General features: G+C 43.3%; 1 protein-coding gene across 1 annotated transcript; it reads left to right on the top strand.

Moving 5' to 3' along the window:
- The first annotated feature begins 262,416 nt into the window (after positions 1-262,416).
- Positions 262,417-788,031, top strand: CDH8 (cadherin 8). The gene is made up of 12 exons (XM_069738885.1): positions 262,417-262,840; positions 297,374-297,819; positions 478,539-478,833; positions 568,262-568,381; positions 592,243-592,410; positions 609,090-609,277; positions 642,980-643,233; positions 651,582-651,718; positions 734,148-734,269; positions 742,936-743,053; positions 782,069-782,320; positions 785,978-788,031. Exons 2-12 carry the CDS (start codon positions 297,535-297,537, stop codon positions 786,469-786,471), a joined length of 2,433 nt encoding a protein of 810 aa, XP_069594986.1. The 5' UTR covers positions 262,417-262,840; positions 297,374-297,534; the 3' UTR covers positions 786,472-788,031.
- The last annotated feature ends 365,402 nt before the right edge of the window (positions 788,032-1,153,433 follow it).

Raw genomic sequence — 1,153,433 nt, 5'->3', positions numbered from 1 at the left:
AGCATCAGTAGACCTCTCTATTCATGAAGGATAAGAGCACAATATGTTATATCAAATATCAGCTTACAAGTTAATATTCCAGGCTTACACAAACAAAAGTCTGTTTTCTTGACCAATCAGAAATCAACACTTAAATCCAAAAGCCATCATACAGATAAAAAGATAATTCTTCTTGGTTTGATAAACATAGTCATCTCGGTAATTAAAATATAATCTAGTTTTGTCACACAAGTGGTCTGTAAAAAATTGGAGACATGTCTGATTTTGACATGTGTGTAATACCAGTGTATTAGGCTCTCAAGCTGCAAAACAATTGGCAAAAATTATTTTAGCCCCTTGGTAACTGAGCCAATTTTGACCTTAATAACCACACCAAATTTTACAATTCTGACCAGTGTCAATTTATTTGGTTATAACTCTGGAACGTTTTAACAAATCCCACTGATTCTGAGTTCTTTTGTGATATATTGTACTTTATCATAGTGGAACATTTTTGCGTTTATTTTTATTTTATTCATGAAAAAAATGAAATTTGGCAAAAATGTAGAACATTTTGCAATTTTCAAACTTTTAATTTTTGTGACCTTAAATCAGAGAGTAATGTCACACAAAATCGTTAATAAATAACATTTCCCATATGTCTACTTTGCATTAACACAATTTTGGAAACATAATTTTTTTGTTAGGAAGTTAGAAGGGTTAAAGGTTGACCAGCGATTTCTCATTTTCCCAAGAAAATTTACAAAACCATTTTTTTAGGGACCACATTACATTTAAAGTGAATTTCAGAGGCCTATGTGACCGAAAATACCCAAAAGTTACACCATTCTAAAATTTGCACCCCTCAAGGAGTTCAAAACCACATTAAATAAGTTTATTAAACCTTCAGTTGCTTCCCGAGAACTGAAGCAATATGGAAGTATAAAATTAACATTTAACTTTTTTCACAAAAAATATACTTTAGATCCTATTTTTTCTTATTTTCACAAGGGAAACAAAAGAAAATTGACCACACAGTTTGTTGTTATGTCTCCTGAGTAAATTGATACCCCATATGTAGCGCTCGCTACTCCAGTTTGCATCAGTTGCTCGGTTATGCACCAAATATCACAGGTGCTCGAGTGACATGCTCGAGTCCCTGCTCCGCATGTTTTGCGGCTGTTAGGGACCCCCGAAAAACCATGCCAGGATCCGCAATACTCCATGCATACCCGAGCATCAGATGCAAACTCAAGTAGCGAGCACTTGCGCTCAGTACTAGCCGTCTTATCATCATTATTTTTTTACCTTTGAAAAAAAACAAATCTATTTCAAATGCTCACAGAACCCTAACCCCAACCCTAACCATAACACAACCCTAACCACAACCCTAATCCTAACACAACCCTAATCCTAACACAACCCTAATCCTAACACAACCCTAACCCCAACCCTAATCCTAACACTACCCTAACCCTAACCATAACACAACCCTAACTACAACCCTAATTCTAACACAACTCTAATCCTAACACAACCCTAACCACAATCCTAATCCTAACACAACCCTAACACGAACCCTAACCCAGACACAACCCTAACTGCAAAGAACAGAACATATATATATTTATTATAATGTTATCTAAGAGAGTGACAAAGAAGGGGGATTTTATTTACTACTTTTTTATTTTGATCATTGTGATAGGGTCTATTACAGTGATCAAAATGATCCAACAGGAAAAATTCCCTATTGTTGATGGGTACTAGCCGGCAGATCTCAGCAGGCGCCCTACGCATGCGCCCACCATTTTTTTCCATGAAGATGGCACAGAGGTTTGGGGGAAGGTGCAGGTACCCGGGGGGGCTCAGGGGACCTCATTTCTCTCTTATCTCTTCTCTAATATGCTAGATCATATCAGAAGAGAGAGAAGTGAACTGTAAATTGAACATTTTTTTGTGATCACCATTACTTACCAAATAACGGAAATCATGTGACAGGGGACAGTAAAAACCGGCCATGATCATGTTCTCCAGGGTCTTGGGGCACTTTACTCTTATTTCTCAGCAGCGCTGAGGAATAAGTACCCTTAACTGCCTCCATTAAAAGGAGTATCGGCGGTCATTAAGGGGTTAAATAAGACAGTAATAATTGTAATAATAGAGATGACAATAATAGTAATAATTAGAATAAAGTAATTACTTCCATAGAAAAAAGTTCAGTTGACATTATTCACTTTGAAGACTTGCGATCCCAATTGACTTTCGAATATTCTCTTTAAAGACTTCTCTAATAACAGTAATATAAGATGAAACAAGAAAAAAAGAAGAAATGAACAATTGCAGAACTAATAAAACATTTTGACTCTCCCATTCTCGTGTTCCCTCTATAATGGAAATGAATTACAGTGTAGATGGTGTGCTCTTTATAGCAAAGCATTCTAATACCTTATTCATTACTCACAATTCTCTGTGATAACATGACAAAGGTACAATTCTAGTAGACAAATTACATTCAAGAGTATTGCATGTATAAAGATGGAAAGCATGAAGACTGAAATAATTATTACACTTAATTCCCCTGCTGTTAATAGGGCTATTAACTCTGTTCAAACCATTAAGAGTTGACTTGTTATAATAATTATAACATGTTTGAGGCAAAGTCTTAAAACATACTTTTCATTTGCAGAAACTTTTCAAAATAAGTTGTTGTTCGTGCACATGAGAAATAACACAAGTCTATTTATCTTTCTGAGGTATAATGTCTCCAATACACAGTGCAAAGGTATGTCCAACAGATGCAGGCAGACAGAGAAAATGACAGGAGCCGCAGGTGCTGACAGGACAGTCTGACGGAGAGATGAGCATTTGCGAATGCAGCAGGCTCGGCTGCCGTTAAGGAGAGCAATGGCGGATGCAGCAGGCTCAGCTGCCATTGAGGAGAGCACTGGCGGGTGCAGCAGGCTCAGCTGCCATTGTGAGCACTGGTGGGTGCAGCTGGCTTGGCTGAAGTTGAGGTAAGCACTGGCACGTGCAGCTGGCTCGTCTGCCACAGATGTGAGCACTGGTGGGTGCAGCTGGCTAAAATACAAGTACTGGGACCTGAGAACTGACAAGCATGTTAGGAACAAACTCACTACATTGTACAGGCACCTCCTTGTTGAAGGAGGAGCTTTAAATAGTAAGGCTAGGGTCACATTGCATTAGCAGCAGTCCGTTCAGCACATACGCTAACGGGCTGCTGCTAGTGCAAATGCCTGCGCTACATCACGCTAGCGCAGAAGGAGCTTCTGCTAGCTCCATCTGCGCTAGCAGTGACGGACCCGGAAATGCTGCAGCCCGCGTCTCGGGTCCGTCACTCAATGAAGGCACATCACTAGCGCATGCCCATTCTGGGCGTGCGCTAGGCGATGCGTCCGACATTGCACTCAATTGTGGCGTTAACGGAGTACGTTACACCGCGTTATGCCGCAGTGTAACGTACTCCGTTTAACGTTGCCACTGAACGCAATGTGAACCAAGCCTAAGTGACCTCCAGCTATTGGCTCAGGTCAGGTGAGTTTGCTGGCCAATCAGGCACAGTGATATTGTTGTTTTTACACCAGGTATTGGTACTTTTGGCAGTGTGGACAGATTATTATTATTATTGTTTATTTATATAACACCATTGATTCCATGGTGCTGTACATGAGACGGGGTTACATCAAAATATAAATATTATTTACAGTAAACAAAACTAACAATGACAGGCTGATACAGAGGGTAGATGACCCTGCCCTTGCGGGCTTACATTCTACAGGATTGTGGGGAAGGAGACAGTAGGTGAAGTAGCTCCAATGGTGTTGAGGTGGTTGTGTGGTCATTACAGGTTGTAAGCTTCTTTGAAGAGGTGGGTTTTCAGGTTCAGTTTGAAGGATTCAAATGTGGTGGATAACCGAACATGTTGGGGCACAGAATTCCAGATGATGGGGGATATTTTGGAGAAGTCTTGGATGCGATTGGGTGAGGAGCGAATAAGCGTGGAGGAGAGAAGGAGGTCTTTGGAGGACCGGAGATTACGTGAGGGAAGATATTCAGAGATTAGTTTGCAAATATATGGAGGAGAAAGGTTATGGATGGCTTTGTGGATCAGTGTTAGTAGTTTAAACTGGATACGCTGGGAAATTGGGAGCCAGTGAAGGGATTTGCAAAGAGGAGTAGCAGGAGTGTACTGAAAGAGATTAATTAGTTGGGCAGCAGAGTTAAGGATGGACTGGGGGGTGCAAGAGTGTTAGAGGGTAGGCCACAAAGGAGGATGTTGCAGTAGTCAAGGCGGGAGATGATTAGGACATGCACAAGCATTTTGGTCGAGTGAGGGTTGAGGAAAGGACGGATTCTGGAAATATTTTTGAGCTGGAAGTGACAGGAGGTGGCGAGATCTTGGATGTGCGGTTTAAAGGACAGGGCAGAGTCAAGGGTTACTCTGAGGCTGCAGATTACCAGGACGGGGAAAGTGTGAATTAATTTATTGTGATAGATACATCAGGTAGGGAAGGTGTGCGAGATGGAGGAAAGATAATTAGTTCGGTTTTGTCCACTTTGAGTTTGAGGAAACGAGAGGAGAAGAAGGAGGATATGGCTGATAGACACTCTGGGATTCTGGAGAGCAGAGAGGTGAAATCTTGGCCACAGAGGTAGATCTGAGTGTCATTGGCATATACAGTTAGGTCCATATATATTTGGACAGAGACAACATTTTTCTAATTTTGGTTATAGACATTACCACAATGAATTTTAAACAAAACAATTCAGATGCAGTTGAAGTTCAGACTTTCAGCTTTCATTTGAGGGTATCCACATTAAAATTGGATGAAGGGTTTAGGAGTTTCAGCTCCTTAACACGTGCCACCCTGTTTTTAAAGGGACCAAAAGTAATTGGACAATTGACTCCAAGGCTATTTCATGGAAAGGTGTGGCCAATCCCTTTCTTATGTCATTCTCAATTAAGCAGATAAAAGGTCTGGAGTTGATTTGAGGTGTGGTACTTGCATTTGGAAGGTTTTGCTGTGAAGTAAACATGCAGTCAGAGGAGCTCTCCATGCAGGTGAAACAAGTCATCCTTAAGCTGCGAAAACAGAAAAAACCCATCCGAGAAATTGCTACAATATTAGGAGTGGCAAAATCTACAGTTTGGTACATCCTGAGAAAGAAAGAAAGCACTGGTGAACTCATCAATGCAAAAAGACCTGGGCGCCACGGAAGATAACAGTGGTGGATGATCGCAGAATAATCTCCATGGTGAAGAGAAACCCCTTCACAACAGCCAACCAAGTGACCAACACTCTCCAGGAGGTCGGCGTATCAATATCTAAATCTACCATAAAGAGAAGACTGCATGAAAGTAAATACAGAGGGTTCACTGCATGGTGCTAGCCACTCATAAGCATCAAGAATAAAAAGGCTAGACTGGACATTGCTAAAAAACATCTAAAAAAGCCAGCACAGTTCTGGAAGAACATTCTTTGGACAGATGAAACCAAGATCAACCTCTACCAGAATGATGGAAAGAGAAAAGTATGGTGAAGGCGTGGTACAGCTCATGATCCAAAGCATGCCCCATCATCTGTAAAACACGGCGGAGGCAGTGTGATGGCTTGGACATCCATGGCTGCCAGTGGCACTGGGTCACTAGTGTTTATTGATGATGTGACACAGGACAGAAGCAGCCGAATGAATTCTGAGGTATTCAGAGACATACTGTGTGCTCAGATCCAGCTAAGTTCAGCAAAACTGATTGTCCATTTGTAGTATGAAACGACGACCAATGACCCAAAACTGAAAGCCAAAGCAACCCAGGAGTTTATTAAAGCAAAGAAGTGGAATATTCTTGAATGTCCAAGTCAGTCACCTGATCTCAACCCAATTGAGCATGCATTTCACTTGTTAAAGACTAAACTTCAGACAGAAAGGCCCACAAACAAACAGCAACTGAAAACCACCGCAGCGAAGGCCTGGCAGAACATCAAAAAGGAGGAAACACAGCGTCTGGTGATGTCCATGAGTTCAAGACTTCAGGCAGTTATTGCCAACAAAGGGTTTTCAACCAAGTACTAAAAATGAACATTTTATTTAAAATTATTGAATATGTCCAATTACTTTTGGCCCCTTTAAAAACAGGTTGGCACATGTTAAGGAGCTGAAACTTATAAACCCTTCATCTAATTTTAATGTGGATCCCCTCAAATGAAAGCTGAAAGTCTGAACTTCAACTGCATCTGAATTGTTTTGCTTAAAATTTATTGTGGTAAGGACTATAACCAAAATTAGAAAAATGATGTCTCTGTCCAAATATATATGGACCTAACTGTACATGGTACTGGAAGCCATAGGACTTTATGCGTTTTCCCATGCTAAGGGTATAGATTGAGAAGAGAAGAGGTCCTAGGACAGTGCCTTGAGGGACACCAACAGAGAGGGGGTGAGATGAAGAGGTAGTAAGGGAGTAGGAAACGCTAAATGTGTGGTTGGTGAGATATGAATAGATCCAGGATAAGGTGAGGTCTTTGACACCAAAGGAAGAGAGGATCTGTAGGAGGAGGCAGTGGTCAACTGTGTCGAAGGCAGAGGACAGGTCTAGAAGGAGGAGTATAGAGAATTGTCTGTTAGCTTTGGCTGTAAGTTGTTCGTAAGTTTGGTCTGGGCAGTCTCAGTGGAATGGTGGGGACGGAAGCCAGATTGTAGGTTGTCGAAGAGAGAGCTAGATGCAAGGTGAGAGGAAAGCATGGGAGTGCTGCTCAAGTAGTTTGGAAGCAAATGGAAGCAACGATATGGGGTGGTAGCTAGACATAGAGCTTGGGTCAAGGGATGGCTTTTTGAGGATAGGTGTGATTGTGTCATGTTTGAAAGCAGAGGGGAAGGTACAAGAAGTTAGCGATAGATTGAAGAGATGGGTTAGGGATCAGATTAGTGTAGTGATGAGGTTGGGAAGGAGGTGGGATGGGATGGGGTCAAGTGCACAAATGGTAAGGTGTGATTTGGAGAGAAGATGAGCAAGCTGTCCTTCAGTGATTTTGGAGAGGGAAGTTATGGGGTTAGGGCATTGGACTGGCATACAAAGGGGTTGTGGTGGTCGGACAACAAAGACTTGCCTTGTTTGGCCTATCTTATTTTTCAAGTGCATGGCAAAGTCCTCAGCAGAGATTAAGGAAGTCAGAGGGGGCAGTGGTGGGCGGAGGAGGGAGTTAAAAAATGACAAAAGACAGATGCCAAGTTCTTCTGAAGAATGAAATTTCCATCTGCAAAAAGCTGATCGGAAGAGGGAAACAAGCTCTAAAATTTCCAGGTAGATGGCTGCGCTGACTTTTGATGTTGATAAAACACAATAGACCTACACCAGCAGATGACATGGCTCCTCAAACCATCACTGATTGTGAAAACTTCATACGAGACCTCAAGCATCTTCGATTGTGTGTCTCTCCACTCTTCCTCCAGACTCTGGGACCTTGATTTCCCAATGAAATGTAAAATTTACTTTCATCTGAAAACAACACCTTGGACCACTGAGCTCCAGTCCAATTTTTTTTTTCCTTGGCCCAGATGCTTCTGGCATTGTCTAATGGTCATGAGTGGCTTGACGCAAGTAATGCGACACTTCTATCCCATGTCCTGAATACGTCTGTGTGTGGTGGCTTTTGAAGCAATGACTCCAGCAGCAGTCCGCTCCTTGTGAATCTCCCCCAAATTTTTCGATGGCCTTTTCATAACAATCCTTTCAAGGCTGCGGTTATCCCGATTGCTTGTGCACCTTTTTCTACCTCAATTTTTCCTTCCACTTAACTTTCCATTAATATGCTTGGATACAGCTTATTTAGCAATGACCTTTTGTGGCTTGCCCTCCTTGTGGAGTGTGTTAAGGACTGCCTTCTGCACATCTGTCAAGTCAGCAGTCTCCCCCATGATTGTGGAGCTAACGGAAACAGACTAAGGGACCCTTTTAAATGCTTATGAAGCCTTTGCATATGTTTTTTACTAATTATTTTAATTTACTGACATAATGATTTTTCAGTTTTCTGATTTTGTGAGAAGCACCTGTATATATATATATATATATATATATATATATATATACTTACAGACAAGTCAGTTTTTTTATCGTATTAAATTTATATTAAAATGGCAATATCTCTCCTAGCCACATGGTGTGCTGTTGGGTAAGATCATCTCTATGAGTAATAGAATATGCTAAATGAATCTTCAGAGAGGAAGAAGACTTGAACTCTAGTGTTACCTACTGGAAGTAGCGATCCTAAAAGTCAAAATTGTCCCTTGCCACAGGACTTAGGATAAAAACAAAATCAGAAGCTCTATTTGCAGATACTGTATGTGTTTCACAGTATTTGCCCTTGTTAGAAAGCACAAATTGTTCTCAGTTAGGTATACATGGATCGATGCACTAAGGGGAAGTTTAGAAAGAGAATTAATGCAGTTTCTAAGTTGTAAGCTAAGCTACAAATAACACATTGCGTTATGTTTTTTTCAATATTCTAGATTGCTAAAAATAAATGATAACCCCAAGTGTTCCAGTACTCATCTAGCACATGATTAGAATTATGTTAGGAGCTACGATAAAAGATAAAAATATCTAATTTTATCATATGAGTAGCATGATATGATAAACTCTAACAAGGCTGTTGATAGAATTACTAATTAACATTAACATTGAGTAGTGGGAAAAAAAAAATATTCACGTTACCAAACCTCTACGGAAGTAAGGAACCCAGCGAATCTGATTTAAAATTTTAGTTCAGTAACATCTTTTTCGGGATTTAATGCTCGGTGAAGGTGTCTGAGAGTGAAAAAAGATACATATGTTATCCTCTTAAAGGTTTAGCACCTAGTTACATGCTTGTTAGGGTCGACTAATGAAAGAGTTTGGAGATCTACTTTATTTTTTCTTCAAAATGTTGCTGTATGTTGCACGAAGGATAAGCTCGTAACAGGCTATTAGAAAAAAATCCAGAAGTAAATGTAGAAAAATGATGGGATTTTACCTTCAGGGGAAAAAAATATTATGTACGGTTGTGGCCAAAAGTTTTGAGACTGAAGCAAATTTTTATTTTTACAATGTTTATTGCTTCAGTGTTTTTAGATCTTTTAGTCAGATAGTGTTAGGACTGGCGGAACGAACCAAGAAAGATGTAATAGATGCGTTCGCAGTCCGGGGTCCACCGTGCAGGTGAAAACCTGCTGCTAGTAAATGGCAGCGTAATATGGCGGTGGAAGTGAACCCGGTAAAGCCACAGGTCCGCAATACCGCACTAAAGAGTGCAAGCAAGGAGTCAGCGAACACAACCCCAAGACACAGGATTGAAGTCCGATTAGACCACTTTCTGACACAACACCGCAACTGGGTGTGTTAGGCAACTATAATAATTAGAGCACCGAAGTGCGAACTGTGCCGTGCTGGCAGACACCACTAAGGACCCAGACGTGGGTCAGGAAGCGCACTACTGGAGCGTGGCGCCGCACTGGCGGTCACAGCAATAGACGCTGATACGTGTGTGACACGTTGAGTGGTTAGTTGGGCGCTAGATAGCAGCCATACTCCATACGCGAACAGTCATACAATAGGGTAGGGGTATTTAATGAACGACTTGCACTCACAACAAACACACGTATACAATTGCACACTAGCGCATGGCCGTGCGGTCATGCGAAGCTTATATAGCTGTAGTACTTTCAGGACCTTCAAATAAAGGACCAATGGGCAGCTGCCACAGAAGTTTGCCCTTTCAGGACCTGCCAGGAGGACCAATGGGAACCACTGCAGCATCTGAGCATGTGACCCTTGATCTCCAACGGGAGATCTCACCCTGGGCATGCTCAGAAGGGAAAAAGGAGGACTTAGTCCCAAAAGTGTCCGCTCACTGCTGCCCAGCACTGGCTTTAATGGCAAAAGCTGGAGAAGCAACAGCAAGCCTAAGCACAGAGTGAGACTGAGCCAGACGCAAAGACCGACGTCTCTGCTGAGCAGGGAGAGGAATGGGAGACCGCAGCAGAAGCGGCCCGAGATTCCCCCTGTGCAGAAGCAGGAACTCGACCCCTAACATTATCCCCCCTCCTAGGGCCCCCCCCCTTGGGCCTCGCCACGCTCGAAGGCAGCAATGAGCTGCGGAGCCCGAATGTGCTCAGCAGGCTCCCAGGATCTATCCTCAGGACCGTAACCCCTCCAGTCCACCAAATAAAATTTTTTGCCACGAACCACCTTGTACCCCAAGAGAGCGTTCACCTCGTAATCGTCCGTAGATGAACCCGACGTCCCAGTAGATGACTCAGAAAACCGGGACATGTACACGGGCTTAAGGAGGGACACATGAAAGGTGTCGGTGATACCTAGGCGTGGAGAAAGGGCTAGACGGTAAACCACAGGATTAACCTGTTCGAGGACCTTAAAAGGACCTAAGTAGCGAGGTGCGAACTTAGTAGACTCAACTCGCAGCCTGATGTTACGGGCGGAGAGCCACACTAAGTCGCCAGGAGCAAAGGTTGGAGCGGTGCGCTGATGTGCGTCGGCGGAGGACCTCATTCTCTCCTTGGAAGCCCGAATGGCATCCTGAGTGCGATCCCAAATGTCCCGTGCCTCCACAGCCCAGTCTGCCACCCTGGAATCGGCGGAAGACACGGGCATGTGCACAGGTACCCGCGGATGCTGACCATAGTTAAGGAGGAATGGGGTCTGTCCAGTGGAGTCAGCTACAACATTGTTAAGAGCAAACTCCGCCCACGGTAGCAAAGATGCCCAGTCATCTTGCCTAGCAGAGACAAAATGTCGCAGATATGTGACCAAGGTCTGGTTGGCTCTCTCCACCAACCCATTAGTCTCGGGATGATATGCCGAAGAGAGATTTAACTCAATACTGAGAAGATGACAAAGCTCTCTCCAGAACCGAGACGCAAACTGGGGACCCCGGTCACTGACAATTTTGTCTGGCATACCTTGAAGGCGGAAGATGTGTTTAATAAACAACGCTGCCAAGGCCCGTGCAGAAGGTAGCCGAGGAAGCGGCACCAAATGCACCATTTTAGAAAAATGGTCGGTGATTACCCAAATGATGGTACAGCCACGAGACTTGGGCAAACCCACCACAAAGTCCATCCCGACCATCTCCCAGGGCCTGTCTGCCACCGGCAGAGGATATAACAATCCGGCTAGCCGTTGACGAGGAGACTTATTTTTGGCACAGGAGACACATGCCCGGACATAGTCTCCGACATCACGAACCATATGCGGCCACCAGTACATTCTCGCCAGCAACTCAGATGTCCTCTTTGCCCAAAGTGTCCACCCACTCTGGACAAATGAGCCCAAGAGAGAACCTCCGGTCGCAAATTGATGGGAACAAAAGTCTTGCCCGGAGGCACAGACTCTAGCGAAACCGGAGCTACGGTCCTCAGACTCTCTGAAGGGACAATAAGCCGAGGCTCCTCTTCCTCCTCCTCAGTTGACACAAGGGAGCGAGAGAGAGCGTCAGCACGAATGTTCTTCTCCCCGGCGAGATAATGGAGAGTGAAGTGGAACCGGGAGAAAAACAAGGACCATCTAGCCTGACGAGAATTCAGCCGCTGGGCTGTACGCAAATAGACCAAATTTTTGTGGTCCGTGAAGACTTGGAAGGGAAACCGAGCACCTTCTAAAAGATGTCTCCACTCCGAAAAGGCAAACTTCATTGCTAGCAACTCCCTGTCCCCGATGGAGTAATTTCTCTCCGCTGGTGTGAAGGTCTTTGAGAAGAAGAAGCATGGATGCTTCCGACCTTGAGCATCTTTTTGATAGAGGACTGCTCCAGCACCAACGGATGAGGCATCCACCTCCATAAGAAATGGCTTATCCACATCGGGACGATGTAAGATGGGAGCGCTAGCAAAATGGGACTTTATAGAAGTGAAGGCCTTGGAGACCTCTTCCGACCACAATTTGGGATTCGCTCCCTTCTTGGTGAGGGATACCAAGGGAACTACCAAAGTTGAGAAGTGGGGGATGAACTGGCGATAGTAATTTATGAACCCCATAAAGCGCTGCACCGCTTTAAGAGAATGGTGTTCCTGCCAGTTCGTCACAGCCTGTAGTTTGGCAGGATCCATAGCTAATCCCTGGGCCGAGATGATATAGCCCAGGAACGGTAAAGACTCCTGCTCAAACACACACTTCTCCAACTTAGCATAAAGGGAATTCGCCCGTAGGAGTTCGAAGACTCTGCCAACATCTCTCCGGTGGGAGTCAATATCTGGAGAGAAGATGAGGATATCATCCAGATAGACTACAACCGAGGTGGAAAGCATATCCTGGAAGATATCATTGACAAAGTCCTGAAAAACGGCTGGGGCATTACAGAGCCCGAAGGGCATCACCAGATACTCATAGTGCCCATCCCTGGTATTAAAAGCCGTTTTCCATTCGTCCCCCTCACGGATGCGAATCAGGTTGTAGGCACCCCGCAGATCTAGTTTGGTGAAAACCTTAGCTCCCCTTAGCCTGTCAAAGAGCTCAGATATCAGGGGCAATGGGTACTTATTTTTAATGGTGATAGCATTAAGACCCCTGTAATCGATGCAAGGACGTAATTCCCTGTTCTTCTTCTGTACGAAGAAGAATCCCGCCCCTGCAGGAGACACTGACTTCCTAATGAACCCTCTTGCCAAATTCTCGTGAATATATTGAGACATAGCCTCCGTCTCTGGGAGAGAGAGGGGATATACCCTTCCCCGAGGAGGTTCAGCTCCAGGCAAGAGGTCAATAGGACAGTCATAGGGGCGATGAGGCGGTAGAGTCTCAGCAGCCTTTTTAGAGAATACGTCAGCATAGCACCAATAGCACTTGGGAAGAGAAGAAAGGTCTGCGGGTACCTCGGTAGTAGAAACCTGTACACACTCACTCACACACCTGCCCATACAAGACTTACTCCAACCCAATATTCTCCCTGAGGACCACTCAATATGTGGGGAGTGGAAACGGAGCCAGGGTATTCCCAGCAAAATCTCATCCATTCCCTCGGGAAGAACAAGAAGGGAAATAATCTCCTGGTGGGAAGGGGACATGGACAGCGAGAATGGAACTCTCTGGTGTGTGATTTGCTGTGGAAGTGTCGCCCCATTCACAACTCTAACTGTTACAGGTTTGGCGAGCATGACTAGTGGTATAGCGTGGCGCAGAGCAAAAGCAGAGGACATGAAGCTTCCCTCTGCTCCTGAATCCACACAAAGCTCGACTGATAGAGTGGAGGAGCCTAACAGGATTGTCCCTTTAAAGGACAGTTTGGAGGAAAATGCAGCTGTGTCTAGTGAACCTCCCCCAATGGTTACTAGACGCGATCGTTTCCCGACCGCCGTGGACATTTATTGGCGTAATGTCCTAGTTGATGACAGTTTTTACAAACCATGAGTACTCGAGCGGCCTGAGACTTAGGTCCCGCTCGAGAAACCTCCATGGCCTCATGGGAGTCGGATGCCAAGACAGGAGATTCAAGAGGTTTGGCGAAGGTGGGAGCCAGCCGAAACCTCTGCCTACACTGGGTCCGCTCTAACCTCCGCTCGTGAAAACGGAGGTCGATGCGGGTAGATACAGAAATAAGCTCCTCCAGTGTGGCGGGTATCTCCCTGGTGGCCAAGGCGTCCTTCACGTGGTCTGCCAGTCCCCTCCAGAACACCGGAATAAGAACTTTGTCTGGCCACTCTAACTCTGAAGCTAGAGTCCGGAACTGGATGGCAAACTGGCTGACCACGGACGAGCCCTGAGTAATAGTCAACAACTGGAGCGCGGTATCGTGGGTAACACGAGGTCCTAAAAAGACCTGCTTCAGAGCGTCCAGGCAGAGAGGAGCACTCGATCGTATACCACACGATCATCTCGCTCCCACAGTGGCGTTGCCCACTCCAACGCCCTGCCCGACAAGAGAGATAGAATAAATCCCACTTTCGCCCGTTCCGTAGGGAAACGTGACGCCAGGAGCTCAAGGTGTATGGAGCACTGGCTCACGAATCTGCGACATAGTTTACTGTCGCCAGCAAACTTGTCAGGAAGCGGGAGACGGGATAAAGTCGGAGCAGGGGTGGCAGCGGACAAACTGGCTGCGGCTACACTTGCAGCCTGAACAGCGACAGCAGTGACATCCACAGCTGAGGTTGAACGCTCAAGAGCTGCCAACCTTCCCTCCAGCTGCTGGATGTACCGCTGTAAACGCTGATCGTCCGCCATTTACTAGCCAGACCCTGGCGCTAGTGTTCTGTTAGGACTGGCGGAACGCACTAAGAAAGATGTAATAGATGCGTTCGCAGTCCGGGGTCCACCGTGCAGGTGAAAACCTGCTGCTAGTAAATGGCAGCGTAATATGGCGGTGGAAGTGAACCCGGTAAAGCCACAGGTCCGCAATACCGCACTAAAGAGTGCAAGCAAGGAGTCATCGAACACAACCCCAAGACACAGGATTGAAGTCCGATTAGACCACTTGCTGACACAACACCGCAACTGGGTGTGTTAGGCAACTATAATAATTAGAGCACCGAAGTGCGAACTGTGCCGTGCTGGCAGACACCACTAAGGACCCAGACGTGGGTCAGGAAGTGCACTACTGGCGTGTGGTGCCGCACTGGCGGTCACAGCAATAGACGCTGATACGTGTGTGACACGTTGAGTGGTTAGTCGGGCGCTAGATAGCAGCCATACTCCATACGCGAACAGTCAAACAATAGGGTAGGGGTATTTAATGAACGACTTGCACTCACAACAAACACACGTATACAATTGTACACTAGCGCATGGCCGTGCGGTCATGCGAAGCTTATATAGCTGTAGTACTTTCAGGACCTTCAAATAAAGGACCAATGGGCAGCTGCCACAGAAGTTTGCCCTTTCAGGACCTGCCAGGAGGACCAATGGGAACCACTGCAGCATCTGAGCATGTGACCCTTGATCTCCAACGGGAGATCTCACCTTGGGCATGCTCAGAAGGGAAAAAGGAGGACTTAGTCCCAAAAGCGTCCGCTCACTGCTGCCCAGCACTGGCTTTAATGGCAAAAGCTGGAGAAGCAACAGCAAGCCTAAGCACAGAGTGAGAGTGAGACTGAGCCAGACGCAAGGACCGACGTCTCTGTTGAGCAGGTTTACCTGCGGCAGGAGAGGAATGGGAGACCGCAGCAGAAGTGGCCCGAGATTCCCCCTGTGCAGAAGCGGGAACTCGACCCCTAACAGATGGTTCTATGGTTACTGAAGTCCAAATATCATCAGCTTTTCGAAAGTTTTTAAAGTTTTAATGACAAATAAGTCATGTTTATGCAAAGACTCAAAATTTACAGTGTTGACCTTTATTCTTCAAGACTTCTGCCCTTCACTCTGGCCGCTGAATATCAGCTTCTGAGCCAATTGACTGATGGCAATCCATACTAACCTAGTCAGTGATTGGGCAGTATCATAATGCATGTGTTTTTTTGTCCACCTCCCTTTTGAGCATTTACCACAGTATCTCAATGGGGTTGAGGTCTGGGGACGCTCCTGGCGGTGGCCCAAAATTTCAATATTTTGTTCAGCGATCCACTTAGTTATCACTTTTGCCTTGCGAGATTGCTTCTATTATGCTGGAAAAAGTGATCCATCTCCATAGATGAACTGCCCCCACAAATGAGTAGTCAACTCATGGTTGAGCTCACCTTTTCTTCTCCAGACAATCATTTATCCAGATGTACCCAACAGTCTGAAGGGGCTTCATCAGAGAAAATAATTTTGCAGGGAGTCCATAGATTGGACCACAGAGGTATTGACAAAGTTATTTTTTCTGATGAAGCTCCCTTCAGACTATTTTGGATATCTTGAAGAAGCATGGGTCCCGTGTCATGCCAATCATGTGTGGGGACTTTCCATAAAGGTAGTGGGCTCACTCACAATTTTGCCTAAGAACACTGCTATAAATAAAATATGGTATCTAAACATTCACAAAGAGCATCATCTCCCAATGATTAAGGTTCAATATGGCGATGAACAATGCATTTCCATCATGATGGAAAATTTTGCACAATATTTCTGATACATGATGATTTGAAGCTAGAAAAAGCAGACCTATGGTCACAAGCCAAAGAATTCTTAACCCCTTCACAACCTATGATGTACAGGTACGCCATAGGTCGCCTCCCCCTGTTTGATGCGGGCTCCGGCGCTGAGCCCGCATATTTTCTGGCATATGAGCTGATTTCATCAGCTGACATGTGCCCTTAACAGCCATGGGTGGAATCGCAAAAAATAATCCCTAACATGGCCATATTGATGGAAAAATAAAAAAGTTATGGCTCTGGGAAGAAAGGAGGCAAAATAAAAAAACTGCAAAAACGAAAAATCTCATGGTGGTACCGGGGATAAAATTATCTGCAAATTAGCACATTCAGGCCAAACCAGAGACTCATCTGTACATAGCACTGATTTGTGGTTACAATCGTAGATACTGCTTATGGGAGATACTGGCTCTCATTGAAGAGAATGGAGTCGAGCAAATCAATTTGTAACAGATGAAGTTTGTTATGAATTTTCATAGAACTTTGGATTTGCCAAAAATTGGGTTTCAATTTCCAAAAATTCAGCAAAATTTAATCTGCAATTTTTCAAAGAGTTTTTTTTAGGGGCCAGGAAAGATTTTAATTAAAAAAAAAGGTTATTCTCACTTTTTATTACCAATTCTTATGGCACTTTTTATTACCAATCCTCCTATCTTAACTCCTAAGTTCATCTCTTCATTCTTCTGTGTTTACATCGTTCTACTCCGGTGCTCACGCCAATATGGGTCTGCCATTGGCTTCTGATGATTATTTTTTAAGGGGATGATGCCCTTCACTTCATGATGTTACGGTATGGACCAAACCAATCTGGAATGAATTGACTATGCCCAAATCAAACTTCTGAAGATTTGTTCATCTTTAGAATAGACTCAACATAGTATGAAGTTGGCTGAAACAGATGTCTTATAGACAGCTAAGGGTCTAAACCATGGAGCTACTTGTGATTTTTTTAGGGTCGAATTTCACATCATGACGGTAATGATGTTGAGGTGTTTCTCCGAGGAAGGCTACGATTACAGAGAACTAAAAAGAGATATTTATGGCTGGGATGTTCAAACATAAGCCATATAATTATGAGTTTCATAAAATGTAGAAGGAATAAACCTACTCTATACTTTCAGCTTAACCTGAGTTCATACTAACGACACGGTTCCTGCTTTCCAGAAGTTATCGGGTCAACACGATAAACTATTTTTAAGTCATCATTATTTAATCCAATGCATCATTAAACCTTATCTGTGTACATTACTGTTCACTTACCATGGTATGGAATGGGTCAAGTTCATTTTGCCTTTGTCTTATTTTCTTAACGCGACGTACAAGGAGAAATCCCACCGCAGAACATTCTGTGATCTTAGGTCACAGGCAGTAAAAAATTACATTCAGTACGGCAAGAAAAAAAGCAAAAAAAAAAAAAAACAACGACATCAAACCCGTAATATAAACTGTTTTATAATAAAAGCTCTCAACTTGTCAAACAGTAGAACCTCTTAACTTTACGTGCCGAGGTCATCAAATACTTCCACAAACTCTAATAGGATAGTCATTAGAGAATTTTATCCCTTTGATGTACACTTCATTTAGAAAGTGTTCTATAAAAAAAATTGTCCTAATATATGTGTTAAACATAAAATAAATGTTACTTTCAATACAAGAACTTGAATTGACACATCAATAACTATTGGAACATTATTATTATCAGGAGAACTTGCAGTAGAATATGTGTCTGCCTCTAGCTCCTTCCTAGCTTATCACCTACCCACTAGATAGGTGATATGCGTCTGATTGTTGGGGGTCCCATTACTGAGAATCCACTGATGTCAAGAACAAGTCCTGTTTCCCTTGTATAGCGCTCACTAGTGTCTATGTGACAGGAACACTGTTTGTTCAGTTGAACTTGTCGCCCCATATTCCAAACAAACTGAGAAGTTGACTCAAATATATTTGATGTTGACAGCCTATCAATATTACATCGGTGGGAGTCCTTCTTCCAGCACAATCTCCAATCCTCTTGAAAGGCACATAGTAGGAGTGAGAACTTTGATTTGCCCTCCCTGGGTCGGGTATCAAGTCCAGTCCTCCATGGCAGCTGCAGGTTACATCAGTGCCAAATGTCGTCAGTCTGGCATCCAGTACTAGGTCTGTCTTACTTAGTGTCCACAAAAGGGGCTGATTAGACCAGGAACATGAGTAGACACATGATGCCACGAGGCAATGTAACCTCTCCAATGTTCGTTTTTAGTATTTAGTAGCAGATATATAGAATATCACAGTATTATTCCATTGAAGTGAGGTGTGTGATCCCCTAAGTTGATTGCGTGCCAGGTTTATGGAAGGTTGTAAATATTCTAGAGACTTTCTTTTTCACATAAGTGTCACAGCCCTTTCAGTCCTGATATTAATGGGCTATCCTAATGATAGACCAACAATATTCTGCTCCTGGAAAACCCCTTTACGCATCGTTAAACTTGTGTTCCTTAGACCCACCAGTGGAAATTATTCTGAGGGGATATTTTCCATCTATAAAGAACATGTGCACATCTACTTTTATTCTCATCTGTGTGAAAATATCAAGGTCTACATACACTATAAAATATCGATCTAGCATGACTGTCCAATTATCTTGATATATAACTGCGACAACTAGGGTTGGCTTCAAGTGAATATGTGCGATTGAGATATAGAGTCAGGGTAAGTGTTTAAGAACGGGTTTTTATTAGAACTAGAGTCCAAATCGACTTGCAGGGCTCGTCCTATCAACCACATCAGTATTCTGTGGCCACTGGACAGCAACCCTGAGAACCAACTCTTAGCTCTGTGGCTGTTATTTTGATTAGCCGGCTTGGCTCAACATCATTTTTATGGCATGATGCCTAAGTGATGTTGTGCAAGGCCGGTTAATCAAAAGAACAGCTGAGTATGTTGGCAAATTCCTACCTGGTTCTTCTCCAGCAGCCAGAGATCAGGCCCTATGAATTGATTCCACCAACTTCAGGTTCTATATGTTGTGTCCTGGGCAGTTCCGTTATACCTTAGCTGGATACAGTAAATGTATAGTGTACCTCAAAAGGTTTATTCAAGACTTTTTTTTACTATGGGCCTAAAAACTAACAGGCAGGTAAGTGTTACCTACCTGCCGTTTGTACCCCGCTCCAATCATAGACTACTCCTGCCAGCAATTCTGTGTCTTCGACTGAGGTAACTCCTACAGAGCAGCTACTTCTTTTCCACTTTGCTCTGTTGGCGGAGCGTCATTGCCAACGTCATGCGGATTGACAGATGGCTCTCCGCTGCCTAAATGCTGGGAGCTGACAGTCAATCAGCATTAAGTCAACAGTCATGCCCAGTTGACAAAGCAGCCCAAAAGAAGAAGAGCTGCTTTGTTGGCATGGAGCGGGTGAATCTTTGGCAGGAGACCTCTCTGTGCCAGCATCGGTATAATAAGAAGGTATTTTCTAGGGTTTAAATCCATATTTAACACCTTCATGGCCGGAGCTTTTTTCGGTTTTGTGTTTTCGTTTTTCGCTCCCCTCCTTCCCAGAGACATAGCTTTTTAATTTTTCCGTCAATATGGCCATTTGAAAGCTTATTTTTTGTGGAACGAGTTGTCCTTTTGAACGACACAATTAGTTTTACCATGTCATGTACTAGAAAATGGGAAAAAATTCCAAGTGCGGTGAAATTGTAAAAAAAAAGTGCAGTCCCACACTTGTTTTTTTTGTATGGCTTTTTTTGCTAGGTTCACTAAATGCTAAAACTAACCTACCATTATGATTCTCCAGGTTATTATGAGTTCATAGACACCAAACATGTATAGGTTCTTTTTTATCTAATATTAACAAGAATCCCAATATCATAGCGATAGTCTGAGCCACAGCACACAAAAATTTGGTGCCCCCAGACAAATCAGAAAACCTACATAGGATACATTTATGAACTGGAGAAAAAAGGAGCATAGGATATAGATTTTTTTTCATAAACAAGTGTCTTTATTAGTACAAAACGATGCTAAAAACAGTAATACAATCCAATGGTAGGTGTACCCAATCAAGGAAAAAACAAAATCCAGCTCACCATACCGACATTCCCAAGAGCTCGGAGCACGGAACAGCTGTGTCAGGGCGTGGACGAACAGGAAAGAGAAGGAGATCCAGCTCAACGAAATAGTGAAAAATCCATAATTTATTTCACTTAAAATATAGTGAAAGGACAAAACATCAGCATACAAAAAAATTAAAACCAAGGTCAACGCGTTTCCGGTGACTAAGCACCCTTAATCAGATTTGATTAAAGGTGCTTAGTGACCGGAAACGCGTTGACCTTGGTTTTAATTTTTTTGTATGCTGATGTTTTGTCCTTTCATTATATTTTAGTGAAATAAATTATGGATTTTTCACTATTTCGTTGAGCTGGATCTCCTTCTCTTTCCTGTACCCAATCAAGCACAGGAAAGGGGACCACCCCCCGTTACCCCCATACATATGCTTAAATCATGGCAAGGAGGGAACAAAGAAAAAAACCCCACATCAAATGAGATGGTGAGTAAACCCACATGTCCCTGAGCCAGTGCAGTGCAGTAACCAAATGGCAGGCTATATTAATAATGATGAGTGCTATAGAATGGCATAATGGGTCTAGAAAGTAGGCTTACAAATGGAGGGCACAGGATGGGATCCCACCGGAAAAGAAGAACGCCCCGACGCGCGTTTTGCGGCTAGAAAGCGCTGCTTTCTCAAGGGGATGAATATCCGGCGGTGCAGGACCTTGTAATAACCCCCCCGACCCCGGTCACATGTGAATATGCGGCCAATCCGAGCGGCGCCAGCGGCGCATGCGCACTGTGGCGGGCAGGTCAGGAATGGGGGCCAGGCGTCAAACCGAGTGCGCAGGTGCCAGGTAAAGACCCGGGGATCGTGCACAAGGCACTAAGACGCCCGTCCACATACCGGAGCCGCCCGTGCACAGCGCGATGCGCACAGCCGCATGGGTGAGCAAGTAAGAGGAGCAATGTGGCCGCCCATAACCGAAGGGAGATGTGCAAATGTAGTATAAACAGTCAAAGGGGGTGTCATTATGTGGTGGTGTCAGTGTGACAATGCCAAATTATCTGCATATAGATACCTCTACCTCAAAATAAGTCCCCAATGCAACGGTCCACCAGGGTATCGTGCACAAGCAAGGGGGAGGCGCATATGTGTTGGCAACATGTAAGAAGTATGCAACAGCGCCGCCACACAGCGCAACTATGCCATACTGTGCACAAGAACACCTCACCCCCCAGCGGGTCCCCAATAAAGTGATCCACCGGGATATGATACACAGGTGGGGGTGAGGGGGAGGGAAAGGAAAGAACAGCAGTACACAGTGTGCAAGTAACATAAATGACACCCGCACGACCACAAATGAACAAAATAAGCATATATAATATGGCAAATAAAACAATATGCACATACAGCCATTATATATATATATATATATAAATATATATATGTACACATAGTCCATATCATATCCAATATGAGACGGGTAGCTTGCTCAAAAGGCTGTCACAGATCCATATTTACGGACAGCAAGATGTAGGAAAGATGTCTATTCCATGTGAGGCCGGGATCAAGGGAGGGCTCTTAAATGGAGAGTGTTACTATAGACAAAGAAAATGGAAAATTAAAATCATGAACAGAGAGCATATATAAAAAGACATAAAAACATAAAGTCCGGAGGGACTATGATGGGACACAACGGAAACTAGTCTCAAAGTGCGCCAAAGGTAAGGGGCGAAGCTCAGAGATTCGTTTAGACCCCTAGGGGTCAGGGTATCAAGTAGAACAATCCACTTGGATTCGATTTGTGCTAGGCATTTTTTATGGTCACCACCTCTTATACCGAGGTGAAGTACATCAATCCCCCTGATGGTGAGCAATTTATCATTGCAGTTATGATACTGCCTAAAGTGGCGTGGGATTGTTTTTAGATCGACTATTGTGGGGGCGCCGTCTTGGCCGCGCCAATGTCCCGCACGTGCTCGCGAACACGAACCCTAAGTTCACGGGTCGTGATCCCAACATATATCCTTGGGCACGGACAGGTCGCGTAATAGATAACATTGGTGGTGTTACAGGTTATGCGCTGTCTGATTTGAAATGTTTTCAGACCATCACTCGAGGTGAAGTTAGAGCAACGGAGGACATTGGCGCAGGCAAGACAGCGCCCACACGAAAAACACCCCGGACGAGGACCCCCAGTACCCAAGAAGTTTGTAGGAGCCGGGACATAGTGGCTCCTAACCAACATATCATTAAGACTCCTGCACTTTTTAGGAGTCATCAGGGGAGAGTTACCCAGGACAGCACGCAGGGAGGGTTCAGTATGAAGCACAGGCCAATGTTTGGCGAAAATGGAGCGCATGTTCTCCCACTCGTGATTGTAGGTGGAAATTAATCTAATTGGTCCACCTTTGTCCCCATTTCGACATCGAGAGGTACCGTGCAAAAGATCACTCCGTGGGGTAGTCCTTGCACGGTCGTAGCCGGCTTTAATAGACCTGTGGCTGTAGCCACGGGCCTTAAATCTCTGTCTGACATCCCCCGCCTGTTGTTCAAATTTGGTCTCATTATTACAAGGTCCTGCACCGCCGGATATTCATCCCCTTGAGAAAGCAGCGCTTTCTAGCCGCAAAACGCGCGTCGGGGCGTTCTTCTTTTCCAGTGGGATCCCCTCCTGTGCCCTCCATTGGTAAGCCTACTTTCTAGACCCATTATGCCATTCTATAGCACACATCATTATTAATATAGCCTGCCATTTGGTTACTGCACTGCACTGGCTCAGGGACATGTGGGTTTACTCACCATCTGATTTGATGTGGGTTTTTTTTCTTTGTTCCCTCCTTGCCATGATTTAAGCATATGTATGGGGGTAACAGGGGGTGGTCCCCTTTCCTGTGCTTGATTGGGTACACCTACCATTGGATTGTATTACTGTTTTTAGCATCGTTTTGTACTAATAAAGACACTTGTTTATTAAAAAAAAATCTATATCCTATGCTCCTTTTTTTCTCCAGTTCATAAATCTTTTTTATCTAAGTGGTAAAAAAATTCAAAACTTTGCTAAAAAAAAAAGTGCCATTTTCTGATACCTGTAGCATCTTCATTTTTCGTGATCGCAGGTTGGGTGAGGGCTTATTCTTTGTGCTCCAAGCTGACGTTTCTAATTATACCATTTTGGTGTAGATACGATCTTTTGATCTTTTTTTAATGCTTTTTCGTTGCGACCAAAAAAATGTAATTCTGGCGTTTTGACTTTTTTTCTCACTAAGTAGTTTAGCGATCAGGTTATTCCTTTCTTTACTGATAGATCGATCAATTCTGAACGCGGTGATACCAAATATGTGTATGTTTGATTTTATTTTTATTGTTTTATTTTGAATGAGGCGAAAGGGGGGTGATTTGAACTTTTAGATTTTTTACATTTTTTTTATATTTTTAAATAATTTTTTTTTTTACTTTTGCCATGCTTCATTTGTCTCCATAGGAGACTAGAAGCTGGCACAACTCAATGGGCTCTGTTACATGGAGGCAACGGTCAGATTGCCTCTATGTAGTAGAATTGCTGAGTTGCTGTGAGCGCCAAACACTGGGTGGTGCTCACAACAATCAGACACTGACAACCATAGAGGTCATCAGGAGACCTCTGGCTGTCATTCTGACAAATCAATGACCCCCGATCACGTGACGGGGTCACCAGTGTGCGTATTTCTGGCACAATTGCCAGAAGCGCAATTTAAATACCGCTGTCAGAGTTTGACAGCGGCATTTAATTAGTTAATATCCACGGGTGGATTGCGATTCCACCAGCAGCTATTGCGGGCACATGTTAGCTGTTCAAAACAGCTGACATGTCCAGGAAAAAATGTAGGCTCACCTCCGGAGCCCACATAAAGGGAGAGATACCGACATCGGTGTACTATTACGCCCGATGTCGGAAAGTGGTTTAAAAAGTCTTGTTATAAACCCTTCAATCACTGCTCTGGCATCCATAGATATTTTTTTTTTAAATTGTTGAATGCAAAATATTTTAATAAAGCTTTAGAATGAGTTGAACAAAAAAACATGATGTTCCAGATGCTCTCCGATTAGTGATGAGCGAGTGTGCTCGTTACTTGAGTTTTCCGAGCATGCTCGGGTGTTCTCCGAGTATTTCGGTGTGCTCGTAGACTATGTTTGTGTCACCGCAGCTGCATGATTTGCAGCTGCTAGTCAGCCTGAATACATGTGGGGATTCCCTAACAAACAGGCAATCCCTGCATAGGTTCAAGTTGGCTAACAGCCGCAGTGACACAAACATAATTTACGAGCACGCCCAAAATACTCGGAGAACACATGAGCATACTCGGAAATCTCGAGTAACGAGCACACTCGCTTAGCACTATCTCCAATCCATATTGCTATATGAGTGCTTAGTTTGCTTTTATGGCCTCCGATGTCCTTATTTTACTTCTACGGTAGAATAAAAATGTTTAATAAGTCTTATAACATTACAGAGTCTCTTTTTCTCATGAAACAAAGAAGCGCGGAACAGAATCACTGATCATCTGTATTAAAGCAGCTTGTGAAATCATAAGAAAAGTTGCCAAATGAAACATTAAGGCTGTCAGTGAGGGCATGGTGGCTGTATCGACAACAAAGAATTTTCCAAGTAATGAAGAGGGTTACATGATTAAGTTCCCTGAAGCATGTAGTACCTGCTGTGCACACTTACCACAGATTGCTGTCCTTCTGAGTGGCAGAAGAGATTCTCTCTTTTTTTTTTCAGAGACTGGATCAATGGGATTAGAGGATTTTCACAGAAAGCTTGCCTGGGGCTCCTTGTCAAGCCTGCAGTTTTAGGGTTACAGTTCACTTTACTCCTGTTTGTCGTGATTTTTTCATTTTTGTCCTCCTCTACCATCCGCTAATGTAACAATATGCACTTTGTTACATATTTATAGGGCTGCTGAGAAAAACATCAGGATTCTACTTATTTCAATGGGGTTGAAATGGAGGACAAAAATGAGCAAATGTTATTATTTCCCGGCCAGTCAATTGGAATCTATTTTATTGCCAAAGATCAAAGTAGCTTTAAGTACCTGAAGCCAGAAAAAAAAATATTTTTTCCCCATTGATCTTTATTACATACTGGTATTAGTAATTTAAGTAAAAAAAAGTCAAATGTTCTAATTAGTGATGATCGAGTATGCTCGTTACTCTAGGTTTCCGAGCATGCTCAAGTGTTCTCCGAGTATCTTGGGCGTGCTCATATATTATGCTTGAGTCCCCGCAGTTGCACGATTTGCGGCTGTTAGCCAACCTGAACACATGCAGGGATTGCCTGTTTGTTAGGGAATCTGTTGTGAATTCTGTGGCAGAGCTCCCTCCTGTGGTCACAAGTGGTACTTCGGCTGATTCTCTCTGGGAGCTTCCGTTTGTGGAGGAAAGTGGTACTGCGGCTTCTGAGTTTCCTCCCTCAGGTGATCTGGTGAGGTCTGTTGTGAATTCTGTGGCAGAGCTCCCTCCTGTGGTCACAAGTGGTACTTCGGCTGATTCTCTCTGGGAGCTTCCGTTTGTGGAGGAAACTGGTACTGCTGCTTCTGAGTTTCCTCCCTCAGGTGATCTGGTGAGGTCGTTAGGTGCTTCTCTACTTAACCCCGCCTAATGCTTTGATTCATGCTTCCTGTCTATGTTCCAGTGTTGGACTTGTGTTTCTCTGGATCATTCCTGTGGCCTGCTGCTCTGCATAGCTAAGTGCTTCTTTGCTATTTGTTGCTATTTTTCTGTCCAGCTTGTCTATTTGTTTTGCTGGAAGCTCTGGGACGCAAAGGGTGTACCTCCGTGCCGTTAGTTCGGTACGGAGGGTCTTTTTGCCCCTTTGCGTGGTTTTCTTTAGGGTTTTGTGTAGACCGCAAAGTTATCTTTCCTATCCTCGTTCTGTCTAGAATATCGGGCCTCACTTTGCTGAATCTATTTCATCCCTACGTTTGTCTTTTCATCTTACTCACAGTGATTATATGTGGGGGGCTGCTGTTATGTTTGCTAATGACAGGTGTTATGAAGGCAATCCAGAAACACAGTGTGCTTAGTGATCAGAGCGCACACAGTGATCTGACAAATACCCAAAAATACAAGAACGAGCTCTGAGACGTGGAAACTCTGTAGACTGCACACCTGATCCTATCCTAAACACAACTAAAAGCGGCTGTGGATTGCGCCTAACAACTACCTAGGCAACTCGGCACAGCCTAAGAAACTAGCTAGCCTGAAGATAGAAAAATAGGCCTGACTTGCCCCAGAGAAATTCCCCAAAGGAAAAGGCAGCCCCCCACATATAATGACTGTGAGTAAGATGAAAAGACAAAACGTAGGGATGAAATAGATTCAGCAAAGTGGGGCCCGATATTCTAGGACAGAGCGAGGACAGTAAAGCGAACTTTGCAGTCTACAAAAAACCCTAAAGCAAAACCACGCAAAGGGGGCAAAAAAAAACCACCGTGCCGAACTAACGGCACGGCGGTACACCCTTTGCGTCTCAGAGCTTCCAGCAAAACAAAAGACAAGCTGGACAGAAAAAAAAAACAACAAAAAAAACAAAAAGCACTTAGCTATACAGAGCATCAGGTCACAGGAACAATCAGGAGAAGCTCAGATCCAACACTGAAACATTGACAAGGAGCAAGGATAGCAGCATCAGGCGGAGTTAAGTAATGAAGCAGTTAACGAGCTCACCAGAACACCTGAGGGAGGAAGCTCAGAAGCTGCAGTACCACTTGTGACCACAGGAGTGAATTCAGCCACAGAATTCACAACAGTACCCCCCCCTTGAGGAGGGGTCACCGAACCCTCACCAGAGCCCCCAGGCCGACCAGGATGAGCCGCATGAAAGGCACGAACAAGATCGGAAGCATGAACATCAGAGGCAAAAACCCAGGAATTATCTTCCTGAGCATAACCCTTCCATTTAACCAGATACTGGAGTTTCCGTCTAGAAACACGAGAATCCAAAATCTTCTCCACAATATACTCCAATTCCCCCTCCACCAAAACCGGGGCAGGAGGCTCAACAGATGGAACCATATGTGCCACGTATCTCCGCAACAACGACCTATGGAATACATTATGTATGGAAAAGGAGTCTGGGAGGGTCAAACGAAAAGACACAGGATTGAGAACCTCAGAAATCCTATACGGACCAATAAAACGAGGTTTAAATTTAGGAGAGGAAACCTTCATAGGAATATGACGAGAAGATAACCAAACCAGATCCCCAACACGAAGTCAGGGACCCACACGGCGTCTGCGATTAGCGAAAAGTTGAGCTTTCTCCTGGGACAAGATCAAATTGTCCACTACCTGAGTCCAGATCTGCTGCAACCTATCCACCACAGAATCCACACCAGGACAGTCCGAAGACTCAACCTGTCCTGAAGAGAAACAAGGATGGAACCCAGAATTGCAAAAAAATGGAGAAACCACGGTAGCCGAGCTGGCCCGATTATTAAGGGCGAACTCAGCCAACGGCAAAAAGGACACCCAATCATCCTGGTCTGCAGAAACAAAACATCTCAGATATGTTTCCAAGGTCTGATTGGTTCGTTCGGTCTGGCCATTAGTCTGAGGATGGAAAGCCGAGGAAAAGGATAGGTCAATGCCCATCCTACCACAAAAGGCTCGCCAAAACCTTGAAACAAACTGGGAACCTCTGTCAGAAACAATATTCTCAGGAATGCCATGCAACCGAACCACATGCTGAAAGAACAAAGGTACCAAATCAGAGGAGGAAGGCAATTTAGCCAAGGGCACCAGATGGACCATTTTAGAAAAGCGATCACAGACCACCCAAATGACTGACATCTTTTGAGAAACGGGAAGGTCAGAAATGAAATCCATCGAAATATGTGTCCAAGGCCTCTTTGGGACCGGCAAGGGCAAAAGCAACCCACTGGCACGAGAACAGCAGGGCTTAGCCCTAGCACAAATCCCACAGGACTGCACAAAAGTACGTACATCCCATGACAGAGATGGCCACCAGAAGGATCTAGCCACTAACTCTCTGGTACCAAAGATTCCAGGATGACCAGCCAACACCGAACAATGAAGTTCAGAGATAAGTTTATTAGTCCACCTATCAGGGACGAACAGTTTCTCTGCTGGACAACGATCAGGTTTATTCGCCTGAAATTTTTGCAGCACCCGCCGCAAATCAAGGAAGATGGCAGACACAATGACTCCTTCCTTGAGGATACCCGCTGGCTCAGATAAACCCGGAGAGTCGGGCACAAAACTCCTAGACAGAGCATCCGCCTTCACATTTTTAGAGCCCGGAAGGTACGAAATCACAAAGTCGAAGCGGGCAAAAAATAACGACCAACGGGCCTGTCTAGGATTCAAGCGCTTGGCAGACTCGAGATAAGTCAAGTTCTTATGATCAGTCAATACCACCACGCGATGCTTAGCTCCTTCAAGCCAATGACGCCACTCCTCGAATGCCCAAATCATAATTACGCTCAGCGGGCGAAAACTTCCTGGAAAAGAAAGCACATGGTTTCATCACTGAGCAATCAGAACCTCTCTGTGACAAAACCGCCCCTGCTCCAATCTCAGAAGCATCAACCTCGACCTGGAACGGAAGAGAAACATCTGGCTGACACAACACAGGGGCAGAACAAAAACGACGCTTCAACTCCTGAAAAGCTTCCACAGCAGCAGAAGACCAATTAACCAAATCAGCACCCTTCTTGGTCAAATCGGTCAATGGTTTGGCAATGCTAGAAAAATTACAGATGAAGCGGCGATAAAAATTAGCAAAGCCCAGGAACTTTTGCAGACTTTTCAGAGATGTCGGCTGAATCCAATCCTGGATGGCTTGGACCTTAACTGGATCCATCTCGATAGTAGAAGGGGTAAAGATGAACCCCAAAAATGAAACTTTCTGCACACCGAAGAGACACTTTGATCCCTTCACAAACAAAGAGTTAGCACGCAGGACCTGAAAAACCATTCTGACCTGCTTCACATGAGACTCCCAATCATCTGAGAAGATCAAAATGTCATCCAAGTAAACAATCAGGAATTTATCCAGATACTCACGGAAGATGTCATGCATAAAAGACTGAAACACAGATGGAGCATTGGCAAGTCCGAACGGCATCACTAGATACTCAAAATGACCCTCGGGCGTATTGAATGCAGTTTTCCATTCATCTCCTTGCCTGATTCTCACCAGATTATACGCACCACGAAGATCTATCTTAGTGAACCAACTAGCCCCCTTAATCCGAGCAAACAAGTCAGATAACAATGGCACGGGATACTGAAATTTAACAGTGATCTTATTAAGAAGGCGGTAATCAATACACGGTCTCAGCGAACCATCCTTCTTGGCTACAAAGAAGAACCCTGCTCCCAGTGGTGATGACGATGGGCGAATATGTCCCTTCTCCAGGGATTCCTTCACATAACTGCGCATAGCGGCGTGTTCGGGCACGGACAAATTAAATAATCGACCTTTAGGGAATTTACTACCAGGAATCAAATTGATAGCACAATCACAATCCCTATGCGGAGGTAGAGCATCGGACTTGGGCTCTTCAAATACATCCTGATAATCAGACAAGAACTCTGGGACCTCAGAAGGGGTGGATGACGAAATCGACAAAAATGGAACATCACCATGTACCCCCTGACAACCCCAGCTTGATACCGACATGGAATTCCAATCCAATACTGGATTATGGGTTTGTAGCCATGGCAACCCCAACACGACCACATCATGCAGATTATGCAACACCAGAAAGCGAATAACTTCCTGATGTGCAGGAGCCATGCACATGGTCAGCTGGGCCCAGTATTGAGGTTTATTCTTGGCCAAAGGTGTAGCATCAATTCCTCTCAATGGAATAGGACACCGCAAAGGCTCCAAGAAAAACCCACAACGTTTAGCATAATCCAAATCCATCAGATTCAGGGCAGCGCCCGAATCCACAAACGCCATGACAGAAAACGACGACAAAGAGCATATCAAGGTAATGGACAGAAGGAATTTGGACTGTACAGTACCAATGACGGCAGACCTAGCGGACCGCTTAGTGCGCTTAGGACAATCAGAAATAGCATGAGTGGAATCACCACAGTAGAAACACAGACCATTCAGACGTCTGTATTCCTGCCGTTCAACTCTAGTCATAGTCCTATCGCACTGCATAGGCTCAGGTTTAACCTCAGGCAGTACCGCCAAATGGTGCACAGATTTACGCTCGCGCAAGCGTCGACCGATCTGAATGGCCAAAGACAAAGACTCATTCAAACCAGCAGGCATAGGAAATCCCACCATGACATCCTTAAGAGCCTCAGAGAGACCCTTTCTGAACAAAGCTGCCAGCGCAGATTCATTCCACTGAGTGAGTACTGACCATTTCCTAAATTTCTGACAATATACTTCTATATCATCCTGACCCTGGCACAAAGCCAGCAAATTTTTCTCAGCCTGATCCACTGAATTAGGCTCATCGTACAGCAATCCGAGCGCCAGGAAAAACGCATCGACACTACTCAATGCAGGGTCTCCTGGCGCAAGAGAAAATGCCCAGTCTTGAGGGTCGCCGCGCAAAAAAGAAATAATAATCAAAACCTGTTGAATAGGATTACCAGAAGAATGAGGTTTCAAGGCCAGAAATAGCTTACAATTATTTTTGAAACTTAGAAACTTAGTTCTATCTCCAAAAAACAAATCAGGAATAGGAATTCTTGGTTCTAACATAGATTTCTGATCAATAGTATCTTGAATTTTTTGTACATTTATAACGAGATTATCCATTGAAGAGCACAGACCCTGAATATCCATGTCCACACCTGTGTCCAGAATCACCCAAATGTCTAGGGGAAAAAAAAAAAGTGAACACAGAGCAGAAAAAAAAAAAAAATGATGTCAGAACTTTTTCTTTCCCTCTATTGAGAATCATTAGTTAGGCTCCTTGTACTGTTATGTTTGCTAATGACAGGTGTTATGAAGGCAATCCAGAAACACAGTGTGCTTAGCGATCAGAGCGCACACAGTGATCTGACAAATACCCAAAAATACAAGAACGAGCTCTGAGACGTGGAAACTCTGTAGACTGCACACCTGATCCTATCCTAAACACAACTAAAAGCGGCTGTGGATTGCGCCTAACAACTACCTAGGCAACTCGGCACAGCCTAAGAAACTAGCTAGCCTGAAGATAGAAAAATAGGCCTGACTTGCCCCAGAGAAATTCCCCAAAGGAAAAGGCAGCCCCCCACATATAATGACTGTGAGTAAGATGAAAAGACAAAACGTAGGGATGAAATAGATTCAGCAAAGTGGGGCCCGATATTCTAGGACAGAGCGAGGACAGTAAAGCGAACTTTGCAGTCTACAAAAAACCCTAAAGCAAAACCACGCAAAGGGGGCAAAAAAAACCACCGTGCCGAACTAACGGCACGGCGGTACACCCTTTGCGTCTCAGAGCTTCCAGCAAAACAAAAGACAAGCTGGACAGAAAAAAAAAACAACAAAAAAAACAAAAAGCACTTAGCTATACAGAGCATCAGGTCACAGGAACAATCAGGAGAAGCTCAGATCCAACACTGAAACATTGACAAGGAGCAAGGATAGCAGCATCAGGCGGAGTTAAGTAATGAAGCAGTTAACGAGCTCACCAGAACACCTGAGGGAGGAAGCTCAGAAGCTGCAGTACCACTTGTGACCACAGGAGTGAATTCAGCCACAGAATTCACAACAGGCTGCCTTTTCCTTTGGGGTATTTCTCTGAGGCAAAGTAGGCTTATTTTTTCTATCTTCAGGCTAGTTAGTTTCTCAGGCTGTGCCGAGTTGCATAGGTAGCGTTAGGCGCAATCCACGGCTGCCTCTAGTTGTGTTTGGAGAGGATCAGGGATTGCGGTCTGCAGAGTTCCCACGTCTCAGAGCTCGTTCTATGATTTTGGGTTATTGTCAGATCACTGTATGTGCTCTGACCTCCATGTCCATTGTGATACTGAATTGCCTCTCATAACAGTACAGGAAGCCAAAAGTACTAATGATTCTCAATAGAGTGAAAAAAGAAGTTCTGAGACCATTTTTTTTTCTTGGCTTTGTGTTTTGTCTTTTTTTTCCCCTAGACATTTGGGTGGTTCAGTACACAGGTGTAGCGATGGACATTAGAAGTCTGTCTTCATTTGTGGATCAGCTCTCGGCAAGAGTACAAAAGATTCAAGACACTATTGATCAGAAATCTATGTTAGAACCAAGAATTCCTATTCCTGATTTGTTTTTTTTCGAGATAGAATTAAGTTTCTGAGTTTCAAAATTAATTGTAAGTTATTTCTGGCCTTGAAACCTCGTTCCTCTGGTGATCCAGTTCAACAGGTTTTGATTATTATTTCTTTTTTGCGCGGCGACCCTCAGGACTGGGCATTTTCTCTTGCGCCAGAAGATCCTGCATTGAGTAATATCAATGCGTTTTTCCTGGCGCTCGGATTGCTGTACGATGAGCCTAATTCAGTGGATCAGGCAGAAAAGAATTTGCTGGCTCTTTGTCAGGGTCAGGATGAGATAGAGGTATATTGCCAGAAATTTAGAAAATGGTCAGTGCTCACTCAATGGAATGAATCTGCGCTGGCAGCTATGTTCAGAAAGGGTCTCTCTGAAGCCCTTAAGGATGTCATGGTGGGATTTCCTATGCCTGCTGGTTTGAATGAGTCTATGTCTTTTGCTATTCAGATCGGTCGACGCTTGCGTGAGCGTAAATCTGTGCACCATTTGGCGGTATTACCTGAGCTTAAACCTGAGCCTATGCAGTGCGATAGGACTTTGACCAGAGTTGAACGGCAAGAACACAGACGTCTGAATGGGCTGTGTTTCTACTGTGGTGATTCCACTCATGCTATCTCTGATTGTCCTAAGCGCACAAAGCGGTTCGCTAGGTCTGCCACCATTGGTACGGTACAGTCAAAATTTCTTCTGTCCGTTACCATGATCTGCTCTTTGTCATCATATTCTGTCATGGCGTTTGTGGATTCAGGCGCTGCTCTGAATTTGATGGACTTGGAATATGCTAAGCGTTGTGGGTTTTTCTTGGAGCCCTTGCAGTGTCCTATTCCATTGAGAGGTATTGATGCTACGCCTTTGGCCAAGAATAAGCCTCAATACTGGACCCAGCTGACCATTTGCATGGCTCCTGCACATCAGGAGGATATTCGCTTTCTGGTGTTGCATAATCTGCATGATGTGGTCGTGTTGGGGTTGCCATGGCTACAAGCCCATAATCCAGTATTGGATTGGAAATCCATGTCGGTGTCCAGCTGGGGTTGTCAGGGGGTACATGGTGATGTTCCATTTTTGTCAATTTCGTCATCCACCCCTTCTGAGGTTCCAGAGTTCTTGTCTGATTACCGGGATGTATTTGATGAGCCCAAGTCCGATGCCCTACCTCTGCATAGGGATTGTGATTGTGCTATCAATTTGATTCCTGGTGGTAAATTCCCAAAAGGTCGACTGTTTAATTTATCCGTGCCTGAGCACACCGCTATGCGCAGTTATGTGAAGGAATCCCTGGAGAAGGGGCATATTCGCCCATCATCGTCGCCATTAGGAGCAGGGTTCTTTTTTGTAGCCAAAAAGGATGGTTCGCTGAGACCTTGTATAGATTATCGCCTTCTTAATAAGATCACTGTTAAATTTCAGTACCCCTTGCCTTTGTTATCTGATTTGTTTGCTCGGATTAAGGGGGCTAGTTGGTTCACCAAGATTGATCTTCGTGGTGCGTATAATCTGGTGCGAATCAGGCGAGGCGATGAATGGAAAACTGCATTTAATACGCCCGAGGGTCATTTTGAGTATCTAGTGATGCCGTTCGGACTTGCCAATGCTCCATCAGTGTTTCAGTCCTTTATGCATGACATCTTCCGAGAGTACCTGGATAAATTCCTGATTGTGTACTTGGATGACATTTTGATCTTCTCGAATGATTGGGAGTCTCATGTGAAACAGGTCAGAACGATTTTTCAGGTCCTGCGTGCTAATTCTTTGTTTGTGAAGGGATCAAAGTGTCTCTTTGGTGTGCAGAAGGTTTCATTTTTGGGGTTCATCTTTTCCCCTTCTACTATCGAGATGGATCCTGTTAAGGTCCAAGCCATCCATGATTGGACTCAGCCGACATCTCTGAAAAGTCTGCAAAAGTTCCTGGGCTTTGCTAATTTTTATCGTCGCTTCATCTGCAATTTTTCTAGTATTGCCAAACCATTGACCGATTTGACCAAGAAGGGTGCTGATTTGGTCAATTGGTCTTCTGCTGCTGTGGAAGCTTTTCAAAAGTTGAAGCGTCGTTTTTCTTCTGCCCCTGTGTTGTATCAACCTGATGTTTCTCTTCCGTTCCAGGTCGAGGTTGATGCTTCTGAGATTGGAGCAGGGGCTGTTTTGTCGCAGAGAGGTTCTGATTGTTCAGTGATGAAACCATGCGCTTTTTTTTTCCAGGAAGTTTTCGCCTGCTGAGCGGAATTATGATGTGGGCAACCGAGAGTTGCTGGCCATGAAGTGGGCATTCGAGGAGTGGCGTCAATGGCTTGAAGGAGCTAAGCATCGCGTGGTGGTATTGACTGATCATAAGAACCTGACTTATCTCGAGTCTGCTAAGCGTTTGAATCCTAGACAGGCTCGTTGGTCGCTGTTTTTCACCCGTTTTGACTTTGTGATTTCGTACCTTCCGGGCTCTAAAAATGTGAAGGCGGATGCTCTGTCTAGGAGTTTTGTGCCCGACTCTCCGGGTTTATCTGAGCCGGCGGGTATCCTCAAGGAAGGAGTAATTGTGTCTGCCATCTCCCCTGATTTGCGGCGGGTGCTGCAAAAATTTCAGGCTAATAAACCTGATCGTTGTCCAGCGGAGAAACTGTTTGTCCCGGATAGGTGGACAAATAAAGTGATCTCTGAGGTTCATTGTTCGGTGTTGGCTGGTCATCCTGGAATCTTTGGTACCAGAGAGTTAGTGGCTAGATCCTTTTGGTGGCCGTCTCTGTCGCGGGATGTGCGTTCTTTTGTGCAGTCCTGTGGGATTTGTGCTCGGGCTAAGCCCTGCTGTTCTCGTGCCAGTGGGTTGCTTTTGCCCTTGCCGGTCCCGAAGAGACCTTGGACACATATCTCTATGGATTTTATTTCAGATCTTCCCGTCTCTCAAAAGATGTCAGTCATTTGGTTGGTCTGTGATCGCTTTTCTAAGATGGTCCATCTGGTACCCTTGTCCAAGTTGCCTTCCTCCTCTGATTTGGTGCCATTGTTCTTCCAGCATGTGGTTCGTTTGCATGGCATTCCAGAGAATATCGTTTCTGACAGAGGTTCCCAGTTTGTTTCGAGGTTTTGGCGAGCCTTTTGTGGTAGGATGGGCATTGACTTGTCTTTTTTCTCGGCTTTTCATCCTCAGACTAATGGCCAGACCGAACGAACCAATCAGACCTTGGAAACCTATCTGAGATGCTTTGTTTCTGCCGATCAGGATGATTGGGTGTCCTTTTTGCCTTTGGCTGAGTTCACCCTTAATAATCGGGCCAGCTCGGCTACCTTGGTTTCGCCATTTTTCTGCAATTCTGGGTTCCATCCTCGTTTCTCTTCAGGACAGGTTGAGTCTTCGGACTGTCCTGGTGTGGATACTGTGGTGGACAGGTTGCAGCAGATTTGGACTCATGTAGTGGACAATTTGACCTTGTCCCAGGAGAAGGCTCAACGTTTCGCTAATCACAGACGCCGTGTGGGTCCCCGACTTCGTGTTGGGGATCTGGTTTGGTTATCTTCTCGTCATATTCCTATGAAGGTTTCCTCTCCGAAGTTTAAACCTCGTTTCATTGGTCCTTATAGGATTTCTGAGGTTATTAATCCTGTGTCTTTTCGTCTGACCCTCCCAGATTCTTTTTTCATACATAACGTCTTCCATAGGTCATTGTTGCGGAGATACGTGGCACCTATGGTTCCATCTGTTGACCCTCCTGCCCCGGTTTTGGTGGAGGGGGAATTGGAGTATATTGTGGAGAAGATTTTGGATTCTCGTGTTTCAAGACGGAAACTCCAGTATCTGGTTAAATGGAAGGGTTATGCTCAGGAGGATAATTCCTGGGTTTTTGCCTCTGATGTCCATGCTCCCGATCTTGTTCGTTCCTTTCATGTGGCTCATCCTGGTCGGCCTGGGGGCTCTGGTGAGGGTTCGGTGACCCCTCCTCAAGGGGGGGGTACTGTTGTGAATTCTGTGGCAGAGCTCCCTCCTGTGGTCACATGTGGCACTTCGGCCGATTCTCTCTGGGAGCTTCCGTTTGTGGAGGAAACTGGTACTGCTGATTCTGAGTTTCCTCCCTCAGGTGATCTGGTGAGGTCGTTAGGTGCTTCTCTACTTAACCCCACCTAATGCTTTGATCCATGCTTCCTGTCAATGTTCCAGTGTTGGACTTGTTTTTCCCTGGATCATTCCTGTGGCCTGCTGCTCTGCATAGCTAAGTTCTTCTTTGCTATTTGCTTTCTTATTTTTTCTGTCCAGCTTGTCTAATTGTTTTGCTGGAAGCTCTGGGACGCAAAGGGTGTACCTCCGTGCCGTTAGTTCGGTACGGAGGGTCTTTTTTCCCCCTTTGCATGATTTTCTTTAGGGTTTTGTGTAGACTGCAAAGTTATCTTTCCTATCCTCGCTCTGTTAAGAAAGTCGGGCCTCACTTTGCTGAATCTATTTCATCCCTACGTTTGTCTTTTCATCTTAACTCGCAGTCATTATATGTGGGGGGCTGCCTTTTCCTTTGGGGTATTTCTCTGAGGCAAGGTAGGCTTATTTTCTATCTTCAGGCTAGTTAGTTTCTCAGGCTGTGCCGAGTTGCATAGGCAGAGTTAGGCGCAATCCACGGTTGCCTCTAGTGTTGTTTGGAGAGGATTAGGGATTGCGGTCTGCAGAGTTCCCACGTCTCAGAGCTCGTTCTATTATTTTGGGTTATTGTCAGATCACTGTATGTGCTCTGACCGCTATGTCCATTGTGATACTGTATTGCCTATCACAACAGGAATCCCCACATGTGATCAGGCTGTCTAGCAGCCGCAAATCATACAGCTGCGGGGACTCAAACATAATCTAAGAGTACGCCCAAGATACTCGGAGAACACCCAAGCATGCTCGAAAAACTCGAGTAACAAACACACTCGCTCATCACTAGTTCTAATCCTGCTAGATGCTACACATTCGCTATTCACATTCTAACGACATTCTTTGAACTGATCATTTACATCAATATTTATACCCAAAATCATTAAAGGGGATGTCTTCTTTAACCTTTTTTTAGCCTACAGAATCAGTTATGTTTAAATTATCAAACTGAGCATTTCCTACCCTCTCTGGATCTACTGGTGCCTCTTCACGGCTTCTCTGGTCTTTGACGATCAGCTGCAACTCTGATGTTGCATCGATGGCTAAGTAGCCTATCAATGAGCTCAATGTCTACAGCGGTAGAGACGTTCTTCTAACATGATATCACCAGTGCAACCAATCAACAAACACTAGTATTATATATCAATGGGAGCCAAATAATAATGATAGCTACAGAAGAAGATGCTGCTCAGGCAGAAAGTGGGTTCAGAGGGTGAGTGCTGAGGAAATAGGATGAGTTGATGGATTGGGATCCTGCATAAATAATAAGAAATGGGAGATTACTGGAGTCGCTGGAGATGCACTAGAAAATGAAAATTGTCAGCTCACCCTATATAGCCAGCATGCACTTAAAGGTTCAGTTCTGTCTTGAATCATAAAAAGTAGAGGAGCCAGTGGTAAAATCCATGCCTATGACTAAGGGGCAGACATCCAGCTGTATTTCCTGTGCGAGGATCACATCGAAATCTGGCACCTCTCCTGACCTGAGCATGTTGTATTTCTATCTAGCGGTCAGGCTTAGGTCAGGAGAGATGCCGGGCCAGTCCGAGGATTGCGATGTGATCCTCGCACAAGAAAAGCGGCTGCCTGACTGCCCCCTTAGGGCTACATTGGCCTGATATGCAAAATAGATTTATTCCCTTCTTTTATGGTGATTGTCTTATGGCCAATTGATTTTTTGTTTAGGTTTTAATAAATGTCAATGGAGATACAGAGCGCAACATTGTAATTCAATGCAATGTATCTTGAAGAACTAAAAAGGGCAACTGGTGTGTAGAGAGGCTGACAGAAAAAAATGGAGCAAGACACAAACTCCCAGCAGACCATTGTGGGCTTGAGTTAAGGTACCGTCACATTAAGCAACTTACCAAGGAGAACGACAGCGATCCGTGACGTTACAGCGTCCTGGATAGCGATCTCGTTGTGTTTGACACGCAGCAGCGATCAGGATCCCGCTGTGACATCGCTGGTCGTTGCTGAAAGTCCAGAACTTTATTTGGTCATCAGGTCGGCGTGATTCGTCATGTTTGACAGCAAAAGCAACGATGCCAGCAATGTTTTTTCATGGAGCGAACAACCAGGGAGAACGATAAGTACGTCACTGGATCGCTCCTGCATCGTTCTGCTTTTGCCGGTGTTTGACATCTCTACAGCGACCTAAACAGCGACGTGGCAGCGATCGGCTCGTTGTCTATATCGCTGCAGCATTGCTAAATGTGACGGTACCTTAATACTGTCACCCCCCTGTGGTTAGTTCTGAACATTCCCTGAAGAGCAGTATTCCCAGAGACTGATCAAGGTTCTCCGAAATGACCAACTTTTTTGGACTCATCCACTTTACTTTTGAAGACCACCACCTCTGCCGAACTCTCTTAATAAAATAATTACATTAGCAATAGTGTGCCCATTTGACTAAATTGTCTTAAGAAAGAGCGATGGAACTGAAGTCAGCAGCACTGCTCTAACTAGTGCGGAAAAACATGGCAAGTAATAATTGGGGTGAGTTTGATACTTTTCTATGGAGTACACACTTTTACCCCCTAGATGGATTTATTATATTTGTAAGCTATGCATCTGCACAGGATACCAGTAGATATAATGGGGCATTGCTATCTTGAACTCTGCTTAGTATTATCACTTAGACTTTAGATAATACATTTTTTGGCCCATAATTACTGGTGGATTGTTAAAGAGATAAATGAGGGTGCTGTCCGAAAAGGTTTTGGGAGCACAAGGGTCCATGGACTGTTCTTGTTCAGTGTCTACCACGGTGCATATGTCTTTAACAGGGTTGTCCCATTCACAATATTATAAATGGATGATAATTGGGAGTTCCATTGCTAAAATTTCAACCAATCATGAGTTTCCGAGTGAATGGATTGTAGTGAGCATGTGCGAATGAATGGTCATATGAATGGTCACACATGCTCACTACTGCTTTATTCCCATAGGGGGAATTTGCTTGGCATAGGAACACAATAAACCCAAATCTATTACTTATCCATCTTCTGCTTTCAATTTACCTCAATACAAACAAACAAAATACTGTATAATATAGATCCTTTAGTGTGAACGTAGTTTTACTCAAATTAAAGACAAGAGTGAATGTAGGATAAAATAAAAATAAAAAAACATAGTGATAAAATAAACTCTTATTAACACTTATTTGCTACATTTATTCCCTGATATTTTATATCATATCTGACTAGCGGTAATAACCGGGAAGCTGGAGATTTGCTGGAATCATGCATCACGTTACAGCCGTCATTGAAACATCAAGACTGAACTTTTATAGGATATCTGGTTAAACCATAGGTACCTTAAGGGACCTGAGTCAGGAAATCAAAGGAAACTAAGTTTGCTTTCTTAGTGATGAACTGGTCAGTATCTGATAGTGCGGACATTCGTCAAAAGCAAATTTACTGAAATTCTGAGAGCAGAATTTGTCTTGGAAAATGTCTCCATTGCTTTTAGTGATATCAGGTCCCATTGGTAATATCTGCAGCCATTGGACAATCAGTGAACGGTTGAGATTAATGGCAGCGGATGCAACAGGTTTTTAATCCATGCTTCGTGAGAAAATCATTCTATGAAGTGGGCAAGCGGAAAACGTTGGCGGGAGAATGGCACAAAATGACAGTAAAAATGAAAGTCCTACTTGGTGAGTAAAGCAGGAGTATCTTCACGGCAATAGCTAGCTTTTTACCAGCTCCATGTTGGTGAAGGAGCTTTATATGTCTGGCACGTATTTAGGGGCACAGTGGAAGACAATAATAGGGAAGCACTTAGCTGTTGGTGATGTGAAAAGCATGGTGGCTTGCTAGGTAGGGTGATCTGAGTGATTCTACGATGAATAAGGTTCTTTACATACAGTACTCGTTCCACACAAACCAGCTGTCACATCTCCACCAGGATCTGCTCCTGCGATGTCTGCCTTTGTTTCTAGGAACCTCTGTATTCATTCTGGTGGAGGTGCTGGTGATAGAAGAGGACATTGGAACCAAACACTCTGGACAGTGCAGGCTCTTTCCAGCCATTAACATCCAGTCTGGCAGTATGGGTGTGCGTGCTGTACAGCTGAAGTTATAAGCTCTCTCCTACAGTCAATTCTAGACCACCACACCCTGTTTAAACTTTCAACTTACTGCTGCCAGATATAGCCTTGTGCTCCTCTGGTATAGTCCTCTCTGTTCAGCTCCAGTATAGAGCATTTTACAGTAGAACAGTGACCCATCAGAGGGAGGTCAACTTGCAGCAGTTGATGGGCACACATGAATTGGCCAATTTATGTTCTAAGAACCTTGAAGAAGAACCTTGGCCAATTTATCCTCTAAGAACCTTGAACCTAAGAAGTATGCAGTCTACAAATGAAGGAACGCAAAACATAGGAAACTTTTCAATTCTAGATCTCAAACAGCCTAAAGTGAAATTCTCAAGAATTATCTGCAAGTTTTCCTTAGCCTTCCGCAGACCCTAAATACTATCCACAGACCAAAACTGTTATTACAAAGAGATACATTCCCATCCTTGTGTTTTCTGCTTTACTTTGCTATTTGTGTGTCAGCCTCCGCTAAAGCTTTGACATTCCATTCTTGAACATGGAAGATCTGGAGAACATAGGCTTCCTTCAAAGAAGACATTGCTATGAGCAATTTTGTATTTTGGGAGGATAAATAGAGAAAGCAAATGCTTAGGAAATGGGAGAGTTTATTAGAAATGTTGCTTCTACACGGACCCATAAAAGCGCTTTCAAATGGACATTATCTGTAACTCGGCTTTCTCTACTTTTCTAAAGTTTCCGACTTGTTTTATAATCACTGACAGCCGTCACTTTTGTCTCTTTGGAATTTCTGTCATGAGCTGAAACGGAATGTTAAATTCTCCTGTAATATTCTAAGCTAACTTACTTATGTAAAATAGATTAATGACAAGAACTAAGCCATCAAGGCAGGTGAATATTAAAAATGTGTACGGAGGAATTTTAATACCTAATTACATTGATATTGTAATCAGTAAAAGCAGCTGCTTTTTGAGAATTTTAGCAGCCGAAGATTAAGGAAGAATTGAAAAGGTATTCAGAAATTCTTATAATAAAGCCAAACTTTACATACTTCAAAGCCATTGTAACATAGGTCTGGGATGATTCATGTGCCATTCACCCTCAAGTATCAGATGCAGAATAGAATTTTAAGCAGAAAAGAGATCTAATTAGATGCCATTATTTGCTTTTTTGTTGCTTTAATTACTTTGACAGTATTAATGTTTATCTCCGCAGCAGAGATGCTCTGTTACAATTATAGTTCAATACTAAAAGGCTAATAATTCATGCTGAGGAATTCCAGTGCGACTATAACTATACGTGTGTCTATATTTGCGTATGTGTATGGTGTAACTGTTACTATACATATATATTTAACAAGGAACTGTCAGTAGGATCAACTCTCGTAAGCCGTCTATATAGGCATGCCGGTCATAGAAAGTTGAATAAAGTGATACCTTGATATCTTTGAGTTGGTCTCATTCCAGAAAAAAAACATAATTTTTATTAATATGTAAATGAGCAGTTAAGATTAGAGATTGGTAAAGTTCGGAGTCTGTACCGGACACTTAGTGTCTGTGCACGGTCCCCGAACAAAAGCTACTCCCGGAAGTCGGCGTTACTATTCGCGTTCGGCAGCCTGAACAAAGTTTGTTAAAAGGCTGTATTGTACTGTGCTTTTTTTATTTGGAAAAAATAAATAGGTAAAAGAGGGTTGGGTTTTTTTTAATTTCAAATAAAGGACTTTACTCTGTTTTTATGTTTTTTAAACCTACGAGGTTAGTAATGGGGGTATCTGACAGACATCTCTCCATTACTAACCCTTAGGCTTGATGTCAGCTGATTTACAAAGCTGACACCAATACTAGAACCCCACTTGCCACTGCTCAGGCAAAGTGAAAAAAATTGGCGCATTTATAGATGCACCTTTTCTGGGGCGGCTGCGGGCTGCTATTTTTAGGCTGGGAAGGGTCAATATCCATGGTCCCTTCCAAGTCTGAGAATACCAAACTCCAGCAGTCTGCTTTAGCTTGGCTGGTTGTCAAAAATGGGAGGGACTATTATGCAAACAATTAATGGTTTGGGAACCATTCTGTTTTTGATAACCAGCCAAGATAAAGCTAACAGCTGAGGACTGCAGCCCATAGCTGTCACTTTTCCTGCGCTGGTTATCAAGAATGGAAAGGCCCTCACTCCATTTTTTCTGTTGTTTACTAATTTATTGCACAGACGCCGGCTGGTGAATACTCTCATCTATGCTATCAGTCAGACCAGGCATATGATGACGAGAAAAGTTCTCTCATTAACTGACATCTGTGACTAGCACTAACCTTTTACCCCTGGTCAAAGCTGCTGGTTTACATGCTGTCATCTGTCTAACAGTGTGGGAACTGCAGCACCTTGATCAGCGGTAATGGACTTATCATCGATCAGTCAATCCAATAGGTAATCCAGCTCAGGCAGTCTGTTAAAAACTTTCAATTTTTTTTAGAAAAAATCTTTGAAATAAGTAATCCATTCAGCATAAAAGTTACAAGCCTCCAATGTGGGAAGAGTTCTATGGGCAGACGCATTTGCGAGGATTAAGAATCTTTAGGTTCGAAATGTGTCTGCCCATAGAACTCTTCCCACATTGGGGGCTTGTGAGTTCTATGCTGAATGGATTACATATTGTAAAGATTTTTTCTAATAAAATGTGAAAGTTTTTCAACAGACTGCCTGAGCTGGTTTACCTATTGGATTGACTGATCGGTGATACGTTTGTTACCACTGATCAAGGTGCTGAAGTTCCCACGCTGTTACACAGATGATAGCGTGTAAGCCAGCAGCTTTGACCAGGCGTAAAAAGGTTAGTGCCGGTCACAAACGTCAGTTAATAAGAGTACTTTTCTCACCATCATATACCTGGTCTGGCTGATAGTATAGATGAGAGTATTCACCAGCCGGCATCTGCTTAATAAATAAATAAACAAAAGAAAAAAATGGAGTGAGGACTCATCCAGTCTTGATATCCAGTGCAGATAAAGTGACAGCTATAAGCTGCAGTCCTCAGCTGTCAGCATTAGCTGGATTACCTAGTGGATTGGTTGCTTTTCCTGCTGCTCTGCAGTTCCTGTGCTCAGAGTCCTGGCTACTTGGATGACTTGACAAAGACCATGTTTGGTCGAAATGTTGTATGACTTGATGGCAGAATAAAGACTTTTTTACTTTTTTCACCTGGATTGGATGCTGCCCTTTCTTTCTTCATACATGTAACATGAGTCTTGTCTGCCTCTCTTTGTTTTCTCACTCTGCTCTTTCTTTCTTTTCCGCCTCTCCTCTCCATAATTTGTAATAAGAGGTGTAACCTGATACCTCACCACATTGGTAGTGCTTTGCTTTGACCAAGACAGCTTTGAGCTATTTTTTTTACAGAGTAAATGATAAATTCAGGAGGTCGGAAGTGGAGTAGTGGCACATTAGTGGAGAAAGAAGCAAAAATATCTGATAAGATATATCACAAAGTATCTGACATTCACATGTACTATTGATTTATGCAAAGATCGCTGAAACGGTGACCATTTAACGCTGGGAAGCTGGAGAATTTGTTTCGCACAATCACGAGAACTGTCAGATAGTAGATAACGTATAAATGGAGGAAGTTTCGTCCTTAATTATAGCAGACTGGCTTTTGAATTGAAAATTTTGAAACAAAATTATGCGCTCTACTAGATTTAATCTATTAAATTAAGGAGAGATGATCGGGGAAGAAAATGGTAAATGAGATCATGCACTTTTTTGAACAAACGAACTGAGTATTTTTTTTGTGATATTATATAAGAAATGTTAATCAGATAACTAAATAGGCGTCATGATGAGTGGTCTTTGTATCCGAAGAAGGGATTTATTCCCAAAATGTCTTATCATTAGATCTAATCAAAACTTATTTGAACTGTACTTGGTAGTGCTATTGTTGGGTTATTTTTATATTCTTTTAGAACTCAAAGTCTAAAAATATAGTGATCACAGGAAATCTCATCGATAGGCTACGATCAGTGATTGACCCTGATGGCTAATGTTTAATTTTCCTGCAGGAAAAAAGAAGAATTGCACATTTCCAACCATATTCAGGCCATACTTGTAACAAACAGATTAATTGGGTCCTCCAGCTGAAGAGTGGCTTCATTTAGACGGAGGCAGAATTTGATAAAATATTCCTTTAACTAATAAATCCCCAATACATAGTTAATGCTTCTCCCCATTAGTTGTAGTTATTCCTGTGGATACCATAAAAAGTAAATAGCTTCACAAAGGACCAGAGAAAACTGCGGTATGTATTTGCCAGAATGACAATCTCCCCGGTATCTTCAGCAAAAAAATTCAGGCAACGTGAGAGAGGTCAGCTCAAGATAGTAAAGGATAAGATTAATTTTCATAACAGCTCATCACCCATCAGAAACAGTCCAGCAAAGCTCAGTGAAGCAGTAAGGGCTGCAATGTGCAATACATAGTAATGTGCTGGTGGCTTCTGCTCTGCATCACAATTGGCAGAGACAGGACTTTGTTGTTATATGGTGGCTCTACGAGACATAAAATCATAGTGCTGCCATAGAAAAAGAGAAAAAAAAAGGAAAGTAAAATGTGAATATCTTCGATTGTATCATCTTTATCTCTACTTTTAGTGATATGTAGTATCTTACAAAGATTTCATGTAATTTTTAATTTTTTTTTCGATAGTACCGTAAGAGTTGATCTTGGGTGTCATTGCAACAGAATACGGGTACTGCTTGTTTCATAACTTGAAAAAAATGCCCCACCAAAATGCTAGTTATGGTACCCCATCATACTTTCAGATCCAGAACCCTCCCTTTCCTTCAGCTCTCCAGACAGCAGAGGTACGGAAAGGCAGAAAGAACTTTATACAATTGTTTCGACTTTGTTTATAAAGCTGGGTTTGCACCTATTGACTTGCGACATTAAACGACTGCCGAGAAATTTGGGCACCAAACATCTTCCTTTTGGTAACTTTATTAGTACAGAAAAATCAAAACATTTCGGCTGCGCAGGGCTTTTATCAAGTCATAAAAAAGAGAGATATTCATATCTCTCCTTTTAACTACATGATAAAGGCCTTGCGTGGCCAAAACATTGTGAGTTTTCTGTTCTAATAACGTGTTGGGGTTGGCGGATTGCGCTAAATAAATTTAATGGTAAAGTGCAATCGCAACTCGGGTTCCACTGTGCAGAGATGTTAAACTGCAGCTAATGTGAACAATGATGGAACACACAGCGAGCAATTGCCTGCACACGCTGAGTTAAATGCCACTCAGTGAGAACAGCACATGAACTGCACTCAACAAAACACAAGCTCTGCAACAGAGCTGTGACTGTCATGTCGGACGCTATTCACACTAGGGCGTCCAACAGACAGCGGTAATTCCGCATTCGTCCACTATGCGCTCAGTGGCGCTGGCTAGATTTTGTCTAGGTTGTCCAGGGTTAATCTAGCTGGTACTCGGATTGGAGGCTGGGTCACGCCCTCTGCCTTTAAATAGTTCTGCTGAACTTTGGGCGTCGCCGATTATAGCTTGTGTCTTGTGCCTGGTGATCTCGGTCTGGAGTGGTGGTCTAGGAGAAAGAATATGGTATTTGGTGGTGTATTATCCTTTGTCATATTTCTCCTTCCTATATTTGTATATGTTTTGCCCTGTGCACATTTTCGTGTATTCCTGTGTGACTGCGGCGTGGTGCGTTTTTCAGTTTTCCCTGTCTGTGCTTTCTATGGGGATTGGTGTGTGGTCTCTTCACTGGGTGACGGGAGGTGGTTTCAGCATAGGGCTGAAACAGGAGACAGGGTCAGGCCTGGCGGCCCAGACATGCACACCTTTATTGTAACTTCTGGGAGAGGGTCAGACAGGGTTTTCCTAGCCTGAGGGATATCACAGAGGCGGGTAACCAGCCTTAGTCTACCGAGTACTCCCGTGACAGTGACACTGGCACACAGAAAAAGAACAGATGCTCTGCAACTGAACTGTGTCACTCGCACTCAGAAACAGAACAGATATGGCAATAGACACAACCCCTGTTAACCTCACAGGGGAACATAGCCCGCTATTGGGGTAAAAGGCAAACAATGGTCACACAATCAGCAAACGCACTCAACCAACTCCTCTCTGGATGTGCCGGAATTCTATTGACTTAAAGCTGACTCTGAGCACATACTGGTAAAGACCACACTGATGCAATGTCCCATACACACAAGTAACAATAATGGTACTAGCACGCCCGCGTGCGCCTCTGAGAACCTTTTATATGTTCAGCTCATGTCCAGTCGGACAGGACCTTGCTCGCGGACCAATCCGGAGCTGTCTCATCAACAGAGAAGCTAATGACTGACCACCAATGGGACACCGCCACATCACGAGCATGCTCAGTAAGGTGATTTCTGGACTTAGCCTCCAGAGCGTCCGTTTATCGTTGCCTATCGCTGGTTACTATAAACTTGGCTGAAGAACCAGCAGTAACCAGTTGAACAGCACGAGCCTGTGCAAGACGCTGGGACCGAAATCTACGCTTAGCAGCACCCGCAATAGCCGAAGCTGAATGGGAGACTGCTGATGCAGACAAGGCTTGAGATCAACCCTGTGCAGCAGGAGAATCCCGGTGCCTAACATGAAGTTACCAAAAGGAGGACATCTGGTGACCAGGTTCCCGGATTTCTCTCTAAAGGGTTGGACCAAGTATGCAGAAACCACAGAGTGGTACAGGGAACTCATCTATTGCATGAATTAAATGACTGACAAATGACAATCAGTAAATATTTACTGATTGTGGGTCATTTAGTAGCTTGTCTACACAGGCAGATCACACTTGATGATGCACACTGAACGATTTGTAATACATCCCTTAGCACAAATATGTTAAAATTGTTCTTTGCAGTGCGAGTCCTGCTTACAGTTCTTCTGGAGAAAGATGATCTTGTGTGCAGCTCATAAGATCATCTCTTTGGATGGACAAGTGTTTTGCTCTTTCATTGGATGATTGGCAGCCTGTTTGGACTACATGATTTTTGTGAAACAAGCGTCCTTAGGAAAGTTTACAAACCTGTTACCTACACACTGGACAGTAAGAATTTAGTCTGGATGTAAGATTTAGGAAATCCAAAGAGATTGGAACTCCATTGTTGGTAGTGGTGTAACTGAAAAAATGAATAGCATAAAATCAAAGAAGTCCTGGCATTCAAGTCGATTTTTTTGATCTCTATTCCTTTATTGTCAAAAGTGGATGCGTTTCAGCAAATTCAGCCTTTAACCCCACTGCGGCATGCACCGTGCATGTACTGTGCATGTTGTGTCTCTCCCTTTGGTGTGGTCTTTGGCGCTGAGCCCACATCTTTCCCGACACACATCAGCTGATTTGAACAATTGATATGTGCCCCTAACAGCCGCGGGTGGAATCACAATCCATCCGTGGCTGTTAACCTGTTAAATGCTGCTGTCAATCTCTGACAGCGGCATTTAATATGATCGTGCTGGAAGTGTGTAAGTAATCCTACCCATTGGTGCCCATGTTATATGACTGCGGGTCACCGATGGGTTGGCACAGAGTCTGCAGCAGACCCCTGTGGTTCTCATTGCCGGATAGCTACGAGTGCCGCCCAATGGCCTGAAGCCCTGCCCTATGTAGTATAAGGCTGCCGTCACACTAGCAGTATTTGGTCAGTATTTTACATCAGTATTTGTAGCCAAAAACAGGAGTGGGTGAAAAATACAGAAGTGGTGCAGATGTTTCTATTATACTTTTCCTCTAATTGTTCCACTCCTGGTTTTGGCTTCCAAATACTGATGTAAAATACTGACCACATACTGCTAGTGTGACGGCAGCCTAAGCGATCGGATTATCACAGCTTCTAGTCTCCCATGGAGAATATTGAAGCAAGTGTAAAGTAAAAAAAAACTTTTTAAAAATCTGAAAAAAATATAAAAGTGTAAAAGTTCAAAACACCTCCCATTCACCCCATTCAAAATAAAACAATTGAAAAAAATACACATATTTGGTATTGCCGCATTCAGAATACCCGATCTATCAAGCTATGAAAAGATTTAATCCAATCAGTAAACGGCATAGCGAAAAAAAAGTCAAAATGCCAGAATTATGTTTTTCTGGTCACCGCAACATTGCATTAAAATGAAAGAACGGGCGATCAAAAGATCATATCTACATCAAAATAGTATCAATAAAATCGTCAGCTCGGCACGCAAAAAATAAGCTCTCAGAAGCACCAGATTCCTAAAAATGGAGACTCTACAGGTCTTGGAATTTTCAGCAATTTTTTTTTAACAAACCTTGGATTTTTTTTTTCACCACTTAGATAATTTAGAACCTACACGTTTGGTATCTACAAACTTGTAATGACCTGGAGAATCAAAACAAGGTCAGTTTTCGCATTTGGTGATATGGCTAAAAAAAAACAATTGTGGGATTGCACTTTTTTTGCAATTTCAACGCACTTGGAAATTTTTTCTCTTTTTCCAGTACAAGATATGGTAAAACCAATGGTGTCGTTCAAAAGTTCAACTCGTCCTGCCAAAAAAAGTCCTCACGTGGCCAAATTGATGGAAAAATAAAAAAGTTATGGCTCTGGGAAGCAGGGGAGTAAGAAACAGGAATGCAAAAATGAAAATGGGCTGCTGCGTGAAGGAGTTAGAAGCATTTGGACTGAAAGGCGTGCAGTTTTGACATTAAAAAAATCATGATAAAAGTCTAAATGAGTGCCAGGACGTCCTCGACTTTCTGCATGTAGGATCTGACTTTAGTTATCGGATAACATAGAGATTTGTACACACAGCACAGTTCATGCTGCTCCCATAACATTATACTTATATGGTTACTGCGAGTAATTTTATATGTCAGCATTTTTTCTATGTGGGAAATATTCCATGTTGGCATTTTTCTTGAACCCATATATAACAGCTTTTATTCTGTGAGCAATTTTCAGGTGGGATTTCTTTTTGTAAGGTTTTCGTAGAACCAATATTTGTCTATTTCATCAGTGCACTATTTCCCTTACAGATAGTCTTGCTATGTGGGATAAAGGATGTTCCGCTGTAACACTTTAGGGTTTGTTACGCAGTTTGCGGAGATGGATAAAGCCAGTTTGGCTCTGGGCTACAAACAATGCTATGCAGATATATCCACTTGAGTCACATGACTGTATTTTATGCCATCAGACTGTAATCAAAATGTGGTCTAATTTTCGCAGATGAGAAGATGCAAAAAAAAATATTCCGCCATCTTCTCCATTCTGTCTGTCTGTGAAAATTGAACTGCAATCATCATCCGAATACAGTCCAATGTTTTCCACTGACTCATTGACTTTCATGGCTGAGCATGAACCGGTAATTGGATCCAACTTGGCCATATTGTGATTATTTAATCGAATCGGTCCAAGGAAAAAATCAGTCATATGCATGGCCCCATAGAATAACACTCAAGTCAATAGGTAATCCAGCTCAGGCAGCTGCTTAAAAACTTTCAAATTTTATTAGAAAAATTCCTTACAATAAGTAATCAATTCAGGATAAAAGTCACAAGCCGCCATCGTGGGAAGAGTTCTATGGCCAGATGAGTTTCAAACCTAGTGGTTCTTAACCCTTGCATGAATAGAATAACATTGGTCTGATTGTGATCCGATGTCATGTGCACAAGCCCTACTAATCATCATTAAGGATTCCATTTTTTCATGATACAAATTTAGTACAATATCACAACACGCTAGCAAAAACTTGACAATCGCGAACCCACATTACAACTACTGGGTTACCATATGTTAGGGCTAGTGGAACGCACCGAGTAAATATAAAAGTTTTATTGTAATTGATGCGTTCGCAGCCCGGGGTCCACCGTGCAGGAGAACCTGCTGCTAGCAAACGGCGGAACTATATGGCGGTATGAGCTAACTCTGTTACTTCACAGAGTAGCCGTGAAATCAACGCACTGCACCCTGTTTGTCTTCACAGAGGCATAGGCTAACTACCCAAGTTAGAGCAGTCAGTGGTCATGCATGCACACAAAACTCCTCGCCGGAGGTGCCAGCATTCTAGGGGCTTATTTCAGCCATATCCCTGAATACATTCACACATAATCTCCTCGCCGGAGGTGCCAGCATTCTAGGGGCTTATTTCAGCCGGGTCCCTGAACACAAACTCACATAACCACACTGGCGCAAAGCACATAACATAGGAAGATACCAGCGCATGGCCATGTGGCCATGCGAGCCTTAAATAATTGCAGCAAGTACAGGACCTTCCTAGAAGGACCAATGAGAGCCTGAGCACCTACAGGACCTTCCTGAAGAACCAATGGCTTTAGCTGCAGTATCTGAACATGTGACCCTCGATCTCCACTGAGAGATCTTACTTTGGGCATGCTCAGAACGAGAAAAGCAGGACTTAGTCCCAGAAGCATCTGCTCGCCGCTGCCCAGCACTGACTTCAATGGCAGAAGCAGGAAAAGCAGCAGTAACTCTTTGTACAGAGTCAGACTGAGCGAGATGCTGGGACCGACGTCTCCACTGAGCAGGCTCCACTGCGGCAGGAGAAGAATGGGAGACCGCAGCAGAGATGGCCCGAGATTTCCCCTGTGCAGAGGCGGGAACTTGACCCCTAACATCATATCGGGACACATATATCATAAACGGAGTATCACAAAATCGTCTTTTTTGTTTTTAAAAAAAAATTTTCTATATATATTTTCACATTCCATGTTCTTAATTTTGTAATGTTGCTGTTTTTATTATTCTGATTGACTTTTATTTGATGATTCCTGAACTGTAAATTGCCCATTTTCTTTTGTCCCGGTGGAGCCTAACAATAAAAATGTAGTGTGCTGAGTGAATAAATACATAAAACAAGCAAGTCATTAAACCTTATGGCTGTTTTTATTTTATTTTCCCACATGCCAATTCTGTAGCTGGTCACTGCATTCTTCCGGAATATGTCAAGATACATAAAATATTATATCAAATCAGAGGAAAAAACATTACAAAGAACTCCCAAAGCATGTAAGAATAAGCCGATAATAACAATATCTTATTCTACATGTGCCAAGAGGCAAAGGAATATGGAGTTCAATCCCCTTTAATAAGCTGAGTAGTAAGAAAATGATGTTAAAACCTTTAAAATATTTATAATGTTATGTATAATTCGAGCTATATTGTTTGGTTTTAGCTACAAAAACAAAAATATCCCCTTTTCCATGAAATAAAAGTTAGTATTTATTTAACTTACATTAAAATGTCTTAAAAATAATCTCAAGCTATGATAAAACCATGATAATCCATAAAAAAGGGTGCATCTTGTGATTGTGATGCTAGTCGCTTCTCACGGCCAAGCCGTGAGTCACAGAGGTCAAGGAGTCCAAAATCGGAGGGTACATCATAAGCAGAACGAAGAGACAAAAGCGTAGTCAGGTAACATTCCAAGGTCAGAGTACCGGAAGGATAACCGATCAGAGGTGAAGGGGTTAAACAGGCGGATTGGTCAGAACAAAGTCCAAGGTCAGGCAACAGATCAAGCATACAGAACTCAAGGCACAGGAGCACAAACCTCACAGGTTGAATGTACGTCTGGCAGAGTTTTGGAGACCCAGCTCAGGTAAGAAGCATGGCAATTAACTGGAATAATGAACACATGGAGACAGCCGACGCCTCACAGTCTCAGATTGGATAGCTGAGCTGTCAATCAACATATTGACAGCTCAGCATGCCCCTGTACCAGATTGGAAGGCCGAGCTGTCAGTAAATGCATCCCAGACACACTGAGGGGTGGAACCATGACAGTGATGAGTAGAGATGGGCGGATTGATTTACAATACTCATGTCCATCATCCAGGTCTCTGGCCCTTGGATGGTGGACTCATCTTACCTTCATATATCCCCAGCACAGATTTTGATTACCCCGGATACCACACCAACATCTGTGTGATGCCACAATGATGATGTCACACTAGCCCAAGTAAGAAACAGCCACACTGGGATCTCAGAAGCTATGACAATTGTGAATCTTTCATCCAGTGGCCAGAGTCTATTATTAAGTCTATTGGCTGATGGACTGGAATCTTGAGAAATGATCTGCCCATCTCTAGTACTGAAAAATAAAGACCAGGCCATGTAGGCAGACCATAAGGCATAGCTAGAAGCAGTAGATATTTGCCACAATGCTTAATATGTCCCTACTACATCTTGAAACAAAGGGCACTGTCCCAACTTAGTTGCGGAGATTAGCACTCTAGATATAGCATGTATGGTTCCTGTGGTCTTTGCCATTTCACCCTTGGTAGACCTAAGATATATCTGGGGTCTAAACAAGATACACAGAAATGTAACCACATGGTTGGTATACCCATGAGCTACTCTAACAATGAAATGGTCACGTGACAAACCAGGCAGGTTGGTTTTAATCTTTAATTAGTAATAACAAGAGAATCCTAGGCAATGATGTTCCGTAGAGTTTCGTTCATGAACTTTGCAGACGGATAAGACAGGTCACTAGTTGAACTAAGAATAATGAACACATACTATACCATAGCATTTTCAGTGCCAAATAGGTTTTGTGATAGGCAAAGAATGATGGAGCCTGGATGCAGAGATTAGGTCTACTCTTATTGGTCTCTTATGGGTCTGGTAAGATTCAATGGTGTTCTACCAGATTAAACCATGGAGGGAAAGACTTTTGGTGCCTCTTTCTGTAGCCTACTCCTCTCTCCCTCTTCACAGGCTGTATTGGCTGGCATTGTCACATCACCTTTGGGCAACAATTTGGGAGCAGGCCACAGTCAACATTCCTGCATCTCGTGATAAAGGGGCTCTTTTGGCTTCCATAGTATTGTGGACCCAGGGTCCATTACCAATGTCATGCCACTAAAGAGAATAGTAAATCTTGCACAACATTTCAAAGCATTATCCATCGTGCAAACCATAGATACTTTTCACAGCTGCATAGTTGAAATTTTCCATTTGAACCTGTCACCACGTTCACCTTCCTTACCGGGGATTCTCAATTTCACTCACTCAATATGTTCAAGCTCCTTAGAAGTAAGTGTATAAATGAGAGAAGGTAATTGAAAGCTGTTTGATTAATAGAATTGCCTTTGTGAACAGATAGAAAATCACTATCACAAATTTCAAAGTTGCTTAACACAGATCGACAGCTAGAGAAAGGCTTTGAACATAGTGAAACATAGATCTAATTTATGGGATCTCAATAAATCAGATACCATCATTTATAGACCTTGTCTTAGTCTAGTCAAGATGAAGGAAGAATCAGACGTCAATCCATGTAATGAGCAAAAGGATATATGTAGCTAAAGAATGTGGAATAAATTATTTTAACAATTTATTTTATTATTTTTCTTTCATTTATTCAAGTACATTTTTATTTTTTAATTTATAAAAAATATTAAATATTTATATATGTAAAGAATTTTAAGTCAATTAACCTAACACTTGCCATCCACTTTTAGCAAATATTAATTTCTGGTTGGGAATAAATTAATTTCATGAAAGTTACATAGAAATATTAGGAGAGATTAGAATAGGTGGCCGCAATGTGCACTAAATAAATCCGTACAGTAGGTCATTAAGTTCTTACAAACTTGGCTATGTGTATTGCTTTATAGTGTCAATTTCTTTAATGGGTCTGTGATATCACATAACACCTTAGCTGCCAACTCATTGTTATGTTCAAAAGTCTCTCAAAAATAGTGGAGACCTCTAAACTTCTCGGAAGAGTTGGCAAATCTCCTAGAAGCCTTCTGGAACCACCTGTGAAGCAATGCTCATGCAACCTTTTGCAATACAATGATATCCTTCATGGTACCATGTCCCCTTTGTGCTTTGATTGGTGAGCTGTGCAGGACAATAATAAAGTAGCCTTGTTTTTCTACTGGAATTGTGGCTCTGCCCAGTCTGGAAATTTGGAAGTTGTCTCCTGGCTAGCCAACTAGCTATGGCAAGTCAACCTGTAATAAGCCCTGAGTGGGATTGCTATATATTTAAACTCCTGAGAGACATTTTCCAATTTTTTTACTCTGGTTAAATATTATCTATTTGCTCCTACTCGGCCTGTACTTACTTGGTGTAGACCTTTGCAACTTTTCTGACAATCCTGCTGCCCAACGATTCTGTCTCTCAGTGTCAGGGGGCAGACATAGGAAAACAGGAGATGAGGAATCTGGGCCCCTGAACTGCCCCTCAGGCTAGGGGAAGCCCTGTCTTTCCTTATCTTGGTGGTACCATTGAAGGTAGGGAGGCCCAAGTCACCGACCTATCCCTGTCTCCTGTTAAACCCTGAACTAAACCCCCAACCCCCACCCCAGGAGGTGAACAGTGTAAACAGCACCACAAAGCAAATAAACAGGAATAAACAATATGAGAGTGAGGGGAACACGATACCAAAAGGTGAATGTACAAACTACAAAGTAACAAAACTCAGAACTTAGCTTGTGCACGCCGCTGCAGACTCCATAATACAGATAGTACAGCAACTGAGCTCCAAACACCAGACTTGGCTCACACCAGGGAGCTGCTACTGCGAGGTTGGTCTCCTGAAAGGAACTGTATAACCAACAGTCAGCTGATGCACCAGGTGACCTTATAAAGGATGGTGGGAGTGGTCACAAACATCAGCTGACCCAGCAGCAATGCAATAACACCAGCGGCCACCGGGGGGGCAAAACTGCATTAACCCCCAATGACCAGAAAGGAAAAAAAGGTTTAAATCAGAGGGAAACCAGATCTGGCACAGATCCAAACATAGATCGTGACAGTACCCCCCTTTCAATAAGTGGCCTGTGGATACTCAACATCAGACCTCACCAGACCTACCTACGGTGAGGACGCCTCGATCCACCAGAGTTCACCTCTTCAGGCACCTGACTCTCAGGTTTATGGCAAACGCGACCTGATGAAAATGCCACCAACGAAGGCGCCACAAACCTCCAGAGGGGCGACCTGGGGAATGAGTTGTGCACATGCATAACTGGGGGTAATTCCAACTGAAAAATCCCCGGGCTGAGAATGGCCGACACCCGATATGGCCCAATTACCCTGGAACTCCAGGTCCAAGTTGCACACTTCTACCTGATGTTTTTGGTGGAAACCCATACGTACTCATTCACACACAGGTCCGGACCTGAACGTTTATTTCGATGCAAACGTTTGCCACAGGATGGAGAATTCTTTGAGGAATTGACAACAGAGGCGTCCCCCTGTGTCACTACACTCACACCCCCACAATGCTCTGAGGGAACCACCACCCTCATCTGACCCCTCCTCCTAAGAGGTCTCTGACCCACCGGGTAAACCTGTAGTGAGGGTAAAGTCTTGCCTCTTGTCCCTGACAGCACCTCTGCTGCCCCCACTGAAGGGGAAGGGGTAAGTTTTAGAAGAGCGGCAGAGATCGTAGCTCCCGGGCAGTAGTCCTTACACGACTGACCCCAGCTGACTACTTCCCTGGACCACCAGTCTATGACCGGGTTATGTCTTTTCAACCAAGGGAGTCCTAAAACCATGGGAGTTGTTATGCCCTCCAAGACGTAGCATGATAAATACTCTTCATGAAAAGCCCCTATATGCAGAAGTATATTGTCTATGACCTGAGTAATGCTCCCCTGGCTGAGCGGAACAGAGTCAATGGCCTGGACGCTAAAGGGTTTCGCTAGCGTCCTACTCATCAGGCCATGGGTCTGGACAAAATGAGCATCCACCAAATTGACTCCTGCTCCACTGTCCTCAAGCACCGGAATATTCTCAGTTACCCCACCAATAACCACCTCAGCAGGTAAGGTACACTGAGATGAAAAAATGGAGGAAATATACACATTCTGGTCGCCTCCCTCCACACGACCAGGAGGACGTGGCTCTTTAGATGGTGCAGGTACTTTGGCATGTGCTGGGCAGACTTTGATAAAATGACCGGTCTGCCCACAGTAGAAACATGCCCCTACTCCACGACGAACCACAGGCAACCCAGTTTTGGAACCAACTCCTCCCACCAGCACGGGTTTGTCCCCCAATGACCAGAAAGGAAAAAAGGTTTAAATCAGAGGGAAACCAGATCTGCCACAGATCCAAACTTGGATCGTGACACTCAGTTTGACCTCATGGTAATGACCTCGACAACTGTTCCTTCCACAGCTTGATCCACAGGCCAGCAGCCTACTCCATAATGTGGAGCCCTTTTATAATCTGCCAAGCTACCACAAACAGTGCCTTCATATCAATTACTATGACACCGAGCTACAGTATCTATAGCCACATTCAGTGGCAACATAAGGCATGGGCAAGGATGGATCTATCAGAAAATGATATGGCTCTGGAACTTAAAATTTGGTCAGTTAGAGCTGAACTACGCCATCTTTCAGGATAGGATTAAATAAAAAGCTGTCAGTGAGATATATGGTACATTAAAGGGGTTGTTCGCTTTGGAGGCCATTTTGTTTTAACTCAACTGCTTGTAAATGGAGCTGAAAATCACTGTTGCCTTGGGTTCTTTTAAAAAATTGACCATTTGTATTCTATAACATCTTGGTAACATTCTCAATTGTTGACTATGGAATGAGTTAACTGAGTTATCAGAATTTGTAGCTCATTTTGTTTTGTTTTTTGGAGCTCCTATCGACTGACCTATGACCAAAGACTACATCAAAAGTTTAATGTGCAGGGAAAGTAAAAGCCAAATGTTTCATGATTACTAGCCCCAAATGCAAGCATTTAAGTTGAATAATGAAAAAAAATTGTCCCCAAAAGATGGACAACCTTTTTAAGCCTTTTCCTTTTAGCTATGCCCCTATAAATTCCATTCTAATATATAAGTACATAAGTAAGGTTAAAATAATGCTTAAAGAAAAACTACATTAAATTCAGCATATCTGATTTTTGGTATCAAGCTGAGTGTCATAATCCGTGATACAAGACTTCGAATAAGCATTGAATTTTCTTATATTAAAATATCTCTCCGTATGTGGCAATTATCATGTATCCGAGGAATATGTATATTTTAACTGTCTGGACCACACTTCCATTTCTAAGGTTGCACTGTCTTCTTGAAATTATCTCTGTTGCATTGTTAGGCTGCTTTCACTGAGTTTCTTTCACACTCCTAATTGGAAAGGAGGAATAGATATGGAAGCCTAGTTAAGTGATGTGTCGAGTTGGATAACTGAACAGCTAAGTGATTGATCACTTGGAGGAGCCCAGACCATGTTTTCTTTTGGTATTCTGCATAACAATGAAATAGGAATTTTTTGAAAAAAAAATGAATACAATGTAATCGTAATAAGATTGTCAAAAGAGCACTGGTTAAACATATGAATGGGATAACTAATAATTTCCAATTTTAAGGGAGTAAAACAAATAGTTTTAATGTCAAGTTAATTATTACAGTTTTTGGGTACATAAAACGTGATAAAACTTTCATCTTCAATTTTATGTTTTTTTATTTAATGTACATGCCCATGACATCAACTGTTCCTGATTGAAGACCCTTTTACACAATCCGACAATCAGCGGAACAAACGTTCATAAGATGTCTCTTGTTCCTGAGTTCATTGACCGATGCAGCAAATGAGAAAATTGCTTGTAAATTGCCCAATTTGATTGTTAACGTGATCCCTAAAATCATCGTTAGGAGAAACACAGCTCCAAGTTTAAGCAAGGGATAAGCTGTCAATAATATGCAAACTATATAGGGACCAAAATAACTGAATAAGTGGAAATTCTGTTTCTATACATAGTGATGTAACAAGAGTCCAAAGGGCCCAGGTGAAAAATTTAGATCCGCGCCCCCACCAGCAAGTTGGTCAGATATTTAGGCCCTTGAAGTAGATCCTATGAGGACAAGCGTATTTGACCCTATGTAATAATGTTTCCTGTCCTGACTCCTCCTTTCAATAATCTCCCCTATCCTGTCCCCATCCTGTAATAATGTCCCCCAACCTTCCAGGAAAAATGTCATTTATCTTGGGCCCGTTATTTAATAAAGCCCCACATTCTGGTCCCTTTCCTTTAATAATGTCCTCCAACTGGGGAGACGTCCAGTAATTATGTAACATCATGTACCCTTCCAATAATAATGTCCCTTGTACTGGGCCCTTCCAATAATAATGCCCCCCATCCTGGGACTCATCCATTAACAATTTGTATTTACTAGCCTTCTGACCGAGCACTCCGCCTCTTAGCCACAGGTGTTTTAATCGCAGCAGCTCCATTACCCCTCCACAGAGAGAGAGAAATGTAGTCTAAGAAGAGGTTTCACAGGTACCCATTCAGATGAAGACATTTGTTCTCAGCAGGGAAAGCGTAGGACCTGGTATACGAGAGATGCCGTAAAGTGGCTACCAGGTACCCATAAATTGGCCAATTTATGCGCTAAATGCTCTCATTTTTTTCATATTTCTAGTGCAGTAATGCAGTCTAGCTTTCATATTTTATGCTTGCATGTTTTGGCGCTACAGGGTGCTGCCTTGTTTGTTTGACTCATCCATTAACAATGTCCCAAGCCTGGACTACTTGCTGGTAAAATGCCCCCCATTCTAATAACCCTTTCTATAATAATGTCCTCCATCTGGGGAGACGTCCAGTAATTATGTCACATCATGTACCATTTCAAAAATAATGTCCCTCATACTGGGCCCTTCCAATAATAACGCCCCTGATCTTGGGACTCATCCAATACCAATGTCTCCTAAGCCTGGACCACTTCCCAGGAAAATCCCCCATCCTGGGCCCCTCCCTGGTATAATGTTCCCCTCCTGGGCCCCTTCCTTTCTTCTCTAGCACAACCCAAATGATTATTATTACCTTTCTACAATGTTAGGCCTCCTCTTCTATAGCCGGGGCAGAAGTCGGCAGCTGTCGTCAGTGTATCGGCACAAACAGTGCATGACGTCATTGCCATTCGCTTCCCAGAATCTGCTGCTGGCTCCTGATTGGCCAGCAGCATTTATTGCAGTGCAGGGTGCCAGCAAATCTCTGTGCCATTGTACATTTCAGCTGAATGTCCATGTGAGGACACACATCCTGGTGAAATTGAGACTGGCAACAGCGGATACCTCATCTTCTGTGACCGCGATCGTTATGCCCCTTTTTTGCATTGTCCTGTGCTCATTTTAGGTAAAAATCTGTGCCCTCATGGAGGCTATCAATGGATCAGTCATTACCTTTTTAGGTAACTTTATGGTAATAGAAGGGAATCTTTAATTTAATATCCTCAGCTACACTATAAATCAAAATGAAAAACTATTATACGAGCCGGAGGACCCAACATCTCCAAACAGTACAAGGAAAGCACAATGATGTAAATGTAAATGTGTAAAACTTTATTTCTTTTGTGGTGATACAAAAAATATTCGAATGCTTGCCAAAAAGTTCCTACAAAGTGTGCAGTGGCTTCTTAAGTTTCCATAAACTTCACACATTGCTCGTTCTTCCGATAGCTATTTCCCCGGACTCCCCATACATTTAAAGGGGGACCTGTTACTGTTAGGACTGACGGAACGCACCAAGAAAGATGTAATAGATGCGTTCGCAGTCCGGGGTCCACCGTGCAGGTGAAAACCTGCTGCTAGTAAATGGCAGCGTAATATGGCGGTGGAATTGAACCCGGTAAAGCCACAGGTCCGCAATACCGCACTAAAGAGTGCAAGCAAGGAGTCAGCGAACACAACCCCAAGACCCAGGATTGAAGTCCGATTAGACCACTTGCAGACACAACACCGCAACTGGGTGTGTTAGGCAACTATAGTAATTAGAGCACCGAAGTGCGAACTGTGCCGTGCTGGCAGACACCACTAAGAACCCAGACGTTGGTCAGGAAGCGCACTACTGGCGCGTGGCGCCGCACTGGCGGTCACAGCAATAGACGCTGATACGTGTGTGACACATTGAGTGGTTAGTCGGGCGCTAGATAGCAGCCATACTCCATACGCGAACAGTCATACAATAGGGTAGGGGTATTTAATGAACGACTTGCACTCACAACAAACACACGTATACAATTGTACACTAGCGCATGGCCGTGCGGTCATGCGCAGTTTATATAGTTGCAGCACAGGAAGTAGCTACAGAAGTTCTGCCCTTTCAGGACCTGCCAAGAGGACCAATGGGATGTGCTGCAGTGCCTGAGCATGTGGCCCTCGATCTCCAACGGGAGATCTTGCCCTGGACATGCTCAGTATGTGCAAATAAGGACTTAGTCCCAGAGAAGCCCGCTCGCTGCTGCCCAGCACTGGCTTTAATGGCAAAGGCTGGAGAAGCAACAGCAAGCCTAAGCACCGAGTGAGACTGAGCCAGACGCAAGGACCGTCGTCTCTGCTGAGCAGGTTTACCTGCGGCAGGAGAGGAATGGGAGACCGCAGCAGAAGCGGCCCGAGATTCCCCCTGTGCAGAAGCGGGAACTAGACCCCTAACATTACCCCCCTCCTAGGGCCCCCCCTCCTTGGGCCTCGCTACGTTCGAAGGCAGCAATGAGCTGCGGAGCCCGAATGTGCTCAGCAGGCTCCCAGGATCTATCCTCAGGACCGTAACCCCTCCAGTCCACCAAATAAAATTTTTTGCCACGAACCACCTTGTACCCCAAGATAGCGTTCACCTCGTAGTCGTCCGTAGACGAACCCGACGTCCCAGTAGATGACTCAGAAAACTGGGACATGTACACGGGCTTAAGGAGGGACACATGAAAGGTGTCGGTGATACCTAGGCGTGGAGGAAGGGCTAGACGGTAAACCACAGGATTAACCTGTTCGAGGACCTTAAAAGGACCTAAGTAGCGAGGTGCAAACTTAGTAGACTCAACTCGCAGCCTGATGTTACGGGCGGAGAGCCACACTAAGTCGCCAGGAGCAAAGGTTGGAGCGGGGAGCTGATGTGCGTCGGCGGAGGACCTCATTCTCTCCTTGGAAGCCCGAATAGCATCCTGAGTGCAATCCCAAATGTCCCGTGCCTCCACAGCCCAGTCTGCCACCCTGGAATCGGCACGAATTCCCATGCCCGTGTCTGAAAAGACACGGGCATGGGCACAGGTACCCGCGGATGCTGACCATAGTTAAGGAGGAATGGGGTCTGTTCAGTGGAGTCAGCTACAGCATTGTTAAGAGCAAACTCCGCCCACGGTAGCAAAGATGCCCAGTCATCTTGCCTAGCAGAGACAAAATGTCGCAGATATGTGACCAAGGTCTGGTTGGCTCTCTCCACCAACCCATTCATCTCGTGATGATATGCCGAAGAGAGATTTAACTCAATACTGAGAAGACGACAAAGCTCTCTCCAGAACCGAGACGCAAACTGGGGACCCCGGTCACTGACAATTTTGTCTGGCATACCGTGAAGGCGGAACATGTGTTTAATAAACAACACTGCCAAGGCCCGTGCAGAAGGTAGCCGAGGAAGCGGCACCAAATGCACCATTTTAGAAAAATGGTCGGTGATTACCCAAATGATGGTACAGCCACGAGACTTAGGCAAACCCACCACAAAGTCCATCCCGACCATCTCCCAGGGTCTGTCTGCCACCGGCAGAGGATATAACAATCCAGCTGACCGTTGACGAGGAGACTTATTTTTGGCACAGGAGACACATGCCCGGACATAGTCTCCAACATCACGAACCATATGCGGCCACCAGTACATTCTCGCCAGCCACTCAGATGTCCTCTTTGCCCCAAAGTGTCCACCCACTCTGGACGAATGAGCCCAAGAGAGAACCTCCGGTCGCAAATTGATGGGAACAAAAGTCTTGCCCGGAGGCACAGACTCTAGCAAATCCAGAGCTACGGTTCTCAGACTCTCTGAAGGGACAATAAGCCGAGGCTCCTCTTCCTCCTCCTCAGTTGACACAAGGGAGCGAGAGAGAGCGTCAGCACGAATGTTCTTCTCCCCGGCGAGATAATGGAGAGTGAAGTGGAACCGGGAGAAAAACAAGGACCATCTAGCCTGACGAGAATTCAGCCGCTGGGCTGTACGCAATTAGACCAAATTTTTGTGGTCCGTGAAGACTTGGAAGGGAAACCGAGCACCTTCCAAAAGATGTCTCCACTCCGAAAAGGCCAACTTCATTGCTAGCAACTCCCTGTCCCCGATGGAGTAATTTCTCTCCGCTGGTGTGAAGGTCTTTGAGAAGAAGAAGCATGGATGCTTCCGACCTTGAGCATCCTTTTGATAGAGGACTGCTCCAGCACCAACGGATGAGGCATCCACCTCCATAAGGAATGGCTTATCCACATCGGGACGATGTAAGATGGGAGCGCTAGCAAAATGGGACTTTATAGAAGTGAAGGCCTTGGAGACCTCTTCCGACCACAATTTGGGATTCGCTCCCTTCTTGGTGAGGGATACCAAGGGAGCTACCAAAGTTGAGAAGTGGGGGATGAACTGGCGATAGTAATTTATGAATCCCATAAAGCGCTGCACCGCTTTAAGAGAATGGGGTTCCTGCCAGTCCATCACAGCCTGTAGTTTGGCAGGATCCATAGCCAATCCCTGGGCCGAGATGATATAGCCCAGGAAAGGTAAGGACTCCTGCTCAAACACACACTTCTCCAACTTAGCATAATGGGAATTCGCCCGTAGGAGTTCGAAGACTCTGCCAACATCTCTCCGGTGGGAGTCAATATCTGGAGAGAGGATGAGGATGTCATCCAGATAGACTACAACCGAGGTGGAAAGCATATCCCGGAAGATATCGTTGACAAAGTCCTGAAAAACAGCTGGGGCATTACAGAGCCCAAAGGGCATCACCAGATACTCATAGTGCCCATCCCTGGTATTAAAAGCCGTTTTCCATTCGTCCCCCTCACGGATGCGAATCAGGTTGTAGGCACCCCGCAGATCTAGTTTGGTGAAAACCTTCGCTCCCCTTAGCCTGTCAAAGAGCTCAGATATCAGGGGCAACGGGTACTTATTTTTAATGGTGATAGCATTAAGACCCCTGTAATCGATGCAAGGATGTAATTCCCCGTTCTTCTTCTGTACGAAGAAGAATCCCGCCCCTGCAGGAGACACTGACTTCCTAATGAACCCTCTTGCCAAATTCTCCTGAATATATTGAGACATAGCCTCCGTCTCTGGGAGAGAGAGGGGATATACCCTTCCACGAGGAGGTTCAGCTCCAGGCAAGAGGTCAATAGGACAGTCGTAGAGGCGATGAGGCGGTAGAGTCTCAGCAGCCTTTTTAGAGAATACGTCAGCATAGCACCAATTGCACTTGGGAAGAGAAGAAAGGTCTGCGGGTACCTCGGTAGTAGAAACCTGTACACACTCACTCACACACCTGCCCATACAAGACTTACTCCAACCCAATATTCTCCCTGAGGACCACTCAATATGTGGGGAGTGGAAACGGAGCCAGGGTATTCCCAGCAAAATCTCATCCATTCCCTCGGGAAGAACAAGAAGGGAAATAATCTCCTGGTGGGAAGGGGACATGGACAGCGAGAATGGAACTGTCTGGTGTGTGATTTGCAGTGGAAGTGTCGCCCCATTCACAACTCTAACTGTAACAGGTTTGTCGAGCATGACTAGTGGTATAGCGTGGCGCAGAGCAAAAGCAGAGGACATGAAGTTTCCCTCTGCTCCTGAATCCACACAAAGCTCGACTGATAGAGTGGAGCAGCCTAACAGGATTGTCCCTTTAAAGGACAGTTTGGAGGAAAATGCAGCTTTGTCTAGTGAACCTCCCCAATGGTTACTAGACGCGATCGTTTCCCGACCGCCGTGGACATTTATTGGCGTAATGTCCTAGTTGATGACAGTTTTTACAAACCATGAGTACTCGAGCAGCCTGAGACTTAGGTCCCGCTCGAGAAACCTCCATGGCCTCATGGGAGTCGGACGCCAAGACAGGAGATTCTAGAGGTTTGGCGAAGGTGGGAGCCAGCCGAAACCTCTACCTACACTGGGACCGCTCTAACCTCCGCTCGTGAAAACGGAGGTCGATGCGGGTAGATACAGAAATAAGCTCCTCCAGTGTGGCGGGTATCTCCCTGGTGGCCAAGGCGTCTTTCACGTGGTCTGCCAGTCCCCTCCAGAACACCGGAATAAGAACTTTGTCTGGCCACTCTAACTCTGAAGCTAGAGTCCGGAACTGGATGGCAAACTAGCTGACCACGGACGAGCCCTGAGTAATAGTCAACAACTGGAGCGCGGTATCGTGGGTAACACGAGGTCCTAAAAAGACCTGCTTCAGAGCGTCCAGGAAGAGAGGAGCACTCTGTACCACACGATCATCTCACTCCCAAAGTGGCGTTGCCCACTCCAACGCCCTGCCCGACAAGAGAGATAGAATAAATCCCACTCTCGCCCGTTCCGTAGGGAAACGTGACGCCAGGAGCTCAAGGTGTATGGAGCACTGGCTCACGAATCTGCGACATAGTTTACTGTCGCCAGCAAACTTGTCAGGAAGCGGGAGACGGGATAAAGTCGGAGCAGGGGTGGCAGCGGACAAACTGGCTGCGGCTACACTTGCAGCTTGAACAGCGACAGCAGTGACATCCACAGCTGAGGTTGAACGCTCAAGAGCCGCCAACCTTCCCTCCAGCTGCTGGATGTACCGCTGTAAACGCTGATCATCCGCCATTTACTAGCCAGACCCTGGCGCTAGTGTTCTGTTAGGACTGACGGAACGCACCAAGAAAGATGTAATAGATGCGTTCGCAGTCCGGGGTCCACCGTGCAGGTGAAAACCTGCTGCTAGTAAATGGCAGCGTAATATGGCGGTGGAAGTGAACCCGGTAAAGCCACAGGTCCGCAATACCGCACTAAAGAGTGCAAGCAAGGAGTCAGCGAACACAACCCCAAGACCCAGGATTGAAGTCCGATTAGAACACTTGCTGACACAACACCGCAACTGGGTGTGTTAGGCAACTATAGTAATTAGAGCACCGAAGTGCGAACTGTGCCGTGCTGGCAGACACCACTAAGAACCCAGACGTGGCACAGGAAGCGCACTACTGGCACGTGGCGCCGCACTGGCGGTCACAGCAATACACGCTGATACGTGTGTGACACGTTGAGTGGTTAGTCGGGCGCTAGATAGCAGCCATACTCCATACGCGAACAGTCATACAATAGGGTAGGGGTATTTAATGAACGACTTGCACTCACAACAAACACACGTATACAATTGTACACTAGCGCATGGCCGTGCGGTCATGCGCAGTTTATATAGTTGCAGCACAGGAAGTAGCTACAGAAGTTCTGCCCTTTCAGGACCTGCCAAGAGGACCAATGGGATGTGCTGCAGTGCCTGAGCATGTGACCCTCGATCTCCAACGGGAGATCTTGCCCTGGGCATGCTCAGTATGTGCAAATAAGGACTTAGTCCCAGAGAAGCCCGCTCGCTGCTGCCCAGCACTGGCTTTAATGGCAAAGGCTGGAGAAGCAACAGCAAGCCTAAGCACCGAGTGAGACTGAGCCAGACGCAAGGACCGTCGTCTCTGCTGAGCAGGTTTACCTGCGGCAGGAGAGGAATGGGAGACCGCAGCAGAAGCGGCCTGAGATTTCCCCTGTGCAGAAGCGGGAACTCGACCCCTAACATTTACCAAGTCAAAAGTGCCTAATTTTCGTTTTTATTCTATTTCTTCTGATCTGAGAATTTGGCATTTTAGTTTTTTTAATCCACCATATGGTTCCAGAGAAATGGTTCTTTTTCTTTACCACTAGTTTTGATGATGTTTTCAAGGGGGTGTGGCTTATATACTAATTATGCAAAGCTGCCTAAAGACATGCCCTCATATAATCTTCCACGCCCACTTTTGCGGATCCTAAAAATTAGCACTAAACAAAAAGGCCCATAGCAAAGAGACTTACAAACAAAATTGTAAAGTTTTCATTTTGTGATTCAAGTTCAGTTTTAAAAATGCACAAAAAATATGAATAATATATCAAAATGTAATAACATACACAAAAAAACAGAGGTAGTGAATTCCTTTTGAGAGAGTTAATTTGGTGTATGAGTTTGTTAAATGGTGCAAGCCTTTTTCATTTTGCCTTCTTTCCTCAGGAGACGGCCATATTGACCCCAAGAAACACATTCATATTGTGATTTTAGCTTTCAACCTAATCAGCAACTTGAAGAATCCAATAGGCAGATCTCAAAATGTAGCAATAGATTAGCACAAGTTGCACCCCTGCTGTGCCTCATACTAGGATTCAGCATAGTGGAGCGCACCACGACGCTCTCCGCAATGCCATATATCTCTGAGAGTTAAAATAATAAGATGCAATAAATTGTTGTTGCCCCTTTACTGCCTTGCACATAAGATAATTGCTTTACGAGTAAGCTGAATTAGTAAATGGCACTCATAGGCATTTTTCTCCTAAAACATTCTGTGTGTTTAATGCTCATTAAGAGAATATTTGGGACTTCTGGCAAATAAAGCCAAACTGTTCAAGCTACTGAAATAGATTTTTATCAAAGCTTTTGACATTTGATGTTGCAAAATGCAAATCTTTTTTGTGATGATTATAAGTTGTGTTCTTGTAGGAGTTAAATTACTGAGTCCATATTGTATTATTTTATTGCATTTAAATTTATTGCATTTATTAATTTTATCAATACAAATATCCCAAAAAATTATGGAAGGAGAAGGAGAATTAGGAAACAAGATGAAGAAGAAGAAGAGGGAGAAGAAAGAGAATTATGAAAGAAGATGAAGACATAGAATTATGAAAAAGAAGAAGAATTATAAGAAAAATAATTCCGAAAGAAAATGAACAAGAACAATGAGAATTAGGAAAGAAGATGAAGAATTGTCAAAGAAGAAGATGATTAAAATTAAGAAGAACTGTGAAAGAAGATGATGATGAAGAAGAAGAAGAGAAAGGAGAATTATGAAATAAGAAGAATAATAATTATGAAAGAAGAAGATGAAGAGGATGAAAGAGAATTAAGAAAGAAGGAGAAGAGTAAGTATGAAAGAATGAGAATTATGAAAGAAGATGAAAAATAATTATGAAAGAAAATGAAGAACAAGGAGAATTAGGAAAAAATATGAAGAAGAATTGCGAAAGAAGATGATGAAAATAAAGATGGAGAGTTATGAAAGAAAATGAAGAAGAAGAACAAGGAGAATTATGAAAGAAGGCTTATTTTGGCAATTTTTTCTTGTTTTTCTTAATTCATTGTTGCAATCAATTTATAATTTTTAGGTGAAGATAATATAAGTGGCTTGTTTTTGTTTTTTTTGCAAGACGAGTTGCATTTGCCAGTGGCACCATCATGATGTATTTTTAACTTAACTAAACTAACTTTCATAAACTTGCTATCGGGAAAAATTGAGAAAAAGATTGCAGAAATTCTGACATTATTTTTAATGTTTTTGATTTCTACTCATTCGCGTGCTGCACTAAAAAAGTGTTACTCATAGTTTGTGGCTCAGTGTGATTACTGTACTATCATATGTACATAGTATTATATATACTTTATTGCATTTACACAATAAATAAGCATATAAGGTGTGCAGGAACTGGTGTAAGAGGTGAAGAAAACCCTGTTAGAAATAGCCGGCGGCATTGGTAGTACATGTGCCGTGTCAGGGTCGGAACTCGGCCCTGGCCACCACAATGTTCATCTAGTGCAGTGTTTCCCAAACTCAAGTCCTCACGGACCCCACGGGTAGTATTTTCAGGATTTTCTTAGTATTGCGCAAGTAGTGGGAGTATCATCAAGGCATCGGGAATTGTCTCACCTGTGTAACACTATGGAAATCCTGAATACATGACCCGAGGGGTCCGTGAGGACTGGAGTTTGAGAAATACTGATCTAGTGTGTGTTTGGGAAATGTAGAGTCCTTGGCCACAAGTGATTGTCTAAGTATTGGTCGTTAAGTGGACAATCTCAGTAAGGGTGATGTTCCTGGATATATGCTGGCACAAGGACGTGACGCTAGTGGGAGAAATATTGGCGGCTCGAGACTGACTCCCAAGGAAACAAATTTATACACCTGTAGCAGGCCAATTTTTGTTTTTATTTCAAACCAATGAAATTTCACACAAACCAAGTTCCACTGTATATATGACAATTAAACATTTTTTGAGCAAAGAAATATTTACACCTGCTGCAGGCAAATTTAGTTATTTATTTCAAGCTAATGAAATTGCACACAAAACACAATCTACAGTATGTATAACAATAGTCAATTTTTGAACAACCAAATTTGTACACCTGTAGCAGAAAAATGTTGTTTTTTATTTCAAACCAATGAAGCTTCACACAAGCCAAGATCTATAGTATATACTAGCTGAAGAGCCCGGCGTTGCCTGGGCATAGTAAATATCTGTGGTTAGTTAGAGCACCTCAATTCTCTTATTTTCCCATCACGCCTCTCATTTTCCCAATCACATCTTTAATTTTCCCCCTCACATCTCTCATTTTCTCCCTCACACCTCTCATTTTCTCCCTCACTCCTCTCATTCCCGCCTAACACTTGTCATTTCGACCTCACATCTGTCATTTTCCGATCACTACACTATTTTCCCTCACTCCTCTCATTTTGCACTCACACCTTTTCATTTTCACCTCACACCTCTCATTTTCACCTCAGTATATACATGTTTGTCATCTCCCTTATATATAGTATACACCTGTATGTCATCTCCTGTATATAGTATATACCTGTATGTCATCTCCCCTGTATATAGTATATACCTGCTGTGTGTCATCTCCCCTGTATATAGTATATACCTGTATGTCATCTCCTCCTATATATAGTATATACCTGTATGTCATCTCCTCCTATATATAGTATATACCTGTATGTCATCTCCTCCTATATATAGTATATACCTGTATGTCATCTCCTTCTATATATAGTATATACCTGTATGTCATCTCCTCCTGTATATAGAATATACCTGTGTGTCATCTCCCCTTTATATAGTATATATCTGTGTGTCATCTCCTCCTGTATATAGTATATACCTGTATGTCATCTCCTCCTGTATATAGTATATACCTATAGGTAATCTGCTCCTGTATATAGTATATACCTGTGTGTCATCTCCTCCTGTATATAGTATATACCTGTATGTCATCTCCTCCTGTATATAGTTTGTACCTGTATGCCGTCTCCTCCTCTATATAGTATATACCTGTGTGTCATCTCTCCTGTATATAGTATATATCTGTGTGTCATCTCCCCTGTATACAGTATATACCTGTGTGATCTCCTGTATTAGACCGCGTTAACACGTTATTTGCTCAGTATTTTTACCTCAGTATTTGTAAGATAAATTGGCAGCCTGATAAATCCCCAGCCAACAGGAAGCCCTCCCCCTGGCAGTATATATTAGCTCACACATACACATAATAGACAGGTCATGTGACTGACAGCTGCTGTATTTCCTATATGGTACATTTGTTGCTCTTGTAGTTTGTCTGCTTATTAATCAGATTTTTATTTTTGAAGGCTAATACCAGACTTGTGTGTGTTTTAGGGCGAGTTTCGTCTGTCAAGTTGTGTGTGTTGAGTTGTGTGTGGCGACATGCATGTAGCGACTTTTGTGAGATGAGTTTTGTGTGGCAACATGCGTGTAGCAACTTTTTGTGTGTCGAGTTGCATGTGACAGGTTAGTGTAGCAAGTTGTGTGCAGCAAGTTTTTCGCATGGCGAGTTTTGCGCGTGGTGAGTTTTATGTCTGGTGCCTTTTGACTATGTGCAAGTTTTGTGTGAGGCAACTTTTGCATGTGTTGCAAATTTTGTGCATGTGGCAATTTTTCTGCGTGTGCAAGTTTTGCGTGTGGCGAGTTTTCCATGAGGTGAGTTTTGCACTTGTGGCGAGTTTTGCGTGAGCCTAGTTTTTGCATGTGGCGAGTTTTGCGCGTGGTGAGTTTTGAGCGGCGACTTTTGTGTTTCGACTTTTATGTGGCGAGGTTGGTGTATGTGTGGTGAAATGTGTGCTGAGGGTGGTATATGTGTTCAAGCACGTGGTAGTGTGTGGCGCATTTTGTGTGTGTGTTCATATCCCCATGTGTGGTGAGTGTCTCATGTTGGGGCCCCACCTTAGCAACTGATCGGTATATACTCTTTGGCGCCATCGCTCTCATTCTTTAAGTCCCCCTTGTTCACATCTGGCAGCTGTCAATTTGCCTCCAACACTTTTCCCCATTATGTAGATAGGGGAAAAATAGTTTGGTGAATTGGAAAGCGCGGGGTTAAAATTTAACCTCACAACATAGCCTATGACGCTCTCAGGGTCCAGACGTGTGACTGTGCAAAATTTTGTGGCTGTAGCTGCGACGCCTCCAACACTTTTCATTTCACTTTTTCCCCATTATGTAGATAGGGGCAAAATTGTTTGGTGAATTGGAACGCGCGGGGTTAAAATTTCACCTCACAAAGTAGCCTATGACGCTCTTAGGGTCCAGACGTGTGACTGTGCAAAATTTTGCTGCTGTAGCTGCGACGCTTCCAACACTTTTCCTTTCACTTTTTTCTCCATTATGTAGATAGGGGCAAAATTGTTTGGTGAATTGGAACGTGCGGTGTTGTGAATTCTGTGGCTGAGTTCACTTCTGTGGTCACAAGTGGTATTGCAGTCTCTGGGCTTCCTCCCTCAGGTGTTTTGGTGAGCTCGTTGGCTGCCTTGCTATTTAGCTCCACCTGAGTCTGTCTTCCTTGCTCCTTGTCAATGTTCCAGTGTTGGATCTGAGCTACTGCATCTTTCCTTGGGCCTGCTGCTCTGCTAGATAAGTGCTTCTAGTTTGTTTTCTGTTTTTTCTGTCCAGCTTGTTATTATCTTTTGCTGGAAGCTCTGAGAAGCAAAGGGGTGCACCGCCGTGCTGTTAGTTCGGCACGGTGGGTCTTTTTGCCCCTTTGCGTGGTTTTCGTTTTAGGGTTTTTTGTAGACTGCATAGTTCTCTTTGCTATCCTCGCTCTGTCTAGAATATCGGGCCTCACTTTGCTGAATCTATTTCATTCCTACGTTTGTCTTTTCATCTTGCTAACAGTCATTATATGTGGGGGCTGCCTATTCCTTTGGGGTATTTCTCTGAGGTAAGTCAGGCTTGTATTTCTATCTTCAGGCTAGTCAGCTCCTCAGGCAGTGCCGAGTTGCATAGGTAGTTGATAGGCGCAATCCACTGCTGCTTCCAGTTGTGTGAGGATAGATCAGGTACTGCAGTCTACAGAGATTCCACGTCTCAGAGCTCGTCCTATTGTTTTGGGTTATTGCCAGATCTCTGTATGTGTGCTGATTACTGCACGCTGTGTTGCCTGATTGCCAGCCATAACAGTACAAGGAGCCATTCAATGATTTCCAATAGAGGGAAAAAAGAAATCCTGACATCATTTTTTTTTCTTAGCTCTGTCTTCAGTCTTTTTTTTCCCCTAGACATTAGAGTGCTTCAGGACACAGCTGTGGACATGGATATTCAGGCTCTGTGCTCCTCAATGGATAATCTCGTTGTAAATGTACAAAAGATTCAAGATACTATTGATCAGAAATCGATGCTAGAACCAAGAATTCCGATTCCTGATTTGTTTTTTGGTGACAGAACTAAGTTCCTGAGCTTCAGAAATAATTGTAAGCTATTTTTGGCCTTGAAACCTCATTCTTCTGGTAATCCTATTCAACAGGTTTTGATTATTATTTCTTTTTTGCGCGGCGACCCACATGACTGGGCGTTTTCTCTTGCACCAGGAGATTCTGCATTGAGTAATGTTGATGCATTTTTCCAGGCGCTGGGATTGCTTTACGATGAGCCTAATTCAGTGGATCAAGCTGAGAAAAATCTGCTGGCTTTATGCCAGGGTCAGGATGATGTAGAAGTATATTGTCAGAAATTTAGAAAATGGTCAGTACTCACTCCGTGGAATGAATCTGCACTAGCGGCTTTGTTCAGAAAGGGTCTCTCTGAAGCTCTTAAGGATGTAATGGTGGGATTTCCTATGCCTGCTGGTTTGAATGAGTCTATGTCCTTGGCCATTCAGATCGGTCGTCGCTTGCGCGAGCGTAAATCTGTGCACCATCTGGCGGTATTGTCTGAGAGTAAGCCTGAGCCTATGCAGTGCGACAGGACTATGACTAAAGTAGAACGGCACGAACACAGACGTCTGAACAGACTGTGTTTCTATTGTGGTGATTCTACTCATGCTATTTCTAATTGTCCTAAACGCACTAGGCGGTTCGATAGCTCTGCCGTTATTGGTACTGTACAGTCCAAATTCCTTTTGTCCATTACCTTAATGTGCTCTTTGTCATCATATTCTGTCATGGCGTTTGTGGATTCAGGCGCTGCCCTGAATCTGATGGATTTGGATTATGCTAAACGTTGTGGATTTTTCTTGGAGCCTTTGCGGTGTCCTATTCCGTTGAGAGGAATTGATGCTACACCTCTGGCCAAGAATAAGCCTCAGTACTGGGCCCAGCTGACCATGTGCATGGCTCCTGCACATCAGGAAGTTATTCGCTTTTTGGTACTGCATAATTTGCATGATGTGGTCGTGTTGGGGTTGCCATGGCTACAAACCCATAATCCAGTATTGGATTGGAACTCTATGTCGGTAACCAGCTGGGGTTGTCAGGGAGTACATGGTGATGTTCCATTTTTGTCTATTTCGTCATCCATTCCTTCTGACATCCCAGAGTTCTTGTCGGACTTTCAGGATGTATTTGAAGAGTCCAAGTCTGATGCCCTTCCTCCGCATAGGAATTGTGATTGTGCTATCGATTTGATTCCTGGTAGTAAATTCCCTAAGGGTCGTTTATTTAATTTGTCCGTACCTGAACACACCGCTATGCGCAGTTATGTGAAGGAGTCCCTGGAGAAGGGACATATTCGCCCATCGTCGTCACCATTGGGAGCAGGGTTCTTTTTTGTAGCCAAGAAGGATGGTTCGCTAAGACCGTGTATTGATTACCGCCTTCTTAATAAGATCACTGTTAAGTTTCAGTATCCCTTGCCATTGATTTCTGACTTGTTTGCTCGGATTAAGGGGGCTAGTTGGTTTACTAAGATTGATCTTCGTGGTGCGTATAATCTGGTGAGAATCAGGCAGGGAGATGAATGGAAAACGGCATTTAATACGCCCGAGGGTCATTTTGAGTATCTGGTGATGCCGTTCGGACTTGCCAATGCTCCATCTGTTTTTCAGTCTTTTATGCATGACATTTTCCGTGAGTATCTGGATAAATTCTTGATTGTTTACTTGGATGACATTTTGATCTTCTCAGATGATTGGGAGTCTCATGTGAAGCAAGTCAGAATGGTTTTCCAGGTACTGCGTGCTAATTCCTTGTTCGTGAAGGGATCAAAGTGTCTCTTCGGTGTGCAGAAAGTTTCATTTTTGGGGTTCATCTTTTCCCCTTCTACTATCGAGATGGATCCGGTTAAGGTTCAGGCCATCCAGGATTGGACTCAGCCGACATCTCTAAAAAGTTTGCAGAAATTCCTGGGCTTTGCTAATTTTTATCGTCGCTTCATCTGTAATTTTTCTAGCATTGCCAGACCATTGACCGATTTGACCAAGAAGGGTGCTGACTTGGTTAATTGGTCTTCTGCTGCCGTGGAAGCTTTTCAGGAGTTGAAGCGTCGTTTTTGCTGTGCCCCTGTGTTGTGTCAACCTGATGTTTCTCTTCCGTTCCAGGTCGAGGTTGATGCTTCTGAGATTGGTGCAGGGGCGGTTTTGTCACAGAGAGGTTCTGGTTGCTCAGTGTTCAAACCATGTGCTTTCTTTTCCAGGAAATTTTCTGCTGCTGAGCGTAATTATGATGTGGGCAACCGAGAGTTGCTGGCCATGAAGTGGGCATTCGAGGAGTGGCGTCATTGGCTTGAGGGTGCTAAGCATCGCGTGGTGGTTTTGACTGATCATAAGAACCTTACTTATCTTGAGTCTGCCAAGCGCTTGAATCCTAGACAGGCCCGTTGGTCGTTATTTTTTGCTCGTTTTGATTTTGTGATTTCATACCTTCCGGGCTCTAAAAATGTGAAGGCGGATGCTCTGTCTAGGAGTTTTGTGCCCGACTCTCCGGGGTTATCTGAGCCGGCGAGTATCCTCAAGGAAGGAGTCATTGTGTCTGCCATCTCCCCTGATTTGCGGAGAGTGTTGCAGAAATTTCAGGCTAATAAACCTGATCGTTGTCCGGCCGAGAAACTGTTCGTCCCTGATAGGTGGACTAGTAAAGTTATCTCTGAACTTCATTGTTCGGTGCTGGCCGGTCATCCAGGAATCTTTGGTACCAGGGAGTTGGTTGCTAGATCCTTCTGGTGGCCATCTCTGTCACGGGATGTGCGTGCTTTTGTGCAGTCCTGTGGAATTTGTGCTAGGGCTAAGCCCTGCTGTTCACGTGCCAGTGGGTTGCTTTTGCCCTTGCCGGTCCCGAAGAGGCCTTGGACACATATTTCGATGGATTTCATTTCTGACCTTCCCGTTTCTCAAAAGATGTCTGTCATTTGGGTGGTCTGTGATCGCTTTTCTAAAATGGTCCATCTGGTGCCCTTGGTTAAATTGCCTTCCTCCTCTGATTTGGTGCCTTTGTTCTTCCAGCATGTGGTTCGTTTACATGGCATTCCTGAGAATATTGTTTCTGACAGAGGTTCCCAGTTTGTCTCGAGGTTCTGGCGAGCCTTTTGTGGTAGGATGGGCATTGACCTATCTTTTTCCTCGGCCTTCCATCCTCAGACTAATGGCCAGACCGAACGAACCAATCAGACCTTGGAAACATATCTGAGATGTTTTGTTTCCGCTGACCAGGATGATTGGGTGTCATTTTTGCCGTTGGCTGAGTTCGCCCTTAATAATCGGGCCAGCTCGGCTACCTTGGTCTCTCCATTTTTCTGCAATTCTGGGTTCCATCCTCGTTTCTCTTCAGGACAGGTTGAGTCTTCGGACTGTCCTGGTGTGGATTATGTGGTGGACAGGTTGCAGCAGATCTGGACTCAGGTAGTGGACAATTTGACCTTGTCCCAGGAGAAGGCTCAGCTTTTCGCTAATCGCAGACGCCGTGTGGGACCCCGACTTCGTGTTGGGGATCTGGTTTGGTTATCTTCTCGTCATATACCTATGAAGGTTTCCTCTCCTAAATTTAAACCTCGTTTTATTGGTCCGTATAGGATTTCTGAGATTCTCAATCCGGTGTCTTTTCGTCTGACCCTCCCAGACTCCTTTTCCATACATAATGTATTCCATAGGTCGTTGTTGAGGAGATACGTGGCACCTATGGTTCCATCTGTGGAGCCTCCTGCCCCTGTTTTGGTGGAGGGGGAATTGGAGTATATTGTGGAGAAGATTTTGGATTCTCGTGTCTCTAGACGGAAACTCCAGTATCTGGTCAAATGGAAGGGTTATGCTCAGGAAGATAATTCCTGGGTTTTTGCCTCTGATGTCCATGCCCCAGATCTTGTTCGTGCCTTTCATGTGGCTCATCCTGGTCGGCCTGGGGGTTCTGGTGAGGGTTCGGTGACCCCTCCTCAAGGGGGGGGTACTGTTGTGAATTCTGTGGCTGAGTTCACTTCTGTGGTCACAAGTGGTATTGCAGTCTCTGGGCTTCCTCCCTCAGGTGTTTTGGTGAGCTCGTTGGCTGCCTTGCTATTTAGCTCCACCTGAGTCTGTCTTCCTTGCTCCTTGTCAATGTTCCAGTGTTGGATCTGAGCTACTGCATCTTTCCTTGGGCCTGCTGCTCTGCTAGATAAGTGCTTCTAGTTTGTTTTCTGTTTTTTCTGTCCAGCTTGTTATTATCTTTTGCTGGAAGCTCTGAGAAGCAAAGGGGTGCACCGCCGTGCTATTAGTTCGGCACGGTGGGTCTTTTTGCCCCTTTGTGTGGTTTTCGTTTTAGGGTTTTTTGTAGACTGCATAGTTCTCTTTGCTATCCTCGCTCTGTCTAGAATATCGGGCCTCACTTTGCTGAATCTATTTCATTCCTACGTTTGTCTTTTCATCTTGCTAACAGTCATTATATGTGGGGGCTGCCTATTCCTTTGGGGTATTTCTCTGAGGTAAGTCAGGCTTGTATTTCTATCTTCAGGCTAGTCAGCTCCTCAGGCAGTGCCGAGTTGCATAGGTAGTTGATAGGCGCAATCCACTGCTGCTTCCAGTTGTGTGAGGATAGATCAGGTACTGCAGTCTACAGAGATTCCACGTCTCAGAGCTCGTCCTATTGTTTTGGGTTATTGCCAGATCTCTGTATGTGCGCTGATTACTGCACGCTGTGTTGCCTGATTGCCAGCCATAACAGCGCGGGGTTAAAATTTCGCCTCACAATATAGCCTATGACGCTCTCGGGGTCCAGACGTGTGACTGTGCAAAATTTTGTGGCTGTAGCTGCGACGGTGCAGATGCCAATCCCGGGCATACACACATACACACACACACACACACACACACATTCAGCTTTATATAGTAGATGTAAATAGTCAATTTTTGAACAACCAAATACAAGTACACCTGTAGCAGACAAATTTTTCTTTTCTATTTCAAACCAACAAAATTTCACACAAAGCAGGTTATAATAAAGCATGACAGTATGACAATAGTACATTTTTGGAAAATAAAAATTTTTTGAAAAATGTTCCAGACCAAGCAGTTTAAAAAAAAAGTTAAACCACCATAATTTTACACAAAGCACGTTAAGCTGCTGTTAGGGCTAGCGGAACGCACCAAATAATAAGACAGATAGAGTATGGTGCGTTCGCAGCCCGGGGTCCACCGTGCAGAGATGGAACCTGCTGCCAAGTAATGACGGACTATATGGCGGTACTCATAAGTATACACACGTGGGTTAAACTTCACCCAGCGTGAAGGAAGCGATCCTGTTGCGTCACAGGACCGCGGTACCGCACATAGAGCGCGAGCAAGTAGTCAGCGAACTCAACCCCAACTAGGATTGAAGTCAGATTAGACCCTTGCTGGCACAACACCGCAACTGGGTGTGTAAGGAAACTCAATAACAATATTAAGGCACAAGAGTGCATGCGGTGCCGCACTGACGAACGCCACTAACCACCCAGGCTTGGGTAAGGAAAGCACAGAGGAAGTGCACGGCGCCGTACTGGTGGTCACAGCAACTGGACGCTGTAATGTGTGATTCGTGCTGTAGGATAAGTCGGGCGCTAGATAGCAACCATACACCTTCCGCGAACAGACATTCAATAGGGTAGGGGTATCCAAGGACGACTTGTACTCACAACATACACACATTAACAATTGTACACTAGCGCATGGCCGTGCGGTCATGCGCAGTTTATATAGTTGCAGCACAGGAAGTGGCCACAGAAACTTTGCCCTTCCAAGACCTGCCAAGAGGACCAATGGAATGTGCTGCAGAGCCTGAGCACATGACCCTCGATCTCCAACGGGAGATCTTGCCCTGGGCATGCTCAGTGTGTGCAGACAAGGACTTAGTCCCAGAGAAGTCCGATCGCTGCTGACCAGCACTGGCTTTAATGGCAGAAGCTGAAGAAGCAGCAGTAACTCTCTGTACAGAGTGAGACTGAGCAAGACGCTGGGACCGACGTCCCTGCTGAGCAGACTCCACTGCGGCTGGATAAGAATGGGAGACCGCAGCGGAGATGGCTCGAGATTCCCCCTGTGCAGAAGCGGGAACTCGAGACCTAACATTACCCCCCCTCCTAGGGCCCCCCCTCCTTGGGCCTCGCTACGCTCGAAGGCAGCAATGAGCTGTGGGGCCCGAATGTTTTCAGCAGGCTCCCATGACCTGTCCTCTGGGCCATAACCCTTCCAATCCACCAGATAGAACTTTTTGCCGCGTACCACCTTGCACCCCAAAATAGCGTTCACCTCGTAATCGTCCGTAGACGAACCCGATGTCCCGGCAGATGACTCGGAAAACCGGGACATGTATACGGGTTTCAAGAGGGACACATGAAAGGTGTTGGTGATACCCAAGCGTGGAGGAAGGGGCAGATGGTAGACCACAGGATTAACCCGTTCGAGAACCTTGAAGGGACCCAAGTAGCGAGGAGCAAACTTAGTGGACTCAACTCGCAGCTTAATGTTACGGGCGGAGAGCCACAACAAGTCGCCAGGAGCAAAGGTCGGAGCGGGGCGCCGATGAACATCGGCGGAGGACCTCATTCTCTCCTTGGAGGCCCGAATGGCATCCTGCGTGCGGTCCCAAATGTCCCGTGCCTCCACAGCCCAGTCTGCCACCCTGGAGTCAGCAGAAGACACAGGCATGGGCACAGGAACATGCGGATGCTGGCCGTAATTTAGGAGGAATGGAGTCTGACCGGTGGAGTCGGCTACGGCATTGTTAAGTGCAAACTCTGCCCACGGTAGCAAGGATGCCCAGTCATCCTGCCTGGCAGAAACAAAATGTCGTAAATATGTGACCAAGGTCTGGTTGGCCCTCTCTACCAACCCATTCGTCTCGGGATGATATGCCGAAGAGAGATTCAACTCAATACTGAGCAGACGACAAAGCTCTCTCCAGAATCGAGACGCAAACTGGGGACCCCGGTCACTAACAATTTTGTCTGGCATACCGTGTAGGCGAAAGATATGCTTGACGAACAAGACAGCCAACGCCCGTGCAGAAGGTAGCCGTGGAAGAGGCACCAAGTGCACCATTTTGGAAAAATGGTCGCTGATCACCCAGATAATGGTGCAGTTACGAGACTTGGGTAAGCCCACCACAAAGTCCATCCCGACCATCTCCCAGGGCCTGTCCGCCACCGGCAGAGGGTAAAGCAAACCAGCTGGCCGTTGACGAGGAGTCTTGTTCTTGGCGCAAGAGACACACGCCCGAACATACTCTGCGACATCACGAGCCATATGCGGCCACCAGTATGTCCTCGCCAGTAACTCAGATGTCCTTTTGGTATCAAAATGTCCACCCACCCTGGACGAGTGTGCCCAAGAGAGAACCTCCGGTCGCAAACTGGATGGAACAAAAGTTTTGCCCGGGGGCACAGACTCTAGCGAAACCGGGGCCACAGTTCTCAAGCACTCGGTGGGGACAATAAGCCGAGGCTCCTCCTCCTCCTCTGCAGATGACACAACGGAGCGAGAGAGAGCGTCGGCCCGAATGTTCTTCTTCCCAGAAAGAAAATGGAGGGTGAAATGAAACCGGGAGAAGAATAAGGACCATCTGGCCTGGCGAGAATTCAACCGCTGGGCTGTCTGCAGGTACACCAAATTTTTATGGTCTGTGAAGACTTGGAAGGGAAAACGTGCTCCCTCCAAGAGATGTCTCCACTCCGAGAAAGCCAACTTCATGGCTAGCAACTCCCTGTCCCCGATGGAATAATTCCTCTCTGCTGGTGAGAAGGTCTTGGAGAAAAAGAAGCAAGGATGCTTCCGACCTTGAGCATCCTTTTGGAAGAGGACTGCTCCAGCACCAACAGAAGAGGCATCCACCTCCATGATAAATGGCTTATCAACATCGGGGCGATGTAGGATGGGAGCGCTAGCGAAGTGTGACTTAATAGAGTTAAAGGCCTTGGAGACCTCCTCAGACCACAATTTGGGATTCGCCCCCTTCTTGGTGAGGGCAACCAAGGGAGCTACCAAAGTTGAGAAGTGCGGAATGAACTGGCGATAATAATTAATGAACCCCATAAAGCGCTGCACCGCTTTAAGAGAATGGGGTTCCTGCCAGTCCATCACAGCCTGTAGTTTGGCAGGATCCATAGCCAATCCCTGGGCAGAGATGATGTAGCCTAGGAAAGGTAAGGACTCCTGCTCAAACATACACTTCTCCAACTTGGCATAGAGGGAGTTTGCCCGTAGGAGGTCGAAGACTTTGCAAACATCTCTCCGGTGGGAGTCAATATCTGGAGAGTAGATGAGAATATCATCCAGATAGACTACGACCGAGGTGGAAAGCATATCCCGGAAGATATCGTTCACAAAGTCTTGGAAAACGGCTGGGGCATTACAGAGGCCGAAGGGCATCACCAGATATTCATAGTGCCCATCCCTGGTGTTAAAAGCCGTCTTCCACTCGTCCCCCTCACGGATGCGAATCAGGTTGTAAGCACCCCGCAGATCTAGTTTAGTAAATACCCTTGCTCCCCGAAGCCTATCGAAGAGCTCAGATATCAAGGGCAAAGGATACTTATTTTTAACGGTGATGGCGTTAAGACCCCTGTAGTCTATGCATGGACGTAGTTCCCCATTCTTCTTCAGCACGAAGAAGAACCCTGCCCCAGCAGGTGACACTGACTTCCTAATGAATCCTCTTGCCAGATTTTCCTGGATGTACTGTGACATGGCCTCCATCTCCGGGAGAGATAGCGGATAGACTCGACCCCGGGGAGGCTCAGCACCAGGCAAGAGATCAATAGGACAGTCATAGGGGCGATGGGGCGGAAGGATCTCCGCCGCCTTTTTGGAGAACACGTCTGCATAAGACCAATACTGCTTGGGGAGAGAGGAAAGATCTGCGGGTACCTCTGTATTAGCAACCTGAACGCACTCCCTCTGACACCTACCCCCACAAGATTCGCCCCATCCCAGGATTCTGCAGAGGACCACTCGATATGAGGAGAGTGGTACCGTAGCCAAGGTATTCCCAACAGGACCTCATCAATTCCCTCAGGAATGACGAGCAGAGATATAATCTCCTGATGAGATGGCGACATGGACAGAGTAAAAGGGATGGTCTGGTGTGTTATCTGTGAGGGCAGTGTCGACCCATTCACCACTCGTACTGTTACTGGTTGAGCTAGCATAACCAGGGGTATTGCGTGACGTTGGGCGAAGGCAGAAGACATAAAATTGCCCTCCGCCCCAGAATCCACGCAGAGCTCTACCGAGTGGGAGAATGAGCCTATAGTAATTGTCCCCTTAAAGGACAATTTAGAGGCAAACGTCGCCGTGTCTAGTGTACCTTCACCTACTACCACTAGACGCTGATGTTTCCTCGACCGCTGAGAACATCTGGTGGCTAGATGTCCTGACTGCTGGCAAACATGACAGACCTTGAGTGCACAAGCGGTCCGGGACTTAGATCCCGCTTGTGACACTTCCCTGGCCTCATGTGACTCAGGAACCAGGACCGGAGATTCCAGAGGTTTGGCGAAGGTAGGAGCCAGCCGAAACCTCTGCCTACACTGGGCTCGCTCTAACCTCCGCTCGTTAAAATGGAGGTCAATTCGAGTGGAGACAGTTATTAACTCCTCCAGTGTGGCAGGAATCTCCCTAGTGGCCAGAGCGTCCTTAACGTGGTCAGCCAGGCCCCTCCAAAATATGGGGATAAGAGCTTTATCCGACCAATCCAGCTCAGAAGCTAAAGTGCGGAATTGGACGGCAAAATGACTGACCAAGGACTCACCCTGAGTTAATGCCAGCAGTTGGAGCGCAGTATCATGGGTGACTTGAGGTCCTAAAAAGACCTGTTTCAGAGTGCTCAGAAACAGCGAAGCACTCTGCACCACAAGATCACCACGCTCCCACAGCGGCGTAGCCCATTCCAACGCCCTGTCTGACAAGAGAGACACTATAAATCCCACCTTAGCCCGCTCTGTGGGAAAACGTGCAGCCAGGAGCTCGAGGTGAATAGAGCACTGACTCACAAATCCCCTACAAAATTTGCTATCACCAGAAAATTTTTCTGGCAGCGGGAGGCGAGAAAATGTCGGAGCAGGGGTGGCAATGGACAGGGTTGCTGCAGCCACGCTAGCAGCCTGTACAGCAACTGCGGTAACATCCACAGCTGAGGTTGCGCTCTCAAGAGCCGCCAACCTACCCTCCAGCTGCTGGATATACCGCAAGGATTGCTGTTTGTCCGTCATTACTAGCCAGACCCTGGCGCTAGTGTAATGTTAGGGCTAGCGGAACGCACCAAATAATAAGACAGATAGAGTATGGTGCGTTCGCAGCCCGGGGTCCACCGTGCAGAGATGGAACCTGCTGCCAAGTAATGACGGACTATATGGCGGTACTCATAAGTATACACACGTGGGTTAAACTTCACCCAGCGTGAAGGAAGCGATCCTGTTGCGTCACAGGACCGCGGTACCGCACATAGAGCGCGAGCAAGTAGTCAGCGAACTCAACCCCAACTAGGATTGAAGTCCGATTAGACCCTTGCTGGCACAACACCGCAACTGGGTGTGTAAGGAAACTCAATAACAATATTAAGGCACAAGAGTGCATGTGGTGCCGCACTGACGAACGCCACTAACCACCCAGGCTTGGGTAAGGAAAGCACAGAGGAAGTGCACGGCGCCGTACTGGCGGTCACAGCAACTGGACGCTGTAATGTGTGATTCGTGCTGTAGGATAAGTCGGGCGCTAGATAGCAACCATACACCTTTCGCGAACAGACATTCAATAGGGTAGGGGTATCCAAGGACGACTTGCACTCACAACATACACACATTAACAATTGTACACTAGCGCATGGCCGTGCGGTCATGCGCAGTTTATATAGTTGCAGCACAGGAAGTGGCCACAGAAACTTTGCCCTTTCAAGACCTGCCAAGAGGACCAATGGAATGTGCTGCAGGGCCTGAGCACATGACCCTCGATCTCCAACGGGAGATCTTGCCCTGGGCATGCTCAGTGTGTGCAGACAAGGACTTAGTCCCAGAGAAGTCCGCTCGCTGCTGACCAGCACTGGCTTAAATGGCAGAAGCTGAAGAAGCAGCAGTAACTCTCTGTACAGAGTGAGACTGAAGAAAATAGACTTTTCTGAAATTAATTTACATAGTATTATTTTTTTTGTTTGCTTTTTCCAGCTCAAACATTACTATTGATATTCAAGTATTATGTATATTTGTGGAAAGTTCCATCACAGCATTGTACTTACAACTATTTGTTATAATGTGACAACTGGTCTATTTGCGATTCTTTCACTCCATGGGAAGTGACAATGTGAATATATATTGCAGATGGTGGTAACAAAGAACGTGCAGTACATTAGCTATATTAAACATTTGTCACATAGCACACTATTTCCACATATGCACATTTTTTCCTCTCTCCCTTTCTCTTTTTTTCCTTCTAAGCTATTGCTGTGACTATGACTATTTTGCATATACTTTATAATGAAGAGGTTTGCTTGGTTACTACATTGTTTTAATAGATCTTAAAGGGAATTTGTTGTTGTTAAAAATGGCTTATTCTTTAAAGGGAATCTGTCAGCGGCTTTTTGCTACCTCATCTGAGAGCAGCACAATGTAGAGATAGAGATTGTGGTTACTGGATGCAACAAAGGTGACACAATCAGAGTTTTTAGATATAACATGTAGAACAGCTCAGAAAACTAACCCCGCCCAAACCACAGCTTTTGTGTACATTGTCTATTGACAGTGAGCTGCTTATCAGAGGAGGGGGCGTGGTCGGACCAGGACTCACTTGTACTGTGGTCCAGATAGTGAAAACCTTCTGGTGATAAAATCCTCATTGTATGGAAACAACAGCACACAGCTGCTTCTAACTTATGCTGTCTAATTTTTTAATGTTTGCCATCTGTTTTGATTTTCACCAAGTAACCAATAAGCAATCCTTTTGTTAACTTTTATTAGTATTTTTTCATGTCAGCTTTTTTATCAGCATTTTTTTTATTTATAATCTTTCTCGATCTGTCTTAAAAATCCGTTGGCCAGACATAAAATAGACTGCAAATGTATTTATGATATCTATTCGGTCAATCATTCTTAAATCTTTCAAGGTTACAAAAAATATTCGATAAAATAAATGATAAAAAATAAGTCATAAAAATCAAAATTGCAAACAAATTAAAATGTATGTAGCATAGACTTTTGGGGAAGATTTGGGAAAGTTGCAAATCATAGTCCCATATTTATTTTAAGATATCTTAATGGATTATAATAAATACTCTAATTTTAAATTTTTATATCATCTATCTAATATATAAAGCTGAATGTGTGTGTGTGTGTGTATGTCCGGGATTTGCATCTGCACCGTCGCAGCTACAGCCACAAAATTTTGCACAGTCACACGTCTGGACCCCGAGAGTGTCATAAGCTATGTTGTGAGGCGAAATTTTAACCCCGCGCATTCTAATTCACTAAACAATTTTGCCCCTATCTACATAATGGGGAAAAAGTGAAAGGAAAAGTGTTGGAGGCAAATTGACAGCTGCCAGATGTGAACAAGGGGGACTTAAAGAATGAGAGCGATGGCGCCAAAGAGTATATACCGATCAGTTGCTAAGGTGGGGCCCCAACATGAGACACTCACCACAAATGGGGATATGAACACACACACAAAAGGCGCACAAACTACCACGTGCTTGAACACATATCACCCTCAGCACACATTTCACCACACATACACCAACCTCGCCACATAAAAGTCGAAACACAAAAGTTGCTCAAAACTCACCACGCGCAAAACTCGCCACATGCAAAACTAGGCTCACGCAAAACTCGCCACGCGTGCAAAACTCACCTCATGGAAAACTCGCCACATGCAAAACTTGCACACGCGGAAAAATTGCCACATGCACAAAAGTTGCAACACATGCAAAAGTTGCCTCACACAAAACTTGCACATACTTAAAATGCACCACACATAAAACTCACCACGCGCAAAACTCGCCATGCGCAAAACTTGCTGCACACAACTTGCTACACTAACCTGTCACATGCAACTCGACACACAAAAAGTTGCTACACGCATGTCGCCACACAAAACTCATCTCACAAAAGTCGCTACATGCATGTCGCCACACGCAACTCAACACACACAACTTGACACATGAAACTCGCCCTAAAACACACACAAGTCTGGTATTATCCTTCAACACTAAAAATCTGATTAATAAGCAGACAAACTACAAGAGCAACAAATGTACCATATAGGAAATACGGCAGCTGTCAGTCACATGACCTGTCTATTATGTGAATGTGTGAGCTAATACAGTGGGGCAAAAAAGTATTTAGTCAGTCAGCAATAGTGCAAGTTCCACCACTTAAAAAGATGAGAGGCGTCTGTAATTTACATCATAGGTAGACCTCAACTATGGGAGACAAACTGAGAAAAAAAAATCCAGAAAATCACATTGTCTGTTTTTTTAACATTTTATTTGCATATTATGGTGGAAAATAAGTATTTGGTCAGAAACAAAATTTCATCTCAATACTTTGTAATATATCCTTTGTTGGCAATGACAGAGGTCAAACGTTTTCTGTAAGTCTTCACAAGGTTGCCACACACTGTTGTTGGTATGTTGGCCCATTCCTCCATGCAGATCTCCTCTAGAGCAGTGATGTTTTTGGCTTTTCGCTTTGCAACACGGACTTTCAACTCCCTCCAAAGGTTTTCTATAGGGTTGCGATCTGGAGACTGGCTAGGCCACTCCAGGACCTTGAAATGCTTCTTACGAAGCCACTCCTTCGTTGCCCTGGCGGTGTGCTTTGGATCATTGTCATGTTGAAAGACCCAGCCACGTTTCATCTTCAATGCCCTTGCTGATGGAAGGAGGTTTGCACTCAAAATCTCACGATACATGGCCCCATTCATTCTTTCATGTACCCGGATCAGTCATCCTGGCCCCTTTGCAGAGAAACAGCCCCAAAGCATGATGTTTCCACCACCATGCTTTACAGTAGGTATGGTGTTTGATGGATGCAACTCAGTATTCTTTTTCCTCCAAACACGACAAGTTGTGTTTCTACCAAACAGTTCCAGTTTGGTTTCATCAGACCATAGGACATTCTCCCAAAACTCCTCTGGATCATCCAAATGCTCTCTAGCAAACTTCAGACGGGCCCGGACATGTACTGGCTTAAGCAGTGGGACACGTCTGGCACTGCAGGATCTGAGTCCATGGTGGCGTAGTGTGTTACTTATGGTAGGCCTTGTTACATTGGTCCCAGCTCTCTGCAGTTCATTCACTAGGTCCCCCCGCGTGGTTCTGGGATTTTTGCTCACCGTTCTTGTGATCATTCTGACCCCACGGGGAGGGATTTTGCGTGGAGCCCCAGATCGAGGGAGATTATCAGTGGTCTTGTATGTCTTCCATTTTCTAATTATTGCTCCCACTGTTGATTTCTTCACTCCAAGCTGGTTGGCTATTGCAGATTCAGTCTTCCCAGCCTGGTGCAGGGCTACAATTTTGTTTCTGGTGTCCTTTGACAGCTCTTTGGTCTTCACCATAGTGGAGTTTGGAGTCAGACTGTTTGAGGGTGTGCACAGGTGTCTTTTTATACTGATAACAAGTTTAAACAGGTGCCATTACTACAGGTAATGAGTGGAGGAAAGAGGAGACTCTTAAAGAAGAAGTTACAGGTCTGTGAGAGCCAGAAATCTTGATTGTTTGTTTCTGACCAAATACTTATTTTCCACCATAATATGCAAAAAAAAATGATAAAAAAACAGACAATGTGATTTTCTGGATTTTTTTTTCTCAGTTTGTCTCCCATAGTTGAGGTCTACCTATGATGTAAATTACAGACGCCTCTCATCTTTTTAAGTGGTGGAACTTGCACTATTGCTGACTGACTAAATACTTTTTTGCCCCACTGTATATACTGCCAGGGGGAGGGCTTCCTGTTGGCTGGGGATTTATCAGGCTGCCAATTTAGCTTACAAATACTGAGGTAAAAATACTGACCAAATAATGTGTGAATGCGGTCTAATACAGCAGGAGATGACGCACAGATATATACTATATACAGGAGGAGATTACACACAGGTATATACTATATACAGGAGGAGATGACACAGGTATATACTATATACAGGAGCAGATGACACACGTATATACTATATACGGGAGCAGATGACACACGTATATACTATATACGGGAGCAGATGACACACATATATACTATACACAGGAGGAGATGACTGACAGGTATATACTATATACAGGAGGAGATGACACACACATATGCTATATACAGGAGGAGATGACATACAGGTATATACTTTATACAGGAGGAGATGACACACACATATATACTATATACAGGGGAGATGACACAGGTATATACTATATACAGGAGGAGATGACATACAGGTATATACTATTTACAGGAGGACATGACACACAGGTATATACTATATACAGGAGGAGATGACAACCTGGTATATACTATATACAGGGGAGATGACATACAGGTACATACTATATACAGGGGCGATGACACACAGGTATATACTATATACAGTGGAGATGATACACAGGTATATACTATATACAGGAGGAGATGACATACAGGTATATACTATATACTGGAAGAGATGACACAGGTATATACTATATACAGGAGCAGATGATACACAGGTATATACTATATACAGGAGGAGATGACTTACAGGTACATACTATATACAGGAGGAGATGACACGTATATACTATATACAGGAGGAGATGACATACAGGTGTATACTATACACAGGGGAGATGACATACAGGTATATACTATATACAGGAGGAGATTACATACAGCAGGTATATACTATATACAGGGGAGATGACATACAGGTATATACTATATACAGGAGATGACATACATGTATGTACTATATATAGGAGGAGATGACATACAGGTATATAGTATATACACAAGAGATGACATACAGGTATATAATATAGGAGATGACACATGGGTATATACGATATACAGGAGGAGATGACATACAGCAGGTATATACTATTTACAGGGGAGATGACATACAGGTATATACAATATACAAGAGAAGACATACAGGTGTATACTATATATAAGGGAGATGACAAACATGTATATACTGAGGTGAAAATGAGGGGTGTAAGGTGAAAATGAAAAGGTGTGAGTGAAAAATGAGAGGAGTGAGGGAAAATAGTGGAGTGATCGGAAAATGACAGATGTGAGGTCGAAATGACAAGTGTTAGGAGTATGAGAGGAGTGACGGGGAAAATAGGAGGAGTGAGGGGGAAAATGAGAGGAGTGAGGGAGAAAATGAGAGGCATGATGGGAAAATAAGAAACGTGAGGTGCTATTACTAACCACAGATATTTACTATGCCCAGGCAACGCCGGGCTCTTCAGCTAGTATATTATATTCTAAAGATATATCTATTATAATACTATTCAGAAATGCTCTACATTTACTTGATTATACCACAAAAAGACTTTTTGGTAAAACTCTGATTTTTAGGGTTGGCGGATTGCGCTAAATAATAAATAATAAAGAGCAATTGCTGCCCGGGGTCCACCGTGCAGAGTTGGAAAACTACTGCTAGTGCATAATGGCGGAATACACGACTAGTGATTACCCATACACACTGGGTTGAACGCGACTCCATGTGAACAGCATGTGAACTGAACTCGCACACAGAAGCGAAACAGATGCTCTGCAACTGAGCTGTGTCACACTCACACAGAAACTAAAGAGATGCTCTGCAACTGAGCTGTGTCACTCACACAGAGAAACAGAAGAGATGCTCTGCAACTGAGCTGTGTCACTTGCACACAGAAATGGAAGAGATGCTCAGCAACTGAGCTGTGTCACTCGCACACAGAAATGGAACAGATGCTATGAGCCTAATACTCTGACTAGGGTTGTGCTTGCTCTGGAACTCTGCTGTGCTATCTGCACACATGTAGAAACCAGATGCTACGTCAATGGCTAGTTGCCTCCACTGATGCTAGCTGCCTGCCTAAGTGTACAGTCCCAAGCTAGACAGACACTCAACACTTGCAGACAGAGTGGTAGAGACTCCACTCACATATATACTTATATAAAATAATACTAGTTCACCGGTGTTCACCTCTGCGAACCTTCTATACATTAGGCTCATGTCCAGTCAGACAGGACCTTGCCCGTGGACCAATGCGGCACTGCCACATCACCAGAGCAGCTGACGTCCGACCACCAATGATAATATGCCATCTAACGGACATGCTCAGTATGGTGATCTCCAAACCTAGACTCCAGAGTGCTGGACTGCACCTGAATACTACTAGTTACTAAGGGCATGGATTGAGAGCCAGTAGTAACCAAGCATACACCACGTGAGTGAGCAAGATGCTGGGACCAACATCTATGCTCAGCAGCACCCGCAGTGGCTCAACCTGAATGGGGGAATGCCGAGGCAGACAAGACTTGGGATCTACCCTGTGTAGAGGGAGAATCCTGACACCTAACACTGATCATTTATCTTTCACGTAGTCCATTAATATCAAATATGTGGTGATCCGACCCGCTAAATTCACCATTTTTGTATACTAAAGGGACTGTAGTTATTCAATGAGTGTCTATCTACATATATCTTTATGGATTCTTTTCATTTGGGCAGGTGCAGATGACCATTTTCTCCTCTTCCAAGAAAATCAGTCCGATTTAGCTAATCACACTTTGACCAGACTGTGATCAGAGTGGGATCCGATTTTTTTCCATGGACCCATAGACATGAATGGTTGGGTTCCAACCAATTCTCGAGGCAAATCCTGCATGCTACATGAAAAAATTAGACATATGAGGAGTCCCATAGAATAACATGATTATGAATGTGATCCATCAAAACCACGGATATCAACCGAGATATATGATCATCTGAAGGGGCTCTTTGCCAGAATATGGTACCTTCTTCATAATGTTCTGTAAGGGGTAACTCATGGATTAGATCCCCACAATCACATACCATATTGATGTGTTTTTCTAAAAAAAAAACACATTCCCTTTATGTACGTTCATTTTTCAAATAAAACTATTGAGCACCATACTGGGCAAACCGATAGACAATGAATGGTGGCATGCCCCCTTCATTCTAATGAGATATGTCAAAGCCCGAACTTCCTGATCAGTGTGGATCTCAGCGAACGTTTAGGTAGATGATAACTTTCCGAGTTGCTACAACTGCTTTAAACATTTTCGAATGAAACATCATAAAAAAAGAAGAGAATAAAATGTAATGATCTGGCTTAAATTCGATGTAATAATGAGATAACGGTGAAGCATTTTTTTCAGTCCTTAAAAAAATAATAAAAAAAGATAATTTGGGCTCTTAGTTGTTTTACGATATCAGCATGTTGTTGATGTACATTTTTTTCACACTTTTCTAGAGGTGTGATTCGTAAAACCTAATGAGAATACATTCATTAAATTAATCCAGGTAATTAACAAATGAAGTGCCTGCTCCTCGGATGTCTATCTTGTGACACAATCTTGGCGTCTATTCTGAGATGTGAAACCAGGGACTGTGTCCAAAATCTTCGGTGGAGGAGAAGCAGATTCATCTTCATTAGTATTTCATTTTCTGAATATCTTAGCAAAGCGGTAACAGCTATAGTAGTCTTTTAGTTTTCGTTTTGTCTGTTTTTTCCTCTCTTCTACTGCTTTACCAACACATTTACCAAAATATTAAAAAACAATATTTGTCAATTAGAGATGAGAGGACCAGGCAATTTTTTTTAAAGGAGTAGTTATTTTCCCCAAATTTAATGTCCTTTAATATGCTCTAGAGCCCAAACCCGAAATTATAAGAAACCCTCCGCATACCTCTCCAGTCATGCCACCACTCATCCGGTCCAAAAATCCGGCCAAAAGTCTGTAACAGTATGGGAGGACCGACGATTCCAACATGAGCAATGGGGGATCAGAAGAGGTGGTGTAGACCAGACTGGTGGAGTTGAGTAAAGGAGGGTCCAGAAAGGTGAGTGGTGATGAAAGTGTAAGGATTTTTTTTTAACCTTTTGATGGCCTATTACAGTTGAGTGACTGTCACTTTGCTGAATCCAGGTGGAAGCGAATTACAAAAAATGTAAATTTTTGAAAATTCAAGCAGAATTCACTCTCAATCTAATTTATTTGTTCATTTCTAGTTTGAATACATTGCCCTGTAAACTTTTCAATAATTTCTTAAAAACCACTTCACTGTATTCAGCTGACTTTAGTTTAATGAGTGTTGGGGGAATTTAGATACACTGCCTTAAAGTTTTTTTCTATGTAATCAGAGAGCCGCTGCCAATCAGTGCTGGAGGGCGGAGTTACACAACTTAACTGGACTGTCTGGCATGTGACACCTAGTCCTGCAGTGATAATTTTCTGCTGAAAAAACACTGATTGTATTTAAACTACAGCACATGGAATAAAAGTGACATATAAAAAAACTAAAAACAAAGATGGAAACTTAATGATTGAATACCCTGCACTAAATAAATAAACAGCAATAGTGCATGAAAGTAATATAGTGTTAGGGCTAGCGGAACGCACCAAATAATAAGATAGAATAGGGTGCGCTCACAGCCCGGGGTCCATTGTGCAGAGATGGAACCTGCTGCCAAGTAATGACGGACTACATGGCGGTACAATGTGAATACAGACACGGGTTAACTTCACCCTGTGTGAAGGAAGCGAACCCTGTTGTGTCACAGGGCCGCAGTACCGCACGTAAAAAAAATAATAATCAAATAGCATGAGAGTGCGAACTGTGCCGTACTGGCGGACGCCACTAACCACTCTGATTTGGGTTAAAGAAGCGCTCTAATGGCGCGTGGCACCATACTGGCGGTCACAGCAGTAGGCGCTGTTTCATGTGTTAACGCTGTGAGTTCAGCCGGGCGCTAGATTGCAGCCATACACCTTACACGAACAGTCATACACAAGGGATGGGTTTTTTAAGGAATGACTTGCACTCATCAACACACACACGATTACAATTGTACACTAGCGCATGGCTGTGTGGTCATGTGAAGCTTATATAGCTGTAGCATGTATAGGACCTTCCAATAAAGGACCAATGGGAAGCTGCCACAGAAGTTTAGCACCTTCAGGACCTTCCTGGAGGACCAATGGGAACCGCTGCAGCATCTGAGCATGTGACCCTCGATCTCCAACGGGAGATCTCACCCTGGGCATGCTCAGCAGGGAAAAAGCAGGACTTAGTCCCAAAAGCGTCTGCTCGCCGCTGCCCAGCACTGGCTTCAATGGCAGAACCAGGAAAAGCAGCAGTAACCCTATGCACAGAGTGAGACTGAGCAAGACGCTGGGAACGACGTCTCCGCTGAGCAGACTCCACTGCGGCTGGAGAAGAATGGGAGACTGCTGTAGAGATGGTTCGAGATTCCCCCTGTGCAGAGGCGGGAACTCGACACCTAACATATAGGGAACTTAGTTAATATAGGGTACACAGATACCATGTTTTTTGATAAAAAAAATTGTGACAGCCATCCCAGCTTGTCACGGTGACCCTAATTGAAACAGTCCTAACTCTGACATTAAAAACCTTACCGTTTGTCAAGTGACGTGCATGTAGATAAGGACTGAGATGGACTGTGCAGAACTAGTGGACACACAGGAATGCGAGACCACATCAACATAATGCCCAGCTCACAGGAAAGGAAGGCCCCACCTTTATATGCAGATGATGCAAACAGTCAGAAAAAAACCCAAAGGTATGAATTTGGTATACAAACTGGTGTGCATGCAGCGTCTAAGCGCACATTCACACTTTGCCACATTTTCTTCCAAGAAGAAGACGCCGATGGCCGAGGGACAGGACCAGGGGATGCAGGAGGGTCCAGGGACACTGGAGGTACCGGGGAGGGCTTGGGGAACCCCATTTCCATTTCCTCTGATGTGCATATCAGAAAAGAGAGAAATTAAATGGGAATTCGGACTTTCTTTTTTAGCACTTGCCGTTATTCCATGAAAAAAGGCGATCGCAACACTAGTGTCGGTGAAATCCAACCCGAATCATGTTTTCTAGGGTCTCAGCTACCCCTGTAGCCAAGACCCAGGAGAATTTCCTACGCTGGAAGGGGGCGCTAGAACTTTATTTCTCAGCGCTGTTAAAAATCGGCAACAACAATAAAACAAACAAACAGGGGCCAACAAGCATCAAAGTGGCATCTTGTAGCAAAGTATCAGTAAAAGGCTCACCAGACATTGATGACAAGCATTCACCAGTGTTTCAGCTAGAACAACCCCTTTCAACTTTTTTCAGTTGTTATTTTTTTAAGACTTCTTAGATCTTCTTAAAGAGAAACGATTTTGATGAGCTGACAGGCAATGATAGAATGTGTAGCCTTTATCGAACTTTCGCCCGCCTATGGGCGCTCGTAATATCTCAAGTGGTAATTGAGTCATTATTCTGACATCTTGTTGTTTTTTTTTGTCTCATTGTACATAGCCCACGTGTAGTGTTTTGTTTTCTTTAATCACAGAATTAATGTAATTTAACAACTGCCAGTCAACAGCAAAAATGACCTTTTTAGCATTCCCTAAAGAGTCTGTGAGTTGTTTTAAAGGTTGGGTTAAAGAACTTGTATATGTAACTGTCAGATGGGATAATTAGTAAGAGCAATTAGCTTAGAGCATTGCACACACAGTTCACGTATGTAATACTTTGTCTTTGACTTTGATCTGAAGCTAAGTGAAAATTTTAGTAGCGTAAGGTGATAACAAGCAACTATAGGACTAATTACGGCAATGCAAACATAAGCATATTTTTCTCTCAGCTTTTCATCGCCGTGTGTGTGTATAGGGCAGACCTGTCACTCATGGGCAGCAGTTAGGCTCACTGGGTAAGGTGGTTTCTCGAAGTCCAAGGCCCAAGTGGGCACACCGGTGTCAATGCAGCAGTCAGGTGAGGCACACGATAGACAAGTAACAGAGGTCCTGGAAACTGCAACTAGGTAGCAGAGGTACTAGAAGATGCAAATAGGAAGCAGAGGTACTGGAAGCTGCAGGCAGACCAGAGATGGCCAGGAGACAGCAGGCAGAAAGCAGTTGTCCTGGAAGTCACAAGCAGAGAGGAGACTTCCTGGAAGCCACTGATGCTCTGATAAATTTCTTTTATATATATTTTTAACTTATTTTTAAATTTGGGAGGGCTTTGTGAAAAATATTGGAGATATAATTCCATGCCAACCATTTGTATTTTATTTGGCCTGGGATCATAAAACCCCTTCCCTTGTCCAGCACTTACAGGACACTGGGCTCAGCAGGAATCCCAGCATATATAATGATGCTGAAAAGCTGCAGAAACCTTCTAGAAAATTCCAGAAACATAATCGCATAAGGAGTTATGGTGATGCTAGACATCCTAGACATACATTGTGTATATTTAAAAAAAAAATGACAAAACGATATTGAGGCAAGGATGTTCAAATAATTATGAAATTTTGTCACAGTGTGGATGTAGAGTAACAGACATGCATAACGGACAAATAACGAGACCAACTGCCAACAATATGAACACCCAAGAAAACAAACAAGCAGCCATATAGTCCCATAAAATATATAAACTTTATTGAATCACACTAAAACCTATATGAACAGGTACAAAAGATGCGAACAGGGGAATCAATATGTGCTACTGTGGCCCAATGAAACGGACTAGATCACCCAAATACCGAAATCCTGCCACAACAACGTATGAGGCCACATATAATGTATGACTATTCCTATACAAAAGATATTGGGCAAGTGCCCCAGCCATGATAACAGTGATGGTGTAAAGCATCCAGCATTAATGCATACTTAATGGACGCAGGATAGATGGGTGACCAGGTCCGACCCCGACGCGTGTTTCGGAGCGCGTTGCTCCTTCATCGCAAGACCGCTACGTCATCATCTCGCGAGACTGCGCGTGAGCGCATCGATCTGGGGGCCAATAGAGGGTGAGTATACAACTATTTTTTATTTTATCCCATAAAAAAAAGAAGCAAAGCACGGCAACACTCACCGGTCCTGTGATGCAAAGCTTGTCTTTATTGAAGCTTGTTAGACATAAATCTTCACGGCATGGGGGAGTACAGGGGAGTGAGAGGTGAACAGACGAGGACTACGGCCGTTTTACGCCCGACTGGCGCTTCTACGGGTCCATGACCATGTTGCATTGTGCAGTGGGGGAAAGGTAATGGAGACAAAGACAGATGTATGAGCTGATGGCAACAATTTATACAGTATGTTGCTATCACAGATCATCAATGGCACCTAAATGGTTAAAAGGTAGTTAAAGTAAGAGCCGGCTATAGCATACAGCCACCACCTGCCATAAGAGGCTCTTTATTAACCCTTACTCAACATAGGACATACATTTAGTTCTATGCTGTGAAGGGGTTAAAACAGAAAAAAATATTTAATCCTTTGTAAATCTATTCTTGCTTCATAGGGAGACTTTTTCATGTCATCACATGCCTTAAAGGGATTGTCTACTACTTTAAAACACATTCCAAATGGGCCCAAGATGGTAGGGAACTTTTTTTCATACAAATCAGACTCATTCTGCTCCTACATACTCCACTTTGTGTCCCTCACTGGTCTCTAAAAGCTTTTCCTACAGGAGGGGACATCATTTAATCACTGACTCTAATAGGTTGTAGCCTTCATATTCTTTCTGAGTGGGAGAACACAGTCTTTCATCTTGAATGTGAAGACTCTATCAGATCAGTGGCAGTGGTCACATGATAGCTTGATTAACCAGCAGTCGAATAGCATTCACTTGATCCACCTCCGGGAGGAGAAGTCATGATATCAGCAAATAACACAATGTGACATTATTCTAAAGAGAATCACCATGTTTCTTCAGACCATTCTGATTTATATAGGGACACTTGTAGGTTTTAGATGTGATGCTGAGTCACTTCTTATGGACAAACTGAAAGTCAAGGTAGGGGTCCGAAGTCAAAAGCCAGGAGTGTACTTAATAAAAAGAGGGAAGAGACAAAAGCATAGTCAAGTAACGGTGCGAGGTCAAAATACCGGGAGGAAAGGAATCAGAGTAAAGGGAGCAGGCAAAATGGATGGTCAGAACGAGATCCAAAGTCAGGCAGCAAAAGATCTACAAGCAGAACACAAAGCACAGATAGACAAACCACACAAAGCTGCATGGTCATCTGACAGATATCTTGGACTGACAGCCCAGCTAAGTGGCTGGGCAATCACCTGGGACATGGAACACCTGAAGGCAGCCCAGATCCTCTCAGTCTCAGATTGGTCATCCGAGCTATCGGTTAAAGTACTGACAGCTTCAGTATGCCCCTGCACCAGATGGAACGGCGAAGCTATCAGCAGACACATTGAGGGTTGGAATCATGAAGGCAAAGTCAAGATTGTATATATAAACCAATTTAAGTCTGTTTGGTAATCCTTTTTAGACTTTTTTAACGATACATAAAATTAATCTTGTAGAGGAAAAGTCTTGGTATACCTAACTGTGATGTCCCAACGAGATAAACTCAGTCCAAGAACATAAAAGGTGAAAGTAAAGTAAATACGTTTATGTTGATAGCATGAATATAAGGAGATGCATAAATGACACTGATATATAATTTTCCATTGCCAATATTTTTATTGAGCAAAAAAACTCCCTTTTCCCCCTGGGCTCACTAAGCCACCTGCTCCAAAGAAGTGGAATCTAATGGTATAATGAAATTCTGAGAGTATTGCAGAGCCGAGACATTTGCTTTATTTGATTTTCGGGGTATTCTGACTTTCAATCTATTATAAAAGCCACATATTTACTAAAGCGCCTATTTAGCTGACTTCCTTTATGAATGCCTACATAAGAATAGCTACATGGCAAGCCGTTCATCATGTAATAAGTAACATTGAATGTATTATAAAGAGAAAAATATTAATGTAGATGAAGGCAGTAATGCACTTGACCTTTAGAATGAGTTAAACTAATAAATGCAAAGGGCGAAAATGTGTAGGGTTCATATCCATGCAGGTAATATAAAAGTACAAATATGTACATCTACATTTTGTCTTCAGGGTACATGGTGAATCCACTAGATAAAAAGAACAAGATCCATGATACGTAAATGAACAATACTCCACTAATGCATTCCTGTTTTATAATAATTCCAGAAGCAATTTAGAACATAGATGATAGATAGATAATAGATAGATAGATAAATAGATAGATGATAGATAGATAGGTAGATAGAAAGATAGATAGGTAATAGATGGATAGATAAACTGAGCTGTGCAGATTCCCTTTACATCTAGCAATTCTATAGAGAGTGCTGTAATTCCAGGCTTACCAACATATTAGCAGTCCGAGCTCGCACACGAATCAGATCCCCCGAAACAGCCCACCCAAGCCCAAACAGACCAAAACTCCAATCACAGCAGCTTGACAAAAGCTGGATCATTGACTGGGGGAATGATATCATGACTTCACAGAAGCTGACCATGTATCGGAGTCTACAGAGACACTACAGACTGGCCCCATATCTGGAGAAACTCCTGGACCCCAGAGACCACCAGATCCTGAGACGGTATAGACTCAGTGTCCACAATCTGCCCATCAAGGTCGATCGGCACAGACAGAACTACAAATCCAGGGAGGACAAACTGTGCCCACACTGTGACCTGCGGGCCCCTGATGATGAGACCCCCTTCCTCCTACACTGCACCAAATACTCAGCAGTGAGGGAGTATCTCCAAACTCTTTGCAGATTTAAGCTCCACTAAGGTTGAAGAGAAAACATTCTGTTTTTTTTATTTACAATATGACTATGGAGTCAGTAATAGACGCCTCTAATAGTAAATTTTTTAATGCTGGTCACAGCTGCTGGCTCACGCTGCCATCTGACAGCATGGGTACCGCAACTCTCTGACTGGCGGGAAAGACCTTACTGCTGATGAGAGGCAGTATTTGCCACACTGTCATGCAGATGACAACATGGCAAACAATGGATGTTCGGGTCCCCCATCCATCTGAATGGGGTCCGAGCTCATGTGCTGTTCTGGTACCTGAACCAAACTTTTTTTTTTTTTATAATTTTTGGCCAAAGCCACCGGTCCCGAACATCCATGGGTTCGCCCATCACTAATTCTGACTTGTACACGGGTTTCAGCTCCTCACCCTGACGTATATTGCACACTGCAGCAGTAATACGGACAGGTGGGCATAATCTTCCTTGCCCTCAAAACAACCCAGCAAAATTGCGTTTGGTTGACACCAATTTCCTGGATTCCTGCAAATAAAGTCAAGAAGGATGCAAAAAACCCAGGACCAAGTTGAGAGTGCATTAAACTTTTTGAGACCCATTTTCTTCCAATAGATAAAGGTCCCAGTGAGAAGACACAAACCCACCAGACCTTTATGGCATCATGCTGTATATCCTGCCCTTTTCTAAATGAGATGAGTTCATCAACTCTCCATGTCATGATGCTAAATAGAAATGACAGACTGTAATAAAAAAAATTCATTGCTTTACAGGGAAGAAGCATGAGCGAAGCGCGCGTCAGGGTGGGGGAGAGACAGCGTGCCACTCAGTATCTACATGTTCAGCAGGACAACAGGTAATATGTATGAGGCATAGCCTGATTCAACTGTGCAAAAGATGTTATGATTATGGTCTACTGCATGGGATCTGTGTTGTAGCATAGGGAATTTATTTTCCCTGGTGGAATCTATCCATATATGCACCACACTTTACTTAACTTTACTTTTACATCTGACCAGTCAAACCCATGATTGCAGGCACTAAGGATTTTGTGACAAAGATCTACCTATAGATCGAAACACGTCACTAGACCTTCAGCGCCTTAAGTGTACATCCACAGAGTTTGAGGACTTTTGCCGAACAATATGTTATTAATGGTCTAATAAAGATTTTGATTTTAAGGAGCTGGAACGCCATTTTCTCCTCTTTTGACTAAGCATTTTTGCAGCCTTTTTCTGTGTGATTTAATTTAACTCTTTCGAAAGGAATTCCCATCTTGGGGTGATTGCAAATTGGCACCCCCATGCACCAACATGGGTACATGTGTATTCATCAGATATGGAGATGCAATTAAATGTATAATATAGCAAACTAAATCCCCAATTCTACCATTTCCGGCATTATATGGTCATATGGTTTCCAAAAAGGAGACTTGCTCTACGTGAGGTCATATTTTTTTCGGCAAAACATACATCTACCAACATTTTGGCTATAACTGCTGTCGCTGTCCTTCCCACTTTGTGTGACATGATTTTGAGGCATCATTTTTATAATATTTATGTATTGTGAAATTTTTAGCTTTGGTTGAAGAAAGCATTTTTATTTTATTACTATTGTACAAACACTTTAGAGTGTTGCCGATTCCTTGTGTTAGGACAATGAGTTTGGGTAATATACTTATCGTTTACAATGGAAATTAGTGCCAACGTTATAGAAAGAGTTAACGCTACCTGCACGGGGTTGAATGCTTCTTTGCAAAATGCAGAAGTGAGAATATTTTCACCACCGCAATATTTATCAAAAGAAAACTGGGGCATATGTGCGAAAAAGAGCTTGCTAAGAAAGAATGTCATATTACATACATTGCGTCCCACTGACATATGTGGAGCAGTCACTAGACTGCAGAACTGTTCCAATTTTACCATTAAATATGATTGCATGCTGGCTCAGTTTATAAAATGCACAAATGTGGATTGTATCGTACTGTCATGGCGTATTATATCAATAATACAAATGCTGCAAATGTTCGCTTTGCACCATGCTACTTGTGTATTGAGTGGCTTAACCACCATCCAAAGTGCGATATGTTGGCCCAAAATAACCATGGCACTTGCTATGCATGTATGTATTGTGATACATTGTGACCACAATGTATAATACCATATTTCCAATAATCCAACTTCAAAGTGTAACATCTGTGTCGGTATCTAATTCGGCCGCTAGGCTAATTTATTCATCGGTCTTGTGGTCGTGGCCAGTTCAGTTTGAGTTTCTTCCCACTGTTTGCACTGGATGGGTCTGTTCACTACATAAACCGCTGAGAGTTAGTTCCCTCTGCCAGTCGATGTTTGTGCAACCTGGTTTTACCTATGTTTTGTGCATATGTAGTTTAATCTTGATGTATGCTGTTCCTTGACCTTCGGTTTCTTGATGTTTCTCCTGATTTTCTACCTCCCGTACCTCCTGGTTCTGACACAACTACCTGACTATACTTCTTGCCAACTTGCGCCACTAAACAGCAGCTGACTATGTGTTCCTTGCCCATGGACCCCTGAGCAAGTCAAGATTTCTGTACAGGGGTTAATGGGTGAAAGCCAGGGTAACCACTGGGTACTGGGAAACCGAGTACCTAGCACCAAGCCTGTTCGTTTTAGCCTTTTAAGAGCTTTCAGGTGACCATGAACAGTGACCTCGTGACACAAGACACAATGGAAGCAGTGGTGCATAACCTAGTAGTAGCGGTGGATCAACAAGTATTGGCCACTACAACTACTTCACTGTGGCTGTACCTTTAGATTTTCAGATGTTTTAGTACCCATCAGATACTACTGGTTCTCCTCTCACAGCAAAATCATCCTTACTTTTAATATCTTTTTAAAATCCTGATTTGAGCTTGTATGTGTTGCCTCATATTTTTAAGAATTTATCATTAATAACTGCTTTGCCCAATGGCTCATTGTTAGGGACTGGTGGAACGCACCAAGAATCAGATGTTATGGTATTAGGTGCGTTCGCAGTCCGAGGTCCACCGTGCAGGTGAAAACCCTGCTGCTAGTAGAGACAGACGATATGGCGGTACAATAAGTATACACACATGGGTTAACTTCACCCTGTGTGAAGGAAGTGAACCCTGTTGCGTCACAGGGCCGCGGTACCGCACATAGAGCGCAAGCAAGAAGTCGCAGAACACAATCCCAAGACACAGGATTTGGGTTCAAAGACCTCATGCACTCGACACCACAACTGGGGTGTCAGAGAGACAGAAACAATAATATAAAAAGGCACGAGTGTGCATGTGGTGCCGCACAAACGGACGCAGCTAACCACCCAGGCTTGGGTAAGGAAAGCGCACGGCGCCGTACAGGCGTTCACAGCAGCTAGACGCTGTTATGTGTATTTTGTGCTGATGGCTAGTCGGGCGCTAGATAGCTACCATCATCCGCAAACAGTCAACAACACTAGGGAGGGATACTTAGGAGCTTTCATCCTTCGACATACATCCATCTACACACACACATATATATTCAAGACAATACTAGCGCATGGCCGTGCGGTCATGCGCAGCTTATATAGTTGCAGCACAGGAAGCTGCTACCGAAGTTTTGCCCTTCCAGGACCTTCCTGGAGGACCAATGGGACATGCTGCAGTACCTGAGCATGTGACCCTCGATCTCCAACGGGAGATCTTGCCCTGGGCATGCTCAGTGTGTGCAAATAAGGACTTAGTCCCAGAGAAGCCCGCTCGCCGCAGATCAGTGCAGGGTACAACAGGAGAGCCAGAAAAGGCAGCAGTAACCCTTTGCACAGAATCAGTCCCAGCGAGACGCTGGGAGCGACGCCTCCGCTGAGCAGAGCCCACTGCGGCCGAAGCAGAATGGGAGACCGCAGCAGACACGGATCGAGATTCCCCCTGTGCAGCAGAGGAAACTCGACTCCTAACACTCATGGGGACATTCAAGCACAGGTGTTCACAATCACGATTAGACTTAGACTGTTGTTGGAAAAGGTTGGGGCGTCATGAAGTCACAACTCTTAATTTAATGCATTATCGATCTACTGCGTCTCTGCTGTGGACCTATAATTTACTAGCATTAGACTTGCAATGCTCACCCACTATATATATAGATGCAGGACAGGGTGAAAAGTCTCATCTTCTTTCTTCAGGAGTCCATCGTTATCTAGTCTTCCTGCTTGGCGGGAGGAGATGTAATTCTGAAGATTAACAGTTTATACCAGTGGCATGATCATGCTGCTGGCTCAGTCTGTATGTTCTCCAATGCTGCTTTGCTTTTGGAGCATTGGCGGACCACAGGGGTACTAGATCCATCCAGCTACAGAACAGTGCTTGCAGGCCATAAATCAAAGAGTTTATAAATGCTGCGCTCTTTGCCAAGGCAGCCAGTCACTGCTGAGAGACTGCAGTGGTGGCCTCAAACGTAGGCAATGAGCAGTAAACTATGCTCCAGAAAATCTCTATGTTTAGAGATGAGCAGTTCCGGCATAATATGAATTGTCGTGTTTTCAAGGAGTTTCCCAGAAAATTCTATTTGAATAGAAGTTATTCAGTATGAATCTTTTGTCACTTTTGATGCTCTGAGGTCTCTCCGGACCCCTAACCATAATAAATGCAATACGTAAAAAAAAGATCCTTATATTAACCTTACCTCTCCGATCCCTCTACTCATCAATGTCACCAGTTTAGTCCTTGATGCATCTTATGGTGCTCCATTGCTGGCGTTGAAATTCCCAGTCCTCTTTTCAAGGCTCACTAGGAGAGGTGGATCCTACAAGAACCAGGGACGGAGCCCGGAAGTTAATGCAGCAAGCTAGAAGGCACGTAGGCAGTGAGGACTTGGCACACTTGGGAATCTCAGGAGCAAATGAAGGGTATCCCAGCAGGGATGTAAGCATGTAAACACTGTATGGACAGAAGGTGGAGCACAGCAAACATTGAGGTCTAGAAACTCAATCCCAAGAAACAGATTTGTATGTCAATTGGCCTTAAATATGTCTAGGGAGATTATGTCATTGATTTACATTGATCATACTGAACTTGTACTTCCAGCTCTCAAGAGGTCTGAAAGTGTGAGCATGTGAAAGTTGACATCATAGTGATGTCACAACATGTGCTGTCAACTTGCTTGCACACGTGCAGAAACTAGATGTCCTGGCTCAATGGGAAATGCCCAAGGATTTCAGTGTTCTCGACAGGAATCGGAAGATGCACTGGATGAGTGATAATGGGGAGCGGAGGGGCCAAAGAAGTGAGTGGTAAGGCGAGTATCAGAATATGTTTAACCTTTTGATGGTCCTTTACAGTTCAGAAAAATGGCAGCCAGTGGTTGCCATTTTGGTGAAACCACGTGGAAGCAAAGTCCACAAGTAGCCACATTTTGCCGAATGCAGATTTTTGTAAAACTCGAGGAGAATTCATTTCCACTTGAATTTATTTGCTCATCTCTACATCTGTTCTTAAGAGTGAAGAAGATATTTAATAAGAAGTAGATTGCAAAGTTGTTTGCTATTACAACCCCTGGCAAAAATTATGGAATCACCGGCCTTGGAGGATGTTCATTCAGTTATTTAATTTTAAAAAAGACCACAGTACCAACCCAAAGAAAATAAAAGATGGGCACAAGGAATGTAAAATTTAACAAATTTTATTATAATAAACCAACAATTTGACATGTATCATAATTACCTAGGTACCTCAAACCACAACTAGAAGCCACTAGGAGTGGGGCACAAATCACCGCAACTGCTATATTTATAAATAACAGGAGATAGAACCATACAGTGTAACACATCACATACACATGGAACCTCCCTATACCATACTTAATTAAAGCCACTGGCACACGCCTAAGTGGCAAAGAAGCCGAGGGTAACTATCCATGTGCTTGATAGGCTGCCTGCATAATGTCAAAGTATCCCTATAGCAAGTATATGAAGGTATATTACCTGTATAGTGCCCACGTCCTAGTATGCGACCCACCCCGACGCGCGTTTCGTCAGTTCTTCTTCCCGGAAGCAGGTATAGCAGTTGCGGTGATTTGTGCCCCACTCCTAGTGGCTTCTAGTTGTGGTTTGAGGTACCTAGGTAACTATGATACATGTCAATTTGTTGGTTATTTATTAATAAAATTTGTTAAATTTTACATTCCTTGTGCCAATCTTTTATTTTCTTTGGGTTGGTACTGTGGTCTTTTGTACTAGTACGGAATGTGACCAAGCTTTGCGCTTAGGTCATTTGGATTTAAATGTATGCAGTTATTTAATTTTGTAGAAAAAAAGCAGATCACAGACATGGCACAAAACTAAAGTAATTTCAAATGACAACTTTCTGGCTTTAAGAAACACTAAAAGAAATCAAGAACAAAAAATGTAGTAGTCAATAATGGTTACTTTTTTTAACCAAGCATAGGGAAAAAATTATGGAACCAATCAATTCTGAGGAAAAAATTATGGAATCACCCTGTAAATTTTCATACTCAAAAATAACACCTGCATTAAATTAGATCTGCTCGTTAGTCTGCATCTATAAAGGAGTGATCACACCTTGGAGAGCTGTTGCACAAAAAGGACTGAAATGAATCATGGCTCCAACATGAGATGTCAATTGAAACAAATGAGAGGATTATCAAACTCTTAAAAGAGGGTAAATCATCACGCAATGTTGCAAAAGATGTTGGTTGTTCACAGTCAGCTGTGTCTAAAATCTGGACCAAATACAAACAACATGGGAAGGCTGTTAAAGGCAAACATACTGGTAGACCAAGGAAAACATCAAAGCGTCAAGACCGGAAACTTAAAGCAATATGTCTCCAAAACAGGAAATGCACAACAAAACAAATGAGGAACGAATGGGAGGAAACTCGAGTCAGCGTCTGTGACTGAACTGTAAGAAACTGCCTAAAGGAAATGGGATTTACATACAGAAAGGCTAAACGAAATCCATCATTAACACCTAAACAGAAAAAAACAAGGTTACAATGGGCTAAGGAAAAGCAATTGCGGACTGTGGATGACTGGATGAAAGTCATATTCAGTGATGAATCACTCATCTGCATTGGGCAAGGTGATGATGCTGGAACTTTTGTTTGGTGCCATTCCAATGAGATTTATAAAGATGACTGCCTGAAGAGAACATGCAAATTTACACAGTCATTGATGATATGGGGCTGCATGTCAGGTAAAGGCACCGGGGAGATGGCTGTCATTACATCTTCAATAAATGCACAAGTTTATGTTGTTATTTTGGACACTTTTCTTATCCCATCAATTGAAAGAATGTTTGGGGATGATGAAATCATTTTTCAAGATGATAATTCATCCTGGCATAGAGCAAAAACTGTGAAAACATTAATTGAAAAAAGACACATAAGGTCAATGTCATGGCCTGCAAATAGTCCAGATCTCAATCCAATTGAAAATCTTTGATGTAAGTTGAAGAAAATGGTCCATGACGAGAATCCAACCTGCAAAGCTGATCTGACCACAGCAATCAGAGAAAGTTGGAGCCAGATTGATGGAGAGTCCTGTGTGACACTCATTAAGTCCAGACCTCAGAGACTGCAAGCTGTTAGAAAAGCCAGAGGTGGTGCAACAACATACTAGTGATGTTTTGGAGGGTTTTGTTTGTTTTTTTGCTTTTCATGATTCCATAATTTTTTCCTCAGAATTGAGTGATTCCATCATTTTTTTTCCTATGCTTGGTTAAAAAAGTAACCATTACAGACTACCACATTTTTTACTCTTGATTTATTTTTAAACAACTGAATGAACATCCTCCAAGGTCGGTGATTTCATATTTTTTGCCAGGGGTTGTATTAGCTTGTTGCAATTTGGCCAATTTAAGGAGATGAGAAAATTCCTTTAAGTAAAGACTTGGTCCTTTAGGCTCCTGAACCATTTTTCTAAAATATCTCAAGCAAGGTCTTCTCAGGACAATGATGTGATTTAACATCTCCTTCGGCCAAGTTATCTGATGTGTCTTTGCTCCTACCCAATAAAGCCTGGCAACTCTTCTTGAATTTAGCCTCCAATTCCAATGACACGGTAGCCCGCTGGCTCACAGCACTTGCCTATTGACTATAAAATATGCTTATTTAGAAAGAGAGCGCTTACTCCACAGTTCCTTGCGTACAACCGGGCAGAAAATAAGCAATCATCCTAATTAACGTGTCATTTATTCATATTCTTCTTCTTGTCTGCCGCTAAAAAGGCTGAAGTTTTATGCAATACTAATGTCAAATGATTGTTTCCCATAGCTGGAGATCGACTGTGAAAACAGGAGCTAATGGTTCCAGTGGATAATTTCCACAGTTTCTTTTTATATAGCTCTATAAAATATCTTCACAGCGGAAAAGGAAAAAAAAAAAAAAAAGAAAACTGATAGAAAATAGGATCTTCTCGGTGCATCAATCTTGCTTTACCATTTCCCTTATCCCCTCTCGAGTCTCCAATCAACCCACTTGAATTCATCATATTTTGGGCAGATTATGCATTTTGGCTCTAAGTATAAAATGACCCAAATAAAGTGATTTTTTTTCCCTCTTTTTTTGCTTCTTTTTTTGTATATTCTCAAGCTTCGATCTTAGAAAAGTAGCTCCCCGGCTGTTTAAAATTCAAGTACTATGCAACTAAGAATCTCAAAATAGAGGTAATGAACCATAGATTATTGCCGTTAGATATTTAATACTCAATCAGTATGTACTCTCTCATGCATATCCCATAGGCACTGCATTTATTCTGACAGTGCAGTACTGGTTCAATTACTTTGCTCATTTACTATAAAAGATTAATGAAAAGAGGTATATTTTAGTTCACGGAGATTAATTGCCTCCCGTACTTTCCCTACATGAGAAATATTCAACACATAATCCTGATAGCTTTTTTTTTGTTGTTTCTTTTCCCCTTCGTCAACAAGTACGTGGAGAATTAATAGGCTTTCTTGTACTAGAATTCCCCAAAGGATGGCTGATCCAAATATCCGGGGATTTGTCCAGTGAAAGTTGCCTCTCTGATGGAAAGAAATTAATTCACCTTGCTTCCTAATTCGTTGGTTGACACTCGAAATTATGCAGCGTAGGGTAAAAAAAGAAAGAAAGAAGAAAAATGGCCAACGAATGTTCTTAGAGGTTGTGAATGCCCAGTGTACTCTTATAATACAGTGAACAGTCATGGTTAGTGTTGAGCGATACCTTCCGATATCGGAAAGTATCGGTATCGGTTTGGATCGGCCGATATTCAAAAAATATCGGATATCGCCGATACCGATACCCGATCCCAATGCAAGTCAATGGGACCAAAATATCGGAATTAAAATAAACCCTTTCTTTCCTTGTAGGTTCATTCTACCTGAAGGAAAACAACTAAGAATAATGTAGGATGTATGGGGGAGGTGGCGGAGACATTAAAGGCAATGAGGATTAGTCCAATCAAATAGAATAGCATGTTTTTTTTTTTTTTTTAAAGAAGTTCGGATTGAAAAAGATATTGAGTATGTAAATTTTTTTTATTTTGTCAGATATTGATGTTTCACTATTCCACGCCCTTCCCCTTCTTTTTTTTCTTTTTTTTTTTTTTCTTTTCCCACACTTTCATCTTCATCATCATCAGCATCCTTGACATCAACTTCTTCACCTTATTCATCTTCTTCTTCATCTTCTACCTATTTTTTTTTTTATTACATTCTTCATATTCATTTTCTTCAACTATTATTATTCTTCCTATTCTACATATTCTTTTTATTCCACTGTTATTATTCTTCCTATTCTACTTCTTCATCATATTCTCATTTGTGACAGGCATTCCCGTAGTTGTTATCTATAAAAGTTGGAAGATTACACCTTCCGTTCTGCCAGTCACAAAAGTTACATTTGTCCGCGTTCAGTTTGGCCTGCAGCATCAGGCTTTATCCAGGGGCACCACGAGGAGGAACGGACTCACCCCCATACACTGCTTAGTCTTCTTCTGCATATAATTTAGATAATATCTTTTGCTCTGATATTAAGTCTTATGCTTAATGTTCTTCTGCTCTTTGTTCTGCAGCCTCTTGTTCTTCTGCTTCTCGGTCTTCCATGTTGTCGTCTCCAGGGTCTTCGTCTCCAGTGTCGTCATCTCCGCCGTCGTCGTCTCAGCCGTCGTCGTCTCCGCCGTCGTCGTCGTCGTCGTCATCGGGGTGGTCTTCCGGGTCGTCGTCATCGGGGTGGTCTTCCGGGTTGTCGACGTTAGGGTCTTCAACTTGGAAATGTAGCAGAAGGTACAAGAAGGCTGAGAAAATGCCAAGAACCAGCTGATGGAACTGGAACTCGGATGGCTACCCGAAGGTTCAAGAGCCTATGGAACTACCGAGGACCAGCTGACGTTACTGGAACCCGGTTACTAAGCAGGAGGTACCCGTGCTAAAAAGCACTACCAAGGACCGCCTGACGTTGGCGGAACTCGGATACCCAGAAGGAGGCACCTAAGCCAAAGGCTCTGCCCGGAACCAGATGACGTTACTGGAACCAGGATGGGGAGCAGAAGGTACAAGAGCAAAAGACACTGCCGAGAACCAGCTGACGGTACTGGAACCCGGATGGGTAGCCGAATGTCCAAGAGCCAATGGAACTACCAAGGACCAGCTGACGTTACTGGAACCCGGTTACTAAGCAGGAGGTACCCGTGCCTGAAAGCACTACCAAGGACCACCTGACATTGGTGGAACTTGGATACCCAGAAGGAGGCACCTAAGCCAAAGGCTCTGCCCGGAACCAGCTGACGGTACTGGAACCAGGATGGGGAGCAGAAGGTACAAGAGCAAAAGACACTGCCGAGAACCAGCTGACGGTGCTGGAACCAGGTGGTGGACCCGAAGGCCCACAGGAGAGGAGAGAACAGCTAGGCCGCGAGGCAGCCGCAGTTACCGAACCCCAACAGTCCTACAGGGGGAGCTGGGCCTACTGGCACTACAGAACCAGCCTTGACTACCAGTTCACGCAGCCCACATAGGAAGCTCCTAAACTGGAGGCACCCTGGAGTTGGCTAACTCGACCGCCCCACGACGGGGCAAGCATAGGCGTCTCAGTGAAGTTGACACAACCCGGAAACAGCTGACGGTGCTGAAACCAGGCTTGGCACGAGGGAGTACCTGTGACAAGAACACTGCCGAGAACCAGCTGGCGGTGCTGGAACCCGGATGCGTTGCCCCAGTGTGCAAGAGCCAATGGCACGACCGAGGACCAGCTGACGGTGCTGGAACCCGGTTACTAAGCTGTAGGTGCCCGCGCTTAAAAGCACTACCAAGGACCGCCTGGCGTTGGCGGAACTCGGATACCCAGGAGGAGGCACCTAAGCCAAAGGCTCGGCCCGGAACCAGCTGACGGTGCTGGAACCAGGTGGTGGACCCGAAGGCCCACAGGAGAGGAGAGAACAGCTAGGCCGCGAGGCAGCCGCAGTTACCGAACCCCAACAGTCCTACAGGGGGAGCTGGGCCTACTGGCACTACAGAACCAGCCTTGACTACCAGTTCACGCAGCCCACATAGGAAGCTCCTAAACTGGAGGCACCCTGGAGTTGGCTAACTCGACCGCCCCACGACGGGGCAAGCATAGGCGTCTCAGTGAAGTTGACACAACCCGGAAACAGCTGACGGTGCTGAAACCAGGCTTGGCACGAGGGAGTACCTGTGACAAGAACACTGCCGAGAACCAGCTGGCGGTGCTGGAACCCGGATGCGTTGCCCCAGTGTGCAAGAGCCAATGGCACGACCGAGGACCAGCTGACGGTGCTGGAACCCGGTTACTAAGCTGTAGGTGCCCGCGCTTAAAAGCACTACCAAGGACCGCCTGGCGTTGGCGGAACTCGGATACCCAGGAGGAGGCACCTAAGCCAAAGGCTCGGCCCGGAACCAGCTGACGGTGCTGGAACCAGGTGGTGGACCCGAAGGCCCACAGGAGAGGAGAGAACAGCTAGGCCGCGAGGCAGCCGCAGTTACCGAACCCCAACAGTCCTACAGGGGGAGCTGGGCCTACTGGCACTACAGAACCAGCCTTGACTACCAGTTCACGCAGCCCACATAGGAAGCTCCTAAACTGGAGGCACCCTGGAGTTGGCTAACTCGACCGCCCCACGACGGGGCAAGCATAGGCGTCTCAGTGAAGTTGACACAACCCGGAAACAGCTGACGGTGCTGAAACCAGGCTTGGCACGAGGGAGTACCTGTGACAAGAACACTGCCGAGAACCAGCTGGCGGTGCTGGAACCCGGATGCGTTGCCCCAGTGTGCAAGAGCCAATGGCACGACCGAGGACCAGCTGACGGTGCTGGAACCCGGTTACTAAGCTGTAGGTGCCCGCGCTTAAAAGCACTACCAAGGACCGCCTGGCGTTGGCGGAACTCGGATACCCAGGAGGAGGCACCTAAGCCAAAGGCTCGGCCCGGAACCAGCTGACGGTGCTGGAACCAGGTGGTGGACCCGAAGGCCCACAGGAGAGGAGAGAACAGCTAGGCCGCGAGGCAGCCGCAGTTACCGAACCCCAACAGTCCTACAGGGGGAGCTGGGCCTACTGGCACTACAGAACCAGCCTTGACTACCAGTTCACGCAGCCCACATAGGAAGCTCCTAAACTGGAGGCACCCTGGAGTTGGCTAACTCGACCGCCCCACGACGGGGCAAGCATAGGCGTCTCAGTGAAGTTGACACAACCCGGAAACAGCTGACGGTGCTGAAACCAGGCTTGGCACGAGGGAGTACCTGTGACAAGAACACTGCCGAGAACCAGCTGGCGGTGCTGGAACCCGGATGCGTTGCCCCAGTGTGCAAGAGCCAATGGCACGACCGAGGACCAGCTGACGGTGCTGGAACCCGGTTACTAAGCTGTAGGTGCCCGCGCTTAAAAGCACTACCAAGGACCGCCTGGCGTTGGCGGAACTCGGATACCCAGGAGGAGGCACCTAAGCCAAAGGCTCGGCCCGGAACCAGCTGACGGTGCTGGAACCAGGTGGTGGACCCGAAGGCCCACAGGAGAGGAGAGAACAGCTAGGCCGCGAGGCAGCCGCAGTTACCGAACCCCAACAGTCCTACAGGGGGAGCTGGGCCTACTGGCACTACAGAACCAGCCTTGACTACCAGTTCACGCAGCCCACATAGGAAGCTCCTAAACTGGAGGCACCCTGGAGTTGGCTAACTCGACCGCCCCACGACGGGGCAAGCATAGGCGTCTCAGTGAAGTTGACACAACCCGGAAACAGCTGACGGTGCTGAAACCAGGCTTGGCACGAGGGAGTACCTGTGACAAGAACACTGCCGAGAACCAGCTGGCGGTGCTGGAACCCGGATGCGTTGCCCCAGTGTGCAAGAGCCAATGGCACGACCGAGGACCAGCTGACGGTGCTGGAACCCGGTTACTAAGCTGTAGGTGCCCGCGCTTAAAAGCACTACCAAGGACCGCCTGGCGTTGGCGGAACTCGGATACCCAGGAGGAGGCACCTAAGCCAAAGGCTCGGCCCGGAACCAGCTGACGGTGCTGGAACCAGGTGGTGGACCCGAAGGCCCACAGGAGAGGAGAGAACAGCTAGGCCGCGAGGCAGCCGCAGTTACCGAACCCCAACAGTCCTACAGGGGGAGCTGGGCCTACTGGCACTACAGAACCAGCCTTGACTACCAGTTCACGCAGCCCACATAGGAAGCTCCTAAACTGGAGGCACCCTGGAGTTGGCTAACTCGACCGCCCCACGACGGGGCAAGCATAGGCGTCTCAGTGAAGTTGACACAACCCGGAAACAGCTGACGGTGCTGAAACCAGGCTTGGCACGAGGGAGTACCTGTGACAAGAACACTGCCGAGAACCAGCTGGCGGTGCTGGAACCCGGATGCGTTGCCCCAGTGTGCAAGAGCCAATGGCACGACCGAGGACCAGCTGACGGTGCTGGAACCCGGTTACTAAGCTGTAGGTGCCCGCGCTTAAAAGCACTACCAAGGACCGCCTGGCGTTGGCGGAACTCGGATACCCAGGAGGAGGCACCTAAGCCAAAGGCTCGGCCCGGAACCAGCTGACGGTGCTGGAACCAGGTGGTGGACCCGAAGGCCCACAGGAGAGGAGAGAACAGCTAGGCCGCGAGGCAGCCGCAGTTACCGAACCCCAACAGTCCTACAGGGGGAGCTGGGCCTACTGGCACTACAGAACCAGCCTTGACTACCAGTTCACGCAGCCCACATAGGAAGCTCCTAAACTGGAGGCACCCTGGAGTTGGCTAACTCGACCGCCCCACGACGGGGCAAGCATAGGCGTCTCAGTGAAGTTGACACAACCCGGAAACAGCTGACGGTGCTGAAACCAGGCTTGGCACGAGGGAGTACCTGTGACAAGAACACTGCCGAGAACCAGCTGGCGGTGCTGGAACCCGGATGCGTTGCCCCAGTGTGCAAGAGCCAATGGCACGACCGAGGACCAGCTGACGGTGCTGGAACCCGGTTACTAAGCTGTAGGTGCCCGCGCTTAAAAGCACTACCAAGGACCGCCTGGCGTTGGCGGAACTCGGATACCCAGGAGGAGGCACCTAAGCCAAAGGCTCGGCCCGGAACCAGCTGACGGTGCTGGAACCAGGTGGTGGACCCGAAGGCCCACAGGAGAGGAGAGAACAGCTAGGCCGCGAGGCAGCCGCAGTTACCGAACCCCAACAGTCCTACAGGGGGAGCTGGGCCTACTGGCACTACAGAACCAGCCTTGACTACCAGTTCACGCAGCCCACATAGGAAGCTCCTAAACTGGAGGCACCCTGGAGTTGGCTAACTCGACCGCCCCACGACGGGGCAAGCATAGGCGTCTCAGTGAAGTTGACACAACCCGGAAACAGCTGACGGTGCTGAAACCAGGCTTGGCACGAGGGAGTACCTGTGACAAGAACACTGCCGAGAACCAGCTGGCGGTGCTGGAACCCGGATGCGTTGCCCCAGTGTGCAAGAGCCAATGGCACGACCGAGGACCAGCTGACGGTGCTGGAACCCGGTTACTAAGCTGTAGGTGCCCGCGCTTAAAAGCACTACCAAGGACCGCCTGGCGTTGGCGGAACTCGGATACCCAGGAGGAGGCACCTAAGCCAAAGGCTCGGCCCGGAACCAGCTGACGGTGCTGGAACCAGGTGGTGGACCCGAAGGCCCACAGGAGAGGAGAGAACAGCTAGGCCGCGAGGCAGCCGCAGTTACCGAACCCCAACAGTCCTACAGGGGGAGCTGGGCCTACTGGCACTACAGAACCAGCCTTGACTACCAGTTCACGCAGCCCACATAGGAAGCTCCTAAACTGGAGGCACCCTGGAGTTGGCTAACTCGACCGCCCCACGACGGGGCAAGCATAGGCGTCTCAGTGAAGTTGACACAACCCGGAAACAGCTGACGGTGCTGAAACCAGGCTTGGCACGAGGGAGTACCTGTGACAAGAACACTGCCGAGAACCAGCTGGCGGTGCTGGAACCCGGATGCGTTGCCCCAGTGTGCAAGAGCCAATGGCACGACCGAGGACCAGCTGACGGTGCTGGAACCCGGTTACTAAGCTGTAGGTGCCCGCGCTTAAAAGCACTACCAAGGACCGCCTGGCGTTGGCGGAACTCGGATACCCAGGAGGAGGCACCTAAGCCAAAGGCTCGGCCCGGAACCAGCTGACGGTGCTGGAACCAGGTGGTGGACCCGAAGGCCCACAGGAGAGGAGAGAACAGCTAGGCCGCGAGGCAGCCGCAGTTACCGAACCCCAACAGTCCTACAGGGGGAGCTGGGCCTACTGGCACTACAGAACCAGCCTTGACTACCAGTTCACGCAGCCCACATAGGAAGCTCCTAAACTGGAGGCACCCTGGAGTTGGCTAACTCGACCGCCCCACGACGGGGCAAGCATAGGCGTCTCAGTGAAGTTGACACAACCCGGAAACAGCTGACGGTGCTGAAACCAGGCTTGGCACGAGGGAGTACCTGTGACAAGAACACTGCCGAGAACCAGCTGGCGGTGCTGGAACCCGGATGCGTTGCCCCAGTGTGCAAGAGCCAATGGCACGACCGAGGACCAGCTGACGGTGCTGGAACCCGGTTACTAAGCTGTAGGTGCCCGCGCTTAAAAGCACTACCAAGGACCGCCTGGCGTTGGCGGAACTCGGATACCCAGGAGGAGGCACCTAAGCCAAAGGCTCGGCCCGGAACCAGCTGACGGTGCTGGAACCAGGTGGTGGACCCGAAGGCCCACAGGAGAGGAGAGAACAGCTAGGCCGCGAGGCAGCCGCAGTTACCGAACCCCAACAGTCCTACAGGGGGAGCTGGGCCTACTGGCACTACAGAACCAGCCTTGACTACCAGTTCACGCAGCCCACATAGGAAGCTCCTAAACTGGAGGCACCCTGGAGTTGGCTAACTCGACCGCCCCACGACGGGGCAAGCATAGGCGTCTCAGTGAAGTTGACACAACCCGGAAACAGCTGACGGTGCTGAAACCAGGCTTGGCACGAGGGAGTACCTGTGACAAGAACACTGCCGAGAACCAGCTGGCGGTGCTGGAACCCGGATGCGTTGCCTTGCCTATTAAAGATTGTCTTCCTAGAGCCCCAACTAGCGGTGTTGGAGCAAAGGGTAAGCAGGGGGAGATGAGTGTAGGCCGAAGCCTGCACTGGAGGCAGCTTTGTGTCTGCGTTGCGTTTGCAGGACACTTTGCCGGCTACACACTGGGGGAACAGCTGGCGTTGCTGAACCCCACTAACACAATGGCGTGTGTTTTTATCTGTGCAGCTAGCACTTGCGGGCAAAAACTTGCGATGTTAGAGCCCGTGTTGAAGCAGGAGGAGGAGGAGAGGAGCAGAGTGTAGGCCGAAGCCTAGTTGAACCAATTTCAAAGGAAACCTTTAACCCCCCCCTCAGGTGTTACAAAGTACAAGAGACACACCTTGTGCAGTATTAATGCTGCACAAGTGAAAGGTTGCTCTATTAATTTGTCTACTTGCACACGCTGAATGAAAGACATACACAATTTACCCCATTCTACAGTAAAACTGTAGTGGATGCGTGACTTGGTTTTTTGATGAGACGCAGCACAGGTGTCCAAAATAACGCCTTGGTGCTTGGCGCAGCTTCCTGAGCGTTGTTATTTGCTGTACAGGAGTCTGCGCTCTTGTGTTATCCCTTGGCAATGCCCTGTTAGCGCTGCCCATCTTATGACCTCATTTCATGTTGGCCGGTGCGGTTAACGATGGCCATAAATCCCAGACCCACAGTGGCTTTTCCTAAAGTCACACTGCGGTGCTGGGATTCGTGGCCTTGAGCAGTAAATATTTTGGCCGCTCACACACGTCCTTACACCTGCTTCAGACTGGGCGGCCTCTGCTGATCCCTTCTCGCATGCCGCGGCCATGAGGCTGCACAGTCTGAAGAAGGCGGAAGGAGATGAGTTAAGACAGGCGAAGATATGCACTGCTCGTGCCCATCAATCACACCCTCGCAGTCAAAATAATTAAGACAACGAGGAGCATTTTATTCAGGCAGGGCGGACGAACAGGCGCAAGTAGCCAACCAATGATGTCAGAAGACGGGAAGCGCTACCAAGGGGGGTGCTGCGTATCATTAGAAAGGAAAGTCACACCTCAGGGACAGTGGAATGGTCTCAAAGAGACACATTTTGTACGTGTTGAGTTCCACGTGGGCAAGGAGAAAACGTCAGCCACCTTGTACAAATGCAGCAGTACTGCTGTACAAGGTGGCTGTTATACATAGAAACACCTGGGGGTGGTGGCCAGGCTCCCTTCAATTTCAGTTCATGTGCCTGCGTGGCGTTTGCAGGTCACGTTGCAAGCTACACAGCAGGGGAACAGCTGGCGTTGCTGAACCCCACTGACACATTGACTGGTGTTTTTCTCTGTGCAGATTGCATGTCCGGGCAAAAACTAGCGGTGTTAGAGCCCAGGGTCAGCAGGAGGAGGAGGAGAGGAGCAAAGTGTAGGCCGAAGCCTGCACTGGTGGCAGCTTTTGGTCGGTTGTGCCAGCGTGGCTTGTGCTGGACACGATGCCGGCTACACAGCGGGGGAACAGCTGGCGGTGCTGAACCACACTAACACATTGGCTGGTGTTTTTCTCTGTGCAGCTAGCATGTCCGGGCAGAAACTGGCGTTGTTTGAGCCCAGGGTCAGCAGGAGGAGGAGAGGAGCAAAGTGTAGGCCGAAGCCTGCACTGGTGGCAGCTTTTGTTCTGTTGTGCCAGCGTGGCTTGTGCTGGACACGATGCCGGCTACACAGCGGGGGAACAGCTGGCGGTGCTGAACCACACTAACACATTGGCTGGTGTTTTTCTCTGTGCAGCTAGCATGTCCGGGCAGAAACTGGCGTTGTTTGAGCCCAGGGTCAGCAGGAGGAGGAGAGGAGCAAAGTGTAGGCCGAAGCCTGCACTGGTGGCAGCTTTTGTTCTGTTGTGCCAGCGTGGCTTGTGCTGGACACGTTGCCGACTACACAGCAGGGGAACAGCTGGCGGTGCTGAACCCCACTAACACATTGGCTGGTGTTTTTCTCTGTGCAGCTAGCATTTCCGGGCAAAAACTAGCGGTGTTTGAGCCCAGGGTCAGCAGGAGGAGTAGAGGAGCAGAGTGTAGGCCGAAGCCTAGTTGAACCAATTTCAAAGGTTACCTTTAACCCCCCCCTCAGGTGTTGCAAGGTACAAGAGCCACACCTTGAACAGCATTAATGATGCACAAGTCAAAGGTTGCTCTATTTAATTTTGCTCCTTGCACACGCTGAATTAAACACGTACACTATTTAGCCCATTATACTGTCAAACAGTTGTGGAGGCGTGACTTGTCTTTTTAACGAGACGCAGCACAGGTGTCAAAATTTGCACCTAGGTACTGGGCGCAGATTCCTGAGCGTTGTTATTTGCTGTACAGGAGTCTGCGCTCTTGTGTTATCCCTTGGCAATACCCTGTTAGTGCAGGCCGTCTCATGACCTCATTTCATGTTGGCCGGTGCGGTTAACGATGGCCATAAATCCCAGACCCACAGTGGCTTTTCCTAAAGTCACACTGCGGTGCTGGGATTCGTGGCCTTGTGCAGTAAATATGTTCGCCGCTCACACATGTCCTTACACCTGCTTCAGACTGGGCGGCCTCAGCTGATCCCTTATCGCATGCCGCGGCCATGAGGCCGCACAGTCAGAAGAAGGCGGAAGGAGGGGAGTGAAAACAGGGGAACATATGCACTGCTCGTGCCCATCAATCACACCCTCGCAGTCAAAATATATGAGACAACGGGGGGCGTTGTGTCGGGCAGGGGGGACGCACAGGCACAGCCAGCCAACCAATGATGTCAGGAGACGGGCAGCGCTAACAATGGGGGTGCTGCGTGTCATTACAAAGGAAAGTCACACCTCAGGGACATTGTAATGGTCTCTAATGAGACACATTTTTTACGTGTTGAGTTCCACGTGGGCAAGGAGAAAAAGTCAGCCACCTCGTACAAATGCAGCAGTACTGCTGTACAAGGTGGCTGATATACATAGAAACACCTGTGGGTGGGGGGCAGGCTCCCTTCAATTTCAGTTCATGTGCCTGCGTGGCGTTTGCAGGTCACGTTGCAAGCTGCACAGCAGGGGAACAGCTGGCGGTGCTGAACCCCACTAACACATTGGCTGGTGTTTTTCTCTGTGCAGCTAGCATGTCCGGGCAGAAACTGGCGTTGTTTGAGCCCAGGGTCAGCAGGAGGAGGAGAGGAGCAAAGTGTAGGCCGAAGCCTGCACTGGTGGCAGCTTTTGTTCTGTTGTGCCAGCGTGGCTTGTGCTGGACACGTTGCCGACTACACAGCAGGGGAACAGCTGGCGGTGCTGAACCCCACTAACACATTGGCTGGTGTTTTTCTCTGTGCAGCTAGCATTTCCGGGCAAAAACTAGCGGTGTTTGAGCCCAGGGTCAGCAGGAGGAGTAGAGGAGCAGAGTGTAGGCCGAAGCCTAGTTGAACCAATTTCAAAGGTTACCTTTAACCCCCCCCTCAGGTGTTGCAAGGTACAAGAGCCACACCTTGAACAGCATTAATGATGCACAAGTCAAAGGTTGCTCTATTTAATTTTGCTCCTTGCACACGCTGAATTAAACACGTACACTATTTAGCCCATTATACTGTCAAACAGTAGTGGAGGCGTGACTACTAGTCTTTTTAAGGAGACGCAGCACAGGTGTACAAATTTACACCTAGGTGCTGTGCGCAGATTCCTTACCGTTGTTATTTGCAGTACAGGAAACTGCGCTCTTGTGTTATCCCTTGGCAATACCCTGTTAGTGCAGGCCGTCTCATGACCTCATTTCATGTTGGCCGGTGCGGTTAACGATGGCCATAAATCCCAGACCCACAGTGGCTTTTCCTAAAGTCACACTGCGGTGCTGGGATTCGTGGCCTTGTGCAGTAAATATGTTCGCCGCTCACACATGTCCTTACACCTGCTTCAGACTGGGCGGCCTCAGCTGATCCCTTATCGCATGCCGCGGCCATGAGGCCGCACAGTCAGAAGAAGGCGGAAGGAGGGGAGTGAAAACAGGGGAACATATGCACTGCTCGTGCCCATCAATCACACCCTCGCAGTCAAAATATATGAGACAACGGGGGGCGTTGTGTCGGGCAGGGGGGACGCACAGGCACAGCCAGCCAACCAATGATGTCAGGAGACGGGCAGCGCTAACAATGGGGGTGCTGCGTGTCATTAAAAAGGAAAGTCACACCTCAGGGACATTGTAATGGTCTGTAATGAGACACATTTTGTACTTGTTGAGTTCCACGTGTGCAAGGAGAAAAAGTCAGCCACCTTGTCCAAATGCAGCAGTACTGCTGTACAAGGTGGCTGTTATACATAGAAACACCTGGGGGGGTGGGGGGCAGGCTCCCTTCAATTTCAGTTCATGTGCCTGCGTGGCGTTTGCAGGTCACGTTGCAAGCTACACAGCAGGGGAACAGCTGGCGTTGCTGAACCCCACTGACACATTGACTGGTGTTTTTCTCTGTGCAGATTGCATGTCCGGGCAAAAACTAGCGGTGTTAGAGCCCAGGGTCAGCAGGAGGAGGAGGAGAGGAGCAAAGTGTAGGCCGAAGCCTGCACTGGTGGCAGCTTTTGGTCGGTTGTGCCAGCGTGGCTTGTGCTGGACACGATGCCGGCTACACAGCGGGGGAACAGCTGGCGGTGCTGAACCACACTAACACATTGGCTGGTGTTTTTCTCTGTGCAGCTAGCATGTCCGGGCAGAAACTGGCGTTGTTTGAGCCCAGGGTCAGCAGGAGGAGGAGAGGAGCAAAGTGTAGGCCGAAGCCTGCACTGGTGGCAGCTTTTGTTCTGTTGTGCCAGCGTGGCTTGTGCTGGACACGTTGCCGACTACACAGCAGGGGAACAGCTGGCGGTGCTGAACCCCACTAACACATTGGCTGGTGTTTTTCTCTGTGCAGCTAGCATTTCCGGGCAAAAACTAGCGGTGTTTGAGCCCAGGGTCAGCAGGAGGAGTAGAGGAGCAGAGTGTAGGCCGAAGCCTAGTTGAACCAATTTCAAAGGTTACCTTTAACCCCCCCCCTCAGGTGTTGCAAGGTACAAGAGCCACACCTTGAACAGCATTAATGATGCACAAGTCAAAGGTTGCTCTATTTAATTTTGCTCCTTGCACACGCTGAATTAAACACGTACACTATTTAGCCCATTATACTGTCAAACAGTAGTGGAGGCGTGACTACTAGTCTTTTTAAGGAGACGCAGCACAGGTGTACAAATTTACACCTAGGTGCTGTGCGCAGATTCCTTACCGTTGTTATTTGCAGTACAGGAAACTGCGCTCTTGTGTTATCCCTTGGCAATACCCTGTTAGTGCAGGCCGTCTCATGACCTCATTTCATGTTGGCCGGTGCGGTTAACGATGGCCATAAATCCCAGACCCACAGTGGCTTTTCCTAAAGTCACACTGCGGTGCTGGGATTCGTGGCCTTGTGCAGTAAATATGTTCGCCGCTCACACATGTCCTTACACCTGCTTCAGACTGGGCGGCCTCAGCTGATCCCTTATCGCATGCCGCGGCCATGAGGCCGCACAGTCAGAAGAAGGCGGAAGGAGGGGAGTGAAAACAGGGGAACATATGCACTGCTCGTGCCCATCAATCACACCCTCGCAGTCAAAATATATGAGACAACGGGGGGCGTTGTGTCGGGCAGGGGGGACGCACAGGCACAGCCAGCCAACCAATGATGTCAGGAGACGGGCAGCGCTAACAATGGGGGTGCTGCGTGTCATTAAAAAGGAAAGTCACACCTCAGGGACATTGTAATGGTCTGTAATGAGACACATTTTGTACTTGTTGAGTTCCACGTGTGCAAGGAGAAAAAGTCAGCCACCTTGTCCAAATGCAGCAGTACTGCTGTACAAGGTGGCTGTTATACATAGAAACACCTGGGGGGGTGGGGGGCAGGCTCCCTTCAATTTCAGTTCATGTGCCTGCGTGGCGTTTGCAGGTCACGTTGCAAGCTACACAGCAGGGGAACAGCTGGCGTTGCTGAACCCCACTGACACATTGACTGGTGTTTTTCTCTGTGCAGATTGCATGTCCGGGCAAAAACTAGCGGTGTTAGAGCCCAGGGTCAGCAGGAGGAGGAGGAGAGGAGCAAAGTGTAGGCCGAAGCCTGCACTGGTGGCAGCTTTTGGTCGGTTGTGGCAGCGTGGCTTGTGCTGGACACGATGCCGGCTACACAGCGGGGGAACAGCTGGCGGTGCTGAACCACACTAACACATTGGCTGGTGTTTTTCTCTGTGCAGCTAGCATGTCCGGGCAGAAACTGGCGTTGTTTGAGCCCAGGGTCAGCAGGAGGAGGAGAGGAGCAAAGTGTAGGCCGAAGCCTGCACTGGTGGCAGCTTTTGTTCTGTTGTGCCAGCGTGGCTTGTGCTGGACACGTTGCCGACTACACAGCAGGGGAACAGCTGGCGGTGCTGAACCCCACTAACACATTGGCTGGTGTTTTTCTCTGTGCAGCTAGCATTTCCGGGCAAAAACTAGCGGTGTTTGAGCCCAGGGTCAGCAGGAGGAGTAGAGGAGCAGAGTGTAGGCCGAAGCCTAGTTGAACCAATTTCAAAGGTTACCTTTAACCCCCCCCTCAGGTGTTGCAAGGTACAAGAGCCACACCTTGAACAGCATTAATGATGCACAAGTCAAAGGTTGCTCTATTTAATTTTGCTCCTTGCACACGCTGAATTAAACACGTACACTATTTAGCCCATTATACTGTCAAACAGTAGTGGAGGCGTGACTACTAGTCTTTTTAAGGAGACGCAGCACAGGTGTACAAATTTACACCTAGGTGCTGTGCGCAGATTCCTTACCGTTGTTATTTGCAGTACAGGAAACTGCGCTCTTGTGTTATCCCTTGGCAATACCCTGTTAGTGCAGGCCGTCTCATGACCTCATTTCATGTTGGCCGGTGCGGTTAACGATGGCCATAAATCCCAGACCCACAGTGGCTTTTCCTAAAGTCACACTGCGGTGCTGGGATTCGTGGCCTTGTGCAGTAAATATGTTCGCCGCTCACACATGTCCTTACACCTGCTTCAGACTGGGCGGCCTCAGCTGATCCCTTATCGCATGCCGCGGCCATGAGGCCGCACAGTCAGAAGAAGGCGGAAGGAGGGGAGTGAAAACAGGGGAACATATGCACTGCTCGTGCCCATCAATCACACCCTCGCAGTCAAAATATATGAGACAACGGGGGGCGTTGTGTCGGGCAGGGGGGACGCACAGGCACAGCCAGCCAACCAATGATGTCAGGAGACGGGCAGCGCTAACAATGGGGGTGCTGCGTGTCATTAAAAAGGAAAGTCACACCTCAGGGACATTGTAATGGTCTGTAATGAGACACATTTTGTACTTGTTGAGTTCCACGTGTGCAAGGAGAAAAAGTCAGCCACCTTGTCCAAATGCAGCAGTACTGCTGTACAAGGTGGCTGTTATACATAGAAACACCTGGGGGGGTGGGGGGCAGGCTCCCTTCAATTTCAGTTCATGTGCCTGCGTGGCGTTTGCAGGTCACGTTGCAAGCTACACAGCAGGGGAACAGCTGGCGTTGCTGAACCCCACTGACACATTGACTGGTGTTTTTCTCTGTGCAGATTGCATGTCCGGGCAAAAACTAGCGGTGTTAGAGCCCAGGGTCAGCAGGAGGAGGAGGAGAGGAGCAAAGTGTAGGCCGAAGCCTGCACTGGTGGCAGCTTTTGGTCGGTTGTGCCAGCGTGGCTTGTGCTGGACACGATGCCGGCTACACAGCGGGGGAACAGCTGGCGGTGCTGAACCACACTAACACATTGGCTGGTGTTTTTCTCTGTGCAGCTAGCATGTCCGGGCAGAAACTGGCGTTGTTTGAGCCCAGGGTCAGCAGGAGGAGGAGAGGAGCAAAGTGTAGGCCGAAGCCTGCACTGGTGGCAGCTTTTGTTCTGTTGTGCCAGCGTGGCTTGTGCTGGACACGTTGCCGACTACACAGCAGGGGAACAGCTGGCGGTGCTGAACCCCACTAACACATTGGCTGGTGTTTTTCTCTGTGCAGCTAGCATTTCCGGGCAAAAACTAGCGGTGTTTGAGCCCAGGGTCAGCAGGAGGAGTAGAGGAGCAGAGTGTAGGCCGAAGCCTAGTTGAACCAATTTCAAAGGTTACCTTTAACCCCCCCCTCAGGTGTTGCAAGGTACAAGAGCCACACCTTGAACAGCATTAATGATGCACAAGTCAAAGGTTGCTCTATTTAATTTTGCTCCTTGCACACGCTGAATTAAACACGTACACTATTTAGCCCATTATACTGTCAAACAGTTGTGGAGGCGTGACTTGTCTTTTTAACGAGACGCAGCACAGGTGTCAAAATTTGCACCTAGGTACTGGGCGCAGATTCCTGAGCGTTGTTATTTGCTGTACAGGAGTCTGCGCTATTGTGATCCCTTGGCCATGCGCTGTGAGCGCTTCCTGTCTTCTGACCTCATTTCATGTCGGCCGTTGCGGTTAGCGATGGACATGAATCCCAGACCCACAGTGTGTTTTTAAAAAATCACACTGCGGTGCTGGGATTCGTGCCCTGGTGCACTAAATATGTTTGCCGCTCACACATGTCCTTACACCTGCTTCAGACTGGGCGGCCTCATCTGATCCCTTATCGCCTGCCGCGGCCATGAGGACACCCAGTCTGAAGAAGGCGGAAGGAGATGAGTGAACACAGGCAAACATATGCACTGCACATGCCCATCAATCACACCCTCGCTGTCCAAAAAAATAAGACACCGAGGGCCGTTGTTTCGAGCAGGGGAGATGCACAGGCGCAGCCAGCTAACCAATGATGTCAAAAGACGGGCAGCGCTAACAAGGGTGGTGCTGCGTGTCATTACAAAGGAAAGTCACACCTCAGGGACATTGTAATGGTCTCTAATGAGACACATTTTGTACGTGTTGAGTTCCACGTGGGCAAGGAGAAAAAGTCAGCCACCTCGTACAAATGCAGCAGTACTGCTGTACAAGGTGGCTGATATACATAGAAACACCTGTGGGTGGGGGGCAGGCTCCCTTCAATTTCAGTTCATGTGCCTGCGTGGCGTTTGCAGGTCACGTTGCAAGCTACACAGCAGGGGAACAGCTGGCGTTGCTGAACCCCACTGACACATTGACTGGTGTTTTTCTCTGTGCAGATTGCATGTCCGGGCAAAAACTAGCGGTGTTAGAGCCCAGGGTCAGCAGGAGGAGGAGGAGAGGAGCAAAGTGTAGGCCGAAGCCTGCACTGGTGGCAGCTTTTGGTCGGTTGTGCCAGCGTGGCTTGTGCTGGACACGTTGCCGACTACACAGCAGGGGAACAGCTGGCGGTGCTGAACCCCACTAACACATTGGCTGGTGTTTTTCTCTGTGCAGCTAGCATTTCCAGGCAAAAACTAGCGGTGTTTGAGCCCAGGGTCAGCAGGAGGAGGAGAGGAGCAGAGTGTAGGCCGAAGCCTAGTTGAACCAATTTCAAAGGTTACCTTTAACCCCCCCCTCAGGTGTTGCAAGGTACAAGAGCCACACCTTGTGCAGCATTAATGCTGCACAAGTAAAAGGTTGCTCTATTTGTTTTGCTCCTTGCACACGCTGACTAAAACACGTACACTATTTAGCCCATTATACTGTCAAACAGTTGTGGAGGCGTGACTTGTCTTTTTAACGAGACGCAGCACAGGTGTCAAAATTTGCACCTAGGTACTGGGCGCAGATTCCTGAGCGTTGTTATTTGCTGTACAGGAGTCTGCGCTATTGTGATCCCTTGGCCATGCGCTGTGAGCGCTTCCTGTCTTCTGACCTCATTTCATGTCGGCCGTTGCGGTTAGCGATGGACATGAATCCCAGACCCACAGTGTGTTTTCAAAAAATCACACTGCGTGGCTGGGATTCGTGGCCTTGTGCAGTAAATAGGTTTGCCGCTTACACATGTCCTTACACCTGCTCCAGACTGGGCGGCCTCAGCTGATCCCTTATCGCCTACCACGGCCAGGAGGCCGCACAGTCTGAAGAAGGCGGAAGGAGATGAGTTAAGACAGGCGAACATATGCACTGCTCGTGCCCATAAACCACACCCTCGCTGACAAAATAAATATGACAACGAGGGGCGTTGTTTCTAGCAGGGCGGATGCACAGGCGCAGCCAGCTAACCATGATGACAAAAGACGGGAAACGCTACCAAGGGGGGTGCTGCGTATCATTACAAAGGAAAGTCACACCTCAGGGACAGTGGAATGGTCTCAATGAGACACATTTTGTACGTGTTGAGTTCCACGTGGGCAAGGAGAAAAAGTCAGCCACCTTGTACAAATGCAGCAGTACTGCTGTACTAGGTGGCTGTTATACATAGAAACACCTGGGGGGGTGGGGCCAGGTTCCCTTTTAATTTCAGTTCCTGTGCCTGCATGGCGTTTGCAGGTCACGTTGCCGGCTACACAGCAGGGGAACAGCTGGCGTTGCTGAACCCCACTAACACATTGGCTGGTGTTTTTCTCTGTGCAGCTAGCACTTCCGGGCAAAAACTAGCGGTGTTTGAGCCCAGGGTCAGCAGGAGGAGGAGAGGAGCAGAGTGTAGGCCGAAGCCTGCACTGGTGGCAGCTTTTGTTCTGTTGTGCCAGCGTGGCTTGTGCTGGACACGTTGCCGACTACACAGCAGGGGAACAGCTGGCGGTGCTGAACCCCACTGACACATCACCTAGTGTTTTTTTCTGTGTAGACAACACTTCCAGGTGGCAACTGACAGTGTTGAAACCCAGGGAATCAAAGAGGAGCAGAGTGTAGGCCGAAGCCTGCAGTGGAGCAAGTTGAAAGGGAACCTTTAACCCCCCCCCCCAGGCATTTGTTGCTGAAAGAGCCATCTTGTACAGCAGTAATACTGCACATGGAAAATGGTGGCTCCGAAAATTATGCTCCTTGCAAACGCTGAAGTACACACTCATATAATGTGTCCCCTCACACCGTCAAACCATCCCGGAAGTGGGACTTTCCTTTGTAATGTGACACAGCACAGCCGTCATTCCAACCCCCTTGGTGCCGGGCACCACCTCCTCAACGTTGTTTGGTTCTGTCACGGAGCCCGCACTGTAATGTTATCCCTTGGCCATGCACAGTTAGCGGTGCCCGTCTTCTGACATCATGTAGGTGTCAGGCTGGCAGTGCCTGTGCGTCCAAGCTGCCCGAGATCCAACCTTGCAGTGTCATCTAATGTAGTCCCACTGCGGGCCAGGGATCCATGGGCATGCGCAGTGCATATCATCGCCTCTCACTCACCTCCTTCCTGCTTCTTCAGACTGTGCGGCGTCACGGCCGTGGCATGCTATTAGGGATCAGCTGACGCCGCCTAGTCTGAAGAAGCGTGAAGAAGGGGAGTGAGAGGCTAGTATATGCACTGCGCATGGCCATTGATACCAGGCCCACTGTGGGATCACATTAGACGACACTGCGAGGTGTGATTTCGGGCAGCGTGGACGCACAGGCGCAGCCAGGACGACAACAAATGATGTCAGAGGACGGGCAGCGCAAACTGTGCATGGCCAAGGGATAACATAACAGCGCAGGGTCCATGACGGAATCAAACAACGCTAAGGAGGCAGCGCACGGTGCCAAGGGGGTAGCAATGACGGCTGTGCTGCGTCACATTACAAAGGAAAGTCCCACCTCCAGGACGGTTGGACGGTGTGAGGGGACACATTACATGAGTGTGTAGTTCAGCGTTTGCAAGGAGCATAATTTCAAGAGCGACCTTTCCCTTGTGCAGTATTAGTGCTGCACATGGTGGCTCTTTCAGTAACAAACGCCTAGGGGGGGGGGGGGGACAGGTCCCCTTACATTTTAGTTGTGCCAGCGTGGCGGTCGCATGACACGTTGCCGGATACACAGCTGGGGATCAGCTGACGTTACTGAACCCCAATAACAGAGGAGCGACTGTTGACTGTGCACACAGCACTTCCAGGCACCAACTGGCGGTGTTAGAGCCCAGGGACAGCAGGAGGAGCAGATTGGAGGTATTGCCGCACACACAGCTGGGGATCAGCTGACGTTACTGAACCCCAATAACAGAGGAGCGACTGTTGACTGTGCACACAGCACTTCCAGGCACCAACTGGCGGTGTTAGAGCCCAGGGACAGCAGGAGGAGCAGATTGGAGGTATTGCCGCACACACAGCTGGGGATCAGCTGACGTTACTGAACCCCAATAACAGAGGAGCGACTGTTGACTGTGCACACAGCACTTCCAGGCACCAACTGGCGGTGTTAGAGCCCAGGGACAGCAGGAGGAGCAGAGGAACAGAGTGTAGGCCGAAGCCTGATTGGAGCAAGTTGAAAGGAAACCTTTAACCCCCCCCCCCCAAGACGTTTGTAGCTGAAAGAGCCATGTTGTGCAGCACTAAGGATGCAAAAGGAAAAGGTTGCTCTTTTAATTATGCTCCTTGCAAACACCGAAGTAAACACTAAAAATGTGTCCCTTTATACCGTTAAACCGTTCCGGAGGTGCGAATTTCCTTCGTAATGGGACACAGCACAGCTGTCATTCCTATCCCCTTGATGCCGTGCGCTGCCTCCTCAGCGTTGTTTTAAGCTGCCACGGAGCCTGCGCTGTTCTGTTAGCCCTTGGCCATGCCCAATTAGCGCTGCCTGTCTTCTGACATAATTTGGTGTCAGGCTGTCAGTGCCTGTGCGTCCACGCTGCTCCAGATCCCACCTCGCAGTCTCATCTAACGTAATCCCACTGCGGGCCTTGGAACCATGGGCATGCACAGTGCATAACCTCGACTCTCACTCCCCTCCTTCCCTCTTCTTCAGACTGTGCGGTGTCACGGCCGTGGCATGCTAGGGATCAGCTGACGGCGCACAGTCTAAAGAAGGCGGAGGGAAATGAGCGAGAGCCCGAGGGGAAGATATGCACTGCGCATGCCCATGGATCCCAGGCCCGCAGTGTGACTCAATCAGAAGACACTGCGAGGCGGGATCTCGGGCACCGCGGCCGCACAGGCGCAGCCAGCCTGACACCAAATTATGTCAGAAGACAGGCAGCGCAAATAGGGCATGCCCAAGGGATAACAGAACAGCGCAGGCTCCGTGACAGCTTAAAACAACGCTGAGGAGGCAGCGCATGGCACCAAGGGGGTAGGAATGACGGCTGTGCTGCGTCACATTACGAAGGAAAGTCCCAGCTCCGGGACGGTATAACGGTATCAGTGAACACATTTTATAAGTGTTAAGTTCTGCGTGTGCAAAGAGCTAAAAAAAAAGAGCTACCTTTTCCTTGTGCAGCATTACTGCTGCACAAGATGGCTCTTTCAGTAACAAACGACGGGGGGGGGGGGGACAGGTTCCCTTACATTTAGGTTGTTGTGCCAGCGTGGCGGTCGCAGGACACATTGCCGGCTACACAGCTGGGGATCAGCTGACGTTACTGAAACCCAATAACACTGGGTCGTATGTTTTTACTGTGCAGCCTGCACTTCTGAGCCGCAACTGGCGGTGTTGGAGCCCAGGAATAGCAGTTCAGGTGGTAGAAAGATGAACACAGCAGGAGACCTGGATGACACCCAATTACTTAATCAGGCAGAGGAGTGGCAAATTCCTGCGAGATCCAGGCCTGGTTCATTTTCAGGAAAGTAAGCCGGTCAACGTTATCGGAGGATAGTCGCATGCGACGGTCTGTTAGTACACCACCTGCGGCACTAAAGACACGTTCCGATAAGACACTAGCCGCAGGGCAAGCCAGCACCTCCAATGCATACTGGCTTAGCTCTGGCCATGTATCCAGCTTAGAGACCCAAAACTTGAACGGGGAAGAGCCGTCTGGGAGTACAGTAAGAGGGCAAGCCATGTAGTCTGTCACCATCTGACGGAACCGTTGCCTCCTGCTGACTGGAGCCGCCGGTGATGGTGTAGACATTTGGGGCGGGCACACAAAAGTGTGCCAGAGTTGTGCCATACTGGGCTTGCCTTGGGCAGAGGCACTGCTTCTGCTCCCTCTTTGGGCAGAGCCTCCCCCACTGCCTCGACGCACTGAGCTGCTTTGTAAAGCACTAGCAGCACTCCTCTCAGTTGGACAGGAGAAGATGATGGAATTCACCAGTGTGTCGTGGTACTCCCGCAATTTACGCTCCCGGGTCAACGCAGGGATGAGGTTTTGGACGTTGTCCCGGTAGCGAGGATCGAGGAGGGTGAACACCCAATAATCAGGCATGTTGAGAATGTGGTCGATGCGGCGGTCGTTTCTCAGGCACTGCAGCATGAAATCCACCATGTGCTGCAGAGTGCCAACCGGCCCAGAAACGCTGTCCCCTGCTTGAGACATGATCTCTGCCCGCTCGTCATCACCCCACCCTCGCTGTACACACTGACCACTGGACAATTGTGTCGCTCCCTCCTCTGGACGGAGCTCTTCCTCCTCCATTGACTCCTCCTCATCCTCCTCACAAATTGGCCCCTGCGTACCCCTTTGTGAGGAACCACGTGGCGCTGACTCTCCAGAAGCTGATGGAAAAGGTGACTCCTCATCCTCCACCTCTTCCACCACATCATCCCTTAACCCTTGCAAAGTTTGCTGAAGCAGGCAGATAAGGGGGACAGTCATGCTGACTAGTGCATCATCTGCACTTGCCATCCGCGTGGAATAATCAAAAGGACGCAAAACCTGGCAGACGTCCTTCATAGTGGCCCACTCTGTGGTTGTGAAGTCTGATCGGCGCTGACTGCGACTTCTTTGCGCCTGATGCAGCTGGTACTCCATAACTGCTTGCTGCTGCTCACACAACCGCTCCAACATATGTAACGTGGAATTCCACCGGGTAGGTAGGTCACATATGATGCGGTGTTCCGGAAGGCGGAATCGGCGCTGCAGAGCAGCAATGCGGGATCTGGCCAAGCTGGAACGCCGCAAGTGAGCACACTCTAGGCGGACCTTGTGCAGCAGGGCATCAAGATCCGGATAGTCCCTCAGAAAACTCTGCACAACCAAATTGAGCACATGTGCCAGACATGGGATGTGAGTGAGGTTGCCAAGGGCCAAAGCTGCCACCAGATTTCGGCCATTGTCACACACTACCATGCCTGGCTGGAGATTCGCTGGCAGTAACCACACATCGCTCTCCTGCTTTATAGCATTCCAGAGCTCCTGCGCTGTGTGGCTTCGATGCCCCAATGAAACTAGTTTCAAGACGGCCTGCTGACGTTTGGCCACGGCTGTGCTCATGTCGGTCATAGGTAAACGTTCACGGGTCCATGTGGGGGTGGACTGTGACGGATCCTGCAGAGAGGAATCAGAGGAACTGGTGTAAGAGGAGGAGTCGATGCGTACAGACTGGATTCCTGCAATCCTTGGAGTGGGCAGGACACGTCCTGCGCCACTCGCACGATCTGTACCTGGCTCAACAACATTAACCCAATGGGCAGTGAGGGAAACATATCGCCCCTGTCCATGCTGACTGGTCCACGCATCGGTGGTGAGGTGGACCTTGCTACTGACGGCGTTCAGTAGCGCATGTTTTATGTTTGCCTCAACATGCCTGTGCAGGGCAGGGACAGCCTGCCTGCTGAAGTAAAAGCGGCTGGGCACCTTGTACTGTGGGACTGCCAATGCCATCAAGTCACGGAAGCTGTCAGTCTCCACCAGCCTGAACGAGAGCATTTCCAGGGACAACAGTTTGGCAATGCCTGCATTCAGAGCCTGTGCTCGGGGGTGGTTGGCCGAGAATGCCCGCCTTTTCTCCCATGCCTGTACTACCGATGGCTGTAGAGTAGACTGGGAGTGTGAGGATGACTGGGAAGGTGGTGCTGTGGGTGGAATTACACAAGGTCTCTGGGAGGAAGCCAAACCAGCTGTGCGTGAGCTGGAGGAAGAGGCAACACGAGCTGAAGAGGTGGTAGCTGCCGCTGTTGGTTGGCCTACATCTTCAGTGTGTTTCTGTAACTCCACCGCGTGCCTGGTCCGCACATGTTTCCACATATTTGTGGTATTGAGGTTGCTGACATTTTTCCCTCTTTTTACTTTATGATGACACAGCTTGCATTTGACAAAACAAATGTCATCTGCAACTGTGTCAAAAAAGGACCAGGCACTGCAAGTCTTGGGAGCGCCCTTTTTGGCTTTGGAAAGAGACAGGCTCCTAACGGGTGCCAAAGTGGAGGCTACAGGCTCCGCAGTCTTCCCCCTCCCTCTCCCTCTTTGGCCCGTAAGAGGAAGCTCTTCCTCTGAGCTGCTCCCACCACCTTCCTGTTCCTCACGCCACGATGGGTCAAGGACCTCATCATCTCCACTACCCTCTGCCACCAACTGCTCCTCCTGGGTAGTCTCAGCAGCACAGTACGCACGAGAAAGCGGCACCTGAGTTTCATCATCAGATGCGTACTGCGCTGTGGTCACCGGAGGCACTGGCCCACCTGCCTCTTCAGAGTCAGAGAGAAAAAGGTGTTGGGCATCACTGCACACTGCCTCTTCTTCCATTTCTCCAATGCTGCTTGGCTGGCCCCCTGTTTCCAAGCCAAGAGATTCAGAGAACAGAAGTAGAGACGGCTCCTGTCCTGGGCTCTCTGACTGCCTGGCCAATTTGGCAGGTGGTGAAGAGACAGATGGCTGCTCTCCAGTGCTCTGTGCCTGAGAGGATGTGGCACTAACTGAAGTCGATGCCGAGGCGTTAGCTGCCATCCACCCGACAACGGCTTCAATTTGGTCTTCACGCAGCAGCGGTGCACGGCGCTCTCCGACAAAGCTGCGCATGAAGGACTGTTCCCTGCTGAAACTGAGTGACGACGAGTCACCGGCGCCCGCAGCAGGCACAGAATCACCACGTCCTCTCCCTGCTCCTCTCCCTGCTCCGCGCCCACGCCCACGTGCCTTACTCCCTGCCCTCTTCATCTTGGTTGACAGATAAAGATAAGCAGAAAAGTACTAAGGCCTTAGTGTGCTTATTCCTGTAATGCTCCTCCTAACAGGTGTAAGAAACACTAATGTTGTAAATTGTGGACTAAACTTTATTATTTTGCAAATGTGGCCTACACAAGTGTAAGTTGTGTTTGGTGAACTTAACCTTTTTTTTGGTGCAGATCGGGCTACAGAGCTAGTTTAAATCACACGGAGACCGTGCAGACAGCCGTAAACGGCGCTGCAAGGCCAAGAAACCCTCCTCTCGGTTATCCTATATAGTGTTTTTCCACTATTTAGCTGGATACGAGTGGAAAGACACTAATAGGAATTTTTTTTTTCAAATTTTAAACTGGCTGCACTATTTGAAAAAAAGGAAATTGTTTTTCAAGGTATGAGGCAGTAACGCACCCTGAGCTGAATCCAACCGGCTATGGCTGCACACAGACTACAGGGCGAGCTGCGCTCACACAGAGACCGTGCAGACAGCCGTAAACGGCGCTGCAAGGCCAAAAAACCCTCCTCTAGGTTATCCTATATAGTGTTTTTCCACTATTTAGCTGGATACGAGTGGAAAGACACTAATAGGAATTTTTTTTTTCAAATTTTAAACAGGCTGCACTATTTGAAAAAAAGGAAAATTTTTCTCAAGGTATGAGCCAGTAACGAACCCTGAGCTGAATCCAACCGGCTATGGCTGCACACAGACTACAGGGCGAGCTGGGCTCACACGGAGACCGTGCAGACAGCCGTAAACGGCGCTGCAAGGCCAAAAAACCCTCCTCTCGGTTATCCTATATAGTGTTTTTCCACTATTTAGCTGGATACGAGTGGAAAGACACTAATAGGAATTTTTTTTTTCAGATTTTAAACAGGCTGCACTATTTGAAAAAAAGGAAAATTTTTCTCAAGGTATGAGCCAGTAACGAACCCTGAGCTGAATCCAACCGGCTATGGCTGCACACAGACTACAGGGCGAGCTGGGCTCACACGGAGACCGTGCAGACAGCCGTAAACGGCGCTGCAAGGCCAAAAAACCCTCCTCTAGGTTATCCTATATAGTGTTTTTCCACTATTTAGCTGGATACGAGTGGAAAGACACTAATAGGAATTTTTTTTTTCAAATTTTAAACAGGCTGCACTATTTGAAAAAAAGGAAAATTTTTCTCAAGGTATGAGCCAGTAACGAACCCTGAGCTGAATCCAACCGGCTATGGCTGCACACAGACTACAGGGCGAGCTGGGCTCACACGGAGACCGTGCAGACAGCCGTAAACGGCGCTGCAAGGCCCAAAAACCCCCCTCTAGGTTATCCTATGTAGTGTTTTTCCACAATAGAGCTGGAGACTGGTGGAAAAACACTAATAGGAAATTTGAGAAAAAATGTGCAGCAGGCTGCACTAAGAGCAAAAAAGAACAACTGTGTGAGGCAGTGTGAACCCCCCCTGAGCTGAATACAACCGGGTATATGGCTGCACACAGACTACAGAGTGAGCTGCACACACACACACAGAGACCTTGCAGAACGCTGTTAAAACAGCGCTGCAAGGCAAGAGCAAGGTGAACAGTGAAGAACACACAGCGTTTTGCTAAATTAGCCTTTGGAAAGGAAAATAAAGCAATTAGCTAGCTCGACTGGCCCTCAGTTAGAACACAGCGTCCTGTCCCTAACTGAAATCACAGCAGAGTGAGCGCGAAATGGCGGCAGCGCTTTTTTATAGTGCAGAGTGACATCATTTCAGCAGCCAATCCCAGCCTTGCCAGTACTTACATGCCCACCATGCTAAACAGGATGTGCCCACACTTTCATTCATTCCTCATTGGCTGCTGCGTTCAATTTGAATTCTGGGAACTTCCGATTCCGGTATCCGATACGCGGGAAGTATCGGAATTCAGTATCGGAATTCCGATACCGCAAATATCGGCCGATACCCGATACTTGCGGTATCGGAATGCTCAACACTAGTCATGGTATTATTCACTGATTAATGTATATAATTTTTTGTGATTAGAAAATAATAAATAATAAAGTGTTCAGTATTCATTTACTTAAAAAAAAAACAGTGCTACTCTGTGACTACAGACTGTGCACAGGACTGCATTTTAGTTTAACCTCTTACGACATGTTACGTGCAGACACATCATATGCCAGCTCCCTGACTTTGAAGCAGACTCGAAAGTGGCAGATGATGGCTGTGTTATTTAGCCATCATCTGTCTCTAACAGCCGTGGGTGGAGCAGAGCTGTTAACCTATTAAAAGTCAATGTCATTCTCTGGCATTTACAGAGCACCGGCAGAAGGGTGTGTCATTCAGATAATGGCGGATTCAAGTTCCCTAAGGGGACTTACAAATTGTTAGGACTGGCGGAACGCCCCGAGTAATTAGTGAGATGTTATTAGGTGCTTTCGCAGTCCGGGGTCCACCCTGCAGGAGAGAACCTGCTGCTAGCAAATGGCAGCGCTATATGGCGGTGGAAGCGAACTCTGTTAAGTCACAGGGCCGCGGTACCGCACAAAGAGCGCAAGCAAGGAGTCAGCGAGCTCAATCCCAAGATTCGGGATTAGAGTCCGTCTAGACTACTTGCACTCGACACCGCTACTGGGTGTAAGAGATAAACTGAAATAATAGTTTTGAGCACAAGAGTGCGAACTGTGCCGTTCTGGTGGATGCCACAAACCACCCAGACTTGGGCTAAGGAAGCGCTCTAATGGCGCCGCAAATACACAATATGAGGCACTTCCCTTTACAGTCATTTATATAATTTATATAAAATCAGGCTAAATGTGACTGCACCATTGATGTAAATATTGAACCTGTCACCAGATTTCTCACAACGAGCTGCATATGTTATTAAAGTAGATCTCTTACACCCGAGGAGGGTGGTGTACTTCCTTTGAAACTCCATATTACAGTGGCTGTGCAATCCTTTTTTTGAAAGCTTTCCTTACTGATTTTAAAACAAGCTGGACAATTTTCATCAGAGTTTTATATAGCAATTAAAGTGTGATTTTTACAAAGTAAGTACACCAGTATCATCAGGTCCAAACATATCTATTTAATAACGCATGTAGCCTGTACTGTGAAATCTGATGCACTTTAGAAAAATGAGCAACCGTGTAACAAACATTTACAGAACGAATTCACCAGGGCAGCTGACACTTTTCTATGATGTCCGTGTGTTCTAATAGAGGTTGTCACAATCGAAAGACCCTATAAAGAAATGATACTAACCAGCAGACCTATGACTGATTTTTGCTGCTAAATTAGTGCGCAGTCGTAGAGCCCAATTATTTCCTGATTTTTTGTCATGTTGCTTATTTAGATTTGTGCGAAACTGACAGATTTATTTTACAATACAATTATACTGTTTGGACTCGGAGAAATGTGCAGACTTTTCACCACGGCTCCTGCCTTCACTTGCAATGAAAATTGATGCCCCGAACAACCTGACTTAAGGCAATAATTCCAAAGTTAAAAAATGACATTTCATAAACATCAGATTAACTTGCAGAGGGTTTTTCTTGCTGGAGGTATACTAAACATTTTCTGTGATGTCATCATTGATATTTTCTGATGCTGAATATTTAGCGCTTGACAGAATATGACATAAAAATAGAAAAGGTCTGAAATTCAAATAAAAACAAAGCATTTATAGGATTGTCTAAGGCAGCATAATAGATCATAGCTAGTAGTTTACAGCATTCATTCATTTATGGCATATATTGTCCTTATTTACTTTTGCAATACCCTCTGTGTTAGGGCTAGCGGAACGCACCGAGTAAATAGATGAAGTTATTGGTGCGTTCGCAGCCCGGGGTCCACCGTGCAGCAGGAACCTGCTGCTAGCAAATGGCACTATATGACGGTATAAGCGAACTCTGTTACTTCACAGAGTCGCCGACAAAAGAAAGCACTGTGCCCTGTTAGACTCACAGGAGTACAGAGCTAATTCCTGAGCTGATAGCAGTCAGTGGTCTTGCACACACACAAACTCCTCACCGGAGGTGCCGGTATTCTAGGGCTTATTACAGCCAGGACCCTGAATACATACACACAAAACTCCTCACCGGAGGTGCCGGTATTCTAGGGGCTTATTTCAGCTGGGGCCCTAAATATATACACACAACACCACACTGGCGCAAAGCACATAACATAGATTGATACTAGCGCATGGCCGTGCGGTTATGCGAACCTTTTATAGCTGCAGCAACTACAGGACCTTCCCAGAAGGACCAATGGGAGGCTGCCACAGAACTTGAGCAACTTCAGGACCTTCCTAGAGGACCAATGGGAGTTGCTGCAGTACCTGAGCATGTGACCCTTGATCTCCAATGAGAGATCTTACCCTGGGCATGCTCAGAAGGGGAAAAGTAGGACGTAGTCCCAAAGACATCTGCTAGCCGCTGACCAGTACTGGTTACAATGGCTGAAGCTGGAAAGGCAGCAGTAACCCTTTGCACAGTGTCAGACTGAGCGAGACGATGGGACCGACGCCTCCGCTGCGCAGGCTCCACTGCGGCAGGAGAAGAATGGGAGACTGCAGCAGAGATGGCTTGAGATTCCCACTGTGCAGAGGTGGGAACTTGAACCCTAACACTCTGGATGCCCCAATCAGTAAATGACCCCGAGGTCATCAAGGGTCCAAGATGCAAAAATAATGCATGTTGGTCCATTATGGGTGATCTTTACTAGAGTTCAGCAAATATGTTGAGAACCAATCATCAAATCTGAATTTGCTATTTTTATGCTATATTGGTACCCTATTTTGTGTGGAATTTATGTTTGATGATCGATTCTGAACATTTTCGTTCATTTCAACTCCTGTTGACTCCAATGACGTTCAGCTGTATTAGGCGAATATTGCAAATCTAACATTTGCCACTGATCGGAATCGGAACCAAATTTTGAAAAATTCGCTCAAATGTAATCTTTACTTTAAGGGCTCATGTACAGTAGATGACAGCATTATGGGTAAAACATCGGATCGCTCCCGGACCAATGTAATTCTATGGAGCCATGCACGTATCCTATTTTTCCTCGAGGAATTTCTTGATCCAATATATGATTGCAGTCGGCCATGCAAGTCAATCAATTAGTGGAAACCATCAGACTACAGTAAGACATGAAAGTATTATCCGGTTTCCACGGACCGACAGAATGCAGAAGATGTAAAAACATTTTCTCCATCTTCTCCTCATTCAAGAGAACTGGATAACACTATCATCAAGCTGAGTGTGGTTTGAATAATTGATCCGATTCTCTGAAATGAGAGAATAGCTGGTCATCTGCACCTAGCCTTACTTGTATTCATGTGTCTGCTTTTATCTCATACTTTGCAAATTTTGTTAAGAAGTCTGACTTCTCAGAGAAAAATGCGAGACCAAAAATTTTGGACAATGAAATGTTCTACCCACAGAACCTTTCATGGCCTCCCATCCTAAATCCATAAATATTTTGTTGCACAATTTTTAGAAGCAATTGTTCACAAATTGGTGACCTTTGACCATCTTTGCTTTTGAGAGACTCTGTCTCTTTAACATGCTTTTTCTGCATGCAGTCATGTAACTTAGTTAGAAAATTGATCCTCCAGCTGTATTTTATTAGTACAGCTTAATGTCCCAGCCCAGTATTAACCCAATCCCAGCTGTTTTGAGATGTGTTGCTTTCAGAAATTTCTAAATGTGTTATTTGCTTTCAAACGAAATGGAAAAATGTTCAACGTTCAACGTCTGATCGTTGTTCTATTGTGATTAAAATATGGCTATAATACTTCCAAATCATTAGTGACTTGTTATATTTACATTTTGTCTGATGTTTTTTGGAAATGGGGTTGGAATACATAGACATCATTATTCTGACTCCATAACTAAGCTATGAATGTCGGGTGCTTGTGAATCTGTTTCTGTAGATGTCTCTATGTACCAGTACTCTCATGAAGAGATTTCATCAGATAGCTAAACTCGACTGTAGAGGTACATATTAACATTCCAGAACAAAGTTTGTTTTCAAGCTGAATTCTTGTAGTTATGCACAATTACAGTAGGTAAGAAAGAATAGTTTTAACTAGAGATGCAAAATGTAGACTTCTAAAGAAGGCTAACATACTCAGACTGAGGAAGAAGAAGGGAGGAGGAACTGACATCAGAGCTAGGGAGGCAGACGGAGAGAGGGAGGACAAGCTTTTAAAGGGAAAACTTTACTGTATAGCAGTACAGTATGATTCCCAATCATGGTGTCAACTAAGCGAAAAATAAGGAAAAATAAGTTGAGCTGCAAAAGCTATGAAAAGCCAGTTTGAAGACTACAGAGCTGAGATGTTTTTGTTCTTTACACTGTGTACTTCTATAAAAATAGGTCATCAATATACTTATTGAGATAGTAGACAGATAATAGATAGATAGATAGATAGATATGCATGTAGCACGGACAACACTTTCCAATTCTCGAAGACCAGCTGGTCTCTATGTCTTTGTCATTTCACCCTTACAATCTTTTGTCATGAAGAGTAGGTTAAAGGAGAAAAATTTGCCCATATCGTTGTTCATTTCCATTTTCCATTTTACAGCACCAAGACAATTATTTTATTGTTTGGTTATAATTGTTGTAAATTATACACTTTTAAAGAAATTGCTTAAATGAGACCTTCAAAAACAGAAGGTTTAAATATAACAGATTGAGGTAGGTGTTTAATTGTACAGGACAGCTTGAGTGCTGCCTCATGGAGACTTCTGTGATAGTGTTTTCTTTACAATACCTTTCCAGTCGCTCTTTCCGAAATTAGATGCTCTGCATGTACCGCAAAGGGACTAATGTTAGAAAATGAAAGCCTGGATCCTTAAACTCTTTTGTGCCATCCGTTATTATGTTGTTTAGCTCATATGAATTTTTTCTTTATTCTATTTTTCCCCCTAAATGACTACTTTTCAAACAGCCTAAGTGTATCTGTCAAAAGTTTAATGAAAACCGATTATATAATTACAGACATGTTAATGGTGGTGAGTTGTAATATGTAGCTGATTTATACTGTTCCAAAATTCAGACAGTAGCTAAGTAGATGCGTTACTAAAATTATGTGTTACTGAAATAGTGTCCAATTAGAGTGAAGAGGTATAGCGCTCTCTTGTATTCAGAGAAGAAATATTAGGATAACAGAGTAAATATTTAGACTTTTATTTTCTGTTCAACCCTTCCCGAATTCTGTTGTACATCTACAGTGCAAGTCGAAAGCGGGTGTATGGCGTAGGCTCATGAGGTGAGCCTGCCCCATAACCAGTAAGTAATGGCTGTGTTTTACCGCAAGGACCTGCCTCTAAAATCGAGGAAGTGCAAATTCCGGACAATGATTGTTAAATTGTGAAATGTCACTGTCAAAGTCAAAAGTGGGATTAACAACTCACCAGTTGGCGGGTGCATCATTCCATTTGGCATGATTGTGGGTCGCTGATGGGTTGCTATGAAAGTTGGAGGTTTGTTGAAGACCTTTATGCTTGTCATTACAAAGCTCCCTTGAAATCAAACCTGTGGCCAAGTTTCAAAGAAGACCATAATTTTCATTGTATGCAACAATACTGGTACTGATGTACATAGCACAATGATCAGAAGATTGCAGCTTCAAATCCCCTAAGCGAACTAACAAAAACATTGAAAAGTGATAAAAAAAATGTTTTGAAAAATATGTAAAAACCCAAATCATCCCACTTTTTACCCATTAGAAATAAATTAAAAAATACACATATGTGGTATGGATGGTTCCAGAAAAGTCTGATATTTCAAAAATATAAAACTAATTTACTCAATCAGTCAACACCATAAATGAAACAAAAATTCAAGAACACCAAAATTACAATATCTCAAAGTGATATCAATAAAAATGTAATCTCACCTTCCAGAAAATAGGAGGTGGGGTACTGGTATGGGCTGGTATCATCAAAGATGAACTTGTGGGACCTTTTTGGGTTGAGGATGGAGTGAAGCTCAACTCCCAGACCTACAGCCAGTTTCTGGAAGACAACTTCTTCAAGCCAGTAAAGGTCTCAAAGATGAAAAAATAATGACATGGCCCCCTTGTTCACCTGATCTGAACCCCATAGAGAACCTGTGGTCCCTCATAAAATGTGAGCTCTACAGGGAGGGAAAACAGTACACCTCTCGGAACAGTGTCTGGGAGGCTGTGGTGGCTGCTGCACGCAATGTTCATCATAAACAGATCAAGCAACTGACAGAATCTATGGATGGAAGGCTGTTGAGTGTTATCATAAAGAAAGGGGGCTATATAGGTCACTCATTTTGGGGGGTTTTGTTTTTGCATATCAGAAATGGTTTTATTCTAAATTTTGTGCAGTTATATTGGTTTACCTGGTGAAAATAAAAAGTGAGATGGGAATATATTTGGTTTTTATTAAGTTGCCTAATAATTCTGCACAGTAATTGTTACCTGCACAAACAGATATCCTCATAAGATAGCCAAATATTAAAAAAATGACTACAACTTCAAAAAATATTAAGCTTTGATATTTATGAGTCTTTTGGGTTGATTGAGAACATAGTTGTTGATCAATAATAAAAATAATCCTCTAAAATACAACTTGCCTAATAATTCTGCACACAGTGTAGTATCATTCAAAAGTACAACTCGTCCTGAAAAATCAAGTCTATGTGGTCAGAAAAATGCAAACCTTTATGGCTGTGGGATGAAGAAGGAGGAAAAAATGAAAATTCGAAAAAGGAAATTGGTCAAAAAATACACCACTGTTCTGTCGGGCAATTTCTATCTTAGAAAAAAATAGCAAGCATGGTTTAATTAATTTTGCTCTTCTATAGCTAATTTTCATTTTTCAATTTTCTAAAGAATAAAAAGTAAAAACCCAATTTCTTTCATTAAGCTCTCTTACAGAATAATTTTCTGCATATTTTATATTTTTCAATTCTTTTTTAGTAATTAAGTTTTGATGGGTAAACGATATTAGGTGATCATTTTCTTTTTTGCAGATAGTAGCATAACAAATCCATTACATTTTTAAGGTTCCCCAGATAGAGATGTTTGTGGAAATCAAACTGTTTTTTTCTGAGCTTTCATTTAAATATAGAAATGTTAATGAATCTTTGAAGAAAAAGTACAAAACACATTTTACACCTGAGTTTTCCAGAAAATAAAGCCCAACGCATATATTACGAAAAACAGATGTCAAGAAAAGTGTAGTATTGAAAAAAAAGTTTCAAAATCCAAAATGGATTCTTTGTCTTCGTGAAAGAGTTATGGTTTATAGCAAAACTTTTTCATCAATCAACTAAATAAATGTTAGGGCTAGTGGAACGCATCAAATAATATAAAGGGAGATAATAGGTGCGTTCGCAGCCCGGAGTTCACCATGCAGAGATGGAACCTGCTGCTGAGTAATCACACTTGGGTTTAGACCTCACCCAGTGTGAATGGAAGTGAACTCTGTTACTTCACAGAGTCGCAAAATATATGCTGCGCCCTGTTAGTAGTCACACGCTAGTGGGATCCTATGAATCACCCCAACTAAACTGGTGATTGGACTCGCTTTGACCCTCGGTAGCCTTTGAGCCTGTGCCTGGGAATCCCCTGAGTCAGATGCTGAGTCCAAGCGGGAATTTCCACCCTACACTGACCGGTTGTCAGGACAGGGACAGGACTAACTAAAATATTTACAGCACTGAGTGTGTACAGTGCCGCCCTGGTGGACACCACTAACCACCCTAACAAGGATCAGGAAAGCGCACTGATTGCACACGGCGCCGCACTGGCGGTCGCTGCTAAATAGACACTGTAGCTTGTGCCTAGTGCTGGATGGCACAGTCTGGTGCTAGGTAGCTCAATCACCCAAGTACTTTCAACAACACTAGGGATGGGAATGATTAAGGAGCTTTCACCAGATTCAGTCACACTTCCACACACACAATCTCAGTTTTATACTAGCGCATGGCCGAGCGGCCATGCAAACCTTTTATAGCTGTAGCCTTCCGGGACCTTCCTAGTGATCCAATCAGAGACGCTACAGGACCTGAGCATGTGACCCCGACCTCCAATGAGAGTTCGTCCTGTGGGCATGCTCAGTAGAAGAACAGCAGGACTTAGTCCCTGGAATGTCTGCTCGCCGATGATCAATGCTGGTTACAAAGGCTGAGCCTGGAAAGGTAGCAGTAATCAAACGCACAGAATCTGCTTGAGCCAGACGCTGGGATTGACGTCTCTGCTGAGTAGGCTCCACTGCAGCTGGAGGAGAATGGCAGACCACAGCGGATATGGTTCGAGATTCCCCTGTGCAGTGGTGGAAACTCGACACCTAACAATAATGGGCACAAATTAGGAATGTCAGGAAGGCTAGAGAAAAATCCAACCCAACTGTTATGCTGACCAAACTAATGAGAAACAACTTGCATAAAATTCTGTTTTCATATATGTCCTCCATTACCTTCCTACTTAGTTCATTAAGGATTCCCATTCTGTATGATAAAATTCTAACACCATGCACAAGATGATGGCACAACCAAAAAAAGGCTGTAAGTCCCATCAAAGCCACTTAGCATAAGCATCCCCTGACAGAGTATCATGAAATCAAGTATTTTTATTCTAAGTTGGTCATACTGCGGGATACATTTTCAAGAGGAAGAGTCGGAATTGATACACCTATATGTCAACAGTGAGAGATTGTGGTATATCAACAAGTCTATCCATTGAGCTTTTGGTCACCAAATATATATGGTCATGACCTTGAACTTATAGGGGTGTCCAAGGTTGAAGCAGGCTCCGGCCCTGAGCCCGCATCTTTCTCGCCACATGACAGCTGATCTGGTATTATCACTATTATTATTAGACATTTTTATAGTGCAATTTTTTCCATAGCGCCTTACATGTGAAAAGGGGCAAATATAGACAAGTACAATAAAAATGAGAAAAAACAAGGCACACACAAGTACAGAAGGAGAGAGGACCCTGCCTGCGAGAGCTCACAGTCTGCAGGGGATGTGAGGATACACTAGGAGAGGGTAAAGCTGGTCGAGCGGCGGTTCAGCAGACTGAGGATCACTGCAGGCTGTAGGCTTGTTGGAAGAGGTGGGTCTTCAGGTTCTTTTTGAAGGTTTCCTTGGTAGGTAATAGTCTGATGTGTTGGTGTATAGTTCCAGAGTATGGGGGAAGCACAGGAGAAGTCTTGTATGTAGTTGTGGGAAGAAGAGATGAGAGGGGAGTAGAGGAGGAGATCTTGAGGCGATCGAAGGTTGCGTGTAGGTAACTACCTGGAGGCTATGTCGCAGATATATCAAGGAGACAATTGTGGATGGCTTTGTCCGTCATAGTTAGGGATTTGAACTGGAGCATCTGGACAATAGAAAGCCAGTGAAGGGCTTGGCATAGAGGAGAGGCTGGGGAATAGTGGGGAGACAGGTAAGCTGCCAACAGATCTATCCGCGGCTGTCAACAAGTTAAATGCTGTGTCATTCTCTGACAGGGTCATTTAACAAGCGCGGGGCGCCTGTCACCTATTTGCGGGGCGCCAATGGGTTGTCATGACAGTGGGAGGACCGAAGAAGACCCTTTGGCCTTTCACTGTAAATCTACTATGAATGCCGGCCCGTGACCGGCATTCATAGGAAATCATGACTTATGCTAAGGGGACTATTGAAACTAGTAAAATGTAAAAAAATAGTTCTATAAAATATTTAAAAAAAATAATAATAAAAAACCTTAAATTATCGGTAAATGGCATAAAAAAAACTTGAAATGCTAAAATTATTATTTTTTGGGCCTCAACATTGCAAAAAAAAGGAAGTAATAGGCAATCAAAACATTGTATCTGCAGCAAAATGGTATCAATAAAAACATCAACTCAGGGCAAAAAAATTAAGCCCTCACAGACACAGATCCCAAAAAAAGGAAGACACTATGGATATCAGAAAATTACAACTTTTTTTCTTACAAATTTTTCTTTCATTACCTAAATAAAAAAAACTACACATGTTTGGTATTCGCGTACTCGTACTGGCATGAAGAATCATAATGGCAGGTCAGTTCAAGTATTTAGTTAATGTGGTAAAAAAAAAAACAATTTTGGAATTGAACTTTTTTATTTACAATTTCACCGCACTCCAGAACACTATTTGGTAAAATCAATGATGTCAAAAGTATAACTCATGTTGCAAAAACTCATGTTACAAAGTAGTGGAATGGTTATTGATTGTAGTCCATGTCTGCTTCTACTATACAAAAAAAACAACATACACTGCTCAAAAAATAAAGGGAACACTTAAACAACAGAATAAAACTCCAAGTAAATCAAACTTCTGTGAAATCAAACTGTCCACTTAGGAAGCAACACTGATTGACAATCAATTTCACATGCTGTTGTGCAAATGGAATAGACAACAGATGGAAATTACTGGCAATTATCAAGACACCCTGAATAAAGGAGTGGTTCTGCAGGTGGGGACTAGGGTTGAGCGAAACGGGTCGAACATTTTCAAAAGTCGCCGACTTTTGGCTAAGTCGGGGTTTCATGAAACCCGATCCGACCCCTGTGCGGGGTCGGCCATGCGGTACGCGACTTTCGCGCCAAAGTCGCGTTTCAATGACGCGAAAAGCGCCATTTCTCAGCCAATGAAGGTAAACGCAGAGTGTGGGCAGCGTGATGACATAGGTCCTGGTCCCCACCATCTTAGAGAAGGGCATTGCAGTGATTGGCTTGCTGTCTGCGACGTCACAGGGGCTATAAAGAGGCGTTCCCGCCGACCGCCATCTTACTGCTGCTGATCTGAGCTTAGGGAGAGGTTGCTGCCGCTTTGTCAGAAGCAGGGATAGCGTTAGGCAGGGTCCATTAACCACAAAACCGCTTGTGCTGCAGCGATTTGCACTGTCCAACACCACCCTCGGTGTGCAGGGACAGTGGAAGTTTTTTTTTTTTTTTTTTTCCCCTCAGCGCTGTAGCTCATTGGGCTGCCCTAGAAGGCTCCCTGATAGCTGCATTGCTGTGTGTACGCCGCTGTGCAAACCAACTGCTTTTTTCAAAGCACAAATCCTCTTGTTCCTTCCTTTCTGCACAGCTATCTTTTTTGTTTGTCCACACTTTTTATTTCATTTGTGCATCAGTCCACTCCTTATTGCTGCCTGCCATACCTGGCTGAGATTACTGCAGGCAGGGAGATAGTAGCTGCCTGCCATACCTGGCTGAGATTACTGCAGGCAGGGAGATAGTAATTGTAGGACATTCCCTGTTTTTTTTTTTGTTTTTTTTTTGGTGGGAGATTAAGATTGGCAATTTGGCATTTCTGCTAGAGTGCCATCCCTGTGTGTGCCATCTCTCTCACATAGTGGGCCATAGAAAGCCTTTTCATTTTTCTGTATTTTTTTTTGTGGGGTGTATAAATTCTCCCTGATAAAAATACAGTGGGAGATTAATATTGGCCTTTGGGCTTGTGTGCCAGTCCTGAGTGTGCCATCTCTCTCACAAATAGTGGGCCATAGAAAGCCTATTTTATTTTTTTTGGGGTTTTATAAATTCTCCCTGAAAAAAAGGGAGATTAATATTGGCCTCTGGGCTTGTGTGCCAGTCCTGAGCGTGCCATCTGTGCCAGCCCTGAGCGTGCCATCTCTCTCACAAATAGTGGGCCATAGAAAGCCTATTTATTTTTTTTTTTGGTTTTATAAATTCTCCCTGAAAAAAAGGGAGATTAATATTGGCCTCTGGGCTTGTGTGCCAGTCCTGAGCGTGCCATCTGTGCCAGCCCTGAGCGTGCCATCTCTCTCACAAATAGTGGGCCATAGAAAGCCTATTTAATTTTTTTTTTTGTTTTATAAATTTTCCCTGAAAAAAGGGAGATTAATATTGGCCTCTGGGCTTGTGTGCCAGTCCTGAGCGTGCCATCTGTGCCAGCCCTGAGCGTGCCATCTCTCTCACAAATAGTGGGCCATAGAAAGCCTATTTAATTTTTTTTTTTGTTTTATAAATTTTCCCTGAAAAAAGGGAGATTAATATTGGCCTCTGGGCTTGTGTGCCAGTTGTGAGCGTGCCATCTGTGCCAGTCCTGAGCGTGCCATCTCTCTCACAAACAGTGGGCCATAGAAAGCCTATTTAAATTTTTTTTTGGTTTTATAAATTCTCCCAGAAAAAAAGGGAGATTAATATTGGCCTCTGGGCTTCTGTGCCAGTCCTGAGCGTGCCATCTGTGCCAGTCCTGAGCGTCCCATCTCTCTCACAAATAGTGGGCCATAGAAAGCCTATTTTATTTTTTTTGGGGGTTTTATAAATTCTCCCTGAAAAAAAGGGAGATTAATATTGGCCTCTGGGCTTGTGTGCCAGTCCTGAGCGTGCCATCTGTGCCAGCCCTGAGCGTGCCATCTCTCTCACAAATAGTGGGCCATAGAAAGCCTATTTATTTATTTTTTTTGTTTTATAAATTTTCCCTGAAAAAAGGGAGATTAATATTGGCCTCTGGGCTTGTGTGCCAGTTGTGAGCGTGCCATCTGTGCCAGTCCTGAGCGTGCCATCTCTCTCACAAATAGTGGGCCATAGAAAGCCTATTTAAATTTTTTTTTGGTTTTATAAATTCTCCCAGAAAAAAGGGAGATTAATATTGGCCTCTGGGCTTCTGTGCCAGTCCTGAGCGTGCCATCTGTGCCAGTCCTGAGCGTCCCATCTCTCTCACAAATAGTGGGCCATAGAAAGCCTATTTTATTTTTTTTGGGGGTTTTATAAATTCTCCCTGAAAAAAAGGGAGATTAATATTGGCCTCTGGGCTTGTGTGCCAGTCCTGAGCGTGCCATCTGTGCCAGCCCTGAGCGTGCCATCTCTCTCACAAATAGTGGGCCATAGAAAGCCTATTTATTTTTTTTTTTTGTTTTATAAATTTTCCCTGAAAAAAGGGAGATTAATATTGGCCTCTGGGCTTCTGTGCCAGTCCTGAGCGTGCCATCTGTGCCAGTCCTGAGCGTCCCATCTCTCTCACAAATAGTGGGCCATAGAAAGCCTATTTTTTTTTTTTTTTGGGTTTTAGAAATTCTCCCTGGAAAAAAAAAGGGAGATTAATATTGCCCTTTGGGCTTGTGTGCCAGTACTAAGCGTTCCATCTCTCTCTCTCTCTCTCTCAGTCAGTGGGCCATAGAACGCCTATTTTTGGTTTTATTTGTTTTCTAAATTCTCCCTGAAAAAATCATTTTATTTTATTTGGTTTCTAAATTCTTCCTGATAAAATCACATTTTTTTTATTATTTTTTTTTCTAAAGTCTCCCTGAAAAAAAAAAAAAAAAACAACCAAAAAAAACAGTGGGAGATTAATATTGGCCTTTCTGCTTGTGTGCCAGTCTTGACTCCTGGGTGTGCCATCTCTCTCTCTCTCTCTCTCTCTCTCTCTCTCCAATTGTGGTCCATAGAAAGCCTATATTTTTTTTCCTTGATTTGGGTTCTAAAATCTACCAGAGAAAATAACTACATCAATCATTGGTAGAAAAATATTGGCCTCTGGGTTTGTGTGCCACTCCTGACTCCTGTGTGCGTCATCTCTCAGTCAGTGGGCCATAGAACGCCTATTTTTGTTTTTATTTGTTTTATAAATTCTCCCTGAAAAAATCATTTTATTTTATTTGGTTTCTAAATTCTTCCTGATAAAATCATATTTTTTTTATTATTTTTTTTTCTAAAGTCTCCCTGAAAAAAAAACAAAAAAAAAAAAAACAAAAAAAACAGTGGGAGATTAATATTGGCCTTTCTGCTTGTGTGCCAGTCTTGACTCCTGGGTGTGCCATCTCTCTCTCTCTCTCTCTCTCTCTCCAATTGTGGTCCATAGAAAGCCTACATTTTTTTTCCTTGATTTGGGTTCCAAAATCTACCAGAGAAAATAACTCCATCAATCATTGGTAGAAAAATATTGGCCTCTGGGCTTGTGTGCCACTCCTGATTCCTGTGTGCGTCATCTCTCACTCAGTGGCCCATAGAAAGCATATAGTTTGTTACATTTGTTTTCTAAATTCTCCCTGCAAAAATCTTTTTTTTTTTTGGGGGGGGGTTTCTAAAGTGTTCCTGAAAAAAATAAAAATAAAAAAAAAATAATAGTGTGACATTAATATTAACATTTGTGCTTCAGTGACAGTCCTGCGTGTGGGGCATCTCTCTAATTTGCAGCCACCAAAAAAAGAGTGTGTAACATTGGGCCTGATTTTCGCTGTGGTCTCACCAACCTGTAAAGGGGTAGCTAAATCATACTGAAGTTATAGCTCACCGTGTAAGTTGTGTGACTGCAACAAATAACGTTAGTTTGGTTACGTTTTTAAAACAATGAGGAAGTCTAGTGGAAGAGGTCGTGGCCGGGGGCGTTCATTGTCAGCTGGTAATGAGGGTAGTGGTAGTGGTGGAGCATCAGGTGGTCGTGGGGGAAAAAATATTGCACCTAAGTCTGGAGCTGTGGAGCCAGGTTCGTCGTCCGGCTACACAAGGCCTCGAACGCTCCCTTTTCTGGGATTAGGAAAACCGCTTTTAAAGCCGTAGCAGCAAGAGCAAGTTTTGGCTTATCTTGCTGACTCAGCCTCTAGCTCTTTTGCCTCATCTCGTGAAACTGGTAAAAGTAAAAGCAGCGCGTCGTTAGTGGATGTTCACGGTCAGGGACAAGTCACTTCCTTGTCCTCTTCAGCAAAAACAACAACAGAGAAGAATGCAGCAGGCGACACAACGGGTTACTCCATGGAGCTCTTTACACATACCGTCCCTGGCTTAGAAAGTGAAGCAGTTAACAGTCCATGCCCATTACAAATTGAATCTGACATGGAGTGCACTGACGCACAGCCACAGCCAGACTACTATGCTGGTCCTTTGACTCAGACCACAACATTGCCCTCGCAGGGTGCTGATCAAGAATCAGACCCTGATGAGACTATGTTGCCCCATCACGAACGCTATACCACCGAACGACACGGTGACACAGACGAAGTTGCGCAGGAGGTACAAGAAGAGTTATTAGATGACCCAGTTCTTGACCCCGATTGGCAGCCATTGGGGGAACAGGGTGCAGGCGGCAGCAGTTCTGAAGCAGAGGAGGAGGAGGGGCCGCAGCAGGCATCAACATCGCCACAGGTTCCATCTGCCGGGCCCGTATCTTGCCCAAAACGCGTGGCAAAGCCAAAACCTGGTGGAGGACAGCGTGGCCATCCGGTTAAAGCTCAGTCTGCAATGCCTGAAAAGGTATCCGATGCTAGAAAGAGTGCAGTCTGGCATTTTTTTAAACAACATCCAATTGATCAGCGCAAAGTCATCTGTCAAAAATGTTCTACTTCCTTAAGCAGAGGTCAGAATCTGAAAAGTCTCAATACTAGTTGCATGCATAGACATTTAACCACCATGCATTTGAAAGCTTGGACTAACTACCAAACGTCCCTTAAGGTTGTTGCACCCTCGGCCAATGAAGCTAGTCATCAACGCAACATCCCTTCCGGCAGTGTAGGACCACCATTTAGCGCACCACCTGCTGTATCTGTGCAGGTATCTTTGCCAGGCCAAAGCAGTCAGGGTCAGGGAATCACCAGTTTCGTAGTAGGAAACACTGCATCTAGGGCACCGGCGGCAACAATACCATCTCCCACCGTCTCTCAGTCTGCCATGTCCACCGGCACCCCCGCTAGTTCCACGATCTCCAGCTCTCCAGTCCAGCTCACCCTACATGAGACTATGGTTAGAAAAAGGAAATACTTAGCCTCGCATCCGCGTACACAGGGTTTGAACGCCCACATAGCTAGACTAATCTCGTTAGAGATGATGCCCTACCGGTTAGTTGAAAGCGAAGCTTTCAAAGACCTGATGGACTACGCTGTACCACGCTACGAGCTACCCAGTCGACACTTTTTTTCCAGAAAAGCCATCCCAGCCCTCCACCAGCATGTTAAAGAGCGCATCGTCCATGCACTCAGGCAATCTGTGAGCACAAAGGTGCACCTGACAACAGATGCATGGACCAGTAGGCATGGCCAGGGACGTTACGTGTCCATCACGGCACACTGGGTAAATGTGGTGGATTCAGGGTCCACAGGGGACAGCAAGTTTGGGACAGTTCTGCCTAGCCCACGGTCTAGTAAACAGTTGTCTGTAGCCGTTCGCACCCCCTCCTCCTCCTCCTCCTCCTCGTCCTCCTGCAGAAGCAAGAGCTCGTCCACAGACCGCAGTCGCACAAACACTCCATCCGCACCTGCCACTGTTGCACACCAGGTCTCCCATTATGGGGCAGCTACTGGCATACGTCAGCAGGCTGTATTGGCTATGAAGTGTTTGGGCGACAATAGACACACCGCGGAAGTTCTGTCCGAGTTCTTGCAGCAAGAAACGCAGTCGTGGCTGGGCACTGTAGATCTTGAGGCAGGCAAGGTAGTGAGTGATAACGGAAGGAATTTCATGGCTGCCATCTCCCTTTCCCAACTGAAACACATTCCTTGCCTGGCTCACACCTTAAACCTGGTGGTGCAGTGCTTCCTGAAAAGTTATCCGGGGTTATCCGACCTGCTCCTCAAAGTGCGTGGACTTTGCGCACATATCCGCCGTTCGCCTGTACACTCCAGCCGTATGCAGACCTATCAGCGTTCTTTGAACCTTCCCCAGCATCGCCTAATCATAGACGTTGCAACAAGGTGGAACTCAACACTGCACATGCTTCAGAGACTGTGCGAACAGAGGCGGGCTGTTATGTTTTTGTGGGAGGATACACATACACGGGCAGGCAGTAGGATGGCAGACATGGAGTTGTCAGGTGTGCAGTGGTCGAAGATTCAAGACATGTGTCAAGTCCTTCAGTGTTTTGAGGAATGCACACGGCTGGTTAGTGCAGACAACGCCATAATAAGCATGAGCATCCCCCTAATGCGTCTGCTGATGCAAAGTTTGACGCACATAAAGGATCAGGCGTCTGCACCAGAGGAAGAGGAAAGCCTTGATGACAGTCAGCGATTGTCTGGTCAGGGCAGTGTACATGACGAGGTACCGGGCGAAGAGGAGGTGGAGGATGAGGAGGATGATGGGGATGAGTATATTTTTAATGAGGAAGCTTTCCCGGGGGCACGGGAAATTGGTGGCGTGGCAAGGCCGGGTTCTGGTTTTTTGAGGGACACAAGTGACGTAGATTTGCCTGCAACTGCCCCTCAACCAAGCACAACCGCAGATTTGACAACGGGAACTTTGGCCCACATGGCGGATTATGCCTTGCGTATCCTCAAAAGGGACACACGCATTACAAAAATGATGAACGATGACGATTACTGGTTGGCCTGCCTCCTTGATCCTCGCTATAAAGGCAAATTGCAAAATATTATGCCACATGAGAACTTGGAACTAATATTAGCAACAAAACAATCAACTCTTGTTGACCGTTTGCTTCTGGCATTCCCTGCACACAGCGCCCGTGATCGTTCTCACACGAGCTCCAGGGGCCAGCAGACCAGAGGTGTTAGAGGGGCAGAAATCAGAAGTGGCGTTGGCCAGAGGGGTTTTCTGACCAGGTTGTGGAGTGATTTTTCTATGACCGCAGACAGGACAGGTACTGCAGCATCAATTCAAAGTGACAGGAGACAACATTTGTCCAGTATGGTTACAAACTATTTTTCATCCCTTATCGACGTTCTCCCTCAACCGTCATTCCCATTTGATTACTGGGCATCCAAATTAGACACCTGGCCAGAATTGGCAGAATATGCATTGCAGGAGCTTGCTTGCCCGGCAGCTAGTGTCCTATCAGAAAGAGTATTCAGTGCTGCAGGTTCAATACTAACAGAAAAAAGGACTCGTCTGGCTACCCAAAATGTAGATGATCTAACCTTCATTAAAATGAACCACAACTGGATTTCAAAATCTTTTGCCCCACCCTGCCCGGCTGACACCTAGCTTTCCTATGAAAAGGTCTTGCCTGTGGACTATTCTGAATGACTTTTCCAATCTCGTAATTTTCTTCACCTGATTGTCCAGCATACGACATGTTTCCACCTCACGAAATGGCCAAACTCCCCACACGGGGCCGTGCTATCGCCACTTTGCGCTTGGACCCTTGAGAGTGCTGTTTGTCTGAAGAGGTGGGTGTGGCCGCTTTTGGTCGACGGCACTGCCACTGGGTCCCTCATAGTACAATAAAGTGTCTCTGGCGGTGGTGGTGCGCACCCAACGTCAGACACACCGTTGTAATATGAGGGGCCCTGTGCCTGTAACGCCGGCCACAAGACAGTTCCCCCCCCCCAGCTCAAACAGTGCTCTACCACTAGCAAAATTATCTCTCACAGCTTCACCAATGTGTAGTCTAGGCGCTGACATCCTTCAATGCCTGGCACTGACAATACCATTGTTTTGACATTTTTGTTATGTTAGGCCTTCGAAGCCTGTCTGCGGTCCCTTCTTTCTACAACTACTACACTGACCAGGCCACTGCTGGCCGTGTTACCCTGGAACCAATTTAAGAGTGCCTACAGTCAGCCCAATTTTGTTATGTTAGGCCTTCGAAGACTGTCTGCCGTCACTCCTTCCACTAGACTTCCACTGACCATACACTGCTGCCCATGTACCCCTGGAACCAATTTAAAGTGCCTACAGCCAGCCCAATTTTGTTATGTTAGGCCTTGGAAGCCTGTCTGCGGTCACTCCTTCCACTAGACTTCCACTGACCAGACCACTGCTGCCCGTGTACCCCTGGAACCAATTTAAAAGTGCCTACAGCCAGCCCAAGTTTGTTATGTTAGGCCTTGGAAGCCTGTCTGCGGTCACTCCTTCCACTAGGCCTCCACTGACCACACCACTGCTGTCCGTGTACCCCTGGAACCAATTTAAAATTGCCTACAGCCATGTGTTATTATTTTAGGCCTTCGATGCCTGTCTGCGGTCACTCCTTCCACTAGGCCTCCACTGACCACACCACTGCTGTCCGTGTACCCCTGGAACCAATTTAAAATTGCCTACAGCCAGCCCAATTTTTTTATTTTAGGCCTTCGATGCCTGTCTGCGGTCCATTCTTTCAACTACTACTACACTGACCAGGTCACTGCTGCCCGTGTACCCCTGGAACCAATTTAAAATTGCCTACAGCCATGTGTTATTATTTTAGGCCTTCGATGCCTGTCTGCGGTCACTCCTTCCACTAGGCCTCCACTGACCACACCACTGCTGCCCGTGTACCCCTGGAACCAATTTAAAATTGCCTACAGCCAGCCCAATTTTTTTATTTTAGGCCTTCGATGCCTGTCTGCGGTCCATTCTTTCAACTACTACTACACTGACCAGGTCACTGCTGCCCGTGTACCCCTGGAACCAATTTAAAATTGCCTACAGCCATGTGTTATTATTTTAGGCCTTCGATGCCTGTCTGCGGTCACTCCTTCCACTAGGCCTCCACTGACCACACCACTGCTGTCCGTGTACCCCTGGAACCAATTTAAAATTGCCTACAGCCATGTGTTTTTATTTTAGGCCTTCGATGCCTGTCTGCGGTCCATTCTTTCAACTACTACTACACTGACCAGGGCACTGCTGGCCGTGTTACCCTGGAACCAATTTAAAAGTGCCTACAGTCAGCCCAATTTTGTTATGTTAGGCCTTGGAAGCCTGTCTGCGGTCACTCCTTCCACTAGGCCTCCACTGACCACACCACTGCTGTCCGTGTACCCCTGGAACCAATTTAAAATTGCCTACAGCCATGTGTTATTATTTTAGGCCTTCGATGCCTGTCTGCGGTCACTCCTTCCACTAGGCCTCCACTGACCACACCACTGCTGTCCGTGTACCCCTGGAACCAATTTAAAATTGCCTACAGCCATGTGTTTTTATTTTAGGCCTTCGATGCCTGTCTGCGGTCCATTCTTTCAACTACTACTACACTGACCAGGGCACTGCTGGCCGTGTTACCCTGGAACCAATTTAAAAGTGCCTACAGTCAGCCCAATTTTGTTATGTTAGGCCTTCGAAGACTGTCTGCCGTCACTCCTTCCACTAGACTTCCACTGACCATACACTGCTGCCCATGTACCCCTGGAACCAATTTAAAGTGCCTACAGCCAGCCCAATTTTGTTATGTTAGGCCTTCGAAGCCTGTCTGCGGTCACTCCTTCCACTAGACTTCCACTGACCAGACCACTGCTGCCCGTGTACCCCTGGAACCAATTTAAAAGTGCCTACAGCCAGCCCAAGTTTGTTATGTTAGGCCTTGGAAGCCTGTCTGCGGTCACTCCTTCCACTAGACTTCCACTGACCAGACCACTGCTGCCCGTGTACCCCTGGAACCAATTTAAAATTGCCTACAGCCAGCCCAATTTTTTTATTTTAGGCCTTCGATGCCTGTCTGCGGTCCATTCTTTCAACTACTACTACACTGACCAGGTCACTGCTGCCCGTGTACCCCTGGAACCAATTTAAAATTGCCTACAGCCATGTGTTATTATTTTAGGCCTTCGATGCCTGTCTGCGGTCACTCCTTCCACTAGGCCTCCACTGACCACACCACTGCTGTCCGTGTACCCCTGGAACCAATTTAAAATTGCCTACAGCCATGTGTTTTTATTTTAGGCCTTCGATGCCTGTCTGCGGTCCATTCTTTCAACTACTACTACACTGACCAGGGCACTGCTGGCCGTGTACCCCTGGAACCAACATCAGAAAATATAAAAATAAGTATTTTGCTTATAAAAAAGAAAATACTGGTGAGATATCAAATGCAGACATTTTGACATTAAAAACAAACAAACAGCTAAAATCTGGTACAGTACTAAAAATGGCCACCAGCTACAATTACTTTCTCCTGCAAGTAGTTAACTGAAAGGTTTTTTAAATTGAAAACACACATATGGCATCCACCGAGTGTTGTCCTGTCGCGTCTTCTTTATATTATTGCCGAGAAGATGCAAAATAATGAAAATAATAAAATCATTAATTACCAAAATAATAGAGAAAGTCAACACCACATTGCAAATAAACATTCATTCCAAATAAAGAAGCAGGGCGCGTCCGAGGGTGAGTATATACCTAATAAGAATCTAATCACCCTCGGACGCGCAATGCTTATTTCCAACAGCCTTCCTTCCTAAGAATCATCCCTTCCGTGGTGTAGAGAGACGTTGTGTTACACTCCAAGGTGTTCCCCAGGTTGCCTTTCCTGAGCTTCGATCTACCGGCTCTCGTTTAGTAGTTGTTGGATACTACGCTGCATTAGGCCTTCAAATTGGGTATGGGGTGTAGAGAGATGGTGTGTTCCACTCCAAGGTGTTCCCCAGGTTGCCTTTCCTGAGCTTCGATCTTCCGGCTCTCGTTTAGTAGTTCTTGGAAACTACACTGCATTAGGCCTTCAAATTGGGTATGGGGTGTAGAGAGAGGGTGTGTTACACTCCAAGGTGTTCCCCAGGTTGCCTTTCCTGAGCTTCGATATTCCGGCTCTCGTTTAGTAGTTATCGGAAACTACGCTGCATTAGGCCTACAAATTGGGTATGGGGTGTAGAGAGAGGGTGTGTTACACTCCAAGGTGTTCCCCAGGTTGCCTTTCCTGAGCTTCGATATTCCGGCTCTCGTTTAGTAGTTGTCGGAAACTACGCTGCATTAGGCCTACAAATTGGGTATGGGGTGTAGAGAGAGGGTTTGTTACACTCCAAGGTGTTCCCCAGGTTGCCTTTCCTGAGCTTCGATCTTCCGGCTCTCGTTTAGTAGTTGTTGGAAACTACGCTGCATTAGGCCTTCAAATTGGGTATGGGGTGTAGCGAGAGGGTGTGTTACACTCCAAGGTGTTCCCCAGGTTGCCTTTCCTGAGCTTCGATCTTCCGGCTCTCGTTTAGTAGTTCTTGGAAACTACACTGCATTAGACCTTCAAATTGGGTATGGGGTGTAGAGAGAGGGTGTGTTACACTCTAAGGTGTTCCCCAGGTTTCCTTGCCATTGCTTCGGTCTTCCGACTCTCGTTTAGTAGTTGTAGAAAAGTACACTGCATTAGGCCATACAAAATGGGTATGGGGTGGAGAGAGATGGTGTGTTACACTCCAAGGTGTTCCCCAGGTTGCCTTTCCTGAGCTTCTATCTTCAGGCTCTCATTAAATTGTGGTTAAATGGAACAACTGCATTTGGCGTACTAGTTGGTTTGGGGCCTACTATCGGTGTCTGCCACTCCTTGCTGTTCTCCTCCACTGAACAAAGCTGTGCCGCCTGTTTACTACGGTTGCCAATTTTGAACTGCATTTCGACTACTTACTGATTTGGCCCTACTCTCTGTGTCAGCCTCTCATTCCAGTTGTCCTCCACTGCAATGCCCCCTGGTTATTCCTGTGTTACCAATTTTGAACTGCATTTAGCCCACTTTCTTCTTTGGGCCTATATCTGTGTTTCCACTTCATCGTGCCCATTGCCCAGCCAGTGATAGATGAGTCTGCTGGTACATTGACCCATAACGCAACATTCCCCGTGCACGCTACACAACAACATTGTGACCCTGCTGAAAGTCAGGTTGCTCTTCCCGCATACCATACCACCTTACACGGGGACAAAGAGGAAGGTGCAGATGAAAGTGCAGGTTCCTTCATCAGGTGGGGGGAGGAATACTAGTTGGCGACGTCACTGGCACAGGGCCTCTCATAGTACGCAAAAGTGTTGCTGCCGGTGGGAGGCGCCCCCGCCGTGCAAACACACCGCTGTACTTTGAGGGGCCCTGTGCCAGTGCCAATGCCAACGAGTGGGCCCCCCCTGCTTGCTCAGGTTCACAGCACTTGCAAAGTTGAAATACTTACCTCTCCCTGCTCCACTGCCGTGACGTGGTCCAGATTTCCTGGGCCCACTAATTACTTGAACCAGCCCTACCCCCCACAACTTTAGCCAAATGACCCCCAATTTCAAATGCCTTCCAATTATTATAAGGTAAATTACGCTTGACAAGCTTCATTAAGAAGAATGGATGGTTTTGACATTAAAATGGGCACTCTAGGTGTTTTCCTGGCCCCCACTCACTGCCGACTATGCTGCCCCATTGACTTGCATTGGGTTTCGTGTTTCGGTCGATCCCGACTTTACGTCATAATCGGCCGATTTCACTCGACCCGACTTTGGACATAGTCGGGTTTCGCAAAACCCGGCTCGACTCTAAAAAGGTCAAGGTCGCTCAACTCTAGTGGGGACCACAGACCACCCCAGTACCAATGCTTTCTGGCTGATGTTTTGGTCACTTTTGAATGTTGGTTGTGCTTTCACACTCGTGGTAGCATGAGACAGACTCTACAACCCACACAAGTGGCTCAGGTAGTGCAGTTCATCCAGGATGGCACGTCAATGCGAGCTGTGACAAGAAGGTTTGCTGTGTCTGTCAGTGTACTGTCCAGAGGATGGAGGCGCTACCAAGAGACAAGCCAGTACACCAGGAGACATGGAGGGGGCCGTAGGAGGGCAACAACCCAGCAGCAGGACTGCTACCTCAGCCTTTGTGCAAGAAGGAACAGGAGAAGCACTGCCAGAGCCCTGCAAAATGACCTCCAGTAGGCCACAAATGTGCATGTGTCTGCCAAAACGGTTAGAAACCGACTCCATGAGGATGGTCTGAGTACCTGACGTCCACAGATGGGGGCTGTGCTCACAGCCCAACACCATGCAGGATGCTTGGCATTTGCCACAGGACACCAGGATTGGAAAATTCACCACTGGCACCCTGTGCTCTTCACAGATGAAAGCAGGTTCACACTGAGCACATGTGACAGACGTGACACAGTCTGGAGATGCTGTAGAGAGCGAACTGCTGCCTGCAACATCCTTCATCATGACCGGTTTGGCAGTGGGTCAGTAATGGTGGGGGGTAGCATTTCTTTGGAGGGCTGCACAGCCCTCCATGTGCTCGCCAGAGGTAGCCTGACTGCCATTAGGTACCGAGATCAGATCCTCAGTCCCCTTGTGAGACCTTACGCTGGTGCTGTTGGCCCTGGGTTCCTCCTAATGCAGGACAATGCCAGACCTCATGTGGCTGGAGTGTGTCAGTAGTTCCTGCAAGATGAAGGCATTGAAGCTATGGACTGGCCCGTCCGTTCCCCAAACCTGAATCCAATTGAGCACATCTGGGACATCATGTCTCGCTCCATCCACCAACGTCACGTTGCACCACAGACTGTCCAGGAGTTGACGGATGATTTAGTCCAGGTCTGGGAGGAGATCCCTCAAGAGACCATCCGCCGCCTCATCAGGAGCATGGCCAGGCACTGTACAGTAGGGCGATCATACAGGAACGTGGAGTCCACACACAATACTGAGCATCTTTTCCTGTCATGAGGCATTTCCACTGAAGTTGGATGAGCCTGTAATTTGATTTTCCACTTTGATTTTGAGTATCATTCCAAATCCAGGCCTCCATGGGATATTCATTTTGATTTACATTAATAATTGTTATGTTTTATTGTTCTGAACACATTCCTCTATGCAATGAATAAAAATATTCAACTGGAATATTTCATTCAGAGATATCTAGGATGTGATATTTTAGTGTTCCCTTTATTTTTTTGAGCAGTGTATATATGTATTAGAATAGCATTCTTAAAGGGAATCTGTCAGCAGGTTTTTGCTATGTAATCTGAGAGCAGCATGAAGTAGAGACACAGGTCCTGATTACTGTGATGTGTCACTTACTGGAGGCTTGCTGCAGTTTCAATACAATTTCTGTTTTATAAGCAAGAAATTTTCACTAGAGGACAAGTTGTCTTATACCGTGTAGTTCTTCTGCTCTGTGTAACCCCAACCCCTGCTGCTGACTGTATCTAAAAATCTGCCAATCAGTGGCGGGGGCGGGGTTATACAGAGCTCAGCAGAGAACAGGTATATGGGCAGTAGAGAAAAGAAGGATCTTACCTAAATGACAGCATATAGACCAGCAAGTGACACATCATTGGAATGAGGGTCTGTCAATACATAATGATGTTCTCATATTAAATAGCAAAAACCTGGTGACAGATTCCTTTTAATCTAACCAATTTAGAAAATAATACCCGCTAAAGGCCATGGGGCTGTTAACATTTCTGCATTTTTTTTAGATAATTGGGAGTCCAAATAACCGGTGTGTGATGTCGCATAACTAATCATATGGTGTAGATAAGGATGGAACAATGAAGAATGCAGCAATCAGTGAGTTAAAGGGGTTGTCCATTACTCAAACAACCCCTTCTTAATCAGCATGTTTACCCCAGTAAATTAACACTTTTACTCACTTCTGTTGATGGTGCCATTCCATTGGTGTCATCACTAGTTCTCCCTGAGATTGCATCACATTATTATGTCATGTGGTCCCTGTGGCCAATCAGCGCTGGTTTCACTGTCCCCGCCTCCAGACGAATTTGAGATCGAGAGGACGTCCGAGTTACAGCTGGGCACTCACTTTCTCTTGATGTCTAATATATCCAAAGGTGTTGAGATTGAAGCCGACACTAATTGGCCACAGTGATTGCGTAACATAATATTCTGACACATTCCCCTGGTGATCTAGTACCGACACCGCGGAAACGTCGCCGGGACTGAAAGTGAGTATGTGTCAATATTTTATTCAGGGCAAACATGTTGATTGAAAAGGTTTCGCTTGGGTAGCGGACAACCCCTTTAATGAACATCAGCATTGTGTTTACATTAAATGAGAATAAAAAATGTAACTTTTCTAGTACTGCTCCTTTAAAAATGCAGCAGAACAACGGGGTCCATTCTAATAATATTTTTTTTGCCAGTACAAGCTAACTTTACACTTCAATTTCATAAAAAAGAAACAATTACTTGCTGTAGACATTTGCGACCTTGAACATAATTTTCTTAACTCAATTTGCACCTTCGAATTATTGTTGTGTTCTCTATTTTCTCAAATACAGTGAATTCGCTGTCTAAAGCTCAGCAGATTTCAAGGATTTTTCTTCCTTTTCATGCTGATGCCGGAATTAAATAAATATTTTTTTGCCATGTTTTTCCTATTTAGAGATAATATAAATTTGCAAATTGCAGCTGATAATGCTTTTAGGATAATATGTTTAATGTAATAATGTAAGGTAATGATCAGTTCTTGCAAGTTTGCACCACGGGAAAGGAGATATTATTGAGTGGGAAAGGTGGTGAGTTTTGAAATTCTTTCTCTCTTAAAATCCAAAAAATACAGGTTTTCGAAGTGACTTAATGGGATTTGTTCCCATCCAAACATTTGAAGGGCAGATCTGTTTTTCATGCTTATTAATAGGAAAGAACGCTGTTTCGTGTGCTTTGTGTTACATTTTTATTTATTTTATCCTTTCATTTATTATTAAAGAGCACATGAAAAGAAAGGAAAAAATATTTTCTGCTGAGGAAAAAGGATACGTTATTACAGTGGTTGACGAGAGATTTTACGAAGAGTCACAAATTTGGAAAAATAAACTTTTAGTGTAGTTCAAAACACAGATATGTTTAAGTCACCTTTCGTTTTTCTCCTCTGACGTTTTTTGCTCCAAATTAATCAAAATGCCGCACGTGGCTCATAAATTTTTCAGAATGTAAAAAAAGTGGTCTTCTGACCTTTTTTAACTGTTTTTGTGACTTTTTAACTCAACCAAAGTCATACGTTTTGCAAAATGTGGCCAAAGCTGCCCAAAAATTTTCTGCCGTTCACTGAACACTCCGATGGAGGGACAGGAGTACATTTCATAGAATCATAGAATGTTCGATTGAAAGTGACCTTCAGGGTCATTGTGTCCAACCCCCTGCTCAACGCAGGATTCACTAAACCATCCCAGACAGATGTCTGTCCAGCCTCTGTTTGCAACATCCAACACCGTGGAGACACCATCACGTGTTTGTCAACGCAAGCAATAAATAGCCAGGTCTTTCACCGGAAAGGAACAACCATGGGAAGGGCAGCATCCAAAAAGGAAAACCACCTATGCCAAAACATGGAATCCATCCAAAACATCAAAACATCCAACACTGGTGAAAGACCTGGCTATTTATTGCTTGCATTGAGAAACACATGATGGTGTCTCCGCAGCTTTTCTACATGCATTTGCATATTTCCCATAAGGGATGGGAGCAGTGTTCTGGATCACTACGTTGAGAAACACGTGATGGTGTCTCCGCGGTGTGGGATGTTTTGATCTCCCCGAGGTCATTCATCCTTATGTTTATAGTCCTTTTACTAGGCACTGCTCCTAATAGCCAGTTTCCTACTCCACACTGATGAGGGACAAATACCCCAAAACAGCTGTCTGTGGATGGATACCATGTTTTGGCATAGGTGGTTTTCCTTCTTGGATGCTGCCCTTCCTGTGGTTGTTCCTTCCCGGTGAAGGACCTGGCTATTTATTGCTTGTGTTGAGAAACACGTGATGGTGTCTCCGCGGCTTTTCTACATGCAACCTCTGTTTGAAGTCATCCATTGAATGAGAACTCACCACCTCTCGTGGTAGCCTTTTCCACATGCAAACAACTGACCGGTAAGAGTATTGGGTGTTAGACCGCCATCAACCTGATATTGATGACCTTCGGGAAAATCAATCATTTCAATACGGCAGAAAAGGACTTTAATTATGATAACTATGAGACAACATATTAAGTTTAAAGGGGCATCCCACCATTGGAGTTTTGTTTTCTAACAGCATAGAACCCAATAATATATGTGATAGGGGATCTCCCTTACTAGCCTAGATAGTAGCCAAGCATTCTCAAAGCAGTCTTCATATAAGTCCATAGGTAATGCAGAAATAGCAGAGAGCTGACTTTCTCGCAGATCATATTTGCATTCTCTTGACTCACAGAACATAATGCAGAAAGGTAATTATGTTCTATGAATAGACCCAACATAGAAGCATAACTCGTCAAACCAGACGCCTCTTTTTCCAAGAAACTCGAAATAGTTTAAGTCAGGTTAAATTGCACTTTGTATTTCTGTCTGAGACATTATATACATTGTTGAAGTTTGTATACGCCTTAATTTCTCAAGGAACGAGTGTAGGATTTTTCCTTTCTGCCGTTCTCCGTAGGACAATGCCGACATTACTATAGCTGGCTTCAATTCAACACCTGCCCAAAATAAGTTCTAAGTGGGAGGAAAGGACAAAGGAATTTTATGGAAAGAGGAATAATGCAATGAGCACTTCACACAGAGAATAACTGTGCAATAATCACTGGAAATATAATTCCTCACCAGTGTATTCGTTAATTACAAGGAAGGGTATACTAACGAAGTCACACACTACTAATATTGTACACACCTCTTTAAATCACTGAGCATTGTGCAAAGTCAAGGAGAAAATACCAAAAAATAATCATTAATTACATAGGTAGGCACAACCTGTGTGGTGCCAGAAATAGTGATGGTCATATCGGCTGTCACCCAATTTTCCGGTGATAAAGTAAAACTTAGCAGAAGGGCAGAGGAAGAAGAGACGAAACAGAATATTTGCAGCCCATCATCCTCAGTCACTTTACCATATACTTTATATATACATCTTCGTCAGTATCTGTCTTCCCATAACAGATGGCATGCCTGTACATGAAGGCTTTGTTTCCCCGCGCCTTCTAGTAAACAAACTAGACCAGATGCACAATTACTCCTTGCAATAGATTCATTATGAACAGATAAGTGTAATCAAATCGTTCACTGTGACGTTAGTGTCATGTACAAAGCACCTAAGGAATCGAGGGAGAACTCACTCCGCCAATAGCCTCTGTCTACTGGAACTTCCAACTTTTTAATCTATTCTTTTGCAAGATTCTATTCAATAATAGCAGTGGGATTTCTGGCTTTCAAAGAGTGAACATCACTACTATATCCATCCAAGAAGATCAAGAAGACCTCACAGACATCACCAACATACAGTCTCAATCAGTCAACGGACCTTCCAAAGACTCATGAGTGATTGGGGCCTGGACACGTGATGAGCCATCAATAGGCTACTCAATAGATAAAGGGGTTTGACATAATATTTAAGAAAACTATAGAACATTAGATAACTTGTCTTTTACTTAGGAGCCATTGTTAGTACATATGCAGAAGAATTTAGTTTATTTTAACCCTGCTGTTGTCTTCGGTCAAAAACGACCGACCTTGAACTTCAATTATTCTTTAAAATATTCAAGATGTGGCTCTGAAACCCGTGGCCGACCGACCCATCCTCATTTAAGTCAATCAACCACAAGTTTCAGAACTGCATCTTGAAAACCCCAAAAAATACCAAAGTTCAAAATCGGTCTCCCCAGACCAAAGACAACAGCAGGGTTAAAAACAATGCAAAAAAAGCAATTATACAGTTTATGTATTTATTGGCGCATCGATCTAGTGTGGATGATATTTTATTGCTTAAGTTTCTCCAGTTTTCTCAAATCCATAATTGAGCAGATTTGTTTAGTAGAGTTGCTCAAAAAGATTTTCATTACCCTGGTTGGCTTTCCAGTTCGGTACCATAAGGTATCTGCACCGGGGTAGTAGACCGGTGCTCGAATTCTGCACCCTGAACTTTGCTTGTGGTTACTAGACCATCCAACGTCATAGCATTACAGGATAATATTAGTGACAATATGCAACCAGAATGCAGGCATTTGACTGCGCTTTGACCTGGTCTAGCTACCATGGAGTTTCTATTTATTTTTATTTTAATTGCTTATGTAATGCCTTTAATTGCACAACGCTTTACAGAAATTATCAATGTCCCCATTGGGGGCTCACAATCTAAATTCCCTATCAGTATGACTTTGGAAAGTGGGAGACAACCAAAGCACACTCACGCAAAAAAGGGAGAACATACAAACTCTTGTAGAAGTTGTCCTTGGTGAGATTTGAACTCACAACCCCAGTGATGCAAAGCAGCAGTGGTAACCACAGAGCCACAATGCTGGAGTACCAAGGAGGACGCCGATCCAGTGTCCTGCAAATATTTTTGCTTAAGTCTTTTAATAATATTTTTAATAATTTGGTTGTTTATTTTTAAATACTATTTTTTTAAACTTTTTTAACCATAATATAATAGTATATAGATCAATACAATCACACATGCAACAAGTAGTATGGTCAGGCAAGCTGTACATTGTACAATTGAAGCAGTGCCAAACTTAGGCTGAATGGCACACTGTCCAAGATTGCCCTTTAATGCCCCCCTCAGGATCTTCCGGTGGGCCCCTATGTAAGAGTGGGCCACCATCCCCTTATATGAGCTGTACTTGGCACAATATGCTTGAATCACTATGTACAGACAAAGGGAAAATCTAATTCATCTAACAATCTACCCAGTTCATTGTCATATCATTTTGTGATTGAGGATCATATAACATGTAATTGAAAAGTGGGGCCTTGGGGTTGGTTACTGGTGGGTAGTGATGGGAGAACCCCTAGATGTTTGGGTCCTGCAGGGTTCAGCCAACAATTTTAAAAAAATTGGTTCAGGTACCAGAACAATACCGGAACCCAGACCTCATTCACATGAATGCGGCAGCCCGAACATCCAGCGTATGCCACGCTGTCATGAGCAGAAGATTAGATCTTTACCACTGGTCAAAGAGCCGTGGCTCCCATGCTATCAGATGACAGCGTGAGTCCATAGCTGTGACCGGAATTAAAAAGTTTACCCCCGGTCACAGGTGTCAGATGATGGGCATATTACTTCCATCAACCTATGCCTGCTGCCGCTAATAACAGCTAGAGCAGGTGGCAAGTGTTAGGATTAGTCAACAGCCAGTACCTGAGCTAGATATATATATTTTTAAAATGGGTTCCTCTTTAGTTTTGATAACCAGCCAGGAAAAACTGACTGCCGTTGGCTGAAACACTCAGTCGTCAGCTTTAGCAAGGCTGGTTATCCCCCAGATTTTTGACAACCAGCCAAGCTAAAGCTGACAGCTGGGGGCTGGTATTTTCAGTTTGGTAAGGGACCATGAATATTTGCCTCCCAGCCCGCATCCATCCCAGAAAAGCTGCATCTATTAGATAACCTCATGTCTACAGATGAACAGAATTTTTGAACGTGAGTAGGTCCACACATTGGACTCCTATGCATACAAAAAACAGGGATTTCAATGAATAAAATATAAGTTATGTGGAATAGTTTCCAAAAAATTCACAGGTCAGACTGCTGATGGCTCCTTTTATATACTCGAGACATATTTAGTTGTTCTTAGGTGGTTCTTCCCAGATCACTACCACTTAAAGAACTGTACCTGCTCAGCACCTTTGGGAGAACAGATAGAGTAATATATTCACATTCTTTTAATGTCTCTATATCTATGCAATACATATATTTTCTCACTTTAAATAATAATAATAGAAAAAAAAACAGGTTAAAAATTTAGTTAATCGAATGAGTGAATCAAATAAAAGTGAAATTTCCCAGTCTGGTGGAGAGCAATTTTCATTGCTATTAAATGTCTGATATTCATGAATGTATTACAAATTGTCTAAAGATTCTACATTTCCTTTTTTTTATGAAAATGACATCTTTTCCATTTAGAGGGAAAAAAATCTTGCCTAAAAGTTTCTCGAAGATTCAATTTAATTCAGTATAGCCCATTAAGCAATATACACAGAGTGAAGAATTTCTATAAAAAAAAGGTAAACCCACAACTTTATTTCATCCTTGAACTCTCATTCACATGCTGGAAAGATTTTTTTGTTGTTGTCAAAAGACGCTCAGTAAGGTAATTTTAAAATACAACCAAAAATTCTAATGCTTTAACAGAATTTATTAAGTAGTAATGAAATTGTCAGAATGTCTCAGCAAGGTTATAATTATACGACTACTGCCCTAGGAAATTATCCAAAAGTTCTGCTCAAAGAAAGAAAAGCCTTGGGTTGGAGTAAAGAAATAAACTCGTACCAATAAAAAAAGACTGATTAGCTTCATACACTGAACGCAATTTTTTCTTAATGATGTGATACGTTGTGGATCTACAAAATAACTATTTTATTTCTGAATGAAAAGGTTAATGATCCCTGTCTCTTAGGAAAACTTTATTTTACTTGAGAGATGCAACTATCTTTATTCACAAATTATGTTGCCTTACCCCAAAAAATACTCTAAAGATACGACTACCAGAGTCGGGGACAAAAGTTTCTGAGACTAAGACCAATTTTGGTTTTCACTAAGTTTGCCAATTTAGCGTTTAAGTTGGAAGTTTTAATGGTTACTGATGTACAATTATCAAGTTTTCATAAGTTTTTAAACTTCTTTTGACAAATAAATCAAGTTTATGCAAAGACTCAACATTAACAGAGTTGACTCTTATTTTTCAAGACTTTTGCCCTTCGCCCTGGTTATCAGCTTCTGGGTCAAATCCTGACTGACGGCCATCCATCCAGTCTAATCAGGGCTTAGAGTTTATCAAAACTTCATTATTTTTGTTTGTCTACCCGCTTTTTGAGGAATGATCACAGGCTCTCAATGGGATTGAGATTGGCAGTAGGGTTGAGCGAAACGGATCGAAAATATTCAAAAGTCGCCGACTTTTGGCAAGGTCGGGTTTCATGAAACCCGACCCGACCCCTGTGTGGGGTCGGCCATGAAGTCGGCGATCTTTTGAATCTAGAATCGGAATTCCAATACCGATTCCCGATATGTTTAAGATATCGGGAATTGGTATCGGAATTCAGATTTAAGTGTAAAATAAAGAATTAAAATAAAAAATATCGCAATACTTACCCTCTGACGCACCCTGGTACTAACCGGGAACCTTCCTTCCTTAGAATCAGCCTTCCAGGACCTTGCGGTGACGTCGCGGTGACGTCGCGGCTTGTGATTGGCCGCGCGGCCGCCCATGTGACCGCTCGCGCGACCAATCACAAGCCGCGACGTCACCGCGATGTCACCGAAGGTCCTGGAAGGGCTGATTCTTAGGAAGGAAGGCTGCCGGAAAGAAGCAGGGCGCGTCCGAGGGTAAGTATATACCTAATAGGAATATACTCACCCTCAGATGCGCCCTGCTTCACTGCAAGGTCCTGGAAGGCTGATTCTAAGGAAGGAAGGTTCCCGGTTAGTACCAGGGCGCGTCAGAGGGTAAGTATTGCGATATTTTTTATTTTAATTCTTTGTTTTACACTAAAATATGGATCGCAGGGCCTGAAGGAGAGTTTCCGCTCCTTCAGACCCTGGGAACCATGGAAACCCAATGCACTGCATTGGGTTTCGGGTTTCGGCCAACCCCGACCCCGACTTTTTTATAGGATCGGCCGATTTCACTCGACCCGACTTTTGAAAAAGTCGGGTTTCGTGAAACCCGACCCGATCCTATAAAAGTAAAGGTCGCTCAACCCTAATTGGCAGTTTCCTGGCCATGAGTTTAAAATGTTAAAATGTCTTCACTGAGCCATTTAGTTGTCACATTTGCCTTGTGACAGGGTTCTCTATCATCATGGAAATAGCATATTTCATCAACAAATTGTACCTGGTTCGTTAGAAGAAGTTGCTTTGGAGGATGTTTAGATAAAATTTTCCATTCATGGCAGTGTTTTTAGGCAAAAATGTGATTGAACCCCATCCCTTGGATGATAATACTCAAACTTGATTGATCTCAGAATGCTTTCCTGTTGGCATGACCCAGCTCTCATTGTAGTTTTTACCTTTTCTCATCCAGTCAAATATTTTTCCAGAAATCGTAAATGGTCTAAAGGGGGTTTCATTAGAAAAAATAACTTTACTGCAGTGATTTTTAGTCTATTCCATGTACTTCCTACACAATGTCAGTGTCACTACTCTGTTGCCATGTTCCCCAGGACCAAGGGCTCCTTCCCTGTCCCTAACTCTAGTGGCACCAAATTTCTTCTGATGGTGAAGATGCCGAGGTCAAGTACCTTGCCTTAGCTCCTGAATCTGCTCTCAGTCTGTACCCTTTCTCAATCCAGAGATGAGAGAAGTAGTAGTATACCAGAAATACACCAACTAGATTAACAAGTTAAAACAAACAGCGGTAGCAAAAAATACCAAATATACAAATATACTCACACATGTAAGAGAGGAATGCACCAGGGAGTGGAAGATGGGGTTAAACCAAAGTAGCAGAAGAAAAGGAATTATCACTCACTCAAAATCTAGCAACAGTCACAGATAAACCCACTAAAAATATTCTCCTATAATAACCAACAACCTCCAGTCTTGTAGCGTAAGTTAGCTCTGCCAATGAGTGTTAGCCGGGGCCTAGTTTATATAGGAGATGAAAGTGGCTAAAAGTGCACAGCTGAGAACCTAAACTCTCCAGGAGCTCTCAACACTGTTTAAGAAAAAGGTGAAGTGCCGGAGTAGGAGAAATCAGACACTGAAGTCTTCTGGCTCCTCTCTGTCATGGTTACCCTGTGACAGTCAGTATTTCCTTGATGTTTTTCTTGGAGAAAAGTTGCTTCTTTGCTACTCTCCTTGAAAGCAGATTACTGAATATAACAAGGATTTTTTTCAACCTTGACAAAAAAGGCTACCCATTCTCTTGAATTCTGCATGGAAAAAACTGGTGGATAAGGCCAATACAAATTAACCCCAAAGACTGGGGATAATCATCATGCTGATTAATTCCAAACATCTTATATACAAATACAAATACGTGTTCACATATGGTTATAAAGAATTGTCTCATTTTAGCTTTTTGGGAGTGTGCCACTTTCCAGCTTCCTATTTGACGAGGAGGGGTGAACTCCTGTTTGATTACGTTCCCACGATGAATTTTTGATGCTGCCTATTTTTGATAAAATGTAAGTAAACTATCCGACTTATTGGGTGCAGAAATAGTGCAGAAAGTCTGGAACATCTTAAACTCAACCAACAGGTCATTGTGGGAACGTAGCCTTACATTGTGGACCACTGCTATTGTAGGTCTTCTGGCCCCAACCATGCACATTCTGTCTTCTGGCCCCAACCATGCACATTCTTTGACCTTCAGGGCACTGAAACTTGCTGGATCCAATGATCTGCCTGGATTCAGAGAAGTTATTACAAGTGTTCTTTGCCTAGTACACCAGCCATCGCTCAAAGACTAGTGGCCAGTCAACTAGGCTGCGATCAATACATAATAGAATTAAGAATTCCTCCATTCTTGAGAAGAGAGAAGATTTTTAATAAGAAGTAAATTACAAAGTTACTTTTTTTTTACAAGCGCTTTGCAATTTTATCCATCTTAGATGTTGAGAATAACCCTTTAGGAATTTAAGTCACTTCAATAGAGGTGTCCGAAACGCTCAGTTATATCAAAACTCACACTTTGTTTAGCTCTTATTTTATTTTTTTATTTTTTTTATTTTATTTTTTAGAGTTATATCTTAGGAAAAAATTTGGAACAAATAATTGGAAATGCACTTAAAAATTTGAGATCAGTCTAACTTTCAGCTCCTTGACTTTTGGCTCGTCCTGTGTATCAGGCTGAGTGCTTAGCTGCATTTGTGTGAAAAGAAAAGCTCTGCATTTTTCCAGTTTTGCACTTTCATAAATGACTTCTTGTAATGTCCAAATTAATTCTGTAATGATTGCCTTACAGTGGTTCAGACTCACGTAGTGCGCTCTGTACAATACAGTCGTAAGGTAAAATTCTACTATTTATGACCAGTGCTGAAAGTTATACCCTCTGTAAAGTCTTTGAATGTCACCATGGAAATAACTGGAAGATAATTCTAATTTATGGTGCTGAACATATCACCACACTTTCATCAAGCTGAAAGTAAAAAAGCAGAAATTCTCCGGAAAAATGAACACAGCTCCAAATATCACAGCATTGCTTGGAGAAAATGTAGAAGTTGGATAAATAAAGATCTTAAAACATTTCTACTGAGATGTAAGAAATATAGAAATAATACATTCCCATATTTCTCTACAGGTGTAATACCTTACCTTGCCCTCCTAACACCATAAATTCCCTCATAACTACCCACCTATGTCAAACGCATAAAGGTCAGTACTTGATGAATGGACACAACCCAAAAAATGTTGCCCTTTATGGGTTTTTCTATAACATATTCCAAAATGTATCCCCAAACAAGATGACACACCTCATCAATGACCCCCCATTGATCCTTAAAAAAAATGCACTCAGCAGAAAAGTTTGTCCCTTTGGCTGTGACCAGATGTTCCTGGTTTAACTAGTGTATGATCTCCTAGATGTCCATACGTAGCCTGCCCAAAGAGAGCAGAACCAATTATTGTGAAGGAGACAAAATGACCTGCTGATCTATTCTTACTCTTTGGGAACTATACTTTCAACAAACGTTGTATACATCAATTGCACAGACAAAAATATAGGGACCTTGTAATATATCATATCAGGTAAATCTGCTTAGTTTTCCACTTATGAGACACTTCTCAACCCCACACCTGCCTCATAAACTCATAATCACCTTTCAAAAAAACAGCTAAAATCCATTTTATTTAGAATGCCAGACTGCCATCTTACTATGGTGTCATGTGGCACAGGCCTTTATACTCTATGGAAAATGAAGGAAAGAAGAGCAAGGTAAGGAAACAAGCAGTGGGACCAAAAATTCACGCTGAGCTTTCTAACAAGTCTTTTACCTCTATCAGTGCTGGATTCATATATCCAATGATCATTGCTGCTGTGTAATTTCCTCCGTGCTTCTACTGCTTGTCTCTGTACTAATGAAATGAAGAACAGGAATCTTTTTTTGTGTGGTGTGCTGGCTATGGGAGACATCATAGCAGCTAGTTTCTTTCCACTAGCTTAGAGATAAAGCTTACTGAAAGGAAACTGTGTGAAAATACATGATACAAGTCATACAATGTAATGGACAGAAATACTGTTGTTCATCATGAAAACACATAGAATAATGTATTCTATAAAATTACTTGAAAGGACGGTACTCAGACCCCAGTCAATATTGTACCGCACAATGTTAAAACTTAAATAAAAGATAGGTAGCTGTTCTTAAGATAAATTAGGTGAGTTTTACAAAAGCTGACATATGCTAATAGTTAGACTAAGGCATCTTTAGGCTTTAGCAGATGAGGATCTGGTAGAAAAGCTGTAATATAACCTATAAGAGAATTCTGCCTCTTTCTTCATATATCAACCACTTCTTCCCATCCAACATCTGCTGAATATATTAAATACTATGAAAAATAGCCAACATATATCTTGTTCAAGACAAGAAAGACTGCAAGTACCTCCTATTATATTCTGTAAAAAGAGGGGAAAGAAAGAGGAAGAATGAGGAGCAGAGAGAGAAAACAAGGAGATCTAGACAAAGACAGATTATGCTGAGCTTTATGACAAGACTTTTACCTCACCCCAGAGTTTGATTCACATGCAAAGATCAGGATTGTTGTATTATTTCCTCCATGTTGCTGCTGCTTCTCTCTGTGAGTTAACAAAGGAATGAAGAATGGGAATCCCACTCTGCGTGCTGTGTCGTATATGGAAATATTATAGCAGCTTGTTTCCTCCTACTAGCTCAGAGTGGATTGCAAATAAAGCCTACAGATGGGAAAATAGATGAAATTGCAAGATTAATGTCATCTTATAGCCAGAAATAGCGTTGTCCCTCATGTATGCATATAAATGACTGTTAATTGTGAAAAATCACTTGAAAATATTTTAATTGAAACCTGGTTTTGAGTTTGAAGTCATTTCCACTTTAAAATCAAACCAGGATCCATTTATATGGAGCATACAAATGTGTTCTCCATCCATTATCTTCAAAGTATTCCCAGATGAGAGGCTGAGGATGTTCATCTTTAACAAAAAAAAACTGGTTTTCATGATACTCTGTTGGGAAATGTTTTGTGTTTATGTATTTATATGAATCCACCCAGGGGTTATGATGTGAGTTACCGGCTTTTGAGAGTTTTGCAACTATGTTGTGATTCAGGAGAGAGCACAGACAGAAGAAGGCCCCTGTGGAAAAAAAAATATGGTTCATTTGCAGTCCAATAACTCATCATAATGCACAATTTTACCTGCTTCGGGGATGGTACAGACCCTCTTAACTTTTGTTTTCCCAATTTGCACCAATGATATATACGTATATGTATAAAACGTAAATCTTTCATGAAGTAAGTGGAAAAGTAAAGTTGGACATATCTGTAGGTGATATTTTGAAGTAGCACTTTAAGGTAGCACTTTACTTTTACCGTTCCTAATTTGGTATATGACTAAAGCGCAGTACATATTTGCCTTAAATTATAATTTCTGAACAGGACAAAGATGAAAAAAACTTAATTTGCATTTTAATTTTTCTTTTTTAAAGCCAAGGGGTGCAATAATAATAATTACCTCGACATCTCAATCCGTTTCTTTATCGAACAGTTATAAAAGCATAGTTATATTCATAACATCCCCAGCCTTTAATAACACTATAATGTAATTGAAACCTAATTCCTTTGTAAATGTCTCACGTTTGGGGCTTTACTAATTGTCGCTGTGAGGGAGAGTCTTTTCAGCATGAGGTTTCTAATGATTTCTGTAAAATCAATATGCAATTCAAATTAATTGTGATTAGTTAAAGGCACAAAATGTGACACCTGACAAACTGCTAAAGAGTAGATTTCAAGCCATCGTGACCGTAATTACTTAGTGCGCAAAAATCTAGAACTGAGACCCACGAGGGAGATGCAAAAGAATTAACCATTCAACTACATAAACAAACTTGCCGACATGAAAACGGTGATGAGACGTCCATTAGGCAAAATCATAGAACGATCATGATTGGAATTTGTTCAAAATGGAGAATAAAACTATTTTACCATTCTCAATAGTCCACAGATTTTCCTAAAATGCCCCTTCCGCAACATCCTATTCTATACAAAGTGATTCATGTGCGTTATGAAAGCAGCGTGAGTGATAATAAAAACATAAAAGCAAAGTTTTTAATAAAATCTTGCCGAAACAAGCACGAAGAAATTTCTGAAAAGTTGTTTCTTTTTTCTTTGAGAGTGTATTTGCTAGAGATGATCGAATCTACTTCGATTTGAATTTCATGAATTCACAAATCCCGTTGAATTCTAACAACTCAAGATGCGATTTGCGTGAATGTAAAAAAAAAGTGTGCTTTGACATTATACACATTTGCGAAAACTGCATCATTCACAGAAGGCTCATATGACCTCAGAAGCGACTGCACGGGCTTCCCGCTAATGCCTTGGAGTTATTACATCACATGGTATAGCACAGGAAATTAAGAGAGACTATCATAGCCTGTATAAAAGCCGAGGCAGGGAATGCAGCAGCTAATTTTAGTGAGAGAACATTAGAGCTCAAGAGCAGAGACAGGATGACAATCCTTAAAACATTCGACAAGCAAACCATTCAGGAATACGTAGAATAATTGCAAGAAAATCAGAGTAGAAGTCTGAAAAACATTGTTGCAACCAATAGGGAGAGAGATACTGTATATAAGTCAAGAGATAGCAGCAGTGCCAGTGTAATTAATTCATGAAATTGTGTATCTGGTATTTATTTGGCTGTGTTTATATTAAATGTATACACATTTTCCAATCTTCTTGCATCAAAAAGCAGGACAATTGTAAAATAATTATTTTTTAAGTCAGACGATATACTGGCGGGCTTTCTTGTTCGCTCATTCTTTCACTTATTCTCTATCTCTTACTCACTCTCTATCTCTCAATCTTTCTTATACACAGAAAGGAATAGTTCAAAGGAGTACTAAGTGTTATGTCCTGTTGAACATCACAGAACAAACACGTGAACTTGCACACAGAGGCGAAACAGATGCTCTGCACCTGAGCTGTGTCACTCACAAACAGAAATGACAGAGATGCTCTGCAACTGAGCTGTGTTACTTGCACACAGAAATGAAAGAGATGTTCTGCAACTGAGCTGTGTCATTCGCACACAGAAACGGAACAGATGCTCTGCATAATACCCTGACTAGGGTTGTGCTTGCTCTGGAACTCCACTGTGCTAACCGCACACATGTAGGTAACAGATGCTAAGCCAACAGCTAATTGCCCCCACTGATGCTAGCTGCCTGCCACGTGTACAGTCTAAGGCTAGACAGACACACAACACATGCAGACAGAGTGGTAGAGTATCCACTGGCAACAGCCACACACAAATGATTCCAGTGCACTGGCATGCACCTCTGAGAGCCTTTTATACACTAAGTTCAAATCCAGTTGGACGGGACCTTGCCCGTGGACAAATCCGGAGCTGCCATCTCACCAGAGCAGCTGACGTCCGACCAACAATAAGAAGTATGGTGATTTCTGGAATTAGCCTCCAGAGCGTAAGGCTGCACCTGTATTCCAGTAGTTTCCAAAGGCTTAGCTTGAGAGTCAGCAGGAACCAAATGCATGGCATGAACATGAGCAAGACACTGGTACCGATGCCTATGCTGAGGAGCAGTCCCAGTTGCTGGACCCGAGTGGGAGACCGCAGGGCCAAACAAGGCTTGGGATCTCTTCCGTACAGTGGGAAAATCCAAGCGCCTAACACAGTGAAAGTAAACTTTGTTTTTAACATATGCTACCTTAATATCTGACATTCTTATTATCCTCCTGACCTGTTAGCAAAGAGTTTCAGACATGATGTGTATTTACATCTATAAAGTAATTTGATAATTAAACCCTTTCCTATGACATTAAGTAAATGTACAGTCACTTGGAAATAGATATATAATAAATTAGTGCCTCCCACTCAATTTCTTTGGCCATGTGATTTACCATGTAAATACACAGCATGTCTGAAATTCTTTGCTAACACGTCAGGAGTATAATAAGAATGAGAGATATTAAAAGTGTAACATGATTGGAGTTTGTGTGGTAACTTGCATAATTAAAACAAATTCAAATAAGGGGTTTGTATCTCAGTGCTAGAGACGGCAGTCATACTATTGTACTACAAGGTCAAGTGATACCTAGTAATAATTTTCTTTGGCTATGAAATCTGCTTTGCCAGCTCTCAGTGAGTGGAAAAATAATTTTGATTTTCATTCTGACATATGATATGTGACTTTCTTCACTCATCAAAGTGAGTCAGGTATCGGAATCATGTATTAGACTCAGGTATCAGAATCAGGCATCAGAGTCAAGTATCAGAGTCAGCTATAAGAGTCAGCTATAAGATTCAGGTATCAGAGACAGGTATCAGAACCAGGTATCAGAACCAGGTATCAGAGTCAGGTTTCAGAGTCAGGTATTAGAATCATGTATCAGAATCAGGTATCAGAGTCAGGTATCAGAATCAGGTATCAGAGTCAGGTATTAAAATCAGGTATCAAAGTAAGGTATCAGAGTCGTGTATCAGACTCAGGTATCAGAATCAGGCATCAAAGTCAGGCATCAGACTCAAGTATCGGAATCAGGTATCAAACAGAGTATTTCTGATGTTCGACTTTAATAAATTATCATGTCCTAAAATTGACACTGTAGGATGAGCTATAAGTCAATAGCTCAATATAGGGTGTTACCTGGTAGATAATGGATAAACAGTAGATACAGGGATGGGCTCACCTGGCAGGGTTGTGAGGCCGCAACACCTTAAAAGCTAGAAACAATAACTGCTGTAAATCCACAAAATGAATTCAAGGAAGAGGATAAAACAGATGATGGACCTTTTTTCCTCTGCCAATGAAAGAAATTGTGGTTTTTACAGATATGATGTTAGGGGTCGAGTTCCCGCTTCTGCACGGGGGGAATCTCGAGCTACTTCCGCTGCGGTCTCCCATTCTTGTCCAGCCGCAGTGGAGCCTGCTCAGCAAGGACGTCGGTCCCAGCGTCTTGCTCGTTCTCACTCTGTTCTGAGAGTTAGTGCTGCTTCTCCAGTCTCTGCCATTAAAGTCAGTGCTGGTCAGCAGCGAGCGGACTTCTCTGGGACTAAGTCCTTGTCTGCATGTACTGAGCATGCCCAGCGTAAGGTCTCCCGTTGGAGATCGAGGGTCATGTGCTCAGGCTCTGCAGCACATTCCATTGGTCCTCTTGGCAGGTCCTAGAAGGGCAAAAGTGCTGTGGCAACTTCCTGTGCTGCTGCTATATAAACTGCGCATGACCGCACGGCCATGCGCTAGTATTGTCAAACAATTGCTAATGTGTGTATGTTGTGAGTGCAAGTCGTCCTTGGAAACCCCTACCCTATTGAATGTCTGTTCGCGGAAGGTGTATGGCTGCTATCTAGCGCCCGACTTAGCCTACAATACTAAACACACATCTCAGCGTCCTGTAGCTGTGCCAGCCAGTACGGCGCCGTGCGCCTGCCTTGCGCTTTCCATACCCGAGTCTGGGTGGTTAGTGGCGTCCGTTAGTGCGGCATCGCTCGCACTCTTGTGCACTTATATTTCTTAAGGTTCTCTACACACCCAGTTGCGGTGTTACACCAGCAAGGGTCTAATCGGGCTCCAATCCCTTCTGGGGTTAAGTCCGCTGACCACTTGCTCACGCACTAGTGCGGTACTGCGGTCCTGTGAATTAACAGGATCGCTTTCTTCACGCTGGGTGAGGTTTAACCCACGCGTGTATCCTTTAGTGTACCGCCATATTGTCCGTCTTGCTAGCTGCAGGGTCTTTTACCTGCACGGTGGACCTCGGACTGCGAACGCACCTAGTTTCTTACCATCTATACTTGGTGCGTTCCGCCAGTCCTTAACATAATACTAGCGCCAAGGTCTGGCTAGTATGGCGGACATTCAGCAATCTTTGCGGTATATCCAGCAGTTGGAGGGTAGGTTGAAGGTTCTCGAGAACTCAACCTCAGCTGTGGATGTTACCGCAGTTGCTGTAAAGGCTGCTGGCATGGCGGCAGCAACCTTGTCCACTGCCACCCCTGTCCCGACATTATCCCGCCTCCCGTTGCCAGAAAAATTTTCTGGTGATTGCAAAACTTGTAGGGGATTCGTGAGTCAGTGCTCTATCCACCTCGAGCTCCTGGCTGCACGTTTTCCTACAGAGCGGGCTAAGGTGGGATTTATTGTCTCGCTGTTGTCGGACAGGGCTTTGGAGTGGGCTACGCCGCTGTGGGAGCGTGATGATCATGTGGTGCAGAGTGCTCCGTTGTTTCTGGGCACGCTGAAAAAGGTCTTTCTAGGACCTCAACTCACCCATGATACAGCGCTCCAACTACTGGCATTAACTCAGGGTAAGTCCTTGGTCAGCCATTTTTCCGTCCGATTCCGTACTTTAGCTTGCGAGCTGGAGTGGTCGGATAAAGCCCTTATCCCCATATTCTGGAGGGGCCTGGCTGACCATGTTAAGGACGCTCTGGCCACTAGGGAGATTCCTGCCACACTGGAGGAGTTAATATCTATTTCTACTCGTATAGACCTCCGTTTTAACGAGCGGAGGTTGGAACGAGCCCAGTGTAGGCAGAGGTTTCGGCTGGCTCCTACCTTCGCCAAACCTTTGGAATCTCCAGTCCAGGCATCTGAGTCACATGAGACCTTGGAGGTGACACGAGCGGGATCCAAGTCTCAGTCCGCTCGTGCACATAAGGTCCGTCATGTTTGCCAGCAGTCAGGACGTCTTGCCTCCAAGAGTCCTCAGCGGTCGGGGAAACGTCAGCGTCTAGTGGCAGTTGGAGGAGGTACACTAGACACGGCGACGTTTGCCTCAAAGTTGTCCTTCAAGGGGACAATTACCATAGGCCCATCCACTCTTACGGTCGAGCTATGCTTGGATTCTGGGGCAGAGGGTAACTTTATGTCCTCCGCCTTTGCCCAGCGTCACGCAATACCCTTGGTGATGCTTGCCCAGCCAGTGACCGTTCGAGTGGTAAATGGGTCAACACTACCTTCACAGATTACCCACCAAACCATTCCTTTCACGCTATCTGTGTCTCCATCACATCAGGAGATAATCTCCCTATTAGTCATTCCTGAGGGAATTGATGAGGTCCTGTTGGGGATGCCATGGCTTCGCTACCATTCTCCTCATATTGAGTGGTCCTCTGGCAGAATTTTGGGATGGAGTAAATCCTGTGAGGGTAGATGTCAGAGGGAGTGCGTTCAGGTTGCTACTACACAGGTACCCGCAGATCTTTCCTCTCTCCCCAAGCACTATTGGTCCCATGCAGACGTGTTCTCCAAAAGAGCTGCGGAGACTCTTCCGCCTCACCGCCCCTATGACTGTCCTATCGACCTCTTGCCTGGTGCTGAGCCTCCCCGGGGTCGAGTCTACCCGTTATCTCTCCCGGAGACGGAGGCAATGTCCCAGTATATTCAGGAGAATCTGGCAAGAGGATTCATTAGGAAGTCAGTGTCACCGGCAGGGGCTGGGTTCTTCTTCGTACAGAAGAAGACTGGAGACTTACGTCCATGCATAGACTACAGGGGTCTTAACGCCATTACCGTTAAGAACAAGTACCCATTACCCCTGATATCTGAGCTCTTTGATAGGCTACGGGGAGCAAAGGTATTTACAAAGTTAGATCTGCGGGGTGCTTACAACCTGATTCGCATCCGTGAGGGGGATGAATGGAAGACGGCTTTTAACACCAGGGATGGACACTATGAATATCTAGTGATGCCCTTTGGGCTCTGTAATGCCCCAGCCGTTTTCCAAGACTTTGTGAACGACATCTTTCGGGATATGCTCACCACCTCGGTCGTAGTCTATCTGGATGACATTCTGTTGTGAATTCTGTGGCTGAGTTCACTTCTGTGGTCACAAGTGGTATTGCAGTCTCTGGGCTTCCTCCCTCAGGTGTTTTGGTGAGCTCGTTGGCTGCCTTGCTATTTAGCTCCACCTGAGTCTGTCTTCCTTGCTCCTTGTCAATGTTCCAGTGTTGGATCTGAGCTACTGCATCTTTCCTTGGGCCTGCTGCTCTGCTAGATAAGTGCTTCTAGTTTGTTTTCTGTTTTTTTCTGTCCAGCTTGCTATTAACTTTTGCTGGAAGCTCTGAGAAGCAAAGGGGTGCACCGCCGTGCTGTTAGTTCGGCACGGTGGGTCTTTTTGCCCCTTTGCGTGGTTTTCGTTTTAGGGTTTTTTGTAGACTGCATAGTTCTCTTTGCTATCCTCGCTCTGTCTAGAATATCGGGCCTCACTTTGCTGAATCTATTTCATTCCTACGTTTGTCTTTTCATCTTGCTAACAGTTATTATATGTGGGGGCTGCCTATTCCTTTGGGGTATTTCTCTGAGGTAAGTCAGGCTTGTATTTCTATCTTCAGGCTAGTCAGCTCCTCAGGCAGTGTCGAGTTGCATAGGTAGTGTTAGGCGCAATCCACTGCTGCTTATAGTTGTGTGAGGATAGATCAGGTACTGCAGTCTACAGAGATTCCACATCTCAGAGCTCGTCCTATTGTTTTTGGTTATTGCCCGATCTCTGTATGTGCGCTGATTACTGCACGCTGTGTTGCCTGATTGCCAGCCATAACAGTACAAGGAGCCACACCAATGATTCCCAATAGAGGGAAAAAAGAAATCCTGACATCATTTTTTTTTCTTAGCTCTGTCTTCAGTCTTTTTTTTCCCCTAGACATTAGAGTGCTTCAGGACACAGCTGTGGACATGGATATTCAGGCTCTGTGCTCCTCAATGGATAATCTCGTTGTAAATGTACAAAAGATTCAAGATACTATTGATCAGAAATCGATGCTAGAACCAAGAATTCCGATTCCTGATTTGTTTTTTGGTGACAGAACTAAGTTCCTGAGCTTCAGAAATAATTGTAAGCTATTTTTGGCCTTGAAACCTCATTCTTCTGGTAATCCTATTCAACAGGTTTTGATTATTATTTCTTTTTTGCGCGGCGACCCACAGGACTGGGCGTTTTCTCTTGCACCAGGAGATTCTGCATTGAGTAATGTTGATGCATTTTTCCAGGCGCTGGGATTGCTTTACGATGAGCCTAATTCAGTGGATCAGGCTGAGAAAAATCTGCTGGCTTTATGCCAGGGTCAGGATGATGTAGAAGTATATTGTCAGAAATTTAGGAGGTGGTCAGTACTCACTCTGTGGAATGAATCTGCACTAGCGGCCTTGTTCAGAAAGGGTCTCTCTGAAGCTCTTAAGGATGTAATGGTGGGATTTCCTATGCCTGCTGGTTTGAATGAGTCTATGTCCTTGGCCATTCAGATCGGTCGTCGCTTGCGCGAGCGTAAATCTGTGCACCATCTGGCGGTATTGTCTGAGAGTAAACCTGAGCCTATGCAGTGCGACAGGACTATGACTAAAGTAGAACGGCAAGAACACAGACGTCTGAACAGACTGTGTTTCTATTGTGGTGATTCTACTCATGCTATTTCTAATTGTCCTAAACGCACTAGGCGGTTCGATAGCTCTGCCGTTATTGGTACTGTACAGTCCAAATTCCTTTTGTCCATTACCTTAATGTGCTCTTTGTCATCGTATTCTGTCATGGCGTTTGTGGATTCAGGCGCTGCCCTGAATCTGATGGATTTGGATTATGCTAAACGTTGTGGATTTTTCTTGGAGCCTTTGCGGTGTCCTATTCCGTTGAGAGGAATTGATGCTACACCTTTGGCCAAGAATAAGCCTCAGTACTGGGCCCAGCTGACCATGTGCATGGCTCCTGCACATCAGGAAGTTATTCGCTTTCTGGTACTGCATAATTTGCATGATGTGGTCGTGTTGGGGTTGCCATGGCTACAAACCCATAATCCAGTATTGGATTGGAACTCTATGTCGGTAACCAGCTGGGGTTGTCAGGGAGTACATGGTGATGTTCCATTTTTGTCAATTTCGTCATCCATTCCTTCTGACATCCCAGAGTTCTTGTCGGACTTTCAGGATGTATTTGAAGAGTCCAAGTCTGATGCCCTACCTCCGCATAGGAATTGTGATTGTGCTATCGATTTGATTCCTGGTAGTAAATTCCCTAAGGGTCGTTTATTTAATTTGTCCGTACCTGAACACACCGCTATGCGCAGTTATGTGAAGGAGTCCCTGGAGAAGGGACATATTCGCCCATCGTCGTCACCATTGGGAGCAGGGTTCTTTTTTGTAGCCAAGAAGGATGGTTCGCTAAGACCGTGTATTGATTACCGCCTTCTTAATAAGATCACTGTTAAGTTTCAGTATCCCTTGCCATTGATTTCTGACTTGTTTGCTCGGATTAAGGGGGCTAGTTGGTTTACTAAGATTGATCTTCGTGGTGCGTATAATCTGGTGAGAATCAGGCAGGGAGATGAATGGAAAACGGCATTTAATACGCCCGAGGGTCATTTTGAGTATCTGGTGATGCCGTTCGGACTTGCCAATGCTCCATCTGTTTTTCAGTCTTTTATGCATGACATTTTCCGTGAGTATCTGGATAAATTCTTGATTGTTTACTTGGATGACATTTTGATCTTCTCAGATGATTGGGAGTCTCATGTGAAGCAAGTCAGAATGGTTTTCCAGGTACTGCGTGCTAATTCCTTGTTCGTGAAGGGATCAAAGTGTCTCTTCGGTGTGCAGAAAGTTTCATTTTTGGGGTTCATCTTTTCCCCTTCTACTATCGAGATGGATCCGGTTAAGGTTCAGGCCATCCAGGATTGGACTCAGCCGACATCTCTAAAAAGTCTGCAGAAATTCCTGGGCTTTGCTAATTTTTATCGTCGCTTCATCTGTAATTTTTCTAGCATTGCCAGACCATTGACCGATTTGACCAAGAAGGGTGCTGATTTGGTTAATTGGTCTTCTGCTGCCGTGGAAGCTTTTCAGGAGTTGAAGCGTTGTTTTTGCTGTGCCCCTGTGTTGTGTCAACCTGATGTTTCTCTTCCGTTCCAGGTCGAGGTTGATGCTTCTGAGATTGGTGCAGGGGCGGTTTTGTCACAGAGAGGTTCTGGTTGCTCAGTGTTCAAACCATGTGCTTTCTTTTCCAGGAAATTTTCTGCTGCTGAGCGTAATTATGATGTGGGCAACCGAGAGTTGCTGGCCATGAAGTGGGCATTCGAGGAGTGGCGTCATTGGCTTGAGGGTGCTAAGCATCGCGTGGTGGTTTTGACTGATCATAAGAACCTTACTTATCTTGAGTCTGCCAAGCGCTTGAATCCTAGACAGGCCCGTTGGTCGTTATTTTTTGCTCGTTTTGATTTTGTGATTTCATACCTTCCGGGCTCTAAAAATGTGAAGGCGGATGCTCTGTCTAGGAGTTTTGTGCCCGACTCTCCGGGGTTATCTGAGCCGGCGAGTATCCTCAAGGAAGGAGTCATTGTGTCTGCCATCTCCCCTGATTTGCGGAGAGTGTTGCAGAAATTTCAGGCTAATAAACCTGATCGTTGTCCGGCCGAGAAACTGTTCGTCCCTGATAGGTGGACTAGTAAAGTTATCTCTGAACTTCATTGTTCGGTGCTGGCCGGTCATCCAGGAATCTTTGGTACCAGGGAGTTGGTTGCTAGATCCTTCTGGTGGCCATCTCTGTCACGGGATGTGCGTGCTTTTGTGCAGTCCTGTGGAATTTGTGCTAGGGCTAAGCCCTGCTGTTCACGTGCCAGTGGGTTGCTTTTGCCCTTGCCGGTCCCGAAGAGGCCTTGGACACATATTTCGATGGATTTCATTTCTGACCTTCCCGTTTCTCAAAAAATGTCGGTCATTTGGGTGGTCTGTGATCGCTTTTCTAAAATGGTCCATCTGGTGCCCTTGGTTAAATTGCCTTCCTCCTCTGATTTGGTGCCTTTGTTCTTCCAGCATGTGGTTCGTTTACATGGCATTCCTGAGAATATTGTTTCTGACAGAGGTTCCCAGTTTGTCTCGAGGTTCTGGCGAGCCTTTTGTGGTAGGATGGGCATTGACCTATCTTTCTCCTCGGCCTTCCATCCTCAGACTAATGGCCAGACCGAACGAACCAATCAGACCTTGGAAACATATCTGAGATGTTTTGTTTCCGCTGACCAGGATGATTGGGTGTCATTTTTGCCGTTGGCTGAGTTCGCCCTTAATAATCGGGCCAGCTCGGCTACCTTGGTCTCTCCATTTTTCTGCAATTCTGGGTTCCATCCTCGTTTCTCTTCAGGACAGGTTGAGTCTTCGGACTGTCCTGGTGTGGATTCTGTGGTGGACAGGTTGCAGCAGATCTGGACTCAGGTAGTGGACAATTTGACCTTGTCCCAGGAGAAGGCTCAGCTTTTCGCTAATCGCAGACGCCGTGTGGGACCCCGACTTCGTGTTGGGGATCTGGTTTGGTTATCTTCTCGTCATATTCCTATGAAGGTTTCCTCTCCTAAATTTAAACCTCGTTTTATTGGTCCGTATAGGATTTCTGAGATTCTCAATCCGGTGTCTTTTCGTCTGACCCTCCCAGACTCCTTTTCCATACATAATGTATTCCATAGGTCGTTGTTGAGGAGATACGTGGCACCTATGGTTCCATCTGTGGAGCCTCCTGCCCCTGTTTTGGTGGAGGGGGAATTGGAGTATATTGTGGAGAAGATTTTGGATTCTCGTGTCTCTAGACGGAAACTCCAGTATCTGGTCAAATGGAAGGGTTATGCTCAGGAAGATAATTCCTGGGTTTTTGCCTCTGATGTCCATGCCCCAGATCTTGTTCGTGCCTTTCATGTGGCTCATCCTGGTCGGCCTGGGGGTTCTGGTGAGGGTTCGGTGACCCCTCCTCAAGGGGGGGGTACTGTTGTGAATTCTGTGGCTGAGTTCACTTCTGTGGTCACAAGTGGTATTGCAGTCTCTGGGCTTCCTCCCTCAGGTGTTTTGGTGAGCTCGTTGGCTGCCTTGCTATTTAGCTCCACCTGAGTCTGTCTTCCTTGCTCCTTGTCAATGTTCCAGTGTTGGATCTGAGCTACTGCATCTTTCCTTGGGCCTGCTGCTCTGCTAGATAAGTGCTTCTAGTTTGTTTTCTGTTTTTTCTGTCCAGCTTGCTATTAACTTTTGCTGGAAGCTCTGAGAAGCAAAGGGGTGCACCGCCGTGCTGTTAGTTCGGCACGGTGGGTCTTTTTGCCCCTTTGCGTGGTTTTCGTTTTAGGGTTTTTTGTAGACTGCATAGTTCTCTTTGCTATCCTCGCTCTGTCTAGAATATCGGGCCTCACTTTGCTGAATCTATTTCATTCCTACGTTTGTCTTTTCATCTTGCTAACAGTTATTATATGTGGGGGCTGCCTATTCCTTTGGGGTATTTCTCTGAGGTAAGTCAGGCTTGTATTTCTATCTTCAGGCTAGTCAGCTCCTCAGGCAGTGTCGAGTTGCATAGGTAGTGTTAGGCGCAATCCACTGCTGCTTATAGTTGTGTGAGGATAGATCAGGTACTGCAGTCTACAGAGATTCCACATCTCAGAGCTCGTCCTATTGTTTTTGGTTATTGCCCGATCTCTGTATGTGCGCTGATTACTGCACGCTGTGTTGCCTGATTGCCAGCCATAACAACATTCTCATCTACTCTCCAGATATAGACTCCCATCGGAGAGATGTTCGCAAAGTCTTCGACCTCTTACGGGCAAACTCCCTCTACGCTAAGTTGGAGAAGTGTGTGTTTGAGCAGGAGTCCTTGCCTTTCCTTGGTTATATCATTTCTGCCCAGGGTTTGGCTATGGATCCTGCCAAGCTACAGGCGGTAATGGACTGGCAGGAACCCCATTCTCTTAAAGCGGTGCAGCGCTTTATGGGGTTCATTAATTACTATCGCCAGTTCATTCCACACTTCTCAACTTTGGTAGCTCCCTTGGTCGCCCTCACCAAGAAGGGAGCAAATCCCAAGTTGTGGTCAGAGGAGGTCTCCAAGGCCTTTCTCTCGATTAAGTCACACTTCGCTAGCGCTCCCATCCTACATCGCCCCGATGTAGATAAACCATTCATCTTGGAGGTGGATGCCTCATCCGTTGGTGCTGGAGCAGTCCTTTTCCAAAAGGATGCTCAAGGTCGGAAGCATCCTTGCTTCTTCTTCTCCAAAACTTTCACACCAGCGGAGAGGAATTATTCCATCGGGGACAGGGAGTTGCTAGCCATGAAGTTGGCTTTTTCAGAGTGGAGACACCTCTTGGAGGGAGCTCGCTTTCCCTTCCAAGTCTTCACTGACCACAAGAACTTGGTGTATATACAGACGGCCCAGCGGCTAAATTCTCGCCAGGCTAGATGGTCCCTGTTTTTCTCCCGGTTCCATTTTACCCTCCATTTTCTCTCCGGGGAGAAGAACGTTCGTGCCGACGCTCTCTCCCGCTCCGTAGTGTCATCTGAGGAGGAGGAGGAGGAGCCTCGGCTTATTGTCCCGCCTGAGAGCCTGAGAACTGTAGCTCCAGTTTCGCTGGAGTCTGTGCCCCCGGGCAAGACTTTCGTGCCAGCTAACTTGCGACCGGAGGTTCTCTCTTGGGCTCACTCCTCCAGAGTGGGTGGGCATTTTGGGACCAAGAGGACATCTGAGCTTTTGGCGAGAACATATTGGTGGCCGCATATGGTCCGAGATGTCAAGGACTATATTCAGGCGTGCGTTTCTTGCGCCCAGAATCGGTCTCCTCGGCAACGGCCTGCTGGGTTGCTTTACCCTCTACCGGTGGCAGACAGGCCCTGGGAGATGGTCGGAATGGACTTTGTGGTGGGCTTACCCAAGTCGCGTGGCTGCTCCATTATTTGGGTTGTCACCGACCATTTCTCTAAGATGGTACATTTGGTACCGCTTCCTCGGTTACCCTCAGCACGGGCCTTGGCGGTGTTGTTCATGAAGCATGTTTTCCGATTGCATGGTATGCCTGATAAGATTGTCAGCGATCAGGGTCCCCAGTTCGCGTCTCGGTTTTGGAGAGAGCTCTGCCGTTTGCTCAGCATAGAGTTAAACCTCTCCTCTGCATATCATCCCGAGACGAATGGGTTGGTGGAGAGAACCAACCAGATTCTGGTGACATATTTGCGACATTTCGTCTCCGCTAGGCAGGATGACTGGGCATCTTTGCTACCTTGGGCGGAATTTGCCTTGAACAACGCCGTAGCCGATTCCACTGGCCAAACTCCTTTTCTTCTTAATTACGGCCAGCATCCGCGTGTTCCTGTGCCCATGCCCGTGTCATCCACCGATTCTAGGGTGGCAGACTGGGCGGTGGAGGCACGGGACATCTGGGACCGCACACAGGATGCCATTCGGGCCTCCAAGGAGAGAATGAGGGTTTCGGCTGATACACACCGGCGTCCCGCTCCGGTCTTTGCTCCCGGCGACTTAGTGTGGCTCTCCGCCCGTAACATCAGGCTGCGAGTTGAGTCCACTAAGTTTGCTCCTCGCTACATTGGCCCGTTTAAGGTTCTGGAACAGGTCAACCCTGTGGTTTACCGTTTGGCCATTCCTCCACGCCTTGGTATCACCGATACCTTTCACGTTTCCCTCTTAAAGCCCGTTCGTTTGTCTCGGTTTTCTGAGTTATCTGCTGGGACATCGGGTTCATCCACGGATGAGTTTGAGGTGAATGCTATTGTGGGAAGCAAGGTGGTACGTGGCAAAAAATTTTATTTGGTGGATTGGAAGGGTCATGGTCCAGAGGATAGAACCTGGGAGCCTGTGGAGCACATTCGGGCTCCGCAGCTCATTGCTGCCTTCGAACGTAGCGAGGCCCAAGGAGGGGGGGTAATGTTAGGGGTCGAGTTCCCGCTTCTGCACGGGGGGAATCTCGAGCTACTTCCGCTGCGGTCTCCCATTCTTGTCCAGCCACAGTGGAGCCTGCTCAGCAAGGACGTCGGTCCCAGCGTCTTGCTCGTTCTCACTCTGTTCTGAGAGTTAGTGCTGCTTCTCCAGTCTCTGCCATTAAAGTCAGTGCTGGTCAGCAGCGAGCGGACTTCTCTGGGACTAAGTCCTTGTCTGCATGTACTGAGCATGCCCAGCGTAAGGTCTCCCGTTGGAGATCGAGGGTCATGTGCTCAGGCTCTGCAGCACATTCCATTGGTCCTCTTGGCAGGTCCTAGAAGGGCAAAAGTGCTGTGGCCACTTCCTGTGCTGCTGCTATATAAACTGCGCATGACCGCACGGCCATGCGCTAGTATTGTCAAACAATTGCTAATGTGTGTATGTTGTGAGTGCAAGTCGTCCTTGGAAACCCCTACCCTATTGAATGTCTGTTCGCGGAAGGTGTATGGCTGCTATCTAGCGCCCGACTTAGCCTACAGCACTAAACACACATCTCAGCGTCCTGTAGCTGTGCCAGCCAGTACGGCGCCGTGCGCCTGCCTTGCGCTTTCCATACCCGAGTCTGGGTGGTTAGTGGCGTCCGTTAGTGCGGCATCACTCGCACTCTTGTGCACTTATATTTCTTAAGGTTCTCTACACACCCAGTTGCGGTGTTACACCAGCAAGGGTCTAATCGGGCTCCAATCCCTTCTGGGGTTAAGTCCGCTGACCACTTGCTCGCGCACTAGTGCGGTACTGCGGTCCTGTGAATTAACAGGATCGCTTTCTTCACGCTGGGTGAGGTTTAACCCACGCGTGTATCCTTTAGTGTACCGCCATATTGTCCGTCTTGCTAGCTGCAGGGTCTTTTACCTGCACGGTGGACCTCGGACTGCGAACGCACCTAGTTTCTTACCATCTATACTTGGTGCGTTCCGCCAGTCCTTAACATATGATAGATGAATATAAGTGGAGAAATACAGAGATTTGCAGTTTTTATTAAATATGGATTTCAAAGTTCCCTCATGTGGTTGGTCCTGATGAAGAAATTTGTTAACTTTCAAATGTGTAGATAATCTATATATATAATTGTCTAAGGGTTTTTCCGTCTGTCTGTCTGTCTGTCTGTCTGTCTGTCTGTCCTGGAAATCCCGGCTCTCTGATTGGTCGAGGCCGCCAGGACTTGACCAATCAGAGACCGGCACAGCATCGACGTAGAAATCCCGCGTCTCTGATTGGTCGAGGCCGCCAGGCCTCGACCAATCAGCAACGGGCACAGCGACGGTGATGTCATAAAGGACGTAGAAATCCCGCGTCTGATTGGTCGAGGCCGCCAGGCCTTGACCAATCAGCAACGGGCACAGCAACGATGATGTCATAAAGGACGTAGACATCTCACGTTTCTGATTCAGCAATGGGCACATTATCGACGTAGATGTCATAATGGTTGCCATGGCGACGATGTCATAAAGGTTGCCTCGACCAATCAGCGACGGGCACAGTCTGCCGCGAATTCTGGAATCATCATTGTCCATATATTACAGGGACATGTATATTCTAGAATACCCGATGCGTTAGAATCGGGCCACAATCTAGTAAATACTATAAATCTCTGTATTTGGACTCCTGGATTCTTCCATCACACCTGTTTAAACCACAATTGGTCTCCTCAGGAGTGCAAAAGAGTCCATTCTCCATGTGGCTGGTCCTGAAGACTGTGAACTTTGAATGCATAGACAATAAAAAAATGGAAATCTCTGTATTTTGTCTACTGGATTCTTCCATCACATTTGTTTAAACCATTATTGGTGACCTCGGCAGCACAATAAAGTTTCCATCCTCCATGTGTTTGGTCCTGATGAAGAAGTCTGTGAACTTTGAAATGTATAGACAATACAAAACTTTACATTTCCCCTCATGGATTCTTCCATTACATCTATGGAAACGTCCTCGGCAATGCAAAAAAGGTCCATCTTCCTTTTTATCCTTTTCCATAAATAATAGATAACAAACATATATTAATGTATGCTAGGGGAAAAAAATACATAGTGGTAGTAATTGTCACGGCAATAAATGGGAAAACAGGAGATGAGGAACCTGGGCTCTTGAACTGCCCCTCAGACTGGGGTGAGCCCTGTCTTTACTTAACTCGGGGGTACCCTTGATGGTAGGGAGGCTCGAATCACCGACCTGTCCCTATCTTCTGTCCAGCTCTGAGCTAAACCCCCAACCCCCACCCCAGGAGGTGAACAGTAATGGAAACCACAGATAAAGAACGACAGAGGATAAAGTAAACTGCACCACAAAGCAAACTATCAGGACGACACAATGCCAATAGCGAAATGAACAAATAGCAAAGCATACTTCACCAAACTCATAAATAAAGACTTGAGTATCCACAGCTTCACCAACACGGGACCAGTATGCAAGAGGCACGCAAATGCTATAGTCGGCATCCAGGAATGTTCTGAGCCATACTAAAAGGGAGAAGGTGTTCCCGTCAGCCTCAGCCACTCATCAAAAAGTTAACTCCTGCCAAGCTGAACATCAGTGAACAAACCACCGCCGACACCCAAACTCAGGCTGAGCAACAGGAAGGTCAAATACTGCACAAGAGACTCCCCAGTGTGAACAGAGTCCGAAGCCATCATGACAGTAATACGTGCAAGTGTGAAAAAGCGCAGAAGAAAAATAAAACAAAAAAATAATATTGAGACCAGAATATCAAAAGAACAATTTAAATACAATATTAAAGTCCTATATTCACCACCACGCTTGAAATGCGTTTCGCCAATGGTTTAGCATTTTTTTTTATATTTCTTTCTGGCCTGTATATTATTTTATTTGCGGTCTTTCACTGATCTAAGACAAGTTTGTGAGTTTGTGCCATTAGAAGAATGATACAATATCTTTCATCCCCATCACGGGGAAAAGATGTTGAGCTCTGTTGCCTGGTAATGAACTTCTGAGACAATGACATTAGAAAGTTGATCAACATTTCGTTCGGTAACCTCATTTGCACAGAGATTGTTTTCAAGAAATGAGCATTCCTTCCACTTAGAAATTGAAGGACATTTCATATCTCGAGCTCTCGGCTTTAGAATATTCCATCATCCTTAATATGTTTACTGTATCTTCTCCGCATCTTGCATCAATATCCCAGTTCAAAACAACTCGTGTAGTGTTCGGTTCCTCATAATTTGATATGAAAGAGCCTGTTAACTTCTTTTATGCTATTGTACAGGAGCTTGTTTGCCGCTGATGAAAGGTTGCAAAGTGGCTCTAAATATAAGCGATAAGCATCTTCTTCATTTTTTCCATAAGCAGGGTACGATAATTTGTTTTAAAGTTGTCACTTACTAAGAAGTGTGAAAATTGAAGCATTCGTATTGTACCCGATAAGATGTTCACTTATGTTTTTCTTCCTTTTTTTTAATGAAGAATCAAAAATAATAAAAACGCAAAAATAAAAACCGAAAATTAATACAGAGAATTCTGCATCTTTAACACCGTCGAGGTTCTGAGTTGTTCGAAATTCTGGATTAGCAGGAGTATACTTGCAGTTAACAGTCATTTAACAGTGTTCATTCTCGCTGCTTCTGGCGCCAGTTCTTGATTCTTCCTGTCATTGTGTTTTGGCTGCTGTGGTGATTACACATCACAATCGTACATCCTTTCTGCAGGCAGTCACTGAGCTTAGAGGTTCATATCTTCTACACGGGCAGAGCAGATCAGTGATTGGCTGCAGCAGAGATGTACACGTCTGCAGCCAAAGCATAGAGATGGGCGTAGCGGTGATGAGCAGTGATGTCGCCTTGGCATTGGACCCGGGAAGAGTGAATAACTATTTTTTTTACTAATATTTTTCATGATCACTTTTCCAAAAGTGGAAAATTGCTTTAAGCCTATTCCACTTGCACCTGAACTAGTCTGGGAGTGCCATGACAAATCCCTTCAGTTTGCCGGTATCATGTCAAGGGCGTAACGACTGTGGTCGCACAGGACCTGTGTGGGTGAGAGCCCGCCAATGTCAGCAGAAGCTTCAACTGGATGTGCATCACCGGACGTCCAGTTGAATTGTAACACACACTGCCAGCCAATCACAGTCCAGCAGCTGACATTGGCGTGCAATTCACAGAGGACCCATGGCAGTAATGTCATGCGCTTCCGTCGCGTGTATGCTGAAGTTTGCTGCCATCTTCGGAAAAGGACCCCTCGCAGTAGGGCAGTGGAGGGAATGTGAGTATAATTGTTTTTCTTCTATGCTTTAAAAAACGGCGGAAGAATGGGGGACATATACCAGGATGGGAGATATATATAACAGGATGGGGTTCAGGATAAAGGACATATTACCAGGATGGGGCCCAACACTTTCAATGCTTATCTTTCTGCAATTGACAGAGCCCACATGTACAGTACCTCTATGTAGATATTGACCTGTTCAGTTTATTTTAATTAGCTGCTGTTTTTATTCTTTAAAGTTTTTTTATGTATTTTCATACAGGTGTAATAATACAATCTGTTTTAGATGTCTGTATGTTTCCTATACCTTAGATGTGTGTGCAAACTTATTACACAACTCCCAGTGGCTTTCTCTCAACAAACTCAAAATCCTGACAAGCTGCTAATTAAAACCCATAGCTAACACCTTGAGAATACAGGTGTCAGGCTGCTTTTATTTCTTGTTCTTGGATATGAGCAGTTTGCTTTTATTTTGGTTGGTAGTTTTTATAGCATACTTATAAAAGCAATAAATGCATGTTACTTTTGTATTCTAATTATCTTCTTTTACCTAAAAGAAGCTCCTCTTCATTGACGTTGTCATCTCAGAATTGACAGATCATACCGCATCAATAGATCTTCTCCAAACTTAGTGTATCAATTATTTTGGGTTTTTTTTTACTAATGGAAACCAAACACTAAACTGATAAATATTCTTATTTTTTTAATCAGTTTTTAAATTTCTAATTGTTAATTTTTGATTTCAATTTTGTAAAGGGCGAGCATGTTGCCCTACTTGTTGACTGCATTATTGGGAGACTTGCTTTACAGAAGCAATATGGGCTATGGGAATTAGTAGTCTAGGAATTTTGATGGCACATGGCAGTTGTGGGAGAGAAGGTACAAGAGGACTGGTAACCAATGAAAAAAATGAAAAAAAAATTACTTTTACTGTGCAATTAAAAACATGGTGAGAAAAAAACAAAAAACATAAAAAAGATTAAGGATCCATACACTTACCCGTTTCATGTTAGCAACCCTTATTCACAGCTGTGTTATGTTTTAATATTTTCTCATTGACGCTGGAGCCCACTCCTCTTGGATCTTCTCTCCTATATCTGACCTGAATACCAGCCTGGTATGTTCCTACACTCCCTGCACTACATCCAGACTAAACAAGGTCTACCAGGGTTCCTCTGTGAATTCAAGTGGTTTTCACACTGAATTGTCCTCACTGGAAGATGAGTTGCTTCTATTTTTTTTCCTTCCCTATGTCATGACAGTAACCTATAGGCCTCCTCACCGTGGTCACTGCACTGCTTCTCCTCTTGGCAGGCCATCTCACTGAGTTTACCTCTTGCAGAACTCCTCCGTATGGCTGCATATTCCAGCTGTTCCACCTGGCTATAGGGAGGCACAGCCAGTTTCTGAAGCAATATACCTTTGCTGTATATTGCAGAGATTGGCTACCCTGGCCTATACCGTGTGCGCAGGGTATATTTTAGGCAGCTCCTCCCACCACTCCTTGCCTGAACGTTGGTTCCTGGTTTCTAGATAGCTAGTCAGCTAGTGTGATGTGCTTGCTTGTACTCTTACTCTAGTAATCAACCCGGCTTGCCTGTCCATCATGACTGACACTCCTGACCTTGGCTATGCATATGGAACCTGTGCTGCCTGCCCTGATCTCGAATTGTCTAACTTTGTCTTTGCCTTTGCCCTTCAGTACCTGTCTGACCCTCTGGTCAGTTGCTACAAGCACGGGAACTGCCCTAGAATGGTACCTGATGTCTAATGACGGCCAAACCTATTTTCACCATCAGAGGCTCTAGTGAATACCCAGCAGTCACTTAGTCATGCCCCTCCAGGGTAAGCCGGGCCCATGGACACCAGCGTTACACATATATGGCAGTTCTACAGGGCACATCACCTGCCAATAGTAAAGGGGTCATCACTGACCCTGATGCTCCAAGCACCAAGAGCTTGCACTTCTGAATGTTGCTTGGCCCTATGGGAATAAGCTTAATTTCTGATCTTTGGAGTCAGGTAGGGTGTCATCTGAATCTGCTACATAGTCCTTCATCAAGCCCAAGGGTTAGCCATGCAATATACAACATAAAACATCGTTTTCACAGACATTCAGACCATGGGAAGCCCCTTAACAAGTCTTTTATGAAGGTTATTTTCTGATTATAGATATGCATCAATGACACTATCATAAATTTCTACTACATTATCCTCCCCAGCAACTTGTATAGTATAAATCAGAAATAGTGATCTTTCCCTTTTCTCTCTTCTCCGTTCTTGTCTGTCATTATATAGTACAGCACATTAGGAAAATTATTAATTCAGAGCGAAGTGGCCAAGACTCAACAGATTTTGGAACCTTACCAATAAATTATCCACTGAAGTAGTGAAGCAATGTATTTCAGACACATTCGCGGCTGCCAGGAAGTGGTAGGTGGTGGCTCTCGCCAGACTTACTTGTAATGAAGAGTTTCAGCCTTAAATACTACTCACAGAAATGATAGGTTATAAGTCCAAAGCGACAGAAGATAATATACTATGATGCAAAGTGAAATCATCGGAAGAAAAGTAACTCAAATATAGAAAGAAAGCAAAAGAGGGTGAATGAATTGAAATCAACTAAAATGCCAAATATTACAACTAAAGGTTGATAATGTTTGCTTAATCAGGGGACTTTTCACCTAGTTTAAATGAGGCAGTTTTTACTTATATTTTATACTCCCTTTTTCCCTCAGTATTCTGATTTTTGTTTTTTGTAAATCCATCATACAGTTCCAGAGATATGAGACTTCATATTTTGTGCTAATTTTTATAGTCTTCTTAAAAATAGGCGTGGCTCACGGGTTTCTCTAGGGGCGTGTCTTTAGCAGATTTGCATAATTACACAGTGCGCCACTCTCTCTTGGTAAAGAAATAAATATTAGCACAAAATAAAAAGGCTCATATCTCTGGAATCGTATGATGGATTTTAAAAGCAAAAAAGTTAATTGCTTAGGGGAGCAGGAATAAATTGGGATCAAAACTGGCTACTTTCCTCTTGGTGATAGATCCTCTATAAAGGAATTGGCCAGGCTTGGGGAAAAAGTCTACAGTCACTTTATGTGACTGTAGACTTGTGAATCCTCACAGCATGCGCAGTACGTGTTGTCAGGATTCTCCAGTGCCGGTAACGGGATCGGGCAGTCATGTGACCACAAGTATGGAATTTGCATACTTCTGGCCAGATTCTACCTACAGTAGATGTGCCCAGTCTCACTCAATTCACTTGTTTTGAATGAGGCTGCTCATGTCTAGTCAGCATGTAGCCATTTCTCGGTGTCAGCACCAGATTATACTGACTGTATGCACACTGCACACCATAAAGATTGGCAATAAAATAACAATGTGGTAATTACATGGTAATTATATACAATGCTTTCAGTTTTGTTCTTAAAAATTATTAGTTCAAAGTTTTTCCCACCATCCCCTTCTCACTGTTGTTCATGGCTTTATGATGCTCTTGTTCCTCTGAAAACCACTTCATATGCCAAGCACATAATCATGTATTGCACCATCATCAGACTATGATGCCAAGTGTTCTTGACTGGTGATTGCTCATTTCTGTTGAGATTTTATCATTAAAAGAAACTCAAATCTCCCACCCACCTTCCAATAAAACCCAATTATAAAATTATAGTGTAAGCCAATGTTAAAGTTTTACCTGGAGCAAATGTGCTTCTGATAAGGAAACTAGAACTGATATATTAGAATTGGGAAGAGGATGGTTTGGGTTTTAGCACTTTAAGTTCCCTTACTGCCAACCCGTGGACCCGTAGAAGCGCCGGTTTGGCGTGAAACGGTCGTCATCCCTTCCCCGCTCACCTCCTTTGCTCCTCCACTCCCCCGTGCCATGAAGATGGTACTACATGCTTTCTAATAAAGACAAGACTTGATCACAGGTCCGGTGAGTGTTGCCGCGTTCTTTCTACTAGTGTTATATGGTATGTTCCTGTTTTTCTACGCGAGCACCTCCCGAGACTGTCAGTGTTCCATTATTAAGGACTGAGTGTGTACCGAACCTCGCTTCAGGCTGTGCTGCTGCGTTTTTCTTTTTTCTTTTTTGGTAGTTCTAAAGTTTGTGATACACATTCTGATTCCTGATCTGTTGTATCCTTTTTCGCGTTCCTAAAATGCCAATATCGAATCTCCCAATAGTGGTGTTCTCTAGCTAAAGCCAATCACCTTGCATGGTGTTGGGCTGTAAACACAACACCTACTTTTGGACGATGAGGGCCCTCATTCCACCCTCATGGAGTCAGTCTCTGACAGCTTGAGCAGAGACATACATTTTAATGGCCTGCTGGAGGTCATTTTGCAGGGCTCTGGCAGTGGTCCTCCTGTTCCTCCTTGCACAAATGAGGAGGTAGTGGTCCTGCTGCTGGGTTGTTGCCCTCCTATGACCCCCTCCACATCTCCTGGTGTACTAGCCTGTCTCCTGGTATCTGCCCCATGCTCTGAACACTGTGCTGACAGACACAGCTACCCTTCTTTCCACAGCACACATTGATGTGCCCTCCTGGATGATCTGCACTACCTGAGCAACTTCTATGGGTTATAGACACCACCTCATGCTACTGTGCAGTGCCTCTAAGGGTGAGAGCAATGACAAAATGCAAAATGGCCAAAACAACAGCCAAAAAGGATGAGAACAGAAAAATGGTCTGTGGCCACCCCTTGCAGAACAACTCCTTTATAGGGGTTGCCTTGCTAATAGGATATCATTTCTACCTGTTGTCTGTTCCATTTGCACAACAGCACAATAAATTTAATCACAATCAGTGTTGCTTCATAACTGGACAGGTTGGTTTTAAAGAAGTGTGATTGACTTGGAGTTACACTGTGTTGTTTAAGTGTTTCCTTTATTTTTGAACAGTTTATATAATTAAGGACAAAGCAGAGCAAAAAGTTGCAAAGTTTTCCTTCCATTCTAACTTTCTATTTTGTTGCTGACTAGGGGTTCTTTCAACATAATTATCTAAGTCAAAAGTTCTCGTAGTGTAGATCACATGTGATATTCTTTTAGACTCAGCATAAAGGTATATATCCTGCAGGGTAGAAGTGAAATAATGAAATTCTCTAAGGGGATTTACCATTCTATACCTGAAGGAATGTAAATGTAGCACTAGAGAGAATACTAAGCATGACAAATTATTCAACCAACTTCAAGAATTTATAGTAAATATGGAGGGTTGTGAGCTTCAGGCACATGGGAAAAAAGATTGTAGGTGTTAGGAGTCGAGTTTCCTCTGCTGCACAGGGGGAATCTCGATCCGTCTCCGCTGCGGTCTCCCATTCCCCTCCAGCCGCAGTGGAGTCTGCTCAGCAGGGACGTCGATCCCAGCGTCTCGCTCAGTCTGACTCTGTGAGAAGAGTTATTGCTGCTTCTCCAGCTTCTGCCTTTGAAGCCTATTCTGGTCAGCAGCGAGCGGACTTCTCTGGGACTAAGTCCTTATCTGCACACACTGAGCATGCCCAGGGCAAGATCTCCCGTTGGAGATCGAGGGTCATGTGCTCAGGCTCTGCGGCACATTCCATTGGTCCTCTTGGCAGGTCCTAGAAGGGCAAAAGTTCTGTAGCCATTTCCTGTGCTGCAGCTATATAAACTGCGCATGACCGCACGGCCATGCGCTAGTATTGTCTTACAATTGATATGTGTGTATGTGTGAGTGCAAGTCGTTCTTGGTTACCCCTTCCCTATTGAATGTCTGTTCGCGGAAGGTGTACGGTTGCTATCTAGCGCCCGACTTAGCCTACTACACTAAACACACATCACAGCGTCCTGTAGCTGTGCCTGCCAGTACGGCGCCGTGCGCCTGCCTGGCGCTTTCCATACCCAAGTCTGGGTGGTTAGTGGCGTCCGTTAGTGCGGCATCGCTCGCGCACTTGTGCGCTTATATTTCTGAAGGTTCTCTACACACCCAGTTGCGGTGTTGTGCCAGCAAGGGCCTAATCGGGCTTCAATCCCTTCTGGGGTTAAGTCCGCTGGCCACTTGCTCGCTCTCTAGTGCGGTATTGCGGTCCTGTGAATTAACAGGATCGCTTTCCTCACGCTGGGTGAGGTTTAACCCACGCGTGTTTACTTTAGTGTACCGCTATAGAGTCTGCAAATTGCTAGCAGCAGGTTCTCACCTGCACGGTGGACCCCGGACTGCGAACGCATCTTCGTCACCTGTCTTGGTGCGTTCCGCCAGTCCTAACATAATACTAGCGCCAGGGTCTGGCTAGTAAATGGCAGACGGTCAGCGTCTACAGCAGTACATCCAGCAGCTGGAGGGTAGGTTGGCGGCTCTCGAGCGCACAACCTCAGCTGTGGACGTTACTGCTGTCGCTGTTCAGGCTGCAAGTGCAGCTGCAGCCAGTTTGTCCGCTGCCACCCCTGCTCCGACCTTATCCCGTCTCCCGCTTCCAGACAAGTTTGCTGGTGACAGTAAGCCATGTCGGGGATTCGTGAGCCAGTGCTCCATACATCTCGAGCTGCTGGCTGCACGTTTTCCTACGGAACGGGCGAAAGTGGGATTCATTATATCTCTCTTGTCGGGCAGGGCGTTGGAGTGGGCAACGCCGCTTTGGGAACGTGGTGATCGTGTGGTGCAGAGTGCTCCTATCTTCCTGGACGCTCTGAGGCAGGTCTTTCTGGGACCTCGTGTCACCCACGATACCGCGCTCCAATTGTTGGCAATTACTCAGGCTTCGTCCATGGTCAGCCAGTTTGCCATCCTATTCCGGACTCTAGCTTCTGAGCTGGAATGGCCGGATAAAGTCCTTATTCCGGTGTTCTGGAAAGGACTGGCAGATCATGTGAAGGACGCCTTGGCCACCAGGGAGATTCCCGCCACACTGGAGGAGCTTATTACTATAGCTACCCGCATCGATCTCCGTTTTAACGAGCGGAGGTTGGAGCGGACCCAGTGTAGGCAGAGGTTTCGGCTGGCTCCCATCTTTGCCAAACCTCTAGAATCTCCTGTTATGGCGTCCGACTCCCATGAGGCCATGGAGGTTTCTCGAGCGGGATCTAGGTCTCAGACCGCTCGAGTACCTGTGCTATGTAAAAATTGCCAGCAACCGGGACATTTCGCTAATAAATGTCCACGGCGGTCGGGAAAACGATCGCGTCTAGTGTCCATTGGAGGAGGTTCACTGGACACCGCGGCATTTTCCTCAAAATTGTCCTTTAAAGGGACAATCCTGTTAGGCACATCCACTCTTACAGTAGAGCTTTGTGTGGATTCAGGAGCAGAGGGAAATTTTATGTCTTCTGCTTTTGCTCAGCGCCACGCAATACCTCTGGCTATGCTAGCCAAACCAGTAACCGTGAGAGTGGTGAATGGGTCGACACTTCCATTACAGATCACACATCAGACTGTCCCTTTCACGTTAGCCATGTCCCCATCCCACCAGGAGACTATTTCCCTTCTTGTCCTTCCCGAGGGAATGGATGAGATTCTGCTGGGAATGCCCTGGCTTCGTTTCCACTCCCCACATATTGAGTGGACCTCTGGGAGGATATTGGGTTGGAGTGAATCCTGTAAGGGCAGATGTGTGAAAGAGTGCGTTCAGGTTTCCACCACTGAGATACCCGCAGATCTCTCTACTCTCCCCAAACACTATTGGTCTTATGCAGACGTCTTTTCCAAAAAAGCCGCGGAGACCCTTCCGCCTCACCGTCCCTATGACTGTCCTATAGATCTCTTGCCTGGAGCAGAACCTCCTCGGGGACGTGTCTATCCCCTCTCTCTCCCGGAAACGGAGGCTATGTCCCAATACATCCAGGAGAATTTGGCAAGAGGATTTATTAGGAAGTCAGTGTCACCAGCTGGGGCAGGGTTCTTCTTCGTACAGAAGAAGAATGGAGAGTTGCGTCCTTGCATAGACTACAGGGGTCTTAACGCCATCACCGTTAAAAATAAGTACCCGCTGCCCCTGATTTCTGAGCTTTTTGATAGGCTACGGGGAGCTAAGGTATTTACCAAATTAGACCTGCGGGGAGCTTATAACCTGATTCGCATTCGTGAGGGGGACGAATGGAAGACGGCGTTTAACACCAGAGATGGGCATTATGAGTATCTGGTGATGCCCTTCGGGCTCTGTAATGCCCCAGCCGTTTTCCAAGACTTTGTCAACGACATCTTCCGGGATATGCTTTCCACCTCGGTCGTAGTCTATCTGGATGATATTCTCATCTTCTCTCCAGATATTGACTCCCACCGGAGAGATGTTGGCAGAGTCTTTGACCTCTTACGGGCAAACTCTCTTTACGCAAAGTTGGAGAAGTGTGTGTTTGAGCAGGAGTCTTTACCTTTCTTGGGCTATATCATCTCTGCCCAAGGATTGGCTATGGATCCTGCCAAACTACAGGCTGTGATGGACTGGCAAGAACCCCATTCACTTAAAGCGGTGCAGCGCTTTATGGGGTTCATTAATTATTACCGCCAGTTCATCCCCCATTTCTCAACTTTGGTAGCTCCCTTGGTGGCCCTCACCAAGAAGGGAGCAAATCCCAAAGTGTGGTCTGAAGAGGTCTCCAGGGCCTTTTCTTCTACTAAGTCTCATTTTGCTAGCGCTCCCATCCTACATCGTCCCGATGTCGATAAGCCGTTTATAATGGAGGTGGATGCCTCTTCCGTTGGTGCTGGAGCAGTCCTCTTCCAGAAGGATGCTCAAGGTCGGAAGCATCCGTGCTTTTTCTTCTCCAAGACCTTCACACCAGCGGAGAGGAATTATTCCATCGGGGACAGGGAGTTGCTAGCGATGAAATTGGCTTTCTCTGAGTGGAGACATCTCTTGGAGGGGGCTCGTTTTCCCTTTCAAGTATTTACAGACCATAAAAATTTGCTATATTTGCAAACAGCCCAGAGGCTAAATTCTCGCCAGGCCAGATGGTCCTTATTTTTCTCCCGATTCCACTTCACCCTCCATTATGTCGCTGGGGAGAAGAACATTCGAGCTGATGCTCTTTCTCGCTCTGTTGTGTCATCTGAGGAGGAGGAAGGAGAGCCTCGGCTTATTGTTCCTTCTGAGAGCTTGAGAACCGTGGCTCCGGTGTCGCTTGAGTCTGTGCCTCCAGGCAAGACTTTTGTGCCCATAAATTTGCGACCGGAGGTTCTCTCTTGGGCTCATTCCTCCAGGGTGGGTGGACACTTTGGGACTAAAAGGACATCTGAGCTGTTGGCGAGGACGTACTGGTGGCCGCATATGCTGCGAGATGTCAGGGATTACGTTCTGGCGTGTGTCTCATGCGCCAAAAATAAGTCTCCTCGACAACGGCCGTCTGGGTTACTCTATCCCTTGCCGGTGGCAGACAGGCCCTGGGAGATGGTCGGGATGGACTTTGTAGTGGGTTTGCCCAAGTCTCGCGGCTGTACCGTCATTTGGGTAATTACCGATCATTTCTCGAAAATGGTGCACTTGGTGCCGCTCCCACGGTTACCTTCTGCACGGGCCTTGGCAGCGTTGTTCATAAGACACATCTTCCGCCTACACGGCATGCCAGACAAAATTGTCAGTGACCGGGGTCCCCAGTTTGCGTCTCGGTTCTGGAGAGAGCTTTGTCGTCTTCTCAGCATTGAGTTAAATCTCTCTTCCGCATATCATCCCGAGACGAATGGGTTGGTAGAGAGGGCCAATCAGACTCTGGTCACATATCTGCGACATTTTGTTTCTGCCAGGCAGGATGACTGGGCATCTTTATTACCATGGGCAGAGTTCGCCCTTAATAACGCTGTAGCCGATTCCACCGGTCAGACTCCTTTCCTCCTTAATTACGGCCAGCATCCGCGGGTTCCTGTGCCTATGCCCGTGTCCTCTGCTGACTCCAGGGTGGCAGACTGGGCAGTGGAGGCACAGGACATTTGGGACCGCACTCAGGATGCCATTCGGGCCTCGAAGGAGAGAATGAGGTCCTCCGCCGATGCACATCGGCGCCCTGCCCCGGCCTTTGCTCCTGGCGACTTGGTGTGGCTCTCCGCCCGTAACATCAGGCTGCGAGTTGAGTCCACTAAGTTTGCTCCTCGCTACTTGGGCCCATTCAAGGTCCTCGAGCAGGTTAATCCCGTGGTCTACCGCCTGGCTCTTCCTCCACGCTTGGGTATCACCGACACCTTTCATGTGTCCCTCTTGAAACCCGTATACATGTCCCGGTTTTCCGAGTCATCTGCCGGGACATCGGGTTCGTCTACGGACGATTACGAGGTGAACGCTATTTTGGGGTGCAAGGTGGTACGCGGCAAAAAGTTTTATTTGGTGGATTGGAAGGGTTATGGTCCAGAGGACAGGTCTTGGGAGCCTGCTGAAAACATTCGGGCCCCACAGCTCATTGCTGCCTTCGAGCGTAGCGAGGCCCAAGGAGGGGGGGGCCCTAGGAGGGGGGGTAATGTTAGGAGTCGAGTTTCCTCTGCTGCACAGGGGGAATCTCGATCCGTCTCCGCTGCGGTCTCCCATTCCCCTCCAGCCGCAGTGGAGTCTGCTCAGCAGGGACGTCGATCCCAGCGTCTCGCTCAGTCTGACTCTGTGAGAAGAGTTATTGCTGCTTCTCCAGCTTCTGCCTTTGAAGCCTATTCTGGTCAGCAGCGAGCGGACTTCTCTGGGACTAAGTCCTTATCTGCACACACTGAGCATGCCCAGGGCAAGATCTCCCGTTGGAGATCGAGGGTCATGTGCTCAGGCTCTGCGGCACATTCCATTGGTCCTCTTGGCAGGTCCTAGAAGGGCAAAAGTTCTGTAGCCATTTCCTGTGCTGCAGCTATATAAACTGCGCATGACCGCACGGCCATGCGCTAGTATTGTCTTACAATTGATATGTGTGTATGTGTGAGTGCAAGTCGTTCTTGGTTACCCCTTCCCTATTGAATGTCTGTTCGCGGAAGGTGTACGGTTGCTATCTAGCGCCCGACTTAGCCTACTACACTAAACACACATCACAGCGTCCTGTAGCTGTGCCTGCCAGTACGGCGCCGTGCGCCTGCCTGGCGCTTTCCATACCCAAGTCTGGGTGGTTAGTGGCGTCCGTTAGTGCGGCATCGCTCGCGCACTTGTGCGCTTATATTTCTGAAGGTTCTCTACACACCCAGTTGCGGTGTTGTGCCAGCAAGGGCCTAATCGGGCTTCAATCCCTTCTGGGGTTAAGTCCGCTGGCCACTTGCTCGCTCTCTAGTGCGGTATTGCGGTCCTGTGAATTAACAGGATCGCTTTCCTCACGCTGGGTGAGGTTTAACCCACGCGTGTTTACTTTAGTGTACCGCTATAGAGTCTGCAAATTGCTAGCAGCAGGTTCTCACCTGCACGGTGGACCCCGGACTGCGAACGCATCTTCGTCACCTGTCTTGGTGCGTTCCGCCAGTCCTAACAGTAGGTTACCAATTAGCACCACAATTAGTTATTTAAATAGACAAAGGAGATGTTTAGCCAATTAATCCAGATAATTTAAACAGAAAGATTTAGGCTCTAATGTGTCATTAGAAAATTAAGAATTGTTTTGATTGATTTTATATTTTTTTCAATTTTCCATGTCAGCATTTCATTTTCTATAGTTGAAAAAAAGTTTAGAAATCTTGAAATTTTCACAATGACCACTAAGACTAATAATAGATTCACACGTCCTGTTGTGTACAGAAGACTTTCCAGAAGTCTCACTATCATCAAAGACCTGATTACAATAACTAATAACTATAAATACAGTAGATAACATAGGATCCTGGTGCTGATGTCAAGCTCACCTCCTGCTACTTCTGTACAATGACTGATACCGCCTCTATATACAGTAGAAAACACAGGCTCCACCATTCACAATTGGTGATGTGACAGCTCACCTCCTCCTCCTCCTGTACAATGACTGATAACACCTCTATATACAGTAGATAACACAGGTTCCGTTATCCACAATAAGTGATATCACAGCTCACCTCTTCCTCCTCATGTACAATGACTGATAACACCTCTATATACAGTAGATAACACAGGATCCACCATTCACAATAGGTGATGTCACAGCTCACCTCCTCCTCCTGTACAATGACTGATAACACCTCTATATACAGTAGATAACACAGGATCCACCATTCATAATAGGTGATGTCACAGCTCACCTCCTCATGTACAATGACTGATAACACCTCTATATACAGTAGATAACACAGGATCCACCATTCACAATAGGTGATGTCACAGCTCACCTCCTCCTCCTGTACAATGACTGATAACACCTCTATATACAGTAGATAACACAGGATCCACCATTCACTATAGGTGATGTCACAGCTCACCTCCTCCTCCTAGTGTACAATGACTGATAACACCTCTATATACAGTAGATAACACAGGATCCACCATTCACAATAGGTGATGTCACAGCTCACCTCCTCCTCCTCCTCATGTACAATGACTGATAACACCTCTATATACAGTAGATAACACAAGATCCACCATTCACAATAGGTGATATCACAGCTCACCTCCTCCTCCTGTAGAATGACTGATAACATCTCTAGATACAGTAGATTTAACAGGATCCACCAATCACAAAAGGTGATGTCACAGCTCACCTCCTCCTCTTCCTGTACAATGACTGATAACGCCTCTATATACAGTAGATAAAACAGGATCCAACATAAACAATAGGTGGTATCACAGCTCACCTCCTCCTCCTGTACAATGACTGATAACACCTCTATATACAGCAGATAACACATGATCCACCATTCACAATAGGTGATGTCACAGCTCACCTCCTCCTCCTGTACAATGACTGATAACACCTCTATATACAGCAGATAACACATGATCCACCATTCACAATAGGTGATGTCACAGTTCACCTCCCCCTCCTGTACAATTGCTGATAACACCTCTATATACAGTAGATAACACAGGATACACCATTCACAATAGGTGATGTCACAGCAAACCTCCTCCTCCTGTACAATGACTGATAACACCTCTATATACAGTAGATAACACAGGATCCACCATACACAATTTGTGATGTGACAGCTCACCTACTCCTCCTGTACAATGACTGATACCACCTCTATATACAGTAGAAAACACAGGCTCCACCATTCACAATTGGTGATGTGACAGCTCACCTCCTCCTCCTCCTGTACAATGACTGATAACACCTCTATATACAGTAGATAACACAGGTTCCGTTATCCACAATAAGTGATATCACAGCTCACCTCTTCCTCCTCATGTACAATGACTGATAACACCTCTATATACAGTAGATAACGCAGGATCCACCATTCACAATAGGTGATGTCACAGCTCACCTCCTCCTCCTGTACAATGACTGATAACACCTCTATATACAGTAGATAACACAGGATCCACCATTCACAATAGGTGATGTCACAGCTCACCTCCTCCTCCTGTAAAATGATTGATAACACCTCTATATACATTAGATAACACAGGATCCACCATTCACAATAGGTGATGTCACAGCTCACCTCCTCCTCCTGTACAATGACTAATAACACCACTATATACAGTAAATAACACAGGATCCACCATTCACAATAGGTGATGTCACAGCTCACCTCCTCCTCCTGTACAATGACTGATAACCGTTTTATATACAGTAGATAACATAGGATCCAACATTTACAATAGATTGTATCACAGCTCACCTCCTCCTCCTGTACAATGATTGATAACACTTTTATATACAGTAGATAACATAGATAACATAGGATCCAACATTTACAATAGATTGTATCACAGCTCACCTCCTCCTCCTGTACAATGACTGATAACACCTCTATATACAGTAGATAACACATGATCCACCATTCACAATAGGTGATGTCACAGCTCACCTCCTCCTCCTCATGTACAATGACTGATAACACCTCAATATACAGTAGATAACACAGGATCCACCATTCACAATAGGTGATATCACAGCTCACCTCCTCCTCCTGTAGAATGACTGATATCATCTCTAGATACAGTAGATTTACCAGGATCCACCAATCACGAAAGGTGATGTCACAGCTCACTTCCTACTCTTCCTGTACAATGACTGATAACACCTCTATATACAGTAGATAACAGGATCCACCATTCACAATAGGTGATATCACAGCTCACCTCCTCCTCCTGTACAATGGCTGATAACACCTCTATATACAGTAGATAACACAGGATACACCATTCACAATAGGTGATGTCACAGCTCACCTCCTCCTCATGTACAATGACTGATAACACCACTATATACAGGAGAAAACACAGGATCCACCATTCACAATAGGTGATGTCACAGCTCACCTCCTCCTCCTGTACAATGACTGATAACACTTTTATATACAGTAGATAACATAGGATCCAACATTTACAATAGATTGTATCACAGCTCACCTCTTCCTCCTGTACAATGACTGATAACACCTCTATATACAGTAGAAAACACATGATCCACCATTCACAATAGGTGATGTCACAGCTCACCTCCTCCTCCTCATGTACAATGACTGATAACACATCTATATACAGTAGATAACACAGGATCCACCATTCACAATAGGTGATATCACAGCTCACCTCCTCCTCCTGTAGAATGACTGATAACATCTCTAGATACAGTAGATATCACAGGATCCACCATTCACAATAGGTGTTGTCACAGCTCACCTCCTCCTCCTGTACAATGAGTGATAACACCTCTATATACAGGAGATAACACAGGATCCATCATTCACAATAGGTGATGTCACAGCTCACCTCCTCTTCCTGTACAATGACTGATAACACCTCTATATACAGTAGATAACACAGGATCCACCATTCACAATTGGTGATGTCACAGCTCACCTCCTCCTCCTGTACAATGACTGATAACACCTCTATATACAGTAGATAACACAGGATCCACCATTCACAATAGGTGATGTCACAGCTCACCCCCTCCTCCTGTGCAATGACTGATAACACCTCTATATACAGTAGATAACACAGGATCCACCATACACAATAGGTGATGTCACAGCTCACCTCCTCCTCCTGTACAATGACTGATAACACCACTATATACAGGAGAAAACACAGGATCCACCATTCACAATAGGTGATGTCACAGCTCACCTCCTCCTCCTGTACAATGACTGATAACACTTCTATATACAGCAGATAACACAGGATCCACCATTCACAATAGGTGATGTCACAGCTCACCTCCCCCTCCTGTACAATGGCTGATAACACCTCTATATACAGTAGATAACACAGGATACACCATTCACAATAGGTGATGTCACAGCTCACCTCCTCCTCTTGTACAATGATTGATAGCACCTCTATATACAGTAGATAACACAGGATCCACCATTCACAATAGGTGATGTCCCAGCTCACCTCCCCCTCCTGTACAATGACTGATAACACCTCTATATACAGTAGATAACACAGGATCCACCATTCACAATAGGTGATGTCCCAGCTCACCTCCCCCTCCTGTACAATGACTGATAACACCTCTATATACAGTAGATAACACAGGATCCACCATTCACAATAGGTGATGTCACAGCTCACCTCCTCCTCCTGTACAATGACTGATAACACCTCTATATTCAGTAGATAACACAGGATCCACCATTCACAATAGATTGTATCACAGCTCACCTCCTCCTCCTGTACAATGACTGATAATACCACTATATACAGTAGATAACACAGGATCCACCATTCACAATAGGTGATGTCACAGCTCACCTCCTCCTCTGTACAATGACTGATAACACCTCTATATACAGTAGATAACACAGGATCCACCATTCACAATAGGTGATGTCACAGCTCACCTCCTCCTCCTGTACAATGACTGATAACACCTCTATATACAGTAGATAACACAGGATCTGTTAGGGGTCGAGTTCCCGCTTCTGCACAGGGGGAATCTCGAGCCTCTTCCGCTGCGGTCTCCTATTCTTGTCCAGCCGCAGTGGAGCCTGCTCAGCAAGGACGTCGGTCTCAGCGTCTTGCTCATTCTCACTCTGTTCTGAGAGTTAATGCTGCTTCTCCAGTCTCTGCCATTAAAGTCAGTGCTGGTCAGCAGCGAGCGGACTTCTCTGGGACTAAGTCCTTGTCTGCATGTACTGAGCATGCCCAGCGTAAGGTCTCCCGTTGGAGATCGAGGGTCACGTGCTCAGGCTCAGCAGCACATTCCATTGGTCCTCTTGGCAGGTCCTAGAAGGGCAAAAGTGCTGTGGCCACTTCCTGTGCTGCTGCTATATAAACTGCGCATGACCGCACGGCCATGCGCTAGTATTATCTGACAATTGCTTATGTGTGTATGTTGTGAGTGCAAGTCGTCCTTGGAAACCCCTACCCTATTGAATGTCTGTTCGCGGAAGGTGTATGGCTGCTATCTAGCGCCCGACTTAGCCTACAGCACTAAACACACATCTCAGCGTCCTGTAGCTGTGCCTGCCAGTACGGCGCCGTGCGCCTGCCTTGCGCTTTCCATACCCGAGTCTGGGTGGTTAGTGGCGTCCGTTAGTGCGGCATCGCTCGCACTCTTGTGCACATATATTTCTTGAGGTTCTCTACACACCCAGTTGCGGTGTTACGCCAGCAAGGGTCTAATCGGGCTTCAATCCCTTCTGGGGTTAAGTCCGCTGACCACTTGCTCGCGCACTAGTGCGGTACTGCGGTCCTGTGAATTAACAGGATCGCTTTCTTCACGCTGGGTGAGGTTTAACCCACGCGTGTATACTTTAGTGTACCGCCATATTGTCTGCAAATTGCTAGCAGCAGGTTCTCACCTGCACGGTGGACCCCGGATTGCGAACGCACCTTTATCATCTGTCTTGGTGCGTTCCGCCAGTCCTAACAGAATACTAGCGCCAGGGTCTGGCTAGTAAAATGGCGGACGATCAGCGTTTACAGCGGTACATCCAGCAGCTGGAGGGAAGGTTGGCGGCTCTTGAGCGTTCAACCTCAGCGGTGGATGTTACTGCTGTCGCTGTTCAGGCTGCAAGTGTGGCTGCAGCTACCTTGTCCACTGCCGCTCCTGTACCGACGCTATCTCGCCTCCCGCTACCAGAGAAATTTTCTGGTGACAGTAAGTCCTGTAGGGGTTTCGTGAGTCAGTGCTCAATACATCTCGAGCTTCTGGCCTCTCGTTTCCCTACAGAGCGGGCTAAGGTGGGCTTTATAATTTCCTTATTGTCGGACAGGGCGTTGCAGTGGGCTACGCCGCTGTGGGAGCGTGGCGATCATGTGGTGCAGAGTGCTCCGTTATTCCTGAGCACTCTGAAACAGGTCTTTCTAGGACCTCGTGTCACCCATTACACGGCGCTCCAACTGTTGGCACTGACTCAGGGCTCGTCCTTGGTCAGCCTTTTTGCCGTCCATTTCCGCACTCTGGCATCTGAGCTGGAGTGGACGGATAAAGCCCTTATCCCTATATTTTGGAGGGGGCTGGCTGACCACGTTAAGGATGCTCTGGCCACTAGGGAGATTCCCGCCACACTGGAGGAGTTAATAGCAGTATCTACTCGCATTGACCTCCGTTTTCACGAGCGGAGGTTAGAGCGAGCCCAGTGTAGGCAGAGGTTTCGGCTGGCTCCCACCTTCGCCAAACCTTTGGAATCTCCAGTTCTGGCTCCTGAGTTCCAGGAACCTAAGGTGGTGTCACGAGCGGGATCTAAGTCCCAGACTGCTCGTGCACTCCAGGGTTGCCATGTTTGCCAACAGTCAGGACATCTTGCCACCAGATGTCATCAGCGGTTGAGGAAACGTCAGTGTCTAGTGGTAGTAGGTGGAGGTGCACTAGACACTGCGACGTTTGCCTCCAAATTGTCCTTTAAGGGGACAATTACCTTTGGCTCATCCTCCCACTCGGTAGACCTCTGCGTGGATTCTGGGGCGGAGGGCAATTTTATGTCTTCTGCCTTCGCCCAACGTCACGCAATACCCCTGGTTATGCTATCCCAACCAGTAACGGTACGAGTGGTGAATGGGTCGACACTCCCCGCACAGATAACACATCAGACCGTCCCTGTTACTCTGTCCCTGTCGCCATCCCATCAGGAGATTATTTCTCTGCTCGTCATTCCTGAGGGTATTGATGAGGTCCTGTTGGGGATACCTTGGCTACGGTACCACTCTCCTCACATCGAGTGGTCCTCAGGCAGAATTCTGGGATGGGGTGAATCATGTGGGGGTAGGTGTCACCGAGAGTGCGTTCAGGTTGCTACTACTAAGGTACCCGCAGATCTATCCTCTCTCCCCAAGCAATATTGGTCTTATGCAGACGTGTTCTCCAAGAAGGCGGCGGAGACCCTTCCGCCCCATCGCCCCTATGACTGTCCTATCGATCTCTTGCCTGGTGCTGAGCCTCCCCGGGGTCGAGTCTATCCATTATCTCTCCCGGAAACGGAGGCAATGTCTCAGTACATACAAGAGAATCTGGCAAGAGGGTTCATCAGGAAGTCAGTGTCACCTGCTGGGGCAGGGTTCTTCTTTGTGCAGAAGAAGAATGGAGAACTACGTCCATGCATAGACTACAGGGGTCTTAATGCTATCACAGTTAAGAACAAGTACCCTTTGCCGTTGATATCTGAGCTTTTCGATAGGCTTCGGGGAGCTAGAGTGTTTACGAAACTAGATCTGCGGGGTGCTTACAACCTGATTCGCATCCGTGAGGGGGACGAGTGGAAAACGGCATTTAACACCAGAGATGGGCACTATGAGTATCTGGTGATGCCCTTCGGGCTCTGTAATGCACCTGCCGTTTTTCAAGACTTTGTCAACGACATCTTCCGGGATATGCTTTCCACCTCGGTTGTAGTCTATCTGGATGATATTCTCATCTTTTCTCCAGATATTGACTCCCACCGGAGAGATGTTGGCAGAGTCTTCGACCTCCTACGGGCAAACTCTCTTTACGCAAAGTTGGAGAAGTGTGTGTTTGAGCAGGAGTCCTTACCTTTCCTGGGCTATATCATCTCCGCCCAGGGATTGGCTATGGATCCTGCCAAACTACAGGCTGTGATGGACTGGCAAGAGCCCCATTCTCTTAAAGCGGTGCAGCGCTTTATGGGGTTCATAAACTATTACCGCCAGTTCATTCCCCACTTCTCAACTCTGGTAGCTCCCTTGGTAGCCCTCACCAAGAAGGGAGCGAATCCCAAATTGTGGTCGGAAGGGGTCTCCAAGGCCTTCACTTCTATTAAGTCCCACTTTGCTAGCGCTCCCATCTTACATCGTCCCGATGTGGATAAGCCATTCCTACTGGAGGTGGATGCCTCGTCCGTTGGTGCTGGAGCAGTCCTCTACCAAAAGGATGCTCAAGGTCGGAAGCATCCATGCTTCTTCTTCTCCAAGACCTTCACGCCAGCGGAGAGGAACTACTCCATCGGGGACAGGGAGTTGCTAGCAATGAAGTTGGCCTTTTCGGAGTGGAGACACCTTCTGGAAGGTGCGCGGTTTCCCTTCCAAGTTTACACGGACCACAAAAATTTGGTCTATTTGCAGACAGCCCAGCGGCTAAATTCTCGCCAGGCCAGATGGTCCCTGTTCTTCTCCCGGTTCCACTTTTCCCTTCATTATCTCGCCGGGGAGAAGAATATCCGTGCTGACGCTCTCTCTCGCTCCCTTATTTCAACTGAGGAGGAGGAAGAGGAGCCTCGGCTTATTGTCCCTTCCGAGAGCCTGAGAACCGTGGCGCCGGTTTCGCTAGAGTCTGTGCCTCCGGGCAAGACTTTTGTGCCCATTAATTTGCGACCGGAGGTTCTCTCTTGGGCTCATTCGTCCAGGGTGGGTGGACACTTTGGGACAAAGAGGACATCTGAGCTACTGGCGAGGACGTACTGGTGGCCGCATATGGTCCGAGATGTCAGGGATTATGTTCTGGCGTGTGTCTCCTGCGCCAAAAATAAATCTCCGCGTCAAAGGCCAGCTGGTTTGCTCTATCCCTTGCCGGTGGCAGATAGGCCCTGGGAGATGGTCGGGATGGACTTTGTTGTGGGTTTGCCCAAGTCTCGCGGCTGTACCATCATTTGGGTCATCACCGATCATTTCTCAAAAATGGTGCATTTGGTGCCGCTGCCGCGGTTACCTTCTGCACGGGCCTTGGCAGCGTTGTTCATTAGACATATCTTCCGCCTACATGGTATGCCAGACAAAATTGTCAGTGACCGGGGTCCCCAGTTTGCGTCTCGGTTCTGGAGAGAGCTCTGTCGTCTTCTCAGTATTGAGTTGAATCTCTCTTCCGCTTATCATCCCGAGACGAATGGGTTGGTAGAGAGGGCCAACCAGACCTTGGTCACATACCTGCGACATTTTGTTTCAGCCAGGCAGGATGACTGGGCATCCTTGCTATCATGGGCAGAGTTTGCACTGAACAACGCCGTAGCCGACTCCACTGGACAAACCCCATTCCTCCTCAACTATGGTCAGCATCCACGGGTACCTGTGCCTATGCCCGTGTCTTCCGCCGACTCCAGGGTGGCAGACTGGGCTGTGGAGGCACGGGATATTTGGGACCGCACTCAGGATGCCATTCAGGCCTCTAAGGAGAGAATGAGGTCCTCCGCTGATGCTCATCGGCGCCCCGCTCCGACCTTTGCTCCTGGCGACTTGGTGTGGCTCTCCGCCCGTAACATCAGGCTGCGAGTTGAGTCCACTAAATTTGCTCCTCGCTACTTGGGTCCATTCAAGGTCCTCGAGCAGGTTAATCCTGTGGTCTATCGTTTGGCCCTTCCGCCACGCCTGGGTATCACCGACACCTTTCATGTGTCCCTCTTGAAACCCGTGTATATGTCCCGGTTTTCCGAGTCATCTGCTGGGACATCGGGTTCGTCTACGGACGATTATGAGGTGAACGCTATATTGGGGTGCAAGGTGGTGCGTGGTAAAAAATTTTATTTGGTGGACTGGAAGGGTTATGGCCCCGAGGACAGGTCCTGGGAGCCTGTTGAGCACATTCGGGCTCCGCAGCTCATTGCTGCCTTCGAGCGTAGCGAGGCCCAAGGAGGGGGGGGCCCTAGGAGGGGGGGTAATGTTAGGGGTCGAGTTCCCGCTTCTGCACAGGGGGAATCTCGAGCCACTTCCGCTGCGGTCTCCCATTCTTGTCCAGCCGCAGTGGAGCCTGCTCAGCAAGGACGTCGGTCTCAGCGTCTTGCTCATTCTCACTCTGTTCTGAGAGTTAATGCTGCTTCTCCAGTCTCTGCCATTAAAGTCAGTGCTGGTCAGCAGCGAGCGGACTTCTCTGGGACTAAGTCCTTGTCTGCATGTACTGAGCATGCCCAGCGTAAGGTCTCCCGTTGGAGATCGAGGGTCATGTGCTCAGGCTCAGCAGCACATTCCATTGGTCCTCTTGGCAGGTCCTAGAAGGGCAAAAGTGCTGTGGCCACTTCCTGTGCTGCTGCTATATAAACTGCGCATGACCGCACGGCCATGCGCTAGTATTATCTGACAATTGCTTATGTGTGTATGTTGTGAGTGCAAGTCGTCCTTGGAAACCCCTACCCTATTGAATGTCTGTTCGCGGAAGGTGTATGGCTGCTATCTAGCGCCCGACTTAGCCTACAGCACTAAACACACATCTCAGCGTCCTGTAGCTGTGCCTGCCAGTACGGCGCCGTGCGCCTGCCTTGCGCTTTCCATACCCGAGTCTGGGTGGTTAGTGGCGTCCGTTAGTGCGGCATCGCTCGCACTCTTGTGCACATATATTTCTTGAGGTTCTCTACACACCCAGTTGCGGTGTTACGCCAGCAAGGGTCTAATCGGGCTTCAATCCCTTCTGGGGTTAAGTCCGCTGACCACTTGCTCGCGCACTAGTGCGGTACTGCGGTCCTGTGAATTAACAGGATCGCTTTCTTCACGCTGGGTGAGGTTTAACCCACGCGTGTATACTTTAGTGTACCGCCATATTGTCTGCAAATTGCTAGCAGCAGGTTCTCACCTGCACGGTGGACCCCGGACTGCGAACGCACCTTTATCATCTGTCTTGGTGCGTTCCGCCAGTCCTAACAGGATCCACCATTCACAATAGGTGATGTCACAGCTCACCTCCTCTTCCTCTACAATGACTGATAACACTTTTATATACAGTAGATAACATAGGATCCAACATTTACAACAGATTGTATCATAGCTCACCTCCTCTTCCTATAAAATGACTGATAACACCTCTACATACAGTTATCTTCAAAAGGAAATGAGGCATTGTTCATTGTGAAAAAAATGCTACTTTTTGTCATTTTTAACCCATAGCAACAGACATAAATGCATGAAGCCGACCCTTTTCAAGCCAATAATTCAGAGATAGAATGCAGCCAACCCCTATGTACAGTAGCTAACACAGGATCCGCCATTCACTTTGGGTGATGCTACTGCCCCTTTCTTTGCCAAGAGCATGTAACCAATTAGGGTCTAAGTTAGTCTATAGCTGTTGAAGTCCATTTGCTGCTGGAAAGAATAGGAAGCAGGAGAGTACCAGTAGGCCTAGTGGTCAGTATGAAAATTGCAAGAAAATATTAATATGTTGCAAAATAAATAATGATGAAAAATAAAGAGACACAAAAATAAATAAAGAATAATTTAACATAAAAACTTGATTTAAACAATAACTGATGATACATTTCCTGTAGTTTTGTGGTTATAGCTCTTAGGAAACTAAGATGTCATTGGAGATGTGGTCTTTGTGAAGGTTCAAGGTAAAGTTAAAGTTAGGATTTGAAAATCATTGTTTTTTCAGGTACTTTTAAGACCTTTATTTTAATAAATGTTATGGCCACAAAGTAGCAACATTAAAAGTGGATTATTTCCATGTAATACAGACTATTTTTAAATAGTTAACCACTTATACTTTCTAGGATCTCCAACAGGAAACTAGCAAGTGTTCCATTTCTCCACAGCATCTCCACAGGGGAAGTTGAGTATTACATGGCTTGGTCCTCCAGAGGAGAAAAGCTCTAGGGTCTGTCACATTGTCAGTGATACCATCCATAACTGATGATCATTGCTCTATTGTAATTGCTGATTTTATCTCTTTTGAAAAATGGTCCCATTGAGATTGCAACCTAAAAATATTTTCTTATTAGGATCCCAAATTTATACTGTTACAAATCCTTTGAAAATATCGAGCCATCACAATCTCATAAACATTGTCATTATGAAAGGAAACTGTGCAGAATGTGACTATGAAAGGTCAACCAGATTCGTTTTATTTATTAGCGATCCATGTAAGACTTACCTTTGCCATAAAATTAGTGGAATAAATCTTTGCTCTGTCCATAAAGTTTCCTTTTTTATTGCCATTTTATTTGGTCAGATTTTATTAACACTATGAATGTAGCCTAATAATTCTTTGGTGGAAAAATATAGATTTTTAACCCTGAATTTATTGAAAGGGGCACTCTCATGTGTATTGACCAATATTATAGTTGTATTCTGAAGTTGAACGTCATCCCTTATCTATTTGATAAGAGATAACTTCCCAATCGCTTGGGTACGACCACTTGTTCCCCTACCTATCCTGAGAACCCTGTGTGAATGGAGCTGAGGTTAATCATGTGCACTGTTGTGCCATCCAATCTCAACAGGACCGCCATAGGTAGCCAAATACTATGCTCGGTAGGACTTTCATATGACCATAAGAATGAATGGAGCCGCAGTGCCCATGATGAACCTTTGCTTTCTTCCTGCTTGGCTCTTCAGATCCCTAGTTCTTTAGATTTCTGGTTGGACCCCTAGCAATTGGGAAGCCATGTCCTATGCGGTTAGAAGGTAACATCCAAACTTGAGCGTACTAAGGCACTCATGTCCTTGCCTAATTTTATCTTTATTACAAAAACATTTTGAAACGTTTATTTCAATCCCAATATCCATAAGGATACATGTATTCTAATTTTGAGTCAATTAACGTCAACCTTGTTTGACTTGTCGCTCTTCTTTGAACATGCTGTATTGCCATGTTCCATTCGGACTCTTGCTCCTTGGTCGATGTAAAGGTTCCTAATGAGACTGATTAGATGTTTCGGCACACCCATGTCCTTCACGGTATTCCAAAGTTTTTGGTGATCAACACAGTCAAAGGCTTTGCTCTAGTCATCTAAGCAAAAATAGATCTCCTTGTTGTATTCTTTGACCTTTTCCATTATTCATCTCAATGTTCACAATTTCATCTCTTGTTCTTCTGCCTTTTCTGAATCTTTCTTATTCCTTTGGCAGCTCTCTATCATAGGATCTTCGGTAATATTTTGCTGGCATGAGTCCAATATGCCGATGGTTTCCACAGTCGGTAGCATCTCCCTACTTTGGAATAGGAATAAACATGGATCTTGTTCCTCCTTTCGGCCTTTTACTTGTTGTCCATGTCCATCAACTGCTGCTTCCAGTCGTATAGCATCTCCCTACTTTGGAATAGGAATAAACATGGATCTTGTTCATCCTTTCGGCCATTTACTAGTTGTCCATGTCCATCAACTGCTGCTTCAGAAGACTTTATTAGCTCGATTGGAGCATTGTCACATCCAAGTGCTTTGTATTTTGACAGAATCTTTTTTACAGCAACAACTTCTTTCAAGATGTTCGGTTCGCTATCATTTCCAGTCTCAGCTTCTTCCTGCACCACTGCCTCGTTCTTGTAGAGGTTCTCAGTGTAATCTTTACATCATTCCTTGATCTGTTCTGGCTTCATCAGAGTCATCTGACTGGGTTACAAGAGTTAACATTTCTTCTTGCGGAGATCCAAGAAGTATTGTTTCTCCATGCGGTGGTTGACATGCTAAGCATGACGAGATGAGGAGACTTAAAGCCACAATGCTCAGCAATTGCTTTTTCCAATAGGTGGCACTAGAGTTCTAGTTCACTTCCTGTATGAAGAGACAATTTGCATATTTCCTAGCGGAGAGTGACATCTCAAGTCTGATATGCCAAGGTGAGGAGACTTTTAAGCCACAATGCGGTACGTCTATTGAAGCATAAAAAAGCATACGGAGGTAGAGTGTCTCCTTTCACTTCTTTAGGAAGCATATAACAACTCGGACATTGAGCTGACCCATAAAATATGAATATGCATGAGTTTTGCAGGAGTTATTTACTAGCATGAGCTTTTTTGGAGGATAAGTATATAGTAGCAGATTTGCCACATTTGATATATTTTGGGGAATTGTCTTTACTTTTTAGATAGAATGTATCCAGTTCACTAAATAGTTAAAAAAATACGGCTTCACGTCACCCTACAGCAATATTTGTTTATAGCTTAGTGCTTGTTTTATATTTGCGCATGATACATTTTAATTAGGAGATTTTACAGCCATTGTGCCTTCTCGTACTGCCAAGTGAAAATTAATGTTACTGTGCAATATGCAAGAGAGTAAGCCTATCTCAGCAAAAGAGGCAATATCCCAAAAAGTTATCAAAAGAAAACAAGATTGGGCCAGAGCTACTGATTTACATGATTCTTTTATATTCCGTTCTGCTCTATTTATGCAGAAAGGCTTATTTTTTTTTCCCCCAATTAGGACACTTGATGTCCTTATTATTCAAGAACACCAAGATTCCTTATGTAGCATCAGTATAAAAAAATGTAAAAAAAATAAAGGAACAATGTTACATTAGAGACAACATAACAAAAGTAAAATAAATAAAAGGAATACAAAAAAGTTTTTCAAAACGCCAAGAGATACAAAAGAAATGTTGGATATCCGGCTGCTGAGTCACCGAGGTGAAATTGTTATTCTAATTAGGTTTTATTTGTAAGGTTCATATATATTTTACTTGTATCATCATAAACTAGTCCGAGGCAGAAGGTAAGCGGGTCCAAATCTCCTGCCAAAAAACCGGAGCATTATTAGCGCGAAGGTGAGAACAGCCTGGTTTACGAGCTTGTAAAACATCATATATCACGAAAAGGGAAAAAATCCTAAGAAAAGTTGGAAGTGTAAAACCAATAGTAATTAAATGTGTTTGATAAACACTTAAAGAGAACCTGACGCTTGATTCATGCTGCCAGAACCATGGGCAACATGAATCAAAGCCCGGCCATATGATTGTAGCCAGGTATCTATTCCTCTGAAATGCTTAATATGTTTTAAATCCAAACTGACATATGAAGAATTGCTGGCATTTTTGCTGGCAGATGATGGCCATGCTAATCAGCCATCATCTGCCTCCAGCAGCAGAGCATCCCCACCCGCGGCTGTAAACCTGCTAATGTGGCTGTCAGTTTCTGACTGTGGCATTCACAGCGCATTATCATTCTATGCATCTATTGGCGCACCCGTGATCATGAGGGTTGCCATGATGGCTAGGAGTCCACTGAGGGACCTTACGCCTGTCATGACGGTAGTCCTGTAAAACCCAGCTCATGGTTGGAGTTCATAGGAGACCATGATTTTTGTTCTATTCAGCAATTCTGTGGCATTGTGGCAATGCTGTTAACCTGTTAAATGCCAATCTCTGACAAAGGTATTTACAATGCATCAGCGGGGGGGGTGCATCATTCTATGCGCCCATTGACCCATCTGTGATCTGATCACTGGGCATCAATGGTTATCAAAAATGGGGGGGACCCCACCCCATTTTAAATTATTTATTTACATAATTAAAAAAACAGAGTGGGGACCCCTTTATTCATGATAAATAACCTTGCTGAAGCTGACGACAGCTGATGGTTGCAGCCTCCAGCTGTCAGTTTTGTCTGGCTGGTTAGCAAAAATACAGAGGAACCCACGCCATTTACAGCACAGTAGCGGCTGATGAATACTCCCATCCGCCGCTCCTGCTCTCTCTGTAATTAGTGGTAGCAGGTGTCGGATGATGAGATCAGTAGTCCCATCAGTTAACACCAGTGACCGGAGGTAAACTTTATACCTCTGATCAAAGCATGGGAACCGCAGTTCTCTGATTTCACCGCCGATCAGAAGCAGTGTTTGCCGCGCTGTCATGCACATGACAGTGCGACAAACACCCGGTATTCTGGCAGCCAAATCCAAACAGTAACATAGACTTCCTGGTCCTGGTCCTGGTGAAGTCCGTGTTCAGTGTTTGTGCCCGAACAGTAGGTGTTCGGTATGGATGCCGAACTTTACTGTTTAGGTTCCCCCATCTCCCATAGGCAGGATTTCCGGGGTGCTTACCGGAAGCACGAGTTAAATGCCGCTGCCAGAGATTGACATTTAACAGGTTAACAGCCGTGGATGGCTCGCTATTCCACCCATGGCTGTTAGAGGCACATTTGCTGGGAAAGATGTGGGCTCAGCCCCGGAGCCCACATTAAAGGGAGGGATTCCGACATGGGCATACATGCCTTAAGGGGTTAAGGCTATTCTTCTGTGACTTCTGTACAGGTGGCTAGAGTCTGGATAGTGCTGCATACAGATTACCACGTGGAAAAGGTGATATACTATAGAGTGGAGGAATTGCACTTTGTACCACTGTAGTTTTATCAATGCTGCTAGGAAAATGAACCACAAAATGTGTATTGATGGTTTCCTAAAAAAAGTTGTAAATGGTGGGATTTCCCCTTTACACACCAGCACTTATCAAAAACACGTTTATCTTTTAGCCCTTGAAATAAAAGACAACCACATTTAGAGAGGAATAGATTTATGAGCAGGTTGTTATTGAAATTAAATGGGGCCATGGATACAGTCTTTAGGTACTTCTTATAATTGAGGCTCCTAGAGTGGGTTCAAACATCTATATACTTTATATCCCCAAAATATTGGTCAGTCATAAACTGTTGTGTGTAGATGAGGAATAACACTATTTTTGGACATTTCTTGACTTATCATGTGTTTTTCCCCAATTTTCCCCTCCACCGACCATATTTTTTTAAAAGGTTTGTCCAGTCTAAAATGACAAGTCTGCAGTCACATGCTGTGGGAGGATTCACAAGTCTCCAGTCAAACAGAGTGACAGACTTGTCATTTTGGAATGGACAATCCTTTTAATTATAATGTCTCTCTGAACTAGTAGGTGGAGACCAGTTCCTATTATATCACAGAAAAGAGGAATGTTTGCATTTTTCTCTGTGTATAGTTGATTTAGAAACAGGAATAGCAGCATTGAAGATATTGTAAGCCAATACTGAGGCATGTGGCTGTGAATACAGCTACAGGAAAAGCTAAATCTCTCACTAACTGTAACATAATCTTTCTGTGTCTCTCTTTGCTTGTTTCCTCTCCCTGCTCCTCTCTCCTTCTCCTCTATATAGTGTTTAACAGACTTTGTAATCTGACAACTCGCTGTGCTGGCAGTCTTACTTTGACCAAGACATAGTTGAACTGTTCAGTCCGAGTGGAAAACATCTTTATAAAAACCAAGCATTGCAATGAACCACTTTCATAACTAAGAATTGTACTGTTCATCCTAATCCTCTTGTTTAATAAATATAATATCAGGAATATCATTTTAATGGTTGTTCGAGCCCTGAAATGCTCAACTGCTTGGTACTCACATCGTGCACTTTGGACGCGCGGACTTGCTCAAGTCGAGTAGCGAACATAATGGAAGCGAATGGCAAACTCAAGCATTTTTCTGGAGGATTTTTCTCCTCTGCACCTGGCTCAGCTAATTCACTAATGGGGATCCAAACACTTGAGCACCATAGGATGTCTGACACTGCCCGCTACTCGATTGAGCACCCCGATGCTCGATGGAGTATCAAGCAATGCCCAGCACGCTCATCCATCACTAATCATTTTCATCACTGTGGAATTATGGTGAAGAAAGTTGCTAATTACCTTGGTATAAAAAATTGATAATTAAGGGACCTTTATCAATACTTAGCTTTGACTTAATCATCAACATCATCATCTTCATCGTCATCATTATCATCCTTTGTGTGAAAATGTAGCTTCTATACACTGATCTCCCATCGCAGGACAGTCGTGATCATATGCAGCATTTTTATAGTGCCAACGAGTCTTGGATGGCTCATTATATTCCAAAACCTGCTATGCAAAATCTTTTTTTTCTCCTCCCTATTTTCTATTCATGAGACCTATATAGAATCTTATCAGCCACAGTTTTGCATTGGGCGCAGCCCGGTACGCTATAACAATATGTTATCAGCGGTGCAGCATAAGGAAATCTGCTTTATCGTAAAAAAAAAAATATATATATTAAATGATAAATATGGCTCTGTTACATCTGCATGTGAATCAATGTGTCCTAGCTGTGACTTAATAGGGCAGGATTACAGTATCGGGAGAGGAATGAGATAATGAGAGGTGCACGGCAAAGCGTGCCATGTAATGTCGGAGCTGATCCAAGTGCGCGCTGCACGCTAGAGGGCGGCTGAGCCAGCAGAGAAGTCATTGTGCTGTAGCTCTCTGTATGCAGCATCATAATCAGTTACTTGCACAAGAACATGTAACAGGCTTTTGACTTGCAAGTAATTACCCAGCTTTATCCTAGGATGATTACAGACAAGCACTGCTTGAACGCCAAAGTGCCGCTTGTGCTGTCGTCTTGTGCCTAACGGTATGGAGCATGCATGTGTACACTTACCAGGGGAACGATCATGATAATGTATTATATCGCCATAATGATGCGGAATATATTACAATGCTTCCCCCATCCATGATTACAATTGCAGATTTCCATACATTCCATACTTGGAACCAGGTGTCTCATCATCATTAAGTCAGACTTATATGTATTTACAAAAAAAAAGTGAATTTTTCTTTATTTCATATCACAATCTTTATTTAAAAAAATACATAAAATTTTTGCAATTTTCACAGGACTTTTTTTTTATTATAGACCTCTACTTCTTGTCCATTACAAATGGATAAATGGATCTGATGCCGCGCTGCCAATGTTCCACCAGACGATGAAAGGACGTGGACAACAAAGTATATCAAAAGCGCATTTCGAAACTTTAAACATTTCTTCAACAGAACAAAACACTGCAGTGATTTGTCTTGATGAAGTAGTCTTACATGCTTCAAAAGGAATTAACAAAATTTAAAAAAACGCTTTTAGTATACTTTGTTGTCCTTTAGTCATCTGGTGGAACATTGGCAGAGTGACATCAGATCACAGAATCATAGAATGTTAGAGTTGGAATGGACCTCCAGGGTCATCGGGTCCAACCCTCTGCTCAGTGCAGCGCAGGATTGAGCAGGGGGATGGGCATGATGACCCTGTAGATCCATCTTCCCATTTGTCTACATGTTATCTGCTTCAACAGATCTACAGCAGCCTGTTTCCCCCACAAGCTAACAAAAGGAGTTGTGACTGTCACAACCCTACAAGTTGAGCACATACTGTGTTCTTCTTCTCCCCTCTATACCGGATAAGAACCTATTGCGCTTTATTGTCTCTCCAGCTTACAATGACAGATAACACCTCTAAACACTGTTGATTCCACAGGATCTACTAATCGCAATAGGTGATGCCACAGCTCCTGTCATGACTTGCCGGGTGTCCCAGGACCAGGGGCTCCTTAACAATCTCTAATGCTAGGGATGCCTTAGCTCGCCCTGTTCCCTGGATTACTTCTGAGGGTGAAGACACTGAGGCCAAGTACCAAGCCTTAGCTCCTGAATCTGCCCTCAGTCTGTACCCTTCCCCCACCCAGGAAAGGGGGAGTATTAGCGTACCGTAGTATACCAACCAGACTAGCAAGGTAATACGAACAGGGGTAAGGAAAAATATGTAACATACAAATATACTCTCACATATAACAGAAAAAAACCCCGGAGAGTGAAGGATGGGGTTAAACCAAAATAGGAAAAGGGAACTATCACACACTCAAAACTTAACAAAAGTCACAGATAAACCCACCAAACATCTTCTCTTACAATAACCAACAACAACCTCCAGCCATGTAGCATAAGCTAACTCTGACAATGAGTACTAGCCAGCACCTAGTTTACATAGAAGATGGGAGTGGCTAACAGTGTACAGCTGAGAGCCCAAAAGCTCCAGGAGCTCTCAACAGAGCAGATTAACTAATGCACTGCCTAAATAAATTTACACCATTTAATAAGAAGGTGAAGTGCTTCTAATCAGTGAAGGAGCAGGAGAAATCAGACTCTGTGGTCTACTGGCTCTTCTCTGTAACAGTAAACCAATGACAGTTCTCCCTACATTCAAAATGATCTTTGCATAAATGTATTAGATGTTTAGATACAAAAGAAAGGGTTTGGAGTCTAGCCATTTTGGCAACGTACATGTGTTGTTTCCTGAAACAAAATGTTTATCTAAAATAAAGGTTAACACATGAATAGCCACAGTGGCCAGAGTGAATATAAAATAAAAAAGAGTGAAAAAAGTGATTTAGTCGGTTGGTCAGTTTTCTGATAATAGCAGGAATTTTATGCAAATACTACAAGTATATATATATATATTTTTTTTTCAAAACTCAAGATTGGACATACAGTCAAGGCATGGCAGTCAGGCAATTTGATCTTGGCAGTGGCGAACACAGGCAGTCGAAGACCTTTGAGCAGGAACAGTGTATAAGATAATAGCACTTTAACCCCTTTACCCCCAAGGGTGGTTTGCACGTTATGGACCGGGCCAATTTTTACAATTCTGACCACTGTCCCTTTATGAGGTTATAACTCTGGAACGCTTCAACGGATCCCGGTGATTCTGACATTGTTTTCTCGTGACATATTGTACTTCATGATAGTGGTAAAATTTATTTGATATTACCTGCGTTTATTTGTGAAAAAAATGGAAATATGGCGAAAATTTTGAAAATTTCGCAATTTTCCAACTTTGAATTTTTATGCAATTAAATCACAGAGATATGTCACACAAAATACTTAATAAGTAACATTTCCCACATGTCTACTTTACATCACCACAATTTTGGAACCAAAATTTTTTTTTGTTAGGGAGTTATAAGGGTTACAATTTGACCAGCAATTTCTCATTTTTACAACACCATTTTATTTTAGGGACCACATCTCATTTGAAGTCATTTTGAGGGGTCTATATGATAGAAAATACCCAAGTGTGACACCATTCTAAAAACTGCACCCCTCAAGGTTCTCAAAACCACATTCAAGAAGTTTATTAACCCTTCAGGTGTTTCACAGGAATTTTTGGAATGTTTAAATAAAAATGAACATTTAACTTTTTTTCACAAAAAAATTAATTCAGCTCCAATTTGTTTTATTTTACCAAGGGTAACAGGAGAAAATGGACCCCAAACCTTGTTGTACAATTTGTCCTGAGTACGCCGATACCCCATAAGTGGAGGTAAACCACTGTTTCTGCGCATGACAGAGCTTGGAAGCGAAGGAGTGCCATTTGACTTTTTAATGCAAAATTGACTGGAATTGAGATGGGACGCCATGTTGCGTTTGGAGAGCCACTGATGTGCCTAAACATTGAAACTCCCCACAAGTGACACTATTTTGGAAAGTAGACCCCCTAGGGAACTTATCTAGAGGTGTGGTGAGCACTTTGACCCACCAAGTGCTTCACAGAAGTTTATAATGCACAACCGTAAAAATAAAAAAATCATTTTTTTTCACAAAAATTATCTTTTCGCCCCCAATTTTTTATTTTCCCAATGGTAAGAGAAGAAATTGGAACAAAAAAGTTGTTGTACAATTTTTCCTGAGTACGCTGATACCCCATATGTGGGGGTAAACCACTGTTTGGGCGCATGGGAGAGCTCGGAAGGGAAGGAGCGCCGTTTGACTTTTCAATGCAAAATTCACAGGAATTGAGATGAGACGCCATGTTGTGTTTGGAGAGCCACTGATGTGCCTAAACATTGAAACCCCCCACAAGTGACACCATTTTGGAAAGTAGACCCCCTAAGGAACTTATCTAGATGTGTGGTGAGCACTTTGACCCACCAAGAACATCACAGAAGTTTATAATGCAGAGCTGTAAAAATAAAACAAAAATTTTTTCTCACAAAAATTATTTTTTAGTCCCCAGTTTTGTATTTTCCCGACGGCAACAGGAGAAATTGGACCCCAAAAGTTGTTGTGCAATTTGTCCTGAGTGCGCTGATACCCCATATGTGGGGGGAACCACCGTTTGGGCGTATGGGAGGGCTCGGAAGGGAAGGAGCGCCATTTGGAATACAGACTTAGATGTAATGGTCTGCAGGCGTCACATTGCGTTTGCAGAGCCCCTAATGTACCTAAACAGTAGAAACCCCCCACAAGTGACCCTATATTGGAAACTAGACCCCCCAAGGAACTTATCTGGATGTGTTGTGAGAACTTTGAGCCCCCAAGTGTTTCACTACAGTTTCTAACGCAGAGCCGTGAAAATAAAAAATAAAAATTCCCCCCAAAATTATTTTTAACCCCCAGTTTTGTATTTTCTCGAGGGTAACAGGAGAAATTGGACCCCAAAAAATGTTGTCCAATTTGTTCTGAATGCGCTGATGCCCCATATGTGGGGGGGAACCACCGTTTGGGCGCATGGGAGGGCTCGGAAGGGAAGGAGCGCCATTTGGAATACAGACTTAGATGGAATGGTCTGCAGGCGTCACATTGCGTTTGCAGAGCCCCTAATGTACCTAAACAGTAGAAACCCCCCACAAGTGACCCCATATTGGAAACTAGACCCCCCCCCACGAACTTATCTGGATGTGTTGTGAGAACTTTGAGCCCCCAAGTGTTTCACTACAGTTTATAACGCAGAGCCATGAAAATAAAAAATCTTTTTTTTCCCACAAAAATTATTTTTTAGCCCCCAGTTTTGTATTTTCCCAAGGGTAACAGGAGAAATTGGACCCCAAAAGTTGTTGTCCAATTTGTCCTGAGTACGCTGATACCCCATATGTTGGGGTAAACTCCTGTTTGGACACACGGGAGAGCTCGGAAGGGAAGGAGCACTGTTTTACTTTTTCAACGCAGAATTGGCTGGAAGTGAGATCGGACGCCATGTCGCGTTTGGAGAGTCCCTGATGTGTCTAAACAGTGGAAACCCCCCAATTATAACTGAAACCCTAATCCAAACACACCCCTAACCCTAATTCCAACGGTAACCCTAACCACACCTCTAACCCAGACACACCCCTAACCCTAATCCCAACCCTATTCCCAACCGCAAATGTAATCCAAACCCTAACCCTAACTTTAGCTTCAACCCTAACTGTAGCCTTAACCCTAACTGTAGCCTTAACCCTAGCCCTAACCCTAGCCCTAACCATAACCCTAGCCCTAACCCTAGCCCTAACCCTAGCCCTAGCCCTAACCCTAACCCTAACCCTAGCCCTAACCCTAGCCCTAACCCTAACCCTAGCCCTAACCCTAACCCTAACACTAACCCTAGCCCTAACCCTAGCCCTAACCCTAGCCCTAACCCTAACCCTAGCCCTAACCCTAGCCCTAACCCTAGCCCTAACCCTAATGGGAAAATGGAAATAAATACATTTTTTTATTTTTTTTATTTTTCCCTAACTAAGGGGGTGATGAAGGGGGGTTTGATTTACTTTTATAGCGGGTTTTTTAGCGGATTTTTGTGATTGGCAGGCGTCACACACTGAAAGACGCTTTTTATTGCAAAAAATATTTTTTGCGTTACCACATTTTGAGAGCTATAATTTTTCCATATTTGAGTCCACAGAGTCATGTGAGGTCTTGTTTTTTGCGGGACGAGTTGACATTTTTAATGGTAACATTTTCGGGCACGTGACTTTTTTGATCGCTTTTTATTCCGATTTTTGTGAGGCAGAATTACCAAAAACCAGCTATTCATGAATTTCTTTTGGGGGAGGCGTTTATACCGTTCCGCGTTTGGTAAAATTGATAAAGCAGTTTTATTCTTCGGGTCAGTACGATTACAGCGATACCTCATTTATATCATTTTTTTATGTTTTCGTGCTTTTATATGATAAAAACTATTTTATAGAAAAAATAATTATTTTTGCATCGCTTTATTCTGAGGACTATAACTTTTTTATTTTTTTGCTGATGTTGCTGTATGGCACCTTGTATTTTGCGAGACAAGATGACGCTTTCAGCTGTACCATGGTTATTTATATCCATCTTTTTGATCGCGTGTTATTCCACTTTTTGTTCGGCGGTATGAAAATAAAGCGTTTTTTGTCTCGTTTTTTTTTTCTTACGGTGTTTACTGAAGGGGTTAACTAGTGGGACAGTTTTATAGGTCGGGTCGTTACGGATGCGGCGATACTAAATATGTGTACTTTTATTGTTTTTTTTATTTAGATAAAGAAATGTATTTATGGGAATAATATTTTTTTTTTTTCATTATTTAGGATTTTTTTTTTTTTTTTACACACTTGTAAAAAATTTTTTTAACTTTTTTACTTTGTCCCAGGGGGGGACTGTTAGGTCTCGAGTTCCCGCTTCTGCACAGGGGGAATCTCGAGCCATCTCCGCTGCGGTCTCCCATTCTTATCCAGCCGCAGTGGAGTCTGCTCAGCAGGGACGTCGGTCCCAGCGTCTTGCTCAGTCTCACGCTGTACAGAGAGTTACTGCTGCTTCTTCAGCTTCTGTCATTAAAGTCAGTGCTGGTCAGCAGCGAGCGGACTTCTCTGGGACTAAGTCCTTGTCTGCACACACTGAGCATGCCCAGGGCAAGATCTCCCGTTGGAGAACGAGGGTCATGTGCTCAGGCTCTGCAGCACATTCCATTGGTCCTCTTGGCAGGTCTTGGAAGGGCAAAGTTTCTGTGGCCACTTCCTGTGCTGCAACTATATAAACTGCGCATGACCGCACGGCCATGCGCTAGTGTACAATTGTTAATGAGTGTATGTTGTGAGTGCAAGTCGTCCTTGGATACCCCTACCCTATTGAATGTCTGTTCGCAGAAGGTGTATGGTTGCTATCTAGCGCCCGACTTAGCCTACAGCACGAATCACACATTACAGCGTCCAGTTGCTGTGACCGCCAGTACGGCGCCGTGCACTTCCTCTGTGCTTTCCTTACCCAAGCCTGGGTGGTTAGTGGCGTTCGTCAGTGCAGCACCGCAAGCACTCTTGTGCCTTAAAATCGTTATTTAGTTTCCTTACACACCCAGTTGCGGTGTTATGCCAGCAAGGGTCTAATCGGACTTCAATCATAGTTGGGGTTGAGTTCGCTGACTACATGCTCGCGCTCTATGTGCGGTACCGCGGTCCTGTGACGCAACAGGATCGCTTCCTTCACGTTGGGTGAAGTTTAACCCACGTGTGTATACTTATGAGTACCGCCATATAGTCCGTCATTACTTGGCAGCAGGTTCCATCTCTGCACGGTGGACCCCGGGCTGCGAACGCACCATACTCTATCTGTCTTAATATTTATAATAATAATAATAATAATTTTTATTTATATAGCGCCAACATATTCCGCAGCGCTTTACAAATTATAGAGGGGACTTGTACAGACAATAGACATTACAGCATAACAGAAATACAGTTCAAAACAGATACCAGGAGGAGTGAGGGCCCTGCTGCTCGCAAGCTTACAAACTATGGGGAAAAGGGGAGACACGAAAGGTGGATGGTAACAATTGCTTTAGTTATTCGGACCAGCTATAGTGTAAGGCTCAGGTGTTCATGTAAAGCTGCATGAACCAGTTAACTGCCTAAGTATGTAGCAGTACAGACACAGAGGGCTAATACTGCATAAAGTGTATGAGAACATGATGCGAGGAACCTTTTTTTTTTTTATTATAAATAGGCCACACAGGGATCGTTAGGTTAATGCATTGAGGCGGTAGGCCAGTCTGAACAAATGAGTTTTTAGGGCACGCTTAAAACTGTGGGGATTGGGGATTAATCGTATTAACCTAGGTAGTGCATTCCAAAGAATCGGCGCAGCACATGTAAAGTCTTGGAGACGGGAGTGGGAGGTTCTGATTATTGAGGATGCTAACCTGAGGTCATTAGCGGAGCGGAGGGCACGGGTAGGGTGGTAGACTGATACCAGGGAGGAGATGTAGGGTGGTGCTGAGCCATGGAGTGCTTTGTGGATGAGGGTAGTAGTTTTGTACTGGATTCTGGAGTGGATGGGTAACCAGTGTAATGACTGGCACAGGGTAGAGGCATCGGTGTAACGGTTGGTGAGGAATATGATCCTGGCTGCAGCATTCAGGACAGATTGGAGCGGGGAGAGTTTTGCAAGAGGGAGGCCGATTAGTAGAGAGTTACAATAGTCCAGACGAGAATGAATAAGTGAAACAGTCAGAGTTTTTGCAGAGTCGAAAGTAAGAAAAGGGCGAATTCTAGAAATGTTTTTGAGATGCAGATAAGAAGAGCGAGCCAGTGATCGGATGTAGGGGGTGAATGAAAGGTCAGAATCAAGGATGACCCCCAAGGCAGCGGGCATGTTGCTTTGGAGTAATGGTGGAACCGCACACGGAGATGGCAATGTCAGGCAAAGGTAGGTTAGTAGAGGGAGAGAACACGAGGAGTTCAGTTTTTGACAGGTTTAGTTTCAGATAGAGGGAGGACATGATGTTAGAGACAGCGGTAAGACAATCACTGGTGTTTTCTAAAAAGGTCGGTGTGATATCAGGAGAAGAAGTGTATAATTGGGTGTCGTCAGCATAGAGATGGTACTGGAAACCAAATCTACTGATTGTTTGTCCAATAGGGGCAGTATACAACGAGAAGAGGAGGGGGCCTAGGACTGATCCTTGAGGAACCCCAACAGTAAGGGGAAGGTGAGAGGAGGAGGAACCAGCAAAACATACAGTGAAGGATTGGTCAATATTTGGTGCGTTCCGCTAGCCCTAACATTATACTAGCGCCAGGGTCTGGCTAGTAATGACGGACAAACAGCAATCCTTGCGGTATATCCAGCAGCTGGAGGGTAGGTTGGCGGCTCTTGAGAGTGCAACCTCAGCTGTGGATGTTACCGCGGTTGCTGTACAGGCTGCTAGCGTGGCTGCAGCAACCCTGTCCATTGCCACCCCTGCTCCGACATTTTCTCGCCTCCCGCTGCCAGAAAAATTTTCTGGTGATAGCAAGTTTTGTAGGGGATTTGTGAGTCAGTGCTCTATTCACCTCGAGCTCCTGGCTGCACGTTTTCCCACAGAGCGGGCTAAGGTGGGATTTATAGTGTCTCTTTTGTCGGACAGGGCATTGGAATGGGCTACGCCGCTGTGGGAGCGTGGCGATCATGTGGTGCAGAGTGCTCCGCTGTTTCTGAGCACTCTGAAACAGGTCTTTTTAGGACCTCAAGTCACCCATGATATGGCGCTCCAACTGCTGGCATTAACTCAGGGTGAGTCCTTGGTCAGTCAATTCGCCGTCCAATTCCGCACTTTAGCTTCTGAGCTGGATTCGTCGGATAAAGCTCTTATCCCCATATTTTGGAGGGGCCTGGCTGACCACGTTAAGGACGCTCTGGCCACTAGGGAGATTCCTGCCACACTGGAGGAGTTAATAACTGTCTCCCCTCGAATTGACCTCCGTTTTAACGAGCGGAGGTTAGAGCGAGCCCAGTGTAGGCAGAGGTTTCGGCTGGCTCCTACCTTCGCCAAACCTCTGGAATCTCCTGTCCTGGTTCCTGAGTCACATGAGGCCAGGGAAGTGTCACAAGCGGGATCTAAGTCCCGGACCGCTTGTGCACTCAAGGTCTGTCATGTTTGCCAGCAGTCAGGACATCTAGCCACCAGATGTTCTCAGCGATCGAGGAAACGTCAGCGTTTAGTGGTAGTAGGTGGAGGTACACTAAACACGGCGACGTTTGCCTCTAAATTGTCCTTTAAGGGGACAATTACTATAGGCTCATTCTCCCACTCGGTAGAGCTCTGCGTGGATTCTGGGGCGGAGGGCAATTTTATGTCTTCTGCCTTCGCCCAACGTCACGCAATACCCCTGGTTATGCTAGCTCAACCAGTAACGGTACGAGTGGTGAATGGGTCGGCACTGCCCTCACAGATAACACACCAGACCATCCCTTTTACTCTGTCCATGTCGCCATCTCATCAGGAGATTATATCTCTGCTCGTCATTCCTGAGGGAATTGATGAGGTCCTGTTGGGAATACCTTGGCTATGGTACCACTCTCCTCATATCGAGTGGTCCTCTGGCAGAATCCTGGGATGGGGCGAATCTTGTTGGGGTAGGTGTCAGAGGGAGTGCGTTCAGGTTGCTACTACAGAGGTACCCGCAGATCTTTCCTCTCTCCCCAAGCAGTATTGGTCTTATGCAGACGTGTTCTCCAAAAAGGCGGCGGAGATCCTTCCACCCCATCGCCCCTATGACTGTCCTATTGATCTCTTGCCTGGTGCTGAGCCTCCCCGGGGTCGAGTCTATCCGCTATCTCTCCCGGAGACGGAGGCAATGTCACAGTACATCCAGGAAAATCTGGCAAGAGGATTCATTAGGAAGTCAGTGTCACCTGCTGGGGCAGGGTTCTTCTTCGTGCAGAAGAAGAATGGAGAATTGCGTCCATGCATAGACTACAGGGGTCTTAACGCCATCACCGTTAAGAACAAGTATCCTTTGCCCTTGATATCTGAGCTCTTCGATAGGCTTCGGGGAGCAAGGGTATTTACTAAACTAGATCTGCGGGGTGCTTACAACCTGATTCGCATCCGTGAGGGGGACGAATGGAAGACGGCTTTTAACACCAGGGATGGGCACTATGAATATCTGGTGATGCCCTTTGGGCTCTGTAATGCCCCAGCCGTTTTCCAAGACTTTGTGAACGATATCTTCCGGGATATGCTTTCCACCTCGGTCTTAGTCTATCTGGATGATATTCTCATCTACTCTCCAGATATTGACTCCCACCGGAGAGATGTTTGCAAAGTCTTCGACCTCCTACGGGCAAACTCCCTCTATGCCAAGTTGGAAAAGTGTATGTTTGAGCAGGAGTCCTTACCTTTCCTAGGCTACATCATCTCTGCCCAGGGATTGGCTATGGATCCTGCCAAACTACAGGCTGTGATGGACTGGCAGGAACCCCATTCTCTTAAAGCGGTGCAGCGCTTTATGGGGTTCATTAATTATTATCGCCAGTTCATTCCGCACTTCTCAACTTTGGTAGCTCCCTTGGTTGCCCTCACCAAGAAGGGGGCGAATCCCAAATTGTGGTCTGAGGAGGTCTCCAAGGCCTTTAACTCTATAAAGTCACACTTCGCTAGCGCTCCCATCCTACATCGCCCCGATGTTGATAAGCCATTTATCATGGAGGTGGATGCCTCTTCTGTTGGTGCTGGAGCAGGCCTCTTCCAAAAGGATGCTCAAGGTCGGAAGCATCCTTGCTTCTTTTTCTCCAAGACCTTCTCACCAGCAGAGAGGAATTATTCCATCGGGGACAGGGAGTTGCTAGCCATGAAGTTGGCTTTCTCGGAGTGGAGACATCTCTTGGAGGGTGCACGTTTTCCCCTCCAAGTCTTCACAGACCATATATATTTGGTGTACCTGCAGACAGCCCAGCGGTTGAATTCTCGCCAGGCCAGATGGTCCTTATTCTTCTCCCGGTTTCATTTCACCCTCCATTTTCTTTCTGGGGAGAAGAACATTCGGGCCGACGCTCTCTCTCGCTCCATTGTGTCATCTGCGGAGGAGGAGGAGGAGCCTCGGCTTATTATCCCCACCGAGAGCTTGAGAACTGTGGCCCCAGTTTCGCTAGAGTCTGTGCCCCCGGGCAAGACTTTTGTTCCATCCAATTTGCGACCGGAGGTTCTCTCTTGGGCACACTCGTCCAGGGTGGGTGGACATTTTGGTACCAAAAGGACATCTGAGTTACTGGCGAGGACGTACTGGAGCCGCATATGGCTCGTGATGTCGCAGAGTATGTTCAGGCGTGTGTCTCTTGCGCCAAGAACAAGACTCCTCGGCAACGGCCAGCTGGTTTGCTTTATCTTCTGCCGGTGGCGGACAGGCCCTGGGAGATGGTCGGGATGGACTTTGTGGTGGGCTTACCCAAGTCTCGTAACTGCACCATTATCTGGGTGATCACCAACCATTTTTCCAAAATGGTGCACTTGGTGCCTCTTCCACGGCTACCTTCTGCACGGGCGTTGGCTGTCTTGTTCGTCAAGCATATCTTTCGCCTACACGGTATGCCAGACAAAATTGTTAGTGACCGGGGTCCCCAGTTTGCGTCTCGATTCTGGAGAGAGCTTTGTCGTCTACTCAGTATTGAGTTGAATCTCTCTTCGGCATATCATCCCGAGACGAATGGGTTGGTAGAGAGGGCCAACCAGACCTTGGTCACATATTTACGACATTTTGTTTCTGCCAGGCAGGATGACTGGGCATCCTTGCTACCATGGGCAGAGTTTGCACTTAACAATGCCGTAGCCAACTCTACCGGTCAGACTCCATTCCTCCTAAATTACGGCCAGCATCCGCGTGTTCCTGTGCCCATGCCTGTGTCTTCTGCTGACTCCAGGGTGGCAGACTGGGCTGTGGAGGCACGGGACATTTGGGACCGCACGCAGGATGCCATTCGGGCCTCCAAGGAGAGAATGAGGTCCTCCGCCGATGTTCATCGGCGTCCCGCTCCGACCTTTGCTCCTGGCGACTTGGTGTGGCTCTCCGCCCGTAACATCAGGCGGCGAGTTGAGTCCACTAAGTTTGCTCCTCGCTACTTGGGTCCCTTCAAGGTTCTCGAACAGGTTAATCCTGTGGTCTACCGTTTGGCTCTTCCTCCACGTTTGGGTATCACCGACACCTTTCATGTGTCCCTCTTGAAACCCGTATACATGTCCCGGTTTTCCGAGTCATCTGCCGGGACATCGGGTTCGTCTACGGACGATTACGAGGTGAACGCTATTTTGGGGTGCAAGGTGGTACGCGGCAAAAAGTTCTATCTGGTGGATTGGAAGGGTTATGGCCCAGAGGACAGGTCATGGGAGCCTGCTGAAAACATTCGGGCCCCACAGCTCATTGCTGCCTTCGAACGTAGCGAGGCCCAAGGAGGGGGGGGGCCCTAGGAGGGGGGATAATGTTAGGTCTCGAGTTCCTGCTTCTGCACAGGGGGAATCTCGAGCCATCTCCGCTGCGGTCTCCCATTCTTATCCAGCCGCAGTGGAGTCTGCTCAGCAGGGACGTCGGTCCCAGCGTCTTGCTCAGTCTCACGCTGTACAGAGAGTTGCTGCTGCTTCTTCAGCTTCTGCCATTAAAGTCAGTGCTGGTCAGCAGCGAGCGGACTTCTCTGGGACTAAGTCCTTGTCTGCACACACTGAGCATGCCCAGGGCAAGATCTCCCGTTGGAGATCGAGGGTCATGTGCTCAGGCTCTGCAGCACATTCCATTGGTCCTCTTGGCAGGTCTTGGAAGGGCAAAGTTTCTGTGGCCACTTCCTGTGCTGCAACTATATAAACTGCGCATGACCGCACGGCCATGCGCTAGTGTACAATTGTTAATGTGTGTATGTTGTGAGTGCAAGTCGTCCTTGGATACCCCTACCCTATTGAATGTCTGTTCGCGGAAGGTGTATGGTTGCTATCTAGCGCCCGACTTAGCCTACAGCACGAATCACACATTACAGCGTCCAGTTGCTGTGACCGCCAGTACGGCGCCGTGCACTTCCTCTGTGCTTTCCTTACCCAAGCCTGGGTGGTTAGTGGCGTTCGTCAGTGCGGCACCGCATGCACTCTTGTGCCTTAAAATCGTTATTTAGTTTCCTTACACACCCAGTTGCGGTGTTATGCCAGCAAGGGTCTAATCGGACTTCAATCATAGTTGGGGTTGAGTTCGCTGACTACTTGCTCGTGCTCTATGTGCAGTACCGCGGTCCTGTGACGCAACAGGAACGCTTCCTTCACGTTGGGTGAAGTTTAACCCACGTGTGTATACTTATGAGTACCGCCATATAGTCCGTCGTTGCTTGGCAGCAGGTTCCATCTCTGCACGGTGGACCCCGGGCTGCGAACGCACCATACTCTATCTGTCTTAATATTTGGTGCGTTCCGCTAGCCCTAACAGGGACAATACAGATCGGTGATCTGCCAGTTTGCACAGCACTCTGACAGATCACCGATCTGTCTTAGAGCGCTGCAGCGTTACCAAGTGCCTGCTCTGAGCAGGCACTTGGTAAGCCACCTCCCTGCCTGCAGAACCCGGATCCGCGGCCATCTTGGATCCGGGACTTGCTGCAGGGAGGAAGGTAGGAGACCCCCGGAGCAACGCGATCACATCGCGTTGCTGCGGGGGTCTCAGGGAAGCCCGCATTGAGCCCCCTCCCTGCGCGATGCTTCCCTGCACCGCCGGCACATCGCGATCATGTTTGATCGCGGTGTGCCGGGGGTTAATGTGTCTGGGCGGTCCGTGACCGCTCCTGGCACATAGTGCCGGATGTCAGCTGCGATAAGCAGCTGACACCCGGCCGCGATCGGCCGCCCCCCCCCCTGTGAGCGCGGCCAATCGCCTATGACGTACTATTCCGTCCTTGGGAAGTAGGGCCCACCCCACATGGATGGAATAGTACGTCTAATGGCAGAAAGGGGTTAATAGATCAGAATAAAACACTCTCCTTTAGGCCTCATGCAGATGTCCATTTTTTAAGATTTTTTTGCGAATGAGAAAAAACTGGCCAGTTTTCTTCAGTGTTTTGGATCCAATTTAGATTCATTTTTGGTCCTTATCTCTGATTTTAACATTTAACATCAGTGTAGCATCTGTTTTTCTTGGATGCAGAAAATCAATACATGTGTACATTTCTCAAGCTTCTTCTATCGATTAAATGGTTAAAAATGTATGTTACTCGGGTGACAAACATATTGCATTCAAGTGCTACCCATGTTTTTAAGGGACTCATTAAGTTGAATGAATGAGTTTGATCCACCAAAAGACTCAAAAATGGATATGTTTCTACATTTTTTCTTTTTTTCTGAGGACACAACCAACATGTCCATAGAGTATAATGGGTTCTTTTTCTACCACTATTAATGCTAGTATAATGTGTGTTTGTACTACATGTCCATGAAATACTTACATCTGAATGGGGCTATTGTCTATGTTTCTGGTCAATATTTTATTAGTATACAAAAGATAGGGTTACAAGTCTGAGCATTTTGGCTATGTACATGTGTTGTTTCCTGAAACAGATGGTTTCTAAGTCATGATATCCATTATGTGCAATCAAAGATAGTAAAAAAAACTGATTTACAGATTTTGCATTTGAAACTAGGAACTTCAAGTTACAACTGTAGATCGAAAGATGTAATATTTTATATGTGCTCCACTGATGAGCAAATACCTAAAGCTTTCCATAGATGATTACTAACCATAGCCCAATCATCACTTCTGGTATCAAAAGGCAAGTTCATGTCAAGGTGAAGAGAGCACCGAGACGTGATCATCTGAGAAGAGACTTGATAAAGACATGCTGTTATTTCTTTGTACTTCATTTATAGAAGCCGGCTTCATTTAAAAGTAGAAAGTAGTATATTATACAGCAGAGGAAGAGCTTCTCCAGGCTAAATCTTCAAGTTATGCTAAATCTCTAATCTTATTATATTTGAAGATACTATCGGAGGTTTACTGAAGTGTCTTATATCTAATCTCTATTCTAAAACTTGTTCTGCTTAATTAAAAACTTATTAAAACTTCTGACGCCTTCTATGATCTGATTAGATATCGGAAGCCATTTTTTTTTTTTTTACCGTTCGCTTTTTGTTCATAAAGCGAAGATCAAGAACTCACCGCAAGGAATCCTATTAACAGGCTCAGTCAACTTCAGAAGACTTGTGCCACTAGCAGACAAGTGACAGCAGCGCCGGAAGGAGTATGAGGTCAAGTTCTGCTTTACAGAATGAGATTGAATGAAGTAGTGTGAAGCAAGAGAATAACTGAAATGTATATCATTGTAAGGGTATACAGAGAACATTAGGCTTTCAATGGCTAATCATAACATTCCCTCACTTGATGTTTCCACCATGAATCATATTTCACAAGGAACTCGTTGAAACATTTTACTTGCAATCCCACTCCTGACCTCTTGATTTGCTGTTTTGAGGAAACATGTCCATATGCAAGCTGGAAAACAAAACCCTTTTTCTTATTGTGAAGAGACTGAAGAAAAAAGCAGTGTATCCCGGGTCCTGCCGAAAAGAGTAGGAGACCGGATGTGCGTCAATGTGTAGAATTTATTCATACAATGCGTTCGACTTCTTCCTCAAGTACCTGATGTGTGTCAATGTAGAGAAGTGGACATGTGTAAAAGTGGAGAAATTATTAATATAAGATGTTTCAGAGGTGCAAGAGGAAGGAGTCGAATTGGATCTGAAACGTGTTGTATGGATAAGTTCTTCACATTGAAGAACATCCAGTTCTACACTTTGAAAAACATCATGTTCCATGAGGAAAGAGTTGAACCTACTCCGAAATGTGTTGTATGAATAAGTTCTCCACATTGAAGCACATCTAGTTCTCTACATTGACAAACATCAGGTTCCATGAGAAAGGAGTTGAGTCGACTCCAAAACGCGTTGCATGAATAAGTTCTCCACATTGAAGCAAATCCAGTTCTCTACATTGACAAACATCAGGTTCCATGAGAAAGGAGTTAAACCAACTCTGAAACCCATTGTATGAATATGTTCTCCTCATTGAAGCACATCCATTTCTCCACATTGACAAACCTCAGGTTCCGTGACAAAGGAGTGGAACCGACTCCAAAACGCGTTGCATGAATAAGTTCTCCACATTGAAGCAAATCCAGTTCTCTACATTGACAAACATCAGGTTCCATGAGAAAGGAGTTAAACCAACTCTGAAACCCATTGTATGAATATGTTCTCCTCATTGAAGCACATCCATTTCTCCACATTGACAAACCTCAGGTTCCGTGACAAAGGAGTGGAACCGACTCCAAAACGCGTTGCATGAATGAGTTCTCCACATTGAAGCACATCCAGTTCTCCACATTGACAAACATCAGGTTGCATGAGGAAGGAGTTGAACAGACTCAGAAACATATCATATGAATAGGTTCTCTACATTGACGCACGTTCAGTTCTCTACATTGAGAAACATCAGGTTCACAATTAAGGAGTTGAACCGTCTCAGAAATGCATCGTATGAATTGGTTCTCTACATTGATGCACATTCAGTTCTCCACATTGACAAACATCAGGTTCCATGATTAAGGGGTTGAAAACGCTTTGTGTAAATAAGTTCTGCACATTGACACGGAAGGATCCTAAGAATATTTTTGCTGTACATAACAGTACTGATGCCCTGCTATGTATAGCATAGGCAATCAGGTGATCACAGCTAAAAGTCTACTAAGAAGATTATTGAAGTACGTAAAGAGCATGAAAAACAAGTTTTTAAAAATATGAAAAAAACCACAAACGTTCAAATCACCCCCTTTTTGCCGCATTGAAAATAAACAATTAAAAAAATATATGAGTACACATATTTGGTATCGCTGTGTTTAGAAATTTCCAATCTTTCAAAATATAAAGTATCAGTAAATAGCGTAACAAGAGAAAAAATAATAATGGCAGAATTATTTTTTTTTTGGTAGTCACAACATTGCAGTAAAATGCAATAACAGGCGATCAAAGTAACGTATCTACTCCAAAATGGTATCAATAAAAGCATCAGCTCAGGGTGGCAAAAAATAAGCCCTCACCCAGCCCCCCAAAATAATTGTGAAATTGCTTTTTTTTTCATTTTCTGGGTAGAACGGTAAAATTACCAATTGTACGTACACAGTACTATATAAAACTACTGCAATTTATGAAGAAAATAAAAACTTTGAGGGGAGGAGGGCTTCTTTAAAGTTTATGGAAAGGATAGAGAGGGTCATCATCATCACCAGATACAGCAATCATCCGTTAATGGATTTCTTTGGGCTTCCTTTCTTCCCTTGTAAGGAATTTAATCGCAGAGCAAAGCTCTAAATTCCTAATTTTCTTTGTAGAGCCGCACTGTACTGTACTTGCCATCCTGTCACCTCCACTGCTTTTATCAGACTAAACTTCAATGGTGTCTTTTGCATGTCACAACCGAAAATTTCAGCTCTCTAAGACTGGCAGAACACGTTGGGGTAGAAAATGTATTGCGAACCCCTATAATTTGGGGGATACTTTGATAACATTGATAGATTGGGCACTTGATTTTAAAGCTACTGCTGTGTAAGAGATTTTCAGATCGTTTTATGAAGAAGTCAACAGGAAAGTTATGTTACACATTAAATTTTTTTACCGTGAAATAATTTATTGGGCGTTCCACCAATTTCCTAATGATATACAGAAGACCATTGTTATGTACATTTTAGATGCCCAAGGAATAGTATGCACATAATACACTTCATAATGCCAAATAATATACATACACTACATTACAAAATGATAAATAATTCACTCAGTATTTATTTACATGGTCAAACAAGACATACAATACATAATATATGGATTTTATAATCGACTTTGAAAAATCCTTCAAATATCTACGCAGGATGATGACATTATCAGAGCTCTATGCAATAAAAGGAATCACAACCCTTCATAAATTAGAAGATAAAATAAGAGAAATGTTAATGTAGACCCACATTTCGTTTTCCCATTCGTTGCGACTGACATAATTAGGTTCCAGGTATTATTTTGCTTAGGTCAGTTATTTGTGTCATAGCAAACATTTGCTGGCTGATCAGATTACTAGGAATTCTGGATACATATACATTTTGTATTCATTACTCAAAGGTAAAAAAAAATGCTGCAGTATAGGAAATAAAAAGTGTGAAAGGAAGCCCAGGGAGAGCAAGATATGGACTAAATAAAAATAAATAAATAAATAAAATTTACAAAAATATTTATTTTCCTAGTATGGAGCTGTTTGCAGTGCTTCATTGTGAGAAGGGTGTTTTTCGGTCCTCTGAGAGGTTTCCGCGTCCTTATATTGAAGGGGTGCTTGCTTCAGAAGACCTATTTTAAGTATTGGAATATTCTCAGCTTTGGGAGATATTATCGCACATGGGCTTCTATGGGGTTGCCCACTATTTACTAGATCTTAATGATTTCAGATCATGCTGCTCTTGCCGAGCTAACTCTTTTTTGGTATACACTTCCTCATAGACCCGCAGTTTGCCGGAGACATCCTACTCAATTCCATCTAAGCACAGCAGCCAGCCCTCAGTCCCTCAGATGTGGACCAGTAAAAGACCATTTTCTCCTAGCCATGACAAAGCTAACAGGTTGAATTTCTCCATCTGAAAGCTGTTGGCTACAGAAATGCTGCCTTTCCGCCTGGTGGAGACAGAGGATTTTCGAGATATTATGTCCGTCGCAGTGCCACAGTACCAGATGCCCAGTCGCCACTACTTCTCAAAGAAAGCTGTGCCTACGCTACACCAGCATGTCGCACACAACATCATCGCTTCCTTGAGAAACTCTGTGTGTGACAGGGTGCATTTCACCACAGACACTTGGACAAGTAGACATGGACAGGGGCATTACATGTCGGTGACTGGGCACTGGGTAACTACGGCGACATCAGGAGAAGGGGCTGCTGTCCAAGTCTTGCTGTCCCCACGAGTTGCTCGTCGATCCTCTGTATCTAGAAGTTCCTCCACTGCTTCTGCCTCCTCAACCTCCTCTTGGTCCTCCACTTGCACCCAAAGCCTGTCTGGTAATGCCACCTGTGTTGTAACTGGGCAGAAGGAATCCTGCACACCTCCTCACTATGCTGTCACCAGGGCTCAACGGCATCAGGCAGTGTTTACATTGAAATGTCTGGGAAATGGGAGTCACACAGCTGAGGAGTTGTGGTCCGCTCTGGAGACCGAGTTCCATCAATGGTTGTCTCCACTCAACCTGCAGCCAGGGAAGGCTGTGTGCGACAAAGCTGCAAACCTGGGTGCGGCCCTTCGCCGGGGCAATGTCACACACGTGCCTTGTATGGCTTGCGTTTGGAACCTGGTTGTCCAGCAATTTTTATCCCACTATTCTGGACTAGATGGGCTTCTGCAGAGGGCACGGTCACTGTGTGCTCACTTCCGCCATTCGCATCCCGCAGCTCGACGACTTGCATCTCTACAGAAGTCGTTGGGCCTGCCAGTTCACCGGCTGAAATGTGATGTGCCCACACGGTGGTATTCAACTTTGCATCTGTTGCAGCGACTGTGGCAGCACCGACGAGCCCTGGTGCAATACATTATGACGTATAGCCTGGGTCAACAAGATCAAGAGGTAGGGCAAATCACGCTGCAGGAGTGGTCTCAGATCAGGGACCTATGCACCCTTCTGCACAGTTTTGAAATAGCAATGAAGATGTTTAGTGCTGACGATGCCATTATCAGCATGACTTTTCCGGTGATTTACATGCTGGAGCACACCTTACACAGTGTTCGGAGTCAGGTGGTGGAACAAGAGGAGGAGGAGGAGGAGGAGGAACATGAGGAGTCGTATGCGGAAGGGATCATATCTCCAAGGTCAATAAGGTTGGCAGCACCAAGGTGGCTGGCATTGGAGGCTGGGGGAGAGGGATTACCGAGGGCGCATGGTAGCAGCCAAACTGTTGAGGAAGGTGCAGGAGGCGAGGAAGAAGTGGAGGACGAACCTGCACTGGGCATGGAAGAATCATCAGATGAGGGAGACCTTGATCAAATTTCTGTTGTGCGAGGTTGGGGGGAGAGGGCAGACGAAGGAAGCATGATTCTCACCTTGCCACCACCAAGACAACAAGGACTTGGTCCTCCTGGATGCACAAGACACATGAATGCCTTCTTGCTGCACTACCTGCAACATGACCCTCGGATTGTCAGAATCCAAAGTAATGCCGACTACTGGGTTGCCACACTCTTAGATCCCCGGTACAAAAGCAAATTTGGCGAAATAATTCCTGCCATAGAAATGGATTCACTCATGCAGGAGTATCAGCAGAGACTGTTACTGGATCTAACATCTGCTTTTCCACAAAACACCAGTGGTGCACGAAGTGAATCTCTGAGTTCTAACTTGCCAACCATGGAACTATCGAGTCATCACTCAAACCATAACAGTAACATCGTATCTGGTGGTAACAGCAATTTTTTCCAATCGTTTCAAGATTTTTTTAGACCATCCTTTGCAAGGCCACAAGAGACAAGAAGTCTGACGCACAGCCAACGCCTAGAGAGGATGATACAAGAGTATCTCCAAGTTAACATCGATGCCATCACTGTCGAACTGGACCCTTGCTCATTTTGGGCTTCCAGTCTTGAAAAATGGCCTGAGCTCGCCACTCACGCCTTGGAGTTCTTGTCGTGCCCCGCAGCCAGCGTTCTCTCTGAACGTGTGTTCAGCGCTGCTGGTGGTGTGCTGACAGATAAGCGCACGTGACTGTCCAGTGACAATGTAGACAGACTAACATTAATCAAGATGAACAAATCCTGGATCTGCAAGGACGTTTCTACCCCTGTGTCATCTTGGGGAAACTAAAAGCTTGATTTTTGAAAATCACCTCACCAACTGTTTTAAAAAACTCTGGCGAAATTGATGCCACTTAAGTGGTGTCTGTGGCTGAATTTTTGGAAAAAATGGAGACTCTTTTATTTAGTCCCCTTGCTGAGTTTTACATGACGTTGCCATCGTCAATTCCAGGTGGGTGGGATCATCTGCAGAGTTGTTTCCTCATACTATGGCCTGGGATTCAGAGGTCTGCTCCAAAGCTTCAGTGTCTGCTAGGCATGTAGCCCATTAAATCCTTTTGGGCCTAGTAGAATTTAGTGATACTCAGCAGCGTACCCCACCCATGAAGCAAGCTACACCGCCTGTTGATCTAATTACTAATTTTTAACTGCATCTAGCCCAGGAAATCGTTTTGTACCTAATAACATTTTGTGCTACTCAGCAGCGTACCCCACCCATGAAGCAAGCTACACTGCCTGTTTACCTAACTACTATTTTGTAACGGCATTTGGCCCAGGAAATCCGTTTGGGCCTAGTAGAATTTACTGCTACTCAGCAGAGTACCCCACCCATGAATCAACCTACACCGCCTGTTTACCTAAGTACTATTTTTTCTCAATCTAACCCCTCGGCTCTGGGGTGTCCACTCTCCCTCCAGCTCTCTCCTTCTCACAGGTGGACTACCGCGTGTTTTCACACTGTGGCAAATCTTTTTGGCCCAGGCATAAGAAGTCATCAAGGTAATGGATAATATGTGCCGCCTTACAAACGTCCATGACGACACATTCAAGGAAGCAACTAAACGCCTCAAATAGTGAGCAGGATTTGGAGCACCCCATGGGCAAACAGCGATCTATGTAGTATGCTCCTTCACAGAAGCAGCCCAATGGGAGGACACTATTCGGAGGCACAGGGAGTAACCGGAACGCCCCCTCAATGTCTGTTTTGGCTTAGGATGCCCCTTACCAACTTCTTGACCCACCTGATTGCCTCGTCAAAGGAGGTACAGTACTATGGTTCCGCGTCGATGTTGTCGTTTACTGACCTGCCCCTTGGATATGACAAATGATGGATTAGTCTGAATGTATTGGATTCATTTTTTGGCACAACTCCCAAAGGGGGGTACCACTACGTCTACGTTTTCTAAGGAAAGTGTTCTGAATGGACCAGCCGCCATTCTACCTAAAGATATTTATTTTTTTATTTTTTTTGTCAAGACGCCTGGGTGTTGGTAGAGTGAGTTTAGATTTTTACTGCAGCCCTTCTTGATTTTAGAAGGGCATGACATGCCTATATCTGTGTCTCCTCCTCCTTTTACTCCTCCAACTCTTTTCTTTTGGCATGACTATATGTAGTTGTGACTTTTCCATGTTTGTTGTATCTTCTGAGCAGTTTGTCAGCTTTTGGACACCTTTTAAGATGTTTTCTATGTGTTTGTATGCGTTGGTGTTTGCCTGCCATTGGTTTCAATGGGGTTTGACGGTGTTCGTCGAACGTTTGACGAACAGTTCGTCGAACACGTCCCTGTTTGACGAACCGAACCGAACCCGAACACTAGGGAGGTAGCTCAACACTAATTATCTATCTATCTATCTATCTATCTATCTATCTATCTATCTATCTATCTATCATCTATCTATCATCTATCCATTATCTATCTATCTATCTATCTATCTATCTATTATATATCTATTTATCTATCCATCCATTATCTATCTATTAACTATTATCTATCTATTATATATCTATTATCTCTCTATTATCTATTTATTATCTATATGTTATCTATTATCTATCTATCTATATCTATCTATCTATTATCTATCTATAAATTATCTATCTATCTATTAGAATGAAAAAATTGGAACAGCACCATCAAATACCTCAATTAGTGTGCAAAGCTTTTCCAACCAACAGTCCAATGGCATCTATCTATCTATCTATCTATCTATCTATCTATCTATCATCTATCTATAATCTACTATATAATTGTCTAACGGTCACTTCCGTCTGTCTGTCTGTCCTTCTTTCTGTCTTGGATATTCATTGGTCGCGGCCTCTGTCTGTCAAGGAAATCCAAGTCGCTGATTGGTCGCGTCAAAACAGCCACGACCAATCAGCGATGGGCACAGTCCGGAAGAAAATGGCCGCTCCTTACTCCCTGCAGTCACTGCCCGGCATCCGCATACTCTACTCCGGTCACCACTAACACAGGGTTACTGCCGGCGGTAACGGACCGCGTTATGCCGCGGGTATCACACTCCGTTACCGCCGCTATTAACCCTGTGTGTCCCCAACTTTTTACTATTGATGCTGCCTATGCGGCATCAATAGTAAAAAAATGTAATGTTAACAATAATAAAAAAAAAAAAAAAACCTGCTATTCTCACCCTCCGTAGTTCGCCAAGCCGCTCGCGTCTGCGGCAGCCGCGAGCCCATCCCCACAGCGCCGTTGGATCCCAAGGGTGAGTATGTAACTATTTTTTATTTTAATTCTATTTTTGTTAAGAGGGATATGTGCCCACACTGCTATCTACTGCGTGGGCTACATGGCTGCTATATACTACGTGGGCAGTACTATATACTACATGGCTGCTATATACTATGTGAGCAGTACTATATACTACATGGCTGCTATATACTACGTGAGCAGTACTATATACTACATGGCTACTATATACTACGTGGGCAGTACTATATACTACATGGCTGCTATATACTACGTGGGCAGTACTATATACTACATGGCTGCTATGTACTACGTGGGCAGTACAATATACTACATGGCTGCTATATACTACGTGAGCAGTACTATATACTACATGGATGCTATATACTACGTGGGCAGTACTATATAATACATGGCTGCTATATACTACGTGAGCAGTACTATATACTACATGGCTGCTATATACTACGTGGGCAGTACTATATACTACATGGCTGCTATATACTACGTGGGCAGTACTATATACTACATGGCTGCTATATACTACGTGGGCAGTACTATATACTACATGGCTGCTATATACTACGTGAGCAGTACTATATACTACATGGCTGCTATATACTATGTGGGCAGTACTATATAATACATGGCTGCTATATACTAAGTGAGCAGTACTATATACTACATGGCTGCTATATAGTACGTGGACAGTACTATATACTACATGGCTGCTATATACTACATGGGCAGTACTAGACACTACGTGGCTGCTATATACTACGTGGACAGTACCATATACTACATGGCTGCTATATACTACATGGGCAGCACTATTTACTACATGGCTGCTATATACTACGTGGGCAGTACTATATAATACATGGCTGCTATATACTACGTGGGCAGTACTATATACTGCATGGCTGCTATATACTACGTGGGCAGTACTAGATACTACATGGCTGCTATATACTATGTGGGCAGTACTAGATACTACATGGCCTCTATATACTGCGTGGGTAGTACTATATACTAAATGGCTGCTATATACTACGTGGGCAGTACTATATACTACATGGCTGCTATATACTACTTGGGCAGTACTATATACTACATGGCTGCTATATACTACGTGGACAGTACTATATTCTACATGGCTGCTATATACTACATGGACAGTACTAGATAATACATGGCTGCTATATACTACGTGGGCAGTACTAGATACTACATGGCTGCTATATACTACTTGGGCAGTACTATATACTGCATGGCTGCTATATACTACGTGGACAGTACTAGATACTACATGGCTGCTATATACTACGTGGACAGTACTAGATACTACATGGCTGCTATATACTACGTGGGCAGTACTAGATACTACATGGCTGCTATATACTACGTGGGTAATACTATATACTACATGGCTGCTATATACTATGTGGGCAGTACTATATACTACATGGCTGCTATATACTACGTGGACAGTACTATATACTACATGGCTGCTATATACTACGTGGACAGTACTAGATACTACATGGCTGCTATATACTACGTGGGTAGTACTATATACTACATGGCTGCTATACACTACGTGGGCAGTACTGTATACTACATGGCTGCTATATACTACATGGGCAGTACTATATACTACATGGCTGCTATATACTACGTGGGCAGTACTATATACTACATAGCTGCTATATACTACTTGGGCAGTACTAGATGCTACATGGCTGCTATATACTACATGGGCAGTACTATATACTACATGGCTGCTATATACTACGTGGGCAGTACTATATACTACATGGCTGCTATATACTACGTGGGCAGTGTTAGATACTGCGTGGGCTGCGTTTTACACAACACATTGGGTATTCTACAATATGTATGTATATAGCAGCCACATAGTATATAGCACAGGCCACGTACTATTTGTATGCTATATACTACATGGCTCCTATATACTACGTGGCCTGTGCTATATAGTATGTGGCTGCTATATACATACATATTGTAGAATACCCGATGCGTTAGAATCGGGCCACCATCTAGTCTATCTATATTTATCTATTATCCATCTATGTATCTATTATCTATTTATTATCTATCTATATATCTCTCTATCTATCATCTATCTACTATCTATTTATCAATCATCTATCTATCTATTTCTCGATCTATCGATCTATCTATTATACTTATCTGTTGACATTTTATCCACTGGTCTCCATGATGTTATCAGTGCTACAGTTGCCAGATGGCGGATGCAATGTTTGGAATATTCCTAGCTCCTGTACAGAATAGCAGACATGGCGCTGAACTAGGTGAGTTTGTGGATGTCGTTTGCAGCCCGCTTGAGCATATCCCATGTCATAGGAAGCAGCAATATCGTTGATGACTGTGATTATTGGTCCAATGTCACAGGTGCCTATACTTGTTACATTATATTTAAGTGCTTCTGAGAACTTTTCAACCTTCATTCTTTAGATTATTCCCAGAAAATAATTGGCTCATGGTCCTGTTGTCATGAAATCATGTGCTTGCTTCTTTAATATGGGCTTGAACAGCTGCACTAATAAAGTGCAAGCATGAGTATTCCTAAGTGCTTATGTGAAGCACTTTCCTTGTTAGGTATATGAATACCTGCAAGCATTAGGCGCATTATGCACAGATTACTCCCATGCTGCACAAGGAATGGTCTGGAGGAGAAGTAATATTCGGGCTCATGTACCGTTCAGTCTAGGAGCTGCGGTAGGGGCTTAACCCTTTAATTCCTGTTCTAAGGAAAATTAATAATTAGTGATTGAGTATTGCAGTTTTCTAATGAAAACCTTTCTTGCTTCTTCTCTGGCCCTTGAAGCAAAGCTTGTGTTGCTCAAGAGACCTCTTGCCCTGTCCCATTATGGAACGAGAGATACACTCCGCAACACCAAAAAAGAAAAGTGGCAGAATTATGGAAATCACAGGATGGATAGACTTGTTAATGTGTCACGCCCGCACATACTTACCCGGCTTCTCCCATCCCTCGGCGCGCTCACGATCCTGTCCCGCGCCGCTCTGCCTCCTCCTTCGCCGGCTCTCGGCGTCTGGTCTCTTCGCGCATGCGCGGTCGCGTCTCCCCCGTCGCTGAGCCTTCTGGGAGGTCGCGACCCGGTGGCTCCGCCCCAACATGGCGGCGCCCATCGGGTATTTCTTCCCGGCGTCTTCCTAGGTAAGACGCCTTTGCTTTGTAGGTGCACTGTCTGCCGTCAGTGTCCCTATGCCCTAGGCTCCCCTGTACCAGTGTCTTTTCTCAGCCCAGTCCTTGCTTTGTCTCTGTATCCTGCCAGTCCGTGTTCCTGCTGTATCCTCCCAGTCCGTGTTCCTGCTGTATTCTGCCAGTCCGTGTTCCTGCTGTATCCTGCCTGTCCGTGTTCCTGCTGTATTCTGCCAGTCCGTGTTCCTGCTGTATCCTGCCAGTCCGTGTTCCTGCTGTGTCCTGCCAGCCCGTGTTCCTGCTGTATCCTGCCTGTCCGTGTTCCTGCTGTATCCCGCCAGTCCGTGTTCCTGTTGTATCCTGCTGGTCCGTGTTCCTGCTGAGTCCTGCCGTTCCGTGTTCCAGACATTCTTTCAGTTAAGTCTTGTTTTCCTATTATTCCCTGCCATCCCTATAGCCTGTGGTTTCCTTCTTTATTTTGGGTCGTCCCTTTGGCTCTAGCTGTTGTGTCTCCATTCCCCCGAGGTCCTGCTCCTAACACTCCCTGTATAGGGGGTGATTCCATCTGGTCCGCTCGACCCCGGGGGCTCTAGAGTCACGACCCAGAGGGTCCACTCTCGGATTTCTGTCCGAATACTTACAGGAAGCAAAGGCCATGGACCCCGCTGGGGCCTCTGCTACGCAAAAAGAGCTACTCTTTTTGCGGGAGAATCAGTCCCGTATGATGTCCTTTATGAAGGCTATGGATTCTCGTTTGTCCACGCTCCAGTCCTCCGATCCTGGCAACGCCGCTCTACTCATTGGCTTACAGCAAGAGTTAGCTCAGCAGCGTGACACCCAGGCCCATATACTTAGTTATATGTCTTCTATTGACGATCGGCTGCTTTCCATCCAGACAGCCGCTTCTACGTCTGCTCCTGCTTCCCACCCTCCACCCCGCTTGGCTAAACCGCCTCGGTACAATGGGAATCCTAAGTCCTGCCGAGGATTTCTAAACCAATGCCGTCTTCACTTTGAGCTTCTGCCCCAGCATTACCCGACGGATCGGTCCAAAGTTGCGTTTTTGATTTCCCATCTAGAGGGTGACGCCTTGGCATGGGTTAATCCACTCTGGGAGCGAGACGATCCCCTAGTCTCCCGGTTGTCTGAATTTTTGTAGACTTTCCGTCTTGTCTTTGACGAACCTGGACGACTGGCCTCTACAACTGAAGCCCTATTCTCTCTCCATCAGGGATCGTTATCCGTAGGCCAGTACGCTATTCAGTTCCGCACCCTCTCCTCTGACTTGGGCTGGAACAATGAGGCGTTGGTGGGTGCTTTCTGGCGGGGTCTCTCTGGGCGCATAAAGGATGAGTTAGCTGGTCGGGACACCCCTACGGTTTTGGAGGAATTAATTTCCTTAGCGACCCGTATTGACCTTCGGTTCCAAGAACGCGCTCGCGAGCGGAGGTCTCTTCGTCCTTCTTCTGCCACCCGTAAGCCACTCAGTCCACAGCCTAGAACCTCCTCTCAGGCGTCCGCACCGGAACCTATGCAAGAGGACCGTCTTAAAATGTCCGAACAACGTCGTAAAGAGAGGCGCACTCAGGGGTTATGTATTTACTGCGGAAGTGCTGCTCATTTATTGCGCTCTTGCCCTGAACGTCCGGAAAACTCCTCCGCCTAGGTCAGGTAAGAGAGGCCTCCCTAGGTGTGATTCCTCTCAACCCCTTACTTTGTCCGTTCTTTTGCATATTGCGGGCAAGGGCGTTTCTCTGGATGCGTATGTGGATTCAGGCGCTGCCGGGAATTTTATTAGGTTGGAAGAGGTTTTGAAATTCTCCGTTCCAGTCAGAACCTTAGAGGCTCCTGTGATTCTAGCATCTGTGGATGGTAAACCTTTACAGGAGACCATTACTCAAGTGACACTTGAGGTGGAACTTCAGGTTGGGGCTCTGCACAAGGAGAGAATTGCATTTTATGTTTTAGCGGGTCTGTCTCATCCTATGCTCTTAGGTCTTCCTTGGTTACGGAGCCACGAGCCCATTTTAGATTGGCGCAATGGTAATATCTTGCGCTGGGGTGAGCTTTGTCGGGAACGTTGTCTGCTGCCGGTGCGTCCTGTGGGATATTCCTCTAATTCTTCTCCTTCTTCTTCCTTTCCCGCCTTACCCTCTGTCTACAGCGCTTTTTCTGATGTCTTCAACAAGAAGGAGGCTGAGGAGCTTCCGCCTCACCGTCTCTATGATTGTCCCATAGATCTCGTGCCGGGAACTAACCCGCCCAGGGGCAGAATCTATCCTCTCTCTCCTGCTGAGACTCAAGCTATGTCTGAGTACATTCAAGAAAATCTTGCTAAAGGTTTCATCTGCAAGTCTTCTTCTCCGGCCGGAGCAGGGTTTTTTTTCGTGAAGAAGAAAGACGGTTCCCTCCGTCCCTGCATTGATTATCGAGGCCTAAACAACATCACGGTGAAGAACAAATATCCTCTGCCACTCATTCCGGAACTCTTCGACCGTCTTCGGGGTGCGCAAATCTTTACCAAATTAGATCTACGTGGCGCATACAATCTGGTTCGTATTCGTGCAGGCGATGAGTGGAAGACCGCCTTCAATACTCGTGACGGTCACTACTAATACTTGGTTATGCCGTTTGGTCTCTGCAACGCCCCCGCGGTTTTCCAGGAATTTGTGAACGATGTATTTCGGGATCTTCTCTACTCCTCAGTCATGGTTTACCTTGACGACATCCTCATCTTCTCTCCGGATCTCTCCAATCACAGGCGAGATGTCCGCCGAGTCCTGCAAAGGCTAAGAGAGAATCATCTGTTCGCTAAGATTGAAAAGTGCGTCTTTGAACAGTCCTCTCTTCCCTTCCTTGGGTATATTGTCTCAAGATCTGGCTTAGAGATGGATCCAGAGAAGGTTTCTGCTGTCCTGAATTGGCCTCGTCCTCTTGGAACAAAAGCAATCCAACGTTTTCTTGGCTTTGCCAACTACTATAGACAATTTATTCCTCATTTTTCTTCCATGACCAAGCCTATCTCTGCCCTAGTTTGCAAGGGAGTCAATTCCAGCCTTTGGACCCCTGAGGCTGAAGAGTCTTTTTTGTCCCTTAAACAAAGTTTCGCTACGGCCCCTGTGCTTCATCGTCCTGATGCTAATAGACCGTTTGTCCTTGAGGTCGACGCATCCTCTATTGGAGCTGGTGCTGTACTTTTGCAAAGATCTTCGTCCGGACGTTTGGTGACCTGTGGTTTCTTTTCTAAAACTTTTTCCGCTCCTGAGCGTAACTACTCTATAGGGGATAAGGAGCTATTGGCTATCAAGCTAGCCTTGGAAGAATGGCGTTATCTTCTTGAAGGGTCTCTTCATCCATTCATCATTTACACTGACCACAAGAATCTGGCCTATATTCAGTCTGCCCAAAGACTAAATCCACGACAAGCCAGATGGTCTTTATTCTTCGGACGATTTGAGTTTGAACTTCATTTCCGACCTGGAAATAAGAATGTCAAAGCAGATGCTCTTTCGAGATCCTTTCAACCTCAGGACATGGAGGATTCTCCGGCTCACATCATTGATCCTGCGAGGATCGTCACTCTTGCTCCTCTAAGAGTGATTCCTACTCCTCCTGGCAAGACTCTTGTGGCTAATCAAGACAAGGAGAGAGTTTTACGTTGGGGTCACTCCTCCAAAATTGCAGGACATGTAGGAGTCAAGAAGACACTGTCTCTTATCTCTCGGCACTACTGGTGGCCATCTCTCCGTCAAGACGTCACCACATTCATCGCTTCTTGTCCTTCTTGTGCAAAAAATAAAGTCCCTAGGCAGCTTCCCTCCGGTCTCCTGCATCCTCTGCCTGTGCCTTCCGTTCCATGGAATCATATCGCTATGGACTTCATCACTGATCTACCTTCTTCCTTGAATTGCTCTGTCATCTTGGTTGTTGTAGATCGGTTCTCTAAAATGGCTCACTTCATCGCTTTGCCTGGTCTGCCTTCCGCTCCTGAGTTGGCAAAGATCTTTTTACACCAAGTCTTCCGTCTTCATGGTTTTCCACATCATATTGTCTCAGACCGTGGAGTACAATTTACCTCACGTTTTTGGAGAGCTCTCTGCAGTCTATTAAAGGTTAACTTGGACTTCTCTTCCGCCTATCACCCTCAGTCCAACGGACAAGTGGAGCGAGTTAATCAAGTTCTGACTACATATCTGCGACACTTCACCAATGCACACCAAGATGACTGGGTCTCTCTTCTCCCTTGGGCTGAATTCTCTTACAACAATCTTCCCAGCGAGTCTTCCTCCAAATCTCCCTTTTTCGTAGTCTATGGTCAACATCCGAACATTCCTCTTCCTGTTTCTCTTTCCTCGGGGGTACCGGCAGCGGATTTCTTGTCCCAGGAATTCTCTACGATTTGGAATGAGACCAAAGTGGCTCTTGAGAAAGCTAGCCTTAATATGAAAAGGTTTGCTGACAAGAAGCGTTTGGATGCTCCGCCATATTCTCCGGGTGATAAAGTTTGGCTCTCCTCTCGCTATATCAAGCTTAAAATTCCCTCTTACAAACTGGGTCCTCGCTACATTGGTCCTTTTCCTATCTTGAGTCGCATTAATGATGTCTCTTATAAGTTGAAGCTACCTGCCTCTTTGCGCATCCCCAATGCCTTCCATGTGTCTCTTCTTAAACCCGCAGTCTTTAATTGTTTTCACTCCGCTACCTCTTCCTCTCCTCAGCTCTGTACTTCTGATGGAATCTTTAATGTTAAAGATATTCTTGCCAAAAAAGTAGTTAGGGGTAAAACTTATTTTTTGATTGATTGGGAGGGATTTGGCCCTGAGGAGAGGTCCTGGGAGCCCCGAGAGAACATCAACGCTCCCCTTATCATGAAAAGATTCCTTTCTAGCCTTAAAAGGAGGGGGACTAAGGAGGGGGGTACTGTCACGCCCGCACATACTTACCCGGCTTCTCCCATCCCTCGGCGCGCTCACGATCCTGTCCCGCGTCGCTCTGCCTCCTCCTTCGCCGGCTCTCGGCGTCTGGTCTCTTCGCACATGCGCGGTCGCGTCTCCCCCGTCGCTGAGCCTTCTGGGAGGTCACGACCCGGTGGCTCCGCCCCAACATGGCGGCGCCCATCGGGTATTTCTTCCCGGCGTCTTCCTAGGTAAGACGCCTTTGCTTTGTAGGTGCACTGTCTGCCGTCAGTGTCCCTATGCCCTAGGCTCCCCTGTACCAGTGTATTTTCTCAGCCCAGTCCTTGCTTTGTCTCTGTATCCTGCCAGTTCGTGTTCCTGCTGTATCCTCCCAGTCCGTGTTCCTGCTGTATTCTGCAAGTCCGTGTTCCTGCTGTATCCTGCCTGTCCGTGTTCCTGCTGTATTCTGCCAGTCCGTGTTCCTGCTGTATCCTGCCAGTCCGTGTTCCTGCTGTGTCCTGCCAGCCCGTGTTCCTGCTGTATCCTGCCTGTCCGTGTTCCTGCTGTATCCCGCCAGTCCGTGTTCCTGTTGTATCCTGCCGGTCCGTGTTCCTGCTGAGTCCTGCCGTTCCGTGTTCCAGACATTCTTTCAGTTAAGTCTTGTTTTCCTATTATTTCCTGCCATCCCTATAGCCTGTGGTTTCCATCTTTATTTTGGGTCGTCCCTTTGGCTCTAGCTGTTGTGTCTCCATTCCCCCGAGGTCCTGCTCCTAACACTCCCTGTATAGGGGGTGATTCCATCTGGTCCGCTCGACCCCGGGGGCTCTAGAGTCACGACCCAGAGGGTCCACTCTCGGATTTCTGTCCGAATACTTACATAATGATATGCAAATGATGAAAAAATGGGAAAAAAACCTCAAAACATCTCAATTTATGGACTCCAGTATGGTGCCACATCTGCGATATCATCTGTAGGCAGGGCCAGACTGGCTATCGGGCAGTTCTGGCAAATGCCAGAAGGGCCGTTGCCAGTAGTGGGCCTCTGCACACTGTGCCGTTGTCAGCGGCGCCAGCGCCGATTCCCCCGCCGCATTCAACTATACCGGCGTCTATGACACCGGTACAGTTCAATGCAATGATGGAGGAGAGTGCGTCTGACGACGCTCCCTCTCCCATCATTCCCCACTCTGCCTCTGACACTGCAGGTGCGCGATGTGGGATGTGCTGTATACTACTGTGTGGGCTGTGCTATATACTACTGTGTAGGCTGTATTCTACTCTGTGAGCTTTGCTGTATACTACTATGTGGGCTGTGTTATCTACTACGCGGGCTGTGCTATATACTATGCAGGTTGTGCTATATACTATGCGGGTTGTGCTATATATTATGCGGGCTTTGCTATATACTATGGTGGGTATATTATATTCTATGGGGGAGGCCATGTTATATACTATGTGGCTGTGTTATATACTATTGTGGGGGTATATTATATTCTATGGTGGAGGCTGTGTAATATACTATGGGGATATATTATATTCTATGGGAGAGGCTGTGTTATATACTATGGGGGGCTGCATTATATTCTATGGGGGGCTACATTATATGTTATGGGGAGGTGAGCTGTATTATATTCTATGGGGGGCTGTATTAGATTTTATGAGGGATGATTGCATCTTACCCTTTGATGGGGCTGAATGTTCTATGGGGAGGTGGGCTGCATTATATTCTATTCGGGGCTACATTATATTCTATGGGGGGCTGTATTATATTTATATTCTATGAGGAGTGATTGCATTATATTCTATGGAGGGTTACATTATACTTTGTGGGGTGGCTGCATTATACTATATGTGGGCAGCATTATACTGTATCGAGGACTATGGGGAATACGTTATACTATATGAAGAACTATGGGGTGCATTATACTATGGGAAGTGAATTGTACTACATGGATGACTATGGCGGTGCATTATACTATATGGAGCACTATGAGGAGAGTATTATGCTATATGGAGCACTATGAGGAGAGTATTATGCTATATGGAGGACTATGAGGAGTGTATTATACTATGTGGAGGACTGAGCAGTGTATTTTAATATATGGATCACTATAGGGAGTGTATTATACTATATGGAGGTCTATGGGTTGGATCACTATAGGGAGTGTATTATACTATATGGAGGACTGTGGTGCACATTATAATATATGGAGGTCTATGGGTTGTATTTTACTAAACAAGTAAAATGCTGCATATTCAGATGTGGAACAAAAATCATTGTTCTCAGCAGCACATCGCCGGCGTAAACTGTAGATGTGCTGCTGATAACATGATACTGTATGGTGATCTGTTAGTGATCGTTCTGTCCCATCATTATTCCTCAGCTGGTGGAAAGAGGCCGGGAAACAAGTGATGAACAACTTCAGTATTGTCGATCAAACTCATTTAGCGGCCTGAACTCAGCGCATGTAAATACTACAGAAATGCTTTTGTGTGATGTGCAATATGTTAGCATTTGGGGCCCCATTATAAACTTTGCCTAGGGCCCCACTTTGCCTAAAACCGGCCCTGCCTACAAGTGTACAAAGATATTATACAGTCACCATGTGACAAGTGGGCCTGTGTAACTTCAAATGCCAGGGCTGAATTTTAGTCCCAGTCCGGCCCTGTCGGTATGTAATTACATAGGAGCTGCCAGCAGTGGATCTTGATGGTTTTTACAATTGCATTCAGCATGGCAGAATCTTCATGATAAAGGTGGGGGCAGCACGGGTACTAAATACTGATGCAAACAGCCACTCACAAAGCTAAATACTGATGCAAACAGCCACTCACAAAGCTACCACTTTATGGAGGGAGTGATTGCATGGTATTAAAATTGCACTCAGATGAAGATTTAATAGGATGCCAGTCACACAGATACATGTCTGGCTTACAACCTATTGATGACTCCCATGCTATAAGATCAGGTGGGCTGCCCAGCACTACATAAGTGCACTCCACAAGACAAACGCCCCAACTAACCCAAACAACCATCCTGCCAGTGCATTTGTAATCTGACTCGGAGTTGGCAAAGCTGTTTCTATTCTTTGATTTTTTTTTTACATTTTTGTGCTTATGTTAGCCATTATTTATGTTAGTGTACAAACTCACAAGTATGAGGACCCTTGATGTGGGTCGTGAGTTTACATGTTTTGGCCAAAATATCGATCAATGACTCATGTAATATAAACTGCTCAAAAAAATAACGAGAACACTACAATCCCATATTCCAGTTACAAATCTTTATTCATTACATAGTGGAATGCGTTGAGAACAATAAAACAAAAATGATCAATGTAAATCATAACTAATATCCCATGGAGGTCTGGAGTTGTAATGATGCTCAAAATCAAAGTGGAAAATCAAATTACAGGCTGATCCAACTTCAGTGGAAATGTCTCAAGACAAGGAAATGATGCTCAGTAGTGTGTGTGGCCTCCACGTGCCTGTATGACCTCCCTGCAAAGCCTGGGCACGCTCCTGACGAGGAAGAAGATGTTCTCCTGAGGGATTTCCTCCCAGACCTGGGCTAAAGCATCAGTTAACTCCTGTGGTGCAACGTGGCATTAGTGGATGCAACGAGACATGATGTCCCAGATGTGCTTTATTGGATTTAGGTCTGTGGAACAGGAGGGCCAGTGCACAGCATTAATGACATCATCATGCAGGGACTGCTGGCACACTTCAGTCACATGAGGTCTGGCATTGTCCTGCATCAGAAGAAACACAGGGCCAACCGAACCAGCATATGGTCTCACAAGGGGTCTGAGGATCTCATCTCGGTACCCAATGGCAGTCGGGGTACCTCTGGCTAGCACATGGAGGGCTGTGCTGCCCTCCAAAGAAATGCCTCCCTACACCATTACTGACGCACTGCCAAATCGGTCATGCTGGAGGATATTGCTGGCAGCAGAACCTTCTCCACGGTGTCTCCAGACTCTGTCACATCTGTCACATGTGCTCAGTGTGAACCTACTCTCCTGCATGAAGAGCACAGGGCGCCAATGTTGAATCTACTAATCTTAGTGTTCTCTGGCAAATGCCAGTCGCTCTGCACAGTGTTGGACTGTAAGCACAACACTCACTTGTGGATGTCGGGCCCTCATACCACCCTCATGGAGTCTGTTTATGACAGTTTGAGCAGACACATGGATGTTAGTTGACCGCTAGAGGTAATTTTTTAGAGCTGCGGCACTGCTCTTCCTGTTCCTTCTTGCACAAAGGAGGAGGTAGCGGTCCTGTTGCTGGGTTGTTTCCTTCCTTTGGACTCATCCACATCTCCTGGTATACTGATTTGTCTCCTGGTATCTGCCCCATGCTCTGGACACTGTGCTGACACAGCTACCTTTCTTGCCTGCGGAACGCACCAAATTATAAGAGAGATGGTATAAGGTGCGTTCGCAGCCCGGGGTCCACCGTGCAGAGATGTAACCTGCTGCTGAGTAATGATGGACTATATGGCGGTACAATGTGGATACACACATGGATTAACTTCATTCTGTGTGAAGGAAGCAAACCCTGTTGCATAACAGGGCCGCGGTACCGCACCAAGAGCGCAATCAAGGAGTCTCAGGACTCTATCCCAAGACACAGGATTAGAGTACGTTCAGACCACTTGCGTTCTACACTGAAACTGGGGTGTCAGAGTAACTGAAAATATAACTTAAATGCACAAGAGTGCACACTGTGATGCTCTGGCGGATGCCACAAACCACCAAGACTTGGGATAGGAAAGCGCTCTAATAGCGCACGGTGCCGCACTGGCGGTCACAGCAATTAGACGCTGTTTCGTGTGTTTAATGCTGATAGCTCAGCCGGGTGCTAGATAGCAGACATCCACCTTACGCGAGCAGTCATACACAAGGGAGGGGATGATTAATGAGCGACTTGCACTCATCAACACACACACGTTTTCAAATGTACACTAGCACATGGCCGAGAGGCCATGCAAACCTTTTATAGCGGAAGTGGTACAAAACCTTCCAGATGGACCAATAGGAGCCACAACAGGACCTGAGCATGTGACCCTCAACCTCTCATTGGGCATGCTCAGTATAAGAAAAGCAGGACTTAGGCCCAGAAAGACCGGCTCGCTGCTGAACATTGCTGGCTACAAGAACAGAGCCTGGAAGGGCAGTAGTAACCAGTCGTCCAGTACCAGCCGGAGCTAGACGCTGGGACCAACGTCTCTGGTGAGCAGACTCCACTGCGGCTGGAGAAGAATGGGAGACTGCAGCAAAGATGGTTCGAGATTCCCCCTGTGCAGAGGTGGGAACTCGACACCTCACACTCAAATCTTCAACCCACCTCCAATAAAACCCAATTATAAAATTATAGTGTAAGCCAATGTTAAAGTTTTACCTGGACCAAATGTGCTTCTGATAAGGAAACTAGAACTGATATATGATAATTGGGAAGAGGATGGTTTGGGTTTTAAAACCTTAGTTCCCTTACTGCCAACAAAATTGTAGCTTAAGTTGAGTTCCAAAGTTTGTGATACACATTCTGATTCCTGGTCTGTTCTATCCTTTTTTGCGTTCCTAAAATGTTAGTGTCAAATCTCCCAATAGTGGTGTTCTCTAGCTAAAGCCAATCACCTTGCATGGTGTTGGGCTGTAAACACAACACCTACTTTTGGACGATGAGGGCCCTCATTCCACCCTCATGGAGTCTGTCTATGACAGTTTGAGCAGAGATATAGATTTTAATGGCCTGCTGGAGGTCATTTTGCAGGACTCTGGCACTGTTCCTCCTTGCACAAATGAGGAGGCAGTGGTCCTGCTGCTGCGTTGTTGCCCTCCTATGACCCCCTCCACATCTACTGGTGTAGTGGCCTGTCTCCTGGTATCTTCCCCATGCTCTGAACACTGTGCTGACAAACACAGCTACCCTTCTTTCCGCAGCACACATTGATGTGCCATCCTGGATGAGCTGCACTACCTGAGCCACTTCTGTGGGTTGTAGACATTGCCTCCTGCTACTGTACATCTAGGGGTGAGAGCAATGACAAAATGCAAACGTGACCAAAATAACAGCCAGAAAGGATGAGAACAGAGAACAGAGAAATGGTCTGGGATCACCCTCTGCAGAACCACTCCTATATAGGGGTTATCTTGCTAATGGCCGCTCATTTCCACCTGTCGTCTGTTCCATTTGCACAACAGCAGGAGAAATTGATTCACAATCAGTGTTGCTTCGTAACCGGACAGGTTGTGTCATGCTCGCGCCCAGACTGGTTGGCGCGGGCGAGCGGGGTGTGGCCCCACTGGACCACAGACCAAACTTCCCTGGAAAGGGCGTAACTAAGTAGCTTCCTAGGTGGTCGCTGGAGCCTCTGATGGTGAGGTCAGACTTGTGCAATAGGAAGCTACCAGGTACCACTCCAGGGTGGTGTCTGGCTGAGGCTGCTGATCCCACCGGGGAACGGAACATAGACAGGCAAGCAGGCACGGCTGGCACTCTGGCAGACAGGCGGGCATGGCTGGGACACAGGCAGACAGACTGGTACAACAGAGACACTGGCAGGTGGGCACGGCTGGATCTCTGGTAGGCAGGCAGGTACGGCTGGCTCTCTGGCAGGACAGGCGGACAAGGCTGTTACACTGGAAGAACCGGTAGGGACCGGTCTGTAAAACAGGTAAGAACCTGTTCAGAGAGGAAGACATAAGAAAAGGTAGAGGAAGACCGCAAAAGCAGATGCAGAGCGAAAGCACAGGAGCTAGAGCCAGTAACAGAGATACCAAACGCAGGAGGCGGAGCCAAGAGCTGGAGGCGGAGCCAAGTGCAGAAATGCAGGAAGCGGAGCAAAGAGCAGAAACGCAGGGGGCGGAGCAAAGAGCTGGAGCCAAGTGCAGAAATGCAGGAGGCGGAGCCAAGAGCTGGAGGCAGAGCCAAGAGCTGGAGGCGGAGCCAAGAGCTGGAGGCGGAGCCAAGAGCAGAAACGCAGGGGGTGGAGCCAAGAGCTGGAGGCTGAGCCAATGCAGAATCGCAGGCAAGAGTGCAGAGCAAGTTCAGAGTGCAGAGCAAAGTTATTGAGAGTAGAGCTAAGCCACAGAGTGCAGAGCTGAGTGCAGAGCAAGACTCAGAGTGCAGAGCCGAGAGCAATGCCACAGATTGCAGAGCAAGGTAACAGAATGCAGAGCAAGGAGCAAAGCAAGGTCGCAGAGAGCGGAGCAAAGCAAGACACAGAACGCACAGCATGGAAAGGAAATCAAGACAGGGATATAAACGAACACAGTAACAGGACTAGACTAAGACAGAGTCAGGAACAAGACAAGGCACAGAGATATGGACACAAGCCAGGGTACGAAGCCCCTCTGTGTGGCTACACAGGACACAGACCCGGGTACAATGCCCCAAGAGTCACAGAGACATTATTATTATTATTATTTATTTATATAGCACCATTGATTCCATGGTGCTGTACATGAGAAGGGGTTACAAACAAGTTACAAATATCACATACAGAAAACAAACTAACAATGACAGACTGATACAGAGGGGCGAGGACCCTGCCCTTGCCGGCTTACATTCTACAGGATTATGGGGAAGGAGACAGTAGGTTGAGGGTTGCAGGAGCTCCGGTGTTGGTGAGGCGGTAGCTCCGCCTCATGGCCTAGACATGGCCTAGCACTTCAGCAGCTAAGAAATGATTGACAGAGTAAGTTGCACAGGCCCCCACCAATGGGTGGGGAAGTCTTAAATACAGGAAGCCTCATGGCGATTGGCCTGGGACACCTTAGCAAGGTGCACACAGTCTCTATAAGAAACAGGAGTTGCCGGCGCTGCCCCCTTATGCACACAGACATAGCATGCACAGAGCAAACAGCAGACATGAGGCACACAGCATGGAGCCGGCAGCAGAGAGAAGTCACCACAAGGCCCAGAGAAGTGAGTTTGAGTGTAATGCAGGTGGGGGATGGGAGGCCATGCAGTGATGCCAGCAGAGGTTGATTTCACAGAAGTGTGACTGACTTGGAGTCCAGCACAGGCCCGGTCGTGGTCGTACCCTCTGCGACCATGATCATTACACCTCTGCATCTGAGTAGACTTCAAATCTTTCCCGGAGCTAACAGCAGGCAGGGGTTGAACTAATGAAACAAAGTTTATGGGGACAGACAAGAGTTAATGTCGAATTTTTATTTTTTTTATTTTACATTTCCAGCCACATTACTATGCACGGAGACACCCTGCTAAGTTCATCCTGTTCTACCTGATTCCAAAATAGACTGGAAGGTGAATGCCAAATTAACCGATAAATTGCCGAATAGAATAATACATGACGGAACAGAATAAGTAGGAAAATTATGCAAGTGGCGTATCTGCCAATACGTAATGTATTCCTGAATGTATTATCACCATTACAGATATGCAGAGATCTCCTCCGTATGACAATAACGCCACTTTACACAAGCACGACTTCTTTAATGGCAGCAGACGCACGCACCGGACAAGTTCATCCTCCGTGTGAGATGATTAATGCCGTCCATATGCAGCCGATTACTTATTTATGCCTCATTTTTAGCGTCTGATGTTCCCTCACCGCTGTCTTTGGCATGTTTGCGAGAACTAGCAGTCACCAGAATCCTGTACTTCTGCACGGAGACAGATGGCATTGGATCTGCTGCTATGGAGAGAGCGCGCGTCTTGTGGCGCCCCCTAGTGGCCACAGCGCCGCTCATCGCTGGCACAGCCCGACTAAGGTCATTTAAGTGGATAACATATTCAGTCATGTGCCAGATTCGTACGTTGGCCGCTCTCCTCCTCATGTTTCAGAGCTCAACAGGATATTTCCCCTGTGTCTGTTAATACCTAGAGAAGAGAGGAGGCATAAAATCAATAGATTAACCATATTTCGGCCATTTTTTTTAATTTTTTTTTTTTGGGAGCGGAGCTTCTTCGAGTAACCGGATAACTCTCCTGGCTTTTCATTTTCTAATTTTAGTGGAACGTAGATAAATGCATTAAAATAAAACCGGTGTCGGGTTTTACGGCTTATCCTTCGAAATCGTCTTACGGCGTGGATTGTATTAGAAGTGTTTCGCCGTCGTTATTATGAAGTTTGGGGTTTAGAGAGGGTTAAATGAGAGATCATTTTGGAAAAGGTGGGAGGCAAGGAGAATCCTGGACCTAGATGAGAGTGGAATGTAGGACATGTATATAGTCATACAAAGTAGATAACCATTGTACAGAAAAAAAAAAAAATAATAATAATTATACTACAAATATAATAATAATAAATACAAATAATAACACAAAATAAAAAACAACAATATATTATTATTATTTTTATAATAATAATAATAATAATAATAATTATATTATTATTATTATATTATTATTTTATTATGTTATTATTATTAATATTATTATTAATATTATTATTATTATTATGTATATATGGTGATATTAGCTACAAGAATAATAATAATATTAATAATACTATTATTAATAATAATGATAATAATAAATATAAATAGTAACATAAAATAAAAAAACAACAATATATTATTATAATTATTATCATTATTATTATTATTTATATATGGTGATATTAATTCGCAACATGAATAATAATATTAATATTAATAATAATAAAATAATAATAAAAAAAATAAATCTAAATAATAACACAAAATAAAAAAACAACAATACATTATTATTATTTATATATATATATATGGTGATATTAATTGACTACACGAATAATAATAATATTAATAATAATGATAATAGCTATACAATAATAATGAATAATACTAAAAATATATTTCTAAGAAACACTATAAACAATAATTATATTATTTAAAAAAATAATAGCAAAATAGTAATAATAATCATAATAATATAACATAATATTAATATTAATTGTTGATGCAAACTAGCTGCATGAATAATAATAATAATAATAACCACACAAATCTCAACACAATAATAATAATAACATAGCATAGAAGAATAAATAATAATAATAATAATAATAGGAAATAAGAACTACAGTAGGTACATGAATACCTGCAAAATAAAATAAAAAAATATAAAAAAAATAAGACAAGATGTGTAATATATTAATATAGGTTTAGAGATTTATGACTATTATTGAATGGTCCAAGCAGCAGAATACATGGTGATGGTATAAGTCTTGGCAGGCGGGGAGGGGTCGGAGGTGATGGTTATGAAGGAAGGCTTGATCTTGATTACAGGTATCAACCCCATGTTGCTCGTGACTTAGTCCAATAAAGGGTTAACGGGTAATCGCAGTGAGAATTGGGCTTTGTATTCTATAGGGAGGTCAATACATTTATAGCTGGATGGATTGATAATGCTATTAATATCTAGAGGCTCCGCTCCCTGGCGACACGCATTGATTTATGCCTTTAACTCCTTCTGTGCCAGAGACGGACTACATTCCCTCCCCCTCGGCCTGAGAGCTCCTATAGGGGAGGTGGGGTCCTCTGGCTTTTGCTTTCTGCTTGTAGAGTCCTGATTTCTGCCAGCAGTGACAGATTGACTGAGGTTCAGTGGGTTCAGTTGCCCCCCAGGTTGATGGGTTTTTGATGATTCCACTTTTCGCAAAAGGTCAATTCACTCAACCAGGGCTCTGTCAAATCCGCTGGCTGCTGCACAACCTCTTGGGAAATCCAGAGTGGTTAATCACATTTCAGTTCCTGTTAACAAATAGACTGCGATGTGAGACTTTCATTCTGATATCCCAAAGAGGTTCTGCAGCAGCTGAGCAGTAAACGTTATTATCACCGTTGCATATTCCAGGTAGCCTGACAACACAGAGCTGGGTTTGTCATTAATCTATCTTGACATTATACAGTAAATGTAGCAGAGCTGGATTTGTCATGTAACAGTTTTAATGCTGCATAGTGAATGTAGCAGAGCTGTAATTGTCATGAACCTATTTTGATATTGTGTAGGTAATGTAGCAGAGTTGAGTTTGACATTAAGATATTTTAATCTAGTCTAGCCAATGTAGCAGAGCTGGTTTGGTCGTGAAACTAATTTGATACTATACAGTCAATGTAGCAGAGCTGGGTTTGTCATGTAATTACTTTGATACTGTACAGTCCATGTAGCAGAGCTGAGTTTGTCATTAACCGTATAGTTGATGTAGCAGAGCTGGATTGGTCATGAAGTTATTTTGATATTATATAGTCAATGTAGCAGAGTCGGATATGTCATTGACTACACAGGATCAAAACCGTGTAATGTAGCAGGGCTGAGTTTGTCATTAAACCATTTTGATATCATACAGTCAATGTAGTAGAGCTGGATTTGTCTTGTACCTAATTTGATGCTATATAATAAGAATTGGGGGTGCAAAGAACACAGAAGCTTTACCTGCAGTCCAACACTACATAGCCAAGTCGACTCTGCTATATCTGCAAAATAGGACTATTAAAATATATATATATTTTTTTTAATTATTCAGACCCCCCAAAAAAACATCACTTCGGTTGCAAATGTGTTAACTTAAAGGGCCAGCAGAGTTATTTATTTATTTATTTTTTTTAAAACATGCAAATATCGTATTTATGACGGACGGATAGAAAAAGAGAGAGATGCAAGGTGGAAATTCAGGATTGCACTGGATTGGCAGCGAAAGGGTTATAGTGATTGAAGCAACAATGAGAAGAAAAGTTGAAATAATAATAATAATAATAAATAAATAAAACGTGCCTCCATGAATTTCCAAGCAGCAGACCAGCCTCCAAGACTCGCAGCCCAATAAGAGCTGTCAGGGGAGGCTCTCTGAGATCACTTTCTCACAACCCTTCACTGTTTTTTTGCTCAGCAGCCAGGCACATTGGAACAGCTCACTGATAAAATTCAAGGATTTACTAGGAATATCCCTGCCTCTCTTTCTTTCTCTCTCTCTTTCTTTTTTTTCCCCACTCTCTCGCTTTCGCTCTCGCTCTCTGTCTGTCTGGAGATACACTGCTGATGTGTAGAGAGAGAAAAAAAAAAGAAGAGGAGAAGCGAGCTGGTAAGAGGAAACTGCATCCTTCTTCCATCAGGACACACTGAGCTTCGAGAGTGTCAATCTCTCCATCAGCATGAAAAGGCACAGGAGCCCCCAGTAAGTAAGGGGGCTGCTCCTCCACCACCAGGAGGGGGGGAGAATCCATCCGGCTTGGTACCACATCCTAATCTTGGAGCTTGCAGATGAAGATGTTGCCCGATGACTGGCACAGTAAGTAGCCACCTTTTTCCATTTCTTAACGCCACCACGGTGTCTACTTTGTAAGGGTCTCGCGCCATCTCACCCCCACCCCCTTACACCGAGAGAGTTCTTATTGATAAATGGCAACTGCCTGGGAATAGTCTACCTCCCTGCAGCAAGTGGTGATGAACACATCATTCCCGGCTTGCAGTTGAGTTAGTTGGGTTCCTTCTATCAGAAGGTGTCCCTCTATCGTCTCGTTATCATCTGCATCCATGAAAGAGTCCATCAGCCTTCGTATTTCTTGACCACACACCCGTAAGGCGTCCTTGCCCTGAAAATCCTTTTGCACTTGCCGTGATGAGAATAAATATCATTCACCATCCTCTTATGTAAATTGATGTGCATTGGAAGAGCAGGGGTTGAGAATAACATCTTTTTGGGGAGGATGGTTCAGGGCAACGACTTGGGTGGGAGACTAGTTGCAGCAAGAGACCTGTAAGATTTACTCCTATCGAATGACACCTGGGGATGAGAAAAAGAGAATGAGAAGATTTAGATGATCCTATCAGATTTTTTAAGAGTTCTTTATTTTAGTCCCCCCCCCCCCTTTAGACACCAATTCGAAACTTACTCCTAGAATCCTCCAGCAGGTTAGCAGCATAATTAAATTGTAGAGCGTTTTGTTGGCTAGACGTGGCATTTAAATGCCTTGAGATCTCCATCCCTTGGAGGTGTTCTCGCTTGGCTCGAGATCTCCGTCCCTTGGAGGTGTTCTTGCTGTACGGTATCTCACATCTTGGAAAATGGTGCAATAAATCAGAACCATCTGTCCTCCGGTCGGACCTGCGAAGGCAGGTAGGAGATTGGAGGGCGAAGGTGCCTCCACACCCTTTGTTGTATCAGAACGCAGTGGCGGCAAAGGGGTTACACGTGAGCTCCTGCGGCAGCACGCGAAGACGGGAATGCACAAACTGTCTCCGAACCCATGATTTAATTATGGGAACCCAGACAAAAAAGGGCAACAGCCAAAACATTAATAATACAACACGGTATCATAAGAGCCAAATAAAATGTCAGGTTAACACATGAATGGGTTCTCGGTGCTTCAGTTTCAACAGGTCTTTTTTTTTTGTAAATTGTGTTTATGGATCTAGAATGATTATAGATGAGGCCAAAAAAAGAAAGAAATCATTGCAAATTCATTTTAGTGTAAAGCTTTTGGGGCTGGGTGATGCTGAGAGATGCTTCTGTAATGTGTCTGTGTGCAGTCTTTAGCAGGAGTTACAGACATATTATTGTCAAGGAAATCGATATCCTCATGCACAAGTTGATCTTCGTGGAAGAGGAAATGAATCAAAGTTGACTTTGTACAATAGGTGGACTTTTATTAGGGGCCAATCGGTTTGTAGAACATATCCAACGTCCTGCGTAATCCGTTCTCAAAAGCCAGTAACGAGTCAATCATTCTCGAAAGCCAGTAACGAGTCATTTCCAATAATCCAACCTTTTACCCAAAAATTGACTTTTTGGTTTTGATTTTAGAATCCCTTAAAAAAAAAATCAACTTTCAAAATCGCATCCTCGAACAAAAATGTACATCACACTTCGAAGATGTCTAATCTAATGATACTACAGGAAGTCTATATCCTTAATTATTGTTGACTTGGTACCACACGTACTGAATCTCAAATATGGGATCTTTGGGGGACTTCTTCATACGTAGACTTCTCCAATCAATTTTCATTTTGGATGTGCTGCTGCGTTTCAAATACATGCTCAAAACGAGCAGGCTGGAGATGAAGGACTGGGCAAATCGGAAAGAAACGCTGATTTGCTTTTAAAAGTGTAAATATTTTATGATCCCACGTGTGCTGAATGATTTCACCGTGCCGATATGTTCTTTTTTTTTTTTTTTTACAGTAGATGAAATAAAATTTCATGCAGCAAGGGGACTCATCAGGCAGTAAAGGGACTCATCAGGCACCTATCATGGAGTATGGCTTTTTTTGCGTTGACTTCACTTTTGGCCAAGGTCCGAGCAAAACCTAATCTGGGCTGTCATATGTTAGCAGTAGGGATTCAATAAGGATTAATGAGTGTAAACACAGTAGAAAACAGACACACAGAGATGTACGCACGGGTATTACAGGTCAGGTTAGAAGGCGATCAATCCAATGCATTCTCTTTGCAATGCTGTAAATTACATAACCAGCATTTGCCAGTGTCGGTGAGAATAAATAAAGAAATACAAGCTTTACTTTCCATTACCTTCAATTTTCAAAGTATGATTCGAGTGGCAGCACAGAGAACTTGCTTTGAGTCATGCCTGCGGAAAAAAAACAAAACAGAAAAGCATTTACTGTCTGTCATCTGCCACGTAATTATCGATTCTCCGCCGCTGTTCTGCAAAGAAATAAGTACCTTTAAGGACTCCAAAGAAGTTTTTGCATGTTTTAATGAAAACACAAGAAAGTTCCTGGATGAAATTGATGGAGGCTTGACACTTCTTGGTCATGTAGATTAGGTCTTTTTCTGGATGCAAACTCATTTCTCCAGCTTGAACGTTGAACCTGATGGTCATCCTCGTAAACTATTTTTGAATCTCGAATGTCAAAATGTCATTTTTTTAAATATTTGTATTTTGTGTCATTGTCATTAGAGTAATCATTATTATTCCCATTCATTCCCAACCCCCCCAAAATGATTAATTATATAACTAATATCATGAGGATAGAAATGAAAAATAATAGAAAAATGTAAGAACAGAAAAAGAAACAATGGCAAAAAGTAATAATGGAAAATAAATATGTAAACAAAGTTGATGTTCATAAACTGTGTTCATTCCTACTTACAAATAAGTTTAAAAGTGTCTTTGTATGTTTTAATGAAAACACGAAAGAAGCTTCCTGAATGTAAATGGAGGAAGTTTGAAGCTTCTTGTTCTTGTAGAAGCTTTTTTTGTCTTGAAGAAGCTTCTTGGTCATGTAGAAGCTTCTTGGTCCTGTAGAAGCTTCTTGGTCTCGAAAAAGCTTCTTGACCTTTAGAAGCTTGTTGGTTTTGTAGAAGCTTGTTGGTCTTTAGAAGCTTCTTGGTCTTGTAGAAGCTTCTTGATGTCGAAGAAGCTTCTTGATCATGTAGAAGCTTCTAGGTCTTGTAGAAGCTTCTTGGTCTCGAAGAAGTTTCTTGGTCTTTAGAAGTTTCTTGGTTTTGCAGAAATATCTTGGTCTTTAGAAGCTTGCTGGTCTTGTAGAAGATTCTTGGTCTAGTAGAAGCTTCTTGGTCTCAAAGAAGCTTCTTGGTTTTTAGAAACTTCTTAGCTTTTCACAAGCTTTTTGGTCTTCAGAAGCTTCTTGGTCTTGTAGAAGCTTCTTGGCCTCAAAGAAGCTTCTTGGTCTTGTAGAAGCTTCCTGGTCTTGCATAAACTTCTTGGTCTTGTAGAGTAGGTTTTTTCAGGACACTTACTATACACAAAAAACTTATTTTTCTAGCTTGAACCAGATGTTCCTCCTCGTGCCAGTTTTGAAGCTTGAAAGTCTTAGTGTTTTTTTTTTAAATTTATGATGTATCATTTTAATTAGGGTCATCATAAACTATACTCATTCATCACCCCACTTCCAAAAATGATTAATAATATAAATAAAATCATAAGGATAGAAATGAAAAATAATCTAAAAATTTAAGAACAGAAAAATAAACAGTGGCCAGAAATAATAAAGGAAAATAAATTAATAAACTAAGTTCATGAAGTTCATAAACTATGTTCATTCCTGGTTCTAAAGAAGTTTAATGCAGTCTTTGGCCTTATTATACTTAATAATGACTTTCTTTGAGTCCCAGATATGTAATATATTCCAAACACGAAAAAAATAGCATTAAAATTGATGTGTAAGCTAATGTCCAGGCGGTAAGCCCCACAGCTCAAAAAAACAACTGCATGGCTCCATTTTTGTCCCCACACCTTGTAATGCCATAATTATATCTTCATCCGAACTTTTTCAAAGTTTTGGGGAAAAAATAAAACCCTGTAGAGAGAGAGGCTGAAGTATAATTCTTTTGGAATTAAATGCCTACAGAAAATAGTAAGCTCAATGGGTTTCTGAGTACTATTCTGACAAAGAGCCTCCGATCTGAAGTTTGTAAAGGCAGGCAGGGGGCTACGACTTTGAATGTGTATGTTCAATTTTTGTAACAGCTGGCTCTGAGTATGACAAAGACTATTATTAAGCGGCGTGGTGAAAAATGTAAAAATCTGTTCATTATATTTACTACACTGCTGATGTGATTGAACTTTTAAGCCTGGTTATAGTGAATGAAATTACTTATAGTTTTTCTGTATTCCGGGAGAAAATATTATATATAAATCATGGATGACAATACAGATTAAATGCTTATCTAGAACAAATACATTTCCTGTGCTAAAAGAAAAGCAATAAAATGAAAACTATCTATAATGCTAAATCCCTAATTCGACTGTCAGATAGGTCTTCACCCACTTAGAGTTCGTTATTATGGTTGGGCTTGGATGGACCAGAGGTCGAAATGCTGTGGTCTGACCAACTGATGTAGGCTCAAGATAAAATGGTTAATTTTGCAGACATAACAAAAGCAGCGTGTAATAGATGGTGGTTGTGAGACAGTGCTGTGCCCTTCAGCAGGTTTTCCAAATTGTTGCGAAGTCCAACATGGACAAGGTTCAACATGCCATAAGGGCGTTCAATGATAAATAGGAGATTCAATATTTTTCAGAGTAGCAGTTGGTTTGTTCTATCTGTTACTGTCTACGAAGATGGACGTAGATAACTAATCATTGAACCTTTGAAGCAGTCGGTAATAATAAACCCCATTGAGTTTGGTCTTCTCAGTCTCAAGAGCTGAGAGTCTATAAATACTTATTAGACAGGGTTTCTGGACAACGATGTGATTTCTGTAGCGTACATTCACCAGAAAATTAAAAATCAGATAGTAAACCATGTGCCTTGTGTAGAATTCGATGAATGATTCTGATATGTTGATACAAGGCACAAGTGTACAGTACATAGAAAACTTGTCTAATTTTTTATTCTTTTATATACGTATTCTTCAATTAGCATGATATTTTAAAGTCTCCTTTAACCCTGCTGTTCTGTTGGTCAAAAATGACCGACTTTGAACTTCAATATTCTTTAAAATATTCAAGATGCGGCTCTGAAACCCGTGGCCGACCGACCCATCCTCATTTAAGTCAATCAACCACAAGTTTCAGAACCGCATCTTGAACACCCCAAAAAATACCAAAGTTCAAAATAGGTCTCCCCAGACCGAACAGAACAGCAGGGTTAAGACATCATGAGGATATTTTTTTAATACTACCTATAAACTGGTTTGCGTATAATTTGGGTTCTGATTAACCCCTTTACCCCCAAGGGTGGTTTGCACGTTAATGACCGGGCCAATTTTTACAATTCTGACCACTGTCCCTTTATGAGGTTATAACTCTGGAACGCTTCAACGGATCCCAGTGAATCTGACATTGTTTTCTCGTGACATATTGTACTTCATGACAATGGTAAAAATTCTTTGATAGTACCTGCGTTTATTTGTGAAAAAAACGGAAATTTGGCGAAAATTATGAAAATTTCGCAATTTTCCAACTTTGAATTTTTATGCAATTAAATCACAGATATATGTCACACAAAATACTTAATAAGTAACATTTCCCACATGTCTACTTTACATCAGCACAATTTTGGAACCAAAATTTTTTTTTGTTAGGGAGTTATAAGGGTGAAAAGTTGACCAGCAATTTCTCATTTCTACAACACCATTTTTTTTTAGGGACCACATCTCATTTGAAGTCATTTTGAGGGGTCTATATGATAGAAAATACCCAAGTGTGACACCATTCTAAAAACTACACCCCTCAAGGTGCTTAAAACCACATTCAAGAAGTTTATTAACCCTTCTGGTGCTTCACAGGAATTTTTTGAATGTTTAAATAAAAATGAACATTTAACTTTTTTTCACAAAAAATTTAATTCAGCTCCAATTTGTTTTATTTTACCAAGGGTAACAGGAGAAAATGGACCGCAATCATTGTTGTACAATTTGTCCTGAGTACGCCAATACCCCACATGTGGGGGTAAACCACTGTTTGGGCGCATGGCACAGCTCGGAAGCGAAGGAGCGCCATTTGACTTTTCAATGCAAAATTGACAGGAATTGAGATGGGACACCATGTTTCGTTTGGAGAGCCCCTGATGTGCCTAAACATTGAAACCCCCCACAAGTGACACCATTTTGGAAAGTAGACCCCCTAAGGAACTTATATAGAGGTGTGGTGAGCTCTTTCACCCACCAAGTGCTTCACAGAAGTTTATAATGTAGAACCGTAAAAATAAAAAATCATATTTTTTCACACAAATTATCTTTTCGCCCCCAATTTTTTATTTTTCCAAGGGTAAGAGAAGAAATTGGACCCCAATAGTTGTTGTACAATTTGTCCTGAGTAAGCTGATATCCCATATGTGGGGGTAAACCACTGTTTGGGCGGATGGGAGAGCTCGGAAGGGAAGGAGCGCCATTTGACTTTTCAATGCAAAATTGACAGGAATTGAGATGGGATGCCATGTTGCGTTTGGAAAGCCACTGATGTGCCTAAACATTGAAACCCCCCACAAGTGACACCATTTTGGAAAGTAGACCCCCTAAGGAACTTATCTAGAGGTGTGGTGAGCACTTTGACCCACCCAGTGCTTCACAGAAGTTTATAATGCAGAACCGTAAAAATAAAAAAATCATATTTTTTCACAAAAATTATCTTTTCGCCCCCAATTTTTTATTTTTCCAAGGGTAAGAGAAGAAATTGGACCCCAATAGTTGTTGTACAATTTGTCCTGAGTGCGCTGATACCCCATATGTGGGGGTAAACCACTGTTTGGGCGGATGGGAGAGCTCGGAAAGGAAGGAGCGCCGTTTGACTTTTCAATGCAAAATTGACAGGAATTGAGATGAGACGCCATGTTGCGTTTGCAGAGCCCCTAATGTACCTAAATAGTAGAAACCACTCACAAGTGACACCATTTTGGAAAGTAGACCCCCTAAGGAACTTATCTAGATGTGTGGTGAGCGCTTTGACCCACCAAGGGCTTCACAGAGGTTTATAATGGAGAGCCGTAAAAATAAAACAAAAATTTTTTCCCACAAAAATTATTTTTTAGCCCCCAGTTTTGTATTTTCCCGAGGGTAACAGGAGAAATTGGACCCAAAAATGTGTTGTCCAATTTGTCCTGAGTGCGCTGATACCCCATATGTGGGGGGAAACCACTGTTTGGGCGCATGGGAGGGCTCGGAAGGGAAGGAGTGCCATTTGAATGCAGACTTAGATGGAATGGTCTGCAGGCGTCACATTGCGTTTGCAGAGCCCCTAATGTACCTAAACAGTAGAAACCCCCCACAAGTGACACCATTTTGGAAAGTAGACCCCCTAAGGAACTTATCTAGATGTGTGGTGAGCGCTTTGACCCACCAAGGGCTTCACAGAGGTTTATAATGGAGAGCCGTAAAAATAAAACAAAATTTTTTTCCCACAAAAATTATTTTTTAGCCCCCAGTTTTGTATTTTCCCGAGGGTAACAGGAGAAATTGGACCCAAAAATGTGTTGTCCAATTTGTCCTGAGTGCGCTGATACCCCATATGTGGGGGGAAACCACTGTTTGGGCGCATGGGAGGGCTCGGAAGGGAAGGAGTGCCATTTGAATGCAGACTTAGATGGAATGGTCTGCAGGCGTCACATTGCGTTTGCAGAGCCCCTAATGTACCTAAACAGTAGAAACCCCCCACAAGTGACCCCATATTGGAAACTAGACCCCCCCGGGAACTTATCTAGATGTGTTGTGAGAACTTTGAACCCCAAGTGTTTCACTACAGTTTATAACGCAGAGCCGTAAAAATAAAAAATCTTTTTTTTCCCACAAAAATTATTTTTTAGCCCCCAGTTTTGTATTTTCCCAAGGGTAACAGGAGAAATTGGACCCCAACAGTTGTTGTCCTATTTGTCCTGAGTACGCTGATACCCCATATGTTGGGGTAAACCCCTGTTTGGGCACACGGGTGAGCTCGGAAGGAAAGAAGCACTGTTTTACTTTTTCAACGCAGAATTGGCTGGAATTGAGATCGGACGCCATGTCGCTTTTGGAGAGCCCCTGATGTGCCTAAACAGTGGAAACCCCCCAATTATAACTGAAACCCTAATCCAAACACTCCCCTAACCCTAATTCCAACGGTAACCCTAACCACACCTCTAACCCTGACACACCCCTAACCCTAATCCCAACCCTATTCCCAACTGTAAATGTAATCTAAACCCTAACTGTAACTTTAGCCCCAACCCTAACTGTAGCCCTAACCCTAGCCCTAACCCTAGCCCTAACCCTAGCCCCAACCCTAACCCTAGCCCTAGCCCTAGCCCTAGCCCTAACCCTAGCCCTAACCCTAGCCCTAACCCTAGCCCTAACCCTAACCCTAGCCCTAACCCTAGCCCTAACCCTAACCCTAACCCTAGCCCTAACCCTAACCCTAGCCCTAACCCTAGCCCTAACCCTAGCCCTAGCCCTAACCCTAGCCCTAACCCTAGCCCTAACCCTAACACTAGCCCTAACCCTAGCCCTAACCCTAGCCCTAACCCTAGCCCTAATGGGAAAATGGAAATAAATACATTTTTTTATTTTTCCCTAACTAAGGGGGTGATGAAGGGGGGTTTGATTTACTTTTATAGCGGGTTTTTTAGCGGATTTTTATGATTGGCAGCCGTCACACACTGAAAGACGCTTTTTATTGCAAAAAATATTTTTTGCGTTACCACATTTTGAGAGCTATAATTTTTCCATATTTTGGTCCACACAGTCATGTGAGGTCTTGTTTTTTACGCGACGAGTTGACGTTTTTATTGGTAACATTTTCGGGCACGTGACATTTTTTGATCGCTTTTTATTCCGATTTTTGTGAGACAGAATGACCAAAAACCAGCTATTCATGAATTTCTTTTGGGGGAGGCGTTTATACCGTTCCGCGTTTGGTAAAATTGATAAAGCAGTTTTATTCTTCGGGTCAGTACGATTACAGCGACATCTCATTTATATCATTTTTTTATGTTTTGGCGCTTTTATACGATAAAAACTATTTTATAGAAAAAATAATTATTTTGGCATCGCTTTATTCTCAGGACTATAACTTTTTCATTTTTTTGCTGATGATGCTGTATGGTGGCTCGTTTTTTGCGGGACAAGATGACGCTTTCAGCGGTACCATGGTTGTTTATATCTGTCTTTTTGATCACGTGTTATTCCACTTTTTGTTCGGCGGTATGATAATAAAGCGTCGTTTTTTTTTTTTTTTTTCTTACGGTGTTTACTGAAGGGGTTAACTAGTGTGCCAGTTTTATAGGGCGAGTCGATACGGACGCGGCGATACTAAATATGTGTACTTTTATTGTTTTTGTTTTTTTTTATTTAGATGAAGAAATGTATTTATGGGAATATTTTTTTTTTTTTTTCATTATTTAGGAATATTTTTTTTTAATTTTTTTTACACATTTGGAAAATTTTTTTTTTACTTTTTTACTTTGTCCCAGGGGGGGACATCACAGATCAGTGATCTGACAGTTTGCACAGCACTCTGTCAGATCACTGATCTGACATGCAGCAGTGCAGGCTTCACAGTGCCTGCTCTGAGCAGGCTCTGTGAAGCCACCTCCCTCCCTGCAGGACCCGGATCCGCGGCCATCTTGGATCCGGGACCTGGAGCAGGGAGGGAGGGCGGCAAGACCCTCGCAGCAACGCGATTACATCGCGTTGCTGCGGGGGTCTCAGGGAAGCCCGCAGGGAGCCCCCCTCCCTGCGCGGTGCTTCCCTGCACCGCCGGCACATCGCGATCATCTTTGATCGCGGTGTGCCGGGGGTTAATGTGCCGGGGGCGGTCCGTGACCGCTCCTGGCACATAGTGCCGGATGTCAGCTGCGATAGGCAGCTGACACCCGGCCGCGATCGGCGCCGCTCCCCCCGTGAGCGCTGCCGATCGCATATGACGTACTATTGCGTCCTTGGGAAGTAGGGCCCACCCCCCATGGACGCAATAGTACGTCTGATGGCAGAAAGGGGTTAATGAACCAACCTATGTGTAGTATCTATCATTGCATCATCAGATTTATGACTATTCTTCTAAATACTGTAGATGGTGGACCCCTACCATTTGAGGCTTATAGAGTCATTAAATGTTCATTATAGACTCCACTAGCTCAGTAGATCTCACCTAGGATGCTATTTTTGAAAAATAAGATTCATTATAAATTTAAGCTGTGGAAAATTCTATCAAGAAGATCCTAATATGACCCTATATTGGAAATGTAGCATCACGTTCATAAGAACTTGTGTCAAGTCCAACCTACTCTCTAATTTTTTTTCTTTGGCGTTACTCTCTTGATCGCTTTTTTTACTCAAGTAGAAGGTATTTTTGGTTGAATTGTAACACAAATAATAAGTAATCGTGAAGGCTATATTATTGTGAATGCCCATAGATCAATTCCAGATAGTGTGTTACAGTCATAAACTACAGGCTATGGCAGAAGAATGGATAATTTTTGGACCAAAGAAAATATCCTTTCATGTGATTCTGTATGGTTTTACCATAATTTTTGGGGCTTAAAGCATTGGGAAGACTTGTTTAGAGAAACAATCAAACACAGTTTACTATAATATGAAAAACATACAGCAAATTCAGGATAGTATTGTGTCCCAGTAAGATCTTCAGGTGCAAACTATACATGGGACAACTTGAAAACCATTTTTTTATCTCCCATTTTTTATACTTGATCTATTTCAATGAAATGCATCTTAAGGGGCGCTAAATGCATGTAAGGCCATCTCATAGGAATGTAAAGTGTATATGAGGCATAAGAACTGAATTTTAGCTTTCAAAATAACTGGGGATTGTCCAAGTTTTCCATTACTGTTTGCACTGTTGTTATTGAAGCAAGGGATGGGGCAGATTGGTATCTTCCGAGTCTACATAATCATGATGGACTATGCTCAGGCTCGTAAAGAAAAGATGATTAGGCTTATCCAAAGTTGTCCCCCATAATTTTTTTTTAATTATGATATCAAACCAATAAAAATGATAAATAAACATTTGAATATTTCTTATAGAGTAATAGTATTAGCATTAATGAACGAGGACTCCATATCCTGTCTGACTTGATAATTACAAGCAATGTACCATCATCGCAACGTTATTTACGAACGCAAATCGAACATTGAGATTTTCTGGCAAAAAGCTTTTTTTTTTGCCTATTAATTAAATCCATGTATTTATCCTACAAGGAAAAGACTAGATGCGTTCTGCCACCTCGTAAAGCACAATAATTAAAGAAAACCTTTGCACTAGGTTTACATGTATCGTGTAATGATTATCCAGTTTCATTAGGGCTCGGGGACTTGCAGCAAGCTACTGTGAGTCATATTTGTTGATATACATAATGATTAAAATCATTTGTTGAATTGATTGTTTTCCAGTTGAATATGATACCGCTCGGTTTCCAGAAAGAACAAAGAAAAATGAATAAATTGTCTTTTTCCTAAATAATGTAGAGTAGATTTGTAAAAGGATTAAATGAAGTGAGGAAATTGCTCATAATCCCGTGTTTTATGGTTCGCCTCTATTGCAGAAAAGAGAGAGGAAATTCTTGAAGTAGACAAAAAAAAAGTTTATGGTTGGATTTTGCAATGGTGTACGAAATTCCCATTAAGTTCTCTTCTTGTGTCTTTCTTGGTACTAAGCTCCATGAAGACTGAATCACGAGAGGTTCCCATGTCAAGTATGGTTTCAATATCTGTTTTGGAGGAACATGGTTAGAATAAGCTAACATTCGACCAAGAGATTGCTCTATTTTTGATTGTAACAGATTTCGTAAAGAATTTGGACAGAGAGCGCCATTGGTTGGCTCATAAAATACCAATGATGGCTGCTAAACTGCTTCCCAAAGATACCTCCAAAAATGATAGCTGTAGCACTTTCCCTATAAATAAAATATCCTATTTTATACTCTTGAAATACTATGTATTTCGGGATTTATATTGATCTCATATAAGACATGTAAGACGTAACCTCAAAAACCCATCTCTGCTTCATGTGGTCACCTCTAAAAAAGTATTATCGACATATGTGATACCTTAAAGAGGACTTGTCACTAGGACAAAAGTGAATCAGGTTTTGCTTTTATTTTATTTCCAATGATCTCCTGAGAGTGCTGTTTTTTATTTTCTTTTAATCCGCCAAACGGTTGCAGAGATATAGTCCTTTATGTGTAGCGCTAGATTGTGGCTCATATGATTCCTCGGGGGCGTGTATGTAGTCTGCTTTGCATAATTATCTTGTGAGTCCCACTCTCTTGTCAAAGAACCTAACAGCACAAAATAAAAAAGGCCCTTATCTCTGGGTCCGAGTTATGGATTCAGAAAAAAAGCCAAAACTGAATGCTCAGGGGAGCAGCGGCAATAAGATAAGAGCAAAAGCTGACTACTTTTGACCCGGTGACACGTTTGATTCTTTAACAGCATTTTACTTACAGGAAAATGTATATGGAATCGATTTTTCTAAAACTTTAAATATCATGACTAGACATTGAAGGACTTAAGAAAAACATGACTGTCGACAGGTCGTGTGTGGTATTGTAGCTTTACATGATGCATGTTTATGGAGTTAATTTTAAATACTAGCCACGGGCCATAAACAGGAATGACCCAATTTTTGGAAGACAACAGCCATGTTTTTCTAATCCTAAACAACAACTTTAAATATAGGGTAGGGGGTTTCATTTGGAATTAGGAAAATTAGTCTCAAATTTGTTAAAAGAATTTAAAACCTCCAACAAATTTCTAGATAAATGTTGACATTTTCCATATCAAAGGCTTGGGTAATTGGCACTTGTAGAACGAGAATGAAAGATTAGACGAATGCAGTTCTTAAAATGTGGTGTTCACTGTAATATACAGTATAATTCTTAATTAGAGTATCACATGCTGGAAAATGTTACAAATCCGGAATTGGTGCCATCAGAACGCTTAGAATGCTTTTGCGTTTTTTCCCACGTTCATTGGTCCAATCGGGGATTGCGTCTGGGCCCCTTCACAGACCGGGATTCAGCCATATGTGCCAATGGGGCTATAGACTATATTGATGCCGATAGAGTCAACGTGTGGTCAGATGTGCATAATTTTTGGACTTATATGCCTACTGGAGACAGACACCCAGACAAAGTCTACTACGACTAGGTGTCCGCCTCCAGTTAGCATATACACCCGAAAATTATTCAAGACAGTGCTCTTGTTGATTTTATCCACATCATTACAGCCTATGGTCCCATTGGCAAATATGTCCGAATCTCATTTTGCAGAGGGGTCCTGACACTAGCCCCGATTGGACCACGAGCATGGGAAAAATCACAGCATGAAGGCACCCTTAATGAAAGTTTTCAAAGTATCATGTTTCTATTTCTGCACCATGAAATGTATCTCAGCTTGAGAAACTTTCTGGCCTTTGTAATAAGATGGTGACCAAATGGAAGTTTCTATGTCATCAAAATAAACTTTTTTTCCAAATGAACTGAAATGAATTGTTCTTAGAACACAGGTTGCATTTACTCTTTGTGTGAGTCTGTGCTCAGCCCCCAAAAACTGCTTCACTTGCAGGTCTGTTACTTATTTTTGACAAATTAATACTTCATACGTCTTAAGATCTGCATATATTTGGCTTGGTTATGGGCTCCTTGCGTCATCTCAGGCAGACCAATATAATCACGCTCCCTTGTGTGTATCAAAGGGTGATTTTGCTTGAATCTATTTTATTCTTAAGTAACATAGTTTATTCTATCTAGTGGGGTTTATCGCCACCTAAGCTTCCTGGCTTCTTCTTCAAAGTTAGTCTTCAACAATAATATGAATATAGTGCATTGCAGGCTTGCGAAAACACAAACCCAGATTGCCTAAGCAGAAACGAAGGAACATTTTGACCTCTCCAATGAAAAATAAGTGCACAATTCCATTATTATTGCATATATTTATATACCGTATATACTCGAGTATAAGCCGACCCGAGTATAAGCCGACCCCCCTAATTTTGCCGCAAAAACTGGGAAAACGTAATGACTCTAGTATAAGCCTAGGGTGGAGAATGCAGCAGCTACCTGTAAATGTCAAAAATAAAAATAGATACCAATAAAAGTAAAATTGAGACATCAGTAGGTTAAGTGTGTTTGAATATCCATATTGATTCAAGAGTCCCATATAATGCTCCATAAAGTTTGATGGGCCCCATTAGATGCTCCATATTAAAATATGCCCCATATAATCCTGCATAAAGGGTAATAAGGGCCCCATAAGATGCTCCATAGAGATATTTGCCCTATATAGTGCTGCACAAGCATTATGGCACCATAAGATGCTCCATACAGCCACTTGCCCCATATGGTGCTGCACAAGTGTTATGGCCCCATAAGATGCTCCATACAGTCACTTGCCCCATATAATGCTGCACAAGTGTTATGGCCCCATAAGATGCTACATACAGTCACTTGCCCCATATAATGCTGCACAAACGTTATGGCCCCATAAGATGCTCCATACAGTGAATTGCACCTTATAGTGCTGCACAAATGTTATGGCCCCATAAGATGCTCCGTACAGCCACTTGCCCCATATAGTTCTGCACAAACGTTATGGCCCCATAAGATGCTCCATACAGTCACTTTCCCCATATAATGCTGCACAAGCGTTATGGCCCCATAAGATGCTCCATACAGCCACTTGCCCCATATAGTGCTGCACAAGCGTTATGGTCCCATAAGATGCTCCGTATAGCCACTTGCCCCATTTGCTTTTGCTGCGATAAAAAAAAAAATCACATACTCACCTCTCCGCTCAGGACCCCCAGCACTTTCAATATTTACCTGTTCCTTGTGCAGCTCCGTCTTCGGCACTGACGTTCAGCAGAGGGCGCGCATTGACTATGTCAGAGCGCCCTCTGACCTGAGCGTCACAGCCAGAGGACGCTGAAGACGGAGCCGCACTGGAACGAGGAGTGGTAAATATCGCGCAGCGCTCCCCTCCCCGTATACATACCTGCACCTGGCGCTGTGTCCCTGCTTCTTCCACCGCTGCATCTTCTTCCTGTATTGAGCGGTCACAGTTACCGCTCATTACAGTAATGAATATGCGGCTCCACCTCTATGGGAGGTGGAGCCGCATATTAATTTCTGTAATGAGCAGTACCATGTGACCGCTCAGTACAGGAAGAAGCTGCAGCGCTGGAAGAAGCAGGGACGTCCAGGGACCGCGCCGGGAGTAGGTAAGTATAATTACACAGCCCCCGCTCCCCCTCCCCTGCCGACCCCCCGGGTATGACTTGTGTAAAGGCCGAGAGGGGGACTTTCAGCCCCCAAAAATGGGCTGAAAATCTCGGCTTATACTCGAGTATATACGGTATTATAATCTATTAAGATTTCAATTTCCATGCACCACAGCTCCACTACAGGGACAATAAAACATTGCAGAACTGGATTTTCTAATTAATGCAGGATGGGTCAAACCATCCAGTGCAATGAACAATATTTGTAGCTAATCTCCATTGTAAATTTGAAATACAGGGTCTACCTTGAACACCCTATCTATTAATACAGGATAAATGACAATGAGTTTTTTTTTATCTGAACAGTCCCTTTAATCTCTTTTGGGATGAATCTGAATAATGAGATGATGTCACAGCTCAGGCATAGAGATCAGAAGAAAAAGCTATAAAACAGTAAACAAAATATGCAGATGGTGTGTAACTATAGATCAATGAAGAAGGTTATTTGAGGAAAAGAAAATAACATAGATTTATTTGATGTGAAGAGACATAGTCGTGTAACTGTCTATGAGGCAGGAGAGTTACTGTGTATGATGCAGGAGAGTCACTGTATCTGTGAGGCAGGAGAGTCACTGTATCTGTGAGGCAGGAGAGTCACTGTGTCTGTGAGGCAGGAGAGTCACTGTATCTGTGAGGCAGGAGAGTCACTGTATCTGTGAGGCAGGAGAGTCACTGTGTCTGTGAGGCAGGAGAGTCACTGTGTCTGTGAGCCAGGAAAGTCACTGTGCCTGTGAGGCAGAAGAGTCACTGTATCTGTGAGGAAGGAGAGTCACTGTGTTTGTAAGGCAGAAGAGTCACTGCATTTGTGAGGCAGAAGAGTCACTGTGTCTGTGAGCCAGGAAAGTCACTGTGTCTGTGAGGCAGAAGAGTCACTGCATTTGTGAGGCAGAAGAGTCACTGTACTTGTAAGGCAGAAGAGTCACTGTGTCTGTGAGGAAGGAGAGTCACTGTGTCTGTGAGACAAGAAAGACAGTGTATCTTGTGTATCTGTGATGCAGGAGAGTCACTGCATCTGCGAGGCAGTAGAGTCGTGTCTGTGAGCCAGGAGAAACAGTGTGTCTGTGAAGCAGGAGAGTAAAAGTGTATTTGAGGTAGAAGAGTCACTACGTCTGTGAGGCAGGAGAGTTGCTGTGTTTGTGATGCATGAGAGTCATTGTGTCAGATTTATTAGATGTGGTGAGAGATAGTCTTGCATCTGTGTTTGTGAGGCAGGAGAGTCACTGTGTCTCTGAGGCAGAAAATTTGCTGCACTTGTGAGGCAGGAGAGTCACTTTATTTCTAATTCCGGAGAGTCACAGTGTCTTTGAGGCAGGAGAGTTATTTTATATGTAAGGCATGGGAGTCACTGTCTGAGAGGCAGGAGAGATGCTGTATCTGTGAGGTAGGAGAGTCATTTTGTCTGTGAGTCAGGAGAGACAGTGTGTCTGTGAGGCAGGAGAGTCACTGCATTTGTGAAGCAGAAGAGTCACTGTGTTTGTATGGCAGAAGATTCACTGTGTCTGTGAGGAAGGAGAGTCATTTTATCAGTGATGCAGGAGAGTTACTGAGTCTGTGAGGCAGAAGAGTCACTCAGTCTGTGAGGCAGAAGAGTTTCTTTTTCTGTCAGGTAGGAGAGTCACTGAATTTGTGAGGCAGGAGAGTCACATCTATGAGGCAGGAGAGTCACTGCATCTGTGAGGCTTAAGAGTCACTGTGTCCATCAGGCAGGAGACTCACTGTATCTGTGAGGCTGAAGAGTCACTGTGTCTATAAGGCAGGATCAGGGAGGACATATAGCTGGAAGCTGCTGCTAGCCTTATCAGTGTACTTATAATGCTGCTGCAATTCAATCACACATAGACAACATTTCACAGCAATTCGTTTCACAGCAATTGGAGGCTTCTTCAGTCACTGTGAATCTATTTTCATGCCAAAAGTAATCAAAGCTGGAGAATTTGAATGCCAAAAGATTTTGCCCATCTTTACGCTAGACTTTAATGCGGCTTGCCTATTAATTGCTCCAGACTCGGGATGCCATTAGGTACCAGTAGGTTTCCTGGGCTTCTATCCAGAAGCCACCAAATTCTGACTCAGCCACTAGACCGCATCCTAGGAACCAGTTCGCAAAAATCTCTAAGTTTGACCAATAATTTTTAAACCACATGCCACTTTATAAAGTTCTTTAACATTATTTCTGTCGTTACCCTAAAGTCGCACTCATACCCATAGTCTTCAGTGTGCATCCCTTTCAATGTGAAATCTTCATGTCTCAGTGTAGACGCAATAGGTGGAAGGTCTCTTTAAATTCTCAATTTTGTCTCAAAAACTTTTGAAGCTTAATTTTGATCAGTGAAGCAAACGGATGAACCAATGAGTTTTGGGTTAGAAGAGAAAACAGATTAAGTAATTTTCTACCTCATGTCACAATCATTCAAGGAAATTCCCAGTAGATATATAAGCACAAATATAGAGACAGGTCTCTGTCATCCTAAATCTCTGTCACCCACACAGGATGCCGGGACTCTAAAAATAAATAAATGCAATGCCTAAAGATATCCTAGCAGACAATGGATCATCTAAATTGTGGGCACCAGTTGTAAAATGACAGCACTCAAGATGTAGACGTGGGTCTATAATCATGTTCAGGAGGACATGGAGATACCATTAAAAGTAATGGCAGATTATGACCAGTTGGTCTATGATATCCACAATTCCTACTAATCGAATCACTTCCGTACACTATGTTCCATCCGTTGTGGAAGAATTTGATTTTACCAATCAACAGAATTCTTCCACCAATCACGGAGTGATAACATAATGTTGGGAATGCGTCGGCAATGTTCTACTGCTCCATTAGAGGTCTCCAGAATATAGAACACATGGACTTGGTACGTTCCACCTAGCAAAAACATTTAAATGGGTTGTACACTTTTTCTTTTTTTTACATAAAGGCATGTATTTAGGGCTAAAAATTATTTTTGCAATTGGGTTTCATTAAAAAATGTTGACTGTTTGATTTTTACAGGCTCTTTGTTTCTTTGCTCGGTCAACTTTGATGTGGTCTGTAGTAGAGTTGAGCGACCTTGACCTTTTTAGAGTCGAGCCGGGTTTTGCGAAACCCGACTATGTCCAAAGTCGGGTCGAGTGAAATCGGCCGATTATGACGTAAAGTCGGGATCGACCGAAACACGAAACCCAATGCAAGTCAATGGGGCAGCATAGTCGGCAGTGAGTGGGGGCCAGGAAAACACCTAGAGTGGCCATTTTAATGTCAAAACCATCCATTCTTCTTAATGAAGCTTGTCAAGCGTAATTTACCTTATAATAATTGGAAGGCATTTGAAATTGGGGGTCATTTGGCTAAAGTTGTGGGGGGTAGGGCTGGTTCAAGTAATTAGTGGGCCCAGGAAATCTGGACCACGTCACGGCAGTGGAGCAGGGAGAGGTAAGTATTTCAACTTTGCAAGTGCTGTGAACCTGAGCAAGCAGGGGGGGCCCACTCGTTGGCATTGGCACTGGCACAGGGCCCCTCAAAGTACAGCGGTGTGTTTGCACGGCGGGGGCGCCTCCCACCGGCAGCAACACTTTTGCGTACTATGAGAGGCCCTGTGCCAGTGACGTCGCCAACTAGTATTCCTCCCCCCACCTGATGAAGGAACCTGCACTTTCATCTGCACCTTCCTCTTTGTCCCCGTGTAAGGTGGTATGGTATGCGGGAAGAGCAACCTGACTTTCAGCAGGGTCACAATGTTGTTGTGTAGCGTGCACGGGGAATGTTGCGTTATGGGTCAATGTACCAGCAGACTCATCTATCACTGGCTGGGCAATGGGCACGATGAAGTGGAAACACAGATATAGGCCCAAAGAAGAAAGTGGGCTAAATGCAGTTCAAAATTGGTAACACAGGAATAACCAGGGGGCATTGCAGTGGAGGACAACTGGAATGAGAGGCTGACACAGAGAGTAGGGCCAAATCAGTAAGTAGTCGAAATGCAGTTCAAAATTGGCAACCGTAGTAAACAGGCGGCACAGCTTTGTTCAGTGGAGGAGAACAGCAAGGAGTGGCAGACACCGATAGTAGGCCCCAAACCAACTAGTACGCCAAATGCAGTTGTTCCATTTAACCACAATTTAATGAGAGCCTGAAGATAGAAGCTCAGGAAAGGCAACCTGGGGAACACCTTGGAGTGTAACACACCATCTCTCTCCACCCCATACCCATTTTGTATGGCCTAATGCAGTGTACTTTTCTACAACTACTAAACGAGAGTCGGAAGACCGAAGCAATGGCAAGGAAACCTGGGGAACACCTTAGAGTGTAACACACCCTCTCTCTACACCCCATACCCAATTTGAAGGCCTAATGCAGTGTAGTTTCCAAGAACTACTAAACGAGAGCCGGAAGATCGAAGCTCAGGAAAGGCAACCTGGGGAACACCTTGGAGTGTAACACACCCTCTCGCTACACCCCATACCCAATTTGAAGGCCTAATGCAGCGTAGTTTCCAACAACTACTAAACGAGAGCCGGAAGATCGAAGCTCAGGAAAGGCAACCTGGGGAACACCTTGGAGTGGAACACACCATCTCTCTACACCCCATACCCAATTTGAAGGCCTAATGCAGAGTAGTTTCCAAGAACTACTAAACGAGAGCCGGAAGATCGAAGCTCAGGAAAGGCAACCTGGGGAACACCTTGGAGTGTAACACAACGTCTCTCTACACGACGGAAGGGCTGATTCTTAGGAAGGAAGGCTGTTGGAAATAAGCATTGCGCGTCCGAGGGTGATTATATTCTTATTAGGTATATACTCACCCTCGGACGCGCCCTGCTTCTTTATTTGGAATGAATGTTTATTTGCAATGTGGTGTTGACTTTCTCTATTATTTTGGTAATTAATGATTTTATTATTTTCATTATTTTGCATCTTCTCGGCAATAATATAAAGAAGACGCGACAGGACAACACTCGGTGGATGCCATATGTGTGTTTTCAATTTAAAAAAACTTTCAGTTAACTACTTGCAGGAGAAAGTAATTGTAGCTGGTGGCCATTTTTAGTACTGTACCAGATTAGAGTTGTGTGTTTGTTTTTAATGTTAAAATGTCTGCATTTGATATCTCACCAGTATTTTCTTTTTTATAAGCAAAATACTTATTTTTATATTTTCTGATGTTGGTTCCAGGGGTACACGGCCAGCAGTGCCCTGGTCAGTGTAGTAGTAGTTGAAAGAATGGACCGCAGACAGGCATCGAAGGCCTAAAATAATAACACATGGCTGTAGGCAATTTTAAATTGGTTCCAGGGGTACACGGACAGCAGTGGTGTGGTCAGTGGAGGCCTAGTGGAAGGAGTGACCGCAGACAGGCATCGAAGGCCTAAAATAATAACACATGGCTGTAGGCAATTTTAAATTGGTTCCAGGGGTACACGGACAGCAGTGGTGTGGTCAGTGGAGGCCTAGTGGAAGGAGTGACCGCAGACAGGCATCGAAGGCCTAAAATAATAACACATGGCTGTAGGCAATTTTAAATTGGTTCCAGGGGTACACGGGCAGCAGTGACCTGGTCAGTGTAGTAGTAGTTGAAAGAATGGACCGCAGACAGGCATCGAAGGCCTAAAATAAAAAAATTGGGCTGGCTGTAGGCAATTTTAAATTGGTTCCAGGGGTACACGGGCAGCAGTGACCTGGTCAGTGTAGTAGTAGTTGAAAGAATGGACCGCAGACAGGCATCGAAGGCCTAAAATAAAAAAATTGGGCTGGCTGTAGGCAATTTTAAATTGGTTCCAGGGGTACACGGGCAGCAGTGGTGTGGTCAGTGGAGGCCTAGTGGAAGGAGTGACCGCAGACAGGCATCGAAGGCCTAACATAACAAACTTGGGCTGGCTGTAGGCACTTTTAAATTGGTTCCAGGGGTACACGGGCAGCAGTGGTCTGGTCAGTGGAAGTCTAGTGGAAGGAGTGACCGCAGACAGGCATCGAAGGCCTAAAATAATAACACATGGCTGTAGGCAATTTTAAATTGGTTCCAGGGGTACACGGACAGCAGTGGTGTGGTCAGTGGAGGCCTAGTGGAAGGAGTGACCGCAGACAGGCATCGAAGGCCTAAAATAATAACACATGGCTGTAGGCAATTTTAAATTGGTTCCAGGGGTACACGGACAGCAGTGGTGTGGTCAGTGGAGGCCTAGTGGAAGGAGTGACCGCAGACAGGCATCGAAGGCCTAAAATAATAACACATGGCTGTAGGCAATTTTAAATTGGTTCCAGGGGTACACGGGCAGCAGTGACCTGGTCAGTGTAGTAGTAGTTGAAAGAATGGACCGCAGACAGGCATCGAAGGCCTAAAATAAAAAAATTGGGCTGGCTGTAGGCAATTTTAAATTGGTTCCAGGGGTACACGGCCAGCAGTGCCCTGGTCAGTGTAGTAGTAGTTGAAAGAATGGACCGCAGACAGGCATCGAAGGCCTAAAATAATAACACATGGCTGTAGGCAATTTTAAATTGGTTCCAGGGGTACACGGACAGCAGTGGTGTGGTCAGTGGAGGCCTAGTGGAAGGAGTGACCGCAGACAGGCATCGAAGGCCTAAAATAATAACACATGGCTGTAGGCAATTTTAAATTGGTTCCAGGGGTACACGGACAGCAGTGGTGTGGTCAGTGGAGGCCTAGTGGAAGGAGTGACCGCAGACAGGCATCGAAGGCCTAAAATAATAACACATGGCTGTAGGCAATTTTAAATTGGTTCCAGGGGTACACGGGCAGCAGTGACCTGGTCAGTGTAGTAGTAGTTGAAAGAATGGACCGCAGACAGGCATCGAAGGCCTAAAATAAAAAAATTGGGCTGGCTGTAGGCAATTTTAAATTGGTTCCAGGGGTACACGGCCAGCAGTGCCCTGGTCAGTGTAGTAGTAGTTGAAAGAATGGACCGCAGACAGGCATCGAAGGCCTAAAATAATAACACATGGCTGTAGGCAATTTTAAATTGGTTCCAGGGGTACACGGACAGCAGTGGTGTGGTCAGTGGAGGCCTAGTGGAAGGAGTGACCGCAGACAGGCATCGAAGGCCTAAAATAATAACACATGGCTGTAGGCAATTTTAAATTGGTTCCAGGGGTACACGGACAGCAGTGGTGTGGTCAGTGGAGGCCTAGTGGAAGGAGTGACCGCAGACAGGCATCGAAGGCCTAAAATAATAACACATGGCTGTAGGCAATTTTAAATTGGTTCCAGGGGTACACGGGCAGCAGTGACCTGGTCAGTGTAGTAGTAGTTGAAAGAATGGACCGCAGACAGGCATCGAAGGCCTAAAATAAAAAAATTGGGCTGGCTGTAGGCAATTTTAAATTGGTTCCAGGGGTACACGGGCAGCAGTGACCTGGTCAGTGTAGTAGTAGTTGAAAGAATGGACCGCAGACAGGCATCGAAGGCCTAAAATAAAAAAATTGGGCTGGCTGTAGGCAATTTTAAATTGGTTCCAGGGGTACACGGGCAGCAGTGGTGTGGTCAGTGGAGGCCTAGTGGAAGGAGTGACCGCAGACAGGCATCGAAGGCCTAAAATAATAACACATGGCTGTAGGCAATTTTAAATTGGTTCCAGGGGTACACGGGCAGCAGTGACCTGGTCAGTGTAGTAGTAGTTGAAAGAATGGACCGCAGACAGGCATCGAAGGCCTAAAATAAAAAAATTGGGCTGGCTGTAGGCAATTTTAAATTGGTTCCAGGGGTACACGGGCAGCAGTGACCTGGTCAGTGTAGTAGTAGTTGAAAGAATGGACCGCAGACAGGCATCGAAGGCCTAACATAACAAACTTGGGCTGGCTGTAGGCACTTTTAAATTGGTTCCAGGGGTACACGGGCAGCAGTGACCTGGTCAGTGTAGTAGTAGTTGAAAGAATGGACCGCAGACAGGCATCGAAGGCCTAAAATAAAAAAATTGGGCTGGCTGTAGGCAATTTTAAATTGGTTCCAGGGGTACACGGGCAGCAGTGACCTGGTCAGTGTAGTAGTAGTTGAAAGAATGGACCGCAGACAGGCATCGAAGGCCTAAAATAAAAAAATTGGGCTGGCTGTAGGCAATTTTAAATTGGTTCCAGGGGTACACGGGCAGCAGTGGTGTGGTCAGTGGAGGCCTAGTGGAAGGAGTGACCGCAGACAGGCATCGAAGGCCTAAAATAATAACACATGGCTGTAGGCAATTTTAAATTGGTTCCAGGGGTACACGGGCAGCAGTGACCTGGTCAGTGTAGTAGTAGTTGAAAGAATGGACCGCAGACAGGCATCGAAGGCCTAAAATAAAAAAATTGGGCTGGCTGTAGGCAATTTTAAATTGGTTCCAGGGGTACACGGGCAGCAGTGACCTGGTCAGTGTAGTAGTAGTTGAAAGAATGGACCGCAGACAGGCATCGAAGGCCTAACATAACAAACTTGGGCTGGCTGTAGGCACTTTTAAATTGGTTCCAGGGGTACACGGGCAGCAGTGGTCTGGTCAGTGGAAGTCTAGTGGAAGGAGTGACCGCAGACAGGCATCGAAGGCCTAAAATAATAACACATGGCTGTAGGCAATTTTAAATTGGTTCCAGGGGTACACGGACAGCAGTGGTGTGGTCAGTGGAGGCCTAGTGGAAGGAGTGACCGCAGACAGGCATCGAAGGCCTAAAATAATAACACATGGCTGTAGGCAATTTTAAATTGGTTCCAGGGGTACACGGGCAGCAGTGACCTGGTCAGTGTAGTAGTAGTTGAAAGAATGGACCGCAGACAGGCATCGAAGGCCTAAAATAAAAAAATTGGGCTGGCTGTAGGCAATTTTAAATTGGTTCCAGGGGTACACGGGCAGCAGTGACCTGGTCAGTGTAGTAGTAGTTGAAAGAATGGACCGCAGACAGGCATCGAAGGCCTAAAATAAAAAAATTGGGCTGGCTGTAGGCAATTTTAAATTGGTTCCAGGGGTACACGGGCAGCAGTGACCTGGTCAGTGTAGTAGTAGTTGAAAGAATGGACCGCAGACAGGCATCGAAGGCCTAAAATAAAAAAATTGGGCTGGCTGTAGGCAATTTTAAATTGGTTCCAGGGGTACACGGGCAGCAGTGACCTGGTCAGTGTAGTAGTAGTTGAAAGAATGGACCGCAGACAGGCATCGAAGGCCTAAAATAAAAAAATTGGGCTGGCTGTAGGCAATTTTAAATTGGTTCCAGGGGTACACGGGCAGCAGTGGTGTGGTCAGTGGAGGCCTAGTGGAAGGAGTGACCGCAGACAGGCATCGAAGGCCTAAAATAATAACACATGGCTGTAGGCACTTTTAAATTGGTTCCAGGGGTACACGGGCAGCAGTGGTCTGGTCAGTGGAAGTCTAGTGGAAGGAGTGACCGCAGACAGGCTTCGAAGGCCTAACATAACAAAATTGGGCTGGCTGTAGGCACTTTAAATTGGTTCCAGGGGTACATGGGCAGCAGTGTATGGTCAGTGGAAGTCTAGTGGAAGGAGTGACGGCAGACAGTCTTCGAAGGCCTAACATAACAAAATTGGGCTGACTGTAGGCACTTTTAAATTGGTTCCAGGGTAACACGGCCAGCAGTGGCCTGGTCAGTGTAGTAGTTGTAGAAAGAAGGGACCGCAGACAGGCTTCGAAGGCCTAACATAACAAAAATGTCAAAACAATGGTATTGTCAGTGCCAGGCATTGAAGGATGTCAGCGGCTAGACTACACATTGGTGAAGCTGTGAGAGATAATTTTGCTAGTGGTAGAGCACTGTTTGAGCTGGGGGGGGGAACTGTCTTGTGGCCGGCGGTACAGGCACAGGGCCCCTCATATTACAACGGTGTGTCTGACGTTGGGTGCGCACCACCACCGCCAGAGACACTTTATTGTACTATGAGGGACCCAGTGGCAGTGCCGTCGACCAAAAGCGGCCACACCCACCTCTTCAGACAAACAGCACTCTCAAGGGTCCAAGCGCAAAGTGGCGATAGCACGGCCCCGTGTGGGGAGTTTGGCCATTTCGTGAGGTGGAAACATGTCGTATGCTGGACAATCAGGTGAAGAAAATTACGAGATTGGAAAAGTCATTCAGAATAGTCCACAGGCAAGACCTTTTCATAGGAAAGCTAGGTGTCAGCCGGGCAGGGTGGGGCAAAAGATTTTGAAATCCAGTTGTGGTTCATTTTAATGAAGGTTAGATCATCTACATTTTGGGTAGCCAGACGAGTCCTTTTTTCTGTTAGTATTGAACCTGCAGCACTGAATACTCTTTCTGATAGGACACTAGCTGCCGGGCAAGCAAGCTCCTGCAATGCATATTCTGCCAATTCTGGCCAGGTGTCTAATTTGGATGCCCAGTAATCAAATGGGAATGACGGTTGAGGGAGAACGTCGATAAGGGATGAAAAATAGTTTGTAACCATACTGGACAAATGTTGTCTCCTGTCACTTTGAATTGATGCTGCAGTACCTGTCCTGTCTGCGGTCATAGAAAAATCACTCCACAACCTGGTCAGAAAACCCCTCTGTCCAACGCCACTTCTGATTTCTGCCCCTCTAACACCTCTGGTCTGCTGGCCCCTGGAGCTCGTGTGAGAACGATCACGGGCGCTGTGTGCAGGGAATGCCAGAAGCAAACGGTCAACAAGAGTTGATTGTTTTGTTGCTAATATTAGTTCCAAGTTCTCATGTGGCATAATATTTTGCAATTTGCCTTTATAGCGAGGATCAAGGAGGCAGGCCAACCAGTAATCGTCATCGTTCATCATTTTTGTAATGCGTGTGTCCCTTTTGAGGATACGCAAGGCATAATCCGCCATGTGGGCCAAAGTTCCCGTTGTCAAATCTGCGGTTGTGCTTGGTTGAGGGGCAGTTGCAGGCAAATCTACGTCACTTGTGTCCCTCAAAAAACCAGAACCCGGCCTTGCCACGCCACCAATTTCCCGTGCCCCCGGGAAAGCTTCCTCATTAAAAATATACTCATCCCCATCATCCTCCTCATCCTCCACCTCCTCTTCGCCCGGTACCTCGTCATGTACACTGCCCTGACCAGACAATCGCTGACTGTCATCAAGGCTTTCCTCTTCCTCTGGTGCAGACGCCTGATCCTTTATGTGCGTCAAACTTTGCATCAGCAGACGCATTAGGGGGATGCTCATGCTTATTATGGCGTTGTCTGCACTAACCAGCCGTGTGCATTCCTCAAAACACTGAAGGACTTGACACATGTCTTGAATCTTCGACCACTGCACACCTGACAACTCCATGTCTGCCATCCTACTGCCTGCCCGTGTATGTGTATCCTCCCACAAAAACATAACAGCCCGCCTCTGTTCGCACAGTCTCTGAAGCATGTGCAGTGTTGAGTTCCACCTTGTTGCAACGTCTATGATTAGGCGATGCTGGGGAAGGTTCAAAGAACGCTGATAGGTCTGCATACGGCTGGAGTGTACAGGCGAACGGCGGATATGTGCGCAAAGTCCACGCACTTTGAGGAGCAGGTCGGATAACCCCGGATAACTTTTCAGGAAGCACTGCACCACCAGGTTTAAGGTGTGAGCCAGGCAAGGAATGTGTTTCAGTTGGGAAAGGGAGATGGCAGCCATGAAATTCCTTCCGTTATCACTCACTACCTTGCCTGCCTCAAGATCTACAGTGCCCAGCCACGACTGCGTTTCTTGCTGCAAGAACTCGGACAGAACTTCCGCGGTGTGTCTATTGTCGCCCAAACACTTCATAGCCAATACAGCCTGCTGACGTATGCCAGTAGCTGCCCCATAATGGGAGACCTGGTGTGCAACAGTGGCAGGTGCGGATGGAGTGTTTGTGCGACTGCGGTCTGTGGACGAGCTCTTGCTTCTGCAGGAGGACGAGGAGGAGGAGGAGGAGGGGGTGCGAACGGCTACAGACAACTGTTTACTAGACCGTGGGCTAGGCAGAACTGTCCCAAACTTGCTGTCCCCTGTGGACCCTGAATCCACCACATTTACCCAGTGTGCCGTGATGGACACGTAACGTCCCTGGCCATGCCTACTGGTCCATGCATCTGTTGTCAGGTGCACCTTTGTGCTCACAGATTGCCTGAGTGCATGGACGATGCGCTCTTTAACATGCTGGTGGAGGGCTGGGATGGCTTTTCTGGAAAAAAAGTGTCGACTGGGTAGCTCGTAGCGTGGTACAGCGTAGTCCATCAGGTCTTTGAAAGCTTCGCTTTCAACTAACCGGTAGGGCATCATCTCTAACGAGATTAGTCTAGCTATGTGGGCGTTCAAACCCTGTGTACGCGGATGCGAGGCTAAGTATTTCCTTTTTCTAACCATAGTCTCATGTAGGGTGAGCTGGACTGGAGAGCTGGAGATCGTGGAACTAGCGGGGGTGCCGGTGGACATGGCAGACTGAGAGACGGTGGGAGATGGTATTGTTGCCGCCGGTGCCCTAGATGCAGTGTTTCCTACTACGAAACTGGTGATTCCCTGACCCTGACTGCTTTGGCCTGGCAAAGATACCTGCACAGATACAGCAGGTGGTGCGCTAAATGGTGGTCCTACACTGCCGGAAGGGATGTTGCGTTGATGACTAGCTTCATTGGCCGAGGGTGCAACAACCTTAAGGGACGTTTGGTAGTTAGTCCAAGCTTTCAAATGCATGGTGGTTAAATGTCTATGCATGCAACTAGTATTGAGACTTTTCAGATTCTGACCTCTGCTTAAGGAAGTAGAACATTTTTGACAGATGACTTTGCGCTGATCAATTGGATGTTGTTTAAAAAAATGCCAGACTGCACTCTTTCTAGCATCGGATACCTTTTCAGGCATTGCAGACTGAGCTTTAACCGGATGGCCACGCTGTCCTCCACCAGGTTTTGGCTTTGCCACGCGTTTTGGGCAAGATACGGGCCCGGCAGATGGAACCTGTGGCGATGTTGATGCCTGCTGCGGCCCCTCCTCCTCCTCTGCTTCAGAACTGCTGCCGCCTGCACCCTGTTCCCCCAATGGCTGCCAATCGGGGTCAAGAACTGGGTCATCTAATAACTCTTCTTGTACCTCCTGCGCAACTTCGTCTGTGTCACCGTGTCGTTCGGTGGTATAGCGTTCGTGATGGGGCAACATAGTCTCATCAGGGTCTGATTCTTGATCAGCACCCTGCGAGGGCAATGTTGTGGTCTGAGTCAAAGGACCAGCATAGTAGTCTGGCTGTGGCTGTGCGTCAGTGCACTCCATGTCAGATTCAATTTGTAATGGGCATGGACTGTTAACTGCTTCACTTTCTAAGCCAGGGACGGTATGTGTAAAGAGCTCCATGGAGTAACCCGTTGTGTCGCCTGCTGCATTCTTCTCTGTTGTTGTTTTTGCTGAAGAGGACAAGGAAGTGACTTGTCCCTGACCGTGAACATCCACTAACGACGCGCTGCTTTTACTTTTACCAGTTTCACGAGATGAGGCAAAAGAGCTAGAGGCTGAGTCAGCAAGATAAGCCAAAACTTGCTCTTGCTGCTCCGGCTTTAAAAGCGGTTTTCCTAATCCCAGAAAAGGGAGCGTTCGAGGCCTTGTGTAGCCGGACGACGAACCTGGCTCCACAGCTCCAGACTTAGGTGCAATATTTTTTCCCCCACGACCACCTGATGCTCCACCACTACCACTACCCTCATTACCAGCTGACAATGAACGCCCCCGGCCACGACCTCTTCCACTAGACTTCCTCATTGTTTTAAAAACGTAACCAAACTAACGTTATTTGTTGCAGTCACACAACTTACACGGTGAGCTATAACTTCTGTATGATTTAGCTACCCCTTTACAGGTTGGTGAGACCACAGCGAAAATCAGGCCCAATGTTACACACTCTTTTTTTGGTGGCTGCAAATTAGAGAGATGCCCCACACGCAGGACTGTCACTGAAGCACAAATGTTAATATTAATGTCACACTATTATTTTTTTTTTATTTTTATTTTTTTCAGGAACACTTTAGAAACCCCCCAAAAAAAAAAAAATAGATTTTTGCAGGGAGAATTTAGAAAACAAATGTAACAAACTATATGCTTTCTATGGGCCACTGAGTGAGAGATGACGCACACAGGAATCAGGAGTGGCACACAAGCCCAGAGGCCAATATTTTTCTACCAATGATTGATGGAGTTATTTTCTCTGGTAGATTTTGGAACCCAAATCAAGGAAAAAAAATGTAGGCTTTCTATGGACCACAATTGGAGAGAGAGAGAGAGAGAGATGGCACACCCAGGAGTCAAGACTGGCACACAAGCAGAAAGGCCAATATTAATCTCCCACTGTTTTTTTTGGTTGTTTTTTTTTTTTTTTTTTTCAGGGAGACTTTAGAAAAAAAAATAATAAAAAAAATATGATTTTATCAGGAAGAATTTAGAAACCAAATAAAATAAAATGATTTTTTCAGGGAGAATTTAGAAAACAAATAAAACCAAAAATAGGCGTTCTATGGCCCACTGACTGAGAGATGACGCACCCAGGAGTCAAGACTGGCACACAAGCAGAAAGGCCAATATTAATCTCCCACTGTTTTTTTTGGTTGTTTTTTTTTTTTTTTTTTTCAGGGAGACTTTAGAAAAAAAAATAATAAAAAAAATATGATTTTATCAGGAAGAATTTAGAAACCAAATAAAATAAAATGATTTTTTCAGGGAGAATTTAGAAAACAAATAAAACCAAAAATAGGCGTTCTATGGCCCACTGACTGAGAGATGACGCACCCAGGAGTCAAGACTGGCACACAAGCAGAAAGGCCAATATTAATCTCCCACTGTTTTTTTTGGTTGTTTTTTTTTTTTTTTTTTCAGGGAGACTTTAGAAAAAAAAATAATAAAAAAAATATGATTTTATCAGGAAGAATTTAGAAACCAAATAAAATAAAATGATTTTTTCAGGGAGAATTTATAAAACAAATAAAACCAAAAATAGGCGTTCTATGGCCCACTGACTGAGAGATGACGCACCCAGGAGTCAAGACTGGCACACAAGCAGAAAGGCCAATATTAATCTCCCACTGTTTTTTTTTTTTTTTTTCAGGGAGACTTTAGAAAAAAAAATAATAAAAAAAATATGATTTTATCAGGAAGAATTTAGAAACCAAATAAAATAAAATAATTTTTTCAGGGAGAATTTAGAAAACAAATAAAACCAAAAATAGGCGTTCTATGGCCCACTGACTGAGAGATGACGCACACAGGAGTCAGGAGTGGCACACAAACCCAGAGGCCAATATTTTTCTACCAATGATTGATGTAGTTATTTTCTCTGGTAGATTTTAGAACCCAAATCAAGGAAAAAAAATATAGGCTTTCTATGGACCACAATTGGAGAGAGAGAGAGAGAGAGAGAGAGAGAGAGAGAGAGAGAGAGAGAGATGGCACACCCAGGAGTCAAGACTGGCACACAAGCAGAAAGGCCAATATTAATCTCCCACTGTTTTTTTGGTTGTTTTTTTTTTTTTTTTTTTTCAGGGAGACTTTAGAAATAAAAATAATAAAAAAAATATGATTTTATCAGGAAGAATTTAGAAACCAAATAAAATAAAATGATTTTTTCAGGGAGAATTTAGAAAACAAATAAAACCAAAAATATGCGTTCTATGGCCCACTGACTGAGAGAGAGAGAGAGATGGAACGCTTAGTACTGGCACACAAGCCCAAAGGGCAATATTAATCTCCCTTTTTTTTTCCAGGGAGAATTTCTGAAACCCAAAAAAAAAATAAAATAGGCTTTCTATGGCCCACTATTTGTGAGAGAGATGGGACGCTCAGGACTGGCACAGATGGCACGCTCAGGACTGGCACAGAAGCCCAGAGGCCAATATTAATCTCCCTTTTTTTCTGGGAGAATTTATAAAACCAAAAAAATATTTAAATAGGCTTTCTATGGCCCACTATTTGTGAGAGAGATGGCACGCTCAGGACTGGCACAGATGGCACGCTCACAACTGGCACAGAAGCCCAGAGGCCAATATTAATCTCCCTTTTTTTCTGGGAGAATTTATAAAACCAAAAAAATATTTAAATAGGCTTTCTATGGCCCACTATTTGTGAGAGAGATGGCACGCTCAGGACTGGCACAGATGGCACGCTCACAACTGGCACACAAGCCCAGAGGCCAATATTAATCTCCCTTTTTTCAGGGAAAATTTATAAAACCAAAAAAAAAATTAAATAGGCTTTCTATGGCCCACTATTTGTGAGAGAGATGGCACGCTCAGGACTGGCACAGATGGCACGCTCACAACTGGCACACAAGCCCAGAGGCCAATATTAATCTCCCTTTTTTCAGGGAAAATTTATAAAACCAAAAAAAAAATTAAATAGGCTTTCTATGGCCCACTATTTGTGAGAGAGATGGGACGCTCAGGACTGGCACAGATGGCACGCTCAGGACTGGCACAGAAGCCCAGAGGCCAATATTAATCTCCCTTTTTTTCAGGGAGAATTTATAAAACCCAAAAAAAAATAAAATAGGCTTTCTATGGCCCACTATTTGTGAGAGAGATGGCACACTCAGGACTGGCACACAAGCCCAAAGGCCAATATTAATCTCCCACTGTATTTTTATCAGGGAGAATTTATACACCCCACAAAAAAAAATACAGAAAAATGAAAAGGCTTTCTATGGCCCACTATGTGAGAGAGATGGCACACACAGGGATGGCACTCTAGCAGAAATGCCAAATTGCCAATCTTAATCTCCCACCAAAAAAAAAAAAAAAAAAAAAACAGGGAATGTCCTACAATTACTATCTCCCTGCCTGCAGTAATCTCAGCCAGGTATGGCAGGCAGCTACTATCTCCCTGCCTGCAGTAATCTCAGCCAGGTATGGCAGGCAGCAATAAGGAGTGGACTGATGCACAAATGAAATAAAAAGTGTGGACAAACAAAAAAGATAGCTGTGCAGAAAGGAAGGAACAAGAGGATTTGTGCTTTGAAAAAAGCAGTTGGTTTGCACAGCGGCGTACACACAGCAATGCAGCTATCAGGGAGCCTTCTAGGGCAGCCCAATGAGCTACAGCGCTGAGGGGAAAAAAAAAAAAAAAAAAAATTCCACTGTCCCTGCACACCGAGGGTGGTGTTGGACAGTGCAAATCGCTGCAGCACAAGCGGTTTTGTGGTTAATGGACCCTGCCTAACGCTATCCCTGCTTCTGACAAAGCGGCAGCAACCTCTCCCTAAGCTCAGATCAGCAGCAGTAAGATGGCGGTCGGCGGGAACGCCTCTTTATAGCCCCTGTGACGTCGCAGACAGCAAGCCAATCACTGCAATGCCCTTCTCTAAGATGGTGGGGACCAGGACCTATGTCATCACGCTGCCCACACTCTGCGTTTACCTTCATTGGCTGAGAAATGGCGCTTTTCGCGTCATTGAAACGCGACTTTGGCGCGAAAGTCGCGTACCGCATGGCCGACCCCGCACAGGGGTCGGATCGGGTTTCATGAAACCCCGACTTAGCCAAAAGTCGGCGACTTTTGAAAATGTTCGACCCGTTTCGCTCAACCCTAGTCTGTAGTCCTAAATCAGATGAGTAAAGCTCAGGAAGAGAGATAAATGCATTACCAACTCTCTCGTCAGACTGGCAGAACGAGCTTATTGAAAGAGTCTCAGTGAACTCATTTTGCAGCCAGCATTATTTAGTGTAAAAGGAAAATTGTGCTACATTTTTAAGGAGACCCAAGGGAAAAAATAATTTTTAGCCCGAAAAATATGCATTTAAATGAAAAAAATAAAATAAAATTAGATCCCAAAGATGGATAAACCCAATAATTTGGCGGAAGTGACAAAAGGTGGATTTTTTTTTTAAATGGGTTCACCTTATTTGTTAGCAGAGCCTTTGATTCAAAATGTTATCTTTGGGTGTGTGTTAAATTTAACTGCAGCGCCACCACAGGAGAAACAAGGAATTACACATTGTCCATTCAAATCAAGCTTTCAACGTAATGCAGGACAGGTCCCCAAAAGTGAGAGGCGTTCTATCTAACTGATCTCCTCTTGAGCTAAGGCTACTTTCACACTAGCGTCAGAATCTCCCCGTCACAATGCATCGGGCAGAGATTCCGACGCTAGCGTTTGATGCACTGCACAACGGGTGCAGCGGATGCATTTCTCCGGCGCATCCGCTGCCCCTTTGTGAGGTGCGGGGAGGTGGGGGCGGGCGGAGTTCCGGCCGTGCATGCGCGGTCGGAAAAAGCGGTCCGTCAGGAGCAAAAAACGTTACATTTAACGTTTTTTGCTCCCGGCGGTCCGCCACAACATGGCGCAACCATCGCATGACGGTTGCGACGTGTGGCAAAGCGTCGCAATGCGTCGCTAATGTTAATCTATGGGGCAAAAACGCAACTTTGCTGGATGCGTATTTTGCCATAAACGACGCATTGCGATGTCTGGCAAAAAACGCCAGTGTGAAAGTAGCCTAAGATAGAAAGAGCCTGAACAGAGGACCCCCTCCTCTATTTACCCACAATTTCCTAATGGATTAAATGGGGTAGAAAGACCAGAGGAAAGGCCCTCCAGTGTACCATAAGGAGGGTAAATTGAACCAGTTAAAAATGAAAAATAAAATAAAAAATAAATATAAAAATATAGACCTTTTTAATAAAAAACACGTTTCGCGGCATGCAGCCTTCCTCAGGTGTCATAATGGAGTAAATAAAAAAGTCCTCTTTTACTTGTTAGATGGCTCCTATGACTAGAAACTGATTCCAAATTGTTCCTAATCTGGACCCCTATTAAATTTTTCTTCAGTGCCACTACAGGGAAGTAAAGAATTGCACATCACCCACTTAAGTCAATGAATATTTTGTGTAATGCAAGACAGGACCAGAGATATTTGTAAAATTACCATGTAACTATTAGTTCTTCATAGCCTACTGCGCTCCTTAGGACTACAGGCTTATTTACTGTGTTCTACTTAGATCATGGGCCACAAAGAGTTACATGAAAAATTCATCTCTGCTGCATTTATCTCATGGAAGCTAAGTAAAAACACAACTTTCCCATTATTTCATGGAATTTTAGTGCCTCTCAGTACGATACATCAGCGTTAGTATTCGGTCTATAAATACTGTTTAGCTGTTTAGCTGTGAAACACATGGTACGTTCTGCATTGCAAATTTTATTCGCTCATTTCAATATTTTTTTTCTTCCCTCATTTTCAGGGAAACATCAATGAACAATATTCCAGACACGTCAAGTCCTTCGAATATGAACTATTCGCGCTCACTGAGCAATAAACACACGGATCAGCTGCAAGTAAATATTCCTCTCTGTATGATGAATTGGATGCCTGCAATCTGGATGTGAGCAGAACAATTGTTTCATGTTGCCCGTATTCTCCACCACTTGTGTGATCATGCCAGAAAGACTTGGGGAAACGTTTATGGATGTTTGGACTCCATTCTTCATATTATGGATTGCTGTTCTTCCTCATGTGTACATGGCTCCCAGGAATGAATCCTATGTACTCTCCACTGAGGCCACCCTGGAACTTAATGGGATCAGTGATGAACAGAAAGTATTAAACAGATCCAAGAGAGGATGGGTATGGAATCAAATGTTCGTGTTGGAAGAGTTTTCGGGGCCTGAACCAATACTAGTAGGAAGGGTAAGTTACACAGTTTATTCATTTGAATACTGTTTTTTTTCAGTTTATATTTGAGACAAGTTGATAAGTTACCAAAATATGCATCATTATAATAAATATTATTATTATTGCTATATATTTATCATTAATGGTATCATAATGATTAGTATAGTGGTAGCAAATACACACGTAGTAGTAATAGTAGCAGCAATACAAAAAAAATAATTATTTATTGTTTTAGTATTGTTACTATTACTACTAGTTGTTTGTTGCTACCATTATACTATTATTGTTATACTATTATTATATATTTAATGTAAAATAAAATAATTATATTTATTATTATTATTTTATTATTGTATTTATTTTTTTAGTATTGCTGCTGCTATTACTACTATTTCTGCCACTGCTACTAGTATACTAATCAGAATGATAATATTACTGATTATATATATATATATATATATATATATATATATATATATATATATATATATATATATATATATAATAAATATATTTGATAAACTATTGTTGAATATGACAAGTCACCTTTACTGGCTATTTTAGCAAACAATTATAGTCTGCATAAAATACAATTTTTGAGTAATTCTTGGGAATACACGTGTTAATACTGGTCCTTTTCTGCAAGGTTTTATATAATATGATTTGTATGATTGGCATTGTGATATCTTCATAGTCATAACCAAAAAAAAATAATAATAATAAATATATTCTCTAAACTGTTGATAAATAAGACCTGTCAACCTTCCTGACTGTTTCAGTAAAAATGTACAGTCTGCATAAAATAACTAATAAGTAATTCATGGGGAATAGAAGTTTTCTTTCTTTAACATATGTCAGAAGATTCTGGTCCTGAGCATTTAGTAAATACTTGTAGTCTACATAAAATCACAATTCTTAAGCTAATTTTCCAAGAACTTCAAACATTGCTGTTCCTCTATCATTCTTCTTGGAAATGAATGAAAAAGATGAGTTCTGCCCTCCTCTTTGTCAGTAGCCGGTGACTCCCAACAGTCTGATGTTGTCAACATTGATTACGAACGATCGTACTGTGCAGCAATCTGATTTAACAAAAAGTAGTGGGAAAACTCAGTTATATATATATATATAATGATATATAATGTTTATGTGTTCGGGTTGGCGGATTACGCTAAATAAAATTAATAATAAAGTGCAATCGCAAACCCGGGGTCCACCGTGCAGAGATGATAAACTGCTGCTATGCTGCTAGAGGACAATGACAGAACACACAGCGAGCAATCGCTTGTACATACAGAGTTAACGCCACTCAGTGTGAACAGGAGGTTGAGTTCCAAGCTCTATTACTCCACCGAGTGGAACAGCACAAACGAGTACGAAGTGCTGTGTCCAGTTAAACGTCACTGAACAAGCACATGCACTGACCTCACACTGCAACTGAACCGTGTCACTCACGCACAGAAACCAAAGAGAAGCTCTGCAACTGAGCTGTGTCACTCACACACAGAAACCAAAGAGAAGCTCTGCAACTGAGCTGTGTCACTCGCACACAGAAACAAAGAGCTGCTCCAATTGAGCTGTGTCACTTGCACACAGAAACGAAAGAGCTGCTCTGCAACTGAGCTGTGTCACTCGCACACAGAAGTGATAGAAGCTCTGCAACTGAGCTGTGCCACTCGCACACAGAAATGAAAGAGAAGCTCTGCAACAGAGCTGTGTCACTTGCACACAGAAACAATGAGCTGCTCCAATTGAGCTGTGTCACTTGCACACAGAAACGAAAGAGCTGCTCTGCAACTGAGCTGTGTCACTCGCACACAGAAATGATAGAAGCTCTGCAACTGAGCTGTGTCACTCGCACACAGAAATGATAGAAGTTCTGCAACTGAGCTGTGCCACTCGCACACAGAAACGAAAGAGATGCTCAGTATAATACCCTGACTAGGGTTGAGATTGCTCTGGAACTCTACTGTGCAAACCGCACACATATAGGTAACAGATGCTAAGCCAACAGCTAATTGCCCCCACTGATGCTAGCTGCCAGCCTACGTGTACAGTCCAATAGCTAGACAGACATACGACACTTGCAGACTGAGTGGTAGAGTCTCCACTGGCAAATGTCACACATAAATGATACTAGGGCACTGATGTGCACCTCTGAAAGCCTTCTATACACTAGGCTCATGTCCAGTAGGACAGGACCTTGCCCGTGGACTAATCCGGAGCTTCCACATCCCCAGAGCAGCTGACATCTGTCCACCAATAGGAAGATGCCACATCATGGACATGCTAAGTAAGGTGCTTTCTCGACATGGACTCCCGAGCGTCAGGTTGTCACTTCCTATCGCTGATTGCTATAGACTTGGCTGAAGAATCAGCAGTAATGAAGCAAACACCACGAGCCTGAGCAAAACACTGGGACCGATGTCTATGCTAAGCTGCACCCACAGTGGCTGAAGCTGAATGGGAGACTGCAGAGACAGATAAGACTTGGCTCTATCCTGATGCCTAACATTATGTGTATATATCTACAATTTTTAATAAATATACATATAATAAATAAATATATATACTAGCTATTAAGCCCGGTGGCGAGCACTTTTAGTGTTACATTTTTACAGTGTTTTCAATAAAAAGCACCAAAGATTGTGGTATGCGCACATGCTGACTTCCGCACCATTTTATTGAAGTAATGTACTACAAAGTCAAGATAACAGTGCGCATGTACCGGCCATTGGGATATTGGTGATGTCCAATACATGCGCACTACTATGTTGACCTTATGGTACAATTCTTCAATAAAATGGTGCTGAAGTCAGCGCGTGCAATATCCGGTGCCATTTTATTGAAGACACTGTGTCTGCAAATTCACACACCCTAGTGAGGTATGCGCATGCGCTGACTCCGACGCCACACTGTGCTGGCACGAGATATGCAGCTGCGGTGCTGAACAGCTGATTATTGGGAGTGCTCCAGGTATCTGGGTTCCCGAATCCAGCTATTCATTAAGCACTATAGCTAATCCATTAAATGCTTAGCTGAAGCTGTTCGATCAACACTAATGCTCATAGTTAGAAATAATCTTCCATTCATATTCTGATATGGTATATTATTGATCCAACATTCATACCCTGACCATGTGTATTGCTATGTACTAAGCGAAAAGGTAAACCCTCCATAATTGTATCTACTCCTGATTGATAAAAATGTCCAAAAGAGCCAACACTTCATGTCTGTTTCATCACGTCTTACGTGCTAGTCATATAACATCTTCTTCTCCAACACTAGAGTCAACATCTATTGTATATAATCAGGGCTGTATAAGAATAGCTTTCAGTGATGAGCGAGACAATGTGAGATGTGTGCGGTAGAATGGGAAATTCAGCACCAAGGGCAGCGACACTTCATGCTACTATTCATAAGCCCATATTACTACTCTCGGTATTTGCTGAAAATATAATTACCCTTTCATATAACCCTGAAATACTATAGACGTAGATACTATTTTGAATGTTTGCAATCAGATATATTGCTAATTGCACTTATACATTGAACATTGAAGGATAATCCCCCGGAGCTTTACGATTGTCTAACAAAATATCATCTAAAATGAAGTTGCTACTATTCTGTTAATTTTTTTTTTCTTTTCGAAGAGTAGATAATAATATGAGCTTCTTATATTGCACCGTTTCGAGGGTTAATGCCTATCAAATAATCAATGTGTCTTCTATTTCTTGACATTACATCTGTTCTGAAAATTCAGCGCAAATAATAGTGGATATAATTGATCGTTGAACTAGGGAGATTGGCAAGTTGTAAGAGTTGAGTTAATCTCTCAAAATTTTATTTGGAAGGAAGGGGAATCTGCCAAGAAGTGGTTAAAAAATAATAAACTCTTATATTCCCCTCTCCTCAGTCCTCTTCATAACAATATTGCCATCACTTTCTACTCTTCGTCTTGTCTTTTGATTGGCTCCTCTTCCTTCTTCTTCTGGTGTGCGCTGCCGTGCCACTGACTAAGCCCCAAAATGTCATGTGGGGGTGAAGCACATCAATGATAATCACCAAACTACAAGTTGTCACGTTTGATGGGAATCACAAAATTGGCCTGCGTTATGCACCCACGTAACAGCTTGGACCTAGTCAACTGCATCACCCGCCAGAAGAAGAAGGAAGAGGAAACAATTGGAGGAGGGGCAGGTAGTGGTGGTGGCAGGCCTGTTATAGGAGGGGCAAAGAAGACATGATTGTAACAATATATTCTATTATTTTTCCCCCCACAGAATTCAGAAAAAATGGCCCCCATTTTGATGGTTTCACACCACAGGGGACTGCCCAAACTTTGTGTCCGCTTAAAATCACCAATTTTGGGAAATTCTAAACAATTTTATTTAATTTAGAATAAATTCTCTTAGCCCACCCAGTTGTAAATCTTCACACTGCTATATGAGACAAAATCCCTTTACTTCTCATCGATAGCAGTGTTTTGCATTTTCCTAAAAAATTCTTAATGGGATTTTTTGGGATTTTGAAATTTCAGTATTTGAGTTTGATTTGCAAAAAACTAAAAAAAACAAATAACACAATGTGACCTTTTCTGTCACCACATTGGCTCCTTTTTCCCATCTTAAATGTCCATCATTACCCCTGTTAAGGTGACAGCAGTAGCCAACCACTGTCTGTTATGGTGACTTTATGACCTTGGTGGATCAACATTCACGTCATTTCAAATAAACCAGAAAAATGATGTACATAGGATTAATACGTCAGGAGGATCAATCGTCTGTCAGATGAAGGTCACAGAAACTCACCTTATGAGGTTATGCTGTGATGTGCACAACTCCAGTGAAGGCATCAAACCAAAAAAAAATATGATGCCAATGTCATTGCTCCTCATCTATGAGGCTGTGACAGCAGCTCTAAAAATTTCTACAGTGGATAGGCTTCGTGCTAGCATCAACATTTTCCAGTACCCAGCAATTGCCCTGGCCATCTCGATTTAACCCCTATATGAGGATCTGGACTTGCACAGGGGAACCTAAGTTTTGGCCATGGAGAAGCTACTGACCGGTGGTGCAGGCTGGCAGGAGTGGTAAGGTAGCCAGATCAGAATCAAGAGCACAGTCAAGACACAAAATATAAACAACGTAGTTCAGAACAATAAACCTGTAGTCAATACAGGAGCTGAGGAGAAACAAAAAAACAGAGGAAGCGATAACTATATATGACAGCTACTAGCAGTAAGCTGGGAGTATTAGTAGGGCATAGTGCTGTCCCATTATTCCAAGCAGGGAGCTGCTTACTCCAGCAGTACAGAATACACACCCATACATTCAGATTGGACAACAATACAGGTCCCAACCACACTAATCTCAGTGGATAGATAGACACTGAGCTACCTAGAGCTTCTAGTCCCAAAGTCTGTACCATCATTAGTGCTGCCTACTGAATAAATACTGCGGCGTCTGATGACAGAAGCAATATACAAAAAAAAGGTTGCACTCTATAGTGCCAAAGCATGTCGAATATGAAATACATGAAATATGAATAGCAAAATGGCTTGGGTGAATATGGACACCTCTCTCAGCAAAGCCTACATATGGGTTGGCCGGAACCAAGTGTGATTAGATGTAATTAAAAACCACATGGTGAAGGGAGGAGTGGTCAGTCAGTCAGCTAACATAGAAATGACAGAAAAACGACTGGCACATCCAAGCTAGTGTGAATAGGTGCATACCAGGAGCAGCTACCTCCACGTGCAATATAGGAAAAAAAAGGTTGCACTCTATCGTGCCAAAGCATGTCGAATATGTAATACATGAAATATGAATAGCAAAATGGCTTTTTGAACATTAGGAAAAATATTTGAGACGCTTAGCACAGAATTTGGCCAAATAGTGTGAGCCCATCAATCATCGTCAAGGTGGTCTCATTAATCTGAAGGGTCCCTGACCTCCCTGCCCAAATGTGAACACTTACCGAAGGCTAATGTCTGTATGCATGGGTGAAAGTGGACACCTCTCTCAGTAAAGCCTACATTTCAATTATGACAGAAGCAGACATTGCAAGAGCAGCTCCCGTAGGAGAAGTGACACTATTTCTGCCAAGTTAATCCTGGAAACGGTCATTTGTGATTGAAGACACACATTTTAGTAAAATCCCATGGAAACTATAGTGCCACTGACGAAAATGATCAATTTTCAATAAGTCTATCGTTAAAACGCGTTTCGGCATTAGAAGCCCCTTTATCATGGAAATGGGACAAATCCATTTACTCCAAGCCCAAGAGGGATTCAACACCCCAAACTGTGTGGTCATAAATATGAGCACAGATGTGGTAAAATGCAGTGGAAATCATAGTGTCGCAGCGTTTTTCGATAAGTCTCTAGTTGCAACGCGTTTCAGGGTTTGAAAGTCCCTTTATCAAGTAAAGGGGACAGATCTATTAACTGCAAGCCCAAACTTATGTTCTCACAGTTTTGGGTATTCAATCACTCCTTCCCATCCTTCCCATCTTAGTGATAACATTGTGGAAGCCAGCAGTTGCCCGTCACTATCACTTGACCTGCCGTCACAATGTAAACTGTGATGTTCGATGAAAGAACCACAATACTGGTGTGGTCGCATACGACTGTAGGCAGCAGCCCAGAGCTGTACCCTCTGTGATATTTGCGCACTGGTTGCTTATCTGTGAAACCTTTTACTGTATATTTCTGTTCTGTTCGATATCTTAATGCGAGTAATGGTTCCATTCCGTTTTTATCTTTAGAATGAACCTATGTTGTCAATGGAACGCATTACCATCACTTTTATAAATGGCGAATAGAGTGTTTGCACTGGATATAATGCATTAGGACAGTGTAATTGCATATTGGCCATATCTGAGGTTATGTGACGTACAAGTATACTATAATGTAACTCAATGACTATCACAAAGAATGCTGTATTTCTCCGTATTTTCTTCCGCTTCCCTCTTCATCTTCTGCTTGTAATGAATGATGCTATTTATGTAGTATGTTCATTGCTAGGATAGTCATGGTTTCAGTATATACAAAGTACCAGGCTGCAAACCTGTAATTTGCTCTAAAGCACAAGGCATAAGCAGCTGTAATATCCAATGCTGCCACTAGAGGTGTCAGCTACAAAACTATCAGTAAGCCCCAAGCATTCAGGCTACATGTGCCGTCTAAAAGGAATCTATGAAATGTGTTGCGGATTTTACAGCCAATTTCTATGCTGCATTTAAGAATGTAAAGGATGCATATTAACTCTTTTCTTGATTGATGAGATTTTTTTTTTTACCATATTAAAACGTGATAAATATATTCCCTAAAGGGTTAATTTAATGCAGGGGGTCCCATTTAGTACCCTTATCCAGAGCAATTAAGAGAGCAGGAGAATCAACATGGATATGAATTACGCAAACAGCACTTGATTGATTTTCCTCTATGTCAATGTAACAAAGTAATTAAATACTTGAAAATTTTTCCTCAAATTTAAGTCCATTTTTGACTGAACATATCTACAAATTGAAAGCTTATACCAACACATAAACTATTTGGTAGACAAAGAGACAGTGACTAGTCACAGGCATACTATTACTGATGATGAACTTTAAAGAGGATGAAAAGTAAAAGTGTTCCGTTTTTTTTTTCTCTTATTGTACTCCCTTTGCTCTCCTGAGTATTCCACTTTTTGTTTTTTAGAAATCCAGCATACGGTTCCAGAGATATGAACCTTTTTGCTTAGTGTTAGTTTATTGTCTTTTTTGAAGAGGGTGTGGCATGCAGTATTCTCTGGGGGCGTGTCTTTAGACTACTTTGTAAGCCACTCCCACTTAGTAAAAACCATAAAAAGAGGTGCTAAATAAAAAAGCTCATATCTCTGTAACCGTTTGTTGGAATTAACAAAAAAAAAAAAAAGAATACTTAGTGGACCAGTGGGGAAAAAATAAGAGCAAAAACAAGCCACTTTTGACACAGAGATAAATTCTCTTTAAAGGAATTTTTTCTCAGGATAGAAAAAAAAGGGTTTAGATTAAAAATGGCTTCACCCTTGTCTATAAGTTGTTTCTGGTAGTGCAACTCAAGTTTATGCAAGTTTATAATGATTGAAATCAGACCTTTCTTTAGTTTTGGCTGCCATTTTAATTGTATTTTTCACAGAAAACCGAAAACTGAGCTGAACTATAAGCTGGTATACATGTAAAGTGTAATAGCACGTTCACACGGTGGCTATTTAAAAGACGAAACCCAACAAAAAATGAAAATAAAAAATGGGCATATACCCTACTGCAAGTGAATCAGTAAATGGTAATAGTGCACGTATATGACATAGTGTACTACGTTAATGCTATTTTGATTTTTTTTTTAAAGCATAAAATCCATTCCACCACGACAAGGTGACCCATCGGAACGGCCCTAACCTGTCTCCAGCATTAAAATCTTACCTTTTTTAGAAACTTACATTTTGTTGGAGAATTTTTTTTTTAAGAAAGCCAAATTTATATTGTAATGAATTATCTCATTTACCATATTGTAACATTGAATGGAAATCACACATGAATACAGCGGTCATTTAGTCCATGTAGAAACCTCCAGCTTCCACCCTAATAGGCACATGAATATAATTTGAGCCGGTATTACTATTCAGTTATCTTGGCTTCTGCACTGTAAGGAGGCAAAAAAATCCATAAGAAAAATATTATCATAAATATGAAACGCTATGAAAATAAGGATACCGGAAATTAGACTTTCAGTGTGAGTTTTGCCTTATTAAAGACTGGTTCAGATATCTATAACTGAGAGCTCGGGCTGTAATATACTGAAGGAGGCCTTAATTCTGAGAAATGTTAATGAAGCCATAGGCTGAATAGAAAAATGAAGACTCCTGGATAAAATTAAAGCACTCAATGAATTTATACACGGAACAAGACATAATGATATCCCGTAATAAAACCAGATGTTCAGAAGACATCACATGAAGGTTTTGGTCTTCGGAAAAAAAAAATACAAAGGCGGTCATCCAACGTGGTGCTCGTTAAACTTGACAATTTTACGAGAGCTGTATTTTGTTCTAGCGAAAGCCAATGCATTTATTAATTACAGCGACCTAGAAGAGCAGGCGGTTTTATACACCTACAACATTATTTTGAGCTTGCGCTGCTGTCGGAAGAAGAACCCAGCAGGTTCCTTGGATATTGTAAATATTTAAAGTGTTTTGATTTTTTTGGTTGGGCAAAATTTCGACAAAGGCTTGTTCCCTCGATGCTGATGCAGGGATATCTTTTTATATCACTAGGCAGGAAAAGAACATGCAGACAATCTGTTCTGAGAAAAGAAAACACTTGAAATTACATCTCATTGATATCTATAAAAGTTTAAGGTACATAGAACACAACATTGTTTATTGCTAGCTGCCATCAGCTGATATGTTTGATTTATTTTCTCAATGATTCTCCATCTATAGTAAAACTAGATGCAATTTTTGAGTATTAGTAAAATTAGAATATTTGATAAAATCATAAAATTTTAGAGTTGGACGGGACCTCCAGGGTCATCATGTCCAACCCCCCGCTCAATGCAGGAGTCACTAAACCATCTCAGACAGATGTCTTTCCAGCATCTGTTTGAAGACTTCCATTGAAGGAGAACTCATCACCTCTCATGTCCACCTGTTCCACTCATTGATCACCCTCACTGTCAAAAATTTGTACTCCATTTGTATATCCATGAACCCAATAAATATATGGAATGGGTCCCAAAGGCTGCACAAAGACCAAAAGTTGGCAAAACCGAAATTAACAATTTTGGCAAAACAATTTGGCCATCTAATTCTTATTCCGTGTTTTGTCAACTTGTGGAGGAAAAAGAAAAAGGATCAGGCATAGACATCTTAACACAGCCAATACAATCTTCTCAAAAGAGATGAGATGTCCGTCAGCAAAATAATAACCCATCTCCCCACTGAGAATATGCATTGAGTGTATGTCTATGAGAAGGTTGGAAGGAATAGCTGCTGAATGACAGCTACTGGAAATGTATGACCTCGAACAGTAGATTTATTCATCTTGAATTATTAGTCTGAAGTAGGTCCCAAGAAGCTTCTCTCCGCCCCACTATTTGAGACTAACAGGTCTATATGTGTGTTAAGAAAGTTTAAGAAAGTAGGGTGAGGAGAAACTGACTGGGTGACCTGCCTTGAGATACACAGTCATCGGCCAACTTTTCAAGGTATGTGGCAGCATTTCAAAGTATAAAGCCGGGTTCACACTGCGTTAGCAGCAGCCCGTTCAGCACATACGCTAACGGGCTACTGTAATGCAAGTGCCGACGTTTACATCGCGCTAGCGCAGATAGAGCAGCTTCTAGCTCTATCTGCGCTAGCAATGACGGACCCGGAAACGCTGCAGCCCGCGTCTCGGGGTCCGTCACTCAATGACGGCACATCACTAGCGCACGCCCATTGTGGGCGAGCGCTAGCGATGCGTCCGACATTGCTTTCAATGGCGGCCTTAACGGACTACGTTACACCGCGCAATGCCGCGGTGTAACGTAGTCCATTTAACGGACCACCATAACGCAATGTGAACCTGGCCTAACCTAAAAGGATGCAGTAAAACAGCCAATGTATGATTCATGCGAATCGTGGCTCGGATAGCATGAATCTCATGTCAGATTCAATTTAAACTGTAAGTTGGATCAAGCCTCCTAAGCAATCTATACGGCCTTGTAAGTCTTAGAAAGTTGAATAAAATAATACCTTGATATCTGTGATCTGATAGCTTATTTCAGAGAAATCCACGTTTTCTTAATATGAAGATGAGCTGTTAAGATCTATGGGCTGGACTTAGATCTCTCTGAGTATCTGCCTTCAGAGCTTATAATAAATAAAATAGGGAGTTATCAGTGTGAGACATGTTTTATTAATGTATTAGTATATAATACTATATTCTGGGGATGATAAACATCTCATCATGTCAAATAATACTGTGTACAGATCCATGCTATAGTAAAGTGCATATGCCAATTGAAAAAAGGGGTATATCACCACAACTATCATAGACCAATATCAAACCCAAATGGCCAGTGTTAGTCCTGAATTTGAGAGCAATAAACCCTACGCAAACCAATAACTGCTGATAGTGCCTTAAAGATTTCAAGCATGCAGTCTTTGGATAATACTTAGAAACTGTGTGGAGTCGATGCCGTGTCCCTCCACCCCGACGCGCGTTTCGTCCACACTTCTTCAGGGGGTGTCAATTGGCATAAGCACTTTAATATAGCATGGAGCTGTGCACAGTATTATTTGACATGATGAAATGTTTATCATCCCTAAAATATAGTAGTATATACTAATACATTAATAATACATATCTCTGACTAAAGGTGTTTAATGGAGTTCCTAGACATGTGTGTCTCTCACATCGGAGGTCACTAGATATTTAAAATTATTACTTGGGTATTGTATGTGAAAATAACGTTTTTTGACTGTAACTCAATAAATTGTATCAATTGGTGCTTATTCTGCTCACTCTGTCACCTATTACCATAGGGGATCATAGTGTAATGGACGGATTATGTATTGCTTGTATAGCACATGAATAATTATTGGATCATTGATTGAATATATTAAGAGCAATAAAAGGATCCCACGTCATTCCATTTTTTACATGGAATGGGTACTGGTTTATTTTTTTTGATGGGTTGGTGTTTGGGCATTTCAAGCCCTAGCATAGAAAAACGATAGAGGGGAATGAAAGTTTCGGAAATAGTCAGCCCCATCTAACATGGACCATTATTTTACAAGGATGGAATTTCCCTTCCTTGTGTTCTATACTTCTGAAAAGATGTTTTCTTTCCTGTAAACGTGAAGCTTTTAAACTTCAAGTCCTGAAGCTGTGAGCTCACCGTGTTCCAAATTTACCATCTGCCTTATAACTATTATTGGGTTTTTCATATATAAATATATACAGCTACAGGATGTTTGACCTAGTTTTACTTGTTCAGAAATAGCATGTGATCGACCCTAAGGCTGGTCAAAATGTCTGGAGATATTTGTTTTGCTACATCTGTCGGGCCATAAAAAAATAAAAACATTTCATTGTTCCTGTGGATTTCTGTCTCTTGCCTGTCATAGCACTGTGTAGTGTTGGGGGATGTATACATTTTGGAAATGTGTTTTATACTTATTATGACTATGACTGTCTTATCTTTATTCCTTTGGATGTTTTTGCTGGTATTTCTGAATGTTGGCAGCATGGTAGTTCAGTTTTTGGCAATGTTTCATTCAAGCACTTGGGTCTTGGGTTGTAATTCCACCAAGGAAGACATCTGCAAGGAGTTTTCATGTTCTACCTATGTTAAGACTTTAGATTGGTTGCCCCAATGGGGACAATAATGGCACTTTTTGGTAAAGTGCTGCAGAATCTAATATATAAAGCTGAATGTGTGTGTGTGTGTGTGTGTGTATGTCCGGGATTGGCATCTGCTCCGTCGCAGCTACAGCCACAAAATTTTGCAGTCACACGTCTGGACCCCAAGAGCGTCATAGGCTATGTTGTGAGGCAAAATTTTAACCCCGCGCGTTCCAACTCACCAAACAATTTTGCCCCTATCTACATAATGGGGAAAAAGTGAAAGGAAAAGTGTTGGAGGCAAATTGACAGCTGCCAGATGTGAACAAAGGGGACTTAAAGAGTGAGAGCGATATACCGTACAGTTGCTAAGGTGGGGCCCCGACATGAGATACTCGCCATACACGGGGATATGAACACACACAAAATGCGCCACACACTACCACGTGCTTGAACACATATACCACCCTCAGCACACATTTCACCACACATACACCAACCTCGCAGCATAAAAGTAGAAACACAAGTTGCCGCTCAAAACTCTCCACGCGCAAAACTCGCCACATGCAAAACTAGGCTCACGCAAAACTTGCCACACATGCAAAACTCATCTCATGGAAAACTTGCACGCGCAAAAAAATTGCCACATGCACAAAAGTTGCAACACATGCAAAAGTTGCCTCACACAAAACTTGCACATACTCAAAACGCACCACACATAAAACTCGCCACGCGCAAAACTCGCCATGCGCAAAACTTGCTGCACACAACTTGCTACACTAACCTGTCACATGCAACTCGACACACAAAAAGTTGCTACACGCATGTCGCCACACAAAACTCATCTCACAAAAGTCGCTACATGCATGTCGCCACACGCAACTCAACACACACATCTTGACACATGAAACTCGCCCTAAAACACACACAAGTCTGGTATTATTCTTCAAAAATAAAAATCTGATTAATAAGTAGACAAGCTACAAGAGCAACAAATGTACCATATAGGAAATCCGGCAGCTGTCAGTCACATAACCTGTCTATTATGTGTATGTGTGAGCTAATATATACTGCTAGGGGGAGGGATTCCTGTTGGCTGGGGATTTATCAGGCTGCCAATTTATCTTACAAATACAGAGGTAAAAATACTGAGCAAATAACGTGTGAACGAGGTCTAATACAGGAGGAGATGACATATACTATATACGGGGAGATGACAGGTGCGGGGTCTGGAAGAAAGAATAGCAACTTTGAAACTCATCAAAGAGAATAAAGACTTTCTAGACAGAACAGAAGCATCTCTACTGGTCACAGAAGGTGCAAAAAGTGTCAGAGAACCTCCAAAAGCAGATGAGTGGAAGCATGTGACCAAAAGAAGCAAGAAGACCATGGAGAAATCACCAACCACACAACTGAAGAACCGATATCAAATCTTTGTAGAGGATGAAGATGGCACACCTAAGAATGAAGCAATACCAGCAAGCAAAAAAGAAAAGGGCACACAGCAACAAGTGACAGCAAAAAGTACAGCCAAGAAGCAACGAAGAGTGGTGGTGGTGGGAGACTCACTACTGAGAGGCACCGAAGCAGCCATCTGCAGACCGGACATAACTGCAAGAGAAGTATGCTGCCTTCCAGGTGCGATGATCAAGGATGTGACCGATAGGATACCAAAGCTCTTCAGCTCCAAGGACGTCCACCCATTTCTTCTGATACATGTTGGCACCAATGACACGGCAAGGAAGGACCTACCGACAATCTGCAAGGACTTTGAAGAGTTGGGGAAGAAAGTAAAGGAACTGGATGCACAGGTAGTTTTTTCTTCTATCCTTCCAGTAGACGGGCATGGCACCAGGAGATGGAACAGGATCCTTGATGCAAACAACTGGCTAAGACGATGGTGCAGACAACAAGGATTTGGATTCCTGGACCACGGTGTGAATTACTGGTATGATGGACTCCTCGCCAGAGACGGACTACACCTCAACAAACCTGGGAAACACACATTCGCCAGAAGACTCGCTACACTCATCAGGAGGGCGTTAAACTAGAAGAAGAGGGGACGGGAAGAAAAACATTAGACTCGAACAAAGACGACCCAGGAAAACATACTCAGAAGGGAGGTAAGAACATTTCTAAAACAATCCACAGTGAGGAGATTGGAACAAAACAAAATCCTCTAAACTGCATGCTCGCAAACGCCAGAAGCCTGGTAAACAAGATGGAAGAACTAGAAGCAGAAATATCTACAGGTAACTTTGACATAGTGGGAATAACCGAGACATGGTTAGATGAAAGCTATGACTGGGCAGTTAACTTACAGGGTTACAGTCTGTTTAGAAAGGATCGTAAAAATCGGAGAGGAGGAGGGGTTTGTCTCTATGTAAAGTCTTGTCTAAAGTCCACTTTAAGGGAGGATATTAGCGAAGGGAATGAGGATGTCGAGTCCATATGGGTCGAAATTCATGGAGGGAAAAATGGTAACAAAATTCTCATTGGGGTCTGTTACAAACCCCCAAATATAACAGAAAGCATGGAAAGTCTACTTCTAAAGCAGATAGATGAAGCTGCAACCCATAATGAGGTCCTGGTTATGGGGGACTTTAACTACCCGGATATTAACTGGGAAACAGAAACCTGTGAAACGCATAAAGGCAACAGGTTTCTGCTAATAACCAAGAAAAATTATCTTTCACAATTGGTGCAGAATCCAACCAGAGGAGCAGCACTTTTAGACCTAATACTATCTAATAGACCTGACAGAATAACAAATCTGCAGGTGGTTGGGCATTTAGGAAATAGCGACCACAATATTGTGCAGTTTCACCTGTCTTTCACTAGGGGGACTTGTCAGGGAGTCACAAAAACATTGAACTTTAGGAAGGCAAAGTTTGAACAGCTTAGAGATGCCCTTAATCTGGTAGACTGGGACAATATCCTCAGAAATGAGAATACAGATAATAAATGGGAAATGTTTAAGAACATCCTAAATAGGCAGTGTAAGCGGTTTATACCTTGTGGGAATAAAAGGACTAGAAATAGGAAAAACCCAATGTGGCTAAACAAAGAAGTAAGACAGGCAATTAACAGTAAAAAGAAAGCATTTGCACTACTAAAGCAGGATGGCACCATTGAAGCTCTAAAAAACTATAGGGAGAAAAATACTTTATCTAAAAAACTAATTAAAGCTGCCAAAAAGGAAACAGAGAAGCACATTGCTAAGGAGAGTAAAACTAATCCCAAACTGGTCTTCAACTATATCAATAGTAAAAGAATAAAAACTGAAAATGTAGGCCCCTTAAAAAATAGTGAGGAAAGAATGGTTGTAGATGACGAGGAAAAAGCTAACATATTAAACACCTTCTTCTCCACGGTATTCACGGTGGAAAATGAAATGCTAGGTGAAATCCCAAGAAACAATGAAAACCCTATATTAAGGGTCACCAATCTAACCCAAGAAGAGGTGCGAAACCGGCTAAATAAGATTAAAATAGATAAATCTCCGGGTCCGGATGGCATACACCCACGAGTACTAAGAGAACTAAGTAATGTAATAGATAAACCATTATTTCTTATTTTTAGTGACTCTATAGCGACAGGGTCTGTTCCGCAGGACTGGCGCATAGCAAATGTGGTGCCAATATTCAAAAAGGGCTCTAAAAGTGAACCTGGAAATTATAGGCCAGTAAGTCTAACCTCTATTGTTGGTAAAATATTTGAAGGGTTTCTGAGGGATGTTATTCTGGATTATCTCAATGAGAATAACTGTTTAACTCCATATCAGCATGGGTTTATGAGAAATCGCTCCTGTCAAACCAATCTAATCAGTTTTTATGAAGAGGTAAGCTATAGGCTGGACCACGGTGAGTCATTGGACGTGGTATATCTCGATTTTTCCAAAGCGTTTGATACCGTGCCGCACAAGAGGTTGGTACACAAAATGAGAATGCTTGGTCTGGGGGAAAATGTGTGTAAATGGGTTAGTAACTGGCTTAGTGATAGAAAGCAGAGGGTGGTTATAAATGGTATAGTCTCTAACTGGGTCGCTGTGACCAGTGGGGTACCGCAGGGGTCAGTATTGGGACCTGTTCTCTTCAACATATTCATTAATGATCTGGTAGAAGGTTTACACAGTAAAATATCGATATTTGCAGATGATACAAAACTATGTAAAGCAGTTAATACAAGAGAAGATAGTATTCTGCTACAGATGGATCTGGATAAGTTGGAAACTTGGGCTGAAAGGTGGCAGATGAGGTTTAACAATGATAAATGTAAGGTTATACACATGGGAAGAGGGAATCAATATCACCATTACACACTGAACGGGAAACCACTGGGTAAATCTGACAGGGAGAAGGACTTGGGGATCCTAGTTAATGATAAACTTACCTGGAGCAGCCAGTGCCAGGCAGCAGCTGCCAAGGCAAACAGGATCATGGGGTGCATTAAAAGAGGTCTGGATACACATGATGAGAGCATTATACTGCCTCTGTACAAATCCCTAGTTAGACCGCACATGGAGTACTGTGTCCAGTTTTGGGCACCGGTGCTCAGGAAGGATATAATGGAACTAGAGAGAGTACAAAGGAGGGCAACAAAATTAATAAAGGGGATGGGAGAACTACAATACCCAGATAGATTAGCGAAATTAGGATTATTTAGTCTAGAAAAAAGACGACTGAGGGGCGATCTAATAACCATGTATAAGTATATAAGGGGACAATACAAATATCTCGCTGAGGATCTGTTTATACCAAGGAAGGTGACGGGCACAAGGGGGCATTCTTTGCGTCTGGAGGAGAGAAGGTTTTTCCACCAACATAGAAGAGGATTCTTTACTGTTAGGGCAGTGAGAATCTGGAATTGCTTGCCTGAGGAGGTGGTGATGGCGAACTCAGTCGAGGGGTTCAAGAGAGGCCTGGATGTCTTCCTGGAGCAGAACAATATTGTATCATACAATTATTAGGTTCTGTAGAAGGACGTAGATCTGGGTATTTATTATGATGGAATATAGGCTGAACTGGATGGACAAATGTCTTTTTTCGGCCTTACTAACTATGTTACTATGTTACTATGTTACTATGACACACAGGTATATACTATATACAGGAGGAAATGACACACAGGTATATACTGTATACAGGGGAGATGACACACAGGTATATACTATATACAGGAGGAGATGACACACACATATATATTATATACAGGGGAGATGACACACAGGTGTATACTATATACAGGAGGAGATGACATACAGGTATATGCTATATACAGGAGGAGATGACACACTGGTATATACTATATACAGGGGAGATGACACACATGTATATACTATATACAGGAGGAGATGACACACTAGTATACTATATACAGGGGAGATGACACACAGGAATATACTATATACAGGAGGAGATGACACACTAGTATATACTATATACAGGGGAGATGACATACAGGTACATACTATATACAGGGGAGATGACAAACGTATATACTATATACAGGAGGAGATGACACACAGATATATACTATATACAGGAGCAGATGACACACAGGTATATACTATATACAGGAGGAGATGACACACAGGTATATACTATATACAGGAGGAGATGACATACAGGTACATACTATATACAGGAGGAGATGACACACAGATATATACTATATACAGGAGGAGATGACACACAGGTATATACTATATACAGGAGGAGATGACTTACATGTATATACTATATGCAGGAGGAGATGACACACATATATACTATAAACAGGAGGAGATGACATACAGGTATATACTATATAAAAGAGGAGATGACACATAGGTATATAGAGGAGGAGATGACATACAGCAGGTATATACTATACACAGGGGAGATGACATACAGGTGTATACTATATACAGGAAATAACATACAGGTATATACTATATATAGGAGGAGATGACATTCAGGTATATAGTTTATACAGAAGAGATGACGTACAGGTATATACTATATACAGGTATATACTATATACAGGTATATACTATATACAGGAGAAGATGACACATAGGTATATGCAATATACAGGAGTAGATGACATACAGCAGGTATATACTATTTACAGGGGAGATGACATACCGGTATATACTATATACAGGAGCAGATGACACACAGGTATATACTATATACAGGAGGAGATGACACACAGGTATATACTATATACAGGAGGAGATGACATACAGGTACATACTATATACAGGAGGAGATGACACACAGATATATACTATATACAGGAGGAGATGACACACAGGTATATACTATATACAGGAGGAGATGACTTACATGTATATACTATATGCAGGAGGAGATGACACACATATATACTATAAACAGGAGGAGATGACATACAGGTATATACTATATAAAAGAGGAGATGACACATAGGTATATAGAGGAGGAGATGACATACAGCAGGTATATACTATACACAGGGGAGATGACATACAGGTGTATACTATATACAGGAAATAACATACAGGTATATACTATATATAGGAGGAGATGACATTCAGGTATATAGTTTATACAGAAGAGATGACATACAGGTATATACTATATACAGGTATATACTATATACAGGAGAAGATGACACATAGGTATATGCAATATACAGGAGTAGATGACATACAGCAGGTATATACTATTTACAGGGGAGATGACATACCGGTATATACTATATACAGGAGATGACATACAGGTGTATACTATATATAAGGGAGATGACAAACATGTATATACTGAGGGGTGTAAGATTGCTCTCACTAAGTGTATTGGGGGACACTCGCTTGGCACGGGATTGACATAGTCATGCACGATTTTTGAACACAAAACAGTCCATACGGTTTATTAAAGGGTCATAAACCGGGTTATGCACAGTTCACATTATACATTCCATAGAACACAATAGGCACCAACTGGTGATATTAACTTGCAGCTTTTTCTTAACACTTCATTTATGGCTTTGACTCACGGACACTAAACATGCTGGACCTCTCACTTCGTCCAGTTCCCATGGGTGTCCGTACGCCGTACACTTCACCAATGTCCATGGAGCACAACAGGCACCAACATACGACAATACGATTTTAACTCACGTTTACGGTTTTGTCTCACAGACACTAAACATGCTGGGCCTCTCACTTCACCCAGTTACCATGGGTGTCTGTACGCCGTACACTTCACCAATGTCCCAAGTCACATACAGAGCATATGACACTGGGTCGTGGTATCTAAACACGCCGAACCTCACTCCGTTCAGTCACTGTGGGAGACCACACAGTTCATGGAACATCACAAGCACCAACAGTCTGTATAGGTACCTGACGGGAGCTCCTGCTCCACCTGCTGACTCCTTGTCATTCCACTCCTCCGGGAAAGCTGCCTCACAGGGATCACCAACTTGCCTGGCGGCATATGTTAGTCAGTCCAGACCCATCAAAGGATTGTAGCTTCCCCCAACATAGTCCGTCCAGAATCACAGTCACTGTGTGCTATTCAGGGATCCAGTCCTACTCCCAGAACCTCCCAACACACAGGCTCTCCAGGACCTTCCACTGGAACCACACGGGAACATGTGACCCACACCCTGGTCACATTATACACCCTTAACCACTCCCCTGGATGGGAGTGTGGATGTGTGGCTAGTTTTTCCCACTCATCTCACACAACTAGCCTAGTAAGTCTCCCTTACAGCTACACCATACATATACACATTCTTGAGGGACTACAGGTTCCAGAACAACAACATTGCATCAGACTTACTACGCAGACTCCCTCTGCGACACATATCGGCCATTCACAACACAGCCAGTCACTGTTTCACCACGATTATCACAATAAATATGCCTCCATGCACATCCCAAAGAGCACTCACAGCGCCCCCTAGCTGTCACAGGGGTCACTGCATCACGGGGGAAAATGAGAGGTGTGAGGTGAAAATGAGGGGTGTGAGGTGAAAATGAAAAGGTGTGAGTGCAAAATGAGAGCAGTGAGGAAAATTAGTGGAGAGATCAGAAAATGACAGATGTGAGGTCGAAATGACAAGTGTTAGGGGGAATGAGAGGAGTAAGGGGGAAAATAAGAGGAGTGAGGGGGGAAATAAGAGGAGTGAGGGGGGAAATGAGAGGTGTAAGGGAGAAAATGAGAGATGTGAGGGGGAAAATGAGAGGCGTGATGGGAAAATAAGAGAAGTGAGGTGCTATAACTAACCACAGATATTTACTATGCCCAGGCAACGCCGGGCTCGTCAGCTAGTATATAATAAAACAAAATGATAAACACAATGTTACAATGAAAACAAATATAATGGTGGAAAGTTATTTATTCCCGCGTAGTTCTCTTCTGATTACGATGTTGAGTGCCGTTGTGACCTATTGGCTGCGGTGTGCTTTTTGGATGATGTTCTTGCTGCCCGACACACACCAACAGTAACTTCCTTGGTGGAGGAGCCATGCATATTGATGAGGTTGTAGGCAGCCCATGTAAAAATTCTGCCTACTGGCCAATATACTGACTGGTAGGATGGTTAAATCCATTATTTCTCATACCTCTGCTGTTTAACATCTTGGATACCCGTCTTGATTTGACCATGCATTGTTAGTTTATTCTTCTGCCTCCCTTCTTTTCCTGATCATCTACACTTGACCTCCTGAATACATCTCTGGTGTATGGTTTTGTCTCTGTCTCTAACTTCTTTATTTTGACCCCACTTGTTGAGCATTTTTCTCAATTTGCTCCAATGTTTAGAACCTACTCTATTGACACAGCCATGGGGCCTCTGCAATGGATTGATAATAGGGATTGAAAAGTGAATACTGGAACGTCATTGAGTGCTGAGTGGCTTGGGCCAAGTCTGTACATGGAAGCCCTTTTATGTTGACGGATATCCTACACATATCCTATGACATTGTTTCCCAACTCCAATCTTTAGAAGCCACCAAAAGATCATATTTTCAGAGTTCCATTAGTATTATACTTGTGATATATCTTCAGGATTTCCTTAGTTTTACACAGGTGATGGAATTATCTTCTGGGCAATACTAGGGAAATCCTGAAAGTATGATCTTTTGGTGGCTCTTGCGTACTCAAGTTGGGGTACCCAGTTCTAAGATACAGATTGTGAAGAAAGTTGTTCTTGACTGTGGAGGAAACATCTCCAAGAAGATTGGTATGTTAAATTAATGACTTCCTAACATGCGTTCCTTAATTTCTTGCTTTCTCCGTAAATAGGTTTTACCATTTTCAATAGTGATATAGATGATAAATCTAACTTTTAATTGTTGGTCCTTGCTAAGACATTAATTGGAAACAGTTGATGTATTCCAGAGCTCGGACTGTAGGTAAATTGAGTTAATTTACAATGCTTTTCAAGAACCCATTTTTCCACCTTGTCTTTAAAAGGCTGCATAATTGTAATGAGCCTTCGTGTACATAAAACTAATTGCGCACAAATTCACCCAGCATTTAAAAAATATGATGATCCCTTCAAGGTCATACTAATGGGAATATTGTATTCCAAACTTTGAGAAATAAATGATCAAACAACTTATCTTAATAAATGTTTCTTCTTAAACACTCCAGCTTCTTCTAATGACCTTGTGTAATCATACATTACTTCCGGCTCCTTCTGTTCTTACCTTACTTAATTACTTCATTTGTTTATCTTGTTTTGATTACTTTTATGTTCTATGCACCCTGATATTGATAATGTTGCTATTAAATCTAGCCTTGAAATATTTGGCTGATTACATGATGTTCTAGTACATTATTTTCATCTTTGTAAGCAAAAGAAATGATTATCATGGTGGTTGGAAAGGGTAGACATAGACAATCAAGAGTCATTTATCTCCAGGGTAACTTTCCATTTCAATGAAAGACATCATTGAATGAATGACTTTGGTTCTGGTAGCTCATACAGACACATGTTAAATCTTCTTTTTAGGTACCATTACTTAATACTATAAAGGGAGAATTACTGTATATAGTAACAAGAACTCCAGTGCCACCCATTGGAAGTCGCAATCCTAACAATCAATGTTGACCCTTTAACGAGCCTTGTCACATGTCTTAGGATAAATTCCTAACCAGAATCTCAATTTGCAGACACTGTTTCGGGGTATTGCCCCTCGTCAGTGCAAAGTGGAGATCTGGTTTGGCTGATTGAGAGGTGTCTGACTGGGATCCAAGAAGTATCGTTTTTCCTTGCGGAAAGAGACATGCCAAGCATGTCGAGGTGAGGAGACTTAAAGCTGCAATGCTCCTCTGGGAAATATGCAAATGGTCTCTTCAGAGAGGAAGAGGACTAGAACTCTAGTGCCACCCATTGGAAGTAGCAATCCTAACAGTTAACGTCGACCCTTTAACGAGCCTTGTCACATGACTTAGGATAAACGCCAAATGGGGTACTGCCCCTCGTCAGTACAAAGTGCAAAAATTTCCCCCAACAAATAATTTTTTATCCCAAGAAACAGCTGAAAGCCACATATATAACAAACCATCACCATATAATTCTTGGAAGGACTGGACCTACCAGAATGGGTTCTCATATTTTTCCAGCCAGGCTTAATAGAGCATGGTACCACCTTATGTTCCCAAATACGTATGGCAGGGCTTGTCTTTCCATTCAATGGATGGTTCAATTTCAACCTTTCACATGCTGGATACAGGTGGGTGGTACTCTGGAAAACATCAGGTTTGCCTCGCGGTTTCTCTAACTTCTATAGAAGAAAGTAGGAGTTAAATGGGTTTTCCAGTTTCAACGAATGCTTAGCTGTAGCATTTTGTAAAAAACTGTTATTTTCTCCTACTGCCTGGATCCAGCGCTATCTCTCAACCCGCTGATCCCAGTGTATGGAAGTGTCATGTCAATAGCACTGAAGCCAATAAGTGAGCTCGGCAGCTCTGCCTCAGTTGACGGCACGATCCGCTGAGCTCACGGATTGGCGGCTGCATTGTTGATGCTACATTAGTGCTGCAGACAGTAAAAGACACTTGGAGTAGCAGCTGAGACTCATCGTTGAATTCAAGGAAGATCAGTAAAATGTTGCATTTATTTAAAAAAAAATGCAGCAAGGCAGGTGTTTTCTGAAATTTGAAAAATCTCTTTAAGCGAACAGTGTAGCTTAGGCTTATCTACTGATTCTAAAACTCGAATTTTATGCAAGTGGTATAACTCACAGTTCTACACATTTTCCAAAGCTTTAATTGATGTCAGTAGGACTTACAGAAATAGGATTGTGTGGCTTGCTTTCTGATTCTAGGGCATTAAAGGAGTTGTCCGGTCCATATCGATTAGTCTGCAGTCACTCTGTGTGACTTCAGACTTATGAATCCCCCAGCGCACTGTGCACTGCGGAGATTTGCCGGTTTCTGACCCGGGACCGAGTTATACATACCCGCGGCCAGGACCCATCTAGTGGGCATGACGGTGCTCCATACACTAGTATTGAGCAAGGCCACACCCCATCTAGTGACATGGCTGTCCAGTGGGTGTGGCCAACTAGAGGGCATGGGTTCTCTCTTAACAACTGGCTGGGAGTATGTATAACGCATACATACCCTCTGGTACCGGATCATAAACTGGTGAATCCTTGCAAGACAGTGTGTGTTCTGGGGGGATTCATAAGTCTGCAGTCACACAAAGTGAATGCAGAGCTATCGATTTGAACCGGACAATACCTTTAACTTGTAGCTTGTTTCTTCATCCAGTTACTACTGTCTCAGCTATGAATACTTAAAATGGAAATTACCAATAAGACTTTTAATTTAGGGTTTTTGGATAATTCGAAAGGAGTGTTTTCATTTCTACTAGTAGTATTAGGGCAATATATATCATCTAATCATAAATACAATATGTAGTATTCTGAAAATAACCTAATTTTCCTTTTACAATGTTGCAGTAGAAATATGTATATGTATATATTACAAAAAAATATTTAGAAAAAAAACTCTAAAAAGGACAGTTGACTTGGTGGTCACCAGACAGATATTGAGTCCCAGAGGAATCTGCTCCAGAGCTTACTGTATTATTATTATTGTAAGGCAAAATAAGATAATATGGTAGTAAAGGATGTGATGAGCAATTTGGAACTTAGCCCAAGAAATTATCAGGAACTCTGGGTAATTAGATTAAGGGGGTCAAATAAAGGTTTCCTTATTAGCAAATGGACATCTAAGGGTCACTAACGCAGAAAAATATCACAAGCTAAATTAAAAAATACATCATATAGCAAATAGTGATATATTTAATATCATATATTTTATACAATATGAGCAGCCAGATATATCAGTCATAGCAAAAAGACACTTACCTAATATTTTATAGGTCCCTCTCATGCTACTAAAATAACTCAGACCCTTTGATGAATGAAGTCTACAATATCTCTGAGAATGCTCACTGGTATCTGGACCCAAGCATTAGCAGCATATCCTTTAAAGGGGACTCGTCACCAGCTCAAAAGTGGTCAGTCCTCACTATTATTTGAGGACCTGTAGTTACCTTCATTCGCGGTGATGGGCCCTCTGCTGGATGTCCTCATATGACCTCGAGCCTGGGAACTTTTCTGAATATTTTTCCATGCTCGAGGGACATCCAGCAGAGGGCGCATCATTGCGATCGAAGGTAACTACAGGTCATTGACCTACATTACCTTCATTCGCTGGGCTTTTACAGCCACGAGCACAGCTGCATTAGCAGAGCTCCTGGGTGTAAAATTATTTAACCCCTTCAGATGGATTTACAGCATGGGACATGACAGATCATCGGAAGGTATGGGATATTGTTGTTTTTTTATTTTTCCTTTGTTACAGAGCGAGGGTCTTCAGGTGGATTAAGAGTAATAAAATATTACAACAACCTGTGTCTTTATTTCATTAAAATAATTTTTAATAATGTGTTTGTGTTTTTTTTAACCATTTCATGCTATTGGATTAATAATGGATAGGTGTCAGAATTGACGCCTCTCTATTATTAATCTGGCTTAATATCACCTTACAATAGCAAGGTGACATTAACCCTTCATTACCCCATATCCCACCGCTACACGGGAATGGGAAGAGAGCGGCCAAGTGCCAGAATAGGCGCATCTTCCAGATGTGCCTTTTCTGGGGTGACTGGGGGCAGATGTTTTTAGCCAGGGGGGGGGGGCAATAACCATGGACCCTCTCCAGGCTAATAATATCTGCCCTCAGTCACTGGCTTTACTACTCTGGCAGAGAAAATTGTGTGGGAGCCCACGCCAATTTTTTCCGCGATTTAACCCTTAAATTTAATAGCTGCAGCGCCCAAATTTTGCACATACACACTACTAACATTAGTAGTGTGGAATACGCAAAACAATGGGGATATGACATGGTTTACTGTATGTAAACCACGTCTCATATCATGTCGGGTTTAGGAAGGAGAAATGAAAAGCCGGCAATTGAAAATTGAATTACCGGCTTTTCAACATTATCGCGCTGAAGTAAATATAAATATATATATATATATATATATATATATATGTGTCTCTATGACATATATATATATATATATATATATATATATATAACGAAACCCGACTTTGGAGAAAAGATCGCCGACCGCTGACCCGATCCCACGGTGGGATCGAGTTTTACGAAGCCCGACTTTACCAAAAGTCGGCGACTTTTGAAATTGGCCGATCTGTTTCGCTCAACCCTACTTATAACATATCTCTTTGTGGCTGTGGTTAAACAATTTGGAATCACTGTATAGCTAAAGAAGTCAACTGAAATGTGTGAAATCAAGAACTCTACTTTTCGCTGAGATGTCTGTATTTTTGCCTGTGGGGTGTAAAGATTATTTGGCTGATTACATTTATTATAGGTTAGCATTTATCTTTAATGAATGACAGATATGCCAGGTAAAATTAAGCAGCTATAAAATCTTTAAGCGAGCAACACAATTATGATTTCATCCAATGCCACCCATCTCAGAATATGTGCAGCCAGTTATGAAGGACACATGGAAGACATATCAATGATTTAACTGGCTGTGGTTTTAAAAAAATGTTATATATACCTCTCCTTGGACCTTCCGATACCTGTACTTGCCACCACGGCTCCTCCAAAAGGCTCTTAAATTATTTGCATTCTATCTTCTTCCATCTGTCTTCCTGTTGGGTTTTCAATTTAAAAGATCCAGTGTCATGATGGAGAACAAGGCATGTCATTGACTTGTGCAGATAAAGGCGTCAATGAGGGCACCACCCCATAAAGCCGTATCAACCTAAAGCATACTAAAAAATCAAGAAGTAATGAGAAAAGAAAAAAATAAAATAGTGGTACACTGGGTATCGGTCAACAAATGAATAGAATACACATCAAACGATGGCTATGCTAGACATGAAAGTCACATGGTCTCAAGCAAATATATGCTATAGATAAATGAAAGAAATGAAAATAAAAACATGGTATACTACCACCACATCACAATCATCAATGCACATCACCAAATAGATGTGGTGGAAAGCATAGTGTGATATAGAGACCAGAACCTATGTACAAAAGGCGGCAATGAACTGAGGAACGAGACCCAATGTTCATTGCCAATAACCGTGTGACTTCTCCCCTGAGGTAGCCATATGGTCAGTGATGACATGTGTGAGGTTACTTCCCTCATTTCATCGAAATGTGTCACACCCTACAAGACGAGATTTGGCCTAGTGAATGGAAGAAGATAGAAGGAACCCAAAAGATGCAAGCATGAAAATGGAAAAACTAATCAGAGGGCTAGAAGAAGGATAGAAGGACCAGAAGCAGGAAAGACGTAAGATTGTTGGGACAGAAGCAGATTCCTAACGAGATGTGAGAATAAGATTTATTATTTTAATCCCTTCCCACCCTGTATAATCTAGCAAAATAACCGGCCACCACTTTATTGGCTTTGACTGAAGTGAAACTCAAAAAATTACAGATTTTAGTCAATTACATTTTTTTGTAAAATTCAAGGCAAACTCGATTAACTTCAAATCGTTTACCTCATCTCTAATCATAATGAATAGGAAATTTACAGTTTACCCAAAATTTTCAGAAAATCATATGTATAATAACCTTTCTTAAGTTAATGATGAATTTATGCTGTATGTTTTTGTTCTAGAATTTTTTTAAGCAAGATCATGAACTATGCTGAATCAATATTATATAACGCCTGTAGAATTTCATAACAACCTAACTCCAACAAGTCAAATTCTAACATGTTCTTTGTGATAACAGATGGGAAATTATCTAACCTTGTAAATTATAACAATTCAATTGTATATGATTAAGAAAAAAAATCCTCCAAAGACGGCCTGCTGGGAAACTCAAGAAAAGTTAACTATTCCTTTGAAGACAGATTGTTATTAAAAGTTTACAGGACAGGCTGTGACACTGACAAGATATAATGTCACTAAAAATAATGGTACATTCTTTGAATTAAATTATTACATTTTTTTCTAAAGACATAAACTATTAGTTATCATGATGCTAAGATAATAAATATATATGTCACGAGTGTGTCATGTCAACCTGGGAGATCGGGGGCTAGGAGATCTCTGCATATTGTAAATTGCAGGTCTTCCATTTAACCTGTGTGTTTGGGTCCCATTTTAAATTAATTTGGTTTCAGTTGGTGCTGAAGAGGTTAACAACTCCATCTATGCTGGTCAGACTCAGGCCTCTCTACCATGAAGAGTACACCCTGGATAGGGACAGTTAGGCTCCCAGTTCCAGGGACAATTTGAGACCCCCCTCCTCTACCTATGTCCGTCACACAGTGTGACAATATAACATTTTAGTGCAAGCACAAATTATGTTATTTGTATTTTTGGTATTTTGATAATGTATTAAACTAGCAGGAAATAGTTATATCTGGACTAAGCAATTGTCTCTCAGTATGCTTAATTTTTAGAGATGAGCGTTATGATTCGTGGAGGGTCAAGTCTGAGTTGAATTTTGATGAAATTCAGTTTCATGCAAATTCAAACATTTTGAGATTCCATATGTGGTTTGCAAAAAGTAAATTTCTCTGCATTATTTAATACACTGCTAAAGCATCAGAGAGCAGGCATATGTCATTTTACATTGCCGCATAGGCATCTCCATATTACCTTGCAGCTATGACATCTATCGGATTGTCATGCCTAGTTTAGAGGTGTCCAGAAGCGGGGGCCATTACAAATCAGCGGTTTCCAGAGGTGCATAGTTTGTAGGGCAGAGTCATTTCCTATCTCCAGAGTCACTGGGTAAGTCTCTCTCTTGTAGAGCATAAGCTTTTATGGTCAGCAGAATCCTGTCTTTCTCTTTTGCCTGTAACGTATAAGCTCTTATAGTGAGCAGCATTGTCTCTCTCTTGTATAATGTAAGCTTTTATGGTCTGTGGGGTCCTCTTTCTCTTTCATCTGTAGATGATCAGCTCTCATGGTCAGAGAAGTCCTTTCTCTCCGGTAGAGTGTAAGCTCTTTTGGTCAGCGGCGTCCTTTCCCTCTTTCTCTCTCCTGTAGAGTTTAAGCTCTTATGGTCAGCAGGGTCCTCTGTCTCTCTTGTAGAGTGTAAGCTCATTTGGTCAGAAGGGTGCTTTCTCTGTCTCACCTATAAAGTATAAACTCTTATGTCCAGTGGTGTCCTCTCTCTCCTGTAGACTATCAGCTCGTATGGTCAGCGTGGTTCTCTAACTCTCTCCTCTCCCTGTGTTTATTTTATGAGCTATTACAAGCTTTCAGGTATTAAAATCTGCCAAATTTTTCACCAAAATTTGATTTGTGGAGAATAAATTTGCACTAAGATGGGGAATATGAATTTTGAAAGATTCTCTCATCTCTGCTAAGACAATCTATGTGATACATTTTTGCTAACAAGAAGTGGCCCTAAGATTTCTGTTCAGCCACAAAGAGTTGAGTGTGGCTTTTAATATGTCATTGTCAATAAAAGTGGCCTTACCGATGATCGGAAGGTGATAAAAAAAAATGATTTCAACCAAAGTGAACATGTATAGGGGGATTATAACAACAAACTGTCACTCAAGCCAATCAATGATCAACCAGCATTCTCCATGTGTAATTTTTCATCACACAGTGGACCATTCCATATTATAACAGACCCTCATCCCTTGGCATCACAGACTTGGCCCTATCCTGTATCTCATCATACCTAACAGACTGGACATTCAGCGTCTCTCACTCACACACCACCTCTTCACCTTGCCCACTATCTGTTGGAGTCCCACAAGGTTCAGTCCTAGGGCCCCTGCTCTTCTCCATTTACACCGTTGGCCTGGGACAGCTCATAGAATCTCATGGCTTTCAGTATCACCTCTATGCTGATGACACACAGATCTACATCTCTGGACCAGATATCACCCTACTAACCAGAATCCCTCAATGTCTGTCCACTATTTCATCCTTCTTCTCCGCTAGATTTCTGAAACTTAACATGGACAAAACAGAATTCATCATCTTTCCCCCATCTCACGCGACCTGTTATGTAGGCAATCCAGTGACACAGTGTGCCAGCAATCAGAGCACATACAGTGATCTGACAATAACCCAAAAACAATAGAACGAGCTCTGAGACATGGAATCTCTGTAGACCGCAATACCTGAACCTAACCTGAACACAACTAAAGGCAGCTGTGGATTGCGCCTGACACTACCTATGCAACTCGGCACAGCCTGAGGAGCTGACTAGCCTGAAGATAGAAAAACAAGCCTGACTTGCCTCAGAGAAATACCCCAAAGGAAAAGGCAGCCCCCCACATATAATGACTGTTAGCAAGATGAAAAGACAAACGTAGGGATGAAATAGATTCAGCAAAGTGAGGCCCGATATTCTAGATAGAGCGAGGATAGCAAAGAGAACTTTGCAGTCTACAAAAAACCCTAAAGCAAAAAACCACGCAAAGGGGGCAAAAAGACCCACCGTGCCGAACTAACGGCACGGCGGTACACCCTTTGCGTCTCAGAGCTTCCAGCAAAAAGAAATGACAAGCTGGACAGAAAAAGTAGCAACAAAAGCAAAGAAGCACTTATCTAAGCAGAGCAGCAGGCCACAGGAAAGATCCAGAAGCTCAGATCCAACACTGGAACATTGACAAGGAGCAAGGAAGACAGAATCAGGTGGAGTTAAATAACAAAGCAGCCAACGAGCTCACCAGAACACCTGAGGGAGGAGCTCAGAAGCTGCAGTACCACTTGTGACCACAGGAGTGAATTCAGCCACAGAATTCACAACAGTATCCCCCCCCTTGAGGAGGGGTCACCGAACCCTCACCAGAGCCCCCAGGCCGACCAGGATGAGCCACATGAAAGGCACGAACAAGATCTGGAGCATGGACATCAGAGGCAAAAACCCAGGAATTATCTTCCTGAGCATAACCCTTCCATTTAACCAGATACTGGAGTTTCCGTCTAGAAACACGAGAATCCAAAATTTTCTCCACAATATACTCCAATTCCCCCTCCACCAAAACCGGGGCGGGAGGCTCAACAGATGGAACCATAGGTGCCACGTATCTCCGCAACAACGACCTATGGAATACATTATGTATGGAAAAGGAGTCTGGGAGGGTCAGACGAAAAGACACAGGATTGAGAATCTCAGAAATCCTATACGGACCAATAAAACGAGGTTTAAATTTAGGAGAGGAAACCTTCATAGGAATATGATGAGAAGATAACCAAACCAGATCCCCAACACGAAGTCGGGGACCCACACGGCGTCTGCGATTAGCGAAAAGTTGAGCCTTCTCCTGGGACAAGGTCAAATTGTCCACTACCTGAGTCCAGATCTGCTGCAACCTGTCCACCACAGAATCCACACCAGGACAGTCCGAAGACTCAACCTGTCCTGAAGAGAAACGAGGATGGAACCCAGAATTGCAGAAAAATGGAGAGACCAAGGTAGCCGAGCTGGCCCGATTATTAAGGGCGAACTCAGCCAACGGCAAAAAGGACACCCAATCATCCTGGTCTGCAGAAACAAAACATCTCAGATATGTTTCCAAGGTCTGATTGGTTCGTTCGGTCTGGCCATTAGTCTGAGGATGGAAAGCCGAGGAAAAAGATAGGTCAATGCCCATCCTACCACAAAAGGCTCGCCAAAACCTTGAAACAAACTGGGAACCTCTGTCAGAAACAATATTCTCAGGAATGCCATGCAAACGAACCACATGCTGGAAGAACAAAGGCACCAAATCAGAGGAGGAAGGCAATTTAACCAAGGGCACCAGATGGACCATTTTAGAAAAGCGATCACAGACCACCCAAATGACTGACATCTTTTGAGAAACGGGAAGGTCAGAAATGAAATCCATCGAAATATGTGTCCAAGGCCTCTTTGGGACCGGCAAGGGCAAAAGCAACCCACTGGCACGTGAACAGCAGGGCTTAGCCCTAGCACATATCCCACAGGACTGCACAAAAGTACGTACATCCCGTGACAGAGATGGCCACCAGAAGGATCTAGCCACTAACTCTCTGGTACCAAAGATTCCAGGATGACCAGCCAACACCGAACAATGAAGTTCAGAGATAACTTTACTAGTCCACCTATCAGGAACGAACAGTTTCTCCGCCGGACAACGATCAGGTTTATTCGCCTGAAATTTTTGCAACACTCGCCGCAAATCAGGGGAGATGGCAGACACAATGACTCCTTCCTTGAGGATACTCGCCGGCTCAGATGAACCCGGAGAGTCGGGCACAAAACTCCTAGACAGAGCATCCGCCTTCACATTTTTAGAGCCCGGAAGGTACGAAATCACAAAATCGAAGCGGGCAAAAAATAACGACCAACGGGCCTGTCTAGGATTCAAGCGCTTGGCAGACTCGAGATAAGTAAGGTTCTTATGATCAGTCAATACCACCACGCGATGCTTAGCTCCTTCAAGCCAATGACGCCATTCCTCAAATGCCCACTTCATGGCCAGCAACTCTCGGTTGCCCACATCATAATTACGCTCAGCAGCCGAAAACTTCCTGGAAAAGAAAGCACATGGTTTCAACACTGAGCAACCAGAACCTCTCTGTGACAAAACCGCCCCTGCTCCAATCTCAGAAGCATCAACCTCGACCTGGAACGGAAGAGAAACATCTGGTTGACACAACACAGGGGCAGAACAAAAACGATGCTTCAACTCCTGAAAAGCTTCCACAGCAGCAGAAGACCAAATCAGCACCCTTCTTGGTCAAATCGGTCAATGGTTTGGCAATGCTAGAAAAATTACAGATGAAGCGACGATAAAAATTAGCAAAGCCCAGGAATTTTTGCAGACTTTTCAGAGATGTCGGCAGAGTCCAATCCTGGATGGCTTGGACCTTAACCGGATCCATCTCGATAGTAGAAGGGGAAAAGATGAACCCCAAAAATGAAACTTTCTGCACACCGAAGAGTCACTTTGATCCCTTCACAAACAAAGAATTAGCACGCAGGACCTGGAAAACCATTCTGACCTGCTTCACATGAGAGTCCCAATCATTTGAGAAGATCAAAATGTCATCCAAGTAAACAATCAGGAATTTATCCAGATACTCACGGAAGATGTCATGCATAAAAGACTGAAACACAGATGGAGCATTGGCAAGTCCGAACGGCATCACTAGATACTCAAAATGACCCTCGAGCGTATTAAATGCAGTTTTCCATTCATCTCCTTGCCTGATTCTCACCAGATTATACGTACCACGAAGATCTATCTTAGTGAACCAACTAGCCCTCTTAATCCGAGCAAACAAGTCAGATAACAATGGCAAGGGATACTGAAATTTAACAGTGATCTTATTAAGAAGGCGGTAATCAATACACGGTCTCAGCGAACCATCCTTCTTGGCTACAAAAAAGAACCCTGCTCCCAGTGGTGATGACGATGGGCGAATATGTCCCTTCTCCAGGGATTCCTTCACATAACTGCGCATAGCGGCGTGTTCAGGCACGGATAAATTAAATAATCGACCTTTAGGGAATTTACTACCAGGAATCAAATTGATAGCACAATCACAATCCCTATGCGGAGGTAGGGCATCGGACTTGGGCTCTTCAAATACATCCTGATAATCAGACAAGAACTCTGGGACCTCAGAAGGAGTGGATGACGAAATAGACAAAAATGGAACATCACCATGTACCCCCTGACAACCCCAGCTGGATACCGACATAGAGTTCCAATCTAATACTGGATTATGGGTTTGCAGCCATGGCAACCCCAACACGACCACATCATGCAGATTATGTAGCACCAGAAAGCGAATAACTTCCTGATGTGCAGGAGCCATGCACATGGTCAGCTGGGTCCAGTACTGAGGTTTATTCTTGGCCAAAGGTGTAGCATCAATTCCTCTCAACGGAATAGGACACCGCAAAGGCTCCAAGAAAAACCCACAACGTTTAGCATAATCCAAATCCATCAGATTCAGGGCAGCGCCTGAATCCACAAACGCCATGACAGAATACGATGACAAAGAGCATATCAAGGTAATGGACAGAAGGAATTTGGATTGTACAGTACCAATGACGGCAGACCTATCGAACCGCTTAGTGCGCTTAGGACAATCAGAAATAGCATGAGTGGAATCACCACAGTAGAAACACAGACCATTCAGACGTCTGTGTTCTTGCCGTTCAACTCTGGTCATAGTCCTATCGCACTGCATAGGCTCAGGTTTAATCTTAGACAATACCGCCAAATGGTGCACAGATTTACGCTCGCGCAAGCGTCGACCGATCTGAATGGCCAAAGACATAGACTCATTCAAACCAGCAGGCATAGGAAAACCCACCATGACATCCTTAAGAGCCTCAGAGAGACCCTTTCTGAACAAAGCTTCCAGCGCAGATTCATTCCACAGAGTGAGTACTGACCACTTCCTAAATTTCTGACAATATACTTCTATATCATCCTGACCCTGGCACAAAGCCAGCAAATTTTTCTCAGCCTGATTCACTGAATTAGGCTCATCGTAAAGTAATCCGAGCGCCAGGAAAAACGCATCGACATTACTCAATGCAGGGTCTCCTGGCGCAAGAGAAAATGCCCAGTCTTGAGGGTCGCCGCGCAAAAAAGAAATAATAATCAAAACCTGTTGAATAGGATTACCAGAAGAATGAGGTTTCAAGGCCAGAAATAGCTTACAATTATTTTTGAAATTAAGAAACTTAGTTCTATCACCAAAAAACAAATCAGGAATAGGAATTCTTGGTTCTAACATAGATTTCTGATCAATAGTATCTTGAATCCTTTGTACATGTGTAACGAGATTATCCATTGAAGAGCACAGACCCTGAATATCCATGTCCACACCTGTGTCCTGAAACACCCAAATGTCTAGGGGAAAAAAAAGACTGAACACAGAGCTGAGAAAAAAAAATGATGTCAGAACTTCTTTTTTCCCTCTATTGAGAATCATTAGGTTGGCTCCTTGTACTGTTATGTAGGCAATCCAGTGACACAGTGTGCCAGCAATCAGAGCACATACAGTGATCTGACAATAACCCAAAAACAATAGAACGAGCTCTGAGACGTGGAATCTCTGTAGACCGCAATACCTGAACCTAACCTGAACACAACTAAAGGCAGCTGTGGATTGCGCCAACGAGCTCGCCAGAACACCTGAGGGAGGAAGCTCAGAAGCTGCAGTACCACTTGTGACCACAGGAGTGAATTCAGCCACAGAATTCACAACAGCGACCCCCCAATGAACCTATCCATTACAGTAAATAGCTGCCCACTCTCCCCAGTCCCACAAGCTCGCTGCCTCGGGGTAATCCTTGATGCTGATCTCTCCTTCAAACCACATATCCAAGCCCTTTCCACCTCCTGCTGACTTCAACTCAAAAATAATTCATGAATCCGTACATTCCTCAACCAAGAATCTGCAAAAACCCTAGTGCATGCCCTCATCATCTCTCGCCTTGACTACTGCAACCTCCTGCTCTGTGGCCTCCCCCCTAACACTCTCGCACCCCTCCAATCTATTCTAAACTCTGATGCCTGACTAATCCACCTGTCCCCGCTATTCCTCGGCCTCTACCCTCTGTCAATCCCTTCACTGGCTCCCCATTACCCAGAGACTCCAGTACAAAACCCTTACCATGACGTACAAAGCCATCCACAACCTGTCTCCTCCATACATCTGTGACCTCGTCTCCCGGTACTTTCCTGCATGCAACCTCCAATCCTCACAAGATCTCCTTCTCTACTCCCCTGTTATCTCCTCTTCCCACAATCATATACAAGATTTCTCTCGCGTATCACCCCTACTCTGGAACCCTCTACCACAACACATCAGACTCTCGCCTACCATCGAAACCTTCAAAAAAAGCCTGAAAACCCACCTCTAACGACAAGCCTACAGCCTGCAGTAACCACCGATCGACCAAACCACTGCATGACCAGCTCTATCCTCACCTACTGTATTCTCACCCATCCCTTGTAGATTGTGAGCCCTCGCGGGCAGGGTCCTCTCTCCTCCTGTACCAGCAATGACTTGTATTGTTTAAGAATATTGTACTTGTTTTTATTATATATACCCCTCCTCACATGTAAAGCGCCATGGAATAAATGGTGCTATAACAATAATAATAATAATAATAATAATCTTATGGTCCATGATAGGTCTTTCTATTTAAAAAATATATCATGTATATTTCCATAAAGAATTTCCATCCTTTATCATTTTTCATTATACCTATATGGCCAATGTGTAAGGCTGTAACACAAAATATAAACTATATCTTGTATGTCCACGTTGACGCAACGATTGTTCACCGAAAAATAATTTATTCAATAGATGTTCAAACATTAATCTAATTGTAATGATTATGGTCACCCAAATAATGGGTAGCCAAATCCTAGCCCTAAAACAGCGTTATCCTAATGGACTCAATATAAAAAATGAAAAGTGGAAATTGTCCAGAAGTCTCCAAAATGGATGGAAAATGGACACTTCAAACTTTTGAACTGATTGTTAACTTGTTGTACAGTACGTGATTATGAAAATCTATCAAGGGTCTAATATACGGGTTCGATAGGTCAAGCTAAATTTCGTATCAATTCATTGTGAGTGATAAATGTACAATGTGTTTCAACCATTTGGAGTAGCTGCATAAAGATAAAAAAGTTAACTAAAATGTGTGACTTTTCGAACTTAACTTTTTGCTTAGGTGTCTGTATTTTTGTCTGTGGGGTGTAAGAAATTCAGATTTGGTAACACTTATTATGGGTTAACTTTAAATAAAGAACACAGTGATGATTTCATCCCACGCAATCCATCTCTGCATCTGTGCAGCCAGTTATGAAAAATACATTGGAGGTATATGTGTAAATCTCCCAAATTTTGATTCAGGCATATTCCGTCAGTAAGAGTCAGTTTTGAATTATTTGATGTGCTTTATTGAATAACATGGGGACGAGTACTGCCTGACAAAACGATTGATAGGACTTGTCCAATTATTACAGTCATGTGCACAAGCCCTTATGTACAATAGTTCTATTAATTCCACAGTGCTGTGAGACATCACTGTCTTTTTGAAGGTTCACAAACTAAATCCCCTATCAGTATGTATTTGGTGTGGTAGGAAACCACAGTACATGGAGAAAATGCATGCAAACATGGGGAGAACATAAAAACCCCTTGCAGTTGTTGGCCTTGGTGGGTTTTCAATCCATGAACCAAGTAGTGGAAAGCCACCATGCTGCCAATCTTTTGGCTAAAAGATTGCCCTAAAATAATTCTAACTACTTCCTATTTCTGCCATATCAAATCACACAGGAAACGAGCTTTAAATTTTCTCCGCAGCTCAGCCACAACCCTTTGAAAGCAGTAATGGGTCCACCAGAGAGAGAGAGGGTGTTAGGGTTGGCGGAACACACCAAGTATAAATATATGTAATAATAAGTGTGTTCGCAACCCCGGGGTCCACAGTGCAGATGAGGAACCTGCTGCTAGCAATTGGCGGCACTATATGGCGGTATTAGCGAACTCTGTTACTTCACAGAATTGCTAGGATAGGGAAACGCTGTGCCCTGTTAACCTCACAGAGCAACACAGCTACCAAACAGAGCAAAACTGTGGTCATGCAGTCAGCATAACACACAAACAACTCCTCACCGGAGGTGCCGGTATTCTAGGGGCTTATTTCAGCCAAGACCTAAATCCAAACACACAACTCCTCACCAGAGGTGCCGGTATTCTAGGGGCTTATTTCAGCCAACCCTGACCTCATGCAAACATGACCATACAGTAGCAAGGCTCTAAACATAGGTTGATACTAGTGCATGGCTGTGCGGCCATGCAAACCTTTTATAGCTGTAGCAGACAAGAACCTTCCTGGTGGTCCAATAGGAGCTGCTACAGGACCTGAGCATATGACCTCAGACCTCCAATGGAAGATTGTCCCATGGGCATGCTCAGTATGGGAAAAGCGGGACTTAGTCCCAGAAAGACCTGCTCGCTGCTGAACATTGCTGTCTACAATGACAGAGCTTGGAAGGGCAGTAGTAACCAGTCATCCAGTATCAGCCTGAGCCAGACACTGGGACCGACGTCTCCACTGAGCATGCTCCACTGTGGGTGAAGGAGAATGGGAGACCGCAGCAGACATGGTTCGAGATTCCCCCTGTGCAGCCGTAGGAACTCGACACCTAACCGAGGGGTTCTATGCTCCTCAGTAATTTTTCTATAAGGATGTTGAGATTTGTAATAAAGATATTCAAAGAACCTACTACTGTATTTTGAGCCATTTACGAGGATAGAGGGACAGTTTAAAATGGGTGTTTACCTAGAATCATATTGCTATTCTCTGAAAAAAAAAAAAATATTAACACATCACATTTATATCTGTGCCACCTCCACCATACTTCACTAAGAACCGCCTACATCCAACAGTCATTGATGTAGTTTCTTTTATTCTGTGAAGTACAATGTTATTTTACAACTACATTTTTATTGATGGCCTATCCTCAACATAGGTGATCAATGTCAGCTCAATTAAGGTCTGATACATTGCACCCCCAGCCAATGAGTTCCTAGCCACTGTTGCTAAACAGTTGATGAAGCTATGCTGTTCTGCACTGCAATAGCCAATAGCACTGAGAATATCTGATCAGTAGGGTTCCTGGGTGCAAGGCTGATCCTATATTGATGACCTATTCCAAGGATTGCTCATCGATATCAATGTATTGGAAAATCTCTTAAACTGCCCTTAAGTCAACTTCTCTTTGCTTGTGGTTCCGTTTGAGTTGCATGGAGATCATTGAACTTCATCAATTGATAAAATCCTCAAAAGTGGAGTTGATGCTAGGGAACAGCTTTTGGTAATTAATCTCATAGGAGTCATGTTTATGACACATACAGTTGACTAGCACCAGCTTATACATCGGAAAAGTGCCATCTGATTTTTTTTATCAGAGAGCACCCATCCCAATGTTGTTCAAGGGGCACTGCTGACAAATAATTTTTTTTCAGTTTGAAATCAAATTCCACTGTCACGATCCATTTTTGTATCTGTAGCAGCTATAGTTCCACTTTGTTTAAATGTTGCTTTTTTCCTTTCGGTCCAACGGGGTTAATGTCAGTTTTTTTCCCCCACTGGCAATCTGGTGTAACTGCAGTGTTGCTGAGGCAGCTGATGTGGAGTTGACCACTCCTATCATCCTTTAAATGGTCACCTGATGAGTCAGCTGACTGTTGGTGATAAAGCGATATTCAGTGACCAACCCTGAGTGAGGAGCTCTCTGGTTGTAGTGGTGCTTCTGCTGAATTCATTATCCTGGTGCCTTTATTCTGCTGTGCGGTGCTTTGCAGCAGAGAAAGCTAAGTGTTTGTTTCCTCAGCCCTTTCGCGCTTGTCACTATCCCCGTGTGTTAATATCTGCAGTGGTGGGACTAGCGCTTCTTGCCGGCCAGTGCACTAGGCAGGGCAGTGTGAAGTGACAACTAGGGTTGAGGTGGGGGAAGGACCCACTTAAAGCGTTAGGGGAGTGCAGGGACAGGCTCAGGCTTGAGCTCAGGGCTGTCCCTTCCTTCATTTCCTTATTGGTTGGGCCTTCCTCCCCCCTTTTCCATCCCGTTGTTGGTGTGTTGTGCTGTCCACTTACTGACCCCCCCTAGGGCGTCCCTTTATATACCTTGACAATCACTCACATTTTCGAGTCTATGGGTGCATGGAAAACATTGGACTGCATGTGAATGACATGTGAGTGCAGTCCAATTTCCTCTCACAGGATGGAGAAGATGAGGCTCCTCATCGTGTTCTCATCTGAGAGAATCGGAGCACACTATGATCATGCTTATGGATCAAACCCTTATCAGAGTGTCATTTTCATAATCTGACCTATTGTCCCGGGATGAGAAAATCTACATTTGTGTGACCCTAGTCTTATTTTGCAGTCTATGACTACCCTACCACTTATATCCACTAGTATCCATGATACCTGTCTGCGTTGTAGCCAATATACATCTATTTGCACTGGAAAAAGTCGGAATGGACAATCAAGTTAATTTCCCATCCAGGAATCTGTTTTTCATTCGTTTCCGCATGTTGATGACTCTGTTACATCTGTTTTTAGTTCCTAACATAGGTTACAAGCCGGTATTATTGATTTGTTTTTCCCGATTCCCCACACTCTTTGTTTACGTGAGTAGTCATGGCCAGGTCTTAGGAACAGAATGCTTCCCTTTTATCGCCATCAAAGATGGCAAAAAAAATCTTTAAAAAAACTCACTGTAAGCAAATTATCCAAACTGTTAAGCTTCTGGGTATTCCTTAACTGTCCAGAATTATACTATAAAAACTCCTTATGTTCCTTTAAGCTATCAACAATCTGTTCCTTTCCCGATTTGCGAATTAAAATGTGATAGGGAGAGCATTCTCCGTGCAAAATGGGCACATGCAAGGGCGAGCTGAGCTGGTTTTTTAAATATGCTCCTATCTCCATTTATACACTTCGATCCTGCTGACTGGTGACAATAGCTGCGCCGCCGCCTGGCTCGCTGTGACTGACAATCTCATTCAACTGTGGAATGATATGTCTTATGACACAGCAGAGTGTCCCCATGGACTTGATTAGTTAGACGGAACTCTTACTTGATATATGCTACTGTATGTTCTTTGCCTCCTCTGCATGCATTACAACTTCATGGCAGATGTGCTTAGAAATCTGTGGTGAATAAAATGTCACTGTTCTTCTGCAAGAGACAATAACAGAATTCGAAATGAAGTTGACAAAAAAAGTCGGGAAATGGTAGACCGCTTTTTTTTTTGCGATTTAATGAAAAATATGCCTGTCTGACTTTCTTCCTCCCAGCATAGCCTTAAAGTTTATATTGAAGGCTGTAAACAGTAAACATTACCAAGCAGCAAGCGGCCGAGACGCACTGGGTACCGGAGAGTCATCTCGTCTTGAGGCTTAACTTCTGTGGCACATCAGAAGGGAGTATGAGCTTTCAGAATGGCACGAATTTGGCAAGGATGACCTCCACACTGTTGGAAATGTATAGAACTATCCCATTCCTCTTCAAATCCATGTGAAATAAATATTTACTGCTGCTTGTCATATCAAAGACCCCTAAAAGCATAAGAACTGTTTATAAAGCAGAGAAGGCTGCATTCACTTTATCGTCAGCAGGATTCAGTCTTCTTTTTGCATTCCATTGTATACAGGGGTGCCATAATATCATATGAATCAGTGATAAGGGAGAAAGGATTGGTCACCTATTTATTACGCTTTGTTATAGGGCGCCACCATATTCTGCATCGCTTTAAAGACATCATCAGCAAAGATCATACTATCAGAAACAACCTTCAAACCATAGTCAGATATAGAAGTGAGTACAAATGCTCAGCATAAACCACAGTTGCTTATTCATAAGGTGCCAGGACCTCCAACGATCTCCTTGTAGCCCCCGACGCGCGTTTCACGTGGCTGCTTTCTCAAAGGGGTATGTATTGGTTTTGCAATTCACTTACTCCTTTAACAATCATAATGTCAGGATTATGTTGTCCTTCTGCAGATTGACCACTAGTGGCTGCTATTATTCACATTGATAAATTGTACTGCATTTCCACTCCTTACCACTGGAGGTGTGTTCTGCAATAGCTGTTTACTAAGATGGTAGATTCTGAGCATGTGTAGGCCATCTTTTTCCTGTTTGGGCCTTCTTAAAGCTACATGGGACAGTCACTCATGGAACAGTCACTTATTGCTTGAGTTTTGTGCCTAGCCTTCAGTCTAGTTCCAGTCTCCTGCTCCTGAAATCTGTCTTACGCAGACTGTTCCCACTCCTCTCCAGACTGTTTCCTATGCTTCTTTTTGCTACATTCTTTTCCATTAGATCGAAAATTGTATATTCTAAGTATTCACCATAATGACTTGAATAAGGAAAAAGCTATGTTCTTGTTGTGAGCACCTCTGCCTCTTTTTACACATCCCGTGATTTTCTTTGCCTTAGCAACAGCTGCCTGACACTGGTTGCTGCAGTTTAGTCCACCCATGTGCTCAAGTCTTTATCAGTGGCAATTTTACCCAGTGTTTTACCATTTAGTACACTTAGTACATAATTATATATATCATTTCTCTGACCAAATGCATGACCATACATCTATCTACATTAATCTTCAATTGCCCTTTCTCAGCCCTTTCCTCCATCTTACACAAACCCCTCAGTCATATTAAATGTTCTCCCTCTGTGTTGATCCCCTTGCAAATCTAGGAAATCTATTCTGTATATCATCAACAAGGTCATTAATAAATATGCAAAAAGAAGAGGGCCCAATACTGACCCTCTGCTACCTCACTTTTAACAGTGACGAAATCTGAGCATTTTCCGTTAATAACCACCCTTTGTTCCCTATCATTGAGCCAGTTGTTACAGATATCTTCTCCTAATTCCATTCCTCTCATTTTATGCACCAACCTTTTATGCTGCACTTTATTAAATGCCTTTGAAAAGTCAAGATAGACAGCATTCACGTGTGTTAGGCTGTTTTACAGCATTCATCATAGCAATAGTGGCAAAATTTCACTCTGGACTGAAACAGTTACTTATTTTCTCAGCTACGACTATTCTTACTTCATTACTGCTAATGATGAAATTATTTTATATCCTAAATTACATTGTGGGGATATTTAACATTAAAGTCTCACCCATACCATGGAAATTATCATATTATCATATTCAGACTAGACATTGGGATTGGCATGTCTTGGCACAAAATCCAGAGCAGATGTAGTTGAGCCTATAAAGACAGCGGACATATGTATGAGACATCGCTAAGTTGAAAGACACCTTATGCTGCTGATTGGTTTAACATTGCGTAGCATTTTCAGAAAAAAAGGACTCATCCAGACATTTGATAAATGTAACTGTCCCAGCTGTTACCATCCATTTCTAAGCTTCTATATTTTAATGATGATTAATGTTGGATTAAAGGTTTATTTAATACATTGCATGGATGTTTATCTAGATTAGGAATATATATACTGTAAAATATGAAGTTACACATGATATTGTAATTATTTCGTGAAATCTTGAAACCATATTAAAAATGTTGACGTTTTTAAAACAAACTAATTTGAAAGTTCGAACCGGTGTCTTGATTTCAGTGACAGTCCCATAGTCCATGAAGTTTGACGTCGAAATTCATTAAAAGACAAGCAGAACACTTTCTTCTTTCTGAGTCTCTAACATGTATGTCACTGGATGGATGGCTGGCTGTCTTAGATCATGAGTTAATCCATCAACTCTTCTCCTTCATGGTCGATATGGAGAGGAAGATGGTGGCTGGCTCAGTTAAGGATGGTCATCCTTCTTTGTATACATCACTAACACTTGGAATGAATGTGGAAGTATAGATTCATGAATAAAAAGGAGACAACTAACTTAATGATTGTCCATCCAGTGGCTACTTCATCAACAAATTTAAAGGGTTCATCCACTACTCGGCCAACTTCTGAATCCCTGTTTCCTCCCAGTAAAATACAACACCTATACTCACTTTCAGTGCTGGCACCGTTCCAGCGATGTCAACACTGGCTCTCCCGGGGATCATGTAACATTGTTATGCCATGCAATCCCTGCAGCCAATCAGTGCTGGCTTTGCTCTCCTCCTCTATGGACATAAATTACATCCGGAGGAAAGGAGAGCCGTGGCTGCTCTCCCATTAATTCCAGTTGTGTTGTTTTGTCCAAATGAGGATGAGTGAAGTCAACACTAACTGATCACAGGGATAACAAGACGTAGCAATATCTTATGAATTCTAGTAGAGCCTGTGCCAACACCACTGGAATTGTGCTAGACCGGTAGGAGAGTTTAAGTGTTATTATTTTACGAGAGTAAAGATAGAGAAGGAAGAAGAGGTTGACCATGTAATGGGCAAGTCCTTTAAGGACAACTCTGACTTGGGCACCAAAATTTATTCTGGATCTACAATCACTTGAGAACCAGGACCTAAATTCTCATGCCACCACTTCACCTCTATTAAAGCCTGGATAAAAGCCAAGATAGGGAATTCAGCAGCAATACTGTTGTGAAACTGGAAAATAAGAGGACATTACAGTTATCAGCTTAGCCATAGGAATGTTGAGAGAAAGCTATAAAACACCAAAGAAACTGTACGAATAGTGTGTGAGGACAGCAGTGAGGTTTATTAATATCAGAGGAAAAGAGAATAGTGTGGCTCAGTGATTAGCACTGTAGCCCTGCAGCACTGGGTTCTGGGTTTCAAATCCAACTGTGGACAACATCTACAAGGAGTTTGTATGTTCTCCTCATGTTTGCACGGGAGTCCTCCAACACTCCAAAGCAAACTGATATGGAATTTAGATTGCGAAACCCAATGGGGACAGTGATGAAGATGTCCATAAAACATTGTGGAATTAATGGTGCTACATAAGAGTGTTTTTTTCAGGACAGGTGGAGGCTTTGGATTACATATCATTAGCTACAAATCAAATAAACTGAGAAAATTCAGAGAAGCTAGTGAATTTGAATTCAAAGGATTGGGTCAACTCTTCTTAGTAAGCGTGAATCATTGCGTGCTTAATATAGTTGTCGATGCTAGATAATTTTTTTCTACAAATGGGCCATGTGAACTTGTACAAAGCTACTTCTATCCTTAGTCAAAGAAATCGTAGCGAAGGTGAAACAGCAAGGAGTGCATGGTGTCCTTCTTTCACGCAACAGAAAAGTCAAGGAAGTGAGAGTAAGCAGCAATCATCTGTCTTTCCATCTTGAGATAGTAGGGTATGGTAGCCATTACTAAACAAGCTAAGAGAAGTTAGACCTATCTTGTTATCCATTGGGCCTCTTTTTCATCTTTTGTACCAACTTATCCATTCCTTCTGAAAAAAAACATTTGCCAAAATAAAAAAACATCATTTCATGTTATTCGGTCAGGAGATGTTTAAGCTATACGTCTTTACGTGTGGCCAACTAGTGGTCGTGAATCTATACCCTGATAATTTGGAGCTCTTGAAATTTGCAGAACTGTACATTTATGCATATCCTCTCTTTTCGAAATTCTAAGACATAAAAACATACTATAAAGTATAAAATGGTTCCCTCTCGTAATTCGTTTTTAGAAAATGTTCTTGTTCTTGGTCATACTGACCTGCTATCGTCAACAACAACTTAGCCTTTTCCTCACTTTAATTCTGCTGACAACTGACACTTGTAGTTTGCTTTGCATTTCGCTTCTGAGTTATAAAACTCTGTATGAAGTTATTTTCCTAAGTACCTCACATCTTTCAGATGCTTATGAAGCCTTTTGTATTAGTGGAGAGACCTGTCCACTTTGTGTTATTATGTAATCCTCGATTGATGCGCTTGTCAGTTATGCGGAGAATACAATGTCAAAATCTCAAACTTAGCCAAGATATGGAAATATAATTGGATAAAATTGAACATAGTGTACTGTAAGACACGAGGATGTTTCATAAAGTCACAATGGAGCAGAACTGTATAAAAACACAAGGCCATTGATCCAATTTTTATTCTAGATTCTTCCAACTTGTGATTGTTTATAGGGGATAAGTTGACACTAGTCTATTAAACTATTGAAATAAAATGAACTTAGTTCATGGGAGTAAAAAAATAATACCTTAAAGGGAATCTATCAGCAGGTTTTTCCTACCACATCTGAGACCAGTCTTATGTAGGAAAAAAACATAACGATTCCAACGATATATCACTTTGGACACAGTTTTTAGATCTAGAATACAGCAGAACTAAGAAAACTAAGCCAGGTCCCTTCAGGCTCTGTATGTACATAGTCTATTGATAGTTAGCTGCTTATCACAGAATGGGGAGGAGTCAGACTAGCAAGCACATGCCATGTAGTCCTGTCAATGATAATTACCTTCATTGTAAGCAAACAAAAGCACATGGCTTGATAAGTGACACATTGTTAAATTCAGTATTTAACCCCTTTCTCATGCTGTCCTCAGAAAGCATAGCAAAAACCTGCTGACAGATTCCCTTTAAGACTCTCAGAGAGATGAGAATGAAATCAGCCAGAGCTGCCAATATCGGTGGGAGCGTACGACTGTCTAAGGCTTCTTTCACACTTCAGTTGTTTGGCGTCAGTCACCTCAAACATAGTGACGGATCCATCACAATTGTTGAGAAAACGGTTCTAACGGATCCGTTTTTTTGATGGATCCGTTACTTGGGGGTTGTCTGGGAAAAGTATCTACTTTTTGGAGCATGCGCAATTGAAAAAGCGGATTGGGGCGACGGATCCGCCGAAATTACGGTCGCGACGGATCCGTCGCCCATAGGCGGCCATTCTATGGAATGGCGGACGCGACGGATCTGTCGCGATCCGCCATTTTGGCGTTGACAAAAAACATTATAATGTCCGTCTATGTCTAGATGACGTCCGCCAAATTTCGACGGATCCGTCGCATGGCGGATGGAACGGACGACCATCCGTCATAATCCGTCGCTAATGCAAGTCTATGGGAAAATAACGGATCCGCCAAAAAAAAGACGGATCCGTTATTTGAGGAAAATGGCGGTTTTAGACTGACGCCAAACAACTGAAGTGTGAAAGAGGCCTAATGAGTATTGGAGCTTTGCAAAGTTCCAATGACAGTTGATGTCGGAGGAGAGAATAATCAGGCCTGTTGAATTTCATTGGCTGGTCCATTTGATCTCCCAGGACATAAGTTTCTGCCAGAGGAGAACACCGGGACGCTAAGCCAAGCCTCATATTCCTGTGTATGGGGGAATCAAGATTTGCATCTGTTGGCTGAAAGATCATTCAACCGATGACTGTCTAATGTGTATGGTGGCTATTATTCAAAAAATAACATACTGTACCATGACTAGGGGCATACATTCAATATAGAAGAAGTAATAAAGACGAAAACATCACTCATCCCCAGGGCACAAATCTTGGTTTTCTCTCCTTCCTCTTAATTTTCAAGACATTTTTTCACTCTTGCATGCTATAAAGCCCATGAAGATGGAATCCTTCCACAGGTCTATGCTACCAATTGATGTTAGTGATTCAGCCAATCTAGGCCTGAACACTTTCTTACAGGGTCATATTAGCAGATTTACCACACATATGTTACCTTCCTTACCTTTCCTCTTGGCACAAGACATAATCTGGCATGAGATGACTAGCTTTGAAAAAAAATAGATTTTTAATTTAGATTCGGTCAATAGATGTTCATGCTATACGCGTCTATATGTTGCCACACAATAATTGTGATGGAGTCAAGTCTCTTGTTCCAAATGTAATACTCGTTGAGCCAAAATGAAAGATAAGTAAGGATACATTTGTATATGAATGCATCAAGTCTTCCAGAGCAGTTCCTACTTGGGAATTCCGAGTAAAAGAAAAATACAAAATTACTTGTCCCAAAAAAGTTCAGATTTTTTTTTGTACCCATAAAATTTTGGAAAAAAAAATCAGTTTGGTATTGCCAAACGCCATAATGCCATAATTTACCGATTGGTTAATGTCGTAAAAAAAATAAATAAAAGATAATGTGAAAAATTGCAATTTTTTTTGCAATTTCATCCCATTTATATATTTTTTTTCCATTATATTGTAAAGAGAATGGTTTTATGCCAAGTCAGAACCGGTCTTGACAATAATTATCTAATTGAATGGCTCTTGTGAAAAGTTGAGGAAACTTAAAATATTGTAAAAATATATATTTTAATATTACAATGAATTAACAAAGTATATACTTTACTTAGTCATAAGGAAAAAATGGCAAACCCTTATTGCACGTCCATTCCATTACGCTAACTTTTTGTGTGCAAACAACCACGTATAATATAAATGATAACATAAAGTTTTCTTTCCAGTGAAGCGGTAACATCCATCATATGGCAAATTGCCATTAGCTTTCAGTATGAAAACTTTACTACATTAGTTCTAGTCTTCTACTAAATAGGCTACCAACTATTGTTCGGAACAAAACCAGGGTCACTAATGTATTTTATGGGTAGAAATGAGCCTAGCCTTTTTTTTTATTTATTTCTATCTCTACATGGATTTTTCTTTTCCAATAATTTTAGATACAAAAGGCCTGTCCTTGGAAAAGGCAAGTCCAATATTTATTTCTGCAATCAGTGGCACATAGTCATCAGATACCTTCATCTATGTTCACTCTTTTGGTGCACTACATCCAATGTATTATCTCTTTTATAATACTTTCAAAGTCTGGGAAAGTGCACAATTCTTTGTTCTTCTTTCATTTATTTTACCTTTACCCAAAAGTACCTACGTGAAAATAAACATCGAGATTGAGATTTTATTAAAACAATGAAATATGTCAAACATCCAAACTTTGCTTTTTTTTTTCTCCGTACTCTCAGTTGTTTGGTGTGGAGACACGGGGGTCAATGGGTGCTCTCGTCCGCTGGCCCGGCTGTCTTTAGAATGACTGCATGGATCAGGGCTCAAAACACTGAATGTTTGTGGCAATAGTTTATTGAGCCACCAACATACAATAGCATACAAAACAGTGCCAGCAAATACCCAAGATGATGCAAATTACAGAGTCTCACCCTTCCACTGACTCGCTGGCAGTGCCGAATACCCCCACCAGTGGCTCCCCACTTTTGGTGGGCTTCCACAGCAAGGAGGTAATGACAAGCTTAGGAAGCTAACTGAGAGCAGTGAGGTATGTGACCAGGTGACCCAATTGTCCCAACCTGGATTCTGTAAGATGTTCCTGGGGTTTCAGTGATGGTTAATGAAGCAGTCCTGTGTTCTTCTGACCGGGGCCGTTGTCCGCTAAGCTGACATTTTGTTGAGTTTTACGGACCAGAAGAAAAAGTCTCTTTATATAGTTCACAACTGCATCCAGAGGACAGAGAGAGATGTGAATGAGGCCAACCTGCATTGTTTGATTATGTAATCTTTTTGAATAGTTTTTCCTCCTCTGTTTGGGAATGCCAACAAACTGTCTAGCATGGAAAATGTATGTAATCAACATATTAGTAAACATCAGTGGCTATGCATTACTGTTTTTCAAAGCTAACAGAAAATAAACTGTAGGAGATAATATTAGATGCAAATATTTGCCCTACAAGAAGAGTCAATACTTCAGATAACAGTTTATGATTCTGGGTCTACACAATTTACATCTTGCGTAATTAAGAATAAATGCTGTTTTGTCACATTTGGCTTAAAAACTATGCCCATGACCTTTAAGATTGGAAGAATGGGTGTTGGGACTGGGGGAACACACCAAATAATAATTAGAGATGATATAAGGTGCGTTCGCAGTCCGGGGTCCTCCGTGCAGCTAAGACACCTTCTCCTTGGTAATGACGGACTATATGGCGGTATAATGTGAGTACACACAGAGGTTATCTTCACCCGGTATGAAGGAAGCGAACCTTGTAACGTCACAGGGCAGCGATACCGCAGAGAACTCTGCCCCAAGACTCAGAGTAAGAGTCTCTCTAGATCTCTTGCACTCGACACCACTACTGCGGTGCCAGGGAAACAACTAAAGTAAAAATTTTCTGCACAGGAGTACGTGCAGCTCCGCTCTGGCGGAAGCCACTAACCACCCTAACTAGGGCCAAAAAAACGCACTGTCTACGCACGGCGCCGCTCTGTCGGTCGCTTCTAACTAGATACAGCAACTTGTGCAATTGTGCAGGATAGCATTGTGGGGCGCTAGATAGCTCTACCATTCGAGAGCAGGCAACAACACTAGGGATGGGAATGATTCGGAGCTTTCATCCATCGACAGGCATTCATCCACACGCACACAAGTTAATAAGTTTACACTAGCGCATGGCCGAGTGGCTGTGAACCTTTTCTAGCAGTAGCACTCCGGGACCTTCCTGATCGTCCAATCGGAGGTGCAACAGGACCTGAGCATGTGACCCCCAACCTCCAATGGGAAGTAGTCCCGTGGGCATGCTCAGTGTGGGAAAAGCCTGCTCACTGCTGAACAGTGTTGGCTACAAAGGCAGAGCCTGGAAAGATAGCAATACCCAAGCGCACAGTATCAGCTTGAGCCAGATGCTGGGATTGACATCTCTGCTGAGCAGGTACCACTGCGGCTGGAGGAGAATGGGAGACCCCAGTGCACATGGTTCAAGATTCCCCCTGTGCAATGGCGGGAACTCGACACCTAACAATGTGGTTCTTGCAACCCTTTTATATCTTCAGACATGCCACTACATACCTTTGAAAGGTAGTCATGAGTAAGACTGCCTAGTGCAGTCAAAACACATCGATTGGGTCATGTCGACCATGTACATTTTTCTTTTGTGTGCACTATAATTTCTATTGAAAAACAAAAAGAAAAGGAAAATCCAATCCTGTTGAGCCAGGCTACAATTTTTTCTATTTTCCCTGATATGAGGTCAGAGCGTGGCCGGAGTCTGAGTCCCAGGTGTATGAGCATAGAGCAACTGGGTGAGCTGGAATCAAGTTTCTACAAAATATGATAAATAAGTCTTTCTGGAATGTGAGTTGGCTCCCGCCAATGTGAGAGTCAATAATCCATCCTCACTAGCGCATTATATATTTGTTAGCAGAAAAACAGCTTTTGGCAAGTAATCAGGTTTTTGGGCAGGTCTTTAGCTGCCCCTATGTGTCTATATTAGCTGAATAGTATAGTAACCTTGCTCACAAGTGATTAATGTCAAGAAGGTTAAATGTCCCTGTTGTCAGCCACGTGGAAACCCCTCGGTGTCCCTCTGCCCCATTCTGCCCCTCTGCCCAAGTAATATACATACAGCATGGGACAAATATAAAACACTATTTCTGAGGTATGCAGAGGGTATATCTGAAAATATATAGGGGTTGCAGGAACCTCATTCTTATGATAATAAAGGTCATGGGCATATTTTATAAGTAAAAGTTTATAAGGAAAAAGACTGGTGACAGGTTAAACGCTATGTGTCAAAAGTCTTTAAATGTGTCAAAAAGCTAAATTAACGTAACATAAGTTCATAACATACAATTAAAATGCCAGTAGAAATGTTGATTCAGGGGAAATTTCTATCCCCAGTTGAACTAGACAGTCTGATTTAATGTACATTGTGATTTATTTTATTCTAGAATTTCTAGAATTTATTCTATTACCGTATTTTTTTAATACATTTATTTTGTTTATTTTTGATAAGTTCTCTGTGTCTTTTTTTTTCTTTTCTACATTTTGTTTTTAGGACCGCTCATTTAGGAAAGTGTAAAACTCTTGGTTGCCAAAATTTAATTTATTGCTTATTTTATTTGCAGGGTTGTAAGGGTAAATAAAACACAATGAATGACTATAATAATTCTTGGACTATCTTGAAAGTGTTTAGCATTCCCTCAGCTCCACTGCTGAGCTGAGAAGTCAATTTGTTTAATCCTTTTTAAGAATCCCGGGGACATATTTTACAGCCTCACAAAAGAGGTATGGCAAATATCCAACTCAAAGGCTAATATTAGTTGAAATGTTGTTGACTTGTTATATGAATCTTTGGGAGGTCGAGATTTTGCGGCTTTTTATCACAAAGTCAAATTTACAATACAATTCTTGTGTGCTTGACTCTTGCTTACCGCTATAGTCAAACTGGAATAAATTTCGAACATTTTTTTCCCTTTTTTTTATTTGCTTTCGTTCATTTTGAGAAGTCATGACAATTTTTTTTTCTAATGTACATAATAATTATTTTCAGAAGTTTAAGTAGAAAAGCAGTAGGTGCCTCCTAAAGTACTGCATTATGTTCTCTATTAGGATTGTGGAGAACTTTTTAAAGTTCTTTTTAACAAGCTGGAAAGCGATTTGTCCTTTTATGCATTTTGTTGACTTTTTTTGAGTTGAGTAACTGTTTTTTTTATCAAAAAGAATTCTTGGACATTGTACTTTGTTTGTGACTTGTACAAAATGGATATTAGGACTTGAACCAGGCTAGTTGAGTAATTAATTTTTCGTTGCTACCAAAATTTTGGCAAATTTTTGAACCAGGCCAATTGATTAATTAAGCTTTTGTTGCTATCATGAGAATGAAAATTTTGGCAAATGTTATATTTGACTAAAAGTTATTAGTCAATTAATTTTTTAACTTTTTTTATCCCACAGTAAATAGTTGCATCAATTTTACTATTTCCATGAAAAACTTTTAGGTTGTCCAGTGCTATGAATTGCACCAAATTCACAAATCACAGGTATACGGACATTTTCTAAAACCAGAAACAAATTGTCAATATATTAAATGTCACATTGGCTATCCGCCTAACTTCAATGCATGTACCAAGACAAAAACAACATGTAAGGTCGAAAGGATATTGAAGAACATACAAGACATTATTAAAATACATATAAGTATGTGACTAGTTAGTTTTTATCCTATGTATCTTATTATACTTTTAACTAAAACTACTTTTATGCGATTTAATAAAGTCTTGTATTTTATTCAATTTTGCATAATGCTTGAATTTTATTTTGTTCTGGTATGTCTTTCTGGTTGCATAATGTGATGAGACTTCGATTTGAGAAGTGATGTATATAGCCAGTTTGTCCATCAACAATAAATGTTAAAAAAAATATCTGGTCAACAGTTCAAAAATGTTTCATGCATTTAATAAATGTTGCATTTGCAATAAATGAGATGACAACGCAAACAATTGTCTATGAGAACATAACTCTATGCACTATTCATATTGTCTCGCAATGACTCTGCTCCATTTTTTTTGCCTACCAATGAGGCTATATTATTATTATTTATTGTTATAGCGCCATTTATTCCATGGCGCTTTACATATAATGAATTTATAAAGTAAGTTTATTTACAGTACCTTCTAAGAGCTTGTTAATACAATTGTCAATTAATAGCATGTTTTTATAAAAATGCTGTCAAAAATTAGTGTGCCTTAGAGGTCCAGAAATAGGCAATCCTATTTGGACTTGATAGGAGTCAATAAAGTACCGTTGTGCCTTCTTTTACTTTTGCTCTTGGCTAATCAAATCATATCCAAGATGTTGATCTTAAAATTATAAGATTGTTGGTGTTAAAAGATAAATTATATATACATGTATATTCATAGTTAGGCTCACCGGGTGGGGTGGATCTTCAAAGCCCCAAGTCCAGGTGGGCACATGGGCCATGGGTGCTAGTGCAGCAGGCAGTGGAGGCACACAGGAAACAGGTAGCAGAGATCCTCGAGATCACAGACAGTTAACAGATGTCTTGGAGACCACAGACAGATTGCAGAGGTCCTGGAGACTGCAGGAAGGTAGCAGAGGTATTAGAGACTGTAGTCAGGTAGCAGAGGTCCTGGAAACTTCAGACAGGTAGCAGAGGTTCTGGAGACCACAGACAGGTAGCAGAGGTACCAGAGACCGCAGGAAGATAGCAAAGGTCCTGGGGTTTGCATACAGGTAGCTGAGGTCCTGGAGACCACATACAGGTAGCAGAGATCCTGGAGGCCATAGACAGATAATAAAGGTCCTGGAACAGGTACTAAGCAGGTCATGTTGCACAGACAAACTAAGAGTCTTAATACCAAGACACTGGAGTGTCTTGATGGGTCTTATATAGGCCTTAGTAGATTGTCATGGGAGCACGCTGTACTACATGCAAAGCCCAGTGTGGATCAAAAGAGTATTAAACAGGCTGGGGTGTAGAAAGTAAAGTGGAGACCCAGGACAGGTGTGTAACAAATATAGTTCTGTAATATGTGTCTATTACAGATGGGCAGATCGATTTGCAGGCAAGAAGGTTTGTGAGCCTCCTACCTAGTTGCCAGAGACTGTTGTCCTGACTAATGGACTGGTGTCCCATGAATCGTTTTGCCCATCTCTAGTATCTATATGTGAACATTCATTGGTTTTCATATGAGAATTGAATTTTTGGGATGAAATTGAAGTCCTTAATAAATGTCACCAATAACAAGAAAATTCAATGACAGAAGTAACTGTATCAGTAGGGTCTAATGACTCTTAGAAGCATGTCCTAGAAAGACCGTTTTGCTACTAGTCAACAATTATTCTTATGGTTTCTAGTAGTAAAAAAGATCTGAATAAATGGACTGTACGTTTAAGTTAATTTAATTACTGTAACTAATGAGCAGATACATCACTTTCAGTTTGAGTTATGAACATCTCACATGAAAGATCTCAATCTCGTATCCTGGAGTATAACGATGGCTATATTTGGAATCTACAGTCATTTGCAAGAAAGTCAGGAAAGCTTGTGTTTTAGTACCGAAAATTGAATTGGTCACTTGTTTGCTTGCTTTTTATATGGGTTTGAATCAATTGAATAGTAGTCAATTATTTGCTTTTAATCTAATTAACATTTTGTACTTTGGCTTCTTTACTGAATTAATTCTCTCAAATGGATATTAATAACTATCTCCACTGTTGTGAATTCTGTTGTCGAACTCCCTCCTGTGGTCGTGAATGGTACTTCGGCGAGTTCTGTCCATGGACTCCCTCTGGTGGCTGTGAGTGGAGCTGCTGCTTCTGAGGTTCCTTACACAGGTGACGTGGTTTATCCTTTGGTTGGCTGCTCTATTTAACTCCACTCAGATCGTTACTCCATGCCAGCTGTCAATGTTCCTGCATTGGTTCAGTTCGCTCTTGGATCTTTCTGGTGACCTGTCTACTCCAGCAGAAGCTAAGTTCCTGCTAGTTATTATTTGTTCATTGTTTCCTTGTCCAGCTGGATATCATGATTTTGCCTTGCTAGCTGGAAGCTCTGGGATGCAGAGTGGCATCTCTGCACCGTTAGTCGGTGCGGAGGTCTTTTTGCACACTCTGCGTGGTCTTTTGTAGTTTTTTTGTGCTGACCGCAAAGTTACCTTTCCTATCCTCTGTCTGTTTAGTAAGTCTGGCCTCCCTTTGCTGAAACCTGTTTCATTTCTGCGTTTGTGACTTTCATCTTTACTCACAGTCAATATATGTGGGGGGCTGCCTTTTCCTTTGGGGAATTTCTCTGAGGCAAGGTAGGCTTTATTTTCTATCTCTAGGGTTAGCTAGCTCTTAGGCTGTGAAGAGGCGTCTAGGGAGTGTCAGGAGCGCTCCACGGCTATTTCTAGTTGTTGTGATAGGATTAGGGGTTGCGGTCAGCAGAGCTCCCACATCCCAGAGCTTGTCCTGTGTGAGTTTAACTATCAGGTCGTGCCGGGTGCTCCTAATCACCAGGTCCATAACACTCCACCCATTGAATTTATTTCGGGATTACTTTAGGGAAACAATTAGCAAATTGTTGAGTATGGGCAGGATGGGATTCTGAGATATTGTTACAATATCATTGAAAAATGTAAAAGTCCTGTAGGAAACTGTACAATTGTAAGGGGTATGATTGAACTAACTTCTCATGTACAGCACCATGGAATCAATGGTGCTATATAAATAAATAATAATAATAATAATAACTAAACTTGGCTAGATGTCTCACTAATCAGTAGCATTGGTCAGAGTCTAATGGTATATAAAATCTAGCTTTGTGTTCATATGTTTCTTTTTCAATGTTTTAGAAAGAAAATGTTGATTACATTGGTACAAGATTTACAACAATCCTTTTCAGCCAACGATAAGCGCTTCTGACCATCAACACTTGTTAACCCCGTAACTGCTCCCTACATAGCCCAATTACAAGTCCCGTTGATGGATTGAGCATCCTATATTTGGTCAGTTAATCAGCATGCAATTATTTGTCCTAGTAAGAACAATATAGAGGTAATTGACCCTCAACTAACTCCTCTGTGAAATCAATGGGCTTACAAAATGGCACAACTTCATCTTATTGCTAGAGGCCATGAGTTTAGCTTCCACTTGATATTTGTGGGCTTTACCATTAATTTGAAGCGCCAAAGTCAAAGTTTGGAAATATTGAGGATTCATTGTCAAAAACTTAAAGAATTTGTCCTCTTTTAGATAATACCAGTATGTGGGTTCAGTACCGCACGTTAAGCCCCATTTTCGTGCCCACCGTTTAGTATCCACCACTACTTACTGTATCTGGTATTGAGACTTCAGTGCCGGCATGACGCAACCATTGAATCACTGAGCTCAGGGCACTGACTACGTAGAGGCAACTCCCCATTTAGAGCCACTGAGCTCACTGATTGGCAGCTACTGAGCTGTCATTGTGACACCACCAACACTGCCATCAATTTCAGATACATCACGCAATGGAGAAGACTCAGTGCTGTACCCAGGGAGACAAGTAAAGTGATTTTCTTTTTTTTTTACAAGAAAATGATCCTGGAGACCAACATTTTTTGAAAGGGGAAGGACCCTTTAGCTTCTTGACATATGACATAAATTTAACCTGTTAATCTGTTAAATCCCACCGTCAATCCCTGACTGCGGCATATAACATGAGCTGGCAGGGGCACTTGTCATTCCACGCTCCCATTGGTCTGCCTGTGACATGATCACTGGCCTCCATTGGCATATCTTGATAGAAAGGGGTCAGCTAAAGAACCCACTGACATTATTATCCTTCTGTGAAATTCAGCGTTTAGTTGACATTCATTGGAGATCACGATTTTCACTATACATAGCAGTGCTGATGCATTACTTTGTATGGCAAAAGCAATCAGATGATCGGAAGTCTCCTAAAGTGACTAATTAATACAGTGAAAAAAGTTTTTAAAAATGTAAAAAAAAATCCACAAAAACTCCAATCACCCCACTTTTGGCCCATTTAAAATAAAGGAATAAAAAAAATACACATATTTGGAAAATCGAAACTCCTTAATACAGTTTTTTTTGGGCTGCCACAACATTGCAATGAAATGAAAAGAGAAGCTATCAAAACATTTTATCTACCCCAAAATGGTATCAGAAGAAAACATCAGCATATAAAATAATCCATCACCCAACCCCAGATCCCAAAAATGAAAACATTACGAGTCTCGGAAAACGGCAACTAAAGCAACATTTATTTTTTACAATTTTTTTATTTTTTTTAACACTTAAATAAAAAAAAACATATACATTTTTGGTATCTTCGTACTCATACCGACCTGAAGAATCATTTTGCCAGGTCAGTTTTATTATATATAATACAAAATCACTAAGACAAAACCATAATATATGGAACAGTCTCCAGCCAAAGTGTCAAGACCGCTAAAGGCAATAGGCATGGATTACTCCCAACAGAGATGCATGCATGAAAGAATGGAGTATAAGCACAAAGTAAAGTGAAAAGATCATTCAGTTAAGTCAGTGCATATAAGGCAATACAGAATAAAGGATCATATCATTGACAGAACTATTTAAAACAAAAGTCAGGTACAAAGAGAGTAGAATGGTATAACATCACCTATATATGTGTATACGTAAAGTGACAGTGCACCGGATTCATTCAAAGTACTCTGAGAGACTAATGTGGCCACATCAATGAGAGTGAGTTGTAAATACATAAATCACAGTAGCAAACATAATGACACTGAATGCAGCAGTATGAGTTTAACATTGAATGGATCTTACCCATATCTGACTCTGGTGTCGCACACGCTGCCCCAACGCGCGTTTCTCTTGGGCTTCCTCGGGGGGCAGTTTTTTTTTACCATATAGTGCACAAGGTAAAAAGAAAACCCAAAAAACTATTGAGGAATTGCTCTTTTTTTACTTCACATAGAAATTTGTCCCCGTTTTCCAGTAGAATGAATGATGTCATTCAAAAGTACAACTCATCCCACAAAAAACAAACCCTCATTATGTATGTTTATATTAATGGAAAAATAAAATAGTTATGGCTCTTGGGAAAAACAGGAGGGGAAAAACAAAAACGAAAAATGGCCATGGCATGAAGGGGTTAGCTTTCCAACTCCGCAGTCCTGTGAAGCATTTGGGGACCACCTGCATTAAGTGTCAGAGGCAATTACAGGCAAGCAATGTTCAAACATCTGGTATAGGAAACAGACTGCACTTTACATCACAACCCCCGGTTGGCCACGTGTAGAGACTTATGGCATAAATTACATATCTTTTATCTGTTTTTCTATTAATTTTATATGTTGGCATTTATAAAGGGATTCAGATGCCATTCAATGATTTATAATCACAATTTCGTAGCTGATGGTAGGAATTTACGGGATTTTACCTTCTCGAAGTCTTTTTATAATCTGTGATTTTCCACCGAGACCCTAAAGAAGTTAAACCGGTTTCAACATATTAAAGGAAAAAAAAAAAAGATGTAATAGCCATAAAGCATAAAATGATACTTGGGTCATAAATAAAATAATATTCATTGGAGATTTATGAATCAAGGTATTACTGAGTCTTTTATGATAAATCAGGGAAAGACAGTTTTACAGTTGCCAAGACTCAAGACCTCTCTTCCCAAGCGTATGCACCAATTGTAGGTATTCTCTCTGTTCGGGGACAATTTTGATGACCTTGTACTTGCCTTATCTCTTAACCCAAGAAAAGTATGACCCCCAGAGTGTTTTTTTTACCTTGAACTATCTGAGATGATTGACCTATTTTTTCAGAATGAAGCTTTTATTTCTCATTACTGTAGTTAGAAGGGAACATTTCTTGAAGTCTCGAAGTTATCGGAATAGCTGCCAAGAGCGGTAGACACCATAAACGTTCCTTATTGTGATAAGGTTAGAGTTTACGAGGCTAGCTCTTCGAGAAAATTACAGTTGCATTGTTTTTCCAGTCTAATACAAGGCTGGAGAGGTGAGAAAGGTGCAAATCAATGACATACATTTATGTTCTATTTTTCTTAAATATCTATTCTCTTTACCACTAGCTGTGATTGGCATTCTCTAGCTTAGGATGAAAATAAAGTGATTACGCCTGGGAAACGAGTCAATGTTATTGTAATCAAACGCTGGGTATTCATGTAATACATATAAACAGTGTCATCGGCGCTGCAGGAAATAATAGATCCATCTTTAAAATGAATGCAAAGAATTATGCAGATTGGGGAAAATTTACTAAACTAAATATGCCAGTGTTTTATTACGTATTTTGCTGAAAAAAAAGAGTTGCAAAATATGCTACACTGAGCAAAATCATGTACGATAGTGTGCCAAAATGTCGATGTTCATGTAAACCAATTTTAAAGTTGCATAAAAAAGAGAAAATCAACACATTTTGCGTAATCAAGACCAAGAAAATGAGCCGGAGCATAAATTGGTATACACGTTCACTCTGACCATTTAATAGAAGAACCTAAGATAGAAGCAAAATAAGCATAAACCCTGCTGTAAGTAATTAAAAATTAATAGTACATATAAATAACAGACTGTACTTGGTAAACACCTTTTTTGATTAAAAAAAAGTGTAAAAGCCATCCCACCGCAACAAGGTGTACCCCAATCAGGATGATCCTATAATCTAGTATTAGAACCTTACCTTGTGTCAGGCAACCTCCGTGTAGATGGAGACAGAACAGGACCAAGGCCCGACTGTTCAGGCACCCAGTCATGGGAAACTATATAAATTAAATGCCTATCTTACGCAAAGGGGGCCACACCCCTGTTTGTACAAAATAAAATAAACTACAGCAAAACCAAAGAAATGAGCCGCAGAATAAGTTGATATACATGCAATGTATAGGAGCATTACGTTAACACCTCTCCTTTATGTATTTGTTCTAAAAACTGGAGATTTTTGTTTTGCCATAAGAAAGAAATTTTATTCAGGACTATTCAAAGTTCTGACAAAATTCCAGATTCCTTTTTTTTAATGTAAGAATGGATACTGATCTGTGGCCCACATGAATTGTTAGAAGGAAAAAAATAAAAATGTAACATGCAGTGTTTAGGGGCGCTACTGGGTGGAGATGAAACAGGATATCTAGGAGATTAGAAAAGGGGGAATTTAATTGACAACGCGTTTCAGAGTTGTCCAAATTCCTTCCTCAGGGACCTTTCCTTACCAACCTTACCAGGTGAGCATCTTCTAAAACTGTCTTGATGTTATCTTTCTTTTTTGACAAAACAGTCTCATTTTTTTTTTTTTTGCTCGTTTAGATAGAAAATGAACATCTACCTAATAGTTGATCACGGAAAAAGATAATTCGCAACATGATAGTAAAAATATGTCTGAAGTAGACCTTTAAGAAGTCCTTGAAAACAACTACAATGCGTGAGAACATTTTTCTCATAAAAAGAAAGTATTATGTTCACCTCGAGTCAAAGCGTAGGATTATGCAGGTAGTGACTCACATCTCTTTTGACCAATTGACTCCCCATCTTTATATTCAGTGAGACGTCTGCCACTAAATAGCTACCCAATTCATACATTGCTATAGAAGCTAACTTTAGAAATAAAAATTTATCATTTTGCTTGCATTTAGCCCTTTTTGAATTGGTTTTTCAGCAAAGCAATGCAAGAAAATAATATTTGAAAAAAATCTTCATCCCCCCTTCCCCAATGCTATGGTCTACAGTAGTTCCACATTGCTAATCATCTTCATCCTTGCAACCTAATGATGGTTTTCAAGATGTAAAATGTATCTTAAGAGCTTAGTGAGAAGACACTGGCCACCACAATTACATGAACTTTATAGTGACATTACTATGAAGCCTTGCGTTTTGCTACTGACATCTGATGACTTATCAATATTAAAGAGGTTGTCCACTACAATAAATAATGCCCTCATCGATTTACACTATGGAAAGTATTTTTGTAAATACCTCTTGCTGCCATTCTTGCCTATGAGTGGTGCTATTGCTGACCGCTGACTGGGCATCACATGACACCAGATACAGCCTGCTCTGACATTCGCTGATGTCACGTCAAGTTCCAGGAACCAAGAGGCGTGACCCAGTGGCACGCACCCCTCATGATTGACTGGGCTGTGGGTGATGTTTCACCTGATGTCACAGCCCAGCATCCAGCGAGTGCTTGCCGCCAATGAATAACAAACAAAAAAACCTATAGGATATACATGTGGTTATGTCCTGAGTAGTGTTGAGCATTCCGATACTGCAAATATCGGGTATCGGCCGATATTTGCTGTATCGGAATTCCAATACCGAGTTCCGATATTTTTGCGATATCGAAAATCGGAATCGGCGTGTGCGGTGTGTATGGTTCCAAGGGTCTGGAGGAGAGGAGACTCTCCTTTAGGCCCTCGGATCCATATTCATGTAAAAAATAAAGAATAAAAATAAAAAATATGGATATACTCACCCCTCCGAAGGACCCTGGCTGTCACCGCTGCGAGCGTCTGCCTCCGTTCCTAAGAATGCAGTGAGTGAACGTCCTTCGATGACGTCGCGGTCACATGAGCGGTCAGGTGACCGGTCACCTGACCACGATGTCATCGAAGGTCCTTCACTCACTGCATTCTTAGGAACGGAGGCAGACGCTCGCAGCGGTGACAGCCAGGGTCCTTCGGAGGGGTGAGTATATCCATATTTTTTATTTTTATTCCTTATTTTTTTCATGAATATGGATCCCAGGGCCTGAAGGAGAGTTTCCTCTCCTTCAGACCCTGGGAACCATCCAGGATACCTTCCGATATTTGTGTCACATTGACTTGCATTGGTATCGGGTATCGGTATCAGCGATATCTGATATTTTTTGGATATCGGCCCATACCATCCGATACCTTTGAATATCGGAAGGTATCGCTCAACACTAGTCCTGAGGAAGAAGTCTCATAATGATAAGAAAAATTGAAATTGAGCTTTTCCCTGAAAAATGACCAGGACATTTGATGCACAACATTTGTTTGCTGCAAATAGATTTTTTTGTTGCAAAACATAGGAGTCGATTTTATTTAATATACTGACCTCACCGCTCACCTCTTACTGGTCCTTTGCTGTTTTTTCCCCTAACTCTGTTTTCATCTGGTTTTTACAGCAGGAGATATCCTCTTAACCATCTTCCTTCAAGCAGCACTAGTGCTTCATGGGCTTAGTACGCCATAGGCGTCTCACATTGTGACCCCGTGATGTCTCAATGTCATGATTTGTGTCACCACAGGTGCTGACTAGGTCTTGGGTAATTCACATAGTGAGTTTATTATGCTTCGGGTGGCACACATTGTCAGCGTATAACTAAGCACCAGAAAAGAATAAAGGAAGATACAGAAGAGGACATTGCCTGCCATGAAGACCAGAGGAGACTAGAGTCGGAGTTATCTAGCAGAGGACTGCCCAGGTAGCTCCGGTGGCAGGATAGGTGAGCAGTGATGTGATTACTGTATATCATTTATTTTATCTTTTAATCCCTTTTCTGGCCCACTACATTCTAGAAAATGAAAGCCATTATACTGAATTAAAACAAAGAGAATGAGATTTGGGAGAATTTATTTTTCGTTTAATTTTTCTAAAATTCATGTAAAATTTGATTTGCTCGTCTCCACTTTACTTCCAGTGCTGCTTTCTTCAAAGTAATAAAAAAATGCAATCTACTTGTAGAAATAGATATTATATAGATATATGTTGCACAGTCGTTGAAATTTTGTCACAAAATAACATTATCTTAGTATTCTACTCCATCGAGTCCTAATTGTCACAATTGGCCCATTTTGGCAAATGTTTTAAATACCTACAGTACATTTTCCATTTTTCTTCCCTTCTCTCAACCTCGGGAAGGGGTTTTTGGTGGCACAGTTTCTAAGAGAACCTCACAACACGGAAAACTATTTTGCACAGCTCCAATTGGTTTAATTGTATGCTGACTTTTGCAACTGTACCATCCAATGCATTGGGCACGCCTTCATCATATCTTCAAATCTTCAATCCTCAGCAGGGAAGCAAAAGTCATTCAAAATATTTTATACTAGAGATTAATTAATCTTTTGGGATTGAAATTCGCCAATTTTTCAGAATTTTGTCTGGAGTGAAACTATTCACCTTCAATCAAAAACACTTCAAAGACTGAAATTGCCCTAAAAAGGCATGTAACAATATGAGGTCTCATGGGACCATATAGAACCACTTTCAAGCTTAGTAATGTCCAATTCTACATTAACCCAACGGTTGGTAACTAGTGCTAATCGATAGACTCTTCTTCACACACTGCTCTGTACAGTTTCTACAGTGTTCTTTGGTTTTACCTCCTTTTCTATTTGGCTAAGCTACGAGCAGTGAAATCCTCTCACTATCCAGATTTACCAGAAAATGGCTGCTGCATTTCCTGTTTGTGCTTTTATACAGGCTATGATAGTTTCTCCTGATTGACTGTGCTATGTCATGCGATGTTGTTAGACATTATGGTGAAAATCACCCGACCACGGACAATGGTCACGCGGTTCTCTGCTGGCTGAAGCAATCTAACGCAATATATGAAATTGCGGTGGTCATTATAGTTCTGCGGATTGAAATGCAAAGTATTTTGTTTTCTAAAAATTAAGCACAAATTCAATTCACATTGAGTCGATTCACTTATTTTTAATTGAGTCAGTTAACAGATGCATATTCGGCCTTGGACTGTCCCACGGGTGAGCAGAGGAATCCACTGGTGGGCCCCACAACACTCCATCTACATAAGTAATCGTTTCCACAATACACTCATTTCTCTATGTACAGACAAGAGCAACATCTCATCATTCTTTTAATAAGCTACCAGTTTATTATCTTATAAAAGAATACATTTGTGAATAAAGGTAATGTAATATATGCATGTAGCTGTTAACGATGGGCTCTTGCACCCCAGTCTTAAACTGTATGTGCTCACTGAATTTGGGCCATATATTCAAATAACAATTAAGGTATAATTAAGGTTCCCCCAACTTAGCTTCAAATCGGTCAACTAATTTGTGAACTTTGAATCATAAATTTTAGATATTGTCTGCCTATGCTATTTATTTAGTCATTATTTTTTTCACAATTTTGATACCCTGCCATGGATAAATTACTTTTTTTTCGAGATCTATGGAAATGCACCCTAGTTAATTTGTACACTTTTGTGCCAGCCACAAAACAGTTTTGCATTTGACATAAGAGGGATTAATTTTTTTGTTACTTCAAACACTGTAATTCTGTAAAAATAATTAAGTCAGATGTATTCAATGAGTGGGAACACTCAGCTTCTTCACAAAGCAAAACATCATAGATTTCATATATTAAATTTTAACTTGAGCTTCAGTGATTTATGCTAAGTTTTATGACATTTTAATATACGGCTCTTTGTAGATTTCCCGCTTAGGCCGCCATTCTAAGAGTTGTGAATTTTTTCGTTCAGTGTGATCCGCTTAATATAGATAGCAGCCATTAGGGTACAGGCGTATAATTTAGGGGTGTAGTGGATAAAATTAGTCAGGCTGCCGAACACTTGGAGCGACAGTTCCATGAGTAAAACCGCAACTTTAATGATATTAGTTTGAATAAAATCAAGATTTGCCATTTATTTACACATACTAATTAAATAATAATGCGGAAATAAATTAAAATAATGCCGCTTTCTGTGTCAGGATTAATGGAATACTCTGTTGCTTTATGAATATGTATGTTGATAATGTTCCAAGCGTACTTTTGGTATACATTGTAGATTTTGGAGGGTAATAAATTTCTTTTGTTAGTTTACTTCAAGTGTTTTATGAAATATGTCACATGCAAGAAGATTAGAAGTCAGGCAGGAAAATTCATTGCAAAAGGAATTAAGCTGCACTGGAGAAAAATCATTCTATGGTAGTAGATGATATAAATCTACTGGAGAACATTGTAGAATTTAGATGGCATGTATCCTATTGTGTTTTCCACTCAAACTAGATTTTTTTGATGTTGTCATTTTCCATTAAAGGGGTATCACCTTGAGATTTATTTATTACTTGTTATTAATATATTCCAAAACATAATGCATTTACATGAACTCCCCTTGCTATGGGTTTTCAAAGGATGGAAAGCAAATTAATATCTGGAATTGCTTGCCTGAGGAGGTGGTGATGGCGAACTCAGTCGAGGGGTTCAAGAGAGGCCTGGATGTCTTCCTGGAGCAGAACAATATTGTATCATACAATTAAGTTCTGTAGAAGGACGTAGATCTGGGGATTTATTATGATGGAATATAGGCTGAACTGGATGGACAAAGGTCTTTTTTCGGCCTTACTAACTATGTTACTATGTTAATATGAACTAGAAATGAGAATTGGCGCCTTGGAAATGTGGTGCTGGAGAAGGATGTTCTCAATACTATGGATGGGAAGAAGAGCAAACAGATCAATTTTGGAACAAATAAAGCCAGACATGTCCCTCGAAGCCAGGACCACCAAGCTACGACTTGGACTTTGGACACATTATGGGAAGAGCGCAATCACTGCAGAAGGACATCATGGTTGGAAGAATAGAAGGAACAAGGCAAATATGAAGATGAGTTTGAAACTATCAAGATAATGGTGGAGAAGACCCTGGTGGACGTATCTAGGCTTGAACAAGATCGATCTTCCTACAGATCGTTCATTTATCAAGTTACCATCTCTCGACATCATGCTGAAGACTGGTAAAAAAAGAGAGATGAGTGAATCAATTTTAAAAGGATCAAATATGTTTGGAATTTTTTAAAATTCTTGGGTTCAGGAGACTCTGAACTTTTGCTTCTCGTGAATCCAACAAAATTGAGCGCGGACATTATTTTTCTTAGATTATGAGTGATGGGAAGGGGCTAAAAAAAACTAAAACATACTCTTATACTTTCCTCTCTTTTGCCCTTTCCATACCGGTCTCATTGTCAATATCTGCTCATCTTCCTCCTAAATTGACATGACAGCAGCAGCTCCTTCCGGAAGGCCCAAAGTAACAAACTGAAGTAAAAGTAACCAGTTGAATGACGATGAAGGGGTGGTAGAAAAGGAATGGAGAGGGCTGAGGAGAGTTGATTTTAATAGTTAATTATTTTTTAACCCTTTTCCAACTGATTCAATTCACGCCAAACTAAATTGATGCAGCTGTGAAATGAATCTCCCAAGTGAAATGAGCAAATCTGACAAAATCTAATTTCTGGATATATGCTCAATGCTAGCATTATCATGCCTTTGTAGTGTAGACAAAATGAAAACTCTCCAATAATTCAGGTAAACTATATACAGCTGCTTATCTGGCTTAATTTACACTAATTCCCCTTGATGCTCCAATACTGTGCAGAAGGAATCTAAGGGCCACTCCGCTTGCCATGACACAACTGTGCACACAACCCTGTGAATCACATAGAGGTAATAGTCTAGACATGAGGATATGCTTCATAAAATGCCATGCCATGCTAATGTGCACCAGAAGCTGTAATCAGAAAATGTCCTATTATTTCAGGGTTTGTATTTTTTTTATTTATTTTGTGCAATGTTATTTGTTTTGTATATTACAATCTGAAGAGAAACGGAAAAATGAAAAGTTTCCAATATTCACACTAGCCACTATGGCTTTTCTAGACTTTAACTTCCCATTGTTTCAGGAAATCCACATGTACATTAACCACAATGAAAAGATCCTAGCTCTATGTTTTGTAATGAAGCATCCAATGAGCGGGCACAAATGACTTTTGAAGGGAGGGGGAGCATGGAGAGCTATAACATTACCTATTGTGATAAACAAGTACTCTAGCAATATCTCTTTGACCACTGTGCCTTTTTTTAGACTTTAACTTTTATTTTAGGAAAGCCTTTTGTATCAGGAAACAACACATGTACATAGCCAAAATGGTCAAACTCCAAACCCTATCTTTTGTATTAAAGCATCTTATAGGTGATAGGGCTAGCGTAACGCACCGAGTAAATTTAGATGTTTTATTGAAATAGATGCGTTTGCAGCCCGGGGTCCACTGTGCAGGAGAACCTGCTGCTAGCAAATGTCGGAACCATATGGCAGTATGAACTAACTCTGTTATTTCACAGAGTAGCTGTGAAAGCAAAGCACTGCACCCTGTCAGACTTCACAGAGGCACAGGCTAACTACCCAACTGAGAGCAGTCATTGGTCATGCATGCACACAAAACTCCTCGCCGGAGGTGCCAGCATTCTAGGGGCTTATTTCAGCCAGGTCCCTGAATACATACACACACAATCTCCTCGCCGGAGATGCCAGCATTCTAGGGGCTTATTTCAGCCGGGTCTCTGAACACATTCTTACATGACCACACTGGCGCAAAGTACATAACATAGAAAGATACTAGCGCATGGCCATATGGCCATGCGAGCCTTAAATAGTTGCAGCACGTACAGGACCTTCCTAGAAGGACCAATGAGAGGCTGCCACAGAGCCTGAGCACCTACAGGACCTTCCTGAAGGACCAATGGCTTTAGATGCAGTATCTGAACATGTGACCCTCGATGTCCACTGAGAGATCTTACTCTGTGCATGCTCAGAATGAGAAAAGCAGGACTTTGTCCCAGAAGCATCTGCACACCGCTGCCCAGCACTGACTTGAATGGCAGAAGCAGGAAAAGCAGCAGTAACTCTTTGTACAGAGTCAGACTGAGCGAGACGCTGGGACCGACGTCTCCGCTGAGCAGGCTCCACTGTGGCAGGAGAAGAATGGGAGACTGCAGTGGAGATGGCCCGAGATTCCCCCTGTGCAAAGGTGCGAACTTGATCCCTAACAATAGGCTTATGCAAAGATCATAGTGAATGAAAGAGATGCAAGGTCAGCTGTGACATTGCTCATTGTGATTGGTTGCTTATGTGTTAACAGCTGTGTAGAGAGGTATTATCTATCGCTGGAATCCTGCTTGTGATGACTAGGTGAGTGCTGAAAATTCTTCCTGAAAGAAAAGGAAGTATAACAAAAAAAATACACCATTTAAAAAAAATTGTATAAAAATCAGATTTAAACAATAAGTCATCTTCTGAAGATAGATTCTCTTTAACGGGGTTTGTGTTCTGAACTCCAGGGATGAATTTTCAACAGATGATTTCTGAAACCAAAAATTGTGTGTATGCATAGATACAATATGTGATTCATGGGACAAATTTTGAAAGAGTATTTTCACCTACTAAATTTTCTTGCAAATTCTTGGGCAATCCGCAGTAAAGTCCGCGATGATAAAATTTTATTCAATAGATTGATTTTTTGCAAAATTTGTGTGAAATCCATGTTTTTTTTTTCAACAGAAATTATCATGTTGAAGATTTAAAACCCTGCAAATAAAGCAATCTTCAGTATGTGTATAATATTTCTAAAATTATATATATATGAGTTGTATTACGTAGATTGTAGTACACAACATCAGGACTGGCGGAACGCACCAAATAATAATTGGAGATGATATAAGGTGCGCTCGCTGTCCGGGGTCCACTGTGCAGGTAAGACACCTGCTGCTTGGTAATGACGGACTATATGGTGGTATAATGTGAGTTCACACATGGGTTAACTTCACCCGGTATGAAGGAAGTGAACCCTGTAAAATTTAAAGACTGGCAGGCACCACTATAAGGGATCTCCCATCACATGCCACAAATACATATATATAGAAGCAAAGAAAAAGGAGGCATGTACAAAGTGGGGATCACCACAATCTAATAGTACAAATATAATAAATTTTTATTAGAAGCACACAGCACCAAACACTGCAAAAAGACTTTAAAAACACATAAAACAACCAAAAAATTGGTAAATACAAAGACCCATAATAGGGTCTATAACCCTGGTTCAAAAAACACACACCCTCACATACAATAATGTGTTCAACACCAGTATAATACACTGTAGGTAGATACACTATGCTGTCCCAGAGGCAAAATAGTAAAATATACAGACCTACACTTATATGTAAGCAGAAAATGCCCAATCTAATGTACCCATACAAATGTAGGCACAAGGGGGAGCCCCCAGTTAATCCTAGAGTCCGATATAAAAACACAGAGAGTCTAACATACCAAGATGGAAGAGGATATATACACTCTGCGAGGCTCGGCCCCAGTCCCTATAAAGTATCAAGGGGTACTGTAGGACAGGCAAGGAGGGTGAAGAACCAGGGCAAGGAACCGCCCGACGCGTGTCGCCAGGAAATCTGGAAGCCAGATTTCCTGGCGACACGCGTCGGGCGGTTCTTGGTATGTTAGACTCTCTGTGTTTTTATATCGGACTCTAGGATTAACTGGGGGCTCCCCCTTGTGCCTACATTTGTATGGGTACATTAGATTGGGCATTTTCTGCTTACATATAAGTGTAGGTCTGTATATTTTACTATTTTGCCTCTGGGACAGCATAGTGTATCTACCTACAGTGTATTATACTGGTGTTGAACACATTATCGTATGTGGGGGTGTGTGTTTTTTGAACCAGGGTTATAGACCCTATTATGGGTCTTTGTATTTACCAATTTTTTGGTTGTTTTATGTGTTTTTAAAGTCTTTTTGCAGTGTTTGGTGCTGTGTGTTTCTAATAAAAATTTATTATATTTGTACTATTAGATTGTGGTGATCCTCACTTTGTACATGCCTCCTTTTTCTTTGCTTCTATAAGGAAGTGAACCCTGTTGCGTCACAGGGCAACGATACCGCACAGAGAGCGCAAGCAAGACGACACAGAACTCTGCCCCAAGACGCAGGGTAAGAGTCCCTCTAGATCTCTTGTGCTCTACACCGCTACTGCAGTGCCAGGGAAACTAAAGTAAATATTTTCCGCACAGGAGTGCGTGCAGCACCACTCTGGCGGACGCCACTAACCACCCTAACTAGGGCTAGGAAAGCGCACCATCTGTGTATGGCGCCACTCTAGCAGTCGCTGCTAACTGGATTCAGCAACTTGTGCAATTGTGCAGGATAGCACTGTCGGGCACTAGGTAGCTATACCATTTGCGAGCAGACAACAATACTAGAGATTGGAATGATTTGGAGCTTTCATCCATCGACAGGTATTCATTCACACACACAAGTTAATAAGTTTACACTAATGCATGGCCGAGCGGCCATGCGAACCTTTTATAGCAGTAGTGCTCCAGGACCATCCTGATGGTCCAATAGGAGCCGCAACAGGACCTGAGCATGTGACCCCCAACCGCCAATGGGAGGTTGTTCTGTGGGCATGCTCAGTGTGGGAAAAACAGGACTTAGAGTACCGTCACACAGTGGCATTTTGATCGCTACGACGGCACGATCCGTGATGCTCCAGCATCGTAACAATATCGCTCCAGCGTCGTAGACTGCTGTCACACTTTGCAATGTACGACGCTGGAGCGATAATTTCATGACGTATGTGCGATGTAGAAGCCGTATGGTTACTATGCGCACATCGTATACAATAATCGTGCACACCTTTATTACACCATGCGATCATGCCGCCACAGCGGGACACTAGACGAAAGAAAGAAAGTTTAAAACGATCTGCTACGACGTACGATTCTCAGCGGGGTCCCTGATCGCAGGAGCATGTCAGACACAGCGAGATCGCTGGAACGTCACGGATATATCGCTGGAACGTCACAAATCGTGCCGTCGTAGCGATCAAAATGCCACTGTGTGTTGGTACCCTAAGTCCCTGAATCGCCTGCTTGCTGCTAAACAGTGCTGGCTTCAGAAGCAGAGCCTGGAAAGGAAGCAGTACCCAAACGCACAGTATCAGCTTGAGCAAGACGCTGGGATCGACGTCTCTGCTGAGCAGGTTCCACTGTGGTTGGAGGAGAATAGGAGACCACAGTGGACGTGGTTTGAGATTCCCCCTGTGCAGCGGCAGGAACTCGACACCTAACACACATGTTGCATAAACATCTCCTGATAATATTACAAACTTATGGATTTTATTTTTTTGCCAAGTTTGGCTTTCTCGCGCATTTCGTCTTATGAAAACTAGATCCAGTAACTTAGTTAGTTAGTAAGTAAGGCCGAAAAAAGACATTTGTCCATCCAGTTCAGCCTATATTCCATCATAATAAATCCCCAGATCTACGTCCTTCTACAGAACCTAATAATTGTATGATACAATATTGTTCTGCTCCAGGAAGACATCCAGGCCTCTCTTCAACCCCTCGACTGAGTTCGCCATCACCACCTCCTCAGGCAAGCAATTCCAGATTCTCACTGCCCTAACAGTAAAGAATCCTCTTCTATGTTGGTGGAAAAACCTTCTCTCCTCCAGACGCAAAGAATTCCTCCTTGTGCCCGTCACCTTCCTTGGTATAAACAGATCCTCAGCGAGATATTTGTATTGTCCCCTTATATACTTATACATGGTTATTAGATCGCCCCTCAGTTGTCTTTTTTCTAGACTAAATAATCCTAATTTCGCTAATCTATCTGGGTATTGTAGTTCTCCCATCCCCTTTATTAATTTTGTTGCCCTCCTTTGTACTCTCTCTAGTTCCATTATATCCTTCCTGAGCACCGGTGCCCAAAACTGGACACAGTACTCCATGTGCGATCTAACTAGGGATTTGTACAGAGGCAGTATAATGCTCTCATCATGTGTATCCAGACCTCTTTTAATGCACCCCATGATCCTGTTTGCCTTGGCAGCTGCTGCCTGGCACTGGCTGCTCCAGGTAAGTTTATCATTAACTAGGATCCCCAAGTCCTTCTTCCTGTCAGATTTACCCAGTGGTTTCCCGTTCAGTGTGTAATGGTGATATTGATTCCTTCTTCCCATGTGTATAACCTTACATTTATCATTGTTAAACCTCATCTGCCACCTTTCAGCCCAAGTTTCCAACTTATCCAGATCCATCTGTAGCAGAATACTATCTTCTCTTGTATTAACTACTTTACATAGTTTTGTATCATCTGCAAATATCGATATTTTACTGTGTAAACCTTCTACCAGATCATTAATGAATATGTTGAAGAGAACAGGTCCCAATACCGACCCCTGCGGTACCCCACTGGTCACAGCGACCCAGTTAGAGACTATACCATTTATAACCACCCTCTGCTTTCTATCACTAAGCCAGTTACTAACCCATTTACACACATTTTCCCCCAGGCCAAGCATTCTCATTTTGTGTACCAACCTCTTGTGCGGCACGGTATCAAACGCTTTGGAAAAATCGAGATATACCACGTCCAATGACTCACCGTGGTCCAGCCTATAGCTTACCTCTTCATAAAAACTGATTAGATTGGTTTGACAGGAGCGATTTCTCATAAACCCATGCTGATATGGAGTTAAACAGTTATTCTCATTGAGATAATCCAGAATAACATCCCTCAGAAACCCTTCAAATATTTTACCAACAATAGAGGTTACTGGCCTATGATTTCCAGGTTCACTTTTAGAGCCCTTTTTGAATATTGGCACCACATTTGCTATGCGCCAGTCCTTCGGAACAGACCCTGTCGCTATAGAGTCCCTAAAAATAAGAAATAATGGTTTATCTATTACATTACTTAGTTCTCTTAGTACTCGTGGGTGTATGCCATCCGGACCCGGAGATTTATCTATTTTAATCTTATTTAGCCGGTTTCGCACCTCTTCTTGGGTTAGATTGGTGACCCTTAATATAGGGTTTTCATTGTTTCTTGGGATTTCACCTAGCATTTCATTTTCCACAGTGAATACCGTGGAGAAGAAGGTGTTTAATATGTTAGCTTTTTCCTCGTCATCTACAACCATTCTTTCCTCACTATTTTTTAAGGGGCCTACATTTTCAGTTTTTATTCTTTTACTATTGATATAGTTGAAGAACAGTTTGGGATTAGTTTTACTCTCCTTAGCAATGTGCTTCTCTGTTTCCTTTTTGGCAGCTTTAATTAGTTTTTTAGATAAAGTATTTTTCTCCCTATAGTTTTTTAGAGCTTCAATGGTGCCATCCTGCTTTAGTAGTGCAAATGCTTTCTTTTTACTGTTAATTGCCTGTCTTACTTCTTTGTTTAGCCACATTGGGTTTTTCCTATTTCTAGTCCTTTTATTCCCACAAGGTATAAACCGCTTACACTGCCTATTTAGGATGTTCTTAAACATTTCCCATTTATTATCTGTATTCTTATTTCTGAGGATATTGTCCCAGTCTACCAGATTAAGGGCATCTCTAAGCTGGTCAAACTTTGCCTTCCTAAAGTTCAGTGTTTTTGTGACTCCCTGACAAGTCCCCCTAGTGAAAGACAGGTGAAACTGTACAATATTGTGGTCGCTATTTCCTAAATGCCCAACCACCTGCAGATTTGTTATTCTGTAATAAAGGACTTATCTTCATGTATACTTTACATTTTTAGGAATTATGTCCATATATCCAAATAGTTTTTTTCACTACTTTGGAGTTTTTTTATGAATCTGTAATTTTTTTAACAGAACTTCCAAGGTGAAGAACGAAGAGCTTAGGCAATTAAAAAGCTGCTTGCTGCATCAAAGAGTCTATGAAATAGGATTCCTAAGTGTATTTCCACACTTATAAAGGATTTTATCCTGTGCCAAAATATCATGCACTGTTATTACATATTAACCTACTAAAAAATTTGCATACAGAGAAAATACGCAGCTGGAATCCATAAAATGACCCTTTCATGGCGCCAATATACCTACGTGTATAAGATACCCTTTTTGTGATCTATTCATGTAACAATGCAATTAAAGAAAACTATTTCTTGATTAGAAAATGAGTGGTTGGCCATTTAATGTGATCTTTTATAGTATGTAAAACAGAATTATTCAAGATTTCTATCTCAGGGCAAATTCAGATGAAATGGAAAAAAAATAATTCTAATTCTTTTTCTTAGATTATTCATCTAATCTTTACTAACAATGATTGCACTTTCGTATCCCATTAGTATAAATGAATGCAAATATAATAGAAACTCAATGTTGTAGAAAATGACTTTTGTAATGGTTTTGACTATAGAGTTATAGAATGGAAGCCAGTAATATTTTGTCAGTCGTAGATATTCCTTTTCGTGACTTTTTAAAGATATTAACAATAAGAAAAAAACAAATTAGAGATGCGAATCACTTTTAAAACAATGGTGGTTTTAGAGCTTGAGAATCAACTAAGAATACAAAAAGTAGTGAGAAAAATGCTATCTACAAATTAAGCAAAAAAAAATCTGAATAGTTAATATTTAGAAATGTATGTGTCCAATCTTTACACTTTCACAAATGTTATTAAATACGTTGTCTCAAGTTGAATCTTTAGGAGCGCACCGCTCCCAGACTCTGGCTTCCTGTTTTGTCAAGGAAGGTGAGTGACGGTGCACTCTAAAACTTTTGACAGTTCAGACCATGGTTTCACAGCTGGTCCATTCTGTGCTCTTTCTCAGGTTGCTAATAAAGGATGCTTTTCCTTTGTAACATGGGAAAAGTGCAGGTGACTAAAGCTGGTCTGCTTCAGAGAAGAGTGAGCAGGCTGTAAGACATAGTTTTCTCAGGCTTCATTTGTTAGGACTGGCGGAACGCACCAAGTAAGATGATATAGATGCGTTCGCAGTCCGGGGTCCACCGTTCAGGCGAAACCCGCTGCTAGTGAATGACAGACTATATGGCGGTACTTAAAAGTACAAACACGTGGGTTAAACCTCACCCAACGTGAAGAAAGCGATCCTGTTAAGTCACAGGACCGCGGTACCGCACATAGAGCGCGAGCAAGTAGTCAGCGAACTTAACCCCGAAAGGGATTGAAGTCCGATTAGACCCTTGCTGGCATAACACCGCAACTGGGTGTGTAATGAACCTTATTAGTTATATATGAGCACAAGAGTGCGTGCAATGCCGCACTGACGGACGCCACTAACCACCCAGGCTTGGGTATGGAAAGCGCAAGGCAAGCGCACGGCGCCGTACTGGCAGGCACAGCTATAGGACGCTGTGATGTGTGTAACATACAGATGGAAAGTCGGGCGCTAGAGAGCTACCATCATCCGCGAGCAATCAACAACTCTAGGGAGGGATACTTAGGAGCTTTCATCCATCGACATACATCCATCTACACACACACATAATAATTGTACACTAGCGCATGGCCGTGCGGTCATGCGCAGTTTATATAGTTGCAGGACAGGAAGTGGCCACAGAAACTTTGCCCTTCCAAGACCTGCCAAGAGGACCAATGGAATGCGCTGCAGAGCCTGAGCACATGACCCTCGATCTCCAACGGGAGATCTTGCCCTGGGCATGCTCAGTGTGCGCAAATAAGGACTTAGTCCCAGAGAAGTCCGCTCGCTGCTGACCAGCACTGACTTTAATGGCAGGAGCTGAAGAAGCAGCAGTAACTCTCTGTACAGAGCGAGACCGAGCAAGACGCTTGGACCGACGTCCCTGCTGAGCAGACTCCACTGCGGCTGGATAGGAATGGGAGACCGCAGCAGAGATGACCCGAGATTCCCCCTGTGCAGAAGTGGGAACTTGAGACCTAACATTACCCCCCCTCCTAGGGCCCCCCCCTCCTTGGGCCTCGCTATGCTCGAAGGCAGCAATGAGCTGTGGGGCCCGAATGTTTTCAGCAGGTTCCCATGACCTGTCCTCTGGGCCATAACCCTTCCAATCCACCAAATAGAACTTTTTGCCGCGTACCACCTTGCACCCCAAAATAGCGTTCACCTCATAATCGTCCGTAGACGAACCCGATGTCCCGGCAGATGACTCGGAAAACCGGGACATGTGTACGGGTTTCAAGAGGGACACGTCAAAGGTGTCGGTGATACCCAAGCGTGGAGGAAGAGCCAGACGGTAGACCACGGGATTAACCTGTTCGACAACCTTGAAGGGACCCAAGTAGCGAGGAGCAAACTTAGTGGACTCAACTCGCAGCCTGATGTTACGGGCGGAGAGCCACATCAAGTCGCCAGGGGCAAAGGTCGGAGCGGGGCGCCGATGAACATTGGCGGAGGACCTCATTCTCTCCTTGGAGGCCCGAATGGCATCCTGCGTGCGATCCCAAATGTCCCGTGCCTCCACAGCCCAGTCTGCCACCCTGGAGTCAGCGGAAGACACAGGCATGGGCACAGGAACACGCGGATGCTGGCCGTAATTTAAGAGGAATGGAGTCTGACCGGTGGAGTCGGCTACGGCATTGTTAAGTGCAAACTCTGCCCACGGTAGCAAGGATGCCCAGTCATCCTGCCTGGCAGAAACAAAATGTCGCAGATATGTGACCAAGGTCTGGTTGGCCCTTTCAACCAACCCATTCGTCTCTGGATGATATGCCGAAGAGAGATTTAACTCAATACTGAGTAGACGACAAAGCTCTCTCCAGAATCGAGACGCAAACTGGGGACCCCGGTCACTAACAATTTTGTCTGGCATACCGTGTAGGCGAAAGATATGCTTGATAAACAAGACAGCCAACGCCCGTGCAGATGGTAGCCGTGGAAGAGGCACCAAATGCATCATTTTGGAAAAATGGTCGGTAATCACCCAGATAATGGTGCAGTTACGAGACTTGGGCAAGCCCACCACAAAGTCAATCCCGACCATCTCCCAGGGCCTGTCCGCCACGGGCAGAGGATAAAGCAAACCAGCTGGCCGTTGCCGAGGAGTCTTGTTCCTGGCGCAAGAGACACACGCCCGAACATACTCCGCGACATCACGGGCCATATGCGGCCACCAGTATGTCCTCGCCAGTAACTCAGATGTCCTTTTAGTACCAAAATGTCCACCCACTCTGGACGAGTGCGCCCAAGAAAGAACCTCCGGTCGCAAACTGGATGGAACAAAAGTCTTGCCCGGGGGCACAGACTCCAGCAAAACCGGAGCCACAGTTCTCAAGCTCTCGATGGGGACAATAAGCCGAGGCTCCTCCTCCTCCTCCGCTGATGACACAACGGAGCGAGAGAGAGCGTCGGCCCGAATGTTCTTCTCCCCAGAAAGGAAATGGAGTGTGAAATGAAACCGGGAGAAGAACAAGGACCATCTGGCCTGGCGAGAATTCAACCGCTGAGCTGTCTGCAGGTACACCAAATTTTTATGGTCTGTGAAGACTTGGAAGGGAAAACGTGCTCCCTCCAAGAGATGTCTCCACTCCGAGAAAGCCAACTTCATGGCTAGCAACTCCCTGTCCCCGATGGAATAATTCCTCTCTGCTGGTGCGAAGGTCTTGGAGAAAAAGAAGCATGGATGCTTCCGACCTTGAGCATCCTATTGGAAGAGGACTGCTCCAGCACCAACAGAAGAGGCATCCACCTCCATGATAAATGGCTTATCAACATCGGGGCGATGTAGAATGGGAGCGCTAGCGAAGTGTGACTTTATAGAGATAAAGGCCTTGGAGACCTCCTCAGACCACAATTTGGGATTCGCCCCTTTTTTGGTGAGAGCAACCAAGGGAGCTACCAAAGTTGAGAAGTGCGGGATGAACTGGCGATAATAATTGATGAATCCCATAAAGCGCTGCACCGCTTTAAGAGAATGGGGTTCCTGCCAGTCCATCACAGCCTGTAGTTTGGCAGGATCCATAGCCAATCCCTGGGCTGAGATGATGTAGCCTAGGAAAGGTAAGGACTCCTGCTCAACCATACACTTCTCCAACTTGGCATAGAGGGAGTTTGCCCGTAGGAGGTCGAAGACTTTGCTAACATCTCTCCGGTGGGAGTCAATATCTGGAGAGTAGATGAGAATATCATCCAGATAGACTACGACCGAGGTGGAAAGCATATCCCGGAAGATATCGTTCACAAAGTCTTGGAAAACGGCTGGGGCATTACAGAGCCCGAAGGGCATCACCAGATATTCATAGTGCCCATCCCTGGTGTTAAACGCCGTCTTCCATTCATCCCCCTCACGGATGCGAATCAGGTTGTAAGCACCCCGCAGATCTAATTTAGTAAATACCCTTGCTCCCCGAAGCCTATCGAATAGCTCGGATATCAGAGGCAAAGGGTACTTATTCTTAACGGTGATGGGGTTAAGACCCCTGTAGTCTATGCATGGACGCAATTCCCCATTCTTCTTCTGCACGAAGAAGAATCCTGCCCCAGCAGGTGACACTGACTTCCTGATGAACCCTCTTGCCAGATTTTCCTGGATGTACTGTGACATTGCCTCCGTCTCCGGGAGAGATAGCAGATAGACTCTACCCCGGGGAGGCTCAGCACCAGGCAAGAGGTCAATAGGACAGTCATAGGGGCGATGGGGCGGAAGGGTCTCCGCCGCCTTTTTGGAGAACACGTCTGCATAAGACGAATACTGCTTGGGGAGTGAGGATAGATCTGCGGGTACCTCTGTTGTAGCAACCTGAACGCACTCCCTCTGACACCTACCCCCACAAGATTCACCCCATCCCAGAATTCTGCCTGAGGACCACTCGATATGAGGAGAGTGGTACCGTAGCCAAGGTATTCCCAACAGGACCTCATCAATTCCCTCTGGAATGACGAGCAGAGAAATAATCTCCTGATGAGATGGCGACATGGACAGAGTAAAAGGGATGGTCTGGTGTGTTATTTGTGAGGGCAGTGTCGACCCATTCACCACTCGTACCGTTACAGGTTGAGCTAGCATAACCAGGGGTATTGCGTGACGTTGGGCGAAGGCAGAAGACATAAAATTGCCCTCCGCCCCAGAATCCACGCAGAGCTCTACCGAGTGGGAGAATGAGCCTATAGTAATTGTCCCCTTAAAGGACAATTTAGAGGCAAACGTCGCCGTGTCTAGTGTACCTCCACCTACGACCACTAGACGCTGACGTTTCCTCGACCGCTGAGGACATCTGGTGGCTAGATGTCCTGACTGCTGGCAAACATGACAGACCCTGAGTGCACAAGCGGTCCGGGACTTAGATCCCGCTTGTGACACTTCTCTGGCCTCATATGACTCAGGAACCAGGACCGGAGATTCCAGAGGTTTGGCGAAAGTAGGAGCCAGCCGAAACCTCTGCCTACACTGGGCTCGCTCTAACCTCTGCTCGTTAAAACGGAGATCAATTCGAGTGGAGACTGTTATTAACTCCTCCAGTGTGGTAGGAATCTCCCTAGCGGCCAGAGCGTCCTTTACGTGGTCAGCCAAGCCCCTCCAAAATATGGGGATAAGAGCTTTATCCGACCATTCCAGCTCAGATGCTAAAGTGCGGAATTGGACGGCAAAATGACTGACCAAGGACTCACCCTGAGTTAATGCCAGCAGTTGGAGCACAGTATCATGGGTGACTTGAGGTCCTAAAAAGACCTGTTTCAGAGTGCTCAAAAACAGCGGAGCACTCTGCACCACATGATCGCCACGCTCCCACAGCGGCGTAGCCCATTCCAACGCCCTGTCCGACAATAGAGATACAATAAATCCCACCTTAGCCCGCTCTGTGGGGAAGCGTGCAGCCAGGAGCTCAAGATGAATAGAGCACTGACTCACAAATCCCCTACAAAATTTGCTATCACCAGAAAATTTTTCTGGCAGCGGGAGGCGAGAAAATGTCGGAACAGGGGTGGCAATGGACAAAGTTGCTGCAGCCACGCTGGCAGCCTGTACAGCAACTGCGGTAACATCCACAGCCGAGGTTGCGCTCTCGAGAGCCGCCAACCTACCCTCCAGCTGCTGGATATACCGGAAGGATTGGTGTTTGTCTGTCATCACTAGCCAGACCCTGGCGCTAGTGTAATGTTAGGACTGGCGGAACGCACCAAGTAAGATGATATAGATGCGTTCGCAGTCCGGGGTCCACCGTGCAGGCGAAACCCGCTGCTAGTGAATGACAGACTATATGGCGGTACTTAAAAGTATAAACACGTGGGTTAAACCTCACCCAACGTGAAGAAAGCGATCCTGTTAAGTCACAGGACCGCGGTACCGCACATAGAGCGCGAGCAAGTAGTCAGCGAACTTAACCCCGAAAGGGATTGAAGTCCGATTAGACCCTTGCTGGCACAACACCGCAACTGGGTGTGTAATGAACCTTATTAGTTATATATGAGCACAAGAGTGCGTGCGATGCCGCACTGACGGACGCCACTAACCACCCAGGCTTGGGTATGGAAAGGCAAGCACACGGCGCCATACTGGCAGGCACAGCTATAGGACGCTGTGATGTGTGTAGCATACAGATGGAAAGTCGGGCGCTAGAGAGCTACCATCATCCGCGAGCAATCAACAACTCAAGGGAGGGATACTTAGGAGCTTTCATCCATCGACATACATCCATCTACACACATACATAATAATTGTACACTAGCGCATGGCCGTGCGGTCATGCGCAGTTTATATAGTTGCAGGACAGGAAGTGGCCACAGAAACTTTGCCCTTCCAAGACCTGCCAAGAGGACCAATGGAATGCGCTGCAGAGCCTGATCACATGACCCTCGATCTCCAACGGGAGATCTTGCCCTGGGCATGCTCAGTGTGCGCAAATAAGGACTTAGTCCCAGAGAAGTCCGCTCGCTGCTGACCAGCACTGACTTTAATGGCAGGAGCTGAAGAAGCAGCAGTAACTCTCTGTACAGAGCGAGACCGAGCAAGACGCTGGGACCGACGTCCCTGCTGAGCAGACTCCACTGCGGCTGGATAGGAATGGGAGACCGCAGCGGAGACGGCCCGAGATTCCCCCTGTGCAGAAGTGGGAACTCGAGACCTAACATCATGCTTCTTTCCTAAACAATAGAATAGGCTAGAGCTTAGGCCACTAGCATTAAATGAAACAATAAAAAACTCTGTTCTTGAGAATGGAAATATTGAGAATAGAAAGGGTTACACAAGCACTTTGCAATTTTCGCAATTTATGAACTTGAGAACACCCCTTCTAGGATTTTTCACAATACAAATTTAATACATTTTACAGCAATTTCTTGTGTAAGCTATTCATCGTGATCTATTTTTCTCCGGATATCTTGAGTCGAAATGAAATGTAATAGTAAGGGGGCGAAAAAGGATCAAAAGTCCAAACAGCAAGAAAAAGCATACTGCATTGAAAGTTTTCAACATGTCAAGCCTTGTTTGCTTACCAAAGCATATAGAAATGCCACATAGAATCTAGTTATGAATAAACTGTTGGGTCCTACGGTCCTTGAGAAGACAACCCTATTCAATACTATCTAGAGATGAGCTGAACAATTCACAGAGGTTCGAGTCTGAGCCCAATTTCCTAAAATTTGTGGTTTCAATGTCATTTTAAATTGCCAGTTGGGCTTCCTGATAATGCCCTGTAACTATGACATCTTATAGATTATTATGTATTGTGCAGCAGTGGTCAATACAGTGGTGACCAGTACCGGGGCTAGCTCAGATTAGTGGTTTCCAGTGGAGCACAATTTGTATGGAAAAGTTGTTTTCCATATTAAGAGTCACTGGGTAAGTCTCTATATTGTAGAGTGTAAGCTTTTAATGTCAGGGCGGTTTCTCTCTTCTGTAAAGTGTAAGCTCTTATGGTCAACAAAATTCTATCTCTTTCCTCTTTCCCACGTGTATTTTGTGAGCAAGGACCAACTTTCTAATGTTAGATTTTTCAACGCAAATCCAATTTTGAGGAAAAAACTGACAGTCAGCAAATTTGAATTTCAAAAGATTTGCTCATTTTTAAGGCTAACATTAAAGCAAAGTTACTTACTCTTTGAAGCTACATCTTATTAGTTGATTTATCACAAGTGTCTTCTTTGATATCATAGAATCATAGAACGTTAGCGTTGGAAATAACCTCCGGGGTCATCCTGTCCAGCCCCCTTATCAATGAAGGATTCACTAAACCATCTCAGACAGATGTCTGTCCAGTCTCTGTTTGAAGACTTCCATTGAAGGAGGACTCATCACCTTTCATCGCAGCCTGTTCTACTCATTGTTCACCTTCACTGTCACAATTTTTTTTCTAATATCTAATCAGTACCTTCTCCCATTCAGTTTCATCCCAATGCTTCTAGACTTTCTTTGTGAAAATAAGAATAAAGCTCATCCCTTTACAGTGACATCCCATCAGATATTTGTAGACAGCTATTAAAGCTCCTCTTAGCCTTTTTTTGCAAGCTTAATATTCCCAGATCCTTTAACTGTTCCTCGCAGGACATATTTTGCAGTCCCCTCACCATCTTGGTAGCTCTTCTCTGAATTTGCTCCAGTTTTTCGATGTCTTTTTAAAAATGTGGTGCCAAGAACTGGACACAGTATTGTAGATTACTTCACGTGATTTTGACTTTATGCTTCTCTTAATACATCCTAGAAATGTTTGCCTTTTTTGCTGCTGCATCACACTGTTGACTCATGTGCAGTCTGTGATCTATTATTATACCCAAGTCTTTTTCACACATGCTGTTACTTAGTTCTATTCATCCCATTCTGAAGATGTAATTTTCGTTTTTCTTGCCCAGATGTAGAATCTTGCATTTCTCTGTTAAATACCATTATATTAGTTGCTACCCATTGTTCAAGATAATTTAAATGCCTCTGAATCCTTTCACTGTCTTCACTAGCATCAGCTATCTATCCTAGCTTAGCGTCAGCTCCAAATTTGATTAGTTTACCTTCAGTTCCCTAATCTAGATCATTTCTAATAATGTTGAACAACACTGGGGCCAAGATATCTCAACTACAGTATGTGCTATGGTAATGTCACTTATGGAATGGTTCTTTGGCCAAAAGCTATCTCTCTTTAGACTCCACCATTCACTGGATCACATGGCTAAGAACTCCTGTGTTCTCTGTGAAAGGGCAGCTACCAGACACCTCTAGCAACAGATTATCTTGGGGTAGAAAAAAGGATCGGCTGCTGGAAATCCAATATGCTTGATTCTTATTTCTAACATCCTTTTTTTGTGGAGAACTAGGAGGCCCCACATTCTCATTAGACTGTTGTTGGCCACACAAAATAATATCAGCAGGTTTGCTTAACTTTTGTCTAATGTGTATAGGGCCTGTACCAACAAAGTTTACTGTATCATGCATATAAATTGGATATGCATACGCTCTACAAAGATAAAAGGTGGCTCTTCAGAATTATTTCCTCTGATGGGTCTTAGAAGCCTCATTCCAATACTAGCTCCTGAATGATTTTATCCAGTTATGGACACCTACATTGACTTAATGTAGTAAGATCACCAAAATTATTCACTTGTTTTTCATTATGCACATTAACGAGGTTAATCAATGTTTCTAAAGCCAAATAACCCCTACACAAAAAATTACAGTAAAGTTGACAGATGCAGTGTTCCACAATCATGGCAGAGAAGCAGGACAGTGCAGGTACACCAAAATACTTTCTAGTGTACATATACAACAGGCTTAGGTCACCCATATATCTTTACCTTAGGTAGCCATCCACTGACAGCTATTTCTTCTTGACTCTTCTATACACATGCTTAGTTCAGCAGAGCATGTATTGTCAATGAAAGGTGGGAACAAACTTCAGTCAGCCACCTTTCCTGCAAGAATAAAGAATTAGGCATGTTGATATCCAACACCTACCATTACTTTTCCCACCTTATATCTACAATCTGGAGAAGATTCCACATTCGTTAGGTCAATGACCCGTCCCACCAGTGAAAATTTGGGATGTGTCGATTCATAATTCTTTTTTACAGCTTTAAAAAGTGAATTAGGGTAACGCATCTCTTTAGGGCTGTCCTAATGTCTTCTTCAGGTACAAACACCAAAATCTTTGTTTTACCAATCTAAGGGTTTAGTAAAACCTTTAAATGTGTTGTCTCTTAAAACTTAAAATTGGAGATGTTACACAAAGCCCGATTTATGAATCATCACTGACAAAGACATGGCAAATTTTTGACCATTGATACACATTGACAATTCATTATGACAAGAGAGTGATCTGAAAGTATCACACTAAACAGGGATTATACAAGAAGCAGAGCTCCTGAATTGTGGACCCATTGAGTCATTAACTTTACAAAATTTTTTAGAGTGCAATTCAGAAAATTGTTGGGTCACATAATTAAACACCTTAGGGTTTTTTTTTTGTTCCTTCCTCTATTTTTGACCACCTAATAATAACCTTCAATATAGTGATGCCAAGAACTGGACGTAATGACTCAACTATATATATGACTAAGGATATCATGTATACAGAAGAATGAAAGAAACAAGTTGAACATTATGTTGTCTTTGGGAAATAAACTCTTAAAAGTAAAGCTTTTCTTTACTTTTAATGACTATGGTTATGTGAAGTGGTCATATTATAAAAATGGGTGCATATTTTACATAAAAGGAAGAGACAGACAGTGGAAAAACTTCTTGGATTGTCAATATAGTTAATCTTATTCGTAGACCACATCACTTTACGAGAGATTACAAATGTTCCGCAAAAATAACGAACGATAAGTGAGAGGAGAACACACTGACACTGTCTATAGTTCACCTTGAATGGCCTCATGCAATCAGTTTTCTTTTCTATATCTACTAAAAAATTGAATTTTTATACTCATTTCCCTTGTGGCAACATCTTCCTCCATTTTTAGAATTGACTGCCACCTGCCCAGCCATGCTCTGCTGCCAGAAGATACACAAGAGAGCTAGCCATGAGAGGCATAAATGCTATGCTTTGAATTGCTTCTGTTTATCTCTCTCTGGATACATACAACTTGAAAGGTATCAGAAATGAAAAGAAACCTTTCAAAGAGAATGCTTTTTTTTGTCAACTCTGTGCTCCAATTTCCTTTAGTTTTTCAGAAATGTATTTAATGACGTGTGAACAATAGTCTATGTACTTGTTTCTAAATGAGAATTGACCCCAAAAGCCATATATTCAATGAATGGGACACCAACATTTTTCCCTGGCAGTATGAAGAACAGATTTGTTTCATGGACGATCACAAGGTAATATTCTTACCATCTGCACTAACATGAATTATTGTCAAGTCATTAAAAGGAGACTAAATCAACAATGTCTTTGTACTATGGTTCCGAGAAGACCACAATCCAATCTAAAGAGTTGTTGAAAATTGATTTGCAAGACTCTGATCTATTGACCACGTCGGCAATCTGTGGCCACTGGACGGGAGTCGGAGAATCGCCTCTTACTTCTGGGCATCAGCTATTTTTCTCTTAATTAGCCAACCTGGCGTACTATCATAGTTGTGGTGTGATGCACATGTAACTTAACCCCAGGCCGACTAGTCAAAAGAAGAGTCACAGATGCCGGTAGGTAGGAAGTAGTTTTAAGGCATCATCCAGTGATCACAAACTACGGACGTGGCCAATGGACTGGGTCATATGAATGATTTTGCAACCTCTCTAACAATTCTACTGCAAAATATCTACCTTTTAAACCACTAATTCATCTGTGTTGAAAATGTTTTTTAAACAATGCCAAGTAAGGAGCAGCAAAATGGCACATTTTTTTTTTGTAAATTTTATAGGTTGTCTATCTTTTTTCAAACTTTTTTCTTAATCCACTCCTAAGTGATTCTTGGTGTGAATAAAAAGTTGGCCATTTAATAAGAAGGTGGTAAATGGATTTTATTTCCATTTATCGCCATTTGCAATAAGCATGCTCAACTTTCAAGGAATACCAAAATAAGCCTGCCCAATCAGAAACTCGGGGACTGGCCTACTATTATATCATTGGAGCATTACACTATCTTGAGCGTCGTTGTATGTTGCCGTGGATGTAAAGTGTCATATCACAGATTAGGATGAGATGGATGAAGCATAACTAGAAAGTTTGAGGTCCTCTAACAAACTTTGAAATAACCCCACCACTAATAATCCCTTTAAATAAACCAATAATTGTCAAATAACATTCATTTTCCATGTAAAAAGTTGAAGTACTATCAATTCAAGGTGGGGACAGAATGACAGAATGACCGTATTGACGACTATTCTCTACTAGTTTTTGCTGATTGCCCTGTTCATACAGGCCTGTAATCAAGCAGCACCAAATGACTTGAATACAGTTGATTGGAGCTTGTTTCTGTAACATCAACTCAATGTAAATGCTCCATTTAAATATTCACTGCAGTCCAACAGCGCAGACTCTTTAGCCTAACAAATCCTCAAAATCATCCTTGTTCCCTTTTCTCAGCATGTCCATGGGGCTAGATGACCTTTATTAAGTTGATCAATCTCCCATTGACAGCTAACCGGGGAGTGTAAGGTCTCCTCTACATTCAGGGAGGTATGCTAATTGATTGGATCCTACTTACTCTCCACTTCCCTTGCACCCACCTGGCACCCACAGTAACCACACAGTGACCATGCGGTCTTTGCTCTGCCCGAAGAATCCACGGTAACTGCACAGTCACGTCACGGTCTTTGCTCTGCTCGAAGAATCCACAGTAACCGCACAGTCACCACAAGGTCTTTGCTCTGCTCGAAGAAGCTTGATGCACCGTCAATATCTGTGCCAGGTTCCTCCCAATCTAAATGTAGCCTCGGTAAGCACACCTAGAACCATGTTTTCAAAACAGAAGATGGTCAGGCCGTGAGTCTCAATGAAATAAGGCTGAAATCACCAATCACCATTTGGCTCCCTAGCTGTAATTACAAGGATTGCTTTTTTTTTTCATTTTATTTTATATTTACATATAAATTGCATGTAGTGGGAGAAATGAGGGCCCAATGCCGACCACTGTGGCTTCTAAAGTTTCTTAAATAATGACAGCTTTTACAGGTGAGATTCTTAACAACTAATGAACGGGATCAAAGGCTTTTTTATATATTAAATCATATGATGATATTCTTCAGCTTACGTATTTATTCATGATGAGGCATACCGGTGTTTCTTCTAAAACCAACAGTGACAATAAGATTAAATTCAGCATTGAGATTTCGATATTGTTTGCCCAGAAGCTTGAGTTTGATCTCTTTCTGTCTCTATTAATACACTTGTTATGGATATTTGTATTGCTATTCCTTATCCTTCAGGATATACTCATTGTTCATTTACATCTAATTGCATATTAAAACCCCACATATGACATGTACTGATTTTTTTTCCTTGAGAATAATCTGTAGGGATATTTCTGAGTTGGAATGTGTGAGATGAAGAAGAATCAGACTACAACTCTAGAAAATTATTTGTTCTGTATTACATCTTCTCGATGTTGATTCTTATCTTAAAATGCACCAAGATATGTCCCCTAACAACATAGCAAAGTATGGCACTTGAAAATACTATAAATGCACAAATGGACTTACGATCCATTAGTCCAAAAAGGAGTGAACCATGAATATACAGTAAACATCTTTATTAAATATTAAAATGTAGAACAGCAAAGGACTAAAGAATTTAAACAGGAAAGTCCAGAAGGAGGAGCCCTCGGGCGGCGGCCACAGACTATTATGACATGTGATATAACTATAGACCAATGAATAAAAGATGTATGTAATACCTGTTATACACAATACGTGTAGTACAATATAGTATGACGTAATCTAAACAGCAAAGGTGAAAAAAATCTGACTAAAATGTTACATGTATATACAGAAAATATAAAGATAATAAATAACCAGTCATTCAATAGTAACCCATCCAGGCAATACATAATCCATAACCACAAAAAGGGTGGATATGTTACCTGAAAAAAGAGTAGATCCACCACCAATACCTGTGTCTGAAGCCAGAGTCACAATCGCTGCCAACCGAGGGACACTCCTCACCCCGACGCACGTTTCGCCCTAGCTTCTTCCTAGCTTAGTCCTTTGCTGTTCTACATTTTAATATTTAATAAAGATGTTTACTGTATATTCATGGTTCACTTCTTTTTGGACTACTGGATCGTAAATCCATTTGTGTATTTATATTATCTTAAAATGCGTAGATTGATGTGCGGCATTGCAATTCGAACAATACTCCTCTCCCTTAATAGGCTTTGTATGCTCCACATGTTGCCTATCTTTCGAAGAGAATAAGGTTCCATACTTGCTATTATGTCTCAGCTTGTATTCACTCTGTATTAAACGTGTACCATACAAGTAAGGTAGATGATGGGTTTTTTAAGGCTAGTCTCCGCATGAGGCCAGGCAAACACTTTTGTTCTCGTTATCAAATTTTATTTATAAAGCAATGGTCTATTTCTCAGCTCGTTATTACGGTATAACATTTAGAAAATAAGAAAATAAACTTGTGAATGATATATAAAACCCAAAGACTCAGGCTTTTTATTATATTTTTCATGTCTGATTCCAAAATATTCAACGTCTATGACAGATAGTATAAATTGCATGTTACTCACACAACTGTCACGCAACAGCAGGGTATGTGTTATGAACAGGTAATTCAGAACCACAATGGACATTGAAGTTCAGAGCACACAAAGTGACCTGACAATTACCAAAAACATAGGACGAGCTCTGAGACGTGGGAACTCTGCTGACCGCAATCCCTAATCCTATCACACCACATTAGAGGTAGCCGTGGATTGCGCCTAACGCTCCCTATGCAACTCTGCACAGCCTGAGAAACTAACTAGCCCTGAAGATTGTAAAATAAGCCTACCTTGCCTCAGAGAAATTCCCCAAAGGAATAGGCAGCCCCCCACATATAATGACTGTGAGTAAAGATGAAATACAAACGCAGAGATGAAATAGATTTAGCAAAGTGAGGCCCGACTTACTGAATAGACCGAGGATAGGAAAGATAGCTTTGCGGTCAACACAAAAACCTACAAACAACCACGCAGAGGGGCAAAAAGACCCTCCGTACCGACTAACGGTACGGAGGTGCTCCCTCTGCGTCTCAGAGCTTCCAGCAAGCAAGAAAAACCAATATAGCAAGCTGGACAGAAAATATAGCAAACAAAAGTAACACAAGCAGAACTTAGCTTATGCTGGGAGACAGGCCACAGGAACGATCCAGGAGGAAGCAAGACCAATACTAGAACATTGACTGGAGGCCAGGATCAAAGCACCAGGTGGAGTTAAATAGAGCAGCACCTAACGACTTAACCTCATCACCTGAGGAAGGAAACTCAGAAGCCGCAGTACCACTCTCATCCACCAAAGGAAGCTCATAGACAGAACCAGCCGAAGTACCACTCTCGACCACAGGAGGGAGCTTGGCCACAGAATTCACAACAGGTATGATCATCAGGATACAAATCCGTATTAAGCAAGATGTTTTCAGTACTTTTCAGCTATGTACTAACTTAAAGAGATGCACAGCCTTAAATTCATGTTTTTTTTTAATATAGACACATCATTGGATTTTAGTTTGTAAGAACAGTGCCCCCTACAGTTACTATATTAAATTACACAGCTACAGGTATATTGTTGGTCAAAAGTAGTACAGTGCATGTAGTACAAGCATCAGGATGAGCGGACTCATGGAAGTTCGGCTTCATTGGGTTCAACTGAACATGAGTCCATATTTCAATTCAGGTACCAGAACTCTACCCAAACTATAACTCGAATCCCATAAAAGTCAAGGGGGACACAAGCGTTGTTGGTGTAAAACGGTCATAGTAAGTGCCAGGGGGCTGCCAAAGGATCTCTCTATCTAGGAGGGAGGGATGGGGGAAAGAAGGGAGGGAGGTAAGGAGGGTGAGAGAGATGGAGTAAGGGATGCAGGGAGGGAAGGAGGCTAGAGATGGAAAGAGAGAGGAATGGATGGAAGGAGGAAAGGAGGGAGGGAAGGAGGAAAGGATGGCTAGAGAGAGGAAGGTATAGAGGGAAAGATGAAGGGAAGGAGGGAGGGATGGAGAGAGAGAGAAAGGGATGGCAGGAGGGAGGGAAGGACGGAGGGAGGGATGGAGGAAGGGATGGAGGAAAGGAGGGAGGGATTCAGAGTGGAAGGAAGGGATTGAGGGAGGGATGGAGGGAGGGAGATAGGGAGGAAGGGAGGGAGGGAGGTAGGGAGTGAAGGAGGGAGGATGGAGAGAGAGAGGAATGGATGGAAGGAGGAAAGGAGGGAATGAAGGAGGAAAGGATGGCTAGAGAGAGGAAGGGATAAAGTGAGGGATGGAGGGAAGGAGGGAGGGATGGAAAGAGGGAAGGAGGGAGGGATGGAGAGAGGGAGAAAGGGAAGGCAGGAGGGAGGGAAGGACTGAGGGAGGGATGGAGGAAGGGATGGAGGGAAGGAGGGAGGGATTCAGAGCAGGAGGAAGGGATTGAGGGAGGGAGGGAGATAGGGAGTGAAGGAGTGAGGGATAGAGGAAGGGAGTGAAGGAGGGATGGAGAGATAGAGGGAGGAAAAGATGGAGGAAGATTTTTTTCCAGCTCAAAAGTTTGGGCCCTCATTGTTTTCAATGGGGTTTGGGCTCTAGTTCAAGTTCATGTACAATGCTGGTATCTGAACTGAACTTTGGAATAACGTTTTCATTGTGTACCAGAACCCGAACTTCATATGGTCCGCTCATCTCTACTCATCTTTATACAGGTAGAGATCAGTGCAGATAAGTAACAATATAAAATATGGAGAAGAGGTAGAGTACAGTTTAATGGGAATTTGTCACCAGATCTTTGCTATGTAATCTAACAGCAGCATAATGTACAGACCAAGACCCTGATTCCAGCGATGCATCACTTGGTTTACTGAGTGCAGCCGTTATGATGCAATCACAGGTTTCTCTGCTACAGCTCTAGCAGAGCTCAGAATACTGAGCTTTGTATAACCCCGCCCACACCACTGATTGGCTGCCTTCTATGTGCATTGCATTGTGTAGTGACAAAAATCTGCCAATCAGTGGTGGAGACGTGGTTGGACAAGGAGGCACGAGACACATAGTCCTGTAGTGATAATCTCCTGCTGATAAAATGCTGATTTTATTAAAATGGCAAAACACAGTCCAATAAGTGACACATCACTGGAATCTGTGCCTATGTCCTCACATCATGCTCCTCTCAGACTACAGAGCTAAATATGCTGACACATTCCCCTTAAGATATGCATGTGTAAATTTAGAACAGTCAAGAGCGGTACAGAATATATAATACATGAACAGTACATGCAGTAATGGGAAGGTACAGATCAGTTTATGTACATGTATTACACGAAGCGAATAGTGCAATATATGAAGTAAAAGTGTAGATTAGAGCAGTACAATACATGTAGTACTGGCAGAGAACAGCATAATAAATCTAGTACCGAAAGAGAGCTGTATACTACATGTAACATAGGTATAGAACAGTTTAACATATGCACATGTAGTACAGGTAGAGATTAATGCAGTACAGTACATGTAGTTCTGGTAGAGAGCTCTATGTAGTAGAGGTAGAGAGCTGTACCATATGTGTAGTGCAGGTAAATACTTGTATAGTGTATGTACTAGAGGTAGAGAACAATTTACTATATGTATATTTAGTACAGGTAATGAGTAATAAAGTGCATGTATTACAGGTAGAGATTAGTGCAGTACAGTACATGTAGTACTGGCAGAGTGCAGAGAGGTCAAAGCAAGTGATACGTACATAATAAATGTAGAGGATGTCCTCTCACCTGGTTGTGTGGCACCATGGGCACAATACCAATATAGATTTGCCGCATGTATAGACCTTCACGTCCACTCATCGCTCAGGCAGAGGGAATCCCAAACTCTCATCGGGAGGTTGGGGAAGAGAACAGATACTGCAATGGGTGTCTGAGTGTGATTCTACATCACTGCAAAGTCCTTGGCAGGGTATATAGCGGAGCAGGTGGGCCAGAAGTTGAAGAGGAAATGGAGCTGGGCAGCCAGGGACTTTGCGTCAATGTAGAATTGTAGTTCCGATGATGACTCATGCAGAGAAAAATTACTTCCTGTGTCTACGTTGAGCTTAAAAGGATTCAGAGAGTCAGTTTTTAATCACGCGATGTTGTAGAATTAATGGAAACTAGAGAACTAACTGGGTAGAAAGGCAAAATGAGCAATTGTAAGTACACGGTGCTATATAATACGATGACTGCAATATATTAAGAGAATAACTTTGATAGGAGTGCTTCTTTAACTATTTGCTACCTCTCTACAAATACGGAAGTGAACTGAAGAGTTAAAAAAATATTTATACAACTCCCTAGACTGAGCTCCTATAACATTTACAGCCGCGAATTGACTATTTGACTTTATTTTAGCTAAAAAAAAAATCACGTGCACATGCTAAATTCTCATCAAGGGTGATGTTCAATTTATGGCATCAAGCTCATACATTATGAAATATTATGCACTTAAATTATAAATTCTTTATTCTGTGTCAAGGATTAAAGCACCACACACCTTCTCCTTAGTGAACCAGGGAAAATATATTCACCGCATTAATGAAATGTACTGGAAAAAAAAACAACCTAAATTAAAAACATCCAACTCTGTCCCTTCGCTCCAGCTACTTATTGCTAAAATCTTCCTGGAAACCACAAGATTTATGGATTTTAGCAGCAGTAGTTTAGAAACAAATATTTGAAGATGAGTCTTCTAGAAATAAACAAATAAATATCTATTTAGTAGTAAAGAATAAAAGTCTTTAACCCCTTTCTGACATCGGACGTACTATCCCGTCCATGTGGGGTGGGCCCCTATGACCATGGACGGGATAGTACGTCCAGCGCGATCGGCGGCGCTCACGGGGGTAGCGCCGCCGATCGCGGCCGGGTGTCAGCTGTTTATCGCAGCTGACATCCGGCACTATGTGCCAGGAGCGGTCACGGACCGCCCCCGGCACATTAACCCCCGGCACACCGCGATCAAAGATGATCGCGATGTGCCGGCGATACAGGGAAGCTTCCCGCAGGGAGGGGGCTCCCTGCGGGCTTCCCTGAGCCCCCCGCAGCAACGCGATGTGATCGCGTTGCTGCGAGGGTCTCACCTCCCTCCCTGCTCCCTCCAGCCCCAGATCCAAGATGGCCGCGGATCCGGGTCCTGCAGGGAGGGAGGTGGCTTCACAGAGCCTGCTCAGAGCAGGCACTGTGAAGGCTGCAGCGCTGCATGTCAGATCAGTGATCTGACAGAGTGCTGTGCACACTGTCAGATCACTGATCTGTGATGTCCCCCCCTGGGACAAAGTAAAAAAGTAAAAAAAAAAATTTCAAATGTGTAAAAAAAAAATAAAAAAAAATATTCCAAAATAATGAAAAAAAAAAAAAATATTATTCCCATAAATACATTTCTTTATCTAAATAAAAAACAAACCAATAAAAGTACACATATTTAGTATCGCCGCGTCCGTAACGGCCCGACCTATAAAACTGGCCCACTAGTTAACCCCTTCAGTAAACACCGTAAGAAAAAAAAAAAAAAACGAGGCAAAAAACAACGCTTTATTATCATACCGCCAAACAAAAAGTGGAATAACACGCGATCAAAAAGACAGATATAAATAACCATGGTACCGCTGAAAACGTCATCTTGTCCCGCAAAAAACGAGCTGCCATACAGCATCATCAGCAAAAAAATAAAAAAGTTATAGTCCTGAGAATAAAGCGATGCCAAAATAATTATTTTTTCTATAAAATAGTTATCGTATAAAAGCGCCAAAACATAAAAAAATGATATAAATGAGGTGTCGCTGTAATCGTACTGACCCGAAAAATAAAACTGCTTTATCAATTTTACCAAACGCGGAACGGTATAAACGCCTCCCCCAAAAGAAATTCATGAATAGCTGGTTTTTGGTCATTCTGCCTCACAAAAATCGGAATAAAAAGCGATCAAAAAATGTCACGTGCCCGAAAATGTTACCAATAAAAACGTCAACTCGTCCCGCAAAAAACAAGACCTCACATGACTCTGTGGACCAAAATATAGAAAAATTATAGCTCTCAAAATATGGTAACACAAAAAATATTTTTTGCAATAAAAAGCGTCTTTCAGTGTGTGACGGCTGCCAATCATAAAAATCCGCTAAAAAACCCGCTATAAAAGTAAATCAAAGCCCCCTTCATCACCCCCTTAGTTAGGGAAAAATTAAAAAAATGTATTTATTTCCATTTTCCCATTAGGGCTAGGGTTAGAGTTAGGGTTAGGGCTAGGGCTAGGGCTAGGGTTAGGGCTAGGGTTAGGGCTAGGGTTAGGGCTAGGGTTAGGGCTAGGGTTAGGGCTAGGGTTAGGGCTAGGGTTAGGATTAGGGTTAGGGCTAGGGCTACAGTTTGGGTTGGGGCTAAAGTTACAGTTAGGGTTTAGATTACATTTACGGTTGGGAATAGGGTTGGGATTAGGGTTAGGGGTGTGTCAGGGTTAGAGGTGTGGTTAGGGTTACTGTTGGGATTAGGGTTAGGGATGTGTTTGGATTAGGGTTTCAGTTATAATTGGGGGGTTTCCACTGTTTAGGCACATCAGGGGCTCTCCAAACGCGACATGGCGTCCGATCTCAATTCCAGCCAATTCTGCGTTGAAAAAGTAAAACAGTGCTTCTTCCCTTCCGAGCTCTCCCGTGTGCCCAAACAGGGGTTTACCCCAACATATGGGGTATCAGCGTACTCAGGACAAATAGGACAACAACTTTTGGGGTCCAATTTCTCCTGTTACCCTTGGGAAAATACAAAACTCGGGGCTAAAACATATTTTTTGTGGGAAAAAAAAAGATTTTTTATTTTCACGGCTCTGCGTTATAAACTGTAGTGAAACACTTGGGGGTTCAAAGTTCTCACAACACATCTAGATTAGTTCCCTGGGGGATCTAGTTTCCAATATGGGGTCACTTGTGGGGGGTTTCTACTGTTTAGGTACATTAGGGGTTCTGCAAACGCAATGTGACGTCTGCAGACCATTCCATCTAAGTCTGCATTCCAAATGGAGCTCCTTCCCTTCCGAGCCCTCCCATGCGCCCAAACAGTGGTTCCCCCCACATATGGGGTATCAGCGCACTCAGGACAAATTGGACAACAAATTGTGGGGTCGAATTTCTCCTGTTACCCTCGGGAAAATACAAAACTGGGGGCTAAAAAATAATTTTTGTGGGAAAAAATTTTTGTTTTATTTTTATGGCTCTCCATTATAAACTTCTGTGAAGCCCTTGGTGGGTCAAAGCGCTCAGCACACATCTAGATAAGTTCCTAAGGGGGTCTACTTTCCAAAATGGTGTCACTTGTGGGGGGTTTCTACTGTTTAGGTACATTAGGGGCTCTGCAAACGCAATGTGACACCTGCAGACCATTCCATCTAAGTCTGCATTCAAATGGCACTCCTTCCCTTCTGAGCCCTCCCATGTGCCCAAACAGTGGTTCCCCCCACATATGGTGTATCATCGCACTCAGGACAAATTGGGCAACAAATTTTGGGGTCCAATTTCTCCTGTTACCCTCAGGAAAATACAAAACTGGGGGCTAAAAAAATAATTTTTGTGGGAAAAAAAATTTTGTTTTATACTTACGGCTCTGCATTATAAACTTCTGTGAAGCACTTGGTGGGTCAAAGTGCTCACCACACCTCTAGATAAGTTCCTTAGGGGGTCTACTTTCCAAAATGGTGTCACTTGTGGGGGGTTTCAATGTTTAGCCACATCAGGGGCTCTCCAAACGAAACATGGCGTCCCATCTCAATTCCAGTCAATTTTGCATTGAAAAGTCAAATGGCACTCCTTCGCTTCCGAGCTCTGCCATGCGCCCAAACAGTGGTTTACCCCCACATGTGGGGTATTGGCATACTCAGGACAAATTGTACAACAATGTTTGGGGTCCATTTTCTCCTGTTACCCTTGGTAAAATAAAACAAATTGGAGCTGAATTGAATTTTTTGTGAAAAAAAGTTAAATGTTCATTTTTATTTAAACATTCAAAAAATTCCTGTGAAGCACCAGAAGGGTTAATAAACTTCTTGAATATGGTTTTGAGCACCTTTAGGGGTGTAGTTTTTAGAATGGTGTCACACTTGGGTATTTTCTATCATATAGACCCCTCAAAATGACTTCAAATGAGATGTGGTCCCTAAAATAAAATGGTGTTGTAGAAATGAGAAATTGCTGGTCAACTTTTAACCCTTATAACTCCCTAACAAAAAAAAATTTTGGTTCCATGTGGGAAATGTTACTTATTAAGTATTTTGTGTGACATATCTCTGTGATTTAATTGCATAAAAATTCAAAGTTGGAAAATTGCGAAATTTTCATAATTTTCGCCAAATTTCCGTTTTTTTCACAAATAAACGCAGGTACTATCAAAGAATTTTTACCATTCTCATGAAGTACAATATGTCACGAGAAAACAATGTCAGAATCACCAGGATCCATTGAAGCGTTCCAGAGTTATAACCTCATAAAGGGACAGTGGTCAGAATTGTAAAAATTGGCCCGGTCATTAACGTGCAAACCACCCTTGGGGGTAAAGGGGTTAAGTGTAAATGTTATTAGTTTGGGTCGAAATCTAGCCTGGTTGGTCGAAGGGAATTTTTTTTTTGGACTCGGGCACAGGATGTTTTAACATTTACTAGCTGGATAGGAAACTAGAAGCGAAATGTGGCTTGTGGGAAATCAGCATGTATTAACAGCAGTGGTTTGCGAAATCTGTTCTTTGCCAGCCTCTACTCATCCGAGCGGCAGTGTTTTAAGGATATCCTTGTATGTGCACAGGTGGACAGAAGCACAGAAGGCCCCGTCGACTGATTGATCCTACTGTGCCTATGTGAGGAGACTGGTAATTAAATCTGGCTCTGTTGGAGGGAGGGGATAAGGAAGAGACTTGGAAAAGACTACATAGGGGATTAGTACAATTTTAATTAGGTAGATGAAGCAATGGATTGTGGTTCTAGTACCCGGTATCTCCATCTGCTGACAGATCTTACATTCCAGAAATGATCAGTGAACTTCTGCCAAGAACATAACCTGATAAGATAGTGTCATTTTTTTTTAGTTATACTCACTAAAAAAAATCTTAAATTGGTTATCCAGGACTAAATTATTTTTTTTAACTAACAGGCAGGTAGTTGCTTACTAGTTAGCAACTATCCTTCTGTTCTATCTCCTAACAGTCACTGACCGCTCCTGGCAGCGATTCAGCTGCTCCACGTCAACTGAGCAGCTATTATTTTTCTGAGCTGCTCTGTCGATAAGGAGTGACTGCCGGCATCACGCTGTGAAACAGTTGGCTCCCCGCAGTTAGGCGGCGGGGAGCTCTTTGTAAATCAGTATGATGTCAGCAGAGTAGAGTGGAAGAGAAGCTGATGATCTGTTGATGCGATGTCAGCAGAAGCCGCTGGATAGCTGGCAGGAGGGGTCGGTGACCATTCTGTCAGCAGTGATCTACGATGGTCAGAACAGGCCAGTACGTGCCTGTTCGTTCTTAAGCCTACAGTAAAAAATTAACATAGTTCTGGATAACCCATTTGAATATGCCTATGTAAAACTAATAGAGTTTAATTATCGATTTGATAATCCAAAAAATGTCTTGGGTCTCAGAAGGATCTCTTTTTGCTTGTGCTTGACACACACAATGATTCCTGTATTAACACCTTATAGATGCTGTGTGAGAAGGGGGCTCATCTTAAATGTTTAAGTTGATCTATAGAGTAGGGGGCTGGCTTAGCTATGAAAATATCCACTCAGGTAGCCCTCTTCTCAGACTGCATGGGTTGCAATACACAATTTGTGACACAATTTACACACCATTGCACTAATCCAATGGCAGGGCAGACATACAGTATGTGCAGCCAGTAAAGCTACACTCGAGCTTAGTAGGTAAAGTAACCTATTATCCCATGTAAAGTAGTTTCCTACCGATGAGTTCATAGAATAAATGGGATCTGCTATGATACTGTAACATCTATGCCACCACCTGCTTTGGCATTAGGCGACATCGCGCCTTTATTGGCAACCTCATTCCTGGGACTTTTGGTGCAATGACATCAGGGAACTAATCAATTTATTGTCTTGTCTTGATTGCTCCTCTCTGAGAGCCTTCGGTGAGGCTGCCTACTATTTAAACTCCTGGGTCTCTGACTTCTACTGTCAGTCAATTAGTTTTGCTACTTGTCTTGAGTTCCTGTCCATGCTTGTGGTGGTTTCTTGATTTCTCTCATTATGAATTTTGACTATTGTCTTGTTTTAATATACTGTTCTTTATTTGACCTCTTGGCTTTGACTCTACTTGGTGATCCTTCCTGCCTCCAGATCGCTGTTCTAGACAGCTGACTTTCCATGGAAGCTGTCCACTGGACAGCGTTATAAGCAGGGCCGTGGATTCGGAAAGCCAAACCTCTGACTCGGACGCCTCAATTTCCATGACACCGACTCTGACTCCAACTCTGACTCCACCAAAATGGGCTCTGACTCTGACTCCACGACTTCGACTCCGACTCCACAGCCCTTTTTATAAGCACAAATCCCTGTATAGGGGCTAAAGGGTGACAGTTGGGGTTTCTCTAATCTGTCAGGAGTAGTGGCTTGTACCATGACTGTTTGAGGCAGCATTTTCGAGCCTCTGGCCTCGGACAGACGAGGCATTTACAGTATTTAGGACTATTTTCCTTAAGGAACCCCAGTATAGTTTTTGTATAGGGTCTTTCTGCACTCGGTGATTTCCCATGATTCATCTCACTATAAAAATACATATAAATAGGGTATTAGTGATTTTTGCATGGCCACTCACTGTGTAGTGTAGCATTTACCAATCAGTTTTATTGAAGGGACAACATCATACCTACAAATTTGTCTACTCTAACATTGATTCCTCCATCACTAAGGACTCCAAGCTCTCAAGATACAAGGTCAATTCAAAATGGAGTCATGTTAACAAAGCCATCAACAGACTGTCACCACTGTGTGGCCATACATAGACACGTTTAGAATAAACCTCTTCCAACAGAACATCCCCAAATCATGTTTTATTAAAGCTGGACATTTTTTAATCCACACATCTCTGAATATGTTGAGCTATCAGAAAAGGTAAGTAAGGACAAATCTGTAGTAATGCTCAAAAATTGTGATTAAAAATCCTGTACTGTTATATCCGGAAGCGGATTTTAGAGAAATAATTGAACTCCTGTTTTACTGAAAAATAATGATTCTGTCAGGTTACTTGCCCTCATGGACAGAACAATTCTCAGCTCGCCTAATGAATGTTCTGCTTCAGCAGATCATAAATCAGATTAAAAAATAAGTAAATAATAATGAATGGCGACTTCCAATCCACTTCCCATGAGGTTATATAAGGCTTGATGGATATCTACAGGTTTGGTGGGATTTTCAGGTCTGCAAAGCACGATAAGGATGCAAAGACAAGGGGAAAGTTGGATTTCGTAAAAGTAACAGGCTTTCAAAAAAAAAAAACAACTGTTCTCTTCTATCCTTTTGGAAACGATTCTCTAAACAATAATCTCATTTATCGGAAGAGCTGAGAGACATGCAACACTGCATTTTATAATGACTGATAATATCCCACAGACATTTCAACTGCACTGTACATAATGGAGGGCAGTAATTCAGCCTAAAAATAGATCCCCCTATTGACTCGTCTGCCATTAAATAAGAGCGCGCCGTCGCACCTGCAGAGATAATTATTTATTAGATGTATTTGCTTTCTTTTGTTCGTAAAATCTATTTCACACTTAATTCAAATTGACTTTCTTATATTTGATTGATGATTTTTTTTTAAGCTATGCTATGGAAAGTCTACAAATGACTTCCAAAAAAGCTCTTTACCTAAACTCCAAAAGTATTTGAAAAGTCTACAAACGTACAACATGACTTCCAAAAAAAGCTCTTTATCTAAACCCCAAAAGTATTGGAAAAGCCTACAAATGTAAAACATGATTTTAAAAAAACCTCTTTATCTAAACCTCAAAAGTATTGAAAAAGTCTACAAATGTACAACATGACTTCTGAAAAAAGCTCTTTATCTAAACCCCAAAAGTATTGGAAAAATCTACAAATGTACAACATGACTTCCAAAAAAGCTCTTTATCTAAACCTCAAAAGTATTGGAAAAGTTTACAAATGTACAACATAACTTCCCAAAAAGCTCTTTATCTAAACCCCAAAAGTATTTGAACAGTCTACAGATGTACAACATGACTTCCAAAAAAAGCTCTTCATCTAAACCACAAAAGTATTGGAAAGTCAACAAATGTACAACATGACTTCCAAAGAAAGCTCATTATCTAAACCCCAAAATTATTGGAAATGTCTACAAATGTACAACATTACTTTCAAACAATCTCTTTATCTAAACCCCCAAAATATTGGATAAGTCTACAAATGTACAACAAGACTTCCAAAAACAGCTCTTTATCTAAACCCCAAAATTAAGTGGTAAAAGTGGTAAATACAACAGAGTTTAAATGGCCTTGAATTGTTTTTCAGGAGCCTGAAAAACCACCTCTTCCCAATTTTCAGGTTGCAGATTTGTCTTTTCTTACTTGTAGGCTCAACATATCTTAAGCGTTGCAAAATGAAAAGGTTTAAAATACTAACAAATTGCTTAATGTGTGGGGTCATATAGAGTGCATAGAGTCCCTTATGGACCCGTTAAATCAAGCTTCTAGGGAACAGTACACAAGAGTCTGATTTTCATGGTCCTACTTTTCAACATTAATTACCTATTTTTAGGATAAGTTGTCATTGTCTGATTGGTGGAAGTGCAACACCCTTCTCCCTGCCGATCAGTTGTTTCCAGTATCAGCAGCAGCTGAAAGTGTTCAGTTATGGAGCTGCAAAGCTCTGTCAATGGAATAGTGGCCACTGCACAAACAAAGCCACTATATAGTAGATGGAGCTGAGCAGCTCCTTAACTTATCATTTACGGGTACTGCTGACATCGGTAATATCTGATCGTCAGGAATGCCAAGTGTCTCACCCTCCCTAGTCAGATATTGATGATGTATCCTAAGGATAGGCCATCATTGTTAAAGTCCAAAACAACCTTTCTTAAGGCATCTATACACATTAAATGGCTATCGGCACATGAAAGTTTAGCCATGTGTGACATATTTTAAATTGGTGCCAAGGAGGTCAAATTTAACTTGGCCATACACATGAGATAATGGTCATATGAAATTTCATTTGACAGGAAACTATTTGAATTTCATACACATGGGCAGAGAAGAGAAAGACAGGAAAGCTCAGAAGGTCTCAACAAAGTTTAAGACCTTCTGGCTGAAAGATGTTGAGTTTTGCCGACTGGTCTGTACAGTCTATATTTATGTTCCTGAAATAATTTTGAAGATTTTAATCCAGAGGGTCGAATATCTTTTCAACATTAAGGTCTGGAAAACTGATGTGCCTGTGCTCTTACTGGAGGATTATACTGCATGACTGGTGATCTGGAATCCCCATTCACGGCAGAGAAGAGAAAGCAGATATCAGACGCCTCTCTGCCAGTGCCTTATCCCTCTTGAAATTAAGAGGTTCTGGTATTGACATTAAAACTTCCAAATTTTTCTCTCCCCAACATGATCTGTCTGCGGAGAGTCAAGAGGACATATTGAAATGAGATGGTCGACTAGTCCTGCCAAAATTGGTGCACTTGGCAAATTTTATCTAATTTATATGAGGCTTCTATGCCTCAAGAATTACGCTCAAAATTAAAAGGAAATAATTATCTACCCCATTGGGTATTGGTTTGGCTACTCTGTACTTCTTTATTTTTCCTTCCAGGAAAATCCAATAGATCTACACAAGACTAGAAAACAAAATGGCAGAATAGCAAAAAAAGATTGGATTTGCATTATATCTGTCTAAATTGAATGATTTTACCAAATTTATTTTGTCCAGTTAATCTATTTTCCGCTTATAGGTTATTTTAATTGCAATGTTTGGACCATAACCCAATGTAATCTTTGATCATTGGCAGTATTGAATAGAATATGAGAGGAGCCAAGGAACTGGAAGACTAGAAATATCAGATTTCTGCTGTTGTCTTTTATTGTTTTGTGTTTTCAGGATGTATTGTATGGTAATTTTTCATTTTTTTCCAATTTTTAAGCTTGACCAATAACGTGACCATTTACATTAACTTTTGAGCTTTCCTCTAAATTATTCCAATGAGCAGTATGGCCCTTTTCGATCCTATTTACAAATGTGTCAGTTAATCTATAAAAACACACGACCCAATTTCCCTTTACATTCTGAAAATGTAACGAGACCCTCAGTACAATTGGCTATTAATGTTAGCCCATGCAATTCAATATTTGCTCTTCGTCAAAAAATGTCCCTTTATTACAGTTTTGCTGTAATTGGGAATACAATCTGGGCAAACGATGCAAAAATGTGATTAGAAGCACAGACATCCTTATTACATCACATATGGTCTCGCTCCCCTGTTTCCAATAACTTCTCCTTTTAGGAAAAAACACAAGGCCATTAATAAAACAATGTAACAGGTTGTGACCTTCAAAGTCGGAAATTCAGAAACTAATTATATTCATATCAGCAGCTGCTATATTGATGGTGGCATCAATCGTCAATTAAATGTTTTCGTATTCCGAAGAATTAAATTACTTTAAAAATGAGCAATATTGATGATGATCTTCTGACCCCCCAAAGTGGAACTTTTCTTTAATTATTTCCCATGATACCGATGTGTAAAGCGTTCCCATGGCTTCCTGCTATTGGAAATGGAGGTGATTAAATATAAGAAATTAAATTACCAGAAAGTAAAGAAGAATTAGCAAATTCGAGTGGAACTGAATTCCACATAAATTTTATAAAAATCCGCATTCGTCAAAATGTTGATTTTTTTTTTTTATAATTTATTTCCGTATGTAAATTAGAAGCCACTGACAGCCATTTTTCTGAAAAGTAGAAGGCCATCGAAATTTAGAAAATAAAAAAAATTCTCACCTTTCCTGCCTTTTCGCTGCTTACCGTCACCCATCTAGTACTTGCCGCATCTTTAGGTCACTGCAACTCGTGCAAACATTTTTGGGTCTATCACGCCTGGCTGGGGCATTCTGTTGTGATGGGGGTCCGGGAGGGATCTACCCAAGCATACGAAAGATCATGGGGTCATGACATTATGCCGTGCGCCGTGATCATGAATGTGGAGAATCCTCCCAAAACCCCTCAAAGGCGGAACTCTTAGTACAGCGTGGGAGGTCCCGGGATTTCGGTGTGAGAAGATGTCGCGAGGACTTGGAAGGCTGATGGTGAGGAGTGGAGGGGACAGAGTGGTGAGCGGTGAGGTCAGTATTTTTTATTTTTTACATCTCTTACGTTTATTATGCTCTGGGGTCTGTAAGACACTAGATTATAATATGGGATATTAAATTTCTGGAGAACAACTTCACCGTGAATCTATTTTCCTGGGAAATAAAACGCAAAAAGGCAAACGATACAACGTTTGTTTGAAGTCTGTGATCATAGATAGACATACTGTAGCTCTGCACAGGAACTGTATACACAAAATTGTTTTACGCTTTGATGCAATTGAGCAATAAAATACGTTATAGGAACACTAAAACTTAGAAATATATGGCAGAACTCAACAGGAGATACTCTTGCTCCCCATGAGTATCAGTTTACAAGATTTTTTGCAGGCTGCCGAAACAAATGGGATAATATTTCTTGATGATCTGTCCACTGTTTGGTGCAGGGTACTGTTCTTTGCAGAAGGGAGGGGTCTATTTATCTTTATGTCCTACTACAGACTGTGTCAAGAAGGGGGGAGGCTCCTGCTGCAGTTAGTTGTCTTTTAGCCAGAAGCTGGAGGGTGAAGCGGAGAAGGGAAAGTGGCTGAACAACTGATATACATATCTATTGGAAGGGGTTCACTCTCTCTGGCAGCGGTTTGAGGTAGGCAGATACATTAAGTTGTTTGGGTGCAAAAGAGCTGGATTTATTGTAGTCCATAAATCTTCAACCAAAGCAAAAGAAATAACCTTTCTCAAACAAAATGGTATAACATAAAATAAACAGTCCCAGAGATGTACCAGCTCACCCATTTACATTCTGCACAGTATCACAGGTCTTTCCACCTTCACTCGCAGACCCCCTCAGAGACCGCTCAGACACTTTTTAATTGGACTGCCCAGCCTAGATTGGAGATAAGATAGCAGTCAGTCCCACACAATTCTTCAAGCTGTTCCTAAAACCTGGACCCACAAATTCAGGCCCATTAAAAAAAAACTCTTGACAGTATCCATGCTGGACTTTGCTTCTCCATGTCGTACACCACCAAGGCTAGACACCTCCCATCCAGGACTTGTACTAATGCAACCTAGGCTAGGTTCACATTACGTTCAGTGTCTCCGATTAACGGACTACGTTACACCGCGGCACAACGTGGTGTAACGTAGTCCGTTAACGGCGCCACTGAATGCAATGTCGGACGCATCGCTAGCGCACGCCCACAATGGGCATGCGCTAGCGATGCGTCCGACATTGAGTGACGGACCCGAGGCGCGGGTGGAGCGTTTCTGGGTCTGTCACCGCTAGCGCAGATGGAGCTAGCAGATGCTCCATCTGCGCTAGCGCTGTGCAAAGTCGGCACTTGCGTCAGCGCAGTCCGTTTAACGAATGCGTTGAACGGACTGCGCTAACGCAATGTGAACCTAGCCTTACAATATGCATTACTTGCATATTTATTTTATTTTTCATTTTTATGCACATTTTCTATGATTAATACTCCAATATTTTCCTTTGCAATATAATTTTTTTTTATCACCGTATTGCCTGTTTCCTAAAATTTTCCCTTTCACGATAATCATTTCCAACATAATAAACCATTTAAAGCAGCTACTTGTTAAACTGTAAAAGTCAATGACAAATTAAAAGTAAATGAACTAACAGCTTCCCAGACACCAGTCTGAGCTGAGAATATATTTCGACTCCGAGGTGCAAACTTATCCTCCGCCTTAAATACTTCAATTTATTTAGCCAGATTTATAGCTACGTTCATTAACCTTGTTGCGTTTAAAGTGTTTTAATGCTTCTTTTAGGCTGTGAACTCATGTCTTACAGATTAGCAAAACTGTGTTTGTTCATCCTGAAAATTAGGAGCCTGAAAGGAAATGAGGTATCTATGGTTTAACAATCTATTCCGGGAGGAGCTAATGATTTACAATGGCGCTGGTGATGTCCAGAGACACAGTTAGTCTTCTTGTTCCACGATCCCTAAAATATCTTGGCATTATTAGCTCTTTAAGTGGTCAATTTGTTTAATGTTCTGTTAATGCCGATAGGCAGTGTTGTCAAACAGACTTAGATTGGTGGCTTTGTTTGTGCAAAGTACATTTTACGAGCCGCGACCTTCACCTAAAGGTATTTTATATTTGGATATACTTGTAGTAAGACATTGAGGTTGCATTTGTACATGCAGAGGCAGTAGTAATTCATTTGTTAACTTGATATGGCAAGAGGGATTTATCTAAGTATATGGCTTGTAGTGGCAAGGACCTCTGAACATTGGTCAAGTAGTTATGCTAAGAGACTAATTAAATAAATGGCTCTGATATATGCAGGCTGAAGCCTCTATAATGGGGTCATGGGCTTGAAAATAGCTTAGTATCAAGGCTGGATAGGAGTTCTTTCATTTTCCAAGATGGCTGGCAACTAGATATAGGATTTTGGAAAACTTACTGCTAGAGATAAGCAGAACTTTTGAAATTTGAATTTGCCTACCTTGCAGAATTTTCCCCAAAAGTTAGATTTGTGGTGAATAAATTTGCGCATTTCTCAATACTGGAGAGTTTGAAATTGATTGGCAAAATGCAAATGGAGAAAAGAGAAACAAAGTCCTGCTGATTATAAGACCTTATTTTCTGTAAGAGAGACAAAGAGATAAAACTCTGCTGCTCCTAAGAGCTTACATTCTAAAGGAGAAACAGAAAGAGAGGACCCCACTGACCATAAAAGCTTACACTCTACAGGAGAGAGAGGACCCCACTGACCATAAGAGCTTACACTCTACAGGAGAGACAGGACCCCACTGACCATAAGAGCTTACACTCTACAGGAGAGAGAGAGGACCCCGCTGACCATAAAGCTTACACTCTACAGGAGAGAGAGAGGACCCCACTGACCATAAGAGCGTACACTCTACAGGAGAGAGAGAGGACCCCACTGACCATAAGAGCTTACACTCTACAGGAGAGAGAGAGGACCCCAAAGACTATAAGAGCTTACACTCTACAGGAGAGAGAAGACCCCACTGACCATAAGAGCGTACACTCTACAGGAGAGAGAGAGGACCCCGCTGACCATAAGAGCTTACACTCTACAGGAGAGAGAGAGGACCCCACTGACCATAAGAGCGTACACTCTACAGGAGAGAGAGAGGACCCCACTGACCATAAGAGCTTACACTCTACAGGAGAGAGAGAGGACCCCAAAGACTATAAGAGCTTATACTCTACAGGAGAGAGAAGACCCCGCTGACCATAAGAGCTTACACTCTACAAGAGAGAGAGAGGACCCCGCTGACCATAAGAGCTTACACTCTACAGGAGAGAGAGGACCCCACTGACCATAAGAGCGTACACTCTACAGGAGAGAGAGAGGACCCCACTGACCATAAGAGCGTACACTCTACAGGAGAGAGAGAGGACCCCACTGACCATAAGAGCGTACACTCTACAGGAGAGAGAGGACCCCACTGACCATAAGAGCGTACACTCTACAGGAGAGAGAGGACCCCACTGACCATAAGAGCTTACACTCTACAGGAGAGAGAAGACCCCGCTGACCATAAGAGCTTACACTCTACAAGAGAGAGAGAGGACCCCGCTGACCATAAGAGCTTACACTCTACAGGAGAGAGAGGACCCCACTGACCATAAGAGCGTACACTCTACAGGAGAGAGAGAGGACCCCACTGACCATAAGAGCTTATACTCTACAGGAGAGAGAAGACCCCGCTGACCATAAGAGCTTACACTCTACAAGAGAGAGAGAGGACCCCACTGACCATAAGAGCGTACACTCTACAGGAGAGACAGGACCCCACTGACCATAAGAGTGTACACTCTACAAGAGAGAGAGGACCCCACTGACCATAAGAGCTTATACTCTACAGGAGAGAGAAGACCCCGCTGACCATAAGAGCTTACACTCTACGAGAGAGAGAGGACCCCACTGACCATAAGAGCGTACACTCTACAGGAGAGAGAGAGGACCCCACTGACCATAAGAGCTTATACTCTACAGGAGAGAGAAGACCCCGCTGACCATAAGAGCTTACACTCTACAGGAGAGAGAGGACCCCACTGACCATAAGAGCTTACACTCTACAAGAGAGAGAGAGGACCCCGCTGACCATAAGAGCTTACACTCTACAGGAGAGAGAGGACCCCACTGACCATAAGAGCTTACACTCTACAGGAGAGAGAGGACAATGCTGACCATAAGAGCTTACACTCTACAGGAGAGAGAGGACCCCGCTGACCATAAGAGATAATACTCTACAGGAGAGACAGAGAGGACCCCACTGACCATAAGAGCTTACACTCTACAGGAGAGAGGACCTCACTGACCATAAGAGCTTACACTCTACATAAGAGAGAGGACCCCACTGACCATAAGAGCTTACACTCTACAGGAGAGAGAGGACACCGCTGACCATAAGAGTAAGTTTACACAGGGAGTTTTTGCTGTTTTTTTCTGCAGCAAAACCTGACCTTCTTGGCAGGAAAGAAGCTGCTGCAAAAATACAGGTTTAGGTGCATTTTTGGTGCGGATTTGTTGCGTTTTTAGTGCATTTTTTGTGTCTCTTTGTCCATACTAATGTCCATTTACTTTCTGCAGTAAAAACGCTGCAAAAAAATGTACCTGCGTTTTTGCTATGTTTTTTCAACACCCATTCAAGCCAATGGGTGAAAAACGCTGCAAAAACGTCGAAAGAAGTGACATACTCTATGTCCAAAAAAGCAGCAAAGCACCAAAAAGCAATATGTGTGCATGACATTTCTGAAATCTCATATTCTTTGCTGGTACTGTAAAAAGCAGCTGGAAATTGGCATAAAAAAATGCAGCAAAAATGCCCTGTGGGAACTTACCCTAAGAGCTTACACTCTACAGGAGATGGAGAGAGAGGACCCCACTGACCATAAGAGCTTACACTCTAATGGGGAGAGAGGGGAAACCACTGACCATAAGAGCTTACACTCTACAGGAGAGAGAGGACCCCACTGCCCATAAGGGCTTACACTCTAATGGGGAGAGAGGGGAAACCACTGACCATAAGAGCTTACACTCTACAGGAGAGAGAGGACCCCATTGACCATAAGAGCTTACACTCTACAGGAGAGAGAGGACCCCGCTGACCATAAGAGCTTACACTCTACAGGAGAGCGAGGACCACGCTGACCATAAGAGCTTACACTCTACAGGAGAGAGGGGACCCCACTGACCATAAGAGCTTACACTCTTTAAGAGAGAGATGGGACCTTGCTGACTATAAGAGCTTACACTCTAGTGGAAAGAGAGAGCGAAAACTCCGCTGACCATAAGAGCTTAAAGTCTATATTAAGGACCCACTTGACCATAAGAGCTTACACTCTACAGGAGAGAGAGAGATGACCTCGCTAACTATAAAAGCTTATACTCAACATAAGGGAGATACTTACCAAGTAACTAGAGATTAAAAATGACTCTGCCATGCAAACTGTGCTCTGCTGGGAACTACTGATATGTGATGACCTAGGTACTGATGACCACTGTTCAAGGTATGATAACCCACTAGATGTCATAGCTGCAGGGCATTATGGGGAGACTCACGCTGCAGTGCAAAATTACATTTGCCCAATCTCTGATGATAAAGCAGTGTGGGAAATGATGTCGGACAAGTTTTTTTTTTAACCACTAAGTGAATTGCAAAATGTTTGAATTCGTATAAAACCATAGATTTCAGGAATTTCGAACCAAACTTCATCCTAGTTGATTGATCCGCTCTTATGTATTTACAACCTTTCTGAAGTACACTTCTAGGCAATTATGAGTTAAATAACTGCTTTTCAAAAAGACGTTGGCTAAGAGTGAGGTGGTACAAGCCACTCAAAGAAGAAAAAACTTGCTTGGTTCATCAGAGGCACCTTCCAATCTGGTAATGAAGGACATCTACAGAATATGTCCTACTAGAGAATATGTACAATATCAATTACATTCATATAATTTACAAGTTTGTTAATTTGGTCTTTGGATTACTTATTGAAATTAACTGTTTGAATTGAGGTATGATGCAATACCAGACACAGCCTATGGACAAGAATAGTGCTGTTTCTGAAAATAAAAAAATCTCATAAATCCTTTAGTAGTTTGTATCTTGGCAAATTATGAGCTGTGAAGAAGATTGATGATACTGCCAGAAGAATTCCATGGGGAAAAGTATGCAAACAGATTGTACATAAGAGTTGAATTGAGGAATACATTAATGAAAGACATGGCACATTAGGATAATATAAGATTTAGTTTTATCTAGATTTAGATAAATGCAGATAACTGTAATGTGCATTGAACCTCAACATCCAGTTGTAGAACTTGAATATCCCATTACCTGATGCAAAACACACATAGTGCATCTGGCTCAATGAATGCCATCCATACTATCATGGGGGAACCTTCATCTATTATTCATGCTACAAAAAAAACTTGGTGACACATTCTTTACATTTTTGGACACAATTTGTTGACTGCTTTTTCGAGAATAGCAAATCTTTTGAAAATTGAATTCACCAGCTCCATCAAATTTTGCACAAATATTAAATTCAGAGCAAATAGATTTTCTGAAAATTGCAGGTATGTCAAAGTCTCCAATTGCCCTGAAAACACATTTGTAACATTCTAAGGTCTCCTAGGTCTGTGTAGAACATGTTTCAAGCACTTTAACTCATTCACAGCTTTAGTAATGGCAAGGTGATTCAGTGTTCCCATCCTTTCCATATTTATCACGATTGCTAAGCTGTGAGCTCTAAGATGTCACTATACAGATTCACTACAAAATAGCTTCTGCAATCTCTGCCTCTGCTTTCAGGCTGTCATGAAGAAAATTAAAATCCTTGCAGAGATGAGAGAAAGAGCTTGCACTCTACAAGTTATCTGCATATGACACTCTGTGAAGCCGTCCCCCTCCTTTGTAATCAGGTAAATAAGGAAACTCCTAATAGCTAACAGATGTGAGGCTATTGCACCAGGAATGTGGAAAAGCATATTTACGACTGAGATAAGAACTAGGAGAAACTTAGATTAGTTATGGGTGAACCTGTGGATGTTTGGATCCAAAAGGTTCGTCAAAATATTTTAAAAAGGTTTGTTCAGGAACCAGAACAGTACCCAAATGCAAACTCTATCCCTGACCCAATTCAAATGAAAGGGAGCCCTAACATCCAGTTTTTCCCATGCTGTCATCTGTTTGACAGAGCGAGTAACACCAGCTCTGATTTGTGAGCAGAGTTCTTAGTCGATGAACTCCAGTGACCTCACAGACGTCAGCGTTTGTGAGAAAGTTCTCATGCAGCAGGCGCTGATGTAAGGGAGGTCACAGGAGTTCATTGACTATGAACTCCGCTCACCTTATTGACATCACCGCTTGGAGCTGCAGCTGATTTGTCAGGCTCAGCTCAGAGTTCTCCTGAAATTACGTCTGGTCAGTTGTATCATGCAACTGCTTAGCCCATTCTAGTAAAGAATGATCTCTGTGGTCTTTTTCTGCCTATTAGAAATTAAGAAGGAAGGTCTGTATAAACTGCCTCAAGCTAATTGATAGAAAAGTCATATTTTCAGAAATGTGATGAAGAGGTGAACACAAAGCATGGTTTCATGTCTCTATGCAATGGCCAGAATCCCTCCAATTGAATAACATCCTGATAGATGAGTCTACTCCTTTGGTCTCTATGTAAACATAAAATCACAAAAGGAAAGATGACGGCAGTAGCCCTCACCTGTGACCCCCAATGACCTAGATATCCTTGAAATTGTGAATCTCATAATTTTCTGAAACTAAAGCAACATCCCCTGACCTCCCTGTTGTGAGTCATCAAGGGGAAATATAAGGAGGTTTAACTCAGGAGCTAACAAAACGCAAGGCAAATTCTGATCTGTGTCCAATGCTGCAAAGGGATATCACTACATAGTCTTGATCCACGTTTTCGAATGTTTTTCCTAGGAGTGCTTCCCTCCATAAATCTACACAATTCCACATCCCGGATTTAGTAAGTTTCTTTTGTGAATCCTTCTTAATTTATATAATAGTATATGCTGTATTGGTTTGTTCCCTGTGTAAAATATTTTGTATATTTTTTTGTAAACACTGCCAATCTTTCTGGATTAAATATAAAATGTAATAGTTCAGTTCCTTTTGCTCTGTAGACCGCACCCAAAAGGCATAACCTCCTGAAACTGGTGTCCAATAGACATTTGTAAATGAATGGTGGTGGCAGCTAATAATCTTTCTTAGGTTGTTGTGGAGTTGGCAGTCACCATACTGAGGTATATACAATATTTGTGGACTATAAGATGCACTTTTTTCTTCCAAAATTTTGGAAGAAAATGGTGGGTGAATCTTATAGTCCAGATTTTCCTGCTGTCGATGGGTAGGTCACAGGAGGCAGAAGAGGGGACGGGAAGAAAAACATTAGACTTGAACAAAGAAGACCCAGGAAAACATACTCAGATGGGAGGTAAGAACATTTGTAAAACAATCCACAGCGAGGAGATTGGAACAAAACAAAATCCTCTAAACTGCATGCTCGCAAACGCCAGAAGCCTGACAAACAAGATGGAAGAACTAGAAGCAGAAATATCTACAGGTAACTTTGACATAGTGGGAATAACCGAGACATGGTTAGATGAAAGCTATGACTGGGCAGTTAACTTACAGGGTTACAATCTGTTTAGAAAGGATCGTAAAAATCGGAGAGGAGGAGGGGTTTGTCTCTATGTAAAGTCTTGTCTAAAGTCCACTTTAAGGGAGGATATTAGCGAAGGAAATGAGGATGTCGAGTCCATATGGGTCGAAATTCATGGAGGGAAAAATGGTAACAAAATTCTCATTGGGGTCTGTTACAAACCCCCAAATATAACAGAAACCATGGAAAGTCTACTTCTAAAGCAGATAGATGAAGCTGCAACCCATAATGATGTCCTGGTTATGGGGGACTTTAACTACCCGGATATAAACTGGGAAACAGAAACCTGTGAAACCCATAAAGGCAACAGGTTTCTGCTAATAACCAAGAAAAATTATCTTTCACAATTGGTGCAGAATCCAACCAGAGGAGCAGTACTTTTAGACCTAATACTATCTAATAGACCTGACAGAATAACAAATCTGCAGGTGGTTGGGCATCTAGGAAATAACGACCACAATATTGTGCAGTTTCACCTGTCTTTCACTAGGGGGACTTGTCAGGGAATCACAAAAACATTGAACTTTAGGAAGGCAAAGTTTGACCAGCTTAGAGATGCCCTTAATCTGGTAGACTGGGACAATATCCTCAGAAATAAGAATACAGATAATAAATGGGAAATGTTTAAGAACATCCTAAATAGGCAGTGTAAGCGGTTTATACCTTGTGGGAATAAAAGGACTAGAAATAGGAAAAACCCAATGTGGCTAAACAAAGAAGTAAGACAGGCAATTAACAGTAAAAAGAAAGCATTTGCACTACTAAAGCAGGATGGCACCATTGAAGCTCTAAAAAACTATAGGGAGAAAAATACTTTATCTAAAAAACTAATTAAAGCTGCCAAAAAGGAAACAGAGAAGCACATTGCTAAGGAGAGTAAAACTAATCCCAAACTGTTCTTCAACTATATCAATAGTAAAAGAATAAAAACTGAAAATGTAGGCCCCTTAAAAAATAGTGAGGAAAGAATGGTTGTAGATGACGAGGAAAAAGCTAACATATTAAACACCTTCTTCTCCACGGTATTCACGGTGGAAAATGAAATGCTAGGTGAAATCCCAAGAAACAATGAAAACCCTATATTAAGGGTCACCAATCTAACCCAAGAAGAGGTGCGAAACCAGCTAAATAAGATTAAAATAGATAAATCTCCGGGTCCGGATGGCATACACCCACGAGTACTAAGAGAACTAAGCAATGTAATAGATAAACCATTATTTCTTATTTTTAGGGACTCTATAGCGACAGGGTCTGTTCCGCAGGACTGGCGCATAGCAAATGTGGTGCCAATATTCAAAAAGGGCTCTAAAAGTGAACCTGGAAATTATAGGCCAGTAAGTCTAACCTCTATTGTTGGTAAAATATTTGAAGGGTTTCTGAGGGATGTTATTCTGGATTATCTCAATGAGAATAACTGTTTAACTCCATATCAGCATGGGTTTATGAGAAATCGCTCCTGTCAAACCAATCTAATCAGTTTTTATGAAGAGGTAAGCTACAGGCTGGACCACGGTGAGTCATTGGACGTGGTATATCTCGATTTTTCCAAAGCGTTTGATACCGTGCCGCACAAGAGGTTGGTACACAAAATGAGAATGCTTGGTCTGGGGGAAAATGTGTGTAAATGGGTTAGTAACTGGCTTAGTGATAGAAAGCAGAGGGTGGTTATAAATGGTTTAGTCTCTAACTGGGTCGCTGTGACCAGTGGGGTACCGCAGGGGTCAGTATTGGGACCTGTTCTCTTCAACATATTCATTAATGATCTGGTAGAAGGTTTACACAGTAAAATATCAATATTTGCAGATGATACAAAACTATGTAAAGCAGTTAATACAAGAGAAGATAGTATTCTGCTACAGATGGATCTGGATAAGTTGGAAACTTGGGCTGAAAGGTGGCAGATGAGGTTTAACAATGATAAATGTAAGGTTATACACATGGGAAGAAGGAATCAATATCACCATTACACACTGAATGGGAAACCACTGGGTAAATCTGACAGGGAGAAGGACTTGGGGATCCTAGTTAATGATAAACTTACCTGGAGCAGCCAGTGCCAGGCAGCAGCTGCCAAGGCAAACAGGATCATGGGGTGCATTAAAAGAGGTCTGGATACACATGATGAGAGCATTATACTGCCTCTGTACAAATCCCTAGTTAGACGGCACATGGAGTACTGTGTCCAGTTTTGGGCACCGGTGCTCAGGAAGGATATAATGGAACTAGAGAGAGTACAAAGGAGGGCAACAAAATTAATAAAGGGGATGGGAGAACTACAATACCCAGATAGATTAGCGAAATTAGGATTATTTAGTCTAGAAAAAAGATGACTGAGGGGCGATCTAATAACCATGTATAAGTATATAAGGGGACAATACAAATATCTCGCTCAGGATCTGTTTATACCAAGGAAGGTGACGGGCACAAGGGGGCATTCTTTGCGTCTGGAGGAGAGAAGGTTTTTCCACCAACATAGAAGAGGATTCTTTACTGTTAGGGCAGTGAGAATCTGGAATTGCTTGCCTGAGGAGGTGGTGATGGCGAACTCAGTCGAGGGGTTCAAGAGAGGCCTGGATGTCTTCCTGGAGCAGAACAATATTGTATCATACAATTATTAGGTTCTGTAGAAGGACATAGATCTGGGGATTTATTATGATGGAATATAGGCTGAACTGGATGGACAAATGTCTTTTTTCGGCCTTACTAACTATGTTACTATGTTACTAGAAGCCGGCAGCTGCAGCTAACCCCTGTGCCTGCTGTTAAAGAGAACATGAGCATCAAATTAGACCACTGATTGGAATCTCAGCGATAGGGAAGTTATCCCCTATACTATGGATATTGTTATGACCTGGTGGTCAGGACAATAATGGACCTGGTGGTTAAGAGCACACGGAATGACCTGATAGTTACTGATAATAAGGACGAGCTCTGGGACGTGGGAACTCTGCTGACCGCAATCCCTAAACCTATCAAACACACTAGAAATAGCGGTGGATTGCGCCTAACGCTCCCTATGCAACTCGGCACAGCCTAAGAAACTAGCTAGCCCTGAAGATAGAAAAATAAAGCCTACCTTGCCTCCGAGAAATTCCCCAAAGGAAAAGGCAGCCCCCACATATAATGACTGTGAGTAAAGATGAAAATACAAACACAGAGATGAAATAGATTTAGCAAAGTGAGGCCCGACTTACTGAACAGACCAAGGATAGGAAAGGTTACTTTGCGGTCAGCAGAGGGCGCAAAAAGACCCTCCGCACCGACTCACGGTGCGGAAGTGCTCCCTCTGCGTCCCAGAGCTTTCAGCAAACAAGACAAAAAATTAAATAGCAAGCTGGACAGAAAAATAGCAAACCAAAGAAATACAAGCTGGAACTTAGCTTCTGATGGGAAGACAGGTCACAAGAACAATCCAGGAGTGAACTAGACCAATACTGGAACATTGACAGGTGGCATGGAGCATAGATCTAAGTGGAGTTAAATAAAGCAGCAGCTAACGAATTAACCTCATCACTTGTGAAACTCAGAAACACCCACCAAAGGAAGTCCATGGACAGAACCAGCCGCAGTACCATTCATGACCACAGGAGGGAGCCCGACAACAGAATTCACAACAGTACCCCCCCCTTGAGGAGGGGTCACCGAACCCTCACCAGAGCCCCCAGGCCGACCAGGATGAGCCAAATGAAAGGCACGAACCAGATCGGCAGCATGAACATCAGAGGCAAAAACCCAGGAATTATCTTCCTAACCATAACCCTTCCACTTGACCAGGTACTGGAGTTTCCGTCTCGAAACACGAGAATCCAAAATCTTCTCCACCACATACTCCAACTCCCCCTCAACTAACACCGGGGCAGGAGGATCAACGGATGGAACCACAGGCGCCACGTATCTCTGCAACAACGACCTATGGAACACATTATGGATGGCAGAAAAAGCAGGAAGGGCCAAACGAAATGACACAGGATTGATAACCTTTTGAACTCCAAAGAGACACTTTGACCCCTTCACAAACAAGGAATTCGCACGAAGGACCTGGAACACCATTCTGACCTGCTTCACATGAGACTCCCAATCATCCGAAAAGACCAAAATATCATCCAAATACACAATCAGGAATTTATCCAGGTACTCTCGGAAGATGTCATGCATAAAGGACCTAAATACTGATGGAGCATTGGAAAGCCCGAATGGCATAACCAGGTACTCAAAATGGCCCTCGGGCGTATTAAATGCTGTTTTCCATTCATCGCCTTGTTTAATATGCACAAGATTATACGCCCCTCGAAGATCTATCTTGGTGAACCAACTAGCCCCCTTAATCCGAGCAAACAAATCAGACAGCAGCGGCAAAGGATACTGAAACTTGACTGTAATTTTATTAAGAAGGCGGTAATCAATACAAGGTCTCAAAGAACCATCCTTCTTGGCCACAAAAAAGAACCCTGCTCCTAACGGTGATGACGGCGGGCGAATATGGCCTTTCTCCAAAGATTCCTTTATATAACTCCGCATAGCGGCGTGTTCTGGCACAGATAAATTGAACAATCGGCCCTTAGGAAACTTACTACCAGGAATCAAATTAATTGCACAATCGCAATCCCTATGAGGAGGTAGGGCACTGGCTTTGGGCTCATCAAATACATCCCGATAATCCGACAAAAACTCTGGAACTTCAGAAGGAGTGGAAGACGAAATAGACAAAAATGGAACATCACCATGTACCCCCTGGCAACCCCAGCTGGACACAGACATAGATTTCCAGTCCAATACTGGATTATGAACCTGTAGCCATGGCAACCCCAAAACGACCACATCATGCAGATTATGCAACACCAGGAAGCGGATATCCTCCTGATGTGCAGGAGCCATGCACATGGTCAATTGGGTCCAATACTGAGGCTTATTCTTGGCCAAAGGCGTAGCATCAATTCCTCTCAATGGAATAGGATACTGCAAGGGCTCCAAGAAAAAACCACAGCGCCTAGCATACTCCAAGTCCATCAAATTCAGGGCAGCGCCTGAATCCACAAATGCCATAACAGAATAGGATGACAAAGAGCAAATCAGAGTAACAGACAATAGAAATTTAGACTGTACCGTACCAATGGTGGCAGACCTAGCGAACCGCTTAGTGTGCTTAGGACAATCGGAGATAGCATGAGTGGAATCACCACAGTAAAAACATAGCCCATTCCGACGTCTGTGTTCTTGCCGTTCAGCTCTGGTCAAAGTCCTATCACATTGCATAGGCTCTGGCCCATGCTCAGATAGTACCGCCAAATGGTGCACAGCTTTACGCTCACGCAAGCGTCGATCGATCTGAATGGCCAAGGACATAGACTCATTCAGACCAGCAGGCATGGGAAACCCCACCATGACATCCTTAAGGGCTTCAGAGAGACCCTTTCTGAAGATTGCTGCCAGGGCACATTCATTCCACTGAGTGAGCACAGACCACTTTCTAAACTTCTGACAATATATCTTCGCTTCATCCTGACCCTGACACAGAGCCAGCAAGATTTTCTCTGCCTGATCCACTGAATTAGGTTCGTCATAAAGCAATCCAAGTGCCAGGAAAAACGCATCAACATCACGCAATGCCGGATCTCCTGGCGCAAGGCAAAATGCCCAGTCTTGAAGGTCACCACGTAACAAAGAAATAATGATCTTTACTTGTTGAACAGGGTCACCTGAGGAGCGAGGTTTCAAGGCAAGAAACAATTTACAATTATTTTTTAAATTCAAGAACTTAGATATATCACCAAAAAACAAATCAGGAATTGGAATCCTAGGCTCTGACATCGGATTCTGAACCACAAAATCTTGAATGTTTTGTATCCTTGTAGTGAGATTATCCATCCAAGAGGACAGACCTTAAATGTCCATGTTTACACCAGTGTCCTGAACCACCCAGAGGTAAAGGGGAAAATAGAGACAAAGCACACTGCAAAGAAAAAAAAATGGTCTCAGAACTTCTCTTATCCCTCTATTGAGATGCATTAGTACTTTGGGCCACCTGTACTGTTATGACCTGGTGGTCAGGACAATAATGGACCTGGTGGTTAAGAGCACACGGAATGACCTGATAGTTACTGATAATAAGGACGAGCTCTGGGACGTGGGAACTCTGCTGACCGCAATCCCTAAACATATCAAACACACTAGAAATTGCCGTGGATTGCGCCTAACGCTCCCTATGCAACTCGGCACAGCCTAAGAAACTAGCTAGCCCTGAAGATAGAAAAATAAAGCCTCCCTTGCCTCCGAGAAATTCCCCAAAGGAAAAGGCAGCCCCCACATATAATGACTGTGAGTAAAGATGAAAATACAAACACAGAGATGAAATAGATTTAGCAAAGTGAGGCCCGACTTACTGAACAGACCGAGGATAGGAAAGGTTACTTTGCGGTCAGCACAAAAACCTACAAAAAGACCACGCAGAGGGCGCAAAAACACCCTCCGCACCGACTCACGGTGCGGAGGTGCTCCCTCTGCGTCCCAGAGCTTCCTGCAAGCAAGACAAAAAATTAAATAGCAAGCTGGACAGAAAAATAGCAAACCAAAGAAATACAAGCTGGAACTTAGCTTCTGATGGGAAGACAGGTCACAAGAACGATCCAGGAGTGAACTAGACCAATACTGCAACATTGACAGGTGGCATGGAGCAAAGATCTAAGTGGAGTTAAATAGAGCAGCAGCTAACGAATTAACCTCGTCACCTGTGAAACTCAGAAACACCCACCAAAGGAAGTCCATGGACAGAACCAGCCGAAGTACCATTCATGACCACAGGAGGGAGCCCGACAACAGAATTCACAACAGGATATGGTTTTTCTCGTAAACTTGGCAGAACCACTTTAATACATCTTCCATTATGTTATTCAGTCTCAATAAATTTGTGTCTGCCTCTATTCAGTTCTAGTAGGTGTCTTCAACACTCCCCTGTCATCATGACTCAGTAGAGAAAATTAGAGAGTCACTTTCTCTGATCATCAACATGACATTTATATATTGTAGAATTTACTACTTACTAACTAGGTGTCAAGAAGTGTGAAGTGAATATAATTCTTAAAAACACTTTTTATTGATATAATAAGTAAACTAAGATTAAAACAAAATAAACCCGTCTGGAAGAAAGTAGGTGAAACGCGCGTCAGGGTGGGTGATGCGTCCTGTATCTCGTCTTATGTGCCTTCATGTTGGTAAAGTTTTTTACTGTGTATATGGCTATTTAATTGAATTGTATGCACTTTATCATTTATGGCTTGCCGATCTTTATCCGTACTCTGCATTAGCACTTTAAATGTATATTACAGTGGTCAGTGACTATTATCACATGTTACCCACACACCTGAACAACATTTGTGCTTTATAGTAGTGTTGCTTTTTCTTCAGTTATCATATCAATTATCTATGTACTGTGTGATCCATTGATCATTATTATATATAATCCTTGATTGTGTGTATTAAGACTGCGTCTTATCTCTTGAGGTATCTTATTTTAATCTTATTTTACATATTAATATCAGTAAAAAAGTGTTTTTAAGCGTTATATTCTTTTCACGCTTCTTGACTCTGAATTTCATTCCATTGACAGTGTCTAGTCATGTATTATGAAGTGTTACCAAGAAGAGTCAAAGGTGTTGGACTAATATGTACACCTACTTACTAATTAGACATAATGTTTTATTTTTTGACCTATGCATTGCACCCTTTTATTTTGTGACTTGACAGATTACAGACTCTGGTGTGTAATGTTTAAGTCTATAACCCCCTCTAATAATCAGATATACTCTATGTGTTCAATTCAATAATACAATGTATAGATGTACAACGCTTCAATGTTATTATTGTATTAATATATTACTATAGATTGCCTAACTAAGAGTCTTGTAATGATGCGAAAAAAAGATGAATATACCTAAATAAATGTGTACAATGGCTATAATTAATGACGGCATATCGGACAAAGAGTTTGCTAAAATAAATATAAGATGTGGCATGAAAAAAAAGAAAAAAACAATAGGAACATAAAAGACAAGCTTCAAACACGGCTTTCCATGAGACATTATATACCTGTAGGTAATTACGAGTTCTTAACGTCTCCTGCTGTCTCAGATTCTTGAGACATTATATCCCGCTGTTGTGTCTGTACACTGATAATACAGATATAATACTGTATTGTGAAATAAAGAATATAAGCAAGACATCAAAACATAGATTTATCGTTTTGTAGAATTCTCCAAGTGCACGCTTGAAAATGCCTTTGAAAGCTAATTGAGGAAGGAGATGAATAAAAAGGGGCATACTTAATTCGAAGAGGCCACCGTATACTTTGGCTATGCTTGTAGTTGTAAAGATGTGGCTTGCCAATTGTCATATTACTATACCTTCAAGTACTGTATGTAGCAAGTTAAAGTGTTACAACTGGTATTGTTACAAAAGTTATGGAGAATTCACAAGCCAATCAGAATATTCAATTGTGAACTATCAAAGCAGAATGCTGATCTGTACAACGGTCAGCTATTCAGCTATTGCACCTCCAACAACTTCATAGGTAATCAATGTAGCATGTTGGTACAGCCCCCTTAAAAAAGTTGTCAGGTGAAAACAGGTCATGGACAATGCACAGGGTAGGTGCTAACTTACTGATTGGTAGGGGTTGAATCAATGGGACCTTTGATGGTGAATTTTTTATACTCAATGGGTCACTTTGATTTTGTTAAAAAAATAGCAGCAGAATGAATGCCCAACTGCCTCTCCATCCTTTTTTATCAGCTTTGGGAAAAAGTCAAGGACTGCACTCAGAAGCCCCATAGGAAAAAAATAGAGTGGCGGTCAAGCTTACACTTCCAACGGGAATATAGGTGCTCTCATTTTGTCAAATGGTGAAGGTTCAACTTCGATCAACAAGTTATCACCTAACCAACAGAAAATGAACCCTGCTGTTGTCTTTGGTCAAAAACGACCGACATTGAACTTCAATACTCTTTAAAATATTCAAGATGCGGCTCTGAAACCCGTGGCCGACCGACCCATCCTCATTTAAGTCAATCAACCACAAGTTTCAGAACCGCATCTTGAACACCCCCCAAAATACCAAAGTTCAAAATAGGTCTCCCCAGACCGAAGACAACAGCAGGGTTAAAGTTGAAGTCCGGTAAAAACAATTTATTACTTCGTTGAAAGATAGGTGACCGGTGGTTGTCCTCTCTGATCATTAGATCGAAAAATGTTTATCCCTGTAGGGAAATTTGTAACTCCTTTGTTAAATGGCAAGTCAGATGCCCAACTGCCGTACCATTACCATACCATACTTACTTTTTGCACACGAGCTGACAATTGTATTTATACCATGGTGTATGTTAGGAGTCGAGTTTCCTATGCTGCACAGGGGGAATCTCGATCCGTCTCCGCTGCGGTCTCCCATTCTCCTCCAGCCGCAGTGGAGCCTGCTCAGCAGGGACGTCGATCCCAGCGTCTCGCTCAGTCTGACTCTGTGAGAAGAGTTACTGCTGCTTCTCCAGCTTCTGCCTTTAAAGCCAATACTGGTCAGCAGCGAGTGGACTTCTCTGGGACTAAGTCCTTGTCTGCGCACACTGAGCATGCCCAGGGCAAGATCTCCCGTTGGAGATCGAGGGTCATGTGCTCAGACTCTGCAGCGCATTCTATTGGTCCTCTTGGCAGGTCTTGGAAGGGCAAAGTTTCTGTGGCCGCTTCCTGTCCTGCAGCTATATAAACTGCGCATGACCGCACGGCCATGCGCTAGTGTACAACTTTATACGTGTGTTTGTTGTGAGTGCAAGTCGTCCTTTAAATACCCCTACCCTACTGTATGATTGTTCGCGTATGGTGTATGGCTGCTATCTAGCGCCCGACTTAACACTCAACGTGTCACACACGTGTCAGCGTCCTCTGCTGTGACCGCCAGTGCGGCGCCACGCGCCTGTGTGCGCTTCCTGACCCATGTCTGGGTACTTAGTGGTGCCTGCCAGCACGGCACAGTTTGCACTTCGGTGCCTCTATTGTATATACTTTTCACACCCAGTTGTGGTGTAGTGCCAGCAAGGGTCTAATCGGACTACTATCCCTGTTGGGGTCTAGTTCGCTGACCACTTGCTCGCGCTCTATGTGCGGTACCGCGATCCTGTGACGCAACAGGATCGCTTTCTTCACGCTGGGTGAGGTTTAACCCACGCGTGTATACTTATGAGTACCGCCATATCGTCTGTCATGTCCTAGCAGCAGGTTTCACCTGCACGGTGGACCCCGGACTGCGAACGCATCCATTACATCTCTCTTGGTGCGTTCCGCCAGTCCTAACATTACACTAGCGCCAGGGTCTGGCTAGTGATGACAGACATACAGCAATCTCTGCGGCATATCCAGCAGCTGGAGGGTAGGTTGGCGGCTCTCGAGAGCGCGACCTCAGCTGTGGATGTTACTGCAGTAGCTGTACAGGCTGCCAGCGTGGCTGCAGCTACTATGTCCATTGCCACCCCTGTTCCGACATTATCTCACCTCCCGCTGCCAGAAAAATTTTCTGGTGATAGCAAGTTTTGTAGGGGATTTGTGAGTCAGTGCTCTATTCATCTCGAGCTCCTGGCTACACGTTTTCCCACAGAGCGGGCTAAGGTGGGATTTATTTTGTCTCTATTGTCGGACAGGGCGTTGGAATGGGCTACGCCGCTGTGGGAGCGTGGCGATCATGTGGTGCAGAGTGCTCCGCTGTTTCTGAGCGCTCTGAAACAGGTCTTTTTAGGACCTCAAGTCACCCATGATACTGCGCTCCAATTGCTGGCATTAACTCAGGGTGAGTCCTTGGTCAGTCATTTTGCCGTCCAATTCCGCACCTTAGCATCTGAGCTGGATTGGTAGGATAAAGCTCTTATCCCCATATTTTGGAGGGGCTTGGCTGACCACGTAAAGGACGCTCTGGCCACTAGGGAGATTCCTGCCACACTGGAGGAGTTAATAACTGTCTCCACTCGAATTGACCTCCGTTTTTACGAGCGGAGGTTAGAGCGAGCCCAGTGTAGGCAGAGGTTTCGGCTGGCTCCTACTTTTGCCAAACCTCTTGAATTTCCAGTCCTGGTTCCTGAGTCACATGAGGCCAGGGAGGTGTCACAAGCAGGATCTAAGTCCCGGACCGCTTGTGCACTCAGGGTCTGTCATGTTTGCCAGCAGTCAGGACATCTAGCCACCAGATGTCCTCAGCGGTCGAGGAAACGTCAGCGTCTAGTGGTAGTTGGTGGAGGTACACTAGACACGGCGACGTTTGCCTCTAAGTTGTCCTTTAAGGGGACAATTACTATTGGCTCATTTTCCCACTCGGTAGAGCTCTGCGTGGATTCTGGGGCGGAGGGCAACTTTATGTCTTCTGCCTTCGCCCAACGTCACGCAATACCCTTGGTTATGCTTGCTCAACCAGTAACGGTGCGAGTGGTGAATGGGTCGACATTGCCCTCACAGATAACACACCAGACCATCCCTTTTACTCTGTCCATGTCGCCATCTCATCAGGAGATAATTTCTCTGCTCGTCATTCCGGAAGGAATTGATGAGATCCTGTTGGGAATACCTTGGCTACGGTACCACTCTCCTCATATCGAGTGGTCCTCAGGCAGAATTCTGGGTTGGGGTGAATCTTGTGGGGGTAGGTGTCAGAGGGAGTGCGTTCAGGTTGCTACTACTGAGGTATCCGCAGATCTATCCTCTCTCCCCAAGCAGTATTGGTCATATGCAGACGTATTCTCCAAAAAGGCGGCGGAGACCCTTCCGCCCCATCGCCCCTATGACTGTCCTATTGACCTCTTGCCTGGTGCTGAGCCTCCCCGGGGTCGAGTCTATCCGCTATCTCTCCCGGAGACGGAGGCAATGTCACAGTATATACAGGAAAATCTGGCAAGAGGGTTCATCAGGAAGTCAGTGTCACCTGCTGGGGCAGGATTCTTCTTCGTGCAGAAGAAGAGTGGGGAATTGCGTCCATGCATAGACTACAGGGGTCTTAACGCCATCACCGTTAAGAATAAATACCCTTTGCCTTTGATATCTGAACTGTTCGATAGGCTTCGGGGAGCAAGGGTATTTACTAAATTAGATCTGCGGGGTGCTTACAACCTGATTCGCATCCGTGAGGGGGACGAATGGAAGACGGATTTTAACACCAGGGATGGGCACTATGAATATCTGGTGATGCCCTTTGGGCTCTGTAATGCCCCAGCCGTTTTCCAAGACTTTGTGAACGATATCTTCCGGGATATGCTTTCCACCTCGGTCGTAGTCTATCTGGATGATATTCTCATCTACTCTCCAGATATTGACTCCCACCGGAGAGATGTTTGCAAAGTCTTCGACCTCCTACGGGCAAACTCCCTCTATGCCAAGTTGGAGAAGTGCATGTTTGAGCAGGAGTCCTTACCTTTCCTAGGCTACATCATCTCTGCCCAGGGATTGGCTATGGATCCTGCCAAACTACAGGCTGTGATGGACTGGCAGGAACCTCATTCTCTTAAAGCGGTGCAGCGCTTTATGGGGTTCATCAATTATTATCGCCAGTTCATCCCGCATTTCTCAACTTGGGTAGCTCCCTTGGTTGCCCTCACCAAGAAGGGGGCAAATCCTAAATTGTGGTCTGAGGAGGTCTCCAAGGCCTTTATCTCTATAAAGTCACACTTCGCTAGCGCTCCCATACTTCATCGCCCCGATGTTGATAAGCCATTTATCATGGAGGTGGATGCCTCTTCTGTTGGTGCTGGAGCAGTCCTCTTCCAAAAGGATGCTCAAGGTCGGAAGCATCCTTGCTTCTTTTTCTCCAAGACCTTCGCACCAGCAGAGAGGAATTATTCCATCGGGGACAGGGAGTTGCTAGCCATGAAGTTGGCTTTCTCGGAGTGGAGACATCTCTTGGAGGGAGCACGTTTTCCCTTCCAAGTCTTCACAGATCACAAAAATTTGGTGTATCTGCAGACAGCTCAGCGGTTGAATTCTCGCCAGGCCAGATGGTCCTTGTTCTTCTCCCGGTTTCATTTCACCCTCCATTTCCTTTCTGGGGAGAAGAACATTCGGGCCGATGCTCTCTCTCGCTCCGTTGTGTCATCTGCGGAGGAGGAGGAGGAGCCTCGGCTTATTGTCCCCACCGAGAGTTTGAGAACCGTGGCCCCGGTTTCGCTGGAGTCTGTGCCCCCGGGCAAGACTTTTGTTCCATCTAGTTTGCGGCCGGAGGTTCTCTCTTGGGCGCACTCGTCCAGGGTGGGTGGACATTTTGGTACTAAAAGGACATCTGAGTTACTGGCGAGGACATACTGGTGGCCGCATATGGCTCGTGATGTCGCGGAGTACGTTCGGGCGTGTGTCTCTTGCGCCAGGAACAAGACTCCTCGGCAACGGCCAGCTGGTTTGCTTTACCCTCTGCCCGTGGCTGACAGGCCCTGGGAGATGGTCGGGATGGACTTTGTGGTGGGCTTACCCAAGTCTCGTAATTGCACCATTATCTGGGTGATCACCGACCATTTCTCCAAAATGGTGCATTTGGTGCCTCTTCCACGGCTACCATCTGCACGGGCGTTGGCTGTCTTGTTTATCAAGCATATCTTTCGCTTACACGGTATGCCAGACAAAATTGTTAGTGACCGGGGTCCCCAGTTTGCGTCTCGATTCTGGAGAGAGCTATGTCGTTTACTCAGTATTGAGTTAAATCTCTCTTCGGCATATCATCCCGAGACGAATGGGTTGGTAGAAAGGGCCAACCAGACCTTGGTCACATATCTGCGACATTTTGTTTCTGCCAGACAGGATGACTGGGCATCCTTGCTACCGTGGGCAGAGTTTGCACTTAACAATGCCGTAGCCGACTCCACCGGTCAGACTCCATTCCTCTTAAATTACGGCCAGCATCCGCGTGTTCCAGTGCCCATGCCTGTGTCTTCCGCTGATCCCGGGGTGGCAGACTGGGCTGTGGAGGCACGGGACATTTGGGATCGCACGCAGGATGCCATTCGGGCCTCCAAGGAGAGAATGAGGTCCTCCGCCGATGTTCATCGGCGCCCTGCTCCGACTTTTGTCCCTGGCGACTTGGTGTGGCTCTCCGCCCGTAACATCAGGCTGCGAGTTGAGTCCACTAAGTTTGCTCCTCGCTACTTGGGTCCCTTCAAGGTTCTCGAACAGGTTAATCCTGTGGTCTACCGCCTGGCTCTTCCTCCACGCTTGGGTATCACCGACACCTTTCATGTGTCCCTCTTGAAACCCGTATACATGTCCCGGTTTTCCGAGTCATCTGCCGGGACATCGGGTTCGTCTACGGACGATTACGAGGTGAACGCTATTTTGGGGTGTAAGGTGGTACGCGGCAAAAAGTTCTATCTGGTGGATTGGAAGGGTTATGGTCCAGAGAACAGGTCATGGGAGCCTGCTGAAAACATTCGGGCCCCACAGCTCATTGCTGCCTTCGAACGTAGCGAGGCCCAAGGAGGGGGGGTAATGTTAGGAGTCGAGTTTCCTCTGCTGCACAGGGGGAATCTCGATCCGTCTCCGCTGCGGTCTCCCATTCTCCTCCAGCCGCAGTGGAGCCTGCTCAGCAGGGACATCGATCCCAGCGTCTCGCTCAGTCTGACTCTGTGAGAAGAGTTACTGCTGCTTCTCCAGCTTCTGCCTTTAAAGCCAATACTGGTCAGCAGCGAGTGGACTTCTCTGGGACTAAGTCCTTGTCTGCGCACACTGAGCATGCCCAGGGCAAGATCTCCCGTTGGAGATCGAGGGTCATGTGCTCAGACTCTGCAGCGCATTCTATTGGTCCTCTTGGCAGGTCTTGGAAGGGCAAAGTTTCTGTGGCCGCTTCCTGTCCTGCAGCTATATAAACTGCGCATGACCGCACGGCCATGCGCTAGTGTACAACTTTATACGTGTGTTTGTTGTGAGTGCAAGTCGTCCTTTAAATACCCCTACCCTACTGTATGATTGTTCGCGTATGGTGTATGGCTGCTATCTAGCGCCCGACTTAACACTCAACGTGTCACACACGTGTCAGCGTCCTCTGCTGTGACCGCCAGTGCGGCGCCACGCGCCTGTGTGCGCTTCCTGACCCATGTCTGGGTACTTAGTGGTGCCTGCCAGCACGGCACAGTTTGCACTTCGGTGCCTCTATTGTATATACTTTTCACACCCAGTTGTGGTGTAGTGCCAGCAAGGGTCTAATCGGACTACTGTCCCTGTTGGGGTCTAGTTCGCTGACCACTTGCTCGCGCTCTATGTGCGGTACCGCGATCCTGTGACGCAACAGGATCGCTTTCTTCACGCTGGGTGAGGTTTAACCCACGCGTGTATACTTATGAGTACCGCCATATCGTCTGTCATGTCCTAGCAGCAGGTTTCACCTGCACGGTGGACCCCGGACTGCGAACGCATCCATTACATCTCTCTTGGTGCGTTCCGCCAGTCCTAACAGTGTATATACAATCTTTTGATCACCCGTTAATATATTTTATTGCAATATAGCGGCGACAAAAAAAACGAAATTCTGGCATTTTGAATTTTTTTCTCCTTACGCCGTTTACCGATCAGGTTAATTCAATTTTTATATTGATAGATCGGGCGATTCTAATATGGTATCTTACAAAAAAAAAGCTATTTTTCTAAACTAAACATCCTTTTTAAAAGCTTTGTTCAAACTTTCCTGGCAGTCTCTGTTCAGCATCCAGCTTAGGACCGTCTGCTGTTTGAGTCACGTTGGCAATTTTACAAGCTAAAACTGCAATGATCTTTACCGTTTGTGTATTTTTCTCCGCAGCCCCATTTTTGGGGCAGTGTTCACGTGTTCCCTTTTTTTTCTAAATAAGTGTAGTACTTGCTTATAGTTATTGTATGTTTTATAACAGTGGTTCACCTTTGTGGGGCGGCACGGTGGCGCAGTGGTTAGCACAGCAGCCTTGCAGCGCTGGAGTCCTGGGTTCAAACCCCACCAAGGACAACATCTGCAAAGAGTTTGTATGTTCTCTCCGTGTTTGCGTGGGTTTCCTCTGGGCACTCCGGTTTCCTCCCACATTCCAAAGACATACTGATAGGGAATTTAGATTGTGAGCCCCATCGAGGACAGCAATGATAATGTGTGCAAAATGTAAAGCGCTGCGGAATATGTTAGCGCTATATAAAATAAAGATTTGTTCCCAGTGTTATTGTCTATCCGTTATCCATCCTAGGACTGAATGAGTGAGACCGGGACTGATACACTGTTATCAGCAAGGTAGCAAGGTTTTTGTTTGTTTCAATGTCTTGAGCTATTTATTTTTATGCCTTCTTCATATCTTTTTTGCTGCAGCTGTATGTTCTCGATCCCTCCTGCTGGAAAAGGGTAACCGTCAGGTCTTCACTTATATTGAGGCACTTTCTTTTATTTACACACCAGTTAGGATGTCGGCTTCATCACTCTGCCTGGTGAATAACTGCAGCTCTGATCTATAGGGGATCGAAGTCATTCAGTATTCATGCGAGCGACTAGGTCTTGACTGTGCGGGGACTGACCATATTGTCAAACTGTGTGTGGAGGTTTAGAAATGTAGACTGAACAGAGACCATCAAAACTGAATTATAGACCCAGCTGTGAAAGGGCAGAGATGGCTGTCTAATCAGAGAAAGCCAAAGGAATGTTTGATATCGGCTCTAAACTACCAGCACAATGCTGCAAATGTCTTCTCTGTGTGAGCATATGTGTGCAATTATATGTGTGTGGTGATATAAAGCTAACTATCCATCTATTATCTATCTATCTATCTATCTATCTATCTATCTAGATAAAAAGTCAATGCAGCACCAGCAAAAGAGAGTTGCAGACTCTCCCAGCGGTAAGCCAATCCTCCAATATACACAAAAATGGAAGCAGCACACCAAAAATTGAAAATTATGAACTTTTTAATAGGCAGAATGATGAGAACGTTTCGGTATAATTGAGGACCTTCCAGCTTTCTTATGCAATGACAGAGAGGGGTCAGAAGATCTCGGTGTTTTTCTGTATGTGCACCTGCACTGGTTGGATCTGCTTTGCCATCCAGTTAGCTGTGCAGATTTCCTGTGCTCTGTTGTTGCAAGGGTTAAACAGCTGTTTGTCTCCTAGAGCTCTCCGTCCTCAGTTGATTCAGCTGTGCTGATTTATCCACTCTCCATGGTATACAAACTCACCTCTTAGCTTGACTAGTTGGCAGTGATAGCTTGCTATAACCTGGTTTGGTGCTGGAGGTGTGAGCTGTGTGAAGAGAGGTAGTCTAGGAGTCGTCTCTGGAGATATATGTTTTAAAGATTGTTTGAGCATCTTTATCTTATCTCCTATTTAGTTTGTCTGACCTTTTCCTTTCCAGTGCCCCTTTCTCTAGTCTGGGAGCATGTTGAGTAATTGTTGTTTCTTTTATTATTTTCTGTTTCTTTGTGTTAGAGCAGGACTAGTGTTCCTGCTTCCCTATGCAGAAGTCAGGGTCGCTCTCAGGGTAAGACAAGGATAGGAATGTGATTGCCACATGGGGTGAAACAACTTATCTAGGGATGCTAGGGAGATTAGGGTTGCACAGGGCAAGTGTCAGGGGTGCCCCCCTTTAATCTTTCCTTAGTGGCACCATCTTGCTTCTGGCAGAAGCGTGATAACATGCCACGTGACGTCAGGATATACATCGCGATGTCAAAATGCATTTTTGGTCTATTTGACGCAGAGTCTTCCGGCCAGTTGGCTGCCATTTTTCTGCATTTGCTTGAAACAAATTCCACCAAAAATTTGGATCAGTAGGACAGATTCTCTTTGACGTTCTCTTGCTGTATTTGCATGGAAAAGACTTTGTGTTTTCTACCATTTCTAGATTGTTTAGCTTGCAAATGGACCTGTCTGACATGTAATTCATTTTGGTCAGAAAAGTAGTCCTTTTACTTATTCTACGTCAGCAAGTTCTGTCAGTGTTGGGATAAGGTGGGAGGATGGAGAGAAGACAGATCACTGCTAAGTATGCAATTAGCATAGTAAATGAATTTTCAATTTGTATATGTGTCAATAAATGGAAATAAAATAGGAAAAGCTTACGGCACGTGAAAATATTATAGTATATAAGTTATATTGCACTTTCTTGCTGCTTCCTACTGAACAGGGACATAAGATTTTGCTTATCGGTTCCATTTGTAAAATAAATATGCGAAGAGCATCTATCCTTGGAGTAAAATGAGGAAACACAAGCAACAGAGTTGTCGAACGGAATCCCAATATTGGAGATAGCTCTGAGTCAAAAACAGTATTCAGCTTTTTAAAGTTGAAGGCTTTTTTTTCTAGGATATGTCATTGTTACGCCAAAAGGTGGAACACATGGTGCTTGGACACACTGTGCCACAGGGGCTGGGCCTGCTTACGAAGGTGCTTAACTATGTGGCTATCTGGTGTTCACTGGAGCTCCTGATGGTGGAGACAGGCAGGTAGTCACCAGGTTCCAATCCTAGGCAGAACCTGATACAGCAGCTGATGACCACAGGGGTCAGGTTCACTGACACTGTTTAAGGACTTAGGATCCACTCAGACTAATACAGTAAGTTCTGGCTCTTCTACAGAAGGGTTACTGACATGGATTTGGGCTACATTCCCACTGGGCTGATTCAGAGACTGGTTTTAGTAGGCTAGATAGAAATGGACCGGGGGATGAGGTTGGGGTAGCACATGCGCACACACATATGCACACAGTGTGTTGCCAGGAAGTGGATCGTGCACAACCAGGAGACATGCCAGCAGAAGGAGACCGTGCCATGATGCCAAAACAGTGAGTATGCCAGCGTTCCTGCATGGCGTGGAAGAAGAACCATGTAGGGCCACTGTCAATAGCATTACCGGACCGCCCCTTTATGTCCCTCTTCTTCAAGTCACTGAGGACTCTCTGCAGAGGTCGAGTCCTTTTCATGGTCTCCCAATACTCCTCTTCAGGGCTAAAACTTCTTTTGTCCACTAGAAGAAAAGTGAAATTTCTCACCATCTTTACGACTAGAATGCTTCTCTCCATCAAGACATCCTCAGCATAGGACGAAGCGGGTATAGTACCAGAAACTGAGCATTGGGAAGTCTCTCTCTGTTGTTTTTAATCTTTCCCACTCTTACAGAGATATGGGACTCAAGGATATGGTCTTTACAAGTGGCTGTGGCTCACAGGATCCTCGGGGGCTTGTCTTTAGGCTACTCTGCATTATTACCCTGTAAGCCACACCCAATTGCTTAAATATCATGGGAACGACAGAAATAAAATAAGAACAAAAGCTAGACAATTTTGACCTGGTGACTGGTCCTCTTTAAGTCATCTTAATCTGATTTCCCGCACCCTCTCATCTTGCTTCTCATTGTAACTTAGGTTGAATATTTGATGACTGTATTCCTACTAGGAGACTAATTAGAGCAAAAGACCAAATGAAGCAGCAGAGCTGCAGATTTCTGTACAGTATCACAGTGGGATGAAATTTGCCGAGAGACCAGAATGAGTGAAATTATTTTAAGAAATGCCAAATGTCTTAGATTAGTCCAAGGAAGTAGTTAAATAGAAAACTAAATAAAGCCCATTGTATAAAATGGCACACGCATTCCTCCAATTCATCAATCCACACTAAGGGAACAATTATTAGAAAATCGACATAAAAGGTTACACTAATTGTCAGCATTCATCACTGTGGGCATTAGCAGCTCGGAGGCTTGGCACATTCCTGATGCCGTCTCTTTTGCATTCGTCTGTACCTTGTGTTAGAGGTTTTGTATTTTTAGCTTTCCACGTAATGGTCAGAGTATGCAAACATTGCCTTTGCATACCGCCTCGTGTACTTCTGCAGAGCACATTTTTGCATACATCATTTTCATACTCTCATTCTGCAGTAACATCTAAAGCCATTCCATTTCAGGGATAATGAATATTCACGTGGACATCACTGAATACCTTGGCTTTTATTGGGAGGCTTCAATTGAAATTTCATGTAAGTGTTGAAAACTAGGCATTCATATAGAACAAGATATCCTAATTCAGCCTGCTAAGTGGTTGGCACAAGGAAAGGCGCGAATACAACACTGGTACTAAAAATATATTAAGAAAATAAATGTATGAATGGTATAAATGTATAATGATGAAGAAGAGCTGTGGATACCAAACCTGCAGAACCGAGAGGGGACAGGATGTCATAGGAACTTCTGAGTGGGATTAGATAGATAGATAGATAGATAGATACGATAGAAAGATACGATAGGTAGATACGATAGGTAGATAGATGATAGATCTATAATAGAAAGAGATAGATAATTGATAGATAGATAATAGATACATAGATGAATAGATAATAGATAGATGATGGGTAATATATAGAAAGATAGATAATAGATAGAATGATAGATAATAGATACATCGGTAATAGATAGATAGTTAATAGTTCGTTGGAAAGATAATAGATAGATGATAGATAATAAATAGATGATAGGTAGATAATAGATAGTAGATAGATAATAGATAAATAAATAGATAATAGCTAGATGATAGATAGATAGATAAATGATAATAGGTAATAGATAAATAGATAATAGAATTCCAATAGCTTAAATCAAGCAAACTGTTGGCTTGTCTACTATCTTTCTACATGATTCTTTTTATGATTTTGAAGGTATCAAAAACCCATTATACTCATCTTGTCTTCCATGTGTCCCGATACCGCAGTTTCTTACCCCGATCCTCTGCTGGAAGTTTTCCTTTCTCCCACCCTGTTCTTCTCTATTTTTCTTGCTCTTTGGCACATCTGGTGCTCACCTGAATGCACTTAATGATGTCACATGATATTCAGTGAGGCGCCATGACATTGCCACCACCATGTTTTACTGTAGGGGTTTGGTTCCTTACATCATTACGTTTTCCACTTTGGCAGTATATAGTGCTTGTCATCACTACCAAACAGACTAAAGCTATATTCATCCGTCCATAACACCTTAGACCAATCTATCTCTTTCTCTTGGCTGTGTTCTTTGGCAAACTCAAGTCAAACCTTCCAGTTCTTTGCAGAGATGAAAGCCTTCTTGACTGGAACTCATGCATTAAACCCTACTGCTCTTAGCCATCGCCCCACAGTTTGCCAACTCACTTTGACCCCATATTCTTTCTTCATTTTGTGCTAAATCTGTACAGCACTTTTATGGACATCAGATACTGACTTTTTCATAATAATGTGATCAACTTTGGAGAAAGTTTTCTGTGGTCACCCACTTTTAAGATTGCCAGCTGTTCCATAACCTTTTTTTCTCATTTTTATTTCTTTGCATACATGACACGTGACTCTGAGAGCAGAAGAATTCCATAGCTTCTCTGTTTGGCTTTTGCTTCACTCTAAGAATAATAAGCTTCCTGACATCTGGTGATAAATTTGTCTTTGTCTTTGCCATGTTGTAACCTAAAAACACACAAAAATTGACTACCCAAAAATTCAGCTGCCCACAAAAAAATATGCAAAAATTTGACCCAACAAATGTTGAAAACTAACATTCCAGTTTACTAAAATCACCAGGAAAATGTCATCACAACAACCAGACAGACGTAATCACACTTTTAAAGGCATGCAAAACTTTTTCTTGCTGCTGTACATACACATACATATAGACATATAAATGCACAAATACACACATATATATGCACACATATAAGAAGTGTATACAGTATATAGTTATGATTTTTCATCTACGCAAAGAGGCAAATATTTAGCTTATCCAGTTGCCATAAATTCTGTTTAGAAGCAAACATTCTATGAGCTTTTTCTATATAATTAGTCATGTGCTCAAATTACATAAGTGTCCACCCCAATACCTTATCGCAAATTTCTTTAAAGGGAACCTGTCACCTGAATTTGGCGGGACAGGTTTGTGGTCATATGGGCGTGGTTTTGGGGTGTTTGATTCACCCTTTCCTTACCCGCTGGCTGCATGCTGGCCACAATATTGGGTTGAAGTTCATGCTGTGTCTTTCCATAGTACATGCCTGCACAAGGTAATCTTGCCTTGCGCAGGTGTGTACTACGGAGGACACAGCATGAACTTCAATCCAATATCGCGGCCAGCATGCAGCCAGCGGGTAAGGAAAGGGTGAATCAAACACCCCAAAACCACGCCCATATGACCCAAAGCCAGTCCCGCCAAATTCAGGTGACAGGTTCCCTTTAAGAACGTCGAATTCAGAATGAATTAGTTATTACAAAAATCTGGCAAAATCCTCAACAGGCTAGGATTCGCATCACAACCACTTGATGGCCACGAACACTCATATATCATAGACGTCAAAACGCAGAATATCACAATATAATTTAATTCTTTATGAAAACCAATAATTTCTAATACGTTAAAAGATTGATCCACTACTTTATATTGATGTCCTATCCTAAGGATATCTCATCACTATCAGACCGATGGAGAAGCTCAGTCAACTGGGTAGCGCCTGCTACTGGGTATTGCAGATTTACTCCTATGAATACATTATTTTCTATATGAATATGTAATTTAAATTATCTCTTCCCGGGAATGGGCAGGACATTACTCGGAAGATAATGTTGCCTCCACACTACTGCTGCATATATCTCTTCTCCCATAAACATCACTCTGTGCCTGTGACATCGGCCACTTCAGAGTAAATCTTGTGCATGAGCAAAACTGTTTTCTTCTTTACTCCGCAGTCTTTCTATGGGAATAGGCAACAAGTGCCTTTTGTGAAAGTGCCGTTCCCAGTGCTTTCCAACATGCGCATCTAAACAGCATATTGAACATTGGAAAAGGAACCTGCGTAAAAGGCACTTGATGTTTAGATTTTGACCAGTTACATGGAGTTTTGCCAAGGATTTACCTGAATGGGATAATTCTAGAGAATTTACCTTGCCTATCTGTATTTTATGCCAGGGCTGACAATGGCTACATAAAAACTATTCATCACTTGCATGAGTCATTTTGAAGGTAGCGTAGGCAACACTACTACTACTGACGTGGTTAAAAGTAAGGATAGGCTTTCGATATATCATCAGTAGAGGTGCTACACATAATACCCCCCGACAATCAGCTGTTACCGGTGCTGGCGATGGCCAGAAGTTCTAGGATGATGCCAGAAAACATCATCTATATAGCGGCCATAGCTGGATACTGCAGATCCAACCTCAAATAGACACCTTTAGCTACTAAAATTTTGATTGAGCTGATTTGTTCCGGCAGCATCCAAGAGCGTTTGGCCATGGACCACAACCATAACCTCTCATTGGCAGGGATGCCAGGTATTGCACCCCATATATCAAATATTGATGTGTTATCTATCAATAAAAACGTAGTGGTCTTTATCTTTAAGAAAAAAAACTGTTGCTCTCTATGGTTCTGGCTTAAATTAAATAGTTTGGCATAAAGAGGCTTAAAGACCATGCAATGCTCCTCCTAGGAAATTAACAATGCTAATAGTCCTATGACAGAGAAAGAGAGAATGGACTGTTGTGCCATCTGTTGGAAGTAGCAATTCGAAAAGTTAATATTGACTCTTTTGACGCTTTAGAAAACTTAGGGTATTGACTTTTAGGATTGATAATTCAAACAGGTGGCACTACAGTCCTTGTGTCCTTGTCCTCCTATAACTAATTTCAATAACTCCTGGTAATATTTTAATGAGCGTGATTTAATGACCCATTCACAGTTTCACTATGCAGTCAGTATGTACACTCCCTGACTGAAGTTATGTCGCTTATCCATGTTATGTAAATAAAAGCTTATAGCCTGACGTTAAATTCATCCATTGGTTATATAAATTATTCTTTTGAAAGCTGAAACCATCCGAAATGTGGTTTAGGTTAAGAAAATAAATTGGTATCAATTCAGAAATATTGATCAGTGAATGGACACAGAATGGTCAGATTTTGTCGCCTGGTCATATAATGCAACCAATCCTAGTTTACATCCTTACCTGTGCTCAGCAAATGATCGGTTAATTAGTGTGTGTGTATAAAAAGAAACCAAGCACCCCAGACCTTCACTTGAACTGCAACTTGAGCTCTGACAACATGCCAAAAATCCACCCTGTGACCAAAGCCTGGATTATCAAGAGGCTGAAGACCTGATCCACTGCAGAGGTGGCTGGCACCTTTAATGTCTCTCAGAGTCAAATACAAAGAATTAAAAAAAGATTTGAAGAGAATGGAGTTGTGTTTGACAAGCTCAGGTCCGGCAAACCCCACAAGACAATTGCTCAGGAGAAATGTTTGTTGGTTAGAAAATCCAAAGCAAACCCCTCTTCCACTGCAGCAGAGCTCCAACAGGCCTGGTCACCTCAAGTCCCTGTGTCAACTAGAACAGTTTGTAGGATTCTGTCTCGAAATGGCCTCCATGGTCGAATCAGTGCCCAAAAGCCAGCACTAAACAAAAGGCAAATAAAAAACCATGTGGCATTTGCAAAGTCTCACAGCCTGCAAAACAGATGGACGCTGGAAAAGTGGCAGAAGGTGGATTTCTCTGATGAATCTTAGAATTACACCACAACAGCCGCAAATACTGCAGGAGACCTACTGGAGCCCGCATGGATCCAAAATACACCCAGAAAACAGTTAAATTTGGTGGTCTTTTTTCTTGACAAAATCTGACCATTCTGTGTCTATTAACTGATCAATATTTCTGCACTGATGACAATTTATTATCTTAACCTAAACCACATTTCGGAGGGTTTCAGCTTTCAAAAGAATATTTTATACAACCAATGGATGAATTTAACGTAAGGTTATAAGCTTTTATTTACATAACATGGATAAGCGACATAACTTCTGTCAGGGAGTGTACTTACCTTACTTAATCTTTGAGATCCATCAGGTAGCACCTAACACAATGGCATGCTCTCTTAGAGATAATTTCAATATCTCCTGATAATTTTACCTTGAAATACTCCTAGCTGGTTTTGCAATCTACCTGTGTGTTACTACCACATTAAATTACAGCTTATCTTCCATCTCGTCCCCCATCAATTATTATGAATGCCAATGGGCTATTCTACCCATTTTAGGGGCTTCACCAATTTATGCCTTGTTCTGAAAGGTTTTTTTAATGACACACAATTCACACCTAAACAATGTACCCCGAGACACCAAACTCATTTTTCATTTGTTAAATAGAATAATTAGCCAATAATGTGTGTAGCTATGTGGTTTTACTATCCATCCAGAAGCTTGGGGTTATATCATAGGTCATACGAGAGTGAAATTTTAATAAAGCATGCCCTGTTTAATAGACTTGTAATTGCAGTCCAGGACAAACGCACTGTCTTCTACCCAGGAGCCATGTTTAATCTTACACAAGATACGGTCAACACCCAAAGGTTATTATGTTCATTACTTATCGTAGCCTTCCCGGTAATGCTATGCTCCCATTTTCATGATCTTCACCCAAACAATCAGCTAGTATATAAAGTTAAGATAATCTAAGCACTAAGTCATGATCCAACAAGAGAAGTCAGCATAGCATTATTGATTGCTGCATGGATACAAATACGAGTAGAGTAGTATGTTCATGAGACATGTATATTTAATTTGCTTTTAAATAATAAGTATGAGTAGGTTCATGCATTATGAAGTATACTCTAGTGGGAGCCTAAGGAAATTTCTCTACTTGTTCTACTTAAATTGAAGATGGGTATGATAACACAGTGTGCAGTGAAATAAGGATTTCCTTTGTGTTTTATAAAATTGTACATATGTAGGAGCCATTATTGCTGTGTCCTACATCCCCCAGTTGAATTCGACTTCACTTGCTGCAAAATATTTCCACTCAAGCAACCACATCCTTTAGTATGGAGCATTCTTTTATAATAGCTGTCCCGATTGTTTCACTCAGTGTGGTGAGTGACAGCTCAGCCACTCAATCTGGGGCATAGGCATGCTGAGCTATTTGTATCACAATATAGCTGAGCCATCAGTCCAGTCATCCAATTAGTGCCGGTGCGTGCTTGGTTTCCTACAGGTGAGTCCTGTTCAGAGTGATTCCTAGGCTATTTAGCTGACTCTCTGCCATTGATCACTGCTTGTTGTAGTTTAGCTCAAATGGTGTGCCCTTGCTCTTTTCTCTGTATTATCATATTTGAACTTTGTTGCTCGACTTTGAACCTTGTTTTTAACCATACATTTTTCTTGCCCTTTTATCTTGATCTGCTACCTTCCAAAAATTCTGACCTCGGACTTTGACCTGACTATACTTTTTCCTGACCACTTTGTTTATACCGACGAGCCCTCTTGATATCTGAACCAGACCTCTTGAATACCCAGCCTCTCAGCTTGTCCATGAGTATTAACTAGCTTTACACAAAGGTTGCTCCATTGGTGTAAGTAGAGGTGGCTTTGTAAAACAAAAATGCAATCCCCATTTGGGTGCTGATGCACAAAAATACAGCTATTTATCTCTTGACCAATCTGGCATGTGTTTGCACTCCACTCCCTTACCAAATGTTGTTTGATGAATAAAGTTTTTGATATATCTAATCATAATATACACTAAGTGAATTTGACAGGTAGGAGGAGATTCCCATGGCTCTAATCTGGGGCAACCATGGAAGCTCAATGTAGTTTGTTGCACCTTTTTGATCAACTCTACTGTTTTAACTACCAAGAGATAAAACAGTCAATATCTGCAGTCATCTTAGGCTACGTTCACACTAGCGTTCGGCTAGTGTGCGTCGCGCTAGCGTCGGGCGACGCAGCGGTGACGTACGCGTCATGCGCCCCTATGTTTAACATGGGGGACGCATGCGTTTTTGCTTGTTGCGTTTTCCGACACGTGCGTCTTTTTTACGCTAGCGTCGGACCAAGAAAACGCAACAAGTTGCATTTTTCTTGCGTCCGATTTTCGTCCAAAAACGGCGCACGCGTCGAAAAACGCGTTTTTCGGTGCGTTGTGCGTCGCGTCGCCGACGCAGCGGCGCACAACGCTAGTGTGAACGTAGCCTTACCAGTGTTGGTGCAAGGTGTTGGACCGCTACTGATCTGGTATTGACCTATTCTAAGAAATCGATGTGTAAGTGTCACGGATGTGCCAGAGGCTGCAGACCGTTGCATTGCATCTTGCAGCAGAAGGTCTAGCAGTTTGCTTTGCAGACTAGTGGCCACCTTCCCGGCTAATTGTGTCATCTGGATCTGGGTATTTATAACTCCCTAATACCTGTTGGGAGGTGCGGGTGGTATTTCCATTTCTCCCTTGTGAAAGCTTGGAGCTACAGCAGCCGGCTGACTTGTGTTGGAAGGATGTCTGGTGTTTCCTCTCTGAATCTTTTCAATGATAAGTGTTTCCCCTGTGTGCCTATCCCAGTTGTCTGTAGTGTAGTGGGGATTGGCTAGCGCTCATCCTGTCCTTCCCTATGCAGGGCTTACCGCTAGGGTCTGGCAGGGCTTAGGTATCCTGCTTGGTGATAGGTGTGGAACCTATTTAGGGTCTTAGAGTAAACAGGGTGATGTTAGTTCTTCATAGGGGTCTCCACTCCCTGCTTCCCTAACGTTGGGCTCCTCTTTCCCTTAACCCTTTGTGTTGCACTTTGTCTGTCTTACACCTTGCGCGTGACTGTAAGTCCTGGAGAACCCCATTAAATTCATAGATTTAGTAGAACTGTAAAATATTCTCCTTTGTGGATATAAAATGAAATCAACAACTTAGTGTTTAATATTAGCAATGGGATTTTAAATCTAGCATAGTACGAAGAAGTAAACTGTTCAGTGGGGAATCGGGGAAAGAATTGTATGTCAATATTAATGTTGTGGCCTTTTTGTTTTGTCTCCTTAAGCTGTTTTGTAAATGTTTTTTTTTGGGCAAGAACAAATTGACTGTCTTATTAAATATCATCTAATGAAATCAACGACTACAATAACAAATGTTCTCAAGTTCAAATTCTAGCTTTCTTCTACCAATCCAAGCAGACTGTAGAATTCCAGGAAGAAAGTCGTGATAACAATATAATACACAATGAAAATTTTACAAACGATGCAAAGAATAAAATGTGACAACAAATTATGTGAAACTTCCATGAAAGGCTGAAAGGGATCTATTTTTCTTTCCCCATATTCCAAAGAAAGACAAATAACAACTGGTATTTTGACTAATCCAATTCTGGTGCACAGTGATGCATTACGGTTTGTTTTCTTGTGATCGTCTCTTATTTGGTTGATATATGACATTCTCTTGCGCGTCACTGGTTGTTACACACAATGACTTGACTTTATTCAGCTATCCTTAAACACTAGCGGAATATTCAGCACGTTCTCAACTGGAAATGTCTTTCTTCGTGACTCGGAACAACGGCTTAACTTTTACCTTTGGGATTCAAGACTATATTTTTTTTCTTAAATGGAGTCCTTTTAAAGAGAACATTGAAACTTCCATCCTTAGAAATAGAGTTTTTTTTTTAATCTTACTAAAGTAGTAAAAAATGGACAACTTTTATTTTTACATGTAGAGATGAGCGAATATATTCCGGCGGAACTGAAGTCAAATTGTATAATCAAATTGTACAAAAATCCACATTCGGCAAAATGTGGATTTTTTAAGAATTCACTCCCGTGTGAATGATTTGATTGGGCCATTTTAGGTATAATTCATGCCATAATTCCTCCCCCCAAATAAACAATGGCGGAATTGCAATTTTTTTCACCATTTCACCCCACTTGAATTTTTTTTTTGCCATTTCCACTTACTCTGTTCGAGTAAATAAACAGTGTCTTTCAAAATATAAATTGTCCTACAAAAAAAATACAAACAAGCCCTCCTATGTCTTAATGTTGTGGCTATTTGAGATGGGGAGGAAGAAATGAAAATGCAAAAAGGAAGGATCTAATGATGAGCACAAGTTCTCATTACTCATTACTCGAGTTACCTAGGGTGCTCAGTATACTGCGAGTATCATGGGTTCTCGAGTGACATATTCGAGTTTTCCCTCCCGCATTTTTAGCGGCTGTTAAAAAGCCACAAAACATGCGGGGATTGGCTGTGTATGGCAGACAGTCCCTGCATGTTTTGTTGCTTTTTAACAACCGCTAAAAATGCGGGAGAGAAGACTTGAACATGTCACTCGAGAACCAGCGATAATCGGTACATACCTGAGCACCCTAGATACCTTGAGTAACGAGCATCTAGATGGATCTGTTCAAAAACGCTCTGGTTTCCATTTTGCATCAGTTTGTTCTCCGTTTGCAACAGATTTAGTGTTTTTTGTTTGATTTTTTTAACACTTGATCCATTACAAATGGAAAACTGCTGAACATGTGAATAGAGCCTTAAATAATTGAAATTAATAAAAATCTGATGAAACGTTCTAACTTGACCTGTCAATGCCTAAATAAAAAGATGAAACCAGCTACTAGATGTGATGTAGAGATCGCCACTGTCTTAGTGGTCCCGTCTCTTCAATATATATCATTTTACTAATCTGCGGAGAAAAAAAATATGTTATTCCCCATAAAGAGCATTGTCTAACGGAAGAACGTGATTTACATCAAGCAAACGATGCTCATAGCCTAATGCCACACATCGTCCATTTGCCCAGTAAGTGGACACTGTTGAAACCTCTCCTTGGAACAAACAATCTCATCTTCTATTAAATGGGGACTGAATTGAAGACTTGATCGTAGCTGTAAATAACAGATGGTTATATCAGCAAAGATGGAATAATAAGACCTTAATGAAAGACAGAACACAAATATCCATCAAAACAGCTTGAGATAAATTCACATTTTGATTTGTGAATTTCTAGTAAAAAATAGAAATGTGCTATTCAGGAATATACAGTATGTAGGCCATCTTTTCTACAGTATCTGCTCACACACATTGGAATAGAATGTAATAATAATAGTTGTTATTATTATTTATTAGTAGTAATATTTGTATTTGTAGTTTTGTTCTTATATTTTCATTAGGTCGTATTATTATTATTAGTAATAGTTTTATTATTTGTTGATATTTGCTATTATTATTAGTAGTAGTTGTAGTCTTCTTTTTCTTCTTCTTTTTCTTCTTCTTCTGATCCATCTCCTACTCCTTTTTCTAATTCTTCTTCTCTTGCACCTACTCCTCCTCTTCCTTGTCCTCCTTCTTCTCATTGTCCTATTCCTCCTCTTCCTCTTCTTTTTCTACATCCCCTCTTCATCCTCATCTTCATCTTCATCCTCCTACTTGTCCTGCTCCATACATGAAAAGGCCATAAAGACAAGTCAGTTTTATTTTTTAACTCTTCATTTATTTAACTGTCATAAATGCCTTGCTAACTATGTTACTATTTACAGTTATTAGGTTCTTTAGAAGGATGTAGATCTGGGGATTTATTGTGAAGGAATATAGGCTGAACTGGATGGACAAATGTTTTTTTTAAGCCTTGCTTTGCTTTCTATGTGTTATGGTTGGCGGAATGCGCTAAATAAAATACATAATATAGCGAAATCGCCAACCGTGATCCACTGTGCAGAGATGGAAAACTGCTGCTAGTGAGTAATGACAGAATACACAGCGAGGGATTACCCAGACACACTGGATTGAACACCGAGTGTGAACAGAACGTGAACTGAACTCACACACAAAAATGAAACAGTTGCTCTGCAACTGATCTGTGTCACTCGCACAAAGAAATGAAACAGATGCTCTGCAACTGAGCTGTGTCACTCACACACAGAAATGAAAGAGATGCTTTGTAACTGAGCTGTGTCACTCGCACACAGAAATGGACAACTGCTCTGCAACTGAGCTGTGTCACTCGCACACAGAAATGAAAGAGATGCTCTGCAACAGAACTCTGTCACTTGCACAGAAGTAAAAGAGATGCTCTGCAACTGAGCTGTGTCACTCGCACACAGAAATGGAAGAGATGTTCTGCCACTGAGCTGGTCACACATATAGAAATGAAAATGTAGGTAACAGATGCTAAGCCAACAGCTATTTGCCACCACTGATGCTAGCTCCCTGCCTACATGTACAGTCACAAGGCTAGACAGACACACAACACGTGCATACAGAGTGGTAGAGTATCCACTTGTAACAACCACACATAAATGATACTAGCGCATCAGCGTGCACCACTGAGAGCCTTTTATGCACAAAGTTCATGCCCAGTTGGATAGGACCTTGCCTGTGGACCAATCCGGCACAGCCACATCACCAGAGCAGTTGACATCTGACCACCAATGAGAAGATGCCACCTCACGCACATGCTCAGTAAGGTGATCTCCGGACTTAGACTCTAGAGTGGTGGACTGCGCCTGAATATTACTGGCTACTAAGGACTTGGCTGGAGAGCCAGCAGCAACCAAACAAACACCAAGAGCCTGAGCAAGACGCTGGGCCTGATGTTTATGCTGAGCAGCATCCACTGCAGCTGAAACTGAATGGGAGAATCCTGACCCCTAACACTGTTACTATAACTTTTTTTTACTAACCTGGTTTTATGGGACTTTTTTTAAGCCCGATCAATTGTACTACTTTTTACACTGTTTTGTAGCCCATGTTAAACATTACTGCGCACTTCATGTTCTTTTTAGATGCAAATATATAGAAAAAAAAAGTTTGTTATATTTTTTATCTGTTCACAATCAAGATCTTAAGGTTAAAACAGTCTTGTGACATGTTGTTAGGTGTCGAGTTCCCGCTTCTGCACAGGGGGAATCTCGAACCATCTCCGCTGCGGTCTCCCATTCTTCTCCAGCTGCAGTGGAGTCTGCTCAGCAGAAACGTTGGTCCCAACGTCTTGCTCAGTCTCACTCTGTTAATAGAGTTACTGCTGCATTTCCTGCTTCTGCCATTGTAGTCAGTGCTGGGCAGCGGCGAGCAGACGCTTTTGGGACTAAGTCCTGCTTTTCGCGTTCTGAGCATACCCAGAGTGAGATCTCTCAGTGGAGATCAAGGGTCACATGATCAAATACTGCAGCTAGCTCATTGGTCCTTCTTGGAAGGTCCTTGTGGGTGCTAGGACTAAGTCCTGTTTTGCACTCTGAGCATGCCCAGGGCAAGATCTCTCAGTGGAGATCTGGGGTCACATGCTCAGGTACTGCAGCAACTCCATTGGTCCTTCTCTGAAGGTCCTAAACGTGCTGCAACTATTTAAGGCTCGCATAGCCACACGGCCATGTGCTAGTATAGTCTTGATAATGTGTGTGTGTTGATGGATGTATGTCGATGGATGAAAGTCATTCTTTAAAATCCCCTCCCTATTGTATGACTGCTCGCGGAAGGTGGATGATTGCTATCTAGCGCCCGACTTAACCATCAGCACGTTACACACATTACAACCTCTAGTTGCTGTGACCGCCAGTGCAGCGCCGTGCGCTTTTACAGCGCTTTCCTGACCAAAGCCTGGGTGGTTAGTGGCGTTCGCCAGTGTGGCATCGCATGCACTTTCGTGCTTCTTTATTATAATTATTTCAGTCACTCTGACACCTCAGTAGCGGTGTCGAGCGCATGAGGTCTATATGTACTCAAATCCTGTGTCTTGGGATTAAGTTCTAAGACTCCTTGCTTGCACTTTTGGTGCGGTACCGCGGCCCTGTGACACAACAGGCTTCGCTTCCTTCACACAGGGTGAGGTTAACCCATGTGTGTATTCATATTGTACCGCCATATAGTCCGTCATTACTTGGCAGCAGGTTCCATCTCTGCATGGTGGAACCCGTGCTGCGAACGCACCTTACTCCATCTGTCTTATTATTTGGTGCGTTCCGCTAGCCCTAACACATGTGTAGTTTTTTGTTATAAACTGTATAATATGTAGTAAAATGTGTTTTCTATGAAAAAAATCAGATTTTTTGCTTCTTCAGGTATTCTTTTATGATGTATATTTATATATTTTTCATGGTATATATATATATATATATATATATATATATGTATATATATATTTAGCTGATTCATGGATTATTATTATTATTTATTGTTATAGCGCCATTTATTCCATGGCGCTTTACATGTAAGGAGGGGTATATATACATAATAAAAACAAGTGCAATAATCTTAAACAATACAAGTCATAACTAGTACAGGAGGAGAGAGGACCCTGCCCCCGAGGGCTCACAATCTACAAGGGATGGGTGGGAATACAGTAGGTGAGGATAGAGCCGGTCATGCAGCAGTTTGGTCGATCGGTGGTTACTGCAGGCTGTAGGCTTGTCGGAAGAGGTGGGTCTTCAGGTTCTTTTTGAAGGTTTCGATGGTAGGCGAGAGTCTGATATGTTGTGGTAGAGGGTTCCAGAGTAAGGGTGATGCGCGAGAGAAATCTTGTATACGATTGTGGGAAGAGGAGATAAGAGGGGAGTAGAGTAGGAGATCTTGTGAGGATCGGAGGTTGCGTGTAGGTAAGTACCTGGAGACGAGGTCACAGATGTATGGAGGAGACAGGTTGTGGATGGCTTTGTACGTCATGGTTAGGGTTTTGTACTGGAGTCTCTGGGCAATGGGGAGCCAGTGAAGAGATTGACAGAGGGAAGAGGCCGGGGAATAGCGGGGGGACAGGTGGATTAGTCGGGAAGCAGAGTTTAGAATAGATTGGAGGGGTGCGAGGGTGTTAGAGGGGAGGCCACAGAGCAGTAGGTTGCAGTAGTCAAGGCGAGAGATGATGAGGGCATGAACTAGGGTTTTTGTAGATTCATGGTTGAGGAATGAACGGATTTGTGAAATATTTTTGAGTTGAAGGCGGCAGGAAGTGGAAAGGGTTTGGATATGTCGTTTAAAGGAGAGATCAGCGTCAAGGATTACCCCGAGGCAGTGAGCTTGTGGGACTGGGGAGAGTGGGCAGCCATTTACTGTAATGGATAGGTTCGTTGGGGCGGTTGCGTGAGATGGGGGAAAGATGATGAATTCTGTTTTGTCCATGTTAAGTTTCAGAAATCTAGCGGAGAAGAAGGATGAAATAGTGGACAGACATTGAGGGATTCTGGTTAGCAGGGAGGTGATACCTGGTTCAGAGATGTAGATCTGTGTGTCATCAGCATAGAGGTGTTACTGAAAGCCATGAGATTCTATGAGCTGTCCCAGGCCAAAGGTGTAAATGGAGAAGAACAGGGGCCCTAGGACTGAGCCTTGTGGGACTCCGACAGATAGGGGGCGAGGTGAGGAGGTGGTGTGTGAGTGGGAGATGCTGAATGTACGGTCAGTTAGGTATGACGAGATCCAGGATAGGGCCAAGTCTGTGATGCCAAGGGATGAGAGGGTCTGTAATAATAGGGAATGGTCCACTGTGTCAAAGGCAGAGGACAGGACCAGGAGGAGGAGGATAGAATAGTGTCGCTTGCTCTTGGCGGTTAAGAGGTCATTATTGGCCTTAGTTAGTGCAGTTTCAGTGGAGTGGTGTGACCGGAAGCCAGATTGTAAGCGGTCAAAGAGGGAGCAGGAAGATAGATGGGAGGACAGTTCAAGGTAGACGTGTTGTTCCAGTAGTTTGGAGGCATAGGGGAGAAGTGATATAGGGCGATAGCTAGATACAGAGGATGGGTCAAGAGAGGGTTTTTTGAGGATAGGTGTGATGGAGGCATGTTTAAAGCTTGAGGGGATTATTTATAGAAGTCTCTGTAAGGACTTGTTCAAGTGAAAGATTTTCTCATAAGGGCATTATCTGTGGTTTTCACGTATAGCACTTGTACCTATGATATTCTATCGGGCTGTGCACATAGGATATATGTAGACATATTTCCAGTGAAGATGGTTTAGAGAATTTTATACTTTCCAGCTTATGACATACTGTACATAGTGGGATATGATATCACTGACCTCTTACACCCTATCATCATGAAGAGGAAAACAAATGGGCCAAGGTTGTTTTGCCGTGACTCTCAGAGACAGAGAATGGCAGAGCCGGCAATTGTTACTTATCTTATAGGTCTGCTGCACTAGTTGTACTATTGTCAGACAGATACATATGTGTATGAGTGTATATATATATATAGAGAGAGAGTGTCCGACGGTTGTGATTATTGCTTAGTTTATCTGTGCTGCTTATTAAAAGCATGGATTGGCATTTGCACAAAAGATGTATAAACCTGTCAATGCTGAAGGGAACACATATGACATTCATGGAATGAATATTTAACGGAAGCATGACATTTATGTCAATGACATGAAATTTCTTCTAAATGAAAATTTATTGGGGCCTATGGTTTAAATTGCTTCTAATGGAACGATAGATAGATAGATAGATAGATAGATAGATAGATAGATAGATAGATAGATAGATAATAGACAGATAGATAGATAGATAGATAGATAGAGAATATATGATAGATATGGGATAGATAGATGGATAATAGATAGATAATAGATAGATAGATGATAGATAATAGATTAATAGATAATAGATATATAATAGATAGTTTAATAGATAATAGATAGATGGATAATAGATAGTTTAATAGATAATAGATAGATAATAGATTATAAATAGATAATAGCTAATAGATAGATGCTAGATAGATAATAGATAGATAATGTATATATAGATGATACATAATAGATAGATAGTTAAATAGATGATAGATAGATAGATAGATAGATAGATAGCTAGATAGATTTAAAAAAGAAAACAAAAAGCAGCACCAAAAGAAGACAAAGGGAGCAAAAAATTCTTCCAGGTATATACCAAACCTCATGCTATTGTCCAGAAAAATGAAGGCAGCACTCCAATAGAAAAAATAGGTGATTTATTGGCCCATGTGCGACGTTTCAGTCCAAGATGTGGCCCTTTCTCAAGCTTGATAGATAGATAGATAATACAGGGTGGGCCATTTATATGGATACACCTAAATAAAATGGGAATGGTTGGCGATATCAACTTCCTGTTTGTGGCACATTAGTATATGGGAGGGGGAAAACTTTTCAAGATGGCTGGTGACCAAGGCGGCCATTTTGAAGTCGTCCATTTTGGATCCAACTTCATTTTTTCCAATGGGAAGAAGGTCATGTGACACATCAAACTTATTGAGAATTTCACAAGAAAAACAATGGTGTGCTTAAACATAAGTTTATTCTTTCATGAGTTATTTACAAGTTTATGACCATTTATAAAATGTGTTCAAAGTGCTGCCCATTGTGTTGGATTGTCAATGCAACCTTCTTCTCCCACTCTTGACACACTGATAGCAACACCGCAGAAGAAATGCCAGCACAGGCTTCCAGTATCCGTTGTTTTTTGAACCATTGTTGCTTGAAAATGGTTCCTACACTGAACTGAACCGTCGTCATCATGAGCTCAATAAAATAGCTCCTTATTCCTTTTTTGGACTACTAGATAAATTAATAAATATATATATTAAAATAGATAGATAAAGAGATATGGAACAGATATTGTAGAAAGACATATGCTTTTATTTTAATATAAATTTTCTAGATTTATATATTTGGCATGTCGAGCGGAAAGGGTTATTGCATTAATATGTAAATATAAACATCACATCTCGGATCTGTAATTGTGGTGCCGACAAAAGAAAGTATAACGAGCTCAGGAACAAGAGCGGAACAAATAAAAGAGCCCTCCAGCTAGAAACCTCCCCTCACACTTCTTGTTAATGAACGGAATAGGAGACACGGGAAAGTGCTCGAAGATGTGGGAGCCATGTTCTATCTATGAGCGTGTCATCCTTCCATGTAAGCAGAACTCTACACATACTTCCAGCAGATGCAGCAGGGCTGAGTTTGTAGACCACCAGAGTTATTTTGAGGCTATAATAATATTTTGGAATTACCAGTGTGACCCTCAGAATGACCTTGATTATTGTCGATGCACGCAAACCCAGATAGTTGACAAATTCAGATCTACTACATCACTTAGGTGCAATGTAATGTCTATACCATTTTTTCGCAATAGTAGTATCCCACTACTAAGCTAGGTTATATCGAAGTGTCCCTAAAGAAATACAACACCATGGAAAGCATAGTCTGAGCAATGTGAGTACTCCATGGAGACTTGATGCATTAAGCTAACCCAAAGACCAGTAGAGATCACTTGATTGAGGCTGAGTTGCAGTACCAGTTTTGGCCACATGGGTGTCACTATCCTTGTAAAAGAAAACATTCAATGAACCTCTATCCACTGCCAATCATTGAGGTTACTAAGATTAGAACTAACTATTGAAGTGGTCCTCTTACCTCGATAAATGGTTAAAGGGAACCTGACAGCTCATACATGCTGCCCGATCCACGGCCGTTTGTATCAGACACTGCCTGGATGACTTCAGCCATATATGTTTAACTCTGAAACGTTGCAGCCTCACGAAGGACTAATTTGACGTGTCGGTCCCTGGCAGCTACTCCCCACCTTCTGCCCAGTAATGATAGTTCTGTCCCTGCAACCTTGTATAGGGAGCAAACTGTCACTCACAGAGGATAGGAAGGGAGAAGTCACAACAGATCCACCTGTCTGACTAGATTCCTGTGCGGCTTAGCCCATGGCGACTATTAAACTATGTTTTTCTCTGAAACACTGTAGCATTTCAGAGTTAAACATGTATGGCGGAAATCATGCAGCTAGCATCTGACACATTCTGCCTGTGGATCACGCAGCATTTATCATCTGTCAGATTCCCTTTAAAAGTGATCGTAAAATCAAGCAATTTTGCTATTTACCTTTCGTTACAAAATATCATCCTTTATCAAGAATGGAGGTATTTTTAATTTGTGAACACCTCCTTGCCTAGATTTACGGCCAACTCTGCAATCTATCAAAGGTGGACGGTTTCCTTGACAGGAAATGCACATATGCATGCTTTATGCTTTAGATCTTGTTAGCACCGCTCTGTGGATGGTCAGATGTTGCATAGGCAAAGCTGTCTCTGCTTGTGACATGATACAGCACCTAGTTTGGACCAGCGATTAAACCAAACTGTGAATCTTTGGGAGTGCACCGCCACTCCTGGACAAACAGGAAGAGGGAAAGGCAGGGTAACTGTGTGCTCCTGAAGATAGAAGATGATGTAAGCCCATTAATATCTTAATCCTAAAGCATAGATCACAGATGTGTGTCATGGAAAAACTCTTTAAGTTACTCGTCACATTTTATGAAAAAAAATAATTCCATGTATCATAACAGGAAAACTGCAGACAAGAAAGAACACAAAGAATCCCGTTACCCAACGACTCTTCTACAGAACTTTGTCTTCATTAGCGCCTCATAGCATGGCAGTTCCTTTGCATTTAACAGATGAACTAATGAGAGCGCAAGTAAAAATTGCCAAAAAATGTCATCACCAGACAACAGAATAAAGACATCCCGAAAGTTAATAATACACAACGATTCCGTGCTTGAATTTTAAACCGGCTCCGACTTGACGAGAGCTACCAATACTGCGAAGTAACAATAGAAAAAAAAAGGGAAAAGGAACAATAAGATATTAATAGCAAACGTTAAAGAGGCACTATTCTGAGAGCAGGGATGTGAGTACAATTATACTAGCATGTACATCAAAAAACATTGTGTAACTGTAACACCGAGCTGCTAGATGAACAATGCTCCTTGATGTTGGCACCACTTAAAGGAGACACTTAGAGAAACTTAAAGAAACTTTAAAAAACAAACTTAGAGGCATTCATATCTTTGGAAATTGTATAACAACAGGAAATACCAATATTTTATAATTATAGGGTTTTGATTTTTGTAATTTTTAGAGGTTACATTTTTTTAAGATTTCAAGAGACAAATCTTGTAATGTTATCATAGTTATCTGATTCTGAACAGATCATCTTTAAGCTCATTGTCACATTATTATCACACATAGAGTTACTTTAAAAAGTACAGCTGAATCAAGCACCAAAAACAAAAAGTAGAGGCACACTCTGCTATTGAAGGGAATCTGTCATCAGGTTTTATCTGTGTAATTTGAGCACAGCATGATGTAGAACCTGATTCCAGGTATGTGTCACTTACTAGGCTGTGCTTTGCTGTTTCAATAAAATCAGTGTTCTATCTGCAGGAGATTATCACAAGAGGACTAGATGCCTTGTGCCTCCTAGTCCACAACCACACCCCCAACACTGATTGGCAGCTTTCTGTCAATATACTGTGTGCACAGAAAGCAGCCAATCAGTGGCGTGGGCGGGTTTTTACAGGGCTCAGCATTCCGAGATCTGCTAGATCTGCAGCAGAAAAAACGGTGATTACTGCACCCAGTAAACTAGCTGATATGTCACTGAAATCAGGGTTTTGGTCCCTATATTATGCTTCTGTCAGATTACATGGCAAAAACCTGCTGAAAAATTCACCTTAATACATGCAGTATGAATAATTATATGCATAATACTAGAACAGCTTAAAGCATAGTGTGTGGTCTGTGTATCTGAAGTTCACAGCTCACCTCCTCCCTTCTTCTTCACAATGACCTCTGCACACATCATGCCCACAACTCTCCATTTGAAGTCATCCTATGCTGATGCCAAAGTCACTGTATAGCCCCAAACCTTTATCAAATTAGCCACAACTATAAGAATGCTAACGAGGGTCAAAACCAATAGGCAACCAGTCAACAAGTTCCTGCAGGCTCATGGAGACACATGGAGTGTAGATCCTAAAGGGGTGTTCCAATAAAATTACCTTAACACTTATCCACTGGTTAAGACTAGTGTTGAGCGATACCTTCCAATATTTGAAAGTATCGGATGGTATCGGCCAATACCGGCAAAATATCGTATCTCGCCGATACCGATACCCGATACCAATACAAGTCAATGGGACACAAATATTGGAATGTATCCTCGATGGTTCCCAGGGTCTGAAGGAGAGGAAACCCTCCTTCAGGCCCTGGGATCCATATTAATGTAAAAAATAAAGATTAAAAATAAAAAATATGGCTATACTCACCCCTCCGAAGGACCCTGGCTGACACCGCTGCAAGCGTCCGCCTCCGTTCCTGAGAATTGCAGAGAGTGAAGGACCTTCGATGATGTCGCGGTCAGGTGACTGACCGCTCGCCTGACCGCAACATCATCGAAGGTCCTTCACTCACTACATTCTCAGGAACGGAGGGGGACGCTTGCAGCGGTGACAGCCAGGGTTCGTCGGAGGGGTGAGTATAGCCATATTTTTTATTTTTATTCTTTATTTTTTACATTAATATGGATCCCAGGGCCTGAAGGAGAGTTTCCTCATCTCCAGACCCTTGGAACCACACGCACCGCACACTCCGATACCGATTTCCGAGATCACAAAAATATCGGAACTCGGTATCGGAATTCCGATACAGCAAGTATTGGCCGATACCCGATACTTGCAGTATCGGAATGCTCAACACTAGTTAAGACATACCTATCAGAATTCTAACGAGGGTCAAAACCAATAGGCAACCATTCAACAAGTTCCTGCAGGAACATGGAGACACATGGAGAGAATATTCTAAGGTGATGTTCTAATAAAATAACTTTAACACCTATCCACTGGTTAGGAGATAGTAGATCTGTAGAGGTTTGACTGCTGAGACCCTACCTGATCACTAGAGCAAGGAACCTTTGTCCCCTAGGTAAATATAGCTGTAGTTGAGCATTTGTACTGCTCCTCCATTCCTTCGACACTCTATCTCCAGCAGTTCTAGTGAAAATGCGTAGAGAAGTAGTGTCCATGCTAAATTACTGCCCCATTCAAATAGTGATCAGAAGTCCTACATTCTGGAAATCAATGGGGCTCTGACACCTTTCTCGGGTGGCTCCATCCCTGTGATCGAAGAAGATATCAGCCAGTCCATCCTGTAATGGTCTGATGAAAGTATGCTGATATGTCTATCTACTAATTGTCTTAGATCAGAATAAACGTGTGAATAGAGACAGTCCTCTTTCATATATCTCTGTTAGAACAGTGAAAAATACGACATTTCTCTTCATTATTTTTGCAGTTGGTATAAACTAGATGTTAGCTGTTTAAGCGTTTGACTCTCCTTGAAAATGAAGAGCGCATTGCAAGGTAGTAATGGATCAAAGACTCAGTAGGAGCAATCTCTTTCCTTTTCCATTTGTATTTTTTGTGCACACTGATCAAAGTCCTTCAACGGGTCCAAATGTATTCACATGTGGGAATGAGGTGTCTGTGGGCATTCCGTACACTTAATTTTTTTCTTATTTTCTCATCACCGAGAGCTCCGAAGCCTGCATGTGCCTGTCATATACCATCAAATCAGCCACCTCGAGGACTGAAGCTGACATGTCACTTGCCGTACAGTATTTCTCTAATACCGTATTGATTTATATTGCATCTGGTGGCAAATCTGTAGCTGTTTTCTTCTTACTGTTTCGAGCTGTTTATGCAAATCATTTTTAATATATGGAAAGACAAAGACCTGCTTTCATTTACTGTCATTGGGAAGGAAAAAAACGCCGAAATAACTGTTTTTAAGTGTAATCTTTTACATTTCGATTAAACTGGTAATTTCAAGTGTGATCACTTGTCGAAGATCCTCTGCTCCCTCTGTAATAAGATATACAACTAGAGTATTATTTGTCACTGATATTACTAGCCAAATGATATGGCAAAGTTGGTGCTTTCAGGCTTCAATGCCTACGTAAAGATGTTATCGTCACAGATGGTACTGTACGGTGTTAAAATATTGCGCAGCAGTGCTTGTGCTACACGTTTACTCTTTAGCAAAGTGCATCTGCCTAAACAAATGTCAGTTTACCCAATCTTGCTTACTCTTTTCAGCTTTACTGCATCGGTTCAACCCCAACCTCTGAACCAATTATAGCTGGATATGATGCTGCGGCCCATGTATTATGTCAACGCAATATTGAACCAAATAGTCTGACTTAGAGATGAGCAGATCTTTTGAAACTTGAATTTTCAGACTGCAGAATTTTGCTAAAACCAAATCATTTTTCGGACCATGAATTTGCGCTAATATCAATAATGGAAAGCTTGAAATTGCTCCAAAAATACTAGTGGGAAAGTGAGGAGATAAAGGACTCAGTTAACATACGAGCTTATCCTCTACTGGAGAGCGAGAGGACCACCCTGACTTTAAGAGCTTACAGTCTACAGGATAGAGAATGGGAGGACCCTGCTGACCATAAGAGCGTATATTCTACAGGAGAGAGATGGGACCTTGCTGACTATAAAGATCTTACACTCTAGTGGAAAGATAGAGAGAAGTCCGCTGACCTTAAGAGCTTACACTCTACAGGAGCGAGAGAGAGGACTCCACTGACCATAAGAGCTTACACTCTACAGGAGCAAGAGGACCCCACTGGCCATAAGAGGTTAGGGCTGGCGGAATGCACCAAATAATATTAAAGAGGATTGCAGCCTGGGGTTCACCTTGCAGAGATGACAACTGAGGCTTAGTAATGCCGGACATTATATGGCAATATTACATAAACACACGTGGGTTAACTTCACCCGGTATGTAGGAGGCGAACCCTGTTGAGTCACAGGACCACAATACCACAGAGTAAACGCTAGTGTTTTGTTCACAGGACCCTGCCCCAAGGACATGGGGTTAAAGTCCCTTTAGACCCACTAGCGCTCGGCGCCACAACTGCATTGCCAGGGAAAAACTTGCTAAAGATTTACCACACTATGTGTGTACAGGGAAAGTCTGGCGGATGCCACTAGCCCCCCTAGGCTTAGGTCATGAAAGCACACTATTTGCACACAGTGCCGCTCTGACGGATGCTGCTGTAGAGGCAGTACTGTCATGCCTTGTGCTGGATGACACAACCTGGTGCTAGTTAGTTCCAATCACCCACACACAGTCAACAACACTAGGGAAGTGGATCAATTAGGAGCTTTCATTAGATTGCTTACACACATCTACACATATATGATTTTGGATTTATACTAGCGCATGGCCGAGCAGCCATGCAAATCTTTTATAGCAGCGTCCTTCCGGGTCCTTGACAGTGGTCCAATCAGAGCCGCTTTAGGACCAGAGCATGTGACCTCAATCCTCCAATGAGAGTTCGTCTCATGGGCATGCTCAGTTGACAAAAAGCAGGACGTAGTCCCTGGGGCATCTGCTCGCCGCTGATTAATGCTGGTCATAACAGCTGGACCTGGGATGGCAGCAGTAACCAGATGCTTGGCATCAGCAAGATGCTGGCACCGATGTCTTTACTGAGCAGGCTCATCTGTGGCTGGGGAAGAATTGGAGACCCCAGAGAACATGGTTTCAGATTCCCCCTGTGCAGCAGTGGGAACTCGACACCTAACACACTCTACAAGAGAGAGAGAGAGAACCACACTGATTATAAAAGCTTGCGCTTTGCATGAGGGAAAGAGAGTGAGGACCCCTCTGACTATTAGAGCTTGAACTTTATAGACATGAGAAATAGGACTGTGTTGACAATAAGAGCTCACACTCTACAGAAAATAAAGACGTACTCAGTGCCTGGATAAGGAAGATGACTTTTTCATACAAACTGTGCTTCATTGGGACCCACTGATCTGTGTCAACATCTGCGCATGTTATCAGGCCAAAATCACCAGGGTGTTGGGGCTAGCGGAAAGCACCGAGTATAAATACGTAGCTACAAGGTGCGTTCGCAGCCTGGGGTCCACCGTGCAGAGATATCTGCTGCAAAGTAACGGCGGATAAGCTCTGAGCTCACACGTGGGTTAAGCTTCACCCCGTGTGAACTGGAAGCGATTTCTGTTGACTCAGAGTTGCACAAAACTATTACCCTATTAAAGGATAATAGAACTCTTGCTCTGGAACTCTTTTGTGCTAACCGCACACATGAAGGAACCAGATGCTAAGCCAAGGCTAATTGCCCCCGCTGATGCTAGCTGCCTGCCTGAGTGTACAGTCCCAAAACTACAGCCTCAAATCACATATGTATAGAGTGGTATAGTATCCACTGGCATAAGCCAAACACATTTGATACTAGCGCATGGCTGTGCGGCCGTGCAAACCTTTTATAGTTGCAGCTCTACAGGACCTTCCTGGTAGACCAATAGGAGCTGCAACAGGGCCTGAACATGTGACCCCCGGCCTCCAATGAGATGTCTTCCTGTGGGCATGCTCAGTTCGTGAAAAGCAGGACTTAGTCCCAGAAAAGCCTGCTCGCTGCTGACCAGTGCTGGCTACAAGGGCAGAGCCTGGAAAGGCAACAGTAACCATTCGCACAGTATCAGGCTGAGCCAGAAGTTGGGACCGACATCTCCGCTGAGCAGGTTCCACTGCGGCTGGAGGAGAATTGAAGACCGCAGCAGACATGGTTTGAGATTCCCCCTGTGCAGCGGCGGGAACTCGAAACCTTACATTACCCCCCTCCTATGGCCCCTCCTCTTTGAGCATCGCTACACTCAAAGGCTGCAATGAGCAGCTGATCCCAAATGTGCTCGACAGGTTCCCAGGTTCTGTCCTCTGGGCCATGACCCTTCCAGTCCACCAGATAGTACTTCTTGCCAAGTACCACCTTGCACCCCAAGATAGGTCACCTCGTACTCATCTGTGGATGAACCTGATGTCCCGGCAGATGACTCAGAAAAGTGGGACATATAGACAGGCTTTAAGAGGGAAACATGAAAGGTGTCGGTGATACCAAGGTGCGGAGGAATAGCCAAATGATAGACCACAGGGTTAACCTGTTCCAGAACCTTGAAAGGACCAATGTAGCGAGGCGCAAACTTAGTGGACTCAACTCGCAGCCTGATGTTAGGGCAAAGAGCCACACTAAGTTGCCAGGAGCGAAGGTCGGAGCGGGGTGCCGGTGTGCATCGGCAGAAACCCTCATTCTCTCCTTGGAGGCCCGAATTGTCATTCTGTGTGCGGTCCCAAATGTCACGTACCTCCACTGCCCAGTCTGCCACCCTAGAATCAGTGGATGACATGGGCATTGGCACAGGGACACGCGGATGCTGGCTGTAATTAAGGAGAAATTGGAGTCTGCACAGTGGAGTTAGCTATGGCATTGTTCAAAGCAAATTCCGCCCAAGGTAGCAAAGACGCCAAGTTATCCTGCCTAGCAGAGAGAGACAAAATGTCGCAGGTATGTCACCAGAGTCTGGTTAGCCCTCTCTACCAACCCATTCTTCTCGGGATGGTATGCAGAAGAGAGATTCAGCTCAATGATGGGTTAACGACAGACCTCTCTCCAGAACGGACACGCAAACTGGGGACAATTTTGTGATGCATGCCATGTAAACGGAAAATATGTTTAATGAACAACGCTGCCAAGGCCCGTGCAGAAGGTTACCGTGGAAGCGATGCCAAGTGCACCATTTTAGAAAAATGATCGGTGACTACCCAGGTAACGGTGCAGCTATGAGACTTAGGTAAGCCCACCACAAAGTGCATCTCGGCCATCTCCCAGGGCCTGTCTGCCACCGGCAGGGGGTAAAGTAGCTCAGCAGGACGTTGCCGAGGAGACTGATTCTTGGCGCAGGAGACACACGCCCGAATATAATCCCCAACGTCACGAGCCAAATGCAGCCACCAGTATGTCCTCACCAGAAGCTCAAATGTCCTCTTGGTCTCAAAATGTCCACCCACCCTGGATAAATGAGCCCAAGAGAAAACCTCCGGTCGCAAATTTAATAGTGCAAAAATCTTGCCTGTGGACACAGACTCTAGCGAAACCGGAGCCACGGCTCTCAGTCTCTCAGAAGGGACAATAAGCCGAGGCTCCTCCTCCTCTGATGACACTACAGAGTGGGAGAGAGCATAGGCACGAATGTTCTTCTCCCTGGGGAGAAAATGGAGGGTGAAATGGAACCGGGAGAAGAACTGGGACAATCTGGCCTGGCGAGAATTTAAACGCTGGGCTGTCTGTAAGTACATCAAATTTTTGTGGTCAGTAAACACCTGTAAGGGAAAGCGAGCCCCCTCCAGGAGGTGTCTCCACTCTGAGAAAACCAACTTCATGGCTAGCAACTCCCTGTCCCCGATGGAATAATTCCTCTCCGCTGGTGAGAAGGTCTTGGAAAAGAAGAAGCAAGGATGCTTCCGACCTTGAACATCCTTTTGGAAGAGGACTTCTCCAGCACCAACAGAAGAGGCACCCACCTCCATTATAAATGGCTTATGTACATCGGGGTGATGTAGGATGGAAAGCGCTAGTGAAGTGTGACGTAATAGCGAGAAAAGACTTGGAGACCTCCTCCGACCACAATTTGGGATTTGCTCCCTTCTTGGTGAGGCAACCAAGGGAGCAACCAAAGTTGAGAAGTGTGGAATGAACTGTTGATATACAAATTGCCTCTTCTGAAAAAAAGAGGACTTAAACTCTATAGCACCACCTGTTGGAAGTAGCGATTATACAAGTCACAATCAACTCTTTAACGAGTCGTGCAATATGACTTAGGATAAATGCCAAATTAGTATCTCAATTCGCAGACACGGTGATTCGGGCTGTTAGCCCTCGTCAGTGCGAAGCATGAGAACTAATTTGGCTAGGTGAGAGGCTCTGGACTGGGGTCTAAGGGGTATAGTTTCTCCTTATGGAGAGTGACATACCATCTCTGGCTTGTCAAGGTAAGGAGGCTTATACGCCGTGCAATGCTCCTCTGGGAAATATAATATGCAAATAGCCTCTTCTGAAAAAAAGAAGACTTAAACTCGAATAAGCCTCCTTACCTTGACAAGCCAGAGATGGAATGTCACTCTCCATAAGGAGAAACGATACCCCTTAGACCCTAGTCCAGAGCCGCTCACCTAGCCAAATTAGTTCTCATGCTTCGCACTGACGAGGGCCAACAGCCCGAATCACCGTGTCTGCGAATTGAGATACTAATTTGGCTTTTATCCTAAGTCATATTGCACGACTCGTTAAAGAGTTGATTGTGACTTGTAGGATCGCTACTTCCAACAGGTGGCGCTATAGAGTTTAAGTCCTCTTTTTCTCAGAAGAGGCAATTTACATATTATATTTCCCAGAGGAGCATTGCACGGTGAATAAGCCTTCTTACCTTGACAAGCTAGAGATGGCATGTCACTCTCCATAAGGAGAAACGATACCCCTTAGAACTGTTGATAGTAATTAATGAACCCCATAATGCGCTGCACCCCTTTAAGAGAATGAGGTTCCTGCCAGTCCATCACAGCCTGTAGCTTGGCAGGATCCATATCCAATCCCTGGGCAGAGATAATATCGCAAAGGAAAGGCAAGGACTCCTGCTCAAACACACACTTCTCCAACTTGGCATAGAGTGAGTTTGCCTGTAAAAGGTCGAAGACTCTGCCAACTTCTCTCCGGTGGGAGTCAATATCTGGAGAGCAGATGAGCATATCATCCAGATAGACTACGACCGAGGTGGTGAGCTGTCATTCACAAAGTCTTGGAAAACAGCTGGGGCATTACAGAGAGCGAAGGGCATCATTCATAGTGCCAATCCCTGGTGTTAAAAGCCGTCTTCCATTTGTTCCCCTCACGGATGCGTATCAGGTTGTAACCACCCCGCATATCAAATTTAGTAAATACCCTTGCTCTCTGAAGCCTCGAAAAACTCAGATATCAGGGGTAGTGTGTACTTATTCTTAACAGTGATGGCGTTACGACCCCTGTAGTCTATGCATGGACGTAGTTCTCCAGTCTTCTTCTGCACGAAGAAGAACCCTGCCCCAGCAGGTGACACTGACTTCCTAATGAAGTCATCATAAGACAAACACATTTGATACTAGGGCATGACCGTGCGGCCATGCAGACCTTTTATAGTTGCAGCTCTACAGGACCTTCCTGGTGGACCAATAGGAGCTGCAACAGGGCCTGAGCATGTGACCCCCGACCTCCAATGAGAGGTCCTCCTGTGGGCATGCTCAGTTCGTGAAAAGCAGGAATTAGTCCCATAAAAGCCTGCTCGCCGCTGACCAGTGCTGGCTACAAGGGCAGAGCCTGGAAAGGCAGCAATATCCGTTAACACAGTATCATGCTGAGCCAGATGCTGGGACCGACTGTCTCTGTTGAGCAGGTTCCACTGCGGCTGGAGGAGAATGGGAGACCACAGCGGACATGGTTCGAGATTCGCCCTGTACAGCGGCGGGAACTTGACACCTAACACAGGGTATGTGAACTTTTGATCAGGGTGATTTTATGTTTTGGGTTGTCATTATGAGTTGAAAAGAGAAAACACAGTAGTTAGACAATAAATGGCTTCACCCAACCACTAACCATGAGTGGAGAAAAAGTTTTGGTGTTAACATTCATATTCTGTGAAAAAAGGCCAAGAAAGCAAAAATTCTGCAGGGGTATGTAAACTTTTGAGAACCACTGTTTACCCAAAATTAGTCACAAAGAGCAGGATCCCTATAGCTGGATTGTGATTTTATAGATATTTTTTCCTATGAGTAGGTATTCTTCAGTAGATGTTTCTTTTAGGGTGATAGTTTTGACTTCATCTTTCAATATTATTTTAATAGGAAAATAAATGTATGAACATCGCAGGTCAAAATTAACATGGAAATTCTAATTTGCCTGGACTGAGTATCCACTTAGTAATATGGAAGAAACGAATAGCTCCTGGGGAAATACTGCAGTGAGTTTAAGTCAATTACAACCCAAGTTCTTTATCATGGATAAACTGTAAACTTTAATATTTATTTATTCCATTAACTGTATCCATGTATGAGATATGTCATGTTATGATTCATACCTAGATCTTGAAGATTATTCCAGAACCATAGGATAAAATATAAAATATTTAGCTCATTGTGATATATAGTGTCAGTTTGTTTCATTGTTATCGGTTATAGCCGACCATTAAATTATGTGGCCACATTGTAGAGCTGTTTCCTTCGGCTTCTGTGTTCCGTGTTCTCCTGTTTATAAGGTGTACTGGAAAGAGTCACATTAAAATTGTAATATCTCTTAAATATAAAAAAAAATATTCTTATAATAATAAGTAAAAAACAAGTCCAAGATGTTCTAGTACAGAAACGTAAAAATAACTTCTAACATCTCCAAGTTCCTCTGCACTGAATATATGGGTGGTTGTTACCTGATAATTGTACTTTTCTAACTTGTATCTTGGTTGCTTGATTTTTATAGTTAGCATTTGGTAATATTTTTTGGTACATTAGTTAAGGGCACCAGCTTATAAACACAATCCAATCAGAATAGGAAGATCTGCAGGATATATCATTAACTCTAAAAATGTGCTTTAATAATAGAAAGTGGCAAAACATTTTTAGATGTTCGAATGCAAAAACATAAAGATAATCTACATTTAGAAGACCTGTCAATTACTCAAAAAAACTTAGCTAAATACCTTGTAAAAAAAATACCAAATCTCCCCTGATTCAGCAGTTCTGTCACAGAGATATTCACGTTTGTTAGTTTCGGAGCACATTATGTGAAATCTCTGCTTGGAGTTTCTTCAGGGTGTTCTCTTGAGGTGTGTGCTTTCACCCCTTCCTTCCAGACTCTGCCATCACAGAATATGAAACTATTAGGCTGGTAGGTCAGCTGCTGGGCTGTGATTGGCAGAATTTGGGAAGGCGGGGTGAAAGTACACACTCCCAGAGAAGACTCTGAAGAAATACTCTTAAGAGCTGCAATCAGGATCTCTGCCCCTTGTGATGCAGCGGTAGCACATACGCAGTGAAGCACGTACGCAGTGAAGAGGCAGTGGCCTACAAAGTTCAAACACAAAATGTTCCTTTAATGTGTTACTTCACAGAGTCCATTAGAATACACAGTATATGGCTTTAGATTGCAGTCCCTAAACAGGGTGGACTTCCCTTTGTCCAGTTTCCCTGGGCGACTGCATGCTGGGACCAAGTCTCTTTACTCCCAAAGTGCACAGCACGCTGTATCCTCCGGACCACAGCCAGGAAAACAAAGGACAGTCCAAGACGCAGGGTGTCAGTCCCTTTGGTTCCTCTTGCCCCTGTGTTGCCTCACACAGGGAGTGCTCTGCAGATAACTGCTCTGTCTGCTTCCCAGACCAACACTGATACACCTCTCCCTATACTACAGGGCTTTTAATCAGTCACTGCTTCACCATTCTAATCACAGCTACACCTATGACAGCAGTACACCCTCATGGCCACACTCGGCCAACGTACGCATTCCGGAGAGCACAAAAAGAGCCCCCTAGCTGTAACAGGGGTCACTGTCTCATACCCTATATCAGGCATATCTTATATTGCATATGCTGACATATTTCATATTTTCTAGCAGTGTATTTCCAATGTAATAATGGTTAAATATAACATCTATGAAGACTGTATAATAATGTCTTGACTGTGCAACTGTAGATGACTTTTTATTTGATGGAATGTAATTCAACGGTTAATTGTGCCGGCAATTTTTCTTTCCGACTTGACTTTTCATCTATTTTAGCCTCAGCTTGCATTCGCCCAGCTGCATTACTGAACATCAGCAACCTTTTAAAGCCATTTAATCTTCCATTTTGCCTTTGAAATAATTTTTAAGTGCGTCTTTGTTTCCAGTTAGATATTAACACGCAGGGAATAGTTTCATGTGCCCAAGAATTGGCATGAAAACAGAACATCCCACCGAACAGATGTCACATGCGGGTTTATGAAATCTATCCAATTACACTCTCATTCCTGTACCGGTCGTAACGAGAGACTCAACAAGCAGCATATTTATTGAGTTTGATGCTATCTGAATTGACAGACACGCACATAGTCCTGCGGTAAACTACTTTCAATTGATTGCCGGTGTTAAAGACAATGCATGGCAGTGTGGGAGCTTTATTATCAAATTTGAAAGAAAAAAAAAATTTGGGAGACTGTAGCAATTGCCTTTCAGTAAACCAACGCTAACATATAAAATAATATATAGCGATGGCCATCAGTTTTGGCATGCATGGCATCTTCTGTTGGTATCGTCTTTCCAGTAGTTGATGTCTTGGGTCCATCATGGTGCAAGGAAGCTGGTGGATGCCAGCCAGTAGGAAGTAGTTTGCAGGACTCCTGAACTTCTGATGTGACTGATGGACCAAGGTACTGCAAAGTTACTTAAAGAAGTTGTCAAGGACTTTAACAGTGATGGCTTGTCCTTACGATGGGTCATCAATGATGAAGAAGTAGAGGAAAGGGTGGCACTCTGAATATCTGTGAAATTTCTTCTTTAGTGTCAGTTACAACTTGGAAGCAGGGGACCGGGTCACCATCGAACAATGGTTGTTTCACGTCTAGTCGACACTTCAACAGATCCAGGTCATCAATGTTTATTTGGTAGGGGTACAACACCCAGCACCCCTTCTGATCAGCTGCTCCCGATCAGAGTGGAACCTGATTTTCTCGGAGTTGGAGAGAAAAAAAAAGAAGTTTTCATGTTCTCCATTTTTCTTGACCATGAAAATCGAAGCACACTCGAATGTCATGCAAGCACAGCCATTAATTCCGATGAGTGGAACAGGCTGCCACGAGAGGTGGTGAGTTCGCCTTCAATGAAAGCCCTCCTCTACTTCTTCAACATTGATGACCTATCCTAAGCATAAGCCATTACTGTTAAAGTGCTGGACAACCCCTTTAAATAAATTTGCACTAACTTATTCCAGCAGCCACATCAGGAGTCCTGCAAACTGCTCCCTTCTGGCCGGCATCCAACGGCTTGTTTCCACCATGATGCACACACAGTCAACTACCATAAAGAGGATGCCAAAAGAGGATGCATTGGATGCCAAAACTGATGTGGCCTCTAGGTCAAGGTCAATTAAGGAGCTGCATAGTACAGCTCCATCAACGCAATAGTGGCAGCGGCTGGGTACCACACATCCACCTCCTACTGATTTGAATAGGAGGTGTCTGTGTGGTACTAAACAGTTGATGGAGCTGTGCTGTGAAACTTCATAAAGGTGTAGTTCCGGCCCCTGCCGATGACACCGGGGACATCAAAGCAGTGGGTAAGTCTGGTGTCACACCCCCCATCAATCAGACATTGATGACCTATCCTTTTCTGTGACCAGAAAAAAAGCATTGACCTGCGTCATAAAATGCTAGAGTTGCAAAGGTCCACAAGGGTCATTGTGTCCATCCCCCTGCTCAATGCAGGAGTCACTAAACCATCTCGGAAAGATGTCTGTCCAGCCTCTGCTTGAAGACTTCCATTCAAGAAGAGCTCATTACCATTCATGGCAGCCTGTTCCACTCATTGGGATTAATATCTGTGCTTGAATGGCATCCGAGTGTGGTTCGATATTCATAGACTGAGAATGGAGAACATGGAAAAACTTTTTTTTTCTCTCCACCTCCGAGAAAATCGGATTCCACTCTGATCAGAATGTGATTAGTATAGTTAAATTGTTCTAAAAAAAAAAAAAGAAAACAGTTTTCTGCACCTGCCCTAACAGTGACTGATGGATCAAGTGGAAGTTGAAACAGGATAGAAGGAGGATAATGCTATTCTTACTCTTCATGCTAAGTTTTAGAAATTGCAAATTGAGGATAGAAAATATAGCAAACTCTTCAGATCACAAAGGTAAATCCGAGTGTCTTCAGTATAAAAACCATACCTACAGCCATAGGATTCTATGACCAGTATATATAGATGAAGAAGAGTATCTTGAACATAGATCTTTAAAAGGGAAGAGTATCAAGATTATTGACCCTTAAAGGGAACCTGTTTATTTGAAAAATGGTATCTTATCTGCAGTCAGGATGTTATAGAGCAGCAGGAGCTGAGCAGATTGATGTACATTTGTGCGCGAAAATATTCAGTATCATATTTATTTTAGTCTTTGAAATTCATGGTATTTGTTAGCATATGAGTCCAGTGGGTGGTGCTACTCAATGATTGACAGTTCTCCCTGTATGAATGAGCAAATAGAGATAACTGTCAATGACTAGACAGGTCCACTCACTGAACTCATATGGTTACGAAAACCCTGGGACGTCAATGAAGAAAATGGTCTAAATCATTTCCACCACGCGTATATTTAATTCTGCTTAGCTTTTCCTTCTCTTTACCGAGCTGTCCACAAAAGGGATTGTACAATTCTCAGGTTCCCTTTAGGAAGCACCATCAAAAAATCAAGATGAGGAGGTGCTGTGTCAACGGGAAACACTAAGGTCTTAAGTCATCATTTGCAACTTTTTAAAGCCACTTTTCTTTACTATACTATCACGTTATTTTTCTGTTTTCTTCAAGTTGACGTAATTTTGTGCAAAGTAAAAAATGGTCTTATTTTGTCTTTGTGGCGTCTCAGAAAAAATAAGTCACACAATTCATAAAAAGGGCTCAAAAAAATTCCCCCAAAATATTTAGTGTACATAAAATCTCTCCAGACAGTTGAGGCAAATTTTCCAGTTTTTTAAAAAGTTGCAATGAATGAATCAGGTGGAAACATCTGGAAAATCCCAAGCCTCAACCACAACGGTTTAGGGGAAAAAAGCACAAACTAGAAGAATTATTCTCTTATGTCATAGCTTTGATCTAATGATGGTCAAAATAAGGTGCCGAAACGTTATCTCAATTTGTTTATTCAGAAAAATGCCAAGTTCTTTCACATATAAGATGTGTTAGGTGTCGAGTTCCCGCATCAGCACATTACACACAATACAGCCTCTAATTGCTGTGACTGCCAGTGCGGCACCGTGTACTTTTACAGCGCTTTCCTGACCCAAGCCTGGGTGGTTAGTGGCGTTCGCCAGTGCGGCACCGCATGCATTCTCGTGCTTCTTTATTATAATTATTTCAGTCACTCTGACACCTCAGTAGCGGTGTCGAGCGCATGAGGTCTATATGTACTCAAATCCTGTGTCTTGGGATTGAGTTCTAAGACTCCTTGCTTGCGCCTTTGGTGCGGTACCACGGTCCAGTGACGCAACAGGGTTCGCTTCCTTCACACAGGGTGAGGTTAACCCATGTGTGTATTCATATTGTACCGCCATATAGTCCGTCATTACTTGGCAGCAGGTTCCATCTCTGCACGGTGGACCCCCGGCTGCGAACGCACCTTACTCAATCTGTCTTATTATTTGGTGCATTCCGCTAGCCCTAACAAGATGTATGAGATGTATGAAGAGCATATGAAAAACAAGCAAAAAATAGCAAAAACAAGACAAAATACAATAACTCCTAATTATTCAGTAGATCTGGCTATTTTTACTATCTATCTTTCTCATTATGAGAAAAAAATAAAGTATTATAGTTTTTCTCAAGATGGGATCTTCTTTGAAAACACTGATGGAGATTCACAAAATTCCAAAATTCGGCAAGTGTGAAATACAGCGAGGCAATTTGGGTGCTTGGATAATGAGCAGGTTTTTGAACCAAAAAAACATTTAAAAAATCCCCATTTTCCCCTTCCACGTAGTTTCAGATGATGTTAGGGCTAGCAGAACGCACCAAATAATTAAATATATATAATAAGGTGCGTTCGCAGCCCGGGGTCCACCGTGCAGAGATGGAACCTGATGCTAAGTAATGACGGACTATATGGCGGTACAATGAGGATACACACATGGGTTAACTTCACCCTGTATGAAGAAAGCGATCCCTGTTAAGTCACAGTGTCGCAGTACCGCACAGAGAGCGCAAGCAAGGAACCACAGAACTCTATCCCAGGACACAGGATTAGAGTTAGTGTAGACCTCTTGCGATCGACACCACAATTGGGGTATAAGAGTAACTAATATGCACAGAAGTGCATGCTGTGCCACACTAGCGGACGCCACTAACCACCCAGACTTGGGTAAGGAAAGCGCTCTAATAGCGCACGGCACTGCACTGGAGGTCACAGCAGTTACACGCTGTTTTGTGTGATATAGCTGTGAGTTCAGCCGGGTGCTAGATTTCAGCCATACACCTTACGCGAACAGTCATACACAAGGGATGGGTTTTTTAAGGAACGACTTGCACTCATCAACACACACACGATAACAATTGTATACTAGCGCATGGCCGTGCGGCCATGCAAACCTTTTATAGCTGCAGCAAGTATGAGACCTTCCGAGAAGGACCAATGGGAAGCTGCCACAGAAGAAGAACACCTTTAGGACCTTCCCAGACGACCAATGGGATTAGCTGCAGTATCTAAGCATGTGACCCCCGACCTCCAATGGGAGGTCATCCCGTGGGCATGCTCAGAAAGGGAAAATCTGGACTTAGTCCCAGAAAGACCTGCTCGCTACTGAACATTGCTGGCTACAAGAACAGAGCCTGGAAGGGCAGTAGTAACCAGTCATCCAGTATTAGCCTGAGCTAGAACGCTGGGACCGACGTCTCCACTGAGCCGACTCTACTGCGGCTGGAGATGAATGGAAGACCGCAGCGGAGATGGTTCGAGATTCCCCCTGTGCAAAGGCAGGAACTCGACATCTAACAGATGATGGTTCAGAATATGCAACATTTTTTAATCTTCATCTTTTCTCCTGACCTATATAATGTTATTCACCTTCTCACTTTGACTAGATCAGTAATTGACTTTGCCTAGATATGTTACTAAATTATCAGCGTATTACTATTATAGTCCATGAAAACTGACAAAGACACAAAGGAACACTGCTGATTGATGTACACTGAAGTCTAGAGTAGTAATATGTGGCATGACGCTCTACTAATTAGCTTCCAGGAAATGTTGATTTTGGTGTAGATGCTGAACAGAAGGCATACAAGGAGCCACAATATTGTGTTTCGAGGTGCGAATGGAGACCAGCTTAGGTTTCTTGTAGATCATTTCCGTCAACAGATGCATAGAAATTCATGTGTAAAGATAAAGTCAACTAAAGATCTCGAAATTTGATGAAGAAAAAAATTTCTAACGTATTGATTAATTAGTTGCTTAAAGTGTTTTTCAGAGACGTTTGTAAAGGATATTTTGTGGATTAAATCCGCGGTGCCACAATGATACAAATTCAGATATACTGAAGAATTCTGGTAGCGCGGATTTAATCTACAAATTATCCTTTACAAACGTCTCTGAGAAGGTCGCGTGGGCGGCCCGTGGATCTGCAGCAGCCGATACACACATGCTTTAGCTTTATCTCCTTAATTTATTAAAGCTTTTTTTGACATTCAAAAAAAATGATTTCCTAGATATGGATCTTAGCAATGTAACACATGGAGTTATACTCACCTTACGTCACTCCCGTGAATCCAGTATAGACCTCTCTGGAGATCTGTGCCAGCTCCGGAAGCAATCTCTGCATCATTTGGATTGCTGAAACTGTCAACTAGAAGAGCAACTAGACATTGGCAAGACATCCAATGACATGATGTTCTAATCACCTGACCACTGCAGACAATAACTGTTTTAGTGGTCTTATGACACCAAAATAATGTAGATGTTGCTTCCAGAGCTGCTGCAGACATCCATAGTAATCCTCCTTCTATCACCACCATGGATCCAGCAATGCTCACTCTGGAGATCTGCACCATCTTTGGTACCGATATCAGCATTGTTTGGATGTCACAGAACCACTAAAGCCTACGATTGTCTGCAGGAGTCAACTGCAAGAGCAAATCATCGGCAAAACATTCAAATATTTGTTCTAATCACTGGACCACTGCAGACAATAACTGATTCAGTGGTCCTGTGATATGCAAATGATGTAAACATTGTTTCCGGAGTTGGCAAAGACCTCCATAGTAATCCACCCCAAGGATCCAGCATCAATCACTCCGAAGTGACGCATTGTCTGCCTTATTTGGATGCCACAGAACTGCCAAAGCTTATGATTGTCGGAAGCAGTGAACTAGAAGAACACATCATTGGCAAAACATCCAATTACGTGCTGTTCTTGTCACCTGACCACTAGTGATGAGAGAGTGTACTCGTTGCTCGGGTTTTCATGAGCAGACTCGGGTGACCTCCGAGTATTTGTTAGTGTACATAGATTTAGTTTTCATCACGGCAGCTGAATGATTTACTGCTATTACCCAGGCTGAGTACATTTGGGGGTTGCCTGGTTGCTAGGTAATCCCCACATGTAATCAAGCTGGCTAATAGCTGTAAATCATGCTGCTGAGGCGATGAAAAGTTAATCTCCGAGCAGTCACAAATACTAGGAGACCACCCGAGCGTGCTTGGGAAAACACGAGCAACGAGTACACTCGCTCATCACTACTGACCACTGAAGACAATGACACGGACATTCAAATGACGTAGACATTACTTCCAGAGATGGCGTAGACCTCAATAGTAATCCACCTTCTATCACCGCCGGTCAATCTGAGGGTCTACACCAGTTCCGAAAGTGATAACTGCATCGTTTAGATATCACAGGACCATGAAAGCAGACACATAGATAACCAGCAATGAAAGAAACGCAAATGCACTCACCAAGATGCAGTTTCAAGTGTCCTTTATTGCAACACCAAGCGGTACATTCTTCACGGCACGCGTAGAAGCGCTCTTGTATAGCGCGAAACGGCCGTCGTCTCGTCTGCCACACTCTCCTATGTTACCCCTCACTCCCCCGTGCCGTGAAGAATGTACCGCTTGGTGTTGCAATAAAGGACACTTGAAACTGCATCTTGGTGAGTGCATTTGCGTTTCTTTCATGGCTGGATTTCTTTTGGACTTTTTTCACGCAAATAGCACCTCCATTTTTATTTCTCAGACTGCCATACATGTTTTATGTGCCACAACTGATTTTCTCTGACTTGAGAGCTGTGCTGCCCCTTTTCTCCCTCTTGATGTTCTATATTTAGACACATAGATAAGTGAAGGAACTTTATTTTTTACTTTTGTTACTTAAGCGTTGCGTCAAAATAGAGAATTGGTTAAAAACATGGACATACTATATACAACGAGGCACTAACCGTTGTCATTTCAAGCAACCAAGCTGACCATATCTGAGAGCAAGGTGTCATTCACACTTAACAGGCAAAGAGTCATTTTAACTTGTCTCATGCAGACCTACATAAATCATTTTAATGCTATACAAAAATGGACACAGACATCACCTAAGTCTGTCTAGGTTAGTTAAATGAAGGGTTCGTCCCAGAAAAGTCAACATTTTATTAATTTTTTTTTTTTGCTCCGTTTATATGGACTGTAAGGTGTTCGGCAGTTAAATGTCAAATATATGATTTTAAAGGAATAGGCTGAGACAATGTTAAGTATCCTTACATAGAACCAGGGAAATAAAAGAGCATTTCAGGAGAAGGAAAAGAAGACTGTAAAAATAGACTGTAGAAGCAGAAGTAGAGACAAAATATCTTAAGACATGAAACATTAAAGTACACTCACACCTGACACGTTGCTTCTGCCATGGCTGGAGACAGATGAAGATGCCTTTGGCCATGTTCGACCTTGTATACTGGTCAGAGTCACTATCTAGGAAGGGAATTAACAGCAGCCTCTGTAACCCACATCACTGTGAACCACAACAACAAAGGTGACGAAATTCTCATTAATCCAAGATATTGAGTTCTCAGCTTTAACATCAGATCACAGTGAAAGAATTATTGTTCAGATCAAAAGATTAAAATAACTACAAGTTTTAATGACATGATGCAAAAAGTTCACAAAGACTTATTCACGCAGTGCAGTATAATATATAGCATATGTAAAAGAGTTGGATCGTCCTAGATAAGCTCCTTGGGGGCATAGCTTGAATCTCTTCCAGTCAAATTGACATGTTACTTCTTTCTCTTAAAACATCTATTACTATATGTATTACCACATCACTATATATGTATCTATGTTAGTCATTAGTGCAATATAAGTGCAAAGAATTATAAATGCAGTGCAATATAATATATAGCATATGTAAAAGTGTTGGATTTTCCTAGATAAGCTCCTCGGGGGCGTAGCTTGAAGCTCTTCCAGGCAACTTCTTTCTCTTGAAACATCCATTACTATATGTATTATTATATTACTATATATACATATATATTAGTCATTTGTGCAATATCGTGATTATATCACTGCAGTGTATTTTAGTCCACAGAGAGTGTTTGTTCTTTAATGTTTCATTGGCAGTTTTGAACCCACCCATGATTAAGAGCTGGCTGCTAACCCTGCATTATGCCCAACTTTCCAGCTTAAGGATGATACCATTCTCTATTTCAACCATGAAAATATCATTTAAAAGGCTGGATAACACCCTTTATTCTATACTCCACTCCCCCCACTAATGATAAACTGATCACTTTGGACGCCTTGCCATTAGATGGTTGAAGATGATGGTCAGTTTTTATTTCTACTGCAGAAATGCTATGATAAAAATGAACCCCTAATACAATTGTTTTGTAAAAAAAAATCCCAAATGGCAACAAATAGTGAAAAAAAAAAACATATTTGACAATAAATGCAAATTTAGTGTTTGCCCGAATTTAGCCCGGAATTTAAATTCACGTTGAATCTACCATAATGCTCTAGGGTCTCTCAAGACTTTGGACTATAATAAATGTAAGGTGAAAAACAAAAAAAAAGCACAAAAAAATATTAAAAACTTGACACTCACCTGTTCCGCCTAAGTGATGGTCCCGTCATTGTGCAGCTCCTTACAACCTCCACTTTTCTTCGTCACCATGCATGACATCCTCCCCTGCATCGACACCTTGGATTGGAGCTTCTGACATGGTCAGCCACTAATTTGCCCAATTCACTCAAAGCAAATCATTTGAATTCAGGAAAATCCAATTTCTTTTAAAGTTAACTGCATAATCGATTTGGTCACTTCTACAAGCCAAAATGTTATGTCATCTGCCTTCGCACAATGACACGCAATACCTCAGGTGATGCTCGCCCAACAAGTGACCGTACGAGTGGTGAAGGGTCAACACTGCCCCCACAGATTACACACCAGACCATCCCTTTTACTCTATCCATGTTGCCATCTCATCAGGAGATTTTATCTCTGCTCGTCATTCCTGAGGGAATTGATGAGGTCCTGTTAGGGATACCTTGGTTACAGTATCACTCTCCTTATATAGAGTGGTCCTCAGGAAGAATTCTGGGATGGAGCAAATCCTGTGAGGGTAGATGTCAGAGGGAGTGCATTCAGGTTGCTACAACTGAGGTACCCGCAGATCTTTCCTCTCTCCCCAAGCACTATTGGCCCTATGGGGACATGTTCTCCAAAAGAGCTGCAGAGACCCTTCCACCTCAACGTCCCTATGACTGTCCTATTGACCATTTGCCTGGTGCAGAGCCTCCCCGGGGTTGAGTCTATCCTTTATCTCTTCCGGAGACTGAGGCAATGTCCCAGTATATCCAAGAGAATTTGGCAAGAGGATAAATTAAGAAGTCAGTGTTACCCGCAAGGGCTGGGCTCTTCTTCGTACAGAAGAAGAGTGCAGAACTGCGCCCATGCATAGATTACAGGGGTCTAAATGCCATCACCATTAAGAATAAGTACCCACTTCCCCTGATATCTGAGATTTTTGATAGGCTATGGGGAGCAAGGATATTTACTAAATTATATCTGCAGGTGCTTACAACCTGATTCGCATCCGTGAGGGGGACGAATGGAAGATGGCTTTTAACACCACAGATGGGCACTAACAATATCTGGTGATGCCCTTCGGGCTCTGTAATGCCTCAGTTGTTTTCCAAGACTTTGTAAATTTCATCTTCCAGGATATGCTCTCCACCTCGATCGTAGTTTATCTGGATGATATTCTCATCTACTCTCCAGATATTGATTCCCACCGGAGAGATGTTTGCAAGGTCTTCGACTTCCTACGGGCTAACTTCCTCTATGCCAAGTTGGAGAAGTGTGTGTTTGAGCAGTAGTCCTTACCTTTCCTTGGCTATATCATCTCAGCACAAGGATTGGCTTTGGATCCTGCCAAGCTACAGGCTGTGATGGACTGGCAGGAACCCCATTCTCTCAAAGAGGTGCAGCGCTTTATGGGGTTCATAAATTGCTATCGCCAGTTCATTCCCCACTTCTCAAATTTGGTAGCTCCCTTGGTTGCCCTCACCAAGAAGGGAGCAAATCCCAAATTGTGGTCTGAGGAGGTCTCCAAGGCCTTTCTCTCGATTAAGTCACACTTCGTTAGCGCTCCCATCCTACATTGCCCCAATGTAGATAAGCCATTTATTATGGAGGTGGATGCCTCATCCATTCGTGCTGGAGCAATCCTCTTCCAAAAAGATGCTCAAGGTCGGAAGCATCCTTGCTTCTTCTCCAAGACCTTTTCACCAGAGGAGAGGAATTATTCCATCGGGCACAGGAAGTTGCTAGCCATGAAGATGGCTTTCTAAGAGTGAAGACACCTTCTGGAGGGAGCTCGCTTTCCCTTCCAAGTGTTGACAGACCACAAGAACTTGATGTATTTACAGACAGCCCAGCGGCTAAATTCTCACCAGGCTGGATGGTCCCTGTTCTTCTCCTGGTTCCATTTCACTCTCCATTTTCTTTCCGGGGAGAAGAACATTTGTGCCGAAGCTCTCTCTCGCTCTGTAGTATCATCATCATCATCAGAGGAGCTTTGGCTTATTGTCCCTACAGAGAGCCTGAGAACTGTGGCTCCGGTTTTGCTAGAGTCTGTGCCCCCAGGCAAGACTTTTGTTCCATCTAATTTGCGACCAGAGGTTCTCTCTTGGGCTTACTCGTCCAGGTTGGGTGGACATTTTGGTATCAAGAGGACATCTGAGCTTTTGGCGAGAACGTACTGGTGGCCGCATATGGCCCGTGACGTCAGGGACTGTATTCGGGTGTGTGTCTCCTGCGCCAAGAATAGGTCTCCTCGGCAATGGCCTGCTGGGCTACTTTACCCCCTGCCGGTGGCAGACAGGCCCTGGGAGATGGTCAGGATGGACTTTGTGGTAGGCCTTACCCAAGTCTCATAGCTGTACAGTTATCTGGGTAGTCAATGACCATTTTTCTAAGATGGTGCACTTGGTTCCGCTTCCACGGTTACCTTCTGCTCGGGCTTTAGGGGTGTTGTTTGTCAAACATGTTTTCCGTCTACATGGTATGCCTGACAAAATTGTCAGTGATCGGGGTCCCCAGTTTGCGTCTTGGTTCTGGAGAGAGCTCTGTCGTTTACTCAGCATTGAGCTGAATCTCTCTTATGCATACCATGCCGAGACAAATGGGTTGGTAGAGAGGGACAACCAGACTCTGGTCACCTACTTGCAACATTTTGTTTCTGCCAGGCAGGATGACTGGGCATCTTTGCTACCTTGGGCGGAATTTGCTTTGAACAACGCCGTAGCTGACTCTACCGGGCAGACTCCATTTCTCCTTAATTATGGCCAGCATCCACGTGTCCTTGTGCCCATGCCCATGTCATCCACCGATTCTAGGGTGCAGACTGGGTAGTGGAGGCACGTGAAATTTGGTACCGCACACAGGATGCCATCCAGGCCTCCAAAGAGAGAATGAGGGTTTCTGCTGATGCACACCGGCGCCCCGCTCTGACCATTGCTCCTGGCGACTTAGCGTGGCTCTCCGCCCGTAACATCAGGCTGCGAGTTGAGTCCACTAAGTTTGTGCCTCGCTACATAGGTCCTTTCAAGGTTCTGGAACAGGTCAACCCTCTGGTCTACCTTTTGGCTATTCCTCCGCGCTTTGGTATCACAGACACTTTCTATGTATCCTGTCATGATCCCAATGGCAGGGGATCACTAAAGGACAAGCACAGATACAAACAAGCTCTAGGGCAATGGAACCTGAGCTGACCGCGACCCTGAACCTAACACACAAATAAAAGTAGCCGGGGAACGTGCCTACGATGATCCTAGATGTCTCGCTCCAGCCGAAGATCTAACTTCCCCTATTAGAAGAAACACAGACCTCTCTTGCCTCCAGAGAAATCCCCCACAGACATAGCAGCCCCCCACATATAATGACGGTGAAATGAGAGGAAAGCACATACGCAGTATGAAAACAGTTTCAGCAAAATGAGGCCCGCTAAAGCTAGATAGCAGAGGATACAAAAGTGAACTGCGCGGTCAGCGAAAAACCCTTCAAAAAACCATCCTGAAATTACTTGAACTCATGTGCCAACTCATGGTACATGAGGAGCAATTTCAGCCCACTAGAGCAACCAGCAGCAAGAATCACATATCTGCAGGCTGGACTAAAAACCAAATAAAGCAAAACACAAAAACAGGAAAATCCAAACTTAGCTTGACCAGAAGGTTCTAGGAGCAGGGAGCAGAGGTAACAAGACACACTGGATACATTGATAACCGGCGAGGAAATGCCAGCAAAGCCAGGTTAAATAGGAAACTCCCATATGCTGATGGAACAGGTGGAACCCAGAAACCCAGGAAAGACAAGTCACCCAGTACCATCAGTAACCACCAGAGGGAGCCCAAAAACAGAACTCACAACAGTACCCCCCCCTTGAGGAGGGGTCACCGAACCCTCACGAGAACCACCAGGGCGACCAGGATGAGCCCTATGAAAAGCGCGAACCAAATCACCAGCATGAACATCCGAGGCAACCACCCAAGAATTATCCTCCTGACCATAACCCTTCCACTTGACCAAATACTGGAGTTTCCGTCTGGAAACACGAGAATCCAAGATCTTCTCCACAACATACTCCAATTCTCCCTCCACCAGCACTGGAGCAGGAGGCTCAAGCGAAGGAACAACAGGTACCTCATACTTCCGCAACAACGACCGATGGAACACATTATGAATAGCAAATGATGCCGGGAGATCCAAACGAAACGACACAGGGTTAAGAATTTCCAAGATCCTATAGGGACCGATGAACCGAGGCTTGAACTTAGGAGAAGAGACCTTCATAGGAACAAAACGAGAAGACAACCACACCAAGTCACCAACAAAAAGTCGAGGACCCACGCGGCGACGGCGATTAGCAAACTGCTGAGCCTTCTCCTGGGACAACTTCAAATTGTCCACCACATGACTCCAAATCCGATGCAACCTATCCACCACCATGTCCACTCCAGGACAATCAGAAGGTTCCACCTGACCAGAGGAAAAACGAGGATGAAACCCCGAATTACAAAAGAAAGGAGAAACCAAGGTAGCAGAACTAGCCCGATTATTAAGGGCAAACTCGGCCAGCGGCAAAAAGGTAACCCAGTCATCCTGATCAGCAGAAACAAAACACCTTAAATAAGTTTCCAAGGTCTGATTAGTTCGTTCAGTCTGGCCATTCGTCTGAGGATGGAATGCAGACGAAAAGGACAAATCAATGCCCATCTTAGCACAGAACGTCCGCCAAAATCTAGACACAAACTGGGATCCCCTGTCAGAAACGATGTTCTCAGGAATCCCATGCAAACGAACCACATTCTGAAAAAACAGAGAGACCAACTCAGAGGAGGAAGGCAACTTAGGCAAGGGTACCAGATGAACCATTTTAGAAAAGCGATCACACACAACCCAGATGACGGACATTTTTTGAGAGACAGGGAGATCCGAAATAAAGTCCATGGAAATGTGCGTCCAAGGCCTCTTCGGGATAGGCAAAGGTGACAACAATCCACTGGCCCGAGAACAGCAAGGCTTAGCCCGAGCACAAACCTCACAAGACTGCACAAAAGAACGCACATCCCTCGACAAGGAAGGCCACCAAAAAGACCTGGCCACCAAGTCTCTAGTACCAAATATTCCAGGATGACCTGCCAACGCAGAAGAATGGACCTCGGAGATGACTCTACTGGTCCAATTATCCGGAACAAACAGTCTCTCAGGCGGACAACGATCAGGTTTACCCGCCTGAAACTCCTGCAAAGCACGTCGCAAGTCTGGGGAGACAGCAGACAAAATCACCCCATCCCTAAGGATACCAGAGGGCTCAGAATTTCCAAGGGAGTCAGGCACAAAACTCCTAGAAAGAGCATCCGCCTTCACATTCTTTGAACCTGGCAGGTATGAAAACACAAAATTGAAACGAGAGAAAAACAGTGACCAACGAGCCTGTCTAGGATTCAGACGCCTGGCAGACTCAAGGTAAATCAAATTTTTGTGATCAGTCAAGACCACCACACGATGTCTAGCACCCTCTAGCCAATGACGCCACTCCTCAAATGCCCACTTCATGGCCAAAAGTTCCCGATTACCAACATCATAATTCCGCTCAGCCGGCGAAAACTTTCTAGAAAAAAACGCGCATGGCTTCATCACTGAGCCATCGGAGCTTCTCTGTGACAAAACCGCCCCCGCTCCAATCTCGGAAGCATCAACCTCAACCTGAAAAGGGAGCGAAACATCTGGCTGACGCAACACAGGAGCAGAAGAAAACCGGCGTTTAAGTTCCTGAAAGGCCTCCACAGCCGCAGGAGACCAATTAGCAACATCAGCACCCTTCTTAGTCAAATCCGTCAAAGGCTTAACAACACTAGAAAAATTAGTTATAAAACGACGATAGAAATTAGCAAAGCCCAAGAACTTCTGTAGACTCTTAAGAGATGTAGGCTGCGTCCAGTCACAAATAGCCTGAACCTTGACGGGATCCATCTCAATAGTAGAAGGGGAAAAAATATACCCCAAGAAAGAAATCTTCTGGACTCCAAAGAGACACTTTGAGCCTTTTACAAACAAGGAATTGGCCCGCAGGACCTGAAACACCTTCCTGACCTGCTGAACATGAGACTCCGTCATCAGAAAAAAACAAAATATCATCCAAATACACAATCATAAATTTATCCAGATATTCACGGAAAATATCGTGCATAAAGGACTGGAAGACTGAAGGAGCATTAGAAAGTCCAAAAGGCATTACCAAATACTCAAAATGGCCCTCAGGCGTATTAAATGCGGTTTTCCACTCATCACCTTGCTTTATTCGTATAAGATTATACGCACCCCGAAGATCAATCTTAGTGAACCATTTAGCCCCCTTAATGCGAGCAAACAAATCAGTCAACAATGGCAAAGGATACTGATATTTTACGGTAATCTTATTCAAAAGACGATAATCTATACAAGGCCTCAAGGAACCATCTTTTTTGGCCACGAAAAAAAAACCTGCTCCCAAAGGGGACAAAGATGGACGGATATGTCCCTTTTCCAAGGACTCCTTAACATAATCCCGCATAGCAGTATGCTCTGGCACTGACAGATTGAACAAACGACCTTTAGGAAATTTACTGCCTGGAATTAAATTTATAGCACAATCGCAATCCCTGTGAGGAGGAAGCGAACTGAGCTTAGGCTCCTCAAAAACATCCCGATAGTCTGACAAAAACACAGGAATCTCAGAAGGAGTAGATGAAGCGATAGAAATCGGAGGTGCATCATCATGAACCCCCTGACAACCCCAGTTTAACACAGACATTGATTTCCAGTTAAGGACTGGATTATGAGTTTGTAACCATGGCAGACCAAGTACTAGAACATCATGCAAATTATACAGTACCAGGAAGCGAATCACCTCCTGGTGAACGGGAGTCATACGCATGGTCACTTGTGTCCAGTACTGAGGTTTATTCATAGCCAAAGGTGTAGAGTCAATTCCCTTCAAAGGAATAGGGACTTCCAGAGGCTCCAGACTAAACCCACAGCGATTGGCAAATGACCAATCCATAAGACTCAGGGCAGCGCCTGAATCCACATAGGCATCGACGGAAATGGATGATAATGAACAAATCAGAGTCACAGACAGAATGAACTTAGACTGTAAAGTACTAATGGCAACAGACTTATCAACCTTTTTTGTGCGTTTAGAGCATGCTGATATAACATGAGCTGAATCACCACAATAAAAGCACAACCCTTTTTTCCGCCTATACTTTTGCCGTTCACTTCTGGACTGAATTCTATCACATTGCATTATCTCAGGTGACGGTTCAGACGACAACGCCAAATGATGCACAGGTTTGCGCTCCCGTAAACGCCGATCAATCTGAACAGCCATAGTCATAGACTCATTCAGACCAGCAGGCGCAGGGAACCCCACCATAACATCTTTAATGGCCTCAGAAAGGCCATCTCTAAACTTTGCAGCCAGAGCGCACTCATTCCACTGAGTAAGTACCGACCACTTCCGAAATTTTTGACAATAAATTTCTGCTTCATCTTGCCCCTGAGAGAGGGCCAACAAAGCTTTTTCAGCCTGAATCTCTTGGTTAGGTTCCTCATAGAGCAAACCTAATGCCAGAAAAAACGCATCCGCATTAAGCAACGCAGGGTCCCCTGGTGCCAATGCAAATGCCCAATCCTGAGGGTCACCCCGCAGGAAAGATATAATTATCTTGACTTGCTGAGCAGGGTCTCCAGAGGAGCGAGATTTCAAAGAAAGAAACAACTTGCAATTGTTCCTAAAATTCAGAAAACGAGATCTATCTCCAGAAAAAAACTCTGGGACAGGAATTCTAGGTTCAGACATAGGAGCATGTACAACAAAATCCTGTATATTTTGAACCTTAGTGGCAAGATTATTCAGGCTGGAAGCCAAACTCTGGACGTCCATGATAAACAGCTGGGATCAGAGCCATTCAAAGATTAAGAGGAGGAGGAAGTAGCCACGCTGCAATAAGGCTAGGCAGCAAACTCTGAGGGAAAGAGAAAAAAAAAAAAAACTTCCTCAGACTACTTATCCTCCTGCTTCAGCCAATACAATTAACACTTTGTTGGCCGGTTATACTGTCATGATCCCAATGGCAGGGGATCACTAAAGGACAAGCACAGATACAAACAAGCTCTAGGGCAATGGAACCTGAGCTGACCGCGACCCTGAACCTAACACACAAATAAAAGTAGCCGGGGAACGTGCCTACGATGATCCTAGACGTCTCGCTCCAGCCGAAGATCTAACTTCCCCTATTAGAAGAAACACAGACCTCTCTTGCCTCCAGAGAAATCCCCCACAGACATAGCAGCCCCCCACATATAATGACGGTGAAATGAGAGGAAAGCACATACGCAGTATGAAAACAGTTTCAGCAAAATGAGGCCCGCTAAAGCTAGATAGCAGATAGCTAGATAGCAGGATACAAAAGTGAACTGCGCGGTCAGCGAAAAACCCTTCAAAAAACCATCCTGAAATTACTTGAACTCATGTGCCAACTCATGGTACATGAGGAGCAATTTCAGCCCACTAGAGCAACCAGCAGCAAGAATCACATATCTGCAGGCGGGACTAAAAACCAAATAAAGCAAAACACAAAAACAGGAAAATCCAAACTTAGCTTGACCAGAAGGTTCTAGGAGCAGGGAGCAGAGGTAACAAGACACACTGGATACATTGATAACCGGCGAGGAAATGCCAGCAAAGCCAGGTTAAATAGGAAACTCCCATATGCTGATGGAACAGGTGGAACCCAGAAACCCAGGAAAGACAAGTCACCCAGTACCATCAGTAACCACCAGAGGGAGCCCAAAAACAGAACTCACAACAGTATCCCTCTTAAAGCCCTTCTATATGTCTCGGTTTTCCAAGTCATCTGCCGGGATATGGGGGTTCATCCATGGATGAGTACGAGGTGAATCCTGTCTTGGGGTGCAAGGTGGTACGTGGCAAAAAATACTATCTGGTGGACTGGAAGGGCCACGGCCCAGAGGGCAGAACCTGGGAACCTGTGGAGCACATTCGGGCTCCGCTGCTCATTGCATCCTTTGAGCGTAGCGAGGCCCAAGGAGGGGGGCCCTAGGAGGGGAGTTATGTTAGGTGCCGAGTTCCTGCCACTGCACAGGGGGAATCTCAAAGCATGTCTGCTGCGGTCTCCCATTCTACATCCACCGCAGGGGAGCCTGCTCAGCGGAGACGTCGGTCCCAGTGTCTTGCTCAGCCTGATACTGTGCAAAGGGTTACTGCTGCCTTTCCAGGCTCTGCTTTTGTAGCCAGCACTGGTCAGCGGCTAGCAGGCTTTTCTGGGACTAAGTCCTGCTTTGCACACACTGAGCATGCCCACGGGAGGACCTCTCATTGGAGGTTGGGGGTCACACACTCAGGTCCTGTAGCAGCTTCTATTGGACCACTAGGAAGGTCCCTGTCTGCTGCAGCTATAAAAGGTTCGCATGGCCGCACGGCCATGCACTAGTATCAACCTATGTTATGAGCTTTGCTATCTTGTGGTCATGTATGCATGTGGTCAGGGTTGGCTGAAGTAAGCCCCTAGAATACCGGCACCTCCGGTGAGCAGTTTTGTGTGTGTGGATTCAGGCTGGCATATAGCCACTAGAATTCCGGCTCCACCGGAGAGGAGTTGTTCGTGTGCTAGGCTGACTGCATGACCACTTTTTGCTTTTGCTCAGTTAGGTAGCTGTGATTCTCTGTGAACTTAACAGGGCACAGCGTTTTCATATCTTTGCGATTCTGTGAAGTAACAGAGTTCGCTTTTACCACCATATAGCGCCGCCATTTGCTAGCAGCAGGTTTCTCTCCTGCACGGTGGACCCCGGGTTGCGAACGCACCTATTTAACATATATATTTACTCGGTGCATTCCACCAACCCTAACACAAGGTTAGAGGAGGCTGCGTTTTTAAAAAGCTGTGAAATTTGCATCACCTGGCTTTTCCAAGCTGTGGTAGCGAACAAGCCATAACCCTAACAGGATAATTTAGGTCTGAAACTTGGGTCAAAGTAATCTGAGCACACAAATCTCCAAGGGTGCCGAAACTTTTGCATTGGTCCATTTTTCTTTTTGTAATTTAAAAAAAATGTAAAAAATGACTATACATGCCATTGTAGATAGATAGATAGATAGATAGATAGTGAACAGACTATAGAAATTAGAGTAAAATTCTGTTATTTTTAAATTCTACTACTTACAATAATTAATAATTTGAATTCAGCCTCTTCATCTTTCACGTAAATTAACCAAACAACGCTTATGTGTTAATCTTTGATCTGACTCCCGCCGGACAATGTAATGTAGTTGCAATTGCCACTTATTGATGGTTTCTACACTAACTGAATTCTAATTGTTCTTTCAGCTACACACAGATTTGGATCCTGGGACTAGCAGAATCAAGTATATTCTCTCTGGAGAGGGAGCCGGCACAATCTTTGTCATCAATGACAAAACAGGAGACATTCATGCGATGAAAAGGCTGGATCGGGAGGAAAAAGCTGAATACACACTAACAGCCCAGGCTGTCGATAGGGATACAAATAAACCTTTGGAACCCCCTTCAGAATTCATTATCAAAGTGCAGGACATTAATGATAATGCACCGGAATTCTTAAATGGACCATATCACGCCACCGTCCCCGAGATGTCTCTTGTGGGTAGGTATTATTTGCTATATTTTTTATCTTGGTTTTTGGATAAAGTTTTGTCAAACTTTTTTTGCAAAAATATCTAAAATTGAAAAGCCAGGATGATTTATTTTGTAAAATAATCAACTGAACTATATTTTTTCCTTAATGGGTGTCTTCCAAGAGTGAGATATAGATAGCTTATCCTATAGAATAGTTCATCCATAAAGCACACCCATTGCTCTGGGCCTTTCGGATAGGTCACTATTATAATGGGAGGTGTGGAAGCAATACCAAGCACCCCTACCAACAGCCATAATGAGATCCCATGGACTCCATAAGTTTTGAATGTATGTGTCTGTATCGCCACAGCTCCATACTGTCATAGGTGTATCAGAGGCTGCAGACAGTCGCACAGCACCTGGCTGCAGAATGTCTCTGCGGTTGGATTTACAGATGCCTTCTTTGTCCTTTGGACTTTTGGACCCAGTGGCAATCTTTCTTCGGCTTTAATTGACAGATCTGGTCCCCTGTTGATGCTTGGAGCTATAGCATTCAGTTATCTTCCTCTTTGGTGCTGCTGGAGGACATCTGTGTTTTCTCGCTAAGTCAAATCAAGATAAGTGTTCCCCTCATTTGTCTATTTCTTCTGTCTTTAGCTGTAGTGGGGATTGACTAGTGCTTACCCCATCCTTCCCTAAGTAGAGCCTGTTGCCAGGGTCAGGCAGGGATTAGGTTCCTACTCGGCCATAGGTGCAGAACCTATATAGGGACATTTAGGTCAGACAGGGTGACATAAGATTTGCCTAGGCATCTCCACTCCCCTTTTCCCTAGTGTTGGGCTCCCTACCCGTCATCTCTTTGTGTTGCACTTAGTCTTTCCCACATTGTGCATGACACATAAACAGTGAAGTCTACATTGTACTATTGGAATGAATGGGAGCCAAGCTGCATTACATAAGAATGGCCACTAGTTTATGAAGCTGTGGTTTTCTGGTTCTATACATTGTGCACGTCTGATTGCCTCATGGGACCTGGTAACAGTTGTTTGGTGGAAGTGCTGAGTGTTGGACCCCACCCATGATGATCTATCCCAGAGGTCCCTATCTACTTCTACTCACCACATATAGAGAAACATTCTGCCATATACTTTATGAGAGAGCTACTGAGAGTCATCTTTCTTATCTCCAGGCAGAACAAAAGAATTATCCTTTGAAATTTAACAAGCCGAAATTTTCTGTCCCCCATCACCATTTCAGGTGAGAGTCAGAAGGCCCTGATATACATTAGACTTTTGGCCGATCTCACTGATATTGGCATGTTCACCCAACCTTGGATTAACGTATATGAGAGTCATAATGGTAATCGGTCACAAGGTTATTGTCACCTAATATAGTAGTAGCATAATGTAGGGGCTAAGACCCTGATTGCAGCAATGTGTCACTTGGATGCTTACTATAGTCTTGATAAAATCATTGCTTTATCAGCAGAATATTATCACTGGATGATGAGTAAACCTGCTGCCATGTTGTCCAACCACACCCCCACCACTGACTGCTTTCTGTGTACACTGTGCATAGGCAGAAGCTGCCAAAAAGTGGTGGGTGACATTCATTTAACCCAAGAAGGTCAGGACAATTATTTCTTATCTGAGAACTGCTTTTTAACTCATTTTTGGCTTACATTATCTTTAATATTTCATATTAGCCTATCTATCTATCTATCTATCTATTATCTATCTACAGTTGAAACTAGAAGTTTCCATACAATATATAAAGACACATCTGCATGTTTTTCTCAATATCTAACATGAAATCAGAATAAACCTTTCCCGTTTTTTGGTCAATTAGGATTACCATAATTATTAATATTTGCCAAATGCCGGAATAATGAGAGAGAGAGAATGTTTTAAGGCATTTTTACTACTTACTACAAAGTCAAAAGTGTACATACATTTAATTAGTATTTGGTACCATTTGGCCTTAAGCTGAATGACTTGGGTGAAATGTTTGGGATCTCCTTCCACAAGCTTCTCACAATAGTTGGTCAGAATTTGGGCCCATTCCTCCTGACTACTGGTGCAACTGATCCAGGTTTGTAGATTGCCTTGCTCGCATTGATATTTTCAGCTTCGCCCATATGCCCATAAATTTTCAACAGGATTGAGATCAGGACTTTGTGATGGCCACTCCAAAACATTGACTTTGTTATCTTTAAGAGACTTTGTTACGATTTTGGCAGTGTGCTTCGGGTCATTGTCCATTTGGAAGACCCTTTTCTGCCCAAGCTTTAACTTCCTAGCTGATGTCTTGAGATGTTGCTTCAGTATTACTACAGTGCATCAGACCCTCCTGCCGCAAAACAACCCCACAACATGATGCTTTCACCACCATGTTTCACAGTTGGGATGGTGTTCTTAGGCTTCCAAGCTTCTACCTTTTTCCTCCAAACGTAACGATGGTCATTATAGCCAAAAAATTTAGTTTCATCAGACCTCTGCACACGTCTCCAAAAATTAAGGTCTGTGTTCCTGTGTGCATTTGAAAACAATCTGGCTTTCTATGTTTCTTTTGCAGTAATGGCTTCTTCCCGGCAGAGTGGCCTTTCAGCCCATGTTGATACAGTACTCGTTTCACTGTGAATATTGACACAATCTTACCAGCTCCCGCCATCATCTTCACAAAGTCTTTTGCTTTTGTCCTTGGGCTGATATGCACATGTCGGACCAAAACACGTTCATCTCTGGGACACAGAACCTGTCTCCTTCCTGAGCGGTATGATGGCTGGACATTCCCATTTTGTTTGTACTTGCATGTAATTGTTTGTACAGATGAACGAGGCACCTTCGGGTATCTTGAAATTGTACCCAAGGGTGAGCCAGTCTTGTGCAAGTCCACAATTCTCTCCCTGATATCTTGGCTGATTTCTTTAGACTTTCAAATGATGATAACAAAGAAGCAGTGTGTTTCAGGTGTGCATTAAAATCCATCCACAGGTGTCTCTAATTAACTCATATGTTGCCAGAAAACCTTTTCAGAAGATTCCAAACCCATGACATCACCATATGGGCAGTGTAGAATTATATAAAGGCATAGTAATCTTAGCGTATGTAAACTTTGACTTTGCAGTAAGTAATAAAAAATGACTCAAAACATTGTCTCTCATTATTCTGGCATTTAGTAAATATTAATAATTATGGTAATCCTAGTTGACCTAAAATGGGAAAGGTTTATTCTGATTTCATGTCAGATATTGAGAAAAACATGCAGATGTATCTTTTTATATAGTGGATGGAAACTGTTGCTTTGAACTGTATCAATCAGTCAAAAGTAAAATTTTAATGGCTGCACCTTCAAAACATGCTTCTTCAGACTCCCTTTAAATCCTTCACCCCGCACCAATAGTCATTTGTTGAGGATAGTTATTTCAATTATTTACCTCATTTGCATTCTCCATTTTAATTGAACAGTAAGTGAGGAACTGTTGTGATTGAAACATAAGTGCTCGCACTATTTAAATGTTTCAGAGATGCTTCATTAGGCGAGGGTTAGTTCTCAACCATTTCATCTGTAAGTAAGGTGTTGTTGTTCACATTCAGATGGGGCTGAAGTGTTCTGTTTTATAACATTTAATTGACTCCCAGTGTATTCCTGTGCAAACATCTGCTGCAATTTTTGCTCGTTGATTAATGACACATATAATAAGAGGCAGACATGGAAAAACATAAATATCCACCTATATATTTTAATCAGAAAGTTCCACTGTGTGAAAGAAAACTGAAGTGGAAAATGTGTTTCATGTTATAAAATATATTAGAAAAATGAAAGATTGAGAGATAATAGATATATAAATAGATAGATAGATAAAAGATATATAGATAATTGATACTTAGATGGCTAATAGATAATAGATAGACTGCTGATAGATTTTTACTTTCAGGGACAGTTTTTACTATCTATCTATCTATCTATCTATTTATCTATCCACTGTATCTATCTACCTATCATACATGTTAGGGCTAGCGGAACGCACCAAATATTAAGACAGATAGAGTATGGTGCGTTCGCAGCCCGGGGTCCACCGTGCAGAGATGGAACCTGCTGCCAAGTAACAATGGACTATATGGCGGTACTCATAAGTATACACACGTGGGTTAAACTGCACCCAACGTGAAGGAAGCGATCCTGTTGCGTCACAGGACCGCGGTACCGCACATAGAGCGCGAGCAAGTAGTCAGCGAACTCAACCCCAACTAGGATTGAAGTCCGATTAGACCCTTGCTGGCACAACACCGCAACTGGGTGTGTAAGGAAACTCAATAACAATTTTAAGGCACAAGAGTGCATGCGGTGCCGCACTGACGAACGCCACTAACCACCCAGGCTTGGGTAAGGAAAGCACAGAGGAAGTGCACGGCGCCGTACTGGCGGTCACAGCAACTGGACGCTGTAATGTGTGATTCGTGCTGTAGGCTAAGTCGGGCGCTAGATAGCAACCATACACCTTCCGCGAACAGACATTCAATAGGGTAGGGGTATCCAAGGACAACTTGCACTCACAACATACACTCATTAACAATTGTACACTAGCCCATGGCCGTGCGGTCATGCGGAGTTTATATAGTCGCAGCACAGGAAGTGGCCACAGAAACTTTGCCCTTCCAAGACCTGTCAAGAGGACCAATGGAATGTGCTGCAGAGCCTGAGCACATGACCCTCGATCTCCAACGGGAGATCTTGCCCTGGGCATGCTCAGTGTGTGCAGACAAGGACTTAGTCCCAGAGAAGTCCGCTCGCTGCTGACCAGCACTGACTTTAATGGCAGAAGCTGAAGAAGCAGCAGTAACTCTCTGTACAGCGTGAGACTGAGCAAGACGCTGGGACCGACGTCCCTGCTGAGCAGACTCCACTGCGGCTGGATAAGAATGGGAGACCGCAGCGGAGATGGCTCGAGATTCCCCCTGTGCAGAAGCGGGAACTCGAGACCTAACATTACCCCCCCTCCTAGGGCCCCCCCCTCCTTGGGCCTCGCTACGCTCGAAGGCAGCAATGAGCTGTGGGGCCCGAATGTTTTCAGCAGGCTCCCATGACCTGTCCTCTGGGCCATAACCCTTCCAATCCACCAGATAGAACTTTTTGCCGCGTACCACCTTGCACCCCAAAATAGCGTTCACCTCGTAATCGTCCGTAGACGAACCCGATGTCCCGGCAGATGACTCGGAAAATCGGGACATGTATACGGGTTTCAAGAGGGACACATGAAAGGTGTCGGTGATACCCAAGCGTGGAGGAAGAGCCAAATGGTAGACCACAGGATTAACCTGTTCGAGAACCTTGAAGGGAACCAAGTAGCGAGGAGCAAACTTAGTGGACTCAACTTGCAGCCTGATGTTACGGGCGGAGAGCCACACCAAGTCGCCAGGAGCAAAGGTCGGAGCGGGACGCCGATGAACATTGGCGGAGGACCTCATTCTCTCCTTGGAGGCCCGAATGGCATCCTGCGTGCGGTCCCAAATGTCCCGTGCCTCCACAGCCCAGTCTGCCACCCTGGAGTCAGCAGAAGACACAGGCATGGGCACAGGAACACGCGGATGCTGGCCGTAATTTAGGAGGAATGGAGTCTGACCGGTAGAGTCGGCTACGGCATTGTTAAGTGCAAACTCTGCCCACGGTAGCAAGGATGCCCAGTCATCCTGCCTGGCAGAAACAAAATGTCGTAAATATGTGACCAAGGTCTGGTTGGCCCTCTCTACCAACCCATTCGTCTCGGGATGATATGCCAAAGAGAGATTCAACTCAATACTGAGTAGACGACAAATTTCTCTCCAGAATCGAGACGCAAACTGGGGACCCCGGTCACTAACAATTTTGTCTGGCATACCATGTAGGCGAAAGATATGCTTGACGAACAAGACAGCCAACGCCCGTGCAGAAGGTAGCCGTGGAAGAGGCACCAAGTGCACCATTTTGGAAAAATGGTCGGTGATCACCCAGATAATGGTGCAGTTACGAGACTTGGGTAAGCCCACCACAAAGTCCATCCCGACCATCTCCCAGGGCCTGTCCGCCACCGGCAGAGGATAAAGCAAACCAGCTGGCCGTTGCCGAGGAGTCTTGTTCTTGGTGCAAGAGACACACGCCCGAACATACTCTGCGACATCACGAGCCATATGCGGCCACCAGTACGTCCTTGCCAGTAACTCAGATGTCCTTTTGGTACCAAAATGTCCACCCACCCTGGACGAGTGTGCCCAAGAGAGAACCTCCGGTCTCAAATTGGATGGAACAAAAGTCTTGCCCGGGGTCACAGACTCTAGCGAAACCGGGGCCACAGTTCTCAAGCTCTCGGTGGGGACAATAAGCCGAGGCTCCTCCTCCTCCTCCGCAGATGACACAACGGAGCGAGAGAGAGCGTCGGCCCAAATGTTCTTCTCCCCAGAAAGAAAATGGAGGGTGAAATGAAACCGGGAGAAGAATAAGGACCATCTGGCCTGGCGAGAATTCAACCGCTGGGCTGTCTGCAGGTACACCAAATTTTCATGGTCTGTGAAGACTTGGAAGTGAAAACGTGCACCCTCCAAGAGATGTCTCCACTCCGAGAAAGCCAACTTCATGGCTAGCAACTCCCTGTCCCCGATGGAATAATTCCTCTCTGCTGGTGAGAAGGTCTTGGAGAAAAAGAAGCAAGGATGCTTCCGACCTTGAGCATCCTTTTGGAAGAGGACTGCTCCAGCACCAACAGAAGAGGCATCCACCTCCATGATAAATGGCTTATCAACATCGGGGCGATGTAGGATGGGAGCGCTAGCAAAGTGTGACTTTATAGAGTTAAAGGCCTTGGAGACCTCCTCAGACCACAATTTGGGATTCGCCCCCTTCTTGGTGAGGGCAACCAAGGGAGCTACCAAAGTTGAGAAGTGCGGAATGAACTGGCGATAATAATTAATGAACCCCATAAAGCGCTGCACCGCTTTAAGAGAATGGGGTTCCTGCCAGTCCATCACAGCCTGTAGTTTGACAGGATCCATAGCCAATCCCTGGGCAGAGATGATGTAGCCTAGGAAAGGTAAGGACTCCTGCTCAAACATACACTTCTCCAACTTGGCATAGAGGGAGTTTGCCCGTAGGAGGTCGAAGATTTTGCAAACATCTCTCCGGTGGGAGTCAATATCTGGAGAGTAGATGAGAATATCATCCAGATAGACTACGACCGAGGTGGAAAGCATATCCCGGAAGATATCGTTCACAAAGTCTTGGAAAACGGCTGGGGCACTACAGAGCCCGAAGGGCATCACCAGATATTCATAGTGCCCATCCCTGGTGTTAAAAGCCGTCTTCCATTCGTCCCCCTCACGGATGCGAATCAGGTTGTAAGCACCCCGCAGATCTAGTTTAGTAAATACCCTTGCTCCCCGAAGCCTATCGAAGAGCTCAGATATCAAGGGCAAAGGATACTTGTTCTTAACGGTGATGGCGTTAAGACCCCTGTAGTCTATGCATGGACGCAATTCTCCATTCTTCTTCTGCACGAAGAAGAACCCTGCCCCAGCAGGTGACACTGACTTCCTAATGAATCCTCTTGCCAGATTTTCCTGGATGTACTGTGACATTGCCTCCGTCTCCGGGAGAGATAGCGGATAGACTCGACCCCGGGGAGGCTCAGCACCAGGCAAGAGATCAATAGGACAGTCATAGGGGCGATGGGGCGGAAGGATCTCCGCCGCCTTTTTGGAGAACACGTTTGCATAAGACCAATAGTGCTTGGGGAGAGAGGAAAGATCTGCGGGTACCTCTGTAGTAGCAACCTGAACGCACTCCCTCTGACACCTACCCCCACAAGATTCGCCCCATCCCAGGATTCTGCCAGAGGACCACTCAATATGAGGAGAGTGGTACCGTAGCCAAGGTATTCCCAACAGGACCTCATCAATTCCCTCAGGAATGACGAGCAGAGATATAATCTCCTGATGAGATGGCGACATGGACAGAGTAAAAGGGATGGTCTGGTGTGTTATCTGTGAGGGCAGTGCCGACCCATTCACCACTCGCTCCGTTACAGGTTGAGCTAGCATAACCAGGGGTATTGCGTGACAATGGGTGAAGGCAGAAGACATAAAATTGCCCTCCGCCCCAGAATCCACGCAGAGCTCTACCGAGTGGGAGAATGAGCCTATAGTAATTGTCCCCTTAAAGGACAATTTAGAGGCAAACGTCGCCGTGTTTAGTGTACCTCCACCTACTACCACTAAACGCTGACGTTTCCTCGATCGCTGAGAACATCTGGTGGCTAGATGTCCTGACTGCTGGCAAACATGACAGACGTTGAGTGCACAAGCGGTCCGGGACTTAGATCCCGCTTGGGACACTTCCCTGGCCTCATGTGACTCAGGAACCAGGACCGGAGATTCCAGAGGTTTGGCGAAGGTAGGAGCCAGCCGAAACCCCTGCCTACACTGGGCTCGCTCTAACCTCCGCTCGTTAAAACGGAGGTCAATTCGAGTGGAGACAGTTATTAACTCCTCCAGTGTGGCAGGAATCTCCCTAGTGGCCAGAGCGTCCTTAACGTGGTCAGCCAGGCCCCTCCAAAATATGGGGATAAGAGCTTTATCCGACCAATCCAGCTCAGAAGCTAAAGTGCGGAATTGGACGGCGAATTGACTGACCAAGGACTCACCCTGAGTTAATGCCAGCAGTTGGAGCGCCGTATCATGGGTGACTTGAGGTCCTAAAAAGACCTGTTTCAGAGTGCTCAGAAACAGCGGAGCACTCTGCACCACATGATCGCCACGCTCCCACAGTGGCGTAGCCCATTCCAACGCCCTGTCCGACAAGAGAGACACAATAAATCCCACCTTAGCCCGCTCTGTGGGAAAACGTGCAGCCAGGAGCTCGAGGTGAATAGAGCACTGACTCACAAATCCCCTACAAAACTTGCTATCACCAGAAAATTTTTCTGGCAGCGGGAGGCGAGAAAATGTCGGAGCAGGGGTGGCAATGGACAGGGTTGCTGCAGCCACGCTAGCAGCCTGTACAGCAACCGCGGTAACATCCACAGCTGAGGTTGCGCTCTCAAGAGCCGCCAACCTACCCTCCAGCTGCTGGATATACCGCAAGGATTGCTGTTTGTCCGTCATTAATAGCCATACCCTGGCGCTAGTGTAATGTTAGGGCTAGCGGAACGCACCAAATATTAAGACAGATAGAGCATGGTGCGTTCGCTGCCCGGGGTCCACCGTGCAGAGATGGAACCTGCTGCCAAGTAATGACGGACTATATGGCGGTACTCATAAGTATACACACGTGGGTTAAACTGCACCCAACGTGAAGGAAGCGATCCTGTTGCGTCACAGGACCGCGGTACCGCACATAGAGCGCGAGCAAGTAGTCAGCGAACTCAACCCCAACTAGGATTGAAGTCCGATTAGACCCTTGCTGGCATAACACCGCAACTGGGTGTGTAAGGAAATTAAATAACGATTTTAAGGCACAAGAGTGCATGCGGTGCCGCACTGACGAATGCCACTAACCACCCAGGCTTGGGTAAGGAAAGCACAGAGGAAGTGCACGGCGCCGTACTGGCGGTCACAGCAACTGGACGCTGTAATGTGTGATTCGTGCTGTAGGCTAAGTCGGGCGCTAGATAGCAACCATACACCTTCCGCGAACAGACATTCAATAGGGTAGGGGTATCCAAGGACGACTTGCACTCACAACATACACACATTAACAATTGTACACTAGCGCATGGCCGTGCGGTCATGCGCAGTTTATATAGTCGCAGCACAGGAAGTGGCCACAGAAACTTTGCCCTTCCAAGACCTGCCAAGAGGACCAATGGAATGTGCTGCAGAGCCTGAGCACATGACCCTCGATCTCCAACGGGAGATCTTGCCCTGGGCATGCTCAGTGTGTGCAGACAAGGACTTAGTCTCAGAGAAGTCCGCTCGCTGCTGACCAGCACTGACTTTAGTAGCAGAAGCTGAAGAAGCAGCAGTAACTCTCTGTACAGCGTGAGACTGAGCAAGACGCTGGGACCGACGTCCCTGCTGAGCAGACTCCACTGCGGCTGGATAAGAATGGGAGATCGCAGCGGAGATGGCTCGAGATTCCCCCTGTGCAGAAGCGAGAACTCGAGACCTAACAATACATCTATTATCTATCAATCTAACTAAAAAATCTGTAAAAAACAGACAGCACTCCGAAAATCAAAGTGACAAACCGTGGCTTTACTGATACATTAGCAGCAATGTTTTGGCAGATTTCTTTGCTTTTCTCGATCTGCTGATTTTCTATTTTGGAGGTTTGGACATCACCTTTACAGGTTTTATTGCACCAGTTTTCTTAGGTAGTGCTGCCAAATTTTCTGTAATCTGTCTATTTATCATCTATCATACATTGTTCCACAATTCTTGACTACAGAGATTGTTCCACATATATCAACTATCTGCAGAAGGGATGACTGAGGAACAAGGGAGGCTCCATTTTGGATTTATGAATTCAGACCCCATAGATTCGGAAGATCTCCCACCACTCCAGAAATGTGGCCCCCACCCGTGGGAAAAGCACATAGATTCCCACCAGAGCAGGACTTTTACCATTTGGCAAGAGAATTAGAGGGCACATGTTAATGAAAGCAAGGAGGAGCAGAGCTAGGACCCCCTGCTGTCTTTTGTGCAAGGCAGCCAACATCAAAGCAGACTCTAGCCTGAACGTCACTGACACCTAGAGATGAATCATCTGAGTACTATGAAAGCCAGACCCAGCATCTCCGACATCTAGAGATGAATTATGAGCATACCGTGCATCTCAGGGTTATGTCCGATGTACTGCCAGAATCCTGGAAGCACCCTGCCTGTACCTCTGCGTCCCATATCTCTCTAGCAGTCCCGGATTCCAAGCTATCGAGACTGGCTCTCCAGAGCCACTTAGCTGACCCAAGTTTCGACTCTGTGTCGGTCCAGCCCCAACGAACCCTTTGAGACATCAGTCATCCGGTTTGGACCTCGCCCTGGGAAGTTATGACCCATCCTTATTGGGAATTATTTCGGCAAGGAGGTCACGGGAGTAGAATTCAGTACAAACCAAAGTGGCGATGGCAAATATAGGATGGGGCACGCTAAGGGTTAAAAGCTGGCTACACACTTTCAGCCCAGTCTTCGTTCTGCCTTGTAAGACACGCCACGTTACATATGGTGACTTACCAGGAACTAAGGAAGTACCTGTGGACACGTTAACTCAACACCTACAGCTAACTGCTATTCCGAATCCATACCCTATTTATTATCTGTACCTCTGGCTGTATTATCTGTATAATACTCTGTATATATTTGTAGTTTCTAGTGTGCCTTTTGGCAATTAAGTTATCAATTAATTTTGGATTGCTCTTATATCTTGAAACCCAATTTCCCACCTCCCTGAGTTCGGCTAGTACTTATACACTACCTGGGGTTGGTTTATGACCCGAAATAAGCTTGTAAATGGACAGGGCTTATATCTAATGAGGAACTGGTGGCAGCATACCGTTCTGTTGCTATAGGGGGATCCTGCAGTGATGGATCGGATGTTTATATATAAATTCCCCGCCTGGGACTGGTGATATATATAATGCCTTCACTGCAGAGTCCCCTGATAACCAGTACATTATAAGGCAGTCTCTCTGGCGACTACATACCGTAGCTACAGTTCCCTGACTGACCTGAGGGTAAGTGGGCACCATAGAGCTGCAACTGTGTAAGCTCCACCACAGATTGGTAACGGTGGGGTGATATCCGTAACCCCCCAGTCCACTCGTGTGTGTGTTTTCATTACAATGACTAATGTATGAAGGCTAGGGGAGGTGTCCAGCTTTTAAATCCTTGGAGAACTCGGGTCCTAAAATGTGAAAGGATTGGCAATGAGTATGTGCAACCACCAATCCAATAAACAGTAAATGGAGCTGTGTTTGTACATGCTCTCAAGTGTTTCATCAGCATTTTGGATGTATGCTCTCTGGGGTCTTATGAGCGGGACCCCCATCTTTCACAGATTTGACTCTGGAATCCCTTTTATGTGATCAGTGTAAGTATAAGTAGTGGTGGAATCTCATACATTAATGAGCCTGGGAAAATGGATAGTGATTTTCCCCTCTCATCACGTCGCGAATAGACATGACCAAGTTTGGAGAATGGGCACATTGATGATTTGCTTTGACACAATGTAATCACAAGTAACAATCCTTTGAGGAATTATTCCATATTTAAGTATAGTATAGCCACAATCATTTTCTTAAGTTGATTTCCCTTTTACACAAATGCAAAGTCAAAATGACTTAATTAACGGGCCATATTTCTGAGGTCAGCAGAAAATTAGTCCAGAGGGTAAACTTGTATCAAGAAGAGGATGGGAAAGAAAATGGCAGATGTTAGGAAATATGTTTGCAGTGAAGCAGATGTTGCCAATCCACGTTGTGATTTTGCATTGTTTTGTAGACTATTTTATGGCTTAAAAAATCCCTGGTCTGTTAGACATCAAGGATACAGAGGGATCACCGAGAATTTATTTGCACACAGTGTAATGGACAAGTATTGAATAAGATATTATAAGGCTGATGTGCAATGTTCTTTAAGAAATGGGTGAATCATCAGTGTATCAAAAATTCATAACGACTCGAACAATAAATCATGGACACATTTAATATTAATGAAGCTTTTAAAATTCTCTGTTAGTTTTTCCTGTATAGAATGTATATGTACGGCTTTTGGTGTCTTTCGGCTTTATGTAACCAGCAGAGTCAAGGTTAAGTATTTAGCTACGTTATCTGACTTTTCAAATAATAAAATGATCTCAATGGATTACGGCCACAACTAATTCATATTCTTATGTTGAAATGACCCTTTCGCTCCTGTGGTTGAATAGGGCGTGGGCATAGATGTACATTTGATCATAAGGATATCCAAAAAACATGTATTCATAAATATAGTGGCTAGAGACATGTTAATGTTAGTTTCTCCATCACACATTTCCCTTCAGGAAACAAAACTGTGAAACGCGCATTGGGGCAGTTGGGGCTTGTGCATGTTCCATTGACTTTACCATGGGTAAGCATTACATTGCATTTGTTTTTGCATGGACTGAGTTACTTAATTGACAGTTGTTTGCTTCACATGTAATTTTTAACTTTATCAGTGACCTTTGATTTAACAAATATATAATATTTTTTATTGTTATCCCAGTCTGACCTCACTTACCACCTCCTTTTTTCTACACTTGATTTATTTTCTCTCTTTGAATTCTCTGACATGTATCAGTCACTATATGATCCATGTTTTTTAATATAATTCCTTTTGCAATAAATTTGTAATTAATTTTAAATTTCTGTGAGTGGCATTTTTTGGATACTTTGTATATAGGTTGCATAGATGTACAGTTGTGGCTAAAAGTATTGACACCCCTGCAATTCTGTCAGATAATACTCCGTTTCTTCCTGAAAATGATTGCAATCACAAATTCTTTATTATTATCTTCATTTAATTTGTCTTAAATGAAAAAACACAAAAAGAATTGTCCTAAAACCAAATTGGATATAATTCCACACCAAACATAAAAAGGGGGTGGACAAAAGTATTGGCACTGTTCGAAAAATCATGTGATGCTTCTCTAATTTGTGTAATTAACAGCACCTGTAACTTACCTGTGGCACCTAACAGGTGTTGGCAATAACTAAATCACACTTGCAGCCAGTTGACAGGGATTAAAGTTGACTCAACCTTGTCCTTGTGTGTACCACATTGAGCATGGAGAAAAGAAAGAAGACCAAAGAACTGTCTGAGGACTTGAGAAACCAAATTGTGAGGAAGCATGAGCAATCTCAAGGCTACAAGTCCATCTCCAAAGACCTGAATGTTCCTGTGTCTACCGTGCGCAGTGTCATCAAGAAGTGTAAAGCCCATGGCACTGTGGCTAACCTCCCTAGATGTGGACAAAAAAGAAAAATTGACAAGAGATTTCAACACAAGATTGTGCGGATGTTGGATAAAGAACCTCGACTAACATCTAAACAAGTTCAAGCTGCCCTGCAGTCCGAGGGTACAACAGTGACCTGAATCCCATAGAACACCTGTGGAGAGATCTAAAAATGGCAGTTTGGAGAACCCTTCAAATATCAGGGACCTGGAGCAGTTTGCCAAAGAAGAATGGTCTAAAATTCCAGCAGAGCATTGTAAGAAACTCATTGATGGTTACCGGAAGCAGTTGGTCGCAATTATTTTGGCTAAATGTTGTGCAACCAAGTATTAGGCTGAGGGTGCCAATACTTTTGTCTGGCCCATTTTTGGAGTTTTGTGTGAAATGATCAATGTTTTGATTTTTGCTTCATTCTCTTTTGTGTTTTTTTCATTTAAGACAAATAAAATCAAGATAATAATACCAAAGAATTTGTGATTGCAATCATTTTCAGGAAGAAACTGAGTACTATTTGACAGAATTGCAGGGATGTCAATACTTTTGGCCACAACTGTACATTTGGCGGTAAAACACCGTCAATAGATATGTGGACTTATCTATCGATTAGTTTATCAGCTCTTAGAATTCTCAAGAATTCTGGCACACCAGTGAGGAGGATCAACGCGTTTTAACTATGAAGTCTTACTCATGATCTACCCAAGACTTCATAGTTGAAACGCGTTGATCCTCCTCACTGGTGTGCCAGGTGTTTGCTATGTAAAGATTTTTCTTGTTGAAGAACTTTTTATCGCTTTAATTGTCTAATAAAGTCTCACAAAGTCTGAACTGCCTCCACCTCCAGCTGGATCATTTCTCTTTTTGTCTTAATGTTAAAGATAGGTACGCAGGCCGCATGCGGGCCGCATGCAGAAGTAGGTGGAGCTAGCGGCGGAGGTGCTGCCGAGGGCGGGGCTTCACGGAGGAAGTCCGCAGCCCTCCGCAGATCAGAAAAACGCTAGTGTGAAACTAGCCTTAGACATGATGTTCAAATCTGAATCAATCACTATAATGCGAGTTTCAAGACCAACACCTATTATACCTCCATTTAAAATTCTTGGGTCTCTAATATTTCTAGGGTTGTCACTTATCCTCAAATTTAGGATACCTGAGTATTCTAGATAACTTAATCGTTGACCAACTCTTAATTTTCTGAAGGTCAATTTTGCCTACATATACGTTATAAAATGTATATATTTGGAAACACCCTTTAAAACCTTCCCATTATAAGTCCTTTATAGAGGCACCTGAGTCATTTATATCCATCCTCTACATTTTTACCTAAAGATTATTGCAGTTTTAATTTCATTTGAGGTGACTTTGTCTCTCAGTGCATTGCCAATTTATTCAACGAGAGCACTTATTCAAAAATCTAATCACCAAGTAGTTGGCATTCTTACTCTGAATCAAGATAAATGATTACTGGTGTTTGACGAATCAACCCTGCATCAAATTTCTTTCATCTCAATCATTCTCTATCCTTAAATGTTTAACAAGGAAGTTACCTTAGGCAAGTTAATGGGTGAAACTTTGAGTCAACTTTAACATATTCATAGATAGTCTTTTGAATACTTTCTCATATCGATCTCCAATTTGGAATCTTCCACGCTCAATTCTCCCCCATTTGTCCACAAAATTGGCAGTATCACCAGGACTTGTAAAATAAATGGACTATTTTACCAATAAAGGGGTTGTTTGAGACTTTACCAGTGATGGCCTATCCTTGGTCATGAATGTCTGATCGGTGGGTGATACCTGGCACCCCCACCATTTAGTTGTAGGTCAGAACTCCTTCGTTATTTAGCTGAACAACTCTATCGACTGTATGGTGGCCATGGACGTGTACTGAACATCCGCCCCATTTTCAAATCAATAGGGGGTGGATGTACAGTACCAGGTCATGGAAAGTATTTAGTCAATAAAGATATCCTATGCAGCTCTATAGCTGAGCGGTACAGGTAGCCACCTACACCGGGACGCATAAAGGCCCAGGATGGGGACATTATTACTGGAAGATGCCAAGGATGGGGACATTATTAAAAAAGGGGCCCAGGATGGGAACATTTTTAAATAAAGGGGACCAGGATGGGGATTTTATTAAAGCTGACATAGGTGTTCAGGATGGGGGCAATGCAAATGGCCCCAGGATGGGGACAATAAATAAAAGGACTCACGATCTGGGACCTTATTAAAGGGCACCTGTCAGAAGGATTGTGAACAGTAGCCTATAGACAGTGTCAGATCAGTGCCATTATACTGATTAAAATTGTACCTTGGTTGATGAAATCCATCTTGTGGTTGTTAAATTTTTGCAGTTTTAAGTTAATGAGATTCTTTATGCCTCCCATCCTGGGCGCATATGTCAACTTCAATAATGATCTGTGAATGTCACATATTCTGGCAAATTCTAACTTTTTTGTGAAATTGATTTTGTGAATTTAATTTTTTGTTAAATCGGCACAAAGCTCTAATTCCAAGATTTGTATACCTAGAAAAAAAAATCTGTATCTCCCGATGCATCCACTAAGGAGCCACCTTCCTTGTCGAGAAGAACTAATTTGCATAACCCCATCCCGAGAAGTAGCACATTGGCTCCTAGATGTTGGTCTCCACAAAGAGAAACATTATTCCTCCAAACCTCCGTCAAGGACCTCTCATACATTCAACCAGTATCCAGCTCTGCACTGATGAAGGGCAAAACCCCTGAAACAGTTGTCTGAAGATGGGTGTAGTTCTCTTCTGGTGTACCTAAACATCTTTAGTGGTGTTTTAAGGCTTGTCAAATGGTCGGAGGTTGACTTATAATATAGCGATAAACATAAAGTGTCCCTAGAGAGCTCGCTTTCTGCCTCCTTTAGGCAAGCTAATTTACATAATTATTTCCCAGGAAGCTCGCCAGTCTCTGCAGTCATAAAAAAAAATACTGCCCCTCGACATGTATATTTTGGGCATTCAGAAACTCTTATAAAAACAAACTGTGCTGAAATAATACAAACTGCAAACGCCTGAACAAAATTACAAACTATTCGTTCATTTTTTTTCCATTTCCTATTGTTTTTATTACAGCTTTTTGACATCTATTGAGAAATCCAACTGATAAGTCGAAGGGGTCTATAGTTGACCTTGACCAAGTCTCCTCCAAGTTACTGTACGAACATATTATTTTTTCCTTTGTTTATCCGAGTCGGTAAATAACAAAAAAAAATTAAAATAAAAAATGAAAAAAATAAAATAAAAAATCATTAGAGCTCTTTGTATTTATGTCAGCTCAATCGAGTTCCAGCACTGTGATTATTACGTGGACTAAATTCTAATTGACCTGCTGTGATATAGTTCTCGCATATGGAAGATAACAGGAAAAATCATATTTTTCTTAAAATAATAGGTAGACGAAAACTCGGTCTTAATATTCATATAAAAAGGCTTCCCGCTGTTGTTGAAGGTAAGAGTATAAAAGCTTTTGCAGGCTGATTTTTGAGAGCTCTTCTAGATTTTTTTTTTTTTGCAAAGGATGTAATGTACTGGCACTGAGAAAGAAAAATAGCTCAGAAAATAATTGCCCAGGACTCTCTGTGAGCAGAGAAACTAATATAACAGAATTCATAGTACGAACACTATGGATTCTTGTAATGTTATGATGTCATTGTGACTCTAATGGGCTCATCAGTTCTCCAGAAACTATCAGAGATGATACTCATCTTCTGATACTACAACTTGAGCCATTAGGATGAACCGGACCATGCAAAAGTCATTTTAAACCCAAATACATGATATAAAAGATCCTCAACATGGAACGGAGCTTCAGAATTAGATGTTAAAGAAACATTACTTCTGATCCAAGCTAGACGACCGACCTGTCCATGGAAAACTGTATATATGGAGTTCCAGTTCATTAAAGGGAATCTATCAGCTGGTTTTAGCTATGTAATCTGAAAGCAGCATGGTGTAAAGGAAGAAACCCTGAATTCGGTGATGCATCACTTTCTAGGCTGTGTCAATAAAATCAATGTTTTATCAGCAGAAGATTATCACTACAGGACTAGTGTCTTGTGTCTCCTAGTCCTCCTGCTCTGTATGTAGCCACACCCCCACCACTGATTAGCAGCTGTTTGTAAATAAACTGAAATCTGCCAATCAGTGGTGTGGGCGGGGATTTGCTAGATCTGCAACAGAGAAAACTGTGATTGTATTAAAATGGTAGCAAGCAGCCCAGCAAGTGACACTTTGCTGTAATCAGGGTCTTAGCCCCTTCATCATACTGCTGTCAGGTTACATAGAAAAACCTGCACATAGATTCCATTTAACTTCTAGGAGTTGTCACCATGTTAATTCCAAGGTTCTACTATTAGAGGTCGGACCATGTTGATCTCCACTAATCACAAGAATAATTGTCTCTAAATGTTAATGAGCATGTGCAACCTTATGGGCAGTGTTAGGGCTGGCGGAACGCGCCGAGTAAATATAACGATAGTAAAGATGCGTTCACAGCCCGGGGTCCACAGTGCAGGAGTGGAACCTGCTGCTAGGTAATGGCGGCACTATATGGCGGTACTACACCAGAATAGACACGGGTTCTGTCACCCGGTCTGTACAGAAGCGAACTCTGTTGCTTTACAGAGTCGCAGCGAATCAAGGAAACGCTGTGCCCTGTTAGCTGTCAAAGGGAGCAGCAAATGAACACTAGTGGGATCCCTGCAATTCACCCCCATTATGCTGGTGCTTGATCCCACTCTGACCCTCAGTGGCTTTTGAGCCCGCGCCTGATGATGCCCTGAGTTAGATGCTGGGATCAAGCGGGAGTTCCCACCCTACACTGATGGATTGTCAGGAGTAAAAGAAGATAGCCGCACAGAGTGTGTACAGCACCGCACTGGCGGTCACTGCTGGTTAGACGCAGTACAGATCGTGCTCTGGTGTATAGATTAGCCCTGTCAGGCGCTAGTTAACTCCAACATTCGCGAGCATTCAAAATCACTAGGAATGGGAATGATTCGGAGCTTTCACCAGAACAGGCATACAACCACACACATAACAGATTTATACTAGCGCATGGCCGTGCGGCCATGCAAACCTTTTATAGCTGTAGCTCTCCAGGACCTTCCTAGTGGACCAATAGAAGCTGCTACAGGACCTGAGCGTGTGACCCCCCCAAACTCCAATGAGAGGTCTTCCCTTGGGCAAGCTCAGTGGGAGATAAGCAGGACTTAGTCCCAGGAACGCCTGCTCGCTGCTGAACAGTATTGGTTATAATGGCTGAACCTGGAAGGCCAGCAGTAACCAAATGCACAGTATCTGTCTGAGCCAGGCGCTGGGACCGACGTCTCTGCTGAGCAGGCTCCATTGCGGCTGGAGGAGAATGTGAGACTGCAGCGGGGTGGTTCGAGATTTCCTCTGTGCAGTGGCGGGAACTCAACACCTAACATGCAGTGAGTGGAGCAATGGTTACACATGCTCAGTAAGGCTAGGTTACCTTGGTGATTTCCCGCTACATAGTGGCTTGTGGAAAATGTGTTGAATTTACAGTGTCAGAAGATATCACTTCAGACGCTCCCTTGCTGTAAGTCCACAGTACATAGTTTCCGTGGGAAAGTATCTAACACTCATAACATCATTCACATGGGGTACTTTGAGCCCCCTATTCTTGGGATAAGTAAAGATCTCAACTGTCAAACCCTCAGCTATCATGCATTTATCACCTATCTTTTGGATATGCATTGTCTATAGTACAACCCTTTCAAATAAGGATGAGCTGCAATACCAGACACAGCCAGGGGTTGCGCTGTTTTCGTAAAATAAAATGCTCTTAGAATAGTTTCTTATCCTTCTAAATAAAGGGCAATTTTACTTCTATTTGTGAAAATAACAAATTGCAATGTACTTAACCTTAAATGTTTCATGCAGAATTTGTCTCTTTGCCTCTTATTATCTCATCATCAGGATGTCATATTGCATAAATATTTATTATAATGACAGACAATTGCTGACAGTACCATGCTTTTTAAAGGGAATGTGTCACTAGTAGTGTTGAGCATTCCGATACCGAGTTCCGATATTTTTGCGATATCGGGAATAAGATTGATGTGTAAAATAAAGAATAAAAATAAAAAATATTGATATACTTACCCTCAGACGCGCCCTGGTTGTAACCGCTGCAACCGCCATGCTTCTGTTCCTAAGAATGAGCGCGTGAAGGACCTTCGATGACGTCGCGTCTTGTGATTGGTCGCGTGAGCGGTCACATGAGCGGTCACGTGACCAATCACAGGCCGCGACATCATCGAAGGTCCTTTACGCGCTCATTCTTAGGAAGGTAATCATGGCGGTTGCAGCGGTTACAACCAGGGCGCGTCCAAGGGTAAGTATATCAATATTTTTTATTTTTATTCTTTATTTTACACATGAATATGGATCCCAGGGCCTGAAGGAGAGTTTCCTCTCCTTCAGACCCTGGGAACCATAGAGGATACCTTCCGATATTTGTGTCCCAATGATTTGTATTAGTATCGGATATCAGTATCGGTGATATCCGATATTTTTCGGATATCGGCCGATACCATCCGATAACGATACTTTCAAATATCAGACGGTATCGCTCAACACTAGTCACTAGCTCTGCACCAGTTCATGTACAGTATGTGATCTCAGTGAGGAGAGGATAATAAACTAATGCAAGACTTGACTGCAGCCTATCATGAAATAAAGTATGATGCATGTTCAAAATCAACATGCCAGATCCTTCTATACAATGCATATCAGGGATAGTAAGGATATACATTAGTGATGAGCGAATATACTCCTTACTCGAGATGTCCCGAGCACGCTCGGGTGACCTCCGAGTATTTTTTAATGCTTGGAGATTTAGTTTTCATCATCGCAGCTGAATCATTTACATCTGTTAGCCAGCTTGATTACATGTGGGGATTCCGTAGAAACCAGACAACCCCAACATGTACTTTTGTTGGCTAACAGATGTAAATCATTCAGCTGCGGCAAGAAAAACTAAATCTCCGAGCACTAAAAAATACTCGGAGGCACCCGAGCGTGCTCGGGGAATCTCGAGTAAGGAGTATATTCGCTCATCACTAATATACATCTAAAATCATCAAGTTCGGAAATAAAATTTTTAATATGTAGGCTATCGCCTCTAGCAGTAATATAAAATAGTTATGTTTGTTATGTTTGTTAGAGTTTGGCAAAATTCAATAAGGTTTCCATGAACAGGCTTTGCAGAAGCCTCTCTGTCTAGTACAGGGGTCTCAAACTGCATTCCTCGAGGGCTGCAAACCTCCTTTTCAAGATTTCCTTAGAATTGCACAAGGTGCTGTAATCATTATGTGTGTAGGTGATTAAATTATCACCTGTGCAGTACAAGGAAATCCTGAAAACATGACCTGTTTGCAGCCCTTGAGGAATGCAGTTTGAGACCTCTGGTCTACTAGGTCATAGAATAACCTGGCCTTCAACCTTTAACCCCTATACAGGAATTTAGACTTACACAGGGGCCCCTCGGTTGGGTCAATGGAGTGGCTGCTGACCGGTACAGCTTGGTGGCAGAGAAGAGTCAAGTAAGCCTGGTAAAAATAAGAAAAGTCAGAAAGAAAAGTAAGAATCGTCAGGCAAGGCAAAGGTCAACACAAGCTGAAGTCAACAACTGAATAACACAAAGGATTAGGGCATAAAAAGTATTTGGATAGAACCAGGGTCAAGTATAACCTATAAACGGCCAAGAAATCAAAAATTCTGCCTGGGTATGTAAACTTTTTAGAACTATTTTTCTATCACTGAAGCCTAACCTAGCATAACTTATAAACTGGAACATAGCCTTCAAACTTGGTGCTTATGAAGGCGCAAAGGCCCTCTGCAACATAAGATGACACCAATGCTTAGTTGGGTTTGTAACTAATAAGTCTTGTCAGACTACCTTAATTTCCTTCTATGATGGAATTACTGATTGGGTGGATTAGGGAAACGCAGTAGATATCGTATATCTTGAGTTCAGCAAAATATTTGACCAATTATCTTATACCATCCTTACAAAAAAAATGAGAAACTATGGAATGGACAAGGCAACTGTTAGATGGAATCAAGGCTGGCTTAATGATCAGACCCAAAGAGTGGTCAGAAATGGCTGTTCATCCAATGGAAAGAATGTCTCAGTTGGGGTACCACAAGATTTTGTCCTGGTTCCTGTGTTGTTCAACATCTTTATCAATAATTTACATGAAGGAATTCAGCATAATAGATTTAATTTGCTTATGACAGAAAGCTAGGAGGGATAGCTAATACTAGATAAGCGTGTGGATTCAAAAAGGTCTAAACAAACTTGAACTCCAGGCAGTGAAAAACAGAATAGTTCTTAACAGGGAGAAATTTAAAGTCCTACATCTGAGCACAAAAAATGAAAAAAGCATATACAGAATGGGAGGAATAGGGCTACGCAACAGCACATGTGAAAAAGTCTTGGGTTTACTAATAAATCATGGACTGCACATGAGTCAACAGTGTGATGCAGCAGCAAAAAAGGCAAACACAGTTCTAGGATATATTAACAGAAGCATAGTGTTTAGATCACATGAAGTAATTATCCCCCTCTACTCCTCCTTGGTCAGGCCTCATCTGGAATACTGTGTTCAGTTCCCAGCACCACATTTAAAAAACACATTGAAAAACTGAACATTAAAATTTTAACTTACCCTTAAAATTATAGAATGTTCATGTCTTTGTCAGTGGGCTAACTTAGAAAATCAGCAATGGATGAAATACTTATTTTACCCACTGTACAAGTGAAAGACTTTTACATGCGGTTGTCCTGAGGAAGGAGTTGGATGTAACTCTGAAACACATTGACAAATATACCACCTTCAACCAAATTATTTATGATTCATTCCTGAATCGGCAGCGCACTCGATGTCCACTTATTTTGGCTCTCTATTAAAAATTCAACATGAATTCAATTTGCTTTGATTCCATTCATTCATCTATATTCTAAAATCCTTTCTCCAACTCCTACCTCCCGCTAACATTTCTTTTCCTTTTTACGTGACTACACTTTCAAAAAGTTTTATAAAAAAAATTAAAACCTAAAATATAAGAAATGCCAATCTTATAGTATTCTCGTAAGCTGCATACATGACAGTCGATAAGCTCACCAACCTTCTTCACAGTTATTTGTTTTGATGCGCTTTCGTATTAATGAAAAGGAACAATGTTAAAAAATGTTCCTTCCGTATAAAAACATCTGCAAAGCCTCAATTTCTCGCTGCGCTCGGTCATCATCAACCAAATCTGTTGTTCAAATTACAAAGGAATAAATGTAGCTTAGCTAATAGGAAGGAGCCAAGACTGTGGACACCCTGCTAGGAAGGCTCTTTGTGCTCAAGAATTTATTCTTTGCTATGTAAAGGAAAAAAAAAAAGAAAAGAACCAAGAAGAGACTTAAATTGAACATCTACCTTATTTTAAGAGCGTAAAATAACCATATGTGACAGCTGCCTCACAGTCGGGATATAATTCAGAATGAAACTTTTATCGATGATTACAGATATTTGGTATGATGGGCTTTTTGCGGTTCATGGCAATCATTATTTTATAAAGAATCTGTAAGCAAAATATCTATAGATAGAAAGATTGGGCTGCTTTACATCATACCAATACTTTACTAATATAGGGATGATAGAAAAAGAACCTTGTGTTAATGAAAGGCAATCTATGCTTGTTTTTTAAGGCCACCTCCAAATACACAGCCGGTTCATAGAACAATACTTACCATTTTCCCTAGTTCTTCACATTCTTGAATCTTACACTTTGATGCAAATAGATTTCCTAAGGTGATCTCTCCTGCAGCCATATTTTTCTTAAAAGTATGCAAACACTAAATTGTCGGCAATAAATGCAAACAAAAGTTGAGTCGCTCTACAGATTCACAGAATATTAGAGTTGGAAAGGACCTCAAGGGTCATCGTGTCCAACCACCTGCTCAATGCAGGATTCACTACACCATCTCAGACAGATGTCTGCCCAGCATTATTTCCATTAAAGTTTCCATTAAATAAAAAATTCACCACTACTACTCATGGGCGAACCTGAACAGTAAAGTTTGGGATCTGTACCGAGCACCTACTTTTCGGGCATTGACCCCAAGCACAGAATTCTCCAGGAAGTCTGTGTTACTGTTTGGGTTTGGCACTCCAAACATTGGGTGTTTCCCATGCTGTCATCTGCGTGATAGCCTGAGAAACACCAGCGACTTTGATCGGCTGTAAGATTATTACGGCCGGTGAGAGAGCTCCCACAGCAGCTGTGACCATGAGTAAAACATTTACCGGCTGTCACAGAAGCATCAGCTGATGTGTTTACTACTCTCATCTGCCTACACCTGCTGTCGCTGATTACAGCAAGAGCATGCACCGTTGAGGGGAGTATTTATCAGCCAGCACCTATACTATAAATAAACAAATATGTGGGATCTGTTCGATTTTTGATAACCAGCATGGCAAAACTTACAGCTGTGAGCTGCAACCCTCATCTGTCAGCTTTATCATTATTATTATTATTATTATTTATTATTATTATAGCGCCAGTTATTCCATGGCGCTTTACATGTGAGGAGTGGTAAACATGAAAAAAACAAGTAAAATAATCTTAAACAATACTGGTCACAATTGGTACAGGAGGAGAGAGGGCCCTGCTCGCGAGGGCTCACAACCTACAAGGGATGGGTGAGGATGAAGTAAGCGAGGGTAGAGCTGGTCATGCAGTGGTTTGGTCGATCGGTGGTTACTGCAGGTTGTAGGCTTGTCGAAAGAGGTGGGTCTTCAGGTTCTTGGCTGGTGTTCAAGAATAGAGGAGTCCCCATGCTGCTTTTTTAAATTACTTAAATAAATAATTAAAAAATGGCATGAGATTCCCCCATTTTTGATAACCAGCCAAGCTAAAGTGAACAGCTGGGTTTGGTATTCTCTGACTAGTAAAGGGTCATGGATTCTTCCCCCCCAGCCTAAGCATAGCAGCCTGCAGCTGCCATCTATTAGATTAACAATTTCTGGCACTTTACCCGGCTATTCCCACTTGTACTGTGGCTGTAGCAAGTAAAGTAATATTTTGGGGGTTGATGTAATTTTTGTATTGTCCGCTGACATCAAGTTCAGAGGTTAGTAATGGAGAGGCGTCTACAAAACACCTATCAATTACTAAACCCATAGTCATATTGTAAATAAAAACATCCAGAATAATGTATTTTATTTTAAATCAAAATCCACACCCTGTTTTACAAATTTTTTTTGAAATAACAAAGTTATGCTCACCTCACGCACATTCCATTGAATCCCTTGTCCTCTGTAATAAGCAGAAAATAATAAACAACAAAAATACTCACTTAACACCCATTCAAATGTAGCCCTTGTCCCCTGTAAAAAAATAAAAAAAATAAGCAACCATATCCCTCACATATCCGAAATGAAGATTTCCCATGCCACAATCCATCTCTGCGATACATGGTTTACAATCTGGATGGTGCCATGATGTTGTTATTCAGGCTGAAAAACACGGGAGACTGAGGTGCTGCAAGTGCTATTGTCACATTGACACCATGGCAGCAAGTGACTCTGAGTGGGACAAGGTGTCTGAGCTCACTGACTGACTGTTGGGCTGTCAATGTAACATCAGTGCTGCAACCAATAAAAGATACCAGGAGAAGCAACACAGACTTTCCCATGGAAGTTGTGAAAATTGTGGTTTGTCTTTTAGAAGAAACTGCATCCTGAGCCTTTTCGAAAATTTACAATTCTTTTAATTTCCACTGTCAATCATCTTTACCATTCTTTTGTATCTAAGTTCATGCAATTTTTAAAGACAAATGTCAAAAAAGGGCAAATGACAAAAAAATAATAATGTTAGCAATACTGAACATAATAATACTATAAAATAACTGTGGAAACCCTGGCAAATAGACTAGTCAATAAATGTAAAATTTACTTTGCAGAGGAATGACTGCTAAGTAGAGCTTATATTTTAATTATGGGTGTCTAATGCATAGGGAAATAAAATTACTTTTCTAAGGTCACAGGGATATGACATAGGAATGTAATTAATCTTCCGAGCTTCAAGCTCAGTGGCCTACATTAATCAAAGGTGAAATTTGAAAATGGGTGTTGTATGCGATTTTCGGCAATGCCATTCATCAAGACAAATAGTTCAGAAACATTGGCAGAGAGATTCACCCTCTAAATTTCTTCTTTTCCCTCTTAAAAAAAAGTTGAAAGAGTTGGATTTTAACCCCATCAAAAAACCCCATCAATGTTTTAAGAATATATATGTAAAACAAGATGGTATTTTTGTGTTTAATTTATGCAAAGTACATATTTAAGCATACTAGTGCCGATATTCCTTCTTTTTAAGGTAGGACCATATATTCCACAGTACTAAATTCATTAAGTGATTGACCGAGGTTGCCCAGAGAACACCAAGGTCACCTTGTATAAAAAAAAAATGAAATCGAAAATGCTTAGTCTTACAGATCCCCTTTAAGGGTGTACTATTCTGAATCTCATCTGGACCTACACGTCTGCACTTTCTGGACCTGACCAAAACATAGAACTATTCTAATACAGAATTTACTGGAATTATCTGCTCGGCCAATCACAGTCGGAGGTGGGTCTCAACTGCAGCCAATTTCTGAAACGCGTTGTTTGAATAAAGGTCTAGAGAACATACACTCGTGGCAGCACCCAGAAATCACTGCATTTTTCCTGTTTGGTTTGAATATTTTACTTCCCAGCAGCGTGTGGGTGGGCGGTCCGAGCAGCAGCCCTTCATTTTTACAAGTATGCAATAGTGCTAGGTTATAACCATATACAATCCTCTGCTCACCGTGTCTTATATTGGGGGGTAACACACTTGAAGCACGTTTTCTCTTTTTCTGTTTACTACATGCACATTAACCACAATGAACAGACTCCGCCCTATTTTTTGTAGTGAAGCATCTAATGAGCATGTGCAAAGGGCATTGTGAGAAGGGAGGAGGAACAGGAGGAGCTATAGCATCACCTATCGTAATTGGTGGATCCTATTTTATGAACCTTGAATGGAGGCGTTACCTACTTGTCATTGGAACCTTTCCTCTGATGATAAGGAAACAACTGAAAAAAGTCTAAGTTGGCAGTGAAAAATGGCAAGATCGCGAACTTTTTTATTTTTAAATTGGGATATGAAAAAAACCTTGTCAAATAAAAAATTACATGTAACGCAAAAAACTGACTTAACACTAGGTTGGCTCTAGATGTTTTTCTCTTCTTCTGTAAAGAGGCTATTTGCACATTACAAATGACTAAAATGGAATAAATGTTTTTAACTACTGTCTGTATTTAGCATAAAAAAACTTTTATTTTTTTACCAATTTAATTTTTAGTAAATTTAAATTGTCAATCACAATCCCTTAAATAGAGATACATGTAGCACATTCATTTTCTACAGAAAGCAAAATGATACCTAATTTTACAACTATAGTTCTCGATCCTATAAGCTCCATTGATTTGCATATTCTGGGTTATTTGAGGTTGTTATTATGATTTTTTTTTTGTCTTGTTTCCATAACAACTAGAATGTATCCTGCCATGTCTGTCATGATTGTTGAATGAGCAAGAAATAAATGGCTATTGCATTGTATTTAGAAAAGAAAAATCTTATCGGGTTAGAGATGAAAAATAATCTCATGCTTCACCTAATGCAAAAAAAAAAATTATTGTAAAAGAAGCAATGTGTGATTATAAAGTATGTGCTAATTAAGACGGAAAATATTCCCAAAATTGAGTTACAATTTGGTCAACAGTTCTTCTTTGTCTTCCTCTTGGACCGACTTATCGAAAAATGAGTTGCAAAAAAATCAAGATAAAAAAAATAAAATTATCAAAACATGATTTCAACATTTTGTTGAGAGAGGTTTATGTCATATGTGTCTATATGTAGGCTTCCAGTGGTTATGATTTGGTTTGCATCCTGTTAATGGTATTTTCTACCATGTCTAGAGGTCAGTAAATTGATTCAAGATAATCGAATTTTACAGAAAAATTCTAATACACCCTAACCCCAATTTTTTGAGATTTGATTAGCTTGAGTCAAAAAAAAATATGACCTGATGGCTACCATTTTGCTTGATTCTTTTTTTTCTTAATCAGAAAGGGGTTTAAAAATAAATAAATAATAATAACATATATATGAAAATGAAATGCTAGGTGAAATCCCAAGAAACAATGAAAACCCTATATTAAGGGTCACCAATCTAACCCAAGAAGAGGTGCGAAACCGGCTAAATAAGATCAAAATAGATAAATCTCTGGGTCCGGATGGCATACACCCACGAGTACTAAGAGAATTAAGTAATGTAATAGATAAACCATTATTTCTTATTTTTAGGGACTCTATAGCGACGGGGTCTATTCCGCAGGACTGGCGCATAGCAAATGTGGTGCCAATATTCAAAAAGGGCTCTAAAAGTGAACCTGGAAATTATAGGCCAGTAAGTCTAACCTCTATTGTTGGTAAAATATTTGAAGGGTTTCTGAGGGATGTTATTCTGGATTATCTCAATGAGAATAACTGTTTAACTCCATATCAGCATGGGTTTATGAGAAATCGCTCCTGTCAAACCAATCTAATCAGTTTTTATGAAGAGGTAAGCTATAGGCTGGACCACGGTGAGTCATTGGACGTGGTATATCTCGATTTTTCCAAAGCGTTTGATACCGTGCCACACAAGAGGTTGGTACACAAAATGAGAATGCTTGGTCTGGGGGAAAATGTGTGTAAATGGGTTAGTAACTGGCTTAGTGATAGAAAGCAGAGGGTGGTTATAAATGGTATAGTCTCTAACTGGGTCGCTGTGACCAGTGGGGTACCGCAGGGGTCGGTATTGGGACCTGTTCTCTTCAACATATTCATTAATGATCTGGTAGAAGGTTTACACAGTAAAATATCGATATTTGCAGATGATACAAAACTATGTAAAGCAGTTAATACAAGAGAAGATAGTATTCTGCTACAGATGGATCTGGATAGGTTGGAAACTTGGGCTGAAAGGTGGCAGATGAGGTTTAACAATGATAAATGTAAGGTTATACACATGGGAAGAAGGAATCAATATCACCATTACACACTGAATGGGAAACCACTGGGTAAATCTGACAGGGAGAAGGACATATCATACAATTATTAGGTTCTGTAGAAGGACGTAAATCTGGGGATTTATTATGATGGAATATAGGCTGAACTGGATGGACAAATGTCTTTTTTCGGCCTTACTAACTATGTTACTATGTTACTATGTTACTATATACATTAGCGCTTCATCTGTCCTGGTGCCTCAGCTCCTTGCCTGATCCGCCATTGGATCACTTCTACCATGACTCCAGTCCCCTTTTCAGTCTTCACTTTTCAGCGCCTCTGGCATAGGTTTTAGATGACATTACAATTCGTGATGAGCGAATGTGCTTGGATAAGGCGATATCCGAGCATTCTTGGGTGCTAACCGAGTGTCTTTGGTGTGATCGCAAAATGTGTTGGAGCCCCCACCGCTGCATGTCTGGTGGCTGTTCGACAGCAGCAATGCATACAATGATTGACTAACAAACAGGCAATCCCTCCATATGTTGCGGCTGTTTAACAACCATGAGACATGCATCCGTGGGGACTCAAACATATTTTTCGAGCACTCAAAAGACTCTCTGTTAGCACCCAAGCATGCTCGGATAATGCCTTATCCGAGTATGTTAAATCATCGCTAGTCGCAATGTTGCGGGATGACACATGCTGTGACATTGCATGAGGCTTAATCAGTGCGGCAACACCATAGTGTCAAGAAAATTTAAGACAGAAGAAGACTGGAGCCAAAAGAAAAGGCAAATCATCGAAGGGCCAGATGAAGAGCTAAGGTGCCAGGTCGACAAGTATAATATTTTTTATAAATTTTTTAATATCTCCATTTATTTTCATGTGAACTTTGGAGTGACCTCAGAGTAGAATAAACTTGTGTTTATCTGCAAATATATTTGATACAAATTAAATTTCCTGGACAATTTAGAGTATCAAATATTCGCAAATTTTCAGATCTCTAACTATGTCATGATTCTTTTCGTTTTAAATGGGTTTTTCTATGGCTTTAATTCTGGATAGGTCAGGAATATAAGTATTTTGGTGGGGTTCCTTCTCCCGTCAACCCCACTGATTGAAAGAGACCTAACACTCCAGTGAAAGTCATGTCTCCTTTATTATTTTAAAGCAACATCTTCTTCAAGCCATAAATGATACTGTATTTCTTTGCCACTCTGTGCCATTGAAGGGAATCTGTCAGTAGGATCAATCCTCAAAGCCGTCTATTTAGGTATGCAGGTCATAGAAGGTTGAATAAAATGATACCTTGATATCTGCAATCTGATAGAGCTGTTAAGATCTATAGGCCGGACATAGATCTCCCTGAGCACTTGCCTCCAAAACTTATGATAAATGAAGCGGAGCATTATTAGTTTCATACATATAATGACTGACAGTTACTCTCCTGATCATCATGTCTCACACTAGTAATGCCCCCTTTGCTCTGGAGGCAGAGTCTCATGGACAAATATGCCCATTTGGTTGCTTCCTGAAGAAGAAGTGTTTGAAACTTTGAAATGCATAGATTAAACTACGAATATCTTTCATCCATCCATCACTGGACTGACGTCTTTATTCATTCAGCAGCGCGAGTTACATCCACAATTATCCCTCTTCATCCAAATAAGCTCTGGAGGCAGATTCTCATGGATAAATATGCCCAGCTCAGTGATCTTAACAGCTTATTTACACATTAAATATGATTATTTCTCTGGGATAAGAAATTGCATTGCGGATATCAAGGTATCATTTTACTCAACTTTCTAAGACCTACATTCCCATATACATGGCTTAGGAGAGTTGATCCTACTGACAGATCCCATTTAAAGTGAATAGCAATACCAGAATCTGCCACTACTAAATCTTTCAGTAAACCACGACGAGGACAAAAAACTTGCCGACGCCACTTTAATTAGTTGAGGTGCTATGTATCAGACCCTAAATATTTTGGCCATCATTTAGCACCAGAATACCTATGGTAAAATTGTAAAAACTTTATGTACTACCTGACCGTACAAATGTTAATTTGGGGAAAAATTTTCATTCTGATTCCTCACGTGTACATTTTTCTATTCTATTTGAAGACCAATTTTTACAAACATTTTTCTTTAAGTCTGTGCTGAGAAAGCAAATTGACATTATGGATTTAGGGATGGACCACTGAGCTTGACATTTAATTAAGAAAGCTAAATGTTTACTTAACTTCATCGCTGCTAACTTCTAGGGAAATTACAGTGGTAACCTCCGTTCCTTCTTGCTGTAACAGCCAATTGTGATATATTAAAATGCACAAAAATCCCAGCGGTGTAGTATGAAATCATGTGCGCATCTAACGTTGCTCATGGGACCAAATTAATTCAGAACTGTGGTTTGCGAAAAGAAAGGGAATATACATCATTGTGGTGGCAACTTCCAAGTAAAACCCAGCTTAAATATTATATCCTTGCTATCAAAATGATTCTTGAATTTTTAACGATATTTATTACAACGGAGAAGTTGTTTTTTGTACATATGTTGTGAATATTTTTTTATTGTTTACGTTCAGCGTGAAAATTCAGTTATTACTCCATATGTCACCTTACCCCCAAAGGAATTTATAATGTAGACCGTCTATAGTGAAGATTGTGGTGATGGTACTGGGAAGAATTAAGCATATCTATATATTTTTTTAATTATTATTATTTTGATTGATTTTTTAGGCTTTTGTTTTTAGTTTTTTTATACACCCTTTTTAATAGAATAACATGAGCGCTGTGTATTCAGCCTGCAGTTTGTGGAATTAATGTGAAAGAAAAGTTGATAATTTTTGTGAAAACCCAATTGGCACAAATCCCTTAAATATTTTCTACCTCTCTTGCCAAAAAGAGGATAGGGCTTAATAAAAGGGATAATATCCAGATAAATATATTATGCCATATTCCATAAATTGGTGTAAAATATAGTTCAAATTTACAACAAGTCACAGCTGTTGTAGATTTGACTTTTAGACGAATGACCATGGTGTACACCTCCTAAGGAACTAGGTGCAACTTGCTCCAGCACTCGTTAAGGCTGACATAGGAAATGCCAATCTTAATAAATTCCCACATAGTTTCTAAAGTTTCCCATTTTGGAATCCATTCTCACTCCATATACAACCTCAATACATCATTGTATTAGAAATGTTTTTCCTTAAATCGATAGATCTAGAAGTGACTATCTACAGAACATGGAGTCTGATTGTTTCATCTATGCCATTTTTTGTCCATCTTGTTCCTGCGGTACTGCACCTTTGCTGGTGATGTGTGACAGCATTGGTCCCATTTATCGCCTTGGACTTGTTAGGGCGGTCTGCAAGTCAGACCCTCAGGGATATTGGACGGCTGCCAAATGTATGACTTCTCCGGAGAATGATGGACAGAGACAGATGTGGATCTGATCAAGGCCATGTTTACTGGAAGTTAACAGTCAGGTTATATACACTTTTGAGTAGGCGTATACATCACGTTCGTGCGCAAATCAGCTGTTTATTACATATGAGATCATTCTTAATTCATCAGGTGATCCTTACTAAGAAGTGGACTATGGATAGACATGTAGTGTTGGAGGTCCTAAGTCTCATCGTGATTAGCCTCACCCTGTCAACAACTTTAATCAATAGTCAGCAGAATTAGTCTCAGCAAGGTGAAACATGTCTGGACATTTTCAGAGACATATGTATGAATTATGAGAACACATTAAGGTGGTCCCTGATTTCCCTATCAGACTTTTGGTGCCGCTAGATATAAGAGATATGGGGTTAATTGTCTGGTTTCTGAGTACTCCCCTCTGAGAGCCCTGGGTGGGTCTGCTTGCTATTTGAACCCCTGAGTCTCTGACTTCCACTGCCGGTCAATAAGTTTTGCTCGGTAACTTGTTCTCTTGCTTTTGATTTAGATGTTTTCCTGATTCCTCTTGTTTTCTGACCTTAGCGTGAATTTTGATTATCCCCTTGTCTTTACGATTCTGTTCCTGAGGTGATCTCTTGGCTTTGACCCTTTTTGCCTTTGCTTTCCTCTTCCAAACAGCAGCCATTCTGTGGAAGCAATCCACTGGACTCCATTGTAAGACCAATTTCCTGTACCGGGGTTAAAGGGTACATTTTGTGGAACCACTGGAATCTGCCAGGTAGAATGGCTTATCCAAGTCTGTCTAAGACAGCCATTTTGAACCCGCAGTCTCTTACAACTCTTACAGTTGTGACACTGATACATCATGGATTAGTTCTACAATTTCTCTTTTATATTTATTATACATCTAAAAAGAAAAAAAGATAAACACCTTTTAGAAAAAGATATCTTCATGGGTTACAACATCATCGCACAGACTTAAAGGGATCCTGTCACCAGCAAAAATATATTGGGGCTGTCAGTCAGGGCCGGGTGCGCAGTTACAGCCATTGCTCTGTATACTTAGAGCCGTGACTGAACCGGTGACGAACCCGTAACTGAAACCAAATGCTGCTGGGGATAATAAACTTCATTTTCTCCCAGCTGTGTTCGGCTGCGTGCAGGCACCGGCAGGTTTTTAATGCAATTTTCCTGCAGATTGACCACATATCTGCAGGTTAATAGTGTTTTTCGCTGGTGACCGTTTCCCTTTAAAGGGGGTTTCTGCTTCTTTTTAAGCATTACATAAGGCTCAAGTGTGACAAAAAAACAAAAAGAAATAGCACATAATCACCTTATTAACTCTCACCACTTTTCTATCCCTCTGGTCACATTTATGCTGTTTTTTTTTCTCATTTAGCTTGGTCAGCATGTGACCACTGCAGCCAGTCAGTGCCTTCTGTGATTGGCTGTAGCTATCAAGCAGGAGGGCAGAAGATGGGTATATGCTATTTCGTTTTTTTTTTGTTTTTTTTTACCACAGAGGCATATATTAAGATAAAGAGAGGGCCTTTAGATTGGTGCAACTGATTTATCCAAATTTGAACCTAATTTGGCTACACACATGATGACTTGTAATGCTCGTTATTAAAAATGTGCAAAACAATTCTCAACAAATAACATAGTAACATAGTAACATAGTTAGTAAGGCCGAAAAAAGACATTTGTCCATCCAGTTCAGCCTATATTCCATCATAATAAATCCCCAGATCTACGTCCTTCTACAGAACCTAATAATTGTATGATACAATGAAATTTGGATTGAAAAAATTCCCCAAATTTTCAGTTTCTAGCTAATCTAACATTTTCAAGACTCAATTTGTACGAATCCATCAAAATGGAGGCCAGCTAGCCAAATTTTATTTTGCTGAAATTTTTTGATGGCTGGGAAGAGTTTAAAATAATAATAAATCATTATTTTCTAATGCACATTGCTCTCAATGTAACTCTATGCTAGGGCTGGCGGAATGCACCAAATAATTTTAAGGAAGATATATGAGGTATGCTCACAGCCCGGGAACCACCATGCAGTGGACCCCTGCTGCTCGGTAATGGCGGATTGTATGTGGCAGTATAATGTGAACACATGGGTTAACTTCACCGGGTATGTCAGAAGGAGAACCCTGTTGCATCACAGGGCTGCAATACCGCAGAGTGAACGCTAGTGTTTGGTCACAGGACTCTGCCCCAAGACAAAGGGTTAGAATCCCTCTAAAACCACTAGCGCTGGGTGCCGAACTGTGGTGCAAGGGAAAAACTAAATGCTAAAGATTTAGAGCACTGAGTATGTGCAGTGCTGCTCTGGGTGACGCCACTAACTGCCCTAACTAGAGACCGGAAAGCGCACTAGCTGCGCATGACGCTGTAGTATCGTGCCTTGTGCTGGATGGCACTAACTTGCGCTAGTCAGCTCCAAACACCCAAAACACATACAACACCACTAGGAAAAGGGGTTGATTAGGAGCTTTTACCAGATAATGCACACACATCCATACACACACGATTTTTGTTTATACAAGCGCATGGCCGAAAGGCCATGAGAACCTTTTATAGCTGCGCCCTTCTGCGACCTTCCCAGTGGTCCAATCAGGGCATATTAAGGACCTGAGCATGTGACCCCGACCTCCAATGAGAAATCGTCCCACGGGCATGCTCAGTTGACACAAAACAACTTTGAAGAACCTAGAATATAAGACATATTTTCAGATGTTTCACACTTTTTTATTAAGTATATAATTCCACATGTGTTAATTCATAGTTTTGATGCCTTCAATGTGAATGTACAATTTTCATAGTCATGAAAATACAGAAAAATCTGTATATGAGAAGGTGTGTCCAAACTTTTGGTCTGTACTGTAAGTGCAGAATCTCACCGCAGTCACTATCACTAGATGGCGCAACTCCGTAACTGAGCACTTCCAGCAGCTGCCAACACAAAGAACAGCTGAACGGCGGGGGTTCCAGGTTCGCACCCCCACCGATCAAACATTGATGACCTATCCTAAGAATATGTCATCAATGTTAAAGTAGTGGACAACCTCTTTAATAGTTATTACTATTTTGGACTAGAATAATACCAAAGCTCTAATATGCTACGGACACCAAAATATTCATAAATGTCTAAGTAATTTGATTGTAACAATTTTATAAAAAATAGTAAAAATATTAAAATGTTTTTAAAATATTTAAACAAATGTATATATCTAATTACAGATTATTTAGTATTCAAGAGAAATTAAAAGTTATTCCAAACTCAGTGTCAGTCATTCATGATGGGTATTAAAACCACAGCCCTAAAATATATTTATGGAAAAAAGAAATAAGAATACAATTTCTATAAATTGGCACATTTTCATAAATTAGTCAATTTTGTAAATTTTACAAAATTCTGCATTGTTTAAAAGGGATTGAAATCTCTAGTTTAAAGCTGCTCATTCACACAAGATACTCTATCTAGATGGATTGCACCAATTTCAGCAGGATGAGTGGATGATGAATTATGTATGTGAGGCTGTGATGTATCCATGGGTATCCATGCTTGGGGGGCACTTAACCCCTTCATGACCGGGGGATTTTTCGTTTTTCCGTGTTCGTTTTTCGCTCCCCTCCTTCCCAGAGCCATAACTTTTTTATTTTTCTGTCAGTTTGGCCATGTGAGGGCTTATTTTTTGCGGGACGAGTTGTACTTTTGAATGACATCATTAGTTTTAGCATGTCGTGTACTAGAAAACGGGAAAAAAATTCCAAGTGCGGTGAAATTGCAAAAAAAGTGCAATCCCACATTGGTTTTTTTGTTTGGCTTTTTTGCTAGGTTCACTAAATGCTAAAACTGACCTGCCATTATGATTCTCCAGGACATTACGAGTTCATAGACACCAAACATGACTAGGTTATTTTTTATCTAAGTGGTGAAAAAAAATTCCAAACTTTGCTAAAAAAAAAAAAAATAATTGCGCCATTTTCCGATACTCGAAGCATCTCCATTTTTCATCATCTGGGGTCGGTTGAGGGCTTATTTTTTGCGTGCCGAGATGACGTTTTTAATGATAGTATTTCGGTGCAGATACGTTCTTCTGATCGCCCGTTATTGCATTTTAATGCAATGTCGCGGCGACCAAAAAAACGTTATTCTGGCGTTTCGAATTTTTTTCCCGCTACGCTGTTTAGCGATCAGGTTAATACTTTTTTTTAATTGATAGATCGGGTGATTCTGAGCGCGGCGATACCAAATATGCGTAGATTTGATATTTTTTTTATTGATTTATTTTGATTGGGGCGAAAGGGGGGTGATTTAAACTTTTATGTTTTTTTTATTTTTTTCATATTTTTTTAAACTTTTTTTTTTAACTTTTGCCATGCTTCAATAGCCTCCATGAGAGGCTAGAAGCAGGCACAGCACGATCGGCTCTGCTACATAGCAGCGATCTGCTGATCGCTGCTATGTAGCAGAATTGCACGTGTGCTGTGAGCGCCGACCACAGGGTGGCGCTCACAGCGACGGGCAATCAGTAACCATAGAGGTCTCAAGGACCTCTATGGTTACCATTCACAAGCATCGCCGACCCCCGATCATGTGACGGGGTCGGCGATGACGTCATTTCCGGCCGCCCGGCCGGAAGCGGTAGTTAAATGCCGCTGTCTGCGTTTGACAGCGGCATTTAACTAGTTAATAGGTGCGGGCAGATCGCGATTCTGCCCGCGCCTATTACGGGCACATGTCAGCTGTTCAAAACAGCTGACATGTCCCGGCTTTGGTGCGGGCTCACCGCGGAGCCCTGCATCAAAGCAGGGGAGCCGGCATCGGACGGTATAGTACGTCCGATGCCGGTAAGGGGTTAAAGTGGTCATATGTGATTTTTGTGAACAATCTGATTTTTCTCCCCAAAATAATTGGCCACATAGGAAGTTTGCCATCACCATAAAATGGACATATACCATGCAGAAAGGATCAGAATTAATATCAGCCAATTACAGTAATGCAATTTAGAGCTATAATTTTCCAAACAATTGACTGGATAAAGTGACTGTTAGAGGTCGAGTTCCCGCCTCTGCACAGGGGGAATCTCGAGCCATCTCCACTGCGGTCTCCCATTCTTCTCCTGCCGCAGTGGAGCCTGCTGAGCGGAGACGTCAGTCCCAGCGTCATGCTCAGTCTGACACTGTGTGAAGGGTTACTGCTGTCCTTCCAGCTTCTGCCATTGTGGCCAGTACCGGTCAGCAGCGAGCAGACGTCTTTGGGACTAAGTCCTACTTTTCCCCTTCTGAGCATGCCCAGGGTAAGATCTCTCATTGGAGATCAAGGGTCACATGCTCAGGTTCTGCAGCAAATCCTATTGGTCCTCTAGGAAGGTCCTGAAGGTGTTCAACGTCTGTGGCAGTCTCTCATTAGTCCTTCTAGGAAGGTCCTGTACTTGCTGCAGCTATAAGAGGTGCGCATGACCACACGACCATGCGCTAGTGTCAATTTATGTACGAGCTCAGCACCAGTGTGGTCATGTTTGTGTGTGTATTCAGGGACCCGGCTGAAATAAGCCCCTAGAATGCTGGCACCTCTGGCGAGGAGTTTTGGGTGTGTGTATTCAGGCACCCGGCTGAAATAAGCCCCTAGAATGCTGGCACCTCCAGTGAGGAGTTTCATGTTTGCATTTGACAGCATGACCACCATCTGCTGTACTAAGTAGCTGTGTTCCTCTGTGAGCCAAACAGGGCACCGCATTATCCTTGCTAACAGACTCTGTGAAGTAACATAGTCTGTTTATACTACTATATTGTACTGCCATATCTAGCTGCAGGTGCTTTCCTGCACAGTGGATCCCGGGTTGCGAAAGCACCAACTTCTTCTAATAAGCATATATATTCGGTGCATTCCGCCAACCCTAACAGTGACTGAACACTTTCTTGCATTTGTAACATTTTATTTCCCAAATTGTAGTGCAGAATGCTGTAGATAAGTCCCTGATGCTGGTGGGCTTAGCTCACCTTCAATTTTGGGGGTGACAGGTTCTCTTTAACAAATTAGTGTGAAACAACTGAAAATATGTCTTATATTCTAGGTTCTTCAAAGTAGCCACCTTTTGCTTTGATGACTGCTTTGCACACTCTTGGCATTTTCTTGATGAGCTTCAAGAAGTAGTAACCGGGAATGGTCTTCCAAAAATCTTGAAGGCGTTCCCAGAGATGCTTAGCACTTGTTGACCCTTTCGCCTTCACTCTGCGGTCCAGCTCACCCCAAACAATCTCGATTGGGTTCAGGTCTGGTGACTGTGGAGGCCAGGTCATCTGGTGTAGCACCGCATCACTCTCCTTCTTGGTCAAATAGCCCTTACACAGCCTGGAGGTGTGTTTGGGGTCATTGTCCTGTTGAAAAATAAATGATGGTCCAACTAAACGCAAACTGGATGGAATAGCATGCCGCTGCAAGATGCTGCGGTAGCCATGCTGGTCCAGTATGCCTTCAATTTTGAATAAATCCCCAAGACTGTCACCAACAAAGCACCCCCACACCATCACACCTCCTCCTCCATGCTTCACGGTGGTAACCAGGCATGTAGAGTGCATCTGTTCACCTTTTCTGTGTCGCACAAAGACACGGTGGTTGGAACCAAAGATCTAAAAGTTTGAACTCAACAGACCAAAGCACAGATTTCCACTGGTCTAATGACCATTCCTTGTCTTCTTTAACCCAAAAAAAGTATCTTCTGCTTGTTGCCTGTCCTTAGCAGTGGTTTCCTAGCAGATATTTTACCATGAAGGTCTGCTGCACAAAGTCTCCTCTTAACAGTTGTTGTAGAGATGTGTCTGCTGTTAGAACTCTGTGTGGCATTGACCTGGTCTCTAATCTGAGCTGCTGTTAACCTGCGATTTCTGAGGATGGTGACTCGGATAAACTTATCCTCAGAAGCAAAGGTGACTCTTGGTCTTCCTTTCCTGAGGCAGTCCTCGTGTGAGCCAGTTTCTTTGTAGCGCTTGATGGTTTTTGCCACTGCACTTGGGGACACTTTCAAAGTTTTCCCAATTTTTCGGACTGACTGACCTGCATTTCTTAAAGTAATGATGGTGTCACGGAGTTACCGCGACAGAGCAGTGTCAGAAGTCCACGGCGTCTGATGGCTTCTGCTTTATCGCTGAGAAGAAGCACGTCTCCTGTGTATTGAAGGTGCTTTGTTTTCTTTCAGCAGGACAGGGGTTAATAGGCCATGTGCAAATTCCAGCTTTCAGCTGTGCTTGGTTAGCCACTCATCTCTCCTATAAAAGCTAGGCCTTCTGGTCAGATCCTTGTCTGAGATAGCACTTGCTTGAGAGACCTGGTGTAGTGAGGAGCTGGAGTTTGGAGAGCTGGAGGAATTTATTGTGTGACAGTTGTGCTTGGAAAATTCCTCATCCCTTACCTGCTTTATTTACATTCCCCGTCCTTCACACCCTGGTGGATACCTCTGTTATTTGGGAGAGCATATTTTGTGTGAGTGGAGTTTTCTTTATACCCCTGTCTTTGTTTCCCTGTTAGTCAGGTTGGTGTACTGTTGTACACAGTAGCGCCTCTCCTCCCCGGGTGGGGGAGGGGGACAGACGCAGGGCGGCAGTCAGGAGACAGGGCGAGGGCGGAGGCCCCGGCATCCTCGCCATCTGAGGTATCCCGGGGAACAGAGCGTGTTAGGGCGCCCCCTAGAGCTAGGGCCAGGAATGGTGCCCCTTACTCGCCAGTCCAATCGTGACAGATGGCCACTCATTTTTCTTTACTTAGCTGCTTTCTTCTTGCCATAAAACAAATTCTAACAGTCTATTCAGTAGGACTATCAGCTGTGTATCCACCAGACTTCTACACAACACAACTGATGGTCCCAACCCCATTTATAAGGCAAGAAATCCCACTTATTAAACCTGACAGGGCACACCTGTGAAGTGAAAACCATTCCCGGTGACTACCTCTTGAAGCTCATCAAGAGAATGCCAAGAGTGTGCAAAGCAGGCATCAAAGCAAAAGTTGGCTACTTTGAAGAACCTAGAATATAAGACATAATTTCAGTTGTTTCACACTTTTTTGTTAAGTATATAATTCCACATGTGTTAATTCATAGTTTTGATGCCTTCAGTGTGAATTTACAATTTTCATAGAAAAATCTTTAAATGAGAAGGTGTGTCCAAACTTTCGGTCTGTACTCTATATATCTATAATATAACGCTGGGAGCGTCCCTCTGTCCGAAGCCTTTATAGACTGCGCAAGCGCCGGCGCAGTCTGGACCCCACAGAGTGACGCTCCCAGGAGATCGCGGTATGCGTAAACACTGAACGCACACCGTGATCTCCACCGGAGAGGCAGGGACCGTGGACGCGCCAGGAGGGTGAGTATTATATTCACCTGTCCCCCGTTCCAGCATTGCATGCGGCTCCGTGTCCCGGTCCTCTGCTGTGACGTTCACAGTTCAGAGGGCACGATGACGCGCTTAATGCGCTCCGGCGCCACCCTCTGGCTGACCAGTCACAGCCAGAGGAGCCGGAACACGGAGCGGACGCAGCGCTGGAACGGAGGACAGGTGAACATAGCAAGTGCTGGTGAGCCTGAGCTGGCGGCGATACCGGCACCTGACCCCCACAGCGCGCCGGTGTCCCCGCCTGCTCAGGCCCCCCAGCACTCGGTGCCCAGCGACGATAGGTGAGTATGGTATTTTTTTTATATATCGCTGCAGCATACGGGGGCATACACACTGGAGCGTCTTATGGGGCCATAAACCATAATGGAGCAGTGTACTGGGGCACATACTATGGAGCATCTTATGGGGGCCATAAACCATAATGGAGCAGTATACAGGGGCATACACTATGGAGCATCTTATGGGGGCCATAAACCATAATGGAGCAGTGTATGGGGGCATACACTATGGAGCATCTTATGAGGGCCATAAACCATAATGGAGCAGTGTACGGGGGCATACACTATGGAGCATCTTATGGGGGCCATAAACCATAATGGCGCAGTGTACGGGGGCATATACCATGGGGCATCTTATGGGGGCCATAAACCATAATGGAGCAGTGTACGGGGGCATACACTATGGAGCATCTTATGGGGGCCATAAACCATAATGGAGCAGTGTATGGGGGCATACACTATGGAGCATCTTATGGGGGCCATAAACCATAATGGAGCAGTGTACGGGGGCATATACTATGGAGCATCTTATGGGGGCCATCAACCATAATGGAGCAGTGTACGGGGGCATATACTATGGAGCATCTTATGGGGGCCATCAACCATAATGGAGCAGTGTACGGGGGCATATACTATGGAGCATCTTATGGGGGCCATCAACCATAATGGAGCAGTGTACGGGGGCATATACTATGGAGCATCTTATGGGGGCCATAAACCTTTATGGAGCAGTGTACGGAGCATATGGATGGGAGAAGCAAATTAAAAAATGGTGGTGCAGGATGGGAGCAGCACATGACAGAATAGGGCAGCACGTGACAGAATGGGGGCGCAGGATGGGTGCAGCACATGGCAGGATGGGGACGCAGGATGGGAGCAGCACATGACAGGATGGAGACCATATACCAATATAAATGCTTGCCACCCGGGCGTAGAACGGGTTCAATAGCTAGTATATATATATAACCATCAGAGCTCTCTTTTTCTGATACTTTGCTGCCGGTCTCTTGTAAAGACAGATAATTAAACATGATTCTTGCCTGGAGGCATTACTTAGAGTTAGTAGAGACTTTATGCATACAATTTATATACTGAAATCGTAAATAATAATAAAAGTATGTGGAAAACTTTTTAGATCTCCCTAATGGCAGCTGCAGGCAGGGAGAATTATATTATTGAATTCAATAACTATTTGTGGGATTTGGAGCTGTGTAATAGAAAAAATAAAACTCCACCTGCTCAAATTATAATTTAAGAAACTTATACACAACCACGTTACTTAAATTAGAAAAAATACAACAGTAGATTTCTGCTTTGCTGATTTTTATTCAGTTCAAATGGAAGATGTTGTGGCTTTTTCACAAGGAGTGGTGAATTAACTATCCCTGTTAGCAATTTCACAAGTTGTCCAAAACTTATCCCATTATTTAGGGAGCTGGAACAGGTTAGCTGTTTTGAAAGTGAAAAAGTAATAACTTCTTTATTTTAAGTAAATAAAATTACCTTGTCTTTGGGCTCCTCAACTGATTTGCTATTCTCAAGATGATTAAACAATTTGCAATGTCTTTTTTTCAAGCCGTCCAAAAATTATCCCTATATTTAAAGAGCAAGAACAGGTCAGTTGTTTTGAAAAAGCAATAGCTGCGAGCCATTATGGGGAAGACCACGCTGCCTTGCCTAATGTCATGTGAGGCCACACTCCCTAAATCAAGAGTGAAATGGTGATGGGCATCTTTTCTTGCGTTTTACACAAATAGAATCACAAACTGTTCAAATTCACTTGTTTCTGTGATTTTGAGGAAATTTGATTCTAAGTCAAATTGCAGAAAATTTATTAGATCATATTTACTCGTCATCACTATACATTGAAATATATTCTGAGGGCCCAACTTTATTTTATACAAAATCAATGCATTATCATTAAAGGGGTTTTACAGACTTGGTCTAATTTTTGTTAGGCACCGTATCTTCTAATATTGCCATGAGATACACAATGTTAGGATTCAGCTCGGTTTACCTATTTGATCTGTTTTCATGCGTTCACTCCTACGTTATTTGCATACTGTACATGTGGTCAGGTGTTCACTAAATAATCTTACTGCTTCTTTGATTGGTAATATTAAAGCATTGCGAGAAGAAGAAAGAAAAGTTATTTGGAAAATGACCACTTGTATGCAAATCGCATACGAGCGATCACGTGATGACTGTTCAAACCGGCAAGCAGAGTCAAATCCTAACATTGTGTATACTACATACATTAGAATTCAGAATGATACAGTGCCTGAAGAAGAATAGCCCTGGCCTTCAAAACTCCTTTATTGATAATGCAAAATAACACATTGGAGAGAGCTAGGCAGTATACTTCCATAAATGTTTTCAGACAGCCGGTGTCGTATACTATTACAGATGATTGTCAGCAGGGCTGGGTGTTGGAACCCCACCAATCACATATCAATTTCCTATCTGAGGGTTTCGTCATCATTGACATTTGCCCAGAGAAGCCTCTTAATGTTTTCACCTACTACAGTACCCTTTTATGGTTTTCTTTGAGTATTATGCCCCCACAATATAGTATGATACCTCCACAGTGAATTCCCTATACAAGCACAGTATGATTACTCTAGAGCAGTGTTCCCCAAGTCCGGTCCTCAAGAGCCACCAACAGGTCATGTTTTCAGGATTTCCTTAGTATTGCACAGGTGATAATAAATGCATCACATGGACAGGCAAGCATTCAATCACCTGTGCAATACTAAGGAAATCCTCAAAACATGACCTGTTGGTGGCTCTTGAGGACCGAACTTGGGGAACACTGCTCTAGAGTGACCCCAGCAAAGTTTGATGCCCCCAAAACACATTATGATATCCTCACAGACCCACCATACACAGCATAGAGATCCAAAGCCTCCTATACACAGTATGATTTCTCCACAGCTTCTCTATATGCAGTATAATGGTTCGGTATACACAGTATGATGGTTCCCACAGCTCACTACACGTGGTATGGTGGTCCTCACAGCCATGCTATACACTGTATGATGTTACTCATAGCCCCCATCTATAGTATCATATTTCCAACAGTTCCTCTATACACAGTATGATGGTTCCAACAGCTCCCTGTGCACGGTATAATGCCCCACAGCTCCCTATACACAGTTCGATGATGGCCTTCACATATCTAAGAACACCATATGATTGTTCCCACATCTCCCTATAGTCATTGTAATGCTCTGATAGCTCCGTAGAAATAGTAGCATAGCTCTTAAAGCTCATTATATACAGTGTGATGTAACCCACAGCTTTTTAAACACAGTATGATATCGTCACTGTCCTTTTATATATATATGGCCTTCACAACTACTGCATATCCAGTAAAAGGCCCCTACAGCTTCAATACATAGAATATGGGGCCCTCAAAGCTACTCTATATATAGAACTGGGATACCACATCTGTACTCCAAGAAACGACTGTAATGACTTCTAAAATAATTAAAAAAAAAATGACTTACCTAGCCAGGCCCCCCTGTTGTGCTTCTACAGTCTCGTCAGCGTGTGGTCTGAAGACCAGTGCTGCAGGGACAACCTATTGACATCGGCATCATCCAATCTCAGATGCATGGGCCTAGAGGTCTACTGCTATGTATGCCCTGGAAAAAGAGGAAGGGTCCCACCAGAGAATTCTCTTGTCCTCCGTTAGTCCAGTCCATTGCTGTTTCTCTAAGCTGTTTAATGTTTCTGAACAGTATGTGTAATTTTCACTTCATAGCTAGACATATTTCCAAGGTTTAGTCATTCCCATACACACTTTTTGCTTGAAAAAAATTAAAAATAAAGAAACCTGTTGTAAATAAAATCCATAACCTTATTCACCTCGAATTGAATAGATAGCATTGCATCTCAGTTACGAAAAGTCAATCCCATTGTGCCTGAATTACCATTCCTGCTGTACATACACTTCCTCTTGCAACCTTGTTTATCTATTTTTATGCCAAAAGAGCATAATATGACATTTAGTCCAAACATTTACGGAAAAAAATTATTCAGACACAGAGTCGAATTGCAGAGCTCTGACTGAGGATAATCCTATTCAGCACTCGTAGCAAAATATTCTATTTTAGAAATACTTAAGACATTTAAATAGAATCCTAGAATGTTAGAGTTGGAAGGGACCTCCAGGGTCATCATGTCCAACCCCCTGCTCAATGCAGGATTCCCTAAACCATCTCAGATGTCTGTCCAGCCTATGAAGACTCCAATTGAAGGAGAACTCACCACCTATCATGGCAGCCTGTTCTACTCATTGAACGCCACTCTATCGGATCACTGTCATGGAGACTTTTCCTTATTGACTTTGAGGCTTTTCATTTGCCATGAGATATTATTTTATAGTGCATGGTTTTTCATTAATGCAAAGCAAAAATCAAGAAACTCTATACTATGTTGCATATTCCAGGCATATCTGGTGATTATTACTTATACAAGCAACAACACTTAAATATATTTTACATATTTATATAGATAAATGCAGAGAGAATTAGAAAGACTCAAAGGACTTTGGTCTAGAGACCATGGCCACCACACTACCTCCTACGTGCTGGAATCCCTGATGCCTCTTCTGATTTGTAGGTGCAGCGCAACGTCATAGTTTAAGAGGCCTTGTGGATTCCAGAAGACTGGAGATGATTGAAGAGGTTCTGTTCTGACAGCCACAAACTACCAACGTGCTCCTTGGACCAGGGTCCTGCAAATCTCTTTGATCATCTTTTTGTCTTTCACCCCAGTTCCATTATTTTACAGTACGTTCTTGAAATGCCTTTTGAAAAAAATTGACAAATTTAATATCAAGATGCTACTCCATAATTGATTGCGTAAAGTGCCTTATTACTTTATTATGGATGTGTCCAACTCCACCTTTTAAGGTTTACCCACAGCATTTATTTGGGATGGGGTGGGAACCGTGACTTGGCATTTGCAACAGTTTAATTTTTTTCAACTATTCTCATGTAGATTTGCTGTGGTGCTTGGTATCAATGTCTTGTATGACCGAGGTTTACCAAGCTTTGGAATAAATTGCCTGATATTTTGCTTGAATATTGTTGGTATACAGAGTAGATTCTGGTTGACTCAGTAACTGCAAGGTGCCTTGTTTGTTCCTGTGGCTTCAAAATCATCTTGAATCATCACCCCTCCACCATCATGCCTGACAATTGGCTTGAGATGTTTGTTCTGTCATGTTGTGTTTGGTTACACAGGATATTATGGTCAAAAATGTCAACATTGGTCTCATTCATCCAAAGGAAATTACATCAGAAGTCTTGTGGTTTCTTGAAATGCAATTTTGGAAACTTTAGCCATGCTGTCATGTTTTTTTAGCGGAGGCGTGAAGGTAGGGAGCAGTGGATGCAGCCTCAGAAGAAAGGTCATTATAAACTATGTTTTTGTCTTTTTAAACTTTTGCTGACCCTTTTATTGTTCAGCAAGATGCTGGCCACCATTTTGCCACATTAAGGCGTAGCAAATTAAAAAAAAAACCTATATTTTCCGTAATGCAGATTTTTGGAAAACTCGAATTCAATTCAAATTGAATCAATTTGCCCGAACTCTAGTCCTGAGACATACCCTACAATTCAAAGAGGGTGTCCTTAATTTTTCAGATAATGAAAGACAATACAGATCATTATTCAGCTTCTGTTGCCTTTTAATTAAAAATAGGCCTGTGAAAGGAAATGTATTCATTGGTGAAAAATTGGATGAAACAATTTTTTTCATTTGAAAGTATTTCTTTGCGTGAAGACTAAAATAAATCTAAGGACAAAAAATATACCCTGCTGCCTACCCCACCAATGACTTAATGTAAGTGGTCTCGAATCTTTTTTTTCTGGTGTCGTATCTCGCTAAAGCATTTTTACTTTAGAGATTCCAAGGCTCGAATGTTTCATATTGGATTAATGGTCTATAATTGTCTTTCTCGACACAAATCTAACAAATTGGTCTCATGAATTGTGAGCAGTCCATTATGTTGATTTTATAGTCTAAACCTTGAAAGATAATTTTTCAGCGCACGTTTTATATCAGCTCCAAAGTCTTTGTTTGTCCGTTGTCCCCATGACAGCCTTTGCATTATTCTTTTTGAATAATGTTCAGACACAGAGTCAGTGCTTTCAATGCACATAAAATATACCAAAGCAACACCACCGAGCACCAAAGCCACATTTTTATGGAAGTCCTTAATCTTGTTTTGTCAGCAAGCAGAAACATTACCCTATAGTATACAATATGTGCAATGTGTTCATAATTATTAGCGGCACAATAAGGATTGGGAAATTGCCTTCTGACTAGCCGGCCAATAATAAATTCTTACCTTATTGACTTTGATTGTGACTTTATGAAACTCTTTATTTCCTGTTCCCGTTGGCTTTTCCTGAAGCAACCAATCAGGTTCGTATATTTTCATTTTTCCTTTTCTCTTCGACTCTAAAGTGACATTGAGCTATGACCACGAATATGTGGCTAAAAACGCTTCATCCAAGTATCTGTGCTTTTTAACTCCCTTGGATTTTATTTTCTTATGAATGCTTCTCATTATCTATAGATCTTTGTTCTAGCAGACAACAGCATCCATGTCCGAACATCAAGATATAGCTACATGGATTTAGTTAGTATTAGGATTGAGCTACAGTAATTCTTATTTTCCAAAAATTACTTTTTTATCTTGTATGTCTGTTATCTTTTGAGATTTTTAACATTGGTGGCCTGATAAAGTAAGGGGTTTAAGCCACAATAATAGGTTGTTCACTACTTTAACATTGATAGCCTATCCTTAGGATGGGTCATCAAGGTCTGATTGGTCTGGATCCTACACCCAGCACCCCGGCCGATCAGCTTTTCTCAATATCGGCTGCAGATTTGAATAAGAGACTGATGTACTGTACACTGCCACGGCCACTATCAGAAGAAGGAGCAGCTCTGCAATTGAGTGAGCAGCTGATCGGTGGGGGTTGCGGGTGTCGAACCCTGACCGATCAAACATTGATGAACTATCCTACGGATAAGTCATGGGCATTGAATGGACAGGATTGGATGCGCGTACACCCAATGTTACAGCCAATGAGAAAAATGTTTGAGAATTTCATAGTTTTCATAGTAATTGTCCTAAAATATCCACATTGTGAAATTATGTGTTGCACCCAATTAAGGTGGGTGAAAAACATCAGCATAAGGCAGGTCCGGATGACCGTGTTTGAACAGAGCGTGATTATAGTGTGATCCGATTCTCTTGGTTGAGAAGAAGATGGAGATAAAAATTTCTTTATCTTGTACATTCTGTCAGTCCATGGAAATCAGTCTACACTTAGATTTCATCGGAGCATAGTCCAATGGTTTCCAGGGACTAATTGACTTGCATGACTTAATGCGATCTGAATAACCGATCAAACTCCGACATGCAGAGATTTTTTGTTCCAATCAGTTTTGTCAGAGGAAAAAAATCAAACATGTGCACTGCCCATTGAATAACATTGGTCATATTATGATCCAATGTTTTTTCATATCACTCTTGGTCTGAAAATAAGGCCATGTGAACAAACCCTTAGGACACATTCAGACGTCTGTGCAAATGGGTCTGAGATTAAACCACAATGCACGGAGTGGCCACGGGTCTCCTGACCAAAGGGAGACAACTTCATTTACAGTATTTCTATGAAGTTGTCACTCTTGGGTTTGCAAACCCGCTGCCAGTAAATGCATTGTGGTCCAATGTTTGACCAGTTTGCATGGACGTCTGAATGCGCCCTTATCGTCAGTGCATACGGCATTAATTAGAATTGATTCAACAAGGAGGACATACCTAGGAAATGATTGGGTGAAACACACAAGAGCATATCTTATGTCAAACTAAAAAAAGAGACCCTTAGTGAAAGGGTAAATGGGATTTTCCCTATGATTTGTCAATGAGGTGGTCCACATTGGATCTAGAACTATGGTTGTCTGTAATTTTTAAAGTAACCAAGTAATTCCTTTGTGTTTTTAATGTACATCTCACAATTTCCTAAAATTTGGAGATAAAACTTAAAATTATTCTTCATTACAGCATTATTTGCGTTGCTCGGTTCTCAGCCACTAGTCCGTGCATCTATCATTGTCAATTACCGTAACCATTTGTTGGAATTCTGTGAACGGTTTTACTGGCATTGTTTCAAAAACATATCCTCATTCGAGTTTTTCATGCCATTCGTGGTAATTAACCTTTAACTTCATTGTGATGCAGGGGATAAATCAAAATTACGTTTCATAAATGACAACCTCAATCAGGTGAATTTGTAAAGTCCAGAATGGTTTCTAAATATATTTACGCAATATTCTAAATGCAGACTTTGATCTAAATGCCATTATTCTACATAACATGTAGTTCATTTGCATCTGTATTTAAAGTGGTTTTCCCATCTTTACCATTAATGGATTATCAATTGGATTTGCCATAAATGCCTAAAGGTGCATATTTTACCTTAGGGATATTCACCCAAGACCAGATAATCCTTAGTTTATGTAGACTTTATTAAAGAGGACCATGTGTAAATGTGGCTAGTAGGGTTGAGCGAAACGGGTCGTTCATTTTCAAAAGTCGCCGACTTTTGGCAAAGTCGGGTTTCATGAAACCCGATCCGACCCCTGTGCGGGGTCGGCCATGCGGTACGCGACTTTCGCGCCAAAGTCGCATTTCAATGACGCGAAAAGCGCCATTTCTCAGCCAATGAAGGTAAACGCAGAGTGTGGGCAGCGTGATGACATAGGTCCTGGTCCCCACCATCTTAGAGAAGGGCATTGCAGTGATTGGCTTGCTGTCTGCGGCGTCACAGGGGCTATAAAGGGGAGTTCCCGCCGACCGCCATGTTACTGCTGCTGATCTGAGCTTAGGGAGAGGTTGCTGCCGCTTCGTCAGAAGCAGGGATAGCGTTAGGCAGGGTCCATTAACCACCAAACCGCTTGTGCTGTAGCGATTTCCACTGCCCAACACCACCTTCGGTGTGCAGGGACAGTGGAAGCTACATTTTTTTTTTTTTCCCCTCAGCGCTGTAGCTCATTGGGCTGCCCTAGAAGGCTCCCTGATAGCTGCATTGCTGTGTGTACGCCGCTGTGCAAACCAACTGCTTTTTTCAAAGCACAAATCCTCTTGTTCCTTCCTTTCTGCACAGCTATCTTTTTGGTTTGTCCACACTTTTTATTTAATTTGTGCATCAGTCCACTCCTTATTGCTGCCTGCCATACCTGGCTGAGATTACTGCAGGGAGATAGTAATTGAAGGACAGTCCCTGTTTTTTTTTTTTTTTTTGTGGGAGATTAAGATTGACATTTCTGCTAGAGTGCCATCCCTGTCTGTGTCATCTCTCACTCAGTGGGCCATAGAAAGCCTATTTATTTTTTTGCTTGATTTGGGTTCTAAAATCTACCTGAAAAAATCACTACATCAATCAGTGGGAGAAAAATATTGGCCTCAGGGCTTGTGTGCCACTTCTGACTCCTGTATGCATCATCACTCACTCAGTGGGCCATAGAAAGCCCATTTTTTTTTTTTTTTTGCTTTATTTGGGTTCTAAATTCTACCTGAAAAAATCAATAAATTAATCAGTGGGAGATTAATATTGGCCTTTGGGCTTGTGTGCCAGTCCTAAGCGTGCCATCTCTCTCTGTCTCTCAGATAGTGGGCCATAGAAAGCCTATTTATTATTTTTTTTATTGGGTTTATAAATTTTCCCTGGAACAAAAAAAAAAAGTGGGAGATAAATATTGGCCTCTGGGCTTGTGTGCCACTCCTGACTCCTGTGTGCGTCATCTCTCACTCAGTGGGCCATAGAAAGCCTTTTTTTGTTTTATTTGTTTTCTAAATTCTCCCTGAAAAAATCATTTTATTTTCTTTGGTTTATAAATTCTTCCTGAAAAAATCATTTTATTCTATTTTTTTTTTTTCCTAAAGTCTCCCTGAAAAAAAAAAAAAAAAAAAAAAAATCAGTGGGAGATTAATATTGCCCTTTCTGCTTGTGTGCCAGTCTTGACTCCTGGGTGTGCCATCTCTCTCTCTCTCTCCAATTGTGGGCCATAGAAAGCCTATTATTTTTTTAGCTTGATTTGGGTTCCAAAATCTACCTGAAAAAATCACTACATCAATCAGTGGGAGATAAATATTGGCCTCTGGGCTTGTGTGCCACTCCTGACTCCTGTGTGCGTCATCTCTCACTCAGTGGGCCATAGAAAGCCTTTTTTTGTTTTATTTGTTTTCTAAATTCTCCCTGAAAAAATCATTTTATTTTATTTGGTTTCTAAATTCTTCCTGAAAAAATCATTTTATTCTATTATTTTTTTTTCCTAAAGTCTCCCTTAAAAAAAAAAAAAAAATCAAATCAGTGGGAGATTAATATTTACATTTGTGCTTCAGTGACAGTCCTGCGTGTGTGGCATCTCTCTCATTTGTTGCCACCAACAACAGAGTGTGTAACATTGTGCCTGATTTTCGTTGTGGTCTCACTCACCTGTAAAGGGGTAGCTAAATCATACTGAAGTTATAGCTCACCGTGTAATTTGTGTGACAGCAACAAATACCGTTAGTTTGGTAACGTTTTTAAAACAATGAGGAAGTCTGGTGGAAGAGGTCGTGGCCGGGGGCGTTCATTGTCAGCTGGTAATGAGGGTAGTGGTAGTGGTGGAGCATCAGCTGGTCGTGGGAAAAGAAATATTGCACCTAAGTCTGGAGCTGTGGAGCCAGGTTCGTCGTCTGGCTACACAAGGCCTCGAACGCTCCCTTTTCTGGGAGTAGGAAAACCGCTTTTAAAGCCGGAGCAGCAAGAGCAAGTTTTGGCTTATCTTGCTGACTCAGCCTCTAGCTCTTTTGCCTCCTCTCGTGAAACTGGTAAATGTCAAAGCAGCGCGTCGTTAGTGGATGTTCACGGTCAGGGACAAGTCGCTTCCTTGTCCTCTTCAGCAAAAACAACAACAGAGAAGAATGCAGCAGGCGACACAACGGGTTACTCCATGGAGCTCTTTACACATACCGTCCCTGGCTTAGAAAGTGAAGCAGTTAACAGTCCATGCCCATTACAAGTTGAATCTGACATGGAGTGCACTGATGCACAGCCACAGCCAGACTACTATGCTGGTCCTTTGACTCAGACCACAACATTGCCCTCGCAGGGTGCTGATCAAGAATCAGACCCTGATGAGACTATGTTGCCCCATCACGAACGCTATACCACCGACCGACACGGTGACACAGACGAAGTTGCACACGAGCTTCAAGAAGAGGTAATAGATGACCCAGTTCTTGACCCCGATTGGCAGCCATTGGGGGAACAGGGTGCAGGCGGCAGCAGTTCTGAAGCGGAGGAGGAGGGGCCGCAGCAGGCATCAACATCGCAACAGGTTCCATCTGCCGGGCCCGTATCTTGCCCAAAATGCGTGGCAAAGCCAAAACCTGTTGGAGGACAGCGTGGCCATATGGTTAAAGCTCAGTCTGCAATGCCTGAAAAGGTATCCGATGCTAGAAAGAGTGCAGTCTGGCATTTTTTTAAACAACATCCAATTGATCAGCGCAAAGTCATCTGTCAAAAATGTTCAACTACCTTAAGCAGAGGACAGAATCTGAAAAGTCTCAATACAAGTTGCATGCATAGACATTTAACCACCATGCATTTGCAAGCCTGGACTAACTACCAAACGTCCCTTAAGGTTGTAGCACCCTCGGCCAATGAAGCTAGTCAGCAACGCAAAATCCCTTCCGGCAGTGTAGGGCCACCATTTTCCGCACCACCTGCAGTATCTGTGCAGGTTTCTTTGCCAGGCCAAAGCAGTCAGGGTCAGGGAATCACCAGTTTCGTAGTAGGAAACACTGCATCTAGGGCACCGGTGGAAAAAATACCATCTCCCACCGTCTCTCAGTCTGCCATGTCCACCGGCACCCCCGCTAGTTCCACGATCTCCAGCTCTCCAGTCCAGCTCACCCTACATGAGACTATGGTTAGAAAAAGGAAGTACTTAGCCTCGCATCCGCGTACACAGGGTTTGAACGCACACATAGCTAGACTAATCTCGTTAGAGATGATGCCCTACCGGTTAGTTGAAAGCGAAGCTTTCAAAGCCCTGATGGACTACGCTGTACCACGCTACGAGCTGCCCAGTCGACACTTTTTTTCCAGAAAAGCCATCCCAGCCCTCCACCAGCATGTTAAAGAGCGCATCGTCCATGCACTCAGGCAATCTGTGAGCACAAAGGTGCACCTGACAACAGATGCATGGACCAGTAGGCATGGCCAGGGACGTTACGTGTCCATCACGGCACACTGGGTAAATGTGGTGGATGCAGGGTCCACAGGGGACAGCAAGTTTGGGACAGTTCTGCCTAGCCCACGGTCTAGGAAACAATTGGCTGTAGCCGTTCGCACCCCCTCCTCCTCCTCTTCGTCCTCCTGCAGAAGCGAGAGCTCGTCCACAGACCGCAGTCGCACAACCACTCCATCCGCAGCTGCCACTGTTGCACACCAGGTCTCCCATTATGGGGCAGCTACTGGCAAACGTCAGCAGGCTGTATTGGCTATGAAGTGTTTGGGCGACAACAGACACACCGCGGAAGTTCTGTCCGAGTTCTTGCAGAATGAAACGCAGTCGTGGCTGGGCACTGTAGATCTTGAGGCAGGCAAGGTAGTGAGTGATAACGGAAGGAATTTCATGGCTGCCATCTCCCTTTCCCAACTGAAACACATTCCTTGCCTGGCTCACACCTTAAACCTGGTGGTGCAGTGCTTTCTGAAAAGTTATCCAGGGTTATCCGACCTGCTCCTCAAAGTGCGTGGACTTTGCTCACATATCCGCCGTTCGCCCGTACACTCCAGCCGTATGCAGACCTATCAGCGTTCTTTGAACCTTCCCCAGCATCGCCTAATCATAGACGTTGCAACAAGGTGGAACTCAACACTGCACATGCTTCAGAGACTGTGTGAACAGAGGCGGGCTGTTATGTTTTTGTGGGAGGATACACATACACGGGCAGGCAGTAGGATGGCAGACACGGAGTTGTCAGGTGTGCAGTGGTCGAAGATTCAAGACATGTGTCAAGTCCTTCAGTGTTTTGAGGAATGCACACTGCTGGTTATGCAGACAACGCCATAATAAGCATGAGCATCCCCCTAATGCGTCTGCTGATGCAAAGTTTGATGCACATAAAGGATCAGGCGTCTGCAGCTGAGGAAGAGGAAAGCCTTGATGACAGTCAGCCATTGTCTGGCCAGGGCAGTGTACAGGACGAGGTAGCGGGCGAAGAGGAGGAGGAGGACGAGGAGGATGATGGGGATGATTATATTTTTAATGAGGAAGCTTTTCCGGGGCCACTGGAAATTGGTGGCGCGGCAAGGCCGGGTTCTGGTTTTTTGAGGGACACAAGTGACGTGGATTTGCCTGAAACTGCCCCTCAACCAAGCACAACCGCAGATTTGAGAACTGGAACTTTGGCCCACATGGCGGATTATGCCTTACGTATCCTCAAAAGGGACACACGCATAACTAAAATGATGAATGATGACGATTACTGGTTGGCCTGCCTCCTTGATCCTCGCTATAAAGGCAAATTGCAAAATATAATGCCACATGAGAACTTGGAACTAATATTAGCAACCAAACAATCAACTCTTGTTGACCGTTTGCTTCTGGCATTCCCTGCACACAGCGCCCGTGATCGTTCTCACACGAGCTGCAGGGGCCAGCAGACCAGAGGAGTTAGAGGGGCAGAAATCAGAAGTGGCGTTGGCCAGAGGGGTTTTCTGACCAGGTTGTGGAGTGATTTTGCTATGACCGCAGACAGGACAGGTACTGCAGCATCAATTCAAAGTGACAGGAGACAACATTTGTCCAGTATGGTTACAAACTATTTTTCATCCCTTATCGATGTTCTCCCTCAACCGTCATTCCCATTTGATTACTGGGCATCAAAATTAGACACCTGGCCAGAATTGGCAGAATATGCATTGCAGGAGCTTGCTTGCCCGGCAGCTAGTGTCCTATCAGAAAGAGTATTCAGTGCTGCAGGTTCAATACTAACAGAAAAAAGGACTCGTCTGGCTACCCAAAATGTAGATGATCTAACCTTCATTAAAATGAACCACAACTGGATTTCGAAATCTTTTGCCCCACCTTGCCCGGCTGACACCTAGCATTCCTATGAAAACGTCTTGCCTGTGGACTATTCTGAATGCCTTTTCCAATCTCGTAATTTTCTGCACCTGATTGTCCAGCATACGACATGTTTACACCTCACTAAATGGCCAAACTCCCCACACGGGGCCGTGGTATCGACACTTGGCGACAGCACCAGTGAGAGTGCAGTTTGTCTGAAGAGGTGGGTGAGCCCGCTTTTGGTCGATGGCACTGCCACTGGGTCCCTCCTAGTACAATAAAGTGTCTCTGGCGGTGGTGGTGCGCACCCAACGTCAGACACACCGTTGTAATATGAGGGGCCCTGGGCCTGTACCGCCGGCCACAAGACAGTTTCCCCCAACCCCAGCTCAAACAGTGCTCTACCACTTGCAAAATTATCTCACAGCTCCACCAATGTTTAGTCTATGCGCTGACATCCTTCAATGCCTGCCACTGACAATACCATTGTATTGACATTTTTGTTATGTTAGGCCTTCGATGCCTGTCTGTGGTCACTCCTTCCACTAGGCCTCCACTGACCACACCACTGCTGCCCGTGTACCCCTGTAACCAATTTAAAATTGCCTACAGCCATGTGTTATTATTTTAGGCCTTCGATGCCTGTCTGCGGTCACTCCTTCCACTAGGCCTCCACTGACCACACCACTGCTGCCCGTGTACCCCTGGAACCAACATCAGAAAATATAAAAATAAGTATTTTGCTTATAAAAAAGAAAATACTGGAGAGATATCAAATGCAGACATTTTAACATTAAAAACAAACACATACAACAAAAATCTGGTACAGTACTAAAAATGGCCACCAGCTACAATAACTTTCTCCTGCAAGTAGTTAACTGAAAGGTTTTTTCAATTTTAAACACAGATATGGCATCCACCGAGTGTTGTCCTGTCGTGTCTTCTTTATATTATTGCCAAGAAGATGCAAAACAATGAAAATAATAAAATCATTATTTACCAAAAAAATAGAGTAAGTCAAAACCACATTGCAAATAAACATTCATTACAAATAAAGAAGCAGGGCGCGTCCGAGGGTGAGTATATGCCTAATAAGAATATAATCACCCTCGGACGTGCCCTGCTTCTTTCCGACAGCCTTCCTTCCTAAGAATCAGCCCTTCCGTGGTGTAGAGAGAGGGTTTGTTACACTCCAAGGTGTTCCCCAGGTTGCCTTTCCTGAGCTTCGATCTTCCGGCTCTCGTTTAGTAGTTGTTGGAAACTACGCTGCATTAGGCCTACAAATTGGGTATGGGGTGTAGAGAGATGGTGTGTTCCACTCCAAGGTGTTCCCCAGGTTGCTTTTCCTGAGCTTCGATCTTCCGGCTCTCGTTTAGTAGTTGTTGGAAACTACGCTGCATTAGGCCTACAAATTGGGTATGGGGTGTAGAGAGATGGTGTGTTCCACTGTAGAGAGATGGTGTGTTCCACTCCAAGGTGTTCCCCAGGTTTCCTCGCCAATGCTTCGATCATCATGCTCTCGTTTAGTAGTTGTTGGAAACTACGCTGCATTAGGCCTACAAATTGGGTATGGGGTGTAGAGAGATGGTGTGTTACACTCCAAGGTGTTCCCCAGGTTTCCTCTCCATTGCTTCGATCTTCCGGCTCTCGTTTAGTGGTTGTTGGAAACTATGCTGCATTAGGCCTACAAATTGGGTATGGGGTGTAGAGAGATGGTGTGTTACACTCCAAAGTGTTCCCCAGGTTTCCTCTCCATTGCTTCGATCTTCTGGCTCTCGTTTAGTAGTTGTTGGAAACTACGCTGCATTGGGCCTACAAATTGGGTATGGGGTGTAGAGAGATGGTGTGTTCCACTGTAGAGAGATGGTGTGTTCCACTCCAAGGTGTTCCCCAGGTTTCCTCGCCAATGCTTCGATCATCATGCTCTCGTTTAGTAGTTGTTGGAAACTACGCTGCATTGGGCCTACAAATTGGGTATGGGGTGTAGAGAGATGGTGTGTTCCACTCCAAGGTGTTCTCCAGGTTGCCTTTCCTGAACTTCTATCTTCAGGCTCTCATTAAATTGTGGTTAAACGGAACAACTGCATTTGGCGTACTAGTTGGTTTGGGGCCTACTATCGGTGTCTGCCGCTCCTTGCTGTTCTCCTTGTTTCCTGTCCTGAAATTCCGTTTTCAGGCGCTCGTTAAGTAGTTGTTAATGTTAGACTGCATTTGGCCTACTAGTTGGGTTGGGGCCTACTATCGGTGTCTGCCACTCCTTGCTGTTCTCCTCCACTGAACAAAGCTGTGCCGCCTGTTTACTACTGTTGCCAATTTTGAACTGCATTTCGACTACTTACTGATTTGGGCCTACTCTCTGTGTCAGCCTCTCATTCCAGTTGTCCTCCACTGCAATGCCCCCTGATTAGTCCTGTGTTACCAATTTTGAACTGCATTTAGCCCACTTTATTCTTTGGGCCTATATCTGTGTTTCCTCCTCATCCTGCCCATTGCCCAGCCAGTGATAGATGAGTCTGCTGGTACATTGACCCATAACGCAACATTTCCCGTGCACGCTACACTGCAAGATTGTGACCCTGCTGAAAGTCAGGTCCCCCTTCCCGCATACCATACCACCTTACACGGGGACAAACAGGAAGGTGCAGATGAAAGTGCAGGTTCCTTCATCAGGTGGGGGGAGGAATACTAGTTGGCGACGTCACTGGCACAGGGCCTCTCATGGTACGCAAAAGTGTTGCTGCCGGTGGGAGGCGCCCCCGCCGTGCAAACACACCGCTGTACTTTGAGGGGCCCTGTGCCAGTGCCAATGCCAACGAGTGGGCCCCCCCTGCTTGCTCAGGTTCACAGCACTTGCAAAGTTGAAATACTTACCTCTCCCTGCTCCACTGCCGTGACGTGGTCCAGATTTCCTGGGCCCACTAATTACTTGAACCAGCCCTACCCACCACAACTTTAGCCAAATGACCCCCAATTTCAAATGCCTTCCAATTATTATAAGGTAAATTACGCTTGACAAGCTTCATTAAGAAGAATGGATGGTTTTGACATTAAAATGGGCACTCTAGGTTTTTTCCTGGCCCCCACTCACTGCCGACTATGCTGCCCCATTGACTTGCATTGGGTTTCGTGTTTCGTTCGATCCCGACTTTACGTCATAATCGGCCGATTTCACTCGACCCGACTTTTGAGATAGTCGGGTTTCGCGAAACCCGGCTCGACTCTAAAAAGGTCAAGGTCGCTCAACTCTAGTGGCTAGCAATCCATTAAAGATATGAAGACTGTGTTGCTTATAAGTCTTAACATAGACCCCTTTTTTCAAGATGTAGCATTCACCATGATAGGGTTTGCAATTATTATGCTTTCGGAGGTTCTTCCATTTCTGAGTCCCTAATGGCTTCTTCCTACTCAAGATCATTCTTAAAGATGGGATCTACAGTATAAGACCAGGGTCACACTTGCGAGTTCAATGTGAGAAACTCGCGTGAGTCTCTCGCATCAAGTCCCGGCACTGCCGCCAGGAACTCGCAAGGGTGACCCAGGCCTAACTATCAGGCTGTCTGAGATACTTCCATCTTTGCAGCTTTAATTATGACTTCTTTAAACTCAAGATCCCTTTTTTTAAAGAACCTGGTCTTTAAAGAGGAAAACTGAAAGAAGATTCCATCATGTGAGCCCTATTGGCCAGTAGGGATCACCAAAATGATTATGAGTTTGAACAGAGAGTGATCATAGTGTGATACAATTTTCTCAGATGAGGAGAAGATATTGTTGAGCATTCCGATACCGCAAGTATCAGGTATCGGTGGATATTTGCGGTATCGGAATTCCGATACCGAGTTCCGATATTTTTGCGATATCGGGAATCGGTATCGGGATGAAGATTGATGTGTAAAATAAAGAATAAAAATAAAAAATATTGATATGCTTACCCTCGGACGCGCCCTGGTTGTAACCGCTGCAACCGCCATGCTTCTGCTCCTAAGAATGAGCGCGTGAAGGACCTTCGATGACGTCGCGGCTTGTGATTGGTCGCGTGAGCGGTCACATGAGCCGCCACGCGACCAATCACAAGCCGCAACGTCATCGAAGGTCCTTTACGCGCTCATTCTTAGGAAGGGAATCATGGCGGTTGCAGCGGTTACAACCAGGGCGCGTCCGAGGGTAAGTATATCAATATTTTTTATTTTTATTCTTTATTTTACACATGAATATGGATCCCAGGGTCTGAAGGAGCGTTTCCTCTCCTTCAGACCCTGGGAACCATAGAGGATACCTTCCGATATTTGTGTCCCATTGACTTGTATTGATATCGGATATCGGTATCGGCGATATCCGATATTTTTCGGATATCGGCCGATACCACCCAATACCGATACTTTCAAATATCAGACGGTATCGCTCAACACTAGGAGAAGATAGAAAAAACAACTCCTCCATTTTTCTCCATTCTGTCAGTATGTGAATATCAGACTGTACTGAGATGTTCGATTTTTTCCATGGACTCAATGACTTGCATGGCCAAGTGTGATCTGAATGATGGATGCAAATTGAGCATGCTGCAATTTTTTCCTTGGACTAACTTGGCCCAAGGAAACAATTTGTATGGCTCCATAGATTAACATTGGTCCAAGTGTCATCTCATGTTTTGCCTGATTGCACTCGGACTGCAAATACAGTCGTCTGCATGCACCCTCACACAATATTGAGGAACTGTTAAGCAAAAAAAAGCGTAAATAGGGCTTCGACTGGTTAAAAACAGGTAATGAATAGTAGATGCTCGCTCACCTATAAAAGTTGCAATTACAACAATCTTTAGGCAGATACTAGCTGCTGCAAACCACGGGTCATCAGACCGGAGAAATGACTGCGGATTCAAAGCGTTTTTTTTTGGGCACTGGTGGCAAATTCATGAGGATGAATGAGTTCACGAGATGATGAAATGCAGAAAAGATTTTTATTGAAAGGTTGACGCGTTTCAAAGTTATCTAGCGTCTTCCTCAGGACAGAATCAATATGTCCTTACGTGTTCCTGAGGAAGAAGCTCGATAACTTCGAAACGCGTCGACTGTACAACCATTCAATAAAAATCCTTCCCTGCATTTCTTCATCTCGTGAATTCATCCATCCCCCATCAGTTTGCCAGTAGAGCAAAAGAAAACCGCTTTGAATCCGCACAGCAATTTTTTAGCACAAAGTTAGAATATCATCAACACTACACATCTCTTCATGGGATTTTTACAAAAACAATGGTATTTACCAGTGTGAAAAAAAATGGATGTGTTTGCAAGACAAAAGGTCTTACTTAAAGATACAGATGCGACCGACCCTGAATAAACAAGCTGCCATACAGAATAGACAAGATATTCCATAACATTCAATAATAATGTTTCATTATCTCTGAATCTACCACAATGCGGGAACAGGCGGTCTCTTAGGTCACTTCGCAAATTGATGAAATATTCGGCGGACTAACAAATAAAACCCTGTTTACCTCATCCTGTGTAAACTAACTCCTATGTAAGAGGCTCACTTAATATTTCATAAGGAAAATATTTTCTCCACGTGCGCAGCACTTTTCGAAAGGACAGAGGTGTTAAATGGTGTCACTCAAGAACACGGAATATTTCCCGTTGCAGCACACTATGTAAACAGAATGCATTTCTTCCATAAAATATTAATAGGCTTTTTTCTAGTCTGGCCATTTCAGAGACTAATAAGCTTTACCTATCTTATTTTTTAGTTTTTTTTCAAATGTATTTAATCAGCGGGAAAGCATTGTTATTACAGGAACTATACACCGAAGTCTTCAGCTTTGCACTACCCATGGGACAGTTTGGGAGTAATATAGCGTTGGCAAGCCTGCCTAGAGTAGAGGAAGGGATTGTTCTAGTCATTCCCATCAGGTCAAAAAAGGAACAGAGAATGGAGAGTATAAAGAAGTTATGATTTTTTTGCAATTAATTTGTTGAGAAGTTTTAATACACAATGTCAATTTTGTCTCGCGGACAATTAAAACCTAAACTCACGCAACCTTGGTGTCCTTTGTTCGTTCCGTACACGATGTAGTAAAAGCCTGTTTTCTTCTTCCTCCAATCAGCTCAATGAAAACTGCAAAGTACAGAGTCTTTTATCAATTCAGTGCTGTAAATTGCTAGAGTGGCCTATGTCTGCACAAAGTGTTCTGCTCACAATACATATAAATTGACACATCTAACAGCAAAATGTCCCTGAAATGGGAAGCAGGCCAGGACTGTAAAAAAAAGCTTTGCATGAAGTTATTATACGCATGCTGGAAAGTTGCAAGATTGCAGTGCAGCATTCAGTGTCAAGGGAATTTATTGAGTAACACAAAGTAAGCTATAATATTCAATACAGCCATTCAAGGATGGCTGCCGATAAATATAATTAATTGAAAATGTAGATAAGTTGGGTTATCAAAAAATTAAAACTCATCTATTGTCAATATATGTGTTTACTACGTCAGGTTTAGGAACTCATAAACTTCTGCTCTTTATAAGGGATCTCCAAGAAGATTATGTAAGAGGGTCAATGGTAAAGTGCTAGAGTTGTGATATGTTTCATTGAGGTTATTAGCTTCAGTGATATAAACCTGGATGCTTTTCTCAAGTATGTTATGTGCTGAGAGGGGTTAGGCTAAGTTCACATTTGCGTACACATGACGCAAACCAAAATGCTGTGTGTGCATGTGTTTAAATACGTTTTGGCATGCGTTTACATTATTTATGCGCATGGCGGGGGCGGTGACATCATTTTCTGGAAATGCGCAGTCTAAAGTACGCATGCGTATCGAATGCATGCGTATGCATGTCCTTGCATACCAACGCGTTCCCATAGACAAACCTCAAAGAGTATATATCATGCCTAGATCCATGGCACTTCCAAATATTACATAAATCAAAAAATAAACGGGAAGCTATATGCCATAAAATTACACAAAGATTTTTATTGATACAATATTAAAAGATTTAAAGGTAAAATCAGTCAATATGGGGATAACAATATGCAAAAAAAGCCAAAAAGGTACACAAATTACAAGTGAATCATCACCTTTAAGAATGGAGCCATTACTAGACTTAGAATAATAATCATGTATTTGTAAATTTGTGGAGCAATGAAGCTTCCCCAAATTTTTTTTTATATATATCATACATAGTAAGGCAGTCAAAACTTGACAAGCCCCATAACAATGCTTGCAACATCTTTTTACGTATCCCATAATTAATCAATATATCAGTAATTGCCTCTACATGATTCAGCCACAAAAAATGAAAAAGTTTTCAATTAATGCCTAATAGTGACATATGCAGCAAAAGTTAATGAGAAGGGGACATGATGGTGAGGAACAGGGATATGGAACCTTTAAAGATGGACGTGGAGATAAACAGGTACTGTAACTTTAAGTGACAGCGGCACCCCGACGCGCGTTTCGCATTTAAGCTTTTTCCAAGAGAGTGTTCCTTTCATTGGCTGTTTTTTTGGAAATTGTTGTCCCCGTATTAACTGATTTTACCTTTAATCTTTTAATATTGTATCAATAAAAATCTTTGTGTAATTTTATAGCATACAGCTTCCCATTTATTTTTTGATTTGTGTTCCAATAGACGCAGTCATCCTCAATCGTCCGCATGTGGACGATTGCAAAAAATTTGACGTATCAAAAAATGCAACATGTTGCGTTCGCCGGACCCCGCCACACACTGCGAAACGACGCATGCATACGCATCCGCAAGCGAGCGCATGCAAAAACATGTCACTGCATAGATAATGTTAAAGATATGTAAGCATGACACATGCGGATCATACGCTGTGCACACAGATGCAAATGTGAACCCAGCCTTAATTGGCCATGACAAGCCCAGGTCTATTATGAACATCTCAAGAGTTGGGTGGGATGGCTGTTCATCATATCTCCACCCAAGGGAGGGATCCAAGTAAGTAAAAAGTGAAGCCTTTAGACAAAATGATTGTTCTGTGTTCTCTGAAGGAAAGTTGACCTCCAGAGGTGGGCTCTTGACAAACAAAGTTGAATCCTGTTTCCTGTGTGGGTGAATCCCACAATTACAAGGACTGTAGTGAGTGATGTTTGTGTTTGTGTTACTGCTACTGTTAGTGTGAGTGCTGTTAGTGACCTTAATATCAAGAAGTCTGAATATGTCAATTTATTTTGTTTGGACTGGCTTATGAAGTCTTTTTTAATAAACCAGTTCAAAATTTAAATGAGACGCATTCCTGTAACTATCTCGTTAAGCAGCGGAGTGAACCGATCTAACCACAGTTATAAAATTGGCGCCTGTGACATACTTCAAACAGCATCCATCCTGGTCGCGTGTCATGATTGGTTACTTATTATCGTGACAAACTTTTTAGAGATGAGTGAATCTATTTGATGCACATAAATTTTCTATTGAAGTTTTACGAATTTGTTTGACATAGTACAGTTCAGGCAATCAGTAGGGAAACTCATTGCCTGTATAAAAGCTGAAGCAGGGAATGCAGCAGTCATTTTGGGGTGAATCTGGATATTATTATTATTATTTATTTATATAGCACCATTGATTCCATGGTGCTGTACATGAGAAGGGGTTACATACAAGTTACAGATATCACATACAGTAAACAAACTAACAATGACGGACTGATACAGAGGGGCGAGGACCCTGCCCTTGCGAGCTTACATTCTACAGGATTATGGGGAAGGAGACAGTAGGTTGAGGGTTGCAGGAGCTCCGGTGTTGGTGAGGCGGTAGCTTCGATAGTGATGAGGTGGCAGCGTTGTCGGATGTTGAGAGGACATCAAAATTGCCTAAAATTGTATAATTTTGCACATGATAAAAAGCATGCATCATCCAAAGCTAGATCAAATGACTTTGGCTAGACTTCTTCATAATGCCTGGCAGCTATCACACCACAAAATATATCACAATCAATCAGGAGAGCCTATGATACCCTGTGTAAAAGCAGGGGCAGGGAACAGAGAAGCTGTTTTGAGGTGAATAAGAGTAGTAAGAGGACATCAAAAATGTCAAAAATCTCCTAAAATTGCACCATTTTACACACTGAAGAAGATAGCATCAGGCAGAGAATGATCAAGTAACTTTGGCTGGACTTCCCCATCACATGATATAGCATAGTCAATCAGGATAGACTATGATAGCCTGCATAAAAGCATAGGCAGGGAATGCAGCAGCAGATTTGTGGAGAATCTGGATAGCCGGAGGACATCACAGCTCTCAGCTTAACAACAGAGATGGAGAAAAAGTCATAAAAGACTCAATAAATATTACATATAGCATCTAACAGTAAAGCTTTAAAGAATAGTTACCATCTGTTATCCCTTGATATATTTGTTGAGGTCACTTTGCTATTACTAAGGCTGCATTTGTGTTAAAAAAAAATGAAAAGAGTTGAATTCAGTCGTAGGAGACCTGTGAGTCTTTCAGGCCATTTGAAGTCCATGAAATATCGCATAGCTGGCAATATTTTTTTTTCATAGTTATATCAATAGAATAGGGGTACAACCATGGGGCCTCCACCAATCCCTTGTATAAGGCTCTGTAGCATCTTGGCTGAATGGAATTGAGATCAAGCATGCATGATTTCACTCCATTCATTCTCCCTGGGACTTACAGATATAACCATGTGCAGTGACCTCCGGATCTCTGGAGGTCATAGCGGTCAGACCACGAGCAAGGAATAAATGATCTACTATCCTTGAGTAGGTATGGACCCTTCAAGAGGTCACTCATCTTGTTTGAACTAGTGCCCGTGCAAATGTGCCCAAAATTACCTTTTTCTGCAAATTTCAATAACACTTTAAGGGCAAGGGATTTTTTTTTTGTTTTTTTCGCTTTTGCTTTTTCCTTACTTTCTTCCAAAAGCCCTAACTTTTTTTTTTATTTTTCAATCAACTTAGATGTCGGAAGGTTTGTTCTTTGTGGGTCAAGCTGTAGATTTGAATGTAACTGTTCATTTTGCCTTACAATATATTGATAAACAGGAAAAATAAATCCACGCGGAATAAAAATGTGAAAAAAACCTGCAGTTTCATATTTTTTTGGTGTTTTGTTTTTACGGTGTTCGTTGCATGGTCTTACATCATTTTTTTTAAGAGGTGAAAAAAATATATTAAAAATTTTGTTTAAAACATTTTTTTCTTGTCGCTGACATTTTGTAAAATATTTTTCTGCTTTCTCGTTATGCATGGTTACCTGACATTTTTATTTATTCCAGTTTGGGGATACATACGATATTTTGTTTGTTTTTAACTTTTTTTTTTATATAGGTGAGGTGGGCAAAATAAAAAAAAAAAATCTGCCATTTTGATATTTTTCTCTCTTGGGCAGTCTGAAAATGTCAATATTTCAGGAATTTCTTTAACCCCTTTCTGCCATTGGACGTAATATTCCGTCCATGTGGGGTGGGCCTTAATTCCCAAGGACGGAATATTACGTCCAGCGCGATCGGCCGCGCTCACGGGGGGAGCGCCGCCGATCGCGGCCGGGTGTCAGCTGCTTATCGCAGCTGACATCCGGCACTATGTGCCAGGAGCGGTCACGGACCGCCCCCGGCACATTAACCCCCGGCACACCGCGATCAAAGATGATCGCGATGTGCCGGCGGTGCAGGGAAGCATCGCGCAGGGAGGGGGCTCCCTGCGGGCTTCCCTGAGACCCCCGCAGCAACGCGATGTGATCGCGTTGCTCCGGGGGTCTCCTACCTCCCTCCCTGCAGTAAGTCCCGGATCCAAAATGGCCGCGGATCCGGGTCCTGCAGGGAGGGAGGTGGCTTACCAAGTGCCTGCTCAGAGCAGGCACTTGGTAACGCTGCACTGCTCTCAGACAGATCGGTGATCTGTCAGAGTGCTGTGCAAACTGGCAGATCACCGATCTGTATTGTCCCCCCCTGGGGCAAAGTAAAAAAGTAAAAAAAAAAATTTCCAAGTGTGTAAAAAAAAAAAAAAAAAAAAAAATCCTAAATAATGAAAAAAAAAAAAAATATATTATTCCCATAAATACATTTCTTTATCTAAATAAAAAAAACAAAACAATAAAAGTACACATATTTAGTATCTCCGCGTCCGTAACGACCCGACCTATAAAACTGGCCCACTAGTTAACCCCTTCAGTAAACACCGTAAGAAAAAAAAAAAAAAGAGGCAAAAAACAATGCTTTATTATCATACCGCCAAACATAAAGTGGAATAACACGCGATCAAAAAGACGGATATAAATATCCATGGTACCGCTGAAAGCGTCATCTTGTCCCGCAAAAAACGAGCCACCATACAGTGACAACAGCAAAAAAATAAAAAAGTTATAGTCCTCAGAATAAAGCGATGCAAAAATAATTATTTTTTTCTATAAAATAGTTTTTATCGTATAAAAGCGCCAAAACATAAAAAAATGATATAAATGAGGTGTCGCTGTAATCGTACTGAACCGAAGATTAAAACTGCTTTATCAATTTTACCAAACGCGGAACGGTATAAACGCCTCCCCCAAAAGAAATTCATGAATAGCTGGTTTTTGGTCATTCTGCCTCACAAAAATCGGAATAAAAAGCGATCAAAAAATGTCATGTGCCCGAAAATGTTACCAATAAAAACGTCAACTCGTCCCGCAAAAAACAAGACCTCACATGACTCTGTGGACTCAAATATGGAAAAATTATAGCTCTCAAAATGTGGTAACGCAAAAAATATTTTTTGCAATGAAAAGCGTCTTTCAGTGTGTGACGGCTGCCAATCATAAAAATCCGCTAAAAAACCCGCTATAAAAGTAAATGAAAAAAATGTATTTATTTCCATTTTCCCATTAGGGTTAGGGCTAGGGTTAGGGTTAGGGCTAGGGCTAGGGTTAGGGTTAGGGTTAGGGCTAGGGCTAGGGTTAGGGTTAGGGTTAGGGCTAGGGTTAGGGTTAGGGCTAGGGCTAGGGCTAGGGTTAGGGCTAGGGCTAGGGCTAGGGTTAGGGCTAGGATTAGGGCTAGGGTTAGGGCTAGGGTTAGGGCTAGGGTTAGGGTTAGGGCTAGGGCTAGGGTTAGGGCTAGGGTTAGGGCTAGGGTTAGGGCTAGGGTTAGGGTTGGGACTAGGGTTAGGGTTAGGGCTAGGGCTAGGGTTAGGGTTAGGGTTGGGGCTAGGGTTAGGGCTAGGGTAAGGACTAGGGTTAGGGTTAAGGCTACAGTTAGGGTTGGGGCTAAAGTTAGGGTTAGGGTTTGGATTACATTTGCGATTGGGAATAGGATTAGGGGTGTGTCTGGGTTAGAGGTGTGGTTAGGGTTACCGTTGGGATTAGGGTTAGGGGTGTGTTTGGATTAGGGTTTCAGTTATAATTGGGGGGTTTCCACTATTTAGGCACATCAGGGGGATCTCCAAACGCGACATGGCGACCAATCTCAATTCCATCCAATTCTGCATTGAAAAAGTAAAACAGTGCTCCTTCCCTTCCGAGCTCTCCCGTGTGCCCAAACAGGGGTTTACCCCAACATATGGGGTATCAGCGTACTCAGGACAAATAGGACAACAACTTTTGGGGTCCAATTTCTCTTGTTACCCTTGGGAAAATACAAAACTGGGGGCTAAAAAATAATTTTTGTGGGAAAAAAAGAGATTTTTTATTTTCACGGCTCTGCGTTATAAACTGTAGTGAAACACTTGGGGGCTCAAAGTTCTCACAACACATCTAGATAAGTTCGTGGGGGGGTCTAGTTTCCAACATGGGGTCACTTGTGGGGGTTTCTACTGTTTAGGTATATTAGGGGCTCTGCAAACGCAATGTGACGCCTGCAGACCATTCCATTTAAGTCTGCATTCCAAATGGCGCTCCTTCCCTTCCGAGCCCTCCCATGCGCCCAAACGCTGGTTCACCCCACATATGGGGTATCAACGCACTCAGGACAAATTGGACAACAACTTTTGGGGTCCAATTTCTCCTTTTACCCTCGAGAAAATACAAAACTGGGGGCTAAAAAATAATTTTGAGGGGAAATTTTTTATTTTATTTTCACGGCTCTGCGTTATAAACTGTAGTGAAATACTTGGGGGCTCAAAGTTCTCACAACACATCTAAATAAGTTCCTTGGGGGGTCTAGTTTCCAATATAGAGTCACTTGTGGGGGGTTTCTACTGTTTAGGTACATTAGGGGCTCTGCAAACACAATGTGACGCCTGCAGACCATTCCATCTAAGTCTGTATTCCAAATGGCTCTCCTTCCCTTCCGAGCCCTCCCATGCGCCCAAACGCTGGTTCTCCCCCACATATAGGGTATCAGCGCACTCAGGACAAATTGCACAACAACTTTTGGGGTCCAATTTCTCCTGTTACCCTCAGGAAAATACAAAACTGGGGGCTAAAAAATTATTTTTGTGGGAAAAAAATTTTGTTTTATTTTTACGGCTCTGCATTATAAACTTCTGTGAAGCTCTTATTGAGTCAAAGTGCTCACCACACATCTAGATAAGTTCCTTAGGGGGTCTACTTTTCAAAATGGTGTCACTTGTGGGGGGTTTCAATGTTTAGGTACATCAGTGGCTCTCCAAACGCAACATGGCGTCCAATCTCAATTCCTGTCAATTTTGCATTGAAAGGTCAAACGGCGCTCCTTCCCTTCCGAGCTCTCCCATGCGCCCAAACAATGGTTTACCCCCACATATGGGGTATCAGAGTACTCAGGACAAATTGTGCCACAACTTTTGTGGTCCAATTTCTTCTCTTACCATTGGGAAAATAAAAAATTTGGGGCGAAAAGATAATGTTTGTGAAAAAAAATGATTTTTTATTTTTACGGTTCTGCATTATTAACTTCTGTGAAGCACTTGGTGGGTCAAAGTGCTCACCACACCTCTAGATAAGTTCCTTAGGGGGTCTACTTTCCAAAATGGTGTCACTTGTGGGGGGTTTCAATGTTTAGGCACATCAGTGGCTCTCCAAACGCAACATGGCGTCCCATCTCAATTCCAGTCAACTTTGCATTGAAAAGTCAAATGGCGCTCCTTCCCTTCCGAGCTCTGCCATGCGCACAAACTGTGGTTAACCCCCACATATGGGGTATCAGCGTACTCAGGACAAATTGTACAACAACTTTTGGGGTCCATTTTCTCCTGTTACCCTTGGCAAAATAAAACAAATTGGAGCTGAAGTAAATTTTTTGTGAAAAAAAGTTAAATGTTAATTTTTATTTAAACATTCCAAAAATTCCTGTGAAGCACCTGAAGGGTTAATAAACTTCTTGAATGTGGTTTTGAGAACCTTGAGGGGTGCAGTTTTTAGAATGGTGTCACACTTGGGTATTTTCTATCATATAGACCCCTCAAAATGACTTCAAATGAGATGTGGTCCCTAAAATAAAATGGTGTTGTAAAAATGAGAAATTGCTGGTCAACTTTTAACCCTTATAACTCCCTAACAAAAAAAAATTTTTGGTTCCAAAATTGTGCTGATGTAAAGTAGACATGTGGGAAATGTTACTTATTAAGTATTTTGTGTGACATATCTCTGTGATTTAATTGCATAAAAATTCAAAGTTGGAAAATTGCGAAATTTTCAAAATTTTCGCCAAATTTCCGTTTTTTTCACAAATAAACGCAGGTAATATCAAAGAAATTTTACCACTATCATGAAGTACAATATGTCACGAGAAAACAATGTCAGAATCACCGGGATCCGTTGAAGCGTTCCAGAGTTATAACCTCATAAAGGGACAGTGGTCAGAATTGTAAAAATTGACCCGGTCCATAACGTGCAAACCACCCTTGGGGGTAAAGGGGTTAAATAAAGACAGTGACGTGGAAACATAAGAAAAATCATTATTATGTGTGCTAGACTTCTTCAAGATACCTTTTTATGTTCTTTCAAACATAGAATATAAGGTCCCCATGTATGAAGCGGGCTCAACTCCTGAACCGCACCATTCTCATCCGTTGCTGGCTTTGTTTCCTTATTGGTACCTGCCTGTAACAGCAGCAACTGGAGTTTTTTGGATGCAAACGGTGCTGGGAGTCTGATAAAGCCCCTTCTTGCCATAATTTTAGTCCTCTTCTGAAGCCCATCCACAGATGACATTTTTTACTCTACTGCTGTGAAGGAGAGAATGGCTGATGAAATCAATTCTTAACCTTCCATAAGCTAGTGATATATGTGGTGTGGCAAGACGGCGTCTACATCCTGGAACTGCGCCCTGGAATCCTTGAAATGTGAGGTGGACACACTGAAGACCATATATGGAATAGACCTAATATGGACCTATCACAGACTGACACGATGACTGCTGAGAAGCTGTGCAACACCCTCTTCCTGCCTGCTACATGATCTTTTGTTTGTACTAATAAAGTTCAGTTCTGTGCCAGCTCTTGCCGAGAGAGGAGTGCAAATCCTACCCTGCTTCCGATGTCTTTCTTCTATGCATGCACTTGGCTCATATTTATCAGATCAGAGGCAGGCAATCACTAAGATCTCACCTTAAGAGATCACCCCATACTGTGGTATTGCAGTATACAGATCTGGCGATCAGATGATCCCAGTTTCAAATGCCCTATGGCAGCCAAGCAATAAAGTTTGAAAAAGGAAAAAAAAACAGCAACAACAACAAAAAAATAACTTTTTATAAATTAAAAAAAATATACAAAACAAAAACAAACTAAAAAAATATCCAAAACTAAGAAACCATGGCTGATTTGAATTTTTTGCACAATTTAGTTTTCCATTATTTATTACATTCTACGGTAAAATAAATGGCATCACTTAAACCGCAACTCGTTCTGCAGAAAAAACATATAGTCTTGTTGCCTCAAATAATATAAAAGTTATGGCAAGTTGAAGAAGGGGAGATAAAGACAATAGTGAAAAAATGAAAAATGAGCCTCAGCAGGTATAGGTTTAAGTAAAAAAAAATAGTTAAACATTTGGGTTTTATTTTTCCAGCATGCATACATGTTCCTTTCAAGCGTCTGTGAAATGCATACATAACCCGTGAGAGCATCTGTACAGTCATTTTCTGATACATTCTAGACCTGCGGAGAAAAAAAAAGAAAATGCCTATAAATCTAAGTAAAGTAGCCATGTCTGAAATTACACGTTCAGCATTTTTTGAGGACGTACATGGAAAATCCATGCATTATAAGTACAGTGTTCATACAAATGTTGTTCCTGGCCTCTACTGATGGATAATTATACATTCACTGGTTTTCCACGACATGATAGCACCGATATAATTATGCAATAGTCCCTGTGGTTGACACTTCTACCAGATAATTGCTCGTGACTAGGGTTGAGCGAAACGGGTCGAACATTTTCAAAAGTCGCCGACTTTTGGCTAAGTCGGGGTTTCATGAAACCCGATCCGACCCCTGTGCGGGGTCGGCCATGCGGTACGCGACTTTCGCGCCAAAGTCGCGTTTCAATGACGCGAAAAGCGCCATTTCTCAGCCAATGAAGGTAAACGCAGAGTGTGGGCAGCGTGATGACATAGGTCCTGGTCCCCACCATCTTAGAGAAGGGCATTGCAGTGATTGGCTTGCTGTCTGCGACGTCACAGGGGCTATAAAGAGGCGTTCCCGCCGACCGCCATCTTACTGCTGCTGATCTGAGCTTAGGGAGAGGTTGCTGCCGCTTTGTCAGAAGCAGGGATAGCGTTAGGCAGGGTCCATTAACCACAAAACCGCTTGTGCTGCAGCGATTTGCACTGTCCAACACCACCCTCGGTGTGCAGGGACAGTGGAAGTTTTTTTTTTTTTTTTTTTCCCCTCAGCGCTGTAGCTCATTGGGCTGCCCTAGAAGGCTCCCTGATAGCTGCATTGCTGTGTGTACGCCGCTGTGCAAACCAACTGCTTTTTTCAAAGCACAAATCCTCTTGTTCCTTCCTTTCTGCACAGCTATCTTTTTTGTTTGTCCACACTTTTTATTTCATTTGTGCATCAGTCCACTCCTTATTGCTGCCTGCCATACCTGGCTGAGATTACTGCAGGCAGGGAGATAGTAGCTGCCTGCCATACCTGGCTGAGATTACTGCAGGCAGGGAGATAGTAATTGTAGGACATTCCCTGTTTTTTTTTTTTTTTTTTTTTTGGTGGGAGATTAAGATTGGCAATTTGGCATTTCTGCTAGAGTGCCATCCCTGTGTGTGCCATCTCTCTCACATAGTGGGCCATAGAAAGCCTTTTCATTTTTCTGTATTTTTTTTTGTGGGGTGTATAAATTCTCCCTGATAAAAATACAGTGGGAGATTAATATTGGCCTTTGGGCTTGTGTGCCAGTCCTGAGTGTGCCATCTCTCTCACAAATAGTGGGCCATAGAAAGCCTATTTATTTTTTTTTTTGGTTTTATAAATTCTCCCTGAAAAAAAGGGAGATTAATATTGGCCTCTGGGCTTGTGTGCCAGTCCTGAGCGTGCCATCTGTGCCAGCCCTGAGCGTGCCATCTCTCTCACAAATAGTGGGCCATAGAAAGCCTATTTAATTTTTTTTTTTGTTTTATAAATTTTCCCTGAAAAAAGGGAGATTAATATTGGCCTCTGGGCTTGTGTGCCAGTTGTGAGCGTGCCATCTGTGCCAGTCCTGAGCGTGCCATCTCTCTCACAAATAGTGGGCCATAGAAAGCCTATTTAAATATTTTTTTGGTTTTATAAATTCTCCCAGAAAAAAAGGGAGATTAATATTGGCCTCTGGGCTTGTGTGCCAGTCCTGAGCGTGCCATCTGTGCCAGCCAGCCCTGAGCGTGCCATCTCTCTCACAAATAGTGGGCCATAGAAAGCCTATTTAATTTTTTTTTTTGTTTTATCAATTTTCCCTGAAAAAAGGGAGATTAATATTGGCCTCTGGGCTTGTGTGCCAGTTGTGAGCGTGCCATCTGTGCCAGTCCTGAGCGTGCCATCTCTCTCACAAATAGTGGGCCATAGAAAGCCTATTTAAATATTTTTTTGGTTTTATAAATTCTCCCAGAAAAAAAGGGAGATTAATATTGGCCTCTGGGCTTGTGTGCCAGTCCTGAGCGTGCCATCTGTGCCAGCCAGCCCTGAGCGTGCCATCTCTCTCACAAATAGTGGGCCATAGAAAGCCTATTTAATTTTTTTTTTTGTTTTATCAATTTTCCCTGAAAAAAGGGAGATTAATATTGGCCTCTGGGCTTGTGTGCCAGTTGTGAGCGTGCCATCTGTGCCAGTCCTGAGCGTGCCATCTCTCTCACAAATAGTGGGCCATAGAAAGCCTATTTAAATATTTTTTTGGTTTTATAAATTCTCCCAGAAAAAAAGGGAGATTAATATTGGCCTCTGGGCTTCTGTGCCAGTCCTGAGCGTGCCATCTGTGCCAGTCCTGAGCGTCCCATCTCTCTCACAAATAGTGGGCCATAGAAAGCCTATTTTATTTTTTTTTTGGGTTTTAGAAATTCTCCCTGAAAAAAGGGAGATTAATATTGGCCTCTGGGCTTGTGTGCCAGTTGTGAGCGTGCCATCTGTGCCAGTCCTGAGCGTGCCATCTCTCTCACAAATAGTGGGCCATAGAAAGCCTATTTAAATATTTTTTTGGTTTTATAAATTCTCCCAGAAAAAAAGGGAGATTAATATTGGCCTCTGGGCTTCTGTGCCAGTCCTGAGCGTGCCATCTGTGCCAGTCCTGAGCGTCCCATCTCTCTCACAAATAGTGGGCCATAGAAAGCCTATTTTATTTTTTTTTTGGGTTTCAGAAATTCTCCCTGGAAAAAAAAGGGAGATTAATATTGCCCTTTGGGCTTGTGTGCCAGTACTAAGCGTTCCATCTCTCTCTCTCTCTCAGTCAGTGGGCCATAGAACGCATATTTTTGGTTTTATTTGTTTTCTAAATTCTCCCTGAAAAAATCATTTTATTTTATTTGGTTTCTAAATTCTTCCTGATAAAATCATATTTTTTTTATTATTTTTATTTCTAAAGTCTCCCTGAAAAAAAAAAAAAAAAAACAACCAAAAAAACAGTGGGAGATTAATATTGGCCTTTCTGCTTGTGTGCCAGTCTTGACTCCTGGGTGTGCCATCTCTCTCTCTCTCTCTCTCTCTCTCTCTCTCTCTCTCTCCAATTGTGGTCCATAGAAAGCCTATATTTTTTTTCCTTGATTTGGGTTCTAAAATCTACCAGAGAAAATAACTACATCAATCATTGGTAGAAAAATATTGGCCTCTGGGTTTGTGTGCCACTCCTGACTCCTGTGTGCGTCATCTCTCAGTCAGTGGGCCATAGAACGCCTATTTTTGTTTTTATTTGTTTTATAAATTCTCCCTGAAAAAATCATTTTATTTTATTTGGTTTCTAAATTCTTCCTGATAAAATCATATTTTTTTTATTATTTTTTTTTCTAAAGTCTCCCTGAAAAAAAACAAAAAAAAAAAAAACAAAAAAAAAACAGTGGGAGATTAATATTGGCCTTTCTGCTTGTGTGCCAGTCTTGACTCCTGGGTGTGCCATCTCTCTCTCTCTCTCTCTCCAATTGTGGTCCATAGAAAGCCTACATTTTTTTTCCTTGATTTGGGTTCCAAAATCTACCAGAGAAAATAACTCCATCAATCATTGGTAGAAAAATATTGGCCTCTGGGCTTGTGTGCCACTCCTGATTCCTGTGTGCGTCATCTCTCACTCAGTGGCCCATAGAAAGCATATAGTTTGTTACATTTGTTTTCTAAATTCTCCCTGCAAAAATCTATTTTTTTTTTTTTGGGGGGTTTCTAAAGTGTTCCTGAAAAAAATAAAAATAAAAAAAAAATAATAGTGTGACATTAATATTAACATTTGTGCTTCAGTGACAGTCCTGCGTGTGGGGCATCTCTCTAATTTGCAGCCACCAAAAAAAGAGTGTGTAACATTGGGCCTGATTTTCGCTGTGGTCTCACCAACCTGTAAAGGGGTAGCTAAATCATACTGAAGTTATAGCTCACCGTGTAAGTTGTGTGACTGCAACAAATAACGTTAGTTTGGTTACGTTTTTAAAACAATGAGGAAGTCTAGTGGAAGAGGTCGTGGCCGGGGGCGTTCATTGTCAGCTGGTAATGAGGGTAGTGGTAGTGGTGGAGCATCAGGTGGTCGTGGGGGAAAAAATATTGCACCTAAGTCTGGAGCTGTGGAGCCAGGTTCGTCGTCCGGCTACACAAGGCCTCGAACGCTCCCTTTTCTGGGATTAGGAAAACCGCTTTTAAAGCCGGAGCAGCAAGAGCAAGTTTTGGCTTATCTTGCTGACTCAGCCTCTAGCTCTTTTGCCTCATCTCGTGAAACTGGTAAAAGTAAAAGCAGCGCGTCGTTAGTGGATGTTCACGGTCAGGGACAAGTCACTTCCTTGTCCTCTTCAGCAAAAACAACAACAGAGAAGAATGCAGCAGGCGACACAACGGGTTACTCCATGGAGCTCTTTACACATACCGTCCCTGGCTTAGAAAGTGAAGCAGTTAACAGTCCATGCCCATTACAAATTGAATCTGACATGGAGTGCACTGACGCACAGCCACAGCCAGACTACTATGCTGGTCCTTTGACTCAGACCACAACATTGCCCTCGCAGGGTGCTGATCAAGAATCAGACCCTGATGAGACTATGTTGCCCCATCACGAACGCTATACCACCGAACGACACGGTGACACAGACGAAGTTGCGCAGGAGGTACAAGAAGAGTTATTAGATGACCCAGTTCTTGACCCCGATTGGCAGCCATTGGGGGAACAGGGTGCAGGCGGCAGCAGTTCTGAAGCAGAGGAGGAGGAGGGGCCGCAGCAGGCATCAACATCGCCACAGGTTCCATCTGCCGGGCCCGTATCTTGCCCAAAACGCGTGGCAAAGCCAAAACCTGGTGGAGGACAGCGTGGCCATCCGGTTAAAGCTCAGTCTGCAATGCCTGAAAAGGTATCCGATGCTAGAAAGAGTGCAGTCTGGCATTTTTTTAAACAACATCCAATTGATCAGCGCAAAGTCATCTGTCAAAAATGTTCTACTTCCTTAAGCAGAGGTCAGAATCTGAAAAGTCTCAATACTAGTTGCATGCATAGACATTTAACCACCATGCATTTGAAAGCTTGGACTAACTACCAAACGTCCCTTAAGGTTGTTGCACCCTCGGCCAATGAAGCTAGTCATCAACGCAACATCCCTTCCGGCAGTGTAGGACCACCATTTAGCGCACCACCTGCTGTATCTGTGCAGGTATCTTTGCCAGGCCAAAGCAGTCAGGGTCAGGGAATCACCAGTTTCGTAGTAGGAAACACTGCATCTAGGGCACCGGCGGCAACAATACCATCTCCCACCGTCTCTCAGTCTGCCATGTCCACCGGCACCCCCGCTAGTTCCACGATCTCCAGCTCTCCAGTCCAGCTCACCCTACATGAGACTATGGTTAGAAAAAGGAAATACTTAGCCTCGCATCCGCGTACACAGGGTTTGAACGCCCACATAGCTAGACTAATCTCGTTAGAGATGATGCCCTACCGGTTAGTTGAAAGCGAAGCTTTCAAAGACCTGATGGACTACGCTGTACCACGCTACGAGCTACCCAGTCGACACTTTTTTTCCAGAAAAGCCATCCCAGCCCTCCACCAGCATGTTAAAGAGCGCATCGTCCATGCACTCAGGCAATCTGTGAGCACAAAGGTGCACCTGACAACAGATGCATGGACCAGTAGGCATGGCCAGGGACGTTACGTGTCCATCACGGCACACTGGGTAAATGTGGTGGATTCAGGGTCCACAGGGGACAGCAAGTTTGGGACAGTTCTGCCTAGCCCACGGTCTAGTAAACAGTTGTCTGTAGCCGTTCGCACCCCCTCCTCCTCCTCCTCCTCGTCCTCCTGCAGAAGCAAGAGCTCGTCCACAGACCGCAGTCGCACAAACACTCCATCCGCACCTGCCACTGTTGCACACCAGGTCTCCCATTATGGGGCAGCTACTGGCATACGTCAGCAGGCTGTATTGGCTATGAAGTGTTTGGGCGACAATAGACACACCGCGGAAGTTCTGTCCGAGTTCTTGCAGCAAGAAACGCAGTCGTGGCTGGGCACTGTAGATCTTGAGGCAGGCAAGGTAGTGAGTGATAACGGAAGGAATTTCATGGCTGCCATCTCCCTTTCCCAACTGAAACACATTCCTTGCCTGGCTCACACCTTAAACCTGGTGGTGCAGTGCTTCCTGAAAAGTTATCCGGGGTTATCCGACCTGCTCCTCAAAGTGCGTGGACTTTGCGCACATATCCGCCGTTCGCCTGTACACTCCAGCCGTATGCAGACCTATCAGCGTTCTTTGAACCTTCCCCAGCATCGCCTAATCATAGACGTTGCAACAAGGTGGAACTCAACACTGCACATGCTTCAGAGACTGTGCGAACAGAGGCGGGCTGTTATGTTTTTGTGGGAGGATACACATACACGGGCAGGCAGTAGGATGGCAGACATGGAGTTGTCAGGTGTGCAGTGGTCGAAGACTCAAGACATGTGTCAAGTCCTTCAGTGTTTTGAGGAATGCACACGGCTGGTTAGTGCAGACAACGCCATAATAAGCATGAGCATCCCCCTAATGCGTCTGCTGATGCAAAGTTTGACGCACATAAAGGATCAGGCGTCTGCACCAGAGGAAGAGGAAAGCCTTGATGACAGTCAGCGATTGTCTGGTCAGGGCAGTGTACATGACGAGGTACCGGGCGAAGAGGAGGTGGAGGATGAGGAGGATGATGGGGATGAGTATATTTTTAATGAGGAAGCTTTCCCGGGGGCACGGGAAATTGGTGGCGTGGCAAGGCCGGGTTCTGGTTTTTTGAGGGACACAAGTGACGTAGATTTGCCTGCAACTGCCCCTCAACCAAGCACAACCGCAGATTTGACAACGGGAACTTTGGCCCACATGGCGGATTATGCCTTGCGTATCCTCAAAAGGGACACACGCATTACAAAAATGATGAACGATGACGATTACTGGTTGGCCTGCCTCCTTGATCCTCGCTATAAAGGCAAATTGCAAAATATTATGCCACATGAGAACTTGGAACTAATATTAGCAACAAAACAATCAACTCTTGTTGACCGTTTGCTTCTGGCATTCCCTGCACACAGCGCCCGTGATCGTTCTCACACGAGCTCCAGGGGCCAGCAGACCAGAGGTGTTAGAGGGGCAGAAATCAGAAGTGGCGTTGGACAGAGGGGTTTTCTGACCAGGTTGTGGAGTGATTTTTCTATGACCGCAGACAGGACAGGTACTGCAGCATCAATTCAAAGTGACAGGAGACAACATTTGTCCAGTATGGTTACAAACTATTTTTCATCCCTTATCGACGTTCTCCCTCAACCGTCATTCCCATTTGATTACTGGGCATCCAAATTAGACACCTGGCCAGAATTGGCAGAATATGCATTGCAGGAGCTTGCTTGCCCGGCAGCTAGTGTCCTATCAGAAAGAGTATTCAGTGCTGCAGGTTCAATACTAACAGAAAAAAGGACTCGTCTGGCTACCCAAAATGTAGATGATCTAACCTTCATTAAAATGAACCACAACTGGATTTCAAAATCTTTTGCCCCACCCTGCCCGGCTGACACCTAGCTTTCCTATGAAAAGGTCTTGCCTGTGGACTATTCTGAATGACTTTTCCAATCTCGTAATTTTCTTCACCTGATTGTCCAGCATACGACATGTTTCCACCTCACGAAATGGCCAAACTCCCCACACGGGGCCGTGCTATCGCCACTTTGCGCTTGGACCCTTGAGAGTGCTGTTTGTCTGAAGAGGTGGGTGTGGCCGCTTTTGGTCGACGGCACTGCCACTGGGTCCCTCATAGTACAATAAAGTGTCTCTGGCGGTGGTGGTGCGCACCCAACGTCAGACACACCGTTGTAATATGAGGGGCCCTGTGCCTGTACCGCCGGCCACAAGACAGTTCCCCCCCCCAGCTCAAACAGTGCTCTACCACTAGCAAAATTATCTCTCACAGCTTCACCAATGTGTAGTCTAGCCGCTGACATCCTTCAATGCCTGGCACTGACAATACCATTGTTTTGACATTTTTGTTATGTTAGGCCTTCGAAGCCTGTCTGCGGTCCCTTCTTTCTACAACTACTACACTGACCAGGCCACTGCTGGCCGTGTTACCCTGGAACCAATTTAAAAGTGCCTACAGTCAGCCCAATTTTGTTATGTTAGGCCTTCGAAGACTGTCTGCCGTCACTCCTTCCACTAGACTTCCACTGACCATACACTGCTGCCCATGTACCCCTGGAACCAATTTAAAGTGCCTACAGCCAGCCCAATTTTGTTATGTTAGGCCTTCGAAGCCTGTCTGCGGTCACTCCTTCCACTAGACTTCCACTGACCAGACCACTGCTGCCCGTGTACCCCTGGAACCAATTTAAAAGTGCCTACAGCCAGCCCAAGTTTGTTATGTTAGGCCTTGGAAGCCTGTCTGCGGTCACTCCTTCCACTAGACTTCCACTGACCAGACCACTGCTGCCCGTGTACCCCTGGAACCAATTTAAAAGTGCCTACAGCCAGCCCAAGTTTGTTATGTTAGGCCTTGGAAGCCTGTCTGCGGTCACTCCTTCCACTAGACTTCCACTGACCAGACCACTGCTGCCCGTGTACCCCTGGAACCAATTTAAAAGTGCCTACAGCCAGCCCAAGTTTGTTATGTTAGGCCTTCTAAGCCTGTCTGCGGTCCATTCTTTCAACTACTACTACACTGACCAGGTCACTGCTGCCCGTGTACCCCTGGAACCAATTTAAAATTGCCTACAGCCATGTGTTATTATTTTAGGCATTCGATGCCTGTCTGCGGTCCATTTTTTCAACTACTACTACACTGACCAGGTCACTGCTGCCCGTGTACCCCTGGAACCAATTTAAAATTGCCTACAGCCATGTGTTATTATTTTAGGCCTTCGATGCCTGTCTGCGGTCACTCCTTCCACTAGGCCTCCACTGACCACACCACTGCTGCCCGTGTACCCCTGGAACCAATTTAAAATTGCCTACAGCCAGCCCAATTTTTTTATTTTAGGCCTTCGATGCCTGTCTGCGGTCCATTCTTTCAACTACTACTACACTGACCAGGTCACTGCTGCCCGTGTACCCCTGGAACCAATTTAAAATTGCCTACAGCCATGTGTTATTATTTTAGGCCTTCGATGCCTGTCTGCGGTCACTCCTTCCACTAGGCCTCCACTGACCACACCACTGCTGTCCGTGTACCCCTGGAACCAATTTAAAATTGCCTACAGCCATGTGTTATTATTTTAGGCCTTCGATGCCTGTCTGCGGTCCATTCTTTCAACTACTACTACACTGACCAGGGCACTGCTGGCCGTGTACCCCTGGAACCAACATCAGAAAATATAAAAATAAGTATTTTGCTTATAAAAAAGAAAATACTGGTGAGATATCAAATGCAGACATTTTAACATTAAAAACAAACACACAACTCTAATCTGGTACAGTACTAAAAATGGCCACCAGCTACAATTACTTTCTCCTGCAAGTAGTTAACTGAAAGTTTTTTTAAATTGAAAACACACATATGGCATCCACCGAGTGTTGTCCTGTCGCGTCTTCTTTATATTATTGCCGAGAAGATGCAAAATAATGAAAATAATAAAATCATTAATTACCAAAATAATAGAGAAAGTCAACACCACATTGCAAATAAACATTCATTCCAAATAAAGAAGCAGGGCGCGTCCGAGGGTGAGTATATACCTAATAAGAATATAATCACCCTCGGACGCGCAATGCTTATTTCCAACAGCCTTCCTTCCTAAGAATCAGCCCTTCCGTCGTGTAGAGAGACGTTGTGTTACACTCCAAGGTGTTCCCCAGGTTGCCTTTCCTGAGCTTCGATCTTCCGGCTCTCGTTTAGTAGTTCTTGGAAACTACTCTGCATTAGGCCTTCAAATTGGGTATGGGGTGTAGAGAGATGGTGTGTTCCACTCCAAGGTGTTCCCCAGGTTGCCTTTCCTGAGCTTCGATCTTCCGGCTCTCGTTTAGTAGTTGTTGGAAACTACGCTGCATTAGGCCTTCAAATTGGGTATGGGGTGTAGCGAGAGGGTGTGTTACACTCCAAGGTGTTCCCCAGGTTGCCTTTCCTGAGCTTCGATCTTCCGGCTCTCGTTTAGTAGTTCTTGGAAACTACACTGCATTAGGCCTTCAAATTGGGTATGGGGTGTAGAGAGAGGGTGTGTTACACTCCAAGGTGTTCCCCAGGTTGCCTTTCCTGAGCTTCGATATTCCGGCTCTCGTTTAGTAGTTGTCGGAAACTACGCTGCATTAGGCCTACAAATTGGGTATGGGGCGTAGAGAGAGGGTGTGTTACACTCCAAGGTGTTCCCCAGGTTGCCTTTCCTGAGCTTCGATATTCCGGCTCTCGTTTAGTAGTTGTCGGAAACTACGCTGCATTAGGCCTACAAATTGGGTATGGGGTGTAGAGAGAGGGTGTGTTACACTCCAAGGTGTTCCCCAGGTTGCCTTTCCTGAGCTTCGATCTTCATGCTCTCGTTTAGTAGTTGTCGGAAACTACGCTGCATTAGGCCTACAAATTGGGTATGGGGTGTAGAGAGAGGGTTTGTTACACTCCAAGGTGTTCCCCAGGTTGCCTTTCCTGAGCTTCGATCTTCCGGCTCTCGTTTAGTAGTTGTTGGAAACTACGCTGCATTAGGCCTTCAAATTGGGTATGGGGTGTAGCGAGAGGGTGTGTTACACTCCAAGGTGTTCCCCAGGTTGCCTTTCCTGAGCTTCGATCTTCCGGCTCTCGTTTAGTAGTTCTTGGAAACTACACTGCATTAGGCCTTCAAATTGGGTATGGGGTGTAGAGAGAGGGTGTGTTACACTCTAAGGTGTTCCCCAGGTTTCCTTGCCATTGCTTCGGTCTTCCGACTCTCGTTTAGTAGTTGTAGAAAAGTACACTGCATTAGGCCATACAAAATGGGTATGGGGTGGAGAGAGATGGTGTGTTACACTCCAAGGTGTTCCCCAGGTTGCCTTTCCTGAGCTTCTATCTTCAGGCTCTCATTAAATTGTGGTTAAATGGAACAACTGCATTTGGCGTACTAGTTGGTTTGGGGCCTACTATCGGTGTCTGCCACTCCTTGCTGTTCTCCTCCACTGAACAAAGCTGTGCCGCCTGTTTACTACGGTTGCCAATTTTGAACTGCATTTCGACTACTTACTGATTTGGCCCTACTCTCTGTGTCAGCCTCTCATTCCAGTTGTCCTCCACTGCAATGCCCCCTGGTTATTCCTGTGTTACCAATTTTGAACTGCATTTAGCCCACTTTCTTCTTTGGGCCTATATCTGTGTTTCCACTTCATCGTGCCCATTGCCCAGCCAGTGATAGATGAGTCTGCTGGTACATTGACCCATAACGCAACATTCCCCGTGCACGCTACACAACAACATTGTGACCCTGCTGAAAGTCAGGTTGCTCTTCCCGCATACCATACCACCTTACACGGGGACAAAGAGGAAGGTGCAGATGAAAGTGCAGGTTCCTTCATCAGGTGGGGGGAGGAATACTAGTTGGCGACGTCACTGGCACAGGGCCTCTCATAGTACGCAAAAGTGTTGCTGCCGGTGGGAGGCGCCCCCGCCGTGCAAACACACCGCTGTACTTTGAGGGGCCCTGTGCCAGTGCCAATGCCAACGAGTGGGCCCCCCCTGCTTGCTCAGGTTCACAGCACTTGCAAAGTTGAAATACTTACCTCTCCCTGCTCCACTGCCGTGACGTGGTCCAGATTTCCTGGGCCCACTAATTACTTGAACCAGCCCTACCCCCCACAACTTTAGCCAAATGACCCCCAATTTCAAATGCCTTCCAATTATTATAAGGTAAATTACGCTTGACAAGCTTCATTAAGAAGAATGGATGGTTTTGACATTAAAATGGCCACTCTAGGTGTTTTCCTGGCCCCCACTCACTGCCGACTATGCTGCCCCATTGACTTGCATTGGGTTTCGTGTTTCGGTCGATCCCGACTTTACGTCATAATCGGCCGATTTCACTCGACCCGACTTTGGACATAGTCGGGTTTCGCAAAACCCGGCTCGACTCTAAAAAGGTCAAGGTCGCTCAACTCTACTCGTGACATTCTGCTGAAAAGCAATAACAGAGGCCAAGGTCGAAGCAAAGAGTTGAATTCAGATTCCGATGGGGACAGTTCCTATTAAAGTACAATATATTAAACAACTGCGTGGGAAAGCTTAAAGCTTCTTACAGTTTTCTAAAAAAAAATTCACAGATCCTATCGATTTTGCTCCTCATATACTTTGTCCCCATTTTAAAAACAACCAAACTACCAATATTCTGTTGAAGGGCTTTTGTACGTGGAAAGACAAGGTTTCAGTACGTCATATTTTTCGAAATTTTTTTTCTTATAATTTAAATCCGAACATTAGAGTTAAGCAACATTTAAATTAACGCATTTTCTCTCTGGAAAATTGATTTGAAGAGAATTTGATCTCTGTTTAATTTATGTCCTTTATTATGGTCTGAACGTTGGTGCGAGAGGAGACTTCTACCGAGTCTATGGACAGTGAGGATCACTAACAGACCAACAGAGACTTCTTGGACTAAGTCAAGCCAAAACTTTCACTGGAAGCTAAGATGCTCAAACCAAAAATAGCTTTTTTTGGTCATATTATGCAGTCAGTCATTGAAGAAAAATGTCATACTTGGATTGGTAAGTGTTAGAAGAAGAAGAGGACGTCCAAGCATACGCAGGATTGACATCATCAAGAGTGATATGGAAATAATAATTGGTGAACTGAAAGAAAACACAGGATAGAACTGCCTGGTGAGCAATGATCCTAACAATGACCTAGAGTCATAATTGACTGAGTGGATCAAAGAGATTATCTATCAAGACCTCACAGTATAATAAACATAGGATGTAAAATAAAAAAAATTCTTCTACTCACCTCATCGCTCACCTCTTTGGCCCCTCAACTCCTGACTGTCACCTCTCTGATACTCGCCGCATCTTCACATCACTGCCTGGGCTTCTCATGCTGAGCCAGAACTTTTGGCTTTAATGGGGCATAGGTGGGTTCTGCGCATGCATTTAACTACCTAAAGTTTTTAGGGGGCTTTAGAAAAGTGGGCACAGTGGTCTGGAGTTCGAAGGTGAACAATTGAACTGAATAATAAGACTGTCCTCCAAGGTACTCTCTACATCTCATTTTCAGAAAAACTGCACAAGCCACTCAAAGAATCTCCAATTGTGGTCTCGACTGTTCTGTTTCTTAACAGATAATAGCACAAATTCATAAAAGGATATCAAATTTATATAAAACACATAAAAAATGAAATGTAAATCAAAATGCTTCTATTCAGATTAAGGACCATTCATATGTATATAAAAAAGTGTATTTTGTAACAGGAAGAAATGAATAAAGATGTTGTCTGAAACGCGTTTGCTCCCTTTACTTCGGAGTTTTCGCTGTAACTTATTTTAATGTTTTCTACAATAGTTTATATTTTAATGGATGATCTTGGTAGCTGGATTTTTTCTCTTGTACGATTGAAATGTATATTATTGTATTCCACACTTTAAGAGATAAGATGTTCAAGTACATCCAAACTAATATAGATACAGCCTCATTAAACCACTTACTAGAATAATGAGACCAATCTTGAATATTTGAATGGCCTCTTATCTAAAATGCATTTTATAGAAAATTGAAAAAAGAGCATTAATAGAATTCCAACCTCCTTTATATCAATTGCTGCCAATAAATCTCCAATAATGATTAGGCTCAAGCCAGGACAATATTTAGCAAACTTTGTCCCAACACTTAGATAAACCGCATAAAACCTATTTAAAGTTTTTAAAGTTATCTGTCTGGCCGTCTATGTCCATCAGCAGCACAACAAGGTGACACTTTACCCAGATTATTTCCACCTTAACATCACACACAGTACAATCCTCAAAGCTTTCACCCCAATTATTCTTGTTTGCATCAGCATCACAATTTTCCAACAGCCCAACTGACTGTGGAGGACCACAGATGGACGAGTCTGCAGAGCTGTTCACACATTCTATTCCATGGCATCAGAGGTCTGCTCCAAAGAGGAGGGTGACTCTCAGGGTGAGCAGTGGGAGAACAGAAAGGATGATGATGAGACACACAGCTTAGTAACTCAGCAGAGGAGGAGGAACATCTTTTGTGTGGTATCTTCACACATAGACACGGTGTGAGGCAACCACAACAAGCACTGCATCCTCAGCCACAACTCTGGCTGTGGCCAGCAGCATTCCCCAGTCGCAGTTTGCAGGGGCGACAAGGGTTACCTAGCCTGGGCCTTTTCTGAGACCGAAAAGGAAGACCCAACTGATGTTATCTGCCAACTTTGCAAAAAATGACTCAGCAGAGGCAAAAATTGCAATAATTTGATGAATAAATGCATAAACTGGCACATGCGCGATCAACATGCCTTAGTCTGGGAATCTCACTGCACTAAAATGCAGGCCTCGCCAACCACCGGCCTTTCTATCAACCGTATCTGCTGCTTTTTCCTCCTCTGTCACGATTGCAAGTGTTCACACACAGGTCCATGGATGTAGAACCTCAATTTCTTTACCTCCTACAGTTAGGATGAGAGAGAGCACGTCAGCTGTTACAGAAGTGGAAATCCCTGCTGTTTTTGTTTAGCTAAGCACACCACATCTTTCTCAAATCATCATACCAAATCCACCTGCACCTCACTCACAGTCCAGCAGTTTATTGTGTTCACCCTACTCCACCCTCTCTCAGCTAAGCAGCCAGCCCTCAGTCCCACAGTTATAGTCACATTAATGAATATTTTCTCCTATACATGACAAAGCTAAGATGTTGAAAGCCACCATCTCCAATCTATTGGCCACGGAAATGCTGCCTTTCCGCCTGGTTAATGCAGATGGTTTCTGAAAGCTGATAGTCATTGCAGTCCCTCAGTACCAATTTCCCAGTTGCCATTACTTCTCTAAGAAAGCTGGGTGTGTCTGTACAAAGATCCAGTTTCAGCTGTTGCATAAGGCATCAGGGCTCAAAGCAAAGAAGGCTTACACTGCTTTCTCACCTACCTCAAATTCAATGAAATTTCATATTCATTTAAATTTCAATTCAAAACTCTAAATGCTGCCCCAGACCTTGATACCGCTTTCATGGCCCATGCTGACTGCTGCTGTGCCATGATCAAATTTCTACTCCGGGTAAATTGATCATTCAACTACCTGTGTTACTATCCTTACATTTTTCTACCGATAGTAGTCTACAAAACTGATGTTTGTGTTCCTTGAGTATGACTGAGAAGAAAAGCAATTTGAGCTGTTGCATGAGGTATCAGGCCTCCCAGCACAGCAGTTTGGGACACCGGGATGTTCGCAGAACTGATCCGAACCTTGAAAGGTTCGCTCATCATTAGCTGTATTTTCTACTATTTAGTAGAAAGTTTAAGCCAATATATTATTGGTTCATTCGTCCTCTTATATTTTTTCTAGAGATGAGCGGATCATTTGAAGTTTAAAAGTTTCGACACATTTTCCCCCAAAAAATTTGACTTGCATCAAATCAATTTGCTGTGAATTGCATACCATAATTTTTTTACTTGCTCTAAAAATACATAAATAACACTTTTAGTTTTTGTAGCTCACTCCATGATGTGAATGATGGTGCTGAGAATGTTTTGTTTTTTTTACTGATTGTCATGAATCACATCTCAAAGTGATTGAATTTACATGGAACTGCAAATTTCAGGAAAAATTGGATTCAAAGTCGATCCTCCAAGAATGGATCAGCCCTTTTTTAATTACAATTCAAGTCCCAGCCTGAGTGTAAGACAGCCTATTAGGGATCTAGTTGATGTTTTTTATGGTAACACCCTTTTAATTATGTTGAATGACGTTAAGAAAAGCAAATCCCTTTTCGAATCCTATGTAGCATCTTTACGTAAAACATAGATTTTACTGATGTTGGTTGAAAAAAAAAGTGATGGATTCTGCAAAATCAGATGTTTCTTAGAAATCACTTTTAATTTAGGCTTTCATGTTTACTCCTGGGTATAGGATGAAGCTCTTCAAAATATTTCATCTCCATCTGACATCTGTTGATCTAATCAATGTCAATAATCATTACGAAAGCATGCACCTTTAACTAATCAATAAAGCCTTAATAAAGCAACGTCTTTATGTCTAATGGGAAGGTTTATTCATGATCAATATTTCTAATAAAATACTACTTACAACTTGCAAGAAATTGATAGATCTTTACCCATAGTGATTGCTAAGATATTTCTTCCAAGGGCCAATATTGCTAAATTAATATATATTCTTAAAATAAATCAATACACTTTAAAAGTGATAACGTTATACCTGCACTGTTAAACTCCCAATGTAATACACTACAAAAAATGTATTATTATCAGTATTATTATTTCCATTGAATTTTTTTTTTATGCTATGCTTAACACTAGGACTACTGTGTAGTCATTTTGACTACTTACTTGCAGTAGTTCTAGCCAGGGTTCACGAGTCCAGTAGTCGTAGTGTTAAAGATAGAAAAGATTGTAGAAGTAATGAAATACTGGATCATCGGTCCTGGTGGCCAATGTCACTTCTGCTCTACTACTGAGCTTCGATTCTGCTACTTAAGTCATCTGCATACAATGTCCTTTGGTTATCTCAAAGAGATAAAACAGACTTTTTCTTTAGCCAATACTGTCTTTCTTGGTTTCTGAAGGGTCACTTCTGCTTCACAAGATGAGCAAAAAAATTCAAGAGGATTTGAATTCTACTCTAATTCAACAAAAAAATGCATTTGCCAAAATACAGATTTTTTTGTAATTAGCTTCCGCGTGGATCCAACAAGATGTTGGTCATTGGCCATCATTTTTTCCAAGGCTGGAAAAGGCTATGAAAATGTAAAAAAAAAAAAGGAAGAAATACATATCCTATTCACCTTACTGGTCGCCTATCCAGCCCTTACGCTCGTCAACATAACTTTTAGTCCTTGTTGCATCTGCAAATCTCCACAGTTCGCGTTGAATTCCCTGGGTGTCTCAAGCTGGATCAGAGCTTTCATTAGACCTGGAAGGTTACTTCACATGTGCACACAAGGTCTTGGTGTATGCCATGACCTTTGATGAGAGCTTGCGAAGAACCCTCTCTGGCCTCATCGGACCTGGAAGATTGGGCCTAGCGTTAGAGACCCAGAGAATTCAAAGTGAGCCATGGCAAAATGAAGATGTGAGGAGGACCGTACAGTTGATAGTGAGAAGTGGAGGGATCGAAGAGGTGAGAGGAGTATAAGTATTGTTTTTATTTTTTACATGTTATTTTTATTTTGCTTTGGAGTCTGGAGCGAGTCTAGCATCTACACAAATCGAATTACCCTGGAACATCAACATAAATAGGTGAGCATGAATTTTGCCTCCTGATCCATTCACCTGTAGCAGTAAGGTCTCCTTGGTTCGTTTACAATCCAAAGATGTTGTTGTCTAACTCATTTGGTTTTGACCAAGTCAGTTGACCATATCACTTTTTTTGCTGACCATCATGAGCTTGGCTCAATATCATCGGTTGCCTTGATCTGCCCCCTTCTGATTTGGATTTAGTTCACTTCCTTGGTAGCATATATTTACGTTTTTGATTTTTCCATCCTAGTGGCTACTAATGTAGACAATTCCAGTGGTGATGACCTTTATCGAGGTAAAAATGTTTTTATCTCACTCTCTTCTACTGTATTGCACAATCATATTACACAGCATTTTACGAACAATATCATCACTTTCCCCGATGGTGCTCACAATCTAGAATCCCTATCAGTATGTCTTTGGATAGTGGGAGGCAACTGGAGAACCTGGAGAAAACCCACACAAACATGGAGGAAAACATAGAAAGGTTAAGGAGGAATAACTTACAATTTCTTAGATTTAGTTATATGCCTATGTCAAATGTTTCTGCAATTTTGTGGGTTTACTTCAGCTCCAGAATCCTCAAGACAGTAGATAGAAGACAGAAATATAGATACCAAGATCAATTATTATTTTTAGATTAAGGATGCAAATATTTAACATTTGTTTTTTTGTTAAAAACTAAAAGTATTGCTACATAACTTCAAATAGAACATTAAACACAAATTAATTATAACTTATGTTTCTTGTATTTTTCACAGGTACTTCAGTCACCAAGGTAATAGCAACAGATGCTGATGATCCAGTGTATGGAAACAGTGCGAAACTGGTTTACAGTATATTGGAAGGACAGCCGTATTTTTCTATTGAACCTCATACAGGTATGTCTGAAATCTAAAAAGAAAGAGCACGTTGAACAAAAGCAAAATATAGAGACGTTTATGACATGTTAGAATATTATGTAAACTACAAAAATATAATAACACTGTCACTCTGCTGCAATGCAGGTAGGTGCAATCTCCACTAATGGCTAAGGAGTGTAAGGAGGGCTGCACCTAGACACAGCAGGCCTGTCATGCAGCAGCAAGGCTACCACTAGGTGGCAGCAGGAAAGTTAAATAAGCCAGGTAGATATAGCAAGTAGCACAGTACTAAATAAATAGACAAAACACAGAGTCACGGACAAGCCAAAAGGTCAGTGACAGTCAGAAGCGGACTAGCCAAAGACAGAAGGCAGAAGCAGGCCAGGATACAAGCCAAGTCAAAACCAGGGAGTAAACATGTAAAAGGGAATCACTGAGTCAAGACGGGGATTGGGGAAAAACAGAGACACGGGTTCAGGCAGCTAACGTAGCAGGACAAGTCAGGATATACCAGAGTCAGCTACACACGCCGAAGGAAGAACTATAACTGACACTGCCTGCAGGATGCAACAGAGATAAATAGCAAAACCTGAAACCAGACTGAGGCTGAGAAAAGTTAACACCTGACATGATCAGACCTGGAAAAAGGGAAGACAGGACTGAAAACCCATTTTTTATCATGACAAACACAATGTAAACTGTGAAATGTAGAAAAGTCGTAAAAGGTGATAAAAGCTCCAATATCATTCGCCATTCATTTCAGATCTAAATGATACAGTGCAATTTGAAGCAAGCACTTGAGGAAAGTTATATATACAGTGGATTGAAAAAGTTTGGGCACGCCTTGCCAAAATTACTGTTATTGTGAACAGTTAAACAAGTTAAAGATGAAATGATCTCTAAAAGCCCTAAAGTTAAAGTTGACACATTTCCTTTGTATTATAGGCAAAAAAAAATGTATACTATTGTCATTTTTTACATTTTAGCAATTACAAAAAGGAAAATGAACAGATGCAAAAGTTTTGGCACCCCAGATATTTGTGTGCTCAGATAACTTTGACCAAGGTTTCAGACCTTAATTAGCATGGTAGGGTTATGGCTTGTTCACTATCATTGTTAGAAAAGGTGATGCAAATTTCCCAGCTTTATGAAAACCAATCCTCCTCTAACCTTGTGTAAGAAAACGGCAGCCATCGATTCTTCTAAGCAGCTGCCTAGCACTCTGAAAATGGTGGAGGTCCACAAAGCAGGAGAAGGCTATAAGAAGATAGCAAAGCATTTTCAAGTTGCCATTTCCACAGTTTGAAATGTAATTAAGAAATGGCAGTTAACAGGAACAGTTTAAGATAAGGCCTGGAAGACCAAGCAAAATTTCAGTGAGAGCTGCTCATCGGATTGCTAGAGAGGCAAATCAGGACTCTCGTTTGACTAAAAAAGACCTTAAGAGAGATTTAGCTGACTCTTTAGTTGTGGTACATTGTTATACTGTTCAGAGACACCGGCACAAATATGGCCTTCATGGAAGAGTCATCAGAAGAAAACCTCTCCTGAATCCTAACCATAAAATTCGGCAAAAAGTATGTAAGTGAAGTGTGCAAAAAAAATCTAGACAAGCTTAATGCATTTTAGAAGTAAGTCCTATGGACCAATAAGGTTAAAATAGAACTATTTAGCCACAATGATCAAAGGTGTGTATGGAGAAAAAGGGCACAGAATTTCAAGAAAATGACACCTTGCCAACGATTAAGCATGGGGGTGGATCAATCATGCTTTGGGGTTGTGTTGCAGCCTTTAGCACGGGAACATTTCACGTGTAGAGGCAAGAATGGATTCAATGAAATGTCAACAAATTCTTAATGCAAACATAAGACCATATGTTAAAAAGCTGAAGTTGAAAAGAGATGGCTTCCAGATATGGACAATGATCCTAAACACACTTTAAATTCACAATACACTACGTCAAAATATATATACACATTGTAAAAAAATGCAGGAGTTAGGGTCGTGAATGATTTTGACTGGATTTTGGTTCCAAGATTTAGAGATTTATGAGAGATCAAAAGAGCCTGAGTGCTCCAATACGCCAATCTGGCTCTTTCTGGCCTAATGAAATGCGCTTGGTCTATCTCAGGTAGGAGTAGTATGCTGAAGCTGGAGAAAAGTTGGGCTAATAATTATTCTGTTTTATAGCCTGAGAAGTTCCTGGTCAGTGCCGTGGATAGAAGCGCTCAAATATCCTTACCCACCAGGATCCCAGGCATGGCTTATGACTAGCAAGGCTGGCAATATATCACTTATGTGCTGCAGGCCAGTAAATTAAATTCCATGTTAGGGAACCTGGAAGCTCAAGAAATTTGTGTAGCTCCTGTCCATGCCTCCAGAGCATTGACAAGCATTGACAAGGATTACGGGCCTTGGTTGCTGAAAGCTTTCTGATTATCCCTAATGTATGCGTAGATACAGTATATATATATATATATATATATATATATATATATATATATATTTATTTATTTATTTTTTTATTTATGTATATAATAGTGGGGGAAATAAGTATTTGATACACTGCCAATTTTGCAAGCTTTCCCACCTACAAAGAATGAGGAAGTCTGTAATTGTTATTGTAGGTTCACTTCAACTGTGAGAGGCAGAATCTTAAAGAAAATATCACATTGTTTGATTTTTTTCATAATTAATTTGCATTTTTTTGCAGGAAATAAGTATTTGATACAATAGAAAAACAGAACTTAATATTTGGTGCAGAAACCTTTGTTTGCAATTACAGAGATCAGACGTTTCCGGTAGTTCTTAACCAAGTTTGCACACACTGCAGCAGGGATTTTAGCCCCCTCCTCCATACAGATCTTCTCCAGTTGTTTTAGATTTCAGGGCTGTCATTGGTGAACTTCAAATGAGCCTGGACATGTGCTGACGTGAGCAGAGAGACCTTGCGTGCCCTGCAGGATTTTAATCCATGACGTCGTAGTGTGTTGTTAATGGTAATGTTTGAGACTGAGGTCCCAGCTGTCTTCATGTCATTGACCAGGTCCTCCCTTGTAGTTCTGGACTGACTCCTGACCATTCTCAGAATCATCCTTACCCCCCAAAGCGAGACTTTTGGTGGAGCCTTAGACCTAGGAAGATTGAGAGTCATCTTTTGTTTCTTTCATTTTCTAATAATTGTGCCAACAGTTGTTGCCTTCTCACCAAGCTGCTTGCCTGTTGTCCTGTAGCCCATCCCAGCCTTGTACAGGTCTACAATTTTGTCCCAGGTGTCCCTTGACAGCTCTTTAATCTTGGCCTTGGTTGAGAGGTTGGAGTGTGATTGAGTGTGTAGACAGGGTTCTTATTTACAGGTAACAAGTTCAAACAGGTAATTAATACAGATAATGAGTGCAGAGTTGGAGGCTTCTTAAAAGAAAAACTGAAAGGACTGTGAAAGCCAGAATTCTTGCTGGTTGGTCGGTGATCAAATACTTATTTCATGCAATTTAATTATTTAAAAATCATACAATGTAATTTTCAGTTTTTTTAATTTTTATATTTTGTCTCTCATTGTTGAAGTGCACTTACAATAAAAATTACAGACCTCTCCATTCTTCGTAGGTGGGAAAACTTGAAAAAGGGCAGTGTACCAAATACTTATTTTACCCACTGTATGGTATTCTGACCTCTGGGTTAAAAAATGGAGGTCATCCAATATACTTAGCTACATGATTCAATGACTTGGTATGACAGTGTTTGGTTAGGGCTTGACATCCTTGGATGAGATCTTCAAAATCTAAATAATTTGTAAGTTAAATTTGAAATATATGATGACACTGGACTATAAACCACGTTACCATTGACCACACATACTGAAGATGGAGTTTACGTAGAGATTTTCAATTTTTTCCATATTTACATTATAAGTTTTCTTTCTCAAAACTTTCCCAAGTTGAAAAGAGCTATTATTTTTTGTCCAAACTAATCAAGCAGATAAACACTTAGGCATGAGAAATCTATTTTAATGGTAATTAGCATTCTGGGTAGAAGACAGATACAATCAGAGAATTAGAAGCAGCAGACAATTATTGAAAGGTCAATGATCTTAAACTGGATAGTGTAATACATTGCTGCATGATTCTTTGCAATGCTTGTTAAAATCTAATAAATGCCTTGTCTAATAGAACAAACTAGATAAGCATCTGATGACATGGAGTAGATGGAATGTGCAGTACACTACGCATTTTCTATAAATTTGACTAAACATAATGGCAAATGTCAAATGTCAACCAAATACTAGTAAAAAAAATAAGTAGCAGATTATTAACTTTTTTCTGGAATATTCTTCCCAGAAATGTTAACGAACAAATTCAAAAACTCCATTATATAGTGATAGAAACCACTGAGAGCCCCACAAATCCCATGATGGTGGTTCTAAATGCCCTGAAAGAATGGAGCTGTGGCTGCATCTGTGCGACACTGCTCTATTTATTGCCTTTGGGACTGCTGGTGAGAGCCTAGTAGAACATGCATGGCCATCACTCCATTTTAGAGGTCCATTCTGAGGACTTGTAAGGATCCCTATGTTGGAACTACAGTGGTCAGCAAGTTATCCAGTCCTGTTCTATGCTTTGGAGAAAGGAAAAACAAAAGGCGCTCCCCTGTGTAGCATCATGGTCAACTGGCGGAGGTGAGTTGAAGGATTGGTTGCTCAACTCATCGGTTTTGCACTACAACTACGTAATGGGAGATGTGTGATCCAATTGTGGCTGTACTCACACCAAATGTAGAGAGGACATAACAAGTAAAGGAAAGAGGAGTGCAGTGGATCCCAGATGCTGCCGATGGGAAAGGTTAATCAAGGCAGTAAGTATAAAAAAAAGTCCAACTTATTGCAATGCACTGTGAACCAGAACCTACTCCTTCATGAAGCCTGAGGAAGAAGTACATTCTGCTCTGAAATGCGTTGCAACAAATTGCACTTTTTTTTTAAACTTACCCGCCCGATTAACTTTTGTTAGTGTCAGCGCCTGGGATCCATGGCTCTCCTCTCTTCTTTACCTGTTCTAGCCTTTGGAAAAGTTTTACGTGTCCAAGTGGGCAAGCTTTTTAATTAGATCTTTAGATTGTGAGTTTTAATAGCGGAGGGATCAATGTAAATGATGTGCTGGTCTGTGCAATATGTTGGTGCTAGAGATGAGAGAACAAATTTGAGCGGAATTGAATTCTACTTTTTAAAAATTTTCATTGGCCCAATTGTTGAGTTGTATCTTTGTAGTTCGCTTCTGCACAGATTGAGCAAAACTGCGGCATCTGGCTGTCATTTTTCTGATCGATAAAGGGACATCCAAAGGATACAAACCCAAAACACTGTACTAACCACACCACTTTACTATCCCTATCCACTTCTGACGATCACCCATCCGATCTCATTCACAACTTCTGATCCCCACCATTCGAGCTGAAGTCCCCATGCTTCTCCCTCTGAGCTGTGAACTTCAGGCTCTGATAAGACATGGGACAGTTCTGTGCATGCACGAGCAAGGTCACGCCACACATTGTGATGTCATGCCATAGTAACCCTTTGCTTGTGTACATAGTTTCATAGTTCAAGCAGCAGTGATCTCAAGATGTGACGGGAACTTGATGGGTGATGATGAAGAATAGTGGGGCTGGAGATGTGAGGTGTGAGTAGAAGTTTGTTTTTATTTTTCACTTCTTATGTTTATTATGTTGTGGGGTATCCAGAGACCCCAGAGCATAGTAAGGGACATTCAATTTGCTAAGAATTACTTCTCCGCTAATTGAAATTTCCTAGAAAAAAACATGCAAACAGCTGAATTTGAATCTTACTTGATCAGCTCATCTCTAAATTGTGCTAAATAAGTAATTAAAATAAGTGTAAGAAGGTATGAATGTTTGTATATGTGTGTATAAAGCTAAGAATTCAAGTCCTATATCTAATATATAAAGCCGAATGTGTGTGTGTGTGTGTGTGTGTATGTATGGGTGTATGTTTGGGATTGGCATCTGCACCGTCGCAGCTACAGCCACAACATTTTCCACAGTCACATGTCTGGACCCCGAGAGCGTCATAGGCTATGTTGTGAGGCGAAATTTTAACGCCACACGTTCCAATTTACCAAAAATGTTGCCCCTATCTACATAATGGGGAAAAAGTAAAAGGAAAAGTTTTGGAGGCAAATTGACAGCTACCAGATGTGAACAAGGGGGACTTAAAGAGTGAGAGCGATGGCGCCAAAGAGTATATACCGTACAGTTGCTAAGGTGGGGCCCCGACATGGGATACTCACCACACACACAGATATGAACACACACACAAAATGCGCCACACACTACCACGTGCTTGAACACATATACCACCCTCAGCACACATTTCACCACACATACACCAACCTCGCCATATAAAAGTCAAAACATGCAGAACTCGCCACATGCAAAACTAGGCTCATGCAAAACTCGCCACACGTGCAAAACTCACCTCATGAAAACTCGCCACACGCAAAACTTGCACACGCGGAAAAATTGCCACATGCACAAAAGTTGCAACACATGCAAAAGTTGCCTCACACAAAACTTGCACCTACTCAAAACGCACCACACATAAAACTCGCCACGCGCAAAACTTGCCATGCGCAAAACTTGCTGCACACAACTTGCTACACTAACCTGTCACAGGCAACTCGACACACAAAAAGTTGCTACACTCATATCGCCACACAAAACTCATCTCACAAAAGTCGCTACATGCATGTCGCCACGTGCAACTCAACACACAAATTGACAGATGAAACTCGCCCTAAAACACACAAGTCTGGTATTATCCTTCAAAAATAAAAATCTGAATAATAAGCAGACAAACTACAAGAGCAACAAATGTGCCATATAGGAAATATGCCAGCTGTCAGTCACATGACCTGTCTATTATGTGTATGTGTGAGCTAATATATACTGCTGGGGGGAGGGCTTCCTGTTGGCTGGGGATTTATCAGGCTGCCAATTTAGCTTAAAAATACTGAGGTAAAAATTCTGACCAAATAACGTGTGAACGAGGTCTAATACAGGAGGAGATGACATACAGGTACATACTATATACAGGAGCAGATGGCACACAGGTATATATTATATACAGGAGGAGATGACATACAGATATATACTATATATAGGAGGAGATGACATACAGGTATATACTATATACAGAAGAGATGACATACAGGTATATACTATAAACAGGAGGAGATGACACATAGGTATATACAATATACAGGAGGAGATGAAATACAGGTATATACTATAAACAGGAGATGACATACAGGTGTATACTATATATAAGGGAGATGACAAACATGTATATACTGAGGGGAAAATGAGAGGTGTGAGGTGAAAATGAAAAGGTGTGAGTGCAAAATGAGAGGAGCGAGGGAAAATAGTGGAGTGATCGGAAAATAACAGATGTGAGGTCGAAATGACAAGTGTTAGGGGGAATGAGCGGAGTGAGGGGAAAATGAGAGGTGTGAGGGGGAAAATGAAAGATGTGAGGGGGAAAATGAGAGGCGTGATGGGAAAATAAGACAAGTGAGGTGCTATAACAAACCACAGATATTTACTATGCCCAGGCAACGCCGGGCTCTTCAGCTAGTATAAAATATAGAAGTAATGTACCACTTCAATAGATATGTAACACCACAACTGTCCTGAAATTGAAAAAAACAGTACTTAAATAAAGTGAACTAGTCAACTACTAAAATCATTAAATCTTTATTAAATATGATAAGCATAAAAAAGTTTTAAAAATGCCTCTTGTGAGGGACACCGAAATAGCCTGAATGTAACGTGCTAATTGATAGATGATCTAAGAGGGGATAAGGTAACAGGAGCATGTGTCGAAAAAAAATAACCAAAGGAATCCACCTTAGCACATTTCCAACTTAATACAGCAGTGAAATAATGCAGTTAGGAAGAATACACCATTAAAAAAACACTATGCAAGCACAATTTATGGCTCTCTATCCATCCACCCTGACACGCGTTTACCCCAGCTTCTTTTGAGAACATATGAATGCAGCTGTAGCAATTCACATGCTATAGTAACAACAGAATTTATTGTTCATGAAGTTAGTGATAGGGTTGGCGGAACGCACTGAATATATTTTTTAGAAGAATAGGTGCGTTCGCAACCCGGTATCCACCATGCAGGAAAGAATCCGCTGCTAAGTAAGGTGGTGAAGTATATTGGTATAAACGAACTCTGTTACTTCACAGAGTCCATAAGCAAAGAGAACGCTGTGCCCTGTTTAGCTCACTAGAGAACACTGCTACTTAGTAGATCAGACAGTGGCCATGCAGTCCAGTGCAACCACTCAGCTCCTCTCCGGTGGAGCCGGAATTCTAATGGCTATTAGCCAGCCCTGAATCCACACACATGAAACTCCTCATCGGAGGTGCCAGCATTCTAAGGGCTTATTTCAGCCGGGTCCCTAAATGCACACACACGAAACTCCTCGCCGGAGGTGCCAGCATTCTAGGGGCTTATTTCAGCCGGGTCCCTGACTGCACACATACGACCACACTGGCGCTGAGCACATACATAATTTACACTAGCGCCTGGCCGTGCGGACCTGCGAACGAATTATAGTTGCAGCTCTACAGGACCTTCCTGGAGGACCAATGGGAGCTGCTACAAGGCCTGAGCGTGTGTCCCTCGACCTCCAATGAGAGGTCCTCCCATGGGCATGCTCAGTGTGTGCAAAGCAGGACTTAGTCCCAGAAAAGCCTGCTCGCTGCAGACCAATAAAAAGTACAATAGCAGAGCCTGGAGAGGGAGCAGTAACCCTTTGCACAAAACCAGACTGAGTGAGATGCTGGGACCGACGTCTCCGCTGAGGAGGCTCCGCTGCGGCTGATGCAAAATGGGAGACCGCAGCGGACATGGTTCAAGATTCCCTCTGTGCAGCAACGGGAACTCGACTCCTCACAGTTAGCATATATATATATATATATATTTATGTGTGTATTTTTCTTTCATGCATTTTAATTTTTCAATTTCCCATTATTAATATTTTGCCGTCAACATTCTTACCTCTATCTAGATATCCAAGAAGAAATACAGCAATAATGCAAGTAAAATCTTTGCTTCTTTGGATTCACTTACTTTTTTAGGCAGCCTGTTACCAATAATGATTATTACAATATTCAGACAGTTGCTCTATCACTCTGTCTACTATCCTTCAGGCTTAGTCACCTCTTCAATTAAGTTACGAGAGCTGTTATACAACACTTGAAATGTGCATAAATCTGATTCAAGTCAGCTTCAAAATTAATAACTAAGTAAGAAAAAATATATATAGTTGTGACTCGGGTGAACAGGATCTACAGTGTTTTCGTACCTTGACAAATGGCTGGTATAATGAGACAACACATGCATTCGGCATGATTAGAATAAGTCCCTCTTGCTTTTTCTCTGACTTCCTTGCAATTTATAAAAAATGCATTTTTCTTTTTTTTTTTTTCTTTCACAGTCAGGCTTTTGAGCGAACAAAAAAAGATACCATTATGGCTGTGTAAGATATGTTATCATGTGTATTACTTGTTCTACTTTCCGAGATACAGTCTTACTTAGATGACATCTGAACTATGATTGCTGATCTCCTTTAGTAATATTTGAAAGAATTTAGGATTATGATATGCTTGGAACAGTCTTGCTCGAGGGCTCGCTTTACTTAATATTTAGGTGAAATAGATTTAACCGTAGTAATGAAAAATGTGTCCTACTATATTATTGGCAGTTACTTGTAGGAAAAGCTCAGTGCAGTGTTTTCTGCTCTGTTTTTTTTCTATGAAAAAGAAAATATATCTAGGTAGGAATGAATGGGAATAGATGTATAACATAGATAGATGATATATAGATGATAGATAGATAGATAGATAGATAGATAGATAGGTAGATAGATAGATAGATAGATAGATAGATAGATAGATAGGCAGCACCAGCAAAAAAAGGAGGAGGCAGGAGTTCAGAGCCTCCCAGGCATAAACCAATCATCCAATATCCATAAAAAAATGAAGGCGGCACTCCCAAATTAGAAAATTAAAAAAACATTTAATAGCGGAGAGTGACGGCAATATTTCCGGTCCAATTCAGAAAGGTCCTCAATTGGACCAAAATGTTGCCATCACTATGGGCTATTAAATTTTTCTAATGTACTATTTTGGCAGTACTGCCTTCACTTTTGTATGTAGAGAGATAAATGAAAAAAAGAAAGAAAGAATGAAAAACTCTGTTGAGTTTTTACCCGTCCCTTACATTTATGGGTCATGTTTGTTAGGAGTCGAGTTTCCTCTGCTGCACAGGGGGAATCTCGATCCGTCTCCGCTGCGGTCTCCCATTCTCCTCCAGCCGCAGTGGAGCCTGCTCAGCAGGGACGTCGATCCCAGCGTCTCGCTCAGTCTGACTCTGTGAGAAGAGTTACTGCTGCTTCTCCAGCTTCTGCCTGTAAAGCCTATACTGGTCAGCAGCGAGTGGACTTCTCTGGGACTAAGTCCTTGTCTGCGCACACTGAGCATGCCCAGGGCAAGATCTCCCGTTGGAGATCGAGGGTCATGTGCTCAGACTCTGCAGCGCATTCTATTGGTCCTCTTGGCAGGTCTTGGAAGGGCAAAGTTTCTGTGGCCGCTTCCTGTCCTGCAACTATATAAACTGCGCATGACCGCACGGCCATGCGCTAGTGTACAATTTAATACGTGTGTTTGTTGTGAGTGCAAGTCGTTCTTTAAATACCCCTACCCTATTGTATGATTGTTCACGTATGGAGTATGGCTGCTATCTAGCGCCCGACTTATCACTCAACGTGTCACACACGTGTCAGCGTCTACTGCTGTGACCGCCAGTGCGGTGCCACGCGCCAGTGTGCGCTTCCTGACCCACGTCTGGGTGCTTAGTGGTGCCTGCCAGCACGGCACAGTTCGCACTTCGGTGCTTTAATTATATAATTCCTTTCACACCCAGTAGCGGTGTAGTGCCAGCAAGGGTCTAATCGGACTACAATCCCTGTTGGGGTTTAGTTCGCTGACCACTTGCTCGCGCTCTATGTGCGGTACCGCGGTCCTGTGACGCAACAGGATCGCTTTCTTCACGCTGGGTGAGGTTTAACCCACGTGTGTATACTTTTGAATACCGCCATATTGTCTGTCATTTCCTAGCAGCAGGTTTCACCTGCACGGTGGACCCCGGACTGCGAACGCATCTATATCATCTCTCTTGGTGCGTTCCGCCAGTACTGACATTACACTAGCGCCAGGGTCTGGCTAGTGATGACAGACAAACAGCAATCTCTGCGGCATATCCAGCAGCTGGAGGGTAGGTTGGCGGCTCTCGAGAGCGCGACCTCAGCTGTGGATGTTACTGCAGTAGCTGTACAGGCTGCCAGCGTGGCTGCACCTACTATGTCCATTGCCACCCCTGCTCCGACATTATCTCGCCTCCCGCTGCCAGAAAAATTTTCTGGTGATAGCAAGTTTTGTAGGGGATTTGTGAGTCAGTGCTCTATTCACCTCGAGCTCCTGGCTACACGTTTTCCCACAGAGCGGGCTAAGGTGGGATTTATTCTGTCTCTATTGTCGGACAGGGCGTTGGAATGGGCTACGCCGCTGTGGGAGCGTGGCGATCATGTGGTGCAGAGTGCTCCGCTGTTTCTGAGCGCTCTGAAACAGGTCTTTTTAGGACCTCAAGTCACCCATGATACTGCGCTCCAATTGCTGGCATTAACTCAGGGTGAGTCCTTGGTCAGTCATTTTGCCGTCCAATTCCGCACCTTAGCATCTGAGCTGGATTGGTCGGATAAAGCTCTTATCCCCATATTTTGGAGGGGCTTGGCTGACCACGTAAAGGACGCTCTGGCCACTAGGGAGATTCCTGCCACACTGGAGGAGTTAATAACTGTCTCCACTCGAATTGACCTCCGTTTTAACGAGCGGAGGTTAGAGCGAGCCCAGTGTAGGCAGAGGTTTTGGCTGGCTCCTACTTTCGCCAAACCTCTGGAATTTCCAGTCCTGGTTCCTGAGTCACATGAGGCCAGGGAAGTGTCACAAGCAGGATCTAAGTCCCAGGCCGCTTGTGCACTCAGGGTCTGTCATGTTTGCCAGCAGTCAGGACATCTAGCCACCAGATGTCCTCAGCGGTCGAGGAAACGTCAGCGTCTAGTGGTAGTAGGTGGAGGTACACTAGACACGGCGACGTTTGCCTCGAAGTTGTCCTTTAAGGGGACAATTACTATTGGCTCATTCTCCCACTCGGTAGAGCTCTGCGTGGATTCTGGGGCGGAGGGCAATTTTATGTCTTCTGCCTTTGCCCAACGTCACGCAATACCCCTGGTTATGCTTGCTCAACCAGTAACGGTGCGAGTGGTGAATGGGTCGACATTGCCCTCACAGATAACACACCAGACCATCCCTTTTACTCTGTCCATGTCGCCATCTCATCAGGAGATAATTTCTCTGCTCGTCATTCCGGAAGGAATTGATGAGGTCCTGTTGGGAATACCTTGGCTACGGTATCACTCTCCTCATATCGAGTGGTCCTCAGGCAGAATTCTGGGTTGGGGTGAATCTTGTGGGGGTAGGTGTCAGAGGGAGTGCGTTCAGGTTGCTACTACTGAGGTACCCGCAGATCTATCCTCTCTCCCCAAGCAGTATTGGTCTTATGCAGACGTGTTCTCCAAAAAGGCGGCGGAGGTCCTTCCGCCTCATCGCCCCTATGACTGTCCTATTGATCTCTTGCCTGGTGCTGAGCCTCCCCGGGGTCGAGTTTATCCGCTATCTCTCCCGGAGACGGAGGCAATGTCACAGTACATCCAGGAAAATCTGGCAAGAGGATTCATTAGGAAGTCAGTGTCACCTGCTGGGGCAGGGTTCTTCTTCGTGCAGAAGAAGAATGGGGAATTGCGCCCATGCATAGACTACAGGGGTCTTAACGCCATCACCGTTAAGAATAAGTATCCTTTGCCCTTGATATCTGAGTTATGCGATAGACTTCGGGGAGCAAGGGTATTTACTAAATTAGATTTGCGGGGTGCTTACAACCTGATTCGCATCCGTGAGGGGGACGAATGGAAGACGGCCTTTAACACCAGGGATGGGCGTTATGAATATCTGGTGATGCCCTTCGGGCTCTGTAATGCCCCAGCCGTTTTCCAAGACTTTGTGAACGATATCTTCCGGGATATGCTTTCCACCTCGGTCGTAGTCTATCTGGATGATATTCTTATCTACTTTCCAGATATTGACTCCCACCGGAGAGATGTTTGCAAAGTCTTCGACCTCCTACGGGCAAACTTCCTCTATGCCAAATTGGAGAAGTGTATGTTTGAGCAGGAGTCTTTACCTTTCCTGGGCTACATCATCTCGGCCCAGGGATTGGCTATGGATCCTGCCAAACTACAGGCAGTGATGGACTGGCAGGAACCCCATTCTCTGAAAGTGGTGCAGCGCTTTATGGGGTTCATAAATTACTATCGTCAGTTCATCCCCCACTTCTCAACCCTGGTAGCTCCCTTGGTATCCCTCACCAAGAAGGGAGCGAATCCTAAATCGTGGTCTGAAGAGGTCTCCAAGGCTTTCACTTCTATTAAGTCCCACTTTGCTAGCGCTCCCATCTTACATCGTCCCGATGTGGATAAGCCATTCCTAATGGAGGTGGATGCCTCTTCCGTTGGTGCAGGAGCAGTCCTCTATCAAAAGGATGCTCAAGGTCGGAAGCATCCATGCTTCTTCTTCTCAAAAACCTTATCACCAGCGGAGAGAAATTACTCCATCGGGGATAGGGAGTTGCTGGCAATGAAGTTGGCCTTTTCGGAATGGAGACATCTCTTGGAGGGTGCTCGGTTCCCATTCCAAGTCTTCACGGACCACAAGAATTTGGTCTATTTACAGACAGCCCAGCGGCTGAATTCTCGTCAGGCCAGATGGTCCTTGTTTTTCTCCCGGTTCCACTTCACTCTACATTATCTCGCTGGGGAGAAGAACATTCGTGCTGACGCTCTCTCTCGCTCCCTGGTGTCAACTGTGGAGGAGGAGGACGAGCCTCGGCTCATTGTCCCTTCAGAGAGTCTGAGACCCGTAGCTCCGGTTTCGCTTGAGTCTGTGCCTCCGGGCAAGACTTTTGTCCCCATCAATTTGCGTCCAGAGGTTCTCTCGTGGGCTCATTCGTCCAGAGTGGGTGGACACTTTGGGGCAAAGAGGACATCTGAGTTGTTGGCGAGAATGTATTGGTGGCCACATATGGTTCGTGACGTTGGAGACTACGTTCGGGCATGTGTCTCTTGTGCCAAAAATAAGTCTCTCCGTCAATGGCCAGCTGGGTTGTTATACCCTCTGCCGGTGGCAGACAGGCCCTGGGAGATGGTCGGGATGGACTTTGTGGTGGGTTTGCCCAAGTCACGTGGCTGTACTGTCATTTGGGTTATCACCGACCATTTTTCTAAAATGGTGCATTTGGTGCCGCTTCCCTGGCTACCTTCTGCACGGGCCTTGGCAGCATTGTTTGTTAAACACATCTTCCGTCTTCACGGTATGCCAGACAAAATTGTCAGTGACCGGGGTCCCCAGTTTGCGTCTCGGTTCTGGAGAGAGCTTTGTCGCCTTCTCAGTATCGAGTTGAATCTCTCTTCGGCATATCATCCCGAGACGAATGGGTTGGTGGAGAGAGCCAACCAGACCATGGTCACATATCTGCGACATTTTGTCTCTGCTAAACAAGATGACTGGGCATCTTTGCTACCGTGGGCGGAGTTTGCTCTTAACAATGCTGTAGCTGACTCCATTGGACAGACCCCATTCCTTCTTAACTATGGTCAGCATCCGCGGGTACCTGTGCCCATGCCCGTGTCTTCCGCCGATTCCAGGGTGGCAGACTGGGCTGTGGAGGCACGGGACATTTGGGATCGCACTCAGGAGGCCATTCGGGCTTCCAAGGAGAGAATGAGGTCCTCTGCCGATGTTCATCGGCGCCCCGCTCCGACCTTTGCTCCTGGCGACTTGGTGTGGCTCTCCGCCCGTAACATCAGGCTGCGAGTTGAGTCCACTAAGTTTGCGCCTCGCTACTTGGGCCCCTTCAAGGTTCTCGAACAGGTTAATCCTGTGGTCTACCGCCTGGCTCTTCCTCCACGCTTGGGTATCACCGACACCTTTCATGTGTCCCTCTTGAAACCCGTATACATGTCCCGGTTTTCCGAGTCATCTGCCGGGACATCGGATTCGTCTACGGACGATTACGAGGTGAACGCTATTTTGGGGTGTAAGGTGGTACGCGGCAAAAAGTTCTATCTGGTGGATTGGAAGGGTTATGGTCCAGAGAACAGGTCATGGGAGCCTGCTGAAAACATTCGGGCCCCACAGCTCATTGCTGCCTTCGAACGTAGCGAGGCCCAGGGAGGGGGGCCCTAGGAGGGGGGGTAATGTTAGGAGTCGAGTTTCCTCTGCTGCACAGGGGGAATCTCGATCCGTCTCCGCTGCGGTCTCCCATTCTCCTCCAGCCGCGGTGGAGCCTGCTCAGCAGGGACGTCGATCCCAGCGTCTCGCTCAGTCTGACTCTGTGAGAAGAGTTACTGCTGCTTCTCCAGCTTCTGCCTGTAAAGCCTATACTGGTCAGCAGCGAGTGGACTTCTCTGGGACTAAGTCCTTGTCTGCGCACACTGAGCATGCCCAGGGCAAGATCTCCCGTTGGAGATCGAGGGTCATGTGCTCAGACTCTGCAGCGCATTCTATTGGTCCTCTTGGCAGGTCTTGGAAGGGCAAAGTTTCTGTGGCCGCTTCCTGTCCTGCAACTATATAAACTGCGCATGACCGCACGGCCATGCGCTAGTGTACAATTTAATACGTGTGTTTGTTGTGAGTGCAAGTCGTTCTTTAAATACCCCTACCCTATTGTATGATTGTTCGCGTATGGAGTATGGCTGCTATCTAGAGCCCGATTTATCACTCAACGTGTCACACACGTGTCAGCGTCTACTGCTGTGACCGCCAGTGCGGTGCCACACGCCAGTGTGCGCTTCCTGACCCACGTCTGGGTGCTTAGTGGTGCCTGCCAGCACGGCACAGTTCGCACTTCGGTGCTTTAATTATATAATTCCTTTCACACCCAGTAGCGGTGTAGTGCCAGCAAGGGTCTAATCGGACTACAATCCCTGTTGGGGTTTAGTTCGCTGACCACTTGCTCGCGCTCTATGTGCGGTACCGCGGTCCTGTGACGCAACAGGATCGCTTTCTTCACGCTGGGTGAGGTTTAACCCACGCGTGTATACTTTTGAATACCGCCATATTGTCTGTCATTTCCTAGCAGCAGGTTTCACCTGCACGGTGGACCCCGGACTGCGAACGCATCTATATCATCTCTCTTGGTGCGTTCCGCCAGTCCTGACAATGTTGACCGCTCTGTTTAGAAAAGTCTCCTGCCAATCTAAGGAAGGGTCCTTTAGGTTTAGAGACAATTTACATATACCTTCTTAATGTTGGTCCAGCCCATTGCATTCACCCAGGAGGCCATTTATAACTGAAATCGGGCTCTTTTTGCACTACATGTTTTTATACTAATGAACAGTTAATGGCAAGAGGACGCATTAAAGGGTACAAGGAAAAGCTGACATGTTGTGCCCCACCCTGTCCACATACACTTTTTGCTATTTGAATTTTAGCCCCGTTTTTAGTTTATGGCCTAAACATGTTTGCATTCATATTATGCTCTACCAGGAGACATCACATCACAAGCACAGGGTGGCCACATATGGACACATGTGGCATAAGAATTTCCTGATTGAGTATCCCAAATGTATGTTTTTTTTAAAAGTTTATCATCTCATGCCAGACATATCTGGATATTTTAGGCCAAAAGAAAATCCAAGTAATTACACCAACTTAGGGCACAGATTTATGAGAACCCACCACCTGAGACAAGGTGACCTTTCTTTGATGGGACCTTAAGCCTAATAATTATCAGACATGCTTCTCCTCAGATAAACGCCTACAAATTTGAAGGGCAGGTAGGATCCAGAATTGAGTAAAAACAGCCCTAGGTTGATGGGAAGAAGAGTTGAGTGAAATATGGAGGTAGTCATCACCCCCATAAAAAATAAAACAAGCCAGTACTTCTGAACAGAATAATGCAAGTGTGAACAGGGGCAAGCTGCTATGACTTTGCTCTGTTCAGAGGTGGCGGTCAGTTTTTGTTGTTTGTTTTTTATCTTTTCGAAATATGTACCTTCATTGTTAAGATGTACATAAATCATATACTAGTCAGATAAATGCTCTTTACACATATATAAAATGTGTATATTTCCTGTATATATTACAGGGTTGTCATCTGAAAAATAGTTTTGCAATACAAAGTGGCAAATTATCTCAGTGTGGAGCAGCGCCGCGCGTCAAGATAGGAACAAAGCAAGTTCTATGTTTATCAACACATTTATAATGATGTGTCTAGGTGTCATATTAATGGTGCTCTGTATAGGAGAGGAAATGCAGCCTATATATTATACTTAATAAGCTCATCAGCTTATGGTTAAGTAGGATTTACCTTAAATCATAAATAAAAATCCTGCCCTTATCAAGAGCGTCTGATAAATGAGCGTGAACGACATCGGGAGCAAATCAAGAGGGATCGATCCCTTTCTGCATAATGAAGTATTTAATGTCAACATACTATGTAACTGTACATAGATTAGGAATAAAAGGTCAGAAGTAATCCAATTCACTGTTTCCTTTCCAATATGAAAGTTCACGTTCAGTAAAGTCATGCAAAAAGATTCTCAGGACTCTCGTTCAACGGCCAAGCCCAAGGTCCAGGGCTGCAGCACTTACCTCCTACTACCTGTCGGCGATGTGATGATGAGCTGTCCACAAACAATATACAGTGCAATGTTCAACGAATATTTGTACCTTTATTGAAGTCTACAAATTGACAGATCGGTTTTAGGTTCAGGACAAGAAACTTTGTCGGGTGATCGCCTGATGGAATCTCCTGTCCAGGTGATATCCTTAAGTCTCTTGTCCAGAGCCAAAAACCTGTTTGTGATCTGTCAGTTAGTGGACTTCAATAAAGGTAATAATATCCGCTGAATATTGTGCTGCATATTTTTCCTAGGTAACGCACTGCCACCTCCCCGATTCCTCTATCTAACAATAACCCCCTCAATCCCTGAGCATGTTCTCTCATGGTGACATCTCCAACCTTCAAAATGAACTTGATCCAACAACTACCACATTCCACCATGACACTCGAGCATCACCTAAATTGTTTTTTTTTTCTATTCTTCTACCTGTTGGCATCCCCAGCACCTTTACTGTTTAGTAGACTTGGCATGACGTCATGCATGCCATGATTACTAGCGCCACAACTAATTATCAGAAGAGGCCCTAAAGATACTTATAGATAAGAGGAGGTTTGCCAGATTTTGGTCCCGCAGCCATGGACTCCCAATGTGGCTTCTGGACTTGTGTCCTTTGAATTTTTTTTTCTAAACCTTAATGATAACTTTATGTTTCCATAAAAAACGTTAAAATAATAGTTTTACCTAAAGGATTGTCTCATCAAGGACACCTACTTTACTATGAAATTTTGGAAGGTGAAATTATCAATGCTTAGAACCCTGTCGATATTGACAGATGAAGTTGCCATCATTTGCCTATTTCCCCGGGAGTCACTGCTATTGTCAAAGTTAAATTGTGGTATTACGTGAACAAACATGTCCCCCATAATGAGGACCCCATATGTTAAGGGCTGACCGCTTTGGCTCAAAAAATGATGTCTCTCTGTCCTAAAAGGCCTAATGGAAAGAGCTTTTGAGATGACCCATCTACAGATGTTCAGGTTGCTCCTAATGATAATAATCATTAGACAAAATTACTGCTTCCCACAAGACAACAGCCAATGTGAACTGTTAGCATCAGGTGGACGATACCAATAGTGACCTGCTCGAAAAGCCAACGTACTTATACTTTGCCCTTACTGTTTGCAGCTGCAATTTTACAATAGTCTAAATACAGACCCTATTCCTATGTCACAGTATTAGGTCTATTGCAATATGCATAGTAAGATTATTTCAAAATAGGTCAAAGAAAATTGGATGGAACCATGCAATGGTTGTCTGTTTTCAGTGGTGTGATTGGCACACTCATCAATCTTCCCCAGACAGATGAGCATTACATAATGCAGAACCTTTCTCTTCTTCTTCCTTGCTAATCAGATTTTCCCCTTTTCTGCTTTCTTCCAGCAAATGAAATATAACAGCAAGGATTTAATTCACTCTGATTGTTTGTCTGTTTTTTTTTCTCGCTTTGTTTAATTTATTATAAGTGTTTTGCCAGTACATTGTGATTGCTCAACAAGGGCAAAAGTTACAAGTTGTGAACAATTTAATGGCTCCAGTGTTACAAAACAATGCACACATGGCAAAACATGACAAAAGCTGAGACGTGACCTTGCACTTTTCAGAAGAAATCAATGCTTGGCTTTTGAAATGTAAATGGAATAAACATTCAGTAACAGGATGTTTACATTAAAAAATCACAGTGATTAGAAGTAATTAAAAATAATGGCTATGTTTAAAAGGGAGAAGAAAGCAAACGTTATGTGATTTACAGGGTGAAGAGTAGCGGTATACGCAAAGCAAAGAAAGCCAATGACAGGAGCAAAATTACTCCTTCACCCAAGGCTTATGTCAATGTGTCATCCCACATCAATCTGATGCTTGGAGAACATCTTCCTTCTCCTTGTAGAGCAAATGCACTTGTTGCCAAGGTTCATCTTCCATCTTCCCATATTTGATGATGTACCTGTAAGACGTTACTTTAGCTAAGGAACATGGGACAAGTTTATTTGATAGAAACTTTGACTACCTTTACACCTTTGACCTTAGAAAGTAATTTAGGTTCTTCGTATATGTTGTACCTTGGATAATCTTAGCCATATAGATATTTCGAGTCATGAGCATCTTGTTACTATAGATGAGCGAGTTTGATCGGGTAAGGGATTATTCGGCGAGTGATAGCGCTTGCCGAATAAGCCCTGACCCGATCAAATTTGCTCATTTCTACTTGTTACTCCCCTTCATATAATCAAGAGCTGGTTGTGCCTGCATTGAGCTCTCTATCACCACGGGAGGTCAACCGGTGGTGCTCCATTTTATCCAATCTATCCTCCTAGGATGTGTTTCAGTATGTGAGTTGACACATAACTTATCTGTCATACCTGCACTGTAGTGTTCCAGCTTATTTTAAACTTTTTATGCTCGCTATGTTATCTAATTGAAACTCATGATGGCTACGCAAAAAAATCATAAACAATAAATCAGAGATCCGGGTTAGTTCCTTAATTTGTCATTGATATGTTTCTGGGATATATAGTAGCAGGAATAGCTTGTTTGTGCTAGCAGGGAAGATAAGAAAGAGGAGAAGGAAGGAAAGTGAAGGAGAAAGAAACAGGAAAGGAAAGGAGAAAAAAGAGGAAAGGAAAGGAGAAAAAAGGAAAGGAAAGGAATTAACGGAAATAAGGGAATGGAAGGGAAAGAGAAGATTGAATAAATGAGGAAAGGAAACAAGAGAGGAAAAGAAAGACGACAAGAGAGAGGAAAGGTAATGGAAAGGAAAGAAAAGATAAGAAAGGAAAAGGTAAAGGAAAGAATCATTAGTGGCTGTTATCCCAACATGCAAAAATAAGCAAATCTTTAAAAATTCAATTTGAGCAGATTTGATTAAATTTGACTGGCAGATTCAATTTGGGTCAAGTTAATATAGCAACAATTGCTTTGAGGAAAGGGCTAAAATAAAATTAAACATTCAAACTCGCCCTTCCTCACCTGTTTTTGTGCTTCATTGACCACTGCCTTGGCTGCTCAGACTGTCACTCCACATCTTTAAAAGAAATTCTAAAACATATATATTGCCAGAATGCTTCTAAAAATAATGTATCCCACACAAAAAATGATTTTAATATGTTTTAACATAATTGTGAGAAATTATGAAAACAACACTGACGACTGTAAATGTTAAACTCTCCCACTTTCTGCATTTTTTTCATAGCCATTTTTTACATGCAATTAGAACTTCAATTGCTCAAGGTGTGAATCACAGTTTCTCAACTATTCATGCTAAGATGAAGAAAATGTTAGGAGAAAAAGGCATACGGGACGATATCAGTGCATCTCATAGAGGATGGTACAATCCAAAATGATGTATTAATTTAACACCTTTCTTATTTAAGTATGTCACATTTTTGTGTGTGAGTAGTTTTAGTTTTTAGTTCATCACTTTACAATTAACATCAACTGTATAATATTAGTAAGTTTTTGGCAATAGGAGCTTTCACAATAATTCTCTTAATTTTATGATTCATTGATCAGACATTTCATAAAATTATAGTATGCTTTAGGCAATTCTAAACAGCCACAATACAAGTCTACACAAAAGAATACACTGGTATATTCTCTTTATTTTTATAATTGAAGTTAATGGCAGACATATTAAAATGTACAGAAAAAAATTGTATTTTGTCCACGGGCAGCGACTAATAGGATGGAATTTAACAGACAGAAATGCAAGATTCTACATGTGGGCAGGAAAAATGAAAATTACATCTATAGAATGGGAGGAATAGAACTAAGCAACAGTATGTGTGAAAAAGACTTGGGTATACTAATAGATTGCAGATTGTACATGAGTTAACAGTGTGATGCAGCAGCAAAAAAAAGGCAAGCACAGTTCTAAGATGTATTAAGAGAAGCATAGAGTCTAGATCACGTGAAGTAGTTATTGCCCTTCACTTTTCCTTGGTCAAACTTCATCTGGAATACTGTGTCCAGTTCTGTGCACTACATTTTAAAAAAGACATTGAAAAACTGGAGTAAGTTCAGAGAAGAGCTACCAGGATGGTGAGCGAACAGCAAAGTATGTTCTATGAAAAATAGTTAAAGGATTTGGGAATGTTTAGACTGCAGAAAAGATGGCTACAAGTAGACTTAATAGCTGTCTACAGATATCTGAAGGGCTGTCACAGTGTAGAGGGATCATCCTTAGTCTCATTTGCACATGGAAACACAAGAGGCAATGGAATGAAAGTGAAAGGGAGAGGATACAGATTAGATATTAGAAAAAATATTTGACAGTGAGGGTGACCAATGAGTGGAACAGGCTGCCACAAGAGGTGGTGAGTTCTCTTTCAATGGAAGTCTTCAAACAGAGGCTGGACAGACATCTGTCTGAGATGGTTTATTGAATCCTGTATTGAGCAGGGGGTTGGATATGATGACACCAGAGGTCCCTTCCAACTCTAACATTCTATGATTCTGTTCTATGATTCTAGTTGGCATTTTTACAGCAGTTTCACCCATCTCCTCAAAAATGGGCAAAGCTGAAGCAGGACAGCGTGGGACAGGGGTGGAACAGTGGCAAGATGCAATATCTCAAGTAAATTATGACGAGATACAACATATCCCAACATGCCTTATGCAAGAAATCATTCTCCATTCACAGATTGGAGTAAGAGTTTTTGGCTTTGACCTTTTAATGAATCACACACCTTTCACTCTATCCCAGCCTTTTATCAAGCCTGCTGGTTTTGATGCTTTGGGGCCTTAGTTTTAGGTTGAAAGATGAGTAAAAAGGTTACTAAGGTTTATCAACAAAACAAATACGAGTAAGACACAAAATCAATTCATACATTGTTTCCTGCTTTGGAATTACATTTTTCCAATGTAAAGTTTGAATCTAATAATTGTTAATAAAATACTGTCATGTTTGATCTAGCATTCATGGCCATAACAAGTCACAGGAACAATTTTTTTTTCAGTTAAACCAAGCAAAACTTTTACGTCTAAGTACTATAGATAAGCAAACCAGATTGATGTAAATCAAATTTTTAGGAGGTCACTGAATCTGGTAATTTAAAACAATTTGACAATCTGCAATTAGCTTTGTGCATAAAAAAACATAAAAGTCAACATAATTTTACATAGTTTAGACATTTTCAACATACAAAAAAGCAGCAGTTGACCTTGGGGTATAAAGTTGGACTTCCCCATAATGACTAGTAGCTATCCCAACATATAGTACAGCACAACCAATCAGGAGTGACAAGCATAGCCTGTATAAAAGCAGAAGCAGGGAATGCATCAGCCAATTTATAATTAATCAGGATAGTGAGGGCACATTATATATATACCGTATATATATATATATATATATATATATATATATATATATATATATATATATGTGTGTGTGTGTTTATTATCACATTTAGTATTCTTCTATATTTCACTGCAGTACATTTTATAGATTGTTGATGCAAAAAAACAAGGAATCTAGGAATGTATCACAAATCTCGGTGGTACAGAAATGCATGAAAAGCGTATATTCTATCTTAAACTGAACATGTTAAGGAATATATGTAACAAAAATGTGTCAAAAATCAGTCTCAAAGTAAGCCAAGACTGACATACATGAAGTGCACCATATTTATTAAGTGTTTTAAGCACTTTTTTAAGTTATTAAATAGTTTTGTAAAGTGTCTAAACAGAAGTCATGACTAAGTGTAGTCTTCATATGTAATAGACTTAATAATGGCATCCACCATTATTTAGGTGCACAAAATTTGTGTAAATTAAGCCAGCCAAGCAGTCCCATAGCATATCTAATATGATGTACCAGATTTATCACACAGCTTGTTCGACTGTAGATTTTTCTGTCTGAATTTAGACCCGTATTCATAAATCTGCCGTATTCGGTTTTACTTCCTTGCTCGTTGGAAATTTTCATAAACGGGAAACTAGGACGAAAGACAAGAAATTGCTATAATATTGCTAAAACTTCCACTTCTTTTCTCCTTCTAGCAATCATAAAGACAGCTCTATCCAACATGGACAGAGAAGCCAGAGAAGAATACCTTGTTGTCATTCAAGCCAAGGACATGGGTGGTCACATGGGTGGACTTTCTGGAACTACCACTGTAACAGTCACCCTGACTGACGTCAATGATAATCCCCCAAAGTTTGCAATGAGTAAGTGCAACTTATTTTCTAGTGCTGTTTAATTGATGATTTTTTTTTGTTTCCTGGTTTATTAATGTTCTTTAAGGGGTTGTCCATTTTAGACAATCTGGTCAAAGGAGTTACCAATTATAGACTTTTTATATTTTTTAATACAGACTGTGATATGGAAGACAAACATTGACAATTTAAAAAAAAAACCTGATTAAAGCAGCAGGTGTTATGTCCCCACTTAAGGCAATTGAAGGTGTGTAGTATGGCGATGGTGTGAGAAGTCCTACTTTCGTGTCCTTGAAGCGGGGCAGACAGGACCAAGTATCCATCTTGGGTTGATGGATTCAAACATAGGCGCAGAGAGATGAATCAGCGGAGGATTATTTGAACCATATCCCAAAGACATGAGGTGGTATGATGCAGATGGTACAAGTAGCCATCAATGTGGTTGTCTTGTGGGTGTTCACCCCTGGAGCCACTACCGAGGTCAAAAGACTTTGTTTTCTGCAGCCCAAAATAGATGTGTGCTTCTCACATGGTGACTGGAAGAAAAAGAAAGAAAATGGATGCCAGGAAGTGAGCTCATAAACAAGGCTGCAGGACACTCCCACGTACTAGAAAAAATGTAAAAGGAGGAGCGGGGGAGTGACACAAAGCTTCTGGTCAGTAGGTGGCAGCAGCAGATAAGCATGAAAACAAGCCAATAATACAACAGTAAATTGAAGGATATGAAAGGGATATGAAGGGGACAGCACAACAAGTTCTGATGATACATTCTCCTTCAAGGAAACCTGTCATGATGAAAATGGTATTTGATCTGCAAGAAGGGTGTTATAGAGCATGAAGAGCCGATCTGATTGATATATTTTTTTTAGAAAAGGTTTTAGTAAAGCTTGCATTTTATTCATTGTAATCTTTGGTGCTTGTATTCATGTGAGTCCAATGGGCGGTCCTACTCAGTGATTCGCAGTTTGCTCTTTATGACTGTGACCATCCACTGGACTTATATGTATGTAAACATCAATTCATCAACTGCAAGACAGATTTTCAAGATTCCAAAACTGTTGGAGTTTCCTTGTAGATTTTAAAGAATCCCCCATCAACGTTTTTATCCTTTTCATATATTGCGGCCATATTATACATCACTGTGTACTTACAATTGTTCTTTTTGCCTTTCTACCCAGATAATTCTTCTGTTTTCTCTGCCCTGTGTAGAAACAGGAAGTCTCGTTTTCCTACATGAATCACTCCCCACTTCAACTTTTGACTCAGCTGTTTTCTCCTCCCCTCTGCCAGGGACTTTCTCAGTGATGACTCATGCAGGGGAAAGAGACCACCTGTTTCTACATAAGAGCTTAGAAGGACTCATCTAGCCAGATTTTAATCGCATAATGTGATAGGCACAATGAAAAAGAGAAGAAATCTGGGTAGAAAGGCAAAATGAGCAATTGTAAGTACACTGTGCAATATAATATGATGACCGCAATAAATTAAGAAGATAAAAACTTTGAAGGGAGCACTTCTTTAAAAAAAATTGTTTTTTAGCAGCAGAATCTCAAATTTTATTTTTGCACTTTTCGTATTTGATCTAATTGCATTCTCAGAATATTTGCATTAAAACACACTTAGTTCTGAAAAGCACACGACTTAGCCATCCAATCTTATAGCCAAGCAAAGCCAGAATTTCTTGGTCGTATTATTACTTTGATATTTTCACTTCGGTTCCATTATAAATATGCAATATCTCGGAAGACAAAGGATGCAGTCATTTTAAATATTACTTTGGGGTAAGATAAATGCTGCAGGGTCTGTGCAAATAGTCCTTTGTACAACAAATATTAACATTTTCAAGATGGAAAGCATTTCCATATCTGAAGTGTTCAGGCCTTTTACCATGTAATTCAAAGAGGCTGGTTTGATATTGAATGACAAAAACACTGGATATCAAAAATTGCTTTCGAATGATCAGTTCAAGGTGAATTGGCTATGTATTCGCTCATGTTAGAAGACTCTCACTTGAATGAATTTCTTTCTCGTTGGAAACGCCAAAAATACAGATACTGTGACATTTCAGTAAGCAACTATAATTTTAGGATAGCATTAAAAAAAGGAAAAAAACACACTGAACTTTAGAGAAGTTTAAAAAGAAAATGTAACTTTCCAATTTATTAACTTTTTAAAGATTTTTTTGTTCATATATCAAGTTATAACCTTATTGAGGTGATAGCTTGATGATCATCACTATAGGTCTATCCACTTGGTCACCAACTGTACTGTCGAAAAAAGCTAAAAATTGCCATAAATATGAGTACACGCCATTGCCTTTGGGGTCTGTTGGAGATTGATGCATAATGTTCTCCGACATGTCATAGACGCTGGAATCATGCTCCTTTAGACCATGGCAATTCAGAGACCTATTCCCAGCATCAATAGGGATCTCTGCGGTTTCACGGCCAACGATCAGCAGCTTCTCACTTATCCTTTCCACGTGTGAATAACTCTAACAAAAAGTAAGCTAAATTATACATTTGTTTTGTATCAGCATTTTTTCCGTAGAATAAAAAGATTACAAAGGGTGAGACAAAAATTAGGAGTCAAGTTAAGATTGTATACATATGTTGATAGACCCAAAATACTTTTGGACTCAAATGAGGATTTTTAGAATTTATCCAGCAACACTTCACAATGCTCGGACTGGCCATTGGCACTCCTGACCCAAGCAGGGCATCTGCATAGAAATACACGCTGCCATGCTCTGGTCAGAAAAGCCAACGGACAGTCCAAGCATTGCCATGTGACCATCGTCAGTGTTATATGGCCATCTGACTGCGCCCTTACGGTTTGTTCGCATTGACCGATGGCAGAAATTAAAAGATCACCGATTCGCTAAATGTTTGCAGATAGATGGATGTTTAATACCTTGCTAAGACCAGCCAACTGCATTTTCAATGCACAGAGAAAGATTGGTAATAGACCATTATGTGCACATACACGGTCACTGCTTTCTGCAGCACATGTCCTGTGGATGGTGATCTGCCGAGATGGTGATTCTTTGAGACTTTTCACCCAATGAATAAGCGTTTTTTTCATTCGAAGGACGACTGGAAGCTTGTTTTTACTGGCATTCCTACAAATGCTGGTTTAAAAATAATCAACCAGCGTAAATGCAACATTATACTCATTGATGATTAATCACTAGTGATTAATCATGAATGAGCGAGCTCAAATAAGGTGTCATACGAGCATGCTCATGTGCTAATAAAGTATCTTCGGTGTGTTCAAATACTATGTTCAAGTCACCATGGCCGGATGTCTCTCGGCTATTCAACAGCTGCAACACATGCCGGGATTAACTAACAAATTGGCAATCCATGCATTTGTTGCGGCTGTTGAATAGCCGCAAGACATGCCAGGGTACGGACCTGAATATAGTATTTGAGCACTTCGAAGATACTCTACTAGCACACAAGCATGCTCGGATAACACCTTATCCGAGCATGCTCACTCATCACTATTTACAAAAACCTATATGTTCAAGCCACCATGGCGGCAGGTCTCACGGCTATTCAACAGCCGCAACACATGCCGGGATTAACTAACAAATAGGCAATCCATGCATGTGTTGCAGCTGTCGAACAGCCGCAAGACATGCCGGCATGGGGACTTGAATATAGTATTCGAGCACACCGAAGATACTCTATTAGCACACAAACATGCTCGGATAACATCTTATCGCTCATCACTATTTACATAAGCCTAAATAGGTTTTTACAGCAGTTTCCATTTTTGGGGTGTATAGTGTTAGGTGTCGAGTTCCCGCTGCTGCACAGGGGGAAACTCGAACCATCTCTGCTGCAGTCTCCCATTCTTCTCCAGCCACAGTGGAGTCTGCTCAGCGGAGACGTCGGTCCCAGCGTCTTGCTCAGTCTCACTCTGTGCATAGGGTTACTGCTTCTTTTCCTGCTTATGCCATTGAAGTCAGTGCTGGGCAGCGGTGAGCAGACGCTTTTGGGACTAAGTCCTGCTTTTCCCCTTCTGAGCATACCCAGGGCAAGATCTCCCGTTGGAGATCGAGGGTCACATGCTCAGATACTGCAGCAGATCCCATTGGTCCTCCAGGAAGGTCCTGAAGGTGCTAAACTTCTGTGGCAGCTTCCCATTGGTCCTTTATTGGAAGGTCCTGAACGTGCTGCAGCTATATAAACTTCGCATGACCACACGGCCATGTGCTAGTGTACAATTGTAATCGTGTGTGTGTTGATGAGTGCAAGTCGTTCCTTAAAAAACCCATCCCTTGTGTATGGCTGCAATCTAGCGCCCAGCTGAAATCACAGCGTTAATGCACGAAACAGCGCCTACTGCTGTGACCGCCAGTAAGGCACCACGCGCCATTGGATCGCTTCTTTAACCCAAGTCTGGGTGGTTATTGGCGTCCACCAGTACGGCACAGTTCGCACTCTTGTGCTATTTAATTATTCGTTTTGTTACGTGCGGTACTGCGGCCCTGTGACGCAACAGGGTTCGCTTCCTTCACACAGGGTGAAGTTAACCCGTGTGTGTATTCACATTGTACCACCATATAGTCAGTCATTACTTGGCAGCAGGTTCCATCTCTGCACGGTGGACCCCGGGCTGCGAACGCACCTTATTCTATCTTATTATTTGGTGCGTTCCGCCAGCCCTAACATATAGAAACAGTATTGTAATAGTAATCTACTAAAAAAAATCTTAATTTACTATTTGCCTATTTACCAACCAAAATCATTTTCGAAAACAAACAATAGAAAATGTACAATACAAGAAACAAAACCATGTCATCTATAATAATAAACTAATGATCTCTAGCTCAAATTCTATTCTTCCCACCAGGACTCCAATCTGTATCTTGCTGGGTCGGGTTAAAATGGTTCTGTTTCCAGCGTAAATTGTCTTCAATATTTTGTTTGCAAAGAAAATAACGAGAATTGATTTTTTGGAATAAGGACATATATTCTACTCTCGCTACATAAATCCATTGCACATAAATATTTCTTCTTGCATTTTGCATCGAAATTTGTGCCCTACAGTGATAGTCTGAAAACAACAGGACACAAGGAAAATACATTACAGTCTGTGGAATTCCACTGAGAAAAACACAAATGCTGGTAAATGTACTTTAATAGTGGTGCATTTATTTTCCTCTAGCATCTGTGGCATCCCTGACAGCCAGTTAGGGTATAATGACAATAGGTATAAAGTTGAGAAGTCTAAAGTGAGTCACTGTATGTCCAAAACAACAATTTGTTTCAATATGTAGTGAATAGGATATACTATAGGAAATAGTCTTACTTGAGATAAACTGATCAAGTAAAATCCGAATTTGCCCGTTTGCGTGCTTTTCCCTGGAAAATTCCATTTGCTTTATCCGCAAATTTAATGTCCCTTATTATGCACTATAAACGTAGATTTAAAAAATAAAAAAATAGATCCTTAAGCTCCTCTTATCTTATACCTTTTCGGACCCTCCGTTTCTCACCATCACCCGTCCTCTCTTTGCAACATCTTCAGAATGCCAGTGCTCACTCTGAAATCTCAATTTTCTTGTGCGGGTTCCAGACTTCTGGCTTTGATGAGGCCTGGCAGGGATCTGCCCATGTGTTCTCAAAAGTCTCGGCACACGCCTTCATGTCATAATGCCATGACTTTTTGCTCACTTGTGTAGAATCCTCCCAGGTATTCAACAAAGCTTGAAGATCCACTTCTACGTGAGAGGCGAGGGATTTTAGAGCAAAAAGAGGCTATCTAAAGATGCAGCGAAAACCGTACTTGTAACACAGAGAGGATGGAGAGGTGAGTTTAAGAATTTTTTTTTTTAATTTTCATGGCCTTTTAAAGTATCGAAAAATGGTAGCCAGTTGCCACAATTTGGCTGAATTATTATTAGACATCGATTAAAAAAATTCAGCAGTTTGGCAAATTAAAATTTTTGTATAATTCAATTCCACTCAAAATTTATTCGCTCATCTTTAGGGCACAGTCAGACGGCCATGTAAAATAAAAAAATTGAAAAAATAGCAGCATCCAATCCAGGTGAAGAAAAAATTAAGAAATACTTTATTCTGCCATCATCCAACGTTTCGACCAAAATTGGTCTTTATCAAGTTTTGATCGAAACGTTGTAAGATGGCAGAATAAAGTGTTTATTCGTTTTTTCTTCACGTGGATTGGATGCTGCTCTTTTTTCTATTTTGTGAGTATTTGTCAGATTGGGTCAGTGGACATTGAGCTTGCATCCTGAAACCGTCTGATGTGCTGTCAGCAGTTGCTTCTTTTATATTGGCCATATAAAATCAGTCATACATATCGGAATGCAGTGAACTGATTGGCCGCAGCTCTCTTGACCTTAGCCTGACAGCTTTATGTATTTCTATGCAGCTGTCACAGGTCGGAAGAGCCGCCTGCCAATCTGTGCTCTGCGATCTGATCTCAGATCAATTTATTCAGTCGTCTGACTGCACCCTTTGGTTTTTGCCCTCTCTTATACTTAAAAGTGCATCTAATAAACTAAGGACTCAAAGAAAAGCGTTATTCCTTCAAGAGTGAACTTCATAACCAGGTGTTACGTTATGATGGTCTTTGGTAAGGAAGGGGGGCCTCAAGGTGTCCCTGGATCTGGGACCCTAATTATCCCTGTCCTGGGGTATTCTTAAAGGTAGAGAGGTTCGAGTCTCCCACCTTACCATGCTCCTGTTAATTTCATAAGCTGTCCCCTCCCCCAGGAGGCCTAGGACAGATATGTTAGCGTTTATACACGTAAGACAAGCAGGGTATTAGCAACATACATACAAAAACACTCTCGATGGATAGGAAGGTACAAACTGAATGGGAATTGGATAATGGAGAAAGTATACACCCCAAAACAGCAGACAACAATCTCCAGCAGCAACTTCAAACTCCAACTTCAGCACACCAACTCCAGCAAGCCAGGAAGCAAAACTTTCGCAGGCAGGGATGAAAATGTCTGGCCAAGATCTATAGAGTGAGATAACGAACAGGTCAGGAGCAGCTGTGAGATGAAGCTGCATGTCTCTAATGAGCATGCAAAAAGTTGTTAATCTTTTCAGTGCCAAAAGAAACAAAGTCCATTTAGTATGATGAACAAATACACAGGCTAAATGGAAGATCTGAGATTCACAGTACGTAAAGATCGCCTAACCCCAGATCTCCCAGGAGGATGTGATATACTTGTGACATCAGGAGTGTGCAGACTGATTAGTAAAATCCTGCTGTTACGATTACATCTATTGCATGTGTAATAACAGGCTCACATTGTGTTTTTCTACCATTCCAGACTCTATCAAATGTTTCTGCCTGAATCCCCGCAAAATTGGGATTCCGACATGCCACCAATGTATCCATGCACTTCACTTAGACAATCAGAGTTCAAAACATGAAACTTTGCACTACAATTGACCCTCTTTTTGACATTGGCCATTTTTTTTAGCAGAGCACAATAGCAAAATGTTCCAGGGTCTCCATTAGGGGCGTAGCTATAACCGTACATTCACTCCCAGGCTACAAAGCCTAAAGACGTCCAAAGGACACTTTGTAGATTGAGGTCTTGTTATAGGCTTTGAACTAGGATCCAATGTCTCCAATATCTAGGAACCTTCTAAACCCTCCTCAGAATGATTAACTGCATTGTCTCACTATTAATTTCTAAAAACATAGTTTGACTACAGTTCACAGGATTATCATTGGGTGACTATACAAAGGAATATATAGCATAAATATCCCCCAACAGAGTGTCACAAAAATCATGTTGGGTTTTTGCATTACTGGTCACTAGGGTTGAGCGACTTTTACTTTTTTAGGGTCGAGTCGGGTTTCGCAAAACCCGACTACCTCAAAAGTCGAGTCGAGTGAAATCGGCCGATTATGGCGAAAAGTCAAGGATCGACCGAAACACGAAACCCAATGCAAAGTCAATGGGAAATCTATATATTTTTATTTTTTTCTTCTCTCTCTCTCTCTCCTCCGTCCCTGAACAGAAAAGCTGGTGTTACACATTGCAAATCGCTACAGCGAGAAGATGGCGATAAGCATCCACGCCCCTAAGACCTATGTCATCACTCTGCCCACGCTCCTTCATTGGCTGAGAAAATGGCGCCAAACGCGTCATACGAAACACGACTTTGGTGCGAAGATCGCCGACCGCATGGCCGATCCCACACTAGGATCGGGTCGGGTTTCATGAAACCCGACTTTGCCAAAAGTCGGCGACTTTTGAATTTGTCCGATCCATTTCGCTCAAGCCTACTGGTCACTTCGTGTTTCTTATATTGGGAACATCAAGCCAAAAGGAATAGGTAAGGAAGGGAAGATCTTCAGTGACTAGATTTCTGTTTGTCAATAAAATGATAATATTTATTCCGAATTCTTCAGATTCTCGACAGTTAAGCGATATGTCTAAAAATATAGAACACCAAATGAAATTTGTTTTCTCCCAATTTTCATCTCCTATTTCTAAAAATAAAGATATAATTAAAAAAAATGTACTATATATAATTAAATGAAATAGATCAGGGAAACAGAGACGGGATTGCTCACACCCCTACAAACATTTCTCCGATTACATGCCATAGAATAGAATTCATCAGCTTGTTGATTCTGCCAGCAATGTGAATTTATGATTAAATTGTGAGTCTACGCTCCCCTCTCGGGTTTTAAAAATCAAAAAAAGATGAACTTGTTCTCTTCTTACAAGCTCTCGAGAAAATCGTTTTATAGCCATTTCACAAGAAATTGTAGTGTTTACCTAAAAACGCATTGAACATTCCTATTAAGTAGCCCTGATCCGCTGGGGCTATTTTAATCCATTAGTTTGCAAGATACATTACCCAGATATTTCTATGGAGTAAATTGCGCACTATCTTCAGACACTGTGTAAAACCCTTGTATGATTTCAAATTAGTTTATCCCAAAAGAGAATAAACAAAATGTATACAAAGCGAGATGCAGTGAAGTGTAAATTAGTCTCAGAGCTCTGCATGATGTCGTTTCGATTATAGGAGGATAAAACTGGCATTACTGACATCTAGAAGTAATAATAAACAACAATATAAAAATATATATAATATGAATAACAATAATTGGGCAAAATAAAATATAAAAAATAAGTATAAAATGTAGAATAATAATTGTGAAAAAAACAACAATACAAAAAATATATAAAATGTATAATAATAATTGTGAAAAAAACAATATAAAAAATTATATATACAATGCATAACAATTGTGCAAAAAACATATACAAATTTATAATAATAATTGTGAAAAAAACAACAATATAAAAAAAAATATAAAATGTATAATTGTGAAAAAACAACAATATAAAAAATATATAGAATGTTTAATTATGATTGTGAAAAAAACAATATATAAAATGTATAAAAATAATTGTGAAAAAAACAATTTAAACAATATACAATGTATAACAATAATTGTGGAAAAAGCAACAATATAAAAAATATATATACAATGTACAATAATAATTGTACAAAAACAACAATATCAAAAATATATAAAATGTATAATAATTGTGCCAAATGTAATAATAGTCCGGTAATCTCAATAGTACAAAAAATAGTATTATTATTATTATATTTGTAATATTATGTAATTAATATTATCATTAATTTCATTAATTATGCTTTTCATTTTATCGTTTATTAAGCTACATGAATTCAGACTTAAGGGGGGTTTCTAGGTCAGAGCAAATTTTCCGCAAACACTGTAGCATGTCGACAACTATCTGTTAGGGCTAGCGGAACACACCAAATAATTATAACAACGGTATAAGGTGCGTTCGCAGCCCGGGGTCCACCGTGCAGAGATGGAACCTGCTGCTGAGTAATGACGGACTATATGGCGGTACAATGTGGATACACACACGGGTTAACTTCACCCGGTATGAAGGAAGCGAACCCTGTTGCGTCACAGGGCCATGGTACTGCACAAAGAGTGCAAGCAAAGAGTCACAGATCTCTATCCCAAGACTCAGGGAAAGAGTTCCCCTAGACCTCTTGAGCTCGTCACCGCTACTGGGGCGTCAGAGATTAACAGAAGTAATAATTTACTGCACAAGAGTGCGTGCAGCGCCACTCTGGCAGACGCCACTAACCACCCACACTTGGGCCAGTAAAGCGCTCTATTAGCGCACGGCGCCGCACTGGCGGTCACTGCTAACAGACGCAGTATCGTGTGCTAGATGTGCGGGATAGCACTGTAAGGTGCTAGGTAGCTTCCACCATTCGCGAACAGTCAACAACACTAGAGATGGGAATGATTCGGAGCTTTCATCCATCAACAGGCATACATCCACACACACAATAATAAGTCTATTCTAGCACATGGCCGTGCAGCCATGCAAACCTTTTATAGCGGAATCTCTCGAGGACCTTCCTAGTGGTCCAATAGGAGCTGCTCCAGGACCTGAGCATGTGATCCCCGACCTCCAATAAGAGGTCGTCCCTTGGGCATGCTCAGAAGAAGAAAAGCAGGACTTAGTCCCATGGATGTCTGCTCGCCGCTGATCAGTACTGGTTACAAAGGCTGAGCCTGGAAGGACAGCAGTAACCAGCTGCACAGTATCAGCTTGAGCCAGATGCTGGGACCGACGTCTCTGCTGAGCAGGCTCCACTGCGGCTGGAGCAGAATGGGAGATTCCCCCTGTGCAGCGGCAGGAACTCGACAAGTAACACTATCAGTGTGTAATATACTCACTGTGAGGATTTGGCTTATTAGTTTGAAAAGTTGCATGACCGCAAGTATACAATTAAAGAGAAGTTACTTGGCAGGAGACTGCAAATTAGAAAAATTGCCTTGAAATGAGTGTTAAAACTGGCAAGAAGAGTCAAATCCTGACAGTGTGAATATTACACACTGTAAAACTAGGGTCACACAACCGTGCTTTCTCTCATCCAAGAAAATTAGTCCGTTTATGCTAATCACACTCTGATTAGACTCCATCTAGTCTGAAAAAAATTGGTCCAAATCCATAGTGCCCTGATTGACTATTTTTTGTCTGCCTTTTCCAAACCCAAAAGTGTAATTAATAGAGGGGAGGGAAGGAATGAAAAACAAAATCACATTATTCTTCCCTACCATAGACCCTCACCTGACTCTTTATACTGCTGGCCACCACATTTTCTCAAAAATCTATGATGTACAATAACAAATTGTATTATGGTACCGTGTTAGCCAGAAAAATCTATCTGTAATCTTGCCTGAAGAAGGAGCCTCTGTGCTCTGAAAGCTTGCAAACATATTATTTTCTGGTTAGCCAATAAATGTATCACTCCCAGAATACTTTTGTCATCATTTCTCAAAAATCTAAAAATTCTTGGTTTCACCATAATCAAAAAATTGGGAGACATTCATAAGGAATTTGATTTGTGCTGAACAGATTTAGTCATTTCTAGCCCCTACCCCGGTGGCTAACCTACAGGCGGTGGGAAAGGGGGCAGAAAAGTGCCAAACTGCACAACCAGACTGCATAGACTTGTGTAAGAGCAAATCGGAACAGGATTAACGGAACAACCAGAAACCTTTTATTTAGCTGAAACAATCAAAATATTTATGAATTTGCATCCAAGATTTCAGCAAGTTTCTTTTATGTTAATCCAAGAAGAATAAGATTGGATATGCATAAGTAGCTATTATCTAAGCAAAGGTGAAATAGGTGAAGGCGTCTGGCAGCTGCATTCTATATTGATTATCCGTGCCAAGGAAATGCAGAAAAAACAGCAACAGCAAGCCTGGCGCAGTAAATCTACATCTGGACTGAATAATGGAAACGTGGAAAACAGATATTTACATTTAGTCTTTCACTTATGATTAGTATATTCCAAGCAAGTGTAGGAACTGTCTTGAAAGCCCTTATAGTGGAAGAGATTGTTTTCATATTTTTCAATATTTTCTATTGCTAATGCATTTTCACTAGTATGAAATATTATTTTGGAGAACATGAACATTTTTAAGTAAAGAAAACGCAAGACAAGTCTTTCAAATGTTTAATATTTTAAGAAATTAAACAGTTTTTTCGCATCTTCATAAATGGGTAGTGCTTGGAAATAAAATCCATTTTGCAATTTACAGCTTATTAAAATTTTCAACAGTTCTTGAGATATTAACACTTTTGCTTACAGCTCATTGCCTTGGAGACCGGCCATCGATGGTAGACAACTAAACATGCGTAGTGCTTACCAGCTGTTTTCTATAAAGCTTGTAAACACTTTTTTAAGCTAGCCCAGATCACTAAATCATGCTGTTGCTTCCTAAACCTGGCCACTTTTATCACAGTACTTCACAGAAGTGGTAATTGGTCTCGTAAACAACAAGTTGAAAACAAAAGAAATCTGTTAATATCTCAAAAACGGCTGTAAATTTTAGCTAGCAGTAAATTGCGAAAGTGATTGTTTTTACAAGCACTATCTAAAAATAACCAGCTACAAAGATGGAAATAATCCGTTAATGGCATATTGTTACTCAAGGATAATTTTTGGGTCTTTCGAAACCAAATGAATATCAATCGTACTGAAGTGAAAACCATTCCCGGTGACTACCTGTTGAAGCTCATCAAGAGAATGCCAAGAGTGTGCAAAGCAGTCATCAAAGCAAAAGGTGGCTACTTTGAAGAACCTAGAATATAAGACATAATTTCAGTTGTTTCACACTTTTTTGTTAAGTATATAATTCCACATGTGTTAATTCATAGTTTTGATGCCTTCAATGTGAATGTACAATTTTCATAGTCATGAAAATACAGAAAAATCTTTAAATGAGAAGGTGTGTCCAAACTTTTGGTCTGTACTGTACCACTGGCTGAGGACCTAGGTTTCATAAAGTTTAGACTCATTTATATTATCTCAGAGATTCATGTGACTAAGTTTGATATTAATGTTCCTTATCTTAGAATGAGGTCACAGATTTCCAAATACTGAAACGTATGATCATTGTCAAAAGGGGCTAACAATTTCTATAGAAATCTTTCATTCTAATCTTAGCGGTGACCAGTGGTCCTTTTGTGATCAGTAGACAATTTTGACCAGTAGCTATGATATTGGGTTGACATACCACTGGTTGAGGAACAAGGTTTCGTAGGGTTGAGACCCCACTCGCATTATCTCAGAGATTTCTGTGACTAAGTTGAATGATTTTCATGGCCATTATCTTAGATAGAAGTCTCAGATTTCCAAAAATAGAAATATATGAGCAGTGTATCCTTCGTTCTAAGCATTAGTGGTGACCAAATGTCCTTTTGTGATCAGTAGACCATTTTGACCAGTAGCTAAAACTTTGTAGAAAAAATCCAGCTCTCCACAGTAGAATCCAATGGCCGTTTTAGCAGCAAACGAGCATTACCAAAGAGTGAAAGGTATCCAGCATCTTTAATATATAGCATGGTTAAAATTATGGTGTATAAAACCATTAGTTTAGAAAAAAGGTAAGTAACCTGGAAAACTCATGGCCTAACGCATTTCAAACCGACTGGTTCTTAATCATAGTTCAGAAGTTTTGACCAGTAGCTATGATATTGCTAGCAATAAATATATATATATATATATATATATATATATATATATAAATATATATATATATATATATATATATATATATATATTCCTTGGATAGACATACCACTGGTTGAAGACCTAGGTTTCATAGAGTTGAGACCCACTTACCACTTACATTACCTCCAGAAATTTCTTTGACTAATTTTCAAGATTTTCATGACCCTTATCATAGATTGAAGTCTCAGATTTCCAAAAACAGAAACATATGAGCAGGGTCAACGGGGGCTAACACATTCATTTGAACACTTCAATTTTAGAAATGATGACCTCATACTTCATCTGTGTGTTTTTACTGGCAATCAATTCTTTTGACTAGTTTTTCTCTTTAAAGACTTGCATTCATTGCAGAATTTTTACATCTTAGTTGCACCAGCAGAAGAATGAATGAATCGGCAAACGTGAAATTATTCTTTACTTTGCTTTGTAACACATCATTGTCAAAACAGAATAACACATGCAAATAAGCAGCCATACTCTTCATTATCCAATATATTAATAGCGTCTAATGGCTCTAAATTAAAGTTCCCACATCTCTAATTATCTCAGAGGTTTTTTAACATTAGGCATCAATGATCTTCACGCTGGGTTTAGTCTTGTAGATACTTTTACCCATAGAATTGAGTTGCTCACAGTTGGGGGTAGCTGCGCATCTCGTCTTGTGTTCTTAGCGGTCTTAAGAAGCTTGTTGTTTGCCCTTTATCTCCAGATGTTCTATTATTAGATGGCAAAGTCAAGCCGACTCCTAGTCAACTCTGAAATACAAGTTTTAGGAGAACACTTAATCTTTCTTAATTGGACAAGGCAAAATTTCACGCGGAATATACACCCAATCTTTAATTAGGTTCTGCAGAGAGATTTAGGAGAATTGAGGAAGGGGGAGGTGATTGTTCATCAGCGCATTAAAGATTTTAGGAACATAGGCCATTATTCAGTCATGTGAGGAGCGTGCCCGAGGGCATCGGTGCATGTTTGGTAATTGGATTTTGTCAGAAGAGATCGCATGATTGTAAATACAAAGCAAACACAACTCATGAATGCAACATATTGAACAAACAGGAAAATAACCAAAGAAAAAGAAGAGAAGCCTACATAATCAGCGTAAAGAAGACATAGTGCAACAATTATACCATAAGGGTTGATAAAAACTGAATATACTTTACGGCAATTGTGATTTTATGATAAAGAATTCCCGTAAATGTATAGATCTTGTATTTACCAGCTGCTTAATTAACATGCTCTTGATAAATCTCACATCTGGCCCCCAGGATGACGAGCTGGGTCATAGTACATCTGTATCATAGAACATACTGATGAGGTAGAGGTACTAGAAAGGGCGAAAAAGTGCAATAGATTCTTATCTGAGTGTAAGACGGTATAGACGTGCACAATCATGCTCACTTGGTCAAGTTGTGTGCTAACAACCCCTGAAAAAAGCTTAGGCTGCTGCAGGAATTATAAAAAAAATGGAAATAAATGGGTTAACCTGCAATGTCATCAAAGGATGATGAGAAGACTGGAATCCAAGGTAAGTGGTTTATTAGTCAACACGTTTCAAAGTTTCAAACTTCTTCATCAGGAGACCATGGTTTGCCCTGATGAAGAAGTTTGAAACTGCGAAACACGTTGACTAATAAACCGTATACTTTGTATTTCTGTCTTGCCATATTCAGGTGAAAACATAATAATTTTACTCCTAAATCGTCTAATGATTTTACTTGAAGGCACAGGTCTTGGTGATTTCACTAGGTACAGACTCTTAGAGGGTTTAGTATAGGTGCAATTTATTATAGGCGCAAACGCTTAGTGGTTGCAATATAGGTCCTGAATCTTAGATATTGATTCTTGATGGTTGAAATATAGGAGCAGACACTTAATGGTTACAATATAAATAAATACTCCTGGTGGTTGCCGTATAGGTACAGCCTCTGATTGTTTGTAATATGGGTGCTGGCTCGTGGTGATTGCAATATAGGTTGATATAAAGTAGGCACTTCCTTTCTCTAAGTCAGTGTTCTCCAACTCCGGTCCTCAAGAGCCACCAACAGGTCATGTTTTCAGGATTTCCTTAGTATTGATCAGGTGATGGAATTATTGCCTGTGCAGGTGATGCAATTATCACCTGTGCAATACTAAGGAAATCCTGAAAACATGACCTGTTGGTGGCTCTTGAGGCTCAAAGTTGGGGAACACTGCTCTAAGTGGTTACAATATTAGTACAGACTCTTTCTGGCTACAATATGCATAACAACAATACAATCTCTAGGTGGATGCAATATAGATATGGACTTTTGATAGTTACAATATAGGTAAAAACTTTTTGTGACTGCAATATACTGATACAATTTAAGTACAGACTTTTGTGGTTTTAACATAGGCAACGAGCCCCATAGCTGCCACACGGTGTGATGCTGCTGAACGGGAAGTGAGGCCCTTGGCAAATGCCTAGTTTGCCTTTCCCTAATCCCGTCCTTGAGGCTCTTGATAGTTATGATGCTCAAACTTTAAACATAAGCACAAGCAGTGCAATAGTGGGTCAGCAATATGTACTTGTCAGTTATTTCTTGCTTGCTATGTTCCTCCTGTTGTTATTCTCCATCATGGATAAACTGAAATGATTTCCTACTCAGCAAAACAATCAGCAGTCTTTTCTGGTAATTATGTTTAGTCTCTAAACTTGGCAGCTTGCACTATACATGGCACTGACAATTAGCAGCTCCTGCCCAGCTCGCTTGATCTCGGTACTTTTCGCCCAGCTTGGAATTCCAGCAATATTTAATCTCATCGACTGTCTGAGCTTTCTTCTCTTACTAAGACTGTACTGCGATTTTTTTCACACTTTCGCCTGGTCCCAGCTCTCCACCTGATTCCATCAGCAGCCTTTTTTTTCATAGAAAATGTTCCTCTTCTTATCAGAAGTGGTGGAGGGCCATTTAAAGCGTTCAATAATTTCACCTCTGATCCAATTTATCTCAATAAGTTAAAACGTATGTATGGGAAGCTGCATTAATTATAGACAAACCTAACGCGAGGAACCGATTGCATTAACTTTAATTGTCATGTTTTCTCTCCCTTTTTTGTAAGGTCAGTATCAGTTTGTAATCCCAGAAGACATTGCTATTGGTGATCCAGTTGGAAGAGTGAGGGCAAACGACCGAGACATTGGAGACAATGCTAAATCGTCATTTGACATAATTGATGGTGATGGAAGGGACATGTTTGAAATCATGACAGACTCCCAGACACAGGATGGTGTTCTCCGACTACGAAAGGTAGCGCGCATATTAACATTATTATGTGCATATAAAACATTTATGGTGAATCTCACGAATATATATATATTTTTTTAAATTGCTAGTTAAATGTTATAAACTTTTTACTGTTCAAGGTTTTATGATTTTGGATAATAAAACCCAAAGTTCTAATACATTTGACCAACATGGGCCAAAATCAGCAACAGGTTCGTTTGGCAGGACAAAAGCAATGGCCCATTAAGCTTGAGGAGTTCATGACGATGTGGATAAGCATGATAGTGATGTGTCCTTTCTTATCGTTCCACTTGGTTTAACATATCCCAAGATCAGTGGTGTAACTAGAGTCTGATGGGCCCTGGTGCAAAACTTGGATTGGGTTCCCCCCTGGATTTTGGTCAGATGTATGGGCCCTTGTAGCATTCTAAATCCTATAAGGATGCATGTGTTGATCTCCCCCATCATGTAGTAAAGTCCCTCATCCTAGGTCCCTTCCAGGTATATATGTTCTCCATCCTGGGAACATCACAGTATAAATCCCTCATGTTGGCATAAATGTCCTCCATCCTGAGCCCATTCATGTAAAAATGTCCCCCATCCTGGTATATATGTCCCCCATCTTGTTCCTCTTCTTTATATTTAATTCCCCATCTTGGTATATTTGACTTTCATCCTGGGCTCATCCAGTTATACAGTTAGGTCCATATATATTTGGACAGAGACAACATTTTTCTAATTTTGGTTATAGACATTACCACAATGAATTTTAAACAAAACAATGCAGATGCAGTTGAAGTTCAGACTTTCAGCTTTCATTTGAGGGTATCCACATTACAATTGGATGAAGGGTTTAGGAGTTTCAGCTCCAATACAATGTTCATTTTTAGTACTTGGTTGAAAACCCTTTGTTAACAATGACTGCCTGAAGTCTTGAACTCATGGACATCACCAGACGCTGTGTTTCCTCCTTTTTGATGCTCTGTTAGGCCTTCACTGCGGTGGTTTTCAGCTGCTGTTTGTTTGTGGGCCTCTTTGTCTGAAGTTTAGTCTTTAACCAGTGAAATGCATGCTCAATTGGGTTGAGATCAGGTGACTGACTTGGCCATTCGAGAATATTCCACTTCTTTGCTTTAATAAACTCCTGGGTTGCTTTGGCTTTATGTTTTGGGTCATTGTCCATCTGTAGTATGAAACGACGACCAATCAGTTTGGCTGCATTTGGCTGGATCTGAGCACACAGTATGGCGGCTCTGAATACCTCAGAATTAATTCGGCTGCTTCTGTCCTGTGTCACAACATCAATAAACACTAGTGACCCAGTGCCACTGGCAGCCATGCCTGCCCGCGCCATCACACTGCCTCAGCCATGTTTTACAGATGATGTGGTGTGCTTTGGATCATGAGCTGGACAACGTCTTTGCCATACTTTTCTCTTTCCACCATTCTGGTAGAGGTTGAGCTTGGTTTCATCTGTCCAAAGAATGTTATTCCAGAACGGTGCTGGCTTTTTTATATGTTTTTTAGCAAAGTCCAGTCTAGCCTCTTTATTCTTGATGCTTATGAGTGGCTTGCATCGTGCAGTGAACCCTCTGTATTTACTTTCATGCAGTCTTCTCTTTATGGTAGATTTGGATATTGATACGACTACCTCCTGGAGAGTGTTGTTCACTTGGTTGGCTGTTGTGAAGGGGTTTCTCTTCACCATGGAGATTATTCTGCGATCATCCACCACTGTTGTCTTCCGTGGGCGCCAAGGTCTTTTTGCATTGATGACTTCACCAGTATTCTTTCTTTCTTTCTCAGGATGTACCAAACTGTAGATTTTGCCACTCCTCATATTGTAGTAATTTCTCGGATGGGTTTTTTCTGTTTTCGCAGCTTAAGGATGGCTTGTTTCACCTGCATGGAGAGCTCCTTTAACCGCATGTTTACTTCACAGCAAAACCTTCCAAATGCAAGCACCACTCCTCGAATCAACTCCAGGCCTTTTATCTGCTTAATTGAGAATAACATAACGAAGGGATTGCCCACACCTGTCCACTTGTCACAATTGTCCAATTACTTTTGGTCCCTTTAAAAACAGGGTGGCACAGGTTAAGGAGCTGAAACTCCTAAACCCTTCATCCAATTTTAATGTGGATACCCTCAAATGTAAGTTGAAAGTCTGAACATCAACTGCATCTGAATTGATTTGTTTAAAATTAATTGTGGTAATGTCTATATCCAAAATTAGAAAAATGTTGTCTCTGTCCAAATATATATGGACCTAACTGTATATGTCCCCCACCACAGGCCCCTTTTTGGTATATAAGTTCCGCGTGATGGGCCCATTCTGGTATATATGACCTATTTCCTGGTATATATGTTCCCAATCCTGGGCCGATCCTTCTATATATGTCCCCAATCCTGGTATATATATATCCTCCATCCTGTGCCCATTCTGGTATATATGTCCCCCATTCTGTTATATACTCCACTCACTCCTTTCCCATGAAGAGTGGTGTCCTCTTCTGTAGTCGGCACAGAAGCTGGTAGCTGACGTCAGCGTGCAAGCGATGGGGCAGCACATGTCATTACTTCCATGTGCAGCCAGGGGCTTGCATGCGGATGTCAGCTTCTGGCCTGTGATTGGCTGGCAGCATGTATTGTTATGCAGGACCCAGGAGGTCTCTGCGCCGCAGTGCAATTCAGCTGAATGTGCGTCCTCCGACACACATCTAGATGAAATGTGCGCTGGCTGCCTTTGGTGGGCCACCTCCACCTTTGGGCCCAGTGTGCGACTCCCCAAGATGTGAGACGCAAAATGAACAGGTTTTCAAAAAACATGATTTTAAGATTTCTCTTTCAATAGATATGTAAACTAGAGGTGGTGCAAGTTGATTTGCAGTGTCTGGGCCAGCAACCACGTTGGTAATCTGTGGCCAATGGAAGAGAGCCCTTGAGCTACTTACTAACTCCATGTCATACGCGACTCTTCTTTTGATGTCGCGCCTGGCCAGCTAATCAAAAGAGTTGTCAGGGATGTTGTCAAGTAAGAATCAGATCCCTTTTGGCAGCAGCAGACTACTAATGTGGCCTCAGGACCAAGTCCTGTGAATCAATTTTCAGCATTTCTAATTTATAATATATAAATAATAATATTATAATGTGTACTATGTCTTTATGAAGCCACATAATGGTTGTCGCGTGAGTTGCATCTTGATATGGATTTTGCTAGCATATTGTGATATAATGTATTGAATTGGTATTATTAAAATTTGTGTCTATAAAGATGTTTTTGGAAAGGTAAGGGTGAGCACATTTCGACATGTTGTAAAGTCAGCAGCAGTGCCATTATGACTTTGTGAACCAAAAACCCACATACATCTAGAGCTGACCCTGATTCTTCTCTTTATAAAACTCAGCTTTCCTTAGCTGTACTCTATTATGATAGATTCACGTTGCTCCATTTACTGGACTGTTAATGGTGTGAAACAATGGATTTTCGATAATCATGTACACGGACTACGGTACTTATGTTAGTACCAGCATAAGACTTAAAGGGTTTCCTACTACATGTATTACACTTATAAATAAAAGACCCCCATGACTTTGTAAAATAAAGGGGTTATGGTGGTTTTCGAAGACTCGTGCCTATCAAGTTTTTCCTGCTTCCTGTGATCAACTTCAATCAGGTGACAACTGTCTCTTAAATAATAACAATTAAACAAATGCGATGGTGGGGTAGTGAAAACTTTTTAATGAGATATTCTCATCTTACACATTTATGGCAAATCTACTAGATATGTTTGATAGATGTGGACCTAACTCTAAATGTCTGATTGATGCGGACTTACCTCTAAATGTCTGATAGATGTGGACTTACCTCTAAATGTCTGATAGATGTGAATTTTCCTCTGTTTGATATATTTGCACCTACCTCTAAATGTCTAATAGATACAGACCAACCTAAATGTCTGATAGATGTGGACCCACTTCTAAATGTTTGATTGATAGAGAGCTACCTCTACATATCTGAAAACTGTGGACCCACCTCTAAATATCTGATAGATGCAGACCTACAGTACAGACCAAAAGTTTGGACACACCTCCTCATTTAAAGATTTTTCTGTATTTTCAAGACTATGAAAATTGTACATTCATGCTGAAGGCATCAAAACTATGAATTAACACATGTGGAATTATATACTTAACAAAAAAGTGTGAAACAACTGAAATTATGTCTTATATTCTAGGTTCTTCAAAATAGCCACCTTTTGCTTTGATGACTGCTTTGCACACTCTTGGCATTCTCTTGATGAGCTTCAAGAGGTAGTCACCGGGAATGGTCTTCCAACAATCTTGAAGTAGTTCCCAGAGATGCTTAGCACTTGTTGGCCTTTTTGCCTTCACTCTGCGGTCCAGCTCACCCCAAACCATCTCGATTGGGTTCAGGTCTGGTGACTGTGGAGGCCAGGTCATCTGGCGTAGCACCCCATCACTCTCCTTCTTGGTCAAATAGCCCTTACACAGCCTGGAGGTGTGTTTGGGGTCATTGTCCTGTTGAAAAATAAATGATGGTCCAACTAAACGCAAACCAGAAGGAATAGCATGCCGCTGCAAGATGCTGTGGTAGCCATGCTGGTTCAGTATGCCTTCAATTTTGAATAAATCCCCAACAGTGTCACCAGCAAAGCACCCCCACACCATCACACCTCCTCCTCTATGCTTCACGGTGGGAACCAGGCATGTAGAGTCCATCCGTTCATCTTTTCTGCATTGCACAAAGACACGGTGGTTGGAACCAAAGATCTCAAATTTGGACTCATCAGACCAAAGCACAGATTCCACAGGTCTAATGTCCATTCCTTGTGTTCTTTAGCCCAAACAAGTCTCTTCTGCTTGTTGCCTGTCCTTAGCAGTGGTTTCCTAGCAGCTATTTTACCATGAAGGCCTGCTGCACAAAGTCTCCTCTTAACAGTTGTTGTAGAGATGTGTCTGCTGCTAGAACTCTGTGTGGCATTGACCTGGTCTCTAATCTGAGTTGCTGTTAACCTGCGATTTCTGAGGCTGGTGACTCGGATAAACTTATCCTCAGAAGCAGAGGTGACTCTTGTTCTTCCTTTCCTGGGGCGGTCCTCATGTGAGCCAGTTTCTTTGTAGCGCTTGATGGTTTTTGCTACTGCACTTGGGGACACTTTCAAACTTTTCCCAATTTTTCAGATTGACTGACCTTCATTTCTTAAAGTAATGATGGCCACTCATATTTCTTTACTTAGCTGCTTTTTTCTTGCCATAATGCAAATCCTTACAGTTTATTCAGTAGGACTATCAGCTGTGTATCCACCAGACCTCTGCACAACCCAACTGATGGTCCCAACCCCATTTATAAGGCAAGAAATCCCACTTATTAAACCTGACAGGGCACACCTGTGAAGTGAAAACCATTCCCAGTAACTACCTCTTTAAGCTCATCAAGACAATGCCAAGAGTGTGCAAAGCACAACCAGAAATGTCTGATAACTGTGGGTCCACCTCTAAATGTCTGATAGATGCAGACCTACCTCTAAATGTTTGATAGATGCAGACCTACCTCTAAATGTTTGATACATACAGACTTACCTCTAAATGTCTGACAGATGTGGGCCCATTTCTTAATGTCTGATAGATGTGGACCTACCTCTAAACACCTGATAGATGAAGGTCCACCTCTAAGTGACTGATAGATGTGGACCCAGCCCCAACGTCTGATAAATGTGGGCACAGCTCTAAATGTCTAATAGATGCGGGCCCACCTCTAAATGTCTGATTGATACCTCTAGGACCAACATCTGTATCTAGAAGGGGGTTCTGTCTGTTGAATCATTTGCTGGGAACAGAGAGGTGATTTTTTTCAATTCGCTTCCATGTGAGGTCAGAGGACACAGGTGCAGATCACGTCTCTCAGACTTTTATGGCATCTCCTGTGGACATGCCATAAATTACTAAGATGGGAGTACTCTTTTAATGTAATGTCTTTCACAAAAGTAAAGAATTGCTTTAAAAATGACTCAATGACTAAAATACGGTATATAAAGTCTTAAATAAATTCATAAAAGGAACTTGAAGAATAAGAATTTTCTTATATTGATCTACATAAATGATTTGCATAATTTATTTTTCTTTGAATATTTCATATTGCTCTTATGATTACTGATACACCACTGGACAAAGAAAATTGAAACTACAGTGATAACCTCTCTTTCCATTGTCCGGTCTTATCATTAGACATACGGTGTGTATACAAACACAATCTTGAGAGTGGTAAAACACTATCAGAGAAAGAGGAGCTGTATACCTGGAGAGATAAAACAAGAACATAAATCTAGCAGTCCAGGAAAGGAGCTGTAGGCTACAGAAGGTTAGTAAGCATACACATTCCCTAAATCACTGCAGAAGGATCATTACACAGTCAAGTTAAAACAAAGGACCTTCCCTGGTTGATATTCAATAGGAATACATGGTAGTCTGCAATCTATCAAGCTCAATAAATAATTCCTTGTGTTTTTGCTACTTTCACAAAGGTTTAACCGAGGCTCTCCGTACAATTAAGTTAATAATTACCTGCTCTGAGACATGTTCATTTTAGCATTCCGTAACACCTTTTCTTTTAATTAATGTTGTACTATAGTTCAATATAAATAAGGCTCAAGTAACAGAATGCATGTAGAGGTCATACTTCCTTGTGTTAAGGCTTGGCCGCTAAGCATCTTGTGGGTACAAAGGGTGCGTAATTAATATTTACTCATCCCCCATCCTTACAGTTTATGTACACCATTACTTTTTATGCTTCAATACATTCTATATTAAATAATTTTTTATCAATGAAAAGCAAATTGGTTGAAATTTGGATTTGTTCCTTCGCTCACATTTGGCCAGGAAATTTGATTTGAGTTGAACTTATTCAATGTAAATTTAATGTGCCTTATTATGCTCTGGAGCCTTTTGGGACCCTGATGTAGGGGTTAAATAATGTATGCTCACCTTGCCACTTACCTGTCTCGCTAGCCCAAACCCCTAGCCTAGTCATTTTCTTCCTGTGCTCATTTCTAGCTTTCATGGAAGATGATATCCTCTTCCTTGTTTTCCTGTTCTTCTTGGGAGATGATATCTTCTTCAATGTTTTCTGGTGTTCCTAGTAGGTGATACATATATGCTAGCCACCTTAGGGAGAGACCCAAGTTGGGCTAAATGTAGCGGGACGAAAGAGACCGAAAAGCCCTCTACTTAAAGGAAATACATAGTGGATGCTTTCCTGAAACGGAAAGTACTTGCAAGCAGCATAATACAAAGAATAGCAGGTTTACCCAGAATCCTTTGCAGTAGGCGGAGCTATGCAAATCATCTCTTTCCACCCCTGTCTAATCCACAGCGCTTGGAACCGCCAAGCGTGCAATGCTGCGGATTAGTTTCTAAATTTACACAGCCAACCAATTCCTACCTGTGGACACGTGTTTCGGGCTTTAGGCCCTCATCAGCACAGGGCTGGAATTGGTTGGCTGTATGGAGTGGGGCTCGGTGAGCAAGCGATACATATATGCTAGCCACCTTAGGGAGAGACCCAAGTTGGGCTAAATGTAGCGGGACGAAAGAGACCGAAAAGCCCTCTACTTAAAGGAAATAGATAGTGGATGCTTTCCTGAAACGGAAAGTACTTGCAAGCAGCATAATACAAAGAATAGCAGGTTTACCCAGAATCCTTTGCAGTAGGCGGAGCTATGCAAATCATCTCTTTCCACCCCTGTCTAATCCACAGCGCTTGGAACCGCCAAGCGTGCAATGCTGCGGATTAGTTTCTAAATTTACACAGCCAAACAGTAAATTTAGAAACTAATCCGCAGCATTGCACGCTTGGCGGTTCCAAGCGCTGTGGATTAGACAGGGGTGGAAAGAGATGATTTGCATAGCTCCGCCTACTGCAAAGGATTCTGGGTAAACCTGCTATTCTTTGTATTATGCTGCTTGCAAGTACTTTCCGTTTCAGGAAAGCATCCACTATGTAGTAGGTGATATACTCTTTAACATCTCCCTGGTCTTTGTAGCAGATGATATCTGTTTCCAAGTCTGCCTAGTCTTGCTAGCAGTTGATATCCTCTTCCACATCTCATTGGTCTTGCTAGCAGATTATATTCTCTTCTAAGTCTGCCTAGTCTTGCTAGCAGATGATATCCTCTTCCACATCTTCTTGGTCTTCCCAGCATATAATCTCCACTTCCATTTCTCCCTGGTTTTCCTAATAGATGATATCCTCTTCCAAGTCTGCCTAGTCTTGCTAGCAGATGAAATCCTCTTTCAAGTCTTTCTGGTCTTCCTAGCAGATGATATCCTCTTCCACATCTTCTTGGTCTTCCCATCATATGATCTCCACTTCCACGTCTCCCTGGTTTTCCTAGTAGATGATATCCTCTTCTAAGTCTGCCTAGTCTTCCAAGCAGATGATATCCTCTTCCACATCTTCTTGGTCTTCCCAGCATGTAATCTCCACTTCCACATCTCCCTGGTTTTCCTAGTAGATGATATCCTCTTCCAAGTCTGCCTAGTCTTGCTAGCAGATGATATCCTCTTATAAAGTCTTTCTTGTCTTCCTAGGAGATGATATCCTCTTCCATATCTTCTTGGTCTTCTCAGCAGATGATCTCCTCTTTCATGTCTCCCTGGTTTTCGTAGGAGATGATATCTTCTTCCAAGTCTTCCTAGTCTTGCTAGCAGGTATCTTCTTCCACTTCTCCCTGGTTTTCCTAGCAGATGATATCCTCTTCTAAGTCTGTATAGTATTCCTAGCAGATTATATCCTCTTCCACTTCTTCCTGGTTCTCCTAGCAGATACTATCCTCTTCTATGTCTTCCAGAGCTTCTTAGCAGTTGATATCCTCTTTCTTCACTCTGATCCAGCTCTACCTGACTGAGTAGGTCTCTGGCAAAACACATCATGACTTCATTTTATCATAATTTCAGGACATCACAAAATGTGTTGACTGAGGCCTTGGATGAAGCATGTCATGGTTTCCTGATGTTTTGACACTACAAATTCATGATGTACATAGCCTGAGGCCTACTCAGAACAAAAAAATTGAGATTTGCCTGAATTTATGCAAATATTAATATTTTGCAAATATCAATGTGACGTCAATTCACGTCAACCAATTTCCTTATCTTTATTGGTTAACAGGGTCCAAACACTGTTTTATATCTATTGGAGATATCCAAATTTCCATGCTTATTCTGACAAGTCTATGAATATGTTATTGCTATCATTTTAGCTCGCTTCAACAAATTATGGTGCACGAGCAAAAATTTTGCCAAAAATAAACATGATTTTGTGACACTGTCAGGAAACCGTTTTTTAATCTTTGTCCATACTTAGTAGTTTTTATGTCATTTTCAGTCTTTCTGAGGGTTTTAATAGCAATCAGCATGTCTTGAAAATGTTAAGAAATTTTATAAAAAATATTTTGGAACCAAATTTCATGAAGATAAAGAGGTTGTCATCTACACTTTAAAAAAATCCTTAAAAAAAAGACCGATTGATCTACAACATTGCTGTTGCTCCTCTGAACTGGTGACCACTGCAGCCAATAAGAGGCCACTGATTGACTGCAGCAGTCAAGTCCACTTGTGCCAGAAGAGCAGTCTCCTTGATGTTTATTCTGGCTCAGTGGACACTACAGCAAACCGAAGAGTGACAAGGGTCTAGTAGGTGAGTATGTGGTTTTTTTGGCTTGTTTTTTATTTTCAGTTTAAAGACAATCAAAGACCCATTTTTAAGACTAATTAAATGTAGTTGACTACCCTTTAAAGAGGTTATCCAGGATTTTTTTTAACTATGTGCCAAAAAACTAACATGCATTTTGTTGCTAACAGAGGCAACTACCTGCCTGGTGAACCTGGCTCAGAGGTATCATAGACCATTCCTGCCAGTGATTGAGCTGCTCTATGCCAACAGAGCAGTTCCTCTTCTTCTGACTTCCAACGTCATGGTGATTGGCAGCTTGCTTTCTGCAGTTAGGCAGCGTGGAAACAGCTATCACAGGATGACATTGGCAGTCACGCCCTGTCAACAGAGTTGAGTAGAAAAAAGCTCTGTCGACGAAATGTCAACGGAAGCAGCTGAATTGCCGGCAAAAGTGGTAGACCGCTGTGTGTCGGCAGAGATTGGCGCTTGGCACAACATGTTGTTAGTGCTTAGGCACATTTTTTTATTTAACAATATCCTTTAAGCATGATACTTCTGTAGAGAGATAACACTAAAATCTAGTAGCAACATTAAATACAGGGAAGAACTGATGCTTGACTTAGTTCAAGACCTGAGGGGGTGTTCTGTGAAGCAACGATTTTCTCTTGAATATTTTTTAATACTTGTATGACACACCACCACCCCCAGGCTGTGCACTAGATATAACACAGTATCAGTTGTATCTGGACTGTTCCTTTAATATTTTGATTATGAAAGACCAATGTGTGAGCAACAGCCTACGTATCCTATGACAAGCTGTTATCGCTGATTTTACTGCCTCGAAATAGATTTTATAGTAAAACCGAGAGAACCAATGCCAATAAAATGGAAAGTAGCAGTCGTTTAGAGATCTTGACATCAGGAAATTTGAAGAAATGAACCACATTAACAATGACCTTCTTCAATTCTTATTATTTTCAAGCTTTCGGAATGCAAAATACAGTTTTAGCGAAACCTTGATTTAAAATCAATTAAGAGTACCATCTCATTTACTCCAGCTTTATAATAAAAAGACGTGGAGTTAGAAAATGATGATGGATGGCCATAAATGAAATAGGTTCATGATGAAGTCGCATTTCAGTTGTATCTGGAAGTGGAACATTTTTCATACTACTTATCCAAATATGGCTATGTGCCAACGTTTCCTAGTATGGAGGGATCTTCATCTGCGTTCTTTTTGGCTTCTGAAAAATTAGACTGTGTACATCAGGAATCTAAAATATTTCCCATCACAAGTCCATACATTGTGACCAGCTCAAGTCAAGATAATTTGTAGATACTGGGTTTAACAAGCATACAAGGTCCACATTTTGACTTAACCCCTTCCCGACCCATGACGCCACGTAGGCGTCATGAAAGTCGGTGCCAATCCGACCCATGATGCCTATGTGGCATCATGGAAAGATCGCGTCCCTGCAGATCGGGTGAAAGGGTTAACTCCCATTTTACCCGATCTGCAGGGACAGGGGGAGTGGTAGTTTAGCCCAGGGGGGGTGGCTTCACCCCCCCGTGACTACGATCGCTCTGATTGGCTGTTGAAAGTGAAACTGCCAATCAGAGCGATTTGTAATATTTCACCTATTATAACGGGTGAAATATTACAATCCAGCCATGGCCGATGCTGAAATATCATCGGCCATGGCTGGAAATACTAATGTGCCCCCACCCCACCGATCGCCCCCCAGCCCTCCGATCTGCCCGGTACACTGCCCCGCTCCCCTCCGTCCTGTGCTCCGCTCCCCCCGTGCTCTTATCACCCCCCCGTGCTCCAATCACCCCCCCTGCACTCCGATCCACCCCCCCGTGCTCCGTTCCACCCCCCGTGCTCCGTTCCAGCCCCCCCGTGCTCCGTTCCACCCTCCCTGTGCTCCCTTCCACCCCTCCCGCGCTTTGATTCACCCCCCCATGCTCCGATCCCCCCCCTCCGTGCCCCGCCCACCCCATCATACTTACCGATCCTGCCGGGGTCCGTCCGTCTTCTCCCCGGGCGCCGCCATCTTCCAAAATGGCGGGCGCATGCGCAGTGCGCCCGCCGAATCTGCCGGCCGGCAGATTCTTTCCAAAGTGCATTTTGAACACTGAGATATAATCTATCTCAGTGATCAAAATAAAAATATAATAAATGACCCCCCCCTTTGTCACCCCCATAGGTAGGGACAATAAAAAAATAAAGATTTTTTTTCCCACTAATGTTAGAATAGGGTTAGGGGTAGGGGTAGGGTTAGGGGTGGGGTTAGGGTTAGGGCTGGGCTAGGGTTAGGGGTAGGGTTAGGGCTTGGGGTAGGGTTAGGGGTAGGGCTAGGGTTAGGGTTAGGGTTTCGGTATGTGCACACGTATTCTGGTCCTCTGCGGATTTTTCCGCTGCGGATTTGATAAATCCGCACTGCTAAACCGCTGCGAATTTATGGCGGATTTACCGCGTTTTTTATGCGCATTTCACTGCAGTTTTACAAGTGCGATTTCCTATTGGAGCAGTTGTAAAACCGCTGCAGAATCCGCACAAAGAAGTGACATGCTGCGGAATGTAAACCGCTGCGTTTCCGTGCAGTTTTTCCGCAGCATGTGTACAGCGATTTTTGTTTCCCATGGGTTTGCATTGAACTGTAAACTCATGGGAAACTGCTGCGGATCCGCAGTGTTTTCTGCAGCGTGTGCACATACCTTTAGAATTAGGCTATGTGCCCACACTGCGGATTTGGCTGCGGATCCGCAGCAGTGTTCCATCAGGTGTACAGTTCCATGTAAACCTATGGAAAACCAAATCCGCTGTGCCCATGGTGCGGAAAATACCGCGCTGAAACGCTGCGTTGTATTTTCCGCAGCATGTCAATTCTTTGTGCAGATTCCGCAGCGTTTTACACCTGTTCCTCAATAGGAATCCGCAGGTGAAATCCGCACAAAAAACACTGGAAATCCACGGAAAATCCGCAGGTAAAACGCAGTGCCTTTTACCCGCGGATTTTTAAAAAATGATGCTGAAAAATCTCATACGAATCCGCAACGTGGGCACAGCCTTAGGGTTAGGGTTGGAATTAGGGTTGTGATTAGGGTTATGGCTACAGTTGGGATTAGGGTTAGGGGTGTGGGGGGGTTAGTGCTGGAGGTAGAATTGAGGGGTTACCACTGTTTAGGCACATCAGGGGTCTCCAAACGCAACATGGCGCCACCATTGATTCCAGCCAATCTCGTATTCAAAAAGTCAAATGGTGCTCCCTCAATTCCGAGCCCCGACGTGTGCCCAAACAGTGGTTTACCCCCACATATGGGGTACCAGCATACTCAGGATAAACTGCGCAACAATTACTGGGGTCCAATTTATCCTGTTACCCTTGTGAAAATAAAAAAATGCTTGCTAAAACATAATTTTTGAGGAAAGAAAAATGATTTTTTATTTTCACGGCTCTGCGTTGTAAACGTCTGTGAAGCACTTGGGGGTTCAAAGTGCTCCCCACATATCTAGATAAGTTCCTTGGGGGTCTAGTTTCTAAAATGGGGTCACTTGTGGGGGGTTTCTACTGCTTAGGAACACCAGGGGCTCTGCAAACGCAACGTGACACCCGCAGACCACTCCATCAAATTCTGCATTTCAAAAGTCACTACTTCCCTTCTGAGCCCCGACGTGTGCCCAAACAGTGGTTTACCCCCACATATGGGGTAACACCGTACTCAGGAGAAACTGGACAACAAACATTGGGGTCAAATTTTTCCTGTTACCCTTGGGAAAATTAAAAAATTCTGGGTTAAATAATTATTTTTGAGGAAAGAAAACGTATTAATTATTTTCATGGCTCTGCATTATAAACTTCTGTGAAGCACTTGGGGGTTCAAAGTGCTCACCACACATCTAGATAAGTTCCTTTCAGGGTCTAGTTTCCAAAATGGGGTCACTTGTGGGGGGTTTCTACTGTTAAGCCACATCAGGGGCTCTGCAAACGCAACGTGACGCCCACAGAGCATTCCATCAAAGTCTGCATTTCAAAACGTCACTACTTCACTTCCGAGCCCCGGCATGTGCCCAAAAAGTGGTTTACCCCCACATATGGGGTATCAGCGTACTCAGGAGAAACTGGACAACAACTTTTGGGGTCAAATTTCTCCTGTTACTCTTGGGAAAATAAAAAATTGCAGGCTAAAAGATCATTTTTGAGAAAATAATTTTTTTTTTTTATTTTCATGGCTCTGCGTTATAAACTTCTGTGAAGCACTTGGGTGTTCAAAGTCCTCACCACACATCTAGATTAGTTCCTTTGGGGGTCTAGTTTCCAAAATGGGGTCATTTCTGGGGGATCTCCAATGTTTAGGCATACAGGGGCTCTCCAAACGTGACATGGTGTCCGCTAATGATTGGAGCTAATTTTCCATTTAAAAAGCCAAATGGCGTGCCTTCCTTTCCGAGCCCTACCGTGCGCCTAAACAGTGGTTTACCCCCACATATGGGGTATCAACGTACTCAGGACAAACTGGACAACAACATTTGGGGTCCAATTTCTCCTATTACCCTTGGCAAAATAGGAAATTCCAGGCTAAAAAATCATTTTTGAGGAAAGAAAAATTATTTTTTATTTTCATGGCTCTGCGTTATAAACTTCTGTGAAGCACCTGGGGGTTTAAAGTGCTCAATATGCATCTAGATAAGTTCCTTGGGGGGTCTAGTTTCCAAAATGGGGTCACTTGTGGGGGATCTCCAATGTTTAGGCACACAGGGGCTCTCCAAATGCGACATGGTGTCCGCTAACATTTGGAGCTAATTTTCCATTCAAAAAGTCAAATGGCACGCCTTCCCTTCCGAGCCCTGCCGTGTGCCCAAACGGTGGTTTACCCCCACATATGAGGTATCGGCGTACTCGGGAGAAATTGCCCAACAAATTTTATGATCTATTTTATCCTATTGCCCATGTGAAAATGAAAAATTGAGGCGAAAAGAATTTTTTGTGTGAAAAAAAAGTACTTTTTCATTTTTACAGATCAATTTGTGAAGCACCTGAGGGTTTAAAGTGCTCACCAGGCATCTAGATAAGTTCCTTGGGGGGTCTAGTTTCCAAAATGGGGTCACTTGAGGGGGAGCTCCAATGTTTAGGCACACAGGGTCTCTCCAAACGCGACATGGTGTCCGCTAACGATGGAGATAATTTTTCATTCAAAAAGTCAAATGGCGCTCCTTCCCTTCCGAGCCTTACCATGTGCCCAAACAGTGGTTTACCCCCACATGTGAGGTATTCGTGTACTCAGGAGAAATTGCCCAACAAATTTTAGGATCCATTTTATCCTGTTACCCATGTGAAAATGAAAAAATTGAGGCTAAAAGAATTTTTTTGTGAAAAAAAAGTACTTTTTCATTTTTACGGATCAATTTGTGAAGCACCTGGGGGTTCTAAGTGCTCACTATGCATCTAAATAAGTTCCTTGGGGCGTCTAGTTTCCAAAATGGGGTCACTTGTGGGGGAGCTCCAATTTTTAGGCACACGGGGGCTCTCCAAACGTGACATGGTGTCCGCTAAAGAGTGGAGCCAATTTTTTATTCAAAAAGTCAAATGGCGCTCCTTCCCTGCCGTGCGCCCAAACAGTGGTTTACCCCCACATATGAGGTATCAGCGTACTCAGGACAAATTGCACAACAACGTTCGTGGTTCAGTTTCTCCTTTTACCATTGGGAAAATAAAAAAATTGTTGCTAAAAGATAATTTTTGTGACTAAAAAGTTAAATGTTCATTTTTTCCTTCCATGTTGCTTCTGCTGCTGTGAAGCACCTGAAGGGTTAATAAACTTCTTGAATGTGGTTTTCAGTACCTTGAGGGGTGCAGTTTTTAGAATGGTGTCACTTTTGGGTATTTTCAGCCATATAGACCCCTCAAACTGACTTCAAATGTGAGGTGGTCCCTAAAAAAATGGTTTTGTAAATTTCGTTGTAAAAATGAGAAATCGCTGGTCAAATTTTAACCTTTATAACTTCCTAGCAAAAAAAAATTTTGTTTCCAAAATTGTGCTGATGTAAAGTATACATGTGGGAAATGTTATTTATTAACTATTTTGTGTCACATAACTCTCTAGTTTAACAGAATAAAAATTCAAAATGTGAAAATTGCGAAATTTTCAAAATTTTCACCAAATTTCCGTTTTTATCACAAATAAACGCAGAATTTATTGACCTAAATTTACCACTAACATGAAGCCCAATATGTCACGAAAAAACAATCTCAGAACCGCTAGGATCCGTTGAAGCGTTCCTGAGTTATTACCTCATAAAGGGACACTGGTCAGAATTGCAAAAAACGGCAAGGTCTTTAAGGTCAAAATAGGCTGGGTCATGAAGGGGTTAATATATGGTCCAAAAATTACAGTAACATACAATTCCCTTGGAACTTGCAGCGTGAAATTAATTATTTGTTTTATGTATTAAATAATTGATTGAAGCGTCACTTGACACCAGATTTCATAACACAAACTGCCTACATTCTAAATATATTTTTTAAATTAAATTAAATGTAAATAAATGTAATTTAAAAATGACATGTTAAAATGACAGAATAGATATTTTTGAGAGTTTCTCATAGGCAATTTGAATGTTTAATTTCTCAGAGAAATGGCATGGCCTATGAGTTTCCTTAGGCTACTTTCACATTTCCGTTTTTGTGTGTACGTCGCATTGAGCCATTTTTTGGAAAAAACGCATCCTGCAAATGTGCCTGCAGGATGCGTTTTTTTTTCCATAGACTTGTATTGCCGACGGATCGCGACATATGGCCATGTGTCGTGTCCGTCGTGCACTGGATGCGTTGTTTTTTGGCTGACCGTCGTCACGAAAAAACGCTCAAGGGAACTTTTTTTCGTACGTCGCATCCTGCACTTTGGAGAGCGCATGCCCGTGCAGAGATCTCTAGCTCCTCCCTGGGACTTTAGAATGGGCAGCGGATGCGTTGAAAAACTGCATCCGCTGCCCATGGTGTGCCAAATTTTAACAACGTCCGTCGGTACGTCATGCCGATGTTTAGCGACGGCCGTGTGCCAATTTCCCAAAGCAGAATTGCATGGATTATATGTCTCCTTACACTGAAATATCAGTCATGTAAATCTCTATTCAAGGAGATTCGTTACCCCTTAGACTCCCATCTCATATAACAAATAGGCATTTTATAAGCAAGTCAGTGCTTACCTTAAATGAATTATTACCTATACGTGGAAAATTATTTATGAGCGAGAGTCCAGCTAATGGGAACCAGAGCAAATGGCAAAATGGAGCACTTTTATCACCATTAGAATGGAGCGCCAGTGCATACACTTGACCGCCATGCAATTCATTCCATTTTCAACTATCAAGCGATGCAATGTTTTTTTGTTTCCGGCAACCCAATAGAGAATGAATGAAGTAGCAATATAGCTTCCATTGGTATAAACGATGGGTAGGCTGTTGGAAATATTAACTCTTTTGGGCAAATAGTGGTTGTCAAGGGGGAAAGGAAAATCACAAAATGATCGGATGAGTTTAAGAAAAATGTAAAAAGCAATTCTTAACAATGAGATTCCAAATATGAGACCAGCGCAACTATTGATCGGGGCAGTAGATGGAACCGAAGCATGTAAGTAGGTTATAGAATTAGTTTTAAAAACACGTTTATGTATAGATTGTTAATCTTTCTTAAAGGGTCATTCCCCCCTAAAAAAGTTATCCTTTATTTTTTGGATATAGGACACATTGCTGATTGCTGAGGGGCCAAACTACTGGGAAACCCAGCAATCCTAAGATCAGGAAACCTAAGTATGGGAACTTGTGTTAGGGGTCGAGTTCCTGCCTCTGCACAGGGGGAATCTCGGGCCATTTCCTCTGCGGTCTCCCATTCTTCTCCTGCCGCAGTGGAGTCTGCTCAGCACAGATGTCGATCCCAGCGTCTCGCTCAGTCTGACTCTGTGCTAAGAGTCACTGCTGCATTTCCTGCTTCTGCCATTGAAGTCAGTGCTGGGCAGCGGCGAGCAGACGCTTCTGGGACTAAGTCCTGCTTTTAACGTTCTGAGCATGCCCAGAGTAAGATCTCTCAGTGGAGATCGAGGGTCACATGATCAGATACTGCAGCTAATGTCACTGGTCCTTCTTGGAAGGTCCTTGTAGGTGCTAGGACTAAGTCCTGCTTTGCACTCTGAGCATGCCCAGGGCAAGATCTCTCAGTGGAGATCTGGGGTCACATGCTCAGGTACTGCAGCAACTCCATTGGTCCTTCTTTGAACGTGCTGCAACATCCTAAATGTGCTGCAACTATTTAAGGCTCGCATGGCCACACGACCATGCGCTAGTATTGTCTTTTGTTATGTGCTTTGCGCCAGTGTGGTCACGAGAGAGTGTGTTCAGGGACCCGGCTGAAATAAGCCCCTAGAATGTTGGCACCTCCGGCGAGGAGATTGAGTCTGAGTGTATTCAGGGACCCAGCTGAAATAAGCCCCTAGAATGCTGGCTCCTCCGGCGAGGAGTTTTGTGTACATGCAAGACCACTGACTGCTCTCTGTTTGGGCAGTTAGCCTGTGCCTCTGTGGAGTCTAACAGGGCACAGTGCTTCTCTTTCACGGCTACTCGGTGAATTAACTGAGTTAGTCTATACCGCCATATAGTACCGCCGTTTGCTAGCAGCAGGTACTCCTGCACAGTGGACCCCGGGCTGCGAATGCACCAATATCAATAAAAACATCTCTATTTACTCGGTGCGTTCCGCTAGCCCTAACAACTTGTAGCTCCATTCATTGTCTATGAGACTGCAGGAAATAGTCGAGCATGGTGATTGCTTTTCTCAGAAAGTCTCATTGACAATGACTGGAGAAGAAATCAAGCATGTGCACTTCTGTTAAATTTAGGAAAGAGTTGCAGAACCTGTTTCTTGGGGTTCCAGAACCCAGATTTTGGCACTGCTAGTGATTCCAGCTCCTTTCCCAAGTGATTAGCAACTTATCTTCGAATGATTTTATTCGTTAGCAAGTTATCCCCTATTCTTCTGGGATAAGTGAAATATACAAAAATAAAGAGGGAGACGCTCTCTGGTGCAATAAATTTGCAATCGAAAAGACAGTTAAATAGTATAACACTAATCTATTAAGGTTGTGCTACTATTTAGGCACAAGTCGATGTATCAACATGGCTTGGAAAATAAACACTTTCCATCAAGTGTTGACTGCTGCTCCATGTGGCTTCATTCCTCTGAAGCCCAACAGAGTTGAGGCGGGTGATCAACCCAAAGGACGGACAAATAAGCATGTAAAGAAAAAGTGGGAAAATTATTTTTAAAATTTTATATAAATAAATATTGCGTTTTGCTGCAGGATTTGTACCTTCCTCAGGTTACACTTGTGGCTTATTAAAATTGTTCTGGAATAACTTGCTAATCACTCGTGAATCGTGATCCAACCTAAGACCCGAGTGAAGTCAAGTTTCTAGAACCTTCAAAACTGGGTTCTATAATACTTATTTTAGGGGGGAAAAAAAACATTAAGAATATATTACATTTATTATGCTCATATCCCTTTACAATAATACTTAGTTTCATAAATATTGGTCGTGAGCATTCTATATATCAAAGGAGCAAATTTAAGCAAAGAGAAACTTGCCAACAAAGCCTTCAGCCTCTGTCTTATTTCCTAAAGTTCAGTATCATTTAGTTACCGTACTCTCTGGAGCTCTCTGTCAGTCACTGAAGCTTCTATGAGGTTGGCCGTCATAGATTAAATAATTGATCTTTGCCAGCTTGGGTAGTAGTTGAATAAATTAACTCTGAAGTGATCTCCTAGTTTGCCTCAAGGGTCCTAGCAGACTGATAGTGAAGAAAATGCTACGGGTGGGCTGTAGCTGAAGATCCACAAGGCACTACTAAGGGACAGGACTTGCTTTCTGTCTCGTTTTAGTTGAATACAGGTTTTAAATGGCCTGAAGCAAATTTAATTAAAATGTGTGTTTAATGAAATATAGTGCAACAGCACGATGACTGTTACAGAGGTAGCTAGAGCTAACCTAAGCTATTTGGTTTGGTGCGTTGTCAGGTGTAATTACGGTAAATGGACTCCAATAAAGTAACATTGCATTTTTTTATAAATATTTTACAGAAGTAGTTCTAGTTAATGTGACTAAAGTATCAATAATTCTATCATTATTAGTAAATTTCTTTCTTATCAGCAGATTTTAGATAAAAAAGAATCCTGGTTTTTAAATTTTTCTTATTCGTTAAACACTGTAACAGCCATGTATGACTGCCTTAATAGTTTCAGAAACAGCACCTGTTAGGGTTGGCGGAATGCACCAAAGAAATATAATAATAACAATAAGGTGTGTTCGCAACCCGGGGTCCATCGTGCAGAGATGGTAACTGCTGCTCAGCAATGGCAGACACAAAATGGCGGTATCGCACCGAACACATGCGGAGTAACCGTCACCTGGAGTGCATTGCAGCAAGCTCTGTTACTTCACAGAGCACTGTACCATAGTATACGGACTCCATACCCCGTTTGCTGTCACAGAGCACAGCAGAATCAGCCCAAGTGAGGTCACAAGACTCAGCCCCTAGGACACGGGGGTGAAAGTCTATCTAGACTCACTATGCGAGCAGCGTCGCACTAGCGATGCCTACACAGAACCGCACTGAGTAAATTTAATGCACAGAGTGCACGCGGTGCCGCACTGGCAACCAACACTAGTGGGTTTAGCGCATAGAGTGCGTGCAGTGTCATACAGGGTGAATGCCACTAACAGATGCTAACTAACGTTTATTGTGTAGATTAGGTGCTGTCTCTTGCTCAAAACACCCAGACTCACTCACAGCACGAGGGTGGGGGATAATTAGGAGCTGGCGCCAGAGACATACATGCTTGCACATGCACACCACGATTTTTGAATATATTAGCGCACAGCTGTGCGACCGTGAGATCCTTTTATAGCTGCAGTCTTCCGGGACCTTGCTAATGGACCAATCTGAGCTGCTTGAGGAACTGGGCATGTGACCTCTGGCCACCAATGAGTGGTCATCTCACGGGCATGCTCAGAAGGCCAAAAGAAGGACTTAGTCCCAGGAGCGTCTGCTCGCTGCTGACTAATGCTGGTTACTAAAGCTGGACCTGGGGATTAGCAGCAATCAGATGCAGAGCATTAGCCTGAGCAAGATGCCGGGACCGACGTCTCTGCTGAGCAAGATAGTCTGTGGCTGAGAAAGAATAGGAGACCGCTTGAGATTCCCCCTGTGCAGCGGAGGAATCTCTACTATAAGTGTCACAAATCTGTTGTTGGGTGTCCCTGGACCAGGGGCTCCTTCCCTGTATCTAACACTAGGTGTGCCTTAGCTCGCCCTGTTCCCTGGATTACTTCTGATAGTGAAGATATCAGGGCCTCATGCCTTGCCTTAGTGCCTGAATCCACCCTTTTAAGGACCTTTTAGGAATCCTACTGCTTTAGAGGTCCATTATTGTGTCAGTGTCCTGGCTCCCAAAAAATTAAATTTGCTAACTTGGCAGACCAGTTCTATATAAAATATTGTTGTGTTCCTTCATACCCAAAATAGTTTCATTGTTACCTGTTCCAAAAAATTGTTGTCAATGCACCTCTGCTACAAAAATGGATGAGTTCATGCAAATTAGCTTTTTTCCAGAAGAAACAAAGCTTTCTGTCTTGCTAACTTGTAAGTCATTTCTCAACTTTTTCATGAGCCATATGACTAATATTTTGACATTCAAATTTGCCAGCTTCTGCAAGTTTTCCAAAAAATTTGATTTGTGGCAAATTAACAGAACTCTATTTGTACTTAAATTAAAATTAATTTAACACCCTGAGGTCTTCAAGAACTGTAGTCAACCCCTTCAAGATTTGAGCTGCACCCAAGGTTATGTGAGCCTTCTCTGGCTGATGAAATTTTGTAAAATGAACTCAACATGAATTTGCTTATCTCTACTGAAAATTCAAATCAAACAAGAGACTCTGCAAAATGAAAGAGACCCTCATCTGCAGACAGAGGGTAGACAGGAAGTTGGAAGTGCGATAATAGTTGAGCTCGTTGTACAGAGAGGCAAGACAAAGGCATGGTCAGGTAACAGTCCTGGGTCAAATATCAGGATGAAAAGTCAAGACAAGGGCGTAAGATAATTCACATGAATGAATGAATGATCACGACAAATCCTAGGTCTGACAACAAGGGAAAGGTACAATTAGACATAGAGCTAAGCACACAACAAACAATATAAGCTACAGCTGACGCTGAACTGCTCACAGCTAGCCAGTTAAATAGCAAATCACTAAAAATGGGAGGCACCTGGGTAAACACCCAAAATTGGCCAGGTTGAGTAGCAGGGCTGTCAAACAAAATGGTGACAGCCCAACACACCCCAGCAACAGATTGGATGACTGGACTGTCACTTGCAACCCTGATAGTCCAGCAAACAGCAGATCCCATAAGGTGGCTAATCCATCACTCACAGCAAAGAAGAAACCGTGACACTCACCCGTTCATAAGACGATACTAGTTGGTTGGGCAGGAGGTCATTTCAAGAAGGTCAATAGAGCACGTTTTCTTCATATGGAGACCCGGGATGGCTTTGAGAGTCCTTTAGGCAAGGTAATAGTTCCCGTGTAGAAAAAATAGCAAATCAACCAAAATTCAAATTTGCCTGTTCGCACGAGTTTTCCCATGAAATTTGATTCATAAGAAGTTATTTTGCACAAATGTATTGTCCTCAGTTATCCTCTGGGCTTTATTTAGAACTCAGAGCGTAATTATTATTATTATTATTATTATAGCGCCATTTATTCCATGGCGCTTTACATGTGAGGAGGGGTATACATAATAAAAACAGGTACAATAATCTTGAACAATACAAGTACAACTGGTACAGGAGGAGAGAGGACCCTGCCCGCGAGGGCTCACAGTCTACAAGGGATGGGTGAGGATACAGTAGGTGAGGGTAGAGCTGGTCGTGCAGCGGTTTGGTCGATCTGTGGTTACTGCAGGTTGTAGGCTTGCCGGAAGAGGTAGGTCTTCAAGTTCTTTTTGAAGTAATAAATATAATATGGAAAAAATACAAAAAAATTGTATACTCACCTCATCAATCACCCCTTTGGCCCTTCGGATCTTCACTGTCACCTGTCTGGTCCTTATTGCATCTTCTTATCTCTGACTGGCACTGATGATGCCCAGGAGGGAAAAGTCTAAGTGCGCAATAGGTCATGAGTAGTACCACCCCAAACCTCATCAGAGCACAGAAATGTCTGCTCTCTGTGAGAGCCCTACGGATTTAATCTCATACAGTAGGGATCCGACGATGCGATAAGTCTCGGACAGGTGACTGTGAGGAGCGAAGGGGCCGGAGAGGTGAGTATAAGAATTTTTACTTCTTTTAACCTTTTGATGGCTCTATATGGTTCAAAGATATTGTGGCTAGTGGAAGAACATTACTAAAAATCAGTATTTTGGAGAATGCATCTTTTTGAGAAATTTAAGTAGAATTCAATTCCACTCTAATTTATAAGCTAATTTCTATTCCTGGGTAATAAAGTAATGCAAATTAGCTCTTTTCGAAGAGAAATTCAACAATATACTGTTGTTGAAGTTAAGAGACCTTGTTTGAGTAGGAAATACTGTATATATGTAAAAAAAAAAAGAATTTTCATCTTAAATAATAAGCCTTGGATTAAACAAAATCAGAAGTTTTGGGTGGAATTCTTCAGTAATATCTCTTGCATATTTAATAAAACAATTTCTCCTAATTCCTGGAAGGTACTTACTTATATCCCTTTAAAAAAATAACACTATGTCAGACTCAGCATCATACAATCTCATTACATGACAGGTGTAGACTTGATCAATAAGAACTGTGCAAGTCAGTTAATATCTTTATTCTGCAATGTGTTCCACGTAAGCCTGATATTTGCATATTCATTAGTTTTGGCATTTTACAGCTCATTGTCCCTAGTCTGCAATATCCTGAAAATTTGGTGGATTAAAGCACATTAACTTACTCTCTTATGAGAATCCCAGTTGGGATTTGTATTGTTGTACTTAAAGTTCCAATTTTCTTTAAACCTTGATACACATCGCCCAAGCTTGTGTTCAGGAAAGAAAAAAATTGGCCTTTTATGGTGCTTTTCTTAATAAAAATGATGAAAATTAAGCTATGATATTATCAAATATGAATGACCTTCTAAGTAAAATGTATTTTGAAGGAGTCGGTGGGAATTTGTGTCCATTTATTCAGAAGAGCATTTGTGAGGTCAGACACAGATCTTGGAGGAGAGGACCCAGGCTCACAATCTCCATTCTATTTCATCCCAATGGTGTTGGATTTGGTTGAGGTCAGGGCTCTATAAGGCCAATCATGTTGTTCCATACCAACTCCCCCAACTATGTCTTCATGGAATTTGCTTGTGCCCTGGGAACAACCATGCTGGAATAGAAAAGATCCTTTTGCATCTGTTCCCTCAAAGTTGGAAGTTATACCTGTCCAGAATGTCCTGTATACTGAAGTCTGATGATTTCCCTTTACTAAAAATAAGGGGCCAACCCCATAAAAAAACAGCCTGACAGAATTATGCCTCTTCTTACTTCCCCCAAACCTTAGAGATGTCAGAATTCAGTCAAAAAGGTAACATTCTCCTGACATTCAACAAACCAGACTCGTCCATCAGAAACCAGATAGAGAAGTGAGATCCATCACTCTACAGAGTCCAGTGGTGGCCACTGTACAGTACTCCATCCAACAATCGGCATTGTGCTTGGTGATTTAGGGCTACATGCAGCTTCTTGGCTATGAAACTCCTGGTGAGGGCACATTTCGAGCTGATTTTAATATGGTTGGTCTGGACTCTGCAGTCATGGAATGTTCAGGACATTGCTGAATTTTCTACCCTCTGCTCCTCGACACTCTGAACCCCACTTTGTAATTTTACGGGGTCTCCATTTTGTGGCGAAGTTGCTGCGTTTCTTTCCACTTTTCAATAATGCCAGTCAAAGGTGACAATGGAATATTTAGGAAGGGAGACGTGTCCTGACTACAGATGAGTGAATTTGTTCGTATTCGGTTCTGAATAAGATCGGCATCGAATATTGTTTTTGCAATATTCATCGAACACAGCCGAACGTCATTAGAGTGAATGGGAGTACAAATTACAAAATATGTTCGGAACCTATAATTAATCATACATTCGCCACAAATCGTGTTCGAATATGGCACGATATGTCAAAATCAAATTTGTGGTCAAAAACCAAACAAATTTGCTCCTATCTAGTCCCGAACAGATTTTTTTACACCTGCAAAGGCTCCTTTGAGCTCCAGTGAGCTCTTTCTATAACATATTAGTAAAGACAGACTGAATGGCAGAGGCTGAAAGAGAAAGGTTCCCATTGGTTTCAATGGGGTTTGGGTTCTGGTTGCAGTTTGGATACAGTTCTGATACCAAAAGCAAACTTTGGAATAAAGTCTGGGTTGAGTAACAAAATCTGAATTTCCACAAGCCTGCTCATCCCTAGTCCTTTTACTTTGGTCCATGTAGCCTAGCTTAACACATGTTGATTTATTTTACTTTTTAGTCTACCGGTCACTTACTGTTACATCATTCTGCCATATTTAATCTATAAAAAAGTGAAAAAATTCCTATCAGTTTGTAAAACCCTAATATATAGGTGACTTCCAATGTAGTTACCCTTTCTGCAAAAATGGAATCACATCAATAGTTTTTTTTCTATTTTCTGGACATTTTATCATGTCGCTTATTTTTCGATGTAGAGTTAAAGGGGTTTTCTCAAGTTCATAAAGGGGTAAAATTGCACGCAATTTGAAAACACAAGAAACTTTGAAATGTACTCCTCATCCTTTTGTTCTCAAGAACAGTTGGATTTTTTATTTTATAGTGCATGGTCAAGGTTACCAGCCAACGTGTAGTGTCAGCATGGCTCACGCAACTCTGAAGCTGCCAAAGTTTTAGTCCCCTTGAACCTTCTTCCATGCTGTCTATGCTAGCAGCGTCAGATTGTGCAGAGTCTGGACCAGAAGCACAACTATGCTGCTGTTCGGAACTGTCAATCTTCAGGATGCACTGCCCCTAGACAAGGCAGAAAGTAGATGTTCTCTTGAAGAATAAAACTTTCCACCAAAATTAACTTTCTCTACAGTTGCCTTGTCATCAAAATTTGTTGATGTTTCATAAGATCTTACCAGTGACCTCAATTCTAAGAGTTGGGTGAACTCTCCCAGAATTGAAGTCTACCAAACTCATTATTTTGCTATTATTTTTCTCACAATTATTTTTGTTTTTCAAAACTACCCCCGTCAACTAAATGTGCCTTTGTGTCTCGCTAAAGATATTTTATTTTATGCCAGTGACCGAGAAACTGACAGGAAAACCCTACATCTCTATAAAGAGTATCATTTCCAATTTACTATATACAATTGATTAAAAAATGTCAAGAGTCGGTGCCTCACTGACTTTCATGTATGGCCCCGGGGCTTATGCTACTCATCTCTGTTTGGGATTATAGAGTGCCCTTTTCATTTGATGGAATTACAAATGATGTTCTAGAATTCTATAATGTGTGAGCTTCTAAAGGAGGAACCAAATAAGAAGTAGAATCTAACTATAAAAAAGTTATAAAAGTCTTATAGGATAAAATAAGTTATATGTAATTTATTAGCGTTTCAACTACCATTTCATCATATCTTAAAGGAACACAAAACACAGAAAAAACATACTAATATGTATTCCAGCACTTCTTCTTTTATTCTCTTCTTCTTTAATCTTATTTTATGTAACAATACAATTAGAGCTGAAAAACATTTAAAATAATCTCTGTGTGTCTCAGAAAATAAGTTATGTCTCCTCCTTCTTCTCCTCCTCCGCACTGTCTATGTTTGACTGTAATACCGTTGGCTGCAGCAGGAGCCTCTCCCCTCTTGTTTGTTTGTAAAAGAACATAAATAGCTAAACCTTACTCCATTGGTTAAGGGGGAGAAAAGCTAAAGTTGGAATTTAGCTGGATGCTAACAGATGTGGTTCTTGAAAGATTCCTATATGTAAATTGTCTCTTCATAGAGGATGGGGAGTAGAACTCTAGCTCCACTTATTGAAAGCAGCGATCCTAAAAGTCAATATTGACTCTTTAACGAGCCTTGCAAAATGACTTGGAATACATTTGCAGACACGATATATAAGATCTGATTTGGCTAGGTAAGAGGCTCTGAGCTGAGTTCTAATGAGTAACATTTCTCCTTGTGGAGAGTGACAAGCCAAGCCTGGTATGTCAGAGTAAGGAGACTTAAAGGCCATGCATGCTCTTCTGGGAAAATAAATATGCAAATTTCCTCTTCAGTGAGGAAGAGGACTAGAACGTTAGTGTCACCTATTGGAAGCAGCAAATTCTAGTCCTCTTCTTTTCTGAATAGACAATTTGCATATTTAATTTCCCAGAGGAACATACATGGCTTATAAGTCTCCTCACTTTGACATGGCTTTTCAATCTCCTCAATGGGAAACATTACCTCATTGACCCCCTGCAAGATTATTAATAGATTTGCTGTTTCCTGAAAATATTACTGTTAAAAACATGCACCTCTTAAGAGTGCTAGGGTTGGCAGATTGCACTAAATAAATGTAATAATAAAGTGCAATCGCAACCCGGAGTTCACCATGCAGAGATGTTAAACTGCTGCTAGTGTGAACAATGACGGATCATGCAGTGAGCGATTGCTTGCACACACTGAGTTAAACGCCACTCAGTGTGAATGGGAAGCTGAATTCCAAGCTCAGAGAGGAACAGTACTAAAGAGTATTAAGTGCTATGCCATGTTAATCATCACAGGAACTCAACTCGCACACAGAAATGAAACCGATGCTCTGCAACTGAGCTGTGTCACTCGCACACATGAATGAAAGAGATGCTCTGCAACTGAGCTGTGTCACTCGAACACATGAATGAAAGAGATGCTCTGCAACTCAGCTGTGTCACTCGCACACAGCAACTGAACAGATGCTCTGCATAATACCCTGACTAGGTTTGTGCTTGCTCTGGAACTCTACTATGCCTACTGCACACATGTAGGAACCAGATGCTAAGCCAATGACTAACTGCCCCCACTGACACTAGCTGCCTGCCAACATGTACAGTCCCAAGGCTAGACAGACACACAACATATGCAGACAGAGTGGTAGAGTATCCATTGGCAACAGCCACACATAAATGATAATAGCGCATCGGCGTGTGCCTCTGAGAGCCTTTTATACAATAGGCTCATGTCTAAATGGACAGGACCTTGGCCGCGGACCAATCCGGGGCTGCTACATCAACAGAGCAGCTGACATCTGTCCACCAATGAGAAGATTCCACCTCACGGTCATGATCAGTAAGGTGATTTCTGGACTTAGGCTCCAGAGCACAAGACTACACCTGCGCAACACTGGTTACTATAGGATTGGCTGGAGAGCCAACGGTAACTAAGCAAATACCAGGAACCTGAGCAAGATGCAGGGGATGATGTCTATGCTAAGCAGCAATATGAGCAGCCAGTCCTGAATGGGAGACTGCCAACTTGGGAGAATCCCAATGCCTAACAAAGAATGCAACTTATATATAATGCAGTTTTTTTGCAAATTAAAAGCTGCTTTTTTGTAGTGTGCAAAAACTATGAGGTTTAAGAAATCTCTTGCACACACTAGATTTAAAAAAAAATCTGATTGAATTTGAGAACTGCAGCATGTTTTACGTCTACAGCATGTCAATTTTTTCAGCATTTTTTTAAAAGCTTTTTTAAGCAACGAGAAAGTGAAAAAATGCTAGGAAAAATTGCAACAAGAATTTTTGGTGCATTTTTGGTGAATAAAATTAGCTTTATTAAACGTATATGTAATCCACACTTAAAGAAAATGTTACCAAAATGTTGAATACAGGTTTCCTAAATGAAGTCTTTTTATTGCCAAAAGAGAGCAGGTTTAGGCTCCAAAAAAAAATTGAGCAAAAATGGTGCATGTGAACATGGCCTAAGAGGCGAGTAACTACAACCCCTGGCAAAAATTATGGAATCAACGACCTTGGAGGATGTTCATTCAGTTGTTTAATTTTGTAGAAAAAAAGCAGATCACAGACATGGCACAAAACTAAAGTCATTTCATTGGCAACTTTCTGGCTTTAAGAAACACTAAAAGAAATCAAGATCAAATAATGTGGGAGTCTGTAATGGTTACTTTTTTTTAACCAAGCATAGGGAAAAAAATATGGAATCACTCAATTCTGAGGAAAAAATTATGGAATCATGAAAAACAAAAAAAACACTCCAAAACATCACTAGTATTTTGTTTAGCCACCTCTGGCTTTTATATCAGCTTGCAGTCTCTGAGGCCTGGACTTAATGAGTGTCACACAGGAGTCTCCATCAATCTCGCTCCAACGTTCTCTGATTGCTGTTGCCAGATCAGCTTTGCAGGTTGGATTCTTGTCATGGACCATTTTCTTCAACTTTCGCCAAAGATTTTCTATTGGATTGAGATCCGGACAATTTGCAGGCCATGACATTGACCTTATGTGTCTTTTTCAAGGAATGTTTTCACAGTTGGCAGGATGCATTATCATCTTGAAAAACAGTTTAATAATCCCCAAACATTCTTTCAATTGATGGGATAAGATAAATGTCCAAAATTATTTCAACATAAACTTGTGCATTTATTGAAGATGTAAGTACAGCCATCTCCCCGGTGCCTTTACCTGACATGCAGCCCCATATCATCAATGACTGTGGAAATTTGCTTGTTAAATTTAGTCAGTCATCTGTAAATCTAATTGGAACGGCACCAAACAAAAGTTCCAGCATCATCACTTTGCCCAATGCAGATTCGTGATTCATCACTGAATATGACTTTTCATCCAGTCATCCACAGTCCACGATTGTTTTTCCTTAGCCCATTGTAACCTTTTTCTGTTTCGGTGTTAATGATGGCTTTTCTTTAGCTTTCCTGTATGTAAATCCCATTTCCTTTAGGCGGTTTCTTACAGTTCGGTCACAGACGTTGACTCCAGTTTCCACCCATTCGTTCCTCATTTGTTTTGTTGTGCATTTCCTGTTTTGGAGACATATTGCTTTAAGTTTCCTGTCTTGATGCTTTGATGTCTTCCTTGGTCTACCAGTATGTTTGCCTTTAACAACATTCCCATGTTGTTTGTATTTGGTCCAGATTTTAGACACAGCTGACTGTGAACAACCAACATCTTTTGCAACATTGAGTGATGATTTACCTTCTTTTAAGAGTCTGATAATACTCTCCTTTGTTTCAATTGACATCTCTCGTGTTGGAGCCATGATTCATGTCAGTCCACTTGGTGCAACAGCTCTCCGAGGTGTGATCACTCCTTTTTAGATGCAGACTAACGAGCAGATCTAATTTGATGCAGATGGTATTTTTTGGTATTAAAATTTACAGGGTGATTCCATAATTTTTTCCTCAGAATTGAATGATTCCATAATTTTTTCACTATGCTTGGTTACAAGAGTAACCATTCCTGACTACCACATTTTTTGTTCTTGATTTCTTTTAGTGTTTCTAAAAGCCAGAAAGTTGCCATTTGAAATGATTGTAGTTTTGTGCCATGTCTGTGATCTGCTTTTGTTCTGCAAAATTAAACAACTGAATGAACATCCTCCAAAGCCGGTGATTCCATAATCTTTGCCAGGGGTTGTATTGACTATAAGGGGATGAGGAAGACAGACGATACAATGTAACTGTTGCCCAAGGCTCTACATATACTTGTATCTTGACCTCAAAGTATATATTTAAGTACAGCAAAAGTAAATAATTGCTGCAAGGGCTAAAGGGTCCATCATGACCACAATGATGAAAATGCCTTTTGGTAATTCCTCGAAGAGACAGATTGTCTAGAATGAAGACCATACAATAAACTGTGATTGGCTTCTTACAAAGTAGCACATGTGAAATTTCTTTAAAGTGTTATGGTAGGGGAAATAGACCATTATGCAGTCACATTTATAGGGCTGCTTGGTGCAGTTTTGAAAAAAAAATCAATTTTTTCTCTACTGTACATGTAGCAGTGCTCAGACTGCTGATCCTTGTTTAACCACGCCCACGCCCCTGTTTGACAGCTTTCTGTGTACAATGTACATTGACAGAATTCTGCCAATCAGTGGTGGGGGTGGGATAACACAGATTAGCTGGACTGCCTGGCACTTGATGACTAGTCCTGAAGTGATAATTCCTTGCTGATAAAACACTGATCATATTGAAACTACAGCATGCTGCTGAGCAAGTGACTTCCCAGGAATCAGGCTGTCTGCCACTACATTATGCTGCTCTCATATAAAACCTTGTAACAGATTATCTTTAATGTAAGGGGGAGGAGTGTAAAGGAAGTTTCTAGAGTCAGAGCTCCACCCTCCTCCTCGTCCAATCTATGTAATGTGTTGAGTAGCGACTATCATCTCCAGTATCAGTAATGTAAAAATCTGTCTTCGCTCCATACAGATTTTACCAGTGGCTTGAGAATTTTGAAAATCAAGAATCAGATTCATGACATAAAAAATAAAATAATTACTCTTTAACCCCTTCACCCCCGGAGCTTTTTCCATTTTCCACCGCCGGAGCCCACCTCAAAGCAGGGGATCTGCCAGCTGACGTACTATTCCGTCGGCTGGCAGAAAGGGATTAAGCTGTTAGTAGAATGCACGGGCAGCATACATTCTCTTTCTACCTTCCGAACTTACCAATTTAAAGAGAACTTTTCACCTAATTGTTCTCCTTGAACCAGACACATGATGTAATAGTGGCTATAGAGAGGAGTAAACAGTTTTTGCTTGTTTTCAATTCTGTCTCTCCGTTTCAGAGATATTAGCTATCAAAATTTTTGGCACCTAATGCATTAACTTTTGTTTAAGGGGGTTGTCCAGACTTGGGGAACAAATCTGCAGTCACTTGAGCGAGCTTTGCACACTATCAGGATTTGCGATTTGCATACAAATGAACGTGTGCAGACTAGATGTGTGCAGCTTCGCTCAATGCAACTGAATTGAGCGAGGATGGACACATCTAGTCGGAATGTATGTAAATCGTATATTTGTGGTCACATGGTCGCAACCTCCCGCCATCAGTACCGGAGAATCCTGACAGTGTGCAGTGTGCTCACTTTTAGGATTCACAAGTCTCCAGTCACATATATTGACTGTAGATTGTACCCCAAGACTGGACAACCTCTTTAAGTCCAAGAAGGTGTCAGATGGCAACTCATGCAGGGAGAAGAAGTACATGCCCCTAATGAAAACACCCTCTTAGACCTCAATCAGGCATCCGATATTTTTCCCGCATGAGAAAATCGTCCCAATTATTCTGATCAGTCTCTGATCAGCGTTTGATCAGAGTGTTGTACGAGTGTCATCCTAGTTTCTTGTAGGTAGAGAATGGAAAAAAAACAAATTCTCAATTTTTTCCATTCTGACGGTCTATGAAAATCCAACCATGCTCGGATGTCAAATTTTTCACGTATCCATTGTCTTCCACTGCCAGTTTTTATCAGTCCCTCATATCAAAATCGAACATGTCTTGGATAATTTCCAATGATCACTCGGTTCCGGGAAAAAGATTGAACATGTGAATGGCTCCATGGAATATCACAGATATCATGGACAGCACTTAATGCACAAAATTCGAACATCTGAGTAAGGTCTCAGACTAAAGTAATAAGGTGCCAAATACTTTGCTAATGTCTCCACAATGGAGAAGCAAAATAGTAAATAAAAAACATGTTTTTTCTGCTCTACAGCCATTACGGTTTTGTGTGTCCAGTATGGCATGAAAAAATTTGGTGAAAGGTCAACTTTCGAAAAGTATTCCGACAAATTAAAAAATTACAAAATAGGTTTTAAAATCAAATTCTACGAACAGGAGACATATACATGTTTCGAGCCAATGCTTAACTTTCTGTCGCTCACGCTAGCAAGCCAACTGCCATCCCCGTCACCATATGGAGATGGGTGGAGATTGATACGTTGTCCTGTCTACGTCTTTGCGGAATGTCACAAGTATGTTTCTATATTTGAAGCAAACTTTCTTGACAGACAGGGACAACCTCCTAGATTAGAAGATTTGAATCAAATTGCGACAGCTGATGAGAGATTGACATTTCTCATTAAAACCGCGCACATGCCGTTAGCTACTTTTAATTCCACTTGTTTCTGATATCAGCTGTTTTCTGCAGATTAGAAGTGAATACTAAAATCAAAAACGGAGATAAAATGTACATGTAAAACTGTTTAAAGCGAGAAGAGGATGGTAGAAGGCAAAAGTTGACATTACACCGATAATACACTATCCGGTCAGAAAGTTGAGCGACATGTTTTCAGAATTTCCTTGTAAAAATGGCAAAACGATGAAACCCACAAGTAATGCTGTTGTTAAAATTGATTTTAAGGGAGTAATAAACAAAAAAAAGTACTCAAGTGTTAAAAAATAATGCACGTGCTAGATAATGGTATATTGCCATGCATAATGCTACCGTGGCTTCATGTGTTCCCTTGTATTTTATGCATTGTCGAAGAAATACTAAAATATTTATAGCACCCTGAGGCTGTATTAGAATTCACCTCGTTTATTTCTTTTACTGGCGAGTCACTGATTAGGAATTTTAGCAATGTGCCGGTAGAGTAATCACTGATAAACTTTTACTGTCTATCTGTTGCAAAATTCCGACTCTCGAACCGCAGACTAAGAACATTCTGCATATCCCAGCTCAAGAAAGAAAGGTAAAGAGGACAGGGCACAAAAAAGATTGACTTCTTTGAAGCAACGTAAACAGATATCAATAAATGCCCACACAATTTACAGGCTCGGCCCGAGCGAGCACATGGCCGATACTGTGGTTGCATTAAAACTCAGTCAATGTGCTTAAATGAACATAGCTTTCATCCATCAGCATTAAATTCATTTGTTCTTGCCTCTGTGGTCATTAGTAAAAGACATTTATCTTTGTCATTCTTAACAGCCTTTGGACTTCGAGAGCAAAAAATCGTATATACTGAAGGTAGAAGCCGTCAATACTCATATCGATCCACATTTCATCAGTGGGGTCCCCTTCAAAGATACCGCAACAGTCAAAGTTACAGTGGAGGATGCAGACGAGCCACCGGTATTTTCATCACCTACTTATCTTCTGGAAGTACATGAAAATGCTGCCATCAATGGTGTCATTGGCCAAGTGACCGCTCGAGACCCCGACTCGATATCAAGTCCCATAAGGTACTGTGTCTTGAATTATTCTAACATCGGAGACATCCATTTTGGAGAGTATCACAAAAATGTCTAGCCAATGTTCATAATCATAAAACAAGAGATATTAGCTTAGTTAGTTATTATTAGTTGTTGGTCTACACCAGTGGTTCCGAAACTCCACTCCACATGGCCCCCAACAGATCTTATTTTCAGCTTTAGTATTGCACAGTTTTTGATGTCTTGATGAGGAAATCCTAAAAACCTGATCTGTTCTGGGGCGCGAGGACTGGCATTTGGAAAAAAACTGGTGGGCACAAACTCAACTGCACTGGTCAATCACTCACCTTTCTGATCTCCAGGATATTCCCGGAATGTCTTGTGTAGAGTATCTGAACTCTATTCAGTCATTGCTCAATAGACTCTATAATATATTGGAGATAACATGGTCTACCCTCATTGACAATAGTTGCAGTTACCCAACTTCCAAGAAAAGTTGGCCAAACCCATTGAGTTTGGGGGAACAGGCCAACTATATTATGTGTCATGGGACTTCCTGACACTTTACTGATAATGTTGCCGAGAAAAAGGTGAATTTCGCCGGAGGACAGACACAGGAAGGTAAGTATGTAGTGTTTGGCTTTTTTACGTTTATGCTGGTAACCAGGGTAAACATCGGGTTACTAAGCGCGGCCCTGCGCTTAGTAACCCGATGTTTACCCTGGTTACCAGGGGACTTTGGGATCGTTGGTCGCTGGAGAGCTGTCTGTGTGACAGCTCTCCAGCGACCAAACAGCGACGCTGCAGCGATCGACATCGTTGTCGCATCGCTGCAGCGTCAATTTCAGTGTGATGGTACCCTTAGACCCCAGTCCAGAGCCTCTCCCCTAGCCAAATTAGTTCTCATGCTTCGCACTGATGAGGGCCAACAGCCTGAAACACCGTGTCTGCGAATTGAGATACTAATTTGGCTTTTATCCTAAGTCATATTGCATGACTCGTTAAAGAGTTGATTGTGACTTGTAGGATTGCTACTTCCAACAGGTGGCGCTATAGAGTTTAAGTCCTCTTTTTCTCAGAAGAAGCAATTTGCATATTATGTGTTCAAGTGTGATACAACCTGAAGGATGTCTAGGATTTAGCTAGCATGTCATCACAACGTATTGAATTAGCAATTGTAAGACATAATATTTGGAGAAAGGTAATAGTTTTGTAGAAGGTATGTAGCCAGAAGATGTCAAGATGTATGTAGCGATCAAATGTCCCGTCGGATTTTTCTTTTAACTAAGTCCGACTAAGTTGGTAGATCTGCCACACCACAAATTGTATACAGACACAAAAGTTTAGACAAGATTATACTTTATTCATTTCTGAAAACAAGAACATATTTCTACGTAGTTATAAACTGAGAACCATGTTGATGTAATTTGCGCTGATGGAAAAACATATACTTCTTGGATTAAGGAAACAATATGGTGATATTTTACAGAACAGTGGCAAAGCATATGTTATCCGATAATCCCAGAATGTGAGAAAAATAGCATATGCCTAATGTACTGGTCTTGATTGAATACATGGCATCATAGAGTTTTTTTGTAACAAATAGTTGCTCATTTTTTGCTTTGATATTATTTTGACGTGTCGTCTTGTTATTAATCATGAAATCACAGGGACACCTTAAATAACATAGCACGGCTTCTCCCTTCAAAGTATTTTTGCTCACCTTTCTTTTGTAAGTCCACAGTTTGTTGCGTGGTGTTCTACCTAGTCTATAGTTAGTCCCAGTCTATTGCCTTATTAAAACAACACTTGAGGCTATGGTGTCCTCGGGAGTGCCATGATCAAGGAGAAGTTGAGCACGGACATTGCCCTCAAAAAGGTGTTTGATCTTACCTTGATTTTTTGTTTGTGAGTAAAATTGAAAGACTGGTCATTGTTAAGGTAGCATAGTGTTAGGGCTAGCGGAATGCACCAAATAATAAGAAAGATAGAATAAGGTGCGTTCGCAGCCCGGGGTCCACCGTGCAGAGATGGAACGTGCTGCCAAGTAATGACAGACTATATGGCGGTACAATGTGAATACACACACGGGTTAACTTCACCCTGTATGAAGAAAGCGATCCCTGTTGCATCACAGGGCCTCAGTACCGCACACAAGAGCGCAAGCAAGGAGTCACCGAGCTCAGTCCCAAGACTAGGGATCCGAGTCCGTCTAGACTACTTGCGCTCGACACCGCTAATGGGGTGTCAGCGTAACCAAAATAATAATTAAAGATGCACGAGAGTGCATGCGGTGCCGCACTGGCGGACGCCACTAACCACCCGGGCTTGGGTCAGGTGAAAGCGCATGGCGCCGCACTGGCGGTCACAGCAATTAGACACTTTATGGTGTGTTACGTGCTGATGGCTGTCAGGTGCTAGATAGCAATCATCCACCTTCCACGAGCAGTCATCCAATAGGGAGGGGATTTTTAAAGAGGGACTTTCACTCACAACACACACATGTTTACAAATGTACCCTAGCGCATGGCCGTGCGGTAATGTGAACCTTATATAGCTGCAGCATGTATATGACCTTCCCAGAAGGACCAATGGGAGGCTGCCACAGAAGTTGTGCACCTTTAGGACCTTCCTGGAGGACCAATGGGATCTGAGCATGTGACCCTCAATCTCCAACGGGAGATCTTGCCCTGGGCATGCTCAGAAAGGGAAAAGCAGGACTTAGTCCCAAAAGCATCTGCTCGCCACTGCCCAGCACTGGCTTCAATGGCAGAAGCTGGAAAAGCAGCAGTAACCCTATGCATAGAGTAAGACTGAGCAAGACGCTGGGACCGACGTCTCCGCTGAGCAAACTCCACTGCGGCTGGAGAAGAATGGGAGACTGCAGCAGAGATGGTTCAAGATTCCCCCTGTGCAGAGGCGGGAACTCGACACCTAACATTACCCCCCCTCCTTGGACCCCGATACGCTCGAAGGCAGCAATGAGCTGTGGAGCTCGAATGTGTTCAGCAGGCTCCCAGGACCTGTCCTCTGTGCCATAACCCTTCCAATCCACCAAATAGAATTTTTTGCCACGTACCACCTTGCACCACAAAAGAGCGTTCACCTCGTAATCGTCCGTAGACGAACCCGATGTCCTGCCAGATGACTCGGAAAACCGGGACATGTATACGGGTTTCAAGAGGGACACATGAAAGGTGTCGGTGATACCCAAGCGTGGAGGAAGGGCCAGATGGTAGACCACAGGGTTAACCTATTCGAGGACCTTGAAGGGACCGAAGTAGCGAGGTGCAAACTTAGTGGACTCAACTCGCAGCCTGATGTTACGGGCGGAGAGCCACATCAAGTCGCCAGGGGCAAAGGTCGGAGCGGGGCGCCGATGAACATCGGCGGAGGACCTCATTCTCTCCTTGGAGGCCCGAATGGCATCCTGCGTGCGATCCCAAATGTCCCGTGCCTCCACAGCCCAGTCTGCCACCCTGGAGTCGGCGGAAGACACTGGCATGGGCACAGGGACACGTGGATGCTGGCCATAATTTAGGAAGAATGGAGTCTGACCGGTGGAGTCGGCTACGGTGTTGTTAAGCGCAAACTCTGCCCATGGTAGCAAGGATACCCCTTGAGAAAGGCATTTGCCGAATCGCGCATCGGGGGGACGGGGGTGGTGTGCCTATACATCCCATCTTGTTATCCTACACGTTTGACCGGTATGTATATGATAACTTTGGCTGTTCTTACTGCTAATATTTGTTTGGAGCTTGTGCCCATATATGCAGACATATGAACTGACCTTTACCTACTTACATATGTGTTTTGTATGCATTATGCAGGGTCATTCTATATACTGTGTTATGTGATGATAGGCTATCCTCCCCTGTCCCATTTTTGTGCGTGCTGTGGGTTGCACGGTGATCGTTCCTTACTGTTGTTAATGTACCTGATATTTATCTAAATAAAGTTTTCTATGTTTTGGATATATTGGACTTTTGACTGTGGTTCTTCTTTTGGGTTATGCTGCTGGAGAAGAATGGGAGACCGCAGCAGAGATGGTTTGAAATTCTCCCTGTGCAGAGGCGGGAACTCGACACCTAACACGTAGCTTCACAAGTAGTGTCCAGACACTGATATGTTTTTGCATCCTAGCATAAATTTTCAATTATATCTTGGACATTTTTTATTTTTCCCAATAGAGTTGAGTTTGGAAATGGAAATCTTCAAAGACCCATATTTATCTGGACACAATGATCCAAAAATAAATCCAAGACACGAAAGATATTAAACACTACTAGTACGATGTCAATTGTTATTAAGCCTGACCATTGTACCACTAGGACCCTTATTGAACCCCTTACTGACATCTGCCATACAAGTACGGCGCAAGTTGGTAGTGAGTGTATGGAGCAGACTTTTATTTGTCAGGCAAAGGTTGCGTGCTACAATAAATACATTCCTTGCACCAAACAAGATTGTTAAAGGGTTAAATGCCGCTTTAAAATTCTGACATTTGCATTAACAGTGCACTAGTGCATCATTCTATCGGCGCCCCTGTGACATGATTGCGGGTTGCTTCCTTTTAAGACCTTTGAGCTTGTCATTTTGGAGCTTCCTTGAAAACTAACCTGTCACGGGGCTACCGCGACAGAGAGGTTCCAGAGAACCGCAGCACTCTGGGCCTCGTTCACAGAAGCTCTTCACCTGTATTCTGACCTAGCTGCTTGTGCCAGCATTGCAGGAGTTAATCTTATTGCTAAGTTGCTGAGAGCTGGATTTTGTCATCTGATCCTCTATATAGACCCAGTCCTGACTTCAGCCAGTGTCAGTGATCAGTTCTACTGCCTGGCTCGGAGGTTGAAGGAGCGTAGTGTTGGTGTTTATTTACAGAAATTGGTGTCTGCAGTTTTGGTTGCATGTTAAACCTGTTTTCCTTCCTAAGTTTATTCCTTCTCTTCCCTTCTCTGTTTTTCCTCTGTGGTTGTGTGAGCATTTGGTGAGTTTGAGACTTTTAGTTACCTTGTCTGTATACCCTGTTATTTGTTGTATTATTACACTGGTGCAGTCCACCTCCTTTGGGGGGAGAGGGAGCCCCTGATAGAGCCTGCACAGGAGACAGGGATACGCTGGCGGCTTGGGCCTCCTAACCATCATAGGTACCCCCGAGATAAGGGAAAGCCACGGCCCCATTTAAGTGGTAGTTACAGGTGCGGGTTCCAGTACGCCGTCCTGCCCCTTTATCGCTGTTTACAGCATGACATAACCTGTGGCCGAGTTTCAAAGGAGACTGTGATTTTTACAGTAGCATTGTTGTATATAGCACAGGTAGTCAGATGATCGCAGCTTACAGTCCCCTAGAAGGACTAATAAATTCAATAAAAAGTTAATAATAAAATAAAAAAATATACACTGCTCAAAAAATAAAGAGAACACTAAAATCCCACTTCTTAGATATCACTGAATAAAATATTCTAGTTGTAAATCTTTATTCATTACATAGTGGGATGTGTTGAGAACAATAAAACCTAAAAACTAACAATGTAAATCACAATTAATATCCCACTGAGGACTGGAGTTGGAATGATTCTGAAAATCAAAGTGGAAAATGAAGTTACAGGCTTATCCAACTTCAGTGGAAATGCCTCAAGACAAGGAAATTATGCTCAGTAGTGTTTGTGGCATCCACGTGCCTGTATGACCTCCATACAATGCCTGGACATGCTCCTGATGAGGTGGCGGATGGTCTCTTGAGGGATCTTCTACCAGACCTGGACTAAAGCGTCCACCAACTCCTGGACAGTCTGTGGTGCAATGTGATGTTGGTGAATGGTGTGAGACATGATGTCCCAGATGTGTTCAATGAGATTCAGGTCTGGAGAAAGGGTGGGCCAGTCCATAGCTTCAATGCCTTCATCTTGCAGGAACTGGTGACACACTCCAGCCATATGAGGTCTGGCATTGTCATGCATTAGGAGGAACCCAGGGCCAACCGCACCAGCATATGGTCTCACAAGGGGTCTGAGGATCTCATCTCAGTACCTAATTGCAGTCAGGCTACCTCTGGTGAGCACATGGAGGGCTGTGCAGCCCTCCAAAGAAATGCCATCCCACACTATTACTGACCCACTGCCAAATCGGTCATGCTGAAGGATGTTACAGGCAGCAGATCTTTCTCCACGGTGTCTCCAGACTCTGTCACATTTGTCACTTGTGCTCAGTGTGAACCTGCTTTCATCTGTGAAGAGCATAGGGCGCCAGTGGCAAATTTGCCAATCCTGGTGCTCTGTGGCAAATGCCAAGCATCCTGCACGGTGATCAACTGTGAGCACAACCCCCATCTGTTGGACACTCCGATCATCCTCATGGAGTTGGTTTCTAACTGTTTGTGCAGACACATGCACATTTATGGCCTGCTGGAGGTCATTTTGCAGGGCTCTGGGAGTCCTCCTCCTGTTCATCCTTGCACAAAGGCTGAGGTAGCGGTCCTGCTGCTGCTGGGTTGTTGCCCTCCTACGGCCCCCTCCACATCTCCTGGTGTACTGGCCTGTCTCCTGGTAGCACCTCCAGCCTCTGGACACTACGCTGACAGACACAGCAAACCTTCTTGCCACATCTCGCATTGATGTGCCATCCTGAATGAGCTGCACTACATGAGCCACTTATGTGGGTTGTAGAGTCCTTCTCATGCTACCATGAGTGTGAAAGCACAACCAACATTCAAAAGTGACCAAAACATCAGCCAAAAATCATTGGTACTGAGATGTGGTCTGTGGACCTGCAGAACCACTCCTTTATTGAGTGTGTCTTGATAATTGCCAATAGTTTTCATCTGTTGTCTATTCAATTTGCACGACAACATGTGAAATTAATTGTCAAACAGTGTTTCTTCCTAAGTGGACAATTTGATTTCACAGAAGTTTGATTTACTTGGAGTTATATTCTGTTGTTTAAGTGTTCCCTTTATTTTTTTAAGCAATGTGTATATAAAAGTTAAAATAATAATAAAAAATAATAAAATTGAAAAACACAAGTGTGGTATTGACATGTTCAGAAAAGTGATATTTATCAAAATATAATAATTAACACTGTAAGCAGAAAAAAAATTAAAGAACACCAAAATTACTTTTTTTGGTCTCCGTAAACAAAGGGGAGAAGCAGGGGCTCTGGAAAGTGTAGAGCCCTCACTTGTCTTTCTTTACTCCACGAACAGGACCCAGCGGGTGGAGCAGCAGCCATTGAAAAATATGTTATTGCTTTTCCCAGTGTTGTGTCTGGAGCCACACACCTCATCCAGCCACTGAGAATGATATTGTCCCTTTTGAATTGCGCATGGTGTGCTCTCTGCTTCACCCCCATTTGGCATTTTTTGGTCTTTGCAATACCACAAAAATGCTGTAACTCTACCTTTCCAATGGAAGCCTCTACTTGGTTCTGTTGACTAGCACGGCCATTGACCAGCCAGTAGGACTTAATTAAAATAAATTAAAATATACCTGGTGTATTTGGGCTTGGTAGATGAGGAGGACATTTCTCTTGCACCCATAAAAGCTTGAGAGAAAATCTGAACTTTATCGTACCTTTCCACTACTGGTGGTACGGTGCAAGGGTGATCAGCAGAAGGGATGCGTATGTAAAAGAAAAGTTCATGTGAAATATCTTGTAACGAGAGTTGAGCGAATTTGTTCGGATTTGTTCGCCGAATCTGAATTTGCCATATTCGTGCCATATTGGTACCTTATTCGTGTCGAATGTATGTTTGATGATTAGTTCCGAACATATTCAGTAAATTCTACTCCCATTGACTCTATTGACGTTCGGCTGTGTTTGACAAATATTGCAAAAACAAATTCGATGCCGATCGTATTCGGAACCAAATCCAAACAAATTCGCTCAACTCTACTAGTAACATGAAAGACCATTTAAAACAGTTTCTAGAGCTGTAACCAATCATCCAGGAGAAGTTGGAAATCCTTTTCTTGCTTTATAATATGAATTAACTGAAATAATCTACCAATAAATCACAGCTTTAAATATTATACCACCGAGACGCCAGTGTAATTAATTTGCATGGCATGCAGCCGGTTTGATATATTGTATCACGATAAATGTCGTAGATTGCATATTTATAGCTTGATTAATAACAGGTTTTAAACATGTCATCAGCCAAACTTGAATCCGGCTCATAATTTCCTTATTGACGATGCCTATTTATCACGCCACAGTTGATTTACCGAGTGTTTGTGAAACATGTAGCATATGGTGCCACAGAGTAAATAGCTGATGTTACTGTGGACATCTACTAATGCTATTAGTGATACAAACCAAACAAACAATGTCCCATTATTTATTTATTTTTTTCATCATTTATGTGTTTTTTTTATTTCAAGGTTTTCTATCGATCGACATACGGATCTGGATCGTCAATTTAACATCAATGCGGATGATGGCAAAATAACGTTAGCTACGGCACTGGACAGAGAGACGACTATGTGGCACAATATCACAGTGGTGGCTACAGAAACCAGTAAGTTTGCCAATTTTTGAAGGAATATTTTAGAGATCATAGCAATTTTGTCCATACATAGGAAAAAGGTGCAATCAACTCACCTGTCATGGTGAATACTCGGGTAATAGCAACATTCCAAACCATAGCCGACACTCACATTTTCTTAAAAGAATTGTTTTATTGATCCAGTTGTGTAAAAGGCAAAAAAATGGTTGAACACAATAGCACAAAAATTAAAACAGCAGAAAAGAAATATCTACTGCGCTCACAGTCAACATGTTTAAGACCTGCATGGTCCTTTGTTAAGCCTCAAAATAACGTTGGCTATGGCACTAGACAGAGAGATAACTATTATTATTATTATTTATTTATATAGCACCATTGATTCCATGGTGCTGTACATGAGAAGGGGTTACATACAAGTTACAGATATCACTTACAGTAAACTATGTTATGAATTCAGCTTTTGGGCTCCCTCCGGTGTTTGTAGAGGGTAATGCAGTTGTGCCTCGACTGCAGGATTGGACAGGTGTATCTACTAATTGCAAAACTGACTGGGGTATATAGCTTTGCAGGACTCTTTAGTCCCTGCCAGTTGTCCATTGTTTTTGGAGGATTCACATCCCTTCTGGTCTCTCCTGTTCGCTTTGCTTTTCTTCAAAGATAAGTCCTGGCTTCGTTTTTGCTGTCCACCTGCTGTGGACCTTATAGTTCTGTGCATTTTCATGTTTTGTCTTGTCCAGCTTTGTCTGTGAAGTATTTTTTGCAGCCTTGCTGTGTCTCTGGAGATGCAGATATACCCCCATGTCTTTAGTCAGATGTGGTGTTTTGTATTTTCTGTGGTGGATATTTTCTAGTGTTTTAATACTGACCGCATAGTACTCTGTTCTATTCTTTCTATTTAGCTAGCATGTGCTCCTATGCTAAATCCTGATTTCATGTCTGCGTATGTTATTTCCCTCTCCTTTCACAGTTAATATTTGTGGGGGGCTGTCTGTCCTTTGGGGATTTTCTCTGAGGCAAGATAGGTTTCCTGTTTCTGTCTTTAGGGGTAGTTAGTTTCTTAGGCTGTGTCGAGGGGTCTAGGGAGAGTTAGGTACCCCCCATGGCTACTTCTAGTTGCGCTGCTAAGTTCAGGGTTTGCGGTCAGTACAGGGGCCACCTTCTCCAGAGTATGTCTCATGCTGCTCCAAGGCCACCAGATCATAACAAAACTAACAATGACAGACTGGTACAGAGGGGCGAGGACCCTGCCCTTGCGGGCTTACATTCTACAGGATTATGGGGAAGGAGACAGTAGGTTGAGGGTTGCAGGAGCTCCGGTGTTGGTGAGGCAGTATCTCTGGTAGTGATGAGGCGGCAGCGGGGTCAGTGCAGGCTGTAGGCTTTCCTGAAGAGATGGGATTTCAGGTTCCGTCTGAAGGATCCAAATGTGGTTGATAGTCGGACGTGTTGAGGCAGAGAGTTCCAGAGGATGGGGGATATTCGGCACAACTATGGGGCACAACATCACAGCGATGGCTACAGAAACCAGTAAGTTTGCCAATTTTTTAAGGAATGTTTTAGAGATCATGTGTCAATATTATCCATTGTCTGACATATGAAAAATGTGCAATCAACTCCCTGTCACGGTGAATACTCCGATAATAGCGACAGTCCAAACCATAGCCGAATTGCTTTATTGATACAGTAATATAACAGGCAAAAAATGGTTGAATACAACAGCACAAAAATGAAAAAGGCAGAAAAGGTATACTGTATCAGCTGCGCTCACAGGCAACATGTTTTAGACCTACTTTGTCCTTTGTTGAACCTTTGTTGAACAACTATGTTGCTCACAGTGGATAATTTAGAGATCATGAATCAATATTGTCCATTGTCTGACATGTTTGGTTTACCGTGAAGCTTCCAAATATTTGCCCTTTTCAAAAGTTGTTTAATGAGCCATTATCGGTTGGTCACAACTTGATTTGAGTTGGGTTGAGGCTTAAATGCCGAAAAAGAAGAGTCTAGCTATTTAACATAAAGTGCTCCATTATGGAAATGTTGGATTTTCTATAGGATTGCAATCGGTTGGTGGATGAACAGTTAAAGTAGTGTTTAAAAAAGGTAATATACGTAATATACACTCATATATCTAGTGCATGGTTTGAAGAATGAATTGGTCCATCAAAATACTGTAGAACCTTAGGGTGCAGAGGTAGCAGCTGCACTTAATCCCTGGTGGCGGCAAGGTTCCAAGGGTGCCATCAGTATTATTAATGACACACGTTAGGTGATGGTTCTGTTATAGATTTTGCATTGGGGTCCAGGAGCTTTGGTGTGCAATCCTGGCTTAAGGGGTACTAAATTGTAATTTGTTTAGGTAGAAGGCACAAGGCTTAAGAACATTGAGAAATATTGTTCTTGTTCAGTGTTTGTCTGTTTGTGCTTTGCTAGTTTAAAAAAAAATCTGAAAAAATATATAAATAATATGATAAATATTAAAGGGGCTTATTGCATGAAGATTGAATATTCAAGGAGAAATACAGTGAAAAAGCTGTTATTCTAAATATTAATAATCTCTGGCATACTATATTGAATGGTATACTTTTTTCAACAATGAAGTCTAGGGACTAGGTCTTCAAATCGAGGACATTTCCCTCATGTTGAAAACATGGCTCATACATATGGTTTTTTTTTGTGGTTACATACATATGTGAAACCTGGATGTTAAAGAAACAAGACAGAAGAATTGATGCTTTCGAAATATAATTCTGGAGATGTTTTCAATACTATAGATGACAAGAAGAACAAACAAAGTAATTTTGGCACAAATCAGGCCAGACAAGTCACTGGAAGCAAGACTCAATAAGCTACGACTTGCCCACTTTGGACATCCTCATATGAAGATAGCCATCACTGGATGGTAGGAAGAATAGAAGGAACATGGTGAAAAGGTAGACCAGTAACCTGATGGCTTGATACTATCAAAATAATGGAGGAGAAGACCCTGGTGGACCTATCTAGGCTTACACAAGATCGAGCTTCCTACAGATCATTCATCCATCAAGTCACCATGGATCGAGATTGAGGCCATTAGAAAATTAATATATGTTTTAATGGAACTGGTTATCGGAAATGTGCCCACTAGGATGCCAACACTCTATAGGGCAAAGGATTTTAAAATATACATATATATGTTTAATAGCTTTATATGCAGGGTATATCAAGTCAAGTTAGTGAAGATGCTATAGAGTTAAGTCAAGTTGACCATGATTTATTTCCAGGCTCTTTGACTTGAGTAATTTTTTTGAGGACATGGCTCATGATAATGTTTCCTTTTCTTATGGACACCCACATGTAAGGAACAATATTTAATTTGCATCTAATTGATGATCCTACAGTTGCCTTCAAATGCTGCGTTCACTTTGAGATTTTTTTTTAAGTCTTGGCAAAAATGTACTACTTTGCCGACATTTCAAGATCGCGGTAAATAAAGGTCCTGTAAATAAAGGTCCTGTCGATGTAGCCATAATCAGTTGCTTAATTCCTGGAACTGACAGATCCTAAAACCCAGTATATATTTCTATATGTTAATTCATTTATATGTTAATTATATCTTGTTTACAGTGTCTTTATTTTTAGATAAACAGGTCCAATTGTTTTTCGACTTTCCACTTAAAAAAATATGCAACATCATTTGTTTTTGTTTACCGCGACACATGAGCGTTTCTCTGGAATTGACCTATTGATGCACTCACTGATTATCCAACAATTTCCGTTGGCGAACAGTAAAGGATAGAGCGCCTTTTATTACTACAAAGATGGTATTGTTGAAGGTGAAAGTGATAGTTAATTAGGTTCCAGGCTGCTTTCTAGGCTATGATTTTAATTGGCACTACAAGAAAGCGTTCTGCATACATTCATGATCGTTTTATATATATAAAAAAAAACCTACCAGACGGCTTGTTTACTTATTTATTTTTTTTACTTTTTAATTAGAAGTTGTCCAATTAAAAACTCCAATTATGGAGGATTACGCGGCGGTCCTTTCTTCGAAAGTCCCAAAAAGAAAAATCGGTATTTAAAAAATGAAAACGTGAGGTTTATGGATAACTTAGCAGCGATCCGCTCTATTTTCATTGGGGGTTTCCATTAGTAATATGGCTCTGCGTTTTAATTCACTGTCATGATAACACGTATGATTGCCTTTTCCTGTAATTAGAACAAGATGGTAATTTTTGAGATTCTATAAACCCACTAAGAAAATCAATACAATCCAATTATGTGAAGAAGTAGTCAGATCATTAGAAGAGTCACCTCTAGCAATGTGCTCCTTAGACAAATTAGCCCATGTCTATATTTTCGCGCAGACCCGGGCATCCACTTCTACATCGAATTTGTTGTCAAGAAAGGCAGAAAAAAAAAATAATATCAGTAAAACTTTGTCTGGAAGTTGTAATTGGCTTTAGAAATATTTTTTTGGGTGTCATTTTGAAGCATAATTAAGAAAAAAATTAAATAAAGTGCAAGTGAAAGCGCCTGTAACATAACTTATACTGTGTTAGAATTTTCTGTGTTGGAATTGCTGGTTGTTCGAGATAATAATCATTAAAAAAAATTGTTAGCTACATAGTTAAAAGATTGGAAAATATAGATACAGACCCATCAAGTAATTCTACCATGGTAATCGAAAGGATGATGAAACCAATACTGAGACAGATGTCAATTTCCCCACGTTAAAGTGTATGTCACCTGGCTTTTGATGCCTCGTCTGAGAGCAGCATGACGTAGAGGGAGACACTCTGATTTCAGTGATGTGTCACTTACTGGGCTGCTTGCTGTTGTTTTTTTATAAGATCCCTGTTTTCTCTCCTGCAAATCTAGCAGTTCTCTGAATGCTGAGCTCTATATAACCCCGCCCCACACCACTGATTGCTGCCTATGCACAGTGTACACAAAAAGCTGCTAATCAGTGGTGTGGCTGAGTTATGTAGATCTCATGAATGTGGAGGGCTACCTAGTAGCAGGTTAACTAGTCCTTTAATGGGAGCAGTGGAGGAGGGTAGGTGGAGTTCAGCACGACCATCCAGGTAATAATAATATTACCTGGATGGTTGTGCGGAACTCCACCTCTCCTTATGAATATTGAGGACTACCTAGCAGCAGGTTAACTAGTCCTCTAATGGGAGGGGAGGTGGAGTTTAGCACGACCATCCAGGTCATATTATTATTACCTGGATGGTCGTGCTGAACTCCCCCTACCCTTCTCCACTGCTCCTATTTGGCCGCAATCACCGGCTGGACTAGAACCCTCCAGGATTATACTAACCTGTACTTTTCATCATACGGTGTGGTAAGTTGAACTCACTCTTCATTCCCTTTAGTACTTTAATGATAATCTCCTGCTGATAAAACACTGATTTTATAAAAACTACACCAAGCAGCCAAGTAAGGGACATCATAGGAATCAGGGTCTTTGTCTCTAAAATAGGCTGCTCTCAAAATAGGTGGCAAATGCCTGGTGATGGATTCCCTTTAAAGGGAACATGTCAGCAGATTTGTGTACCGCAAACTAATGTTGTCTGTTAAGTCTCTGTAATGTAGAATAATATAAGTAATCTGTGTTTCCCTTTCAAAGAAATCTCCTATCCGATTTTCATGCTTATGAGCTGCAAAAACAAGTGGCTTAACCTTGCACATACAGCTCTCGAGTCTCCTCCCTCTTTCCGTCCGTCAATGACCAACAAGTCAGACTTTTCTGAGTGACCTGCTGTCCTACGTATGATCTTGTGCGGGTTCCGTTTTTCCCGGGGGTAAGGTTCTGAGACATTGCGAGGACCAGTCTATCAATCTGCACATGATCGCCCCCCAGGACTAATGGTTTATGCTCAAGATCTCAGATGGGGGGGCAGGTCAATGACTTAAGAGTAGTCTCTTCACAAATATAAAGGGCCGGAGGTGGATAGGTTTAGAGGAATATGTATATCATAAGCATCTCCCAACAGAGTATCACAAAATCATGTTTCTTTTCAATGTCTTGTTGTGACACTCATCTCAGGATATATCGAATCAGAAGGATAGGCAAAAAAGGATATATCCGTACCAATTATTTCTCAGCTCACCATGAGCCCCTTAACCCCTTAAGCCCCGAGGGTGGTTTGCACGTTAATGACCGGGCCAATTTTTACAATTCTGACCACTGTCCCTTTATGAGGTTATAACTCTGGAACGCTTCAACGGATCTTGGCGATTCTGACATTGTTTTCTCGTGACATATTGTACTTCATTTTAGTAGTAACATTTATTCGATATAACTTGCGTTTATTTGTGAAAAAAACGGAAATTTGGCGAAAATTTTGAAAATTTCGCAATTTTCCAACTTTAAATTTTTATGCCCTTAAATCACAGAGATATGTCACGCAAAATACTTAATAAGTAACATTTCCCACATGTCTCCTTTACATCAGCACAATTTTGGAACCAAAATTTTTTTTTGTTAGGGAGTTATAAGGGTTCAAAGTTGACCAGCAATTTCTCATTTTTACAACACCATTTTTTTTTAGGGACCACATCTCATTTGATGTCATTTTGAGGGGTCTATATGATAGAAAATACCCAAGTGTGACACCATTCTAAAAACTGCACCCCTCAAGGTGCTCAAAACCACATTCAAGAAGTTTATTAACCCTTCAGGGGTTTCACAGGAATTTTTGGAATGTTTAAATAAAAATGAATATTTAACTTTTTTTCACACAAAATTTATTTCAGCTCCAATTTGTTTTATTTTACCAAGGGTAACAGGATAAAATGGATGCCAAACATTGTTGTACAATCTGTACTGAGTACGCTGATACCCCATATGTGGGGGTAAACCACTGTTTGGGCGCATGGCAGAGCTCGGAAGGGAAGGAGCGCCATTTGACTTTTAAATGCAAAATTGACAGGAATTGAGATGGGACACCATGTTGCGTTTGGAGAGCCACTGATGTGCCTAAACATTGAAACCCCCCACAAGTGACACCATTTTGGAAAGTAGACACCCTAAGGAACTTATCTAGATGTGTGGTGACCACTTTGACCCACCAATTGCTTCACAGAAGTTTATAATGCAGAGCCGTAAAAATAAAAAATCATATTTTTTCACAAAAATGATCTTTTCGCCCCCAATTTTTTATTTTCCCAAGAGTAAGAGAAGAAATTGAACCTCAAAAATTGTTGGCCAATTTGTCCTGAGTACGCTGATACCCCGTATATGGGTGTAAACCATTGTTTGGGCGTATGGCAGAGCTCGGAAGGGAAGGAGCGCCATTTTACTTTTCAATGCAAAATTGACTGGAATTGAGATGGGATGCCATGTTGCGTTTGGAGAGCCCCTGATGTGCCTAAACATTGAAATCCCCACAAGTGACACCATTTTGGAAAGTAGACCCCTTAAGGAACTTATCTAGAGGTGTGGTGAGCACTTTGACCCAACAAGTGCTTCACAGAAGTTTATAATGCAGAGCCGTAAAAATAAAAAATCATATTTTTTCACAAAAATAATCTTTTCGCCACCAATTTTTTATTTTCCCAAGGGTAAGAGAAGAAATTAGACCACAAAAGTTGTTGTGCAATTTGTCCTGAGTGCGACGATACCCCATATGTGGGGGTAAACCACTTTTTGGGTGCATAGCAGAGCTCGGAAGGGAAGGAGCGCCATTTGACTTTTCAATGCAAAATTGACTGGAATTAAGATGGGACGCCATGTTGGTTTGGAGAGCCCCTGATGTGCCTAAACATTAAAAACCCCCACAAGTGACACCATTTTGGAAACTAGACCCTCTAAGGAACTTATCTAGATGTGTTTTGAGAGCTTTGAACCCCCAAGTGTTTCACTACAGTTTATAACGCAGAGCCGTTAAAATAAATTTATTTTTTTTTCGCAAAAATTTTTTAGCCCCCAGTTTTGTATTTTCACAAGGGTAACATAATAAATTGGACCCCAAAAGTTGTTGTCCAATTTGTCCTGAGTACGCTGATACCCCATATGTGGGGGGGAACCACTGTTTGGGCGCATGGCAGAGCTCGGAAGGGAAGGAGCGCCATTTGGAATGCAGACTTAGATGGATTGGTCTGCAGGAGTCACGTTGCATTTGCAGAGCCCCTGATGTACCCAAACAGTAGAAACCACCCACAAGTGACCCCATATTGGAAACTAGACCTCCCATGGAACTTATCTAGATGTGTTGTGAAAACTTTGAACCCCCAAGTGTTTCACTACAGTTTACAACGCAGAGCCGTGAAAATAAAAATCCTTTTTTTTCCCACAAAAATGATTTTTAGCCCCCCAAATTTTTATTTTCCCAAGGATAACGAGAACTTGGACCCAAAAAGTTGTTGTCCAATTTGTCTCGAGTACGCTGATACCCCATATGTTGGGGTAAACCCCTGTTTGGGCGCACGGGAGAGCTCGGAAGTGAAGGAGCACTGTTTTACTTTTTCAATGCAGAATTGGCTGGAATTGAGATCGGACGCCATGTCGCGTTTGGAGAGCCCCTGATGTGTCTAAACAGTGGAAACCCCCCAATTATAAATGAAACCCTAATCCAAACGCACCACTAACCCTAATCCCAACTGTAACCCTAACCACACACCTAACCCAGACACACCCCTAATTCTAATCCCAACCCTAATCCCAACCGTAAATGTAATCCAAACCCTAACCCTAGCCCCAACCCTAGCCCTAACCCTAACCCTAACCCTAACCGGAAAATGGAAATAAATACATTTTTTTTAATTTTATTATTTTTCCCTAAGGCTAGGTTCACATTGCGTTAGGGAAATCCGTTTAGCACTAGCGGATTGCGCTAACACAATGTCTTTTTAGGTGTCGTGTTTAGTGGTCGCGTTAACGTCCCCGCTCTGGAAGATCGGGGATCGGACCTCGGGCGCGCCGCGGACGCTGCAAGCAGCGTCTGAGGCGCGCCACAAAAGAATGGCACCTTGCTAGCGCGAGCCGAAAATGGCACGCTCTAGCGATGCGCTACACCTGAAAATCACATTGCTGTCAATGGTTGTGCTAACGGACCCGTTGCACGGCGTTAATTGTGACATTTTCGCCGTGCAACGCTGTCCGTTAGCGTTAACCCATTAACGCAATGTGAACCTAGCCTAACTAAGGGGGTGATGAAGGGGGGTTTGATTTACTTTTATAGCGAGTTTTTTAGCGGATTTTTATGATTGGCAGCCGTCACACACTAAAAGACGCTTTTTATAGCAAAAAAGTTTTTGCGTCTCCACATTTTGAGACCTATAATTTTTCCATATTTTGGTCCACAGAGTCATGTGAGGTCTTGTTTTTTGCGGGACGAGTTGACGTTTTTATCGGTTACATTTTCGGACACGTGACAGTTTTTGATCGCTTTTTATTCCGATTTTTTTGTGAGGCAGAATGACCAAAAACCAGCTATTCATGAATTTCTTTTGGGGGAGGCGTTTATACCGTTCCGCGTTTGGTAAAATTGATGAAGCAGTTTTATTCTTCGGGTCAGTACGATTACAGCGACACCTCATTTATATCATTTTTTTTATGTTTTGGCGCTTTTATACGATAAAAACTATTTTATAGAAAAAATAATTATTTTGGCATCGCTTTATTCAGAGGACTATAACTTTTTTATTTTTTTGGTTATGATGCTATATGGCGGCTCGTTTTTTGCGGGACAAGATGACGTTTTCAGAGGTACCATGGTTATTTATATCCGTCTTTTTGATCGCGTGTTATTCCACTCTTTGTTCAGCGTTATGATAATAAAGCGTTGTTTTTTGGCTCGTTTTTTTTTTTTTTTTCTTACGGTGTTCACTGAAGGGGTTAACTAGTGGGCCAGTTTTATAGGTCGGGTCGTTACGGACGCGGCGATACTAAATATGTGTACTTTTATTGTTTTTTTGTTTTTTTTTATGTAAAGAAATGTATTTATGGGAATAATATTTTTTTTTTCTGCTTTATTTAGGAATTTTTTTTTTATTTTTTTTTTTTACAAGTGTGGAAATTTTTTTTTTTACTTTTTCACTTTGTCCCAGGGGGGGACATCACAGATCACCGATCTGACAGTGTGCACAGCACTCTATCAGATCGGTGATCTGACATACAGCCGGGCAGGATTAGAGCTGCAGCTGCAGCCTGATCCTGACCCGGAAGTGCTCCCTGCAGGACCCGGATGCAGCCCGGCGGCCATTTTGGATCCGGGGACTGCAGGGAGAAGACGCTCGGTACACGGTGAGCACATCACCGTGTACCGATCGTCTCAGGGAAGCCCGCAGGGAGCCCCCTCCCTGCGCGATGCTTCCCTGCACCGCCGGCACACCGCGATCATCTTTGATCGCGGTGTGCCGGGGGTTAATGTGCCGGGAGCGGTCCGTGACCGCTCCTGGCACATAGTGCCGGATGTCAGCTGCGATAGGCAGCTGACACCCGGCCGCGATCGGCCGCGCTCCCCCCGTGAGCGCGGCCGATCGCATATGACGTACTATCCCGTCCATGGGAATTAAGTCCCAGGTCACCTGGACGGGATAGTACGTCATATGGGATTAAGGGGTTAAGCCAGGAGGAAAAGTAAGGTTGGCCACATTTTAATGTATATATTGCCATAATTTTAATTGCTAGACAGCATATCCTTAGCAGCTAAGCTTTTTCAACTTACTCAAGGTCAAAATGAATGAACGATAAATGAATGAACAATAGATAAAGACGATACTACATTGTTTCTATCTTGGAATTTTATGAAATGTAGGAACAAAATCACATTCTCGGAGCTTTGTCAAATGTGTATTAATAAGTCCAAATCAAATTCACATTGCATTTCTGATCATGCTCCTGACTTCTATCTGAATTCTCATAAAACAGTGTTTAGACGTGCCCCCATTAGTTTCACTTAGGCAAAAAGTGAAAAACATCAAACTTTTGGCCTCTTTTCCCACATTGTCGGTCTTTACCCAGATACAATATAGTGGTAGGCAAAAAAAGATGAACTTCGCAGGAAAAAAAGTCAATGACTTCAACAAAAGCCAATCTTAGGCTAGGTTCACATTGCGTTAGTGCAATCCGTTTAGCGCATACGCTAACGGAATGCGCTAACGCAATGTGCAAAAAGGGATTGCGTTTAGCGATCCCGCTAGCGCAGATGCCCGATCTGCGCTAGCAAGAACGGACCCAAAAACGCTGCAAGCAGCGTTCGAAGTCCATCAGAAAATAATGGGACATCGCTAACGCATGCCAAAAATGGCATACGTTAGCGATGCGTTAGATACATTGCGGTCAATGGGGGTGCTAACGGATCCGTTATATAGCATTAGTGGCACTATGTAACGGATTCCGTTAGTGGACTGCCACGAATGCAATGTGAACCTAGCCTTAGAAAAACAGGATTGAGACAGAAGCCACCGATGGACTTAGGAACGGGGAGAGAGACGCAATGTGAACCCAGCCTAAGATATTTATCTTTAGCCCTCTATATACATATCCAGTATAATAGGGTTCTGTTTATATATATGGATCAACTGTAAGTAACCCCATAGTACTATATTTATTCCCATTTCCATTGGCTATGCTAGCACAAGTAATATGTCAAAGTGGAATTCCCTTACACTATTGAAATATTGGTACTTGTGCCTGTTTTTCTTCCTCTTGCTTCGATCCGATGAGTTTTTGCTCAATAGGTTGACCATTGATAGGATAACTAGATATAAGTGTAAAGCTTGTCTACGCAGGGAGATCTAGCCCACCTCTAACCCTTACCTTTGGCATCTTTAGCTTTCGGAAATGTCTACGCTGATGGCATTACGGGTCATGCCATTCCATTTTATATCAGTAAAGAAAACGCTGTACTGCTGGCAAGAAGATTTTCAAATATGAAGACGTTTTTGAAAATGTTGATACCATGGAATACCAAGCTTTTATTTTTAGCAGAACAACTTGATAGCCAGGGGACATATGCTAGAGTAACAACTTTTCCGATCTGGTTTATTGACATAAAGCTACGGTGAAACTCTAAATCACTCACTAGGTGAACAAGTGTACAGCCTGGCTGCTACAAGGGAGCAAATCTACCAAAATTCAACTTCAAAATTGTTAAAAAAATTAGATTTTATTTATTTTATAGTATCTGCTTGTATAGCGCCATTAATTTCACAATGCTATACAGAAATCAGCATTGCTGATTGGAGCTCGCAATTTAATCTCCCTATCGGTATGTCTTTGGAGTATGGAAGGAAAATGGATGAGGAAACCCATGCTAACATTGGGAGAGCAAACAAACTCCTTGTTAGGACTGGCGGAACGCACCAAGACAGGTGACAAAGATGCGTTCGCAGTCCGGGGTCCACCGTGCAGGTGAGAACCTGCTGCTAGCAATTTGCAGACTATATAGCGGTACACTAAAGTAAACACGCGTGGGTTAAACCTCACCCAGCGTGAGGAAAGCGATCCTGTTAATTCACAGGACCGCAATACCGCACTAGAGTGCGAGCAAGTGGCCAGCGGACTTAACCCCAGAAGGGATTGAAGCCCGATTAGGCCCTTGCTGGCACAACACCGCAACTGGGTGTGTAGAGAACCTTCAGAAATATAAGCGCACAAGTGCGCGAGCGATGCCGCACTAACGGACGCCACTAACCACCCAGACTTGGGTATGGAAAGCGCAAGGCAGGCGCACGGCGCCGTACTGGCAGGCACAGCTACAGGACGCTGTGATGTGTGTTTAGTGTAGTAGGCTAAGTCGGGCGCTAGATAGCAGCCGTACACCTTCCGCGAACAGACATTCAATAGGGAAGGGGTAACCAAGAACGACTTGCACTCACACATACACACATATCAATTGTAAGACAATACTAGCGCATGGCCGTGCGGTCATGCGCAGTTTATATAGCTGCAGCACAGGAAATGGCTACAGAACTTTTGCCCTTCTAGGACCTGCCAAGAGGACCAATGGAATGTGCCGCAGAGCCTGAGCACATGACCCTCGATCTCCAACGGGAGATCTTGCCCTGGGCATGCTCAGTGTGTGCAGATAAGGACTTAGTCCCAGAGAAGTCCGCTCGCTGCTGACCAGAATAGGCTTCAAAGGCAGAAGCTGGAGAAGCAGCAATAACTCTTCTCACAGAGTCAGACTGAGCGAGACGCTGGGATCGACGTCCCTGCTGAGCAGACTCCACTGCGGCTGGAGGGGAATGGGAGACCGCAGCGGAGACGGATCGAGATTCCCCCTGTGCAGCAGAGGAAACTCGACTCCTAACATTACCCCCCCTCCTAGGGCCCCCCCCTCCTTGGGCCTCGCTACGCTCGAAGGCAGCAATGAGCTGCGGGGCCCGAATGTTTTCAGCAGGCTCCCAAGACCTGTCCTCTGGACCATAACCCTTCCAATCCACCAAATAAAACTTTTTGCCGCGTACCACCTTGCACCCCAAAATAGCGTTCACCTCGTAATCGTCCGTAGACGAACCCGATGTCCCGGCAGATGACTCGGAAAACCGGGACATGTATACGGGTTTCAAGAGGGACACATGAAAGGTGTCGGTGATACCCAAGCGTGGAGGAAGAGCCAGGCGGTAGACCACGGGATTAACCTGCTCGAGGACCTTGAATGGGCCCAAGTAGCGAGGAGCAAACTTAGTGGACTCAACTCGCAGCCTGATGTTACGGGCGGAGAGCCACACCAAGTCGCCAGGAGCAAAGGCCGGGGCAGGGCGCCGATGTGCATCGGCGGAGGACCTCATTCTCTCCTTCGAGGCCCGAATGGCATCCTGAGTGCGGTCCCAAATGTCCCGTGCCTCCACTGCCCAGTCTGCCACCCTGGAGTCAGCAGAGGACACGGGCATAGGCACAGGAACCCGCGGATGCTGGCCGTAATTAAGGAGGAAAGGAGTCTGACCGGTGGAATCGGCTACAGCGTTATTAAGGGCGAACTCTGCCCATGGTAATAAAGATGCCCAGTCATCCTGCCTGGCAGAAACAAAATGTCGCAGATATGTGACCAGAGTCTGATTGGCCCTCTCTACCAACCCATTCGTCTCGGGATGATATGCGGAAGAGAGATTTAACTCAATGCTGAGAAGACGACAAAGCTCTCTCCAGAACCGAGACGCAAACTGGGGACCCCGGTCACTGACAATTTTGTCTGGCATGCCGTGTAGGCGGAAGATGTGTCTTATGAACAACGCTGCCAAGGCCCGTGCAGAAGGTAACCGTGGGAGCGGCACCAAGTGCACCATTTTCGAGAAATGATCGGTAATTACCCAAATGACGGTACAGCCGCGAGACTTGGGCAAACCCACTACAAAGTCCATCCCGACCATCTCCCAGGGCCTGTCTGCCACCGGCAAGGGATAGAGTAACCCAGACGGCCGTTGTCGAGGAGACTTATTTTTGGCGCATGAGACACACGCCAGAACGTAATCCCTGACATCTCGCAGCATATGCGGCCACCAGTACGTCCTCGCCAGCAGCTCAGATGTCCTTTTAGTCCCAAAGTGTCCACCCACCCTGGAGGAATGAGCCCAAGAGAGAACCTCCGGTCGCAAATTTATGGGCACAAAAGTCTTGCCTGGAGGCACAGACTCAAGCGACACCGGAGCCACGGTTCTCAAGCTCTCAGAAGGAACAATAAGCCGAGGCTCTCCTTCCTCCTCCTCAGATGACACAACAGAGCGAGAAAGAGCATCAGCTCGAATGTTCTTCTCCCCAGCGACATAATGGAGGGTGAAGTGGAATCGGGAGAAGAATAAGGACCATCTGGCCTGGCGAGAATTTAGCCTCTGGGCTGTTTGCAAATATAGCAAATTTTTATGGTCTGTAAATACTTGAAAGGGAAAACGAGCCCCCTCCAAGAGATGTCTCCACTCAGAGAAAGCCAATTTCATCGCTAGCAACTCCCTGTCCCCGATGGAATAATTCCTCTCCGCTGGTGTGAAGGTCTTGGAGAAGAAAAAGCACGGATGCTTCCGACCTTGAGCATCCTTCTGGAAGAGGACTGCTCCAGCACCAACGGAAGAGGCATCCACCTCCATTATAAACGGCTTATCGACATCGGGACGATGTAGGATGGGAGCGCTAGCAAAATGAGACTTAGTAGAAGAAAAGGCCCTGGAGACCTCTTCAGACCACACTTTGGGATTTGCTCCCTTCTTGGTGAGGGCTACCAAGGGAGCTACCAAAGTTGAGAAATGGGGGATGAACTGGCGGTAATAATTAATGAACCCCATAAAGCGCTGCACCGCTTTAAGTGAATGGGGTTCTTGCCAGTCCATCACAGCCTGTAGTTTGGCAGGATCCATAGCTAAACCTTGGGCAGAGATGATACAGCCCAAGAAAGGTAAAGACTCCTGCTCAAACACACACTTCTCCAACTTTGCGTAAAGAGAGTTTGCCCGTAAGAGGTCGAAGACTCTGCCAACATCTCTCCGGTGGGAGTCAATATCTGGAGAGAAGATGAGAATATCATCCAGATAGACTACGACCGAGGTGGAAAGCATATCCCGGAAGATGTCGTTGACAAAGTCTTGGAAAACGGCTGGGGCATTACAGAGCCCGAAGGGCATCACCAGATACTCATAATGCCCATCTCTGGTGTTAAACGCCGTCTTCCATTCGTCCCCCTCACGAATGCGAATCAGGTTATAAGCTCCCCGCAGGTCTAATTTGGTAAATACCTTAGCTCCCCGTAGCCTATCAAAAAGCTCAGAAATCAGGGGCAGCGGGTACTTATTTTTAACGGTGATGGCGTTAAGACCCCTGTAGTCTATGCAAGGACGCAACTCTCCATTCTTCTTCTGTACGAAGAAGAACCCTGCCCCAGCTGGTGACACTGATTTCCTAATAAATCCTCTTGCCAAATTCTCCTGGATGTATTGGGACATAGCCTCCGTTTCCGGGAGAGAGAGGGGATAGACACGTCCCCGAGGAGGTTCTGCTCCAGGCAAGAGATCTATAGGACAGTCATAGGGACGGTGAGGCGGAAGGGTCTCCGCGGCTTTTTTGGAAAAGACGTCTGCATAAGACCAATAGTGTTTGGGGAGAGTAGAGAGATCTGCGGGTATCTCAGTGGTGGAAACCTGAACGCACTCTTTCACACATCTGCCCTTACAGGATTCACTCCAACCCAATATCCTCCCAGAGGTCCACTCAATATGTGGGGAGTGGAAACGAAGCCAGGGCATTCCCAGCAGAATCTCATCCATTCCCTCGGGAAGGACAAGAAGGGAAATAGTCTCCTGGTGGGATGGGGACATGGCTAACGTGAAAGGGACAGTCTGATGTGTGATCTGTAATGGAAGTGTCGACCCATTCACCACTCTCACGGTTACTGGTTTGGCTAGCATAGCCAGAGGTATTGCGTGGCGCTGAGCAAAAGCAGAAGACATAAAATTTCCCTCTGCTCCTGAATCCACACAAAGCTCTACTGTAAGAGTGGATGTGCCTAACAGGATTGTCCCTTTAAAGGACAATTTTGAGGAAAATGCCGCGGTGTCCAGTGAACCTCCTCCAATGGACACTAGACGCGATCGTTTTCCCGACCGCCGTGGACATTTATTAGCGAAATGTCCCGGTTGCTGGCAATTTTTACATAGCACAGGTACTCGAGCGGTCTGAGACCTAGATCCCGCTCGAGAAACCTCCATGGCCTCATGGGAGTCGGATGCCATAACAGGAGATTCTAGAGGTTTGGCAAAGATGGGAGCCAGCCGAAACCTCTGCCTACACTGGGTCCGCTCCAACCTCCGCTCGTTAAAACGGAGATCGATGCGGGTAGCTATAGTAATAAGCTCCTCCAGTGTGGCGGGAATCTCCCTGGTGGCCAAGGCGTCCTTCACATGATCTGCCAGTCCTTTCCAGAACACCGGAATAAGGACTTTATCCGGCCATTCCAGCTCAGAAGCTAGAGTCCGGAATAGGATGGCAAACTGGCTGACCATGGACGAAGCCTGAGTAATTGCCAACAATTGGAGCGCGGTATCGTGGGTGACACGAGGTCCCAGAAAGACCTGCCTCAGAGCGTCCAGGAAGATAGGAGCACTCTGCACCACACGATCACCACGTTCCCAAAGCGGCGTTGCCCACTCCAACGCCCTGCCCGACAAGAGAGATATAATGAATCCCACTTTCGCCCGTTCCGTAGGAAAACGTGCAGCCAGCAGCTCGAGATGTATGGAGCACTGGCTCACGAATCCCCGACATGGCTTACTGTCACCAGCAAACTTGTCTGGAAGCGGGAGACGGGATAAGGTCGGAGCAGGGGTGGCAGCGGACAAACTGGCTGCAGCTGCACTTGCAGCCTGAACAGCGACAGCAGTAACGTCCACAGCTGAGGTTGTGCGCTCGAGAGCCGCCAACCTACCCTCCAGCTGCTGGATGTACTGCTGTAGACGCTGACCGTCTGCCATTTACTAGCCAGACCCTGGCGCTAGTATTATGTTAGGACTGGCGGAACGCACCAAGACAGGTGACAAAGATGCGTTCGCAGTCCGGGGTCCACCGTGCAGGTGAGAACCTGCTGCTAGCAATTTGCAGACTATATAGCGGTACACTAAAGTAAACACGCGTGGGTTAAACCTCACCCAGCGTGAGGAAAGCGATCCTGTTAATTCACAGGACCGCAATACCGCACTAGAGTGCGAGCAAGTGGCCAGCGGACTTAACCCCAGAAGGGATTGAAGCCCGATTAGGCCCTTGCTGGCACAACACCGCAACTGGGTGTGTAGAGAACCTTCAGAAATATAAGCGCACAAGTGCGCGAGCGATGCCGCACTAACGGACGCCACTAACCACCCAGACTTGGGTATGGAAAGCGCAAGGCAGGCGCACGGCGCCGTACTGGCAGGCACAGCTACAGGACGCTGTGATGTGTGTTTAGTGTAGTAGGCTAAGTCGGGCGCTAGATAGCAGCCGTACACCTTCCGCGAACAGACATTCAATAGGGAAGGGGTAACCAAGAACGACTTGCACTCACACATACACACATATCAATTGTAAGACAATACTAGCGCATGGCCGTGCGGTCATGCGCAGTTTATATAGCTGCAGCACAGGAAATGGCTACAGAACTTTTGCCCTTCTAGGACCTGCCAAGAGGACCAATGGAATGTGCCGCAGAGCCTGAGCACATGACCCTCGATCTCCAACGGGAGATCTTGCCCTGGGCATGCTCAGTGTGTGCAGATAAGGACTTAGTCCCAGAGAAGTCCGCTCGCTGCTGACCAGAATAGGCTTCAAAGGCAGAAGCTGGAGAAGCAGCAATAACTCTTCTCACAGAGTCAGACTGAGCGAGACGCTGGGATCGACGTCCCTGCTGAGCAGACTCCACTGCGGCTGGAGGGGAATGGGAGACCGCAGCGGAGACGGATCGAGATTCCCCCTGTGCAGCAGAGGAAACTCGACTCCTAACACTCCTCGTAGATGTTGTCCTTGATGGGATTCGAATAGGACCCCCTGTGTTGCAAAAAAAAAAAGTAACCACTGAGTCACCGAGCTGCCAATCGAATTAAATTGATATGAATCGAATGAACCCTGGTGGCTATCAAAATAATCTGTCTATTGGGCTCTGAGATCACCAGATTCCAAAACATAGTAAACAAATGGACTGGGAGGAGGGTTAAAAAATTTTTATGAAATCATACTTACCTAGCCCCTAACCTGTCTATGCCACCATAGCTCCTTTCTGGTTCTCCATTAGCTTCTTCAGCTTTTCTCCACTCTGGCACTGGTCTTCAGTTCACCGGCATTGCCGTTGCCGGCGATGACTTTTCAGAAGCAGTTATGTGGGTAGATGCTAGTCAACAAGTCATGAATTTTAAACATGCATCTCAGTTTGACTGGTGCCAGAAAAATTCTCGAAGAGTGAAAGGAAGATAGGCGCCAAAGCAGGGGCTTAGTACTGGTGGGGAGCTGGCCAAGTAAGTGGTTAGGAGAGTATGATTTTTTGGCAACAAAATGGTGGCAACCAGTTTTGAGAACTTTTAAATTAATTCCTTTATTATTATTTATTGTTATAGCGCCATTTATTCGTGGCGCTTTACATGTGAGTAGTTCAAAATGTCAGGAGTGGTGCACTCAACGGAAGTAGGTGCCAAAAGGAAAAAATATGATATGTAGAAAAAAGAACCTTTGGCACTCAAACAATGACTTATACGAAATATTTATTCATTCTCTGAAGTATTTATTCAACACCAAGCCGGTAAGAACAGCAGACATCAAAGTAATTCAATCCAACGTTTCGGCGTAATTAAGCCTTTCTCAAGGAAGTCTACAATATTAGAAAAAAATACAATAAACAATAATATAATACATAAAAATTTTCATATTCAACATCAGAGGCTGAAGAAAAAAGAAAAAAAGAGAAACAGTCCACCCAGGACGTGAGACTAAAATAATGATGAGAACAAATCTCCTATAATAAATTAACATGTGCATAGGACAGAAAGTGCATAGAATAGTGGACCTATCGTCCAAAAGAAAGCTATATCCATATCTAACTCGGGTAAAAAAGAGCCTCATATGCCAATAGTAAGTGGAGAGACCAACCAACAAGAAAATATGTGTACCAAGTGAAAAAAAGGAGCAGAGATACAATATATACCTGCAAAGAGCAATTGCCACTCCTATAGTATATCCCTAATCATCAGGCTAGCGTCCGTAGCCAAGCTATAGGGGGTAAACAGAAGAACGGCATCCATGTGTCACCAAATAGAAAAAAATACTCTAACTAAACAAAACAAGAACCGCTATGCACAACCATAATACTAAAGCGTAGTTTACCTGCCATGAATAATCGATACGTGTCCGGCAGTCTCAGGAGGCGGTGTGCGCACTATAGCCAAAAAGCAGGTATAAATGCTGCAAAAAGTGTGACGCAACTTCCGGTCTACGAACAGTATGCAGTCCGGAAAAACCCGACAGGGAAAACGAAAGCTTTACATGTGAGGAGGGGTATACATAATAAAAACAAGTACAATAATCTTAAACAATACAAGTCATAACTGGTACAGGAGGAATGAGGACCCTGCCCGCGAGGGCTCACAATCTACAAGGGATGGGTGAGGATACAGTAGGTGAGGGTAGAGCTGGTCATGCAGCGGTTTGGTCGATCGGTGGTTACTGCAGGTTGTAGGCTTGTCGGAAGAGGTAGATCTTCAGGTTCTTTTTGAAGGTTTCGATGGTAGGCGAGAGTCTGATGTGTTGTAGATCAACTCTTAGAATCAACTCATTCATCCATATTAATTACACATCTTTTATAGCTTCCAAAACATGATACAGTTTCCAGACCTATCATGACATTGGTGCAAATATCATACAGCTTATCTCTGTACAGTCTATAAATCTAAGACATAAGGTAAATATATTTTCATAAAGTGCTATAAGTCTCCCTTCGGTATAACATACATCGCCACATTTATATGAGCAGTCGAGGAATACAATGCACTCCAAGCTGTACTGCACAACGCGTTTCGGCTTCCTTGATCTGCCCTGATCGTGTTTTATATATTACAGTTGTGCCTAAGAGGTTCAAATCTTGTCTGTAACATCCAATTTTACATTCTCACTGTGTTCAAATGGGCAACAACCAAGAGGATGCCCGAGGCTAGTTAGCAGTACTTAGAGTATTTTAGGATGTTCTACGAAGTTGGAAAGGAAATACTTTTTTCCATGTCAGAGTGTCAATATGGGTCAGAATGAATTAACTGGCTACATTTTATGCTGCAAAGTTTTATATAAAAATGACTTTGGTGCTGAATACGTTTAGTGTCTCTCTATGTATGAAGCCTCGGCTTAAGATGCAGTAAAGATGAATCATGATTGAGCATGCTTGATTTACAATTCAGTTCACCTTACAATATACCGGAGAACATCTTTGCATGTCAATACAATCGTTCTAAAAAAAAAAGCTGTTTTATTTAGATGGAGAGGTGGAATGCTTTGAATGTTAATTTAGCCATCACACGTATTTGTACAAGTAATGCTGCTTGAAGGAGATCATGATAGAGATATTTAGTTTTTTAGAAAGCAAAAACCCAAAGCCGGGTTATTAGAAACGGATAGGAAAATCCTCGGTAGAATCTTAATGTGACTTATTCAAAGTTATTTCTGAAGAAAGCGTCATGTCTATATGGTTTCATCTATATGTTCAATTTCTTGGACTGATGCTTCTTGGACCAAAGCTACGTACAGTCTGCTTTGATCCCTTATTGTTTTTGCATTGTGCAGATAAAGTGATCCTGAAGCTGAATTTTATCTTCTCTCATTCAGATTCAGTAGCAGCAGGATGGAGGGACAATTGGGAGCTGATAATTTAGACTACGTTCACATTTGCGTTGCGTCATGCGCAGCCGCGGCGACGCTTGCGTCATGCGCCCCTATATTTAACATGGGGGGCGCATGGACATGCGTTGTGTTGCGTTTTGTGACGCATGCGCTTTTTTGGGGGTGCAAGCGTCAGGGCGCAGAGGAGGCTGCTTGTTGCATTTTTTTTGCGCTATAAAAATGAATGCATGTGTCACAAAATGCTGCGTTTTGCTGCGTTTTGCATGCGTTTTTGCGTGCATTGTGCGTTGCGTCGCCGACGCAGCACACAACAACGCAAACGTTAGCGTAGCCTAAGCTAGATGGGAATAAATTGAGCAGCAAGGAGGAGGACACTGAAGAGCTGTCAGTCAGGCTAGAAGGGTGGAGATTCAGCAGCAGGGAGGAGGACACTGAGGAGCTGGCAGTCAGGCTAGATGGGTGGAGATTCAGCAGCATGGATAAGGACTACTCGGGAGATGTCAGTCAAGCTAGATGGGTGGAGATTCAGCAGCAGCAGGGAGGAAGGACACTGAGGAGCTGTCAATCAGGATACATGGGTGAAGATTCAGCAGCATGCATAAGGATTACTGAGGAGCTGTCAGTCGGGCTAGATGGGTGGAGATTCAGCAACATGGATTAAGAATTACTGATGAGCTGTCAGTCAGGCTAGATGGGTGGAGATTGAACAGCATGGATAAGGGTTACTGATGACGAGCTGTAAGTCACGCTACATGGGTGAAGATTTAGCATCAGGGAGGAGGACACTGAGGACCTGTCAATCAGGCTAGGTAGGTGGAGATTCAGCAGCAATGAGGAGGAGACGGAGGAGTTGTCAATAAAGCTATGTGGATGGATATTCAGCAGCAGGGAGAAGGGACAGTTTGGAGTTGTTAATTAAGCTAGATGGGAATAGGTTCAGCAGCTGGTAGGAGGGACACTGAGGACCTGTCTGTCAGGATAGGTGGAGATTCAGCAGCATAGATAAGAATTACTGAGGAGCTGTCAGTCAGGCTAGATGGGTAGAGATTCAACAGCAGGGTGGAGGACACTGAGGAGCTGTCAGTCAGGCTAGATGGGTGGAGATTCAGCAACATGGATAAGGATTACCAGAGAACTGTCGGTCAGGCTAGATGGGTGGACATTCAGCAGCAGCAGGGAGGAAGGACACTGAGGAGCTGTCCAAATATTAGAAAATAGCCGACAGCACAACTGATTTAGGGATGCCCGTCCTAGTTGCACTGGACCCAAATGGAAAAATACATACTGCAGCAAAGTGAAGGACAGCATCCAATCCAGGTGAAGTACAAACAGTCCTTTGCATTTGGCACAATAAAGGACTTTTTGGACTTCACCTGGATTGGATGCTGTCCTTCACTTTGCTACTGAGGAGCTGTCAGTCAGGCTAGATGGATAGAGATTTAGCAGCAGGGAGGAAGGACATTGAGGAGCTGTCAGTCAGGCTAGATGTTTGGAAATTCAGCTGCAGGGAGGAATGACACTGAGGAGCTGTCAGTTAGGCTAGATGGGTGAAGATTCAGCAGCATGGATAAGGATTACTGAGAAACTGTCAGTCAGACTACATGGGTGGAGATTCAGCAGTAGCAGGGAGGAAGACACCGAGGACCTGTCAATCAGGCTAGGTAGGTGGAGATTCAGCAGCAGGGAGGAAGGACAGTTGGGAGCTGTTAATTAAACTAGATAGGAATAAGTTCAGCAGCTGGTACGGGGACACTGAGAAGCTGTCAGTCAGGCTACATGGGTGGAGATTCAGTAACAGTTAGGAGGACACTGAGGACCTGTCAATCAGGCTAGGTAGGTGGAGATTCAGTAGAAGGAAGCTTTGACAATTAGGAGTTGTCAATGAACTACGTGGGAAGAGATTCAGCAGCAGGGAGGAGAGACATGGAGGTGCTGTCAAACAGGCTAGGTAGGCAAAGATTCAGCAGCAATTAGGATGAAAAATGATGAGCTGAGTTGGGCAGAGATTGAGGTTAAACTTTAAAAAAGTATCATACAGCAATTTACATGTATTTTAAAAGTAAGTACATCAGCCCCTTTCATGTCTAAGATCTAGTTCATAATGTATGCCAGTTTGTATTGTAAAATGTCTTGATAGATCCACTTTAACATGAAGATGCCTGCTTTTACGTTAACGATATCATCCAATAAAGGTTGTTGTGATAGCCATGTCACAAATATTATTAAACGTTTCCAAACATGATATATCAATGATAATCCAAGTAGAGAAAACATAGAAACTAAATGTTCCTGTTTTCCCCAAGCCTCATTTCACCTAATCATCTACAGAAAATGGTGCTCCTTTCACCCGTTCTAGGAAAATGTCAGTGAATGCTAGTTCTTCACAACTCTCCCCTAAAATGTCAGTCAGACCTTCTGTTATTTCTCTGAGTGAATGCTTACCATGAAAGTGCTATCTATTTTCTGAAACACAGTGGTAATCTTTAAAATGAATTACACCCTTTAAAGCTATATAATTATTGTCAATTGCCTTGAAAACATATAGCTTTTATATGACCATACTGTATCAATCAACTTAACATCACGCTGGGCCCTGCTAATTCTTGTTGTCTTCTCGGTTTCCTTAGGCCTCGAATATCTGTATTCTGAACCTGTGTTATAGATACCGGCTAACTAGATTGCTTGATTTTTTTGTTATGCTCATCTCTTAATGCCTTTAACTACTCCATATCTTTAGTCACCTGCCAATGGAAAAATACCATATGGATCCATAGAGCATCTGTCACTGTTTTTTAGGAGTTAGAATCAGTTATATGATTCAGTTTATTGAGCCATTTACACCATGGATTAAAAGTATGCTTACGTTGGTACCTATAGTGATATTTTATGTGCACCATACACCACCATTAGGTACTCCCTATGTACCACTTTTGCATAGGTAGTATGTAGCATTATAAATAAAGGAGAATGAATGAAGAACATAGAGAGCTTAGATATCCTAATAAATATACGGATATATCTACAAGTAAATTCGAGATCTTGCTTTGCCAAAAGGTACAAAATTGTCACACTGCTGCTATGCAGGAAGAAGCAGCTCCACTAGATGGCTATAGAGTGGAGGGAGGACTGCACACATCAGGAGCACACTTGCAGCGCAGCAGCGAGGCCACCACTAGGTGGCAGCGGAAATAGTAAAACTAGCTGGGTCGATATTAGTCTGGAATAACCAAGCACAGAGTCAGAAACAAGCCAAATAGGTCAATACCAGTAGCAGATATGCCAAAGACAAGAAAGCGAAACAGCAGGTCAGAGTCTAAGCCAAGTCAGGTAGCTAGGGAATCCAAACACGAAAGGGGAACACAGAGTCGAAACAGGAAGAGGGGAACAAACAGACACGGGTACAGTCAGCTAAAGCAGCAGGACGAATCAGGGTATGCAGAGTCAGCTACACATGCAATAGGCAGAAACTATAACTGACATCGCCTGCAGGATACAGCAAAGCTAAATAGCGCAAGCCTGAACCCAGAATGAGGTAGAGCAAAGTTAACCCTTGACATGATCAGCCCGAGAAAAGGGCAGGCAGGATTCAAAATCTGGACTGGATCATGACAAAAATTATTTTATTTTTGCAAACAATCACATAAACAAGACAGTAACAGTGTAAGCAGATCCATATAGCAGATTACATCATATAAAACCAGACGGCAATAAGTCAGTATACAGTATTAATACATTGACCCTACAGTACATACATATACACAGATTTGGTGGAAAACAAAATTCATGATAGGCCTTTTTTATAGGAAAAAATATATTAAACAACAAAAGTAAATAGTAAGTAATACAATACGTAAGATAATGATAATGCCGAATTACCAATATTTTCTTGGAAGCTTTACCTAAACTAGAGGTTTGTTGCCTAAAAATGGCAAAATGGTAAAAAGTTCAAGAGGATCAGATTATAAGATAACATTTGATAGTGCCCCAACTAATGCAAAATCTGTTTACTATTGGATCCTAGGATTACATGTGCAGCCGCATAGAAAACCATAATTTTAATGACAACGTGAATTGATAATCGTACCTTCTGTTACACTGTCTTCTCACTGAGCATATCCCCTCTTTGTATAGGCTGTTAGCGCGTTTTGTGTTGTCTGCCGTGGTGTACGTAACAATCTGTCCTGCGTATTTGTTGCTAACTTATGAAGAAGAACAAAATGACATAAGGAATGGCTGAACAGCTTTTTTCTGTCCTTTGTCTTTTTTTACTTGCCTTGTTCTGTTTATGTTTGTTTTCTATTATTTGCGTCTCGCTTGGTAGCTCTAAATTTCCCTCTTAGTCAATTAGTCAAGGGACAAGGCGCTATGTTCTTTCGTTGGCAGAGTAGATTTGTATCTATCATGATGCTAAGAATTAGAGTTTCACACCGATCACAGGAAAGGAAAATATTATAATAATAACCTGGAAGCTCAGGTTGAAATTCAGGCAAGGATGAAAAGTAAGGATAGATTACGCTCATTATACTGCATTTCAAGTAGCAAAGAGAAAATTTGTGATTTTGCTCGGAAGTCTTTCCATGAACCTTTAGAGAAATAAAAAAAAAATGTAAATGGAGGGGACGGAGAAATGTAAAAAGCTGAAGAAAAAATAATATAAAAATGCAAAACTTAACTCTAGTGAGGTAGAGGCGCGCTAGACTGATGGCTGTACCAGAAGAGTCTGCACTTTCGTAGACTTGCTTAATGCAAACTGATAGGTCTTAGGTAAAGACACCACAGGGATTGTTATATTCCAAAAATGTTTTTAGTCATTTCCATTCGTAACTAATAATAACAATTCTGCAATGTTAATGAATAACAATTAAAAAGTTGGTTATCCTCTAAAGTTATAAGTGTAGTAATTACTTCTTCTTAACGTGTTATTCTTTCTTGAATACATTGAGGTCGGGGACAGTTTTAGCAAGACCTGGATTCCTCTTAGCTAGAGATGAGCAAATGTATTGAATTGTTCTCGAAATTGACAAAAATTGGTATTCTCCGGAATTCAGATTTTTTTTTTAGTTGCTTCTCTTAAATTCAGCAAAACTGTGGTCAAAAGCTAAACTCTTGTTAGACCAGGCAAACTGGCCTAATATAAAATATATATACGGAATATGCATACAAGTTTAATATTTACCTCATCTGACCTGCCGACCCCACAGCCCACCGTTCAGTCCTTCAAAATTGGCCTGCCGACCCCTTTTTCCCTTCCTTCATTGCACACATCATCTTCTACGCCAAGCTAGCACTTCCAGCTCGATTAGAGCTCTGAATTCTCATTGCATCATGTCATCATGTCGCATGGTGCACAGACGTTGGAAGCCTTGTCAAGCCAAAAGTCCTGGCATGGAGTGGTGAAAGAGATTATTATCCAAGAATTTAATGTTCTTTATTGTTTTCTGAGGTCTGGAGAGATTCTAGTGGATTATAAACATGTAAACTGTAGAGAAAAAAGCAAAAAATAACCAAAACTCGCCACACTGCTCACTCTCACTGTTCCTACAGCCTCTTCCTACCGCACACTAGAAGTTTCCGCCCAGAGTTAACGTCATAAGGTTGCAGCACACGTCCTTTTGTTATGAAATTTCCATGCATATACAGATATGTCCCGGACTTGGTCATGGCCAGAACTTCCTGCATAGCTTGATGAAGCTTGAAGTTTCAGTGCTCGGTGGCGGTAAGTGGAGGCTGCATGGAGCATATGGGGGAGAGAGTGCAGCGGAGGTGAGCGATGAGGTATTAGGTTATCTTTACTTTTTTTATTCTTTTGCTGGTCCCCTATAACTCATCAACATGGTGCCATCTTGCTAAATTTGTGAGTAATGAATTACAAAAAAAAATCCAGAGAATACTGATTTTCACAAAATTTGAGCAGAATTCGAGGTTCTAGAATAAATTTACCCAACTCTGGAACCTTTGTTAACATGTAACATCTATACCTATATCTAAAGGAAGGCATCGTTGATGCTTCACAAATTTTGATTGTCTTGCTAGTAATCCAATGAAACTTGAAGATCTAATCAGGATATTAGTGATGAGTTAACATGCTCAGATATCGAAGCATGCTCGGGCTCTAACCGTGTGTCTTCGGCGTGCTCGAAAACTATGTTCGAGTCCCCGCGCTTGTATGTCTCGCGGCTGTTAGACAGCCACAACACATGCAGGCATTGCCTAACAAACAGGATGTATGTTTATTGTTAGAAGATTTCTATAGTTTATCTTGGGATTTAGTCATAAAATGGAAATTATGCAACAAATATTTGGAAAAACGGGGACCCAAAAGAACCGATCATTGGAAGCGTAGATGTAAAGTTCATGTTCTAGCTGGTGGATGTCTCTTTATTGGCTAAATAAAAGAGAAAATGACCTTGAATGTCAAAATTTCATGTACAAAGTCTTTTATTCTTACTCTTTAAAGCGGTGATACATCTATTAGCAAATAATGTATCATATAAGAATTCCTCATATAATGTAACATTCAGCTTTTATCATTCAAGTCTTAAGAGAACTGCAGATTGAATGCTGTTGAACCTTCGGAGTGATATCTTTATTCAATTTAATGAAAATAAAAGACAAGCTGGAGGGTAACAAAAAAGGTTCAACCTCTAAATTTAGTGTAATACCTTTCTGTAAAATGGAGTTTTCAGCCAATCCATTCATATAACCCAAATGTAATTGAAACTTTATTCCACGGGTTTTCTATGATAGGTGATACTTTGTTCAGATCCTCACTATCTACTTACCTTTCTGACATTTGAAAAATAGGATTCAGCATGAAAATAGTCCCTGTGAAACCAATTTCAATTTTGCAGTCAGGCTTGTGGAATATAAGAGAGATAGAGAGGTGAGAAAAGACGAGAATCCATTAATTGTTAATTCCCATTTTGGCTAAAACCCATTTACCTTTCCTGATAACATAGAACCACTCCACCACAAGCCAACCTGCTCTTTCTCAGAGGCTAACGCAGAAGCTGAAAGCAAAGGAATTTGTCCATTAATAAAACCATATAGCACTCTGCAGTCTACTGTATAACGGCTCTCGGGGGACGTGGATGGAGTCGGAATTAACCTTTGTGTAGTGTGCAAAAAAGAAACTGTTTTGAAATCTCCTATTGTTTTAATGCTCTGGGCTTTTCGGCAGAAATTAGAATGAAATTTCGATTGACACTTGTTTTCTTTTAGAAAATTAGTCATCTGGAGCCCTACAAAAATATGAATAAAAAGAAACATTCTTAATGTACAGCAGGATTATTATACAAGTTCAAAGGGTTGCTTCACGTTTGGAAGTCTTGATCGCTGACCACAGTGGCCTCACCGAACCCAAAAATGGAGCTTTGCAGAACCCTGTCTGAATGGAACATCACCTCCATTACATTCATTCTCTATGATGCTGTTGGGGATCACCAAGCAGAGTCCTAAAGAGAACGAATTAAGGAGTGCATGCTTGGCCTCCGTTCCTTTCAGAAGGAGCTGTGTTCTCAAGATATGTGGTGGTTCCCAAAGGTTGGTCCACAATAATTTGGAAGTTATGTGTTGTCCTTGGGGAAGGGGATAACTTTCAATCTTTTTCAGGATTTAAAGGGATTGGCCTAGGAAAAATATGTATTGCTTATGCACCATATAAATAATAAATCAGTAGCGCTCAGCAAAAAAGATTTGAACTACCCTTGCAGTCTTGCATTCACTTCGGTTCTCCATGGCAGCTGGAATAAGTCAATGCTATCTTCATCGAATGCCAGCATTCAGCCTCTTGAAATTAGTGGGAACTGGACGATAAAAATTAAAAAAGCATATACAGAATGAGAGGAATAGGGCTAAGCAACAGCACATGTGAAAAAGACTTGGGTATACTAATAAATCAGAAACTAAACATGAGTCAACAGTGTGATGCAGCAGCAAAAAAGGCAAATGAAATTCTGGGACGTATTAACAGAAGCATATATTCTAGATCATGCAAAGTCATTATTGCCCTCTACTCCTCTTTGATCTGACCTCATCTGGAATAATGTGCACAGTTTTGGGAACCACATTTTAAAAAAGACATCAACAAACTGGAGCAAGTTCAGAGAAGAGCGACCAGAATGGTGACCGATCTGCAAACCATGTCCTATGAGGAACGGTTACAGGATTTGGGAATGTTTAGCTTGCAAAAAAGAAGACTGAGAGGAGACTTAATAGCTGTCTACAAATATCTCAAGAGGGATGATTTAGTGAATCCTACTTTGAGAAGAGGCTTAGACCAGATGACCCAGGAGGTCCCTTCCAACTCTACCATTCTATAATTCTATAATTCATGATGTCTGTCACACACAGCCACACTGCCTTGGTCCAGCTGACATAAAGTACAAAAGTTCATGTTGCTCCAGAGCAGGGTAAAGGTTTTTGCTTATTTTTAAAAATCAGATATCCCCCACCATAAGCAATCCCATGTCTGCTGTTTGGATGGGATGGGGGTCATGCTTATATAAGGTGCCTGAGGGCGGTAGTCATGGGCAAACTGCTGCCCTATGATGCCCTGGCACTTTACAGAAAAATTGTGCCCCCATCCTGATGTGCTTTTGTGTGTAGGCTGCATTACAATCACTTTTAGGCAGCAGGCCTCTACTGTCTGCAGGCCTCAATTTTTAGGGATCGTCGCACATAAGTCAACGAACACCCAGATCGTATAAAAATCCACAGAAGTTTACTAGACAGTTGTTAGGCATTGGGCACTGGGTAGATCCCAAGCCCTGCCTGCTTCAGCGGTCTCCCATTCAGCTTCGGCCGCTGCTGAGCAGAGATGTTGGTCTCAGCATCTTGCTCTGGCTTGGGCTGTTCATATGGTTCCTGCTGGCTGACTGCTAATCAGCAGTAGGCAGCAACGAGCGAAGGCTCTGGAGACTAAGTCCAGAAATCACCATACTGAGCATGCTTGTGATGTGGCGACATCTCATTGGTGGTCGGTTGTCAGTTGCTCTGCTGATGTGGCAGCGCCAGATTGGTCCACTAGCAAGGTCCTGTCTGACTGGACATGAGCTGCACATATAAAAGGGTCTCAGAGGCACACATGGGTGTGCTAGTATCATCTTTGTTCATGTGTGTATGGGACTTTACTCCAGTGTGGTCTTTGTCAGCATGGGTTCAGGGTTGACGTAAAGCCATTAGAATTCCGGCACCTCCGGAGAGGAGTTTGTATGAATTCAGGGCTGGCATTTAGCCAATAGAATTCCGGCACCTCCGGAGAGGAGTCGGTAGAGTGCACTTGCTGATTTTGTGACCACTTTCTGCCTTTACCTCATTAGCAGGTCACGATCCCTTGTGAAGTTAACAGGGGTCTTGTCTAGCATCATATCAGCTCTCTTGCAGAGCATCTATTCCGTTACTGTGCGAGAGTGACACAGCTCAGCAGCAGAGCATCTGTCTTGCTTCTGCTAGCATGTTCATTTCTTGTGCTGTTCACTGAGTGACGTTTAAATCCGTGTGTGCAAGCAATCACTCGCTGTGTGTTCCACCATTAAAGAAGAAATGAGGAATCCAGCTCAACGAGGTAGTGAAAAAAACTTCTTTCTTTATTCACTTGAAAATGTATTCAGTGGAGGATAAAAACATCAGCAATTACAAAGGATAAAAAGCGATATCAACGCGTTTCTGGTGACCAAGCACCCTTATCCTCCACTGAATATATTTTCAAGTGAATAAAGAAAGAAGTTTTTTTCACTACCTCGTTGAGCTGGATTCCTCATTTCTTCTTTGATTTTCTACGACCTGACACAGCGGTTCCGTGCTCCGAGTCTCCAAGGATGTCGATCATGGTGAGCTGGACATTGTTCGATGTGTTCCACCATTGTTCAAACTAGCTGCAGTTTAACATCTCTGCACAGTGGACCCGGGTTGCGATTGCACTTCTCTATTAAATTTATTTAGTGCTATCCACCAACCCTAACAACAGTTCAAGTTCATCAGATTGTAATATGCAGTATCAGGCACAACACTCCTCATTTCTTGTTTCCTTAATACAGTACATTTCCAGCACTTGTATCCACACTACCTGGTCTATCCTTATGTTCACTGATCCTGTCAGCCCCAGGGATTCCCAGTCAGGTTCTGCAGTACACCAATGATCTGTTACCCCTGTATGCCAAGGGATGAGGTGCCCCCGTAGCATCTGTATCGAGTTTTGAGCTCCAGACTTTGCAGGAATGTCCACAGGTAATTTTGTAAGGCCTCATATTGCCCAGAACAATAGATACTCGCTTTTGGTATCAGCCTACTGCACCTTGAAATTGGGCTTGCTGCACTACTTAGCTACTTAACAAACTCTCTATTTCCCTGTCTATCAGGAATAAGTCCCTTTTTACTGGGGCATTCCCCTCTCACTATGGGCTAGTCCCAAACTTTAACTATATGTGTCCCTGCATCTGTAGCTAGGCAGATCTCCCTCACAAACACTATGCATTTCATTTTTTTTATTTTGCACAAAATGTATCCACCTGCATGCACTATTTTGAGGAATTTAGTGTAAAAACTTTAAGGAATACCAAAATATCCCCTAAAAATGCACACAAATCAGGGCTATAATGCTGGAAAAAAAACTAGTAAAGTTAACGTAAAAGAGCAATGATGAATTGGGTCCTAAAAATATACTCCTGTGTATCTTACAGAGTTTCTCTGTCTCTTTTAAGCTGTTACATTATTGTGCACCCTCCAACTCCTCACATCTGAGGACAATGTTATCTACGTAAAGTGAAAAGACTTGAAATAGTAATGTATCTAAAAAATAGAAAGTCTCTGAGCTCTTCCCATCTCTCACGTGATTCAAAATGTTATTCAAATGTTATGTGCGTATTTCTTTATAAAAGTGCTGACGGACAACAAGAGACAGCTTCCAAATAGATAGTTACCTAGCACCATAGTCCAAAATGCAACTCTAGATAATGTAGACAGGTGAAGTGAGATAGATAATGGATAGATAGATAGATAGATAGATAGATAGATAGATAGATAGATAAATCGATAAAATTCCAAGAAAGAGGCATCCAAGAAAGAGGCAGCACTCCATTGTTTCAGTGGAAAAATGTGCAGAATTTTAATCAACCCACATGTCTGGGCGATGTTTCGGCTACAAATGAGCATTTCTCAAATGATCCTTTCTCAAAAAAGGCTCATTTGTAGTCGAAATGTCACCCAGACATGTGGGTTGATTAAAATCCTGCACATTTTTCCACTGAAACAATGGAGTGCTGCCTCTTTCTTGGAATTCTATGAAGTTTGGATAATCATTGGACAGATTGTCTAGGGGCCTTGCACCCGAAGATAAGTATTTATACTGTGCTGTTCCTTTTTTTGTTTCTAGATAGATAGATAATATATATATACATATAATAGATAGATAGATAATATATATATACATATAATAGATAGATAATAGATAGATAAATCGATAATAGATATAAAGAAAGATAGAAAATAGATAGATAAATAATAGATAATAAATAGATCGATAAGAGATAGATGATAAATAGATTATAGATAGATAACAGATAGATGATAGATAATAAATAGATTGATAATAGATATAAAGATATATAGATAATAGATATATAGATAATAGATAGATAAATAATAAATAGATAATAGATAGATGGAAAATAAAGAGATAGATGATAGATAACAAATAGATAGATAGATAATAGATTGATAGATGATAAAAAAGAAAGAGTGAAAGAAAAAGAAAGAAAAATAAAAAAATGAGAAAGAAAGATTGAGTGAAAGAAAAGGAAAGAAAAAAAGAAAGAAAAAAGTGAGAAACAGATAAATTGAGAGAAAGAATTATAAAAAGAAAGCAGAAAGAACGATGAATTGATTTACATCTGTATAATAAATATATGAGATCTACTTTGTGTAGAAGATGGCACGTAATATCAGCTTTACAAGCAGGAAACACATATTATATAGAGGACTTTTATCATTTCTAAATGAGCAGAGTAAAATGGGGAGGAAATTCCTCATGTCACAGAAGCTTTTAAGGCTCATCATCATTATTATCTGAAATCACCGTCGGCCATTAGAGCCTTAGTGAAAGCATAATTAAATGAAATTGGGGTTACCCTGAAAAGATGGTAATGCAAGGTTTTCAATCCGCAGAGAATACATATTTACTCTCGCTATCTCCACATCATTTTCATCTATCGTTCATGGAGCAGGATATGTATTAGACTAATCTTGTAGCTAAAATACTTAATTATTTTAGTCACCGCCGTGCTTCTCGTACAGGTTTCAGTGAGCTAGAAAAATGGTCCCACTATTCTATTTCCTGGCCTAGGAAGCATATCAATTAACTAGAGTGTTCCAAGGATTATGTATTATTTTTCAGACGATTACCATTCCTAATAATTTTGACAGATATTTGACATGCTTTGAAATTTTTAATGTTTTTCCATAATATCTTGGGAAATGAATTGGCAAAAGTGTTAATAATACAGCGCCAGGGGAAGTAATGTATCCATAATGAAGCAAAGGATTTTATTGTGTTTTCATTTATTTCACTGCCGTGGAAAATGTAAATGTTTTAAGGAAGGACCTCCGGCTATAACTCGCTATCGGAGCTTTATTAGAATTAGAACTATATACTTTTATTTTTAATTTAAAAATAAATAAATAAACGTTTACTTTGATAAGGGAATAATTTTAATTGGTTTTCCCATTATGTAATAGGAGATGTAAGAAAGAAAGAAAAGGGAAATGAATGAGTTGTGCACGTACTACGAGTTTCTGTAACGACCAAGTGACGGTGTGACTACTGATGATGGCTACTAGAAGAAAAAAATGGCTGATAAACTTTAATGTAGCGACTTTCAACTACAAAAGGAAGAATAAGTCTAACTAGCATGGGAAAAAATTTAAAAAAATCAGAATTTTTGATATTTTTGAGATAAAGGTAATGACAATTGTTTCCAGCAGTGTTATGATTAGGCAATTCAGTACCACAGTGAACATAGATGTCAGAGCACACTCAGTGATCTGACAATAATCCAAAAACATAGAACGAGCTCTGAGACGTGGGAACTCTGTTGACCGCAATCCCTGATCCTATCCAACAACACTAGAGGCAGCCGTGGATTGCGCCTAACGCTACCTATGCAACTCGGCACAGCCTGAGAAACTAACTAGCCTGAAGATAGAAAATAAGCCTACCTTGCCTCAGAGAAATACCCCAAAGGAAAAGGCAGCCCCCCACATATAATGACTGTGAGATAAGATGAAAAGACAAATGTAGAGATGAAATAGATTTAGCAAAGTGAGGCCCGACTTTCTGAACAGAGCGAGGATAGGAAAGGTAACTTTGCGGTCAACACAAAACCCTAAAAACCACGCAAAGGGGGCAAAAAGACCCTCCGTACCGAACTAACGGCACGGAGGTACACCCTCTGCATCCCAGAGCTTCCAGCAAACAAATAGATAAGCTGGACAGAAGAAAAGCAAACAAAATAGCAAAGGAAAACTTAGCTATGCAGAGCAGCAGGCCACAGGAACGATCCAGGAGGAAAACAAGTCCAATACTGGAACATTGACTGGAAGCCAGGATAAAAGCACTAGGTGGAGTTAAGTAGAGCAGCACCTAACGACCTCACCACATCACCTGAGGGAGGAAACCAAGAAGCCGCAGTACCACTCCCCTCCACCAACGGAAGCTCACAGAGAGAATCAGCTGAAGTACCACTTGTGACCACAGGAGGGAGCTATGCCACAGAATTCACAACAGTACCCCCCCTTGAGGAGGGGTCACCGAACCCTCACCAGAGCCCCCAGGCCGACCAGGATGAGCCACATGAAAGGCACGAACAAGATCGGGAGCATGGACATCAGAGGCAAAGACCCAGGAATTATCTTCCTGAGCATAACCCTTCCACTTAACCAGATACTAGAGTTTCCGTCTTGAAACACGAGAATCCAAAATCTTCTCCACAATATACTCCAACTCCCCCTCCACCAAAACCGGGGCAGGAGGGTCAACAGATGGAACCATAGGTGCCACGTATCTCCGCAACAATGACCTATGGAATACGTTATGTATGGAAAAAGAATCTGGAAGGGTCAGACGAAAAGACACAGGATTAAGAACCTCAGAAATCCTATACGGACCAATGAAACGAGGTTTAAACTTAGGAGAGGAAACCTTCATAGGAATATGACGAGAAGATAACCAAACTAGATCCCCAACACGAAGTCGGGGACCCACACAGCGTCTGCGATTAGCAAAACGTTGAGCCTTCTCCTGGGACAAGGTCAAATTGTCCACTACCTGAGTCCAAATCAGCTGCAACCTGTCCACCACAGTATCCACACCAGGACAGTCCGAAGACTCAACCTGTCCTGACGAGAAACGAGGATGGAACCCAGAGTTGCAGAAAAATGGCGAAACCAAGGTAGCCGAGCTGGCCCGATTATTAAGGGCGAACTCAGCCAAAGGCAAAACGGACACCCAGTCATCCTGATCAGCAGAAACAAAACATCTCAGATATGTTTCCAAGGTCTGATTGGTTCGTTCGGTCTGGCCATTAGTCTGAGGATGGAAAGCCGAGGAAAAAGACAAGTCAATGCCCATCCTACCACAAAAAGCCCGCCAAAACCTCGAAACAAACTGGGAACCTCTGTCAGAAACGATATTCTGTGGAATGCCATGTAAACGAACCACATGCTGGAAGAAAAATGGCACCAAATCAGAGGAGGAAGGCAATTTAGACAAGGGTACCAAATGGACCATCTTAGAAAAGCGATCACAGACCACCCAAATGACTGACATCTTTTGAGAAACGGGAAGATCTGAAATAAAATCCATAGAGATATGTGTCCAAGGCCTCTTCGGGACTGGCAAGGGCAAAAGCAACCCACTGGCACGAGAACAGCAGGGCTTAGCCCGAGCACAAATCCCACAGGACTGCACAAAAGTACGCACATCCCGCGACAGAGATGGCCACCAAAAGGATCTAGCCACTAACTCTCTGGTACCAAAGATTCCAGGATGACCAGCCAAGACCGAACAATGAACCTCAGAGATAACTTTATTCGTCCACCTATCAGGGACAAACAGTTTCTCCGCTGGACAACGATCAGGTTTATTAGCCTGAAATTTTTGCAGCACTCGCCGCAAATCAGGGGAGATGGCAGACACAATTACTCCCTCCTTGAGGATACCCGCCGGCTCAGACAAACCCGGAGAGTCGGGCACAAAACTCCTAGACAGAGCATCCGCCTTCACATTTTTAGAGACCGGAAGGTACGAAATCACAAAGTCAAAACGGGCCAAAAACAGCGACCAACGAGCCTGTCTAGGATTCAACCGCTTGGCAGACTCGAGATAAGTCAAGTTCTTATGATCAGTCAATACCACCACGCGATGCTTAGCTCCTTCAAGCCAATGACGCCACTCCTCGAATGCCCACTTCATGGCCAGCAACTCTCGGTTGCCCACATCATAATTTCGCTCAGCAGGCAAAAACTTCCTGGAAAAGAAGGCGCACGGTTTCATCACTGAGCAATCAGAACCTCTCTGCGACAAAACAGCCCCTGCTCCAATCTCAGAAGCATCTACCTCGACCTGGAACGGAAGCGAAACATCAGGTTGACACAACACAGGGGCAGAAGAAAAACGACGCTTCAACTCTTGAAAAGCTTCCACAGCAGCAGAAGACCAATTGACCACATCAGCACCCTTCTTGGTCAAATCGGTCAATGGTTTAGCAATACTAGAAAAATTGCAGATGAAGCGACGATAAAAATTAGCAAAGCCCAGGAACTTTTGCAGACTTTTCAGAGATGTCGGCTGAGTCCAATCATGGATGGCTTGGACCTTAACAGGATCCATCTCGATAGTAGAAGGGGAAAAGATGAACCCCAAAAATGAAACCTTCTGCACACCAAAGAGACACATTGATCCCTTCACAAACAAAGAATTAGCACGCAGGACCTGAAAAACCGTTCTGACCTGCTTCACATGAGACTCCCAATCATCCGAGAAGATCAAAATGTCATCCAAGTACACAATCAGGAATTTATCCAGGTACTCTCGGAAGATGTCATGCATAAAGGACTGAAACACTGATGGAGCATTGGCAAGTCCGAATGGCATTACTAGATACTCAAAATGACCCTCGGGCGTATTAAATGCAGTTTTCCATTCATCGCCTCGCTTAATTCGCACAAGATTATACGCACCACGAAGATCTATCTTGGTGAACCAACTAGCCCCCTTAATCCGAGCAAACAAATCAGATAACAACGGTAAGGGGTACTGAAATTTAACCGTGATCTTATTTAGAAGGTGGTAATCTATACAAGGTCTCATCGAACCATCCTTCTTGGCTACAAAAAAGAACCCTGCTCCTAATGGCGACGATGACGGGCGAATATGCCCCTTCTCCAGGGACTCCTTCACATAACTGCGCATAGCGGCGTGCTCAGGCACAGATAAATTAAACAATCGGCCTTTAGGGAACTTACTACCAGGAATCAAATTGATAGCACAATCACAATCCCTATGCGGAGGTAGGGCATCGGACTTGGGCTCATCAAATACATCCCGGTAATCAGACAAGAACTCTGGAACCTCAGAAGGGGTGGATGACGAAATTGACAGAAATGGAACATCACCATGTACCCCCTGACAAACCCAGCTGGACACCGACATGGATTTCCAATCTAATACTAGATTATGGACTTGTAGCCATGGCAACCCCAACACGACCACATCATGCAGATTATGCAACACCAGAAAGCGAATAACCTCCTGATGTGCAGGAGCCATGCACATGGTCAGCTGGGTTCAGTACTGAGGCTTATTCTTGGCCAAAGGCGTAGCATCAATACCTCTCAATGGAATAGGACACTGCAAGGGCTCCAAGAAAAACCCACAACGCTTAGCATACTCCAAGTCCATCAAATTCAGGGCAGCGCCTGAATCCACAAATGCCATGACAGAATACGATGACAAAGAGCAGATCAAGGTAACGGACAGAAGAAATTTTGACTGTACTGTACCAATGGTGGCAAACCTAGCGAACCGCTTAGTGCGCTTAGGACAATCAGAGATAGCATGAGTGGAATCACCACAGTAGAAACACAGCCCATTCAGACGTCTGTGTTCTTGCCGTTCAACTCTGGTCAAAGTCCTATCGCACTGCATAGGCTCAGGTTTAAGCTCAGGTAATACCGCCAAATGGTGCACAGATTTACGCTCACGCAAGCGTCGACCAATCTGAATGGCCAAAGACATAGACTCATTCAAACCAGCAGGCATAGGATATCCCACCATGACATCCTTAAGGGCTTCAGAGAGACCCTTTCTGAACATAGCTGCCAGCGCAGATTCATTCCATAGAGTGAGCACGGACCACTTTCTAAATTTCTGACAATATAACTCTATCTCATCCTGACCCTGACAAAGAGCCAGCAAATTTTTTTCTGCCTGATCCACTGAATTAGGTTCATCGTACAGCAATCCGAGCGCCAGGAAGAACGCATCGATATTACTTAATGCAGGATCTCCTGGCGCAAGAGAAAATGCCCAGTCCTGAGGGTCGCCACGCAAAAAAGAAATAATGATCAAAACCTGTTGAACTGGATCACCAGAGGAGCGAGGTTTCAAGGCCAGAAATAGTTTACAATTATTTTTGAAACTCAGAAACTTAGTTCTATCACCAAAAAACAAATCAGGAATAGGAATTCTTGGTTCTAACATAGATTTCTGATCAATAGTGTCTTGAATCTTTTGTACTCTTGCCGAGAGCTGATCCACACATGATGACAGACTTCTAATGTCCATTGCTACACCTGTGTCCTGAACCACCCAAATGTCTAGGGGAAAAAAAAGGCAAAACACAGTGCAGAGAAAAAAAAATGGTCTCAGAACTTCTTTTTTCCCTCTATTGAGAATCATTAGTACTTTTGGCTTCCTGTACTGTTATGATTAGGCAATTCAGTACCACAGTGAACATAGAGGTCAGAGCACACTCAGTGATCTGACAATAATCCAAAAACATAGAACGAGCTCTGAGACGTGGGAACTCTGTTGACCGCAATCCCTGATCCTGTCCAACAACACTAGAGGCAGCCGTGGATTGCGCCTAACGCTACCTATGCAACTCGGCACAGCCTGAGAAACTAGCTAGCCTGAAGATAGAAAATAAGCCTACCTTGCCTGAGAGAAATACCCCAAAGGAAAAGGCAGCCCCCCACACATAATGACCGTGAGTTAAGATGAAAAGACAAACGTAGAGATGAAATAGATTTAGCAAAGTGAGGCCCGACTTTCTGAACAGAGCGAGGATAGGAAAGGTAACTTTGCGGTCAACACAAAACCCTAAAAACCACGCAAAGGGGGCAAAAAGACCCTCCGTACCGAACTAACGGCACGGAGGTACACCCTCTGCGTCCCAGAGCTTCCAGCAAACAAATAGATAAGCTGGACAGAAGAAAAGCAAACAAAATAGCAAAGGAAAACTTAGGTATGCAGAGCAGCAGGCCACAGGAACGATCCAGGAGGAAAACAAGTCCAATACTGGAACATTGACAGGAAGCCAGGATAAAAGCACTAGGTGGAGTTAAGTAGAGCAGCACCTAACGACCTCACCACATCACCTGAGGGAGGAAACTCAGAAGCCGCAGTACCACTTCCCTCCACCAACGGAAGCTCACAGAGAGAATCAGCTGAAGTACCACTTGTGACCACAGGAGGGAGCTCTGCCACAGAATTCACAACACAGCAGATTTCCCGGAATCATTTGGAAATGACTAGCTTTTAAGAAAAAAACTGAGAAAATATGGTTTTGTTACTGATGTTTATGCTATATGTGCTCTGTTAAGGACTGGCGGAACGCACCAAGTATAGATGGTAAGAAACTAGGTGCGTTCGCAGTCCGAGGTCCACCGTGCAGGTAAAAGACCCTGCAGCTAGCAAGACGGACAATATGGCGGTACACTAAAGGATACACGCGTGGGTTAAACCTCACCCAGCGTGAAGAAAGCGATCCTGTTAATTCACAGGACCGCAGTACCGCACTAGTGCGCGAGCAAGTGGTCAGCGGACTTAACCCCAGAAGGGATTGGAGCCCGATTAGACCCTTGCTGGCGTAACACCGCAACTGGGTGTGTAGAGTACCTTAAGAAATATAAGTGCACAAGAGTGCGAGCGGTGCCGCACTAACGGACGCCACTAACCACCCAGACTCGGGTATGGAAAGCGCAAGGCAGGCGCACGGCGCCGTACTGGCAGGCACAGCTACAGGACGCTGAGATGTGTGTTTAGTGCTGTAGGCTAAGTCGGGCGCTAGGTAGCAGCCATACACCTTCCGCGAACAGACATTCAATAGGGTAGGGGTTTCCAAGGACGACTTGCACTCACAACATACACACATAAGCAATTGTTTGAGAATACTAGCGCATGGCCGTGCGGTCATGCGCAGTTTAAATAGCAGCAGCACAGGAAGTGGCCACAGCACTTTTGCCCTTCTAGGACCTGCCAAGAGGACCAATGGAATGTGCTGCAGAGCCTGAGCACATGACCCTCGATCTCCAACGGGAGACCTTACGCTGGGCATGCTCAGTACATGCAGACAAGGACTTAGTCCCAGAGAAGTCCGCTCGCTGCCGACCAGCACTGACTTTAATGGCAGAGACTGGAGAAGCAGCACTAACTCTCAGAACAGAGTGAGAATGAGCAAGACGCTGGGACCGACGTCCTTGCTGAGCAGGCTCCACTGCGGCTGGACAAGAATGGGAGACCGCAGCGGAAGTGGCTCGAGATTCCCCCTGTGCAGAAGCGGGAACTCGACCCCTAACATTACCCCCCCTCCTAGGGCCCCCCCCTCCTTGGGCCTCGCTACGTTCGAAGGCAGCAATGAGCTGCGGAGCCCGAATGTGCTCCACAGGCTCCCAGGTTCTATCCTCTGGACCATGACCCTTCCAATCCACCAAATAAAATTTTTTGCCACGTACCACCTTGCTTCCCACAATAGCATTCACCTCAAACTCATCCGTGGATGAACCCGATGTCCCAGCAGATAACTCAGAAAACCGAGACAAACGAACGGGCTTTAAGAGGGAAACGTGAAAGGTATCGGTGATACCAAGGCGTGGAGGAATGGCCAAACGGTAAACCACAGGGTTGACCTGTTCCAGAACTTTAAACGGGCCAATGTAGCGAGGAGCAAACTTAGTGGACTCAACTCGCAGCCTGATGTTACGGGCGGAGAGCCACACTAAGTCGCCGGGAGCAAAGACCGGAGCGGGACGCCGGTGTGTATCAGCCGAAACCCTCATTCTCTCCTTGGAGGCCCGAATGGCATCCTGTGTGCGGTCCCAGATGTCCCGTGCCTCCACCGCCCAGTCTGCCACCCTAGAATCGGTGGATGACACGGGCATGGGCACAGGAACACGCGGATGCTGGTCGTAATTAAGGAGAAAAGGAGTTTGGCCAGTGGAATCGGCTACGGCGTTGTTCAAGGCAAATTCCGCCCAAGGTAGCAAAGATGCCCAGTCATCCTGCCTAGCGGAGACGAAATGTCGCAAATATGTCACCAGAGTCTGGTTGGTTCTCTCCACCAACCCATTCGTCTCGGGATGATATGCAGAGGAGAGGTTTAACTCTATGCTGAGCAAACGGCAGAGCTCTCTCCAAAACCGAGACGCGAACTGGGGACCCCGATCACTGACAATCTTATCAGGCATACCATGCAATCGGAAAACATGCTTCATGAACAACACCGCCAAGGCCCGTGCTGAGGGTAACCGAGGAAGCGGTACCAAATGTACCATCTTAGAGAAATGGTCGGTGACAACCCAAATAATGGAGCAGCCACGCGACTTGGGTAAGCCCACCACAAAGTCCATTCCGACCATCTCCCAGGGCCTGTCTGCCACCGGTAGAGGGTAAAGCAACCCAGCAGGCCGTTGCCGAGGAGACCGATTCTGGGCGCAAGAAACGCACGCCTGAATATAGTCCTTGACATCTTGGACCATATGCGGCCACCAATATGTTCTCGCCAAAAGCTCAGATGTCCTCTTGGTCCCAAAATGCCCACCCACTCTGGAGGAGTGAGCCCAAGAGAGAACCTCCGGTCGCAAGTTAGCTGGCACGAAAGTCTTGCCCGGGGGCACAGACTCCAGCGAAACCGGAGCTACAGTTCTCAGGCTCTCAGGCGGGACAATAAGCCGAGGCTCCTCCTCCTCCTCCTCAGATGACACTACGGAGCGGGAGAGAGCGTCGGCACGAACGTTCTTCTCCCCGGAGAGAAAATGGAGGGTAAAATGGAACCGGGAGAAAAACAGGGACCATCTAGCCTGGCGAGAATTTAGCCGCTGGGCCGTCTGTATATACACCAAGTTCTTGTGGTCAGTGAAGACTTGGAAGGGAAAGCGAGCTCCCTCCAAGAGGTGTCTCCACTCAGAAAAAGCCAACTTCATGGCTAGCAACTCCCTGTCCCCGATGGAATAATTCCTCTCCGCTGGTGTGAAAGTTTTGGAGAAGAAGAAGCAAGGATGCTTCCGACCTTGAGCATCCTTTTGGAAAAGGACTGCTCCAGCACCAACGGATGAGGCATCCACCTCCAAGATGAATGGTTTATCTACATCGGGGCGATGTAGGATGGGAGCGCTAGCGAAGTGTGACTTAATCGAGAGAAAGGCCTTGGAGACCTCCTCTGACCACAACTTGGGATTTGCTCCCTTCTTGGTGAGGGCGACCACGGGAGCTACCAAAGTTGAGAAGTGTGGAATGAACTGGCGATAGTAATTAATGAACCCCATAAAGTGCTGCACCGCTTTAAGAGAATGGGGTTCCTGCCAGTCCATTACCGCCTGTAGCTTGGCAGGATCCATAGCCAAACCCTGGGCAGAAATGATATAACCAAGGAAAGGCAAGGACTCCTGCTCAAACACACACTTCTCCAACTTAGCGTAGAGGGAGTTTGCCCGTAAGAGGTCGAAGACTTTGCGAACATCTCTCCGATGGGAGTCTATATCTGGAGAGTAGATGAGAATGTCATCCAGATAGACTACGACCGAGGTGGTGAGCATATCCCGAAAGATGTCGTTCACAAAGTCTTGGAAAACGGCTGGGGCATTACAGAGCCCAAAGGGCATCACTAGATATTCATAGTGCCCATCCCTGGTGTTAAAAGCCGTCTTCCATTCATCCCCCTCACGGATGCGAATCAGGTTGTAAGCACCCCGCAGATCTAACTTTGTAAATACCTTTGCTCCCCGTAGCCTATCAAAGAGCTCAGATATCAGGGGTAATGGGTACTTGTTCTTAACGGTAATGGCGTTAAGACCCCTGTAGTCTATGCATGGACGTAAGTCTCCAGTCTTCTTTTGTACGAAGAAGAACCCAGCCCCTGCCGGTGACACTGACTTCCTAATGAATCCTCTTGCCAGATTCTCCTGAATATACTGGGACATTGCCTCCGTCTCCGGGAGAGATAACGGGTAGACTCGACCCCGGGGAGGCTCAGCACCAGGCAAGAGGTCAATAGGACAGTCATAGGGGCGGTGAGGCGGAAGAGTCTCCGCAGCTCTTTTGGAGAACACGTCTGCATGGGACCAATAGTGCTTGGGGAGAGAGGAAAGATCTGCGGGTACCTGTGTAGTAGCAACCTGAACGCACTCCCTCTGACATCTACCCTCACAGGATTTACTCCATCCCAAAATTCTCCCAGAGGACCACTCAATATGAGGAGAATGGTAGCGAAGCCATGGCATCCCCAACAGGACCTCATCAATTCCCTCAGGAATGACTAATAGGGAGATTATCTCCTGATGTGATGGAGACACAGATAGCGTGAAAGGAATGGTTTGGTGGGTAATCTGTGAAGGTAGTGTTGACCCATTTACCACTCGAACGGTCACTGGCTGGGCGAGCATCACCAAGGGTATTGCGTGACGCTGGGCAAAGGCGGAGGACATAAAGTTACCCTCTGCCCCAGAATCCAAGCATAGCTCGACCGTAAGAGTGGATGGGCCTATGGTAATTGTCCCCTTGAAGGACAACTTTGAGGCAAACGTCGCCGTGTCTAGTGTACCTCCTCCAACTGCCACTAGACGCTGACGTTTCCCCGACCGCTGAGGACTCTTGGAGGCAAGACGTCCTGACTGCTGGCAAACATGACGGACCTTATGTGCACGAGCGGACTGAGACTTAGATCCCGCTCGTGTCACCTCCAAGGTCTCATGTGACTCAGATGCCTGGCCTGGGGATTCCAAAGGTTTGGCGAAGGTAGGAGCCAGCCGAAACCTCTGCCTACACTGGGCTCGTTCCAACCTCCGCTCGTTAAAACGGAGGTCTATACGAGTAGAAATAGATATTAACTCCTCCAGTGTGGCAGGAATCTCCCTAGTGGCCAGAGCGTCCTTAACATGGTCAGCCAGACCCCTCCAGAATATGGGGATAAGGGCTTTATCCGACCACTCCAGCTCGGAAGCTAAAGTACGGAATCGGACGGAAAAATGGCTGACCAAGGACTCACCCTGAGTTAATGCCAGTAGTTGGAGCGCTGTATCATGGGTGAGTTGAGGTCCTAGAAAGACCTTTTTCAGCGTGCCCAGAAACAACGGAGCACTCTGCACCACATGATCATCACGCTCCCACAGCGGCGTAGCCCACTCCAACGCCCTGTCCGACAACAGCGAGACAATAAATCCCACCTTAGCCCGCTCTGTAGGAAAACGTGCAGCCAGGAGCTCGAGGTGGATAGAGCACTGACTCACGAATCCCCTACAAGTTTTGCAATCTCCAGAAAATTTTTCTGGCAACGGGAGGCGGGATAGTGTTGGAACAGGGGTGGCAGTGGACAAGGTTGCTGCCGCCACGCCAGCAGCCTTTACAGCAACTGCGGTAACATCCACAGCTGAGGTTGAGTTCTCGAGAACCTTCAACCTACCCTCCAACTGCTGGATATACCGCAAAGATTGCTGAATGTCCGCCATACTAGCCAGACCTTGGCGCTAGTATTATGTTAAGGACTGGCGGAACGCACCAAGTATAGATGGTAAGAAACTAGGTGCGTTCGCAGTCCGAGGTCCACCGTGCAGGTAAAAGACCCTGCAGCTAGCAAGACGGACAATATGGCGGTACACTAAAGGATACATGCGTGGGTTAAACCTCACCCAGCGTGAAGAAAGCGATCCTGTTAATTCACAGGACCGCAGTACCGCACTAGTGCGCGAGCAAGTGGTCAGCGGACTTAACCCCAGAAGGGATTGGAGCCCGATTAGACCCTTGCTGGCGTAACACCGCAACTGGGTGTGTAGAGTACCTTAAGAAATATAAGTGCACAAGAGTGCGAGCGGTGCCGCACTAACGGACGCCACTAACCACCCAGACTCGGGTATGGAAAGCGCAAGGCAGGCGCACGGCGCCGTACTGGCAGGCACAGCTACAGGACGCTGAGATGTGTGTTTAGTGCTGTAGGCTAAGTCGGGCGCTAGGTAGCAGCCATACACCTTCCGCGAACAGACATTCAATAGGGTAGGGGTTTCCAAGGACGACTTGCACTCACAACATACACACATAAGCAATTGTTTGAGAATACTAGCGCATGGCCGTGCGGTCATGCGCAGTTTAAATAGCAGCAGCACAGGAAGTGGCCACAGCACTTTTGCCCTTCTAGGACCTGCCAAGAGGACCAATGGAATGTGCTGCAGAGCCTGAGCACATGACCCTCGATCTCCAACGGGAGACCTTACGCTGGGCATGCTCAGTACATGCAGACAAGGACTTAGTCCCAGAGAAGTCCGCTCGCTGCCGACCACCACTGACTTTAATGGCAGAGACTGGAGAAGCAGCACTAACTCTCAGAACAGAGTGAGAATGAGCAAGACGCTGGGACCGACGTCCTTGCTGAGCAGGCTCCACTGCGGCTGGACAAGAATGGGAGACCGCAGCGGAAGTGGCTCGAGATTCCCCCTGTGCAGAAGCGGGAACTCGACCCCTAACATGCTCTTTGACAATCTCGGAAGAAGCTGGAGGCAAAACGCGCGTCGGGGTAAGGGGACGCCACGAGCACTATTTCACGTTGGTAATTTCTTTTTCCATGATATATCACTGCTTTGGTATACAGATAGGTCAACCCATTAGGGTACTTTATAGGGACTGTGATTTAGCCTGTTCTCCCCTGTCTTGTCTGCTCCTGTGTTACCACATTAATGGGCATATTATGGTTAACACTGTGATCTTTGTCCATATTTAATTGATTGCAAACTAGGTGCACATTGAGTTGTAACTGGATTCTGAGGGATCTTAATGGTAGCAATTGTTTTCTTTACTGATATGTGTTTATCGGCACCTTGAGTATGTATCCAGCATATTTTGACACTGTAACAGTAGTAATATACAGGATGGGTCATGTATATGAATACACCTAAATAAAATGAAGATGGGTGTGGCCATGGCGGCCATTTGGAAGTCAGCCATTTTGGATCCAACTTTATAAATGGCCCACCCAGGTGTATCCATATAAATGGCCTACCCTATATATCCCTTTATTTTACAAGTTATAAGAAAGCATTCTAATTATTACTTCGGTACATATTGCATGCATCATTTTTACAGCATTTATTTTCCCCAGTATTGTGCCCAGCATCCCCTAAAACGGCATTTTGCTCTGTTATATTTCTTTTAATAAATAATTAATAAAAATATTAGTTATAACATATTTGTGGGATCTCTTCTTTGTCCTACATGTATTACACTGATCTGCAAAAAAAAAAATTCTGGCATGGACTTTAAGAACAGTTTTGGACTAATTTGAGGGTGCTGAATTCAAATCTGATCTTATAATTTCTCTATCACATCACGTTTTTGCACTATAGGTATATAGCCCATTTTCATGAATTCCATGATAAATATAGGTAGTGTATGAAAAGTGCCGGTTTATACAGTTCACTAAGGTAAATTTAGTTTTCATTTAGTCTCCCAATAAATGTGATAATATATTTGTTTTCTTTGAACATGCATAATTCCCGTTTGTTATGATAACACCCTTGTTTTCTATGCTACTGGGACAGTAGAACTACAGCAGAGCATTGGGTGAAAACTGAATGTCCTCAGCGACAGAGTTTGGCATCTGGCGATAAGAATGTCATCCATGATCCTCTAGTGGATAGGAAGGACATTGTCTTTCCTCGCTTACACATAAAACTTGGATTGATGAAGCAGTTCGTCAAAGCTCTCAATCACAGTGGAGAATGTTTTAACTATATGGCCGCCGTCACACATGCGAGTTTTACGGACGTAAGAGCGCAGAATCTACGTCCGTAAAACTCGCAAAAAATACGGCACAATTATTCTCTATGCCCCTGCTCCTATTTGCCGTATTTTACTGATCAGTATTATACGGCTTTCTACGGCCGTACAAAATCGCAGCATGCTGCGTTTGTCACCGTACTGCGCAAGAAATACGCCAATGAAAGTCTATGGAAGCGTGAAAAATACGGATTACACACGGACAAGCAGTGTGACTTGCGAGAAATACGCAGCGCTGTTAGAGAGAAAAGCCGGTAATTCAGTGCGGTGTACAGTAAAATCACACTGACAGCTTACAGTAGAATAGGTAGAATAAATGTGTACACATAGAATAGGTATATATATATATATATATATGTCAGTGAGACACATATGTGTATATATATTAATATTTATTCCAGCGCTAGACAGCTTGAAAGCCGGTAATTCAATTACCGGCTTTTTCCTTCTCCTTCCTAAAACCCGACATGATTTGAGACATGGTTTACATACAGTAAACCATGTCTTCTCTCCATTTTTTTGCAGATTCCACACTACTAATGTCAGTAGTGTGTATCTGCAAAATTTGGCCGTTCTAGCTCTTAAAATAAAGGGTTAAATGGCGGAAAAAATTGGCGTGGGCTCCCGCGCAATTTTCTCCGCCAGAGTAGTAAAGCCAGTGACTGAGGGCAGATATTAATAGCCTGGAGAGGGTCCACGGTTATTGGCCCCCCCCCTGGCTAAAAATATCTGCCCCCAGCCACCCCAGAAAAGGCACATCTGGAAGATGCGCCTATTCTGGCACTTGGCCACTCTCTTCCCATTCCCGTGTAGCGGTGGGATATGGGGTAATGAAGGGTTAATGCCACCTTGCTATTGTAAGGTGACATTAAGCCTAATTAATAATGGAGAGGCGTCAATTATGACACCTATCCATTATTAATCCAATACTAGTAAAGGGTTAAATAAAACACAAACACATTTTTTAAAATTATTTTAATGAAATAAAAACAATGGTTGTTGCAGTATTTTATTCAACGCCCAATCCAGTCACTGAAGACCCTTGTTCTGTGAGTAAAAAAACATAATAAACCAACAATATACTTACCCTCCGCAGATCTGTAACGTCCAACGATGTAAATCCTTCTGAAGGGGTTAAAACATTTTGCAGCAAGGAGCTGTGCTAATGCATGCTGCTCCTCGCTGCAAAACCCCAGGGAATGAGGCTAAAAATAGATCAATGATCTATATTTAGCTTCATTTGCGGTGAGGCGCCCTCTGCTGGCTGTTCATAGATCGTGGGAAATTACCTAGAAAGCTCCCTGGCTTTTTTTAAAATAATTTTAAAAAATGTGTTTGTGTTTTATTTAACCCTTTACTAGTATTGGATTAATAATGGATAGGTGTCATAATTGACGCCTCTCCATTATTAATTAGGCTTAATGTCACCTTACAATAGCAAGGTGGCATTAACCCTTCATTACCCCATATCCCACCGCTACACGGGAATGGGAAGAGAGTGGCCAAGTGCCAGAATAGGCGCATCTTCCAGATGTGCCTTTTCTGGGGTGGCTGGGGGCAGATATTTTTAGCCAGGGGGGGGCCAATAACCGTGGACCCTCTCCAGGCTATTAATATCTGCCCTCAGTCACTGGCTTTACTACTCTGGCGGAGAAAATTGCGCGGGAGCCCACGCCAATTTTTTCCGCCATTTAACCCTTTATTTTAAGAGCTAGAACGGCCAAATTTTGCAGATACACACTACTGACATTAGTAGTGTGGAATCTGCAAAAAAAATGGAGAGAAGACATGGTTTACTGTATGTAAACCATGTCTCAAATCATGTCGGGTTTAGGAAGGAGAAAGAAAAAGCCGGTAATTGAATTACCGGCTTTCAAGCTGTCTAGCGCTGGAATAAATATTAATATATATACATATATGTGTCTCACTGACATATATATATATATATACCTATTCTATGTGTACACATTTATTCTACCTATTCTACTGTAAGCTGTCAGTGTGATTTTACTGTACACCGCACTGAATTACCGGCTTTTCTCTCTAATATATGTGTCTACTGACACATATATATATATATATATATATATATATAGACAGTATATATATATTTTCTTTTCTTTTTGGGACACATGGATCACTTCTATAGCGGTATGTTGGTTTTGCTAGCCTGCGAGAAAACCACGCAGTACGGATGCCATACGGATTACATACGGAGGATGCCATGCGCAAAAAACGCTGACACACCCTGCCTACGGAGGAGCTACGGACCACTTTTTTCGGGACTTTTCAGCGTATTACGGCCGTAATATACGGACCGTATTGTTTTACGCTGTGTGTGACGCCGGCCTATATGTTCAACTTTTCCTGGTCTTAGTGAAGAGAAGAAAAAGGCTGGAATATTTGATGGAACTCAGATAAGAACACTTATGAGAGACCCAAATGTTATCACATCAATGAATGAGACAGAAGAAAGAGCTTGGAGGCATTTTGTAATGTGGTGCAGAATTTTCTATGGAATAAGAAAGCAGACAACTATGAAGAGATTGTGGAAGAGCTACTAATGAGTCTGCGAAATCTTGGATGGAGAATGAGGATCAAGATTCACTATTTACACAACCATTTGGACCTTTTTCCAGAGAACCTTGGGGATGTGAGCGAGGAACAAGGGGAGCATTTTCATCAGGACATTAAAACAATGGAAGAACGGTATTAAGGCCGGTGGGACTCACATATGATGGCTGACTATGGCTGGAGCTTGATGAGAGACAACCCAGAAGCCGCACATCACAGATCAGCCAAGAAAGGAAAGTTCAAATAACTGCCATTTGTCATTCATCTGTGTGCCATATATATGTGTTTTTATAGTTTGTAGTTTAATTCTGTAAGTATATTTTATTTGCTGTGCATAGACTTTGTAATCTGTTATTCTTTGATTAAAAGTATCCAAAATGTAGTACCGAAAATCATGTGTTTTTATCATAAAACATTAGGAGTAATTTTCAACAAAAATTTAAAATATCTCAAAATCCTGATGTGATAGCCAAAAACGGAGTTCATATTCATAATCAGAAGCCAAAATTGACTTAAAATATGTTTTAAAACCTTTTGCCAGAAAAATTGCGTTGACCAGTGTTGATTAGTTAGACCTCTATAAATACTGGACAAATTGAATGAAAAATAAATTGGATAAATTGAATATAAAAAAGATGAGTTTATCTATAACATGTCCATGCAGCTCTTTCTCCCCTCTCACAGCTTTCTGTCTCAAACATAGGCTACGGTCACACGATTGTCTTTCTCTAATCCAAGGAAATCTGTCCGAATGCTAATCTGATCTGAGTTTGATCAGAGTGTGATCCGATTTCCTCAAATGTGAAAAATTAAAAAAAAGTTTCTCTTTCTGCTCCATTCAATGTCCGTGAATAATGAACCAAACTTGTTTGTCACCCGATTTCTCTCATAAACCCATAGACTTGAGTTTGTACAGATTGTCGGAGACAAATTGTGCATGCAGCAATTCTTTTCTTGATCCAACAAAAAAAGCGGACATGCGCAAAGCCCTATAGAATAATATGGGGATGAGTGATATCCATCAAAATGACACGTACCACTTGCCCAATTATTAAGGTCTTCTACACAAGCCCATATCCTGATGCTAAGAGAATATAGTTGCTTCCCTCTGCTCTTACTACGTCATATAAAAACAGATTACTTTCCCCGTAATAAGATGTTTCTTTCCACTTTTGATAAGTTGTCTTACATTTTGGATGACTCAGAAAATTGGCACGAATTTGTGCCAGATATGTTTCTTATAAGTCTAAGTGCTCCAGAGTCTCCAGGAGTGTGCTGAAAAATTAAATTACGAGAAACCTTGGTAAGCATTGTCCAGTTTCTTCTTCTTCTAGATAGGCAGACCAGCAGAAAGTCTTCTGATAATCACATTCTGCAGTTGTTTCTTAGCGGTGCATTTTAAATTTCTCCCAGGATCTTAATGCATCATTTCTTCACCTCGGGAGAGAGGTATCAAACTGAGATGCATCCCTGAAGGACATTAAATTCCTCTCTCCTGATTACACACAGGTGAATCATATCAACTTAAAAGGAACGGTACAGTCTGTTTCGAGGCCGTTGTCCAAACTCATTTCTGATGGATTTGACATCTGTAAAAGTATTTTTTTTTTAAGCTACTGCTGAGATGATGAGATGTAGACCTTCCAATTAAACATTAGACCAGGATATGCTGATCAAATAAAAATTCTAGTATTAGAAATGAAGCACCGACGAATGTATCCTACTTTGGAATTTATTACTAGTTTGGGGGTTTACCATGCTCTAGGGAAATAAGGAAACTACAAATTAGAATTCTTCCCCACATGTCAGTGAAATCTAATTCTACCAATATTGTAAAAAAAAAAAAAATTTTTTTACCTCTATCGGAAGAATATGAATCTCTACAGCCCATAAAGGTCTCTACGGTTGTAAGATGGACCAATACTTCATGCTTTAATGAACTCCACAGTGTCATGATCCAGTTCGGGGTTAGTTTTCTGTTATTCCCTCTCTGGACTGGTCAATCCTCGTTTTGGAGCTGACTGGGCTTTTTCAGTCCTCTGCAGTCAGCTGGCCAGCGTCAGTGATAGTTCATCCTTCTAGGCTAGAGCAGCTGACCCATATACCCTGGTGATCCTTATGCCTCTGACTTCCCATATTTGTATTAGACCCGTTCCCTATCCCCCGACTTAGTGTTCGTCTGGTGGTTTTCCTTACAGTGTATGACTCGGCCTGATCTCTGAACCCTGCCTCTTGCTTTCCGTCTCTGATACCTCATTCCCCAACCAGCTTTGACTTCTGGCTTGTACCCTGACTTCATCTTATGTTTTGGATACCACGTTCCCATTTGGCTCTGACTTCTGGCTTGTCTCTGACTTCGTGCATGCTGTGACCTCTGGTGCCTCTGCTCCTGACAGTTTCTGACTGTGCTCATCTGACCACTCTTTCGCTACCTGTGACACCTGTGCGGCTGCTCAGTGTTGTTGCGCTGTTAGTGTGCAACCTCTCTTCCCGCACCAGCACCTCCTCATGGGGGTTGCACTAAACTGCACTGCAGCCACATCACACACAGATCTGAGTAAAGTTTTTTGAGCAATTCTTCATGTCAAAGAGATTTGAAGTATTGCGTTGATTAATTTTAAAAACATCTTATTTACTTTCAGGATATGTTTTTATTTACTTAAGTGCAAGTATTTTCCAATTTGGTTTCATTACAAACTTTACACTATTTGGTTTGCCTTTTATAGCCCCTATAGGCGTCTGCAGAATGAGTTCACTGAGAATTCATGAGAAAGCTTGTTTTCTGATCTTGATTTTTCTGAACTTTTAAAGCTGATTTATAATCACCTGAATGATGATTTTGAACTCTTTTGTTTTAAATCAACTGCCCAGGAGAAGCCAGAAAAGAGTTGTAAAATATCCCATTAGTATCAGATCGCTAAGGAATTCTCAATGAGCGCATTCTCAAGCCAGAAATAGACATAGGCTATTCAGGCTAACTGTTGGGGATTTAGAAGGAGTGAACTCACACTGCATCTGAACCGTGTCACTCGCACACAGTAACGAAGCAGGTGCTGAATATAGAAGGACTGAACTAGCACTGCGAGAAGATTGTGCTAACCGCACATGTGACGCTATAGTAGATGCACGACCCTGACGCTTTCCCAGAGAGGTCTCTCCTGGGGGTGGGTCCTCGGTCTGTGACTCAGCTGTGCTGACCGCACACATGGAGGCAACAGATACTAAGCCAGGTGAAGTACGACGAGCTAACCCTGCCTTGCCACGTAAGTCCTCTCTGGAAATAGGGCGACACATACACATGAGCAGACTGAGTGGTAGATTATCCACAGGCAACAACCACACATAAATGACACTAGGGCCCCGGCATGCACCTCTGAGAGCCTTTTATACACAAGGTTCATGTCCAGTCGGACAGGAAGTTGTCCGTGGTCCAATCCGGAGCTGCCACCTCACCAGAGCTGCTGACGGCCGACCACCAATGGGAGACGCCACATCACAGACATGATCAGTACGGGGATTTCTGGACTTAGTCTCCCAACAGCAAGAACCAACTGAACACCACGAGCCTGAGGAAGACACTGAGACCTACATCTCTGCTGAGCAGCAGCGGCCGAACCTGAATGGGAGACTGCAGGGACAGATCAGGCCATCCAAGTGAGGTGAAATTGCAAAAAAAAAGTGCAATTCTACAGTTGTTTTGTTGTTTTTTTTTTTTTACCATGTTCACTAAATGCTAAAACTGATCGGCCATTATGATTCTCATGGTCATCAAACCAAACAAGTGGTGAAAAAATGTTTTCAAAATTTTCCGAAAACCCATAGTGTCTCCATTTTTGGTGATCTGGGGTCAGGTGAGGGCTTATTTTTTGTGCACCGAGCTGGTGTTTTTACTGATACCATTTTGATGTACATACAATCTTTTGTTCTCCTGTTTTCGCATTTTATTGCAATGTAGTAGCCACCTAAAAAACTTAATTCTGGTGTTTTTAATTTTTTCTCATTACACTGTTTAGTGATCGGGTTAATTATTTTTTATTTTAATAGATTATCAGATTGCCTGTGTGTAGCAGAAATGCTCGCTTGCTATGAGCTCTGACCACCAGGCGGGGCTCATAGCAATCTGGCAATGAAAACTATAGAGATCTGGTTCAGACCTCTGGTTGTCATGCCGACCCATCGGTGACCAGCGATCATGTGATGGGGTCACCAATGGGCGGGGTAAAGGACGCGCTTTTGGTAAGTGTGAGTTAAGTGCCACTGTCAGAGATTGACAGCGGCATTTAACTAGTTAACAGCCGCAGGTTGATCGCGATTCCACCCTCGACTGTTGTGGGCACATGTCAGTTGTATAGATCAGCTGACATGTGCTCAGAAAGGTGAGGGCTCAGCGCCACAGCTCGAACCAAAGAGAAGGAGTCCAACATTGGCCTTACTATTGACCGTTGAAAGTCAATTCCTGTATGATATGCTTGCATTGCACTGCCAGCCTTTGACCACACTTACCCTACATGCATGTGGTCAAGGCCTTTGGAGGGGTAACCTCATTGCGGCAGAATTAAAGTGTTAGTATCGTGAACCATCAAAACGTCAAGCATCATTGTTATTATCCTGAAGTCTGAGTCCTGATGACCCTGTAAGAGCAGAGGAAACGAATAGACGTGGCACATGGAATGAATACTAAGATGAGTGATAATCATGTTCCAAGTGATTACAATTGTCTCTTATGTTTTGGGCCATCTTTGTTTTTAAGCTAAAAGGGTCTGTATCTGCTAGTGATGATGCCTCTACATGACACATGTTTTTATATTATTATTTTCCTGGTTTACCTATAGCCATTTTATTTGGGATAGTACTCCATATTGTCCAAAGCAAGGAGGATTTGACTGCTGTGACCCTATCTTTGGATATCTGTTACTGACCTTTGGAACCCTTTTTCCCGATATTCAGTTATCATGGCATGGAAATGCATGAAAGTATTTAGTAGGGTCATCTAAGGAAATTAAGGGTCAGTCGTCGAGGAGCATGGGTGCAATTTCGCATTTATTAGTGTGCCGATCTCTGCAGTCAAGTAGGAGAGAGAATATAAGGGACAAATAAAAAAATTGTTTTCCAACTAATTGGTAACTTCTATTTTATAAATGTCGCTAATTCAATTTTCATTTTGTGTCACGTGTGCATTGAAAACGTTTTGGATGAGGCTTAGTTAAAAGTTTTAAGGGTAAAATTCTTTCAAGGAAGGGAGACCTCATCCAACTTTTCCATGCAACTAGAAACCTATATGGAAAGGGTCCTTTTCAAGAAAAATCCATGATTATGAGTGGTGTGCCTGTTGGAACTCCTGACAATCAAATGGTATTACCATAGAAGATGACTATTTCTCAAGTAGCCTTAGACAGCCCCTGTTGAAGTCAATCAATGCACATATTATATTTTGTCATGCCAAGTCCTCCAAAGTAAGGGATTTACTTGGCAAAATAAAACGTTAATGAATACCATTAATTACCATTAAGACATCTACGTGCTATAATAGAAGATATCTGCAGGGAGAGTCTTCAAGAAGATATGGTTTATTATAGCACTTTCAACACTTTCAGTACATTTTATGGAATTATCCCTTTTATACAATTACACCCTTCAACATATCAGACCTTTCCCTATTGGACACTTTGGATATATACATTGATACTGTTGACAGCATAATGCATGAAGAGCTTATGAGTCACGCATGGTCAACGTATGGATATCATTATGATCACTGCACAAATTTTCTCTGTCCTGTCAAAGTTACTATTTGCATGTAGGCTTCTTTCTTTAAAGATCCTCCACCGCCTTTAGTATTTGCCTTATATCTTGTAGCATGAGAATTTGGTTTAAGGCAGCACAGACGGCATTGAATCTAATTTTCAACTTCAAAGTTGATATGTTATAGTACATTATTCTGTACATCTGAACATGGTTTCTATACAATATAAAGATATAACTTAAACTAACAGACAGATCCAGAGGGGAGAGGACCCTGGCTTACAGTCTGCAGCATTATGGGAAAGGAGACAGTAGGTTTGGGGATTGTGGCAGCTCCAGAGGTGGTGACATGCCAGGGTTTTTGCAGACTCTAAGGTTTCTTGAAGAGATGGGTTTTCAAGTTCCATATGAAGGTTCCAAATGTAGCGTATAATCGGACGTGTTGGGGCACAAAATCCAAAGAATGGGGAATAGAAGTCTTGGATGAGATTGGGGGAGCAATGTATGCGTGTGGAAGAGAGAAGGAGGTTTTTGGAGGACCAAAGATTAGCTGTAGGAAGATATCGAAAGATTAGTTCTGAGATATATGAGGAGACAGATTATTGAAGGCTTTGTAGGTCAATAATAGTAGTGGAAATTTGATTTGTTGGGGAATTGAAAGGTTGAGGGTGGAGAAAAGGATGGATAGTGGAAATTTATTTGAATTGGAGGTGGCAGAAGATGGTTAGAGCTTGCATGTGCAGTTTGAAGGACAAAGCTGGGTCAAGGGTTACTCCGAGGCATCGGACTTAAGGTACAGCAGAAAGTGTGATGTAATTTATTTGAGTAGACAGATCGGGTAAATGAGTTGAGAGGAGTGGAGGAAAATATGATGAATTTGGCTTTATCCACATTGAGCTTTAGGAAGCGTGATGAGAACAAGGAGGATGTAGCTTATAGATGCTCTGAGATTCTGGACAGCAAATTGGTGACGTTTGGGTCAGAGAGGTAGATCTCAGCATCATCAGAGTATAGGTGGTACTGGAAGCCATGGGACTTCATCTTTAAGAGCTGTCTCAGGTCAAATGTTTAGATGGAGAGGAGTAGGAGTCTCTTGAGGGACATCAACAGAGAGAAGTTTACAATCTGTACCTGTTAATGAATCCAGTGTAACTGTTAACGAGATGTATTTTAGGATTTTGTGCTGACATCTTTTTGGGGGTAATTTTGCTATAATCATCAGTACTTTCTTTCATACCCCACATGTTTTGATAAACTATGGTTTTATTATCAGTAGTGTCCGTTATGTTTAGTGGTCATTCAATAAAGCATACAAAGTCGAGTCGAGTGCATATAAAAACACTTTAAATAATTCAAGGATTATTTGACACAAGATCTAATAAAGTGTCAACTGTAAAACTCGTCTCGACTGGGCATAAGACCAGGGCTAATGGGATAAAACAACATCCATTGTTATTTAATGTAAACTATTCAATCATAAAAGATCAGCACAGTCTGTAAAAAATAGTTAAAGCCTACACACCAGTCAGGAAATTCGCCATGTGTGTCAAATAGATCATGGTTAATGCAATTAAATTGTGAAAATAATAGGGGGGGAACATAAAAATATGTTTTACGACCAGCCACGTTTCTGATAATTTATTCTCTCCGGTTTTGTAGCATGTGTGACATTAGCATAATTTAGAATAACTGCTGGCTTTTGACACTGGAGAGAAAACACTTCACATAAATAATGTTTTTTTTTTGTGTGTACACAATAAGCTATATGGTTGAATGCATAAAAAGATATAAGAAACCTGAGATTATTGTTTGTAAATGTTTTAGGTTTGTGGGGCGCAGGATGTATTTTCTTACTGGTGAATATTACGTTGTTGGGTTGCGTAAATGAGAAATGTAGGGGCCATTTATATGGAGCATGGCAATAACTAAAAATAAAAAGATTTATATTGTGTTCGTAAGATCAGGATATTACGCTTCTGCATCTGCAATCAAATATAGATGACTCTACTATATTCTTTTATTTTTCTACTAATGCTATCCAGAAAATGAGGCATATTGGGTAAAGTTAAAATGTATGTACTTTTATGAAATTGAAAAGTATTCAAGCCTCTTCAAGACCCAAGTAGAAGTGATACCTTTATCAAGGGATTGTTCAGGTTTGGAGTAAAAGCCGGCAATCACTATATGTGACTACATAAACCTAAAGGTGGAGCAATGTCATCCATGGGAACATGTATCTCCAAGTAATGGGTTCCCTCATCACTACTGATAACACCTATGTACAGCAGATAGCACAGGAACCAGAATCTACAGTAAGTGATGGGAGAGTTCACCTCCTCCTACTGTAGAATACATAATAAATAATAAGTATTTTATGTTTAGTAGACAACACAAGATCCATCATTCACAATAGGTGATGTCACAGCTCACCACCTCCTCCTCCTGTACAATGACTGATAACACCTCTATATACAGTAGATAACACAGGATCCACTATTCACAATAGGTGATATCACAGCTCACCTCCTCCTCTACAATGACTGATAACACCTCTATATACAGTAGATAACACAGGATCCACCATTCACAATAGGTGATATCACAGCTCACCTCCTCATCCTCTACAATGACTGATAACACCTCTATATACAGTAGATAACACAGGATCCACCATTCACAATAGGTGATGTCACAGCTCACCTCCTCCTGATGTACAATTACTGAAAACACCTCTATATAAAGTGATTAATTCAGTAACCACAATTTACACTAAGTGATGTCACAGCTCACCTCCTGCTCCTCCTATACAATAAAAGACAACACCTTTGTATTCAATAGACAAAACAGAATCCACCATTCACAATATAAAATATTGCAGCTCACCTCCTCCCGCTCTTGTACAATGACTAATAACACCTCTATATACAGTAGTTAGCACAGGATCCACAATTTACAGTAAGAGGTGTCAAAGCTCACCTCCTCCTCCTCCTGTACAATAAATGATAACCATTTTATATTAAGTAGACAACACATGATCCACCATTCACTATAGGTGATGTCACAGCTCACCTCCTCCTGTACAATGACTGATAACACCTCTATATATAGTAGATAACATTGGATTCACCATACACAATAAGTGATGTCACAGCTCACCTCCTCCTGTACAATGAGTGAGAACACCGCTATATACAGTAGATAACCCAGGATCCACCATTCACAATAGTTGATGTCACAGCTCACCTCCTCCTCCTGTACAATGACTGATAACACCTCTATATACAGTAGGTACCACAGGATCCACCATTCACAATAGGTGATATCACAGCTCACCTCCTCCTCCTGTACAATGACTGATGACACCTCTATATACAGTAGATAACACAGGATCCACCATTCACAATAGGTGATGTCACAGCTCACCTCCTCCTCCTGTACAATGACTGATAACACCTCTATATACAGTAGATAAAACCGGATCCACCATTCACAATAGGTGATGTCACAGCTCACCTCCTCCTCCTGTACAATAACTGATAACACCTCTATATACAGTAGATAACACAGGAGCCACCATTCACAATAGGTGATGTCACAGCTCACCTCCTCCTCCTGTACAATGACTGATAACAGTTGATGTCACAGCTCACCTCCTCCTCTTCCTCCTATATTATGACTGATATGTTGTGGAATTCAGACAAGAAACTCCAAAGCAATAGACGTAAGCAGTTGAAACTTTTCTGAAGACCAAGGTCATATATTCGTTAAGGTCATATAATAGTAATAGTCAATTTTTGCATTGTAGCTGCAATAGGTTTAGGTAAGGAGAGATATTCCATATCTTGATGATATATTTATGACTACAAACATTTACGAATAATTTACTAATGTACCATTACCGTTTGCCATGAAGAACTCATGGTCCAAATATTTAATAAATTCCTGATTGGATCGGAAGGGTCTTACAAAGTATAAATTGTAAAATGAATTGGACATATTTACTGTAATATCCAAGGCTCTACATGTTTTCTACTCAGTACTTCTATGTGAATGATCATTTTTCCCTTGAGACATTGATCAAAATTGAAAGGTACTATGAGCTTCCAAACCGCAGCCTCTATGTGTAAGAAAGCCTTGCCAAAGCGGGAATATACTAAGTAACACATCAACTTTCTGTACTTTCAATCTGAAGAGCTATTTACTGCCTGACTGCACTCCTAACTAGTGTTGAGCGATACCGTCCGATACTTGAAAGTATCGGTATCGGATAGTATCGGCCGATACCCGAAAAATATCGGATATCGCCGATACCGATATCCGATACCAATACAAGTCAATGGGACATCAAGTATCGGAATGTATCCTCATGGATCCCAGGGTCTGAAGGAGAGGAAACTCTCCTTCAGGCCCTGGGATCCATATTAAAGTGTAAAATAAAGAATTAAAATAAAAAATATTGTTATATTCACCTCTCCGGCGGCCCCTGGACATCAGCGGGAGGATCCGGCGTCCGGCACGGCTTCTTTCTTCAAAATGCGCGCCTTCAGGACCTGTGGAATGACGTCCCGGCTTCTGATTGGTCGCGTGCCGCCCATGTGACCGCCACGCGACCAATCAGAAGCCGCGACGTCATTCCTCAGGTCCTAGAAGGCGCTCATTCTAGGACTTTAGCTGAGGAATGACGTCGCGGCTTCTGATTGGTCGCGTGGCGGTCACATGGGCGGCACGCGACCAATCAGAAGCCGGGACGTCATTCCACAGGTCCTGAAGGCGCGCATTTTGAAGAAAGAAGCCGTGCCGGACGCCGGATCCTCCCGCTGATGTCCAGGGGCCGCCGGAGAGGTGAATATAACAATATTTTTTATTTTAATTCTTTATTTTACACTTCCGATACCGATACCCGATATCACAAAAATATCGGATCTCGGTATCGGAATTCCGATACCGCAAGTATCGGCCGATACCCGATACTTGCGGTATCGGAATGCTCAACACTACTCCTAACACATAAAGTGAATGCATTCAAAACCCGAGGATTGTAGTCATTTATAATAAACCTTCAGACTGATCCTTCTTAGGGACTCATCAACTTGGCCATGGTGGTAAAACAGTGCTACAGTCTTCCATGGCCCAGTGATTCGTCTATTTCGTGCTGGAGGGTCCAAGAAAATACGATCAACGTTCTGGCAACCGTGGACTTAAACACAGTTTATCTTCCTCCAAAACAGTTAGAAAGCCCATACTACAGCTACAGGTCTTTACAAGTCTTCTATTACGTATTATTAGGATTACCTTTTGTAAGGTTGTATGTGTAGCTTGCAGCAAAATATAGCACGCAAAGAATTATTTTTCTTGCCTAGGTGTAAAAGTAGTAGTTATACTGCAAAAATGTCTTGATATGGATGTATCTACCATAAGTCAGAACACGTTTTATCATCTAAGGTTTTCCCAGCATTGAAAGTTATCGCTTTTCCCATAGGATACGTGATCAAGGCAGTAAGGTCCGACCACTAAGACCTCAAACAACCCCAAAACTAGAGCTCCGAAATACCACAATTGGATGAAGCAGTGGATATGCCTGCAGGCCAGGAATATATCCAATTTATTCACTGTCTCTGGAACTAACCAAGATAGTCAAGAAAGGGTCTCTACCACCGAACCATTCCCATGGTCCATAGCAATGCCCCAGTGTTTGGAATGCAGGAGCTCTCAGTGGGCGAACCCCCAAATATTCAATGTGTACAGAGATATGAAGTAAAAAAATAAACAGTTTGCATCCGCCAAGTTAAATGGTCTTTTAACAAGCGCCAATTAGTTTGGAATATTGCTGATCTAACCAAGCTTGTTATGGGTAGAGCAGAAGTCTAGCTCTGTATGAAGATCTTTACCATATTCCCTCAGCTACATTATCGGTTCTTGTAATACATTGGATACATATCATATGAAGAGAGCAATCACTGAAGAAGGACATCATGGTCAGAAGTACAGAAGGATCAAGGAAAAGAGGAAGACCAGCAACCATATGGCTTGATACAATCAAGATAACAGCGGAAAGGACTCTGATGGACCCATTTAGGCTTCCACAAGATCGATCTACCTATAGAACGTTCACCCATCAAGTCGCCATGGCTCAAGACCGAGCTGAAGGCCGTTAAATAAAATAAATAACACTTTGGATTTTGAGTTTGGGTGACTCGAAGCATCTAATATATATATCTTGTTAGGGCTAGCGGAACGCACCAAATAATAGGACAGATAGAGTATGGTGCGTTCGCAGCCCGGGGTCCACCGTGCAGAGATGGAACCTGCTGCCAAGTAATGACGGACTATATGGCGGTACTCATAAGTATAAACACGTGGGTTAAACTTCACCCAGCGTGAAGGAAGCGATCCTGTTGCGTCACAGGACCGCGGTACGCACATAGAGCGCGAGCAAGTAGTCAGCGAACTCAACCCCAACTAGGATTGAAGTCCGATTAGACCCTTGCTGGCACAACACCGCAACTGGGTGTGTAAGGAAGCAGAATAACAATATTAGGGCACAAGAGTGCATGCGGTGCCGCACTGACGAACGCCACTAACCACCCAGGCTTGGGTAAGGAAAGCACAGAGGAAGTGCACGGCGTCGTACTGGCGGTCACAGCAACTGGACGCTGTAATGTGTGATTCGTGCTGTAGGATAAGTCGGGCGCTAGATAGCAAACATACACCTTCCACGAACAGACATTCAATAGGGTAGGGGTATCCAAGGACGACTTGCACTCACAACATACACACATTAACAATTGTACACTAGCGCATGGCCGTGCGGTCATGCGCAGTTTATATAGTTACAGCACAGGAAGTGGCCACAGCAACTTTGCCCTTCCAAGACCTGCTAAGAGGACCAATGGAATGTGCTGCAGAGCCTGAGCACATGACCCTCGATCTCCAACGGGAGATCTTGCCCTGGGCATGCTCAGTGTGTGCAGACAAGGACTTAGTCCCAGAGAAGTCCGCTCGCTGCTGACCAGCACTGGCTTTAATGGCAGAAGCTGAAGAAGCAGCAGTAACTCTCTGTACAGAGTGAGACTGAGCAAGACGCTGGGACCGACGTCCCTGCTGAGCAGACTCCACTGCAGCTGGATAAGAATGGGAGACCGCAGCGGAGATGGCTCGAGATTCCCCCTGTGCAGAAGCGGGAACTCGAGACCTAACATATCTTTGAACCATGTTAGCCAGTAGAAAGAAAAATACAAACATTTTAGAGTCCCCAGTGGTTGATACCTTTTAATGCCTAACTCAAAAATGGTAACAAATTTCAAGCTTTTGAGTCTACTGAGGTCCCTTCTATGCCTGATGAATGGACCTGAGAATTCTCGAAAGCTGGCACTGAAGAAAATACTTTCTTTGAATAAAAATTTCTCCACACTATCCCTCATTCACCAATTTGAGAGAAAAGAGGGAGACACAAAAGCGCAAATAGGGTCTTATCAAACGTTACACAAAAGTTGCCCACCAAGAGAACTACTCACCTGGTGAGATTGAAGGAAGGACATATATTAATGGCGGCTGCTGCTGATCCACAGGTCAGTGCAGGACCTGATTGAAACACACACTTAGGTAGGAGAAAAAAGGATCATCTTCGCACTGCCTCAAGAAGAATTCCAAGAATTGTAGAGGTTTCAACGTGGTTTATTCTACGCATTTCAGGGTTCAGGTGACCCCTTCATCAGAAGATACCACAATATTGGTACCATATTTGTGTTATGTCCTGATGAAGGGGTCACCTGAACCTGAAACGCGTAGAATAAACCACGTTGAAACCTCTACAATTTTTGGAATTCTTCTAGCGGGAGCGCGGGGATGATCCTTCCTTCTCCTACCTAAGTGTGTCATTCACCAATTTATTACTTTATTTTCTTTAGAATTTATTAATGTTCCCAAAATGCTCCTTTGATGTAGTCCATGTTCCCCAAATGCAGCTCTGGAGACTGTGAATAGCAAAAAAAGTACAGCTATTCACAGGCAAAGTGTAGTGATGACAACTCTCATCAGCATCGCCAGGTCCCGCTGAGCGCAAAGTTGAGTGGGTGGCTCTGAAGAAAGCTGTTGCCACTACCCAGCGCCTGTAAATAGCTGTACTTTACTTCTGTCCTCAGTCCCAGAGCTGCATTAGAGGAACGTGGACTACATCAGAGGAACATTAATAAATAAAAAATAAATAAATTGATAAACGAGGGATAGTGTGGGGGTGTCTTTATTTGAAATAAAGTATTTTTTTCTGTGTGTTTTTTTTTTGGATTACTGGGTTGTTAATTGGGGTGTCTGATAGATACCTCTCCATTACTAATCCAGTTGACATTACACAACTGAAATCAACAGCGAAACATATGATGCCAATTGGCACGAGGGAAATCGGGAAACGTTGGGCAAAGTGCCAGAATTGGTGCACCTAATGAAAGCGCCAATTCTGGGGCAGCTGCAAGCTGGTATTTTCAGGCTGGGAAAGGCAGATAACCCTGGACCTTTCAAGCCTGATAACATCAGCCCCAGCTGTCTGCTTTACCTTGGATGGTTATTAAAAATTGGGTCGACCCCATGTCATTTTTTTTAAATTATTTAGTTATTTAGTTCTCAGCAGCGACCTTCAAGTTGGAGATGCAACCAGATGACTTCCCCATGTTGTTCCCATTCCATTTGAGTGCTGTTGCCATCAATTTAAGCAATTTTTCTGCCCCCTCCTTCTTCTGTTAGGGTCTTTCAGCAAAATGAGTTTCCCGTTGTCTTCCATTACACTTGGTACTCAAGTCAAGTCCGTCCTAGAGTCCGACCTGTTTGGTTCGAGTACCGAGCATGCTTGATCATCACTAATGGTCACACATGTTCTCTACTGCTTCATTGTCATGCATTTATTATGTCTCGTCAATAGGTGATCAATGATTATTAAACAACACCTTTACAAACAACGGATAAGCATAGGATACATGGCTAAACAGCCACAATACATTTACAGTGACTGTAAATAATCTTGTCACGCAGAAGTTTCCGTTCCTCCTCTACATTTCGAAGGTTAAACAGGCATTCAGATATTAACAACTTGCCAAAGCTCGCAGCCCATAATGGAGCAGTCAGAATGATTCATATTACATTGCATGTGTCCTGGAGTAGAACTATCAGATAAGACATTTGTTTTAAACATAACATTATTTCAAAAGTCTATTTATTGTGACGCTACGGTAAAATCAGCCTTGTGAAGTCCATCATCTGAAAGCAAAAATCAACAGTGAAATGCTGATGGAGTATATAATGTCAGATTTGGGGAACTGTCAGAGATATTTTCTTTCAGATAAATAATAATTAATAGGGATGAACGACCATGCTTGGTGATACTCGGATGTGCTCGTTACTCAGCAAGCAATAGCCGGTGCTCGATTTCAAACTTGAATCCTTGTCCTGCATCTTTGGCACCTATTACACAGCTAATAAGCATGCAGGGATTGACTGCGCATCGTTATAATGCTCTAGCCATCTTAGTAGTGGCATTACTGTGATTGGCTGCCCTTGTGATACCATCAGAGGGTAAAAAAGGACAAGAGATGTCAAGCTTGGCACACTGATGCCATTGCACAGCTTTGTGACAGTTGTTTATGGGGGGAAAGAGTGTTTGTACAGACCAATATGAGCACACTATAATGAATCAGATGCCTGCAGTGTTGATACTGGTGCTGAAGCTGAACCAACAACCTTTGCTGTTTGTACCACATACAATCTGCATTTAACCTAGGGAGGAAAAAAGTTATACAGGAGCAGGAAGTGTGGCTGAATACAGTCTCTAGGCAGGGATTAGGGCTTTGCAGTCGGTTGCTAAATACAAGTGCTTCTCACAAAATTATAATATCATCAGAAAGTTCATTTATTTCAGTTTTTCAATGCAAAAAGTGAAACTCATATGTTAAGGCTAGTGGAATGCACCAAGGAAATATAGATGTTTTATTGTAATTGATGCGTTCACAGCCCGGGGTCCACCGTGCAGGAGAACCTGCTGCAGGAGAACCTGCTGCTAGCAAATGGCGGAACTATATGGCGGTATGAACTAACTCTGTTAATTCACAGAGTAGCCGTGAAATCAAAGCACTGCACCCTGTTAGACTTCACAGTGGCACAGGCTAACTACCCAACTGAGAGCAGTCAGTGGTCATGCATGCACACAAAAACTCCTCGCCAGAGGTGCCAGCATTCTAGGGGCTTATTTCAGCCAGGTCCTTGAATACATACACACACAATCTCCTCGCCGGAGGTGCCAGCATTCTAGGGGCTTACTTCAGCCAGGTCACTGAACACAAACTTACATGACCACACTGGCGCAAAGCACATAACATAGAAAGATACTAGCGCATGGCCGTGTGGCCATGCAAGCCTTAAATAGTTGCAGCACGTACAGGACCTTCCTAGAAGACCAATGAGAGGCTGCCACCGAGCCTGAGCACCTACAGGACCTTCCTTAAGGACCAATGGCTTTAGCTGCAGTATCTGTACATGTGACCCTCGATCTCCACTGAGAGATCTTACTCTGTTCATGCTCAGAACGAAAAAAGCAGTACTTAGTCCCAGAAGCGTCTGCTCGCCGCTGCCCTGCACTGACGTCAATGGCAGAAGCAGGAAAAGCAGCAGTAACTCTTTGTACAGAGTCAGACTGAGCGAGACACTGGGACTGACGTCTCTGCTGAGCAGGCTCCACTGCGACAGGAGAAGAATGGGAGACTGCAGTGGAGATGGCCCGAGATTTCCCCTGTGCAGAGGCGGGAACTCGACCCCTAACACTCATATATTATAAAGAGTCATTACAAACATAGTGATCTATTTCAAGTGGGTTTTTTTGTCTGTTAATGTTGATGATTATGGCTTACAGCCAATGAAAACCCCAAATTCAGTGTGATACCTAGGACACCATGCAGAATGCTGACAGTGAGTATATTACAAACTGTCAGCATTCTGTATCCTAGGTACACACACAAATTATACAGAAAGCCTGGACAGCCCCTTTAAATAAGTGTAATCCTATGATACACAGTACTGCCCTCTAATGTATTTAGAATCTAACTAATGATGTTTTAGGAAAATATCTGATGAGACTAAATAAAGTCACAATTGCCTTGACTAGCAAAAAAGAATAATACATCAGCAATGAAAACCTATGGCACTACAATATATGCAAAAAAAAGTGTCTTCAGTTTATCCCTATGGCTGTGTCACTGGATATAACCCAAGTATCTTGTGGTTATAACAGAATGAATTTAATAGAGGTCATTATAGTTGTGCATGGTGAACCTAGTTTGGCTTAGTGCAGTCGTAGTGTTTTGAGGTTAGTGGCTGTAGAACTCACTCAATCATTCTGCCATAGAACATTTCTCGTACCATAATTTGTTGATACAGCCATTTGACCAAGAGTGAATGAATGAGCCATAAGTTGGGATCAAAATTGTATTCTTTTTTTTTCAAGGGAAAATTTAATTTTTCTAGCTAAAATTTATTGCAAACTTGTAGAACTTCTGATTTTTCATTTGTTTCTGAAGTCGAAGATGCACCTTTGAGGCTCACATTTCCAGTTTGAGTCAACAACATCAAAACCAGGAAGTCTGAAAATGGCTACGTGTGCAGAATAAGTAATTTCGCCTGCAGGGATTTGCTCACTTAGACAAGTGACTGAATAGAGGAAGCTAATATGTGGAAAACAGACTAGATGCATGTATGCATCACATTATGTATCAATTTGCCACAATATATATTATTATATGTGTATATATAAACAGTTGCGTTGGAAAGTGTTTGTCCCCTTTCTAATTTCCTATTCTTTTTCATGGTTGTCACACTTAAATGTTTCAGCTCACCAAGCAAATTTAAATATTAGACAACGATAACACAAGTACACATAAAATTCAGCTTTTTAAATGAAGGTCTTTACTATTAAGGGTAAAATAAATCCAAATCCACAGGGTCCTGTGTGAAATAGTGATTGCCCCCTCCCACTTAAAACATAAATTAACTGTAGTTCTAATTCTATAGCCACACCCAGGCCTTATTACTGTAACACCTGTTCTCAATCAAGAAATCAATTAAATGGGACATGCCCAGTGAAGTAGTCCAAAATATCCTCAAAAGCTAGATATCATGCCGCAATCCAAAGAACTTCTGGAACAAATGAGTAAAATGGTCATTGAGATTTATCAGACTGGAAAATGATATTAAGCCATTTCTGTAACTTTGGGACTCCAGTGAACCACAATGAGAGCCATTATCCACAAATGGCAAAAACATGGGACAGTGATAATCCTTCCCAGGAGTGGCCGGCTTACCAAAATTATCCAAAGAGTGCAGCGATGACTCATCCAAGAGGTTACAAAAGACCCTGCAACAACATCCAAAGAACTGGAAGTCTCACTTGTCTCAGTTAAGGTCAGTGTCCATGACTCTACCCTCTTCCTTTGTTTCTACCTTGACAAGTCCTGACGACTCTACGCGCCGTGCCATCAGTCGGGCAAAGCACTTTGTAACATCATGTTGTCATAAAGACATATCACCGGTGACGTCCTTGAACTTGTCCAGCCAGAAGACCTGACCTCGAATGAAGATTCCGAAGAGAATGTGGAAGAGGAAAAGAAATAAGGCATGGAGGACAGGAAGGCAGGCTGTCAGGGTGAAAGGACACGTGTGTGTGTGTGTATTATTTTTTTTTCAACTCTTTTGTCTGGTCCTCTACGATTCAGCAAACTGGTGGCCACTCAGAGCGAATGTGTATTTTGAAGAAATATTCAAAAGTAGGAAAATTAAATTCTACAAAATTAAATTCTATCTTCTCTAAACACGACCCCTCCAATAAAAAGCAAACAAGAGGACATGCTATTCGAACTGAGCATGGCCTCTTGTTCACTACCTACAGCCACCTCTACGTCTTCGAGTTGATTGATTGTCCATACATGAATTGAAAAACCAACAATGATATAGCATGAAGACACATAGCAGGGAAGATGCTACACAACATATCAATAATCCAAAAATGAAATGTACCGTACAAGCTCGGGGAAAAAGTGATAGTATTATAGACCAAAGAGAGAGTAGACATTAATCAAACTCCATTTACGCTTCATAAATCAAGGCAGAAATATGTTTCGGCTATTACTATTGACGTTTTGTGTCTTGTATTATGGAGAGGAAAGTTTCTAACAGATTTTGTTTCTAGATGCTATTCATTCGGCGAACAGGCCTTGGATCTAATCATTGAATGAATCATGACTAGGATCAAAAATGATCCGAATCACTCCTCTCTATTTTAGCAATGTATGTCAGAGGAAATTGCATTTAGGGGATTGATTTGATTGATGAAAGAGTACTTTGGAATTAATCTCAGATCTGCCATGTTGCTTACTTACATTTTACAGAAAAGGGAAAAATATTAATCTTGTTTTGTAGTCATGTAGACATAGTGTGAGTTTTATATACTGCTACTCTGTACGTGCGTTTATCCTGGTGGCCTAAGTTCTGGTTGACATCTGTAATTGTCCTCAACATAAGAAAAAAAACCTGTCCAACAGTGTTCTTAAGGGAAATTGTATGCTTAATTTACTGAAGGGTTATTCCGGGAAAATTGGGAATGTTCATACTTTTTTTTCACCCATTGTAGTTTAGAAATCTGTTTTCATCATCTATAAAAATCTATTGGAATGCTCTTGAAGTACTGTGCAAAAAAAATAGGCAGTTGTGGAGAATATGCTGCAAAGATGGAGTACTTTCAAAGTAGAAGTATGAATAGTTCATTTTTATAAATTAACAAGATGAATTGTGAATGAATAAAAGAGAAATCTAAACCAAATCAATATTTGGGGAGACCGCCATTTTGCCTTCATCAGTTCTTCTAGGTACACTTGTATTTGCACACAGCTTTTGAAAAAACTTGCCATGGAAGTTATTCCAAACATCTTGGAGAAATAACCACAAATCTTCTGTTAACCCTCTTTCACACGTCAGTGTGTTAGGACTGGCGGAACGCACCAAGACAGATGGTATAGATGCGTTCGCAGTCCGGGGTCCACCGTGCAGGTGAAAACCTGCTGCTAGCAATTAGCAGAATATATGGCGGTACACTAGAGTATACACGCGTGGGTTAACCTCACCCAGCGTGAAAGAAGCAATCCTGTTAAGGCACAGGACAGCGGTACCGCACCTAAAGCGCGAGCAAGTAGTCAGCGAACTCAACCCCAACTGGGATTGAAGTCCGATTAGACCCTTGCTGGCGCAACACCGCAACTGGGTGTGAAATGAAACAGAAGAGCATGCAATGCCGCACTGACGAACGCCACTAACCACCCAGGCTTGGGTATGGAAAGCACAGAGGAAGTGCACGGCGCCGTACTGGCGGTCACAGCAACTGGACGCTATAATGTGTGACTAGTGCTGTAGGATAAGTCGGGCGCTAGGTAGCAGCCATACACCTTCCGCGAACAGTCATACTATAGGGTAGGGGTATCCAAGGACGACTTGCACTCACAACATACACACATTAGCAATTGTAAGACAATACTAGCGCATGGCCGTGCGGTCATGCGCAGTTTATATAGCAGCAGCACAGGAAGTGGCCACAGCACTTTTGCCCTTCTAGGACCTGCCAAGAGGACCAATGGAATGTGCTGCAGAGCCTGAGCACATGACCCTCGATCTCCAACAGGAGACCTTACGCTGGGCATGCTCAGTACGTGCAGACAAGGACTTAGTCCCAGAGAAGTCCGCTCGCTGCTGACCAGCACAGACTTTAATAGCAGAGACTGGAGAAGCAGCAGTAACTCTCAGAACAGAGTGAGACTGAGCAAGACGCTGGGACCGACGTCCTTGCTGAGCAGACTCCACTGCGGCTGGACAAGAATGGGAGACCGCAGCGTGGTGGCCCGAGATTCCCCCTGTGCAGAAGCGGGAACTCGACCCCTAACATTACCCCCCCTCCTAGGGCCCCCCCCTCCTTGGGCCTCGCTACGTTCGAAGGCAGCAATGAGCTGCGGAGCCCGAATGTGCTCAGCAGGCTCCCATGACCTATCCTCAGGGCCGTAACCCTTCCAGTCCACCCAAAAAAAATTTTGGCCACGTACCACCTTGCACCCCAAGATAGCGTTCACCTCGAAATCGTCCATAGACGAACCCGATGTCCCGGCAGATGACTCAGAAAACCGAGACATGTATACGGGCTTAAGGAGGGACACATGAAAGGTGTCGGTGATACCAAGGTGTGGAGGAAGGGCCAGACGGTAGACCACAGGATTAACCTGTTCGAGGACTTTGAAGGGACCCAAGTAGCGAGGAGCAAATTTAGTGGACTCAACTCGCAGCCTGATGTTACGGGCGGAGAGCCACACCAAGTCGCCAGGAGCAAAGGACGGGGCGGGGCGCCGATGAGCATCGGCGCAGGACCTCATTCTCTCCTTAGAGGCCCGAATGGCATCCTGAGTGCGGTCCCAAATATCCCGTGCCTCCACAGCCCAGTATGCCACCCTGGAGTCTGCGGAAGACACGGGCATAGGCACAGGTACCCGTGGATGCTGACCATAGTTGAGGAGGAATGGGGTTTATCCAGTGGAGTTGGCTACGGCGTTGTTCAGCGCAAACTCTGCCCATGATAGCAAGGATGCCCAGTCATCCTGCCTGGCTGAAACAAAATGTCGCAGGTATGTGACCAAGGTCTGGTTGGCCCTCTCTACCAACCCATTCGTCTCGGGATGATAAGCGGAAGAGAGATTCAACTCAATACTGAGAAGACGACACAGCTCTCTCCAGAGCCGAGACGCAAACTGGGGACCCCGGTCACTGACAATTTTGTCAGGCATACCATGTAGGCGGAAGATGTGCTTAATGAACAACGCAGCCAAGGCCCGTGCAGAAGGTAACCGTGGTAGCGGCACCAAATGCACCATTTTCGAGAAATGATCGGTGATGACCCAAATGATGGTACAGCCGCGAGACTTGGGCAAACCCACAACAAAGTCCATCCCGACCATCTCCCAGGGCCTATCTGCCACCGGCAAGGGATAGAGCAACCCAGCTGGCCTTTGACGCGGAGATTTATTTTTGGCGCAGGAGACACACGCCAGAATATAATCCCTGACATACCGGACCATATGCGGCCACCAGTACGTCCTCGCCAGTAGCTCAGATATCAAGGGCAAAGGATACTTGTTCTTAACGGTGATAGCGTTAAGACCCCTGTAGTCTATGCATGGACGTAGCTCCCCATTCTTCTTCTGCACGAAGAAGAATCCTGCCCCAGCAGGTGACACTGACTTCCTGATAAACCCTCTTGCCAGATTCTCTTGAATGTACTGAGACATGTCCTCCGTCTCCGGGAGAGATAATGGATAAACTCGACCCCGGGGAGGCTCCGCACCAGGCAAGAGATCGATAGGACAGTCATAGGGGCGATGGGGCGGAAGGGTCTCCGCCGCCTTCTTGGAGAACACGTCTGCGTAAGACCAATATTGCTTGGGGAGAGAGGATAGATCTGCGGGTACCTCAGTAGTAGCAACCTGAACGCACTCTCGGTGACACCTACCCCCACATGATTCACCCCATCCCAGAATTCTGCCTGAGGACCACTCGATGTGAGGAGAGTGGTACCGTAGCCAAGGTATCCCCAACAGGACCTCATCAATACCCTCAGGAATGACGAGCAGAGAAATTATCTCCTGATGGGATGGCGACAGGGACAGAGTAACAGGGATGGTCTGATGTGTTATCTGTGCGGGGAGTGTCGACCCATTCACCACTCGTACCGTTACTGGTTGAGATAGCATAACCAGGGGTATTGCGTGACGTTGGGCGAAGGCAGAAGACATAAAATTGCCCTCCGCCCCAGAATCCACGCAGAGGTCTACCGAGTGGGAGGATGAGCCAAAGGTAATTGTCCCCTTAAAGGACAATTTGGAGGCAAACGTCGCAGTGTCTAGTGCACCTCCACCTACTACCACTAGACGCTGACGTTTCCTCGACCGCTGATGACATCTGGTGGCAAGATGTCCTGACTGTTGGCAAACATGGAAACCCTGGAGTGCACGAGCGGTCTGGGACTTAGATCCCGCTCGTGACACCACCTTAGGTTCCTGGAACTCAGGAGCCTGGACTGGAGATTCCAAAGGTTTGGCGAAGGTGGGAGCCAGCCGAAACCTCTGCCTACACTGGGCTCGCTCTAACCTCCGCTCGTGAAAACGGAGGTCAATGCGAGTAGAAACTGCTATTAACTCCTCCAGTGTGGCGGGAATCTCCCTAGTGGCCAGAGCATCCTTAACGTGGTCAGCTGTTGTGAATTCTGTGGCTGAGTTCACTTCTGTGGTCACAAGTGGTATTGCAGTCTCTGGGCTTCCTCCCTCAGGTGTTTTGGTGAGCTCGTTGGCTGCCTTGCTATTTAGCTCCACCTGAGTCTGTCTTCCTTGCTCCTTGTCAATGTTCCAGTGTTGGATCTGAGCTACTGCATCTTTCCTTGGGCCTGCTGCTCTGCTAGATAAGTGCTTCTAGTTTGTTTTCTGTTTTTTCTGTCCAGCTTGCTATTAACTTTTGCTGGAAGCTCTGAGAGGCAAAGGGGTGCACCGCCGTGCTGTTAGTTCGGCACGGTGGGTCTTTTTGCCCCTTTGCGTGGTTTTCGTTTTAGGGTTTTTTGTAGACTGCATAGTTCTCTTTGCTATCCTCGCTCTGTCTAGAATATCGGGCCTCACTTTGCTGAATCTATTTCATTCCTACGTTTGTCTTTTCATCTTGCTAACAGTCATTATATGTGGGGGGCTGCCTATTCCTTTGGGGTATTTCTCTGAGGTAAGTCAGGCTTGTATTTCTATCTGCAGGCTAGTCAGCTCCTCAGGCAGTGTCGAGTTGCATAGGTAGTTATAGGCGCAATCCACTGCTGCTTATAGTTGTGTGAGGATAGATCAGGTACTGCAGTCTACAGAGATTCCACGTCTCAGAGCTCGTCCTATTGTTTTTGGTTTTTGCCAGATCTCTGTATGTGCGCTGATTACTGCACGCTGTGTTGCCTGATTGCCAGCCATAACAGTACAAGGAGCCACACCAATGATTCCCAATAGAGGGAAAAAAGAAATCCTGACATCATTTTTTTTTCTTAGCTCTGTCTTCAGTCTTTTTTTTCCCCTAGACATTAGAGTGCTTCAGGACACAGCTGTGGACATGGATATTCAGGCTCTGTGCTCCTCAATGGATAATCTCGTTGTAAATGTACAAAAGATTCAAGATACTATTGATCAGAAATCGATGCTAGAACCAAGAATTCCGATTCCTGATTTGTTTTTTGGTGACAGAACTAAGTTCCTGAGCTTCAGAAATAATTGTAAGCTATTTTTGGCCTTGAAACCTCATTCTTCTGGTAATCCTATTCAACAGGTTTTGATTATTATTTCTTTTTTGCGCGGCGACCCACAGGACTGGGCGTTTTCTCTTGCACCAGGAGATTCTGCATTGAGTAATGTTGATGCATTTTTCCAGGCGCTGGGATTGCTTTACGATGAGCCTAATTCAGTGGATCAAGCTGAGAAAAATCTGCTGGCTTTATGCCAGGGTCAGGATGATGTAGAAGTATATTGTCAGAAATTTAGGAAATGGTCAGTACTCACTCTGTGGAATGAATCTGCACTAGCGGCTTTGTTCAGAAAGGGTCTCTCTGAAGCTCTTAAGGATGTAATGGTGGGATTTCCTATGCCTGCTGGTTTGAATGAGTCTATGTCCTTGGCCATTCAGATCGGTCGTCGCTTGCGCGAGCGTAAATCTGTGCACCATCTGGCGGTATTGTCTGAGAGTAAGCCTGAGCCTATGCAGTGCGACAGGACTATGACTAAAATAGAACGGCACGAACACAGACGTCTGAACAGACTGTGTTTCTATTGTGGTGATTCTACTCATGCTATTTCTAATTGTCCTAAACGCACTAGGCGGTTCGATAGCTCTGCCGTTATTGGTACTGTACAGTCCAAATTCCTTTTGTCCATTACCTTAATGTGCTCTTTGTCATCATATTCTGTCATGGCGTTTGTGGATTCAGGCGCTGCCCTGAATCTGATGGATTTGGATTATGCTAAACGTTGTGGATTTTTCTTGGAGCCTTTGCGGTGTCCTATTCCGTTGAGAGGAATTGATGCTACACCTTTGGCCAAGAATAAGCCTCAGTACTGGGCCCAGCTGACCATGTGCATGGCTCCTGCACATCAGGAAGTTATTCGCTTTCTGGTACTGCATAATTTGCATGATGTGGTCGTGTTGGGGTTGCCATGGCTACAAACCCATAATCCAGTATTGGATTGGAACTCTATGTCGGTAACCAGCTGGGGTTGTCAGGGAGTACATGGTGATGTTCCATTTTTGTCTATTTCGTCATCCATTCCTTCTGACATCCCAGAGTTCTTGTCGGACTTTCAGGATGTATTTGAAGAGTCCAAGTCTGATGCCCTACCTCCGCATAGGAATTGTGATTGTGCTATCGATTTGATTCCTGGTAGTAAATTCCCTAAGGGTCGTTTATTTAATTTGTCCGTACCTGAACACACCGCTATGCGCAGTTATGTGAAGGAGTCCCTGGAGAAGGGACATATTCGCCCATCGTCGTCACCATTGGGAGCAGGGTTCTTTTTTGTAGCCAAGAAGGATGGTTCGCTAAGACCGTGTATTGATTACCGCCTTCTTAATAAGATCACTGTTAAGTTTCAGTATCCCTTGCCATTGATATCTGACTTGTTTGCTCGGATTAAGGGGGCTAGTTGGTTTACTAAGATTGATCTTCGTGGTGCGTATAATCTGGTGAGAATCAGGCAGGGAGATGAATGGAAAACGGCATTTAATACGCCCGAGGGTCATTTTGAGTATCTGGTGATGCCGTTCGGACTTGCCAATGCTCCATCTGTTTTTCAGTCTTTTATGCATGACATTTTCCGTGAGTATCTGGATAAATTCTTGATTGTTTACTTGGATGACATTTTGATCTTCTCAGATGATTGGGAGTCTCATGTGAAGCAAGTCAGAATGGTTTTCCAGGTACTGCGTGCTAATTCCTTGTTCGTGAAGGGATCAAAGTGTCTCTTCGGTGTGCAGAAAGTTTCATTTTTGGGGTTCATCTTTTCCCCTTCTACTATCGAGATGGATCCGGTTAAGGTTCAGGCCATCCAGGATTGGACTCAGCCGACATCTCTGAAAAGTCTGCAGAAATTCCTGGGCTTTGCTAATTTTTATCGTCGCTTCATCTGTAATTTTTCTAGCATTGCCAGACCATTGACCGATTTGACCAAGAAGGGTGCTGATTTGGTTAATTGGTCTTCTGCTGCCGTGGAAGCTTTTCAGGAGTTGAAGCGTCGTTTTTGCTGTGCCCCTGTGTTGTGTCAACCTGATGTTTCTCTTCCGTTCCAGGTCGAGGTTGATGCTTCTGAGATTGGTGCAGGGGCGGTTTTGTCACAGAGAGGTTCTGGTTGCTCAGTGTTCAAACCATGTGCTTTCTTTTCCAGGAAATTTTCTGCTGCTGAGCGTAATTATGATGTGGGCAACCGAGAGTTGCTGGCCATGAAGTGGGCATTCGAGGAGTGGCGTCATTGGCTTGAGGGTGCTAAGCATCGCGTGGTGGTTTTGACTGATCATAAGAACCTTACTTATCTTGAGTCTGCCAAGCGCTTGAATCCTAGACAGGCCCGTTGGTCGTTATTTTTTGCTCGTTTTGATTTTGTGATTTCATACCTTCCGGGCTCTAAAAATGTGAAGGCGGATGCTCTGTCTAGGAGTTTTGTGCCCGATTCTCCGGGGTTATCTGAGCCGGCGAGTATCCTCAAGGAAGGAGTCATTGTGTCTGCCATCTCCCCTGATTTGCGGAGAGTGTTGCAGAAATTTCAGGCTAATAAACCTGATCGTTGTCCGGCCGAGAAACTGTTCGTCCCTGATAGGTGGACTAGTAAAGTTATCTCTGAACTTCATTGTTCGGTGCTGGCCGGTCATCCAGGAATCTTTGGTACCAGGGAGTTGGTTGCTAGATCCTTCTGGTGGCCATCTCTGTCACGGGATGTGCGTGCTTTTGTGCAGTCCTGTGGAATTTGTGCTAGGGCTAAGCCCTGCTGTTCACGTGCCAGTGGGTTGCTTTTGCCCTTGCCGGTCCCGAAGAGGCCTTGGACACATATTTCGATGGATTTCATTTCTGACCTTCCCGTTTCTCAAAAAATGACGGTCATTTGGGTGGTCTGTGATCGCTTTTCTAAAATGGTCCATCTGGTGCCCTTGGTTAAATTGCCTTCCTCCTCTGATTTGGTGCCTTTGTTCTTTCAGCATGTGGTTCGTTTACATGGCATTCCTGAGAATATTGTTTCTGACAGAGGTTCCCAGTTTGTCTCGAGGTTCTGGCGAGCCTTTTGTGGTAGGATGGGCATTGACCTATCTTTTTCCTCGGCCTTCCATCCTCAGACTAATGGCCAGACCGAACGAACCAATGAGACCTTGGAAACATATCTGAGATGTTTTGTTTCCGCTGACCAGGATGATTGGGTGTCATTTTTGCCGTTGGCTGAGTTCGCCCTTAATAATCGGGCCAGCTCGGCTACCTTGGTCTCTCCATTTTTCTGCAATTCTGGGTTCCATCCTCGTTTCTCTTCAGGACAGGTTGAGTCTTCGGACTGTCCTGGTGTGGATTCTGTGGTGGACAGGTTGCAGCAGATCTGGACTCAGGTAGTGGACAATTTGACCTTGTCCCAGGAGAAGGCTCAGCTTTTCGCTAATCGCAGACGCCGTGTGGGACCCCGACTTCGTGTTGGGGATCTGGCTTGGTTATCTTCTCGTCATATTCCTATGAAGGTTTCCTCTCCTAAATTTAAACCTCGTTTTATTGGTCCGTATAGGATTTCTGAGATTCTCAATCCGGTGTCTTTTCGTCTGACCCTCCCAGACTCCTTTTCCATACATAATGTATTCCATAGGTCGTTGTTGAGGAGATACGTGGCACCTATGGTTCCATCTGTGGAGCCTCCTGCCCCTGTTTTGGTGGAGGGGGAATTGGAGTATATTGTGGAGAAGATTTTGGATTCTCGTGTCTCTAGACGGAAACTCCAGTATCTGGTCAAATGGAAGGGTTATGCTCAGGAAGATAATTCCTGGGTTTTTGCCTCTGATGTCCATGCCCCAGATCTTGTTCGTGCCTTTCATGTGGCTCATCCTGGTCGGCCTGGGGGTTCTGGTGAGGGTTCGGTGACCCCTCCTCAAGGGGGGGGTACTGTTGTGAATTCTGTGGCTGAGTTCACTTCTGTGGTCACAAGTGGTATTGCAGTCTCTGGGCTTCCTCCCTCAGGTGTTTTGGTGAGCTCGTTGGCTGCCTTGCTATTTAGCTCCACCTGAGTCTGTCTTCCTTGCTCCTTGTCAATGTTCCAGTGTTGGATCTGAGCTACTGCATCTTTCCTTGGGCCTGCTGCTCTGCTAGATAAGTGCTTCTAGTTTGTTTTCTGTTTTTTCTGTCCAGCTTGCTATTAACTTTTGCTGGAAGCTCTGAGAGGCAAAGGGGTGCACCGCCGTGCTGTTAGTTCGGCACGGTGGGTCTTTTTGCCCCTTTGCGTGGTTTTCGTTTTAGGGTTTTTTGTAGACTGCATAGTTCTCTTTGCTATCCTCGCTCTGTCTAGAATATCGGGCCTCACTTTGCTGAATCTATTTCATTCCTACGTTTGTCTTTTCATCTTGCTAACAGTCATTATATGTGGGGGGCTGCCTATTCCTTTGGGGTATTTCTCTGAGGTAAGTCAGGCTTGTATTTCTATCTGCAGGCTAGTCAGCTCCTCAGGCAGTGTCGAGTTGCATAGGTAGTTATAGGCGCAATCCACTGCTGCTTATAGTTGTGTGAGGATAGATCAGGTACTGCAGTCTACAGAGATTCCACGTCTCAGAGCTCGTCCTATTGTTTTTGGTTTTTGCCAGATCTCTGTATGTGCGCTGATTACTGCACGCTGTGTTGCCTGATTGCCAGCCATAACAGTCAGCCAGCCCCCTCCAAAATATAGGGATAAGGGCTTTATCCGACCACTCTAGCTCAGATGCCAGAGTGCGGAAATGGACGGCAAAAAGGCTGACCAAGGAAGAGCCCTGAGTCAGTGCCAACAGTTGGAGCGCCGTGTCATGGGTGACACGAGGTCCTAGAAAGACCTGTTTCATAGTGCTCAGGAATAACGGAGCACTCTGCACCACATGATCGCCACGCTCCCACAGCGGCGTAGCCCACTGCAACGCCCTGTCCGACAATAAGGAAATTATAAAGCCCACCTTAGCCCGCTCCGTAGGGAAACGAGAGGCCAGAAGCTCGAGATGTATTGAGCACTGACTCACGAAACCCCTACAGGACTTACTGTCACCAGAAAATTTCTCTGGTAGCGGGAGGCGAGATAGCGTCGGTACAGGAGCGGCAGTGGACAAGGTAGCTGCAGCCACACTTGCAGCCTGAACAGCGACAGCAGTAACATTCACAGCTGAGGTTGAATGCTCAAGAGCCGCCAACCTTCCCTCCAGCTGCTGGATGTACCGCTGTAAACGCTGGTCGTCCGCCATTTACTAGCCAGACCCTGATGCTAGTATTCTGTTAGGACTGGCGGAACGCACCAAGACAGATGGTATAGATGCGTTCGCAGTCCGGGGTCCACCGTGCAGGTGAAAACCTGCTGCTAACAATTAGCAGAATATATGGCGGTACACTAGAGTATACACGCGTGGGTTAACCTCACCCAGCGTGAAAGAAGCAATCCTGTTAAGGCACAGGACAGCGGTACCGCACCTAAAGCGCGAGCAAGTAGTCAGCGAACTCAACCCCAACTGGGATTGAAGTCCGATTAGACCCTTGCTGGCGCAACACCGCAACTGGGTGTGAAATGAAACAGAAGAGCATGCAATGCCGCACTGACGAACGCCACTAACCACCCAGGCTTGGGTAAGGAAAGCACAGAGGAAGTGCACGGCGCCGTACTGGCGGTCACAGCAACTGGACGCTATAATGTGTGACTAGTGCTGTAGGATAAGTCGGGCGCTAGGTAGCAGCCATACACCTTCCGCGAACAGTCATACTATAGGGTAGGGGTATCCAAGGACGACTTGCACTCACAACATACACACATTAGCAATTGTAAGACAATACTAGCGCATGGCCGTGCGGTCATGCGCAGTTTATATAGCAGCAGCACAGGAAGTGGCCACAGCACTTTTGCCCTTCTAGGATCTGCCAAGAGGACCAATGGAATGTGCTGCAGAACCTGAGCACATGACCCTCGATCTCCAACGGGAGACCTTACGCTGGGCATGCTCAGTACGTGCAGACAAGGACTTAGTCCCAGAGAAGTCCGCTCGCTGCTGACCAGCACAGACTTTAATAGCAGAGACTGGAGAAGCAGCAGTAACTCTCAGAGCAGAGTGAGAATGAGCAAGACGCTGGGACCGACGTCCTTGCTGAGCAGACTCCACTGCGGCTGGACAAGAATGGGAGACCGCAGCGGAGGTGGCCCGAGATTCCCCCTGTGCAGAAGCGGGAACTCGACCCCTAACACAGTGTCTCCGGTACGTGTACTGACAGTTTTCTCACGTACCGGAGACACTGACACATGTAGACCCATTCAAATGAATGAGTCTATGCACATGTCTCCGTGTTTTCACGGACCGGGTGTCCGTGTGCAAAACACGGAGACATGTCCACTTTTCTCCAGCAGCACGTACCGCAATACGTCCTGCACACGTGCACACAGAGAATAGTGTGCACTCTCCCCTGTGTGCACTTACCGCCCGCAGGAGAGACAGCGCTACAGTAAGCGCTGTCCCCACTGCGTGTGGTGCTGAAGCCGGCATTCATTCCTTCTCCCCAGCAGCGTTCGCTGGAGAGAAGGAATTAAAAATCAAGGTTTTTTTGTGTTAAAAATAAAGTTTGTGGGTCCCCTCCCGCCTCCCATCCCCTGTGCGCCCGCCCGCTTGCTGAGAAATACTCACCCAGCTCCTGCGATGTATGCTCTCAGCGCTGGCAGCAGGTCCTGTGTGAGAGGTCACATGGTACCGCTCATTACAGTGATGAATATGCGCATATTCATCACTGTAATGAGCGGTACTATGTGACCGCTCACACAGGACAAGCTGCCGGCGGCCGCTGAGAGGAGACATTGCTGGAGCTGGGTGAGTATTTTTCTGCAAGCCGGCGGGTGCACAGGGGATGGGAGGCAGGAGGTCACCCACAAACTTTATTTTTAACTAAAAAAAAATAAAAAACCTTGATTTTTCATTCCTTCTCTCCAGCGAACACTGCTGGGGAGAAGGAATGAATGCCGGCTTCAGCACCAAAAGCAGGGGACAGCGCTTAACTGTAGCGCTGTCTCCTGCACAGTCCATGTGGTCCTCAGGTAGCACACGGGCAGCACACATCTGCCGCACGTGTGCCACACTGATGTGTCACGTGAGCACACGGATACGGATAACTCCGGTACCGATTTCTCCGGTACAGGAATTATCTGGACGTGTGAAAGAGGCCTTAGTATGGATTATCCCATGAAAGAGGGAAAAGGTAGCGCAGTCTAAGTGCAGTAAGTTGGAGATAAATGTGGTAAAAAAAAGAGAGCAATCTCCCACATGGCTAGGTTGTGCACATGGTGCTCAACTGTCACGCACAGTGTAGGAAAGACTAAATGCAGCAGTAAGGGATAAGGGGAAGGGAACCCAACACTAGGAAAGGGGTAAGTGGAGACACCAAGGCAGATCTAAGTCACCCTGTCTGTCCTATCGTCCCTATATAGGTTCCGCACCTATCGCTGAGCAGAATACCTAACCCATGCCTGCCCAATAAGCCCTGCATAGGGAAGGACAGGATATCACTAGTCAATCCCCACTACCACTAAAGACAGATGGGATACACAAACAAGGGGAGAGAAATACGGCTGTCCTCGAAACACCAAGAGGAAGATAGCCAACTGTTATAGATCCAAGCCTCAACAGGGAATTGGAAATATCATCGGCAACTTCCAGCAGTAACCCTTACAAAATTATTTACTATTTTGATCACCAGGAAATGTTTAATTCTTTCACACTGAATATGCAAGATACTCCATATTGTAGTTTGCTTTCAGAAAGTTCAACGCTTTTCATGGGGACAGGAATTAGGTAAAAAAAAAAAAAATCTTGAAAACAAACCATTTTGTTAAGTAGCCACCTATTTTGCTAATATGATGGATAATAGCGATGACACATAGGTCAGAATGGCAAATAAAATTAGATTCATGTAAAGGACCAAATATAAATGAAATTCATTCATGGTTCTAAGAAAACTCATAAGTAACAGAAAATAAATGTCATCACCGTACATTGCCTCCTTCGTTCCTAAAAGGTCTGCTCTTCCCCGACTGAATTCTTCATCAAAGATCTAAGCAGTGCATGTGAAATATTGGCTCGTTTTATTCTTGCACTCTCACTCCTGACGATCAAGTGTTTGAGTCCAGTTTATATAATGTCTTTTTAATATTATGAGCTCAATATTTTATTGTTCATTTTTTTTACTTTAGGAAACCACAGTCAAATATCACGAGTGCAAGTTGCAATCAAGGTTCTTGACGTTAATGACAACGCTCCGGAATTTGCAACAGATTACGAAGCTTTTCTGTGCGAGAACGGTAAACCTGGACAGGTAAGGGAATGATATGGTCATGGAAAATGAATATTGCGATCAGTATGTTTCTTTTTTACTCATTTATCTTTGAGATGATCTTTTATGCCCTATTGTCTGCTCTACTTTGTGCAAACCTTAAAGCTAATGGACACGTTTGACATGGAAAATAGGATTTTGCATATGTGGATATTTTTAGTTAATAAAATTGCACTAAGTTTAGGGTGCAATTTTGTTTTTTTTCTTCATTCATTGATCCCATGATGTAGTTTGCAGTCTGATTCGCATTTCTGCTTTTTCTCTTGTGGGAATGTCTCTCCCAGGAATATAGGCTGAATGGGAGATCTGTGTGTATCCAGGGAGGGAGTGTCTCTCCCAGTAATATAGGCTGGATGGGAGGTCTGTGTGTATCCCGGATAGAGTGCACATATATCATCACAGCTCTCTATTCTGCAATTGTTTTTCTTCATGTGCTTTTCTCCTTTTCTACAGCATGTGTTTTCTACCCTCCACGAGACTATACATACTTTATCCTCATTGCACACTATGCAGATCTGTGTATAATTCCCACCCTAATGTTATCATCACAGCTCTCTATCTTGCAATTGTTTTTTCTTCATGTGCATTCCTCCTTTTCTACAACATGTGTTTTCTTCCCTCCATGAGACTATACATCCTTTCTCCTCTCTGCACACTATGCAGATTTGTGTTTAACTCTTTCTCTGACGTTATCATCACAGCTCTCTACCATGCAATTGCTTTTTCTTCATGTGCATTTCTCCTTTTCTATAGCATATGTTTTCTTCCCTGCATGAGGCTTTACATACTTGCTCCTCTCTGCACACTATGCAGATCTGTGTATAACCCCACTCTGGTGTTATATCTAACATTAAGAGAATGGGAAAAATGAGCAACGAGGCTCATCAAAAAGGAGCAGGAGCTCTGATGGCCTTGTAATATTTTTCTAAAAGCACTCATAAACAACTGATGGACAGAACATTTTTAAACAAGATTATTTTGAAAATATCAAATAAGATATCAAATTTTACCTAGTCTTTAAGGGAGTATCTATAGGACAAACAGTATTTTTGTGCAGATCCCACATTTTGGATGCCCACCTACTAGAAGAGCATGTGATCTGAGATTGTTGCCACCGGTAAAATGGAGCCACTGTGGAGATGATCTACTCCGCAGTTTCCATAATTCTTAGAAACTAATAGGCAAAAAATCCTAGCGTTTTTCATAGTGGAAATCAAAGACTTCCACCTGTCAATGGGACATGATAAAAGCTAAGGATATGAGTTAAATATCACAGCGATGTGTTACTTAATGGGCTGTGTGTTGTCATTTCAATAAAAAGTATTTTATCAGCAGGAGATTATTACTACAGGACTAGGTGTCTCATGCCTCCTGGTCTAGCCACACCCCCACCACTGTTTGGCAGCTTTCTGTCACTATACAGTAAAGTACACAGACAGCAGCCAACCAGTGGTGTGGGCGGGGTTACATAGAGCTCAGTAGTCTGAGCACTGCTAGATTTGCAGCAGAGAAAAGTTATTCTATCACAACTGCTGCACCTAGTAAACTAAGTGATACATCACTGGAATCAGAATCTCTGTCCATATATCATGCTGCTGTCAGATTACACAGCGAAAATCCTCTGACAGATTTGCCAGTGCTGCCAGATGGCCAGTCCGACCCTGCATATTAGAATATTCTTAGTGCATTTTCGGGTTACCCACCTCTTAAGATTATTAGCACATCTCCAATCTGTGGATGGATTCAGAGAAACCAAATTGTTAACAGATGTATCAACAGTAGCAGTGTGAAGGAGAGAATGGCTAATGAAATCAATAATTAAACCTCACATAAGCCAGCTCAGATGTGAGATGAGGCAAGATGGCGATTTTGTCCTGGAAGGAATTCTTGGAATATGAAGCAGATACTGGACATTGGATGGAATACCATATATGGAGTGGAATTGGCAAGGACCTATCATAGACTGACACTGGTTGGTCAGAAGTTGTGCGACACCCACTTTCTGCCTGTCCTGTTACAAGATTCTTTGTTCTAAGAATAAAGTTCAGTTGTGTGCCAGATTTTGCTGGGAGAGGAACGTATGAATTTCCTGGAACCTACTAATTATTACAATGCAATAAGCAAAGCCAAATGCAATAAAAATATCTCTGAAATCATCTTTGCAGGTGACTCAATTGTGTCCTAATTAGTAGCATTAATTGTGCATTATTATGATTACGGTTGTCATTTTTAGACAGCTGCGCGCCTTTGTACAGCAGATGACAGGCTTTCCCTTTTAAGAACCCTACGTAGAGTTAGTTTCTTGTTGCTGTAAAGCTGAACTCGACAATAAGACAAAAATAAGTAATTTGATAGAAGGTATCGAACATTCACCCTTTAGTGGTCAACCTCTTGTGCCATCCAACCACTTGAACTTTTCTTTTTCTTTTTTCATGTGGCAGTATCATTATTTTTTTATATCGTTCTATTAAGTTGTTCTATTTATTTTATATATTTATTTTTATTGTGAAAGTAACTATTCTTAAAAGTTATAAAACCTTTCAGAAACATAAGGTCTATTCTATTGTCTGTGCCGGATGAAGTAACATTATTGATGATATTTTTCCTGTTTGTCGTCTCGACTCTCGGGAACACGAATTCGTAATTTTTTCGCTCAAGTGCTCTTAAGTGGTATATTGCATGGTGTATGGATGTAAACGGAAAGACGCATTGTGACAGTGCAATTATTGATCATTACAGTTGCTAAATGTATAATTAGTGCAACCTCATTGCCCCTAGAAATGTTCGCCGAAAACTCACATCATAGTATTGGAGTCTTACTAGATTCGAGTGATGCATTGCTTATGTCAACATTTTTGCACTTCTAGCACTTTACTGGCATTTCTTTTTTTGAATTGATCTGAATGGATATTGGATTAATGACATGACTTGATTGAACGATATTTATTGCACAGCGATTGCTCTTGTGCTTTATCACCAACGTTTTGTTGCATAATGTTTCATTCAAGGCAATTTACCATATTTTTTCGGACTATAAGACGCACCGGACTATAAGACTCACCCAGGTTTTAGAGGTGGAAAAAAAATATTTGAAGCAAAAAATGTGGTAAAATATTTAAAAGCATAAATAACATACTATTACATGTGGTGTTATTATATATAATAGTATGTTAAAATGTTGAAGCTATGGGTAGAAGAAGGTGATGTGGGACCAGTGTGGTGTCTGTAAAGTACTATATGAAGACGCTGAAGGGTGAGTATAAGAATGGGGGCACAGGGCTTCTATTTAAAGCACCACTGCAGCACTGAAAAATGACACTGGAGTGCTGCTTTAAGATCCCATGGGTGAAATATAACTCCCAGCATGTACTGCAGATCCCATGGCATGCTGGGAGTTATAGTTCACCACAGGAGTGGCAGAGTGCATTTTTATGTGTTGTAATGACTAACCTTTTAATTGATTCTTAATTGTACAGGCAGTGCAGGTCCCGCAGCCAGCCAACCACGCTGTGGTGAGGTAATGAAGGGCTGGAGCATCACATGACGGCACAGAGCACTCCATCTTATTGCCTAACCACAGATCAAAAGAGGAAGCTTGTAGCTTCTAGTACAGTGTCTGAAGGACCTGTGATGACATCATGAAAGATGTGGGTTCTGTGCTGTCATGTGATGCCTCAGCCGCCCTCTTCATGCCCTCACCACAGGTCCTATACGGGAGCAGTCAGCATCAGCACAGCCAGGGCTGTGTTGTCAGGTATGCGGCGATCTCTCCTCTGGCACCCTGCTCCTGCCACCTCCTTCTACACCGGACACAAGATCTCCCCAGCCGCTGCAGGAATCCAGCACTGGGAAAACCATGTGAGTCTGCTCTTTAAGTGAAGGAATATTCATTTGCTGCTCCACGTTCACTGCTCGGCGCTGACAGGTAGGCGGGGAAGCAGCTAATGAATAGTCCTTCACTTTAAGGATCGGGACCATGTGGTTTCCCTCGCACCAGATTCCTACAGCGGCAACATTTTCCTGCCTCCTGCAAGTGCGATTCCACTACGTCATTGCCCCGATTTTACATGTTACATTTCTTTACACTCTCCTCCCAAATTTGGAGGAAAAACGTGTGTCTTATGGTCTGAAAAACATGGTATATCTTGGACACGATTGTAAAGGATACTGGTTGGCAGAGTGAGTTTATTCTTTGGGATACTTTTTTATTTTCGGAGATACAGCTGGTGTAGTTAGCTTGAAGTTGCCTATACACCTTGGATGTTTTTCGGCCTCAACACTCAGTCATTCCTTAACTACTGATTGGGTACTTCTTGGTTGAATTAGTTGCCTTTTGATGGGGGTACTTTTCTTGTTTTCAGAGATACAGCCGGTGTAGGGAGCTTGAAGTTGCCTATAGACCTTGATTGCATTTCGACCTCAACGCTCAGTATTCGTCAACTATTGATTGGGTACTGCTTGGCTGAATGAGTTACCTTTCGATGGGGTACTTTTCTTATTTTCGGAGATAAAGCTGGTGCAGGGAGCTTGAAGTTGCCTATATACCTTAGATGTCTTTTGGACTTAATTCTCAGTCATTTGTCAACATACATCATAAGGGACATTACTTTTCTGTAGCTGATTATGGCAAGCCAACCCCCTGACCAAAGCTTATCACAGTCTGTGATCAAGTTTAATGTCCTTTCCCCCCCTCACTTTTGTTCTGATCTAGGTACAGACCTTCACAGCTTGTTTTTGACCTGTCACACAGTGTGGTGTCAGAGCTGGAGAAGCAGGGAGAGGGAGATGATGGGACATATACAGACTTTGATAATCATTGGTCTGGGAGCGGGCTTGAATAATAAGCTAGACAAAAATCATGTCTGCTGATGACTGATGTGTCCTAGAAGGGAAGAGGAGCAAATCGAAGCCGCATCAGTGCTGTGACGTGAGGTCACATTGAGAAGTAGTAAAATCGCATGAAGTTACGATATAGAAGAATATGGAAGTTCGGATTCGATCAAACTTTAGACCATAGTCCAGTTTGGATGTCAGATCTCTACTCGAAATTGCACTCGAACTCCAATGAAGTCAATCGAGACCTCGAATTTGAGGCTGTAAAATATTCATCATAAGGGCTAGGGTTAATCAAAAGTCTCTTTCTTTTTCTGTCTTTCTCTCTCTGTCTCCATGTTTGGAGTTCAGCACCAGACACTAGATGTCGTGTAAGAACCCCAAACTTTACAGTTTGGGTTCCCTCATCTCTAGTAGTAACCACTTAATGTCACATTCAGCATATGTAGGGGTAACGCAAATCTGAATACTTCTGTAGCACTTACTGTATATGATGCATTCAGCTTCACTCCGCTCTGCATAGAATTGTAGCAGTGTGTATCTACCGTACATCTACACCATGCCACCATGCACCTACGCACACAATATACAGCCCCTCATCTCGCTTGTACACCCTGAGATACATCACACGCTCCACCGCCACCGTCTTACGGAAGTAGCTCGTATATTACGACAACAGACAGATAAATTACACATTTACCCATAATGCTGTTTTGGGTGACCTTTTAAGAGATATAAAATAAATCATTAAGCCTATAAAAAAAATGTTCCTTCAAAACAGGAAGGAAAAAAAGCAAAATAAGAGGTTTTTACGGATTCAGATATCTGCCTTCCTCTCAATCGCAGATAGAGCCCTTGTGTCAGGTTCTCCTTTAATTTAAAGATCACATCATGATCACCAATGAATTTTAATGGGGAGAATAAAAAAATCATGTCAACTAGAAAAAAAAACAGAGTTAGTGAAGGGAAAATCAATAGAATTGGTAGAAAAGATAATGCCTTTAAAGGCCATAGTATGTTCCATAAATGAGCTTTTAAGCTGCCCGTACCACCGAGAGAATGCAGAAGTGGTCCTAAAAGCTGACATCGCTGACCAATGGGGCGAGGAAGGTAACTAAAGAATAACCGCAAAGATTTTTTCTGCATCCAAAACACACTGATACTTTATTTAGTGCACTTATACCATGAATTTCCAACGGATTCTCGGTCTATTATTCCCCGTGTACTTTGCTAACATACTTTGGTGGTTACGGTAAATTCTTAAAAACCAATAGATGTGCATGGTGCTGACATCCTCCGCCTCTGATTTTCATTTCTTGGAGGATTACGCTTTTCATGAACTTAGTAGGTTGCATTGCCTTTTAGTGAACTGACATAATAGGTTCGTATTGTGGACGTACAGAGCTTTCAAAGCATCTCTAAGGCTTCGAGTGTGCGGTCTACCTTCTGGAAGAAGCAAAGAAACCTAGGGGCTTTTAAAAGGGTTTTAAATCACCAATATGGATCTAATGGGCTACTCTGCAAGGTATCACTTTAATTTTACGGACAGGATAAAAGGACAGATTCTAGATAGTAACTGGATAAAAAAAGGGATAGATTATAACAGGATAGATAGATAGATAGATAGATAGATAGATAGATAGATAGATAGATAGATAGATAGATAATTTTAAAGTGGTGCAAGCTGCCATGACTGCATTACATACTAAAGTGTGCAGCAGCCACTATATGCATCAAAATACATGGAAATGTATAAGCAATTACTGCCATATAGACCATATTTATATACCGCATTACTGCCATATAGACTATACTTATGTTCCGCATTACTGCCATATAGACTATACTTATATACTTATATTCTACATTATTGACATATAGACTGTACTTATATACTGCATTACTGCCATATAAACTACACTTATATACTGCTTCACTGCCATATAGACTATACTTATATACTGCATTACTGCCATATAGATTATACTTATATTCTACATTATTGCCATATAGACTATACGTGAAGAATATAGGAGATATAATTCCATGTCAATCATCTATATCCTATGGAATGGAATAAAACCTGTGTCAGCATGTACAGTGGTAATGACACCTGGCCAGCTTCAAACAAAGGATTCACACCCCACCAGCTAGCTGGAATGCAACCTTCTACAGAAAGACCCCCTGTGGATGCAAACCATGAGGCCTGAGTTCTTTGTTCGGCCAGTTAGAACTTCATAAAGGAGTAATGGAGTAATGTCCTTGCTGTACATCGTATATATTTCCGAGATCCCCAGAACAGGACAAGCACCTGCCTGGGTCTCGAGTCATTCTAACATGCATGGGAAGGGAGATACGTAGAACAGCCACTAGCAGCTAGGTAGCAAAATTGTGTTTAGTCTCTATGACTAGCAGGGGCACGGTGGGGGTCCGATGGCACTAGAACAGCTGCCCTACGACTACCCAGAAATGAGTTAAGATCTTTCATCAGTTTTGTGAGAGGTTCAGCCCAAAGGGCAGCAGGTGAGTGACCCAGAGGGTTACATACCTGTGTGAAGTATATCCTGCTGCTTTTTCTCTGGGAGGTCATGATGACATATCATGTAAGGACAAGCAGCACACAGAGGGGACCACAAGCCACCCAAGTGGCAGCCCCTCCCCCACAAGCTAGACCTTTTATCTAACTGGTAATTGACTATATGTTCTGCTTATACCTTTTGTTCTATCACTAATGTATTTGCATATCTGACCATTGTATGTGTATAACCATTGCGTATTGTAGCGTTTCACCCGCTACGGGTCTTGGGGATACTCGCTTGGCAGCAGGATAAACCCTTCAGGCACGATATTTCACACATATCAGTCCATATGGTTTATTTAAACTCCGCATAAACCAGACAGGGTACAAACCATTTCATTACAGCCATGAAACATTAGACAGTTCACGTAGCAGATAGGCTTCTCTGCTGTATATTATAATCCCGTTGTCCGGGGTTACCTCTCAGAAGTTCCACTCCTTCCACTGACTTCAGGTCAGTCCCAGGTCCTCAACACAGACTGTCCAGGTCTACGGTCTCCAGGTGCTTCCAGGACAACTCCACTCACAGGAGCCTCCAACACCGACCGTCCAGGTCTACGGTCTCCAGCACGCAGGCTCTCCAGCCTGGAATGGTCTCTGTGTGCTTCCAGGACGTCCCCACTTGGAACCGTCCAACACACAGGCCATTCTGCAGTGTCCTGCCAGGACACACGGAAGTGTGTCCACCCTGACAGTCACTCACTCACTCAATCTCTCTTACCATGTGCTACACACACCTCTTTTACATAGGTGTAACCACACCCAGGTACCTGTCACATGGCTGGTCAGGTGAGCGTGACATCACCACAGGTCCTTACACACAAAACCATCTTACGTGTTCAGACACGCCTCTTTGGCTGGGTTTGTAGGTGACTGAACCCACCCATCTCTCCAATCACCTGGAAGCCTTCCCAATGTAATCAAACCCCTAAGCAGTAGATCTGCTTGAGCAAAACATACCCAGGCTTCCATCACAGGGCCATCCACTTCTGCGATACATACCATCCATCATTCACATGACCAGTCGCTATGCTACAGTATATATAGTGTATTGCCCTTAAGGTGATTATATAGACTATAATGATTGCAGGACATGATATTTGCAGTTCCAGTTTAAAAGAAAAAATAAATAAAAGCACTGTATGAGTGGATAGTCCTGCAGCAGTATAATATATATAATTTATATATTTTTTCATTTAATCCAACAACCTTCATTATAGCTCTGCTTTGATTTCAGATCATCCAGACTGTCAGTGCCATTGATAAGGATGACCCAAGAAATGGACACTACTTCTTTTACAGTCTTCTACCAGAAATGGCCAATAATCCAAACTTCACCATCAAAAACAATGAAGGTAAAACTATGACATGTTATCAATCTTATGACTAAATTAATACAGAGAAATATTGATTCAGTTTAGGTCATTCAAATGTGACAAGAAAAAACTTTGGACACTTTTTTAACATCATGGTAGAGGCTGAGATATCCGGTGTTTCAGCATGTTTGCTTACATAGCTTCTCGTAGTCAGCACCATGGAGGGCAACATCATCAATTGTCCAGAAAGTGCAATGTGGTGCCAAGATACAGTAGTAAATTCTCCATTTTATGTAAAAATACAATTTCTAGCATCTTCTGAAAGATATGTCATTAATCAGAAGATCAGCACTATGGAGATCAATCACATTATTGGTTCAAAAAGATTGAGATTATGCCTTAAGTAGAGCTGAACAAATTTATTCAAGTGGAATTGAATTCTTCTTATAAGAAAACAGATTTTTTGCAATTTGCTCTGTGCAAATTTAGTAAACTGGTAACCATTTTTGTTGAATTATTGGGTACCAGTAAAAATTCTCACCTTACCACACATGGGTCTGGCCATCCGCATTACCAGCCATCCAGTCCTCCAGTCCTCCATGCCTCTTTTTTTCCCTTTACCTGTTACGCTTATGCTCTTCAATTTAGGCTCTGGCTTCCGGGTTGACTAAGCCTTGGATATCACTGTGTGTCGTCATAATGAAATGATGTTATCATATGCAAAGTTGTGACACATGTCCCCCGAGCGATGGCCTGAAGTGGTGTCCAAGGCCCAGACGAACCTGAAGCAGTGGCCTAGAGTAAAGATGCATGCAACAGGGAAAAGGGAATAGAAAAGGCACAGAGGTCTGGATGGTGGGCTACAGGGATGGCAAAATAGGTGAGTGTTGAAGTGAGCATAAATTTTTCTTTTTGTGCCAACTGGGGAGATCAGGGCATAACAAGGAACATTCAATTTGCAATAAATATCTTTGTTGCAAAACACATTTTTCTGTAAAATCTGCACAAATTGGTGAATTTGAATCTTAGATGATCCAATCAGCTCTAACCATATGAGTAAGGTCTCTCTAACTATTACTAATCTGCAACATCCAACATTCCCTAAGAATCTACATCTGTTAGAACATTTGTTAGGTGTCGAGTTCCCGCCTCTGCACAGGGGGAATCTCGAACCATCTCTGCTGCGGTCTCCCATTCTTCTCCAGCTGCAGTGGAGTCTGCTCAGCGGAGACGTCGGTCCCAGCGTCTTGCTCAGTCTCACTATGTGCAAAGGGTTACTGCTGCTTTTCCAGCTTCTGCCATTGAAGCCAGTGCTGGGCAGCGGCGAGCAGACGCTTTTGGGACTAAGTCCTGCTTTTTCCCTTCTGAGCATGCCCAGGATGAGATCTCCCATTGTAGATCGAGGGTCACATGCTCAGATGCTGCAGCGGGTCCCATTGGTCCTCCAGGAAGGTCTTGAAGGTGCTAAACTTCTGTGGCAGCTTCCCATTGGTCCTTTATTGGAAGGTCCTGAACGTGCTGCAGCTATATAAGCGTCGCATGACCGCACGGCCATGCACTAGTGTACATTTGTAAACGTGTGTGTGTTGTGAGTGAAAGTCACTCTTTAAAAAACCCTCCCTATTGGATGACTGTTTGCGGAAGGTGTATGATTGCTATCTAGTGCCCGACTTACCCAACAGCACGTTACACACCAATGCAGCATCTAGTTGTTGTGTCCGCCAGTATGGCGCCATGCGCTTTCACAGCGCTTTCCTGACCCAAGCCTGGGTGGTTAGTGGCATCCGCCAGTGCGGCAGGGCACACACTCTCGTGCATTCTTTTGTTATTATTTTGGTTACGCTGACACCCCAGTAGCGGAGTCGACCACAAGTAGTCTACACAGACTCAGATCCCAAGTCTTAGGACTGAGCTTGGAGACTCCTTGCTTGTGCTCTTGTGTGCGGTACCGCGGCCCTGTGACTTAACAGGGTTCGCTTCCTTCACACAGGGTGAAGTTAACCCGTGTGTGTATTCACATTGTACCACCATATAGTCTGTCATTACTTGGCAGCAGGTTCCATCTCTGCACGGTGGATCCCGGGCTGCGAACGCACCTTATTCTACCTATCTTATTATTTGGTGCGTTCCGCTAGCCCTAACAACATTGAGTTTTATATTTTCATAATTAGAAGAAAGCCACATATTGGAGAACACAACCAATAGGTTCTCATGGAATAAACAGGATAGCTAAACAAAAGATCATGCTAAAGCTATACAACATTTATACTTGGTATGTACAATGATTATCAGTTACTTCTCGCCTTGTCCTCAATATCATAGAAGAACATTGGCTAGAACATCGTACTGCTTCCACCAGTTTGTCTTCTTTCATAGTGTCTCTTGGTTCCATTTCCTTCTCAGATAAGTGATGGGCACCAACAAGGGCATCCACGTCATGTAAAAAAAAGCATAATTCATCAGACCTGGTAGTCTTTGGTTATTCATGGTCCTGTTTCTGATGCTCAAGTACTCATTGTAGCTGTTTCAGACAGTAGAGAAAGGTCAGCATGGACAATGTAACCGATTTTAATGCTAGAGACCGGTTAGGGCCATCCCAATGGGTATAACTTGACATGATGGGTTGACTTTTTTGATTTTTTGATCAATATAGCGTTAACTAAGTACCTATGTTATTTTCATGTACTATTACAATTTATGGATTTACTTTCTCTAGGGTATGTGATAATTTTTTGCTTTCTTTCTTGGTATTTGACTATGAAATGGCCCCAGTGGGAATGTGCTTACATGTTGCACGTAAACCATCTTATAATCCAGTTCAGATTTTAGCAAGCTGTGATGCTCTCTTTTTCCTGTCAACTTTCCTTCATAGCCAGCAGGAACTTTCTTAGCAAATTATGGCACAATAGCTCTTCTGTTATATCTGCCAAGGTACTGTTGACGAGCCATTTTTCTACACTATGATGTCATTTTTCTGAATTTCCAATCTTGGACCACTTTTAGTAGATACTAACCATTGCACTCTGGAATCCCCATAAGTTCTATCATTTTTGTAAGGCTGTGATCCAGACATAAACCCATCACAAAATGCATGGTGGCTCAGTGGTTAGCACTATTGCTTTGCAGCACTGGTTTTTTTGGGTTGAAATCTCGCCAAGGCCAACATCTGCAAGGAGTTTGCATGTTCTCCCTATGTTGTATGGTTTCTCTGAAATTTAAATTGTGAGTCTCAGTGAAAACAGTGATGATAATATCTGTAAAGTGCTGAGATAATTAATGGTGCCACATGAGATTAAAGAGAAAATTGTATTACCTACTGGTAATGGCGAGAAATCAGCACCATGGAGAGCATCAACTTTAGTGATCTAAAGTCTAAGCAAGGTCTTACCAAAGAATTTTGGTCTCCAATATGTAGTCTCCCATCGTTTTAGAAAATGCAATTCCTAGCTTGCCCCCACAGGTTAGGGACCAGCATAATAAGTAGATATTGCAGGAAATGTCCAAAAATAAAATAATTCTATCAAATGTCATATTGATGTTATGTAACAATCCAATATTAGAGCTGCAGGGACACCGGGTAACACCAGGCAATGCCTCCTGTACATGGACTTCTACGACATCATGCAAAAAATATCACAGACCGTATATATGTGACAAGGCTGGTAACAGCTATATACTCCGAAAGGTCACCTTAAAGTTTTAGAGTGTTCAAAGCATTGTCTAAAGTTCTTTTCTTTTATATAGGAATAGGCTGGTAATTATGTAGACAATTATCTAAAGTTCAGATTTTTCAAGACGAAAAGTCAAAGAGCGGCTTTCACCCTAACATTAAGCTTTAAACAATTAAGCTTTAATAATGCACCTCGGTGCTAATTACCTTAATAGCAACTTTAGCACAATGCCAACATTTTCTGTGCCACGGAATGAAGGCATCTGAAATAAAAAATGCATCTGTTATTTGTATAACTTACACTGTACATATTAACATTTACATGGGAGTAAGCAGCAAAAAGTATTTTACATCTGATTACGGTATTTTCACAGTTATTCTCGTTAAAATGTAATGGCCTTAAAAACTATTTTACTGCATCTAATGTGCCTTTCATGATCGAACAGAAATGTTAACGCTCGCAACTTATACTGTAAGCAATTCTCAGATCTGTGCATTTAGAAGAGTTGCCAAATATGTAGATTGAAAACAATGGGGACCCAAACTTTTGAGCTGGAAAATTTTCTCCCTCTCACCTCACTCTCTCTTTCTCTGTAATGGACTTCTTTCAGAACTCAGAACATTGCAACTGACTTCCGGGAGAAGTCTGTGTCAGCGTTTAACACTGGACACCAGGGCTGGACTGAGCATCGGGCACTTCTGGCAAATGCCAGAAGGGCCGGTGCCTGTAGTGGGCCGCTCGATCCGCGCATGCTGGACACTAACCGTACGGTTCGAACCCCGAACTTTTATGTTTGGGATTTCTCATCTTTAATCATATCATACAACACTGTGTGCTTACAATTGCTCATTTTGCCTTTCTACCTAGCTAATTCTTTTCTTTTCTCTATGTAGACACTGGAAGTCTCTTTTCCCTATATAATTCATCCCCGTCCTAAACTCCTGACCCAGCTGCTCCCTCTTCTCTCTGCCATCACGTTGCAGTGATGACTCATGCAGACAAAATAGACTTACTGTTTCTACATAGATCTTAGAAGGATTCAGGTAGGGCTGTGGAGTCGGTACACTAAATCACCGACTCCGACTCTGACTCCGATTCCTCAATTTCCCTGACTTATGATTCCAACTCTGACTCCACAGCACGGCCTCACTACTGAGCATGTACATAAAGTGCAGCACATATTTATCTCAACTAAAAGCCCAGATCTTTAGATCAGGAACAGAACAGACATTTATAGGACATTTCATAACTTTCCCAAATTATTATGAAAACATTTATATCACAAACTGCATTGTACTACTGAACCCAATTTGTTATATATTTTGGTGGAGTTGGAGTCAGTATAAAATGGACCGACTCCAACAAAATGTACACCGACTCTGACTCCATGACTCCGATTCCACAGCCCTGGTTTCAGCTAGTTAGTTTTTTTATTACGTGATACCATAGACCTAATGGGTATTTGAATAATTAACTGGGTGTAGGGGAAAAATTTGCAATTATAAGTACACAGTGCTATATAATATGATTACTCACATATATTAAGAGGATAAAAATGTTAATGTGAGGAGTGCTTCTTAATTTTCATATATTGCCTATCTTTACTATGAATTATATTCTGTTGCTTCATTAATTATCTTCTGCCTTATCTTTATTGTGTTTTGACTCTTTGTTGCTACTTGTCTTCTTATGATCTGTACTATGGCACCCCTCGATAACACATGATGTTGTGCCTGAAGAGACCAATTTTCTTGTATATCAAATGTGAATATTTTTCTGCCCAATGATGACAGAAGTATTCTAGGAGTGAAACCTTTATTGGCTAACCAGAAAATAATATGTTTGCAAGCTTTCAGAGCACAGTGGCTCCTTCTTCAGGCAAGATTACAAATAGATTTGTAATCTTGCCTTAAAAAGGAGCCACTGTGCTCTGAAAGCTTGCAAACATATTATTTTCTGGTTAGCCAATAAAGGTATCACTCCTAGAATACTTCTGTCATCATTGGGCAGAAAAATATTCACATCGATTTTTCTGGCTAACACAATACAATTTGTAATTGTACGTCTTGTATATCAAAAGAAGAATTAAATTTGTTGGCGGAGACTGAAACACAACTTGTCCAATTTTCACTATTGGCGACGAGTTTATGTTTAATATGAGGACTGGAGTGTAAAGTGGAAGGTTGAGATATGGCTGAAAGGTCAATAAGTAATAAAAAAGAGATATGACCTTTGATAAAAATTATAACATCAAGATGAGAAGCTGAGTGTTAGGGGTCGAGTTCCCGCTTCTGCACAGGGGGAATCTCAGGCCATCTCCGCTGTGGTCTCCCATTCTACTGTTGCCGCAGTGGAGCCTGCTCAGTGGAGGCGTCGGTCCCAGCGTCTTGCTCAGTCCCACTCTGTACTAAAAGTTACTGCTGCTTTTCCTGCTTCTGCCATTGAAGTCAGTGCTGGGCAGCGGCGAGCAGACACTTCTGGGACTAACTCCTGCTTTTTCTCGTTCTGAGTAAGATCTCTCAGTGGAGATCGAGGGTCACATGGTCAGATACGGCACCTAAGTCCATTGGTCCTTTCAGGAAGGTCCTGTAGGTGCTAGGACTAAGTCCTGCTTTGCACACACTGAGCATGCCCAGGGCAAGATCTCTCAGTGGAGATTTAGGGTCACATGCTCAGGTATGGTAGTCTCTCGTTGGTCCTTCTGGGAAGGTCTTTTACTTGCTGCAGCTATATAAGGCTTGCATGGCCGCACGGCCATGCGCTAGTATCAAATGTGTTTTGGCTTATGCCAGTGGATACGATACCACTCTGTTGTTATGTGGTGTGAAGCTGTTAGCATTGGGATTGTACACTCAGGCAGGCAGCTAGCGTCAGTGGGGGCAATTAGCCTTGGCTTAGCATCTGGTTCCTTCATGTGTGCGGTTAGCACAGAAGAGTTCCAGAGCAAGCACAACCCTAGTTAAGGTATTAGTTTTGTGTACAGTGCGACTCTGTGAGGCAACAGAGTTTGCTACCAGTTCACGCGGGGTGAAGCTTAACCCACGTGTGAGCTCAGAGTCCATCCTCCATTACTTAGCAGCAGATATCTCTGCACGGTGTACCCCGGGCTGCGAACGCACCTTGTAGCTACCTACCTATTACTCTGTACATTCCGCTAGCCCTAACACTGAGAAGTAGTTTACTGCTTAAAATTGCCTAATGTTTTTGTATCTGTTGGTGATAAACCTAGTACAACATTTTACACATCTGATACAAAATTTCCAATATCATATATTATACATACTTCTTATGTGGTTGAGTAACATACTGTTACTGTAAATTGGTTATGTTAATTATATGGGCAGCTTAAGAATTTTATGGAATTGGTGATATGAAAAGTTGGCTTGGTAGCCATAGAAATATGTCTCCTGTTTGAAAACAATGCCTTAATTTTGTCTGGAGGTTCACCTGTTGGAGGGTAAACCATGTTACATATAACAGGCTTGCATAGTGAGGTGGATCATCTAAGCACATGGTCCGGGTAGGCACATGGTGTCACGATTCACACCGTGACCGTCACCCCTACGTCACGGATCGGGGTGACTTTAGGCCAACAGACGGCTATCACATGTGCAGGGGGGCTTATCTTAGTTATCCCTCCACTTCACAATGTGATGAAAAAGCACACACAAGGCTATTGACCTCTTAGTTTACAGCAGGAGCTTATTCTAGGTATCCCACTGCTCTTCAATATACCACGAACTGCAGGGATTTATGTATATCCCGCTTACAGTTCCACTTAAAACTTGCAACTCCCTGGCGTCCCCCTTACTCTCAGGTCAGATGTGATACTGCACCTGGGGTAATTAGTCACCAGAAAGACTGCCTGCTATGTACTGGCTATTGGGCACGCTGCAGTGACGCGATAAACTACTCCCACACAGGCAGGAACAATAATTATCAATGCCGCAGTCGCTACAGCATCACCCAAAAGTCTGCACACTATCGCTGCCACCAGCTTCCATTAAACGGGTCCGAAGCTAACTCAAAAACACCAGTAGCGTAATTCCCTTCAGGAGCCTTAGGGTACGGTTTAGAACAGGAGAATGAACTAGTATTAAATAATATACCCCATCAAAAGTTTCAGGCAGTGTTTTATCAAAAATTTTTACAAATGATGTTACAAATGAGACAATTGCAAATATGTACAAGGTAATTACAGTATAACATAAAGGGATTACAGGAGAAAAGATAACGCTCACATGTTCAAAGCATTGCAGGCACCCAGTCTAGTGGAGTTTCCATACGTCCCAGTTCACGGGACGTGCTCAGGGCTCTCCAGGAAAAAGACAAGAAGAATGTGCTGGGGATCTGGGCAGACAGTTATAGCTGCGGCCTGTAACATCCCAGAAAGGGGTTGGATCACCTCATCCCTCCTACCTCTTCAGTTAACTAATTTTACCCTAATCTATATCTAATTTCTATAACTCCACTACAAAACATGTCATAGTCATAACAAACCCAGCATTTATCTCGGATTAACGTGGGCATTCTAATGAGATCAAATATGTCCTATCTGGGATACATATTTACAGAGAAATCCCTACTTCTTTACCAGATGGAGTTAGAAGCCCGTGTTTAGAGGGATGGGCAGATCCACCGAGGGAGATTAAGAATATATATTTTCGTGTTCTTAACGTAAACGGTTTGTGTAATATCTTACAAAAACAAAACAAAGAACTTCCATGTGTTCTAGAGACGTAGAATCCAGTTCTTGCTGGAGGAAGATTCTAACCTGGTCGTAAAAATTCCTTTAGGCAATAAAACGCTCTTCCCCCATGTACATTGGCAAGGCAGCTCTTGGCTGAGTGAAAGGGAAGGGGGGCTTTTTAGCCCGTAGCCTGCTAACAAGAGAAACTACTTATATATTTCATACCATATCGTGACACATGGTCCTTGGGCATCGGCGCAGGAACTAGAAAGAGCACATGGAACTCGGACACGTGGAATGCAAACAAGAAGTTTAATAAAATCCTGGAAACCCCAGAAACACAAGGGGCAGATAGCAGAGTTGCTGAAGAACGTAGGCAAACAAGAGGCATCATGGAAATACAGTTAGGTAGTAGACAATACTCTGTAGTGACAAGAAAGTCAAATACCTTGGAAGTCATAGACAGCCAGGATGATGTCCTCGAAAACACAGGCAGGTTTATATTGGAGACTGCAGGCAATTCTGTAGCGATACTTGAAACTGAAGGCAAATGGGCTACTGGAACTGGAAGCCGCAGACAGCCAGGGAGACTTCCTGAAAACCGTATTCAGGTAGGTAGCAATACTGGAAACTGGAGGCAAGTAGGTAGCAATACTGGTAACCACAGGTAAATAGGCAAGTTCTTTGCAAGACAGAGAGTAAGATTACTGGAAACTGCAGATAAGTAACTGAGGGACCGGAAACCAAAGAGAAGAAGGTTATGTCCTGATGAATGTGAACTAGAACTGTCCACATCAAAGAGACTTTCTACAAAGTCAAAGAGCAATACCAAGTCCCAGTTGTGTCTCCAGGGAGACTATATATAGGCCTTGAAAATACAACATGTGGATCTTGCCGGGCTACTTGCAAAGCCCAACTTGGAGCTCCAGAAAATCAAATGGACAGGAGCATGTGTGTAACAAGCCCATTATTGATGGAAAATGGCTAAGATCCTAGCACCCTTTTCATAAAGCACCATATACCAATTCTGGTTTTTCAGTAATAGAATACTACAAAATGCATGTGTATCGAAGGTGCAAGCAGTGGAAAAAATATGGACCTCAACCAAAAATACAATTTACGAGTGATACATATTCAATACCCTACATTCGTCCCTTCATGGTCTATGAATGAGAGTATCCAGAACTCAAGAGGATCATCCAGAATTGGAAATAGTGTTGACCTTACCAATGAAAAAAAAACATCTAGGCAATTTAACCTGATGTAATTAAAGGCATTTATTTATCATGTAATTTTTGATCATTTTAAAAAAAAAGATACATACATGAAAAAAAAATGTTTCAATGAACTTGTATGAATTTTCTCTGAAGAAAAAGGAAATGATAACATGAAAAATATGCAGTATAACAATCTATTTTATTGAACAAATTATATATTAGAATCAACCATAAAAATGTGTCCATTACCTTACTTAAAGTGGATGTCTGCTCTAAATTGATAAGACTGCAGTCACACTGTATGACTGCAGGCTTATGAATCCCCCCAGCACACGCACTGTTCAGTGCAAAGATTTGCTGGTTTCTTAGCTGGGACTAGCTGGTACATATGCATTATGCATACTTCCGGTCAAAGCCCATCTAGTGGGTCCAGCCTTGCTCCATACACTTGTATAGAGTGCGGCCATGCCCATCTAGTGATGTGGCTGTCTAGTGGGTGCTGTCTAGCTCAATACGAGTGTCTTTGCTCTCTCGTTCTATCCATACAATGCACATTGACAGTGCGCTCTGTTGCTGGCTAATTACTTCATATCAGAGTCGGGGATAGAGTGCACTGTCACTGCGCACTGATAAAAATATTGTACAGTGACAAGATCCTATTGTCAGACTTAACAACCAACACATGTTCAGTACATCAGGGACTAACCCCTCTCCTGAAACGGACATCATTGATGGCGCTTCCTTTCAGCGTGGGGTCAGAGGCAAAGATTCCCAAACAAAGCATCATTACACAGGAAGTAGTAAAAAAACAAAAAAAATTACATTTAGGTTTAAACAAATGTTAGATTCGGATCACCCCTTTACTTTTCACAATAACAGGAAGAAGCACAGAGTTCTTTAATTATTTGGTCTAGAGGAAGATAAAGGACTAAATCAAAGTCAATGAAATGCAGTAGCATCTTTAATGTCACCCAGATACTGCCTAATACTCAATGCCAGATTCTACAACTTTATTTTCATGGTTGATGTGCCGCTATTTCAACAAAATACATTAACCTTTCATTTGATAACATGGATTATATTCTTTTCCCGTTGAAATAATTTTCAATGAGTCTTTTCTTTTCACTAGTAGTTTGGATCACTTTATTCCTAAGGACTTTGAAATATTTTTTTAGACCTTGACCAAATTGCGTAAATTCTCGGAATTGTATATTTTTTTTATGGATCTGTAAGCCATTCTGGCCATTTCTTTTTTTTTTTGGCATTTTGCTAAATTTGACAGAGTTGCAACCACATAATTTTCATCCCCTGTTATCAGAACCATAGTTCATATGCATGACCCCCACTCCATTGTCTATAGGAATGGTGGTCACACGTGCTCCACAGCATCCATACACCCTTAAAATTAAAGTGAACTACTTTGCACATGCATTAACATGAGTCAGATCCCCACAATCGTACATTTATGATCCAGCCTAGTAGCTGAGATAATATGTTTATTGTACCTTGATTTAAACAAGATATATGCAATTTTGATATTGTACACTTAGAACAAAGATTGCCAGTTCTTTTATTGCAGCCAATGGAGCTGAACGAATATGTTCGGAATCGGTTGCCCAATCTGAATTTGCCATATTCATGCCATATTGGTACCCTGTTCATGTCAAATTTTTGTTTGATGAACGGTTCCCAACATATTAATTCATTTCTACTCCCATTGACTCCAAGGATGTTCGGCGGATAATGTAAAAACAATATTCGCCACCGATCACAATCGGAACAAAATTTTTAAAAAACTCTAGTAGCCAAGACTAGAGTTGAGCGACCTTGACCTTTTTAGAGTCGAGCCGGGTTTCGTGAAGCCCGACTATCTCAAAAGTCGGGTCGAGTGAAATCGCCCGATTATGACGTAAAGTCGGGATCGACCGAAACACGAAACCCAATGCAAGTCAATGGGGCAGCATAGTCGGCAGTGAGTGGGGGCCAGGAAAACACCTAGAGTGCCCATTTTAATGTCAAAACCATCCATTCTTCTTAATGAAGCTTATAATAATTGGAAGGCATTTGAAATTGGGGGTCATTTGGCTAACGTTGTGGTGGGTAGGGCTGGTTCAAGTAATTAGTGGGCCCAGGAAATCTGGACCACGTCACGGCAGTGGAGCAGGGAGAGGTAAGTATTTCAACTTTGCAAGTGCTGTGAACCTGAGCAAGCAGGGGGGGCCCACTCGTTGGCATTGGCACTGGCACAGGGCCCCTCAAAGTACAGTGGTGTGTTTGCACGGCGGGGGCGCCTCCCACCGGCAGCAACACTTTTGCTTACCATGAGAGGCCCTGTGCCAGTGACGTCGCCAACTAGTATTCCTCCCCCCACCTGATGAAGGAACCTGCACTTTCATCTGCACCTTCCTGTTTGTCCCCGTGTAAGGTGGTATGGTATGCGGGAAGGGGGACCTGACTTTCAGCAGGGTCACAATCTTGCAGTGTAGCGTGCACGGGAAATGTTGCGTTATGGGTCAATGTACCAGCAGACTCATCTATCACTGGCTGGGCAATGGGCAGGATGAGGAGGAAACACAGATATAGGCCCAAAGAATAAAGTGGGCTAAATGCAGTTCAAAATTGGTAACACAGGACTAATCAGGGGGCATTGCAGTGGAGGACAACTGGAATGAGAGGCTGACACAGAGAGTAGGCCCAAATCAGTAAGTAGTCGAAATGCAGTTCAAAATTGGCAACAGTAGTAAACAGGCGGCACAGCTTTGTTCAGTGGAGGAGAACAGCAAGGAGTGGCAGACACCGATAGTAGGCCCCAACCCAACTAGTAGGCCAAATGCAGTCTAACATTAACAACTACTTAACGAGCGCCTGAAAACGGAATTTCAGGACAGGAAACCAGGAGAACAGCAAGGAGCGGCAGACACCGATAGTAGGCCCCAAACCAACTAGTACGCCAAATGCAGTTGTTCCGTTTAACCACAATTTAATGAGAGCCTGAAGATAGAAGTTCAGGAAAGGCAACCTGGAGAACACCTTGGAGTGGAACACACCATCTCTCTACACCCCATAGCCAATTTGTAGGCCTAATGCAGCGTAGTTTCCAACAACTACTAAACGAGAGCATGATGATCGAAGCATTGGCGAGGAAACCTGGGGAACACCTTGGAGTGGAACACACCATCTCTCTACAGTGGAACACACCATCTCTCTACACCCCATACCCAATTTGTAGGCCTAATGCAGCGTAGTTTCCAACAACTACTAAACGAGAGCCGGAAGATCGAAGCAATGGAGAGGAAACCTGGGGAACACCTTGGAGTGTAACACACCATCTCTCTACACCCCATACCCAATTTGTAGGCCTAATGCAGCGTAGTTTCCAACAACTACTAAACGAGAGCCGGAAGATCGAAGCTCAGGAAAGGCAACCTGGAGAACACCTTGGAGTGGAACACACCATCTCTCTACACCCCATACCCAATTTGTAGGCCCAATGCAGCGTAGTTTCCAACAACTACTAAACGAGAGCCGGAAGATCGAAGCAATGGAGAGGAAACCTGGGGAACACCTTGGAGTGTAACAAACCCTCTCTCTACACCACGGAAGGGCTGATTCTTAGGAAGGAAGGCTGTCGGAAAGAAGCAGGGCGCGTCCGAGGGTGATTATATTCTTATTAGGTATATACTCACCCTCGGACGCGCCCTGCTTCTTTATTTGTAATGAATGTTTATTTGCAATGTGGTTTTGACTTACTCTATTTTTTTGGTAAATAATGATTTTATTATTTTCATTGTTTTGCATCTTCTTGGCAATAATATAAAGAAGACGCGACAGGACAACACTCGGTGGATGCCATATCTGTGTTTAAAATTGAAAAAACCTTTCAGTTAACTACTTGCAGGAGAAAGTTATTGTAGCTGGTGGCCATTTTTAGTACTGTACCAGATTTTTGTTGTATGTGTTTGTTTTTAATGTTAAAATGTCTGCATTTGATATCTCTCCAGTATTTTCTTTTTTATAAATAAAATACTTATTTTTATATTTTCTGATGTTGGTTCCAGGGGTACACGGGCAGCAGTGGTGTGGTCAGTGGAGGCCTAGTGGAAGGAGTGACCGCAGACAGGCATCGAAGGCCTAAAATAATAACACATGGCTGTAGGCAATTTTAAATTGGTTCCAGGAGTACACGGGCAGCAGTGGTGTGGTCAGTGGAGGCCTAGTGGAAGGAGTGACCGCAGACAGGCATCGAAGGCCTAAAATAATAACACATGGCTGTAGGCAATTTTAAATTGGTTCCAGGGGTACACGGGCAGCAGTGGTGTGGTCAGTGGAGGCCTAGTGGAAGGAGTCACCGCAGACAGGCATCGAAGGCCTAAAATAATAACACATGGCTGTAGGCAATTTTAAATTGGTTACAAGGATACACGGGCAGCAGTGGTGTGGTCAGTGGAGGCCTAGTGGAAGGAGTAACCGCAGACAGGCATCGAAGGCCTAAAATAATAACACATGGCTGTAGGCAATTTTAAATTGGTTACAGGGGTACACGGGCAGCAGTGGTGTGGTCAGTGGAGGCCTAGTGGAAGGAGTGACCGCAGACAGGCATCGAAGGCCTAAAATAATAACACATGGCTGTAGGCAATTTTAAATTGGTTCCAGGGGTACACGGGCAGCAGTGGTGTGGTCAGTGGAGGCCTAGTGGAAGGAGTGACCACAGACAGGCATCGAAGGCCTAAAATAATAACACATGGCTGTAGGCAATTTTAAATTGGTTCCAGGGGTACACGGGCAGCAGTGGTGTGGTCAGTGGAGGCCTAGTGGAAGGAGTGACCGCAGACAGGCATCGAAGGCCTAAAATAATAACACATGGCTGTAGGCAATTTTAAATTGGTTCCAGGGGTACACGGGCAGCAGTGGTGTGGTCAGTGGAGGCCTAGTGGAAGGAGTGACCGCAGACAGGCATCGAAGGCCTAAAATAATAACACATGGCTGTAGGCAATTTTAAATTGGTTCCAGGGGTACACGGGCAGCAGTGGTGTGGTCAGTGGAGGCCTAGTGGAAGGAGTGACCGCAGACAGGCATCGAAGGCCTAAAATAATAACACATGGCTGTAGGCAATTTTAAATTGGTTCCAGGGGTACACGGGCAGCAGTGGTGTGGTCAGTGGAGGCCTAGTGGAAGGAGTCACCGCAGACAGGCATCGAAGGCCTAAAATAATAACACATGGCTGTAGGCAATTTTAAATTGGTTACAAGGGTACACGGGCAGCAGTGGTGTGGTCAGTGGAGGCCTAGTGGAAGGAGTGACCGCAGACAGGCATCGAAGGCCTAAAATAATAACACATGGCTGTAGGCAATTTTAAATTGGTTCCAGGGGTACACGGGCAGCAGTGGTGTGGTCAGTGGAGGCCTAGTGGAAGGAGTGACCGCAGACAGGCATCGAAGGCCTAAAATAATAACACATGGCTGTAGGCAATTTTAAATTGGTTCCAGGGGTACACGGGCAGCAGTGGTGTGGTCAGTGGAGGCCTAGTGGAAGGAGTGACCGCAGACAGGCATCGAAGGCCTAAAATAATAACACATGGCTGTAGGCAATTTTAAATTGGTTCCAGGGGTACACGGGCAGCAGTGGTGTGGTCAGTGGAGGCCTAGTGGAAGGAGTCACCGCAGACAGGCATCGAAGGCCTAAAATAATAACACATGGCTGTAGGCAATTTTAAATTGGTTACAGGGGTACACGGGCAGCAGTGGTGTGGTCAGTGGAGGCCTAGTGGAAAGAGTAACCGCAGACAGGCATCGAAGGCCTAAAATAATAACACATGGCTGTAGGCAATTTTAAATTGGTTACAGGGGTACACGGGCAGCAGTGGTGTGGTCAGTGGAGGCCTAGTGGAAGGAGTAACCGCAGACAGGCATCGAAGGCCTAAAATAATAACACATGGCTGTAGGCAATTTTAAATTGGTTACAGGGGTACACGGGCAGCAGTGGTGTGGTCAGTGGAGGCCTAGTGGAAGGAGTGACCGCAGACAGGCATCGAAGGCCTAAAATAATAACACATGGCTGTAGGCAATTTTAAATTGGTTCCAGGGGTACACGGGCAGCAGTGGTGTGGTCAGTGGAGGCCTAGTGGAAGGAGTGACCACAGACAGGCATCGAAGGCCTAAAATAATAACACATGGCTGTAGGCAATTTTAAATTGGTTCCAGGGGTACACGGGCAGCAGTGGTGTGGTCAGTGGAGGCCTAGTGGAAGGCGTGACCGCAGACAGGCATCGAAGGCCTAAAATAATAACACATGGCTGTAGGCAATTTTAAATTGGTTCCAGGGGTACACGGGCAGCAGTGGTGTGGTCAGTGGAGGCCTAGTGGAAGGAGTCACCGCAGACAGGCATCGAAGGCCTAAAATAATAACACATGGCTGTAGGCAATTTTAAATTGGTTACAGGGGTACACGGGCAGCAGTGGTGTGGTCAGTGGAGGCCTAGTGGAAAGAGTAACCGCAGACAGGCATCGAAGGCCTAAAATAATAACACATGGCTGTAGGCAATTTTAAATTGGTTACAGGGGTACACGGGCAGCAGTGGTGTGGTCAGTGGAGGCCTAGTGGAAGGAGTGACCGCAGACAGGCATCGAAGGCCTAAAATAATAACACATGGCTGTAGGCAATTTTAAATTGGTTCCAGGGGTACACGGGCAGCAGTGGTGTGGTCAGTGGAGGCCTAGTGGAAGGAGTGACCACAGACAGGCATCGAAGGCCTAAAATAATAACACATGGCTGTAGGCAATTTTAAATTGGTTACAGGGGTACACGGGCAGCAGTGGTGTGGTCAGTGGAGGCCTAGTGGAAGGGGTGACCGCAGACAGGCATCGAAGGCCTAAAATAATAACACATGGCTGTAGGCAATTTTAAATTGGTTCCAGGGGTACACGGGCAGCAGTGGTGTGGTCAGTGGAGGCCTAGTGGAAGGAGTGACCACAGACAGGCATCGAAGGCCTAAAATAATAACACATGGCTGTAGGCAATTTTAAATTGGTTCCAGGGGTACACGGGCAGCAGTGGTGTGGTCAGTGGAGGCCTAGTGGAAGGAGTGACCACAGACAGGCATCGAATGCCTAAAATAATAACACATGGCTGTAGGCAATTTTAAATTGGTTACAGGGGTACACGGGCAGCAGTGGTGTGGTCAGTGGAGGCCTAGTGGAAGGAGTGACCGCAGACAGGCATCGAAGGCCTAAAATAATAACACATGGCTGTAGGCAATTTTAAATTGGTTCCAGGGGTACACGGGCAGCAGTGGTGTGGTCAGTGGAGGCCTAGTGGAAGGAGTGACCGCAGACAGGCATCGAAGGCCTAAAATAATAACACATGGCTGTAGGCAATTTTAAATTGGTTCCAGGGGTACACGGGCAGCAGTGGTGTGGTCAGTGGAGGCCTAGTGGAAGGAGTGACCGCAGACAGGCATCGAAGGCCTAAAATAATAACACATGGCTGTAGGCAATTTTAAATTGGTTCCAGGGGTACACGGGCAGCAGTGGTGTGGTCAGTGGAGGCCTAGTGGAAGGAGTGACCGCAGACAGGCATCGAAGGCCTAAAATAATAACACATGGCTGTAGGCAATTTTAAATTGGTTCCAGGGGTACACGGGCAGCAGTGGTGTGGTCAGTGGAGGCCTAGTGGAAGGAGTGACCGCAGACAGGCATCGAAGGCCTAAAATAATAACACATGGCTGTAGGCAATTTTAAATTGGTTCCAGGGGTACACGGGCAGCAGTGGTGTGGTCAGTGGAGGCCTAGTGGAAGGAGTGACCGCAGACAGGCATCGAAGGCCTAAAATAATAACACATGGCTGTAGGCAATTTTAAATTGGTTCCAGGGGTACACGGGCAGCAGTGGTGTGGTCAGTGGAGGCCTAGTGGAAGGAGTGACCACAGACAGGCATCGAAGGCCTAAAATAATAACACATGGCTGTAGGCAATTTTAAATTGGTTACAGGGGTACACGGGCAGCAGTGGTGTGGTCAGTGGAGGCCTAGTGGAAGGAGTGACCGCAGACAGGCATCAAGGCCTAAAATAATAACACATGGCTGTAGGCAATTTTAAATTGGTTCCAGGGGTACACGGGCAGCAGTGGTGTGGTCAGTGGAGGCCTAGTGGAAGGAGTGACCACAGACAGGCATCGAAGGCCTAAAATAATAAAAAATGGCTGTAGGCAATTTTAAATTGGTTACAGGGGTACACGGGCAGCAGTGGTGTGGTCAGTGGAGGCCTAGTGGAAGGAGTGACCGCAGACAGGCATCGAAGGCCTAAAATAATAACACATGGCTGTAGGCAATTTTAAATTGGTTCCAGGGGTACACGGGCAGCAGTGGTGTGGTCAGTGGAGGCCTAGTGGAAGGAGTGACCGCAGACAGGCATCGAAGGCCTAAAATAATAACACATGGCTGTAGGCAATTTTATATTGGTTCCAGGGGTACACGGGCAGCAGTGGTGTGGTCAGTGGAGGCCTAGTGGAAGGAGTGACCGCAGACAGGCATCGAAGGCCTAAAATAATAACACATGGCTGTAGGCAATTTTAAATTGGTTCCAGGGGTACACGGGCAGCAGTGGTGTGGTCAGTGGAGGCCTAGTGGAAGGAGTGACCGCAGACAGGCATCGAAGGCCTAAAATAATAACACATGGCTGTAGGCAATTTTAAATTGGTTCCAGGGGTACACGGGCAGCAGTGGTGTGGTCAGTGGAGGCCTAGTGGAAGGAGTCACCGCAGACAGGCATCGAAGGCCTAAAATAATAACACATGGCTGTAGGCAATTTTAAATTGGTTACAAGGGTACACGGGCAGCAGTGGTGTGGTCAGTGGAGGCCTAGTGGAAGGAGTCACCGCAGACAGGCATCGAAGGCCTAAAATAATAACACATGGCTGTAGGCAATTTTAAATTGGTTCCAGGGGTACACGGGCAGCAGTGGTGTGGTCAGTGGAGGCCTAGTGGAAGGAGTGACCGCAGACAGGCATCGAAGGCCTAAAATAATAACACATGGCTGTAGGCAATTTTAAATTGGTTCCAGGGGTACACGGGCAGCAGTGGTGTGGTCAGTGGAGGCCTAGTGGAAGGAGTGACCGCAGACAGGCATCGAAGGCCTAAAATAATAACACATGGCTGTAGGCAATTTTAAATTGGTTCCAGGGGTACACGGGCAGCAGGGGTGTGGTCAGTGGAGGCCTAGTGGAAGGAGTGACCGCAGACAGGCATCGAAGGCCTAAAATAATAACACATGGCTGTAGGCAATTTTAAATTGGTTACAGGGGTACACGGGCAGCAGTGGTGTGGTCAGTGGAGGCCTAGTGCAAGGAGTGACCGCAGACAGGCATCGAAGGCCTAAAATAATAACACATGGCTGTAGGCAATTTTAAATTGGTTCCAGGGGTACACGGGTAGCAGTGGTGTGGTCAGTGGAGGCCTAGTGGAAGGAGTGACCGCAGACAGGCATCGAAGGCCTAAAATAATAACACATGGCTGTAGGCAATTTTAAATTGGTTCCAGGGGTACACGGGCAGCAGTGGTGTGGTCAGTGGAGGCCTAGTGGAAGGAGTGACCGCAGACAGGCATCGAAGGCCTAAAATAATAACACATGGCTGTAGGCAATTTTAAATTGGTTCCAGGGGTACACGGGCAGCAGTGGTGTGGTCAGTGGAGGCCTAGTGGAAGGAGTCACCGCAGACAGGCATCGAAGGCCTAAAATAACAACACATGGCTGTAGGCAATTTTAAATTGGTTACAGGGGTACACGGGCAGCAGTGGTGTGGTCAGTGGAGGCCTAGTGGAAGGAGTGACCGCAGACAGGCATCGAAGGCTTAAAATAATAACACATGGCTGTAGGCAATTTTAAATTGGTTCCAGGGGTACACGGGCAGCAGTGGTGTGGTCAGTGGAGGCCTAGTGGAAGGAGTGACCACAGACAGGCATCGAAGGCCTAAAATAATAACACATGGCTGTAGGCAATTTTAAATTGGTTCCAGGAGTACACGGGCAGCAGTGGTGTGGTCAGTGGAGGCCTAGTGGAAGGAGTCACCGCAGACAGGCATCGAAGGCCTAAAATAATAACACATGGCTGTAGGCAATTTTAAATTGGTTACAGGGGTACACGGGCAGCAATGGTGTGGTCAGTGGAGGCCTAGTGGAAGGAGTAACCGCAGACAGGCATCGAAGGCCTAAAATAATAACACATGGCTGTAGGCAATTTTAAATTGGTTACAGGGGTACACGGGCAGCAGTGGTGTGGTCAGTGGAGGCCTAGTGGAAGGAGTGACCGCAGACAGGCATCGAAGGCCTAAAATAATAACACATGGCTGTAGGCAATTTTAAATTGGTTCCAGGGGTACACGGGCAGCAGTGGTGTGGTCAGTGGAGGCCTAGTGGAAGGAGTGACCACAGACAGGCATCGAAGGCCTAAAATAATAACACATGGCTGTAGGCAATTTTAAATTGGTTACAGGGGTACACGGGCAGCAGTGGTGTGGTCAGTGGAGGCCTAGTGGAAGGAGTGACCGCAGACAGGCATCGAAGGCCTAAAATAATAACACATGGCTGTAGGCAATTTTAAATTGGTTCCAGGGGTACACGGGCAGCAGTGGTGTGGTCAGTGGAGGCCTAGTGGAAGGAGTGACCACAGACAGGCATCGAAGGCCTAAAATAATAACACATGGCTGTAGGCAATTTTAAATTGGTTACAGGGGTACACGGGCAGCAGTGGTGTGGTCAGTGGAGGCCTAGTGGAAGGAGTCACCGCAGACAGGCATCGAAGGCCTAAAATAATAACACATGGCTGTAGGCAATTTTAAATTGGTTACAGGGGTACACGGGCAGCAGTGGTGTGGTCAGTGGAGGCCTAGTGGAAGGAGTGACCACAGACAGGCATCGAAGGCCTAACATAACAAAAATGTCAATACAATGGTATTGTCAGTGGCAGGCATTGAAGGATGTCAGCGCATAGACTAAACATTGGTGGAGCTGTGAGATAATTTTGCAAGTGGTAGAGCACTGTTTGAGCTGGGGTGGGGGGAAACTGTCTTGTGGCCGGCGGTACAGGCCCAGGGCCCCTCATATTACAACGGTGTGTCTGACGTTGGGTGCGCACCACCACCGCCAGAGACACTTTATTGTACTAGGAGGGACCCAGTGGCAGTGCCGTCGACCAAAAGCGGGCTCACCCACCTCTTCAGACAAACTGCACTCTCACGGGTGCTGTCGCCAAGTGTCGATACCACGGCCCCGTGTGGGGAGTTTGGCCATTTAGTGAGGTGTAAACATGTCGTATGCTGGACAATCAGGTGCAGAAAATTACGAGATTGGAAAAGGCATTCAGAATAGTCCACAGGCAAGACCTTTTCATAGGAAAGCTAGGTGTCAGCCGGGCAAGGTGGGGCAAAAGATTTCGAAATCCAGTTGTGGTTCATTTTAATGAAGGTTAGATCATCTACATTTTGGGTAGCCAGACGAGTCCTTTTTTCTGTTAGTATTGAACCTGCAGCACTGAATACTCTTTCTGATAGGACACTAGCTGCCGGGCAAGCAAGCTCCTGCAATGCATATTCTGCCAATTCTGGCCAGGTGTCTAATTTTGATGCCCAGTAATCAAATGGGAATGACGGTTGAGGGAGAACATCGATAAGGGATGAAAAATAGTTTGTAACCATACTGGACAAATGTTGTCTCCTGTCACTTTGAATTGATGCTGCAGTACCTGTCCTGTCTGCGGTCATAGCAAAATCACTCCACAACCTGGTCAGAAAACCCCTCTGGCCAACGCCACTTCTGATTTCTGCCCTCCTCTGGTCTGCTGGCCCCTGCAGCTCGTGTGAGAACGATCACGGGCGCTGTGTGCAGGGAATGCCAGAAGCAAACGGTCAACAAGAGTTGATTGTTTGGTTGCTAATATTAGTTCCAAGTTCTCATGTGGCATTATATTTTGCAATTTGCCTTTATAGCGAGGATCAAGGAGGCAGGCCAACCAGTAATCGTCATCATTCATCATTTTAGTTATGCGTGTGTCCCTTTTGAGGATACGTAAGGCATAATCCGCCATGTGGGCCAAAGTTCCAGTTCTCAAATCTGCGGTTGTGCTTGGTTGAGGGGCAGTTTCAGGCAAATCCACGTCACTTGTGTCCCTCAAAAAACCAGAACCCGGCCTTGCCGCGCCACCAATTTCCAGTGGCCCCGGAAAAGCTTCCTCATTAAAAATATAATCATCCCCATCATCCTCCTCGTCCTCCTCCTCCTCTTCGCCCGCTACCTCGTCCTGTACACTGCCCTGGCCAGACAATGGCTGACTGTCATCAAGGCTTTCCTCTTCCTCAGCTGCAGACGCCTGATCCTTTATGTGCGTCAAACTTTGCATCAGCAGACGCATTAGGGGGATGCTCATGCTTATTATGGCATTGTCTGCACTAACCAGCCGTGTGCATTCCTCAAAACACTGAAGGACTTGACACATGTCTTGAATCTTCGACCACTGCACACCTGACAACTCCATGTCTGCCATCCTACTGCCTGCCCGTGTATGTGTATCCTCCCACAAAAACATAACAGCCCGCCTCTGTTCACACAGTCTCTGAAGCATGTGCAGTGTTGAGTTCCACCTTGTTGCAACGTCTATGATTAGGCGATGCTGGGGAAGGTTCAAAGAACGCTGATAGGTCTGCATACGGCTGGAGTGTACGGGCGAACGGCGGATATGTGAGCAAAGTCCACGCACTTTGAGGAGCAGGTCGGATAACCCCGGATAACTTTTCAGGAAGCACTGCACCACCAGGTTTAAGGTGTGAGCCAGGCAAGGAATGTGTTTCAGTTGGGAAAGGGAGATGGCAGCCATGAAATTCCTTCCGTTATCACTCACTACCTTGCCTGCCTCAAGATCTACAGTGCCCAACCACGACTGCGTTTCTTTCTGCAAGAACTCGGACAGAACTTCCGCGGTGTGTCTGTTGTCGCCCAAACACTTCATAGCCAATACAGCCTGCTGACGTTTGCCAGTAGCTGCCCCATAATGGGAGACCTGGTGTGCAACAGTGGCAGCTGCGGATGGAGTGGTTGTGCGACTGCGGTCTGTGGACCAGCTCTCGCTTCTGCAGGAGGACGAAGAGGAGGAGGAGGGGGTGCGAACGGCTACAGCCAATTGTTTCCTAGACCGTGGGCTAGGCAGAACTGTCCCAAACTTGCTGTCCCCTGTGGACCCTGCATCCACCACATTTACCCAGTGTGCCGTGATGGACACGTAACGTCCCTGGCCATGCCTACTGGTCCATGCATCTGTTGTCAGGTGCACCTTTGTGCTCACAGATTGCCTGAGTGCATGGACGATGCGCTCTTTAACATGCTGGTGGAGGGCTGGGATGGCTTTTCTGGAAAAAAAGTGTCGACTGGGTAGCTCGTAGCGTGGTACAGCGTAGTCCATCAGGGCTTTGAAAGCTTCGCTTTCAACTAACCGGTAGGGCATCATCTCTAACGAGATTAGTCTAGCTATGTGTGCGTTCAAACCCTGTGTACGCGGATGCGAGGCTAAGTACTTCCTTTTTCTAACCATAGTCTCATGTAGGGTGAGCTGCACTGGAGAGCTGGAGATCGTGGAACTAGCGGGGGTGCCGGTGGACATGGCAGACTGAGAGACGGTGGGAGATGGTATTGTTGCCACCGGTGCCCTAGATGCAGTGTTTCCTACTACGAAACTGGTGATTCCCTGACCCTGACGGCTTTGGCCTGGCAAAGAAACCTGCACAGATACTGCAGGTGGTGCGGAAAATGGTGGCACTACACTGCCGGAAGGGATGTTGCGTTGCTGACTAGCTTCATTGGCCGAGGGTGCTACAACCTTAAGGGACGTTTGGTAGTTAGTCCAGGCTTGCAAATGCATGGTGGTTAAATGTCTATGCATGCAACTTGTATTGAGACTTTTCAGATTCTGTCCTCTGCTTAAGGTAGTTGAACATTTTTGACAGATGACTTTGCGCTGATCAATTGGATGTTGTTTAAAAAAATGCCAGACTGCACTCTTTCTAGCATCGGATACCTTTTCAGGCATTGCAGACTGAGCTTTAACCGGATGGCCACGCTGTCCTCCAACAGGTTTTAGCTTTGCCACGCGTTTTGGGCAAGATACGGGCCCGGCAGATGGAACCTGTTGCGATGTTGATGCCTGCTGCGGCCCCTCCTCCTCCGCTTCAGAACTGCTGCCGCCTGCACCCTGTTCCCCCAATGGCTGCCAATCGGGGTCAAGAACTGGGTCATCTATCTATTACCTCTTCTTGTAGCTCGTGTGCAACTTCGTCTGTGTCACCGTGTCGGTCGGTGGTATAGCGTTCGTGATGGGGCAACATAGTCTCATCAGGGTCTGATTCTTGATCAGCACCCTGCGAGGGCAATGTTGTGGTCTGAGTCAAAGGACCAGCATAGTAGTCTGGCTGTGGCTGTGCATCAGTGCACTCCATGTCAGATTCAACTTGTAATGGGCATGGACTGTTAACTGCTTCACTTTCTAAGCCAGGGACGGTATGTGTAAAGAGCTCCATGGAGTAACCCGTTGTGTCGCCTGCTGCATTCTTCTCTGTTGTTGTTTTTGCTGAAGAGGACAAGGAAGCGACTTGTCCCTGACCGTGAACATCCACTAACGACGCGCTGCTTTGACATTTACCAGTTTCACGAGAGGAGGCAAAAGAGCTAGAGGCTGAGTCAGCAAGATAAACCAAAACTTGCTCTTGCTGCTCCGGCTTTAAAAGCGGTTTTCCTACTCCCAGAAAAGGGAGCGTTCGAGGCCTTGTGTAGCCAGACGACGAACCTGGCTCCACAGCTCCAGACTTAGGTGCAATATTTTTTTTCCCACGACCAGCTGATGCTCCACCACTACCACTACCCTCATTACCAGCTGACAATGAACGCCCCCGGCCACGACCTCTTCCACCATACTTTCTCATTGTTTTAAAAACGTAAACAAACTAACGGTATTTGTTGCTGTCACACAAATTACACGGTGAGCTATAACTTCAGTATGATTTAGCTACCCCTTTACAGGTGAGTGAGACCACAACGAAAATCAGGCACAATGTTACACACTCTGTTGTTGGTGGCAACAAATGAGAGAGATGCCACACACGCAGGACTGTCACTGAAGCACAAATGTAAATATTAATCTCCCACTGATTTGATTTTTTTTTTTTTTTTCAGGGAGACTTTAGGAAAAAAAAAATAGAATAAAATGATTTTTTCAGGAAGAATTTAGAAACCAAAGAAAATAAAATGATTTTTTCAGGGAGAATTTAGAAAACAAATAAAACAAAAAAAAGGCTTTCTATGGCCCACTGAGTGAGAGATGACGCACACAGGAGTCAGGAGTGGCACACAAGCCCAGAGGCCAATATTTATCTCCCACTGATTGATGTAGTGATTTTTTCAGGTAGATTTTGGAACCCAAATCAAGCTAAAAAAAATAATAGGCTTTCTATGGCCCACAATTGGAGAGAGAGAGAGAGATGGCACACCCAGGAGTCAAGACTGGCACACAAGCAGAAAAGGCAATATTAATCTCCCACTGATTTGTTTTGTTTTGTTTTTTTTCCAGGGAGACTTTAGGAAAAAAAAAATAGAATAAAATGATTTTTTCAGGAAGAATTTAGAAACCAAATAAAATAAAATGATTTTTTCAGGGAGAATTTAGAAAACAAATAAAACAAAAAATGGCTTTCTATGGCCCACTGAGTGAGAGATGACGCACACAGGAGTCAGGAGTGGCACACAAGCCCAGAGGCCAATATTTATCTCCCACTGATTGATGTAGTGATTTTTTCAGGTAGATTTTGGAACCCAAATCAAGCTAAAAAAAATAATAGGCTTTCTATGGCCCACAATTGGAGAGAGAGAGAGAGATGGCAAACCCAGGAGTCAAGACTGGCACACAAGCAGAAAGGGCAATATTAATCTCCCACTGATTTGTTTTTTTTTTTTTGTTTTTCAGGGAGACTTTAGGAAAAAAAAATAGAATAAAATGATTTTTTCAGGAAGAATTTAGAAACCAAATAAAATAAAATGATTTTTTCAGGGAGAATTTAGAAAACAAATAAAACAAAAAAAGGCTTTCTATAGCCCACTGAGTGAGAGATGACGCACACAGGAGTCAGGAGTGGCACACAAGCCCAGAGGCCAATATTTATCTCCCACTGATTGATGTAGTGATTTTTTCAGGTAGATTTTGGAACCCAAATCAAGCTAAAAAAATAATAGGCTTTCTATGGCCCACAATTGGAGAGAGAGAGAGAGAGATGGCACACCCAGGAGTCAAGACTGGCACACAAGCAGAAAGGGCAATATTAATCTCCCACTGATTTGTTTTTGTTTTTTTTTTTCAGGGAGACTTTAGGAAAAAAAAAAAATAGAATAAAATGATTTTTTCAGGAAGAATTTAGAAACCAAATAAAATAAAATGATTTTTTCAGGGAGAATTTAGAAAACAAATAAAACAAAAAAAGGCTTTCTATGGCCCACTGAGTGAGAGATGACGCACACAGGAGTCAGGACTGGCACACAAGCCCAGAGGCCAATATTAATCTCCCAATTTTTTTTTTTTTCCAGGGAAAATTTATAAACCCAATAAAAAAAAAATAAATAAATAGGCTTTCTATGGCCCACTATCTGAGAGAGAGAGATGGCACGCTTAGGACTGGCACACAAGCCCAAAGGCCAATATTAATCTCCCACTGATTGATTTATTGATTTTTTCAGGTAGAATTTAGAACCCAAATAAAGCAAAAAAAATAAATAAATAGGCTTTCTATGGCCCGCTGAGTGAGTGATGATGCACACAGGAGTCAAGAGTGGCACACAAGCCCTGAGGCCAATATTTTTCTCCCACTGATTGATGTAGTGATTTTTTCAGGTAGATTTTAGAACCCAAATCAAGCAAAAAAATAAATAGGCTTTCTATGGCCCACTGAGTGAGAGATGACACAGACAGGGATGGCACTCTAGCAGAAATGTCAATCTTAATCTCCCACAAAAAAAAAAAAAAAAACAGGGAGTGTCCTTCAATTACTATCTCCCTGCAGTAATCTCAGCCAGGTATGGCAGGCAGCAATAAGGAGTGGACTGATGCACAAATTAAATAAAAAGTGTGTACAAACCAAAAAGATAGCTGTGCAGAAAGGAAGGAACAAGAGGATTTGTGCTTTGAAAAAAGCAGTTGGTTTGCACAGCGGCGTACACACAGCAATGCAGCTATCAGGGAGCCTTCTAGGGCAGCCCAATGAGCTACAGCGCTGAGGGGAAAAAAAAAAATGTAGCTTCCACTGTCCCTGCACACCGAAGGTGGTGTTGGGCAGTGGAAATCGCTACAGCACAAGCGGTTTGGTGGTTAATGGACCCTGCCTAACGCTATCCCTGCTTCTGACGAAGCGGCAGCAACCTCTCCCTAAGCTCAGATCAGCAGCAGTAACATGGCAGTCGGCGGGAACGCCCCTTTATAGCCCCTGTGACGCTGCAGACAGCAAGCCAATCACTGCAATGCCCTTCTCTAAGATGGTGGGGACCAGGACCTATGTCATCACGCTGCCCACACTCTGCGTTTACCTTCATTGGCTGAGAAATGGCGCTTTTCGCGTCATTGAAACGCGACTTTGGCGCGAAAGTCGCGTACCGCATGGCCGACCCCGCACAGGGGTCGGATCGGGTTTCATGAAACCCGACTTTGCCAAAAGTCGGCGACTTTTGAAAATGAATGACCCGTTTCGCTCAACCCTAGCCAAGACCTTAAAATGCTTCAAAGTCATCAAAGTCCTCAGTCACAGTGGGAAAAGTCATCTGAATCTGCCGAATTCAGCAAATTTTGTAATCTGCATTGGGGCTTCCCAATATTTCCTTGTTGGATTCTGTTTGAGAAAAAGAAGGACCAGCCATATTGAATTTCAGTGCGCACTCATTTTGTTTTCTGGGTAGATAAATCATTGCTAGAGGCCAGAGGTGTCTGGAATCGGGTTGCTTCCCTCCCCTAATATAGACCACTTTCAGGGAAACTGGGCATGCATAAAAATAGGTATTGGTATTAGGGAGAAATGATTTTTCAGAAATTTAAATTTTCCAGTTTTGTAGAAATTCGCTAGGAAAATTTGGTTTTCTAAAAGATGTTTATTACCCTCTAAGTTCTCTCCAGACCGTTGTAAATGGAGGTGTTACAAAATAATTAAAAATAACCATATTTACATTGTCCTCTATTCTGTAATGGTGCCGCAACTCCGCACCTGGTCATCTGATGGCTCCCGCTCTATAAAAAGATGAGTTAAAAAATAAAAAAATGCTTTATGTTTACCCCTTTACCCGTCCTGCTGCCGCATCTCTCCACGAGGTCCACCATTGTATCCTCCTCTATGGTTCCGGTCTTCTTTTCTGTCTTTAGGACCTCTTGCACTGACTAGACCTCAAATGAAATCAAGACGTCAGGACATTGCAGGGAAACATATGTGATGATTTAAATCAGTGTCGGAGTGATTAAAAATTAAGACAAAAAAAGATCAGAGACGTACGGGGAAAGTGATCCACTGAAGGACCTGCAATTTTGCTTGATTAAATGAAATCGAATGGCAACAAAATTCAGGTTCTGGAAATTCTATTTTTTGTGAAATTCAAAGTGAATTTGCTCCTCTCTATTTGGTCCATACTGTAGCTGTGCCAGCTACATGAGTATTCTGTCAACAGCTACAACAAAAATGTTGCCACCACCAGTCTGACGATAGATCAATCCTTGTAAGGCTGGTTTCACATCATCGTATAAAAAAACAACCAATTTCTTTCCAGAAAACTTGGATGATTTTTTTTCTCAGTCATCATTTATACACAATCTCTGTGCAATTCATTTATTACACAATTTTCAAGACAAAACACAACTCTTTATCGTATTGTAATGCGACCATAAAAAGCAGATGCTATTTGGCAAATTTTTATAAAATCCGATTTTTGGGTGCACCCGTAGACTTGAATGGGCGAGTCTCAGCCAACCCATGAAAAAAACTAAAGAAGGTTTAAATTTTTTTCAGGCGAAGATTCAGCCCATAAGAAAATATGCTCATCTGCACTTCCCCATTGAATAATATTGGTTTGAATTCTGTTTTTGAGTTGTCCATTTTTTATTATGGGCAGCACTCAGACGTTTGCACTTGGTTTTAGGACTGGTGGAGCACACCAAATAATAATTAGAGATGATATAAGGTGCGTTCGCAGTCCGGGGTCCACCATGCAGCTAAGACAACTGTTGCTTGGTAATGACGGACTATATGGTGGTATAATGTGAGTACACATATGGGTTAGCTTCACCAGGTATGAAGGAAGCGAACCCTGTTGCGTCACAGAGCTGCAATACCGCACAGAGAGGGCAAGCAAGGCGACACAGAACTCTGCCCCAAGACTCAGGGTAAGAGTCCCTCTAGATCTCTTGTGCTCAACAGTGCTGACTTCAAAGGCAGAGCCTGGAAAGGCAGCAGTACCCAAGCGCATAGTATCTGCCTGAGCCAGACGCTGGGATCGACGTCTCTGCTGAGAAGGTTCCACTGCGGCTGGAGGAGAATGGGAAACTGCAGCGGACATGGTTCGAGATTCCCCCTGTGCAGCGGCGGGAACTCGATACCTAACACTTGGCCTAACACTCCTGATTCAAGTATTGATACTTATTCACATTGATGAAATATCAGGTCGTTGGTTGACCTCACATGTCTAATGAAGATACAAGTCAAGAACCATTTCACCAGACAGAAAACCCGCAACCCTTTATGACAGAAGAAAAATATTGTAAATGGTATCACCAAACAACATTTGCTTTTTTTATCTCATAGATGAAATCTTTTGTTTTATCAAACACATGCCCTGATCATTTACTAATAAAATCTGCTTAATTAGAGTTTTAACGACAGCAGAATTAGAAATGAGAGTGAAGTAAAAATACCATCTGGAAACTCTAATATTTTAAGGAGCTGTTTAAACAAGTGAGATTGGTATGTGTCTTTCTCCATTACTTGCCAAAAGAGCAGGAGCAGACAAGAATCGGTGAAAATCGGTTCGATTATTCAAATCACACCACGATCAGAGCTTGAGTAGAATGTGATCAGAATGACTCTGTCTGAAAAAAAAATTGAACATGTGTATGACCCTATGGAATAACATTGGTCCAAGTGCGATCTGATGTTTTGTCGGATCGCAATCTGACCGATAATACGGTCATCTGCGTGAGCACTTAAAGGGAGTATTTCAGCAGGAAACGACTGTTGTAACCCAGCCCAGGCATTCGGTACACCCTTGGCATGGTCAACCAGTGCACCTTCCCATCTACTTGTTTTGCACCTCTCTTTCTGCCATCCTCTGACTCCAGTAAAGTCACACCTGTCAATCAAGAAAGAGGCAACTGGCAATAGATGGACAAAAGTAGGCGGAAGGAGCACTGAGTTGTTTGGCTACATCAAGGATGCACAAAGCACTGAGTCCTAATTAGAACAGCCATTTTGTGCTGACAAATGCCCTTTAAGGATGGCACTTACGAGATACTGAAGGGGTAGTGGAGGAAATTTTCTATTCTATTCTTCAGCACGTTCATCCAAACAGTTTGGGAGGCATAATGGTGGGATAGAGATCAATAAAAGAATTTGTCCATTTGGTGGTGGCCGGAGGATGGTCCAAACTCTGAGATATTGCCCTTAGAGCATTCCACTGAGAACATTTTGGATTTTTGACAGAAACCACCTTAAATATAACTTTATGTATACATGCTGTTTTATTCTTTTATCGTTTTAACCCCACTTACTGTTTCACAATGGACACATTTCCTGAACTTAAGTGCACTTCGATACACAAGAAAACCAATATGTAGCATTTCAAAAATGCAAATGTCAAACAATAGTTCTCCTACTGTTTTCCGGCATCCTGCTGTAAAACCTTTGTCATACCTACTTATTCTAAGTTTCGTATGTGTGTGATTGTGTGTGTTTTGCCAGACCTCCTTTTGTCATTCTCACTGTACATTATATTTACTCCTTCATCATACTCTGACATGGAAAAAATGGGAAAAAGTAGCACTAAAAATTGAAAGTGTAGAATAAATAGCAGCACACAATGTCAAAGAGGTCTAAAGGGCTTATTTAAAGTGACATTTCAATTCCATTTCAATTTATTTCAGTGTTGAAAAAAATCCAAAATTCGTTACAAAAAAAATGGCGCTATTTTCTGAGACCCGCAGCATCTCCATTTTTTGTGATCTTGGGCTGGGTTATTTTTTTGGACACCAAGATTATGTTTCTATCTATATCATTTTGGGATAGAGATGATATTTTGATCACCAGTTGTTGCATTTTATTACAATGTTGTGGCGACCAAAAAACTTAATTCTGTCATTTTGATTTTCTTTTCTGTAAGGCGCCTACCAATCTGATTAATTATTTTTAGATTTTGATACATTGGCCGTTTCTGAATGTGGTAATAGCAAATATGTGTATATTTGATTCTTTTTATTGTTTTATTTTGAATGGGGTGAAAGGGGGTGATTTGAAATTTTAGATATATTTATTATTTTTTTAATATTTTTTTTACTTTTATATGCTTCAATTGTCTTCATAGGAGACTCAAAGCTGTCATCTTCTGATTGCTTTTGCTACACAGAGCAGGGCTGCAGCCCTTCCCTGTGGGGCAGACTTGCTCATCTGCTATGAACGCCGGCCACAAGGCGGCACTCATAGCAGATCTGCTATGACAACCACAGGGATCTACTGTAGACACAAGTTTGTCATGCCGTTCCATTGGTGTCCCGTGATCATGTGACTGGTGTGCTGATGCGCTTCAGAGATTAATAGCAGCATTTAGCATGTTAACAGCCACGGGTGGATCGTGATTCCACCCACGGCTGATAGGGGCACATGTCAGATGATTATATCACTCCTCCCATCAAAGTTTTTATGTCTTAACATTTTGTAATCATGATATTATATGGCACTACATATTTACAGTTGCTCATTTTGCTATGCTACCCAGTAAATTCTTCTCTTTACTCTGCTCTATGTAGAAACAGGAAGTCTCTTGTCCCTGCATTTATAAATTCCCTCTTGAACTCCTGATCCATTGACTTATTACTCATACAGAGAATATTGACCTACGGTTTCTACATAGAGCTTAGAAGGATTTAGCTAGTCAGCAGATTTTAATTATGTGATATCAAAGACCTTATGAGGAAAAAAATAACTGGGTAGAAAGGCAAAATGAGCAATTGTAAGTACAAAGTTCTGTATAATATGATGACTGCAATATATTAAGTGGACAAAAGCATTGAATGGGAGTGCTTCTTTAACATGACAGAGAGGAAACATACACCATTTAGGGATAAGGGGGTCTGAGTAGACCCCATAGGACTTCCCTGTACTGTATCTATGGTCTTGACACATGCAATCTTAATGGAACCATTTATAACAAATTCTTTGGACAGGTTGTTAATAAAAGACTGTTGGGTCTGGAGACCACAATGCACCCTCATCAGTCTGGTGTTTGCAGCTACTGCTGTGGGCAGATATATCACTAAAATCTGGGAAAAGAAACAAATCCCCGAAAGAAAAAGAAAGTGTATCAAAGGATCTAAATAATAATAATATATTAAATATACATTCAATACAGAAATAGAGAAAAGAATATTAAAACACAAGTGCCTCACTGAAAGGGATGCAGTGACTGCCTATTAAATAGTGTGATGAAACCAGCAATGGAAATGGTGCCTTTCAGCCAATTCAGGATACTCACTTTCTTATAAAGCATGCATAGTAATGTGGAATGGATGTGCAGAAAAATGGCACAGACAATAAATAAATGATAACTATCTTTAATGTTAGGTGTTGTACCAACTGCACCAATAGGCAAAACAACCCTTCACCCCGACGCACGTTTCAGTCTACTTCGGGGGCAACTCTTCATATTTTGTAGTGGCTGATCTGCAGCTAATTGCCTATTTTAAGTGAATTGTGGCTGAGTTGCAGTACCCAAGAATGACTATTACTGGCTCTATATACTTAACATCTGGCCATATTAGGAGCTGAATTCATCTGAAAAGTGAGGGCGCTGGGTTACTGGTAACCTATTTGTAACATAAGTCATCAATATAAAGTCCTGTAAAATCCTCTAAAGAAGAAAGCAGAAATATTGCAATTGTTGTCAATGTCACACCATTAGGATAGATTATAAATAGTCAGAAAAAACAAAATGCTTCAGATTCTCCAACATATAAACGTTGCAAATCCTAATGCCCGGGGGCTTGTGATCTCAGACTACATGTCATGTGAGATTTCAGATGACAATGGACAGTTGAAAAAGTTATGTAACACAGTTCTGGTAGCGTGGTTCACATGCCAGTTGTTCTGTTGGCGGCTCCCCAAGGTAAACGGGATGCTGAAGATAAGGATTTCTCTGCTTTTTCATAGCCTGACATTTCGCACGTTCATTTACCTTCACATAGGAACAAAGCCAAGCTGGCATTAATGCGAGAGGGTCAATCAATTGCACAGTGGGTGAATGTCAACTTAGAGCTTATTCATTTTTTCAGACGTGAGACAAATACCTAACAAGCTCCCTTGCTTCTATGGACCTTGGTCAATAGAGGTGTTCTAGAACTTGAAGGTAATTGAAGATAACAAAGGCCGCTTTAGTGTTGATATCCTTATGCCAAATGAGTGCTGGATGTCTTCTCCCTTGTCCCCCATTTATTGGTGAGTGGTTCAATTTGATTCTAAAAAAAAAAAAATACTTCACGGGTTTTTTTTTTTACATTTTTACATTTTTTTTTATATTGTACGGTACTTTCTTGTATAAAAAATTCAGAAAAGCGAGCAGATTTGATAAATTAAAATCCACCCAAAATGGTCTTCAATTCAATACATATATTTATTTAGATAGATGGATAGATAGATAGATAGATAGATAGATAGATAGATAGATAGATAATATGGCCAAAAGTGATGGCACCCTTGCATTTGTTCCAGAAAATGAAGTATTTTTCCCAGAAAAAAAATTGCAACTACGCAAGTTTTGTTACCCACATGTGTATTCCCTTTATGTATTTTGGATCAACACAAAAATACAAGGAAGAAAAACAAATTGAACATAATTTCAAGCAAGACTACAAAATTGTTGGCATCTTTCTAAAATTGTGAGTAAACACCTTTGGTTCAAGCAAGTGATGCTCATTCAAACTCACCTGTGGCAAGTAACAGGTGTGGGAAATATGAAAATCACACCTGAAACCAGATAAAAAGGAAAGAAGTGTCTGTGTGTGCCACAATGAGCATGGAGAGCATAAAGAGGAGAAGAGAACTGTCTGAGGACTTGGGAATCAAAATTATTGCAAAATATCAACAATCTCTTGGTTACAAGTCCATCTCTAGAGAAATAAAATAAGCAGCTCTCCAATTACACGGCTGATACCAACCTTTGTAGTTTCTATAAGACAAAGACTATTGCTTTCCATGGATTGTCTAGTATTTCATTATTTGATACTATATATGAAAATAAGAATATTTATAATATTTATTTAGAAATCAGCTTCTTTACCCTCCTGGACTCATCTTTCACTGTCAATTCCGAGATAAAATCTGTATACAGTGAAGACAGATTTTCCCATCACTAAGATAGGAAATAACAGCTGGTGCAGACACAACCATTTTGCTGTTCATTCTCCTGAAATCACATCTATTAGTCTCCATAGAACTTTACGAGCACCAAGTTTCATCTCCTATCTCAGTAATGGGGAAATCTGTTTTCACTGAATACAGATTTTACCCATAAACTAGGAAGTTTGAGAATTAATTATCAGTCCAGGAGGGGAAAAAAGTAGGTTTTTCTGATAAGATGTATTACAAATGTTCTTATTTTTATTTATATTATGGATTTATGTAAAAAAAAACCAAAATGACAGTTCCTCTTTAAAGTAGTTTTTTCATTATTACTCTGCAAGAGTACACCGCTACTCTGCCTCCCACTTACCCAGAGTCAGTGTGCTTCTGATGATTGACATTTCTGGCTAGCGGCTTGCCTGTGCACTCTCCAATGCGACCAGTAGGAATCTAAAGAGTTCAGTGGCAAAGAAGTTGGCCAGATCCAACATTTGGTCCAGCTTCAAAGCAGCGCTTACAAGCTGTTTAACCAATCGCTTGTAAGTGCTTACTCCTTGCCGACGAATCTGGTCCTTTCTGATAGGCTGATAATATCAATGATCTGTAAATTATAGAAATAAAATGTCATCTCATTCTTGAGAAAGGCGGAAATTTACAAAAAGTAAATTGTAAAAGTTCCTTTTTACAAGCATCTTACCAATTTCACAAGTTGAGAAAACCCCCTTAAAATGCATACATTTTTTATGAAAAGTCATAAAGACTTTGTTTATCTATTTATGACTTTTTATTCTTATGAATCTTCTTTACTTATTTTGCCTTTCACCTTCGAATACAATCGCATCTTCCATGAAACCTGGAAAACTCAACATTAAATGCAAAAGAAAAATATATGCTGACATGTGTATCTTCAACTTTCATTACACTTTTTATTTAATTTTTTTATCTTTTTTTGCTAGCAAAATTCCCCCCAGGCTCTTTTCACTGCTAGTAATACCAGCCAATAAGTTACTTGAACGGTATTTTGAAAATATGTTATTATTTTGACAGCTTTATGTGGCTTTGAATGTCCTCTTCATCAGAGAAGAGATTTGACAAATGACTAGGTTAAATCAATATAAAAAGCGGTTAAGTAAGCATTTCAACTACAATATAAGCTATTAAGCCAGCACATATATAGAGAAAAACGAAAAGGAAGCATTTCCATGTAGTAACTAGGGTTGAGCGACTTTTCTTTTTATAGGATCGGGTCGGATTTCACGAAACCCGACTTTTTCAATAGTCGGGTCGAGTGAAATCGGCCGATCCTATAGAAAAGTCGGGGTCGGCCGAAACACGAAACCCAATGCAGTGCATTGGGTTTCTAATGGTTCCCAGGGTCTGAAGGAGAGGAAACTCTCCTTCAGGCCCTGGGATCCATATTTAAGTGTAAAATAAAGAATCAAAATAAAAAATATTGATATACTTATCCTCGGACGCGCCCTGGTTCTTACCGGCAGCCTTCCTTCCTAAGAATGAGCGCCTGAAGGACCTTCGATGACGTCGCGGCTTGTGATTGGTCGCGTGAGCGGTCACATGGGCGTCACGCGACCAATCACAAGCCGCGTCGTCATCTAAGGTCCTTCAGGCGCTGATTGTTAGGAAGGAAGGCTGCGGGTTAGAACCAGGGCATCTGAGGGTGAGTATATACCTATTAGGAATATACTCACCCTCGGACGCGCCCTCGGATGCTTCCGTTCTAAGAATTAGTGCCTGAAGGACCTTAGATGACGTCGCGGCTTGTGATTGGCCGCGTGACCGCCCATGTGACCAATCACAAGCCGCGACGTCATCGAAGGCCCTTCAGGCACTCATTCTTAGGAAGGAAGGCTGCCGGTGAGAACCAGGGCGCATCCGAGTGTGAGTGTAGCAATATTTTTTTATTTTTCTTCTTTATTTTACACTTAAATATGAATTCCGATACCGATTCCCGATATCTTAAACATATCGGAATTCCGATTCCAGATCAGAAGATCGCCGACCTCATGGCCGACCCCACACAGGGGTCGGGTCGGGTTTCATGAAAGCCGACTTTGCCAAAAGTCGGCGACTTCTGAATCTGGCCGACCCGTTTCGCTCAACCCTAGTAGTAACCGCTAACAGTATTTTACCATCACGTGTCATACTGTTACATATCTCCATTTGAAGGAATTTTCTCGCACTAAAAGTGCCTGGCATCTGCACTGAAAGCCCCGCTGCCAGGAGGAAAAACCTTTATTGTTCTTGGCAGCTTTGGGCTTTCTGTCATAGGGCTGGGCCAGGGTAGCTTTGATCATCATTCAGTGCATGGTGAGTGGACGCTGTAGCTACACCCCCCCCGGTACTGACTCACAGCCGGCTCAGCTATAGATTCAGCTGTCAGTCAGTGTAGGCGGCACTACTACAGCGACTGCTCACTATGCCCTGAGTGGTGACCAAAGCTGCGCTAGCACCACCAACACAAGGCTTACAGGAGGAATAAAGCTAAGTTCTTCCAGGAAGCAAAGCTCTCAGTGTAGGTGTGAGGCAACTTCATATTATTACTTGCAGATTAATCCCATAACTGCAAGTTAAATAGCATTTTTTTAAAAGATCAGCTTCCCTTTACAAAAATGAAAAATCCTTATACTCACCTTACCGCTCACCTCCCCAACCTCTCTTTGTCAGTTGTTCGGTCCTCGATTCATCTTCAGACTGTCCATGCTGAAATGCGCTCATGGTGGGGCTTGGACTTCCAGCTTCGTTGAGACCTTGGCGGATTCTGCTCTAAGGCACAAAAGGTCACAAATCATGACATCATGGCATGTTCCGTGATCTTGTACCTGTATGTGCAAAATCCTCTTAGGCTTTATCAAGGAGAGAAATCCAATCCTAGTGTGATTTAGCATGAGTAATTCAATTTGAAAATGCAGCAAGGACCATTTGGGTGATGATGATGAGCGGAGGGTAAGAAGAGGTGAGCAGTAAGGTTAGTATAAGGAGGTTTTTTTTACAGGGATCCGACTGTAGGGAGGCCAGTGCATAACAATGCACTTTAAAATTGAATTTCCTGGGAAAATCCATGCAAACAAGCAAATTCAAACTTTACCCTATCCACTCATCCCTAGTCGTTAATATAGGAGATGGGGCCAACAAGAGCTTAACCCCCTCATTCTACGGGCCACACTAGCCATACCATGTTCTGCCTCTACACCTTCGCTCTACTGCTTATATAAAAACAGCTGATATGACACCAGGCTGTTGAGATAAAGGTTTGTTATTTTGCAAGTAAAAAAAAAATCCACAGCAAAATGAATCTTTGATAGCTGATACTAAACACAGTGACAGATAATATTGGAGCATTCGGTGCATAAGCGCAGAGGTTACAGTGAAAGGTTTAAAATGTACTTAATATTGGAACCGGACTACCTTATATCAATTTAACGATATCACATTCTCCTTGTGTATTGTTGAGAAGCCAGCTACATAACATTTACTATAATACCATCAACCTTCTCGATTTGAAATTTTATTCGAAATGTTTTTACATTCTCATTAAAGAGCTTCAGCCAGCAGGATATTTCTTGCTGTCTTGGGCTGCTACGATAAGAAAAGGATGACATAACTCGAACAACAAAAAAGTCAAGTGGCTTAAAAAGACTGTTCTCTTTGGGTAAACTCAATGTCAAATACTCTTTTAGGGCACGCTTACTTAGTAGGTGGCATCTCACTTGGGAGTCCTTCTTGATTATTTGATTGAACTGACAAAAATTGCCTTCACGTAGCCACGGAGCAAGGTACAGTTCCATTTCTGATACAATTGGGTGTGCGCTTTGTTTTTATGTGCTTGTCTCATGTGCCAAGCGCCACTTGAACCCACTGATGCCATTATTTTGGTAAATCGGTAATGGGAAAATGCTATATATAAATCTTGATGTCCATGCCATTCAGTGCTTATGTTAAAGCATAGAAGCTGGACTTAGTTTCAAAAGTAAGTTGTATCTTGTATATATATGTATATCGAAACCTTCAAAGAGAACCTGAAGACCCACCTCTTCCGACAAGCCTACAACCTGCAGTAACCACCGATCGACCAAACCGCTGCACGACCAGCTCTATCCTCACCTACTGTATCCTCACCTATCCCTTGTAGATTGTGAGCCATCGTGGGTAGGGTCCTCTCTCCTCCTGTACTAGTTGTGACTTGTATTGTTTAAGATTATTGTACTTGTTTTTATTATGTACACCCCTCCTCACATGTAAAGCGCCATGGAATAAATGGCGCTATAATAATAAATAATAATAATATTGTGCCAAGCACTGCTCATACAAGAGGGTGGTGGCATCTTCTGCTCAGGGGCCAACCAGAGGTTTCTCCTCTTCTTCTGTGGGCCAGTCCAAGCCTGGTCAAAGCTAACTGTCAGTGGCTGCAGGGAGAATAAACTGATTTTTCTCCCTGTGGCTATTTCTCAATCTGCAGATTAACTTCATATCTGCAAGAAAATAGCATTTATGGATGTGATAAGTTCACTTTAACAAAATTTGCAGAATGGCATGTCTATACATAACTGAGAATCTGAAAATGAAAAAAAAAGTTTTTATATAAAAAAAGCCACTTATCTATAGGTTGGATATGGTATTTCAGCATGACTGAATGGTAATACAGCACTGTTCTCTCTCGGGGAAAAAATACAGAGCTTTTTTTCTAATTACAGACAAGCCAGTTATTCTTTTGTTTTTCATTTCATGTATATCTGCGTGCAAGCGTGTGTTAAGAACATCTATTTATTATCAATTGATTGTATTGACTTTTTTCCTCTTTTTTTTTTCAGATAATTCACTTAGCATCCTGGCAAGGCATAATGGATTCAACCGACTGAAGCAAGAAGTGTACCTGTTACCGATTATAATAAGTGACAGTGGCAATCCTCCAATGAGCAGTACCAGCACCCTTACTATACGGGTCTGTGGATGTAGCAGTGATGGAGTGGTGCAATCATGTAATGCTGAAGCCTATGTTCTGCCAATTGGACTCAGCATGGGAGCTTTGATAGCAATTCTGGCCTGCATTGTGCTGCTTCTAGGTAAGTAATGCTCAATATTTGCTTCAACCCTTTGATTATGCTGCAGGGAATCTGATATGTTAGCTTCGTAGCAGAAAACAGCAAATAATTTAATTTCTCTGCCTACTGCGCCACTCTTATCCATAAGTTGTGGCTGGTACTGCAGCTCTGACCTACATATATGTAAAGTTTAGGAAACTGGTATATCAAGAGAAAGAATGAGAAGCTAAAAAAAATGGTATGTTGGTCCTAGGTTAAAGAACCTGTCTCCTGGTAATCAGGAATCCAGGAGACAGGGGAACTGTGCGCTCCTTGAAGAATAAAGACGAGAAAAAGCACTTAAATGGAGTTTAATATTGATGGACTTTTCTCAGGATAGATGATCAACGCCTGATCCATGGGCACCCGCACCTCAGTTGATCAACTGTTTCGGGTGGAGTTGGTTCTGTTCAGTTGCAGAACATCACAGCACAGCTCCATCAATGGTCTAGTGGCCATTACCAGGTCCTGCACATCTGCCCTTATTCAAGAAAGTAGGCACAAATGTGCAGTACCCAGCCACAGGCACTATTGCATTAATGGACCTGTGCAGCTCCACACCTGACAAGTTCTAGATGCAACCGATCGGTGGGGTGCTGAGGGTCTCACCTTCGCCAATCAGGCATTGATGATCTATCCCACAAGTAGGCCAACAATGTTAAAGTCCAGGACAACCACTTTAAGTTTATTTGCTGCATTGTTTTAAGTGAAACATCTCTAGGTTGGGTTCCACAAAGTAAAAAGCATACTGTATGAGCACATCTCCAATTTTGCATGTGAATGGAGCAAATTGGCTTATTTCAGTAGCTAAGCCAACCTCTTCCTGTATCATGGCTGAACCATTCAGGAGAAGGTGGCTGGCTTGGCTATCAAAATGAGCCAGTGAGTCAGACCTCTTCATATACATCACTTAAGGGGTTGTCTGGTCTTAGAGTACAAGTCTGCAGTCAGTCTATGTTAGTGCAGATTTGTGAGTTCTCACAGAGCGTGCACTGCGCACTGTCAAGATTTTCCTGTATCGGCAATGGGAGTGGTCGGTCATGTGACCACAAGTATACAATAAGTTTTCTTCTGGACACATTCAAACTTGACATGTCAAGCCTCAGCCAGTGCACTTGCATTGAGTGAGGTCGCGCATGTCTAGTTAGCATGTGACCACATGTATGCAAATCGCATACTTTCGGTCACGCACCCGACTGATCTCGGTGCGGCACTTCAGAGTCTGTACAACACTCAATACGTGAGCTGTGAGGGATCACAAGTCTGAAGTCACATAGAGTGTCTACAGTCTTGAACCCTAAGGCCGGACAATACCTTTAGGATGAGTCAACACCAGAACATAGTAACATAGTAACATAGTTAGTAAGGCCGAAAAAAGACATTTGTCCATCCAGTTCAGCCTATATTCCATCATAATAAATACCCAGGTCTACGTCCTTCTACAGAACCTAATAATTGTATGATACAATATTGTTCTGCTCCAGGAAGACATCCAGGCCTCTCTTGAACCCCTCGACTGAGTTCGCCATCACCACCTCCTCAGGCAAGCAATTCCAGATTCTCACTGCCCTAACAGTAAAGAATCCTCTTCTATGTTGGTGGAAAAACCTTCTCTCCTCCAGACGCAAAGAATGCCCCCTTGTGCCCGTCACCTTCCTTGGTATAAACAGATAATCAGCGAGATATTTGTATTGTCCCCTTATATACTTATACATGGTTATTAGATCGCCCCTCAGTCGTCTTTTTTCTAGACTAAATAATCCTAATTTCGCTAATCTATCTGGGTATTGTAGTTCTCCCATCCCCTTTATTAATTTTGTTGCCCTCCTTTGTACTCTCTCTAGTTCCATTATATCCTTCCTGAGCACCGGTGCCCAAAACTGGACACAGTACTCCATGTGCGGTCTAACTAGGGATTTGTACAGAGGCAGTATAATGCTCTCATCATGTGTATCCAGACCTCTTTTAATGCACCCCATGATCCTGTTTGCCTTGGCAGCTGCTGCCTGGCACTGGCTGCTCTAGGTAAGTTTATCATTAACTAGGATCCCCAAGTCCTTCTCCCTGTCAGATTTAGCCAGTGGTTTCCCGTTCAGTGTGTAATGGTGATATTGATTCCCTCTTCCCATGTGTATAACCTTACATTTATCATTGTTAAACCTCATCTGCCACCTTTCAGCCCAAGTTTCCAACTTCTCCAGATCCATCTGTAGCAGAATACTATCTTCTCTTGTATTAACTGCTTTACATAGTTTTGTATCATCTGCAAATATCGATATTTTACTGTGTAAACCTTCTACCAGATCATTAATGAATATGTTGAAGAGAACGTTTCTTCTGTTTTAAGCCCAACGGGAAAGTGAAGCTGCCATCACCTCGGATTTGCATAAATATATCCTTGAGAGCTAAGAACCTTAAAACTGTAGAAAGAAGGGAGTAACCTAGAAAGAGAGGTGGAAGAAAAGGACTTAGGTCAGGGAATGTTGAAGGCCTGCCAAAAATGTCATGTTCTGGATTAAATAATAATAATATAATCTATTAGGTTATGCAGGGATTCTGGATATGAGTGGGTTCACCAGTTAGCTTCAATTTTGTTCCTCTTTGGTGTAATATTTACTTTGATTTTCCTTTGTAAACAGTATTTGTTTATTTTCAATGCATTTTATCAATGTGAGCCACATTAAGTAATTTATCTATTGTTTGCGGGTCTTGAATCACGGTCACAGGCAAGTCATACCTCTTAAATGATATAATTTATATGGCACAACAACCTAAACATTAGAAAAATAATATCTTTTATTTCTGCTTTTATAATTTTAAATAATTGAAATGATCTATTTAAGACTCAAGGCTTTACGATCCGCACACAATAGTTGGAAGCTTTGACAGATATATCCTTGAATTCGGCAATTGTGCAGAAAATTTATTGTAGGTGGACCACATGCCGGGGAAAAAAGTAAGAACGGAAAACTTTTAAGCAGCCGCATACTGTTTAATGGAAACCAATGAATTAAAATAATGGAGACAAAAAAAGGAACCTACTCATTTGATATATTCCCTGCTAATATTATATCAAAGTATGCTCTTCTAAAGGGTACATTTAATGTTATGGTAAAATGATGTCTTTCGGGAACAAATACGAAACATTTCATTGAAAGGTGATTTAAAAGTCGGATCTTATTACATGCAATTGGGATAATTAGAATTCTGTTAAAAAAAATTTACAGAATTGTTTGGGATCACAATATTTTATAGAAATAGTATACCGGTTACTAATATTTTAATAACATGAAAAAGCAGATCTTCAAAGGGTGAAGGGATGGAAAAAAGTACTTTTTCTTTGTGCATGTTTCCTTTTAGAATCTATGAACTGCATGCAGAGCATATGTAATACAACGGGTTTTAGAGTTATTGGCAGGCATCGTTTGATAATCCATTTGACTCCATCAAACCTAGGAGTTCTTTCTTTCCAACCCTCTATATGGCTCTTTTAGGTGGTAAGTGAACACTGTACACCCATTTTACATCTCTTTTTAATCATCACACTGATGCCATTACAGCATTAAGTGCTGAAATGAGGTGAGGAAGTTATGAATTACCATATTAATTGTTTTTCTTTTTGCTGTTTTTTTTTTACAGTCATTGTTGTGCTATTTGTCACACTTCGAAGACACAAAAATGAACCACTGATTATCAAGGATGATGAAGACGTTCGAGAAAACATAATCCGCTATGATGATGAAGGAGGCGGGGAAGAAGATACAGAGGCTTTTGATATTGCAACGTTGCAAAACCCTGATGGAATAAATGGATATTTACCACGCAAGGACATCAAGCCTGATTTTCAGTTTATGCCCCGGCAAGGTCATACATCAACTCCCAACGGTGTTGATGTGGATGAATTTATTAACGTAAGGCTCCACGAAGCTGACAATGACCCCACTGCCCCACCTTACGACTCAATCCAGATTTATGGCTATGAAGGGAGAGGATCAGTAGCTGGTTCTCTAAGCTCGTTGGAGTCGTCAACATCAGACTCAGATCAAAATTTTGACTACCTCAGCGATTGGGGTCCTCGTTTTAAAAGACTTGGAGAACTTTACTCAGTTGGAGAAAGCGACAGAGAAACTTGACAATGAATCAACATTTTTTGCATTCCGAACTTCACAATTCTGTAAAATTTTAGGGTCATCGTTAGTTAGGACTAAAAGTGGCCGACTTGTTTTAGAGACAATTAGCACCAGTCATCTATAAAAAAAGAACAAAAACAAAATCAACCTACATTGTAATGTTGAACCAAAAATTGTGTACGTTAGGGGGTAAGTCTTGTGGAGTAAAGTTTGTGAAGTATCTAGAAGTCATTGGATGTTCAGTATTCACTTGGGCCACCATGAAGGTTGAAGATTTGGCATCTGGGATGTCTGAGTAAACAGAGCAAATACGTAAAGGTTGGAACTTTAGACAAGCTGATCGCTCTGTTATAAAAGTCTTCTACCAATGAAGTCTACTGCAACATTTTGAAAAGAGGAATTAACCACTTTTTACTAAAGCAATATTTGGTCTTCTGATGAATTTTGATAACATTGATTCCCAACTGGCTTCCACTGTGTGATGACTATACATTGTACTAACTTGGTGGCCTACAAGCCACCAACTGAACATCATTATCTACATATTTTTTGGGCCTTAAATTATTCACATCTTATCACCAATTCAAAGAAGAATAAATAAAAAAAATGTTTTTATGATCATAACTCCTTAAATGGAGGCATGTTTGTACTGAACTTTTCCTCGACAAATTGATATTTGCCCAAATTGAATTAGAATTTTAAAAGAGAGATGAAAAATAATAGAAATATATATATAATAATTTACTTTGTTCCAAATATTATTTATTAATTGATTTCTCAAAGTGCTATTTTATTGACTTTATAATTTTTTTGCATATCTTTATTTATTGAAGAACTATGTTAAAAAAAATGCATAACTCTATATATAATGTATATCCATTAACTAATCTTTTATTTTTTTGTACGCACATAACTAAATGTTAAAAATTCATATACATTTTGAAACTTTATGATGGCTTTTAACGCCGCAAGAGGTAATTTAATAAAGGGGGCAGTGTATATTTGCAGTAGTTGAATTTTAACGGATGGCTTAAAAGAGAGAAAAAAAACAAAAAAACTTTTTTTCCCGAAAGGCTTTGTCAAGTTTTTATATTTTGTTCAGAATTGGGGATATGATATACAATGTGTTTTTTTTATTACAAGCACAAACATCTGGAAGTAAACAGGTTCATGTGAATATTTAAACTTTAGAATTTTAGAGTTTTACACATTACACTGTACAGTGACAGACTCACGCTTCTAGCTATCCAGTGTTCTAGAGCAAAAAAAATAAAAAAATCAGTGTAAATATGATTTTAGTGCTTAAGTCAGCATTTCCTTTCTATGATATTTGCTAGTTATGCACAGGGACAATTGCACACGAAAAATTGGCAGCGCCAACGACCGCGCTCGTATTAAATTTGCAATTACAAGTAGAAATTGTATATTAACTGAAAGTATCACATGCAGATCATTTTAATTTTCTACTTTGCTCTGAAGCTATATTATCATTTCTTTATTTACTTCATGTACTGGAAAATTCCTGTATTGTTTAATACTTGGTGAAATATATTTTTATAAATATCTTTCTGGTCTCTCGTCCTTCGAATACGTAAATGAGTCCGTAAACGCATTTATTACGAAGAGGATTTGGTAGAAGACAACTTGACTCTTTCATATGATTTATCAACGAATGTGGTAAAATCTAGGGCAGAAAAAACGTATCGAAAGCCTTTAATATCTCGATTCTTGACCCTAACATTTCATACTATTTTCTGGCAACTTGCCCTTCTCAAGGGCACACACATCAATCTATAGGTTGAAGCTCTGAAGGAAGTAATAAATCTTTCTTAGTGTTTAACCCGTAAGTGACAGTCAAGGGAGTTGGATGCTAAGACATATAAGACAGTAACCTTTGGCTTCTTGCAAAATTGTCCATAAATAAAGTGCAATAGTTTTCCTGCCTTCCATGCCAGATTCTCTTTAAATGTTTGGGTGATATTGATAGTAAAGAAAAGTTTATTAGTTGTCTTTTTGGTGTTATGAAACAGATAAGTCATTTTAGGGCTCCGTTACTAAGTGTATGTGACCTGATGATTCCAAGTGGCACATGGATTTTGTACAATGTCATAATTAGGATCTTGATGTGCTTCCAATTGGCAAATTCGAAAGTAGGGTCTAGCAATATAAACTATGTAGCTTAGATGTTCAGAAGGTGCATAACACTTGTATTTTGAGTAGAGATGAGCTGATTGATCCGTGCAGGTTTGAGTTTGAGTTGAATTTCCAGAAATTGTCGGTTTCATGAGAACTCGACCTCTTTGAGATTCAAGATGTTGTTTATGAAAAATAAACTAATTCAGCACCATTACCTGCACTGCTGAAGCATCAGAGAGCGGATAAATGTATTTTTATATTGTTACTAATGCCCCTCAGCTATGACATCTAGTGTCATGCCATGCACAGTGAAGGTCAGTACCTGGGACATCACTGATCAGCGGTTCCCAGTAGAGCATACCTTTTACGTCAGAGTTGCTTTCCATCTTTACAGTTGGAAAGTAAATTTCTCTCTTCTGTAGTGTGTAAGCTCTTATGGTCAGAGGAGTCCTCTCTATTCTGTACACTTAAAGCTCTTATGGTCAGCGGGGTCCTCTCTCCTGTACAGTTTAAGCTTTTCTGATCTTTTTCCAGAAGAGTGTAAGCTGTTATGGTCAGAGGAATCCTCTCTCTCCTGTATAGTTTAAGCTCTTATGGTCAACGGTGTCTTCTGTCTCTTTCCAATAGAAAAACAAAGAAATTAGCCTTAAAGGGAACCTGTCACCCCCAAAATCGAAGGTGAGCTAAGCTCACCAGTATCAGCGGCTTATCTACAGCATTCTGTAATGCTGTAGATAAGCCCCCGATGTATCCTGAAAGATGAGAAAAAGAGGTTAGATTATACTCACCCAGGAGTGGTCCCGATTCTGTTCTGGTCTGATGGGCTTCGCAGTCCAGTCCGGGGCCTCCCATTTTCTTACGATGATGTCCTCTTCTTGTCTTCAGGCGGCGGATCAGGTGCAGGCATACTTTGTCTGCCCTGTTGAGGGCAGAGCAAAGTACTACAGTGTGCAGGCGCCGGATCTCTCTGACCTTTCCTGGCACCTGCGCACTGCAGGCTGCCGGAGCCACAGCCTGAAGAGGACGTCATCATAAACAGATGGGAGGCCCTGGACCGGACCACGACGTCCATCTGACCAGAACAGACCCGGGAACGCCCCTGGGTGAGTATAATCTAACCTCTTTTTCTCATCTTTCAGGATACATCGGGAGCTTATCTACAGCATTACGGAATGCTGTAGATAAGCCCCTGATGCCGGTGGGCTTAGCTCACCTTCGATTTTGGGGGTTACAGGTTTCCTTTAACATAAGTTAATATGCCTGCAATGTGTATGAGCACATTCACACTGTGGCCATTTCATAGACAATACCCAATAAAAAATCAAAATGTACATGCACCCTGCTGTAAGTAATTAAGTAGTATTAGTACATATAAGTAACAGAGTACTTTGATAACATTAATTTGATAAAAGCCTAAAAGCATTCCCACTGTGACAACGTGTACCCAATCAGGTCAGTCCTATCTCTAATATTTAAATATCAACTTGTCAGGCAACCTCAATGTAGCTAAGGGCAGAGCAGGGCATGGACTCTATTGTTCAGACACCTGCCTATGGAAAGCTATATAAATGAAGTTCGTAGCTTAAAAAAGGGAGCAATGTGCCTGTTTGTAAAAAGTACAAGAAACTACAGCCAAGCCAAAGAAATGAGTCGGAAAATAAATTAGTATACATGCAATGTGTAGTTTCTTGTACTTTGTACAAGATTTCAGTGCAGTGGGACAAACTTTTATCAGTCTCTCATTAAAAAGCCCAGAAATAATTACTAAAAATGTAAAACTTCATAAACGTTTGAACAAAAGACAGAAAATTGAGCCTACTCTGTTTGATAGTCAAGTATGTTTACATTTTTGTCTCAGTCTAACAAAAGTTTCTGTGGTTGCAAAAGTAATCTCCGGATACATAAAAGTGGAAATTTTTTGAGCTGTGGATTTTTATTAACCCAGTGTCAACATTTATCAAACCTGATTAAAAATGATTTTTCCTGCAAAGGAAAAGTATGGTCGCCTTTAGTGCTATCATCTGTCTGGAGAACCTTGGCAAATGTCAGAAATGGACAGGTTGCCATGCATGTGTGGTTCTTGTCATTCATTTCTACCAGAGCACCCACTGTTCACTTCAAGAAGGAACACTAATTTAATTGTATTAATTTTATGCAGAATAAGATGTAGGTTCCCAAGTACATTTAATAAAATAAAACCTTTTCAAAATACCTAAAAAGTTGAATAGGCTTACGACCTCTTTAATCTCACAAAAATAAAACTCTTTGAATAGCACTGGTCTGAAAAAACCAAAGGGTGCCAATCCTGTTGTGGAACTTCACCTTGTAATTAGAACATCCAAAAATTGGAGGAGAAATGACACATCCATATTCCTTAAGATTGATCTTCTATATTGAATATTCATGGTAAAACACATGATACAAATCCTTAACATGATGGATTCAGTGACGCAATTAAGCCGTTACTACACCCTTCAACATTATTATAATTAAGGGACTAGTAAAGACAAACGTGTGCCATTGAATTAATCATATCAAGGATATCTATCATGTATTTTACCATAAATAAATAAAAGATTCATTTTAAAAGGAGTTTGTCAGTACAAAATTATGTGTAAACCAAGCACAAATGTTTGGTGCACCCTTGGGGTGACCAAACCTTTAAGTGCACCTTCCCACCTATTTGTTTTCATCTATCTCCACCCTTTGCAAAGCTCTATAAAGGCAGAGCTACCAATCAAAGATTGGAAGGTGAGAGGAATAGAGGGAAAAACAGAATAGAGGTAAAACAAGGTGAACTTAAATGTTTGGCCATGCAAAGGGCGCACCGATCTCCTGTACTTGGTTGGAACAGACATTTTGTGCTGACAGACTCCTATCATAGATGTGACATTTTTTTCAAAGTACCACCTATTTGAGAAATCCACTTTTGGAATGATTTTTATTATTGCCATGTCTTATGTATATAGACATGGGCTTCGAAAGGGCTACCCTCTTTAGAAGACCAATTTAAAAAGCAATTTTGGATGGGTGAGAGGTTTCAGCATGATATAGTCTACAAATTATATTCAGTCTTATAGAAAGTAGAAAGGCAGCACTCACCGTTTCCTTGGTGGTTAAAAAGTCCTGTATTTCAACTCATATTGACATCCAGGAAGTGGTGTAGTAGCGTGGGGAGACATGAGGGGAGAAAAGGTGGACGATGGACACGTAGAAGTGCCACCTGAGTGCAAAAAGGCCGTCGCTCACCTTTTCTCTCCCCACACACTGCTACACTGCTTTATGAATGTCCATATGAATTGAAATAAAGGACTTTTTAACCACCAAGGAAACGGTGAGTGTTGTCTGTCTTCTTTCTCTACGACCACATACAGCACAGACCAAAAGTTTGAACACACCTCCTCATTTAAAGATTTTTCTGTATTTTCATGACTTTGAAAATTGTACATTGACACTGAAGGCATGAAAACTATGAATTAACATGTGGAATTGTATACTTAACAAAAAAGTGTGAAACAACTGAAATTATGTCTTATATTCTAGGTTCTTCAACGTAGCCACCTTTTGCATTGATGACTGCTTTGCACACTCTTGGCATTCTCTTGATGAGCTTCAAGAGGTAGTCACCGGGAATGGTTTTCACTTCACAGGTGTGCCCTGTCAGGTTTAATAAGTGGGATTTCTTGCCTTATAAATGGGGTTGGGACCATCAGTTGTGTTGTGCAGAAGTCTGGTGGATACACAGCTGATAGTCCTACTGAATAAACTGTTAGAATTTGCATTATGGCAAGAAAAAAGCAGCTAAGTAAAGAAAAACGAGTGGCCATCATTACTTTAAGAAATTAAGGTCAGTCCTTCCGAAAAATTGGGAAAACTTTGAAAGTGTCCCCAAGTGCAATAGCAAAAACCATCAAGTGCTACAAAGAAACTGGCTCACATGAGGATCGCCCCAGGAAAGGAAGACCAAGAGTCACCTCTGCTTCTGAGGATAAGTTTATCCGAGACACCAGCCTCAGAAATCGCAGGTTAACAGCAGCTCAGATTAGAGACCAGGTCAATGCCACACAGAGTTCTAGCAGCAGACACATCTCTACAACAACTGTTAAGAGGAGACTTTGTGCATCAGGCTTTCATGGTAAAATAGCTGCTAGGAAACCACTGCTAAGGACAGGCAACAAGCAGAAGAGACTTGTTTGGGCTAAAGAACACAAGGAAAGGACATTAGACCGGTGGAAGTCTGTGCTTTGGTCTGAGGAGTCCAAATTTGCAGTCATCAAAGCAAAAGGTGGCTACTTTGAAGAACCTAGAATATAAGACATAATTTCAGTTGTTTTACATTTTTTGTTAAATATATAATTCCACATGTGTTAATTCATAGTTTTGATGCTTTCAGTGTGAATGTACAATTTTCATGGTCATGAAAATACAGAAAAATCTGTAAATGAGAAGGTGTGTCCAAACTTTTGGTCTGTACTGTAAATTGTAGACTATATCATGCAGAACCCTTTCACTTTCTAATCGACTGCACATGATTATTGTTGGCTATTGCACCACAAGTAGACGAGTTTCCTTATCAGCTGTTTCTGGCAAATAATAGAAGTTATCATACTGGTGCCTATCTATTCCCTACCTTTATATTCATAGTCCACAAATTATTTTTGTCTCTCATTTCTTAATTTTTTATACTTTTTATTAATTAGTGATTATCTATTACACCAATAACTTAGCTCCGCAATTATCAGGGTCGTTTACATCATCTTGTCATTTATTATTTGCAGATCGATTCGAAGTTGCACGCTGCGTTTCAATCCAGTGGTTGTTATCATGCATAATTTCGAGCTCCTTGAAGCTGCACAAGGCTTTCAGATTTTATTTTTTTTGCGGTTGAGCTTAGAGATGCATAACCTTCTGATTGCCTTTTTGATTGAAAGTCCCATCTGAGACCACGACAGTGCAACCAATAATAGGATTTCAAAAAATCCCATCAGTGGCTCTGTAGGAGAGTTAAAGCATGACAGGAATCCCATCATTGTTAGTCAAAAGGATAAGGTAACCACTGCCAGCCAGTGTCATTTTAAATTGTGTGTTTATAAAGCTTTTAAACATCAAAAATTCACAATAATAGTAAGACTGATAGAAAGTGGATTCCCAGTTTTTGATTTTTGATAATAAAAAAAAAATAAAAATTCACAATGACCTCGACCACCTTTCCATGTCACTGCTCGAAATGGCACATTGCTTTTAGCCACACACAAAGAGATAGATTTGTCTTTAAACAATTCCTTTTCAGGCATTATTTCACCGCCCAACAGTGTGTAGATAAGATAACCTGGCTGTAGGGTAAATGTCATTTCGCAAGTGTAAACTTATGGAGCTTGTTAATAAATTCTGGAGAGGGGTGAAGCACATGATAAAATGAACAGGCTTCCTGGCAGAAAACTTGTTAAAGCAATACTGACCTTTTTTTCCATTATGCAGAAAAGAAAAGATTCTCTGTCTGGGTTAAGTAAATGAGAAATTCACTAGGTAATATTCAAGTGTCTATGTTAGAAATATTTAATAAATATATTTTGGATTTTTTTTTGTTCTAATTTTCACTAATTTTCCATAATACTATAGTTTTTGCTGTCTAATAAAAATATCCCAACATATTGCTTGTTTCACAGGCTAACATTTTCGATTCTAGAACAATTGTATCTTAACTGGTGTTATGTACATCAAGGACTAAAAATTATCCAATATCACATGTCTGTGAGTAACAAAGTATGGTGAATTTTTACTTCTAGAATCGGGTGTGACCACCCTGTGCAGTAATAACTGCTTCTAAACGTTGATTAATCCATCGCATTGACTTGGAGATGTTTTAGCCTATTCCTCCCAAAAAATTATCTTCCACTTTGTTTTATTGGAAGGATTTTTTCTCGTGAACTGTTCATTTCAGGTCCCTCCGCAACATTTCTGTTGTGAAGATCAGATTTTGATATATCTTTGTTCCTTGAATAAAACAGGTAGCCCATTCACACCTGATTGTTATCCCATTGATTGAAAACATCAGATTCTAAATTAACGGAAAATTACCTGCTAATCGTAAACATTCATATCCTTAGTCTACACACAGGCAGGTGATATTGCATCATGTTCCTCAATAAAAAATGTCAAAGTATATTTTTGACTCATTTCTTTAATTTGGTTCGCTTTACTTTTAAGTACGTTTACGTGTGCGCCACCATGTAGTTTGGGACTGAAGTAACATTTCTGGCATAAGAAACACCACCGATTTTCATTAATTTGAAATATGGGTGTAGCCACCTTTCATCTTCTCCCCAGCTTCTTCCATTTTTACACCACTACATGAAACTGGCTTGAAAATGCCAAAGATCGCAACATTTTACTAAATTTTATGACTATTCAAAGTATTCTACTCCAGTTTTCTGGTCTAACCACTTTGATGTATCTTTATCTCCTTAGTGACCAGACCATATTTTTCTTTAAATCTGACCAGCGTCGCTTTATGTGCTTCAACATATACCATTAATTTTGGGAATGTTTTTTTTTTTTTTCGTGACACATTGTACTTTATAATAATGCTAAATTTATGTTGATATTTTTTGCTTTTATTTATAAAGATATCAGAAATTTTACAAAAATTTCAATAAAATTGCAATTTTCAAACTTTGAATGATTATCCCTTTAATCCAGATACTTGTACCACAAAAAAAACATTAATAACTAATATTTCCCTCATGTCTGCTTTACATCAGCACCATTTGTAAAATGTTGTTTTATTTTGTTAGCATTTTAGAAGGTTTAAAAATGTAGCAGTAATTTTTCATTTTTTTCAAGGAAATTTACAAACTTTTATTTTTTTAGGGACCTATTAAGTTTTGCAGTGACTTTAGGGGTCCTATATGTTTTAAACACCCCCAAATGATACCATTTTAAAAATTTCACCCCTCAACGTATTTAAAGTTGCTGTCATGTAGTTTATTAACCCTTCAGATGATTTTCAGGAATTAAGGCAAAGAGGCATAATAGAAATGAAGAAATTTATTTTTACCACCTAAATGTTGATAACTTCTGAACAGAGCGCTATAGCCGGCAGACTTTAAGGCCATTATTTTGCCATGAAATGCCACTGCAAACATCAGGACCACACAATCAAGGCCTCAGGGTGCCAATGGGGTTAAAGAGGAAGCTCCCCACACACTGTTAGCCATCTGGATGCTGTAGTCATTATTGACAGCAGCATTTAAGAGGTTAAATGATTATAGTCGATACCAACACTGATTGTGGCTGATGCAGCAAGTTGTCAACTATAGATGACAGCTGAAAGCTGCTGAATTGTCACCAGTCTGGGGATGCTAGTCTCTTATAAGGCAGGTCAGTAAAAAGAAGTAATGGTGGTCACTAAGGGCATAAATCTTATAGTTCAGTGGTGGTAGGACATTTGCTGGAATGCCTTATGCCGCGTTCCCAGTTGCCACAACATTGACCCAGTGGGCAGATGTAACGTCCCTGCCAGTGCTTACTGGTCCATGTATCTGTTGTAACATGGACCTTTCCAGTGATCGCACTGCGAATGCCTTGTGGTCTATACCATAAAAACCTTGTGGTCAGTGTCTGTTGACGGTTGAAGAATGGTTGGTTACCGATAATTTTTGTCCCTACATACAAAGTAGTTCATGCGGAAACAAGTAGATAAAATTAATGATATTTTGTTATTTTAGCAGTCAGAAACGTAAAGTTTTTTGTAAAAACCTACCTCGCAAACAGATTCAAATATCTCAGCTACAAGGACTTCTGCATGTTGCACATAAGGAATGTGGATTTAAGGGATTAATTGCTGTCACGACCAATTTTTCCTAGCTTTTTAGTCTACAGTGTCTTTTTTTAAATAATAAAATTATAGAGAGTATCCCATCTTTGAATATTTTGGCCAGTTTCATTACTTCCTGATTAGTGGAGAAATAAATATCAGGACTTGCGCTTATTCTTAAAATGAAGAACCAAAGCGCCAATTCTATGTTGTGGCCTTTTAAAATTTTACTTGGATCCAAGAAGTATCGTTTCTCCTTGAGGAGAGTGACATGTTAAGCATGTCGAGGTGAGGAGACTTAAAGCCGCAATGCTCCTCTGCAAATTGAGATTCTGGTTTGGCTTTTATCCTAAGTCATGTGACAAGGCTCGTTAAAGGGTTGACATTGACTGTTAGGATTGCTACTTCCAATTGGTGGCACTAGAGTTCTAGTCCTCTTCCTTTCCGAAGAGACAATCTGTATAAAATTTTACTTGTACACAATTTCTCACTATAACTGACTGAGCAAGAAACTGCATCACACTCATTTCAATGAATAGAGCTGTTGTACCTTGTGCAGAAGGAGGCCAGAAAAACCATGGTGGAGTTGAATTTCTGAAGGGACCTCTGTCTCTTTATCTTCCAGATTTGTTGGGTCCCACATCTCAGTAGTGTTATAGCTAGAGATGTGCGGATCAGACAAAATTCGAATTTGCCTGTTTGCGCATAAATTTCCTGGAAAATTAGATTTGGTTATTGTTTGCTAATTTTATGTCCCCTATTATGCTTTATGGTTTATACAGACCCAAAAGCATAATAAATGTAATAAGTAACAAAGAAAATCCTTATACTCACCTCTCTGGCCTCTCAGCCACTCAATGTCACCTGTCCAGTCCAAATCACATCTTCGGATTCCTGACACTTCCCTCCCTGATAATTCTGGAATCCCATGGATTCTCACACTGAGTCGGGACTTCAAGCTTTCCTGGGGTATGCGATGGTGCTGCGCAAGTGTGCAGAAGGTCACAACATCAGGACATCAAGGCATGTGCTGTGACCTTGCACGTGCATAAGCAGAACCCTCCCAGCCATCATAAAGCTGGAAGTCCCAACTCAACAAAAGAGGCCCTTGGAGTCCAATGCAAGTGTTCGGGGGGTTAGAAGATGTGGAGATGACCAAACTGGTGGTATTGAGTAGCAAAGGGGTCAAACGGGAAAGATGTAAGGTGAGTACAAAGATTTTTTAAAATCTTTTGATGGCATTTTACAGCTCAGAAAAATAGTTACCAGCTGTCTGAATCTGCGCTGAACCAATTTTAAAAAAATCAGCATTTTAGCAAATTAGTTTTTTGTTAACATTCGAGTACAATTAAATTCCACTCGAATTTATTCACTCATCTCTAGCTATGGTATATCCTAATGACATGTGATTTGTTAAGAAAATGAAATGCTCCCTTAACATCTCTTATTTTTCTATGACATCTAGATTTGTAGGACAATATTTCCTTTTCCAGTCTTCCTCAGATTGTCACCATGCTTGTCCGGAATCCTTAAAGCGTATTTATTTCCGTCTACATTGGACATGATGTAAAGTACATTTTAATATCTTAGCCTTATGTACTTGACACGGCAAGTTGCCAGGACTCTAAAAATGTAACATTTATAGCATCTAATATATTTCATGTCATCCCTCCCTGTATAACCTAAAAATCCGATAAGCATAGAGGACGAGATTGATCTTATATCACAAATGTTTAGTTGGCTTTCTCTGAGGGCTTTTAACAGTTATTTATGTGGAAGGATCACACACTGTCAGTGGGTGGGAGATTATTGAGAGGGGGCTAGACGGTCGATGCATTTTGTGAAGAACACCAGGCTTGTAGTTGGCTCCTGTGATCCAGTCGCAGCTTTAGTCGAGCGAAAATTAATTAACATATTGTGTGGAAGCGTTGTACTTCATCATACCGCATGACATTTTCCTTATGTAGCTTTCAGTAAGCAGCCATGTTATTTTTTTCCTCTGCTTCTGCCGTGTTCACCCTGCATAATCACACCAGTGCACCGTTTAGTAATGCAGTACAGAAATCTTGACTGCTGAGAAAAACTGCCGGGAAGAAGAGATTAGAGTGGTACGCTGTGTGTTCAGGTAGGCTGACAGAGCAGTTCAGAGAAGGACGATGAGCGAATCTGACAGTGAATTTTAGAAGAGGTGAAGATGATAGAGAGGTAGAAGAGAGGATGAAGAAACTTCACATAAGAAAGAAGAGAGATACGGAGTCGAGCGGCAACGAAAGGAAGCTCTAGACCAGGAAGGTGTAGATCTACTTCTTAAAAACACTTAGGATAGAGGAGAAAAATTGAGATAGATTATTCAGGGATTAGGTTCTGAAGGAAATAAACTTTCTACACGTTATGTCAGTATTTGACAATATTTGGTAAAAGACCAGAAATAAAATACTTTTTATTCTATTTTTAATAAGGATATATATACTCATGCAAGTGTAGCAGAACTGACTTCGTATTGGCGCAGGTTCATGGTGTTATCTTTGGTTTTAGAGATTGCTGTTGGCAATATTGCGACAATTAATTACCACCTCTTTGGGATGTCCCCAAATACTACTAGGATGTTTCCAACCAAGTCAGTCTTGAGGGCAGGTTTTTGGGTAAACCCTTTTAGTGCATGGTCTCCCCAAATTTGCTGAAACTGCTTGTAATAAATTAGATGGTTTGGGCACAAATCTGTTCAGATCGAATCTGGACATCCTCTTTCCCATTCCAAGATCAGAGGACACTGAGCTGCTGATAGTCACATGGTCTCCAGATGCTGAACCCTTAAGAGATTGTGATAGGAACCTTCTTGGTTTACATACCACCAGCATGTAGGCTGATTTTTATGAGTGACGATTAGTGACGAGAAAGTTTGCCAAAATTTGAGTTCACCAAAATCTACTAAATTCTAGTTCACTGAAATTTAACTTAGAAATTTGATTTGGGGAGCATTTATTTGATGTGAACCAAATGTGCCTTATTATGCTCTGTGTTCTCCCTAAACTTCTAAACCCAAAGCATAATATATGTAAAGGTTAAAAAATTAAAAGAAGTAGTGGGTTTCATACAATCTGATCAGAATGTTAAACTAAGAACCACATGTTCAATTTTGTAAATTTTTGCCAAGCAACTTTAGATCAGTGTATGATTTTTGGATATGCAGTGCATGTCTTCTCTACAATTCTGGCTCAAAAAAATAGAAGAAAATAGTAAACTCACCTTGCCGCTCACCTGTATTACCATCGCATCTCCCCATCAGGTCCTCCCCTGTCTCCCTCTGGCTTCGATCTCATCTGGTCTTTACAACAGCTATGTCTTCCTTCTTTTCATGCTGGTGATTCCTGTGCTCAGGAGACCTTGGATGATGCACTTGAATTTGTGGAGTTAGAAGGTCATAATGTTTTTTTGCCCAAGCGTAGGAAGTGCCAATTATCATGAAATACCACAACACTCATAAAATCCAACTGATATTATATTTATTGATGCAGAATAAATTCTTTATAAAGAAAAAGCCAACAATTCCATCTACAGACCTTTTCCACGGCCTATAAAATATAGATAAATAAGTATAAGTAAATGAATAATAAAATGCATAACAAGTTGAACAAATGCATACAGAAAATAGCAAAAATTGCATATTTTTATTATAGAAAATAAAGAAAAATCATTTGGCATGATCAATTGAATAAATTTATATATATTTACACTAATATACAGCTCTGCCAAAAATTAAAGAGACCACTGCAAAATTTTCAGTTTGTCTCATTTTTCTCTTTATAGGTATATTTTTGAGTAAAAAGTAAATTTTTATGCTATAAACTACTGACAACATGTCTTCGAAGTTCCAAGCAATAAAGTTTGTATTTATCTTCTGAAAATGAGAAATGGTCAAAATAACAAAAAAACAAAAAAATTAGTTGCTTTCAGACATCAAATAATGCAAAAAATCAAGTTCATAATCATTTAAAAACAACAATACTAATATTTTAACTCAGGAAGAGTTCACAAATCAATATTTTGTGGAATAACCATGATTTTTAGCCACAGCTTTCATGCGTCTTGGCATGCTTTCCACCAGTCTTTCGTACTGCTTTTGGGCAAATTGAGTACATTTTTCAAAATTTGGTTCTGATGATTGTTTTTGCAATATTCGCCAAACATAGCCGAATGTCATTTGAGTAGAAATGAACAAATATGTTCGCAACCGATCATCAAACATAAATTTAGCAGAAATAGAGTACCAATATGGCACGAATATGGCAAATTCAGATTGGCAACCAGTTTCGAACATATTCGCTCAACTCTACTCACTACATTTCACACATCCACTAGACTGACTTCAGATCACCAAAGCCGTCAGCCATTAACCTCACCATCTCTCCATTTGTAAAAAAAAAAATCTTAGTTTAGTAACCTTGGCTTATCTTTAGAACGCATCACCCATCCATCCCTTGCACAAATGTCCTACTGTAAGATCTATTAAGTGTTGTGCTCTTGTCTCAGTAATTCGTTGGTAAACCTGCCTAACGAAGGCGTCACTGTGATCTGAATGCTTGCAAAAATAATTTTTATTGTTGGCCAATAAAAGTGTCACTCATAGAATACTTTTATTCTTTTTTGGCAAAAAAGTTTTTTTTTAAACTTACAATTTTACTTTTTGTTTAAAGCCAAAAAGGGTTAAGTGAACTTTCACATTCTAATATTCTGCTCTACACATTTTATTGCCCTAAACAACAGTATTCAAAGTCAAGATATTTGGAAGCCTATTTCCCATTATTATCAGTCTGGAAACTGTTTTTCTCTTTCTATTTGAAACCAAAATGACTCACCATGGATGGTCTAGGTCAGGGGTGTCAAACTGCATTCTTCGAGGTCCTCAAACCATGCCTGTTTTCAAGATTTCCTTAACATTGCACAAGGTGCTGGAATCATTCTCTGCAGGTGATTAAATTATCACCTGTGCAATGCAAGGAAATCCTGAAAACATGACCTGTTTGCAGCCCTCGAGGAATGCAGTTTGACACCCCTGGTCTAGGTGATATTGCACCTCTGCCTTTTGTATGAAGGTGGGATGAAATTTCTTTCCCATTAGCATATAGAAAAGATGAACAAGAAAAATATGGTCTCCAAGGACCACATACATTTATAATAGAAAAATGTCCTTTCTGTTTGCCAGGATGAGATATCAACAGCTTAGACAATCCTTGACAATCACAATTCATTGTAACCAACGGGAACAGAGGTTCGTCAACAAAGGTCTTCCTCGATTGAAACCCATCAATATGTTTCAGATTGAAATGATATATAATCGCCGCGCTAACTGAACGCTGTACCACCAACAGTACTACAAGTAAGTGCACCTCTATATTGACTACCCCAAGTGCACCATATTAGTTCACATTTGTACTTGACTCATTCTATATTAATGCATGAGAACTATAAGTATATTTTGATCTGTGCACAGCAAAGGCTCCTCATTAGACCGCTTAAACGCTCCAATATACCTCCTCATCGACAGCAATTCCAAAGCCGGCACAGCAACACCAGACTGCCTATTTACTACCCCTCGCACAAGTCCTGTAGTGCACGCTATGCCACCAACGAAATACCAGCGAGTACTCCTCAATATTTACAATTTAAGTGCACCGTACTAGTCCACACTTGACATAGTTAATATCACCTCAAGGGAACCACAAAAAAAGAATAACTATTACAACCTCCCCAACAGTTACACCAGCCAGCAGAAATCCCTGACTGACCTACACATTTCTATGCCCCGTATACGAGCAAGTGAGCACAAGCCAACCTTATTTTGATCTAGTTTTGGTACCATTCACTTTTGCTGCATCCCTACCACAGTTCAGTTAGCGCGGCGATTATATATAATTTCTATTAGCATACCCGTCTTTTCAACAGGTATATACACAGAACCTGTTCTAATCACCAGCGGCTTCTGAACCAGTTTCCCTACCCTACGGTGGTAAGCGCCAGTGCTATATTCTAGTTTATGTTTCAGATTGGTAAATGAAAAATTATTTTTTTCGTGTGTCACCCATAATTTCAATGCGATATGACAAGTACATTTCTAATGGCAAGGTTGTCAGATTGTATCATTCAATGTGAGACAATGTGATTTCATTTGTTGAGCAAACAATAGAATTCGACAGGCTATCGTCAAGCTGTTAGGTATTTTTTTTGCATGGTTGTTCATAGAATCCAATAGAAATCCAAACTAATCTGATCTACAGCTTAAAAATAACTTGCCGAGAGTTGATAAAATATATTTAGTCACTTTACTACTACTACAATCCAGTAGATAAAATGTACAAGGAATAAACAGGCACTTTTCAGGGAGATATAGGTTGGTAAAAGAAGCCTTTGAAATAATACTCTCAGGTCCAGCATCTCCACACCCATCATCAGCCAATTTTCTTCATCATCGTAATTTGCATAAATCATAGGGGTATACAGGTGATTGGTGCTATTTTAACTTTAGAGTCTTTATAAGAACCCTTTTCAAAAACACTTATGACCAATTTCCCCTTCTTGGGTATAAAGGTGATCAAACATATTAGATCAATGTTGGCTGAACATTCTAATTTCCCGATGGACCATCTAAAGTTGTTTTGGTTCCAAAGTAAAACAGAACCATGACAGAAATGTCTGACAACAGCTACCCTATCCCTATTAAAACAATTGCCTGCACAGTCAAAACCGAGGATGCAAGAAATAGCTGCTAGTTTAACTTGTAGGCTAACAACTATTAAAGATTATTGATCTCTTCAAGTCTGGACCAAGAAGTTTGGAGGAGGGGGGATAAGTCTATTCCCACCTACATATGAGCTTTTGCTCTCCTTTCTACATATCCTAAGATGAGTGAATAGAGATGGTTGGATCAAGACCTTGCAAATGGAATTTGAGACAAATTTCATGAAATTTGCATGTCTTTGAGTATTCAAACAACTTGGGATTCATGCATAGAGTATCGTTAAACAAAGTGTCTCTGACTCCTTCGATTAAGTGTATATTGATGATAAACTTATACTACAGATTGGATACAGTCTTGAGTAATGACAAAGTACTGTACATACCTTTTCAAGCAAATTGGACTACTCACCATTCGCTCAGACTAAATTTTCTGCAAATCGATTTAAAGTAAAAAAAAAATTGTTGAGCCTGGCAAGTTTGAAATTTGAAATGTTTGATCATCTCTATGAGTAAGAGAGAAAGAATCCCACTGGCCATAAGAGCTTACTTAGTGGGGCAGTTTTATAGGTCGGGTCGTTCCGCACTCCCTGATACCAAATATGTGTACTTTGTATTTATTTCTTTTTTTTACATAAATAAATGTATTTATTAGTTTAATTTTTTTTCTTTTTTTTCTTTATTTCATAATTTAAAACAAATATTTTTACCATTTTTATTGCGTTTTTTTTTTAACTTTTTGATATTGTTCCAGGATGGGACATCAACTTCCTATAGACGGATCACTGATCTAATACTCTGCAGGTCTTTTACATTGCAGGGCATTAGATCGGCGTCTCACATGCAGGGAGGAGTCGTGTCAGCTCGGCACCTTTGGGCCATGAAGATAACTATAACTATAACTATAGTGTCTTGCTCGCTCTCACTCTGTACAGAGAGTTACTGCTGCTTCTTCAGCTCCTGCCATTAAAGTCAGTGCTGGTCAGCGGCGAGCGGACTTCCCTGGGACTAAGTCCTTGTTTGCGCACACTGAGCATGCCCAGAGCAAGATCTCCCGTTGGAGATCAAGGGTCATGTGCTCTGGCTCTGCAGCGCATTCCATTGGTCCTCTTGGCAGGTCTTGGAAGGGCAAAGTTTCTGTGGCCACTTCCTGTCCTGCAATTATATAAACTGCGCATGACCGCACGGCCATGCGCTAGTGTACAATTGAATACGTGTGTTTGTTGTGAGTGCAAGTCGTTCATTAAATACCCCTACCCTATTGTATGACTGTTCGCGTATGGAGTATGGCTGCTATCTAGCGCCCGACAAATCACTCAACGTGTCACACACGTATCAGAGTCTATTGCTGTGACCGCCAGTGCGGCGCCACGCGCCAGTAGTGCGCTTCCTGACCCACGTCTGGGTGCTTAGTGGTGCCTGCCAGCACGGCACAGTTCGCACTTCGGTGCTCTAATTATAAGAGTTGCCTAACACACCCTGTTGCGGTGTTGTGCCAGCAAGGGTCTAACCGGACTTCAATCCTAGTTGGGGTTAAGTTTGCTGACTGCTTGCTCGCCTTCTATGTGCGGTACCGCGACCCTGTGACGCAACAGGATCGTTTCCTTCACGTTGGGTGAAGTCTAACCCACGCGAGTATACTTATGAGTACCGCCATATAGTCCGTCATTACTCAGCAGCAGGTTCCATCTCTGCACGGTGGACCCCGGGCTACGAACGCACCGTACACTATCAGTCTTATTATTTGGTGCGTTCCGCTAGCCCTAACAGCTCCCTCCCTCTGCGATGCCTCGTGACGTCGCTGTAACTTTTGACAGCTAGCATCGATCATGGGCGTTTCTGCAGGGTGTCAGCTCTCATATAGAGCTGATACCTGCATGTGACCGTGGCGGCGCTCAGCATGAGTCCACGCAATCATGGCATTGTATATATACGTCTCTTTGTGGGAATGTAGCTCCAACAAAGCAGTATATATAAGGCACTTGTCAGGAAGGGGTTAGAAAAATATTAGTAAATTTAAAGGCTCATATCTCTGGAACTGTATGATGAATTAAAAAAACAAAGCAGGAATACTCATAGGAGCAGAAAAAATAAGATACCGTATATACTCGAGTATAAGCCGACCCGAGTATAAGCCGACCCCCCTAATTTTGCCACAAAAAACTGGGAAAACTTATTGACTCGAGTATAAGCCTAGGGTGGAAATGCAGCAGCTACCGGTGAATTTCAATAATAAAAATAGATCATTATTTCCCCATAGCTGTGCCATATAGTGCTCTGCGCCGTTCATTATTGCCCTATAGCTCTGCCCCATATAGTGCTCTGCGCTGTTTATTATTGCCCTATACAGTTAGGTCCATATATATTTGGACAGAGATAACATTTTTCTAATTTTGGTTATAGAAATTACCACAATGAATTTTAAACAAAACGATTCAGATGCAGATGAAGTTCAGACTTTCAGCTATCATTTGAGGGTATCCACATTTAAATTGGATGAATGGTTTAGGAGTTTCAGCTCCTTAACATGTGCCACACAGTTTTTAAAGGGACCAAAAGTAATTGGACAGATTCAATAATTTTAAATAAAATGTTCATTTCTAGTACTTGGTTGAAAACCCTTTGTTGGCAATGACTGCCTGAAGTCTTGGACTCATGGACATCACCAGACGCTGTGTTTACTCCTTTTTGATGCTCTGCCAGGCCTTCACTATGGTGGTTTTCAGTTGCTGTTTGTTTGTGGGCCTTTCTGTTTGAAGTTTAGTCTTTAACAAGTGAAATGTATGCTCAATTGGGCTGAGATCAGGTGACTGACTTGGCCATTCAAGAATATTCCACTTCTTTGCTTTAATAAACTACTGGGTTGCTTTGGCTTTATGTTTTGGGTCATTGTCCATCTGTAGTATGAAACAACGACCAATCAGTTTGGCTGCATTTGGCTGGATCTGAGCACACAGTATGGCGGCTCTGAAGACCTCAGAATTCATTCGGCTGCTTCTGTCATGTGTCACATCATCAATAAACACTAGTGACCCAGTGCCACTGGCAGCCATGCATGCCCGCGCCATCACACTGCCTTCATCGTGTTTTACAGATGAGGTGGTATGCTTTGGATCATGAGCTGTACCACGCCTTCGCCATACTTTTCTCTTTCCATTATTCTGGTACAGGTTGATCTTGGTTTCATCTGTCCAAAGAATGTTCTTCCAGAACTGTGCTGGCTTTTTTAGATGTTTTTTAAGAAAAGTCCAGTCTAGCCTTTTTATTCTTGATGCTTATGAGTGGCTTGCACCGTGCAGTGAACCCTCTGTATTTACTTTCATGCAGTCTTCTCTTTATGGTAGATTTGGATATTGATACGCCGACCTCCTGGAGAGTGTTGTTCACTTGGTTGGTTGTTGTGAAGGGGTTTCTCTTCACCATGGAGATTATTCTGGGATCATCCACCACTGTTGTCTTCCGTGGGCGCCCAGGTCTTTTTGCATTGATGAGTTCACCAGTGCTTTCTTTCTTTCTCAGCATGAACCAAACTGTAGATTTTGCTACTCCTAATATTGTAGCAATTTCTCGGATGAGTTTTTTCTGTTTTCGCAGCTTAAGGATGGCTCATTTCAGCTTCATGGAGAGCTCCCTTGACCGCATGTTTACTTCACAGCAAAACCTTCCAAATGCAAGCACCACACCTCAAATCAACTCCAGGCTTTTTATCTTCTTAATTGAGAATGACATAACGAAGGGATTGCCCACACCTGTCCATGAAATAGCCTTGGAGTCAATTGTCCAATTACTTTTGGTCCCTTTAAAAACAGGGTGGCACATGTTAAGGAGCTGAAACTCCTAAACCCTTCATCCAATTTTAATGTGGATACCCTCAAATGAAAACTGAAAGTCTGATCTTCAACTGCATCTGAATTGTTTTGTTTAGAATTCATTGTGGTAATGTCTATAACCAAAATTTAGAAAAATTTTGTCCCTGTCCAAATATATATGGACCTAACTGTAGCTGTGCTCCATATAGTGCTCTGCACCGTTCATTATTGCCCTATAGCTGTGCCCCATATAGTGCTCTGTGCCGTTCATTATTGCCCTATAGCTGTGCCCCATATAGTGCTCTGCACCGTTCATTATTGCCCTATAGCTCTGCCCCATATAGTGCTCTGCACCGTTCATTATTGCCCTATAGCTCTGCCTCATATAGTGCTCTGCACCGTTCATTATTGCCCTATAGCTCTGCCCCATAAAGTGCTCTTGCACCGTTCATATTGCCCCATAGAAAGCTCTGCCCCATATAGTGCTCTTGCACCGTTCATATTGCCCCATAGAAAGCTCTGCCCCATATAGTGCTCTTTCACCGTTCATATTGCCCCATAGAAAGCTCTGCCCCATATAGTGCTCTTGCACTGTTCATATTGCCCCATAGAAAGCTCTGCCCCATATAGTGCTCTTGCACCGTTCATATTGCCCCATAGAAAGCTCTGCCCCATATAGTGCTCTTGCACCATTCATATTGCCCCATAGAAAGCTCTGCCATTGTTGCTGCTGCTGCTGCAGTAAAAAAAAAAAAACACATAATCACCTCTCTTGCTTGCAGCTCCCGGCGTCTCGTTCCGGCGTCCGGTCCCGGCGTCTCCGCTCTGACTGATCAGGCAGAGGGCGCCGCGCACACTATATGCGTCATCGCGCCCTCTGACCTGAACAGTCAGAGCGCAGAGACGCCGGGAAGATGGAGCGACGCCGGGAAGATGGAGCGGCGCCCTGCGGCTGGAACGCGGACAGTTGAATATTACATACTTACATGGTCCCGGAGTCCCGCTCCTTCTCCCGGACAGCTGGTCTTCGGTGCCGCAGCTTCTTCCTCTATCAGCGGTCACCGTTACCGCTGATTAGAGAAATGAATAGGCGGCTCCACCCCTATGGGAGGTGGAGCCGCCTATTCATTTCTCTAATGAGCGGTCCCACGTGACCGCTGAAGAGGGGAAGAGCTGCAGCACAGAAGACTGTGGGACGGCAGGGGGAGCGTCAGGATCGCTGGGACTAGGTAAGTATACCTCAGCGCCCTCTCCAACTCACCCGCCGACCCCACCGCTACCGTGACTTGAGTATAAGCCGAGAGAGGCACTTTCAGCCCAAAAATTTGGGCTGAAAATCTCGGCTTATACTCGAGTATATACGGTAAGAGCAAAATGTGGCCATTTGTGACCTTGCGACAAGGTCTTTTTAAAGAGTCACTAAATTACATATTTATTTACAAAATCAATTGTTCCCTATAACCCAGTTCAAATTTTCACTGGTCATTCCTATGAAGAATTTGTACACTTAGAACGTCACATGATTTGGAAACCAAATGTAATCAAGGTATGGTTTATCTACTTTTTCCCTTTATCAAGATTCAAGACTTGTTCTTGTACCTTTAAATGGAACAACTCAAGACATTTAAACAATCTCAATCCCCAAGGTCACAACTTCATCTTAAGCATCTCCGAATTTGAGAACATCATGTAAAGATATACCGGACACATGTATGTGTAGACAATAATAGTAGGTCCTTTTATTTGTTGCCATCTTCAGGTTTTATTGCCCCTTTAATATACTGCACTTACCAAATATGTAGCCCTTAACTCACAGAATAAATGCATTCATTTGAAAGTCACTCTCCAGCTTCTAATCTTATCAATCATCTACTTTCGTTGAATATTGTTGACCTTTCTTTAATTATTTAGCTCCTCTAAGTTAGCAAGCATGAGGCCGGTGGTAATTATTTATGGCTTCTTCTCTTCGGTATCCTCCATGATTACAGCCTGTGTGCATGTTAATCTGTAACTACACATCTACTTTCTAAGTAATGAGAAGTTGCCTTAATTTAATTTGTAAAGACAAAATGTTATTTTGTGCTTCTGTTAATTTACTTAACTGGGGGGAAATACTGTCTTTTACCTTGTTTGACTTCTGCGATGATCACAAAGTACATTGAGGATGAAAATAAGCCCAATGTTTATTAACATGTAAATCACGACAGATATATCGTTTCAATAAAAACCATGAAGAGCTGGCTACTTCGGAAAGATGCCATTTCAATATGCTTCCTGCCGTATGCTTTCAGCCGAACGTTCAGCCAGAAAAGCCGGCACATACATGAATTTGATGAGATAGGACTTTGCTTTAGGGCTCAGATGCAAAATTACTTGCAAACTTTGTCAAGATATTTTTCTCGACCGCTGTAGGCATGACAAATTAGATTGTAAGTATTACATGACTGGACATCACCGCGCCGACAAAATTCAATCTAAAAAAAAAATTGAGTATGGTGTCATTTTTATTTTAAAATAATGAAAATTACTTCTATTGTCTACAGTGAGTCACATCATAGAGAGAGAAAGGCAGGAGACATCTGTGTAAGCAGTCAATAGAGAGGAACTCTTTGATACATAGACTTCAGAAATGACTAAATCCAACTGGATGCAGTAAGCTTCCGTGTTTTTTAGGGAACGGCACATATTGGTGAGTATAGAATATGAAGACATACGCTGAAGGCAACAACAGAGTACACTACGACAACATGGAGGGTTGGGGGCTCTAGTAAAAGATTTTACATTAGGTTCGGTATTGTCTAGTATTTCCCAATGAATTGGTGTTTTATAATGTCCATTGGGTAAGACAAGAAGCTCCATCAGTGAAGATGGGACTCCATTATGTCCTGAATGATACCTATACAAAAAAAGGTAAAATAAAAAATATACAGTTAATTGAAATATGTTAAAACAGTGCCAAAAATTATTCAAAAAAGTAAGGCAGAGAACCAAAATGTGGGGGATAACACTAGACCACAGAATAAATATTCATAGTGTTAGGGTTTGTGGATAACACTAAATATAAATTATGATGAAGAGCAATCGCAACCCAGAGTCCATCATGCAGTGACGTTAAACTGCAGCTAGAGAACAATGGCAGAGCGATGTTGTGTGCAAGCACCAAAAACACATGGAGTTAAAAGTCACTCCGTGTGGTGAGAGCGCAAAAGTACCTGCTCAGCTCCCCCACAGAACGGTACAATACAGAGATCACTTGGAGCTATACCCTGTTAGACGTTACAGGAGTACAGCAAGTAATGACGCTAGTTGGGGGTCCCTATAGCTTCCTCCCAGGGAAATATAGGCTGGTGGTTTTGCTCACTTTGACGCTCGGCTGTGCTAAGGGCACGCGCGACTTAGGACACCCGGAGTCAGATGCTGAGCCAAGCGGTAGTCCCACCATACACTACCTGCCTAGACACACAATCGCCGTACTATAGGCATCACACGTGTACAAGGAGTGGTAACATATCCACAAACACACACTTAGCAAAAAGGATCTTATCGCACCGACGTGCGCCCCAAGGACCCTTTTATATGCTCCGCTTAAGTCCAGTTAGACAGGATCTTGCCTGTGGGCCAGTCCGGAACTGCTGCATCACCAGAGCAGCTGACCACCGACCAACAAAGAGAGGTCGACAAATGAGCATGCTCAGTAGGGTGATTTCTGGACTTAGCCTCCAGAGCATCTGTTCACCGCTGGTTACCATAGGCTTGGCTGAAAGACCAGAAGCAACCAAGCGAACAGCACAAGCCTGAGCAAGATGCTGAGACCGACGTCTTTGCTGAGCAGCCTCCACTGCGGCAGAAGCTGAATGGGAGACTGCAGAGGCAGACAAGGATGAGAACTATCCCGTACAGTGGGAGAATCCCGGCACCAAACACATAAAAGTACATAGACCATAGTGTATCTGTCTACACCTCACCACCATAGCTGGATAAGATGGAAAGTGCAAAGTGAAAAAGAAGCGTTCACTCCGAAGCCTGTTTTCAACTTCCTGACCAGGCCATTTTTTTCAATTCTGACCACTGTCACTTTATGAAGTCATAACTCTGAAATGCTTCAACAGATCCTGGTGATTCTGAGAATGTTTTCTTGTGACATACTGTACTTTATGATAGTGGTAAAATTTCTTTGATTTGACTTGCGTTTATTTGTTAAAAAACAAAAATTGGTGAAAATTTTGAAAATTTAGCAATTTATGAATTTGAATTTTTATGCCCTTAAATCAGAGCGATATGTCACAAAAATTAGTTCATAAATAACATTTCCCACATGTGTACTATACATCAGCACAATTTTGGAACCATAATATTTTTTGGTCAAGAAGTTATAAGGGTTAAAAGATGACCTGCGATTTTTCATTTTTTTCAATAAAATTTAAGAAACCATTTTTTTAGGGACCACCTCACACTTGAAGTTACTTTGAGGGGTCTATATAAGAGAAAATACCCAAAAGTGACAACATTACAAAAAACTGCACTCCTCAAGGTACTCAAAACCACATTCAAGAAGTTTGTTAACCCTTCCGGTGCTTCACAAGAGCTGAAGCAATGTGGAAGGAAATAATGAACATTTAACTTTTTAGTCACAAAAATGATCATTCGGCAACAATTTGTTTATTTTCACAAGGGTAAAAGGAGAAAATGATCCACAAAAGTTGGTGAGCAATTTCTCCTGAATATGCCGATACCCCATATGTGGGGGAAAACCACTGTTTGGGCGCACAGCAGGGCTCGGAAGGGAAGGAGCGCCTTTTGACTTTTTGAATGCAAAATTGGCTGGAATTGAGAGCGGACGCCATGTTGCGTTTGAAGAGACCCTGATGTGCCTAAACATTGAGAAACACCCACATGTGACCCTATTTTGGAAACTAGACCCTTTAACGAACTTATGTAGCTGTGTGGGGAGCACTTTGAACCCCCAGGTCCTTTACAGAAGTTTAAAACGAAGAGCTGTGGAAAAAAATCACATTTTTTCCACAAAAATTATCTTTCAGCAATGATTTTTTATTTTCACAAGTGTAAAAAGAGAAAATGGTCCACTATCATTGTTGAGCAATTTCTCCTGAATATGCTGATACCCCATATGTGGGGGAAAACCACTGTTTGGGTGCACAGCAGTGATCGGAAGGAAAGGAGCACCTTTTGACTTTTTGAAAGCAAAATTGGCTGGAATTGAGAGCGGACGCCATGTTGCGTTTGAAGAGACCCTGATGTGCCTAAACATTGAAAAACACTCACATGTGACCCCATTTTGGAAACTAGACCCTTTAACGAACTTATGTAGCTGTGTGGGGAGCACTTTGAACCCCCAGGTCCTTTACAGAAGTTTAAAACGTAGAGCTGTGGAAAAAAATCACATTTTTTCCACAAAAATTATCTTTCAGCAATGATTTTTTATTTTCACAAGTGTAAAAAGAGAAAATGGTCCACTATCATTGTTGAGCAATTTCTCCTGAATATGCTGATACCCCATATGTGGGGGAAAACCACTGTTTGGGTGCACAGCAGTGATCGGAAGGAAAGGAGCACCTTTTGACTTTTTGAAAGCAAAAATGGCTGGAATTGAGAGTGGATGCCATGTTGCGTTTGAAGAGCCCCTGATGTGCCTAAACATTGGAAAACCCCAATAAGTGACCCCATTTTGGAAAATAGACCCTTTAACGAACTTATGTAGCTGTGTGGTGAGCACTTTGAACCTCCAGGTGCTTCACAGAAGTTTATAACGTAGAGCCGTGAAAAAAAAAAATCACATTTTTTTCCACAAAAATGATATTTTAGCCCCAATTTTTTTACTTTCATAAAGGTAACGGGAAAAAATAAACCACTAACGTTGTTGCACATTTTCTCCTGAATACGCCAATACTGCATATGTGGGGGAAAACCACTGTTTATGCGCACGGCAGGGCTTAGAATTGAAGGAGTGCCGTTTTCGATTGCAGACTTTGATGGAATGGTCTGCGGGCGTCATGTTGCATTTGCAGAGCCCCTGATGTGCCTAAACTTTGGAAAACCCCCACAAGTGACACCATTTTGGAAACTAGACCCTTTAACCAACTTATGCAGCTGTGTGGTGAGCACTTTGAACTCCCAGGTGCTTTACAGAAGTTTATAACGTAGAGCCGTGAAAATCACATATTTTCCACGGCAGGGCTCAGAATGGAAGGAGTGATGTTTTGGATTGCAGACTTTGATGGAATGGTCTGCGGACATCATGTTGCATTTGCAGAGCCTCTGATGTGCCTTAACAGTGGAAATCCTCCACAATTGACCCCGTTTTGGAAACTACACATCTGACGGAATTTATCTAGAGGCATAGTTTTATAGTAATAACTATAATATTTTTGGTTTTAGTGTATGAATTTATAATGTGGCGGTATGTGTAAGATGTGCTCGGTACATCAGATTATAGATGTGTTGTGTCAAAAGAGTATAAACTAATTTTATTAATTTTTGGACGTGTGGTACGCTTTGAAACAATCCTTAATGCAAAGGCCAGGTTTCTCAGGGCAGGTTTCACAATGATAAGTTGTGTCCTTTCGGATTCCCCTCTTGGAGCATACTCTACACCGTTTTTGTAATCGGCCTGTCCTCGCTGCTTGGGGAACCTGTCCTGGTAAATGTTCACCTGGGACAATATGGTGTAACAACCTGCTGGCATCACTGCATGGCCTCCCATCCCTCACCTGCATTACACTCAAACTCACTTCTCTGGGCCTTTTGGTGACTCCTCTCTACTGCCAGCTCCATGCTGTGTGCCTCATGTCTGCTGTTTGCTCTGTGCATGCTCTGTCTGTGTGCATAGGGGGGCGGCGCCAGCAACTCCTGTTTCTTATAGAGACTATGTGCACCTTGCTAAGGTGTCCCAGGCCAATCGCCATGAGGCTTCCTGTATTTAAGACATCCCCACCCATTGGTGGGGGCCTGTGCAACTTACTCCTTCAATCAGTTCTTAGCTGCTGAAATGCCAGGCCATGTCTCTGTGACTCTTGTGTTCCGCCACCCAGGGGTGCATTATACCCTGGTCTGTGTCCTGTGTAGCCACCCAGTAGGGCTTTGTACCCTGGCCTATGTCCTTGTGTAGCCACCCAGCGGGGCTTCGTACCCTTGCCTATGTCCGCCACCCAGAGGTGCGTCGTAACCTGGCTTGTGTCCATGTCTCTGTGCCTTGTCTTTTTCCTGACTCTGTCTTAGTGTAGTCCTGTTCCTGTATTCGTTTATATCCCTGTCTTGATTTCCTTTCCCTCTTGTGTGTTCTCTGTGTCTTGCTCTGCACTCAGCTCTGCACTCTGTGGCTTAGCTCTAGCTCTGCTCTCAGTAACTTTTCTCTGCACTCTGACCTTGCTCTGCACTCTGTGGCTTCACTCTGCGGCTCTGCTCCTTGTGGTTCTACCTGGCTCCGCTCTTTGTGGTTCTACTTTTCCTGCTCTTGGCTCCGCCTCCTGCGATTCTGCACTTGGCCCCGCCTCCAGCTCTTGGCTCCACCTCCAGCTTTTGGCTCCGCCTCCGGCATATCTGTTATTGGCTCTAACTCCTGTGCTTTCACTCTGCATCCGCTCTTGCGGTCTTCCTCTACCTTTTCTTAAGTCCTCCTGTCTGAACAGTTTCTTACCTGTTTTACATACCTGTCTGCACACCGGTCCCTACCGGTTCTTCAAGTGTACTAGCCTTGTCCGCCTGTCCTGCCAGAGAGCCAGCCATACCTGCCTGCCTACCAGAGAGCCAGCTGTGCACGCCTGCCTGCCAGTGTCTCTGTTGTACCAGTCTGTCTGCCTGTGTCCCAGCCGTGCATGCCTGTCTGCCAGAGTGCCAGCAGTGCCCGCTTGCCTGTCTATGTTCCGTTCCCCGGTGGGATCAGCAGCCACAGCCAGACACCACCCTGTAGTGGTACCTGGTAGCTTCCTATTGCACAAGTCTGACCTCACCTTCAGAGGCTCCAGCGAACACCTAGGAAGCTACTTAGTTACGTCCATTCCAGGGAAGTTTGGTCTGTGGTCCAGTGGGGCCACACCTCCGCATGCCCATGCCAACCAGTCTGGGCGCGAGCATGACGTATGGGCACTATCAGATTCAGAAGTACTGGGGCCCTCACCTCCCCGAGTGCCAAACATTAGGGCCTTGATGACTTCCTCCTGAAATTGAAGGAAGGTCCCCATATTGTCTGCAGATCGGGACAGCACAAAAGCATTGTACAGTGTCATCTGTACAATGTGCATGGCCATTTTTTTGTACCATACTTTGGCTTTTCGCATGGCACTGTATGGTTGGAGGACCTGATGTGAAAGATCCACGCCCCCCCATGTAACGATTGTAATCCAAGATACAATCTGGCTTTCGGACTTGTGCTGTGGTCCCACGAACAGTGACAAGGGTGCTGTTGTCACGGTGTATGGTGGTCAGGATAAGGACATCCCTTTTGTCCTTATACTTGACCGCCAGCATGTTGTCGCTGCGTTGGGCTCTGCTTTCCCTTTTTCTCAGCATTTGCCCAATTAGTGGCTTATGGAGGCCTCGCTGATTTTTTTGCACAGTGCTACATGCAGCTGGACCTCTGGCAGAGAGGGCCTTGAAGAGTGGGATGCTGGTGTAAAAGTTATCAATGTAGAGGTGATAACCCTTATCCAGCAGTGGGTGCAGCAATTCCCACACAATTTTCCCACTCACCCCCAGGACAGGGGGCATTCATGGGGGTTAATTTGGGTGTCCTTCCCCTCATAGACCCTAAATCTGTGGGTGTACCTTAAGTAACATAGTAACATAGTAACATAGTTAGTAAGGCCGAAAAAAGACATTTGTCCATCCAGTTCAGCCTATATTCCATCATAATAAATCCCCAGATCTACGTCCTTCTACAGAACCTAATTGTATGATACAATATTGTTCTGCTCCAGGAAGACATCCAGGCCTCTCTTGAACCCCTCGACTGAGTTCGCCATCACCACCTCCTCAGGCAAGCAATTCCAGATTCTCACTGCCCTAACAGTAAAGAATCCTCTTCTATGTTGGTGGAAAAACCTTCTCTCCTCCAGACGCAAAGAATGCCCCCTTGTGCCCGTCACCTTCCTTGGTATAAACAGATCCTCAGCGAGATATTTGTATTGTCCCCTTATATACTTATACATGGTTATTAGATCGCCCCTCAGTCGTCTTTTTTCTAGACTAAATAATCCTAATTTCGCTAATCTATCTGGGTATTGTAGTTCTCCCATCCCCTTTATTAATTTTGTTGCCCTCCTTTGTACTCTCTCTAGTTCCATTATATCCTTCCTGAGCACCGGTGCCCAAAACTGGACACAGTACTCCATGTGCGGTCTAACTAGGGATTTGTACAGAGGCAGTATAATGCTCTCATCATGTGTATCCAGACCTCTTTTAATGCACCCCATGATCCTGTTTGCCTTGGCAGCTGCTGCCTGGCACTGGCTGCTCCAGGTAAGTTTATCATTAACTAGGATCCCCAAGTCCTTCTCCCTGTCAGATTTACCCAGTGGTTTCCCGTTCAGTGTGTAATGGTGATATTGATTCCTTCTTCCCATGTGTATAACCTTACATTTATCATTGTTAAACCTCATCTGCCACCTTTCAGCCCAAGTTTCCAACTTGTCCAGATCCATCTGTAGCAGAATACTATCTTCTCTTGTATTAACTGCTTTACATAGTTTTGTATCATCTGCAAATATCGATATTTTACTGTGTAAACCTTCTACCAGATCATTAATGAATATGTTGAAGAGAACAGGTCCCAATACTGACCCCTGCGGTACCCCACTGGTCACAGCGACCCAGTTAGAGACTATACCATTTATAACCACCCTCTGCTTTCTATCACTAAGCCAGTTACTAACCCATTTACACACAATTTCCCCCAGACCAAGCATTCTCATTTTGTGTACCAACCTCTTGTGCGGCACGGTATCAAACGCTTTGGAAAAATCGAGATATACCACGTCCAATGACTCACCGTGGTCCAGCCTATAGCTTACCTCTTCATAAAAACTGATTAGATTGGTTTGACAGGAGCGATTTCTCATAAACCCATGCTGATATGGAGTTAAACAGTTATTCTCATTGAGATAATCCAGAATAACATCCCTCAGAAACCCTTCAAATATTTTACCAACAATAGAGGTTAGACTTACTGGCCTATAATTTCCAGGTTCACTTTTAGAGCCCTTTTTGAATATTGGCACCACATTTGCTATGCGCCAATCCTGCGGAACAGACCCTGTCGCTATAGAGTCCCTAAAAATAAGAAATAATGGTTTATCTATTACATTACTTAGTTCTCTTAGTACTCGTGGGTGTATGCCATCCGGACCCGGAGATTTATCTATTTTAATCTTATTTAGCCGGTTTCGCACCTCTTCTTGGGTTAGATTGGTGACCCTTAATATAGGGTTTTCATTGTTTCTTGGGATTTCACCTAGCATTTCATTTTCCACCGTGAATACCGTGGAGAAGAAGGTGTTTAATATGTTAGCTTTTTCCTCGTCATCTACAACCATTCTTTCCTCACTATTTTTTAAGGGGCCTACATTTTCAGTTTTTATTCTTTTACTATTGATATAGTTGAAGAACAGTTTGGGATTAGTTTTACTCTCCTTAGCAATGTGCTTCTCTGTTTCCTTTTTGGCAGCTTTAATTAGTTTTTTAGATAAAGTATTTTTCTCCCTATAGTTTTTTAGAGCTTCAATGGTGCCATCCTGCTTTAGTAGTGCAAAAGTACCTTGACGTACTCTTGCACAGTTTGTACAGCTTTATTCCGTACCTGGACCTCTTACTGGGCAGGTATTGTCGGAATTTTAGCCTCCCTTTGAAATGAACGAGAGAGTCATCAATAGCAATGTCCCTCTGGGGTATATACGCATCAGCAAATTTTTTGCTGAAGTGTTCAACCACTGGCCGAATTTTATATAGACGATCAAAGTTTGGATCGTCTCGGGGAGGACACTGTGCATTATCACTATAATGCAAAAATCTTTGGATCCCTTCAAATCGAGTCCCTTTCATGGCCATGCGGAATACCGGTGTACTGTAGAGAATATCAGTACTCCAGTACTGACGAAGCTCTGTATTTTTTATTATGCCCATATGCAGCACAATTCCCCAAAATGTCATCATCTCTGCTGCATTTACTGTACTTCCTCTGGCGTATGATGACGTGGGATTTTGGGTGAAAAATTGATGGGTATACAGGTTCGTCTGGGCCACCATAATATTTATTATTTCCTCACTGAAAAAGAATTTGAAGAAGTCAATTTCAGTAAGGCCAGTGGTGTCAAACTGGATTCCTGAGCTGCTGCTGAAATCCGGAATTATGGGCTGAAAATTTTCGGGGGTGCAATCCACACGGGATCGATTGCTGCAGGAGTTGCCTGGGTCCTGGGGCGCCTTGTTGGGGGATGGGGTCCTTCCTCACCAGATGAGGAGGATGAGGAGGAGGAATAGAGGAATGTGGGATCTTCCTCACTGACTGAATCCGTGTCGGATACAAGGATGGCGTAAGCCTCCTCTGGTGAATAGTGCCTTGTTGACGAATGGGCCATTTTTTTTTTTCCCAAACCCTGGGGATGTGTGTGTAAGTGGTGCTTTTACACTTGTAATGTGTGGGGCTTGTGTATAGGGTACTCTTTATTATAACAAAACAGAGAAAAAAGAAGTAGAGAGGTAAAATGTAGAAGAAAAAATGTAAAGGAAAATCAGATTTAAAAAAAAGTTTGTATAAAAAAACAGATGTTCACTACACTAATGCCCTCCCTATAAATTTATCCGATGCAAATTCTTTTTTACAAAAGAAAAATGGACGTCACCAACAATGTGATGTACGCTCCCCTAATGCACTCGCTAAAAAGGTAATCGACGCAACTAATTCATTTTTTTTTACAAAAGAAAAACAGACGCCACCAACAATGTGATGTACGCTCCCCTAATGCACTTTTTATGCAAGAAGAAAAAAAGCTACCTCCCTACCTATAAAACTACTTTTTTTTTTCTAAAACACGATCGGTCATCACTAACGCTGTGACGCCGGCTGTACTAACACGCTACCACTAAAACTACGCTGTACAATTTTTTTTTTCTCTAAAAGAAGATCGGTCGTCACTAACGATGTGACGCCGGCTACGCTACCTTGCTATGTCTAAAACTATGCTGTACTAACTACTATTATTTTTTCTAAAAAAAACTTGGACGTCGCTTAGCCTGCGAAGTCCGCTACACTAACTAGCTAAAAAAGAAAAAAACTTCCCATGGCGCAGTCTCTGATCAGCAGCGATACTGATGAATGCGCTGCGGACACAGGAAGAGCACAAATGCTCTGCGCGGGACGCCGCGCACAGGAAAAAAAGCGCAAAAAAGTGAGCTAAAAATTCAATTGGACGGGGAGACGTCACCAATCACTGACGCCGGTTACATTACTTTGCTACGTCTAAAACTACACTATACTAACTACGATTATTTTTTTCTAAAAAAAACTTGGACGTAGCTTAGACTGCAAAATCCGCTACACAAACTAGCTAAAAAACAAAAATTCCCGTGGCGCGATACTGATCAAAGCGCTGCAGACACAGGAAGAGCACGAATGCTCTGCGCGGGACGCCGCGCACAGGAAAAAAGCGCAAAAAATCAATTGGAGGGAGGGGGAGGTGGGAACTGGAACAGGGATAGGGGGATGGGAAAGGGGTGGGGGAGGTGCTGCTGCTGCTGTGATCACAGGCCTCACACAGCAGGCAGATGGCAGCAGAGAGCACGGCACAGAGCAGGAAGCTGGATCTGGACGCTGAAGCAGAAGGCAGGAGATCGCCGGGTTGATCACACTGGCCACCAATGGATTCCTTCACTCAGGTACACAGAGGGGCTTGGACAACCGCTCTGCACGCCAAATCTGAGAAATAAGATGGCGAGCAGGGCGGTGATCGCTATTTTACATTAACCCCTTTGGTGCTGATTGGCTGAACAATAGCTTCTAGCCAATCAGCGCCATAGGGGTTAATCAGGTGAGGTGGCGATCACCCCACCTACTGTGACGGCTGTGATTGGTGCTGCGCCTGTCACATGCTTTTTTTTCTTTTCGAACTTTATTGTAAGAGCATGTATTTACATTATAATTGACATGCATAAGCTGGAGGCAGTGATACAGGAATTATTGTGCATAGCTATAGATAAAGAAGGCATTGAAAAAATATGCATTTAGACAACAATTGGTAACGCTAAAACAGGTGTACAGCCTTGTTAATCACATCCATGACTTGTCCCACTCTCTTGGGTAAAGGCAAAAAGATCCAAGTAAACAGCGTGTTACAAAGGAACGAATCCTCAGCGCTACTAAGTCACAGCGCTTTTTAAAGAAAAAATATATACACATATAAACCCCCCCAAAAAATATATACAGCGGTGTTATAGCATGGTTATAGTTCAGTTCTCATCTTGTGTTAATATAAAACACCATAGTCATAAATCTATCATTTTCAAGCATATTACAAAGGAACGAAACCTCAGCGCTTCAATGTATTCATATAATGACCGATAAGCTGCAACATCTTTGTTTATAAACAGAAAAACTAAAAAAAAAAAATTTATTATCTATGATATAATATTATATTATGTGCTTTTTAAGAATTTATCCTTTGAAAACGATGTGCAAATGACAGATAATTTCTCTACGTAAAAGCTCACGTTAAAATCGCATTGCAATCGGATGTACCGTAAATCGGACGCTAGGTGTGAAAAATCGGATTGTACTCGCATGACACTCGTCCGTTTTTTTTTTCGATCCTGATATCCAAGGAAATCAGAATAAGTTAAAAGAAAAATAGGAACATTTCGGGAGAATTCTTCCTTGGTTTCCATATGTGGACTGACATATATTTTGTGACCCTATCGTGCATCACATTAAAACAAAATCCTGTTTTTCTCCTTTTGGAGGTTATTGTTTGTTTTATGCATTTTTTTTTTTTCTTTTTTTTTTAACTTTTTTTCCTGCTTAGTTTCTGTTGTTGCCTGTTCTTTAGAAGATAAGAATAACTATTAGTAGAAACTGTTTGGATGATTCCAGAACAGTCTTACAATTATTTGTTCACCAAGGGGTGCGATAAAACAGATAAACTCCTATTTTCTCACATTTTTCGACCCAACGATAAGCGGCGACATGAAAAGTGCATGGGCTAATGCTTTCAAAGCGAAAATGCAAATGTCCTCGGTTCTGCTATATACAGACCTCAGGTGTTGAATATGTTATAAATTTCACACCGCAGGTTATTTACCATATTCCTACTAATAAAACACTCGGATTTACTTCTAAATTATTTATCAGCATTCTGCATAACACTGTGAAATTGAAATAATATTGATCGTCTACAGATAGGAACACATTTAGTCTTGGAAAAATTTTGCATATACATAATTCATTTCTAGTCTTTTTCGCTTGGCACGGGACTGTCGTTTGTTGCGGGCATCGTTGCATAATTTCTGATTAATTTGGAGACACTTCAGGTGCGCATTGTACCATAGAGTGCAAATTACACAATGCTTTTTACATTGTTTAGTTATTTTAAGTGAGAGAAGATGTCTTAGCCGGGTGGTTGACCGAGAGAGGAAATTGGAGGAAAGTTACAGTATGTTTAGAGATCACTTTTGTATGCAAATTCATATTCATATGTTAAGCAAGTGAAGGAATGTTGTATATCATGAGGATTTCTCCAGACTACACTAAAGAAAATGTTTTCCCAATTTTGCCAAATTGGAACATATACAAGATAATGGAATAATTAAAAAAAAAGATTTATATTCCACTTACCTCTCACCTCTCCAGCTCCTCTTCTCCTCACCATGACTGGTCCACTCTTCGTTGCACCATCTGATGACCACCACGAGTGGTAAAATCCCTGGACCTCTCATGTTAGGCAAAGACTTCTGGCTGCGTTGAGGTCCAGGACATTTGTGTGCAAGCATGAATGCGCAAGGTCAAGGTAATGTCATGGCATCATGACCTTTTTTGTTGTTGCAGTGCTAAGAAAATGCCACAATGACCGGACAGGTGAAGAGCTGAAGTGACAAAGAGGTAAGCGATAAGGTAATATAAGTTTATTATTTTTCAATTTCTACATCATTAGTTTATTACACGCTGAAGTCTGGAGAGGCCCCAAAGCATAAAAAGGGGGTTAATTCAGACATCAGTGCAAATCGGTCTGAGATAAGACCACAGTGGACGAACTGGCTGCGACTCTCCCGACATCACCATGCCATTGTCATAGAAATACATGAAATTGTCATGATGACCCATCGCCAGGACATGCATTGGCAGTCCAATCTTATACTAATGTGCACAAACGTCTGAATGGGCCCCAAGGGACATCAAATTTGCAGAGAATGACTTCTCTGCAAATTGAAATTCCTGGAAAAATCCACTTGAACTGGCAAATTCGAATTTTGCCTTATCCACTAATCACTAATTGTCACTAGGGTTGAGCGAAACGGGTCGAACATTTTCAAAAGTCGCCGACTTTTGGCTAAGTCGGGGTTTCATGAAACCCGATCCGACCCCTGTGCGGGGTCGGCCATGCGGTACGCGACTTTCGCGCCAAAGTCGCGTTTCAATGACGCGAAAAGCGCCATTTCTCAGCCAATGAAGGTAAACGCAGAGTGTGGGCAGCGTGATGACATAGGTCCTGGTCCCCACCATCTTAGAGAAGGGCATTGCAGTGATTGGCTTGCTGTCTGCGACGTCACAGGGGCTATAAAGAGGCGTTCCCGCCGACCGCCATCTTACTGCTGCTGATCTGAGCTTAGGGAGAGGTTGCTGCCGCTTTGTCAGAAGCAGGGATAGCGTTAGGCAGGGTCCATTAACCACAAAACCGCTTGTGCTGCAGCGATTTGCACTGTCCAACACCACCCTCGGTGTGCAGGGACAGTGGAAGTTTTTTTTTTTTTTTTTTTCCCCTCAGCGCTGTAGCTCATTGGGCTGCCCTAGAAGGCTCCCTGATAGCTGCATTGCTGTGTGTACGCCGCTGTGCAAACCAACTGCTTTTTTCAAAGCACAAATCCTCTTGTTCCTTCCTTTCTGCACAGCTATCTTTTTTGTTTGTCCACACTTTTTATTTCATTTGTGCATCAGTCCACTCCTTATTGCTGCCTGCCATACCTGGCTGAGATTACTGCAGGCAGGGAGATAGTAGCTGCCTGCCATACCTGGCTGAGATTACTGCAGGCAGGGAGATAGTAATTGTAGGACATTCCCTGTTTTTTTTTTTTGTTTTTTTTTTTGGTGGGAGATTAAGATTGGCAATTTGGCATTTCTGCTAGAGTGCCATCCCTGTGTGTGCCATCTCTCTCACATAGTGGGCCATAGAAAGCCTTTTCATTTTTCTGTATTTTTTTTTGTGGGGTGTATAAATTCTCCCTGATAAAAATACAGTGGGAGATTAATATTGGCCTTTGGGCTTGTGTGCCAGTCCTGAGTGTGCCATCTCTCTCACAAATAGTGGGCCATAGAAAGCCTATTTATTTTTTTTTTTGGTTTTATAAATTCTCCCTGAAAAAAAGGGAGATTAATATTGGCCTCTGGGCTTGTGTGCCAGTCCTGAGCGTGCCATCTGTGCCAGCCCTGAGCGTGCCATCTCTCTCACAAATAGTGGGCCATAGAAAGCCTATTTAATTTTTTTTTTTGTTTTATAAATTTTCCCTGAAAAAAGGGAGATTAATATTGGCCTCTGGGCTTGTGTGCCAGTTGTGAGCGTGCCATCTGTGCCAGTCCTGAGCGTGCCATCTCTCTCACAAATAGTGGGCCATAGAAAGCCTATTTAAATATTTTTTTGGTTTTATAAATTCTCCCAGAAAAAAAGGGAGATTAATATTGGCCTCTGGGCTTGTGTGCCAGTCCTGAGCGTGCCATCTGTGCCAGCCAGCCCTGAGCGTGCCATCTCTCTCACAAATAGTGGGCCATAGAAAGCCTATTTAATTTTTTTTTTTGTTTTATCAATTTTCCCTGAAAAAAGGGAGATTAATATTGGCCTCTGGGCTTGTGTGCCAGTTGTGAGCGTGCCATCTGTGCCAGTCCTGAGCGTGCCATCTCTCTCACAAATAGTGGGCCATAGAAAGCCTATTTAAATATTTTTTTGGTTTTATAAATTCTCCCAGAAAAAAAGGGAGATTAATATTGGTCTCTGGGCTTCTGTGCCAGTCCTGAGCGTGCCATCTGTGCCAGTCCTGAGCGTCCCATCTCTCTCACAAATAGTGGGCCATAGAAAGCCTATTTTATTTTTTTTTTGGGTTTTAGAAATTCTCCCTGAAAAAAGGGAGATTAATATTGGCCTCTGGGCTTGTGTGCCAGTTGTGAGCGTGCCATCTGTGCCAGTCCTGAGCGTGCCATCTCTCTCACAAATAGTGGGCCATAGAAAGCCTATTTAAATATTTTTTTGGTTTTATAAATTCTCCCAGAAAAAAAGGGAGATTAATATTGGCCTCTGGGCTTCTGTGCCAGTCCTGAGCGTGCCATCTGTGCCAGTCCTGAGCGTCCCATCTCTCTCACAAATAGTGGGCCATAGAAAGCCTATTTTATTTTTTTTTTGGGTTTCAGAAATTCTCCCTGGAAAAAAAAAGGGAGATTAATATTGCCCTTTGGGCTTGTGTGCCAGTACTAAGCGTTCCATCTCTCTCTCTCTCTCAGTCAGTGGGCCATAGAACGCATATTTTTGGTTTTATTTGTTTTCTAAATTCTCCCTGAAAAAATCATTTTATTTTATTTGGTTTCTAAATTCTTCCTGATAAAATCATATTTTTTTTATTATTTTTATTTCTAAAGTCTCCCTGAAAAAAAAAAAAAAAAAACAACCAAAAAAACAGTGGGAGATTAATATTGGCCTTTCTGCTTGTGTGCCAGTCTTGACTCCTGGGTGTGCCATCTCTCTCTCTCTCTCTCTCTCTCTCTCTCTCCAATTGTGGTCCATAGAAAGCCTATATTTTTTTTCCTTGATTTGGGTTCTAAAATCTACCAGAGAAAATAACTACATCAATCATTGGTAGAAAAATATTGGCCTCTGGGTTTGTGTGCCACTCCTGACTCCTGTGTGCGTCATCTCTCAGTCAGTGGGCCATAGAACGCCTATTTTTGGTTTTATTTGTTTTCTAAATTCTCCCTGAAAAAATCATTTTATTTTATTTGGTTTCTAAATTCTTCCTGATAAAATCATATTTTTTTTATTATTTTTTTTTCTAAAGTCTCCCTGAAAAAAAAAAAAAAAAACAGTGGGAGATTAATATTGGCCTTTCTGCTTGTGTGCCAGTCTTGACTCCTGGGTGCGTCATCTCTCAGTCAGTGGGCCATAGAACGCCTATTTTTGGTTTTATTTGTTTTATAAATTCTCCCTGAAAAAATCATTTTATTTTATTTGGTTTCTAAATTCTTCCTGATAAAATCATATTTTTTTTATTATTTTTTTTTCTAAAGTCTCCCTGAAAAAAAAAAAAAAAAAACAACCAAAAAAAACAGTGGGAGATTAATATTGGCCTTTCTGCTTGTGTGCCAGTCTTGACTCCTGGGTGCGTCATCTCTCAGTCAGTGGGCCATAGAACGCCTATTTTTGGTTTTATTTGTTTTATAAATTCTCCCTGAAAAAATCATTTTATTTTATTTGGTTTCTAAATTCTTCCTGATAAAATCATATTTTTTTTATTATTTTTTTTTCTAAAGTCTCCCTGAAAAAAAAAAAAAAAAAACAACCAAAAAAAACAGTGGGAGATTAATATTGGCCTTTCTGCTTGTGTGCCAGTCTTGACTCCTGGGTGTGCCATCTCTCTCTCTCTCTCTCTCTCTCTCTCTCTCTCTCTCTCTCTCTCTCTCTCTCCAATTGTGGTCCATAGAAAGCCTATATTTTTTTTCCTTGATTTGGGTTCTAAAATCTACCAGAGAAAATAACTACATCAATCATTGGTAGAAAAATATTGGCCTCTGGGTTTGTGTGCCACTCCTGACTCCTGTGTGCGTCATCTCTCAGTCAGTGGGCCATAGAACGCCTATTTTTGTTTTTATTTGTTTTATAAATTCTCCCTGAAAAAATCATTTTATTTTATTTGGTTTCTAAATTCTTCCTGATAAAATCATATTTTTTTTATTATTTTTTTTTCTAAAGTCTCCCTGAAAAAAAAAAAAAAAAAAACAACCAAAAAAAACAGTGGGAGATTAATATTGGCCTTTCTGCTTGTGTGCCAGTCTTGACTCCTGGGTGTGCCATCTCTCTCTCTCTCTCTCTCCAATTGTGGTCCATAGAAAGCCTACATTTTTTTTCCTTGATTTGGGTTCCAAAATCTACCAGAGAAAATAACTCCATCAATCATTGGTAGAAAAATATTGGCCTCTGGGCTTGTGTGCCACTCCTGATTCCTGTGTGCGTCATCTCTCACTCAGTGGCCCATAGAAAGCATATAGTTTGTTACATTTGTTTTCTAAATTCTCCCTGCAAAAATCAATTTTTTTTTTTTGGGGGGGTTTCTAAAGTGTTCCTGAAAAAAATAAAAATAAAAAAAAAATAATAGTGTGACATTAATATTAACATTTGTGCTTCAGTGACAGTCCTGCGTGTGGGGCATCTCTCTAATTTGCAGCCACCAAAAAAAGAGTGTGTAACATTGGGCCTGATTTTCGCTGTGGTCTCACCAACCTGTAAAGGGGTAGCTAAATCATACTGAAGTTATAGCTCACCGTGTAAGTTGTGTGACTGCAACAAATAACGTTAGTTTGGTTACGTTTTTAAAACAATGAGGAAGTCTAGTGGAAGAGGTCGTGGCCGGGGGCGTTCATTGTCAGCTGGTAATGAGGGTAGTGGTAGTGGTGGAGCATCAGGTGGTCGTGGGGGAAAAAATATTGCACCTAAGTCTGGAGCTGTGGAGCCAGGTTCGTCGTCCGGCTACACAAGGCCTCGAACGCTCCCTTTTCTGGGATTAGGAAAACCGCTTTTAAAGCCGGAGCAGCAAGAGCAAGTTTTGGCTTATCTTGCTGACTCAGCCTCTAGCTCTTTTGCCTCCTCTCGTGAAACTGGTAAAAGTAAAAGCAGCGCGTCGTTAGTGGATGTTCACGGTCAGGGACAAGTCACTTCCTTGTCCTCTTCAGCAAAAACAACAACAGAGAAGAATGCAGCAGGCGACACAACGGGTTACTCCATGGAGCTCTTTACACATACCGTCCCTGGCTTAGAAAGTGAAGCAGTTAACAGTCCATGCCCATTACAAGTTGAATCTGACATGGAGTGCACTGACGCACAGCCACAGCCAGACTACTATGCTGGTCCTTTGACTCAGACCACAACATTGCCCTCGCAGGGTGCTGATCAAGAATCAGACCCTGATGAGACTATGTTGCCCCATCACGAACGCTATACCACCGAACGACACGGTGACACAGACAAAGTTGCGCAGGAGGTACAAGAAGAGTTATTAGATGACCCAGTTCTTGACCCCGATTGGCAGCCATTGGGGGAACAGGGTGCAGGCGGCAGCAGTTCTGAAGCAGAGGAGGAGGAGGGGCCGCAGCAGGCATCAACATCGCCACAGGTTCCATCTGCCGGGCCCGTATCTTGCCCAAAACGCGTGGCAAAGCCAAAACCTGGTGGAGGACAGCGTGGCCATCCGGTTAAAGCTCAGTCTGCAATGCCTGAAAAGGTATCCGATGCTAGAAAGAGTGCAGTCTGGCATTTTTTTAAACAACATCCAATTGATCAGCGCAAAGTCATCTGTCAAAAATGTTCTACTTCCTTAAGCAGAGGTCAGAATCTGAAAAGTCTCAATACTAGTTGCATGCATAGACATTTAACCACCATGCATTTGAAAGCTTGGACTAACTACCAAACGTCCCTTAAGGTTGTTGCACCCTCGGCCAATGAAGCTAGTCATCAACGCAACATCCCTTCCGGCAGTGTAGGACCACCATTTAGCGCACCACCTGCTGTATCTGTGCAGGTATCTTTGCCAGGCCAAAGCAGTCAGGGTCAGGGAATCACCAGTTTCGTAGTAGGAAACACTGCATCTAGGGCACCGGCGGCAACAATACCATCTCCCACCGTCTCTCAGTCTGCCATGTCCACCGGCACCCCCGCTAGTTCCACGATCTCCAGCTCTCCAGTCCAGCTCACCCTACATGAGACTATGGTTAGAAAAAGGAAATACTTAGCCTCGCATCCGCGTACACAGGGTTTGAACGCCCACATAGCTAGACTAATCTCGTTAGAGATGATGCCCTACCGGTTAGTTGAAAGCGAAGCTTTCAAAGACCTGATGGACTACGCTGTACCACGCTACGAGCTACCCAGTCGACACTTTTTTTCCAGAAAAGCCATCCCAGCCCTCCACCAGCATGTTAAAGAGCGCATCGTCCATGCACTCAGGCAATCTGTGAGCACAAAGGTGCACCTGACAACAGATGCATGGACCAGTAGGCATGGCCAGGGACGTTACGTGTCCATCACGGCACACTGGGTAAATGTGGTGGATTCAGGGTCCACAGGGGACAGCAAGTTTGGGACAGTTCTGCCTAGCCCACGGTCTAGTAAACAGTTGTCTGTAGCCGTTCGCACCCCCTCCTCCTCCTCCTCCTCCTCGTCCTCCTGCAGAAGCAAGAGCTCGTCCACAGACCGCAGTCGCACAAACACTCCATCCGCACCTGCCACTGTTGCACACCAGGTCTCCCATTATGGGGCAGCTACTGGCATACGTCAGCAGGCTGTATTGGCTATGAAGTGTTTGGGCGACAATAGACACACCGCGGAAGTTCTGTCCGAGTTCTTGCAGCAAGAAACGCAGTCGTGGCTGGGCACTGTAGATCTTGAGGCAGGCAAGGTAGTGAGTGATAATGGAAGGAATTTCATGGCTGCCATCTCCCTTTCCCAACTGAAACACATTCCTTGCCTGGCTCACACCTTAAACCTGGTGGTGCAGTGCTTCCTGAAAAGTTATCCGGGGTTATCCGACCTGCTCCTCAAAGTGCGTGGACTTTGCGCACATATCCGCCGTTCGCCTGTACACTCCAGCCGTATGCAGACCTATCAGCGTTCTTTGAACCTTCCCCAGCATCGCCTAATCATAGACGTTGCAACAAGGTGGAACTCAACACTGCACATGCTTCAGAGACTGTGCGAACAGAGGCGGGCTGTTATGTTTTTGTGGGAGGATACACATACACGGGCAGGCAGTAGGATGGCAGACATGGAGTTGTCAGGTGTGCAGTGGTCGAAGATTCAAGACATGTGTCAAGTCCTTCAGTGTTTTGAGGAATGCACACGGCTGGTTAGTGCAGACAACGCCATAATAAGCATGAGCATCCCCCTAATGCGTCTGCTGATGCAAAGTTTGACGCACATAAAGGATCAGGCGTCTGCACCAGAGGAAGAGGAAAGCCTTGATGACAGTCAGCGATTGTCTGGTCAGGGCAGTGTACATGACGAGGTACCGGGCGAAGAGGAGGTGGAGGATGAGGAGGATGATGGGGATGAGTATATTTTTAATGAGGAAGCTTTCCCGGGGGCACGGGAAATTGGTGGCGTGGCAAGGCCGGGTTCTGGTTTTTTGAGGGACACAAGTGACGTAGATTTGCCTGCAACTGCCCCTCAACCAAGCACAACCGCAGATTTGACAACGGGAACTTTGGCCCACATGGCGGATTATGCCTTGCGTATCCTCAAAAGGGACACACGCATTACAAAAATGATGAACGATGACGATTACTGGTTGGCCTGCCTCCTTGATCCTCGCTATAAAGGCAAATTGCAAAATATTATGCCACATGAGAACTTGGAACTAATATTAGCAACAAAACAATCAACTCTTGTTGACCGTTTGCTTCTGGCATTCCCTGCACACAGCGCCCGTGATCGTTCTCACACGAGCTCCAGGGGCCAGCAGACCAGAGGTGTTAGAGGGGCAGAAATCAGAAGTGGCGTTGGACAGAGGGGTTTTCTGACCAGGTTGTGGAGTGATTTTTCTATGACCGCAGACAGGACAGGTACTGCAGCATCAATTCAAAGTGACAGGAGACAACATTTGTCCAGTATGGTTACAAACTATTTTTCATCCCTTATCGACGTTCTCCCTCAACCGTCATTCCCATTTGATTACTGGGCATCCAAATTAGACACCTGGCCAGAATTGGCAGAATATGCATTGCAGGAGCTTGCTTGCCCGGCAGCTAGTGTCCTATCAGAAAGAGTATTCAGTGCTGCAGGTTCAATACTAACAGAAAAAAGGACTCGTCTGGCTACCCAAAATGTAGATGATCTAACCTTCATTAAAATGAACCACAACTGGATTTCAAAATCTTTTGCCCCACCCTGCCCGGCTGACACCTAGCTTTCCTATGAAAAGGTCTTGCCTGTGGACTATTCTGAATGACTTTTCCAATCTCGTAATTTTCTTCACCTGATTGTCCAGCATACGACATGTTTCCACCTCACGAAATGGCCAAACTCCCCACACGGGGCCGTGCTATCGCCACTTTGCGCTTGGACCCTTGAGAGTGCTGTTTGTCTGAAGAGGTGGGTGTGGCCGCTTTTGGTCGACGGCACTGCCACTGGGTCCCTCATAGTACAATAAAGTGTCTCTGGCGGTGGTGGTGCGCACCCAACGTCAGACACACCGTTGTAATATGAGGGGCCCTGTGCCTGTACCGCCGGCCACAAGACAGTTCCCCCCCCCCAGCTCAAACAGTGCTCTACCACTAGCAAAATTATCTCTCACAGCTTCACCAATGTGTAGTCTAGCCGCTGACATCCTTCAATGCCTGGCACTGACAATACCATTGTTTTGACATTTTTGTTATGTTAGGCCTTCGAAGCCTGTCTGCGGTCCCTTCTTTCTACAACTACTACACTGACCAGGCCACTGCTGGCCGTGTTACCCTGGAACCAATTTAAAAGTGCCTACAGTCAGCCCAATTTTGTTATGTTAGGCCTTCGAAGACTGTCTGCCGTCACTCCTTCCACTAGACTTCCACTGACCATACACTGCTGCCCATGTACCCCTGGAACCAATTTAAAGTGCCTACAGCCAGCCCAATTTTGTTATGTTAGGCCTTCGAAGCCTGTCTGCGGTCACTCCTTCCACTAGACTTCCACTGACCAGACCACTGCTGCCCGTGTACCCCTGGAACCAATTTAAAAGTGCCTACAGCCAGCCCAAGTTTGTTATGTTAGGCCTTGGAAGCCTGTCTGCGGTCACTCCTTCCACTAGACTTCCACTGACCAGACCACTGCTGCCCGTGTACCCCTGGAACCAATTTAAAAGTGCCTACAGCCAGCCCAAGTTTGTTATGTTAGGCCTTGGAAGCCTGTCTGCGGTCACTCCTTCCACTAGACTTCCACTGACCAGACCACTGCTGCCCGTGTACCCCTGGAACCAATTTAAAAGTGCCTACAGCCAGCCCAAGTTTGTTATGTTAGGCCTTGGAAGCCTGTCTGCGGTCACTCCTTCCACTAGACTTCCACTGACCAGACCACTGCTGCCCGTGTACCCCTGGAACCAATTTAAAAGTGCCTACAGCCAGCCCAAGTTTGTTATGTTAGGCCTTGGAAGCCTGTCTGCGGTCACTCCTTCCACTAGACTTCCACTGACCAGACCACTGCTGCCCGTGTACCCCTGGAACCAATTTAAAAGTGCCTACAGCCAGCCCAAGTTTGTTATGTTAGGCCTTGGAAGCCTGTCTGCGGTCACTCCTTCCACTAGACTTCCACTGACCAGACCACTGCTGCCCGTGTACCCCTGGAACCAATTTAAAAGTGCCTACAGCCAGCCCAAGTTTGTTATGTTAGGCCTTCTAAGCCTGTCTGCGGTCCATTCTTTCAACTACTACTACACTGACCAGGTCACTGCTGCCCGTGTACCCCTGGAACCAATTTAAAATTGCCTACAGCCAGCCCAATTTTTTTATTTTAGGCCTTCGATGCCTGTCTGCGGTCCATTCTTTCAACTACTACTACACTGACCAGGTCACTGCTGTCCGTGTACCCCTGGAACCAATTTAAAATTGCCTACAGCCATGTGTTATTATTTTAGGCCTTCGATGCCTGTCTGCGGTCACTCCTTCCACTAGGCCTCCACTGACCACACCACTGCTGTCCGTGTACCCCTGGAACCAATTTAAAATTGCCTACAGCCATGTGTTATTATTTTAGGCCTTCGATGCCTGTCTGCGGTCACTCCTTCCACTAGGCCTCCACTGACCACACCACTGCTGTCCGTGTACCCCTGGAACCAATTTAAAATTGCCTACAGCCAGCCCAATTTTTTTATTTTAGGCCTTCGATGCCTGTCTGCGGTCCATTCTTTCAACTACTACTACACTGACCAGGTCACTGCTGTCCGTGTACCCCTGGAACCAATTTAAAATTGCCTACAGCCATGTGTTATTATTTTAGGCCTTCGATGCCTGTCTGCGGTCACTCCTTCCACTAGGCCTCCACTGACCACACCACTGCTGCCCGTGTACCCCTGGAACCAATTTAAAATTGCCTACAGCCAGCCCAATTTTTTTATTTTAGGCCTTCGATGCCTGTCTGCGGTCCATTCTTTCAACTACTACTACACTGACCAGGTCACTGCTGCCCGTGTACCCCTGGAACCAATTTAAAATTGCCTACAGCCATGTGTTATTATTTTAGGCCTTCGATGCCTGTCTGCGGTCACTCCTTCCACTAGGCCTCCACTGACCACACCACTGCTGTCCGTGTACCCCTGGAACCAATTTAAAATTGCCTACAGCCATGTGTTATTATTTTAGGCCTTCGATGCCTGTCTGCGGTCCATTCTTTCAACTACTACTACACTGACCAGGGCACTGCTGGCCGTGTACCCCTGGAACCAACATCAGAAAATATAAAAATAAGTATTTTGCTTATAAAAAAGAAAATACTGGTGAGATATCAAATGCAGACATTTTAACATTAAAAACAAACACACAACTCTAATCTGGTACAGTACTAAAAATGGCCACCAGCTACAATTACTTTCTCCTGCAAGTAGTTAACTGAAAGTTTTTTTAAATTGAAAACACACATATGGCATCCACCGAGTGTTGTCCTGTCGCGTCTTCTTTATATTATTGCCGAGAAGATGCAAAATAATGAAAATAATAAAATCATTAATTACCAAAATAATAGAGAAAGTCAACACCACATTGCAAATAAACATTCATTCCAAATAAAGAAGCAGGGCGCGTCCGAGGGTGAGTATATACCTAATAAGAATATAATCACCCTCGGACGCGCAATGCTTATTTCCAACAGCCTTCCTTCCTAAGAATCAGCCCTTCCGTCGTGTAGAGAGACGTTGTGTTACACTCCAAGGTGTTCCCCAGGTTGCCTTTCCTGAGCTTCGATCTTCCGGCTCTCGTTTAGTAGTTCTTGGAAACTACTCTGCATTAGGCCTTCAAATTGGGTATGGGGTGTAGAGAGATGGTGTGTTCCACTCCAAGGTGTTCCCCAGGTTGCCTTTCCTGAGCTTCGATCTTCCGGCTCTCGTTTAGTAGTTGTTGGAAACTACGCTGCATTAGGCCTTCAAATTGGGTATGGGGTGTAGCGAGAGGGTGTGTTACACTCCAAGGTGTTCCCCAGGTTGCCTTTCCTGAGCTTCGATCTTCCGGCTCTCGTTTAGTAGTTCTTGGAAACTACACTGCATTAGGCCTTCAAATTGGGTATGGGGTGTAGAGAGAGGGTGTGTTACACTCCAAGGTGTTCCCCAGGTTGCCTTTCCTGAGCTTCGATATTCCGGCTCTCGTTTAGTAGTTGTCGGAAACTACGCTGCATTAGGCCTACAAATTGGGTATGGGGCGTAGAGAGAGGGTGTGTTACACTCCAAGGTGTTCCCCAGGTTGCCTTTCCTGAGCTTCGATATTCCGGCTCTCGTTTAGTAGTTGTCGGAAACTACGCTGCATTAGGCCTACAAATTGGGTATGGGGTGTAGAGAGAGGGTGTGTTACACTCCAAGGTGTTCCCCAGGTTGCCTTTCCTGAGCTTCGATCTTCATGCTCTCGTTTAGTAGTTGTCGGAAACTACGCTGCATTAGGCCTACAAATTGGGTATGGGGTGTAGAGAGAGGGTTTGTTACACTCCAAGGTGTTCCCCAGGTTGCCTTTCCTGAGCTTCGATCTTCCGGCTCTCGTTTAGTAGTTGTTGGAAACTACGCTGCATTAGGCCTTCAAATTGGGTATGGGGTGTAGCGAGAGGGTGTGTTACACTCCAAGGTGTTCCCCAGGTTGCCTTTCCTGAGCTTCGATCTTCCGGCTCTCGTTTAGTAGTTCTTGGAAACTACACTGCATTAGGCCTTCAAATTGGGTATGGGGTGTAGAGAGAGGGTGTGTTACACTCTAAGGTGTTCCCCAGGTTTCCTTGCCATTGCTTCGGTCTTCCGACTCTCGTTTAGTAGTTGTAGAAAAGTACACTGCATTAGGCCATACAAAATGGGTATGGGGTGGAGAGAGATGGTGTGTTACACTCCAAGGTGTTCCCCAGGTTGCCTTTCCTGAGCTTCTATCTTCAGGCTCTCATTAAATTGTGGTTAAATGGAACAACTGCATTTGGCGTACTAGTTGGTTTGGGGCCTACTATCGGTGTCTGCCACTCCTTGCTGTTCTCCTCCACTGAACAAAGCTGTGCCGCCTGTTTACTACGGTTGCCAATTTTGAACTGCATTTCGACTACTTACTGATTTGGCCCTACTCTGTGTCAGCCTCTCATTCCAGTTGTCCTCCACTGCAATGCCCCCTGGTTATTCCTGTGTTACCAATTTTGAACTGCATTTAGCCCACTTTCTTCTTTGGGCCTATATCTGTGTTTCCACTTCATCGTGCCCATTGCCCAGCCAGTGATAGATGAGTCTGCTGGTACATTGACCCATAACGCAACATTCCCCGTGCACGCTACACAACAACATTGTGACCCTGCTGAAAGTCAGGTTGCTCTTCCCGCATACCATACCACCTTACACGGGGACAAAGAGGAAGGTGCAGATGAAAGTGCAGGTTCCTTCATCAGGTGGGGGGAGGAATACTAGTTGGCGACGTCACTGGCACAGGGCCTCTCATAGTACGCAAAAGTGTTGCTGCCGGTGGGAGGCGCCCCCGCCGTGCAAACACACCGCTGTACTTTGAGGGGCCCTGTGCCAGTGCCAATGCCAACGAGTGGGCCCCCCCTGCTTGCTCAGGTTCACAGCACTTGCAAAGTTGAAATACTTACCTCTCCCTGCTCCACTGCCGTGACGTGGTCCAGATTTCCTGGGCCCACTAATTACTTGAACCAGCCCTACCCCCCACAACTTTAGCCAAATGACCCCCAATTTCAAATGCCTTCCAATTATTATAAGGTAAATTACGCTTGACAAGCTTCATTAAGAAGAATGGATGGTTTTGACATTAAAATGGCCACTCTAGGTGTTTTCCTGGCCCCCACTCACTGCCGACTATGCTGCCCCATTGACTTGCATTGGGTTTCGTGTTTCGGTCGATCCCGACTTTACGTCATAATCGGCCGATTTCACTCGACCCGACTTTGGACATAGTCGGGTTTCGCAAAACCCGGCTCGACTCTAAAAAGGTCAAGGTCGCTCAACTCTAATTGTCACTCTTCTGATTAATACCCTCCTTTAACTCCTGTACTGGTGACACTCAGCAGCTTCAGATGAAGTAATTTCAATAAAAGGCATCACGTCATTCCGTACATATAATTTTCTAGTTGATTTCCCTACGCTTCTCATAGTCATCTCCAGAATGCCTAGGCCAAGTGCAGGTGATCAAACACATGCTTGTCGTTAATATTTTGCATAGGTCACCAATCTTGTGTTCGTTTTCGTTTCCTGATAATCCGCATTTGGATGTAGTGACTACCCTTATATCTGACTTAATACTCCTCCAATCAGTCTAAGGCTTTTTTTTTTTTTAACTAGCGATGGATCATATATGACCATTAATTTGCAAGTTTTGGACCAAGAGAGATAATTTTAATAGTATAGATCTCATGAACAATAAGCTATACGTTGCCGTTGCAAATGGGCACCTACGAATTGGCCAACTTGTGCGCTTAGGATATTTGTTTCAAAAGTATAGTTTATAAAGCAGTTGTTACACACTCGGGCTTTCCTCATCCCAGGCTTCATTCTCTTCTCCTGAGTCCAATGCCCTCTACTGTGCTCCTCGTCAAGTTTCACAATCTTGATGAGGAGCACATCTCCCTTGACCTATTTAAGGGCCATTTAGACACACCTGTGTCTCGGGATTTAGAATCTAGTCCTATGTTTGGTTTGCTCTTTTATGTTTGTGTTTGCATTCATATCGGCTGAGTTCCACGTCATCCATCCTGCTGCTTCTCAGATTCCTGAACGTACCAAGTCCTTGCTGCCAACATGCCATCATGCTTGATGCACCAATGTACAGAATCCATGTGCCTACATGGACCAGAGGATTAGAATATCCACCTCACCAGGTGAACCTAACAGCAGTGATGCAGTTAAATCATATATTCAATGTTCCCATATATATAGGCAGACAGTGTACTGCTGCACTCTTTATGTATTTATTACAGTCTTGCACCTGGTCATATCTTTTGGGTGCTGGCAAAACCATTAATGAGAAGCTTAAGTTAGCCAACATATGCAAACAAACATCTTAAGCAGCACATTTTGAAACACCGATCTGCTTTGAAATATTTGCCAGGGAGAGACCTTGCTGATGTAGTATAACTACCTTGTGTATTGTTGCTGTATTCTGTCTATCCATGGTGCATGACTCATGACATGAAACTGTCGTCCATAACCTTTCCTAATACTCACCCAGTTTTATAACTGATATACTGTTGTTTCTGTTTCCATTAATGACAAACTAACATATGAAATTCATGATGATTATCACCTGGTATAATTGGTTTCTCTTACAGCTGATTACAATTATGCAAAATCCAACATTGCATAATTGTACCTAGAAGAATTGATGCTGCTTTGAATGTAAAGGGTGGTCACACCAAGTATTGATGTGACTTCAATTTCTCTTTTGTTCAGTGATTTAAAATTTTATAAATGAACACAAATAAACTATTAACTAGTGTTGAGCATTCTGATACCGCAAGTATAGGGTATTGGCCGATATTTGCGGTATCGGAATTCTGATACCGAGTTACGATATTGGGAATCGGTATCGGGATCCATATTCATGTGTAAAATAAAGAATAAAAATAAAAAATATTGATATACTCACCCTCGGACGCGCCCTGGTTGAAACCGCTGTAACCGGCAGTCTCCCCTCCTAAGAATGAGCGAGTGAAGGACCTGCGATGACGTCGCGGCTTGTGATTGGTCGCGTGAGCGGTCACATGAGCGGTCACGTGACCAATCACAAGCCGTGACATCATCGAAGGTCCTTCACCCTGCATTCTTAGGAACAGAGGCTGCTGGTTACACCGCTTATAGCCAGGGGCCGTCGGAGGGGTGAGTATATCAATATTTTTTTATTTTTATTCTTTATTTTTTACATGAATATGGATCCCAGGACCTGAAGGAGAGTTTTCTCTCCTTCAGACCCTGGGAACCATTACAGGATACCTTCCGATATTTGCGTCCCATTGACTTGTATTGATATCGGTATCGGCGATATCCGATATTTTTCGGATATCGGCCGATACAATCCGATACCGATACTTTCAAATATCGGAAGGTATCGCTCAACACTACTATTAACACTTCTATTTTTTTAAGCATTTTTTCAACATATACAGTAGGTCCCCAAATTTTCATAGGGATTAAAGAACTGTAATTATTACCGAAATTTGTCCTTGGACAACCTCATTTGGAGGTTATCCCCATCACTGCTCAACTATTTGGGAAACACAGAATCTCAATTTTTACATCCGACCCGTTTAGACATTAGACTATCAATGGATCCACTGTAGAATCTAATGTCTATGACGTACATATTCTCAGTTGTCCTAGTACTAGTTTTATCAATGAGAAAGAGCTCTTCGAACTCTCCGTATCAGTTCATCATTAAGTCAGTCTGCGTAGACCTTGTGGCCTGAGAAAATGCACAAATCAGAAAATTTAAGAGCTTGATACATTGTTTCTATTAGTAGCGAGTCACGATCCTTTGTGGGTCAGTTTTGTTCCCTTTTCAAACCATTAATCTTACGCATATAAACTTTTATAGACATCGTCTTACCTCGGGCTACACAGATCGTATGGAGTAAATGACTTTACATGTTGGAAATATACTTAACACATCATGGTTGAGTCTCATGCTACATCTGTGACTCAATATAGTATAAATTATTCTTTTTTTTCCCATGAAAACCGTCACCTGGCATTCATTACCAATGCAGATTATAGCCTCAGGTAATAAACTAAAGTTTATACCAATGTGACCTCATGGGTCAGCATTCTAATTAGCAGACAAAGCATTCTTCCTAACGAGAAAGACGTTACATGATAATAAAGGAAAGGGGAAAAACACTAATTGTAATTATCTATAACGCTTTGTCAAAATAAAGTGCACAATAGTTGAAGTAGCTGCAAGGCATCATGTCACTGTCACTTTCTTTAAAGGGGACGTTCAGTTATTGGCCTAAAACATGATAAAAATGTCCACTTGCTAACATTAGGGAGCATACTTGGCTATTTCTGCCACAGCCATCCATTTCTATGGAGAACCACAGAGCATGCTCGTTCTGTAATAGTAGAAAAAACAAATTTGCTAACTTTGTTGTAAGTGAAGGTAGATGTTAGTCTATATGTTAGTCGTCCAACTAACATCTTTTATGACCTGTCTCATTTATAATTCATAAAAGTAGAAATGAATCGTCCAGACTACTTCCAATAAGTTGATATATTAGGGATAAAATAAAAGAGGATCTGTCAGCAATTATTATGCATGGCCTCATGAGGCTGTTGTACTTACTTTGAAAATACATGTAATTTTTGTATAATCCTTTTTGAAAGTTTAATCTCAAAGCTCCACCCACTTAGCCTGATTGACAGATCCCCAGTGTGCCTTCTCCCTGCGTCTGCTAAGATCTTGCACTACTCAGTACAAGCTGCAGCTGCCTATCAGGTTGGATGAGCAGAGCTTCAATACATTTAGACTCATGAGTGGAGATGGGCAGAACCCTGGATGTTCATGTCCATCAGATTTGGCGAACAGATAAAAAAAAGTTAGGGTTTGGGTACCGGAACAGTATCTGGACCTGAACTCTATTCACTTGAATGGGGGGCCTGAACATCCAGTGTTTGCCACGCTGTTATGTGCATGGAAGCGCAGCAAATGTTGCCTCTGATCGGTGGTAAAGACAATACTGCCTGTCAGACAGCCATGGCTCCCACGCTGTCAAATGACAGGGTGAGCTGCAGCTGTTATCGGATGTCAAAAGTTTACTTCCGGTCACTGGCGTCGGCTGATGGGACTACTGCTCCCATCAGCCTATGCCTGCAGCCACTAATAACAGCGAGAGCAGGCAGCGGCTGATGGGAGTATTCATCAGCTGGCATCTTTTTTTGGGCAGCAGCAGGCAGCTATTTTTAGGCTGGGGGGTCATATGCATGGCCCATTACCAGCTTGAAAATACCAGCCCCCAGTTGTCTGCTTTAGCTTGTCTGGTTGTCAGAAAAGAGCGTGAGGACCCCTTTGTTCATGATAACCAACCTCGTCAAAGCTGACAGCTGAGGGTCACAGCCTGCAGCTGACAGTTTTGCTTGTCCGGTAATCAAAAATACAGAGGAACCCTTGCCAGGTTTCTGTTTTACATAATTTATTTAGAGCACAAGCACCGGCTGATGAATACTCCCATCAGCCTCTGTCTGCACTCGCTGTTATTAGCGGCAGCAGGCATAGGCTGATGGGAGCAATAGTCCCATCAGACGACGCCAGTGACCGGAGGTAAACTTTTTACCTCCAATCACAACTGCTGGCTCAAGCTGTCATTTGTCATCGAAACGTGCGTCAGGGTGTGCGCCGCACTTGAACTGGGGACCACCATCAGGTAATACCTATTGTTGCTATTTACACCCATACCCCTTTTCTTTCTTGTATAGATTGTGCAGTGTATGTTAGGAGTCAAGTTTCCTCTGCTGCACAGGGGGAATCTCGATCCGTGTCTGCTGCGGTCTCCCATTCTGCATCAGCCGCAGTGGAGCCTGCTCAGTGGAGACGTCGGTCCCAGCGTTTCACTGAGACTGATGCTGTGCAAAGGGTTACTGCTGCCTCTCCAGGCTTTGCTCTTGTACCCTGCACTGAACTGCGGTGAGCAAGCTTTTCTGGGACTAAGTCCTGCTTTGCACACACTGAGCATGCCCAGGGTAAGATCTCTCAGTGGAGATCAAGGGTCACATGCTCAGGTACTGCAGTCAAATCTATTGGTCTTTCTTGGAAGGTCCTGTAGGTGCACAGGCTGTGTGTAGCAGCCTCTCATTGGTCCTTCTAGGAAGGGCCTGTACGTGCTGCAACTATTTAAGGCTCGCATGGCCGCACGGCCATGTGCTAGTATCTTCCTAAGTTTTGTGCCAGTGTGGTCATGTGTTTGTATGTGTTCAGGGACCCGGCTGAAATAAGCCCCTAGAATGCTGGCACCTCCGGCGAAGAGTTTTGTGTACATGCATGACCACTGACTGCTCTCATTTGGGTAGTTAGCCTGTGCCTCTGTGAAAGTCTAACAGGGCACAGAGCCTTGCTTTCTCGGCTGCTCTGTGAAGCTAACAGAGCTGGTTCATACCGCCATATAGTGCCACCATTTACTTAGCAGCAGGTTCTTTCCTGCACGGTAGATCCCGGGTTGCGAACGCATCAATCCCATTTAATAAATATATTCGGTGCGTTCCGCCAACCCCAACAGTGTATATGCCCTAAAGATTCCTCTATATGACTGCTTCTTAATACATGTGGGTGACTGATTCATTGCATTATACCATTGGATTAATAAATGTGCTATTTGCATATGTTTTATATATATGACTGCGGTGAATCATTTAATTTTGGTGTTTTGAAAATAAAATTCTAAATTGTTTTCAACTTAAAGGAACCCTGAGTGCGACTGTTTATCCCCTGGGATTATGCTTTATATATAGGCACATCCTCTATGGGAATAGAACCATTTTGCACTACAACCAACAAAGCACTTTAAGCTCCAATTATCATCTTTTTCCCTGCAGTTCCCACCTTTCTTCTGTATTAATTGTTTCTTGTGCACAGTTGTCTTTTTAAATTGTCTTTTTAATTTTATTATTGTATTTGTGCGGACACTCTTTTGCACACAGTGACAACTTTTGCCACCCACTGTTTAATAAAGGTATTTTATTTTATCACCATTGTCCCATCATTATTCTTCTGAGGTCCATGCCTAGTGATGTCTTTTGGTTCTTCATATTTCTGAATGGTCTGCCATTCATCATTTAGGACGTATATGCCACATTTACTTCTAGTATATGGTTATATACCGATTTCTTTACCATTTAAGTTGCTACGTCCATTTTTCTTGTTTGTTCTCATATAAACAATGGCCTATTTCTCTTGACCCACAGAAGAAAAATACTTTTGACCTAATTAGGAATAAATGCTGTGTCATCACAGATGTGTTTAAGCTAGCAATGAGCAAATTTGCCTTGAACATAATATAACACCAGTTTACCAGAATTTATTTTGTTTGCATTCCACTTCACATCAGCCCTCCATTTGGCTAGATTCAAAATAGCTAGGTTTAATAAACATAAAAAAAAAACTCGCGTCTCACTGTTCCTTATCTACTCTAAGATTCTCCCTTCTCGGTCCTCAGTTGTGGTCCAGTTTCCCTTTAGAGCAGTGGTCCCCAACTCCAGTCCTCAAGGCCCACCAACATGTCATGTTTTCAGGATTTCCTTAGTCTTGCCCAGGTAATAATTGCATCACCTGTGCAATGCAAAGGAAATCCTGAAAACATGACCTGTTGGTGGTCCTTGAGGACTGGAGTTGGGGACCCCTGCTTTAGAGGACTCCATCTTCGCAGTTACAGTCCTTTCTTCAGGCATCCATGGCATGAACTAGACTTTGTGATGTTGTGGGGGTGATCTCCTAAAGTGAGGCCTTTTTTGATTGCCTGTTCCTGGCCAAAATATGGACCAAGTGCACGCATAAAAGAGGGAACACCAGACAGAGTCGGATGTATGCTCTTTCCTCGGCGAAGGCTAGCACACAACTGAACTTTATTCTCACAACAAAGAATCGTGTAACAGGCACAATGTGGGTGTTGTACAACTTCTGAAAAGTAACGGTGTCAGTCTATGATAGGTTGAGGCCAACTCCACTCCATATATGGTATTCCATCTTCAGTGTCCAGTGTCTGCTTCACATTCCAAAAATTCCTTCTAGGGTGTTGCTCCAGGAAATAGACGCCATCTTTGTCCCATCATATCTAAGCTGGCTTATGTACAGTTTAATAAATGATTTCATTAGCCATTCTCTCTCTCACAATGTCATGGAGTGGCAGCCTGATGCACATCATTGCATTGCAAAGTCATGTCAGACGTGCCAAAGCTTGGAATAGAACTATGAAAAGTAAGACCAATAACCTATGATGAGGTTTTGAACAACCATGAATGTATGAGCCCGTGCTCGATGCAACTCCCCGACAATTCCTCAAAGTTTTAGTTCAGACTTCTATTCACAGATTTTTTTCTCTTCACAGTTCCATTCCAACCTTTGGCGCCTCTGACTATGCCTATTTTTCTTTCTTACATTTTGAAAACTTTAGGCCAGGGGTGTCAAACTGCATTCCTCGAGGGCTGCAAACAGGTCATGTTTTCAGGATTTCCTTGTACTGCACAGGTGATAATTTAATCACCTACACAAATAATGAGTTGGTGATTAAATTATCACCTGTGCAGTACAAGGAAATCCTGAAAACATGACCTGTTTGCAGCCCTCGAGGAATGCAGTTTGACACCCCTGCTTTAGGCATTGATATTTGGAGAAACTGTGCATTAACGAAAAGCACTTTTGATTCTCATCAAGTATAATCTCCAAGCCGAATTTAAGTGAATTTGCCAAATTTGATTTTGGCAGATTTGTTCCAAACTTTGCAACTAGATCACGTCCACAAATCCAACAGTACCCATGATCGTCCCTCCTAAACGGCTTACTAAAGCTGGGATGTCAGCCATATTAAGAGTCAGTCTTCTATTTCTAAAAAAAAAAAATAAGAATCTGCTAAATATTAATATATTTTTTAAGTGGGAAACTCTCTTTAAATGATGTAAAATTGCATCAGTCTGCTTGAAATGTCTCTAATATTTTGATATCTTCACATCCTCATTTATGGGAATACTGTAGATTTCGTAGACAGTTGCAATCCCTATGCTGCAATTTCCTAGTCGCTAGAACAGATTTAATGATTGCTTTTAAGCCTAATTATTTTTACTCACATTATGAATGCCATAAATAGAAATGCAGCTTTTATTTATTCGTTCCTACCCTGCAAAAATAGAGGAAAAAAAAAACATTATTCAAAATACTGCCTAAATTGCTTCTTTACAGTAAATGGACATAGAGGCGGCACATAATTGACATATAGGTTTGATTATAGAATTTATTTACAATTTCTCATGCCATCAACAATGTCACTTATATGAGCAACCAACCTTTCATTGTATATATTTATAGGCATTGCCACAGTTGCATCTGAATCAAAGTCGGACTGTCACTTTTATCTTCTCACTACAGTGGCCTCGGAAATACAAGAGGTTTATTTTTCTCAAAGAAGTGAAGAAAATGCCCTTAGCATTATTTCTCCCCCTCTCTCTTTTAATTCTTATCTTTTGCTCTCCTTGTCTTTCCAACCAGGAAAAAAGTAACATTTGATGTCTCATTTTTGCAGTCGTTATGTTAAAGTCTGATAAGTTCTTATCTGTCTATTGGTTATTTTTCCAATTTGTTTGGAATAGTATTTAAAGAGGCTCTCTGAATAGATTCTGTAAATACATCCTAAGCAATAGAGTAATATGTATATACACTATATAAGGTATATACAATCCTACTGTTGGGAAAGACGGCTATGAGAGTTGAGTGAATGTTTTGAGATTTGACTTTGCTGAAATTTCCCAGGAAATATAGTTTAATTAATCAGTTTGCCGCTATTTGATTCAGGAAGCATCAGCTGCCAGCTATGCGTCTCTCTTGTGCCCTGCTTCAAAACACAGTGACTATTCTGACTCCGACACAGTGACTATCCTTCTTCACAGAGTGACTCTCCTGCCCCACAGACACAGTGACTCTCCTGCCTCACAGACACAGTGACTCTCCTGCCCCACAGACACAGTGACTCTCCTGCCCCACAGACACAGTGACTCTCCTGCCCCACAGACACAGTGACTCTCCTGCCTCACAGACACAGTGACTCTCCTGCCCCACAGACACAGTGACTCTCCTGCCCCACAGACACAGTGACTCTCCTGCCCCACAGACACAGTGACTCTCCTGCCCCACAGACACAGTGACTCTCCTGCCCCACAGACACAGTGACTCTCCTGCCTCACAGACACAGTGACTCTTCTGCCTTACAGACACAGTGACTCTCCTGCCTCACAGACACAGTGACTCTCCTGCCTTACAGACACAGTGACTCTCCTGCCTCACAGACACAGTGACTCTTCTGCTTAACAGACACAGTGACTATCCTGCTTCTCAGACATATTGACTCTCCTGCCTCACACATTGACTCTCCTTCCTCACAGACACAGTGACTCTGCTGCCTTGCAGACACAATGATTCTCCTGCCTCACAGACACAGTGACTCTTGAAATTAGTTTAAGTCTTTGGGTCCAGATGAATTACACCCCAAAGTACTGAAGGAGATAGCAGAAAAACATTTTAAACCACTCTCCAGAATCTTTGAAAATTCTTGGAGAACAGGAGAAGTCCCAGGAGAAAGGAGAAGAGCAAATGTTGTTCTTATCTTCAAAAAGTGGAAGAAGGTGGACCCAGGGAACAATAGGCCGGTGAGTCTGACATCTATACCAGGAAAGATCTTTGAACAAATTATTAAACACCATGTATGTAAGTACCTGGATAAGAATAAGGCGATTAAACAGAGTCAGCATGGGTTTGTAACTAATAAGTCTTGTCAGACTAACTTAATTTTCTTCTATGACAGAATCACTGACTGGGTGAATCAGGGAAATGCTGTAGATATAGTATATCTTGACTTCAGCAAAGCATTTTACAAAGTATCTCACACAATCCTTATTGAAACAATGACTAAGTATGGAATGGACAAGGCAACAATTAGGTGAATTCATAACTGGCTTAGTGATCGGACCCAAAGAGTGGTTGTAAATGGGTGCACATCCAGTTGGAAGAATGTCTGAAGTAAGATCCCACAGGGTTATATCATGGGCCCTGTATTGTTCACCATCTTTATCAATGATTTAGATGAAGGAATTGAGGGTAAACTGATTAGCTTTGCTGATGACACAAAGCTAGGAGGGACAGCTCATACTAGAGAAGAGAGAGATAAATGCAAAGTACTACATCTGGGCAATAAAAATGTAAAACACATATACAGAATGGGATGAATAGGGCTAAGCAACAGAACATGTGAAAATGACTTGGGTACACTAATAGATCATAAACTGAACATGAGTTAACAGTGTGATGCAGCAGCAAAAAGGGCAAATGCAATTCTGGGATGTATTAACAGAAGCATACAGTCTAGATCACTTGAAGTCATTATTGCCCTCTACTCCTCTTTGGTCAGACCTCATCTGGAATACTGCGTTTAGTTTTGGGCAACACATTTTAAAAAAGACATCAATAAACTGGAGCAAGTTCAGAGAAGAGCGACCAGAATGATCACTGGTATGGAAACCATGTCCTATGAGGAACGTTTAAAGGATCTGGGAGAGAAGACTGAGAGGAGACTTAATAGCTGTCTACAAATATCTCAAGGGCTGTCACATTGTAGAAGGGTCATCTTTATTCTCATTTGCTCAAGGAAAGACTAGAAGCAATGGGATGAAACTGGGAGGAGACACTGATTAGATATTAGAAAAAACTTTTTGACAGTTAGGGTGATCAATGAGTGGAACAGGCTGCCACGAGAGGTGGTGAGTTCTCCTATAATGGAAGTCTTCAAACTGAAGCTGGATGGACACCTGTCTGGGATGATTTAGTGAATCCTGCTTTGAGCAGGGGGTTGGACACTATGACCCTGGAGGTCCCTTCCAACTCTAACATTCTATCATTCTATGCTTCTACTCTCCTGCCTCGCTGACACAGTGACTCTCCTATCTCTCCCTACTTATCAACTAAACCTGTATTCTTCTCATTTCTCCACACAGTAATTTTCTTTACTGCTGTGCTGTTACACACTATCTCTACAGTATATTGAGTTTTTATGGCTCTCTCTACTTATCTCTGTGGCTATGTGAATGAGGTCCTGGAAAAGAGGATTAGGGGAAAAAGAGGGAGAGAGCTATCTAAGCGTGGTAGATGAGTGAATCTTACTTGGTGAGATAAGTACAACTTAAATCTTGCTCACCTGGTATGGTTGTGCAAGGAGGCACAACACTGCAAAAAGTTGGCAAACAAGAGTGATCCTTCCACTGGTATGCTGCCCGTCAGTAATAACATGGAGATGATTTTCATAATTGTAGTGGAAGTTGTCATCAGAGATTGCTGCCTAGCTTATTTTGAGGGGAAGTTAGCATGTGTATTATGGGTCCTGTTACCTTTGTCTCTGAGCTATTCCTTGCTTTAGTGTTGGTGCCCTTGGCTTCATCTGCCTAGGGCATTAAAATACTTTATGCCGGTCCTGCCCAGAGGTCAGACTCCCACACAAAACTAAGTGATAGTATATCCAAACATTTGTGATTGTGAAGCTGCAAGTTTTGAGCTCTGTGGGTCATCCCTGTCCACTTGAATCAGACTGCTTGTTGCAGTTTCTTGCACAATATGAAGAGTCCTCAGCTCTAAGCCATTGTCATACCACTTTAGTTCTTACAATCTTTCTAGTGTTTTGAGACCATACTTTCACAGGTCACAAGAGAAAGTGTTGGCATATTCTAGTGATAAACCATTGCCATATGAGATTGAAGACACCCCTTCAACATTACTGCTGGTGTATGTTTGCCTTTGTCATGATTGTTGGAAAGTCATTATGTAGTTGGCTGATGTTGACTTGCTTTGTCTGACTTGCTTGTTTATGGACCTGCAAGTTTAGAGCTCAGTGGGTGGTGTTCTTTCTTTATTTTATCTGGACAGTGCATACATTTTCTGCACTGGAAAAAGGGGATTTAAACCAGTGATGTGTCTGATGTAGGGTCTCGGATGTCTGTCTACCACAAATCGTGAAATGATGGTGTAATCTAGTAATGCACAGAATTTTTTTATGTTGAACTGGATACATGATATAATAGTGGCTGCAGAGTGGAATAAATAATTTCTTCCCCCGAAATGTGGGCAAACACTCAGATTGAGAAGGGGTTGTCCTAGTAGTGGATAACCCTGTTACCTTGGTCTCTTGCACAGAAAGCACAGTTGTGTTAGTGCCTAAAAAGATCGCCACCAAGCTTGTCTTAGATCTTAAGAGGTATATAAAAAAGCATTATTAAATTATTTGGATGCAGCGAACACTTTCTTACAATGTGTTAGTTCCTGTAGGAGATAATAGTCTTAAGTCAAGGACAGGAGAGACATTTGTGGCACCGATGTGTTCTCTGTTGCGATGGAGATAATCAGCTTCTCCAACAGCAAGGCAGGGTCAATGTCCTTTTCCACAGGTATGTTTCCATTCACTGTCGGCAAAAGAGATCTTTAGATATTTAATTAAATCTTAAAGGCTATTAGAAAGTTTCATTGGTTTTCATTACACACTGATTGGCTTTTATTTACATGAAGCCGGACCATTTCAGATCCTCCGCTACTCTTTATATTCACGAAACGCACATCCCGTCCTAATGATTTTGGAGATGAGACGGTGATAATTGTTCATTAGTCGAGACGTTGATGGGAGATGACAGCGGAATATAATTGGACTCTGAAGAAGACTATTGATTGTATATAAAAACTCTTCTTCGAGTGTGATCGTACATAAGAGGTGCGGAGAACAAGGACAAGCAATTTACTCACGCTCTTCTAAACCAGAGGACTTTTTTTTCGGGTATTACGAATTACTAAGAGATGATTCTGAGAAGATTTTTTTCTAGAACAATGGACAGACTCACTGCTGATCAAAAGGTCACTGACAAAGCTGTTTTTTTAGGGAAAATGCACCGAACCCTGGTCTCCAAAGCAGCCCCCAAGGATGAGACTCAAACTAAACTTCCACTGTCAAGTATTATTTGGCAGTCTTTGCAGTATTATATGAGAGCTGTATGGTGGTATTACATATTTATATAATCTAGGCACTGTATGATATTTTACAAGCTGTATGTAGCAGTATTATCTTGCCACTATATGGAAGAATCACATATGTATGTTATCTGGGCACTGTATTGTAATATTTTACATGCGGTATGTAGCAGTATTATCTTGGCACTATATGGAAGAATCACATATGTATATTATCTGGGCACTGTATTGTAATATTTTACAAGCTGCATGTAGCAGCATTACCTTGGCACTATATGGAAGAATCACATACCGTATGTATATTATCTGTGCACTGTATGATGATATTTTACATGCTGTATGTAGCAGTATTATCTTGGCAGTATATGGAAGTAATATATGTATATATATATATATACTAGATTGTGGCCCGATTCTAATGCATCGGGTATTCTAGAATATGCATGTCCCCGTAGTATATGGACAATGATGATTCCAGAATTCGCAGCACAGTGTGCCCGTCGCTGATTGGTCGAGGCAACCTTTATGACATCATCGTCGCCATGGCAACCATTATGACATCATCGTCGCTGTGCCTGTTGCTGATTGGTCGAGGCCTGGCGGCCTCGACCAATCAGACGCGGGATGTCTATGTCCTTTATGACATCATCGTTGCTGTGCCCGTTGCTGATTGGTCGAGGCCTGGCGGCCTCGACCAATCAGAGACGCGGGATTTCTACGTCGATGCTGTGCCGGTCTCTGATTGGTCGAGGCCTGGCGGCCTCGACCAATCAGAGAGCAGGGATTTCCAGGACAGACAGACAGACAGACAGACAGACAGACGGAAAAACCCTTAGGCAATTATATATATAGATTAATATTATCTGGGCACTGTATGATGATATTTTACAAGCTGTATGTAGCAGTATTATCTTGGCACTATATGGAAGTAGCACATATGTATATTATCTGGGCACTATATGATGATATTTTACATGCTGTATGTAGCAGTATTATCTTGGCACTATATGGAAGAATCACATATGTATATTATCTGGGCACTCTATTGTAATATTTTACAAGCTGTATGTAGCAGTATTGTCACGGTCCAATTTTGGATTTGTGGCAGATCTGGTTTGCTTCTGTTTAATATCTTTTTTCCTTTTTGGTCATCGGGGGTTAATGCAGTTTTTCCCCCTCTGGTGGCCCCTTGTGTTATTGCATTGCTTCTGGCTCAGCTGATGTTGTGGTGACCACTCCCTCCATCCTTTAAAAGGTCACCTGGTTCATCAGCTGACTGTCGGTGTTAGTTCATTCTTCAGCGACCAAGCCAGGAGTAGGAGCTAGCTGAGAGCAGTTGTTCTACTGCTGTGTTCGTTTCATTTGGTGTTTCTTTCTGCTGTGCTGTGCCTTGCAGCATAAAGCTAAGTTTGGTTTTCCTTTTCCTTTTCTGTTTTGGTGATATTTTTACTCTGGTGCAGTACACCTCTCTTGGGGGGAGAGGGGGTCACTTATAGGGGCTGCACAGGAGACAGGGATACGCTGGCGGCTCGGGCCTCCTAACCTTCATAGGTACCCCCGAGATAAGGGAAAGTCAGGGTCCCTTTTAGTGGCAGGGACAGGTGCGGGTTCCAATACGCCGTCCTGCCCCTTTATCGCCGTATACGGCATGATAAGTATTATCTTGGCACTATATGGAAGTATCACATATGTATATTATCTGGGCACTGTATGATGATATTTTACATGATGTATGTAGCAGTATTTTCTTGGAGCTATATGGAAGGATTACTTGTGCATATTATCTAAGCACTGTATTGTTGCAGAATTATCTTGACACTATTTGGTTGCATTTCATGTAAAAATTATTAGGGAATTGTTTAGTGATATTGTCACGGTGTTGCCGCAATGGGGCAAAGCCAGAAGACCGCAGCATCTTGTTGCTCCTACTCTGCTACTGAGAAGAAGCTCTTCTCTGGTTTATTAAACGTTCTCTGTTACCTCTCTGTTACCAAGTCCTTGTCAGAGTTAACTCTTGCTTCATGAGAAAAGGAGGGAGAGAAGTTGGAATGAGAAGGAGTGTTGGAGGAGTTAGAAGCGACATGTCAGGCTTGTACACTTGATAATCCCTTATCCTTTCCTGTTTTGCTTTCTTCCCCTTCTTGCACACCCTGGTGTATTCCTCTGTTTTATGTTAGTGAATATTTTGTGTGTGTGTAGTTATCAGTTTTGCCTTGTCTTTGTTGTCCTGATTACCGGGTTGGTGTACTGCGGTGCGCAGTAGCGCCCCCTCTTCCCTGGGTAGGGGAAGGGGACAGACAAAGGGCAATTTTAATATTTTTAAGCCATGATGATGCAGTGTGTTACTAACAGTAATGTTTGAGACTGTGGTTCCAGCTCTCTTCAGGTCATTGACCAGGTCCATCCGTGTAGTTCTGGGCTGATTACTGACCTTTCTCAGAATAATTCTTACCCCATGAGATGAGATTTTGCATGGAGCCCCTGACCAAGGATAATTGACAGGCATCTTGTGTTTCTTCCATTTTATAATAATTATGCCAACAGTTGTTGGTATCTTACCAAGCTGCTTCCTTATTATCCTGTAGCTCATCCTAGTCTTGAGCAGGTCAACAATTTGGTCCCTGGTGTTTTAGACAGCTCTTTGGCCTTGGCCAATGTGGAGAGGTTGGAGTGTGATTGAGTGCGTGGACAGGTGTCTTTTATATAGGCAATGAGTTCAGACAGGTGAAATTAACACAGGTAATGAGTGCAAAGTAGGAGGTGTCTTAAAAAAAAGCTAACAGGTCTGTGAGAGCCAAAATTCTTGCTGGTTGATGGGTTATCAAATACTTATTTAATTTAGAAATGCAAATTAATTATGCAAAAATCATAAAATGTGATTTTCTGTTATTTATTTGTAGATTCTGACACTCACAGTTGAAGTGTACTATGACAAAAATTACTACCAATGACAAAAATTACAGACCTCTGTGTGTGTGTGTGTATGTATGTATACATATATATATATATATATTACAGTACAGACCAAAAGTGTGGACACACCTTCTCATTTAAAGATTTTTCCATATTTTCATAACTATGAAAATTGTAAATTCACACTGAAGGCATCAAAACTATGAATTAACACACGTGGAATTATATCTCATCAAAGGATAATAAAAGAAGCGGCACTCACCAGTTTGCTGAAAAAAGTGTCTTTAATGCAGCCTTAATCCATGCTTACAGGCTATTCAGACACGTTGCAGGTGATTGTGAGGGTGCGGGGAGTAAAGGAGGACGACGGCCGTTTCGTGCAATCAGCACTTCGACGGGTCCATGTGGGGGTAAAATGATGTCATTTCCTTTTAAAGGCAATATGCGCATCAAGATAAATTACTGACATACATGTTTTTTTTTTGTTTTTTTTTCATACATTTGCCAAATACTTATAATTTAAACATTGTCAGTAAAAATACTCAAATGCTTGTTGCAACACTATATGAGATTTATAGAATTTTATAGAAATACGGCCATATCCAATTTGTCGTTTAAGCCCAATGGCCCCTGTGCGTTAGTTTTTATAATCCATTTTCCTTTTTCTCTTAGGAGGAGTTTGTTGTGATCACCTCCCTGGGGTGGATATTTAACTAACTTAAGGCCAGCGAATTGTAACAGTTCAGGGTTACTTTCGTGTTTCTGCTGCATGTGCGTAATAAATCTCATGCATCCCTTTCCTGAGACTACAGAATTGTAGTGTTCTCGGAACCGTACAAATAGGGGCCGTATGGTTTTCCCTATGTAATAAAAATTACAGGGACAAAATATTACGTACACAACGTACTTACTTTTACAAGTTATGAAGTCGGTAACTTTTTGTGTCATACCTCCAATTCTTAGAGGATTATCTAATTTGTGCAGATGGCAGAATTTACAGTTTTTACATCTGTAGTTCCCTTTAGGGGAATCTTTTTGTAGCCAATTATTATACGTTGGTAACAGTCTATTGTGGACCAGCAAGTCACTCAGATTTGTGGTGCGTTTGTATGCAAATTGCGGGTCGAGAGTGGTTAATTTCTGTAAATCTCTATCAGTTTGTAATATATGCCAGTTTTTTCTTACCGCAGCATATATCGCCTTATCCATTGGGCTATGGGTGAAGGTGAACGTAAATTTCCTAATGGCTACCTCTTCATGTGAAGGGGGAATGTTTTTGCGTTTTTTCAAGAGTTCAGCTTGGGTTAATTTTTCAGCACGTTTTTCCGCCTGTTCTAAGATATTTAGTGGATACCCCCTATTTGAAAAGCGAGTTTTAAGTTCTGTGACCTGTTGTCTGTAAATTTCATCGTTATTGTTTATTTTTCTCAATCTGACCATTTGACTATAGGGGATACCGTTTTTCGTATGAATGGGATGCGCACTATCAAAGTGCAGAATGTTGTTGGTTGCTGTCTGTTTTCTAAATACTGTTGTATTTAGTGCACCTTCCACTATATTAATTTTTACGTCTAGAAATTCTAACGAATTTTTACTGAAACATGAGGTAAAACGCATGTTTTCGTCATTATTTGTATTTAGGGCAGTTACAAAGTTATTAAAATCTTGTTCTGTGCCGTCCCATATAATGAAGATGTCATCGGCAAAGCGCAAATACAATCGAATAAATTTCAAATAAGGGTTCATAATGCATGTTATATATTTTTCTTCGAACGCTGCAAGAAAAAGGTTAGCAAAAACGCATGCGACGGGCGTCCCCATCGCTGTACCAGTTCTTTGCGCATACCATTTATCGATAAATTTAAATGCGTTGTGTGACAATACAAAAGATAGGCTTTCAATAATAAACGAAATAAAGTTTTGGTCTTTTTCAGTATTGCTGAGAATCTTCTCAATTGCCTTAATGCCCCGCTCCTGTGGAATTCTTGTATACAGATTAACTACGTCTATAGTAGCAAGGGAAAAGTTCATTTGCCAATCCACCGCCTTCAACGCACAGAGGAAATCACCACTGTCTTTTACAAATGAAGGTATTTTCTTTAATAATGGTTTTAATAACCAGTCCAAAAATTGAGACAGTGGTTCTGTTATGGAATTTATGCCCGAAATTATAGGGCGTCCAGGGGGTCTTTCTGCGCACTTATGAATTTTCGGTATGGTGTACCAGTGGGGTATATTGGGAAAATCCGGTATAAGCTTTTTCTGCCCTGTTTTTTCTTAAAGTGCCTTTCTCCACATACTTATTTAATAATGCTCTTAATTTCTCCTTATATATACACGTGGAATTATATACTTAACAAAAAAGTGTGAAACAACTGAAATTATGTCTAATTTTCTAGGTTCTTCAAAGTAGCCACCTTTTGCTTTGATGACTGCTTTGCACATTCTTGGCATTCTCTTGATGAACTTCAAGAGCTAGTCACTGGAAATGGTTTTCACTTCACAGGTATCCCCTGTCAGGTTTAATATGTGGGATTTCTTGCCTTATAAATGGGGTTGGGACCATCAGTTGTGTTGTGCAGAAGTCTGGTGGATTCACAGCTGATAGTCCTACTGAATAGACTGTTAGAATTTGTATTATGTCAAGAAAAAAGCAGCTAAGTAAAGAAAAATGAGTGGACATCATTACTTTAAGAAATGAAGGTCAGTCAGCCCAAAAAACTGGGAAAACTTTGAAAGTGTCCCCAAGTGCAGTTGCAAAATCCATGAAGCACTACAAAGAACCTGGCTCACATGAGGACTGCCTCAGGAAAGGAAGACCAAGAGTCACCTCTGCTTCTGATGATAAGTTTATCCGAGTCACCAGCCTCAGAAATCGCAGGTTAACAGCAGCTCAGATTAGAGACCAGGTCAATGCCACACAGAGTTCTAGCAGTAGACCCATCTCTACAACAACTGTTAAGAGGAGACTTTGTGCAGCAGGCCTTCATGGTAAAATAGCTGCTAGGAAACCACTGCTAAGGACAGGCAACAAGCAGAAGAGACTTGTTTGGGCTAAAGAACACAAGGAATGGACAATAGACCAGTGGGAATCTGTGCTTTGGCCTGATGAGTCCAAATTTGAGATCTTTGGTTTCAACCACCGTGTCTTTGTGCGACACAGAAAAGGTCAATGGATGGACTCTACATGCCTGGTTCCCACCGTGAAGCATGGAGGAGGAGGTGTGATGGTGTGGGGGTGCTTTGCTGGTGACACTGTTGGGATTTATTCTAAATTGAAGGCATACTGAACCAGCATGGCTACCACATCATCTTGCAGTGGCATGCTATTCCATTCTGTTTGCGTTTAGTTGGACCATCATTTATTTTTCAACAGGACAATGACCCCAAACACACCTCCAGGCTGTGTAAGGGCTATTTGACCAAGAAGGAGAGTGATTGGGTGCTACGCCAGATGACCTGATGGTTTGGGGTGAACTGGACCGCAGAGTGAAGGCAAAAGGGCCAACAAGAGCTAAGCATCTCTGGGAACTCCTTCAAGATTGTTGGAAGACCTGATATGGCTGGCAATCAGGCAACACAGCGTGCAGTAATCAGCGCACATACAGAGATCTGGCAATAACCAAAAACTATAGGACGAGCTCTGAGACGTGGAATCTCTGTAGACTGCAGTACCTGATCTATCCTCACACAACTATAAGCAGCAGTGGATTGCGCCTATCACTACCTATGCAACTCGGCACTGCCTGAGGAGCTGACTAGCCTGAAGATAGAAATACAAGCCTGACTTACCTCAGAGAAATACCCCAAAGGAATAGGCAGCCCCCCACATATAATGACTGTTAGCAAGATGAAAAGACAAACGTAGGAATGAAATAGATTCAGCAAAGTGAGGCCCGATATTCTAGACAGAGCGAGGATAGCAAAGAGAACTATGCAGTCTACAAAAAACCCTAAAACGAAAACCACGCAAAGGGGCAAAAAGACCCACCGTGCCGAACTAACAGCACGGCGGTGCACCCCTTTGCTTCTCAGAGCTTCCAGCAAAAGTTAATAGCAAGCTGGACAGAAAAAACAGAAAACAAACTAGAAGCACTTATCTAGCAGAGCAGCAGGCCCAAGGAAAGATGCAGTAGCTCAGATCCAACACTGGAACATTGACAAGGAGCAAGGAAGACAGACTCAGGTGGAGCTAAATAGCAAGGCAGCCAACGAGCTCACCAAAACACCTGAGGGAGGAAGCCCAGAGACTGCAATACCACTTGTGACCACAGAAGTGAACTCAGCCACAGAATTCACAACAAAGACCATTCCCGGTGACTACCTCTTGAAGCTCATCAAGAGAATGCCAAGAGTGTGCAAAGCAGTCATCAAAGCAAAAGGTGGCTACTTTGAAGAACCTAGAATATAAGACATACTTTCAGTTGTTTCACACTTTTTTGTTAAGCATACAATTCCACATGTGTTAATTCATAGTTTTGATGCCTTCAGTGTGAATGTACAATTTTCATAGTCATGAAAATACAGAAAAATCTTTAAATGAGAAGGTGTGTCCAAACTTTTGGTCTGTACTGTATATATGTGTGTGTGTGTGTATATATATATATATATATATATATATATATATATATATATATATATATATATATATATATATATATATATATAATTGCCTAAGGGTTTTTCCGTCTGTCTCTCTGTTTTTCTGTCTCTCTGTCTGTCCTGGAAATCCCACGTCTCTGGTCGAGGCCTGGCGGCCTCGACCAATCAGCAACGGGCACAGTATCGACGTAGAAATCCCGCGTCTATGATTGGAGCGATGGCACAGCGACGGGCACAGCTACGATGATGTCATAAAGGACGTAGAAATCCCACGTTTCTGATGTAGATGTCATAATGGTTGCCATGGCAACGATGATGTCATAAAGGTCTCCTCGACCAATCAGCGACGGGCACAGTCTGCCGCGAATTCTGGAATCATCATTGTCCATATACTACGGGGACATGCATATTCTAGAATACCCGATGCGTTAGAATCGGGCAACAATCTAGTATATATATATATATACTAGCTATTGAACCCGTTCTACGCCCGGGTGGCGAGCATTTATATTGGTATATGGTCTCCATCCTGGTATGTGCTGCTCCATCCTGCGCCCCCATCCTGTCATGTGCTGCTCCCATCCTGCGCCCCCGTTCTGTCATGTGCTGCTCCCATCCTGCGCCTCCATTCTGTCATTTGCTGCTCCCATCCTGTCATTTGCTGCTCCCATCCTGCGCCCGTTCTGTCATTTGCTGCTCCCATCCTGCGTCCCCGTTCTGTCATTTGCTGCTGCCATCCTGCGCCCGTTCTGTCATGTGCTGCTGCCATCCTGCGCCCGTTCTGTCATGTGCTGCTGCCATCCTGCGCCCGTTCTGTCATGTGCTGCTGCCATCCTGCGCCCGTTCTGTCATGTGCTGCTGCCATCCTGCGCCCGTTCTGTCATGTGCTGCTGCCATCCTGCGCCCGTTCTGTCATGTGCTGCGGCCATCCTGCGCCCGTTCTGTCATGTGCTGCTGCTATCCTGCGGCACCATTGTATTATATGCCCCCCGCTCCAGTGTGTATGCCCCCGAATGCTGCTGCCATATAAAAAAAAAAAAATACCATACTCACCTATCGTCCGGCTCCACTGCAGGTATGTCTTCAAGAAAATGGCGCCGGAAAGCGGGGACTGCGCAGGCGCCGATTCCGGCAGCAGGAATCGGCGCCTGCGCAGTCCGCGCTTTCCGGCGCCATTTTCTTGAAGACACACCTGCAGTGGAGCCGGAGTGTGTCTTCAAGAAAATGGCGCCGGAAAGCGCGGACTGCGCAGGCGCCGATTCCGGCAGCAGGAATCGGCGCCTGCGCAGTCCGCGCCCTCCGGAGCCGGGAGCAGAGGAGCCGGGAGACGGAGCCGCAAGCAGCGCTGGAACCGGGAAAGGTGAGTATACTTACCCTCCCTCCTGGCGGTCCCTGACTCTCCGGTGGAGATCGCGGTATGCGTTCAGTGCTTACGCATACCGCGATCTCCCAGGAGCGTCGCTCTGTGAGGCCCAGACTGCGCCGGCGCTTGCGCAGTCTATAGAGGCTTCGGACAGAGTGACGCTCCCAGCGTTATATTATAGATATAGATATATAGATATATATATATATATATATATATATATATATATATATATATATATATATATATATATATATATATATATATATATAGTGAAAAAATTGGAACAGCATCAAATTACTACCTTACAAGGCATGCAGAGCTCTTCCGACCAGCAATCCAATGGTCAAAAAGTAAAGTAAGTAACTAAAAAAAAAAAGGAAAAGCAGCACGAAATAATTGAAAAAAAATGGACTTTAATGCCTGAATGGCGTGGCAACGTTTCGGATGTGTTATCCTATGTCAAGCTGCTTTTCCTTATTTTTGAATATATATATATTCAATGTTGAGTGTATGTATGCGTCTGTATATGTTTCGAGTCACACCCACTCCACACCACATGGTGCTGCATTGGTGTGGTAATTATATCCCTCAGTGAAGGTTGTAATCCTTATTAAGGTAAATCTGCACTGGTAGCATGACCTGAGCTTTTGTCCTACACGACGCCACTAATAATGCAGACACTTTCAAACATGGATTACCGATTCTCTTAAGGAGCTCAGGTCATGCTACCAATGCAGATTTACCTTAATAAGGATTACAACCTTTACTGAGGGATGTAAATTACGCCACCAATGCAGCACCAGGAGCACCCATGATAAGGGTCTCTGCTTTGTTTCCACTTATTCTAGACTATAGATCCCGTACACCAAAGTAACCCCATGAGTATTGGATTAATAATGGATAGGTGTCATAATTGACGCCTCTCCATTATTAATTTGGCTTAATGTCACCTTACAATAGCAAGGTGGCATTAACCCTTCTTTACCCCATATCCCACCGCTACACGGGAATGGGAAGAGTGGCCAAGTGCCAGAATAGGCGCATCTTCCAGATGTGCCTGTTCTGGGGTGGCGGGGGCAGATGTTTTTAGCCAGGGGGGGGGGCCAATAACCGTGGACCCTCTCCAGGCTATTAATATCTGCCCTCAGTCACTGGCTTTACTACTCTGGCGGAGAAAATTGCGCGGGAGCCCACGCCAATTTTTTCCGCGATTTAACCCTTAAATTTAATAGCTAGAGCGCCGAAATTTTGCAAATACACACTACTAACATTAGTAGTGTGGAATATGCAAAAAAAAAAAGGGATATCAGATGGTTTACTCTACGTAAACCATGTCTCAAATCATGTCGGGCTTAGGCAGGAGAAATGAAAAGCCGGTAATTGAATTACCGGCTTTTCTGATATATCGTGCTGAAGCAAATATAAAAAAAGAACATTTCCATTGACTTTGCATTGGGTTTTTTGTTTCGGCCGATCCCCGACCCCGACTTTTCAATAAGATCGGCCGATTTCACTCGACCCGACTTTTGAGAAAGTCGGGTTTCTTGAAACCCGACTCGATCTCAAAAAATGAAAAGTCGCTCAACCCTATTCAAAAGTACAACTCGTCCCACAAAAAATAAGCCCTCACATGGCCATATTGATGGAAAAGTAAAAAAGGTATGGCTCTGGGAAGGAGTGGAGCTAAAAACAAAAACGCAAAACTGAAAAAAGCTCCGGTCATGAAGGGGTTCATAATAATGGTGACATTTATACATTCATGATGCTGAAAGCTGACTAACATCATCTCTATAATCTGTGGAGAATGGCTCCTTAGCTACAGGGGAACTACAAGCCCCAGCAGTCACTCATTTTATGCGATCCACCCTCCTCTCATGTAATCTCTAGTTCATGCCTAGAATTGATCACGCGATGATTTCTGGGATCTGTAGTGTAACTGTCGCCGTCTAGCGTTTGTTACTGTATTCTCTGGACTACAGAAACCATTTGCGGCGCATGGATTTCTGGGAACTGTAGTTTCATGTCTGCTGTTATCTAATGTGCCGGAGTGATTATTAAACTACGACTCCCAGCAATCATTGCGAACACTGCCGGCTTTCCTCAGATTCTGCACTATTTCTAGGCGGGAAATGCTCCTGAGGTGAATGATGACACCGGTAGTTCTCTCCTTGTGGTGAATGGTGCTGATATTAATGGTTTCTGAGGTAAATGTCACCGTTATTGGTCTTTATTCGTGTCATCTGCCTTGAAATGTGAAAACACAACTGATATCATGTGTTATAACTGTGCGGTGGGCGGCTGAGTGTCATCTTCTGTTAAAAGCCCCCCATAAATGCATCCCACAGCCCCAAATGCTGGAGCGCTCCCATTAACCCCTTCCCAATGCAGCCATTTTTAATTTTTGTTCATGTTAAAATAAAATCTGAAAAAATATGTAAAAATATTTCACAGTGCAGTAAAATGATAAAAGAAAACAAATTTGCTTTTTTTTTTTTTTTCCTATTTGACGTTCATTCTGTGGTAAAAATGACCTGGTGACACGATTCTCTGGGTCGGTACAATTATGGCGATAACAATTTTATTTTTTTTGTGGTAAAAAAAAAGTCGCCATTTTGTGAGACCTGAAACATTTTCTATCTATCTATCTATCTATGATCTGTCTACTATCTATCTATATGAGTTGTGTGCATGTGTAGAGACACGCCCACTCCACATAGTCCCGCCCACTTCACATAGCCACGCCCACTCTGCATAACAGGCACAGGCCACATCCAGCTCCGTTGTCTCTAGAATGGAGCTGCTCCTGTGAGGTATGACATCAAGGGAAAGGAAGGAGCCAAAAGGATAGAGAGGCTGTGTGTAAGGCCAAATTCACACGGTCAGTATTTGGTCAGTATTTTACCTCAGTATTTATAAGCCAAAACCACGAGAGAGAGAAAAATGCGGAAGTGGCGATGTGTTTCTAATATACTTTTCCTCTGATTGTTTTACTCCCAAGTTTTAGCTTACAAATGCTGAGGTAAAAATACTGACGAAATAACGTGTGAGCGAGGTCTAATACAGGAGACACACAGGTATATAGTATATACAGGAGGAGATGACACACAGGTATATACTATATACAGGGAAAATGATGCACAGGTATATACTATATACAGGAGGAGATGGCACACAGGTATATACTATATACAGGAGGAGATGACACACAGGTATATACTATATACAGAAGGAGATGACACACAGGAATATACTATATACAGAAGATGACACACAGGAATATACTATATACAGAAGATGACACACAGATATTTACTATATACAGGGGAGATGACATACAGCTATATACTATATACAGGAGGAGATGACACACAGGTATATACTATATACAGGAGGAGATGACACACAGGTGTATACTATATACAGGGGAGATGACATACAGGTATATACTATATACAGGGGGAGATGACACACAGGTATATACTATATGCAGGAGGAGATGACATACAGGTAAGTACTATAAACAGGAGCAGAAGACACGAAGTTATATACTACATACAGGAGGAGTTGAAACACAAGTATATACTATATACAGGAGGAGATGTGTTATGATACGGTGGTCTAGGAGCAACATGGAACGAGCTCTGAAGTAAGTGGTAACTGTACTGACCGCAGTCCCTAAGCTAAACACAACACTAGAAGTAGCCGTGGAATGCTGCTAACTCTCCCTAGTCATCTCATCACAGCCTAAGAGCTAACTACCCCTAAAGAAAGAAGCAGGAAAGCTATCTTGCCTCAGAGAAAATCCCCAAAGGATAGATTAGCCCCCCACAAATAATGACTGTGAGTGGAGAGGGAAAATACATACACAGAATGAAACCAGGATGAGCACAGGAGGCCAGTCTAGCTAAATAGATAGGACAGGATGGAATACTGTGCGGTCAGTATAAAACACTACAAAAATCCACGCAGAGTTTACAAAAAGAAAACTCCACACCTGACTAAAGGTGTGGAGGGCAAATCTGCCTCCCAGAGCTTCAAGCAAGACAGAATAATTCACACTGATAAGCTCGACAAACATAGAAGGCACAGAATGGATAAGTCCACAATCTATGGACAGAAAAGAGCAAGCAAAAACTTAGCTTTGCTGAACTGGTCAGGATAACAGGGAACTCCAAAGAGATGTGAATCCAACCAGGAACCATTTACAAGTGGCACTGGCTGAAGGAACAGTCAGGCCTAAATAGCCGAGCAGAAGAGACGATAAGTGGAGGCAGCTGATGACAGCTAACTCCAAGGAGCAGCCATACCACTTGAAACCACAAGAGGGAGCCCAAGAGGAGAACTCACAAAAGTGCCACTTACAACCACCGGAGGGAGCCCAAGAGCGGAATTCACAACAGAGATGACACACAGGTATATACTATATACAGGAGGAGATGAGACACAGGTATATACTATATACAGGAGGAGATGACATACAGATATAAACTATATGCAGGAGGAGATGACACAAGTATATACTATATACAGGGGAGATGACACAGGTATATACTAGATACAAGAGAGATGACACATAGGTTTGTATTATATACAGGAGAAGATGACACACAGCTATATACTACATACAGGAGGAGATGAAATACAGGTATATACTATATACAGGAGGAGATGACACATAGGTATATACTATATACCAGAGGAGATGACACACAGGTATCTATCTATATATATAATTGCCTAAGGGTTTTTCCGTTTGTCTGTCTGTCTGTCTGTCCTGGAAATCCCGGCTCTCTGATTGGTCGAGGCAACCTTTATGACATCATCGTCGCCATGGCAACCATTATGACATCATCGTCGCTGTGCCCGTTGCTGATTGGTCGAGGCCTGGCGGCCTCGACCAATCAGAGACCGGCACAGCATCGACGTAGAAATCCCGCGTCTCTGATTGGTCGAGGCCGCCAGGCCTCGACCAATCAGCAACGGGCACAGCGACGATGATGTCATAATGGTTGCCATGGCGACGATGATGTCATAAAGGTTGCCTCGACCAATCAGCAACGGGCTGCCGCGAATTCTGGAATCATCATTGTCCATATATTACAGGGACATGCATATTCTAGAATACCCGATGCGTTAGAATCGGGCCACAATCTAGTATATATATAATTGCCTGAGGGTTTTTCCGTCTGTCTGTCTGTCCTGGAAATCCCACGTCTCTGATTGGTCGAGACCGCCAGGCCTCGACCAATCAGCAACGGGCACAGCGACGATGATGTCATAAAGGACGTAGACATCTCACGTTTCTGATTCAGCGACGGGCACAGTATCGACGTAGATGTCATAATGGTTGCCATGGCGACAATGATGTCATAAAGGTTGCCCCGACCAATCAGCGACGGGCACAGTCTGCCACGAATTCTGGAATCATCATTGTCCATATACTACGGGGACATGCATATTCTAGAATACCCGATGAGTTAGAATCGGGCCACAATCTAGTATACTATATACAGGAGATGACACACAGGCATATACTATATACAGGAGTAGATGACATACAGGTATATACTATATACAGGAGGAGATGACACACAGGTATATACTATTCACAAGAGGAGATGACACACAAGTATATACTATATACAGGGGAGATGACACACAGGTTTATACTATATACAGGAGGAGATGACACACAGGTATATACTATTTACAGGAGGAGATTACATACAGGTATATACTATATACAGGAGGAGTTGACATACAGGTATATATTATATACAGGGGAGTTGACACATAGTTATATACTATATACAGGAGGAGATGACACAAAAGTATATACTATATACAGGAGGATATGACACACAGGTATATTTTATATACAGGTGGAGATGACACACAGGTATATACTATTTACAAGAGGAGATGACATGCAGGTATATACTATATATAGGAGATGACATACAGGTATATACTATATACAGGAGGAAATTACATACAGGTATAAAATATATTCAGGAGATTACATACAGGTATATACTATATACAGAGGAGATGACATACAGGTATATACTGAGGGGAAAATGAGAGGTGTGAGGGGGAAAATAAGAGGAGTAATGGCAAAATGAGTGAGGTGCTGTAACTAACCACAGTTAGTTACTATGGTGGGGCAATGCTGGGCTCTTCAGATAGTGTGTGTATATATATACTGTATATCAAATACTTATTTGAGTCAATAAAATGCAAATAATTATTCAAAAATCATGCAATATGATTTTCTGGGCCATTTTTTAGATTCTGTCTTTAACAGTTGAAGTGTGCCTACGATAACAATTACAGACATCTCCATTCTTTGTAGATGGGAAAACTTGCAAGATCGGCAGCACTTTTGCAACATACTGTATATATAGATTTCCCCGACATTCATGTTGAAATCCCCCAGCCTATCATATTATCAGAAACTTTTTTTTTTTCTTTTTTTTTATTATTTTCTTACCATTTTATGGTATTTTTCTTCAGACTACCTCTCACCTCCTTAGTCAGAAACTTGATCTGATGAGGTCAGGGAGATCACAACATCGTGAAATGCCCCATGACCTTGGCAGGCATGTGCAAAACAGTCCCAGGTCTTCTAGCTCTGCTGAGGCTTAGGAATTTCATTGCGAGCAGTGAAAATCCGAAGATGTGACATGGACTGGATAAGCGACAGTGAGGAGCGTAGGGATTGCAAAGGTGAGTGATTACACAAATATAATTTTTTTTTAACCTTTTGATGGTCCTTTATAACTCAAAAATATGGTGGCCAGTGAAGGCGAATGACAAAAAAACAGCATTTTGGCAAATATAGAATTTTGGAAAAATTTGAGGATAATTCAATTCCATTCGAAAATACAGTATTCATTAATCCTTAGTCTCCCAATGTGGCTAACAATCTTTATGCACCAAGATCTGGCTACAATTGAGCATTCTGCTCCCTAGCTATGTAGTATAAGCACATTTCTTACTTGCCTAATGGGGGTGTTTGGCTTTTTTTATAATGAGGGATGGGCACTTTATTACTTCTAGCTGGAAAGGGGAATATAAAGATTTCATTTATACTCACTTAGCAGTTAGATCTTAAGTCAGCTGGGTTAAAGACATTGGTTTATACATAAATCTAATATAAAACTGAAATGTATGATGAAAAGACACCGGGAACATATTTGAAAGAAGTCAGCAGCAATAAGGGAAAGGAATAAATGTGAATTCCCATCTGCATCAGCGCAAAGCAGTCTGAGCAGAAAAACAACATATTTGGTGTGGGATTTGCTGTTCTCTAGATCCAAAGGACTATGCAATCTGTTTTCATTGTGTGGAAAACCATCACTGGAGACAAATGGTAGTCAGAATGGAAATATCTTCTCTCTGAAATGGCATTTGTGAAACTAACTCCAAATAACATATTTCATTCCTCACATGAGTTTTCCGATTTCGCACTTAGAGTAAGAAATGTGTTCTGACTTCAGATACTCATTCAAGGAAGGAGTGGAAGACTAAAAGATGGCACAGTATACAGAGAATGGGCTTAATGGTAGGGACTAGAGTTGAGCGAATATGTTCGTAATCGGTTGCCGAATCTGAATTTACATATTAGCACCCTATTGGTGCCAAATTTATGTTTCACGATTGGTACTGAGCATATTCAGTAATTCGACTTCTATTGACTCAATGAAGTTCGACTGTGTTCAGCGAATAATGCAAAAACAATATTTGCCGACGATCGTAACCGTAACCGAATTTTGAAAAATTCAATCAACTCTAGTAGGGATAACCAAAGCATGGTTAAGTGGCAAGGGCAGGGTCATCTTACTATAGCATTTGCATATGGCTGTTAACGGGGTGATCGTTTTTGGATTATTATTGCCAATCTTTTGGAGTTTTTTGTATTTTAACTGTTTTTGCATGTTTGTCTTTGTTGTGGTGTAGTTTTCTTTAATAATTTATTTGTTTTGAACAATGGTTGTCCACTATTTCTTCTGTGCAACTTTTTCTCCTCCTTCATGTAATATTTTCAAAAGTGGTCTCAAGGGTCCCTAATGCTACCACCCTGGAGGACCCGATTTCCTAGAAAACTCAGGTCTAAACTTCAGAATTGTGCATTGCATGATCTTATAACCTTTCACATGCCCTCCTAACTGTGAAAGCACAAGATTTCCAGAGTTATTTTGGCATCTACATTTTTCTCTGCCACATATTTTATTTAGCAGTTACCAATCTGTAACATCTTTAGAGCTGTAACTGGTTAGCTGTGCAGAGTCCTGGGTTAGCGCAAAGAGTGAGATAACACTTAAGATTTTGTGCTTTCACAGTGACAAAGGAAGCAGAGTGTTGTTTGATCCTGCTCTGCATAAGGAGGAGCACTGCCAGAGCCCTGAAAATTGACCTCCAGTAGGCCACAAATGTGCATGTGTCTGCACAAACGGTTAGAAACGGACTCCATGAGGATGGTCTGAGTGCCTGATGTCCACAGATGGGATTGTGCTCACAGCTCAACACCGTGCAGGACGCTTGGCATTTGCTACAGAACACCATGATTGGCAAATTTGTCACTGGTGTCCTGTGCTCTTCACAGATGAAAGCAGGTTCACACTGAGCACATGTGACAGATGTGACAGAGTCTGGAGACTCTGTGGAGAGTGATCTGCTGCCCGCAACATCCTTCAGCATGACTGGTTTGGCAGTGGGTCAGAATTGGTGTGGGGTGGCATTTCTTTGGAGGGCCGCACAGCCCTCCATGTGCTCGAAGTAGCCTGACTGTCATTAGGTACCGAGATGAGATCCTCAGACCTCTTGTGAGACCATATGCTGGTGGGGTTGGCCCTGGGTTCCTTCTAATGCAGGACAATGCCAGACCTCATGTGGCTGGAGTGTGTCAGCAGTTCCTGCAAGATGAAGGCATTGAAGCTATGGACTGGACCCGCTCGTTCCCCAGACCTCAATCAATTGAACAAAATCTGGGACATCATGTCTCGTTCCATCCACCAACGTCACATTGCACCACAGACTGTCCATGAGTTGGCGGATGCTTTAGTCCATGTCTGAGAGGTGATCCCTCAGGAGACCATCTGCCGCCTCATCAGGAGCATGGCCAGGTGCTGAAGAGAGGTCATACCGACACGTGGAGGCAACACACCCTACTAAGCATCATTTCCTTGTCTTGAAGCATTTCCATTGAAGTTGTAATTTGATTTTCCACTTTGATTTTGAGTAATAATCCAAATCCAGACCTCCGTGGGATATTCATTTTGATTTACATTGATCATTTATATGGTTTATTGTTCTCAACACATTCCACTATGTAATGAATAAAGATTTACAACTGAAATACTCCATTCAGTGATATTTAGGATGTGGGATTTTAGTGTTCCCTTTATTTTGTTGAGCAGTGTATGTGTGTGTGTGTGTGTGTGTGTGTGTGTGTGTGTGTGTGTGTGTGTGTGTGTGTGTGTGTGTGTGTGTGTGTGTGTGTGTGTGAAGCTCCAGACTCCTGTTGGGTACTATTTTAGACATTGATGACCAAACCAAAAGATATGTCATGAATATCTTAAATTGTTGGGAGTGCTTGGTGTCTGAACCCTAACAGATAGATTTACATCTGGCTGTTACCATAGTTTAACAGTGAACAGGACAAGGACATCAAAGCTCTATTCACTGTGGTGTGACTGCTCAAGGGCAGCAGAGCTCAGCTCCTATCAACTTCATTTGAAACTTAGATGTAGCACCGGAGAACGGCTACTAGACAGTGAATGGTACTGTGCTGTTTTGGTTTTATCCATTGTTTAAATCTGACTGCGGATAGAAAGAACAGGTGGTCAGTGGGGGATGCCAAGAGTAGGGTCTCCACCAATTAGATATTGATGATCAATCCTAAGATTATGTCATCAATATCTTAAGGCCTGAAAATCCAAAGCCTAATCTTTATATTCTCTCTCTCATTGCCATGGACATAAGCTACACTCCTCTGATGTCCTACTGAGATTGAACTGAACTTGTGATTCTACACAGTAGTCAATCTGAACTAATAGAGCTGTCAAGAATAGGCAGAATATAGATGTGGCAACTAAGATTTTGTTACATGATGCAAAGTTATACTGTGTTCTACAAATTGAATGCACTGCCAGTGTCTAAAGGTACCTTCACACTAAACGATGCTGCAGCGATCCAGACAACGATCCGGATCGCTGCAGCATCGCTGTTTGGTCGCTGGAGAGCTGTCACACAGACCGCTCTCCAGCGACCAACTATGCCGGTAACCAGGGTAAACATCGGGTTACTAAGCGCAGGGCCGCGCATAGTAACCCGATGTTTACCCTGGTTACCATCCTAAAAGTAAAAAAAACAAACGCTACATACCTACTTCCGCTGTCTGTCCCCGGCGCTGTGCTTCTCTGTACTGGCTGTGAGCACAGCGGCCGGAAAGCAGAGCGGTGACATCACCGCTCTGCTTTCCAGCCGCTGTGCTCACAGTGAGTGCAGGAAAGCACAGCACTGGAGGACAGACAGCGGAAGGTAAGTATGAAGCGTTTGTTTTTTCTACTTTTAGGATGGTAACCAGGGTAAACATCAGGTTACTAAGCGCGGCCCTGCGCTTAGTAACCCGATGTTTACCCTGGTTACCAGCGAAGACATCGCTGAATCGGTGTCACACACGCCGATTCAGCGATGTCAGCGGGAGAGCAGCGACCAAATAAAGTGCTGGCCTTCTAGCCCCGACCAACGATGTCACAGCAGGATTCTGATCGCTGCTGCGTGTCAAACTGAACGATATCGCTAGCGAGGACGCTGCAACGTCACGGATCGCTAGCGATATCGTTTAGTGTGAAGGTACCTTAAGGTAAATTATTCCAGGCCAATTAACCTCCCCCAGCTGTTACATTTGTATGTGTATTTTTTCATGAACATGTCTTGTATAGTTGACCTGCGTTCATGCTTCTGTGGTGGAAGCAAAGCTGAACTTTGGGATCCTAAAAAAGGCACCAAAAATGTACAAAAACAAGCATTTTTGACCCTGCTTCTTTTCTGTCAAAAGTGCAGGTTTTGCTACCGAAAAAAACTCTGCAAAAACGCCTAGTGTGAACTCAGCCTTAGAGTCTTCTCGTAGTTTTACTTTAATCCGCATGTAACTATTTTTTTTTTAATAAAAAAAGAATCCTTTAGTTTAATATCCTAAAACAGCCCCTTTGAAAAAAATAATTTCTGCTACATCGATACTCAGGTGCAGAGACAATACACGAATGCATCATCTGTATATCCGAACAATCGCATTTTATAGGCTTTTCACTCTAAAACAATTGGCTATAGCAGGCATTTTAGAGAGATAAAAATGAATTAAGATCAAACGGCCTCATTTCCTTCTGACAACATCATTATCTGTTCTTATTTGCAAATGAAAAGCTAAAGCACATTTTTCATGAGCACCTCTTTATGGGGGGCTCGGGTTAACTTCATATGCTTTTGTAAGGATGACGTTCCCATCTTTCAAATATCACTATTTCATTTGCTATAAAACATGCAAAGCCGAACTTCACATCATAAAAGGCTTAGCAGTTCTTTTTAAGATACACTCCGCCATTTAGCAATACTCTACATCACTGATTTAAAAGACTTAAGTGATTTAATTTAATAGCTTGCATGCACCATTGATTTGTTAATCTAAAGATTGGTTTTTGTGAACTGGTTCAGATGAACTCTTGTCGGAGAATATATTTAAAAGAACACAGAGCCCTTGGTACATGCAGTCATCCTTTGTTGTCCATTATGGGGGTGAAAATGCTACAAAATCCCAAATGTGGCCCCTTTTGAATGAATTGTGTTAAAGTTGAAAAATTGGAGACCTTCCAACAAAATGGACTTGGATGGAAACTGGTTACATTTCCAATAGAAATGAATGAATAGATTCAATACAAATTTGTAGGAATTCGTTGACCTTGCCGCATTCAATCTATTTGGGATTCACTTTGAGCAAATTCTCTAAAATAGTTGATGCCATTTTACACATTTTATAAGTTTGAAACAGCCACAGAAGGACAGTCAAATAATATTGATTAGATGTAGATTTCTCTTTTGTTCATTCACTTTGCATTTTTTAAATTGATAAAATTATACCATTAATACTTCTATTTTTAAAACCATTCATAATTTACAGCATTTTTTTACATACCAGCTAAAAAAGTTTGCATAGTACTTTAAAAAGCTGACCAGGGACAATGCTTCTCAAGTGAATGGTTCGAATGCCAGTTCCCATTGGCTTTTCTCCACTCCCCTTGAGTGACAGTGTCAGATTCCCTTTGTCTACTTTACTTTGGGCAAAAATTTTGTGTTCCATTTTTTTTTTCTAAAAAATAGCCTTTGCAAAAGATGACCACAAGACACCTCACTTCTTTTATCCCAAACCAATTTTCACAGTGAAAGAACTTGAACCTTAAACCTCCTCTCTACATCTCCTGTGTTGCCTACAGACATGAGTTGTATTCGACTTTTGGATGTTCTCCAAGGCACAATGCAAGTGGATCTGTAACTAGATTGCACATTGGAAATGGCATTATCAAACAAAATCTCTTATACCTCATGAGACCAATGTATTTGGTCTGAAAATAAATCTCAGAATGTTCTGTAATCCTTTTTGAAATGTTAACATTAATTTTCTCCCACCTAGCCCAACTCAGCATCCCATCTCCCTGCTGTTGCTTAATTTCTGACAACTCTTCACTGTCCTTCCTCCCTGCTACTGCATCTCTGTACACCTTTGCTGGCACCTCAGTGCTCCTCCCTGCTGCTGCTGAATTTCCATCCACCTGATCTGATTGACAGCCCCTCAATTTCTCTCCTCACTGATGTTGCTTAATCTCTACCCACCTTGTCTGATTGAGAGCTCCTCAAGGTCTCTCCTCCCTGCTGCTACTGAATCTCTACCCACCTTGTCTGATTGAGAGCTCCTCAAGGTCTCTCCTCCCTGCTGCTACTGAAACTCTACCCACCTAGCCTGATTGACAGCTCCTCAGTGTTCCTTCTACCTGCTGTTACTGAATCTCCACCTACTTAACCTGATAGCTAGGTCCCCAGTGCTCCTCCCACTGCTTCTGAATTTTCACCTACCTAGATTGATTAACACTTCCTAAGTGTCTTTCCTCCCTGCTGCTACCGAATCTCCACCCATCTATCCTGATTGATATATCCTAAGTGTCTCTCCTCCCTGCTGCTAAGATCTCTCAATGCTGAATACCAGCTCAGTAAAGGTACCTTCACACTAAGCGACGTTGCAGCGATACCGACAACGATGTCGATCGCTGCAGCATCGCTGTTTGGTCGATGGAGAGCTGTCACACAGACAGCTCTCCAGCGACCAACGATGCCGAGGTCCCCGGTAACCAGGGTAAACCTCGGGTTACTAAGCGCAGGGCCGCGCTTAGTAACCCGATGTTTACCATGGTTACCAGCGTAAACGTTAAAAAAACAAACACTACATACTTACCTTCAGCTGTCTGTCCCCGGCACTGTGCTTCTCTGCACTCCTGCATCCTGTGTTAGCGCCGGTCAGCCGGAAAGCACAGCGGTGATGTCACCGCTCTGCTTTCCGGCTGACCGGCGCTGACAGTGCAGAGGAAAGCAGAGCACCGGGGACAGACAGCTGAAGGTAAGTATGTAGTGTTTGTTTTTTTAACGCTTACGCTGGTAACCAGGGTAAACATCGGGTTACTAAGCGCGGCCCTGTGCTTAGTAACCCGATGTTTACCCTGGTTACCAGTGAAGACATTGCTGGATCGGCGTCACACACGCCGATCCAGCGATGTCAGCAGGAGATCCAGCGACGAACTAAAGTTCTGGACTTTCCTCAGCGACCAACGACATTACAGCAGGGGCCTGATCGTTGGTCGCTGTCACACATAACGATTTCCTTAACGATATCGTTGCTACGTCACAAAAAGCAACGATATCGTTAACGATATCGTTATGTGTGAAGGTACCTTTAGGCCGAGTGGGCAAAGATGGAATTCAATTAGATTTTCAGGTCTTTCACTCTTTAGCTGGATATCAGGAATATAAAGCCATTCTGAAGGTCTTAGGAAAGCAAGTACAGAACCTTCATCAGGTCTAAGAGTTCAATTTAATAATGTATGTGGTTTGTATTGCATAATCTGATGACATATTTGCTTTATGGAAGAGTATAACTCAGATGAGGATTGCAACCCAAAACTCGGACAAGCCGACATCTCTCAAAACCCAAGTGTGACAGCTGCATACAAAAACATGCTGTCACGCTCGGGTCGGAAGTGCCGATGGCCAGTCCGAGCATTGTGTTACAATCCTCGAGTGAGTCATACGGCCGTCTATCTCTTCCCTTGCTGATACAGTTTAGTGGTTCAATAATGGATTCAATGTGCTTCTTTAGTCAATGGAATCAACCTGAAAATTAATTTTTGGAATTCGGAAAAACAATAAACATTTGACAAACCAAAAAATTAAAATAAATACAAGCAATAAACTAAGTAAAATGATGTCTGTATTTAATCACTGTTACACATTTCAATCTATAGACTTGGATGATACCAAAGACCATATTTCATTGAAGAGTAAAAATCTCACTTTTTCTTAAAATAGATCTATTGGCTCCAAATATCAAATCATTGCAAACCCACAGGAGCCACGCTTAGTTCTATTGAGAATTCTAAAATATTCATGTAAAAACGAAGAAAGGTTTCACTTAAAGGGTATCTGTCTCTTTTCAGTCTAACAGTATGACACTGCCTAATATACCTCCACTTCACAAAATATCTGGCTGCTTGTTAGATGGAGACATTCCTGATGCATAATAATAGGCAACATCTAACATAAGGGAACTTTATGGTGACGATATATAATACCGCGGTGTACAATTTTCTTTAGTCTTTAATCAGATGTTTGTGTGAGATCTACTGTAATCTCCCGTGGGATAATGGATAAAAATTGTCAGTGCTGGCTATTTCATGTATAGTGGTTCTGTTAAATGGACCCATAAGAGGTACTTTAGTTGTAAAAGAAACATAACTGTAATGCAACACATAGAAATGATAACAAAAATCCAGCCATAAAATGGAATAAATACATGCAGAAAGATTGGTAAAAGTCTGGGATATTGAACCAAAAGTACAAATAAGAATGAAAGAGTTTGAGAGATTAATTTTGTTCCAATAATCTTAAAATTCAAGACATTATTTCAGATGTAGCAAAAATGTGTTCACTGCCGGATTCCTAGAAACTGGCTATGACTGCTTTTTGGCACCTACCTAGGCACACAGGACGTGTGCTTCATTATTCGTCCTAGATGCATTCCTGTATTTTATGATTGCTGTGCAGGGTTAGAAGCCTGACTATACAGTATAGAGCAATATAATGCTTCTTCGTGGCACCAAATTTTCTCAGAGAAAGAATATTAAGACTAAAAATTCTGCTGTTCTCACCAGTCCTGGATCCAGCATGAGGTCCTTCGTCCTCCTACAGCTAACAGATTTTTCTGTTGTTCAACATGTTGGGTTGCAATGGCTCCAAATCCTTTTAGGCTGTCTCAGGTAGTGACTTGATGCCTGAGTATTTAGGTAGTTGGTGTCCATGGCACAACTGCAGACTGCTTCATTGTTCCTGGATTCCTAGAGCTACTGAAAAATGCAATTCTGCTATATTGCTGGTTAGCGTGCTATACTGTCGTCCAGTTCTGTATTGGGTTTGTGACATACCCAGTATAGTTGAGCAAGCAGCACACTTGTAGTCCATGATTGATAGAATATATTTAGTCCATCTACAGCATCCTAGGATCAAGTTCTTTTTAATAGGTTCATGGTGCATTTGCAGTGTCAAGTGCATAAGAGTCACACTGGGCTTCCTAATCAAAAGAGGCAGTGAAGATACTGGCAGACAGGATGCGATTTGAAGACTCTGGTCTATCAGCCATGGACTACCAAGATAGTTCCTGGACCAGGGCCCTGTTAATCATTTTTCTAAACTCTTTAGCCCATCTCTACTAAATTACTAAACACTGATTGTTAATTTAGTGACAGGTGACTGACAGGTCTGGTACTAGGGTTTTGAAACTGCTGGATAAAAGAGAGGAAGGGTACATCCAACATGATTGGGAAAAGGCAAGGCTGTGGCGGAATGAGGAATAGTCTTGGTGTATGTGGGGTAGGTGGTATTGTTACTGAAAGCTCTACTGAACAAACACCATCTCATCCTATTCTATGACAGCTGACATTATCTTTTACTGGACAGGCTACTCGACTCCCTTTCTTTGGTACAGTGGTATGACTTGCAGATGAGTGCTCCATCAAGTGGCCTCTCCTCCTCAACATCACACACAGTACACTTATTTGGGGTCGCACCCCAATCACCCTATTTTCCCCCCTCACCACAACTCTCCAACCACCCAACTTACTGTGGGGAACTACAAATGGGCCAGTCTGCAGAGGTGTTCACACGTTCTATTCTATGGGCATCAGAGGGCTGCTCCAAAGATTCACAGAATCCAGAGGAGGAAAGCATCTGCACTAGTGTTGAGCATTCCGATACCGCAAGTATTGGGTATCGGCCGATACTTGCGGTATCGGAATTCCGATACCGAGATCCGATACTTTTGTGGTATCGGGTATCGGTATCGGTATCGGATCCTTAGGGATGTGTAAAATAAAGAATTAAAATAAAAAATATTGATATATTCACCTCTCCGGCGGCCCCTGGACATCATGCTGGTAACCGGCAGGCTTCTTTGTTTAAAATGAGCGCGTTTAGGACCTGCGAATGACGTCGCGGCTTCTGATTGGTCGCGTGCCGCTCATGTGACCGCCACGCGACCAATCAGAAGTCGCGACGTCATTCTCATTCACTAAACTCCTAATTCTAGGAATTGAGGACCTGCGAATGACGTCACGGCTTCTGATTGGTCGCGTGGCGGTCACATGAGCGGCACGCGACCAATCAGAAGCCACGGCGTCATTCGCAGGTCCTAAACGCGCTCATTTTAAACAAAGAAGCCTGCCGGTTACCAGCGTGATGTCCAGGGGCCGCCGGAGAGGTGAATATATCAATATTTTTTATTTTAATTCTTTATTTTACACATTAATATGGATCCCAGGGCCTGAAGGAGAGTTTCCTCTCCTTCAGACCCTGGGAACCATCAGGAAGGATACCTTTCGATATTTGGTGTCCCATTGACTTGTATTGGTATCGGATATCGGTATCGGCGATATCCGATATTTTTCGGGTATCGACCGATACTATCCGATACCGATACTTTCAAGTATCGGACGGTATCGCTCAACACTAATCTGCACCGATGCCCAAATTTTTTTCCGCTGGATCCAGGGCCAGGTGATGTAGGGTCTGAGTAGAATCCAGACCCTCATCACCAGATGTTAACCCCGGGGGGTGGAGGTGATCCTGATGAGACTCAAATACCTGAGGCGCACATGGACTGTTCAAAGCTGTCAGGGCAGGAAGAGGAGGATAGTGATTCTCAGGGAGAGGAAAGGGAGAACAGAGAGGATGATGATGAGGTTGTAGATTCCACTTGGTGTGAACCAAGAGGCACACAGCTGAGGAGGAGGAAGACAAGGAGGTTACTTTGTGGTTTGTTGCACAGACATGGAATAATGCAACCCTGAAAAGCACTTCAACCTCAGCCACATCCAGCACAGGTCGCGAGTCTACAGTTTGCATTGTGGCAAGGGTTTGGATGACCCAAATCATGTTATCTGCTACCTTTGCAAAAAATGACTCATTAGAGGCAAAAATTGCAATAATTTGACTACTACATGCATGAACCGGCACAAGCGCATTCAACATAGCTTAGTTGTGGAATCACACTGCGTTAAAATAAGGACTAGTGGGCATTGCAGCCACCAGCCATCCCATAAACTATATCTGCTGCTTCTTCCTTCTCCATCACTGTGGCAAGTGTTCTCAAACAGGTCTATGGCAACAGAACCTCCAATTGTTCAGCCCTACAGTCAAAGTGAATGAGAGCCCGTCACTTGTCACTCAAGTGGAGATGCCTACTGTTTATGTTTCACCAAGCATACCACATCTTTGTCAATCCACCATAACATCCTGCACTTGTGGTCACATAAAAGAATGTTTCCTCATACAAATGCCAAAGCTAAGAGCTTGAACTCCACCGTCTGCAATCTGTTGGATATGGTACATGCCTGGTACATGCAGATAGTTTCCTAAATCTGATGGCTGCCACAGCCCCCCAGTACAATTTTCCTGGTCTCCATTACTTCGCTAAGAAAGCTGAGCCACTTTTGTGGTGCGACAACAATTTTTTTAAATGTGGAGAATCCAAGTTGTGTGTCCATGTGGTGGGTTGCCTGTAGTGAAAAGAGTGTCAGAGGGCCATTCTACTATTTCTATACTGTGGAAACTGGTGTCTTTTTAGTGGTGTGTGACAAAAGTTTTTTTAAATGTGGAGATTCCAAGTTGGGTCTCCATCTGGTGGGTTGCCTGTAGTGGACGGTGGAAGGTGTGTCAGAGGCCTATTTTACTGTTTCTACTCTGTGGAGATTGATGTCACTTGAGTGGTATGTGGCAATAATGTTTTGAAATGTCAAGACTACAAGTTGGGTCTCCATCTGGTGGGTTGCCTATGTAAGTAGGGCACTCACTTTCAGTCAACTACCCGTGTTACTTTCCTTACATTTTCCTACCCATAGTACTGCATGAAACTAGTGTTTGTGCCATCTGAGTGTGGCTGGAAAAAATAAATTGGAGGTGTTGCATGAGTTGTCAGTGTTCCCAGCTAAGAAGGCTTACATTGATCTCTTAACCCCTATCTGACCTTGGACGGGATAGTACGTCCAAGGTCAGATCCCCTGCTTTGATGCAGGGCTCCGTGGTGAGCCCGCACCAAAGCCGGGACATGTCAGCTGTTTTGAACAGCTGACATGTGCCCGTAATAGGTGCGGGCAGAATCGCGATCTGCCCGCACCTATTAACTAGTTAAATGCCGCTGTCAAAAGCAGACAGCGGCATTTAACTACCGCTTCCGGCCGGGCGGCCGGAAATGACGTCATCGCCGACCCCCGTCACATGATCGGGGGTCGGCGATGCGTCTGGATGGTAACCATAGAGGTCCTAGAGACCTCTATGGTTACTGATTGCCGGTGGCTGTGAGCGCCACCCTGTGGTCGGCGCTCACAGCACACCTGCATTTCTGCTACATAGCAGCGATCAGCAGATCGCTGCTATGTAGCAGAGCCGATCGCGTTGTGCCTGCTTCTAGCCTCCCATGGAGGCTATTGAAGCATTGCAAAAGTAAAAAAAAAAGTTGAAAAAAATGTTAAAAAAATAAAAAAAAATATAAAAGTTTAAATCACCCCCCTTTCGCCCCAATCAAAATAAATCAATAAAAAAAATATCAAATCTACACATATTTGGTATCGCCGCGCTCAGAATCGCCCGATCTATCAATTAAAAAAAAGCATTAACCTGATCGCTAAACAGCATAGTGGGAAAAAAATTTGAAACACCAGAATTATGTTTTTTTTGGTCGCCGCGACATTGCATTAAAATGCAATAACGGGCGATCAAAAGAATATATCTGCACCGAAATGCTATCATTAAAAACGTCATCTCGGAACGCAAAAAATAAGCCCTCAACCGACCCCAGATCACGAAAAATGGAGACGCTACGAGTATCGGAAAATGGCGCAATTTTTTTTTTTTTTTTTTTTAGCAAAGTTTGGAATTTTTTTCACCACTTAGTTAAAAAATAACCTAGTCATGTTTGGTGTCTATGAACTCGTAATGACCTGGAGAATCATAATGGCAGGTCAGTTTTAGCATTTAGTGAACCTAGCAAAAAAGCCAAACAAAAAACAAGTGTGGGATTGCACTTTTTTTGCAATTTCACCGCACTTGGAATTTTTTTCCCGTTTTCTAGTACACGACATGCTAAAACCAATGATGTTGTTCAAAAGTACAACTCGTCCCGCAAAAAATAAGCCCTCACATGGCCAAATTGACGGAAAAATTAATAAGTTATGGCTCTGGGAAGGAGGGGAGTGAAAAACGAACACGGAAAAATGAAAAATCCCATGGTCATGAAGGGGTTAACCACCAGGTCCATTTGAACATTTCTACTGTGGGTCAATTGATGCCACATTTCATGTTTCTGACCCTTATTTTAGCTGTTTGGGAAGCTTTTTGTCACCCCTTAAGGTGTTGTTTATATGTTAGGTTTGGCCTCCCATTGTATTTAATGGAGTACTGGTATGTTCGTCTAACGGTTCAGAAAACATGTTCAATGAACATCTAAACGCTTGGTGAATCGAAGAGAACTGAACCTTGAAAGATTTGCTCGTCTCTAGTCTCCATTTGGTGGGTTGCCTGTAGAGGAAGGGATGTCGGAGCCCCATTATATTATTTCTACTCTGGGGAAATTGATGGCACTTTAGTTGTGTGTGGCAATAATTTTTTGAAATATGGAAACTCCAAGTTGTGTCTCCCTCGTGTGTTGCCTGTAGCAGTAGGGCTCCCAGACCAACCTACTTTCAGTCAACAACCTGTGTTACTGAGAGGGTGCACCAGGGCCGTAGTCGTGGCTGAGACTGATCGCTCTTGTGCACCCTGGTCTCCCACCACATACAAACAATGTCCCTTTGTCAATGTACTTGCCTCTCTGCACCTTCAGGGTCTCCTCTTAGTTGCTGAAGACCCCTCCATACAATTGCGGACATACAGAGACACAGACCAATTTTAACTGTAACACTACACAGTGTTATGTTTGAGGTCTGTAACCATAGGTATACATTGCTCTGCTGGGAATCTGTACACAAAATTCTAAGTGTCTCTAATAAAAAAATAACTGATTTATTTTGCTTGAAATTTTAGATGCATTAGATCAATTCCACTGTGTCCTAAAGGTGGACATAACCTTTAAAGATTTGAAACTAAAAAATTAGTTTTAATATAGCTAGAAGAAAAATCTGTGTCAGTATGTGTATTTCTATAATACACGTAGATAAAAGAGCAGCAATCGTTCTTTTTTGTTCATGTCCACTGATTATTTATCTTGTCATTGACTGCTAGTCTTCTCAGAGGAACTCAGATCGATATTCCTTTAAGTCTCATCCCATTATACGATCATCAATAGGCCGATAAATGGCAATACAATATTTTTTGGCTCCGTCGTTATCGAGAACAGTAGAATTGCATTTGATGCAATGAGTCTCTCGCCCCATGTCTAGTGACATTCAAATTTCCATCTCTTTGACTTATATTCACTTCACTCATTCATCAAACCCTAAGTAAATAGAAAATTTCCAGTAATAAAACCTCACCACTCATGTTCCTTCAAGGGGCTGATTTATGTCACAGAAATAATCCTGGACAATGATAAATCAGAAGAATTGAACAGATTTATATTGTACATCTGATCTATAGAGCAAAGGCTACTGTCAGATGTTATTACGGCTTAAAGTGAAAAGTTACTATTACAATCCAGTTGTAAACTTTCCCCTAGTAATATCATTGTCTTGATGAAAAATTAGATTTTTGAATGGTCACATCTGTTCATTGAAAGAACAAAATTTTTGGTTCCGAAATTGCTGCAAATGAACTTTCTGTAGAGTTATTATTATTTATTTATATAGCACCATTAATTCCATGGTGCTATACATGAGAAAAGGGGATACATAAAAGTTTATAGATGGCGTTTACAGTAAACAAATTTACAATGACAGACTGGTACAGAGGGGAGAGGACCCTGTCCTTACGGGCTTACATTCTATGGGGAATCATAGAATGTTAGAGTCGGAAGGGACCTCCAGGGTTATCGTGTCCAACCAATGCAGGATTCATTAAGCCATCTCATACAGAAGTTTGTCCAGCCTCTATTTGAAGACTTCCGTTGAAGGAGAATTCCCACTTTTCGTGACAGCCTGTTCCACTCATTGATCACCCTCACTGTCAATGTTTTCTTCTAATATCTAATCTGTATCTTCTCCCTTTCGGTTTCATTCCATTGCTTTTGGTCTTTCCTTGTGCAAATGAGAATAAAGCTGATCCCTCTACACTGTCACATCCTTTCAGATATTTGTGGACAGCTATTAAGACTCCTCTCAGTCTTCTCTATTGCATGCTAAACATTCCCAAAACCTCTAACCATTCCTCATAAGACATTGTTTGCAGACCAGTCACCATTCTGGTCGCTCTTCTCTAAACTTGCTCCTGTTTTGTAGCTTCCAAAACTCCCCAAATATATATTTTTTATTTTTACAGGTTTTATTTTTCCCCTAAATTGAAAAGCTAGGCAAATTTACAACATACATTACATTTAAGTACTGTATATACTCGAGTATAAGCCGAGATTTTCAGCCCCAAAAAATGGGCTGAAAGTGCCCCTCTCGGCTTATACTCGAGTCATGGAAGGTGGGGGGGTCGGCAGGTGAGGGGGAGCGATGCCTGTCAAATACTCACCTGCTCCTGGTGCGGTCCCTGCATGTCCCACGGTCTTTGGGCACGCCAGCTTCTTCCCCTGTTCAGCGGTCACTGGTACCACTCATTAAAATTATGAATATGGACTCCACTCCCATAGGGGTGGAGCCGCATATTCATTACTGTAATGAGCGGTACCATGTGACCGCTCACTACAGGAAGAAGCTGCAGGCGCCGGAGACATGGGACATGCAGGGACCGCGTCAGGAGCGCCAGGAGCAGGTGAGCATGTCATACTCACCTTTCCGCGTACCACCGCCGCCTCGTCTTACGCGTCCTCTGCAGTGACTGTTCAGGTCAGAGGGCGCAATGACGTATTAGTGTGTGCGCCATCCCTTTGCCTGAACAGTCAGTGTGGAGAGACAGGACACTGAGGAGCAGTGGGCAGCAACGAGAGGTGAGTATGTCATTTTTTTAGTGCAGCAGCAGCATTACACGTGGCACAATGCTATATGGAGCATCTATGGCGCCATAAAGAACTGCATGGAGCATTATATGGGGCATCTATGGGGACATAACTGCATGGAGCATCTATGGGGACATAACTGCATGGAGCATTATATGGGGTATCTATGGGGCCATAGTGAACTGCATGGAGCATTATATGGAGAATTACATGGGGCCATATATAACTGCATGGAGCATTATATGGATCATCTATGGGGCCAAAAAGAACTGCATGGAGCATTATATGGGGCCATAAAGAACTGCATGGAGCATTATATGGGGCATATTTGTATATGGAGCATCTTATGGGGCCATAATGAACTGTATGGAGCATTATATGGGGCCTATTTTGTATGGAGTATCTTATGGGGCCATAATGAACATTATGGAGCATTATATGGGGCTCCTGATTCAATATGGATATTCAAAAACACTTAACCTATTGATGTCTCAATTAATTTAACTTTTATTGGTATCTACCGTATTTTTACTTTTGATATTTACTGGTAGCTGTTGCATTTCCCACCCTAGGCTTATACTCAAGTCATTAAGTTTTCCCTGTTTTTTGTTGCAAAATTAGGGGGGTCGGCTTATACTCGAGTATATACGGTAATCAAATTTCAATATCTATTTTTTAGTAAAACTTTGTGCTTTTTGTTCCTGATGCCTCTACTTTTGTGTATCTTTTCCTCGCATTCAATTTGGAAGTCTATTCTATTTGATTCGCCAAGTACCCATGCTATACTGATGCTTCATAAAGGGGGTGTCCAGGCATTGAGCTCAAGTCGTTAGTCATTCTGTGACTGGAGACTTGTGAATCCTCGCAGCGCGCACATTGTGTGCTGTCAGGATTTTTCATTCCCTGTGCCGGGAGCAGACAATCATGTGACTGCAAGTACTTAATTTTCATACATATGTCTAGTCGGAATGTAGCCAGAACTGGCCTTGAGCAATTTACTTGTATTGCTTGAGGCCTTAAATGTCAAGTTGAACGGTGACTTCATGCATGCAAATACTTGAGATCACGTTCCTGGTGTCGGCATCAAAGAATCTTGACACTGTAGACTGTGCTCACCGCGAGGATTCACAAATTTATAGTCACATAGAAAGACAGCTAACTTGACCCCCAAGACTGGAACAGCCCTTTAATTACCTCGCTAATATCGATTTATTTTAATTAGGGTTTTTTATACGTATTCAGGTTTGGTGTGGGAAGCAAAATTGAGATACATGTGCACTTTTGTTTCTGGAAGATTTCCCTAAAAATATAAAATAAGAAAATTATTAGATTTTGCCGGTTTAGATAAACCACTTTAATGTTAGAGTTCAGATGCCAAGATTAGTAGTAGTTCAAAGAAGAAATTAAAAATGGACCATGTAATGATTGTCGTGGTAAATAAGACAGAAAAAAAAGACTGTGCAGCTACTAGTCCGTATTAAACTCATGACTTTTTTGTGTGTCATTATAAGCCAAAAAATATATGGAAATAGAGGAATAAGTGAATTCTAGCAGACCGCTACAAAGAAGGTATTGGGGACTGACCCAGCCTATAAAGAGGTGGTGCTGACTGAGGATGAAGTGTGGTGATGCCGATACACTGGGTCACCATATCAACAAGTACAGATAGTGGAGAGCCAAAAAGTAGAATTTTGGCACTAATCTAAAAAGTTTGGGTAATCTAAATAAGATATGCTAGACCGAAGAATTTTTGGTCAGTCCATGAGATACAGATATGCCCCATTTACCAATAAATTCTGTGGTCATCAGAGTAAAATGACCAGTTTAAAAAAATCCTTGATTTTGAGAGATTCTGTAGGAAGATGTTTATTCTGTAAGTTTCTATATGTGGCAAGCCAGCAGTGTTGATGTGGATAGCATCACGATAATGTACCATGAGATGAGTGGATCAATTTGCAGAGGATCGAGTTTGAATTGGATTTCCTAAAATTGTGTGTCACTCAAAATGAAAAATTTTGAGATTGGACTTGTGGTGTGCCAAAAAAAATCTTGCCCGGTACCATTTCCTACACTGCTGAAACATCAGTGTGCAAGTTAATGTAATTTTGCTTTGCCGTGCAATTTTTCCCATAATGTCCTGCGGCTATGACATTTAGCAGATTATTATACCTTGTACAGTGGTGTTGGGTGCCTGGGAAATCACAGATCAACGGTTCCTAGAGGAGCACAGTTTTTATGATACAATCATTGTTCATCTCCAGAGTCACTGGGTAAGTTTTTCTTTGCTGTAGAATGTAAGCTCTTATGGGCTATGGGATCCTATCTGTCTTTGGCTCTTTCTCCTGTAAAGAGATCTTGTGATCAGATAGGGTTTTCCTTCTATCATTCTCACTTCTCTAGATTGTAAGCTCTTATGGTCTCTCTCGTTCCTGTAGAGTGTAAGCTCTTATGGATAGCAGTGGCCTCGCTCCATCTCTCCTGCAGAGTGCAAAGCTTTATGGTCAGCGGGGTCCTCTCTCTCCTCTAGAGTGTAAGCTCTTATAGTCAGCAAGTTCCTCTCTCTTTCTCCTGTAGAGAGAAAGCTCTTATGATCAACAGGGTCCTCTCCCTTTCCTGTAGAGTGTAAGCTCTTATGGTCAGCGGGTCCTCTCTCTGCTGTAGAGTGTAAGCTCTTATGGTCAGTGGGGTCCTCTCCCTTTCCAATAGTGTAAGCTCTTATGGTCAGCAGGGTTCTCTCTGCTCTTGAGTGTAAGCTCTTATGGTCAGTGGGGTCCTCTCTCTCCTATAGAGTGTAAGCTCTTTTATGGTCAGTGGGGTCCTCTCTCTCCTGTAGAGTGTAAGCTCGTATGGTCAGTGGAGTTCTCTCTCTCTCTCCTGTAGAGTGTAAGCTCTTATGGTCAATGGTGTCCTCTCTCTCCTGCACAGTGTAAGCTCTTTTATGGTCAGCAAGGTCCTCTCTCTCTTTCTTCTCCCCACCTGTAGTTTACACTCAATTACAAGCTTTAACAGTATTGAATCCGCACAAATTTATTCACTGCAAATCAACTTTATGGGGAAAAATCGACAATTTTGAATTTTAAAAGATCCACTCATCTCAACAATGATAATGCTTTTAATATGTACTAAAAATAGGAGAACTTAACGAAATACTTTGCAATGTAGTGGAGAACCAGTGTCCTGCAATTTTTTTTGTGCTTAGCTCTACCAAGATCAGAACTTTCACACAATTTGGATCTTTAAAATAAGGAACCCTGACTTCTATCTATGTTATATTACAAATTTCTACTACATCTTTTTATAATATGAACCAATGCACAAGGTCTTATTTTACTGTGTTTGTTTATTTGTTTGCTTACACCTAATTTTGGCAACATAAACATGCAAAAATTATACTGTGTGAACATGGCGTAGGTGATTTAGGTAAACCTTGCCACACCTAGTAAACTGATACGAAAACAAACATTTCCTGTGTTAACTTGACATTTAGCTATTGGACAGGTAAGTCAAAGATAAAAAAAAATTCCCTAAAGTTTTTTGATCAGTATGCAGAAGCAAAATATTTTTATCAGTATCAATTAGCTGCAGCAAAAATTCTTTCTGAAAACTCTTTATTCGCCCATGTTTTCACAATTGATTGAGCATAGGATGAAACCTATGGGTCTCATTTCAAATTTACGAGGGCTCACTGTTACTACTTTCAATCACCTGCTTTTCTTCTGCCAATGTAATTTATAGCAGGTTAAGCTAAGAACAGAGTACCCTCAGCCAAAAAAGAGAGAGAAAAATCAATTGCTTGCAAATTCCGCAAAACACCCAGCGCCTTGTCAAAATAGTGACAAACTTTTCAAAAAGCACTAAAACATAACAGGGAGAAACATTCCCTTTGTGATTAATATTTTACATTATGCACATCAGTGTGTTTCTTACTCTTCTGTAAAGTTGAAAGATGAAAATAAGCTTGACAAGTGTGCAGCCTGCTCGCTTTCCAGTAACAACAATGAGCACATTCATAGTGCATGAGCTGACAGAGGAATTGGGTAAGGATTCGTTGAAGACTTATTGTATAATGCAACGCATAAATAGCACTAGTCGATGACACTACCAAATCTAAAAATCAAGAAACAATAAAGTTTTTAAGTCTATCTTTAATTTTAGTCAACTTTTTGACTTATTTTTGGATACCGAAGAGTGTATGTAGGTCTTTGGTCAAGTAATGGTCATCGGGATTACCAACTTTCACTTGGCAAGAAAAGAGGACGTTTATACAGCTCACTAGAATTTGCACAAATAGTATACTTTTTTGTGGCTTTCATTAATATTAATTTTAATAATTGTGTATTGTGTACACTATTTGCATATTATGTTCATTTAAAGGGAATTGAGTAGAAATGAGCGGATAATTTGAAATTTGAATTTGCCGACTTTGTCAAATTTAGTTTGATAAATTTGCGCAAATTTCAATGCTGGAAAGATTGTAATTTCTCAGAAAAAAACACATGGAGAAGAGGAGAGAGAGGACCCCACTGACCATAAGAGCTTACGCTCTATTGGTGAGAGAGAAGACTAGACTAACCATAAGAGCTTACTCTTTACAGACGAGAGAAACCTGCTAACCCTAAGAGCTTTTACTCTACAGGAGACAGAGAAAGGACTCTGCACTCTACAGGAGAGAGAGACTACCCCGCTTACCATAAGAGCTTACACTCTACAGGATAATGAGAGGACTGTGTTGTCTATACGAGCCTACACTCTACAGGAGAGAGATAGAGAGGACCCTGCTGAATACAAAAACTTACACTCTGCAGAAGAGAGAGAGAGAGGACCCCACTTACTATAAGAGCTTAAACTCTACACTCGAGAGAGAGAGAACCCCGCTGACCATAAGAGCTCTCCTTTTCCAGTTGACCATAAAAGCTTACAGTTTACAGATGAGAGATCTAGAACACAACCAATCATAAGAGCTTATACTAAATGAAGGAGAGCGAGAAGACCTCATTGACCACAAGAGCTTACACTCTACAGGAGATAGACTTACTCCGTGACTCTGGAGATGGGAAACTCTGCCATAAAACTCTGATTTGCAGGAAAGTTCTGCTTTGAGATGGCCCAGATGCTGACCATATCTGAACAAGGCATTATAATCCATTAGATGCCATAGATGCAGGGCACTACGGGAAAGCTCACGTAGCAACAGAATAACATTAGCCTGCTCTCTGATGCTTCAAATGTGTAGGAAATAGTGCCAGACAAGACAAGTTAATTTAGCAAACCGTGAATCGAATCTCAAATTACAAATTCATATGAAACTGCAAATTTCATGAAATTTGATGCTAACTCGATCCTCCTTAGATAGATTCACGCACCTCTAGTATTTCAAATGTAACCTGTACTATAGTCTTCTATACACCTAACATTTCTTATCATTTTATCTGAGGAACAATCCAAAGAAGTCGAACAAATGGTGAGTTTTGTTATACAAATATTATTACATAATATTATAATATTACAAAGGGCTCTAAAAGTGAACCTGGAAATTATAGGCCAGTAAGTCTAACCTCTATTGTTGGTAAAATATTTGAAGGGTTTCTGAGGGATGTTATTCTGGATTATCTCAATGAGAATAACTGTTTAACTCCATATCAGCATGGGTTTATGAGAAATCGCTCCTGTCAAACCAATCTAATCAGTTTTTATGAAGAGGTAAGCTATAGGCTGGACCACGGTGAGTCATTGGACGTGGTATATCTCGATTTTTCCAAAGCGTTTGATACCGTGCCGCACAAGAGGTTGGTACACAAAATGAGAATGCTTGGTCTGGGGGAAAATGTGTGTAAATGGGTTAGTAACTGGCTTAGTGATAGAAAGCAGAGGGTGGTTATAAATGGTATAGTCTCTAACTGGGTCGCTGTGACCAGTGGGGTACCGCAGGGGTCAGTATTGGGACCTGTTCTCTTCAACATATTCATTAATGATCTGGTAGAAGGTTTACACAGTAAAATATCGATATTTGCAGATGATACAAAACTATGTAAAGCAGTTAATACAAGAGAAGATAGTATTCTGCTACAGATGGATCTGGATAAGTTGGAAACTTGGGCTGAAAGGTGGCAGATGAGGTTTAACAATGATAAATGTAGGGTTATACACATGGGAAGAGGGAATCAATATCACCATTACACACTGAATGGGAAACCACTGGGTAAATCTGACAGGGAGAAGGACTTGGGGATCCTAGTTAATGATAAACTTACCTGGAGCAGCCAGTGCCAGGCAGCAGCTGCCAAGGCAAACAGGATCATGGGGTGCATTAAAAGAGGTCTGGATACACATGATGAGAGCATTATACTGCCTCTGTACAAATCCCTAGTTAGACCGCACATGGAGTACTGTGTCCAGTTTTGGGCACCGGTGCTCATGAAGGATATAATGGAACTAGAGAGAGTACAAAGGAGGGCAACAAAATTAATAAAGGGGATGGGAGAACTACAATACCCAGATAGATTAGCGAAATTAGGATTATTTAGTCTAGAAAAAAGACGATCTAATAACCATGTATAAGTATATAAGGGGACAATACAAATATCTCGCTGAGGATCTGTTTATACCAAGGAAGGTGACGGGCACAAGGGGGCATTCTTTGCGTCTGGAGGAGAGAAGGTTTTTCCACCAACATAGAAGAGGATTCTTTACTGTTAGGGCAGTGAGAATCTGGAATTGCTTGCCTGAGGAGGTGGTGATGGCGAACTCAGTCGAGGGGTTCAAGAGAGGCCTGGATGTCTTCCTGGAGCAGAACAATATTGTATCATACAATTATTAGGTTCTGTAGAAGGACGTAGATCTGGGGATTTATTATGATGGAATATAGGCTGAACTGGATGGACAAATGTCTTTTTTCGGCCTTACTAACTATGTTACTATGTTATTATGTAATATATTAAAGAGAATTTGTCAGCGGGATTCCCCCTCTCTTGTGCTAAATATAACATCTTTACATGGCCAGTCCTTTCCTTAGTTACTGAGAAATCAGCAGTTTAATTGATATGCGAATGAGGTTGAAGAGCTATTTGGAGACCTGAAGCCTCTGTCACTCCAGCTCTATTCCTCACCTAGGGCTGCCTCCTTTTGCCTGACTAATGACCCCTTTGCTGAAGTCACACAGTAAAAAGGCTGGAGCAATGGGAGTTGGCACTGGGTGGAGAATAGAGCTGGAATGGCAGAGGCTTCAGGTCTGCAAACTGTTCTTCAGCATTATTTGCATAACAATAAAAATACTGATTTCTCAGTGACGGAGAAATGGTATAACTGGACTTGGCTTTGAAACTGCTACATGTACATTTTAATAGTTTTGGTGGTGTAATACTTCTGACAAAATTCCCTTTAATAAATGACATATTTGAGTTACCAAAATCAGAATGTGTTGGACTTCATTGGATTGTTTTTCAGAGAAAATTATAGGAAATTTTGAAGGTCAGGAGTATAGAACATTTTGATACATGTTACATTTGAGGGATTCTTCATAAACTGAAAAGAGTAATAGGTTTTTCTGAAATTGCTCTAAAATGTGATAAATCTTGTTAGGAAGTTATTAGCTCCATGGTTACAGAAGCTACAGATTCTGTTGACCTATGTTGAACCTTATGGGTTGTTGTATTGTAGTAGGACCCTATTAAAGTGGAGCGGTGGCGGCTCCCTGGAGGGAACATCAGGCTTCTTATTAGAACGGAATTACAGGTTGCATATTAGCAATACACGAAATAACTTCTTTAAAAATATAATATCCTCCATCCCTCTTCACCACACAAATGTAGTAATAAGGAACAACCATGAGTCATTCAATGTATATAGACAGAAATAGCCGAGATGTAGACTTTGAATGGAGAAGTACCACACATAGGCAGGTATTCAAACTTCCCCTCATTGCGGCCATGTTATGAGAAGGAATAAGATTTCTGTACCCCCATTTTACTGATCTGGGAAGGTTATAGAAATGGAGTACCCAGCGATCAAACATGGTTTGTTGATAAATGTTCAGAAAAACCTCTTTAGATACCTCTAAACATATGTTAGACAAAAAGACAACTCAATGCATAAGTTGTATATATCATATCAGGATAAAATTGGCCAAAATCCATCACAGAATGCATTCCAGTTATACTATAGAACAGTGCAATACAGTACTTAGATTGTGGTGTCACATGAATATGGGACAATGCCACCATGTTTCCACCATTTATCAACTTTGTACCTTGGTGGATACTTCTCTTTTATCTTTGTACATCTTTTTTTTGGGAAATGTCTCAGGAGACAAAGTGGAAAAGAAATAGGTGTGTTGCATCCACTTCTATTTCAATTCCCTATTTTTCTGCTTCTGTGGCTGATTCACACAGTGCCTTTGTTTGTTGTGTTATTGTGAGTGCAACAGTTTAGGTTGTTATTCTAGGACTGGTGGTGTTGGGCAGAGAGAGAGTTTAGGGATTATCTCCACTGAGTTAACTAATTGATCCCCTTTTGTGAGCCACAGGAAGGGGCTCACAGTATTTAATCAATAATTTTCAGTTATATAGTCTGCTTGACCTAGTTTACTCCTTTGATATCAGCTACTGTTTAACAGTACTTTTTCCTGCTACAGACCTCTATTTGTTTTCCTTTCTGCCTGATGTTTTTACCTCTGTTTAACATCTCATTGTTTTGAAGTAGATTTTTGCTGTCTCCAGACAGCTCGCTCCACTGGCCAGCAGCTACTGTAGGGATCCAACCAGTGGCTTTTATTTAATCCACTTACTTTCTACCTTTAGTTTCCAGTTATATGTTCTTTTTGACTTGGTTGACACTCTTGATCTGTGCTCCTGTCTTTCCAGTGCTTCTTCTTTTTTATTTTTCATCGTGCCTGATGTTTTTGCCCTTGTTCTAGACTTTCTTTTGTTGACCCTCATTCCTGACCACCTTCCGATAGCTCGCTCAACTGGCCAGCAGCTACTGTAGGGACCCAACCAGAGTGTGTTAGGGCTAGCGGAACGCACCAAATAATAAGACTGATAGTGTACGGTGCGTTCGTAGCCCGGGGTCCACCGTGCAGAGATGGAACCTGCTGCTGAGTAATGACGGACTATATGGCGGTACTCATAAGTATACTCGCGTGGGTTAAACTTCACCCAACGTGAAGGAAGCGATCCTGTTGCGTCACAGGATCGCGGTACCGCACATAGAAGGCGAGCAAGCAGTCAGCGAACTTAACCCCAACTAGGATTGAAGTCCGATTAGACCACTTGCTGACACAACACCGCAACAGGGTGTGTTAGGCAACTCTTATAATTAGAGCACTGAAGTGCGAACTGTGCCGTGCTGGCAGGCACCACTAAGCACCCAGACGTGGGTCAGGAAGCGCACTACTGGCGCGTGGCGCCGCACTGGCGGTCACAGCAATAGACGCTGATACTTGTGTGACACGTTGAGTGATTTGTCGGGCGCTAGATAGCAGCCATACTCCATACGCGAACAGTCATACAATAGGGTAGGGGTATTTAATGAACGACTTGCACTCACAACAAACACACGTATTCAATTGTACACTAGCGCATGGCCGTGCGGTCATGCGCAGTTTATATAATTGCAGGACAGGAAGTGGCCACAGAAACTTTGCCCTTCCAGGGCCTCCCAAGAGGACCAATGGAATGTGCTGCAGAGCCAGAGCACATGACCCTCGATCTCCAACGGGAGATCTTGTTCTGGGCATGCTCAGTGTGTGCAAACAAGGACTCAGTCCCAGGGAAGTCCGCTCGCCGCTGACCAGCACTGACTTTAATGGCAGGAGCTGAAGAAGCAGCAGTAACTCTCTGTACAGAGTGAGACTGAGCAAGACACTGGGAGCGACGTCCCTGCTGAGCAGACTCCACTGCGGCCGGAGGAGAATGGGAGACCGCAGCGGAGACGGATCGAGATTCCCCCTGTGCAGCAGAGGAAACTCGACTCCTAACAGAGTGTTTTATATAATCCACTTACTTTCTACCATTAGTTTCCAGTTAAATGTTCTACTTGACTTGGTTGACACTCGATCTGTCCTCCTGTCTTTCCAGTGCTTTTTCTTGTTTATTTTTCATCATGCCTGATGTTTTTGCCCTTGTTCCAGACTTCCTGTTGTTGACCCTTATTCCTGACCATCTTCTGATAGCTCACTCCACTGGCCAGCAGCTCCTATGTAAAATAAGATCCCTGTAGAGGGAGTTAAAAGGTTAAGACCAGGGCAACTCTTGGGGTTTCGTAGATCAAGCAGCCTGAGCTAAGCCTGTCTGTGGAAACCCTATAAGGAGCTGCCAGGCTACCACACACAAACCCCTATTGATAGTGAGTTGGCAGACAAATACTTCTTGCTATTGCTTTCCATGATTCACTACATCCTTGAGAGTGCTTGGACTATATTGGCTTTTACATTTCATTTTGCGGTGAGGTCTTTCTCTTTATATTTTATTACAGCACTGATTTCACTATACCCATTGTGACGTTGGTGAGAACTCGATACTTACATCTGATTCTGTTGATAGGATCAGTTTTAATTTTCTCTTATCGAGAGTTATCTGCTTTCTTGGAAATTCTCTCAGCCCTTTTGCTGTACAATAATCCCTCATCTAGGTCAATTGATTATTGACACTGTATATCCTTGTTTCTCAGATGCCAAGCAATGAAAGCACTGCCTAGTGAGAAAAAGAGGTTGTACATTATATTAGATTATTATACTTTCAAACCTAATTAACCCCATAGGGACTCATTGGTAGCTTAATGCAGCTCAATGTTGCGGACTAGATCTCCCTTTCAACTTTTTACAACCGTCAGCTGCAGACAGGCCTAGTGTTATGGATGATTAGGTCTTTATAAAACCATGAGATTTTATTTTCCTCTAGATCTTCAGCTTCTTGGAATTAAGAAGCTTTTTATGTTTTTTTTTTTTCTTTCAATGCAAATAGAAACAAGTCAGAATTAATCATAATAGCTGTATTCGAGTTTTTACAAGAAGAACCTGAGGTAATTGATGTGCTGGTAGAATATGCAGCTTCTTCTTGATTTATATATGAAACACATGCACATCACTAGTCTTTAGGTTTAAAGGGTTCTCCAGGTTTCTCGAATATTCTGAAATAACATCGAGATCTTTAAATGTATTAATTAGGCAGGATTCACATATCCAACTTCCACAGCATGAGTTTGAACCTCAATGTCTCGATTCACCATGGTTCTCTTAACCCAAATTCAACAGTCTCATTGGTATATTGAGTGACATGTAAAAGTTTGTGTTATGGATATGGAATCATATTTAGTTATGAAGATATACAAAATATACAAATGCTACACCTGACTCATGAACACTCATATCCAATATGGAAGCTTCCAATATATATGCACAGTACAGACCAAAAGTTTGGACACACCTCATTTAAAGATTTTTCTGTATTTTTATGACTATGAAAATTGCACATTCACACTGAAGGCATCAAAACTATGAATTAACACAAGTGGAATTATATACTTAACAAAAAAAGTGTGGAACAACTGAAATTATGTCTTATATTCTAGGTTCTTCAAAGTAGCCACCTTTTGCTTTGATGACTGCTTTGCACACTCTTGGCATTCTTTTGATGAGCTTCAAGAGGTCACCGGGAATGGTTTTCACTTCACAGGTGTGCCCTGTCAGGCTTAATAAGTGGGATTTCTTGCCTTATAAATGGGGTTGGGACCATCAGTTGTGTTGTGCAGAAGTCTGGAGGATACACAGCTGATAGTCCTACTGAATAGACTGTTAGAATTTGTATTCAGGCAAGAAAAAAGCAGCTAAGTAAAGAAAAACAAGTGGCCATCATTACTTTAAGAAATTAAGGTAGTTCGAAAAATAGGGAAAACTTTGAAAGTGTCCCCAAGTGCAGTGGCAAAAGCCATCAAGCGCTACAAAGAAACTGGATCACATGAGGACTGCCCCAGGAAAGGAAGACCAAGAGTCACCTCTGCTTCTGAGGATAAGTTTATCCAAGTCACCAGCCTCAGAAATCTCAGGTTAACAGCAGCTAAGACTAGAGACCAAGTCAATGCCACACAGAGTTCTAGCAGCAGAAACATCTCTACAACAACTGTTAAGAGGAGACTTTGTGCAGCAGGCCTTCATGGTAAAATAGCTGCTAGGAAACCACTGCTAAGGACAGGCAACAAGCAGAAGAGACTTGTTTGGGCTAAATAACACAAGGAATGGACATTAGACCAGTGGAAATCTGTGCTTTGGTCTGATGAGTCCAAATTTGAGATCTTTGGTTCCAACCACCGTTCTTTGTGCGATGCAGAAAAGGTGAACGGATGGACTCTACATGCCTGGTTCCCACCGTGAAGCATGGAGGAGGAGGTGTGATGGTGTGGGGGTGCTTTGCTGGTGACAATGTTGGGGATTTATTCAAAATTAAAGGCATACTGAACCAACATAGCTACACAGCATCTTGCAGTGGCATGCTATTCCATCCGGTTTGCGTTTAGTTGGACCATCATTTATTTTTCAACAGGACAATGACCCCAAACACACCTCCAGGCTGTGTAAGGGCTATTTGACCAAGAAGGAGAGTGATGGGGTGCTACGCCAGATAACCTGGCCTCCACAGTCACCAGACCTGAACCCAACCGAGATGGTTTGGGGTGAGCTGGAGCGCAAAGTGAAGGCAAAAGGGCCAACAAGTGCTAAGCATCTCTGGGAACTCCTTCAAGATTGTTGGAAGACCATTCCCGGTGACTACCTCTTGAAGCTCATCAAGAGAATGCCAAGTGTGTGCAAAGCAGTCATCAAAGCAAAAGGTGGCTACTTTGAAGAACCTAGAATATAAGACATATTTTCAGTTGTTTCACACTTTTTTGTTAAGTATATAATTCCACATGTGTTAATTCATAGTTTTGATGCCTTTAGTGTGAATGTACAATTTTCATAGTCATGAAAATACAGAAAAATCTTTAAATGAGAAGGTGTGTCCAAACTTTTGGTCTGTACTGGACACTGTGTGCAGAATTATTAGTCAAGTTCTATTTTGATCACATGATAGTTTTTACACATGTTGTCCTACTCCAAGCTGTTCAGGCTTGAAAACCAACCACCAATTAAGTAAATAAGGTGATGTGCATCTCTGTAATGAGGAGGGGTGTTGTCTAATGACATCAAAACCCTATATAAGGTGTGCTTAATTATTAGGCAACTTCCTTTCCTTTGACAAAATGGGTCAGAAGAGAGATTTGATGGGCTCTGAAATGTCCAAAATTGTGAGATGTCTTGCAGAGGGATGCAGCAGTCTTGAAATTGCCAAACGTTTGAATCATAATCACCGAACAATCAAGCATTTCATGGCAAATAGCCAACAGGAACGCAAGAAGCGTGTTGGGCAAAAAAGGTGCAAAATAACTGCCAATGAATTGAGGAAAATCATGCGTGAAGCTGCCAAGATGCCATTTGCCATTAGTTTTGCCATATTTCAAAGCTGCAACATTACTGGAGTAACAAAAAGCACAAGGTGTGCGATACTCCGGGACATGGCCAAGGTAAGGAAGGCTGAAAAACGACCACCTTTGAAAAAGAAACATAAGATAAAACTTCAAGACTGGGCCAAGAAATATCTTAAGACTGACTTTTCAAAGGTTTTATGGACTGATGAAATGAGAGTGACTCTTGATGGGCCAGATGGATGGGCCAGAGGCTGGATCAGTAAAGGGCAGAGAACTCCACTCTGACTCAGACACCAGCAAGGTGGAGGTGGGGTACTGGTATGTGCTGGTATTATCAAAGATGAACTTGTGGGACCTTTTTGGGTTGAGGATGGAGTGAAGCTCAACTCCCAGACCTACTGCCAGTTTCTAGAAGACAATTTCCTCAAGCAGTGGTACAGGAAGAAGTCGGTATCGTTCAAGAAAGACATGATTTTTATGAAGGATAATGCTCCATCGCATGCCTCCAACTACTCCACAGCGTGGCTGGCCAGCAAAGGTCTCAAACGAGAAAAAATGACATAGCTCCCTTGTTCACCTGATCTGAACCCCATAGAGAACCTGTGGTCCCTCATAAAATGTGAGATCTACAGGGAAGGAAAACAGTGCACCCCTCGGAACAGTGTCTGGGGGGCTGTGGTGGCTGCTCACGCAATGTTGATCATAAACAAATCAAGCAATTGACAGAATCTAAGGATGGAGGCTGTTAAGTGTTATCATAAAGAAAGGGGGCTATATTGGTCACTAATTTGGGGGGATTTGTTTTTGCATGTCAGAAATGTTTATTTCTAAATGTTGTGCAGTTATATTGGTTTACCTGGTGAAAATATACAAGTGAGATGGGAATATATTTGGTTTTTATTAAGTTGCCTAATAATTCTGCACAGTAATAGTTACCTGCACAAACAGATATCCTCCTCAGATAGCCAAATCTAAAAAAAAAACCCACTCCAACTTCCAAAAATATTAAGCTTTGATATTTATGAGTCTTTTGGGTTGATTGAGAACATAGTTGTTGATCAATAATAAAAATAATCCTCTAAAATACAACTTGCCTAATAATTCTGCACACAGTGTATGTATTAGAGTAGAATGCTGAAGTAGATCTTGGAACTATGTCTGCAAATACATTATGACTATATTAGGTAATGTGGAATTTTGGGAACTCAAGTTTGCTAACACATTATGGCTTGCTATTTAGTTAGCCACACTTGACCTATAGTAGGTATTAATGTAATCAACCTGAGGAACACATTATGGCTTGCTATTTAGTTAGCTACACTTGACCTATAGGAAGGACAGAGAAGAAGTGTTCATGAGACCAAAAGTCATTGTTCTTAACAATAAGACAATGAGATAACATTTTGGCAAACACCTTGTTTTTTCTCAATAAAAACCCCCTGTGTTCCCTGGAATAAAAAGGAATCATCTGAGACACGAAGCACTGTGTACTGTGATTTCTTCCACTGTAAGCTTCACATGCAATTTGGCAGCGAACAATTAAGATGAGAACACACACATCCAGTGGGCACTAACATTGAGTACCCCTCATCAAAATTAAAGTTATGGTGAAGAGTAGGGTTGAGCGACCTTTACTTTTATAGGATCGGGTCGGGTTTCACGAAACCCGACTTTTTCAAAAGTCGGGTCGAGTGAAATCGGCCGATCCTATAAAAAAGTCGGGGTCGGGGTCGGCCGAAACTCGAAACACAATGCAGTGCATTGGGTTTCCAATGGTTCCCAGGGTCTGAAGGAGCGGAAACTCTCCTTCAGGCCCTGGGATCCATATTTAAGTGTAAAATAAAGAATTAAAATAAAAAATATCGCTATACTTAGGCTACGTTCAGACTAGCGTTGTGCTAGTGTGCGTCGGGTTAGCGTCGGGCGACGCAGCGGCGACGCACGCATCATGCGCCCCTATGTTTAACATGGGGGACGCAGCGTTTTTGCGTGCGTTTTGCCGCATTTTTGCGTGCGTTGTGCGTTGCGTCACCGACGCAGCGGTGCACAACGCTAGTCTGAACGTAGCCTTACCCTCTGACGCGCCCTGGTACTAACCGGGAACCTTCCTTCCTTCGAATCAGCGCTTCCAGGACCTTGCGGTGACGTCGCGGTGACGTTGCAGCTTGTGATTGGTCGCGCAGCCGCCCATGTGACCGCTCGCGCGACCAATCACAAGCCGCGATGTCCCCGCGACGTCACGCAAGGTCCTGCAAGCATTGATTCTTAGGAAGGAAGGCTGCCGGAAAGAAGCAGGGCGCATCCGAGGGTGAGTATATACCTAATAGGAATATACTCACCCTCGGACGCGCCCTGCTTCTTTGCGGCAGCCTTCCTTCCTAAGAATCAGCGCTTGCAGGACCTTGCGTGACGTCGCGGCTTGTGATTGGTCGCGCGAGCGGTCACATGGGCGGCCGCGTGACCAATCACAAGCCGCGACATCACCGCAAGGTCCTGGAAGCGCTGATTCGAAGGAAGGAAGGTTTCCGGTTAGTACCAGGGCGCGTCAGAGGGTAAGTATAGCGATATTTTTTATTTTAATTCTTTATTTTACATTAAATATGGATTCCGATACCGATTTCCAATATTGCAAACATATCGGAAATCGGGATCGGAATTCCGATACCACATTCAGAAGATCGCCGACTTCATGGCCGACCCCACACAGGGGTCGGGTCGGGTTTCATGAAACCCGACTTTGCCAAAAGTCGGCGACTTCTGAAAGTGGCCGACCCGTTTCGCTCAACCCTAATGAAGAGTTAAACAAGTTGAAGATGAAATGATCTTTAAAATGGCTAAAGTTAAAGATGACACATTTCATTTGCAGTTTAGGCAAAAAAAATGGCAATTTGTTACATTTTTAAAGGTACAAGAAGAAAAATGGGCCAATGGAAAAATTTGGGCACCTTTGGAGATTTGTGTGCACAGATAACTTTAACCAAAGTTTGAGACCTTAATTAGCTCGTTAGGGTTATGGCTTGTTCACTGTAATCGTTAGAAAAGGCCAGGTGATGCAAATTTCCCAACTTTATAAACCCAGCCTCCTCTAACCTTGTGCCCAAGAACAGCAGCCATGGGTTTTTCTGAGCAGCTGCCTATCACTCTGAAAATGAAAATGGTGGAGGCCCACAAAGCGGGAGAAGGCTATAAGAAGATAGCAAAGCATTGCCCTTTCCTCAGTTTGAAATGTAATTAAGAAATGGAAGTTAACAGGAACAGTGATGGTAAAGATAAGGTCTGGAAGACCAAGCTAAATTTCAGAGACACAATAAAAAAGAGCAAAGAATCCGCACCACTGCAGCAAAGGTTCACTGCGCCTCACACCCAAACCAGCCACGTGCCATAAAGGCCCCAAGAGGATCGGGTGCTCAATCTGAAAAAAGTATGCAAAAAATTCCAATGAAATAAGAAAACGGAGAGCAGTCTCCGTCCTAAAAATTAGTCCTTTATTGAATCGGAAGAATCTTCAGCAGGGGAGAATGTGAATAGTGACAGACTAGTGAAGAATAGTGATTCTTCCGTTTCAATAAATGACTAATTTTTAGGACGGTGAGTGCTCTCAGTTAAATTTCAGAGACAGCTGCTCATAGGATTGCTAAAATTGCAAATCAGTACCCCCCGCTTGATTGCAAAAGACCTTCAGAAAGATTTAGCATACTTTGGATTTGTGGCACATTTTTCTACTGTTCAGAGACATCTGCACAAATGTGGCCTTCATGGAAGAGTTAGCTGAAGGAAACCTCACCTGAGCCTACACCATAAAATTCAGAGTCAAAAGTATGCAAAAGAACATCTAAACAAGCCTGATGCATTTTATAAACAAGTCCTGTGGACCAACGAGGTACAATAGAACTCCTTGGCTACAATGATCAAAGGTATGTGTGAAAGAAAAAGGGCACAGAAATTCAGGAAAAGAGCATCTTGCCAGCCATTAAGCATGGTTGGTGGATCAATCATGCTTTGGGGTGGCATTGCAGCCAATGGCATAGGGAACATTTGGCGGGTAGAGTGAAGAATGGATTCAATGAAATTTCAACAAATTCTTGATGCAAACATTACACCATCTGTAAAAAAGCTGAAGTAGAAAAGAGGATGGCTTCTACATAGTGATAATGATCCTAAACACATGTCAAAATCCATAGTAGACGACTTCAAAAGGTACAAGCTGAAGGTTTTACAATGGCCCTCACAGTCCCCTGATCTGAACAGCATTGAAAATCTGTGGCTAGACCTCAAAATAGCAGTGCATGCAAGACGACACAGGATCACAGAACTAGAAGAATTTTCCAAGGAAGAACTGATGAAAATCGCTCAAACAAAAATTATAATTGAAAGACTCTTGGCTGGCTGCAAAAAATTTAGAAGCTGTGATATTTGCAAAAGGGAGTGCTAATAAGTACCAACCATGCAGGGTGCCCAAACATTTCCTTTGGCACATTTTCCTTTTTTGTAGCTTTTAAAATGAAAAAAAGTGTATATATATATATATATATATATATGTATGACCTGTCAATATGATTCTCAAGGTCAGTATATTTATGCAGATACCAAAGATGTATATATATTTTTCATTTAGGTGGTAAAGAAAATTAATTTGTAAAAATAATGTTGATGTGTTGCCATATTCCAAGACCCACAATGTTTTCAATTTTCTGGATTTGGGGCTGGGTGGGGACTTATTTTGGTGCCCTGAGAGGTTTTTTTTTAATGATACAATTTTGATCGCCTCTTATTGCATTTTATTACAATGTTGCAGCAGCAAAAAAAAGCCCCATATAATTCACGAGTTTAGGTTTTTTTTATTGTTACACCATTTACTGATCGATTAATTTATTTTATACGTTGATAGCTCACACTTTTACGAATGCAGCGATATCAAATATGTGTATTTTTATTAATTACTTTATTTTAAAAAGGGAAAGAGGGGGGTGTTAGGGTTGGCAGATTGCACTAAATAAATGTAATAGAGAAGTTCAATCGCAACCCAGGGTCCACCGTGCAGAGATGTTAAACTGCAGCTGGTGTGAACAATGACGGAACACACAGCGAGCGATTGCTAGAACGCACTTGAACGTCATTCGGAGAACTTTACACAAAGCTGTGTCACTCGCACACGGAAACGGAATAGATGTTCTGCAATGGAGCTGTGTCACTCGCACACAGTAATGGAATATAAATGACACTAGATACCTCACAGGGGATCGAAACCCGCACATGGGGTAAATGGTAATCAGTGGTCACACAGCCAGCAAAAACACTCAGCCAATTCCTCTCTGGAGGTGCCAGAATTCTAATGGCTAAATGCCAGCCCTGAATTCACTCAGAAAAACTCCTCTCCGGAGGTGCCAGAATTCTATTGGCATACGACTGACCCTGAGCACATGCTGACATAGACCACACTGTAGGAACGTCTCATACCCACATGTTAAATAGTTGATACTAGCGCACCGGCGTGCGCCTCTGATAGTCTTTTATATGTAAAGCGCAAGTCCAGTCAGACAGGACCTTGCCTGTTGAACAATCTGGAGCTGCCACATCACCAGAGCAGCTGACAACCGACCACCAATGAGACGTCACCACATCACATCAGTAGGGTGATTTCTGGACTTAGTTTCTGAAGCGTTCGCTTGGCTGAAGAGCCATCAGTAACCAGATGAATAGCATGAACCTGGGCAAGACACTGGGACCGACGTCAATGCTCAGCAGCACATGCAGCAGCCAAAGCTGGATGGGAGACCGCAGATGCAGGCAAGGCTTGGGAACCACCCTGTGCAGCGGGAGAATCCTGGCACCTAACAGTGGGTTATTTGAACTTTTGTTATCATATTTTTTAAAATATTTTTTTTCTCTTTATATTGTATTTGTTAGTCCCCTTGGGGGACTTGAAGCTGCAATCATCAGATCACTTGTGCTATGCATGGCAGTGCTGATGCACTGCCATGTATAACAGAAATCACAATCTTTTATGATTGCCAGCTACATGTTAGCTTTCGGAGGAAAACCGGAATGACAGACATAGATCTCTTCAGCAAATCCCTGTTGTTATGGCTACCTATAGGTGCCCCATGATCACTTCACGGGAGCCCAAGATCGGCTTGTGAATTGATGCACTTTCTGACTGGCACATGTTATCAGTGGCATTTAACATGTTAACAGGCTCAGGCAAAGCTTAGCTCAACACTACATTGTTAGAGAGCCCACATCCAGTTCAGGGACCTAACATATGATGTAACTGTTCATCATATGTCTGGAAGGGGTTAACAAAAACTCTGCACAGAAATTAAAAAATGTCATCTCCATCCAAATTTACTTACCTAAATAATGCCAATGTAATGTTAGCTACAGCCGCCTACTAAGTCAGGCTTTGCTATGCCAACCTGGCAGGAATATGAGCCACCTGACTGTCAACATATACCAACAAAAAATTATATGCATGACCAAAAATAGTATAAAAAAATGTCAATTTGAAAATTATGCTGAGTAGCCTAATAACAATATCAAAAAGTACATTCCTAAAGATAAAGCTATCGCTACATGTGTAAAGGACCAGATCTAGGACTTGGGATGCTTGTATAGAAAACCCAAGTAAATCTTCAGCAAGTTAGCTTGTAAGACTTTTTTTTCTACATTTATTTTTACTGAAATGTACCATAATGTCTTCTATTTTGGAAGGCCTGGTGAAAAATGTTCTCCTCTATCCACATCTACAGTGACAGACAAGGAAATACAGAGGCCTCCATATAACCTGTCAGTTTGAGTTAAGCATTCACATTCATTTTGTGAACTCCTTGATTATTTCAACCTTTTTTCTCTACAGACTCCAAAAAAAACTGACATCAAGAGCTTTAAAAACTAATATTTTCCCACCAGTGGTAATGATTTGCCCTGTTGTCATAATCAATCCAAGGAAAGGTCTCTGCCTTCTGAGTCTTACTTTTTTTTATACATGTGATCTCTACTTTTAGAGGTGACCCTGCAAATTATATTTCTCAGAATGAAACCCATAAATGCTCAAAGCAAAATCCAACTCTATCAACCGACATCTTTAAGATTTACCCTTACCTAGATGAAATAAATTGTTCCAAGTAAGGTTACATGTATCAAATTTGCTACTGAATATTTATGCAACAAATTTTGCAAACTCGAAATGCCAATTCCCAAATCTGCACCAAATCATGCAAATTTGTTTCTGTGGACTAATCAGTAAATCTATTGAAGAAAATAGAAAAACAAATCAATGCAAATCGGCATTTCTGGATTTTGCTGCAACACCACAGTCCATTCACTTGGGACATTTGTGCCCGTAGAGTGGATGAGATTTGAAACGTATCTATGTATGTAGTTTTCTGCTAGTTGCTTATGTTGTCGGCCACTTCGACAATGTATCAGAGGTGGCCAGTTTCCTAGTCAAATTGATCAAGCTTACAGGCACAGTTCTAAAGCTGGTTGGATCATTGGATCCAGTCAGGTTCTGAGCCTCTAAGCCAAGGCGAAGTTGCCTCTTGAAGAATGGAAGAGTGCACAGATCGGACAAGTGGCAAAATCATGCCACTGGTCAGAACTATTTATCTTCGGGAGCGCACATTCTACCCCTGTTAAAAATGATGAGCACAACCCTTCAGAAGCAACTTTTTTCTCTATTATGTCTTATGCACTTAACCATGTTAAGCATTCTTGCTGTACAAATCCCAATTTAACACTCATATTCTGCTATTTACTGTACTTGTACATAAAGCTGGACATGGGATAGTGATCTAATTTGCCTCAACGTAAAACCTGTAACAAATAACATTTACCATTTATACTATTGGTGATTTTTATTGGTGGAACTAGTGGAATTGATTTCAACTGAAATTTAGCAAAAATCCGCATTTGCCTAAAAGAAGATTTTTTTTGTAATTCGCTTCCACATGGATTTAGCAAAATAGCGGCTGCTGGCGGCCCATTTCCCAAAACTGTGAAAGGCCATCAATTTGTTAAAATAAATAAATGTACTCATCTCTTTGGTTCATCTATGTTACCTGACCGATCCTTTCCGCAATTCCAAATCGCCTCCGTTCATGCTGAAGTGCCCGGGACGGTGCTTCACAAGCATGAAGTCACATGCAAAATCATCTACGGCCTCACTAAAACCAGAAGTCCCAGCCCAGCATGAGAGGTCTTGGGTAGAAGGATTTCTTTTAATTTTTTTTTTACTTATTTTGTTTATTAATTTTACATATTTTGTTTAAGGGGTACTACATTTGACAAGAATAATTTCTCCACACATGAATTTCCCGGGAAAAGCCTCGCAAATAGGCGAATTTTGCCTGATTTACCCATTTGTAGTCATTAGAGTCATTAGGCAGTATTGTATGGGTGCAATTGGAACCAGTGCACTCAACAACTATAGAAAAGCCCCTGTAGCATGTATATCGAAGTTATGTATTGGAGAAAACAGTGACTCCTAGTTCCAACTGGGTCTGTGTTCCTATCTTAAAACACAGCACACAAAAAAACAAAAAAAATATTTGTTTAATTATTTAAATTTTGCTCCGATTACATTTTTTTTTATAAATACATTTTTTAAATACTTTTTATAAATTGCAAGATCAGTTCAAATATAATGTAAAAAAATATGTTACATTAAAAAAGAAAGAGTTACGTAAACCACTGGCATAGCATGCTGAGGGTTCATGGTTGATCGCCCAGGGTTGCTCAATTCTTTGGGGGCCCAAAATTCAACTCTTAGGTCTAAAATTAGGACTAAGGTTGAAGCTAGAATTAGGGTTAGAGTTAGGGCTAAATAATACAATAGCTACATTAAAAAAAACACAAAAATGTATTAAAATATAACATTGTATATCTTTTAATTTTTAAAATGTTATGTCGGATTTCATCAATAAGTAGGAAAAGAAAAGGGCAAACTATAATTTCATCATTATTTTTTTTTAAATAAAATACATGTTTTGGGGGAATAAGTGAATGTGATGGTAATCCATATTACGTCATTGCCCCAATTTTCTATTTTTCTCAACACAATCAGTTTATCATTGACTCTCCCCACTTTTTATACTTTTCCTCATTTTATTAAAATAATTGTATGCCAAATATTAAAATTGCATCCCATGGTTGAAATTTCCTTGTAAAATATGCATTCAACCCATTGGTAATTTACACTCTTCTAAGTGGACTATCTATTTAATAATAAATAATAATATCTGGGGAAAAAAAAGAACAATTCAGTTCTATTTTAAGTTTTTTTTATTCTTGAAAAAGATCACGTGTCATAATCATAAAATATAATTACTTTTTTAAATAAATCTATTCATACTGAAGAGCCATCATCCGGATCTTCTATCACTTTCTGTTTTGCATAGACATATATATTTAATGTATATAAAATTAATATTAAAGGATTAGGAGAAATAATTGATGCTTTGTTCCTATCCTGTTCCTACTATATAAAATGTTAAGTACGATGCAAATATCCATAAGTAGGTAAATTGGGAATAGCAGGTAATATTAAATGGTATAAATACTCTTGAATTTAATCTGCATGGGAAAAGAACAAAAGATAAAAAAAAGGGAAAAACTTCCGAGCTCGCGTTGCTAATTTAAGGCTGGTTAATTTATCAAGTTACTGCTCATTATAATAAGTAATAACAGGCCAGAAAATAAATGCCTTCTCCGCTCTTCAATCACGTATAAAATCAAGCCCAGAGCAGTTTTGTTCGAGAATGCAGATTTCGAAAATGTCAAGCCAGTGGGAACTTTCTCACACACAATGACTTAAGAACACTAAGTGATAAATTGAGATAACAAATGCAGGTATGTTGTCACATTTCCATTAATCTGAAACCAGATGGAAGATTGAAAAAAATTAGTGTATTTATATTCTTTTCATAAAATGTGTATTTGTTGAAATTAGGTAGGCTAGGTTCACATTGCATTAATGGGTGTTAGGGGTCGAGTTCCCGCTTCTGCACAGGGGGAATCTCGGGCCGCTTCTGCTGCGGTCTCCCATTCCTCTCCTGCCGCAGGTAAACCTGCTCAGCAGAGACGACGGTCCTTGCGTCTGGCTCAGTCTCACTCGGTGCTTAGGCTTGCTGTTGCTTCTCCAGCTTTTGCCATTAAAGCCAGTGCTGGGCAGCAGCGAGCGGGCTTCTCTGGGACTAAGTCCTTATTTGCACACACTGAGCATGCCCAGGGCAAGATCTCCCGTTGGAGATCGAGGGTCACATGCTCAGGCTCTGAAGCACATCCCATTGGTCCTCTTGGCAGGTCCTGAAAGGGCAAAACTTATGTAGCTACTTCCTGTGCTGCAACTATATAAACTGTGCATGACCGCATGGCCATGCGCTAGTGTACAATTGTATACGTGTGTTTGTTGTGAGTGCAAGTCGTTCATTAAATACCCCTACCCTATTGTATGACTGTTCGTGTATGGTGTATGGCTGCTATCTAGGGCCCGACTAACCACTCAACGTGTCACACACGTATCAGCGTCTATTGCTGTGACCGCCAGTGCGGCGCCACGCGCCAGTAGTGCGCTTCCTGACCCACGTCTGGGTTCTTAGTGGTGTCTGCCAGCACGGCACAGTTCGCACTTCGGTGCTCTAATTACTATAGTTGCCTAACACACTCAGTTGCGGTGTTGTGTCAGCAAGTGGTCTAATCGGACTTCAATCCTGTGTCTTGGGGTTGTGTTCGCTGACTCCTTGCTTGCACTCTTTAGTGCGGTATTGCGGACCTGTGGCTTTACCGGGTTCAATTCCACCGCCATATCACGCTGCCATTTACTAGCAGCAGGTTTTCACCTGCACGGTGGACCCCGGACTGCGAACGCATCTATTACATCTTTCTTGGTGCATTCCGCCAGTCCTAACAATGGGTTAACGCTAGCGGACTCCGTTACATGGCAAAATTGTCGCAATTAACGCCATGCAACGGATCCGTTAGCGCACCCATTGACGGTAATGTGCTAACAGATCTCTAGCGCATCGCTAGCGCATGCCATTTTCGGCACGCGCTAGCGATGTCCCGTTAGTTTTGGACGGACCGCGGACGCTGCTTGCAGCATCCGAGGTCCTTTCCTCGCTAGCACAGATCGGGTATCTGCACTAGCGGGATCGGCAAACGTGATCCCTTTTGGGACATTGCGCAGTCCGTAGCACTATGCGCTAAACGGACTGCCCTAACACAATGTGAACCTAGCCTTAAAAGACTAAAGACTATTTTTTCAAAATATTTTTTTACATTTTTTTTTAAATAATATATTTGGTCTACAGTGCATGGTTAAGTGTGAAATTTAAACTTAAAGAGTTGTATAAATAAATGTAGAATGTCTGGAGTCTGACTGCTGAGACCCCACTGATCCCGAGACAGAACTTCCCATAGTCCACTGTGTAATAGAGCAGTAGTAAGCATGTGTAGATCGATTCAAATGTGAATTCACCAAATTGTCTCACAAAATTTGATTTGCAGTGAATTCTCACGAATCACAATACTTTAGTACATGAAATCTCGTAACTGCTTGGAAAATAAAAATGAACAAGAGAAAGAAAGAGAAATCGAGGGCGCCCTACTGTCCATAAAAGCTTACACTTTACAGGAGAGAGAGGACCTCGCTCACCACAATTGCTTACACTCTACATCAGAGAGAAAGGACCCCACTGACCATAAGGGCTTATACCCTACAGAAGAAAGGACACCCAACTGACCGTACGAGTTTACAGAAGGTCTAAAGGACCTCACTGACTATAAGAACCTAGATTCTTCAGGAAACAAAGAGAGGAACCCGCTGGCCATAAGAGTTTATGCAGTACATGAGATAAATGGAGGACTCCGCTGACCATAAGAACTTACACCCTACAGGAGAAAAAGGACCCCATTGACCGTAAGAGTTTACAGAAGGTCTAAATGACCTCACTGACTATAAGAACCTAGATTCAACAGAAAACAAAGAGAGGACCCCTCTGGTCATAAGAGTTTATACAGTACATGAGATAAATGGAGGACTCCGCTGACCATAAGAGCTTACACTCTACATGAGAGAGAGGACCCCACTGACCATAAGAGCTTACACTCTACAGGAGAGACAGGCACTTATCCAGTGACTCTGGAGATGGAAAACCACTGACATACAAACTGAGCTCTATTGGGAACCATTGACATGTGATTGCCCCGGTACTAACCACCACTGTAAAAGGGATGATGGTCTGCCAGATATCATAGCTGCAGGGAATTATATTGTGATTGTCTTTCAACACCAGAAGAATTATTTTGCTTTCTGATGCTTCACCAGCTTGGAAAAAGTGTAGGCCAATGGTTGTTTTTTTTTTTTTAACTACAAATCAAATCTTAAAATGTTTACATTTTCGTGAAAATACAAATTTCAGGAAATTGTACTCAAACTCTATCCTCTTTAAAACGAGGATAGAGTTTGGCTTATTGTGAAATTTCCATCTATTATGCTGGTTTTATTCACAAATATTATGCATTTGGGCTTCTCTATGTTAAAATGACCTGATTATATACGGTAAATACTAGAGCAATCTTGCATGCTGCATTCATAGAGAAGAGCACCAGTATTTAATTTGGTGCTTGCAATATTTGTGCAAGAAAAAAAGATTGTAGCTTTGACTTTTTTTCATGAGAATATAATTATGATTAAGATACGTTCCTTTTTACTATGTTCTTTTGATGGGGAAAAAATGGGAAAAAGGACAAACAATTTTTATTTTCCTGTAAATGGTGTGACCTCTTTTTGGCATATCAGCTCATTAAAATAAAACGCTATCTCATGTTTCTTCTAAATATTAATCATCAAAACCAATTAACCCCTTCCCGACCTTTGACGCCACGTAGGCGTCATGAAAGTCGGTGCCATTCCGACCCATGACGCCTAAGCGGCGTCATGGAAAGATCGCGTCCCTGCAGATCGGGTGAAAGGGTTAACTCCCATTTCACCCGATCTGCAGGGACAGGGGGAGTGGTAGTTTAGCCCAGGGGGGGTGGCTTCACCCCCTCGTGGCTACGATCGCTCTGATTGGCTGTTGAAAGTGAAACTGCCAATCAGAGCGATTTGTAATATTTCACCCATTATAACGGGTGAAATATTACAATCCAGCCATGGCCGATGCTGAAATATCATCGGCCATGGCTGGAAATACTAGTGTGCCCCCACCCCACCCCTCCGATCGCCCCCCCACCCCCCCGATCTGGCCGGTACACTGCTCCGGCTCCCCTCCATCCAGTGCTCCGCTCCCCCCCGTGCTCGTGTCCGCTCCCCCCGTGCTCCAATCACCCCCCCGTGCTCCAATCACCCCCCCTGCACTCCGATCCACCCCCCCGTGCTCCGTTCCACCCCCCCGTGCTCCATTCCAGCCCCCCCGTGCTCTGTTCCACGCCCCCCGCGCTCCGTTCCACCCCTCCCGCGCTCCGATTTCCCCCCCCGTGGTCCCTCCCCCACCCTATCATACTTACCGATCCAGCCGTGGTCCCGTCCGTCTTCTCCCGGGCGCCGCCATCTTCCAAAATGGCGGGCGCATGCGCAGTGCGCCCGCCGAATCTGCCGGCCGGCAGATTCGTTCCAAAGTGCATTTTGATCACTGAGATATAATCTATCTCAGTGATCAAAATAAAAAAAATAATAAATGACCCCCCCCCCCTTTGTCACCCCCATAGGTAGGGACAATAAAAAAAATAAAGAAATTTTTTTTTTTTCCACTAATGTTAGAATAGGGTTAGGGTTAGGGGTAGGGTTAGGGTTAAGGTTAGGGCTAGGGGTAGGGTTAGGGTTAGGGGTAGGGTTAGGGTTAGGGGTAGGGTTAGGGGTAGGGCTAGGGTTAGGGCTAGGGTTAGGGTTAGGAATGTGCACACGTATTCTGGTCCTCTGCGGATTTTTCCGCTGCGGATTTGATAAATCCGCAGTGCTAAACCGCTGCGGATTTATGGCGGATTTACCGCGTTTTTTTCTGCGCATTTCACTGCGGTTTTACAATTGCGATTTTCTATTGGAGCAGTTGTAAAACCGCTGCGGAATCCGCACAAAGAAGTGACATGCTGCGGAATGTAAACCGCTGTGTTTCCGTGCAGTTTTTCCGCAGCATGTGTACAGCGATTTTTGTTTCCCATAGGTTTACATTGAACTGTACACTCATGGGAAACTGCTGCGGATCCGCAGCGTGTGCACATACCTTTAGAATTAGGCTATGTGCACACGGTGCGTATTTGGCTGCGGATTCGCAGCAGTGTTCCATCAGGTTTACAGTACCATGTAAACATATGAAAAACCAAATCCGCTGTGCCCATGGTGCGGAAAATACCGCGCGGGAACGCTGCGTTGTATTTTCCGCAGCATGTCAATTCTTTGTGCGGATTCCGCAGCGTTTTACACCTGTTCCTCAATAGGAATCCGCAGGTGAAATCCGCACAAAAAACACTGGAAATCCGCGGAAAATCCGCAGGTAAAACACAGTGCCTTTTACCCGCAGATTTTTCAAAAATGGTGCGGAAATATCTCACACGAATCCGCAACGTGGGCACATAGCCTTAGGGTTAGGGTTGGAATTAGGGTTGTGGTTAGGGGTGTGTTGGGGTTAGTGTTGTGGTTAGGGGTGTGTTGGGGTTAGGGTTGTGATTAGGATTATGGCTACAGTTGGGATTAGGGTTAGGGGTGTGTTGGGGTTAGTGTTGGAGTTAGAATTGAGGGGTTACCACTGTTTAGGCACATCAGGGGTCTCCAAACGCAACATGGCGCCACCATTGATTCCAGCCAATCTCGTATTCAAAAAGTCAAATGGTGCTCCCTCACTTCCGAGCCCTGACGTGTGCCCAAACAGTGGTTTACCCCCACATATGGGGTACCAGCATACTCAGGACAAACTGCGCAACAATTACTGGGGTCCAATTTCTCCTGTTACCCTTGTGAATCTAAAAAAATGCTTGCTAAAACATAATTTTTGAGGAAAGAAAAATGATTTTTTATTTTCACGGCTCTGCGTTGTAAACGTCTGTGAAGCACTTGGGGGTTCAAAGTGCTCACCACATATCTAGATAAGTTCCTTGGGGGGTCTAGTTTCTAAAATGGGGTCACTTGTGGGGGGTCTCTACTGTTTAGGCACACCAGGGGCTCTGCAAACGCAACGTGACACCCGCAGACCATTCCATCAAAGTCTGCATTTCAAAAGTCACTACTTCCCTTCTGAGCCCCGACGTGTGCCCAAACAGTGGTTTACCCCCACATATGGGGTATCAGCGTACTCAGGAGAAACTGGACAACAACTTTTGGGGTCCAATTTCTCCTGTAACCCTTGGGAAAATAAAAAATTCTGGGCTAAATAATTATTTTTGAGGAAAGAAAACGTATTTATTATTTTCACGGCTCTGCATTATAAACTTCTATGAAGCACTTGGGGGTTCAAAGTGCTCACCACACATCTAGATAAGTTCCTTTCAGGGTCTAGTTTCCAAAATGGGGTCACTTGTGGGGGGTTTCTACTGTTTAGGCACATTAGGGGCTCTGCACACGCAACGTGACGCCCGCAGAGCATTCCATCAAAGTCTGCATTTCAAAACGTCACTACTTCAATTCCAAGCCCCGGCATGTGCCCAAACAGTAGTTTACCCCCACATATGGGGTATCACCGTACTCAGGAGAAACTGGACAACAACTTTTGGGGTCAAATTTCTCCTGTTACCCTTGGGAAAATTAAAAAATTCTGGGCTAAATAATTATTTTTGAGGAAAGAAAACGTATTTATTATTTTCACGGCTCTGCATTATAAACTTCTATGAAGCACTTGGGGGTTCAAAGTGCTCACCACACATCTAGATAAGTTCCTTTGGGGGTCTAGTTTCCAAAATGGGGTCACTTGTGGGGGGTTTCTACTGTTAAGCCACATCAGGGGCTCTGCAAACGCAACGTGACGCCCACAGAGCATTCCATCAAAGTCTGCATTTCAAAACGTCACTACTTCACTTCCGAGCCCCGGCATGTGCCCAAACAGTGATTTACCCCCACATATGGGGTATCAGCGTACTCAGGAGAAACTGGACAACAACTTTTGGGGTCAAATTTCTCCTGTTACCCTTGGGAAAATAAAAAATTGCAGGCTAAAAGATCATTTTTGAGAAAATAATTTTTTTTTTTATTTTCATGGCTCTGCGTTATAAACTTCTGTGAAGCACTTGGGGGTTCAAAGTCCTCACCACACATCTAGATTAGTTCCTTTGGGGGTCTAGTTTCCAAAATGGTGTCATTTCTGGGGGATCTCCAATGTTTAAGCACACAGGGGCTCTCCAAACGTGACATGGTGTCCGCTAATGATTGGAGCTAATTTTCCATTTAAAAAGCCAAATGGCGTGCCATCCCTTCCAAGCCCTGCCGTGCGCCCAAACAGTGGTTTACCCCCACATATGGGGTATCAGCGTACTCAGGACAAACTGGACAACAATATTTGGGGTCCAATTTCTCCCATTATCCTTGGCAAAATAGGAAATTCCAGGCTAAAAAATCATTTTTGAGGAAAGAAAAATTATTTTTTATTTTCATGGCTCTGCGTTATAAACTTCTGTGAAGCACCTGGGGGTTTAAAGTGCTCAATATGCATCTAGATAAGTTCCTTGGGGGGTCTAGTTTCCAAAATGGGGTCACTTGTGGGGGAGCTCCAATGTTTAGGCACACAGGGGGCTCTCCAAACGCGACATGGTGTCCGCTAACAATTGGAGCTAATTTTCCATTCAAAAAGTCAAATGGCGCGCCTTCCCTTCCGAGCCCTGCCGTGTGCCCAAACAGTGGTTTACCCCCACATATGAGGTATCGGCGTACTCGGGAGAAATTGCCCAACAAATTTTATGATCCATTTTATCCTACTGCCCATGTGAAAATGAAAAAATTGAGGCGAAAATAATTTTTTTGTGAAAAAAAAGTACTTTTTCATTTTTACAGATCAATTTGTGAAGCACCTGAGGGTTTAAAGTGCTCACTAGGCATCTAAATAAGTTCCTTGGGGGGGTCTAGTTTCCAAAATGGGGTCACTTGTGGGGGAGCGCCAATGTTTAGGCACACAGGAGCTATCCAAACGCGACATGGTGTCCGCTAACGATGGAAATAATTTTTCATTCAAAAAGTCAAATGGCGCTCCTTCCCTTCCGAGCCTTACCATGTGCCCAAACAGTGGTTTACCCCCACATGTGAGGTATTGGTGTACTCAGGAGAAATTGCCCAACACATTTTAGGATCCATTTTATCCTGTTGCCCATGTGAAAATGAAAAAATTGAGGCTAAAAGAATTTTTTTGTGAAAAAAAAGTACTTTTTCATTTTTACGGATCAATTTGTGAAGCACCTGGGGGTTCAAAGTGCTCACTATGCATCTAGATAAGTTCCTTGGGGCGTCTAGTTTCCAAAATGGGGTCACTTGTGGGGGAGCTCCAATTTTTAGGCACACGGGGGCTCTCCAAACGTGACATGGTGTCCGCTAAAGAGTGGAGCCAATTTTTGATTCAAAAAGTCAAATGGCGCTCCTTCCCTTCCAAGCCCTGCCGTGCGCCCAAACAGTGGTTTACCCCCACATATGAGGTATCAGCATACTCAGGACAAATTGGACAACAACTTTCGTGGTTCAGTTTCTCCTTTTACCATTGGGAAAATAAAAAAATTGTTGCTAAAAGATAATTTTTGTGACTAAAAAGTTAAATGTTCATTTTTTCCTTCCATGTTGCTTCTGCTGCTGTGAAGCACCTGAAGGGTTAATAAACTTCTTGAATGTGGTTTTGAGTACCTTGAGGGGTGCAGTTTTTAGAATGGTGTCACTTTTGGGTATTTTCAGCCATATAGACCCCTCAAACTGACTTCAAATGTGAGGTGGTCCCTAAAAAAAATGGTTTTGTAAATTTCGTTGTAAAAATGACAAATCGCTGGTCAAATTTTAACCCTTATAACTTCCTAACAAAAAAAAATTTTGTTTCCAAAATTGTGCTGATGTAAAGTAAACATGTGGGAAATGTTATTTATTAACTATTTTGTGTCACATATCTCTCTGGTTTAACAGAATAAAAATTCAAAATGTGAAAATTGCGAAATTTTCAAAATTTTCGCCAAATTTCCGTGTTTATCACAAATAAATGCAGAATTTATTGACCTAAATTTACCACTAACATGAAGCCCAATATGTCACGAAAAAACAATCTCAGAACCGCTAGGATCCGTTGAAGCGTTCCTGAGTTATTACCTCATAAAGGGACACTGGTCAGAATTGCAAAAAACGGCAAGGTCTTTAAGGTCAAAATAGGCTGGGTCTTGAAGGGGTTAATGATGAGAGACACAAACAAATAATTTGCATCTTAGAATAAGATGATCTTACTGGTCAGAAAAAAAGACATATTTAAATAGATTGTAGTAAGATGGAAACATGGCTAATCATCTGTAATCATCTGTGATTGAAAGATCAGAGGTTATTAACATTATTGTATTGCATACATGAAGTGGAGCATACAATTACGTTTGTTTCATCTTACATTAAATCAGATTTCATTCTTGTTTTCTTTAAAACAATTCTCAATAATCTTTTCTTAGAATACTACATTCTGTCATTCTTTTTAGTTCTTTCCTTTGAAAATGTATTACTAAATTAACTATTGAGAATTATTATTCTCAGGGCCATTAAGATGGCAAAGCGAATCCAGGGAAATGGCTCTTCCATAGTAGGAAGTGGTAAAAAATGGGAGTAGTGAAGCGATGTGCTCCAAATGCAGATATTTTAATAAAACTAAATTGGCAATAAATGAATAGACACAATGCGATTTGGCTATGAACAGCCTTCATCAGGTGTCCTCCATCAGGAGATACCTGATGAACGCTGTTCATAGTCAAAACTCTTGTTTTTATACCTTTTTATTGCCAATTTGATTTTATTAAAGGACTTGCATTCAGATCACATGGCTTCACTTCTCCCATTTACTACCACTTCCTGTGGTGGAAGCGCCATTTCTCTGGATTCCCTTTGCTGCTCTCTATTGTTTGAACTCTATCAGAGGAATCTTCCATGGTCCACTAAGTTGGCTGCAAAAAGTCTGGACTCACTATATGTGACCGAAGACTTCTGAATCCTTCATTACAACATATGCACCAAACGCTGTAAGGATTCGCAGATATTACTGCTGACTCCGGACAGTTACGTCACTACAAATGTTGAATTTGCATACTTCCAGCCACAATCAGACTAAACATACTTGCATACACTCAATACAAGTGAATGCTCTTTATTTAATCCATATTTTTGTCTTTTTCCATTTTTTTACTCTATTTAATCTAATTTTTTTCCTAAAATTTTTGACATGCATAATGTTAGGCGTTGAGTTTCCGCCGATGCACAGGGGGAATCTCGAGCCACCTCCGCTGCGGTCTCCCATTCTTCTCCAGCCGCAGTGGAGCCGTCGGTCCCAGCGTCTGGCTCAGTCAGATACTGTGCCCTTGGTTACTGCTGATCTTCCAGGCTCAGCCATTGCAACCAGCACTGTTCAGCGGCAAGCAGATGCTCCTGGGACAAAGTCCTGCTTTTCAGCTACTGAACATGCCCAAGGGTCGACCTCCCATTGGAGGTTGGGGGTCACATGCTCAGGTCCTGAAGCAGTTCCAATTGGACCACTAGGAAGGTCCTGGAGAGCTTTCTCTATAAAAGGTTTGCATGGCCGCATGGCCATGCGCTAGTATCAACTTATGTTTATGAGTTTAGCTACATTGTGGTCTGTGTCAGCATGTGCTCAGGGTCGGCTGTATAGCCATTAGAATTCCGGCATCTCCAGAGAGGAGTTTGTGTGTGTGAATTTAGGACTGGCGTATAGCCACTAGAATTTCGGCACCACAGGAGAGGAGTTGTTTGTGTGCTGTTGCTGTGACTGTACGACCACTGTATGCTACCTGCTCTGTTAGAGAGCTGTGATCCTCTGTGAGGTTAACAGAGCACAGCATTACCTTTAATCCTGGTGGCTCTGTGAAGCAACAGGGTTCACTCCTTTTCAGACCGGGTGATTGAACCCGTGTCTATTCAGGCGTAGTACCGCCATATAGTGCCGCCATCTACGAGCTGCAGGTTCCACTCACGCACGGTTGACCTCAGGCTGCGAATGAACCTATACTATCTCCTTATTTACTCGGTGCATTCCGCCAGCCATAACAGTATACTAGCGCCAGGGTCTGGCTATTAATGGCTAACGAACAGCGACTGCAGTGGTACATCCAGCAGCTGGAGGGGAGGTTGCCGGCTCTCGAGCGCACAACCTCAGCTGTGGATGTTACTGCAGTAGCTGTTCAGGCTGCTAGCATGGCTGCAGCTAGTTTGTCCACTGCCACCTCTATTTCAACGTTATCCTGCCTCCCGCTGCCAGATAGGTACTCTGGCGACAGCAAGTCTTGCAGGGAATTCGTGAACCAGTGTGCGATACACCTTGAGCTCCTGGCTGCATGTTTCCCCTCAGAGCGGGCTAAAGTGGGATTCATTATATCCCTCTTGTCGGACAGGGCGTTGGAGTGTGCTACGCCCCTGTGGGAGCGCGACGATCATGTGGTGCAGAGTGCTCTCCAGTTCCTGAGCAATAGAAAACAGCAAAAGGTTGAAACCAACCACAATTTTTATAAAAGCCAAGGGTAGCCAAAAATATGAATGTAAATAGCACAATAAAGGGACCTAAAACATAACATTTAATATACTAGTTAAAATGACATAACCCAATACACACAGACAAACATGTATAATACCAACAGTTGGTCAAACAGTTATCCAAGGAAATCACAGAGAAACGGTACTTAACCCCTTCATGACCCAGCCTATTTTGACCTTAAAGACCTTGCCGTTTTTTGCAATTCTGACCAGTGTCCCTTTATGAGGTAATAACTCAGGAACGCTTCAACGGATCCTAGCGGTTATGAGATTGTTTTTTCGTGACATATTGGGCTTCATGATAGTGGTAAATTTAGGTCAATAAATTCTGCGTTTATTTGTGATAAAAACGGAAATTTGGCGAAAATTTTGAAAATTTCGCAATTTTCACATTTTGAATTTTTATTCTGTTAAACCAGAGAGATATGTGACACAAAATAGTTAATAAATAACATTTCCCACATGTTTACTTTACATCAGCACAATTTTGGAAACAAAATTTTTTTTTGTTAGGAAGTTATAAGGGTTAAAATTTGACCAGCGATTTGTCATTTTTACAACGAAATTTATTTCCATCGTTAGCGGACACCATGTCACGTTTGGATAGCTCCTGTGTGCCTAAACATTGGCGCTCCCCCACAAGTGACCCCATTTTGGAAACTAGACCCCCCAAGGAACTTATTTAGATGCCTAGTGAGCACTTTAAACCCTCAGGTGCTTCACAAATTGATCTGTAAAAATGAAAAAGTACTTTTTTTTCACAAAAAAAATTTTTCGCCTCAATTTTTTCATTTTCACATGGGCAGTAGGATAAAATGGATCATAAAATTTGTTGGGCAATTTCTCCCGAGTACGTCGATACCTCATATGTGGGGGTAAACCACTGTTTGGGCACTCGGCAGGGCTCGGAAGGGAAGGCGCGCCATTTGACTTTTTGAATGGAAAATTAGCTCCAATTGTTAGCGGACACCATGTCGCGTTTGGAGAGCCCCTGTGTGCCTAAACATTGGAGCTCCCCCACAAGTGACCCCATTTTGGAAACTAGACCCCCCAAGGAACTTATCTAGATGCATATTGAGCACTTTAAACCCCCAGGTGCTTCACAGAAGTTTATAACGCAGAGCCATGAAAATAAAAAATAATTTTTCTTTCCTCAAAAATGATTTTTTTAGCCTGGAATTTCCTATTTTGCCAAGGATAATAGGAGAAATTGGACCCCAAATATTGTTGTCCAGTTTGTCCTGAGTATGCTGATACCCCATATGTGGGGCTAAACCACTGTTTGGGCGCACGGCAGGGCTCAGAAGGGATGGCACGCCATTTGGCTTTTTAAATGGAAAATTAGCTCCAATCATTAGCGGACACCATGTCACGTTTGGAGAGCCCCTGTGTGCCTAAACATTGGAGATCCCCCAGAAATGACACCATTTTGGAAACTAGACCCCCAAAGGAACTAATCTAGATGTGTGGTGAGGACTTTGAACCCCCAAGTGCTTCACAGAAGTTTATAACGCAGAGCCATGAAAATAAAATAAAAAAATTATTTTCTCAAAAATGATCTTTTAGCCTGCAATTTTTTATTTTCCCAAGGGTAACAGGAGAAATTTGACCCCAAAAGTTGTTGTCCATTTTCTTCTGTGTACGCTTATACCCCATATGTGGGGGTAAATCACTGTTTGGGCACATGCCGGGGCTCGGAAGTGAAGTAGTGACGTTTTGAAATGCAGACTTTGATGGAATGCTCTGTGGGCGTCACGTTGCGTTTGCAGAGCCCCTGATGTGGCTTAACAGTAGAAACCCCCCACAAGTGACCCCATTTTGGAAACTAGACCCCCAAAGGAACTTATCTAGATGTGTGGTGAGCACTTTGAACCCCCAAGTGCTTCATAGAAGTTTATAATGCAGAGCCGTGAAAATAATAAATACGTTTTCTTTCCTCAAAAATAATTATTTAGCCCAGAATTTTTTATTTTCCCAAGGGTTACAGAAGAAATTGGACCCCAAAAGTTGTTGTCCAGTTTCTCCTGAGTACGCTGATACCCCATGAGTGGGGGTAAACCACTGTTTGGGCACATGCCGAGGCTCGGAAGTGAAGTAGTGACGTTTTGAAATGCAGACTTTGATGGAATGCTCTGTGGGCGTCACGTTGCGTTTGCAGAGCCCCTGATGTGGCTTAACAGTAGAAACCCCCCACAAGTGACCCCATTTTGGAAACTAGACCCCGAAAGGAACTTATCTAGATGTGTGGTGAGCACTTTGAACCCCCAAGCGCTTCATAGAAGTTTATAATGCAGAGCCGTGAAAATAATAAATACGTTTTCTTTCCTCAAAAATAATTATTTAGCCCAGAATTTTTTATTTTCCCAAGGGTTACAGGAGAAATTGGACCCCAAAAGTTGTTGTCCAGTTTCTCCTGAGTACGCTGATACCCCATGAGTGGGGGTAAACCACTGTTTAGGCACACGTCGGGGCTCAGAAGGGAAGTAGTGACTTTTGAAATGCAGACTTTGATGGAATGGTCTGCGGGTGTCACGTTGCGTTTGCAGAGCCCCTGGTGTGCCTAAACAGTAGAAACCCCCACAAGTGACCCCATTTTAGAAACTAGACCCCCCAAGGAACTTATCTAGATATGTGGTGAGCACTTTGAACCCCCAAGTGCTTCACAGACGTTTACAACGCAGAGCCGTGAAAATAAAAAATCATTTTTCTTTCCTCAAAAATTATGTTTTAGCAAGCATTTTTTTAGATTCACAAGGGTAACAGGAGAAATTGGACCCCAGTAATTGTTGCGCAGTTTGTCCTGAGTACACTGATACCCCATATGTGGGGGTAAACCACTGTTTGGGCACACGTCAGGGCTCGGAAGTGAGGGAGCACCATTTGACTTTTTGAATACGAGATTGGCTGGAATCAATGGTGGCGCCATGTTGCGTTTGGAGACCCCTGATGTGCCTAAACAGTGGTAACCCCTCAATTCTAACTCCAACACTAACCCCCCCACACCCCTAACCCTAATCCCAACTGTAGCCATAACCCTAATCACAACCCTAACCACAACCCTAATTCCAACCCTAACCCTAAAGGTACTGTCACACTAGACGATATCGCTAGCGATCCGTGACGTTGCAGCGTCCTCGCTAGCGATATCGTCCAGTGTGACAGGCAGCAGCGATCAGGCCCCTGCTGGGAGATCGCTGGTCGGGGAAGAAAGTCCAGAACTTTATTTCGTCGCTGGACTCCCCGTAGACATCGCTGAATCGGCGTGTGTGACACCGATTCAGCGATGTCTTCACTGGTAACCAGGGTAAACATCGGGTAACTAAGCGCAGGGCCGCGCTTAGTAACCCGCTGTTTACCCTGGTTACCAGCGTAAAAAAACAAACAGTACATACTTACATTCTGCTGTCTGTCCCTTGCCGTCTGGTTCCTGCACTGACTGCTGGCCGTAAAGTGAAAGCAGAGCACAGCCACAGCGGTGAGTCACCGCTGTGTGACTCACCGCTGTGCTGTGCTTTCACTTTCACTTTACGGCCAGCAGTCAGTGCAGGAACCAGACGGCAAGGGACAGACAGCTGAATGTAAGTATGTACTGTTTGTTTTTTTACGCTGGTAACCAGGGTAAACATCGGGTTACTAAGCGCGGCCCTGCGCTTAGTTACCCGATGTTTACCCTGGTTACCGGGGACCTCGGGATCGTTGGTCGCTGGAGAGCTGTCTGTGTGACAGCTCTCCAGCGACCAAACAGCGACGCTGCAGCGATCCGGATCGTTGTCGGTATCGCTGCAGCGTCGCTAAGTGTGACGGTACCTTAAGGCTATGTGCCCACGTTGCGGATTCGTGTGAGATTTTTCAGCACCATTTTTGAAAAATCCGCGGGTAAAAGGCACTGCGTTTTACCTGCGGATTTTCCGCGGATTTCCAGTGTTTTTTGTGCGCATTTCACCTGCGGATTCCTATTGAGGAACAGGTGTAAAGCGCTGCGGAATCCGCACAAAGAATTGACATGCTGCGGAAAATACAGCGCAGCGTTTCCGCTCGGTATTTTCCGCACCATGGGCACAGCGGATTTGGCTTTCCATATGTTTACATGGTACTGTAAACCTGATGGAACACTGCTGCGAATCCGCAGCGGCCAATCCGCAGTGTGGGCACATAGCCTAATTCTAAAGGTATGTGCACACGCTGCGGAAAACGCTGCGGATCCGCAGCAGTTTCCCATGAGTTTACAGTTCAATGTAAAGCTACGGGAAACAAAAATCGCTGTACACATGCTGTGGAAAAACTGCACGGAAACGCAGCGGTTTACATTCCGCAGCATGTCACTTCTTTGTGCGGATTCCGCAGCAGTTTTACAACTGCTCCAATAGAAAATCGCAGTTGTAAAACCGCAGTGAAATGCGCAGAAAAAAACACGGTAAATCCGCCATAAATCCGCAGCGGTTTAGCACTGCGGATTTATCAAATCCGCAGCGGAAAAATCCGCAGAGAACCAGAATACGTGTGCACATACCGAAACCCTAACCCTAACCCTACCCCTAACCCTAACCCTACCCCTAACCCTAACCCTAGCCCTAACCCTAGCCCTAACCCTACCCCTAACCCTAACCCTACCCCTAACCCTACCCCTACCCCTAACCCTACCCCTAACCCTACCCCTACCCCTAACCCTACCCCTAACCCTAACCCTATTCTAACATTAGTGGAAAAAAAAAAAAATTCTTTATTTTTTTATTGTCCCTACCTATGGGGGTGACAAAGGGGGGGTCATTTATTATTTTTTTTATTTTGATCACTGAGATATAATCTATCTCAGTGATCAAAATGCACTTTGGAACGAATCTGCCGGCCGGCAGATTCGGCGGGCGCACTGCGCATGCGCCCGCCATTTTGGAAGATGGCGGCGCCCAGGGAGAAGACGGACGGGACCCCGGCTGGATCGGTAAGTATGATGGGGTGGGGGGGGATCGGAGCACGGGGGGGGGAATCGGAGCGTGGGAGGGGTGGAACGGAGCACGGGGGGGCTGGAATGGAGCACGGGGGGGTGGAACGGAGCACCGGGGGGGTGGATCGGAGTGCAGGGGGGGTGATTGGAGCACGGGGGGGTGATTGGAGCACGGGGGGAGCGGACAAGAGTACGGGGGGGACCGGAGCACTGGACGGAGGGGAGCCGGAGCAGTGTACCGGCCAGATCGGGGGGCTGCGGGGGCGATGGGTGGGGTGGGGGCACATTAGTATTTCCAGCCATGGCCGATGATATTGCAGCATCGGCCATGGCTGGATTGTAATATTTCACCAGTTATAATAGGTGAAATATTACAAATCGCTCTGATTGGCAGTTTCACTTTCAACAGCCAATCAGAGCGATCGTAGCCACGAGGGGGTGAAGCCACCCCCCCTGGGCTAAACTACCACTCCCCCTGTCCCTGCAGATCGGGTGAAATGGGAGTTAACTCTTTCACCGGATCTGCAGGGACGCGATCTTTCCATGACGCCGCATAGGCGTCATGGGTCGGAATGGCACCGACTTTCATGACGCCTACGTGGCGTCATGGGTCGGGAAGGGGTTAAAGCAGAAAAATAGTCAAATTTACAACTGCTTCTCCTGCTAGCATGTCCTTACCCAAAGCTCCAAAAAAACGGCTGAAGGAGGGTATATAATAATGCTGCTATTTGTACCTGTGTGCTTTTGCTCAGAAATGTGACATCAAAACAGTATCATCAATTCTCACTGCATCTGCAAAAGTCACTAACACAAAAAATGCACCATAAAGTATGGAACAATCTCACCCGTTCCTGAAGAAGCCATACAAGGGATGCACTCCACCACTCAGTCATTTAGGAGATTCAGAAATTCGGTATAACACTCCATAGACCATTTCTTATTCAGGACCACCTCCCTCCCTCAGTTCCTGAGCACTCTGAAACAGGTCTTTTTGGGACCTCAAGTCACTCATGATACGGCGCTCCAACTGCTGGCACTGACACAGGGCTCATCCTTGGTCAGCCATTTTTCCGTCCACTTCCGGACTTTAGCATCTGAGCTGGAGTGGCTGGATAAAGCCCTTATCTATGTTTTTTGGAGGGGACTGGCTGACCATGTAAAGGACACTTTAGGTACCGTCACACTTAGCGACGCTGCAGCGATACCGACAACGATCCGGATCGCTGCAGCGTCGCTGTTTGGTCGCTGGAGAGCTGTCACACAGACCGCTCTCCAGCGACCAACGATCCCGAGGTCCCCGGTAACCAGGGTAAACATCGGGTAACTAAGCGCAGGGCCGCGCTTACTAACCCGATGTTTACCCTGGTTACCAGCATAAAAAAAAACAAACAGTACATACTTACATTCAGCTGTCTGTCCCTTGCCGTCTGCTTCCTGCACTGACTGCTGGCCGTAAAGTGAAAGCACAGCACAGCCACAGCGGTGAGTCACCGCTGTGTGACTCACCGCTGTGCTGTGCTTTCACTTTCACTTTACGGCCAGCAGTCAGTGCAGGAAGCAGACGGCAAGGGACAGACAGCTGAATGTAAGTATGTAGTGTTTGTTTTTTTACGCTGGTAACCAGGGTAAACATCGGGTTACTAAGCGCGGCCCTGCGCTTAGTTACCTGATGTTTACCCTGGTTACCAGTGAAGACATCGCTGGATCGGTGTCACACACACCGATTCAGCGATGTCTGCGTGGAGTCCAGCGACGAAATAAAGTTCTGGACTTTCTTTCCCGACCAGCGACAGCACAGCAGGGGCCTGATCGCTGCTGCCTGTCACACTGGACGATATCGCTAGCGAGGACGCTGCAACGTCACGGATCGCTAGCGATATCGTCTAGTGTGACGGTACCTTTTGGCCACTAGGGAGATTTCCGCCACACTGGAGGAGCTAATAGCTGTTTCAACTTGCATCAAACTTCATTTTAACAAGCAAAGGTTGGCGCGTATTTTTTGACCTCTCTGTGCGCTTTTGTAGTTTCAAGTTCTTTGGTGGTGTGAACAGGTTTCTACAGACTTGCTCACTGTGCAAGTAGCCCATGTGTTTTTGGTTCTATAATTGTTCTCTTGTTTCTTCAAGACTGGGGAGTCCACCACTTCTCTGTGGGTCATTTGCATTGTAGCTGTTCCATCCTGCAAGTTCCACATGGATATTTTTTCTCTGAGCCCTGCTCATACAAGTACTATACAGATGATCAGGTTTTTAAATACATCGGATAGGGATTATATACATTAGATAGGACTGCTCTATTATGGGTATACCTTGGTGATTGGTGGAGCAGCTTAACATACTTTTTTCGCAAAAAACGTATTAACTAAATGCCCTGTATTTTTGTATTTTTTTCATTTTTTGACTAGCACTTGTTTATTTACTGTGACTTTTTTTTACTACAGAGTATTTTTTGACCTCTCTGTGCGCTTTTGTGTCTTCAAGTTCTTTGATGGTGTGAACAGGTTTCTACAGACTTGTTCACTGTGCAAGTAGCCCATGTGTTTTTGGTTCTATAAAGGTTGGAGCAAGCCTAGTGTTGGCAGAAGTTTCGGTTGGCTCCCACCTTCACCATACCTCTGGAATCTCCGGTCCAGGCATCCGAGCCACATGAGGCCAAGGAGGTGTCATGAGCGGGATCTAAGTCTCGAACAGCTTGTGTACTCAAGGTCTGTCATATCTGCCGGGGGGTCAGGACATCTTGCCTCCAGATATTCCCAGCGGTTGGGAGAACGTCAGTGTCTAGTGGATGTAGTAGGTGGAACACTAGACACGGTAACGTTTTCCTCTAAACTGTCATTCAAAGGGACAATCACTTTAGGCCCAACCACTCTTACAGTCAAGCTTTGTGTGGATTCCGGAGCGGAGGGGAATTTTATGTCCTCTGCCTTTGCCCAATGCCACGCAATACCCCTGGTGATGCTCGCCAAGCCGGTGACTGTACGAGTGGTGAATGGGTCGACTCTGCCCTCACAATAACACACCAGACCATCCTATTTACTTTGTCCATATCTCCATCCCATCAGGAGATTATATCCCTGCTAGTCATTCCCGAGGGAATTTATGAGGTCCTGTTAGGGATCCCATGGCAACGCTACCATTCTCCTCATATAGAGTTGTCCTATGGGACAATTCTGGGATGGAGTGAGTCTTGTGAGGGTAGATGTCTGAGGGAATGTGTTTATAGGAAGTCAGTGTCACTTGCAGGGGCGGGGTTCTTCTTCATGCAGAAGAAGAACAATGGAGAATTACTTCCATGCATAGATTACAGGGGTTTTAACGCCATCACCGATAAGAACAAATACCCTCTGCCTCTGATATCAGAGCTTTTCGACTGGTTGCGGATAGTGGGGGTATTTACTAAACTATATCTGAAGGGTGTTTACAACCTGATTCGTGTATGTGAGGGGGACGAATGGAAAACAGTATTTAACACCAGGGACGGACACTATGAATACCTGGTGATGCCCTTCGGGCTCTGTAATGCCCCTGCCGTTTTCCAATACTTTTTGAATGGTATCTTCATGGATATGCTCTCCACCTTGGTCGTAGTCTATCTGGATGATATTCTCACCTACTCTCCAGATATAGACTCCCATCGGAGAGATGTTTACAAAGTCTTCGACCCCCTAAGGGTAAACTCCCTCTACGCCAAGTTGAAGTGAGTGTTTGAGCAGGAGTCCTTGCCTTTCCTTGGCTATATCATCTCTGCCCAGAGATTGGCTATGGATCCTGCCAAGCTACAGGCTGTGATGGACTGGCAGGAACCCCATTCTCTCAAGGCGGTGCAGCGCTTTATGGGGTTCATTCATTACTATCGCCAGTTCATTCCCCATGTCTCAACATTGGTTGCTCCCTTGGTTGCCCTCACCAAAAAGGGAGCAAATCCCAAATTGTGGTCGGAGGAGGTTTCCAGAGCCTTTCTCTCAATTAAGTCACATTTCACTAGCGCTCCCATTTTACATCGCCCCGATGTTGATAAACCTTGTATTATGGAGGTGGATGCCTCTTCCGTCAGTGCTGGAGTAGTCCTCTACCAGAAGGATGCTGAAGGTCGGAATCATCCTTGCTTCTTCTTCTCCAAGACCTTCACACCAGCGGAGTGGAATTATTCCATCTGGGACAGGGAGTTGCAAGCCATGAAGTTGGCTTTCTCGGAGTGGAGACACCTCCTGGAGGGGGCTCGCTTTCCCTTCCAAGTCTTCACTGACCACAAGATTTTGGTCTATATACAGACTGCCCAGCAGCTAAATTCTCACCAGGCCAGATGGTCCCTGTTCTTCTCCCGGTTCCATTTCACCCTCCATTTTCTATCCAGGGAGAAGAAAATTTGTGCCGACTCTTTCCCTCTCCGTAGTGTCATCAGTGGAGGGGGAGGAGGAAACTCAGCTTATTGTCCCTTCTGAGAGCCTGAGGACCGTGGCCCTGGTTTCGCTAGAGTCTGTGCACCGGGCAAGAGTTTTGTGATATCAAATGTGCGACCGGAGATTCTCTCTTGGGCTCACTCGTCCAGGGTGGGTGAACACTTTGGGACCAAAAGGACATCTGAGCTTCTGGCGAGGACGTACTGTTGGCCCGAGACGTTGCAGACTATGTTCGTGTGTGTGTCTCCTGCACCAAGAACAAGTCTCTTTGTCAACGGCCAGCTGGGTTGCTTTGCCCCCTGCTGGACTCGACCCCGGGGAGGCTCAGCACCAGACAAGAGGTCTATAGGGGTGGTGAGGCAGAAGGGTCTCCGCAGCCCTTTTGAAGAACACATCCACATAAGGCCAATATTGCTTGGGGAGAGGGGATAGATCTGCGGGCACCTCAGTAGTAGCAACCTGAACGTATTCCCTCTGACATCTACCCCCACGAGATTCACCCCATCCCAAAATTGGAGTTGGACCACTCAACATGAGGAGAGTGGTACCGTAGCCAAGGTATCCCTAACAGGACCTCATCAATTCCCTCAGGAAGGACGAGCAGAGATATAATCTCCTGATGAGATGGTGAAATGGACAGAGTGAAAGGGATGTTCTGGTGTGTTATCTGAGAGGGTAGTGTCGACCCATTCAGCACTCGTACGGTAACTGGTTGAGCTAGCATTACCAGGGGAAATGGGCGAAAGCTGAAGTCATAAAATTGCCCTCCGCCCCAGAATCCATGCAGAGCTCTACCGAGTGGGAGAATGAGCCTATAGTAATTGTCCCCTTAAAGGTCAATTTGGAGGCAAACGTCACAGTGTCTAGTGTATCTCCACCTACTACCACTAGACACTGACGTTTCCTCGACCGCTGGGGACATCTGGTGGCAAGATGACCTGACTGCTGGCAAACATGACAGACCTTGAGTGTACGAGCGGTCCGGGACTTAGATCTTGCTCGTGACACCTCCATGGCCTCATGTGACTCAGGGACTAGGACTGGAGATTCCAAAGGTTTGGCAAAGGTGGGAGCCAGCCGAATCCTCTGCCTATACTGGGCTTGCTCTAACCTCCTCTCGTAAAAGTGGAGGTCCATACGAGTGGACACAGCTATTAACTCCTCCAGTGTGGTGGGAATCTCCCTAGTGGCCAGAGCATCCTTCACGTGGTCAGCCAGCCCCTTCCAATATATTGGGATAAGGACTTTATCTGGCCACTCCAACTCACATGCTATGGTACGGAAGTGGACGGTAAAATAGCTGACCAAGGACGAGCTCTGAGTCAATGCCAAAAGTTGGAGTGCCGTATCATGGGTGACTCGAGGTCCTAAAAAGACCTGTTTTAGAGTGCTTAGGAACAGCGGAGCTCTCTGCACCACATGATCTCCACGCTCCCACAGCGGCGTAGTCCAATCCAACGCCCTGTCCGACAAGAGAGACACAATAAATCCCACCTTTGCCCTCTCTGTGGGGAAACGTGTCGCCAGAAGTTCGAGGTGTATAGAGCACTGGCTCACGAAACCCCTACAAGATTTACTATCACCAGAAAATGTTTCTGGCAGCTTGAGGCGAGATAGAGTTGGAAGAGCGGTGGCAGTGGACAAGGTTGCTGCAGCCACGCTAGCAGCCTGAACAGCAACTGCGGTAACATCCACAGCTGAGGTTGTGCGCTCAAGAGCCACCATCCTACCCTCCAGCTGCTGGATGTACCGCAAAGATTGCTGTTTGTCCGCCATTTACTAGCCAGACTCTGGTGCTAGTATTCTGTTAGGGTTGGCGGATCGCACCAAGTATATATACAGTATATATACAGTGGGGCAAAAAAGTATTTAGTCAGTCAGCAATAGTGCAAGTTCCACCACTTAAAAAGATGAGAGGCGTCTGTAATTTACATCATAGGTAGACCTCAACAATGGGAGACAAACTGAGAAAAAAAAATCCAGAAAATCACATTGTCTGTTTTTTTAACATTTTATTTGCATATTATGGTGGAAAATAAGTATTTGGTCAGAAACAAACAATCAAGATTTCTGGCTCTCACAGACCTGTAACTTCTTCTTTAAGAGTCTCCTCTTTCCTCCACTCATTACCTGTAGTAATGGCACCTGTTTAAACTTGTTATCAGTATAAAAAGACACCTGTGCACACCCTCAAACAGTCTGACTCCAAACTCCACTATGGTGAAGACCAAAGAGCTGTCAAAGGACACCAGAAACAAAATTGTAGCCCTGCACCAGGCTGGGAAGACTGAATCTGCAATAGCCAACCAGCTTGGAGTGAAGAAATCAACAGTGGGAGCAATAATTAGAAAATGGAAGACATACAAGACCACTGATAATCTCCCTCGATCTGGGGCTCCACGCAAAATCCCATCCCGTGGGGTCAGAATGATCACAAGAACGGTGAGCAAAAATCCCAGAACCACGCGGGGGGACCTAGTGAATGAACTGCAGAGAGCTGGGACCAATGTAACAAGGCCTACCATAAGTAACACACTATGCCACCATGGACTCAGATCCTGCAGTGCCAGACGTGTCCCACTGCTTAAGCCAGTACATGTCCGGGCCCGTCTGAAGTTTGCTAGAGAGCATTTGGATGATCCAGAGGAGTTTTGGGAGAATGTCCTATGGTCTGATGAAACCAAACTGGAACTGTTTGGTAGAAACACAACTTGTCGTGTTTGGAGGAAAAAGAATACTGAGTTGCATCCATCAAACACCATACCTACTGTAAAGCATGGTGGTGGAAACATCATGCTTTGGGGCTGTTTCTCTGCAAAGGGGCCAGGACGACTGATCCGGGTACATGAAAGAATGAATGGGGCCATGTATCGTGAGATTTTGAGTGCAAACCTCCTTCCATCAGCAAGGGCATTGAAGATGAAACGTGGCTGGGTCTTTCAACATGACAATGATCCAAAGCACACCGCCAGGGCAACGAAGGAGTGGCTTCGTAAGAAGCATTTCAAGGTCCTGGAGTGGCCTAGCCAGTCTCCAGATCTCAACCCTATAGAAAACCTTTGGAGGGAGTTGAAAGTCCGTGTTGCCAAGCGAAAAGCCAAAAACATCACTGCTCTAGAGGAGATCTGCATGGAGGAATGGGCCAACATACCAACAACAGTGTGTGGCAACCTTGTGAAGACTTACAGAAAACGTTTGACCTCTGTCATTGCCAACAAAGGATATATTACAAAGTATTGAGATGAAATTTTGTTTCTGACCAAATACTTATTTTCCACCATAATATGCAAATAAAATGTTAAAAAAACAGACAATGTGATTTTCTGGATTTTTTTTTCTCAGTTTGTCTCCCATAGTTGAGGTCTACCTATGATGTAAATTACAGACGCCTCTCATCTTTTTAAGTGGTGGAACTTGCACTATTGCTGACTGACTAAATACTTTTTTGCCCCACTGTATATATGTATGTGTGTGTGTGTATATATATATATATATATATATATTTATATATATATATATATATATTGAGTAGTAGGTGCGTTCGCAACCTGGGGTCCACCGTGCAATAGAGAACCTGCTGCTACTAAAAGAAAGTACTATATGGCGGTACAAGCGAACTCTGTTACTTCACTGATCCACTTTAGAAAGAGAACGCTGTGCCCTGCTAACCTCACAGGGGAAACAGCTACCTAATAGAGCCGACAGTGGTCATGCAGTCAGCATAGCACACACAAAACTCCTCACGGAGGTGCCGGTATTCTAGGGGCTTATTTCAGCCAAACCCTGAATCCACATACACAAACTCCTTACCTGAGGTGTCGGTATTCTAGGGGCTTATTTCAGCCGAACCCTGACCACATGCAAGCATTACCACACTGGCGCTGAGCTCATAACTTAGGTTAATACTAGCGCATGGCTGTGTGGCCATGTAAACCTTTTATAGCTACAGCAACTTCAGGACCTTCCTAGAGGACCAATGGGAGCTGCTACAGTATCTGAGCCACTTCAGGACCTTCCTAGAGGACCAATGGGAGCTGCTGCAGTACCTGAGCATGTGCCCCTCAACCTCTAATGAGAGGTCTTACCCTGGGCATGCTCAGAAGGGGAAAAGCAGGACTTAGTCCCAGAGACGTCTGCTCGCCGCTGACCAGTACTGGCTACAATGGCTGAGCCTGGAAAGGCCGCAGTAATCATCCGCACCATATCGGGCTGAGCCAGACGCTGGGACCGACATCTCCGCTGAGCAGGCTCCACTGCGGCTGGAGAAGAATGGGAGACCGCAGCGGAGATATTTCGAGATTCCCCCTGTGCAGAGGCGAGAACTCGACCCCTAACACAAAAATGCTAGATAAAGTTACGCTATTCATTAAACCAATAGAAAATTATAATTTTTTTAGAGCGCCTTGCTGACACACTCCAACAGCGAAGTAATGAAAATTATTGTCACTGCTAAATTGTCACTTAAGATATTATGTCTACCTGGATTGTGCCACTCGCACAACTATTAGATAAAGATACACTATTAATTAAACCAATGGAAAATTATGATTTTTTTTAGATCGCCTTGCTGACACTCTCCAAATGTGGAGTAATGAAGATTATTGCCGCTGCTAAATTGTCACATAAGATTATCTCTACCCAGATTGCGCCAGTCCCACAATAGATACAATTTTTTTTACGGGATTTTGTTTAAATGGCCTTTATGAGACATGCCAACAGCAGACTCAGGGAAATTAATGGTAAATAGTGATGTTTCCATAGCTCAAGAGGTTTTGCACTAGTCACACAACTGCTTGACAAATTTAAGGTATTTAAACAATATGCAAGGCATTTTATTTAGCAATTAGATTTTAAAATGGATGTTTCTATATACTGGCACTGCGGAATATTATTTTGCACTAAAAAAAAAATTATAGGCTGCTACACAGGAATATTATGTAGCTCCAAAAAGTGGTTTTGTATATGCTGTTACTACCTTATATTATTTCCCTCTACAAATAGCTGATTTCTTTTTTTGATAGTGGATGAAACCCTCCCAATTTCACCCTAATCCCACAGTCTGTTCCTAATACTACTATACAACACAGTGGAAAATAGCAGAGATCTGCAGCATGTACTTGCTATGATGAGAACACCCAGGTGCATACCTTTCAGGCTGGAGTCACACTAGCGAGTTTTAAGGACGTATGAGCGCATAAAATACGTCCGTAAAACTCGCCTAACAAACGTCCCAATTATTCTCTATGCACCTGCTCCTATCTGCCGTATTTTACTGATCAGTATTATACGGCTTTCTACGGCCGTAGAAAATCGCAGCATGCTGCGTTTGTCACCGTATTGCGCAAAAAAAAGCCAATGAAAGTCTATGGAGGCCCCAAAAATACGGATTACACACGGACAAGCAGTGTGACTTGCGAGAAATACGCAGCGGTGTTAGAGAGAAAAGCCGGCAATTCAGTGTGGTGTAAAGTAAAATCACACTGACAGCTTACAGTAGAATAGGTAGAATAAATGTGTACACATAGAATAGGTATATATATATATATATATATATATATATATATATATATATATCAGTGAGACACATATATGTATATATATTAATATTTCATACAGCGCTAGATAGCTTTAAAGCCGGTAATTCAATTACCGGCTTTTGCTATCTCCTTCCTAAACCCGACATGATATGAGACATGGTTTACATACAGTAAACCATCTCATATCCCCATTTTTTTTGCATATTACACACTACTAATGTTAGTAGTGTGTGTTTGCAAAATTTGGCCGTTCTAGCTATTAAATTAAAGGGTTAAATGGCGGAAAAAATTGGCGTGGGCTCCCGCGCAATTTTCTCCGCCAGAGTAGTAAAGCCAGTGACCGAGGGCAGATATTAATAGCCTGTAGAGGATCCATGGTTATTGGCCCCCCCCCCTGGCTAAAAACATCTGCCCCCAGCCACCCCAGAAAAGGCACATCTGGAAGATGCGCCTATTCTGGCACTTGGCCACTCTCTTCCCATTCCCGTGTAGCGGTGGGATATGGGGTAATGAAGGGTTAATGCCACCTCGCTATTGTAAGGTGACATTAAGCCACATTAATAATGGCGAGGCGTCAATTATGACACCTATCCATTATTAATCCAATACTAGTTAAAAAAAACACACACACATTAATAAAAATTATTTTAATGAAATAAAAACAAAGGTTGTTGTAAAAATTTATTCTTCGCTCAATCCTTCTGAAGACCCTCGCTCTGTAACAAAGTAAAAATAATAAACCAACAATATACATACCTTCCGAAGATCTGTAACGTCCCACGATATAAATCCATCTGAAGGGGTTAAAATATTTTGCAGCCAGGAGCTCTGCTAATGCAGCTGCTCCTGGCTGCAAAACCCCGGGGAATGAAGGTAATGTAGGTCAATGACCTATATTTACCTTCATTTGCGGTGAGGCGCCCTCTGCTGGCTGTTCCTGGAGCGTGGGAACTTTCCTAGAAAGCTCCCAGGCTCGAGTTCGTATGAGGACAACCAGCAGAGAGCGCCTTTCCATTATTAATTTGGCTTAATGTCACCTTACAATAGCAAGGTGGCATTAACCCTTCATTACCCCATATCCCACCGCTACACGGGAATGGGAAGAGAGTGGCCAAGTGCCAGAATAGGCGCATCTTCCAGATGTGCCTTTTCTGGGGTGGCTGGGGGCAGGTGTTTTTAGCCAGGGGGGGCCAATAACCATGGTCCCTCTCTAGGCTATTAATATCTGCCCTCAGTCACTGGCTTTACTACTCTGGTGGAGAAAATTGCACGGGAGCCCACGCCAATTTTTTCCGCCATTTAACCCTTTAATTTAATAGCTAGAACGGCCAAATTTTGCATATACACACTACTAAAAAATGGGGATATGAGATGTTTTACTGTATGTAAACCATGTCTCATATCATGTTGGATTTAGGAAGGAGATAGCAAAAGCCGGTAATTGAATTACCGGCTTTAAAGCTATTTAGCGCTGTATGAAGTAATAATATATATACATATATGTGTCTACTGACATATATATATATATATATATATATATATATATATATACATATAACAGTATATATGTTTGTTTTTTTTTTACACATGGATCCCTTGTATAGCCGTACGTCGGTTTTGCAAGCCTGTGAGAAAAACACGCAGTACGGATGCCATACGGATTACATACGGAGGATGCTATGCGCAAAATACGCTGACACACCCTGCCTACGGAGGAGCTACGGACCACTATTTTGGGGACTTTTCAGCGTATTACGGCCGTAATATACGGACCGTATTGTCTTACGCTGAGTGTGACTCCAGCCTCACTCTTCCTTCTATTAAATCTCTCCCTACTAAATCCCCATCTAACAAACAACAAATCTTCAGCTCCTAAAAGAGCTTTTTGGATTGAATAATTCTCACTATAAGCTCCTGTCACTCTCCCTACGCTCTTTTCACTTTCCCTGTGTTCAAACTACGCTCTCCCTATGCTGTTTCCAGCTGCAATATAAGCCTTTAAATATCCCCTATAATGCTGGAAGGCCAGCCAATCACAATAATGCCACACCAAAGATGGCTCCGGCTTTACTGTGATTGGCAAGTCAGACCAGCTTGTTCATTGGTTTCAAATAAAGCGCCAAACATGGTGGGTGGGCCACTCGAATATACTGAGGCAAATACCTAATTACTCACTGTGTATCGAATGGCCCGACTAGCGTACCATTCGTGCGAGTAATGAATAGTGTCAAATGTATTCGCTCATTAAACAAAAATAAGCAACCAAAAACATAAAAGCAGGAAATGTGAAAATGTTAAGCATTGTGTGTGCTCTTGAAAGTAGAGTGAAAACCAATATATGGACAAAAGAAGTGCAAATAGAATCCTGCAGTCTCCAAGAAGCCATGAAACCAGAAACAAGGAAAATATACTGTAGATCTGCTGCATATAGAGCTTTGTATGTGTGATTAATTTTTCTACTCTGTTCCTACCAATATGCTTTAAATTTTGAGACGACTCTGCTAATGTTGTCAAAGTCTTTGCAGTAAAGCATAACAGTGACCTGTCAGCTGGTTTACATTTATTTGCTTGAAATTTTCAATGTTTCAAGATTTTTTTTCACACATGAATTTCCTAAAGTAAAAGAAAGAAAAATGTCACCAACCTTTTTAAATATTTTCAAGTAAAATCCTGATTTGGATGATATTTCATTTTTCTGAAGATACATTCAATTTAACTATGTGACTATGTCATAAACCAGAGCAACCAACCATACACTATTCTTCATTCTGTGGCAGACTGAAGACGTATTGAGTGTTGCGGGTCAGAGTCCGTTGAATCTAGTTTTCCAATGTTTTTTAACAAAGCTTTGGCTAATGTAACAACGTACATTTTATAGCTGTTTATGTAAATTGACAAACTTTGCAAAATGGATTTCCTGACATCAGAGGAAAAAATTACTTATTTCACTGTGCAAAATAATTGCAGACGTCATTACATGATATCTTTATGGATTTCAAATTTATTGAATATTTCCATACCATCCCCAATTAGGTTAGTAATTATGTGGAAACATAATGGATTCATGTAGTATTAATGCACTAATGGAAATGCCATATTTTTAATGTCATTCAGGAAGAGTAATGGCGTAATATTATTTCAGTGCTGTGCTGGAAATAGATTTTGCGATTACCACCAACAATGCACAGTGGTACAAGCAAGCAACCATCTATAGAATATCAGCATAATTAATCCCCGGAGACACCACTCAAGAACAAATATTACAAAATGGTTTTCTAATAACTTTCAAAATAGAAATGTCCGACACTCGCTAGTAATAGATTTGTCATTGTGCTACATATAGTTTTTCATGTTTATTATTGACCCACTTACTCTCTCCTGTTCTGCATGAGCCCCAGATGCAAACAATGTTTTATGCTTATTTAATCCCCCTGAGGACCAGTTCCTAAAGAGTTCTTTCTGTCTACACATGTTAACAACTATCGAAAGAGTAGGGGACAACTTACTGATAGCTGTGGGTCCAACCACTAGAAACCAAGAACAACCTATTAGAATGATGTGGTGGCCCCTATGCTTGACTATCTTGAGTAGTCCCATTGGCAAAGAATGGGTGGCCATGGCCTCATTCCAATGGGGTATTTCAGAGTCCTACTCTTACTATCGCTTAGGATTCTTTGAATACAGTCATTAAGAAAGTTTCTATCTGCTTGGGATCCAACTGTTGTGACCTCCAGTAATCATGAAGATAGGGGCTCTGTTCTAAGGAATTTCAGGAACTTCTGTGGCTAGGTGGCAATGTATGTGTCACGTAGTGACTAGGGACTGTTAGCACCTACCTGATCCCTCAAACTAGGGGCTATCTTTGTCCCCCAGATGGTTGAAATGCCGGGGTTTCATACCTTGCTATGTTCTTATCTTAATATTATCTTTTCCCTCCACCACCAAGGGAGGTGTGAGGCTGAAGTGTATAGGCAAACATTAACCAGACAGACAGGGATAAACAGACAGGTATAAATGAAAATTACAATCATACAAATAAACTCACAAGGCAACAGAGTGAGAAACAGGGGAGAATACTAAAGAAGAGACAAAATGGGAGAGGATAAGGATAAACATGCAAACCAGCTCCACGCAGCAATCTCCTGAAAAACTCTTCAACCACCAATTACAAACACTGAACTTTATTCTTTGACTTCAATCCAGGTAACATAGTAACATAGTAACATACATAGTTATTAAGGTTGAAGGAAGACTTTAAGTCCATCTAGTTCAACCCATTGCCTAACTTAACATGCCCTAACATGTTGATCCAGAGGAAGGCAAAAAAAAACATGTGGCAAATAGTAAGCTCCACTTTGGGGAAAAAAATTCCTTCCCGACTCCTCATACGGCAATCAGACTAGTTCGCTGGATCAATGCCCTATTCAGGAATCTAGTGTATATACCTTGCAACATTATACTTTTCAAGAAAGATATCCAATCCCCTCTTAAATTTAAGTAATGAATCACTCATTATAACATCATACGGCAGAGAGTTCCATAGTCTCACTGCTCATACAGTAAAGAACCCGCGTCTGTTATTATGCCTAAACCTTCTTTCCTCCAGACATAGAGGATGCCCCCTTGTCCCTGTCTTAGGTCTATGATTAAAAAGATCATCAGAAAGGTCTTGGTACTGTCCCCTCGTATATTTATACATTAAAATAAGATTACCCCTTAGTCTTCATTTTTCCAAACTAAATAGCCCCAAGTGTAATAACCTATCTTGGTATTGCAGACCCCCCAGTCCTCTAATAACCTTGGTCGCTCTTCTCTGCACCCGCTCTAGTTCAGCTATGTCTTTCTTATACACCGGAGACCAGAACTGTACACAGTATTCTAAGTGTGGTCGAACTAGTGACTTGTATAGAGGTAAAATTATGTTCTCCTCATGAGCATCTATGCCTCTTTTAATGCATCCCATTATTTTATTTGCCTTAGTAGCAGCTGTCTGACGCTGGCCACTGAATATGAGTTTGTCATCCACCCATACACCCAGGTCTTTTTCATTGACTGTTTTTCCCAGAGATATAGAATCAAGTGCATAGTTATACATCTTATTACTTCTACCCAAGTGCATGACCTTACATTTATCCCCATTAACCCCTTACCGGCATCGGACGTACTATACCGTCCGATGCCGGCTCCCCTGCTTTGATGCAGGGCTCCGCGGTGAGCCCGCACCAAAGCCGGGACATGTCAGCTGTTTTGAACAGCTGACATGTGCCCGTAATAGGCGCGGGCAGAATCGCGATCTGCCCGCACCTATTAACTAGTTAAATGCCGCTGTCAAACGCAGACAGCGGCATTTAACTACCGCTTCCGGCCGGGCGGCCGGAAATGACGTCATCGCCGACCCCCGTCACATGATCGGGGGTCGGCGATGCTTGTGGATGGTAACCATAGAGGTCCTTGAGACCTCTATGGTTACTGATTGCCCGTCGCTGTGAGCGCCACCCTGTGGTCGGCGCTCACAGCACACGTGCAATTCTGCTACATAGCAGCGATCAGCAGATCGCTGCTATGTAGCAGAGCCGATCGGGTTGTGCCTGCTTCTAGCCTCTCATGGAGGCTATTGAAGCATGGCAAAAGTAAAAAAAAAAAAGTTTAAAAAAATGTGAAAAAAATAAAAAAAACATAAAAGTTTAAATCACCCCCCTTTCGCCCCAATCAAAATAAATCAATAAAAAAAATATCAAATCTACGCATATTTGGTATCGCCGCGCTCAGAATCGCCCGATCTATCAATTAAAAAAAAGTATTAACCTGATCGCTAAACAGCGTACCGGGAAAAAAACTCGAAACGCCAGAATTACGTTTTTTTGGTCGCCACGACATTGCATTAAAATGCAATAACGGGCAATCAAAAGAACGTATCTGCACCGAAATGCTATCATTAAAAACGTCATCTCGGCACGCAAAAAATAAGCCCTCAACCGACCCCAGATTATGAAAAATCGAGACGCTACGAGTATCGGAAAATGGCGCAATTTTTTTTTTTTTTTTTTTTTTTAGCAAAGTTTGGAATTTTTTTTCACCACTTAGATAAAAAACAACCTAGTCATGTTTGGTGTCTATGAACTCGTAATGACCTGGAGAATCATAATGGCAGGTCAGTTTTAGCATTTAGTGAACCTAGCAAAAAAGCCAAACAAAAAACCAATGTGGGATTGCACTTTTTTTGCAATTTCACCGCACTTGGAATTTTTTTCCCGTTTTCTAGTACAAGACATGCTAAAACCAATGATGTCGTTCAAAAGTACAACTTGTCCTGCAAAAAATAAGCCCTCACATGGCCAAATTGACGGAAAATTAAAAAAGTTATGGTTCTGGGAAGGAGGGGAGCGAAAAACGAACACGGAAAAACGAAAAATCCCCCGGTCATGAAGGGGTTAAAGCTCATTTGCCATTTATCAGCCCAAGCTTCTAGTTTACATAAATCATCCTGTAATATAAAATTGTCCTCCTTTGTATTGATTACCCTGCAGAGTTTAGTGTCATCTGCAAATATTGAAATTCTGCTCTGAATGCCCCCTAAAAGGTCATTAATAAATATGTTCAAAAGAAGAGGGCCCAATACTGACCCCTGTGGTACCCCACTGCTAACCGCTACCCAGTCCGAGTGTGCTCCATTAATAACCACCCTTTGTTTCCTATCCCTGAGCCAGCTCTTAACCCATTTACACATATTTTCCCCTATCCCCATTATTCTCATTTTATGTATCAACCTTTTGTGTGGCACCGTATCAAAAGCTTTTGAAAAGTCCATATACACTACATCTACTGGGTTCCTTTGCTCCAGTCCGGAACTTACCTCTTCATAGAAACTGATCAAATTAGTCTGACATGAACGGTCCCTAGTAAACCCGTGCTGATACTGGGTCATGAGGTTATTCCTCTTCAGATACTCCAGTATAGCATCCCTTAGAATGCCCTCCAGGATTTTACCCACAGTAGAGGTTAAGCTTACTGGCCTATAATTTCCGAGTTCAGTTTTTGTCCCCTTTTTCAATATTGGCACCAAATTTGCTATACGCCAGTCCTGTGGTACAGACCCTGTTATTATGGAGTCTTTAAAGATTAAAAATAATGGTCTATCAATGACTGTACTTAATTCCTGCAGTACTCGAGGGTGTATCCCATCCGGGCCCGGAGATTTGTCAATTTTAGTGGTTTTTAGACGCCGCCGCACTTCCTGCTGGGTTAAGTAGGTGACATTTAATGGGGAATTTTTATCACTAGTCATTTTGTCCGCCATGGGATTTTCTTGTGTAAATACTGATGAAAAAAAGTCATTTAGCATATTGGCTTTTCCCTCATCCTCATCCACCATTTCAACCAGAATATATTTAAGGGGGTAGGTGTTAGGTCTCGAGTTCCCGCTTCTGCACATGGGGAATCTTGAGCCATCTCCGCTGCGGTCTCCCATTCTTATCCAGCCGCAGTGGAGTCTGCTCAGCAGGGACGTCGGTCCCAGCGTCTTGCTCAGTCTCACGCTGTACAGAGAGTTACTGCTGCTTCTTCAGCTTCTGCCGTTAAAGTCAGTGCTGGTCAGCAGCGAGCGGACTTCTCTGGGACTAAGTCCTTGTCTGCACACACTGAGCATGCCCAGGGCAAGATCTCCCGTTGGAGATCGAGGGTCATGTGCTCAGGCTCTGCAGCACATTCCATTGGTCCTCTTGGCAGGTCTTGGAAAGGCAAAGTTTCTGTGGCCACTTCCTGTGCTGCAACTATATAAACTGCGCATGACCGCACGGCCATGCGCTAGTGTACAATTGTTAATGTGTGTATGTTGTGAGTGCAAGTCGTCCTTGGATACCCCTACCCTATTGAATGTCTGTTCGCGGAAGGTGTATGGTTGCTATCTAGCACCCGACTTAGCCTACCGCACGAATCACACATTACAGCGTCCAGTTGCTGTGACCGCCAGTACGGCGCCGTGCACTTCCTCTGTGTTTTCCTTACCCAAGCCTGGGTGGTTAGTGGCGTTCGTCAGTGCGGCACCGCATGCACTCTTGTGCCTTAAAATCGTTATTTAGTTTCCTTACACACCCAGTTGCGGTGTTATGCCAGCAAGGGTCTAATCGGACTTCAATCCTAGTTGGGGTTGAGTTCGCTGACTACTTGCTCGCGCTCTATGTGCGGTACCGCGGTCCTGTGACGCAACAGGATCGCTTCCTTCACGTTGGGTGAAGTTTAACCCACGCGAGTATACTTATGAGTACCGCCATATAGTCCGTCATTACTTGGCAGCAGGTTCCATCTCTGCACGGTGGACCCCGGGCTGCGAACGCACCATACACTATCTGTCTTATATTTGGTGCGTTCCGCTAGCCCTAACATTACACTAGCGCCAGGGTCTGGCTAGTAATGACGGACAAACAGCAATCCTTGCGGTATATCCAGCAGCTGGAGGGTAGGTTGGCGGCTCTTGAGAGCGCAACCTCAGCTGTGGATGTTACCGCGGTTGCTGTACAGGCTGCTAGCGTGGCTGCAGCAACCCTGTCCATTGCCAGCCCTGCTCCGACATTTTCTCGCCTCCCGCTGCCAGAAAAATTTTCTGGTGATAGCAAGTTTTGTAGGGGATTTGTGAGTCAGTGCTCTATTCACCTCGAGCTCCTGGCTGCACGTTTTCCCACAGAGCAGGCTAAGGTGGGATTTATAGTGTCTCTTTTGTCGGACAGGGCGTTGGAATGGGCTACGCCGCTGTGGGAGCGTGGCAATCATGTGGTGCAGAGTGCTCCGCTGTTTCTGAGCACTCTGAAACAGGTCTTTTTAGGACCTCAAGTCACCCATGATACTGCGCTCCAACTGCTGGCATTAACTCAGGATGAGTCCTTGGTCAGTCAATTCGCCGTCCAATTCCACACTTTAGCTTCTGAGCTGGATTGGTCGGATAAAGCTCTTATCCCCATATTTTGGAGGGGCCTGGCTGACCATGTTAAGGACGCTCTGGCCACTAGGGAGATTCCTACCACACTGGAGGAGTTAATAACTGTCTCCACTCGAATTGACCTCCGTTTTAACGAGCGGAGGTTAGAGCGAGCCCAGTGTAGGCAGAGGTTTCGGCTGGCTCCTACCTTCGCCAAACCTCTGTAATCTCCGGTCCTGGTTCCTGAGTCACATGAGGCCAGGGAAGTGTCACAAGCGGGATCTAAGTCCCGGACCGCTTGTGCACTCAAGGTCTGTCATGTTTGCCAGCAGTCAGGACATCTAGCCACCAGATGTTCTCAGCGATCGAGGAAACGTCAGCGTTTAGTGGTAGTAGGTGGAGGTACACTAAACACGGCGACGTTTGCCTCTAAATTGTCCTTTAAGGGGACAATTACTATAGGCTCATTCTCCCACTCGGTAGAGCTCTGCGTGGATTCTGGGGCGGAGGGCAATTTTATGTCTTCTGCCTTCGCCCAACGTCACGCAATACCCCTGGTTATGCTAGCTCAACCAGTAACGGTACGAGTGGTGAATGGGTCGGCACTGCCCTCACAGATAACACACCAGACCATCCCTTTTACTCTGTCCATGTCGCCATCTCATCAGGAGAGTATATCTCTGCTCGTCATTCCTGAGGGAATTGATGAGGTCATGTTGGGAATACCTTGGCTACGGTACCACTCTCCTTATATCGAGTGGTCCTCTGGCAGAATCCTGGGATGGGGCGAATCTTGTGGGGGTAGGTGTCAGAGGGAGTGCGTTCAGGTTGCTACTACAGAGGTACCCGCAGATCTTTCCTCTCTCCCCAAGCAGTATTGGTCTTATGCAGACGTGTTCTCCAAAAAGGCGGCAGAGATCCTTCCGCCCCATCGCCCCTATGACTGTCCTATTGATCTCTTGCCTGGTGCTGAGCCTCCTCGGGGTCGAGTCTATCCGCTATCTCTCCCGGAGACAGAGGCAATGTCACAGTACATCCAGGAAAATCTGGCAAGAGGATTCATTAGGAAGTCAGTGTCACCTGCTGGGGCAGGGTTCTTCTTCGTGCAGAAGAAGAATGGAGAATTGCGTCCATGCATAGACTACAGGGGTCTTAACGCCATCACCGTTAAGAACAAGTATCCTTTGCCCTTGATATCTGAACTCTTCGATAGGCTTCGGGGAGCAAGGGTATTTACTAAACTAGATCTGCGGGGTGCTTACTGTTGTGAATTCTGTGGCTGAGTTCACTTCTGTGGTCACAAGTGGTATTGCAGTCTCTGGGCTTCCTCCCTCAGGTGTTTTGGTGAGCTCGTTGGCTGCCTTGCTATTTAGCTCCACCTGAGTCTGTCTTCCTTGCTCCTTGTCAATGTTCCAGTGTTGGATCTGAGCTACTGCATCTTTCCTTGGGCCTGCTGCTCTGCTAGATAAGTGCTTCTAGTTTGTTTTCTGTTTTTTCTGTCCAGCTTGCTATTAACTTTTGCAGGAAGCTCTGAGAAGCAAAGGGGTGCACCGCCGTGCTGTTAGTTCGGCACGGTGGGTCTTTTTGCCCCTTTGCGAGGTTTTCGTTTTAGGGGTTTTTGTAGACTGCATAGTTCTCTTTGCTATCCTCGCTCTGTCTAGAATATCGGGCCTCACTTTGCTGAATCTATTTCATTCCTACGTTTGTCTTTTCATCTTGCTAACAGTCATTATATGTGGGGGGCTGCCTATTCCTTTGGGGTATTTCTCTGAGGTAAGTCAGGCTTGTATTTCTATCTTCAGGCTAGTCAGCTCCTCAGGCAGTGCCGAGTTGCATAGGTAGTTGATAGGCGCAATCCACTGCTGCTTATAGTTGTGTGAGGATAGATCAGGTACTGCAGTCTACAGAGATTCCACGTCTCAGAGCTCGTCCTATTGTTTTTGGTTATTGCCAGATCTCTGTATGTGCGCTGATTACTGCACGCTGTGTTGCCTGATTGCCAGCCATAACAGTACAAGGAGCCGTCCAATGATTTCCAATAGAGGGAAAAAAGAAATCCTGACATCATTTTTTTTTCTTAGCTCTGTCTTCAGTCTTTTTTTTCCCCTAGACATTAGAGTGCTTCAGGACACAGCTGTGGACATGGATATTCAGGCTCTGTGCTCCTCAATGGATAATCTCGTTGTAAATGTACAAAAGATTCAAGATACTATTGATCAGAAATCGATGCTAGAACCAAGAATTCCGATTCCTGATTTGTTTTTTGGTGACAGAACTAAGTTCCTGAGCTTCAGAAATAATTGTAAGCTATTTTTGGCCTTGAAACCTCATTCTTCTGGTAATCCTATTCAACAGGTTTTGATTATTATTTCTTTTTTGTGCGGCGACCCACAGGACTGGGCGTTTTCTCTTGCACCAGGAGATTCTGCATTGAGTAATGTTGATGCATTTTTCCAGGCGCTGGGATTGCTTTACGATGAGCCTAATTCAGTGGATCAAGCTGAGAAAAATCTGCTGGCTTTATGCCAGGGTCAGGATGATGTAGAAGTATATTGTCAGAAATTTAGGAAATGGTCAGTACTCACTCTGTGGAATGAATCTGCACTAGCGGCTTTGTTCAGAAAGGGTCTCTCTGAAGCTCTTAAGGATGTAATGGTGGGATTTCCTATGCCTGCTGGTTTGAATGAGTCTATGTCCTTGGCCATTCAGATCGGTCGTCGCTTGCGCGAGCGTAAATCTGTGCACCATCTGGCGGTATTGTCTGAGAGTAAGCCTGAGCCTATGCAGTGCGACAGGACTATGACTAAAGTAGAACGGCACGAACACAGACGTCTGAACAGACTGTGTTTCTATTGTGGTGATTCTACTCATGCTATTTCTAATTGTCCTAAACGCACTAGGCGGTTCGATAGCTCTGCCGTTATTGGTACTGTACAGTCCAAATTCCTTTTGTCCATTACCTTAATGTGCTCTTTGTCATCATATTCTGTCATGGCGTTTGTGGATTCAGGCGCTGCCCTGAATCTGATGGATTTGGATTATGCTAAACGTTGTGGATTTTTCTTGGAGCCTTTGCGGTGTCCTATTCCGTTGAGAGGAATTGATGCTACACCTTTGGCCAAGAATAAGCCTCAGTACTGGGCCCAGCTGACCATGTGCATGGCTCCTGCACATCAGGAAGTTATTCGCTTTTTGGTACTGCATAATTTGCATGATGTGGTCGTGTTGGGGTTGCCATGGCTACAAACCCATAATCCAGTATTGGATTGGAACTCTATGTCGGTAACCAGCTGGGGTTGTCAGGGAGTACATGGTGATGTTCCATTTTTGTCTATTTCGTCATCCATTCCTTCTGACATCCCAGAGTTCTTGTCGGACTTTCAGGATGTATTTGAAGAGTCCAAGTCTGATGCCCTACCTCCGCATAGGAATTGTGATTGTGCTATCGATTTGATTCCTGGTAGTAAATTCCCTAAGGGTCGTTTATTTAATTTGTCCGTACCTGAACACACCGCTATGCGCAGTTATGTGAAGGAGTCCCTGGAGAAGGGACATATTCGCCCATCGTCGTCACCATTGGGAGCAGGGTTCTTTTTTGTAGCCAAGAAGGATGGTTCGCTAAGACCGTGTATTGATTACCGCCTTCTTAATAAGATCACTGTTAAGTTTCAGTATCCCTTGCCATTGATTTCTGACTTGTTTGCTCGGATTAAGGGGGCTAGTTGGTTTACTAAGATTGATCTTCGTGGTGCGTATAATCTGGTGAGAATCAGGCAGGGAGATGAATGGAAAACGGCATTTAATACGCCCGAGGGTCATTTTGAGTATCTGGTGATGCCGTTCGGACTTGCCAATGCTCCATCTGTTTTTCAGTCTTTTATGCATGACATTTTCCGTGAGTATCTGGATAAATTCTTGATTGTTTACTTGGATGACATTTTGATCTTCTCAGATGATTGGGAGTCTCATGTGAAGCAAGTCAGAATGGTTTTCCAGGTACTGCGTGCTAATTCCTTGTTCGTGAAGGGATCAAAGTGTCTCTTCGGTGTGCAGAAAGTTTCATTTTTGGGGTTCATCTTTTCCCCTTCTACTATCGAGATGGATCCGGTTAAGGTTCAGGCCATCCAGGATTGGACTCAGCCGACATCTCTAAAAAGTCTGCAGAAATTCCTGGGCTTTGCTAATTTTTATCGTCGCTTCATCTGTAATTTTTCTAGCATTGCCAGACCATTGACCGATTTGACCAAGAAGGGTGCTGATTTGGTTAATTGGTCTTCTGCTGCCGTGGAAGCTTTTCAGGAGTTGAAGCGTCGTTTTTGCTGTGCCCCTGTGTTGTGTCAACCTGATGTTTCTCTTCCGTTCCAGGTCGAGGTTGATGCTTCTGAGATTGGTGCAGGGGCGGTTTTGTCACAGAGAGGTTCTGGTTGCTCAGTGTTCAAACCATGTGCTTTCTTTTCCAGGAAATTTTCTGCTGCTGAGCGTAATTATGATGTGGGCAACCGAGAGTTGCTGGCCATGAAGTGGGCATTCGAGGAGTGGCGTCATTGGCTTGAGGGTGCTAAGCATCGCGTGGTGGTTTTGACTGATCATAAGAACCTTACTTATCTTGAGTCTGCCAAGCGCTTGAATCCTAGACAGGCCCGTTGGTCGTTATTTTTTGCTCGTTTTGATTTTGTGATTTCATACCTTCCGGGCTCTAAAAATGTGAAGGCGGATGCTCTGTCTAGGAGTTTTGTGCCCGACTCTCCGGGGTTATCTGAGCCGGCGAGTATCCTCAAGGAAGGAGTCATTGTGTCTGCCATCTCCCCTGATTTGCGGAGAGTGTTGCAGAAATTTCAGGCTAATAAACCTGATCGTTGTCCGGCCGAGAAACTGTTCGTCCCTGATAGGTGGACTAGTAAAGTTATCTCTGAACTTCATTGTTCGGTGCTGGCCGGTCATCCAGGAATCTTTGGTACCAGGGAGTTGGTTGCTAGATCCTTCTGGTGGCCATCTCTGTCACGGGATGTGCGTGCTTTTGTGCAGTCCTGTGGAATTTGTGCTAGGGCTAAGCCCTGCTGTTCACGTGCCAGTGGGTTGCTTTTGCCCTTGCCGGTCCCGAAGAGGCCTTGGACACATATTTCGATGGATTTCATTTCTGACCTTCCCGTTTCTCAAAAAATGTTGGTCATTTGGGTGGTCTGTGATCGCTTTTCTAAAATGGTCCATCTGGTGCCCTTGGTTAAATTGCCTTCCTCCTCTGATTTGGTGCCTTTGTTCTTCCAGCATGTGGTTCGTTTACATGGCATTCCTGAGAATATTGTTTCTGACAGAGGTTCCCAGTTTGTCTCGAGGTTCTGGCGAGCCTTTTGTGGTAGGATGGGCATTGACCTATCTTTTTCCTCAGCCTTCCATCCTCAGACTAATGGCCAGACCGAACGAACCAATCAGACCTTGGAAACATATCTGAGATGTTTTGTTTCCGCTGACCAGGATGATTGGGTGTCATTTTTGCCGTTGGCTGAGTTCGCCCTTAATAATCGGGCCAGCTCGGCTACCTTGGTCTCTCCATTTTTCTGCAATTCTGGGTTCCATCCTCGTTTCTCTTCAGGACAGGTTGAGTCTTCAGACTGTCCTGGTGTGGATTATGTGGTGGACAGGTTGCAGCAGATCTGGACTCAGGTAGTGGACAATTTGACCTTGTCCCAGGAGAAGGCTCAGCTTTTCGCTAATCGCAGACGCCGTGTGGGACCCCGACTTCGTGTTGGGGATCTGGTTTGGTTATCTTCTCGTCATATTCCTATGAAGGTTTCCTCTCCTAAATTTAAACCTCGTTTTATTGGTCCGTATAGGATTTCTGAGATTCTCAATCCGGTGTCTTTTCGTCTGACCCTCCCAGACTCCTTTTCCATACATAATGTATTCCATAGGTCGTTGTTGAGGAGATACGTGGCACCTATGGTTCCATCTGTGGAGCCTCCTGCCCCTGTTTTGGTGGAGGGGGAATTGGAGTATATTGTGGAGAAGATTTTGGATTCTCGTGTCTCTAGACGGAAACTCCAGTATCTGGTCAAATGGAAGGGTTATGCTCAGGAAGATAATTCCTGGGTTTTTGCCTCTGATGTCCATGCCCCAGATCTTGTTCGTGCCTTTCATGTGGCTCATCCTGGTCGGCCTGGGGGTTCTGGTGAGGGTTCGGTGACCCCTCCTCAAGGGGGGGGTACTGTTGTGAATTCTGTGGCTGAGTTCACTTCTGTGGTCACAAGTGGTATTGCAGTCTCTGGGCTTCCTCCCTCAGGTGTTTTGGTGAGCTCGTTGGCTGCCTTGCTATTTAGCTCCACCTGAGTCTGTCTTCCTTGCTCCTTGTCAATGTTCCAGTGTTGGATCTGAGCTACTGCATCTTTCCTTGGGCCTGCTGCTCTGCTAGATAAGTGCTTCTAGTTTGTTTTCTGTTTTTTCTGTCCAGCTTGCTATTAACTTTTGCTGGAAGCTCTGAGAAGCAAAGGGGTGCACCGCCGTGCTGTTAGTTCGGCACGGTGGGTCTTTTTGCCCCTTTGCGTGGTTTTCGTTTTAGGGTTTTTTGTAGACTGCATAGTTCTCTTTGCTATCCTCGCTCTGTCTAGAATATCGGGCCTCACTTTGCTGAATCTATTTCATTCCTACGTTTGTCTTTTCATCTTGCTAACAGTCATTATATGTGGGGGGCTGCCTATTCCTTTGGGGTATTTCTCTGAGGTAAGTCAGGCTTGTATTTCTATCTTCAGGCTAGTCAGCTCCTCAGGCAGTGCCGAGTTGCATAGGTAGTTGATAGGCGCAATCCACTGCTGCTTATAGTTGTGTGAGGATAGATCAGGTACTGCAGTCTACAGAGATTCCACGTCTCAGAGCTCGTCCTATTGTTTTTGGTTATTGCCAGATCTCTGTATGTGCGCTGATTACTGCACGCTGTGTTGCCTGATTGCCAGCCATAACAGCTTACAACCTGATTCGCATCCGTGAGGGGGACGAATGGAAGACGGCTTTTAACACCAGGGATGGGCACTATGAATATCTGGTGATGCCCTTCGGGCTCTGTAATGCCCCAGCCGTTTTCCAAGACTTTGTGAACGATATCTTCCGGGATATGCTTTCCACCTCGGTCGTAGTCTATCTGGATGATATTCTCATCTACTCTCCAGATATTGACTCCCACCGGAGAGATGTTTGCAAAGTCTTCGACCTCCTACGGGCAAACTCCCTCTATGCCAAGTTGGAGAAGTGTATGTTTGAGCAGGAGTCCTTACCTTTCCTGGGCTACATCATCTCTGCCCAGGGATTGGCTATGGATCCTGCCAAACTACAGGCTGTGATGGACTGGCAGGAACCCCATTCTCTTAAAGCGGTGCAGCGCTTTATGGGGTTCATTAATTATTATCGCCAGTTCATTCCGCACTTCTCAACTTTGGTAGCTCCCTTGGTTGCCCTCACCAAGAAGGGGGCAAATCCCAAATTGTGGTCTGAGGAGGTCTCCAAGGCCTTTAACTCTATAAAGTCACATTTCGCTAGCGCTCCCATCCTACATCGCCCCGATGTTGATAAGCCATTTATCATGGAGGTGGATGCCTCTTCTGTTGGTGCTGGAGCAGTCCTCTTCCAAAAGGATGCTCAAGGTCGGAAGCATCCTTGCTTCTTTTTCTCCAAGACCTTCTCACCAGCAGAGAGGAATTATTCCATCGGGGACAGGGAGTTGCTAGCCATGAAGTTGGCTTTCTCGGAGTGGAGACATCTCTTGGAGGGTGCACGTTTTCCCTTCCAAGTCTTCACAGACCATAAAAACTTGGTGTACCTGCAGACAGCCCAGCGGTTGAATTCTCGCCAGGCCAGATGGTCCTTATTCTTCTCCCGGTTTCATTTCACCCTCCATTTTCTTTCTGGGGAGAAGAACATTCGGGCCGACGCTCTCTCTCGCTCCGTTGTGTCATCTGCGGAGGAGGAGCCTCGGCTTATTGTCCCCACCGAGAGCTTGAGAACTGTGGCCCCGGTTTCGCTAGAGTCTGTGCCCCCGGGCAAGACTTTTGTTCCATCCAATTTGCGACCGGAGCTTCTCTCTTGGGCACACTCGTCCAGGGTGGGTGGATATTTTGGTACCAAAAGGACATCTGAGTTACTGGCGAGGACGTACTGGTGGCCGCATATGGCTCGTGATGTCGCAGAGTATGTTCTGGCGTGTGTCTCTTGTGCCAAGAACAAGACTTCTCGGCAACGGCCAGCTGGTTTGCTTCATCCTCTGCCGGTGGCGGACAGGCCCTGGGAGATGGTCGGGATGGACTTTGTGGTGGGCTTACCCAAGTCTCGTAACTGCACCATTATATGGGTGATCACCGACCATTTTTCCAAAATGGTGCACTTGGTGCCTCTTCCACGGCTACCTTCTGCACGGGCATTGGCTGTCTTGTTCGTCAAGCATATCTTTCGCCTACACGGTATGCCAGACAAAATTGTTAGTGACCGGGGTCCCCAGTTTGCGTCTTGATTCTGGAGAGAGCTTTGTCGTCTACTCAGTATTGAGTTGAATCTCTCTTCGGCATATCATCCCGAGACGAATGGGTTGGTAGAGAGGGCCAACCAGACCTTGGTCACATATTTACGACATTTTGTTTCTGCCAGGCAGGATGACTGGGCATCCTTGCTACCGTGGGCAGAGTTTGCACTTAACAATGCCGTAGCCGACTCTACCGGTCAGACTCCATTCCTCCTAAATTACGGCCAGCATCCGCGTGTTCCTGTGCCCATGCCTGTGTCTTCTGCTGACTCCAGGGTGGCAGACTGGGCTGTGGAGGCACGGGACATTTGGGACCGCACGCAGGATGCCATTCGGGCCTCCAAGGAGAGAATGAGGTCCTCCGTCGATGTTCATCGGCGTCCCGCTCCGACCTTTGCTCCTGGCGACGAAGGGGTCCTTCTACTGAGCCGCATGTCAGGTAATATACATCCTAACCTATCCCCATGCCTTGTATCTTAGCGCTGACAGGCACTTTATACTTACCATACTAGTGAGTGTAGAAACTCCACTTTGGATCGTTAGTATCGCTACAAATTTATGGTCTTGGGATCATTTGATTATTATAGGTTTCTTATGTTGTATTTACCCCATGTAGTCAGTAGATTCTGTCACTGTATCGCCATTGAGTACTATTGGACTTGTTTAGTTTTTAAATGGATTATTAATAAACTTTAATGTTTTTATTGGCTAGAAGCTTCCGTGTTCTCTCTGATTTGATACTTTGTAATATTTGGAAGTGCCCTTATTTAGGCCGCGGTTTTGGGTATTCTCTGGGACTAAGTCCTTGTCTGCACACACTGAGCATGCCCAGGGCAAGATCTCCCGTTGAAGATCGAGGGTCATGTGCTCAGGCTCTGCAGCACATTCCATTGGTCCTCTTGGCAGGTCTTGGAAGGGCAAAGTTTCTGTGGCCACTTCCTGTGCTGCAACTATATAAACTGCGCATGACCGCACGGCCATGCACTAATGTACAATTGTTAATATGTGTATGTTGTGAGTGCAAGTCGTCCTTGGATACCCCTACCCTATTGAATGTCTGTTCGCGGAAGGTGTATGGTTGCTATCTAGCGCCCGACTTAGCCTACCGCACGAATCACACATTACAGCGTCCAGTTGCTGTGACCGCCAGTACGGCGCCGTGCACTTCCTCTGTGCTTTCCTTACCCAAGCCTGGGTGGTTAGTGGCGTTCGTCAGTGCGGCACCGCATGCGCTCTTGTGCCTTAAAATCGTTATTTAGTTTCCTTACACACCCAGTTGCGGTGTTATGGCAGCAAGGGTCTAATCGGACTTCAATCCTAGTTGGGGTTGAGTTCGCTGACTACTTGCTCGCGCTCTATGTGCGGTACCGCGGTCCTGTGACGCAACAGGATCGCTTCCTTCACGTTGGGTGAAGTTTAACCCACGTGTGTATACTTATGAGTACCGCCATATAGTCCGTCGTTACTTGCAGGGCCGGCTCCAGGTTTTCGAGGGCCCCGGGCGAAAGAGTCTCAGTGGGCCCCCCTTTAACACATACCCCGATTTATGATGCACAGATACGGCAGAGAAATGTATAGTACAATGCCAGATTTCACTTCTTACATGAGTGACAGCTATTGTAGATTCTGCTGTGTATATACACAGGAGGAAAGGTGCTGTGCAGTGTATATATACAGGAGAGGTGCTGTGCAGTGTATATACACAGGAGGAAAGGTGCTGTGCAGTGTATATATACAGGAGAGGTGCTTTTCTGTTTTGAGTTTTTCTATGAAACAAAGACTTTTCTACATAAACAACGTTGTTTGGTTTTGCGGCCCCAACAGATCTGCTACAAAGTAACAGGTGGCTCGGGCATTAATGAGGGACCTGATGCTGAATCCTTTCCACAAACCCTAATGACCCAATTAGTGCCCTGTCATTAGAAGCTCATTAAACGCCTCCCTGTCCCAAGCAGTCATGTACAGTATGGGGGCATCCTGCAGCCCACCCCCTGACTGCTCCATACCATACACTGCCCTCTGTCGCGCTCACTATTATCCTGTACATTTCTCTGTCATCGTTACCCCATGTTACACTTGTCACCCCCCACTACAGAGTAGCAGGGCAGCCAATGTCACCCCCTCCCGGACCCTAATGGCAGCAGGAAATGTCTGCTCCTCTATTGGTTTGGAACCTGATTTAATCAAGGAATAATGTGGATTTGTTGCCGTAGGCCGCAGGGGAAGGGTTAAGTGATGCCATGTCCTTGGTGGGAGCAGTGGCAGCTGCTGGGACCTGGACAGACACAACCAATGTTGATGTGACTGCACAGTGTGACCTGGAGGAGAGAAGCTGAGATGCAGAAATCACCCACATGCCAGCACTGGGCAGAGTCCCTCCAGTCACCAGCCTGGGGCCACGGGGCCCCAATGTACAGCCCACAGCTCAGTTTTATCCATGGCAGCAGCTCCCCTTCCTCCTGGCATCTGGTTAACCCCATTTATGTGGGTCGGATTGCTATCTTTAAGGTTCAGCAATAACCTTCATACAGATGGGTAGGGGTTAAGCTTCTTCCTACCCCACTGGTGCAGGTTTGGTGCAGCATGCATGTATTCTGGGTGAGCTGGGCGGCTACAGGCTGCACCCCACCAGCTGCTCCTCCAGACATCACCCACATTTTTAGGCAGTGGAGAAAGACAGCAGCAGACTGAGCCACAATTGCAACCACTGCTGGATACCATAACACTCACTCAGGCACTAGTAGGACGGAGCTCCTCCGGAATCTGCCTGATAAACTTCAGCACTGTCTGCAGCCACCCAGGGGGGAGAGCAGAGAACGTGCTCTCTCCGCCCACAATGTCACACTGGCTGCCTTCTGTTAACCCCTATGTGTGCCTGCCTGGCTGCACTGACTGAGTGAGAAGATGCTTGTGTCAGAGCTGGCACATAGGGGTTAAGAGAACGCAGCCAGCGTGACTTTGTGGGGGGAGAGAGCATGTTATCTCCTGCTCTGCTCTCCCAGCTGTATCTATGACAGCATGAGTGGGCCCCCCCCTCTCCCCAGGGCCCCGGCATTTGCCCGCTGTGCCGGGTGCTGACGCCGGCCCTGGTTACTTGGCAGCAGGTTCCATCTCTGCACGGTGGACCCCGGGCTGCGAACGCACCATACTCTATCTGTCTTAATATTTGGTGCGTTCCGCTAGCCCTAACAGTAGGGGTAACTATCACTGGCAAAGTTAAAAGCATGGAGGAGGCGTCTTATGTCTGCTTGGAGTAACTCAAAACAATTGATAGAATCCAAGACATAGAACTCCAGGAATCCTTTTAAGAAGTTTAACCTTTACAGCACAAGAGCAAAGAAAGTCAGAACTGGTAATAGGACAGTGAGGCCGTTGTATCTACTACAGGTGTATGTGTCATCCGAAGCTGCAAGCACCTATCCCCACTCTATGGCGGTATCCCTGTGACATTTTTAAGGCACAGATACATCAAAGCAATTACATCAGAATTATGTTAGAATTATTTTGCAACTTTTCACAGCAATTTACAATGAATCTGGAGCTGCAACTTGTTTCATACTATTAGTTATTCGCATCATCAAATTTAAATAGTATGAATCAACTTATAGGCCCAAATTCATCAAATCAATTATGCTAGAATAGTGTAGTAAATCATTAAAAAAAAAAAGTAAATTTTTTTTCACAGTGTTGAGTTGATAATAAATTTTGCAAATTTTGGTTTTTTTAAGCAAATTTCCCTCAGCTTTGCCAAAATGGCCAGCGCTAGTTTAGAATACAGGCACAATGTGGGCACGCTTTAATTTAGACAAGCTGTGCTGTTCTTCATGCCACAGATCTTACTTCTATCCCTGACTGGAGTTAAATTTGCTGCGAGGTGCACAGAGTTTTTTTTTACACCAAAAAGAAGAGTACATATATCACCAGATAAAAAGTATATAAATTTTATTAAACATATATTCTAATGACATATAACACGAGAGTACATGAAGGAACAACAACTGAGCACTCAAAGGGAGGCACACTGTTCCATTTATCAGACTTGATTAATTCCATTGCTGCAGGTGCTTTCACATTCATATAAAGGAGGATCAAATTTGCATCACAAATACACATGTAAACAAAAGGAAAAGAAGCCACAATATAATCTGCACACCACCAATGAGTTATATGAAACAAAGACAATTTTATTGGTAACAAAGGTAATTTAAAAACAGTTAAAAATGCACACAAAACAACTCCCCCATGAGGCCTGTCCAAAACAATATCTCATAAACGGTATAGATAACGCATGGTGCCTGGCACAAATACACACAATATAGAGGCACAGCTGGGTTTGATCAATACAAATGTATACACCACCTGTTATTCCATCCGGGAAATACAAGTCAAATAATATGGACAACCCGTAGGCACAAATATAGGATATAATGAAATATCAGTCCCTACTGAAGGATGGATAAAACATGGCCATTGCCCCTAATAAGGCAGTCAAATAGACAAAGAATGAGAAAACCTCAACAGCGTGCATGGAGAACCCTCAAAAAAGAGCCTATAGTAAGGAGGGTAGCTCCGGCAACCAATGCATGGATCAGGACCGCAGGGTGGGAGAACCCAACGCGTATCGCGATTACAACGACCGCTTCGTCAGGGGTGATTGCTTACCGAATAAAACCTCCGTCTTTATATCCCAAATAAAGTGGCCATAGGTGCGCACCGGTGTGTAACTCCCAACGAACCGGAAGTGAAGAAACCGGAGCCCGCATGGAGGAAGGTCAGCGGCGTGATGTATTCGCGCATGCGCGCACGATAAAAGAAACCAAGTGAGGGCAGACGTCTCTGCCCATACTGTTCCAGTGCGCACGCGCCGGAACTATAGCCGGCGGTCCGCATCAGAGCAGATAGAACAAGAAGGGGAATCGCCCACAGAGGCGTGTGGTAACATGCGGAGACGGCATACTGGAGGAGGAACAGGAAGGGATATGACCGACCTACATCCCAATACTGGAGGAAAGACATATAATTAGGAAAATACTCTATACAATAAGAAAATAAGAAAATATAACAAAAAACACCCAATAACAACAAATAATAAGAAAATAAATAGAAACAAAGAAAATAAACATAAATATGGATATAAACATAAATATAACGATAATATAAATAAAAAACAAAAAACACAACACACTTGCCAATCACCAAACTAAACCCTTATAAACCATAAACATAATCCAAAATACACAACTAACCAAGAAAAAATAATAAAAATAAGAAATGCCCATATAACATAGCCTGCCACCCATGATAGAAATGGCCAACCCCCCATAGACCTCATAGTCCATAAAACTATCACTGGTGTCCCCAGACACTAAATGTTTCTGACAAGGAATTACCCCAAAAAATGCATCTCTCGGGCTTATCAGAGGGCAAAACAGCAGACACAAGATTCTTTACTTATTACCAATAAGAAGAGACCAGATAGCTATGCGCGATTCATCACGGGATATCATACCCAATGGTCTCAGGTGAGTAGAATTTTGAATAACCACTGGAGGATTTTGACCACTGACACACAAACATCTCAGGTTGTCAGTGAGCGCCCACTAACAACGGCTAGGAGGGCGCCTAATTTTAAGGACATCCTTACCCAAAGCCATTATAATAGACCCACACGTAGACTTAATCGAGGTATTGTGTTGAGAGGCTCATTTCCATGCGGGGATTGCAACATGTGTCCATACATGCATCCGACGCGTGGCTCTTTCTGCAATCCGGTAGATCAGGTGCAACATAGAATAAAATCATATATCAATTGTAAAACCACTCACGTCATTTGTGCTCTAATATGCTCATGTCCCTGCATTTATGTAGGTCAGACTTCGCAGGAATTATGCAGGAGAATGCAGGGTCATTTCTCCACTATCAATATGGCGGCCGCTGACAGCCGAAAGGGTAAGACACTTACCACGGTGGCCTCTCATTATCTACTTCACCATAGTGGTAGCTATGCCAACACCAAGATTATTGGCCTAGAACATGTTAGGGGCTCTGGGAGGGGTGGCTCCCTGCACAAGCGGCTCCTACAATTGGAGTCTCGGTGGATTTATCTGCTTAAGTCTATAGCACCTCAGGGCATTAATGAAGATCTCCTTTTTACAGGCTTCCTGGGATAGTTAAATTCCTGTAGGATCTCTATATTGGACTCCTTCTTGTTTGATCCTTATATGACGGATGATTCTTTGATGAGGTTTTGTAGTTGGATGGCTATCTTGAGAAGGTCTCCCCCAGAGTTTCAATTCGATGGTTGGATATACTGGATACCGCATCTACCTCAGGAATGGATAACATCGGGACTTGTGACGTACTTTTGTGAAGAATTGGATTGATCGGCGGGAATTTTCCCCTTCTCCCAATGGATCTTCATTATTGTGGACTATTCTGGGGACACCAGTGATAGTTTTATGGACTATGAGGTCTATGAGGGGTTGGCCATTTCTATCATGGGTGGCAGGCTATGTTATATGGGCATTTCTTATTTTTATTATTTTTTCTTGGTTAGTTGTGTATTTTGGATTATGTTTATGGTTTATAAGGGTTTAGTTTGGTGATTGGCAAGTGTGTTGTGTTTTTTGTTTTTTATTTATATTATCGTTATATTTATGTTTATATCCATATTTATGTTTATTTTCTTTGTTTCTATTTATTTTCTTATTATTTGTTGTTATTGGGTGTTTTTTGTTATATTTTCTTATTTTCTTATTGTATAGAGTATTTTCCTAATTACATGTCTTTCCTCCAGTATTGGGATGTAGGTCGGTCATATCCCTTCCTGTTCCTCCTCCAGTATGCCGTCTCCGCATGTTACCACACGCCTCTGTGGGCGATTCCCCTTCTTGTTCTATCTGCTCTGATGCGGACCGCCGGCTATAGTTCCGGCGCGTGCGCACTGGAACAGTATGGGCAGAGACGTCTGCCCTCACTTGGTTTCTTTTATCGTGCGCGCATGCGCGAATACATCACGCCGCTGACCTTCCTCCATGCGGGCTCCGGTTTCTTCACTTCCGGTTCGTTGGGAGTTACACACCGGTGCGCACCTATGGCCACTTTATTTGGGATATAAAGACGGAGGTTTTATTCGGTAAGCAATCACCCCTGACGAAGCGGTCGTTGTAACCGCGATACGCGTTGGGTTCTCCCACCCTGCGGTCCTGATCCATGCATTGGTTGCCGGAGCTACCCTCCTTACTATAGGTTCTTTTTTGAGGGTTCTCCATGCACGCTGTTGAGGTTTTCTCATTCTTTGTCTATTTGACTGCCTTATTAGGGGCAATGGCCATGTTTTATCCATCCTTCAGTAGGGACTGATATTTCATTATCTCCTATATTTGTGCCTACGGGTTGTCCATATTATTTGACTTGTATTTCCCGGATGGAATAACAGGTGGTGTATACATTTGTATTGATCAAACCCAGCTGTGCCTCTATATTGTGTGTATTTGTGCCAGGCACCATGCGTTATCTATACCGTTTATGAGATATTGTTTTGGACAGGCCTCATGGGGGAGTTGTTTTGTGTGCATTTTTAACTGTTTTTAAATTACCTTTGTTACCAATAAAATTGTCTTTGTTTCATATAACTCATTGGTGGTGTGCAGATTATATTGTGGCTTCTTTTCCTTTTGTTTAGATTGCTGTTGGCCACTTTACTGCACCCCCGCTTGATATTAGTGTATAGATAGTATTTGTAGTGCGCCAGCATTTCTTCCTAAGTATACAAATACACATGTATAAACAGCACCACCCAGTTTTAAAGATCGTATACATCACTGGCATTCATGCTTACCCATTGTAAGTCGCGGAATTACAGTGGCCCGCCCTATGACCCCTGACGCGCGTTTCGCGTTCTGATGGCTTTCTCAAAGGTGCTGTTTATACATGTGTATTTGTGATGCAAATTTGATCCTCCTTTATATGAATGTGAAAGCACCTGCAGCAATGGAATTAATCAAGTCTGATTAATGGAACAGTGTGCCTCCCTTTGAGTGCTCAGTTGTTGTTCCTTCATGTACTCTCGTGTTATATGTCATTAGAATATATGTTTAATAAAATTTATATACTTTTTATCTGGTGATATATGTACTCTTCTTTTTGGTGTAAAAATAGTTGTTTGGAGTATTTCACCTGGCGATATGCCAATTGAATACAAGGGAAAGGTCTTGACATTTATATACCTTTGGCCCTAAGAAATATGAAGTGCTGGATTTTTTTTGTGTGTATAGAGGTGCACAGAGTTGTACGCAACTTGTCAGATGATCCTGATTCATTAAGAGGGGTGCACCACTTAATGAAGTAGGAATTTCTAACTCCAATACGTCCCCTCATCAATATCGGTGCTAACAATGCCTGTCTTAATTAATCGGGGCCATATAATTTTCGATACCTGTACAGCAATATTGCAATGCAGCACTACTGTGCTCATATTAATTTTTTCAATATCCTAATTCGGAGAAAAAATAATGAAATCATCTTGAAATTTCCATTTTTACAAGAATTTTGCAGACAGCATAGAATAATAGGCACAAAAGTCCTTGTGGGAATTAAAATTGAGTATTAAGAATCAACTGATGTTAAATAAAGCAATTTAATATTGGGCACTTGGGGGGAATAGTTTTATCATGGGTATTAAGGAGGCTTTGAGTATTATAGTATAAGGCACTTTGGATCAGGGGTGTCAAACTGCATTCCTCAAGGGCTGCAAACAGGTCATGTTTTCAGGATTTCCTTGTACTGCACAGGTGATAATTTAATCACCAACTCATTATTTGTGTAGGTGATTAAATTATCACCTGTGCAGTACAAGGAAATCCTGAAAACATGACCTGTTTGCAGCCCTCGAGGAATGCAGTTTGACACCCCTGCTTTGGATGGTTCTATACAGTGCATATACTTTATATTGGGCACTAAGGTGGGCTCAATCTAATATAGTATTCTATAGAACACTTTCTGTGATACTGTATTGCAGTAATGTTTACTATGAATGATTTTTGGGGTTACGATCTGTGTGAAACAATATGCTATGGGTCACTTTGTGATTGGTGCATGAAGGTAATTAGAGTTGGTATAATGGTGTTATTCATTGACTATATTTGGATTCTATCCAGTCTGGTCCAGGAACCTCTGTGTTTGTCACCAAGTGCCACCTCATTGACTCTGCAAGTTGTGCTGGTGCTAAATGACATGATGTAGCCAGTGTCTTTCTATAGTGCATTCACTGTCCAGCCAGGGAATAGTCCAGCTGAGATCTGTAGTTTCACTCAACCTGACGAAGGCTACTTTCACACTAGCGTCGTGCACTGCATGTCGCTATGCGTCATTTTGTAGAAAAAACGCATCCTGCAAAAGTGCTTGCAGGATGCGTTTTTTCTCCATTGACTAACATTAGCGTCGCATTGCGACGCTTTGCCACAAGTCGCAACAGTCATGCGACAATTGCGCCGTGTTGTGGTGGACCGTCGGCAGCATAAAACGTTACATGTAACGTTTTTTGCAGCGTTGTGTCCGCCATTTCCGGCCAGAACTCCGCCCCCACCTCCCCACAACTCACAATGGGGCAGCGGATGCACTGGAAAAATGCATCCGCTGTCCCCATTGTGTGGCACATTCACTGCTAGCGTCGGCACGTCGGCCCGATGCACTGCGACGGGCCGAGTACGACGCTAGTGTGAAAGTAGCCTAATGCGTATGTGTGCTGTACAGCAGCCAAGCAGGTGTACTCATGTTCCTGCTGTATGTTATTGGCCAGTACCTTACCCTATATGAACTTCCATCTTCCCCTTTTGTTGCAAGATATTGTGCCTAGAAGCTCCTTGGACTTTGGTGTTTTTTTATTGATATCCAGTTACTAACCCAGCAAAATCCTGACCTTGTCTGATCTCTCCTGAACCTCTCGACTTTGACCTCAGACCACCTGGCATTTTTTTTTCTACTATGGTTTTATTTTGATTTCCCATCTTTGTCTCCTCATATATTGACCCAGCTTTGTTTCACTTCTCTTGCCTCATTGCTTGCTCCACCAGCCAGCAGCCCAACCATTGAAACAATCCAGTGGACCCGATTGTAAAATCAGATCACTGTACTTGGGTTAACGAGTGGAAGCTCGAGTTCCTCCAGGATCTGTCAGAGTGGCTTGCAAAAAATATGACTGAGATAGCCTTTTTGAACCATCAGCCATTGAAATACTTCACACAAGATAGTGGTTTTATCCAGGCGTGGTTTCAGGGTGTTATCCTGTTGCAGCATGGCTGTACTATTTATTTCCTGTATTTAATATTTTGGAATGGGGATGAACTATGCATGAAGAGTCCAGATTCTAGTGCATCATAGTATGCCCGATAATTCTCAATAAAGCAATTAAGACTTCTTGAACCCTTGGAGAATGTCAGTTGTAAGTGCGGGGCATTTAGATTCATCATCTTTGCCAATAATTATTTTTACAGCATCTCAATTGATGATCAATAATAAACAACAGCTTTCTTAACTCTCAATTGACCAATTATCATCTGTTTAAAAATGAATGATTCATAATAATTAACAAGTCTATATTCAACTTTCATGGTAGGAAGTATTCACACCTAAGATGGAATGAGAAAAAAAATGGCCTTGGGTGCGAATAGAAAAAAAAATAGAAATGCGCTAAAAAGAAAAATTTATGGGTAAACCAAGTAATATATCAAAGTGTCAGGATAGAAAACTCAAAGCAATATGCTTTAAAAATAGAAAATGCACATCAAAACTTATGAAAAAAAATATGGGCGGAAACAAGCGTCAATATTTGTGACAGAACTTTAAGAAATCAGCTGAATGAAAAAGGATTTACAGAAAAAAAGTAAAATGAAAAACTAAGCACTAACATCTAAACAGAAGAAAGCAAAGAGACGAAAAAAGAAGCAATCATGGAGGGTGGGTGTTAGGATGAAAGTGATATGAGCCAGTGATGGATTTGCACTGGGCAAGGAGAAGATGCTGGAATATTTGCCGGTGTTTAATTTAACATAAAAAATAACTAAGGAATATAACACATTTCCCCGTTCATCTATGATTCAGTATATTTCATGTCAAGCAAAGATACTCTCGATTTGACACTCAATATCTGATCATCAGTGCACAATTGTACATACAATATTGGAGACTTTTCTCACTCCACCTTTAAAATGTAGGTTACTTCTCAAGGAATTCTTTTTTTCAGGCTTATTATTGCACCAAGCCACAAAGCAAAATATGTTGATAGGGCTTTTTTCTAGAATTTTTCAAGATTTGCGATCATTATAAAATAAAGAAATATTAATTCAGAATAATTGCTAATCTAAACCTCTGCCTGTCCATAACCCCCCTTTGATGGTCTCCACCAAATCTTATTAAGTCTCGTTCATGAGTTAATTGCTGCTGACAACCACTGGCCTCGGCCATTCAGAGGTGTGTCTAGGGGGGCAGGTGGGGCATCTGTCCTGGGGCAGCCGGCAGGGGGGCACCATTGGGTCACCTAAAACAATAGTCCAAGGTGTCTTCCCCAGCTGGCGAATTTTGCTGACCCCCAGACTAGAAGTCTGCCATTCTCTGAGTCGACTATGAAGGTGACAGCCAGCTCAGAGAAGGTGCCACTCCCTGGCTCCCAGTGAACAATTGTACTCAAGTCTGAAGCTTTGATCGCCAGGATAGGGCAACTTCAGCAGCATGATCACGCTGCTGATGCTGACGTCACTCACAGAGGCACGAAGAACATCGGTGGTAAGTGCTCCTGACCAGTGGAGCTTAAGTCACCAAAGATTTAGTGTAACAGGGGGAGATTTAGTGTGGTGAGATTTAGTGTATAAGGGAGATCTAGTGTGGGGGAGATTTTATGTGGGGAGATTTGGTGTGGAGAGGGAGGGAGATTTACTGTAACATTGGTATGGGCAAGATTTGAGGACACAAGTTTGGGAAGCAAGAAAGGGACATGTAGTCCCTGCCAGTCAGAGAGCCATGGTTCCCAAACTGTCAGATGACAGCGTGAGTGCTCAGCTGTGATCGGAGGTATACAGGCTACGACCGGTCACTGGTATCAGCTGATGGGACAACTGCTCCCATCATCCGACACTTGCTGCCGCTAATAACAGCGAGAGCAGGAGTGGTGGATGGGAGTATTCATCAGCTGCTCCTGCACTGTAAATAAATAAATAAAAATCCGTTGTGAGCTCCCTGTATTTTTGTTAACCAGCCAGGCAAAACTCACAGCTGGGGGCTGCAACCCTCAGCTGTCAGCTTCAGCAAGGCTGGTTATCAAGAATAGAGGAGTCCCCACACCGTATTTTTTAACTGTTTAAATAAATAATTAAAAAAAAAAGCATGGGGTCCCCTTCATTTTTGACAACCAACCTTGCTAAGCGGACAGCTGAAGGCTGGTATTCTCAGGCTGAAAAGGGGCCATGGATATTGCCCCCAGCCTAAAAATAGCAGCCTGCAGCTGCCCAGAAAAGGCACATCTGTTAGATGTCCCAATTCTCACACTTAGGTAGAAGAAAAAAGGATCATCCCCGCGCTGCCGCAAGAATTCCAAAAATTGTAGAGGTTTCAACGTTGTTTATTCTACGCGTTTCAGGCTTCAGGTGACACCTTCATCAGGAGGACATACCACAAATATTGTCCCAATTCTGGCACTTTGCTCCCTTCTTCCCACTGGCCCTGTAGGGGTGGCAAGTGGGGTGATAGTTTGGGGGTTGATGTTACCTTTGTATTGTCCGGTGGCATCAAGCCCCGAGGTAAGTAATGGAGAGGCGTTAGTAAGATGCCCCCATTACTAACCCCATAGGCACATTGTATGACAACACAGACACCAAGAATAAAATCCTTTAATTGAAAAAATGACAGACTCCTTTAATTTTCTCAATTAAACCATACTTACGACCTCACCTAATTCCACTGAAGCCCTTGTTCTCCTGTAATAAACCAAAAATAATAAAACAAAAATATACCATACCTGTCTGTCATTCTGTCCCACGCCGTAATCCATGTCTGTGGGAAAAACAGCTTTCAATCTGGACGGTGCCAAGATGTGACCGTCCAGGCTGAGAACCACTGGTGACTGAACTGCTGCGAGCGCAGCGTCAGTGACTAGCGGTGACATCACTGAGGCTGCATTACCAGCCAGACTGAACTGCTGTGACCTCGATGAGATCCTCACTAGCACCGTGAGAAAAACTCTCACTAGAAAAGGGCTCACGCACAGAGCCGAAACATCGTGCACAAATAGGCTATTAAAATTGCTTTTTCTGCACTAAATGATGGTGTGCTGCTTCTCTAATTTTTCTAATTTAAGGACTGGTATGTGCCTATGAAGCCCTGCACCCAACTATTACTGCTGTTCAGGTGCTGCTCTTTGCTCTATTTTTCTCTAGATCATAGATAATAGATAGACAATAGATAGATACAACATAGACAGGCAATAGATAATAGATAGATAAGATAGAGATATAATAGATACATAGATAGTATATAGATAATGATATGAGAGAAAAACAAATAATGATATCAGATGGGTTCTCTATTTTCTATATAGTTCCCAAACATTTCTATCTATTCTCCAACACAACCATTATTTTGACTCTCCATAAACATAAAATAGACGTTTTATATATATATATATATATATATATATATATATATATATATATATATATATATATATATTGGTCTGTGCCATTTCTGTGCTCAGCTTCCTGTTAAAATTTAAAGCCAGAAACAAGCAGACTACAGAGACAAAGAAGAGTAATTACTCTCACTTATCTCTCACACAGACGATGGCTGAGCTGTCACTTCCACAACAGCAAAGTGACTCAGCCCACACACCTGTGATCATGTCAGCCAGCAATATGTTTACACCGCACCATGGGAATTGACAGCAGATATTCACCAGTGATATCAGGATAAAGCAGCAGAAATATCTGAAAACATTTCAACCAGTCTCACTGCTAAGTCACAAAAACTTTCTGCTGCAGACACTCCTCTCCTCTCCCTAATCCAGAGCACCATATTCTTGTCTAAAGAAGCAGTATTAGGGCTTGTTCACACTCCTCGTCTTATACATATTTCTACCATTTTTTGCAGCATTTTTCTGAAATCACATGCATAAGCTATTAATTTTTTTCTTGATTTTTTTTCCCACCCATGTCAACCATGCAAAGGAGATAAAAATGCACAAAAAGTGAGAAACACGCGTCGGGGTGATGTGGTGATCCCTGGCTTCCTGGTGTGCCCCCTCTGGCCAATTTTGGTGATTCACTGGATCCGTATTTTGGGCATGCTATATTTCGTTAAATTATTACTTTATATGATATTGTGCATTTAGCCCTTGGCCAGTGTTCCCTTGCTCTTACTTTGGGGCCATCAGTAGGATTTTTCATCCATGATTTTACCATCCAGTTATTTTAATACCACCATGATTCTACTAGCTAGGTTCCCCATGTCCCATTCTGGTTAAATTGTTTGTATGCACTGTGGTTATATCCACCTGTTTACCTGTTTAGTTGCATGTATTATTTTTCAATAAAGGTTTTTCTATTTTTATATCTACATTGGCCTGTTGATCATCCTTTGTCCTTTAGTTATATGTTCCATGTGAAATAGATGATTGGCCTCTAAATTTGTCCATTATTTGTGACATTATGACTGAACTTATCTGTAATAATATGACTTAAGAACTAAAATGTCGCTTAATTTTTTGTTGGGCTCCGCTTATGTTTTTTAAAAATATGCAGAGTTAAAAAAAAAAATCACCAAAAACTAATTGTAGGAACATAGCCTAATATAGGGTACTTGTCAGCACATTTTTTCATATGGAGGTAGCGGTATGGTTGTGTAGAATCTTGTCAACTAATAAAAATAATACCTTTTCTTCAGAGATCCATTGAGCCAACGATGAGAAAACTAGAGTAGAAGCCATATAGCTGGACTCTTAAAAGATCTGCAGACAATGCAAAGTCTGTCAAAAATTACAAGCAGGGTCATCCATGCAACTTTGAAGGCACCAACTGTTGTGTTTAATTCAAATAATGTGACCAAAGTGTAGTTATGCTACTTCCACACTCACAAAAAAGCTCTGCAAATAGTGTAAATCCTGACAAAAATTACAAGCAGGGTCATCCATACACTCATTAAGGTGAAAACTGGAGGGCCTCATTCAAACATTGAATATTGAAAAACACTTTATGTGCTGCTGTCATCTGGTGTGGTGGTGTGGTGTGCATGTCTGTTGTGACCCCCACCCCAGCGGCACTAAAAACCCAATCAGATACGATGATGGCGGAAGGGCAGTACAACACCTCCAAGTTATAGAGAAACAGCTAATGCCAGGTGTCCAGCTTTGAGACCAATAGTTGAAAGTCACAGAGGAATTTTTGAGTACACTTGCTTTCTTTCAGGAAAACCATCTTTTAAAACTTTTCCCTCCTTGTCAAGTATACCCGGTCATCAGGACTTGGAGGGTTTCATGCTGGGAGGGTTTCATGAAATTAGTCCAGGCCCTTGAGAGTGTACCAATGCCTCTGCTGTACTTGGTGTCTGTATCCCTTACCTTTCCTCCTCGATTGGGCAAGGAAGCTTGACCCTGCTGCTAGCGTTGTTCGATGGGAATTTATTCAACATATTTTCCACAATGGCCTTCTGGTTTAGCACAATTTTAGTTGACTTCTCCTCAGGTAAGAGAGATACAACGTCTTCCTTCTAGGGTGGGTCTAGAAGGGTGAACAACCAGTACCCTTTATTGCCAAGATGAATACACCGCGATGGTCATGGGAAATGCAGTGGTACATAAAGTTAGCCATATGTTCCAAGCCAACCATTTCCTGTCTCCACACCATGATGATGACTCTCCATCTCCTCCTCCTCCCTCTCTTCCTCCTCCTCAGCCCATCCATGTAGGCTAGACATGACAAAGCTTTTGTGGGTACTAGCTTCTGTTGTGCTAACAGCCAGCTCCTGTTCCTCCTCCTCAGCCTCCACCTCCTCCTTGTTACCCAATCTGCACTGAAAAAATGAGATGAGGCTGGGTTGGGTTGTGTCTCCCTGTCTCATGTATTCCTGCAACTCCACCTAGTCCACATGCAAAGCTTCATGTTTCATTGTCAGCAGTGACTGTTTAAGTAGGCACAGAAATGGTATTGCCTAGCTGATTATCCCTTCCCGTTACCGCTTTCCTGAGGCAGTGCTGCAGAAATTCCATCTTCTGGCTTATGTGGACTATTCAGGAACTGGTGTAGTAAACTGTTGTGAATTCTGTTGTCGAACTCCCTCCTGTGGTCGTGAATGGTACTTCGGTGAGTTCTGTCTATGGGCTCCCTCTGGTGGCTATGAGTGAAGCTGCTGCTTCTGAGGTTCCTTACACAGGTGACGTGGTTTATCTTTTGGTTGGCTTCTCTATTTAACTCCACTCAGATCGTTACTCCATGCCAGCTGTCAATGTTTTAGCATTGGTTTAGTTCGCTCCTGGATCTGCCTGGTGACCTGTCTTCTCCTGCAGAAGCTAAGTTCCTTATTGTTATTTTTGCTCATTGTTTCTTTGTCCAGCTGGTTATCTTGATTTTGTCTTGCCAGCTGGTGGCACCCCCCGCACCGAGTCGGTGCGGAGGACCCTTTTGCACACTCTGCGTGGTCTTTTGTAGGTTTTTGTGCTGACCGCAAAGATTCCTTTCCTATCCTCTGTCTATTTAGTAAGTCTGGCCTCCCTTTGCTGAAACCTATTTCATTTCTGCGTTTGTGACTTTCATCTTTACTCACAGTCATTATATGTGGGGGGCTGCCTATTCCTTTGGGGAATTTCTCTGAGGCAAGCTAGGCTTTATTTTCTATCTCTAGGGCTAGCTAGCTCTGAGGCTGTGACGAGGCGCCTAGGGAGCGTCAGGAGCGCTCCACGGCTATTTTTAGTGTGTGCGATAAGATTAGGGCTTGCGGTCAGCAGAGCTCCCACATCCCAGAGCTTGTCCTGTATGAGTTTCACTATCAGGTCGGGTGCTCCTAACCACCAGGTCATAACAGTAAACCCTGATAAAAGTAGGGCCAGCAATCCTCAATGTCAGTAGTACATGTGACATTCCAGGGTGGGACTCAGCCCCAGTTTCCACAATGTTCTCCCAGAATGTCATCAAGGAAATGAAGTATCCTTGTCTACAAGTGCTGGTACATGTGTTCGTCGCTAGATGGGCAGTCCAGGTAAGTGCATTGGTAAGGGCACGGGTGATGTTTCTGGACATGTGATGGTACAAGGAAGGGATGCCGCACTGTGAGAAGTAGTGGCCACTTGGAACTGAGTACCGAGGGATGGCTACCACCGTGAGTCGGCAGAATTCCTCCTTGTCTACAAGCCGAAACGGCAACATTGCAAACTCATGTTTCAGTGTTTGTTCCTCATCAGTGCAAAACAAGAGATCTGATTTGGCTATCCGTGAGACCTATAACTGGGGTCTAAGGGGGTAATGTCTCTCCTTGTGAAGAATTACATGTCAATGTAAGGTGAATTATAGGCCAGGGAATGCTCCTCCGGGAAATTAAATATGTAAATTTCTTCTTTAGTGAGAAAGAGATCTCTTGCTTTGCACTGATGAGGAACAAACACAATGGAACACAAGTCTGAAAGTTGAGATTCTGGTTTGGTTGATATTGACTTTTAGAATTGCCACTTATTGTAGTTGGCAGTAAAGTTCTAGTTCTTTTTCCATCTAAAGAGGCAATTGGAATGTCTTATCGTAAAAATGATTTAGATTTTTTTTTTAAATATGACCAATGATCAAATTTTTTCTAAAAGGTAATTTAGAATTCAGCTTTATTAAACAAAAGAAATGTCAGTTTGATTTTATGCAATTTTTCATAAAAACACATGCTCCGTCTATTCGTTTTGCAAACCTGAAAGTAATTTAACTTTGAGCAGACAAATTAAATTAATAAAAAAAGTGAAATTGTAAAATGTAGATTTGATACATGAAACTTTTGTACGAATGAAACTCTTAATGCAGTTCATTACTTCTGGCAAAAAGCCATATATTTAAATCAGATGCACGTTCTCCCACATTTACTAATTTTGAGGTCTCCAAGTTGTTTCAACTTTGATCCTTAAATGAGCTTCTTTATATAGGTCAGTTCAGAGAGGAAGAGGACTAGAACTCTAGTGCCATCTATTGGAAGTAGCAATCCTAACAGTCAGTCGACTTTTCAACGAGCCTTGTCACATGACTTAGGATAATAGCAAATTGAGATTCTGGTTTGGCTATTATCCTAAGTCATGTGACAAGGCTCGTTGAAGGGTCGACATTGACTGTTAGGATTGCTACTTTCAATAGGTGGCACTAGAGTTCTAGTCCTCTTCCTCTCTGAAGAGACAATTTGCATATTTCCCAGAGTACCATTGCGGCTTTAAGTCTCCTCACCTCGACATGCTTATCATGTCACTCTCCACAAGGAGAAATGATACTTCTTGGATCCCTTATATAGGTGAGAAATGTCTTAAGGTTTTAAGGTGGGAAATTTTAATATTATGCTTTTTTTGATATTTTAGGTAAAACATATGTAACATAAAACCCTGAAACAGGGAATTTCAGCAGTTTAAATATTAGTAAAATCAAAAGTACTAAATTCTTTGTGAGAGCTTTTCTGAACTACACTTGACATTGGCATAATTTTGGGATACATTTACTTACTTTACTTTTACTGTTTTTTTGACATTTAAGTGTATGCTATTTATATGTTGCTCAAATAAAGTGTTACATTTATTGGCAATGCAAGATTCAAGTAGTTTCATTTAAGGTTTTTTACATTTGTGCAATAAATACTGTGAAAAACAGTAATTTCTTCTTGTGTCGCTACATTCATGAGTTTACTGTATTCCCATCAAATGGCTTAATTGAGGGATTATTTTCTGGATTAACCCCTTCATGACCTTGGGATTTTTCATTTTTCCGTGTTCGTTTTTCGCTCCCCTCCTTCCCAGAGCCATAACTTTTTTATTTTTCTGTCAATTTGGCCATGTGAGGGCTTATTTTTTGCGGGACGAGTTGTACTTTTAACCCCTTCATGACCAGGGGATTTTTCGTTTTTCCGTGTTCGTTTTTCGCTCCCCTCCTTCCCAGAGCCATAACTTTTTTATTTTTCCGTCAATTTGGCCATGTGAGGGCTTATTTTTTGTGGGACGAGTTGTACTTTTGAACGACATCATTGGTTTTAGCATGTTGTGTACTAGAAAACGGGAAAAAATTCCAAGTGTGGTGAAATTGCAAAAAAAGTGCAATCCCACACTTGTTTTTTGTTTGGCTTTTTTGCTAGGTTCACTAAATGCTAAAAATGACCTTCTATTATGATTCTCCAGGTCAGTACGAGTTCATAGACACCTAACATGACTAGGTTATTTTTTATCTAAGTGGTGAAAAAAAATTCCAAACTTTGCTAAAAAAAAACAAAAAAACAAAATTGCGCCATTTTCCGATACTCGTAGCGTCTCCATTTTTCATGATCTGGGGTCGGTTGAGGGCTTATTTTTTGTGTGCCGAGATGACGTTTTTAATGATAGCATTTTGGTGCAGATACGTTCTTTTGATCGCCCGTTATTGCATTTTAATGCAATGTCACGGCGACCAAAAAAACGTAATTCTGGCGTTTCGAATTTTTTTCCCGCTACGCTGTTTAGCGATCAGGTTAATACTTTTTTTTAATTGATAGATCGGGCGATTCTGAGCGTGGCGATACCAAATATGCGTAGATTTGATATTTTTTTAATTGATTTATTTTGATTGGGGCGAAAGGGGGGTGATTTAAACTTTTATGTTTTTTTTATTTTTTTCACATTTTTTTAAACTTTTTTTTAACTTTTGCCATGCTTCAATAGCCTCCATGGGAGGCTAGAAGCAGGCACAACTCGATCGCCTCTGCTGATCGCTGCTATGTAGCAGAAATGGAGGTGTGCTGTGAGCGCCGACCACAGGGTGGCGCTCACAGCCACCGGCAATCAGTAACCATAGAGGTCTCTAGGACCTCTATGGTTACAATGGAGATGCATCGCTGACCCCCGATCATGTGACGGGGGTCGGCGATGACGTCATTTCCGGCCGCCCGGCCGGAAGCGGTAGTTAAATGCCGCTGTCTGCGTTTGACAGCGGCATTTAACTAGTTAATAGGTGCGGGCAGATCGCGATTCTGCCCGCGCCTATTACGGGCACACGTCAGCTGTTCAAAACAGCTGACATGTCCCGGCTTTGATGCGGGCTCACCGCGGAGCCCTGCATCAAAGCAGGGGAGCCGGCATCGGACGTACTATCCCGTCCGAGGTCAGGAAGAGATTAAGGGTTTTTTTTGTGCAGCTTTTTGTTACAATCAAGAATTTGATCACTTTTTATTATACTTTTGTTTCTTAAACACCGCTTAGAAAAATTGACATGATAACTTTATTCTGTGGGCCAATTCAACATTATCAAATTTATATAGTCCTTTTATGTTTCACTACTTTTGAAATGAAGTTTTTATTGGTGCCATTTTGGAAAATATTTGACTGTTTGATCACTTTTTATTTTTATAATCAGATTGATTATGTATATAACATTCGGACCAAACTCAGATCTGAGTTTGATCCGATAAACTGAATGAGAAAATCATAGCACACGTGAGAAGATGGAGAATGTAATTTCTCCATCTTCTCCATTGTGTGAGTCTGCAGAAATCATACTGCACTCAAATGTCATCCATAGATTTGAATGGGTGAGTTTGATACGATTTGAACAGCATTATGTCACAATTTTTTCTCTTGTCGAAATGGCATGGTTTCATAGAATAACATTGGTCTGATGTATACACCTGTGTGAGTGAGTCCTTAGGCAGTGAAAGGTATGACTTGAGGCTGGGTGTTGACTTCTCAAGTAGCATTAAAATAATACAGCCACATGGAGCCAATATAACTCCATGTAGTGTTTAAATGGAACATAGGATAGCATGGTGGAGGATGCTCAATACCGAGTCCTTTAGACAACTGCCTCTTTTGCTTGTGCTATTATAGAGCCTTGCTAATCCTGCGGTGAGTATTTAGCTGAAACATTGAGGACTGTAGAGTATGAGTATTGGAGGTGCAAAAGAACAAGCCAAGTAAAGAAGACGTTGACCAAGAGGATTAGAAGAAAAATCTTTATTGTGAAAACATGCTACATGTTTCAGAGTTGGTCTAACTCTTTCCTTGGGCATGAATGAGGAAGGAGTTGGACCAACTCTGAATCGTGTAGCATGTTTTCACAATAAAGATTTGTACCCGACAATCCTCCTGGGTAACATCTCCGTCATCCTGCTTGCTGCTTTGCACCTCAATTACTTCTACAAATTAAATCAGTCTATTCGGCAGCCCACAAATAACCTGTTCTCTAAAGGTACCGTCACACTAAGCGACGCTGCAGCGATACCGACAATGATCCGGATCGCTGCAGCGTCGCTGTTTGGTCGCTGGAGAGCTGTCACACAGACAGCTCTCCAGCGACCAACGATCCCGAAGTCCCCGGGTAACCAGGGTAAACATCGGGTTACTAAGAGCAGGGCCGCGCTTAGTAACCCGATGTTTACCCTGGTTACCATCCTAAAAGTAAAAAAACAAACGCTACATACTTACCTACCGCTGTCTGTCCTCGGCGCTCTGCTTCTCTGGTCTGGCTGTGAGCGCCGGGCAGCCGGAAAGCAGAGCGGTGACGTCACCGCTCTGCTTTCCGGCCGCTGTGCTCACAGCCAGACCAGAGAAGCACAGCGCCGAGGACAGACAGCGGTAGGTAAGTATGTAGCGTTTTGTTTTTTTTACTTTAACGATGGTAACCAGGGTAAACATCGGGTTACTAAGCGCGGCCCTGCGCTTAGTAACCCGATGTTTACCCTGGTTACCAGCGAAGACATCGCTGAATCGGTGTCACACACGTTGATTCAGCGATGTCTGCAGGGAGTCCAGCGACGAAACAAAGTTCTGGACTTTCTTCCCCGACCAGTGACAGCACAGCAGGGGCCTGATCGCTGCTGCCTGTCACACTGGACGATATCGCTAGCGAGGACGCTGCAACGTCACGGATCGCTAGCGATATCGTCTAGTGTGACGGTACCTTAAGGCTTTGTGCCTTTACCTTTGCACAACCAACTCCAGTAAGCGGCTCTCAATTATCCTTCTTTATCTGCATTCGTAGAGCATTTCATTCACAGTTAATAAAGTACAAAGTGCCAAAAAATGTAAACCGTCACTAAATAAATTTGACGCATCAAAAAGTGGCTCCGAAAGCATTTCTACCAAATAAAAAGTTGCCATTTTTAATGAATTGGCATGTTAGGTGTCGATTTCCCGCCTCTGCACAGGGGAAATCTCGAACCATCTCCGTTGCGGTCTTCCATTCTAATCCAGCCGCAGAGGAGTCTGCTCAGTGGAGACGTCGGTCCAGGCTGATACTGGACCACTGGTTACTACTGCCCTTCCAGGCTCTGTCCTTGCAGCCAGCAATGTTCAGCAGCGAGCAGGTCTTTCTGGGACTAAGTCCTGCTTTTTCCTTACTGAGCATGCCCACGGGACGACCTCCCACTGGGGGGTCGGGGGTCACATGCTCAGGTTCTGTTGAGGCTCCTTTTGGACCATCTGTAAGGTCTTGCAGCACTGTCGCTATAAAAGGTTCGCATGGCCGCTCAGCCATGCGCTAGTGTACACTTGTAAACGTGTGAAAGTCGCTCATTAATTATCCCCTCCCTTGTGTATGACTGCTCATGTAAGGAGGATGATTGCTATCTAGCTCCTGACTTGCTATCAGCACAAGACACACAAAACAGAGTCAAATTGCAGAGATTGCCAGTGCGGTGCCATGCGCTTTCACAGCGCTTTCCTTGCCCAAGTCTGGGTGGTTAGTGGCATCCACCAGAGCGGCACCGCATGCACTACAGTGCAATTAAATTATTATTTCAGTTACACTGACACCCCAGTTGCAGTGTTGAGCGCAAGAGGTCTAGTTGAACTCTAATCCTGAGTCTAGGGGTAGAGTTCTGTGACTCCTTGCTTGCGCTCCTTGTGCGGTACCACGGCCTTGTGATGTAACGGGGTTCATTTTCTTCATACTGGGTGAAGTTAACCCGTGTGTGAATCCTTATTGTTCCACCATATAGTCTGTCATTACTTAGCAGCAGGTTCCATCTCTACACTGTGGACCCCGGGCTGCGAACGCACCTTACTCTATCTTTCTAATTATTTGGTGCGTTCCGCTAGCCCTAACATGGTGAGGCTGGCATTACCACGTGCCATACCATCTTTTGTCCTCGGTAGATCTGTCCATTTTGGTGGCGATGATTCAAAATGGCCTGAAAACTCTAAAAATTGCAACATTTAGCGCATTCCACATTGAGCCAAAACTATGTGAATTTTCGAACATTTTAAGCTTCTTTCCTGGCATAAAAGCTTTGACTAATCAGCCCTATAGTTTTTAAGAGAATTGCGATAATAAAAATTTCTTTGTATATATCATGTCTTCCTGTCACAGTAAAGTAACCTCATGAATCCTGTCAAACACTCTTAATAAAAGACGGATCTACATTAATTATACTTAAAGGCTGCAAACAAGAAGGTAATTAAAAGCCACAAAAGACTACAAAATGTCGCCGAAATTAGCTGCCACGTATTTCATTAATTTAAACCTTCCCATCTGATTTTTGCACGTTGCTAATGATATGGGTTACTTTCTTCACTCTTAAGGGAATGTATTTATTATGTGAAGGAGAGGAATATTTCAGATTCGTCTGAATCACAATTAGTGAAGCTGTAATTCACTGTCTTGGAAAAAGACTTAAGAGATTAAACTAATTATAAGATACATAGACAGGAGCAGAACAAAATATTCCAATGGGTCACATACACCCAACGCAATTTGCCAAAAAGGGCTTCCACCCTGATAATAATACATTCGTTAGGGAACGGCAATGAACCAATTTGAATAATTTGTATCAGCCATAAGGAAAAAAAGAAATTTACAAGTGCAAAAAGTTAGAGTTAGTAGTTTACGGTGGATTAATGGTTTTGAAAAAGGCTGGAAAATGGAACTAGTTAGCAAACATCTCAGCTGTTTGATGTTTATTAACTTGTCACAGTCTTTTTCACAAATATTTCCAGATTACGATTCATACCAGTCAATTACTTTCCCAACTTTATGCTGATATTAACCCCGTCATGACCATGGGTATTATCGTCTTTTCATTTTAATTTTTCGCTTCCCTCCTTCCTAGAGCCATAACTTTTTTATTTTTCTGTCAATATGGCCATATGAGGGCTTATTTTTTGCGGGACGAATTGTACTTTTGAATGACGTAATTGGTTTTACCATGTCGTGTACTAGAAAACAGGAAAAAAATTCCAAGTGCGGTGAAATTGCAAAAAAAGTTAGATTTTTTATCTAAGTGGTGAAAAAAATTCCAAACTTTGCTAAAAAAAAATGGCGCTATTTTCCAATACCCATAACGTCTCCATTTTTCATGATCTGGGGTCAGATGAGGGCTTATTTTTTGCGTGCCAAGCTGACATTTTTAATGATACCATTTTGGTGCAGATACGTTCTTTTGATCTCCTTTTGGTCTTTTGACCAAAAAAAATTGTAATTCTAGCATTTCAAATCGGGCGATTCTGAGTGCGGAGATACCAAATATGTGTATATTTGATTTTTTTATTGTTTTATTTTGAATGGGGCGAATGAGGGGTGATTTAAACTTTTATATTTTTTTTTATTTTTTTCAATTTTTTAAACATTTATTTTTCTACTTTTGTCATGCTTCAATAGCCTCCATGGGAGGCTAGAAGCTGGCACAACAGATCACCTCTATGCAGCAGAATTACAACATTGCACAGGGTGGCACTCATAGCAATCCGACATCAACAGCCATAGAGGTCTCAAGGAGACCTCTGGTTGTCATGCAGATGCATTGCTGACCCACATCACGTGACGAGGGTCAGCGATGAGCGCATATCCGGCCAGATAGCTGGAAGCGGTAGTTAAATGCTCCTGTCAGCGTTTGACAGCGGCATTTAACTAGTTAACAGCGGCGGGTGGATCACGATTCCACCCGTCGCTATTGCGGGCACATGTCAGCTGTTCAAAACAGCTGACATGTCCTGGCTTTGATGTGGGCTCACGGCCAGAGCCCGCATCAAAGCAGGGAATCTGACCTCGGATGTACTATCCCGTCCGAGGTCAGAAAGGGGTTATGCTTTCATGAAGTTGCTAAAAATCAACCTTTTAGATGGCTCTTTGAGAACCTTGAATCTTAGGGTCTCCTGGAAATCGAGTTGTCCATATGGATATCTGGACTCATATTGAGTAGATAATCTCTTCTATCATTCCAATTAGTTTTGGTTTTAATTATTCTGGCTTGGATATTACCAATCTACATTCGATGAAGATATAGAAATGTTTAATAGTTCAGGAATATCTACAGTACTTTCTGTTAAGGTTTAAGCTAAACTCAATCCTATTTCTCACTCCCAAGCGTAGGAAATGTAGATGGCTAAATGCATTCATCATGCAATACCAAGGAGGCGACTGATTGGCTCTAAATATATTTAGAAGCAGGACAACAAAAATCCAGCAATTGTCATTAAAAATGTCTTTGGGGTAAAGAACTGTTATGTAGGTGCAACCAACACAAACAGATATGTTGCTTGTCAGGAGGATTAAACCATCATGAGCAAAGTGAGTATATAGAACTTAGTGTTTTGTTAGGATAAAACTGCAATGTGTTTCAGTCTTATATATAAAAAATTGATGTAGCACAAGGTTTAGAGTTAAAAACAGGTTCTAGGTCACTCGTTGTACCTAGTGATGAGTGAGTATACTCGTTGCTTAGCTTTTCCCGAGCACGCTCGGGTGACCTCTGAGTATTTGTAAGTGCTCGGAGATTTAGTTTTCATCGTGGCAGCTGAATGATTTACAGCTACTAGCCAGCCTGAGTACATGTGGGGGTTGCCTGGTTGCTAGGGAATCCCCACATGTATTCAAGCTGGCTAGTAGCTGTAAATCATTCAGCTGCCGCGATGAAAACTAAATCTCCGAACACTAACAAATACTCGGAGGTCACCCGAGCGTGCTCTGGAAAACCCAAGCAACGAGAATACTCACTCATCACGAGTTGTAACCCAAAAAGGCCAAAAATATAAAATAAAGAATGCACTCCAAAATGGAAAACTACAGAAAGTCCAGTGAAACTTTTAACAAGCCATATGTGCAGAAGTCAATGTTTCGGCTCCACAGAGCATTTCCAAAGGTCGAGAAGGGCTCTGCGGAGCTGAAACGTTGCCTTTTGCATGTATAGCTTATTAAAAGTTTAATTGGACCTTTTAAAGTTTTCTATTTTTGACTGCTGCCTGGTTTCTTTATTAAGTAATCTGTGCATATATGTACATATGCGTGTATGTATTATTTCGCATTATAATATATTCATTTATCTCGTAAATTATATAACGTAAAGGAAAATTCCACAATGAAGCTTTTATTTTCTTATTTAATTTATACATATTCTTAAGCTTTCTTTATAGCAATAGGAAAAAAAAACATTCAAGCAGGCGAGTGTTTCCTTTTGATCCAGTTCCAAGCTATTTTCACTTTAAACCAACAAGCTAAAATTTTTTTTCGAGTGTGTTAAATCACTTAAGACAAATCAGGGCACCGACGTAAATTATATAGGTATTTTTTTTCTGACAAAACAAAAATTCACGTGGAGCCATACTGTGGTCTTAAAAGTCAGCAGTAGGCAATTACATCTATGGAATGCTACAGGATATATCGGTTCTTTATGAATAAATAATAACATCCACAGTTGGCGTACTGTTTGCAAACAGGAAATGCAGTGCATTAACATAATCTTACGCTGTAACAAACACTTTCGCTCTGCTCATTCATTCAATTATAACATGCTTTAATGTATCTGCATGCTAAGAGCAATGTGCACAGTATTCAGAGCCCGTTGTATTAACAACCCAATGAATTAATGCATAATTAAAGCTTTTGAGGAGACAAAAAAACACAGCGGGTGCCGTGAAGAGAGGATTTTTTTCTAGTAAACAATAGCACAGTAGGTGACATAGGAGGATTGCTCTGTCTATAGAGATACCGTAGCCTAAGATTTGGCATAAAATACTCATAGGTTTGTTTTTCTAGCAAGGTAATGGAGATTATTAATGAGACATTTTTCCATCCTTCATGGGAAAGTTTGTTGTCAACGTTCTGTCTTACGTCTCGGAACGCAAATGCTACAGAAATGTAATATTTCATTAAAAGGTTATTTGTTTCCAGGTTTTTGCTTCCCAATCTGAGAAAAGCATAAAATAAGAACAAAGACCCAGCAGTGTTCCCTTTACCGAGCTCTCTGCTGTAGTTTTGATAAAATCGCTGATTTATTTGCTGCAACTCTGTTGGTCTTCTCAATGAAGTTCTCTGTTTAACTCTATCCATGCCATCGATTGGCAGTCTACACGGGATATAGGTACAGAGCTATCAAAATAAAGATAAGGGAGGCAGTGAAAGGCAGAGCTGATGAATAGCGAAGACTTCATAACAGGAGCGTATCATTGTTGAGAAGACTAGCTGAGATGAAGCAGATATTGAAGAGTTTTTATCAAACTATAACTTAAAAGCCCAGCGTGATGCAACACTAAAATCAGAGTTTCTGCCTGTTGGAATGGGAAAGCATAAAAATGGTGACAGATTATCTTTGTAAAGGGCTTAGAATGGTATAAAAAGTAGTGTTAGGTGTCGAGTTCCCGCCTCTGCACAGGGGGAATCTCGAACCATCTCTGCTGCGGTCTCCCATTCTTCTCCAGCCGCAGTGGAGTCTGCTCAGCGGAGACGTCGGTCCCAGCGTCTTGCTCAGTCTCAGGCTGCCGTCACACTAGCAATATTTGGTCAGTATTTTACATCAGTATTTGCAAGCCAAAACCAGGAGTGGGTGATAAATGCAGAAGTGGTGCATATGTTTCTATTATACTTTTCCTCTAATTGTTTCACTCCTGGTTTTGGCTTACAAATACTGATGTAAAATACTGACCAAATACTGCTAGTGTGACGGCAGCCTCACTCTGTGCATAGGGTTACTGCTGCTTTTCCTGCTTCTGCCATTGAAGCCAGTGCTGGGCAGCGGTGAGCAGACGCTTTTGGGACTAAGTCCTGCTTTTTCCCTTCTGAGCATGCCCAGGGTGAGATCTCCCATTGGAAATCGAGGGTCCCATGCTCAGATGCTGCAGCAATTCCCATTGGTCCTCCAGGAAGGTCCTGAAGGTGCTAAGCTTCTGGCAGCTTCCTATTGGTCCTTTATTGGAAGGTCCTATACATGCTGCAGCTATATAAGCTTCGCATTACCACATGGCCATGCGCTAGTGTACAATTGTAATCGTGTGTGTGTTGATGAGTGCAAGTCGTTCCTTAAAAAACCCATCCCTTGTGTATGACTGTTCGCGTAAGGTGAATGGCTGCAATCTAGTGCCCGGCTGAACTCACAGCTTTAACGCACGAAACAGCGCCTACTGCTGTGACCGCCAGTACGGTGCCACGCGCCATTAGAGCGCTTCTTTAACCCTAGTCAGGGTGGTTAGTGGCATCCGCCAGTACGGCACAGTTCACACTCTCGTGCTATTTATTTATTAGTTTTGTTACGTGCGGTACTGCAGCCCTGTGGCGCAACAGGGTTCGCTTCCTTCACACAGGGTAAAGTTAACCCGTGTGTGTATTCACATTGTACCACCATATAGTCCGTCATTACTTGGCAGCAGGTTCCATCTCTGCACGGTGGACCCCGGGCTGCGAACGCACCTTATTCCATCTTATTATTTGGTGCGTTCCGCTAGCCCTAACAAGTAGTATTAAGCTCACCTATTCCCAGCTGCTCCCATTCCAAAATTTCGTAGGTCAACATAGGTTTCTTGGTTATTGCCCTCTCAAAACACAAGATATGATTGCTCAGCCAATCATTGAACACACATTATTGGTATGTCAAGAGTGACCAGAAAATTGAGACCCGGTGAGGACCCAGTAAAGGATGGAATGGCAGAAGATCAGTGAAGTAACTAACACTTGTTTTATTCTTTTATGCTATTCTGACGCATAAAATAAATCGGTTGAAAAAATCGACTTCCTGGTTTCTTCTTGGCAACAGAGCATTCCATCTTGGATAATGGATCTTTTTTGCAAGAAGACATTCTTCTTTAATTATTGCCTTTCAGCTAGATCCAAGTCTATAATGAATAGGAGGGGCAGTTTTTCTCATAGGAAGCATGTTAAAGATTTTATTATATACTATACATTTCAGCAACATGTAAGGAAATCTCTCAAAGTATTTGCGATGTATTCTAAGGGCAGCTGAGACACAGGTTTTGGTGATGTGTCCCTTATTAGCCTATGCATTGTTTCCATACAATGAAGGTTTTATTAACAGGAGATTATCACTGCTTGGACCAAAGTGTATGTGAGCCCTGGTCTGACCACGCCTCCTCTACTGATAAGCAGCTCATTGTCTATAGATAATGTACACAGAAAGCTGTGGTGTTGAGCGGGGGCAGCTTTCTGAGCTGTGTTATTGTGTCACTAATGCTGCACCCAGAAAACTAGGTGACACATCACTGGAATCAGTGTTTCTTTTTCTACATTATGCTGCTCTCAGATGACAGATTCCCTTTAACTTTTTCTTTCACATAGTGAATGTAAAAATAAGCAGATGTGCATTAACCCTAGAACGCATATTGGGGGCCCTTTAGGCCCCCATGCTTACATTTTTGCTATTATCTGCAAATTTTGAAACTCCAGGTATTCCTCAAGTATGTCGTTGTTGATGATATCCAGTTGTTCATATAATTTTTTTCATAGACATTATGGTGTAACAATGCTTGTTTGGTGAAAACTACATCTGTACGAGTTGGGGGCCTTTTAGGCCCCCGCTATTTTTATCATGTTCTCAGTAGTGTTTATGTCTCAAGTTACTTTATTTGTACTCAGTAATGCTGGTGGAGGGGCCAGGGTGTGGATAATAACATGTGAGGATGTCATGTGATTTTTGGAGGGAGTGATAAGGCCATGACATCACCTCAGGTCCTTCGGAACACAGTAATGAGCTGTATATAGAGTACTGAGGACAGTATACACGGTGAGCTAATTGCTGAAGGACCTGTGATAAGATAAGCTGTTGAGAGGAAATCTGATTCATTTTCAGTTTCTGCTTCTAAGAAGCTGGCAAAGGCTAAAGCTTCTGAGCCACAAAAATCCAGAGAATTGTACACCACTTAAAAGTATAAAAGGTAAGAGCTGCTGAGGGTGAGAGGAAGAAGGGGGGACTGATTCTGTTCATTGTTTTTTCTTTTAGTTTGCTAACATCTAGTCAGCAATGGCACACTCTTCCTCCAAGTGTCTGACTGACCAAGAGATTGAAGCGATTATGTTTCAAAGCGATGATGAAAGTGAACTATCTTTGTCTGATGAAGAATATCTGCCACCAGCTAATCAAACATCCTCATCCAGTGATTCTTCTGATGATGAAGAAGTGAATCTAGTGGATCCTCAAGAAGTGATAAGCAGAACATCCAAAACGAATGTTTTTTGGGACAGTAATCCTACATTAGTTGGATGATGGTGGGAGAATATTCGTGTAAGAGGCAAACAAAGCGATGGCCTGTACTACTATTTTCAAATATGCTTGATGTAGCAGCCCTAATTTCATTAATTATTTATACAGAAACTCATCCGGAATTTCATGCACAGAGGAAGGACAGGAGACGCATATTCTTGGAGGACCTTTGTCATGAACTTGTAATGCCTCACATGATAGAGCGAAGCGACTTGAAATTCTTGCCAAAGCAAACTAAAGAAGCAATGAAACGGTGTGGCATACAGTTTCAGATTATTCCAGAACCAGGAGAAAGAAAACGAAAGCGTTGTTTCATGTGTCCAAGAAACATAGAGAGGAAAACTGAGCGATATTGTTCCACTTGTAAGGAAACTTTTTGCAAAGAACACTCCTTCTGAAAAAATATCATGTCAGAATTGTTTGGAAGACTAATATAATAGAAAAGAAAGTTAGAATAAAAATGTAGCTGCAGCTAGTTTGCTATAGATTTCTATGCGTTTTTGTGTGTTTTCATGTCTTTGTGTGAAATTTAGGAAAAAAAAGATTTTTTGGTGTTTTCTGTGAAAAATTATAATTAAAATTTTGTCCACTATTCATATTTTATTGAGCAATTTTGAAATAAACTTGTGAAAGTTATTTAAGTGTGTTTTTCTACATTATGTGCATGGGGGGCCTAAAAGGCCCCCAATACGTTAATATGTATATTTTTAACGCCATGCGTTCTAGGGTTAAAGAGGTTGCTCTGCAATTAAATCAATATTTTAGAGTAGGAATTTGTAGGAAGCATATGTTACTCAAAAAACAAAAAATATTTATTAATTATATCTAAAAAGCCACGAACCTGTGGCTGCACCAAACACCAACACAAAAACTGTGAACAAACTAGTGAGGGGAACTAGGAATACCCTGAACTGATATCTATATTGTGGTCTGCCTATCAGCGGGGGTTGGCGCCCTATGGGATAACGTTATGGCGCCCCCGCTCCACGTCGGCTTTCCCTGGGGTCCCTATCAAACCCTAGACAGCCGTTGGGCCCCTCTACCCACACAATAGTGAACTAAAGGTCCCCTCTGGACTAAACATAGACCACTCCTCATCTAAGGAATCCTATACCCCACACATTAAAGAGGTTGCTCTGTCACAAGATATTGATGATGTATCCTTAGCATAGGTCACCTGGGACCCCATTGATCAAATAGTAGCCATTCTAGAGGTGTCCTGATTTAAAAAATGAGCAGAGCTGCACTGGATGAGGTTTAGCAGCCATAGACATCATCTGTTGTCGTGATTAGGGTCTGTTCTGCAGCACCCAGCTGTGGCCACTACACATTGAGAGGAGCTGCACTTTTTTGTTGTTTAGAAGCAGCCCTATCGCAGCTACTAGAAACTAGTTACTAGTGATTTGCTCAGTGTGAGACCCTCACCAAATTAATACTGATGACCTATCTTAACCCCTTCATGACAGGAGCTTTTTTCGGCTTTGCGTTTTCGTTTTTCACTCCCCTTCTTTCCAGAGCCACAACATTGTTATATTTCCGTCAATATGGCCATTTGAGGGCTTATTTTCTGAGGGACGAGTTGTACTTTTGAAAGACACCATTGGCTTTACCATGTCATGTAACAGAAAACGGGAAAAAAATTCCAAGTGAGATGAAATTGCAAAAAAAGTGCAATCCCACACGTGATTTTTGTTTGGCTTTTTTGCTAGGTTCACTAAATGCCAAAACTGATGATTCTCCAGTCATTACAAGTTCATAGACACCAAACATGTCTAGGTTATGTTTTATCTAAGTGGTAAAAAAAAATTCCAAACTTTACTAAAAACAACAAATTGCACAATTTTCCGATACCCATAGCGTCTCTATATTTCGTGGTCTTGGGTTGGGTGAGGGCTTATTTTTTGCATGCCGAGCTGACATTTTAATGATACCATTTTGGTGCAGATACGTTCTTTTGATCGCCCGTTATTGTATTTTAATGCAATGTCGGGGTGACCAAAAAAGCATAATTCTGGTGTTTTGAATTTTTTTTCTCGCTACGCTGTTTAGCAATCAGGTTAATGCTTTCTTTTTATTGATAGATTGGGCGATTCTGAACGCGGGGATAACAAATATGTGTAGGTTTGATTTTATTTTTACTGTTTTATTTTGAATGGGGCAAAAGGGGGGTGATTTGAACTTTTATATTTTTTTTTTCAGGTTGTGATGGCAATGCACCGATGACCCCAGATCATGTGACGGGGGTCAGCGGTGCGAGCACTTCCTGCCGCACGGCCGGGAGCGTTAGTTAAATGCCGCTGTCAGAGTTTGACAGCAACATTTAACTAGTTAATAGCAGCAGGCGGATCGTGGCTATTGCGGGTACATGTCAGCTGTTCAAAATAGCTGACGTGTCCTAGCTTTGAGGTGGGCTCACCACCGGAGCCCACATCAAAGCCAGAAATACAGACATCGGCTGATTAGTACATCCGATGTCAGTAAGGGGTTGAAGTTTAGGTCATCAACACCTCATAACTGGACAACCCCTTTAGCCCTGGAATCTGTAGATCATATATTAGTTACATATACCTGTTCATAGGGTATGGCATACCCCAAAGACTGTTTTGTCTATATAGCCACGTAATTCAAGTATTAACCTTAGTATTGCTTAGAATGGTATAATTAGGCTTAACATATTGCCTAACTTTTTTTTAGAAAATGACGCATTTTATGATTTCTTCACAAAAAATACAAAACTAATACAATATAATGATCTTTTTAAAATATAAAAATATATAAGAAATAATAAGGGTAGCACTTTCTAAATATCACACCAAGAAAAAGAATACGAAATAACTGCCTACACTACTTTTAATAACATTACCTTACACAAGTTTTCTTCTGCAAGACAATAGCCCTGTAAAATCATTATCTGTAAAAAAAATAATTTGCTTTTTTGCCAAAAAATAATGTTTCATATTACCTTACCAAAAAACATTTATTGGGATCTCATAAACCCCATTATTAGATTTCGGTAAAACTATATGACACAAAATTATGACATTCTTCAAGGATAAAGCTTCAAATAATGTCACAAGGAGCCAGCCCCGTGCTATGCAGCATGCGCATGTGCAACGGGTACGAAGGCAGAGTTGGGTTTCCCAGACCCCATTAACAGGTTCTAGGGTTAAAGGGAACCTGTCACCTGAATTTGGCGAGACCGGTTTTCGGTCATATGGGCGGAATTTTCGGGTGTTTGATTCACCCTTTCCTTACCCGCTGGCTGCATGCTGGCCGCAATATTGGATTGAAGTTCATTCTATGTCCTCCGAAGTACACGCCTGCGCAAGGCAATCCAATATTGCGGCCAGCATGCAGCCAGCGGGTAAGGAAAGGGTGAATCAAACACCCAAAAACTCTGCCCATATGACCGAAAACCGGTCCCGCCAAATTCAGGTGACAGGTTCCCTTTAAGTAAATTTGTGTAGTTTTTCTCTGAGCCCTATTTTAGAAAGACAAGGACAAAATAATTCACCTAATTGTCCCATCAGATGTAAGGTAAGGCTTTATTACGGTAATGGTAACAATTTATGATACCTACCGGTAATTTATATGTCTCTGTTTCAATCAGCAATGAGTTCCATTACACTATTGAGCCTTGTTTAATGACAAGAATAGCGTAGTCAGCAGCAATATTCTTACAATCAAAAACCAATCAAATATCATCCATCAGGATTAGTACTGTCAATTGAAATTTGATCTGCTGCGTCTAGACTTGTCCAAATCCACCGAATGAAGTGGGATGGGACGACTGTCAGGTATCGTATAAAGGTGTCCTGATCTTCCATGATGGCAGACATTGGAGGAAAGAAGGATTGGGTATGTTGAAATGAAATATGCCTAAGCCTTTGTTTCCTTAAAGGGACTGTATTATAAAGATGAAACCTCTTAAGAACTTATTTTAATGCTTAGCCTCTGTATGTAAAATGATCCTCTGGCTGCATGTGGGCCATCAGTCTCCATTCATGTAAGTATGGACCTACGCGGATCTCCACTGTCCTTGCTTCTGTGCTGTGTTCTGCTTTTCTATTGTTAACAGGTACACAGATGCAAAGGCATAGAAGATGAAGAGTCAGTGGTATCTTGAATCAAGTAATTATTTTTTAAAAGAATTTATATGAACAGAAATGAATTGTCTAAAGGTTTAGTAATTTACTCGAAAAGTTAAAATAATGCGCAATACTAGGAATTATTATTTTAGGTATATCAACAGTGTCTTTGCTTCACAACCGAGTTTTGAATAACAAAGTTAACTAGATGGGCATTTCCTGAAGGAAATACATGGTGCTTGAATAGCGCTGCAAGCTTTACAGCAGTGTATCAGGTGTCGACTGTAAGAAAGTAAAGTTAGAATATGAATGTTGTGTTCAGCAATGGCACAATTCGGCACCTCGGTAGCCACTTTTGCCACTTGGTAGAAACTTTGGCACATTTAGCACCTCGGTAGCCACTTTGGCCACTTGGTAGCCACATTGGCATATTCAGCACCTTGGTAGCCACTTTGGCCACTTGGTAGCCACTTTGGAACATTCGGCACCTCAGTAGTCACTTTGGCCACTTGGCAGCCACTTTGGTGCATTCGGCACCTCTGTAGCCACTTGATAGACACTTTGGCCACTTGGTTGCCACTTTGGCACATTCAGCACCTCGGTAGCCACTTTGGCCACTTGGTAGCCACTTTGGCACATTCGGCCGCTCGGTAGTCACGAGTCAGAGTCACAAGTCAGAGTAACGTGTCAGAGTCACATTATTCTGATGTTTGACTTTGATAAATGATCATGTCCTAAAATGGACACCGTACATTTGCATAGCTGCCATCTTTGTAAGGTCAGTGCACCTGCACTGTGGCTTCAATCCAAGTCAGTTGGAGGTCATGGAAAGGTGGCCATTTATTTCTATGGGAAAATTTTTGCTTAACATGCGATTTAAAAAAAAAAAAACAAACTACAAATTGGATCGACTCCAAAAATACATAGCACACCTGTCACCACCGAGGGCTTCGAAACGCTGCCTGAATGGGGTCTCTGCGCCGACGGTTTGGGCCACATTAATTGTGGAAAATGCGGAGAAGAAGAAGTAGAATAATAATAAAATATATACGAAATCAGATTACAATATGTTGCTTGAACCTAGAGGGTTCAAGCACCATAACTAATAAAGCAAACGATATTCCAACAGGTACCTTAGTCTTTGGTAGCCATAACTATCGTCGCCTAAATACTAAGTCTGTCGTGATAGTCAGTATAACAGACCTCAATAGAAGTCAGCTTTATTTCTCCATTAGGTCACAAGTCTATTGCGGTAGTATATTGATGTATGACTTCACCGTGTCTTTTGGCTGCCTCCATCTCCTAGAGCGCAGTCCGTGTCCTCTCCATATTGTCACCTAGGTCTCACTGATTTGTACTTATCCCTTTAACCTCTCACTGGATTATTAGATTCCCTTTAAGAAAGCTTCCAGCACATCCCGCGTACATGACCATCCATTTAAGAAGGCTTCCTGCACTTCCTACTGACACAAATGTCACTTTAGGAAGGCTTCCTGGACTTTCTCCACACATGACCATCTGTACCTTCAAGAATACATTCTTACTTTAGCCAGTCACAAGATCATCTGCTCCTTTAAGTAGGTTTTCTGCCTTTAACTGGGCTTATTCTTAGTCCCATTGTGCTGTTCTCAACTCTCTTGAATGTGGCTGTAATCCAGCTCAGCTAGCACTGCACATCTCACCCGACATTGGTCAAGGCAATGACTCATTCTCTATCTCGACATGATCTTGTCCCCTTTGTTTCTTCGTCCCACCTCCAACACACATTCGCTTCCAAGTTCCTGCTTGCTTTCTTTTCATTTCTGGCCATTACATGGTGGTGTTAATTTACTTCAACGTCACCTTCAGTTACAGAAGTCTCCCACTCACTTACATTCCTCCCCTCTTTAAGCACACCAGTAATCAGGCAAGAAAGGTCACTTGGTGTCTAGGTTCTTCTTGAGGGTGGCCCCAGCGTTGATAGTATCTGATCACACTCTTGTGTCTCCTGTATAACATACTGCCAGATGAAGTAATCTTCTGCATTCTTTGTGGGTATTACCACATGAGTCCCTTCTTGACTCATTTCTCCTTTAACTTTTGGCCACCAGATGGTTGAGTTCGTGTACTTCAGCTTCACTGTACATTTTGTTTCTGAAGTCTCCAAATTACTTACACTATAGCTATTAGCTTCAAGTTACTCTGGTGTAGCTTGGTGGCTCCTGTATGGAAAAAAAGGTTAAAGCCAAAGCCCATTAAAGGGCCAAACACTGCGCAGAAGCTAGAACAGTCTGCACATGTCTGAGCATTCATGAATGGAGCTTTACATCAGACATGCAGGAGCTGATCAATCAATGTTGTTGCTACGCACTAAAATAAAATCTGAAGGCAAACTCTTAGGGAGGCTTAGGATCTCTGCCCCACCCAGAGATCATAAAACTTTATTTACATATTAAGAAAACTGAAGATTTCTCTGCAATAAGTCATTAGATCGCACATATCACGTTATCAGTTTTTTCAACTTTCTATGATCTGTATGCCTATTTTATAGACGGCATAAGAGGGCTGATACTTGTCATAGTTTACCCCTTGGGAGTGAACTATTAGATTCTTTTTATTTCTCCATTGAAAATAAAAGTTTGGTGAATATTTGGTCATCTTGAGAAAAAAAAACAGTATTGTGATCCTAAGATTTCTACTTTGACATTTTATTGGCTTTTCAAGTTGGCAATTAACACGTAGACGGCTCCCGAAGTCTATGTATTACTTGTCCCTTTGCGGACATAAGTTAGAATGTGGCACAAAGAGTGTGTCTAATTGACATCTGAGAGGCAGGTATACATTACTATATTTCAAAACATGAAATAGTGTAGTTGACTTTATAATTCTACTGACCTGTGAAAAAAAGTGCACAGTTTATGGATGGCCAATGCCTTTGTGTGGTATAGCTTACATACAGAAATCACTGAGAAGTAGAGCTGAGCAAATCGATTTGATGCTAATCAAATTTGTGTCAAAATTGAGGAAATTTACGGGACATGGCAAATTGAAACAATTTACGTTTTGCTCTGCACTAATGGCCAAAAATAGCTGCCACCATTTCATCCAGATAAGGCTTACGTGAGTGTGACCAGGTGGGTTTTCCCATAACGCCTTGCTCGGTGATAGCACAGCCCATCATGAGAGACTATCGTAGCCTATATAAAAACTGAGGTAGGGAATGCAGCAACCGTTTTGGGAAGAATCTTGATAGTGAGAAGACATAATAGCTAACAAATAATAATAGAGAAAGAAAGCCGTAAAGAAGTAAAGATGTTCTATACGAAGTGAAGAATAGTTACCATCTGTTTTCCACAGCCATATATGTTAGAGGTCACAACGGTGAAGCTGTTGAATTAGAATGTTGACGTTTCGTTGATCTCTACTCAATAGGCTATTATGATGTCTATCACAGCCCCAAGGAACTTTTCCTTGGAGGAGATGAAAAATGAAGTGCCTAAAATTTTCACTGTACTAATATTTACTTACTTGTAGCTCTTATAAAGATTATGGCTTAACATTAAATACGTATATCAATCTTAACATTTCACGTATGCAACATTGCCTAAAACAGCCTTTAAATGACCTTACTGTCTACTATATTGTGTTCCAGCCACAATACTTCTCTACCCACCTTCTCACACATTAGCGCAATATATAACTTGAAACTGAGATGGTGTTTTCCCAGTAGAGAACATATATATTGTCTATCAGTGAACTTTCTTCTCATTGAAGTCATTACATTTCCTAATGGCTGACGTTGCCACTGCCCTAATGGTTCAGGAAAGCCGTTACTGTATATACTACCGATGCAGGGTTAGTAAATAATTTATTGGCATCTTCTGCATCTAAACGTTGTAAGTAATGGTTTGCAGCTGGATCGTACTTATTGCATCAGAAGAAGGTGCTCAAATCATGTCTTCTCCTGAAGGAAAGAAGGCTTACCTATTGATTGACATTACGAGGCAGTCAGAGTGACTACAACAGGTAGCATATATCTTCTTGTACTTTGATAGCTGCCAAGGTCTAAGAGAGAAAGTGATATACTTTTCCAGGGAGATCTTATACATGGGTTAAGTAATGGATTTGAAAAAAAATACTGCAAGCCTTAATGGTGTGAGATCAATATTATTACTATCACAGGTAAAATAGCATCACATGTATTATTAAGACTCGCTGAAATAGGAAATTTCACAAAGCTCGAATATTGTATGGATCATTATAGCAAAAGAACAGTTAAGCTACTGCTTTATGGAAAGGACCATGTATAGATTAAGTTAAATCTTTCTCTTATGATTCATAACGTCTATGACTTGATTGACATATTTGTGCCCTTTTTTACCGATTCTTTTAAATTATTAATTCCTAAGATTATGAGATTATTGTCAGGAAATAGTCACTTATACGTTAAGCAAAATATGAATTTGTGATACTCTGCTGGGATATGTTTGTTATATGTGCCTATTTATGGCTAGAGTTGAGTGAATTTTTCTAAATTTGGTTCCGATTACTATGGGCGGTGAATATTGTTTTTGCATTTTTCACCAAACGTCGTTGGAGTCAGTGGGAGTAGAAATGAACGAATATGTTCGGAACCAATCATCAAACATAAATTCAGCACAAATAGGGTGGCAATATGTCAATATTATGGCAAATTCACATTTAGCGACCGATTCCGAACATATTAGCTCAACTCTATTCGTGGCCACCACAAGTTTTTTTTTTTTAAATGGTGCAAAATTGTATTGATTTTTTTTAACATGAGAAATCGGAACCCTTGCCAATTTCAAGCAAATAAAATGATTGATATAAAGCTAATTGAGATTTTGAACTCCACTTCAGTCGAGGTTTACATGTTATTGTATGCACACACTTGCAGCCATTTTCCCTTTAACTAACACAAACAAACTGCGAAAAAAGAAATAACTGAAGCAATTTTTCAAATCTTCTTGATGATGATTGTTGGTTACAGCTTACTGCCCCAAAGGTTACAGTCTATTCCAAAAGTCAAACAAAAAAGTATAGTATCCTTTTTTTTTTTACCTTTCCTCTTGGTTATCCCAAGGAAAGACATGCGAGATGAAAAACTTAAGGTAAGTGTGACGCCCAGGAGACCGGGATACCCAGCACCGGACCAATGGAGTCTGTCTCTTGAGGGGGATGTCACGGGTGGCTTGACCCGGTGCTGTGGCCTCAGGCAATGCACAGTGTAAGGGGTATCATGAGGGGACAGGCACTTACTTGATCAGCAGCAGGTTCTCCCAGCGGTGACGATCTCGATCCTGGATAGATGGCTATTGTCCAAATGAAAGACTGAGGCACTGAAACGTTTAACCAGTTTACTTTAACATAAAAGGATTTACAACCAGTCCTGTCACCGGAGTCTGTATGGGAACTCTGAGTTACTTTGACCCTGCCGGGGTCTTCGCCTCTTATTGTGCGCAATTTCTGTGTGGCCCTGCTGCTGTATGTGAACTGGCTGCCGGCCCAATCTGTCCCCTCCGGGTCCTGGTTCGACGGGCAACCCGAGTCCTTTTATCGGTTTACCCCCTCTGGGAGTACCGCTGAACTCTGTGTCTGTTGCTGCATCCGACCCTAGTGAAGCTGATATCACCTCACGTTTTTCCGGTTGCTGTATTATATATAATGAATACAGCCACGGATCCGGTATCCGTCTTTGCGCCTGTTCTGGGTAGTGATTAATGCTACCCGGTTCTCACAATGTCCTTTTTCTCTATCCCTCTTCTCCTCAGGCCGGTGATTTAGGCCTGGTAACAGTCACAGGGCTGTTAGAGATTCAACTGTATGACCTCTCACTATCAGCTCCTTGGCCCAACTGCCATTTCTTCTCTCAGACCAGAATGGATCAAGGGGAGTCTCTGGAGCTCCCCCTTCTGGCCGGAGGTGGTAGTGCAGTCTTGCTATTTTAGTATTTGTACTTACTGTCAGTAACTATTTTTGTGGCAAATACCCCTAGGGGTGCCACATAAGAAACAAGATTTTTTTTATATTCTGCCTTAAGATGTTTCTTTTTATGCTATATGTGGTCACCCAGTGGTTGAAGTGGAAGTTAAAACCCAATAAGTAGACATCCCCTGCAGTGGGGACAGAGATGAGATGGGGGAATCGTTACGAGGTCAATCTTTATTACAGATGAGTAGACTGCAAAATTTCCTCCAAAATTTGATTTGGATCAAATAAATTTGCTGTGATATGCAATAGTAAAAAATCCACTAACCACCAAGAAAAAAGGAGAGAGAGAAATACAGAAATAGAGGGAGAGAGAAAGAGAGACAAAGAAAGTGAAGAGGGAAAAAAGGAAAGAGAGAACAAGATAAATACAAATAGAGAGAAAAAGAGAGAACAAAAAGAGAAAAAGAGAAATTTAGATACAAATAGAGAGAGAAAAAAAGAGACAGAGAGGATGAAAGAGCGAGAGGGTGAGAAAAAGAGAGATAGAAAAGGAGAGAAAGGGAGAGAAAAAGAGAATAAAAGAGAAACTAGAAAGGAGAGAAAGAGAGACAAAGAGAGAAAGGAGAGAGATAGAGAGAAAGAAAGAATGGAAGAGTGAAAGAGAGGGAGAGAAAAAGAGAGAGCAAGAGATAGTGAAAGAGAGAGATATAAAGAGAGAGAAACTGAAACAGAGCTCCTGGAGCGTCTATCACTGTTTCCCAGAGTTGGGATGTGGAGAGGAATAATAACATAATGTAACAGTGCAGACAATTTCATTGCTCAGATAGCAAATATAAAAAGTACTGTCTCTGGCCATACCCGTTCTGATAATCCACAGGATGGGCTGGAATAGACCGTGTAATATATTAGCTGCATGGTATAATGGAGAAGTCAGCGTGGCTGCGTAATATGTCATTTGCTCAATCTATGATGCGTCAGTATAAAAAGTTGTCAGACAGATATTTTTGTTTCCCAATCTTTGCTAGGATGGGCAAACCCAAATGGCAAGGTTCAAGGTCCGTACTGCATACCTAGTGTCCACCCGCAGAACCTGATCACAGACTTCTCCAGGAAGTCAGTGTTACTGTTTGGGTTCAGCAGCCTAAACAAAGCTTGTTGAAAGGCTGCAGCACAGCCAATCGCTAAGCTTTTCCAGCGTGGACGCTTCCAGCTCCATCACAGCCAAGTCAAGTATTGGCATGGCTGTGATTGGCTGGTGCAATATATAAAAAAATAAAAAATAAAAAAAAAGACTTGCTTCCAATTTACTTTTGATAACAATCCCCAGCTGTCTGGTTTATCTTGGCAGATTATCAAAAATCGAGGGGTCCCCAAGCCATTTTTTTAAATTATTTAATTAAATATTAGAGTGGGGTCCACTCCATTTTTGAGAACCATCCAAGGTAAAGCAGACAGCTGGGGATTGTTGTTCTCAAGCTGTGAAGGCCCATGGATATTAAGCCCTCCCCAGCAAAAAAAATAGCAGCCTGCCACTGCCCTAGAAAAGGCACATCTATTAGATATGCCAATTCTGGCACTTTTTTTCCTGCTTCTCCTGGTGCGTTCACAAGCGGAGTAATATTTTGGTGTTGGTGTTGGCTTTATAATGTCAGCTGACATCAAACCCAATTGTTAGTAATGGAGAAGTGTCTATCAGTCACCCACGTTACTAACCCCCCAAAAATAAGAAAGCACACAGAGAAATTGAACAAAACACTCCCTGACAAATCCCCTTTTTTACCCATTTATTTAGATAAAATAAAAAATAAAAAATCAAAGTAATCCTCACTTGTCTGCTATTAATCCGGAATGAAAAAGTCCCACAACGAACCTCAACTCTGCTACACCTGGATGCTGTGGCGTGTGGTGGCATTAGAAATGTGACAGCTCATCATGGCATCTGGAACATAGTGAACATAGCATGAGAACCTCCAGCTACAGTGATGAACGGTGACATGATTAAGGTTACTGAAGGTCACAGGTGGCATTTCTCATGGTAACCTCTGTGTGAGCCTGCCAGTGACCTGCAGTAACCTTACTGTAATGCCACCTAAGTTCTTGGCAGCTGGGTCTTATGCTACACAGCTCCAGTGCCGGACTGATGAATGAGCTCAAGTCCAGCACTCGGCACTCCGGCATTTGAACTACCATGTGACCCAATGGCTGTGGAAACCTTAAAGGGAATCTGTCACCACATTTGACCTATCTAAACTATTAATATGGGCATTTTGGTTATCAAATGCTGAAAACAGGCCTGTGTGTTTCATATCAGACGTGTTGTTGCTGAGAAATAAACTTGATATAAATTACCTCTTTCAGGCTCTGTGGAGGATGGTGCCTGATATTATTAGCTTGGGAAGCTCCATGTTTTTTCCCCCTTCCCAGAATAACACCAGTCCCTACCAGTCTGCTTTCATTCAGTTGTTTACTAAAAATACAGGGGACCCAATTACATTTTTTTCTTTAATTTATTAGCTAAATACTGTACATGTACAGTAAGCTGTTGTGAATTCTGTTGTCAAGCTCCCTCCTGTGGTCATGAATGGTACTTCGGCTGGTTCTGTCCATGGGCTTCCTCTGGTAGTTGTGAGTGGGGCTGCGGCTTCTGAGGTTCTTTCCACTGGTGCCGAGGTTAATTCGTTAGCTGGCTGCTCTATTTAACTCCAATTAGATCTTTGCTCCATGCCACCTGTCAATGTTCCAGTATTGGTCTAGTTCATTCCTGGATCGTTCTTGTGACCTGTCTTCCCAGCAGAAGCTAAGTTACTGCTTGTTTTTCTCTGGTTTGCTATTTTTCTGTCCAGCTTGCTATTTTGATTGTTGTCTTGCTTGCTGTAAGCTCTGGGACGCAGAGGGAGCGCCTCCGCACCGTGAGTCGGTGCAGAGGGTCTTTTTGCGCCCTCTGCGTGGTCTTTTTGTAGTTTTTTGTGCTGACCGCAAAGCTGCCTTTCCTATCCTCTGTCTGTTCAGTAAGTCGGGCCTCACTTTGCTAAATCTATTTCATCTCTGTGTTTGTAATTTTCATCTTTACTCACAGCCATTATATGTGGGGGGCTGCCTGTTCCTTTGGGGAATTTCTCTGAGGCAAGGTAGGCTTTATTTTTCTATCTTTAGGGCTGGCTAGTTCCTTAGGCTGTGACGAGGCGCCTAGGGAGCGTCAGGAGCGCTCCATGGCTATTTCTAGTGTGTGTGATAGGATTAGGGATTGCGGTCAGCAGAGTTCCCACATCTCAGAGCTCGTCCTATATTATTAGTAATTATCAGGTCATTCCGTGTGCTCTTAACCACCAGGTCCATTATTGTCCTGACCACCAGGTCATAACAGTACAGGTGGCCCAAAGTACTAATGCATCTCAATAGAGGGATAAGAGAAGTTCTGAGACCATTTTTTTTTCTTTGCAGTGTGTTTTGTCTCTCTTTTCCCCTTTACCTCTGGGTGGTTCAGGATACAGGTGTAGATATGGACATTCAAGGTCTGTCCTCTTGTATGGATTATCTCACTGCAAGGGTACAAAACATTCAAGATTTTGTGGTTCAGAATCCAATGTTAGAGCCTAGGATTCCAATTCCTGATTTGTTTTTTGGGGATAGATCTAAGTTTCTGAATTTCAAAAATAATTGTAAATTGTTTCTTGCTTTGAAACCTCGCTCCTCAGGTGACCCTGTTCAACAAGTGAAAATCATTATTTCTTTGTTACGGGGCGACCCTCAAGACTGGGCATTTTCCTTTGCGCCAGGAGATCCGGCATTGCGTGATGTTGATGTGTTTTTTCTGGCGCTCGGATTGCTTTATGATGAACCAAATTCAGTGGATCAGGCAGAGAAAATCTTGCTGGCTCTGTGTCAGGGTCAGGATGAGGTAGAGATATATTGTCAGAAGTTTAGGAAGTGGTCTGTACTCACTCAGTGGAATGAATGTGCCCTGGCAGCAATTTTCAGAAAGGGTCTCTCTGAAGCCGTTAAGGATGTCATGGTGGGATTTCCCATACCTGCTGGTCTGAATGAGTCTATGTCTTTGGCCATTCAGATCGATCGACGCTTACGTGAGCGTAAAGCTGTGCACCATTTGGCGGTATTATCTGAGCATAGACCTGAGCCTATGCAATGTGATAGGACTTTGACCAGAGCTGAACGGCAAGAACACAGACGTTGGAATGGGCTGTGTTTTTACTGTGGTGATTCCACTCATGCTATCTCCGATTGTCCTAAGCGCACTAAGCGTTTCGCTAGGTCTGCCACCATTGGTACGGTACAGTCGAAATTTCTTTTGTCCGTTACTCTGATCTGCTCTTTGTCATCCTATTCTGTTATGGCATTTGTGGATTCAGGCGCTGCCCTGAATTTGATGGACTTGGAGTTTGCTAGGCGCTGTGGTTTTTTCTTAGAGCCTTTGCAGTATCCTATTCCATTGAGAGGAATTGATGCTACGCCTTTGGCCAAGAATAAGCCTCAGTACTGGACCCAATTGACCATGTGCATGGCTCCTGCACATCAGGAGGATATTCGCTTTTTGGTGTTGCATAATCTGCATGATATGGTCGTTTTGGGGTTGCCATGGCTACAGGTCCATAATCCAGTATTGGATTGGAAATCTATGTCTGTGTCCAGCTGGGGTTGTCAGGGAGTACATGGTGATGTTTTATTTTTGTCTATTTCGTCATCCACCCCTTCTGAAGTCCCGGAGTTTTTGTCGGATTACCGGGATGTATTTGATGAGCCCAAATCCAGTGCCCTACCTCCTCATAGGGATTGCGATTGTGCTATCGATTTGATTCCTGGTAGTAAGTTTCCTAAGGGCCGACTGTTCAATTTATCTGTGCCAGAGCACGCCACTATGCGGAGTTATGTAAAGGAATCCTTGGAAAAGGGTCATATTCGCCCGTCGTCGTCACCATTGGGAGCAGGGTTCTTTTTTGTGGCCAAGAAGGATGGTTCTTTGAGACCTTGTATTGATTACCGCCTTCTTAATAAGATCACAGTCAAATTTCAGTACCTTTTGCCGCTGCTGTCTGATTTATTTGCTCGGATTAAGGGGGCTAGTTGTTTCACCAAGATAGATCTTTGTGGTGCGTATAATCTTGTGGGTATTAAACAGGGCGATGAATGGGAAACAGCATTTAATACGCCCGAGGGCCATTTTGAGTACCTGGTTATGCCATTCGGGCTTTCCAATGCCCCATCAGTATTTCAGTCCTTTATGCATGACATCTTCCGAGAGTACCTGGATAAATTCCTGATTGTATATTTGGATGATATTTTGGTCTTCTCGGATGATTGGGAGTCTCACGTGAAGCAGGTCAGAATGGTGTTCCAGGTCCTTCGTGCGAATTCTTTGTTTGTGAAGGGGTCAAAGTGTCTCTTTGGAGTTCAGAAGGTTTCATTTTTGGGTTTAATTTTTTCCCCTTCTACTATCGAGATGGACCCTGTTAAAGTCCAGGCCATTCATGATTGGACTCAGCCGACATCTGTGAAGAGTCTGCAAAAGTTCCTGGGCTTTGCTAATTTTTATCGTCGCTTCATCAGTAATTTTTCTAGTGTTGCTAAACCGTTGACTGATTTGACCAAGAAGGGTGCTGATGTGGTCAATTGGTCTTCTGCGGCTGTGGAAGCTTTTCAGGAGTTGAAGCGTCGTTTTTCTTCTGCCCCTGTGTTGTGCCAGCCAGATGTTTCGCTTCTGTTTCAGGTCGAGGTTGATGCTTCTGAGATTGGAGCAGGGGCTGTTTTGTCGCAAAGAAGTTCTGATGGCTCGGTGATGAAACCATGTGCCTTCTTTTCTAGAAAGTTTTCACCTGCTGAGCGCAATTATGATGTTGGCAATCGAGAGTTGTTGGCCATGAAGTGGGCATTTGAGGAGTGGCGTCATTGGCTTGAAGGAGCCAAGCATCGCGTGGTGGTCTTGACGGATCACAAGAATTTGACTTATCTTGAGTCTGCCAAACGGTTGAATCCTAGACAGGCTCGTTGGTCGCTATTTTTCTCCCGTTTTGATTTTGTGGTTTCGTACCTTCCAGGCTCTAAGAATGTGAAGGCTGATGCCCTGTCAAGGAGTTTTGTGCCCGACTCTCCGGGTGTTCCTGAGCCGGCGGGTATTCTCAAAGAGGGGGTAATTTTGTCTGCCATTTCCCCTGATTTGCGGCGGGTGCTGCAAAAATTTCAGGCTGATAGACCTGACCGTTGCCCAGCAGAGAAACTGTTTGTCCCTGATAAATGGACAAGTAGAGTTATCGCTGAGGTTCATTGTTCGGTGTTGGCTGGTCAACCAGGAATCTTTGGTACCAGAGATTTGGTGGCTAGATCCTTTTGGTGGCCGTCTTTGTCGCGGGATGTGCGTTCTTTTGTGCAGTCCTGTGGGATTTGTGCTCGGGCTAAGCCCTGCTGTTCTCGTGCCAGTGGGTTGCTTTTGCCCTTGCCGGTCCCGAAGAGGCCCTGGACACATATCTCTATGGATTTTATTTCGGATCTCCCTGTCTCTCAAAAGATGTCGGTCATTTGGGTGGTTTGTGATCGCTTCTCTAAGATGGTCCATTTAGTACCCTTGTCTAAATTGCCTTCCTCCTCTGATTTGGTGTCATTGTTTTTCCAGCATGTGGTTCGTTTACATGGCATTCCGGAGAACATAGTTTCGGACAGAGGTTCCCAGTTTGTTTCGAGGTTTTGGCGAGCCTTTTGTGCTAGGATGGGCATTGATTTGTCTTTTTCCTCGGCTTTCCATCCTCAGACAAATGGCCAAACCGAACGAACTAATCAGACTTTGGAAACATATCTGAGATGCTTTGTTTCTGCTGATCAGGATGATTGGGTGTCCTTTTTGCCTTTGGCTGAGTTCGCCCTTAATCGGGCCAGCTCGGCTACTTTGGTTTCGCCGTTTTTCTGCAATTCTGGTTTCCATCCTCGTTTCTCTTCAGGGCAGGTTGAGTCTTCAGACTGTCCTGGTGAAGATACTGTGGTGGATAGGTTGCAGTAGATTTGGACTCATGTGGTGGACAATTTGACATTGTCCCAGGAGAAGGCTCAACGTTTCGCTAACCGCTGGCGCTGTGTGGGTCCCCGACTTCGTGTTGGGGATTTGGTTTAGTTGTCGTCTCGTTATGTTCCTATGAAGGTTTCCTCTCCTAAGTTTAAGCCTCGTTTCATTTGTCCATACAAGATTTCTGAGGTTCTCAATCCTGTGTCATTTTGTTTGACCCTTCCAGCTTCTTTTGCCATCCATAATGTATTCCATAGGTCATTGTTGCAGAGATACGTGGCGCCTGTGGTTCCATCCGTTGATCCTCCTGCCCCGGTGTTGGTTGAGGGGGAATTGGAGTATGTGGTGGAGAAGATTTTGGATTCTCGTATTTCGAGACGGAAACTCCAGTACCTGGTCAAGTGGAAGGGTTATGGTCAGGAAGATAATTCCTGGGTCTTTGCCTCCGATGTTCATGCTGCCGATCTGGTTCGTGCCTTTCATTTGGCTCGTCCTGGCCGGCCTGGGGGCTCTGGTGAGGGTTCGGTGACTCCTCTTCAAGGGGGGGGTACTGTTGTGAATTCTGTTGTCAAGCTCCCTCCTGTGGTCATGAATGGTACTTCGCCTGGTTCTGTCCATGGGCTTCCTCTGGTAGTTGTGAGTGGGGCTGCGGCTTCTGAGGTTCTTTCCACAGGTGACAAGGTTAATTCGTTAGCTGGCTGCTCTATTTAACTCCACTTAGATCTTTGCTCCATGCCACCTATCAATGTTCCAGTATTGGTCTAGTTCACTCCTGGATCGTTCTTGTGACCTGTCTTCCCAGCAGAAGCTAAGTTACTGCTTGTTTTTCTCTGGTTTGCTATTTTTCTGTCCAGCTTGCTATGTTGATTGTTGTCTTGCTTGCTGGAAGCTCTGGGACGCAGAGGGAGCGCCTCCGCACCGTGAGTCGGTGCGGAGGGTCTTTTTGCGCCCTCTGCATGGTCTTTTTGTAGTTTTTTGAGCTGACCGCAAAGCTGCCTTTCCTATCCTCTGTCTGTTCAGTAAGTCGGGCCTCACTTTGCTAAATCTATTTCATCTCTGTGTTTGTAATTTTCATCTTTACTCACAGTCATTATATGTGGGGGGCTGCCTGTTCCTTTGGGGAATTTCTCTGAGGCAAGGTAGGCTTTATTTTTCTATCTTTAGGGCTAGCTAGTTCCTTAGGCTGTGACGAGGCACCTAGGGAGCGTCAGGAGCGCTCCACGGCTATTTCTAGTGTGTGTGATAGGATTAGGGATTGCGGTCAGCAGAGTTCCCACGTCTCAGAGCTCGTCCTATATTATTAGTAACTATCAGGTCATTCCGTGTGCTCTTAACCACCAGGTCCATTATTGTCCTGACCACCAGGTCATAACAGTAAGCTACACATGCACTGCACTAATTATATATCACACTGCATCTTTTTGCTATGTCCAGGCTCTAGCTGGTGAATACTCTAATCAGCGCCACCTGCTCTCTGCTATCGGTGAGAACAGGCGTATGCTGAGGAGAGTAGTTGTCATCAGCCAGTGTCTTTCTGGCGGTAACCCCATCACCGCCAGTCACAGCTGCTGGCTCACACACTGTCCTCTCATTGACCTCATCGGAAATGTAGCGCTGTGACCGGCGGTAACCTTGGTAAGACAACTGACGATTTGTGCCGGTGTTTCCCACATTGTCACACAGATGACAGAGTGGGAACCGCTGGATATAAAGGCCCTTCATTTACTTAAATGTGGTCCTGGTTCAGGATCAAGTTTAGGTACTGTTTTGGTACCTGAACCAATCATTTTATAAAGTTCGTCCGAACTCGACACACCCGACCATCCACAGGTCTGATCATCCCTAATATTCATAAATCAAAGTGTTTTTAATTTGAATGGAACAGCAAAGTTCACGAAACTTGACCGAAAATAGATCTTCTGTGGATTGATCCACTTATTTCTAAACTCTGTGGTTCTCGGTCCATTGATTTCATTTTTTTCCCCTCAGTGTTTACTCCTAAAGTTCTTCCATAGAACATGCCATGTTTCAAGTGTTGGTTAAAACTTCAAGACCCCTATAATTTACATTACCCGTTTCATTGGCAATCTGTAATCTTTGGCCAAATGTAGAAAGCACCAAACGTTTAAATGTCCCATAAACTGTTGCCATGTGACAGACAATAGAAGAGTAAAGTATTGATTCATTTTTGTCACCTATTTCAGAAGTTTGAGATATAGGATATATGTGAAGAGAATGTGTAATATATTTGGTGGAAATGACAGGCATTCAAGAAAAAGCCACATCATTTGAAGGACTTATATGATAAATTGAATATTTTGACTTCAATTCAGATAGAAATTGGAAGCTACTAAAGGGATTTGCCTGGTGGAACTGTACGCTAGAAATCTTTATATTTATTTCAACCTCTGGAACAGGAAATTAATGGTCTTTGTAATGTGCAGCTTGTTGAATGCAGAGTTCCACCAGAAAAAAAACTCCATATTATCTGCTAAGCTAAATATCAATTTGCAGTCCTACAATAAAAGGTTTAAGAATTTCCTGAGGATAAATATCTATTAGGAATGGATATTGCGACCTCGGTTTCTGTTGACTATATTGTTCTAGGTTTTTTTTTGCAATTAAGCAAGATTAGATTTCGCTGAAAAAAAATAGTGTTTTTTCACTTTTTATACATATATTGTGTACTCATAACTGGCTGTGAAGTCAGTTTATATTAGAAAAGTTCCCAAAATATAAAAAGATCAGAGAGTGTCCGACTGTGATGACCCACAGTTATACGATGTGATGGAGCAATTCTGTAGGGCCCCAAAGCACCAATGAAAGATTGCACAATTTCCAATTGCAATATCTCTAAGATGCCCATGTAATGCATGCACAAAAATTAAAAAATTACATGGAACAACAGTAAACAATAAATAGGCTTCAATCCCTTTCTGCCAGCTGACGGAATAGTACGTCAGCTGGCAGATCCCCTGCTTTGAGGTGGGCTCCGGCGGTGAGCCCACCTCAAAGCCGTGACATGTCAGCTGTTTTGTACAGATGACATGTGCGCGCAATGAGCGCGAGCAGAATCGCAATCCGCCTGCGCCCATTAACTAGTTAAATGCCACCGTCAAGCACTGACAGCGGCATTTAACTAGCGCTCCCGGCCGCGTGGCCGGGAGTGCTCGCACTGCTGACCCCCGTCACATGATCGGGGGTCAGCAGTGCATTGCCATAACAACCAGAGGTCTCCTTGAGACCTCTATGGTTGTTGATGGCCGATTGATTTGATCGCCACCCTGTGGTCGGCGCTCAAAGTACACCTGGATTTCTGCTACATAGAGGTGATCTGTGCATCACCTCTATGTAGCAGAGGCGATCGAGTTGTGCATGCTTCTAGCCTCCTATGGGGGCTATTGAAGCATGCCAAAATTTAAAAAAAAAGTGATTAAAAATATAAAAAAAAAAAATATATAAAAGTTCAAATCATCCCCCTTTCGTCCCAATCAAAATAAAACGATTAAAAAAAATCAAACATATACATATTTGGTAAAAAAGAAGAATACGTGGCACTCACCCAGAAAAGCTGCTGAATTAAAGTCCTTTATTCATGATGCGATAAAACAGAACACTTTTGGAGAGGCGGCTGGGATCGGGAGATGGTGCTGGGAGGAGGAGAGGTGGACGACGATCGTTTCGCGCAAATGCGCTTCAACGGGTCCAGGTGCACAATTAAAAACGTCATATCCTTTATAGAGGACCAGCTGACGTATCATTAACAGGTGTGTGAGATAAAAACACGTAGGGTTAAGTGCAAAACACTATTAACAAGCACATGTAAATTACAACATTATAAGACATATATGAAAAAATCATGTCTAACTTTACAAAAAAATCATGTCTAACCTTACAAAAAAAAAAAAAAATCATGTCTAACCTTACAAAAAAATCGACATGTCTAATTTATCATTAAGGCCGATGGGGCCCTGAGCATTAGTATCCATTATCCACTTTGCCTCCCGCTGCAGTAAGATTTTATTGCGATCTCCGCCTTGCACGGGACATTTAACTATTTCTAAGCCAGCGAACCGTAACACATTAGGGTTCGCATTATGATAATCCTGCATATGTTTAATAAACCGAGGGCACCCTTTGCCGGATAACACTGAATTATAATGCTCTTTGAATCTAGTGACCATCGGCCGTATTGTTTTGCCGATGTAGTAAAAAAGACATGGGCAGAGAATTAAATAGACAACATATTGGGTTTTGCATGTAATTAAATGCCGAACAGAATGGCAAACAGGACCTACACGAATTGGATTGTCTAGGAGTCTTAAGTGACAAAACTTACAGTTGCCGCATCTGTGGTTACCTGTTGGTTGTGACCGCGTAAGCCAATTGTTACCCGTCGAAGATAATCTATTGTTGACTAGCAAATCCCCCAAATTTCTCGTCCGCTTATAACCGAATCTTGGACGACTCATGGCTATTGCTGCCAAATCCCGGTCGTTTTGCAAAATATGCCAATTTTTATTTATGGCTGCATAAATATTTTTATCGATAGGGCTATGCGTAAAAGTAAACGTAAATCTTTTTTGTTGCTCGTCGACTTTGCGAGGGACCTGTTTTTTGCGTTTACGGGTTTTTAGTAATTCATTTTGGGTGAGCTGTTTAACGCGTTGTTCTGCTGTTACTAAAATCTGGGGAGGATAATTTCTTTTTAAGAAGTCATTTTTTAATTCCATTAACTGGTGTTCGAAGCTTGTCTCGTTGTTATTAATTTTCCTGTAACGTACCATTTGACTATATGGGAGACTATTTTTAGTGTGTTGCGGGTGCGCACTAGAAAAATGCAACAAACTGTTTGTTGCAGTTGATTTTTTATGGACTTGCGTATTCAATCTCCCATCTGTAATATTAAGTTTAACGTCCAGAAATTCAAGGGTATTACCGCCGTAACAGGCTGTGAATTGCATGTTCTCATTATTCACTTCATTCAGATACTCAACGAACAAGTCAAAATCATTATGAGACCCATCCCAGACGATAAAAATATCGTCTGCGAATCTAAGAAATAAACGAATAAATTTCAAAAAAGGGTTCGTGATAGAGGTAATATACTTTTCTTCAAACGCAGCCAAAAATAAGTTGGCAAAAACGCAAGCCACGGGCGTACCCATTGCGGTACCGGTGCGTTGTAGGAACCACTTTTCGCCAAATTTAAAAGCATTATGGGACAAGATGAACCGTAAACTTTCAACAATAAACGCAACGAAATCCTGATCCTTGTTCGTATTTGAAAGAATGGTTTCAATAGCCGCAATGCCTTTCTCCTGCGGAATCCTCGTATAAAGGCTAACAACGTCAATAGAGGTTAATACATAAGATGGTTGCCAGTTAATAGATTGCAGAGCCACCAAAAAGTCCCCTGAATCCTTTACAAACGAGGGGATTTTATGCAGCAATGGTTTAAGGAGCCAGTCGAGAAATTGGGACAAGGGTTCCGTCAGTGACCCAATCCCGGAGATTATCGGGCGACCTGGAGGATGAGTAGCGTTCTTGTGCACTTTAGGCAGACTATACCAATGCGGTGTAGAGGGATGGATGGGAAATAATTTTTCAGCTCTGCTTTTTAGCAAAGTGCCCTTAGACACATATTTATTTAATAAACATCTTAATTTTTCTTTGTACTTCTCTGTTGGATTGTGGTCCAAAGAAATATAGGTATTTTTGTCGTTTAGTTGGGACATAGCTTCATTGACATAATAACTTTTGTCAAGCAGGACTATGTTGCCCCCCTTGTCCGCTTTTCTAATAATGACATCCTCCCACTGCTGCATTTCCCGTATTGCGGATTCCTCCATATGTGACAGATTCTTTATTGGCTTACGATATAAAATGGCCTCAACATCTTTGATTACTAGGTCCTGGAACAAATCAATCATATTGCCCGGAGAAACGGGGGGCATAAACGTGGACTGTAGGCCACCTTTAAAAGGCTCAACACCTAAATCTATGTCCTCAGCAGCTGTAGGTCCAATGCTGTTCTGCGAAGATTCGTCAAGATTGGCCAACATCCATGCGTCTTCCAGGTCCTGTGGATCAGCGGGAGGAAACGCAATGAAGCCCAAAGTTCCAATAGTGGCCGGATTTTCCGTTGACGTGGTATGCGGCTTATTGCTCCGGTTTTTAGAGCCAGCGAAATATTTTTGTAAATGTAATTTTCGTGTAGCCTTAAAAAGATCGATTTTAAAGTTAGTTAGATTAAATTCGTCCGGAATGCAAAAATTAAGGCCTAAAGATAGCACAGTCTTCTGTGTGGGAGATAGAATCTTATTAGACAAGTTTATTATCTGGAGTTCATTAGACGTTATTTCCTCCATGAAACCTGCTTGCGCTTTTTCTGCGCATTTTTTTCTGCCACCCCGTCTGATCTTTTTTCTAAAGGGCCCTTCGCTCCCACCGATGTAGTGACGGGGGTAATCTCATTTACGTGATCTTCGACACCACTAGAATCCGAGTCCGTGATCCACCCGTCTTTGTATGGCTTGCGTTTGTTGAATTTTTTAGGATGACGCTGTCTTTGAAAATTCCTTCTTTTGTTTTTATTCCAAGTAAAAACTTGGCCAGTTTCAAAGTCCTTCTTATCCCTCAAAAATTTATCTTTCTTTTGTTGTTTTGTCTCAATTTGGATTAGTACTAATTTCTTCTCCAGTTTTTTGAGGAACAGTTTATACAGATTATCCGTCAAACGAGATTTTAATTCCTGCTTGGCTTTGTAAACAAAGCCAAGCAGGAATTAAAATCTCGTTTGACGGATAATCTGTATAAACTGTTCCTCAAAAAACTGGAGAAGAAATTAGTACTAATCCAAATTGAGACAAAACAACAAAAGAAAGATAAATTTTTGAGGGATAAGAAGGACTTTGAAACTGGCCAAGTTTTTACTTGGAATAAAAACAAAAGAAGGAATTTTCAAAGACAGCGTCATCCTAAAAAATTCAACAAACGCAAGCCATACAAAGACGGGTGGATCACGGACTCGGATTCTAGTGGTGTCGAAGATCACGTAAATGAGATTACCCCCGTCACTACATCGGTGGGAGCGAAGGGCCCTTTAGAAAAAAGATCAGACGGGGTGGCAGAAAAAAATGCGCAGAAAAAGCGCAAGCAGGTTTCATGGAGGAAATAACGTCTAATGAACTCCAGATAATAAACTTGTCTAATAAGATTCTATCTCCCACACAGAAGACTGTGCTATCTTTAGGCCTTAATTTTTGCATTCCGGACGAATTTAATCTAACTAACTTTAAAATCGATCTTTTTAAGGCTACACGAAAATTACATTTACAAAAATATTTCGCTGGCTCTAAAAACCGGAGCAATAAGCCGCATACCACGTCAACGGAAAATCCGGCCACTATTGGAACTTTGGGCTTCATTGCGTTTCCTCCCGCTGATCCACAGGACCTGGAAGACGCATGGATGTTGGCCAATCTTGACGAATCTTCGCAGAACAGCATTGGACCTACAGCTGCTGAGGACATAGATTTAGGTGTTGAGCCTTTTAAAGGTGGCCTACAGTCCACGTTTATGCCCCCCGTTTCTCCGGGCAATATGATTGATTTGTTCCAGGACCTAGTAATCAAAGATGTTGAGGCCATTTTATATCGTAAGCCAATAAAGAATCTGTCACATATGGAGGAATCCGCAATACGGGAAATGCAGCAGTGGGAGGATGTCATTATTAGAAAAGCGGACAAGGGGGGCAACATAGTCCTGCTTGACAAAAGTTATTATGTCAATGAAGCTATGTCCCAACTAAACGACAAAAATACCTATATTTCTTTGGACCACAATCCAACAGAGAAGTACAAAGAAAAATTAAGATGTTTATTAAATAAATATGTGTCTAAGGGCACTTTGCTAAAAAGCAGAGCTGAAAAATTATTTCCCATCCATCCCTCTACACCGCATTGGTATAGTCTGCCTAAAGTGCACAAGAACGCTACTCATCCTCCAGGTCGCCCGATAATCTCCGGGATTGGGTCACTGACGGAACCCTTGTCCCAATTTCTCGACTGGCTCCTTAAACCATTGCTGCATAAAATCCCCTCGTTTGTAAAGGATTCAGGGGACTTTTTGGTGGCTCTGCAATCTATTAACTGGCAACCATCTTATGTATTAACCTCTATTGACGTTGTTAGCCTTTATACGAGGATTCCGCAGGAGAAAGGCATTGCGGCTATTGAAACCATTCTTTCAAATACGAACAAGGATCAGGATTTCGTTGCGTTTATTGTTGAAAGTTTACGGTTCATCTTGTCCCATAATGCTTTTAAATTTGGCGAAAAGTGGTTCCTACAACGCACCGGTACCGCAATGGGTACGCCCGTGGCTTGCGTTTTTGCCAACTTATTTTTGGCTGCGTTTGAAGAAAAGTATATTACCTCTATCACGAACCCTTTTTTGAAATTTATTCGTTTATTTCTTAGATTCGCAGACGATATTTTTATCGTCTGGGATGGGTCTCATAATGATTTTGACTTGTTCGTTGAGTATCTGAATGAAGTGAATAATGAGAACATGCAATTCACAGCCTGTTACGGCGGTAATACCCTTGAATTTCTGGACGTTAAACTTAATATTACAGATGGGAGATTGAATACGCAAGTCCATAAAAAATCAACTGCAACAAACAGTTTGTTGCATTTTTCTAGTGCGCACCCGCAACACACTAAAAATAGTCTCCCATATAGTCAAATGGTACGTTACAGGAAAATTAATAACAACGAGACAAGCTTCGAACACCAGTTAATGGAATTAAAAAATGACTTCTTAAAAAGAAATTATCCTCCCCAGATTTTAGTAACAGCAGAACAACGCGTTAAACAGCTCACCCAAAATGAATTACTAAAAACCCGTAAACGCAAAAAACAGGTCCCTCGCAAAGTCGACGAGCAACAAAAAAGATTTACGTTTACTTTTACGCATAGCCCTATCGATAAAAATATTTATGCAGCCATAAATAAAAATTGGCATATTTTGCAAAACGACCGGGATTTGGCAGCAATAGCCATGAGTCGTCCAAGATTCGGTTATAAGCGGACGAGAAATTTGGGGGATTTGCTAGTCAACAATAGATTATCTTCGACGGGTAACAATTGGCTTACGCGGTCACAACCAACAGGTAACCACAGATGCGGCAACTGTAAGTTTTGTCACTTAAGACTCCTAGACAATCCAATTCGTGTAGGTCCTGTTTGCCATTCTGTTCGGCATTTAATTACATGCAAAACCCAATATGTTGTCTATTTAATTCTCTGCCCATGTCTTTTTTACTACATCGGCAAAACAATACGGCCGATGGTCACTAGATTCAAAGAGCATTATAATTCAGTGTTATCCGGCAAAGGGTGCCCTCGGTTTATTAAACATATGCAGGATTATCATAATGCGAACCCTAATGTGTTACGGTTCGCTGGCTTAGAAATAGTTAAATGTCCCGTGCAAGGCGGAGATCGCAATAAAATCTTACTGCAGCGGGAGGCAAAGTGGATAATGGATACTAATGCTCAGGGCCCCATCGGCCTTAATGATAAATTAGACATGTCGATTTTTTTGTAAGGTTAGACATGATTTTTTTTTTTTGTAAGGTTAGACATGATTTTTTTGTAAAGTTAGACATGATTTTTTCATATATGTCTTATAATGTTGTAATTTACATGTGCTTGTTAATAGTGTTTTGCACTTAACCCTACGTGTTTTTATCTCACACACCTGTTAATGATACGTCAGCTGGTCCTCTATAAAGGATATGACGTTTTTAATTGTGCACCTGGACCCGTTGAAGCGCATTTGCGCGAAACGATCGTCGTCCACCTCTCCTCCTCCCAGCACCATCTCCCGATCCCAGCCGCCTCTCCAAAAGTGTTCTGTTTTATCGCATCATGAATAAAGGACTTTAATTCAGCAGCTTTTCTGGGTGAGTGCCACGTATTCTTCTTTTTTACTATATGGAATGGACTTGATTTTTCTATGTGGAGCACCGCCGTAGTCTGCTTTATCTGTGCTTGCTACACGAATCCTGCGCAGACATTGTGCTGCTTTGCGTCAAAGATTGGGTGCATTTTGAGCCTGGTGCCGTCTATATTCTTTGTTTTGTCAATTTTATATGATATACATATTTGGTATCGCCGCGTTCAGAATCGCCCGATCTATCAATAAAAACAAAGGATTAACCTGACCGCTAAATGGCGTAGCGAGGAAAAAAATCAAAACGCCAAAATTACGTTTTTTTGGTCACCGCGACATTGCATTAAAATGCAATAACGGGCGACCAAAAGAACATATCTACACCAAAACGGTATCTTTAAAAATGCCAGCTCGGCTCACAAAAAATAAGCCTTCACCTGACCCCAGATCACAGAAATTGGAAACGCTACGGGTATCGGAAAATCGCGCAATTTTTTTTTTTTTAAGCAAATTTTGGAATTTTTTTTCACCACTTAGATAAAAAAATAACCTAGACATGTTTGGTGTCTATGAACTCGTAATTCCCTGGAGAATCATAACGGCAGGTCAGTTTTAGCATTTGGTGAACCTAGCAAAAAAGCCAAACAAAAAACAGGTGTGAGATTGCACTTTTTTTGCAATTTCATCACACTTGGAATTTTTTTCCCATTTTCTGTTACATGGCATGGTAAAACCAATGGTATTGTTCAAAAGTACATCTCGTCCCACAGAAAATAAGCCCTCACATGGCCATATTGACGGAAAAATAAAAAAGTTATGGCTCTGGGAAGGAGGGGAGCAAAAAACGAAAATGAAAAAGCGGAAAAAGCTCCGGGGGTGAAGGGGTTAAATGGAAGGTGTAAACAGTAAACCACGTGTTGTTTAAAGCAAGTTTTTCTATTAAATGTAATTTTTTAAAACATATTGACATTGTTTTATTTTCCGAAGTATAATAATCTGCATTAAAAATACATTTTAGAATTGTTGCAATTTTCACACCGGCCACTAGGGTCACTTTAGACTCTGACTTCCTGTTTTAGGAAATCTACATGCAGATTAGCAGCAATACACTGACTCAGACACTGCACATGCTCATGAATTATCTCAATAGAAAAGACAAATGTCATTCTGATGGGAAGGGGTCAGCTGTGACATCACCTTATTGGGATTATTGGATAATGTATTATCAGCTATGTATAAAGGCGTTATCATTGTAATCCTGTCTTTGATGATATAGTGAGACTTTTCCTGAAAGGACAGGAAGTATGAGGCTAAAAAAGCCCCAGTGCCTAAGGCTACTTTCTCACTTCCGTTTTCTGGGGTCCGTCATGGTGCAGCAAAATGACGTATCGACAGACGTCATGAAAATAGGTAAAAACGTGTGCGACGGATCCAGTGTAATAACGGATCCGTCGTACACAAATTCCGGGAATTTAATATCCGAGGACGAGAGAGAGAGAGAGCTTTTTCCCGGACTAGAAAATCCTTCTGGGCATGCTCAGCAGGGAAAAACTGCATCAGTCGCTGGATTTCAGTGTGTGACGGTTAGCGACGAATCCTGCGTCCATAGGCTTCCATTGTAGCCGACGACGGGCAGCGCAGGATGCGTCGCTGAACGATTTTCCGAAGTGCACAAAAACGTTACAATGAACGTTTTCTCTGCACGACGGACCGCTATTTTACGACGGATCCAGTGCACGACGGATGAAACGGATGGCTAACACAAGTCTTTGGGAAAATGCAGGATCCTGCAAATTTTTTTTCTCAAAAATCGACGGATTGTGACGGATCTGAAAAGACGGAAGTGTGAAAGTAGCCTTAGGTAAAGTTAGCAAGATTTCTAATTTTGTTTGTTTTTTTATAGTTTTTTTTATTAAAGATTGTAATGTGAAAAAATACCAACATTTTTAGAAAAATATACATGTAATATTAAAACTTGATTTAAACAACAGGTCGTTTTCTGATGACACGTACCAACTGGACCTGTCAAATGCAAGTTTTTGGTTTTTTAGTAACCCATTAATCCTCCTGTGAATGACTCGTCCTTTCTGGCCCCTCTGCTTCTCACCACCACCCATCCGGTCCTTTCCACAACTTCAGATAGCCACCACTCATGCTGAAATCTCCAATATTCTCACACTTGGTCGTCCTTCTGGCTCTGATTGAGCCTAGGTGGCTTCTGCGCATGTTCATGCAAGGTCAAGGCCTTCATTAAAGCCAGAAGTACTTGACCAACCTTAAGAGGATTGGAGATTTCAGTAAGGGCAGAGGCGAGGACCGAATGGATGACGTGGAGGGGCCGGAAAGGTGAGTATGAGGATTATTTTTTAACGTTTTGATTTCCTGTAATGTTAAGAAATTCCCCAATTTGCTGGAAATGGGTGGATGAGAATTACAAAACAATCTGCATTTTGGCGAATGAGGATATTTGTATTTTTAAGTTGAATTTTATTTCCCTCGAATGTAGTTGTTCATCTCTATTCATATGTAATTACCATGTCACAGTTTCTGAAGTTGTTAATTTTTAAGATCTAACATAAAGTAGTTTGGATTTTGTTTCTCAGCTTGAGCTTAAAAAATATTACAAATGTAATTTATGGAAAAAGAATAAAATTTATATTTAAAAGCATTTATTTTACACAACAGGTTGCTTTATAGTGGAAAGCTCAAACAAAACCATATAATGTTCTAGCAAATATTCATTGTGGTTTCATAAAAGCAGCTGAAGTAATTGACACCTGGAATAGAGTTCTTTACGTTCCTAATTTCCATCCATTTTTTAATTGCCAGTACACTCTGCATATAATTTCCCCAGCATTATTTAGCTTTCCTAGGCATTGTCTGGAAAATACATAAGAGGTAATGGTTTTTCAGAATCACTGAGCAGGAACCTTCCTTCTGCTCGTCCATCAGTATTCTAGACTTTTCACATTTGTAAAAAGTCAGAGAGGTTAGAAAATATTAGCGAACAGCTTGAAGAAGAAATAGCCATTAGATTTAAAATTAATATCTGCAGGCCTAACCAACAATCAGCATTTGTAAAGACCAAGATAAAGCTGGGAAGCACAAGTCAACGCTAATTAAAGGCTTAGCCATCTGGTGGCAATGTCTCCTAGCAGTTCTTTGAATGGAACAAAGGAGTTTAAAGCAAAAATTAAGCATAAAGTTTTTGTCCAAGAACTACCATCAAAATTTAGAAGAATAACTACAACTGAAAATTCCCCCAAATACCTCTTTGTTTGTAGGACCTTTTTGAGACGGCCAATCAAAATAACAAAATGGTCTACTTGGGGTGGCCTAAGCTTGCAGACCTTAGTGTACAAGCGTTAAAAATTGTGATAATTAATTTTCTTTGACTTTTTACCTTTTTCATGCACACAAGGACAAATATAAAATTAGGGTAAACTATCCAGCAGCTGTGTGGTGTCAAGAGAAAGGATGTCCATATCTCAGTAGCAGGAATGTGAGATTTACTCAAAGTTCATAAAAGGGAGATGGGTTGTGGATAGTGATGAGCGAATATACTCGTTACTCGAGATTTCTCGAGCATGCTCGGGGGTCCTCTGAGTTTTTTTTAGTGCTCAGAGATTTAGTTTTTCTTGCCGCAGCTGAATGATTTAAATCTGTTAGCCAGCATAAGTACATGTGGGGGTATAATGAGTAACGAGTATATTCGCTCATCACTAGTTGTGGAGCATAGTCATGGGGTGTAAAGTTAGTATTATAAACTGAGCATTAGAGTCTGACTGGGGTCCAAAGGCCAAATATACCTATCTTTAGTAGAATAGAGAGCCATAAACACAAAGTAGTCATCAAAAATGGTAGCCACCTACTACAAAGTCATTAATATTGTTGACCACTATGTGAAATTATATTTTTGCCTACTATGTTAGAAACTGGATGCCAAGCTGGCTTGAATTTAGAAAATGTAATCTTCATGAGACAACACCTTTAAGAGTTATAACTAGTGATGAGGGAACCTCGGATGTTCGGGTCCAGCGAGTTCAACTATACAGTTAAAGGGAACCTGTCACCTGAATTTGGTGGGACAGGTTTGTAGTCATATGGGCGGGGTTTTCGCGTGTTTGATTCACCCTTTCCTTACCCGCTGGCAGCATGCTGCCCGCAATATTGGGTTGAAGTTCATGCTGTGTCCTCCATAGTACACGCCTGCGCAAGGCAATCTTATTTATTTAAATAATTTAAACAATATCATGCTGTTCCCTCTGTTCTTGATAACCAGCCTAGCTAACGCTGACAGCAGATGTTAAAAAAGATCCAGGGAAACCACACTTTTTTTATTTATAACTTATAACTTTTTAACTCCGGTCACAACTGCTGACTCACGCTGTAATTGACAGCCCGAGAACCGTAGCACTCTAACCTGTGGTATTAATTTTATCACCGGTCAGAACTGCCAGTGTTTCTGCATGACAGCACTTGGTGTCCAGGGTGTCAAACCCAAAAAGTAACATGGACTTCCTGGTGAACTCTACTGTGCGGGTTCACCCATCTCTAGTTATAACCATAAGTACAAGAGATCAGATCAAGGATAATGATTTTCTCAGATTCATAAAATGCACTTTCTCTTAATGAGGAGGCTACATTTAAAAAATGTAATATACTACAATAATTCTGGTAGATGGTAAAGGTAGATGATAGGGAGAGAGGGGAAAGGTAATAAAGGGAGGCAAAAAGAGAAAGGAAGAGTAGATGAAACAGAGGACATGGGATGTGTTGTGAATTCTGTGATCAAGCTCCCTCCTGTGGTCACAAGTGGTACTGCGGCTTCTGAGTTTCCTTCCTCAGGTGATGAGGTTAAGTCGTTAGGTGCTGCTCTATTTAACTCCACCTAGTGCTTTGATCCTGGCCTCCAGTCAATGTTCTAGTATTGGTCTTGCTTCCTCCTGGATCGTTCCTGTGGCCTGTCTGCTCAGTATAAGCTAAGTTCTGCTTGTGTTACTTTTGTTGCTATATTTTCTGTCCAGCTTGCTTTAATTTGTTTTTCTTGCTTGCTGGAAGCTCTGAGACGCAGAGGGAGCACCTCCGTACCGTTAGTCGGTGCGGAGGGTCTTTTTGCCCCTCTGCGTGGTTGTTTGTAGGTTTTTGTGTTGACCGCAAAGCTATCTTTCCTATCCTCGGTCTATTCAGTAAGTCGGGCCTCGCTTTGCTAAATCTATTTCATCTCTGTGTTTGTACTTTCATCTTAACTCACAGTCATTATATGTGGGGGGCTGCCTTTTCCTTTGGGGAATTTCTCTGAGGCAAGGTAGGCTTATTTTTCTATCTTCAGGCCTAGCTAGTTTCTCAGGCTGTGCCGAGTTGCATAGGGAGCGTTAGGCGCAATCCACGGCTACCTCTAGTGTGGTGTGATAGGATTAGGGATTGCGGTCAGCAGAGTTCCCACGTCTCAGAGCTCGTCCTGTGTTTTTTGCTTATTGTCAGGTCACTTTGTGTGCTCTGAACTTCAAGGTCCATTGTGGTTCTGAATTACCTATTCATAACAGTACTGGAGGCCCAAAGTACTATGCTTCTCAATAGAGGGACAAAAGAAGTTCTGAGACCATTTTTTTTTTCTTTGCACTGTGTTTTGCCTTTTTTTCCCCCTAGACATTTGGGTGGTTCAGGACACAGGTGTGGTGATGGACATTAACTGTCTGTCTTCATGTGTGGATCTTCTCACTGCAAGAGTACAAAATATTCAAGACTTTGTGGCTCAGAATTCTATGTTAGAGCCAAGAATTCCTGTTCCTGATTTGTTTTCTGGAGATAGAGCTAAATTTCTGAGTTTCAAAAATAATTGCAAACTGTTTCTGGCGTTGAAACCTCGTTCCTCTGGTGACCCAGTTCAACAAGTTAAGATCATTATTTCTTTTTTACGTGGCGACCCTCAAGACTGGGCATTTTCCTTTGCGCCAGGAGATCCTGCATTATGTAATATTGATGCGTTTTTTCTGGCGCTCGAATTACTGTACGATGAACCTAATTCAGTGGATCAGGCAGAGAAAAATTTGCTGGCTCTGTGTCAGGGTCAGGATGAGATAGAGATTTATTGTCAGAAGTTTAGAAAGTGGTCTGTGCTCACTCAATGGAATGAATGTGCTTTGGCAGCAATCTTCAGAAAGGGTCTCTCTGAAGCCCTTAAGGATGTCATGGTGGGATTTCCTATGCCTGCTGGTCTGAATGAGTCTATGTCTTTGGCCATTCAGATCGGTCGTCGCTTGCGTGAGCGTAAATCTGTGCACCATTTGGCGGTATTATCTGAGCATAAACCTGAGCCTATGCAGTGCGATAGGACTTTGACCAGAGCTGAAAGGCAGGAACACAGACGTCAGAATGGGCTGTGTTTCTACTGTGGTGATTCCACTCATGCTATCTCCGATTGTCCTAAGCGCACTAAGCGGTTCGCTAAGTCTGCCACCATTGGTACGGTACAGTCGAAATTTCTTTTGTCCGTTACTTTGATCTGCTCTTTGTCTTCCTATTCTGTCATGGCATTTGTGGATTCAGGCGCTGCCCTGAATTTGATGGACTTGGAGTTTGCTAGGCGCTGTGGGTTTGTCTTGGAGCCCTTGCAGTGTCTTATTCCATTGAGAGGAATTGATGCTACGCCTTTGGCCAAGAATAAGCCTCAGTATTGGACCCAGCTGACCATGTGCATGGCTCCTGCGCACCAGGAGGATATTCGCTTTCTGGTGTTGCAAAAGCTGCATGATGTGGTCGTGTTGGGGTTGCCATGGCTACAAGTCCATAACCCAGTATTAGATTGGAAATCAATGTCTGTGTCCAGCTGGGGTTGTTAGGGGGTACATGGTGATGTCCCATTTCTGTCTATCTCATCATCCACCCCTTCTGAGGTCCCAGAGTTCTTGTCTGATTACCGGGATGTATTCGATGAGCCCAAGTCCAATGTCCTACCTCCGCATAGGGATTGTGATTGTGCTATCGAGTTGATTCCTGGTAGTAAGTTTCCTAAGGGTCGACTGTTTAATTTATCTGTACCTGAGCACGCCGCTATGCAGAGTTATGTAAAAGAATCTTTAGAGAAGGGTCATATTAACCCGTCGTCATCGCCATTGGGAGCAGGGTTCTTTTTTGTGGCCAAGAAGGATGGTTCGCTGAGACCTTGCATTGATTACCGCCTTCTAAATAAAATCACGGTCAAATTTCAGTACCCCTTGCCGCTGCTATCTGATTTGTTTGCTCGGATTAAGGGGGCTAGTTGGTTCACCAAGATAGATCTTCGTTGTGCATATAATCTTGTGCGTATTAAACGGGGCGATGAATGGAAAACTGCATTTAATACGCCCGAGGGCCATTTTGAGTACCTAGTTATGCCATTCGGACTTGCCAATGCTCCATCAGTATTTCAGTCCTTTATGCATGACATCTTCTGAGAGTACCTGGATAAATTCCTGATTGTATATTTGGATGATATTTTGGTCTTCTCGGATGATTGGGAGTCTCATATGAAGCAGGTCAGAATTGTGTTCCAGGTCCTGCGTACTAATTCTTTGTTTGTGAAGGGATCAAAGTGTCTCTTTGGTGTTCAGAAGGTTTCATTTTTGGGGTTCATTTTTTCCCCTTCTACTATCGAGATGGACCCTGTTAAGGTCCAGGCCATTTATGATTGGACTCAGCCGACATCTCTGAAGAGCCTGCAAAAGTTCCTTGGCTTTGCTAATTTTTATCGTCGCTTCATCTGTAATTTCTCTAGTATTGCTAAACCATTGACCAATTTGACCAAGAAGGGTGCTGATGTGGTCAATTGGTCTTCTGCTGCTGTGGAAGCTTTTCAAGAGTTAAAGCGTCGTTTTTCTTCTGCCCCTGTGTTGTGTCAACCAGATGTTTCGCTTCCGTTCCAGGTTGAGGTTGATGCTTCTGAAATTGGAGCAGGGGCTGTTTTGTCGCAAAGAGGTGCTGATTGCTCGGTGATGAAGCCATGCGCCTTCTTTTCCAGGAAGTTTTCGCCTGCTGAGCGAAATTATGATGTTGGCAATCGAGAGTTGCTGGCCATGAAGTGGGCATTCGAGGAGTGGCGTCATTGGCTTGAAGGAGCTAAGCATCGCGTGGTGGTCTTGACTGATCACAAGAACTTGACTTATCTCGAGTCTGCCAAACGGTTGAATCCTAGACAGGCTCGTTGGTCGCTGTTTTTCTCCCGTTTTGACTTTGTGGTTTCGTACCTTCCGGGCTCTAAAAATGTGAAGGCGGATGCCCTGTCTAGGAGTTTTGTGCCCGACTCTCCGGGTTTGCCTGAGGCGGCGGATATTCTCAAAGAGGGAGTAATTGTGTCTGCCATCTCCCCTGATTTGCGGCGGGTGCTGCAAAAATTTCAGGCTAATAAACCTGATCGTTGCCCAGCGGAGAAACTGTTTGTCCCTGATAGGTGGACGAATAAAGTTATCTCTGAGGTTCATTGTTCGGTGTTGGCTGGTCATCCTGGAATTTTTGGTACCAGAGATTTAGTGGCTAGATCCTTTTGGTGGCCGTCTCTGTCGCGGGATGTGCGTTCTTTTGTGCAGTCCTGTGGGATTTGTGCTCGGGCTAAGCCCTGCTGTTCTCGTGCCAGTGGGTTGCTTTTGCCCTTGCCGGTCCCGAAGAGGCCTTGGACACATATCTCTATGGATTTTATTTCGGATCTCCCCGTCTCTCAAAAAATGTCGGTCATTTGGGTAGTTTGTGATCGCTTCTCTAAGATGGTCCATTTGGTACCCTTGTCTAAATTGCCTTCCTCCTCTGATTTGGTGCAGTTGTTCTTCCAGCATGTGGTTCGTTTACATGGCATTCCAGAGAACATCGTTTCTGACAGAGGTTCCCAGTTTGTTTCGAGGTTTTGGTGAGCATTTTGTGCTAGGATGGGCATTGATTTGTCTTTTTCCTCGGCTTTCCATCCTCAGACAAATGGCCAAACTGAACGAACCAATCAGACCTTGGAAACATATCTGAGATGTTTTGTTTCTGCTGATCAGGATGATTGGGTGTCCTTTTTGCCGTTGGCTGAGTTCGCCCTTAATAATCGGGCCAGCTCGGCTACCTTGGTTTCGCTGTTTTTCTGCAATTCTGGGTTCCATCCTCGTTCCTCTTCAGGGCAGGTTGAGTCTTCGGACTGTCCTGGTGTGGATACTGTGGTGGACAGGTTGCAGCAGATTTGGACTCATGTAGTGGACAATTTGACCTTGTCCCAGGAGAAGGCTGAACGTTTCGCTAATCGCAGACGCTGTGTGGGTCCCCGACTTCGTGTTGGGGATTTGGTTTGGTTTGCATCTCGTAATATTCCTATGAAGGTTTCCTCTCCTAAGTTTAAGCCTCGTTTCATTGGTCCGTATAGGATATCTGAGGTTCTTAATCCTGTGTCTTTTCGTTTGACCCTTCCAGATTCTTTTTCCATCCATAACGTATTCCATAGGTCATTGTTGCGGAGATACGTGGCACCTATGGTTCCATCTGTTGATCCTCCTGCCCCGATTTTGGTGGAGGGGGAGTTGGAATATATAGTGGAGAAGATTTTGGATTCTCTTGTTTCGAGACGGAAACTCCAGTATCTGGTTAAGTGGAAGGGTTATGGTCAGGAAGATAATTCCTGGGTCTTTGCCTCTGATGTCCATGCTGCCGATCTTGTTCGTGCCTTTCATATGGCTCATCCTGGTCGGCCTGGGGGCTCTGGTGAGGGTTCGGTGACCCCTCCTCAAGGGGGGGTACTGTTGTGAATTCTGTGATCAAGCTCCCTCCTGTGGTCACAAGTGGTACTGCGGCTTCTGAGTTTCCTTCCTCAGGTGATGAGGTTAAGTCGTTAGGTGCTGCTCTATTTAACTCCACCTAGTGCTTTGATCCTGGCCTCCAGTCAATGTTCTAGTATTGGTCTTGCTTCCTCCTGGATCGTTCCTGTGGCCTGTCTGCTCAGTATAAGCTAAGTTCTGCTTGTGTTACTTTTGTTGCTATATTTTCTGTCCAGCTTGCTTTAATTTGTTTTTCTTGCTTGCTGGAAGCTCTGAGACGCAGAGGGAGCACCTCCGTACCGTTAGTCGGTGCGGAGGGTCTTTTTGCCCCTCTGCGTGGTTGTTTGTAGGTTTTTGTGTTGACCGCAAAGCTATCTTTCCTATCCTCGGTCTATTCAGTAAGTCGGGCCTCGCTTTGCTAAATCTATTTCATCTCTGTGTTTGTACTTTCATCTTAACTCACAGTCATTATATGTGGGGGGCTGCCTTTTCCTTTGGGGAATTTCTCTGAGGCAAGGTAGGCTTATTTTTCTATCTTCAGGCCTAGCTAGTTTCTCAGGCTGTGCCGAGTTGCATAGGGAGCGTTAGGCGCAATCCACGGCTACCTCTAGTGTGGTGTGATAGGATTAGGGATTGCGGTCAGCAGAGTTCCCACGTCTCAGAGCTCGTCCTGTGTTTTTTGCTTATTGTCAGGTCACTTTGTGTGCTCTGAACTTCAAGGTCCATTGTGGTTCTGAATTACCTATTCATAACAGGGATGTAATTAAGACAATGGTAGAAAGAATGGAAGAGTAAAATCTGAAAGAAATAGAATGATGAAATAATCGATAAGAAAAAAAGGATGAGAATGAACAATGAGGTCACAAAAATTCCCAAAGGAAGAGGGGTACAATTCACCAGCTTTAATCGTACCATAGCATATCATCGGTTGCATCACATTGCCTTAAATTCTGATTATTTTATCTTTTCGCATAGTATGTGTACATTTGTATTATAGAGTTATTAAACATGTACATGAATAAGCAGACATAGAGGGCAAGACGAACAATTTAGTCCTATATTGCCCTTGCATTGCCTTGTGTTACCCTTAGTATTTGCCAATGTGTCTTCTTCATTCTGCAGCCTCTGCTTCTAGCTTTATGAAGTCGTTGAATATTTCACAGGTATAAATGAGCGTTCTCTGTATCTCGCTTATTAAGAACAAGCATAAAACACATAAATAGACACCTCATATGTGTAATTATTTTATAAGACTGACAGTAGGGTTTTCATTGTCATGCACCAGCGAACGTAATTTACTGTAAAGCAAAGCGGGCAGCCGCCTCTGGCTGCCTATATACATGCAGACGAGCATGCTCACAATTTTTTTGACATCTCATTGTGTCATAAATAAGAATAGACAATAAGGGAAATCACATTGCTACCGCTGATTGCTTCAGTTCGAAATTTGTGGCTATTGCTTTGAGGGGAAGATTTCTAGTAATCACCAATCCAATATGGCTTCTGCAATGTATGATTCCCTTTGATAAATTGAGGCATTTTCAAAGTCAATGAGATTTCAAAAAAATGTCTTGATTAAGGACGACTATTTATTGCAGCTACAGTAATTGCCATCGACCTTATTTTCTTTGTCTCTCCTTCATTATCGAGTGTAGAAAGGTGACTCCTTTCGCTGCACAGGCCTCAGGGCTTCTATTAATTTATTATTGTTTGATTCTACAATTGCCACTATGACCTGTCTATTTTTTTTTTATAAAATTTACGTGAGGACGTTCACTTCCTTAAAGAATACTTGAACTCTGCTTGTTGGGTAAAATTCTAGAGATCGTGGTATTTATAGTAAATATAATAAACCTACAAATATATACATATATATTTATATATACTGTACATTTGTTAAATACAGAAACTATAAAAAATATATATTTATATATATTTTATGGTTCCTGTATTTAACAAGTATGCAGAATATATGTATGTGTGTATATATATATATATATATATATATATATACTTATATACTGTATGTGTGTGTGTGTGCGTGTGTATGTGTATATATATATATATAGTGGATGCTTTCCTGAAACGGAAAGTACTTGCAAGCAGCATAATACAAAGAATAGCAGGTGGCGGAGCTATGCAAATCATCTCTTTCCACCCCTGTCTAATCCACAGCGCTTGGAACCGCCAAGCGTGCAATGCTGCGGATTAGTTTCTAAATTTACACAGCCAACCAATTCCTACCTGTGGACACGTGTTTCGGGCTTTAGGCCCTCATCAGCACAGGGCTGGAATTGGTTGGCTGTATGGAGTGGGGCTCGGTGAGCAAGCGATACATACATGCTAGCCACCTTAGGGAGAGACCCAAGTTGGGCTAAATGTAGCGGGACGAAAGAGACCGAAAAGCCCTCTACTTAAAGGAAATACATAGTGGATGCTTTCCTGAAACGGAAAGTACTTGCAAGCAGCATAATACAAAGAATATTCCTGCTATTCTTTGTATTATGCTGCTTGCAAGTACTTTCCGTTTCAGGAAAGCATCCACTATGTATTTCCTTTAAGTAGAGGGCTTTTCGGTCTCTTTCGTCCCGCTACATTTAGCCCAACTTGGGTCTCTCCCTAAGGTGGCTAGCATGTATGTATCGCTTGCTCACCGAGCCCCACTCCATACAGCCAACCAATTCCAGCCCTGTGCTGATGAGGGCCTAAAGCCCGAAACACGTGTCCACAGGTAGGAATTGGTTGGCTGTGTAAATTTAGAAACTAATCCGCAGCATTGCACGCTTGGCGGTTCCAAGCGCTGTGGATTAGACAGGGGTGGAAAGAGATGATTTGCATAGCTCCGCCTACTGCAAAGGATTCTGGGTAAACCTGCTATTCTTTGTATTATGCTGCTTGCAAGTACTTTCCGTTTCAGGAAAGCATCCACTATGTATTTCCTTTAAGTAGAGGGCTTTTCGGTCTCTTTCGTCCCGCTACATTTAGCCCAACTTGGGTCTCTCCCTAAGGTGGCTAGCATGTATGTATCGCTTGCTCACCGAGCCCCACTCCATACAGCCAACCAATTCCAGCCCTGTGCTGATGAGGGCCTAAAGCCCGAAACACGTGTCCACAGGTAGGAATTGGTTGGCTGTGTAAATTTAGAAACTAATCCGCAGCATTGCACGCTTGGCGGTTCCAAGCGCTGTGGATTAGACAGGGGTGGAAAGAGATGATTTGCATAGCTCCGCCTACTGCAAAGGATTCTGGGTAAACCTGCTATTCTTTGTATTATGCTGCTTGCAAGTACTTTCCGTTTCAGGAAAGCATCCACTATGTATTTCCTTTAAGTAGAGGGCTTTTCGGTCTCTTTCGTCCCGCTACATTTAGCCCAACTTGGGTCTCTCCCTAAGGTGGCTAGCATGTATGTATCGCTTGCTCACCGAGCCCCACTCCATACAGCCAACCAATTCCAGCCCTGTGCTGATGAGGGCCTAAAGCCCGAAACACGTGTCCACAGGTAGGAATTGGTTGGCTGTGTAAATTTAGAAACTAATCCGCAGCATTGCACGCTTGGCGGTTCCAAGCGCTGTGGATTAGACAGGGGTGGAAAGAGATGATTTGCATAGCTCCGCCTACTGCAAAGGATTCTGGGTAAACCTGCTATTCTTTGTATTATGCTGCTTGCAAGTACTTTCCGTTTCAGGAAAGCATCCACTATGTATTTCCTTTAAGTAGAGGGCTTTTCGGTCTCTTTCGTCCCGCTACATTTAGCCCAACTTGGGTCTCTCCCTAAGGTGGCTAGCATGTATATATATATATACATAATATACATATATATATATATATATATATACACACATACCCATGCACAATATGTATATTCTGCATACTTGTTAAGCACAGGAACCATAATATACACTATATAAATACATTTTTTATGGTTCCTGCATTTAATAAGTATACAGTATGTGTGTGTATTATATATATATATATATATATATATATATATATATATATATTAGGCGTCAGGATTCTTCCGCTGCACAGAATAGATCCCGAGCCTCATTATTGTCTGTACAAGTCCCCCTAAAATGTGAAGAGTAGTGTTGAGCCACCTCCCTAGTGTACGGGTTCGGAACTCGACCCCTAACAGACTGGGCCAAGAAATATCTGAAGACTGACTTTTCAAAGGTTTTATGGACTGATGAAATGAGAGTGACTCTTGATGGGCCAGATGGATGGGCCAGAGGCTGGATCAGTAAAGGGCAGAGAGCTCCACTCCGACTCAGACACCAGCAAGGTGGAGGTGGGGTACTGGTATGGGCTGGTATCATCAAAGATGAACTTGTGGGACCTTTTCGGGTTGAGAATGGAGTGAAGCTCAACTCCCAGACCTACTGCCAGTTTCTGGAAGACAATTTCTTCAAGCAGTGGTACAGGAAGAAGTCGGTATCGTTCAAGAAAAACATGATTTTCATGCAGGACAAAGCTCCATCACATGCCTCCAACTACTCCACAGCGTGGCTGGCCAGTAAAGGTCTCAAAGAAGAAAAAATAATGACATGGCTCCCTTGTTCACCTGATCTGAACCCCATAGAGAACCTGTGGTCCCTCATAAAATGTGAGATCTACAGGAAGGGAAAACAGTCCACCTCTCGGAGCAGTGTCTGGGAGTCTGTGGTGGCTGCTGCACGCAATGTTCATCGTAAACAGATCAATCAACTGACAGAATCTATGGATGGAGGCTGCTGAGTGTCATCATAAAGAAAGGGGGCTATATTGCTCACTAATTTTTTGGGGTTTTGTTTTTGCATTTCCTAAATGTTTGTTTCTAAATTTTGTGCAGTTATATTGGTTTACCTGGTGAAAATAAACAAGTGAGATGGGAATATATTCGGTTTTTATTAGGTTGCCTAATAATTCTGCACAGTAATAGTTACCTGCACAAACAGATATCCTCCTAAGATGGCCAAATCTAAAAAATCCCACTCCAACTTCCGAAAATATTAAGCTTTGATATTTATGAGTCTTTTGGGTTGATTGAGAATATAGTTGTTGATCAATAATAAAAATAATCCTCAAAAATACAACTTGGCTAATAATTCTGCACACAGTGTACTGAAAAAAAAGCAAAGCAAATAAACACGTAAAGAAATTAAATCAAACAATTAAAAAAGTATAAATATGTATCTAAAAATGGAAAAAAGAGGAAAGAGAAGAAAGAAAGAAAGAAAGAAAGAAATTGAGAGAGAAAGAAAGAGAGAAAGAAAGAGAGAAAGAAAGAGAGAAGATTAAAGCACCACTCCAGCATTTTGTTTGCTTTCAGCTTTGCAGTGTTAAGTTCCCTAACTCTAGTATTGTACATTGCAATCACCAGCCACCATCTTCAGCCCTTCCCGGTGTCTCTCCAGTCCAAATTCACCATCTTGTGACCACAGCTTCTTACTAACCGGAAGTCAGAGGAAACGGTCACAAGCTGTCAGTGTAAGTCTATGAGATCCTCATTTTGACCTCGTTGTGGCTCTCATAGACATAGATTCAGTTGTGACTTCCGGCTCACCCAGCAAACACTGGAGCGATCCAGCGGGTCGCAACCTGCCAAAGACCGACTGGATTGGGGCCGGTATCAGATGAAACCGGTGGATGTAAGTTTAGTACTAGCGGAAGAGAGCTTACATGAGTAGACCACTCCTGCCGTAAAATTAAAAAAATACGCCGGAGTGGTGTTAGGAGGAGCAAAGTACTTAGGATATATTTTTACATTTCATTTTCTGATGCAATTTTTAATGTCGAAGTGAAGAATGAATCTTGGATGCAATATACCTGTAAATAAAAGAAATGGAAACTCTGCCTTCTGTTAAATTTGCTTTTGGCTTTTGACCTGTGAGCGTGTGAGCATAGCCCAAAATGTTTTTTTCTAGGCATGTTTTTTCGGTAAGAAGTTATGACCTATCCATGTGATGCATGATAACTTCTATATTATTGGGGCCCAACCAGTAAAATCCCATTGATTGCCAGAGGGGGGGTTCTTTATAACTCATTTTAATGAAGCCTTGGTGAATATTCTTGGCAACCTTTCCAAAAAAAAGAGAACAAAAGTGTCCTGGCTGTCGTTGATATCTCAGATGTTGTACCCCTACGGAACCTGGAAATAGCTGATAATTTGCTGTTACTAAAATAACATGGTGCGACTAGAATAGCCATAGGGCAACTATGGCTCCTATTGTCCATATCCATGTCTGTTATTGCCACTGTCCATTGTCCAGCAATTTTGAAAAAAAAAAGAGCTGAAATGGACAACAGACTTGGAATAGTAAAAGAACACTTACTCATTGTTAGGGCTAGCGGAACGCACCGAGTAAATATTTGAGCCGGGTGTTGTGAATTCTGTTGTCTGGCTCCCTCCTGTGGTCATGAATGGTACTTCGGCTGGTTCTGTCCATGGACTTCCTCTGGTGGGTGTTTCTGAGTTTCCTTCCACAGGTGACGAGGTTAATTCGTTAGCTGGCTGCTCTATTTAACTCCACTTAGATCTTTGCTCCATGCCACCTGTCAATGTTCCAGTATTGGTCTAGTTCACTCCTGGATCGTTCTTGTGACCTGTCTTCCCAGCAGAAGCTAAGTTCCTGCTTGTATTTTCTTTGTACAGAGGGGATGTGGAAACCACAGAAGACGACCAAAAACTGGGTGAATTGCAAATACTCGTAATCTTTAATAACACAGTACAAAATTTTCCAAATATAAATATAAAAACACTGGACAGAAATGGTACACGGTGGCACAAAGGTGGCGATACACACAGCAAATCGCCACTATATGAAAAGACGTGCAGACCGGAAGATATAAAGCTACCATAGCAGGGCACACATATATTGCTAGATGAGACCATAAAAGAGGCAGGGTAAAAGTGTAACTTGTGCTAAATACACTATGAGCACTACCTCTGCTCTGACATGCCAGCATAAATATATAACTTTAAGTAAACCACTATAGGGTATCCTTGCCAGGCATCAGAACAGTATAGACCGCAGTGTATAAACACCTTTAACACAGCACCACTCAATCTGTGCGTGAAAGCAAAGGCTGACCCATATGTGTGTCACCCTCCCCCAAGGCCACATACGACCATACAACTATTCGTGAGGCAGCCCGATAAGTAGAACGGGCTAGCTGCTGCAAGTGCGGCTAAACATTACCTGTCAGGAGGGGAGCGCTAAACGGTAGCAGAGGTCTGGTCTGCACGTCTTTTCGTATAGTGGCGATTTGCTGTGTGTATCGCCACCTTTGTGCCACCGTGTACCATTTCTGTCCAGTGTTCTTATACTTATATTTGGAAAATTTTGTACTGTGTTAATAAAGATTACGAGTATTTGCAATTCACCCAGTTTTTGGTCGTCTTCTGTGGTTTCCAGATCCCCTCTGTACTTAGTTTTGTACGACTGGGTAACTATTTGATCCGTTATTCGGCAACATATAAATATATAGACATTTGTGATTATTGTGATGTTGCTAACTAATACCTTTATTACTTTATTGTATTTTCTTTGGTTTGCTATTTTTCTGTCCAGCTTGCTATTTTTATTGTTGTCTTGCTTGCTGGAAGCTCTGGGACGCAGAGGGAGCGCCTCCGCACCATGAGTCGGTGCGGAGGGTCTTTTTGCGCCCTCTGCGTGGTCTTTTTGTAGGTTTTTGTGCTGACCGCAAAGCAACCTTTCCTATCCTCAGTCTGTTCAGTAAGTCGGGCCTCACTTTGCTAAATCTATTTCATCTCTGTGTTTGTATTTTCATCTTTACTCACAGTCATTATATGTGGGGGGCTGCCTTTTCCTTTGGGGAATTTCTCTGAGGCAAGGTAGGCTTTATTTTTCTATCTTCAGGGCTAGCTAGTTCCTTAGGCTGTGCCGAGTTGCATAGGGAGCGTTAGGAGCAATCCACGGCTATTTCTAGTGTGCGTGATAGGATTAGGGATTGCGGTCAGCAGAGTTCCCACGTCCCAGAGCTCGTCCTTTATTATCAGTAACTATCAGGTCATTCCGTGTGCTCCTAACCACCAGGTCCATTATTGTCCTGACCACCAGGTCATAACAGCCGGGTCCCTGAATACATTCTCACATAACCACACTGCCGCAAAGCACATAACTTAGATTTGATATTGGCGCATGGCCGTGCGGCCATGCAAACCTTATATAGCTGCAGCAAGTACAGGACCTTCCTAGAAGGACCAATTAGAGGCTGCCACAGAGCCTGAGGAACTTCAGGACCTTCCTGGAGAACCAATGGGTCTTGCTGCGGTATCTGAACATGTGACCCTCGATCTCCAATGAGAGATCTTGCCCTGGGCATGCTCAGAAGGGAAAAAGCAGGACTTAGTCCCAAAAGCGTCTGCTCGCCGCTGCCCAACACTGGCTTCAATGGCAGAAGCTGGAAAGGCAGCAGTAACCCTTTACACAGAGTCAGACTGAACGAGACGCTGGGACCGACGTCTCCGCTGAGCAGGCTCCACTGTGGCAGGAGAAGAATGGGAGACTGCAGCAGAGATGGCCCGAGATTCTCCCTGTGCATAGGCGGGAACTCGACCCCTAACACTCATATATATTATCCCATGACCTACCACTGCTCGGTAAAAATTACATGCATGACTTTTTGCCGCTCTCCTCTGAATATGTCAAGCCAATGGGAATTTTTGTATAAAGTGATGTAAAGGGTATTGTTTCTCCTTGTGGACAGTGACATGCCTAGCCTGGCATGGCAGTTTGAGGAGACTTATAAGCCAACCAATAGTTGATTCGGTGGGAAATTAAATATTCAGAAAGAAAGAAAACTTGAACTCTAGTGACACCTATTGGAAGCAGCAATCACTATCGATCCTTGCTATAATCCTTACATTGGCACGTCATGCATGTTACTTGCCTCAAGGAGAAAATGTAACCCTTAGATAAGAATCCTCTCAAACAGTCAAATCAGATCTCACACTTTGCATTGACGAGGGGCAACACCCTCTGCAAATTGAGATTCTGGTTTGTCATGTGACAAGGGTTGATAGTGACTGTTAGGATTGCTACGTCCAATAGGTGCCACTGGAGTTCCAGTCCTCTTTTTCTATGAAGAGTCATTTCGCCCTATAGAGTAAAAAATGGACAAGGGAAGCATGATCCCTTTAAGTGTGAATATTGCCTTATAGGATTCCCCCTTGTAATCCCCTATTTAGGAGTCCTTAATAATGTTGTCTATTATTGGAGACATTCTTTAGGACAGACCTCCGAAAACAGACATCTGCAAATCTGCTACTAATTTAATCATCAGCGCTTGCAAACAGCTTTCTCTTTTCACACATTGCTATTTAAAATGCATGCAGCAGTGCAGAGGGCAGCTGGTAACCACAAGGGGGCACATATATCCATCCTGTCTCTTAGATAATGCAGCGATAATGCTACGTGCAATTAATGCTTGTTGGCCTTCCTGACATACTTGGCTACGTGCTTCTGCTACATCCTGTCATCATTTTTCACTTCATTTATGCCCTGCACGGATTATATGAAACATTTACTTTGCTTGGGATGTAATCACATCTGCAAATGGATGATTTAATCATTTTGAAGGTAAAGCATGCAGAATTCCTAATATGAAACTCCCATAATCTTCCTTTATCCTGGACAACTAATGACTGGAACCACATTATCATTTATGTTTGTCATATCAGAGGTGAAGAATTGGTGACAGAACTGAGGATTTCATAGTTTGCAGTTCACAACGCAAACACTAGGTGGCCACATATAGTATAAATAATTCACAACACCAACACTAGATGGCCACATAGAGTATAAATATCTCCCAGCAGAGTATCACAAACACTAGGTGGCCACATATTGTATAAATAATTCACATACCAAATACTAGGTGGCCACATATAGTATAAATAATTCACAACACCAACACTAGGTGGCCACATAGAGTATAAATATCTCCCAGCAGAGTATCACAAACACTAGGTGGCCACATATTGTATAAATAATTCACATACCAAATACTAGGTGGTCACATATAGTATAAATAATTCGCAACACAAACACTAGGTGGCCACATATAGTATAAACATCCCCCAGTAGAGTATCACAAAACCAGTTTTTCTTTCCAGAAGCTGGTATTGTTGGGACAGATGTGTCCACCCTTACCTTTTCATAAATGCTGAGACATATCATTGAGAAGCTAAAACTCAAATCAATTCCACTTATTAGCCACATAAAGATACATATAGCATAGACATACTGCGACAGAGTATCATAAAATCACACTATGTTTATAACCTGGTAATCTCATGTCTTTTATCTTGGGATAAGTCCAAAGCGAATGTTCTTTTCCAGGATGGCTGGCCACTTTTAACGGGATATTTTGAACCAAGAAGAATGGTAAGAAAGGATGCATTTGTAATATTGATATTAGGGTATGCTAGGCCTCGGGATTCTTTCCCTGCACAGGATAGATCCCATGCCTCATCTGTCCCTGCGGTCTCCCATTCAGGTTCGGTTGCTGCTGAGCATAGATGTTGGTCCCAGCATCTTGCTCAGGCTCGTGCTGTTTGTTTTGTTACTGCTGGTTCACCAGCAAAGCCCTTAGTAACCAGTAATAGTCAGGTGCAGTCAAGCACTCTGGAGTCTAAGTTCGAAGATCACCATACTGAGCATGTCCACGAGAAGGCAACTTCTCATTTGCGGTCAGACGTCTCCTGCTCCGGTAATGTGGCAGTGCCGGATTGGTCCACGGACAAGGTCCTGTCTGACTGGACATGAGCCTAGCGTATAAAAGGCTCTCGGAGGTGCACGCCGGTGTGCTAATATCACTTTATTTATGACTATGTGAGTGTAGTCACTACCACTCTGTCTGCAAGTGTTGAGTGTCTGTCCAGCCTTGGGAATATACCCATAGGCAGGCAGCTAGCATCAGTGGGAGCAATCAGCCATTGGCTTAGTATCTGGTTCCTACATGTGTGCGGTTCGCACAGTAGAGTTCCAGAGCAAGCACAACCTTAGTCAGGGTATTATACAGAGCATCTGTTCCATTTCTATGTGCGAGTGACACAGCTCAGTTGCAGAGCTTCTCTTTCATTTCTGTGTGCGAGTGACACAGCTCAGTTGCTGAGCATCTGTTTCGTTTGTGTGAGAGTGACACAGCTCAGTTGCATAGTATCTGTTTAATTTCTGTGTGCAAATGACACAGCTCAGTTGCAGAGCATCTGTTTCATTTCTGTGTGTGAGTTCAGTTCACGTACTGTTCACACTGAGTGTCATTCAACCCAGTGTGTAGGGGTAATCGCTCGCCGTATATTCCATCATTATTCACTAGCAGCAGTTTACCATCTCTGCACGGTAGACCCCGGGTGGCGATTGCGCTTTATTATTTATATTATTTAGCGCAATCTGCCAACCCTAAAAGGGTATGTATTAAGATAATCAACATGACTTCTTTATGGAGTGAAAGTCTGTAAGCAGAGGTCCCTATGTTGTTCACAGTTGGGATCTACTACTTGAACCCAATCAAGTGCTATGTAGGCTCTCTCTTGGGGGGTGTTGTGGATAGCCTATTATCATCAATGGGAAAGAAACCCCCTCGTCAGCATGCTTGAACAATATGTTCGAGTCCACGCGGCTGTATGTCTCGTGACTGTTCGGCAGCCGCAACACATGCAGGGATTGTCTAACAAATAGGCAATCCCTGCAGGTGTTGGAGCTGTCAAAAATCCACGAGATATGCAGCTGCGGGGACTCGAACATATTTTTCGAGCACGCCGAAGACACCCGGTTAGCACACAAGCATGGCCGATAACACCTTATCCAAGCATTTTCGCTCATCACTAATTGTGACCTAACACATGCTTGATTTTTAATGGTGATGATGACCATTAATACAATTTAAAACAAGACTGTCACCATGACAAAGATTTCAAAATTTACTTGTTTGTTTTTTGCAAACAATATCATGACATTAGACGAAAAACGGGGAAAGATTCCGGCACAACCATCCAGGGATAAAATGGATAAACGTAGTTAAAACATTAAAAGGCGAGGCCTCGTACCTGACTCGTTTAAAGGTGTATACACACCCTTAGTCATGACATTCTAGTAAAATCCCTCATCAGACTGCAAATCACATCACTACCATTGGGCGACTACACACAGTATAGACATATACGAATATCATCGTCTCCCAACAGTGTATAATTTCACAATGTTTTTTTACTTTTTTATCTCAGCTGGTCAACTTTTACAAGCCATCTTAGAACACAGAGAGCAAAGTCAAAGGGTAAAGAAAAACAAATTGGCTTCTCTCAACATACTTCTTTTGAGAGTTTCCAACTACATCTGATTTCTTGAGACTCCAGGGCAGAAAGGATACTTAGAAGTGTTGGCAAACTATTCTTTACTAGAGTAAGTGTTGTATTCACACAAGGTTCTAAGGGGTAATGTTTCTCTTTGTGGAGAGTGACATGCTATGTCTGGCATGGCAGTGTAAGGAGACTTATAGGCCATACAATGCTCCTTTCAGAAATGTAATATGCAAACTGCCTTTTCAGAGAGGAAGAGGACTAGAATTTTAGCGCCTTTTTTACAGATCCGCCTGAAAGAGATATGATTCCTTCCCAGCTGGGCAGTTCTGCAGTGCATACATCGAAACAGTAAATCTGCTTTGAAGTAAATGTTCATCCTTGAACACCACTTTGTGCCAAAATAATTAAAAATCCTCTACTTAATTTCCTAACATGCCTTTATTGAGGTCAGAAGTATGTTGTTAATATACAGGGCATCTATAATAACGTGGTAGAAACCTTAAGGTCCCACTTAAGGTGACATACACTGTACTCTACAATAAGACAGTATTCAGTAGGCTCCCAAGCTCCCTCTAGCTGTGACCACTGGTAGTAAAGATGCTAGTTTTTGACTCTATGTATGCAGAGGTTATAGAACGGTGCATTAGACCATCGAAGTTCTACCTGCTGTAATAATAGATTAAGAAATGAACTAAAATATTACAGTTAAAGGTGGAGATTTCCTTTAAAGAGAACCTGTCACCATGATTTTATAACCCAAACTATGAATGTATGTAAAGGTGCTTTAATGCCTGAGTAAATCTTTACTTTTACTGAAGAAATCAATATTATTGTTTTTTAGAACTCTTTAATAGAAATTCCATGCTAACAAGCTGTAAATGCAGTGGGAAACACTGCACTTACACCTCATCTGTCTCCTTCCCTATTCCCCTCCCACTACTTACCTCCGGTCACTAACTGACAGGTCACTGAAACATGGGTGCATGCAGCCATCGTCTGATACATGTTTCCCATGAGTAGGGCAGCATGTATCATGTCAGGTATAAGTTATCAAAATATCTTTAATGGCTGCATATATTTTATTCTTCAAACCACAAACAAGGATAGTTGAAACCCCTTCATAACCTTGCGATTTTATGTTTTTGTTTTTTGCTCCCCTCCGTCCCAGAGCCATAACTTTTTAGTTTTTTTTAATCAATATGGCTATGTGAGACCTTGTTTTTTGCTGGACAAGTTGTACTTTTGAACGACATCATTTATTTTACCATAAAGTGTACTGGAAACTGTAAAACAATTCCAAGTGCGATGACACTGCAAAAAAAGCGCCAATTCCACAATTCTTTTTTGGGGTTTATATTTACCATGTTCACTAAATGATATAACTGGCCTGGCAATATGAATTTTCAGGTCATTATGACTTTGCAGATACCAAACATATATAGGTACTTTTTAATTTGGTGAAAGACTCTGCAATCTTTCATCCAGCCACTGACATTTCTGGATTGTGAGAAATGGGGAAAGCAAAAGAATTGTCAACGTATCTACAGGAAAAGGTAGTTGAACTGTATAAAACAGGAAAGGGATACAAAAAGATATCCAATTAATTGATATTGCCAGTCAGCAGTGTTCAAACTGTGATTAACAAATGGAAAATCAGGGGCTCTGTAAAAACAAAACCACTTTCAGGTAGACCAACAAAAATGTCATCCACAACTGCCAGGAAAATTGTTCAGGATGCAAAGAAAAGCCCACAAGTAACATCAGCCGATATACGGGACTCTCCAAAAACTAGTGGGTTGGCTGTTTCAAGGTGCACAATAAGGAAGCATTTGAAAAAAAATCAATTGCATGGTAGAGTCGCCAGAAGAAAGCCATTACTGCACAAATTCCACAAAGTATCTCGCCTACAATACTCAAAACAGCACAGAGACAAGCCTCAAAACTTCTGGAACAGGGTAATTTGGAGTGATGAGACCAAAATTCAACTTTTTATCCACAACAATAAACGTTACATTTGGAGAGAGTTCAACAAGGCCTATGATGAAAGGAACACAATTTCTACTGTAAAGCACGGAGGTGGATCACTGATGTTTTGGGGATGTGTGAGCTACAAAGGCACAGGAAACTTGGTCAAAGTTGACGGAAAGATGAATGCAGCGCGTTCTCAGCAAATACTTGAGGCAAATTTGCACTCATTAGTAGGGTTGAGCGAAATGGGTCGGCCATTTTCAGAAGTCGCCGACCTTTGGCAAAGTCGGGTTTCATGAAACCCGACCCGATCCCTGTGTGGGGTCGGCCATGAGGTCGGCGATCTTCGCGCAAAAGTTGCGTTTCATTCCGATACCGCAAGTATCGAATATCGGCCGATGTTTGCGGTATCGGAATCCATATTTATGTGTAAAATAAAGATTAAAAAAAAAAATAGGGATGTACTCACCCTCGGACGCGCCCTGGTACTAACCGCTGTAACCGGCAGCTTCCATTCCTAAAAATGAGCGCGTGAAGGACCTTCGATGACGTCGCGGCTTGTGATTGGTCGCGTGAGCGGTCACATGAGCAGTCACGCGACCAATCACAAGCCGCGACGTCATCGAAGGTCCTTCATGCGCTCATTCTTAGGAAGGAAGGCTGCCGGTTAGTACCAGGGCACGTCCGAGGGTGAGTATATCCCTATTTTTTATTTTTATTCTTTATTTTACACATAAATATGGATCCCAGGGCCTGAACGAGAGTTTCCTCTCCTTCAGACCCTGGGAACCATTAGTATCCCATTGCACTGCATTGGGTTTCGTGTTTCGGCCGACCCCGACCCCGACTTTTTAATAGGATCGGCCGATTTCACTCGACCCGACTTTTGAGAAAGTCGGGTTTCATGAAACCCGACCCGACTCTAAAAAAACAAAAGTCGCTCAACCCTACTCATTAGCCCAGAAGCTGCGCATGGGATGTACTTGGACGTTCCAACATGGCAACGATCCAAAACACAAGGCCAAGTCGACCTGTCATTGGCTACATCAGAAAAAAGTGAAGGTTGTGGAGTGGCCAACTCAATCTCCTCACCTCAATAACATTGAATCACTCTGGGGAGATCTCAAGCGCACAGTTCATGCTAGACAGCACAGGAATTAACAGGAACTGGAGGCTTTTTGCCGAGAAGAGTGGCCAGCTTTATCATCTGAGAAAATAAAGAACCTCATCCACAACTACCACAAAAGACTTCAAGCTGTTATTAATGTTAGAGGGGGCAATACATGGTATAAAGAAATGGGGTATGTGAACTTTTGATCAGGGTCATTTGAGTGTTTTGGGTTGTCATTATGATTTAAAAATAGAAACAGAGTAGTTTGACAATAAATGGCTTCACCCAACCACTAACAATGAGTGGAGAAAAAGTTTTGGTACTATCATACATATTTTATGAAAAAAGGCCAAGAAAGCAAAAATTCTGCCGGGGTATGTAAACGTCTGAGCCCAACTGTATGCAATGTTGAGTGCCAACACGTGGTGACATCGCACACCAGTTGGTATCCTGGAAGTTGAAACCGCTGCTGGCAACAGTGTCAGGGCAGTGGCAGCTGTAGCTGACTTGCAGAAATGAGCATACTTTCACAAGTAGCTAAGGCAGATCTGGGTAGGTTTTGAGAAACCGCTGAATCACTAAGTTAAGCACATGGGCCAGTCATGATACAAGTGCGAAGTTTCCAAGTTTCGGAGCTGCCACCAGGTTATGGCCATTATCACACACAAAATGCTTCTTTGTATGTTCATGAGTGAGAGCCACAGATCAGTCTGGTCTGTTAGACCTTTCAAATACTCTGCGGCGGTGTGTGGTTTGTCAAGTAAGCAGATTAGTTTTAGCAGTGCCTGTTGCAACTTGTCTGAGGCAGTGGTGCAATGCTTCCAGCATGCAATTGATGTTGACATTCTGGAGATAGAGGGTGAGGAGAAGTAAGAGGTGCAGGAACTGCTGTATTAGGTGAGGCCAACCCTGATTGAACCAGGGCCCACTATCCTCTGTGTCGGTAACACGTGCTCTGTCCCAGGGTCTGACTGGGTTCCTGTTTCCAAAATGAACAGCCAGTGTGCCGTCAGAGAAATGTAGTGTCCCAGGCCGCAAGAGCTTGTCCAGGTGTTCGTGGTTAAGTGGATCTTCCCAGGAACAGTGTTGATCAGTTCATGGCTGATGTTATGAGACAGGTGCTTGTGTAAGGTGGAGAAAGCACACAGGTTAAAATAGTGGAGGCAGGGAACCGAGTATCGAGGAATGACCACCACCATAATGTTGCGGAAAGCTTCCCTCTTTACATGCCTAAACGGCAACATATCCAGGGCAATGTGGCTGGTTAGTACTGTGGCCTGTGGGTGGCTGCGTATTTATGCTTACCTTCCAAGGACTGGTGTAGGTACAACTGAACGCTGTGCTGGGTCAAGGACTTGGCAGTTGATGGTGATTGCAAGTGTGCAATGACAAGTGCAGGGTGGGAGGTATCTTCACCTGAGTCATGGACTGGGGATTGGTGTGGACATAGAACAGGGGAAGAGGCAGTTGTCACCAGAAGACACTGTTACTGTACCCTGGCTTTCAGCTCATCTAGTTGGGTGCTTTTCTGTCATGTGCCTGAGCATGCTGATGGTAGTCAGGCTGGCAGTTGTGCTGTGCTAAACCTTGGCCTGGTAACTTCAGCTGTGTTGGTATTCTGAAGAACACTTTCACGCCTCGTGTCTCTGGCCACGCCACTACCTCTTCCTGACTGTTGTGGAGCTGCGAATCACTCCACCTGTGCGCCTCTGTCCTTGCTTCACATATCACCTTCCCAAAATGGGTCAGTGACTTCATCGTCCACCACCTCGTCTTCCACTTCTGCACTCTGGTCCTCCTCCTGATTTGCTGAGGTAACAACGCCACTTGTTGGCAATTGTCTCCTCATCATCCACCTCTTGCGACAGTAATTACATTTTCCCACCATTGCCTTTTTGTAAGCGTGGCTGCTCAGATATTTGGACATCGCTACATTTAATCTCCTCATGTACCCCTTGAAATGGGCAGTGCAAGAGGCCATAATCTATAAATGGAAATGTGAATAGCTCTTCGTAATGTCCAAGTGTGGGATCACTTGTTTCTGGGCACTCAGCATGGTGGGAGGAAGGAGGATCAGGGTGAGGATTATGTGGTCCAGAATTACGGCTAATGAGACTTGGTCATGTGGAAGACAGGGTGGTGCAGGCAAAGTAACATATAGCATTATGTGCTATCTGTTAGGGGTCGAGTTCCCGCCTCTGCACAGGGGGAATCTCGGGCCATCTCCGCTGCGGTCTCCCATTCCTCTCCTGCCGCAGTTGAGCCTGCTCAGCGGAGACGTCAGTCCAAGCGTCTTGCTCAGTCCCACTCTGTACAAAGAGTTACTGCTGCCTTTCCTGCTTCTGCCATTGAAGTCAGTGCTGGGCAGCGGCGAGCAGATGCTTCTGCGACTAAGTCCTGCTTTTCTCATTCTGAGCATGCCCTGAGTAAGATCTCTCAGTGGAGATCGAGGGTCACATGGTAGGAAGGTCCTATAGCTGCTAGGACTAACTCCTGCTTTTCACACACTGAGCATGCCCAGGGTAAGATCTCTCAGTGGAGATCTAGGGTCACATGCTCAGGTATGGCAGTCTCTCATTGGTCCTTCTAGGAAGGTCTTTTACTTGCTGCAGCTATATAAGGCTCGCATGGCCGCACGGCCATGCGCTAGTATCAATGAATGACATGAGTTTTGCGCCAGTGTGGTCACGCTTGTGTGTATTCAGGGACCCGGCTGAAATAAGCCACTAGAATACCGGCACCTCCGGTGAGGAGATTGTGTGTTTGGTTACAGGGCCCCGGCTGAAATAAGCCACTAGAATACCGGCTCCTCCGGTGAGGAGATTGTATGTTTGCCTCCTGGACTGCGTGACCACAAGCTGCTATCTGCTCAGCAGTTACTGTGTATTCCTGTGGAGTTTAACAGGACACAGTCCTTTCCTTATAGCGACTCTGTGAAGCAACAGAGTTCGCTTCTACCGCCATATTGTGCCGCTGTTTGCCAGCAGCAGGTTCTTTTCCTGCACGGTGGACCCCGGGCTGCGAACGCACCAAATAACATCTCTATATTTACTCAGTGCATTCCGCCAGCCCTAACAGTATACTAGCGCCAGGGTCTGGCTGGTAAATGGCGGACGATCAGCGTTTACAGCGGTACATCCAGCAGCTGGAGGGTAGGTTGACGGCTCTCGAGCGCACAACCTCAGCTGTGGATGTTACCGCAGTCGCTGTTCAGGCTGCAAGTGTAGCTGCAGCCAGTTTGTCCTCTGCCACCCCTGCTCCGACTTTATCCCGTCTCCCGCTTCCAGACAAGTTTGCTGGTGACAGTAAGCTATGTCGGGGATTCGTGAGTCAGTGCTCTATACATCTTGAGCTTCTGGCTGCACGTTTTCCTACGGAACGGGAGAAAGTGGGATTTATTTTATCCCTTTTGTCGGGCAGGGCGTTGGAGTGGGCAACGCCGCTATGGGAGCGCAATGATCGTGTGGCGCAGAGTGCTCCTCTCTTCCTGGACGCTCTGAAACAGGTCTTTTTGGGACCTCGTGTCACCCACGATACCGCGCTCCAATTGTTGGCAACAGCACAGGGTTCGTCCATGGTCAGCCAGTTCGCCGTGCAATTCCGGACTCTGGTCTCTGAGCTGGAATGGCCGGATAAAGTCCTTATTCCGGTGTTCTGGAGAGGACTGGCAGACCATGTGAAGGACGCCTTGGCCACCAGGGAGATTCCCGCCACACTGGAGGAGCTTATTTCTATATCTACCCGCATCGACCTCCGTTTTAACGAGCGGAGGTTGGAGCGGGCCCAGTGTAGGCAGAGGTTTCGGCTGGCTCCCACCTTCGCCAGACCTCTGGAATCTTCCGTTCAGGCGTCCGACTCCCATGAGGCCATGGAGGTTTCTCGAGCGTGACCTAAGTCTCGGACCGCTCGAGTACCCGTGGTTTGCAGAAATTGCCAACAAGAAGGACATTATGCCAATAAATGTCCACGGCGGTTGAGTAAACGATCGCGTCTAGTAACCCTTGGAGGAGGTTCACTAGACACATCGGCATTTTCCTCCAAGCTGTCCTTCAAAGGGACAATCATATTAGGCTCTTACTCTCTAACAGTCGAGCTTTGTGTGGATTCTGGAGCTGAGGGGAATTTCATCTCCTCAGCTTTTGCTCTGCGCCATGCAATACTTCTGGTGATGCTCGCCAAACCGGTGACTGTTAGGGTAGTGAATGGGTCGACACTTCCATCTCAGATCACACACCAGACTGTTCCTTTCACGTTAGCTATGTCCCCATCCCACCAGGAGATAATTTCCCTTCTTGTCCTTCCCGAGGGAATGGATGAGATTCTGCTGGGAATACCCTGGCTCCGTTTCCACTCCCCACATATTGAGTGGTCCTCTGGGAGGATATTGGGTTGGAGTGAATCCTGTAAGGGCAGATGTGTGAAAGAGTGCGTTCAGGTTTCCACCACTGAGATACCCGCAAATCTCTCTTCTCTTCCCAAATACTATTAGTCCTATGCAGACGTCTTCTCCAAAAAGGCTGCGGAGACCCTTCTGCCTCACCGCCCCTATGACTGTCCTATAGATCTCTTGCCTGGAGCAGAACCTCCTCTGGGACGTGTCTATCCCCTCTCTCTTCCGGAAACGGAGGCCATGTCCCAGTACATCCAGGAGAATTTGGCAAGAGGGTTCATTAGGAAGTCAGTGTCACCAGCAGGGGCAGGGTTCTTCTTCGTGCAGAAGAAGAATGGAGAATTACATCCTTGCATAGATTACAGGGGTCTTAACGCCATCACCGTTAAGAATAAGTACCCGCTGCCCCTGATTTCTGAGCTTTTTGATAGGCTAAGGGGAGCTAAGGTATTTACCAAATTAGATCTGCGGGGTGCTTATAACCTGATTCGCATCCGTGAGGGGGACGAATGGAAGACGGCATTTAACACCAGAGATGGGCACTATGAGTATCTGGTGATGCCCTTCGGGCTCTGTAATGCCCCAGCCGTTTTCCAAGACTTTGTCAATGACATCTTCCGGGATATGCTCTCCACCTCGGTCGTAGTCTATCTGGATGATATTCTCATCTTTTCTCCAGATATTGACTCCCACCGGAGAGATGTTGGCAGAGTCTTCGACCTCTTACGGGCAAATTCTCTCTATGCAAAGTTGGAGAAGTGTATGTTTGAGCAGGAGTCTTTACCTTTCCTGGGCTATATCATCTCCGCCCAGGGATTGGCTATGGATCCTGCCAAACTACAGGCTGTGATGGACTGGCAAGAACCCCATTCTCTTAAAGCGGTGCAGCGCTTTATGGGGTTCATTAATTATTACCGCCAGTTCATTCCCCACTTCTCAACTTTGGTAGCTCCCTTGGTAGCCCTCACCAAGAAGGGAGCAAATCCAAAATTGTGGTCAGAAGAGGTCTCCAGGGCCTTTTCTTCTATTAAGTCCCGTTTTGCTAGCGCTCCCATCCTACATCGTCCCGATGTTGATAAGCCATTCATAATGGAGGTGGATGCCTCATCCGTTGGTGCAGGAGCAGTCCTCTTCCAAAAGGATGCTCAAGGTCGGAAGCATCCTTGCTTCTTCTACTCCAAGACCTTCACACCAGCGGAGAGGAATTATTCCATCGGGGACAGGGAGTTGCTAGCGATGAAGTTGGCTTTCTCAGAGTGGAGACATCTCTTGGAGGGGGCTCGCTTTCCCTTTCAAGTCTTCACGGACCACAAAAATTTGTTATATTTGCAAACAGCCCAGCAGCTAAATTCTCGCCAGGCCAGATGGTCCTTGTTCTTCTCCCGGTTCCACTTCACCCTCCATTATCTCGCTGGGGAGAAGAACATTCGTGCTGATGCCCTCTCTCGCTCTGTTGTGTCATCTGAGGAGGAGGAAGGGGAGCCTCGGCTTATTGTCCCCTCTGAGAGCCTGAGAACCATAGCTCCGGTTTCGCTAGAGTCTGTGCCTCCGGGCAAGACTTTTGTAACCATTAATTTGCGACCGGAGGTTCTCTCTTGGGCTCATTCGTCCAGGGTGGGTGGACACTTTGGGACAAAAAGGACATCTGAGCTACTGGCGAGGTCGTACTGGTGGCCACATATGGTTCGTGATGTCAGAGATTACATTCAGGCATGTGTCTCCTGTGCCAAAAATAAATCTCCTCGACAACGGCCAGCAGGGTTACTCTATCCCTTGCCGGTGGCAGACAGGCCCTGGGAGATGGTCGGGATGGACTTTGTGGTGGGTTTGCCCAAGTCTCGTGGCTGTACCATCATTTGGGTTGTCACCGATCATTTTTCTAAAATGGTGCATTTGGTCCCGCTTCCACGGTTCCCTTCTGCACGGGCCTTGGCAGCATTGTTCATAAAACACATCTTCCGCCTACACGGTATGCCGGACAAAATTGTCAGTGACCGGGGTCCCCAGTTTGCGTCTCGGTTCTGGAGAGAGCTTTGTCGTCTTCTCAGCATTGAGTTAAATCTCTCTTCTGCATATCATACCGAGACGAATGGGTTGGTAGAGAGGGCCAACCAGACCTTGGTCACATATCTGCGACATTTTGTCTCAGCCAGGCAGGATGACTGGGCATCCTTGCTATCTTGGGCAGAGTTTGCGCTGAACAACGCCGTGGCCGACTCCACTGGACAAACCCCATTTCTCCTTAAATATGGTCAGCATCCGCGGGTACCTGTGCCTATGCCCGTGTCTTCCGCCGACTCCAGGGTGGCAGACTGGGCTGTGGAGGCACGGGATATTTGGGACCGCACTCAGGATGCCATTCGGGCCTCCAAGGAGAGAATGAGGTCCTCCGCCGATGCACATCGGCGCCCCGCTCCGACCTTTGCTCCTGGCGACTTGGTGTGGCTCTCCGCCCGTAACATCAGGCTGCGAGTGGAGTCCACTAAGTTTGCACCTCGCTACTTGGGTCCTTTTAAGGTCCTCGAACAGGTTAATCCTGTGGTCTATCGTTTAGCCCTTCCGCCACGCCTGGGTATCACCGACACCTTTCATGTGTCCCTCTTGAAGCCCGTATACATGTCCCGGTTTTCCGAGTCATCTGCTGGGACATCGGGTTCGTCTACGGACGATTACGAGGTGAATGCTATTTTGGGGTGCAAGGTGGTACGTGGTAAAAAATTTTATTTGGTGGACTGGAAGGGTTATGGTCCTGAGGACAGGTCTTGGGAGCCTGCTGAGCACATTCAGGCTCCGCAGCTCATTGCTGCCTTTGAGCGTAGCGAGGTCCAAGGAGGGGGGAGGCCCTAGGAGGGGGGTAATGTTAGGGGTCGAGTTCCCGCCTCTGCACAGGGGGAATCTCGGGCCATCTCCGCTGCGGTCTCCCATTCCTCTCCTGCCGCAGTTGAGCCTGCTCAGCGGAGACGTCAGTCCAAGCGTCTTGCTCAGTCCCACTCTGTACAAAGAGTTACTGCTGCCTTTCCTGCTTCTGCCATTGAAGTCAGTGCTGGGCAGCGGCGAGCAGATGCTTCTGCGACTAAGTCCTGCTTTTCTCATTCTGAGCATGCCCTGAGTAAGATCTCTCAGTGGAGATCGAGGGTCACATGGTAGGAAGGTCCTATAGCTGCTAGGACTAACTCCTGCTTTTCACACACTGAGCATGCCCAGGGTAAGATCTCTCAGTGGAGATCTAGGGTCACATGCTCAGGTATGGCAGTCTCTCATTGGTCCTTCTAGGAAGGTCTTTTACTTGCTGCAGCTATATAAGGCTCGCATGGCCGCACGGCCATGCGCTAGTATCAATGCATGACATGAGTTTTGCGCCAGTGTGGTCACGCTTGTGTGTATTCAGGGACCCGGCTGAAATAAGCCACTAGAATACCGGCTCCTCCGGTGAGGAGATTGTATGTTTGCCTCCTGGACTGCGTGACCACAAGCTGCTATCTGCTCAGCAGTTACTGTGTATTCCTGTGGAGTTTAACAGGACACAGTCCTTTCCTTATAGCGACTCTGTGAAGCAACAGAGTTCGCTTCTACCGCCATATTGTGCCGCTGTTTGCCAGCAGCAGGTTCTTTTCCTGCACGGTGGACCCCAGGCTGCGAACGCACCAAATAACATCTCTATATTTACTCGGTGCATTCCACCAGCCCTAACACTATCCATCCTACAACTTTTTCCCATTGGTCTGGCTTAAAGAGTGGTGTTCCGCACCTCCCCTAAAAAGTGGGACAGGAAACCAGATCAACATGATGTGTGTGTTTTTTGTGCTCCTGCAGCAGGCACAGTTTTACCTTGCCCATTGCCTTTGCCTCTGCGCTCACCATCAGCATCACGTCCACTTCCTCGTCCCTTGTCACGTGCCTTGCCCATTTTACATATGATATATCCCTGTTGAGAAAACATTGCAATATTACCATTGCAGGAAAATGTGCCCATTTCAGATGGACTTATTAAACTGCAGCATCAATATAGCGATCCTATTTGTAACGAAACAAGTTTTTTTGTATTTTGAGGCACAACTGCTGCACGCTTAATGCCATATAAAATTACATTGCTGAAAAAAATAGCAGTATTACTATTGAAGGAAAATTTGGCCACCTCAGATGGACTGGTTACACTGTAGGAACAATATAGCAATGCTATTGAGATCCAACCAAGCCTGGCTGTATATTTTTGATGCACAACTGCTGCAGTAAAAATTGTGTATAATATTCTCCTGCTCAAAACAATTTTCAGGATTAATAGCAAAAATAATTTTATTAGCACTAAGAAGAGGTTTTGGTATAAGTTGCAGGCTGCCGCTTAAAGGACGTACAATTCACCCTATCATGTCCAACACGATCCCTTCAGCACAATCTCTCCCTTACTGCTGTTACAGCAGTATTACTATTGAATAAAATAAGCCTTAAGAAGGACTTTTGTACTTGAAAGAAATGTAAATGTGGTTGAATCACTGGCTAATACGCAGCTACAATATTGTCTCTCTCTCACCAGCACCTCTCCCTACACTGCCTTTTTCCGAGGTATAGTATGACGAGCATGGCATCACAGGTCTTATCGAGACCTGATGACACTATTCGGCCAGTCAATCACAGTACTGCCACAACCAGGATGTTAATTGGTTGTTTAAAAAGCACCAAACATGTGGGGTGGGAAATCAAGCTCCTGTTTGAGTGTTCAAAAAATACTCGCCGTGCAACGAGCATCTAGAGCACACTGATGCTGGCGCAAGTAATGAATAGTGACGAGCACGTTCGCTCATCACTAGTAATATGGTGCAGCTGCGTTTTTCCGCATGATCCGGCCACTGCAGCTGAAAACAAGAGACTTTTTCAGCAAAGAATGATTAGCATTTTGATCTTGACAAGCACTTTGCCTTCTGAATAGCAATTCCTAAGTGACTGTTGTCACCATGGAAAGTTGAAGCTTTTATTGTTTGTTGTATCGGAAGGTTTCATTTCTGCTTTTCCTGGAACCACTCGATTTGATGCTTAGCCTCTTCACATATAAATGCGCTGTGAGGGCCATCTTTGCTAATTTACCTACATTACCAAAATGCACATCCTGACTTCTGGTGTTTTGATAGACTTAATAATGCTTTATTTTATTGTCTACTTTGGAAGCTCATAAACATGCAGATCATGGAACAGTTTCTGAGTGTAAACCTGTCCCTTTTCCATTTCAGTAGAATAATAAACGGCCAGGTTTGGAGAGCCATGACAGCCTGAAGCTCTTATTTCACACAGAATTTACCATTGAGTCAAGATTAAAGTGGATTTGCCACCAAATTCCGCACTACAAACTGCTTACATTAATATTTAGATGTTGCAGACCTGATGAGGCTGGTGTACACATTTTAAATATTAAAATCAGAATGGCTGCCTAATCTTGATATTAAAATAAAGGTTTTATTAATCCACTTATAGAATGAGAAAGCCCATGAGTCCAAGAGTATTCAGTTTACACCCACTCAGCCTGATAGCTGCAGCTTGCATTGAGCAGTGTAAGATCTCAGCAGAAGGGGAGACACCGAAGAGCAGAACATCAATTATATGGAGATTGAGTTAAAATTTTCAATAACGATTAAATAATCATTCTGATATGTATTTTCCAAATTGTCAAACGAGTCTTATCAGGTGCAAGAGATCTATTTATTAATGTATTCAGTATGTATTGTGGCCATGAGCATCCACAAAGGACTTCCCATAGCAAAAATATGGTTGCATTGTGCTACCGTTTACATTTTGAAACCTTGTACTTATTTATGCAATTCTCTATGGAGTGATGTTTATCTTATATGCGTCTATATATTACCACTCAATTGCTGTGTGGTAAATTGTAGCCTGTTAGGGGTTTTCCAAGCATGTCGCGAGCATGCATCAAATACAGTTGTGTGAAAAAGTGTTTGCCCACTTCCTGATGTCCTATTCTTTTGCATGTTTGCCACACTTAAGTGCTTCAGATCACCACACAAATTTAAATATTAGACAATGATAACACAAGTAACCACAAAATGAAGTTTTAAAATTAATGTCTTTATTATTAAGGGAAAAAGAAATCATTGTTACCATGTGACCGTAGGAGGGACCTTATACTGTCCCTTAATCAACAAAGACCCTAGTCTATCCCTAACCCCAAGGTTACCCCTGAAGGCAGAGATGTCCAAGTCTCGTACCTTTTTGTGCACGTACAACAGGGGTGGGAAACCTTTTTCCAGTCGGGGGCTATTTGGAAATTTCTGCAATCATTCGGGGGCCCCACATATTCATCACCGGGGAGGCTGGGGGAATAGACAACACTGAGGGGCTATGTACATTACAGGAAGCACAGACAGCACTGGGGGTATATATGTCCTTGGGGGGAATATACATCACTGATGGGGTCACATACATCACTGGGGGCTATATACATCACAGGTGGGAGGATATACAGTACTCGGACAAACAGCACTTCTGGGGTAAATGCAGCACTAGGGAATATACATAACACTTGGGGCACATACAATCAGGGGGAATATACAGCACTGGGGGAGGGGACGATATACAGGCATCACCGGGCAGGCACATAGATCACCGGGTTGGACTCGTAGATCACCGGGGGTGGCATGAAGATACAGTGGGCACAGATCACGGAGGGACACATAGCTGGAGGGGACAGAGATCACAGGGGGCACAGAGAACACATGGGAGCACAAATATCACAGGGGGTACATAGGGGGACACAAAGCTGGGAGCCATAGAGATCACGGGGGGAATATAGCTGGAGGTCACAGAAATCACAGGTGGGCATATAGCTTGGGGAGTAGAGAGATCACAGGGGGAACAGATCACCGGGAGGTGGCACAAAGATAACAGGAAGGGGGGCACAGATCACAAGGGGGTACATAGCTGGGAAACACGGATCACAGGGGGGCCATATAATTGGGGGGCACAGAGATCATATTGGGGCACATAACTGGGGGCACAGAGATCATATTGGGGCACATAACTGGGGGGCACAGAGATCACAGGGGAGGACATAGCTGAGGGGCAGAGATCACCAGCAGAAAGGTACAGAGCTCTGCAGACACAGAAATCACCACTCACCAGCAGACTGGAACAGAGCTGCCCACACAGATATCTAACCCTGATGACACTGTCATTCATGTGCAGGGCAGGTAGTGTTCTGTAATGAATGCTGCGTGCCCTGCATTTAGGGGTTAAAGTGCCGGCAGGATACGGCTGCTGCTCGAGCATTGGGGACTCCAGGAACCTACCCGTGGGCGCATGAAAAGTCACCAGGCTGGAAGTTCCCCTCTTCTGGCCTATGAAATCCTAACAACTACCACCCTCCCCCAAGGAGGAAAGGGGCAGGAGTAAAAGGGTATCACTCACTGGACAAAGAGAGGGAAACCAAGTCACATTTGAACAACAGACACACAGGCTAAAATACAAAGATAAAATAGGCACACAGTAAAGAGGCAGAAAAGCAACATGTAAGAATGCCAGAAGGGGAAGGTAGAGGTATTCACAACAAACCGCATGCAGCAATCTTAAGACAAGGGATGGGTCGACTCATGGATGTTCAGGAGACCTGAACATCCAGCGGTTCCCCCGCTGTCATCTGTGTGACAGCACAGGAAACACCGGCTCTGATCAGAGGTAACCTTACTGACATTATTGACGGTCACATCTGTCACTCCACTGTTGCAGGATATCCTGGGGTAAGAGGCTTCTTTCCTATTCCTAAAACTAGGTGCTGCCTAGTTATTCACCAGATTAATTCTGATGGTGAAGCTGCCACGTGCCTTGCTGAGCTCCTAAATCAGCCCTGACCTGTCGCCTCCATCACCTACTGCTGATGAGGTGAGTTGTAGTGTATATGAATACACAAACCAGACTAACAAGGGAAGATGTACAGGGATAAATAAAAATACCAATCATGCAAATATGCACACACAAATAACAGAGGGGAAATAAAAGGAAGGAAAAAACAAATAGGAGAGGATTAGGATATGAACACAGACAAATTACCAAGCAACGGTCTTTTGAACAAAACACTCCAAATGTCTCCTCAAGCAACAAACTCCTCCAACTCCAGAACCAGGCAGTATGAAACTAAAACTGGCAATCCCTGATTGCCAGAGGTGAGTATATTTAGCAGAGGGGAGTGGCCAACACTGAGCTGCTAAGAATATCTAAGCAGGAAAGATCCAGGAGCTCTCAACAGAACAGATTAACCCCTGAATTGCTGGCAGAAATCTGCTCTATTTATTATGATGGTGAAGTGCTTCTAATTAGCGCAGGAGAATGTGAAATCAGACACCAAGGTGGCCTCTATCTGTCGTGGTAAACCCATGACAGTAGCCCCCCTTTTAAGAGGGACCTTTGGAATCTCAGGGCCAGGTCTATCAGGGTGTGCCACATGAAAAGACTGGATTAACCTTACCACATGGATGTTATATGCTGGTACCAACATCCTCTCTGCAGGATTGTAACCTTTCCAGTGTACCAGATACTGAAGAGGCCAATTAACCAAGCTAGAATCAACGATTCTTAGCAATCTGAAATTCCAAATTCCCATCAACAATGACCGTGGATGGAGGTGGTGATGACAGTTCAGAGGAAGAATCGTATCTTTTGAGTAGAAGCACATTATGAATGCTAAAAGTGGGTGGCAAAGCAAGGCGGAATGCTGCAGAATTGACGATGACCAGAATCTTAAAAAGACCAATGAACTTGTGTCTCAGTTTCCAAGAATAAACTTTCAACTTAATGTTCCTCGAAGGCAATCACACCAAATCCCACACACATAGGTCTAGAATCTCCAAACATCGCCGATCCACCACACTTTTACATTTGGACCCCATCTTCTTCAAATTATTCAGAACCCCTTTCCACACAGATATAATAGATAATGAAATCCGTTCCTCTTCAGATATTCCTGAAGAGAAATTCCTATTAAAAGAGCAGAACTGAGGATGAAACCCATTTGCCCTGAAGAACTAGGACTTACCAGTAGCAAGTAAGGAGATCTATGGTGTCTTTACTACTAGGATGTTCAGCCAAGACTGAGTCATGATGTTCATGTAAATATTATGATGGAGATTCACAGGTACAAACAGTTTATCGAATGGTCAGGCAGCAGGGGTGTCCCCCTGAGCCTCTACCATCTCCTTCTCGAAGTCAGAACATAAAGATGCAATAACCACCTTCTATAGTATAGAAACCAGCTTACAAATATCTTCACCTCTAGGAAAATAATGAGATAAGGCATCCACGTTAATGGTCTTGTTTTCCGGCCTACATGTCACAAAAAGTTGAATCTAGTGAACAACAATCACCATCTTGCCAGTTTAGGTGTCAGGCGCTTAGCAGATTCTAAATCTAAAAGATTTTTATGATCAGTGATTACCATTAACGGATGAACTGCCCCCTCTAAAAATGTTGCCACTCTTCAAAAGCCCAATTAATTGCCAAGAGTTCCCTATTACCAATGTCATAGTTTTTCTCAGTATATGCACATGAATGCCCTATACTAGGAGATGCACCTTATGACAATACAGCTCCACATTAGACACTTCAACTTTTACAATAAATGGCTGAGTGACCTCAGATTGTATAAGGATTCGCACAGGTGCAAAACATTTTTTCAAGGTATCAAATGCTTCCCTGGCAAGACTGGACAATTTGGAAAAGTCCATCCTTTTTCTGGTCATATCCTTCAGAGGTGCGGCCACTACTGAAAAGTTTTTGATGAACTTATGGTAGTAGTTAGTGAAACCCAAAAGCCTTTTTAAAGCCTTTTAAGCCCTCAGAAGGATCTCAATCCAATACTGCTCAAACTTTCTCTGGATCCATGCAAAAGTCAGTGGATGATAAGACATAACCCAGGAAAGGGATCTCCTGAACCGAGAACATATATATCTCTGGTGTGACAAATAATTTATTATATCTGAGTATCTGTAAGACCTGCCTGACATGTACCTGATGTAACTCAAGGTCAAGTGAATCAATTAATATGTCATCAAGATGTGTTAGGTTGAAGGACATTTTGACAATGGGCTTGGTCAAGTTTATTCTTTAGTTACAAAGTTTCAAGACTGGATTTGTAAGTTTTGTAGTTTTGTAATTGCAAAATCATGAAACGTTAGATTACTGGAATCCTAGCATAGCCTTAGAAAAGCCAATCTTTCATGATCTTAAGCAGTAATTTATTCTTGTCCTAAGCACAAAGAAAAATGGACACCTACTGCTTGTTTAGGTCATGAAGCGCCAACCTGAACTGTTTTCCTGCTGTGCCTGTGTGGCTCATGACAAATCTTATCTTTATCCTTATGTAGAAAGATAGAGGAAATAAGCCACATGCAAAGGTCAGGCTGTATCCTATTATTGCCTTTAATTTACACACTTCACTATTATTACATTCCAAGGATCAGATTCTCCTACGTAAGCAAGCACATGAATGAAAATAACTAATGCTGCTCAGAAATATGATTGATGCTGATTTCCTAAGTAATCTGCAAGGCTTTTGAAGGCTTCTGATAGAAAACACAATTACCAATGTATTGCCTCTTAACAGTACCAAGACATGGAGCATAATAGATGAGCTGGAGATGACACAGAAATAAATCTAATGACTTTCTCAGCCGATACTTGCTTTATGTTATTACCAAAGTCCTATAATGTATTTTTCTAAATAACAATAAATCATTCATCCCCGATCATCTCATGTATGGTAAACACATAAAATGACAAATGTCCGGAAGTACTCCACCGAAAACTTCAGTACCCAGAGATAAGACCTTCGAGAATCTCTCTGCTTTTCTGAATTGTTTGCCACTGTTAACAGTCAATCACAGGAAGTTGTAATATTTCCTGTAAATGCCAATTTTTCAAAGTTTGCATTAGAGCATATGAGAAATGATAAAGCCAAAGCTGAGTATATAAAATTAGGCTCATGGAGCATCAAAGTGAATTGCAATGATCACAGGCGCAGGTTCATATTCCATAGTGGCATATCCCACTATATAGGTGAGGACAATGGGGATATGTGCCCTGGTTGTTCGATGCCTAGGAATGCAAAAAAAAGCTACATATACTTGGACTTGTGTGAAGATCTGGGCCTAGTACTGTGAATCAATATTTTTCCCAGGATAAAGGAAAGCCTAATTGCAGTAATGGAGGTAATTATTTTTCATTATCACAAAGACACTCAAAACTGATTAAATGTGTATGAATGTGCAGAACTAGTTGGAGCTAGTACTATATTTTGTACTTGACATGTACCACCTACTGAAACAGACATCTGCTCTGGACAGTGTTATTTCCTTACAGGAGTGCCCTCTTTCAGAAGGATAATGCCCAAGTCACATTGTAATATTTGCTAACAACCATTGTGAGGAACACAACAAAGAGTTTGAAGTGTTGATTAAAGGGAACCTGCGCAGGCGCCGGGCCTCTCTGACCTTTCCGGCGCCTGCGCACTGCAGTACTTTGTTCTGCCCTCAACAGGGCAGACAAAGTACGCCTGCGCCTGACCCGTGGCTGAAGATCAGAAGAGGACATCTTGGAATGAAGATGGGAGGCGCTGCAGCGGACCAGAGACGCCCATCCGACCGGACCAGCAGCGGGACCGCCCCTAGGTGAGTATAATCTAACGTCTTTTTCTCCTCTTTCAGGTAACATCGGGGGCTTATCTACAGCTTTACAGAATGCTGTAGATAAGCCCCTGATGCCGGTGGGCTTACCTCACCCGCGATTTTCGGGGTGACAGGTTCCCTTGAAGGTCTGGATCACATTGGGCAATTGCGACTGCTACATGATCCCCAATCGGCAACATGCAAGAAGATGGGCGGTCTTTTAATGGCCATTTTAAATTTTTTGCAGACAGAAAAATTATTAATATGATTGTTCTGTGTGCAAGGTGCCCAGGACAGTGGCCATGGGTGAGCTGCTGCTCCATAACGCTCTGGCAGTTTACAAACAAATCGTGTCCCAGTCCATAATTGTTGTGCTGTGAGCATTACATTGTACTAACTTGTTGGCCAGAAGCCTTTGCCATTTCCACATCCTCAATTTCAGGACCAGCCACACACACATCAGAGGACATCAGGTTTGGTTTACCAAGTTCAACTTTACTGGACAGTTCAAGTGCATCAATCTTTAACATGCAGTTTCGGGCACAACACCCTCCAGTTCTTGTTCCATCAACACAGTACATTTCAATTATTTTCTTAAACTCAGCTTGGACTATCCCTACTTTAACAGATCCTGTTAGGCCTCTTTCACACTTCCGTCGTTTGGCCAACGTCGCAATGCGTGGTTTTGTAGAAAAAACGCATCCTGCAAAGTTGCCCGCAGGATGCGTTTTTTTCTCCATAGACTTGCATTAGCGACGCTTTGCGATGTATGGCCAACGTGCAACGGATGCGTCGTGATTTTGCAGCCCATCGTGATGAAAAAACGTTCAATGGAACTTTTCTTTGTCCGTCGGAACTGCCATTTCCGACCACGCATGCACGGCCGGAACGCCGCCCCCTCCTCCCCGGAACTCAGAATGGGCAGCTGATGCGTCTGAAAACTGCATCTGCTGCCCACATTGTGCACTATTTGCACAACGTCCGTTGGTACGTCGGGCCGACGATTTGCGACGGCCCTCTACTGACGGAAATGTGAAATAGGCCTTAGCCCTAGGGATTCCCTGTCTGGCACCGCAGTATTCCTTACATTCACTATGTTTCCCTAACGAGGGTCCATGTCCATCTTCCACTGTACGGAAGGATTGTCAGTGCTCTCCATAGCCTCCAACTTCAGCTTTGAGCTCTGAATACTCCCATCAGTGGAGCCTACTCTTGCTGTTGTCAGCCAACATCTGTGACAGGAAGTAACCTTTTTACCACCCAACACAGCTGCTGGCTCACGCTGTCATCTGACAGCGTGAGAACCCTAGCTCTTTTACCGGCAGTAATTATCTTACCGCCAATCAGAGGTCGTGCTTGTCGTGCTGTCACGCAGATGACAGCTTGGCAAACAATGGATGAAAGGGCTCTCCATCCATCTGAATGGGTCCAGGTTGGGGTCCTAATAATGTTTTGCTACCCGATCCAAACTTTTTTTTACATGTTTGGCCGAACCTACCGTACCCAAACATTCACGGGTTCTCCCTTCATTAATAATGACTAATTCATTAAGACTGTCACAGCACAAACTCCCACAAAGCCAGTGTTGCTGGGGTGCAACATTTATTAATAGTATTAATAGGGTCACTCTGATTAACCCCTTTACCCCAGGAGCTTTTTTCGGTTTTGCGGTTTCGTTTTTCACCCCTCCCCTTCTAAGAGTCATAACTTTTTTACTTTTCTGTCAATATGGCCATGTGAGGGCTTATTTTTTGTGGGACAAGTTGTCCTTTTGAAAGGCACCATTGGTTTTACCATATCATGCACTAGAAAACAGGAAAAAAATTGCAAGTGTGCTGAAATTGCAAACAAAGTGCAATCCCACACTTGTTTTTTGTTTGGCTTTTTTGCTAGGTTCACTAAATGCTAAAACTGACCTGCCATTATGATTCTCCAGGTCATTACGAGTTCATAGACACCAAACATGTGTAGGTTCTTTTTTATCTAAGTGGTGAAAAACAATTCCAAATTTTGCAAAAAAAAACGTTGCGCAATTTTCCGATACCTGTAGCATCTCCATTTTTCGTGATCTGGGGTAAGGTGAGTGCTTATTTTTTGTGCACCGAGCTGACATTTTTGATAATATTATTTTGGTGCAGATACGTTCTTTTTATCGCCAGTTATTGCATTTTTATGCAATGTCCTGGTGACCATATAAACGTAATTCTGGCGTTTTTACTTTTTTTCTTGCTACGCCATTTAGCGATCAGGTTAATCCTTTTTTATTGATAGATTGGGCAATTCTGAATGCGGAGATACCAAATATGTCTATGTTTGATTTTTTGTTGCTGTTTTATTTAGAATAGGGTGAAAGGGGGGTAATTTGAACTTTTATGTGTTTTTAATTTTTTTCACATTTTTTTAAAACATTTTTTTACTTTAGGCATGCTTCAATAGCCTCCATGGACTAGAAGCTGCCACAATTCGATCGGCTCTGCTACATAGAGGCGATGCTCAGATCGCCTGTCACGATCCATGTTTGGATCTGTGGCAGATCTGGTTTCCCTCTGATTTAAACCTTTTTTCCTTTCTGGTCATTGGGGGGTTAATGCAGTTTTCCCCCTGGTGGCTGCTGGTGTTATTGCATTGCTGCTAGGTCAGCTGATGTTTGTGACCACTCCCACCATCCTTTATAAGGTCACCTGGTGCATCAGCTGACTGTTGGTTATACAGGTCCTTTTAGGAGACCAACCTCGCAGTAGCAGCTCCTTGGTGTCAGCCAAGTCTGGTGTTTGGAGCTCAGTTGCTGTACTCTGTGTTGTGGAGTCTGCAGCGGCTTGCACAAGCTAAGTTCTGAGTTTTGTTTCTTTGTAGTTTGTGCATTCACCTTTTGGTATCGTGTTCCCTTCACTCTTATATTGTTTATTCCTGTGAATTTGCTTTGTGGTGCTGTTTACACTGTTCACCTCCTGAGGTGGGGATTGGGGGTTTAGTTCAGGGTTTAACAGGAGACAGGGACAGGTCGGTGACTTGGGCCTCCCTACCTTCAAGGGTACCCCCAAGTTAAGGAAAGACAGGGCTTCTCCTAGACTGAGGGGCAGTTCAGGGGCCCAGATACCTAATCTCCTGTCTTCCTAAACCTTGCTCCGTGACATCGCCCCTATGTAACAGAATTACTGCCTTGCTGTGAGCATCGACCACAGGGTGGTGCTCACAGCAATCTGGCATCAACAACCATAGAGGTCTAAAGGAGACCTCTGGTTGTTATGCCAAAGCACCGATGACCCCAATCATATAACAGGGGTCACCAGAGCGCGCATTTCTGGCCGGATGGTGGGAAGCGCTTGTTAAATGCCGCTGTCAGAGATTGACAGTGGCATTTAACTAGTTAATAGGTGCTGGTGGAACACGATTTCACCCGTGCCTATTGCAGGCACATGTCAGCTGTTCAAAACAGCTGACATGTCCCAGCTTTGATGCGGGCTCACCGACAGAGCCACATTAAAGCGGGGATACTGCCATCAGACGTACTATTCCATCCGATGGCAGAAAGGGGTTTATGAATTTGTTTAATCTTCTCTGTGTACCACGTTAAAACTGCTATTCAAGCTGCAGACTGAGAAACATTTTTGGAGTACAGAACACTAGCAATTTTAATGAACTGGGCAGGGGTGAGTGACCACATCCCAGCTCCTCCTCAGCTTTTTCCATTTTGGTGGAGCTGATTCGTGAAAATGACAAAAGTTACAAAATTTTAATGGAAATCCATGATACGTAAAAAAAGAGGCTTTTCAAATCTTTTAGGTTCACATTGCGTTAGGGCAATCCGTTTAGCGCATACCCTAGCGGATTGCGCTAACGCAAAGTCCCAAAAGGGATCGCATTTGGCGATCCCGCTAGCACAGATACCCGATCAGCGCTAGCGAGGAATGGACCTCAGACGCTGAAAGCAACGTCCGAGGTCCGTCCGAAACTAACGGGACATCGCTAGCGCATGCCAAAAATGGCATGCGCTAGCGATGCGCTAGAGATCCGTTAGCACATTGCAGTCAATGGGTGCGCTAACGGATCTGTTACATAGCGTTAATTGCGACAATTGCTCCATGTAACGGAGTCCACTAGCGGACACCCATTAACGCAATGTGAACCTGGCCTTACTCCAGTTTTCTGGTGAAAAAGTTTGATGATTCTGAACATTGTCGTTATCTTGCATTTTAGAAGAAGGATGTGAAATGTGAATTTTAATGGAGTCATAAAAGATATTGCATGCATTTTTGACAATGCTTCATCTAAACCTATTTTTATTATTACTCTCAAGGCTAAAATAATTGATATACAACCACGGTAAGGGAAAATCTCCTAAGCACACAACAGTTTCTTATTAACATGTACGTTTTCTTTGTGAGCTCTGTAATTGTTTTTTGCAGCACCGCTGTGCACGGCTCTAGTTTGGTACTTGCCCACAAAGGACCTGTGTCAAACATTCCTATAGATTTCCCTATAGCCTCTGCACTTTTTTGACAGTTCTGTCTTATACTGCACAGTATCAAGGAAATTTCCCAAACACTTAAAGGCCCTGAAGCAGTCAGGACTCAATCCTGAATTATAATGTGCTAATCTGCCAGGGGTGACATAGAGCTACTGAGCTAAGAAGCAAACTTAAGCATAATAGTTTAAAATGGCATAAGTATATTTTCCAGGCACAGTGGAATACATTTCTATATACCGTAATTAAAATAGCAAAGTAGGAAAATTGCTACAATACCTGCATTATTAAAAAAAAATAGGTTATCCCCACAGCAGTGTTTACACAGAGACAATATACATATCTTCAATATGCACTAAGTTTATCAGCAACCAAAGTGGGTAAAATACGGGTTATTATTCTCATAATCTCTTTACTTAAGGGATTTATGCCTCAGAGCCCATGCTAGGTATCATGCCCATGACATTAGCAACTACATCTTCAAATTGTGCTTTGTTCAGACGAAATCTAATGTATTTAAAAACTTAAAGGGAACCTGTCATCAGGATTTTCCTCAGTAAACTAGAGGCATTGTCAGGTTGGTGCCATTACACTGATTACAATGATACATTGGTTGATGAAATCCATCTTCTGGTTGTTGTTTAATCTTTTGTTTGCTGTTTTTATTTAATGAGATTCTCATGCTTGGGGGCGGCCCGTGGGGACGTCCTTATTTGGTGCTCTGGCCTCATGGTCATCCTTGTGGGCTTAAATGGAAGGTCACTGATCCTTCAGACTGCCTTCTATTTTAAATACTGCACTTACCAGGTTAAAAAAATGTAACTACGGCAAAATGGCGAAGACGGGCTCCGCCTGTGCAGTATCATCTGTCACTTGCCGATAGATGCTTATGAAAATGCGTAGCCGGCTTCGCCATTTTTTTGGAAGCCAATATTTTTTTTCTCCAACAAAATGGCACCGGAGGAGTATTTAAAATAGGAGGCAGGTCACTGAAGGTTATTTAAGCCCACAAAGATGACGATGAGCCCAGAGCACCAAAAAAAGACCCACCCACAGGCTCATCCCAAAGCACGAGAATCTCGTTGAATGAAAACCGCAAACAACGATTAAACAACAAGCAGAAGATGGATTTCATCAACCCAGGTATTATTTTAATTAGTGCAACAGCGCCAACCTGGCAATGCCTGTAGTTTACTTAGCAAAATCTCAATGACAGGTTTGCTTTAAAGTTTTTATCCTTTTATTACATTGCAATCATTATATTATATAGCACTGTTTACTTACAATTATTAATTTTGTCCTTCTACCCAGCTAATAGTTTTCTTTTCTCTGCTTTATGTAGAAGCAGGAAGTCTCTTTTCCCTGCATGAGTCATCCCTCCCTTCATCTCCTGACCCAGCTGCTCCCTCCTTCCCCTGCCAGGGATTTTTGCAGTGATGACCCATGCAGGTAAAAGAGAATTCCGGTTTCTACGGAGAGCTTTAAAGGATTCAGCTAATCAGTTTCTAATCTCATGAGCCCATAGATCTAATGGAAAAGAGAAGAATTATCTGGGTAGAAAGGCAAAATGAGTAATTGTAAGTACCTAGTGTTATAAAATATGATGACTGCAATATATTAATAGGAAAAAAATTTGGATGGGAGTAGTGCTTCTTTAATAGGTACTGTAGCTCAACTTTTATTCAAGTGAGCTGCAGTTCTCGGCATTGGCCACTAAGCAGTGTATGGAGCTGATAACAGCTGATTGGTCTAGATGCCTGGTGTCAAACCAGCACTGATCTGATAATCATGACTTTTCCTAAATATATAATAAAAAGGTGAGTTAAGACAAAATGTTTCTGGAACAATCTGCATTCACAAGGGTCGTTTCTTTTCATATGTTTTGCATTTTTTTTATTTTTGCCTCAGATACTTTATATGATAATAAACATTCAGTTGAGTGCCAAAGTTCTCTGGTATTTTTCCTAAATATACTGTATGTGTTAGACTCATCTGGTGAAGTGGATGAACTAAGCCAAAGGTCCGGGTGGGCTCACAGACCAGAGGTATTGATGCAGCAGGCAGGAAGGCATGTGTGGAGTGAAGACTTGGCATGATGGAGACTCCAAGAGGACAAGTATAGAAGAAGCAGGCAAGTCCGAGACAGCAGTCAAATGAAGTAGAGACACATTGCAGTAATGAAGGCTCACAGAGAATAGAGTCCAAAACAGCACAGTAGTAAAATGCTACTAAGGAGTAAAACCAGAAGGTGGATCATAGAGGGTTGACCAACATGGCAGAAGTGATGCAGGGTCACAAAGGTCCAGAAAGGTGAACAGTAAGAACTGAAGGTAGAGCACATCATACAAACTGAAGATACAGGTCTTATATAGGCAAAAACAGGTAACGTCATCGAGCCATACAACTTGCAAAACCTGATGTGGAGTACAACAAAGGCCAGAGGACTAAGGGGAAGGAAGTGGAGCTCCGGATTCCAGGGACAGGTGCATAGCAATAGGTCATTAATTTGATAGCAGTGGGAAATTCCTTTCAATTAGATTTCTAGTTTCAGGAAAATCCTTTTCTCCTTGCTACACTTTGCTTAAAAAAATACAAGTGTTTCATTTTTTTCATTCCCACGTCCAGCACTAAGCCTCCATTGCTGTTCTCGGTATCTATAATTACCTATGGTGATTACATGTTGTAAACAATGCTGCAGACAATCACTGAGCTCAGCAATTTTGCAGCTCTGCCCTAGTTGCTGGTAGATTTCCTTAGGTTACTGATTGACTGCAGCAGTATTGATGTGATGTCAGTGCTGCAGACAATAACTAGACACCTAGAATAGCGTGCTTGACCTGGGAATGAAAAAAAAAACGCTTGTATTTTTTTAAGCAAACTGTAGCAAGAAGTAAGGAATTTCCCACTTCTATAAAATTGATGACATACTGTATTGTTATGCACCTGTCCCTGGTATCCCGGGCTCCACTTTCTTCCCCTTGGTCCAGTGGCCTCTGTTGTGCTCCACAAGGTGAGTAAAGCACAGTTTCCTTTTTTAAAACAAACTTCAAACAGGGGGCAGTTATGTCCAAAACTGAAATAAAAACCCTTTAATGCAAAGTATTCCTATTAGGCAGGTTAATTTTGGGGTACCATCAATTATTATCTACATACAGTGGGGCAAAAAAGTATTTAGTCAGTCAGCAATAGTGCAAGTTCCACCACTTAAAAAGATGAGAGGCGCCTGTAATTTACATCATAGGTAGACCTCAACTATGGGAGACAAACTGAGAAAAAAAAATCCAGAAAATCACATTGTCTGTTTTTTTAACATTTTATTTGCATATTATGGTGGAAAATAAGTATTTGGTCAGAAACAAAATTTCATCTCAATACTTTGTAATATATCCTTTGTTGGCAATGACAGAGGTCAAACGTTTTCTGTAAGTCTTCACAAGGTTGCCACACACTGTTGTTGGTATGTTGGCCCATTCCTCCATGCAGATCTCCTCTAGAGCAGTGATGTTTTTGGCTTTTCGCTTGGCAACACGGACTTTCAACTCCCTCCAAAGGTTTTCTATAGGGTTGAGATCTGGAGACTGGCTAGGCCACTCCAGGACCTTGAAATGCTTCTTACGAAGCCACTCCTTCGTTGCCCTGGCAGTGTGCTTTGGATCATTGTCATGTTGAAAGACCCAGCCACGTTTCATCTTCAATGCCCTTGCTGATGGAAGGAGGTTTGCACTCAAAATCTCACGATACATGGCCCCATTCATTCTTTCATGTACCCGGATCAGTCGTCTTGGCCCCTTTGCAGAGAAACAGCCCCAAAGCATGATGTTTCCACCACCATGCTTTACAGTAGGTATGGTGTTTGATGGATGCAACTCAGTATTCTTTTTCCTCCAAACACGACAAGTTGTGTTTCTACCAAACAGTTCCAGTTTGGTTTCATCAGACCATAGGACATTCTCCCAAAACTCCTCTGGATCATCCAAATGCTCTCTAGCAAACTTCAGACGGGCCCGGACATGTACTGGCTTAAGCAGTGGGACACGTCTGGCACTGCAGGATCTGAGTCCATGGTGGCGTAGTGTGTTACTTATGGTAGGCCTTGTTACATTGGTCCCAGCTCTCTGCAGTTCATTCACTAGGTCCCCCCGCGTGGTTCTGGGATTTTTGCTCACCGTTCTTGTGATCATTCTGACCCCACGGGGTGGGATTTTGCGTGGAGCCCCAGATCGAGGGAGATTATCAGTGGTCTTGTATGTCTTCCATTTTCTAATTATTGCTCCCACTGTTGATTTCTTCACTCCAAGCTGGTTGGCTATTGCAGATTCAGTCTTCCCAGCCTGGTGCAGGGCTACAATTTTGTTTCTGGTGTCCTTTGACAGCTCTTTGGTCTTCACCATAGTGGAGTTTGGAGTCAGACTGTTTGAGGGTGTGCACAGGTGTCTTTTTATACTGATAACAAGTTTAAACAGGTGCCATTACTACAGGTAATGAGTGGAGGAAAGAGGAGACTCTTAAAGAAGAAGTTACAGGTCTGTGAGAGCCAGAAATCTTGATTGTTTGTTTCTGACCAAATACTTATTTTCCACCATAATATGCAAATAAATTGTTAAAAAAACAGACAATGTGATTTTCTGGATTTTTTTTTCTCAGTTTGTCTCCCATAGTTGAGGTCTACCTATGATGTAAATTACAGACGCCTCTCATCTTTTTAAGTGGTGGAACTTGCACTATTGCTGACTGACTAAATACTTTTTTGCCCCACTGTATGTATTCATATTTTTTTTAAACTTTCCAAGAAAGCCTTTAATATATTCCTACATCCTTCTTTAAAATGCACATTTTCATTTGGACGTTACTATTCCAAATATAAAGGAATATTTCAACACTTATTTGCATGGGAATATTCTGCAACCTATAAATAATACACTTTTTATTGCAAGGAAGGAATTACAAAGCCAGAGATATATTTATTTATAAATGGCCAGCATAGACATGATGTGGACACATTCTTCTCGTTTCTAAGGACTCAGCAAGTTTCTAGTGGTAAGTATTTGACTTTCAAATGATAAGTGTAAGTGTACTACAAGTACAGGATACATAAAAACTGATTAAAGATTGCACCGGCGGAATATTTAATAACTGCCTTCTTTATAATTGGATTTATACAACACAATTTATTACACAAATCTGATTTATATTGTATTATATCATGCAAAAATCAAGTTGCTGTATATATTTGAGTGGCAGGGAGAAAATTATTTTCTTTATGTAATTTCTTTTAAATAGATTTAAAAATGCAGTAAAAGGTCTAAAGATTATAGAATTACTGCAGCATCATTACCATTATGCATGATAGACACTTTACTTTTGCAAGTATGGGACATTTTTGGAAAGCCTTGGAAACTTTACTGCATATATCCGAACGCCGGATCTATTTTTCGTTTTTCTAATCTGCGGCGGTCCAACTGTGCAGACCAGGTTGAGTACAAAGGCAAAACGGCACTGTTCTGTACATGGTGTGCTGGCTCATTCTCAGTTATTGCAGATCAGCTGCAGGTTTTGCTATGTAATCTGAGATCAGCATGATGTAGGGCCTGGGTCCCCGATTCTAGCGATGTATCACTTAGTTTACTGTGTGGTTTTCAGAGGTGCACGCTGCTGCGCTAGTATCAACTTATGTTCATGGGTGCATGAACTTTGCTACTGTGTGGTCTGTGTCAGCATGTGCTTAGGGTTGGCTGTAAGCCATTAGAATTTCGGCATCTCCGGAGAGGAGTTTGTATGAATTCAGAGTTGATGTATAGCCACTAGAATTCCGGCACCTCCGGAGAGGAGTGACTGAATGACCACTGTATGCTATGTGCTCCGTTAGTGGGCTTTGATCCTCCGTGAGGTTAACAGGAATCGTGTCTAGCATCATTTCTTGCTATGTGTGAGTGACACTGTTCTATTGCAGAGCATCTGCTTTGTTATTGTGTGTGAGTGACACTACTGCATGTGCTGTTCACTGAGTGACGTCTAACTCAGTGCAAGCTAGTAATCGCTCACTGCGTTCTCCGCAGTTGTTCACATTAACTGTAGTTTTACATCTCTGCACGGTGGACCCCTGGTGGCGAACACACTTTATTATTATATTTTATTTAGTGTGTTCCGCCAACCTTAAAGGGACACTGTCACCTGAATTTGGAGGGAACAATCTTCAGCCATGGAGGCGGGGTTTTGGGGTTTTTGATTCACCCTTTCCTTACCCGCTGGCTGCATACTGGCTGCAATATTGGATTGAAGTTCATTCTCTGTCCTCCGTAGTACACGCCTGCGCAAGGCAATCTTGCACAGCGCAGGCGTGTACTATGGAGGACAGAGAATGAACTTCAATCCAATATTGCAGGCAGCGGGTAAGGAAAGGGTGAATCAAAAACCCCAAAACCCCGCCTCCATGGCTGAAGATTGTTCCCTCCAAATTCAGGTGACAGTGTCCCTTTAACACTTGGTCACCTATTATTCAAATACATTCAGATCCCTCTGGCAAGTGAATCCGAGGTATTAAAGAAAGACAACTCACATTTAGTAGTCAATGTTGGAGCCATGTCCTCTCCTTACTCAACAATGTGTATTCATCCTTATTAGTGATGAGCAAATAGTGAAATATTCGGATTCAGGAAAATCGGCACAAATAATTTCTAATATCTGTGTATTCGTACCGAATAATGAATCCAATGCAAGTCAATGGAAAGACAAATATTTTTCTGCTGGACCCGACAAACAGGTCTGGGGGCATGGGAAAAAAGCTGAAATGGATGGGAAAGAGCTAAAACTAAATGAGAACAGCATGGAGAAGATGCCTGCATGCATTTCTGACTCACTTATGGTATCTGGGAATAATGTTGTCAGACTATTGCGCTGGTTTTACGGATTTTTACCTTCCCAACCAAAGCCTGTCAAGCCTGAAACCCATGACAGGAACATGTACAAGCCTCATTTTACTTGGAAGCAGCCTCCTCAAGGGAAAGAGCCAGGAGTGCCATTGACCACTCTGCACAAGCCTATGCACTTCTTCTGGAAACTACCCAGCTACGCACAATGTATCTTTTTTATTGTTTTGAGCAAGAATGGAGTAATTACAGGATATGTCCCAGAGAGTGTCTCTGTCTGTGGAGTGTATTACTCAGGTGACAGGCAGCGCTACAGAGCTCAGGTAAAGGTCTTAGCGTGGCAATGACCATGTTCCAATATGTGTAAGGCTGTGGCCTGAATAGGTCCATGAAGCATATTAACCCAGTCTCTTAGACGTCCTTAAAATGTACAGAAACTGGCCAATACCCCACCACCATTTTTTTGTAAGGACCCAAATTTAGAAAATGAAAAGGAAGCGACAGTTTAATAAAGATACAGAAGTCTCATTTAGGAGCCTAGAAAAATCCGCAATGGTCTTTGTCCAGCACCTGACAATGTAAATTGCTAACGAATATGTATGCTCTATCTAACTAACAATTTGTGAACAGAGATATATGCTGACAAGGGACAACTGAACGCTGCGCTGGGACAACTAACTGGACGTGGTTGCTGACTGTTGTGTCTGTGCAACCGCAGGTTGTGGACAGGAGGCCTCAGTGCCACCATCCAGGACAGCAGTTTGGGAAGGATGTAATATAGGGGAAGGGCCAGTAGTTTCACCATCAGACACAGATTTTGAATCCAAGCGTTCCGACTACCTACTGGGGTGCTGCGTATATGAGTAGTAAATGGTGTATGCTAACAGAGGTAATACGTCGAATTTTCCTTTATAAATTGATGTGAGAGTAAGATTTTCGAACTAGCAGTATATATATATATATATATATATATATATATATATATATATATATATTATTCTGTATAAGGCTGAAACCTGAAGAATTGTGTGGAAGCGCCAGGAGGGCGCGAAACGGCCGTCGTCAGGCTTGCCGCACTTCATGTTTTTGTACCCCCGGCTGTGATGTCTTTTCTAATATATAATTGCCTAGAATACTACTTCCTGCAATTTGTGCCAACTTCCGTGGCTTTGTCCGGAGCTAATGTCCGGAGCTAATGTCCGGATCTAATGTGTGGAGATAATGTCCGGAGCTAATGTCCGGAGCTAATGTCCGGAGCTAATGTCCGGAGCTAATGTCCGGAGATAAGTGACGTCAACAGTGTCCAGTGTCTGATTGGTTGCCGCCTGCTGCGAGCGACCAATCAGAAACGTGCCGTACTGTGACACTCTCCGCCCGCCATTTTGGTGTGATTTTTGAATTTTTACCTCACAGCAAGTTTCTACTGCGTGGAGGCGGGCCCAGTGACGTTGCTCTTCAAGCTCCTGCCGAATTTCGTCAAAAAAATGATAATACCATTTACCAAAACTATATATATTTAATTGTGAAGTGGTTCAGTGACATTTTCACACCAATTTTGAACTTTTGTTTGGTGTTTTCTCCATATACTGCCTATTATTTTTGTTCTTTCTTACTATTATTTATTAATTGTATTATTCTTACATTTGAATAAATAAAGTATATATGGATTCTAGACTCCCGATTCTTTAGAATCGGGCTGCCATCTAGTACTCAATAAAAGTTACCTCTCGTGATGGATCGGTGAGTGCTGCCTTTCCTGTTTTCTTCTTCGATTGGACTTGGATTTGTTTCATGGCTGGAGCACCTCAGATCCGGCGGTCAAGACTCCCATCACAGGTGAGCAGGCGCATGCTGTTTCCTTTCAGCGGTGGTGCTGTCAGCTTTTCTTCTTCAAGATTGACTATATTAATGCATTCATGCACCAAAATATCCAAGTGCAGACCCCAAAATCAACATCAGCCTCCCAGATACACGCTTACACAAACCATGAGAAGGTCAACACAATAAACAAATTATAATAATGGAATATATAGAGATTGAGAGTTGAAATTTGACCTTTTCACAATGTACAAAGGTTTCCAAAAATTAACCGAAGGGGTCTGTATCATACACAATGAAAGACACCATGATGGGGACATCACAATACACTTTGCAGTTATTACAACGGGTATATAAAAAAAAAAAAATAATTTTCTATTGGTTTAAAAAAAAAACAGGCCAAGGGTGCGTTGTTTCCCTGCATGGCAGTTTTTTCTGAAATTGCGTCAGGCAAAACCACTGTAATTTGCATCTTCTGCCAAACCAAGCTGAGAGGAGGCAAGATCACTGCCAACCTGTGCAACACCAACATGAAAAAATCACACGGCAGCCGAGCACCCCAGTAGGTAGACGTAACGCCTGGGTACAAAATCTTTGTCTGATGGTGAAACCACTGTCCCTTCCCCTGTTTTACGGCATTCCCAATTTATATCATTTCTGCAATGTGATTTTCTGGATTTTATTTCTGATATTCCATCTTTCAATGTTAAAATTAACCCACCCTTAAAATTATAAACTGTTCATGTCTTTGTTAGTGGGCAAACTTACAAAATCAGCAAGGGATCAAATAATTATTTCCTCCACTGTATATGCATATAGCATATACAGTATATATGTATCCACACATACACAGTATATACAGGTCCTTCTCAAAAAATTAGCATATAGTGTTAAATTTCATTATTTACCATAATGTAATGATTACAATTAAACTTTCATATATTATAGATTCATTATCCACCAACTGAAATTTGTCAGGTCTTTTATTGTTTTAATACTGATGATTTTGGCATACAACTCCTGATAACCCAAAAAACCTGTCTCAATAAATTAGCATATCAAGAAAAGGTTCTCTAAACGACCTATTACCCTAATCTTCTGAATCAACTAATTAACTCTAAACACATGTAAAAGATACCTGAGGCTTTTATAAACTCCCTGCCTGGTTCATTACTCAAAACCCCCATCATGGGTAAGACTAGCGACCTGACAGATGTCAAGAAGGCCATCATTGACACCCTCAAGCAAGAGGGTAAGACCCAGAAAGAAATTTCTCAACAAATAGGCTGTTCCCAGAGTGCTGTATCAAGGCACCTCAATGGTAAGTCTGTTGGAAGGAAACAATGTGGCAGAAAACGCTGTACAACGAGAAGAGGAGACCGGACCCTGAGGAAGATTGTGGAGAAGGACCGATTCCAGACCTTGGGGAACCTGAGGAAGCAGTGGACTGAGTCTGGTGTGGAAACATCCAGAGCCACCGTGCACAGGCGTGTGCAGGAAATGGGCTACAGGTGCCGCATTCCCCAGGTAAAGCCACTTTTGAACCATAAACAGCGGCAGAGGCGCCTGACCTGGGCTACAGAGAAGCAGCACTGGACTGTTGCTAAGTGGTCCCAAGTACTTTTTTCTGATGAAAGCAAATTTTGCATGTCATTCGGAAATCAAGGTGCCAGAGTCTGGAGGAAGACTGGGGAGAAGGAAATGCCAAAATGCCTGAAGTCCAGTGTCAAGTACCCACAGTCAGTGATGGTGTGGGGTGCCATGTCAGCTGCTGGTGTTGGTCCACTGTGTTTCATCAAGGGCAGGGTCAATGCAGCTAGCTATCAGGAGATTTTGGAGCACTTCATGCTTCCATCGGCTGAAATGCTTTATGGAGATGAAGATTTCATTTTTCAGCATGACCTGGCACCTGCTCACAGTGCCAAAACCACTGGTAAATGGTTTACTGACCATGGTATTACTGTGCTCAATTGGCCTGCCAACTCTCCTGACCTGAACCCCATAGAGAATCTGTGGGATATTGTGAAGAGAAAGTTGAGAGACGCAAGACCCAACACTCTGGATGAGCTTAAGGCCGCTATTGAAGCATCCTGGGCCTCCATAACATCTCAGCAGTGTCACAGGCTGATTGCCTCCATGCCACGCCGCATTGAAGCAGTCATTTCTGCCAAAGGATTCCCGACCAAGTATTGAGTGCATAACTGAACATTATTATTTGATGGTTTTTTTGTTTGTTATTAAAAAACACTTTTATTTGATTGGATGGGTGAAATATGCTAATTTATTGAGACAGGTTTTTTGGGTTATCAGGAGTTGTATGCCAAAATCATCAGTATTAAAACAATAAAAGACCTGACAAATTTCAGTTGGTGGATAATGAATCTATAATATATGAAAGTTTAATTGTAATCATTACATTATGGTAAATAATGAAATTTAACACTATATGCTAATTTTTTGAGAAGGACCTGTATGCTGTATACACACACGCGCACACACATATATACATACAAACACACATCTATATGTGTATATATACACATACATACTGTGTTTATACCTCCTTAATGTGTGCTTTTCCTGTGATGTCCGTACCTTGATTCCCTGTGGTTCTGACACCTGATGTCACATGACAATTACAGTCAATCAGTTGCTGAATAGTTGCGTTTGAGTTAGTGTTGAGCCTTCCGATACTGCAAGTATCGGGTATCGGCCGATATTTGCTGTATCGGAATTCCAATACCGAGTTCCGATATTTTTGTGATATCGGAAATCGGAATCGGCGTGTGCGATGCATATGGTTCCCAGGGTCTGGAGGAGAGGAAACTCTCCTTCAGGCCCTGGGATCCATATTAATGTAAAAAATAAAGAATAAAAATAATAAATATGGATATACTCACCCCTCCGACGGACCCTGGCTCTCAGCGGTGCAAGCGTCTGCCTCCATTCTTGAGAATTGCAGAGAGTGAAGGACCTTCGATGACATCGCGGTCACGTGAGCGGTCAGGTGATCGGTCACCTGATCGCGACGTCATCGAAGGTCCTTCACTCTTTGCAATTCTCAAGAATGGAGGCAGACGCTTGCACCGTTGAGAGCCAGGGTCCGTCGGAGGGGTGAGTATATCCATATTTATTATTTTTATTCTTTATTTTTTACATGAATATGGATCCCAGGGCCTGAAGGAGAGTTTCCTCTCCTCCAGACCCTGGGAACCATCCAGGATACCTTCCGATATTTGTGTCCCATTGACTTGCAATGGTATCGGGTATCGGTATCGGCAAGATCCGATATTTTGCCGGTATTGGCCGATACCATCCGATACCGATACTTTCAAATATCGGAAGGTATCGCTCAACACTAGTTAGAGTGAACATGCCCTTTAATTCATTCTTGTCCAGTGGTTTTAGGCTCTAATATATTCCAGTATGTCGACTAGTTTGAGGAACATCACTATCTATGAATACTTGATTATACTAAAGTAATAAAACGCAATGAAAAATAATAGAATAAGCGAAGCATAACATAAAAATAGATATAAAATAGCACTAATGAAATAGCATCCACAACGACACTCTTCTTTTTCATCACATTCTTTTTTTTTTTCCAAATGCAAATGGTATATTACCCTTAAATATTACAGATGCTAAAGCTGAAGCAAGGAAATAGTCTTATGTTCAAGTATGTACATTATTTATTTGCAGTCATAGAAATATTTTATGAAGGTCTTTGCGAGGAGCGAAGCAGCGTTAACTCTGTTACAGCATGTATATGTCCTTTATGTATCATAACTGGGACTATACATACATAATACAATAATAAAATGCTGTTCATTTGGGGGATAATTGTGAGAAAGTATATTTATAGATACATTCTCCTAGCTTTCTTGTCCTGCTTTGTTTAATTATGGATGTCGGCAAGAGCCGGTAGAAGTCATGCAGTTTAATTGTTTCTCAGAAGCTTAACTAGAGATGAGCAAGGGCAGAAACTCTTTAGTATAAAAGTACAATGGGAGGCCAAGAGAATCCATAGGTGATCACAATAGAAGTGCATCAATGAGGGGGTCTTTTAAATATTGCATATATGTTTTATACTTCTTTTTCTTGCATCCTTCAGAAAACCCATTGGCTTAGAATTCAAATCAATTTTATATTTTGTTAAATCTGGTAAATAGAAAAGAGCGAATCTGCCGAAATTAATATTCAGCAGATTCGCTCCAATTTTTATATTTGCATCAAATGTATTCAATTTGATTCAAATGAGTTCCGATTGCCATTAAAAAAAATATTTTTCTTCTTCTCAGAGGACTCCAGACCCAAAAGCATAACAAATGGATACATCCCTCTCTGTTCCAGAGCAGGTCTAATCTCCAATCTTCTCTGATGCTTCTAGCATCGACGAAGGCTCATGGCGTACTCTGACATCAGGAGGTAAGCGGCCATTTTGAAGTTGGCCATTTTGGATTCAACTTTATTTTTTCCAATGGGAAGAGGGTCATGTGACACATCAAACTTATTGAGAATTTCACAAGAAAAAACAATGGTGTGCTTGGATTTAAAGTTACTTTATTCTTTCATGAGTTATTTACAAGTCTATGACCACTTATAAAATGTGTTCAAAGTGCTGCCCATTGTGTTGGATTGTCAATGCAACCCTCTTCTCCCACTCTTGACTCACTGATAGTAACACTGCAGAAGAAATGCTAGCACAGGCTTCCAGTATCCGTTGCTTCTGATGCTGCACAGCATAGGCAATTGCCTTCAGATGACCTCAAAGATAAAAGTCTAAGGGGGTCAGATTGGAAGACCTTGGTGGCCATTCAATTGCGTCAATTGAATTCTCATAAATTCAGATTCCTTAGAATCGTGGAATTTTTCGAAAATTCTAAACAAATCTGTGTTTGAAATGGACATGTAAAGAAGACCTTAAAATCAGTTTTATGGCTCATTCAGTTGTCTGAATTTTTCACGTATGAAAAATTGGACCTATTATTCTGATCCGAATCTGATCAGAGTGTGGTCATAGTGTAGTCAGAGTATGAAGAGAGTGTCATCTGATTTTCTTGTATGTGGAAAACATTTTTGTTTAAATTCTCCACCTTCTGCATTTTGACTGTCCATGAAAATCAGACCGCAATCGGATGTCATCCAAGTGTGGTCTGAATTTTTCACTGACCCATCAATTTGTATTCTCAACTCAGGTCATTTTTATTGACACATTCATAAATGAGAAGCTGAAGACAGTTTAAGTCCTATCACACCCTTGAATTTGTCTACCAATATCTAATTAATCATCCCAATGGTATTAACTATGGCTAACCCTCTAATAATTAAATATGGCAGTTTTCAGTCAAACAGTCAAGGAAAAGTGCTATTAGATGACATGAAGTTTGTAGACAAACATAAAACAATGTTGTATTCTTTTGAACGGATGCCGTAGATCACCGCAGCATCATTGTGACAGACTTTTCAATAGTACATGCCACAGTTCACTGAAGCAACCAGCCACACCGATTGAAAATGACAACACCACAAAGTACACCGCTTATCTGAAGACAGTATCTCATAACTGCTGGCAAAAGCTCAATGAAGAAAAAATAATATACAGTAAACTACTGAAGACATCACTAGTTACAAATGATCGTGATAAGTGCTGGGCATATGTTACAACTGACAGTACTGTGTAGTTACGTAAAATCCTTCTCTATGCCTCTACTAGGTCAATAAAAGCTATAACATCATTCAACTCTTAATTCGGTTGGATGCACTAAACTGCTAAAATGCATTGTGCCTGTCTTTAATAAACTAGAACATGGAGCACTAATATGGGATAGGACTTCAAGGTCAGCGCTAGTACCAGGAATACCTAAGTAGATACTAGTGAATGCTTGGAACCCTTTCAATCACAAGAACATGGGTCCTGTATTCCAACTAAGAATTAAGCTCGTTTTAGCTTCCATTAGGGTTGAGCGACCTTTACTTTTATAGGATCGGGTCGGGTTTCACGAAACCCGACTTTCTCAAAAGTCGGGTCGAGTGAAATCGGCCGATCCTATAAAAAAGTCGGGGTCGGGGTCGGCCGAAACCCAATGCATTGCAATGGGTTACTATGGTTCCCAGGGTCTGAAGGAGAGGAAACTCTCCTTCAGGCCCTGGGATCCATATTTAAGTGTAAAAGAAAGAATTAAAATAAAAAATATTGCTATACTCACCCTCTGACGCGCCCTGGTACTAACCGGCAGTCTTCCTTCCTTAGAATCAGCGCTTGAAAGACCTTCGGTGACGTCGCGGCTTGTGATTGGTCGCGCGATAGCCCATGTGACCGCTCACGCGACCAATCACAAGCCACGACGTCACCGAAGGTCCTTCAAGCGCTGATTCTTAGGAAGGAAGGCTGCCGGAAAGAAGCAGGGCGCGTCCGAGGGTGAGTATATACCTAATAAGAATATACTCACCCTCGGACGCGCCCTGCTTCTTTCCGGCAGCCTTCCTTCCTAAGAATCAGCGCTTGAAGGACCTTCGGTGACGTCGCGGCTTGTGATTAGTCGCGTGAGCGGTCACATGGGCCGTCGTGCGACCAAAAACAAGCCGCGACGTCACCGAAGGTCTTTCAAGCGCTGATTCTAAGGAATGAAGACTGCTGGTTAGTACCAGGGCGTGTCAGAGGGTGAGTATAGCAATATTTTTTATTTTAATTCTTTCTTTTACACTTAAATATGGATTCCGATACCGATTTCTGATATTGCAAACATATCGGAACTCGGTATCGGAATTCCGATACCAGATTCAGAAGATCGCCGACCTCATGGCCGACCCCACACAGGGGTCGGGTCGGGTTTCATGAAACCCGACCTTGCCTAAAGTTGGCGACTTCTGAAAATGACCGACCCGTTTCACTCAACCCTAGCTTCCATCATTGTCTGTGAGACTGGCAATGTGTTATTTTTCAAATGATGAGGTGGATCATCAAAGCTTTTAGTCCAGAAAAGGAGATCTAGACCACAATGAACAGGTAGCACAGGAGCAACAGGACAGGGAAGTGGGCTGAAGAGGAGGTGTAGTGAAGATGTAGTTCAGCTGGAGCAGTAATGACTGGTATAGAAGTGTTGGATGAGCGATGGTTGACGATGCCACCAGTTCAGAAAAGCAGAATGGATAGCACTGGAGCAACAAGGACAGAGAAGTGAGCTGAAGAGGAGATGAGTTGAATATGTAGTACAGCTGGAACAGTAATGCAGCAATATAATATTGCAGCGTTGGATAAGCATTGGTTTATGATGCCTATAGTCCAGAATAGCGTATCTAGAGCAGAATGAACAGGTAGCACTGGAGAAGCAAGATGGAGGAGTGGAATGAAGAGGAGATGCAGTGAAGAAGATGTTATAAAGCTGGAACAGTAATGAGTAGAATAGCAGAGTTGGCTAGGCGATGGTTGATGACACATCTAGTCCAGAAAAGCAGATCTAGAGCAGAATGAGCAGGTAGCACTGGAGCAGCAGGATGGAGTAGTGGGCTAAAAAGGGAGATGCAGAGAAGATATAGTACAGCTGGAATAGTAATGACTGGTATAGAAAAGTAGGATATATGATGGTTGATAACTCATAGCTGCAACAGTGATGGCTGATAAAGCAGAACTATTATATATTACAGTGGGGGGAAAAAGTATTTAGTAAGCCACCAATTGTGCAAGTTCTCCCACTTAAAAAGATGAGAGAGGCCTGTAATTGACATCATAGGTAGACCACAACTATGAGAGTCAAAATGAGAAAACAAATCCAGAAAATCACCTTGTCTGATTTGGCAAGATTTATTTAGCAAATTATGGTGAAAAATAAGTATTTGGTTACCTAAAACATTCAAGATTTCTGGCTCTCACAGACCTGTAACTTCTTCTTTAGGAGGCTCCTCTGTCCTTCTCTCATTACCTGTAGTGTTATCAGTATAAAACACACCTGTCCACAACCTCAAACAGTCACACTCCAAACTCCACTATGGTGAAGACCAAAGAGCTGTCGAAGGACACCAGAAAGAAAATTGTAGCCCTGCACCAGGCCAGTATTCAAGTGACATAGTTGGCTATTGTAGTCTAGCTGATAAATTGTAATTGTGGACAATTTCACAATTGTGGGCAAACCCAGCAACTTACTTAAACCATGCACACCAACTACACAAGTGGTACTTATGAGGTTGTCATTTTTCTTTCTATTTTGGGCACTAAGAGAAATATCACAAGTATTTCCTGCATCCCTATTTAACCACACAGATGATGTTGTATGAAATCCTATGGAAAACTTGACACAAAAGCGTTTACATGTTCAAACTCCACATGCAGAAGGACCATTATATGCAAATACTAATGACCTTTCTGGAGAAAGAGATGTAGAACATACTTAAAGTTGGCATTTTACATCGAATTGGAAAAAGTCAACCATGATATTATATCAAGGTAGCAAGCAATGCAAAAGAAAGTATAAAGGTAAATTAAAAACAAATTAAACCTGACAGTTGAAATAATGACATTTGCAAAGGCAAGAATACTAATCACTCAACATTCTCCGAAACAGAATCTACATACTCAAAGGTAGACGAATAAAAAGCTGAAAGAAGCACAATTGATGTTCCAAAAGAGTCAAATGGTGCGCATTGTAAGTCATTCAAGGCCAAGTTAAGCTGTAGGCGGCAGCGAGGCGGATCTATGAACGTCAAGAAGGCAATGATGGGAATATAGAGAGAAGCACAAAAACACAGTGGGCTTCATTCAACAAAAACTTGTTCTGAAACAGCTCCGACTTCTACCCTGTTCAATAAACATTGAGATGCACAACAAAGAGGAGACGTATGTTTAGCTTCCTGGGTAATAACTAAAATAAATTAATTCTTTGACGGAAAAAAACAGCTTTATTTCAGGTTTTGATTCAAGAAAGAAAATGTCTGCAGTAGTCCTAGAACTTTTCAAAACACAGGATCTTCAGGGGCAGGATGAAGAAGGCAGAGTAGGTGAGCTCATAAGATGCCATTGAAAAGAACAATCTAACTTGGGTGCAAGAAGCTAGAACTTGTGCCTATGTAAGGTCCCTTATGAGGGGTATGTAAATTTTTGGAAAATTTGGTTGAATCCAGTTTTTCAGCGAGCAAGACAATTTGCTCCTTAAAGAAGCCCTCCTCCCTGTTAGAGTTGGCGGAACGCACCAAATATATATTTATTAGAAGAAGTTGGTGCGTTAGCAACCAGGGATCAACCGTGCAGGAAAGCACCTGCTGCTAGATATGGCGGTACAATATAGTAGTATAAACAGACTCTGTTACTTCACAGAGTCTGTTAGCAAAGATAACGCTGTGCCCTGTTTGGCTCACAGAGGAACACAGCTACTTAGTAGAGCAGATGGTGGTCATGCAGTCAAATGCAAACATGAAACTCCTCGCCGGAGGTGCCAGTATTCTAGGGGCTTATTTCAGCCGGGTCCCTGAATATACACAGACGAAACTCCTTGCCGGAGGTGCCAGCATTCTAGGGGCTTATTTCAGCCGGGTCCCTGACTGCATACAAACATGACCACACTGGCACTGAGCTCATACATAAATTGATACTAGAGCATGGCCGTGCGGTCATGCGCACCTCTTATAGCTGCAGCAAATACAGGACCTTCCTAGAAGGACCAATAAGAGGCTGCCACAAACGTTGAACACCTTCAGGACCATCCTAGAGGACCAATAGGATTTGCTGCAGTACCTGAGCATGTGACCCTTGATCTCCAATGAGAGATCTTACCCTGGGCATGCTCAGAAGGGTATAAGTAGGACTTAGTCCCAAAGACGTCTGCTCGCTGCTGACCAGTACAGGCTACAATTGCAGAAGCTGGAAGGACAGCAGTAACCCTTCGCACAGTGTCAGGCTGAGCATGACGCTGGGACCGACTCCTCCACTGAGCAGGCTCCACTGCGGCAGGAGAAGAATGGGAGACCGCAGCGGAGATGGCTCGAGATTCCCCCTGTGCAGAGGCAGGAACTCGACCCCTAAGATTACCACCCTCCTAGCCCCCCCTCCTTGGACCTTGCCATGCTCGAAGGCAGCAATGAGCTGCGGAGCCCAAATATTCTCAGCAGGCTCCCAGGACCTGTCCTCAGGACCATAACCCTTCCAGTCCACCAAATAAAATATTTTGCCACGTACCACCTTGCACCCCAAAATAGCATTCACCTCATAATCATCCGTAGACGAACCTGATGTCCCGGCAGATGACTCGGAAAACCGGGACATGTATGTGGGCTTCAAGAGGGACTCATGAAAGGTGTCGGTTATACCCAGATGTGGTGGAAGGGCCAGACGGTAGACCACAGGATTAACCTGTTCGAGGACCTTGAAAAGGCCCAAGTAGCGAGGAGCAAACTTAGTGGACTCAATTCGCAGCCTGATGTTACGGGCGGAGAGCAACACTAAGTGGCCAGGAGCAAAGGTCGGAGCGGGGCGCCGATGTGCATTGGTGGAGGACCTCATTCTCTCCTTGGAGGCCTGAATGGCATCCTGAATGCGGTCCCAAATGTCCTGCACCTCCACAGCCCAGTCTGCCACCCTGGAGTCGGCGGAAGACACGGGCATAGGCACAGGTACCCGCGGATGCTGACCATAGTTTAGGAGGAATGGGGTCTGTCCGGTGGCTATGGCTACGGTGTTATTCAGCGCAAACTCTGCCCACGGTAGCAAGGATGCCCAGTCATCCTGCCTGGCTGAGACAAAATGTCGAAGATATGTGACCAAGGTCTGGTTGGCCCTCTCTACCAACTTATTTGTCTCAGGATGATAAGCTGAGGAGAGCTTCAACTCAATGCTGAGTAGACGACAAAGCTCTCTCCAGAATTGAGATGCAAACTGGGGACCCCGGTCACGGACAATTTTGCCCGGCATACCATGTAGGCGAAATATGTGTTTGATAAACAACACCGCCAGAGCCCGTGAAGAAGGTAGCCGTGGAAGAGGCACCAAGTGCACCATTTTGGAAAAATGGTCGGTGATAACCCAAATAATGGGGCAGCTACGAGACTTGGGTAGGCCCACCACAAAATCCATCCCCACCATCTCCCAGGGTCTGTTTGCCACCGGCAGGGGATGAAGCAACCCAGCTGGCCGTTGACGAGGAGACTTGTTCCTGGTGCAGGAGACACATGCCCGAACATAGTCTGGGACATCACGGGCCATATGCGGCCACCAATATGTCCTCGCTAGTAGCTCAGATGTCCTTTTGGTCCCAAAATGTCCACCCACCCTAGACGAGTGAGCCCAAGAGAGAACCTCCGGACGCAAACTGGATGGTACAAAAGTCTTTCCCGGAGGCACAGACTCTAGCGAAACCGGGGCCACAGTTCTCAGGCTCTCGGAAGGGACAATAAGCCGAGGCTCCTCTTCCTCCTCTCACATGATACAACGGAGCAAGAGAGAGCATCTGCACAAATGTTCTTCTCCCCAGAAAGAAAATGGATGGTGAAATGGAACCGAGAGAAGAACAAGGACATCTGGCCTGGTGAGAAGTTAGCCGCTGGGCGGTCTGTAAATAAACCAAATTCTTGTGGTCAGTGAGTACTTGTAAGGGAAAAGGAGCTCCCTCCAAGAGATATCTCCACTCTGAGAAGGCTAACTTCATTGCTAGCAATTCCCTGTCCCCAATGGAATAATTCTTCTCCGCTGGTGTGAAGGTTTTGGAAATGAAGAAGCAATGATGCTTCTGACCTTGAGCATCCTTTTGGAAGAGGACTGCTCCAGCACCAACGGAAGAGGCATCCACCTCCATTATAAATGGCTTATCTACATCGGGGCGATGTAGAATGGGAGCTCTAGCAAAATTTATTTAATAGAATTGAAGGCCTTGGAGACCTCCACAGACCACAATTTGGGATTTGCTCCCTTCTTGCTGAGGGCTACCAAAGTTGAGAAATGAGGAATGAACTGGCGATAATAGTTAATGAACCCCATAAAGTGCTGCACCGCTTTAAGGGAGTGGGGTTCTTGCCAGTCCATCACAGCCTGTAGTTTGGCAGGATCCATAGTCAATCCTAGGGGGGAGATGATATAGCCCAGGAAAGGTAAAGACTCCTGCTCAAACACACATTTCACCAATTTGGCCTAGAGGGAGTTAGTTTGTAAGAGGTCGAAGACTCTGCAAACATCTCTCCGGTGGGAGTCAATATCTGGAGAGTAGATGAGAATATCATCCAGATAGACTATGACCAAGGTGGAGAGCATATCCTGGAAGATATTGTTTACAAAGTCTTGGAAAATGGCTGGGGCATTACAGAGCCCAAAGGGCATCACTAGATATTCATAGTGCCCATCCCTGGTGTTAAAAGCCGTCTTCCATTCGTCCCCCTCATGGATGCGAATCAGGTTGTAAGCACCCCGCAGATCAAGTTTAGTAAACAACCTTGCTCACCGAAGCCTATCAAAAAGCTCAGAAATCAGGGGCAGAGGATACTTATTCTTAATGGTGATGGCGTTAAGACCCCTGTAATCTATGCATGGACGTAGTTCCCCGTTCTTCTTCTGCATGAAGAAGAACCCAGCCCCTACAGGTGACACTGGCTTCCAAATGAATCCTCTTGCCAGATTTTCCTGGATGTACTGTGACATTGCCTCCGTCTCCGGGAGAGATAATGGATAAACTCGACCCCAGGGAGGCTCAGCACCAGGCAAGAGATCAATAGGACAGTCATAGGGGCGATGGGGCGGAAGGGTCTCCGCAGCTCTTTTGGAGAACACGTCCGCATAGGGCCAATATTGCATGGGGAGAGAGGATAGATCTGCGGGTACCTCAGTAGTAGCAACCTGAACACATTCCCTTTGACATCTACCCCCACAAGATTCACCCCATCCCAAAATTCTGCCTGTGGACCACTCAATATGAGGAGAGTGGTACAGTAGCCAAGGTATCCCTAACAGGACCTCATCAATTCACTCAGGAATGATGAGCAGAGATATAATTTCCTGATGAGATGGTGACTGACATAGACAGAGAAAAAGGGATGGTCTGGTGTGTTATTTGAGAGGGCAGTGTCGACCCATTCACCACTCGTACCGTTACTGGTTGAGCTAGCATAACCAGGGGTATTGCGTGACGTTGGGCGAAGGCAGAAGAAATAAAATTGCCCTCCGCCCCAGAATCCATGCAGAGGTCTACCGAGTGGGTAAATGAGCCTATAGTAATTGTCCCCTTAAAGGACAATTTGGAGGCAAACGTCGCCGTGTCTAGTGTACCTCCACCTACTACCACTAAACGCTGACGTTCCCTCGACCGCTGAGGACATCTGGTGGCAAGATGTCCTGACTGCTGGCAAACATGACAAACCTGGAGTACACAAGCGGTTCGGGACTTAGATCCCGCTCGTGACCCTACCATGGCCTCATGTGACTCAGGGACCAGGACTCGAGGTTTGGCAAAGGTGGGAGCCAGCCGAAACCTCTGCCTACACTGGGCTCGCTCTAACCTCCGCTCATGAAAACGGAGGTCAATACGAGTGGATACAGTTATTAACTCCCCCAGTGTGGCGAGAATCTCCCTAGTGGCCAGAGCGTCCTTCACGTGGTCAGCCAGCCCCCTCCAAAATATCGGAATAAGGGCTTTATCCGCCCACTCCAGCTCAGGTGCTAGGGTGCGAAAGTGGACGGCAAAATGGCTGACCAAGGACGAGCCCTGAGTCAATGCCAACAGCTGGAGCGCAGTATCATGGGTGACACGAGGTCCTAAGAAGACCTGTTTCAGAGTGCTCAGGAACAACGGAGCACTCTGCACCACATGATCGCAACGCTCCCACAGCGGCGTAGCCCACTCCAATGCCCTGTCCGACAGGAGAGACACAATAAATCCCACCTTAGCCCGCTCTGTGGGGAAACGTGCGGCCAGAAGCTCGAGATGTATAGCGCACTGGCTCACGAAACCCCTACAAGATTTACTGTCACCAGAAAAAATTTCTGGCAGTTCGAGGCGAGATAGAGTTGGAACAGGGGTGGCAGTGGACAAGGTTGCTGCAGCCACGCTAGCAGCCTGAACAGCAACTGCGGTTACATCCACATCTGCGGTTGTGCGCTCGAGAGCCGCCAAACTACCCTCCAGCTGCTGGATGTACTGCATGGATTGCTGTGTGTCCGCCATGACTAGCCAGACCCTGGCGCTAGTATTCTGTTAGGGTTGGCGGAACGCACCGAATATATATTTATTAGAAGTTGGTGCGTTCGCAACCCGGGCTCCAATACAGCTAGATGAAATGTATCTAGATAAAACTTCCTTATTTAAGCTGCGCATTTCAGAGCTGCTCCAGCTCCTTCTTCAGGCATATTTTCTGAGATTTTTATGCTGAGCAATTTTTTTTTTTTTACCAGGAATGAAAACAAATCCTTAGGAAGTAATTTGCAAAGTTTCAGAACTTTTTATGCTGATCACTTTTTTAAAAAAACAAAATAAAAGTTTAGTTGCAATTTAAAAACTGAACTTTGTTTTGATACCTTTCAGATTACATTTTCCTATATCGTGGCTCCAAAAATACCTAAGTACTTGGACAGCAATGATTAATATCATATGTGAACGATTGTATGGAGACAGCACTTAACTTTCTGATAGAGCCAAACAAATGAGAACTTAAAATAAATTTTTGACCTGAATACTATATCTTGCTATTACATACTCCACTGTGAGGATGGTTAATTGGTTGTGAAGCTGTTCCGTATGAATCATACTGTATTAAGATTCAGAGCAGAGGATAGAGTTGTCACCTAGCCAGTATTTTACAGACAGGGAATGAAAAGTGGATCTGAAATGTATTGAATAGCTGCTGCACTATTAAGTCTGAGTTTTCCCAAAAAGATGGATAAATTGTGTATATAATAAAGAAAATGACTGAAGAGGAAAGGTGACAACTACCATACTCGCACATGGAGTAAGTGTGTATAATTCAAGTCTGAAAAGTGCAGATAAAGCAGAATGTGAAATTCTGAAATAATGTAGAAGTCCAACATAAATTCCAACTACAGTCAGGTCCCAGTATCAGAAGCCAGGCTCACTTGGCATTAGGGTTGCAATACTAAGAAGAGGAGCACATACCTTGTGTACAACTAGAAATAAGTTTATAAATTGCAGTGGAATGTTAAAAATGAAAATTTTTTGTAATTTAATCCCTTATGGATTCAGCAAAATGGTGGCAGCTGGACACAATTTTTTAATTATAAAAGGTCAACAAAATGTTAAAAAACACTACTGTACTCTCCTGTCCGACTTTTCCGCTACTCACCCTCACCGGTCCAGTCCCCATCACATCTTTGCATCGGCATTAGCAGCTCTGAAATCCCCAAAGTTTTGGTTGCTAGGCCCTATATTCACTATGTTCTGGAGTCTGGAGAGACCTCAGAGTATAATGAGGAAACTTTAACTCACATGGACTAACTGCTCCATAAATCAAATGTCTCGGTAATGTCATTGAGAACAGACAAATTCAAATTTTGCCTGATTTGCACATCTCTAGGTGCAACTGCTTCAGCCATATATGATCTCATGAAGGAGAAGACCCCCAGGAGAAGATCTGTGTGGAAACGTCTAATGTTGGTTTCTCTTTACCCTGACTCATGGTAAACACTGTATACCTCCTGTGTTTTCTCACCTTCCCAGATAGATTCTCCTCCAAGAATATTGGCTAGGAGGAGATTTTGCCATCTAACTCTACTCAGTTGAAAATTTTACATATTAAATCATGTTCCATTTTCTTGGAGCTTGTCTTTACTGGAACTTAAACACTATATCTCTATTACGGAAGGAAGAAACTCTAAAAGTGAGCCATAGGATTCACTGATCTATGAAAGAATATATTCTGCCTAAAAATCGAAATCTTTTTTCTTTAGAGGTAATATGTATAAGATGTACTACACTATTGCGCAAAAGTTTTAGGCAGTTGCTGCAAGGTAGAAATGCTTTCAAAGAAAGAAGAAGTGTAAATAGTTTATTTTTATTAAGGAAAGGGAACCTGTCACTCCCAAAATCGAAGGTGAGCTAAGCCCACCAGCATCAGGGGCTTAACTACAGCATTCTGTAATGCTGTAGATAAGCCCCCAATGTATCCTGAAAAATGAGAAAAAGAGGAAAGGCCGGGAAAGGTCAGAGAGGCTCGGCACCTGCGCACTGCAATACTTTGCTCTTCCCTCAACAGGGCAGACAAAGTACGCCTGTGCCGGAACCGCAGCATGAATACAAGAAGAGGACGTCATCATAAGAAGATGGGAGGCACCGGACCCAGACCGCGACGCCCATTGGACCAGAACCGGACCGGGACCGCCCCTGGGTGAGTATAATCTAACCTCTCTTTCTCATCTTTCAGGATACATCGGGGGCTTATCTACAGCATTACAGAATGCTGTAGATAAGCCTCTGATGCTGGTGGGCTTAGCTCACCTCAAATTTTGGGGGTGACAGTTTCCCTTTAACTAAATGCAAATTGAGTGAACTAAAAATAAATCTAAATCAAATCAATATTCGATGTGACCACCCTAAATATCATCAATTCTTCTAGGTACACTTGTAGAAAAGTTTTGAAGCATCTCAGCTGAAATGTGTTATCTTGCTTGCAAACACCCTCCACAATGCTTCTCTTTTAGGCACAGGTCACACAATTGTTTTCTCTCCATCCAAGAAATATGGTCAAATTATGCTAAACAGCCTCTGATCAGAGTTGGATCCAATTGCTTGGAGATAGAGAGAAAAAAAAAGTTTCTCCAACTTCTCCATTCAGTTAGTCCATGAACATCAGACCACACTCAAATCTCATCCGAGTGTGGTCCAAATTTCCTTTTTTTACAGATCCATAAAATTTAGTTTTATTGAGAATTTTTGAGTGCCATCTGTTTTTTGGAGGTAAACTTTTGTCCAGACCTCTCCAAACAGTAGAGAAATCTAGGGCTGTCCATGTTCAGGATACTGATGACGGTCTTATAAAAGCAATCCAACCATTCCTAAAAATAACTGAAAAATATTTAGAATTGAGAGTCCTCAGTGGTTGATACCTTTTAATGGCTAACTGAAAAGATGGTAACAAATTGCAAGCTTTCGAGACTACACAGGTCTCTTCATCAGGCAAAGACTAAAACAAATTCTGAAGAATCACATATTTATGCACAACATAGTATAGAAAAAAAAAAAATAACTGAACGTTTCAGTATTTTGCAGTAACATATCGGTTAATAGGAGGACAGCGCTTGGCTGGAGATTAGTTATGAGCCTAAATCTGTAAGCCCATGAAACACCAGGATTATCCGTACATGAGCAGCTTTTATTGTCAGTTATTGTTATTTGTATCCTTATTATCATTACACTATAAATATGTTGGGACTATGATACAAACCCGAAAAGGTCCATGTTGCAACGCAGCATAACAGAAACCTCAGCTGCTGCGGAACATCAGAATGCACGCAACATGTGTAATTTCTAATATTCACTAAATTCAGAGCATTGCTACAATACTTCAGAAAAATGTTGTAATATACTTACTAGTCTTTTTTCTGATTGTTTTGATTTTTTTTAAAGGACTTCAGTTGCATCCAGGATAAACAATACAGGGTGATTTACTTGATTAACTGGAAACATTTCCGTAACTTCTAACAGAGTTGATCTATCATCACAAAATTTGAACTGTACATACCTTGGTTCATAAGAAACTGATGTCTTATAGCAAGTGTTGAAAATGTCCGCCATTCGCATCCAAGGCGCAACTGCCAACTCCGTTCCATATTGTTGAATGTATACCGAAGAATGTTTGGGTCATAGCCTGAATTGTTTTGCTGTATATTCTCTCCGAGTATCTGTAATGTTAGTGAGTTGTTACTGTATGAATGGCCCCGAAAGGAAAAAAATTAAGAGGACATTTTCGTTCATCCTCCATCATGACAATCCAGTAATGTTCCTGTACTTTCCAGCTCATTCATCAATGACAGAATACATGGTTTGTACGACGAATTTTGACCTACAAAACTTCTTTAGAAACTCACTTTAGCACCTCTTTATGGACCCAGTTTTTCAATAAGTTTTCACAATGACAACACGCTCATCCAAACTGTATCTGTACATTGACAACAAATGCAGAAGGAATTTGCAGGAGTGAAAAGCAATCACCACACACAAACTACCGACACCCAGAAAGGCGATTAGCAAGTCAACTTCCTAGTGGAGACAACTACGGATGAGGGAATATACTCGTTACTCGAGATTTCTCGAGCACGCTCGGGGGTCCTCCAAGTATTTAGTTCTCAGAGATTTACTTTTTCTTGCCGCAGCTGAATGATTTACATCTGTTAGCCAGCATAATTACATGTGGAGATTCCCTAGCAACCAGGCAACCCCCACATGCACTTATGCTGGCTAACAGATATAAAGCATGCTGTAGAGTGAGGAGGACATCTTGAAATGTGTACTACAATTTCACGTGATTTTTCATTCTCAGAATATGCTAGTGTATGTGTATATAAGAAATAAAATCATCTCTGGCCATTATGTGACTTGTACCTGCATTTTGCAATTTTCTTCTTTGTAGGCTCTATCTGTAATTTTCACTTGTCTCTGAGCTAGTGGTGATGACGATTCCCATACAAAGCACATGAGGAAATCTAGCTCTCTTTCCTCCATATAGCTCATGCTCAGAAACACTAGCAGAATTGAGGATATATCATATGATATTACTGTGCTGTGGTGAAAAAGAAGTAGATTCACGTGTGATAATGCTGCAAGTAGCTTTTATCGACGCGTTTCAGGTTCGCACCGAACCATTTCTCAAAACTGAACCAATATGTAGGACAACACGGTGGCTCAGTGGTTAGCACTGTTGCTTTGCAACGTTGAGATCCTGGGTTCAAATCTCACCAAAGATAACATCTGCAAAGAGTTTTTATTTTCTTCTCTTGTTTCCGTGGGTTTTCAATGGGTTCTCCGATTTAATTACACACTCCAAAGATATAATGATAGGGAAATTAGATTGTGAACACCAATGGAGACAGTCTACCAGAGCGTCTGTCTCCTGCTTTTTCTCAGTCTTCTTGCATAATAATATCCTCTTTTATCTGCAAATGTGACTGAATAATCTTTTTGCGTTTATTAGAGTTGTGACATTCACAACTTAATCAGGTGAGCAATCCCGTTATTCCCCAATTTACAAATTTCCCTATGTATGCATTTTTCATTTATAAAATAGTTATGAGCAGTGTAGCTGTGGTTCCAGCACTGGAGTTATATAATACTTACTAAGAAGCAGCAGCATCTGACTCCCTCTAAGTCTTTTCCGCCCTCCTCTCCTTCCCCTCCATTTTTAATACGCAGCTATAATCTGATCTCTCATTGTTTTGACCAATTACTGTTTATTGTTTTGACGAAGCTTGATTTTAGCTGTTTTTTTTTTCTAAGTGAACGAGAAGTTCAAGAGGCAGAGGGTAGGAATAAAAGTGGCTCATAAGTTGAAAAAGAAGTTTTTTTCTGTTCTAAGAAAAATTACAAAGTTTCCTTAAACTCACTTGTATTTTGCAAGAGTTTGTGATCACTTAAGGGAATTGATTTGAAAAATAGTACTTAGTATAAATAATATAATATTATGCGATTTCAAACACTCTATATAAATCCCAATAACCTGTAAAAGTCATTTTACGAGATTAGCACAACGTCAAATGAAGACGTTCTTCATTTCAACTGCACTTTAGTCAAAAAATGCCTTGAAATGTTTAACTGCAAAAGAAATAATATTTAAAAATAAAGCCGCCCAAACTCCCCTCCACGTACAGGAAATGTCACGGTAATTACAGGGAATTTCGCTATTAAAACCTGAAGCAATAATTGCCGGGTACATTATTTCAGCAGTTACAGTTGTTAGGTGAGTGACTGACATAAGACATCAAATATGAGATTTTTGAAAGAATGGGATTTTTTAAATACAAAATGATTTGATGGTAATTTTCTTCCATAAAGGATTTATTTATTTGTGGTCTAGACAATTGCTTCTGACAGCTGGAAACTGATAAGACAATGATATTACAGAAATTCTCAAGTCTGTTAAACTCTGATACTGATTCATTGTTTCCTGACACAAAATATTAAAAAAGTTATCTGGGCTAGATTATTAAAGTCATATTTTCGATATATTCATTCCTAGCTTTTTCCCTGTGCAGCCTAGTTCATAATGGAGCAGTAATGGCGCCATACCGCCTAACCAGCCTTTATTTTTGGGTAGTACCCCACAAAATGGAACACAAATGTGTCCCAAAGTGCACGTTCCCAGAAGTTTAGAAGCTGTTGCCCATCACATTGTGGATGTAAATAGTCAATAAATGGAGGCTAAAATATCAGGAGAATCAACAACCAGTGCGAATTGTTGGAGATAACCCATAGATGCTATAACCGATAGGTGCCATTTACAACACTGGTGTCTCCTAATGGGATAAAGGTGTCATTGGACCCTGGAGGCTTCAGAGAACTATACATAATACTGGAGTCTTCTAACATGACAAAATAGGCTTTGGCTCTTTTAATGTCACTCTGGTCTAGGTGCTTCTCCTAAATCTTCTACTTACCAAAACTCATAGAAAACAAGAGGGAACCTCTAGAACTCCTTGGAGTTTGCAAATCTTCCAGGTCCCTCAAAATTCTATTGACTCTTACAGTAAAGCAATACTGACAGAGATTTTATGAACAGTGAGTAGAGAAGAGGCATCTAGAGGGCATTAGATAGATGGTTAGGGGCACTAAACAGATTTGGTTGTGCATGGAAGAGGCACAATGTTACCATGGCTTGAAGAACAAGAATAGCTATTGGGGAGCAAAGTTTGTTAGCTGAAATATACTACAATCTCTTCCAGGATTGGATTGATTTATTGTTGGCGAGTCTGCTACTTGGGTAAAGCTAAGGATATAGACAAAAAAGGTGGATGTACCAGACATTTCAGAAGTAGCCCCAGTGACCTCATTTCAAGGAGACAGTCGATGGCTATAGCGGCTTGTAGGCCTAACAAGGACCCTCAGGTCTACCATTAGTTAAAATGTAGTAATTTTCCAAGCAGCCACTATAAGGTAAAAAATAGATATAGCACTTACGTTATTGTGGAGTACTATCCTATTTGTGCACCCATCAACAGTGTCGCGCAGCCCTCTCTTTATTAAAGAAGCCACTAGTAACCAAGTTATACTATTGCAGTAGGATGCCACGAGGCAACTAGAGGCAACGATTGAAGAAACACTCTCCTGAAGACCTTATACTACTGGTATGTGTTATATTGCTACATTTTCCATATGTTGATGATTGATGCAATTGGTTAAGGTGTGATTAATGTCCCTCTGTGCACTTGTATTGAGAAAGTTTAAGTAACGGTGTTGATGTAGGGCACAGAAGAGTTAATACTTAGCCAGCACTGCAGATGAGAGAAATTTTTGGGTGTAAGAAGAGAGATGCTTCTTGGTTAGAAGAGTCAACAGTTAGCAGTGAATTGAAGAGAGAGAAGTCATTCACATGGAGTTGGACAGAGTAGGCCATATATTGAGTGCGTGCGTGTGGAAGAGATTTTCAGAGTCAGAAAGCCCTGTAACTATACGGAATAAAATAGAAGCCTGGATCTTAATATGCCCAGAACATTCTGGATCCTGGGAGAAGGACTGGAACAGACAAGGAAGGAGACTCTAGATACGGTTTAAATCCAGAAGTAGAACTGTAGATTGTGATACCCAAGGCAGCTAGAGAGGAGTTGGGCTGAAGAGGCACTATGTAAGCCAGACGTGGAATAATAGAAATAAAATGCTAGGCTGACCAGATTGTGCCATGGGTATTACCTCAGGTCATGACTATGGAAAAGAAAATAATATAGAAATGGAGCACTCAATGCCGTATTGCTGGAATGTTGTTGCTAACATGTGATGTGTCACCACGTGTGATCGTTATGCCTGAGTCTCTGTGTAAAACAGAAAATGTGAAAACCAAGCTTTATACCCAGAATCTAATGTACATATGCATCACCAGTTTCAGCAGTAAAGGTCACTATTTTCGTTATAAACTGGACTGAATCCTTCCTTGGCAATGAACAACATGTGGGGTTCCTGTGTCATCTGGGGGTATATGGCCTGAGTGGGAAACATCTACAGCAAACAGCATCACACAAAGGAACCCACCCACAAAGTTTTGAGTCAGAACACTTTGGCTCATGCAACCCTTAGGATTGGTTCACATTGCGTCAAGGCAGTCCATTAGACGGACTACGTTACACCGCGGCATAAACGTGGTGTAACGTAGTCCGTTACCCCCGCCATTGACAGCAATGTCGGACGCATCGCTAGCACACGCCCACAATGGGCATGCGCTAAGGATGTGCCGTCATTGAGTGACGGACACGGAGACGCGGGCTGCAGCGTTTCCGGGTCCGTCACTGCTAGCGCAGATAGAGCTAGCAGATGCTCTATCTGCGCTAGCGCCATTGAACGCCGGCACTTGCGCTAGCAGCAACCCGTTAGCGTATGTGCTGAACGGGCTGCTGCTAGCGCAGTGTGAACCCAGCCTTACATGGTCTGGTCTGCCGTATTAATAAACACTAAGGATACATATATGAGTGATGCCAAAAAAAAAAGCTACAGATTTTGTTGTAAATTTGTGGTGAAATTTATTTCAAATTTGACTCCTCTACATTGAAAAGGCAAAATTCCGCAGAAAGAAAAAAAAAAGCAATATCAATAGTTGAAAACCAGAAAAAAGTGCGGATTTAAAAATGAGTGCCGAGGGACAAATTCTTTATGGAAAGTTTTGCCCACATGTGAATACAATTTTCAGATCTCACCCACTGGGTTGGTATAATGATCGGCTGCAGATTTTCTTTTGTGGATCTCCATACACTTAGTGCTTGCTAAAAGTTTAATAGTAGTATAAAACATTTAACTCAATTAAGTCTTTCAAAAAACAAGGTTGCGTAAAATAATAATAATAGCGCAATAAGAAAATAAGAAAAAATAAATGATAATAAAAATCAAAAATGCGAGTATGTAAATAATGTACATACAAATGTAAATGTAATAAAAAATATATAAATTTGGTGTTGCCATAAGCATGACACCAAAAAATGCTTTCTTTGACACTCAAAAGGAAGTCAAATTTGAAGGCTTAATCTTATACAAGCAATTGCATAAAATATGCGGAATATATCGAGCAGACACCGATGTCTTCATATTGTGCTGTCTGATTATTACAAAACATTAATATATTCCATATCATTTTCCGCTCTTGGCATCTATCCAGCTCTCTAAAGTGATGAACCTTCTATTCTGACAGGATGAAAAATGCAATAGACTAAACTTTACCAGCGTGAATTCTAGCACAGATTAAGTCGGAGGTGCAGCGAGGCGGCAGAGTATAAAAACGAGTGTTAGTTCTGCTGCAGTCACTCGCCTTGTCAGAGAACGATATGATTAAATGTGTCAGTCTGCTACCATGTCTGCTTTCGGAATTACCTAGGTACTTCGTGTAATCCTCAAAAATGTGCATTAGAGCGGAGATACTGTACTGTGAAATTTAGGGCTCAATATAGAGAACTGGGTGAAGAATAAAGACATCTCTCTTATCTACTATAGCTCTTAGTTACAGAAGGTACTAGCAGGATAATGTTCGGTCCGACCAAGAGGGAGCAGAGACTTTTGTATCACAAGGTGCCAGGACCAGCTCCAGGTTTTCGTGGGCCTTGGGCAAAAAAATCTCAGTGGGCCCCTTTAACACATACCACTATACATGATGCACAGATATGGCGGTAAAATATAGGTAAATATATGTAATATATAGGTAAAGACTTCACTTACTTCTTACATTACATGAGTGATATCTATTTATAATAGCTTAGAAAATGGCAAATCCTCACAGCACAGTATGTGGCATGCTGTAGTGACGTTGGGCACCTTCTGCCCTGAGACATCACAGAGTCAGAGACAGGACCTGCGGCCAGTGAGGAAAGAGGAGATGTAAGTATTTCAAACAATTTAAAGCATGGGGGGCCAGGTGGGACAGCTTGGACAGGCACCGGGCTCCCCCTAACTCCATAGCGTGCCAGTGTGCCTGATGGCGAGTGGGTCCCTCCACTTGCTCATAGCCGACACTTGCCCAGGAGTGGCGAGTGAAAAACTGCTAGCAGTTGGTGTTAGGGCTGGCGGAACGCACCAAATAATAATATTAGAGAATATGAGGTGCGTTAGCAGTCTGGGGTCCACTGTGCAGAGATGACACCTGCTGCTGAGTAATACCGGATGAATGCTTGCTCACACGTGGGTTAGACCTCACCCAGTGGGAATAGAAGCAAACTTTGTTGCTTCACAGAGTCGCCGTAAATATGCTGCACCCTGTTAGCAGTCACGGGGTGCAAAATTAACATTCACAGAGAAATAAATGTAAGCTTGGGAATATACTTGACAGACCGTTCACAGAAAAAAAAAATTTTTTTGAATCATTAAAATATTAACTTTTATTAATTAATTTTTTTTTTATAAAAAAAAACCCTCATAGTGCACTACAAAAACCATCACTAAAACAGCAATCAATAGGAAAGGCCAGGGTGGTGCCTAACCCTGCACTATGCTACATGCACCCTACCTATCAGCGGAGGTTGGCACCCTACCTCCTGCGCAAATGGCGCCCCCGCTCCACGTCGGCTCACCCTGCTACCCCTATTACGCCCTATCAGGGCGGGGTGAATATTTACTCATATATACACAACGTGCTATCTCTTTGTTATTCAGAGATTATTTTAAGGACATCATGGCACTATGGGGCTGTCCCTTGTCTGTCCCTGCCTATCAGCGGAGGTTGGCACCCTAATCATGTGTAATTGACGCCATCACTCCTCGGCGGCTGGTAACCTATTGTATGAGACATTGGGCTCATCTACGGATGATTACGAGGTGAATGCTATTATGGGGTGTAAGTTTGTACGTGGCAAAATATTTTATCTGGTTGATTGGAAGGGTCATGGCCTAGAGGACAGGACCTGGGAGCCTGTTGAGCACATTCAGGCTCCGCTGCTCATTGTGGCCATTGAGCGTAGCAAGGCCCAGGGAGGGGGGGTAATGTTAGGAGTGGAGTTCTCGTCGCTGCACAGGGGGAATCTCGAACCATGTCCGCTGCGGTCTCCCATTCTCCTCCATGCGCAGTGGATTCAGAAAACCGGGACATGTGAACGGGTTTTAGGAGGGACACATGAAAGGTGTCGGTGATACCTAGGCATGGAGGAAGGGCCAACCGATAGACCACAGGGTTGACTTGTTCCAGGATCTTGAAAGGGCCTATGTAGTGAGGCGCAAACTTATAGACTCAACTCGCAGCCTGATGTTAAGGGCGGAGAGCCACACTAAGTCGCCAGGAGCAAAGGTCAGAGCAGGGTGCCGATGTGCATCAGCAGAAACCCTCATTCTCTCCTTGGAGGCCCGGATGGCATCCTGTGTGCGGGCCCGGATGGCATCCTGTGTGTGGTCCCTAATGTCACGTGCCTCCACCACCCAGTCTGCCACCATAGAATCGATGGATGACACGGGCATGGGCTCAGGGACACGCGGATGCTGGCCGCAGTTAAGTAGGAATGGGGTCTGCCTGGTGGAGTCAGCTACTGCATTGTTCAATGCAAACTCCACCCATGTTAGCAAGGATGCACAGTCATCCTGCCTGGCGGAGGCAAAATGTCGCAGGTATGTGACCAGAGTCTGGTTGGCCATCTCTACCAACCCATTCATCTCAGGGTGGTACGCAGAAGAGAGATTTAGTTCAATGCTGAGTAAACGACAGAGCTCTATCCAAAAGCGAGACACAAACTGGGGACCCCGGTCACTGACAATTTTGTCTGGCATACCATGTAGGTAGAAAACATGTTTAATGAACAGCGCCACCAAGGCCCGTGCAGAAGGTAACTGTGGAAGATGCACCAAGGGCACCATTTTAGAAAAATGGTCGGTGACTACCCAGATAATGGTGCAGCTACGAGACTTGGGTAAGCCCACCATGAAGTCCATCCCGACCATCTCACAGGGCCTGTCTGCCACTGGCAGGTGGTAAAGTAGACCAGCAGGCTGTTGCTGAGGAGATCGATTCTAGGCGCAGGTGACACACGCCCGAATATAGTGCCCGACCTTACGGGCCATATGTGGCCACCAATACATCCTTGCCAGAAGCTAAAATGTCCTCTTCATCCCAAACTGTCCTCCCATCCTGGATGAGTGAGCCCAAGAGATAACCTCCGGTCGCAAATTAGATGGTAAAAAAGTCTTGCCTGTGGGCACAGACTCTAGAGAAACTGGAGCCACAGTTCTCAGGCTCTCTGAAGGGTCAATTAACCAAGGCTCCTCCTCCTCCTCTGATGACACAAAGGAGCAAGTGTTCTTCTTCCCGGAGAGAAAATGGAGGGTAAAGTGGAACCGGGAGAAGAACAGAGACCATCTGGCCTGGCGAGAGTTTAGCCACTGGGCGGTTTGTAAATACACCAAATTTTTGTGGTCGTGAATACATGGAAGGGGTAGCGAGCCCCCTCCAGAAGATGTCTCCACTCTGAAAAGGCCAAATTCATGGCTAGCAGCTCCCTGTCCCGGATGGAATAATTCTTCTCCGCCAGTGTGAAGGTCTTGGAGAAGAAGAAGCAAGGATGCTTCCGCCCTTGAGCATCCTTCTGGAAGAGGACTGCTCCAGCTCTGACGGAAGAGGCATCCACCTCCATGATAAATGGTTTAGCAACATCGGGGTGATGTAAAATGGGAGCGCCAGCAAAGTGTGACTTGACAGAGAGGAAGGCCTTGGAGACTTCCTCCGACCACAATTTGGGATTAGCTCCCTTCTTGGTGAGGGCAACCAGGGGAGCTACCAAAGTTGAGAAGTGGGGAATAAACTGGCGATAATAGTTGAACCCCATTAAGTGCTGCACCGCTTTGAGAGAATTGGGTTTTTGCCAGTCCATCACAGCCTGTAGCTTGGCAGGATCCATAGCCAATCCCTGGGCAGAGATGATATAGCCAAGGAAAGGCAAGGACTCCTGTTCAAACACACACTTCTCCAACTTGGCATAGAGGGAGTTTGCCTGTAAGAGGTCAAAGACTTTGCAAATATCTCTCCAGTGGGAGTCAACATCTGGAGAGTAGATGAGAATATTATCCAGATAGACTTCGACCGAGGTGGTGAGCATATCCCGGAAGATATCGTTTACAAAGTCTTGGAAAACGGCTGGGGCATTACAAAGCCCGAAGGGCATCACCAGGTATTCATAGAGCCCATCCCTGGTGTTAAAAGCCATCTTCCATTCGTCCCCCTCAAGGATGCAAATCATGTTGTAAGCACCCAGCAGATCAAGCTTATTAAATACCCTTGCTCCCCACAACCTATCAAAGAGATCAGATATCAAGGGCAGAGGGTATTTATTCTTAACGGTGATGGCGTTAAGACCCCTGTAATCTATACATGGACATAATTCTCTGTTCTTCTTCTGCACAAAGAAAAACCCCGCCCCTGCAGGTGACACTGACTTCCTAATGAATCCTCTTGCCAGATTCTCCTGAATGTACTGAGACATTACCTCTGTCTTCAGGAGAGATAACTGGTAGACTCGACCCCAGAGAGGCTCAGCACCAGGCAAGAGGTCAATAGGACAGTCATTGGAGCGGTGAGGCAGAAGGGTTTCCGCAGCCCTCTTGGAGAACACGTCCGCATATGGCCAATAGTGCTTGGGGAGAGAGAAAAGATCTGCGGGTACCTCAGTTGTAGCAACCTGAATGCACTCCCTCAGACATCTACCCTCACAAGATTCACTCCATCACAGAATTCTCCCTGAGGACCACTCGCTATGAGGAGTGTGGTAGCATAGCCATGGTATCCCCAACAGGACCTCATCAATTCCCTCAGGAATGACTAACAGGGAGATAATATCCTGATGAGATGGAGACATGGATAAGGTAAATTGAATGGTTTGGTGTGTTATCTGTGAGGGCAGTGACGACCCATTTAACACTCGCACGGTCACAGGTTTGGCAAGCATCACCAGGGGTATTGCGTGTCGCTGGGCGAAGGCAGAAGACATAAAATTGCCCTCCGCCCGGGAATCCATGCAAAGCTCTACTGTAAGATTGGATGGGCCTATGGTAATTGTCCACTTGAAGGACAGTTTGGAGAAAAATGTCACCGTGTCTAATGTACCTCCTCCTCCTCCTACAACCACTAGACGCTGATGTTTTCCCGACCACTGGGAACATCTGGAGGCAAGATGTCCTGACTGAGGGCAAACATGACAGACCTTGAGTGCACGAGCGGTCCAGGACTTAGATCCTGCTCGTGACACCTCCATGGCCTCATGTGACTCAATCGCCTGGACCGGAGATTCCAGAGGTTTGGCGAAGGTGGGAGCCTGACGAAACCTCTGCCTACACTGGGTTCGCTCCAACCTTCGCTCATTAAAATGAAGGTTGATGCGAGTTGATACAGATATTAGCTCCTCCAGTGTGGCGGGAATCTCCCTGGTGGCCAAAGCGTCCTTCACATGGTCAGCTAGCCCCCTCCAAAATACAGGGATGAGGGCTTTATCCAGCCACTCTAGCTCAGCTGCTAAAGTCTGGAAGTGGACAGCAAAATGGCTGACCATGGACAAGCCCTGGGTCTATGCCAGCAGTTGGAGCGCCGTATCATGGGTGTCTAGAGGTCCTAAAAAGACCTGTTTCAGAGTGCTCAGAAACAGCGGAGCACTCTGCACCACATGATCGTCGTGCTCCCACAGCGACATAGCCCACTCCAGCGCCCTGTCTAGCAGAAGGGATATAATGAATCCTCCCTTTGCCCGCTCTGTGGGAAAACGTGCAGCCAGGAGATCGAGGTATATAGCACACTGGCTCTCGAATTCCCTACATGACTTGCTATCACCAGAGTATTTATCTGGCAGTGGGAGGCGGGATAAGGTTGGAACAGGGTTGGCAGTGGACAAACTTGCTGCAGCCACGCTATTAGCCTGAACAGCTACTGCGGTAACATCCACAGCTGAGGTTGTATGCTTGAGAGCCACCAACCTGCCCTCCAGCTTCTGGATGTACCACTACAGTCGCTGTTCCTCCACCATTACTAGCCAGACCCTGGCGCTAGTATAATGTTAGGACTGGCAGAACGCACCAAATAATAATATTAGAAAATATAAGGTGCGTTCGCAGTCCGGGGTCCACCATGCAGAGATGACACCTGCTGCTGAGTAATGGCGGATGAACGCTTGCTCACATGTGGGTTAGACCTCACCCAGTGTGAATAGAAGCGAACTCTGTTGCTTCACAGAGTCGCCGTATATATGCTGCACCCTGTTATCAGTCACAGGGTGCAGCTGACAGACACTAGTGGGATCCCTATTAATCACCCCCACTAAACTGGTGATTGGACTCACTCTGACCCTCGCTGGCTTTTGAGCCCGCGCCTGTGGATACCCTGAGTCAGATGCTGAATTCCCATCCTACACTGACCGGCTCTCAGGGAAGCGCACAGTGCTATAAAGGCGGGCACTGCAAATAGACGCAGAAACGTGTAATAAGTGTGCAGGTAGCACTGTTGGGTGCTAGGTAGCTTCCACCATTCGCGACCAGTCATCAACACAAGGAATGGGAATGATTAAGGAGTTTTCATCCATCGACAGACATTCATCTACACACACACACATTATCAAGTTTATACTAGCGCATGGCCTTATGGCCATGCGAACCTTTTATAGCTGTAGCTCTCAAGGACCTTCCTAATGGTCCAATAGGTGCTGCTACAGGACCTGAGCGTGTGACCCCTGACCTCCAATGGGAGGTCGTCCTGTGTGCATGCTCATTATGGGAAAAGCAGGACTTAGTACCTGAAACACCTGCTCGCTGCTGATTAGTACTGGCTACAAAGGCAGAGCCTGGAAAGGCAGGAGTAACCAAGCGCACAGTATCAGCTTGAGTCAGACGTGGGGACCGATGTCTCCGCTGAGCAGTCTCCACTACGGCTGGAGGAGAATGAGAGACCGCAGCGGACATGGTTCGAGGTTCCCCCTGTGCAGCGGCGGGAACTCGACTCTTCACTGTTGGTTTCTTATTTCTTGAATAAAGTTGAAAAAAAAAAAAAATATATATATATATATATATATATAAAACGTCCGTAAAAAAAATCTATAAAACGGAAAAATGGAAAAACTATCTAAAACCACACTGGCAAGCAAGAGTGTTAAAAAAGCACTATGGAAATAATAAAAAAAAATAAAGAGGCAGGAATTGCCACCAATTTTCCTGAAGTATCTGTTTTAGCTGCATTTTTTTCTCCGGTTCTCCTGCCTGAAGAAGATGTGTGCCCATACTCTAACATGGAGAATAATCATTCCATCATTTGTGTTTTAGAGCTAATGCTATTCCTATCACAGAAATATTGGACCATGGTGAGAGGTGCATGACACAAACATTTTGTGAACTGTTTGATTGCGAAAAGGGTGCATTGAACACCTGTGATTGGTTTGGCCAGTCACTTTAGCCTGATAGAATCCCTTCAAGACACATTGGGAAGCAATACCCCATGGAAAATATACGATAGAAAGTTTGAAGCCAACATGGGAGAATCCTTACTGTCCTCTAATGCATGGCATTAATATGAAAGCATCAATTGTGACTAGCAAATATGTGTGTTACACATCTGTCCTAGGTATCCCAGGTTCCGCTTCCTTCCCCTTGGTCCATTGCCATCTGTTGTTCTTCATGTCGGGTTTTGCAAGTTGCCCTGCGTGAATCAATTGCCTCATCTCCCTAGAATTATTTCAGGCCCATGAAGATATACACCTTGTCTTGGGATTGAGTCTGTAGACCTCTAGGTTTGGTGTGCTCCATCTTCTTTGCATACTGATCTTCATTTGTTTCCATCCCTGCTGGAATCCACTTCATCCATCCTGCTGCTCCTGTGATTCCTGAATGTGCCCAGTCCTCGCCGGCCACTTACCATACTGCATCAACAGCTGGATTCCCTGTGCCCACCAAGAACTAGGCTTAGAGAATCCACCTCACCTGGTGAACCAGAGTTTTTCCATAACTCATGTTTATATGAACTTACTCAAATTTTGACACAATATTGGATATTTCCACGCTAGATAACTTCCCCAAGTTAAAAATTCTATGTAACCTAAAATGAAATAACCTCAAATGAATAAAACCCAACAGAAGATACATGCAAAGTCTCATATTTCAAGAAGTCAACTTTTTGCTATCATCCTACTTCAAGAAAGAATACTTACAGAAAGTTAAACACAGATGGTCATCTTGAACTAGCGATAAACAGTACAAAGAGTATGGTCTAGGCAAAAAAAACATTAATGTTCATAAATGTAGTTTACGCCAAACAATAGCTGATAATAAGCATAATGCACTCACCATCTGGCTGCATAGAAGAACATTTATTTTATATGCAGATGGTAGAAAAATGCGCTTTTGAGTAGACTCTTGCGTCTCCCTAGTGCTTAGGTTTGAGTAACTGCACAGGAATATTCCACATTTTCTATATATTACATCTAATCCTTACAGCCATAAAGTTATTGTTTTACTGGAGAAAAAAAATATTGTGGATAGAAATTCAGTAACTATACTTAAAAAAAAGGAATATACCAGCAAATGATGTGTGGTTTCTTGGGACAGCAAATGTAATGAGGAAATAAAGTATAATAACAGGAATTAGAAATATAATACACTTTTTCAGCACTGCACAGCCCGTTTTGCAGAAAATATTTAATATGTCAAGTGAGGGGGCTCAGAGAAAATAAGCAATAGGGGGCACTCCTATTTCTTGCTTTTTTTTTGTTATTTTGATTACATTTTCTATATATTACACCTCATCCACACACCAATCAGGTAATTGTTTTAATAGAACATAAGAAATACCATTAATGATACAGATGAAAGGGGTTGTCTGGCCTTGGGCTACAAGTCTGTAATCATGCTGTGTGACTGTAGACTTGTTAATCCTCACAGTGCGCTGTGAGGGTTCTCCAGGGGCTGTAGCGGTGGGCATGTGATCATAAGTATGTGATTTGCATACAAGTGGCCACATGCCCACTAGATGGGCAAGACCTCACTCAATGCAAATGTATTCAGAGAGACCGGAAGCATCTAGTCAGAATGTGGCAGAAAGTCTGCATATCAGATACTTTTGGTCACATTAATTTTCATCGAATTGGCACTAGGGAATCATCACAGAGTGCAGTGCATGCAATCTGAGGATTTACAAGTCTGCAGTCGCTTAGATTGTCTGCACACTTGTAACCCAAGACCAGACAACCACTTTAAATTTAAAAGGTACATAAATACAATAATACCGTTGTACAATGCGCATATATTACCTAAATACTAGATCCAAAAATTACTACTATAAAATGCACAAATTAGACTGTCATTTCCTTAATATGCTCTGGGGTCTGGAGGAGAGGAGAAGGAGCACATTGTAGGATTTAAATTCTCCTTTTGTGCCGTAAATTGTGACTTGCCAGCCTACATAATTTTCAAGAAAAAATCAAGTAACGTGCACAGGGTGCAAAAGTAGATGGAAACAGGAATTTGCAAGTAAAGCCTTTCAATTTCAGTAAGACTGGGTTCACATGAGTGCATGCGCTCCCTGCTTCATCAAAGATCAGAGCTCACTCTGGATTAGCCCCTAACCAATAGCTGGGAGGCATATAGTTCTTAAGGCATTCTTGCCTGTAGAGAGTTACCTGTGCAACATCATCTTTAGTGTTTAGTTTGAGTTTGTACCCATTAGTTTGTTATCAGGTCCCTGAAACTATTCCTGTACCTGTCCCAGTCTGAACCTGATACCGCTTCAGTGTCACCTGAACTAAAAACTGCTCCGGCATTAACTGAGCCTGAAACTGCTCTGGTGGTATCTGAACCTTAAACTGCTCCGACGATACCTGACCCTTAAACTGCTCCGACGATACCTGACCCTTAAACTGCTCCGACGATACCTGACCCTAAAACTTCTCCAGCAAAATGTGAACCTAAAACTGCCCCAGCTGTACCTGAGCATAAAACTGCTCTGGAGGTACCTGAACCTGAACCATTCCAGCAGTACCAGAATCTGAAACCGCAACTGAAGTACCTTAACCACAAATTGCTCTGGCAGTATCCAAACTAAAAACTGCTCCAGTGGTACAATAACCTGAAAATGCTGAGACCGGTACCTTAACGGCTCCAGCGGTACTGGAACTAGCACCAGTGTCCGTCCTGTCTACTGCTCCAACATCAGCCCTGTCTCAACCAATGCCAGTGTCCATCATGTCTTGTGTTACAGAATCCGCACTGTCTTGACATTGTCCTGCATTATGAGGAACACAGGCCCAATCGCACCAGCATATGGTTTCACAAGGGGTCTGAGGATCTCATCTCAGTCCCTAATGGCAGTCAGGCTACCTCTGTGCTGCCCTCCAAAGAAATTCCACCCCACACCATTACTGACCCACAGCCTAATCAGTCATGCTGAAGGATGTTGCAGGCAGCAGATCAATCTCCACGGCGTCTCCAGACTCTGTCACATCTGTCATATGTGCTCAGTGTGAACCTGCTTTCATCTGTGAAGAGCACAGGGTGCCAGTGGCGAAATTTGCCAATCCTGGTGTTTTGTGGCAAATGCCATGCATCCTGCTCGGTGTTGGGCTGAGAACACAACCCCCATCTGTGGACGTCGGGCACTCAGACCATCATCATGGAGTCTGTTTCTAACCATTTGTGCAGACACATGCACATTTGTGAACTGCTGGAGGTCATTTTGCAGGGCTCTGGCAGTGCTCCTCCTATTTCTCCTTGCATAAAGACTGAGGTAGCCATCCTGCTCCTGGGTTGTTGCCCTCCTATGGCCCCTTCCACATCTCCTGGTGTACTGGCCTGTCTCCTGGTAGCACCTCTAGCCTCTGGACACTGCGCTGACAGACACCACAAACCTTCTTGCCACAGCTCGCATTGATGTGCCATCCTGGATGAGCTGCACTACCTGAGCCACTTGTGTGGGTTGTAGAGTCCGTCTCATGCTGCCGTAAGTGTCAAAGCACAACCAACATTCAAAAGTGACCAAAACATCAGCCAGAAAGCTTTGGTACTGAGATGTGGTCTGTGGTCCCCACCTGCAGAACCACTCCTTTATTGAGCGTGTCTTGATAATTGCCAATAATTTCCATCTGTTGTCTACTCCATTTGCACAACAGCATGTGAAATTGATTGTCAATCAGTGTTGCTTCCTAAGTGGACAGTTTGATTTCACAGAAGTTTGATTTACTTGAAGTTATATTCTGTTGTTTGAGTGTTCCCCTAATTTTTTGAGCAGTATATATATACATACATATATATATATATATATATATATATATATACAGGGCCGTATTTGCCACTAGGCACTCGAGGGCACGTGCCTAGGGCGGCGACATTGCGGGGGGGCGGCACCTGGGCAAGGATTTTTTTTTTTTTTTTTTTAAGTCACAAACGCGACCGACGCAAAACCCCGCCCCCCCGCCTGCCTCCCCGCACCCCTCCCCTCCCCGCGCCCCTCCCCGCCTCCGCATCCCACCCACCCTCCATGAAGAGAGACGATACTCACCTCCTGCTCCAGCCTCCAGCGATGCCTGTTCTCACCGTCTGTAGCGCGTCCTGAGTGAGCGGTCACATGGTACCGGTCATTAAGGTCATGAATATGCGCATATTCATGACCTTATTGAGCAGTATCACATGACCGCTCACTCAGTCAGGAAGAAGGCACTGCGGCGGGACAGAGCGCCAGAGGGATGTCGGCGGCTGCGGCGCGCGCAGTGTGTGGGACAGGCAGCTGAGCTGAGTGACAGGTGAGTATGAGGACGGACGGGGGCGATGTTCTGCAGGGAGGGGGGGCGATGAAGCTCTGCAGGGAGGGGGGGCAATGAAGCTCTGCAGGGAGAGAGGGAGGGGGGGCGATGAAGCTCTGCAGGGAGGGAGGGGGGGCGAGAGCAAAGTACAGGGCAGAGCAAAGTACGCCTGCGCCGGAGCTGCGGTGTGAAGACCAGAAGAGGACGTCATCTGATGAAGATGGGAGGCGCCGGACCCGGACCAACAGCGGGAACGCCCCTGGGTGAGTATAATATAACGTCTTTTTCTCATCTTTTAGGTTACATCGGGGGCTTATCTACAGCATTCCAGAATGCTGTAGATAAGCCCCTGATGCCGGTGGGCTTACCTCACCCGCGATTTTGGGGGTGACAGGTTCCCTTTAACACCCTCCCATAGAAGTGAATGGTCCCCACAATACAGTCTGATGTTACTTACATATTACAGTGTCACCCGGGCTCAGTACATGGGGTGTCTCGCCCGTCACTTGGGCTCAGTACATGTGGTGTCTCGCCCGTCACTCGGGCTCAGTACAGTCATGGTCAAAAGTATTGACACCCCTGCAATTCTGTCAGATAATACTCAGTTTCTTCCTGAAAATGATTGCAAACACAAATTCTTTGGTATTATTATCTTCATTTAATTTGTCTTAAATGAAGAAACACAAAAGAGAATGAAGCAAAAAGCAAAACATTGATCATTTCACACAAAACTCCAAAATTGGGCCAGACAAAAGTATTGGCACCCTCAGCCTAATACTTGGTTGCACAACCTTTAGCCAAAATAACTACGACCAACCACTTCCGGTAACCATCAATGAGTTGCTTCCAATGCTCTGCTGGAATTTTAGACCATTCTTCTTTGGCAAACTGCTCCAGGTCCCTGATATTTGAAGGGCGCCTTCTCCAAACTGCCATTTTTAGATCTCTCCACAGGTGTTCTATGGGATTCAGGTCTGGACTCATTGCTGGTCACCTTAGAAGTCTCCAGTGCTTTCTCTCAAACCATTTTCTAGTGCTTTTTGAAGTGTGTTTTGGGTCATTGTCCTGCTGGAAGACCCATGACCTTTGAGGGAGACCCAGCTTTCTCACACTGGGCCCTACATTCTGCTGCAAAATTTGTTGGTTAGTCTTCAGACTTCATACTGCCATGCACACGGTCAAGCAGTCCAGTGCCAGAGGCAGCAAAGCACCCCCAAAACATCAGGGAACTTCCGCCATGTTTGACTGTAGGGACCATGTTCTTCTCTTTGAATGCCTCTTTTTTTTCTCCTGTAAACTCTATGTTGATGCCTTTGCCCAAAAAGCTCTACTTTTGTCTCATCTGACCAGAGAACATTCTTCCAAAACGTTTTAGGCTTTTTTAGGTAAGTTTTGGCAAACTCCAGCCTGGCTTTTTTATGTCTCGGGGTAAGAAGTGGGGTCTTCCTGGGTCTCCTACCATACAGTCCCTTTTCATTCAGACGCCGACGGATAGTACGGGTTGACACTGTTGTACCCTCGGACTGCAGGGCAGCTAGAACTTGTTTGGATGTTAGTCGAGGTTCTTTATCCAACATCCGCACAATCTTGCGTTGAAATCTCTTGTCAATTTTTCTTTTCCGTCCACATCTAGGGAGGTTAGCCACAGTGCCATGGGCTTTAAACTTCTTGATGACACTGCGCATGGTAGACACAGGAACATTCAGGTCTTTGGAGATGGACTTGTAGCCTTGAGATTGCTCATGCTTCCTCACAATTTGGTTTCTCAAGTCCTCAGACAGTTCTTTGGTCTTCTTTCTTTTCTCCATTCTCAATGTGGTACACACAAGGACACAGGACAGACGTGGCCATTATACAGTATGGAGCACTGTGTGGCCATTATACAGTATGGAACATCATGTAGGGCCATTATACAGTATGTGGAGCACTGCATAGCCATTGTACAGTATGAAGCATTGTGTGGCCATATTTTTTTTTTGTTTTAATGTATATGAAACAGTGTGATCAGCAGTGCTAAATGGGTGTGGTTGGGACTTGGATATGGGTGTGATTAGTTGTGAAATGGGTGTGGTCAGAGGCGTGGCCTAAAATTTGCCGCGGCGCACTACGTGCGCCGCAACCTTTAGACCTTTTTCCCTTCAAAAGTTGGGAGGTATGGCACCGCATTTCCCAGATCACATCAAGTACCGCGAATCCCATAAGGAATGAATGAAACCAAACACAGTGTTGCCGTAAGTGATCCGTTACGTGGCAGATGCACAAAAACTGCCCGATCTGCTGCAAACGGCAACTTTCACATCAGTGATTCTTCCCAAAGTCACTGCCGATAGTGTCATACTCACCAGAGGGGGAGGCAGCGCTAAAAGTGCCTAGGGCAGCAGAAACTCTAAATACGGCCCTGTATATATATATATATATTTAACGTTGTATTACTCTTATTTAACTTTAATATTAAACTGTAAACTTAATTTCAGGTAATGTATTGTAACATTTAGATTGCAATATTAAGTTATAAAATGCCTTGCAGATATATTGCCGAACCACTCACATGGCTCCCTATAGGCTCTGATCCATCAGAATTGGCTTATCTATTCATTGTATTAAATAACTAAAACAGTTCAGTTAGTTATATATAGTTGTCATCTGATGTAAATTGATTTAAATACATTCTGAAATAACCTGAAGCGGCTATTCTGTTTGACAGTAAGACAAGATCATCAGTATATCACTAAAGATTCACATATTCCTGAAAAATGGGTATTAGGCAAAAAGATAATAATGCAGACGTTGGATTACAATGCTGAATTTAAGCTAAATCTGGGGAACAGACTTAAAAATATCCATCTTATTACTTTTTATTATACATAAAATCAATTACCTTAGGGGTCATACATATGGAAGAGTAAAATAAGAAAAAAAGCCTTTTCATTTAAAAAAAAAATCTATAATATAACGCTGGGAGCGTCACTCTGTCCGAAGCCTTTATAGACTGCGCAAGCGCCGGCGCAGTCTGTGCCTCACAGAGTGACGCTCCCAGGAGATCGCGGTATACGTAAGCACTGAACGCACACCGCGATCTCCAAAGGAGAGGCAGGGACCACCAGGAGGGTGAGTATATTCACCTGTCCCCCGTTCCAGCGCTGCATGCGGCTCCGTCTCCCGGGTCCTCTGCTGTGACGTTCCCAGTTCAGAGGGCGCGATGACGTGCTTAATGCGTGCCGGCGCCGCCCTCTAACTGAACAGTCACAGCCAGAGGAGCCGGAAGATGGCGGCGCGCAACGCTGGAACGGGACAGACAGGTGAGTATAGCAAGTGCTGGGGGCCTGAGCTAGCGGTGACTCCGGCACCTGACCCCCACAGCACGCCGGTGTCCCCGCCTGCTCAGGCCCCCAGCACTCGGCGCCCAGCGACGATAGGTGAGTATGGTATTTTTTTTATATATATATGGCAGCAGCATACGGGGCATATATAATGGAGCATCTTATGGGGGGCATATAATACAATGGTGGCGCAGGATGGGAGCAGCACAAGACAGAACGGGGGCGCAGGATGAGAGCAGCACATGACAGAACAGGCGCAGGATGGTGCCAGCACATGACAGAACGGGGCGCAGGATGGCAGCAGCACATGACAGAATGGGGGCGCAAGATGGGAGCAGCACATGACAGAACGGGGGCACAGGATGGCAGCAGCACATGACAGAACGGGCGCAGGATGGGAGCAGCACATGACAGAACGGGGGCGCAGGATGGGAGCAGCACATGACAGAACGGGGGCGCAGGATGGAAGCAGCACATGACAGAACGGGGGTGCAGGATGGCAGCAGCACATGACAGAACGGGCGCAGGATGGGGGGCAGCACATGACAGAACAGGGGCGCAGGATGGGAGCAGCACATGACAGAACAGGGGCGCAGGATGGGAGCAGCACATGACAGAACGGGCGCAGGATGGGAGCAGCACATGACAGAACAGGGGCGCAGGATGGCAGCAGCACATGACAGAACAGGGGCGCAGGATGGGAGCAGCACATGAAAGAACGGGGGCACAGGATGGGAGCAGCACGTGACAGAACGGGAGCGCAGGATGGGAACAGCACATGACAGAACGGGCGCATGATGGCAGCAGCACATGACAAAACGGGCGCAGGATGGTAGTAGCACATGACAGAACGGGGGCGCAGGATTGCAGCAGCACATGACAGAACGGGCGCAGGATGGGAGCAGCCCATGACAGAACGGGGGTGCAGGATGGGAACAGCACATGACAGAACGGGGGTGCAGGATGGCAGCAGCACATGACAGAACAGGGGCGCAGGATGGGAGCAGCACATGAAAGAACGGGGGCACAGGATGGGAGCAGCACATGACAGAACGGGGCGCAGGATGGCAGCAGCACATGACAGAACGGGCGCAGGATGGGAGCAGCACATGACAGAACGGGGGTGCAGGATGGGAACAGCACATGACAGAACGGGGGCGCAGGATGGCAGCAGCACATGACAGAACGGGCGCAGGATGGGAGCAGCACATGAAAGAACGGGGGCGCATGATGGGAGCAGCACATGACAGAACGGGGGCACAGGATGGGAGCAGCACATGACAGAACGGGGGCACAGGATGGGAGCAGCACATGACAGGATGGGAGCAGCAAATGACAGAATGGAGGCGCAGGATGGGTGCAGCACATGTCACAATGGGGGCACAGGATGGGTGCAATACATGACAGAATGGGGGTGCAAGATGGGTGCAACACATGGCAGGATGGGGGCGCAGGATGGGTGCAGCACATGACAGGATGGGGACGCAGGATGGAGCAGCACATGTCAAAATGGGGGTGCAGGATGGGAGCAGCACATGTCAGAATGGGGGTGCAGGATGGGTGCAGCACATGTCAGGATGGGGACGCAGGATAGAGCAGCTCATGACAGGATGGGGACGCAGGATGGAGAAGCACATACCAGGATGAAGACCATATACCAATATAGATGCTAGCCACCCGGGCGTAGAACGGGTTCAATAGCTAGTACAAATATGATAAGATATATCAGCGTCTATTAAATGTGACAATGAGGTCAAAGAACCAGTTCAAGGTTGGACTATAAAGATGACAACTGGGGCAAAACCCAAGAGACTTAACTGCCCATATGACTCGTAGGCATTAAATATTAAATATTGGGAAATAAAATGTATAATGACAATATTAAAAAAACATTTTACTAATATTGGTAACAGGAAAAAATATCAAATTATATATATTTTCCCTGATGAGATTATTATAAATTCAAGAAGTTTCTGTTTTCATTTAGATTGTTTTACAGGTTCAAAGTTCCATTAAAAATTGTTATGTTTTATTCTCTTTTCCCTATGGTCATTAGTATATATGAAATATAAAGTTTTGGTTCTTCATGGGAGGGACTAAAAGCAGAATTTTAAAAGTAGTGTTTTATTTTTTCCCTTTACATTATATTCTTTGTTTAGGTTTTTATTTATTTCTTTTACATATTGTAAGAGTATAGGGTCATAAGAGACCCAAAGAAGCCATTGTGGGGGCCTGACATGTTAGTCTGCTTAGGTCCTGAAGCCTCTATATCTACCCCAATAGAGGCAACCACAAGATTGCCAAAAATTGGAATTGAAAGCTCTATCGGTTGTTGTGATAGGCAATTCAGTATCACAATGGACATAGCGGTCAGAGCACATACAGTGATCTGACAATAACCCAAAATAATAGAACGAGCTCTGAGATGTGGGAACTCTGCAGACCGCAATCCCTAATCCTCTCCAAACAACACTAGAGGCAGCCGTGGATTGCGCCTAACTCTGCCTATGCAACTCGGCACAACCTGAGAAACTAACTAGCCTGAAGATAGAAAATAAGCCTACCTTGCCTCAGAGAAATACCCCAAAGGAAAAGGCAGCCCCCCACATATAATGACTGTGAGTTAAGATGAAAAGACAAACGTAGGGATGAAATAGATTCAGCAAAGTGAGGCCCGACTTTCTTAACAGAGCGAGGATAGGAAAGATAACTTTGCGGTCTACACAAAACCCTAAAGAAAACCACGCAAAGGGGGCAAAAAGACCCTCCGTACCGAACTAACGGCACGGAGGTACAGACAAGCTGGACAGAAAAAATAGCAAATGTGACACCCAGGAGACCGGGGTACCCAGCACCGGACCAATGGGATCTGTCTCTTGAGGGGGATGTCACGGGTGGCTTGACCCGGTGCTGTGGCCTCAGGCAATGCACAGTGTAAGGAGTATCATGAGGGAACAGGCACTTACTTGATCAGCAGCAGGTTCTCTCAGCGGTGATGATCCCGATCCTGGATAGATGGCTATTGTCCAAATGAAAGACTGAGGCACTGAAACGTTTAACCAGTTTACTTCAACATAAAAGGGATTTACAACCAGTCCTGTCACCGGAGTCTGTATGGGAACTCTGAGTTACTTTGACCCTGCCGGGGTCTTCGCCTCTTATTGTACGCAGTTTCTGTGTGGCCCTGCTGCTGTATGTGAACTGGCTGCCGGCCCAATCTGTCCCCTCCGGGTCCTGGTTCGACGGGCAACCCAAGTCCTTTTATCGGCTTACCCCCTCCAGGAGTACCGCTGAACTCTGTGTCTGTTGCTGCGTCCGGCCCTAGTGAAGCTGATATCACCTCACGTTTTTCCGATTGCTGTATTATATATAATGAATACAGCCACGGATCCGGTATCCGTCTTTGCGCCTGTTCTGGGTAGTGATTAATGCTACCCGGTTCTCACAATGTCCTTTTTCTCTGTCCCTCTTCTCCTCAGGCCGGTGATTTAGGCCTGGAAACAGTCACAGGACTGTTAGAAATTCAGCTGTATGACCTCTCACTTTCAGCTCCTTAGCCCAACTGCCATTTCTTCTCTCAGACCAGAATGGATCAAGGGGAGTCTCTGGAGCTCCCCCTTCTGGCCGGAGGTGGTAGTGCAGTCTTGCTATTTTAGTATTTGTATTTACTGTCAGTAACTATTTTTGTGGCAAATACCCCTAGGGGTGCCACATTCCCCCTTAGTAAAGAACAGTACTCCGGGACTGTGGGACGATAACATTTTGAAATAACAATTAATATGTACAGAGTCTTAAAAATGAAAAGTTACAAAAACCACTCAAGGAAACAAAAATAGAGTTCTGTAAAAAGTCACTTCAAATAGCGTCCATTAATACAGTCCTATCCTTGAAGGTACTAGGAAAGGCACTGCACTTTGTGTCCAGGAATTTAGTTTCATTTTTCCAACGAAGTTGTCTATATAAAGTCTAAAGAAAGTTCAAAAAAAGCAAAAAGCAAAGTTCAAAAAGCAGTCTTTCCAGAGCTTTGATTTAGTGCCTCCGGGCTGATAACAAGTTCAAGAATATGCAAGAAGTTCATACAGACAAGTCTCTGTAGGTACTGGGCTTAAACGTTGCAGAATGATAACAATGACTATAGTTTTATAATTGGTAATCTGCATACCTGGCCGGTAATTGACCCTGGGTACTACGCTGTGATCTACGTAATAGCGGTATCTCTCCATGTGGTGTACTACTGTCTACTGCGGATGTAGTATCTGCCCGCTCTGCTAAAGATAATTCCATGACTATGGAGTTGGCAAGTGCACCGTGAATGGGATTACTCTGATCAGGAATCTGTTCTTCCTGGCCTGGAACCTCCCGTAGTACGGGGTCAGCCTCTTCCTGTCTTGGGACTTCTGGTATTGGGTTCGGTGTTGGGTAAAAGGCCACCATGGGAACCACTACTGCACCATGGTATGTTAGTAGAGTTTTGGGAAAGTCTCCTATACATGTGTGATACATTTCCTCTTCTTTTTCCTTTACTGGTTGAACCTGCATGGGTTGAATAACTTCTGGTTCTGGCTGGACAACTTCTGGCTCTTTCAATGCTTCCAGACATAATTTAAGATTGTCTCTTGACACTAGTACAGATGTTAAGCCTCCGTTTTTGCTAATGAGACACATTTTAGGATTATCCATTCTTGTTGGTAAAACTGTGTAGGGTATGGCTTCCCACTGATTGTCTAGTTTATTGGTTCGACGATTTCTCTTGAGCACTTGGTCACCCGGTCTTAATGGGGTCGCTAGAGCATTCTGGTTGAAAGTTCGCTCTTGTCTTTCTCTAGTTTGCTGAAGGCTTCTTTCCACACTCTCTTGCACTTGGCGATACTGCTTTTGCCGTATGATATCCCAATTGGAGTCTTGAACTTCTGCGTCTGGTTTCAGAATTCCCATTTCTAGATCGATTGGTAATTGGCCGGGTCTTGCACGCATAAGGTAAGCTGGGGTGCAGTTGGTGGTGCTCACCGGGACATGATTATACAGATCCACCAAGTCAGGCAATTTCTCTGGCCATTGATTCCTTTCTGTCTCAGGTAAAGTCTTTAGTAGGTCTATTACAATATGGTTCATCTTCTCGCATAAGCCGTTTGTTTGTGGATGATAGGCCGTCGTGCGGGTCTTTTTGCAACCATACATATTACAGAATTCTCTGAAGATCTCTGATTCAAAGGCTGTACCTTTGTCGGTGAGAACCTGTTCCGGATATCCATGGGGTCTACAAAAGTACGTTTGGAACGCTTTGGCTGCTGTTTTTGCTGTCAGATCTTTTACGGGTACTACTACCAAGAAGCGTGAATAATGGTCCACGATGGTCAAGGCATAGACATAGCCGGACCGGCTTGGTATTAACTTCACGTGGTCTATGGCTACAAGTTCAAGTGGTTGTTTGGTGATTATGGGCTGCAGTGGTGCTCTTTGGTTCTTTTGATCGTTTCTTCTGAGGTTGCACGGGCCACAATTTCTGCACCACTGTTCGATTGATTTTCTCATCCCGACCCAATAAAATCTTTCTCTTAGAAGTACTTCTAACTTTTTCCAACCGAAGTGACCAGCACCATTATGGTAAGCTTCGAGCACCATCTTCACATCTTGTTTAGGCACGATAATCTGCCAAACCAATTCATGTGTTTTCGGATTGGTGTACCTTCTACAGAGCTTCCCTTGATACAGGAACATTTTGCCTCTCTCTTTCCAGAGTTGATGCGTCTCTTCTGGGGCATCCTCATCGGGATATGCACTTTGCTCAGTTAACAGTTCCTTCACCAACTTCACAGCCGGATTGCTGACTTGGGTGTCAGCCCATCTATGGTGTGCTAATGGATTAAAATTCACCTCTTGTTGTTTCTGATAGGTACTTGACTGATGATGTTTTGCCTTGGGATGATGGAAGGCTGGTAGTTCAATTTCTTCACGCTCCCCCGTTTCCTCTTCTACCTCTCTCAAGTGTGGCATCCGGGATAGGGCATCGGCATTTCCATTCTTGCGACCTGCTCGATACTTGATTATGAAGTTGTAATTAGATAACCGGGCTATCCATCGCTGTTCTAACGCACCTAATTTGGCTGTGTCCAGGTGGGTCAACGGATTGTTGTCAGTATAGACAATAAATTCTGCAGCGGCCAGATAGTGTTTGAAACGTTCAGTCACAGCCCAAACTACTGCCAGTAGTTCCAATTTGAAGGAGCTGTAATTTTCTGAATTTCTTTCAGTAGGCCGGAGCTTTCTACTTGCAAAGGCGATGACTTTCTCCCGACCTTCTTGCTTTTGTGACAGCACCGCTCCTAGTCCCACATTACTGGCATCGGTGTAGAGGATGAAAGGTTGATGGTAATCTGGGTATGCCAGAACCTCTTCTCCGGTTAGTGCCTTCTTTAGTTGTTCAAAGGAGTCTTCCCTTTCGTCGTTCCACTGAAAAGGAGGGTTTCGGTTTGAAGGTTTCTTCGTCTGCCCTACCAAGGCGTCTTGCAAGGGTGCTGCCAACTTGGTAAATCCTTTTATAAATCTGCGATAGTAACCCACCAATCCCAGGAATTGTCTCACTTCTTTTGCGCTGGTAGGTCTTGGCCAATCCCTTATGGCGCTTATTTTCTCGGGATCTGGTGCTACTCCCTCCGAACTCACGATGTGTCCCAGGTACTGTACCTTTGGCTTGAGAAGGTGACATTTGGAAGGCTTGACTTTCATGCCATACCTGGATAAGGCTTCGAACACTTCTGCCAGGTCTATTATGTGTTGTTCGTAAGTCTTTGAGTAGACGATCACATCATCTAGGTACAGGAGGACGGTCTCGAAGTTCTTGTGTCCGAGGCAGCATTCCATCAGCCGCTGGAAGGTACCGGATGCGTTGCAGAGTCCGAACGGCATGCGATTAAATTCACATAGACCCATTGGTGTGGTGAATGCCGTCTTTTCCTTATCTCTCTCAGCCACAGGGACTTGCCAATACCCGCTTGTTAAGTCTAAGGTGGAAAAATAATTAGCAGATTTCAAAGCAGTCAAGGACTCTTCTATCCTAGGCAAGGGGTAGGCGTCTTTATGGGTGATGTTATTAATCTGCCGGTAGTCTACGCACATTCTCATGGTTCCGTCCTTTTTTTGACAATCACTAGAGGGGCCGCCCAGGGGCTACAGCTGTCTCTTATTACCCCGGCCTGTTTCATCTCCCTCAGCATATCTTTTGCACACTGATAGTGAGCGGGCGGTATGGGTCTATATCTTTCTTTTATTGGGGGATGGTCACCGGTGGGGATTGTGTGTTCTACCCCTTCTATCCGTCCGAAGTCCAATGGGTGTTTACTGAAGACTTGTTCATATTCCGTCACTAGCCTATACACCCCTTGTTTTTGATGGGTAGGTGTTGAATTTATGCCTACGTGTAGCTGTTGGCACCAATCCTCCAATGAGCTGTTGCCTTCCACCTGACAGGTTGGTTCTAAGGGCTCAATGGTCGTGATGGCATTGTTGTCAACAGTATATAGCTTTGCCATTGTAGCATACCTTGGCAAAGTGACCTCTTCCTCTCCACAGTTCAAAAGTCGTACCGGCACTCGTCCCCGGTGTACCTCGACTACCCCTCGTGCTGTGAGTATAGTGGGCCTGCTGTCGGTGTACACTGGTTCTATTAAGGCTTGATAATCTCTTCCCTTTGTACCAATGGCTGCTCTACACCATACCAGCATTTCTGTTCTTGGTGGGATTACAATAGATGTCGGATCACTTACCCTCACACTGCCGATTTCTCCACCTGCAACTTCTACCTGTTGCCTTAACATCAATACTCTTATTTCCCTCCGGAGAACTCTCTGCTGGTAGGATTGGGCAATTTCAGCAATTTGCTGTAAGACAGAAATAACTTCGGCAAAGCAGTTCTCTAACACATTCATTCCTATCAATACAGTTGGTTCACAGTTCCGCCGGTCAACATCAACAACAATTATACCCTGTTTCTTCAATTCTACTTTACCAATCTTTATGGTCATCTCCCTGAATCCTAGTTTCGGTACCAACTTACCATTACTGGCCCATATATCTAGTTCAACATCAGAGGGCCCTTTATCAATATCTGCATCAGCCCAGTACCTCTTATAAAGGATATACGGTATAGATGAAATCTGGGAACCTGTGTCCAGCAAAGCGTTGAGGGGAATTCCGTCCAGCACGATAGGGATAATGGGTCGTCCTCCGATGTACCTGTCGTGCCAGGGTGTTGGGCCTTGAAAGTTCATTCCTGTGAAGCGGCCCGCATTCCCAGGGGATTCCCGTTTAAATCAAAATCTCGTGCAAAGTGGCCTGGCTGCTGGCAACGGCGGCAAATGGGCTGTCCATCCGGTTGGTAGCGGTCGCGGGGTCGTCCTCTCCATGTCGGGTATTTCCGGGGTCTCATCCATGGAACATCCTCTCTACGGTTTGCCAACTCCATCTTGGGTCCTCTCATCTCCTGCATGGTTTTAGCCATTGAAGCAACAACATCAGCTAAAGAGTCAAGCTTTTGTTGAAGAGCCTCATTAGTACTGGGCCCCAGGGGCTTAGCAATGGCCCCGGACGTAGCTGATGTCACTGGCACTCCCTGTTGTTGAGGTGTCTCTGCCATGGGTTGCGCAGGATCCTGATCCCGAGGTGCCTCTGCCAGCTGGAGACATATAGCGCTCTCCTTTAATTGGGCAAATATCAATTCAGGGTTCTTAAAAACAAGCATGCTCACATGCCCCCGGTGAGAAGGTGTATAGAGTCCCTCAATAAATTGATCTCTTAGCAGTTTATCCGCTCCGGTGTTAAAAATGGGTTCAGCCAGTGTAAGTGATTTAAGGGCTTCCTGCAGGTTTAAGGCAAAGTCTCTCACGCCCTCATTAGCTTTTTGTTTGCAATTAAAGAATCGTATTTTAGCTTTGCTGCTGGCCGTGGTTTCAAACGTAGCTTTTAATCCAGCAAATATGCGTTCAACAGTGCCTTTTAGATCAGCTGCCAAGCTGTGACTTCTCGCTTAGCATGGCCACTTAACTGCATCATCAGGAGACTAACACGCTGAACTTCACCCACGGGGAACATGTCAAAATGGGCCAGCATCTTTTCTCTGAAATTGTCAAGGGTATTAGGCTCACCTTCATACATTGGAAGCCACGGGCCACCCGGGGTATATGGCATCAGCACCGGCATGATGGGCGCCAATCCTTGCACCGCTGCGCTACCGGACTCTCTATCGACACTCTGTCTTTCAGCTGCATTAGCGTCGCCGGGTGCTGCGGCGTCTCCGTGCTGCGACATACTGTGCCCCCTTAGTTAATCCGGACCCTTCCGGTACTCCGCTTCCGTCGGGATAGTGTAGATTCGTTCTGCTGTGCAGCAGGATTGGTTTTCCCTTTGCTCTGACGTCAGAGCGCTCAGCTTAATGCCGCCCACAATGACACGCCCCCTGCTTCTCCCGCCCGCCGCGCGCTCCGTAATGGCGGATTCTGAAGTTTTTCAGTCAGACTGGGGCTCAGGTGATGGCGTAGCTCAATTAACAGTCCCGTGCCTAACGGTTATGAGGTGATGGCGGCCATCTTTACTCCATTATAACCAATGGGGAAAAGTCACTTTCAATAGTTTTCAATGGGGAACAGAATTTTCTTTAATAAAGTCAATTTTCAAGATTTTTCATCCAAGTTTTCACAGTTTTGGGCTCTAATCACGGCACACAATACCCGGTATACGGGCTGGCTGGATCCTGTTCGTGACGCCAATTGTGACGCCCAGGAGACCGGGGTACCCAGCACCGGACCAATGGGATCTGTCTCTTGAGGGGGATGTCACGGTTGGCTTGACCCGGTGCTGTGGCCTCAGGCAATGCACAGTGTAAGGGGTATCATGAGGGAACAGGCACTTACTTGATCAGCAGCAGGTTTTCTCAGCGGTGATGATCCCGATCCTGGATAGATGGCTATTGTCCAAATGAAAGACTGAGGCACTGAAACGTTTAACCAGTTTACTTCAACATAAAAGGGATTTACAACCAGTCCTGTCACCGGAGTCTGTATGGGAACTCTGAGTTACTTTGACCCTGCCGGGGTCTTCGCCTCTTATTGTACGCAGTTTCTGTGTGGCCCTGCTGCTGTATGTGAACTGGCTGCCGGCCCAATCTGTCCCCTCCGGGTCCTGGTTCGACGGGCAACCCGAGTCCTTTTATCGGCTTACCCCCTCCAGGAGTACCGCTGAACTCTGTGTCTGTTGCTGCATCCGGCCCTAGTGAAGCTGATATCACCTCACGTTTTTCCGATTGCTGTATTATATATAATGAATACAGCCACGGATCCGGTATCCGTCTTTGCGCCTGTTCTGGGTAGTGATTAATGCTACCCGGTCCTCACAATGTCCTTTTTCTCTGTCCCTCTTCTCCTCAGGCCGGTGATTTTAGGCCTGGAAACAGTCACAGGACTGTTAGAAATTCAGCTGTATGACCTCTCACTTTCAGCTCCTTAGCCCAACTGCCATTTCTTCTCTCAGACCAGAATGGATCAAGGGGAGTCTCTGGAGCTCCCCCTTCTGGCCGGAGGTGGTAGTGCAGTCTTGCTATTTTAGTATTTGTATTTACTGTCAGTAACTATTTTTGTGGCAAATACCCCTAGAGGTGCCACACAAACAAATAGCAAAGAAGAACTTAGCTATGCAGAGCAGCAGGCCACAGGAATGATCCAGGGAAAAACAAGTCCAACACTGGAACATTAACAGGAAGCATGGATCAAAGCATTAGGTGGAGTTAAGTAGAGAAGCACCTAACGACCTCACCAGATCACCTGAGGGAGGAAACTCAGAAGCCGCAGTACCACTTTCCTCCACAAACGGAAGCTCCCAGAGAGAATCAGCCGAAGTACCACTTGTGACCACAGGAGGGAGCTCTGCCACAGAATTCACAACAATCGTTACAGGTAAATTTGTATATTCGGTGCTTATTCAGTTCTGTGTATTTGTATCAGAAACTATATTAACCCATCACCGTTCTAGGGAGTCTGGGTATTTTTCAGAAATGTCTCTCTATAGTTACATTAGGACCAGCAGTGGTTTAAAATCAGGCATAAAAATCTGGTTCTGTGTATGACATCAATCTCAAGCCATGGCGACTTGATAGATGAACAATCTGTAGGAAGATCAATCTTGCAGGGACTTCTCTGATGTTATCTTGATAGTATCAAGCCATCGGGTTGTTAGTCTTCCTCTTCGCCTTGTTCCTTCTATTCTTCCAATCATGGTGTCTTACTCCACTGATTGCTCTCTTTGTATGATGTGTCCAAAGTAGGCAAGTCATACCTTGGTGATCTTTGCTTCGAATGACATGTCTGGCTTGATTTGTTCGAAGATTAATTTTTTTTTGTTCTTCTTGCCATCCATGGTGTTGATAACATCCTTCTCGAGAACCACATTTTGAAGGCGTCAATTATTCTTCTGTCTTGTTTCTTTATTGTTCAGGTTTCGCTTCCGTAGGTTATTATAGAAAAAAATAGACTATGTACGAGCCCTGTCTTCCTCGGAAAGTAAAACGTTCCTCAATTCATCTGCCACCTTTTCAAAGATCAAATTCCACCCAGCTACTTAAAAAATGTGGTAACATTTAGGCAATCTACATCACCTTGAGTTTAAAGAAGTCCTAGTACCTTCAAGAAAATGTAATAAAGTAAATGAAAATCAAAAAGTAAAACCTTGTATGCAAAGGTTTATAATTAGGAACATTAAAAAATAGACCTCTAATTTAGAAATAAATCCTCTCACTTCTTAAGAACTGAAGACTGAAGTCAACTGAAGTTGAGCTCTCCTCTGTCTCACTATATTGGAGGCTTTGTGAGAATTCCTGCTTCTAAACAGTGAGATGCCAATGTGTCGGGGGAGTCATCACTATATGGGGGAGACTAAAGGTACCGTTACACTAAACAACTTACCAACGATCACGACCAGCGATACGACCTGGCCGTGATCGTTGGTAAGTCGTTGTGTGGTCGCTGGGGAGCTGTCACACAGACAGCTCTCTCCAGCGACCAACGATCAGGGGAACGACTTAGGCATCGTTGAAACTGTCTTCAACGATGCCGAAGTCCCCGGGTAACCAGGGTAAACATCGGGTTACTAAGTGCAGGGCCACGCTTAGTAACGCAATATTTATCCTGGTTACCATTGTAAAAGTAAAAAAAAAAAAAAAACACTACATACTCACATTCCGATGTCTGTCATGTCCCCCGCCGTCAGCTTCCCGCACTGACTGTGTCAGCGCAGCCATAAAGCAGAGCACCGCTGTGCTCTGCTTTACGACCGGCGATGACAGTCAGTGCAGGGAAGCACTACGTCACAAAAAGCGTGACGTTGCAACGATATCGTTAACAAAATCGTTATGTGTGAAGGTACCTTAAGTGTACAACATGTAAGCACAGGGTAAATATCTGCTGTTGGCCTACTTCAATGTAGAATTCTTGAGTATTATGGAGTATCATGGGCGGGGTGTTGATAGGGTTAGAAAAGATCAGGGGCATTGAAACTTCTTTCCACTTAATTGTGCATCTTGTTGGAAAAAAAACATGAATGTAAGTATTAATTAATGACGTTGCCTGCACAACATGCACGATCTTACTAATGGTCTATGTTACTGATTTGAGTCCATTCCATTGGGATGAAATAAGACTATCTGGAACGTAGCTAGAAACAAAATGATGAAGGTGAAATGATAGAATATAGAGTACAGATAAGAGGTTAAACTGCGAGGGGAAAAAAAATTCTTGTAAAATATACACATCCATTTAAAGTTGTTTGCACTGAAAGGATAAAACGTAAAGGTTTTCTATCTGTCTGACACAGAACTTCACTTATGGAAGATCAAAGTGTCTTTCTGATCTGGGGCATGTATAATCCTCTATGAAATGGATTTTGCTACGTGCGATACTTTTCAATCTTTATTAGAAGACTTTGATTATGAATGCTGTAATATCGGCTTTTTTATGTGTACACAATGTTTTAAGCAAGATAAAATACCAATTAACCCTTTGCCATCAAAGCATTATTAATTTTTTTTTAAAGATTTTAGCGAAGATGTTTAAAACATGTTAATCTAAAGCAGAAAGCATTCCGTTATCCAAATGGAATGCTCCCATGTTAGTGAAAGTTGTGGAGACTTTGGAAAACATGGATTAAGTTTTCATTTTTTTCCTTTCCTTTTTTATGGCATTAACTCATGAATTGAATTCACTGTATTGCATTCTCCTGTGTACACCGACCTTAGGGCAGGTGCAGATGGACGTATTATCGGTCCGAGTGCGATCCCTCAAAACATCTGATCACACCCGGATCAATGATAGTCTATGGGGCTGTGCATATATCCAATTTTTTACTTGGACAGAGACTGTATGAGGACTAAAATGGCTGCATGTCTGAATTTGATCCTATATTTGGATTGCACTCAGCCATGCAAGTCAATGAGTGCATGGAAATCATCAGACTGGATTTGGATGATATCCAAGTACGGTCCGATTTCTGCGCACTTACACAATGGAGGTGATGGAGAAATTTTGTTCTCTATCTTCTCCTCTAAGTTTGCTCCGATTCTCACATCCATGAGAATCAGATCACACTAGGCTGACACTCTTATTAAGCTCTGATCACTAAAAGAGGTTGTTCACTAGTGTAGCACTGATGACCTATTGTTAGGATGACACACACCACACCACACAATGATGACCTGTCCTAAGGATAATGGACAGCCTCTTTAAATATTAAAGTTGTCCATAAAAGGGACCTCTATCTTCAATCCAGGGTTCTTTGGAAGACCTGAAAGAGACAACATCCTGTTCTTCAGTCACATGATTGCTGAGGTCAATGATTGGTTGCCAAAATGAATTGACTAGAATGGGAAATTAAATGCAGCAAACCACTAGTTCAGCTAATAAAAGTTGGGCTAGGTTCAGATTGCGTTAGTGCAATCCGTTTAGCGCCTAGCACTAGCGGATTGCACTAACGCAATGTGTTGTAAAGGAGTCGCGTTAAACGTCCCCGCTCTCGCAGATCTAGCGCATGCTGAAAATGGCACGCGTTAGTGATGCGCGTCCCCATTGCTGTTAATGGGCGCGCTAATGGACGTGTTGCACGGCGTTAATTTTGCCATGCAACGCTGTCCGTTAGCACGGTTCCATTAACGCAATGGGAACCTAGCCTTACACAATAGACCAAAAAATCAAAAAGTGGAAACAAAGAGTGTATGAGTGCTCATCCATATACAAAATTCATTAAAACATAAAAACAAGGATCTTCACTCCAAAATCTAAGCCTTTCGGCAATTCACGTGAAAAAATACTCAAATTGGTGAACCATTTGAAAAATAAAGAAAAACACTTACCCCTTCCGAAAATGTAAGTTTAGGTAAGTATAAAAAATATCAAAAGCTTATGAATATTTACTGAATCCATAGTCTATTGATGAGGACCTTGAAAACCAACCAAGAACTGAAGAAACACTCTGAGTTATTTATTCATGATAATGGAAAAGATCAAAATCTTAAAATAGATGAAATTAATATTCAGTGAAGCATATGATGGAGATGGTACATTCTCAACTGTGCGTTAAGTATTGTAGTATTTTGTAACAATTAATAAAAGGAATTGAACAACTAATAGGTGGAAATCATGGTCTGCATGAAAGCACACTAAAAATTCTAATAATAGCAAGCACAAAACAAAGCAGTTAAAAAAAATCAAGGTAATTTTTTGGAAAAAAAAATGATGTACATACCGTAGAAGTTGGTCATGAGCTTGCTATAGGAACTTTGTAGAAACAAGGTATAACCTTTGTCTTTGGTAAGTCATTCATGACAATTTTCATAGATTTTGCTGCGACATGACAGCAAACAAATGTTGTCGAAACCCTTTTCTCGAAGTAAAATTTTGCCATGAGTTCACAAATTCCAGCACAATGTTCCCAATAAAATAGGATCTTTAATTTCTTGACCAACGATTTAAAACAATGGAATAACTAAGATGGAGGGGGAAAACACACAGGGACTGATGTTTTTCTGTCTATGCAATCCTTACACATAGTCCACAGTGGACTACAAGTAAGGACCACATGGTAAAAAAAATGTTAGGTACAGTTTTTGGGGTCCTATTGGTCAAAAATGTGATAAAAATAAGATTGCCCTCTAAATTTTTTGCCACCATAATGGTTCCTAACTACACTTTCCCTTATTTAATAATCTAGCAGTGATTATGTTACGTTCAGCCACATGGCTGCTGCAGGCAATCAATAGCCTCAATGTACTAGTGAAGTAAATCACTGCCTGTCCAGTAATTGCCTTTCTAAGCCATTTGTATGTAAGGCTTCTCATTGCAACAGCTTAGTAAATAAATACAGAAAGGGAGTGGACCACTTAAAAAGGATTTGTCACTTACATTTTTGGAGTAAGATAACTATTAACTGCTGCTAGCTCTGATTGTAAAAGATTAGCAAGACTTTCTCAGTTTTTATGTTTTTTTTATATTCTCTAGATACAATTTTTATGACCTATTCGTCAGGGGATGAAGAAAGGGCGAAACGTGCGTTGGGGTGAATTGGAAGTCACCTTATTAGAATTTACTTGTAAGTACCTGTTTTCCCTACACCTAATTAACTCTACATTTTTGCACAACTGTTGTCAGTCGTTGCCTGCACAACATGCATGGTATTACTAATGGTCTGTATTACTGATTTGAGTCCATTGCATTGGGATGAATTAAGACAATTTGGAACGTAGCTTAGAAACAACATGATGAAGAGGAAATGATAGAATACAGAGTACAGATAAGAGGTTAAACTGCGAGGGGAAAAAATTGGCAGCATGAGGATGCTAGACTACAAGATCAGCATCTGAGCTGTGACTCAAAACATTTAAGAGGGAGGGGTGAAAGCACATGTCCCAAGAGAAGACTCTCAGAAAACGCCCAATTAGAGTGCAATCAGAGATTTCACATTCTATCCTCCAAAAGCAATAAATGAGATTAGCTCAGCAATAGAGTGATTCAGCTCAAACAGAATCTAGAATTTTTACTGTTTAATTCAATTTTTTAAGAAATTGACAGGTCCTCTTTAAGCTGTGACACTGGAGCAGGGAGGGGGTTTAGAAGAGGAAATATGTTGTTTTTTGTCACATTTTGAGACTGTTAGAATACTTTGTAGATTCATTTGCAACCTAACAACATTGGGTATATTATTCTATTCATATATGGTGTTTCTTTGCTGTGAATTTCTGTTTTTTTTTGGGCACCTTCATTATATGTTCTGTGATATAATTCATTTGCAACCTCCACAATATGTTTACAAGGGATGTTGGTGGTGCTCAACTATAGACCGGACTCAATACCTGAGCCTGCACATACAAGACTTATGTTGGCAATTGACACAGCGAAAGACATACCACTAAATTATGCTGTTGAAGTGAGCTATAAAGATCAGTTTAACCCCTTAGATGTAATTGTGCATAGCAGCAGCACAACCAAATGGTCAAACAGTGTGGAGGAGCCCCTCTGTCATGTTTCTCTATGACAAGATCACTGGGTACCGATGAGTTGGTGTGGCATCAGTTTGATTTTGACCAAGTCTTTCGGCAGGGCCTGTTGGATGAATCGGCAGCACTTGACAGTTGCTCTGCACTTTGCAAGCACAATGCTGTATTTCAGGTCAGCACTGTGCCTACAAGTGAAGCAGCAGTTGAAGTTGGAAGAAAGGGGACTATAGAGGCCAGAGCCAATGGAAATTCATCTTCAAAGCAAAAGTTGTGAAGTTCCGATAGTTTCTGTCTCTTCCCTCTCAAAGACACAGGCACAGGAACAAAGCACATGCATGCAAGCAATGGATTCTGCAGCTGCTTAGTATAATGTAAGGAATATCTGTAGATGTATTTTTAGGACACACCACATTTGCCCCTGTTGTAAAATTATAAATGATGCTCGTAGTGTCTTTGCAGATGTCACTGTTATGGGGTCTTATAAATGTCACTCTTAGGAAGCAGTGATTATTGCTGTCACTTTTGTAGGAGCACTTTGGATCGGACTATAACGGGGGTACAATTTCGATTATTGTTAGGGCTCCATGATACCACTTCAATGGTGGTACTAAATATATAGATAGCTTGGTGAATCACTCAAACATTGTTGTTGGGTAGTATGGGAGCTCTTACAGAGAAGAGTATTTAAGTGTAGCCAACATTTTCACCAAAATTTGACATCTCCGCTACGGGATAAGCATATTTTTTTATTTTTTATTTTTGGTAGAGTGGTGATAAAAGTGGTGGGAATACTATTTTTTAATATGTATTTGGTATGGCAGATTATGAGCACAATGCTTCTTTTTAAGTCTGGTTTCACACTTCTGTAAAAAAAAAAAGACTTGGTTCGGAAGATCTAGCCTAAGGTCGATGTCACACTTGTGAGTGCAATGCGAGAAACTCGTGCATCAATACCCGGCACTGCCACCGGCACTCAGGACCAGATTGTGTGGCTGCATGTGTTTCTATGCAGCTGAATGCTACAGTCCAAGGGCCGGCGGCAGTGTTGGGTATTGTTGTGAGAGACTCGCATTGCACTCGCAAGTGTGACCCCGGCCTAACCGCCCGTTCCCCAACATGAGCTAACTGCTTTATACACAGCTGCAGAAGGGAGTCACTAATGGTCCTTTTGTCCTCTCTGTTTGGACTACAATATTCAATATTTTTTATAAATTGTAAAAAAATAAAAAAAAATTGTGATAAATTTTTGCTGATCCTAAAAATGTTTTAAATCACTCAGCTCAAAAACCTGAAAAGTAATTATTTAAAAATATTAATTAATAATAATTAAATGTTGGCATTACAAATAACAAATTCCAACATAAATAAGTTCTCATACAAGTATGCAAAAGATCAAATTAAAAATATATACACCATGTTCCAAATTATTATGATGAAAATTACATTTTTCTCAGATTTTCCCAAATGGTCGGTGCAAATGACAGTCAGTCTAATAAAAGTCATCACCCGTTAGATTATACATTGAATTTTATTGGAGAAACCTCCCAATGATAACAGTATAATCTCCAAAATGAATAAAAACTCAAAATGCACTGTTCCAAATTATTAGGCACAGTAGAATTTCTAATCATTTGATATGTTTTAAAGAACTGAAAATGCTCATTTGTGGAATTTGCAGCATAAGGAGGTCACATTCACTGAACAAAAAAGCTATTTAACTCCAAAACATCCTAACAGGCCAAGTTACATGTAACATACCACCCTTCTTTGATATCACCTTCACAATTCCTGCATCCATTGAACTTGTGAGTTTTTGGAGAGTTTCTGCTTGTATTTCTTTGCATGAAGTCAGAATAGCCTCCCAGAGCCGCTGTTTTGATGTGAACTGCCTCCCACCCTCATAGATCTTTTGCTTGATGATACTCCAAAGGTTCTCTATAGGGTTGAGGTCAGGGGAAGATGGTGGCCGCACCATGAGTTTATCTCCTTTTATGCCCATAGCAGCCAATGACTCAGAGGTATTCTTTGCAGCATGAGATGGGGCATTGTCAGCATGAAGATGATTTTGCTCCTGAAGGCACGTTTCTGCTTTTTATACCATGGAAGAAAGTTGTCAGTCAGAAATTCTATATACTTTTCAGAGGTCATTTTCACACCTTCCGGAACCTTAAAGGGCCCTACCAGCTGTTTCCCCATGATTCCAGCCCAAAACATGACTCCTCCACCTCCTTGCTGACGTTGCAGCCTTGTTGCGACATGGTGGCCATCCACCAACTATCCACTACTCCATCCATCTGGACCATCCAGGGTTGCTCGACACTCATCAGTAAACAAGACTGTTTGAATATTAGTCTTCATGTATACCTGGGCCCACTGCAACCGTTTCTGCTTGTGAACACTGTTTAGGGGTGGCCGAATAGTAGGTTTAGGCACCACAGCAAGCCTTTGAAGGATCCTACACCTTGAGGTTCGAGGGACTCCAGAGGCACCAGCAGCTTCAAATATCTTTTTTCTTGCTTTGTAATGGTATTTTGGCATCTGATCTCTTAATCCAATGAATTTGTCTAACAGAAATCTTCCTCATTATGCCTTTATCTGCATGAACTCTGTCTGTGCTCTGTTTCAGTCACAAATCTCTTCACAGTATGTTCTCATTCTTAAGGTTTTGTGAAATATCTAATGTTTTCATACCTTGTCCAAGGCATTTCACTATTTAACGCTTTTCAGCAGCAGAGATATCTTTTTTATTTCCCATATTGCTTGTAACCTGTGGCCAGCTTAGTAAGGTGGAACATCATTTTTAAGTAGTTTTCCTTTCATTAGAATCACCTGGAAAACTAATTATCACGTGTTTAAGATTGATTTCAGTGATCAATTGAGCCCTGAGACACAATACCCTCCACGATATTATTTTAAAAACAAGTCAATTAAATCTTTGACACTTAAATACATTTTGCATAATAATTTGGAACATGGTGTAGATCTTGGAAGTTAGAGAGGAAAAATGAAAAAAAAAGCAAAATGATGGGGTTAAAATATTGGATCACTTATATAACCATAAAATAACCTGTATAAAATATGGCCATCTGCCCCCAACTGTATTGTGATGCCACCATAGAAATGTTGCAAACCCCCCAAAATGTAACAGCCAGTAGCAGCTTTTATCACTAGAAAAACATCTTTAGTGTTCATTCTATCGACACTGCTCTATTCTGAATCTATTCTGCAGTGAACCGTAGTTTTTCGGTGACAGAATGCCACTGCTAAAATCAATGTATTTCAATGGAAAATGTGCAATATCAATCTCTCTTAAGCGCCTTAATGAAGATTCCTCCATCTGCTTCTAAGAGAGCGGGGTACATGTAACCAAAAGTCATTTAAAGTTGATGCTTTTAATAGTTGACTATGGTGAAAATCATTGCAAGTTTCCAGGCAATAAAAACACATAAATGCGATCAGAGGTTAAGTAGACCTTTTACAGGAACACTGTTCTACGAGTACGGCGCTGTCTGGTAATGCTGCAATGTGAGCTCAATATCACAATGCTAACATTAGAAAAGGATCTGTAGGGTCCACGTTACATATCCAAACCCAAGCCTTTTTAAGACTAGATAGATGTAAGCAAAATTGTGCTATATTTTTAGCAATGCACTAAAATGAGTCATTTTGAACACTGCGTGATTCACCTTGCGCAAAAAATTACTGTCATTATTTTATACATTACTACACTACAAATGACATCTGAGTGCTGTCCGATTTTTGCATACACACATTTACTTCAATGGGTAAGTTTAGTCCACTAATCAGACCAAACTCAGACAAAATGAGCATTTGGAAAAGGCCAAAGATCACAATGTGTTTGTCTGCAATCCACGATGGGCATATTAGCAGTAAATACAGTGTATAGGTTAAAATAAATGTAATATGTTTGGGACAAGCCCAGCCTGGGAGTGGTTGGTCAGATGAAAAGAGGAAGCATTTCCTGATTTAAATTACAAAGTGATAGACAGAGAAGAAGCTGAAGTTCAAAGACAGTGGGCAGGAAGCACAATAAGTACCTATTGTTCTGACAGTAGGGGATCATTGGAAATTGCTTCCGGACATTCTTGTAACATTTTGAAGCCTTGGGTTCGAGTCAGTGACTATGGAGAGTGCTGATAACCCTTCCATAATGTGGAAGCTGGACGTGGACCCATGTGAGGGGGACATAACAAATCTGTGAGTACTGCAAAAACAGACAGGAAATCCAGGAGGCTGAAGGAGGGAGTAAGCGGAGGGATAGATCAGGTTGAAGAAACGGAGAGCATGAATGTTAGGAGTCGAGTTTCCTCTGCTGCACAGGGGGAATCTCGATCCGTGTCTGCTGCGGTCTCCCATTCGGTATCGGCCGCAGTGGGCTCTGCTCAGCGGAGACGTCGCTCCCAGCGTCTCGCTGGGGCTGATTCGGTGCATAGGGTCACTACTGCCTTTTCTGGCTTTCCTATGGTACCCTGCACTGATCTGCGGCGAGCGAGCCTCTCTGGGACTAAGTCCTTGTTTACTCACACTGAGCATGCCCAGGGCAGGGTCTCCCATTGGAGGTCGAGGGCCACATGTTCGGTCACATGCTCAGGTGCTGCAGTACATTCCATTGGTCCTTCTGGAAGGTCCTGAAAGGGCAAAACATGCTCAGGTACTGCAGCACTTTCCATTGGTCCTTCTGGAAGGTCCTGAAAGGGCAAAAACTTCAGTAGCAGCTTCCTGTGCTGCAACTATATAAACTGCGCATGACCGCACGGCCATGCGCTAGTATCGTCTGTTGCTATATGCTTTGCGCCAATGTGGTCATGTGTTTGTATGTGTTCAGGGACCCGGCTGAAATAAGCCCCTAGAATGCTGGCACCTCCGGCGAGGAGATTGTGTATAAGTGTGTTCAGGGACCCGGCTGAAATAAGCCCCTAGAATGCTGGCTCCTCCGGCGAGGAGATTGAGTATGCATGCATGACCACTCACTGCTCACATCTGGGTAGTTGGCCTGTGCCTCTGTGAAAGTCTAACAGGGCACAGAGCTCACCTCTCGCGGTTACTCTGTGAAGCTAACAGAGTTAGTATATACCGCCATATAGAGCCGCCATTATTTAGCAGCAGGTACTTTCCTGCACGGTGGATCCCGGGTTGCGAACGCACCAATTCCTTTTAATAAACAATATATTTGGTGCGTTCCGCCAACCCTAACAATGAAAGTGTACTGTGCTAGGGATTTAAGAGAAAAAGAAGGTTATGCCAAATACTGCATCTTGTCATCTATTGAATTTGGACTGTTAAGTAAAGTTGAACTGATTAAGCTGAACAATGTGTCCCCTGATTTATGTGCTGCTTTTCCTGAATCCGGTAGCATGGAGATAGCTGAGGTCTGCGGCCAAAACGGGAACTGGGCCACATTTTAATGAGCCAGGGTGACCCTCGACCATGCCTACTGCCCTTCATGTCTTACAGCATTTGATTGATATACTAGCGATCATGTGGCGATAGATTATCATTTCCTTCTTTCAATGTTCTAAAAAAAAAGATTTTTCAATAGTATCTATCAATGAATTAATTTAAAAAATCATCTGTTCATCTTAACAAGTGCATCAGAAAAATGTCATTGTGCAAAGGCTTGTTTTATTTGCACATTCATATTTTGTGTGCTTGAGTAAATGTTTGTACTATGGACATGTGTGTGCTATGTATAAATACATGTGTGATGTTTAGTGTATATGCTATAATAGTGTAGCAACTCACACTAGAAAATAAGTAACACAAAAAACTGCAACTGATCCTACCGATTCCTGTATAGACTATGGATCCTGACCCCGCAGTCCCTAGTAGTTCCTGTGTGAGTTGAGACAGCCCTAGCCACAAACTTGACAATGGCAACTCGGGCCGATGCTGCCTAAAAAAACCATCAAGTGCCTTGGGTTTTTTTCTAATGAACTAGAAGGCAGAGCAGAGTGCAAATTACCTACAAAAGGGAAAGTGTGCTGAAGTAGAAAGAAATCCCAGAGAGAGTAAAACAAACCAAGAAGTGCAAAATAAAGGATTAAATATATACTCTTAGAGAATATGCCACCTACTTCCTAAAAAGAAACAGAAAATAGGTGCAGAGTAAAGAACATGAACAGCAGAGAGATAAACCCTTGCTGGTCTTTCGCTGACTGGCTGAAACTACAGCAATATGGCCGGACATCCAAATGAGACTATCACCAGCAAAGTGAAAGTATATAAAGCTGCACCCTAAAGGTGATAGGACAGACAAATGAGTATATGAAAACACGTATTATCCTGAAAGGAATGTCCTTTAGATCAAAGCAATGATTTTTCCAACCACCGATCGATAATTATCAGCATTAAAACATCATTGAAAGGGAGCAAATCTTATCAAAGTAAACTTGAGCTTTAACGGAGATATCTGAAGTTGGATGGATTTTTCGTAAAGCTAAATGTTGATTTATTGCCCTAGAAGATCAATAAGGTTTACTTGAGATGAAAAACATATAATATATACTATCATGCTTGAATTAAGAATACAAATAAAATAAAACTAAATTCAGATAGATTCAGTTGAATTTGATAAGAAGATTAAATTCAGTCCAAAGCCATAAGGTGAGGGAACAGTTGGCTTAGTAAATCTGTGTTTCTTTCCTTGTGGGGTGCACTTAGTTATCACCAGGCAGCAAGCCTGATCTAATAGTAAAGGTCTCACTAAAATGTTAGGGATATTATAGCACATTACTGACACCCACTGACAAACCCAACATTGTCATTAAAAGTCTTTCGTACCCTGACTATAACCATAAGATGGAGAATATACATATTTTGCATCATGAAGACAATTTTATGCATTCACGTTGTACACCTGGACAATTATCGCATACCTAACATTCATCTCTGCAATATGAAGTTGATATGATGCTCAGATCAAGCATTCTAAAAGGCTCCTGGGAGAGTTTAGTTTTCTTTAAAATAAGATGCAATTTAGTGTATTTGAAGTCAGACAAAATGACCAACGCTTGAATCTATGAATGAATTTAATCTGATTGGATAATATCCAACTTTTGCTGTTCCCAAAAGTGTCTACAGAATCAATAGGTTTCTTGGCTGAGTTCTGCATTCTAATAAAACATCCTGAAAAGTATATTTTTGCCAAGGAAATGTGTAGAACTTAAGTTAAAAATGAGTGGAAGCGTTAAAATATTGGAAGACTTGTGATCCTGCATCAGTTATAGAGAATACATTGCGCAAATTCAATTTAGATTTTTCTATTTTGCAAATTGATTTTTTACAAAAATTATTAATATAAAACATATTGACTGCCACTAAAAATTGAATTACCAATATGTATAAGGAATTTCCTGGATTAGAACACCACTTTTCCTTTCACTCAATGTGACCATCTCTAAGCATGGGCTGGTCTTTGCTACATTAGAACCCCATTTTCCTTTCAACTTTTTTATAAGAGCAAATAACTGTGCTTGTGCATGGAATTTTGAGATGTGTCAGAAATTGAGAGCATTGAGCACACTTCTGCAATGTTATAGTCTTTAAGCATGGGTGGAAGTTTCCTGGATTAGAACACCACTTTTCCTTTCACTCAATGTAACTATCTTTAAGCATAGGTTGATCTTTTCTACATCAGTACGCCATTTATCCTTTTAGCCAATGTAGCCATGTTTAAGCATAGACTAGTCTTTTCTCTTTCTCAAAGCATAGGCCAGTCTTTCCTACACCAGTATTCCATTTTTCCTTTCACTCAACTATCTCTAAAAACAAAGGCCAGTCTTTCCTACCTCAGAACTCCATTTTTGCTTTCATTTAACGTAGTATATCTAAGCATGAACCATTTTTTTTCTAAATAGATTGGAACACCACTTCACCTTTCACTCAATATAACCATCTCTAAGTATAGGCCTTTTTTTCCTACATCAGAATTCCATTTATTTCCTCATTCAATGAAACCCGGTTAAAGCATGAACTTGTGTTTTTTACATCAGAACATCCCTTTCCTTTTCACTTGATGTAACCATCTCTAAGCATGGGTGGGTCTTTCATATATCAGAACACCACTTTTCTTTTCACTCAATGTAACTATCCCTAAGCATAGGCCGGTCTTTCCTACCTCAGAACTCCATTTTCCATTTCATTCAATGTAACCATGTCTTAAGCATAGGCCGATCTTTTCTAGATCAGGACACCACTTTCCCTTTCCCTTAATATCACCATCTCTACTCATGGGCTGGTCTTTCTTCAAACTCCACTCCCTTATTTTTTACTTTCTTATATATAAAGCAAAGCTTAAACCAAACTATTCACTATAAAATGTTGCCCATAGTGCTTTGTCTTTTTCTTTCGACACCAAAGCCAAAACCGACGAGGAGCCTTGAACCGTAGAAGAAAAAATATTAGAACATTGCATGTTAACAATCTACATATATTTATGATTTATAAGACAAAATGTTCAACCTATGTAGGGTAAAAAAGTAGATAATTTACATAATAAGGAAAGTCTAAAATAACTATTTCACTGGATTAGTCTCAGCTAGTACAATCTACTTTTTATATTTCCACAACGTTTCAAAAATATCAGTTTCGCAATTCATTCCTTTCATGTAGTAGAAGAGACACTTGTTGACACTTGATATCATTATGTGTATATCCTTAGAGTCAATGTACAGGAAAACTTTCTATATTTTTACAGTCTTGTATTCTAAGTTTTAGAGTTCCAGAAACATTGTCAACTGCAAGAATATATTGTATTCACTGATAAAAATACACAGTAATATCCTGTTAGTGTCTTCTCTCTGGGTAGTGACAACTTGCTAGTCTTTCTGTTGACAGCTGTTGACAGCTCTTATATATACTGTTGGCTACTCGAATTATAGCTTAATAACAAAAAATGTCTCATACTACTTTTATAACACAAAGTCAGAGCCTTTACTAAGACTTTTGTAATAGTGCTATACAGTTTTCAGCTTGCAGGCTTACAGCCCTACCTTTACTAGCTTACTTAGAACTTGCATAGTCAGCTTTTTGCATAAGGGTCAAATCATTATCATGGAGCCATATATACTGTAAAATAAAAATGGCTGAGCTTCATTATGGATTATAATTCAGAATATAGTACTCAAAATGGATGAAAAATGAAAAACTAGTCAGAGGTGAGTATTTACTGATCTGCATACGTCTGGATCATGGGTTTAAAGGGATTGTCCACAGTCATTCTATTTGACTGTAGACTCGTAAAACCTCACAGGGTGCGCATCACACGCTGTCAGGATTTGCCAGGACTGGGAGCGATATGCATACTTCTGTCCACATTCTAGACGTGCACTATTTCGCTCAATACAAGTGTGAGATCAGCCATGTCTAGTTGTAATGTGGCTGGAAATATGCATATCACATGCATGTGGTCATATGACCACCTGGTTTCAACAGTCTGCCATCACTTAGAGAGACTTTCATGACAAACCAGGACTACCCATTCATCTATGAAGGCAGCATGCATAACAGCTTTTATAGGAACAACAACTGAATTGGGAGCTTATTTCCTCTCAGAAAGAAAATGTATTTATTTATGTAGATGATAGAAGGGATTGTAGAGAATTGAATGAGACCCCATGTTACTGTATATTCATTTTTTACAGTAATATTTTAGCATTATTCATGCACTTTGGTACCACATAAAATTTTCTTGGCTATAATGTGTATATTATACCTCAATGTAATATAACTACCTATATATGATTTTGTTTCTATGCTGTGTTGTCACTATCTATACACTGAAGTTTTTTTGCATGTGTTATTTCAGTGCTATGATATGGTGGCATAGCAATTCTAAAAATCAGTGTCGACTAGTGTTGAGCATTCCGATACCGCAAGTATCGGGTATCGGCTGATACTTGCGGTATCGGAATTCCGATACCGAGATCCGATACTTTTGTGGTATCGGTATCGGATCAATAGGGATGTGTAAAATAAAGAATTAAAATAAAAAATATTGATATGCTCACCTCTCCGGCGGCCCCTGGACATCACGCTGGTAACCGGCCGGCTTCTTTGTTTAAAATGAGCGCCTTCAGGACCTATGAATGACGTCGCGGGTTCTGATTGGTCGCGTGCCGCCCATGTGACCGGCACGCGACCAATCAGAAGCCGCGACGTCATTCTCATTCACAAAACTCCTAATTCTCGGAATTAAGGACCTGCGAATGACGTCGCGGCTTCTGATTGGTCGCGTGCCGGTCACATGGGCGGCACGCGACCAATCAGAACCCGCGACGTCATTCGCAGGTCCTGAAGGTGCTCATTTAAAACAAAGAAGCCAGCCGGTTACCAGCGTGATGTCCAGGGGCCGCCGGAGAGGTGAGCATATCAATATTTTTTATTTTAATTCTTTATTTTACACATCCCTATGGATCCCAGGGCCTGAAGGAGAGTTTCCTCTCCTTCAGACCCTGGGAACCATGAGAATACCTTCCGATACTTGATGTCCCATTGACTTGTATTGGTATCGGATATTGGTATCGGCGATATCCGATATTTTTCGGGTATCGGCCGATACTATCCGATACTGATACTTTCAAGTATCGGACGGTATCGCTCAACACTAGTGTCGACCCTTTAATGAGCCTTGTCACATGACTTAGGATAAAAGCCAAAACCAGAATTTCAATTTGCAGACACTGTGTTTCTGTGTACTGACCCTCATCAGTGCAAAGTGTGAAATCTGGTTTGGCTGTGTGAGAGGTGTCTGACCAGGATCCAAGAAGTATCGTTTCACCTTGCAGAAAGTGACATGTTAAGCATGCTGAGATGAGGAGACTTAAAGCCGCAATGCTCCTCTGGGAAATATGCAAATTGTCTCTTCAGTGAGGAAGAGGACTAGCACTATAGTGCCACCAATAGGAAGTAGAAATCCTGAAAGTCAAAAGTTTAACGAGCCTTGTTAAGCGCTTTTAGGATTGCTACTTCCTATAGGTGTCACTAGAGTTCTAGTCCTCTTCCTCTCTGAAGAGACAATTTGCATGGCTTAAAAAAAGAAATGCACACCCCCACCAACCAGCTCTTACAGAAAGACCTCATGCTGGATCTAAACCATGTTGTCTAACTGGGGCTGGTATTCTCAAGCTGGTTATAGTCCATTTATATTGGTGCCCAGCCTAAAAATCACAGCCCGCTGCCGCCCCAGAAAAAGCGCATCTTTTAGATGCTCCAAATCTGGCACTTTGCCCAGCTCTTCCCACTTGCCCTTTGGCGGTGGCAAGTGGGGTTCATATTTCTGGAGTTGAAGTCACCTTTGTATTGTCCGGTGACATCAAGCCCATGGGTTCGTAATGGAGAAGCATCTATAAGACACCTCTCCATTGCTAATCCTATAGTTATATTGTAACTAAGCACACAGCCAGAATAAAGTTAAAGTCTTTTAATTGAAAGAATGACACAGACTACTTTAATAAGTCGAAATTAAAACATCACCCAGCCCACTGATGCCATATTCTCCTGTAATAAAACAAAAATGAAAAACAACCATATCCCTCACCTGTCCATCATTCTGTCCCATGCCATAATCCATGTTTGGGAGGAAAAAAGTTTTTAACCTGGATGGTGCAAAAAAGATGGGACCGTCCAGGCTGAGAAACACTGAAGAATGAGCTGCTATGAGCGCAGCCTCAGTGACTAGTGGTGATGTCATCGAGGTTACCACAGGTCACTGAGGCTGCATCCCTAGTGGAGCCAGTTCTACTAATTAATTTTAATGAAAACTAGAAAATTCCTTCAGCACAAAGCACTTCCATTCACCTTAGGATATATACTTGGTCAACTCAATGGCTGCCATCAGAGCAACACAGCTGGTACTAGTGTCAAGGGCCTGGCCGAAAACCGTTAATGAAAAGGACTAGGGATGAGTGGACCTGTGGTAGTTCAGGTTCTGGCACCCAACTCAAATTTTATTCCTATACCAGAACTGTACCTGGACTTGAACCAGAACTCAAACCCCATGGAAAACAACGAAGACCGAAACTTTGGGTCTGGGTAAGAAAAAAAAATATCTCTCTCTGTATGAACACTTGTTGCGTTCTCGATCCTACAATGACATCCGTGTTCGCCCCTCATATAATAATGTCCCCCATCCTTACTGTTTCCTGTAATAATCTCCCCCATCATCACCACACTCTTGTAATAATATCTCTTCTCCTAGGCTCCTTCCTGGCATAATATCCCCCATCCTTTGCCCCTTCTTATTATAAGATCTCTTGTTGTGGGCCACTTCCTGGTATAATGACCCCATTCCTTGCATAATGCCCACCATCTTGGGGTCCTAGCTTGTATAATGCTTCCCATACTGGGTCCCTTCCTTGCATAATGCCCTCCATACTTGGCCCCTTCATTGTATAATGCTACCAATCCAAGGCCCCTTCCTTATGATCCCCATCATTGGCCCCTTCCTGGTATAGTGTGCTGGTATCATGTTCTACCACTTTTTTCAATCCATTAAATAAAAAAAAAAACACTTCTCCTTACCTTCCTCGGCTCCCATAAAATGTGGCATCCTCTTCTGCTGCTGTCAGCTGTTTAGTGTGCTGGCATGGGCAGTGCATGTCATCACAGCCATGTGAAGCTTGAGACTGGCACAACAACATCAGCAGCTGTCCTCTTATTGTACAGCACCATCCAATGCAGCGTAAGGAGTACTCGTGTAACTGACCAGCAATACACTTCAGCTGAATGTTCATTTTTGGATGCACAATCAGCCAAAATGATCACTGGTGTCGGTGGGCCCCTCTCTTGCATGGGACTAGTTGAGTACCACCCTCAGCTACTATTACGTCTGGGTATGAGTACTATCCATGAAAAACATGGTTAGCACTCACAAGATATAATTGGTTGTATGCACAAGCCCATAGGTTGAGTCACAGTGATGGCCCTAGTGAACTAAGTCAGCATAAACTTTAGCTAATAGATAGCATTTAATACATTTTTTGTTATAATTCTACTTATTTACGAAGGTTTCGACCACCTCGCGCAACAGCAGGCACAGAAGCATTGAATTTTTTTTTGCCCCTATGGTGGGTATGTTGTTGATCTCTAATTTCCTGGAAAAAACGAACTTTCTCCTTTAAATATAACTTGTGTAATGGCATATTGTTAAAAATAGCTTTGCATTGTCTGATATGAAGATATGAATATGCAGGCGGCAGATGATTATTATAAGATATTTATACAGTAATACAAAGCACGGAAAACTAATAAAAGTCCAGGCACAGATCTATATCACTATTCCGATGACCTTGCTAGATCTGATGGTTAAAGGTAACAATATTAAGAATGCAATAACATTCCTTCGGAGAGTGTAACTCAACAATAGACTCGATGAACTTTCAGCCAAAAATAAAATTTCTCTCACTGAAGATTAAAACAAGGCTTCCCAATGTACCGCTTGCTAATATATATGCAAATTCCTCCACTTCCATTTACAGAACCCTTCCAGTTAAAAAAAAAGAAATGCAATGTTATCCAATATCAAAAAGATGGCATAGAAATGGCATCACAATGAGAATGTCAAGGTAATTTCTGACATTTCAGCCCATCGCGCTAAGTGCTCATTGAAAATCCCTTCGACATCATTAGTTAATGTCGTCTATATATCCAATCTGTTCCCCAGGTTCTTGAAACAACAATCATGTTTGATGGCATTTCAGTGTCCTGTGTAACAGAAGTCATTTTATTTATTTTTTGTTTTATTATTATTATTATCATTGTCAAGACAATCGTAAGGATTATGTGAAAAAGTACTTATTTACTCCGCCACTTAAGAATAAAAAAAAAATGTCGTTGGCATGGAAACTAGCTCGTAAAAGTCCCGAGTCTTCCACCTCTAAAAGCTTTTATAAATGTTTTCAGAACCAGGTAAGGCATGCCATTTAATTTCTAATTGCACCCAAGGTATATTAAGACGGCTCAGCTATTTCTTGCATGTGTGCGGAAGGGGAAAAGGCTAATAATGTATTAGTTACAAGCTACTCTCATGACATGACCAAAAAAAAGGAAGAGATCCTTAAAGGCAACCTTGAGAGGACGTACATTTATAAATATGAATTATGAACATCTGTAGACATTTTTTAATCTCCATCTTACCCTGTCGGAACGAGGTCTTGGTCCACATATGTTGCACTATTGAATATGCTAATATGATGCTGCATAACCATTTTTCCTGCTAGATGTTACCTGCTGATGCCCTGATTAGATTAAAGTTACCTACTATTCTTCCGTTCCATTACAGTCCTTGTACGTCCCAATACACAGAGCGGAATAATAACGTTGCCTAGTGTGTATTGTTTATACTGCCAGTTGGAAATTCACGGGAGCTCAGCTTCATGACTGGGCTTTTATTTCTTATGCTGAGAATGCACATGCTAAGTACACAAGAATAATTTGAAGCACTAGGTTGAAGATTTTTTTTCTAGGTGATAATTTACGGTATTCCTTTCTGGAATTTACACAGGAGAATTGCAAAAAACAGGATTACAAAAATATATCCAAAAAAAAAGAAAAGAGTAAATACAAAAAACAATTAAGTAAAAAAAAAAAAGATTTATAAAAAAATAAAAAAATAAAAAATTAAAGGGTGATGTAGATTTGTATACAGCAGTTGAAGATTTTTTAAAGTGATAATTTATTCCTTAATTAAAAAGAAAAAAAAAAGAAACAAATAGGATTACAAAAATATTTACAAAAAAAGAAAAGAAAGAAAAAAGAATTAAAGAAAGCAAAGATTTAAAAAAGAAAAAAATGAAAGGGTGATGTAGATTTGTATACAGCAGTGCATATTGTATTTCTCTCGAGGTCTAGTATTTACTTTAAATTGAGTAAAAACATGCAATGTTGGTTTTAAGCTTTAAATGTTATAATAAAAGTTAGCCTGAATATTTTAACTCCTTTCCTACATATGGCGAACAGATACATCATGTCCGGAGTCCCTGACTTTAATGCACCTTTCCTGGCAGATGATGGCTGAATTATTCAGCCATCATGTGCCCCAAACAGCAGGTTGAACGAAGCTCTGCTCGCGACTGCTAACCTTTTAAATGCCACAGTCAATCTTTGACATTGACATTTTACATATACTGGCAATACATGATGAAACAATCCCTCACTCCGTCCCATAGCACGATAAATGAAAACAATTCAGATCTCCGCAAATGGCAATATACACAAATTTTTATTTGTACAAAATTTCCCCAAAATATTTCACCACTTAAAAAAAACCTAACATCTTTGCTATTTGCATTATCATTCTGACCCAGAGAATCATATTGCCAGGTCAGTTTTACTTTATAGTGACCATGGTAAAGAAAAAAGAAAAAAACAACTGTTAAATTCCAATTTTTATTTGAATTTCAAAGCACTTGGAATTTATTTCCCACTTTCCAGTTTATTACACACTAAAAAGTACAAAAACAAGCTCTCATACATGGGATGGAATAATAAAAAGTTATGGCTCTCGGAAGAAAAACAAGAAAAAAACAAAAATGAAAAAAAAATTGAAATTGGATGCAGTGTGAAAGGGTTAAAATAATCTGCACAGATGTTTCACTCTGTTATTTGCTTTCATTATTTTTTACAACAACAAGATGAAAGGATTTAAATCCTAAAAAAAGAGAATTTAACAATTTTTTTTTCTAAAACAGGTAGTATAAGAAGTTTTTTTCTAAAAACTTTTTGTTTCTACATTCCATTTGTGTCTTCAAGTTTCTTGGTGGTGTGTGAGCATGTTCCTACAGACTTGTTCACTGTGCGAGTAGCCCATGTGTTCCTGTTTCCATAATTGTTCTCTTGTGTCTACAAGACTGGGGAGTTCCACCACCACTCTTGGGCTATCTGCACAAAAGCTGTTCCACTCAGCATGTCCACATGGAATTTTCCTCTCTGAACCCTGTTCACACAGGTAAAATACAGATGATCAGGTTTTTAAATGCATCAGATAGGGATTGCATACATCAGTTATGACTGCTCTGATATGGGTATACTGTGACGTTTGGTGGAGCAGCTTAGTATATATTTTTTGCAAAAAAACGTATCAACCAAATACCCTGTTTTTTACATCTTTTTACTAGCACTTGCGGATTACTGTGATTTTTTTAAACTGAGTGTTTTTGGTTCTATTATGCTCTTTTGTGTCTTCAAGTTTCTTGGTGGTGTGTGAGCATGTTCCTACAGACTTGTTCACTGTGCGAGTAGCCCTTTGTTCCTGATTCCATTGTAAACAGGCTTTACTACCTTTGGTTTGGAAAGTGCTCGTAGTTTTAGCCTAAAGAGGAAAACTAAACTCTGCAACTCTTAGGCAGTCCCATTTGACTAACAGACTTGTAGCTCCATCCATGCATAATAATTGTTAGTTGTTGAGTTCCCGCTGCTGCACAGGGGGAATCTCGAACCATCTCCCCTGCAGTCTCTCATTCTCCTCCAACCGCAGTGGAGCCTGCTCAGCGGAGACCTCAGTCCCAGCGTCTGGCTCAAGCTGATACTGTGCAGCTGGTTACTGCTGTCCTTCCAGGCTCAGCCATTGTAACCAGTACTGATCAGCACGAGCAGGCATCCCTGGGACTAAGTCCTGCTTTTCTTCTGAGCATGCCCAAGGGACGACCTCTCATTGGAGGTCGGGGGTCACATGCTCAGGTCCTGGAGCAGCTTCTATTGGACCACTAGGAAGGTCCCGGAGAGCTTCCGCTATAAAAGTTTTGCATGGCCGCAAGGCGCTAGTATAAACTTACTAATGTGTGTGTGTGGATGTATGCCTGTCGATGGATGAAAGCTCCAAATCTTTCCCATCCCTAGAGTTGTTGACTGTTTGCGAATGATGGAGTAATCTAGCGCCTGGCAGTGCTATCCAAACACAAGAGCACGATCCTTACAGCATCTGTCCAGCAGCGACTGCCAATGCGGCACCATGCGCAACCAGTGCCCTTTCCTGGCCATAGACAGGGTGGTTAGTGGTGTCAGCCAGTGCGGCACTGTGCGCACTCTGGTACGGTAAATATTAGTTAGTTTTCCCCTGGCACCGCGGTTGCGGTGCCGAGCACTAGTGGTCTAGAGGGACTCTTCCCCCTGTCCTTGGGGCAGAGTTCTGTCACCTTGCTCTAGTGCTCACTCTTCTGTTTGGCAGCCCTGTGAAGCAACAGGGTTCGTCTCCCTTTTCATACCGAGTGAAGCTAACCTGTGTGTGAACACGTTATACCGCCATATTGTGTCCGCCATTACCGAGGAGCAGGTTCCATCTCTGCACGATGGACCCAGGGCTGCGAACGCGCCTCATATCACTCATTATATTATTTGGTGCGTTCTGCCAGCCCTAACAATAATTGGGATGAATAATATCATTGGGTTGAATACTATCATCTGCGCATGCACAGGGTGCTGCCAGCCACAAGACATTTTAGCCTCCTATCCATATTTTAGAAAATAGATATACATCTGCTTTGATGCACATCCTCAGCTTCAATTATTCTCAATTGGGCAGGCAGAAAAAGGAAAGTTGCATGCTTTGCAGCCCCACAGAGGATGAATGGTTCATCAGTCAAGCATGCGCCCAGCAGCTCTATTCTAACACAAGTAAAAGTTGCCCATTCTGCTGAGCGATGTAAGTCCCAGAAGTCGGACCGCCATTGATCCACAAATTATCATTTTGAACTAAAAACTGTGAAACTTTTGTTCAAAGGCTGTAACATTTATGAATAGGATTAGGGTTCTTTTTCAAGTGGCTACTAAAGACTGAGGAAAGGGGAAACAACAGTCCCAACAACCCCCAAACTTATTAATAAAGTTATTTTGACTAATTTAAACTAAAATAAGCACAAACAAATATATGTATACAAAAGGGAATTTAAATGTACAACATGATGCATATCATCGGCAACAAAAAAAATATCTAAAGGTTATTATAGCCCAATTTGATCAATTTTGCCTATTCTAAATCATAAATAGCTGAGTGAAAATCATGATTTTCTTTTATTTTTCCAAAATGGTAAATCATGTTTTGTCACGTTGTTTCCTTTCCATATATGTGACATTTCTAAAGGTCGTCTATGGCTCCTGGACAAAACTTCATCTTCCACCTGAAGACTTAACAGAAAGTGCAAAAACAGGACAAGATTCTTCAAATTAGAGCAACAAAATAGGAATTATGGATAGTATAAACATAAAAACCATTTTGCCATATAAGTATTTGTTCACATTGTCACCTGCATTACTAAAAGTGTAAGGTGAAGAGCCACAAAATATCCTACACTTTGTTTTCTCCCAGATTTGTCTTAAATTAGGTTTCATAAGAATACAGTGGTTGCATATTTCTCATCAGTGACTAGAAACTAGAAAACAGACATCCCAAAACTTCCCAAACTACCCTCCCAGTTTTATCAGCAGGTGATTATCGCTAAAGGACTAGTATTTCTGCTGCCAGGAAGTCTAACCACACCCCCATCACTGATTAGTTGCTTTCTGCCTATGCACAGTGTACACTGAAAACCCCCAATCAGTGGGTGTTTGCATGGTTATAAAGAGCTCAGCATTTAGAGAACTGGGATTGGTAAAACAGATTTCAATTAAAACTGAAGCACACCGTTAAGTAAGTGATACATCTCTGGAAACAAGGTATTTGACTCTACGTCACATTGCTCTAATGTGGGGTAGCAAAAACCTGGTGACAGATTGTTAGGGCTGGCGGAACGCACCTAGTAAATATTGAGATAATATAGGTTCGCAGGCCGGGGTCCACCGTGCAGGAGTGTAACCTACTGCTAGTAAATAACGGCACTATATGACTGTACAAAGCCTGAATAGACACGGGTTCCGTCACCCGGTCTGTAATGGAGAGAACTCTGCTGCTTCACAGAGTCGCCGGGATTAGGATAACACTGTGCCCTGTTAACCACACAGAGGATCAGAGATCACTAACAGAGCAGGTAGCGTGCAGTGGTCATACAGTCAGCGTCAGCACACAAACAACTCCTCTCCGGAGGTGCTGGAATTCTAGTGGCTATACAGCTGACCCTGAGCACATGCAGACACAGACCACAAGGTAGCTAAGCTCATAAACATAAGTTGATACTAGTGCATGGCCATGCGAACCTTTTATAGAGGAAGCTCTCCAGGACCTTCCTAGTGGTCCAATAGGAACTGCTTCAGGACCTGAGCATGTGACCCCCAACCTCCAATGAGAGGTCGTCCCTTGGGCATGCCCAGTAGAGGAAAAGCAGGACTTAATCCCAGGAGCATCTGCTCACCTCAGAACAGTGCTGGTTACAATGGCTGAGTCTGGAAGATCAGCAGTTGCCAAGCACACAGTATCTGCATGAGCCAGATGCTGGGACCGACGTCTCCGCTGAGCAGGCTTCACTGCAGCCGGAGAAGAATGGGAGACTGCAGCGGACGTGGTTCGAGATTCCCCCTGCGCAGAGGCGGGAACTCGACACCTAACACAGATTCCCTTTAAATGCATTAGCAGTCATCTAGATCCAGAAAAAATAAGTTGAGAAAAAAGTGTTTATTTTCCCTGCACTGCCTCCTCAGGAGGTATGGGGTATTACATAATGTCATTGAAATTAATTGGTCTTCTAGAGCAATGGAGAAATAAGTTGACTTCTCCAGGGTGAGATGTTATTTGTACTATTCTCCAGTTTTAAAATCAGACATCCAAATCTTTATGGAAAATAAAGCATTATAGAAGCTTTTTAAAAAAAGCAATATGAAGACTTTTTTACTGACAAATCACAAACTAGTATATAAAAGAAATACTTTCTAAGTAGCATAAACCATGCATCATTTTGCTTCTTGTGAATCTGCAAAACTTAAAAAAGCCACTAAACAAGCTGAGAAGCAATTTGCATTTTCCATTTGTGACTCCTGATGGTACTGTAAAATATGGTAGAACGAACTTCGAAAAGATACGCATTTTGGTAATCTATACATGCTCTAAAAAAAAAAGAAGAAATAAAAATCACGCAAATGATTAAATAAAACAATGCTCCAAAATTATAATGTGTGATCTCAGAAAATGTCAGATGCCATATGTGATTTAATTAAAAAATAAATCCATTTGCATCTTAAGTGCTTGATTCATCATGAGTTATGATTAGATAAATCTGGTGAAATCCCATTATAAAACTGTTTTATGATATAGCAAAATTAAGCAAAAAAACTCGACGTACTAAATAGATCGGATCATAGATTGGTCAAACGGTAGACAGATCTGTAGTAGAAGTTGCAGGAGCCAGTAGATCCAATGTGTGAAGATGATAATCAGGACTCAGAAGGGCGACTGAAATGTGAGGTGAAAAAGATAGGTAGGTGGATGGATACAAGGTTAAAGAGAGAGCGAATATGAGGGAAAGAGAAAAAGAGAGAGTATAAAGGAAAGAAATAAAAAGAGGGGAAGGAAGGAAAGTAGGAAAGATAAAAAGGACAGAAAGAAGAACAAAAGGAGGACAAATTGAAAGGAACAATGAAAGAAAGAAGGAAAGAAAGAGGAAAGAAAGAAGAAAAAGGAAAGAAAGAAAGATAGAGAAAAGAAAGAAAGAAGGAAAGAGAGAAGAAAAAAGGAGGAAAGAAAGAAAAAGGAAAGAAAGAAAGATAGAGAAAAGAAAGAAAGAAAGAGAGAAAGAAAGAAAGAAAAGAGGAAAGAAAGAAGGAATAAAAAAGTGCAAAAGAGGAGGAAAGAGAGGAAAAGGGAAAGAAAGAAAGAAAGAAAGAAAAAAGAAATTAGATTAATCAATAGATAGAAGCTTGATAGATAATAGAAAATAGATAGATAGATAATAGATAGATGATATATAATAGATGATAGAAAGATGATAATAGATTAATAGATAGATAATAGATAGATAGCAGATATATAATAGATATATAATAGATAGATGATAGATAGATAATAGCTAGATAGATAGATAGATAGATAGATAGATAATAGATAGATAGACAGATAATAGCTAGATACATAATAGATAATAGATAATCGATAGATAAATAGATAGACAATAGATAGAAACTCTACCTGTTTATCTATCTATTATCTATGTATCTATCTGTCCTTAGGAATGTTTTTTCTTGTCAGAACCTACAGTAAAATGTTCTGACTTGTACAAATAGTGTAAGTCCCTTTATGTATATCCGGATACCTTTGCTCCATTAGCGATGATGTTATAGTTTTCTGACAAGTCGCTTTAGGATCCTGGGATGTGCTGTATTATTAACAGTTCCATGCACAGCTTCCTCTTTAAATTATTGCTGTCTCACCACCTGTCACTTTAGATCCATATTGTTTCAGTAACTGTGGCTTGACTTTATAGGTTCACTCTTTCCATGCAATTATGTCCACATTACGGCACCATTGCCACATCCGCTTGTGCTGTTTTTATACAGATATTCGTGGCCACCGAGAAAATGTATTTTATAGGATTAATGACCTGTCTAATTAAGAATCCAGATGGATCTGCAATAGGAAGTATAGAGTATTACGTTCCTTTTACAGGTGATTTACTTTTTATTTATTCCTGATTATCATGGCTTAATCTAATACTATACAATTGTCTAAGGGTCACTTTCATCTTTCTGTCCTTCTGTCTTTCTGTCCTTCTGTCTTTCTGTCACGGATATTCATTGGTCACGGCCTCTGTCTGTCAAGGAAATCCAAGTCGCTGATTAGTTGCGGCAAAACAGCCACAACCAATCAGCGACGGGCACAGTCCGGAAGAAAATGGCCGCTCTTTACTCCCCGCAGTCACAGCCCGGCGCCCGCATACTCCCCTCCAGCCACTGCTAACACAGGGTTAATGCCGGCGGTAACAGACCACGTTATGCCACGGGTAACGCACTCCGTTACCGCCGCTATTAACCCTGTGTGTCCCCAACTTTTTACTATTGACGCTGCCTACGCGGCATCAATAGTAAAAATATGTTATGTTAAAAATGATAATAATAAAAAAAAACTGCTATACTCACCCTCCAGGGTCTGCCAAGCCGCTCGCGCCTGCCACCATCTTCCATTCCCAGCGAGACCGCTAAGTCTTCTGGGTAATTTCGCAATGCATCCTGGGAACGGAAGATGGCGGCAGCCGCGCGCCCATCGCCACAACGCCGTTGGATCCCAGGGGGTGAGTAACTATTTTTAATTTTAATTATTTTTTTTTAAACAGGGATATGTGCCGACACTGCTATATACTACGTGGGCTGTACTATATACTACATGGCTGCTATATACTACGTGGGCTGTACTATATACTACATGGCTGCTATATACTACGTGGGCTGTACTATATACTACATGACTGCTATATACTACGTGGGCAGTACTATATACTACATGGCTGCTATATACTACGTGGGCAGTACTACATACTACATGGCTGCTATATACTACGTGGGCAGTACTATATACTACATGGCTGCTATATACAATATGGGCAGTACTATATAATACATGGCTGCTATATACTACGTGGGCAATACTATATACTACATGCCTGCTATATACTACATGGGCAGTACTATATACTACATGGCTGCTATATACTACGTGGGCAGTACTATATACTACATGGCTGCTATATACAATATGGGCAGTACTATATAATACATGGCTGCTATATACTACGTGGGCTGTACTATATACTACTACATGCCTGCTATATACTACGTGGGCAGTACTATATACTACATGGCTGCTATATACTACGTGGGCAGTACTACATACTACATGGCTGCTATATACTACGTGGGCAGTACTATATACTACATGGCTGCTATATACTATGTGGGCAGTACTATATACTACATGGCTGCTATATACTACGTGGGCAGTACTACATACTACATGGCTGCTATATATTACGTGGGCAGTACTATATACTACATGGCTGCTATATACTACGTGGGCAGTACTACATACTACATGGCTGCTATATACTACGTGGGCAGTACTATATACTACATGGCTGCTATATACTATGTGGGCAGTACTACATACTACATGGCTGCTATATACTACGTGGGCAGTACTATATACTACATGGCTGCTATATACTACGTGGGCAGTACTACATACTACATGGCTGCTATATACTACATGGGCAGTACTATATACTACATGGCTGCTATATACTACGTGGGCAGTACTATATACTACATGGCTGCTATATACTACGTGGGCAGTACTATATACTACATGGCTGCTATATACTACGTGGGCAGTACTAGATACTACATGGCTGCTATATACTACGTGGATAGTACTATATACTACATGGCTGCTATATACTACGTGGGCAGTACTATATACTACATGGCTGCTATATACTACGTGGGCAGTACTATATACTACATGGCTGCTATATACTACGTGGGCAGTACTATATACTACATGGCTGCTATATACTACGTGGACAGTACTATATACTATATGGCTGCTATATACTACGTGGGCTGTACTATATACTACATGGCTGCTATATACTACATGGACAGTACTGTATACTACATGGCTGCTATATACTACGTGAGCAGTACTATAAACTACTGGCTGCTATATACAATGTGGGCAATACTATATACTACATGGCTGCTAAATACTACGTGGACAGTACTATATACTACATGGCTGCTATATACTACATGGGCAGTACTATATACTACATGGCTGCTATATACTACATGGACAGTACTATATACTATATGGCTGTAATATACTACGTGTGCTGTACTATATACTACATGGCTGCTATATACTACGTGGGCAGTACTATATACTACATAGCTGCTATAGACTACATGGGCAGTGTTATATACTACATGGCTGCTATATACTACGTGGCCTGTGTTAGATACTGCGTGGGCTGCGTTATATACAACGCATTGGGTTTTCTACAATATGTATGTATGTATGTATATAGCAGCCACATACTATATAGCACAGGCCACGTACTATTTGTCTGCTATATACTACATGGCTCCTATATACTACGTGGCCTGTGCTATATAGTATGTGGCTGCTATATACATACATATTCTAGAATACCCGATGCGTTAGAATCGGGCCACCATCTAGTTTATTTATAATGATGGTTTTTTTGCAAGGACCATTGCTCTAGAGTGGTTTTCTGTGTGAATTTTCTTTTTTCTTTTGAGAAATTTTCACAAAACATAATGTTACAAAAGGGAAGCAGCTTCACAAGAGCAACAACCTCCCCAGTACTAAATTAAAACGCGAGCTGTTCCCTTTTGAGCAAGTTAGCTACGGTTTTGCCCTCTCTGTGATCTTGACCTTGAGCTTTGCATCTGGACTTTGCCAATGTCTTGTTTTGCAGTAGTCAAATAATTGCAGTTTGTCCTTCTGGTTTTGACTTGTGTTCTGTCTTTTGGTTTCTTTTCACTATCTTACCCTCTGATTTGTCAGATCCTGATCTCCGTCTAGTTGCCAACCACTGCTGCTTGATAACTTTATCTCTTCTTCTCTTCCTAATGATACAAGTACCAATGTACTTAATTGTCACCAGTTTACCATGACAGAGAGGAGCCAGAAGAACTCAGCGTCTGATTTCTCCTACTCCCTCCCTGATTAGAAGCACTTCACCTTCATATAAAATGGTGCTGGTTTCTTTTAGCAGTGCAGCAGTTAATTGGCTCAGTTAAGAGCTCCTGGAAGCTTTCCTGCATTAAGACTCTAAGCTGTTCATTGTTGGCCACTCCCATCTCCTATATAAACCAGGTCCTGGCTAGCACTCATTGTTAGAGTTAGCTTATGTTGCATGGCTGGAGATTGTTTGTGGTTATTATTAGATAAGGCATTTGGTGGACTTATCTGTGACTGTTGCTGGGTTTTGAGTGTGTGATAATTCTCTTTCTTCTTCAACTTTGGTGTAACCACATTTTCCGCTCCCCGGTTCATTCCCCTGTTTTTTAAGTTGAGTATATTTGTATGTTTGGTATTTTCATTACTCCTGTTCATATTACCTTTTTAGTCTGGTTGGTTTATTATGGTAAACTACAACTGCCCTCTTCCCTGGATGGGAAGGGCACAGACTGAGGATGGATTCAGGAGCTAAGCAAGGTGTGTGGCCCTGGCGTCTTCACCATCTGAAGTAATTTGGGGAACAGGAAAGCTGAGCTAGGGCGCCCCTAGCATTAGGGACAAGGAAGGAGCCCCTGGTCCCAGGACAACAGAGTCCCGACACTAATAATCTCTTCTCTGGAGACCACAACCTGGTAATCTGACTACAGTGAAGTTAAAGGGGAAGAATCTGGATATTCCTTAGACTCCATGGCTCAATCTAGTTTTTATAGTTTTCAGGTCGAAAGAAAACACGAGTCCATCGAGCTCAACCTAAATGTTTACAGTAAAGAATCCATAATCTCACTGCTCATACAGTAAAGAATATACAGCTGTAATTATGACAAAACCTTCTTTCCTCTAGATGTAGAGAATGGTCCCTGGTCTTTGTTGCAGGCCTATGTATAATAAAATCAATAAAAAGATCTTTATACTTTCCCATCAAATATTTGTACATTTCAATAAGATTGCCTCTAAGCCTTTCATTCTGCAAGCTGAATGACCCCAAGTTTGATAACCTGTCTTATGTAGCCCACCCATTGTGTTAACAATAGTGTTGAGCATTCCGATACCGCAAGTATCGGGTATCGGCCGATATTTGCGGTATCGGAATTCCGATACCGAATTCCGATACTTCCCGCGTATCGGATACCGGAATCGGAAGTTCCCAGAATTCAAACTGAACGCAGCAGCCAATGAGGAATGATTGGAAGTGTGGGCACATCCTGTTTAGCATGGTGGGCATGTAAGTACTGGCAAGGCTGGGATTGGCTGCTGAAATGATGTCACTCTGCACTATAAAAAACGCTGCCGCCATTTTGCGCTCACTCTGCTGTGATTTCAGTTAGGGACAGGACGCTGTGTTCTAACTGAGGGCCAGTCGAGCTAGCTAATTGCTTTATTTTCCTTTCCAAAGGCTAAATTAGCAAAACGCTGTGTGTTCTTCACTGTTCACCTTGCTCTTGCCTTGCAGCGCTGTTTTAACAGCGTTCTGCAAGGTCTCTGTGTGTGTGTGTGTGTGCAGCTCACTCTGTAGTCTGTGTGCAGCCATATACCCGGTTGTATTCAGCTCAGGGGGGTTCACACTGCCTCACACAGTTGTCCTTTTTTGCTCTTAGTGCAGCCTGCTGCACATTTTTTCTCAAATTTCCTATTAGTGTTTTTCCACCAGTCTCCAGCTCTATTGTGGAAAAACACTACATAGGATAACCTAGAGGGGGTTTTTGGGCCTTGCAGCGCCGTTTACGGCTGTCTGCACGGTCTCCGTGTGAGCCCAGCTCGCCCTGTAGTCTGTGTGCAGCCATAGCCGGTTGGATTCAGCTCAGGGTTCGTTACTGGCTCATACCTTGAGAAAAATTTTCCTTTTTTTCAAATAGTGCAGCCTGTTTAAAATTTGAAAAAAAAAATTCCTATTAGTGTCTTTCCACTCGTATCCAGCTAAATAGTGGAAAAACACTATATAGGATAACCTAGAGGATGGTTTTTTGGCCTTGCAGCGTCGTTTACGGCTGTCTGCACGGTCTCCGTGTGATCCCAGCTCGCCCTGTAGTCTGTGTGCAGCCATAGCCGGTTGCATTCAGCTCAGGGTTCGTTACTGGCTCATACCTAGAGAAAAATTTTACTTTTTTCAAATAGTGCAGCCTGTTTAAAATTTGAAAAAAAAAAATTCCTATTAGTGTCTTTCCACTCGTATCCAGCTAAATAGTGGAAAAACACTATATAGGATAACCTAGAGGAGGGTTTTTTGGCCTTGCAGCGCCGTTTACGGCTGTCTGCACGGTCTCTGTGTGAGCGCAGCTCGCCCTGTAGTCTGTGTGCAGCCATAGCCGGTTGGATTCAGCTCAGGGTGCGTTACTGCCTCATACCTTGAAAAACAATTTCCTTTTTTTCAAATAGTGCAGCCTGTTTAAAATTTGAAAAAAAAATTTCCTATTAGTGTCTTTCCACTCGTATCCAGCTAAATAGTGGAAAAACACTATATAGGATAACCTAGAGGAGGGTTTTTTGGCCTTGCAGCGCCGTTTACGGCTGTCTGCATGGTCTCTGTGTGAGCGCAGCTCGCCCTGTAGTCTGTGTGCAGCCATAGCCGGTTGGATTCAGCTCAGGGTGCGTTACTGCCTCATACCTTGAAAAACAATTTCCTTTTTTTCAAATAGTGCAGCCAGTTTAAAATTTGAAAAAAAAAATTCCTATTAGTGTCTTTCCACTCGTATCCAGCTAAATAGTGGAAAAACACTATATAGGATAACCTAGAGGAGGGTTTTTTGGCCTTGCAGCGCCGTTTACGGCTGTCTGCACGGTCTCCGTGTGATTTAAACTAGCTCTGTAGCCCGATCTGCACCAAAAAAAAAGTTAAGTTCACCAAACACAACTTAACACTTGTGTAGGCCACATTTGAAAAATAATAAAGTTTAGTCCACAATTTACAACATTAGTGTTTCTTACACCTGTTAGGAGGAGCATTTCAGGAATAAGCACACTAAGGCCTTAGTACTTTTCTGCTTATCTTTATCTGTCAACCAAGATGAAGAGGGCAGGGAGTAAGGCACGTGGGCGTGGGCACGGAGCAGGGAGAGGACGTGGTGATTCTGTGCCTTCTGCGGGCGCCGGTGACTCGTCGTCACTCAGTTTCAGCAGGGAACAGTCCTTCATGCGCAGCTTTGTCGGAGAGCGCCGTGCACCGCTGCTGCGTGAAGACCAAATTGAAGCCGTTGTCGGGTGGATGGCAGCTAACGCCTCGGCATCGACTTCAGTTAGTGCCACATCCTCTCAGGCACAGAGCACTGGAGAGCAGCCATCTGTCTCTTCACCACCTGCCAAATTGGCCAGGCAGTCAGAGAGCCCAGGACAGGAGCCGTCTCTACTTCTGTTTTCTGAATCTCTTGGCTTGGAAACAGGGGGCCAGCCAAGCAGCATTGGAGAAATGGAAGAAGAGGCAGTGTGCAGTGATGCCCAACAGCTTTTTCTCTCTGACTCTGAAGAGGCAGGTGGGCCAGTGCCTCCGGTGACCACAGCGCAGTACGCATCTGATGATGAAACTCAGGTGCCGCTTTCTGATGCGTACTGTGCTGCCGAGACTACCCAGGAGGAGCAGTTGGTGGCAGAGGGTAGTGGAGATGATGAGGTCCTTGACCCATCGTGGCGTGAGGAACAGGAAGGTGGTGGGAGCAGCTCTGAGGAAGAGCTTCCCCTTACGGGCCAAAGAGGGAGAGGGAGGGGGAAGACTGCGGAGCCTGTAGCCTCCACTTTGGCACCCGTTAGGAGCCTGTCTCTTTCCAAAGCCAAAAAGGGCGCTCCCAAGACTTGCAGTGCCTGGTCCTTTTTTGACACAGTTGCAGATGACATTTGTTTTGTCAAATGCAAGCTGTGTCATCAGAAAGTAAAAAGAGGTAAAAGTGTCAGCAACCTCAATACCACAAATATGTGGAAACATGTGCGGAACAGGCACGCGGTGGAGTTACAGAAACACAGTGAAGACGTAGGCCAACCAACAGCGGCAGCTACCACCTCTTCAGCTCGTGTTGCCTCTTCCTCCACTGTTGTCCAGAGACCTAGTGTAATTCCACCCACAGCACCACCTTCCCAGTCATCCTCACACTCCCAGTCTACTCTACAGCCATCGGTAGTCCAGGCATGGGAGAAAAGGCGGGCATTCTCGGCCAACCACCCCCGAGCACAGGCTCTGAATGCAGGCATTGCCAAACTGTTGTCCCTGGAAATGCTCTCGTTCAGGCTGGTGGAGACTGACAGCTTCCGTGACTTGATGGCATTGGCAGTCCCACAGTACAAGGTGCCCAGCCGCTTTTACTTCAGCAGGCAGGCTGTCCCTGCCCTGCACAGGCATGTTGAGGCAAACATAAAACATGCGCTACTGAACGCCGTCAGTAGCAAGGTCCACCCCACCACCGATGCGTGGACCAGTCAGCATGGACAGGGGCGATATGTTTCCCTCACTGCCCATTGGGTTAATGTTGTTGAGCCAGGTACAGATCGTGCGAGTGGCGCAGGACGTGTCCTGCCCACTCCAAGGATTGCAGGAATCCAGTCTGTACGCATCGACTCCTCCTCTTACACCAGTTCCTCTGATTCCTCTCTGCAGGATCCGTCACAGTCCACCTCCACATGGACCCATGAACGTTTACCTATGACCGACATGAGCACAGCCGTGGCCAAACGTCAGCAGGCCGTCTTGAAACTAGTTTCATTGGGGCATCGAAGCCACACAGCGCAGGAGCTCTGGAATGCCATCAAGCAGGAGAGCGATGTGTGGTTACTGCCAGCGAATCTCCAGCCAGGCATGGTAGTGTGTGACAATGGCCGAAATCTGGTGGCAGCTTTGGCCCTTGGCAACCTCACTTACAACCCATGTCTGGCACATGTGCTCAATTTGGTTGTGCAGAGTTTTCTGAGGGACTATCCGGATCTTGATGCCCTGCTGCACAAGGTCCGCCTAGAGTGTGCTCACTTGCGGCGTTCCAGCTTGGCCAGATCCCGCATTGCTGCTCTGCAGCGCCGATTCCGCCTTCTGGAACACCGCATCATATGTGACCTACCTACCCGGTGGAATTCCACGTTACATATGTTGGAGCGGTTGTGTGAGCAGCAGCAAGCAGTTATGGAGTACCAGCTGCATCAGGCGCAAAGAAGTCGCAGTCAGCGCCGATCAGACTTCACAACCACAGAGTGGGCCACTATGAAGGACGTCTGCCAGGTTTTGCGTCCTTTTGATTATTCCACGCGGATGGCAAGTGCAGATGATGCACTAGTCAGCATGACTGTCCCCCTTATCTGCCTGCTTCAGCAAACTTTGCAAGGGTTAAGGGATGATGTGGTGGAAGAGGTGGAGGATGAGGAGTCACCTTTTCCATCAGCTTCTGGAGAGTCAGCGCCACGTGGTTCCTCACAAAGGGGTACGCAGGGGCCAATTTGTGAGGAGGATGAGGAGGAGTCAATGGAGGAGGAAGAGCTCCGTCCAGAGGAGGGAGCGACACAATTGTCCAGTGGTCAGTGTGTACAGCGAGGGTGGGGTGATGACGAGCGGGCAGAGATCATGTCTCAAGCAGGGGACAGCGTTTCTGGGCCAGTTGGCACTCTGCAGCACATGGTGGATTTCATGCTGCAGTGCCTGAGAAACGACCGCCGCATCGACCACATTCTCAACATGCCTGATTATTGGGTGTTCACCCTCCTCGATCCTCGCTACCGGGACAACGTCCAAAACCTCATCCCTGCGTTGACCCGGGAGCGTAAATTGCGGGAGTACCACGACACACTGGTGAATTCCATCATCTTCTCCTGTCCAACTGAGAGGAGTGCTGATAGTGCTTTACAAAGCAGCTCAGTGCGTCGAGGCAGTGGGGGAGGCTCTGCCCAAAGAGGGGAGCAGAAGCAGTGCCTCTGCCCAAGGCAAGCCCAGTATGGCACAACTCTGGCACACTTTTGTGTGCCCGCCCCAAATGTCTACACCATCACCGGCGGCTCCAGTCAGCAGGAGGCAACGGTTCCGTCAGATGGTGACAGACTACATGGCTTGCCCTCTTACTGTACTCCCAGACGGCTCTTCCCCGTTCAAGTTTTGGGTCTCTAAGCTGGATACATGGCCAGAGCTAAGCCAGTATGCATTGGAGGTGCTGGCTTGCCCTGCGGCTAGTGTCTTATCGGAACGTGTCTTTAGTGCCGCAGGTGGTGTACTAACAGACCGTCGCATGCGACTATCCTCCGATAACGTTGACCGGCTTACTTTCCTGAAAATGAACCAGGCCTGGATCTCGCAGGAATTTGCCACTCCTCTGCCTGATTAAGTAATTGGGTGTCATCCAGGTCTCCTGCTGTGTTCATCTTTCTACCACCTGAACTGCTATTCCTGGGCTCCAACACCGCCAGTTGCGGCTCAGAAGTGCAGGCTGCACAGTAAAAACATACGACCCAGTGTTATTGGGTTTCAGTAACGTCAGCTGATCCCCAGCTGTGTAGCCGGCAATGTGTCCTGCGACCTCCACGCTGGCACAACAACCTAAATGTAAGGGAACCTGTACCCCCCCCCCCCGTCGTTTGTTACTGAAAGAGCCATCTTGTGCAGCAGTAATGCTGCACAAGGAAAAGGTAGCTCTTTTTTTTTAGCTCCTTGCACACGCAGAACTTAACACTTATAAAATGTGTTCACTGATACCGTTATACCGTCCCGGAGCTGGGACTTTCCTTCGTAATGTGACGCAGCACAGCCGTCATTCCTACCCCCTTGGTGCCATGCGCTGCCTCCTTAGCGTTGTTTTAAGCTGTCACGGAGCCTGCGCTGTTCTGTTATCCCTTGGGCATGCCCTATTTGCGCTGCCTGTCTTCTGACATAATTTGGTGTCAGGCTGGCTGCGCCTGTGCGGCCGCGCTGCCCGAGATCCCGCCTCGCAGTGTCTTCTGATTGAGTCACACTGCGGGCCTGGGATCCATGGGCATGCGCAGTGCATATCTTCCCCTCGGGCTCTCGCTCATTTACCTCCGCCTTCTTTAGACTGTGCGCCGTCAGCTGATCCCTAGCATGCCACGGCCGTGACACCGCACAGTCTGAAGAAGAGGGAAGGAGGGGAGTGAGAGTCGAGGTTATGCACTGTGCATGCCCATGGTTCCAAGGCCCGCAGTGGGATTACGTTAGACGAGACTGCGAGGTGGGATCTGGAGCAGCGTGGACGCACAGGCACTGACAGCCTGACACCAAATTATGTCAGAAGACAGGCAGCGCTAATTGGGCATGGCCAAGGGCTAACAGAACAGCGCAGGCTCCGTGACAGCTTAAAACAACGCTGAGGAGGCAGCGCACGGCATCAAGGGAATAGGAATGACAGCTGTGCTGTGTCCCATTACGAAGGAAATTCGCACCTCCGGAACGGTTTAACGGTATAAAGGGACACATTTTTAGTGTTTACTTCGGTGTTTGCAAGGAGCATAATTAAAAGAGCAACCTTTTCCTTTTGCATCCTTAGTGCTGCACAAGATGGCTCTTTCAGCTACAAACGTCTTGTGGGGGGGGGGGGGGTTAAAGGTTCCCTTTCAACTTGCTCCAATCAGGCTTCGGCCTACACTCTGTTCCTCTGCTCCTCCTGCTGTCCCTGGGCTCTAACACCGCCAGTTAGTGCCTGGAAGTGCTGTGTGCACAGTCAACAGTCGCTCCTCTGTTATTGGGGTTCAGTAACGTCAGCTGATCCCCAGCTGTGTGTGCGGCAATACCTCCAATCTGCTCCTCCTGCTGTCCCTGGGCTCTAAAAACGCCAGTTTGTGCCTGGAAGTGCTGTGTGCACAGTCAACAGTCGCTCCTCTGTTATTGGGGTTCAGTAACGTCAGCTGATCCCCAGCTGTGTGTGCGGCAATACCTCCAATCTGCTCCTCCTGCTGTCCCTGGGCTCTAACACCGCCAGTTGGTGCCTGGAAGTGCTGTGTGCACAGTCAACAGTCGTTCCTCTGTTATTGGGGTTCAGTAACGTCAGCTGATCCCCAGCTGTGTATCCGGCAACGTGTCATGCGACCGCCACGCTGGCACAACTAAAATGTAAGGGGACCTGTCCCCCCCCCCCTAGGCGTTTGTTACTGAAAGAGCCACCATGTGCAGCACTAATACTGCACAAGGGAAAGGTCGCTCTTGAAATTATGCTCCTTGCAAACGCTGAACTACACACTCATGTAATGTGTCCCCTCACACCGTCCAACCGTCCCGGAGGTGGGACTTTCCTTTGTAATGTGACGCAGCACAGCCGTCATTGCTACCCCCTTGGCACCGTGCGCTGCCTCCTTAGCGTTGTTTGATTCCGTCATGGACCCTGCGCTGTTATGTTATCCCTTGGCCATGCACAGTTTGCGCTGCCCGTCCTCTGACATCATTTGTTGTCGTCCTGGCTGCGCCTGTGCGTCCACGCTGCCCGAAATCACACCTTGCAGTGTCGTCTAATGTGATCCCACAGTGGGCCTGGTATCCATGGCCATGCGCAGTGCATATACTAGCCTCTCACTCCCCTTCTTCACGCTTCTTCAGACTAGGCGGCGTCAGCTGATCCCTAATAGCATGCCACGGCCGTGACGCCGCACAGTCTGAAGAAGCAGGAAGGAGGTGAGTGAGAGGCGATGATATGCACTGCGCATGCCCATGGATCCCTGGCCCGCAGTGGGGACTACATTAGATGACACTGCAAGGTTGGATCTCGGGCAGCTTGGACGCACAGGCACTGCCAGCCTGACACCTACATGATGTCAGAAGACGGGCACCGCTAACTGTGCATGGCCAAGGGATAACATTACAGCGCGGGCTCCGTGACAGAACCAAACAACGTTGAGGAGGTGGCGCCTGGCACCAAGGGGGTTGGAATGACGGCTGTGCTGTGTCACATTACAAAGGAAAGTCCCACTTCCGGGATGGTTTGACGGTGTGAGGGGACACATTATATGAGTGTGTACTTCAGTGTTTGCAAGGAGCATAATTTTCGGAGCCACCATTTTCCATGTGCAGTATTACTGCTGTACAAGATGGCTCTTTCAGCAACAAATGCCTGGGGGGGGGTTAAAGGTTCCCTTTCAACTTGCTCCACTGCAGGCTTCGGCCTACACTCTGCTCCTCTTTGATTCCCTGGGTTTCAACACTGTCAGTTGCCACCTGGAAGTGTTGTCTACACAGAAAAAACACTAGGTGATGTGTCAGTGGGGTTCAGCACCGCCAGCTGTTCCCCTGCTGTGTAGTCGGCAACGTGTCCAGCACAAGCCACGCTGGCACAACAGAACAAAAGCTGCCACCAGTGCAGGCTTCGGCCTACACTCTGCTCCTCTCCTCCTCCTGCTGACCCCGGGCTCAAACACCGCCAGTTTCTGCCCGGAAGTGCTAGCTGCACAGAGAAAAACACCAGCCAATGTGTTAGTGGGGTTCAGCACCGCCAGCTGTTCCCCTGCTGTGTAGCCGGCAACGTGACCTGCAAACGCCACGCAGGCACATGAACTGAAATTGAAGGGAGCCTGCCCCCCACCCCCAGGTGTTTCTATGTATAATAGCCACCTTGTACAGCAGTACTGCTGCATTTGTACAAGGTGGCTGACTTTTTCTCCTTGCCCACGTTTAATTAAACACGTACTAAATGTGTCTCATTGAGACCATTCCACTGTCCCTGAGGTGCGACTTTCCTTTCTAATGATACGCAGCACCACCCTTGTTAGCGCTGCCCGTCTTTTGACATCATTGGTTAGCTGGCTGCGCCTGTGCGTCTGCCCTGCTCGAAACAACACCCCTCGGTGTCTTATTTTTTTGGACAGCGAGGGTGTGATTGATGGGCATGTGCAGTGCATATGTTTGCCTGTGTTCACTCATCTCCTTCCGCCTTCTTCAGACTGGGTGTCCTCATGGCCGCGGCAGGCGATAAGGGATCAGCTGAGGCCGCCCAGTCAGAAGCAGGTGTAAGGACATGTGTGAGCGTCAAACATATTTACTGAACAAGGCCACGAATCTCAGCCACGCAGTGTGATTTTTTGAAAACACACTGTGGGTCTGGGATTCATGTCCATCGCTAACCGTAACGGCCGACATGAAATGAGGTCAGAAGACAGGAAGCGCTCACAGCGCATGGCCAAGGGATCACAATAGCGCAGACTCCTGTACAGCAAATAACAACGCTCAGGAATCTGCGCACAGCAGCTAGGTGTAAATTTTGACACCTGTGCTGCATCTCCTTAAAAAGACAAGTCACGCCTCCACTACTGTTTGACAGTATAATGGGCTAAATAGTGTACGTGTTTTATTCAGCGTGTGCAAGGAGCAAATTAAATAGAGCAACCTTTTACTTGTGCAGCATTAATGCTGCACAAGGTGTGGCTCTTGTACCTTTCAACACCTGAGGGGGGGTTAAAGGTAACCTTTGAAATTGGTTCAACTAGGCTTCGGCCTACACTCTGCTCCTCTACTCCTCCTGCTGACCCTGGGCTCAAACACCGCTAGTTTCTGCCCGGAACTGCTAGCTGCACAGAGAAAAACACCAGTCAATGTGTTAGTGGGGTTCAGCACCGCCAGCTGTTCCCCTGCTGTGTAGTTGGCATCGTGTCCAGCACAAGCCACGCTGGCACAACCGACCAAAAGCTGCCACCAGTTCAGGCTTCGGCCTACACTCTGCTCCTCTCCTCCTCCTGCTGACCCCGGGCTCAAACACCGCCAGTTTCTGCCCGGACATGCTAGCTGCACAGAGAAAAACACCAGTCAATGTGTTAGTGGGGTTCAGCAACGCCAGCTGTTCCCCTGCTGTGTAGTTGGCATCGTGTCCAGCACAAGCCACGCTGGCACAACCGACCAAAAGCTGCCACCAGTGCAGGCTTCGGCCTACTCTTTGCTCCTCTCCTCCTCCTGCTGACCCTGGGCTCTAACACCGCCAGTTTTTGCCCGGACATGCGATCTGCACAGAGAAAAACACCAGTCAATGTGTCAGTGGGGTTCAGCAACGCCAGCTGTTCCCCTGCTGTGTAGCTTGCAACGTGACCTGCAAACGCCACGCAGGCACATGAACTGAAATTGAAGGGAGCCTGCCCCCCACCCCCAGGTGTTTCTATGTATAATAGCCACCTTGTACAGCAGTACTGCTGCATTTGTACAAGGTGGCTGACTTTTTCTCCTTGCCCACGTTTAATTAAACACGTACTAAATGTGTCTCATTGAGACCATTCCACTGTCCCTGAGGTGTGACTTTCCTTTCTAATGATACGCAGCACCACCCTTGTTAGCGCTGCCCGTCTTTTGACATCATTGGTTAGCTGGCTGTGCCTGTGCGTCTGCCCTGCTCGAAACAACGCCCCTCGGTGTCTTATTTTTTTGGACAGCGAGGGTGTGATTGATGGGCATGTGCAGTGCATATGTTTGCCTGTGTTCACTCATCTCCTTCCGCCTTCTTCAGACTGGGTGTCCTCATGGCCGCGGCAGGCGATAAGGGATCAGCTGAGGCCGCCCAGTCTGAAGCAGGTGTAAGGACATGTGTGAGCGTCAAACATATTTACTGAACAAGGCCACGAATCCCAGCCACGCAGTGTGATTTTTTGAAAACACACTGTGGGTCTGGGATTCATGTCCATCGCTAACCGCAACGGCCGACATGAAATAAAGTCAGAAGACAGGAAGCGCTCACAGCGCATGGCCAAGGGATCACAATAGCGCAGACTCCTGTACAGCAAATAACAACGCTCAGGAATCTGCGCACAGCAGCTAGGTGTAAATTTTGACACCTGTGCTGCATCTCCTTAAAAAGACAAGTCACGCCTCCACTACTGTTTGACAGTATAATGGGCTAAATAGTGTACGTGTTTTATTCAGCGTGTGCAAGGAGCAAAATTAAATAGAGCAACCTTTGACTTGTGCATCATTAATGCTGTTCAAGGTGTGGCTCTTGTACCTTGCAACACCTGAGGGGGGGGGGTTAAAGGTAACCTTTGAAATTGGTTCAACTAGGCTTCGGCCTACACTCTGCTCCTCTCCTCCTCCTGCTGACCCCAGGCTCAAACACCGCCAGTTTCTGCCCGGACATGCTAGCTGCACAGAGAAAAACACCAGTCAATGTGTTAGTGGGGTTCAGCATCGCCAGCTGTTCCCCTGCTGTGTAGTTGGCATCGTGTCCAGCACAAGCCACGCTGGCACAACCGACCAAAAGCTGCCACCAGTGCAGGCTTCGGCCTACACTCTGCTCCTCTCCTCCTCCTGCTGACCCTGGGCTCAAACAACGCCAGTTTCTGCCCGGACATGCTAGCTGCACTGAGAAAAACACCAGCCAACGTGTTACTGGGGTTCAGCACCGCCAGCTGTTCCCCTGCTGTGTAGCTGGCAACGTGTCCTGCAAACGCCACGCAGGCACATGAACTGAAATTGAAGGGAGCCTGCCCCCCACCCCCAGGTGTTTCTATGTATAACAGCCACCTTGTACAGCAGTACTGCTGAATTTGTACAAGGTGGCTGACTTTTTGTCCTTGCCCACGTGGAACTCAAAACGTACAAAATGTGTCTCATTGAGACCATTCCACTGTCCCTGAGGTGTGACTTTCCTTTATAATGATACGCAGCACCCCCCTTGGTAGCGCTTCCCGTCTTCTGACATCATTGGTTGGCTTGTTGCGCCTGTGCGTCCGCCCTGCCTGAAACAATGCTCCTTGTTGTCTTATTTTGACTGCGAGGGTGTGATTGATGGGCACGAGCAGTGCATATCTTCACCTGTCTTAACTCATCTCCTTCCGCCTTCTTCAGACTGTGCAGCCTCATGGCCGCGGCATGCGAGAAGGGATCAGCAGAGGCCGCCCAGTCTGAAGCAGGTGTAAGGACGTGTGTGAGCGGCCAAAATATTTACTGCTCAAGGCCACGAATCACAGCACCGCAGTGTGACTTTATGAAAAGGCACTGTGGGTCTGGGATTTATGGCCATCGTTAACCGCACCGGCCAACATGAAATGAGGTCATAAGACGGGCAGCTCTAACAGGGCATTGCCAAGGGATAACACAAGAGCGCAGACTCCTGTACAGCAAATAACAACGCTCAGGAAGCTGCGCCAAGCACCAAGGCGTTATTTGGGACACCTGTGCTGCGTCTCCTTAAAAAGCCAAGTCACGCATCCACTACAGTTTGACTGTAGAATGGGCTAAATTGTGTACGTCTTTCATTCAGCGTGTGCAAGTAGACAAATTAATAGAGCAACCTTTCACTTGTGCAGCATTAATACTGCACAAGGTGTGTCTCTTGTACTTTGTAACACCTGATGGGGGGTTAAAGGTTTCCTTTGAAATTGGTTCAAATAGGCTTCGGCCTATACTCTGCTCCTCTCCTCCTCCTCCTGCTTCAAAACGGGCTCTAACATCGCTAGTTTTTGCCCGCAAGTGCTAGCTGCACAGAGAAAAACACACGCCATTGTGTTAGTGGGGTTCAGCAACGCCAGCTGTTCCCCCACTGTGTAGCCGGCAAAGTGTCCTGCAAACGCAACGCAGACACAAAGCTGCCTCCAGTGCAGGCTTCGGCCTACACTCTGCTCCCCCTGCTTACCCTTAGCTCCAACACCGCTAGTTGGGGCTCTAGGAAGACAATCTTTAATAGGCAACGCACCTGGGTTCCATCACCGCCAGCTGGTTCTCGGCAGTGTTCTTGTCACAGGTACTCCCTCGTGCCAAGCCTGGTTTCAGCACCGTCAGCTGTTTCCGGGTTGTGTCAAGCTCACTGAGACGCCTATGCTTGCCCCGTCGTGGTGCGGTCGGGTTAGCCAACTCCAGGGTGCCTCCAGTTTAGGAGCTTCCTATGTGGGCTGCGTGAACTGGTAGTCAAGGCTGGTTCTGTAGTGCCAGTAGGCCCAGCTCCCCCTGTAGGACTGTTGGGGTTCGGTAACTGCGGCTGCCTCGCGGCCAAGCTGTTCTCTCCTCTCCTGTGGACCTTGGGGTCCACCACCTGGTTCCAGCACCGTCAGCTGGTTCCGGGCCGAGACTTTGGCTTAGGTGCCTCCTCCTGGGTATCCGAGTTCCGCCAACGTCAGGCGGTCCTTGGTAGTGCTTTTAAGCGCGGGCACCTACAGCTTAGTAACCGGGTTCCAGCACCGCCAGCTGGTCCTCGGTCGTGCCATTGGCTCTTGCACACTGGGGCAACGCATCTGGGTTCCAGCACCGCCAGCTGGTTCTCGGCAGTGTTCTTGTCACAGGTACTCCCTCGTGCCAAGCCTGGTTTCAGCACCGTCAGCTGTTTCCGGGTTGTGTCAAGCTCACTGAGACGCCTATGCTTGCCCCGTCGTGGTGCGGTCGGGTTAGCCAACTCCAGGGTGCCTCCAGTTTAGGAGCTTCCTATGTGGGCTGCGTGAACTGGTAGTCAAGGCTGGTTCTGTAGTGCCAGTAGGCCCAGCTCCCCCTGTAGGACTGTTGGGGTTCGGTAACTGCGGCTGCCTCGCGGCCTAGCTGTTCTCTCCTCTCCTGTGGACCTTGGGGTCCACCACCTGGTTCCAGCACCGTCAGCTGGTTCCGGGCCGAGCCTTTGGCTTAGGTGCCTCCTCCTGGGTATCTGAGTTCCGCCAACGTCAGGCGGTCCTTGGTAGTGCTTTTAAGCGCGGGCACCTACAGCTTAGTAACCGGGTTCCAGCACCGCCAGCTGGTCCTCGGTCGTGCCATTGGCTCTTGCACACTGGGGCAACGCATCTGGGTTCCAGCACCGCCAGCTGGTTCTCGGCAGTGTTCTTGTCACAGGTACTCCCTCGTGCCAAGCCTGGTTTCAGCACCGTCAGCTGTTTCCGGGTTGTGTCAAGCTCACTGAGACGCCTATGCTTGCCCTGTCGAGGTGCGGTCGGGTTAGCCAACTCCAGGGTGCCTCCAGTATAGGAGCTTCCTATGTGGGCTGCGTGAACTGGTAGTCAAGGCTGGTTCTGTAGTGCCAGTAGGCCCAGCTCCCCCTGTAGGACTGTTGGGGTTCGGTAACTGCGGCTGCCTCGCGGCCTAGCTGTTCTCTCCTCTCCTGTGGACCTTCGGGTCCACCACCTGGTTCCAGCACCGTCAGCTGGTTCCGGGCCGAGCCTTTGGCTTAGGTGCCTCCTCCTGGGTATCCGAGTTCCACCAACGTCAGGCGGTCCTTGGTAGTGCTTTTAAGCGCGGGCACCTACAGCTTAGTAACCGGGTTTCAGCACCGCCAGCTGGTCCTCGGTCGTGCCATTGGCTCTTGCACACTGGGGCAACGCATCTGGGTTCCAGCACCGCCAGCTGGTTCTCGGCAGGTTTCTTGTCACAGGTACTCCCTCGTGCCAAGCCTGGTTTCAGCACCGTCAGCTGTTTCCGGGTTGTGTCAAGCTCACTGAGACGCCTATGCTTGCCCCGTCGTGGTGCGGTCGGGTTAGCCAACTCCAGGGTGCCTCCAGTTTAGGAGCTTCCTATGTGGGCTGCGTGAACTGGTAGTCAAGGCTGGTTCTGTAGTGCCAGTAGGCCCAGCTCCCCCTGTAGGACTGTTGGGGTTCGGTAACTGCGGCTGCCTCGCGGCCTAGCTGTTCTCTCCTCTCCTGTGGACCTTGGGGTCCACCACCTGGTTCCAGCACCGTCAGCTGGTTCCGGGCCGAGCCTTTGGCTTAGGTGCCTCCTCCTGGGTATCCGAGTTCCGCCAACATCAGGCGGTCCTTGGTATTGCTT

This window comes from Ranitomeya imitator, chromosome 9, assembly GCF_032444005.1.
Source record: "Ranitomeya imitator isolate aRanImi1 chromosome 9, aRanImi1.pri, whole genome shotgun sequence".
NCBI lineage: Eukaryota > Metazoa > Chordata > Amphibia > Anura > Dendrobatidae > Ranitomeya > Ranitomeya imitator.
Note: the sequence above shows the minus strand (reverse complement) of the source record. Positions and strands in the feature narration are given on the sequence as shown.

Coding starts and splice junctions, on each gene's coding strand:
- CDH8 (XM_069738885.1), top strand. CDS start 297,535: ATGTTGCCCGTATTCTCCACCACTTGTGTGATCATGCCAGAAAGACTT. Junction 478,834..568,261: donor CCCCGAGATGTCTCTTGTGG/GTAGGTATTATT, acceptor TATTTTTCACAG/GTACTTCAGTCACCAAGGTA. Junction 643,234..651,581: donor TCGATATCAAGTCCCATAAG/GTACTGTGTCTT, acceptor TTTTATTTCAAG/GTTTTCTATCGATCGACATA.